Genomic DNA, 1,153,433 nt, shown 5'->3' on the forward strand with positions numbered 1-1,153,433 from the left:
CAGAAATTATCTTTCTTCTGAATTTTCAACAACATGCAGTTATAAATTAAAAATATAAAGTTCATATAAAAGCAGCTGTTCTATATTTAAAATACCAGTGTGATGGGCAAAAAATTCCTGGAATGTGAAAAGAATCAAGATACAATGAACTGAGGGGGTACAGCAAATGACACAAATGTGTCACACATATATCATACATGATATTAAATTATTTCACATACAATCATTACTGTCTGCAAGAGATAAAACACCAAATACTGTGTAACAGTGTAGCACAAATGTGCTCTCCCTATACAGAGATATATTAGTTAAACTCTTCAAATGTTTGTACAGAATACATATCACACACATTCATTCATTAAATGCACTGTAAAATCTTCACAGTTAAGTTTTCACATAGTAACAAAGAAAAGATAGCACCACAAATAATGCTGTGCTGACACAACCATATGTTTGAGTCATACAAGTAAAGATTCTCAAAACAATTTTGAAATGTAAAAAAAGGGTATGGACGTATAACAAGAAAATGCAGCAATAAGTCTATTCCAATACACACACACATAAAGACTCTCGATAAAGAAATAATAGTAACTAATTTTTACTTTTTACTTTGAAAAATAAAAGTATCAAAAAGCAATATGTGAGGGCACAAACAATCATGTGTAAATTTAAAGGGTCCTCCAAAGTGACAGAACAATTTTATAGCTTTTGTACATAGGCTAATGGACAAATAGACTGTTTTGATGAGCTATAAGGTAGAAACCATCAGCTCTTATAATAGGCAGTAACACTGTCATAGGTGTTGTCAGTGTTGTCAGAGTACAAAGTTCCAAATGAATGCAGACCAGCATTCTTATTCAGTAGATAATACTTTGGGAAGGGGGGGGGGGGGGGGGGGGAATTTATCCTTTTCATATAAATAAACTCATTCACTCCATGATTACTATTGGAACTTCTGCATTTATTTTTTAAAAATGCATGAAGACTGTTGACCTGCTTTACATATTAATAAAAACATCTATTCTGACAACACTAGACAAACTGTCACTTTTTAAACTATCCTGGATGTAGAAATTTTCCTATGTTTTTTTTATGAAATGTTAAAAATGCATTAGATGTTGCAGACAGCTTTGCATCATACAGAAATGAGAGCAACTGTTACCAAAATGTCCATGCTACAAAGACGTACATTAATTTTCTGGATGATTAACAGCAATGATCGCTACTGCCATCACTGCAATGTAACAAACAACCAATGATACCAGTATCCTGGCACCAATGTTGAGTGACAAGCTGTTGAAGAACCATCAATGCATTATTTTAGGAACCTCGTCATCAGGTTCCAATTACAAAATAGTTCCTGAAATCGAAGTTTTTATTAGCAGGTCAGATAATGCAACAATTTAGTCTGTAATACATCAAGAACTGGCATTTGACTGCAAATTACAAATGGACCACAGTAAAACACTGAGCAAGGTGAGCCTCAAATTTGAAGAAAATTCTGTTGATGAACTGTGCCCATACCTTAAAAATCATTTCATTTCTCCTTTAGAGGGTCACATTCAAATCTAAAACTCTGAGTTAAGAGAAGTTTCTGCCAAATTTGTCATTATTGGGTATTGAGCATGTCTATCACTATTATCCATTTCCAATTAACAGTTCTTTTAACTGTCTTTAAATACACTTCACAATGTTTACAATTGTTTCTGTCAGTCTGGATGACCCAAATCATTCAAGTAGATAAAAGAATAGTAAAAAACTCTTCTTTTGAGCAATGTTCAGTATCAGAAAATACCTGTCTAAAATGCATTAAAACAGCTGTCTGCTCTGAGCAATAACTAAATTTCTTTAAAGAAAGGAAAAAAATCACATATAGACAGAGGAAAACTTCATTCTTCCTCTGATGAAGTAGATGATGTAGATGAAGCTGGCATGCTGCTGAACCAATTCTCCCTTGTGCCATGGAGAGGTGCACCACTGGATCCAGTTCTGTGAAAGAAGTTCAATATTACTAGCACATACAATTATCTCATGGTCATTACCTCTGAATTATGAATACAACATTCCCTCTTGTTTCAAACATTTTTCTGGCCACTGTTATAACTACGAGTTAATACACTAACAAAACAAAAAAAAGTTTTTCATCAGCCCAGTTCCCAGAACTCCTGAAGATAGACGTTTACTGTGGATATTGTATCACTGACACAGTCTCTCTGACTGTCCAGGGATGTCACTAAACCCACCCAAAGATGTAAGCAACCATGCATGAGCAGCACCTATTAGACAGAGGGGGTCTGACAGCTGATCCATTCCAGTCATTCCACCATGAAGGAGGTACACGGCTCATGTTGTCTGTAGTTCAACCATGCCTAGACACTCAATACCACAGTTCGATCGTGTCCACATCGTTACTTTGTGCCAGGAAGGGCTCTCAACAAGGGGAGTGTACAGGCATCTCGGAGAGAACGAAATCGATTTTGTTCGGACACGGAGGAGATACAGAGAGAGAGGAACTGTCGATGACGTGTCTTGCTCAGGCTGCCCAAGGGCTACTACTGCAGTGGATGACCACTACCTACGAATTATGGCTTGGAGGAACCATGACAGCAACGCCACCACGTTGAATAATGCTTTTCGTGCAGCCACAGCACATAGTGTTACGGCTCAAACTGTGTGCCATAAATAGGCTGCATGATGCGCAACTTCACTCCCGACATCCAGGGTGAGGTCCGTCTTTGGACCATGACAACATGCAGCACGGTACAGATGGGTCCAACAACATGCCGAATAGACCACTCAGAATTGGCATCACGTTCTCTTCACAGTCGAGTGTCGCATAAGCCTTCAACCAGACAATCATCGGAGACGTGTTTGGAGGCAACCGGTCAGGCTGAATGTCTTAGACACACTGTCCAGCGAGTGCAGCAAGGTGGAGGTTCCCTGGTCTTTTGGGGTGGCATTATGTGGAACCGACGTACGCCGACGGTGGTCATGGAAGGCGCCATAATGGCTGTACAATACGTAATTGCCATTCTCCAACCGATAGAGCAGCCATATCGGCAGCATATTGCTGAGGCATTCGTCTTCATGGATGACAATTCACGCCTCCATCGTGCGCATCTTGTGAATGACTTCCTTCAGGATAATGACATCGCTTGACTAGAGTGGCCAGCATGTTGTCCAGACATGAACCCTATAGAACATGCCTGGGATAGACTGAAAAGGGCTGTTTATGGACGATGTGACCCACCAACCCCTCTGAGGGATCTACACCAAATCATCGTGGATAGTATGCCACGACGAATACAGGAATGCATCAGTGCAAGAGGACATGCTACTGGGTATTAGAGGTACCAGTGTGTACAGCAATATGGACCACTACCTCTGAAGGTATGATGGTACAACAAGCAATGTGTGGTTTTCATGAGCAATTAAAAGGGCGGAAATGATGTTTATGTTGATCTCTATTCCAATTTTCTGTGCAGGTTCCAGAACTCTCAGAACCGAGGTAATGCAAAACTTTTTTGATGTGTGTAATTTGCTTGTTTTTCTTGGGTGCAAGTTACAGATGGGTACTACCTTATCTACAGAGGACTACTTTTTTGTATCTTTTATTTCAAACAGGAGCTGGGAGTTAGTTCTTTTTGCTGAAGTATATAAATAATGTAGTCAATGGGACAAGTATGAATGGCTATGTTGCTGTTTTTCCACAAATCAGCAAACTGCAAACTTTTTGAGTTTGATATGTTTTTTTAATTTAAAAAATATATAAAATAGGATGGAAAATCCAGGATGAAACAACAACAACAATATTACAAAAAGGACACATTACTACTCACCACACACACACACACACACACACACACACACACACACACACACACCTACCTACTATCCCTGGCTGCTGGGACACAACTGCAGATCATGCTGGCATCTGATGTGCATCAATCTGGGATGGTTGGTGGATGTAAGGAGGCATGGAGCATGGAGTGGGGCGACGTTGTGCTGCTTGTGGGAGGTGGGAGCTTGCAGGGGCATGGTGAGGACAGGCTGGGCTGCTACGTGCAGAATTGGGAGGCTGAGCTGCCCTGCTATCAATCCTACCTCCCCTATCCCCCACTACACCCCATGCCACCTTACCTCCACTATCCATCCCAGATTGCTGCAAATGTAAGATGCAGACATGGTCTGCAGAAGGGCCCCAGCAGCCACAGACAGCAGCCATGTGTACGTGTGTGCATATGGGGGGGGAGGGGGGGGGTGCGGCACAAGCACACTATTTCGGATGAAGGACTTTTGTTTGAAAGCTTACATATTTAGGAGTCCTTTCACAGTGCTTGTCTGCAACTGAACGCCTCCTGTATAGTGATTAGCAATCTACCCTTTTCATAATATTATTAAACATAAATTAATGTTAAAAATTACATTATAATTACACTTAATGCAATAAATGTATATCTTGATGCTCCCTCACATAACAAACACGTATACATGTAAGCAACGACATCTTACAAACAAGACAAAAAAAGTGACTTATCTATACACAAGAGGTCATGAATAAAATGGAAAATGCAGTGGACTTTTCCAATTAATTATGCCAACAATGTGCTACAGGATCTTTCCTGAATCTTGTCGTAAACACCCTGTTCTCTCCAGAGCAGTGGGCATCACAAAAGGAGACTGTAAATGCTGTTGCAGTATTATGCGGGTCATTCATTGTGCCAGTAAGAGTAAAAGAGGCACACTGTTTGATAAAGTAAACAGTTGTATGCAGCTCCCAGTAGACAGTTTGCTACGGAATACATTACCTTGAAGCTCCTGCTGACATATGTCAGTTATGTGGCACTTCTCCATAGATTATATCATATATTTATGACAGATAATAGGTCATCGACCATTGGTCAACCTATTTTATTGGCAAAAGTCTGATGTCTCCTCAAATTCTATGCCTCTGCCACAGCCAATAGTGGTCACTTTGTGGGAGGTGCTGCATTTGCTGCAACTAGGTAACTTCTGTGTACTACAAACTTTAAGTTCTCCAGTTACCCAAACTCGTTTTGGAGTCCAAACTACATTCTCTTGACATTCCCAGTAACAGCACTCCTCAACAGCAAGTATAAAACCTTCTATCTAATGCATACAAGATAACAAATTATACACAGTATGCTGCTTCAGGTTGCAGGCAAAATGGAAAATGATATGCAGCGTGCTTCTTGAGGTTCTTGTACATCATTTGAAGATATAAAGTTTGTTAAGAACATATGGCTGTGTCAAAGCTATTATATATCACGTGGTTACAATGACAGCAGTTGCCACAATTTTCATGCGACTTAATATTGTCTTGTTTCCCTCATTATGTTGGATTTTTGGACACTAACGTAGTACACAAATAGCAACATTAAACAGGACCGGACGAGGCAGAATGTTCCAGTCTTCAAAATGCATATTGATCAACATAAAGAGAAAACTCATTGTGGGTATCCTTATTAAGGAAAAAACTGTAGTGTATTTACACTCATTGATGTTATAAAGAGTACTATGTGTGCAGTTGTTGTTTCATATAGTATATACATGAGAAACATATCGTTAACTGTTTCCTAGGAATACACAAATAATTAATTTCTTTTACAGACAAAAGCTTTGAACAATAATTCTATAAAAATTCTAGATACATGTAGCTTGTTGCTCCTATTTAGTAGTTGTACATCATACACACATCCCCATTCATGGTTTCACTTTTTGCCAATTCAATTACTTCACAAAACTGACCAATATTTGGTATCCAGGAGAGTCTCACCTATTAACAAATGAGAGAAATACCTGTCGTAAAAGGGTGTGGTGTCACAATGCTTACTAACTAACCAAGAGAAGTGTGGCACATGTGGAGGAGAGCAACAGCTCTCTTTCCTCAAGAGAGACAATGTTCAGTTCACATGAAGGAGAAAGACACAGCATTAAACACTGAAATATTGTTACCTGTGCCTGACATGAAGTAGATTCTTAATCAATTAAGAGAAACATAGGCAATGACGATGGGGATGCTGTTTGTTGCTTTTGGGAAACATAAAGAAAGATATACAGCAGGAGGGGGTGAAGTGGGGTGGGGGGTGGGAGATGGGGGACCTCTACTAGGAAAGAAGAGAGAGAACCCTGATTGTTACACGGAATGCTATTGCACTATTTCACTGTGAATATCCCCCTCTACATTTAATATGTAATCTGTAGCACTAGATACCGCAATTGCAACAATCCTTGGAAGGAGGTTTTGCTTACATGTATCTGCAAGATGATGAACGAAATAGGAAAACATTACCTTCAAACATCTAGAAACATTAGTGACATAAAAGAGGAGACAACAGACACCAGCAAGGGGAGACAGACAATAAAAATCTTTTCCAAGACTTTCACAATGATAGGTAAATAACTACTCAGACACAGGTACATCATTTCAAGACTAAGAATGAACTAACTTCCACAAAGTCTTACAATATTTACTTCAAGAAGAATGAAAAGAAGTCACACAGTCTAAAACTTCCTATTTCTTCAGTAAAACAAATTTTAATTAGACACTTCTTACCTTAATAACAACATTGTACACCTGATGTTTAAATATGAATTTGAGTTTTAAATGATTTATTTCCTATTAGTCTGGAACTGAACCTCCCTTGATTTCTTTGCTACTAGATGCCCAGTTTTCAAAAATTCCACACTCCCAATAGATAGCTGAATCATACTTCATGAATATCAGTATACTTGTACCTCTCTCATTCTCATATTCACAATCTAAAAGATGTACCGAAAACTAAGTTTTTATGTTTTGTATTTGAAAGTGTCTCATACTGTGATGACTACCAGAAATAAACGTTAACTTGTTATACATGTTTTACACACATCAGAGTTGTCATCTACTGCACAGGCACAGAAGGACAAACAGAATCCGCAGAAATTTGTTGGAAAAAAGTTAAAACTTAAGCAATTCTCCATTAGAAAATCACAAAAACTGTGTTGTTGTTGTTGTTGTGGTTTTCAGTCCTGAGACTGGTTTGATGCAGCTCTCCATGCTAATCTATCCTGTGCAAGCTCCTTCATCTCCCAGTACCTACTGCAACCTACATCCTTCTGAATCTGCTTAGTGTATTCATCTCTTGGTCTCCCTCTATGATTTTTACCCTCCACGCTGCCCTCCAATGCTAAATTTGTGATCCCTTGATGCCTCAGAATATGTCCTACCAACTGATCCCTTCTTCTGGTCAAGCTGTGCAACAAACTTCTCTTCTCCCCAATCCTATTCAATACTTCCTCATTAGTAATGTGATCTACCCAACTAATCTTCAGCATTCTTCTGTAGCACCACATTTCGAAAGCTTCTATTCTCTCAACCAATCCACTGTGTGTTTTTTGTAAAAAGATCAAACCTCTTGCTCAATAAATTCTTGCTATGGATATGCAACTGCAGAAAGGTGGGAATTTAAGATGGGACCTGGATAAACTGAATAAACCCGAGGTTGTACAGAGTTTCACGGGGAGCATAAGGGAACAATTGACAGGAATGGGGGAAAGAAATACAGTAGAAGAAGAATGGGTAGCTGTGAGGGATGAAGTAGTGAAGGCAGCAGAGGATCAAGTAGATAAAAAGACGAGGACTACTAGAAATCCTTGGGGAACAGAAGAAATATTGAACTTAATTGATGAAAGGAGAAAATATAAAAATGCAGTAAATGAAGCACGCAAAAAAGAATACAAACATATCAAAAACGAGATCAACAGGACGTGCAAAATGGATAAGCAGGGACGGCTAGAGGACGAATGTAAGGATGTAGAGGGGTAAGATAGATACTGCCTGCAGGAAAATTAAAGAGACCTCAAGAGAAAAGAGAACCACTTGCATGAATGTTAAAAGCTGAGATGGAAACCCAGTTCTACGCAAAGACGGGAAAGCAGGAAGGTGGAAGGAGTATATAGTGTGTCTATACAAGGGCGTTGTACTTGAGGACAATATTATGGAAATGGAAGAGGATGTAGACGAAGACGAAATGGGAGATATGATACTGTGTGAAGAGTTTGACAGAGCACTGAAAAACCTAAGTCCAAACAAGGCCCCGGGAGTAGACAACATTCCATTAGAACTACTGGCAGCCTTGGGAGAGCCAGTCTTGACAAAACTATACCATGTGGTGAGCAAGATGTATGAGACAGACAAAATACCCTCAGACTTCAAGAAGAATATAATAATTCCAATTCCAAAGAAAGCAGGTGTTGACAGATGTGAAAATTACCGAACTATCAGCTTAATAAGTCACGGCTACAAAATACTAAAGCAAATTCTTTACAGACGAATGGAAAAACTCGTAGAAGCCAGCCCCAGGGAAGATCAGTTTGATTCCGTAGAAATATTGGAACACGTGAGGCAATACTGACCTTACGACTTATCTTAGAAAATAGATTAAGGAAAGGCAAATCTACATTTCTAGCATTAGTAGACTTAGAGAAAGCTTTTAACAATGTTAACTGGAATACTCTCTTTCCAATTCTGAAGGTGGCAGGGGTAAAATACAGGGAGCAAAAGGCTATTTACAATTTGTACAGAACCCAGATGGTAGTTATAAGAGTCTAGGGGTATCAATCGGAAGCAGTGGTTGGGAAGGGAGTGAGACAGGGTTGTAGCCTCTCCCCGATGTTATTCAATCTGTATATTGCGCAAGCAGTGAAGGAAACAAAAGAAAAATTTGAGTAGGTATTAAAATCCACAGAGAAGAAGTAAAAACTTTGAGGTTTGCTGATGACATTGTAATTCTGTGAGAGACAGCAAAGGACTTGGAAAAGCAGCTGAATGGAAAGGACAGAGTCTTGAAAGGAGGATATAAGATGAACATCAACAAAAGCAAAACAAGGATAATGGAATGTAGTAGAGTTAAATCGGGTGATGATGTGGGAATTATATTAGGAAATGAGACGCTTAAAGTAGTAAAGAAGTTTTGCTATTTGAGGAGCAAAATAACTGATGATGGTTGAAGTAGAGAGGATGTAAAATGTAGACTGGCAATGGCAAGGAAAGCATATCTGAAGAAGATAAATTTGTTTACATCGAGTATAGATTGAAGCGTCAGGAAGTCGTTTCTGAAAGTATTTGTATGGAGTGTAGCCATGTATGGAAGTGAAACATGGACGATAAATATTTTGAACAAGAAGAGAATAGAAGCTTTCAAAATGTGGTGCTACAGAAGAATACTGAAGACTAGATGGGTAGATCACATAACTAATGAGGAGGTATTGAACAGAATTGGGGAGAAGAGGAGTTTGTGGCACAACTTGACTAGAAGAAGGGATCGGTTGGTAGGATATGTTCCGAGGCATCAAGGGATCACCAATTTAGTACTGGAGGGCAGCGTGGAGGGTATAAATCGTAGAGGGAGACCAAGAGATGAATACACTAAGCAGATTCAGAAGGATGTAGGTTGCAGTAGGTACTGGGAGATGAAGAAGCTTGCACAGGATAGAGTAGCATGGAGAGCTGCATCAAACCAGTCTCAGGACTGAAGACCACAACAACTACATGGAAATACAGCAGTTCCATTTCTTTTCCTCTCAACAAAGAACACAAAATTCAATAAAAAATTCAAACATCCTACAATATTTGGGCTCTTTACAGAATAAGCTTAAGCATTTACAAAAATGACTGTTATAATAGAAATTCTCCTATTTCTATTTTTACAAAAAGGAGAATATTATGCTCATTACAACTTTTATTTAATCAAAGTACAATACATTTGAGAATTATTTCCATCTTGCTTGTTTTCAAATGTTTGTATCTCTGTGGCTTGTTTTTATAACTGAAAGTCATAACCATCCAAATCTATCATTAGTGACATCTCTTGGGTCACATTATAGTCCATCCAGAAGTAGCACGTAACTGACATTAGTGTGCTAAAAGCAAATGCTTCTGTTAAACAGTTCAGTTTGTTGCTTGAAAACAGGCTCGCTCTCTCTCTCTCTCTCTCTCTCTCTCTCTCTCTCTCTCTCTCTCTCTCTCTCTCTCTCGTTCCCCGCACCCTTCCGCCCCCACCCCCATAGAACACTAGTAAACTCTTTGGATTCAATATTGCATCAGCAACAGTGCAAATATGATCTTTAAATTTGCATTTGTTGAACATACTGGTATCTACCTGTCCTCTATTAACTACGAGGGGCATTCAGTAAGTAATGAAACACATTTTTTTTTCCTCAGACAATTTTGGTTGAAAAAAATGACAACTTTATTGTGGGACATTATGGATTATCCTGCTTCAGTCCTTATAGCTTCATGGCATTCCAATAGGTGGTGGCACTATACATACTATTCAAAATGGCATCTGTAACAGAGGTGCATTCCAAGCAAAGAGCTGTCATGGAGTTTCTTTTGGTGGAAAAGCAGAGCACTGCAGACATTTGTAAGTGCTTTCAGAATATCTATGGAGACCTGGCAGTGAACAAAAGCATGGTGAGTCATTGGGTGAGGTCGCACAAGGTCACACAAATCTGTCTGATCTCCTGTGTGCCGGCCAGCTGCACACAGCTGTCTCTCTTGCAATGTTGGAACGCGCAGACACTCATTCGAGGTGATCAACAAATCACAATCAAGCACCTAACTGCACAACTGGATATCACTGTTGGTACTGCTGACACACTCGTCCACCAGTTGGGGTACTCAAAGGTGTGCGACACCAAATGGGTTTCTCACCGCCTAACAGAAGACCATAAAGAGCAACGAAAAACCATCAATGTGAAATTGCTTGTGTGTTATGAGGCCTATCATGAAAATTTTTTGTCAAAAAACATCACCACAGGTGATGAAACATGGGTTCACCACTTCGAACCTGAAACTAAAACTGCATCTATCTCTCCTCTTAAGAAAAAGTTCAGAGCCACACCTTCAGGCAGTAAAGTCAAGGCTGTCAATCTTCTGAAGGGGTTATTCTGTTTGATGTCCTCCCTCGGCATTCAATTGTCAACTCTGAAGTATATTGTGCTACCCTCAATAAATTGAAAAAACAACTTCAGCATGTGCATTGCCACAAAAATGCAAACAAACTTCTCCTTCTCCACATCAACGCAAGCCCTCACACAAGTCTGCGCATAAAACTTCACTGGATTATTCTTACTCATCCACCATAAAGCCCAGATTTTGCACCTTCCAAATTCCATATGTTCGGCCTTTTGATGAATGCACAATGTGGGAAGAAGTACATGGATGATGGGGAGGCTATCGATGTGGCAAAATGTTGGCTTTGACGACATCCAGTGGAGAGGTACCACGCGAGCATAGACAAAAGAGTGGGGAATAACGTGGTGCTCTGAAATCCTGAATAAAACCAACCTGCTTTCACAAAAACAAAAAGCAAACAGTGTTGCATTACTTAATGAATGCCACTCATACATTGACATAATTCAACACCCTAATTGTAGCCTATTTCCTGTTTACTTATTAATACATACACATTCTTACCTTGTCCTGCGGGTATTTGTGGGGAGTGTGAGTGATGTACGGTAATAACCTCTTTGCTCAGCTGTTTCATCATGTTCTGGCCGCCGATGAAGCGTCATAGTCTCTTGCTGTGGAGCATCACCTTCCCCTTCCTCATCCAGGTAATAACTGGACCCGTGGGGAGTACTCTTACAGTTCTCACACTCACTGCGATAATCGTCATTATCGTCTGTTGGTAGTACTGGAGGGGGTGGCAGGCACTGTAATGTCAATTAATGTCCAATTATACCTGATCTATTATACTCCCACTGGATAACTGAAGTTAACTATTGTATATTTGGTAATACTTCATAACGTTTACAACCCACATCACAAGAGTAAAGTCCACAAATCCACATGAAAATATCATATATAATTCAACAAAAAATAAAAATAAAAAAAAGATTGTACTGTACATTCTGACAAAGTCCAACAGCAGCACATCAAATTGCCCACAAATTACTAAGAAGGGCTTTTAAGTTAACAGATCTATTATTGAGTAAATTGAATAAAATGTGGGAATATTTGTCCTATGCTATGCTACACTTACAAAACTGACCCTAGAAAGATATTGGTATAATGGAAACCCTGGTTTATTGCTATAGCTTTGAAACTGAACTAAACATTCAGTTCAAAGAATACGAAAAACGTGTATGAAGGTGGGTGGGCAGTAAGGCTGGAGGATTTGAGAAAGACAGAGGGAAGGAGATAGCCATCACAGAAGAACATAGGTAGCGACAAAGGTGGTATGTAGTGAATACAGGTCACACAGGAAGGCATTTAGAGGGCGTAAGAATGAGGCATGGAACAAGAAAATGACGAGGGGACACTGGGTGGCAGAGACTGAGGAAAACACTTGGCAGAGCAGCAAGTTGGGAGAGGATGTCAAGTAGTTTCTTCTAACTTTTGATGAAGGTTGAGGCATTGTTGTGCCTGTTGCCACCAATAGCACATGAAGTCACTAAAGAATGTCTTGGTTTCAAACCTTTACCCTGCAACTTTCCCCCCCCCCCCCCCCCCCATGAGATATTACGTATTACCAATACAGACATCTCTTTGTAGACACCCACCTTTTTCTAATGGCTGTATGACCACCACACTGGAACTTGGTTACAGTCTTTGCCAACTTTAAGAAACACTAAGACTCTCTGGGCAAACAAAGAGTACCAAACATTTTGTAAGAACATTTTATCATAGTAAGGGATGAGAACAAACAAAAACAATTAAAGGCAATCATTCACTTATTTCTTTTTTCCTTTCTCTTCCCTAGCATTTATCCTGTATAGTATGGGGGTCTGCTTTGATACACACTAGACAGACAGATGGACAAGAAAGTGATCCTATAAGGGTTCTGTTTTTACCAACTGAGGCTCAGAACCCTAAAAACTACCACACATCAAATTCTAGACACCATCAAAATACCTATGGATGACAAGTACAGAAACCTACAAAGACAGAGTTACCCTACGCTAATGCTGAAAAGTAGTAACAAGGAAAATAATTTTATTGAACTATGAGGAACCCAGGCAACTTTTAAAAACTAACACAAACAACCCGAACATTACCAACAATGAATACACGAATACCCCAGCAGCTCAAGAGATGGCAGCAGCACTCAAAAAGAGTTCAGAAACTTCAATGCATTTTGCCGAAATTTGCAAATATGCTAATGACCCTCTGCACAAGGCATTATCAAATATTTGCGAAAAATTTGATGGATATAATCCACCCACTCCACAAAATGGAGATAAGATCAACCCCGATAAGTCTCTTTGACTGTACATATAACATTTTCTCCAGTGTTTTATATGGTAGGATTAAACACCCCCCATGAACCATGGACCTTGCCATTAGTGGGGAGGCTTGCGTGCCTCAGCGACAGATGGCCATACCGTAGGTGCAACCACAATGGAGGGGTATCTGTTGAGAGGCCAGACAAACATGTGGTTCCTGAAGAGGGGCAGCAGCCTTTTCAGTTGTTGCAGGGGCAACAGTCTGGATGATTGACTGATCTGGCCTTGTAACACTAACCAAAACGGCCTTGCTGTGCTGGTACTGCGAACGGCTGAAAGCAAGGGGAAACTACAGCCGTAATTTTTTCCGAGGGCATGCAGCTTTGCTGTATGGTTAAATGATGATGGCATCCTCTTGGGTAAAATATTCCGGAGGTAAAATAGTCCCCCATTCAGATCTCCGGGTGGGGACTACTCAAGAGGACATCATTATCAGGAGAAAGAAAACTGGCGTTCTGCGGATCGGAGCGTGGAATGTCAGATCCCTTAATCGGGCAGGTAGGTTAGAAAATTTAAAAAGGGAAATTGATAGGTTAAAGTTAGATATAGTGGGAATTAATGAAGTTCGGTGGCAGGAGGAACAAGACTTTTGGTCAGGTGAATACAGGGTTATAAATACAAAATCTAATAGGGGTAGACAACATACCATTAGAACTACTGGCGGCCTTGGGAGAGCCAGGCCTGACAAAACTCTACCATCTGGTGAGCAAGACGTATGAGACAGGTGAAATACCCTCAGACTTCAAGAAGAATATAATAATTCCAATCCCAAAGAAAGCAGGTGTTGACAGATGTGAAAATTACCGAAAAATCAGTTTAATAAGCCAAAGCTGCAAAATACTAATGCGAATTCTTTACAGACGAATTGAAAGACTAGTAGAGGCCAACCTTGGGGAAGATCAGTTTGGATTCGTAGAAATACTGTAACACGTGAGGCAATACTGACCTTACGACGTATCTTAGAAGAAAGATTAAGGAAAGGCAAACCTACGTATCTAGCATTTGTAGACTTAGAGAAAGCTTTTGACAATGTTGACTGGAATACTCTCTCTCAAATTCTAAAAGTGGCACGGGTAAAATACAGAGAGTGAAAGGCTATTTACAATTTGTACAGAAACCAGATGGCAGTTATAAGAGTCGAGGGGCATCAATTGGAAGCAGTGGTTGGGAAGGGAGTGAGACAGGGTTGTAGCCTCTCCCCGATGTTATTCAATCTGTATATTGAGCAAGTAGTAAAGGAAACAAAAGAAAAATCCGGAGTAGGTATTAAAATCCATGGAGAAGAAATAAAAACTTTGAGGTTCGCCGATGACATTGTAATTCTGTCAGAGACAGCAAAGGACTTGGAAGAACAGTTGAACGGAATGGACAGTGTCTTGAAAGGAGGATATAAGATAAACATCAACAAAAGCAAAACAAGGATAATGGAATGTAGTCGAATTAAGTAGGGTGATGCTGAGGGAATTAGATTAGGAAATGAGACACTTAAAGTAGTAAAGGAGTTTTGCTATTTCGGGAGCAAAATAACTGACGATGATCGAAGTAGAGAGGATATAAAATGTAGACTGGCAATGGCAAGGAAAGCGTTTCTGAAGAAGATAAATTTGTTTACATCGAGTATAGATTTAAGTGTCAGGAAGTCGTTTCTGAAAGTATTTGTATGGAGTGTAGCCATTTATGGAAGTGAAACATGGACGATAAATAGTTTGGACAAGAAGAGAATAGAAGCTCTCGAAATGTGGTGCTACAGAAGAATGCTGAAGATTAGATGGGTAGATCACATAACTAATGAGGAAGTATTGAGTAGGATTGGGGAGAAGAGGAGTTTGTGGCACAACTTGACAAGAAGAAGGGACCGGTTGGTAGGACATGTTCTGAGGCATCAAGGGATCACCAGTTTAGCATTGGAGGGCAGCGTGGAGGGTAAAAATCGTAGAGGGAGACCAAGAGAGGAATACACTAAACAGATTCAGAAGGATGAAGGTTGCAGTAAGTACTGGGAGATGAAGAAGCTTGCACAGGATAGAGTAGCATTGAGAGCTGCATCAAACCAGTCTCAGGACTGAAGACTACTACTACTACAACAACAACAACAGGATTAAACAACAAATAGAGCATGAAGTTGGTGAATAGCAGCAGTTCTTGACACACTTTTTCTGTGCTAAGCAGCAAAAGGATTGTGATCTTATGGTCTAAGATTTGGGCAGAGAAAGTAACAATTTAAAGAGGCTACCTATAACCTACCTCACTACTCTGAGTCAAACCTCACGATTAAACCTTTCTGGTTCACAGCACAACTGATAGTAAAGAGAAATATTTTCAATAAAGTCAACAATGCCTGCTAGTTTATCACAATGATAACATATAGAAGCTACATGGTGAAATTTTGGACAACTGCTGTGAATATCAAAATCTCTCCAAGACAGAAGTGCTGATTATTAATAGATACATGAAATGTGATGGTACAACAAAACTAATTGTCTAGAGACCATTTTGTTGTTTCAAAAGCTCTCTGTAGTCTTATACATTTTGGTAAATACTTGTAAAGGAGAATATTTCAGTATTACATGTTCACCTTAGAGTCCTCAACATTAAGAAGGGGTTCTCTTCATAGTGTCAAATATAAGAAAGTTATCCAACTCAAAAAACTGAAAATGAGTAAGAAAGTTTTTATGTTGCACTACCTTTGTTCGATCAGTGAATCTGTGATAGTCCATTCAAGTTTTCAAACTGGTTCACCTGTGGATGTGTGGTCAGAAACAGTCTGAAACAATGTGGGACTTTTGCACTGCTTGAATGCTGTGTTTACTTCTTGTATTGGGAAAAGTGTCGTGATATGTATGAGCTCTTCATTTGTTCTTCATACACAGCAGCTGTCGCAGAAAAATCATTCAGTGTTCCAAGCAGTTTTCCATTAGAATTGATCAAGGGAATAATGATTGGTGGCTTTTGTGGGAGGAGACCAAACAGCGAAGTCATCGTTCCCATCAGATTAGGGAAAGATGGGGAAGAAAGTCAGCCGTGCCCTTTCAAAGGAACTATCTCGGCATTTGCCTGAAGCGATTTAAGGAAATCACGGAAAACCTAAATCAGAGTGGCTGGACACGGGTTTTGAACCGTCATCCTCTCGAATGCGAGTCAAGTGTGCTAACCATTGCGATGAATAACGAAAGATAGATCCAATTTATTATATCCTTAATTAGACCAAGTAACAAAACAAATTCACATCAATAATTAGTCATAAATGATTTTAATAGCACTGTACAATGTGATTCAAAGTTTGTATAGATTTACATTTGACCTACTGCATTTTTAAAGTCTGTAATCTTTGATAAGTTAACTCTCAAGTTAACTTCATGAAATTAAGAAAGCTTCAAATTTTTCTTCTTGGTGGCTAACAAATATTAACTGTGGTACACTGTTATACCTGAGGGTGATTTTCAGTTTACTTTTTGAGATACTGTGCTTTCACAAATATAAAATTTACACATGAAATACAAAGGTTACAGGAACTCGGAAAAACCTATCCTGTACAATAATTTCAACTATTATTTGTGTGGAGGTAGAAAATAAAATACAATAAAAGTTATACTTGTTTTGGAGTGAGCTTAATTATATCATTTGTGGCATGTAAGCAGAATCTGAGTTACCAGAATTGATGTCTCATATTTCTTGGAGTTTTGTTCCTGCCAGATCAGTTGGGCATGCAGGATAATGTACTCAATATTTATATTTTGCTTAATTGTCAAGACTTTTTGCTTTTAATTATCAGCAATAATATTCATTTTCACACCCCAGTACAGAAACGTAATATATATTTGAATAAAATACACACGAATGAAGAAAGGGCATTCATAAGCATATATTTACAGTTTTAATACTTTTGTTTTTCATTAATTATTACTACTACTGCCCAGATGCCACTTGTGTGCCATTTACATAATGTATCTGTTGTCATTGAGACTGATTTTAATAAAATCTGCAAACATTTTGCACACAAACTAAAAGAAGTCAGTACTTTAACATGTGAGATAATAACAAGTACATTTGCACGGATGTGTGATGCACTACACCCACAGTGAATCTCATTACACGACAAGCATATAAAGTGCTCAAGTTAATATTACCTCAGTCTCTTACAACTAAGACAAAGCCATAGAAAGCAGCAAACACTTACTCTAAGAGAAAAAAAGAAATTATGCAGCCCAAAGGAATTGTCCAAATGGGACAGAAATCAATGGATGTGGTATACATCTACAGATACACAAATTATTACAATTTCAGAGAAAACTGGATGATTTATTCAATAGAAAGAGCTTCACAAATCGAGCAAGTCAATAACACGTTCCTCTACCTCTGACTCTGATGCAAGCAGTTATTCAGCTTAGAAATGATTGACCTTGTTGGAAGACATCCTGAGGAACACTGTCCCAAATTCTATCCAACTTGCAATTAGATCCTCAAAATCCCGAGCTGGTTGGAGGGTCTTCCCCATACCACTCCGAATATTCTCAGTTGGGGAGAGATCCAGCAAGGTAGAGTTTGGCAAGCATGAAGATAAGCATTAGAAATTCTCACTATGTGCAGACAGGCATTATCTTGCTGAAATGTAAGCCCAGGATGGCTTGCCATGAAGGGCAACAAAGTGCGGCATGGAATATCATCGACTTACTGCTAATCTGTAAGTGTGCCATGGATGCCAACCAAAGGAGGACTGTTATGAAAAGAAATGCCACCCCAGACCACCACTCCTGGTTGTTGGGCAGTATGGTGGCCAACAGTCAAGTTGGCTGTCCAGAGCATCTTCGGACACATCATCAGCCTGGAATCTCACTGACTGGTGTAGTTTTCTCTCCAATGATGCATACCCTTCAAATGAGCTCTGATGACCAGCAATGACATGTCTGGAGACATCCCAGACAGTGATGGAATACTAACCTGGCTGTCACAGGTCATACGGCCTGACAAACAGGAGTGGTGGTCTGGGGTGCCGTTTCTTTCCATAGCAAGACCCCTCTGTTTGTCAACCAATGCACCATTACAGCACAGCAGTACATAAATGATATTCTATGCACCATTTTGTTACTCTTCATGAAAAGCCATACTAGGCTTACACTCGCTCACACATGACAAATTACTACTGCTTATCTTCATGCTTGCCAGACCCCACCTTGGCCAGCAAAATCACCAGATCTCTCCCAAACTGAGCTTTTCTGAAGCATTATGGGCAGCGTCCTGTAACCAGCTTGAGATTTTGGCAATGTAACATGCCACTTAGACAGAATTTGGCATGATATGCCTTAGGAGGACATCTAACAAATCTACCACTCAATCCCAAGCCAAATAACACTTGTGTAGAGGCCAGAGATGGACCAACTTGTTATTGACTTGATCAATTTGTGAAGCCCTTTCTCTTCAATAAATAATGAAAAATTTTTTTCCAAAGTTGTACTCATTTGTTTGCCTGTAAATGTATATCACATCTACTGATTTCCATCCCATTCGTATCATTTCTTTGTGATGCATCATTTTATGTGTCTTAGAGTGTAATTATGTTAAGATTCAATGACTGCTAAATAAGAAAAAAAAATTGAATAAACTGTTTATAAGGACTTCTTAAAAAAAAGCAACTAAAAAATCAAACATATGGGTTTACGATAGTATACTTGGGTGCACTGTGTGCATACCGGAAGGAGTCATACCATATGTGGAATGAGTGCTTCCAGATGCCATGAAGAGCACAGGGCGTTACGAACTGCAGCTGGTGGCTGATGTCAGCACTAATGATGTGGGTCACTTTGGATCAGAAGAGATTCTCTCCGGTTTCGGGTGGCTAGCTGAAGTGGGAAAGACGGCCAGTCGTGGCAAGATGAAGGCAGAGCTCGCCATTTGTAGCATCAATGACAAGACTGACTGCATACCTTCAGTACAGAGCTGACTGGATGGCCTGAATCAGAGACTCAGATGGTTCTGTGACAATGTAGATTGCAGATTTCTCTACTTGCACCACAGGGTAATGGGGTTTCAGATTCTGCTTAATAGGTCAGGTGTCCACTACACTCAGGAAGTGGCTATATGGGTAGAGGGGGATATGTGGAATGAACTGGGTGGTTTTTTGAATTAGAGGGTCTAGGGAAAGTGCAAAAAGGGTTTCACATTCAAAGTGTGCAGGAAAAATACAGAAAAAGAGTAGACATAGCAATAATCAATATTGTAGTTTTAAGATGTTTTAGCTGCGTTAGGGACGAGTCAGAGCTCCAAGCACCAATAGAAAGCACTGAACCTCAAATTGTTACAGGTTCAAAAAGTTGCTTAAGGCCAGAGATAAGTTCAGCCACAATTTTCACAAAGGGCCAAACAGTGTTTAGAAAGGATACATTAAATACAGTTGAGGGTAGCATCTTTGTTGCTGTTAGACATAGTTTATCTTGTAAGCAAAATTAAAGTAGATAACTCCTGTGAGGTAGTATGGGTAGAGGTTACACTTCACAACCGGAATAAATTAATAATTGGCTCCTTTACCAACCCCCTACTCAGATAATAAAGTTGCTGAAAAGTTCATAAAACTTGGTTCTCATCACAAATAGGTACCTATACAATTATAGTTGGTGGCGACTGCAATCTACTTTCAATTTGTTGGCGTAAATATGTATTCAAAGCCTTGGCAGGAATAAAACATCATCAATAATTGTATTAAATGGTTTCCCCAAAAATCATTTTGAGCAGTTACTTCAGGAGCCCACTTGATATGTAATTGGTGGTGAAAACATGCTTGATGCCTTGTTGTTGTAGTGGTCTTTAGTCCAGAGACTGGTTTCATGCAGCTCTCCATGCTACTCTATCCTGTGCAAGCTTCATCTCCTCCCAATACCTACTGCAACCTACATCCTTCTGAATCTGTTCGGTGTATTCATTTTTTGGTCTCCATCTACGATTTTTCCCCTCCACCCTGCCCTCCAATATTAAATTGGAGATCCCTTGATGCCTCAGAATATGTCCGACCAACCGATCCCTTCTTCTAGTCAAGTTATGCCACACATTTCTCTTCTCCCCAATTCTATTCAATACCTCCTCATTAGTTATGTGATCTACCCATCTAATCTTCACCATTCTTCTGTAGCACCACATTTCGAAAGCTTCTATTCTCTTCTTGTCCAAAATATTTATCATCCATGTTTCACTTCCATACATGGCTACACTCCATACAAATACTTTCAGAAACGACTTCCTGACACTTAAATCTATACTCGATGTTAACAAACTTCTCTTCTTCAGAAACACTTTCCTTGCCATTGCCAGTCTACATTTTATATCCTCTCTACTTCGACCATCATTAGTTATTCTGCTCCCCAAATAGCAAAACTCATTTACTACTTTAAGTGTCTCATTTTCTAATCTAATTCCCTCAGCATCACCCAATTTAATTGGACTACATTCCATTATCCTCTTTTTGCTTTTGTTGATGTTCATCTTATATCCTCCTTCCAAGACAAGGTCCATTCTGTTCAGCTGCTCTTCCAGGTCCTTTGCTGTCTCTGACAGAATTACAATGTCATCGGCAAACCTCAAAGTTTTTATTTCTTCTCCATGGACTTTAATACCTACTCCGAATTTTTCTTTTCTTTCCTTTACTGCTTTCTCAATACAGATTGAATAACATCGGGGAGAGGCTACAACCCTGTCTCACTCCCTTCGCAACCACTGCTTCCCTTTCATGCCCCTCGACTCTTGTAACTGCCATCTGGTTTCTGTACAAATTGTAAATAGCCTTTTGCTCCCTGTATTTCACCCCTGCCACCTTCAGAATTTGAAAGAGAGTATTCTAGTCAACACTGTCAAAAGCTTTCTCTAAGTCTACAAATGCTAGAAACAAAGGTTTGCCTTTCCTTAATCTATTTTCTAAGAAAAGGCATAGGGTCAGTATTGCCTCGCGTGTTCCAACATTTCTACGGCATCCAAACTGATCTTCCCTGAGGTTGGCTTCTACCAGTTTTTCCATTCGTCTGTAAAGAATTCGTGTTAGTATTTTGCAGCCGCAGCTTATTAAACTGATAGTTAGGTAATTTTCACATCTGTCAACACCTGCTTTCTTTGGGATTGGAATTACTATATTCTTCTTGAAGTCTAACGTCTGTCTCATACATCTTGCTCACTAGACAGTAGAGTTTTGTCATGACTGGCTCTCCCAAGGCTATCAGTAGTTCTAATGGAATGTTGTCTACTCCCGGGCCTTGTTTCGACTTAGGTATTTCAGTGCTCTGGCAAACTCTTAACATAGTATTATATCTCCCATTTCATCTTCATCTACACTCCTGGAAATGGAAAAAAGAACACATTGACACCGGTGTGTCAGACCCACCATACTTGCTCCGGACACTGCGAGAGGGCTGTACAAGCAATGATCACACGCACGGCACAGCGGACACACCAGGAACCGCGGTGTTGGCCGTCGAATGGCGCTAGCTGCGCAGCATTTGTGCACCGCCGCCGTCAGTGTCAGCCAGTTTGCCGTGGCGTACGGAGCTCCATCGCAGTCTTTAACACTGGTAGCATGCCGCGACAGCGTGGACGTGAACCGTATGTGCAGTTGACGGACTTCGAGCGAGGGCGTATAGTGGGCATGCGGGAGGCCGGGTGGACGTACCGCCGAATTGCTCAACACGTGGGGCGTGAGGTCTCCACAGTACATCGATGTTGTCGCCAGTGGTCGGCGGAAGGTGCACGTGCCCGTCGACCTGGGACCGGACCGCAGCGACGCACGGATGCACGCCAAGACCGTAGGATCCTACGCAGTGCCGTAGGGGACCGCACCGCCACTTCCCAGCAAATTAGGGACACTGTTGCTCCTGGGGTATCGGCGAGGACCATTCGCAACCATCTCCACGAAGCTGGGCTACGGTCCCGCACACCGTTAGGCCGTCTTCCGCTCACGCTCCAACATCGTGCAGCCCGCCTCCAGTGGTGTCGCGACAGGCGTGAATGGAGGGACGAATGGAGACGTGTCGTCTTCAGCGATGAGAGTCGCTTCTGCCTTGGTGCCAATGATGGTCGTATGCGTGTTTGGTGCCGTGCAGGTGAGCGCCACAATCAGGACTGCATACGACCGAGGCACACAGGGCCAACACCCGGCATCATGGTGTGGGGAGCGATCTCCTACACTGGCCGTACACCACTGGTGATCGTCGAGGGGACACTGAATAGTGCACGGTACATCCAAACCGTCATCGAACCCATCGTTCTACCATTCATAGACCGGCAAGGGAACTTGCTGTTCCAACAGGACAATGCACGTCCGCATGTATCCCGTGCCACCCAACGTGCTCTAGAAGGTGTAAGTCAACTACCCTGGCCAGCAAGATCTCCGGATCTGTCCCCCATTGAGCATGTTTGGGACTGGATGAAGCGTCGTCTCACGCGGTCTGCACGTCCAGCACAAACGCTGGTCCAACTGAGGCGCCAGGTGGAAATGGCATGGCAAGCCGTTCCACAGGACTACATCCAGCATCTCTACGATCGTCTCCATGGGAGAATAGCAGCCTGCATTGCTGCGAAAGGTGGATATACACTGTACTAGTGCCGACATTGTGCATGCTCTGTTGCCTGTGTCTATGTGCCTGTGGTTCTGTCAGTGTGATCATGTGATGTATCTGACCCCAGGAATGTGTCAATAAAGTTTTCCCTTCCTGGGACAATGAATTCACGGTGTTCTTATTTCAATTTCCAGGAGTGTACATCCTCAAGAACATCGCCCTTGTATAGATGCTCTATATACTACGGTCTGCCTTTCTGCTTTCCCTTCTTTACTTAGAACTGGGTTCCCATCTGAGCTCTTGATATTCATTCAAGTGGTTCTCTTTTCTCCAAAGGTCTCTTTAATTTTCCTGTAGGCAGTATCTATCTTACCCCTACTGATATACGCCTCTACCTCCTTACATTTGTCCTCTAGCCATCCCTGCTTAGCCATTTTGCACTTCCCGTTGATCTCATTTTTGAGACATCTGTATTCCCTTTTGCCTACTTCATTTACCGCATTTTTGTGTTTTCTCCTTTCATCAATTAAATTCAATATCTCTTCTGTTACCCAAGGATTTCTACTAGCCCTCGTCTTTTTACCTACTTGACCCTCTGCTGCCTTCACTATTTTATCTCTCAAAGCCACCCATTCTTCTTCTACTGTATTTCTTTCCCCCATTCCTGTCAATTGTTCCCTTATGCTCTCCCTGAAACTCTGTACAACCTCTGGCTTAGTCAGCTGATCCAGGTCCCATCTCCTTAAATTCCCACCTTTTTGCAGTTTCTTCAGTTTTAATCTACAGTTCATAACCAATAGATTGTGGTCAGAATCCACATCTGCCCCTGGAAATGGCTTACAATTTAAAACCTGGTTCCTAAATCTCTGTCATAATATCTATCTGAAACCTTATAGTATCTCCAGGCTTCTTCCATGTATACAATCTTCTTTTGTGATTCTTGAACCAAGTATTAGTTATGATCAAGTTATGCTCTGTGCAAAATTCTACCAGGCGGCTTCCTCTTTCATTCCTTACCCCATTCCGTATTCACCTACTACATTTCCTTTTCCTTTTCCTACTGTCGAATTCCAGTCACCCATGACTATTAAATTTTCGTCTCCCTTCACTATCTGAATAATTTCTCTTATCTCATCACACATTTCATCAATCTCTTCATCATCTGCGGAGCTACTCGGCATATAAACTTGTACTACTGTGGTAGGCGTGGGCTTCGTATCTATCTTGGCCACAATAATTCGTTCACTATGCTGTTTGTAGTAGCTTACCCGCATTCCTATTTTTTTATTCATTATTAAACCTACTCCTGCATTACCCCTATTTGATTTTGTACTGATAACCCTGTATTCACCTGATCAGAAGTCTCAGTCCTCCTGCCACTGACCTTCACTAATTCCCACTATATCTAACTGTAACCTATCCTTTTCCCTTTTTAAATTTTCTAACCTACCTGCCCGATTAAGGGATCTTACATTCCATGCTCAGACCCGTAGGACACCAGTTTTCTTTCTCCTGATAACAACATCCTCCTGAGTAGTCCCCGCTCGGAGATCCGAATGGGGGACTATTTTACCTCCGGAATATTTTACCCAAGAGGACGCCTTCATCATTTAACCATACAGTAAAGCTACACGCCCTCGGGAAAAATTGCGGCCGTAGTTTCCCCTTGCTTTCAGCCGTTCGCAGTACCAGCACAGCAAGGCTGTTTTGGTTAGTGTTACAAGGCCAGATCAGTCAATCATCCAGACTGTTGCCCCTACAACTACTGAAAAGGCTGCTGCCCCTCTTCAGGAACCACACGTTTGTCTAGTCTCTCAACAGATACCCCACCGTTGTCATTGCACCTACAGTAGGGCTATCTGTATCGCTGAGGCATGCAAGCCTCCCCACCAACAGCAAGGCCCATGGTTCAAATTTTATTGATTATGAAATACAAGTTCTTGAAGTCTATTCAGAATCAGAAATGTTGATGTCTTAGCAGGAAGGGAGCATCATGACAGATACAGGGATTAATGACCACCAAATCATTGTAACGAGACTGACCACTGCACAATCCAAATCCATCAAAGCAAGTGCGAAAGACATCTATTTAAAAAAAGGACATAAAAATTCTCATGGTGCCTTCCTAGGAGACAGCCTCCACTCCTTCCCAACTAACTATGTATGTGTCAATGAGATGTGGCTTAAATTCAAAGAAACAGTATCTGAGGCAACTGAGAGATTTACACCAAATAAATAATGGATGGTGCTGGTCCCCCATGGTACACAAAACATGCCATAACACTGTTGCAAAAGCAAGGAGCAAAGCATACCAAATTTAAAAAGAACAAAAAATCTCTGAAGCTTGAAACTTAGCATGGACTTCAACATGAGATGCTTTTAATAGCTTCCACAGTTACACTCTTGGTTCTTCCATCCAGAAAAAAATCAGAAGAGATTCTGGTCTTATGTAAAGGACACAAGTGGCAAGACCAATCAATACCCTCACTGCACGTTACAAATGGTAATGTAACCAATGACAGTGGCACTAAAGTGGAGTTATTAAATAAAGTTTTCTGAAATTCCTTCACCACAGAAGACAAATGGAGACCAACTGCCAACGTGACTAACTCAGGAGGGTCATTCAATAATTAAGAGACACAAATTGGTCTGGGGAAAAAAGTGTTAGTGGAGCAAGTTTGGTACTTTTATGGCATTAAGTTGGCATCACTGGGATGAGGCCTGGTTAGCTGATGTATCAACATTGTTTTGTTTATAATCTGAAAAATACCTTTCAAGATGGCGAGTCCACTTGAAACGTCTACATTAGTTGAACAACGTTCTGTTATTGGTTTTTTACTTTCTGAAGGCGAGAAACCAGTGAATTTATACTGTAGAATGTCTAAAGTTTATGGTGAAGGTTGTATGACTCATGCAAATTTTTACAAGTGGGTAGAGCACTTCAAAAATGGTCGCGATTCAGTGACTGACAAACACTGTTCCGGCCGATCAGTTGCAGTTTCAACTACCTCACTTGGAAGTCGAATTGATGACATTATTCGTGCCGATCACCATGTGACTGTGGGAATGATAGTTGATAAGGTCCAAGTTAGTACTGGTACAGTTCATAACATTATCTGTAACAAGCTGAAGTACCACAAAACATGTGCAAGATGTGTCCCAAAGGAGTTGATGCAGCTACACAAGGAAACAAGGTTGAGAGTGTGCACAGAGCTAAAGGAACATTATGAAAGAGAAGGTGAGCACTTCCTCAACGAAATTTTAGTTTGTAAGGAAACTTGGATTCACTATTATGAGCCAGAATCAAAATGACAAAGCATGGAGCGGAAGCACACCAACTCACCTGTCAAGAAAAAATTCAAAACCCAAGCATCAGCAGGAAAAGTCATGTTGACAGTGTTTTGGGATGCTGAAGGGTACAGTTTTTTTGTGATTACCTCAAAGAGCAGCATACAATGAACAGCCAATACTACTCGGATTTGCTTTTAAACACGATGAAGTCAGTCATGAGAGAGAGACAACATGGATCTCAGAGGAGAGGTGTGATTCTTCAGCAAGACAATGCACGTCCTCATATTGCTCAACTGGTGAAACCATCGACAAAATGGACTGTGAAGTACTGTCTCATCCCCTTACAATCCTGATTTAGTACCTAGTGATTTCCATTTGTTTGGTGCACTGAAGAAGGCATTCATGGGAAGTGGTTCCAGGACAAGGACGTGAAAAAGTTTGTGGGAAATTGGTTCAAACATCAAAATAAAGAGTTCTTTGCAGCCGGAATAGAAAAGCTTGTAACCTGTTGGAACAAGTGCATAAATGTTCAAGGGAATTATGTTGAAATGTAGAAAAAGTATTGTTTTGTAAAAATAAACACTTTTTCCTCCAGACCAATTTGTCTCTTTAATTGATGAATGACCCTCATAGAAGTAGATATCCTCGGTTTAACAAAGCAGCTTGAAGGCAAAAGTCTTACAGCCCAGATAACATACCAATAAGGTTCCTGTCAGAGTATGCTGATACAATAGCTCCATAATTAGCAATCACCCCATGTTTAGCAATCCTATACAACTGCTCACTTGACGAAATATACATACAAAAAGACTGGAAAATTCCAGAGGTCACACCAATACTCAAGAAAGGAAATAGGAGTAATCTGCAGAATTGGAGACCAACATCTCAAACATCTGTCTGCAACAGAATTTTGAAACATGTACCGTGTTTGAACATTATGAATTACCTCGAAGGTAATGGCCTACTGACACATTTAGCAAGGATTCAGAAAATATTGTTTTTGTGAAACATAACTAGCTCTTTATTCGCATGAAGTAATAAATGCTATCAAGAGGAGATGTATAATTGATTCCATATTTCTAGATTTCCAAAAGGCTTTTGACACCATTTCTCACATGAAACTTCAAATCATGTGCCTACGGAATATCGCTTCAGTTGTGTGACTGGAGCCAAGATTTCCTCTCAGAAAAATCAAAGGAAAAATAACTAAGTAAAATGGAAATGATAACCAGCATTCCCCAATGAAGTGTTATAGGCCCTCTGCTGTTCCTAATTTACGTAAACAATTTAGGAGATAATCTGAGCAGCACTCTTACATTGTTTGCAGATGAATCTGTCATTTGCCATCTATTAAAGTCATCTGAAGATCAAAACCAATTGCAAAATGACAGATATGATATCCGAATGCGGCGAGAAATGGAAATTGTCTGTCAATTAAAAAAAGAGTGACGTAATCCATTTTAGCACCAAAAAAACTTTTCAATTACACGATAAATCACAAAAATTTAAAGGCTATCAGTTTGACTAAATGTCTAGGAAATACAAATAAGTTAAGTTGGAATAACCATACAGATAATGTTGTGGGGAAGCCAAACAAAGACTACGTTTTATTGGAACAACACTTAGAATATGCCACACATCTATTAAAGAGACACTACGCTTGTCCATCCTCTGTTACAGTAGATGCTGCGCTGTATAGGATCCTCACCAGATAGGATTGATGGTGGACATCGAAGAAGTTCAAAGAAGGCCAGCTCATTTTGTCTTATCATAAAATAGGGGAGAAAGAGTCACGTATATGATGAATGAGTTGAGTTGGGAGCAAGTTAGGATGGCAATCATTAAAACAAAGGCATTTTTCGTTTGGGCGAGATCCTTTCTCCTCTGAGCATGAAAATATTTTATCACCACCAATCTCTACAGAAGAAATGATTATCATAATGAAATAAGAGAAATCAGAGTTCATACAGAAAGGCAAGTGTTCATATTTCACACACACTGTTATGAAGGTAGCTCGAAGAACATCCTGTCAGCCAGACACTTAAGTGTGTACTGCAGACTGCAGATATATTGATTATATGAGGGTCTGTCAAATGAAAACCAAATACACACCAAAACGGGACCATGGAATGGTTCCATTCAAAAGTTATCACCACATACATTAAGACATTTTTCCCACTGGGAGACAAGACAATCACTTCCTGTTATGTAGAACACAGTCAGCCATTGACAGATCCACAACTGTGCCCTCTCTTGCACTTACGTATCTGACTGAAACCAGAATCCACATCTTCTTCCAGAGTACCAAAGATGTGAAAACACATGGTGGAAGATCCAGGCTATGTGGAAGCTGTTGCAATTTCCCAATCAAATCACTGAAGAGTAGACTTTGTCTGATTGGCAGTGAGGGGGCACGCATTATCGTGCAAAAGGATGATTCCATCCGACAGCATTCCGACAACCGAGGGCAAACAGCCCACATCTCCCCTGCCAAATAAATCCAAAGCTGTTCACATAAGTTCCAGTAAGTTCGTGTTGACCTCCTCCTTCAACTACAAGGGCCCTCTGCTCATCAAATTCCCTAAGTGTGGAAAAACAATTGATGCGCAGCACTATGAAGACACTTTGCAGAAACTATGATGCACTGCAAAGTCAAAACACCCAGGAATGCTGTCGGACAGAATCATCCTATTGCAAACAATGCCTGCCCCCTCACACTGCCAATCGGACGAAGGCTACGCTTCAGCGATTTGGTCGGGAAACACTGCAACACCCTCCATGTAGCCCAAATCTATCACCATGCGTTTTCACATGGTGTTGATCCGTCAGAAGTCAACTGCTTTCTACAAAACAGGGCCTGATCATCTCTTCTCCCAGTGGGACAAATGTCTTAAAGCATTTTTAATGGAACCATTCCATTCCTGCTGTGACAGGTGTTTGGTTTTCATTTGACTACCCTTGCGAGTTCAGCAGAAATACATACAGGATGACAATTATTGAACTATAAGAAATAAAATCGTCACAACAACTGAACAGTTTGCATTGCGACGTTCAAACTGCACAGCTATCCGTGAGGCACGAAAGGAATTATTACATGCATGCACATGCACGTTGTTGTTGTCGGTCATTTGCATGTGAAAATATCTTGAAACAGCGTGCCTGAGTGTATAGCACTTGTGAAGGCCTACCATGTGAGCATTAACAGCCCAACTGCAGCTCAAAGGAAGACATTTGCAACTTAGTTCAAGCTGAAGACAACTGGTCCAAGTGTGCTAACAATCAGTAAGTAAGTTTAAGAGAATGGATAGTGTTTGTGATGACAGTGTTGGCAATGTCAGTAAATCCAAAAGGGTGAAAACTCCTGAAAGCATCGAGAAAACACACGCTGTGTTTCAAAGCAGCGCTGTGTTTCAAAGCAGCCCCAATAAATTGATCAGATGAGCTGCATAACAGCTGGGAATCAACCGGGAGACATTGCGATAAATTTTTATTGAAGACCTGCATCTCTTCCCATACAAAATTCAAACCCATAGCCCCAGGGCTATGGAACAGCATTGTGTTTTGCCAACTCTATTGTCCACAGAATTGACAAACAAGACTTTGACATGAATATGGTTGGGTTTCACAACGAGGCCCACTTTCATTTGGATAGGTTCAACAATAAGCAAAAGTGACGCATTTGGGGGACTGAATCCACATTTCACGATCGAGAAGTCTCTTCACCCTCAATGGGTGACTGTGTGGTTTGCAATGTCCAGTCACAGAATAATCAGTGCGATATCCCTTGATGGCATGGTGACTACCGAATGGTATGTGAAGGTTATTGAAGATGACTTCATCCCCATTATCCAAAGTGACCCTGATTTCGACACGATATGGTTCATGTAAGATGGGGCTCGACCCCATTGAAGCAAGAGAGTGTTTGATGTCCTAAACGAGGACTTTGGGGACACCATTCTGGTTCTCATGTACACAGAGGCCACTAGCATGGGCCTCAATTGGCCGCCATATTCTCCATATCTGAACACATACAACTTCTTTTTGTGGGACTATATTAAAGACATGGTGTACAGCAACACCTCAAAATCATTGCTGACCTGAAAACAGCCATTCAGGAGGTAATTGACAGCATCGATTTTCCGACACTTCAGCAGGTCACGTAGAATTTCGGTATTCGTCTGTGCCATATCACCACCAATGAGGGCAGGCATATCGAACATGTCATAATCTAAATCCAAATATCTGTAGTGATGTCTATATGTTGAATAAATAAGTAGTTTGTAACTAATTTATGTTTTTTTATATAGTTCAATAATTGTCACCCTGTATGAGGTGTGATAAAAAATAATGGAAATTTTTGTTTTCCTCAAAGAATCTTTATTAATTCATTAACATCAACTTCAAAGTAAGCCCCCTCTGATATAATACACTTGGACCAGCACTTTTTCCAAACTTGAAAGCCCTTCTCGAACTCGCTTTTCATTACGGTTTTCAGCTCCTTCAGTGAATCTGTTTTGTTAATCTCATCAGCAGTGGCAAAACAACGTTCTTTCGTGGTTCTCTTCAGCCTCGGGAATAAAAACAAGTCACAGAGGGGCCATGTCTGATGGGTGAGCAGCATAATGCTTTTTCCCAAAAAATCACGAACAAGCACTGAGGTGTGTGCGAGGGCATTATCACGATGCAATTTCCACAACTGGTTTCACCACAGTTTGGTCTTTTCTTTGGACTGCTTCATGCAAATGTTGCATAACTTCCAAGTAGTGTTGCTTATTGACCATACGACCATAAGGCAGGAACTCACAATGCACTACCCTAGTGTAATCGAAGAAAACAGTGAGAAGAACCTTCACATGTGCTCAAACTTTTCAAATTTTTTTTTCGGTCTTGGCGCTTCAGGCAGTTTCTATTGGGGAGAATGGGCCTGGGTTTCAACGTCATACATGTATGTCCATGTTTCGTCACCTGTTATAGCTTTCTTTACTTCTGGATTGTTGTTGACTTCATTCAGCAATTACTGTGTGATGTCTATGTGATGTCATTTTTGGCTGAAATCAAACAATTACGGAATGAACTTTGCTGCTACACATTTCATGCCCAAAACATCCAAAAAATTTCTTGGCATGAGCCAAAGGATGTGATGACATCTTTGACAGCCTCCCTGATGGTGATTTGGCAATTTTACAGAACCATTTTCTATACTTCTTCCACACTTTGTCAGTCATTGATGTGCTATGACATCCAGGGCAGTTGTCGTCTCCATCACCACCTTGGTTGGCCTTCTTTGAAACATTCATACCACTCATAAAATCTTGTCTTACTCATAGCAGATTTGCCAAAAGCCAGTCAAAACTTCGAATGTGATGCTGCACTTTATTCCATTTCTCAAGCAAAATTTAATGTAAAATCTCTGATCCACCTTTTCCAAAAGTATAAATTCCCCAAGCATTCAAAAACATGTATCACCTTTTTGATTGTCAATAACAACAACAAAAATTCAAAACAGCTGAAATGCAAAGATACATCAGGAACATGTGTACCAACAAGATAAAAAACTTTAAAAATTGAATGAATAAAGCCTGTGAAATTAAAAAATTCCCATTACTTCTTGATCACGCCTCGTATCATCAGTTTAAAAGAACAAATTTTTTTTAGCTTTTTGATCAGGAGTTTTACCTTGCAACAAAAGTAAATTATCCCACCAACTGTTCTTCACTTTACTACTGTGATCCTTTGTAAGCTACTTCCCTGTCTGAGTGTCGCTTCCTCACTGTGCACACTGTTATCTGTTTCAGACTGCTGCTCGAACGGACCCATTGTCTTTTCAGTTTCAGTTATATCACTACCCAGACGAGAAACTAAAATCAATTAGGCCCAGGTGCATCATGTTAACCTAGTTACTCTCAGAATTTGGTAGGATCATCAACTCTGGCTCAATATCCCATTGTGGATCTAGTTAACAGTGTATGTAGTGGATGCTCATGTTATGGAATAAAAGGTCATTTGTGTAGATGAGTCAAGAGTAAATGCCAATAGTAGGTTACGACTATGTAGAATACCACATATGGCATGGTATCACACTTTCTCAACAGGTCATATTTGAATGCCTTCAAGCAAGACGTAAGTGCGTCATACTCAGCTTTGCGTTATATTCTCGGGCTACTTTTCATTGTGGAATAAATATGTCTACTTAAACGTGTAATACGTGGCATACACTTGACAGGTCTTTAACCTGTTGGGCATACTGATGCAAAGCCTCACTATACATTCACTTTCTCATGACGTGTGATGTCAACAAACAACACCGATTCAAAAGTAGTAGTACAATTCATAAATATAATACTACAAGAATAAATTACTTTCACTATCTGTCATTCATCCTTAGTCTTCCACAGAAAAAGAGTGAGCTATGTAGGCACAAAAATCTTTGACTGCTTAACCAGTTAAGTGACAAACCTAATAAATATTAAAATTAATTTGAAACACAAACTGAAATCATGTGGAAATTAACTTTTGCTTTCTAATTACTTCACTGCGTATTGTGTGTGTACTACTCCAACCAAATCGTGTTTCATCGTATTTTCCTCTAATCGAGTATTAAAGGTAAGTTTTTCCTCCCCTTTTTTAGGGTTCAGTACTTCAATTGGTAAAAACAGAAGCCTTATAGGATTACTATGTTGTCGCTCTGTCTGCTTGCCTGCCTGCCTGTCTGTCTGTCTGTCAAGACCCCTTTTTCTCTGGAATAGGTTGATGTAACAAAGCAGGTGGATTTTTTCACCCTATTTGCTTATCTTGACCACTTCTTTTCGCAAAGATCTTCATTAGTGTTATTTTTATGACATATGCATAGTACCAAAAATCTTGAATATTAACTCAGGGCTTAGGCACCTCAACTCTATTACCAATTACAGTTTTTGCTTCGTCAGAACTCATATGTGTAATTAGTTTACCTAAAAACCATGCTAGTTACAAATATAAGTGCTACAGAACTTCATTATCATTGTTCATATTTAAAGATATATCTGACAGCTAACTTCCTGATAAAGTAAATCAAAAGTATATATAAATAACTGCAGTATCTATACTGCTAATGATGAAAATAGGTTAGTGAATTTTGCACTCTAGTTTCAGACTAAACAGCATTCTTTGTTAAAATATTGTTACTGAAGTAATATCCCATATTTTGTCAAACTATATAGCATAATTCCATAGCAGTTACTGTCGTATCTAAAAGTTCACATTCACAAGAATCTCTCTCCACTATTCAGATCATCAGGAACGTACATTTGTAACTTTAACTTGTAAAACTCAAGCAAACAACAGCAGTTAAATGTAGTTCTAATTGTAGTAATCTTACAAAAGAGAGGCTGTTGGAAGCCATTTTAGTCAGTCTGTGGAAGGTTATGAAACGAGTAAGATATGTGTATAAAAATATAGTGCAGACAAGTTAGCACAATTATAACTCTTACAATGTGCCAAGTTTCATTTAAATTTAGCATCTGGGAGATCATTCTGTAATTTAGTGACTGACTGGATAGGGAATGTATAATTATTATTATGGATTGCTCCAAACTTCAATAATGTTCACTGTGACAATAGGTTCAGACTATGAACATTGTTACCATCAATAATTACTTATTGTGCATGTGGTTTTTGTTTTGATATAACTGTTATACTACAAAGACAGTGATTTAAGAACTTTATTCAGTGACTGTATTAATTATACATGTTTTCCACATGAGAACTCCTGTGAACAATCACATCACTGTTAGGCACTTTAACAATTACCTTCAGATATAAACTGAATGTAGTATGTGGTTAAGTAATTGCATGTGCATAAACTGTAATATACGAGACGTGATCTCGCCACCAACTGTATTTGTTTAGCCCCAAATTGCAATTGAAGTGTTTTGACTGTATGTTCAGTGTGCACTACTTCACTGACAATAGATTACTTTTAGCCACCATTTTACAGCCAGATTCGAAGGAGGTGCAGCTACCGGAGGCATCTTAGCACAGGTAAATATGGTTATATAACAGTATCAAGTTCAAATTCATGTCAAGTACTGAGCACCATGATTCCATGGCAATGTAAAGAATTTATGCTTCTCAGTCAATGCACTCAAAAGATGACCACTTGTTTCATACATTTTGATATGTCTACATCTATACTCTGCAAACCACATGAAATGCATAGCAGAGGGTATGTCCCATTGTACCTGTTATTAGGGTTTCTTACCGTTCCATTTACATATGGAGCGTGGGAAGAATCATTGCTTGAATGCCTCTGTGGTTGCAGTAATTATTCTAATCTTAATGTCACAATTCCTATGTGGGTGATATATAGGGTGCTGTAGTTGGTATATTCCTAGAGCCATCATTTAAAGCCAGCTCCTGAAGTTTTGTTAACAGACTTTCTCGCCCTAGTTTACACCTATCTTCAAGAGTTCAGTACCTTCAGTACCTCTGTGACACTCTCCCATGAATTAAACAAACCTGATAATCCGTGCTGCCCTTCTCAGTCTATGTTCAATATGTCTTGTTACTCCCATTTGGTACAGGTCCCACACACATGAGAAATATTCTAGATCTGGTCACATGAGTGATTTGTGAGCAGCCTCCTTTGTAGACTGATTGCACTTCCCCAGTATTCTGCCAATAAACTGAAGTCTACCTTTGGCTTTACCCATGACAGCCTATGTGATCATTCCCTTCCATATCCCTAACAAAGTGTTGCACCTAGGTATTTGTATGAGCTGGCTGACTGAATTTTAAAAAGAAAAAATTTAAAAATTTTTGATCACTGTCCCAAAAATGTACACCTACAATTACTTCTACATCTGATGATGACTTTCCATCCAAGATAATACGCTGCACTCTCCCTACTTTTCCTCCCTACCAAAAAGTCCCCAATCCAGTCACATATTTCACTCTTGGCCAATGCGATCATACTTTTGACAATAAGAGTAGCTGTGTGACTGAGTCTAATGCTATTCGGAAATCAAGAAATATTGCATCTGCCTGACTGTCTTGATCCAAAGCTTTCATTGTGTCATGTGAGAAAAGTGCAAGTTGGGTTTCACATGATCGATGTTTTCAGAATCCATGCTGGTTGTCATTGAGGAGGTCATTCTGTTCAAAATAACTCATTATGCTTGAGCTCAGAAAAAGTTCTAAGATTCTACAACAAATTGATTTCAAGTATACTGGACAGTAGTTTTTTCGGTCACTTCTACTACTCTTCTTGTAGACGGCTGTGACCTGTGCTCATTTTAAGGACTGGGAATGGGCATTTGTTCAACAGATCTACAACAGGTTGTAGTTAGAAGAGGGGCTAACTCAGCAGCAAATTCAGTAAAGAATATGACAGGGATTCCATTGGGCCCTCGAGCCTTGTTCAACTTTAACAATTTCAGCTGTTTTTCATCAGCCATGACACTAGTACTTATTTCATTCATCTTTTCAATTGTACATGAATTTAACTGGGGAAATTTGCCTGGTGTTCCCTTTGTAAAGGAACATTTGAAAACGGATTTCAGCATTTCAGGTTTTGCTTTGCTACCCACAATTTCAGTTATATCTCATTCGCTAGGAATTGGATGCATAACTTTGGTGCCATTAACAGTCTTTGCATACAACCACAATTTCTTTGGATTTTTTACAATATTTTGCTATGGTAGTCATTGAAGGCATCATGCATTGCTCTCTTGAATTTCATCCAGCATCTCTCTATCTATAGCCTATGCTTTGTTTCACACCTATTCTGCTGTAGTCTCCATCCCCCCCCCCCCCGCCTTTTTTTTTTTTTTTTTTTTTTTTTTTTTTTTTTTTTTTTTTTTTTTTTTTTACAGTGACTTTATACAATGAGGTTCTCTCCTATTAGGAACTGCTCTACTGGGTACATATCTATCCAGTGCATGGTCAACTATTCTTTTAAAATTGATCCAAAGTTATTCTACATGCTCCAGACTAGACTTGTGCCAAAAGTTTCAAGTTCCTCACTGAGATATAACACTACCGATTGTTTATCTAGTTTACTGAATATATACAACTTTCTGTTTGTTTTACTTGTCCTATGTTTCCATCATGAGTTAGGTTCCTAACCATCTGTTCTAGGTAGTTTTCAGAGAAGGCATTTAGTAATGTTTCACAGGATGTCTTATCACACCCACCATTAAAAAAACTGTAATTTTCCCAATAAACTGTTGGATGATTAAAGTCTCCACCGATGATAACAGTATCTTGGGGAGATCATATACAAGTGAACTGAGGTTTTCTCTAAAGTCTTCAGTTGCATTGATTGAGTATGGTGGGTGATAGCAGGATCCAATTATCATTTTATGCCCACCCATGATACTCAATTTCAGATTACAACCAGCTTCCTGTACCTAGTATTATGTGAGCTTCACTCGCAAACACACTCATCAAAACCTGTAAGATATTTCCTGCACACCCAGAATCATTAAATTTAGCAAGAAGCAAGGTTTCACAGTTCAAGCAAATGAAAATAATCGGTAAATTGTTAATTTGTAATTATATCACATGACAAAAATAATTTCTTTTTTCATTTGTTATCAGACTGACTGACTGTCATCTTTTAAGACCCCTTTTTCTTACGAGCAAGGAGATGTATACCCTGCCAGTATTGAAATAAGTAAGACACAAAAATCGAGAGGATGAGCTATTTACATACATAATTAAGTTCATACAGAACCCTCGGTGTGCGAGTCTTACTTGGATTTATCCAGATTTTTCTATCTATTTTCACTCTCTGTGACCTCTGAAACTGTATTTATTATGTCCTTTCTTTTTCTATCCTGTGCCCCCCCCCCCCCCCCCCCTCCCCAGCTACATATCTGACTTCTTGATTAGTTGCAGCTAAATGGCAGCATGTCAAAATTTTTAATCTTACCAGTTACAGTGGATTATTACCTCACATACTTTACTTGCTTTTATACAACAATAGCAATATTAGGCTAGACTGCTGCTCATCACGTGGGGGAGGTGTTTAAAATCGTTCCTGTCGCCTCCGGGCACTGTGACCCCACTGGGGCGAGTAGCGCTCCTGTTTGGTTGGTTGGTCGGTCGGTCGGGGATAACAGACTAACAGCAAGTTAACCATCCCTTGGTCAAGGTGGTGTTCATCCGCAAGTACAGACATCCACCAGAAATCCGCTTGGAAGGGGAAAGTACACAGGAGTGGTAAAAGTGAGGCACCAATATCAAGACTTGTGCCAGAGCAGGAAAACAATTGATGGAGAAGTAAAAATATATGGACTGGATTGGTATGAGTGTTAGATGAGACAAATAGTCTTTCAGATTTCCCTGTACTGCGAGAAACCCCACTAGCATCCAACCTCCGCCAACCCAATGAAGGGCAAAGATAGCTACAGAGGAAAGAATGCCTTCGTCAAGAGATGCAGAACAGTAGATGGGAACAGGCTAAAAATGTAATGGACCTCAGTCGGACAGTAAATAATACAACAAGATTATAGACATATTTAAGACCGCACATGGGATGTCCCGGGGTTCTGCATGGGAAGGGGAAAGCCCTCCCACAGCAGCCCCACCCCAAATTCATCATAGGCAAAGCATTACAGAAGAGGACAGCACCCACTCATCGGCAAAGTGCTGCTCCTAAAATGAGAAACAGAATGTGGAAATAAGAGGGACAAACAGCCTAAAAGCGATAAAAACAGAGGAAAGGAGGGATGGCAGAGGTAGCAGGCAAAAGAGGCACAGTTGAGGGCCGTCATAACCCAGTTTGGGGCAGGAGATATTTCCAAGTCAAGCTGCCCCATCCCAAAGATAGTTTAAATCATTATATCTCAGAATAAAAACCAGTGTCATCAAGAAAACAGAGAACCAGTTCAGTAGTCCATAAGCTGTTCACAAACATGAGAGGCAAAGAATTCAAAATACCATGCTCAGCATGAAGAACCAGAAGGAGGAGGAATTCCACCAGGATACCATTAACTGTCAGTCAGGCTCTACAACCAGAATGTGTGGGGCTGGCTCGTTACGTAAAATAAAACTGATAGTCAGTCTGGTATGACAAGGTGTATATGTGAACAAGAAAAAAAACTGCTGAATTTTTTCCCAAAATTCCCAATTAAAAATACAGTATATTTTCCCTTAGGGCTGTAAAACTTTTCAATCCTTTGAATGGTAACGATGTTATACACTTGCAATGCACACCATAGTTTATGTCACATGACATCCCCAGCCATGACAGCAGATATTCAGAGCATAGGACACAAGATGTAGTCAGCCAATAGCAACATCACTGTTAAGTAGCTTGAACACACAAATAGGAAAAGTTCATTTTTATATTAATACACATATAGTATAGATACAAGAAAATCTAAGCTTTCAAGTATAATATTGGTCTTCTTTTGCACATGTTACCCTTTAACATATATCAAACACAAATGTGTCAGTAAAGCTTCAAATAATGATGTAAACGGCTGGCAGGTCTTCTGGGCCGAAAATGTTTTCACGTGGCTGGTCCTCAAAATACTAGGTTCTGAATGATAGTCAAACGCTCTGCATTTAAGCAATTCATCACACATTCTCACATTTATCATAATTAATCTTGCGTAAAAGGAAATTTACTTTGAAAGTAACACTTCTCAAACCACCATTCGCAATACTTTCCCGTCACCTGATAGATATAGGTTCAATTGAGTAACTGCCTGAGAGCAGCATAAAACAGGCATTACTGCATATGCATAGCTACAATGACATAATCTGCTCTTAACGCTTTTCGTTCCGTTTCTGTTTGGAATTTCAGGCATATAGGGGCATCATGTAACCATGTGCAGCACTGTGGCATGTTGTTCAGAGTGGACATCCACAGTATTTAGGGCAATTGTATTATCACACCCTATCCAGATAAGAAATGCAAAATAAGAAAGCAGTCCTGGGTATAATAAACATCTCAAAACTAGGCTAATATTTTGCTATGTGGTGGACTTTTATATAAAAATTTTCTTTCAAACTGTATACAAATTTAACAAGTTGTCAGTGAAGCCAAGAATCTGTATAACTGGCAGTTTTTATTCAACTCCAGGAGTAAATACAAAGCCTTGTGGAAAAGGTGTTCTGTAAATTTAACCCCCTGCCCTCAAGGTGGACTGGAAGAACGTTAACATGGAGGTTGGATGGAATCCCACCCGAGTAGTACATACGGCTGGTTTTCCACCCCACCTTGTGGTCAGAGACTTAAGGAGTAAACAACAGAAATTAAGAAATAACATCAAACCTACAAGAGGTACCAGAGAAGTATTGAAACATGTCTTGTGGTTAAAAAACATTGTATTTCACAGAAGGCAGATATGTAAAACTCAAAACATTTTATTCAATTTGTCTATATAGCATTAAGAGATCTTACATTATGACATAAAAGAAATGGGACATTCCAAGAGCATCGGACTTTCATAAACCATACTGAAATGCACAATTCAACTTCAAGCACACATCCATGTCTGGATTCACACTGAAGTACAACCTACTTGGTATTAAGCTTTTCAGCATAGTTTTCAGGATGCCAATTTTCTTGGAGTATCAGTACTGTATTATCTCACACCTGGTTCTTTATTGTGGCGTAATACCATATGTGCCAGAAGATGAAAACATGCATTGGAAATTCAGCGAACAGCTGAACCTAGCCAATAGTGTGGAATAAAACAATTTGTTTCAAATAAACTGACTGCCTCAGCAGAAAAGATCAATAAAAGACAAATTTCTTCAGTGAACAGACAAAAATAACTTCATTGTCCTGCAAGATGATAAACATTTGATTGCCAATAATGTGGAAACAAAATAAAAACGGGAAACTGAAACTAGTAACATGTTTTAGCCTTCTGTAATTATGTGAATGTATTTTAATCCACTTGATAGCTCCCAGCCCCAGAAATCAGTTTTGTTTTCATTTGACGAGACAGTTGTAAACAAAGAGTAAACAGCAAAATCATGAAATGTTAACACGGGTCACTTGGAGACTCCCACCCACTACAATTCAGACTGATCTGCTCATTTGTGAACATAGCAGCTTCGGTATGTTAGAAAAATTTTTTGAGGTAGCATTTGCCTGCTTGCTGCTACAACTTGTACAGCTAACAGCCACACATCAAGTAGCTAAAAGCAGGAGAAGACACCGCTCATAGGTAACTTCAGCTCTCTGCACGTGCGTGAGCCCACTGGCAACCACTCCAATGAACCTAATGTAAACAGTTGCGACGTCGAGCTCATTGAAAGTAGTTCATAGTTACGAAGTATTACATAGTCTTTGCCTTAAAGCCTTTGACACACTTTGCTGTCAGCAGACACTTCCATGCACACTGTGTTTTGAGTTGTAAATGGCGCATTTTCTTGTCACTTAAATTTTTATTTTATTGTTATTCTCTCATTTATGTTTTATTGCTGCAGTATTACTCTTCAGTAGTGGATTAGTAAAATTATTTGTTGGTGTATCAGTCCTTACCAGACAAAATTACAAAAATTTAATCGAAAACTTAAAAAATGAAAACTTTCTGGAATTCTAAAAAATTCCAGGGTTTTTCTTGATGTTCTCCCAGATGAAAATAATGTTGGGTTTTTCCCAGATTTCTCAGTCATTCCGGAATGTATACACTCTGTATGATCAATGAGGAGGTGACATACTAATGGATTCTTTGCGAGAGGAATGGATGAAGGAGTTTCATGTAGCAGTAGTCTCCTTGATAGTTTAGAGTGAGCAGATATCTTATTTGCACCCATAAATCCGCATCTGGGATCAGGAATAGAAATGGGGGTGAATAATCGTTTCTCTAACCAAATGGTCAGCCAGTTAATTCTCTTATATACAACATGACTTGGGATCCAAAAGCAACCAAGGAGGCAGTACTATTTAATGACAGAGAGGTCATGAATAGCAGTTATATCAAAGACTGACAAAAGAAACATCAGTCAGTGGTCTGGAGACTGCTCATTGAGACGCTACACATCGAAACGTACTCGAGAGAGGCTCATTTAATAAAATGGATAGCACTGTTAATGGCCACCAGCTCCACCATAAGACAGCAGCATGCCGAAACTCCTGAAGGCCTGAATGTAACCGATGCTGAAAGTTTGTGGGGACGAAAGACTTTAGGTCCTGGGAAGTGATTGGTCTTACTTTGTGACCTGTGTAACACATGGAGCACATTCTAAGGAAGATGGGTGAGGTCTTGGCAGAGGGCTGCGAAGTGAATCCCAGCTGGTAATCCCACCCAAGGGCAAGTGTCAGGGGTCGATGTCCCTCGTATGCAAAAAGAACAGTGTACGTTGAACGATCAGGAAACTGCTGAATGTTGATTGCATAGGTGAGCCAGATTTGGTACCATCAGGAATATAGAGCAACGACTTCCACTTTGGCAAGGAGACTGTCTATAGTTGTGTGTGCAAGACACCAGTGGCCAGTCAAACTCCACGGTGAACAGCTGGGTCAAACAGTTTCAACGCCAAAGACAGCACCAAGCCACAAACCTGGTAACCATAGTCCAAGCAGGGCTGGACCAGAGCCAGATAGATAGAACAGAGAGCAGTGCAGTCCACACCCTAAGAGGCATGGGCACGGAAGCAGAATGCGTTAAGGTTTCGCATGCAGCTGGTCTTTAGTTGACAAATACAGGGCAGCCAAGTCAGGTTCTCATCAAGAAAGAGTCCCAAAAATTGGGGCTGTGCCCCAACGTTCTAGTACTGGATATCCCAGTAAAGTTCTGGGTCAGTATGGACTGTGGTAGGATGACAAAAATGCATGACCCGCATGATTACAGGAGAGAAATGGAAACCAAGGGAAAGGGTCCAAGCAAAGGCCCACCAGACAGCACCTTGGAGGTGGTGATCAGCCAAGGCTACAGAGTGGGAGTTGTACCAAATGCAAAAGTCATTGACACACAGCACAAGTGTGACCAGTGGCCCAACATAGGTCCTTGCCCAATAATGATGACAAACAAGAGCGCAACACTCCACACACAATCCGGCAAAATGCCATTCTCTTGGAATCATATGGAGCTGAGTTAAGCATCAACTTTAACCCAGAACAACCAACACAAAAAAACTGAAACATTGTTATGGAGCTCCAAGAGACCCAGTCATAGACGTAAGTAAAAATGAACTGAGCCAGGCACTGTCATATGCTTTATGGAGGTCAAAAAAGACTGCAATGGTGTGTTGCTGTTTTAGACAAGGCCTGCTGCATTGGTGTTTCCAACCTAACCACATGGTTGGTTGTATATCATCTCTCCTGGAAACCACACTGATAGGGGGGAAAGGCCCCAAGATTCGAGAACCCAGCAAGATCGGCAGGTAACCATCTTTCTATATCTACATATGCACTCTGCAAACCAGTGTGGAGTTCATAGCAGAAGGTACATCCCAATGTACCAGTTATTAGGGTTTCTTTCAGTTCCATTCGCGCAAGGAGTGTGGGAAGAATGTTTAAACTCTATGCATGCTGTAATTACTCTTACCTCGTCCTCACAATCACTATGTGAGTAGTAAGAAGGGGATTGTAATATATTCATATAAATCATCACTTAAAGCTGGTTATTTAAACTTTTTAATGGACTTTCTTAGGATAGTTTACATCTATTTCAAAGAGTCTGCCATTTGAATTTCTTCAGAGTCTCTGTAATGCTTTCCCATGGTTCAAACAAACCTGTGACCATTTGTGCTGTCCTTCTCTCTCTGTGCAGTCGAAGCTGCTGCCCTTCTCTGAACATATGCAGTATCCCCCATTGGTCCTATCTGATATGGGTCCCACACACTTTATTCTAGAACTGCTTGCATGAGTGATTTGTTAGCAGTCTCCTTTGTAGTCTGATTGCAATTTCCCAGTATTCTGCCAAAACTGAAGCCTACTGCCCGCTTTACCTACAACTGAGACTATGTGATCATTCCATTTTTTATCCCAAGTGGACACCCAAGTATTTGTACAGGTTGGTTGATTCGAACTGTGACTCAGTATTCTTATAGTCATAGGATACTAAAACTTTTTTTTTTCATTTTGTGAAGTGCACAATTTTAGATTTCTGAAAATTTAATGCAAGTTGCCAATCTTTGCATCACTTTGAAATCTTATCAAAATCTGACAATATTTATGCAGCTTCTTTCAGAGAGTGCTTCACTACAGATAACTGCATCCCCTGCAAAAAGTCTAATGTTATTGTTAGTACTGTCCACAAGGTTAATAATATACAACATGAACAGCAGGGATCCCAACACACTTCCCTGGGGGTACACCCTTAGTTACTTCTCTATCTGACAACGGCTTTCCATCCAAGATAAGATGTTGCATCCTTCCTATCAAGAAATTCTCAATTCAGTCACATATCTCAACTGATACCCCCCATATGATTGTACTTTTGATAATAAGCATAGGTGTGGTACTGAGTCAAATGCTGACTGCCTTGATCCAATGCTTTCAATATATCATGTGAGAAAAGTTCGAGTTGAGTTTCATATGATTGATATTTGCAGAATCCAAGCTGGTTCGCGTGGAGGTGGTCATTGTGTTAAAGATACTACAATTATAATTGAGCTCAGAATATGTTCTACAATAAAACTTTGTCAAGGATACTGGACGGTACTTTTGTGGATCACTTCACTCTGCTTTTGAGCTAATCGGATGGTTCCTGTCAATGGAAATTGGGATTTGGCCTGCCTTAAGGACTGGAATGATGATACTATCTCACTATTGTGAAGGGAAGACACTGTCAAGCCAAATATAGCTGAAGACACTGAGGAGATTGAGCCACTGAGTAATGCTCAGATAGCAGACATATGAGCAGTAAGTTGCCCATCTGGCTGGGTGCAGGAATGCTTTCTGAAGATGATGACAATGGAACCACAAGAGAGTAGTGCAGTGGGAGAACTAGTAAGGAAAAACTGTGGTAGTGGGACTGGTAGCTATAACTTCTGCATGACTTGTCACCATGTAAACATTATATATATATATATATATATATATATATATATATATATATATATATATATATATATATATATATGAGGTGACTTACCGAACGAAAGCGCTGGAAGGTCGATAGACACACAAACAAATACAAACATACACACAAAATTCAAGCTTTTGCAACAAACTGTTGCCTCATCAGGAAAGAGGGAAGGAGAGGGAAAGACGAAAGGATGTGGGTTTTAAGGGAGAGGGTAAGGAGTCATTCCAATCCCGGGAGCGGAAAGACTTACCTTGGGGGAAAAAGGACAGGTATACACTCGCGCGCACATACACACATAACCATCTGCACATACACAGACACAAGCAGACATATGTGTGTGTGCGCGAGTGTATACCTGTCCTTTTTCCCCCAAGGTAAGTCTTCCCACTCCCGGGATCGGAATGACTCCTTACCTGTCCCTTAAAACCCACATCCTTTCGTCTTTCCCTCTCCTTCCCTCTTTCCTGATGAAGCAACAGTTTGTTGCGAAAGCTTGAATTTCGTGTGTATGTTTGTGTTTGTTTGTGTGTCTATCGACCTGCCAGCACTTTCTATCGACCTGCCAGCACTTTCATTCGGTAAGTCACATCATCTTTGTTTTTTTATATCCCACGTGGAATGCTATATATAAAAGATGATGTGACTTACCGAACAAAAGCGCTGGCAGGTCGATAGACACACAAACAAACACAAACACACACCCAAAATTCAAGCTTTCACAACAAACTGTTGCCTCATCAGGAAAGAGGGGAAGGAGAGGGAAAGACAAAGACGAAAGGATGTGGGTTTTAAGGGAGAGGGTAAGGAGTCATTCCAATCCCAGGAGCGGAAAGACTTACCTTAGGGGGAAAAAAAGGACAGGTATACACTCACACACACACATATCCATCCACACATATACAGACACAAGCAGACATGTTTAAAGAGGTTTTTAGATATATTTTTCCCACGTGGAATGTTTCCATATATATAAAAACACAGATGATGTGACTTACTGAACGGAAGTGCTGGCAGGTCGATAGACACACAAACACAAAAGTACACACAAAATTCAAGCTTTCGCAACAAACTGTTGCCTCATCAGGAAAGAGGGAAGGAGAGGGAAAGACGAAAGGATGTGCGTTTTAAGAGAGAGGGTAAGGAGTCATTCCAATCCCGGGAGCGGAAAGACTTACCTTAGGGGGAAAAAAGGAAAAAAGGACAGGTATACACTCGCACACACACACATATCCATCCGCACATACACAGACACAAGCAGACATTTGGAAAGGCAAAGAGTTTGCTTGTGAGATGTCTGCTTGTGTCTGTATATGTGTGGATGGATATGTGTGTGTGTGCGAGTGTATACCCATCCTTTTTTCCCCCTAAGGTAAGTCTTTCGCTCCCGGGATTGGAATGACTCCTTACCTTCTCCCTTAAAACCCACATCCTTTCGTCTTTCCCTCTCCTTCCCTCTTTCCTGATGAGGCAACAGTTTGTTGCGAAAGCTTGAATTTTGTGTGTATGTTTGTGTTCGTTTGTGTGTCTGTCGACCTGCCAGCACTTTCATTTGGTAAGTCACATCATCTTTGTTTTTAGATATATTTTTCCTACGTGGAATGTTTCCCTCTATTATAACCATATATATATATATATATATATATATATATATATATATATATATATATATATATATATATAACAGAGGGAAACATTCCACGTGGAAAAAATATGTCTGCTTGTGTCTGTATGTGTGGATGGATATGTGTGTGTGTGCGCGAGTGTATACCTGTCCTTTTTTCCCCCTAAGGTAAGTCTTTCCGCTCCCGGGATTGGAATGACTCCTTACCCTCTCCCTTAAAACCCACATCCTTTCGTCTTTCCCTCTCCTTCCCTCTTTCCTGATGAGGCAACAGTTTGTTGCGAAAGCTTGAATTTTGTGTGTATATTTGTGTTTGTTTGTGTGTCTATCGACCTGCCAGCACTTTTGTTTGGTAAGTCTCATCATCTTTCTTTTTATACACACACACTTGCGCACACACACACATATCCATCCACATATATACAGTATATATATGTGTGGATGGATATGTGTGTGTGTGTGTGTGTGTGTGTGTGTGTGTGTGTGTGTGCGCGCGCGAGTGTATACCCGTCCTTTTTTCCCCCCTAAGGTAAGTCTTTCCGCACCCGGGATTGGAATGACTCCTTACCCTCCCCCTTAAAACCCACATCCTTTCGTCTTTCCCTCTCCTTCCCTCTTTCCTGACGAGGCAGCCGTTGGTTGCAAAAGCTAGAATTTTGTGTGTATGTTTGTGTTTGTTTGTGTGTCTATCGACCTGCCAGCGCTTTCGTTTGGTAAGTCACATCATCTTTGTTTTTACATATATTGTTCCCACGTGGAATGTTTCCCTCTATTATATTCATATATATATATATATATATATATATATATATATATATATATATATATATATAACAGAGGGAAACATTCCACGTGGAAAAAATATTGAATTTTGTGTGTATATTTGTGTTTTTTTGTGTGTCTATCGACCTGCCAGTGCTTTTATATATATATATATATATATATATATATACTGTCAATAGATTTATATCCCTGTATTTTCTTTTCTTTTTTTGAAGACTTGAAAAATTGGTGAATGTGGTGGATGGTGTTCCATGCAACTCCTGACACACCAAGGTGGGTTTCACAAGGACTACCTTCGTGGAGTGATTGTCCACAGTTGCTGCGTATTCAGTCAGCCGTGCAGTGGGATGACACGACTTTCACACCACACCTGCACATACCATGACTTAACTTTTTCCAGGAGGACATTCCCTTCAAAGGCTATGATAAAAGCTCCTGTATGTCATCAGTTCTGTGTGGAAGGTGATTTCTTGGACCATATTCAAAGTTTTAAGTGAGTAAAGGTCACTGGTATGTAACTAAGACATTCACATGCCTGAAATGCTGTAGGTTGTGCATCGGAGGAGGCAGTAATCAATAGTGATCGACTGCACATTTTTCCCAATGACTCAACTTCTCCAAATTCATCTTCAATATGTTCCGTAAAAAGGAATGATTTTATCACAGAAATAGCATCCCCATCAGTTCAAGTACACGCTAAGAATTGGATAAATTGTTTTGCATCTGGAAATCTGGCTTGTCCCTCTTCCCATGGTGCATCCACTGTAGGGAAAACAGTAGGGTTCTAGTAACTATCTGCAATGAAATTTCTATACCTGTCTGATGAGACAGTCGGATCAGAACAACCATTGTTTTGATGTAATATGATATGTTTCATGTGCGAAACGTCTGCCCTGATGCCACGTACTACTATCATGGAGTCACCCCATGGGTCCCATACAGCCACAACAAAGGCTAGCAGCTCAGGAATCAGCAGTGGGATCCGTGTGTTGTCAAAGGTCTCAACCAAAAGGTTTCATAATAATGCCATCATGTTAGATTGAATGTAAGAGCCTACACATGTATCATGCGCAGATGATTTGTAACACTGCATGTTTTAGAAGCTACTTAATATGTTCTTTCCCAGCTGATCCACACTACTGCAAAATATGGAAAACTAAGGTCACGCCCAGAAGGGGCCAAAAATTACTTCAGCCACAAGGTGACGTAAATGAATGAATATCCCAGGAAAGGACAGTGAAACATATGTAATAGCTGGATCATCATCCAAGACTGCCATCAAGAGAAAGAAGGTAAAAGAAATAAGTGTATTCAGAAATGAGAAATTGCAGCACAGGAAATGAAGTAGGTGATGCAATACCTTGGGGCCCTGTCATCAAGTTGTACATACTCTCAAATGAGTCACAAACCCCCTGAGGGGTAGCACTCTTGCTTGAAGTAAGGAGAGTTATCCTGTGATGAGAGGAGAGTGGAGGAGAGGTGAGGGAGAGAAGCAGAGAGCAGTTAAAGGGAAAGGACTAAGGAAAGACTATGCAGGTGACCTGGGGATGAATAGAAAGCATTTGCAAGCTGGAATAGCAGCAGCGAAGGGGAGACAAGCAGGTGGAGGTTGGAGTTAAGGTCGGGAAGGGGGGTGAGGTAACAAGAATGAAGGATATACCGCAGGGAGACTTCCCACCTATGCAGTTCAGAAAGGCTGGTGTTGATGGGATGACCCCTCTCCTATTAAATGCACTGTCTCCTGTTCTACACCTTCTCTGTAATGAGAATATTCATATTGTTGTTTCGCCCTGGACTTTCCATTAGATGCATTTATTGTGTTTCCTGGAAATTTATAACATACATTGTCATTCATTACCACATTTATTCATTTCTTGTAATTTCTTCTGAAATGAAGCAAATCAGTAATCTTGGAACATTTAGAAAAAAAGAGCAGCCAAGGATCTAACCAACTTCCAATTACATGCCTGTTATATTACTGCAACACAGATTTAGATGTACCTTTTGAATGCTACTCTTCTGTACTGCCACAGAGTTGTGCTGAGTTGAGAACTACCACATTATAATTAACTTACCTGGAAAGAGCAGCTACAAGCCGTGTTACTGCTGTCTAGTGACGGACCCTTGCCAACATCATCAAGTCGTGGACGTGTTTCAGGAGACGCGGGTCTCTCCTCGGGAGGTGGAGGGAGGACTTGTAACGATGAGACCGGAACTGCTGCAGCAACACTGTTCCTCGGATTGAAACTCTCAACTGACGCAAGAGCTGACGGTGGTCCCACTAACACATCCTCGTAGAAGACATCCGAGCGTATGACGTCTTCCGAGCGGCTGGATGGCATCGGCTGGCTAGAACCTTGTTCGACCAAACGTGCGTGAACAGACTGTGCGCCAGTCATTTCTGCATTTCCTGCTCCAGAGGACGAAGGACGCTGGCGCCGTGGTGCCGCTGTGGGGGCAGCAGGTGGTGCCTCAGCTACAGGTCTGGATACACCAGCCTCAGTCACAGGAACTGCCGGCACAGGTGCTGCTTCGATGCGGAAGCTGCCACTTGTGGCCAAGTTGATGGGTATTGTTCGGTGGCCTGTACCGAGTCCACTCGTAACAGCTCCTGAATTTGCAAAGAATATTTTGTAAGAAAGTTTTATAGTTATTACCCAAAAAGGAAATAAACAGTTAATACGAACACAATTACAGCAATAGTAAATGACTTTGCTATAAATAAAATTCCTGCAGAGAAACTGCTGGAGAAAAAGAATGCAATAGCTATGCTAAAGTTAGTATGAACGCTTTTATCATCACAGCAAAATTTCTACACATTCTCCTCATTAAATGGCAATGCCAACAATATTTAATCAAATGTTTGGTGATCAAACAATTTGATATTCCCAATACGATCTTTGATTAATTTGTTACATTCACCATTTCAAACTGCAGTAATTGCTATTCTTGTTAATGTCTAAAAAAGTGGTGAACTTTGTCTTTCAAAAACTCTGTTCAGTTCTTGTTTCTGCTAACATCTCTTTTCAAAGCATAGGCTTTCCGACTATTTTACCCGTGTATATTCCAGCCCATCTAATCACAACTAGTATAGTGATAGTTCATAATTAAATACATTTATTGCACAACATCCCAAAAAAAGTTGCTTCTGTGCTTGGGAAAAATGCAGCTGAATCAACCCCTCAGGTTCTCTCAGTTACAACATCACACAATTTTGTTTTTTAGTACGCAAGAGTACAAAATCTGTTTCTGACGGCAACTTCTCTATGTTAACGAATAACTTCATTCATTCCACATCACAGATTATGTCCTTCAACCTGTAATCTAAATTAAAACACTCTTCAACACAAAGGTTGCTTTGAACACAACAATGTTCTGTAAAACATTCTCGGTTTTCTTGCCACGTCAATTTGGGATAAAATCTCGAGCTTTCGATGATAGACTCCATCGTCATCATCAGGAGCAACTGACTGTCCTCACTGCTGCTGTGGTGCCATTTTATAGCCCTTGGACGGCTTCTGATTGGTCGGCTTGTGACTGGTCAGTGATTACGTACTGCTGTCGCAGACGGTGTCAATGTGTGGGCTGGTGGCATCACCACTTCCGTTGGAATGTAAACTTGGAAGGAATGTCTCTACTGCTTCTCTGCATCGAGTGCTTGTTTCCATGCACTACTCAGATAGTATCCGCTATCACGAACCGCCCCGATAGCTGAATGGTTAGTGTGACGGACTGCCATCCTAAGGCGCCCAGGTTCAATTCTCGGCTGGGTCGGAGATTTTCTCTGCTCAGGGGCTGGGTGTTGTGTTGTCATCATCATCATTTCATTCCAATCCGGTGCGCAGGTCGCCCACTGTGGCGTCAAATGTAATAAGACCTGCACCAAGGCGGCAAAGTTGTTCTCGCTCATTCTAATTTCCACAGCCCCCTTCATAACAGTATCCCAGTATGTGGGGGCATGGGGCAGAATTTTTGTTTCATCAAACAGTATTTTATGTTTGTTCATGAGGCTGTGCTCCATAATTGCCGATTTCTCCAGTTCTCTATTTTTTAGTATGATGTTGGTGTTATGTACAGCAGTCGGAAATGGTACAAATGGTCTGACCTATATAATTGCTTCCACACTCACAGGGGATATTATAAATTCTAGGGACCCCAAGGCCGAGACTGTCCTTAACAGAGCTCATCATCTCCTTAATTTTCGTGGGAGGACAAAAAATCGGTCTTATACCCCATCTACCCAGGACTCTTCCTATTTTGCTGGATATAGCGCCACAAAAAGGAAGAACCGCAATGGTCTTAGAGTGCAGAACTTTCACTTTTTCTTTTTTTTTTTTTTTTTTGGAGAACGCTGCCCTTATATCGTGTGCACCATAGCCTTTCTTTCGGAACACGTAATTCAGATGGTTAATTTTGGACTTCAAGTGATCCTCGTCAGAAACAGTTTTTGCTCTATATACAAACATGACAAAAAGAAACACTAAAAGTAATCCAGATTTATGCACCTCAAGTGGGATGTAGCGAAGAAGAGAAGATGGACTTTGAAAATGTGTTAGAAAACCATGTAGAGTGTGCTAATATAGTGATGGGAGATTTTAATGAACAGGTAGGCAAAGACAGAAAGGGATTTGAGCAAGTATTGGGATATTTTGGATATGGAGGCAGAAATGAAGAAGGGGAAAGACTCCTGGATTTGTGCCAGAGGAATGAAATGAAAATAGCAAACAGCTGGTTTATGAAGAGAGAAAGTCATGTTACCACCAGATACAGTTGGAATGGAAGAACCAAGAGTGTAACTGATTATATTCTAGTAGATAGGGAATGGGGAGAGAAAGTAACAAATGTGAAGGTGATTCCAAGTGTGAGTGCAGATGGAGACCATAGATTACTATTGGGACAAAGGAAAATGAATCAGGGTGTGAAAAATAGAAAACAGAAGAAAGTGATGAGGATACGGGATTGGAAACTGAAGGAGAGTGAATGTGCTGAGAAGTACAGAGAATTAATCACACAAAAATTTCCAAAAGAAGTTTACTGCGATGTAGAAAAAGAATGTAGTTTATTCAAAGACACTTTAGTCGAAGCAGCACAAAAAGTATGTGGCAGAACATCTGGAAAGGATAAAATAAGACAGAGAAGTTGGTGGGATGATACCACAATCCAAGCAGTTGAAAGAAAAAATGGAGCATGGAGAAAATGGTGGAAAACTAAAAATGACGAAGACCATAAAAGATATATAGACGAAAAGAAGAAGTGCAAAGAAATAGTGGAAACAGCAAAGAAAAAGGCATGGGAAGAGTTTACAAAAAAAACTTGAAGAAGATGTGAAGAGCAATAAGATAATGTTCTATTAAATGATGAAAAATAAAAGGAAGGCTTCTGAAGTACCAGTAAAGATGGAAACAGAGGACGGTACCATTATTGAAGATCCAGGGAATATAAAAGATCTCTGGAAAGAACATTTTAAGAAACTGTTAAATGCTGAGGAGCAGGTACATGAGGAAACAACAAATAATGGAGAAATTGAGAGAAGTTGGGAAGCAGAATTAGGACAAATTACACGGGAAGAAATGGAAAAAGCTGTGAAGAAGATGAATGGGGGGAAAGCCCCAGGACCTGATGAAGTATCAGTGGACATGATAAGAGCAGCAGGTCCAGTGGGAATGCAGTGGCTGTATAGAGTACTATCAAGCATGTGGAGAAATAGTACAATACCAGACGACTGCAGAACAGGAGACATTGTTCCCATCTTCAAGAAAGGCAATAAAAGACTTTGTAAAAACTACAGAGGAATAACCCTTATGAGTCATATAGCCAAGATTTTTGAAAGAATTTTACTAAATCGAATAAGTGAAAAGATAGAAAAGGAGCTGAGTGAAGAACAGCATGGGTTTAGTAAACGAAGAAGCATGATCGACCTGATATTTTCTATCCGTCAACTGATGGAAAAAAGTTGGGAGTATAACAAAAGGGTGATAATGGTTTTTAGAGACATAGAAAAGGCATATGACTCAGTTGACAGGGAGAGACTCTGGGAAGAAATGAAGAAGATGGATATAGAAGATGGATACATTAATGTTATAAAGACAATGTACAGAGGACAAAATTGTACAATTAGAACACCATTGGGGAACTCTGAATACTTCGAAATAAGACAAGGACTTAAGCAAGGAAGTATTCTATCTCCTGCACTTTTTAATGTTGTGATGGAGGGAATGAATAGGGCAGTTAAAGATACAGTAAAAGAAAAAGACAAAAAGATGATTTTTGCAGATGATATGGTAATATGGGGTGATAAAGAGGTAGATGTACAGTTACAGCTTGATGTGTGGAAGGAAATAATGAAAAGGTATGGATTAAAAATAAATAAAGATAAGAGTGAAGTAATGGTATTTGGAAGAGAGAAAGGGATCAACGGAAATATTATCTTGAACGGAGAACCCCTCAAAGTGGTAGAAAGTTTCACTTATTTAGGGAGTGAAATATCTAGGGATGGAACAATAACTAACAAAATTAATAGGAGGTTACAGAAGGGAGGCAATTTCTACCAAACAATAAAACACTTGATTTGGAATAATGAAGTTTCTGGAAGAGCAAAACTCCTTTTGTATAAGAATTATTACATCCCTATTGTCACCTATGGTGGAGAAACATGGACAATGACAGAAAGGGACTGGAGCAGACTGCAAGCAGGGGAAATGAAATTTCTCAGAGCAGTTAAGGGAAAAACAAGAATGGACAGAGTAAGGAATGTAGAGATTAGAAAGGACCTTAAACAAGAAAGTATAAGAGAAGAAATTGAAAGAAAGAGATTAAGATGGTATGGGCATGTTAAGAGGAGGCTTGGGCAGAGACTCCCCAAAATTATGGAAGAACTGAAGATGGATGGGAAAAGACCTAGAGGGCACTCAAGAACACGGTGGAAAATGGGAGTGAGAATATCTGTAGAAAGGAGAGGTGTGGCCTGGCAGCAAGTGGAGGAAGAAAAGTGGTGGGAGGACCGTGCCAAATGGAGAGGACTCATCAGCACCCAGACCCGGCAGTAGCTGGAGCGGGATTCGGATACAGATAGATAGACCAACATGTTCAAAATGGATCTCTTCTGAGCAGGATGATGGAAACTCTGTGCATTAAGGTATAAATCAGTATGTGTCGGCTTACGATATACAAAGTGGCTGAGACGCCCGTCCACCTGTCATTGTACTAAAACGTCTAAGAATAGTAGCCTTCCTTCCTTCTCCATGTAGACAGTGAACTGGATGTTTGGATGCATGCTGTTTCATGAATTGTTCGAGAGCTTCTGCGCCATGTGGCCAGACCATAAATGTATCGTCAGCATAACGATAAAATAAGGATGGACAGAGGGGAGCCAAATTTAATGCACGTTCCTCAGAATTCTCCATAAAGAAGTTAGCCAGTGATGGAGACAACAGAGAGCCCATTGCCATACCGTCCGTCATTTCATAAAATTTATTACCATACAAGAAGTAGGTGGTCATCATCACATGCCGGAACAACTTTATAGTTTCAAGAGGAAAAAGATCCGCCAGCATTTACAAAGTGTCCTCTACAGGAACCTTTGTGAACAGCAATACCACATCCAGGCTGACTAAAATGTCATTTGGACCAACTCTTATCTGTTTGATTTTCTCAATGAACACCTGGAAGTTTTTCATGTGATGTTCACACCGGCCGACTGTAGGAGTCATCAACTTTGTTAGGTATTTGGCCAGCTTGTAGGTAGAAGAATCAATTGCACTGGCAATAGGTCTCAAGGGAACATTACCCTTGTTGATCTTCGGTAGTCCGTACTACCTGGGAGGTCTAGGAGCTCTGACTCTTGAGATTTTTCATAGCATCATCTGGCAGACCGGAATTCTTCAGTAGCTCCATGGTTTTTCTGCTGTACGTCAAAGTTTGGCCCCTTTTAAGACTTTTGTATGTACTGTCCTCCAACAGTAATGTCATTTTTCTATGATATTAGGTAGTACAAAGAACATTAGGGTGGCATTTCTTTTGTCAGCTGGTAATACAACAAGATCTTCATCTTTCCAAAGGAAGCAGAGCCCCTCCCTCTCCTCTCTAATGGTATTAGATCTGGGAGGCTTAGCAGAGGCCAAAAAGTGACTGGTAATAAGTCTCACTTCGTCGAAATCGTCCTGTGCAAGGTGCCGCACCATCTGTTCTACTCCACTGATAAGATCCACGATGGCTACAGAACGTGTTGTAGGAGCAAAATTCAAACCTTTATTAAGGGCCGAGATGGCTCCTTTGTCCAGGTTCTTGTCTGACATGTTGACGACAGTGCATGCTGTTTCATACGATGACTCCGATCTTTGCAAAGCTTCAAGAAACTCAAATTTCTTTGCTTGTTTAGCCGATGATGATGCGATGATGATTAAGGAGATGACGCACTCTGTTAAGGTCAGTCTCGGCCTCAGGGTCCCTGGAATTTATAATATCCCCTGTGAATGTGCAAGCAATTATATAGGTCAGACCATATGTACCATTTCCAACCGCTGTGCAGAACACTAACGTCATATTAAAAATCGGCAAGAAAACCGAGAAAGTTTTACATGTAAGTGCCGTCACAAAAGACTTCGTTCTCACAACAATGTCCTACTAGGTATGGCACTGTTAGAGGTGGTATGTCCTTCCCTTCCTCTGACCTTTAACTGACTTATTCATCCAGTTTTAATGGAACTAACAGTCCAATGTGAACTCTGAACTGCAGTGCAACTCAGTGTTTTTTGCTTATACAAAATATTGGTAAGTATTACAGAAGTGGTAAGTGACAAGAAAAATCCTCTGACCAACTGAGAATTTATCGCCAAAGCCTTTGGGTTCACAGTGTGATACTCACCCACTCCGTCAAGCCACACTGACAGAATTTATGAAAGATGAAGAATGACTGGTTTTTAGAAACATGGTTACAGCAACTGACTAAAGACAGAAAAATAGTGGATGCATAAAATGAGATTTTTTGAGAATTAGGTAAGAAAAGTAAAGAAGATTAGAGTACACTGTTCTATTAGGCTCCAAGTCAATACAAAGGAAGGCACTAAGTTCAGGGAAAATAATAACAGGAACTGGTGAAACTCTCTCCAAGGGAACAGCCATCAAATTTCCTTTAAAGTGGGTTTGGGAAACCAGGAACCAGGCTAGTCTAAATCAAAAGTTCTGGACGAGAGTTTAAATCCAATTCCTTTGAATGCACATATTTATATATTTTAAATGTTTTAACATGTCATCTGACAACCAAGCACACAAGTTATCCAGAACTTTTAACTGTTTTCATTCTTGTCCAGCCCTATTTTATATACAACTCTTAACTAAACACAAATTTTCACATGCGAAATAAAAACAGTTCTGTCTAAAATAAAAGGGGACAGGGGTGGAGGAGGGGTTACTGAAGAACTTTCAACCAAACCATTATAACTGTTAGCTGCAATACACTAGAATATTTCCAACACTTCCTTAATACTGCATACTACACAGAGTTGTGCGGCTATTCACAGAAGTCCAGTGTGGGCTGTAATAATCGTATGGCAGCGAAACTTAGTAGACATGCTGGTGTGTTAATGTGGAACTGATTTACAGTGGAACAAATTAGCTCCATTTTTGGCCACCAGATGCCACACTGATGTCTCCGGTGCTCATACTGAACAAACTGTGTAGGCGTCTATTAATAATAAAATCAACTTTATGCCTTTCTCACTTGTTTGACCTTTTTCGCCCATATCACACTTCTAATCCATTACATATAAAAACATTTCTGTACATCTTTCTTACATTCACAGCACCAGATATGCACCTGGAGCCCACAATTTGAACTAATTTTTTTCCAGCGCTAATTGGTTCCACATTAATGCATTAGAATATCTATCAAGTTTCGTTGCCATATGATAATTACAGCCCCTACTACACCTCTGTGAGTAGTGCACTTTAATTATAATCACTCAGTACTTTCTATCTGAGTACTGAGATTTGTGAATAACAATCAGGTAGTATACCAGTCTCTGAAATACTATAACAGGAATACTGTGATTGAAATGAGAAATCAAAGCAATGGCAGCTCTTCCTCTTTTCATAAATATATGCTTTGCTCTGAGTAAACAGTAAGTACGAAATATTTCAGAAGTTGCTGAAAAAGTTTGTGGTCAACAAACAAGACAGTAATTCTTAATTAAAAAAAGGCTAATTACAGAAAGTTCTATATACATAAAAAAACCTAATGTCACAAGAATTGAAGTACATAATGGGACAACAGGAAGTATGTAAGGCACAAAATTTTGAGGTATTATTCAGGATCAGCAATTAAGTCTCCCCCGCATGCGCATACACATGACACGCGTGCAATTCTCCCCTGCCCCCCCCCCCCCCCACACACACACACACACACCATCATGAGTTATGGTATAAGTTCTGGGGGGGGGGGGGGGATGACCGAAACAAGCCAAATGCATTGAACTTTTTAAAAAGAGGTATTCTTACAGTTCTAAGTGAATACATGTTCCAAACTACAATTTTAAAAAAAAAAAAAAAAACAGATACAATGGTTGCTTATACCTGGATAGAAAGAATAAAATTAAACCACTAACTGTTATATTTTACTAAAGAATCAAGCTCTATGATAAACTGCGAAAAAAAACAAAAGATGTAAAGAACAGTGCAGATGTAAAAGAAGTCTTAAAATACATCTTAACAAAGCAGCCGAAGAGGATGGTGAAAATGTGTAAGCAAACAAATACGCCTTGTTTGCTTGTAACTCAACACCCAATGTGTATGCCTAAGCAATTTTGTATTTCATTTGTGTTGTGATAATCATGTTCATTCTGTTTCCTTTACCTTAGATTTGTAATTCAACATTTATAAAAAGTATTCCACCTGGTGTACAAGATATATGAGACAGGCAAAATGTCCCCAGACTTCATACTGACCCTGCAATTTATCTTAGATGAGTGGTTAAAGAAAGGCAAATCTATGTTTATAGTTTGTACAGAAAGCAGACTGTAAAGGGAGACCAAGGAATGAATACTATGAGCAGGTTCAAATGGATGTAAGCTGCAGCAGTTATTCGAAGCTGAAGATGCTTGCACAGGATGGAGTAGCATGGAGACGTGCATCCAACTAATCTTCGTACTGAAGACTACAGCACGAACAGTGTATATGTCTGTATAATGAAGGTCTTATGTTTAGCCTGTTTCTCTTTTTCTCCCCAATACTGTAATGTACCTCAGCAACGAATAGTGAAGTTATGTATGTATAATGATAGCAGCCATACAAGGAAATTTGTCTAGAAATGAATGAATGAGATAAGTCTTAAAAAGAACATGAGCAGGCCAAAATACACAGCAAATTGGCTACACGAGAGTGAATTTTCAATACCGGCTCCGACCGTAGTGGTCCCCAAGCTCCCAGCTGCAACAGCAACCGCAAGGGCAGCCTCTGCCCTAGCTGCAGCCACTGCCTCTTCATAAGGTGGCGGTGCTTCACCACGGGGAAAATAACCAGCACCATTACTCGAGGAAGACCCAGGTGGTTTCCACAGTGGATAATGAGCACCATTTTCTTCATTTCCATATCGGAATTCCAAATGGTGGTGGTGGTGATGGTGGGGATCTGCTGCTGCCGCTGATCCAAGGTAACTGCCTACACTGCCTGGCAAATAAGCAAGGCTTCCTGCAATATATCCAATACTGCCTAAGCTGCGTTCATCTTCACTCAGCTGTCTATTCTGTCGTCCTGAAACAGCAAAAATCCCTGAATCAAATCAGTGCGAAGACAAAAAATAAATGCCATAATTAAGTAAACTGTAAAAGTGGTAACAAGGGCAAATGTTTCATATATTTTAAGAATTAACATTTCACTTCATGGAAAGTTATTCATTTCTGGAAAGTGCACTGTTAAATCCTGAATCAGAGAGAAACATTTAGCTTTCCTTTTCCACTGTGCAGACCACATGCACTTCTTATTAAATTGATAGTTAACTGCCACATATATCTCTAAATTAATGTATAAAGTAAACAATCAAATAGTCAAATATCACAAAATTATGTAAATGTGAGGAAATAACTCTGCAGGGCAAGACTGGAATCAAAGTAAAAGAACTAGAGCAACATTTACTGTGATGCACATCTACAAAAGACAATGTAGAAAAGAGATACTTACCAGTAAATTCTCGAGATGAAGTGAAGAGAGGAGTGTTTATGCATACATTCAAATAAATGAAAAACACACACACACACCCATTGATGAATATGAAAGCAGAATCCAAAGCTGATTTCTTGTGACATAAATGGAGGACGGTTGAGAAACTCATTACCGGCTTATCTTGTACGTCCACCCATTAATATATATGAATGAATTAAGAAAGATTAACGTCCTGACTACGTAGGCTTTCCCGGCGTAATAAGTCTTGAAAGTCTCTTCGGGTTTGCTGCCGGATCCTAAAATCAACTTGACTCGATATTTCGGCGATCCAACTGGTCGCCATCTTCAGGAAATGCTGCTTCTGCTGATGAGTCCCACTGAGAACTGACACAAGATTGCAATTCGACGTCCTATATAGGCCACCGTTCAGTACATGGCGCATGCACCGCCCATCACGGTTTCTGGCTTCCAAAACAGGGAGGTGGCGCCGCCCTTAGTGAAACACTGCTGGCAACGATATATCGCAATCAAGGCCGCACCGAAGAACGTTCAGTTTTGATGCGAGATAATACAGGAAAGCAGGTGTTGACAGATGTGAAAATTACCGAACTATCAGTTTAATAAGTCACAGCTGCAAAATACTAACACGAATTCTTTACAGATGAATGGAAAAACTAGTAGAAGCGGACCTCGGGGAAGATCAGTTTGGATTCCGTAGAAATGTTGGAACACGTGAGGCAATACTAACCTTACGCCTTATCTTAGAAGAAAGATTAAGAAAAGGCAAACCTACGTTTCTAGCATTTGTAGACTTAGAGAAAGCTTTTGACAACGTTAACTGGAATACTCTCTTTCAAATTCTGAAGGTGGCAAGGGTAAAATACAGGGAACGAAAGGCTATTTACAATTTGTACAGAAACCAGATGGCAGTTATAAGAGTCGAGGGGCATGAAAGGGAAGCAGTGGTTGGGAAGGGAGTGAGACAGGGTTGTAGCCTATCCCCGATGTTATTCAATCTGTATATTGAGCAAGCAGTAAAGGAAACAAAAGAAAAATTCGGAGTAGGTATTAAAATTCATGGAGAAGAAGTAAAAACTTCGAGGTTCGCCGATGACATTGTAATTCTGTCAGAGACAGCAAAGGACTTGGAAGAGCAGTTGAACGGAATGGACAGTGTCTTGAAAGGAGGATATAAGATGAACATCAACAAAAGCAAAACGAGGATAATGGAATGTAGTCAAATTAAATCGGGTGATGCTGAGGGGATTAGATTAGGAAATGAGACACTTAAAGTAGTAAAGGAGTTTTGCTATTTAGGGAGCAAAATAACTGATGATGGTCGAAGTAGAGAGGATATAAAATGTAGACTGGCAATGGCAAGGAAATCGTTTCTGAAGAAGAGAAATTTGTTAACATCGAGTATAGATTTAAGTGTCAGGAAGTCGCTTCTGAAAGTATTTGTATGGAGTGTAGCCATGTATGGATGTGAAACATGGACGATAACCAGTTTGGACAAGAAGAGAATAGAAGCTTTCGAAATGTGGTGCTACAGAAGAATGCTGAAGATAAGGTGGGTAAATCACGTAACTAATGAGGAGGTATTGAATAGGATTGGGGAGAAGAGAAGTTTGTGGCACAACTTGACTAGAAGAAGGGATCGGTTGGTAGGACATGTTTTGAGGCATCAAGGGATCACAAATTTAGCATTGGAGGGCAGCGTGGAGGGTAAAAATCGTAGAGGGATACCAAGAGATGAATACACTAAGCAGATTCAGAAGGATGTAGGTTGCAGTAGGTACTGGGAGATGAAGAAGCTTGCACAGGATAGAGTAGCATGGAGAGCTGCATCAAACCAGTCTCAGGACTGAAGACCACAACAACAAGAATACAGGATTCCACGTTTTGCTAAGAGGAAACCCATTGTCCCTGTTGATTAAAGTATCAGCCAACCTAATTTCAATCGCCTCTTTATACGCACTATTCCAAAAACCGGAAATGTTGGCAATTACAACAGTTTCCTCAAATTTCATTTTGTGTCCCTCATTGAGGCAGTGTTCTGCTACGGCCGATTTTTCCGGCTGTTGTAGCCTCGTGTGACGGCGATGTTCCACACACCTGTCATTCACTGTGCGAATAGAACGGCCAACGTAAGCTTTCCCACATTGACACGGGATTTTGTACACCCCGGGTTTCCTAAGTCCCAAATCATCCTTCACAGAGCCGAGCAGAGCCCTAATCTTTGGTTGGCTGATAATTTAATCAACAGGGACAATGGGTTTCCTCTTAGCAAAACGTGGAATCCTGTATTATCTCGCATCAAAACTTAACGTTCTTCGGTGCGGCCTTGATTGCGATATATCGTTGCCAGCAGTGTTTCACTAAGGGCGGCGCCACCTCCCTGTTTTGGAAGCCAGAAACCGTGATGGGCGGCGCATGCACCGTGTACTGAACGGTGGCCTATATAGGATGTCGAATTGCAAAAAGTTCTCAGCGGGACTCATCAGCAGAAGCAGCATTTCCTGAAGATGGCGAACAGTTGGATCGCCGAAATATCGAGTCAAGTTGATTTTAGGATCCGGCAGCAAACCCGAAGAGACTTTCAAGATTAACGTCCTGTTGACAACAAAGACATTAGAGATGGAGCAAAAGCTTGGAATGCTTTTTAAGAATGGACAAGGATACCATCTATGCCGTATCAAAGAAGCCATCCCAGCATTTGCATGGAGTGATTTAGAGAAATTAAGAAAAACCTAAATCTGGATGGCTGGAGACAAATTTGAACTGTCATTCTCCCAAACACGAGTCCAATGTGCTAATCAGAGTGACACCTCACTCGGTAACATACAAATGGTCATATACAAGAGGTTATTAAATTTTTGGTGGATAACATGACCTCTTATAAAAGCATTAGTATCCCACAAATATTGAAAGCTGTTAGTGGGAAACTGAACTGCAGGCTCTCAAAGGCAAGTTGTACGATTTTCTCATTTCAGTCTACTACTCCCTGCAGGAGTGCTTCATAACCTTCTAATTAGTTCTGGAAATGCTATTCTCTGAAACAAATGGATTAGTAGACACTATTGCTTTGTATGAAATGAACTCCTGTGTGTGTTATGGTAATCACCCCACTAAAATTAATGAAAATTATTCATGTGAAGAGAAGACAAGGTTTTTTACCTAATCCAACAATGCTCATTTTGGGTCCTCCATGGTTTTCCCACATTATTCCAGGTGAAAGCTTGGAAGGTTCCTACTAATATGCCATGGAAATATCTGCCCTTTTCCTTACCCATTATTAATCTTTCTATCTTCTTCTACACATATATAAATTAAAGTCCCATCCCCCATGACAATTTTTGTATGTTCGGGCCAATCTCAGACACTACTGTAGTGTTTTTGATTTGGTTTTCACATACAGATAGACTTATTCACAAAAAAAGTGTACACAGCCTGATAGCACTGCCAGGTCGGCCAAAGCCACTGCTTCTGGGAGTGCATGTGAGCTACCACACTGACCTACTAAATGTTCTGCGATGCAGGATGTATCAGAGATCAAGCTCCTAAGAGCACAATTTTTGGTATAGAGTTAATGTTTGATGGGTGTGAAGGGAAATGCAGAAATAGTACAAAGTATACAAGTAACGCAGTGCATGCCAGCCGTTCTCTGAGTCAGGCAGTGAACAAGTGATCGAAGATTGCACCAAACTCTGTTGTGGTCTAAGAGACCATGCCTTACTAGCGTGTAGTCAGGCAGCCAGTAAGCAGCCATAGCTTGTGCCAAAGTGGTGTTGCAGTCAGGCAGACTGAGTGGCGTGGTAGTTTGCAGCTCCTGTTATTGTCATGAGATGTGTCTTCAAACACCAATTAAATAAGGAACAGATAACATTTGTACCTACTGAGAACGTTGCTAGACTACAATGCATAAATTGTTAATAAGCTAATAAGTTAAAAGAGTTACCTAACATCATTCTCTGAACTTTAATCATAACACTATGCAGGGGCCCGTAAACAAAATTACCGCTATGCCAGACAAGTCGTCTGGCCGTACTTAATGCTAACCACGCAAAGCGGGAACACGTCACTAGTATTTACTAAATGGACTACATTCTTACACTGCATGTTTATTATGTTGTTATCATCATCATCACCATCACCATCATCATCATCATTAATTTCTCTGTTAATAAGGTCTGGACATATTAAAAAGTATTCTATGATCTCTCAGCTGATAGCTGTGCAACTGAATTAGAATGAAATAGATATCACAAAAAGCAGCTGTTTGTTCTCTACTGGGTGCCAAACATCTAGAAGCAATGGAAATGTAGCTGTGGGAGACGAGAGGTGGAAACACTGGAAGTAAAGAAAGACCACTGAAAGAGTACAAATGGAATAGGTACACAAATTTCCACCAAACAATCTCATTTGAAAAATCATCTACCTTCCTGGTTTGTAAAACTTTTGTTTGAAAAAAATTTTAAGAAGCAAAATATTCTGGATATGAAGGGCAAAAAGAACCAAGAACAAATACTAGGGTAAGTGCTGATGTAGTACTTAGATTACTCTAACTTTGAGGAAACAAGGTGCACAAAATAAGACTCAATTGTTGCAGTAAAGAGACTCTGCCTTTAATAAATGTTGATAATCACGATCCTGGCATCATCAAACACAAATGTATGACAACTCTTCACATTCTACAAAAGGAAGTACAGCAAGGAACAGAGAGATGAATAAATACTGTATTATTATATCTTTAACCACTTCACATAACCTATGTTCACTGTGGGGTTTAAGCATAGTAAGATCATGGACTGTCTTTCAGTACAATCTTTAGGGTCACTACAAATTTTATTATTAAGATTATACAGACGGTAGACAATGCTAAATTCATTATTTTAAGATATGGAATGAATAGCCAGATACTAAATTTCAGGTGGTATGAGGTCTTTATTGAGGAATGCAGCACTGATTATGTTCCATAATAAACAACTTCCAGACATCAATGTCTACTACCTTGAAAGGTACTACCTTGAAAAATGATACAAAACTGTCTGTCACTTGTCTTCAGAAATTACCACTGTTTACAGTTCATGCTGCTTGTCAAAGATAGAGTACTGAGCCACATTATATGAATTTAAAAACATGTTTCCAGTCACAACAGTGTTTCCTCCCATGTCTGCAGCATTTTTTCCAGTCAATCACGTAACATTGCTTCTGACCAAATTTGCATCACATTTACAACTATGTTCACTGTTTGCATCCCCGGCCATACTAGGAACACACACCTCTGCATGTTATCCCATCCTCTGCAACAATGACGTAGGCAGAAAAAAATTTATTTTGGGTTGTTTGGGGGAGGAGACTAAACAGCAAGGTCATCGGTCTCATTGGATTAAGGAAGGACAGGGAAAGAAGTCGGCCGTGCCCTTTCAAAGGAACCATCATGGCATTTGCCTGGAGCGATTTAGGGAAATCACAGAAAACATAACTCAGGATGGCTGGATGTGGAATTGAACCATCGTCCTTCCAAATGCAAGTCCAGTGTGCTAACCACTGCGCCATATCGCTCGGTAAAATTTTATGTTGTCCATTCACATTAAGTACTACATTGTGTCCAATGAAGAGGATGAACTAATGATATGTGGTGCTGCATTACTAATACTTGACAACACACACAGATGATTACAACCGCACAGTCGTCATGCTCAGCATAAACATACTGTAGCAAACTTGGTGTGAATGGTATGCTGCACATATTGAATGTGGCAGTTGTGATGCTTTTTGTAGCTGCACATGGATGTCACCATCCAATTTTAAAATTGTAATGAATTGGTTAGAGAAATTTGTTTCAAAAAAAGATAAGTTTCAGAAAATAATATTCTGTGAAGCAAGGATTTGCTGTTAGTCTTCAGTTTTCGCAATAAGAGATTTATTTCAGATCTTATATATTTATTCTACATTTCAAAGCCAGCTATATATCAAACAGTTCCAGCAATTTGTGAAGCTCTGGTTTAAGAATTACACACCAGCAATTCAACTGTGTGAATAACATGGAATTATGTGTTTCACTATATACATATAATACATTAATAAATTCAATCAAATCCTCTTAAGTATCAATGCCTGCCACCTCTTCTACAGTATTGCCACAACTGCTGTTAAGATACGACAGGAGAATCTGTAGTAGTAGTAGTAGTAGTTGTTGTTGTTGTTGTTGTTGATTCCCCTGCCATGTCCACACCCATTGACGATTATTTCATTCTCTTATATTAATTCAGTTCTGCATCAAAGAGTATCTGATACAGTTCATCTGTATTGTGTTGGCAGAGGCAAAAATTTCTTTCCTAGATCTGAACTTATCGCACTCTAAGTGGCAACACAATACCACAGTGTGCTACAAGAATTCATAAAGTCCTAATGTAAACAAACACTTGGGTCATACAGTGGCATTTAGCAGTAATAGGCTAGAAACAATGTTTCCTTCGATCTGTATGGACAAGGCCACAGATGGCTATTTTCATGTTCGCAACATGCTGCAAACACTGAGAGGCCTGCAGTAGCTGCAAACACTGTCGCATAACATTTTTCAAACTCAGTGCAAACATGGCATTACTCATTACAGGAACTTCCAGGATGTAGTACCCAGAAGATTTATTTGCCAGCATCTTTCAATTTGACCATGAATTACACACTTCAGTGGTTTCACAGCAGTTTTTCCACACACACACACACACACACACACACACACACACAAACAAACGAACAAACAAACAAACAACCTATTATAAAAATTATGCACACAGTTAAGGACACAATGCTGAATGCAGAGTTCAGTTCTGTCAAGCAGCCGACACAGCCATCACTTTCAACAGTTGCTCTATGTATGTATGTCTGTGTGTGTGTGTGTGTGTGTGTGTGTGTGTGTGTGTGTGTGTGTGTGTCCACTTACCTCGGAGTTTGCGCTGCCTAAAACGGTGCACAAGGAAGAAAAAAAGGGACAAGAACAGCACCACAGTGATGGCATATGCTATCAGCCGGAGGCCCAAGTCAGTCGTGCTCTCATGGTTTGAATCTCCTGAAGGCTTCTGGAGTGTTTCAAGTGTATCAAGGCAGATAAACTCGCAGCACGAATTGCCCAGCCGAAAGGATTTGCAATCCTGAAATGAAATATTGCATGACCAATTTTAAAACTTTATTATGGAAGCAAGCATTGTTTTCCTGATGCTGACCTGAGTCTTCAGTAAATAATGAATTTATACTGTTCAGATCAAGAGATTCTGCATCCTGGTCTTTGCCCAAGTTATGGGGAAAGATCCAATTACCCAGGTAGCTTTTCAAAGAACTTACAGTTAAGAAGTGTAAACAGACTTGTCAACAAAACATAAATTTTCAGTCTTTATTGCTCATAAATCTACCATCTTTTCTTCTCATATACTTTTCATTACAATCTCTACCTTTGCAGTGACTACAATTTCTGACACATGCTATTTTGAATGGCAGGACACAAATTATTAAAACAATGTTGAGAACTTATTTCTGCATATGAGGCTTTCAATGTCTGTGCTGGTTATAGCAAATGAGCAATCATTACAATTGAAGGGTAGGGGATGGGGAAGGGAATGAAAATTTAATACTGTAACACACAAATAGTATTTTACAACCAGAAACTGATTCTTAAACGTATTTTTATTTTTTTGTTATCTGTAACTGACAACAAATGTCTTGTACTGAAATAATTACGACGATCCTTTAACAATCAGATAAATTATAAGGTATAGCACAAAAACCAGGGAGAGAAATTTCATGTTAAAAAAAACTTTTTTTCTATTCCTGAAAAAATACATTGTGATCCTAGTTGTACTTTAAGTGCTGAATTCAAAACTGTTTTCAGTTTTTTTGTCAGGGATCGTTCATGAGTAATCATAATTTTATTTCTCTTTTCTGTATCTGATATAGTGCAACAAACATGAGGTGAAATTCAATAAACAAATTCACATTTCTATGATGTCATAAGTTCATAACATCAATGGAAGGTGAGAACTAACTTTGTAGCATTTATTTGACACGAGAAATTACAGAAAATTGACCAAAAAAAATGAGCCCCTGTATTGTAATGTACATTACTTTTTTTTCTTGTATTGTGAATCTTTCTTCTCTCAAATGATATTCCAGCAATAATCTGCTAACATAGGAAGTACCCACTTCCCTTCACAACGCCTTTCTTTTGCCATGTTCATCCGTCACTATAACTCTCTGCGAAGTAGTCCAGATGAGAGTCCATCATAAGTACCTTCAGAGACATATTGTACCCCAGATCTTGACATGCTTCGATCATGTCATTCACCATTGCTTCGTAACTAGCAGCTCTTCTTCCGAGGAATTTTTCTGACATCATCTTGAAACAGTCCTATGCTGTCTTTTCTTTGTCAGTTAAATGTGCTTCAAAATTTGAATCTTTCTGCAGTTCCTTGATTTGTAGGCCAATAAATACACCTCCCTTTATTTTTTCAGCTGAAAGACTGGGGAATCTGGTAGCTAGATATGCAAACCCACTGCCTGTTGGATTCATGGCCTTTACAAATTGTTTCATTAGGCCAAGTTAGATGTGAAGCAGTGGAAATAGTATATCTTCAGGAGCTACCAGCCTTTCGAGTTGTATATTCTTTTTGCCCACTTTCCATCTCCGCCTAGGCCTTTTCTTTCTCAAGTAGTGTGAGTTTCTGTCTCGACTATCCCACTCGCAAAGAAAACAGGCAAACTTCATGCAACTTTGTTGTATTCCCAGTACCATAACAATTACTTTGAACTCTGCACATATTTTCCATTTGTATTCACTGTATTGTAATAAATTTAGCATCCTTTGTACAAATTCATAATTCTCTTTGGTCAAGCTGGCGTAAGCTACAGGAAAAGAGGGTATTTTATTTCCGTTGTGGAGCAAAACACCCTTGAGACTCATTTTCGACGCATCTATGAAAAGTCTTCACTACTTTGAAATATTGGTGAAGTTCAGCACTTTCATTAGGCCAGCAATGTCATTGCAAAATGTCAGAGCTTGATCAGTTGCAAAATAGGAAATAAAGGCATGATTTATGTGCCTGAACACAGTGAATTTAGTACTTTGGTGGAGTAGATTACACTCTTGTAATCTTGAACCAAGCCGCTACGCCTTTTGTTTACTTAAGTCCTAGGTCACATACTAAATCATTTAAATCTGCTCGTGGTAACAAATGTGGCAATGACTCACTTGTGCAATGATATAAAGGATCATCATCTGTGACTTCTTCAGTACTACTCACTTCACTGTCACTCTGCATTTGACCTGGAGCTCTTGAAGATACTGGAAGGCTGTCAGAATGCTGCGCTGCACTCTCGCTGAAGGCAGAGCTGGGTAAACAATGTGCCTCTTCGATTTTTTTGTTTGTAAAACACTGATTTTCGTTAGACAGAAATAGAAATCAGTAACGTGGTCCTTGGGGTCTCTCCACACCAAGGGCAGGGTGATCAACGCCACATTCTCTTTACTTTTCCACCACTGAATTAGTTTGCACTAACATATAGCACAACAGAAATGTGGTGCCCCTTCTTTATCTTTGTCTCCTATCTCTACTCCAAAGTAATGTTTATATGCTTTCTTTATGACTGTTGAAATTTTCTTCCTATTTCTGACAAAGGTGAACTTCCCACAGATATAGCAGAGGTTGTTTGGCTTATATTAACATCCACGATGACGTGGCATTTCTGAAAATTTAAAAATACCTCTTCAGTAATACACCTGTACTACATGAATACTAGAGAACAAGAGAAAGACAGATATGTAAAAACAGGGTGTATACATGGACAAGGAAAATACATTTTCTCCCGGGTGGAAATACATTTTTCCCCGCATTATGTGAGAGTATACTTTTCCTCGGCACTGTAAAACTTAAGTCTTTTGAATGTTTATGGTTTTATACGCCGACGTAGAATTTCCCAGCACTTTAGAAAACAAAACTCAGGATGGGGAATCACATTACGGAAAGATCTTTGATGTGCAGCAGCAACATGTACGCTGCACATTTTCATGACGTTTGTATGAGTACTATGTTTTGTTGTATATGGTAGATTTCCTTTGCGACTTAAGTTTTATTTTCGTTTTTTCTTCCTCTTGTTAATGTTTTGTTGCTGCAGTATTATCCTGCAGATGCAGGATACAGTAATATCCTTTGTTGGAGTATTGGTTCTTACCAGTCAAAGTCACAAAAATTTGACTGAAAACTAAAACAATGAAACATTCCTGGAATGCTAAAAAATTCCCGGGTTTTTCCCGGATCGTATACACCCTGAAAAACAAGCAGTCAGTTTACCTTCAGCACCAGGCTGTTTGCAATGATACCAGATAAAACTGCTAACTCCTTGTGACTTTAACCAAAATTTAACACTTTCACAACTCAAACAGTTTTTCTTTGATGAAGTAGACCTGAGGTACGTGAACAGCTGTTGAAGTGTGTAATATATTAAGAGTGAACCTAGAGCTTCAGAAATGTGACGTACTCTTGATAGCAGATTGATTTCTTACTAGTCTATGACTGTCTGATAAACACGAGTGACAACAAGTATGCACACCTCCCCCTCACACCAAACTCTCAGAGAAACGAAAAATATAGTGCAGTCAGGTGTTGTTCTTTCGAGAAAATGATTTGAAAGTCAGTATTACATAGGTTTTTAATGAGGACAGAACTGGAACTTTTTTTTTATGGCTACTTACAAGTCACTATTTATCTTCCAAAATATTAAAAGTACTCCACACCCCAGGTCTAGCCCCCTCCCTTACAAACTATTGTATGAGTGCCCTTGGACTGTTCTACTACATAGCTACACAAGTGTGAAAAACTATATTCGTAATTTTGATAGCACCACATTACAGAACACTACAAACCTCCTAATTGTCCATGAATTTGGTTCGATGGTCAACTGAACCCACTGATACCATATGTACGCTTCATCCCATAACATGACAATATGGCATATGAGCTAACATGTGCACAAACAGAACCAAGTAGAACAGTGACAATCTTTTGTATGTAGGCTATACTAGGTACTGGAAAGTAAGCTGGTAACAGACTAATCTGTAGCCTATCATGAGGTCTATGTTTTGTAGGGAGGTGACAGGCTGGGGAAGCTGTATCTTACTTTACTTAATTCACTTTTGTTCCACAGATCCATACTGAGGATTGAAGAATGTCATTTGCAGAATCTTCATAATACCGAAAAATTGGCCAAAACTGATACAAATTACACCTAATAATAAAATCCCTCCCTTCCACTGTGTGTGTGTGTGTGTGTGTGTGTGTGTGTGTGTGTGTGTGTGTGTGTGTGTGGAGGCGGACAGAGGGTAACACGATACAGCATGTGGGTCGGATCAATCGCTCACATTGGGATTGTGAGGATAAGATTATTCTAACCACTGTAAGCACAGATGCATTCAAACAATCATTCTTCCCATGCTCCATATGTGAATGGAACAGGAAGAAATCCTGATAACTTGTACATTAAGGCATATCCTCACCATGGTTTGCAAACTATACTAGCTGTCTCCATCACTGGTATGGGTAAGTGTCACACTGAAATTGATGGAACACAAACAAACATTACAACTACGTAAACATTATGTACACTATATAGAAAACAAGAGAAAAAAAATGGTTGGGATGGGCTAATCTCCATTGCCTCCTATTGTTCCACCATTCTCATTTAAAACCTTTATTGTACCTGAGATATTCTTGCTCGTGTATTACTCAATCTGTTCAAACAGCCCTTTCATGAGTCGTAAGCCTCTTTGTAACAATTTTACTGCATTTTCCATTGCATCTGCAATACTTGCATCAGTCTTGTTATGACTGTAAACATGACGAGCAATCAAATTAATACTGGAAAGTGAACAATCGGCCAAATTTCATGAAAACTGTTTATGTTAAGCATTTGTGTTTGTTCATGCTTATTTTGTACTTCGTACTATCAACTGAAATGTGTGTGTAAAAAAACCTTAACTGGCATGGAATTAAAGCAGACTCATTTGTGTGTCTTACTGTATTACGAGGTAATTAGGAATGCACACGCCGAATTTCATTCTAAGATTAAAAAGCCACTTGCTCAGGTAGTCCAAATACACGAACCTGTGGCGGCGAACAAAGAACTGCCTTACACCACTTTGGGCTTCCACTGTCGCAAATGCATAATGTGCACGAATCTGGACCGGGAACGTAATGAAGGCCTGGAGCAATAATTCTTCCGTGTAGGTCAGTGCATTCACCAGTTGAGGCACCAGAAACTAAACAGCCTGAAATGTGTCACATTGATGTTTGATAAGCACAATATAACAGCTACGTACCTTCGATTTCAAATTAGCGGTGAAACATGATAGGTCTCAATACATTAACAACTTACCTCTTAAGGAATATACGAATCCAAACAAAAAAGCTTTATTATGCATATTTACATTTTGTATCGAGTCATTGTTTCACAAGCACACGAAAAGCAACAGTGCACTATATTCTTGGTAAACAAAAATACGCCGAGGAAGTGCAGCATTAGTTTCACATCACTGTCAACACGACTTTGAATGAATAACAGTGGAGTGCGCCTCCTCCCTTCGGCTCACATGCAAATTTTCACCTCCAGGATAAGGTACGGTTTGCAAATCTGTCTGGTGGTACAACGGTATTACAATTTGGGTTCCACTTTAAGGAGAGCATAGCGATTATACAAAAGCGTTTCCATCGGGTTTAAATTCCCTGCATGCTTGTTGGACTTGACTAGTCGCTTCCCATTCTCGTTGTTTTAAACACTAATGATATACAACAATATACGCGCGGTTAACGGTGCTACGGAAAGTAGTCCATATACCTAACAGTAAATGTCAAAATAAGCTACAAACACCACATTTACTTCCGCTGATCACAGAGGTTGCTACTGTTGTCACAGCTAAGTGATCACTGGCCATAGCTTTTATTATTGTTAACTTTGATAGTTATTCACTGGGCGCAGACTAGGCATCAAGAATAAAGACCGATCACACTAAACGACTAGACGTCAACGAAACGGCGGTCGAAATCACCTACGGATCATACTAGAAGAAACGTTAACATAGCGTTTCTTCGTTTAGTCCACTACCCGTACTCCCTGTGGCAAAGTCAAGACTGAAATTAACTCGACATCCACGGATAAAAATCGGTCCATTCAGTATGACACTTTGTGCAGTTCCATTTGTGCCAAATTTATTCTCCAGGCTTATTATGTGTTTGTAGACTGGCATGCGATGACGACGTTGACGATACACACGTCGACGAGGCATAATGCTTCAATGCTGTTGCAGATAAAGCTCACAGCGTTATCCCGTACGCGTGCTGTAGTCGCTTTAGCTGTTAGCACCACGCGTACCTGCTGGCGAACAGGCCCAAGCGGGTTGCATCATGCAGCCTCGCAGGCGCTCAGCGGCCAACGCGACACTATGTTTTAGATTTTTTTCAAATTGTTGCATCCATGAGCCCCCATTCACCAGATGTACGTCTAGCGATTGCGGCTGACGATACAGGTCAGACTTTATTAATAATTATAGTACAGGGTTACATCACCAGTTACAGTTACATTGAGGTTGTAAGATATTATCCGTGAATCAATCAGTCGGAACATAGTATTGGAATTAAGGAACTAGCAACAAAGAAGTTTATTAATGACTAAACCAAACTTCATAACGGAATCTCCTGATAAAGTCCGATGGTAAACTTCTGAGAAGTGAAATAACTGGAAAAGTATCATACAAACAATTTGAACCATCGCCATTTATTTGATTCGAAAAGATATACATCCAGGGGTAAATCACATAACTAATGAGGAGGTATTGAATAGAATTAGAGAGAAGAGAAATTTGTGGCACAACTTGACTAGAAGAAGGGATTGGTTCGTAGGGCATATTCTGAGGCATCAAGGGATCACCAATTTAGTATTGGAGGGCAGTGTGGAGGGTAAAAATCGCAGACCAAGAGATGAATACACTAAACAGATTCAGAAGGATGTAGGTTGCAGTAGGTAGTGGGAGATGAAGAACCTTGCACAGGATAGAGTAGCATGGAGAGCTGCATCAAACCAGTCTCTGGACTGAAGACTACAACAACATACATCCAAATAAACGATATTACAAGGCATCTGAGAGAATATTTTACCTTAAACATTGTGTTTTCTTCCTTAATACACTCCTGGAAATTGAAATAAGAACACCGTGAATTCATTGTCCCAGGAAGGGGAAACTTTATTGACACATTCCTGGGGTCAGATACATCACATGATCACACTGACAGAACCACAGGCACATAGACACAGGCAACAGAGCATGCACAATGTCGGCACTAGTACAGTGTATATCCACCTTTCGCAGCAATGCAGGCTGCTATTCTCCCATGGAGACGATCGTAGAGATGCTGGATGTAGTCCTGTGGAACGGCTTGCTATGCCATTTCCACCTGGCGCCTCAGTTGGACCAGCGTTTGTGCTGGACGTGCAGACCGCGTGAGACGACGCTTCATCCAGTCCCAAACATGCTCAATGGGGGACAGATCCGGAGATCTTGCTGGCCAGGGTAGTTGACTTACACCTTCTAGAGCACGTTGGGTGGCACGGGATACATGCGGACGTGCATTGTCCTGTTGGAACAGCAAGTTCCCTTGCCGGTCTAGGAATGGTAGAACGATGGGTTCGATGACGGTTTGGATGTACCGTGCACTATTCAGTGTCCCCTCGACGATCACCAGTGGTGTACGGCCAGTGTAGGAGATCGCTCCCCACACCATGATGCCGGGTGTTGGCCCTGTGTGCCTCGGTGGTATGCAGTCCTGATTGTGGCGCTCACCTGCACGGCGCCAAACACGCATACGACCATCATTGGCACCAAGGCAGAAGCGACTCTCATCGCTGAAGACGACACGTCTCCATTCGTCCCTCCATTCACGCCTGTCGCGACACCACTGGAGGCGGGCTGCACGATGTTGGGGCGTGAGCGGAAGACGGCCTAACGGTGTGCGGGACCGTAACCCAGCTTCATGGAGACGGTTGCGAATGGTCCTCGCCGATACCCCAGGAGCAACAGTGTCCCTAATTTGCTGGGAAGTGGCGGTGCGGTCCCCTACGGCACTGCGTAGGATCCTACGGTCTTGGCGTGCATCCGTGCGTCGCTGCGGTCCGGTCCCAGGTCGACGGGCACGTGCACCTTCCGCCGACCACTGGCGACAACATCGATGTACTGTGGAGACCTCACGCCCCACGTGTTGAGCAATTCGGCGGTACGTCCACCCGGCCTCCCGCATGCCCACTATACGCCCTCGCTCAAAGTCCGTCAACTGCACATACGGTTCACGTCCACGCTGTCGCGGCATGCTACCAGTGTTAAAGAATGCGATGGAGCTCCGTATGCCACGGCAAACTGGCTGACACTGACGGCGGCGGTGCACAAATGCTGCGCAGCTAGCGCCATTCGACGGCCAACACCGCGGTTCCTGGTGTGTCCGCTGTGCCGTGCGTGTGATCATTGCTTGTACAGCCCTCTCGCAGTGTCCGGAGCAAGTATGGTGGGTCTGACACACCGGTGTCAATGTGTTCTTTTTTCCATTTCCAGGAGTGTAGATATATCAAATAACGCCAGAAACAACTATATTTCTCTCTTTTAATTGAGCTGTCTTTCTGTCAAGAACAGGTTTTATGCTGAACATATCTCATCCAGATATTTTGGCTCTCTTGTAGAATAACACTAATGAGGAAAAAATCCAACTTGTTATGTAACAGTAGTGGGAGTGTGCCATCTAAAACTGGAACAATATTAAAAACTCTCCATTCGCCTGCCAGCCAAGATTAGTACCCTTTTTGGTTCTGTAAGAATGGTCTAGGCATAAGAAAACCCTGCATTTATTATATTCTGCACCACTGTGGTAATATATACTTTGGTCAAACTGCCTTTACTATTGAGAACAGGTTTCTGGTATATCGCCATTATAAAAAGATACAAAAACCCAAAAAATAATCTGTAGACTGGCATGCGATGGCGACGTTGACGATACACACGTCGACGAGGCATAATGCTTCAATGCTGTTGCAGATAAAGCTCACAGCGTTATCCCGTACGCGTGCTGTAGTCGCTTTAGCACCGAGAGATGTGCAGTGAAATATAATGGGACACAGCTAATTGCTGTAGCTTTTCATAACTAGGTTTCTTTTCTGATGGAATTTATTACAAGTAAGCTATTTGATAATCCTATTAATATGGTCAGGGACTATCCTCGGAGCTAGTCACAGGATCCTGTGCAGGCCACACCTGTGGGCATCTGTAGCTTGTGACATCTTTGCGTTGCTATCACTTCATGTCAGCATAGTCATAGATGGCGAGTTTAATGCTAAAAATATCCTGTAGAACTCCAGGTTTACAAACATTGATGACTGGCGACTAATGAGTGCTGCAGAGACTGATAACACAATAATATCTTGACCACATGACCCAACAATCTTTTCAAACCGAGAACAAGCTGATGTTTCTGATGCTGCAGTTATTAAGAGTCTATGACAGGCCAACGTCAGTGCCTAGAACACGACAGTGCTGTCATCAGACCATGTTCCAGTCATCATGGACCGGGAACTTAATGGCATGCTTATACCATGCACAGAGATTAATCTAAGTGGTATCATCTGCAAAGATTACTGCTCAGTGTTGACTGGGCTTCTGGAGGTGACTCCTCTGCAGCTGCAGTGGCCACACCACACCATAACTGCAATGACAACCAGCAACACCTCATCAAACAACTCCCAGCTCACCTCCTGTACACGAAGTTTACACAGGAGACAAACCTATAATTCACAGTACTGAGATCCTTGGGGAAAATTTAAGCATGTACCGAAATGACAGGAAATGGGAAATGGAGGTGGTGTGTTTGTCACAGTAGACAGGAAACTCTGATCTACTGAAGTAGACATTTGAAATTCCATCAAAATTGTCTGAGCAAGATTCAATATCAAGGGTGGACATAAAATTATAATGGGATCCTTCTACCAGCCACAAGATTTACTTCCTGATGTAACTGAAAACTTTAAGATAAAACCTCAGTTCACTTGTATGCAAGTTTCCTAATCATACTATAATCACTGGAGAAGACGTTAATCCTCCAACAGTCAATTGGGTTAATTATAGTTTTGTGAGTGGTGGTATAACAAGATATCCTGTGAATCATTAGAAAATGCCTTCTCAGAAAGCTATCTAGAACGGTTAGTTCAGAATCCCATTTATCATGGTAATGTTTTAGACCTAATGGTAACGAATACAGCTGACTTCTTTGAGGATGCTCACATTGAAACTAGTATCAGTGGATATGAGGCAGTTGTAGCAACAATGAATACCGAAGTACAAAGGACAACTAAAACAATTACAATGATTTATAAGAGGATCATTTTTAAAGTAAGAACCGATTTGTAATGGAGTGACAGAAACTTCATTTATGAACATAAATTGTACCACAAAATACAATATGCATATTTTTTCAGTTTTCAATATAGTCACCATGAAGATTTAAGCATTTGTCAAGTCGTGAGATCAGCTTTCGGATCCCAGCATCAAAGAACTCTGCTGCCTGACCATTAAACCAGTTAGTAACAATTTATTGCAAAACGTCATCATTTTCCAAGCACTTTCTACCAAGAAATTCCTTTAGCTCTGGAAACAGCTGAAAGTCTGATGACACTAAGTCAGGGCTGTGTGGTGGATGATCCAATAATTCCCAAAGAAACTTGTCCAGTTGCGTCCTTGTTCTTACCGCATGTGGCCGAGAATTGTCTTGAAGCAGAACGCCGCCGCTAGAGAGCAGTCCCAGCTGGCAATTTTGAATCACGCGCCTAATCTTTAATAATGTTTCACAGTTCCTTTCATCATTTAGTGTCATTCCTCTTGGCAAAAAGTCTAACAGAACAATGCCTTCCCGGTCCCAAACAACCGTGGGCATGATTTTCTGTCTTGAAGGTTCTTGTTTGAATTTTCGTGGTTTCGTCAGGAAGTTTGAATGATGGCACTCACTGGATTGACGTTTATTCTCCATGGTGTAGCGCGCAATTCACATTTCATCACCAGCCACAATGTAACTCAAGAAGTCGTCACCATTCTTGTCTTAGTGCTCCAAAATGGACAAAAAAGTGACATTCGCTTTGTCTTGTGTTTTTCTGTTAACTTTTCTGGAACCCATCTAGCACACATTTTTTGTAGTGAAGTTTGTCAGTAACAATGTAAAAAAAAACACTTATATTGAAACTTGTGAAAATTTCTGATGCAATTCGTCAATAGCAAAAACGCCTGTTTCGGCGATTTCCCTCATCAACTTTTTATGTCATACCTTCATTCATGGCAGTAGGCCATCCAGGCCATTCTTCATCGTGAATAAGACATGCCAAAGGAAATTTTAAAAAAAATAGTTTGTTAACTGATCTTTATATACTTTTATGAGCTGAATCCGAATCTGGCCTTAGTTTTTTTTTGTGTCACCCATAGTTTTCGAGCAATATTCTTTTCATTATATAGTATAAAAATCCTATACTACATGGTAAATGGGAAAATTAATGAAATGCTTTGTTACAATGTAAGCATGGTTTGTATTTAAAGTAAGCTAGTTAAAACAATGATATGTGTTATTAGAGGTTTCACTTGTCAGCTGGAATTGGTTTGTATTTTGTTTCTCGTTTTTCATTGAAGCTTCTTGTGTAGCTTTTTCTATGATAAGTCGCTTGCTGTACTTCTCGGCAAACTGACCAACAACAGTCCCCCATCATGTTGGTGTTCCAGCGGCCTTGGTAGCGTTTTTTCATCACTTTAATGTCCTGGTGAAAACACTCTCCTTGCTCCTCACTAACATCTCCCGTATTGTCCGGGAAGTAATCAAGGTGACTGTTCAAAAAGTGAACTTTCAGGCTCATTAAACATCCTAAAGTTTTAAGCTTCTTTAACATTGTAGCTGTAATAGAAACATATTCTGGGTCTTTTTCATGTCCTAAGAACGTTGTAACGACTTGCTTGAATAATACCCATGTTTCTTTCTCATTTAAGGTCATTGCAGATTCAAAGTTAACATTAGACATCAGTCTTCTAATGTCATGTCCGACAAAGACACCTTCTTTTACTTTAGTAATGCTTCTTTGGTGTTTTCCAATTTAAATTTACCACAAATATAACAAAAATTATCAGCAGAGTTTTTACAACCACGATTAGACATTGTACTGAGCACATGAACAGATAATGGGAAAGTGAGGTTAGGTTGACAGTAAACAAAACACCATCTGTTAACACAAAAATAGAATCGACCTTTTTATGCCAGCAAATATTTTTCAGCAGTGCTACCAATGTCATCTACATTCATTACACCTCCTTTTTAAATCATTTTAACTATATAAAACCTCTTAAATTCTTTAATAAATAGCTTAATTTAATAAATTTAACTGTTAAATGTGAAGAAAAGTTGGGTGATACAGTTTTTAAGTATCGTATTTGGATTTCCCACCCCGAAACTGGAATGACTGTATCGATGGGTCACACCCTCTTCTACGCACTTCACAGTGGTTCCAAAGTACAGATTTAAATGTAGATCTATGATCCAACAAATGCACCCTACATCCAGCTGCTTGCAGACCAGCCATCATGGCAGGTGGCTGAACCTGCAGAGGACGACTAGATAGCCCACACCACTGCAGATGAGGTGACTTGACAACTGAGCTACCTTCACGTCATAAAGATTGGAGGGGCAGACCAATTAATAAATTGGATTCTGGAACAGCTGCCATCTCTCACCTTCAAGCTGCTGCAGACGTCTACAACATCCTATGTATTAGGCGGTTCCCAGCTGCCTGAAATCTTGGAGAGGTTGTGCCTGTCAAAAAAAGTGAAAAGGATTCACACTTCCTAGTTACCAACTGCACCATCAGCTTCTTGTCATCGCTCTTGAAGGTGTCAAAGAGAACCTACCAACGTTGTCTAAAGTGGCACATGGGTATAGAATGAAGTTTGGCTTCTGCAGAGGTCACACCACAACTTTCTAGTTCCTACACCTCATCAAGAAAGCAATGGGTGCTATCGAATGCCAGAAGTTCTTTTCAGTTATGACCTCCTGTATCAACTTCTTGTACATGGGATGCTAGTGTCATATATATATGGCTCCTCCTGTCCTGCCTTGGGGAGTGCACTTTTACATGCAGGTACAAGGTAGCACATCCTCAGTGCCAGATACTGGCCAGCATTCCACAGCGTAGTGCAATCAGTGCTCTGCTGTAGACACTGTACACAGCCTATCCCTCGAACATAGCTGAAGTACACACATCCCCTGCACAGACGAGACTGCTCTAAACGAGTGGTGTGAACTCTGCACATGTACAATGTCACCTCCATGGCACGAAGTACTATGTGAGTGGGCAACTAAGTGGTGCTTATCGTTCAATGGAACAAACAAGCAAGCCATTGCCATATCCAGATGGCCTTACTACCTGACCTTACACCAGTGACTATCCAAGGCATAGCTGTACTATGGGAGAAGACAGTGCTCTACCTCAGAGTCACTCCCAACAGAAGACTGATCTGGTGTACTCATAACAAAGCCACCACACTAATGGCAATAGGTATCTTCACAGTTCTTTATTTCCTATTGAACCCCTATCCACGCTCCCACAACAGCTAGGGTGCCATTTTAACTGAAATAGCCTGACCAGTCCTCGAGTACCCTAAAGCAGTGTGGGAGTTCTCACATAGGATGTCCCCATAGGTACAGAACAGGGAGTGGCCTGCACCTCCCATGGGAGCTTCACAAGCTTGCCGGAGACCAGGCACTCTGGGAACACTTTTGTCATATGCCTAGGACTTTTTACGAGCAGGCCAGACACTTAACAAACGCCTGCATTCAATCCCTAGACCTAGTGTCCACAGAGACCCAGCCACCAGATGGCCAGACCTACTAAGATTAATAGCCACCTCATACAGTGTATAACCCTTACATTTACCAGTAATACTATGTTTATATATTCATTCTCTATGTGTCACCTTGTATTTTTGCACCCTTATCCCATCCACCAAGGCAGTGAACATGATGGCTGGTAGTCAGATATTTGTAAAATGCCAGGACACTCATACTTATTAGTGTACATTTAAGTCACTCATACACTACTGGCCATTAAAATTTCTACACCAAGAAGAAATGCAGATGATAAATGGGTATTCATTGGACAAATATATTATACTAGAACTTACATGTGATTACATTTTCACGCAATTTGGGTGCATAGATCCCGAGAAATCAGTACCCAGAACAACCACTTCTAGCCGTAATAACGGCCTTGATACGCCTGGGCATTGAGTGAAACATAGCTTGGATAGCGTGTACAGGTACAGCTGCCCATGCAGCTTCAACACGATATCACAGTTCATCAAGAGTAGTGACTGGTGTATTGTGACGAGCCAGTTGCTCGGCCACCATTGACCACACGTTTTCAATTGGTGAAAGATCTGGAGAATGTGCTGGCCAGGGCAGCAGTTGAACATTTTCTGTGTCCAGAAAGTCCCATACAGGACCTGCAACATGCGGTCGTGTATTATCCTGCTGAAATGTAAGGTTTCCCAGGGATCGAATGAAGGGTAGAGCCACGGGTCGTAACACATCTGAAATGTAACGTCCACTGTTCAAAGTGCCGTTCAGTGCGAACAAGAGGTGACTGAGACGTGTAACCAATGACACCCCATACCATCACGCGGGGTGATACGCCAGTATGGCGATGACGAATACATGCTACCAAAGTGCGTTCACCGCGATGTCGCCAAACATGGATGCGACCATCATGATGCTGTAAACAGAACCTGGATTCATCCGAAAAAATGGTTTTGACATTCGTGCACCCAGGTTCGTCGTTCAGTACACCATCACAGGCGCTCCTGTCTGTGATTCACCATCGAGGATAACCGCAGCCATGGTCTCCGAACTGATAGTCCATGCTGCTGCAAACGTCGTCGAACTGTTCGTGCAGATGGTTATTGTCTTGCAAACGTCCCCATCTGTTAACTCAGGGATCGAGACGTGGCTGCACGATCTGTTACAGCCATGCAGATAAGATGCCTGTCATTTCGACTGCTAGTTATACAAGACGGTTGGGATCCAGCACGGCGTTCCGTATTACCCTCCTGAACCCACATATTGTATATTCTGCTAACAGTCATTGGATCTCGACCAACGCGAGCAGCAATGTCGCGATACGATAAACCGCAATCGCGATAGGCTACAATCCGACCTTTATCAAAGTCGGAAACGTGATGGTACGCATTTGTCCTCCTTACACGAGGCATCACAACAACGTTTCACCAGGCAACTCCGGTCAACTGCTGTTTGTGTATGAGAAATCGGATGGAAACTTTCCTCATGTCAGCGCGTTATAGGTGTCGCCACCGTCGCCAACCTTGTGTGAATGCTCTGAAAAGCTAATCATTTGCATATCACAGCATCTTCTTCCTGTCGGTTAAATTCGCGTCTTTAGCACGTCATCTTCGTGGTGCAGTTATTTTAATGGCCAGTAGTGTATTTATCTATAGTATATTTATTGTGTTTAGTTGTAAAGTAATCAAAATTGTATGTTTTTAACATCTTGAAGATGAGTTGCACATCACCATATCATCCAGAAAGGAAGCGAGAACGCTTGTAGACAATCCAGAATGTTGTAAAATCGAAACTACAGTCATATCTATCGATGTCTAAAATTAGTTAAAATGTATAACGTAAAGGGGGCGCTAGACGGGCCACATGGGCTCGACCAACCACTGTGGCATACTCTGCCAATGCCATCATTGGATGTGGTATGGAGGGGCATGTGGTCAGCATACCGCTCTCCGGGTCGTCAGGTTTCTTAACTATGGAACATCTGTTAATTTGTCGAGTCACTCTTCCGTTTGCCTCCTGAGGCTAGGTGCACCCCTTACCAGTCCTCCCACCAAAGAAAAAATTCTGGCAGTACTAGGAACAGAGCCCGAGTTCCCCACATGGTATTCACTCATGCTGATCACTAGGGACAGTACTTATTTAATGTCTTCATTGCACCACACTGTACATCTCCGTTAATCAATAAGGTACCAGTAAAAATCAGTGCTGTTGAAGATTATACACAGTCACCATTCATCATGTTCATACGCATAAACCCATAGGACATTCAGTACAATTAGTGTTTTTATATTGTATTCTTGTATGTACCTTTGGAAGAAAAATCTGACTCTCTTGTATAGGACAAAGGTCCCCGTATTTAAGCATGCACACGCAATATGCGGCTCTGTGTTATCACGTTGAAACAGAGCCACGTCGGAAATCTGACTTATACTAGAGCACGACATCTGCATGAAGACTGAAGTGAGCAGCATTTGTTCCCCATTACTTGCTTTGCACGTTACATAGCCAGCAGTTTCCTCACTCGCCATGAAGTTGTAGAAGTGTTGAGTGCAGTGCAACAGACAAGTAGCCCTTTTGCTCGTGGACTCTATACAGCTTCATCACAAGGTAACGGCAGTAACATTTGCGGGAAGAGTTGGAATGCATTTAGAATTAGAAAATCTTTTTAGATATTGGTTGCCTGTGTTTTCTATGGAGAAATTGAATGCTTTATATCTGAGATACAACAAATATTACCACAGCGACTGAGGATGACTGTGTATAACGAAAATTAAAGCTATAATCGAACTTGAGTGATATTGAAAGTCACTGAATTAGTAGTGGAACTGTTAAGTTATGTGAATGAATAGATGATGAAGTAAGGCTTTCATTCAGTTTGCAGCTAAAATTGTATTACATTGAAGCATATTTTGGACAGAACAGATGAAAAAGATTTACGTTGAGGAGTGTGACAACTGATTATAATTGCCACTTTTTATAATTAATAAAAAACTTCAGTCTAGCTACACTGTAGGCTCTCACGAGAAAATTGAGAAAATGAAGTAATAAGACTCATTACAGTTGGCAATGTTAAGTGCACTGACTGGAAAGAGGGAGGAAGCATAGGTTATAGGGGTAAACAGAGATGAGCATTATTCAAATAAATTTCTGTCTAGATAATTATTCGAGTAAGTAGATCATTCAAGAAAATTTATTCATGAATTTGTAACTTAAATAGCGAATAACGTAGAACGCCATTATATTTCCTTGGTTTACTTTTTGTACAAATTCTATCAGTAATATTGGTTCCCATGCTGCAGTGCAGTTTTATGTTTTACAAAGTTATTAATGGCTTGTAAATTCTGTGCTTCAGTGGACCAGTGGATTAAGTTACTGGTTATAAAGCTGAAAGTTTGTGGTTCGATCCCCTCCTGGTCTTATTATTATTTTTTTGTGTTACATAACATGTAACAATGGGCAAACTACCAAGTAAAGTTTCATCGTGTTTTGGAGCACATGTTGAGCTGTAGATCTCCCTCTAACTGGCTGTATAAGTTGGTTCAGAAATGGGAAAAAGGCGAGGGCACACCACTAAGTGTAGTAAAACATTGTAGTGTTCAAAACAACCTTCGGTTGATCCCAGAAACATAAATAAGTTTCGTAGGTGGACACCCTTGGCAGTTACACTGTTGACGTGACCCAGTTCAAGGGAGTCTGCACTTGCCAGTACTTTCCACCTAGCCCTGCTGATATGTGAAAGTTCTCTATGTAAGTAGCGAAAGATGAGAATACAGCCAACAGATCTGCAACATCTTCCTCCACTGTACCACAATTGCTAAAACCGTCGGATATGGATATCTCGTTGATATTATTACACAGTTCGTTCGTGATTTTAGTGCTACAAAATAAGTGAAAAAAGTAAGGTCTCAGTATTTGTTGATGTCTAAAGTTAACAGACCTCAAATCTAAAGTATACTAAAACGTTTATGGAGTACTGAAGTCCAAAGTCATCCAAAAGTCTTTAGGAATAAGTCTGCATAATATTTTCAATAGAAGATGGGATCTGACATACATCTTTACAGTTAAATAGAGATTTGAAAGCGAAACATTTCGAAAGACACAATGGGTTTGAGTACATAAAGGAGTTAATAATATTGCAACACTCCGGCAACTTTTTTCTGGATGAAGTGTCAAGAGACGATTGTATGATTTTTTTCATCTTTGTACACCAACTGCAGTTACCCACAATTAAAAAACAAATACTTTGCCTATACTGCTGCCCATGACCAAGGAAGGTTTGCAGCAAACTGCAGAAATATAATAGCCAAAGAAATGTTAAAGAAATCGGGCCATGAGTTTCAAATGATGTTACAACATAAAAAAATACTTTGTACGTGATTTCAGAGGTGAAGCTAACGTGGAATTACAATGAAATTACTTGCCAAAAACTACAGTGGAATTAATGATTTCTCAGTTGTTGCAGAAGAAAATTTTTATTTGAAAGTCTTGTATATTGAACCTGAAGTAATGTTAGTTTCAAGAGATATAACTCACCATTATCATCTTTGCATGTATAGAAAGTATTTTCTTAAGTGTGTCACAATGGCAAATCTTTGAAAATCAGATAACTCTTCTGATAAGCTGTTTAAAAAAGGGTTGTTCTGAAAAATAATTTAAAAGCAACAAAATGCGCATTTGTTTAGTATATGATGAAGAACTGGAGCAATAGGTGTCATTGTATTTCAAATTTAGTTATTATTTGTAAAATTTTTATTCACAAATGGTGAATAAATGTTTTTATTCGTGTAGATGAATAATGTTCCGAATAAATATTTCCATTTCTTATTCATGAATAACGAAATAACAATTTTTGTCTGTACTCGTATTTGTCATTTGAACTTTTGCAAGTCTGATGGTAAGGGAAGTGCATCACTCTTACAAACAGTGCAAATACGCAGATTATGTGCAAGTGAGTGAGTACATGTGGCATCTATGTGGTGACAGACAGGTTTGTGGCATTGGTGTGCACATTGACAAGCGCTCACATGGCTGTGACTTGAGGTGGGATAGCATCACTCATCTTGACATGCATGCTTATGTGAAGTGTACTCACGCTCTATGTTGCATACTGCATCTACATACATACCACTCAAATGAGTCACACATTGTTGGGCTCTAATGTCTACTGTTGAAAATACAGTTATGCAAACCCTTTGGCATTTCTTACCATTTTACCAGGTACTAAGCCCTTTTGACCATGGTAAATGAAATCAGGCAACATTAGTCCATCTCAGAGCCTCTATGTATGGTTATGTCCATCGTCAAGCTGTATTAGAACCGCCAATATGACACCACTCCTGTTGGTGTCCCTCTACAGGTTCATCAACGAAAGCTGCAACTGTCACTGTGATGACAGTCTGTGATGCTCCAGATGTGGTAGCATTATCCCTGTTGCTGCAAACTAGCCAATTTGCTAACATATGTTATATGGATGGAGGTTCCTACAAGGCAAAATGAACAATATGTCGTCCGCCCAAGTGCTAATCACGAGGGTCCTTTGAGATCCTGCATGGAATTGGATGTGGCTCTCCTAAATCCATAGACTTCGTATTAACAAGAGAGACATAGGATCCTGGAACATGTAATATCGTATTCAGTAATTACACCTTCGTTACATGCTGCATTCATTAGCTTGCAGTGTTAACAATCAGCAGTGTAATTATCCTTCAGCTCTCCTAGAACAGAAGTTTAGTATATGTGCTACATATCTGAATAGATTCACTGTGTCTATATAGTGAAGTGTAATGACACACTGAGAGGGAGAATATGGCATAGGTTCTTCCAGAATAAATAGCAGCTGGCCAGTCCACACAGTAAGCTAAACCGGTGGATGAGATAGTGGTGCCCAGTGGCGTAAGTGAAAACACAAATTTTGACATGGAGGTGGATACCACATGTAAGATAACCAGCAAATGCTTATTAGAAGATGCTGTAACATATGAGGAAAAGTGTTCAACTAAACTGCCTACAGTAAAAGTTGCTATGTAAAAAATTCCTAGTTATACTATACCACATACGGGTGTCCCAGAGGAATGATCAATGTTCTGGCATATGACAGGAACGATCATTTAAAGCAAAAATGTCGTCAATGCATATCGTAAGACCTATCAGCAGTTTATTTTCGACACTGCGGAACAAATCTATTCTATTACAAGCTCTTTGCTTTCCATTTTTTGAGAGCAGGTAGTATGGAACAAAACAAGAAAAAATCCCCGGTAAATGTGGGCCAAAAGTGCATAACATAAGAGCTTTGACCACTTGTTCATGTACACTGCTATTAAAAACATCTCTTCTACTAAACAAGTACTCATAACTCTTCAGGTATACATTCTAGAGCCGAAGTTTACTACACAATTTTTTCTTGTTTTGGCCAATATTATGTCCTCTCAAAATAGAGTAGACAAGTTTTGTATCGAAGATGAAGAAGTGCTCATAACTCTTAAGGTATGTGATTTAGACGGCATGTTTACTAGACTTTAATGTTTCGAATGATGGTTCCTGTCATATTCCTTAATACAGGTTATCCCTCCTACGAAAACCTATATAGCAACGGCAAGGTAAAATCAAAGCCTCACAGATGACTGGAACTGCAGCTTCAGTACATCAAAATTCAGTGCCAAAGAATACCGATTCTAATCAAGACCTGTCACGAAACAGTCAGACAAAATAGCTAGCTTATGTGAGTGCTAAAAGTAATAGATACCACCATGGATAAACAGGCCAGCTCTGTTTATGTGCTAAAAGTGAATTGGGAACACATGCAACAATAGTTGTTGCATATATTCAGATATCAGCAGCAGACTTCTCTAAATGTTCTATATCTATGATTTCTGTGTTCATCTGAAAAGTCATTCCATATGCCATGGAATCAGACCATTTTGCAATAAAGCTATCTACTACCAAAAGCCAGGAACTATTTCTATATAATCAAATATCAAAGTGGAACATAGTGAAAGTGAATTGGGCGAATGACCGCTGAAAGGTGGAAGAGGCTTTACACTCAATAAATTAAACAGTTTTTGCCAGTAAAAAGTATGGAAAATGTATTAGAAATGTAAATAAAACTTTGTTGTCACAGAACAAAGCAGTTCAATATCTAATAGGACCAACAGTGTCTTGGTGGAGTTAAGGATGTTAGCTTGTGACAGCACAGTGTAGACTATGTTTTTTGAAGTATAAGTAAACCACCCCATAAAAATTATCATAATTGCAATAAGACCTGTGCTATATCTAGTTGTGTCTTGGAGCACATTCAATACACTCTCACTCCCTAATAAGGCCATTTGTTGCACTTATGGGTATCGCATTAGTGGAAGTGTTGGTTATTGAGATTGGCTGGAATTTAATTTAAACACATAGTAAATTACTTTATTACATCCAAAGAAACATTCATTTTCATAGAAAATTTAGTTCTTCAGTATGTACTTATACATTAATATCTCTCTCTCTATGAAACACATCTCAAATTTTTAGCTGGTGCAGAGGTGATACACGACGGCGGAATGCTTTATCACGCAATCCCTTTACAAGCATTAACATTGGTACTTCATGTACATGGTTGTTCCATGATGTACACCAGAAAAATTTCTACAGTTACAGCGCCATCATTGTGAGAAATCTTTGTGGTCTCTCCTCCTATGTCCTCTTCATCGTACTTTCATCATACTTTCCTACATTTGATTACTTCTGCATCTTTTAAATTTTGGTCTATCTTACAGTTTTCCTCGTTTGCCACTTACAACACCTTCTTCAAACTATAAACAGATATGACCAGTTCTTAATTCTCACTCTTTCGCGCAACTTGCTTTTTCACAACTCGCTCTTCATTCAGGTTGCACAGTTTTGAATAACATCTTCTTTTTGTGGCTATAAATAGTTGCTCAGCCACCACTGTACTCAGCAGCAACCGCTTCCTGTGAAGAACCTCGGTTCAGCTTATCTAAAATTTCGACTTTCTGCTTAAAAGATGCTGTAATATGTTTATTTTTAGAAACCATGATACCAAACTGCAAAGAAAGACCATACATTCAAATATGTATAGCAATCTTTAGCATTTTTGCAACCGATAATTCACATTGTACACATCATCTCTGCTTGAGCGACTAAAGGGCAAACGTGGTCTGGATTACTGAGAGATCAGACTACTGAGGGCCAGATTAGCGAGAGTTTAGTGTATTCAGAAACAATGTCAGGAAGCACATCAATATCTCACATATAGCTGATGATAGAAAAGCTTAACAAAAAACACATCCTGGAAACAACTTCATCAACTGTTTCAATATGTTGATAAGATCGTTCCAACAACAGTAGAAAGAACATATACCTGAGAAGGATCAATAAGTAAGTCACTGGAAGAGCATTCTTGTGTAACCTTTTGCGAAAGAAGATTTGGATAACCTCTTAAAATACTCAACTGCCTTGTCCCAAGGATTTAAAATAATTCATTAAAAATGTACCTACTTCAATGAACCCTGAGCATAAGGCTATGTACCAGCAATATGAACTAATCTATTGCTATTCAAACATTCAAGACATAATAATAATATTGACCACCTGACTTCATATGTGATGAAGCATTTTGAACGTGTAATAAAACATTTCCCTGAGTTGTGGGTAGAATATAAGAATAAGTTATGAACCACACAAATTGAATTTAAAAGAGAAAAAAGTGCAATAGACAATCTATGCTTTAGAGATTATAAGTATTTTGCCATTCTAGGTTTTACTTCAACTTTGTTGCTGGACATAGCAGGTGTGTACAACAACGTAGATACAGCACATTGGCTACAAAAATTAAGTCTTCTTGGGCTACCAGTTTGACGGCAATGTTAGATCTGTAGTGCTGCTCATACTTAATAAGTGCTCAGTCACGTGATGAGAATAGGCTTCAACAGTTTTGTTAACTTGAAATAACAGAATGGAAAGAATTAGTTGCTTTAGGTAATTTGTCAGTGTATAGCAAGCAGAGAACAGAATAAACATAAAGTAAATGAGTCACAACTCCAAGAAGTAAGCAATAAATATTAACAAAGCGCTACAAGGTGTGGACACAAACTTGGCGGTTGGCACCATTCATTTGTCACCACACAGTCACTCAACTTACGCCATAACTGCATCTCTGGATAGCATGAACGGAGCTAATGCACACAACAACAGCAATCAATATGTGTAATTTCACTACAGGAGACCCCTTGGAGAAAGTGGAGTGTGGTACATCTTCTCTGAAACGAGCGGGGAAGCAGACATGTTGTCTGGAGTGGGTAATGCACATAGTTTCTGCATCAACTTGTTGTGGCAGTAGGATTGGAAATTGCTGTGTCACATTTGCCTGGCATGCAGCTCCTGACCACAAGGTGGGTAATGCCTCCTTGAAAATATAAGTGGGCTTCACTTTGCTAAGAGACATGGTGGCATGTTGTTTGTTCACTATTACAGCTATTGTGAATGTGTCTCTGCGCAGAACATGATGAAGTCCAGTATAGGGTGGTTGCCGAAATACCTTGAAACAGTGTGTGCATAACGTGACATGCGAACATCCGTTGAGGTCGTCGTATATGAAACTAGTTGGACAACAATGCCTGGAGGCCTTTGTAGGTGTGATGTGGTTTATATATTGCTGTAACTTGCAAAGGAATTATGGTTGGTCGTCCATTTCTGACTTTAGGCTCACACCAACTAGTTATACTGGCAGGAGCAATGTCTCACCATAAACCAATTTCGCTATCAATTACCTTATATCAGTTATGGATCTGTGACAATCCATATGTCCCAGATGTTCATGGCTCATGAGCATAGCCTTCAGCATCTGATGCTGTTGTTCTACCATACCATTACTGGTTGATTGATAACTGGTCATTTTGTGATGGACATAACCACATAAATTCGCCAACTACACAAAGAAGTCTGACTTGAACTGTCGGCCTCTGTTGGTAGTGATGTGGAGTGGACAGTGGAATCTCGCCGGCCAGGTTGATGTGAAAGCGGTGGCTTGTGTTTTTGTGGAAACGTTTTCTATAGGTCCTGCCTCAGGCCATTGTATATATCTATCACTCACAGGACATCCAATGGAGAAAGTGGTACCACCACGTCAAGATGGACATGGGTGAAGTATGAAGAAACGACTGAGAACTCTCCAATTGCTGAGTGAAAGCGGCAAGTGATTTTGCAAAGTTGGCAATGCTGCTAAGTTCTTGGCCACTCACAGTAGTCTCTTCTATCCTTGCCCACACGAATCGCTGAAATACTAACTTGAAAGTCGACCAGGCTGCAGAATTACGTTATGTAAGGCCTTAAATATCAGCATGCGAAATGCCATGAGGATGAAAGGGCATGATCTGCTATGTGACACCTGACAATACTATTTGACTAGCCACAACTTAAGTGCCATCATGCAATAAGATGTGCAGCTCGCATCTTCTTGTTGCATCTTGGCAATTGTCATCATGTTCACAGGGCATGAGATGGTGGCCACTCTAGAGAGACAGTTAGCAACCACATTAGTGATGGCTGATACATGGCGAATGTCCTTACTAAACTGGCTAATAAATTCCAGTTGGCTGTTCTGCCATTGGTAGCATGTGTTGCTGTTTCTCTTGAAAGTGTATGTTAAGGGCTTATGGCTGATGTATATCACAAACTCTCTCATCTCACACTGCGGTCGAAAGTACTTGATTGCTTGATATACAGCTAACAGCTCCCAAATGTCTGTACTCCATCTTTGCTGGGAAGGCGGTAGATAGCTTGTGCAAAAAACAAGCCATCAGATGCTATTCACTCTCCACTCATTGTTGAAGAGCTGCAGTGATGACTAACTGACTGGCATCCACCACTGCCAGTGGTGCTTCGAGCTTCAGGTGTGCTAGCACTTCTGCTTGTGATAATTAAATCGATGTCCTAGCTGCAAAGAGGCGTTGATATACATCACTGGAGACATGTTGAAAATGTGTGCCTCGACTGGGGCTCGAACCCGGGATCTCCCGCTTACACGGCAGACGCTCTATCCATCTGAGCCACCAAGGGCACAGAGGACACTACACTTGAAGGGAACTATCCCTTGCACGCTCCCCATGAGACCCACATTCCCAACATGTCCACACCACTACATTCGTAGTGCGCCTAATAGATGTTTGCCCATCACACTCATTACTCATGGCAGATTAATCTACCAAGTCCCACATGAGTTGGGTCATAGCGTGTGTGTTCGCACAAGAAGGTCAGTGGCCAGGTAGCCATATTTTAACTATATATGAAGGTAGTATCTGTTCCCGAAAGAACAGATACCATTGATGACCGTGCAGCTTCTCTAGAATGAAATGATATTTAAATCGACACCCTAGCTGCAAACAGGCGTTGATATACATCACTGGGGACATGTTGAAAATGTGTGCCCCAACCGGGACTCGAACCCGGGATCTCCTGCTTACATGGCAGACACTCCTCTATCCATCTGAGCCACCGAGGGCACAGAGGATAGTGCACCTGCAGGGACTTATCCCTTGTCGATTTAATTATCGTTTCATTCTAGAGAAGCTGCATGGTCATCAACGGTATCTGTTCTATCGGGAACAGATACTACCTGCATATATACTTCTGCTTGTGCTAGGCTCTTTTTGGTCACTTTGAAATCCACATTCATCTCCTCAGTCCACTGCACAGATGAACTGCTCTTAACACTGGGACCAGCTAGTGCTGCACTCAACTGCACCTGTTGTTCTGCAGTGTATGGTAAATGCTGGCCGCAAAAGCTGAGCATTCCTAAGTATCTACATAGCTCTTTTTATTGCAGAGGGCTTAGGTAGCTGCAATATGGTTTCAACTATGTCAGTGAGCGGTCATGAACCTGCTAAAGGTACTCAGTGACACAGTAATTCAACTTCACGTTGTCCAAACACTCATTTCGCCGTGTTCAACACCACGATGTACTTTTCAAAACGCTCAGAAACTTCGCTCAGGTGATGGCAATGTTGATCTTTGGACGATGAATACACTAATATGTTGTCCAAATAGTCAAAATAAAAGGTCAACCTGTGCAAGACAGAGTCAGTGAACTGCTGCCAGGTACGTGCACAATTACGTACGCCAAATGTCATAAAGTTGCTCTCACACACTGCAAATGGCATCATAACAACAGCCTCCAGAACGTTATCTGTCGCTACGGAAATCTGGGTTTATGTCGTCGCACAGTCTATAACACTGAAGCCAGTATCCTCCCTTTTTGGGTACTAAACGTAGTGCAGACACCCATTAGCTGCTGGAAGGTCGAATGACGCGCCTTCTCGCTTTAGGAGTGGCGAGGCGTCTTGGAGCCAATCGTCTTGGCCGGCGAGACACAGGCCAGGACCATGGTTTTTATGTGGTGGACTGTATCATGCAAAACTTGCTGTGGTGCGCCTGGAGGTCTCGTTAAGGTTGGGAATTCACGTAGCACTGGGAGGTGCTCCTCGTCTCCAACCTGTATGACCTTGATGTCGTATGTTCTAGAGTCACAATGGTATGCAGTGGCCGTAAGTCTGGTAATATTGCGCACTGGATGGGAATTTGCTATGATAGAGTCCCAAATTCAAATCTTCATACCTAGACATCACAATTGCTGAGTCATTTGCGGTGGACAAGCTAAATGCAGTGAGTGGTCTGCAACAGCACAGTGACGCTCTGGGCAGGATACTAAGGTCTATTAAACACTTCCGTCCTATATTTGTTGCATCTACGTCCTCTGTGGCGACTAGGACCTCCTTGCCACATCAATGTGTCAATCTGTGCACTCAGTGCATCAGCTTTGGCAGACAGAGCATCGTAATCTGCGCAGGGTCATGGACACCTCACTACCAACCATTACCACAGCACTAACCTGTTGGTTCAGGGCGATGACTTCTTGTACAGCAACAGCGACCAGACGCATCTCTGTCTGCAAGGCGATGTCGTCTTTAATCTTTCGTAGGCGTTCTCTGCCAGTGGAACCGTGATTATACCGTGAACTTCGATAGCGCAGCGTTGATCGCATTGACTCACTATGAATGCGAATATAGTCGCGTCCACTGTAACTCCGGCACAGCAAATCTGGCCTCGAACTGGGCAAGTCAGGGAACTAGATTAGGCATCCAAAATGGCGCGAGGCGAACGACCAGTCACAATCCTGTACGCAGTTCTATCTTGTAATCAGTATTATTGCAGACCAGTCTTTTCAGCGCTCATCAGTAGGGGTCATCACTGACGGGAATATTAGGTCGTGTAGTGTTACCCATTCTTAATAAGTGCTCAGTCACACGATGAGCATAGACTTCAACAGTTTTATTAACTCGAAATAACAGAACGGAAATAATCAGTTACTATAGGCAACCTGACAAAATACAGCAAGCAGAGACATGAATAAGCATGAAGTAAACGAGTTACAATTCCAAGGAGTAAGTAGTAAGCATTAACACAGCGTTCCAAGCGGTGGACACATACATAGTGACTGACGCCATTCACTTGTCACCGCACAGTCACTCAACTCGCGCCATAACTGTTTGTCATAATGGCTCGAACGGAGGTAACGCTTACGACCACAGCAATGGACGTGTGTAGCGGTCGCAACATATCATTTACCATCGAGGTCTTCACGAGACTTCTTACTAGTGCACAATCTACATAACGCAACCAAACAAAATCTATATAGACATCAGATTGTAGTAATAGCACTTCCACAAGGGGCAAAGCTCTGCCTCCTTCCTGTATGACATATTTGCGGCCAAATTAGAGGAGCAGTTTAGGCTGACAATTTAAATATTTCAGTATGTAGACGACATACATATTATACATCATCTACAGATCTGGATGAAGCTACGGCAAAAGCGCCGTCAGAGTTGATCACTGCAGACTGTGTAAGTGTAGAAACATCCAAATCACCTATCATTATCTTTACCAAAAAAAGGCTTAAACTACAGCTCACAAACTTTTCATTTCAGCACAAGATTCAGTTAATTTATGGGATATTTGTTTGGATAGTTGGATTACTTGCGCATAACAAATAAGGTATTTTTGAGCCCCAAGGTAGGGAAAACAATTAACGTATTAAAATCAGTTAATCATGTATGTTGTGGCTTATAACCAAGTTCTGTGATCACCCTATACCTTTCATATCGTCTCACCTCATGAATGGGTCTACTGCTTATGTAAACTCCCAAAGATATATGCTAATAAAACTTTATAGGCTAGAATATAGAGCCATGAAATCATCACCAACAAACCGCCTCTAAGAGGAAGATAGGCAAATGCCACTCTTCATAAAACATTAATTTCTGGCGCAAAAAGTCCTACTCCAAAGAGCCTCAATAAGCTTACACCAACTTGTTGAGCTGGTCGGAGTGGCTGTGCGGTTCTAGGCGCTACAGTTTGGAACCGCGCGACCGCTACGGCCGCAGGTTCGAATCCTGCCTTGGGCATGGATGTGTGTTATGTCCTTAGGTTAGTTAGGTTTAAGTAGTTCTAATTTCTAGGGGACTGATGACCTCAGCAGTTAAGTCCCGTAGTGCTCAGAGCCATTTGAACCAACTTGTTGAAAAACGATATGAACTCTAAGATGAAAACCAGTATTTTAATCATTAAAATAGAAAACGTCCCTCATTAGTGTAAATATTTTTCAGAGTGAGATGCACATTGTTTGAGTGCTGAATAGTTCATTACTTACCATGCTCAGAACACTGTATGATGTCACTCTTTTTCAGCTTGATGTATTTTTCTATAGGAATATTTTCTTACTCAAGGGTCCTCCGTAAAACACGGTATTAGGGGTTACATAACAACCAACAGGTTACATTTTACACAGATGTAACCAGATGGCTTCAAAATGGCATGCTAAAAGGAATCTGGCTTTTCTCAACTTTCAGAAATGATGCCATTCCGAATGTTTTGTGTGTGTCAGTAATAAGAAAAAATCATGTGAGTGCAGATTAAAATGTAACAGTCATGAGTCGACAGTTCAGCTGTACATTGTAGGGGTGGGAATTTCTGTAACAGAGTCTTTTCTCTCTGAATTAAGGAACATCAAAAATTACATCAAAAGATGCTTTGAGGTTCTTAAGGTATGTTTCAAGATTCCACTTTGTTTTCCTGATTTCAATGGGTGTCTATTGTTACACATTTCTGCCACTCAGAATGTCGAGCCACTAATTAAATAGGTTTTTTTATGAAGAACTTCACAAAGAACAAAGTCACATTTTATAATTTTCATTAATTACAATTGTAACTATTATGTTGCATGTATCGTACACTGCTTGAGAGAGCTGGTGGACGACAGAACAACGAAATATAAGAGTGCAAGGACCAGGTTTCGATATGGAAGCAAAAAAAACAGCAGCTCTTCTAGTAGCCTGGTAGTGGACTCTGACTACAAGAAAACATAGCGCGAAATCCGTGTATATCTCTATCAAAAATAGCTTTTTGTAGCTGTGGTCATACTTACTTAAAATTTTGTAAACGACATTGTTGTTGCCTTTTGACTGTCAAATTATTTATTTACAAAACCAGTATTGCAATTTCGACCATGTGACGATTATTGAGTGGAAATAATATAAAAATTATCTGACATGGCATAACATAGAAGCTGGTTTCCTTGTGCTGTGTTTGTGATTACAACTTCTTAGGGATATTGCACTCTTTGAATTGTATTGCGAATATGGTGCTCATACTCTCATTTATTTTTTCACAGACCTGTAATATTGTGTGTAGTAAATTACCATTATCTGTTTTTGTTTCATATTAAACAAAAACAGATTTTCTCATATAATGTCCTGTGGCCTCATGTATATTTGTTCCTACTTATGATTCCATGTGTCAACTGCTAGATTTAAATTCCTTGTAAGTATATTGTTTGTACTCTACCTTATTTTAATTCCCTTCCATATTTCGTACTTGCATTAAATGGAGAACTCCACATTACCAGCTCTTGATGGAATTGGAATTCAACTTTATTAGATCTTGTCATGGAATGGGTACATATTTCTGATTTGAATGGTGTTGCTTTTTGTGACTCTGTATGCTTTTCAGTCTTAGAAGCTAAGACATTCTTTCTTGTGAATACGAACAATGCAACACAGTCACACGTTAATTACTGGTCCTGCAAACAATACACGTAGCAGAAACCAAAGTACTACAAACATCCTCCCACTCGAATCAAAATTTAAAAGAAAATAATAAGCACTCTCAGGTTTTCATCATTGAATCCACTCATGAATTATGTGTAACTAGAGGTTACAAAATGCAGTAGTATTCAGTACTGTGGAAGTACATTCACATTATACCACACAATCACATGCACTTCCACATAGGATATTTTGGCTGCATAATACTAATAAAAAACTTATGGAAACTAAAATAAGGTAAAATACAGACAGTATACCCACATCAACAGTGAAAACAGCAGCATCACTATAGTTCAATTCTTTTATCTTGGCGGCTCGCGCATGCCCACCCAGACGCGGGAGATTGCTGCGTTGCCAGTTGCACACGACGCACGCGCCTATATAAGCAGCGCCATAGTATAGCATAGTTCGCAAGCTTATGTTTAGGGGGGAGCGCGCAGTTCATGAAGTAAAGCAACCACGGCCGCATTAACCCTTTCGCTGCTACAAAGTCGTGCTCCCTGCATTCCGCGCTGTGCGCGATTTTGTCACTGCACTGCTGGCCTGTGCAGACACATCGTGTTCCGACTGCTTTGACACTCTTTATCATTCGATTCCACAAAAACTATTTGGCCCAAAAATTAGATTTTTACATGTCGTCTTGACTGATACCTTCCCCCCATAAATGACTTAATTTTGTTTCGATGTTCAACGCAGTTATTATGCAGCATTAAATATAGTAAACCATTGCACGAAAATTTGAAGAGTTTGCAGAGGTAAAAGTCCATAGAGTATACTTTCCGTATGGTCGATTTTAGTTGCCACAATGTTGAGAATGAAATGTGGACAAGATACCTAAATTTCATATAAAATTACTACATGTAATGCTGCATAATAACTGCGTTGAACATAGAAACAAAATTAAGTCATTTATGGGGGGAAGGTATCAGTCAAGAAGACGTGTAAAAATCAAATTTTTGGGCCAAATAGTTTTTGTGAAATCGAATGATAAGTGTGTCAAAGCAGTGGGAACACGATGTGTCTGCACAGGCGAGCAGTGCAGTGATGACAAAATCGCGCATAGCGCGGAATGCGGGGAGCACGTGTCTGCAGCAGCGAAAGGGTTAATGGATAGACAAAGCACTAGAAATTTCAAAGAAATTGCATGCAAACGAATATAATTCGTGAAGTAAGGCACTTCGATATTGTTTTTAAATAATGAAAATATTAAGCAGCACACAAGGTTTGAACCCATAATCTTTCACGTAGAAGCCCAACACCTTAACTATTACGCTAATGCAGCTCATCTGACTACAGAACGCCAACGCAGCTCATCTGACTACAGAACGCCATGAGGATATAACACGTCATGCAAAATACTGACAAATACTGTTGGTATGACTATGAATTACTCACGCTTCGTCGAAGTACAATAGGAAATAAACAATTACCGCTGTTCTTTATTGCGAAAAAGCGGTTCGTTAGATTGATACAAACACCTTTCCTTGCTATCGCCTGAATTAGGAGTCTTATTGCTTGTTTGGTTTAATTAATTAATAGAATATGAAGCAATTGGTATAAAGAATGCTTTTTCCAAACTTTCTATAAAAGAAAGTCTGCTATCAAGACATTGCTTTTGTTCTATTACTTTATTTATGACTGAACGTTTCTAAAACTGAAGACACTCGTCTATGCTATGCACTGCAGTCGATATCTGGCAACGTCGTTCCCTGTTCATTGGCTGACTGTGTTTTGTGACGTCAGATGCGCAGAACGAACCTAAACTCGGCCGCCAACATAAATGACGCGCACTTTAGTATAATCAAAAGCAACTCTGACATCAGTACCAAAATCAGCAGCTAAAACATCATAACTACGTGCAACAGACACCATAACTTCTACTATGGATGACGTTTATTGCTGAAACAATCAGTTTTCTGTTTTACCAGTATTTTCAGTGCCAGTTTAACCTCTCTGTTAAAACTGCTCGAAATAACTGTTTTCTGGAATAATCGATTTCCGGTTTTTTATTTATATTATTTCTTGTAATAAATACAGAACTTTTTTGACTCTCTCAGTTTCAGGTTACACAGAATCAAAATATTAAATTAAATAGACAAATAAAAGAGAACTTTCTCCATCCATTGTTGTTGATTTCTCGAAAAGTGATAATCAAAATATCTATGTGGCAAGTCGTCTATTGGTCAGACGATGCGTACCGTCGAGGATCAATGCCGTGAACACCAGAGGCACACTCGACTGATGTATCCGAGCAAGTCGGCGGTCGCTGAACATTGTTTGTCGGAAAATCACGCTATGAAGTATGAACGCACGAGGATTCTGGTACAGACGTCGAGATACTGGGACAGCGTTGTTAGAGAGGCCATCGAAATTCGCACCAATGACGACCTCATGAACCGTGACTGTGGCTATAATCTTAGCAAGGCTTGGGAACCAGCGATTGGGTTAATCAAGAGTAAATCGAGCAAACGTATAGTTGTGACGACCACGGCGGACAGTGCCATCACTCCGACGTCATCTCAGACGCCGTCGCAATCTGTTCCACCGCGTGACCGTGGCGCGGGGCGCAGACAGCGGAGGGAGCGTGCCGCGGGCGGAGGGTATTCAAATCGGCCGCCACCGCGACCGAACTCAGTTCCCTCTGAGCAGCCATAGCGTACGGATCTCCGTGCCGGCACGTTCACATGAGCTCAGTCCGTCAGTTCACCTGATGATGGCGACATGTATGATCGCCGAAATATTGTGCCCGTTGGACACTGTAAACCGGCAGTACACCTGTGGATATTTTGATTATCAAATACGCCGGGAGAAACTCAAGAAGTTATTGAATACTTCAAAAAATCACCAGTATTTTCCAATCTATTCTAATTATTTGCAACTATGTTAAAAAGTCATGTTGTAATCTGGGTTCATAATACCACTATTTGGGCATTACGAATAGTCAGCGCTGAGGGAGAAAACTGAACTCTATTTTTCTTGTTAATTTTCTGTTCTCAAGGGCAACAAGCAGATAAAGACACAGTATGCAGACACAGACAGTAAAACGGTTATTTTCTATTTTTATTGAAAACTATTAATGAATTGCTAAGTCTTAAGTTTTCTCCTCATATGAAGTCTCCAGTTTTTAACCTTTTAAAGCAAATAGAGCATTGTACTTTATTGATAATGCATTTCATAAAATACTTTTGGACTAATGATGGTGACATTCTGTAATACAATGGATGTTTGAGAAGGACTGTTACAAACTATCATAAAGACTAGATGGGACAAATCTGCATATACCTGCATATTATCTAACAGGCCATACCACATGGTAAGAGGTGCATTATTTTCTCAACAAAGCTATACCGAATCTAATATCACCTTTGTTGTTCATTTCTGTTTGCATTGTTATTAAAATAACTCTCATCTCTTTTCAAATTTTCTGTTATAACGCAATGTTTCAAAGCAGCGGAAATTTTACAAACAAAACTTATTCATTTTTTAAAAAAAGGTTCACTTAAAACCGAAAATTCCTGCGCTGCTTCTCTGGTAACTGATATTTCAGTTTTTTACATGATTGTTAGTAAAATAGTGTCACTTAGAAGAAGGTGTAAGTAGATGAATGATGATCGCTAACTTCACTTAACAAAGGTTTATTCAGCACTTGCGCATACAAGAGCGCGGAGCGAACTGCCTCCGGCCAGAACACATATAGTACATATACAGCTACAGAACATTCCGGTACAATGATTCTTGACATTTGTGGATAGTGCTAGAATGTACTCGAAGTGAATATAGAAATTACAATTGTACAGTACAGGTGAGTTTTGAACTCAGCACCCTCCATACAAAAGTTTAGTATCATAACCACTACACTACATTGCTACTGAGCTTCTTCAGTGACATTGCTCCCTCCTTAAGTGAACAGCGTCTCGGTGTTACGTCTTCCTACTCCGGGAACGAGTCATCGGTCCTGCATACTCCGACTCCTGGTGACTGATTCTCGCCCTGGCGGTGATCTTCTTAGAATTTCTTTTGCCGCTACGCTCGTCGTCACATTTCCGCGTGTTGCCTGTCACCGGAGCTTAAAATTTACCCTGAGTTGCAGGATCCTTATAGGGCTTCATTCGAAGCACGTGGACCGTATCTCTGATCTTTCGTCGTCTTGTGACGGGGTCGAAATCTTCAACTTCATAAGTAACATCAGACAACTGTCTTACAACCTTACAAGGTCCAAAGTAGCGCCTGAGGAGCTTCTCAGAGAGACCAACCTTCCGAACAGGAGTGAACATCCAGACGAGGTCACCAGGCTGGTAGACAACATGGCGGTGGCTCGCGTCATACCTTCGGCGATCGTTTTCTTGAGCCTGCAGCGTGCGAAGTCGAGCTAACTTCCGAGATTCCTCAGCTCTGGTTAACACCTGGCCGATATAGTCGTCGTCCACGTCATGAGGATGTAACGGAAACACAGTGTTCATCGTTGTCGTCGCCTCACGCCCATGCACCAGGAAAAATGGCGTAAATCCTGTGGCGGTGTTGTAGGCAAATGTCACGAAATGTAGTACCTCATCCCAGTTTTCTCTGCTCAACATTGACGAACATTGATAGCATCTCGGTCAAGATCTTATTAAGGCGTTCAGCAAATCAGTTAGTTTGCAGATGGTGGGCAGTCGTCACGTGATGAGTAATGTTGCACCGACGATTTATCTCTGTCACAAGATTCATTTGAAAAACTTTCCCTCAATCCGTAATTAACGACCTTGGGGCATCGTGTTTTAATGCAATGTCTTCCACGATGAATTTGGCTACCTCGGATGGTTCGGCTGTTTTCACGGCTTTTGTACTGGCATAGCGTGTCAGATAATCAGTGAAAATAATAATCCATCTGTTGCCACCAGCAGACGTTGGAAATCGTCCGAGGAGGTCAATCCCAACACACTAGAAAGGCGTTTCGGCTGGTGGAATTGGTATGAGTCGGCCAGGTGGTTTCTGAGGAACTGCCTTTCACCTCTGACACTCCTAAATAAACCTGGCCAGAAAAATCTCTTGCGGATTCTATCGTATGTCTTAATAAATTCTTAATGTCCGGCCTCAGGTGTGTCATGGAATTTCTGTAGAACATCTAAGCGCATTTAGGAATCGTTGGTAGCTGCCTCTTTCCAAACGGATCAAAGTTTTTCTTGCAAAGTAATCCATTAACTACCTTAAATTGTCCTTTCACACCCTCTGACCGATTTAAAGCAAGCATAATTTGAGGTATCTTGGCGTCCTTCTTCTGCTCAGCAGAGAGATCTTGGAGTGCAGCGAGACAGTCACTATTTTCATCAAAGTCTTGATGGTATCGCACTGGGTTTCTTGAGAGACAGTCAGCATTTTGGTGTTTCCTTCCACTTTTGTACACTATGGTAATGTCATACTCTTGAAGACGTAGAGCCCACCTGGGGAGTCGCCCTGTTGGATCCTTAAGACCTGTCAACCAACAAAGTGAATGATGGTCTGTAACAACTGTGAGTGGCCTTCCAAAATTTGAACATGGCCCAGATCACAGCAAGACATTCTCTTTCTGTAGTTGAGTAGTTTCTCTCGGCTTTTGTAAGTGTCCTAGAAGCATAAGCTATAACCTTCTCTTATCCACCCGAAATTGGCACCAGAACAGCACCGATCCCATATCCTCTGGCATCTATGTATAGTCCTGTAGGTGCTCTCTCATCATACAGACGAAGTACGGGGTCAGTCATCAGAGCTTTTCGCAGCACATCGAAGGAATCTTGTTGAGCATAACCCCAGGTAAATTTAGCATCAGCTTTTAACAACTCTTGGAGTAGCCTGGCTTTGATGCAAAAGTCTTTGATAAAACGACGGTAGTAAGAACATAATCCGAGGAAGCTTCTCACATCTCTAATACTTTTAGTAATAGGAAATTCCGTTACAGATCTCACCTCGTCTGGGTCTGGCTGCACACCTTCGTTTGACACAAGGTCGTTTGACACAAGGGTTTACTCCAAAGAGAGACTTTCTTGGATTAAGTTTCAGTCCGCCTTGTTGGAGACACTTAAGAACGGCCCTCAGTCTTTTTATATGTTGATCAACTGTCTCTGAGAACACTATAATGTCATCTAAAAAACAAAGATAAATTGTCCACTTCAGGTTCCTTAGAAGATTATCCATCATCCATTCAAAAGTTGTTGGTGCATTACACGAACCAAATCGCATTACCTTAAACTGATACAGGGTGATGAGTGCAGTTTTCTCACGGTCAGCCTCATCTACTTCGATTTGCCAGTACCTCGAGTTCATGTCCATGGTTGAGAAAAACTTATACCCCTTCAGACAGTGTACCGTCAATTCGTGAAAGAGGGTAAATGTCCTTTTTAGTTATCTCATTAAGCTTCCTGTAATCAACGCAAAAGCGCCAACTGCCATTCTTTTTCCTGACGAGGACCACTGCCGACGACCTTGGGCTCTGCGAAGGCTGAATGATGCCATTTCTCATCATTTTCTCTACCTCGCAGCAGACCATTCGACGTTCCGATGCTGACACTCTGGCGTATTGGTTGATGACCTCCAGTGCTAATCCGGTGCTTCACCATCGGTTTGTATAATTTGCTCTTCACCTTTGGATTGAAGCATTAAGAGAACTCTTGAAGAATGGCAAGTTGCTTCTTCTGTTGTTCTTTAGTGAGATCTGGTGATAGTTGAGCTCGAAGATCTTGTCTCGTAGTGGTAGCGCTAATTTCTCCCACAGACTCTTCATGGGAGGTTTCTATGCCGCTCAGCTGTTCTTCAATTAACAACTCAGCGTTTGCTACGCACATGCTTGTTGGAAGGATGTGCGGTTCTTGGCGACAGTTAACTATCCACAATTCACCGAATCAGTTCTTAAACATTACGACGATACGACGATGACCAAGTTATTCTTCTGTGCTATGCTTCTCTTACGTTCCACTACAAGATCCATGGGTTGATGCATGGAACAACACATGACAGCTACCTTTCTAACGCTGACTGCAGGAATGATCACTTCATCCAGCACACATAGTCTCCACACACTCAGATGCGCATCTTTCTGTCCACAGTATCTCATCTCGTCTAGCATAATCTTCGAGCGATCACAAAGTCCCATCCGAGAATGGAGTCATGACTACAATCTTGTAAGACGGTGAATTCTAAGGGTTGTGTATGGCCACTTATACCCACACGAATGGTACATCTTCCTGTAGGTTTTACATATTTGCCATTAGCCACCTACAGCAGAGATGTTTTGTTGTCGACGAATACGGTTTTCTGCAACTGGCGACGGTACTTCTCCGAAATGACTGAATATGATGCTCCAGAATCCACAGGAGCTTGGACTGGTCAGCCATCCATGAGGTTATCGACATAGTTTCCTACCATTTTTGTAATGGTCGACGGCGGAGGGTTTTTCTCTTCGGCGGCCTCACCTCCAAGGAAGGTCGCACCCTTTAGTTTCCCAGGTTGCGTCGGCTAGGTGATCGGCTGGAGCTTCTAAACGGCGATGGAGACCTTGATCGGCGTGTTGGGGAGCGTCCTCTGCAGCGGCTAGCTTGCGGCGATGGTGACCTACGTCGTCCTGCACCCGCATCTTCTTGTTCATCTTCGTCGTCCCGGAGTTGGCATCGGCTAAGATCGGTCTGCTGTCTTCTGGCGCGGGCGTCATCAAATATCCGCCGCCTTTCTCGACAATAGCGCACCACATGTCCTTGTCGTCCACAGTGGAAACATACTGGTTGGTTATCCTGGGTCCTCAAACGTCAGTCTCCCTTGGTGCCCAAACAGGTTCCTCATGCGGCATTATAGGAACGCAACTCCCTCTAGGTCTCGACTTTTTCACCGTCCACTTTCTCCCTTATCACCTCTTGAAGCGTCTTGGTTTTTCGCTCGCCGTGCAATCCAAGTGCCTTCTGAGCTTCCTCTCTCACTATCTGATGAATAACACGTGTGAAATCAGTTGCTGCCAGCAACACAGACATCGATAAGACGTTGGAAGCCGTTCAAACTTCTTTCGTGTAATTCGTTTTTGATGCATTGTCTCTGTATTCGTCGACAACAAAACATCTCTGCAGAAGGTGGCTAATGGGAAATACGTAAAACCTACAGGAAGATGTACCATTCATGTGGGTGTAAGTGGTCATACACAGCCCTTAGAATTCATCGTCTTACAAGATTATAGATACTACACCGTTTTATGAAGTCATCTGCTGTCGGAACCTCCTTCAGGAGGGCCTCAGCAACACCCTTCATGAGATGTGCAACCTTATCTTCCTCCTTCATTGTAGGATCCACTATTTTACACGGCTCCAAGACGTCTTGAACGTAGGATGCTGTAGTTTCTACTGGACGCTGTGCCTTGCACTTTAATTTATCTTCAGCCTTGCACTTCTGTCGTTGTGTGTCCCCGAAATACTTGGGCAGTTCCGCCTGGAATACTTCCTAGCTTGTGAACTTCTCCTCATTGTTCTCATATCATTGCTTGGCAGTGCCCACCAAGTAGAAAAATACGTTAGCCAAACACATGGTGTCATCCCATTTGTTAAATTTGGCTATACGCTCATATAACTTCAGCCACTTGTTTGGATATTGGCCATCGTCACCAGAGATCGCGGAAGGATGCCTCATGTGGTGGCACACAGTTGCTGTCATCGTAACGTCCTCTTTTTCTTCTGTCTCGGATAGATTACGGTCTGTCAAATATGGCTCGAACTCTGGTTTCTCGTCACGCAGACGGCGGCTCTGTCCTGGCCTGATGGGAGCCACTGTGTCGTCGATAATGTGCGTTATCACAAGGTCCAATACCCGGCGTCTCCACCAGAATAATGTCACATAGAGGAAGGTGTAAGTAGATGAATGGTTCCTACAACAGCAGGAAGCCAACGATGACCTTGTGAACACTGTAATATAGTCAGATGAAGCAGCCTTCACTCTTGACAGTGTCTTCAATATGCACAATGGCCACCATTGGTGTGTGGTTAACCCACACGTCACCCACAACCGTGAATATCAAGTTCGCTTTAGTATCAACGTCTGGGCCAGAATATTGGGCGACAGGTGTTTGGGCCCCTACATGTTGTCGCGTTCGGGAGGGCTACGGTTCAATCCAGCGTCCAGCCATCCTGATTTACGTTTTCCGTGACTTCCATAAATCGCTCCAGGCAAATGCCGGGATGGTTCCTTTGAAAGGGGACAGTAGACTTTCTTCCTGTCGCGTCCGTCGACCGTCGTAATTTAATATATTATTATTATTTTGATTGTTACCGACTTACGTGGTGGGCCTTAATAAAAATGATATTTCACTTTCTTTTGATTTACAATTAAACGCATTTGTGAAGTTCTCCCTTTTTTTAACAATATTAATCTTCAATATAAATTATTTGTTACGTTAATGAACGTAGACTCACTGAATCTTAAAACATGAGCATATAAGTTGAACAATGGAATAAACTTTTCATATTAATTTCCTCGGCTAGTCAGTTCACTTTAAAGCAAAAAATCTTTAGTTATTCATTACAATTGCGGCCCACACACGCGCGAGAGTATTTCTTCTTACCTCCGTTAACGATTGTATTGTAGTCGGAGTCCTGGCTCTGGCTCTCGGCTGTGGTAATGAAAATAAGAATATTTTCTGGTTCAAATGGCTCTGAGCACTATGGGACTTAACTACTGTGGTCATCAGTCCCCTAGAACTTACAACTACTTAAACCTAACTAACTTAAGGACAGCACACACATCCATGCCCGAGGCAGGATTCGAACCTGCGACCGTAGCAGTCGCGCGGTTCCAGACTGCGCGCCTAGAACCGCTAGACCACCGCGGCCGGCAATATTTTCTGCAACGTCAGGCAGCTGTGGAGAAAAATGTATATTATGTTAATAGCGGGCGAGTTTTTCGCTTCCGCTAAATTTTTATAAGTTAATATCGCCACGTAATGGCGTCGTTGGCTGCATCGGCCGCTGCGATTGTTGAACTGTAAATTATTCGAATGCAGGTTAATTCAAGGAAGGCGGACATGAAATTGGGATCACCTCTTACAAGTTAAAAGTGCACAATAATATTAAATGAATATATTATCTACTTAATTAGTACAAATATGCTTAATTTGCCAGCACACGCAAGATGTCCGTCTACATGCAATCAAGACAAGAGAAGAAGTCAAGATGACTAAAAAATTAACAAGAGAGTGTATCTTGTCGTCTCTTTAGATCATTTTGTTATATTTCTTTGCCCTCGAAACTTACACAGAGAAATTATTATAATATGGAGAAAAATGTATGTTCGCCTGAGCGGCTAGTGTCCACTTCTTATTTAAATTTTAAATGTCTCTTCTTTATAAATACTGTTTTTAAGTCTTTTCTTATTATTTCAATCGGGACGCTTTATTGCCCCCCGAAATGTATATGTCAAAAAAAATTTTCGTTTTTTGGTTGTTTTTTTATTAATATTTCCTATTTCATGTCCACAGTGACCACACGCAATTTTTCTTTCGCAGTTTACATATGTCACATCGTATATTTAAGTCGTTGTGCTTTGCACACAAAGTGTAATACAGATGAAGCTATTTACATAACAATATAATATACAATTGGTTACCAATATAGTCATGTACAAAAGAAAAGGACATAGAATACAATTGGTTTGACAGTTATGTTATGACATGTTACATCGGTACATTCATTTTGGCTGCTTCTTTTTGTGGTTGCAGCTTATGCAGTGTTCGAAGGTATACAATTACGAGTTATTCTGTAATTTTAGCAGTCCCAGGGGTGTCAACTGATCGCTCCCCATTTGGCGTGGCCGTAGGGAAACAATTGCAAATTTCAGGGAAAGCCTACAGCAGTTAGGCTGGGATGAGGTGTACCGTGAACCTGATGCCAATTTAAAATATAATTTATTTCATGACATTTTTGTAAATGCATTTGAAAACTGCTTCCCCAAGAAAATAGTTAAATATACTCGTAAGAAACCTTGTAACAAACCATGGCTTACTAAGGGTATAAAAATATCTTGTAACCGGAAAAGGGAAATGTATCTGACAGCAAGAAAGAGTAGTGACCCAGAAACTATCAAACATTATAAAAACTATTGTGTTATATTAAGAATAGTTATTAAAAAATCCAGGAGTATGTGTATCATGTCTGAAATCAGCAACTCTGATAATAAAATTAAAACAATTTGGAATATTATTAAAAGAGAAACAGGTCAACAAGAGCAGAGGAAGACAGTATTACCATCAAATTGAATGAAAACTTTACGAACAAATAGTCAGAAGTTGAAAATAGTTTTAATAATCATTTTCTAAATGTTGTGGATATAGTAGGATCCAGGTGTTCATTAGAAGATGCTAGGCTGTTAATGGAAGAGGCCATACCTATGCAATTTGATACAATTGAAATCTCACCCACTTCTCCCTCTGAAATTAGGAAAATAATAAACTTGCTTAAAAGCAAAAACTCACATGGAATTGATGGCATTTCCAAAAAATACTAAAAGCTTGTTCTCAACAGATAAGTAAGATTCTCAGCCACCTGTGTAATAGCTCTCTGGAACAGGGCATTTTCCCTGATAGACTGAAATATGCTATTGTTATACCTTTGCATAAAAAGGGGGATAGATCTGATGTCAACAATTACCGTCCAATCTCCCTTCTAACAGCTTTATCCAAAATTTTTGAGAAAGTAATGTATTCAATAGTAGTTTCACATATCTGTAAAAATGAAGTACTAACAAAATGTCAGTTTGGTTTCCAGAAAGGTTTTTCAACAGAAAATGCCATATATGCTTTCACCAATCAAATTTTGAATGATCTGAATAGCCGAACACCACCCATTGGGATTTTTTGTGATCTCTCAAAGGCTTTTGATTGTGTAACTCATGAAATTCTGCTAGATAAACACAAGTATTGTGGCATGAGTGGGATTGTGCACAAATGGTTTAATTTGTACCTAACTGGAAGAGTGCAGAAAGTTGAAATAAGTAGTTCTCATAACATGCAAAGATCAGCACATTCCTCAAACTGGGGAACTATCAAGAATGGGGTTCCACAAGGGTCAGTCTTGGGTCCTTTGTTGTTCTTAATATATATTAATGACTTACCATTCTATATTCATGAAGAGGCAAAGTTAGTTCTCTTTGCTGATGATACAAGTATAGTAATCACACCTGACAAACAAGAATTAACTGATGAAATTGTCAATACTGTCTTTCAGAAAATTACTAAGTGGTTCCTTGTAAATGCACTCTCACTGAATTTTGAGAAGACACAGTACATACAGTTCTGTATAGTGAATGGTAAGAAGCCATTAATAAATATAGACCTTAATCAGAAGCATATAGCTGAGGTAGAATATTCCAAATTTTTAGGTGTGTCCATTGATGAGTGATTAAATTGGAGGAAACACATTGATGACCTGCTGAAACGTTTGAGTTCAGCTACTTATGCAATAAGGGTCATTGCAAATTTTGGTGATCAACATCTTGGTAATTTAACTTACTACGCCTATTTTCACTCATTGCTTTCATATGGCATCATATTTTGGGGTAATTCATCACTGAGGAATAAAGTATTTATTGCACAAAAGCGTGTAATCAGAATAATAGCTGGAGGCCACCCAAGATCATCCTGCAGACATTTATTTATGGATCTAGGGATATTCACAGTAGCTTCTCAGTATATATACTCTCTTGTGAAATTTGTTATTAACAACCAAACCCAATTCAAAAGTAATAGCAGTGTGCATAACTACAATACTAGGAGAAAGGATGATCTTCACTATTCAAGATTAAATCTAACTTGGCACAGAAAGGGGTGAATTATACTGGCACTAAAGTCTTTGGTCACTTACGAAATAGTATCAAAAGTCTGACAGATAACCAACAAGTATTTAAAAAGAAATTAAAAGAATTTCTGAATGACAACTCCTTCTACTCCATAGAGGAATTTTTAGATATAAACTAAGAAAAAAACAAAAAATATTTAAAAAAATAAAAAAATAAAATAAATAAATAAATAAATAAACACAAAAAAATAAAAAAGTTGTTATATTAACTTAAGTATGTTATTAAATTAACTTAATTATGTCATGTATTGGAAAATTTGACTCGTTCCACATCATTACGAAATATCGTATTCATGATCCATGGAACTAGTATAATCTAATCTAATCTAATCTAACCCTGGGGTAAAACCTCGGCGGAGCGACAGGCTAAGTGCCTTGGTTACTTTCACTGAATTGTTTCTGGCATGTCATTGGAGTACAGGATGTGCATACGTTGCGAACAATTTTTCGTTGCACTGTGAAAGGAAATGAGGTCATTATAACAATTAACATATCGTCGTTATTGATTGCGGTGTCGTTGATGATCTACGCCGCGACGTTTGGCTCGCGACGTCGCCGGTTGGTGTGTTCGGTGCTCGGCGTTCGCGGCGGCTGCGGAGAGGTCAACGCCAGCGTGTCTCTCGCCGTCGTGGAACGCCAGAATCAGCTTTTCGGCTGCACGCTTGGCGATGCGCTTCTGTCTCGGCCGGGCGTGGCGGAGTGGGATGATATCCGCCCCCCGCGCTTGTTGGCAGGAGTCAGCTCTGCTACGCATCTCCGACGTAGTACATGAAACATACTCGCAACCAACGTAATATTTTCCTCCCGCTGCAGATGGTTACGCTAGTGGGAAAGAAGCATTTATTATTGAGGCAGTTGTTAAGTTTCTCCCAGTTTCCGAGTGTCAAGCCAGCATTGTCTTGCAGAATACATGACATGGATCTTCTCCTGTGAATGCAGTTTTGATGCGATACTGTTTCCATTAGACGTCAGTTTTTGTCTTGATAAAATTATTTATGTTTTCTCTGCACTCGTAGGCACTGGTGAGTGTCCCAATACGAACTTAGCACAAATATTCGCTGTTTCTGCGGTCGCTGTTTTGCAACAGTCCACGCATCGCATTCCAATCTCGCATTATTGTACTCACTGAAATTACAGTCTGTCCCAAAAATATTGACTGTGGGTTCACTTCACGTTAACAGTTCACATTTATAAGTAAATTCACAGGTTTTCGTGCGTAGTATTGGCGTTTGGCGTCTTGACCACTGTTGAACGTTCAATACTAGCACTTCACTGTGTGTATTAAAGTTTCACCTTCACAGTTTTTCACACTGTTTAAAGTCACTGTTTCGATTACTTCACAAACACTAATGTATTTCATTCAGTCTGAACTGGATTTTGGCTCGTACTGGATTTTATCAGTCTCGCACTAATTACCTTGTTCCATTTTCCACTATAGTCGTACTTGCCTTCAGACTTTTGACTATACAATTGTATTTCCGTATCATCTGTGGTAAGTCCCCATGTCATGTCTGCCCACTCATTGCGTACTTGCCCTCCAGAGCCAGGCTCGACTTTACAAAACTTTGCCTCTCTTATTATTGTACACATTTTGTAATCTAGGCCTAGCGTGCAAGTTCCTAGATTAGTGTTAGATTTGTGACTTTTGTTTACACGATAAATTCGTGCTAATCTCTGCCTTAGCAGATGGCAGTATATTTTAACAGTGCTTACCGTTAGTCGTGTTTACTGATTTGCTTTGTAACTTGTCCACAACATATGAGGTACCTTGGGTGAGCCGGCCGTTGTGGCCGTGCGGTTTTAGGCGCTTCATTCTGGAACCGCGTGACCGCTACGGTCGCAGGTTCGAATCCTGCCTCGGGCATGGATGTGTGTGATGTCCTTAGGTTAGTTAGGTTTAAGTAGTTCTAAGTTCTAGGGGACTGATGACCACAGATGTTAAGTCCCATTGTGCTCAGAGCCGAGCCGTACCTTGGGTGATGTTCACACTGTGCTCGTGTTGTATGGTAAATTATGAGTGAGCATATTCCAGGATCGGTGTAGACATAAATATATGGAGTAACTTATACACTATAATATTGAATTTCGTAAGTTTCACTACTACTACAGTTCAGAAATATTCATGACAGAGTCATTCCATGTCAAATCAACACACCTATTTTACCTCACCCTCTTAGATTTTGCTGAAAGTTGGTATACTTATAGTGGGCACTGAGACTAAGAAAAATACCAAATTTCAATTTTCTATCTCAAACCATTCCTGAAATATGGTCATGTAAACTGTTAAAAAACCAGCCAAAAATGTGTCAACGGACTTTTTTAAAATTGTTCTAGGAGCTGCCCTAATTGAGCTAGAGAACTGGGAAAGGGGTCATTTTGCAGCATTTTGCATGCTCTTTCCAGTGATAGACAAAAAGCATAACTTCTAATTAATAACCTTATTCAAAATGGTAATTAATATTTTTATTTAATTTTTTTACAAAAAGCACATAATTGAAAATTTTCAAAATATTTCCATAACTACTTCATGCTATTGTAAATCACATGGCAAAATATAAATCTGGGATGATTATGGGTTCATTGTTAAAAAAAATTATTCTGGACTCTTGTTTTTCACTAACGGCCCTAGTTTGACCAAATTGACCTTTAAAAACATGAATGTCTTTAAAATACACTGAAAGGTAAGTAAAAAAAGTATTAGAAATATAAAAACATCACCTTATTAAACCAAAACCAATCAGCATATTTTATAATTAAGTTGATTGCGTATTTTAATTTCATACAACTTCACTAACAGTATATTAACCGATATAACAATAACAAGAAATTGAGCATTTAACTACAAACTGAAATAAAGTTTGAATAAGTACAAGTATTTACATAATAGTTCTTGTCCATGCTGTTTGAAGTGGAACTATTAAACAAATTAAATACCTAATGCTTGTTTTTGAGTAACAGGTATCTGTACATAGCTAAATTTAACACAATAGGTACTAACAATAATTTTGAAACAACTTTCTATAAAATATACATTAACACTAACCTGAGACAAAAATTAAGTTTTGAGTTGAAAGCAGTTTCCCAATGAATTGTCTTGGAGGTTCACATATTACGTTTTAATAAAGCTGACTGCGTTTGGTTTACATCACTTTCATTAAGAATGTATGTTCTCCCTGTTGGAGTAAATGGATTCACTTTTGTGAGAACTTCCACAACTGACACCTACAGGACATCTGCATGTGCAGGATAAGAGAATGACTTAGCTGGTCCACATGGATGAAGAAAAGTTATTTTCACTTCATCAAGTTCTTCGTTTTTTTCTAAAATGTACCCAAGCCACCAATTTCTGTCATATACAGTGGTGACATAGCCTGATACATCTTGTAACTTCAGTTTGTCTGGTGATGTAGTTACTTCCCTCTCCCAACTCTGCATATCACCTGAGAAGCATTTGACTATTAATTTTGATATAGTGTTGGGAATGGAAGTGTGAAATTGCTGTGTTCCTTAGATTGTCAATGCCTCTTCAAGTCGGCTTTTTAAGAATATTTCTGAAGCAGCGTAGTCTTCTTGAGTGGAATATGAAAAATCAACATTTGTGATATTATCTACTGCCCACTCAAATAGATCTCGTGCGGTTTGGATCTGATTTTGGTATGGCATTTGCAAACTTGCACGAACTGCCAGTCTCTTTACTGAACCCCCTACTCCATCACAAGGCCCTTTCCCATGTGCTATGGCTGAAAAGTGCCACTCAGATTTTATGTTGAAGTCTTCCTCATGAAGGCAAAGGTTCAGGAAGTTTTTCTTATTTTTATACTGAGCGGCAGAACCGTCAGAATAATAGTATATCTTTTTTGGCATCTTTTGAAATTTATTTGTTAGATATGAAATTAGCTTCTTTTTAAAGGTGTAAACCGCAGTTGTATTGTGCTCCAGGCAATCAGAAACAATTACAAAGCTCATATGCTCAATTTTGTCTTCCTGTTTGTAATATATAACAAAAGGATGAATAGTAATCTGTTGTCTTGTCCAGTGGAAACTCTGAGTTTTATCCTGTAGAACTATACTATAATTTTCTGAAAACTCACATATGACAACAAATTCAGATTCCATAAGGTTTTCTCTTGTGGAGTTAAGGAATGTTCATTGTTGCTTGGCAATGAAGTCATGCTGAATCAAAGTCGACATCCTACTACAAAATAAATCTATGAATTCTTCAGAAGTTTTTGAACAATTTCCAGATTACATCAGTCAACTGACATCCACTGTCGGAACAGAACTTGTTCAATTAAGTTTTCATGAAAAGAGTCTTTTAAAATTTTATGTGACACTTTCTCCTGGGCAGTATTCACAGTTTCCCATGTTGCAATCAACTGATGATGGGTTGCAAAGCATTTTTGCAATGCACTGCTTATAATTGCTTAAGCTGCTGTTTGTTACTGTATTTAGTTTGGCATTTTCTATCATTAATTTTATGCTTTGGTGAGTTGTGCACACGCAGACAGTGTGTGTGCCACTCCAGCCAGCTGATACACAATGTTTTGGTCTCAACTCAGCAAATTTAGAGAAACCTATTTTTACGTTAGGACACTTGTCTTTAAAATGTTTGTAAGCCTCATTAAGGTTACACAAAATAAGTCTTTTTGATATTTTTGTTTTATTTCCACTTGTTTCTGTAATTGTCACACAATCTTTAATACCTGGCATTGCCCTGCTAACTTCATCATTTTCAAAAATGAATGTACAATTTTGACAGTTTCTGTTGGTAAACACTTCCCTGGTTTTGGGTTTGGACCTTCCATGAATCCTTTCACTTTCAAAATTTTTTTGGACTGCCGAACAATGTAATTAGGAGCATTAAATTCCCTCATTATTTTCCTGACACTCCAGTTTTCAGGTAAACTTGTAAGAATCATTAGTTTTTTTCTCTACTTATAGAATTTTTAAACTTTCGTTTAAGATATTCAAGAATGGATTCATCAGTATCAGTATCTGATGAAGAAGTTTCAGGAGCAACAAAAAGTTTACGTGTCATTGATGAGATTTTCATAACTTTTGATTTGGCTTAATGCCTAGATGTTAGTTTTCTATTGTCAGTTGGGGACTCACCTAGTTCTTGAAGTGTTGTGTTAAATGTTTAAACAGCTACTGAAGTTGGAGTGAAGTCAGGGTCTTGGTCTCTGATGATTATCTCTGATCCAGAAGATCCTTCTTCCACACTTTCATCACTGATGGGCTCTGGTGTACTTTTCAATTTGGTTACATCTTTCCTACATTTATCACAAATCTTGGAACCACTTGGTATTTTAGGAAATAATTTGGGCATCCATGTTGTGACATTTCTCAGTCTCTAATAAAATGATTTGACTTCTTCAATGGATTACAACACTGTGCTCTTACAGCACTGCACTTTTTACTTGGTTCCATATTTATACAAAAACCACTTATCAACTGTCCTTCAATGTACAGATTTACTTGAAAATGAACTATTAAATATAATAGATACAGGCTGGTCAACACAGAGGTAACAATTGATTTGCACTAAAACCACAGTGCACAATAATGCTATAGGCACACAAAGCTTTAGAAGGTAACAATGCAGACTACATAACCTCAACAATGGCTCCAGTCTCTGAATTATTGTACAGACATCAAGCCTTATGTATACGGTCCTCTACTGACGTACTACCTTAAAGGTCAGTTTGGTCAAACTAGGGCCATTAGTAAAAAACAAGAGTCCAGAATAATTTTTTTTAACAATGAACCCATCATCATCCCACATTTATATTTTGCCATGTGATTTACAACAGTATGAAGTAGTTAAGGAAATATTTTGAAAATTTTCAATTATGTACTTTTTGTAAAAAAATTAAATAAAAATATTAATTACCATTTTGAAAAAGGTTATTAGTTAGAAGTTATGTTTTTTGTCCATCACTGGAAAGAGCATGCAAAATTCTGCAAAATGACACCTTTCCCAGTTCTCTAGCTCAATTAGGGCAGTTCCTAGGGCAATTTAAAAACGTCCGTTCACACATTTTTGGCCAGTTTTTGAAAAGTTTAATGACCATATTTCAGGAATGGTTTGAGGTAAAAAATTGAAATTTGGTATTTTTCTTACTTTCAGCACCCACTATAAGTATACCAACTTTCAGCAAAGTCTAAGAGGGTAAGGTAAAATTTTTATTTAAAGTGTGTTGATTTGACATGGAATGACTCGACACACAAATGAAAAATTCTTTCATCATTACATGCTGTTGTATTTTTTTAAAATTATTTTTAAAACATTTTTAAAAATGAAATTTGTTAAGTATTCTTAAACCTATGTTCATTTTTTCTTTCAAAATGCAATTGCTTAACATCTACAAAATTGAATCGCACTAATCTTGTGTGCCTCATTGTCTTTAAATGTTACACTAAAATCTGAACATTTACACACAGAAAACAAATACACTCTAAACTTATCCTACTACTGTTATATGTAAAAGTTGCTCTACTGAGCGAACGTCTTTAAGTCTTTGTAAGTATTTTTCTTATTTCCTTCATAACTGCCTCCTTCGTTGACCATGGGATGGTGTAGTTTGCGTGACAGAAAGTGTCTTGAGGTATCACTTCGATGTTATAGGCGTAGTCCTCGATAATACCGGGTTTTTCCGAAAACACATTCTCATAATCTGTAAGTAGCTGAGTCAATTCGTTCTGTTGTACTTCAGTCAAATGTTCTGACTCCCTGACTTTCATGGCTATCAGTTTCCTTTTTTCCTCTCTGTCTTCAGTAATAAACTCCTTATAATATGCTTGTCTTGTACTTAAGTCATAATATAAATTCATTACCTGTATTCCTTCGAATCTAGACTGAAGGCTCCGGCAATATTTACCGTGCACTTCCCGTATCCTCAACAATGGCAAAATTACACGTCTACCCTCGTTCATAAGGCTTACTTCCCCGCACAGGAGGTCGATTTTTGCGTCCCTCTGGCGTAAAAATTCCATCCCCAGGATACAAGCAATACCTAATCCCTTAGCTACTAGGAACGAGCTTTTCATTGCCTCATTTCCTACCGCAAACTCGACTTGCACCTGGTGCTTTATGATATGAGATTGTGCACCTATTGCACCTGTTACACGACAATTCTTCACTGGCAATACTGGTATTCTATTATTTTGACTCAAGTACTTGTAAAAATGTTCGCTCATGACATTGGTTGATGTACCGGTATCGACTATTATCTTTATTGGTGCTCCGTACATATCTGCTTGCAGTATAGCCTGTACAACACTTTTGTCGGTTCGGTTACATTTCTGCGGTATGTCTACAAGTTCCTTTTCTATTTTTATTCCCTCATTGTATCTCAGCATACAAAGTTTATGGCTGTCATTCGTGAATGTGCCCTCACTACACCATCCTGCAGCCAACAACGGAGAGCGTATTGTGGCTGTCTTTAGTTTAACGGATGAGCATTAGTGGGTTGACAGTTGTCTGTCACTTCCACTAACCTCACATTGTGGTTCTGGTTGTTGTTGTTGCTACTGTTGGGTTGGCCGCCCTGCCTCCCCGAAGGTGTATTTTGATATTGTGTATGGCTCTGGTTTTGCGGTGGCCGGTTGTAACTTTCTGGCATGTTCTGTGATGGACCTGGCGTGGCGTTCCATTGTGGCGCTGTGTTTTGTTGCCACTGTGGTGTCGGTTCATTACAACCACGCCACTAGTTTCGGTTGTTCCCCCATTGCGGATTACCGTTACCATTATTATATCCATTAGTCATGCGTCCATCATGGTGTCTCTTCCGATTGTGACGATTATAACCGTTGCCGTTATAATCATTGCCATTGTTTGTGTCTCGATACTGTTGCCGGTGCTCTTGCCTATTCCCGTTACCATTTGGTACTAAGTTACTACCGTTACTGTGGCTGCCATTGTAATAGGCTTTTTGTTGATTACAGCCTGCATGGTTCCACTTGTTTTCGGTTTTCATATCTTCGATCAATAAGTCAACAGAATCCACTATTTCCATGAATTGGCCGGCCGTAGTGGCCAAGCGGTTCTAGGCGTTACAGTCCGGATACGCGCGACCGCTACGGTCGCGGGTTCGAATCCTGCCTCGGGCATGGATGTGTGTGATGTCCTTAGGTTAGTTAGGTTTAAGTAGTTCTAAGTTCTAGGGGACTTATGACCTCAGCAGTTGAGTCCCATCGTGCTCAGAGCCATTTGAACCATTTTTCCATGAATTGTTCTATATCGTATTCCGGCACATTGATGAAATATCTTTTAATTTCGCTGGGCAACTTCATTTTTATTAATCTGATTGTCTCACGATCGGACATGGGCTCGTCCCAGTACCTGGTTTTGTTTATATACTTTTCAAAATATTTGCGTAACGTTCCCACCTTAGGATTGTACATTTCTGGACTGTACAACTCCTTGCGTAGTCTTTCTTGGACGCTATTGGACTAGAATTTTTGCAAGAAAGCAGCTTCAAACTGTTGCATCGTTAGACATTTTTCGGACACGTCGCTGGCCCACAGCGCCGCGTTACCTTGAATAAAGGAGACCACGAACTGTATTCTTTGTCTTTCCGTCCATGTCCTGGGAAACACATTCCTGAAGCTCTTAATGAATACCACAGGGTGGACATTTCACTTTTCGCTATTGAAGGGGTGGAATGTCCTGTGTTTTATCACATTGTCCTTCTTTTTGCCCATCTGATTGCTACATTCTGTGACATTCATTACTTCGTGATGTGCGCTGCACGGTATCGCATGTTGTTCGTGCTCATAATTCGCATTAGGTTGCGGTTGCGCACTCGCACCCTGCATACTGTCTGCGTTATTATAGTAATCAGTACGCGGAGTCGGATTCATCTGTCCGCCACTGTTTACATTGCTTTCCAACGCAGACAGTCTCCGCGCGACCTCCTGTTGCCAATTCGGCAACTCCGCTGTCACACGGGATTTGATCTGTGTTAATTCGGCATGTAGTGCGGCAGCGCTAGCGTCAATGTTTACACTCGCGGTCGCAGTCGCTTGTTCCACAGCTGGTTACACCACTTTCAATCTTTGCAGATATCTCACGATCCTTTACTTCTAGCCATTCATTTAATTCTTTTTCAACCTTTTGAGCCTGCACTTCCAAATATGTATCAATACTTTTCCATGCATCTATCCCCACATTATCCACGCGGTTGGTTAAAGTCTGGACATTGTCTTCAAGCCTAGCCTGCGATATCTGTAATTTTTGCATCTCGCCGGCTAAGCTTTGCACAAGATCGGGTATTTCTTTGCAAGCGTCCCGCATCTCGGCAAGTTCGCTTTGGATACTGTCTAGTTTCGCTTCACTGCGCCGCTCTTGCTCACTGAGCTTTTGCATTAATTTTTTCTCCTGCTCATGTAGCATTTGAGCCAGTTTTTCGTCCCTTTCTCTGTCTCTTTGTTCGAGCCTACGCAGAAATTCAGCTAAAGCGTGTGCAATCGGTGAGCATACTGGTGCCCCGCTTAATCTAGCACTAGATTGGCCCCCCTGCCCAGGCAGTGGAGTTGTTACTCTATTCCCATTCTGCTGAGGAGCGTCATTCAACGTCCACAGATCCTCGCCCCCCGCTCCGGAAATTATGTTATCCGAGGCGGTGACTTGGAATTCGTTTACGTATTGCAATTGATCCTCATTTTCCATGTTAACAGAATTTTGTTCATCTGATACGGATGCTTTAGGTTGTCCTATCTTACCCATAATAAATTCACTTTAAGCCACTGACAAATGCTCAACACTGACGCATACACGAATAATTATCCCCTCCAAAAATAGACACATAAATACACAAATACACACAATTTAATTTGCACTTTACTTACTAGTTTTACACCGAAGATTTTTCATGTGCATATGGGTTCGATATTACGCACAGAGCTACACAGGATGCTTGCACAATAGGCCTTACCTTAGTTATTTTTCTTTCTCAAAATTGTTTTTCTTTTCTACACTTTTTCTTCTCCATATCTCTTCAGTGTGTGGTTTTGTTGTTGTACATGTAAAAGAATTCATATAGGCATTAATATTTTACAACAATTAGGCACATACATAACTACATTCATTAAATATAATCAGATTTAATAAATTTCGCCTTTTCTTTGATCGGGCCCCAAAGTTGCGGCGCCAATCTCGCGTACGTTGGCCGTCGTAATTTAGTATATTATTATTATTATTATATTGATTGTTGCCGACTTACGTGGTGGGCCTTAATAAAAATGATATTTCATTTTATTTTGATTTAGAATTAAACACTTTTGTGAAGTTCTCCCTTTTTTAACAATATTAATCTTCAGTATAAATTATTTGTTATGTTAATGAACGTAGACTCACTGAATCTTAAAACATGAGCATATAAGTTGAACAATGGAATAAACTTTTCATATTAATTTCCTCGGCTAGTCAGTTCACTTTAAAGTAAAAAATCTTTAGTTATTCATTACAATTGCGGCCCACACACGCGTGAGAGTATTTCTTCTTACCTCCATTAACCATTGTATTGTAGTAGGAGTCCAGGATTTGGCTCTCGGCTGTGGTACTGAAAATAAGAATCTTAAAGCTAAGTATTTTCTGCAACGTCGGGCGGCTGTGGAGAAAAATGTATATTGTGTTAATAGCGGGCGAGTTTTTCGCTTCCGCTAAATTTTTTATAAGTTAATATCGCCACGAATTGGCGTCGTTCGCTGCATCGGCCGCTGCGATTGTTGAACTGTAAATTACTCGAATGCAGGTTAATTCAAGGAAGGCGGACACGAAATCGGGATCACCTCTTACAAGTTTAAAGTGCACAATACTATTAAATGAATATATTATCTGCTTAATTAGTACAAATATGTTTACATTTGCCAGCACACGCAAGATGTTCGTCTACATGCAATCAAGACAAGAGAAGAAGTCAAGACGACTAAAAAATTAACAAGAGAGCGTATCTTGTCGTCTCTTTAGATCATTTTGTTATATTTCTTTGCCCTCGAAACTTACACAGAGAAATTATTATAATATGGAGAAAAATGTATGTTCGCCTGAGCGGCTAGTGTCCAATTATTATTCAAATTTTAAATGTCTCTTCTTTATAAATACTGTTTTTAAGTCTTTTCTTATTATTTCAATGGGGACGCTATATTCCCCATCCTTACCTAATCCGATGAGACCAATGACATCGCTGTTTGGTCTCTTCCCCCAAACAACCTACCTTAGATGTTGACTGACCGGTTGACTGCACAAAGGTATCATGCATTCCTCTCAAGCTATCTGCCTATGTGCGGGAAGATGTTCCACTACACGTTTGGCAGAGGAAATGGTTCCAACTTGATGGTGTACCTCCACACTCTGGGATTAATGTGCAACAATATTGGGACAGAACATTTCCAGGGAAATTGCTTGGACGTGTAGGTCCAGTTATATGGCCACCACTTCCACCTAACCTAAATCCTCTGGTCTTCTTCTGTGGGGACGCCTGAAGAAGCTCGTGAACTCTACTCTGCCAACGAATGTGGACGAATTGGTAGCGCGTGTTCATGCTGATCTTGTTACTGAGGACGCAGCTTTGCTGTGAAGGGCCCAGAGCTGTATGATCCGGCGGTTTGGGCAATGTTGGGACATGCAGGGATGTCATTTTGATCATCTGTTGTTCTGAGGACAACGTATTCTCTTGTGAAGGTCATGTGGTCATTAATATGGAGATTATTATTGTCACTGGTTACTAATATGCGACATCTGAGCGCACATATTACATGTAGTATAAATGAAAAATAGATGTTGTGCTATTGTACTGTGCTATCATCTTTAGCATCTCGAAATTGGTATTGTTTTTGTAGTTATTCTGTCCTGTGACAGATCATATGCTTCAACCGTCTATTTCATATCTGTCTAACCACCGATTTCTTGTGTTCAGCATTACAAAATGTAGTAAATTTAGGATACATGTGACCTAAGAAATGGTGTATATTACAGTATGAAATGACTGAACGAAATTAGCAAATTAAAAAAATATGCCCCAATCCAAGATCGAACCCTCGACCTCCTGCATGCTAACCCAAAAGTATATCAACTGCATCATCTGCAGAGCATAAAAAATTCCTCCTACAGAGGTAGATACCATACATGTTGTTACAGTGTTGCCAGACTGCCACTCTTTAACGTCCTTTTTCTGTCGAATGTACTCGCTAAACGAAATTTTGTGAGAGACATTTTTTATCGCTGGCATGTGAGGCGCAGCAAAGCCCGAGTGCACAGATTTCGCTTCACCCTGTATGATACACATTTTCGGGTGCTAGCAGAACGTGGTCTAAATCAGTATGAAATAAGATACATTAGATTAGATGGTTAATCCCAACCAGGCAGTTACTGTAGGCAGCATCGTATAGGGGATTGTATACCTCTTTTGTTAACAAATGATTATTTCTTGAACAGTACTAAAGAGTATGGTCACTTGAATTAGCTGGCATTGTGATATATTACGAAGGTTCATGAACAGCACAATGAAACACAAAGTGGTGGGTGCCCATTATCTGCCAAATGGAGAACGGAGTATTTCTTCGAAAGTCACAGTAAGATAGTTTGCTAATTTCATTATTGGTACAAATTCCTATAAAATTAGTAATTTAAAATTGTCAAGTGTATTGAATTAATATAACATTGGAAATAACTTCAGAAATCACGCTAACTGATTTAATCTGCAATAGGATGGACTATGTAATAATTGGCAAACGCGATGACAATAGTATTAAGTTGAGTAACCTAGAATATCAGCCCACCTGGTTGGCTGTGCGGTCTAATGCACGGCTTTCCATGCGGGAAGGAGCGCCTGGTCCTCGGCACGAATCCACCTGGCGGATTTGTGTCGAGGTCCGGTGAACCGGCCAGTCTGTGGATGGTTTTTAGGCGGTTTTCCATCTGCCTCAGTGAATTCGGGCTGGTACCCCTTATTCCGCCTCAGTTACACTAAGTCGGCGATGCTGAGCAAACAAGTTCTCCACGTACGCGTACACCACCATTACTCTATCACGCTAACATAGGAGTTACACCTGTTTGGTGTGAGACATTCCCTGGGGGGTCCACCGGGGGCCGAAATACACAATAACCCAGGGTTCGGTGTGGGGCGGCGGAGGGGTGAACTGGACTGGGGTAGTCGTCATTGGATTGTGGACCACTGGGGCTGTGGCAGGGACAGAGCCTCTCAATCGTTTCTAGGTCCTCGGTTAACATACAATACAATACAAACCTAGAATTTCGCTTCCCTGATCATTATTGGCAGCAAATTACTTGAACAGGTCACACCAATATTCAAGAAAGGTAATAGGAGTAATTCACTAAATTACAGGTCCATATAATTAACGTTGATATGCAGAAGGATTTTGGAACATATATTGTGAACGAACATTATGAATTACCTCAAAGAAAACGGTTTATTGACACGCAGTCAACACGAATTTAGAAAACATTGTTCTTGTGAAACACAACTAGTTCATTACTTGCACAGAGTGTTGACAGCTATTGACAAGAAATTTCGAATTGATTCCGTATTTCTCGATTTCCAGAAGGCTTTTGACATGTACTACACAAGATGCTTGCAGTGAAATTACGTACTTATGGAATATGTTATGTGACTGTATTCATGATTTCCTGTCAGAGAGGTCACAGTTCTTAGTAACTGACAGAAAGTCGTATAGTAAAACAGAAGTGATTTCTGGCGTTCCCCAAGGTAATCTTATAGGCCCTTTGCTGTTTCTTATCTATATATACGATTTGGGAGACAATCTGAGCAGCCATCTTAGGTTGTTTGCAGATCACACTTTCATTTATCGACAAGTAAAGTCGTCAGAAGATCAAAACAAATTGAAAACAATTTAGAAAAATATCTGTATGGTGTGAAAATTGGCAATTGACCCTAAGTGTGGGGTCATCCACATGAATGCCAAAAGGAATCTATTGAGTTCGGCTACACAATAAATCATTCAAATCTAAAGACTGTAAATTCAAATAAATACCTAGGAATTACAATTACAAATGACCTAAATTGGAAAGAACACATAGAAAATGTTGTTGGGAAGGCTAACAAAAGACTGCATTTTATCGGCAGCACACTTAGAAAATGTAACAGACCTACTAAAGAGACCGCCTAGACTACGTTTGTCTGTCTCCTTTTAGAATACAGCTTCTCAGTGCGCAATTCTTACCAGATAGGACTGACAGAGTATATCGAAAAAGTTCATCGAAGGGTAGCATGTTTTGTATTAGCGCGAAATAGGGGAGGGAATGTCACTGAAATGATACGGGAGTTGGGGTGGACATCATTAAAAATATAGGCGTTTTTCGTTGCGGCTGAATGTTCTCACGAAATTTCAATCACCAACTTTCTCCTTTGAATGCGAAAATATTTTGCTGACGCCAATCTACATAGGGAGAAACGATAAAATAAGGGAAATCAGAGCTCCCATAGAAAGGTACAGGTTTTCGTTGTCTCTGGGCGCTATAATAAACTGGAATTATAGGGAATTGTGAAAATGGTGCGATGAACCCTATGCCAGGCACTTAAATGTGACTTGCAGAGTATCCATGTAGATGTAGATGTAGATGAATTTGGATCCTCCATAAATGGTAAAACTAATTAATCAGAGACGAAGCCTAACACCTACATACATAATTACAGTTAGAAACATATTAACTAGAGAGGATTGGGACAGAATCTACCACTTAGAATGACGAAATAATAAATGGGATAAATTATACTCAATTTTGTTGAGGTGTCTTGTTGTCCAGTTAAAGCAACAATAATTTACTTTGCTCTCAATCAGCAAGAGAAAAGACACATGTAAAAACTAACAGCTAGATTATTGAAGCTCAGGCAGAAATATGAATTATCTATATATATATGCACAAATCATCTGGACTACACATTTCAAAGAAAAATATACTAATGCCAAGCAAAGTTTCTAATCAGAACTCATAAATCGTAGGAAACAAATTTATTGTGTATCAGTAGCACAGTCAGCAAATGTAAGTCGCACTTCCTGGAACCTCATTGAAAAATACTTTAAAACATGTACGACCACGAAAGGGGAAGCAGTAAATGTCACACTTTAAGACCAGGTGAGACAAGACAAGAAAACTGTTCTTAACATTCTTTACAAATATATTAACTCCCTAACTGGCCCTATAATTTTATACCTAAATCCATTCAGAACTCAGTACACTGCCACACAGCAGATAAGGTCTTCATATTTGTGGAGTTATTAGAACGAAACATAAAAAAAATAATCCAGAGATAAAACACAAACACTCAAGTGGTTGGGGTTCTCTTTGCAGCACAGTACTTAAAAAATCCACTAATGTTGTGGTTAAACAAGTTACATATCTCATGAAGAGTAGCATCTAATAATGTATGTTTCCCAGTGCACTGATGAGGAGTATTGTCAGATGAATACATAAAAAAGGATCAAATGAGGAAGCATCAAACTACAGACTAGTATCAGTGATTCATAAATTTACTAAGAATTTTGCGTCAGTGATATCAGAACAGCTTAGTCCCTTTTCACAGAAACAATGTCCTTGCAAAACCCAACACGGATTTTGAAAAGATTGTAACACCACACAGCTGTCACAAAATTTTTGCACAAAGTCTATAGTGATCTAGATGAAGTAAAGAATACAGTGGACATATTTTTAGACCCTACAAATGCATTTGATCTGTTCAGCAATGTACTTGTCTTGGAGAAACTGAGGGCTCGCAATATCACATACACATATCTGGAGTTCCCGTCCATGTACCTAAAAACTGTAAACACTGCACAAATTTAAATTATCAAAATGGGATGCCGAAATCAACATTCAATCTGGGACTGAAACAGTAATGCATAGTGTGCCACAGGAGCAATACTGTTGTCGTTTCTCTTTCTCATATGCGCATATTACGTTGTACAACCTTCTGTTTCTCATGTGTTTACTCGTGCTAATGATATATCTCTGCAACTTTATGCTGACAATGAGGAGGATATAACATATTTCCAAATACTTGTGACATCAGACATGTCCAAGTATTTTAGTAACTAGGACGTTAATAATACAAAATCGTGGTATGTGGAGTTCAAAGTAGGCAACTCATGCAACAGGAACTATTTGTATACTTTCATGTACAGACAATGAAGTTAGCAAATTCCTTTGTCTGCACTTGGATGGCAATCTAGGATGGAAAAATCGAGTTAACTTTGTATGCAGGAAAACAAGCAGTGCACTGTACATGTTTAGTCAACCGTCCAGAATTGTATACATTAAAAAAACAGAAACAGTGTACTGTGGGACAACTTTCCCATTTATAAATTACAGGCTAGAACTATGGGGATGTGGTGCTGATACGCACTTGAACAGAATAATGGTACTACAAACGAGAGTTATTAGGCTGATCCATGTTCTTGTGTAAAGCAAGCCTTGTCAGGATACTCTTATAAAAAACAGATATCTCACAGTATACTCATTATATGTATACAGGATGTTTCACAATTCATGTTACACACTTCTAAAGGTAGTAGTGGGACTTAGTAGATTAAGTTTTAAATAGGAACCCATGTGCGGAAAGGGTTAGTTTCCATGTTACCAGGAAAACAAGATGTACAGATTTCACTCCTATTAACTACAATAACACAAAAGCTGTTCAATATGATGACTACTAATTTCGGTGCACACGATGTATCTGCACAGTAAGTTAACATAAATATTGTCCAACATACATGGTGTAAGATTAATCGCTTTTGCTGTAGCCATAATCTGTGCAACCAGATCTTTCTCTGACTGGAGAGAGGTCTCGTAAACAAGACTCTTCATGTGTCCCAATAAGAAAAAGTCCAAAAGTTTTAGATCTGTGGATCTAGGTGGCCGAGCATGTCGTCCGCCTCAACCGATCCACTTGTTCCTGTAGACTACGTTCAGATGGTTTCAGATATGAAATGCAAGCTGTATTGTCATACCATCTACACCTGCATCTAATTTACATCTATATGTTTACTCTGCAATTAACTATTAAGTGTCTGGCATACAGTTCACAGAACCAACTTCAAACTATTTCTCTACTGTTCAACTCTAGAACAGTCCGAGGAAAAAATTAACACTTAAATCTTTCCATGTGAGCTCTGATTTCTCTTATTTTATTATGATGATCATTTCTCCCTATATAGGTGGCCACCAACAAAATATTTTCAAATTCTGAGGAGAAGATTTCATGAGAAGGTCCTGCTGCAGTGAAAAACTCCTTTGTTTTAATGGCGGCCACCCCTATTCGTGTGTTGTGTCCATGGCACTCTCTGCCCTTGTTTGAACCTTTTCGATGTGCTCTGTCAATCCTATCTCATGTGGATCTCACACTGCACAGCAGTCCTCCAGAAGAGGAAAGACAAGCATAGTGTAAACCAGCTGCTAAGTAACCTGTCATTTTTTCTAAGTGTTCTGCTAATAAATCACAGTCTTTGGTTTGCATTCCCACAACATTATTTGTGTGGATGTTCGAATTTAAGCTATTCGTAATTGTAGTCCCTAAATATTTTGTTGAGTTTTCAGCATTTAGATTTTTGTGATTTATCGTGTTTCCATGTAACTGAAATTTAGCGGATTCTTTTTAGTGCTCATGCTGGACCCACAATTCGTGCCGAATGTCCAATGGCACATCATCCAAAAACTCCACCAGCGCTTGTTGCAGGAGTATCAAGCACCTGGCATCCATCAAGTGGGGAGGAAGGATGTATGACTCAGTCACACAACCATCGTAATTATCTGCTTAGACACTGATACTGGAGGTGTACTGAATTTTTTGTACACAAGTGGCTTTGGTTTTTTATCCATGATGTGGCTATTTCGAGCGTTTGAAACACCTTCTCTGTTGAAATGCGCATCATTGGTGAACAAAACAGAGCACAATCAACACAAAAATGAAAAAACCAAGTACAGAAATTGACAAGTGCACAAAATCCGCTTGGGCCGTGGCGTGTACCTTTTGTGGATGATATGGGTGGAATTGCTGTTCCTGCAGAACATGCCAGACAGACGAGTGAGACACATGCAAGTCAAATGCAATGGTTCAAGCACTCATCGACAGGTTCGTGCAGAACATGCCAGACAGACGAGTGAGACACATGCACGTCAAGTGCAATGGCTCAAGTACTCGTCGACAGGTTCTCTTCAACTTGGTGAAGCACTTCCTCTTCCAATACAACAGTGCGCTGCCTTATTGAAATACCACAGTTTTGTCTAATGCTTGTGAATGCTTTCCACAGCCGTTGTTCTGCTCTGGCAAACATGGTATGAGATGTAGTCACATGATTTGGAAAGTACCTGCCATTACAGCGAGCTTCATCATAAATAAGTAACGTATCAGATTACACTGCACACATGTACTCAGGTATCCTGTTATTGCAGTACTAGTCAATGTAATGTTAACTGATGCATCACCAGGAGGCATGAAAACCAGACAGATGGAAACTGAGGAAATCACATGATGCTGCGCCATTGTACCATTCATGAATGTGGATTGCCTGCCATAAAAGGCGACCTGCATCAGAAACAGATAAAGTGTGACTCATTTGCAGATATTATACCTTTGTACACATACGATATGTGCTAAGCCTTTGTACACCTATGATGCTTGCAGAAATCGTCGTCTGATAACTAAAGGCAAAAGCGAATGTAAGTAAAAATGAAAATTGTAAGTAAAGTTCTGCAAAATTTAAGTCTTGTTAAGATAAACCATAGTCTTATTGATCTCTGTACTCTATGAATGCTTAGCCCACAAAAACACAGTGCCCAAGGCGACAATATCCCTTCATTCCATAAGAAAGTTGCATCCTTCATTACACTTCTCGAAATTATAAGAGATGTCTTTTAGAAGGCAATAGACCTAAATCATACCAGTCTCACAGAACCATGAAGTTATCCACTCAATGTATGAAAATATGTGTTTTATTTATTTATTGGTTTCTTTATCCTGGCAAGATATATGATTTTTCAGGAAACTGAGTGACCCTCAGGCTACAGTTATTATTAGTTGGTTGCATACATCCTATCCAAGAGTGTTTCATGTAGTAGTGTATACTCAAAAGATGTAGATAACTACGCATAACCTGAAATAGAAAAACATCACTAAAATTGATTGTATTGTGTGCTAGACTGTGAAGTGACTCATCAAAATTTCATTTTGTTGTAAACACAAATTCGCACTAGGCATCACAGCACAGTCACATCTAATGGTTCAAATGGCTCTGAGCACTATGGGACTTAACATCTGTGGTCATCAGTCCCCTAGAACTTAGAACTACTTAAACCTAACTAACCTAAGGACATCACACACATCCATGCCCGAGGCAGGATTCGAACCTGCGACCGTAGCAGTTGCGCGGTTCCGGACTGAGCGCCTAGAACCGCGAGACCACTGTGGCCGGCCACAGTCACATCATGGCACCATCATGTCAGCGTGTATTCACACTGTATGTTACGCCAGGTCAATTCAAGTTAGATGACCTCAGCTCACATGGCTGTACTCAAATGTTTTTCGCTGGAATTGCGGTCTTTGCAAGGCGATTTTCAACTGTTTTATACTGTGCAAAAATAGCGTTTATGGACTCAAATGGTCTGCTGCTTGAGGGATAGCTTATATGTTAGAGAAGGAAGAAAGAAGTGTGAATCAACACAAAAAGGAAGTGTGGGCCCAGAAAATGTTATTAGATTTACAGAAGGGGAAATTCACAGGCTCCAAGGAGCTGGAGGAAGAGGACTTGGTATTTTATAAATATTTTAGAAAATCCATCAATGTTTTTCATTTGTTACTTCAAACAGCAGCCAGAATTACTTAAGGGAACACAGTGGTATGAGCTGTCATCACATCCCCATAAAAATTGATTTGTTTAAGTTTAGTTGTCAGTCCAATGCAAATTTCTGTGCAATAGAAATATCTCCATCAATACCTATCCCTTCAAGATTTATAGGTTTTCTTTACATTTTGTATTTGCTTTTAATAGTTGAAGTGACTTATTTGTGACTGGGTTAAGACGTGAAACCACATAAATTTGATCAGTAATGCTTGCGAAACTGTTTCACATGCAGTCCAGAGAGCTACTTGACAATAAATAACCCTGCCACAAATACATATTTAAAGAAACAACTGTGATACATTACATGGTATATAATTCAGAAAAAAGCATTCTGCTATTGTTGCAGTGTCTGAAGGATTCAGTCCATTTCTTTATTAAACATTACTAATGCCTGACAACATACAAATGAATTTCACATACTAGTCTGTCTGATTCTACTCACAGTATTTTTTTATTCCAGTTGCAGCAATCCATTTCGTTATAAAATATTAAATACAGAATCAGTGTGTATAAAAATCCACTTTATAAATGTAGTAGAGGGCACGTAACTTACTACACTCATATCACATCATAGGCAGACTACTGCCTCACTACTTCAATTAGTCTTTTGTCATTCATTACAAAAATATAAAGTTTAACAAAAGAAATACTGGAATGAAACAATTTATAACATATATAAACAACAAATAGCAAAGATTTAAAACAACTAATATCAACCAAGGTATGCACAATAAAATGAAGTATGAAAATGGGTGCATGCTGCATGGTTGTGTATCAGGAGGAATGAGCTTGGGGTCGCGTAATTAAGAATTGATTAAAAATTAAGTTAGCCATCAAAACTTTCTTCCCAAGAAACCTTGATGTAATGTGACATGATTGCCAGTATGGATGCCTCCATTTGAAAGTTACTGCGGGTTTTTTTGATGGGATGGGATGTGACCAGGTGCACTAGCCAGCGTGAATTGGCTTAAAGGGTAACTGATAAGGACCAGTTTGTGGGTTTGTAAACAGGAATAGAACTTTATATACACACGTGTGCATATATATATTCATTTATGACTTCATTTGTCTGAATATTTTATGTCAAATAATTGTTAAATATTATGGATATAAGTGGTTTTCGGTAGTGACTGAATTGCAACCGCAAATGGATATAAAGGATTGTAAATTTGTGTTAGCTACATGGAAAGTAACACATCTAAGTTTAAATAAACCTTTGAATTTATAATACAATGATGAAAGTTGTTCTATGTTTGACATTAGAATTATCATTTCAATACTAAGCCAGGAGCATGATATAAACGGCATTTATGCTCTATGACTATGAATACATAAAAATTTTCATAATAATGGACTACTAATGCCTGGAGAAAGTTTCAGCAGTTTGTAGCAGATTAAAAACAATTAATTATAGATACAGATTCCAATGTTTCTTCATATTGCAATTATTTATTTTGGTAATTTCAGTATCCCAAAGAATCTTATGATGGAATCAATGTAATGTTATTAACCACTGAGTGAATCATATCATTCAGTCATACAGAATGTTTCCCAAAAATGATAGGAACGTTGGAACATATATAAGCTAAAACTTTGAACATAGCTGCTAAGGTTCAGTGACTGTGTCAGAATTATATTAGAACAAATAAGCCCTCGGTCACAAATAGGTATATAAGACATTAATAAACTAAAGTGTGTACTGACTGGAAAGAGAAGCAGTACTTATAAGTCACATTTTAAGAAATCTAAGCCGGAAAGGTGACGTCATGAAAAGTTGCAAATAAGATAAGATGGCAAGCCGCTAAGGGCTGCTTGTACCTGAGTGAACACGGGTTGCAACAAAACTGAGGAACCCACGTTAGAAAGTGTGGGCAAGTAAACATGGTGTTGCTACGAGTGTCATCTAGTAGCTGCAGAAACAAAATTAGACACATGAAATTGTAATGAAGCTGATTCAGGCATAACGTAAGCACTAATAATAATAAGATGAAGTTTCATATTTATCTGCTTTAAACAGAGATACATTTTGTTACGTAAAAAAAGTCAGTTATGACATACAAGAAAACAGCAAAGACATAACAGGAAAATAACATTTCGCCAAACTGCATGAGGAAATCTGAATCAAAGATCAAGCAAAGGCTTTATACAGTTGAAAAAGTTTTTATTTCGCAGCTGCAGCTGTTTGTTGAGAATGAGGCTATCATGATGAGATAGATGTTTGAAAATCTCCAGTTCCTCTAAGACATCTAACCTACGCCCCTTCTTTTCGGTATGCAGAATATTGCTATCGCCAATAGCTTTAGGCATGTGTCCAGTAATTAAGAGATGATCGGCAAAGGATGAATTTAGGGGACTGGTGCCGTTTTTTCTCAAAAGATGTTCTTTATATCTGATGGTGAAAGCACGTCCAGTTTGCCCTATATAATAGGAGGAGCAGGTATCACAGATGATCTTATAAACGCCAGAACTTTCTGCTCCCCTACAGATGACACAATTGCCAAGGCCTATGTTTTCAACTGGATTGCCAGGTTTGGTTGTCCTACACTGCTGACGACAGATCTTGAGTCTGCCTTGTCAATGATCTGTGTCGACTTTGCAGGTACCATCGTTTCCACGCAACTGCTTATTAGCGCCAGTCGAACAGTCGAGTGGAACAATGGCACTGTGTGCTCAATGCAGCATTAACCTATGCCCTGCCCTGGGTGCTTCTCGGAATTAGGACTGCTCATAAAGCAGATTTGAATGCCTCGCTTTCTAAGGTCTTGTATGGTGAGCGCTCTGCCCCCCCCCCACCCCCGAAGAATTTGTCATCCAAGGTGTAGCTATACAGGACGATGACCTGACGGAACTAGTGCAGCAAGTTCGTAAGCATATATGTAACATCTGCATGCCACCAACTACCCATCTCGCAAAGCCTAAGTTCTGCATCCCCCTACAGTGGCCTGTATCACGGAGTCAAGCGGGACACCAACATGTTTGACATTACATCTCAGGACAGAGCACTACAGTGTTCTTAAACAGACTGAAGCCTGAATGGGCTTGAGCAGACTCCCTGGTGGTATGACTTGCATCGGCACCTCCATTGCCAACAGACACGCACTTCAAATACAACTAAATATGAGTGACTTTCTGCTTGAAGACACTAATGTCACCTTATGTGACTCACTGTCTCCCTACATGACTCCGCCAGTTTCGCAAATAGGCAAACAGGTTCCAGTACAGTCTCCAGGTTTATCAAACATGCCATGCCCCTGCCCTCCTTCGTCGATACAGCAGGTTTAACATCTCGCTTCACGACCGATGGAGTGTTCATCATCACTGCACCTGAATAAGCCACTCCCGCCACCGACGCTGGGGATGACGCCACCTATTCCGCCGCCTCGCCAGCTTCAAATCATTATGCTAGGTACGCTGCCCCCTCCTCCGTCGCTGATGATGACATCATGTCTCCTGCTGTCTCGCCAGTCGCAGCCCATCATACCGTCTACCCCGCTATGCCATTCCCCTTTCCTCAGCCTCCGGCGGCTCGTCCCATTTCGCACTTTGGCCACACACTGCGCCCGCCGGTGCTCCTCGCCGATTACGACATTTCAGAAATTAACGCCTCCACACCAAAGACATCCCGCCGGTGCACACAGCTTTCTCTCACGAGCTCCACACTAAGGGGAGGGTGGTCTCTGTGGCGCGGGGGGAAGGGACGGAACTCCATGGAGTCGCCCGGAAAAATATCGCAACCCTGAGATAGCTCAATTAACCTCTCTGGACCTGCAGTTAGTTATCTCTGATCGATATTTGTGACAACATTCTTTGTAACTTGTATTTGTATGGAATCGTACGACCTGTTAGTTGTTATTATATGTAACTACTAACTCGAATGCCGTGCTTTCTATACAGTATTTCTGCAGAAATGAAGAGGCTTGCGAATGTAGACTAGTGTAGTGAGATGCACAAAACCAGTCTTCTGACTGGAGACCACAACAAGTACAACAGATGACTTTAACAGTAAATACTGTCAGTGTAAGGAATTGTTCTGTATCACTTAGGCTCCTCTGGAACTGTACTTTATTAATTTAGCTAAAATCTTTTATGATTGCCTCTAAGTAACGAAATTGTGTCTTCCTGAATAATATACTATTTCTTGGAACAATGACATTGATTTTAAGCCTTTTCTCTATATTATCCTTAACGTTTGTATTGATTGCATATATAGGGCTGTTGTTTTTAAGCAGTGGTATATTTTTTTGACAAATTTCACTGAGAAATAAATATACCGAAATACAGTAATTACTACTGCTGAGAATTCTTGACTTCAAATTATGGTGGATTCACTTTATTTTTAGACTTGAGAAAATTTCCTTTGGCTTAATGAGCTACTGAATGACGTCATTTTGCACAGCAAAGAAAGATACATTTTGTTGTTTCAACAGTTCTATGTCATTATCATTCCATCTGAATTTATTATCAACCACAAACTAAAAAAAAATATTAGCACCATATCTCTTCTTTCTGCATATCCCAATATTTTATATGTATGTTGGGTAGAAATCTCTCTTTGTTGCTCAGTTGTATGTCATGAATTGTTTGAAAGTATACTGACAACGAAATGTTTGAATAGAATTCAATGTAAATGCAGTGACCAGCTCTTTCTAAAACAGTACTTGATTTTTTTATTTATTGTAATGATTTTACTCTGTGCAGACGAAAAATATTTGTCATCTAGCACATTACCAATTAAAATTAATATTCATAAAGAAGTAAAGGTCCTAACATGGAACCATGTGGTACATTATAAGTATCTAGTTCTCTGTCAGAGATATCTGATGTTCCAGCTATAGAAGTAATTGATGGCTGCTTTCGATCAGAAAGCTCTCCACGTTTGAAAGTTTATAGCAGAAATGAAACTGAAAAACAGTGCTGCTGACTGCAGTAAATACTTACTGGAGAAGTTACTTCTTTTCGAAAATCTATATCAAAATTGCTGGCAATCATTATTTTCTTCATTTTTACTATCAAGTTGTGCAATAGAGCTTTGAAGTGATTCATGTATAAGATAAAATTGTCTACAGCTCCTCTTACACAGTTACTATAATAAACCATTTATTATGAAATTTAATTATGTTCTTGCTGCTATTGTCGACATATTTATTAATACAAATATTCTTAAAAGTGTAGCAATTTTTGATGAATCTACTGGAGAGAAGTATGATGTAAATGGGATAACTATTATATTTTTTGGTTGAATATCATTTTGAAAACAGAGTGTGTGTTTTAAAACATGTTTGTGGCTATGTTACTATTATCTCATAGCACATTATATCATAATATAACATGTTATTACTTATCAAATATTGCACATAATTACGCTGAGGCACTTTACATTCCATACCATACGACTAAAGTAAGGTATAGGACAATACAACACATAAACGAAAGTAAATCCCACATTCAGTAAATAGGCATTAGGTCAGATTTAGGTAATCTGCGTTGTCTTTTTGGCAAAGCTCCTAGTGGGAGTGGTTTACCTTTGACTTCATTCTTCATGTTGTTGATTGTCAAGCATGTATGGGTTCTATGTTGATAACTGTGATGATAAATTAAACAGTGTATTTTTGTGTTTGTATTGATGTGGATCATAGGTCAGCAAACTAAAGACTGTGGGCCAGATATAGCCATGATATAGGTTCAATCAGGCCACTAATGTAACTTGAATTTACTTGATAAAACAATGGAACATGAGACATTGTGACCCTAATTAAATGTGGATACCTCCTGGCTGCTATATGCCATATATATACTAAAATGAGTTTTAAATTATTGTGTCTAGATATTGTGCTAACTATTGAAAAGAATTATGATGTGGCCTGAGCTCATCTTCCTGCCAGTTATCCATCCCACTTTGAAAAAAATTGGTGACATATGGTGTGGAAGGAAGGATGGGAGATATTGGAATTAGTGCTGGTAGAGAGTCAACTGCTCTCGAATTCCAACGATCTTCATGTCGCCATTTGAGAGTCAGATCACTATCAACAACATTATTCCAGTACCATGTTGTTTGAAATGTAACACCAAGACATCGACACAGAGTCTAAAGACCAGTTGGGCACACAACAATCTGTCCACACATGTATCTGCACAAATTTCTGTGCATGCAATTAATCATCACAACACTCTATCTGCACATATATCTACACGATTTTCTATACCTGCAATAAATCTCCATAAATCTTGTGCATCCACATGACACAGCTGGCCCACCATCTGTTAGTCTGGGAAAGAACTTTCAATGACAACTGGCTATCGTCTTGCAAGGAATACTTCAATTCAGGACACAACTCACAATGCAGGAAGTCCTGCATGGTCTTGGTTCACAACTAGCCTTAAAAACGTTAACAAAGTGCTATGAGTGGAAAGAATGATCTAAATATCCTAGACAGCTGTTCCTTGAGCGACGGTAGCTTCCAGATACTAATTTACTTTGTCAGTTACATCGTGAACCCAACAACTTACGAAATTATTTACATGGAGTTATGTACTTGGAAACAGATTAACATCTATTTACACTCATAACTCATTTGTAACATGGAAAAATACTTGTGTGAGGGGAGTAATTTCGCTAGTAGTGTTGAAACAAAAATTGAGCAAAATAATATATGACATGTGAAGCTGTATACACTGTTCTGAAGAAGAATTTCATGAAGGCAAGTGAAGTATCTCACCTGTGGAAAGTATCAATTGTCACGAGTTACAGAGAATGCTTTTTAGATTTTTAGACATGTTTGAGAGTCCATACATTCTAATAAACTGTAGGTAGAGTCAATCAAGTATCTTTTACTTTGCTTCAGAGTATGTGGGGACTTTCAGTCATTGACCTGAAGTCTTCCCGCAACCTGGTATAAACTTTTACACTGTAACATAAAACTTGATTCTGAGCTCTAGAAGGGGTTTAAGAATTCATGGTCTATAGAGAAGGTTTGCTTTTAATATTGGTAGTTCGCTACGCAGTACATGTTTAATTCACTCTTGTTATGAACCACATACTCCATTAGAGAGTAAATGCAGTGACACACAAGTATAAGAATTCTTATGTACCTGACTCAATGCTGCAAGATGTTCCTTCATCAACTCAACACAATATTCCACTGCTTTCTTCTGTAAAATAAATACCTTTATTTTATCAATACTGCCACAAAAGATTATGGCATAAGACAGTCTTGACTGAATTATAATTGCATTTAAGCGTGCAAAGATTTATTTTAAATTACAGTTGTCCTAACTGTTGTAGGGCCAACATCTCTTGTTTCTCTATTAAATAATAGTAAGCAGCTGCTTTTTTAATGCTATCCTTTGTCTTAATTTTCCACAAAAATGTATTTCTTCCATATGCTTCAATAAATTCAGCAATTAACTTCCTGAAGCACTGATATTTATCAACCGTTTTAGATTTTGCTGCGAAATGAATGTAAAGATGAGAAACAATAGACTGAACAAACTAACGCTTAACTGACTCAAAAATGTTTTGTGCGACGGATTTGCTGCGAAATCCTGTGCAAACATATGATTTGCCATGAAGATGTTATTTGACACCACACATTTAAGCAGTTTTGCTCAAATCTCCAACCACAACTTTTAGGTTTGCACACTTCTCAGGCCTGCACAAGTCTTCTGCTCATAGGCAAAAGACCTCTCTGTGTAAATGAATGTGAACATCTGTGCAGTCGTGATGTTTGTAGTCATTTGTGCACATCTCTGTGTGAGGACCAGCCTTAATGAGCAGGAGCTTTCTCTTCCCCTTGCTGGCCAAATAATAAAGGTAAAAATTTCTTCCACAACAGGGCATCTATATCTACATCTGCATCTACATCTACATCTGTACACTGTACGGTGCACGGCAGAGGGTACTTCCCACTTTATCAGTTATGAGTGCTTTACCTCATTCTGTTCATATATAGTTTGGGGGAAGAATGATTGATTAAATGCCTCTGTGCATGCTGTAATTAACCTAATCTCGTCCTCACGACACTAGTGGGACTGATATCCAGTGTGTACATGAGGTCTGGGAACACTTTTCAATTATTAATTGCACAAGAACCAAACATTGTACAGAAATCATACTTAAATCATTTTGAAGAGAAACCCTGAAAGTTTTTTTCATGTATACCGCCACAGCGTGGTTTGGTAATTTGCCGATAGTCAGCGCTAGTCGCAAACATGGCGAGTTTAGGTGCAGAGCGACCTTTCTGTGTGTTGGAGTTCGACAAAAACAAGTGCGCTACAACTGTTCATCGGATGTTTAGAAGCAAGGACAGTAAGAACCCACCAACAAGGAAGGCCATTTACCACTGGCACAACAAATTCGTTAAAATGGGTTGCTTGCGCCCGGCAAACAGAAGCGGACGTTCCAGTGTGAGTGAAGTGAATGTGCAGCGCGTGTGAGAGACATTCATAGGGAGTCCTGCGACAGAAGGTGTCTATAAAACCATCCAAATTGGAGCTAGTGGTACTGCCGTATCGATGGATTAGCTGTGCTACAGAAGTGGACAAAAGTTTCATGTAATGGCCTCCCCAATCACCAGATCTCACTCCTTGTGACTTTTCCCTGTGGAGACACATTAAAGATATGGTGTATCTACCGCCTCTGCCACGTGATGTAGCAGAGCTCTGGGAGAGAATACGGGAAGCGACTGCCACAGTCGATGATGCCATGCTGGGATGGGTGAGGCAAGAATTCGATTACCGTATTGACATCTGGCGGGTCACTCATGGTTCGCACATCGAATGTTTGTAAAAAAACTTCCAGAGTTTCTCTTCAAAATGCAAAATGTATGACATCTGTACAATGGTTAGTTTTTGTGCAATAAATAATTGAAAGTGTTCCAGGACTTTATGTACCCTCTGTATATGGGGCTGTAGTATATTCCTAGAGTTATCATCTACACCTGGTTCTTGAAACTCTATTACTATACTTTGGTGGGGTAGTTTCCATCTATCATCAAAGGTCTGCCACAACAGTTCTTCAAACGTGTCTGTGATACTCTTTCACAGATCAGTCAAGTGAAGACAATTCTTATTGACTTTCTCTGCATACATTCAATGTCCCCTGTTATTCCTATTTGGTACAGGTCCCACACAGTTGTGCAACATTCTTGAAGGAGTCATATGAGCGATCTGTAAGCAATTTCCTATGTAGACAGATTGCATTTCCCTAGTATTCTACCTATCTGCTACCTACTTTACCTACAACTGAGTCTATGTGATCATTCCATTTCATTTCCCTGCAAATTGTTAAACACAGGTATTTGTATAAGTTCAATGCTTCCAACTGTGACTGATTGATATCGTATTCATAGGATACTATGTTTTTTCCTTTTGTAAAGCGTACTATTTTACACCTCTGAACATTTAGAGCAAGGTGCCAATCTTTGCACTGTTTAGAAATCTTATCAAGGTCTTACTGATGTGCAGCTTCTTTCAGACTGTACTTTGTTGAAGATAACCATGTCACCTGTAATAAGTCTGAGATTACTTATAATATTGTCTGTGAGGTCATTATCATACAACATACAAGCAAGGGACCCAATACACTCGCCTGGGGTACGCCTTAAGGTACTTCTATATCTGTCAATGACTCTCCATCCAAGATGTTGCGTCTTACTTATGAAGAAATCAATTCAGTTACAAATTTAGCTTGATACCCCATACGTTTGTACTTTTGATAACAAGTGTTGGTGTTATACTGAGCCAAATTCTTTCTGAAAATCGCGAAATACATACTACAGCTACCTGACTGCCTTTATCCATGGGTTTAAGGATGTCATGTGAGAAATGTGCAAGTTGGGTTTCACATGATCTATGTTTTCAAAATCCATTTTAATCGGTATGCAGAAGGTCCTTCTGTTTGAGATACTTCATTATGTTTGAGCTCAGAACATGTTCGAGGCTTCTGCAACAAATGGATGTCAAGAATATTGGGTGGTAGTTTCGTGATTTCTTATTTGAGCAACAGAAAACAATTTGTCTTAGACAGAAATGTTAATTCTTCTTTAATTGAAATCACCACACATGTTTGTCAGGTTCTATTCTCAAATGTTTGTTCTTCATTACAACAATCAAGGATATGTCTAATAACACAGCTCACTCTGTAGTATGTTATGCCAATGATGCAACACTACCTGCCACACATTAGAGAATTTCAGATCTGAGTAGGGTAATACAAGAAACTCTTGATAAGTCCTTGGACTGATCTGCAGCTAATAAACTTATGTGTGATCTACTTGACACCCAGCAACTCCTAATGGAATTGTCAGGGGCATTAGGAAATAATTAAGTAAGACTTTTAGGTATTTACATTGACTCTGAACTCCGCTGGGAGGAGCATGTCCATCATGTATGTGAAAAAATATCTTGGGTGCCATACTCATTTTGGAACTTAAGGATGTAGTGAGCTTGGATTATTTTAGGATGACATACTTCGCACTATTCCAGTCACATATCTCATGTGGTCTGACTGTATGAATACAGTCCCCAGGCATCTAGAATATTTAACAAATACAAGAATGTCTTGTGTATTATATGTAAAACAGGTCATCTGGAACACAGTCGTTCTCTTTTTTCCAGGCTCAGAATACCCACAATTATAAATTTGTGCAGCTATGTGTCCTCATTCTACATTTTTAATAAGTTCATAATTTGCTACTAAGGGGGAAATTCATGAACACAACACCACTGCTAAGGCTAAAATTCTTTGACAAGCTTGAGGAAGATATTAGCACTTAACAAATTTTCCTATAGTTTATTGAACTGTTATATGCTGTGATTTTGTCTGGTATAATTATGTCTTGTACACTCATTCTACCCATTTATTATGCACAAAGTTTATACCATAATGTATTACAGTATAGCTTATTGACACTAGCTCTTAGAATTTTTCCTGTAGTGTATTTTATTATTGCTGTGCTTAATATGTCTACTATAGTTTATTGACATTATTTCATTGTCATGTATGTATTATTACATACAGTATTATACACCAATGACAAAGCGTATTTCATTGTCCACAGCTTGTGATCTAGTGGCTAGCATTGGTACCTGTGGATCACAGGGACTCGGGTTCAGTTACTGGCCAGGTTGGGGATTTTCTCTGCCTGGTGACTGGGTGTTTGTGTTGTCCCCATCATTTCATCATCATTCAAGAAAGTGGTGAGTCTAGACACTGAAGAGATTGGGAATTTCTACAGGTGCTGATAACCATGCAGTTGAACGCCCCACAAACCAGATATCATCATCATCATCATCATCATCACCACCTATTTCGTTGTAAAATGATGAAATGTGAATCAAAATTCTTGATTCTTGTGCGTTCTTCCACCAACTGGACAATTCTTTGTTCCAGGGATTTACTTCTACATCTACACTTAAATGTCTGGCAGAGGATTCATCGAACCACCTTCACAACAAATCTCTGTTATTCCACTCTCAAACAGCACACAAAAAAAACGAACGCCTGTGTATTTTACTGCTCGAGTTCTGATTTCCCTTACTTCAATATGATGATCGTTTCTCCCTCTGTAGGTCGGCATCTAAAAAATATTTTCGCATTCGGAGTAGATTGTTGGCAATTGAAATTTCGTGAGAAGATCCCACTGTTACGAGAGACGTCTTTGTTTTAATGACGTCCACCCCAAATCCTGTATCATATCTGTGACATTCTCTTTTCCATTTATCAATAATACAAAACGTTCTGCCCTTCTTTGAACACGGGAGGACGACAGTTCAATCCCATCTCCAGCCATCCTGATTTAGGTTTTCCGTGATTTCCCTAAATCGTTTCAGGCAAATGCCGCGATGGTTCCTTTGAAAGGGCACGGCCGATTTCCTTCTCCATCCTTCCCTAACCCAAGCTTGTGCTCCGTCTCTAATGACCTCGTTGTCGATAGGACATTAAACAACACTAACCTAACCTAACCTTCTTTGAACATTCTTTATGTACTCCAAAGGTAATGTGGTAAGGATCTTACATCGCACAGTGATACTCAAAAAGAGGATGGACAAACGTAGTGTAGGCAGTCTCTTTAGTAGATCTGGTGTGTCTACTAAGTGTTCTGTCAATAACCTTCCCCACAACATCTAGGTATTCTTTCCAGTTTAAGTTTTTTGTAACTGTAATTCCTAGGTATTTAGTTGAATTTATGGCCTTTATATTTGATTGATTTAGCATGTAACCAAAGTCTGATGTATTTATTTCAGCAAACATGTGGATGACCTCACACTTTTAGTTATTTAGGGTCAAGTACCAATTTTTGCTATATACAGATATCTTTTCTAAATCGTTTTGCAATTTATTTTGGTCTTCTGGTGATTTAACTAGACGACAAATGACAACATCCTCTGCAAACCACCTAAGACGGCCGCTCAGATTCTCTCATAAATCATTTATATAGAGAAGGGACACCAGAGGGCCAATAACACTACTTTGGGGAACACCAGAAATCACTTCTGCTTTACTCGATAACTTTCCACCAATTACTACAAACTGTTACCTCTCTGACAGGAAATCATAAATCCAGTCACACAACTGAGACAATACACTGTAAGCATGCAATTTGATTGCAAGCCACATGTGAGGTAAAGTGTCAAAAGCCTTCTGAAAATCTACGAATACGGAATGACTCTGAAATCCCTTGTCAGTAGCACTCAACACTTGGTGTAAGTAAAGAGCTAGTTATGTTTCACAAGAACAATGTTTCCTAAAACCGTGTGTCAAAAGACCATTCTCTTTGAAGTAATTCGTAATTTGAACACAATATATGTTCCAAATTCCTACTACATATCGACTTTATATGGGCCTGTGATTTAGTACATTACTCCTATTACCTTTTATTGAACATTTGTATGACCTGTGCAACTTTTCAGTCTTTGGGTACTGATCTTTTGTCAAGCATGTGATTGCATTTGATTCCTAGGTAGGGAGCTTTCGCATTAGCATATTCTGAAAGCATCCTAATTGGTATACAGACTGGACCAGACGACTTGCTTTTATTAAGTGATTTAAGTTGCTTCACTCCTATGAGGATACCTACTTCTAAGTTTCTCATGATGACAGCTGTTCTTGATTCGAATTCTGGAATATTTACTTGGTCTTCTTTGGTGACGGAATTACAGAAGGCTGTGTTTAGCAACTCTGCTTTAGCAGCACTGTCATCGATAGTATTTCCATTGCTATCACGCAGAGAAGGCGTTGATTGTGTCTTGCCACTAGCATGCTCTACAGGCGAGAGGAACCTCTTTGGATTTTCTGCCGGCTTTCAACACAAAGTTTCGATGTGGAAGTTATTATAAGCATCTCGCGTTGAAGTCTGTACTAAATTTCAAGATTCTGTAAAAAATCGCCAATTTTAGGGATTTTGCTTTCGTTTAAATTTGGCATGTTTTTTCGTTGTCTCTGGGACTGTGTTCTGACTGTTTTGTGTACCAAGGGAGAACAGCTCTGTCGTTCGTTAATTCGATATAAATCTCTCAATTGTAATCGACACTATTTCTTTGAATTCAAGCCACTTCTGGTCTACACTTACATAATTAATTTGGAAGAATTGGAGATTGTCTCTCAGGGAGGCGTCAAGTGAATTTTTATCTGCTTTTTTGATAGGTATATTTTTCGTTTCACTTTTGTAGGATTTGGGAGTTACAGTATTCAGTCTCGCTACAACAATCCTGTGTTCAATAATCCTTGTATCTGTTTTGATGGTTGGTATTAGCTCAGGATTACTTGTTGCTAAGAGGTCAAGTGCGTTTTCACAACTGTATACTATTCGAGTGGGCTCATGAAATAAATGCTCGAAATAATTTCCAGAGAACGCGTTTAGCACAATTTCGGATGATGTTTTATGCATACCTCTCGGTCTAAACATCTGTTTTTGGTAACATATTGAGGTTAAATTTACGACAGATTATAATTAACTGAGGAACTAACTCAGCCACAAACTCAGTACAGAATCTGGCGAGGATTACATCAGACCCTGGGGATTTGTTCAATTTTAGCGATTGCATGTGTTTCTCAACACCACTGACACTATATCTTTTCAGTCATAACAGTAACAAATTGATGCAATACCCCTGGTTCTGACTTTGTAAAAAAAATTTGAAAACAATAGTTAAGCATTTATGTTTTTCCTTTCCTATTCTCATTCCAGTTCCTGTCTTGTTCATGAGTGACTGGAAACTAGCTTTGGTGCCATTAACAGCCTTTACGGAAATCCTGAATTTCTTTTGGTTTTGTGAAAGATCTTTCGGCAATATTCTGCTATGGTAGTACTCAAGGTTTCACACATTGCTCTCTTGACTGCCAAACGTGTTTCATTCAGCATCTCTCTTTCTATAGTTCTATGGTTTATTACCGTCTATGTATGAAATATAGACACGTACCATCATTGCACTTTATTATGCACACCCAGAAGACACACTCGTGTAAATATTAACGAGCTAAAGAGAACAGAAAGCAACAAAGAACATGAGAAGTGAAAGACACTCACCACTTGTCACGCATCAGTTAGTCTATTAAGCCACTCCCACACTGACCACTCCACGTAAAGTTCGGAGCACTGGGGATAAAGGGGGATTTGAACTTGATATTACGTCCAGCTCGTGAATAGATGGCTTGGCTTGGTGGGCACATAACTGAAGTGAGTGAGATAGCTGGTTCCATAGAAAGGCGGTGAGAAGGAGCACCATCAGTTGAAGCCAGGTCATGGTTTGCCTGCTTTCGTCGTGACGGCAAAATCCAGGTGAGCTTAACCCACTCAATGGAGACATTGCTCTCACGCAGTCATTCCAGCATGATCTGATGGACGCATGACAAAACTAGCAGACTGGGTGTGGCACTAATATGATGCACCATTGTGTGTGTAGCCAGGCCCCATGGCTTCATGGTCCGCTGTGTTCCTGAGGACATCGCTGTGTGAGAAACATGGTTGTACTGTGTGGGTGTAACAAGCCTCTGTAATGTTTTGCGAGCTGCTTGTAGTTCGCAATCTGTTGCTATCACAGTAGCTTCTGACACACTGTTCTTCTCACGTAACTTGGTAGTTTCACACATGCCTGTTTTGTCCTCTTACATGTTATGGAGTTTGTGTATCAAGTGTGGTGGTTAGAGCTCCCAGTAACACAAACCGTTGTTTGAGACAGAAGTTGTCTACTTTGGGAGTGGTGTATGTTGTCAAATGATACTTTACACTTGGAATAGTGCGACCATCAAAGGAATGTACCAGGCAGTCATTTTGTAAATCCACAGTCAAAGCAGCCTGTGTGAAGAAAGCAGCGCCCAAAGCAGGCTGAGCAATGTCAGCTGACACAAAAATTCACTTGCAGCTGTTGGCGATACCGATGTCATACATTAAAGTCTTGTGACTGTCTGTGTATATGACAGACTGGTTAATTGCCATTAAGGGGACATTTGAAAGCATACTGCTTTGTTTAGTATACAGGGTGTTACAAAAAGGTACGGCCAAACTTTCAGGAAACATTCCTCACACACAAAGAAAGAAAATATGTTATGTGGACATGTGTCCGGAAACGCTTACTTTCCATGTTAGAGCTCGTTTTATTACTTCTCTTCAAATCACATTAATCATGGAATGGAAACACACAGCAACAGAACGTACCAGGAAATATTCAAAATGTCCTCCGTTAGCGAGGATACATGCATCCACCTTCCGTCGCATGGAATCCCTGATGCGCTGATGCAGCCCTGGAGAATGGCGTGTTGTATCACAGCCGTCCACAATACGAGCACGAAGAGTTTCTACATTTGGTACCGGGGTTACGTGGACAAGAGCTTTCAAATCCCTCCATAAATGAAAGTCACGAGGGTTGAGATCAGGAGAGCGTGGAGGCCATGGAATTGGTCCGCCTCTGCCAATCCATCGGTCACCGAATCTGTTGTTGAGAAGCGTATGAACACTTCGACTGAAATGTGCAGGAGCTCCATCGTGCATGAACCACATGTTATGTCGTACTTGTAAAGGCACATGTTCTAGCAGCACAGGTAGAGTATCCCGTATGAAATCATGATAACGTGCTCCATTGAGCGTAAGTGGAAGTACATGGGGCCCAATCAAGACATCACCAACAATGCCTGCCCAAACGTTCACAGAAAATCTGTGTTGATGACGTGATTGCACAATTGCGTGCGGATTCTCGTCAGCCCACACATGCAGATTGTGAAAATTTACAATTTGATCACGTTGGAATGAAGCCTCGTCCGTAAAGAGAACATTTGCACTGAAATGAGGATTGACACATTGTTGGATGAAGCATTCGCAGAAGTGTACCCGTGGAGGCCAATCAGCTGCTGATAGTGCCTGCACACGCTGTACATGGTACGGAAACAACTGGTTCTCCCGTAGCACTCTCCATACAGTGACGTGGTCAACGTTACCTTGTACAGGAGCAACTTCTCTGACGCTGACATTAGGGTTATCGTCGACTGCACGAAGAGTTGCCTTGTCCATTGCAGGTGCCCTCGTCGTTCTAGGTCTTCCCCAGTCGCGAGTCATAGGCTGCAATGTTCTGTGCTCCCTAAGACGCCGATCAATTGCTTCGAACGTCTTCCTGTCGGGACACCTTCGGTCTGGAAATCTGTCTCGATACAAACGTACCACGCCACGGCTATTACCCCGTGCTAATCTATACATCAAATGGGCATCTGCCAACTCCGCATTTGTAAACATTGCACTGACTGCAAAACCACGTTCGTGGTGAACACTAACCTGTTGATGCTACGTACTGATGTGCGTGATGCTAGTACTGTAGAGCAATGAGTCGCATGTCAACACAAGCACCGAAGTCAACATTACCTTCCTTCAATTGGGCCAACTGGCGGTGAATCGAGGAAGTACAGTACATACTGACGAAACTAAAATGAGCTCTAACATGGAAATTAAGCGTTTCCGGACACATGTCCACATAATATCTTTTCTTTATTTGTGTGCGAGGAATGTTTCCTGAAAGTTTGGCCGTACCTTTTTGTAACACCCTGTATAGGTGGTATGTGGTTAGCAGCAAGTTGACATCAGACCTGTGTCGATTAAATACACTAAGCCTTAGGAGTGGTAGTAATGAACACCCTTTGTGAGGTAGTGGAGTGTAGTCACGTTCAAAGCTGTAGTTCTAGAGTCATGCCCCAGCTGGTGGTACGATGAGTGGCCCTACGAGACTTGTTTAACATAAAGCAACGGTGGGACTTCTGCGGTATGTATTGTAGATGGGTGTCACTATCTACTGCACTTAAGCCAGATCATGTTGGTGCTTGTGTAAGAAGATGGCTTTGTGTCCTTCATGGATGGTGATCGAAATTCCTGTGGAACCAGCAAATATCTGCCTGAAGAAGCTTGTAACTATCAGACTGGGGCAGAGGGGTGCGACATGCAATTGCACTCTCGCTGCCACAGTCCATAGTTGCAATGTTTCTATTTGCTTAGCGAGCTTCTCAGTGATGGCAATAAGAGTTCGTAGTTCCGCAGGAATGCTTGGCGCCGTTGCGTGGTGGCGGCGTTGTAGTGAAGCAATGATGCGTCGACCTGGTCCGGAATGGCTTGGCTGCCTTCAGAAGATTGTAGAGGCAGCCAATGTGATGTGCAAGTCGAGCAATGAGCATTTCGCTCTCATCTAAGTGTGTGACAAAAAGAGTCAGCCTTCAGGAATTGTGAAACGAAACTTGTCGTCCAGGACCGCGTCACACAAAGGGCGCAGATCCACCACGAGATGGGGAAAATCACAGGATTCTATTGTCTATTGAGGCCTAAGTGCTGTAGTGTGCAAGTGAGACGGACGAGAACTTACGTCATAGGGAAACCCCATAGAAACAGTTTATGGCCAAGGAGACGTAGCAGTGTCAAATATGGCGGACCTAAGATAGAGGGAAACATTTATGGGAACTATTTAATTCTGTAGTAAGTAAGGGAACGAAGCCACGTTGGTATTGCAGGACTTAGTCTCTGAGTGATGAGCAGCCGCGCACCTGGTGTGAACTCTAACATTTCGTATAGTTAATGAGGTGAACTTGTAATTCACGTTGAGATTGTGAATGACTGAACTGTGTCAAATGGATATGCGCTCAAGTGTAAGAGTTATTCTAAATATGACCACTTTCGCTATTAGTTTGCTTTCTGAATAAACATTATTCTAACCAAATCGCAACTGTGTGGCCTACATCATTTATGGGCCATTAAATTATTCCAGATATTATTATTACTATTATTAATTGTTATATTAACTTTGTATTTCGCAAACTTGCCATCAGCCAGACAATTTAACCAAAGGGTCACAAGTGTCTAATATAGGGTGTGTAATGCGACACGTGCAGTTCAACCCCTAGACGAGATTGACCCAAAGGAGAAGAGGAACTGCATGTGAGCTCGAACATCTTTGGGATGTTAGCTCGCAATTGGGGGCTCGTCTGGGATAGTAATTTGGAAAGTGTTCGTTGAGGGATAAGAATCTTGCGAAGTGTTGGAACAGGATTGGATTTTGGAAAGTGTTAGCTGCAGAATATGAACTCTGTGAAGTTTAGAATTGGATTTGAATTCTGCAAACTGTTTCCAAAAGTATTATCTGAACTTCGATAGGCAGGATCTCTCGCTAAAGTTAAATGTGAGATCAGTTCAGGACTGAATATTAGGTTTCTTTAATAGTTGTGAAATTATAATTGTAGTTCTCACAGTTACCGACATTCTGTGATCCAGGTCCCAATTCTGTAGCAGTTGAGGCAGTTTGCGTGGGGCTATGAACTACAAATATTGCAACAGTTGTGTGCACCGAGTTTTATCAGTAGTTCGGAGTGATAAAAAAAAAGTAATGGGGATAAGAGGTGACATTGAAAGCATGTGGTTCCAGCCAGCAGCGGCATTTTCAACGGCGATTCATCGAGCAGCGGCGGTTGCAGTACCACAGCAAAGGCTACGAGATCTTCAGGGCCGGCTTCAGCTGCAACAGAGACAGCAATACCATGGCAAAAGGATTCAGCACGACAAAGCTAAGTACCTGCGCTGATAGCGAGATTATGTTTGATTCTGTAGTCCAATCGCCAATAATGGACGTCGTTAATAATAAGCAGTCGGCCAGTTTGTGTGGGTCCTAAAATACTTGGGAGCCACTTAGCCCGAAGTCGGAGCGGGAGAGAGAGATCGGCGGTGAATTTAGTGGGGCAAATAGTCCGACATCAGGCCAGGAAGACGAATTTGGGAGAGATATGATGTCGCAATTAATGTAAATGATAAGAGGATTGGGATTCAAAATTAATTCTGTTAAACTGATATGAGATTCAAAATTGATTCTGTTAGCACTGACATGGATGATGTAAATTTAAAAATTGGCTCCGTTACAACCGATATGGCTGACGTAAATTTAAAAATTGATTCGGTTCAAACCGAAACAGCTTCGGTTGTGAAAGACGAAGTAGGTAAAATGGCTAGTGGAATCGAGGAAGAGATAGACAGAAAGTTAAAAACCATTCGGGATGAAATGGGCAAACTTTCTGTTGAAGCTGGGGTACTTGACTCTAAAGTGGATCTAGCAGAGAAAAAATTCAGTGATAAGGTGGAGAAATTGTAGGCAGATCTGGGAGGCAACGTAAGAAATTGTATGAGTAGGCAATATGCTCTAACGGCTGAGACGACAGATGCTATTAGCAGCTTATTCATTCGAATAGGTAAAGGGGAGAAAGAAGTAAATAAAATGAAGGAACAAGTAGAATATGGCATTAAAACTGAAAACAGTGAAGTTAGAAAGCAAACCAATGAAATAAAAAGTGAATTGAATTCTTTAGCTGCACATCAAACCTCTACAGTGATCAGTGTTCCGTGGATGAACTTGGTCAAATGTTTTGCAGACGACAGGAAATACCTCCCATTAAATTTTCTAGCAGCATGCATGGATGGTTTTATAAGGGGAATGTTCGATGAGGCGAAGATAAAATTCGTGAAGAGACATTTGGAAGGTGAGCCGCAACAGTGGGTAAATACACACACTGATACATTCACTACCTACAAAATATTTAATGCCCAGCCCCTACCATCAGAGGTTCGAGTCCTCCCTCAGGCATGGGTGTGTGTGTGTGTTGTTCTTAGCGTAAGTTAGTTTAAATAGTGTGTATGTACGTCTAGGGACCGATGACCGCAGCAGTTTGGTCCTTTAGCAATTCACACACATTTGAACATTTTTGATATATTTGAAAGCAGTTTCCTGAACAAGTTCTGGAGTGAAGCGAAGCAAACTTGACTCCAAAATGAGTTTCTGAATGGGCCAACATTTAAATACGGGAATGGGTCGATGCGAGAATTTTGTAAAAGGTGAAGTTGCGAGATTAATGAATGTGAAACGTCCATTGGGAGTGCTTACTGAAATTACGACCTTAAAAAGGCGGTTACCAGAAAATTTGCAGTGGGATCTAGTGCACAATCCTAGAAACTCAATAGACGAATTTTTGGGCTTCGTAGAAAAATTGGAATAGCGTTGAAATTTAAACCGCAACGTAAGCAGACAAATAGTTTTCAGAGTGGAAATCGTAACTACAGTCCGAGTAGCTACTATGAAACACATCCGGGAAGTTATCAACGGAACGCAAACAACAGTATTGATAAGGGAAACGGTAACAGGAACACATCTAACGATAAATTTCAAAGGGGTAATGGGAACGGATACTTTCGTGGCAGGGGCAGACACCAAGAACTTAGATTTGAGGGACCGGCACCAGGTGAAATGAACCGTAGTAATGGGAGATTGGGAAACTAAGTTTCGCCGCATCTCAGGTCCAGAGATGGCAAAATAAACCGGAGATAAATAGGACGCAAGTAAACGGAAATGTGATAGGTGTTAATAAACGGGCAGAAAGGCATCAGAAATTTGAAATGAAATTAGTAAGAGATGAGAACCAAATAGGTAAATTTTCAAATCAGATCGTACATAAAAGGCATAATCCTAAAATAAAAGATAACGATAAAGGCGATGACGACGATCTAAGGCTAAATGATTGGTTTTATGAATGTGAGACGAAAAAGTGTGTGAATGTTAATACAATGAAAGATTCTATGTGCCAAAAGGAGGCTGAGGTGGAACTGAATTTGGTGGAGTTAGATGGTATGGAAAATTCTAAAGAGGTACTAACAAGCGGTAACGATTATAGTGATGAAGGTGATGATGTTTCAGGTGATGCTGTGACGGCGGAAGTTGTTAAGGAGGTTAATAAGGGCGGTGTAGCACTAGCTTCGTAAGCTGTTGATGAATCTGTGTGTGTATCGGCGGATATTGGTGAATTAATTTTGAAGGAAGGTACTAATGATGTTTTCTGTGCTGAAGTTACGAAAGTTGAAGCGACTGGTATTGATACTTCAGAGGAAGAAATCTGTGCGTATCTTTCTACTAATGGAGCTGAACCCGAAATCCTGGATGTATCTGTGGATCTTGAATGTTTGTTTGAAAATGAATGTGGATCTGAATTTGATGTGCGATCTGAAATTAATGTGGCGCAAGACTGTGTAGGAGAGAAAAAGGTATTATGCTCAGGTTTAAATCAAAACGCAGCGGAATTTAATGGTACTGTTGATTCTGAAATTGCACGAATTTGTAGCTACAATTTATGTGATGTAACGACAGAGGATGGTGAAACTATGTACGGTTCTTATATGGGTGATTTGTTGACAGAGGTAAATGAGGTTTTATGTAGCAAGTTGTATGATGTATCAGCAGCTGTTGAAAGTACTGTTTGTGCAGGTGTTTTGTAATGATGTGGAAGTAAAAAGTAATGCTTTATTACATGATAATGATGCTGTAGATACTAGTGGAAGTAAAAAGTAATGCTTCATTTCATAATAATGATGTTGTAGCTACTAATGCCGATAATTTTAAGCGAGAATGCAGTGAGTGTGATTCTAATAAAGAAAATGATATTTGGACAAAGTGGTATCTTAAGGAGGAATGTCATTTTACTGTAACTGATTGGCGATGGTATGGTAGAACTTTACGATCCTTATTGCCCCATTTGTGGACTCGAGGGAAGTTTAAGATAGCGAGAGGTCTAGAAGGGAGAAAAAATGAAACCGGGGCGAAAGAAGCATTTAATGAATTATTTTCGGATGAATACGAAATTGAAGGGTGGATCGTACAGGATATGTGTACTTTAGAGATGGAAGAGACGGGACGAGACATAGAGAATGATTTCTTGAGGGAATAGTGTTCAGAGCAAAAAGAAATGATTAACGTACAGCCTGTCATTAAAATTAAAGTAGATGACGAGATAGTAGATGCGTTGCTCGATTCTGGAAGTAATGTGTCGGCAGTGTTGGAAGGATTTGTACACAGGGTGGAGTGCACATGTGGGTTTTTTAGATTAGAGAATTCCCTCCCTAGGCCCGACAAGACGCCTCCTGAGACGTGGCAAGGTAGTAGTAGGCAAAACGCAACAGGGAATAAAAATATTAATGTGGCAATTAATGAACGTTCACAATGCCCACATAGTAGTAGGGACAGAAAGTTGGCTGAAACCAGATGTAAACAGTAATGAAATTCTAAATTCAGATTGGAATGTATACCGCAGAGACAGGCTGGACAGTGAAGGGGGAGGTGTGTTTATAGCGATAAAAAGTGCAATAGTATCGAAGGAAATTGACGGAGATCCGAAATGTGAAATAATTTGGGTGAAGGTCACGGTTAAAGCAGGCTCAAACATGGTAATTGGATGTCTCTATAGGCCTCCAGGCTCAGCAGCTGTTGTGGCAGAGCACCTGAAGGAAAATTTGGAAAATATTTCGAGTAGATTTACCCACCATGTTATAGTTCTGGGTGGAGATTTTAATTTGCCGGATATAGACTGGGAGACTCAAACGTTCATAAAGGGTGGCAGGGACAAAGAATCCAGTGAAATTTTATTAGTTGCATTATCTGAAAACTACCTTGAGCAGTTAAACAGAGAACCCACTCGTGGCGATAACATATTAGACCTTTTGGTGACAAACAGACCCGAGCTATTTGAAATAGTTAACGCAGAACAGGGAATCAGCGATCATAAAGCGGTTACTGCATCTATGATTTCAGTCGTAAATAGAAATATTAAAAAAGGTAGGAAGATTTTTCTGTTTAGCAAAAGTGACAAAAAGCAGATTTCAGAGTACTTGACGGCTCAACACAAAAGTTTTGTCTCAACTACTGATAGTGCTGAGGATCAGTGGACAAAGTTCAAAACCATCGTACAGTATGCATTAGACGAGTATATTCCAAGCAAGATCGAAAGAGCTGGAAAAGAGCCACCGTGGTACAACAAACGAGTTAGAAAACTGCTGCAGAAGCAAAGGGAACTTCACAGCAAACATAAATATAGACAAAGCCTTGCAGACAAACAAAAATTACGCGAAGCGAAACGTAGTGTGCGGAGCGCTATGCGAGAGGCGTTCAATGAATTCGAAAGTAAAGTTCTATGTACTGACTTGGCAGAAAATCCTGAGAAATTTTGGTCTTATGTCAAAGCGATAGGTGCATCAAAACAAAATGTCCAGACACTCTGTGACCAAAGTGGTACTGAAACAGAGGATGACAGACTAAAGGCCGAAATACTAAATGTCTTTTTTCAAAGCTGTTTCACAGAGGAAGACTGCGCTGTACTTCCTTCTCTAGATTGTCGCACAGATGACAAAATAGTAGATATCGAAATAGACGACAGAGGAATAGAGAAACAATTAAAATCGCTCAAAAGAGGAAAGGCCGCTGGACCTGATGGGATACCAGTTCGATTTTACACAGAGTATGCGAAGGAACTTGCCCCCTTCTTGCAGCGGTGTACTGTAGGTCTCTAGAAGAGCGTAGCGCTCCAAAGGATTGTAAAAGGGCACAGGTCAACCCCGTTTTCAAGAACGGACGTCGAACAGATGTGCAGAACTATAGACCTATATCTCTAACGTCGATCAGTTGTAGAATTTTGGAACATGTATTATGTTCGAGTATAATGACTTTTCTGGAGACTAGAAATCTACTCTGTAGGGATTAGCATGGGTTTCGAAAAGGACGATCGTGTGAAACCCAGCTCGCGCTATTCGTCCACTAGACTCAGAGGGCCATAGACAAGGGTTCCCAGGTAGATTAGATTAGATTAGTTTTTCTTTCCATAGATCCGTGCTGAGGAGATCCTCGTGGATGTGGAACATGTCATTTTTTTCTTAAAGCTGAAACAACAATACTAATAGTATGAATATATACAATACATCATTTGTCTCTATTAAAAAATTCGTCAATGGAGTAGAAGGAGTTGGCCACTAGTAAGTCTTTCAGGCTCCTTTTAAACTGATCTTTATTTGTAACTAAATTTTTCATGTTTACTGGCAAATTATTGAAGATGAGTGTTCCTGAGTAGTGGACCCGTTTTTGAACTAAAGTAAGTGCTTTTAAGTCCTTGTGCAGATCATTTTTGTTCCTGGTATCGTATGTATGAACTGGGCTGTTTGTTGGAAAAAGAGATATATTATTTAGGACAAATTTCATTAATGAGTAAATATACTGAGAGGCAGTAGTTAGTATACCCAGTTCTTTGAAGAGGTTTCTACAGGACGTCCGTGAATTTACTCCACAAATAATACGTATTACACGCTTTTGGACTCTGAAAACTTTTGTTTGACTTGAAGAGTTACCCCAAAATATTATACCATATGAGATTATGGAATGGAAGTAGGTAAAGTATGCAAGCTTTTTCATTTTTATGTCGCCTATGTCTGCTAACACTCGAATTGCAAATACAGATTTGTTAAGGCGTTTCTGCAGTTCTATGGTGTGCTCTTCCCAACTGAATTTATTATCAAGTTGTAATCCCAGGAATTTAAGACTGTCAACCTCTTCTATCTGCTCTTCTTCTTATTTATGCATATGCTGGGTGGAAACCTCTTACAGGTTCTGAATTGCATATAGTGAGTCTTATCGAAGTTTAATGTCAGTGAGTTGGCTTTAAACCATTTATTAATATCCATGAAAATGTCATTAGCAGATCTTTCTAGAACTACACTTGACATACTATTTATTGCAATACTTGTGTCATCTGCAAACAAAACGAACTCTGCTTCTGGCAGTGTAACTGATGAGAGATCATTAATGTACACAAGAAAAAGCAATGGCCCTAAGATGGATCCTTGTGGGACACCACATGTAATTTCTTCCCATTCTGATGATGACTGATGACTTAATTTACTAGTCCCTTGCACTGACACCCTTTGTTTCCTGTTAGTGAGGTATGACTTGAACCATTTTGCAGCACTGCTCGTGACACCATAGAATTCTAATTTACTTAAAAGGATGTTGTGGTTCACACAATCAAATGCCTTTGACAAATCACAGAAAATACCTGCTGCTTGTAATTTGTTATTTAATGAATTAAGTACATTTTCACTATAGGTGTAAATAGCCTTCTCGATATCAGAACCCTTCAGAAATCCAAACTGTGTTCTTGATAATATGTTACTTGTGGTCAGATGGTTGAGCAGATGCCTGTACATTACTTTTTCTAAAATTTTTGAGAATGCTGGCAAAAGTGAAATCGGTCTGTAGTTTGGTGGTATCTCTTTATCCCCTTTCATGAATAGAGGCTTAACATCTGCATATTTTAGCCAGTCAGGAAATGTCCCAGTTATAATTGACTGGTTCCACAAGTAACTTAGAATTGTACTAAACTCACAAGAACATGCCTTAATTAACTTTGTTGATATTTCATCGTACCCACTAGAATGCTTTGTTTTTAAAGATTTTATTATGGAAGCTATTTCTTTTGGTGAAGTGAGTGATATATTCATGTACTTGAAGCTATTTGTGAAGGCTAGTTTCAGATATTCAAGGGCATTATTTACTGATCCTGAAAGTCCCATTCTATCAGTAACGGATATAAAGTACTTGTTAAATAGATTTGCCACACTATGCCCTTCAGTTACTAATGTGTCATCTACCCTTAGTGCTATTTGCTCCTGTTCCTTTCTGGTTCTACCAGTCTGCTCTTTCACTATATCCCATATTGTTTTTATTTTGTTCCCTGACATTGCTATCTTCTTCTCATAGTGCATTTGTTTAGACGTCTGAATTACTTTTTTTGATGTTTTACAGTATTCCTTGTATTTAGCTAAATCATCAACATTGGAGCTATTCTTGGTCAACAGATACATTTTCCTTTTTGTCTTACAGGAAATCTTTATTCCTTGTGTAATCCATGGTTTTATTATAGACTTCTGTTTAATTTGAGTAACTTTTAGAGGTAGATGTCGTGTTTCTTTACTTCCGCAAGGCGTTCGATACAGTTCCCCACAGCCGTTTAATGAACAAAGTAAGAGCATATGGACTATCAGACCAATTGCGTGATTGGATTGAAGTGTTCCTAGATAACAGAACGCAGCATGTCATTCTCAATGGAGAGAAGTCTTCCGAAGTAAGAGTGATTTCAGGCGTGCCGCAGAGGAGTGTCGTAGAACCGTTGCTATTCACAATATACATAAATGACCTTGTGAATAACATCGGAAGTTCACTGAGGCTTTTTGCGGATGATGCTGTGGTATATCGAGAGGTTGTAACAATGGAAAATCGTACTGAAATGCAAGAGGATCTGCAGCGAATTGACGCAGGGTGCAGGGAATGACAATTGAATCTGAATGTAGACAAGTGTAATGTGCTGCGAATACATAGAAAGAAAGATCCCTTATCATTCAGCTACAATATAGCAGGTCAGCAACTGGAAGCAGTTAACTCCATAAAGTATCTGGGAGTACGCATTAGGAGTGATTTAAAATGGAATGATCATATAAAGTTGATCTTCGATAAAGCAGATGCCAGACTGAGATTCATTGGAAGAATTGTAAGGGAATGCAATCCGAAAACAAAGGAAGTAGGTTACAGTACACTTGTTCGCCCACTGCTTGAATACTGCTCACCAGTGTGGGATCCATACCAGATAGGGTTGATAGAAGAGAGAGAGAAGATACAACGGAGAGTAGCACACTTCGTTAGAGGATCATTTAGTAATCGCGAAAGCGTTACGGAGATGATAGATAAACTGCAGTGGAAGACTATGCAGTAGAGACGCTCAGTAGCTCGGTACGGGCTTTTGTTTAAGTTTCGAGAACATACCATCACTGAGAAGTCAAGCAGTCAGTATATTGCTCCCTCCTACGTATATCTCGCGAAGAGACCATGAGGATAAAATCAGAGAGATTAGACCCCACACAGAGGCATACCGACAATCCTTTCCACAAACAATACGAGACTGGAATAGAAGGGAGAACCGATAAAGGTATTCAAGGTACCATCCGCCACACATCGTCAGGTGGCTTGCAGAGTATGGATGTAGATGTAGATGTAGGTGTAGGGTAAAGAATAAGACATTAGTATTATTACTTGAAAATAGTGTAAAATTTAAAACGGCAGTTGGCGTTTTAAGTAAGCCAATAAAGCAAGAAGTGTTCTTGAAATTCAAGTGCGAGGAGAAGCATTTTAGTATAGGATGCTTTGTTGTGAGTTTACTTGTAAAATATGTGGTGATGGGAACAGATTTCTTACATAAATATAAACCTTCACTTCACTGCTTGAGAAGGTGCTTGGATTTTGAAATTGAGGGTGAAAAAAGGAAAGTAAAAGTTTAAGAATCTTTTGATTGGGGACAACCAGGCTGCACACACCATAATTGCACATGGTTGGGATGAAGAGAACAATAAGTGTGACAAGTTTGGAGGGGTAATTTGCAATGTTTTATTTCAGGATTTATTGTAGCTTGTTTGTTGTTTTATCGCATAAGGATTTTTCTTGGCACAAGGTCTGTGCAATTATAAAGAGATAGTTTAGGCGCACATTTGGGTGCGAGGAGGCCAGAGAACTCAATTATTTGGTGAATGGTTACAAGTCAAAAAATCAGTGTACAGTGTGCATATAAATTACGTTTTTTGGGGTATGGAAGGGATTTATTTATATGTATGTATGTGTCAGGCATAAGTTTTTGGATAGTTTTATGTTTGTTGTAATTTCCAAATTATAAGTTACGGTCACTCGAATTTGGGTCCATGGAGGTCGGATATATTTGGAATATGAAAATTAATAATGCTTACCTAGGAAGACAGATGTATGTTTATCTACTTATCTGAGAATATTTTGGGGAATAAATTATTGTTGTATGGAGGATCGATTGGTGTCCACAGCTTCACTGCACGCAATTGAATTAAGGGTGAGATTTGTTCATATTTGTTGTGAGTTTTGAGACTAAGGCAGTTATTTAAGTCGATGAAGTCGATTTGAATTCTGTCACGTGATGCATTTCTCTAGTGGGACTTGAATAATGTGTCAGAATCAGTGACGAATTTACGAGCATCTTGCAAACGCTGTACATCAATTGTTTACTGTGTAGTTTAGATCTGTCTGCTCCCGAAAATGGCGATGGAATGCAGAGCCATACAGTATTTCAGTGGGGTACTTGGCTCCGAATATGTGGAGCACCGCTGGAGACTTCGTTGTGACGAATAGGTTCTGTCAAAGTGAGCGCAATGGCTCTGATATTTCTGCGGCATTTCTATAGACAGTCGATTTTGATAAATGTATAACTTTATTTGGCATTTAATTAATATGCCGCAATTCATAATTTATGTTAGATATAAGTTTCTTTAAATTTAAAGCATGCTTCATCAACACCACTACAAATAATTACATTATTGATCTGGCGTTTAGGATATTTATGTTATTGTTTTATGATTTTGAGTATTGTAAATTTGGGTACTACATGATAACATACATGGCACGCCAACATATTATGAAGTGGAGGTGCGTGAGTTCACCAGCATCTCGCTCTCATTTAAGTATATGGCCGAAAGAGTCAGCCATCAGGAACTGTGAATTGAACCATGTCATTCAGGACCGTGTGCCACAAAGGGTCTAGATTCACCACAAGATGGGGAAATTCAAAGGCGTCTATTGTCTATTGAGGCCTAAGCACTGTAGTGTGCAAGTGAGACAGACGAGAACCTACATTATAGGGAAACCCCGTAGAAACAGTTTGTGTCCAAGAAGATGTAGCAGTGTTAAATATGGCTTAACTAAGATCGGCCATCAAGGGAAACATTTGTGAAAAATATTTAATTCTGTAGTAAGTCAGAGAATGAAGCCACAGTAATTTTAATCTTCCACTCTCCATAAATTTTCATGGTGATCCCAATAAAACTTGAATATTGATCAAATCTATAATAGTTTAGGATTTACTGTTAAAGTGAAATTAACAAATTTTGTAACGAAGAGCTGAATACTAAAATCTGAAAGCTTTGGTCGATCTTAACGATCGACATTTCATATAGAAGTGCATCGTTAAAATGACAAACGCTGTAAATATCAACTCTGTAACTTTATGCGTTTAAAAGATATAATAAATTTAAATTATCAGTATTTTCAGTTAAGCATCAGATCATCATTTCCTCCTCATTGACAGCATGAACGATGACAGCATTACACCTTATTGAATCATTACAAAGTAGTTTATTTGTTGTAGAGATAAGTGCATAATACTTTTGTTCTTTATTCATTTATCAGAAAGCACATTGGTGCAATGCTACTGGCCATGACATTCAAAGCTAAGAAGGAAATTGTACTGGTTTTATGTAATAGACTTTAACGTTTATTATGTGATCGATACTATTGTTACTTTATTTAGAGCATGAAAGTGGTCAAGCTTTGTTTATTTAAATATGTTAATGTGCAAATTAATGTAGAATAAGCTGTAGACAATCAGATGGATGGCCTCAACAAAGGGAACTGCCCTAGTCAGTTGAGCGTTGGCCAATCATGAGATGTTTCGTTTGTGACGTCAGACGCAGAAAGCTTGGGTGGGAAGCCTTTGTTGATAGTCGCTTTTCTGCTGTTGTGGGGTATGGTAGGAAGTTCTTATAATTATTAAATAATGGCACTGCAGTGGTCCAAGGAAGCGATTGAAGCATTGATATCTACTTATAGGGAAGAACAGTGTCTTTACGTCGTGAAAAGCACAAACTATTATTAAAAAACACTTGCGTTCAGAAGCACTCGAAAGAGTTGCAAGTGCCATGTGTCTCGTTCGACCATATACATCCATTCGTATAAAATTTGCAAAGGATGTACGATCTTCTATCCTATAGCATAAAGTAGTATATAACAGTTATTATTGGTAAATTTATAAAGTCAAACAGTAATGAAATTGTGGTACCTTTCAAACAAAAGTAGGTGTTATGTGAACTAATTCTTTATGAAGCATGGAGAGCACACATTATCCAGCGTTTCTCCTCTTAATCCAGTTTTTCGTACATTCTTTCTTTCTTCTTCTCTCATTAACAAGCATTTCTGCATCGTTTAGTGACAAAACAGCTAATAACGCCAGTGTGCTCTGAACATCTGTACCTGACGCAGCCATCTTCGTTCGATACAACATGCAGCCGATCACAACACAACTAGCTGCCGATCTACCACCGTGGGAGAGCTTCGGCATGGAAGATAGCCGGCTCCTTTACCTGCAAGCCGGCAGGCATGCACGCCATCTCGCAAACTTGTGGCGAACCTTGCTCCGTGTGAGACGGGCTTTAGGCAGAGAGGGAGTACTGGTGCAGACGCGAAAGCGGACACTTCGGCTGGAGACACCAAAAGGTACAGATTCGATTGAGATGCGAAAGCGGACAGTCAGTCTTTAGGCAGCAAGAACGTGAAACGACTTAGAAAATTTCGCATTGTGTGGTATCGCAGGACTTAGTCTGTGAGTGCTCAGCAGCTGCGCACCTGGTGTGAACTCGTAACATTTTGCGTAGTTAACGAGGTGGACTTGTAATTCGCTATGAGATTGTGAATGATTGATCTGTATCAAATGGATATGCACTCGAGTGTAACAGTAACTCTAAATACGACCAATTTTGCTATTAGTTTGCTTTCTGAATAAACGTCATTCTAACCAAATCGCAATTGTGTGGCCTACATCATTTATGGGTCGTTAATTTAGTTCCTGATATTATTATTGCTGTTATTATATGTTATATTAACTTTGTGTTTTGCAAACTTGCCATCAGCCAGACAATTTAACCAAATGGTCACAAGTGTCTAATTAAGGGCGTATAATGCAACACATGCAGTTCAACCCCTAGACGAGTTTGAACCAAGACAATTCGATGAAGAGGAACTGCATGTGAGCCCAAACATCTTCGGGATGATAGCTCGCAAGGTGTGAGCCCTGTTGGCAACTTGGAGCAACTTGCGTAATGGCTGCACTTCATCAGCAGTTAAATTTAACCGAATTTGTGGTAATAACCGTTGTTGCCAAATGTGTAGTAGTAAAGCATTCGAAATGGTACTGGCATCAGTCATTCCATGCAACTAACTCTGGATCTGAAAGCAGAATATTCAAATGAAGTTTCAGTCACCAATGATGTAGTAACACTATCATCTACATAGAAAATGCATACACAGACTATTGGCTTGATAATTACACCTTACATTACACTAAACATCAACAAGCTAAAGAGAACAGAAAGCAACAAAGAAAATGAGAAGTTAAAGAGACACTTCACTTGTGACATATCGATTAGTCGATTATGTCACTCTCACAGTTTTACTGATGGCGCAGTGTCTGCCGACATATACAAAACCATTTGTGCGCAACTCATTTCGCGCAACAAGTGGCACAAGCCAGTGTCGTCATGAAAACTAGGCTTTAGTAGGTTTCCACTGGCTGATGGTGACCTCTGTTAATATTGGGTGGCTGCAAAATGGAGCGAATATCTTTGGAATTGAACGTGTTTTAAGTCAGGGAACTAAGCACTTGACCCAATGGTAGTTGCTTTAAAGTCAGACGCAACACCTGACGTAGACCAAACTGAAAACTTCAGAGGAAATCTCAGTTCACTTTTATGTAAGTTCCTGATTCAAACTGTAATCACTGGGTAAGACTTTAATCATCCAACAGTCCGCTGGGATACTTATAGTTTTGTTATTGGTATGCTTGGCAAAACATGCTGTGAAATATTACTAAATACCCTCTCTGAAAACTACCTGGACCAGATAGTTTGGAGACTATCATGATGGAAATACAGTGTATTAGATATACCTGTGACAGACAGACCTTACCCCTTTGAGGGTGTCCACATCGAAATTGGTACCAGTGACCATGAGGCACCTAGGTCCTTAATGGCAACAATGAATGAAAAAGTACAAAGAGCAACTGTAACAAATATTATGTTTTATATGTTCAGAAAACTAGACAAAGAACTAGTAGTGTCATGTCTCAATGACGAACTTGGCACCTTTAGCTTGCAACAGGAGCATGTAAAGAAACTATGGCTTAAGTTTAAAAGAATAGTTGACCATGCACTGGACAGATATGTACCCAGTAGAACAGTTAATGATCAGAGAGGCCGTCTATGGTATACAATCTAAAGAAACTTCTAAAGAAATAGATATTACTGTGTAATAGGTTTAAAACTGTGGAAATTCCATAATTGTAAAATCAAAAGGAACTTCGGAGACTACTTCATAACAGGTATGCGTTTGTGACATTTGTTATGGAGGCAAGTACATTCACCGCAACTTCTTGAAATTGTAGTACTGAAATATCTACGACTACAATAATAATAAAAGTATTTGAAGGAACTGACAGAAATTATCACTTCAATCATCGGAAATTCTATTTTTCTGAAGTGCAAAGAAAGTATTATCTTCCAAGTTGACTACTTCTATGAATTTTTATGAACTAATATTCAAAAATTGGTTGATGCAAGACGTAAATCCGAGTTTTAAGTTGGAAAAGTGCTCCATATACAGTGTTCATGGAGGAACTAGTGATCCATCATTTAACAAGTGGCGGGAGCTCTCCACTTTGCAAAATTCGATTCTTCATGTGTCTACAATCATAACATTTGGTTGACAGGGCATCTGCAACTCACTATAATACAATCAGATAATAAACCACTTCAGTCTTAAAGGATTTATGTATTTAATTATTCATTTTCAATACTTGTTCTATAGATCGTGAATACAACATCTTCTAATGAAGTGAAATGTTCAATTTAACAAAATTTTTCTTTAAAAATACATTTTTTTCCTGCTTCATATCCAAAAATTTATGTATTTTTTTTTACAATTACTACATCTGAAAGGGTCCTGTAGCCACCTTTCATTGCCAACTCTCGTAGTTGGTCAAGTCGGCAAAGAGGTTTCCGCTACTTGTAAGAAATCCACCTGCGTTAGGTTGGTGGCGGAAATGGCATCCTGGGTTTTTCCGGTCCACGCGGAGCGTGGAAGAGGCTGGAGAAGCGGGAGTCAGTCTGCCGCCGGTACGGGAAGCGTACACAGCTGTGCTCCAGCCGAAGAAGGGTGAGTTGGTCTGACCGCGTGGCGCGTTGTCACATAGAGAGGGGAGCTTTTAGCTTTTGGTCGCGAATCTCGTCTTATAAAGATTTATTTGCTGGGTTGCAGCAGGGAATGCAAGGCTTTTGTAAACTTTCAGTTTGATTTCCAATGCAGTCTTGACTTTGATCCGTGAGAGGAACGCAGCACAAAGGAGTTGCATATGTTGAATTGCCCTCGGTTCAGTCTGAATGTTTATGTGCCTACAATTGTGTGTGTATGCTTCTAATCTTTTCCGGATCTTGGTAATTTTTGTGTATTTGTGAATTTTCTTTGTCTCGTGTGATTAAAATTTGGCCACGGTCCATAGAAATTGTCTCCGCGGACCGAGTGGACACGCGAGTCTGTTATGAAACGTGTCGTATTTCACAAGCAATTGTATATACTTAGCATGCAACAGCAGGCTATAGAGGCACTACATCAATGTTTTAAGGAATAAATAATTTTGCCTTCAATCTTATCTTGTGTACCGATGTTACGTCGCCGTTACCTTCGCCATTTACCTTGTAGTTTTCCTTGTTGGCCCACCTATAGCGTTTCCATGTGCACAGGTGTAGTGATTAGTGTCCCTTTTTTTATCTGAAACAAACGCTCTGGAAAAGATCGTGTTTTCACGAATCTTGCTGCAGGTTGCACTTACGCATGGTGTTCACGTCCTATTTACTTTACGCAATATTTGATTCACGGGAAGAATGCCTGGATCATATTAATAACTACATCCCATTCTTTATCAATGACTTTACAATGAATGTTCTTTTGTGAGTTTTTCTTATTAATAAAAAAAAAAAAACTAACTCCGTCTACAGGCCGCAAGCGACCCATCGGGACCATCCGACCGCCGTATCATCCTCAGGTGAGGATGCGGATAGGAGGGGCATGGGGTCAGCACACCGCTCTCCCGGTCGTTATGACGGTTTTCTTTGACCGGAGCCGCTACTATTCGGTCGAGTAGCTCCTCAATTGGCATCACGAGGCTGAGTGCACCCCGAAAAATGGCAACAGCACGTGGCGGCGGGATGGTGACCCATCCAAGCGCCGGCCACGCCCGACAGCGCTTAACTTCGGTGATCTCACGGGAACCGGTGTATCCACTGTGGCAAGGCCGTTGCTTTTCTTATTAATAAATTAAGTAATTTTCCGACTCAGTGCTACCTCTTTTTGTCGTGTGGCTAGAGTTGGTGGCGACCCTATCTTTTATATTGATTTCAGTGTCAAATAGCATTTTCTTATTCAAAGTGCGCGTGGCTCTTTTAGCTATCAGGATACATTCAAAGGGCGCTTCATGCTTCTTGCACATAGCGTCCTTTTATTCACGCCACTTACACATGGCTTACCCTGCTCACGGATTTCGGTAAACCAGAGATCTTCTGATGCGCAGTGAGGATTAGTTATTTTCGGTTGGAAGTGCTAATTGGTATATTGTCTTTCTGTGATACTGAATTTACGTGAATTTATGATATAGGTGTGCATTTTCTTACATGTTTTATCTTGTATATGTATTACTGTATAGACATTGTGATTTAGTATTCAATTGTGTTACAAGTTTGGGTTGATTCTTGTCCTGTGGCGTGTACCAGTGTCATATAGTAAATCTTGGGTGCTTTGTGGGGACTGTGAGTCCATTAGGAGACTTTGGCATTATTCTTGTTGTATTTTGGAGCACGGAGTAACTATCCTTATGATGGAGACGCGTAGCTGTTCAGGGAGCCGCGATCGGAAAAACCTGCCAGAAAATAACCCTGAACAAGGACGAGGTCAAAACGTCGAGTCCGACCAGGAACGAAACGCGGAAAACGCAAGTACAAGTGTTGTCCATCCTGAGCCCGCTGTAGTGATTTCGAATCATTCGATAGATGCAAATTCATTACAGGCTATGCTACGACAATTACTAGACAGTAATAGGAGACATATCGAGGAAGTGAATAAAAAACAAGCAGAAGAAAATAGGAGACATATCGAGGAAGTGAATAAAAAACAAGCAGAAGAAAATAGGAGATATAGCGAGGAAGTGAATAAAAAACAAGCAGAAGAAAATAGGAGATATAGCGAGGAAGTGAATAAAAAACAAGCAGAAGAAAATAGGAGGCATATCGAGGAAGCAAATAAAAGATTGACTAGTGAAATAGTACAGGGTGTTGGGGAGAAACTGGCGATTATTGACCAATGCATCTCCGCCTTAGAAGAGGGGCAGCAAGTCATTAGCAAGCAGGTGATGGAGCAAGAAGAAAGGTTCGCTGGGAATATACGTATACTAGCAGAACAATGCCAGAGTGAACGAGCGGCTCTTGAGTCCCGAGTAGGACAAAATTCCGCCAGGGATCTCCGCGCGTTAGCAGAACAATGCCAGAGTGACCACGCGGCTCTTGTGTGCCGAATAGAGGACACTGCGGCTAAGTGCCCGGTCCATATTAGCGCGCAGGTAGAAACCCTCAGCCAGGCGATAATACCTCTCGAGCGAGAGCAAGGGCTTAAGCAAACACAACAAGACACGGCCCACCGAGAGATGCGAGAAGAAATAGCCAGGATCTCAGACGCAGTGGCGCGTAAGTCTGACAATAACAGGGAAACGATTACCTCGTCATCAGCGGATGCAGACGAAATACGGTCGATAACGAAATGTTCGCGTGGACAGTGTGAAATAAAAATACAACAAAGAGGGGTTACCGAGGGAATATGTGAGCGCATGGCCCGTTTAGAACTTCACCTAAAAGGGTTAAAGGCCCATTAAGTTGAAAGAAATGAACGAAAGGGCCATTATTCCGACGATGATTCCGGGAACGATGGCGAATTTGATCATCGTTATGATCACGGATCTCGTACCAGGTGGGAACGGCGCGGATCCCCTCAGGAACGTTCGCCAAGGGAAACTCACGAATTTGACTTTAAACATTTTCTGTCCGTGAGGAAGTTTGAAGTCTTCCGTAACTCGGCTACGGGGATTCACCCGCGGGCCTGGTTACAGCAGTTCGAGTTCTCCCTCCCTCCTACGTGGCCCAGTGCGCACAAAATAGAGTATATGTGCGGCTACCTCGAAGGTGAGCCAGCGGCGCGGATGAGGTCAATTGCACGCAATTGCTACACTGTTGGGGAGTTTCGTCAACACTTCCTGTCGATATATTGGTCAGTGGCAGCGCAGAGTCGTGTAAAACACGGACTCATTAAGCTACCAGAGTTAAACAGGTCGAAATTCTCCAGCCCTGTGCAGATGTTCGAGCACATGCTGCAGGCGAATGAACATCTTGACGATCCTTATGGACCTGCGGAAATTATTCGTATTTGCCTGGGAAAGTTTCCAATGCAGTTGCGGCACGTTATCCTTGCAGGACGATGTAAGGATGACGTAGAGAGTTTTCGCAATCTTCTTTTAGAGCTTCAGTGTGATGCGAATGGCACCACGCAGAATTACGGTCAGAGCGCCTACGAGCAGCGGCCGCGCGAGCGAAGCCGCAGCCGTAGAGACAGGTGGCACTCCAGACGTAACGGGTCGCCTCAGAGTTACAGGGCGCGCGAGCGTTGGCAGCGTCGCGATTCCTCACGGAACGCGGGCAGAACGAACGATGCCAATCGTCATCATTCGCCGAGAGTAAATCAAAGACACCCCCGGGAGTTTAGAAGATATGGTAATGAGCAGAGATATTGGAGTAATTATAGCGGACCTAGGAACGGTAGTCGCAACCGACCACAAAATAATTATCGAACAAGCGACAACAGGGGTGCTCTAAACAGTACGGGTGGTCCGCCAGTGGGTGTTGAAATTCGTTCCGCAAACCCGCTGCACAATCAGCCAAATACCTCTAATCAAAGGAATCAATGACTATTGGCTGACTCGGTTGGCGTCAACTTAATGAGGACCGGTGCTACTGATGATACTGATGTGCATTTGATAAAGGAAGACGTTATTATGGAAGATTTGTTGAGGGAGGGCCACAGTATTGTTGTGCCTGCGGTAAACCCAGTCGTGTCTGTTTAGTACATTTACAGTGTATATTTTCCAATGTTTTGATTCACTCTGGTGTGTTTAAAATTAAAGTGTATATTTTCTGTGAATTGTAAAGGGTCCCCCAATATATGCGTAGTTATTTCTTCTTGTCAGCAGAAAGGAGTAATGTTGTGCAGTTTCAAAACATCTGAATGTAAATGATTATGAGGCTCAGATCAAGTGTTTCCTATTACAGTAAGATGGCTTTTGTTTTTTGATGACTAAAAAGGTATCGGACGTATTGACGTGGCGAGGAATTGGACGTAAGGTAATTCTTGATGATAAATTACAGTTTTAGTGTTCTTATTCCCCTTAGGTGAGCATGATTCAGTGAGATTTTTCAAATGTACTGCGATGTTAAAGAAGCAACTTGGTGACTTGTAGGTGAAGGAGTTGTGTATGAAGGGAGATTAACAGTGTTTGATTTTCAGAGTTGCCATCTTATAAGATATTTGGAAAGTGTAACTTGCCGTCACATACTACTAGGTACGGTTGAGGACACCAGGGTGTGAAACCCCAGAAGATGTATATGGAAACAGCTTATAAACTCAAGCAGCTTGATATTTAATAGAGAATCAATGCGACTACCTCCAAGCTAAAATAACATGACGGTAGGTGAGGACCCCTGGGGACATGTGGTGAGTAAGTGTGTAATCATGATGAGTATCTTATGATAGCAGTAAGTTGGGTACTCATGGCCCTGGACAATGGATTTCTTTTGACAGTATTTTTTTATGTACTTATAGGACGAAGTGTTTATGTGTTTGCTAATAGGATAGGATGATTTTTATTGCCATTTTTATGCCCACTGACCTTTTGCATTAGGCTGATGAATAGATGTTGAAACATTTACCATTTCAGATGTGACTTGAATGAACCTTCTGTGTCTCATTAATCATAACTTTTATTATGCAATGTCCATAGAAAAGAAGTCTCGGAAATTTTTCACAGATCAGCAAACATGTTCTACAAACCTTGGAGGAGCAGTCAATGAACAACGATATGGGTATTGGTGTTGAAAGGAATATTTTGTTTATATGTGGGAATTGTAGTCGGGCTATATGGTGATGGTGACTAGTACGAGCTGTGTAGATTGTGCGTGAGAGCGTAGTTAGGAGTAGGTAGAGTTTTGTGTCTGTAGCTAGCAGCGGCGCCAAATCCTATCCAAATCCTGACCAAACCTTGTACAAGATCTACCCTGAAAGATTGACAGCAGATGTAATGCTGGAACTATATTTTATAAAAAGGATTTTTTTGTTTGTTTGAATATTGGTTATTTAATTTTCTTCGTTGTTCTTCTTATTAGTAATGTTAAGAAGGCCCTTTTTGTCAAGTTAATTTTGGGCACTATTCCATGTATTGATCAGGAGTGATAAACTCCGAAGATTTTGTGGTAATCTGTACACATGATATTTTGTAACGATCCCTGTGAGCGCAGTTCTTAAGTGGGTGCAAGGCCGCCTAGGGAGCCTCCGCATCAGAAAGCACAGGGCTTGGTCCACCGGTAGGCGTTGCCGAACCCCGGTATCAACGGCGAAGCAGTGACGCGGCGAGCGGTCACAGCTGTTTCCCCGTCAGAGGGGAGGGGATGCTGGTCTTCCCCCAGGCGCAGGCTCACACCGGAGCCCGCAGGCGTGTCAACACGGCAGCGCCAGCTGATGGCCGGCGTTCCACCCCATGCGCTAGTCATCTGACAAGCGAAAGGGAAAGTATGACGCACACCAGGCGAGGCCGCCGATTCCTGAGCGCCGCTAGTCCAGACGGCTGCTGCGGTGAGGTAACGCCCACTGCCCGGAGGGACACGGGTCCCACCACTGACGCATCAGCTGAGACGGTGCAAAGAGGTGATAAGCGGGTCTCAAGCCCGACACCCGCACGAGTTTACGTCGACCTCGATGCGACGCAGAAGAGCGCGTGTCTCCCCATTGACACGACAGGAGACGGGGGCGTGTGTCGGTAAAACACATTCCTCCACAACACACGGACGACAACCGCCAAGCCGCCTTTTCGATGATGAAGCAGGGCCCACAAGTGGCGATGTCCTGCAAATCTGCAACGCCGAACCATCCCACAGTATGGACGCAGAGGGTGGAAACGGGCACGAGGCAACATCGCGGGGTGCTGTCTAGGATGATCAACCTGGGTTACAACGGATGTTACAATCAACGCCGCTGCGAACTCCCCAGTTCAGTGTTGTGGTCCTCTAGTAGCTTATCCTCCAAGTCGCCTTTAGAAGAGACGCCCACCCCAGCACCTAAAGAGAATACCCAGTGAAACAACCATGTGGCGAAACTGAAAAATCACAGCGTGTCAACGAGTTGATTTCTGGATGTGTTTTTGTACTCATGTCTTATTTTCCATAGGTGATTATTTACCAGCTGTCATACCATTGGGTTCATTAATGATTTTCTATCACTGTATTTGTTGTGAATATTGTATTTTGCACTTTCACTTGCATGTTTTTATATATGTCAGCACCAGATGATACTGCTTTGGTTCGTGATAATGATTTTGCATCATTGTATTTGTTTATATATTTATATATATTATGTACCTGTTCACCTATGTCTCTATGTTAACTTTTGATAGTTGGTTAAGGTAATTTTAAAATAATATCTCATGGTTGTGGTCGTAGTAGGTCAGATGACATGATGTTAGCGTAGGATATCACGCTTAATTTAATTTGTTCTGTTTACTTTGCGGACCGCATGAGGTCACAATTATTGACTAAGGTCAGATAAAGCTCACTTGGATATAAGAGATTAATCAACTCTTTTGTGCTGCTGTTTACTGTTGCAATTGTTACTCGTTAGGGTATGTTTGTTTCGAAGACTGTTGGCGAATCTCCTAGCATGGCGAGAAAATTCGCGGCACAGTCTTCTCCGGGACGTTTGGGGTGATGAAAGGGTCCTGTAGCCACCTTTCATTGCCAACTCTCGTAGTTGGTCAAGTCGGCAAAGAGGTTTCCGCTACTTGTAAGAAATCCACCTGCGTTAGGTTGGTGGCGGAAATGGCATCCTGGGTTTTTCCGGTCCACGCGGAGCGTGGAAGAGGCTGGAGAAGCGGGAGTCAGTCTGCCGCCGGTATGGGAAGCGTACACAGCTGTGCTCCAGCCGAAGAAGGGTGAGTTGGACTGACCGCGTGGCGCGTTGTCACATAGAGAGGGGAGCTTTTAGCTTTTGGTCTCGAATCTCGTCTTATAAAGATTTATTTGCTGGGTTGCAGCAGGGAATGCAAGGCTTTTGTAAACTTTCAGTTTGATTTCCAATGCAGTCTTGACTTTGATCCGTGAGAGGAACGCAGCACAAAGGAGTTGCATATGTTGAATTGCCCTCGGTTCAGTGTGAATGTTTATGTGCCTACAATTGTGTGTGTATGCTTCTAATCTTTTCCGGATCTTGGTAATTTTTGTGTATTTGTGAATTTTCTTTGTCTCATGTGATTAAAATTTGGCCACGGTCCATAGAAATTGTCTCCGCGGACCGAGTGGACACGCGAGTCTGTTATGAAACGTGTCGTATTTCACAAGCAATTGTATATACTTAGCATGCAACAGCAGGCTATAGAGGCACTACATCAATGTTTTAAGGAATAAATAATTTTGCCTTCAATCTTATCTTGTGTACCGATGTTACGTCGCCGTTACCTTCGCCATTTACCTTGTAGTTTTCCTTGTTGGCCCACCTATAGCGTTTCCATGTGCACAGGTGTAGTGATTAGTGTCCCTTTTTTTTTATCTGAAACAAACGCTCTGGAAAAGATCGTGTTTTCACGAATCTTGCTGCAGGCTGCACTTACGCATGGTGTTCACGTCCTATTTACTTTACGCAATATTTGATTCACGGGAAGAATGCCTGGATCATATTAATAACTACATCCCATTCTTTATCAATGACTTTACAATGAATGTTCTTTTGTGAGTTTTTCTTATTAATAAATTAAGTAATTTTCCGACTCAGTGCTACCTCTTTTTGTCGTGTGGCTAGAGTTGGTGGCGACCCTATCTTTTATATTGATTTCAGTGTCAAATAGCATTTTCTTATTCAAAGTGCGCGTGGCTCTTTTAGCTATCAGGATACATTCAAAGGGCGCTTCATGCTTCTTGCACATAGCGTCCTTTTATTCACGCCACTTACACATCATATCTAAAAATTCATCTATTGAGTAGAAGAGATTGTCAATGAGAAGTTTTTAAAATTTCTTTTTAAATGCTCATTGGCTATCTGTGAGACTCTTAATGTTGTTTAGCAAATGACCAAAGATTTTTGTGGTGGCATAATTCACCCCTACTGTGTCAAAGTCAGATTTAACCCAGAATAGTGGAGACCATTCTTCTTCTAGTGTTATAACTATGCACTTGGTTATTATTTTTGAATTGGGGTGCATTACTAATAATAAAGTTCATAAATGAATATACACTCCTGGAAATTGAAATAAGAACACCGTGAATTCATTGTCCCAGGAAGGGGAAACTTTATTGACATATTCCTGGGGTCAGATACATCACATGATCACACTGACAGAACCACAGGCACATAGACACAGGCAACAGAGCATGCACAATGTCGGCACTAGTACAGTGTATATCCACCTTTCGCAGCAATGCAGGCTGCTATTCTCCCATGGAGACGATCGTAGAGATGCTGGATGTAGTCCTGTGGAACGGCTTGCCATGCCATTTCCACCTGGCGCCTCAGTTGGACCAGCGTTCGTGCTGGACGTGCAGACCGCGTGAGACGACGCTTCATCCAGTCCCAAACATGCTCAATGGGGGACAGATCCGGAGATCTTGCTGGCCAGGGTAGTTGACTTACACCTTGTAGAGCACGTTGGGTGGCACGGGATACATGCGGACGTGCATTGTCCTGTTGGAACAGCAAGTTCCCTTGCCGGTCTAGGAATGGTAGAACGATGGGTTCGATGACGGTTTGGATGTACCGTGCACTATTCAGTGTCCCCTCGACGATCACCAGTGGTGTACGGCCAGTGTAGGAGATCGCTCCCCACACCATGATGCCGGGTGTTGGCCCTGTGTGCCTCGGTCGTATGCAGTCCTGATTGTGGCGCTCACCTGCACGGCGCCAAACACGCATACGACCATCATTGGCACCAAGGCAGAAGCGACTCTCATCGCTGAAGACGACACGTCTCCATTCGTCCCTCCATTCACGCCTGTCGCGACACCACTGGAGGCGGGCTGCACGATGTTGGGGCGTGAGCGGAAGACGGCCTAACGGTGTGCGGGACCGTAGCCCAGCTTCATGGAGACGGTTGCGAATGGTCCTCGCCGATACCCCAGGAGCAACAGTGTCCCTAATTTGCTGGGAAGTGGCGGTGCGGTCCCCTACGGCACTGCGTAGGATCCTACGGTCTTGGCGTGCATCTGTACGTCGCTGCGGTCCGGTCCCAGGTCGACGGGCACGTGCACCTTCCGCCGACCACTGGCGACAACATCGATGTACTGTGGAGATCTCACGCCCCACGTGTTGAGCAATTCGGCGGTACGTCCACCCGGCCTCCCGCATGCCCACTATACGCCCTCGCTCAAAGTCCGTCAACTGCACATACGGTTCACGTCCGCGCTGTCGCGGCATGCTGCCAGTGTTAAAGACTGCGATGGAGCTCCGTATGCCAGTGCAAACTGGCTGACACTGACGGCGGCGGTGCACAAATGCTGCGCAGCTAGCGCCATTCGACGGCCAACACCGCGGTTCCTGGTGTGTCCACTGTGCCGTGCGTGTGATCATTGCTTGTACAGCCCTCTCGCAGTGTCCGGAGCAAGTATGGTGGGTCTGACACACCGGTGTCAATGTGTTCTTTTTTCCATTTCCAGGAGTGCATGTATTGCAAGGGTACTGTGAATATGCTGAGTTCTTTAAATAAATATCTGCAAGATTGTCCTTGGTGGATTCCAGCTATTATGAAGAATTACCGCAAAATATGATGGCATATGAAAGGAGTGAATGAAAATAGGCATAGTAGGCTGATTTACTGATATGTTTACCATCAAAATTTGTAATAACCCTGATGGGACAAGTAGCTGAACCTAAACATTTCAGCAGATCATCAATGTGTTTCTTACAAATTAATTTCTCATCACTCAGAAATTTTGAATATTGTGCCTTAGCAACAGGTTTCTGTACAAAGCGTATATTTATCGATTGTATTATACCATTTACTGTACAATAGTGTATATACTGTGTTTTCTCAAAATTTAGTAAGAGTCCATTTACAGAGAAGCACTTAATAGTTTTCTGAAAGACATTATCTACAATTTCCTCAGCTAATTCTTGTTTGTTGGGTGTGTTTACTATACTTGTACTATCAGCAAAAAGAACTAAATTTACATCTTCATCAATATTGAGTGGCAAGTCATTAACATATATTAAAAATAATGACAGCTTTCGGGCGATTATAATCCCATCTTCAGGTGAACAAGAGCGATGAGGCGCATGGCCACCGCACACTGGACACCAGGCTGCCGGCTGGTGACAACTGCACGGGAAGGCGAGATACTGTATCTGGACTTTACCCTGCAGCCTGTTGCCCAATGTGTGGCGGCTAAGCGCCTCATTTGAGGTAATTAAAGGAATGTTGTTCTCAGAATTACATTTTCGCTTAATTGTTTTCATTTAAAGTAATCATTTCGAGATTATATAAAAAATAAGCTCTTTGTTGATGTAAGCAATTACTGAAACTCGATTTTAACACGTGTGTATTGAAACAAGAATACCGTGATTGCTTTGTAGGGCGTAGGCTCTTGTGATAGTAGTTACGTATAATAACAACTGACAGGCCGTACGATTCCGTACAATATATTTTATTGTCCTACAAGGTACAAACTATGTTGTCACAAACGTCGATCAGAGCGAGTTAACTACAGGTCCAGAGAGAGAGGCTAATTGAGCTCCACAGGCATAAAGAGACTGCACATGTTCAATAATTATTGACAATATTAGTTTCTCAAACCTTCAGTATAATATCACACTGTCAATAACAGTGACAAAAATTGTCAATTGATAACGCAATTTTACAAGATTAGAATGTCGAATACCCAAAAGAAAGCGTGTACTGCAGTTATATTAGCTATCGCTTGCCACCAACGGAAAACAGCGAGAATGAGGAAATGGATCCGAGATTGCTTGAAAAAACCGGCGACTGGTCACATGTTAATTTACTGACTGAAATCAGAATTATGGACCCAAAAGATCATAAATTATTTTACGATGAGTTCTGCATCGTACGACAAGTAATAGAGAAGCAAAATACGTCAATGAGAGAGGCAATCGCATTCGACAAGAAATTGCGCGATGGACAGGTTACTCTAACGCTCTAGTTTAGTTCTGTAATATAAGAAAGTACAATTAGTAAAATTCTATGGAAACCTGTGAAGTAATTATATGTGCCTGGTACAGACCTGTGGAGACAATTAACGTTAAACTTTTTTATGCTTTGTGACAATTTGGTGAAAGAGACATTATTTCGCAGACCTGTTACTAGTCACTGCAGATATATGACGTATTTTACGAAATGGGAGCATTTTTCAAATCTGCTATGTACCACAACGATCTATACTATATTTTCAAATAAATGAAGCAAGCAGTGTAATACAGAATCCTTCGTTAACAGAACTAAAGTGGCACATGCAATGTTTTCCTTGCTTACGCCTATTAAAATTATTTTGTATTAAAAAACTCCTTAAAATTGAATTTGAGGTATGATACACACAACGGTGAATTGAAAAAAAAAATAATAATAAACAGTGCTCACTACGCCGCGTGGCTGGTTTCTGAAGCTCTTTCAACATATGAATAGAATTGTCAAATCGTCAAGATTTGACCTCACAGGTTAAGTATGTATTGACAATAATTAGAATATTTTGAGGTCCATCAATGCTGTTTATCATTATTAATAATATTGACAATACAGCAATAAGCGACCTCAGATGGTCAATATATTGACAGTTTGACAATACTATTGAATATGTGAGGCCCTCTATATATATCAGTGTACTGTCTGTAATTATCGTTATCAATATCTTTTGCGGCGCGTGAGATGTTACTTGCTGGATGTCAGCTGTATTTTATTGATCCAAGAAGTCATAATATGGTACAATTTGTACATATGATGTTGGGCAGTTGGATGTTGTGCGCTAATTTGGGGGCGTGTATGTAACTTGTCAGTTGATAAGCACGTTTAGTAAAGGATATATTGATATTGGACGATTTTATGCTACACTGAAAGTAGTGTTGATTTTCCAGTGGATATCTCACGCAGGTACGGGCCTTAAATTTCGTACTTATCTTTTAAAAACCATAGTGAACAACGATATGAACATTTATTTGTGTTTATAAGCAGGCATATTTTTGTATGACACAGAGTTTTGTGCGTCTCTTCCTGTTTATAGTGTGCCGGGATCGCTTTGGGCAGACGAGAATATCTGCGCCGCGCCTTGAAATGTGTTGTCAAAAAGTATTTTTTGAAGTGCCTGTACACGTTAGAAATGTAGCTCTCTTGCACAGATATACTTATTTATAAACATTGGTGCTTGTAACATGTAATGTATTCAGTTTTTCGTATTGCAGCACAAAGTAGACTAGTTTGTAAATCTAATGCAGTGAAAATATTGCTGAAATACCATCTTTTATAGTTTTAACATACCCTTTTTTTAATTTATTGGCTTTCGGTACACGCTCATACAGCCATCTCAACACGTAAAATACGATTTACATTTTGTTTTGACAACGCAGAGTGTCATCTCGCTACTTGAATTGTTATCTCACTTGCAATGTAGTGTTATTGTTCATTGAGGTTATGTCTACGATATCATTGTGAACTTCTGTCATTTCCAGACGTAGCACATAGCACACTGTGGTGTAGCTTATATTCCTAAAATCTCGGTGCCCCATTTTTTGTGTTAATTATTAAAATGTATCATGTGCAGTGTAAGTTAATGGATTTAGCATGCAGTTTATTGTTTAAACGAGTGCAGACGTGTTGCTTCTTGGTTCCAGTTTCAGAGTTCCCTTCAATGTGTGGCTTTTTTGTTAATCTGATGGACATTATTTGATTTAACCAATTTTAATGTAAAAATTTAATTTAAATTAATCTTAGTCAGCACTGAAACATATTGTTATTAGTTTGTAACAAATGTTTTGTCGCTTCTGCTCCAGTATTGAGCCTTCCACAATTTGCATACCTATTGTCTCCACTCTGTACAAACAGTCATTCTACCAACGTATTTATCTTGCTGTGATAGACGCCAGTTTCCTTAGCTACAGGTTTTCACCATTGTTTACTTCTGAATATTAACAGTTTTCGCCTAACATTGAGAATCTGTGATTCTCTTGGCTCATTGTGCTGTGCGTCTTTTTAAAACTGTTTTCTACGTGAAGTTCAAGAATGGACTTACTTGCAGCAGGTTTCTGAGCAATAAGTACTTTGTGTATATGTGTGGCATTGCCCCAGAAAATTAATACATATGATTTATTTTTATTTAGGCCTATTTATCTATTGTTCCGGTGATCCATGTTGTGACACTATTACGGGATATGGAACGTGTCAATGACATCAGTTAATGAAAGTACGCAGATTAACTTAATTATCTAAAACTTTTGTGACAAAAATAAGAAATTACACTTGCAGTGAATGTTGCTAAACTCAGATGATTGGGAAGATCTAGTATTTTATGTGATTTCCAATGAGGATGGTGAGAGCTTCAGTGATGGAAAAACTCAGGACTGGACTGAGGATTTCAAAGCCCGTAGAACCAAATACATAAACTGTGAAAGTAATCTCTACTAGGCCTGTCTTAAAGGAAATAATTAAAGGATTAAGAGGTAACAACTCCCCTAAAAGTTGAGGCACTAAATTGTTGATAGGCACATAAACAAGACTGGCTTGTTTATGTTTGTTTTCTACTTAGTACCTAAGATATTCATTGAGATGTTATCTTTATTTCTTATGATATTTATGTTGTGATCAGATCATTCCATTACTGCACCTGAAGGAAATGTGATTGGGCAGTAACTGATATTTCCCTGAGACCTCACAGGCAACAATTGTTGTATTTAGAGATGTGACGATTATGGGTAATAGTTGTGAACTGCAGAACGACTTACAGATTTGATTTGTCAGTGGTAGGTGTAAAAAAATTGTCATTGGTTGTCAATGAAAGCAAATACACACTAAGATAAAAAAATGACACACCATGAAACAGTTACACACAGATTTGTTACAAACTGATATTCGTAGAGGCATTGACAGAAAATGCGAAATTATACACTTTCAGCATGCAGCTGGCAAGGATAGTAAAGAGGAGATATGCCAATGCCATAGCATACAGTCTTTACGATTTTCATTCTGTGTTCTACGCAGAGTAACTAGGCCTCGCAGACAGTCACCTGAACAATAATGCAGATGTCAACATTTGAGAGAGAATGTGTAGTAGGGGACAAAGAAACACATTACTGGTATTTGATTAGGAGTGATGCTACTGTTCAATGATGTTGGCAGGAATGCGTGAACCATGGCTGAAAACAGACTAAAAAAAAATGGTTCAAATGGCTCTGAGCACTATGGGACTTAACTTCTGAGGTCATCAGTCCCTAGAACTTAGAACTACTTAAACGTAACTAACCTAAGGACATCACACACATCCATGCCCGAGGCAGGATTCGAACCTGCGACCGTAGCGGTCACGTGGTTCCAGACTGAAGCGCTTAGAACCGCTTGGCCATGTCAGCCGGCAAAACAGACTCGAGGAGGATATGGTTGACCCAGAGAGATGACAGAAAGTGACATCAGAACAATTGTGAGAGAGGCATTCGGAGTCCCAAAATCATCATCATCATCAATCTGATGGGCAGCTTGTGCTTCAATGATCATGAGGGCCATTTGTAGATGGCTCACAGAAAGGGAGCAGAGCTCACTACTATTGACCTCTGTACACCAACAAGCCAACAGTGGTGTCGGGCACATCTGAATAGGACTCTCATGGACTGGAGTAGAATTGTCTTTAGTGATGAGTCCGATTTCAAATTCAGTCCTGATGACCAGTGAAGATGTGTCTTCAGACAAGTGGTGGAATACTAACCTGACTGTTGCCCACCACAAGGTCTGACAACCAGGAGTGAGGGTCTGATGTACCATTTCATTTCATAGCACGACCACTTTGGTTGTCATTGCACACTTACAGTATAGCAGTACATCAAAGATATTCTGTGCCCTGTTTTGTTGGCCTTCATGGCAAGCCATCCTGACCTTACATTTCAGCAAGGTAATGCCCACCCACACTGCTTGTCTTTGTGCGTGCTAGACCCTGCCATGGCCAGCAAGGTTGCCAGATCTGTCCCCAGTTGAGAATATTTGGAACATTATGGGCATGGCTCTCCAACCAGCTTAGGATTGTGAAGATCTAACACTTAAGTTAGAATTTGGCACCAAATTCCTCAGGAGGACGTCCAACAACTGTATCAATGTAAACCAAGCCAGGTAACTGCTTGCATAAGGGCCAAACGTGGACCAATGTGTTGTTGACTTGCACAATTTGTGAAGTTATTTCTCTTGATTAAATCGTCCAATTTTTCTGAAATTTTAATCATTTGTTTGCTTGTACATGTCCGTCACATCCATCAGTTTCCTCTCCATTGGGATAATTCCTTCATGGTACTTTTTTTTTCCTTGGGGTGTATAATGTAATTTATGAAGGCTGACAACTTTTCTTTCTTATTTTTGCTATAAGTCATTATAAATGGTCTTGACGAACAGATATTAGATATTACTGTCCACAGAAACTTGGTAGAATCACCAAGTATCACTAGTTGTGTGGAAAGCTAAGATCCATTGTACAGATGTTTAGAAAATGTAAATCATTTTTTGAAGGATTGTTTACAAAAATCTTGAGTATTGTCACTTGGGGACAGAAGTGTTAATGGAAAGAATAGAGAAGGTTCAAGGAAGAGTGTCATAGCCAGCAATTTATTTGTTTTTTAAAAAATAAGAATGTCATAAATTCGTTTCACATCACACTCTTCCATGATTGGTAATATTATTTTTGGATGGCTCTTACTGTTGTAGCCACTGGTTTACAACCATGGTTATTAGCCCTAGAGGTTTTTCTCAGCTGGCCCTAAGCTCAGAGACAGACACTGACCAAAGGCCACTCAAACTGGCGACAGCCTCCTTTGTATTTTGATTTCTGTGTTGGTATGTGCATTTCCCATCTACCCTGCATAACTGCAGGGCCTTCCCCTACCCACCAACTAAGGATGCATCCGGTAGGGTTCAGAAACCGACTGGGCTTATTACTTTATTACATTCGAGTTTTCACCAATGATCGTAATTTGTGACAATCTTCAGGTCAGGTTAATGCAGTCTTGTTTTCTCACTAGCTATAAGGTCCTGTATCTGTTCTTATATGTGATGATTAAATAGACGAAGTACCTGTTGACAGAACTTAAAATGCCGAGTCTTTTGTTCCTGGAATAGATGGTATAGTGTCCACATATTGCAACATTTGTGGTAAGAGCCTGTCATGTAAGAACATATGAACTGCTGCCAACCTGTTCTGAAGATTATGTAGGCAGATGCAGCAGACATCCCATGAACAAGCAATGCATTTTATCACTAGAGACATTTATTGATTTTCTTCGCATGTCTGATTTTTGTGAAATAATGTAAGCCCTTCGTCAGTGGAGGAGAATTGCCAAATACAGTTATCTAAGGTCCAATTCCTACTCACATGTATTAAAATATTTCAGGTTTTTATGCAGTGCTCAGTGGGGAAACCCATCATTTCATGTTCATAGCTTCAGTGAAGGCACAGCTCACACCCTTGCTTGCTACTGACTGAAGTAAAATTTTGTTTTTGCATTTTTGCTGCATGTTGTTGTTGTTGATGTTGTTGTTGTGGTCTTCAGTCCTGAGACTGGTTTGATGCAGCTCTCCATGCTACCCTATCCTGTGCAAGCTTCTTCATCTCCCAGTACCTACTGCAACCTACATCCTTCTGAATCTGCTTAGTGTATTCATCTCTTGGTCTCCCTCTACGATTTTTACCCTCCACGCTGCCCTCCAATGCTAAATTTGTGATCCCTTGATGCCTCAGAACATGTCCTACAAACCAATCCCTTCTTCTAGTCAAGTTGTGCCACAAACTCCTCTTCTCCCCAATTCTATTCAATACCTCTTCATTAGTTATGTGATCTACCCATCTAATCTTCAGCATTCTTCTGTAGCACCACATTTCGAAAGCTTCTGTTCTCTTCTTGTCCAAAATATTTATCGTCCATGTTTCACTTCCATACATGGCTACACTCCATACAAATACTTTCAGAAACGACTTCCTGACACTTAAATCAATACCCGATGTCAACAAATTTCTGTTCTTCAGAAACACTTTCCTTGCCATTGCCAGTCTACATTTTATATCCTCTCTACTTCGACCATCATCAGTTATTTTGATTCCCAAATAGCAAAACTCCTTTACTACTTTAAGTGTCTCATTTCCTAATCTAATTCCCTCAGCATCGCCCGACTTAATTCGACTATATTCTGTTATCCTCGTTTTGCTTTTGTTGATGTTCATCTTATATCCTCCTTTCGAGACACTGTCCATTCCGTTCAACTGCTCTTCCAAGTCCTTTGCTGTCTCTGATAGAATTACAATGTCATCGGCGAACCTCAAAGTTTTTATTTCTTCTCCATGGATTTTAATACCTACTCAGATTTTTCTTTTGTTTCCTTTACTGCTTGCTCAATACACAGATTGAATAACATCAGGGACAGGCTACAACCCTGTCTCACTCCCTTCCCAACCACTGCTTCCCTTTCATGCCCCTCGACTCTTATAACTGCCATCTGGTTTCTATACAAATTGTAAATAGCCTTTCGCTCCCTGTATTTTACCCCTGCCACCTTTAGAATTTGAAAGAGAGTATTCAGTCAACATTGTCTAAAGCTTTCTCTAAGTCTACAAATGCTAGAAACGTAGGTTTGTCTTTTCTTAATCTTTCTTCTAAGAAAAGTCGTAAGGTCAGTATTGCCTCACGTGTTCCAATATTTTTATGAAATCCAAACCGATTTTCCCCGAGGTTGGCTTCTACCAGTTTTTCCATTCGTCTGTAAAGAATTTGTGCTAGTAATTTGCAGCCATGGCTTATTAAACTGATATTTCGTAATTTTCACATCTGTCAACACCTGCTTTCTTTGGGATTGGAATTATTATATTCTTCTTGAAGTCTGAGGGTATTTCACGTGTCTTGTACATCTTGCTCACCAGATGGTAGAGTTTTGTCAGGACTGGCTCTCCCAAGGCCGTCAATAGTTATAATGGAATGTTCTCTACTCCTGGGGCTTTGTTTTGGCCCAAGTCTTTCAGTGCTCTGTCAAATCCTTCAAGCAGTATCGTATCTCCAATTTCATCTCCATCTACCTCCTTTTCCATTTCCATAATATTGTCCTCAAGAACATCGCCCTTGTATAGTCCCTCTATATACTCCTTCCACCTTTCTGCTTTCCATTCTTTGCTTAGAACTGGGTTTCCACTGAGCTGTTGATATTCATACAAGTGGGTCTCTTTTCTCCAAAGGTCTCTTTAATTTTCCTGTAGGAAGTATCTATCTTACCCCTAGTGAGATAAGCCTCTACATCCTTACATCTCTCCTCTAGCCATCCCTGCTTAGCCATTTTGCAGTTCCTGTCGATCTCATTTTTGAGACGTTGTTATTCCTTTTTGCCTGCTTCATTTACTGCATTTTTATATTTTCTCCTTTCATGAATTAAATTCAATATTTCTTCTGTTACTCAAGGATTTCTGCTAGCCCTCATCTTTTTACCTACTTGATTCTCTGCTGCCTTCACTATTTCATCCCTCAAAGCTACCCATTCTTCTTCTACTGTATTTCTTTCCCCCATTCCTGTCAATTGTTCCCTTATGCTCTCCCTGAAACTCTATACAACCTCTGGTTCTCTCAGTTTATCCGGGTCCCATCTCCTTAAATTCTCACCTTTTTCCTGTTTCTGCAGTTTTAATCTACAGTTCATAACCAATAGATTGTGGTCAGAGTCTACATCTGCCCCTGGAAATGTCTTACAATTTAAAACCTGGTTCCTAAATCTCTGTCTTACCATTATATAATCTATCTGATACCTTCTAGTATCTCCAGGATTCTTCCATATATACAACCTTCTTTTATGATTCTTGAACCAAGTGTTAGCTATGATTAAGTTATGCTCTGTGCAAAATTCTACCAGGCGGCTTCCTCTTTCATTTCTTACCCCCAATCCATATTCACCTACTATGCTTCCTTCTCTCCCTTTTGCTGCTCTCGAATTCCAGTCACCCATGACTATTAAATTTTTGTCTCCCTTCACTACCTGAATAATTTCTTTTATCTCATCATACATTTCATCAATTTCTTCATCTGCAGAGCTAGTTGGCATATAAACTTGTACTACTATAGTAGGCGTGGGCTTCGTATGTATCTTGGCCACAACAATGCATTCACTATGCTGTTTGTAGTAGCTTACCCACACTCCAATTTTTTATTCATTATTAAACCTACTCCTGCATTACGCCTATTTGATTTTGTATTTATAACCCTGTATTCGCCTGACCAAAAGTCTTGTTCCTCCTGCCACTGAACTTCACTAATTCCCACTATATCTAACTTTAACCTATCCTTTTCCATTTTTAAATTTTCTAACCTACCTACCGGATTAAGGGATCTGACATTCCACGCTCTGATCCGTAGAACACGAGTTTTCTTTCTCCTGATAACGACGTCCTCTTCAGTAGCCCCTGCCCAGAGATCCAAATGGGGGACTATTTTACCTCCGGAATATAGAGATATGAAGTAATGTTTTCTTTTCTAAACTTGAGTGCAACTGGCCATTGTTCGAGGAAGTGGAACTGAATGGTGTCTGTATTCCAATGCTGAAAAAAATAAAAATGTACTAGTGCACCATGGGGTGATAGCAATAGTGGACAACAACAACCGACAACAGAAAATGTCTGGGGCAATATTTTAGCACTCACTCCCAAGAAACACTAAACCCTGCCCCATTCTCCTTGCAGTATCACTCAGGCCCTGAATTCCTCAACACATTGCCTCTCCAATGCTACGACTTTATTAAGTCGAACCTTGAAATATGATACTGTCTCGTTGGTATCCTCCTCGTATCATCCACTATCCAACTGTGACCATCTGTTGGTCTCCTGATTTCTCTAACGTCCTAGTCAAATTTTATGGCATTCCAAAGCCATTATTCCTATCCAAAGTCCTGCTGTAAATTTGCTCCATGCAGCCACCCACTACCATCTACTCCAGCCTCACTGCTGGTAAATCCGGTAATATCAAAGGTAGAACAACTTGCCAAACTGTGCATGTTGTTTGTCAGCTAGCCCGTAGCCCCTCCACAGTATTTTTATACAAACAAGCACCACTAAACTGGCTGAGCACATGAATGGGCATAGAGGAACTGTACGCCTTGCGGACACCCAGCACCATGTTGCTGGAAGTGCCTTCCAGCATAACACAAAGGACTTGGGTGCCTTCTACACCACATGGTGCGATTCTTCCACCCAATACTAGTGTCCCTGAAATCCAGAGAGGGGAACTTGTCCTCCAATGCATTCTTGCATCCCAACCCCCTTCTTGGACTTAACTTTTGTTAATATATTACCCCTGCCCTTTTTTCATCTTTTGGTTTCTAAATTTTTATTTATTTTGTCTCATTTCTTTTATTGCTTTCACTTATTATCTTCCTTCTCCTCCCTCCTCTCATTCTCATTATTGTTATTACTATAGCTTTTTCTTCCAGTCTGTAATTGCACTATTCATTTGTCTTCCTCAAATCCATCTTTGCATGCTACTCTTACTGATTGCAGCTGGCACAGTGTGTACCAATGTACTGTCTTTGTTCACCTCCTCTCTCTTACACCTCCAACTTCAGCTTACTCTCCTCATCCCTGCAACAGATGGGTGTGTCTCTTCTTGAGGTCTCGGTGATCTGCTCATACTTTTTAACCTTACCTAAACCAATTCCTCTCTCCTCCCTTGTGAAGGAACTAATAGTTTTGAAAGCTGTTGTGGGAATTTTTATGATGTGTGATGTCCACTCTAGAACTTATTGTAGATGACTCTTCAAACAGTTAGGTGTAATGACAACATTCACACGATAAATTTAGCCCCTTATGAAGTTTGTTGTCTACAATCAATAACATTTCAAAAATAGTGGTAACATTCGTAAATGTAATACGGGAAGAAGAAATAACATACAGTATCCATAACCAGCTTTAGTGTGATGCTGAAAGAAATGAGATATACAGCTGGTGTCAGTTAGCTATATATAACCTAATATTTGCTGTTGGTAAAGTTGCAGCTTCATGGGTGTCATTATATGCTGAGAGAAGATGGCGATTGAAATTCTCTACATTACTTTCACTTTTAAACAGTAACTGGCATCCAGGTTTTCCTTTCTGTGAAACTGGTCTATGCTGATTGAAAAATTTACCAATAAGTCAATGGTTTAACAACATACTTAGCAGTCATTTACCTCCCTGCTTTTATTAGACCAATGTATGTATACTTGTAGGTGTGTTGATATGTTATATATTTTATACCCTTCCTGAAAGGTTATTAGGGTTCCAGATATCAAAATTCTTGCAATACTGACTGATGTGACAAGCATTTGTGTTCTGTACAAGTTTTTGCTATCTAGTCTTGTTTAAAGTATTCATCCCCTATAATTCCAATGTAAGAGTTTGCTCACTCCTTCCACCCCTTTTTCCAGTCAAGAATTTGTATTGTGCTACACTTCTAACCAAAGATTCAGTTTTTAGAATTCAGCTGAGCTGAAATTGAAGTATTGATAGTTACTGTTTAGGTTAAGTTGTGCATCTTAACCCAATACATACATATTTTATACTTATTTTTATGCTTCTGTTTTTTCCCATCTATTTATTAAAAGATAATTAAAAATAATCACTCACCACATTCTGGATTGGACAGTCATGTAAACAAGATTTAGAGAGATGGGGGAGAGGGTAAGTGAGGAAGGGGCCTTATTGTTACTCATTGTTTTGCTTGTTTTCTAGCCAGATTTTGTCAGTATTGTATTAATACCATGGAAGTTAGAAATTTCCAAATATTGCTTAGAATGCAATGACAGTGGTCTGCTGTTTTCAAGCATATAGTGAATTACTGCTATTTCTGAATAGTTGAAGTTCCTTTGACTGAAAGCTGCTACTAGCAGTAGTGTTAGATTAACTCCCCTGAATAAGGTACCTGAGCTGTGCAAAGAATTTACGGTACCCCATTCCTCTCATTACACACTGGTTCTCTGATAGGTTTAGTTGCTCAGTTCAAGGAAAGTGGTTTTTGGAGACAGCTGTGAAGTGATCAACCTTTTATTATTTTCATAGAAGGGGGTGGAGGAAACAAATCTGTAAAAAATAAAACTCAAAACTAATGAACAACTGTATTTATTGACCACTAAACATACTAATTCTATCCTTTTTAGTAATGTGTATCTACAGTACAATTAACTGATAGATGTAGTTTGTATGGGAACTGTCCATATAATTATAATTTTAGGATACAATGCCAAGGGAAGCCATTTTCAGTTGCAGGGGGAATAGGAGGTATCAGTAAAATGTCCAGAATGAATTTTGATTGTGCAGTTGAGTTTGAGACGATCTGAAACTTCCAGGCAGGTTAAAGCCATGTGACACACCAGGCTTGAACCTGGGTGCTTTGCCTTTCATGGGCAAGTACTCTTATCAACTAAGCTCTCCAGGCACAAATGTGTGTCTCCTCAGTATTCTTTCTTTGGGAGTGCTAGTCTCCCATCAAATGCAGGAGAACTTATGTGAAATTTGAAGTTAGGAGATGGGTACTAGCTGAAGCAGAGTTGTGAGGTTGGATTGCAAGTCATGCTTGGATAGCCCAGATAGTAGAGAACTTTAGCATGATAGGCAAAGATCCCAGGTTCGATATCCAGTCCGGCAACAGTTATAATCTGCCAGGAAGTTTCAAAACAGTAAAATAGTTTTTAGGTTCCATAACAAATGGCTGTGGATATGCTTGCCATTAATTAATATCCATTATTTGTTGTGGCTTTTTTCAACTTGCTTCAAACTGATATTGGATTAAAATGTCTGTCTGTGTGGCATGGTAGGATGCAAGTTTGGTTTATGAAGATAAGAGGCAGAGGTGGGCGGATGGGCAGCAGAGCTGCCCTGCATTGTGCTATGTAACACATTTGAAGGTAGCTAAGGAAAAACTAGGCAAAAAGACAAGGCCCAACAGAAATCCTTGGGTAACAGGCCAAATAAAAATTCGACAGATGAAAAAAAAGAATAGCAAATGAAACAGATAAACTGGAAAATTGGCACTTACAAAACACTTACAGTGAGGAAGGTTGTGGCAGAATGTAAATAATTTAGAAGCTGAAAGTTAGAAACATTGAGTCAACAGCTGCATAAAAAAGAATGAAAACTTTTCTTGTTTTTAGATGAATCCTTTACACACACACACACACACACACACAAGATGAATCCTTTACACACACACACACACACACACACACACACACACACACACACACACACACCTACCTGTTACAGTTACATAGTGCCAGCTGATCACCCAATCCTGGGACTGCAGTTTGGCAAGTAGACTGGGGTGAGGGGTTGTGTCTAGAGATCTAAAACTGAATCAGTACAACTCTAAATGTTGAGGGTCAGATACACTACAAATGAAGGTGCTACTGTTAGGTCAATGCTAAATCACATTCCTTTTTCCCCCACTTCAGTTCTGGGTGTGTGAAGAGCCTGAGAATAATGGCACTGCAGTCACTTCCCACTTGTTGAGCTCTTCTCTCTTACTGAAGCCGGCTAGACTGAGACTAGTTGCGACGTAGTACGGAGGTTGAGTGCATGATCATGTTGCTGTAAATTAGCACTGACATGGTGAAATGACTGGTTGTTTGGGTCAGATGACCTCTAATGAAGCTGTTTTGTGAGACCAGGAGGGTGTATGACAAAAGTTAAGTGATGCATTGTATACAGTTGCAAATGTGTTTCATTAGAGAAGAGTGGATAGTCCACACTTTGCATGATAAACATACAAAGTTAAATCAATGTAAAAAACATGGGTATGTTATTGTTTTTCACCTCTAACATGAAAAAAAGTATGTGCTCCGTGCGAAGGAAAACTGGGCACAGAGTGATGTTACTGTTATGCCCCTGGAACCAAAAAGGACACTATATATAAAATCAGGGCGACCTGTGTTTATGGGCAAATAGTGAGCAATGTAGTTTTAGACCCACTGGTGAGTTTAAAGTGAGTATACAGAACTCATTTCTGATCTCAATTTTTGTTGGGTGGGTTTGGAGGAAGGAGAAAAGAAATGGGAAGCAGGAGGCACGGTGGCTGGCTGACAGCTCAGAGGAAGGCTCTGCGAACGTCGAGGAGTGCGGACGCTTAGCTCTGGGTGTCTCGCTGGGCGTTGGCTTGCTACGTTTACCTGTATTAACGTGCCACAGCAATGCCTGGGCGACATGGTTACCGTCGTCGCTGGCGGCGCAGCAGGTGTGTGGGATAGGAATGTGGGAGGAAGAAGCAACAGGTACACATCATAGCAGTGCAACATGTGGCCACTGGAGCCAGTGAGTTCATACTGAGCACAATGACAATTTTATGGAGTGGCTTTGGAGTGGGTGACGGGACAGAGAAAGAGGAAACTGTTGGGTAGAGGGTGTGGGTGCAGTGGGTTAGTGGAGATTTGAGGGCAGGAGGATTACTGTAATGAAGGATGTTTTGCAAGGATAACTCTCATCTCCATAGTTCAGAAAAGTTCGTGCAGATGGAAGGGTTCCAGGTGGGATGGAATGTGAAGCAGCCATTGAACTTGATAATTTTATGCTTAGTGGCACGCACCATCACTAGGAGGTAGACACTGGGAGGAGGTCATTTTAACTAGGCTGCATATTGGGCACTGCCTTTTTAGCCATCGTCATTTGACAATTGGCACTACCCCACCACTTCGTACACATTGTGCCCAAGTTTTATCTCTCTTCCACTTCATGACGGAATGCCTATTTTTTAACCGTTTACATTCCCATTTGGGTTTGCTGTCTGAGTTATCGGCCGTTTTAGCAAATGACACACAGGCTGTCAACCGAATTTTGCTTTTTATCTGCCAAAGCATTATGGTGAAGGCCATTTAATTTTTAGTTTTGGACCTCCATTTCTGTATTTTTTTTTTGTTTTTTTTTTTTTTTTTTTAGCCCTTTCTCCACATGCCTGTTTTAGGTGTCTTCTCTTATGTCAGTTGGGACTGACATATAGCCATTTTTAAACTCCTCTTCGTGTTCTATAGTTTTGACTTGGACGCATATGACCCCAGTTGTTTTTTGCGCCCTAAAGCAAAACAAAACCCAACAGGTGGCCGACTCAGCTCTGGACCACAGTTTGGCAGTGGCCAGTCATGCTGGTGGACAGGTGGCTGATGGTCATACCTACATTAAATGTTGTGGAGTAATTGCAGTGGAGGTGATATATGACATGGCTGCTTTCACAGGTGGCCCTGTTACTGATAGCCTATGGCAGGAGTAGGATGCGCTTGCTGAATGAATTGAGCAGGTCTGGATTTTCTACAGGGAATGACCCCTTTAGCTAGTGGTTGGGTATTGCGATAGGTGTAGGGGTGGATTGGGATATGTTGTAGGCTGGGTAGGCGGTAGAATACAACTTAGGAGGTGTAGGAAGAACTGTAGGTAGGATGTCACTGATTTCTAGGTATGATGATAGATAGTTAATCGAAGCCGTGGCGAAGATGGGAAATCTGTTTGTGGACTAGGCTTGGGGGACACTGCCTGTCTTTGAAGGTTTTTCAGAGACCGTCAGCATTCTAGGCAAGAGAACACAGGTGGCCAGTCTATATAGGAGTAAATTTTTGGTGTGGAAGGGGTGACAGCTGTCACACTGCAGGTATTGTTGGATGTTTGTCCATCTCAAGAGTTTGGCTTATTTCAGTGGGAGCACTGTAAAGAGCTACAATGTGGTGTCCAGGATTGTTGGACATACAGGACAGGCTCAGCAGCAGTCTTTGACTGTTCCCTGGTGATGCTGTAGTGTATGGGAAGGTGTCTTCCTTGTGTGATTGTAGGAGGATCCAAGATGATCTAGACAAAATTTCTAGTTGGTGTGATGAATGGTAGCTTGCTCTAAATGTAGAAAAACGTAAGTCGATGCAGATGGGTACAAAAAACTGTCTAGTAATGTTCAAATATAGTGATAGCAGTTTGCTGGTCAACACAGTCCCCTTGATTAAGTATCAAGGTGTAATGTTGCAAAGCGATTTGAAATGGGATGAGCTTGCAAGGATGGCAGTAAGGAAGGTGAGGTCATCTATGATTTAGTGGGACAATTTTAGGAAAGTGTGGTTTATCTATAAAGAAGACTGTATATAGAACATTAGTGTGAATCATTTTTGAGTACTGATTGAATGTTTGATATCACCACCAGGTCGGATTAAAGGAAGACAGCAAAGCAATTTAGAGACGGGCTGCTAAATTTGTTACCCCTAGTTTCGATCAACACGCGAGATGCTTCATGAACTTAAGTGAGAACCCCTGGGGAAAAGATGGTGATCTTTTCATGTAAAACTCTTGAAAATTTATAGACCCAGCATTTGGAGTTGACTGAAGAATGACTCTGCTGCCACCAATGTACATTTCACATAAGGACTGTTAAGATAAGAGAAGTTAGGGCTCGTATGAAGGCATATGGACAGTAATTTTTTCTCACTCTATTTGCAAGTGGAATTGGAAAGTAAATGACTAATAGTGGTATAAAGTAGCATCACCCATGCAGCATATGGTTGCTTGCAGAACATATATGTATATGTATTGATTTTGGGAAGTATGTAGAAGGAGGGAGTGAGTAAGTGGGATTGTTGGGATGAGGTGGCAGATAGATTCAAGGGTAGGTGTTTGGGACAGGCTTAAGGATTTGAGTAGGATTTTTTGGAGTATATGTTGGACACATTGTATGGGGTTGCAATGGCAGAGCTTGTAGGCGGATGCCTTCTGTCTGGTAGTCATTGTAGTCACTGTGATTCATGACAACAGTTCTTGTGCCTTTGTCTGCAGGGTGGAGAAATAAATCAGGGTCTGTCTTGAGGTTATGGATGGCTATTCTTGCTTCTCCTGAGAAGTTCGTATTCCGAAAAAGGAAGTTTGTGGTAAGAAATTCCTGGAAGATGACATGGTCCTCCTCAGTTCAATGGACATTCTTGGACATTCACCTCCAACTGTCTGATGGCTCCATCCATACTTCTCTCCATATCAGACTCACTAATCGTCAACAGCGCCTGCATTTTCATACCTGTCATCTCTTCCACACCATAAAATCACTCCCATGTAACCGGGCCACCCATGGATAGCATACCTATAGTGACAAGAATTCCCTTGCCCAGTATGCTTATATTCTTGTAAATGCCTTCACAGACAAGCACTATCCCCCCAAGTCCACAGATTTCCCATGCTGTACCCTCACACACCCCTAATCCGTTCAACATACCCAAGAAACAGCTGTAAAGTGGCCTGCCCTCCCCCAGCCCACCTCACCCAATATCATTCTGGACCGGAGCAACCGAACCATGTCCTTTCCCAGAGCTTCAGTTATCTATCATTGTACCTGGAAATGAGGAACATCTGTTGTACTGTCACAATCCTGACCACCTCTCATAGAGTGGTACTCTACTGTCCATCCATCCTACACAACATCCTGGTCCATCCCTATGCCACTCCCAGTCCCGACCCCTTTCCGTAGGGATCATATCCCTGTGGAAGATGTAAATGCGAAACCTGACCTATACACCCACCCGATACATCCCACTCTAATCTTATCGCACAAGAGCGTGGGCCACATGTGAAAGTAGCCATATTGTACATCAGCTCTGCTGAAATTTCTGCGCAGCATTTTATGAGGATATAACCACCAATCAGCACTCCACCAGAACGAATAGCTACCACCAAACTGCGGTGTAGAGCAGAGTTGACCACATGGTGGTGAGCACAACATGCAAGAGTGCAGTGGGTGCTTCATAGCCTGTGTCACGTGGATCGGTATTATCCTTGCAACACATTCTTCATTCCTGTAATCCTCTTTGACTCAACCTTTGCTAAACCACTGCACCAACACAGTCTTCCATTCCTCTGTCCTATCATTCTCTCCTAGTCCACTCCTTCACATCATTGTCATTGAGAACCACACACACACACACACACACACACACACACACACACACAGGCTCTGGTGTTCACAAATTGCACTCCTATGTCACACGCTTATTGCCTCTCTCTCCCACATTCCTTTCCCGCACACTGCTGCCTCTCTCCGAACCATCAGCCTCCGTTCCCCAACCATGTCTCCTGATTTTCACCTCTTTTCTCCCTCTACCCACTCTATACCCAAGACAAAACAGCACCTCACCTCAGTCTACCTCCCAAACAGCAATCCTAGCATTGTGCATTCAGCCAACACAAGTACTAAATATAAGACAGATGAAATACCTTCAGAATTCAAGAAGAATGTAACAATCCCAGTTCCAGGAAGGTAGGCACAGATGAATGTATTCATTAGTTTAATAAGCCATGGTTGCAAATGCTAACGTGAAGTATCTGCAGAAGGATGGGATGACTGAGAGAAACTAATTTGGGCAAAAATAAGTTTGGGTTCCAGAGAAATGTAGGAGCATGGTTGGCAATATTTACCTTATGACTTGTCTTAAGACATGTTGAAGAAAGGCAAACCCACTTTTATAGCATTGTTGTATTCAGGAAACACATCTGACAAAGTTGACTGGAATGCTCTCTTTGCATTTCTGATGCTACCAGAGAGGGTATACTGGTACCAAAAGATTGTCTTTAATTTGTATGGAAACCAGATTGCAGTTCTAAGAGTTGGAGGACATGAAAAGGAAGCAGTAATCGAGAAGGGAGTTGTAACCTGTTCCTTCATATTATTAAATCTGTACATGGCACTAGAAGTAAACAAAACTTCAGAACAATGTAGAAATTGAGGGAGAAGAAGCAAAAAAATAAATGTTTGTCCGGTAACATTGCAGTTATTATAAATGGCAAATGACTTGGAAGGACAGTGGAATGCAGTGGATAGTATCTTCAAGGGAGGTTGTAAGGTGAACATTAATAAAAGTGAAACAAAGCTAACTGAGTTTAGTTGAATTAAGTCAAATGATGCCGAGGAAACTAAACTACGAAATGAGATTCTGAAAGTAGTTGACAGTTTCTGATATTTGGGCAAAAAAATAACAAATTGTACTGTAAACATAAAAACTGGCTTGCTCTGCATTCTTGCGATCCCAGTGCAGTAGGACCTATGGAATATAAAATAAAATAAAATCATTAACAATGGCAGAAGGAAAGAGGATATAAAATGAATATAGGCTATAGCAAGAAAAGCTTTTCTGAAGTATGTTGACATTAAATATAAATTCATTATGAGGTATTGCCTGAAAGTATTTGTTTGAAGTATCTTTATAAGGAGGTGAAACATGGACAGTAACAGTAACAACAAAGAGGCATTGAATCAAATTGGGAACAAAAGAGCTTTTGGCATAGCTTGATTGAAGGGAGGTTGATTGGACACATTTGCAGCTGAAGAAATAGGAAATTTTCAGAGAGAGAGAGAGAGAGAGAGAGAGAGAGAGAGAGAGAGAGAGAGAGGGGGGGGGGAGTAGGGGGAAGAGGTAATGCTGTTGAGGGAGACAAAGAGTTGAATGTAGTAAGCAATTTCAGATGGATGTAGGGTGCAATAGCTGTGCAGATATTAAAAAATTTGCACAACCTAGAGTGATATGGACATCAGCATGAAACCAATCTTATAATTGATGACCAAAACAATAACAACTTATTGCTAAACAGATTAAAAATAGCATTCAGTAACATTATTAATTATTTACTTTGGTTCACTCCATATTAAAACAAACCTGCACCAAGAACTCGTAACATCTGCAAGGTGGCTTGGAACTGCTTCATAACACAGTTTGAAAGAAATAAGCCTGGCTGTCCAATACAACATTTACTATCCACTGTAATAGCTACTGCAATGCCTTTAATGTTTTGCTAGATCTGTAATGTTGATAGTGGCCTACAGGTAGTAATGGCACAAAGTCTTTCAACTAATATAGACTTACGTCAACTCAGAACCAGGGAACTCAGCAATGAGGAAAAGTTTGACAAATAAAATGGATATATTTTGTTATATTCTTCATGGTTTTTCCATTTGTCTTTCTGAAAATAAAAATAGTTGTCCCTCTATAATGAATGATGAGTTGGGTTAGGTAACATGGAAAGAAGTTGGTATTATATGGCACAGTTCTTGTGTGTAGGATAAACTAATAAGGAGCATTCTACTGTGAAAGTATATTATAGAATTTTATTATTACTGTATGTTTCATTTTCACTGGGCTCGATTCTTTATCTAAATAATTTTTGACTATGTAATGTCTATTATTTCAGATATGCTTAAATGCATTTTTTAACGACTGAAAAATTTTCCACACTGAGTGAATTTGGACAGATTAAAATATCCTATTATTTTGCTTTCATCACTGTACGGTTTTGGCTGTAAATCTTTCTATTGATGATTGTATAGAGTAACCCATCAGAATGGGCATATGTGATTTGGAGTTAAAGTATTCATCAAATCGGACAATAGTAGAACTAAAAACAGGATAGCAAGTGCATCTTGAATAATAATGATGTAACAAATAATTGAAAGAAAGTACTGGACTATGTATATGAAAATAAAGGTGTATTTTAATCCATCTAATGCCAATCAGTTTGGCAGACTAATTGTTGAGATAATTTTTGGTGGCTGCGGATCTTATTGCAACCAAAAATAGGTATTTTTAATATTTCAATTTTAGTTATTTGTTTAACGTAATTGGGATGTTTATCATGCCATTTTATTCCCAAGTAGATGCTCTTTTAAATTTTTCTTCAAAAGTGGTTAGTGACTGTGGATACAGATGTTAATGAAATAATTATTAATGTTTCTTGTCACTATGAAAGTGTTACTGTGTTCCAGCATGTGACATGTCACAAATAGAATCACCTCACCAGAGTCTATAAACATATCTATACAATGAGTCTTTTGTATAGTGAGCCTTTTTTTGAATCGCCCTTTCTTGTAGTTTGGAAATGATACCAATATTTTGTGTATTTGATACCCAAAAAGTGATTCTATAGCCGAAAATTAGATATACATGGGAACAGTATGTGACCATAAGACACTGATTGTTTCACACTGTTAACAGGACTCTGAGGGTGTAACATATTGATGATAATCTCTATGCCAGTATCTCATTTTTCCTTAGCTTTAAAGCTAAATATGACAGAGTTCATTCACTGTCATACCTAGATATCTTTGGCTTCATTGGGGACAATAAATCTTGTCCTATACACTAATCAGCCAAAAAATGATGACCACATGCTTGATAAGAGTGTTGGCTCACTTTTGGAACACAACACAAGTGCTATTCTGCATGGCACTGATTCAATAAGTTCTTGGTAATTTCTGGAGGTACATGGCTGGCAGCAAAAGTGTGCAAACGTCACGCAATTCCTGTAAATTACAGGCCAGTGATTAGTGGCCACAGATCTGGCACCTGATAGCACCCTGATGGGTTCCATTGAGTTCAGATCTGGTGGATTTGATGGCCAAGATATTGAGGTTCACTGTCGTGCTTCTCCTTCAGGGAAGACATTGGGCATGAAGGAATGTGTGTGTTCCACAGTAAAAATACGCCGTCTACAACTGTGACGGAGTCTTCAATTACTACCGTAGGTACCATGGAAGCCCAGGTGAATATCCCCCATAGCATAATACTGCCTCCACTGGCCTGCATTCAAAGTGCAGTTCATGTTCCAAGTAACCATTCACCTGGCTGACAGCATATCTGGGCAAGACCACTGACTTGTTATAACAAGAAACATGATACATCCGATCAGGTGATCGATTTGCATTGATCCGTGGTCAAATATTGATCATTCTATGCTCACTGGAATTGTAACTGATGGTGACTTTGGGTCAACATAACAAGTGGGAGTCATGTGCTACAGAGTCCCATGTTCAGCAATGTGCACTGAATGGTATGTTGCAAAACACTTGTACCTGCACCAGCATTGTACTCTGTCAATAGATCTGCCACATATTGCCATCTATCCTACTTTACAGATGGGAGCAAGCATTTGATCTCCAGATTAGTGATTAGGTGTGGATGTCCAACAACTTGTGACCTACACATGGTTTTACTGTCCTTCAATATTTTTGTGTGGAGGCTCATGACAGTTACACACAAAAATGCTACCAGTTTCTCCTTTTGAGATAATCTGTCCCAGATGCCAGACCATAACAATGTGCCTTTTTTTCAAAGTCTTTTACGTCAGTGGATATCCCTACCTGCAGTCTTAATCATCACTATAATGATTCTCTATTCATCTATTCTTCACTTATATACTTTCCTTACCATATCGCATCCCTACAGTGCCACCAGGCATCTTTGAATTTAGCGATGGACAGTTGTCATAAAGTTTCAGCTTGCCAATGTAGATTCATGGTATAGTGGTGTGCAATTGTGATTCAGTCATAGCATCAGCGGTAATCGAGAAAGAAATGGCAACAAAAATAAACATAGTAGTCTACAGGTTAGGTAAAATTCCCCATAGTTTGCACAGGTTATGTCTGAAACTGGAGATAGAAATATTTGAATTTGTCATAAATCTGTTGGTGAATTGTAACTCGAGTTCAGGCAAATAGTTTACTGAGCTCTACAAAAATCAGTAGGCTACTAAGAAGAATAACAAGAGATGTAGAAATCACTGTTACACTATTACACCAGCAAAAGTACAAAGCTGTTAAAGGTGAAGGCAAATTGTAAAAGTGCAAATAGACTGAAGTTAGTAGAAACACACTTGGCTCCTATAAGGATCATGCTTTACTGTAAGAAATAATGTAGCAGATCCTCAGTTAAAATCCTAAGAAATATTAGCAGTGTCTAATGTTGTCAGTGGCATATAAGTTAATGCCCAGATTCTCACTGGAAATTCGGGGACCAATGTAAAAGTCAGCAAAATGTAAGCTGAAATGCTGACCTTCCAAATATTCTCTGACAAAGTGAAATTTCGTACTCATAGGGACATACAGCTTTTAAAAAATAATGTAATGATACAGAGTGCCTAGTATTGGGCTACCATATTTTAACAGTTTATTTTAAATACCAGATTGAGCAGATTCTGTGGCCTACTTAGAGGTTACACATCCTGGTGTTTTCCTCCAGTCTCAGTGAAGGTGGTAAGGAAGTTTCAAACTATTCAATCAGGCTAGTTGTCTGCTGTTTGTAGACAACCAGGCAATATTCGTTGTACATAAGCATATGTTAATATTGAATGTCATCTAGTTTGTTAAATACGAAGTGTGTCTGCATGAGCTTATGGTTTTAAACTATCTTGAAAACTGTAAGTACCATGCTCTGTCTGCTGTAATATATGGCCCATAGTTCACATAGTGATTTTGTGTTTTTAGTGTGTTATAGTATGTTTAGATTAAATCTCCCATGCTTAATCCATGCATAGAGTTATTTAATTAATTGTTGTAATTTTTGCTTAAACTGCATTTGTGTAATTTTTGTTCCTACATCCCTTCATAATTATTGTAAAAAAGCCCAAACTTTAATTATCTATTGGCAGTCCAAGCTTTTGCTGTGTATGTCAGTGCTCTTTAAAATTAGATAATTTCTATTTTTCAGGTCATTGAATCTGATGGATGATCCTCCACTTAGCATAAACGATCTTCCAAATGAAATTTTGTTGCAGATCTTTTTTTATCTTTCTGTTGAAGATATAGCACTTAATGTTCAATTTGTTTGCAGTCGTTGGTCTGAAGTGTGTTCAAATGATGTACTGTGGAAGAACAGCTGTTTAAGTGTAGAGGGAAGTGCATCCATTCAATATGTTGTGTCACTGTTAAAAAAAGTTCCAAAATTGCAGTGTTTTTGTATCTGGTTTAGATCATCAGGAGAAGTTCTTAACAGATTAGCAGAATTCTGCAAAGATTTGCGTAAATTAGACTTCTGTGTGCCTCAGCTTGAGTTACCTTATGAAGCATTCAAGAATCTTGTTTCAGAATGTCCGAAACTGGAGGAAATTACTATCCCAGGATCTGCACTAGTAAGAGAAGAATTGGCAGAACTTGTGGGCCAATGGGAGTACCTGAATGACATTTATCTTATAGGCAGATCAGACAAACCCATTGCACTGAAGTATTTAGCAGAGGGCTGCCCAGCGTTACAGCATTTACACATGCGTTATGTTGTGTGCAATTTTACTGAACTAGAATATTTCTTAGAGAAAAAGAAGAACAAGCTATTGACTTTAAGCATTAGCCCACTCACTCAAGATGGCAGATGTGTGATTCCTCTCCTTGACATTTGTAAGGACAGGCTGGAAAAACTGCAGTTGGAAGACAGCAAATATTGCTACATTGAGTCACACAATTTTGGTATCATAAAAACACTGAAAAACTTGAAGGCCCTAAGCATAAAAATTCCTCGTGGTGTAAGAACAGATGTGATGTCAGATATTTTTGAAGAAAAGGCATTGTGTCAGTTACAAGAACTTGAACTAAACAATTATGCAGAAATAAATGATACTCTGGTTAACACTATTTGTAGTAACTGCCCAAATCTCTTGAGATTGGCTCTCAGATATTCAACACGTATTAGTGATGATGCAATGAGGAATCTACACAAATGCAAGAACCTGGAAGATTTAGATTTGTATTATTGCACAGAACTTACAGATGTCGCTGTGGACTTTGTTTTAAAGTGTAGTAAATTGAAGTACCTCAATCTTGGTTTCTGCAAACTAACAGAGAAAAGCTTAACACGTCTTATAGTTCTGACTGAACTTAGAGAACTGATCCTTGATGCAATTAATGTTGCAAGTCTTCCCTTGCAAGTTTTTCCTCAACATTTGATGAACCTTAGAGAGCTTAAACTTGATTACTGTATGGACATTGATAATGAAGCACTAGCTATTCTCTGTGCTGAAATGCCTCATTTAAGAGTATCAAAAAAACAAGCTGAACTGTGTCCTTGACTGCTTCATATTCTTATATCATTATTAAAAAGCTTTGCTAAAAACGGTGACATTTCTTTGCTGTGAATATTGTATTTATCACTTATAATATTGTTTTCATGTCAGTCACAGATATTTTAAGTGTAATGAAATAATAAAAGTGTTTATATTATCTGTCTTTTATTTACACAATATACACATTTTAAAAATGAATCAAAAATACTTATGGACAGCTACAGTAATCAAATAAACAAATCTTTGAATGTTGTTTACTCCCATAAATATACACTCGCGCACACACACACACATCCATCCACACATATACAGACATATTTAAAGACAAAGAGTTTGGGCAGAGATGTCAGTCGAGGTGCCTCGACTGACATCTCTGCCCAAACTCTTTGTCTTTAAATATGTCTGCTTGTGTCTGTATATGTGTGTGTGTGTGTGTGTGTGTGTGTGTGTGTGTGTGTGTGTGTGTGTGTGTGTGTGCGTGCGCGCGCGAGTGTATACCTGTCCTTTTTTCCCCCTAAGGTAAGTCTTTCCGCTCCCGGGTTTGGAATGACTCCTTACCCTCTCCCTTAAAACCCACATCCTTTCGTCTTTCCCTCTCCTTCCCTCTTTCCTAAAAGATGAGGCAACAGTTTGCTGCGAAAGCTTGAATTTTATGTGTGTGTTTGTGTTTGTTTGTGTTCCCTGTTTTGGGAGGAGGTAATATAGAGCATAACAAGAAAAAAATTGTCTAGTAACTGTGGACTCTAAAATGCGTACCTTAAGAGCTGTGAGCACTTCTTCAATAGACGAGAGGTCTTTCACAGTAGTGAGCTTAACAAGTGCTCATAGCCCTGAAGGTACGTACTTTAGAGCCCATGTTTACTGGATATTTCTTTCTTATTTTGATCCATACTACCACTTCTCAAAATATTGAAAGTAAAGAGCTTGCAGTAGAAGAGATTTGTTTAACGCTGTCAAAGATGAGGAACTGCTTGTGCTTGTTGCTGAGAAGCAATACTGAACTGCAAGCTCTGCACACTTCTTACATGTTCCATACCTATTCCAAATGATGATCAAACAATGGAAACTCCAGGCAAGAATATTAACAATGTAGGAAAAAATAGATTGCTACTTACTGTAAAGAAGGCACGTCATGTTGCAGACAGGTGTGATTAAAAGACACACATAGCTGTCAGCTACAACCTTTGTCACTACTAGAGAGAGAGAGAGAGAGAGAGAGAGAGAGAGAGACACACACACACACACACACACACACACACACACACACACACACACACAATGCTGGCCTGAGATGCTAGAGTTGGTGTGCATGTGTACTTTCTTTTGTGTGTGTGTGTGTGTGTGTGTGTGTGTGTGTGTACACGCACTTCATTTTACTGACGAAGGCTTTGACTGAAACCTGTATGTGAGTGTTTTTTAATCATGCCTGTCTGCACCTTGATTTGTTTTCGTTACGGTAAGCAGCAATCAATCTTTTCCAAATGATGATCAGGTTTTCGTGTACCACCTACGCTGTATATACTAATGTATCACGCTAAAATGTGATCATAGATATTTTCCATCAGATATCTTGGACATATGTGACTTGTATCCATAAATGTATGGTGTTGTAGGAAAATGGTTAATATTCAGGGATATGACATGAACGATTATTCGAAGCAAGAAAGTCTAGTAAACATGAGCTCTAAAAAGCAAACTTTAACAGGTGCAAGCACTTCATCTTTGACAGTGTTAAACAAATCTCTTCTACTATAGGCTCTTTTACTTTCAATATTTTGAGAAGTGGTAGTATGGATCAATATAAAATAGAAGTGTCCAGTAAACATGGGCTCTAAAGTGCATACCTTCAGGGCTATGAGCATTTGTTAATCTTCACTACTGTGTAAGTCATCTCTTCTACTGAAGTAGTGCTCATAGCTCTTAAGATATGCATTTTAGAGCTCATAGTTACTAAACAATTTTTTCTTGTTATGGTCCATACTACCTCCTCCCAAAACATGGAAAGCAAAGAGCTCGTTGTAAGAACAGATTTGTTTCACAGTATTGAGGATGAAGATGTACTCAAAGCTCTTAAGATGTTAATTTCAGAGCTCATGAATGTGGATGCCTGCTTGATCAGTTGTTATTTTCATTTGGTAGTGACTATAGAACTCCTGACTATTGAGTTAGTGAGGTGCATATCAGAATTTAAGAAAACAGCGATTTAATTTTTGCAATTATGTTATGGTTTTTATTTTGTGTGTAATGGTTTTCTGACATATTGTGATAACTTTTCAAAGAAAGATCATTTCTCTCTTAAGTTGGACCATCAGGGATAAATTTTCTGCAGCCACTCGCTATCTGCAATTAGGATGCTTTTAGTAGCACAATGTAAAATATTCAATGTATTAAATGTAATTTCTCTAATCTTAATACATACACATCTGCACTGAAAGTTTTAGAAGGAATGTACGGTGCATTTATAGTGGCTTGTTTTACATTAGTTCTGTAAGGCAAGAAACAACTACTTCAAAAAGAGCTATACCATTTTTAGAACACTAATTAGTTGCTACTCTTCATGAATCTAAGCCACTACGTACATTTCCCAATAGTAAATGAGCTGCTACACCGTTCTTATCTGCTGCTGTTAACAGTAAATACCAGTAGTTACTGTGCTTTCTGAGACTTTAAAAAGGAATTTATGAAATAAGGGCTTGGGATAAGACAGTTTGCTTTTTAGGATCTTGCTATTTTAATCTCTTGTTTTTTGTGCCAGCAGCTAATAGGGTAGGGGCACAGTTTGTTCTAATTATAACAGGAGCCACAATGCTTAAATCTAGAGCAGATTTTGCTGATACTGCCTCATTAAACATTCCTTTCAGTGCACAACAAGAGTTTACAGAGAGGTGTAGATTGCCTAAAGTTGCTACCCCTACCCTGATGCTGCATGTTGCATGGAATTGAAGGCAACTGCACAAAAGCGTATACAATCTTACATGAATGCCTTCCATAGAGGCCAAGGCTTTCACTCGTAAGTGTGCTTTCAAGCAGTGGAGATGTATGCTGTGCACTTCACAGTGCCTGCAGCATGTTGGCAAGGTGGTTTCGAGAAGCATGAAGGTAGAATATGGCAAATTGGTGCAAATAACACGAGAGTGTTTTAACTGAACAACAGGAACTGAAGTCATATTTGTTATCAGAATTAAAGACTATCACAAGCAGGACAAACATAATATAGTATGAAATAAAATTGCTGAATGTTAAGTGTAGGCTGCAGGTGACAATTGAGGATATTGGAAAGAAAATAAATACTGTTTTCATGTCACTGAGAGTTCGAAGAGAATTGGTGCTGACTATGAAGATGAAGATGCGTCTGTACCAAAAAGTGCAGTTTTTTTGACAGATTTTGATTTGCCAGTGGCATAGAACCTTTGCTGGTAAGTAATCGCCTTTCTCATCAAAATATCTGCTGTGTTAAATTCTTTGCACAAGACCAAGTAGAAATTTATAATTATCCTTGAGCATCCTCAGTTAATGTCAAAACGAGTGCTTCGCGTCAAAACTAGTGCCTGGCCTCTAAAAGGAGTCACACCCACAAAGGAAAGTCTAGCTTCCCCACTCCTCCTGTCTGCTCATCCATTTGTGCCCCCTTAGTGGCTGGTTTCTTTTTGTGCTATTCACTGCCACGTTTTATAATGCAGCAGAGAAAGCAAGAATTGAAGATTTTCTTTCAGCACTCAGTGCCATGATAGTTTGCCATCTGTCTGTGTGTGCGCAATAGTGTCTCCTGACATGCACTTTGTTGTGCATCTAATCACATGACTTCTCCCATACACTTTGGGGTGCACATTGTTAGGTGCTTTAAGGAATGTGAAAATGGGCACTTAGCTTCATAGCTCACAGAGTAATTTTTGTAACATCTCATCCTGCCAGTTATCTAGCTTTCCAAAAACCCTTGATATTTTCATTATTTACAAGTTCCAGATTAAAGTTCTTGTTCAGAGCCTATATTATGTTGTGGTACAAATGATATCCTGTAACAAACTGATATTTAACAAGATAGTGTTCCTAAGTGAAGGCACATACTGTGTGTTGATTGTGAAACATGGTACCATATTCGGTGATGGAACTGATTTTTCTATGTGGGAACTACTCTTCTTCAATTAACTTTACAGACAACTTTTTCAGTTAGTTAATTTTGTGGCAGTGTTTATTCAGTTCTTACAGCACATTACAGCAGATGAATGTTATTTACCATAATTTAATGTAACGCTTATGGAGTTGCATAATGATACAACATTTAGTCTTACAGACCATCAAAATAAATCATTTAAGACTGTCACTTGAATGAATATTTCACTGTGCAGTGGAGTGTTCACTAGTTTGTGAGATGTCCTGAGAGATTAAAATTATATGCTGAACAAGAACTCAAACCAGGCATCTTGCCTTTCACTTAGCTGGTTAGGGAATTGTTTTCCAAAGGCTGGGTTCCAGATTCAAATTCCAGTCCAACACACAGTTCTAATCTGTTAGGAAGTCTCAATACTGTCTCTGTTTGTTCTGGATTGTACAGCATCATATTACTGTTTGGGTGTGCTTCTCTGTCAATTTGAAATATAGCATTTTGTTTCACAAATATGCCAAGAAGACAAAAACTTTGTCAGACACCTGTAAGGTAATAATGCCACCATTCAGGTGGTGTTTATCATTGTTGAATGGATTTAGAGTGCAAGATGACATGGGCATTAATGCCAGAGGCATAATGGGTATTGGCATTTCTATGAAAGGGTAAGTGTGTAGCAAATTGAGTTACTATGAACACTACAATGATCAAGTTTTAATCTGCCAGGAAGTATCAAATCAGGGCACTCTCCACTGCTGAGTGAATTCAGTCTGGAAATAATGCCCCATGTTGTGGTTGAACCATGTCTCTGCAATATTCTCTCGTTCAGGAGTGCTAGTCTCGTAAGGTATGTGGGAGAACTTCTTTGAAGTTTGGAGGGTAGGGAGTAAGGTACCATCAGAAGTAAAGCTGTGAGGGCAGGTTTTGAATCATGCTTGGATAGCTCATTCGGTAGAGCACTTGCTTGTAAAAGTCAAAGATCCTGCATTAGAGTTCGTGTCTTGCTCACAGTTTTAATCTGGCAGTAAGTTTTGATCCAGTTATTATTATCAAGAATAGACAAAGTGAATATCAGTGATCATTTTAGTAAGTTTATTTGCTCATGTCACAACCTTATGATAACATAGTAGGATATGTTTACAAAGTCGATGTAATATGAAAGAGAATAGCCTTGGGCTATTGCAGTACTGTAGTAGGGGAGGTAAATGTATGTAAAAGGAGAAAGATTTCTGGAGCTTTGTTGCAAGTATCAGACTGTTTGAGCAATTAACACACTTCCAGAACCGAAAGGAAAGAAAAGATAAGGGCAAATGAGAATGTGGGGTAAAGGTAAATGAGAAGGAAGGAAGGGGGGGGGGGGGGGGGGAAGGGAGGGGAAGAGAGAGAGAAGGTGAAAATCTGAGGCTAACATTGCTGGACTACCTAAAAGTGTTGTTATATAATAGAGGGAAACATTCCACGTGGGAAAAATATATCTGAAACAAAGATGATGTGACTTACCATACGAAAGCGCTGGCAGGTCGATAGATACACAAACACATACATACACACAAAATTCAAGCTTTCGCAACCAATGGTTGCTTCGTCAGGAAAGAGGGAAGGAGAGGGAAAGATGAAAGGATGTGGGTTTTAAGGGAGAGGGTAAGGAGTCATTCCAATCCCGGGAGCGGAAAGACTTACCTTAGGGGGAAAAAAGGACAGGTATACACTCGCGCGCACACACACACATATCCATCCGCACATACACAGACACAAGCAGACATATTTAAAGGCAAAGAGTTTGGGCAGAGATGTCAGTCGAGGCGGAAGTACAGAGGCAAAGATGTTGTTGAAAGACAGGTGAGGTATGGGCGGCGGTAACTTGAAATTAACAGAGGTTGAGGCCTGGCGGATAACGAGAATAGAGGATATACTGAAGGGCAAGTTCCCATCTCCGGAGTTCTGACAGGTTGGTGTTAGTGGGAAGTATTCAGATAATCCGGACGGTGTAACACTGTGCCTAGATGTGCTGGCCGTGCACCAAGGCATGTTTAGCCACAGGGTGATCCTCATTACCAACAAACACTGTCTGCCTGTGTCCATTCATGCGAACGGACAACTTGTTGTTGGTCATTCCCACATAGAAAGCTTCACAGTGTAGGCAGGTCAGTTGGTAAATCACGTGGGTGCTGTCACACGTGGGTCTGCCTTTGATCGTGTACACCTTCCGGGTTACAGGACTGGAGTAGGTGGTGGTGGGAGGATGCATTGGACAGGTTTTACACCAGGGGGCGGTTGCAAGGGTAGGAGCCAGAGGGTAAGGAAAGTGGTTTGGGGATTTCATAGGGATGAACTAATAGGTTACGAAGGTTAGGTGGACGGCGGAAAGACACTCTTGGTGGAGTGGGGAGGATTTCATGAAGGATGGATCTCATTTCAGGGCAGGATTTGAGGAAGTCGTATCCCTGCTGGAGAGCCACATTCAGAGTCTGATCCAGTCCCGGAAAGTATCCTGTCACGAGTGGGGCACTTTTGTGGTTCTTCTGTGGGAGGTTCTGGGTTTGAGGGGATGAGGAAGTGGCTCTGTTTATTTGCTTCTGTACCAGGTCAGGAGGGTAGTTGCAGAATGTGAAAGCTGTTTTCAGGTTGTTGGTGTAATGGTTCAGGGATTCCGGACTGGAGCAGATTCGTTTGCCATGAAGACCTAGGCTGTAGGGAAGGGACCGTTTGATGTGGAATGGGTGGCCGACAGCTGCTATTGGACAGAGTCTTTCTTCAGATTCAGAGAAACACACATGGGTTGATATACACACGACCTCTGCCGTCTCCAGGTGCTGAGGCCTGACTGCAGTGAGCAGCAATCTTGGCTGGGGTGAGTAGTTGGGGTACAGAAGAGGCATGGTGCGGGGAGGGGTAGGGGTAGCAGGGTAGGGACTTGGGTAGATGCTGTATTGCTACCTGAGGGAGTGTGCAGGTACCTGCTGGGGAGAGGATGGTGGGCTGTTATGTGTAACATTGGGGGATAGTAGGCATGTGTGCGTATGGAATGGGATGATGGTGGGGTGTAGAGGCAGGTGGAGGACAGGGACTAGCAAAGAGTGAGGCCAGGGGGACTATGGCAGTGAAGTATATGGTGCATGGGGAGTTTCCACCTGTGCAGTTCAGAATAGCTGGTGTTGGTGGGGAGAATACAGACTGCACAGGCTGTGAAGCAGTCATTGAATTCAAACACTTCATGTTGGGCGAAACGTAGCAGCTGGGTGGTCCAGCTGTCTGTAGTTTCATCCAGAACTGAAATGACTGAATCAAATTTTCCACCAGGATTTCAGATACCTCCTGTTGTGGCCTGAAATGAGTAATAGTCTTGTCATTATCTCCCACAGTGTGGTAATCCACTGCCCAACCTACATTAGCAATTTCCTTGTTCATCGCTGCTCCACTCAAGCTCCCATTCTGTTACCCCGTGGCTAATATCCGTGTGAAAGATACAAACACAGGACCTGTCCTGTACATACTCTCGCTACCACCTGTTTCAGTCCTGTCACTTCATCAAAGGCAGGGCAACCTGTGACAGGAGCCAGGTGATGCACCAACTTACCTGTAACCACTGTGCTGAACTCTACATGGGCATGACTACTAACACATGCACGTGACTACTCATGAATGGCCACTGACAAACTGTGGCCAAGAGACAGCTGGACCACCCAGTTGCTGAGGATGCTGCAAAATGTCATGTACTTCACTTCAATGAATGCTGCACAGTCTGTGGCATCCCCCTGCAGCACATCATTTGTTCCTGTAACCCCTCTGTCCTCGTCTCTATGACCTTCCCTATCCCCACTCCAGTCTCGCACACCCCTTCCATCCCCCAAGTCACCTGCATAATCCTTTTCCCTATCCTATATCTTTCCTCTCCTCTCCTCTTCCCTCCCCCCTTCCTTCCAGCACAGCCTCCTGATGCTGCCTCTAGTGGCATACCATCCCTCCCTGCTGGGATACCCACAACTCCCATGGGCAGCCTGGGGATGTCAGTGGTGTTTTGTTTGTGTGTGTGTGTGTGTGTGTGTGTGTGTGTGTGTGTCTAAATCAAAACAAAGTGTTTGCTTTTATTTTTAAATGTGCCTGGTGTGATGAGTAGCAATGTATCCTAATTAGTTTTGTTACAAAGTTGTATTTGTTGGATAAGATTACTGTGCACAGAAAACCGAGCGAGGTGGCGCAGTGGTTAGCACACTGGACTCGCATTCGGGAGGACGACGGTTCAATCCCGTCTCCGGCCATCCTGATTTAGGTTTTCCGTGATTTCCCTAAATCGCTTCAGGCAAATGCCGGGGTGGATCCTTTGAAAGGGCACAGCCGATTTCCTTCCCTAACCCGAGCTTACGCTCTGTCTCTAATGACCTCGTTGTCGACGGGACGTTAAACACTAATCTCCTCCTCCTCCTCCTCCTCCTCCTCTCACTGCAGATGCAGTGACCATGGGTGGCTATGCTGTATGGAAGGGAATTCTTAGTATGGAACGGGTGGCAGCTGTTGAAGTATTACTGGTGGTTAGTAGATTTGATATGGACAGAGCTACTGATGTAGCCATCTAGGTCAATATCTAGGAAGGTGGCTTGTTGGGTTGTGTAGGATGAGGTGAAGCAAATGGGGGAGAAGCTGTTGAGGTTCTGGAGGAATGTGAATAGGGTGTATTCACCCTCAATCCAGATAGCTAAGATATCATCAATGAAACTGAACCAGGTGAGGCGTTTAGGGTTCTATGTGTTTAGGAAAGATTCCTCTAGATGTTCCATGAATAGGATGGCTTAGGGCGGTGCCATGAGGTTGCCCATAGCCGTACCCCAGATTTGTTTGTAGGTAATGCCTTCAAAGGGGAAGTAATTGTGGGTGAGGATGTTTTGGTCATGGCGACTCGGAAATAGGTTGTTGGTCTGGAATCCATCGGGCATTGGGAAAGGTAGTGTTCAATAGGTATAAGGCCATGGGCATTAGGGATGTTAGTGTAAAGGGAGGCAACATGAGTAGTGACGAGCTGGGGACCTGTGGTAAAGGAACATGAGTCGGTGGAGGAAATGGTTGGTATCTTTTATATAGGAGGGTAGGTTTTGAGTAATGGGTTGGAGGTGTTGGTCTACGAGAGCAGAGATTCTCTCAATGGTGGCACACTAACCAACCACAATGGGGTGTACTGGTTGGTTGGATTTATGGACTTCAGAAAGCTTGTGAAAAGTAGGAGTGCGGGGAGTGGTAGTGGTGAGCAGAGAGACGGACTGCGGGGAGAGATTCTGAGGTGGGCCAAAGGATTTGAGGAGTGACTGGAGATCCTGTTGGATTTCTAGAATGGGGTGATCGTGGCAAGGCTTGTAGCTAGATGTATCTGACAGCTGGTGGAGTCCTTCTGTGAGACAATCCTCGCAGTTCAAAACAACATTGGTGGAGCTGTTGTCTGCAGGTAGGATTATAAAGTTGGGATCAGTTTTTAGATGGTGGACTGCTGTTCTTTCTGCAGATGTAAGGTTAGTTTGCTAGTTGAGGGATTTGGGGTATGCTGGTGAGGCAAGCTGCATGGTTAAGAAATTGTGGAAGTTAATAGGGGATGATTAGGGAGCAATAGGGGTGGTTCACGGTTGGATGGAGGAGTCTATAAATCCAACCACCCAGAATGCCCCATAGTGGCTGGTTACAGTGCCCCCATTGAGAGAATCTCTGCTCTCATAGACCGACACCTTCTGCTCTCATAGACCGACACCTTCAACCTATTACCCAGAACCTACCCTCCTGTATAAAAGATACCAACCATTTCCTCCACTTACTCATGTTCCTGTACCGCAGATCCCCTGCTTGTCACTATTGATGCCACCTCACTTTCCACTAACAACCCTAACGCCCATGGTCTTCCACCTATTGAACACTACCTTTCCCAACGCCCAGTCGATTACAAATCAACAACCTCCTTCCTAGTCGCCACGACCAACTACATCCTCACCCACACTTATTTCCACTTTGAAGGCATTACATACAAACAAATCCGGGGTACAGTTATGGGCACCCACATGGTACCATCCTAAGCCATTCTATTCATGTGACATCTAGAGGAATCTTTCCTAAACACATAGAACCCTAAAATCCTCACCTGGTTCAGTTTCATTGATGATATCTTAGCAATCTAGATCAAGGATGAGGATACCCTAGCCACTTTCCTCCAGAACATGAACAGCTTCTCCTCCATTTGCTTCACCTCGTCCTTCGCAACCCAACAAGCCACCTTCCTAGATGTTGTCCTAGATGGCTACATCAGTACCTCTGTCCATATCAAACATACTAACAACCAGCAGTACCTCCTTTTCAACAGCTGCCACCCATTCCATACCAAGAACTTGCTTCCATACAGCCTAGCCACCCATGGTCGTCGCATCTGCAGTGACGAGTGTCTTTCTAGGAATGTACCGAGGGTCTCCCATGCCTTATCTTTCCAGTCTGCTACCACTTCCCAAAGTCTCACCATATGGCCACAGAGGAGCATTCCCCTCATAACTCAATACCACCCAGGGCTGGAGCAGCTGAATTGCTTTCTCATCTCGTTGTGCCCTGAAATGAGAAATGTTCTGCCTACTATCCTTCCCACCCCTTCCACAGTGGTATTCCGCTGTCCACCGAACCTACGCAATATACTCGTCCATCCCTACACAACCTCTGCTCCGAACTCCTTACCTCATGGCTCATAATCCCTGTAATAGACCTAGCTGCAAGACCTGCCCCATACACCTCCAACCACCACCTACACCAGTCCAGTCACAGACACGACATATCTCATCAAAGGCAGGGCTACTTGCAAAAACAGTCATGTGATCTACAAGGTAAGCTGTAGCCACTGTGTGGGCATGTCAACCAACAAGCTGTCTGTCTGCATGAATGGCCACTGACAAACTGTGGCCAAGAAACAAGTGGACCACCCTGTTACTGAGCACGCTACCCAACACGATGTCCTTCATTTCAATGACTGCTTCACAGCATGTGCCATATGGATCCTTCCCACCAACAGCAGCTTTTCTGAATTGCACAGGTGGGAACTTTTCCTACGATATCTCCTATAGTCCTGTAAACCTTCTGAACTTAATCTTCATTAGTCATTGTCCTCAACCATTTAGCCCCTCCATGTTCCCATTCCATCATTACACAGCCCTCATTTCACCATCACAACCAGTCTTTTTACTTTACTTCTCTCCTTTTCCGCTACCCCGTCCCTCCTCCCCTCCATCCCAACTCCTCCTGCCCTCGGTCTAACTTCCCAACTGAACATAGTTGCTCTACCCTCTCTCCAACTTGTCCCTGTGTGCTTCCCAGCAGCACGTCACTGTCCCCCACCCCCTCCCCTACCCCTACCCTACTATCACTCCCCCTCCCCGCACCAGCCTCCTCCTTACCCCCACCCAGTCGCCACTCCCATCACCCACTGGTGCTGCTGCTTGCAGTGTGATGTCAGTTGCCAAAAACTGCAGTCGTGTGTGTGTGTGTGTGTGTGTGTGTGTGTGTGTGTGTGTGTGTTCCTTTTCATAATACTGTTACATTCCATCCTGGATTTTCCACTGTTTGAAAAACATATTGTCATAAGATTACAATGTTAATAAAGTCAGAACTGGAACCAGGCAAGTCATACAAATATGTGTGTGTAACTATTGGGGCTACAAAATAGAGTGATCATATAGAAAAAAGTTGTTTGTAAAAACAGGTGGTAGACTTCATTTCGTTGGTAGGTTGCTGGGAAAATGCTGTCTGACTACTGATGAGATTGCTAAGAGAATAGCTGTGTGGCCCATCCTAGAGTACTTCTTAAATGGGTGGGAGCCTACTAAATAGGAAGGATGGGGGTGTTGCGCAACTACAAAGAAGAGTAGAATAATCTGAGGTTTGTTTGATCCACAGGAAACTAAAATTCTATGTACTAAATTGACAGAAGTTCTGGTCTTAAGTTAAATCAGTAAGTGGATCGAAATAGCATATCCAGACACTCTGGGATGATAATGGCATTGAAACAGAGGATGACATGTGTAAAGCTGAAATACTAAACACCTTTTTCCAAAGCTGTTTCACAGAGGAAGACCGCACTGCAATTCCTTCTCTAAATCCTCGCACAAACGGCAAAATAGCTGACATCGAAATAAGTGTCCAAGGAAGAGAAAACCAACTGAAATCACTCAACAGAGGAAAGTTCACTAGACCTGACGGGATACCAATTCGATTCTACACAGAGTACTCAAAAGAACTCGCCCCCTTCTAACAGCCATGTACCGCAAGTCTCTAGAGGAATGGAAGGTTCCAAATGATTGTAAAAAGAGCACAGGTAGTTCTAGGTTTCAAGAAGGGTCGTCGAGCAGATGCGCAAAACTATAGGCCTATATCTCTGACATCGGTCTGTTGTAGAATTTTAGAACATGTTTTTTGTTCGCATATTGTGTCATTTCTGGAAACCCGGAATCTATTCTGTAGGAATCAACATGGATTCCGGAAACAGCGATCGTGTGAGACCCAACTTGCTTTATTTGTTCATGAGACCCAGAAAATATTAGATACAGGCTCCCAGGTAGATTCCATTTTCCTTGGCTTCCGGAAGGCGTTCAATAAATTTCCACACTGTCGCCTGATAAACAAAGTAAGAGCCTACGGAATATCAGACCAGCTGTGTGGCTGGATTGAAGAGTTTTTAGCAAACAGAACACAGCATGTTGTTCTCAATGGAGAGACGTCTATAGACGTTAAAGTAACCTCTGGCGTGCCACAGGGGAGTGTTATGGGACCATTGCTTTTCACAATATATATAAATGGCCTAGTAGATAGTGTCGGAAGTTCCATGTGGCTTTTCGCGGATGATGCTGTAGTATACAGAGAATTTGCAGCATTAGAAAATTGTAGCAAAATGCAGGAAGATCTGCAGCAGATAGGCACTTGGTGCAGGGAGTGGCAACTGACCCTTAACATAGACAAATGTAATTTATTGGGAATACATAGAAAGAAGGATCCTTTATTGTATGATTATATGATAGCAGAGCAAACACTGGTAGCAATTACTTCTGTAAAATATCTGGGAGTATGCATATGGAATGATTTGAAGTGGAATGATCATATAAAATTAATTGTTGGTAAGGCGGGTGCCAGGTTGAGATTCATTGGGAGTGTCCTTAGAAAATGTAGTCCATCAACAAAGGAGGTGGCTTACAATTTGACCTATACTTGAGTATTGCTCATCAGTGTGGGATCCGTACCAGGTCGGGTTGATGGAGGAGATAGAGAAGATCCAAAGAAGAGTGGCGCGTTTCATCACAGGGTTATTTGGTAAGCGTGATAGCATTACGGAGATGTTTAGCAAACTCAAGTGGAAGGCTGCAAGAGAGGCGCTCTGCATCGCGGTGTAGATTGCTGTCCAGGTTTCGAGAGGGGGCGTTTCTGGATGAAGTATCGAATATATTGCAACAGGTGGTTTAGTAATGATGTCAGAGTGGAAAAAAGGCAGTAATTTGAGCTGGATGAAGGGTGCATGCCTGAAGCAGATATCTTCAGAAATACTGAACTGCTGGTGTAAGAGCCAGGAATTTATATAAATGCTGTCAGTTTTCTGTGTAACAGCAGAGTACTATCAGATGCATAAGTAGGGGTAAATGTGAGAATATTTGCTTGTTGAATCTGATGTATCTATCTTATACGCTGAAGAACCAAAGAAACTGGTACATGTGCCTAATATCGTGTAGAGCCTCCATGAGCATGCAGAAGTGCCACAACACGATGTGGCATGGACTTGACTAACATCTGAAGTAGTGCTGGATGGAGTTGGCACGATGAATCCTGCAGGGCTGTCCTTAAATCTGTAAGAGTATGAGGAGGTGGAGATCTCTTCTGAATAGCACATTGCTAGGCATCCCCGATATGCTCAATAATGTTCATGTCTGCAGAATTTGATGCCCAGCGAAAGTGTTTAAACTCAGAAGAGTGTTCGTGGAGCCCCTCTAGTGATTTGGATGTATGGGGTGTCGCATTGTCCTGCTGGAATTGCCCAAGTCTGTCAGAATGCATAATGGACATGTATGGATGCAGGTGATCAGACAGGTTGCTTACATATGGGTCACCTATCGGAGTCGTATCTAGACATATCAGGGGTTCCATATCACTCCAGCTGCACATGCCCCATGTGGATTCATAAGGTTGTCTCCATACCCGTACATGTTCATCCGCTCAATTTAGTTTGAAACGAGATTGGTCCGACCAGCAAAAGTCAAATATCGGTATTGACGGGCCCAGGTGAGGCGTAAAGCTTTGTGTCGTGTAGTCATCAAGGTACACAAGAGGGCCTTCGGCTCTGAAACCCCATATTGATGATGTTCCATTGAATGGTTTGCACTCTGACACTTGCTTATCGTCCAGCATTGAAATCTGCAGCAATTTGCAGAAGGGTTGCAGTTTTATCATGTTGAAAGAATCTCTTCAGTCATCATTGGTCCCATTCTTGCAGGATCTTTTTCTGACCACGGCCACAGCTGTCAGAGATTCCTGATATTCATGGTGCACTTGTGAAATGGTCGTATGAGAAAATCTCCACTTCATCGTTCCCTTGGAGATGCTGTGTCCAATAGCTCATGCGCCGATGTAACACCACATTCAAACTCACTTAAATCTTGATAACCTGCCATTGTAACAGCGGTAACCAATCTAACAACTGTGCCAGACACTTATTGTCTTACATAGGTGTTACTGACCGCAGTGCTGTATTCTGCCTGTTTAGGTATCCCTGTATTTGAGTACGCATGCCTTTACCAGTTTCATTGGGACTTCAGTGTAATATACCTGAAGGAATGTTTAACAAAGAAGGAGGAGGAAATTTAGGAGTTGCTAGAACAATATCGCTTTGGATTCAGGAAGCATTAAGGTACTAGAGGAATAATTATTACTGTACTTTTAGTCAGGTGGGAAGTAAAAAAGGCAGTCTTGTAATATTCTGTGCTGAGATAGTCTTCCTGAAGTTAGTTGAAAATGTGATCTTCAAAATTCTTGAGACATCTGGAATTATTTAAAAAGATGAGGTGTCTCCAATATATACACACAAAGTCTTGCATCACCCCAGTTCCCAGAACTCCTGAAGACCTGGTGTTGACTGTGGACATTGTATCACAGACACAGTCCCTTTGACTGTTCAGAGATGTCACTAAACCCACCCAAAGATGTGAACAACCATGTATGAGCAGTGCCTATTAGATGCAGGGAGTCCAACAGCTGATCAGTTCCAGTCATTCCACCAGGAGGGAATACACAGCTCGTGTTGTCTGTAGTTCAACTATGCCTAGATGGTCAATACTGCGATTCAATCATGTCCATGTTGTTACTTTGTGCCAGGAAGAGCTATCAACAAGGGGAGTGTCCAGGCATCTCAGAGTGAACCAAAGCGATGTTGTTTGGACATGGAGGAGATACAGAGAGACAGGAACTGTCGATGACATGCCTCACTCAGCCCCCCCCCCCCCACTACTGCAGTGGATGACCGCTAACTACGGATTATGGCTTGGAGGAACTCTGAAAGCAATGCCACCATGTTGAATAATGCTGTTCATGTAGCCACAGAACATTGTGTTAGGACTCAAACTGTGTGAACTAGGCTGCATGACGTGCAACTTCACTCCCGATGTCCATGACGAGGTCAATTTTTGCAACCATGACAACATGCAGCGAGGTACAGATGGGCCCAACAACATACCGGTTGGACCGCTCAGGATTGGAATCACGTTCTCTTCACCGATGAGTGTCGCATATGCCTTCAACCAGACAATCGTTGGAGACGTGTGGAGGCAACCTGGTCAGGCTGAATGCCTTAGACACACTGTCCAGCGAGTGCAGCAAGGTGAAGGTTCCCTGATGTTTTGTGACAGTATTATGTGGGGCTGACATACACCACTGGTGGTCATGGAGGGCTCCGTAATGGCTGTACGATACATGAATGCCATCCTCCGACTGATAGTGCAACCATATTGGCAGCATATTGGCTAGGCATTTGTCTTCATGGATGACAATTCGCGCCCCCATCGTGCACATCGCTTGACTAGAGTGACCAGCATGTTCTCCAGACATGAACCCTATCGAACATGCCTGGGATAAATTGCGCGTGACCCACTAACCACTCTGAGGGATCTACGCCAAATCGCCATTGAGGAGTGGGACAATCTGGACCAACAATGCCTAGAGCAACTTGTGGATAGTAATCCATGACAAATACAGGCATGCATCAATGCGAGAGGAAGTGCTACTGAGTATTAGAGGTACCGGTATGTACAACAATCTGGGCCACGACCTCTGAAGGTCTCGCTGTATGGTAGCACAACGTGCAATGTATGGTTTTCATGAGCAGTAAATGGTCGGAAATGATGTTTATGTTGATCTCTATTCCAATTTTCTGTACAGGTTCCAAAACTCTCAGAACCGAGGTGATGCAAAACTTTTTTTTTGATGTGTGTAGATGCCAGTTTGAAGCAAGAAAAAAATGAGAGATAAAGACTTGCTCATGCCAAGGGGACTACAAAATTAAGTTATAGGCTATTATTACTGCTGCTGAACTTGAGTATCGAAGAAGTAAATAATACTCACCAATGCTCCATGGCAACAAAATCCTTATAGCACAAAGTGAGGAGAATTTAGAATGCCAATTTAATGAAAAAGGAATAGAATTTTGACTAAACAAAACAATATGATTGGGAAGTAGGGCAATGGAAAGGAGGATTGGCATTTTTGAAACACAAAGGAAAAAAGGCTTGTGTATACTACAAGCAGTGAAATTATTCTATTACTTTAGAAATCAGATTACACATAAACAGCCAAACTGGATGAGATTTAACATGCAGATTGATAGAGAATTAGGAAAAAAGTATTTGAAATTGTACAACAGAAGCATGGTGAAAAAAGCATTTGTAATGTACTGTAGAAAAATTTACAAATTAAGTGAGCAAACAAACTTTAAAATGAAGAGGCATGTACATGCAGGACTACATGAGGGAAGAAGTCTCTAATAAAACAATTCTAAAATAAAGCACAGGTTAGTGGGACATTTGCTGAGTTTCATGAACCATTCACGTAGCATTGTAAGAAGTAGAAAAGGGGAAAATCTGAGATGCTGACAATGACTGGCAATACAATTGAGTTTAGTACATTTATTGTAAGAGGCATAAAAAATGGAAAAAAAATCTATCAAAACAGTATAGGAGTATAGACAGTACAAAAATAGTGAAATACGTTTAGAAAACAAAAAATATGCAGAGGGAAAATCTTAAACACATGACTTTAAAAAGTTCATTAATGTCATTTTACTTGATTACAAAATCAGTCCAAATTCAGACTATTTTGCCGATAAAATCCTCTTCCATTTATTGCTGGAAGTAAATTGTACTTAACTAATAACTAAATGAAATTTATTCCTTGTAATTTTACAGTCTGACATACCTGATATAGTAGTTTTCTTTAACATTACACCCCTCATTTAATACTGTACTATGAAGTATGACTGTGTTTTGAAATTGCTAATGTGTAACTGCAGAATGTGGTGAAACATCTGATGTATTATCAAACTCTTTGCCTTTACATGTGTCTGCTTGTGTCTGTATATGTGCGGATGGATATGTGTGTGTGTGTGTGTGTGTGTGTGTGTGTGTGTGCGTGCGAGTGTTTACCTGTCCTTTTTTCCCCCTAAGGTAAGTCTTTCTGCTCCCAGGATTGGAATGACTCCTTACCCTCTCCCTTAAAACCCACATCCTTTCATCTTTCCCTCACCTTCCCTCTTTCCTGATGAAGCAATCGTGGGTTGCGAAAGCTTGAATTTTGTGTGTGTGTTTATGTTTGTTTGTGTCTATATACATACCAATGCTTTCGTTTGGTAAGTTACATCATCATTGTTTATATATAAAAACAAAGATGATGTGACTTAACAAACGAAAGTGCTGGCAGGTCGATAGACACACAAACATACACACCATGAGGTGATTCCAAATCTGTAGCTAGCATCTAGAATGTGACATTTCCCACACACATTTGCTAGTGTGTGCGCGCGCACACACACACACACACACACACACACACACACTAGCAAATGTGTGTGGGAAATGTCACATTCTAGATGCTAGCTACAGATTTGGAATCACCTCATGTGTTCCCAGTGAAGAGTCAGGTGTCAAGTTTTGTCAAGCCTGGGGCATCCCTCTCTGAAATAATTAAGAATGTCCACACTGAAGAAATTATCAAGTTGTCTTCGGATGATTTTGTAGCAGTGATTGTCAGTTCTAATGATGTATACAAAAATGAAACATCAACAGCTTCCTGTGAATCAAAGAAGCACATGGCTTACTTGTAGCACACAACATTCTTTTCATGAAAATTCCACATTGCTATGATCTGCTGCCTTGGTCTTCTGTAAACAAGGAGGTTAGCGCTTCTAATGAGCATTTTTAGATGTATGCAAAATGTTCAATATTGTCTGTGTTGTTGATATTCGTAGCATTGAGCACAGGTTTCAAACTTCACATGGACTTCACTTGAGTGACCTAGGGAAGTAGAGGTGGCACAAATTATGGGAAGGAATCGAGATGTACCAACAAGCATCTGAGCACCAAGAACAGTGTCAGTACCAGTAACATCACAAATACCAGTAGCATCTGATACAATTCAAGTACCACCACCACCACCAACAACAACAGCATTAGTAGCAGCAGAAGACTCAACACAAATAGCAGAATGGTCACCAGTAATAGCAACAAAACTATAAAGTGGCAAAACCAACAGCAGCAGATCAAACATCACATCAGTAATAGGAGGAAAGACACCTACCATATGAAGACAACAACAGTTGTAGGAGCAGAACAGTGCTGATAGAGGTGCCAAAGGCAAGGTATATCTACTCGACTTCAAAAGGATTTTTTATGGCTTCAAACCAAGAACAGGAAAAGATTGTGCCAAACCAGCCTGAAAACTTGCAAGATAAGTGACAACTATCAAGAAAAAGGCAGCATATTATCAAATAATGAGAAAAGTAAAAATATTTGCAAAATATTCAGGTTAATGTGTCAAAATATTCAGTGAATCAAGAACAAAGTGTTAGATTTAGAAGTAGCTTTGAATAATGCATTAAGTCTTATAAATATAAGTAATTTCAAATTAGCATCTCATTACTGCCACAGTGTTTGTAAAAATGCTGGAGTACACATTTATACAACAGAATTGCAGTTTAAAGTGAAAACAAAAATAATGAAAAATGTTTTGAACCATGTCCCACAGAGATAAAAAATGGGGAGAAGATCCAAAAAATAATTGTAATATCAATATATAGATCACAAGTGGGTATTTTTTAAAAAGTTGGAGGCAGCTTTAAACACATTCTATTACAATGAAATGAAATTACTTTTATGTGGGGACTTAACATTAATATGTTAACTGAAAGTGAAGTCTCTTAACAATCCTCAGTAGAATAACATAGTTGACATCTTCCACATTAGACAATATCTTCACAAATATGGAAAGTGGTGTTACTGAGGCACTAAATATAAACTTAGGTCTTTCATATACCATGTATACTGGCTAATGAAATATAAGTAGGAATATAAAAGGTACTTCTGTACAAAAACAGCAAATATTTTTATTCAGATGTTAGCAGAGGAAACCTGTGAAAACATTTGCAAAAATAACCACTGATGACTCATTCAGTGCATTTACTAGTGCTTTCATGTCCCTGTTTGAGATGTTTCAACAAAGATAAACACTTCACAGACTATATTAAGACATATAATAAAATTTGTAGGAAGATGATTTTTTAAAAAAAGAAAAAAGGGGGGGGGGGCGCTAATAAAATGCACAATGACTAAGTAATTTTATGGACAGCAAACCATCAAAAGCAATAGGAAAATGAAATAAATAAAAGCGTTAAAAGTCAAGATGTTACTCAGAAATCTTAACTAGGAAATTACATAAAAAACTACTTCATAATTACTCCAGTCAGCCTGAGTAAAAATTGCCTTAGGGTTAGTAGAATCTCTGTTCCAAGAAAAGAAATTGTCAATGTAATATTGCTGTACCCCACAAATAAATAAGCTCTGAGACTAATGTAAAAAATATGATGTGCTAGTGTCATATCAGAACTACTCATACATGGCATAACATATATTATCAGGAGGAGTGTTTCCAAAAAGATAAAAAATTAAAAAAAAATAAAACCATTGTATGAAAAGGGCGGTCTATATGAAGTGGGAAATTATAGCCCAATAGCTTTGTTATTTGTATTTTCAAAAGTGTGGGAGACAGTCATGAAAAGCAGACTTACAAATTTCCTTGAAGAACTTAATCTCTTGTCTGTAAACCAACAGTTTTTGCAAAGGCTTGAGTAAACAATGAGGTATTACTCAGTTCACTGAAAATGTCATAATGGAACTAGACAGAAAAGACAGTATAGTAGAAATAAATTTGAACTTATTGAAGGCGTTCAGTATGATCTGACATGATAGTCAAATGAGAAACTTTTACTGAATTTTCAGTTGGAGCTTGGCAAACATGACAATAATATTAAGAAGGAAATCATTTCCTAATTTTGTGCAAAATTATATTTATTTTGTCACAAACTAGCTTTAGGCTTCTCAGGCTGTCTTTGGATGACAACTGAATATCGTAAAAACAGATAAACATACATAGATTTTATTTGTACAGAAAATACAAACGTGACAGTGCTTACATAGGGTACATGAGAAAAATATTACAATAATTACATTAACTAAGAAAGGGGAGAAGTTGATGAGAAATAATATTAATCTACAGCTTGAATCTAGTATTTGTAATGAAAACTTAATTAAACAAGGGAGGAAATGAAAACTGAGTCTGATCATTTAATATTAGGCTGGCATTTTGTGTCATTTGTGTGTTCATTTCAATTATTTCCAGCAGAGTCATCTTTTTGCTTTTTTTTGACAGAACGTAAAAATTCCCTATGGATGGTTCTCTGCTAAAAGATGATCAGCAAAAGTCAAATCTTTCTTATTTAATCAACAGATTCTCTCATATTCATATAGCCTAATTGCCACAGACCTGCCTGACTGACCAGTAGTAGATGATTTTTTTACAGTGCTTGCAAGTGATTTTATGTATATCACTCTGTGACAAGGGATGCATTTTGTCTTTACTACTGAATAAATATTTTGTTATGTTATTGGTATTATAAAATGCAGGCCTGTAGTTGAGAGACTTTGACTTTTTTTTTTGCAAGACTCTCTGAAATGTTGCCAAGATATAGAATTTTGCATCAGGCTTTGACTGCTGTCGGTCAGCATACAGAAGCGGCTTGATTTTATTTGTTTTCTTTTTTCGTAGAATATTACCAATTAGGGCACAGCTATAGCCATGCTGGAAGCAATTTGTTTGTGGTTTGTAGTGTGAGTTCATACATCAATATGAAAACAATAAACTAGGCTGTACCCGTTCAAAGTACTAGATTGTGTAATAAACTTCTGGCGCAGATAAAAGAAATAAAAAAACGTCTTCATTTAAGGAATCAATATTCAAATTTTTAATGACCAACCCCTACTAGACTATAAACAAATACCTGTAATAACCTAGTAGCAAATAAGTATATTCACTTACTATACGCCATAGTCAGTGTCAATAGTACTTTCAGTCAAGTGTTTACTGTGGTCTGAATTAATGTTTTGAATTTAATATAATAGTATTCTGTGCAGAAAGTGCCAAAATATAAGTGTACAAGGCTTTTGTACATGTAATGACAGTGGGAAAAAACAACTGAAAACTGTGAGGCCTTTAACAAGGTCAGGAAATGTGCATGTTACAAATAGAACAACAGACTTGATAAATGCATACAATGCAATGAAAGAAGTATTAATCTTAAAGTGTGGTGTTAATTGTGAGAGTGAATTAGAGAGAAGAGAAGCAGACAAACACAGCGCTATTATAGAAAGACATACTCCACCTTGGCATCTAATTGTACAGTGCACTACCCAAATCCACAAAAATAATAATGGGCTTAAACAAGTTCAAATCAACTGTGAAGGATTACTTGGTCGAACACTGCTTCTATACAGTAAGGGAATACCTAGAAAAACAAAACTGCCTCACTGCTTAAGACTGCTTTTATAAAATGTGTAGAGTAAGAAAATACTGTGTAATTTTATCTTTTGTTAAAATGATGTCTGAAAAAAAAAAAAAATCAAGGAATGTGTATTATAATTAGTGAATGGTCTAATATCTTTTGTACACTGTACAGTTCTAGATTCACAGGCCCAATAAATAAATAAACTGGTAGGAAACATAAAATGTTTAGAAAACTGTATAGCTTAAGAGACACATTAAAGAAATGAAAAACATGAAAATTGAACTTTGTGTATTGAATGAAATGGCATTGAGAAACCTGATAAACAAGTGCAAAAACAAACAGGTTGAAAGTGAAATGATAGTAAAAATGAGTGAAATGACAATGTCCAATAGCTTGTCTGTTACAAATAAGGTTGCCCAAAATGAAATGGTCAGAAATGTGAAACACAAGAAAAACAAGGTACTTGTTTTAGTGGACAGCCAGGGAAGAGAATAAGGATCACGTCTAAAGGAGAAGATACTCTCTTCTTACCAGGTGGAAATGAAGATCAAACAGGTGCACTGTTAAAGGAAATCACAAAAAATGTGGCAAACCTAACAAAAACTTTCGCAATAGTTGATACATCAGTGATAATAGGAGGTACTGATGAGTTTGATAACCCTATTCAAATCATTAAAAAGTACGTGTACAAAACATTACAGACTGTAGTGAAACTTAGTCATACAAAAATTAATATAATTATTCATCCTATCTCAAAATGACATAATGTGTAACATCTGCATTCAAAAACAGAAGCAACAAATCAACATGGTACACACAATCGGTGAGCTGAGAAATGCAAACAAAAGAAGAATGACAGTTAATTTTGAAATGGAAAGACTAGGACAAAACAAATGCATTTTACAAGTCTTATATTTAAACAGAGAAGGAAAGAAAAGATATGTGAAAGATTGGGTTTTCTCATTAGCAATAATGAAATAAAAGTCCCAAGTGTTAATATTAAACCTCAGAAAACTACGAGCAGGGAATAAGAAAGGAGAAAGCAGAAGGCAAAAGAAAGACAATGACTAAAACAGTACAAACTACTTTTAATAAGTGGATTTCAGAGAAAAAAAAGGCAGAAGACATAGGAAAAAAAGTAAGCAGAACAGCGCAAACTACAACTAGCAGGGTTTAGAGTAACAGAAAAGAAGAAAGAAGATATAAAAGGAATTAGCAATCATCAGGACCAAACAAACTGTACGGAAGAAAGAAGATGACAATATGTCAATCAATACAACTCTGACCCTGCTTTTTTTACTTCTTTCTCCAAAAAAGTTGTCCCACTAACTGAAAAATCATATGTTGTTGCAAGACATGCAGTCTCAATGGAAACACCACTCAAGCATCAGAAGAAAATTCAACAGGATGGGCAGAGCCTCACAAGTATCAATAACCACCTCACCAACAGCAACAACAACCATTTTAGCATCACCACCAAACACCTCAGTGGCAGGAGGTGGCTCTGCACGGGCAGTTAGAAGGAACATGAGATAGCCAAGTCATTTGAAGGATTTTTTAATGCCAAAAGCAACAACTACAACAGTTCTAAACAAGCAGCATTTAAACTGAAGGTAAGTGGTACTATTGATATTCCCATAATTCAGGAATTGAGAGCTTTTCCCCCAGAATATTTATTTCTTATAAAACAAAATGGAAGACTTAAATATACTAATAATGCATGAACTAGAAAGAGATTTTTGTAATGTGTCTTTCTGAGTACAGGCTTGATGAAACCTTAATAAAATCTGTCTCCCTACAAAATTTCTCTCTGGTTGACAAGTCATATTCACCAAGAATGGTACAGAAGTTAGTAATGTAGCTAATTTTACCTACCAAAGTTGTGAACAGCTTCGAGATGGCAGCTATAAAGTTCCTATATTAAATTCGATAATAATGTAAGTGTAGCATTCCCCATCAGGAAACTATGAGGTATTCCTAGAATAAATCGAATGGTTCCTAAATAAAGTAAACGCAGTGAGATATGACGTTATAATTTGTGGTGTCTTTAACATAGACTTTGTCAATGACTGTAAAGAGAGAGCCACTGTGGTCAATCTCACCAAATCACAGTAAACCTTATAATGAGACTAACACCAACCAGTCAGACAGCCTTAGATCAAATCCTCATTGATAAAGAGTAATTTAAGTGATATATAAAAGTATTCAATACAGGATTTGGTTAGATTAGATTAGATTAATACTAGTTCCATGGATCATGAATACGATATTTCGTAATGATGTGGAACGAGTCGAATTTTCCAATACATGACATAATTAGGTTAATTTAACAACATACTTAAGTTAATATAACAACTTTATTTTTTTTGTGTTTTTTGTTTTTCTTTATTTTTTATTTTTTTAATATTTTTGTTTTTTTTTCCTTTTTTTTCTTAATTTATATCTAAAACTTCCTCTATGGAGTAGAAGGAGTTGTCATTCAGAAATTCTTTTAATTTCTTCTTAAATACTTGTTGGTTATCTGTCAGACTTTTGATACTATTTGGTAAGTGACCAAAGAGTTTAGTGCCAGTATAATTCACCCCCTTCTGTGCCAAAGTTAGATTTAATCTTGAATAGTGAAGATCATCCTTTCTCCTAGTATTGTAGTTATGCACACTGCTATTACTTTTGAATTGGGTTTGGTTGTTAATAACAAATTTCACAAGAGAGTATATATACTGAGAAGCTACTGTGAATATCCCTAGATCCTTAAATAAATGTCTGCAGGATGATCTTGGGTGGCCTCCAGCTATTATTCTGATTACACGCTTTTGTGCAATAAATACTTTATTCCTCAGTGATGAATTACCCCAAAATATGATGCCATATGAAAGCAATGAGTGAAAATAGGCGTAGTAAGCTAATTTACTAAGATGTTTATCACCAAAATTTGCAATGACCCTTATTGCATAAGTAGCTGAACTCAAATGTTTCAGCAGATCATCAATGTGTTTCCTCCAATTTAATCACTCATCAATGGACACACCTAAAAATTTGGAATATTCTACCTTAGCTATATGCTTCTGATTAAGGTCTATATTTATTAATGGCGTCATACCATTCACTGTACGGAACTGTATGTACTGTGTTTTATCAAAATTCAGTGAGAGTCCATTTACAAGGGACCACTTAGTAATTTTCTAAAAGACAGTATTGACAATTTCATCAGTTAATTCTTGTTTGTCAGGTGTGATTACTATACTTGTATCATCAGCAAAGAGAACTAACTTTGCCTCTTCATGAATATAGAATGGCAAGTCATTAATATATAATAAGAACAACAAAGGACCCAAGACTGACCCTTGTGGAACCCCATTCTTGATAGTTCCCCAGTTTGAGGAATGTGCTGATCTTTGCATGTTATGAGAACTACTTATTTCAACTTTCTGCACTCTTCCAGTTAGGTACGAATTAAATCATTTGTGCACTGTCCCACTCATGCCACAATACTTGAGCTTGTCTAGCAGAATTTCATGAGTTACACAATCAAAAGCCTTTGAGAGATCACAAAAAATCCCAATGGGTGGTGTTCGGTTATTCAGATCATTCAAAACTTGACTGGTGAAAGCATATATGGCATTTTCTGTTGAAAAACCTTTCTGGAAACCAAACTGACATTTTGTTAGTACTTCATTTTTACAGATATGTGAAGCTACTCTTGAATACATTACTTTCTCAAAAATTTTGGATAAAGCTGTTAGAAGGGAAATTGGACGGTAATTGTTGACATCAGATCTATCCCCCTTTTTATGCAAAGGTATAACAATAGCATATTTCAGTCTATCAGGGAAAATGCCCTGTTCCAGAGAGGTATTACACAGGTGGCTGAGAATCTTACTTATCTGTTGAGAACAAGCTTTTAGTATTTTGCTGGAAATGCCATCAATTCCATGTGAGTTTTTGCTTTTAAGCAAGTTTATTATTTTCCTAATTTCAGAGGGAGAAGTGGGTGAGATTTCAATTGTATCAAATTGCATAGGTATGGCCTCTTCCATTAACAGCCTAGCATCTTCTAATGAACACCTGGATCCTACTATATCCACAACATTTAGAAAATGATTATTAAAAATATTTTCAACTTCTGACTTTTTGTTCGTAAAGTTTTCATTCAATTTGATGGTAATACTGTCTTCCTCTGCTCTTGGTTGACGTGTTTCTCTTTTAATAATATTCCAAATTGTTTAATTTTATTATCAGAGTTGCTGATTTCAGACATGATACACATACCCCTGGATTTTTTAATAACTTTTCTTAATATAACACAGTAGTTTTTATAATGTTTGATAGTTTCTGGGTCACTACTCTTTCTTGCTGTCAGATACATTTCCCTTTTCTGGTTACAAGATATTTTTATACCCTTAGTAAGCCATGGTTTGTTACAAGGTTTCTTACGAGTATATTTAACTATTTTCTTGGGGAAGCAGTTTTCAAATGCATTTACAAAAATGTCATGAAATAAATTATATTTTAAATTGGCATCAGGTTCACGGTACACCTCATCCAAGTCTAACTGTTGTAGGCTTTCCCTGAAATTTGCAATTGTTAAATCATTGACTGAACGTACTACTTTGGAGGACTGTTTATTATTGCTGAATGGAGCTATGTCATATATTGTAACTAGCTGTGCACCATGATCAGAAAGACCATTCTCAACAGGCTGAGCATTTATCTGGTTAAACTTATCTTGGTCTATAAAGAAGTTATCTATCAGTGAGCTGCTATCCTTTACCACCCGAGTAGGAAAATCAATAACGGGTGTCAAATTGAAAGAACCGAGTAATACTTCAAGGTCATTTTTCCTATTACCCTCTTTCAGAGAATCTACATTGAAGTCCCCACAAATAATAATTTGCTTCCCCCTGTCTGACAGATAGCACAACAAGGAGTCCAAATTTTTCAGAAATAGATGAAAATTTCCTGATGGGGACCTATATACAGTTACAATTATAAATGCGCCTTTATTTAATTTAAGCTCACAGGCACATGCTTTTATATGTTTCTCTACACAAAACTTTTTTGTTTCTATACTTTTTGCACAATGATAACTTTTGACATATATGGCAACTCCTCCTTACTCCATATTTTCTCTCATTACATGTGCAGAGAGCTTATATCCACTTACATTTACCTTATCCATATCAGTAACAATGTGGTGCTCAGACAGGCATAGTATATCTATTTCATTCTCAGCTTCTAAATAAACCAGAAGCTCATCTACTTTATTCTTTAAACTCCCAATATTTTGATGAAATATACTTACATTATTTTTAATTATACTTTTATGAGAACCTTTCCTTATTCTAACATTTGCAGTACTGTCTGTTTCTCATTGTGCTTAGGCCTAGTTCCTATACCAGTGGTCACATGGTGTTCAGAGAGGCAGATTATGTCAACTGGGTTGGGTGACTTTAATTCATCAATGCAATTACCTAGGACTGAGATACAACTTGGTGGAGATAAAATTTCTGGTGATTGGTGAAAATTTATGATTGACAGCTGTGATTGGAGATCGAATGTGCTAGAATTGTGCTGTTTAATTTCTTTCCTAAACTGAAGATTTGTTTCAATCCTGACCTCTCGTAGAACTTGACATCTTTCTGTCTTACCTATCCTAAAAAAGGTGCTGCTCCAACACCTGTAACCACTGGTATTTTACCATTCATGGCAGTGCCTCCCCCCCTTAAATTTCCTGCTATTACCCCAGCCAGTTTCCCCTTCCCTTTCCTGTTGAGATGTTGGTGACCATAAACTCTTAATAATGACCATCACCATTGAAACAGGACAGGCAAACAACAACATACGTAAAATTAAATATAGGATGTTCTGTCAGGAAAGCATAAACCTCTAATACATTACTGCACAATGAGGATTGATCTGCTGTCTGTGAAACGCAAAGTCTAGATGGATTAGATTAGATTAGATTAGTTTTTCGTTCCATAGATCCATGCTGAGGAGATCCTCGTGGATGTGGAACATGTCAAATTCAACATATTTATAGAAAAACTGATACAGCACTTTGATACAGTAATGGTAAATTTCGGAAATAATGCAAGAGGCAATAGCTGGAATACTAAAGGAGTTAGAACTTACTGCCATAAAAAAGAACTGCACGGAATCAACAAGAAAAATAATATCCTAGCAGATATGCACACTCACTACAAAACATACACAACAATTACAAAAGGTCATAAGACAGGGAAAAAGAATGCACAATGATAGCAATATAAAAATTCTGCAACTAAAATAAAAACTATGTGGGAAATCATAAATAAGGAAACAGGCAAGGATAAGAAAACCAACAAGAATATACAGGGTGAGTCACCTAACATTACCGCTGGATATATTTCGTAAACCACATCAAATACTGACGAATCGATTCCACAGACCGAACGTGAGGAGAAGGGCTAGTGTAATTGGTTAATACAGGGTGTTTCAAAAATGACCGGTATATTTGAAACGGCAATAAAAACTAAACGAGCAGCGATAGAAATACACCGTTTGTTGCAATATGCTTGGGACAACAGTACATTTTCAGGCGGACAAACTTTCGAAATTGCAGTAGTTACAATTTTCAACAACAGATGGCGCTCCAAGTGATGTGAAAGATATAGAAGACAACGCAGTCTGTGGGTGCGCCATTCTGTACGTCGTCTTTCTGCTGTAAGTGTGTGCTGTTCACAACGTGCAAGTGTGCTGTAGACAACATGGTTTATTCCTTAGAACAGAGGATTTTTCTGGTGTTGGAATTCCACCGCCTAGAACACAGTGTTGTTGCAACAAGACGAAGTTTTCAACGGAGGTTTAATGTAACCAAAGGGCCGAAAAGCGATACAATAAAGGATCTGTTTGAAAAATTTCAACGGACTGGGAACGTGACGGATGAACGTGCTGGAAAGGTAGGGCGACCGCGTACGGCAACCACAGAGGGCAACGCGCAGCTAGTGCAGCAAGTGGTCCAACAGCGGCCTCGGGTTTCCGTTCGCTGTGTTGCAGCTGCGGTCCAAATGACGCCAATGTCCACGTATCGTCTCATGCGCCAGAGTTTACACCTCTATCCATACAAAATTCAAATGCGGCAACCCCTCAGCGCCGCTACCATTGCTGTACGAGAGACATTCGCTAACGATATAGTGCACGGGATTGATGACGGCGATATGCATGTGGGCAGCATTTGGTTTACTGACGAAGCTTATTTTTACCTGGACGGCTTCATCAATAAACAGAACTGGCGCATATGGGGAACCGAAAAGCCCCATGTTGCAGTCCCATCGTCCCTGCATCCTCAAAAGGTACTGGTCTGGGCCGCCATTTCTTCCAAAGGAATCATTGGCCCATTTTTCCGATCCGAAACGATTACTGCATCACGCTATCTGGACATTCTTCGTGAATTTGTGGCGGTACAAACTGCCTTAGACGACACTGCGAACACCTCGTGGTTTATGCAAGATGGTGCCCGGCCACATCGCACGGCCGACGTCTTTAATTTCCTGAATGAATATTTCGATGATCGTGTGATTGCTTTGGGCTATCCGAAACATACAGGAGGCGGCGTGGATTGGCGTCCCTATTCGCCAGACATGAACCCCTGTGACTTCTTTCTGTGGGGACACTTGAAAGACCAGGTGTACCATCAGAATCCAGAAACAATTGAACAGCTGAAGCAGTACATCTCATCTGCATGTGAAGCCATTCCGCCAGACACGTTGTCAAAGGTTTCGGGTAATTTCATTCAGAGACTACGCCATATTATTGCTACGCATGGTGGATATGTGGAAAATATCGTACTATAGAGTTTCTCAGACCGCAGCGCCATCTGTTGTTGGAAACTGTAACTACTGTAATTTCGTAAGTTTGTCTGCCTGAAAATGTACTGTTGTCCCAAGCATATTGCAACAAACGGTGTATTTCTATCGCTGCTCGTTTAGTTTTTATTGCCGTTTCAAATATACCGGTCATTTTTGAAACACCCTGTACAAACCATACAAAAATGCACGGAAGTATGTTTTTTAACACAAACCTAAATTTTTTTAAATGGAACCCCATTAGTTTTGTTAGCACATCTGAACATATAAACAAATACGTTATCAGTGCCGTTTGTTGCATTGTAAAATGTTAATTACATCCGGAGATATTGTAACCTAAAGTTCACGTTTGGGTACCAGTCCTCCGCTGTTCGATCGTGTGTATCGGAGAGCACCGAATTACGTAGGGATCCAAAGGGAACGGTGATGGACCTTAGGTACAGAAGAGACTGGAACAGCACATTACGTCTACATGCTAACACCTTTTTATTGGTCTTTTTCACTGACGCACATGTACATTACCATGAGGGGTGAGGTACACGTACACACGTGGTTTCCATTTTCAATTATGGAGTGGAATAGAGTGTGTACCGACATGTCAGGCCAATAGATGTTCAATGTGGTGGCCATCATTTGCTGCACACAATTGCAATCTCTGGTGTAATGAATGTTGTACACGCCGCAGTACATCTTGTAATGGTCCGCCTGGTCGTAGATATCTCTAATTGCTGTAAACGCACTATTTCACTCCCATTTACGGAGCTTGTTAGCACTTGATGTTAGGTTGGCGCCATTAAAATGCATTGTAGTAATCGCTGCTGCTTTGCTGGATTGCTGATGTGTCTCGATGCTGATGCTGGCTCTAAATCTGGTTGTCTAGGGTTAAAAATATGAGGTCCCGTGTTTTTCACGTGCTTTTGATGATAAAGAACGAGCGAAACCAACACATATGTAAACATCAAATATTTATTACTTTGGTGGCCATCTTAATTCCACTGTCCACCAAAGACCATAACACAACACAAAGTAGTACTTCCTTTACATGTTCTTTGCATTGTTTTTCCATCCCAAACAATAACACAGAAACACACTTCACCAAAGTGACATTCCGACTGCCCCCGACTGCCTCTTCGCTGCTTGTATTTATAACATTGTCAAAGAACTACTAAAAAGAGATATAGTTTATAAGTCACATGTACATCTGTTATCATAATTTGTGCAGAAAAGTTATTAATTTGCATCGAGTGACATAATTTAACATGTTATTAAAATGACAGACAGATTTGTTGACTTGACAGAATAATTCTTTGTTACAAAAAGGCCGTTTTTTAGAAGTTTGTCAACTGACTTCTCTAATTTGCATAAATAAGTAAGTAACATGAATTATTAAGAATTACATTGGTTTTCGTCTAAAATAGGATTGATTACGTGAAAACTGAGTGAAAACACTCCTAGTGAACAAATAGGTTTCACTGGGTGATTTTTATTTACGGAGATCCAAAATACCTAAGTTGGCCACTATTTTTCGTACTTCATATTAATTATTTAAGATAAACTTAGTGTTTTTCATGATGACATTTGCTGTATCACTGATCAAGTGATATAAACTTTTGTGTGGGTCAGTTATTCAGTATAATTTAATGGGTTGACTGTTTATGGAGACATGTTGTGCAATCATTGTTAACATACACAATAACTTTTCTATAATCATAAATACTCATTAAACTGGTTGAATTTGGAGGGTATCGCATACTTCGGGAAAGTAAAGCCTTTAATATGTTCCGTTACAATACCCCCCCTCGGGTAATATCATTTACAGAATGTTAATGATATTAGCCGACTAGGACAAATGTGTCAATTACTACGCATAATGTGTATGTATACAACGACCGTTACACCGTTTCAAAATGACTTTTTCCTGCAAATATGTTAGTTGTGTTGTTTCAAATGCACTTTGTGTTATGGCTCTCAGTATGACAGCATAATAAAAATATTTAGTAATATATGAAAGTAAAAAAAAATTGTTAATCTTTGCTCCCAGTGAGCCACATGGAAAATTATCAAAAACAGACACAAATGTATCACATGCGATGTTAAGATATATAAAAAAATATATGTAAATTTTTTCAAAGTCAGCTCTCATTGAGTCACAGATTAATCAAGATAATAGAAGGAACATAAATATATTACATAGATGGACAGGTCAGATGTCCATAGGAAAATATTGCAACTGTCTGCTCGTTTTGAGCCACATAAAGGAAATTAAAACAAAGAACATAATTATAAGTATGGACATGATATATAAACACAAACACTAGAGAAGTCACATGTATGAATATAATATGTATTTAAAAAAAGGAAATATTTAAATAACTTGTCTCCCATTGAGACACATAGTCAAGATAGTACAAGAACATATTAATACCAAAATTGCACACTTAATTTGGTCACAACATAACACAAACATCAAACTTGGTAAACATCTGATTGGCTGTAGAAAATTGTACACAAATCTTATGCCTAAGAAAAGAATAGTAACAAAATGATGGGTCTTGCACAACAATTTTTACATTGTCTTTTATAGTTGGTGCAAGTATGTCCCATATTCAACAATACAAAAAGAAAGTAATAAATGTTTGTCACCTTCTTGCCCATTGCAAGTAAAGAAGATATCACAATATTTAATATTCAATAGTGACAATAAAAATATAAAAACAATGTCTCAGATATCTGGAACTTTTCCAGGGTCTGTAGTGGTAGTTGCTATTTGACACACCCAGTGAAAACTTTGCTGATAACATGCTTTATGGAAACTGGGTAAGTAACTGTATTCAAACAGGGAAATGTGCTTAATCATGTTTATATGGTTTCAATTCAGTGATGTTTCTTAATCCAAATAACCTTCTTGATCTGGGGAAGATAAGTCTATACGCATTAGGATGTGGGCTTTCTTTTATTTCAAATGGACAACCTAGCTCAACATCTTTGTCTATTTCAGTATTCTCAAACAATAGATCATTTTCAATTTCTTTAGTTCCTAAGTCTAATGTCTCTTTCCTACATTTAGCCATATCCCTCTCTGTTTGCAAAGCATTGACATTTAAACATAAACCTTTGTTTTCATCTGTTCCTCTTAACACTGTGTTGTCACTTAACAAACTATTGTTTTCACCCCATTTTTTATAAAGTCCACTACGGATTCTTATCCACCATATAGGATACAAGGTTGCACTTACCTTTGCTAATTCTTTCCAAAAGGCATCTTTGTTTATACAGTTTCCATAGTTGTTCCACAAAACTTCTAAAAACTTTTCCCCTTTTTCTTGAAAACACACATTTATATTCCATCCCTTTATATTTTCTTTAATATTATTATTATTACCATTCTCATAGATTAGTGTTCCATAGTTTCCAATAGGCAATAGCTTGTCCTCAGATACACATTCCCTAGTCTGCATTTCACTTAAATTAACCTCATTATTACCCATGTTTGTCACATCACTTACCTTTACCACATAATCACTTTTCAATTCTACAAATACTTTTATTTCTTCCTGTACACTCTCATCAATAACATCACTTGATTTAGGATCATTATTTAAATGTCCCTCTATTACTTCTTCCTCCTCCTCAACAACAACCCCATCTTCAGTTTCCCCTCCTATGTATCTGAATGTCAGCAATTGATTCTTTTGCTCCATTAAACACTTCGTCATCCCCCTTCATGTCAAATAAACCCCCCAAAATAGATTCTACTTGTGGTGTGTCTGACTTGTTATTCACACCAGTATCTTTTTCAGCCCAACTATGGAACTCTGCAATACCTTCAACTTCTGCACTTTCACTAACTACCTGTGCTTGAACACAGTTTTTATTAACTGTATCACTTTTAATCATAGTATCCCAAAACCTTTTATTAAATTCTAATTTATTCATTCTAACAACATCAGTATTTTCATGGTATTTACTCTTTACATTGTATCCTCTCCTTTTCCAGTTTCGGTTATGTGTTGTCCTGTCATAATATTGTCTAGCCCCAAAACTACGGACATCTAGTGGGACTGTCCACCGTTTCCCGGCTGGTTTCCTCGGTCTGTCCGTTTGTAGTTGTCGTTTTGTTCACTAGTTTCAACAAACCCCCTTCTATCTGGTTCTCTTCCCCAATACATATTTCTATCATTCCTGTTATCTCTCCTCCATCCTCCCTCCTGTGTATTGTTTCTGAAATCATTTTCATATCTCCTATCTCCCCTATTTGGAGCATTATTTCCAGAATTTTCAAAGTCTCTCCTCCCATAATAATCTCTATTTACATTCCTGTTCCACCCCCCATACTGGTTGTTGCCAGAGCCAAAACTTTGGTTATTTTCTCTTTCCAAGGCCCTATCTAATCTATCTACAAATTTCAGGAACTCTTCCATTGAATCGTCTGGTCCATGGACCAATTCCCACTGCAGTCTCTCTGGTAACCTTCTTTTTAAAACATCAATTTGTGTCATAATATCAAAAGAGTTATTCAAATGAGCCAGTTTTTTCAATTGATCTCTGCAAAATTTTTGCATTCCCCCTACTTTCCCTCTATACACTGGTCCATTTAGAAATTCTGACTTTAATCTGGCTTGTATGGATTGTGACCAAAATTTACAAATAAATTTAGCTTCAAACTCTTCAAACGTATTCCAAGAATCATTATTCTCATTTGCCCAGGATAGGGCCTCCCCTTCTAGAAACCGTTTTATTAACTTAATTTTTATGTTATCTGACATTCCTACAACAAACATATCCTTACATTGGTGAATAAAGTCAATAGGGTGCAGATTTTCACCAGGAAAGCATTTCACTTGGATGTGCCCATACATTGTATTTTGATTGTAAATCGTTTGTTTGGACATCAATGCGTCCTCCAATTGTGTATATTTAGTGTGTATATTTTCTACTTTTGTATCTACATTAGTGGTTTACAGGTTGTATTCCTGTTTAAGGTTTTCTGATGTTTTGTCTATTCTCTGATCTAATCTTTTAGCTTCAGTATCTACTCTGTTGTAGATGACAGCAATGCTGTCTGTGTTTGCTTGTATGTTTTCATTTAAACTTTCAACTTTAACTTGAAATTCTTTTCTGAAGTGTATCAACTGTTCGCTAGTGTTCTTACTGAGGGTAGTTTTAATTTCCTCACACTTCTCATTGAGATGAGTACTTAATAGATCAAAATCCAAACTTAACTTATCCAGTCTATCTGTGTTTTCTTCACTTGATTGTTTAAAATCCAAACTTAACTTATTCAGTCTATCTGTGTTTTCTTCAAGTTTCAAACTTACTTGTTCACTCGATTGTTTAAGTTGCGAGCTTATTTGAGTTGCAAACCCTGCTAGCCACTCTGTTAAGTTTAATTGTTCGCCATCCCTTGTTCAATTTTTACATTTCCTACGATCTCATCACTCTCAGGTAGAGACATGTTCACTATTAATTTTGTAAATGACAACAACAACAAAATACCTTGCTTTATGGCTATGCTATGATGTCGTGGTCGGTGTTCTTGTTGGCTTTCTTCACTTATATTCGATTTTATTGAAGCTGAAGTCTTGATTGATGAATTCCATTGACATAATCCAGACGTTAATCTTCCGAGCGGTGTGATGATAGTTTTTCGTAGTCGCACAAACACACTTTATTTATTTATTTTTGACATATTTTCACTGTTGCCACAATGCACAAATAAAAATTTTTTTTGGAGTGCTAAGCACTTACGAAATTTATCGCTGCACTATTATCATCGATGCACTTAAAGATCCCGGACGAGCCCCCACTTTTGTAATGGTCCGCCTGGTCGTAGATATCTCTAATTGCTGTAAACGCACTATTTCACTCCCATTTACGGAGCTTGTTAGCACTTGATGTTAGGTTGGCGCCATTAAAATGCATTGTAGTAATCGCTGCTGCTTTGCTGGATTGCTGATGTGTCTCGATGCTGATGCTGGCTCTAAATCTGGTTGTCTAGGGTTAAAAATATGAGGTCCCGTGTTTTTCATGTGCTTTTGATGATAAAGAACGAGCGAAACCAACACATATGTAAACATCAAATATTTATTACTTTGGTGGCCATCTTAATTCCACTGTCCACCAAAGACCATAACACAACACAAAGTAGTACTTCCTTTACATGTTCTTTGCATTGTTTTTCCATCCCAAACAATAACACAGAAACACACTTCACCAAAGTGACATTCCGACTGCCCCCGACTGCCTCTTCGCTGCTTGTATTTATAACATTGTCAAAGAACTACTAAAAAGAGATATAGTTTATAAGTCACATGTACATCTGTTATCATAATTTGTGCAGAAAAGTTATTAATTTGCATCGAGTGACATAATTTAACATGTTATTAAAATGACAGACAGATTTGTTGACTTGACAGAATAATTCTTTGTTACAAAAAGGCCGTTTTTTAGAAGTTTGTCAACTGACTTCTCTAATTTGCATAAATAAGTAAGTAAAATGAATTATTAAGAATTACATTGGTTTTCGTCTAAAATAGGATTGATTACGTGAATACTGAGTGAAAACGCTCCTAGTGAACAAATAGGTTTCACTGGGTGATTTTTATTTACGGAGATCCAAAATACCTAAGTTGGCCACTATTTTTCGTACTTCATATTTATTATTTAAGATAAACTTAGTGTTTTTCATGATGGCATTTGCTGTATCAGTGATCAAGTAATATAAACTTTTGTGTGGGTCAGTTATTCAGTATAATTTAATGGGTTGACTGTTTATGGAGACATGTTGTGCAATCATTGTTAACATACACAATAACTTTTCTATAATCATAAATACTCATTAAACTGGTTGAATTTGGAGGGTATCGCATACTTAGGGAAAGTAAAGCCTTTAATATGTTCCGTTACAATCTGATATAATGTCACCGCAGGCTGCCACAATATGTTGTTTCATATCCTCTGGGGTTGTAGGCACGTCACGGTACACATTCTCCATTAACGTACCCCACAGAAAGAAGTCCAGAGGTGTAAGATCAGGAGAACGGGCTGGCCAATTTATGTGTCCTCCACGTCCTATGAAACGCCCGTCGAACATCCTGTCAAGGGTCAGCCTAGTGTTAATTGCGGAATGTGCAGGTGCACCATCATGCTGATACCACATACGTCGACGCGTTTCCAGTGGGACATTTTCGAGCAACGTTGGCAGATCATTCTGTAGAAATGCGACGTATGTTGCAGTTGTTTGGGCCCCTGCAATGAAGTGAGGACCAATGAGGTGGTCGCCAATGATTCTGCACCATACATTTACAGTCCACGGTCGTTGTCACTCTACCTGTCTGAGCCAGCGAGGATTGTCCACGGACCAGTAATGCATGTTCCGTAGATTCACTGCCCTGTGGTTTGTGAAACCCGCTTCATCGGTAAACAGGTAGAACTGTACTCGTGTGGGTTCATGGCAATAGCAGCTAACACACCAACTGCACCCGCTTCTCCTGTGACAGGCCTGTTACAGACCCATTTGCGTGCTATGACCATACCTGTTACATAAAGTTGGCGGTAAATGTTTTGCAATGTGCGGCACGTTGGATGCTCTCTGTCTGGGTACCGTTCTGCATACACCCTGCAGGCTTCAGCATCATTTCGTCGACACTCGCCATAGATGAGTATCATCTCCGCCTTTTCAGAGTTTGAATACACCATGGTCACAGTTCCTACAACACTACACCATCACAGACGTCTGGTAACACGGTGTACTACAGTTGGTCTGCGTGCGGAGACGAATGCAGAATAACAATAGCAGCAAGCACTACATGCGGACACTGCAACAGCTAGACCAAACCGGAACAGTGCACTACAGCCACAGTATCGTAAACACGGTCGTCATCGTAAACATGTCCCTGCTGATGCTGCTCGCCGACCGTGGCCCGTGTTTGTTACAACTCGCAACTGAACGTCGGAGGTTTCAAGCGTCAACTTTAGGTTACAATATCTCCGGATGTAATTAACATTTTACAATGCAACAAACGGCACTGATTACGTATTTGTTTATATGTTCAGATGTGCTAACAAAACTAACGTGGTTCCATTTAAAAAAACGTAGGTTTCTGTTAAAAAACATACTTCCGTGCATTTTTGTATGGTTTGTATTAAACAATTACACTAGCCCCTCTCCTTACGTTCGGTCTGTGGAATCGGTTCGTCAGTATTTGATGTGGTTTACGAAATATATCCAGCGGTAACGTTAGGTGACACCCTGTATATATGAACAAAATGATTACAGAACCAAATGAAACTGCTACTTCACTGGAATAGCTGAAGATTTAGTAAAAACTAAATTTGTTGGAAATTGACAGCCAGAAGAGAACAAGATCAATAGCTATAAATTATCAGTGTTTGTTAGTTTTGTAAGCAGGGAGGAAACAGTCAAGCCTGTTACAGATCTAAAAACAACATACTTAGGAGGAGTTGATGGAATACCCAGCTGAATCGTAATCGCTATCCCTCCAAAATATTATGAACCCCGTAACTCATATATGTAACTGAAGTGGGAACATGAGGTATCTCCGCTTACAGTCACTCACGCGCAGTGAACCAGCTTTATCGCCGTGCCCACACACTATGCTCAAGGGAGAGGCTTGGTGACAAAAAACGACTAAAGCAGTTTCGGGACAGGACACATTTATTCTTCTTAGCGTTACAATAAATGACAAATACCATTCGTCACTAACGTCCGTCCATACAGGTGCGTTGCACACTGGCGGCACGGCTCGATCACCGATCCCGGAGGGTATACACTGCAGTCATGAACCGTGGCGTGACCGCGTGGACCGAGCGAGACAAAAGGCCGCGTCACTGAATGTTCTGCTCCTGGCGCGACCGGAGGCGCCGTAACGTCCACGAAGAAGCGAAAGACACTTTAACAGTATGGTGCACACTGCAGAACGGTGACTGCGTTTACGACCGCGCATATGCATTTACGGCGGAGTCACGTTGACTTGACGCACGTGGTCCACGGCGGGAGAACTGAGAGATGCGTGTCGCGTCGCGTCGCGTCGACTAGCTCGCACTGTCCACCTGATTTTGTCCCTGTGCGGTCCGGTGTGCCACGCACCGTTGCCGAAATTCGGCGTAACGGTACAGCTGCCCCTACTTGTGTCGGCAGTGCCATAGTTAAGCCCATCGTGCGTTGGACGGTGCTGCCACCACACAGATTCCCCCTTGGAGAGCGGAGCTCCCTAGCTGCGAAAACGTGGCAATCATTCGGTGGCGCACACGTATTTAAAGTTCATGCACTCTGTTAAGGCAGTGCGTCAGCGTTGGTGGAGGTCGGTCGGCGTTGGAAGGGTGGTGGCCCGTGACGTCAGCGCGCCGGACCGGCGAGTGTGCGGCAGGCGTGTCCTCGCGCTGTCGGCTAGTGACAGCGGCAGCAGGCACTGGTTGCAACTGTGCCTTTCAATGCGCGTGAACGCGCGCGATGCAGGTCATTGGTGGTGACATCTCGAAGGCACTTGCGCGAGTGCGGTACCGTCGGAACTTGAACGCGGGTCTGGGAGCTGCTACGGACAAGCCGGGCGGTGTGTAGCGCGATGTCCGGAGCTCGATGGCAAAGCGAATGCGGTAAACTGGTGCAGATGCCGATCCGGCCTCAACGCCTGACGCGGCGGAGGAAAAGTGACGCGAGCGCGGGTCCAGGAGCTGTGACGAACGCAGGAGATGGTGTCCGGGGCTCGACTGGAGTTACCGGCTGTAGGCACTTGCAGCTGGAGGCTGGGTCCCTACAGCAGACGGTGGCTCGTGGGCACCGGATTCTGACGGCGTTCGGTGGCTCGGGCGCGTGATTGCTGGTTTGGGTGTCGTGGCACGCTGGCGACGCACCACGGCCATTTGAATGGGACGCGGCGGCCGGCGTGTGTGACGTAGTCCACTGGCGGCTGGGGTGGGGGCGAACGGTGCACCTGTGGTGGGCGCGGTCTGGGCGGCCGTGACAGCTGCCTGGGTGTGGTGGTGGGAGGCGCACATGGCGGCGCGATGACAGCAGGTTGCAGCTGTGCATCACCGGCGGCTACGGGTGCGGGTTCCGTCTGACCGCTGGCAGAGGAAGTGTCGTCCATGATCAGATCTTCTGCCGGGTCGAAGAAATGCGTGGCTGATGGAGCGGGCAAGACGTAGGCTGGTTTGACGCGGTCGACTGACACTGTCGACGGCTTCCCGTTGCACTCGATGACCAGCGTTTTGTCTCCTCGGGCGATCACGCGGTGCGGTCCACTGTAGGGCGGTCAGAGAGGTGGCTGTACTGCGTCGGTACGCAACATGACATGCGTGCAGCGCTGCAGGTCGTCGTGGACGAATATCTTCCTGGTGCCGTGTCGCGTCAGTGCGTTCGCTCGGAGGCCGGCGATGTGAGTGCGCAGACATTCTGCCAGAGTGGGTGCCACGGCGTCGTGTGGGAGTCTTACATCTTCGACATAATCGCCCGGGATTGTCAGAGATTGCCCGTAAACGAGGTTGGCAGGTGACGCGCCGATCTCCTCCTTCGGCGTTACTCGCAGACCGAGCAGCACCAGTGGTAGCGCCTCTGGCCATGAGGTGTTGTGGCAGGTTAGAGCGGCTTTCAGAGTCCTGTGGAACCGTTCGACCATGCCATTTGACGCCAGATGGTAGCTGGTTGTCCTGTGTAACCGGGTGCCACACAGTCTGGCAATGTGTGTAAACAACGCGCAGTCAAACTGGCGGCCGCGGTCAGTTGTCACGTGAATGGGACATCCGAAGCGTGCCACCCAGGTGTCGACGAATGCGGTGGCGATGGTCTCGGCTGTGATGTCCGCGACGGGCGTTGCTTCCGGTCAGCGAGTGAAGTGGTCCACCATAGTTAGGAGGTACCGCTTCCCTTGTGAGAGAGGAAGCGGGCTGATGAGGTCCACGTGAACGTGCGCAAATCGGCGTGTCGCGTCCGGGAAGGTGCACATGGGTGCGTGGGTGTGCCTCCCGACTTTGGCGCGCTGACATGTGGTGCAAGTGCGCACCTATTCCCGACAGTCCTTCCGAAGCCCGGGCCTGATGAATTGCGCAGCCACGAGCGTCGCAGTGGTGTTGGTGCCAGGCTGTGACAGTCCGTGGGCACAGTCGAAGTCCCTGCACCAGAATTTCTCCGGGAGGAACGGTCGGTGCATGCCGGTTGAGATGTCACACCAAATCTTCCGTGCAGAGCCGGAGACAGGCACCAGCTCCAGTTGCAGGCCGCTGGAAGTGTCGTGACGGAAGCGGTGCAGTTCTTCATCACTCTCCTGTACTTGGGCCACGTCCTCAAAGTTTACAGGGGGTGAAATAACGGCACACGTTCGGGACAAACATTCGGCGACGATATTGTCTATCCCCGAAATGTGTCGGATGTCTGTCGTGAATTACGACACGTACTCTAACTGCTGCAGTTGGCGCGGTGAACACTTAGTGTGGTTGTTCTCGAACGCATGGGTAATGGGTTTGTTGTCGGTGAAAATGACGAATTGTAGGGCTTCTATGCACTTTCGGAAGTATTTCACCGCCGCGTACACCGCAAGCAACTCTCGGTCATAAGCGCTCCAAGCACGTTGCGATTCAGAAAGGTTTTTAGAGAAAAAACCGAGAGGCTGCCAACTCCCGCCAACGCACTGTTGTTAACGCCGCACCGATGGTGGCCTGGCTGGCGTCCACGACTACAGCTAAGTCCGCGTCATGTACCGGGTGCGTGAGCAGCGTCGCTTCCACGAGATTCCTTTTTGAGTCCGTGAAGCTCTGCTCCATTGCGTCTGTCCAATTCACGAGGGTCTTTCCTTTTGAGGTAGGACCTTGTAACGCCTTAGACAGCGGCTCTTGCACGACTGCAGCGTTGGGCAGGTGTCGACGATAAAAGTTCAACATACTGAGGAAACGTCATAATTCTTTGTGCATCTGCGGACGCGGCATATTCAGTATTGTTTTCACTTTCTTCGGTAGTGGTGTTGATCCGGTTGGCGTAATTAAATGGCCGAGGAACTCGATTTCCGTCGCACCGAACTTGCGTTTAGTGGGGTTAATAACGATGTTGGCTTCACTCAGGTGCTGAAAGACGGTCGTTAAGTGGCGGCGGTGGAGTTCGGGTGACTTGGAATACACCAGGATGTCGTCGAGGTACGTGAAACAAAATGGCAAGCCTCGCAAGTCTGGGCAGCATTCCGAAGACCGAAGGTCATAAACAGGCCTTCGAAAAGCACAAAGGGCGTTACGGTCGCTCTTTTTTCAATGTCTTCGGGCGCCACCGGAATTTGGGTGTACGCCTTTGCGCAATCTATCTTGCTGAACACTGCACAGCCCGCCAAGGCGTAGCTGAAGTCTTGAAGGTGTGGGACTGGCTATCGGTCCGGTACCGTTCGTGAATTAAGGACGCGATAGTCCCCACACAGGAGCCACGAATTGCCTTTTTTGTGCACTAAATGCAACACTGATGACCATTGGCTGCTTGATGGTCGCACGATGCCTTGCCGCAGCATGGCCTCGAACTCTGCCTTTGCTGCTGCAAGTCTGTCCGGCGCGAGTCGACTTGGGCGACACGATGTGGCAGGTCCGGGTGTGGTGCAACGTTGAATGTTTGATGTCTCTCAGTGCACCGGCTGGGCGGGTGAGGTCGGGGAATTGTTCAAGGATGTCAGCGTACGGTCCGGGGCACTTCACGGGTTTAACACTGTAGTATGTAGCCTGCCGGAGCTGTCCCGCTATCTTTAAATTTGTTGTCGCGTCGATGAGCTGGCCATTTGCGATGTCGGCTAGCAGCCCGTAGTGGCCGAGAAAGTCTGCGCTCAGTATCGGCTCATTGACGTCGGCCACAGTAAAAGTCCACGAGAACGTATGACGTAGACCTCCATCTATATTGCGGCTGTGTGTGCCGTAAGTTTTAATAGCGGAATTGTTCGTCGCTGTAAAGCAGAGTGCCTCGGCCCGCCTGCGGTCTCGTAACATAGAACGGGGGAATATCGAGAGGTGCGAACCCGTGTCGATGAGGTACCTCACGCCTGCCCCCCGTTCCGCAACAAACAGACGCTTCGATATCACACTGCAGCCGGGTGCGCCTAGGTCCGGTCGCAACTGGCGTTTGGGTACAAGCAAGGAGCGCGGTACCTGGTTGCTTCGTTGCCGAAGCGGGCGTGGTACCAGCAGTAGCCGCTTTGTGCATACAGGTGCGTTGCACTGGCGGCACGGCTCGATCACCAATCCTGGAGGGTATACACTCCAGTGATGAGCCATGGCGCGACTGCGTGGACCGGCCGCGTCACTCAATGTTCTGCTCCTGGCGCGACTGGAGGCACCGTAACGTCCGCGAAGGAGCGAAAGACACTTTAACAGTGTGGTGCACACTGCGGAACGGCGACTGTGTTTACGACCGTGCGTACGCATTTATGGCGGAGTCACATTGACTCGACGCACGTGGTCCGCGGCGGGAGAACTGAGAGACACGTGTCGCGTCGCGTCGCGTCGACTAGCTCACACTGTCTGCCTGCTTTTGTCCCCGTGCGGTCCGGTGTGCCACACACTGTTGCTGAAATTCGGCGTAACGGTACAGCTGCCCCTACTTGTGTCGGCAGTGCCGTAGTTCAGCCCTTCGTGCATTGGACGGTGCTGCCGCCTCATAGCTGCTCATTAGAGACTGGCATTTTTCCTGATCAACTAAACACATCCAAAGTTATTCCAGTATTCAAAGCTGGTGGTGAAGATAAATTGACAAACGACTGCCCCATTACATTAACATCCTGTTTTTAAAAGGATTGGTAAAACTGATGTACAGTAAGTTAAAAAAGTTTATAAAAAGAAATTTAGTATTAGCCAGTTCTCAGCATGGTTTCTGAAGTAAGAAATCAATCAAGACAACAATCTATGAATGCATTAACACTGTTTTAATAGCCAGTGACGAAAACCAACAGATAAAAGGTATATTTTTAGACTTAACTAAAGCTTTCGACACGGTAAACCACAAATCTCTTCTAAACATGCTTGAGTACTGTGGAATTAGGGAATTAGCAAACGAATGGATTTGTTCATTTCTCAGTGACCACAAGCAAAAATTCTGCATTAGGTATGTAGATGAAAAAAGCACAAATAGTCCCAGAATACCTGTCACAAGAACACTCGATCACCTATGGGGTCCCTCAAAGGTCAGTAATGAGACCTCTTCTTTTCCCAATATATTTCAATGATGTTGATGTGCATGTTGAATCATGAAAAATAATTCCATTTGCTGATGACACAACAATATTAGTAAAAGCAGCAAAAAATAATGATATCCAACATGAAATAAACTCTGTTACAAATCAATTAACTAATTGGTCAACAATGAATTGTAATAAACAACAGGAAAACAGTAGCATTAAATTTCCATAACTCTCAAAACAATACCCCCTGCGTTATGTAGATATCACGATCAATGAACAAACCATTGTGAATAAAGAAGTAACAAAATTTCTTGGCATTTGGATTCAAAGTGACCTAAGATGGGACAAACATAATTGAACACATTAATGCCAAGTTGAATACAAGCAACTATTTTTAGGGCCTCTAAAAGCATGCATAAATGAACAGGCTCTAATATCTGTCTACTACCTATATTTTAATTCACATCTAAAGTATGTATTCATATTCCGGGGAATACACCAGCCGCTCTGGTGAGCTTCAGAATCCGAAAAAGAGCCATTAGGATTATTACAAGAAACAGAGCTAGATAGTCACATAAACTGATGATGTTTAAAACACTGAAAATGTTACCACTACCTTTCATGTTTGTTCTTGACACACTAATATATACACTCCTGGAAATGGAAAAAAGAACACATTGACACCGGTGTGTCAGACCCACCATACTTGCTCCGGACACTGCGAGAGGGCTGTACAAGCAATGATCACACGCACGGCACAGCGGACACACCAGGAACCGCGGTGTTGGCCGTCGAATGGCGCTAGCTGCGCAGCATTTGTGCACCGCCGCCGTCAGTGTCAGCCAGTTTGCCGTGGCATACGGAGCTCCATCGCAGTCTTTAACACTGGTAGCATGCCGCGACAGCGTGGACGTGAACCGTATGTGCAGTTGACGGACTTTGAGCGAGGGCATATAGTGGGCATGCGGGAGGCCGGGAGGACGTACCGCCGAATTGCTCAACACGTGGGGTGTGAGGTCTCCACAGTACATCGATGTTGTCGCCAGTGGTCGGCGGAAGGTGCACGTGCCCGTCGACCTGGGACCGGACCACAGCGACGCACGGATGCACGCCAAGACCGTAGGATCCTACGCAGTGCCGTAGGGGACCGCACCGCCACTTCCCAGCAAATTAGGGACACTGTTGCTCCTGGAGTATCGGCGAGGACCATTCGCAACCATCTCCATGAAGCTGGGCTACGGTCCCGCACACCGTTAAGCCGTCTTCCGCTCACGCCCCAACATCGTGCAGCCCGCCTCCAGTGGTGTCACGACAGGCGTGAATGGAGGGACGAATGGAGACGTGTCGTCTTCAGCGATGAGAGTCGCTTCTGCCTTGGTGCCAATGATGGTCGTATGCGTGTTTGGCGCCGTGCAGGTGAGCGCCACAATCAGGACTGCATATGACCGAGGCACACAGGGCCAACACCCGGCATCATGGTGTGGGGAGCGATCTCCTACACTGGCCGTACACCACTGGTGATCGTCGAGGGGACACTGAATAGTGCACGGTACATCCAAACTGTCATCGAACCCATCGTTCTACCATTCCTAGACCGGCAAGGGAACTTGCTGTTCCAACAGGACAATGCACGTCCGCATGTATCCCGTGCCACCCAACGTGCTCTAGAAGGTGTAAGTCAACTACCCTGGCCAGCAAGATCTCCGGATCTGTCCCCCATTGAGCATGTTTGGGACTGGATGAAGCGTCGTCTCACGCGGTCTGCACGTCCAGCACGAACGCTGGTCCAACTGAGGCGCCAGGTGGAAATGGCATGGCAAGCTGTTCCACAGGACTACATCCAGCATCTCTACGATCGTCTCCATGGGAGAATAGCAGCCTGCATTGCTGCGAAAGGTGGATATACACTGTACTAGTGCCGACATTGTGCATGCTCTGTTGCCTGTGTCGATGTGCCTGTGGTTCTGTCAGTGTGATCATGTGATGTATCTGACCCCAGGAATGTGTCAATAAAGTTTCCCCTTCCTGGGACAATGAATTCACGGTGTTCTTATTTCAATTTCCCGGAGTGTATGTTACTTAACTCAGAATCACATTCTTTAATTAACTTTGTTGATATTTCATGATACCCACTAGATGTTTTTGATTTTAAAGATTTTATGATGGACATTATTTCTGCTGGGGTTGTTGTGGTCTTCAGTCCTGATACTGGTTTGATGCAGCTCTCCGTGCTACTCTACCCTGTGCAAGCCTCTTCATCTCCCAGTACCTACTGCTGCCTTCATCCTTCTGAATCTGCTTAGTGTATTCATCTCTTGGTCTCCCTCTATGATTTTTACCCTCCACGCTGCCCTCCAGTACTAAATTGGTGATCCCTTGATGCCTCAGAACATGTCCTACCAACCGATCCCATCTTCTAGTCAAGTTGCGCCACAAACTCCTCTTCTCCCCAATTCTATTCAATACCTCCTCATTAGTTATGTGATCTACCCATCTAATCTTCAGCATTCTTCTGTAGCACCACATTTTGAATGCTTCTATTCTCTTCTTGTCTAAACTATTTATCGTCCCTGTTTCACTTCCATACATGGCTACACTCCACACAAATATTTTCAGAAACGACTTCCTGACACTTGAATCAATACTGGATTTTAACAAATTTCTCTTCTTCAGAAAATCTTTTCTTGCCATTGCCAGTCTACATTTCATATCCTCTCTACTTCGACCATCATCAGTTATTTTGCTCCCCAAATAGCAAAACTCCTTTACTACTTTAAGTGTCTCATTTTCTAATCTAATTCCCTCAGCATCATCTGACTTAAGTTGACTACATTCCATTATCCTCGTTTTGCTTTTGTTGTTGTTAATCTTATATCCTCCTTTCAAGACACTGTCCATTCCGTTCAACTGCTGTTCCAAGTCCTTTGCTGTCTGACAGAATTACAAGTCATCGGCGAACCTCAAAGTTTTTATTTCTTCTCCGTGGATTTTAATTCCCACTCCAAATTTTTCTTTTGTTTCCTTTACTGCTTGCTCAATATACAGATTGAATAACATCGGGGATAGGCTACAAATCTGTCTCATGCCCATCCCAACCACTGCTTCCCATTCATACCCCTCGACTCTTATAACTGCCATCTGGTTTCTGTACAAATTGTAAATAGCCTTTCGCTCCCTGTATTTTACCCCTGCCAACTTTAGAATTTGGAAGAGAGTATTCCTGTCAACATTGTCAAAAGCTTTCTCTAAGTCTACAAATGCTAGAAATGTAGGTTTGCCTTTCCTTAATATATTTTCTAAGATAAGTCATAGGGTCAGGATTGCCTCACGTGTTCCAATATTTGTACAGAATCCAAACTGATCTTCCCCGAGGTCGGCTTCTACCAGTTTTTCCATTCGTCTGTAAAGAATTCATGTTAGTATTTTGCAGCAGTGACTTATTAAACTGATAGTTCGGTAATTTTCACATCTGTCAACACCTGCTTTCTTTGGGATTGGAATTATTATATTCTTCTTGAAGTCTGAGGGTATTTCGTGTGTCTCATACATCTTGCTCACCAGATGGTAGAGTTTTGTATGGACTGGCTCTCCCAAGGCCGTCAGTAGTTCTAATGGAATGTTGTCTACTCCCGGGGCCTTGTTTTGACTCAGGTCTTTCAGAGCTATGTCAAACTCTTCACGCAGTATCGTATCTCCCATTTCATCTTCATCTACATCCTCTTCCATTTCCATAATATTGTCCTCAAGTACATCACCCTTGTATAGACCCTCTATATACTCCTTCCACCTTTCTGCTTTCCCTTCTTTGCTTAGAACTGGGTTTCCATCTGAGCCCTTGATATTCATACAAGTGGTTCTCTTTTCTCCAAAGGTTTCTCTAATTTTCCTGTAGGCAGTATCTATCTTACCCCAAGTGAGATACACCTCTACAGCCTTACATTTGTCCTCTAGCCATCCCTGCTTAGCCATTTTGCACTTCCTGTCGATCTCATTTTTGAGACGTTTGTGTTCCTTTTTGCCTGCTTCATTTACTGTATTTTTATATTTTCTCCTTTCATCAATTAAATTCAATATTTCTTCTATTACCCAAGGGTTTCTACCAACCCTCGTCTTTTTACCTACTTGATCCTCTGCTGGCTTCACTACTTCATCTCTCAAAGCTACCCATTCTTCTTCTGCTGTATTTCTTTCCCCCATTCCTGTCAATTGTTCCCTTATGCTCTCCCTGAAACTCTGTACAACCTCTGGTTCTTTCAGTTTATCCAGGCCCCATCTCCTTAAATTCCCACCTTTTTGCAGTTTCTTCAGTTTTAATCTACAGTTCATAACCATTGTAGTCAGAGTCCACATCTGCCCCTGGAAATGTCTTACAATTTAAAATCTGGTTCCTAAGTCTCTGTCTTACCATTATATAATCTATCTGAAACCTTTTAGTATCTCCAGGGTTCTTCCATGCATACAACCTTCTTTAATGATTCTTGAACCACATGTTAGCTATGATTAAGTTATGCTTTTTGCAAAATTCTACCAGGCGGCTTCCTCTTTAATTTCTTAGCCTCAATCCATATTCACCTACTACGTTTCCTTCTCTTCCTTTTCCTACTGTTGAATTCCAGTCACCCATGACTATTAAATTTTCATCTCCTTTCACTACGTGAATAATTTCTTTTATCTCATCATACATTTCATCGATTTCTTCATCATCTGCAGAGCTAGTTGGCATATAAACTTGTACTACTGTAGTAGGCGTGGGCTTCATGTCTATCTTGGCCACAATAATGCGTTCACTATGCTGTTTGTAGTAGCTTACCCGCACTCCTATTAAACCTACTCCTGCATTACCCCTATTTGATTTTGAATTTATAACCCTGTATACACCTGACCAGAAGTCTTGTTCCTCCTGCCACCAAACTTCACTAATTCCCACTATATCTAACTTTAACCTATCCATTTCCATTTTTAAATTTTCTAACCTACTTGCCCGATTAAGCGATCTGACATTCCACACTCTGATTCGTAGAACACCAGTTTTGTTTCTCCTGATAATGATGTCCTCTTCAGTAGTCCCTGCCCGGAGATCCAAATGGGGGGCTATTTTACTTCCGGAATATTATACCCAAGAGGGCGCCAACATCATTTAATCATACAGTAAAGCTGCATGCCCTTGGGAAAAATTATGGCTGTAGTTTCCCCTTGCTTTCTGCTGGGATAGTGAGGGTCAAATTCATGTAATGGAAGCTACTTGAAATGTCTTGTCTGAGGTATTGCATAGCAGCATCTACAGAACCTGACAACCCCATCTTTTCAGTAACAGTTACAAAATGTTTTTTAATAAGTTCTGCAACACTGTACACATCTGTCACCAATGTATAATTTACTCTTAAAGCTATTTGTCCCTTCTTCATGTCTGGTTCTACCGGTCTCCTCCTTCACTATATCCCATATTGCCTTTATTTTGTTATCTGATATGACTATCTTTTCCTTGTAATATGTTTGCTTTGATGTTCGTATTATAGTCAAAACAAATTAAACTTTGATACGGACATGTTAAATGACTTATATTCTTCAATAATACTCCAGAACTAATTTTCAGTCTGCAGGAGAGTGTGCCCTGAAATGAATCTTCCTCAGAGATTAAAACCAGAATAACCTGCCAGGAAGTTATGTTTATAATGCGGATGCATTTTGTATGCTTCTTTCTCCCTGGAATGAAGAAAGAAGAAATTAGTGGGCATTAGCAGTAAATAGAGGAGATATAGAGTGAAATTCATTCTGGAGTGTTGTTGGTGTTATAAATCATTTCACATGTCTGTATCAAATTTTAATTTGTTTCATATGACCCATAATTGAAAGTAAAATGATGTTATTTTCATTAGAAAATTATGATTCAATATTTATTATAATTTCCACTTGTATTTTTGGAAGCTTAAGCACTGCAATCTTATCTTTAAAAATACAAACTAGCAGTGAATTTACTTGATTGGGATAAATGGATTTACTTATTATGCTTTTTGTATTAAAACTTTATTTATATTGCTTTACTTCTTTTGATAGTTTTATTCATACTCTTTGCTAGAAGAAAAATTATTAAGTTTGCTTTGTGATTTGGGTGTTACCCATTACAGTTTGATTTCATTTTGTTTATGGATTAATATTACTAGAAAAAGGTTGAGTCTTTCAGAATATACCAGAATGGCAGTCTCAATAGTGCAATGAAGATCGTGAGGTGTGACTTGCTTTGCTTATCAACATCAGTCTTTAACATGCTCTTCAGAAACTCCTTCCAAAAGCAAGCAACAATAGAACTCTCATCAAGAGCATCATGCATTATCTCACTCCTCAGAACCCTTCATCCACAGTTATATAAAATTACTTCTCTCCAAGGTGACAGCATAGAAGCAGAAATTTTGAGGGGAATTGGTACAGGCGAGTGAAGTTTTACACCCTGAACCCCACTTATTCCTAATAATTTACCAAGCTGCTTTAAATGTGTACAATTCCTGATGAGCTTATATTATACCATGACCATAAACAAAGCACAAGGGTAGACATGCATGTCGCGGGTGTGGACCTTAGTGATATTTGACTTTTGAACAGCCAGCTCTCTGTGTCTCTCTCACACGTTAGTAAAACAAACAAGCTCTTCATTCATGTCTCCAATCATACTAATTCAAATGTTATGTACAAAGAAGCTTTCTAAGCCAAAAATAAATTAGTGCATACAAAGTCTCAGGCATAGCTATAAAGAAATACTTGGGCAATGCCAGGTTTCTCAGCTAGTATTTAATTTAAAATAAAACTATGTCACTGTTCAGAAGTATTATCACTCAATAAATAATTATTGAAATTATTTTTCCTTTCCTTATGTTTTTTGTGTAAGTAATTAGTCAATACCGTCAGTTTATCACACTTGCAGTTCAAATGCTCTGTACACAAAACTTTTATATCAACATGTAAGCAGTAAATTTATTTGCACATTTATTTATTTAGTGCATGGTGGAACACATGACATTATTATATGTTACAGATATAAAACAATGGTAGTAATAAAAATAGGTAAAATATGGCAAATGGCTTACATAGATTCTCATCCAGTCAGCATCATCCGAATCAGTGTCAGGACATCCTTTGTGTTGCTCAGATATGATATTAAAGTACACTCCTGGAAAGTGTTTTGGATGGTCTCAACACAACTGCAACATGGCTGTGCACTTTTTTCCATTTGTAAAGTAGCATAGTCCGTGGTTTGTACAGATTCTATCAGCTGTCTTCCACGTGTGTTGGGGCAAAACGAAGCCTACCAGTTTACTGTTTTGGTCACTTTGTATTCCTAGTGGTGCTTACTGGACCCAATTTTGCTCTCATTCATGGTGCATACCAAATCATTCATTGAGAAGTTCTGTAGCATTTCCTATTTCTGGCTGTCTAGATTTTAGCCTGTCAGATGTAGCACTTGGGACATAGTCATGAACGGGACATTTAAGATTGTCCAGTATTTTCTTATACTCACATAACAAAGATTCCTGCCTTCTGATTTCAAGTAAAGAGATATGGCTTTGAGCTGGAAGGCAATGAGTTGGTATAGCTTTTAGACACACTGTGATTGTAAGCATTGTTTTCTTGAGTTGGGCTGGGTATAGAGCCTACCGGTACGGTTCCATTCAACATGTTGATTGCCGTGTGGCTGCCAAGAGCAACAGCAGAATGTCATGCCTAAGGCTATGCACCTGGCCTGGCTGTGAAACATCCAACACCAAGCATACAGCAGCCAGTGTGTTAACCACACAGGAGCTCTGTATTGGGAGTGTTACAGCTGTTAATCCACACAGTTTTTGGAGGATATTATTATTGGTGTGAACTTTGGTTGTAGTATTACTTAAGGGTCTGTCAGTTGTTGTCCTCGTACAAATGCTTTGGAGTAGGGTTGTATTTTACAGGATTGCCATTAAAACAGATCTGCAGTTGACAGTTGACATAATTTGTTGTTGAAATGGAAGCATGAGCATTCTGTTTACTTAGGCTGAGTCTGAGTTGCTTCTTACAGTAGTACTGCCAAAGGATTGAGACTTCTGTCAATAACATTTTAGTTTCCTCAATGGTCTTTGCTGGGATAGGAATGGTGAACTCATCTGTGCAAGAGAATTTCCTGCTGGCAGCATGAGGAGTATTGCCAATATCTGGATTGTGAAAAAGACTGATCCTACATCAAACTGGTAGCAATATTATGCCATACATGCCAGTTGAACAAGCTGATTTTCACACTTGTAAGTGCTGTAAAGATCAAGTCTTTAGTTTCACAACATGTAACAAAACAGGCAGTCAAGAAGACGTGAAAACATGCATGTAGTTTTTGATTTATTTGCACAGGATATCTGTTTCATTAGCAACTTAAATATTTCACTGTTATTGAATTCAGCATTCTGTGCACTTGATAAGAAGATATTTGAAGAAAAGGGAATTTAATTTCTTGTCGAGAGTATGGAGCATAGTGAGACAGGTTCCACAATTATAATATTGATTTGCAATTGAATATACACATTAATTACAGTAAAAATAAAAATGCATCTGGTGCATATATTTGATTGCAGAAGAGATATTGTTGGAATAAACTGCTGTGTAATACATATCCTTAATAGGTCATTATTTTGTTTGGCATTTATTATAAGGAAGAAATTAGCAACTGAACTGTGATGGAAGACAAGATTGTCATTGCAAAAAATTATAGCTCTATTAGAGAAATTCCTTGAGGAAGAATGACACTGTTTGACAAGATATTGACGCTCCTTTATTGTGTAATAATAATGATTATGATGATTTTTGTTTTGTGCCATGAGAGTATGTACAAGGGACAAGTACGTTAAAACATGCACTCAGATGTGTAAAAATGGCCTTATTTGCTGATATCTAATATACATGGAATGTATATTATTAAAAGAAATAATTACTAGATAGTAAAACACGTAAACACAGTCCAGTAAAATGTGTTGCTCCAACTATCACAATCTACACACCCTACTGGGTCTTCTCAGAAGAAAAGGTCACACTATATTGAGCGTAGTCTTATGTGAAGCCTGATTAATGCCTTCCTTCCACCTAAAACTGCATTTTCCAAGGTACACTACAACATGCAATGATGATGAAAGCAGCCTGTCTACTCTCACTCGGGTTTTCTGCCACTGGCATTGTTTCCCATGGTGTGATCACCGTTGCGGCTGGTGTTGCGTAATGAGGCATAATCTAAATGATGACAAAAGTTCAGAATTTTTATATTGATTAAATGTCAATTAATTTACACATGTTTTTCAACTTACAGAAACTGATATATTAAAGAACCTGTAACATCTTCAAGAAACCTTTCACTTAAACTGAAAAATTCTGCAGTGATCCTGTCTCCTGTACAATAAGATCAGATTATCTGTAGTAACGTGGACTTTATGAGATGAATAAAGAATGAATATAAAGGATACATCAAATTTTGTTCTCAGTTCATCAAACTTTTGTCTCAAATAATTTTGAAAAGAATTCCACTCTCCATCAAACATATTGTAGTGGCATAATAGCTTATTTATTTTTGACAGTGAATCTTTTCAAGTGGTAACTGAAATATGACATTACCTGATATAATATTTCTCCAGTGAAGAGAAGATAATGAATCATTTAGAACAGAGGTATTTATTTAGACTAAAGCATGTGACTAATTCTAAGATAAAAATCCGCACTCTACCACCATTGATAGGACGCTGGCAAAAAAATTCATTAGTTTAAATACAGATATGAGTAGCCGTGATAACTAAAAACAGTGGTTCAGTTTCTAAAATGTAACCAAATTCCTTATTTATATTGTTCCTTTCATAACATACTTGTTCTTCTTGCTTCATGTTTTCAGAATCAAAACAATAATGTGAAGTGGGATGTTTGTGTTTATTATTATTTAATTTCTTAAATTACAAAATAATAAACTACACACACACACACACACACACACACACACACACACACACACACACACACACACACACACACAGAGAGAGAGAGAGAGAGAGAGAGAGAGAGAGAGAGAGAATTATTCACGTGAGAAATCTAGTAAATTATGAGATTGTTGGCCAAATCTTACCTTCACGAGACAAAATGTGCAGTACTGCTCATAGACACCTATAAATATAAAAGTGATACACCTCCTAGCTTTCAAAGCTAACAGTTCTTCCTCGGAGAAGAGAGAGGGGTACATTGGGGAATATTAAAAGGAAGGGCAAGTCACTCAGCTCCCAGGTTGAGAGGGACCTACCTTTAATGAGAACCCTCCTTGAATAACAAAGGCACCAATGTTGTGACATTAAGCCCATCATGTTCTGTGAGTGGCTCATTGTTCCTCCAACTGATTTTTTTTCTGCTAAACATTTCATGGCATCATCACCTTCAAAGCCTCATTCACAAGGTACCAGCACTGCTCATTGGTGCATTGCCTCAACAGGAGCTGCATCAACCACCACTTTACTTATGCCACCAGACAACACCTATCACATGTGGTGTACCCCTTGCAGCCATAGCCAACATTCCCCCTTCGGAAAATGCACCTTAAGCTATTGAAAAGGTGTTTTCCTGTATCACATTATCAGCTTAATTTACCCTACAGTATTTTTCTCTACAATGAGCCATTGATTTTCCCATTCATACATGACCTGTCTCTGTGACAGCAAGCTGACAGGAAGTAGAAAAACACCAGTTTGCACAAGTATGTTGTAACCTTACCCTCCCTCACATCACCTGTTGACTATCACTCTTCAAAACAATTGACTCTTTCAATAAGCTTCAAGAGGAGTAAGATTTACAGGGAAACTTTTTTACTTATCTTCTTTTCTCGTAGTTGGCTCTAGTGCTTCATGTCTAGGGGTTGATTCTTGAGGCTGAAATTTGTTGATATTGTAGGTTCCAAATGAAATGATAATTACTGAAGAATTGCCTGTTTTTATCTTGAGTTTTATTTTTTCACGTTTTTCTATATCACATCGTCTTTACAATCTCCACTTTTTTTTTTATCAAAAATTACATTGTTATTGCCAAGATGGAAAAAACATCTGATCACATCAGAGGCATACCCACTACTAACTCATTCTGCAGTAACAACAATGTTACAAAGAGTTTACAAACTTTCTTGACAAAAGAAGAATCTTCAGCAAGTTGTATCATTATTTTCTAAATGAATCCAGAAATAAATTTAATAAATATCTTCAGATTGTGCAATTAATAATATGAATTTTAAGTGTGCCAAATATTTCATAGTTTCAAATAGTTCTAAAAAAAAAGTAATTTTAACTGTACATACAGAGTCAGTACATACCGATTGTAACAAAAAAATAGTGTGATTTATTTTTTATACATTTTAGCCTGAAATATACTACACCATGTACAAAATCATATGAAATTCCTTTAGGAAAACAGCTGAGATAATTTAACCTGTTCAAGATTCGAAAATATTTTTGGTATCGATTACTTCTGTTGAATAAAGGTAATGTTAGAGGAGGGTGTCCCTTTACAATACCACCCTCACAAAATTTGGAAACAATGTGTTTACAATAATTTGTGACAAACTATAAGACCTACCAAACAGTGTACACAATGATGCCTGAAGATAGAATACAGGTGTATGGAAGTGTCTGATACATAACATATTACAGAAAACATAAGAAGACTATCTACTATACATGTCATAATCTATACATATATCAGGACATGGCATTCAGATTTTCAGATCGTGGAACATATTGTACAAGACAACTAATACAAAGTCGAAACTACAACATTACAACACTAAACCATAGAAATAAATACAGAGACAAGGTAAATTAATAGAATTACGAATTGTAAGTTTATATCCACAAAATCACACCTGCAATTTGCACATCTCAGTTACAACAATAATGTAGTTGACAGATGCTTGAATACATTACCCAGCACCTATGATCTCTTGTTAAGTTGACTGGTCCCGCAGGGCACAGCCATCCAGCTGTGTGGGGAGTGAATCCTCCCACATCTTTCATTCTCCTCCCTAGAGTTCTCATCACATGCTCCAACGAATAGGTAACTTCCTGTCTAGCATTCACATCAAATCTTAAAACTTTTTTGTGTACTAAATATGTTGTTCAATACCTTCTTCACATCACATTACATATGCTCTCCCTGTTTATATTCCAAGAGCAATTTTTTAGGATTTATGTCAGATAATATTAAAAAGTGTTCACATATGAAACATTAATAAACAGAGTTTAATGCAATGGAAAAAAAAGAACTAACAAGGTGATACACACAGATGCACTAACATACTATTCCTAATTTTTACAGTACAAATTATGAACACTGTCCCATTTCAAATCTGCAAAAGTATCTACACATTTAAGCTCATGGCATATATGTATCAAATTCTAAAACACATATCTATATGAAACATAATTATAGAGATTATCATAGATTTTAACTCAGTCAATAGATGAGATAGAACTTTAAAAATCTTATCGTCTTATATACTACGTCCCTGACAAACAGAACACAATTATATAGTCTTATGAATCTACAAACATAGTGTGTATTTTCTTCTAGACTAGGGATTATTATGCATCCATGTTCAAAGATCTCGTCCTCTATACTAAATGTTAACAGTACTAGACATTTTAAATACTTGTTTTGCTTACCAGTAGCTCCTCTTATCTTTACACCTACAATGGACACTTCCACAAGGTTGTTGTCTCTAAATTGTTCAGATACACAGTAGAGCATCGATTATCTGAAGTAATTGGGGGACATGGGTGTTCGGAAAACTGGTTTGTTCAGATAATCCCTTTTAGTATTACAAAGTAACATACAAAGGCAACTTCAGTAGGAATATATAGTATGTGGCACAGTTTATTAAGCAAAAATATATACATATTACATACGCATTTTGCATGAACAATACACACAGTATACAAAATTAATGTTTAAAAAAATCCTTTATTTTGGTCTGTCTAAGCAAGCGTACACGCTTACGAGCAGCTAAGTCACGTACTTTTTTCATTACAGATATCTGAAACTGGTCACTTTCATTGCAAGGCAGTATCTAAACAAGTGAATGCCTAAGAAGCTGTTGGTATACTTTCATCTTCACTTTCTGGAGCACTGATTGATGAGATGCTGGCAGCATCATCTTTATCAGTGACGATGTTTACAATCTCGCTGTCCTGCATGATTTGGTGTCCTGGATCTGCATCATCAATATTCATCCATTCATGAACGTCTTCTTCATCACATATGTGGCAATCTATTTCTTTTAGCATACCGAGAATTTCGGACATATCATTCTGTTCGTCATTTTCAATCATACCTTGTGAATTTTCTTCTGTGTCCAAAATTTTATTCCAGGCTTTCTTCAAATTCTCTTCCTTTACACTACTCCATGCTACGCTGATCATGTAGGATGCATCTTTCAAGTCAATATTCTTATGATTTCTTAAGAGACTTTCTTCTCCATCCTCTTCTCTTTCTAATAATAACTTACGCATCAATTCTTTCCTGTAATATCGTTTGAAAGTCTCAATAATGCCTTGATCCATGGGCTGTAATAAGGAGGTTACGTTAGGTGGAAGAAATATTACCTTTATGAACTCGTCTTTTTCATTTAAAATATCACATGACGGATGAGTTGGTGCATTGTCAAGGAGAAGTAGTGTTTTCTCTCTCTTCCCATTATTTAGCTGATGATCTTTTACAGAGGATATGAAAACGTCCAGAAACCACTTCATAAAAATTGTACTATCCATCCAGGCACTCTTTTGTGAGGTATACACAACAGGCAAAGCTGACATATTAACGTGCTTGAAACAACGCGGTTTTTTACTTTTACCAATGACGAACATAGGCAGTCGGTGACTTCCAGTAGCATTAGCACAAGCCAAAGCTATAATACGGTCCTTGCTTGTTTTAGGACCAGCAGGTGCTGCTAATTCATGACGTGAAACAAGAGTTTTTCTCAGTAAAGCTTTCCAGTTAACTCCAGTTTTGTCAGCATTGTAAACATCTTCGAGAGCATAATCTTCTTCCCTTAATATGTCCCTTAGTTTCACTTTGAAAGAATCAGCTGCTGAAGAATCAGCCAACAGTTTTTCTCCCTGTATTGCAAGCTCACAAATGCCGTGTCTTGACTTGAAGTGGTTTAACCAGCCCATGCTCACTTTAAAGTTTGAAGGCCCTCCAAGTTTTTCATTGAACTGCATTGCCTTCTCACACAGAATGGGACCTGAGATAGGTTCTCCTTCTGATCTCTTTTGTGTAAACCACTTGTAAACAGCATCATCTAGATCTGTGTTAGTGGCAAGCTTCATAGTTTTATGACTTGATGATCCATCAGTAGAATCAAGCATAGCTATAAAATTTGTTATGCTCGTCTTTTGTTTTTTTTATATCCGTAATTGTCGACTTCCCCACCTTGTACTCATTGGATAAAGTGGTTGCAGATTCACCTTCTTCTAACCTTTCAATAATCTCGTACTTGTCCCTCATAGAAAGGACAACACGTTTACATTTAAGCATTTTGTATCGTCAAGTTCACTTCATGCAGCAGCACACAAGTGGTCGTAACAGAGAACAGAAGGTGACTGTTTGCACTGTGAGAAGCTCTTCTTGGGGGCGTGCAATCCTTCAAACTGCATGGAGCGACACGCCTCAACTCTAAACTGGCACAGCTGTTGCTGTGAACAGCTTTGATACTGCCACTACTTTTACTGCCAGTGCCAAGCGGACAGAAGTGTGCTGATTGTTGAAACACAGTGACTGGCAGCTTGGCCGGTCAGCAGTGCCTTGTGAAGGCCCCATTAGAAGCAATGTTCCACCAGTGGTGGCCCAGTGCGGCGACTACTGTGGGAAACTTGGTTTGGGAATGAGGGGGATGATGGACGGTAGGGTGGGAGAGTAACAGGTGCAAGCGAGTACACAGTTCGGTTAAGCGGTCGTTCGGTTGACCGACGTTCGGATAATCAACGCTTTACTGTACCACAAATCGGGCTTCCTGCATCAATTACTTTGGTTACTCATGTTGTCAGGTAAAGATTGAACATCACTTATCACAGAAGGAGCACAAAATATACGAGCACAAAATATACTACTGTCAAAATCACACCTCCTGCTTAGATCTTTCACTTCATTCCACCAATCTGGATACAAATTTTGACTAACCACAGCTAACTTATTCCAGAATGCCCATTTATCTATGTTATCATCAATATGGTCCCAAACAGACTTCAAAAAGTTTTCATCTTTATTCTCTAGGGTTACAGATAACTCACCTTTACTGTTTGGATCATTACTCTCATGACATTAATGAAAAATTGCATTGACTGGACTGGTATTCCATGACTCTCACTTGCATCATCACAAACATCACTTACCTTATCTATATTGTCAACATCATTTACAAATAACTCTGAAACTTCATTGTTCTTAAATTCCACAAATACTTGATACTTATCAACATCATCACCATCACCATCATCAACATCATCATCATCAACATCATCATCATCACCACCACCACCACCATCATCATCATATTGTTCCAAATTAAGTTTATCAACAACATAATTAACAACACAAGACTCATCTCTGTCAACTCCTCCATTCATTTGCAATAAGCTACCAGTTTCAGACTTACCAACTTCAGTTATTTCAATGCTCGCATTCACATCTATGACAAAAATACCACCTATTTAAGATCCAATACAGTCATCACCTGATTTACATATATCAATAAGAAATGATAATTAATTGAAACCCTCAGCTGCTAACAGTTGTTGTTGATATACCTCAATGGCAACAGCTGAAAATGTGTGGCCCGACCGGGACTCGAACCTGGGATCTCCTGCTTACCATGGCAGACGCTCTATCCATCTGAGCTACAGAGGGTAGCGTGATTGCAGGGACTTATCCTTTGCATGCTTCCTGTGAGACCCACATTTCCAACTGTCCATAACCTACAGTTTTCAACTGTCCCAATTGAGGTATATCAACAACACCTGTTAGCAGCTGAGGATTTTGATTAATTATCATTTCTTTCCAGAGAAGCTGCATGGTCATCATTGGTATCTGTTCTTTCAGAACAGTTACTATCTTCAGATATATCAGTAACACTGTTTTCTGACCAAGAGAAGAAATCATTAGCACGTACTACATCAAAATTCTCATTACTCTCACGTTCTGGTTTGTGATTAGCACTTACATCACTATAATTAAGCACAGTATCCCAAAACCTTTGATCAAAACAGAAATGAGATATCTGACATTCCTTCTGTTCACCTTCAGGCACCTGGGCCATATCATTAACACTGTTATTATCATCTAATTACAAGTGTAAATTGGGTGTCCTGTGCTTGTTGTGTTTCCTTGCCCCAAAACTGTGGACCTTCATTGAGGCGGACTGCCGTTTCGCGGGTAGTTACCTCTATGATTGATTCTGCTATTAATTTGCCCATGGTCATCCCATTATTCCTATTCTGCTGATGTTCAAAATTTCTCTCTCTTTTAACATTTTGATCCTGATAGGAGTTATCAATATCTCTGTTTCTGTAGTTATTCCCATTGCGATCTCTATCATGCCGATTGTTATGGTACATACTTCTTTCTACTGATCTATCCAGCCTGTCAACATACCATAAAAATTGTTCAAGACAATCATCGGGTTCATGTACTAAATCCCAGTGCAACCTTTCCGGTAATCTCCTTTTAAGTGCATCAATCAAGGTCATTTCATCAAATTGTTTGTCAAGGTGTCTTAATTTCTTAAGTTGATTCTTACAAAACTCTTTCAAAGTATCGTTCCTATTCCTATGATTAGAACCATTCAAAAATTCACTTTTAATTCTCCCCTGTTCATCTTCTGACCAAAATTTATTTAAAAAACTTTTCCAAAACTTCGATATGTTTCCCACTGACTCAAATTTAAATTTACATGAGACAGAGCTTTGCCTTCAAGATGTCTTTTAACAAATTTAAGTTTTTGGTTCTCACTCATGCCTGACACAAAACTGTCTCTACAGTGGTGCAGAAAATCCACTGGATGTAAATTGTCTAGTGGAAAACTTTTGATTGGAGTGTTGGACCATGCAATATTGTAGTTTGAATACAGATTTTTGTGAATGCAGTTTTCCTGAACTGCTGAAATATTTGATCTAAAACACTTACATTAGTTTGCATATTGTCTTCAACATTTAAATTTTTTTGATCTAAACTACTAAAGTTCTGTTCCATTTTTTCCACTATGGCCTTCTGTTCAACTCTGTCATCATTAACACTCTTTGTCTGTCTGGCAGTTTTGACAATGAACTCATTTTACAAAACAATAAATTTATTTTCCAAGATGTCAACCCCTCATGAACCATGGACCTCGCCATTGGTGGGACGGCTTGTGTGCCTCAGCGATACAGATAGCCGTACTGTAGGTGCAACCACAACGGAGGGGTATCTGTTGAGAGGCCAGACAAACGTGTGGTTCCTGAAGAGGGGCAGCAGCCTTTTCAGTAGTTGCAGGGGCAATAGTCTGGATGACTGACTGATCTTGCCTTGTAACAATAACCAAAATGACCTTGCTGTGCTGGTACTGCGAATGGCTGAACACAAGGGGAAACTACAGCTGTAATTTTTCACGAGGGCATCCAGCTTTACTGTATGATTAAATGATGATGGCGTCCTCTTAGGTAAAATATTCTGGAGGTAAATAGTCCCCCATTCGGATCTCCGGGCGGGGACGACTCAGGAGGACGTCATTATCAGGAGAAAGAAAACTGGCGTTCTATGGATTAGAGCGTGGAATGTCAGATCCCTTAGTCGGGCAGGTAGGTTAGAAAATTTAAAAAGTGAAATGAATAGGTTAAAGTTAGATATAGTGGGAATTAGTGAAGTTCAGTGGCAGGAGGAACAAGACTTCTGGTCAGGTGAATACAGGGTTATAAATACAAAATCAAATAGGGGTAATGCAGGAGTAGGTTTAATAGGAGTGCGGGTAAGCTACTACAAACAGCATAGTGAACGCATTATTGTGGCCGAGATAGACATGAAGCCCATGCCTACTACAGTAGTACAAGTTTATATGCCAACTAGCTCTGCAGATGATGAAGAAATCGATGAAATGTATGATGAGATAAAAGAAATTATTCAGGTAGTGAAGGGAGATAAAAATTTAGTTGTCATGGGTGACTGGAATTCGACAGTAGGAAAAGGAATAGAAGGAAACGTAGTAGGTGAATATGGATTGAGGCTAAGAAATGAAAGAGGAAGCCGCCTGGTAGAATTTTGCGCAGAGCATAACTTTATCATAGCTAACACTTGGTTCAAGAATCATGAAAGACGGTTGTATACATGGAGGAACCCTGGAGATACTAAAAGGTTTCAGATAGATTATATAATGGTAAGACAGAGATTTAGGAACCAGATTTTAAATTGTAAGACATTTCAAGGGGCAGATGTGGACTCTGACCACAATCTATTGGTTATGAACTGTAGATTAAAACTGAAGAAACTGCAAAAAGGTGGGAATTTAAGGAGATGGGACCTGGATAAACTGAAAGAACCAGAGGTTGTACAGAGTTTCAGGGAGAACATAAGGGAACAACTGACAGGAATGGGGGAAAGAAATACAGCAGAAGAAGAATGGGTAGCTTTGAGGAATGAAATAGTGAAGGCAGCAGAGGATCAAGTAGGTAAAAAGATGAGGGCTAGTAGAAATCCTTGGGTAACAGAAGAGATATTGAATTTAATTGATGAAAGAAGAAAATAAAAAAATGCAGCAAGTGAAGCAGGCAAGAAGGAATACAAACGTTTCAAAAATGAGATCAACAGGAAGTGCAAAATGGCTAAGCAGGGATGGGTAGAGGACAAATGTAAGGATGTAGAGGCTTATCTCACTAGGGGTAAGATAGATACTGCCTACAGGAAAATTAAAGAGACCTTTGGAGAAAAGAGAACCACTTGTATGAATATCAAGGGCTCAGACGGAAACCCAGTTGTAAGTGAAGAAAGGAAAGCAGAAAGGAGGAAGGAGTATATAGAGGGTCTATACAGGGGCGATGTTCTTGAGGACAATATTATGGAAATGGAAGAGGAGGTAGATGAAGATGAAATGGGAGATATGATACTGCGTGAAGAGTTTTACAGAACACTGAAAGACCTAAGTCGAAACAAGGCCCCCGGAGTAGACAACATTCCATTAGAACTACTGACAGCCTTGGGAGAGCCAGTCCTGACAAAACTCTACCATCTGGTGAGCAAGATGTATGAGACAGGCGAAATTCCCCCAGACTTTAAGAAGAATATAATAATTCCAATCCCAAAGAAAGCATGTGTTGACAGATGTGAAAATTACCGAACTATCAGTTTAATAAGTCACAGCTGCAAAATACTAATGCGAATTCTTTACAGACGAATGGAAAAACTGGTAGAAGCCGACCTCGGGGAAGATCAGTTTGGATTCCGTAGAAATATTGGAACACGTAAGGCAATACTGACCTTACGACTTATCTTAGAAGAAAGATTAAGAAAAGGCAAACCTACATTTCTGGCATTTGTAGACTTAGAGAAAGTTTTTGACAATGTTGACTGGAATACTCTCTTTCAAATTATGAAGGTGGTATGGGTAAAATACAGGGAGCGAAAGGCTATTTACAATTTATACAGAAACCAGATGGCTGTTATAAGAGTCGAGGGCATCAATGGGAAGCAGTGGTTGGGAAGGGAGTGAGACAGGGTTGTAGCCTCTCCCCGATTTTATTCAGTCTGTATATTGAGCAAGCAGTAAAGGAAACAAAAGAAAAATTCAGAGTAGGTATTAAAATCCATGGAGAAGAAATAAAAGCTTTGAGGTTCATCGATGACATTGTAATTATTTCAAAGACAGCAAAGGACTTGGAAGAGCAGTTGAATGGAATGGACAGTGTCTTGAAAGGAGAATATAAGATGAACATCAACAAAAGCAAAATGTAGTCGAATTAAGTCGGGTGATCTGAGGGAATTGGATTAGGTAATGAGACACTTAAAGTGGTAAAGGAGTTTTGCTATTTGGTGAACAAAATAACTGATGGTGGTCAAAGTAGAGGGGATATAAAATGTAGACTGGCAATGACAAGGAAAGCATTTCTGAAGAAGAGAAATTTGTTAACATCGAGTATAGATTCAAGTGTCAGGAAGTCGTTTCTGAAAGTATTTGTATGGAGTGTAGCCATGTATGGAAGTGAAACGTGGATGATAAATAGTTTGGACGTGAAGAGAATAGAAGCTTTCAAAATGTGGTGCTACAGAAGAATGCTGAAGATTAGATGGGTAGATAACATTACGAATGAGGAGGTATTGAACAGAATTGGGGAGAAGAGAAATCTGTGGCACAACTTGACTAGAAGAAGGGATTGGTTTGTAGGACATGTTCTGAGGCCTCAAGGGATCACCAATTTAGTATTGGAGGGCAGTGTGGAGGGTAAAAATCGTAGAGGGAGACCAAGAGATGAATACACTAAGCAGATTCAGAAGGATGTAGGTTGCAGTAGGTACTGGGAGATGAAGAAGCTTGCACAGGATAGAGTAGCATGGAGAGTTGCATCAAACCAGTCTCAGGACTGAAAACCACAACAACAGCAACAACAACAACAACAACAACAAGACATCAACTTTTCCATTTACACTTTTTAACCCCTCTGAGAACTCATTTTTTAGCTCCGAAACCTGATTACTAAGATGGTGTATTTAGTACTGTACACTATTCATTTTACTATTGTTTTCCATTTTCGGGTCATTTAATTTTCCTTGTAGTGAAGTAATTTTTTGGTTAACTGTTCATTAACTGCAATACATTTGGTATTGTTATCTGTCTTCATTTCCTCTAGTTTTGCCTAAATTAATTGCAAAATATCTGTTTTTACTGTTTCTTTGCTACATTTTCACTTGGCTCAAGCATGTCCTGATTGGGTCCAACAGCTTTCACTTCTATATCACTGCTACCCTAATCTCTATTCATTTTGTTGACAATCACACAGCTGGTCACTGTGGCCGAGCGGTTCTAGGTGCTTCAGTCCAGAACCGGGCTGCTGCTAAGGTCGCAGTTTCGAATCCTGCCTCGGGCATGGATGTGTGTGATGTCCTTAGGTTAGTTAAGTTTAAGTAGTTCCGAGTCTAGGGGACTGATGACCTCAGATGTTAAGTCCCATAGTGCTTAGAGCCATTTGAACCATTTTGACAGTCACAAGAGTCCACAAACAAATTAATTTCACAAATAGTTTGTACTTATCTTTCCTTCTTGATGTTCCTTGCCATAGTTGTAAAGTCCTCTTTCATTTGATTCATTCCATCATTGTTGATAGTATCTCATCACTGTTGATATGACTTTATTGGACAGTCATCAGTCTTCTTTCTTCACATGACTGGAAATTCATTTATATTTAAACTGCAAATGGCACAAATCTCTCTCCCTTCTTCTGCAACAGACAAAACTTCATTATCAGTCAATTGATCCCTCCATCACATATCCTGTTGATTGTCACTCTTCAAAATAATTGACTCTTTTAATAAACTTCGAGCAGAGTAAGATTTACAAATAAACTTTTTCACTTATCTTCTTTTCTCGTAGTTGGCTCCAGTTCATCACATCTAGGGGTTGATTCTTAAGGCTGAAATTTTTTGATACTGTAGGTTCCAAATGACGTGATAATTACTGAAGAATTGCCTGTTTTTATCTTGATTTTTATTTTTTCACGCTTTTCTATATCACGCAGTCTTTACAATCTCCACTTTTAAAATGAAAATTACATTGTTATTACCAAAATGGAAAACATGTCTGATAACATCAGAGGCATGCTCGCTACTAACTCATTCTGTGGTACTAACAATATTCCAAAGATTTTACAAACTTTCTTGACAAAAGAAGAATCTTCACCAAGTTATATAATTATTTTCTAAGTGATGAAATGGTCCCACTACCTTGGGAAGCATTCCAATTACTATCGATGTGATGAGGCCTTCACACATTAAAGGTTACACCAAATAGTAATGTCTGCAAGTACAGAATTAAGAACATTTTTCTTTGTTTCCTCCACCACCAGATAAACTTCTGGAAAAACTAAAAGACTTGTATTTGTAGAGTCAGTTCTCTGTTTTTGGTAAAAGCCATACTGAATGTAAAGTCCTTTGGATGTAGGGTGCTCCACTAGGAAAGAGAATCCTAGGTCTTACTGCAGCTGGTCTTCCTATATGTGTGTGTTGCAATAATAATCTGCAGATTTTTTGATTTATCGTTGTTTATTCACAAAAAACACAAAACATTTCCACTGCCCAATTGTTCCATCACCACCAGCCATGTGCATTCAATTGACATTCCAACTTCCCTCCAAAACCCATCTCCTCCAAAGAACAAACAATTGACAAAACAAAACATCTTTGTAAATGGAAGATTAAGGAATTAACAATTAAATTTAATACCAATAATAATAAATTTAATACCAATAATGTCTCACCAAAAAATGCGTAATTAAGATCTGCATTTTATATAAAAGTTATTTGTGTATCACAAAGTAGACACAAAGATCTGCACTTAGTAATGGGAAGGATAGAAATGGGAAAGTGGTTCCATTTCAATACCCCCATGAAGAGCTTTTACTAACGTCAGTTAGTAGAAAACTCACAACCAGTAGGTGGATTGAATGTGAAATTTGGAAAAGTAAACAAACTTCCAGTACCAGTGGTAGATGAATGAGAGTCAGTGAAATGATCTTTTTATGAGTTTTAAACCCTACATAAAAAACTTTCAAAAGTCAGATTGAATCGTGTGCCGCACATTGTCAAACATAAATCACAAAAACAATTTTAAAATGGTGTTAAGCACCTATTAATGTAGAAAAACAATTGTATAAGCACAAAATCATACATAGAAGTTTTAAATGGTGTGAAGCACCAATGAAATTAATAAATAAAGTAGATGAAAATCATGTCGTGTGAAGCACAATTATCAACATAAATTACAAAAACTGTATTAAATGGTGTTAAGTAGAGATGGGGGATCCGCTCTTGAACTAATTCATAGAGTTGAATCTTTCAAAGGAGTGAACAATCAGTGATTCAGAAAAAAAGAACGGTAGCTCCAAACGTTTCCCATGGCAGAGAGAGAGAGAGAGAGAGAGAGAGAGAGAGACGGAGCATATCAGCAGCGCCTCTGCTGGTCAGAGCACAGTGCACGCCACACAACACAGCCAGCGCCGGCCTCTGCCCTGCTTCTACCTTGGCTGCCTGCATTGTGCAGTGCCCCATTGGATTTTGTGTTTCACGTATGCCGTGCCGTCTCTGTGCGTCGTCTGCCGTGTGCAGTGTCTGGCGCAGCTTAACTTCACATCGTACTCTCTCGGCGATCGTTTCAGTCGCACATCCTGCCCTCTGGGCAGTTGATGCGAGCAACAGGACAGAGAGCCACCTAGCGGATAACAAAGGAACTACTTGCAAAAACCTGCTCGCAAGGGAACGGACGATTTGTCTCGGAGCGGGTGAGTTCACCGCTCCCCCCACCCTCGGAACTCGCCCGCTCAACGCTCACCCCATCGTCTCGACTCTAGCCAGAGCGTTGAGCAAAGCGACTCAGGTGTCACTCTGGTCTCTGTGGTCTCAGCTCATGCAGTAATACAGCTCGCGGCTCGACCTGCTCGACTCAGCGCCTCTGCATCGGAGTTCGTCCCCACTGGATATTGTTCTTCGTAGTAATACCGCTATGTATATTACATTATTATGTTATGTATACATCAATCGTTTTTATTTTATTTTTATTTGTTTAAACTGATTAGATTAGGTTCCTGATGACTCCTATTACCATAGGATTTTTATTATGGACACTCGAATTTACGCTTTAATTACGAGGGAACCGATAAATGTATCGCAAAATGTGATACACCAATATTTTCCTTGTTTTATTCTGCGTAAGGCTATATGCAGCACTTTCGTTTTACAGTCAAATTTATTTTTTTTTCTTATTCTGGTACGGATTTTGCGATTTTAGGCGTCTTCGGAAGGAAACGTTCACTTTAAAAATATATGGCTTGCGATGTATTTGTATGAGGTTAATGAAATTTTAATACATTATAGCCAAATATATTGTTAATGTAAATCTCAGGTTACAACATTTTCCGATCACCCAAAAAACCACGATAGTGCAAAATAAATCAATAATCAAAAACTTTGTCATATCGTGGAAATTTCAATAAACAATACAAAATTCTTACTCATTATCTGTGTTACTTCAAAATAGGATCAAATAAGATCAAAATACAGGTATAGTACTGGAATAAACCAAGTTTAAAGGGCAATGTGCCTTCCATTTATTTTCTATTGTAAATGAGTGGTGAGTCATGAAAAAGAGCTAATTCATTTCAGGGAGTGAACAGTTCTGATCCAATCTCTGAAAAGAACAGTTTTGCCCATCTCTAGTGTTAAGCACCTGAACAAAAGAAACCTAAATGCAAAAGTTACATAAAACTAGTAAAGTGGCATGAAAAAGTTCGTTCTACAATTCTATACGGAAATTGGCATAAGACAATGCCATAAACTTTTCCACACATTGGTGTGAGGCAATAAAACATTTTATCAAACAAGTTAAACAGTGAAAATTTACTAGAATTAATGTAACAGAAAATAATAAGTATGAACTACATTATAAATTATTTACAGATGTTTTCCTTTTACATGAACTCAATTTTGTCAGAGACAAAGTCTCTTGAAGAGAGGTGTCTGCTCCAAAAATTGATCCTTTATATTAACTAGTCTCAGGTATATCACTGACTTTTCAATTCCTGAAACTAGTTTTGTAAGGTTCCATTCTATCTGAATATATTGCACACACAATCATTTAAATCAGTGTCCTTTCATCTTAAACATTACATGTTCTCTATTTATCAGGTACTGCCTATCACAGTATAATGAATGTTTCTTTATATTTGCATAATGTCTTTAGTTCTGGCATGAAATCAGTAAAGACTACTTTTAAGCCAAATCCAAGTACATATACAAAATACAGAAAATAAGATAAATGAAAATGGCACAAAATACAAATAAGAAAAATCATCATAGGATAGTTTTCATTGACAGGTCCCCGTCAGTAATTACAGAAAAGTCAAATCCAGGTATGGTATCGAATAGCTAGGTCAAGATAATCTCAATGCCCCAAATCTACATAGCTTGCTCAATTCATCTTGACAAACATTTCATGTAAACAGTATGGACAGTGTAAATGTGGGTTTACTATAATCAATGTAGTTAGTATGAGTGTGTATTTAGAATCAATAACCACAACATTGTTCCCATCATGTGTTAAAATCATTAACATGACGACATGTTTGCACTAATTGCACAGTACCAAGTAAGGTTTTATCTTCTTTCAGTGTCTCAGGATGCACAGCGTCATCTTGAGGTTTTATGAAGAATAAGTTGTATGTAGATGCAATAGGTGTGTTAACTGTATGACACAGCAACAATCAGTAATGAATTCTGAAGTTTGTTACCCAGAAATTATCCAATCTTAAAATATCATCAAATAAGCTTACCTGTAAAATGTAAGTGAAATTCATATAAAATAGTAAGACAAAAATCACCAAAATAACTTAAACTAAGTGTTTTTTAATGCAATAGTATTATCCAAGTTATGTCATTGAAACTGCACAGCCTAAGTAAAAGTGCTAATTTTTATTTCCAGTCTCAATAGTGTTGAACTTGTTCCTCTAAGAAAATCATCTGCTCTGAATCATATCATCTCTCATATGTACTAAGCAAAGTTAAAATCATCTAACCTGAACACATCATAAATCCTTAAGTTAAAATTACGCGCCCCCCCCCCCCCCCCCCCCCCCCCAGCTTGTTGATAAGGGTGTGCAATTTGTTGCCATATCACAACAAACAAAATTCTAAAGAATATATATTCAAATGAACCAAAAAAAAAAGCTTTGGATGGAGGCAGTTGGACAGCTGTTGTATTTCTTGAGTTCTGAAAAGCATTTGACTCAGTACCATACCTATGTTTGTGGTCAAAAGTGTGATAATATGGGGTATCAAGTGAAATTTGTGACTGGATTGAGGGCGTTTTTGGTAGGGAGGATACAGCATGTTAATTTGAGTGGAGAGTCTTTGTCACATTCAAGAATGTGTAGCACAAATATTGAAAAGGCTGGTCGTTCACTGAACAAACTATCCAAAAGTCCTAAAGATTTACAAGACATCCACCAGAGTGATAGTATCATGCAAAGTCGCCAATTAGAAACATCACACAATCAACTCAATCTCCCCTATCTGCTGCTGTCATCCCTGGATTGAGCATGAAAAACATCTTCAGAGTCAAAATTCCTGATGTCTTTGTCAAATATCATAAGCTGATGTACAAATGTAAAAAAATTTCTTCATCAATCTACATTCTCAAATTCTCAATCCCATTGGTCTCAGTACTGAAAAGTACTTTTCAAATGTATCACTCACAGGTTTTCAAAAGACAAAATTCACCGCTTTCAAATGTATGCAAAACAACAACAAAAAATCAAATGTATCAATCTGTATATGAGTGATGTGCTACTGAAGTGCAAGTTTATGATACACATGGTCTAAGCTGCACTATGTTTCCCAGTCCAGACACTTTCCTGGATCTAGGATGGATGAGTCTGTATGCATTGGGATGTGGCATTTCACAAATTTCAAAAGGACCTATGTAAATACTGATCTCCTCAATGCCAATCAGAATGGATTTACAAAATATAAATCATGTGAAACTAAACTTGCACTTTTTTCACATGACGTACTGAAAGCTTTGGATGGAGGCAGTCGGATAGCTGTTGTATTTCTTGAGTTCTGAAAAGCATTTGACTCGGTACCATACCTATGTTTGTGGTCAAAAGTGTGATAATATGGGGTATCAAATGAAATTTGTGACCAGATTGAGGGCGTTTTTGGTAGGGAGGATACAGTTTGTTAATTTGAGTGGAGAGTCTTTGTCAGATGTAGAAGTAATTTGTTTGTGCTCCAGGGAAGTTTGTTGGGGCCCTTTCTATTCATGTTGTATATCAGTGACCTTACAGATAATATTAGTAGTAAAATCAGGCTTTCTGCAGATGATGCAGTTATCTTAATGAAGTACTGTCTGAAAGAAGCTGCGTAAATATTCAGTCAGATCTTGATAAGATTTCAAAGTGGCTCAGAGATTGGCAGCTTGCTTTAAATGTTCAGAAATGTAAAAACTGTACACTTCACAAAACGAAAAATTGTAGTATCCTATGACTGTACCAACGAGCACTTTTGAAATGACACATATCCTCTGCCATGCACCTCATGGTGGTTTGCAGAGTATAGATGAAGATGTAGACTTGAAAATAGGATTACAGTGATATGATGCTTTTTAATGGTGAGATTGAAACTCATGGCATATGCTAGCTTCTGGCACATCAGATGGGGCTTAGGAAAACTATTTCAAATGTGTGTACAATTCCCGGTTTTTGTGGAGACAACTACAGTTTTGGTAGGAAGTTTTCCTATCAAACCTTCATCATTGCTGCTTACTTGTCACAACTGAAACAGGAATGTCAGTTATTCATAGTTCATAATGATAAACAGCCCTATTTAAGGAAAGAAGGAAACTACTCTGTCAACTTTCTTACATCTGAAAAAATATTATACCTGGCCTGCCTTTGCCTGGAGATGCTGAATGGTTCGTAAGGTATCCTCCTGCTGTTTGACAATGTCCATAAATGCTTCTCAAAATTAGACAGAACACACATTAAGTAAACTAAACAGTTTATTCAAAATGACTGAAGACATGCCATCCACAAAATAAACACTTTTCTTAGTAAAACATAGTTTTACACTTTACTTAAGTATGTCCTCAAATTGTTTACCATTGACTGCAAGGCACAATTGTGGCCATTTTTCAAGAGCAAGATGGCCAGATGAATGTACCATGGGTGATATGGCGCTGCATGCTGTGTCATTTCGATGGCACATACGGTCTTGCATAGTTGGGGCGTCATGATAGACTGCATCTTCCAGTGCTCCTCAGAGAAAGAAATCAAGGGAAGACAAATCAAGAGACCTGACCAGGCATTGTACTGCAGCATTCTGTCATATTCACAGACATGAAACTTTTCATTCAGTATTTGCCCTGCAACATGGGAGAGTGAGCTGGGCAGCTGCCATGTTGGAACCACATCCACTGTTGGTTATCCTGTGGTACTTCTACTAGAAGAACAGATAGAAAGTTTGAAAGAAGGTGTGCGTACATATTTCCATTTAACATCCCTGAGATAAAATGAGGGCCTACAAATGGCTTTTTCTATGATGTCACAATGTAGATTTACTCTTCATGGCCATTGTTGTTGTACTCGACAAAGCCAGTTTGGATTTTCAGGTGCCCAGTTGCGCCTGTTGTGTAAATTTACACTAATGCGGTTCATAAATGTTGCTTCATTGGTAAAGTGCAAACATTGGAAAAACATGTGTCATCTCCCAAGTGATGCAGAGCAAACTGACAAAATTCTATATGGCTTTCGAAATCGTATCCTCAGAGTGCCTGAAGATGTGACAGATAAGGGTGGAATTTATGTCAATGAAAAATGTAAGTAGCAGTCCTCTGGCTGATCCCATATTCCTTGGCAATATGTCATTTGCCATATAAAAGTAGCTTGTCTAATTTCTCCTTGTGGTATACATGTCTGCATGCAAGGAATGTTGAAGCAGAAATAACCTGCTGAAAGATGATACAGTTCCTGCTAGTTCTGCAGTGCAGATAAGTAAACAGTGAAAAGTCTTAATATCATGACATTGCCTCACATGAGTGTGTTTATAACACAATAGCAAATTCTGGTAAGCTTGCCTTTTAATTTTGAAATATTTCTTCAATTCTTTTGTGAAGCCTCTAAACCTCAATATTAATAAGCATTATATCACTGTACTCATCTGTTCAAGTGCTATTGGATGCTATCAATAAAGTAAGTAAACAGTGATAAGTCTTAATATCATGACATTGCATCAAATTCTATTTTTAAAAAATTTAATTAGATAGATAAAAAATCTACTCACCAAGCAGCGGCAGAATACATACATAAAAGACGGTTGTAACTGGCAAGCTTTCAGAGCCAGTGGCTCTTTCTTCAGGCAGAAGGGCTGAAGGGGAAGGAATAGGGGTGAAGGAAAAGGTCTGGAGAGGTCTAGGAAAAGAGGTAGATTTTGGGAAAGTCACTCAGAACTACAGGTCAGAGAGACTTACCATATGGGATGAGGAGAGACAGGGTAATATGCTGACAGAGATTACTGCTTAAACATCATGCATGAGTTACTAAGAGCAAAGAGCTAAATGCATTGTACGTAACAGAGGTGGGAGGGGGGGGGGGGGGGGCGGTGAAAAATAGATGCATAAGACAATGAAATATGTAGAAAATGAAAATGGAGTGAAGCAAAGAGTAGTTACAACGAAGAAATGCTGAGATGGAAGAAATTAATGTAAATTAAGGCCAGATGGGTGGCGAGAACCAAGGACATGTTGTAATGCTAGTTCCTATCTGCAGAGTTCTGAGAAACAGATGTCTGGGGGAACAATCCAGATAGCGCATTTGGTGTAACAGGTGCTGAGGTCACAATTGTCATGTTGTAGAGAATGTTCTGCAACAGGATATTGCGAGTTGCCAGTATACACCCTCTGCCTATGCCCATTCATCCCAATTAATAATTTGGTGGTAGTCATGCTGATGTAGAAGGCTGAACAGTGTTTACATAACAGCTGATATATGACGTTACAGGGCTGTTATAGGTGGTGATAGGAGGGTGTGCAGGGCAGGTAGGAAGATGGGTGCAGAAGGAGCATAGGGTCTGACAAGAATTTAGGGAGCTGCAGAGAGACAAGAAGGGAAACACCACTGTTCAGATATTTTAGGAGAAGGTGGGACAGCTTTTTTAGGTGGGGTGTGGCATTTTGTTGCAGTGTGAAATTGGCTCGGCGGATGATACCAATCCAGGCAACATGAGGGGCATAAAACTGCGGGTCATTCATTCCATGTCAACTCAATGCACCTTTCAACCTGACCCTCTCTGATTTCTTTCAAATTTGGTGCATTCAAAGACCCAGATAAGAGGTGGAAAAAATACCAATTTGCAGGTGTGTATTACAACTGTGAAGAAATTTACAGGTCTGGAAAGTTTGGAATTTGTGCTAAATTTACATGTGTATATCACAACATAAATGACTATAATTCTGGTTTTAATTCAGTTACAGCAATGAAAATGGTACCATTGGAAAGCTAATGAATAGATCTTTACATTGATATGCCACATGGCAGGTTTCTGAGAATTTTCATGCTAAAGGTAATTGAACTTGACCTTTGACCTCCAATATCTCGAAACATCCCATCTTCAATTTTTTGAAAAAAATATTTAATTGCTCCAGTATGTTAATACAAATATGTTAAATATCAAGATGACACTCCAAAGGCATCATGCACAAAAAAATATTTTGTCAGTATCAGTACACTACCAAAATGAAGGTAATATTGTACAAAAATATGGTTTACATTATTATAATGGTATTATGAATTATTTACATTACAGTTGTAATGAAAAGGCAATGAAAAGTTATTAGATCTCCCCTCACAATTCTCCAACTAAATTGTTAATGTTCGCCAGATCTGATGCAGGGAGATTGTACATCCTTGCAATTGGTGTCACTGGATCCACTCTTGTGATAATGTCTCATTTTCTGATGACACAAGTGTCTGGTTTGGCAGGAAACACAAATGATGGAGATGGTCCATGTGGATGCAAGAAGTTGACCTTTACTTCATCTGTTTCTTCACATGTTTGTAAGACATATGCAACCCACCAATGACTGTCATACATACAGGCAACAAATCGATGTATATTTGTTAACAGTGAATTTATGGGATGAAACTTGTAGTATTTTTCTGTAAGATGATACCTGCATACCTGTAGAAGTCTTCTTGATAAAATTCTGGATGTAAGTAAAATTGTAAGACCCTTTCAGAATCACCTTATATTAACAATAGAAAAAGGGCTGTAGTAACAAGTGATACTACAGGAATAAGACTACATTCAGAATGTGGAACTTTAAACATTATATCCCACAAACTTTGGTGCTTGGTGCAATACTATTTTTAACTTACAAACAAGTTGTCTGTGACATTCAAGGAAATGGTGATATTTGCTACTGACAGTAGTACAAACATCAAGAACAGTTAGAGTAACAACAACAAATGCAATAACAGCTCCATCAACTGCAGAGCCAGCCCTAATACCAGCAGAAAAATGAACACCAAGAGCAACAGAACCATCAATAGCAACAGCAGAACTGTCCACAACAGCAGCAGAATCAACTCCAATATTGGCAGAACCAGTATTGTCAACTAAAAAAACTTCAGACAGCAGACAGAAGCCAGTGCCTCCATCCCATCTAAATGAGCTTTTAGTGGAAACCAGAAAGAGGATGAAGCCCACAAGAGAAACAGAGATATGATCTTATTTAAGTTGAAAAAGCAGAGAAATCTACAACACGGTATTTACAACTTTAAAATAATCCACCAGAATGTACAGGGTTTGAGCAATAAATATGAACAATTAGATGTGTTTATAAATGAAACTATGCCTGATGTGCTTGCTATTAGTAAACACTGGTTATATGATGCCAAATTAGAACTTTTGTAACCTCTAAACATGGTACTAGCCAATAAGTTTTGCAGATCTTCTATCAGAGGAGGGGGTGTGATTTTAATTCTGTAAATGTAAGTAAATATTCATTATAAGGGACAATTGAATTATGTACGGCATGTATAAAGATACCAAATGATGAAATTTGTGTTATATGTTTATATAGACCATCAGGTGGAAACTTCGAAGTTCTCTTTACAAAGTTTTGTGATATGATAGAGAATGCTTTAATATCACACCTGAATAAGTTAGTAATTATAGGAGATTTCAACATAAATGTATTAGCAGAGAAGTTACACACTAGACTATTTAAGTATACTCTGCTTGAATATATTGAAAGATACCCAGTAAACACTGCAACCAGGGAGACTGAAGCATTCCAGTCTGCAATAGATAACATAATCACTGGTATTCATGTTTATGATCTGACATCTTCTGTTATTATAAGTGCTTTGTCAGACCACCACACAGCAGAACTAGATGTGAACATGAAAAAGGTTCCTACACACAGTTGCTACAGATATATTAGGAAGAATACAGACCAAATTAGAACTCATTTGAATAACATGCTAAGGAATGTGGATTGGAACAGTATTCTAATAACACTTTGTAGTTATGGCAAACTCTCAAGTGAACTATACTACATTCTCAACCAAGTGTACCCATTAATAAAAAAGAGAATTCAGTCGCATGCTGTAACCTGAAACTGGATATCAAGTTCAGTCATTGAGGCCAGAAAAAAACTAAGATGCTATGAATATGCTTTGTTAAATGACTTGAGCAATAAAAAATTTAAAGAAGAATTAAAACAGTATCAGAAATACTATATAGACACTCCTAATTTCTGAAAAACAGAAACATTTTGAAAGTGTCATTCAAAACACAAATAATATTTTCAAAACATCATTGTCACTAGTAAATAGAGAAATAGCTAAATCTGGGAAACATACAACTGAAAATCACTTGCTGATAAATGGCACAATAGAAACTGATCAGAATAAGGTAGCAGATCTATTTAACAATTACTTTGCTTCTGTTGGCTCCAGCATAAACAATCGGCGTACAAATCACAAATACATATTCAGAGGAACACCAGTGTCAGGAAGTATATTTTTGACACCAACAAGTAAACAAGAAATAATTAAAATAGTGAGTAGCTTGAAGAATTCCCAAGCAGAAGGATATGATGGACTTAGTCTGGACACTCTTAAGAAACATAAAATTGCATCACCTTTATCAGCAATTATCATCTTTCATATGGAAGATGGTCTATTTCCAGATGAGTTGAAAATTGATAAAGTTGTGCCTATTTTTTAAAAAGGAAACAGAAACCTAGTAGAAAACTTTGAACCCATATCCGTTCTTCCAATAATATCCAAAATCTTTGAGAAAGTTATGTACATAAGAACCTGGAACTTCCTGGTAAGCAAAAATGTGTTTTCTAAGGAGCAGTGGGGGTTTGTCAATGGGAACATCCACCATTACAGCAGCATCCAACTTAATTGAAGATGTCACTCAAGTAACAGATAATACAGAACATGTATGTGGCATTTTTCTAGACTTACAAAAAGCATTTGGCTGTGTTGATATGAACATATTGCTGGACAAACTGTGGAACTATGGCATTCGAGGCACAACCAGGACCACTTCTTGTCTTTATTATTTATGTTATTGATTATCTTGTATGCAGATGATATAACGTTAATATGCCACAATCCAAGCTATTCGCAGCTCGAAGTGGAATCCAGCACTGCAGCAGGCATAATTCTGCAGTATTTTAATAAAAACAAACTAAAATTAAACACAAATGAATCTGTCTATATTGAGTTTGATCTTGGGAGGCAAAAAACTCATGAAAACCAAATTTTAATGGGTGATGAATACATTAAAAAAGAGTGCTCGATCAAATTTCTTGGCCTGACACTTAATTCAGAGTTAAACTGGTCTGATCATCTGCATGCAAAAAGCTATCTGCGACCATATATGCCCTAAGAAAACTGACACATTTTTGTAACATTACCACTCTGAGGCAAATATATTTTGCACTATTCGAATCCCATCTAATGTATGGGATAGAGGTTTGGGGATCCAGTAGTAAAGGTAATACGAAAAGTGTGCTTATCCTACAAAAGAAGGCACTTAGAATTATGGGAAAAAATGTGCCAGGGAGTCCTGCATATATTTGTTTAAAGAATTTAAAATACTAGGGTATTTTGGAAAGTAAAGATACACCGTATGCCAGAGGAACAGAAGAGTTTTTGCGAGCAAGTTGGCAACACTGGTGCTAACCTTGAACCGTTAGCTTCCTCCTCGCGGTCATTCGGCAATTGAATGTTGCTTCTGGTTGGAGTAGGTCGTGTTTAAAATGGCTGCACTGATTCAGAATCCCCAAATGTGAAGTACACTCCATCATACGTTTTCTTCATCAAAAGGTCAGCGACCAGCAGATATTCACAAAGAAATTGTTTTTGTTTATGGGAACATTATGAATCGACAAAATGTAACGAAATGGTGTCATCATTTCTCTGAAGGTAGGACCGATGTTCATGACGAACAAAGAACAGGTCGGCCATCTGTGATTTCTGATGCCCTTCTTCGGAGAATGGAGGAAGCAATTTGTGCGAATAGACGTCTCACATTGAACAAATTCCATCGGATCATACCGGACATGTCAATGACAACTCTTTATGATGTTGTGACTGTCAAGTTAGGGTACAGGAAATTGTGTGCGCGCTGGGTTCCAAAACTGTTAACGGAAGAACACAAAAAGAAAAGGATGGGCTTTGCACTCTACTTCCTCACACGCTATGCTGAAGCAGATGATGAGTTCCTTGATCACATTGTGACAGGTGACGAGACATGGGTTTATCACCATACACCTGAATCCAAGCAACAATCAATGCAATGGTGCCATTCGAATTCATCAAAATCCAAGAAATGCAAAACGTCTGTTTTTTGGGACAGACAAAGCATTCTTCTGTTGGAATTTATGCCTCCTGGAACGACAATTAATGCTGCTGCATATTGCCAGACTTTGAAACGTCTTCGAAGGGCAATTCAAAACAAACCCAGGGGAATGCCGACAAGTGGAGTCCGCTTGCTTCATGACAACGCTCGGCCTCACACAGCGGTCATAACCAAAGCACTACTCAAACAATTCATATGGGACGTATTGGACCGTCCGCCATACAGCCCGGATCTTGCACCCAACGACTTCTGTGTCTTCCGTTACCTGAAGCCACATCTTGGTGGAAAATCATTCCACAACAATGAAGAGATCAAAGATGAAGTTGAAATGTGGTTCCGACAACAGGTGGCAACCTTCTATGACTGTGGGATACAAAAGCTTGTGCACTAACTTAACAAATTTTGGATAATGGGGGTGATTATGTCGAAAAATAACAAATAATCCAGTTAGGTTCAAATTAATGATATGAATATAATAGAGGGAAACATTCCACATGGGAAAAAATATATCTAAAAACAAAGATGATGTGACTCACCAAACGAAAGCGCTGGCACGTCGATAGACTCACAAACAAACACAAACATACACACAAAATTCTAGCTTTCGCAACCAACGGTTGCCTCATCAGGAAAGAGGGAAGGAGAGGGAAAGACGAAAGGATTTGGGTTTTAAGGGAGAGGGTAAGGAGTCATTCCAATCCTGGGAGCGGAAAGACTTACCTTAGGGGGAAAAAAGGACGGGTATACACTCGCACACACACACATATCCATCCACACATATACAGACACAAGCAGACATATACAGAGGCAAAGAGGTTCCTCTTTGTTTTTAGATACAAATAATCCAGTTAATAAGATGCAACTGACATTTTCTAAATAAATGTTCTATTTAAGGACTGCGAGCCATTGTATCTTTACTTTTGTAAATGCCCTCGTACTAACTGTTCATAATCTGTATGTACTTAAGATAATCATTATGGCAGTAAACAGTAACAAAACACTTAATAAAGAAATACACGATCACAACACTAGAGGTTGAGAGAAACCCCACAACATCTCTCATAGGACAACACTTTATGAGAAAAGCCCTCACTATGCAGACGTAAAACTACAGAATTACTTCCATCCTAATATCTCCAAATTGCCCATTACAAAGCTAAAAAAGAAATTAAAATTATGGCTCTTAAACAATCCTGAGCATTCAATAGATGAGATTCTAGATTTAGTACACTCATATGATGGAAGACCATCTATCTAAAAATATATGAATCTCAGATCTTAGACTGTGTCACAAACTGTAAATATTTGAATCTGAGATCTGAAGGCTGTGTCACAAACTGTAAATTCTTTAATCTATGTATTACAATAGCAAATTGTTTTTATGTATAGTCCATACATGTAATGTTGTTCTCTCAACTAAATTTAGAAAAAGTTGTGTAGATAATAATTCCAGGCAATGATAAGTAACTCTAGTAGGTAAGGTACTGTACTAAAAGACAGACTGTTACTTACCATAAAGATGACACATTAAACTGCAGATAGACACAATTAAGAGAAGTGGAATCCATTACTGAAGCAGGCATAATTATGAAGTATTTTAATGAAAACAAACTAAAATTAAACACAAATAATTCTGTCTGTATTGAATTTGATCTTGGGAGGCAAAAAACTCATGAAAACTAAAATTTGATGGGTGATGAATACATTAAAAAAGAATACTTGACCAAATTTCTTGGCCTGATACTTGATACAGAGTTAAGCTGCTTTTGGCCACAGCCTTCATCAGAAAAATAGGAATACACTCCATTTGTACTGCCTGGCATTTCCATTGTTTGATTCTAAATCTCAAATTATTTGTGATTTATCACTATTTGTTTCTTTATCTATCCATAAATTTCTTTTTCTATCCATAAATTCCATACAGTTCTCAGCCCCACAGAGAAAATCAGGTGCTACAGTTACTTTACAGAACTTCAGTAGGATTTCTTTTTGAATTTTTCTTCTTAGTAGTATGCAAAAATAATTGAAAGCATTCAGTTTCTTCTCTATTTGTTTGATGCACATGTGATGTCATAGCTAAAGTAAGCACTTGACAAAGTGGACTTGTTTTATGATCTGATTATTTATTTCAGTTTTAAATCTTACCTCTTCAGCACGGCTTGCTTGACAATAACTCCTGGGGATAAGACCTTCAGTGAAGTTTTTAAAAATAGGAGAGGGATATTGATAGGAATGAAACTGCGAGAGTGGATCATAAGTCATGCTTGGGTAGCTGACATGGTAAGAGCATTGCTCACAAAGGGTAAGGTACTGGGTTTGATTCCCATGCATGTAGAAAATTATAAACATGAAAAAATACTGTTTTTATGTGTCTTTCAGTCACTGTTGCACTATTTATTAAATATGACCCAGCAGCATATGCCACAGTTGGAAAGTAGAAGAATGTTAGCTTTCTTAAATTGAGAAAGAAACTAAAACACAGTTGATGTTTATTGTTAATCTCTTATATTCAGGTATATGAAAAATCACAAGAATATGCTAAAATACATCCTGTGTCTCTCTGTCTTCTGTCATTTTTTTACAGAATGCTCTGTCCATGAGGACGAGAAGGTACACAGTTTCTGAATTACAAAATGCACTGAATGATAGTTAAACATAACAATACAGTAATCTTCCAATAATAAGAAAACAACCCTGTAAAAGTTTTATAATATACGTACATATAGTAACTAAACATGTAGCAAACACAACTGTGTCTAAATCTAATATTGCACATATTGACAAGATATAAATGGCATCTTCCTGTCAAAATTATCACAACCACTTACATAACAAAATAAAATTTAATCTATTGCACTTTCATTTTTACATGAGCAGTGATGACAGAAGATATTAGTTCCAAGTCTTAAGTTGCAGTGCCATTCTTACCTAACTTCAGTGCAGAATACCTGTTTTATTTAACAATGCTTTTTACATTACATGGGATATTTCAGTAATGGATGTGCATAACTATGCCTGTAGCCACTGTTTTTATTTGATCTGGCCACTTTAGAGTTCCTATTGTGCAGCCAGTTACAAAGAAATGGAAGCACCAGTCATATCAACACCAATATAATGAAAATATCTTCTCAGACATAGATTGAACAAGTAATCCAGGTAACTTGATAACTTGTTTCTGCTTAATATAACATGCTAAGTTATTAAACATAACAGGAATTACAGTGAAATACTGACTCACAAGTTTGGAGCTGGCAATTTGTGTGATGAAATTCAGACAATTGTTGGGCAGCTACATAAGTATTCACGATGATGAGCGTTTTCTCTGAATCAAACCAAATTCTGTTATTTCACAGCATAGCATTTCAAAAATTCTTCAGTCATTAATTTTATACATCAAACAGATTCCATACTGAAGCTAGGAATTACATTATCCAATACTAATTTTTACTGTTATTTTGATTGTGTAAACTAGGTCTTTGTATTAAATGCTACTATTTGACTACTGTAGTAAAGATTCACATATATAAAATAATGTAAACATGAACCTCAAAACTGAAGAACAGTAATTCATGTTCAACATATGCAGTATATCTGTCACATGTATTTAAATTTCTTCAAAGCATACTATTTCAAAAAATTTCGTAGAAATATTTGGCACTCAAGATCAGGAAGAACATAAATATCATTGTAGTATTTAAAAAATATACTTAGACACAATGAAACAGCACCAGTTATGCACATCTAATGTTAAAAATGTATCAGCAGGTAGTATTATTCAGCTCATCATCATAAATTTACCTGATTGTGCTAATGTAATTTTGAGAACATAAAATAATAAAAATACAATGATAAATAATTTAATTTTGAATTGTTTTGAATTTCAAGTGGTTGAGAATCATATTGTGAAAAATAATTTATTAGTCACACAAAATGTAGCACACAGTTTTAAACTGGACATTAGTTTCCATTTTTGTTTGTATCAAGTTGCATAATAGTTTCAAAGATGCTGCAGGCCAATTTTTTTAATGATTGAAAAATGACTGCAATTACTTATCAGACACACACTAATATTTCTGGAGACAACTCATTACAGTATTGGTATCCTATTTTCAGATTCCTAATAACAATGACAGACAGAAAGAGCTCTGTTCAAGAAACCTACAGATTCACCATTTAAAATCCTAGTTGGTTTAGTACACCAAGATTAGTCTTTCTCTGGCGTAGATCTGAAAAGCAGACACACAAATGAATCTGATCATTGCTACTAAAGTTAGTTTGAGTAAGCCAGTCTCCTTACAGTTGCTGAGGGTAGATGTTTGTAAGTTAACATTTTTCTTATCTGAAACATTAAATTTATGCATGAAAGAAAACCCCCTTGAATTTGACAGCCTTATGCTCACATGCACAATAAGCTTAGCCTTTTTCCACAATGCAGTAACATTTGTGTGAGTCACTGTTTCTTTGGAGATACAAAGTAAATTTTCTGTGTTCCATTTCTCAATAAATGGAGTATACGGTTGTTATCACTTTGTAAGAATTTACACACCATGTTATTTATAAGCCATCAAAATAAAGTAGAGGTACTATAAAGTTTATTTAGGAAAGTGTAATGAAATTTGTCTGAAATCAGCACTACAATGGAATGAAGTAAAGAGATTAAGTGTGTTGCTGTCTGCAATGATAAATTGAATTTTTGTTATTGAGTGAGACTTCTAATCACATGCAGCATTATTCAGATTCTATACCAATTGTCATGTGTTAAATATTTGTTAATTTTATTACTGATCCTGGTGAATAACAGTATCATCACATCATCAAACCATTTTAGTTAAGCATTCTTGTCAAATAGAAGTTAGTGTCCTATTTCTAACAATTTTGGCTTACGTGAAAATCAGCCAAGAGGAAAACAGGGGTAAAGGACCAGAAAAACAACAGAAAATTGATGCATCTGGGGTGAAGCTATGTTGTATGATGCACAGCATTTGATAGAATATGATGGAATACTCACTTGTCTCTCACATTCCAACTGAGAAATATCTAATAATATCACTGAATATGCAATTAAGTCAAAATTGTATCAATGTATGATAAATGGGGCTTTCTTCTAATCTTTCTTTTCTTAAATAAATGGAGGAAAGTATGTGGTGCTGGAAGTAAGTTAGATAACGATGCTGTCTTTCTGTTCATCAGATTACTGTTTCAATTGAAAGAAAATATTAATATGCAAAGGTGGAAAAATATAGGCTGTTGTCCCAGCCAGTCTCTTCTCAATTAATATGATGTAAAGAACTTTGGTCCTCCTGTATCCTCCCAGTAAAATAACACACATAAATGGCTTACACTCTTTTTAGAAGATTTCTGTCTCTCACATACGTGTTCACATTATCATTTGTATGTCAGCCGTGGGTGTGAAGTATTCAATTTTGACACTATGTTGCAGCAAATAACATATATTATATATAATGTAAAAGCTACATTACACAAGTAATTGTTTAAAATCACATCTGTGCACACTCAACAGAAATTCATGGAGAGAAAAAGACAGGAAGACTTTATGCCAAAAACACAGTCAGAACTTATTATTCGTGTATTTATCTAGTCAATTCAATTCAGTACTCATCATTTGTCATATTGATACAGCTGAATAATTGTAAGAATTATCTTAAAATTATATTTGATATATAATTTGCTGCATGATTGTTGCCTTTAATTTTATACTGCTCTTCCATTCTGATTTTGCTGCACATTTTGAGAATTTAATTAGAGAAGTGCACCTGGAATAGAAATAACTAAGTTGTCAAGGTTTTCAAAAAATGCAGCACAAAGAAAGCTTCTTTCTGAGACAGGAATATTCTGTATGCATATTGTCCAAAATTTGTATTAATTTAATATGGAGTGCTGAATGTTTTCACCCAAAAAGGTTATTTATAGAGAACAATGGGGTTTAACAAACTTTATTTATTATATTTTAAGATATGAAATGAGTGCTACAGGTGGCATGAAAAGCTAAAATGCTGGAGGAACTACTTCTTGTGACTCCTTTTAGGCAATCATATCATCAGTGGCCTATTATCCTACTACATTGTGAAAATGTGACATCAACCCAGAGAAGGTGTCTTGATTCCTCAAACATTATCAGACTCATTTTATTCATTTAAATCATGGCATGACATTTTCAATCATAATGTTCTTTCTAACAAGTCATTTATTAGTTAGTTATTACTAAGTCTTATGAATGGTAACTTGTGTAATATTCTAAACTGTATTCATTTTGTATTAGTTATTTTCCTTCACACAACATTCAATACAAATATAAATGTCTATCAACAAAGAATCTAATATTGCACTTTCATTCAGTTATTTCTGACTCCTCTTCAGTATGGAGAACTTGTAGTTGAGGTAACTCTGAGAATGATGTTCTCTTCTAACAAACTAACAATAACTTACCTAATAGCTAACTTATGTCTCTACACTTTCTTTTTGTGTTTCATTGTGATGGTAAAAGTAAGCCTGATTTTCATTCAGCTGACAGAGATCTGTCTTCTAGATTTTCTGATTCTCTGTGTGAAATGCAACTTTTTCCACAAGAATAGGTAACAAGCATTTTTATTTTCACAGATTTTTTGCGACAATTTTTCATGTATAGTATGTAGATCTTTCTGTGAGATGCACTGAACAATGTTGACAGCTTAATCAAATACACAAATTATTAACACAAGCAGTTGTTTTGAATGGAAGCCCTATAGTTTTGGTCCTACAGTAACTACATTTACAACATGAGACTCATCTTTACAGTTTGCGTGTCTGTGCAGTTACTCATATTGGGCTTGTTACCACAGGTTGCAGTTATAGTTCAGTTTGTACTTTGGCTGGCAAGTGAAACGTATACAAAACTATGCATTATGCACTGACAAAGTTTACAGTAGGTATTAGACACAGACATATGCAACAGATGCTACACAAAATAATCAGTATCAGCGTAATTCTTTGATTTTGAAATAATACAGTAATATGAGTAATTTAAATTATTGACATTTTTATAATCAATTATTCTTTTGCTGCCAAATGTGAAGCTGTTCAATAGTCAACAAAAACAATCAGAATTTTTCACACTTTTTATAAAAAGTTCTACATACATGTCTCCCAATTTGGGAGGTGAAAGTTTGGAGGGGGAAGCTCTAAATTTCATTCAGTCTCATTGACATTATGGACTTTTGGTACTAAGTATGTATACAAAAGTAGAATGAATTTAATAAAAACTTTTGCCCACTTCATTAAATAGGTAGCCTAGTTTACAGATATATTATTACATTGTAGGAGGAAGTAAAAGTGGCAGGTGACCTGTTCGCAATTACATTACAGGGCCACTGGAAATGTCACAAACTACTTCGCTGTCACTGGTAGCTTGCAGTTGTCTGCATTAACAAAAGGACGGTAAGACAGACTGATGGACGGATGGCTGTGAACTGAGCATACTTTGAAGGGCATACACTGTAATAAAATGGGGCTCTCAATGAATTAAAGCATGTAACTCATTTATTTTATAGAATTTCTAGCATGAAAACTGAAAGGATGCAAGGAAAAGAAAGAGAAAATTAAATTTTTTTGTGTTACAGAAGGAAGTAAGAGTTTTTGAATTTTCAAATAAATGTAGATATTAAATATACTAAAAGTAAGGAAATTTACTAAGAGAAGACATTCTCATAACACAAAAATATATAGAGCGAAGCAGGAAATAAGACAAGGCTCATCAGAATGGGGTAAGCACAGTTTTTTGTCACACATCCAATGGCTGATGTTGACAACAGACAAGAATACTACCAGTTTCAGATACACAAAAAATATTTGTTAACATAATATGAAAGACAGAATTTGCCAATAGGATTATTCTAGTATCTTCAACATAAGAATCAAGATGCATCTGCCATATTTCTCGGTTACATGGCTCTCGTAACTGCCTTAATAGTACTACAATTGAAATATAATCTTCCCATCTTCAAAATAAACACTGTTTCTCCTCATACATACAGAAAATGAGATCACAGCAACAACAAATATAAACATCCTATTCTAGCTAAGAAATATAGTTCAGCAACTACTGTTTTATGTTCTGTGTCGATAGATATCTGTATGTATAATAAAATTCTTCACAGCTACTCTTTGGCTTGGAATGTTCCACATGACAACTATCTACATGGACTCCTATTTTACAGGCATTGCACGATGGGTTTAAATCTACTAAAAAGCTATACAAGTTATAAAACATTATTAGTGTCAAAATTATAATCACTGCACTGTTCATGTAATGACATATCCAGACTTTTCTCTTTTGTCTGTTGCTTGAAGGTATCTCATCTGGGTAAAAAGAAAAAAAAAATCTGACCATTTTCTTCCAGAATTTCTGTCAGCCTTTTTGAAATAATGGCTACAGAATTAATTCAACATGACCATACAGCAGCAGTTGAAAGATGACTTTTCCCTCAGGTCAAGGTAACTGATTTACACCTGCAGTTTATGAGTTAGTAGGTAAGACAGTCAGTGTTCTGAATGATACCCACTTTCTTCATACACAGCAATAGCAGCATCCGATGAAGTCACAAGTCCTGCCGCAGTATGATCCACGGCGGACTGGAGAGTAGCTAGAGCAATTGTTCTATCACTGGATGCAGTAAGCACATATGCTCTGCTCCTCTGATTGGTAATTGGTTGACTGTGTAGTGCTGAATCATCTCAGGAATATTGTCAAATGGTTTGCTGAACTGGCCGAGGATGAATTTGCCTGATTCTTTGTTTTGCTGGATACGCATGTGCATAAATCCACGGGCACCCCTGGAATAAAAAAAAATTAAAAATGAGTATGTGTTGGAGGAAGGGCTCATGGGCACTCAGTGTCAAGATTATCAGTGGAATATTTCTTATCAATAGAACTACAGTACTGTCTACAAAGTTTTTGGACATGTGCATTGATCATAATTTGAGCTGGAGAGACCATGTCATATACCTACCCCAAAAACTCAATTCTTCTGAGAATAATTTCTAGAGTTTGTAGCACAGAATGTGCAAGATTAGTGTATTTTGCTTATTTCCATTCTACTGTATCATATGGAATAATGTTCTGGGGCTTGAGAGACTTTTTAAATTACAGGAAAGACCCATTACAAATATTACATACAGCTCTCCACATAAACTTTGCAGGCACTTATCTATGTAGTTAAAGATACTTACAGTGCCATCTTTGTGCATATTCAAAAGAGTATTGTCTACAAAAACACACATCAGTAGTTTATACATAAATTCAGATTTCCATAACTACAATAGATGCATCATTAAGAATCAGCATGTACAAAGAGCAAGAAACACACAGACTCAAAAACATCTCAGTCATTGTGGAATAAAGCTGTGTAATGCCCTACCAATATGTATCAAGGAAATTTAAGTTTAGGGAAAATTTAAGACAGAAATAAAAAAGTACTTGTTGAATAAATGTTTTTATAATGTGGAAGTATATTTAGAATCACTAAATTGCTAACAAACACTTATTTTTCTTCACTATCATTTCAATAATGCTGTTCTCATTGGAAATTTTATATTTTGTTTGCATATCCTTTCAGCTATAAATGATGTGCTAAATGTATTTTCCAAAGTGCACTGCACGTATGTCAACTAATTATTTATTTATTCATGGATGTTGTGTAACACCAATGCATTATTTTATCGTGTCTTTTTGTAACACACTGCCTGTGCATTAATTTTATATTTTTAGTATCGCTTGAAGGGCACTAATAAACTAAACCAAACCAAACCTCTTAACTGCTTAACTGCTTTTCCCCTTTTTGGAAGAAATACAGCTATTGATTTAATTCTGACTGTTTTTGGGCAGTCAAGAATACACTTTATCTATCATTTAGTTTATTTAGTTTGCTTTAGATAACTCACACTAAAGATCTCCATATTAGCTGTTGTTCTATCACATAAGTGAACGGGAGAAATTAAATAAAAACCAGTTACCCCTTGAAGAAAATTAACTGATAAGCCAAAACTTCATGACCAGTGCCCACAGTGAGATTGAATGTCATCTGGCAGCAATATGGGCACTTGACACAATAAGAAAAAGCATCTAAGTAGAGTAGAGATGACAGGAGAATTATTCTAGCAATGATATGGGCCACAAACGAGAAATCCCAGGCATAAGCCACTTTTACAATGGGCAGATTGTTATGGCCCTATCCCTGGGAACGAGTATCTCAGAAATAGTCAAGTTGGTTGACTCTTCATGTAATATTGTCATGAGGACCTACAGAAAGTAGCTGAAGGATGGTAAAATCATGAGTAGGCAATGAGGTGTTGGATACCCAAGCCAATTCACAGAAAGTGAAGGTCAGAACCTTGCCCATTCTGTAAAACGTGATTTGTAATGATCTATTGATAATCTGATGAGAGTTTGCAATACTGGTGCATGCATATGCATTTTAGAGCACACTGTACAGTGCACACTGTTGACCAGTATGTTGCCCCAACAACATCATCAATTATGATAGCAGTGGCCACAGGAGCATGAAGGCTGGATCATGAATCATTGGAATCATGTCATTTATTTATTTTTCATTTATTTATTTGGCTGAATGAATCACATTTCTTGTTACACCAAGTTTTTAGTTGTATACAGATATAATGTAATCCACATGTATGGCTGCTCAAAACATACACCACAACATGGACAAAGACTGGTGTGGGCAGTGTTAAAACGTGGGGGGATGTTTACTTGGGTTTCCATGGAACCTATGGTAGTAATCAAAGGCACCGTGACAGCTGTGGATTAAATGAACAATGGACCACTTGCATTCCTTCAGGCTTGGTATCTTCTTCAATGGCAGCAGCACCTTCAAGGAAGATAACTGTCCATGTCACAAGGGAAGAATCATGCTACAGTCATTTGTGGCATGTGATAGTGAACTTATGTTGATGTGTCAGCTGCCAAATGTGCCTGATCTGAACCCGATGGCACATATCTGGAATGCTATCAGTTGCCAACTCTGCACCCACAAATCGTCAGCTCCTGATTTATGGAAATTTTATGATCACTGCGTGGCATATGGTGCCACGTACCTCTGGAAAACCTACCTAGGACATGTTGAATGTATGCCATGCAGGATCACTGCTGTATTGTGTTCAAAAGGCGGACCAACCAGCTATTAATGAGGTGTTCATCTGTGTATATGATAAGGTCATTAATCATCTGTAATTCCTTACGGTTTAAGGACTCAGATTCCTTTTCTTCCTGAGAAACTGTTCTAAATGCTAGAAAAATTATGGAATTATTTTGAGTTCAGTTTCCATACTTTCATAGTTTTTTTCATAGTATAGTTATGCTGCAATTCAATATTCTCTTTGTTGTTCTGTTGTTGCTATTTTTGTTAGCTACACTGTTATAGTGTGGACATGTTCATGTGACAGTCAGTCACAAGCGAAAACAAATGAGGACGTAGGCTGCTGTGAGGAGAGGAGTAGTGCTGCTGAACAAGCCCTGCATGCCTCACACAGGACTGGAAGCCTACATTCAGATTTGTGCTCCTACGAAAGCAACACTGGTGTGTGGTTGACAGTGACCGTGAATCATTCTTGGGATTGAAGAAGTTGTACTTGATCACTGTGATGGACCTTGAGTAGATTCATTTCAAAATAAGAAAACAATGATCAATGAACAACACAAAGCAAAAAGTAACAATATATTCGGTAATGGCTACCATAATTATTTGCTAAGGTTGGGAATGTCATGATGAAGATAATATGGGCCCAACATCTATCAATACCTTACACAACAGTAATTCAACCACACCCTTCGTAAAATTGCCATATTAAAGCATCCACACAATAGCAAATGGTCTATGTACATGAAGACAGTCTGGAGTACTGGTACTACTTCAGTTTTTGGAAGTTATCACTGTCTAACGCCCATTCATGAATGTTTGTAAGTGAAAAATGTATATGATATTTATCTGTACAAGTAGATTTTTTACTTTGTGTCATAGATGCATCTATTAATATTTATTTCTTCATTCTTTTCCCATGACACTAGCAGATAACTTCCAAGTGATATAGGGAGAAACATATAATTCCATAAACAGACAGACCAAGACAGACATAACATCTATGTTTTGACTGTATTGAGAACTTGAGGCTTAATCTGAAAGAATATAAATTAATTTCAGAATAAAAAACAGGGATATAACTGATCAAGTATGAAGCTGACATGATACTTTTACTTCATATTGCAACAAACTGCATAAGTGGAAATAATGGTTATCCCTATACGGTCAGATAATGAATATGGTGTCCTTGGCATGCACTACAACATGCAATGTAACTATTTTCAGTTAAATGACTGAGGATTGTTCAGTGAGCAATGGAGAGATGCACAATTGGAATTAGGCCAACCGAAGAGACAGGAGAACAAAGAAGTGGATCAAGAAACATACTTGAGTGGGAAGCTGTAATGAAATTTAAAGGATGATGGTTGGGATATGTAATCACATGAATGGATAGCAGACTGGTCAAGGGAAACCCTTGCTGGATTAAAAAAAAAGTGAAGAACAAGATCATGACCCAATTTGGTGAACGATGCTAGAAAACATTCAGGAGGAAAATGAATGCATATGGCTGATGTCCATAAGGAAAGATAAATCTCAAGTAAGCATTTCAGATAGGTGACTGGTGGAGGAGGAGGGGGGGGAGAGGTGTGAAGGCAGGGGGGGGGGGGGAGGAGGAAAGCAGAATAAGGGTCAAAGATATGAAAAGCACATCCATAGTATATTCGTACTGATAGAAATTTGGAGTAACAACGTTGAAAATGATAACAGAACATTACTGTTTATTGAGATCACTGATTAGGTGGGAGTGTGTTACTTATTATGTTGTTTCTCCACAGAAAAGCCATGTGTTTTTCCATAAGTGGTAGTTGATAGGAGACTTACTTCAGTGACAGTGAATAGTCGTGTCTGGCTGACTCGCTGTTGCGCACCAAGTATGAGCCCTCACGGAGGACTCTGAGGACATTCTCAGCCTCCACTCTGGACAAGGCACCATGGTACCACCTGTCACAAAATAACAAGATCAGGGCTTAAATATCAGTTATAACAAATAAATTCTTAAGTAATTGCAGCAAATATATTGCATCTGCAGCAGTACTAAAACTTATACCATAAGCCATGTAGTTTGAGCAGAGTAGGTATACTATTGAACTCAGGTCTAGAAAACATGCTATTTACATACCAGGCCAAAAAAAAAAAAACTATAAAATAATCAGTTCTCATCTCCCATACATGGTGGTTGAACCAGTGCCAATGTTTTACTTTTGTGTTCATTATTTCCTCTTCTCTTTTGCTAATGTTGGCTTGATAGTTATGTACTCCTTCCACCTTTAAGTTTTCCCTTCTTTGCTTACTAAAGACTTGACATCTGAGCTCTTTGTAATAACACAGCTGCTTCTGCTGCATTCACATAATTCATGCAATTAAGGTAATACATTTAAAATAATGAGAGAGTGTTAGGCCAGGAGTCTGTAATGTAAAAGTGCAACTATTTTATACTGCTTGTTGTTTCAGTATGTTGTTATTGATGACTTAACAGAAAAAATCCCATTATCATATAGTTTGGATCCTGGGACATGTGACCCACATACACTTCCACACATGTCATAAAATGGAATGTCTGGAAACCACCTTATACATGTAAAACTTTTTCATGCTGTATCAGCAAAATTACAAGTTCTTAACAGATAAAAGAGCATGACTGTCACATGCCCCAGAATCCAAACTTTGATAATTGGCTGTTTTTTGTTATGTTGTCAATATTAACATATTAAAATGCCCAGTTGAAAAGGAGTCCTTCACTGTAGCAGCACTGTGTGTGTTCCTAGTGGGTTAATTTGTTTGCTGAGCATTGTATGATGATATTCTGAGTTGCACAAGCTGAGTATGGCTTCATGGCAATTTCCTCATTTCTGAAGAGTTGTTCTGCAGTTTGTTGCATGATGAATTCCTCCCACTCAGCACAAAGACCAGTTATCCAATTTCTTTGCATCCACAGATCTTTCAAAGTATGAGAAGACGGAGGGAATGGGTGTTCGCCTCACCCTTCAGTTGAAAGACATGGTTCAAGGAATGGATTACATTGTTCAGATGGTGCTATATGATGAAATGTGGTGTCACCACTTCGACCCTGCCTCCAAATGGATGAGTATGGCATGGTGCAGTCCTTGCTCCCCTCATACAAAAAATACCCACTGTCTCCTGAAGGCTAGAAAAGTGCTGCTCAGTTTCTTTTTCAATGAAGAAGAACCTCTACTCATTCACTGGCTACCAAGGAGTGCAACAGTCAACACTGTGTGGTAATGCAACATGTTGCTGAGGCTCAAACAGGCCAGCAAGAAAAATCGCAGAGGCAAGCTCTCAAATGGAACTGTGCTTCTCCAGGATAATACTAAGTAACATGTGATAAAGAAGATCCTCAAGTTCCCTCAAAAATATTGATGGTAGGTCCTGGAACATACTGCTTACAGATCCGCTACCTCCCCATGTGTCTTACATATCTTTGCCCCCTTAAAATGATCTCTGAAAGATCAGAGGTCGACCTGTGACAAAAAAGTGTAGCATACTGCGGAAAAATAGATCCATCAGCAATCAAGGAGTTTATATACTAAAGCCCTCCACTCCCTCCTACACACTGGGATGGGAGCATCAATGTAAATGGCATTTATGTATAGTTGTATTGTTCCACATGAACTGTAATTTCTTTACATATAACTGTAGTCTCCTTTACATCTTATAATACAAAATAACTGCAGATTTATTTTGTCATGGGCTCCCAGACTATATAGGGTGATTCAGTTGCTGCCTACCAATAGGTTTTATGCAGCCTGCAACAACTTAAAAAAAAACCTTGTGCAAGATCTTCATACTTGCTTGCTTTCTATGCACAAATTATCAGTCCCACAGTAGAAATGAACAGGACCTTTTTGTAGGAAATTTAATGCAGCTAAACATGGCACTGAATACGATTTCACTGGAAAACACAGTTTTCAGGTTATTAAAAAAACAAAAATTAAAACCACACACCACAAAGGAATTATCAAAATGTGGCAGAAATCGGTAGGTGTGATGATGTACATGTACAGACAAACAAATGATTGCAATGTCAGGTGAATTGCACAATTTATTTAAGAAAAAGATTTTTACAAATTGAGGAAGACACTAACATGTTGGTCCACCTCTGGCCCTTGTGCAAGCAGTTATTTGGCTTGGTATTGATTAACAGAGTTGTTGGATGTCCTCACAATGGATATTGTTCCAAATTCTGTCCATTTGGCGTGCTAGATTGTCAGAATCCAAAGTTACTTGGAGGGCCCTGCCAATAATGCTCCAAAAGTTCTCAGTTGGGGAGAGATGTAGCGACCTTGCTTGCCAAGGCAGGGTTTGGCAAGCATGAAGACAAGCAGTAGAAACTCTTGCTTTATGCAGGCAGACATTACCTTGCTTTAATATAAGCTCAGAATGACTTGCTATGAAGGGCGAGAAAATGAGATGTAGAATATCGTTGACATACCATTGTGCTGGGAGCCAAGGATGGCAACCAAAGGGGTCGTGTTATGAAATGAAATGGCACTCCAGACCTTTATTTCTCATTGTGCTGTGTAGCAGGCGACAATCATGTTGGTATTCCACCACTTTCTGGGGTTTATTTATTTATTTAGCCATCCGTGGACATTTTAAAATATATGGATGTTGTCAGTTGCATACATTCATATATTTATACAGTTTGTTGTTACATGTAGTTAAACATTGTGACATATAAGTTATTTACAATCATTTTTGCTCCTTGTGAAACAAGCTATTTGTAATCATTTTGTACTAAGGAATTCACTTATAGTGTAAAAGCAATGTTCCTGCAAAAACAATTTAAGATTTTTCCTAAATCAGTACATGTTATCTGCTTCTCTTATTTTTTGCGGCAGTTTATTATACAGTTTTACACCTTCGTAGAAGAAGCTATTTTGAGTCTTATGTTTATTCTTCCTGTTTAGGTGAAGACAGTGACTTGTTCTTGTACTATAGTTATGAAAACTGCTATTTGTGCTATAATTTTCTATGTTTTTCTTGATGTACACTATGGTTTGGAATATAAATTCACAAGGAACAGTTAGAATTTCCAACATTTTCAAAAGTTCTCTGCAGTGGGCCCACTTACTGCTTTTTGTTATAATTCTTACTGCTCTCTTTTGCATTTTAAATACTGTTTGTAAATTCTGAGCACTGTTTTCCCAGAAAATAATACCATAACTGATTACTGAATGAACATAACTAAAGTATACAGTTCTCAAACATTCACTACTGCATGTGGATACAAGGACTCTAAGTGCATGACATGCTGTGGATATCTTTTTTGAGAGTTTCATAGCATGTTCATTCCACTTCATTTGGCTGTCAATGTGCAACCCTAAGAATTTTGTTGTAGGTACATCATCTATGGAGATGTTATCTAGTTTTAAATTTAAGGGACTCTGTTTCCTGTTCATTCTAAAGCATATTGTATTTGTTTTCTTTACGTTGAGAGTTACTTTGTTTTCCTGAGACCATTTGTGAACATCCCTCAGCACTTCAGTAGAATTTTCCAATATTTGTGCTGGTGTCTTACTGGTGATTACTATGTTGCTGTCATCCACAAACAATATCTTCTCTCCACGGCTGATACGTTGTGGGAAATCATTTATATAAACCAGAAATAATACAGGACCTAGTACACTTTCTCGAGGGACCCCAATATTGATATATTGTGGATCAGATATATGTTTGTCAATGTACTTTGATCCACTGGAGACATGTGTGATCTCTACTGACTGTACTCTGTTTTCTAGATATGAATGAAACCATTTGAGAACCACTCCCCTTATTCCTAGTGCCTCTAACTTATGCAACAGCTTCTGATTTCTGTTAGTGGAGCTTTGATACCGTTTATGCATTCCAGATATTTCACTGGGAATCTGAGCTCAATTCGAAATGCCTTAGGCAGGTCTAGGAAAAGGCCAGTTACATAGCTGTTCTCATCTAGTGCTTCTAAAACTGTTTTTGTAAATTGTGCTATTGCAGATTCTGTACCTCTACCAGGCCTGAAACCGTGCTGGTCATTGCAGCGGAGGTTCAATTTACTTAGATAGCTCAAAAGCATGTTTTTCATTATTGTTTCTATCACTTTGGAAAAGCATGACAATAGGGCTATTGGTCTGTAGTTCTCAACATTTTCTATGTCACCTTTCTTGTGAACTGGTAAAATTTTGGCATGCTTCAGAGAGTCAGGGAAGCAACCAGTTTTGAAGGATTCATTTCTGATTTCTGTTAGTGGAGCTTTTATACCGTTTATGCATTCCAGATATTTCACTGGGCATCTGAGCTCAATTCGAAATGGGATTCATCACTGCAAACAATTCTGCTCCAGTCAATGAGGTACCAAGCCGAAGACAGACTGGAGATGCTCCAGACAGCAATGGGATACCAACGTGATTGTCGCCTGCCATACGACCTGACAATGATGAGTAGTCTGGGGTGCAATTTCATTTCCTTTGGTTTTCATCTGCAGCATCCTTACAGCACAGTGGTACGTGGACTATATTCTACACCCCATTTTGTTGTCCTTCATGACAAGCCATCCTGGGCTTACATTTCAGCAAGATAATGCCCACCTACACTTGGAAAGAGTTTCTACTGCTTGTCTTCGCGCCTGCCAAACCCTACCTTGGCCAGCAAGGTCGCCAGTTCTCTCCTCAGTTGAGAACAGTAGGAGCATTATGGGCAGAGTGTTCCAACCATTTCGGGATTTAGACGATATGACGCGCCAATTGAACAGAATTTTGCACCATATCCTTAGGAGGACATACAACAACTTGTAATGGTACTTTAATCACGTAACCATTACGGCACCTCACCCCAACCTCTCGATACCAGCAATATTTTACTGTGTTTCTGTAAAATAGTTAACATATTTCTGTGACAACATTCAGATTTGATTTCATTAATGTAGAGGTACTTCGATACATCGATATGTATATATTGCAATGATATTATTCTTATGTGTATTCTTTCTTTTGTCACTATGATCATTGACGTACTTGTAACTCTGATTTTTGGGCGCGTAAGCGGTTATTAGAGAGTCAAGCTTTGGTCGTCATGTTAAAAAGACGTAAATTGTAGTCAATTTATGAAATGTGAACTTTAACACTGAGGAAGATATTTTAAAGTATGTTTTATATTGTGAAGTGATGTTTTGTAACGAGTCACGTGATATTGCAACGAAAGTAATAAAAAAGAAGTGTGACTTAAATTCGGAGGATTGATTACTTTTTTACGTCACCATTGTCCTAACTTGCAAAAGTTTAATCTTCAAGAATGGTTTATGAAACACATCCATAAAACTTTTAATATATCGCAGAATAACACCTAGGCCTCTTTGCATCCGAGCTAGTAATCATCACTACCTAGATTTTCGACGATTGAGCCATGAGTTCACGAGACCAGCGTGGGAAACACGAGAAGATGAGAAGATGAGTGCCTAGTTTATCCATTATTTCAAGAAATGACTTTATTAACTGTGTCTAATGACACCTACTACATAATATAACTTTGTTGTTGCCCGAAAATGCAATATTTAGCAGCGTGAGCAACACTACAATAATAATTAATTTTTGACCTTTGTTGTGGTAGGGATGTTAGAAACTCTATCAGTCAATGGCAAGCTCAATAACTGCTTGCATAATGGCCAGAGGTGGAATAACACATTACGGACTTAATTTGTGAAGCTCTTTCTCTTGAATAAATCCTCCACTTCTGTTTAATTGTAATCATTTGTTTGTTCGTGACATCACATCTACCTATAACCGTCTCATTCGGACGTGCGTTTTTTGAGTGTATTGGGGAGAGTGGTACTTCACAAGAACTGCAGTCTTCGGAACTGGTAAGTGCAACAAGAGAGCCAGGCCCTCGCAGCCGAGTAAGGTGAAAAGCTACCTCTACATACATACTCCGCAATCCACCATACGGTGCGTGGCGGATGGTACCTCGTACCACAACTAGCATCTTCTCTCCCTGTTCCACTCTCAAACAGAACGAGGGAAAAATGACTGCCTATATGCCTCTGTACGAGCCCTAATCTCTCTTATCTTATCTTTATGGTCTTTCCGCGAAATGTAAGTTGGGGGCAGTAAAATTGTACTGCAGTCAGCCTCAAATGCTGGTTCTCTAAATTTCCTCAGTTGCGATTCACGAAAGGAACGCCTCCTTTCCTCCAGAGACTCCCACCCGAGTTCCTGAAGCATTTCCGTAACACTCGCGTGATGATCAAACCTACCAGTAACAAATGTAGCAGCCTTCCTCTAAATTGCTTCTATGTCCTCCCTGAATCCGACCCGATAGGGATCCCAAACGCTCGAGCAGTACTCAAGAATAGGTCGTACTAGTGTTTTATAAGCGGTCTCCTTTACAGATGAACCACATCTTCCCAAAATTCTACCAATGAACCGAAGACGACTATTCGCCTTCCCCACAACTGCCATTACATGCTTGTCCCACTTCATATCGCTCTGCAATGTTACGCCCAAATATTTAATCAACGTGACTGTGTCATGCGCTACACTACTAATGGAGTATTCAAACATTACATGATTCTTTTTGTTATTCATCTGCATTAATTTACATTTATCTATATTTAGAGTTAGCTGCCATTCTTTACACCAATCACAAATCCTGTCCAAGTCATCTTGTATCCTCCTACAGGCACTCAACGACGACACCTTCCCGTACACCACAGCATCATCATCAAACAGCCGCACATTGCTATCCACCCTATCCAAAAGGCTTTAGGTAATACTCACCCCTGCCTCTCGAGCGGCAAAGAGACGTCGATGGAGCCCGGCTGCGCCGCGACTCCCGCTGGCAGGTCGAGCGACAGCGCTGGCCGTCGAAGAGGCGATGCGGACGACGACGCGTCGCCGCCGCCCAAGTTCAGGCTGAGGCCGGGCCGCGCGCACACACCTGCAGCATTTCACAACACAACACGATCACACTCGTCCGTAAAGATACGTTTACGTTAAGGTTGGCAGATTTTCTAAAATGAAAAGTGACAACTTGTTATTTGTTTATACACTAAACCAGGTCGGTGATATCCTAGAATGCTTCCCTATCGAAAGTGCGGACCCCTATCGATATCTATCCAACGTTCGACTCGATGTCGACCACATGGCGCGAATTATGGTAAATGTTTAGTCACAGTCTAATAAATACAGTCACGGCAGTGGTGACAGTGGTTTGGCTCATCAATGTATATCCAGGCTATTATAATAAGTAGTATTTATCAGTCTTCTTTATTTCTGAAGAAAAGAATTTTACACTACTGGCCATTAAAATTGATACACCACGAAGATGACGTGCTACAGACGCGAAATTTAACCGACGCGAAGAAGATGCTGTGATATGCAAATGATTAGCTTTTCAGAACATTCACCTAAGGTTGGCGCCGGTGGCGACACCTACAACGAGCTGACACGACGAAAGTTTCCAACCGATTTCTCATACACAAACAGCAGTTGACCGGCGTTGCCTGGTGAAATGTTGTTGTGATGCCTCGTGTAAGGAGGAGAAATGCGTACCATCACGTATCCGACTACGATAAAGGTCGGATTGTAGCCTATCGCCATTGCGGTTTATCGTATCGCGACATTGCTGCTCGCGTTGGTCGAGATCCAATGACTGTTAGCAGAATATGGAATCGGTGGATTCAGGAGGGTAATACGGAACGCCGTACTGGATCCAAACGGCCTCGTATCACTAGCAGTCGAGATGACAGGCATGTTATCCGCATGGCTGTAACGGATCGTGCAGCCACGTCTCGATCCCTGAGTCAACAGATGGGGACGTTTGCAAGACAACAACCATCTGCACGAACAGTTCGACGACGTTTGCAGCAGCATGGACTATCAGCTCGGAGACCATTGCTGCAGTTACCCTTGACGCTGCATCACAGACAGGAGCTCCTGCGATGGTGTACTCAACGACGAACCTGCGTGCACGAATGGCAAAACGTCATTTTTTTCGGATGAATCCAGGTTCTGTTTACAGCATCATGATGGTCGCATCCGTGTTTGGCGACATCGCGGTGAACGCACATTGGAAGCGTGTCTTCGTCATCGCCATACTGGCGAATCGCTTGGCATGATGGTATGGGGTGCCAATGATTACTCGTCTCGGTCACCTCTTGTTCGAATTGACGGCACTTTGAACAGTGGACGTTACATTTCAGATGTGTTACGACCCGTGGCTCTACCCTTCATTCGATCCCTGCGACCGCATGTTGCAGGTCCTGTACGGGCCTTTCTGGATACAGAAAATGTTCGACTGCTGCCCTTGCCAGCACATTCTTCAAATCTCTCACCAATTGAAAACGTCTGGTCAATGGTGGCCGAGCAACTGGCTCATCACAATACGCCAGTTACTACTCTTGATGAACTGTGGTATCGCGTTGAAGTTGCATGGGTAGCTGTACCTGTACACGCCATCCAAGCTCTGTTTGACTCAATACCCTGGCGTATCAAGGCCGTTATTACGGCCAGAGGCGGTTGTTCTGGGTACTGATTTCTCAGGATCTATGCACCCAAATTGCGTGAAAATGTAATCACATGTCAGTTCTAGTATATTTGTCCAATGAATACCCGTTTATCATCTGCATTTCTTCTTGGTGTAGCAATTTTAATGGCCAGTAGTGTATTTGTGTGTAATGTACCTACACTTGCCTTTCCAATTCACAAAACGAAGATACATTCTTGTTATGGGTTTCTCAGCTGCTGAATCATCCTAGACTTATTGTCGATTTCAAAATATCACAGTAACTGACAAGAAAGATAAGCGTAAGTGTAGTTGTGAAGTTAAGTATAAACACAAGTGTCCCGATTTTTTCTCCTCGAGATCTGGTCGGCCTACTATTACAATCACTCAACGAGGACACCTTCCCACACACAATAGTGTTATCAGCAAACAGCCGACAGTTGCAAATTCTGCACATCCTGTCCGTCAGGTCAGGTATGTATGCAGAGAACAACAGCGGTTCTGTGACACTTCTCTGGGACAATCCTGACGATACCCTCCTGTCTGATGAACACTCACCGTCGATCACAACGCACTGGGTTCTAAGTTTCCTTTAACTTACGTCTATGGTCACAAACTTTTCGTTAACAGATTACCGGTTTCGGTCTTCAATGACCACCATCAGATCTGCAGCAAAAATGGGAAAATCATAAATACACTCGCAAACTGACTACAGCTTAAGAACAATACACAGACCACAATGAAAAGTAGTACTGACAAAATTTACATTTGTGCGCTTCAAATATGAAGAGGCATACCTGTTTCATAAAAACAATGTCCATTGTACTGCAGCCATAGTGGCATCGTCAAATATTAAATGCAGGATCAGCAGAAGCATCGTCAAAACCATATAAATAACATCACATGCATGAGCCATGTTGTCAGTAGTACTACTGTTTAAAACAAGCTGCCGTACAGTAGCCACAAGATGTTTGTGTTGTAAGTTCACCAGATGTCGCTAATGTCGGCATACATTAGTTTTCAATAATTAATTGAAACAGCGAAAATAAAAGGGGATACAATAGTTGAAGTCTGTAATAAGCTTATAACGTATAAAAGACATTATAATAATAAAAAGCAATAAAAAGAAGAACGCGACAAAAGAAAGATTGTTAAAAAGAGGAAGAGTTAAGGAACAGTGGTTGACAAGTGCTCTAGTGCCAATATTCTAGATAATGACATGAATATTAAACACCGTTGATAGTGCACCGGGTAATATTAAACAACCATAAAACAAATCGCTAAAGGAGCTACAAATGAAAGAAAACATAGTGCTGCACATAATCAGCGCCCTGTGTTAGCGTTGACGCCAGAATTCCGCACAGGCGGGAAGTTGTTGGAGGAACGTGACCGGCAGAGGGCCCCTCGCACCCTGCGGCACTCCGTTGCAAGAAAAGAATGTTTTTATGAAACAGGTATGCCTCTTCATATTTAAAGCGCACAAATGTAAATTTTGTCAGTACTACTTTTCATTGTGGTCTGTGTATTGTTCTTAAGCTGTAGACAGTTTGCGAGTGTGTTTATGTTTTTTCCATTTTTGCTGCGGATCTGATGATGGTCATTGAAGATCGAAACCGGTAATCTGTTATCAAAAAGTTTGTGACCATAAACGTATATTAAAGGAAATTTATTACATATACGGGTCACTCTTTTCTCGCGACAATGTCGCAGCTTGTGGTACTGCGTTCTGTTACTTAAGAAGTCTATGAGCCATTCATTTATCTTGGAACCTATTCCGCAACATCGTACCTTCGTCAGTAGTCTGCAGTGGATCGCCGCGTCAGATGCTTTTCGGAAATCTAGGAAAATGAAATCGCCCTGTTTCCGTTCATCCACGGTTCACAAGAGAAAGGGAAAGCTGAGTTTCGCGTGAGAGATGGTTTCTAAATCCGTGCTGAATCGTGGACAGAAGCTTTTCTGTCTCACGGAAATTATATTCGAGCACAGAATATGTCCAAGAATTCTACAGCAATGCGACGTTACGATTACTGATACGTAACTCTGCGAATCCGTTCTTTTGTGCTAATACAGACATCTGCGCTTTTTTCCAGTCGCTTGGGATTTTCCGTTCGCCTAAAAATTCGCAATGAATGCAAACTAAGCACGGGGCCAATGCCCATAGTACTCTCTGTAAAACCGAATTGGGATTGCATCAGGACCTGGCGCCTCATTTGTTTTTACAACTCTCCCTGTTGTTTCTCTACGCTAGGGATGCTTTTCTCTATGTCGTCCACGTGGGCCCCTGTGCGATGGTTAGATGACGGTATGCTTGTACATCCTCCTGCGTGAATGATTTCTTGATCGCGAATTTTCAAATTTCACCTTTACTTTTGCTGTTTTCTATTACCACACCAGACTGGTCAACGAGTGGCTCGTGATTAAAGAATTCGAAAATTTCGGTTCTTCTGAAGTGTAATATGGCAGAGGGAGAAAACAGTTGATCCGACGTCTGTCGAAGATGCAGCCATAGCATTGCGGGAGGGGTAGAGAGCTGGTGTGCTATTATGCAGTGCACGGGGAATTGCTCGAACGTTGAACATGCGTACAACCACGGCGCATAAAATCCTACGAAACATCCTGCATTGCTGTCCATACAAAATCAGCCATGGTGAGGAGTTTCTTCCTCCTAATTTGCCAGCAAAACGAACGTTCGCTCTTGACTTCCCTACTCGCATGGAGCTTGACAGTGGTGTGGACAGACGAAGCCCCATTTTCGTCTTCAAGGACTTGTCAATACGCAGCACTGCACAACATGGGCAAATAAAATCCGCATGCACATCAACCGGTATCGCTTCATTCAGCTAAGGTAGCTGTGTGGTGCGCGTTGATCGCGTTGTTTTATCGTAGGACCATATTTTGTCGAGGAGATGGTTCCTGTCGGTCCTGTTACCTGCACCATCACTGGTAAAGGCTATGAGACTCCACTGCACACCAGTCATTCCAACTCTTCAGTGGCGTGAATTTGTGGCTAGTTTTGCAAGATGGCGGTCCTCCGCACATTGCACAGCAAGTGAACCAGTTGCTGCAGTGAAATTTTGGAAGTGCTACAATTATCAGCCGTCATTTTCCTACAGCCTGGCCGTCCAGGTCACCTGATCTTACTCTATGTGACTTCTGGCTCTGGGATTATCTGTCCGCAGTTCGTGGTCGTGCGGTAGCGTTCTCGCTTCCCACACCCGGGTTCCCGGGTTCGATTCCCGGCGGGGTCAGGGATTTTCTCTGCCTCGTGATGACTGGGTGTTGTGTGACGTCCTTAGGTTAGTTAGGTTTAAGTAGTTCTAAATTCTAGGGGACTGATGACCATAGATGTTAAGTCCCATAGTGCTCAGAGCCATTTTTTTGGGATTATCTGAAAGATGTTGTGTTCAGTGTTTTGATTACAAACGTAGCTGAATTGATGCCTCGCATTGCACAACGCATTCTGAACGAGATCCTGTGATATTGGGGATCAGTCGTGGAACATACTATTTCTCGATTTCAACTTGTGACAGAAGAAACTGGACACCACACTGAACTTGTCTTCCGCCAGTCTCACGACCGTTAAAACCCGATTTCATTGTTGCTTTTTATGCGGTTTTTGGCTTTGGCACAGTTAACCGTTTTTTACCATACGATCTGATATGATCTTACCGTGGTGGATGGGCATACCTGAGGCCGGTATCACACTCTCATATTTCCTTGACAAAGAAATGTGATCAAATATTTGTGAAATTTCTTTGACAAAAATCTTTGCCTTGGCGCTTAAAAGGGTTATTACACTGTCGTCATACTTTTCGTCAAATTTCAAGGTGGCGGACAACAGCTTGTTATTATGAGCTGCAGTTGCTAGTACTACAATTGTATTGTGTGTGTACTTGTAAGAAAAGCGGCGTAAAAAAGGAAACATATTTGGATGACGCAATAGGTATTACGTCGAGATAGTAAAAGCGTTCAGCAAAATTTTTTATGAGAGCTGCATGTGGAGGACGTCAAGTTCTATATATAAATTACTTGCGAATGGATGAGAGTGTATTTCAGTATTTGCTCAGTAAAGTGCCTTATCATACTACAGAACAGAATACTCTCTTGAGAAATGTTATATGTGCAGAAGACAGGCAAACTGTGACACTGCCATTTCTTGATACAGGAGAGAGCTACCTCTGTTTACAACACAGCACTCTAATATCACATTGTACATTAGCCAAAATATTTCCAGAAACGTGTGAAGCGGTTTATAAAGCACTGGAGAGGGAATATGTGAAGGTAAATAAATGTTTCGTACACTATATGGGCAATAATAACTAACTTTATTTTTGAATGATTTAACTAATGGAATTAGTGTTCCAACAACCACAAAATTAATAAATACGAAACAGATGAAACGCTTTTTAACTTGTGGCATCCAGAGTTCAAAAATAGACAAAGTAGAATGGAAAGCTAAGAAAGAATTTGGTTTTAGAGTGTGACCACATTCTCTATTCCGGCTTGCTGGAAAGCTGCCTGGATGTTTCCAGATGTAGAGTTGGATGGCTGTAGCGGTGATTTTGGACGTGAAGTCGCCTGCCCATCAACACAATTAATAGCATGCAATGATTCCCTTACTCACCTCTAAACCCAGTCGAAGCAAGTTTATATACAAAAAAGTCGAAGGAACACAGCAACTTTGAAGCCATGTATACAAACGTACTACAGAGAGTGCAGCTACGCCAGCGTTCCAAGCGGTTACATTTCACATCACAGTGAACAGAAGACGAACGACTTTTGTGATCAAATCTACGGCAAGGCCCTAGATTTGATCATATTTCTTTGACGACAGGCGAGATTTGACAAAGTTCCGTATTAAACCATCAAATTTCTTTGACATAAATATTTGACATACCAACTTTGGCAAAGAAATATGATAGTGTAATACAGTCATAACTAACAGTGCCAGAACTGTTGAATGCTGACTGTTGAATGCTGAACCGTACTCTGCAATGTGGCTAGTAACGTTCATGAGCAACTCACACCATAATCATAGTAATGCGATTCATCTGCCATTTGTAGCCGAACCCAATTACTTTATGACGCTTCCAGCGTCAACTAGTGAGAAAACTTTCGTTAATTTTTTTTTGTTCCGTGACGTTTCCCCTGCGTCGATAATATGCTGTATAAATTTGACATATTTCTGAGCAGTGCTTCTCATTTTACAGAGTTTTGAAACTGGAACTTTAGTTACCGACACCCTGTATTTACTAGGGGAGTTAATTTCCTATCTTGTTCAATCACATAAGGCAAAAGCTATGACGGTTCCTACAAACAACATTATGGTACTTCCTTTTCCCCGTCGCCTAGCTGAGTTGGTGCTCTGTGTAATGACTTCGATGCCGATGGGACGTTAATCCCAGAAAAAGAATCTATCTTTTGACAGATCGTGTTTGGGTCTCAAGCAGGTGTGGCGGAGCGGGCGAGGTCTCCCCGAGGGCTCCAGACGGTGCTCCGTCTTGCGGCCGTCGTGTAGCGCTAAGTGAATTGGCCGTGCTGGGGCTCTCCGGCAATCCATCAGCCCCGCCGTCTGGACGCAGCGGCCGGTCCTTCTTGGCCAGATCAGTCCTAATCTGCGGCCACGCCGCGTTGATGGATGGCTGGCGGGTGCACCAGATGCACCTGTCTTTGAGTCGGCCGCTGCTCGGTCAACATCCGTTACGGTCTCCCGTTATTCTTGTATGGCTCCACCCGTCTCAGCACTGAGGGTACATCGATAGAGCATAATGCAGCTGATTACGTTTTAAACTCCTACTTTCAATTGCTGTCGCGTGCTCTTAACAACAGACTGAAACATCTACATCTACATCCACGTGATTACTCTGCTATTCACAATAAAGTTCCTGGCAGAGGTTTCGACGAACCACCTTCATCCTGTCTCTCTACCGTTCCACTCTCGAACGGCACGCGGGAAAAACGAGCACTTAAATTTTTCTGTGCGAGCTCTGATTTCCTTTTTTTATTGTGATGATCATTTCTCCCTATGTAGGTGGGTGCCAACAGAATGTTTTCGCAATCAGAGGAGAAAACTGGTGATAGAAATTTCACGAGAAGATCCCGTCGCAACGAAAAACGCCTTTGATTTAATGATTGCCACTCCAGTTCACGTATCATGTCTGTGACACTGTCTCCCCTATCTCGCGATAATACAAAACGAGCTGCCCTTCTTTGTACTTTTTCGATGTCGCGCGGGATTAGCCGAGCGGTCTCAGGCGCTGCAGTCATGGACTGTGCGGCTGGTCCCGGCGGAGGTTCGAGTCCTCCCTCGGGCATGGCTGCGTGTGTTTGTCCTTAGGATAATTTAGGTTAAGTAGTGTGAGGGCTTAGGGACTGATGACCTTAGCAGTTAAGTCCCACAAGATTTAACACACATTTGAACATTTTTGAACTTTTTCGATGTCATCCGTCAATCCCACCTCTATTACGTGTGCCCTGACGTGAAACCAGCACAGCTCCACTGACGGCCCATAATGACGAACATTCTACCGCATTATAGAGATCTAATGTATAGCGTGTGGAGAAAAATGTGGAAACACAAAACAACAGAACACATTACCATGGGTAGGAAAACCGCTGGCATTCAAAACAGCTTCCAGTCGTCTCGGAATGAATAAATACAGGAAATCTTATACCATTCTTCCTGCAAAATAGTGGCAAGTCGTAAGAGGTCCATGACTAAGGAATTTGTTACTAGCGCACTCGAGCAGATGTAATTTCGATGGATTGCTCACGCGCTGCCTGCGATATGTAAGCTATAAGAGAATCTCAGACCAGAGAGCAGTGTTGACTGCAGTAGGAACTGTGTAGCAGTTGTAGTAGTAATAGCGAGCAGTCGTGTGTATGGAGTTGGCTGGGCCGGTCGTGTGGAGCGATGGCGGTGCCTGAGCATTGTAGTATAAGGTAAAAGCAGCCTCGCGCATATGTAGTATTGTTATAGCAAGTCCCACGTAAATGTTTAAAAAAAATCTCTTAATAATAACCTTTCTCATAAAAAGTAACTTTTGACAATCATTCATCTTAATTTAAAGAACTTACTAATTTCTCCAGTACATGGTCATCCAGATTATTGTAAAGAAAAATCAGTTGTTTCTTTTTATACATGACAAATCTATCGGCCAGCATTGCACTGGGCTGCGCCAGAAAAATTTCTTATAGGAGCAGATATATACGCGTTATCCGGCGACCTTATTGAGGTAAGAATTTTTAATTTATTCAATATGATCTTTCAGGGCCATAACGCAGCACTGCTGACGTCCAAAATTTACCAGTTTAAATTCACAGTCAATTATTGAAAGGTTATATATGAGCCACAATTTTATTGAGAAATTAGTCACACATTTTTATTATTGATAGGTTACGGAATTTTTATGTTGGGAGGTTAGTAACGATGATGGAGGTGGATAGCGATCACACAACCTTCTCTCCAAAGTAGATCAGTAGGCTCAATAGCCGGCCGGTGTGGCCGAGCGGTTCTAAGCGCTTCAGTCTGGTCGCAGGTTCGAATCCTGCCTCGGGCATGGATGTGTGTGATGTCCTTAGGTTAGTTAGGTTTGAGTAGTTCTAAGTTCTAGGGGACTGATGACCTCAGATGTTAGGTCCCATAGTGCTCAGAGCCATTTGAACCATTTTTTAGGTTCAATAATGTTGAGATCTGGTGAGTGCGGTGGCCAGGGGAGATACGAAAATTCATCACCGTGCTCATAAAACCGACTCTGGACGATGCGAGCTGTGTGAACATGGGTCCTGCCGTGCTGGAGGGCAGCGTTACCATCGGGGAGCGAACACTGTCCATGGGATGGATCTGATCAACCAGTATGGTCGCGTAATCCTTCCAAGCAATGTTACCTTGCAGAGTAGCTATGGGGCCCATAGAATACCATGATGCGGTAGCCCAAATCATTGTCGAACACCCGCCATGTGTCACTGTTGGGACGTAAACTGGGCAAGGAGATGGAAAAACTGTGAGACAAAATACATTCCACCAAATGACTTTCTTCCGTTGGCACTCCACCTTTTAAGGTTACGGCACCACGCTTTTCTGTTACGGGCCATTGGAGCACTGATGAGTGGTTTTGGAATTCCAGTCGCCCTGCAATTCCTTACTTACTGAGCTCCCTTCATGTTGTTTTGGTGCTGATAGAGTTCGCGAGTGCGACATTCAGTTCTGCAGTGACATTTTCAGCTATCGTGCCCTAATTTTCCTCACCATCCCGTCTTAGATTTTTGCAGATGATGCTGTCATTCACAGTCTTGTAAAGTCATCAGATAATCAAAACGACTTGCAAAATGATTTAGATAAGATATCTGTATGGTGCGAAAAGTGGCAGTTGACCCTGAATAAGGAAAAGTGTGAAGTTATTCACATAACTACTAAAAGAAATCGGCTAAATTTCGATTACGCGATGTTGTTGTTGTTGTGGTTTTCAGTCCAGGGACTGGTTTGATGCAGCTTTCCATGCTACTCTATCCTGTGCAAGGTTCTTCATCTCCCAGTACCTACTGCAACGTACATCCTTCTGAATCTGTTTAGTGTATTCATCTCTTGGTCTCTCTCTGCGATTTTTACCCTCCACGCTGCCCTCAGATACTAAATTGGTGATCCCTTGATGCCTCAGAATATGCCCGACCAACCGATCCTTTCTTCTAGTCAAGTTGTGCCACAAATTTCTCTTCTCTCCAATTCTATTCAATACCACCGCATTAGTTATGTGATCTACCCATCTAATCTTCAGCATTCTTCTGTAACACCACATTTCGAAAGCTTCTATTCTCTTCTTGTCTAAAGTATTTATCGTCCATGTTTCACTTCCCTACATGGCTACACTCCATATAAATACATTCAGAAATGACTTCCTGACACTTAAATCTGTACTCGATGTTAACAAATTTCTCTTCTTCAGAAATGCTTCCTTGCCATTGCCAGTCTACATTTTATATCGTCTCTACTTCGTCCATCATCAGTTATTTTGCTCCCCAAATTGCAATACTCATTTACTACTTTAAGCGTCTCATTTCCTAATCTAATTCCCGCAGCATCACCCGATTTAATTCGACTACATTGACGCTATAAGTCACACAAATCTGAAGGCTGTAAATTCAACTAAATACTTAGGGATTACAATTACAAATAAGCCCAAATTCGAACGATCACATAGATAATATTGTGGGCAGAGCAAACCAAAGAGTGCAATTCATTGGCAGAACACTTAGTAGGTGCAACAGGTCTACTAAAGAGACTGCTTACACCACGCTTGTCCGCCCTATTCTGGAGTATTGCTGTGCGGTGTGGGATCCGCATCTGGTGGACCGGACGGATGATATCGAAAAAGTACAAAGAAGGGCAGCTCGTTTTGTATTATCGCGAAATAGAGGAGATAGAGTCACAGACATGATACGTGAGTTGGAGTGGCAACATTAAAACAAAGGCGTTTTTCGTTGCGACGGGATCTTCTCATGAAATTTCAATCACAAGTTTTCTCCTCCGCTTGCGGAAACATTCTGTTGGCACCCACATACATATGGAGAAATGATCATCACGATAAAATAAATCAGGGCTCGCACAGAAAAAATTAAGTGCTCGTTTTTCCCGCGTGTCGTTCGAGAGTGGAACGGTAGAAATACAGCTTGAAGGTGGTTCATTGAACCCTCTGCCAGGCACTTTATTGTGAATAGCAGAGTAATCACGTAGGTGTAGATGTAGATGTGTTCAATGATCGTCAGTCACGATCACACAACACACACTTCCGTCCGCGTTGTGGCTTAAGAATGAGGTTTCTCCGCGTTCCCTGTGTGCGGTATAAATCTTCTATGCAGTGACCATTGAAACACCAAACACTTCGGCTATCTCGGTTTTGGAAGCACCCACCATAGGAGCACCAACAATTTTCCCGTATTCGGATGCACTTAGCTCCGATGTAATGCACTCGCAACTACACTGAACACTGTTCTGACCGTGACTGACGTTTGGTTCAAATGGCTCTGAGCCCTATGGGACTTAACTTCTGAGGTCATCAGTCCCCTAGAACTTAGAACTACTTAAACCTATCCAACCTAAGGACATCACACACATCCATGCCCGAGGCAGGATTCGAACCTGCGGCCGTAGCGGTCGCGCGGTTCCAGACTGTAGCGCCTAGAACCGCTCGGCCACTCCGGCCGGCGTGACTGACGTTTGCAACGTACTGAGAACATTGCGGAGGTGACGTTCGTGGTCAAATACAATGGCGCAATCTGCATGCTTTGCTAGCATCTGCATTTATGTTCAAGCAGACATTTCTCTGCGGTCTTTCTACAGGGTGTTTCAAAAATGACCGGTATATTTGAAACGGCAATAAAAACTAAACGAGCAGCGATAGAAATACACCGTTTGTTGCAATATGCTTGGGACAACAGTACATTTTCAGGCGGACAAACTTTCGAAATTACAGTAGTTACAATTTTCAACAACAGATGGCGCTGCAAGTGATGTGAAAGATATAGAAGACAACGCAGTCTGTGGGTGCGCCATTCTGTACGTCGTCTTTCTGCTGTAAGCGTGTGCTGTTCACAACGCGCAAGTGTGCTGTAGACAACATGGTTTATTCCTTAGAACAGAGGATTTTTCTGGTGTTGGAATTCCACCGCCTAGAACACAGTGTTGTTGCAACAAGACGAAGTTTTCAACGGAGGTTTAATGTAACCAAAGGACCGAAAAGCGATACAATAAAGGATCTGTTTGAAAAATTTCAACGGACTGGGAACGTGACGGATGAACGTGCTGGAAAGGTAGGGCGACCGCGTACGGCAACCACAGAGGGCAACGCGCAGCTAGTGCAGCAGGTGATCCAACAACGGCCTCGGGTTTCCGTTCGTCGTGTTGCAGCTGCGGTCCAAATGACGCCAACGTCCACGTATCGTCTCATGCGCCAGAGTTTACACCTCTATCCATACAAAATTCAAACGCGGCAACCCCTCAGCGCCGCTACCATTGCTGCACGAGAGACATTCGCTAACGATATAGTGCACAGGATTGATGACGGCGATATGCATGTGGGCAGCATTTGGTTTACTGACGAAGCTTATTTTTACCTGGACGGCTTCGTCAATAAACAGAACTGGCGCATATGGGGAACCGAAAAGCCCCATGTTGCAGTCCCATCGTCCCTGCATCCTCAAAAAGTACTGGTCTGGGCCGCCATTTCTTCCAAAGGAATCATTGGCCCATTTTTCAGATCCGAAACGATTACTGCATCACGCTATCTGGACATTCTTCGTGAATTTGTGGCGGTACAAACTGCCTTAGACGACACTGCGAACACCTCGTGGTTTATGCAAGATGGTGCCCGGCCACATCGCACGGCCGACGTCTTTAATTTCCTGAATGAATATTTCGATGATCGTGTGATTGCTTTGGGCTATCCGAAACATACAGGAGGCGGCGTGGATTGGCCTCCCTATTCGCCAGACATGAACCTCTGTGACTTCTTTCTGTGGGGACACTTGAAAGACCAGGTGTACCGCCAGAATCCAGAAACAATTGAACAGCTGAAGCAGTACATCTCATCTGCATGTGAAGCCATTCCGCCAGACACGTTGTCAAAGGTTTCGGGTAATTTCATTCAGAGACTACGCCATATTATTGCTACGCATGGTGGATATGTGGAAAATATCGTACTATAGAGTTTCCCAGACCGCAGCGCCATCTGTTGTTGACAATTGTAACTACTGTAATTTCGAAAGTTTGTCTGCCTGAAAATGTACTGTTGTCCCAAGCATATTGCAACAAACGGTGTATTTCTATCGCTGCTCGTTTAGTTTGTATTGCCGTTTCAAATATACCGGTCATTTTTGAAACACCCTGTACATTTTTGCCCATCACCCGTAAGGGATGTGGTAGGTGACCACGTCAGCCGCAACCACATTTTTAGACCTAGAAAGAGCGTATGACCGAATAGATTATGACAATCTACTGAAAACAATGTCTGTTCTCGGTTTTCATCCCATCTCATCGCTTCATGTACCAGTGGTACGTAGTCAAGATTAAAAATAAACGAAAACGCTCGCGAAACCAATCTATTTTTAAAGATGACTTCGACTCGGTTGTCCTTTGTCCTCTAGTTTGTTCGCGGTCGCCACGGAACTCCTGCGACGATATCTCCACCACACACTATCGGACATGACTCTATATGGCCTCTAATTAGTGATAGGCGCCTGTGCAGATGACTCTGCATTGATACTTCAAGAGGGCAGAGACACGCAGTTCGTCCAACAGGTTCTACGTCACACTGCACTGTTGAACATACGCATATCTGCAGTCTTACCCGTCGAATACCACACGAACTGTAACATCCTTGATTATCACGAATTGAAATTCAGAAACATCTGGACTTATTCTTTACTGCCTGCCCAAATGATAAGATAAGAATTAGCTGGAGCATTACAGTGCAAAATAACAAAGGGATATTGCGTAGGCAGGTCCTGGCGTCTACAACTTGGTACGTCTGGCAATGCAATGTATTCAAAGTACCTTTCAAAGTCATGGCCGGACGCAAAAAGTTAGGGACACTTGGACTTAGTTGTAAAAATCCAGACATCCACTGCACTGCCACTCTCGTTAAAAAGGCGTACAGCATAACTAAATATCTTTATGAATCCTTCCACCACAGAACTGATCCATCGCTGCCTCGGGCTGTAACTACTAATGTTGTACCACAATACTTTGCCGTCTACTACCAAAACCTGAACCCACAGGACGACAGGTGCTACGTAACTCCACGTCATTCATGTGCGACGCTTTGATACCCCTCATCCACCTCACTCCCCCCCCCCTCCCCCCTCTCCCCCTCCCAACCAACTTTCCGCAGTTCAGTTTGACAAGGTATGGAGCAACGTCTTCCACCAAATGATGCCCACCTTCGGGCAGACAACGTGATATGGACTGGCCACCAACACCGTGCCGAAGCGTGAAAATTTGAACCTAGCCTACCATGCACAAAGGCAGCCATTGTCGAATTCCCTGTACCACAGAAAACATCGATTCTCAAGTCGGGACCAAAACATCATTTGAAATTGGACGAAAAAGAAACTGGTTCTTATTAGCAGGACAGTGCCTCACATAATCACTACATCGCATTTGTTACAACAGAATCGGGAATGTTTCCGCTGGCCAAACATTACAGTTTAGTTGGCTGGGCACTTCGTGTACTATGCCATACAGACGATACTTACCAGTCTTGAACACTTCAGGGAACACCGTGATAACCATCATTGATACCTAATGAAGCGCCTGTGACCGTGGTGAGAATCTGCTTTTCATAATTATATTTGTATTATAGTGTTCACATCTTAACCGAAGACCACACCCCTCCTATCTCCAACCCCTTCGCCCAGTGACCCTACCTTCTGCCACCAACACCTGAAGAGAATTAGCGACTAAACTTTTTTGTTGTAATTAATTCCATTAGACTGTTTAAGTATGATTTTAGTCTGCGACGGAGGTAGGTGAATCAACGAGCAATAGGAATACTACGAATATTTGAGAATTCAGGTTATTGAACTACGTGCTGTTTCAGTTTAACGGAAGATTTCTTTAATTCCAGCGACCTCAAACCACGTTGCTGAGGGCTGCCGCCGCATCCACGAGCAGTAAAACAACAATTGTGATTTTGGTAAAAAATCTGCAAGAATATCAACACTCGGGTACTTTCGTCTAACATACGTAGCGACTCTGATTACTTGATACTTAAACACAAAGCTTTTCTGAAACAGTCGACCACGTATCCTCATAGTGAGTCGTGTCAACTAATAGCCTCCGCCGCATACCTCTTCACTTGATGAGATCAAAAGCAGATTTTGTGTCAGACGCGGAGAAAATTGGCTTGTGTTATTAGGTCAGCAGCCGAATATATTACAGTGGAGAATACACGGCGGTGACAAAAGTCACGGGATATCGATATGCACATGTACAGATGGCAGTACTATCGCACGCACAATATGCAGGGTGGTCCATTGATAGCTTGAAGGGGGAAACCAGATGGCGCTATGGTTGGCCCGCTAGATGGCGCTGCCATAGGTCAAACGGATATCAACTGTTTTTTTTAAATACAAACCCCAATTTTTATTACATATTCGTGTAGTACGTAAAGAAATATGAATGTTTTAGTTGGACCACGATTTCACAGAACGTGGAGTGCGGAGCTTGTCTGCTCTGTAAAGTAGGATGGTGATCTGCGGCATCTCTGCCGAAAGAGCACAATGCTAGTGCACGCCCAAGTGTTTCGTAGCACACTGTTCAAGGAGCTCCGCAGCAGACCACCCCTACGTGTTCACATGTTGACCCAATGACTTCGTCAATTACGATTGCAGTGGGCACGGGTCCATTCGGATTCGACCGCCGATCAATGGAAACGTGTCGGCTCTTCGACTGAATCACATTTTTTCTACACTATGTCGCTGGTCGTCTCCACAAACGAGGTGAACAGCAACTCGAAATATGCTGCGCGTCATGGACGCAGGCCTGTGGGAGCAGTATAATGCTATGGGAGAAATTCTCCTGCTCTTGTATGGGACCTATGGTAGTATTGGAATACCCGCTGACAGCTGCAAACCTCGTGCATCCCTTCATGTCTTCCTCGACGGCGATGTCATCTTTCAGCAGTATAATTGTCCGTGTCTCAGAGACAGAACCGTGCTACAGTGGTTTGAGGAACTTTATAGCGAACTCACGTTGATGTCTGGCGACCAAATTCACCTGATGTACATCCTATGGAACCTGCCTGGGTCGCTACCGGGCGCCATCACCGCGCACACTTATTTACGCGAAATACATGACCTAGGCGTCTGCTGCCAGATATCTCCACAAACCTACCAACAAACTGTCGGATTTCTGATACGCAGAAGCAATGATTTATTTCGTTTCAAAGATGATAAAAAAATGGCTCTGACAAGGGAACCTCCCCATCGCACCCCACTCAGATTTAGTTATAAGTTGGCACAGTGGATAGGCCTTGAAAAACTGAACACAGATCAATCGAGAAAACAGGAAGAAATTGTGTGGAACTATGAAAAAATATACCAACTGAGTAGTCCATGCGTATGATAGGCAACATCAAGGCTAACGTGAGCTCGGGAGCGCCGTGGTCCCGTGGTTAGCGTGAGCAGCTGCGGAACGAGAGGTCCTTGGTTCAGGCCTACCCTGGTGAAAAGCTTAACTTTTTATTTTCAGTTTATGTAACAAGCGCTTATACTTTCATCAATTTTTGGGAGTGATTATCACATCCACAAGAAAACCTAAATCGGGCAAGGTAGAAGAATCTTTTTACCCATTCGCCAAGTGTACAAGTTAGGTGGGTAGACAACATATTCCTGTCATGTGACGCACATACCGTCACCAGTGTCGTATAGAATATATCAGACGTGTTTTCCTGTGGAGGAACTGGTTGACCTATGAACTTGCGATCAAATGTTTTCGGTTCCCATTGGAGAGGCACGTCCTTTCGTCTACTAATCGCACGGTTTTGCGGTACGGTCGCAAAACACAGACACTAAACTTACTACAGTGAACAGAGGCGTCAATGAACGAACGGACAGATCATAACTTTGCGAAAATAAAGAAAGTAAACTTTTCACCCAAGGGAAGACTTGAACCAAGGACCTCTCATTACGCAGCTGCTCACGCTAACCACGAGACCACGGCGCTCCTGAGCTCACACTATCCTTTATGTTGCCTATCTTGCACATGGACTACTCAGTTTGTATATTTTGCTTATTTTTTCATAGTTCCACAGAACTTCTTCCTGTTTTCTCGATTGATCTGTGTTTAGTTTTTCAAGGCCTATCCACTGTGCCAACTTATAACTAAATCTGAGGGGGGTGCGATGGGGAGGTTCCCTTGTGAGCACTACGGGACTTAACTTCTGAGGTCACCAGTCCCCTAGAACTTAGAACTACTTAAACATAACTAACCTAAGGACATCACACACATCCATGCCCGAGGCAGGATTCGAACCTGCGACGGTAGTGGTCGCGCGGTTCCCGACTGTAGCGCCTAGAACCGTTCGGACACTCCGGCCGGCAAAGATGATCAAACAAGCTGTTAAGTAGGTTGTCATAATGTTTTCGATCATCTGCGTATAAAATTTCACGAACCACTATTAAGAGAAAGATCTAGAAATAGTGTTCATTCACCTGCATATCGCTTCCATCGGGGGCATGAATAAAAAATTAGACTAAATACCGCACGTACAGAGGTATTTTAACAATTCTTCCCGCGTTCCAACACGATGAATGGAGGATGTAGAAATGTTGTGTGTAATTAAGTTCGAAATGATTTAAATTTATTGATACGTTCGATACTCTTTGCATACAGTACCGAAAACTAAGGTTGGCAGCGAACATAAACAGGTGAATGTCGGTCCGGAGTCATCGATCGACCCGAAACTTCTTACGAAATGCTGGTCCTGTCAGCCACCGCGTCGAGAGTTGCTTAGAGTGAAAGATTAATAAGGTGGTATTGGTTGAAGTAGTATGGGCTTGTGGTAAAGAAAGCGACAGGTACAGTCGAAACCCTTTAAACTCTTCCCCTTTAGGTGTTCTGTCTCTGTTTTTTTTTTTTTTCCTTTCCTTTTTTTAATCGCGCCTGAGGGAGAAAGGTAGGCAGCACCAATGACGTGACAGGGTCGCTGATAAAAAGGGGGCGCCGTTAATGGAGTGAACGGCGCCGACGTTCTATTGTCACGTCGTTACCGCTGACGTCAGAGAGGCGGAGGTGAGGTGGACTCCGCAGAGGCGGTGTCGGCCGCTCGTATCTCTGCATTTATTATCTCTTTCCGTGGACACGCCGCTGTCCTGGCGACGTGACGCCACCGTGCCTTCTGGGGCACTGCTCAATTCAGCAGTATCTGCAGGGCTTTCACAGAATACGCATATATAGAGAGACCAAATCTTTGTTAGTAGATAGCTGATCCTCCTTTTGCACGGAACTTCCATATCTCTAGGAGGGAGAAATACGAAACTACGCAACAGTTGGACGAGCTATGTGCAAACTATTCCTCAAAAAAAAATTCGAAAAGCCGTAAATTGAAAGCTAATCCAGACGAAAAGAAAAACAATCCGGAAACCAGTCAGAGTTAATAATGCCATTTATTAAAAGGAAATAGCGGCTTCCCGATTTCGAAGACATCAGACGGCTGCTCACGCTTAATTTCCAACGAGCAAAAATTTATCATCATTTTATATTTCGTTAACTGCGATTTGTAGACTTAGAGAAAGCTTTTGACAATGTTGACTGGAATACTCTCTTTCAAATTCTGAAGGTGGCAGGGGTAAAATACAGGGAGCGAAAGGCTATTTACAATCTGTACAGAAACCAGATGGCAGTTATAAGAGTCGAGGGACATGAAAGGAAAGCAGTGGTTGGGAAGGGAGTGAGACAGAGTTATAGCCTCTCCCCAATGCTATTCAATCTGTATATTGAGCAAGCAGTAAAGGAAACGAAAGAAAAGTTCGGAGTAAGTATTAAAATCCATGCAGAAGAAATAAAAACTTTGAGGTTCGCCGATGACATTGTAACTATGTCAGAGACAGCAAAGGACTTGGAAGATCAGTTGAACGGAATGGACAGAGTCTTGAAAGGAGAGTACAAGATGAACATCAACAAAAGCAAAACGAGGATAATGGAATGTAGTCGAATTAAGTCGGTTGATGCTGAAGGTATTAGATTAGGAAATGAGACGCTTAAAGTAGTAAATGAGTTTTGCTATTTGGGGAGCAAAATAACTGATGATGGTCGAAGTAGAGAGGATATAAAATTTAGACTGGCAATGGCAAGGAAAGCGTTTCTGAAGAAGAGAAATTTGTTAACATCGAGTATAGATTTAAGTGTCAGGAAGTCGTTTCTGAAAGTATTTGTATGGCGTGTAGCCATGTATGGAAGTGAAACATGGACGATAAATAGTTTAGACAAGAAGAGAATAGAAGCTTTCGAAATGTGGTGCTACAGAAGAATAATGAAGATTAGATGGGTACATCACATAACTAATGAGGATGTATTGAATAGAATTGGGGAGAAGAGGAGTTTGTGGCACAACTTGACTAGAAGAAGGGATAGGTTGGTAGGACATGTTCTGAAGCATTAAGGGATCACCAGTTTAGCACTGGAGGGCAGCGTGGAGGGTAAAAATTGTAGAGGGAGACCAAGAGATGAATACACTAAGCAGATTCAGAAGGATGTAGGCTGCAGCAGGTACTGGGAGATGAAGAGGCTTGCACAGGATTTGAGTAGCATGGAGAGCTGCATCAAACCAGTCCCAGGCCTGAAGACCACAACAACAACAACAACAACAACAAAAAACTGCGATTACTCGTTCAACTAAGCTAATGATGACAGCACGAAAGCACGATCGTCAGTGACACATGGGGTCATCGATACTGCTGCTCAGATGATGACTGAATGAATGATTTGCTACGGTTTTATCTTTATTTGACGACAAACCTTTCCTCTGCAGCTTCGCTCATGTATGAGCTCGACACGCACGTATCTCCCTTCCCCCTCCCCCCAACCCCCTCTACCGGCCGGAGTGGCCGAGCGGTTCCAGACGCTACAGTCCGGAATCGCGCGACCGCTACGGTCGCAGGTTCGAATCCTGCCTCGGGCGTGGATGTGTGTGATGTCCTTAGGTTAGTTAGATTTAAGTAGTTCTAAGTTCTAGGGGACTTATGACCTCAGCAGTTGAGTCTCATAGTGCTCAGAGCCATTTGAACCATTTGAACCAACCCCCTCTCTGTGTCCACCACTTCCTCCCCCATCTCTCTGTCCAACCCACTCTCCACTTCTATCTGTGAATCTCCTCCTCCCCCTGTCTGTATCCATCTCCTCTGAGCCCTGTCTCCCACCGTGCCTTCCTCCCCCTCCCTCTGTCCACCTCCTCCTTCCCCTCTTCCTTTCCACCTGTCTACTGCCCATTTACAACTTCCACCTGCTTCCTGCATCTTCCCCTTGTAAAGCGACATCCTCCTCTAGCATTACTTTTCCTCAACAGTAGTAGGCGATACCAGATATACACTCCTGGAAATTGAAATAAGAACACCGTGAATTCATTGTCCCAGCAAGGGGAAACTTTATTGACACATTCCTGGGGTCAGATACATCACATGATCACACTGACAGAACCACAGGCACATAGACACAGGCAACAGAGCATGCACAATGTCGGCACTAGTACAGTGTATATACACCTTTCGCAGCAATGCAGGCTGCTATTCTCCCATGGAGACGATCGTAGAGATGCTGGATGTAGTCCTGTGGAACGGCTTGCCATGCCATTTCCACCTGGCGCCTCAGTTGGACCAGCGTTCGTGCTGGACGTGCAGACCGCGTGAGACGACGCTTCATCCAGTCCCAAACATGCTCAATTGGGGACAGATCCGGAGATCTTGCTGGCCAGGGTAGTTGGCGTACACTTTGTAGAGCACGTTGGGTGGCACGGGATACATGCGGACGTGCATTGTCCTGTTGGAACAGCAAGTTCCCTTGCCGGTCTAGGAATGGTAGAACGATGGGTTCGATGACGGTTTGGATGTACCGTGCACTATTCAGTGTCCCCTCGACGATCACCAGTGGTGTACGGCCAGTGTAGGAGATCGCTCCCCACACCATGATGCCAGGTGTTGGCCTTTGTGCCTCGGTCGTATGCAGTCCTGATTGTGGCGCTCACCTGCACGGCGCCAAACACGCATACGACCATCATTGGCACCAAGGCAGAAGCGACTCTCATCGCTGAAGACGACACGTCTCCATTCGTCCCTCCATTCACGCCTGTCGCGACACCACTGGAGGCGGGCTGCACGACGTTGGAGCATGAGCGGAAGACGGCCTAACGGTGTGCGGGACCGTAGCCCAGCTTCATGGAGACGGCTGCGAATGGTCCTCGCCGATACCCCAGGAGCAACAGTGTCCCTAATTTGCTGGGAAGTGGCGGTGCGGTCCCCTACGGCACTGCGTAGGATCCTACGGTCTTGGCGTGCATCCGTGCGTCGCTGCGGTCCGGTCCCAGGGCGACGGGCACGTGCACCTTCCGCCGACCACTGGCGACAACATCGATGTACTGTGGAGACCTCACGCCCCACGTGTTGAGCAATTCGGCGGTACGTCCACCCGGCCTCCCGCATGCCCACTATACGCCCTCGCTCAAAGTCCGTCAACTGCACATACGGTTCACGTCCACGCTGTCGCGGCATGCTACCAGTGTTAAAGACTGCGATGGAGCTCCGTATGCCACGGCAAACTGGCTGACACTGACGGCGGCGGTGCACAAATGCTGCGCAGCTAGCGCCATTCGACGGCCAACACCGCGGTTCCTGGTGTGTCCGCTGTGCCGTGCGTGTGATCATTGCTTGTACAGCCCTCTCGCAGTGTCCGGAGCAAGTATGGTGGGTCTGACACACCGGTGTCAATGTGTTCTTTTTTCCATTTCCAGGAATGTATTTTTCGAATTTTGCACAGGTCAGTATCACCTCAGCTGCTTTTCTGGAAAATTTCATATAATTTTATACACAATACGGTATATTTCAAGCTAAAATTTATAAAAAGGAATTACTTTATTTTCGTTGTTACACTCGATATGTACTAGCTCTGAATGTACAGTTAAAATTGTCTTTTTTTATTTGAAATTACGAAATATTTGGCACACTTAAAATTTCTATCATTAATTACTCCATCTAATACTGTTGAGTATGTTTATTTCTCAATTCATTTATAAAATAATAATCTAAACTAATAGAAATTCATTAGTCAAGAAAAATTGTATACCCTTTGAAATATTGTTATTACCGCAAAACTGTTTGTATTGTTTTAGAGCGCAAAAACAACTGGGATCATACGCGCTTAACCGCAGAGTGAAGTAGTAGTAAGCACGCCTGTGATGTGATTGGATGTATTTTTGTATTTTGGACGAACAATGTAATTTCAGCTTTGTTAATGTGAAAATTCAAAAGACAGTGATACAGTAAAATGTGAGACAAAAAATTATCGTAGAAACAAAAATTCTGCAACGACATCCTTCAAAATTATTTAGATCCAATGAACCATGAAACCTAAAATGTGAGAATTTCAGCTTCAAGAAACAGATTCCTAGACATGAAGAAATGGAGCCAACTATGCGAGTGAAGATAAGTAAAAAGTTATATATATCCCCGTTCGACTTCCCAGGTTTCGTTAACCATGGTTTCAGTAAATCAACCACGGATGGTGACGGGATCGTTCCTTAAACAAGGGAACAGCTGATTTCGTATCCTATGTGGTCCATCTCTTATGATCTCGTCATCGACAGGGTGGAAGGGAGATTAGTCATTGTCTTTTACTATCTCTCGGTACGTAAACGTCGTTGCTGTTACGAACGCACCTACGCTTGATTTACGACAGCCCTGTCATCAAAACCACGCGCCCCGTCAACGTACCCAATCACCATCGCCTGGAGAATGTAAACGCCGCCAAGTGTCATTAATCTTGCAGTACAGGTCCTGCCACCTGTTGAGCCACCCACATACCTCGCATGCAAGAAGGCCCTCCGATAATGAAGTTACGGTTGCGAATGATTACATGCATCGCACATGATTATTAGCCAGGTCATCAGGTCCGTCCTATTGCATTTACGCTGGCCTATAAAAATTACAGAAACCACAGTAAAAGAAAAAAAATGCATGGAAAACCTAGAACTAACTCGCAAATTTAGAGATAATAATAAGACTGTCAAATGAGATGCCAAATTTAAAAATTTCTACTGGCCCTGTACAAAAAATGAAAAAAAAACTCTCACTAAATTTTACGTAGTTTCGTGTTAGTCACACTTCTTTGCTTTCGTTTCTCGCTAAGCTCAGTACTGAGCTAATTTGATGCAAATGAATTTGCCGATTTGTGGAAAAAGTTAGTGGTCGGTTAGGGTTGCCAGGAGCAGTTCTCTGATGTTTCGCGACATATTTCCAAATTCGTTTCCGCACTGCTTATCACGTGGTTCATGTGACGCATAGTGATAAAGCTGCTCACAAAACGATGAACAAGTGAGGAGTGACAATAACTGATCTGTCGAAAATGGCGAAACGCGTCTTTTTCCAGATCTCGTTTTTGTGTTTGAAAATGTCTGATACCACTTGAGAGTGAAGTGAGAAAGGTGTGAAAAACAGTGAATGTAATTAAAGCCATCAAACAGAACACGACAAAATGTACGATACGACCAAAAACGAAAATACGGGTCATGCACAACTTCTAGCCTCGAAAAAAGCATTAAAAATCATAACTCTTCAAACACATTATTTCGACTACTTCGCAGATGACATGCTGTCAAACCGTAAAAAAATGGTATAAAAGCAACCCAGCCTGTAGAAACCCAACTTCACAGTTAATGTTGTTTCAGGAGAGCAACCAAAAGGAAATAAAAATGTACAAGTTATAACTTTTAGGCCTAAAATAGGAAAACAACCTCGAACTTTCTATAAGTATCTTACAAAAATAAATTTACACCCAATGAAGAAGACATATAGGTGTTGCAACATGCTGCGTCCTTTGCGGCTCATTTTGTATATTAATTACCTTGCAGATAATATTAATAGTCACCTCAGACTTTTCACAGCCGGCCACTGTAGCCGAGCGGCTCTAGGCGCTTCAGTTCGGAAACGCGCTGCTGCTACGGTCGCAGGTTCGAATCTTGCCTCAGGCATGGATGTGTGTGATGTCATTAGGATAGTTAGGTATAAATAGTTCTAAGTCTAGGAGACTGATGTCCTCAGATGTTGAGTCCCATAGTGCTCAGTGCCATCTGAACCATTTTTGAACTTTTCACAGGTGATGTGGTTATCTACAATCAAATGCTGTCTGAAAAAAGCTGCTCAAATATTCAGTCGGATGTTGATCACATTGCAAAATGGTGCAAATATTGGCAACTTGCTTTGCGTTCAGAAATTAAAATAGTGCACTTCCGAAAACGAAAAAACGTAGTATCCTATATTAAAAGATCACTACTGGAATTGGTCAACTCACGTAAATTTCTGAGTGTAACAATTTGCAGGGATATGAAATGGAACGATCACGTAGGCTCACCCATAGGTAGAGCATATAGCAGACTTCGGTTTATTAGTAAAATACCAGGGAAATGCAATCAGTCTACAAAGGAGATTGCTTACAGTACACTCGTGCGACCCATCCTAGAATATCGCTCAAGTGTGTGGGAACCGTGCCACATGGGACTAACAGAGGATATTGAACGATTTATGGATATAAAAATATTTATGGTGATTTTTCAGGTTAATTTAACACGCAAAGGCGAAAATGTTGGCGTTTGAAAAATACACTCCTGGAAATGGAAAAAAGAACACATTGACACCGGTGTGTCAGACCCACCATACTTGCTCCGGACACTGCGAGAGGGCTGTACAAGCAATGATCACACGCACGGCACAGCGGACACACCAGGAACCGCGGTGTTGGCCGTCGAATGGCGCTTGCTGCGCAGCATTTGTGCACCGCCGCCGTCAGTGTCAGCCAGTTTGCCGTGGCATACGGAGCTCCATCGCAGTCTTTAACAGTGGTAGCATGCCGCGACAGCGTGGATGTGAACCGTATGTGCAGTTGACGGACTTTGAGCGAGGGCGTATAGTGGGCATGCGGGAGGCCGGGTGGACGTACCGCCGAATTGCTCAACACGTGGGGCGTGAGGTCTCCACAGTACATCGATGTTGTCGCCAGTGGTCGGCGGAAGGTGCACGTGCCCGTCGACCTGGGACCGGACCGCAGCGACGCACGGATGCACGCCAAGACCGTAGGATCCTACGCAGTGCCGTAGGGGACCGCACCGCCACTTCCCAGCAAATTAGGGACACTGTTTCTCCTGGGGTATCGGCGAGGACCATTCGCAACCGTCTCCATGAAGCTGGGCTACGGTCCCGCACACCGTTAGGCCGTCTTCCGCTCACGCCCCAACATCGTGCAGCCCGCCTCCAGTGGTGTCGCGACAGGCGTGAATGGAGGGACGAATGGAGACGTGTCGTCGTCAGCGATGAGAGTCGCTTCTGCCTTGGTGACAATGATGGTCGTATGCGTGTTTGGCGCCGTGCAGGTGAGCGCCACAATCAGGACTGCATACGACCGAGGCACACAGGGCCAACACCCGGCATCATGGTGTGGGGAGCGATCTCCTACACTGGCCGTACACCACTGGTGATCGTCGAGGGGACACTGAATAGTGCACGGTACATCCAAACCGTCATCGAACCCATCGTTCTACCATTCCTAGACCGGCAAGGGAACTTGCTGTTCCAACAGGACAATGCACGTCCGCATGTATCCCGTGCCACCCAACGTGCTCTAGAAGGTGTAAGTCAACTACCCTGGCCAGCAAGATCTCCGGATCTGTCCCCCATTGAGCATGTTTGGGACTGGATGAAGCGTCGTCTCACGCGGTCTGCACGTCCAGCACGAACGCTGGTCCAACTGAGGCGCCAGGTGGAAATGGCATGGCAAGCCGTTCCACAGGACTACATCCAGCATCTCTACGATCGTCTCCATAGGAGAATAGCAGCCTGCATTGCTGCGAAAGGTGGATATACACTGTACTAGTGCCGACATTGTGCATGCTCTGTTGCCTGTGTCTATGTGCCTGTGGTTCTGTCAGTGTGATCATGTGATGTATCTGACCCCAGGAATGTGTCAATAAAGTTTCCCCTTCCTGGGACAATGAATTCACGGTGTTCTTATTTCAATTTCCAGGAGTGTATCACTGGACCCTGAACCAAGTACAATATTTTATTTGGTTATTAGAGACGATAATGATTTACCAAGCTCGCTGAAAATGACCATTTCACCCCAGTTCACATATTGGAATAATGGGTAAAACGTTACCACGTTTGTATCAGTTTGATAACAAGATGGTAATAGTCAGAAGAAAATTACTCAAGAATTAATTGCCTAATCCACGAAATAAATCAGATTAAACTGACTGTAATTTCGATCAAAAGAGTAAATTACAGGTACAAGACTTGTCGTGGAAATTGTACCAGCCGACGTTACTGGATCGCGGAAACGCGATAACTGGAGTGCACTTTTGTTGAGGTCTTATATTTATTTCGTAGTTGCTGTTTTAATATATGATCTGCTCCCTGGGACATATTTTAGTCCTTGATCCACAGCTACGATTGCTACTAATATCCCTAGTATATTAATAACGCTGAGAGATATCGTAGATGTAGTACCAACAGAAGTCGCTAGATCGCGGAGCCATCAAAACCTCGAACAGGCCGCGAGGTTCCTCGAAATGTGACGTAAGCTGTTCCGTCAATTCGAGACCTGTTCAAGCACAGTATTAGTATCTGCTCTTTATATCAAAGTTAAGTATCGATACCCCAATGTATCGATACCTTTCTTCCGACACTACTCAAAGCAAAATACTTTTAGTTCGGTACCTTATCCCTACGCGCACGTCCCGTTGGACGCGAGAGGTCATCCGCGCGGCTGCACTTGCAATAGAACGGGAGCCGGGTAGAAATCGATTCGCGGTCGTGCTGTGATCTGTGGCGCCAGGTCCCGCGGCTCCTGAAAGCGCGCCAGCGCTGTTGGGGGCGGGCACGATTCAACTTAATTATCGCGAACTGTCAGCCGGCGCTATGTTTGGACTGCCCGCCTGTGTTCCACATTAATTAGCGCGCCAGCTTGGTGGCCAGCGCAGCTCGCTGCGTATTGGTTTTGCAGTTATTTGTGGCTGCCTCCCACGCCAGGGGCGTGTCCCTACGTAAAACGCGCCAGAGGACAAAAGTGGCGACAACCCTTTGTTGGCAACTGAGCCGCATATCTCAAACAGCGAGTACCCTCTCCCGCCCGCCACATTATTTTTAAACCTGTGACTGCCCCGTACCGGATATACACTACAGTCCCGGACAACTAGTTAGAATACCTGCAGGCAGAGATGACAGAAGAAGGCCGAAATACTGAATTGGATTTTTCGAGATCGTTTCACTGCGGAAGATAGTAATGGCCTTTCCCTTTTCAATCATCACACTGTAATATATCACACCTCTGGAGTCATCCGTCTTCTGAGTGTTTCGATTCAGCCTGCCACAAATTCTTCTTGTGTCACCCTCTTCTGTTCAGAGTAGTGGTTGCACCATATGTCCTCAATTATTTGCTGGCTGTATTCAAATCTCTGTCTTCCCCTACAGTTGTTATCTTCTACAGCTCCATTTAGTACCACGGAAGTTATTCCCTGATGTCTAAACACATTTCCTATCATCCTGTCCCTCCTCTTCAGTATTTTCCATAGGTTCCTTTCTTCACCGATTCTGGGGACAACCACGTCATTCCTTATCTTATTGTAATGAAGTAATTGATTTGTATTTTTTTTCGTTCGTGCTTCTTTTGATGTCGATTAGGAGCTCACTTCAACAGATATATCTCTTCTAGCGCGAATTTTCATTTGTCACCGACGGTAGACACCTTGTACAAATAGAGATAGGACGTTCATACTCACAGCAGATGTACGTATGTTCTGCAGAAATGAGTAGTGTGCCTAGAGGCACAGAATCTGTCATGGGCCTTGAAAGCCGGCCGCGGTGGTCGTGCGGTTCTAGGCGCTCCAGTCCGGAGCCGCGCTGCTGCTACGGTCGCAGGTTCGAATCCTGCCTCGGGCATGGATGTGTGTGATGTCCTTAGGTTAGTTAGGTTTAATTAGTTCTAAGTTCTAGGGGACTGATGACCACAGCAGTTGAGTCCCATAGTGCTCAGAGCCATTTGAACCACTTTTTGGGCCTTGAAAACTTGTTCCAAGTGTGATGGCATCGATGAGTATAAGGTGCGAATGGCATCCTGTGGTGCCGACCGGTGTGGCCGTACCGTTCTAGGCGCTTCAGTCTGGAACCGCGTGACCGCTACGGTCGCAGGTTCGAATCCTGCCTCGGGGGCATGGATGTGTGTGATGTCCTTAGGTTAGTTAGGTTTAAGTAGTTCTAAGTTTTAGGGGACTGATGACCACAGATGTTAAGTCCCACAGTGCTCAGAGCCATTTGAACCATTTTGAACCATCCTGTGGCACAGCCATGCACGCTGCATTCACCTGGTTCCAAAGTTCATATGTGGTGCTTAACATTGGGGCACAGCGCTGCACCCCTTGTTTCACCATATTCTACACGTTTTCGATTGGCGACAAGTCTGGGTATACGGCGGGCCAGGGCAAAAGGCTGACATTCTTTAACACCAAGAAGGACAGCCATATGTGGTAGTGCATTGTCGTGTTGAAAAATTGTGTCTGGGGTATTGTGCAGAAAGGGTATGGCTACGGGTCGCAGGATGCCATTCACGTAGGTCACACTGGTCACAGTGCCCTGGACAAGCATCAACTGCGATTTTTTGTTGTACCCAATAACACGCCACACTATAAGGCCTTGAGTTGGCGCTGTATGTCTTGCGCGAATGCAGTCACTGTTATGCCGCTCCCCTTATCAGCGGCGAACCAAAATGCGGAACCTGGTTTCGTCTTAAAACACCATCTGATGCCATTCGTGTCCACAGTGACGTCGTTCTATACACCATTGTTATCTGGCATATTTCTACACATTCGTCGAAGGTAACCCATGCCGTAATAAACGGCGACGGACCATTATCTCTGATAGTGTACGATATGTCCGACTGTTCCACAGTTGTGCCAGAGTGAGGAAAGTGCACATGTCTCCAGAAATGCCATTCGGATGAGATGTCGATCTTCTCAGGGGATGGTCTAGCCCGACACATCTTGTTGTGTTTTATGACCTTCCGTGAACCATCCCTTCACACACCCTTTGCACGTCGAAACACCTCCCCCACACAAGCAGCAATTTCCCAGATGGATACATCGCGTTCTCTCACGCCAATAGTGCGCCCTCTTTCAAACTCACTGATTTGACGGTACGGTTGACGTATACGGCTGCGAGGCATCCTGCACGTCTGCTCCAGTCACACTGGTGACTTGATGATGATATTTGTTTTTTTGGATGCTCAACTACGAGGTTATCAGCACCCGTACAAATTCCCAGTCTTTGCACTATCCAGTCTCGCCACTTTCCCGAATGATGAAGAAATGATGAGGACAACACAATCTCCGACTCGGCCGGGAATCCAAACCGGGACTCCGTGATCCACAGGCAGCAATGCTAGCCGCCAGACAACGACCTGCGGACTGTTGACCTCGGATCAGTGGGCCTACATGGTTCAGATGGAAATCATTTCTGTACAACATACTAATGTGCGTGTCCTGTGAATATGAACGTTCTGTCTCTAGTCATTCAAGGTGTTCGGTTTTTTTCTGAACATGACTCTGCAATATATATATTCTCGTTCTGGCAACAGATTTCGAGAGCTGTCGTAAGCGAGAAGCTCGATAGCATTTAGTATTTCGCTCAATGTAGTTGTGAGTTGATTACAAATTTGTTGTTGCCTAAGTTACTCCAAATGCCACGAAAATTAATAATATTACACAGAGTTTTTCACATTTCTTTTACAGTCTTCCACGACTTGTAAAGGGTCCATAGAAGATAAAAGTTCTGATAAGGAGCTCCTGTCTGGAAATGTACCGTTTGGATGTAAAATAAGTTTGAACATCGGATCACTCTCAAATCTCCCGCTTCACATATACAGTGGAGACAATGAGCTATGAACTGTTTGGTCTAAAGGAGCCTATAACATTGGCAGTGTCTCGAGTCCTCGCCGTCAGGTTCTCTTGTAGGTGACGAAGGACGTCTTCTTCGTAGTCGAGAGTACAGAGGTGCCGTGGAGCACAACATTCAATTCTTCTAGTTGCGAACGAACCAGCTTCTCGCAGCCGTTATTGTAACCGGATGAAAACGATATGTGATTCATAATTACAACAGGGAGTGACGGGGTTGGCCTCTTCTCCGTTTGTGTGCGTAGCGCGAAGCGCGAGATTTGAACGTGACCCTACTTTCAAACTTATTTTATATCCGAACGGTCCATTTCCGGACATGGGTTCCCTATCAAAATTTTATTTAGTAAATCCCTTATAAGCCTGTAATAGGTACTGTTAAACATCCTGCGTGTTAATCAGAACTGCCAATAACTAGAAAGCAGAAACGAAGTGCGCCGATTGCGAATCAGGATAGAGAGGAGATTTTAGAATTTAGAGAGCACGTAAGGATTTTTTAAATTATGTTGTAGCACGAACACTGAAACGGCAGATATTGAGATACGTGATCGCAGAGTAGGAAACCAACAAAAACTTATCGGGGCACCTGGAACAATCTGAAATTATGCGGAGGCAACGACAGTTACCCAGAGATGGGACAGAAAGGGAGAATCACTCCCATTTTCAGATGAGTCGTTGCACAAATGGACATAAATTCCGGCCTGTATCCCAGACGACGATCTATTGTAGAGTTACGGAACGTGTTTTATGCACACGCATGGCGACCTTTTTATACAAGGAAAATGTTCTGTGTAAAAATAAAACTGAATTCCGCAAAAAGAGAACTTGGGAACTGAAGTCGCTCTGTTCATCTCTGCGATCCAGAGCGCCGAAGATTAGGGAGCTGACGTTGAAGCCGTTTTCTTTCATTTCAGGAAGGCTTTCGACACAGTTCCGCACTGTCGTCTATTGAACAAAATACGGGCTTACCGAGCTTCGGAACAAATTTGTGGCGGGACTAAAGAGTTTCTTGCAGACAGAACTTATCTTGCTTTCACCGAAACAAACTCGACAGATATAAAAGTAACATAAGAAGTATTCCAGGGAAAGTTTACACTAATGGTTTCGTGCATAACGTTGGAGACCCCTTGGGGCTCTTTACATACGATGCTGTTGTCTGTAGGGAGGTTGCAACGCCAGAAGACTGAAGCGGAATACGAGGGCTATTCAGAAAGTAGGAAACGTTTCCGTCTGACGCCGCTATGCGAGCGCCAATCGTGTGTAGTTTGGTGTGTGCGTGCTCGGCAGCTCAGTCGGCATCCATCCGTGACAGCGGGAACGTATTTGCGCGTCTGGTTTTTTCGATATTCGAATTTGAAATGTGCGCTGCAATCGAAAATCCCGCCAGTTGTGAGGTGCGGTCTGTAATACGGTTTTTGTTAGCAAAAAAAACCTAAAACCTATAGAAATTTATCGTGAACTGTGCGAAGTGTACGGAAACAACGTAATGAGTGAATGTTCCGTCCGGAAATGGTGCATTCGGTTTAAAAATGGCCGAACAACCGTTCATGATGAAAAGGAGAGCCGACGCCCGAGCATTGTGACTGACTATTTTGTCGTTAAAGTTGATGAAACGATTCGTGAAAACCGTCGCTTCACAATAACGGAGCTTTTGCTTCCTTTTCCACAAGTTTTTGTTTGAAACTGTCACTCAAAAGCTAGGCTACCACAAATTTTGTGCACAATGGGTTCCCAAATTGCCTAAAGAGCACCATAAAGAACAGCGAATGGGGGCAACGTTGACATTTCTGGAGGCCTACCACTAACATGGTGATTCATTACTGGATAGAATCGTAACCGGTGGCGAGATTTGGGTGAAACACGTCAATTGCGAGACAAAATTACAGTCCATGGGGTGGGGGCACACAAGGTCTCCCTGAAAACCAAGAAAATGTTTGCAGACCTTGTCAGCAAGGAAGTTGATGGCGATAATGTTTTAGGATAGGCAAGGTGTGCTTCTTATTGATTTTTCTCGAACGTGGAGCAACCATTAACTCTGCCCGGTACTGTCAAACTTTGCACAGCCTTCGAAGAGCAGTTCAAAACAAATGCCGAGGAAAGCTGACGTCCAAAATTTTGTTTTTACACGACAGTGCGCGACCTTACACGACAAACCGCACTAAAGAACTCCTTAATTCATTCAAATGGGAAATTTTCCCTCGTTCGCCCTACGGCCCCGATCGTGCACCAAGCGACTGCCACTTGTTTCCCAAGATGAAGAACTGGCTTGCAACGCAGCGCTTTGATGACGACGCGGAACTCCAGGCGTACGTGACTCACTGGCTGAAGCCTCAGGCGGCAAAATTTTACGACGAAGGTCTTTCAAAGCTTGTCCACCGCTATGTAAGTGCCTCAGTGTGTTTGGTGACTATGTGGAAAAGTAGTATGTCAGTTTTTTAATGCCAAAACGTTCCCTACTTTCTGAATAGCTTACGTACAGGAAGAACTGCAGGGGATTCACGATTGGGTAATACGTGTGCATCCGCACAGAAGAAGGAGCTCATCGCCGGTATTGCCATAACTATATACTTATATGGATATGGTGTGTATTCTTTCGGACACATTACCCGAACTCTTCCGGGACTTGGTAAGAATGTCTTCCACGAGTAATGAGAGTGTTTGGTTGGGACACTACGAATGTAGTGTGTGGACATGTAAGGTGAGAATGTGGGTCTCACGGGAGGCGTGCTCGAGATAGTCCCTGCAGTCGCACTATCCTCTGTGCCCTCGGTGGCTGAGATGGATAAAGCGTCTGCCATGTAAGCAGGAGATCCCGGGTTCGAGTACCGGTCGGTGCACACATTTTCACCTGTCCCCGTTGATATATATCAACGCCCATCAGCAGCTGAAGGTATTAATATATAATTCTAATTTCGTAATAAAGGAAGTGGTACTAGAAGTGCTCTCCGCCAAGCACCGCATAGTGGCTTGCGGATTTTAGATGTATATACCCAAATTCGTGTGTTTAGTTCTCCTCGAGTAGCTAAAATCGGTACCATGTCGCATCGAATACAGAGTATTTCAGGATTTGTCGAGCATATGTAAGATCTCATGGAATATATCAGTCTAAAAGGAAAAAGAAGTATCATATAAACATGTGTTCTATTACAATAAGATTTTTTTGGGTGAGTTACCGGGTCGTAATGTATAATGTTCCAGCATTCCGCTCACGACTATAGGTGGAATTCATCAGTATGTCTACGCAAACTGGCTGAAGCCTTTAGGGTCAAAAATCGTCTATTTCACTTCCGCCTTACTTGCAGTGGAAATTATCGCAGTTTCATCTGAAAAAGTGAAGCTGACACCCCCGACATCTTTGTAGTTATTATGATAATGACACTATAGGTCGCCACGTCGTTTGACGTTTTACGATTCGTCTGGGTGAAAGCAGGTCACGGCATCTTATAAGGCTGCGGATGCATTTACGGTGAATAGATACTGTCTAGAAGGGAGGAGACAAGGTACTGCGGAAATGAAGCTGTGATGGCGGGTCGTGAGTCTGGCTTGGCTAGCTCAGTCGGTAGAAGGTCCGAGGTTGGAGTCCCAGTCCATCACACAATCTTAATCTGACAGGAAGTTTTATATAGTGTCTGCTTCTACATCAGTACTCCGCAAGTCACCTTACAGTGTGAGGTGGAGGGAACTTCTGGTGCCAGTATCATTTCCCCATTCCCCCCTTCCCCGCATTCCTCCCTCCCGTTTCCCTGTTAATCGTGTGTGTGGGGATAAACGGCTGTCAGAAAGCTCTAATTTCTCCGATTTCTCTCGCTGGAGTTCACGAGAAGGAAAGAAGCAATGTATTGTCCCCTCATCTTGGAACTTACGCTCTCGGAATTTTAATAGTAAATCCCGCAGTGATGCAGAACGCCTCTTCTGCAGCGTCTGCAACTTGAACTTATTGTGCATCTCTGTAAAGCTCTTGCGTCGAGTAAACGTACTCGTGACGAAACGCATGGCTCTTCTTTGTATTTAGTGTGCCCCTGGAGCAATGGCTAATGTTCAGGAATACGACAGGAATGATCATTCGAAGCAAAAAGATTTACTCTAAAATGCATATCTTAAAAGCGTTATGAGCACTTGGTCAGAAGAGATTTGTTTCACAGTATCGAAAATGAAGAAGTGCTCATAGTTCTTAACGTACGCATTTCAGAGTTCATGTTTATTAGTCTTTTTTATTTCGAATGATCTTTCCTCTCATGTCCATGAATATTGACCATTACTCCTGGGACACCCTTTATTTTCTTAAAATGGTGTTCCGACGAATGTCAACCTGGCATCTGCTGCTCTACAGTTAATCTTATGCGATCGTTTCACTTTCGATCGCTCCGTGCGGCTACGATGAGATTTTTGCGATTGTTCCTATTTTCATTTATCACCAACAATGTAATGGAACAGTACTAAAACTCCTCACTTACTTACGCGCAGTATCTTACATTTATTTACGATCAGACCTAAATGCCCGTCCCTGCGCAAATCGGAGCTCCTCTGCATGTCTTCTCTGTTCTCCAAGAATAGAATTTGAAAAATTACACTACTGGCCATTAAAATTGCTACACCACGAAGATGACGTGCTACAGACGCGTAATTTAACCGACAGGAAGAAGATGCCGTGATATGCAAATGATTAGCTTTTCAGAGCATTCACACAAGGTTGGCACCGGTGGCGACACCTACAACGTACTGATATGAGGAAATTTTCCAACCGATTTCTCATACACAAACAGCAGTTGACCGGCGTTGCCTGGTGAAACGTTGTTGTGATGCCTCGTGTAAGGAGGAGAAATGCGTACCATCACGTTTCCAACTTTGATAAATGTCGGATTGTAGCCTATCGCGATTGCGGTTTATCGTATCGCAACATTGCTGCTCGCGTTGGTCGAGATCCAATGACTGTTAGCAGAATATGGAATTGGTGGGTTCAGGTGGATAATACGGAACGCCATGCTGGATCCCAACGGCCTCATATCACTAGCAGTTGAGATGACAGGCATCTTATCCGCACATCTCGATCCCTGAGTCGACAGATGGGGACGTTTGCAAGACAACAACCATCTGCACGAACAGTTCAACGACGTTTGCAGCAGCATGGACTATCAGCTCTGAGACCATGGCTGCGGTTACCCTTGACGCTGCATCACAGACAGGAGCGCCTGCGATGGTGTACTCAACGACGAACCTGGGTGCACAAATGGCAAAACATCATCTTTTCGGATGAATCCAGGTTCTGTTTACAGCATCATGATGGTCGCATCCGTGTTTGGCGACATCGCGGTGAACGCACTTTGGAAGCGTGCTTTGGTCATCGCCATACTGGCGTATCACCCGGCTTGATGGTATGGGATGCCATTGGTTACACAACTCGGTCACCTGTTGTTCGCATTGGCGGCACTTTCAACAGTGAACGTTACATTTCAGATGTGTTACGACCCGTGGCTCTACCCTTTATTCGATCCCTGCGAAACCCTACATTTCAGCAGGATAATGCACGGCCGCATGTTGCAGGTCCTGTATGGGTCTTTCTGGATACAGAAAATGTTCGCCTGCTGCCCTGGCCAGCACATTCTCTCACCAATTGAAACGTCTGGTCAATGGTGGCCGAGCAACTGGCTCGTCACAATACGCGAGTCACTACTCTTGATGAACTGTGGTATCGTGTTGAAGCTGTATGGGCAGCTGTACCTGTACACGCCATCCAAGCTCTGTTTGACTCAATGCCCAAGCGTATGAAGGCCGTTATTACGGCCAGAGGTGGTTGTTGTGGGTACTGATTTCTCAGGATCTATGCACCCAATTTGCGTGAAAATGTAATCACATGTCAGTTCTAGTATAATATATTTGTCCAATGAATACCCGGTTATCATCTGCATTTCTTCTTGGTGAAGAAATTTTAATGGGCAGTAGTGTATTAGATGTAATCGTCACATGCTCCATCTACAGTAACCGTTTATATAACTGAAAGAATATGACTAAATTTTATTTAATATTTATTTCTTATTATTATAACAGACAAGATTCTTGCAGTGAGTGTTTTGGGCTTTATCTGCCAGAGATACAGCGAGCGTGGCGCCGCAGTCTGTAAATCACGCAAGCTGCATCCACTCTGTGACTGTTTTACGAGTCGCTCACGGAAATTGAGAAGTATCGCACCATTAGCTTTAGTGTTTGTGGATCACCGCTTAAACAAGGGGTCGCCCGGCGAATGCGTATACTAGCGGCCGTTAAACCGGCGCGCAGATTCGATTCTAGCCTGGTTCAGCGCCCCAGGTCGTAAACCGACCGTTGTGCGCGTTATGTGGCGCTGGTAGGCCGTGGACGTAGGCGCTACTGAAACCAACACTTTGCGCGCGCGGAAAATAGTTGGTACTCAGTCACCAAAATTATTAACATTCTGCAGTAAAACGTAGGGAGAAAGTGACAAAAGAAATTAGCTCTGACAACACAGACAACTGCCCAGAAATAATGTTTTTATCTGCACTGTTTTAAATCTTCTGACAGATTAATAGAGTGTGCCAGACAGTGACTTTTATGAAGATTGTAAGGTAGGTGATAGGCATTTCCAAGTGGTGAGTAGTGCCTAGGTAGCTCAATTCGTAAAAGAGTTGTACCCAAAAGAAACGGTTACGGTTTCGAGTCCCCATTCAGCACCCAGTTTGAATAGTAATTACTGCTTACATATGTAATTTTTTTTATCTAGCATGGAATATTTCCAGTTGCTTGAAAAAGACCTTGATCGAAATTGCAAATAAGTAAAATATAGGGAGCCATCAGCGGTAACAGATTTGTCTGTGTGAAGGCTGTGGAACCATTCCTCATAAATTACACTACTGGCCATTAAAATTGCTAGACCAAGAAGAAACGCAGATGATAAACGGGTATTCATTGGACAAGTATATTATACTAGAACTGACATGTGATTACGTTTTCACGCAATTTGGGTCCACAGATCCTGAGAAATCAGTACCCAGAACAACCACCTCTGGCCGTAATAACGGCCTTGATACGCCTGGGCATTGAGTCAAACAGAGCTTGGATGGCGTGTACAGGTAGAACTGCCCATGCAGCTTCAACACGATACCACAGTTCATCAAGAGTAGTGACTCGCGTATTGTGACGTGCCAGTTGCTCGGCCACCATTGACCAGACGTTTTCAATTGGCGAGAGATCTGGAGAATTTGCTGGCCAGGGCAGCAGTCGAACATTTTCTGTATCCAGAAAGGCTCGTACAGGACCTGCAACATGCGGTCGAGCATTATCCTGCTGAAATGTAGGGTTTCGCAGGGATCGAATGAAGGGTAGAGCCACGGGTCGTAACACATCTGAAATGTATCGTCCACTGTTCAAAGTGCCGTCAATGCGAACAAGAGGTGACCGAGACTTGTAACCAATGGCACCCCATACCATCAAGCCGGGTGATACGCCAGTATGGAGATGACGAATGCACGCTTCCAAAGTGCGTTCACCGCGATGTCGCCAAACACGGATGCGACCATCATGATACTGTAAATAGAACCTGGATTCATCCAAAAATATGATGTTTTGCCATTTGTGCATCCAGGTTCATCGTTGAGTACACCATCGCAGGCGCTCCTGTCTGTGATGCAGCGTCAAGGGTAACCGCAGCCATGGTCTCCGAGCTGATAGTCCATACTGCTGCAAACGTCGTCGAACTGTTGGTGCAGATGGTTGTTGTCTTGCAAAAGTCCCCATCTGTTGACTCAGGGATCGAGATGTGCGGATAAGATGCCTGTCATCTGGACTGCTAGTGATACGAGGCCGTTGGGATCCAGCACGGCGTTCCGTATTACCCTCCTGAACCCACCGATTCCATGTTCTGCTAACAGTCATTGGATCTCGACCAACGCGAGCAGCCATGTCGCGATACGATAAACCGCAATCGCGATAGGCTACAATCCGACCTTTATCAAAGTCGGAAACGTGATGGTACGCATTTCTACTCCTTACACGAGGCATCACAACATAGTTTCACCAGGCAACGCCGGTCAACTGCTGTTTGTGTATGAGAAATTGGTTGGAAACTTTCCTCATGTCAGCACGTTATGGGTGTCGCCACTGGCGCCAACCTTGTGTGAATGCTCTGAAAAGCTAATCATTTGCATATCACAGCATCTTCTTCTTGTCAGTTAAATTTCGCGTCTGCAGAATGTCATCTTCGTGGTGTAACAATTTTAATGGCCAGTAGTGTAAGTTTTCTGTACCAGAGCCACGAGTCTTGTACCAATGCGACAAAGTGATAATGTGTATGTTTTTTATCCTAATGAAGATGAGTCCAGTTTGTACGTATCTATGAGTACAGAATTAGTGTAATATTTTTGTGGGCTGTTAGGTTATAGCAGTCGCCACGAAGAATGCCACTGACACCTCCGCATGCATATCAGTCGAAAACCGCATTTTGTATTAATACTCCTATTTTACATCTCGAAACTGCACGTGCACCTGGGAGCAGAACTTGTCATCTGAGCTACTGCACCAGCTGTGCTAGACCACCAGTCCTCGACGATTCGAGTACTGAAGCTAGTCTTCAAACGCTGCGATTCATCTTGAACTTCTGGAATAACAAACACGATCCCTTTCTTATTTCGGCATCATTCATACAGCCCCCTTATTGCAGCCTCCCATTCTTCTTCCGCTATCTTAATTGAAATTTTAGCGGGTGTCCTCTTCTGACTTTCTCGCATTGGATGGAGAGTCAGGTGCCTGCGTACACGCGTAGACTTTTTTTTTTTTTTTTTTGGTCATCAGTCTACTGACTGGTTTGATGCGGCCCGCCACGAATTCCTTTCCTGTGCTAACCTCTTCATCTCAGAGTAGCACTTGCAACCTACGTCCTCAATTATTTTCTTGACGTATTCCAATCTCTGTCTTCCTCTACAGTTTTTGCCCTCTACAGCTCCCTCTAGTACCATGGAAGTCATTCCCTCATGTCTTAGCAGATGTCTTATCATCCTGTCCCTTCTCCTTATCAGTGTTTTCCACATATTCCTTTCCTCTCCGATTCTGCGTAGAACCTCCTCATTCCTTACCTTATCAGTCCACCTAATTTTCAACATTCGTCTATAGCACCACATCTCAAATGCTTCGATTCTCTTCTGTTCCGGTTTTCCCACAGTCCATGTTTCACTACCATACAATGCTGTACTCCAGACGTACATCCTCAGAAATTTCTTCCTCAATTTAAGGCCGGTATTTGATATTAGTAGACTTCTCTTGGCTAGAAATGCCTTTTTTGCCATAGCGAGTCTGCTTTTGATGTCCTCCTTGCTCCGTCCGTCATTGGTTATTTTACTGCCTAGGTAGCAGAATTCCGTAACTTCAATGACTTCGTGACCATCAATCCTGATGTTAAGTTTCTCGCTGTTCTCATTTCTACTACTTCTCATTACCTTCGTCTTTCTCCGATTTACTCTCAAACCATACTGTGTACTCATTAGACTGTTCATTCCGTTCAGCAGATCATTTAATTCTTCTTCACTTTCACTCAGGATAGCAATGTCATCAGCGAATCGTATCATTGATATCCTTTCACCTTGTATTTTAATTCCACTCCTGAATCTTTCTTTTATTTCCATCATTGCTTCCTCGATGTACAGATTGAAGAGTAGGGGCAAAAGGCTACAGCCTTGTCTTACACCCTTCTTAATACGAGCACTTCGTTCTTGATCGTCCACTCTTATTATTCCCTCTTGGTTGTTGTACATATTGTATATGACCCGTCTCTCCCTATAGCTTACCCCTACTTTTTTCAGAATGTTGAACAGCTTGCACCATTTTATATTGTCGAACGCTTTTTCCAGGTCGACAAATCCTATGAAAGTGTCTTGATTTTTCTTTAGCCTTGCTTCGATTATTAGCCGTAACGTCAGAATTGCCTCTCTCGTCCCTTTACTTTTCCTAAAGCCAAACTGATCGTCACCTAGCGCATTCTCAATTTTCTTTTCCATTCTTCTGTATATTATTCTTGTAAGCAGCTTCGATGCATGAGCTGTTAAGCTGATTTTGCGATAATTCTCGCACTTGTCAGCTCTTGCCGTCTTCGGAATTGTGTTGATGATGCTTTTCCGAAAGTCAGATGGTATGTCGCCAGACTCATATATTCTACACACCAACGTGAATAGTCGTTTTGTTGCCACTTCCCCCAATGATTTTAGAAATTCTGATGGAATGTTATCCATCCCTTCTGCCTTATTTGACCGTAAGTCCTCCAAAGCTCTTTTAAATTCCGATTCTAATACTGGATCCCCTAGCTCTTCTAAATCGACTCATGTTTCTTCTTCTATCACATCAGACAAATCTTCACCCTCATAGAGGCTTTCAATGTACTCTTTCCACCTATCTGCTCTCTCCCTTGCATTTAACAGTGGAATTCCCGTTGTACTCTTAATGTTACCACCGTTGCTTTTAATGTCACCAAAGGTTGTTTTGACTTTCCTGTATGCTGGGTCTGTCCTTCCAACAATCATATCTTTTTCGATGTCTTCACATTTTTCCTGCAGCCATTTCGTCTTAGCTTCCCTGCACTTCCTATTTATTTAATTCCTCAGCGACTTGTATTTCTGTATTCCTGATTTTCCCGGAACATGTTTGTACTTCCTCCTTTCATCAATCAACTGAAGTATTTCTTCTGTTACCCATGGTTTCTTCGCAGCTACCTTCTTTGTACCTATGTTTTCCTTCCCAACTTCTGTGATGGCCCTTTTTAGAGATGTCCATTCCTCTTCAACTGTACTGCCTACTGCGCTATTCCTTATTGCTGTATCTATAGCGTTAGAGAACTTCAAACGTATCTCGTCATTCCTTAGTACTTCCGTATCCCACTTCTTTGCGTATTGATTCTTCCTGACTAACGTCTTGAACTTCAGCCTACTCTTCATCACTACTATATTGTGATCTGAGTCTATATCTGCTCCTGGGTACGCCTTACAATCCAGTATCTGATTTCGGAATCTCTGTCTGACCATGATGTAATCTAATTGAAATCTTCCCGTATCTCCCGGCCTTTTCCAAGTATACCTCCTCCTCTTGTGATTCTTGAACAGGGTATTCGCTATTACTAGCTGAAACTTGTTAACAGAACTCAATTAGTCTTTCTCCTCTTTCATTCCTCGTCCCAAGCCCATATTCTCCTGTAACCTTTTCTTCTACTCCTTCCCCTACAACTGCATTCCAGTCGCCCATGACTATTAGATTTTCGTCCCCCTTTATATACTGCATTACCCTTTCAATATCCTCATACACTTTCTCTATCTGTTCATCTTCAGCTTGCGACGTCGGCATGTATACCTGAACTATGGTTGTCGGTGTTGGTCTGCTGTCGATTCTGATTAGAACAACCCGGTCACTGAACTGTTCACAGTAACACACCCTCTGCCCTACCTTCCTATTCATAACGAATCCTACACCTGTTATACCATTTTCTGCTGCTGTTGATATTACCCGATACTCATCTGACCAGAAATCCTTGTCTTCCTTCCACTTCACTTCACTGACCCCTACTATAGACCTTAAACACCGCTGTCCCCAGACACCATGGCTCGCAAGTTGTCCATTCTATCCTACGAGTTCCCCGTCGGTAAGTCAGAGGCTGGGTGGCGTAAAACCGGCACCCAAGCATATCTGGTATGCAACGAGGGGAGGGGCTGATCCGTCCTGGTAGCATCGCTCTGACCGTGCAGGTCGCGGGCTTAATTACCGAGCGCCACATATCACGGGAGGCCGTTAGCTGGAGTAATCTGGGACATTTGTCATCGCGCGCGCGTGGTCCCTGTACGCCTCGGCGGCATTCATTGCCTGCGCGTCTGTTCGCGAGATTTTGCGAGGCTCCACATATGCGTGGCCGCATCACGTACGGTACGCATTCTGTCCGTTCCGCACCATGTGTCAGTGTGTTCGAGATGTGATCAAAATTTTTTTATCTTTCTTTAAGATTCTTTACTTATTCCCCAGCGTCAGCTATGTCCCCTTCAAAGTAGTCCCGCCTCAGATACACTGAAGCGCCAAAAAACTGTTACAGGCATGCGCATTCAAATACAGAAATATCTAAACAGGCAGTATACGGCGCTGCGGTCGACAACAACTATAAAAGGCAACAAGTGTCTGGCGCAGTTATTAGATCGATTACTGCTGCTGCAATGGCAGGTTATCAAGATTTAAGTGAGTTTGAACGTGCCATAACAGTCGGCGCACGAGCGATGGCTCCGAGATAGCGATGAAGTGGCGATTTTCCCGTACGACCATTTCACGCGTGTACCGTGAATATCAGGAATGGGGTAAAACATCAAATCTCCGACATCGCTGCGGCCGGGAAAAGATCCTGCAAGAACGGGACCAACGACGACTGAAGCAAGACAGAAGTGCTACCCTTCCGCAAATTGCTGCAGATTTCAATGCTGGACCATCAACAAGTGTCAGCGTACGAAACATCATCGATATGGGCCTAAAGCCACCTGAAGGCCCACTTGTGTATCCTTGATGAGCGCAGGACACAAAGCTTTACGCCTCGCCTGGGCGCGTCAACGCCGACATTGGACTGTTGATGACTGGAAACATGTTGCCTAATCGGATGAGTCTCGTTTCAAATTGTATCTAGCGGAAGGACGTGTACGGGTATGGAGACAACCTCATGGATTCGTGGCTCTGCATGACAGCAGAGAGCCATTCAAGCTGGTGGAGGTTCTGTAATGGTGTGGGGAGTGTGCAGTTGGAGTGATAAGGGACCCCTGATACATCTACAGACATGCCAACTTTCAAAAGTGAACAATCAGGAGAACTTTAGAGGTGTGCTATTGTGAATTACAACACATCCCTGGCGACTAAAGTTGCAATAATTCAATACCTGTAAAAACTCAATTACATTTGCTTTATTATTTACATGTAAATACTAAATAATGGACATACCTGAACCTTCGGACTGTATAATTTACCATTCACCATGCTGAACAACATGAATGATGAGCTCTGCAGGTTTCTTTGGATTCACACACATTCATGTGAAGCACTCCCGAGATAACTACAGTTCGAAATTACGGTCCGAGGAAACAAATTAACGTCTATTAGATTTCTGTTTTGTCATTAGCACAGTTTTTGCATGAATAAATCACTGTTAAATGATCACACGTTTTCATTTCATAATACAACCTATATTTGCATGGCATCTCATATCCGTAAGACATCTTTCCCAAATTTAAATCAATTTTATACAGGATGTACATGTTAGGCTTAGCAAGTAATCTGAATAGTTTATCATTTTGAATTTGTCTGATTACGGTAGTTACTTATCCAGCACACCCGTAGCTGACTTAGCGTTCTTCAAAACTCTGAACTAAATTTCTGCTCAAAGCAATGGTCTTTTTGGAACTGATTTTAAAATTAAAAATTGCTCCAAAGACGTTTCTGAAAGCATGGACCTGAACTGAGTTTTGGTCTTTGTAACTGCTAAAAATTCTCTCCCATTCCGTATTACTATGTGGAATTGACAAAATAGCCAGCATCACCTTTGCAAGTTTATCATATTGAAGAACCCCCATCAGCCGATTTCATCTGACCTACCAACGCCCACTGAACATCAATTCTCTCTGCTGCCAATCTGGTTTCTTCCAGCTAAAAGTTACAGAACTGAGAGTGGAGTCAACGTTTAAAGGCATCTAGACGCTCTAGATACGACTCTGATAGGTGATACGTACGTAAGCATCCTGTCTGATCACCTGCATCCATTCATGTCCCTTGTGCATTCCAAAGGACTTGGGCAATGCCAGGAGGACAATGCGACACCCCACACGTCCAGAATTGTTACAGAATGACTCCAGGAACTCTCTTCTGGGTTTAAACACTTCCGCTGGGCACCAAACTCCCAGGACATGAACATTATTGAGCTTATCTGGGATACCTTGCAACGTGCTGTTCGAAAGAGATCTCCACCCCCTCCTAGTCTTACGGATTTATCGACGGCCCTGCAGGATTCACGGTGTCAATTACCTGCAGCACGACTTCAGACATTAATCGAGTCCATGCCACGTCGTGTTGCGGCAGTTCTGTGAGCTCGTGGGGGCCTACACGATATTAGGCACCTGTACCAGTTTCTTTGGCTCTTCAGTGTAGTTGTCTAATTAGACGTAAGAGAGAGCCTGAAGGCCGTAATTTTTCCGGCCGAGACAAACGTATAAATAAATAAAAATAAAAAAATGACTGTATTGCAATGCATCGCAGCAGTCCACACAGTACGGATACGCACGTGAGACGCGTCGCACGAAGAGCCGGGTTCGAGCAAATGATTGGGCAGATTGAGTTCGGATACTCGTGATTACTGCGCCAGATAAGGATGGGAGGGTGACAAAGCCGTACGCTGGAACAGTGCAGCGGCGCGACGGGTCAGTGATACGGGGGTGGCGGCTGGAGGTGTTTTTAGTGTGGAGGCGCGATGCGGACAAAGGGCTGCGCCGCGTTCATCAGCACCGAGAGACGAGAGCGCCCGTCCCATTGTGCAGGTGGCAGCCGGCGAGAGCGGGGGTAGCAGCCCGGCTGACGAGTGTCGCTGCTGCGCGGAGAGTCATCAGGCTGCGACGAGAGTCGTGACGCACCAGCAGCCGACACGCAGCTTAATAGCCCTAGTCTCGCATTCCAAACGACCGCCAGTGGCGGAACCAGAGCCTCAATCCAATCACTTCTTGATCCTTCTCTTTCTTCTTATCCTCAACCCTAACGGTGATGGCAGCGTGATAGTCTCTGAAATGGTTGCTCTTGTAATGGTACTTGAATTACGTAACCATTACGGCACCTCACCTCAACCTCTCGATACCAGCAATATTCTACTATGTTTCTGTAAAATAGTTAACATATTTCTGACAACATTCAGATTTGATTTCATTAATGTAGAGATACTTCGATACATCGATATGTATATATTGCAATGATATTATTCTTATGTGTATTCTTTCTTTTCTCACTATGATCTTTGACGTATTTGTAACTCTGATTTTTGGGCACGTAAGCAGTTATTAGAGAGTCAAGCTTTGGTAGTCATGTTAAAAAGACGCAAATTGTAGTCAGTTTATGAAATGTGAACTTTAACAGTGAGGAAGATATTTTCAAGTATGTTTTATATTGTGAAGTGATGTTTTGGAACGAGTTACGTGATATTGCAACAAAAGTAATAAAAAAGAAGTGTAACTTAAATTCGGAGTGTTGATTACTTTTTTACGTCACCATTGTCCTAACTTGCAAAAGTTTAATCTTCAAGAATGGTTTATGAAACACACCTATAAAACTTTTGAATATCGCAGAATAACACCTAGGCCTCTTTGCATCCGAGCTTGGAATCATCACTACCTAGACTTTCGACGATTGAACCATGAGTTCACAACGAGACCAGCGTGGGAAACACGAAAAGATGAGTGCCTAGTTTATCCATTATTTCAAGAAATGACTTTATTAACTGTGCTCTAATGACACCTGCCACATAATATAACTTTGTTGTTGCCCGAAATTGCAATATTTAGCAGCGTGAGCAACACTACAATCATAATTAATTTTTGACCTTTGTTGTGGTAGGGTTGCTAGACTCTGCAATTCCATCTCCTCGATTTGGTATTTGGTTCTGTGGCCGTTCTTGTTTCGAAACTTGCATAAACTGGTCTCGGAGTCTTACTGCATCTAAGCATGCTTCTACACTGCGCAAGCCACCTGATGGTGTGCAGCGGAGGGTACTTGGTGTGCCACTGTCATTTCCCCGTTTCCCTGTTGCTGTCGCGTATGCTGTGCGGAAAGAACGATCCTTGGTAGGCCTCCGTTTGACCTCCAATTTATCTCATTTTACTTTTACCTCTTTCTCGAGATACAGCAAGTCAGTCCAAAACGTTTCCAGGCTGGATTGATAAAAAAATAGAAAATCTATAAGACGGTGGTTCTAATGTTTCGGATGCTCTACATAGTCTCTCCCTACTTGAATATGACGTTCATACAACCACGTGAAAACGCTGGAAAAGTCTTTATTTGGGATGTTGTTTCAACTCGTGCTTCACATTGGCTTGAAAGTCATTTATGTCGTCAAAGCGTCGAACTTCATGTGAGCTCGTGATCTAGTGTCATAGCGGCACGGTAGCTCAGCGTGTTCGCTCAGGGGGGTCAGCCGAGCGGTCTCAGGCGCTGCAGTCATGGGCTGTGCGGCTGGTTCTGGCGGGGGTTCGAGTCCTCCCTCGGGCATGGGTGTGTGTGTTTGTCCTTAGGATAATTTAGGTTAACTAGTGTGTAAGCTTAGGGACTGATGACCTTAGCAGCTAAGTCCCATAAGATTTCACACACACAATTCAGGGGGGTCAGCTGCCCTCTGTAATAATAATAAAAAAAAAAAAAAAACAAGAAAAGAAACTGAGTGCATGGAGTAAGGATGAACTTGAACGGATGTTGTGGGACGTCCGTCCCGAACAAATGCAATGAACAATCATTTACAAAATGAGATAAAAAACAAACAAAAAAGTGGCTGGCGTTGCTGTCTCTGGATCACAGGGTCCCGGATTCGATTCCCGGCCAGGTCGGGGATTTTCTCCGTCCCGGAATCGGGTGTTTGTGTTTTTCTCATCGTTTAATCTCATTCGGGAAAGTGGCGAGTCTGGACAGTGAAAAGATTGGGAATTTGTACGGGCGATGATAACCACGCAGTTGAGCGCCCCCAAACCAGATATCATCATCAGTTCATGCGAATTTCTGCATTTTGTCCTTTTGTGGTAGGTTCGACAGATAACACCAAGTTTCGTCAGTCGTGCTGATTTTTTCAGAAGAGAACTGTCCGCGTTTCACATTTCCGTCAAGTAGCGGTAGGCTTACACGCGTCGTCGTTTTTGTTCTGGAGTCAGGTGTACGGGTCATACTTTGCACACACTATCCTCTTCTTCATTACATTCTGGAGAATGTGTTGATCACTTGATTTAGAGATGTTTCATCATTACGATTTGTGACACAACAGCGACCACAAACTATATCGCATGTGCACTGCTGAGTACTGCCTTCTCACGACTGTTTGTTCGAAAGCACATTTGTTGCTTACAGCTGTTGGTTCAAGCTGCCACCGTAGTTACTGCACTGACGTCGCTTATACGCCAGAAATAAAATCAGTCTACGAACTTCTTTGTCGTACGGTGTACGCAGAGGAATGCAATATATTGGTTGACTCTTCCAGAGACGGAACTCTCCGAATTTCAATAGTAAACCACAGTGTGATCAGAAAGTCTTTCGTGTAGCGTCTACCACTGGAATTGGATGAACATCTGCGTGACACTTTCGCGCTTACTATCTGAACCTGTAACGGAACACGCTGCTCGTCTTTGGGTCTCCTCTACGCCCTCTGGCAGTCGTATGGTCCCAGAGCACCTCGCAATACTCAAATAAAGATCGAACGCGAGTTTTATAAGCTAAGTGCTTCGTGGGTGTCGACTCTTCCAACAAATATCAGTCTTGGAGCCGATTATCCTACGATTAGTTTTATGTTGTCGTTTCACTTTAAATCCTTTCATATGTACACACACACGACCAGACATTTAATGGATGTGACTGCTTGCAGTCATTATCCGACAACAGTCTTGTACTCATACAACAAAAGGGATTTAAACTTGCTTATGCGTGACACAATTCATCTGTGTATGTCAATCCCAGCTCTTTCTGTCGATCGACTGCAGGTCTATCTGCACTTCACTACAAATTTCTAGCGTTAAGACTTCCCTTTATACAACAGCGTTCCGCGCGAGCAGCTTCATGGAACTTCGGATGTTATCCACTAGGTCATATTATACACTCCTGGAAATTGAAATACGAACACCGTGAATTCATTGTCCCAGGAAGGGGAAACTTTATTGACACATTCCTGGGGTCAGATACATCACATGATCACACTGACAGAACCACAGGCACATAGACACAGGCAACAGAGCATGCACAATGTCGGCACTAGTACAGTGTATATCCACCTTTCGCAGCAATGCAGGCTGCTATTCTCCCATGGAGACGATCGTAGAGATGCTGGATGTAGTCCTGTGGAACGGCTTGCCATGCCATTTCCACCTGGCGCCTCAGTTGGACCAGCGTTCGTGCTGGACGTGCAGACCGCGTGAGACGACGCTTCATCCAGTCCCAAACATGCTCAATGGGGGACAGATCCGGAGATCTTGCTGGCCAGGGTAGTTGACTTACACCTTCTAGAGCACGTTGGGTGGCACGGGATACACGCGGACGTGCATTGTCCTGTTGGAACAGCAAGTTCCCTTGCCGGTCTAGGAATGGTAGAACGATGGGTTCGATGACGGTTTGGATGTACCGTGCACTATTCAGTGTCCCCTCGACGATCACCGGTGGTGTACGGCCAGTGTAGGAGATCGCTCCCCACACCATGATGCCGGGTGTTGGCCCTGTGTGCCTCGGTCGTATGCAGTCCTGATTGTGGCGCTCACCTGCACGGCGCCAAACACGCATACGACCATCATTGGCACCAAGGCAGAAGCGACTCTCATCGCTGAAGACGACACGTCTCCATTCGTCCCTCCATTCACGCCTGTCGCGACACCACTGGAGGCGGGCTGCACGATGTTGGGGCGTGAGCGGAAGACGGCCTAACGGTGTCCGGGACCGTAGCCCAGCTTCATGGAGACGGTTGCGAATGGTCCTCGCCGATACCCCAGGAGAAACAGTGTCCCTAATTTGCTGGGAAGTGGCGGTGCGGTCCCCTACGGCACTGCGTAGGATCCTACGGTCTTGGCGTGCATCCGTGCGTCGCTGCGGTCCGGTCCCAGGTCGACGGGCACGTGCACCTTCCGCCGACCACTGGCGACAACATCGATGTACTGTGGAGACCTCACGCCCCACGTGTTGAGCAATTCGGCGGTACGTCCACCCGGCCTCCCGCATGCCCACTATACGCCCTCGCTCAAAGTCCGTCAACTGCACATACGGTTCACGTCCACGCTGTCGCGGCATGCTACCAGTGTTAAAGACTGCGATGGAGCTCCGTATGCCACGGCAAACTGGCTGACACTGACGGCGGCGGTGCACAATTGCTGCGCAGCTAGCGCCATTCGACGGCCAACACCGCGGTTCCTGGTGTGTCCGCTGTGCCGTGCGTGTGATCATTGCTTGTACAGCCCTCTCGCAGTGTCCGGAGCAAGTATGGCGGGTCAATGTGTTCTTTTTTCCATTTCCAGGAGTGTATATACCACCTGACAAAAAAGTGAAGCACCCCAAAGGGTAGGAGGAAACGAGGTAAAACTTGACACATTGAGACGGTCTGTTATTTGAGCGATCACAAAATCGACTCAAACTTCGAAAGAGCTTGGCAGTATGAGACCACTTCTCAGAATGACCGCCTTTGGCCCAGACACATCCACTGATTCATCTAGGAAGGGTGTCATAAAGCTGTTGTATCCTCTGCTGACCCAAGTTGGCCCACGAATGTTGTAAATGCTCATCGATATCCCGGATACTGCCACTGGGATGGAGCTGACTTCTGAACTGGTCCCACACATGGGATTCATACACTGAGTGATCAAAAGGTATCCTAACACGCCCCAAAACATACGTTTTTCATATTAGGTGCATTGTGCTGCCACCTACTGCCAGGTACTCCATATCAGCGACATCACTAGTCATTAGACATCGTGAGAGAGCAGAATGGGGCGCTCAGCGGAACTCACGGACTTCGAACGTGGTCAGGTGATTGGGTGTCATATACCTGTATACAATATTTCCACATTCATAAACATCCCTAGGTCCACTGTTTCCGATGTGACGGTGAAGTGGAAAGTTGAAGGGACACGTACAGCACAAAAGCGTACAGGAGGACCTAGTCTGTCGACTGACAGAGGCCGCCGATCGTTGAAGAGGGTCGTAATGTGTAATAGGCAGACATCGATCCAGACCGACAGACAGGAATTCCAAGTTGCATCAGCATCCACTGCAAGTTAGGTGGGAGGTGAGAAAACTTGGATTTCATGGTCGAGCGGCTGCTCATAAGCCACACATCACGCCGATAAATGCCAAACGACGCCTCGCTTGGTGTAAGGACGACTGGAGAGTGGAAAAACGTTGTGTGACTCAAATGGTTCTGAGCACTATGGGACTCACCATCTGAGGTCATCAGTCCCGTAGAACTTAGAACTACTTAAACCTAACTAACCTAAGGACATCACACACATCCATGCCCGAGGCAGGTTTCGAACCTGCGACCGTAGCGGTCGCGCGGTTCCAGACTGTAGCGCCTAGAACCGCTCGGTCACCACGGCCGGCCGTTGTGTGGAGTGACGAATCACGTACACAATGTGGCGATCCGATGGCAGGGTGTGGGTATGGCGAATGCCCGGTGAACGTCATCTGCAAGTGTGTATAGTGCCAACAGTAAAATTCGGAGGCGGTGGTGTTACGATGTGGTCGTGTTTTTCATGGAGGGGGCTTGCACCCCTTGTTTTGCGTGACACTATCACAGCACAGGCCTACATTGACGTTTTAAGCACTTCTTGTTTCCCACTGTTGAAGTGCAATTTGGAGATGGCGATTCCATCTTTGCCGGCCGGTGTGGCCGTGCGGTTAAAGGCGCTTCAGTCTGGAACCGCGTGGCCGCTACGGTCGCAGGTTCGAATCCTGCCTCGGGCATGGATGTGTGTGATGTCCTTAGGTTAGTTAGGTTTAATTAGTTCTAAGTTCTAGGCGACTGATGACCTCAGAAGTTAAGTCGCATAGTGCTCAGAGCCATTTGATTCCATCTTTCAAAAGAATGGAGTACCTGTTCATAATGCACGGCCTGTGGTGGAGAGGTTACACGACAATAACATCCCTGTGATGGACTGGCCTGAATCCTATAGAACTCCTTTGGGATATTTTGGAACGTCGACTTTGTGGCAGACCTCACCGGCTGACATCGGTACCTCTCCTAAGTGCAGCACTCCGTGAAGAATGGGCTGCCATCTCACAAGAAACCTTCCAGTACCTGATTAAACGTATGCCTGCGAGATTGGAAGCTGTCATCAAGGCTAAGGAGGGGCCAACATCATATTGAATTCCAGCATTGCCAATGGAGGGCGCCACGAACTTAAAGGTTTTTTTTCAGCCAGGCATCCGTATACTTTTGATCACATAGTGTATCTGAGGATCTGCTGGCTACGGAAGGACCTCAACATAACGCAGACAGTTCGTAGAGACGAACATTGTCCTCTCGAAAAGCGGCATCACAATACTGTCGCATGACAATTAACACATGATGACGTACAACGTGCATGACGTACCAGGGCGCTATTAGAGTTCCCGCACTATCAACCGTGATCTAAATTGATACCCGATGGCTCCCCATACCATGAGAAGGGATTAATACTGCTGCGCGTTTGCAAAACGTGGAAAGAGTCGTACTTCTCCCATGGTCGCCACTGTACCCGCGATTCTTCACTGAACTCAATGCGATGCCATTCTTCAGCATTCCGTGCTTCCCAATCGCTGCAACACTGGAAACGCAAGGGTTTGTATTGTGGTATTGACGGAAGCCTACACATGAGACGGTAATTTCCTGGTCCTGCTGCTGCTAGTCTGACCAATGGTGCGGGATGACACAACCTTGCAGTGACTCCATTATTTGTGTTACGGATGGGCAGCGCAGCTGGTGCGCAGTACGGAGATCCTCCATTGTGATGGTCAGACTGGGTCGTCCGGAACCTTGACGATGAGTAAGTATGTCTGCCCTCACGTTCCTATGCGGCCCCGAATGGCCCACAGTTCTGCATGTTGTACGATTCGACCAGTCGGCCAAATGGAGACCCTCAATGAGGTCCGTTTCAAACTCTGTGCCGATAAAGCTGTTGCACACGAATACGCGGCACCTCGGTGTTGTTCTACATATACGTAGTCGGTAAACCAACGTATGCTGCGTGACGGAGTGTTCCTTGTATCACTAAAAGCGATTTCCTTCCCTGTCCTTCTCGTAAAAAGAGCGAGGGAAAAACAACTGTCTATATGCCTCTGAAAGAGCCCTAATTTCTCTTATCCTCGTGGTCCTGACGCGAAACGTATGTTGGCGGCAGTAGTATCGTTCTGCAGTCAGCTTCAAATGGCCGTTCACTAGATTTTCTCGAAAAGAAAGTCGCCTTCCCTCCGGGGATTGCCACTTGAGTTGTTGAAGCCTCTCCGTAATACTTGCGAGTCGATCGAACCTACCGATAATAAATCAAGCAGCTCGTCTCTAAATTGCTACGATGTCTTCCTTTAATTTGACCTTGTGGGGATCCCATACACTCTAGCAGTACTCAGCAATGGTCGCACTAGTGTTCTATACGCGATCTCCTTCACAGATGAACTACACTTTCCTAAACTTCTCCCAAAAAACCGAAGCCTTCCCTACTACTGTCCTTACGGGCTCGTTCCATTTTATATCCCTTAGCAACGTTGCGCCGGGATATTAGTCGACGTGACTGTGCAGATCAGCGCACTGCTAATGCTGTATTCGAACATTAAGCGATTGTTTTTCTACTCATTAGAGTTAACTTACATTTTTCTACATTTAGAGCTGGCTGCCATCCATCACATCAACTATCCTTGACAGAAATCACTCAACTTCTGACGCTATTCACTCTCCTTCTATACCCTAATAGGCCTGGTAGCGAAGCTAAACACGAACAAAACTAACACACACTGGTGGAACGAGTGAGGTTGCGGAGTGGTTAGTTACCGGACACACATTCGGGAGGACGATGGTCGAAACCTGCGTTCGGCCATCGTGATTTAGGTTTCCTGTGATTTCGCTAAATCGCTTCAGGCAAATGCCGGGATGGTTCCTTTGAAAGGGCACCGCCGACTTCCTTCTCTAATGTGATGGGACTGATGACCTGGCTGTTTGGTCCCTCCCCCCCCTCCCGCCCCAAATCAACCAACCACTCTGGTGATCATTCTGTCACAGAGAACTGCATATCCGGTCATTTACATACCCGCCGACGGTGTGTACGAGTAAGAAAGTACATTGACAACCGACCATGTCTCCACAGTGCTTAAATTTTTTTGTCAGGCAGTGTATATTGTAAACAGTAGTTACCCTGTAAAACCCCCTTGAGGTGCACCCGAAATTACTTTTACGTCTGAAGATTTTTCTGCGTTAGGAATGAGAGGCCCTGTTCTATCTGCGAGTAAGTCACAAAACTAGTCTAGTATTCCTCTTGCTGTTTTTCGTTCAACTGTCCCCTCATGGAAGGATCTGTCGATGGCTCAGTGGATAAGTGTAAGACTACAAATCCACTTTGCACTTTGCATTTCAGTGTGAGTTTGTGCACAACTCTCTGCGGTGATTCTCGCAACACTGCAGTATGAAGCGATGAATTTTGCAATGATTTTCTCGGATGTCTTTCCAAGGTCTCTCAACGAATGCAGACACGTCCATTAGTTTTGTGTCCTTACATCTTAACTGAGTTTATCCCCATTGATCCATGTCAATGCATTTAATTCACATCATATTTCTGTGAAGTCACAGTTTTCATTGAATTGTCATGCACAAAAAAGTGGGACCTCATTGCACCGCAGAAGAAGAGGAACCATCTTCTTTGGCTTTTGTGTTGTGAGTTTTGGTCGAAGGTCGACACACTCTTCGAGATTCCAGCCTAGCTCGTGTTTCCAGCTGGGGAGATTCTGCCACTACCCCTTAACGAGCCCCCTCCCCCCCCGTCCCCACTCTCTATTCCCGCCACGCGGCAGCACCAGTCACAGAAACAATGCGAACACAGAGGGTAACGAGCTATCCCGAAGCAGTTAGGCCTCTCTACCCAAACTGGCTACAATTTGCGCCAACTGCCGGAAGAGATATATGGCGACCACACACGACATAAAGGAGCTCGAGAACTTGCGTGCGCGGCTTCCTAACAACACTTCCATGATTGTCGCTACGTTAATAACATTTCCCGCACCAAATTACGGGAAACTAGGACACAGTGCGCGTGAAACGTATTCCACATGTCTGGCAACTGAAAACGTAATTGTAACCTGTGCCTTTACTAGCTTCTACGTGTAATCCACCGAGTGATGCGATGACGTTGTTGTAGTGGCCACGTCTGGAGACTGGTTTGAAGCAGTCTATTCTGCACAAGCCCCATCATCTCCACATAACTATAGCGCAACGTACATCCACTTGAACCTGCATACAATAGTCGAGACTTCGTCTCAATCTTCAATTTCCCCCCCTCTCCCCCACCCCCTCTTACATCCCCTACCAAAGTGATTATTCCCTCTGATGCCTATCAACCTGACACTCCTTCCAGTCATGTTGTGCCATAAATTTCTTTTCCCCCATTTCGATTTAGTGCCCGTTACTTAGTTATCAGATCTACCCATTTAATGTTTAGGAACTTTCTGTAACTCCAGATTTCAAAGTCTACTATTCTCCTCTGGTCAGCATTGTTTAGTGTCCATTTTCGCTTCCGTATAGGGCTGCACTTCAGACAAACACTCTAAAAAACTTCCTAACATTGAAATTAAGTGTTAACATATAAATTTTTCCCGAAAATCTATTCTGCTATTGTCGTCTGCATATCACCTTTGCTTCTGCTGCCCAAACAGCAGAACTTCGTGTGTCACTTCCAATACCATTCCCCCAGCATCGCTTGATTTGTTCCGACGACATTCCGGTACCCTTGTTTCAATTTTATCGACGCCCATCTAATATTCTGTTTAAAGACAATCCATTTATATCAACTGATCTTACAAGTCCTTTGGTATCTCCCACAGTATTACAAACCATCGACAGACGTTAAAAACTTTTACTTTTTCTCCCACTTGACATGTGCTACAAATGTCACTTCAGTTAACATTTGCGGTTTTGAACATGACTTGCGTTCAGAAACTGTAACTATCTATTAACACAATTCAGGCAGATATCGACTTTTTTCGTATTTCGCGAACCATTCGCTACGGGCGGATCTCGAGATAACTCGTGTTTTTTACACGCTGCCTGTAGATGTCATCCTTCGTGATATACTTTAACTACTTCGTCTATTTATTGATTGCCTTCACGTACTTTTTGCTTATTTAGCATTTTTATTGTAGTCTCATACTCCAGATAGTTAAAAATCTGGAATACTTTCGCAGGTTTTTGATAATAATTATACAGTCGTTCCTGGTGTGAAAGAAGATCAGGATGATGACTGTGTGAATGAATGTTTTTGTGGTTCAGATGGAGATTACAGTGACAAAATTACAAGTGTAACAAAGCGTAAGGTGACAGTGTTTTCGAGTGATTCCGACAATAACGATGAAGGTAATTCTGTTCTTGTCAACGACTCGTTTTGTCACAATGTTAATAATTGTCTTCACTGTTCACACTATCGTTCTCCCGTTGGCCATAGTTGTTGTACAAATAATTAAATTATTTCGAATCTGTCTTTACAACTACCAAATAATGCTTACTTATTTTACCATAGCGTTTCCTTTTATCCATGCAAAACTTTGTGAATGGTTGCATTTTTGTCTGATATCGCTTAAATCTGGAAATGCCGTCGGCATGTACGTTTTCCAGGTGTTCCTGCACGTGGAAATGATGTTTTCCGCCTAATTTTGGATTGGACTGCAGAGCTACATCTTTACTGTCGTAACGCATGACAAAATATTGCATCATTAATGTTTATTTACATTTTCCGGGGCGCACTGATGAGTTTTCTAAATATTGTCATCCTGCTTTCAGCTGTCAGAATTTTATTTTACGATTGCAATTTCGGCATTAAGCTATTTTCAAACGTAAGGTATACGTTAACATTAGGCAAAAATAACGACGTGTTACACAGTTGTGTGTATATTACGTTGTTATCTCTGACTAATGTTAGCCTGTATGTCAAAATCTTATGTCTGAAAATGGCTTGATACCCAAATAGCAATCGTAAAAAAAATTCAAAGAGCTGAAAGCAGGATGACAGCATTTTAAAAACTGATAGGTGCTAAGGACACACATTACAAGAAAGATCTGATGAATTTCACACGTACGTTTAGCCATGAGAAACTAAATAAACAAACAGTCGTGCAATATTTTCACGTGTTTCAATCCAGGAAATATTTTATGCTATAAGCAAAAGTGAAATAAGGCTACAAAGGCAAGTTTCAAACACAAAAATTCCTGAAAAATGGAGACAACACTACCAGATACAAGCGAAATCAGACGACAATGGCCGCGCGGGGTAGCCGCGTGGTCTTAGGCGTCTTGTCACGGTTCGCGCGGCTCCCCCCCGTTGGAGGTTCGAGTCCTCCCTCGGACATGGGTGTGTATGTTGTCCTTAGCGTGTGTTAGTTTAAGTTAGGTTACGTAGAGTGTAAGCTTAGGAACCGATGATCTCAGCAGTTTGGTCCCGAGGAACTTACCCCAAATCTCCAATTTCCAAGAGGACAATGCAACACTGACAGTATTTTAAATGAATAAAACGAAGATCGTATGATAAAATATATACGAATTCCGTAGTAGTTTCAAAGACTTTGAAATACCTTAAATGTTTGATTCTTTTCAAACGAGTCTTGTTTTGAACCAGCGAAGTTCATGTATCATTTCTCTGACGCATACACAAGATTCCAACGAGAATTCTCTTTAGTGTAGTATCAGAATTTGACTCAGCCACATAATATTCGTGATAAGATCACAGGTCAGACGGGAACAAATTACTGTATGTTTTACTTGATGATCAGAGCTAGAGTTCGAAATGCGTCGCGGGATTTGTGATCGTATGGCGAATGTTAAATGCTTCAGCTAAATTTTAGTAGTTGTTAACGTTTTACAACCAGGACGAAGCCGTCAGCTAAAATGGAAAATTCTCCAAGCCTTCACCTAAAATGGAAAATTCTAGACAAATCTCTTTTTTGACAGCAGACTGGATTTAGCGTGAAAAACACTGGAAGCACGCGTGATACATCCCTTAAGCGCGTAGCTTACGACGCGCCCCCCGCGCGAAACCATGTTTCTCTAGCAGTTATGAATCAATATCGGATATCCTCGGAGCCACAACTGCCGATGAGGGGGAGGGAAATGTATTTATATTGCGCGGCGGGTCGGCTGGATCCCTGAAAAGCAGTAACCAATCTCGTCCCACCGCCGGCATCTGCTCGTAAAGCACGGCCTGATTTATCGCAATCTCCCGCACCGAAATTTCGTCCCATTTGTGAGAAGCTGCTATAAAACTCGCATCGCAGGCGGCCTGCGTGGTGCTGGATACCTTTCCGACGCCGGTCCGCGCCCGTGCCGCCTCTGAACTGTTCCTCTGGATCCCCAAAGTCCTTACCGCAATCTAACGTCTCTGTACGGATGAAATCTAACAGGATGTGACAGTGCTGAAGCGGCAATCGGCAAGGACCAATGAGACAGAGAGAATAGTCATATGCCATTACTTTGCTTCAGGCACTGGATCAGGCGCCGGCCGCGGTGGTCTAGCGGTTCTGGCGCTGCAGTCCGGAACCGCGGGACTGCTACGGTCGCAGGTTCGAATCCTGCCTCGGGCATGGGTGTGTGTGATGTCCTTAGGTTAGTTAGGTTTAAGTAGTTCTAAGTTCTAGGGGACTTATGACCTAAGATGTTGAGTCCCATAGTGCTCAGAGCCATTTGAACCACTGGATCAGGAAATTAAATACTGGGTGTATCGTAATTACACTACTGGCCATTAAAATTGCTACACCACGAAGATGACGTGCTACAGACGCGAAATTTAACCGACAGGAAGAAGATGCTGTAATACGGAAATGATTAGCTTTTCAGAGCATTCACACAAGGTTGGCGCCGGTGGCGACACCTACAACGTGCTGACATGAGGAAAGTTTCCAACCGATTTCTCATACACAAACAGCAGTTGACCGGCGTTGCCTGGTGAAACGTTGTTGTGATGCCTCTTCTAAGGAGGAGAAATGCGTTCCATCACGTATCCGACTTTGATAAAGGTCGGATTGTAGCCTATCGCGATTGCGGTTTATCGTATCGCGATATTGCTGCTCGCATTGGTCGAGATTCAATGACTGTTAGCAGAATATGGAATCGGTGGGTTCAAGATGGTAATACGGAACGCCGTGCTGGATCCCAACTGCCTCGTGTCACTAGCAGTCGAGATGACAGGCATCTTATCCGCATGGCTGTAACGGATCGTGCAGCTACGTCTCGATCCCTGAGTTAACAGATGGGGACGTTTGCAAGACAACAACCATCTGCACCAACAGTTCGACGACGTTTGCAGCAGCATGGACTATCAGCTCGGAGACCGTGGCTGCGGTTACCCTTCACGATGCATCACAGACAGGAGCGCCGGCGATGGTGTACTCAACGACGAACCTGGGTGCACGAATGGCAAACGTCATTTTTTCGGATGAATCCAGGTTCTGTTTATAGCATCATGATGGTCGCATCCGTGTTTGGCGACATCGCGGTGAACGCACATTGGGAGCGTGTATTCGTCATCGCCATACTGGCGTATCACCCGGCGTGATGGTATGGGGTGCCATTGGTTACACGTGTCGGTCACCTCTTGTTCGCACTGACAACACTTTGAACAGTGGACGTTAGATTTCAGATGTGTTAGGACCCGTGGCCCTACCCTTGATTCGATCCCTGCGAAATCCTACATTTCAGCAGGATAATGCACGTCCGCATGTTGCAGTTCCTGTACGGGCCTTTCTGGATACAGAAAATGTTCGACTGCTGCCCTGGCCAGCACATTCTACAGATATTTCACCAACTGAAAACGTCTGGTCAATGGTGGCCGAGCAACTGGCTCGTCACAATGCGCCAGTCACTACTATTGATGAGCTGTGGTATCGTGTAGAAGCTGCATGGGCAGCTGTACCTGTGCACGCCATCCAAGCTCTGTTTGACTCAATGCCCAGGCGTATGAAGGCCGTTATTACGGCCAGAGGTGGTTGCTCTGGGTACTGATTTCTCAGGATCTATGCACCCAAATTGCGTGTAAATGTAATCACATGTCAGTTCTAGTATAATCTATTTCTCCAATGAATACCCGTTTATCATCTGCAATTTTAGTGGCCAGTAGTGTAGGTGTCTGGATATTTTGATCAGATAATGCAGGTACCAGAAGCAAAAACGTTCCAGCTGTCGTGGATCCGTAAAGGAGCTCTTTGCCAGATAATCGCGAATGTTTCACTACCAGTCGCCATTGATTTTAGTATGAAATTTTATCCTAGTTAGTACGAACGTATTTGAAATGTGATCTTTTCTGTTTAAGTCCCCATCTAATTGATCCCCTTAAAAAGAAATACAATATAAATTCAGCACGTTACATGATAAAATTTACTGTATATTCGTTCCTGCTAAAGGAGGTGTTTCCCGTCTGATACTACAATCTAGTTGAAATACTACTTCCTCGTCTCTGCAGTGAATTACGGATTAGTTCTAATATCCTCAGGTCTTCTAATAAATCGTGACAAGACGTACAGTTTTCTGCTGCAGTACAGCTGTATCAATGAGACTTTATTTCCTCCTCTAACTAACAGCACTTCACTGAAAAGCTCTCCTTTCTGCCACGACATTTTGCAGGATCATTTACAACAGGTGCAGGAAGACATGCGTTATCCCGGGACAGTGACTAGCTCTTAAACTGGCCTAATACATTCCGACCATAAAACCGTGTACCGATGAAGACAGTGGCAAAACAATGTGCCCTTATTCAGCGGGACAGCAGCTCAAAACCGCGTCCGGCCAAGGTGATTTATGCTTCCTGCCAGTTCCGTAAAACGCTTAAGACGAATGACAACATTGATCCTTCAAAAGAGCATGGCTGACTTTGTACCACTCTCCAAATTACCAGGTCTGCGACGGGATGTTAATACTCTCCGTTCGTTTTTCCTTCTTTCTTTACCCACTTTCAGCGGATAATGGAAGGACCAACCTTTCAGCTCCAGACTAGATAACTCAAATCCACCGAAATCCATTTATTGGCTCTTGAGTTCCTAACAGCCAAGGGGACTAATCACAGCGAAGCTGGTCGCATTGTAGCGTTTTAGATGGCGTGAAACTGGTACCAGGTGGCCACGTGACTCTGCACTCTTGACGTAACTCCTGACAGTGAAGTGATGTGCTTATGCCAGCAGGTTACATGAAATCTACGCAGTACGATATGTCGACTTGGGGGCGTGACAGAATGTCAGAAAGAAGATGTTGTGTTTGGACGTGCCCATGACCACACCGTCAATGCATTAGTTGCTGTATCAACGCTGATTGTCGAACGAGTCTAGAAAGCAATCGAGGGCACGGAACACAGCGTAAGAACAGCTATCGTAAAACTATCCTAACCAGCACGGGTCGGACATGGGTGTCAAACCTTTTCGATGACAATCGGTTTCAAATCCGAGAGCAATTGCTGCTGCCAGTGGATGCAAGTACTTTATACAGGGTGTTTCAAAAATGACCAGTATATTTGAAACGGCAATAAAAACTAAACGAGCAGCGATAGAAATACACCGTTTGTTGCAATATGCTTGGGACAACAGTACATTTTCAGGCGGACAAACTTTCGAAATTACAGTAGTTACAATTTTCAACAACAGATGGCGCTGCAAGTGATGTGAAAGATATAGAAGACAACGCAGTCTGTGGGTGCGCCATTCTGTACGTCGTCTTTCTGCTGTAAGCGTGTGCTGTTCACAACGTGCAAGTGTGCTGTAGACAACATGGTTTATTCCTTAGAACAGAGGATTTTTCTGGTGTTGGAATTCCACCGCCTAGAACACAGTGTTGTTGCAACAAGACGAAGTTTTCAACGGAGGTTTAATGTAACCAAAGGACCGAAAAGCGATACAATAAAGGATCTGTTTGAAAAATTTCAACGGACTGGGAACGTGACGGATGAACGTGCTGGAAAGGTAGGGCGACCGCGTACGGCAACCACAGAGGGCAACGCGCAGCTAGTGCAGCAGGTGATCCAACAGCGGCCTCGGGTTTCCGTTCGCCGTGTTGCAGCTGCGGTCCAAATGACGCCAACGTCCACGTATCGTCTCATGCGACAGAGTTTACACCTCTATCCATACAAAATTCAAACGCGGCAACCCCTCAGCGCCGCTACCATTGCTGCACGAGAGACATTCGCTAACGATATAGTGCACAGGATTGATGACGGCGATATGCATGTGGGCAGCATTTGGTTTACTGACGAAGCTTATTTTTACCTGGACGGCTTCGTCAATAAACAGAACTGGCGCATATGGGGAACCGAAAAGCCCCATGTTGCAGTCCCATCGGTCCTGCATCCTCAAAAAGTACTGGTCTGGGCCGCCATTTCTTCCAAAGGAATCATTGGCCCATTTTTCAGATCCGAAACGATTACTGCATCACGCTATCTGGACATTCTTCGTGAATTTGTGGCGGTACAAACTGCCTTAGACGACACTGCGAACACCTCGTGGTTTATGCAAGATGGTGCCCGGCCACATCGCACGGCCGACGTCTTTAATTTCCTGAATGAATATTTCGATGATCGTGTGATTGCTTTGGGCTATCCGAAACATACAGGAGGCGGCGTGGATTGGCCTCCCTATTCGCCAGACATGAACCCCTGTGACTTCTTTCTGTGGGGACACTTGAAAGACCAGGTGTACCGCCAGAACCCAGAAACAATTGAACAGCTGAAGCAGTACATCTCATCTGCATGTGAAGCCATTCCGCCAGACACGTTGTCAAAGGTTTCGGGTAATTTCATTCAGAGACTACGCCATATTATTGCTACGCATGGTGGATATGTGGAAAATATCGTACTATAGAGTTTCCCAGACCGCAGCGCCATCTGTTGTTGAAAATTGTAACTACTGTAATTTCTAAAGTTTGTCTGCCTGAAAATGTACTGTTGTCCCAAGCATATTGCAACAAACGGTGTATTTCTATCGCTGCTCGTTTAGTTTTTATTGCCGTTTCAAATATACCGGTCATTTTTGAAACACCCTGTATCTCAACCAGTTTCCAAGCGGTGTTTGTACGAGCGGCGTTCAATAAGTAATGCAACACTTTTTTTTCTGAAAGCAGGTTGGTTTTATTCAGGATTCCAATACACCATGTTATTACCCACTCTTTTGGCTACGAAACCTTATTTCTCAACATAATCTCCGTTCAATGTGACGGTCCACCGCTACTTCACGGGGAGGGCCTACATGCCTTCATGGTACCACTCTACATGTCGGCATCGGAGACGAAGTCTTGCTGCATCAATAATCTCCCCATCATCCACGTACTGATTCCCGCGGAGTGTGTGCTTCATTGGGCCAAGCGGATGGAAGTCTGCGGGTGCGAGATCCGGGCTGTAGGGTGGATGAGGAAGAACAGTCCAATGAGGTTTTGTGGACGAGAGTGTCAGCACTGCCAACAGACACGTCCAGTAGCGCAGCCAGGTGTTTCATTGTGATCCACAGATCACATCGGATGAGAGTGTCCGCACGTTCCAACACTGCAGGAGTCACAGCTGTGTGCAGCCGGCGGGCACATGGGAGACCGGAAAGGTTTGCACGACCTTGTTGCGATGACAGACGCTTTTCCCGATGACTCACCGTGCTTCTGTTCACTGCCGGTCTCCGTAACATTCTGCAAGCGCCTATGAATATCCGCGATGCTCAGGTTTTCCACCAAAAGAAACTCAATGAGAGCGCTATTCTTGGAACACACTTCCGTCATAGACGCCATTTTGAAGGCCTAACGTAACTTCATGAAAGTGTAGGGGCTAAAGCGGGAATATTCCACCATATCCTACAACGAATTCCTCATTTTTTCAACCGAAATTGATCGAACGATCGTGGCCCAGTGAGATGGTGCATTGTCATCCATAAAAATTCCATCGTTGTTTGGGAACATGAACTCCGTGAATCGCTGTAAATGGTCTTCAATTAGCCGAATTTCCAATCAATGATCGGTTCAGTTGGACCAGAATACATAGTCCATTCGTTACAAACACAGCCCACACCATCATGGAGCCACGACCAGCTTGCACAGCCTAGTTGGCAGGTTGGGTTCATGGCTTCATGGGGCCTGCGCCATACTTTAACTATATCATCAGCTCTTACCAAATGAAATCGGACTCATCTAACCGAGTCACGGTTTTCCAATCATCTAGAGTTCAAACGAAATGGTCCCGAGCCCAGGTGAGGCGCTGCAGCGATTTCGTACTGTCGGCAAAGGCACCCGCGGGGGTCGTCTGCTGCCACAGATCATTAACGCCAAATTTCGCCGTACTGTCCTAACGGATACGTTTGTCGTAGGCACAACATTGATTTTTTCGGTTACTTCACGCAGTGTTGTTTGTCTGTTAGCACTGACAACTTTATGCAAACGCCGCTGCTCTCGGTCGTTAAGTGATGGCTATCGGGCACCGCGTTGCCCTTGGAAGAGAAATGCCTGAAATTTGGTATTCTCGGCACACTCTTGACACTGTGGATCTCGGAATATTGAACTCCGAAATGAAATGTCCCACACGCCTAGCTTCAACTACTATACCGCGTTCAAAGCCTGGTAGCCCCTGTCGTGCGGCCACGTCGGACACATTTTCACATGAACCACCTGAATACGAGTGACAGCTCCGCTAATTAACTGCCATTTCGTACCTTGCGGACGCGACACTACCGTCGTCTGGATAAGAGCATATCGCTATCCCATGACTTTAGTCACCTCATTGTGCTGCTTTGCCGGCCGCTGTGGCCGAGCGGTTCTAGGCGCTTCAGTCCGGAACCGCGCTGCTGGTACAGTCGCAGGTTCCAATCCTGCCTCGGGCATGGATGTGTGTGATGTCCTTAGGTTAGTTAGGTTTAGTACTTCTGATGACCTCAGATGTTAAGTTCCATAGTGCTTGGAGCCCTTTTTTTGTGCTGCTTTCCAGTTGAATCGAAACAGATTTCGAAGCTATATGTCTCCATCTTTAGGCACAATGTTAATGACTCGATCCATACAGGTTGTTTTAGGAGGAACGGTAAATAATTTACGGGATGGTTTTATACGCTAATTCGAACAAAACTCCCGTATGATGTATCATATTTTTAATGGTGCCTGAGATACAGTTGTTTGTAGTCCAAACAAATACTCACAGAAGGTGTTATGGAAAAGCAAACGATTCAGTTTAAAGCTGATTTTCATACATTCCACCATGCTTCAACGGGCTTTCGAACTCTCTTGAAAATATCATGTACAGGTTTGATGAGGTGGTATTAGCGTTCTTTCATTGGGGCAGTCCTATTCACAATCCGAACGATCTTACTTTTTTTTATTTCGCCTTTCAACCGATCATTGATTGGAAATGGTTAAGTTCGGCTAATTGAAGACCATTTACAGCGATTCACGGAGTTCATATTCCCAAACAACGATGGAATTTTTATCGATGACAGTGCACCATCTCACTGGGCCACGATCGTTCGATCAATTTCGGTTGAAAAAATGAGGAATTCGTTGTAGGATATGGTGGAATATTCCCGCTTTAGCCCCTACAGTTTCATGAAGTTCCGTTAGGCCTTCAAAATGGCGTCTATGACGGACGTGTGTTCCAAACTCATTGAGTTTCTTTTGGGGGAAAACCTGAGCATCGCAGATATTCATAGGCGCTTGCAGAATGTTACGGAGATCTGGCAGTGAACAGAAGCACGGTGAGTCATCGGGAAAAGCGTCTGTCATCATCGCAACAAGGTTTGGGACCTTGGTGACTAAGAAACGTGAACATTTCTGCCGATCCATTTTCCAGAGAATGTTGGGTTTAGATGATGCGTCACTACTACAATGTGCAGGGTCCCAGTCACACTGGAGGACCCTCTTCCAAAAACTCTGGAAATTCGCTTTCATGGATGTCTGGATAATAAGATCTTGCGAAATGACGCGCTAACACATCAGGCCCAGTCAAATACGTGTCTATCATACTACACCACTCATTTACAGAGAAGTGATCTTTAAAATATGTGACGACAGAGGCACGTGGGTGTCTTTCGCACCAAAGTGGCTTCACAAATGAACAGTATTAATTGGATTATTCGGTGATTTGCAATTAGCCACCTACAAAATACCAGTCGTATACCTTCATCTCATGCTCAAAAAGTTTGAATGCTCTGTTAATGATCAGGGAAGAGTTTGTGCATACGAAATGTTCGCTATACTTTTGTACGTGGAACACTGATACGTGTAGAGTTTGTGGTTGTCTAAGAACTGCGTTCTACAGACTGAATAACGCCTTCTACTTCATCCACAATATTGATTTGCACGTTCAGATCAATACGAGTGCAGGGCGCTGCACTAGTCTTATGCAGTTTAATGGCAACACGAGTAAACTACTTGAATCTGGTACACTGCATTTAGGAAATAGTCTACCGTATTGTCTACAAGCAGCATCAGCGTTTCCTTTACAAAAGCCGTACATAGATACCATATCGGCATACTCAGCATTTGTAAATACGTGCGTGATGCTTAAACGATACAGTAGAATTTGCCAAAAAATAACAATCACAGTTGAAAAACTGAGTAATGTAAACTCAACCACAACTTCCAAAGTAGAACTTTAAAACAAAAATGATAATTGATAAAAATGGTTCAAATGGCTCTGAGCACTATGGGACTCAACTACTGTGGTCATAAGTCCCCTAGAACTTAGAATTACTTAAACCTAACTAACCTAAGGACAGCACACAACACCCAGCCATCACGAGGCAGAGAAAATCCCTGACCCCGCCGGGAATCGAACCCGGGAACCCGGGCGTGGGAAGCGAGAACGCTACCGCACGACAACGAGATGCGGGCGATAATTGATAAATACACCGATAATGAGGTAAGAGTCTGACGCTCAACGGGAGTTTTTGACTGCGATAAAGAGCAAGTTATTGGAAACAGAAAGCACGTTTGTTTGTCTTAGTCGGCTGAAAAATCTTGTCGTTGCCCCACGTTAGAATTAGTATGTCTGTTGTGAATCCCGTCAGCTGAAAGGTAAGGACCGTGATCCAGTTTCTTCTTGCAAATGGAAACACACCATCCCAGTCTGTTAACGAAACCGGAACTATTCATGGGGATGATGTGATGTATCCTACGAACATGTACAACTGATGTCGGGAGTTCAAGGCTGGCAGAACGATTCATCATGACGGACAAAGGAGGCTGATGAGATGGTGAACAAAATCGAAGAAATGATTCGTGACGGCCATCGATTGACTTTCGACGAGATTGATGCAATGTTCCAGAAACCTCCAGATCTCTTCTGCAGGAAACCATTGCCGTAATCACGTGATTTTCGAAAATTATGGTGCGACGTACGCACCGAAACAGATCACAGATTAGTACAAAGTCAGCAGAAGCGCGTCTTCACGTGAATTTCTCTAGATCATCTAACTGGAAAGTGAACAATTCCTTGACCTTACTGTGCCTGTCGACGAAACATGGGTGTCCCACTACACCCCTGTGATGAAATGACAATCAATGCAGTGGCGACATCCCTCCTTACCATAGGCGAAAAAATTTTAAACCTTTGTTTCACACCGAAAAATAATAGCCTCTGTCTTTTGAGACAGACAGTAAACGAATTCTCCGCATTGAATTTTTGCCCCCAGAGGAGGGGGGAAGGGGAGGTAAGGAAACATTCTGTGTGGTACTGTGAAACCTAAATAAAACTACAGAGTGCGATAGAGGACAAAAGAAGTGACTGTTAACGAAGTGAGTGTCGTTAATGCCTGACAATGCGTGTCACCAAACGGCCAACGCAACAATGCTACTCTTGAAGTCATTCGGTTTGGACGTCATCAGTCACCGCACTTGATAGCCCTGATCTGCAACTTCACAGTTTCCTCTTTTCACCTCTCTAGAGTTAATTACGGGCAGAAAAAGGTTTCCTGTTGACGATGAGGTAGACAATGTCGCCGGCTGCTGTGGCCGAGCGCTTCTAGGCGCTTCAGTCCGGAACCGCGCTGCTGCTACGTTCGCAGGTTCTAATTCTGCCTCGGGCTTGAATGTGTGTGATGTCCTTAGGGTAGTTAGGTTTAAATAGTTCTAAGTCTAGAGGACTGATGACCTCTGTTAAGTCCCATAGTGCTTAAAGTCATTTGAACTATTTTTAGACAATGCCATCAAACAATGGGCCAAAGAGGCAGCGGAAGAATTTGTTGACGAAGTATCAGAAAGCTCATCCCTTAGATCGGAAGTCCGCTGAGAACGACTACGTCGAAGTATAGCGTTTGATGTGCATTACTCAAATCGTGCATTTTCGTAAAAGTATTGCCTTTTGGATTATTAAACCATTAAATACGCCATTTCTCGACATGCTTTATTCAAGTTAGTCTATAGTACCACCTCCTTAAATACAAAGTCTCAAGGATAAGGTCATCTTATTGGGAAATGAGGTCACAAGTTGTTCATCGTTTCAAGAATATACGGAAACAAATTCAGGCCAAATGTAACACACACGTCACAGTATAGGGTGCCCAAGCAATCGTGTTATTAGCCTACACAGTGAACCTCCCCCTTCTGGCGACGATTATAAAGATGACGAATGGCATCCTGCGAGAGATCGTCCCAAGCGTCTTGTGCCTTTTGTTGCAATTCGGCAATGGTTCTTATAGATCTTGCAGAGCGAATAAGCTTCTGTTTCAAAGTGTGCAATAAATATTCAGTAGACGAGATATTTGGTGATCCTGCTCTCCAGCACAGTGGTTGTACAGCACGAAGAGCACAGTGCGCCGCAGCAGCCGTTATGTGTACGAGCACTGTCCTGCTGCAAAAGCATATCACCTTCCTATCGAAGAAATGCAGGCGGCGGACTGACCTTGGCTGTCCCTTCGGCCGCCCTGGCTCGAAGACGCGCTGGACTCGGTGCTGCCCGCGTCGGCCGACGAGAGCGCCAGCCCGGCGCCGAGCGAGTTGCGCATGCGCCGCCGCAGCTTGGGCATATCGAAGGGCAGGTCAGCGAGGTCCACGGAGGAGGCGTCGCTGCTGCGTGCCGCGCCGCCGCCCCCGCCGCCTATGACGTCACCGCCCGCCTCCCCCGCTGTCGCGGCCGGCGCCACGGAAGTCGCCGTCCCGGGAGCCCTGGGGTCGCCCAGGAGCTGCTGCTGTTGCAGCTGCAGTTGGCGCTGCCGCCGGCGCAACTTGGGCATGTCGAACGGCAGCTCCGAGAAGTCGCCGGCCGCCTGAAAGTAACTGCTCTCACCACTCTGGACAATCGAAATCTCAGAAATTAACCTGCTTTCGAACTTAAAAGACACTTAACGGTCCACCTTCTATCGCGATAGCTCTCTCTTCCACATACTTGTCTGCAGCTCAGTCGCCGGCCGCGGTGGTCTAGCGGTTCTAGGCGCTCAGTTCGGAACCGCGCGACTGCTACGGTCGCAGGTTCGAATCCTGCCTCGGGCATGGATGTGTGTGATGTCCTTAGGTTAGTTAGGTTTAACTAGTTCTAAGTTCTAGGGGACTAATAACCTCAGAAGTTGAGTCCCATAGTGCTCAGAGCCATTTGAACCATTTGCAGCTCAGTCTATTAATCGTCCCGGCAGCTTTCCAACCTCCTTGTCTACAGAGCCATATTTTCAAGCTCCCTGCTCTTTCTTAACAGGTTCTGTCATTTTAAATGTCAACATTTTAGATTGGCTTTACCATGGCTTGACATTACAAGTTTACTATTACCAATCAAATTGGCTGGTAACAGTGAAATTGTAGCCTCAATGTAAAGGGTCGCCATAAGTCAGTTGTCAAAAACGCTGTTGGTGCACTAACACTAGAGAAACTACAAATTTATCAACGTCACAGAAACAGATGTAGAGGTCAGTGAACCCACAATAGATGCTCAAAGTAGTTTCTGTGGTGGTGCAAGCAAACATAGCATCTTTTCAACACTGATTTGCAAATTTTGTCACAAATATTTCTAGATTGTAGGTTTTCAAATTGTGACTGGGTCAACTCCTTCAAACTTTCGACATCACGTATCTTGAGAAATAAACCTCATATTCTAGCATATCTCAAACTGAAAAATCCATGGGTGCAATATCTGTGGAGACTATTCAGTAGTCCTGCGTCTATCAAAGTTTTCATTCAGAGAGTCTCTCACAGTAACTCCATAATACGGTGTTACTCCAGCATCTTTTCCTTAACAGGCAGTAGATGGTCAAAAAGTGAACTTTGTCCAGTTGTCTTAACACTTCTTGAAACATGTTTAAGTAATCTGCAGACTTTGCAATTCCCGTTTTTAAAAAAGGCCCAGACAGCCTACCACTGAAAATCTCTGCCCGTCCTCTCTTGTCATGAGAGTTTAACTCTTGTTTCCATCGTCACACAGGCCTTCGTAGAAGCCTAGTAGACACATGTGTGTCTTAACTCTGCCATTCACCTTAAAAATCACTTCTTAGCCCCAAATAATGCTTTTGTAAAATTCGGGCTCTGCTTCTTAGCGGACTATGTTCAACTCACAGAATTCCATACACCTATCCGGATCATCTTCATCTACACCTTTAAGCAACGTAGGCCTATGTTGTCTCAATTTCAGCATTTAGTGAGTCCTTCGTAGCCTTGTTCTTGGTATTTCATACTCCTTGCACGCTTTTCTTTGATATACGCTCGGTGATTGCATAAAACATTGGACAATAACATTAACATCCTCATCTTTGGTAACAGACTTCGGCCTACCTGTATGAAGAAGTTCCACTATCGTCTGGGATGTTTCGAAAACGTGCCACAAACAAACCAGAAACATCATTGTAATTTTGGTCATATTTCCACCACATTTGAAAAACAAATACATGCCGTTCTGTAGTTAACTTTATGTTCATTGTTTCTCAGGTAACAACAAATAAAAACCGAATTACTCAGGGTCACAAATCACTACCACTACGACAGGCATAACAGAGTCTAAGGATTGCTACTGAGAACTGACTTAGGGCCCATCCTGCAAAGGTATGGTCACTGTCATTTCAGTATTCTCCTTTGTCACTATCCCTTCGGTTTCTGAGAATATGGCAATACTAAAATTGTCTTCAAAAGTCTTAGATTACAATATAATATTGATATTATTGCTATAACTGATGTCTGCTGTTATCAGTACTGCATTATTATTATTATTATTATTATTATTATTATTATTAGACTATTTAGTAGGGTAATATGGGGTAAAGTGGCCACTCTCAGAGAAACTGAATTTCACAAAACCATTGTAGCAGCTTGCCTCTTACGTATTTTTAATCTACACGTTGTAATGTAGCACACAAAACATTTGAAAGCGAAAAAGAAAATAATGTGTAGCAACTATACGCATTTTTCTGGAGGCATACATAGTGGACAATTTTCTTTGTATAGGGGGCTGGAAAGAGGTGGTGTTATGATTTTCGGGCATGTTTTGATGTTTCTTGGGCATCTTGGTGGTCTAATATCTGAAACAATTCCAAGCGGCTGGAGTAAAAAACATTTTTATGCGGTGTTATGCACGATATTTGAAAGTACCTAACTACTTTTGCAGTAAACACGCAGACCACTTTTCCCAACGAATAGCGGGGTCACTTTTCCCTATCGGACACCATTTCCGCAGCCGGCCGAAGTGGCCGTGCGGTTAAGGGCGCTGCAGTCTGGAACTGCAAGACCGCTACGGTCGCAGGTTCGAATCCTGCCTCGGGCATGGATGTTTGTGATGTCCTTAGGTTAGTTAGGTTTAACTAGTTCTAAGTTCTAGGGGACTAATAACCTCAACAGTTGAGTCCCATAGTGCTCAGAGCCATTTGAACCATTTGAACACCATTTCCGCATTAGTGGTTCAGAGATGAAACTATCGAACCGAAAGAAACAGCACGTAACTATATTTTTAGGCCAAAAGACGTTGTTTAAACTTTGGTATGGTAAAAACATATTACTGTAAGTAGACGAACAATACATTGCTCGAAAGAATCACGGGAATATGCGCATCGGCTACCGATATGTTAATCTATTTTGATACAGGCGATACCTGTGGTCTTATTGCATAGATCGAGATGATCGCTTTCAGTGTATGCAACAACTAAAGTTATTCACCACCTTTCGGCAGTGCTATGCATTACAATGTCAGCTGACCCGTCAGATGTGAGTGAGTACCAGTGCAGCAGTGTCGTCTAGTGAGATACACAGATGAAAGTTGTCATTTGTGGATGTTGTATTGAACCAAGCACGTGCAGTGCGGCATCTTAATGAAGTGCAAATTGTAAGGGCAGTCTGATTCAAGAAGAATGGACTTTCCTTGGTATTGTTGGAGATGCCAATGTCTCGACACGTGTCATCCATAGGTGGCGTACACGCTACAGGAAAACAGGTCAGTACACAAAGCGAGTTGGACAGAATCGTCGACCCATGACAACCCCACGTTAAGAACGACATCTGGCCATCTGTGCCTTGCGGCTTCGCACGGCTACCGCCAGAGCACTGCGATACGATCTCATAAGGGTGACTGGAGTCATTTTTCCCGATCACACTGCAATGAACAGGTTACGAGAAAGTACCTTATAATATCACATTTTATTACAGAAATAACTGTGTCAGATACTGTGCTGTGTGTAAGAACCAGAGACCTTACACATTGCACAAGAAAAGCGAACATTATCATTGCGTTGTCTCTGATTTTTATTACCTCTGTTCCTGAATGTAATGTTAATGACTCCGATTTTGTTCTTGCTCTGATACAGACGAAGGGAATCTATGATTGTGAATATTACGTATTACAACTCTATTTCAAATTCTGAAGGTGGCAGGGGTCAAATACAGGGAGCGAAAGGCTATTTACAATTTGTACAGAAACCAGATGGCAGTTATAAGAGTCGAGGGGTATGAAAGGGAAGCAGTGGTTGGGAAGGGAGTGAGACAGGGTTGTAGCCTATCCCCGATGTTATTCAATCTGTATATTGAGCAAGCAGTAAAGAAAACAAAAGAAAAATTCGGAGTAGCAATTAAAATCCATGGAGAAGAAATAAAGCCGACCGGAGTGGCCGAGCGGTTCTAGGCGCTACAGTCTGGAACTGTGCGACCGCTACGGTCGCAGGTTCGAATCCTGCCTCGGGCATGGGTGTGCGTGATGTTTTTAGGTTAGTTAGGTTTAAGTAGTTCTATGTTCTAGGGGACTGATGACCTCAGAAGTTAAGTCCCATAGTGCTCAGAGCCATTTGAACCATTTTGAAGAAATAAAAACTTCGCGGGTTGGCGATGACATTGTAGTTCTGTCAGAGACAGCAAAGGACCTGGAAGAGCAGCTGAACGGAATGAACAGTGTCTTGAAAGGAGGGTATAAGATGAACATCAACGAAGGCAAAACGAGGATAATGGCATGTAGTCGAATTAATTCGGGTGATGCTGAGGGAATTAGATTGGGAAATGAGACACTTAAAGTAGTAAAGGAGTTTTGCTATTTGGGGAGCAAAATAACTGATGATGGTCGAAGTAGAGCGGATATAAAATGTAGACTATTTACAATTTGCGTTTCTAAAGAAGAGAAATTTGTTAACATCGAGTATAGATTTAAGTGTCAGGAAGTCGTTTCTGAAAGTATTTGTATGGAGTGTAGCCATGTACGGAAGTGAAACATGGACAATAAATAGTTTAGTCAAGAGGAGAATATAAGCTTTCGAAATGTGGTGCTACAGAAGAATGCTGAAGATTAGATGGGTAGATCACATAACTAATGACGACGTACTGAATAGAGTTGGGGAGAAGAGAAATTTGTGGCACTACTTGACTAGGAGAAGGGATCGGTTGGCATGACATGTTCTGAGGCATCAAGGGCTCACAAATTTAGTATTGGAAGGGAGCGTGGAGGGTAAAACTCATAGAGGCAGACCAAGAGATGAATACACTAAGCAGATTCAGAAGGATGTTGGTTGCAGTAGGTACAGGGAGATGAAGAAGCTTGCACAGGATAGAGTAGCATCGAGAGCTGCATCAAACCAGTCTCAGGACTGAAGACCATAACAACAACAACAACAACAACAAGGTATTACAACTCGATAGCAAGAATAAAAGTTGTGTTCGAGGAGAAAGTAAACAAGTGCTCATTTCCGATAAATAATAAGGTGAAATTCGAACGTAAGTATTACTCTAATTACTATAGAAAGTTTCAGCTACACTATGTCGATGTGGAGTCGGAGAGATGCTGGGGTGATCGGCGAACGAACCCGCAGATAAAGGCGGCGACTTTCAACGGACTCAAGAGCACGCAAGAAGAAATCTGCCACAGTTGTTTACCAACATATTACGCCACGACAAAACACACACACATATGGCGAGTTTAGTTTCAATGGAAATTTCAACACACCATTTGAGAACCAAGAATACATGCCAATCTTGTCTATAAAACCTTAAAATGCACTAAAAGTAACGATATAACGTTGCAATCCAGACGCTGTATTTGTATGCGGAGGGCATCAACTGGGCTCTCTTGCGACGGCTGGACACTCAAGCAATGGAATGGCCGGCGGTGGGTACCGACCTGAATCCACCGAGTAGTGTGGGACATGCTTGACAGGCGTATTTGTGGCCGTCCTGTTCCATCAAATCCTCTCCAAGAACTCTCGAGAGCTCTCTTTAAAAATGGGAACGGATGCTACAGGATGACCCTCGTATGCAGCATGTCACGTATGTATCAGGAGGTGATAAACGCTCACAAAGGGGATACATTTACTGATGCTCTCAGGATGAAGGGTTGAATGATTGTTTCCGCTTCGTTTTCGACACCTGTTGGAAATTTCAGGTCTTGTTATGTAAATTAACGATGATGTAATGGTGTTTTGTTGTGTTCTTCATTTGTGAAATAGAAAGGTACAATTTGGTAACATACCAAGTCGTCAATTATTACTGAATGGAGTATGCCAGACACCCAAGTTCATGCTGCCTAATTATTTTGAGCAGTGTATAAATGAGTCAGCCATAGTAGAATTCACAAAAGTTCTACTTGATGCTCTTGATAAAGATGAGTGTGTCACAGGCATATTTTTGAATCTTTCTAAGGCGTTTGATACAGTCGATCGTAAGATTCTATTAAATAAATTAGACGCTTTAGGAATAAGAGGGGTAACTAATGACTGGTTTCGCTCATACCTAGCAGATAGGGTACAAAGAGTAGAGATAACACGTCCTTCGAATAGATCTAAACATTTAGTAAAAAGCTTATCAGAACCCAAATACGAGTACTTTAATATAGGGGTTCCGCAAGGTAGCATATTAGGACCAGTACTGTTCTTGATACACATCAATGACTTTCCCAGTAGTGTTACTCATGGTGAAAAAATCCTCTTCGCTGATTGCAGCAATATTATACTCACTGAGAAAACAAGAGAACTCCTTGCTGAGAAAGCAAATGAAACTCTCAAGGAAGTTTATGATTGGCCAATAAGTAATAAAGTGACATTGAACATAAAGAAAACTAATGCCATGAATTATAAAATATCCAACATTCCACATAACACCTTTACTTTATATTTTTTCCTTCTTTTTTCGTTTCTAGAAATACTTACCCCCAAGCTACGCATAGCACAATACTAACACCTCTTCCTCTTTCTGAGCTCAACATCTCACTCATTATGGAGGGATGCTGACTCAGCTTTTGAGGATAGCAAACGGGAAGTTGCAGTACAGAAAATGGCTCAGAGATTACCAGTGTGTGTGTGTGTGTGTGTGTGTGTGTGTGTGTGTGTGTGTGTGTGTGTAGTGAGCGAAGTGTTATGAAACAATGTGTGTATAGAGTGTGCAGTGACTGATAGTGAGATATGAGTGAACAATGTGACATTACATTATTTAATAAGTTATTTGTAAAAAAAGTATTGTATACCAGGAGTAAATCTAATGATTGTCTCTAACTAGAAGCCTGTAAATATATGTGTATACGAATTAGCTTATTTTAAATTGATCTAAATTTGTAAATACTTTGACATGTCCTATATCCTTGTAAAAAGAGATCTGCGGATGAATAAAGCTGCTGCTACTGCTACTACTACTACTACTACTACTACTTACTTTACATAAGACGACTGAAATCCAAAAATAACGAAACAACCTTTCTCTGCCAAACTCACTGGCAACAACGATGGAGGGCACCAGAACTAGTCTGACTACTTCTCAGCAGGCGTCAGCACTGTTCAGGGCAAAAAATATGCAATGGCCACTTTCCACGCTCTGAGCAGTTTACCTCACCTTCCCTCATTATTATTATTTTATCATCCACTATTGCTGTGTTGGGAATTATAATCTACCTGACAAAAAATGGTTCAAATGGCTCTGAGCACTATGGGACTTAACATCTATGGTCATCAGTCCCCTAGAACTTAGAACTACTTAAACCTAACTAACCTAAGAACAGCACACAACACCCAGTCATCAAGAGGCAGAGAAAATCCCTGACCCCACCGGGAATCGAACCCGGGAACCCGGGCGTGGGAAGCGAGAACGCTACCGCACGACCACGAGCTGCGGACTAATCTACCTGACAATAATATTTCAGATACACATAACTTAACCACAAGGGCACATGAAGAATTGAAATATTTTGTAATATTTATTGGTAGGTATTTTTCCTGATCGAAAGTCAAAGTGCTCCAGAAGGGAGTAATCTGCTAAGGCTGAATAGAACAACAAATACATAAAACAAAACAATTTATTACTGTTTTTCCATGACTGAATTCGTGGATGAGCCATATGTTAACACGGAGGAAGATTGCAGCACGACGACTTCAGCAAAAGAAGTCTTCTGAGGCATCGCGATGTTGAAACCTTCCTCTGCGCCGGAGCGTGCTTTGCTGCCAGCGGTCCGACGACAGAGCGTGGCTGAGAGAGTACACTCACGTGGTGGTGCTGGTGGCCGGTGCGCGACTCTATGGAGATGCCGCTGTCGGAGCCCTGGACCTCGGCCTCGCCCGACGACTGGTGGAGGCCCATCAGGTTGATCAGGTTGCGGTTCTGCGGCGCCCGCTGCCGCTTCGCGAACCGCCCTTCCGCCTGCGTCACTGCGCCGCCGGGCCTGCCGAACACCGCCTTCTACCGTAACTGTTGACACTCGAAGCCACATAAACTGTTACCCTATTCCCATACCGCCTGAGCGTGGACAGGCCGACTTCTACAGTCTGGAAGTCCGTCGCGGTCGGGACTTAGGGGGAGTGGGGTGCAACATTACCGATCGTGGACAAGCACCGAACATGACTTTAGGATAGGATTAGTTGTAGGACTTAGATTTAGGCACTATGTCTAGGAACCTGCAGCGACTAACATCTAGGCCTGTCCAGTGTCAGGGGCACGCTCATTTTGTTTAGCTCAATGAGCAAGGCTCTATAAGTAGGTTTATACTTTTGACTGACACATATGTAACGCTGTAGGCATTAGTAACTAGTTAATAGTTAGGTTTATTAAGTAATTCACATAAAATCGAAATCAACTAACTTTTCCCATTGAAATTATCCTGTAGATCACTTTACTAACTAGTTACTTAAATATAACTTAAGATTTAGCTGCAATAATAACCATTGTATCATCATCTGGACTCACTAATCGTATAAGGTAGTGGGTTAAAACTGTATAATTATTAAGATTTGGAAATAAAGATTAAAAAAAACTGTTAAAAAGGAGAAGAGCGATAAAATAGTTGAACTAATGGGGATTCACGTAGGAAATAAATCTGAAATTAAACGTAGGGGGAAGAACTTTGGCAGGAACTGTGGGATAACGACGAGACGGATCGTAGCACGCACGAACTGTTGCCCAATATTATGGAGCGATTACGGCTCAAATACTTCAAGCCACCAAGAGGACTGCTGCACTTCCTTACCGGACATGGACCCTACCCAGCATACCTATGCCGGTTTGGGAAGCGGGCTACACCAACGTGTGACTGTGCAGTCATACAGGGCACCCCAGACCATTTGGTGTACGAGTGTCACCTCTTCGACGATGTAGCGGCACAATTAAGACAACAACTACCAAATCACGACACGTACCACCCGTTCAGGCAAGAGGACCATTTTCAAACCCTAAACAAACTTTCCAATGAAATATCGAGCAAAGTTTAAACAATTTTTAAGGAACAGTCAATAACATACTAAACCCGATTGAGACTCTGTACACCTGTCCTATTCCGCCGCGGCGTGGACTTGACCAGCCGCTTCACGGCTGAGATGCGCCACGTCTCGGGGTAAGGGGAGGGTGCACATTCAGACTGATCGAGCCACTCACCGGACCTGACAGTAGGAATAAGTATTAGCTTAGACGTAGCATAAGATAGAATAACAACATTGGCATAGAACTGCAGCGATTCAAACATGCTGGGCCAGCCCGATGGCCACTGGGATTAGCTCGGTGGGCACGGCCAAAACGTAGGTTTATAACACGCTGGCACACCTGTAACGATGCAGGTAGAGTAGAGCAGTTACCCAAGTAGTGAATACACAATAATATCAGCTACAAGAACGTAGCAATAAAAGAAATATGTAGAATAAGACATCAGTAGAACTAGAAAAGCCCATAGTAAAAATAGAAATAAAATTTCCCAGAGGCTAATAGAGATGAGCTACAGTATTGTAAATAAGTATATATATCAGGACCCACTAATGTATTAGGTGGTGGGTTAATACACTACTGGCCATTAAAATTGCTACACCACGAAGATGACGTGCTACAGACGCGAAATTTAACCGACAGGACGAAGATGCTGTAATACGCAAATGATTAGCTTTTCAGAGCATTCACACAAGGTTGGCGCCGGTGGCGACACCTACAACGTGCTGACATGAGGAAAGTTTCCAACCGATTTCTCATACACAAACAGCAGTTGACCGGCGTTGCCTGGTGAAACGTTGTTGTGATGCCTCTTGTAAGGAGGAGAAATGCGTACCATCACGTTTCCGACTTTGATAAAGGTCGGATTGTTGCGTATCGCGATTGCGGTTTATCATATCGCGACATTGCTGCTCGTGTTGTTCGAGATCCAATGACTGTTAGCAGAATATGGAATCGGTGGGTTCAGGAGGGTAATAAGGAACGCCGTGCTGGATCCCAACGGCCTCGTATCACTAGCAGTCGAGATGACAGGCACGTTATCCACATGGCTGTAACGGATTGTGCAGCCACCTCTCGATCCCTGAGTCAACAGATGGGGACTTTTGAAAGACAACAACCATCTGCACGAACAGTTCGACGACGTTTGCAGCAGCATGGACTATCAACTCGGAGACCATGGCTGCGGTTACCCTCGACGCTGCATCAGAGACAGGAGCGCCTGCGATGGTGTACTCAACGACGAACCTGGGTCCACGAATGGCAAAACGTCATTTTTTCGGATGAATCCAGGTTCTGTTTACAGCATCACGATGGTCGCATCCGTGTTTGGTGACATCGAGGTGAACGCACATTGGAAGCGTGTATTCGTCATCGCCATACTGGCGTATCACCCGGCTTGATGGTATGGGGTGCCATTGGTTACACGTCTCGATCACCTCTTGTTCGCACTGACTTCACTTTGAACAGTGGACGTTATATTTCAGATGTGTTACGACCCGTGGCCCTACCCTTGATTCGATCCCTGCGAAAACCTACATTTCAGCAGGATAATGCACGACCGCATGTTGCAGTTCCTGTACGGGCCTTTCTGGATACAGAAAATGTTCGACTGCTGCCCTGGCCAGCACATTCTCCAAATCTCTCACCAATTGAAAACGCCTGGTCAATGGTGGCCGATCAACTGCTCGTCACAATACTCCAGTCACTACTCTTGATGAACTGTGGTATCGTGTTGAAGCTGCATGGGCAGCTGTACCTGTACACACCATCCAAGTTCTGTTTAACTCAATGCCCAGGCGTATGAAGGCCGTTATTACGGCCAGAGCTGGTTGTCCTGGGTACTGATTTCTCAGGATGTAGGCACCCAAATTGCATGAAAATGTAATCACATGTCAGTTCTAGAATAATATATTTGTCCAATAAATATCCGTTTATCATCTGCATTTCGTCTTGGTGCAGAAATTTTAATGGCCAGTAGTTTGTGTGTCATGTAGTTTGAAGAATAAATAATTTTAAAATAAAAAAAAAACTGTTAAAAATGTTTTGCACCACCCTCATGATTTCCATGTGACGTGTAGTGCCTAACATCCGAAACGTCTTCCTCAGTACTCTTCAGACTACCGGAAATCATTATATACATTAACTTTTATGTTCTTCTTGTTTCTTTCTTATTTTTCTTTTCTCAGTTTCTCCACGGCGTCAGCATTAGTATTGGTTTTATCGCTGTTCTATGGCACTAGAGAGAGCTGTAGAGAACTGCAGGAGGAAACAGATACTGGAATACATACAGCAAATATAATTGAGGACATAGGCTGCAAGTGCGCTCTGAGATGAAGAGTTTGGCCGATGAAGGACTTTGTGATAGACAGCATCAAATACACTGGAAGACTGACAACTCAAAACAAAAAAAGACAAAAAAAATGTCGTGTTTCGCGGGATGCCCACAAAATTATGGCTCGTAGTCACGACGAGCAGAATGCAAAGGAACTGCGCGTTGCCTCATTGGAGGTAAATGGGAGTGTTGTGTCGATGCAGACAGAAGCAACTGTCTCTAGGAGATCAATTTTCGCCTGCAGGCGCCCATTACGAATAACAGTACAAACCCCCAGCACCGTGGTGTGCGAAGAAGATGGTGAAAGGAACACCTGGAATGGAATCTTGATCAATTGCGCCAGCTTGTCTTTAGCGATGAGTGAAGAATTTGCCCGACACCTTGTATCGTCGAAGAGGCGTACAACAGCGCAACCACAACTTAGTTTCCAGTCAGGCTCACGGATGGTGCTACTCTACCAGGTGAAGCCAAGGTTGCCGCACAACTGCGCTGAGCCGGTCACGTGCAGTGAACTGTAGCGTAACAGTGTCCTGTCTCTAGTCAGGTATTTAAGGGGTGGGAATGGGGTGGGGTGTGCCTGTCGACTTAGCGTTGTGTTTATACGTATCACTGTGAATTGAACGGTGGACTATGAGGTGTACTTCCTGGACGACGCCGAGCACGCCAGCAACCTGTAATAGGGAATTAAAGTATCGAGAAAGATCAGTCTATAGCCTCCAAAAGTATCAGATACTATGGATATTAAGACATTATATTCTCTGTAATTTTTTCCTTATGTTTCTGTCTGAAAACATTTGATACTGCCGGCTTACTTCTTTCTACTTCACTCGACTTTTAGCGCCTTATCTGTCTGTACAGATAGCAGAAGGTGATGATGCTGTACTGTTTGTACTAACTAAGTTTGATTTAAACACGATGTAATATTATAATTATTTCCTGTCCTAACTCTGTCTTTCAATGTATTTTCAAAGTTGTAACTGGGGGCCAAGGACGACGTTGGTGTTACTAGTACAATGAAGCTAATGATCCTCAGCCATTGATGCGGCCTTCATGATCAATAAAAAAAAAATTCGTCTTTTCAGAACTGGGTTTTCGAAGTCTGACCCATTTAAATAAGTATTACTCTTCTACGCTAACACCAGCGTTGCAATATCTACTTTACCTTCCACGGTCATGCATTACTTTATTAGTTGTGGACGAACAATTAGAGATTGAGCTGATGTCGAGAAAACCCGTCCCCGTCATTAAGGTAAGTCTTCCTTCTCTCCTTATTTGCCAATCATGTGGAACAAACAACAATGAATCATATACTAAAGAGGCAGGAGGAATTATAAACCACTGACTGGACTTAACAAAAAAATGGTTCAAATGGCTCTGAGCACTATGGGACTTAACATCTTAGGTCATCAGTCCCCTAGAACGTAGAACTACTTAAACCTAACTAACCGAAGGACATTACACACATCCATGCCCGAGGCAGGATTCGAACCTGCGACCGTAGCAGCCCCGCGGTTCCGGACTGCAGCGCTAGAACCGCACGGCCACCGCGGACGGCTGGACTTAACACTCTGGGAAGTGTGAACTACCTCGTTTATTATTTTACGTGTAACTGATTATTAATGGACTTTTATGTGGGAATTATTTAAAAGAGTTATAACTGTATTTACTTTACTCGTAATAAATGTGATGACTGACTCAGGTTTGTCACTCAGTAATCGTGTAGCGCAATGTGACAACGGTCACAGCACAAGGATAAAAAGAAAGTGTCATATGGCTTTGTTCGCCAGGCGACCCCTAGAGGTGGATTCAGCGGCGTAATCGGAGACGGTTTTCTCCCTTAGGTGCACAATTATCCCTTTCCTCACGGTTTACAAGCGTTGTGTCTTAAGCGAATCTGTTGAACGTATGTGATTGTAATGGATGTGTGTATAGTTTGGTGTCGTGTTGGTATTGTTTGACGATGAGAAAGGAAGGGAGTGAAATCGGTACCGGCACACGATCGACTCCTCTCGAACAGCAGGAAGTTCGCCGTCGTGATTAGGTTCTCATTGATGGACGGATTTACATCGAGAGTGTTATATCCTAGCCAGTAATGCCAACCGAGCCCGCTGCCAAAAAGGTTGGCAGCATCAAAGTCCGGACGCCGTCCGCATAAGCAGCGCCAGCGATTCAGGAAATCGCCGCAAGTCTGCGCGCGCCACCGCTGGCTTCTGGCTTCTTAAGCGCTGGAGTCGCGAGCGCTAGGACAGTTCTGGATTCGCCGCTCAGTTGTAGACTCGCCACCGAATTGTGTACTTGCTAGTCAGTTGTGTGTTCATCGCAGCAGAGTTGTTGTTTGTCGTCAGCCGACGCTGACCTAGCCGCTCCGACTCGAACTAGACAGATTTCTATAGACCATGTTCACCACTGTGTTCTGTATCGTCGTTAATAAAGATAAGTACCGACTTTCATTTAATCCGAGTGTTTGGGTTTTCATCTTTCTGTTCACTGTTCCAGCGGACCGGTCGGCCCGCTATTAAAAGTGTGGCGGTGACTTCGTAGGCCGTTTCTACAGCGAAGTGTTGTCGCTACGAACGCCGCCACAAAAGAGAGTGAGTGTCAGATGTTCTCACGCCATAAGACACTGTGGAGAAGTTGGAAATTTAAGACAGAGTATTAACGCAAAATCTGATGATCGGAAATTTACGCCAATGTCTCTCTCCCCCCTCCCACCCCCTCTCCCGCACCTTGGCCAAGTGTAGGCAATTAAGTTTTCTTTCAACAACAAGATTCGAACCGGGTACTCCATAGTCGAGAACCACAGCACAAGCTTGCGAGGCAGGTTTTCAACAGAATAGCATACGAAGATGCTGTCCCCAGTTAGTGAACTTCCTCCAGAAGACTGTAATCAGCCGAATGGAATAGCCTGGGATATCTGCTGACACGAATTCTGCTAGATACGCTTGAGACAAATTGAAAACTGCAGAGTGTCGTCAAAGGAATCCTCCTCACAGACTTGATGAACTTAGGAAGACCACTGGTAAAGTATCCGACTCGAGCAGAAAGTTCCGACTATCCTGTCGACAACAAAAGGAATGCAAGCATGTTAAAATGCACAGGTTGCAACAACATGGTAATTAATATCACCTAGCAGGAGATATTTGTTTGATCAGACGTACAAAGACTTACACAGCTACTATTTTATTTATTCTGTTATTTTTAGTTTGTAATAAATTTAATGTATTAATTTGTCCTTGTTGCAGCGTACAGAATTGGTTGAGGTCAGCAACTTTACTAATAATTTTTTTTTAAATGGCTCTGAGCACTATGGGACTTAACATCTATGGTCCTCAGTCCCCTAGAACTTAGAACGACTTAAACCTAACTAACTTAAGGACATCACACAACACCCAGTTACTAATATTTATTAGCACGACGTGCTTTGCCAGCATGCTGTCATCACCAGGAGCATTACAGTTATATGCACATTAATCTGAAGTCTGATGACTGTTTGCTGGATGTGCCAGTGAGGTTATGTACCGAAATTTAACTCTCAACAGAAAGGTTCAGTTATTTCAGTATATACCTTAAGTGAGTTGTATGTTTAAATAATTTCACTAATATCTTAACTTACATGTTTGCTGGAAATTTGTCTGGTACACATAGTACAGTAACAAACACACCATCACTTAACACTTCAACATTCAGATGTTTACAGTCCAGACACTCTTAACTGCTTGTATAAACTTATTTCAGTTGCTAAGGTAGTATAGTGTTTTATATACATATTTATGTCATAGCACCTATTAAATATTGTGATTATTTGACACCCACCGAAAAATAAATATGCTTGTATAAAAAAATATTGTGTTTTCATTGTTGGTAATATCTTAGCAACTGATATAAATTTATCTTAACAGTTAAGAGGATTTGGCCCGTAAACATCTGAAGGTGGAAGGACATACGTCCTATACCTACAGTGTTAAATATGCAATATTGATGACCCATTATCTCAGAACCTTTGAGAGATAGAGGTCTGAAATTTTTAGGAAGTATAGTTCCACTCCTTTTCTGATTACTGAACCAGGATCAGAATATGCAGACAACTAATTAGTTCATTACGATTTTTCAAAAATTATGTCTTTTTTTTTTAAAAAAAAGTCTCCTGTTCATTCTCTAAGTAAAAGCAGTTAAAAGTAGAGATCTTTTAGTGGTTCATCAGGTCCAATATACTAAGAGGTAACATAGTGTTAAATAAGACATATGTATCTGTAATAGTTCCTGAGATAATGGCTCAAATATTTAAAAAAAAATGTCATTTCCGGGAAATCAAGTTAAAACATTTTATTTGATATTAACCTCACATATGGAGCCATGCCAGCTCCTAGAAATAGCCAGGCCCATAACCAGCATTATCTGGATCGTGTACTTGATCATCCTGCAAACCTAGAAGCTTCCTTCTTTTCCCGCCTCTTGATTCTTTTGTCATTTCCTCTTCTGCACGCTGTGCTTTCATGATCCTGAGTCGATCCATTTGCTGGAAAGCTTGCAGTTGTTGGCTCCTGGAGTGATACCTAGTTGCTCTAGTACCCTAATTATTCCCTTATTGCCATAATTAAACATTGTCACAGCATCAAAAACACCGAAACATAGCGTTTTCATGCCTACAAAGGCATTTTTTGGTATGCGGGTCCAAATGACATTATTGAAAGACTCATTCGAGTTTTGCGTTCGACCATGGACATATTTGAAAAGAAGATCAGGATGAGCTAACTCTCTATATATTGGCTTAATTACCTCCATCATTGCAGATGGTATCCTGTTCTCGGGCATACATTGTTCGCCTGTACCCGCTGTCTGGGCTTTGCGTTACTTGCACCACGAATCAACACCAGGTGGGCAAAGACCATGGATGTGTGCGGATGATTTGTGGAAGAATGTAACCCACACTGCTCTTTTCATTCTTTGTAGGTCATATGTGTTGTTCCTTATTGCCATTCCATAATATTGCTGGAGTTCATCAATGTGTTTGTCTGTAAGTCTTCCTTTACCATGTAGAGTCCTTCCATCCAATAAATTCTCTTTTTCTTTTGTCTGCTTCAGTTTTCAAAGGCGTGTACCCATCCATTTTTGAACGCCGCCCACACATTCAATCTTCAAAATTTGCTTTTCATCATAAGGTTGGCTTTCCACGGCTGATTTGAAGGTCTTCGGATCACCAGTCCCCAAGTACTCATTCTAGCACACACCTCTTTCCTGCAGCGAGCGCCTGAACATAGAAACAACTGCAGCAGCCTCCATACACCCACTAGCTCCCTCATAATTCCTGGCACAATTTGTTTTATGACTTTCACTTGATCTATTGTCAACTGATTTACACAGATGTCAGTATTTAGTTAGCACTTCGATGTCTAAAATTTTATCTGTTTCTACACTAGTAGCAGTTGCAACTGCATTTTGAGATGTGTGCCCTCCCTTCTGCCATGTACCATCAACTGCCACATATAAGTCTGTCGTGTTATTTAATTCTACTGCTTCTTAAGCAGCGGCTTTCATAGAAGCAACAGCAACAGATTTGACACATTCACAAATTACTTCTGTGTACTTACCTGATTTGGTTGGTGGGTTTGTCAAGTTCAGCGTCGCACATAATACTTGTGCTGCAGCCAATATTTTACCTGAGCACCTCATTCCATACAAGAATCTAACACTGCTCTCAAACAAGTCATTCTTGCACTTTTGAGAAGTCCAAAATGACGTTGAGAGCCTGCAAACTTTGCACTGAACAACAAGTTTGTTAGATAGTCCAGTCCCTGCAAATGTGTCCTCAAAGATGCTAATTTGCCCACCACAAACCTTACATGATACACCATCTTGTAAAACTTGTCCTAACACAATCAAATCTAATAAATCATAACCTAAACAATTTACATGATTTCCTTTGTCAATAAATAAATCCTCATTGTTTCCAAGTTTCCTCCTCGAAGCACTAGTAAGCGTGTCCTTTTCGTGTGTCTGTGAAACTTCTATTTCAGGATCAGCACTGGATTCAGATCCAGTCGTATGGTGATTTCCATGGAAAATCCTCTTCTTAAAAGAACTCTTTCTTTTCGTCATGTTGAAAAGAGGTATACGAATGTGTAATACTATAGGTAAAGGTGGATAAATGGGCCCCCACTCTGCTTTTTTTATATAACACCTTTTATTTTTAGTTTAATTACCTGAAATTAACATAAAACATTTCTCTAGTATGTCCGGCAATAGTTACGACATGTTTTGGTCCAACTTTTTAATATTTAAAACAAAATTTTATTTTTTTCCTGATACTCTGCATTTTGTTGCGTCAAGAATTTGTGCTGGTAATATGGGCCCCAAGGTAGTTTGAAATAAAAAGAAACAAAAATTTGAAAAATATAATTTTATTTAATTTTTCTGTATAATGAAAGAAAGATTCACTCTGTACACTGTTAATTAGTCTACTGGTGGGATGATTTTCACAGCCCTCGCCTAGCCTATTTACAATAGTCACACACATAAGCATCTTTTTCGCATCCAGCGCATTCGTTTTGAGCCCACATCTCACACGCTATACACTGGACCCAAAGTTCACCTTTTGTGTCCTTTGAAGAAATCCCTTCACAAAATAGACATACAGCGTCGTCAACATCAGGGACAGAAACACCAACTTTTTATTTCTTGTGCAAAGCTGGTAGGCCATGCGCCTGACGTCATTTCTGGTAAGGCCGTAGAATTTGGATTCCATAATGAGAAGATATTTAACCAGTTCGTCCATGTGGTAAAACCGGTGGAAAGCCTTTCGAGCGTAGAACACTTTTATCAACCCCATTTTTTTCTCTTTAATAGCTACAATAGCATTTGCCATATTTGCTTTGTCCCACGATTGCCGTTTCGATTTTTTTGGGGGTACAAGATGTGTTCGAGGCATCTGAAACATAAAGAGTAGCAATATCTGATAGATTTTACGGGGCCCATAATACCAACAGCAAAAGGGGCCCATATATCCACCCTCGCCATCTTGGGAAAAACGATCTTGCCTACGGTTTGTTTGGTTCGCAACCGACGTTAATTAACGTAAAACGGTATCCCAACAGCAAGCCAAATACGTACCTTACCTTAGTTCTACTAATAACATGTTAGAAATTTGAGTTTTATTCAAGTAAACACTAACCTCTCAAACTTTTGATGACAACGAAAAATTCATAGCACAACTACTCACAAACCATGACAGCTACTACGTCTGCGCACTGTACAGTGAAGTTTGGCAACTAGTTTTAGTAGATCATGTGCTCTCCGCTAGAATTGGTGGCCTGTACTTCCAAATATGTATGGGGCCCATAATACCAGCAGGGGCCCATTTTTCCACCTTTGCCTCTACACCAAACCACTATGTTTACAGTTCAGCACCTACAAAGTTAATCCACAAGATGCATGTGCAATACTGCCATTTCTGTTTACACAGTGCATCCAACCTCTTAAAATGAATTCAAGGAATAAATAGCTGAAAACCACAGCCTTGTAGATTGAATAGTTACAGAGATAGCAAGTTAATGCAGAAAGACTGGATTTTTCTACAGTTGCGCTATTAACTTTGAAATGATAAAAAGTATATTTCCAATTGGAATTAATCGACAAATGACGCATCAAATTATTCAGGAGAGATCAAATATTATTAAGAGATAATAATCAGAAAATGTCATTTTTTGACCGATTTCACTTAAGCGATGATGTGTTTATTACTGTGCTCTTTGTGCCAAACAAATTTCCACTAATAATGTAAGTAAAGACCTCGGCGAAATTATTTACACATACAACGCACTTAAGGTATACACGAAATAAATGAATCTTTTTGTACAGAATTAAGTTTCGGTACATAACCTCACTGGGTGTCGGAGCAATTAATCTTCATCACACTTCTGATTAAGATGCATGTAACTGCAATGCACCTGATGAAAGATTTCTTCCGAAACGCGTTTTGCTAACAATTTTTAATATAACGAGACTGAAGCAGTAAAAATTATTTCATAAATTAATGTTCTAGTTTCATAAGGCTTACTCTTTCATTCGCATCTCCCCTCGTCTCTAAGCTAACACACATTCGCAGATATCCTGGTGGTGCAAAATTTTGTTGAGCAGTCTGTCAGATCAGAGAGTAGGGTACATACCCGTTGCTGGTGGTGATGGTGGCGGTGACGTTGGTGTTGGTGTTGGTGTTGGTCTCGTTGGTGGGGGTGATTCCACCCTGGTCCTCTGGCGAGGCGCGCGTGCTGTTGTTGTTGCGGTTGTTGTCCGACGTCTCCGTGGAGGAGGCGGGCTCCTGCGACGACTTGTCGGAAATGGGCGACAGGATGTGCAGTTTGTTGCTGAAGCGACCCATCCCGCCGCCCACGCCGCCGCCCAGTCCGCTGCCGGGCGTCGTCTGCATGCCGCTCCCCAGAGGCAGGTGGTACCTGCGGTGAACAGATTCCTGCCAGTCGCTCAACGTTCACTCGAGATTTCCCGGGAACTGAATATTTCGCAAGGTTTTGGGCATGCAATCGGGACATCGTTTCACTCTTGCAATGTTTTGGCTTAAAGCAGGGGCGGGCAAACGTTGCACGCGGCTCGTGAGCGCACAGCGCTGTACGTGTGCTGCTCGCGTGCAGGCGTCGACCGGGGCTGTGGCGACAGCCGGCAGGTTGCGGCAGTGTAGTGCCAGGCTAAGCTGCGGACGTTGATGCGAAGCGAGCACTATGTAGTGAACGTTGTATTTCAAGAAACGGAGAAGTGGAGATTTGCTATCTTTTAAAAAGTAATGGGAGAATCATTTTTTCTTTGTGCAAAAACGTGAAAATTCGAAATGTTTAATATGTGGCAGTATTCTCGCTGGTCAACGGAAGTTTAGTATTGAAGGCCATTATAATAAATTTCACAAGGACGAGTACAATTTATTGTCGGATTCTGAGCGGATGGGGAATTGACTGAGCTTAAGAAGACCGATCTGACGATACCAGATGAATCTGTCGTAGTTGGCTGGCCGGATTGGCCGAGCGGTTCTAGGCACTACAGTCTGGAACCGCGCGACCGCTATGGTCGAATCCTGCCTCGGGCATGGATGTGTGTGATGTCCTTAGGTTAGTTAGGTTTAAGTAGTTCTAAGTTCTAGGGGACTGATGACCACAGCAGTTAAGTCCCATAGTGCTCAGAGCCATTTGAATTTATCGTAGTTGCTGTTGTCACGAGAGATCTGCGACTTTCTAGCCCAGCGGTATGTGCAAGTTATAAGACTGCGCTTAATATAGCGAGAGATGGAAAACCATTTGCTGAATTAATAAGTCTCGGTTAAGAGCAAACATCAGTGATGAAAATTTACGTAACTGTTTGTGTTTGTCTGTATGTAGAAATTTTGTTCCAGATATTAAACGTATTGTAAACTCCACCTGTGATAATTAAATGGTTCAAATGGCTTTGAGCACTATGGGACTTAACATCTATGGTCATCAGTCCCCTAGAACTTAGAACTACTTAAACCTAACTAACCTAAGAACATCACACAACACCCAGCCATCACGAGGCAGAGAAAATCCCTGACACCGCCGGGAATCGAACCCGGGAACCCGGGCGTGGGAAGCGAGAACGCTACCGCACGACCACGAGATGCGGGCGATAATTAAATGAAACGTATCGTAGGTAATAGGTACTCTTTCAAACCATGGTTTCTTTCAAGCACTCCTACTAACCTTATTGATTCACTCAATAAAGCAAGCTAGGAAACAAAACGCATTGCAGAGCGGACAGAAGGTATGGTGGGGATGGGAGATAAGCGGGTGGCCAGCTTGCCCCTGTGTGCACGCGGAATACCTGTTAACTGCACGCGTGCAAGTGCACCGCACATGTGCAGGATTCCTGCCCGCCCCTGGCTTAAAGCCTTCTAGCCGTGTCGAGCACTCCTTACAGCACAGCGGTTCGTCGACGATATTCTATGCCCTGTTTTGTTACCCTTCATGGCGAGCCATCCTCGTCTTACATTTCAGCAAGATAATTCCCTCGAGAGTTTGTAGTGCTTGTCTTCGTGCTTGCCATACCCTACTTTCGCCATCAAGGTCGCCGTGTAAGCCCCCAACTGAGAACGTGTGGAGCAATAAGGGCAGAGCCCTACAGCCAGATCGAAATTTGGAAGATCTAACGTACCATTTCGACTGAATTTGCACGATATCCCTCAGGAAGACACAACAACTCTATCCATCAATGCAATGCCGGGTAACTTCTCGCATAAGGGTCAGTGGTGGACCAACGCGTTCCTGATTTTTCAGTTTGTGAAGTTCAGTCTCTTGAATAATTCGTCAAGTTTTTCAGAAATTGTCATTATTTGTTTTTTGTACATGTTTATCACGTCTACCGATTTCCGTCAGATTCGGATAATTCCTTCGTAGTGTGTAGTTTTTCTTTTTTTTTTGCCTTAGATTGTGTTTAATACTGCTTCATGTAGTAACCAACGTGCCACGCAAACCGAAATCTTTTCTACGAATTTTATCACTCACGCAAAACCTATACCACTGCTAGGAATCTGATAAACAAGTGTAAGTGCGACCTACTAATGGCCACATACTATAAGTACACGCGGGCTATTGTCGAACGTATGGAGTAACTACTGGGGGCTGCGATTTTTTAAAATCGCCGTTGCAATGAGGTACAATGTTAACTGGGAATTACACTCAACAGCGAAAGGCAGATTGCATAAAATCTCTGAAGTGTGTCTCCGTATGATTCGAACACTGTTTTTCGATAGCAGCGATGGGTGGACCCCTTAAGCAACGACAGGATATATTGATAATTTATCAGGTTCATAGAAAGAGACGTAAGTCTCCATCATGGACTGGAACTTATGCACGTGATACTACTTTCCTTGCATGTTCCTCGATTCTTATAACTCCAGTTTAGTTTCTGTTCAAGCTGTACATAACCTTCCGTTCCCTATACTCATAGAAGCAAAATTAATATTATCAGCATTCTGTTCTGTCTCTGTTTGAGCACGCATCATATCATCATTACGCCACGCATCGAAGGTGACTTCTAGTACACGCATGGTAAACATATACGAGAACTGCCTCAAACTAATTATATGACTAATGATCAAAACAACAAGATTACTATGAATGTACTGTGAACTACTTATGATTTCCATGCTCACAGTTCTGAGTAATTTTGATATTGCCAAATTGGAGCAGGTGATCTATTCTGAAAGATACTTTTTTATTCGCAAATGCCTAAGTTTCGCTGGATGAACTGACAGTAATTTACGGTTTATTACTTTTACGAGTTATCACCAGAACTATTATCATGTTACAGTACTTACACGTAAGAAAATCTTCTAGCGGCCATCTTGGTCACTTTATATGTTATCTAGATAAATTTTTCCCATATGGACATCTGCGAATCAGTCCGGTGTACACGTTTACACCTCCGTTCTAAATCAGCGCAAATGGTTCAAATGGTTCAAATGGCTCTGAGCACTATGGGACTCAACTGCTGTGGTCATCAGTCCCCTAGAACTTAGAACTACTTAAACCTAACTAACCTAAGGACATCACACACATCCATGCCCCAGGCAGGATTCGAACCTGCGACCGTAGCAGTCGCACGGTTCCGGACTGCGTGCCTAGAACCGCGAGACCACCGCGGCCGGCTCAGCGCAAATGATATATTTATTTGTGATATTGTTAGGTAACCTGCGTGAGCGCTAGACGGCCCATTTCGTTAAAAGAAATACCATGTTAACTGCAACTGAACACAACAAAAAGTAGGAGAAGAACTGTGATAGTTTACAAGTATGAATGATACGCAACTCATATTGTCAACATTCCTCACAACGAATCCTGACAGTTAGGCCAGTGCTGTGACTTTAAAAGTTTGGTTACCTTACGTAATATTAAAGGAAAATTCTGGAACATGATCGTATGAACGGTCCGTTGACCGTCTGGTAGATGCACGGCTACTCGTAAGTGCAGGCAATTTGGAATGCTGTGTACACTAGACTGTAGGGACAGGGCCGCTCCACGAGAGAGGTAAACACGTAAACATACAGGTTGGCCTTTGTTAGTTACAATTTATTGGATGTGGTGTATCATAATCATTACAAACAAAGGGATGACCTTAATTACAGAAACGACATTCAATTGTAAAAGAAGTTTTGCAAATCGTTCGAACAACTGTGCGTATCTTTTACGCTTTACTTTCATTTTTGTAATGAAGGTAACTGTCTTTATTTGTAGCGGTTATGATAATCGACAATCCACATATCACTCTCAATAAAGGACAACCAATGCCCCGAGAGAGAAACTGTCGAGACTGGATTAATGAAACAACATATCAAACTGAAGATGGTGGTTTTAATGTTTCAGGTATTCTACATAATCTCCTACCACTTGAGTACAACGCACAGAACCTTCATTCAACCATGTGAAAGTGTCAGAAAAATTATTCTTTAGGATGTTGCTCAACTTGTACGACAAATTGGTATCTTGCAAACGATCGGAGCCCCATTCTGCACTTTGTCGTTTCTGATACGTTTTTATATCATACCGTCACCAGTGATGCAATTTTGAAGCGTCAAAATAAAAATCTTTACCGCGCCTGACTGTAAAGAAGCATCGCGTGCTTGCTAATTGCGATCCCTCGTGACAAATTTGCAGCAGTCTTAAACGGATCTGTTCTTATACAACGAGGCTTAAAATCGTAGTTCTTTACTAATTAAAGTCATTTGAAAAATTTATTTGTCTACCTTGTTATAATTCCTTATCGATTTTCTTACCTTATTAACCCTTCTATTCCTAAGAATTCCGATATGGCAAAAAATACAAATAAAAAATTTGCAGAATCTGTTTGGGAATTGGACACGGTTTCCTCGTTCCCCAGTGATCTGCCTTGGTCGCCACGGGAGCGGCGCTTTTGTTCAGCAGCGTGTACTTATTAGTACGCAAGGAGAAATCGCAACAGTTTCTTTTCTCGATTTCTAGAAAAAATATGAGCTTTCGGACACCGCATATGCTGATGAAAAAAACTCAGTTTTCAATTGTCTACTGATCCCGTCAATTTTGACTCGATTGTGCGTCAGGAAATTTAGGAGAGATTCTCTCAAAAACGAGGGGGGGGGGGCGGTATTGAACCAAAATACTCTCTAAAGACAAAAAAAGAAAGAAAACAAAAAAAGAGCGACGCACCACGAAGGAACATATCGAATGGAACGGATATTGGTAGATGTGACGCACATGTACAGATAAACGATTACAGTTTCAGAAAGGCCGGCCGGAGTGGCCGAGCGGCTCTAGGCGCTACAATCTGGAACCACGCGACCGCTACGGTCGCAGGTTCGAATCCTGCTTCGGGCATGGATGTATGTGGTGTCCTTAGGTTAGGTAGGTTTAAGTAGTTCTAAGTTCTAGAGGACTGATGACCTTAGAAGTTAAGTCCCATAGTGCTTGGGGACACAAACATCAAACGAGCACGCATTACGCGCTATCTTGGGGTACACATAGATGAAAAATTGAATTTCCACGAACACATAAGGCTAACAACAGACAAAGCAGAAAAAATACTCCACAAACTGGTGAGGCTAAATTCAAAACAGTACAGACTACCTCTACCAGTCATACGTGCATACCACTGTGCGCTCTTCGAATCAGTACTCAGCTTTGCAGCAAGCACGTGGGCACATAGACTGAACGTGGTCACCAACAAAGCAACAGTCAGACGAGGGCAGAGAAGTGTCCTACTTAGGCTATCTGGAGCCTTCGGTGCCACCTCAGCGGATGCACTGTGTGTGGTGCTCGGAATATGCCCCATAGATATCACGATCAAATACAGAGCTGCAAGGTACTGGTTAAAGGTGGGGAGACTAGATAAGGTACACACAATAACCGGTGTGCCCATTCAGACGATACGTCACCTTAAAAGTTGGCGTTTGGATACATGGCAAGGTGAGTGGGATGTAAGTGATAAGGGACGTAGACTGCACGACTTCCTCCCTGACATAAGGGAGCGGTTGAGAATGAGACATATCGATCCCAGCCGCGGTATGGTACATTTCTTAACCGGGCACGGACCTTATCCCACGCACTTAAACCGCGTGAGTCTGAGGCAGACACCTACATGCACATGCGGGGAAGAAGGTTCCCCAGAACACACTGTCTTTTTCTGCGGGCAATACGCGAACAATAGACATACACTACACTTAGATTACACAGATACAGACATAGATATATACACAACAATAAGAGACGAAGAACAATGGGCACAATTAAACGCACTGACAAACAGTATTTCAAAAACAACATATGAAGAGTATATGCGGACACGACATCACAGACATGCCTATGTGCAGCGTAACAGAAATCTCTAGAGGATGGACAGCGATACCCACAGCGACAGCGAAAATAGTGACAATGAGGAGGAACAGGAGGACTAAGCTGAGATGTGACAGTAAATAAGCAAATTGCTGGCAATCTAGCCAAGAAAACACCAAATGCTGTACATGGATGCGCACCTAATGTAGTTAATACATAGGATTAGTAACAAATAGGATAAGAAACATTATTTCTCTACTAATAACCATTTGTGTGTGTGTGTGTGACTGGCGGTCAACGGCTCGATGAAACCATTCCGAGGTATTCACCGTCAATCACACTCGGTGATGGTACTAACAAATCTCTCATCTATCCTATCTTCTTTTTATATTCTTCTTAAAAACAACAAAATTTTATTTTTATTTCAACCTCAAATTATTGTTATTTTGAATCATTCTTTGTAAATGTTGTAGATAAAACAAAAAGAAAGAAAACTGTAAAAAGATGAAAAACGAAAATTGTAAGATGTACGACCTGTTTTAAACATCAGGTAACAGGTCTATAATTTGGCAATAAATAAAATAAAAATAAAAAATAGTGCTCAGAGCCATTCGAACCAATTTCAGAAAAATTGGACGATTTATTCAAGAGAAAGCGACCTACAAATTGAGCAAGTCAGTAACGCGTTCGCCCCCTTTTGGCCTTATGCAAGCAGTTATTCGGCTTGGCAAAACTGACAAAGTTGTTGGAAGTCCTCCTGAGGGATGTCGAGCCAAATCATGTCCAATTGGCGGGTCAGACCATCAAAATCCCGGGCTGTTTGGGGAGTCCTGTTCGTAATGCTTCAAACGTTCTCAATTGTGGAGAGATTCGGCGACCTTTCTGGCCAAGAAACGGTTTGGCAAGCACGAAGACAAGCAGTAGAAACTTCCGCCGAGTGCACAAGGGAATTATCTTGCTGACATGAAAACCCGGGTGGCTTCCCATGAAGGGCGACAAAACGGGGCGCAATATTGTCGACGTACCTCTGGGCTAGGGTGCAGCGGATGGCAACCAAAGGAGTCCTGCTAGAAAATAAAATGGCACAACACACCTTCGCTCCTGTTTGTCAGCTCGTTGGCGGGCGACAGGCAAGTTTGTATCTCATTTTCTGTCCACGGCATCTCCAGACACGTATTCGCTGGTCAACGGGGCTCTGTTCGGAGCGGCACTCATCACTGAAGACAATTCTACTCCAGTCAATGAGCTGCCAGGCCCTGATGAGCTGGAAGAGGTGTCTGGAGACGCCTTGGACTGTCGCCCTGCCATACGGCCTGACACAACCAGGACTGATGGTCCGCGGTGCCTCACCCTTACAGCACAGTGGTACGTCGACGATATTCTACGTCCCGTTTTGCTGCCCTTCGTGGGAATCCATCCTGGGCTTACATTTCAATAAGATAATGCCCGCCTGCATAAGGCGGGAGTTTCTACTGGTTGTCTTCGTGATTGTTAAATCTTACCTTGGCCAACAAGGTCACTGGATCTCTCCCCAATTGAAAACGTTTGGAGCATTATGCGCTGTGCCCTCCAACGAACTCGAGATTTTGGCGATCTAACATGCCAATTGGACATAATTTGGTACGAATTCCCTGGGAAGGAGCCGGCCGTTGTGACCGAGCGGTTCTAGGCCCTTCAGTCCGGAACCGCACTGCTGCTACGATCGCAGGTTCAAATCCTGCCTCGGGCATGGATGTGTGTGATGTCCTTAAGTTAGTTAGGTTTAAAGTAGTTCTAAGTTCTATGGGACTGATGACCTCAGAAGTTAAGTCCCATAGTGCTGAGACCCATTGGAAAATTTATTTGTAGTCATTTGTCTATCTGTACATGCGTATCACATCTACTGATTTCCGTCCCATTCGAATTATTCCTTTTTGGTGCGTCTTTTTTGTCGTCTTATAGTGTATGTTAGACACTTTCATTTTAGGTTACCACAGTGACTTGCCAAATATGAGGAATTGGTTGACTGTGTCTAGGTCTCCCCTTGTTAGAACGTTTACCATTTCTCCTCTCCAGATGTGAGTAAATGATTCCAGATGACTGGTGAGTGTGATATGAGGGAGGCCTACCTGTCGGCGCCGCTGGAGTCTGAGCTGTGCGAGCTGAGCGAGGTGCTGCGCCGGCTGTCAGAGCTGCTGGTGGAGCGGTTGCCCTCGCTGGTGCTGGAGCGGATGGACTCGAGGCTGCCGCCGCTGCTGCTGGTCGCCATGCTCTCCGTGCTGGAGAACTTGCTGCCCGCCGCCGGCCGGCCCTTGAACTCGAGGATGAGCCCGTGCGGCCGCGCCGGGGGCGGCGTGGGCGTCGGAGCGGGGTCGGGGGCGGCGGCCGGGGGCGGCACGCCGAGGCCGGCCGGCGGGAGGCGGCCGCCGCCGCCGCCGCCGTGGTGATGGTGGTGGTGGTGATGGTGATGGTGGTGGTGGTGATGCGGGTGGTGGTTCTGGTGGTGGTGGTGGTGATGCATTTCGCGCCGTGGTAACTGCAAAACGTTTTAACATACAAAATTCCGTTAAGGTGGAATTTACACTATCACATTTTCTTTGACAAAGAAATACGATCAAGTATTCATCATATTTTCTTTGACAAAGATATTTGACGTGGCGCAAACCAGAGGTGTGCAAATTCTGCTTCTAACATGTCTGCCCCTGAAATTTCTTGGCAGATTAAAACTGTGTGCCGGACCGAGACTCGAACTCGGGACCTTTTCCTTTCGTGGGCAAGTGTACTTGCCCGCGAAATGCAACGGTCCCGAGTTCGAGTCTCGGTCCGGCACACAATTTTAATCTGCGAGGAAGTTTCATATCAGCGCACACTCCGCTGCAGAGTGAAAATCTCAGTCTGGATGTTTGCCCCTATCTCCACTGCAACCATTAAAGCAGCTCATCCTGCCGCAATGGAGAAACAACAGGCCAACTTAGCTTTCCGCAAACCTGGGAAACTTCAAGGGACCTGTTCACTCTGCTGTGGGGTGGGGGCCTAGCATTGTATCATTGAATACCTCCCCCCCCCCCCCGCCCTCGGAAACAAACAATTTGGAATTGTAACTTTCATAGATCCGATTTCTAGTTTTCGAGATATTTAGATGTCTTCAGTTAAAATGAATACCCTGTAAATAGAATGATTTTGTAGAAATAATTCAAAAGCCAAGATAGCTTAAATACTTTTTACTGGATAACCGGTTTCAACACACTAAAAGTGCCATCATCGGATCTGAATGTACACTCCTGGAAATGGAAAAAAGAACACATTAACACCGGTGTGTCAGACCCACCATACTTGCTCCGGACACTGCGAGAGGGCTGTACAAGCAATGATCACACGCACGGCACAGCGGACACACCAGGAACCGCGGTGTTGGCCGTCGAATGGCGCTAGCTGCGCAGCATTTGTGCACCGCCGCCGTCAGTGTCAGCCAGTTTGCCGTGGCATACGGAGCTCCATCGCAGTCTTTAACACTGGTAGCATGCCGCGACAGCGTGGACGTGAACCGTATGTGCAGTTGACGGACTTTGAGCGAGGGCGTATAGTGGGCATGCGGGAGGCCGGGTGGACGTACCGCCGAATTGCTCAACACGTGGGGCGTGAGGTCTCCACAGTACATCGATGTTGTCGCCAGTGGTCGGCGGAAGGTGCACGTGCCCGTCGACCTGGGACCGGACCGCAGCGACGCACGGATGCACGCCAAGACCGTAGGATCCTACGCAGTGCCGTAGGGGACCGCACCGCCACTTCCCAGCAAATTAGGGACACTGTTGCTCCTGGGGTATCAGCGAGGACCATTCGCAACCGTCTCCATGAAGCTGGGCTACGGTCCCGCACACCGTTAGGCCGCCTTCCGCTCACGCCCCAACATCGTGCAACCCGCCTCCAGTGGTGTCGCGACAGGCGTGAATGGAGGGACGAATGGAGACGTGTCGTCTTCAGCGATGAGAGTCGCTTCTGCCTTGGTGCCAATGATGGTCGTATGCGTGTTTGGCGCCGTGCAGGTGAGCGCCACAATCAGGACTGCATGCGACCGAGTCACACAGGGCCAACACCCGGCATCATGGTGTGGGGAGCGATCTCCTACACTGGCCGTACACCACTGGTGATCGTCGAGGGGACACTGAATAGTGCACGGTACATCCAAACCGTCATCGAACCCATCGTTCTACCATTCCTAGACCGGCAAGGGAACTTGCTGTTCCAACAGGACAATGCACGTCCGCATGTATCCCGTGCCACCCAACGTGCTCTAGAAGGTGTAAGTCAACTACCCTGGCCAGCAAGATCTCCGGATCTGTCCCCCATTGAGCATGTTTGGGACTGGATGAAGCGTCGTCTCACGCGGTCTGCACGTCCAGCACGAACGCTGGTCCAACTGAGGCGCCAGGTGGAAATGGCATGGCAAGCCGTTCCACAGGACTACATCCAGCATCTCTACGATCGTCTCCATGGGAGAATAGCAGCCTGCATTGCTGCGATAGTTGGATATACACTGTACTAGTGCCGACATTGTGCATGCTCTGTTGCCTGTGTCTATGTGCCTGTGGTTCTGTCAGTGTGATCATGTGATGTATCTGACCCCAGGAATGTGTCAATAAAGTTTCCCCTTCCTGGGACAATGAATTCACGGTGTTCTTATTTCAATTTCCAGGAGTGTAGATTAACATTTATAAACCATTTGGATATGATACATGAGGCAGACCAGCTGATACAAAATCATTGTCACAAAAAAATAAAAAACAACTGCTCTCATGGTCATTCTTTTCCATAAGATATGTAAAACCGAAGTCACAAAATAAAATATCACAGTGTGATGCCAACCGTTGTTAGTCGAGTAGCGGTCATGTACCAGACAGTTTTATCTTAATGAAGGAGGAGAGTGTTTGATATCCTGGAGGAGCACTCTGGGGACCGCATTCTGGCTCTGGAGCACCCAGAGACGAATGGCATCGGTCCCAATTGGCCGCCATATTCTCCGGATCTGAACACATGTGACTTCTTTTTGTAGGGCTATATTAAGGACAAGGTGTACAACAGTAACCCCAAAACCATTACTCAGCTGAAAACAGGCGTTCAGGAGGTCATCGACAACATCGATGTTCCGACACTTCAGCGGGTCTTTCAGAGTTACGATGTTCGTTTGCGCCACATCATCGCCAATGATGGTAGGCATATCGAACATGTCATAATCTCAATATGAGTATCTGCAGTGAAGTTTACACGTTGAATAAAGTGTGTGCACGCCATAGTTTGTAACTAATTTACGTTTTTTCGTACTGTTCAATAATTGTCATCCTGTATTACCTTGTTTCTTCCTTATCCCGTTAGGGATCGTTTTCTGCAGTTTATTGTCATTCAGCAGTATCACCCGGTATGTCTTAAAACTGGAAAGGGCTAGGCGGCCGCTCGGCTGCAGCGTAGCGCTGGCCGACTCACCTCCCTGGCTCGCAGCGACTTGACGGGCAGCCGCGCGTCCTTCAGGCGGCCAGCGGCGGTCCCGGACTCGGGAGCGGAGGCGGGCAGGCAGGGTGCGCTGCGAGCGCCGGAAGCCGCCCCCGCGCCCGCCCCCGGAGCCTTGCTGAACTTGGCGGGCAGCGGCGCCGTAGACGGCGGGGACGGCGCCGCCCCCACCGCCCCCGCAGCCGCACCCGCGGCCGCAGTCGCCGGGCGCGGCTCCTCTTCGTCGTCCTCGTCCAGGTCGAGCGAGTCGAGGTCCCGCGACAGGCTGGTGTCGTCGACGAGCGTGACGCGGCGCTGGTGCACGCGCCGGCGGAGGTCCTTGGGTGTGAAGATGCCCAGGCCGGACGGGTCGTCAGAGGGCCCGGCGCGCGGCGCCAGAGACACCACCCCGGGGGCGGCGGCCGCTGGCGTGGCGCTGGGCTGCAGCACGCGCCCACACACACACCTCTTACTCGACGGCCACATTGTCAGTTAACGAGCATTGCGCTCTCATTTAAATATATGACCGAAAGAGTCCAGTATTCAGCAACGCATATTTTCACCAGCAACCATTAAGAGTTTAGTTTCAGACAAGGCACAATTTAAACATAATTTAAAAGAATTTTTGGTGGCCAACTCCTTCTGCTCCATACATGACTTTCTCAACAAGTGCAGTAGACCATTTTAATGAAAATTTATTATACTTTAATTTTTGACAATACTTGGTTATAACAGTCGAGTAACTACTTACTGTGTGAATGATGGATGTATCGAAGGCAAATGTAAGTCTTAAGTCTGTAAATAGTGGAGGTTTAATTTTAAATATTGTACATAATCTGACTGTTCTTAACTGAGGATCACTGAAATGAATAATTTAATTTTTGACAATACTTGGTTGTAATAGCCAAGAAACTACCAAATGTCTGAGTGATGGATTTAATGAAAGTATTAGAAGTTTCAATTTAATTCATGTACATAATTTTACTGTTTATTGACTGAGGATCATTAAAATTAATGAAACTCAAGTTTTCTAATTACATTTTTGTAATGTGTTTATCTGACATGTTACACACCCAGGAGGATTCCCTCTTTTATGGGTCTATGGAATGAATAATAAATCTAATCTAATCTAATATACAGGAATTGTGAAACGAACCCTGTCGTCCAGGACCACGTGCTACAAAGCACGCAGATTCACTACGAGATGGGGAAATTCACAGGCGTCTGTTGTTTATTGAGGCCTAAGCGCTGTAGTGTGCGAGTGAGACAGACGAGAACCTACGTCGTAGGGAAACGCAGTAGAAGCCGTTTGTGGCCGAGGAGACGTAGCAGTGTTAAATATGACGGATCTAAGAACGGCCAGAAAGGGAAACATTTATGAAAACGCAGTCACCACAGATTTAGAAAACATCGTTCTTGTGAAACACAACTATCACAACACACACGAAGTGTTGTTGGTATTGACAAGGGATTTCAAATTAATTCCGTATTTCTAGATTTCCAAAAGGCTTTTGACACTGTAACATACAAGCGGCTTGTAGTGAAACTGCGTGCTTATGGAATATCGTCTCAGTTATGTGACTGGATTCGTGATTTCCTGTCTGAGATGTCACAGTTCATAGCAATTGACGGAAAGTCATTGAGTAAAACAGAAGTGATTTCTGGCGTTTCCCGATATAGTGTTATAAGCCCTCTGCTGTTCCTTATCTGTATAAACGGTTTAGGAGACAATCTGAGCTGCCGTCTTCGGTTGTTTGCAGACGGTGCTGTCGTTTATCGTCTAATAAAGTCACCAGAAGATCAAAATAAATTGCATAACGATTTAGAAAAGATATCTGAATGCTGCGAAAATTGTCAGTTGACTCTAAATAATAAAGGGTGAGAGGTCATCAACATCAACGCTAAAAAGAATCCCTTGAACTTCAGTTACACGATAAATCAGTCAAATCTAAAGGCCGTAGATTCAACTAAATACCTAGTAATTACAATTCCGAACAATTTAAATTGGAAGGAACACAAAAATGTTTTGGGGAAGGCAAACTACACACTGCGTTTTACTGGGAGAACACTCAGAAAATGTGACAGATCTACTAAAGAGACTGCCTACACTACGATTGTCCGTCCCCTTTTAGAATACTGCTGCTAGTTCTGGGATCCTTACCAGATAGGATTAACGGAGTATATCAAGAAAGTTCAAAGAAGAGTAGCACGTTTGGTATTATCCGGAAATAGGGAAGAGAGTGTCACTGACAAGGTACAGAATTTTGGGTGGACAGCATTAAAACAAAGGCATTTTTCGTTACGATGGAATCTTCTCACGAAATTTCAATCACCAATGCGAAAATATTTTGTTGACGCCGACTTACATAGGGAGAAACGATCATCATAAAAAAATAAGGGAAATCAGAGCTCGCACGGAAAGATACAGGTGTTCGTTTTTTCCGCGCACTGTTCGAGAGTGGAATAATAGAGAATTATTGTGGAAGGTGATTCGATGAATCCCCTTCCAGGCACTTGTGAGATCTGCAGAGCGTCCATGTAGATGTTGCGGGCTAACATCCCAAAGATGTTCGGGCTCACACGCGGTTCCTCTTCGTCGAAATGTCTTGGGTCAATCTCGTCTAGGTGTTGAACCGGACGTGTCGCATTACACGCCCTAAATTAGACACTTGCAACCCTTTGGTTAAATTATCTGTCGGATGGCAAGTTTGTGAAATGGTTCAAATGGCTCTGAGCACTATGGGACTCAACTGCTGTGGTCATAAGTCCCCTAGAACTTAGAACTACTTAAACCTAACTAACCTAAGGACATCACACACATCCATGCCCGAGGCAGGATTCGAACCTGCGACCGTAGCGGTCGTGCGGTTCCAGACTGTAGCGCCTTTAACCGCTCGGCCACTCCGGCCGGCGCAAGTTTGTGAAATACAAAGTTAACATAACATATAATAACAGTAATAATAATATCGGAAACTAAATTAACGGCCCATAATGATGTAGCCGGCCGGTGTGGCCGTACGGTTCTAGGCGCTTCAGTCTGGAACCGCGTGACCGCTACGGTCGCAGGTTCGAATCCTGCCTCGGGGATGGATGTGTGTGATGTCCTTAGGTTAGTTAGGTTTAAGTAGTTCTAAGTTCTAGGGGACTGATGACCAGAGATGTTAAGTCCCATAGTGCTCAGAGCCATTTGAACCATTTGAACCATAAATGATGTAGGCCACACGGTTGCGATTTGGTTAGAATAATGTTTATTCAGAATGCAAACTAATAGCGAAAGTGGACGTATTTAGAGGTACTGTTACACTCGAGCGCACATCCATTTGACACAGTTCGATCATTCACTATCTCATCGCGAATTACAAGTCCACTACTCCACCTCGTTAACTATGCGAAAGATTAGAGTTCACACCAGGTGCGCGGCTGCTCACCGCTCAGAGACTAAGTCCCGCGATACCACACAACGCGAAATTTTCTAAGTCTTTTCACTTCCTAGCTTCCTAAAGACCGACCGCCCGCTTTCACTTCTGTATCCGAATTGTACTCTTTCGCGTCTGTCATCACTCAGTGGTGGACGGGTGGTACACATCTTCTTCAACACCGGCATCCATATACCGTTTAATTTCACGCCCTCCTCCTTACGACTGAAATTATTAGGGTGTTTAGCGATTTCGATTGCCTCCCTGTAGAGCCTTTCGTAATATCCGCTTGTGGCGGCTAGTACTTGCGTCTCCTCGAAACGAATATGGTGGTTCCCTGGTTGGAAAGCATGCTTCGCAACAGCTGATCCTTCCGTTTCTCCTCTTCTACAGTTGCCCTTGTGCTCTTCCAAACGTTTTGAAACCGTTCTTTTAGTGGTACCCACATAAACATATCAAAACGTTTGGAAGAGCACATGGGCAATTGTAGAAGAGGAGAAACGGAACGATCAGCTGTTGCGGAGCATGCTTTCCAGCCAGGGAACCACCATATTCGTTTCGAGGAGACGCAAGTACTAGCGGCCACAAGCGGATATTAGGAAAGGCTCTACAGGGAAGCAATCGAAATCGCCAAACACCCTAATAATTTCAGTCGAAAGGAGGAGGGCGTGAAATTAAACGGTATATGGATGCCGGTGTTAAAGAAGATGTGTACCACCCGTCCACTACTGGGTGATGACGACGGCGATCGACGGCAGTTGACAGCGGCCAATTGCACTGACGTTTTCAAAACACGTGACGTCACACCGCGGCGCGGGAGCGCGCGGATACTGAATTTACAAGCAGTCAGCTACAGACCCCCTTGAAGATGTCTCCCGCAGGCGGGGACGAAACGTTGGGAATTGACACAGAATTCATCAACCGACCACGGCATAATAGGCCGGATAATTATAATGGACAGGTTTTCTCAAATTATCACCAATACCGTGGACTTACAGATCTGTGTCGTGTGTGTTCCCTATGCGCCAGTTTTGTATAGTGCCACGTTGTGTGGCACCACATTCTGCAGTTATCCTTAATTTATGAGCGCGAGTGTAGTAATACGCGCGCAGGGAATGCAGCAGGCGCACTGTACCTTTGAGAAACCGTGCAGTGCAGGGTGGTTGGAGAGGCGGTCGATGTCCTCGGTGTCGTCGGTGGCGGCTGCGCGGTCGACGCGGCAGTCGAACGCCGTCTCGTAGATGTGCCGGCGCGCGCGCGGCTGCCCGCTCATGTCCAGGTACTCGTCGTCGAGGTCCGCGTCGCTGTCGCTGAAGCGTGCGTCGTCGCCTAGCGGAGGCGTGGCCTGCTGCGGCTGCGGCTGGCCGGGCTCTTCCGTCGCGCTTCCGCCGGCGCAGGAACACGACGCCACCTGCCGCACGTCCACGTTGCTCCAGCAGCCAGTAATACGTTTTCTGTCGTCTTTTGTCGAAGGAAGGAAGCAAGGAAGGAAGATTACGGTTTGTCGTCCCGTCAAGATGGAAGTCATTAGCGACGAAGTACAAGCTCGGTATGTTTCAAGGATGGAGAACGAAATAGGCCGTGCCCTTTCAAAGGAATCACACCGCCATTTGCCTGGAGTGATCTAGGGAAGTCTCGGGAAACCTAAATCTGGAAGACTGGACGTGGACTTGAACCGCCGTTCTCCCGAAAGCGAGTCCAGTGTGCTAACCAATGTGCAATCTAACTCGGGGTTTTTATTTCATTTTAAGTCAGTTGTGTAATACGTATTTTTAGGTCTGTGCTGGGGCATGCACAGTTCCGGGCTAAGGAATGTTGGGGACACTTCTTTCAGTACAATAAAAACAAGTCAAAAGACGCAAATTTTTTTTCACTCGATGACTAGCTTCGGGCTGAGACCCACTTTCAAATCATACTAACATAGTAAAAAATGGTACCTTCAGAGATGTGAAAACCTTGTCAGAAATGTGGCTGTTCGTTGCACATTTTTGACAGATTTAACATCTTCGGAAATACACTACTGGCCATTAAAATTGCTACATCACGAAGATGACGTGCTACAGACGCGAAGTTTAACCGACAGGAAGAAGATGCTGTGATATGCAAATGATAAGCTTTTCAGAGCATTCACACAAGATTGGCGCCGGTGGCGACACCTACAACGTGCCGACACGAGGAAAGTTTCCAACCGATTTCTCATACACAAACAGCAGTTGACCGGCGTTGCCTGGTGAAACGTTGTTGTGATGCCTCGTGTAAGGAGGAGAAATGCGTACCATCACGTTTCCGACTTTCATAAAGGTCGGTTTGTAGCCTATCGCGATTGCGGTTTATCGTATCGCGACATTGCTGCTCGCGTTGTTCGGGGTCCAATGACTGTTAGCAGAATATGGAATCGGTGGGTTCAGGAGGGTAATACGGAACGCCGTGCTGGATCCCTACGGCCTCATATCACTAGCAGTCGAGATGACAGGCATCTTATCCGCATGGCTGTAACGGATCGTGCAGCCACGTCTCGATCCCTGAGTCAACAGATGGGGACGTTTGCAAGACAACAACCATCTGCACGAACAGTTCGATGACGTTTGCAGCAGCATGGACTATCAACTCGGAGACCATGGCTGCAATTACCCTTGACGCTGCATCACAGACAGGAGCGCCGGCGATGGTGTACTCAACGACGAACCTGGGTGCACGAATGGCAAAACGTCATTTTTTCGGTTGAATCCAGGTTCTGTTTACAGCATCAAGATGGTCGCATCCGTGTTTGGCGACATCGCGGTGAACGCACACTGGAAGCGTGTATTCGTCAGCACCATACTGGCGTATCACCGGGCGTGATGGTATGGGGTGCCATTGGTTACACGTCTCGGTCACCTCTTGTTCGCACTGACTTCACTTTGAACAGTGGACGTTAGATTTCAGACGTGTTACGACCCGTGGCCCTACCCTTGATTCGATCCCTGTGAAATCCTACATTTCAGCATTATAATGCACGACCGCATGTTGCAGTTCCTGTACGGGCCTTTCTGGATACAGAAAATGTTCGATTGCTGCCCTGGCTAGCACATTCTCCAATCTCTCACCAATTGAAAACGCCTGGTCAATGGTGGCCGATCAACTGCTCGTCACAATACTCCAGTCACTACTCTTGATGAACTGTGGTATCGTGTTGAAGCTGCATGGGCAGCTGTACCTGTACACACCATCCAAGTTCTGTTTAACTCAATGCCCAGGCGTATGAAGGCCGTTATTATGGCCAGAGGTGGTTGTTCTGGGTACTGATTTCTCAGGATGTATGCACCCAAATTGCGTGAAAATGTAATCACATGTCAGTTCTAGTATAATATATTTGTCCAATGAATACCCGTTTATCATCTGCGTTTCTTCTTTGTGTAGCAATTTTAATGTCCGGTTGTATACAATTTTTGAGTGCGTTACGATGATTTGAAAATGGGTCTCGTCCGAAAATCATTCGTCGAGTGAATAAATAAAAAAAAGAAAAATTTGCGTCTTTGGACAGGTCTTTCGGTGCACTGATCAACAGAAGTTGCTGACTCACAGCTACTCCAGCGTGCTAGAAGTTCGTACTTCTTTCAGTGTTTCTGATCTGAGCTCAGGCTCTGCACAACCACGACTAGTGCCTAGGGTGTACACACAAGGAAAGCAGGTTACCACCCTACGATGGTCAGCATGAGGTTACTTGAAGCAACGAGAAATAAATCCCTGTGTCATCTAACGGGGCAGTGCACAGTGGTATCTCGTGTATCTGGTGTCAGCACCGACGGCACAGGATAAGACGCTGGTCGGCTTGTGGAATGAACAAAACAATCTTTGCTCACTTTGGCCGACACTAAACAGTGCAAGAGAAGCAACATGGACATACTAGCTGCTCTGCAATCTCTGTCAAAGAAGGTACTTGGTAACAAAGTTGATATATTCTTATCTAATTCTTTACTGCTCATAGTTATTGTGATATTTCGAAATGTAATCCACCAAACGAAATTCGAAAAGACTGCAACGAAAAACAGGAGTTGCAGCGAGTTTAAGTTTCGTGCACCTTAGATCATACGAAATGTAGTTAACGAACTGAACTTTTGTAGGAAAATGAAATATCTACAGCTGTCCTTATGACGTCATGTATTGTATGGCTACAAGCTTCGATGTTTCAGTGCACTATTTTCGGGCCTTAGCTGATGCTAAAGGGATTAACATCATCCGTATACACGATGCATCAGTGGCCAACATAACTGGTTTATGCAGACTATCTGTAATTGTAATGTTATCTCTACATCCATCAACTGCAGTTGATGGTTGGAGAGACAACATCACAACTACAGAGAGTCTGTGTAAACCAGTTATGTTGGCCACTGTTGCATCATGTATACGGATAGTGTTAACCCCTTTTGCATCGGCTAAGATCTGAAAATGGCGTACTGAAACACCGAAACTGGTAGCAATACAATAAATGACATCATAAGGACAACTGTAGGTGTTTTATTTTCTTACATAAGTGAACTGCCGAAATCCCCTATACCTCCGATCACAAGGATGGAGATACTAATCCTGAATTTTTATTCAAGCTTAAGAGGAGATATATCTGTCTTTAATCTCAACAAAACTGATTACTTGTAGAATATTTACTTCTGCTCATGTGGGAAAACAATACAGCGAGAGTGAACCACTCATGGCATCCATCGTATCTCATAAATAGCTGGACATATCGAAACAAGGTTTTGGCAAATGATTGTATGCAAAGAGCATAGTAATTTGCCATACAGTTAACATGCAAAACTTCCATATTTATTGTGATATAAGAGTAACTAGAGATTTCTTAAATGAAGAAGTGTAATTTTTTTGTAGGCCATCGATAGTTAGAGGAATGTGAATTAATGTGGGCTTGCAGCAACATAAGTGAAGAAAGTAGATGTTATTTTTATATCGAGAATGAGCTTTTTATGAGCTATTTATCTGTCTTGTCCTCAGTTGTTTGTTTAGTAACAAACTGTTCCAGAATTGTGACGCATTTGAATTAGCATGAGGATGAGGTAAAGTTGTGTGGCGTCCACTGTATATTGGCAAATGAAGCATAATTCTACATTGTTCCAATACACACGTAGATGTTTCTCAAAACCGGACATTCATGAAGCTTTTCTGAATGGAACAAAAGATTAGCTCCTTCCATTGCAATTTCAGCAGAATCAAACAGTTCAGTGTGTTTTTAATAATAAAAGTCTAGGATTGAAATTTACAAGGTATTTTCTTTCCACACCTCAATAATCCAAGAAATAAGAAAAAAATGTTCACACCAAATACCATGTCATACTTTTGTTCATGTCTGTGTACAGAATGAAGGAATACATTTATTCACTTCAAATATCTTTTAGTTCGTCAAAGATACTGATAAAAATGGAAATGTCGTGTGGCTAGGGCCTCCCGTCGGGTAGACCGTTCGCCTGGTGCAGGTCTTTCGATTTGACGCCACTTCGGCGACCTGCGTGTCGATGGGGATGAAATGATGATGATTAGGACAACACAACACCCAGTCCGTGAGCGGAGAAAATTTCCGACCCAGCCGGGAATCGAACCCGGGCCTTTAGGATTGACAGTCTGTCACGCTGACCACTCAGCTACCGGGGCGGACTAAAGATACTGATAATCTATTTTCTGTATAATGAGTAGTTGACAGAATTCTGCAAGTCGTCAGAGTGGTCACAACTTCAGAGCTACGAAATAGTCATTTTGTCTCATCGAGAAGTACCATTCTGGATCCAAAAAAGTCCTTTTACGAACGACTTGCAATTACTATGAAAACAGATTTTTGTGCTTAATATATCAAAAGATATTTGTGCTGGATAGGTTCAGTAATTCACTCTGAATGGAGTTACTAACAAAAATATTATGCGCTAAGTACTGCGAAATCTTTTGATATTTCTCAGATATTGAATTATAGGAATAAAATCCTTTGGAAAGCTTCGGCCCGAATCTGGTCTTATGCTACGTCTCTGCTTACCTCGTTGCTGACAGGACGTTAATTAAATCCTTGCATTTCTTGCTTACTTCCTTCCCCAAAATATAGAACTGTCATCACTGTTGAGTTCTGAGTAATACGTACATCTCTCTTAATCCAACTTTAATTTCGCTTATTTTGATGAAACCCAGCTGAGCTTAGAATGTTTGAAGTCAGTTTGATGCTCATGCGGTTGCAGTTGTGGCAGAACCCAAAGAAGCCACTGGAGACAATACAGATCAATAACTTCAGAAAAAGCTCATTCTCAGTATAAAAGCAAACGTGCAATTTCTTCATCAGCTATTGATTATCCTAAAAATATTACTTTACCCACTGCAAAAATAATCTGTAGTTATGCGAATATTTTGTTTTTGGAAATCTTGAACAATTTATGAAATACAGTGGATGTCATGAGCAGTTTACTCTCTTGGGTGGAAGAGAGTGCGCTACATAAAATCCACGCTGAAGATAGACGTAGGTATACTCCCACGTTTAAGGAAAAATGGAATATGTTATCTACATTTCATCCACAGCAATGCACGACCTAACGTGCACATAGTGTACAATCATAGCGATTTCTGTAATTCGTTGCAAAGCGTTAGAATTTCGCGGAGTGTGTTATCTGATTTCGAAACACCACAATAAATACGACCATTGGCGAAAAATGCAGTTCACGATGTAGCTAACATATAAGGCTATAAGTAGCATAAGAATCAGCACTTTTCCCGATTAGTTTCTTTATTTCCGAGAGAATGCATATCAGCAAGAGTGCATGTGACACAAAGCAGCTGAGTTGCTGGTACCATTGCTTCAACTGGCAGGCTAACCAACGTTCTCTGTGTGCAACTGCAGGCGCAAATAACTGCTTATCATTGTCGCAAGTCAGCATACAGGTCAACGGCTTTCACTGTGTTGCCACACTTAGGGAATTGATGACTGGAGGGGATTTGAAGTGCATTCATTCAGAATGTCAGTCCAGTGTCTAGGTCTACATGAAGTCACACGATCATTTGAAAAAATCTTAACTTGGAAACTATTAGAGACAGAGAATTGTGGTTGTTGTAAGACGTTTATCAGCTCTCAAAGCTTTTTTGCTTTCTCCTTCGTAGCAGATTTGACATGGATTACATCAAAATGGCGAGAGACCATGAGAAAGTACAATGTGTCATCTGGTGTCAGAGACCAAATTTGTGACAACGGTACTCCAGAGTTATCGCCATAACTATGTGAGGGCACCACCGGCAAAAACAAGCATAATAAAGTGGTTCAGAAACCATCCTAGAAGTGGACATCCCCCCGTATCCCAAGCACTTATTCATAGGTTGGTAGGTATGTAGGTAGGTAGGTATGTATGTAGGTAGGTAGATTGGTTGGTTGGTTGAGTTGGGGAGGACCAAAAAGCGAGGTCCTTAGTCCCATCGGATTAGGGAAAGGTGGGGAAGGAAGTCGGCTGTGCCCTTTCAAATGAACCATCCTGGGATTTTCCAGAAGCGAGTTAGGGAAATCACGGAAAACCTAAATCAGGATGGCAGGACGCGGGTTTGAGCCGTGGTCTTCCCGAATGCGAGTCCAGTGTGCTAAGCACTGCACCCCTCGCTCGGTACACTTATTCATAAAGTGCAAACTGCATTTCAGTGCAACCCTCAGAAGGCAATTCGTCTTGCATCACACGAACTGCAGGGAGACAGCTCGCTTGTCCATAAACTGTTATGTAAGCGGTTATACCTTTCTATTTAAAAGTGCAAACGGTCCAAGCCTTGCAGCCAAACGATCATCCTCTACATTATGCATTCTTGTGTTCCATGACGGTCTTCACTGAAGCTATGAGTAACTGAAAAAAGCCAGTTTCAGAAGAAACAACGTTCCGTATTTATGGACATGTAGATCGCTACAACGTTAGGAATTAAGGCATCAGAAACACACACAACGCACGAAGCTTAATGTTTGTTGTGGCATAATGCACGGTAGTGTGATAAGCCCATTTTTCTTCATATAGAAAACCATAACCGGAAACGTCAGACTGGCATGCTCTTACAGCTGCTGCTACAACAGATCGAAGAGCTGCAGCCGTTTCTCATCTTCCAGATTGGTGGTGCACACCAACATTGGAGTTTGGACGTATGGGCTGTGCTGAATGACATATTTCCTGAGGATTGGGTGGGTCTCATGGTTCCATCGCACAGCCCCTACGCTCTCCCAATGTCAGGCAATTAGATTTCTTTTTGCAGGGTTAGGTTACAGATTTCGTGTACACAACACAAATTGACCTCTGTGCGCAAATCAATGAAGCAATCATAACTGCTGATGCTGCGTTGCTGACCAATGCACGGGGAGAATAGTAATATCGACTTACTGTTTTACGAATGACAGGTGGGGCACTCACTGAAATTCTGGCATAACAGGAAAACAACTCTGAGCTGCCAAACGTTCTACAAAAAATATGATGTTCTACTTCTAATAGTTTCCACATTACGATTTTTTGAAATGATAGAGGAACCTTAAGAACACCTGGTATTACTATTAGACGATCTCTTTTGGCTGAATAAAACAATTATCTAAATAAAAATAAATTTATAATATAGCATGCTTTTAAAGTAGGCCAAAAAGGATAAAATAATTTCTCCCAGCCTCATACAGATTCCTAATCGCATGCAGATAGTTCTAAAAATTTGTGGTTGTGAAAAAAAACTTGTAAGATTTATAATGAAATGCATGACAATTTATAACGAAAAGCGTCAGATGCATGCCGTAGAGCTGAATTATGCATGCATCAGTTACGCATTACATGTGCCCCTGTTTTTCGTTTTAAATCTTACAAATATTTTATAGCTATTCAGAACTGCAAATTTTCAGAACTATCTTTATGGGGTTAGCATTCTGTGTGTGTGGGAGGGTGGGGGGGGGGAGGACAAATTATTTTACACTTTTAAGTGCGAATTAAAAAGTCTAACAATAATATCATTTTTATTGAAATAATTATTATTGTTGCAAACTATTGTGACTGGAATTTGACATGGATTGGGAGAGACTTAAAGATCTAACAGTCTGGTCATCTGGCGAACGACTTTGAATAGTGGTTAACTGAGTGTGAACAGGACAAGAAGAAGAGGAAAATGAACACCAGAGATGGCATGGCAGAATAACGAAGTTCAAAATGGTAATCTAAAAGAGAAAATGTAAGGCATAGTGAATTTTGGGCTGAAATGTGTTTAATTGGAAGGATACGAGCTTGCTGCGAATACACGACTCAAGTTCCGTGGTTAACTTTATAGTGCGGCCATGAGGACCAATTGGCCGGCCAGGTGGTTATGGCCCCGCAGCACCATGAAGTCAGCGCTGCAGAGGTGACAGTAGCGCTGGCTGAAGCATTAGGAGCTTCTGGTGGCTGTCATCACGTTCCACGCATAAAACTTGGAATGCAATCCTAAACCACATACACAACACGCTGCTTTTTTAGGCAGCCGAGATGTCAGGAGTTACCACACCTTTTCACCTCCATCCCCACCCCCATGGGACTACATTTCCTGAAAAAGAATTAGTGCACCTGGAAAGACGACATCGATTTTGATCTGATGATGGCATACGCCACCTGGGCGATAGTACGAGGTGCATTCAAGTTCTAAGGCCTCCGATTTTTTTCCTAATTAACTACTCACCCGAAATCGATGAAACTGGCGTTACTTCTCGACGTAATCGCCCTGCAGACGTACACATTTTTCACAACGCTGACGCCATGATTCCATGGCAGCGGCGAAGGCTTCTTTAGGAGTCTGTTTTGACCACTGGAAAATCGCTGAGGCAATAGCAGCACGGCTGGTGAATGTGCGGCCAGAGAGACTGTCTTTCATTGTTGGAAAAAGCCAAAAGTCACTAGGAGCCAGGTCAGGTGAGTAGGGAGCATGAGGAACCACTTCAGAGTTGTTATCACGAAGAAACTGTTGCGTAACGTTAGCTCGATGTGCGGGAGCGTTGTCTTGGTGAAACAGCACACGCGCAGCCCTTCCCGGACGTTTTTGTTGCAGTGCAGGAAGGAATTTGTTCTTCAAAACATTTTCGCAGGATGCACCTGTTACCGTAGTGCCCTTTGGAACGCAATGGGTGAGGATTAAGCCCTCGCTGTCCCAGAACATGGACACCATCATTTTTTCAGCACTGGCGGTTACCCGAAATTTTTTTGGTGGCGGTGAATCTGTGTGCTTCCATTGTGCTGACTGGCGCTTTGTTTCTGGAATGAAAAATGGCATCCACGTCTCATCCATTGTCACAACCGACGAAAGAAAGTCCCATTCATGCTGTCGTTGCGCATCAACATTGCTTGGCAACATGCCACACGGGCAGCCGTGTGGGCGTCCGTCAGCATTCGTGGCACCCACCTGGATGACACTTTTCGCATTTTCAGGTCGTCATGCAGGATTGTGTGCACAGAACCCACAGAAATGCCAACTCTGGAGGCGATCTGTTCAACAGTCATTCGGCGATCCCCCAAAACAATTCTCTCCACTTTCTCGATCATGTCGTCAGACCGGCTTGTGCGAGCCCGAGGTTGTTTCGGTTTGTTGTCACACGATATTCTGCCTTCATTAAACTGTCGCACCCACGAACGCACTGTTGACACATCCATAACTCCATCACCACATGTCTCCTTCAACTGTCGGTTAATTTCAATTGGTTTCACACCACGCAAATTCAGAAAACGAATGATTGCACGCTGTTCAAGTAAGGAAAACGTCGCCATTTTAAGTATTTGAAACAGTTCTCATTCTCGCCGCTGGCGGTATAATTCCATCTGCCGTACGGTGCTGCCATCTCTGGGACGTATTGACAATGAACGTGGCCTCATTTTAAAACAATGCGCATGTTTCTATCTCTATCCAGTCCGGAGAAAAAAAATCGGAGGCCTTAGAACTTGAATGCACCTCGTAAATGTACTGATAATGGCTTTAACATCGCGCAGCAACTGATAGCGTAGCGGCATAGCTACCATAGCTGTGCCTACCTTTTAATAGGGAATAGTCACAGACAGAAGCCTCAATGTGGTGCAAATATGTGAAGCATGCCACAGAGACACACTCGTGCTTCCTACAGCCAACTTAGCGAGTTTGAAAGTGATCAATCTGTGGCCATCCGAGTGGAGGAATGGTTCTTTCGTAGAACTGCCACATAAGTTGGACACGCTGCGTCAGTTGTGCAACGACGCGGGTATCAATGGTCACGTGTACATTCTCACACTCACAGAAGAGGTTCTGTACATCCACGCAGAGCAGACGCTCGCCAGGATCGTTATATTGTAAGGGCAGGCCGGCCGGAGTGGCCGAGCGGTTCTAGGCGCTACAGTCTGGAACCGCGCAAGCGCTACGGTCGCAGGTTCGAATCCTGCCTCGGGCATGGATGTGTGTGATGTCCTTAGGTTAGTTAGGTTTAAGTAGTTCTAAGTTCTAGGGGACTGATGACCTCAGCAGTTAAATCCCATATGCTCAGCGCCATTTGAACCATTTGTAAGGGCAGCAGTGGCAGATCGTACAGATACCACTGAACAGAAAAGAGGGCTTGTGAGTCCAGATGCATCGACACAAAGTGTTGCGAACTGGTTATTAGCAGAGGGGCTATGGGCATGCACAACTCTAGCCCATCTTTCACTGATGCCACAGCATCGACGTACACGGCTCGACTAGTACCATCAGAGCAACACTTGGAAGATGGAATCGAATGTCATTGTCTTCAGCGATGAAAGCAGATTCTGTCTGTAAGCAAGTGATGGACCCATCCTTTGCATTACCACATGGTATGGAGTAAGCTATAACTCTTGTTCACCTTTGGGGTGTCTTGAGGGGCCGCTAATAAGCATAATAAGCACCTGGTGCATGCAGAATGTTGTTAAGCCCATTCTTTTGCCGTTCTTGCAACAAGAAGGCGGTGTTTTGTTCCAACAGGACAATGCTCGCACAGATCCTGTGAAACTCAACGTGCTCTGCAAGGTGTGCAGCACCTTCCCTGGGCAGCACAATCTCCGGACTTGCCTCCAGTCTAGCACGTGTAGGATATGATTGGACAAGAAGTGGCTCATGTGATTCGTCGACCAACAACTTTTATAGAACTAAGTGGACAGTTCGAGCAGGCGTGACATTACGTATCACAGGACTCTATTAGCCATCTGTACAATCGACTGGACGCTAGAGTCAGCACCTGAATTGCCGCTCGTGGAGGTTACACCACGCACTGAAGTGGGTTTTTCAGCATGGGCTGTAACTCAGAACCACTTGTGCTATTGATTTGTAAATGTAATCATTTCATGTACTACATATGTGCTGTTTTATTAACAGATTTTGGGTGAATTGGATACCTCTAAAAGGGTGTACTAATTTTTTTGTGTGTGAATCAGACAGACGAGAAAGCAGCTTCATATTGCATTGTCATTCAGTTCTACATCTACATCTACATCCATACTCCGCAAGTCACCTGACGGTGTGTGGCGGAGGGTACCTTGAGTACCTCTAACGGTTCTCCCTTCTATTGCAGTCTCGTATTGTTCGTGGAAAGAAGGATTGTCGGTATGCCTCTGTATGGGCTCTAATCTCCCTGATTTTATCCTCATGGTCTCTTCGCGAGATATACGTAGGAGGGAGCAATATACTGCTTGACACCTCGGTGAAGGTATGTTCTCGAAACTTCAACAAAAGCCCGTACCGAGCTAGTGAGCGTCTCTCCTGCAGAGCCTTCCACTGGAGTTTATCTATCATCTTCGTAACGCTTTCGCGATTACTAAATGGTCCTGTAACGAAGCGCGCTGCTCTCCGTTGGATCTTATCTATCTCTTCTATCAACCCTATCTGGTACGGACCCCACACTGCTGAGCAGTTTTCAAGCAGTGGGCGAACAAGCGTATTGTAACCTACTTCCTTTGTTTTCGGATTGCATTTCCTTAGGATTCTTCCAATGAATCTCAGTCTGGCATCTGCTTTACCGACGATCAACTTTACATGATCATTCCATTTTAAATCACTCCTAATGCGTACTCCCAGCTAATTTATGGAATTAACTGCTTCCAGTTGCTGACCTGCTATATTGTAGCTAAATGATAAAGGATCTTTCTTTCTGTGTATTCGCAGCACATTATACTTGTCTACATTGAGATTCAATTGCCATTCCCTGCACCATGCGTCAATTCGTTGCAGATCCTCCTGCATTTCAGTACAATTTTCCATTTTTATAACCTCTCGATATACTACAACATCATCCGCGAAAAGCCCCAGTGAACTTCCGATGTCATCCACAAGCTCATTTATGTATATTGTGAATAGCAACGGTCCTACGACACTCCCCTGCGGCATACCTGAAATCACTCTTACTTCGGAAGACTTCTCACCATTGAGAATGACATGCTGCGTTCTGTTATCTAGGAACTCTTCAATCCAATCACACAATTGGTCTGATAGTCCGTATGCTCTTACTTTGTTCATTAAACGACTGTGGGGAAGTGTATCAAACGCCTTGCGGAAGTCAAGAAACACGGCATCTACCTGGGAACCCGTGTCTATGGCCCTCTGAGTCTCGTGGACGAATAGCGCGAGCTGGGTTTCACACGATCGTCTTTTTCGAAACCCATGCTGATTCCTACAGAGTAGATTTCTAGTCTCCAGAAAAGTCATTATACTCGAACATAATACACGTTCCAAAATTCTACAACTGATAGACGTTAGAGATATAGGTCTATAGTTCTGCACATCTGTTCGACGTCCCTTCTTGAAAGCGGGGATGACCTGTGCCCTTTTCCAATCCTTTGGAACGCTACGCTCTTCTGGAGACCTACGGTACACCGCTGCAAGAAGGGGGGCAAGTTCCTTCGCGTACTCTGTGTAAAATCGAACTGGTATCCCATCAGGTCCAGCGGCCTTTCCTCTTTTGAGCGATTTTAATTGTATCTCTATCCCTCTGTCGTCTAGTTCCGAGCTACGTTTAAAATTTCAAGTCTCTAGCTCATCGGGAAGCTAGTTTAAAAACAGATGCAAAATTTGTACTAGACAGAAAGATGGATAAGAAGGTGACCTAATAAAATAGTGTTACAAAGAAAAAGGAGGGGAAGGTGGTTTGTGGTGCTGACCTGCTGGTAGGCAGCGACCCGTCGGTGCTGGGGCGGCATGGGCGCATGTCCCCCGGGCTGTGGGGCTGGCTGCTGCTGCTGCTGCTGGTGTGTGGAGGGGGGCGCCTCTAGCAGCAGCGCCGCCAGCGGCGTGGCGTCGAGGCTGGCGCTCTTGCGGTAGGCGCGCGCCCCGGCCGCAGCGCTCGGCCGCTGCTGGCTGGCGGGGCACGAAGGCGCGGCCGCGTCGAGGCTCACGCACTTGCGGTACCCCTGCACACCACACGGCTCGCTTCAGTACGCTGCCGCCGTACGCTCTGCAGAGTCGAGCGAAAGGATCGGGGCGGAGAAAGGTAGAAAATTTGAGCGACTGCAGAGAAATCAGGAAGTGTGTCCCACGGGGTTCAGTTTGGAGTCCACTTCTACTCTTTATACACGTGAATGACCTTTCGCTTAAAATTCGTCAAGCTGAATTGGTACTTTTTGCAAATATAACAAAATTTTTGAGGCAACTGTGCGACTATAGTGCGCGTCATTTACGACGGCGGCCGAGTTTAGGTTCATTCTGCGCATCTGATGTCACAAAACACAGTCAGCCAATGAACAGAGAACGACGTTGCCAGAGCTCGACTGCAGCGCAGAGCACGGACGAGTGTCTTCAGTTTTAGAAACGTTCAGTCATAAATAAAGTAATAGAACAAAAGCAATGTTTTGATAGCAGACTTTCTTTTATAGAAAGTTTGGAAAAACCATTCTTTATACCAATTGCTTCATATTCTATTAATAAATTAAATCAAACAAGCAATAAGCCTCCTAATTCAGGCGATAGCAAGGAAAGGTGTTTGTATCAATCTCACGAACTGCTTTTTCGCAATAAAGAACAGCGGTAATTGTTTATTTCCTATTGTACTTCGACGAAGCGTGAGTAATTCATAGTCATACCAACAGCGTTTGTCGGTATTTTGCGTGATGTTTTAGAGTCCTCAAGGAGTTTTATTGACTCGCGAGCAGCGTTAGCGTAATGGTTAACGTGTTGGGCAGCTAAGCGAAAGGTTGTGAGTTTATCTCTGCTTAGCAACGTAAACAGAGATCGCAGTTTGGTTCGCATTGTGAAATAATTTAAAAAGATAGTTGTATTACAGACAGTTATACTTTGAGGGGTGTCCTTTATCGTTCATAGCCTTTTGACAAGCAATTACACAAAAGTTTCGTTTATCTGGGACCAGAATATCGGCTTTTGCGGCCGTCCTGAGCGGACGCGCTGTGGCGCTTCTGTTTGGATTTTATGAATCTGCGTTACAGTGTTGTGTAAAATTGTGATTGTGGTGATGCAGCATTTTAGTTTCCTTGTTTTCGCGAGCTGTTAACTGCTGACATGGCAACCATGTTTCCCAGAAAGCTTACCCTAAGATTTGGATTTGACAAAGCAACCCGTAATGTTCAGCCAAGTTCACTAGAAATTCATGACTGGATCGTTGACGTTATTGGCATTACTTCGGATCAGACGCACACTGCTTATTATGACTTGGAGCAATACTGCTTTTTTGTGAAGCTGCTTTCCCCGTTGGTGCTGGAACGGATTTTGCAGAAATTTGAAGGAAAAGCTGAATTCCGCCATCGCGATAATTCGGTGAGTACAGTTACCATTTCAAATGCTGATGTTGATTTTAAACAAGTCAGAGTATTTAACTTGCCCCCTGAGGTAGAAAACTGCTACTTAAAAGACGCATTATCCAAATACGGTGACATCAGGCAAATTCGTAATGAACGATGGTCAAGCCAGCATAGATTGCAATGCTTTAGTGGTGTTCGTTCTGTCGATATGCATGTCAAACAAAACATTCCATCTCATATTTTGGTTTGTGGCTACAAAGCGCACGTTATATACAATGGACAGACTTTGACTTGTCATATATGTAATGAAAGTGGGCATCTCAGGCAAAACTGTCCAAAAAAGGTGTTTGTATTGCAGAATAATTTACAACAGCGTAAAAGGTTAACACTGGCTGATCGTGTGACTGAAAATCAGATGACGGGTGGTGAAGTTTCCAGCATTACGGGGAATGTAGACGACAGGCCATAAAATACTCTTGAAGCATTTCCACCTTTACTCAGGAAAGACACTGTAGACAATCCTGCTGGAAAAAGTAGTATAACCACTAAAAAGAGACGTCGAACTTGTGACGGCAGTAGCACAGATGAAGAAGATATCAATCTGTCTCTGAAAGCTGTAGGTGACATTCAGAAAACAGTACTAGAAACTGTTTCAGACAATATTGTCAGCATAGATTCGAACTCTGAGTCAAGTACATCAGTAGACAAATCGAATACGCCACCATCACCCGAACACGTCGAAGTGACATCACAGTCCCATTCTGTAGCGCTGGACGCGCCAGTAGATGGCAATGCGCTGCTCTTGGTGACGCCACAGCCCCGCGCTGCAGTACCCGTACGTCAACCAATGCAGACAGATTCACTCGCGGATGCAACTGAAAGCAAACATGACGAGGTAGCGAGTGATTGTCAACAACAGGCGACGTCACAACCCAAATCCCAAGACGAAGAAGCGGAGTTTTACAGTAACAACACACAAACAGCAAATGAAAGTGATCATAGAAATGTCAGGGCATTGGAAGAATGTTTGCAAACTGCTTCTGCGCCGTCTTTGGCAGACGAGATGGTGGCGCACGACTGCCCCCCAGATTCACCGACACCGACCTCGGTGGAAAAGTACTCAGGGGGTGGGCGGAGCAGACTTTCGGTGAAGGCCAGTGTCAATGCAAACCGCAAGAAAAGTAAAAAGAAGGTTCTAATGCAAACCGTGACGGTGGTCTCCAGTCAGATTCTCAGGAAGTGTCCGGCATGGAGTGGCATGAAATGATAGGCTAGCGGGAAAAAGGGTCATTCCCCTATGTTACAGTCATATACGGTTACCACGTTAAACATTAATAGGATACAGTCGGATGTTAAAATAGCTGCTCTGAAACAGTTTCTGTATGAGACAGCGACGGATATTGATCTCCTACAGGAAGTGGTATTCCCACAATTAAATTTTTCCAATTACGTTGATTTTTACAATATTTCCACTGAAACGAATGTTGGCACGGCCATTTTAGTTAGAGAAGGCATCCCCATACATGACGTTGATAAATTAGAATCGGGGCGAGGTATTGGAATAAATGTAGCAGGAGTTACTATAGTCAATTTATATGCTCCTTTTGGCAGCAGTAATAGAGCTGCAAGAGCCACATTCTTTAATGAAAGCGTAATTTATTTACTGAGGAAAAACCCCCTCCAACTTATAATAGGGGGAGATTTTAATTGTGTATTGAGTCGAAAGGATCAAATCCCCAACTTCAATTACTCAACTGACTTGAGACGTCTTGTTGATTTAAAATTAAAAGATACTGGGGAAATAAAATATCCAACAATGGTGAACTTCACTCATGTTGTTGCGAATTCCTGTAGTAGAATTGATAGAATTTACGTATCGGAAAATTTAGCAGATAAAGTACTGAAAACAGAAACTGTTCCCGTTAGTTTTTCCGATCACAGTGCGTTGTTGACATGCGTAAATTTAACACCACAACCTACCCGAAGAGTAAGAAGCCAGTGGAATCTAAATATATCGTTATTATCAGAAGAAGACTTAGAAGATGCCCTAACCAGAGCTTGGGAAATGTGTCTCCGTTCACTGAACAACTTTCCAAGTGTGATAGAATGGTGGACCCAACGAGCGAAACCGAAGCTAAGGAAAGTTTTAATATCTTTTATTATAGATATGGCCAGAGAAAGGAAACAGACTGTAGAATTCTACTACAGCGTGCTCAGGGACCTATGCGATCAGACAGGTGCAATTCCTACAAGACTAAAAGACATCAAGAAAATAAAAGCAAAATTAGTATGTCTGAAACGTAAGGAACTGGAGGGACTTAAAATAAAAACCAAAGCAAAGTCAGTCACTGAAGGTGAGACTGCTGCATTGTACCACCTTGTCAGACACGCCAAGAATAGAAGAAGAAGTTTCATGGATGAACTTCAAATAGATGATGGTACCAGAAGGAAATAATTAAATAGATCTCAGCGTACTATGAACGTATGTATGCGTCAGGGGAAACAAACGAAGAAGAATACGATGAGCTCTTTGGTACATATCTTCCACGAATATCGCGAGATGATGATGAGAACGTTTCTTCGGACATCACCAAGGAAGATGTATTAGAAATCGTGTGCAGCTCCCTTGCTAGAAAATCTCCAGGACCTGACGGACTGCCCATTGAATTCTATAAACGATTTTGGACCCTAATAGGAGAAAAGTTCACCGAAATTGTCAATGAAGTCTTACAAGGAAAGCCAGTGCCTGCAGAGTTCAAACAATGTAAAATCGTGTTGATCCCGAAGAACAGAGTCTGCAAAAAAATAAACAACCTACGGCCGATTTCGCTTTTAAATTCAGATTATAAAATTACAGCTTGAGTAATTAACAAGCGCTTTACACCATGCACCGCTGACGTCATAGGCCAACAGCAGACTTGTGCTTTTAGAAGGAGGATTTTACAAACTGCGGTTTTGTATCGCGATGTCATTGCGCTAGCGCAGGCAAGTAACATAAAATGTGAACTTCTTTTCATAGACTTCCATAAGATATTTGATCAAATTAATCACAAATACTTGATAGAGACAATGCGCCGAATGGACTTCCAGCCAAGAACCATCGACATCATCAAGAACATGGCAATGGGTGTTACTGCACAAATCTCCGTTAACTGCCAACTGACAAAAAAAAATTGAAATAAAAAGGGGTATTACCCAAGGAAGCCCCTTATCCATGCTCCTGTTCGTTATATCACTGGAACATTTCTTGAGACAGCTACAGCACAGGCTGACAGGCATTACCATTCAAGGAACAAAGACCGTGGTAAGTGCTTACGCGGACGATGTAGGCGTAATCATCAGAGACCAAACACATGTGACACAACTAGAGATGATGCTTGCAAAATACTGTTCCGCATCAGGTGCGAGGGTAAATGAAAATAAAAGTAAATTTCTAAATATAAAGCGGCTTGCTAACTTGCGCATTGAGTGGGCGAACCATGTTAATGAACACAAAGCTCTTGGAATGGCATTGACAACTTCCCTTTTAAAAATGATAGCAATAAATTGGCGGGAGGTGGCAAGAAAAATTAAGGGAGCTTTGATTGAAAACTGTCAACGTAGCATAGACCAGTTCCAGAGAATACTGTTTATCAACACGTATATTTTATCCAAGGCCTACTACATAGCACAGGTTCTCCCCATTCCATCAATGGTGGCGAAGACGATCGTGTCCACCTTATCAAAGTTCTTGTGGATAGGGGAATTGTTTCGAGTCCCGGTGAAGACAGCAGTTTTGGATCCAAGCAATGGAGGAATGGGTCTAACCGACATCAAGTCTAAAGCGATGGCATTGTATGTCAAACGAACATGGAGCATAATGTGTAATGATCCAGGGTGCATTACAGCAAAACTATACGATATTGTCAGGCCAGAAAGTGTAGAGCCGCCGATAAATATACAAAAAATAAGTTTTAAGCTGAAACACATTTTGGAGTATTATCTTTAACTAAGTTATCTCAGTAAAAAGCTTTTAAACTCCAAAAACGTTACAGCAAAGGTGATTTTAGCTGAAAGACGGAAACATGAAAGGAAAAATAACATAGAAACTAAATATGCTGGAATAGCATGGAATGTGGTCTGGAAAAATATCAGTAGTGATTTTCTTTCATCTGACGTGAGAACAACGTGGTACAAGGTAGTCAATAACATCATCAGCACTAATGAGCGTATCTTTGCCCTCGGTTTAAGTGACACTAACCTCTGCAGCAAATGCCACCTCGTTGATAGTGTGCCTCATCGTTACACATGTGGAGATCGGATTATCAATTGGAGGTGGACCAGGGAGAAAATTGCTCAAATAACAAGAACTTCAGCAAACAATGTACCGACTAACATTTTCTTCAGACCAGAGGAAAGTTACTACCCTCAGGCAAAAAATAACGCAGTGATTTGGTTAATGGGCAAATATACAAGTTATGTTTTTAACAATATTGGGAGCGATGAACATATTGAATACAAGATGTATATGGAAGATGAATTCGAGAAAATACTTAAATATCCGAATCGCAATAAGAAATATGGTAACATGCTCCGAATTGTCTTCAACAGAATGGGTATAGGTTAGGAACTGGATTCCTAGTAGAGAGGGAATGGGTTGGGTCACGTTCCCGACCCTAACCTCACCTGCAAGTCACACACGAAAAATAAATCAGTAGTACAGCAGATACAAGAATATGGCGACAAACATCTGGTGTCTGATGTAAAGGAAGATCTTCAACTCCCTATGGATGCGTTTAGAAGGCTGGAACTGACAAAAATAACAAGGCAGTGAAGTATTTTGCGATGTCGCTGTTCGGGACTGCTCTTCTGTCCATGCTTGACATATGAATTACCTCCCACTTAAAATTCATCAAGCAGAATTGGTACTTTCTGCAGGCGATACTACTACTGTAATAAATCCCATTAGTGAGAAAGCAACAGAAGTGATTGTTAGTGTTGCTTTTCGAAGATTCATTAAGTGATTCTCTGAAACTGGACTCTCCTTAAATTTTGAGAAAACACACTATATTATATTCTGAACAGATAGAAAGCAACAACTGATGGAGTACAAGAACATTTGTCTGTAAACAGGCTAAAGCACTCTAAATTTTTAAGAGTACATACTGATGATATCTTTGATTGGAAGAAGCATATTACTTAGCTGCTCAAACAATTAAGTTCAGCTGTGTATGATCTTCGTGGAATCACTAGTCTTGGAAACAAAAGAATCAACCTCCTGACATATTTTGCATATTTCAACTCAATAACGTCTTATGGAATGATTTTCTGGGTTAATTCATAACTTATAAAGAAAGTATCGATTTCACAAAGGCGAGCAATAAGAATAGTAACTGTATTTCCGCCGCAGTCGTCATGTAAGTACCTTTTCAAGGAGTTGGCCATTTTAACTGCAACATCACAACACATATATTCGCTAATGAAATTCTTCATACAGACTCCACCACAATTTAAGAACAGTGAGGGTTATACATATTAAACTAGGGGGAAAATGACTTTTAATCATAATAAATACTGTAAGTGACTCAAAAAGGAGGTCAAAATACAGCAACAAAATGTTTTGACCGTTTGCCCAATACGATGAAATGTTCTGACAGGTAGCAACTCAAGTTTTAAATGTAACCTAAATTCGTTTCTCCGGAACAAGTCCTTTTATTCCATGGAAGAATTTCTATTTAAAAACTAGTACCCGAATAAAAGGCAACCTAATTTTTAATTTTAGTTGCATGAATAGGACTAAATAATCATACGTTCGTCAATTTTGACAGTAATCTTGTTTACATATTCTGTAAACTGACTCAGTCCATAACGTTTCGATAAAAGAATCGTTCGAATGATTTAACTAACTAAATATGTCGCAAATGCATCATTGTGAAGCTATGTCTATGAAGCGACAGTCAACTGGCGACTGGCGTGCGGAAGTGTGTGCATTAGATTACCACTGGGGCGTGCGTATGTGGTATGGTATCACAGAACCAGTGGAAATTTTGTGGCTGTGATAGGTGTGTATCGATGTCCCACTGCTAAAGGAAAGTCTGTTAATGACTTGCAGAATTCTTATAGTTACAAATTACGCCTGTAGGTTACACTAGCTTCAAGTGTCGTTGTAGCCCTATGCTCGCTAGATGTGTCACTCTTTATTATTCAGTAAGGTAACTGTCTCACATTTTATTTTTAGACTTTTGATCATTTGAATTCACTGACATTATTTAATTTTTACCTGAACCATATTCTAGCGAGAGATTACACGTGAGGGATCACCTACAAACTGAAGCTGAGACGGAAGGAGGTGCGGAGGATGTATTAAGACAAAGAAGGAAAATAAAACTGCTTTGTACCACATTGCGCCTCAAGTAGCGCAACCGATGTGACTGTCACATGAGACACTTGAATCTGCACGTAATAATAAAGACTTTGTCATTTGGAATAATCTACCGAAAAGTTGAATATTTGCAATCATAAATACGATCCAAGTGCATTTCTGAAAAGACATAACATAAATGAAACTCCAGGATAATCATTCACTGCATTACCACATGGAAATACACGTTCCACATCATGCGTTGGAAAAGCAAGTGCCGAGAAATAGTTCGTTTCAGCTGAACTGTCAAAGGTAGGCAAACTTGAAAATAGCACTTTAGTACGACAGTAAGACAGTCTAAGTGTGGTACTGCGAGAGAAGTGTTGTTAATAATGAAATCTAAAGGCCACATGTTTTAATTTTTGCTAGTGTATAGAGGGTATGAACGAAGTTTTCTTCTGAGAAATACAGTAGGTCGGTAAGACTGAAGTAAGATAATAATGAAAACGAAACCATAAATTAAATTTAAACCTCTTCTTCTCTCAACTTACATTTTTTGCAGGAAATATCTGAAATTCCTACCTCTAACAACGCTACAAATTTGACGTTGTATGACAAATAACATTCGCACCATTTCGTAAATTTCTAATATTTATTTAATTATTGAACATGTCCCCATTACAATGTAATGCTACATGTTTGAAGGTTAACTTCAAATGTCACCCGTAGAATTTAAGATCAGCCAGGATAACACAAATTAAGCGGTTACGTCATGTGCCTTAATTTCCAAATACAAAATTAGAATGCACGAAAACTTTAAATTAACTTAAATATGATATTTATATCTACGTGTATATGCACGGATGTGAATCTTCAAGTTATTTACAATTAAAATGAACTCTGAAGTAGGAATAAATTCACTTTGTTTTGTGAAATAATCTGATAACTGTGTCAATGAATAGGAGTTCAAATCTGCTAGCATTCTAGCATACATCCAAGATTTTCAGGGTATTTATGAGGATATATTTGACGCCGAAGGATTTTCATGCTACCGGGAATCTTATAGAAAGTTGTAAAAATTTGTTGTGAATTTATGAACCAAGTCTTATACAATTATAGCCATTCATCGTCCTTTCTCAGTTATTTGTTTGCTGAGAGTAACCCTCTCTGTAGTTAAATTACTGCCGTCTAAAAACAAGCCGTCAATAGCTTTGTCTTCTCCGTTGCATGTGTGCAGTGCGTCTTCAGTTATTTTTAACCGTTTGTAACAGAATTCCAGTTTTCCATTGCCTTTTAACACGGCTATAGTGGTGGCTCAATCGTCAAAGTTAGCGGATCGTATGAAAATACGGTTAAGTATTTTCCCCCGTTTGTATTTTGTCTCCACTAAATCTCCCATTTGTTTCAATACGCTTCTCGTAGTTTTTTCATCGTTGCAAGTATGAGTAAAATTCTGGTATGTTGTAAATGATTGTTGCGGTCTCAGAAATTCTCTCGACCAGATCTTCACGGTTTTGACTACCACGAGCTCGCCGCTGATCGGCTGTCCTTTTGTAACTATATCTGTGGTTACCTCGCATATTTTTCTCGACTCGACATCCCCCAGCCAGCTCTGACCTCATTGTTCGGTGGTTGTTCTCCACGCTGTATACAATTATTTCCCATTTTTTATAGTATCGTTGGTTCTAATGTCATAATTTGCTGAGTTGTAATTGTATTATATCGTTGGAATCATCACATCCATCGGCAGGAGACGGAACATGGTAGAAATTCACAACTAAAAATTTTTTTTTTCCCTTGAGTCAAGGTTTTTAGGGACAGATGAATAGCTAGCATGTCCGCTCACCCTCAATCACGTCAGCAGTGCTCCTTCTTGTAAAGCACAGTTGTCTGTGAACTGTCGACAGAGGACACCAGGTTAATCTCAGTCGACGCCCATAGAACATCAAGCTTTCCCAGTAATTGGAAATGGCGCGCCTTTTCTGACAATAGTCACGTTTTGTTTGGTCCAAAAGTTGGCAGTAGTATGCAGCTTTCACAGTACGACGTTCACGGGGAAAATCGATGAGAATAGGTCCTTTAAAAACAAAAGATACTGTTGCAAGAACATTATGGAGATCCACAATTACCCTCCTTTCAAACTCTGTCAGGTGGCGATAAAGCTTTCTCATATGAATAGGCGACATCTCTGTATCTTTCACAGTGATCACTCAACATCTGACGCTATTCGCGGCCCATAAATATCCTACCAGATCTGGTAACAACGCCAAACACGAATAACGCTAACGCACTCTACTGGCTGTTCAATCTGGCACAGGTAATCTCAAGTCTCATTGTGTAAACGATGAGAGTGTACACAACAGTCGATGATGTGTACATGTACTAAGTTAATATTGGCACCCGACCTTGTCTTCTAGGTGCTTCACTTTTTTTTTGTTAGCGTATACACCGCGAGAGCCGCACACGAAGAGAAACTACGTAAGTCACCGTTAGCTGCACTGCACTGTTACGCGGGAAATTTATTCTTAATCATTTAGTACGGAAGTTACGGCTTTTTTCCTGAAGAGGTTACTTCCCTACCAAAAACACCTACTCGCTCATCAGTTTACAGGTAGACTACAACAGATCGATATGGTAACTGTGGGCAGGACAGAGGGAGCGGCCAAACTTATTCTACCAGTGATTGTTGCTATGACAGCTTCCCCGTAGCTGTCCATCGCTTTGTTATTCCGGTTAAGGTGTAGGAAAGCTGGTGGGAGCGGGGCCACGTGTGTGTCTACCTGTTGCTGGCGGCGCAGAGAGGGCGCTGGCAGCGGCGGGGGCGGCGGCTCTGGTTCGTCGCGCTCCCGGAAGAGGTCGGCGTAGTAGTAGGGCGATCTGTTGCGACGCTCGGCCCCCGCGGCAGGCTGCGGCGGCTGCAGCTGCGTCTGCTGCGGCACCAGCTCAGCTTCCTCGTACCACTCCCCGCTCTCGTCGAGAGCACCCTGCAAGCGCACACACCAAGTTGCAGCATGCAAAAGCTCATGTAGATCAAATAATGCTGCTACGATCGACGTGTTTGTCAAACAAAGTTTGGGTGTGACTTGTGTGTCAAACGAAGCCGTGTACGACGTGTTTGTCAAACGGAGTCATTGTTTGACGTTGCCGCATACGAAAGCTCATGTAGACGATCAAATAATGCTGCTCTGATTGACGGGCTTGTCAAACAAAGTTTGGGTTTCACTTGTTTGTCAAATTGAATCCGTGTACGACGTGTTTGTCAATCGGAGTCCTTGTTTGACGTGCTCGTCATACGGAGTCCGTGCTGGACTTGTTTATCAAACTGTGACAGACTTGCTTGTTAGACGAATAGCTTGTCTGACTTGTTTGGCAAGTGGGGACGGCGTTTGACCTGTTTCTCGAACAATGACAGTGTTAGACGTGTTTGTTAAAAATATTCACTGACGTCCGATTTGACAGACTAGCTTGACCGTTTATGCCCAATGCTATCAAACAAAAGTCGGTTGCTTGCCAGATTAAAAAAAATGGTGACTGTCCGAATGTTGATGTTTTGCCATGTATTTAGAGCGAAAAAAGAATTTTTATTGCTGTTTCTCTCTTTATATCGCGAGATTCCACAGTTTTTGAAAACGTTACCGTAGAATTATATTGACAAAATAAATGGTTGCCGGCTATTACCAAAATGGTAGAGATGTTGCGCCTCTTCCGCTCAAATATTACACAGAAACGCGTACTGAACAAAAAAATCAATATTCTATGTACGATGTACGAAAGGGTGTGCAACAAACAATACTGTACTCTAATACTTCATTTATTGCTTAACATGTTTCCAGAGCATTTTCACACGCTGTAGGAAATGAAATGCAGGCTACAAATTTTGAATCTTAGATAAATGCTCTAGTTGCCAGGTATCTAGAAGTTATAGATAATCGTCAAGAAAATGGAATACAGTTTCGCATAATTTCGCATTATTTTCTAAAGTAATTCCAACAAATCTGACTGTCCATTCGGGGATGGTTGATGAAATCATCAGGTTTGGAGTGTAATGTTTTCTTTAGCAGATTTTCATGCATATATTTATCTCTCACTATATATATATATATATATATATATATATATATATATATATATATATATATATATATGCACTAAAGCCAATGTCAGAAAAGCTTTGTCTGCATTGGTAGTTTCCCTAGTGTCAAAATACATTCAGCATGGAAGCTGCTTCAAAAGTGAGGTTAAGTTTGATAAACATTGTTCGTACGTTGCTTGCCTGTTTGACGAACACGTGGAAACAAAACAACGTACCTGATAAGTAAATTCGAGCTTTGTTAGCGTCCCACCCACATACTTCTACATTACCAGCCCTTAGCAGTGATGTAACTGGTGTAAGGCAACTGTGGGCAAAAGAAATGAGGAGGAGGAGGAGGAGGAGGAGGAGGAGGAGAAGGAGGAGGAGGAGGAGGAGGAAGAGGAACAGCAAAAAGGAGGAGGAAGGATGAATGGAAATCTTGTAGAGACTCGGACTGAGCTGCGTTGCGCAACGGCTCCGTAAGACCTTCATCTCACTGCTACGGAGACATTTCTCCATTCTTTTTGACTTCTAGATGCAGCCATTTTCGCTATGCCAAGAGAGCCAATACAGCATTGTGGCGAGTACCTTTTGCGTTTGTTGTTTTGTTTAATACGGCAGTGCGTGAATCGGAAATGAAACAGTGAAAAATGGAACGTTTTAATGTTGCAAGCAGAGTGCCTTTGGAGTGCGTGATTTCCTCCGTGTTTAAGTTTATACGAGGGGGCTTCAAAAAGAAAGTTACATGTGTCATGCCACGCTAAGACCATTGCCTAACAAGAGTGGCGCACTGTCAGAAGAGAGTACGTGTTCTAGTTTCCTTGCGGACACATTCTGCCGCAGTATGGACAACAGGTGCCTCATATGGTCAGAGTGACGTGTCGCGGCAACTGGAAACGTAGTCCAAAGATGAAGTATGCGGCGGAGTACGTTTCTTGTGGGTGAAACATCTAAATTACACACAAATTCACCGTGAAATTCTGAAGGTATATGGATGAAATGCAATGTCGCGTCCCCCCATGAAGAAATGGTGCTAACAATTTGACCAAGGCCGGACATACATGGGTTGTGCAAATCGGGAAGGAAGACCATCAACCACAGACGACAATGTCCAGGCAACTGACGAACTGATTCGCAGGAATTGCAGATTTTCCGACCTTGAGGACGTTCACATAGAGGTTCTCGAAATGCTTCGGGGTAAGACCTTCCGACTGTTCTTTACGGAGACATGGTGACCGCGTTGAAAAATAGTGTCAGGTATCTACACTACTGGGTATTAAAATTGCTACACCAAGAAGAAATGCAAATGATAAACGGGTGTTCATCGTACAAATATATTATACTAGAACTGACATATGATTACATTTTCACGCAGTTTGGGTGCATAGATTCTGAGAAATCAGTACCCAGAACAACCACCTCTGGCCGTAATAACGGCCTTGATACGCCTGGGCATTGAGTCAGACAGAGCTTGGATGGCGTGTACATGTACAGCTGTCCATGCAGCTTCAACACGATGCCACAGTCCACCAAGAATAGTGACTGACGTATTGTGACGAGCCAGTTGCTCGGCCACCATTGACCAGACTTTTCAATTGGTGAGAGATCTGGAGAATGTGCTGGCCAGGGCCCGTAGTCGAACATTTTCTGTATCCAGAAAGGCCCGTACAGGACCTGCCACATGAGGTCGTGCATTATCCTGCTGAAATATAGGGTTTCGCAGGGATCGAATGAAGGGTAGAGCCACGGGTCGTAACACATCTGAAATGTAACGTCCACTGTTCAGAGTGCCGTCAATGCGAAAAAGAGGTGACCGAGACTTGTAACCAATGGCACGCCATACCATCACGCCGGGTGATACACCAGTATGGCGCTGACGAATACACGCATCCAATGTGCGTTCACCGCGATGTCGCCAAACACGGATGCGACCATCATGATGCTGTAAACAGAACCTGGATTCATCCGAAGAAAATGACGTTTTGCCATTCGTGCACCCAGGTTCGTCGTTGAGTACACCATCGCAGGCGCTCCTGTCTGTGATGCAGTGTCAAGGGTAACCGCAGCCATGGTCTCCGAGCTGATAGTCCATGCTGCTGCAAACGTCGTCGAACTGTTCGTGCAGATGGTTGTTGTCTTGCAAACGTCCCCATCTGTTGACTCATGGATCGAGACGTGGCTGCATGATCCGTTACAGCCATCCGGCTAAGATGCCTGTCATCTCGACTGCTAGTTGGGATCCAGCACGGCGTTCCGTATTACCCTCCTGAACCCACCGATTCCATATTCTGCTAACAGTCATTGGATCCTGACCAACGCGAGCAGCAATGTCACGATACGATAAACCGCAATCGCGATAGGCTACAATCCGACCTTTATCAAAGTCGGAAACGTGATGGTACGCATTTCTCCTCCTTACACGAGGCTTCACAAGAACGTTTCACCAGGCAACGCCGGTCAACTGCTGTTTGTGTATGAGAAATCGGTTGGAAACTTTCCTCACGTCAGCACGTTGTAGGTGTCGCCACCGGTGCCAACCTTGTGTGGATGCTCTGAAAAGGTAATCATTTGCATATCACAGCATCTTCTTCATCTTCTTCCTCACGGTTAAATTTCGCGTCTGTAGCACGTCATCTTCGTGGTGTAGCAATTTTAATGGCCAGTAGTGTATGTCACTTCGATGTGTATCGTGGCATTGAATAAAAGTTAACATTGTCTGCCAAAATAATGTGTACCGTAACTTTTTAAGTACCGTCGTATCATACAATAACAAATTACTGAAATTTTCACCGTTTACTTACTTAATTTGAAATGGCTCATTTCATTTTCCTAACAAGTTAGAGATGTTTACGGTTTGATTGGTATGGAGTTTGCAATTGGAATTTTGATGACTTCTTGTTGAAACAGACATCCAAATAGTTCCAGACTTAACAACTGCCTAATATTGTCAACAACCCCTTACAATGTAATTTTGCTTTAATAACGCATTCAAATGTAGGAAACTAAAAGGGCAGATGGGAGGAGGAGTGGGATGGGTATTAAACAAAAAAGCGGATTCTTTTAGGGGGAGGGGAGCAGGGAAGGGAGGGGTGCACAAAGCCGAAGTTTGCCCCAGACGTCAGTTATCTTTGTTACTTCACTTTCTCTTACTCCTTCTGTACCCACTTGTATCTCGTCATTTAATGAACTCCGCTACTCTCACGTTTTAACACTCACACAAAATCTATAAAGCAAGGCACTCTGCCTAATTTTCCATACCTGATTACCTTCTCCCACGTGTACCGTAGTCCAACTCAATGTAAGTACACCTTCTGAAACCCATGGAATGACTTCATCTCGAATCTAAACTTCCAGCTGTTACCGAGAACCTTGGCGAATTCCCGCACATCTACCTGCAAGTGCCCCACCTTCCCTCACGCTGTATGCACAGGTTACGATGTTCTACGCGGAGCAAAAGAGACAGCCGGGTTGCCTGAGTAGCAGGCGTACGCGGCGAGTGACTTTATACTAGAAATACACCGAAGAGATCATGGACACAACGCGGAAACAACAATTTAAATCTCATGGATACCCAGTTAGACTGGATGAAAACAAACTGATCAAACAGATCTTCAATACAGGGTGAGCGGACTAGAGGTACACAAAAACATCTGTTTATATTTGAGAACATGTTAGGGTTTATAATTTTATCTACGCAACATTATACACAGGAGCTCAAACATTTTTATGCTTTTTGGTATCGTTCATCGTGGTCACCGTTTGTTGCTCGAGAGATATCGAAACGCTGCTGCACTTCTCGACACATCTGTTATCTCAAATCTACCAGATCTTGAACCCTTACCGAGCGACGTGGTGCAGTGGTTAGCACATTGGACTCGCATTCGGGAAGACGACGGTTCAAACAAGCGTCTGGCCATCCTGATTTACGTTTTCGTGATATCCCTAAATCGCTTTAGGCAAATGCAGGATGGTTCCTTTCAGGGGGCACTGCCGATTTCCATCCCCATCCTTCCTTAATCAGAGCTTATTCTCTGTCTTTAGAGACCTCGTTGTCAACGGGACATTGAACACTAATCTCCTCCTGCTCCTCCTCCTCTTCGTACCCTTATCACTAAACAATGTCCTTGATAAACTCCGATCAACTGAAATACTCTGGAGTCTCATCGAGATACCGAGGTCCGCAGCTCGTGGTCGTGGGGTAGCGTTCTCGCTTCCCGCGCCCGGTTTCCCGGGTTCGATTCCCGGCCGGGTCAGGGATTTTCTCTGCCTCGTGATGACTGGGTGTTGTGCGCTGTCCTTAGGTTAGTTAGGTTTAAGTAGTTCTAAGTTCTAGGGGACTGATGACCATAGATGTTAAGTCCCATAGTGCTCAGAGCCATTTGAACCATTTTTTTGAGATACCGAGCGGTCCAGGCAATGGGACCCCATTCCCCCTTCCGATTCAAAGCTCAGGAAACGTCTCATGGAGTGTGGTAACATCCCCACGATAGGGGGTTTGGGGAACGGCAACATCCTGCTGGAAAATGATGTCGGGAGGCACCTGCGGGACGGCATCAATTCGTCAACAAGTCAAGATAGGTGTGGACTCTCACTAGTGCACATGCACCATACGACTCAATGTCTTTCATGAAAGGGTGAGTGTCACATCTTGGAGGGTGTCTACCGATTGCGTATTTACCCAACAACATAAAATATCTAATTCTTTTGGTGTAACGATTTGTTTGTGTATAATTCTAGCTCGGACACTCTGTACATCACATCGTTAATGTCCATAGCTAAGTCGGTAGCAAAAGGTGAAAAGAGATGCACACTAAAGTTGATCCAAAACGGAAAATAATCGAGAAGCAAAGTCACACTATAAAATCGTTTGAAGAGAAACCACTAAAAAGGAGGCACATACATTACATTTCCGAGGAGGAGAGAAAGAAAATAAATGAAAGAATGGAGATGTTCTGGGAAGAGAGTAATATAAAGGCCAAGAAGCCCTATGTTCTTTGTGGTCCATAGTCGGCCAAATTCGGAAAAAATTGAATCAAAGGGTATATAGCCATAGATAGGCCGCTGGCAACGCTCCCCCACCAGACGAAAAGTTTATAACACAAACAAAACACTTGTTGGGTTGGGTCAACAGCACTTTTCGATTGATTGCAGAGAACGAAGCCAAACGGTAAGTGCTGTTCACACCACTTTCGATGGGGCGTATCGTAAATTTGTCGGGACCGCACTTTTGAAACCGCCGCAACATCTGCACAAACGTCTACATATGCAACGCCTGTTTCCTTTGTAATTACTTGCCAGATCTCGAAAAAACTTATGTAACTGAATTTTGCTGATACGTATATCTTATTCTGACCCAAAAAAACCGCAGTTCCCAAAAACAAAACAAAAATACAAGGTTTATGTCTGTTTCTCGATAGTTATTGAAATTACAGAAGATAGGTTATTGTTTAGGAGCCTTGGACACTATTCGTGTAGATGAGAAGACGCCTCATCCCATATATATCTATTAACTGGGGTATATGATTATACTGATGTAATAAGACAGATCAGATCTCTTACCGAGTCCTAAAGATAGTTATTTTTCCCCCGCATCATACTATAATGGAAGTTGGTCCATCTCCTGCCACCCACTCTGTGTTGTGTTGAGAACCGTAGATACTGAATAAGTAGTACATTTGAGATTTTCGCGCATTTGGTGGCGTTTGAGTTTACCCAATCTGCGTAACCAGAGTGTCGACATTTACATAAGTGCTGCAGTCAGGTTTAAAGTACCTAGCATTTGAGAGGTAGTGTAGTGGAGCGCTTCCACCATCGTAACACCAATGAGAGCTGTAAGGACATTGTCGGCTCCAACTGTGTGTGCACATCCGCTGTGCAAAGTATTGCGCCTGCTAGTTCTCAGTGCGCCGTAGCCGTAAGACATTCGTGGAATGTTTGGTGTAGTGCACCTCACAAGTAAGTCTAGACAAGAAAAGTACAGCAAATACACTATTGACATCTACAAATAACACCCGCTCCCCGCACTCACTACTGCTAAAAGGACCGAACAGCTTCAAACGTCTGATTGTTCACCGCTCGTGACCTAGTGGTGTTGCTCCTCAGGTTCAACGGGTCGTGGGTTCGATTCCTGGCCGGGTCGGGAATTTTCTCTGTCTGGAGACTGGGTGTTAGTGTTGTCTTCAACACATCATCATCATCTGAGAAAATGGTCGAAATGGAGTGTGAAAAGATTGGGAATTTGTAAGAGCGCTGATAACAGTGTCGTTGAGCGCCCTAAAAACCAGTCATCATCATCATCATCATCATCAACGTCTGACTACTTCACGAAGGAGTTAATGTGTTAAATATTTGACGTTACACATGTAACACCGTTATGGTTGAAGACACTAAACCCTATTATGTTGGTTTTGCTACTTTCGGATAATGGGATGAAAATAGTCTGGGTAATGTGAGCGCCGTGAGTTAGGCTCCATTAGGTCACATTTACAGTTTCTAATTTTTTAAACTTAAACTATTCAGTTAAACTCTTAATGTAACATTGTACTCATAATGAGATCATCGTGACAGCATTTAAAATTTTTAGATGCGGTCAATAATTGTATGAAATGCTAAAAAAAATCCAAATTCTTTTGCTCTTGGAAGTCGTTAGATAGTTAATCTGCAACTATCTGACCGCAGCTATTTAGTAATAGAGATACTGTTCAAGAATTTCAAAACTTTTACTTGAATTGTTTTGGAGAGAGAGAAATTAAATTTCATACTTGTTATGCGCTAAATATTGGAAAAAAATGAAACGCGGTCTTTCAAAGCTTATACATAACAAGCGTAATAAGATACGTAAGTCTGAAAAAGTATCGTAGGATTTACCACTCTAAAAAAATTAACGTAACTGTTCCGCTAATTAAAATTAAGAGCAGATTTTTGAATGCTTAGATATGCTGTAGAGATCTATTCAATACACGAGATTTAGATTTCTGAAGGAGATTTTTATTGAGGAGAAAAAAAAGCACTCCGTCTTCAGGCCACGAGTGGCTTACCGGGACAATCCGACCGCCGCGTCATCCTCCAAGGAGGATGCGGTTAGGAGGGGCGTGGGGTCAGCACACCGCTCTCTCGGTCGTTATGATGGTATTCTTGACCGAAGCCGCTACTATTCGGTCGAGTAGCTCCTCAATTGGCATTACGACGCTGAGTGCACCCCGAAAAATGGCAACAGCGCATGGTGGCTGGATGGTCACCAATTCAATCGCCGGCCACGCCCAACAGAGCTTAACTTAGGTAATCCCACGGGAACCGGTGTATCCACTGCGGCAAGGCCGTGGCCTTATTGAGGAGATAGCGACTTTAAAACTATTTTATATCGTCGCGTAGGGCGGACCGCTGCGGCAGCTGCCTGCGGACAGCACTTGTAGCGACATGGTGACATCTTTGGACCTTGAACGTGACACAGCGACTACTTTATACGAGACTTTAGGAGGTACGACACGCGAGTAGGGAGACAGAAGGCGGGGGAGACTCACGTGCAGCGGCGTGCGCTGCTCGCTGTCAGCGCTGACGCAGACGACTGTGACGCAGGCGGTGACGGTGGCGGCCGGACCTGTTGTGGCGGCGGCGTCCTCTGCTCCCTCTACAGGCAGGCCCACGTCCTCGTACACGCCGTCATCGTCGAGATCGGACGCCTTCGCTTCCGAAGATCCATCTGAAACAACACAGAAGCGTTCTTTAACTTTATCAACAGCGTGATGGAAGCGTCGTCGTAGTTACAACTCAAAAATTTAAAACAATATTTTGTTGTGGTCTTCAGTCTAAAGACTGGTATGATGCACTTTTCTACACTTTATTCGCACGAAGTAATGGCCGCTATCGACAGGGGATCTCAAGTTGATTCCGTATTTCTAGATTTCCGGAAAGCTTTTGACACCGTTCCTCACAAGCGACTTCTAATCAAGCTGCGGGCCTATGGGGTATCGTCTCAGTTGTGCGACTGGATTCGTGATTTCCTGTCAGGAAGGTCGCAGTTCGTAGTAATAAACGGCAAATCATCGGGTAAAACTGAAGTGATATCAGGTGTTCCCCAGGGAAGCGTCCTGGGACCTCTGCTGTTCCTGATCCAAATAAATGAGCTGGGTGACAATCTGAGCAGTTCTCTTAGGTTGTTCGCAGATGATGCTGTAATTTTCCGTCTAGTAAGGTCATCCGAAGACCAGTATCAGTTGCAAAGCGATTTAAAAAATGGTGCAAATGGTTCTGAGCACTATGGGACTTAACTTCTGAGGTCATCAGTCCCCTAGAACTTAGAACTACTTAAACCTAACTAACCTAAGGACATCACACACATCCATGCCCGAGGCAGGATTCGAACCTGCGACCGTAACGGTCTCGCGGTTCCAGACTGTAGCGCCTAGAACCGCTCGGCCACACCGGACGGCGCAAAGCGATTTAGAAAAGATTGCTGTATGGTGTGGCAGGTGGCAGTTGACGCTAAATAACGAAAAGTGTGAGGTGATCCACATGAGTTTCAAAAGAAATCCGTTGGAATTCGATTACTCGATAAATAGTACAATTCTCAAGGCTGTCAATTCAACTAAGTACCTGGGTGTTAAAATTACGAACAACTTCCGTTGGATAAGACCACATAGATAATATTGTGGGGAAGGCGAGCCAAAGGTTGCGTTTCATTGGCAGGACACTTAGAAGATGCAACAAGTCCACTAAAGAGACAGCTTACACTACACTCGTTCGTCCTCTGTTAGAATATTGCTGCGCGGTATGGGATCCTTACCAGGTGGCGTTGACGGAGGACATCGAAAGGGTGCAAAAAAGGGCAGCTCGTTTTGTATTATCAAGTAATAGGGGAGAGAGTGTGGCAGATATGATACGCGAGTTGGGTTGGAAGGCATTAAAGCAAAGACGTTTTTAATCGCGGCGAGATCTATTTACGAAATTTCAGTCACCAACTTTCTCTACCGAATGCGAAAATATTTTGTTGAGCCCAACCTACATAGGTAGGAATGATCAAAACAAAATAAGAGAAATCAGAGCTCGAACAGAAAGGTTTAGGTGTTCGTTTTTCCCGCGCGCTGTTCGGGAGTGGAATGGTAGAGAGATAGTATGATTGTGGTTCGATGAAACCTCTGCCATGCACTTAAATGTGAATTGCAGAGTAATTATGTAGATGTAGACTAGTGCAACCGAGGTCCTCCCCCATGAACCATGCACCTTGCCGTTGGTGGGGAGGCTTGCGTACGTTGGCCGTACCGTAGGTTCAACCACAACGGAGGGGTATCTGTTGAGAGGCCAGACAAACGTGTGGTTCCTGAAGAGGGGCAGTAGACTTTTCATTAGTTGCAGGGGCAACAGTCTGGATGATTCACTGATCTGGCCTTGCAACACTAACCAAAACGGCCTTGCTGTGCTGGTACTGCGAACGGCTGAAAGCAAGGAGAAACTACAGCTGCAATTGTTTTCCCGAGGGCATGCAGCTTTACTGTATGGATGGAGAGCTGCATCAAACCAGTCTCAGGAATGAAGACCACAACAACAACAACGCATCCGAGGTCCGTTCAAAAAATACCTCAACATTTGTAATTTCGCGCCAATCGTGTGTTAGAATGAAAAGCGGTTGGTATCCCTGAACACGCCTCTGTTTAATGTGTAGCTTCCCGAAGTTTCATTGTTGTCTGTCTGCAAGTTACTATTCAGTGCTGTGTTCAGTAGAACGTTGTGTCGCAGTGTTTGCGAATTGCGAGACGGCAGAGTTCGAGGAGCCGCGCGTCTGCATTAAATTATTCGTAAAACTCAAAACCTTTACAGAGACACAACAAATGACGCAGGAAGCCTACGGTCATGAGTGCTTAAGCCGTACTCGGCGCTACGAATGGTTCACACGGTTTCAAAATGGCCGGATGGAAGTTAAAGATGATCCTCGTCTAGGATGCCCTTCGACGTCTACTGACGACGCTCATGTCAGGAACGCCAACAAAATTCTGCGTGCCAATCTAGGACTGACAGTCCGAGAGATTGCAAAAGAATGTAACATTTCAGTTGGATCATATCATGAAATCCTGACGCAGCATCTTGGAATGCATACTGTTGCGCCACGGCTCATGAATCAAGACCAGAAAGAGCTTTGCCTCGCAATCTGTGAAGAGCTTTTGGATCGCGCAAATGAGAACGAGATGTTCCTTAAGACAATCACAACTTGTGACGAGACGTGGGTATACGGTTATGATGTCGAGACCAAGGTTCAGTCTTCACAATGGGTCGGCAAAGCTTCTCCAATACCAAAAAAAGCTCGTCAGGTCAGGTCAAATGTCAAAGCTATGCTGATAGCTTTCTTTGACTTTGAAGAATTACAGTACTGGACATTAAAATTGCTACACCAAGAGGAAATGCAGATGATAAACGGGTATTCATTGGACAAATATACCAGAACTGACACGTGATTACATTTTCACGCAAGTTCGAATCCTGCCTCGGGCATGGATGTGTGTGATGTCCTTACGTTAGTTAGGTTTAAGTAATTCTAAGTTCTAGGGGACTGATGACCACAGCAGTTAAGTCCCATAGTGCTCAGAGCCATTTGAACCATTTTTGAACAGTTTCACGCAATTTGGGTGCATTGATCCTGAGAAATCAGTACCCAGAACAACCACCTCTGGTCGTAATAACGGCCTTGATACGCCTGGGCATTGAGACAAACAGAGCTTGGATGGCGTGTACAGGTACAGCTGCCAATGCACCTTCAACACGATACCACGGTTCATCAGGAGTAGTAATTGGCGTATTGTGACGAGCCAGTTGCTCGGCCACCATTGACCAGACGTTTTGAATTGGTGAGACATCTGGAGAATGTGCTGGCCAGGGCAGCAGTCGAACAATTTCTGTATCCGTACAGGACCTGCAACATGCGGTCGTGCATTATCCTGCTGAAATGTAGGGTTTCGGAGGGATCTCGTAACACATCTGAAATGTAACGTCCACTGTTCAAAGTGCCATCAATGCGAACAAGAGGTGACCGAGACGTCTAACCAATGCCACCCCACACCATCACGCCGGGAGATATGCCAGTATGGCGATGACGAATACACGCATCCAATGTGCGTTGACCGCGATGTCGCCAAACACGGATGCGACCATCATGACGCTGTAAACAGAACATGGATTCATCCGAAAAAATGACGTTCTGCCATTCGTGCACCCAGATTCGTCGTTGACAACACCATCGCAGCCGCTCCTGTCTGTGATGCAGCGTCAAGGGTAACCGCAGCCACGGTTTCCGAGCTGATAGTCCATGCTGCTGCAAACGTCGTCGAACTGTTCGTGCAGATGGTTCTTGTCTTGCAAGCGTCACCATCTGTTGACTCAGGGATCGAGACGTGGCTGCACGATCCGTTACAGCCATGAGGATAAGATGCCTGTCATCTCGACTGCTAGTGATACGAGGCCGTTGGGATCCAGCACGGCGTTCCGAATTACACTCCTGAATCCACCGATTCCATATTCTGCTAACAGTCATTGGATCTCGACCAAAGCGAGCAGCAATGTCGCGATACGATAAACCGCAATCACGATAGGCTACAATCCGACCTTTATCAAAGTCGGAAACGTGATGGTACGCATTTCTGCTCCTTACACGAGGCATCACAACAACGTTTCACCAGGCAACTCCGGCCAACTGCCGTTTGTGTATGAGAAATCGGTTGGAAACTTTCCTCATGTCAGCACGTTGTAGGTGTCGCCAGCGGCGCCAACCTTGTGTGCATGTTCTGTAAAGCTAATCATTTACATATCACTGCATCTTCTTCCTGTCGGTTAAATTTCGCGTCTGTAGCACATGACATCTTGGTGGTGTAGCCAGTAATGGCCAGTAGTGTAGTTAATCGATGGTACTATTGGGACGTGTTTCGACGTATGGGAGAAGGATACTGTCTGAAACGCGGCAAGAAAATTCCTGGCTCTTGCATCACGATAACACACCCACATATTAATTTCTGTTGGTGCGTGACTATTGCACAAGAAACGAAATCACTGTGCTGCCTCATGTTCCGTACTCTCCAGACCTGGCGCCTGCGGCCTTTTTTTATTTCCAAATTTGAAAACTCCGTTGAAAGGACGAAGATTTGCAACTATAGACAATATAAAAGAAAATTCTCAGACGGCGCTCCGTGCGAACCAGCAAGAGTCGTACCAAGACTGCTTCCGGCAGTGGAAACGGCGTTGGGAGCGCTGTATCAATTGTGGAGCAGAGTATTTCCAAGGTAACGGTGCACTATAAGTAAAGGTAAAAAAAATGGTGCAAATGGCTCTAAGCACTATGGGACTTAACATCTGAGGTCATCAGTCCCCTAGACTTAGAACTACTTAAACCTAACTAACCTAAGGACATCACACACATCCATGCCCGAGGCAGAATTCGAACCTGCGATCGTAGCAGCAGTGCGGTTCCGGGCTGAAGCGCCTAGAACCGCTCGGTCACAGCGGCCGGAAAGAAAAGGTAAGCCTAGAAAATTTTTGCGGACAACGTTCCGGAATGTTTTGAACAGACTATTCCGCAAGCCACAGTACGGTGCGTGGCGCAGAATACCTTGTACCATTACCAGCCACTTGCTTTTCTGACCCACTCGGAAATACAAGGAGGGAAGAACGGCTGTCTAGGTCCCTACGTACGAGCCCTAATTTCTCTTATCTTCGTGGTCGTTATGCGAAATGTATGTTGGCGGCAGGAGCTTCGTTCTGCAGGCAACTTCAAATGCCACTTCTCTATAAATTTTCTCAATAGTGTTCTTCGAAAAGAAAGTCGCCTTTCCTCCAGGGATTCCCATTTGAATTCCTGAACCACCTCCTTAATGCTTACGTGTTGATCGAACCTAGCGGTAATTAATCTAGCAGACCGCCTCTGAATTGGTCCGATGTCTTCGTTTTATCCGACTTCGTGGAGATCCCAAGCATTCGAGCAGGACTGAAGTAGCCGGCTGTTGTGGCCGAGCGGTTCTACGCGCTTCAGTCCGGAACCGCGCTGCTGCTAAGGCCGCACGTTCGAATCCTGCCTCGGGCATGGATGCATGTGTTGTCCTTAGGTTAGTTAGGTTTAAGTAGTTCTAAGTCTAGGGGACTGATGACCTCAGACGTTGAGCCCCATAGTGTTTGGAGCCATTTGAGTATTCAAGTACAGGTCGCAGTAGTGTTCTGTATGCCGTCCCTTTACAGATGTATGATACTTTCCTAAAATCCTCACAATAAACCGGAGTCGACCATTCGCCTTTCCTACTACAATCCTTATATGCTCGTCCCATTTCAGATCACTTTGGAACGTTACGCCGAGATATTCAATCGATGTGACTGTGTCAAAGAGCACATTTTAATGCTGGGTTTGAATATTCCGTGATTGTTCTGCATCAACTAAAGTTTTTCCACATTTAGAGCTAGCCGTCATTCAGTCATCGAACCAACTAGAAATTTCGTCTAAGTCATCTTTTACCCTTCAATGAAATTCGACACCTTACCGTACACCGCACTATCAGGAAACATCCGCAACTGCTACTCATCCTGTCCGTCAGATCAGTCACGTATATAGCCAACAACAGAGATTCTGTCAGACATCTATAGGGCAGTCCTGACGATACCCTTGTCTCTGATGAATACTCGCTGACGAGGACAGTGCACTGTGTTCTATTACTTAGGAAGTCTTCGGCCCTTGAAATGTCTGGGAACCTATTCCGTATGCTCGTACCTTTGTTAACAGTACGTGGGTTCTCAACTGCTAAGCATGCTACAGTCTTTGGCTACCTAGTGAAAGTATATCTATGCCCGATACCATTGGACGAACAGCTGGCTGACCAATCATGTATAAGTGCGGCAGAGTTCAGAGGAACCGTGCTCCTGTAAATAATTAGAAAAAGACACTCTGATTCCTGTTTTTGGGTGTGCTTCTTCTACGTGCTGTTTCTTGGCTGCCTTATTTCCTGAGGGGTTGGGCCACATGCATCATAGGGATGCAGCCTGTATGAAGTCGATGGTACATTTCAATGGTCGACATACAAGAACTTATGGTGATATCACTGCTATGCAAGCTCAGCTTGGCGTAGTATTTTGTTTTCAACGCTTTCAGGGCTACAGATGTAGCTTTCGTTGTATCCAATATTAACATCCGTTGTTGAAAAAGAGAGACTTTCCTCGATGTTCACGAAACACCAGTCTTTCAGTTATCCATCTGCGAGATTAGGGTATGGAATAAATTACCTTTCCACTTATTTAATACTGATACGCGAATTCTACACTGTATGGAGTTTCCTTCTGCTTTGATATTCGTGTTTTGTGGAATTGTACTTCACGTGGTCCGTTATACGCCAAATGTAATCTTACTACAACTGCCCGCTTGAAAAATAAATAAAACGAAGTTGTTCTGAAGAGCTTTCGATTTATTCTCATCCCACAGTCAGTAATGAAAATTGTAATTATTTCTGGATATTTCCATGAGCTCTTTCTTTTTAAGTGAATCAGTAGTTGATCCGAACACAAGCTGCTAAATGCATTCTGTTTTCAGCGGAATTGTTATTCAAAACGAGCTGCCCTCAGCAGATATACTTCGAATTCTCTGCAAGCCCTTCACAGCCAGCGAGGTAAGTCAGTGTCGGTGACACCTTCTCACGTCAGGCTGATCCTGAATATTCTTCGGAATGACTACCGTATTTCATATTCATTTATGAATAGGCGTTAGGCTTATAAATACGTTTTTAGGTTGTGCCGGGAAATTATAGGGTGTGATCGTAGTGTGGCATACATTTAAATATTTGTTCAAGCTCCCCATATGTTCTCGTTGCGCAGTAAAAGCTTCCCTGCTTCTGAATACATCAAGCAAATCTAGATCGGCTAGCGTTAATATTTATTCTTGTGGTCAAAATCTTGTACAAAAAGGGAACACTTCAGGACATTTTCACTGAAAGGCGTTAATATTTATTTTTGTGGTCAAAATCTTGAACAAAAAGGGAACACTTCAGGGCATTTTCACTGAAATCATACCTTTTATGTTGTCAGTTTTAATTCAGAAAGAAGCAGAAAGCTTTAAATTTCTGCATAATTTCTGCAACTTGCATACGTCTGAATTAGCTTACTGCATTCTAATGTTGGTCTTCTTGTACTTTTTTACGCCTCCCCCATCTCTACATTTCCCTCCATTACCCAATTTACCGTTCCTTGCTGGCTCTGGATACCAACTAATCCCTTCTTTTAGATGAATCGTGCTAAAACTCTCTTTTTCCTCCCAGTTCGATTCAGTTCGCCTTAGTGAGTTATGAAGTCTTCCTATTTTACGTTCTTCATTCTCCTGTAGCACCACATTTCAAAAGCTTCTATTCCCTTCTTGCCTGTACTGCTTATCGGCCACGTTTCACTTCCCACTTCCGTAGAAGGCTACTCCACCCCCCCCCCCCCCTCCCAAGAAGTTTAGAATGCCGTTAGAAGAAGTAAAATTAGTGTCCTAAAGTCTCGGGGAGGATTGTTCCACATGAAGATGTGCTGTGTATGACCAGGGAATGTTGCAACTGTACATCGCGTGTGGCCACGAATGTACACACGATATCTGAGCAGTATATTAATGGCAGATGCGTAGTCGACATGGCATCACCGTCATCAGCTAAACAGCTTTGGACGTGGGGTGGTTAATTAGTGCTACGTGCATGACTCATAGAATATCAGACATTACACAAAATTTGAAAGTCTGAGGTTAAAAGACATTCAATATCACATAAACGATATCCCGATCTCTCTCTCTCTCTCTCTCTCTCTCTGGTATGGCCCGATGCGAGGAAGAAACAGACTTGTACAGGTTGCTTTGGACCTTGTGTTCACAAATGTTCTAGTAATTTATACATATAATTTTACTACAGATCAAAACAAGCTTTATACCACTTAATTCCAACCAGAGATGGCAGGCCTAGAGTTTTCGGAACAAGTGGTTCTACAAATTTCTGGTGTTGTCGTTATTTTGACCCTTTACAGAACGACGGTGGACGGCGATCTAATTTTTTATATGTGTCTGTTGTATTTGTTTTGTGTTTGGTGTTCGTACCAAGCAGCCAGCAATCTACTGACTGAGCGGTTTATCTCATGATCAAAATCAGTTTGTGTACCGTCATACAGTAGTAGCTCATAGCACATGATAACAAATCATGGAAGCGGGCAGCAAAATTCGTTGTGAAGAGATATTGTATCATCATCTCGTTATACCGTAGTTTCCATAAGGTAAAGATGAAGGACTACATAGATGTGACGCTGTCGCCTGACAGGCTTTCTGCACTATGTTACAGAAGCTATCAATGAGAAATCTGAGTCCAGCGCACATGCAGCTAACAATATCTCCGAAAGCCGTAACGAGTGGTTTTTCTGACGCAAGAATTGTGGTGATAATAGTGGGAAAAATAGTGTTTTAACATGCTTATTCTCTTTCAGATAGTGACTTGCAAAATGGTTCAAATGGCTCTGAGCACTATGGGACTCAACTGCTGTGGTCATCAGTCCCCTAGAACTTAGAACTACTTAAACCTAACTAACCTAACGACATCACACACATCCATGCCCGAGACAGGATTCGAACCTGCGACCGTAGCAGTCGCACGGTTCCGGACTCCGCGCCTAGAACCGCGAGACCACCGCGGCCGGCAGTGACTTGCAAATCGCGATGCCATTCACGGGGAGTGAATATAGGATTTAAATCATCTCCCACTGTTGAGTTGTGTCAACAAGTTGAGGAACCATTGACTCCTACCCTATGGAGATGTTGAAGAAGTTTCCGTGGTGTAAGCTCCCCCTTAAGATGGAAGTTGATGTTCTGTCAGTAAACCACAGTCTCCTTCAGGGAGCAGGAAGGGCTTTATAATACCGGTGGGCACTCTACGTTGTTATTTTTCTCCGCAATTAAGATTGTACAGAGTTCTACTAATGCTTGTACCTGTCTTACATTTGGAATATACGTCGTTATAGTTACGTTGAGTCTACATGACTAGCTATAAAGCACAAATGATGGCGCTCTGCTAGCTGAAATATAGATCGGCAACAAAGAAACCTGATATTACGACCGATGCTGACCTCCTTTCTGTCCTGAATTACATCACAATCATTCCCATGGAATCGAACATCAAGTAATATCATAATTATTAGTTTGAGTGGATTACCACTAGTAATAATTTGTTGTAGTAGTTTTCAGAAGTAGTCAGCAATGGTTGTTGCTGCCTGTCTATGTACAACTACTACTTCCACATCTCTGAACGCTCACATTCATGATGGGATTGACGTGAATTAATGAATGAAAGTAGAAACGAGCTATCCATTATAATGCTGAGTAGTTGGTTTACTGTCTCTTCGTGTACGAAAAAAGAAAGGTATTTTTAGATTAGTTCGCATGTGTGTCTCAGATAAGCGGAGCTTTCCTTCGGTTCCGTTTGAGTCAGGACGCGAAGACGACGGCGAAATGCACCCAGCTTCAGCCGGCACCAGGCGCCACAGTTTGTGCAGCGGACCCAGAACTTCGTCCCTGGTTTTGGAGCGGGGAGGACGACGCAGTTCCTAAAACGAAGGCGTCGAAACTTTACAACCAGTGGCCGAGTTCCCCGGGATTCCGCCCGGGCTGCAGAGCTGGCCACTCACATCGCTGGAGGTCTTAGGAGGAGCCGCACTGCGGCGCTCGGGGTCTCACCTCCAAGTTTATGTGCTGTGGAGTCCCTTTCAGATTTTGTAATAAAAGTGATGTAAAAATCTGCTCATACCAATGAACACATTTTTCTACCAATTCGTCACTCTGTAACAGGATGCCACACTTCAGAAGTAGAACAAAAAAACTTCTTTAGTTTTAATAACATTTTATTACATGATTATTAATACGAAAATTTTGTAAACGTTATCAAACGGTTAAAAAGGTCACCCGGTCGCAGTTGCACGTTATCTAGTTAATGGCTCCCACGTACAACAATTTTTTTTTTGAAAAATGGTTCAAATGGCTCTAAGCACTATGGGAGTTAATATCTGAGGTCATCAGTCCCCTAGACTTAGAACTACTTAAACCTAACTAACCTAAAGACGACACACATCCATGCCCGAAGCAGGATTCGAACCTACGACCGTAGCAGCAGCGCGGTTCCGGACTGAAGCGCCTAGAACTACTCGGCCACAACGGCCGGCATTTGTTTTTCAGTAATTCATGTAAGTATTGGCTGAATTTAAGTATCTCAAATGCTGTCATGATCTACTCTTTAAGAACTATAAACTCGCGGTAAAAGTTCAACAAGTAAGACAAGTATTGTGGTTAGAAACTGTGTATAAGTAATGAGGCAGTATAACTCACGACGTGCAAAATACCTAGACTATATTCATACAGTATCTGAGAATGAGAGCACTTATTTACTACTTTGCGCTTAAGTTCAAACAATTTCGAAACTACTGCCCGCACAAAATAATCGGAGGAAAAGAGTATACCGCTTACTACATTTTCGCTTTTCATTCAGTAAAACTTTCGAATCAGGCGTTACGTTTCAATTTATTACTGTTAGAGTACTAACTCTATTTGTCGGCCTGCGTGGCCGAGCGGTTCTAGGCGCTACAGTCTGGAACTGCGCGACTGCTACGGTCGCAGGTTCGAATCCTGCCTAGGGCATGGAAGTATGTGATGTCCTTAGGTTAGTTAGGTTTACGTAGTTCTAAGTTCTAGGGGACTGATGACCTTAGAAGTTAAGTCCCATAGTGCTCAGAGCCATTTTTAATAACTCTATTTGCAACACATTTTGCAAGAGTATTCGGCCGCTCGGGGTAGCCGCGTGATCTAAGGCGTCTTGACACGGTTCGTACGGCTCCCCTCGTCGGAGGTTCGAGCCCTTCCTCGGGTATGGGTCCATAGCGTAAGTTAGTTTAATTAGTGTGTAAGCCTAGGGACCGATGACCTCAGCAGTTTGGTCCCATGGGAACTTACCACAAATTTACAGTTTCCGGAGAGTATTCACATTTTCCAGTGAATGGACTTGCAAAATTATAGCTCATTTTACGACCTACAGGGTGGTTGAGATGGGGCATAAAACGTCGTTTTATGCAACCCATGCTACTTCTGTGTGACGAACGGTATCCAGATAGGCGACAGCTATGTAATCGAGGTAAGACACAAAGGAATAAATGACGTTACCTGCTAGTCGGCATTGATTTAAATCGATGAGGTAAGTTGAAAATTTGTGTTTGTTCTTTCGGATACGTCATTGCAGATGCAACCACACTCCAACCCTTACGGGAATCGGCGGAATCTCACAAATAATGAGGATAATGGGCAAGGGGTACTAAGTAAGTAGTGTGTGGGTAGACTGAAAACTGGGGTCTGACGAGAGGGGTGCTAGGGTAGTCCGCGCAATTGGGATAAACACTGCGTCTGGGTGACACAGTGGTCAGGCAACTGCATAGTAAGCAGGAGACCTGGGTTCGATTCCTGGCCTGACATGAATTTACATTTTTCCTTAGCAATTTACAGATTTAAATCAATACTCACAAGCAGCTAATGGCATTGATTCCTTAATGACTTAATTTATAATATGTAAATTGAAGGAGGAGGGAGTAGTAAGGAAAGGGTAGGGACTGATGGTGCCAGATGCTTCAGGCTTTTGTGCCGTGCCAATAGCGACGAGTGGAAACGTGTGCTGCAGCAGGATTCTAACCCAGGATCTCCTACTTACCAGGCAGTTAACCATTACATCAGCCGACACAGTGTTTACCCCAACTGCGCGGATTATCTTGCCATGGCTCCCAGCCGACCCACACTCCCACGCAGCGCCACCTATCTGCAGTCACTGTCTATATCCTCCATGCTCGCTACTTGGAGCTCCCCACATTAGGTCGAACGTAAGGGTGTATCTGCACTGAACGTGGTGGATACATTGCCCATTGAGGTCAATCAGTTACGTGAATACATGGTGTCTGTCCTTGCGGATACCACACATGCATATAACTGATTCATAATAGTTGTGGTATCAAAATATGCCTGTTCTTTCGAACATGTCCGAAAGAACAAACGCCGTACATATAATAGATGTAAGTCCCCTATCACAGCTTTGATATAAGAAATCATCCAGTAAAAATACATGTGAGGGCTGGTCATGAGTTACACGGTATTTTTGGACCAAGACCTCACCTCTGCCATACTTATACAAGTGTCTCCTGTCGTTTTTTCTGCAATTAACGATGCAGAAGTACAGGCTTTGGATATCTCTGTGATTTTTTTCCGTTTATAGTACTTAATCCTCCGTAAATGCTAGAGAAGGGTTGTCTTATAAAGTGCGTTTTACCATCGGAAACAACGAAATTAATAGGACATACGAAAATGGGTAGAGTGACGGTAACAACTTTCCATTATATAACTCAATGAAAAGATTACTATGTGACTCATCTTGTTAATGTGCTAAAGTCGTTTCATAAACATAATTTGTGCAATACGTCCAAAATGTCTTGGTATACTTTACCAGTTATTCTGTGACAATTTCACAACGTGCTTGACATATCCAGAGTGATTTGGCCAACAACAATGTTTTGTCATGTGGGGTTGCATAAAACAACATCGGTAGTGACAACTAAATCGGCCTGAACGGTTGAGGAGACGAGAGGACATAAACATTAAGGAGCATGCACTGTGCAATATTTCCAAAAGAAGGTCTTGCATGTCTCTTTATGTCCTTTTGTTGTCCATCATGCATTAGTTTCCTTCCGAGGCAGCATAATTCCTTCATTTTTTCCACTTCTTTCTAATCTCATATCTGCTACTCTCAGTACTGAAACCCTTTCTTTGGTTTACTCTCAATCCATATTCAGCGCTCAGTAGGCTGTCCATTCCATCGGTTTCACGGAGGTGTTGTGATGATAATGATATTGAAAGCACCGTTGGTCACACAACATGTGGTGGGTTGCGGAGTACAGATGTAGAGCAGGAGATGGAGAAATGAAAGAGTCGTATTGCATGATTGGCCAGGAGACCCCAACTGAGATTGTTTGTCCGCCTGATGCAAGTTTTTGGTGTGTGATGCCAATCTGGTGACTTTCGCTACGATCATAATGTGATGAAATTATGTGGACAACTCAGACACACAGTCTCCAAGTGTATAAAATCTCTGGCCTGGCCAGGATTCGAAACAGGGTACTGCTATCTCCGCACATTAAAAAAAAAGTTTTGCATTACCCCGGTTCCCAGATCTCCGGAAGGTAGCCGTTTGCTATGGATGTTATATCACAGACACAGTCCCTTTGACTGTCCATAGATGTCACTAAAACCGCCCACAGACGTAAACAACCATGCATGAGCAGCGTCTATTAGACGGAGGGGGGGGGGGGGGGGGGGAGATCCGACAGCCGATCAGTTCAAGGCCATTCCCATTCATCCAGGAAGGAGGTACATGGCTCGTGTTGTTTGTAGTTCAATCATGCCTACACGGTCAATCTGCGGTTCGATCGCGTCCGCATTGTTACTTTGTGCCAGGAAGGGCTCTCAACAAGGGAAGTGTCCAGGCGTCTCGGAGTGAACCAAAGTGATGTTGTTCGGACATGGAGCAGATACAGAGAGAACAGGAACTGTCGATGACATGCCTCGCTCAGGCCGCCCAAGGGCTACTACTGCAGTGGTGACCGCTACCTACGTATTATGGATCGGAAGAACCCTTACAGCAACGCCACCATGTTGAATAATGCTTTTCATGCAGCCAGAGGACGTCGTGGTACGACTTAAACTATGCCGAATAGGCTGCATGATGCGCAACTTCACTCCCGAAGGCCATGGCGAGGTCCATCTTTGCAACCACGACACCACACAGCGGAATACATACGGGCCCAGCAACATGCCGAATGGACCGCTCAGGATTGGCATCACGTTCTCTTCACCGACGAGTGCCGCATATACCTTCTACCAGACAATCGTCTGAGAAGTGTTTGGAGGCAACCCGGTCTTGTAAATGACTTCCTTCAGGATAACGACATCGCTCGAATAGAGTGTCCAGCATGTCCTCCAGACATGAACCCTATCGAACATGCCTGGGATTGATTGAAAAGGGCGTAACCCAACACCCACTTTGAGGGACCTACGCCGAATCGCCGTTGAGGAGTGGGACAATCTGGACCAACAGTGCCTTGATGAACTTGTGGATAGTATGCCACGACGAATACAGGCATGCATCAATGCAAGAGGATGTGCTACTGGGTATTAGATGTTCCGGTGTGTACAGCAATCTGGACCATCACGTCTGAAGGTCTCGCTGTATGGTGGTACGACATTTGGCAGCTTATAATTGGGTACTAGGGCGCTGATGACCTGGTTGTTTAGCGCCCCAACTGACAAATAATAATAATAATAATAATAATAATAATAATTGGCTAGTGTGTCGCAGATGTGTAGCTCGTGGGGAAGCGCCTGCCTCCTGGTTGGTATGCATCCCGCGAAGCACGCCCCTTAATGCAGGCATCCGTGCGCAGCGCGGCCTGCGAGAGGCGTTTAATACATTCGCCACGACCGGAAATTGCCTTCATTTCCTGGTCACAGCCTGCTCTGCGTGCCACGGCTGCTAACAGCTACCACTTCACAGTCCGTGGAATTAAGAGGCCGATTCTTTCCTTGTCTCACTCGCTTACTTTCTCCGCAACTCCAAATAAAATCAGGTGCGTGCCTCTGTAACTAACATCTGACTTCATGATTTACTACTGTTTTAAGGGAATTAATGATGTTGAAAGAACCATACAAGTCCCTTTCTTCATAGAATATACTAAGGTCATACATACTAATGTGACAATACATTTCTGACTATTAGAATACATCACGACTGATTGTAAATGACGAAATGGTATTGTTTATATACATCGCGGCAGGAAGAACACATGGTTAAATTTTCAAGTGATTAACACTTTGAGCACCAGTGGTTGCTGCCTCAAAGTAGCATTTTATTAATTACGTATTGAGGAATTAGTACCTTTATCACTAAATTACCGATGTTGTTTGTAAGACCGAGCCATCTAGTCGTAGACAGAGATACTTCAACAAATGTAGTGCACTGTAGCAGTCGCTTACAGCGCTGAAAGCAGCCTTTCGGCGCGGATAGTGTGCTATGCGATTTTAGAAGATTATCACATGCGGTTCTTTTTCCATGTGGCCACAGCGTGGAGAACATTGACAGTGAAAGTAAAAATATCCAAAGCTAACTGAATGTAACTATTTTTCGAAATGAAAGCAACAGGGCAGTATTTAGTTTTGATATAAAGTGTATTAAACTGTGGACCTAATTTTGCTTGTTATTGAGAATTATAATTTGTTTTAGCCACTGTCAGTTCATGGCCGGCCGGAGTGGCCGAGCGGTTCTAGGCGCTACAGTCTGGAACCGCGTGACTGCTACGGTCGCAGGTTCGAATCCTGCTTCGGGCATGGATGTGTGTGATGTCCTTAGGTTAGTTAGGTTTAAGTAGTTTTAATTTCTAGGAGACTGATGACCTCAGCCGTTAAGTCCCATAGTGCTCAGAGCCATTTTTTGTCAGTTCATGGAAGTTTTGAAATGTGGATTGTCTCTAGGAAAAATGTGAATTGTCTTTAGGAAAAATATGAATTTTCTTTCAAATATAATGCATGAATTCACACAGGTGGTTGAAAAAACTGCTCAAGCTTTCTTAAATCAACTAATTGTTAACTTTTTGTTAATTTCTGTTCGATTTCGTTGCTTACTATGCCAGAGACTAAGTTTTTGAAAAGATTTAAAATTACATATTTTTTCATAGTCTTGGAACTCATATGGTTAAGGGATATATAGGGGTGCGAAATTTAGTATACAAAGCAGCCACCACCGTTGGCAATTTTGACTCTTTCCCAACTGGGGCTGGGGAGCGTGGATGATAATGGTGGTGCCACAGTACTTTGACAACGCATGATGAGATGTTTTCAGTGGGCGAGAGATCTGGAGAAAGTGCTGGTGCCTCCCGGTGTGGCCGAGCGGTTCTAGGCGCTACAGTCTGGAACCGCGCGACCGCTACGGTCGCAGGTTCGAATCCTGCCTCGGGGATGGATGTGTGTGATGGCCTTAGGTTAGTTAGGTTTAAGTAGTTCTAAGTTAAGTCCCATAGTGCTCAGATTCAAAGTGCTGGTCGGTGCTGTATTCGAAAAACCTCTCTGTCGGTCTCACGTTATCTTGCCAAAAGATAACAATGTGGAGAGCTCGAAGAGAGGACAAAAAGTCATTGGATAGTGATATGCACATACATAGGTGGTGGTAGTAACGCGTACACAAGATATAAAAGGGCAGAGCACTGGCGGATCTGTCATTTGTACTCAGATGATTCGTTGGAAATGGTGTACGATGTGATTATGGCCGCACGGCGGGAATTGACGGACTTTGAAGGCGGAACGGCAGTTGGAGCTTGTAACATTATGTGATTGCCTTATCATTTTAAATCATTCATTAATCGAGCAGTCGCTCGGCAACAGCTACAGTTAGCAAATAATGTTGCGAAAATGTAAAAGGTGAACGACCTGTGATGTAACTTGTTTATTGTCGAAGCGCCGTCAGAGATGCTGTGAGTTATTGACTTTGAAAACCGCGGCGCGAAAAACGGACAGAAGAAGAACATTTTTACACATTTTGTTTAGATGTACGAGATATTCTCGATGAACAGTTACTCATTCTTCTCTTGTCTCCTGTAACTTGTGTCGGACGCGCATGTCTTGCCGCCGTATTATTAATGTCAAAATTAATATTGTTCTAGTGTAAAGTAAATGTGTAATACTAAAAGTGCCTAGCAGTAGATTTATTGTGCGACGTGTATGTGAAAACGTCAAAGGAATTGTTTTCATTAAGAGAAGTGCCAGTCAAAACGGCATCCATGTTAAATCCGTCATTGCAGTGTAAGTTTGTCTATTACTTGCCATAAATTCAGAGTTAAATGGAACTGGTGTATGGACTATTCATTTACTATAGAATCTATGTCTCACTTCTTCATGAAATTATTTAATTTTCTATATGTTTCTGCCAAGTAGAGAGTTCACAGTCACGAATTCTTTCGTCGAGTTCGGACGGAAGTTGCATGCGGCGAAATATTTTCTCCGCGCCATATTCTATTGGTAAATGCATGATAAACTACGGTCCCTTAGGAAATTCATGTTGAGCTATCCAAAATAATTATATTTTGAATAGGCATTTACTCTCCTCTGCAATGCAACTTCCGATTGATCAGACGATCCAACAAGAAACAGCCGCACACGGTCGGCGTTCGCAAATATGTTTCCACCGCTGATTATAGCTATATGTTACAGCACAAAAGTAACATATTGTTATAATTAGAGACTACGATAGGGGACATTTATAACTGTATGTTTATGTATACACATTACGTAAACATATCGTTATAATTGGCGCCCGAACAGGGACCCGAATTAAAAAAAAAAATACTTAAAGGAATAAAAATTTATGTAAGATAGGCATTGTGGAAATATTCATAAATAATTATAGCTAATCTTGTGCTTTTTATTTGTTACATGACATCAAACGCCATCCAATAAAATTTCCATTGAGCGAAAGAAACGAGATATTCAGAGAAAATTACGGAAGAGAGATTTTTTTTTTTTTTTTGAACAGAATTTGTGCGAACATCTAGTTGCAACGCCCAAGGCAGTCATCAGTAACGTAAGTTAAAATTTCGTTAGCCGTAGCCAAGCTTCCTTAATTTCAGCCGACATTAATCAATTTGTGACGATCTTTATTAGTTGCAGTAAAATTTGCTTTGAATTCAGTAGATTGCATTTAGTAGATTAGTAATTTCTTCAAGTACTGTTTAAATTCCATTGTTGTGTATTGCATATCATTTGTTTTTAAATGTCCGCTGCCTGTTCACGGAGGTGACCAGCCTTAGTTTTCATTTATTTTGACCAGTGTGCAGCCATACTTTCTTTACGGTCCAGAATAGTCTCTTGTTCTCGTGACGTGCATCTCCCGACATTCCGATCTTGTGACGTAGCAGTGACAACCGACTCGCAACCGAAAAATTACATCTCTGTCGACAGCTGACGGCCGTAGCTCACACGAACTTCATTGACTTACTGTTTGTAAATAAGTGAGCTATGGCAGACGATAAAATGTCATCACTAGATTCAAATGAACGGAATGAAACGAGTGAAGTGTCGCGTCGCTTACGGTCCCGCACGATAATTAATAGGGCTGAGACACCAATAGAAACAATTGTAGAAAGTGAAGTGGGAAATCTTACGGACTTTGGTGCCTCACACCACAATGTTACCGGTACTGAACTAGACAATGGCAGCATAGTTTCTGCCACTTGTAGTCGTAGCCATATACCGGTTACAAGGGAGGCAGGTGAAAGCAATTCAGGGGTAGTGACAGACGATGTATTCAAACAGCTACTGAGTCAAATAAGTCAAATGATGCAGGACGGAAATAGCCAATTGAAAAAGGAAAATCGCCAAATGGTGAATTCCATTAAAAATGATTTGAAAGACGAAAATCGCCAAATGTTAGCCTCGATTGAAGATAAACTGTCTACAGTAAGCGAAGAAATAAAAACTGTTAGAGAGAAAGTAGCCAAAGAAGTAGCAAAGCAAGTTAAGGATGCTGTTTCTCAAATGCGAAGTGGAATAATTATCGAACTGAATGACACTTTAGCTACCATGCAAAGCGAGACAGCTGACATTCGAAACGCAATCAAGAATCTTGATTCCACCGTAACCACAGTTAATCACAGACTAGACAGAGTAACTACGCAGGTAGAAAAACTAACTGAGGGAATGTCAAACTTGACTCTGGAAACGGAAACGAAAGTAAAGGAGAGGCTAGATAGTCATGAGAGAGAATTTAGAGAAAAGTATGAGAACTGGATTGCTGGAAAGGACAAATTTGTCGAAGATAAAATTAACAAAGACCTAGTAGAGACTGTGAAAGCAACCACTCTTGGTATCTTGTCAGCTCCTGGAAGCTCCGGAGATACCGTAATGTCTGAACTCGGTAGCATTAGGCGTACCCTTCAGCAAGAATTACCAAATTGGAAGCAAGAGGTAACGGAACAGCTAAATAACCTGAAGGCACAAGTGAGTAGTAGTTCCCGAATACAGAGACCGAATTATCCTAACTCTTTAACCTCAGAGGAAGAAGATGAATTATTTCGGCAATTCCGAATACCTGTTGTATCTAATGAACACACTTCACCACCACATATTCCAGTTAGTCAACGAAACCAAGAATCTGACTCATTAGTAAAAATGATGAAGGAAGAAAGCATGATAAAGCATCGAGTTTTCCAAACCTTTAACCTGGAAAAACGAAATATCCACCCAATTGTTTTTCTTCGTGGATTCTCCGGCATTTTTCCAAATTCGCGGACTGATAGACAGCGTATCCAATTTGTTACCGGATATATAGGTGGCGAATCGGCAATATGGGGAACAGAAATGGTTGATAAGTGTCGAACATATGAGGAGTTTGAGCACTGTTTCCTCAGCAAATTTTGGAGCGAAGGTGTTCAGAAGCGCCTTCGTAAAGAAGTCTATAATGCAGAACAATTTGACCCCAGGAATAGCAGCCTGAGAATGTACTTCGAAAAATATCTTGGCAAAATTAGGTATTGGGATAACCCTATCAATAGTAAAGATGTAATTATGATTCTCAAGTCTAAATTACCCATTTCGACTCGTGAAAAGCTGATAGCCATACCAGATGATGATCCAGATACCTTTCTGTCGATATTAGATTCCCTAGACCTGATCTATGAGGACATGAGAGCTGACAAACCGTGCAATACTCCGCACAATTCTTGGCCACAACATTACGACAGTAACGGCTATGAAAAGCCAGGGAACGGTTCAAAAAATAGTAACGATTGGCAAAACGGAAATAAAGGCAGTGGGTATCCGCACAAAAGGAATAGACATAATCAACACAACCGATTCAATCCCGTGTATAACACGACTGGTAACCAGTACGGCAATCAACCGTACAAGCAGAAGTTTGGAAACGGTTTCAGTCAAAAAGGTTGGCAACAGCAGAGCGGATCGCAATGGAATGCACCGTACTCGCGCAGCCAACACTCAGATTACGGGCAGCAACAAACAGCTGATAACGCCCACTCATACCAATACAACTCCGCGCCTAGTAAAAATCAAGCGCAGGGAATGTACACAAACACACAGTTTAACGGCAAACCACAGTGTGAAGGTGGATTTCACAGTAACAATTCCGGAAATCATAATAGTAATAAAAATCATCAGACCCCGCGAAGGCATTACAATCCCCCTGTATTTTTCGCAAACGCGGAAGACAGTAACATGTATTGGAGACCAGAACAAACGCAGAAACATTTTGACACGAGGTTTGTGCATAACAGTAATTTTGTTCCTCAGTGTTCTCACAATGTCAGATTGGTCGAACTTTCTAATGATGAAGGCCAATCAAAACCACACAAGCAGGAAAACTAAGTTCAGCATCTGAAAGCTCCCTAAGTGATGCTGTGATACAGAATGGGGGCTACCACTTCGACGGAGAGACTAACCATGACGTACTTGTACTGAGATACAATGACGGGATTGACATGAGACAAGAATTATTACAAGAGAAAGAGACGACTGACGGTGATGAATCGATAGATGACCAAGTGCAAGCTATGACAAAACTTCCTATAGCCGGAATTTTGACGACTGTAATCCTAGATACAGGTGCACATATTAATGCTATGTCCTTATGTTTCTATAAGCAAATTAGTACATTAATTAAAATTCCAACATTACCCGTCCAAGGATGTTCAAGGTCAATTCAGTTCCTAAGTGTAACAACACAAGTGCTAGTTTAGACGCCAGAATAAGACAAGCTCTAACAACGTTGACCACCCAAGCCAATTTACGCAAGAAGGCGTATGACAAACATATTAATAAGGTGTTAACTTATAAAGTAGGCGAAAAAGTCTTGCTAAAAACACACTTTAAACCATCGTTGCTCTTACACAAAAATCGAAAATGGCAAAGTCTTTTTGAGGGACCTTACGAGATCCTTCGTATACCGCACACAGGTTGTTATCTGATTTCTGATCCCGCAAATGGAAAAATAAAAGGGTTATACCATCACTCTGATCTTAAAAAGTATCATGCTACAGAATAAGTCAAAAGGAAAGCTTTATAATGGCAAGAGAAGGTTAGCCGCTAGTGACTAAGTGACAACTGATCTGACTTCGTTAAAAAAAATGCTTAGAATAAATTACACGACAGTGAGTCTATCTTGCTATACAGCAGAGAATTTAAAATATGTTATCTTGAGCCATAATTTAAGTACAGACAAGCTGATAAATAATAAAAAACAAATTCTTGTTTAACAAAGAAAGTGATCAACTCCAAGAACTCTAGTTTTAAGATTTAGTTTTAAGGAGATAATATTTAAGAGAGAGAAATGAAATATAAAGCGAAGGATGTGCCTAGCAAGGCGGCTTCTGCGATATGAAATGCTAAAGAAGTGAAAATAAAACATAGTATGTAAGAATTTTTTTTAAGTTCAAGGAGCAATGATCCAGAAACGAAATTTATTTCTGTCAAGGACAAGGGTCGCTTCACAATTATTGGTTCCTGATCCCACTAAAAAGGAAAACAAGTAACTAGTTTCTAAGTCAGCTATGTCTAGATTAAGTTCCAATGTACATAGAAATCTGGAACAGGTTCATCTCTGCATTAAAATAACGTAATGTTTACGAAGCATGTGAGTTACTTGTAAGTACCAACATGACCACGAAAGCGCTATCCTTCAGCCAGATGAACAAAGTAGCATTAATTGTAATTGAAATACGCAGGTCAGATACATTCAAAGCCATAAGTGAAATAAATACCAAGTATAAGAGCGTAAGTGGCAAGGACAAAGCAATGATGACTTAAGGTCATATATAGAGGTCAATGCAGTGTAGCGCAAGCAGGCGTCAAGGCGAAAATAAAATGACAATGAAACAGCCGGCAAAACAACCCAACTAGTTCTTAATTGGAGCGCGTACGCAGACGTACGGCGCAACGGGAAATTCATTTCTAAGTCATAAGGAACAAGGAGTTGTTTGCTAGATTTCTTTTTCTATGTGCTATTATATCTATGTCTTTCTTCTGAATTTGTGTAAATATCCTAACCCGCCTAAACCCGTCCCGTAGACTTGACGTCACAGATTGAGAAATGCGGTTGACGTGGAAGGCTGGTTTGGCATACGATTTTCAAAAGGAAACGCGTGAACGAAATCGGGAAAAGCTAGTTTTGAAATGTCTTTATTTTTCCTTTTAAAGTCAATCCGAGACGGAAACCGAGATCGCGATAAGGAATTTGAATATTTTCTTGAATGGTGTTCTGTTCTCATGTGAGAGGGCGATCAAATGTGACTGATTGATCCTCACATCTAGTAAAAAGGAAATTTTTGTTGAAATGACAGTGATAACTTCAATGAATGTAATAAATAGAAAGAACGGTTGAAATGAATTAAAATAATAATAATTGCTAACAGATCGGAGAAACTAATGTATTGTGACTGTGAACTAAAAGCATAATTAGTCTTAGAGAAAGATGAGGAACAATGTAAAGCGAAATGTTAAGGTAGTTACCAACAAAGTAACAGAAATTGAAATGGACATGATAATCAAAGCTCTCACTTAGCAAGCTTCAAAGTGAGACAAACTATTTGATTATAAACTGTAAAAAAAAAAATAAAAAAAAAATTGTGGACATAGTAGTGCATAAGAAGGCTTAAAATGGTGTGGAAGTCTGCCACAGACACGATGAAGATAAAAAGTGTTAAACGTGCAGATAGGCCGACGGACAATGATAGTCCGGTTGTATAACCGAAGGCGGTGATGTGATTACGTGCAGTGCATCGGAAACCAAGTGTGTTAGCTGCTTTGCAAAGTGCGAGCGCTAGCCTACCTTAAAATCTTCAAAATCGGCTGGAAAATGTGGAGACAGGGATGGTTTCAATGAAGTCTCCGCACCAGCTCAGCAAACCACAACAACATCGACGCAACGTGTTCACTGAACCGTGCGCGGAAAAGCTGAAGTACCGCGTGGAGGCTAGTGAGCGCCTCGAGTTGTGATTCAGCTCTAACAATCAGCCTGTGTCAACGTCCATCGACGCAACAAACGCGTTAAATTTAAAGTGATGTACTTGCACAGCACTCCCGCTACAGTTCGACGAAACGGACTTTCCATGAAAGCCGCTCCCAAAATAAAAGACTCTTATATGAGTTCACAACATATCACATACTATGCTAATGTTATATCCCGTGGATGAAATGCGAACAGCCAAACCACACGCGAATAGTGACAAAGTCAAATTCCTATGAATCCCAAGTCCTAAAATAGATTTAAGCTTAGCTTTTAGACTAATGGGTATTTATATATTTTTTTTGTTACATGTAACGTGTGTACGTAACGTGCGAGTGAGACTCGCCCAGCAGAGCTGATTAAAAGTTTTCTACTCGAAGACCGCAAAGAAGCGATCCAACTTCTCAAGGGATAAGCTTCACCTGGAGAAGAATCAAATTTTAACTTACCTGTCAAATACACAAACAATGACAGTGTAAAAAATCATGACAACTAGTGAGCAATGGAAAATGGACACGTGTGAGAAATTCCATGTGTGAGAAGTATATGTGTATAAAAATGGACACGTGTGAGAAATTCCATGTGTGAGAATTATGTGTGTATAAAAAGATGAATCCTATGTGTTTTCTTTCAGGAGAAAAGAGCCTATGAGCTCTGGACAATAACTTGAGGCCACAAAGATGGTCGTTATGAACTCTGTAAAAAAAAAAAAAAAAAAAAAAAAAAAGACTGTAATGGGTATAATGTATAATGTCCATTGTAAACTTCGTAGATTTACTGTCTTAGTTTTTAAATTTTTTTGTGTATCTTTACCTTAAGAACTGACTTTGTCTATGAATGAGAGATCACCATATTTGTGTAATCCTAATAATCAAATGACAGGAATACTGTGTTTGATCAATGTAAATCTGTAAAGTACTCAATCCCATAATGTTAACGGCGACATGTGAATCTTGGTAATCTCCTTGATTTCCAAGATTCCCATGGAAGGCAATGTAACATTATGTGATTGCCTTATCATTTTAAATCATTCATTAATCGAGCAGTCGCTCGGCAACAGCTACAGTTAGCAAATAATGTTGCGAAAATGTAAAAGGTGAACGACCTGTGATGTAACTTGTTTATTGTCGAAGCGCCGTCAGAGATGCTGTGAGTTATTGACTTTGAAAACCGCGGCGCGAAAAACGGACAGAAGAAGAACATTTTTACACATTTTGTTTAGATGTACGAGATATTCTCGATGAACAGTTACTCATTCTTCTCTTGTCTCCTGTAACTTGTGTCGGACGCGCATGTCTTGCCGCCGTATTATTAATGTCAAAATTAATATTGTTCTAGTGTAAAGTAAATGTGTAATACTAAAAGTGCCTAGCAGTAGATTTATTGTGCGACGTGTATGTGAAAACGTCAAAGGAATTGTTTTCATTAAGAGAAGTGCCAGTCAAAACGGCATCCATGTTAAATCCGTCATTGCAGTGTAAGTTTGTCTATTACTTGCCATAAATTCAGAGTTAAATGGAACTGGTGTATGGACTATTCATTTACTATAGAATCTATGTCTCACTTCTTCATGGAATTATTTAATTTTCTATATGTTTCTGCCAAGTAGAGAGTTCACAGTCACGAATTCTTTCGTCGAGTTCGGACGGAAGTTGCATGCGGCGAAATATTTTCTCCGCGCCATATTCTATTGGTAAATGCATGATAAACTACGGTCCCTTAGGAAATTCATGTTGAGCTATCCAAAATAATTATATTTTGAATAGGCATTTACTCTCCTCTGCAATGCAACTTCCGACTGATCAGACGATCCAACAAGAAACAGCCGCACACGGTCGGCGTTCGCAAATATGTTTCCACCGCTGATTATAGCTATATGTTACAGCACAAAAGTAACATATTGTTATAATTAGAGACTACGATAGGGGACATTTATAACTGTATGTTTATGTATACACATTACGTAAACATATCGTTATAAGCTAGACTCATGGGACATTTCATTTTGGAAGTCGTTAGGGAATTCAATAATCCGAGATCGATAGTGTGCCGAGAATACGATATTTCGGGCACTACCGCTCACCATGGGCAACGCAGTGGCCGACGGACTTCGTTAACGACCGAGAGCAGCGGCGTTTGCGCAGAGATGTCAGTGCTAATAGACAACGAACTCGGCGTGAAATAACCGCAGAAATCAATGTGGGACGTACGACGAACGTATCCGTTAGGACAGTGTGGTGAAATCTGGCGTTAATGGACTACGGGAGTAAACAATCGACGCGAGACCCTTTGCTAACAGCAAGACATCGTCTGTGGCAACTTTCCTGGGTTCGTGACCATATCGGTTGGATCCTAGGCGACTGGAAAATCGTGGCGTGGTCAGACGAGTCCAGATGTCAGTGGGTAAGACCTGATGATAAGTGGCATAGACCCACGAAGTGATGGACTCAAGTTGTCAACAAGGCACTGTGCAAGCTGGTGATGGCTCCATCATGGCGTGGGCTCTGTTTACCTGGACTGGGTCCTCTCGTTCGGCTACTTGGAGACCATTTGCAGCCTTTCATAGACTTCATGTTCCCAAACAGCCATGGACATCTACATCTACATGGCTACTCTGCAATTCATACTTAAGTGTCTGGCAGAGGGTACATCGAACCATTTTCATACTACTTCTCTACCATTTCACTCTCGAATAGCGCGTGGGAAAAAGGGACACCTAAATCTTTCCGTTCGAGCTCTGATTTCTCTTATTTTATTATCATGATCATTTCTCCCTACGTAGGTGGGTGTCAACAAAATATTTTCGTAATCGGAAGAGAAAGTTAGTGATTGAAATTTCGTAAATAGATCTCGCCCCAGAGAAAACCGCCTTTGTTTCAGTAACTGCCACACCAACTCGCGGATCATATCAGTGAGACCCTCACCCCTGTTGCGCGGTAACACGAAACGAGCTGCCCTTCTTTGCCCTTTTTCGATGTCCTCCGTCAATCCTACCTGGTAAGGATCCCACACCGCTCAGCAATATTCCAGCAGAGGACGGACAAGTGTAATGTAGGCTCTCTCTGTAGTGGGTTTGTCGTATCTTCTAAGTGTTCTTCCAACAAAGCGCAGTCTTTGTTTCGCCTTCCCCACAATATTATCCAATTGGTCTTTGCAATTTAAGTTGCTAGTAACTGTAATTCCTAAGTATTTAGTCGAATTGACAGACCTTAGATTTGTGCAATTTATCGTATACCCAAAATTTCTTTTAGTACCCATGTGGATGAACCCTCACTTTTTTTGTTTAATGCCAATTACCGTTTTTCGCACCATACAAAATTGTCTCTAGACAATGCACCGTGTCACTGGGCCGCAATTGTTTGCGAATGGTTTGAAGAACATTGTGGATAATTAGAGTGGAGGATTTTGCCATCCAGACATGCTTCCCACCGAACATTTTTCTTCTCTTCTTCAACTTCTTAGTAACGCACTGGAAACGATTGATATACAAATACGGTTCTAAAGTATTTTTCCCTTTTAATCTTAAACAGCGTGAGCATTGGCAACCGTGAGATGCTTCCACTAGATGAAGAAGGTGTTTTCTTTGAACGATGCCATGAAACAGAGGCCTGGCAGTGGTTATAAAAATCGTGCAGGGAGCAGAAAGAACAAAGAAACGATTAATTTTGAAAGCGAACTTCTTAAAAAGAAATAGAAGAAAGTAATTTTACAGAGCAATGCAAGGCCAAGGTTTTTTATACGAAAAGGCATATGTGTGTTGGTTAAAAAAAGTGTCTTTCTTTTCTAAGGTAAGAATACGGGTAATGTGTCGAAAGAAAACAATTGTATAATACGTTTATTTATTTAACGACCAGTGAATCATATAAAAACTTCATTCTTAGCGAGTAATGATAGTTCAGTGATATATGAATATACGATAAATAAATTAAAAAAAGGAGATCCGACAAGATATTAGGAGAAACTCCATTACTTTTGTCGTCTCAGTGCAAACTTCCGAAAAATTTTCTGTCATAGAGAGAAAATAACTAACAGCGCCATCGATTGGTTCCCTGGTGTACTACGAAACAAACAGCGCTATCGATTGGTTCCCTGATGGTCATGTAGCTAGGGTCAGCATCGGAGCTACTAAACTGAGCAGACTGCTAAAGTTTTGAATTATGATGTTTTTGTTTCGTGATCCTATTTTAACAAAATAAGATCTATGCGTTGCTCCAAGCTACGCTCAATTTACTAGTGGCAACACAGAAAATTCGTCGGGTAGTTTTGGAAATTAGCGTGTTAAAAAAGACAAAGAGACAAACTCGACTGTTTTACGGTTTTATTATGGATACGATCTATACCATTGTAAGATTTTTATGATTCGTGAACGTCAATGGATCTTTCTATGATAAAAAAGTATGTGAGGCATTCAGAACATCGGGAAATAATCAACTAGTTTATTTGGAACTAAACTAGAAGTTAGTGCTTCTTTAACTGCAGTCGAGACAGTGGCACTGTCAGACTTGCTGGTCGGGTCGGCAGAGCAGGCGTAATATCTGTGCCTGCGTCGGTGCTATAACTTACGGACAATGCGGGCTCCGCTGATATTTGCCGCCTCGGGCTCCAATAATGGAGCGCTCCCTGGCGAAGATGGCTCTAACAATAGATCAATGGATGTGCGGATGGTCTGCTCTCTGCTCGATAATGGCGGCCAGTGCGCGAGCGACGTAGCAATCGCGCGGCATGGGGAATATTTGCCGGCTGCGGGCGGCCTCATCGTCGCACAGCTTTCACTTCCAGTTGGAACTCTGAACAAACAGTCTGTTGCTGCTCGACGAGAATGTTTCCATTCTCCAGTAAATACCTACTTGTAGAATCTGACGAAATTGTATAACTCGGTAAAATGATTATTTAATCCCTACATTTAGCAATTGTGTATGGAATATGCGAACAGATACACACTGCTATGAAACTGGGCATTGTACCATGTTTACTGTGACGTAAAAGATACAATTTGTGATGATTCTTGTGTCTCTTATACAAAATTCTCATTTGGACTGAAGCGCTGCCTACGTTATTTCTGAGAACTATTACATTCTCTACTTACCTAGGTTTTTATGTTAGTGACGTTCCTTCACACATGTCTTCTTCATTAAACGCCAAAACTATACCAAATTAACGATTGACTTTGAATAGTTTAATAATAGTTGTCATGCAAACAATACTTTCCTATTACACCGATCATAATTTTTTATATATGATTTTTTCAAGAAAGAGATACCATTTTCTTCAAACTTAAAGGCCATTTAAACATGAATGTACCAATAATTATCATTTTGCTTACAAACATTTCTTCAACATTTCGCATTTAAGATTTTGTATTATTCAAGAACTAGTTGTCTGTCCATTAGCAACCTCTCATATATTTTAAAAGAACATACTCCAACAAATTGATGTGAAATGATATTCCACTATGGTAGCTGCACACATTGGAAGCTATTACAGCTTGTAACTGTTTTTGAAACAAAAAGAATAAAAAATTCTGTGATTAAGTAAATTTATTCGAAACTGTTAGCACTAGAAGCACCCAAGGCACTAAAAGTATACAAATTTTTATGTCATGTTTATTAGAGTAACCGGAATGAAAATATGTAAATATTCACCTAAACACAACATATTAAATATAGTTTGTTGTCACCATAAATTGGCATGATAAAGTAATAGTATGTAAAATATGAAATTATTAGTGAGCGCTGTAGTGAAAGCTTACGCCACGTGTAACTTACGGAATTAGTCCGTGGAAAGGGTTTGGGTTTGGCGAATGCCTGTACAACGTTAGCATGTGTTGTGCCAGCAGTGAAGTACGAAGGAAGTGGAAGTGCAGTATGCGGGTGTTTTTCGTCGTTGGAATGTGGTCCCCTTATTGTACAGAAGATAAGGTTACATGAGGAAGGATGTTACCGCATTTTACAGTACTGTGATGTATGTACAAAAAAAAAAAAAAGTTCAAATGGCTCTGAGCACTATGGGACTTAACTTCTGAGGTCATCAGTCCCCTAGGATTTAGAATTACTTAAACCTGACTAACCTAGGGACATCACGTACATCCATGCCCGAGGCAGGATTCTAGCCTGCTACCGCAGCGGTCGCGCGGTTCCAGACTGTAGCGCCTAGAACCGCTCGGCCACTCCAGCCGGCGATGTATGTACAGTAGCGGGACAGTGTGAAAATATACCCTATCATAAAGCACCATCTGTAAAGCAATGGCCGGCCGAAGTAGCCGAGCGGTCGCAGGTTCGAATCCTGCCTTGGACATGGATGTGTGTGATGTCCTTAGGTTGGTTAGGTTTAAGTAGTTCTAAGTTCTAGGGGACTGATGACCTCAGAAGTTAAGTCCCATAGTGCTCAGAGCCATTTGAATCATTTTTTTCGTAAAGCAATGGTTTGTGGAGAATAACATTCCTGAAATGGACTGGCATGCCTAGGATCCCGACCTGAAGCTAAAGAACACCTCTGGCTTGAGTTAGAAAGTCGACTTCGCTCCAGACGTCAGCATTCATCAACACGTTCTGTGGGTTCGAGTCTTACAGAAGAATGGGCTACATTCCTTCACAGACATTTAGAAACCTCACTGAAAGTGCTCCGGGCAGAGTTCACGCCGTCAAAAAGGCGAACGGTGGAGACATCCCATATTAATGCACAATAATGGGTGCACACATCCTTTTGATGAGATGGTGTGAATGGGTGATGTGTGACATTGGGAGAGGGAATGAATAAGCTTTCCACATAGCTAAAATGCGCACAGTGCGGAATGAAAGTACTTGAGAAGCAAAGTGCTTACAGTTACAGCTAACGAGACTGCTGCTTATAGCAAAGAAGGAAGAAAGAAATAACAATGAAGACTGCAGGGACGTACGAAAAAGTACATGGGTACATACCTGTATAAGCTAATGTAACTTTTACTGTTTGATAGGTAATTGATCCAAATATTGCACATGTTGTCATTAAGTTATTGTCTACAATCTCGATTTTTAAAAATGTTTTTCGTCAAAGAAATTGATCAGGACGTTGCCGGATACTTTCAGAATACATACTATCACATGAGGCACATTTTCTCAAAGATTACTGTATTTCTCGCTTTCAGAATGTAGCAGGTTAGTCTTAGTAATCAGATAAACAAAACTGTACCAGTTTTTTAATATCAGTCTTGAAACACTCGAAACTATTTTTTACATTTATATTGTATGATATATAGAAATTTTTTCTTGAAAATTTTAATAAATTCGATTTTAATGCAGTCTGAAAAACACAGGGAGTTGTGTAATAGTATGTGCAATGGTTCAGCTGAAAATGTTCCTAATACACTGAAAAATGAAAGTTATGAGAAGTGCAGGAGAAAGCATTTATGCCAGAAACAAGTACCTTAATGTTGGCTGTAACGATACATTTAGTCTTTTTGATCTTCAGGTAGCTATTTATCTTCTGGCGTGCCATTTTGGTAATATCCTTCACTAACATCTCAGAACAAGGAATACGCATACGCACATTCAATAGGCTTTCACTGCAGCAACCTGGATCAAATCCTAGCCTTATAAGGGTCCTGATTTTTGTAGTGTTAAATCCTAGCCTTATAAGGGTCCTGATTTTTGTAGTGTTACCATCACTGAACACCAGACACGCGTCATATGAGGAAATTTTAACAACAGTAGATCGAAATGTTGACTTTGGGAGTCTCTTTTAAATGAGGATATTTAAGCTTTTGTTCGGATTTTGTTCCACCACGTGTGCATTTCTTTAATACATCGCAATTAATCTCATCGTAAATGGTCTCACAGCCTTTTGTGCTCTACAGAAGTCTTCTCGGATGACAGGAAGTAATAAAACACCGCGGACAAGGACAGAGTCATGTACAGAAGTAGGTGTGGCACTACATACACTCCTGGAAATGGAAAAAAAAACACATTGACACCGGTGTGTCAGACCCACCATACTTGCTCCGGACACTGCGAGAGGGCTGTACAAGCAATGATCACACGCACTGCACAGCGGACACACCAGGACCCGCGGTGTTGGCCGTCGAATGACGCTAGCTGCGCAGCATTTGTGCACCGCCGCCGTCAGTGTCAGCCAGTTTGCCGTGGCATACGGAGCTCCATCGCAGTCTTTAACACTGGTAGCATGCCGCGACAGCGTGGACGTGAACCGTATGTGCAGTTGACGGACTTTGAGCGAGGGCGTATAGTGGGCATGCGGGAGGCCGGGTGGACGTACCGCCGAATTGCTCAACACGTGGGGCGTGAGGTCTCCACAGTACATCGATGTTGTCGCCAGTGGTCGGCGGAAGGAGCACGTGCCCGTCGACCTGGGACCGGACCGCAGCGACGCACGGATGCACGCCAAGACCGTAGGATCCTACGCAGTGCCGTAGGGGACCGCACCGCCACTTCCCAGCAAATTAGGGACACTGTTGCTCCTGGGGTATCGGCGAGGACCATTCGCAACCGTCTCCATGAAGCTGGGCTACGGTCCCGCACACCGTTAGGCCGTCTTCCGCTCACGCCCCAACATCGTGCAGCCCGCCTCCAGTGGTGTCGCGACAGGCGTGAATGGAGGGACGAATGGAGACGTGTCGTCTTCAGCGATGAGAGTCGCTTCTGCCTTGGTGCCAATGATGGTCGTATGCGTGTTTGGCGCCGTGCAGGTGAGCGCCACAATCAGGACTGCATACGACCGAGGCACACAGGGCCAACACCCGGCATCATGGTGTGGGGAGCGATCTCCTACACTGGCCGTACACCACTGGTGATCGTCGAGGGGACACTGAATAGTGCACGGTACATCCAAACCGTCATCGAACCCATCGTTCTACCATTCCTAGACCGGCAAGGGAACTTGCTGTTCCAACAGGACAATGCACGTCCGCATGTATCCCGTGCCACCCAACGTGCTCTAGAAGGTGTAAGTCAACTACCCTGGCCAGCAAGATCTCCGGATCTGTCCCCCATTGAGCATGTTTGGGACTGGATGAAGCGTCGTCTCACGCGGTCTGCACGTCCAGCACGAACGCTGGTCCAACTGAGGCGCCAGGTGGAAATGGCATGGCAAGCCGTTCCACAGGACTACATCCAGCATCTCTACGATCGTCTCCATGGGAGAATAGCAGCCTGCATTGCTGCGAAAGGTGGATATACACTGTACTAGTGCCGACATTGTGCATGCTCTGTTGCCTGTGTCTATGTGCCTGTGGTTCTGTCAGTGTGATCTTGTGATGTATCTGACCCCAGGAATGTGTCAATAAAGTTTCCCCTTCCTGGGACAATGAATTCACGGTGTTCTTATTTCAATTTCCAGGGGTGTATTTGCTAAAGCAAGATGGCTTTTACATCATTTGTAGAACGAATTAACTCTGAAAATTGGAGGCAATATCTCTAACATGTTACACACCTATCTGGTGGAAAAAAAAAGTTTTTAACATTTTTGACCGATGGTACATAAATCCCCATTCATACGGTAACTCATCACTTTAGAAGGTGAATTACCTCTACGCTTTTGAGTTTTTATTATTATTATTATTTTTTAATCGGGGTCGCCTGCCAGCCAGCCTCGCCTACGGCCAAGCCCTGCCTGCCCATGGGCCTCGGTCCACAGCTGAACTAGCACTGCCGGTCGCTGGGCAACGCACACAACACAGTGTCGCCTCACCAACGTCTTGAGATACAAGAAGTGACTGCCGCCTGCGTCTCTCCTACACATCGTACACTGAGGCTTGGGAGTTCGCTGCTGGCCACCCAGCGCGCGCCTGACGTAGGTATGAGTTATTGCTATGACCTGTTGGAAAGCAAATGAAGGTTTCTACAGTCATCGAGCTGTTTGTGACTAACCCTTCTCCACCAAACTCTGCGAGAGAACACCCACACCCTCAACAGGGCACTGATAACCTTCTTACCTGTGGCAGACCACCGACATATTTCCGAACTCCTCCTCGTTAGCCCAGCTCATCTCGTGTTCAGTGTAATTAATTTCACCTAAAAGACATTCTCTCTCAATGGGTAAGTGCAATTAATAAACACAAGTAAAATGTTATTGCTAGCCGCCTAGATAGCTGCATGCTGTAACACACTACTGCAGGCCGGCCGAAGTGGCCGTGCGGTTAAAGGCGCTGCAGTCTGGAACCGCAAGACCGCTACGGTCGCAGGTTCGAATCCTGCCTCGGGCATGGATGTTTGTGATGTCCTTAGGTTAGTTAGGTTTAAGTAGTTCTAAGTTCTAGGGGACTAATGACCTCAGCAGTTGAGTCCCATAGTGCTCAGAGCCATTTGAACCATTTTTTGACACTACTGCAAGTACTCAGGGAGACGTCCCGGTCCTCCGAGGAGGAAGAGACTAGTGTTTAATGTTCCGTCGACAACGAAGTCATTAGAAACGGAGCACTAATTCGGATTAGGGAAGAATGGGGAAAAAATCGGCTGTGTCCTTTCAAAGGAACCATCCCGGCATTCACCTGAATCGATTTAGGAAACTCATAGAAAACTAAAATCAGGATGACCGGACGCAGGTTTGAATCGTTATCCTGCCGAATGCCAAACTAGCATGTTAACCACTGCGCCACCTCGCACGTGCCGGATTGCGATCGAATCCGTCTGGTGGATTAACGATGAGGGCCGATGTGATGGTCAGTCTGGATGTGGTTTTTAGGTAGTCTCACAGATCCTATTAGGTGATTACTGGGCTGGTCCCCGCATCCTACCTTACTCACACGAGTCACATAATTTTAAAAACGCTCTGACGCCTTCAGATGAGATAACACTGGCACAGACAGATGGGGTACAGAAATTTTGTCCTTGGTGTTGGGGTACAAGATGCAGACTGTCCAATATTAAAACAGGAAAATCTACCATTAGCCAAGTAAGTGCATTTAAAAATCTTGGAAGCAATAACTGAAGACTTGAGATGTCACCAGGAGGTGAAATCTCGAATTGCCATAGCGAAGAAGGCATTCAACAGAAAGAGGAGACTCTTACGTGGCAAATTAGATAAAGGACTAAGGAAAAGGCTTGGCAAATGTTTTGTCTGGAGTGTGTCACTACATGGGGCAGAAACATGGACGCTGAGACGAGAGGATGAAAAAAGGTTAGAAGCATTTGCCATGTGGATGTGGAGGAGATTGGAGAGAATAAGCTGGATGGAAAGAGTGAGTAATGAAAAAGTATTGGAAATGGTTGGTGAGAGAAGATGTCTGCTGAAGGTTGTAAGAGATAGGAAAAAAGAGCTGGTTGGGACATTCATTGAGAAGGGAGTGCTTGCTAGCAGATGCTTTCGAAGGATTGGTTTGTGCGAGAAGACTGCGAGGAAGAAGGAGATATAAGATGAGAGACGACATAAAGGGAAGAGGAAATTATGCAGACCTGAAGAGGATGGCGGAAGACCGGACGGCCTGGTGAACTACCATGTGGAAACCTGCCTTTTGGCAGAACACTGATGATGATGATGACGATGATGATGGTGCTGGGGAAGGGTTGGCAGTGGTATGGGCGTCTGACAGTCCTCTACCGCTAACGCAACCAAATCCGGAATAACGTGCCGACCCCATGAGGACACGCGGCAAGGACAGGAAAAAGAAGAAGAAGACGAAAATTAAGGAATTAAATTTTTTGCTGAGCTACCCTCTTCCCACCCTGCTACAGAATCTTCTCTACTTATTTCTGAGTTATCTAATTAATGCCAATCCCACTGGTAGTGAATTCTTCTGCATCTTCTCTCATCCCGCTTTGCCCACCAGGGTCCGACGATATTTGCAGTAGAAAAAATAAAAACAAAAGAAGCCCAGTCGATGAGTTGTTGCATCGCTTCCACTGCCCTACACGGCCGCCCGGCAGCACGCAGACACCACTGTACCCCCCCCCCCCTTTCCGCCCCTGGCCGGCACTTCCATATTTCGACAATCAATGCCCTGGGGCTCGCCGACTCCCGACCAGAATCCGGCAGTCTCACTGAAAGTCAGATTCCGACAGAACACGCACCCCCTCCCTACATCCTCTTCCCCCTATTCCCTTTGTGTGATTTATTGGGATTCGTCCTTCGTCCTCCACGAACCTCGCCCGGGGGATGCACTGCATACCCCCCCCCCCCCCCACCCCCCCACCCCTCGCAGCCCTCTTCCGGCAGCGCAGGAGCGAATGAAATGTTGAGGTATTCCCCGTGAATTACGCCAACGCCTGTCATGACTTGGGAATGCATTATTCAATGTGGGCGCTATTTCCCGCGCCGAGAGGATGCACCCTCGGGCCACAACGAGGCGCACGTGCGAGATTTATCTCGCGACATTAGCACCGCAGCCGCCCCAGTCCCTGCTGCTGCCGGTGTTGCTGCTGTTGTCGTGTTTGGAAACATCCGCGCGCACACCCTCGTCAGATCGAACGCCTCGATTCCAGTTTTCAATCGCGGGAGATAACAAGACGCGTGTGGCGTGAAAGTGTGCGTGCGCGCGCGCGGCGAAGCCCAGACAATGGGCCGACATTTTCGACGACAGGATGCACTGTGTCACCGCCCAGTGGCGAGGGGACCGTGGTGCTAGCTATGAAAGGCGACGACACTTCTCGAGAGCGGGGAAACAAACGGATCCTGAGGAAGTGCGAGGGGCAGAGATTCGAATGTGATATCGGGAATGGACTACAAAAACAATCACCTGCACGAAAAAATGTTACTGGGTTTGTTCATACAACCAGGCTGACATTGGTTCGAAGTGATCTACATATAAATTTGCAATAGTTATGAACATAGTGGCAGAGAGAGGGGGAGAGAGAGAGAGAGAAAATCATTAAGTGGTTCTCTGCAAATGGGCTCTCATTAAACTTTGACAAAACACAGTATATACAGTTCCACACAGTAAATGGAATGACGCTATTAATAAATATAGACTTCGATCAGAAATCGGTGGCTAAGGAAGAATATTCAAAATTGCTAGGTGTATGCATTGATGAGGGGTTGAACTGGAAAAAACACACTGAGGATCTGCTGAAACTTTTGAGTTCAGCTACTTATGCTATTAGGGTCATTGCAAATTTTGGCGATATACATCTGAGTAAATTAGCTTACCACGCCTATTTTCGTTCTCTGCTTTCGTATGGCATCATATTCTGGAGTAACTCAATGCTGAGTAAAAGAGTGTTCATTGCACAAAAGCGTGTAATCAGAATAATTGCTGGAGCTCATCCAATATCATCCTGCAGACACTTATTTAAAGAGCTAGAAATCTTCACTGTAGCCTCACAATATATATATTCACTTATGAAATTTGTTATTAACAATCCGAACGAATTCAAAAGTAATAGCAGTGTACATGGATACAACACTAGGAGAAAGGATGATCTTCACTACTCAAGGTTAAATCTAACTTTGGCTCAGAAGGGGGTAAATTATGCTGCCACAAAAGTCTTTGTTCACTTACCTAATAGCATCAAAAGTCTGACAGATAGCCATATAGCATTTCAAAGGAAATTAAAAGAATTTCTTAATGGCAACTCCTTCTACTCATTAGATGAATTTTTGGATATAGTAAGTGGGTAATTTCCCAACCTCCACAAAAAAAATGATTATTGAGTGTCATGTAATATTTTGTCTAATGTAATATCTTGTAATGACACCTTTTGTTAACCTGACACGTTCCACATCATTACGAAGTGTCGTATTCATGATCTATGGAACAAGTACTAATCTAATCTAAAATCTAATCTAGAGACAGAGAGAGAGAGAGAGAGAGAGAGAGAGAGAGAGAGAGAGAGAGAGAGAGAGTACTACGCTCTGGCACACAGTTTTAATCTCCAAGGAAGTTTCAAGGTACAACAATCTTTGTGAATGCAATGGACAAATTTCGGACTGTTGAAAAAATAAATAAACAAATGTTACATGCACTACCGAACCATGATATTTTCGGCCTTCCTTGGCTGTTATTGGAAACACGTGGTGGCGTTACAGTGAACAAGTACACAGGTGTCTGTCAATGCTTTCAGGACAGTTGTGCATGTACTGGCACAACAACAGTATCTTCGATTCCGCCCCTCACTCGAAGGTGTAATACTACTGTGTTCGAATAATACACTACACCGATCAGTCAAAACTTTATGGCCAGTGCTCCTAGCGACACTGGGTGCTGCCCTGTGGCGTTGCTTGGGTAGTTTAGGATGGAATAAATGGTATAAACGCTGGATCATTAGATCGTACTATAATCGTGTAGAGGAGGTCGAGCTGAACAGTTTGATATAGGACGCTTACAAGGTTTCAGCCTGGGAGAGAACCCCAGTCTGGCCTGCAAAAGCTATCTAAGCTGCACCGCATGCGCTCCGAACGAGATTTTCACCACATTCTAAGAAAAAAAACTACGCATTGCGATGGTACTCGTATTATCCGAATTCGGTAGATATGACATACAGACAAACAAATGATTATGTTTCCAAAAAAAGTGGATGATTTATTCAAAATAAAGATTTCCGCGAATTGAGCATTTATTGATAGCGTTGTTGGATGTCATCCAGAGGGAGATCGTGCCGAATTCTGTCCAATTGGCGCGTTAAATTGCAAGATGCCGAGCTGAATGAAGTGCCCTGCCAATAATGCTACAAACGTTTCCAATTGGTGTGAGATCTATCGGCCTTGCTGGCAAAGATAGGGTTTGACAAGCAGAAAGACAAGCAGTAGAAACTATCGCCGTTTGCGAGCGGAAATTATCTTGCTGAAATGTAAGCCGAGGATGGCTTGCCGTGAAGAGCAACAAAACGGCAGACTATCGTCGACGTACTGCTGTACAGATGTGAAAATTACCGAACTATCAGTTTAATAAGTCACAGCTGCAAAATACTAACGCGAATTCTTTACAGACGAATGGAAAAACTGGTAGAAGCGGACCTCGGGGAAGATCAGTTTGGATTCCGTAGAAATGTTGGAACACGTGAGGCAATACTAACCTTACGACTTATCTTAGAAGAAAGATTAAGAAAAGGCAAACCTACGTTTCTAGCATTTGTAGACTTAGAGAAAGCTTTTGACAACGTTAACTGGAATACTCTCTTTCAAATTCTGAAGGTGGCAGGGGTAAAATACAAGGAGCGAAAGGGTATTTACAATTTGTACAGAAACCAGATGGCAGTTATAAGAGTCGAGGGGCATGAAAGGGAAACAGTGGTTGGGAAAGGAGTGAGACAGGGTTGTAGCCTCTCCCCGATGTTATTCAATCTGTATATTGAGCAAGCAGTAAAGGAAACAAAAGAAAAATTCGGAGTAGGTATTAAAATTCATGGAGAAGAAGTAAAAACTTTGAGGTTCGCCGATGACATTGTAATTCTGTCAGAGACAGCAAAGGTTTTGGAAGAGCAGTTGAACGGAATGGACAGTGTCTTGAAAGGAGGGTATAAGATGAGCATCAACAAAAGCAAAACGAGGATAATGGAATGTAGTCAAATTAAATCGGGTGACGCTGAGGGGATTAGATTAGGAAATGAGACACTTAAAGTAGTAAAGGAGTTTTGCTATTTAGGGAGTAAAATAACTGATGATGGTCGAAGTAGAGAGGATATAAAATGTAGACTGGCAATGGCAAGGAAATCTTTTCTGAAGAAGAGAAATTTGTTAACATCGAGTATAGATTTAAGTGTCACGAAGTCGTTTCTGAAAGTATTTGTATGGAGTGTAGCCATGTTTGGAAGTGAAGCATGGACGATAACCAGTTTGGACAAGAAGAGAATAGAAGCTTTCGAAATGTGGTGCTACAGAAGAATGCTGAAGATAAGGTGGGTAGATCACGTAACTAATGAGCAGGTATTGAATAGGATTGGGGAGAAGAGAAGTTTGTGGCACAACTTGACTAGAAGAAGGGATCGGTTGGTAGGACATGTTTTGAGGCATCAAGGGATCACAAATTTAGCATTGGAGGGCAGCGTGGAGGGTAAAAATCGTAGAGGGAGACCAAGAGATCAATACACTAAGCAGATTCAGAAGGATGTAAGTTGCAGTAGGTACTGGGAGATGAAGAAGCTTGCACAGGATAGAGTAGCATGGAGAGCTGCATCAAACCAGTCTCAGGACTGAGGATCACAACAACAACAACAACTGCTGTACTTTCAGATTGCTGCTGATGACAACCAAAGGGGTCCTGTTTAGAAAAGAAATGGCACCGCAGACCATCTTATCTGGCTGTAGGGCCGGATGGCGGCCGATATTCATGTTGGTATCCCACCATTGTCCAGGGCATCTCCAGATACGTCTTCATCCTGGCCTTGCATTTCAGCAAGATAATGACCGCCTTCACACAGCGGGAGTTTCTATTGCTTGTCTTCGTGCTTGTCAAACCCTCCCTCGGCTAGCAAGTTTCTCGCATCTCTCCCCGGTTGAGAACGTTTGGAGCATTATGGCCAGAGCCTTCAACAACCTCGGGATTTTGACACACTAACGCGCCAGTCGGACAGAATTTGGCGCTATACACCTGAGGAGAACATCCAATAACTATCAATCAGTGCCAAGCCTAATAAATGCTTGCTTAAATTTCAGACGTGGACCAACGCGTTCTTGACTTGCTCTATTTGTGAAACTCTTTCTATCTTTCTATTGAATAAATCATCCAGTTCTTCTGCAATTGTATCATTTGTTTGTAAATATACATCACAACTACCAAACTTCGTCCCATTGGGATAATCCTTCGTGGTGTGCCTTTCTTTCTCTATTTTCCATTTCACTGTCACGGTCATAATCGCTCAGATTTTCGAAAATTTTTATTTGTATGACATTAGTAACTTAAACTTTCAAAATGTTCAAATGTGTGTGAATTCCTAAGGGACCAAATTGCTGAGGTCATCGGTCCCTATGTAACACCATGATCGATAGGGAGTAGTTGTTCAGTGTAATTAATGATGTGAATTGTAAAGTGTTTTCTCTTTACTGCTTAATAACATTGATTTACTGTAAGGGAAAAGTTAATAATTATTAAATAATAATGCAAATAATACTAAACTTTGTGTTCGAACCATGAATTGTTTCCTTTCATGGTATCTATCAGGGTCCTCCCCTCATAATGACCAATATCCGAGAACTTGTGTGTGAAAAATGGTAATTATACGAAATATGTTTTGTACAATTGCAACTGTGTATTTAAATAATGAGACTTTCTAAAATAGGTTTGTTATGTAAAGGAAATAATAATGTAAAAAAACTGGTGCTTACTTAGGAACTTGCATTGTATAATGAAAAAGACATAGTACTTCCCCTCCGCAACGGAAGTGAGTTGGCGCACACCAAAAGGTGGAATTGGCGCTCAATCTGGGTGGCAAGCGAGAAGCACAGTAAGTAGTCAGCAGCCAGCATCCGACGAGTCAACAGCGGATGTGCCGAGAGAGGCATCCAGTACCTACTTTGAGATGGAATGACCTCGGGTGTTACTGCGGCTGTAAAATGGCCCTCTCGCATTGGAAATGGCTATAAAAATGATACTCACGTCGCCAAGAAGAACTAAATAGAGCATATTACTGCTAAAGGAGAGACCAGGTAGCCACCACGTGCTCGCCACCACTATTGCGCCTCCACTTCATCAGATTCCAGAGGTTAGAACTGTGTATCAGTATGAACCAGTGTATTTGTGTGAATTAATTTGCAATAATAATACTAAACTTTGTGTTGGAACCATGAATTGTTTCCTTTCCTGGTACCTATCAGGGTCCTCTCCTCATAGTGACCAATATCCGAGTACCCCGTGTTTGAAAAAAATGATTATCATCTGCGTTATCTAACAATGCATAGTTCTGAATGCAAAAATATATAGAAGTGAGTAGTCAGATTATTAACTGAAGTGATGTAAAGGGAGACATTAATTATTGAATCCATGAAAATCTCCAATGGGTTTCGGTTTGCTTCCATTTTATAAGTATCAGTATTTTCATGTTCAGCAGTATAAAAATTGTCAGTGAAAATCACTTGCTTCACAAGTGGTGTTATAAAGTATTTGGTCTTGCAGTTAATTGAAATTGAACTTTTACCTGAAGTCATTTCTGTCCTTGTAGAGAGTATTGTCAGTTCAAATAATGTTAAAACTTTGCAAGATAAATGATTTTAAGTGGGGCAGTAATTCAACTTTTATCATAATGCAAAATGTTTCTGAAAAGTGTGTATAGTTTGCACACACACACACACACACACACACACACACACATATATATATATATATATATATATATATATATATATATATATATATATATATATATATATATATATATATATATATAGAGAGAGAGAGAGAGAGAGAAAGTATAATTTGTGGACCTCCCCCCATTTCATTCTTTTATATCAGGAAGAAACCAAACTGAACAGTTGTTTTCTAGCTAAAGAAACCTGAAGTAATCATTTAAAAGAATATATATAAAAGGTATGTGTTCAGTGTTATCTTATTGCACTTACGATGTGTATATGTGCGTTGTCCAAACTTTAATTCTTATCAGATGTCACTTAAACTTTTGTAAGTTCTTTTGGGAACAATTTCTGTGCTAAGGTAGTGAAAAGTAAAAAGTAAAAGTAGTGAAAAGTAAAAGTGAAGATTATGAGTTCGTTCCCGGTTGCGTGCGATTTGATGAGGTACTTCCGATAGACCTAATTACAGCGCCCTCAATACAGCCTGGGTCTCGTACTAAGCGATTTTTATGTCTTCACACCGTTAATGAAGCATCTGGCCTGTCGCCACTTCAGAATGGATGCCGACGCTCAGTACGCTGTCGTTAAATCACTCCTAGACCTGGAATCCTGGTTTGTTCTATGCCGATAGAATAAATCCTTAGACAACCATGACGATTGCGTGGAAAATTTGTATGCAGCAGTGCCTTACTAACTTCGTGTATATTTTTGATTTCCTGAAAGTCCGCCTCTATAGCTGAGTGGTCAGCGCGGCAGAATGCCATGCAAGGGGCCCGGGTTCGATTCCCGGCCGGCTTGGAGATTTTCTACGGCCGGGGGTCGGTTGTGGTGTTGTGTTCATCGTCATATCGACCCCATCAACAGACAAGTCACCGAAGTGGCGTCAACTAAAAAGACGTGCACCAGGGGACCGGTCTGTCATTTCCTGAACAAACCTTCGAACCACTGTCACATATCAACAAAAGGAAGCTGCCTATAATAACTTATTTAAAGCAACACCTAAGATTGGGCAGGTGCGAGTTGGACTCTCGCTCTGAGTGTTCCGTACAAAGTTAATTATGCATGTACAGACACAGTTAATCCACCCCAGGAATGGAAAACCTCGACGAGTTTTGCCTGTTACCGACATTGATATTGGCAAGGTGTCTGGTCCAGTAATTCCACGACATTCGAGAAGATATAAATTCTGAAGTGACAAAATATATTTTTTCGTGTGATATGCTTACATGTTAATAATTTCTTCATTCTTTCCCTTTATCTGTAGTGTGATACCTTGTCTCTCAAACTTCATGATTCTAGGTCAATGAGAAGTATCCGACAGGTTTTAATGAGTGAGTTTGCGAGTCTCAACATATTGGGTTTTTCCGTAAGTTCGCTTTGCTCGCGAGTTCCATATATAGCGCCTGGAAACCCTGCACCCGCCGTGTCCCCCAGGGTAACACAGTTGCCTAGCCGCCCCTACGAGACAGACGTCGACAATCTGACGCGCCGTTGGATATGCCTGTGTGTTTGTGCCTGGCGTTGGGTGCAACAGCGTGAACGGTGTGTCTACGGGTTATGAAAAGCAAGGAGGAACATTTCTGACCTCTTACGCTTTTCTACTATCCTAAGGGGAAAACCGCCGCACAATGCCGGCAGAAGATTTGCACTGTATACGGGGACGATGCAGTAACGGCTCCAGCTTGTCAAAAGTGGTTTTGTCGATTTCGAGCTTGGGATTTCTCACTAACAGACAAACCTCGGTCTGGACAGTTAACGATTACGGACGTGGAACTGCTGAATGACATGATACTCAACCATCCACGAATGACAACGCAGATGCCGGCATTGGAGTTCGGTGTCGCTCGTATTACTGTAGCCAGGGACTTGAAGAAGCCGGGTTACTTAAATGTTCGTGAAGTTTAGGTTCCTTACGAACAGAGTGAAGCGGATTTGATCCAGCGCGTGTCCATTTGCGACTCCTTATTGAGACGCAATCAGAATGCTCCTTTTCTGGAACGGCCGGTACCTGGAGATGAGTAAGTTGATCGTGTACAACAACGCATGGAAAAGTAAATCTTGGCGCAGGACAGGGCAGCCGCTACTATTAGTTCCTAAACCAGGGCTGCATCCGATAAAGGTTCTGCTATGCATCTGGTGGGACTGTAAAGGCGTCACATATGAACTTCCTCCGAATGAGACTACCACTTCTGAGAAATACTGTTTGCAGTTGGATCGTCTCAAGGCAGCCATTTCAGAGAAACGACCGTATTTGGGACACGATGTCGCCGTTCACCACGACAACGCCATACCACATACCTCTACGGTGACCCGTCAAAAGCTGCGTTCTTTTGAGCGGAATGTGTCGCCGCATTCGCCAGACATTCCCCCTTCCGTCTTCCATCTATTAGGTTCCTTGCACAATTTCCTGTATGGCAAACGCCTCACCGCCCTGAAAAATTGGAGACTGAACGTCGAAGAGTTCATCAATCTGAAAACCCCACATTTTGGAAGAATGGCATTTATAAGCCTGCAGAGAAATGCCATTATATTGACGACAATAATGATGTATAATGTAGGAAATAAATACTTTGTTTACGAAGTTTATTTAGCTATACTGTGCACGACCTTGTGTGTGAATTTTGTAAGCAGACAGCTCTGTCGTAGCTATTATGTGGGGATGTGTGTTCCCAGACATTATTTGTGATTGCACTGTAACGAAAAGCGAACGAATCGGTGAGAGAAACCAAGACGTAAATGGCCGTGTCTTTTAATCGCAGTCAGTTAAAAGTTTACATCGCCAACGGATGGTGTTGGTATGTGACATAAATTCCAATTTGATACGTGTACCTGTTCCTGACGAAATGGGTTTTTAACAGTCAGACAGACAGACTGAAGGACGGACAGACTGAAGGACGGACAACCAACTGATCTGTAAGGTTTCCATTTTATACCGACTGAGGTATGTAACGCTAGAAACGCACATGAACATGCGCGACCTCAGTCATGACACGCTAGTGCCGCTATTCGACGGGAAACAGATTTTTATGGCGCCTATATTGCAGCTGAAGCGCTCTCCCGCGGAAACACCTTTCGCTCTTCAGTTTACAGGCTGACTAGGCCTCCGTACCCATTTTTGTGGCAGTATCTTAGGCATATTTTTGTGGCTGATGTGCATACTTAGTCCAAAGAAAACGGCAAATCTAATTTCTCTTGTCTAATGGAAAGTCATTTTGTCAAGGGGAGCGTCAGAGACCAGACTCACCGATTCCGAGCAAAATGACATACGGTGTGTGACCCATGTCCTTAAATCCTAAAGAGGAAGACAGGAAACTGTGGTGTCACCGCCGGACACCACACTTGCTAGGTGGTAGCTTAAATCGGCCGCGGTCCATTAGTACATGTCGGACCCGCGTGTCGCCACTGTCAGGATCGCAGACCGAGCGCCACCACAAGGCAGGTCTCGAGAGACGTACTAGCACTCGCCCCAGTTGTACGGACGACGTTGCTAGCGACTACACTGACGAAGCCTTTCTCTCATTTGCCGAGAGACAGTTAGAATAGCCTTCAGCTAAGTTAATGGCTACGACCTAGCAAGGCGCCATTAACCATTTGTAACGTTGCATGTACCTCAAGATAGAGTCTCACTTGTATCATCCAGAATGCTGTATACCAAAGGACAATATAAAAGTTAAGTGTTCTAGTAGCTACGTTCTTTTCTTTATCACATTCATTACGAATCCTGTTCCAGACTTAACGCCAGACGGCGTGAGTTGACGCGTGCCCTTTCGGCTACTTCACTGTGGACTGGCTGCCTTAACAGTCCACTACAGAAACTGTACGTTCCCTTTGATGTTTAAGATCCGTTCGCCAAAGTCGAGTACTATACAACGAGAAACACGAAAATTTGTGCTGAGGACCCAAGAAATTATCAGGTGACGCCAATTAAAACTAATAAACTAATAGCAAACTTGTTGCGAATAAACCACGTCCAGGTACGTTATAGTATTGTAATAACAGGTTATTTTGAAACAGTGGCGAGCCTCTCCGCCAGAATTTCGTTGTGTTTGAAGTGCACCGCGCCGGTTTTAGCACAAGAGCTCTCGTTTCAAGAGGTGAAACTCGTTCAGAGCCGTCCATATTGTTTCATGCAATTTGTTTGTGGTGAGCTTAAATTCCATGAATTGCTGTTGAGAAAGATATCAACGACACGATGAATACGGCAATATCGTTTTTCATAAATGAATGCAACCAACTGAGACGAACAGCTAGTCCAATATCGGTGCCTTTCGACCGCAATTGAAATAAAACGTGATTCTAAAATAATGACCGAGGTGTTTGTTTTAAATTTGAGCATGCTTAGCGTTACATTTTTTACCTAGCAATGCGCAGCCAACCAGAGTTGCAGAACTTGGTTATTAACTTGTCGTGAGAATCCGAGAGTCGCGTTTCATTTTTTGTAACGTCCAATCGACATCAGTTCCATTACAACAGCTTAGTGCGGAATTAGCAATCGCTTCTCACTGAAAATTTAAAAACTGAATATGTTTAACTTTTCCACATCCAAACCCTTTAACATTGTCTTTTATTTGCATGCTTCTTATGTTGCAATTAAGAATTAAATGAAGAGAAGCGATAGATATACGAGTACACCGGTCCAAAACATTATCACTACTCAATAGCATGATAGCCCATCCTGGGACGCAATACAGCAGCGATTCTGCGTGACACGTCCTTGGTTGCTTTCCGGAGGTATGTGGCACCAGATGTCTACGTGTATCTCACGAATTTCCCGTGAATTATGCGCCAGTGGTTAGTGAGCTCAGAATTGTCACCTCATCGTGTTTTGATCAGGTGAATATGATGGCCAAGATATCAATGCGAGATCCTGTCATGGTCTTAAAACCACTACAGCAAGATTCTGATTTTGCGACAAGGACACTTATCGTTCTGGAAGATGCCACGCCGTCAGGGAGGACATCAAGCATGATGGGATGGATGTGGTCCGCAATAGTGTGCATTACCACGGGACCCACGGTCGCCACGGTAAATGTCTCCCTTAGCGGACACAGGCGCTAAGACTTGTGATTAGAAACTTTAGGTCACCACTTCTTCTTCCCTTGCCGGAAAAATGCTGAAAATGGAAATTTCCCACTACCATGATTCGAATCGGGTTAGATCCGAGTTGAGAGGAGGTGGGTGCTTTAATGTTATCGAGAAACTTTAACGAATAATCATAAAATCATAAGAAAGGAGGGAGGTGGAGATGGAGAGAGAGGGTAAAAGCGAAAAAGGCTTTTCCTACAAGGAGTGCTTCAGAACTGCCGTATACGCACTTGTTACGGAAATTCTTCGGGTGAAATGAGTATTAAGAAAACCTATAAGCGTAAACAGAATGCTGGACCTTACATTGTCTGAAAGCTGCTGGAGAAAACAGATTCAACTTCATAATTTCACATGGGAATATGGAAAATGTTAGCACCAGCGAAAAGAGGCCTTAAAACTAAACATTTTTTGTCTAATGAAGCTTTTCTTTTGTTTGCAACAATTCAGTGATATTCATCAACAAAACTGTTTCTGGTAACGTTCCATGTCACGCCACTCAATATGACGTTTTTTTAATTTTTTAAAAATTTATTGGCTTTCAGTACGTGCACGTACAGCCATCTCAACACTGGAAATGCTATTCTGCAGTTTGTTTTGACAATGCAGAGTATACATTAGTTTAAGTTGTACTCTGGTACGAAGTTACATAGGCTTAACAAATGACAGACTGTGATGTAAACAAATTTTACATCCACAATATACTGGGGAACTGTGCCGATAGATAACGTTTTAACTTGCATTCCCTTGCAGTCTGAACACCTATTACCATAAAAAGAAACAATGAATGTGATATTTTCTCATAATAATAATTTTAAATGCTAAAATTGCAATTACAATTCTTTCAAGAAAATATTTTTTCTTCATTGCAACATTAAAAAACACATTAATTATCTTACCAATTTTTTTATCTTTCCTCAAAGGTTGTTTAAAATGTAAGATCCAAGTAGAGTTTTTGATGAAGTCACCAAAAGAGCACAAATTATAAACAAGCTTCTTAGAAGAAAAAAAGTTCACCTCGCTTTTTTCAAAGGCATTAATTTTGCATATTAGAATTTCCAATTTTGAGGGTGGTTTCCATAGATATTGAGGCTTAAGCCATGTTGTTTTAATGTCTGAGCGCAGTGAATATATTTATCTTGCGGCAGCGTTGATGAGCTAGCGTGTGACACAACATACGAGTACACGGTGGACTTTGCGTGCGAGCTTGCTTAATTTTTTTCTGACGTAATATGAAAAGCTGAGTAAGCGACAATTGTAGCTGCACTCTTCTCTGATGGGTCTCCAGTACTTTCTAAATATTTACCACACACAGCTTGTGAGAACTGTTCTATGATATGTTTCAGAGCTTATGTATACAAGTGTATTCTGAAATTATGTATTATTATGACAATGCTCTTCTGTTGCCTGTACAAGACCATATTATTCCGTTAAATGAAACTAAATTTTCGCTACGTTTTACCATATTTAACATTTAAATCTACACTCTGCAAACTGATGTGAAGTGGCAGAAGGTACGTCCCACTGTTCCACTTATTAGGGCTTCTTCCCGTTCCATTCACGTATGGAGTGCAGCCACAATGATTGTTTAAATGCCTCTGTGCGTGCTATAAATAATCTAATCTTGTCCTCAATTAAAAAATTCCTCTATTCATCTGCTCAATACTGTTACGGCAGTGGAGTGATTATCGATAAATTTAGCTCACGGCCAAAACCTCTTTCGGTGTATGCGTTTAACGTGAAAAGGCAACTTTTTGGAACTTCTTAAACAGGTGTGAAACATTAACACTTGTTATGGCTCTTCAAGAGAGGCAAAGAAGAGTTAACTATTGCATACTTTCAGTCGACAAAGTCTCCAAGTTAAATTTTGGGATAACCAATTTTTAATGAATAAAGTTATATGTACAAAATGGCGAACTAATATTTCCTGCCTGAATTTACACAAAAGCAATATCTTTTCCAAGGTCATGAATCAAAAGTTTCAGCGCATTTTAAAATAAATGTTAGCTTTTATTTAAAAAATAGAAATTTCATGTTATAATTGCATTTAATTCAGTTACTCTTTTTAATTGTACAATGTGTGTAAACAGTTTATGGTTCAGTGAGAAAGTAAAAACAATACTTCAGTTTATAATGGTAAAGGTAGTAGGTAGAAACGATGTTACTGTCGAAAATGTTCTATTTCTGCGTTTCATGTATACGCTATGTACCCCGGGAGGAGGCTTCTTTACGGCGGTCAAAGGCGGTCGCAGCCACTAAAAGAAAGCCATCAAGTCGGCATCACCTACATGTAGTTATAATCCTTGGAGCACTTCGTCGGAGATCGGAAGAGCGGTGAATTCCTGAGAATATGTAATTTTTTTGTAATAATGTCAACACGTGTTAGAATATGTTGAGAACCTATACGTGAACGAAAAGTATAATACAGGTATGTATGTTTAGAGGTCATTTGGGATTGACCAGTGCTGTACATTGGGATGGAGAAAATACTACACTTTCAGTACAAAAGACAATACATTTTACTAACAAGATACAAAAATTTCAGTAACGCACCGGGCAAATCCAAGAGACGAAATTCGACACAACAATGGCCACTTTGATCGATGTAAGCAAGTAAGTGATCACTTTCGAAATATAACAGCCACGTCACCAAGATAATTAAACAGCAGCTACACTAAAACTTCATAGGATATTCCTAGGAAAAATATTATGTACTGTCTTCAGCGCATACGTATGCAATACTGGCTGCATAAATATTTAATTAATTCCGTAACTCAATAACACTAAAGCCCCAGCAGAATAACTACATCGTTCAGAGCTGTAGTGTAACGATCACTTGCCTGCTATATTTAGGCAGTTATTCTGACTGCGTACGTAAGGAACGAATTGTCATAGAAGACGTACTCTATCACCATGGGAGATTCCCAGAGCTTTCCCGCGTCGTTCACACATCGGGGTATGGATGACCGAAGCGCAAACAGGCTTGAGCAAACCTGTCGCTTTTGTCCGCCGCCCTCGGCCACTAACGAAGAGCAAATCGCTGGGGACACTGTTTTAATAATGTTGACGCTGCGGCAGGGAAACGCAAATGATGCGCACCCAGGATAGAGAGAGAGAGACAGAGAGAGAGAGAGAGAGAGAGGGGCGGTCGGGGGGGGGGGGGGGAGAAGGTGACTCTGCACGGCAACCGACAAAGGCCATCATGTCCCGGAAGGCGACCGGGCTTTCTGCTCGTCTGCTCGGAGGGTTGGCTACCTTGCTGGGGGCTTCCCCCGGGAGAGAGGGAAACGAGACCCGGTAGGAGTCCGCCGCGGTTTTGTCCCCCTCCCAGGCGCGCCTTCCCCAACTTGTGTGCTCCCTACTCAAGTCCAGCCACATCCCCTCTTCCCTCCTCTCCATACTATTCCCAGACTTCCTGTGGGATCCTAATTAAAACGGGGGCTCCGAGCTTTTGAAGTGGACGCGGCGCGCTGGTAGTCTAACAACGTCTGTTGTGCAAAGCAATCACTTCAATGGAATACGCTTGCCGCAGACGAAAGGCCAGTATAACGGAATGATTGCTTCGGCACCAACAATTTAAAGACAGTCGTTAACTTCAAGCGATGCTACGTTAATTACGTGGAAAGGGCCTACCAACGCCTCAAATTATCCACACAATAGTATGTAGACGCTAGAAGGGAAAGGCTGCTTCAGAGTTTAGTTTCACTGGGCTTATCACAAAAGACGAAATAACACATCTGGATAGCGATTAGAACTACCCTCGTTCAAGGAAATATCGCCTATTGCCATAAGTTACTTAGAAATATCACAGAAAATATTACTATGAGTAGCCGGACACGGTTTTGGACCACACTCCTGTCGAGTACAAGCGAATCAAGTGTCCTATAGAATGTGCTTCTTGGCACTGTAAATTTGTTGTTTTTCGGATATCTACCGTGTAAATGGTTTGATACAGTTCTTACAGTTCTCCAAACATATCGCTTGCAAGGTCTCCTTGTCATAACTACTGCTCATCATCGATATCCGAGGGGTCAGCAAAGTTTTAATAATTGTAACCTCGAAAAAATAAAGGTACGTAGCAATTTTGGCTTCTCTACAAAATGGGTCAAATGGCTCTGAGCACTATGGGACTTAACATCTGTGGTCATCAGTCCCCTAGAACTTAGAACTACTGAAACCTAACTAACCTAAGGACATCACACACATCCATGCCCGCCCGAGGCAGGATTCGAACCTGCGACCGTAGCAGTCGCGCAGTTCCGGACTGAGCGCCTAGAACCGCTAGACCACCGCGGCCGGCTTGGCTTCTCTAACTACCCGTTGCCGATCTATGGCGGGGAGGAGAGGAATGGCGTGGGTGGGGTTATTCCAGTATGAACCGAAATTGTACACACATAATTGCAAACAAACCAAAAATTAATTACTTAATTTTACTTTTAGAGATGGTAATTGAACCTCTATGTCGACTCCTCGTACTGATATCTACGTCTGTCCCTGTGATTCTTTCACCCCTCCAACAAATTTAAGCCTTCCTTTCCTCTTCGTTCCATTTCATATCGCTTCTTGGTATTAACCATAAACAGGCTATATCTACTCAGTGACATGCTTCGTATGTTCGCCACAAATCTTGTAACCTCATGGTATCAAGTTATTTCGGTTTGTTATAGGCGTTGTCTAGCGTGCATCAATCTTTAACTCTTCGCTACAAATTTTTTGTTCGGAATGATGACAGACATCAACGTATGGTTATTTTAATGAGTGCCATAGTCTCAAGTTACAATTTCATGAAAAATATTTGTCAGCATTTCCTTTTCCAACGAGGGGAAGGGAGGAACTTGCAGTATTATTCCAAAGTAAATTCTTGGTTTCAATAGATGATTGCGTAAAAACTACAAAAGATACTGAAAAGAGACACACGTCAGTATACAGAGCATCTCTTCAAATTTTAACTCCCATTGCAGGTGGTTAATATAGACACCATTTGTCACATGGTAACGTCAGTATATGTGTATATTTCTTTGGTAGAAATTGCTCGGTAAGGTGAGCCAGGGGCATCCTTAGCAAACCTGCAGTAACAGCAGGAATCTCCAGACGCGAGTTATTTCGATGTGACAACACTAAGCGAAGCAGATGGTTAACAATGAAACTTGTAGAGACCACTATATACAAGTGGAAGATGCAATTACTACAAGTCTACAACACGTCAGCAGGTTTCCCTTTTCAAGAGGGACATTCATACATGTTGTTGTTGTTGTTGTTGTCTTCAGTCCTGAGACTGGTTTGATGCAGCTCTCCATGCTGCTATATCCTGTGCAAGCTTCTTCATGTCCCAGTACTTACTGCAACCTACATCTTTCTGAATCTGCTTAGTGTATTCATCTCTTGGTCTCCCTCTACGAGTTTTACCATCCACGCTGCCCTCCAATGCTAAATTTGTGATCCCTTGATGCCTCAGAACATGTCCTACCAACCGGTCCCTTCTTCTTGTCAAGTTGTGCCACGAACTCCTCTTCTCCCGAATTCTATTCAATACCTCCTCATTAGTTATGTGTTCTACCCATCTAATCTTCAGAATTCTTCTGTAGCACCACATTTCAAAAGCTTCTATTCTCTTCTTGTCCAAACTGTTTATCGTCCATGTTTCACTTCCATACATGGCTACCCTCCATACAAATACTTTCAGAAACGACTTAATGACACTTAAGTCTATACTCGATGTTAACAAATTTCTCTTATTCAGAAACGCTTTCCTTGTCATTGTCAGTCTACATTTTATATCCTCTCTACTTCGACCATCATCAGTTATTTTGCTCCCCAAATAGCAAAACTCCTTTACTACTTTAAGTGTCTCATTTCCTAATCTAATTCCCTCAGCATCACCCGACTTAATTCGACTACATTCCATTATCCTCGTTTTGCTTTTGTTGATGTTCATCTTATATCATCCTTTCAAGACACTGTCCATTCTGTTCTACTGCTCTTCCAAGTCCTTAGCTGTCTCTGACAGAATTACAATGTCATCGGCGAACCTCAACGTTTTTATTTCTTCTCCATGGACTTTAATACCTACTCCGAATTTTTCTTTTGTTTTTTTTTCTTTTGTTTCTTTTACTGCTTGCTCAAAATACAGATTGAATAACATCGGGGAGAGGCTACAACCCTGTCTCACTCCCTTCCCAACCGCTGCTTCCCTTTCATGCCCCTCGACTCTTTATAACTGCCATCTGGTTTCTGTACAAATTGTAAATAGCCTTTCGCTCCCTGTATTTCACCCCTGCCACTTTCAGAATTTGAAAGAGAGTATTCCAGTGAACATTGTCAAAAGCTTTCTCTAAGTCTACAAATGCTAGAAATGTAGGTTTGCCTTTCCTTAATCTATTTTCTAAGATAAGGCGTAGGGTCAGTATTGCCTCACGTGTTCCAATATTTGTGCCGAATCCAAACTGATCTTGGCCGAGGTCGGCTTCTACCAGTTTTTCCATTCGTCTGTAAAGAATTCGCGTTAGTATTTTGCAGCTGTGACTTATTAAACTGATAGTTCGGTAATTTTCACATCTGTCAACACCTGCTTTCTTTGGGATTGGAATTATTATATTCTTCTTGAAGGCTGAGGCTATTTCGCCTGTCTCATACATCTTGCTCACCAGATGGTAGAGTTTTGTTAGGACTGGCTCTCCCAAGGCTGTCCAAGGCTGTCAGTAGTTCCAATGGAATATTGTCTACTCCCGGGGCCTTGTTTCGACTCAGGTCTTTCAGTGCTCTGTCAAACTCTTCACGCAGTATCGTATTTCCCATTTCATCTTCATCTACTTCCTCTTCCATTTCCATAATACTGCCCTCAAGTAAATTGCCCTTGTATAGACCCTCTATATACTCCTTCCACCTTTCTTCTTTCCCTTCTTTGCTTAGAACTGGGTTTCCATCAACGCTCTTGATATTCATACAAGTGTCTCTCTTTTCTCCAAAGGTCTCTTTAATTTTCCTGTAGGCAGTATCTATCTTACCCCTAGTGAGATAAGCATCTACATCTTTACATTTGTCCTCTAGCCATCCCTGCTTAGCCATTTTGCACTTTCTGTCGATCTCATTTTTAGACGTTTTATTCCTTTTTGCCTGCTTCATTTACTGCGTTTTTATGTTTTCTCCTTTCATCAATTAAATTTAATATTTCTTCTGTTACCCAAGGATTTCTACTAGCCCTCATCTTTTTACCTACTTGATCCTCTGCTGCCTTCACTACTTCATCCCACAGAGCTACCCATTCCTGTTCTACTGTATTTCTTTCCCTCATTCCTGTCAATTGTTGCCTTATGCTCTCCCTGAAACTCTGTACAACCTCTGGTTTAGTCAGTTTATCCAGGTCCCATCTCCTTAACTTCCCACCTTTTGCAGTTTCTTCAGTTTTAATCTACATTTCATAACTAATAGATTGTGGTCAAAGTCCACATCTGCCCCTGGAAATGTCTTACAATTTAAAATTTGGTTCCTAAATCTCTGTCTTACCATTATATAATCTATCTGATACCTTCTAGTATCTCCAGGATTCTTCCATGTATACAACTTTCTTTTATGATTCTTGAACCAAGTGTTAGCTATGATTAAGTTATGCTTTGTGCAAAATTCTACCAGACGGCTTCCTCTTTCATTTCTCTCACCCAATCCATATTCACCCACTATGTTTCCCTCTCTCCCTTTTCCTACTCTCGAATTCTAGTCACCCATGACTATTAAATTTTCGTCTCCCCTCACTACCTGAATAATTTCTTTTATCTCATCATACATTTCATCAATTTCTTCATCATCTGCAGAGCTAGTTGGCATATAAACTTTTACTACTGTAGTAGGCATGGGCTTCGTGTCTATCTTGGCCACAATAATGCGTTCACTATGCTGTTGGTAGTAGCTTACTCGCACTCCTATTTTTTTATTCATTATTAAACCTACTCCTGCATTACCCCTATTTGATTTTGTATTTATAACCCTGTATTTACCTGACCAAAAGTCTTGTTCCTCCTGCCACCGAACTTCACTAATTCCCACTATATCTAACTTCAACCTATCCATTTTCCTTTTTAAATTTTCTGACCTACCTGCCCGATTAAGGGATCTGACATTCCACGCTCCGATCCGTAGAACGCCAGTTTTCTTTCTCCTGATAAAGACGTCCTCTTGAGTTTTCTCCGCCCGGATATCCGAATGGGGTACTATTTTACCTCCGTAATATTTTACCCAAGAGGACGCCATCATCATTTAACCATACAGTAAAGCTGCATGCCCTCGTGAAAAATTTACGGCTATAGTTTCCCCTTGCTTCAGCCATTCGCAGTACTAGCACAGCAAGGCTGTTTTTGTTAGTGTTGCAAGGCCAGATCAGTCAATCATCCAGATTGTTGCCCCTGAAACTACTGAAAAGACTGCTGCCCCTCTTCAGGAACCACACGTTTGTCTCGCCTGTCAACGGATACCCCTCCGTTGTGGTTGCACCTACGGTACGGCCCTCTGTATCGCTGAGGCACGCAAGCCTCCCCACCAACGGCAAGGTCCATGGTTCATGGGGGTAGGCATTGATACATACAGTAGCAATAAACTGTAGCAGACTGCCACTGGTTCTCTGATAGCCTGTTCTGGGACTCTTGCGCCTCAGCGGTGGTCAATAGGTTAAAGAGAGCTGCTTTTCATTATGACTCCTCCAAATCCAGTGATGTATTTACAACAGCTGAAGTAAACTTAACAGAAGAAAATGTTTATATACGCCACCACAAACTGCTACAATCTTTAAAATGGTGCAACTAGTGTCAACAAAATGTTGTCATCCATCTGATTTCAGAATTTTATAATAGTTGTTGTAGAATCTTGAAGGTAAAGACATTTTGTGGGAAATGGTGCATACAGCAGAACGATATCGACAAACTTAGGGATGGGGGTGGAGGGGGTTTGTAGAGAGAATCCTGAGGAACTAACCGAATATAGGAACCCATGTCCGAAACTGTCATCCAACGACGCTACAGATCTTCGAAATTATAGGCTTCGGCATCTACTACTGGGTCACCCCTTTGGCGGCAAATGTGACTTTTTACGCTGAAGAACCGTAGGCGGAACGTCTCGCAATGTTGTTTGTTATTTAGTGATCGCTCCTGATTGCCACGATCGCCAGTGGAGAAGACGGAGCTATCTGCTGCGTAGACACGCCTTGTCTCCTATGAATCCAATGATCTGTTGCCTCGCTGCATAACTGTTTCGGAAATAGGTTTCAATCCACAGTTTACTTGTTCCTGGTATCCTCTAAATTCCCCAATGCTGTACGGTATATAGGAGAATGGATGGAAACTCGTCTCCAAAACCGTCATTCACCGACGCAACAGAACATCAAATTCATAGAAGATAAAGCCTGTTTACACAGCAAATAGCTCCATCTTCTACAGTGTCGATCGTGGCAATCAGTCGCGATCTCTAAATAAGAAACACCATTGCAAGACGTTCCGCCTACTGTCTGTAAGCATACAAAGTCACTTTTGTTGCCACAGGGGTGGCCTAATAGCAGGCGCCAGAGCCTATAACTTCGACGCTTTGTAGCGTCATTGGATGACATTTCCGGGCACAGGTTCCTATCCTTAATTTGTTTCTCAAGACACCTACAGTTCTTCAAAGTTTGTCGGTATCGTTTAGCAACACCCTGTATATAAATATGTTCCATAAAAGCTATGGAGCACAACTGAAGAGTGTCTGAAAAATCACTACCACCTTAATAATTCCTGTGTGGCGAAGGAAAAGACAATAAGGGTTGGAAGTAGTATCTCTCTACTCCAGGACACGGAGAAACTTTTTGGGCGAGCCCTAGCTCTTACGTGAAGATGGCGTGTTCTGTCACTTTAGTTATAGCGGACGACAGGGGTGAGGGATTCGTGGCTGTATGAAGACGCGGTGTGTCGATGCCGGTGGAGCAAGGAGAGGTTATCTGGATGACGCGTCCCGTACAGCCGGCGATGTCACGGGCAGCGACGCGAAGGCACAGGAGCCGGGCTGAGCGGAAGATGAAAGCCCCTTCATCCCTATCCCATTCGCGTCCCCCCAGCTGGCGCCTGCACCATTGTGGCGGCTCCTTTGTGGCTCTCCTCGCGGGGATCAGGAATCGCCGCCGCTATTGCACTCGCTCACAATGGCCGCGGTAAGCCGCAAGTGGCTGCTCCAGGCCACAGATTATGGGCGGTTTTTACGGGCGCACACCCAGTCCGACTGAGATTCTTGGCGGTAATCTTCCGCAGAACAAACCATAGTCCCTCACCTTCACTGTCGTTGCCTATGCTCGGACCACACGTGTCCTTCGCTTCTTAAACCCGAATACAGCGGGGTACATCTACGACTATACCGCGTGATGAAATCTCCAACACCATCATCATCGTCATCTTCTTTTTCTTCTTCTTGAACAGCTTCTAGATCCGGGCTGGTTCTGTCTGGAACATGAACCTCGCCATCTATCCCTGTTTACCGCACCATTTATCTGTGTTCACTCTGGTTCAGTCCTCGCCTCTTTTGAAAACACTCCTCCATACCTTTCAGCCATCTATTTCTTGGTCTTCCTTTTGGTCGTTTCCTGCGCATCTCCAATTCATGTATCTTCCTGGGAATCCTCTTGTTCTGTGATTACGTAGGCTCTCCCGGCGTAATAAGTCTTGAAAGTCTCTTCGGGTTTGCTGCCGGATCCTAAAATCAACTTGACTCGATATTTCGGCGATCCAACTGGTCGCCATCTTCAGGAAAATGCTGCTTCTGCTGATGAGTCCCGCTGAGAAGTGACGCCAGGTTGCAAATCGACGTCCTATATAGGCCACCGTTCAGTACACGGCGCATGCGCTGCCCATTACAGTTTCTGCCTTCCAAAACAGGGAGGTGGCGCCGCCCTTAGTGAAACACTGCTGGCAACGATATATCGCAATCAAGACCGCACAGAAGAACGTTCAGTTTTGATGCGGGATAATACAGGATTCCACGTCTTGCTAAGAGGAAACCCATGGTCTCTGTTGATTAAATTATCAGCCAACCTAATTTCAGTCGCCTCTTTATAAACACTGTTCCAAAAACCGGAAATGTTGGCAACCACAACAGTTTTCTCAAATTTCGTATTGTGTCCCTCATTTAGGCAATGTTCTGCTACCGCCGATTTTTCCGGCTGTTGTAGCCTCGTATGACGGCGATGTTCCACACACCTGTCATTCACTGTGCGAATAGAACGGACAATGTAAGCTTTTCCACATTGACACGGAATTTTGTACACCCCGGGTTTCCTAAGCCCCAAATCATCCTTCACAGAGCCGAGAAGAACCCTAATCTTAGAATGTGGACAGAACACACTCTTAATGTTAAAATTCCTTAAAATTCGTCCAATCTTAAACGATAAGCCTCCAGCAAATGGAAGAAAGGCCATAGATCTATGTTCCTCTTCGTACACCTCCGGAGATGGTCCAAACTCCATAGCCCGACGAATCTGCTTCTCGGTGTATCCATTTTCCTTAAAAACAGTCATCAAATGCTCAAGTTGCTCTTGTTCTCTTTAAGTGCCCATACCATCTTAGTCTTGAGGTTTCTATCCTGCCCTGCAGCGGTTCCTCGTTTACTATTTCCCTTACCTTTTCATTCCTCATCCTATCTCTCCTTTTTATTCCTATCCTACTTCTGAGGAACTTCGTTTCACATGCCTGTAATCTGCTTATATCTCTCTTCATTACCCGTGTTCCAGATGCATAGGTCAGTGCTAGGATGTAGCAACGTCTGTATAAGAAGTGTGTGAGAAAAGTAATGAGACTCGAACACTGCGAGCGATCTTGCAACACTGTGTTGTTCTACTTATGTAAACCGGTGTGTTCATCCCTTTCAGATGCACAGTCCGAGTTTCAGCTCCGTATATCCATCACGTGATATTTGAGAGTGCCCTCAGTGAAGTTGTGTTTTTGTTGGGTGTTACGAAAATGGAACAGCGGAATTTAGAGCAACATTATGCCATCACGTTTTGTGTTAAACTTGGGAAATCCGTATATGTAACCTTTAGTACGTTGAAACAGGCCTAGGACAACATTCTTCATCAAGAGCACAAGTGTTTCGCTGGCAAAAATCTCCTCGCTCAGGAAGACCTTCAACTTCACAAACGGACGATAACGTCCGATGTGTCTCTGTTCTTGTGAAATCAGACCGACGTTTCACAATAAGGATGATGGGTGACTGTTAAACAACTCCACCGTACGTCAAATTTTGACCGAAGATTTGCACGTGCGAAATGTTTGTGCCAAAATGGTTTCGAAAAACCTCACACCCGAGCAAAAGGACAATTGAAGAAACGTATGCGCAGATCTTTTTGAGAGGATTGCCAACGATCACGAACGTTTCAGACGTGTTATCACACGTGATGAATCTTGGATTCTTGAGTACGATCCTGAAACAAAGTTACAAAGTGAGGTGTGGAACACTGAGACATCTCCTCGACAGGAAAAAGCTCGAATTAGGTAATCGAAGATAAAAAAATGCTGATTTGTTTTGTTGACAATAGGGGTATCGTGTATAAGTAATTCATTCCTCCAGGAAAAACTGTCAACCAAGAGTTTCACAAAGATGTTCTTGAAAGGCACAGGGAAAGGGTGAATCGAGTGAGACTATACACTGCAAACAAGTGGATGCTACTTCATGAGAACTCCCCTTGTCACACGGCCACTTCCATTATGGAATTTTTGACCTCAAAAGAAATTCCTGTTGGTGCAGAGCTCCCCTCTCCCCCTACTCACGTGAGCCGAGTCCCTGTGACTTTTTTATTTTCCCAAAACTGAAAAATATTTTAAAGGAATGTTATTTTGGGACACTGGAAAAAAATAAAAAGAATGTGACCTACATGTTAAAGACCGCACTAGTTGAAGCTTTTCAGCACTGCTACCAAGACCGAAAACAACAACTCCGCCGTTGTGTAGCTGCCGAAGGGAACTACGTTGAAGCGGAAAATACTGTTATTTAAAAAAAATAAAAGCTTTGGTGGATAAAAAATCAGTTTCATTACTTTTCTCGCACTTTTCGTGTTACTTCTTTGTTTTTATTTACGGGACGTCTTTTTTTCAAACCAGGCTCTTACCACTTCGCAGGAATGCTTCTGCCAGTCTGCCACGTTCACTGATCTCTTTTTCATTTTTTCTGTGTTCGGATTTTCCTCTATCACACTTCCCAAGTACTTTACTCTTACGACCTTCTTCAGTCGTTCACCTCCGATCATTTTTCCGCTAGCTGGTCTATCTTTCTTTCTAGTTGTAACCAGGATCTCACATTCGTTCACATTAAATTTCATTCCATAATGTCTCATAGTTTCTTCCCAAGCATCCAGCTGTTCATGAATTTCCTCCTCCCTATTTCCACAGATCAATATGTCATCCGCGAATACCATTGTTTTCATCTTGCGTTCTCCAGTTTTTTCTGCCACCTTAGCCATTATCTCATCCAAGACCACAATGAAGAGGAGAGGTGTCAATGCACTGCCCTGTTTCACACTACTTTTCTGATGGAAACAATCCGTCCTTCATCTCTCACTTTCACAGAACACAGACTTCCAAAGTACATCTCATCTGTTTTGCTTGTCGTCTTCTTTTCCACTTCCTTCTTTTCTAGTGATTCCCAAATCTTTCTCCTACAGACGCTATCAAATGCCTTTTCTATATCGAGAAAGGCTATCACAAGGACTTCCCCAATTTCATAGTGGTGTTCCTGATGCTACCTCGCAGTTCAACAAGGACACTGTGTGGCACAGTGATCAGAAACTAGATTTGCATTCAGGATGACAGTGGTTCAAATCCTCGTCCGGATGTACAGTTTTCGATTTTCCACAGTTCTCCTAAACCGTTTAATATAAATACCAGAGTGGTTTCTTAAGAAAGAAGATAGACGATTTCCATCCCTTTGCTTCCCCTCATCAAAGCTTGTGTTCTGTCTATAATGACCACGTCATCGACGGGACGTTAAACCCAATCTTCCTTTTCTTCTTGCAAAGCAAAGGACACCTTTATTGTGTAACTGTCCGATTACCTGGCGTTGCCCGATTAATTATTTATCTCAGTCTTATACTAGACTAGTTTAGCGCCGCTGCTTCGCTCTCGTAGACTGACTGTGGTCTGTACAGATTATTTTTATTTTTCTTTAATCGAATTTTTATGTTATTCGCAAATTGCAGCACCTTCTAAACTTTTCACGCTTTTTAAGGCTATAGAAGCATGGTCCTTTCCGAGTGTACTTCTGCCCAAGAAGTGATTTTGGTGGCTGGAGGCCAAGCGTTTTGTTAATCATGTCATTTGCATTCTTGCGGTGATATTTCCATAGAAACTTTTATCCACTATTACATAGGTCTTAATATCTAAACATGAAGTGAAATACCATTTCTCATAGATTTAGCTTAAAATCTTTTTACTATAACGAAATTTTTCTAAAAACTTTTCATCTCTTATTTCGGCTCCCTAAGAGGCCGAATTTCCAAAAACACTAAAACACGTTTATTTTTATTTTTAACAGAGAAGTAAAATACCTTTTTCACCGATGTAGCTTTAAAAACGCTTTCGTAGCTCTTTAATAATGATTTATTAAAAAAACTTTTACTGCCTATTTTATTCCCTTAGAGGCTGAATTTTCAAAAATGCGGAAACATGTATTTTTTTATAACTGAGACACAGAAAGCAATTTTCGTAGTTCTAGTTTAATAAAGACATATTTTGAAAAAACTTTTCTTCCCCCGTTTCACGGAACATCAACTGAAAACACTTTTTAAAAAAGTAGTAATGCATGATACAAATTATAAAGCAAAGACTTTCACAGATTCTTTGTAATATAACTTTAACACAAATTATGCTTATATACAATATTTTTAGTTTCTCTTTCCTTACCCAGCCATCATATGTATGAATGCTGTATTTTTTTCCAGATATTAAATCATGTATGTATGAAGTCGAGCCGAAACTACTTCAAGCATTGCAGGGACATTCTTTATATGCCGCCCCTTATTGCTGTCATCCGTATGCCTAGGGATTAAAAACCATCAAGTGTATCAGCCATCATCCTAACAATAGTTTTTGCTATTTTACTTTCCGTAGATATAACACAGTTAATGAAAACTCGCATTGGCGGAACAGACAGGCGATTCCAGCAGTCGATGGCAGCGGAGTTCACAAAGTGATCTGCTGGACAGAACTAGAGTCCAGACCATAGCAAGAGTCGTCGCAAGCGTGCGAAAAATAGGCCGGGAAGTGATCCGAAAACAAGAAAACGTAAACACAGGCAAGGTCAGTCACTCCGCTATTAAATGAAACTGTATGGTTACAGACAACTTTTCAAGTCTCAGACATCTATGACCTATACATGTAGACTGAACCGACAAATGAAAACTTGTACCAAGACCAGGATTCGAGTATGGTGACCTATTTACTAGGCAGATGCGCTAACCGCTACGCTACCACACAACTGCACAGACCGCTACGCTACCACACAACTGCACAGACCGCTACGCTACCACACAACTGCACAGACCACCGTAGCGCGCTTCAGCTCACGAGAATGGGAATTTGGACTGAGGAGGGAGGCGTGCTAGGATGGTCAATACAGTTGTGCAAAACGAGTGTACCAGGGTGTAGTGGTTATTTCATTTGCCTACTGAGCGGGAGACCCGGATTCGAATACTAGCTCGAGGTCTCGCGGTCGCGTTCTCTCCTCCCGAGCACGGGATCCCGGGTTCGATTCCCGGCGGGGTCAAGGATTTTCACCTGCCTCGAGATGACTGGGTGTTGGTGCTGTCCTCATCATTTCATCATCAATCAACAAAGTGGCGAGATTGGACTGAGCAAAGGTTAGGAATTTGTACGGGTGTTGATAACCGCGCAGTTGAGCGCCCCGAAAACCAGACATCATCATCAACAACACCATCGAATACAGGTCTTGTTACATATTTTCATTAATTGCTTCAGTTTGCCTGTATAGATCTCTACTCGGCTGATCCCGGCGGAGGTTCGAGTCCTCCCTCGGGCATGGGTGTGTGTGTGTGTGTTTTTCCTACGGATACTTTAGGTTAAGTAGTGTGTAATCTTAGGGACTGATGACCTTAGCAGTTAAGTCCCGTAAGATTTCACACGCATTTGATTTGAGATCTCTACTATTAAGTGACGTGTACGAAAGGCTACAGAGAATAGTGAGAACTGCCGGACGAGTGCAGGGCTTGTTATTTACGGACACTCCCCGCTAGTAGATGACCCCACGTGACACTCACGTGGCTGTAGCGGTGCTCTCCGTCGGAGCAAGCCGCAGCTATGATTCGAAGTCCGAGCATCTCTGGCCTTTCCTTCATGGCAAATGGTTCAAATGGCTCTGAGCACTATGGGACTCAACTGCTGAGGTCATTAGTCCCCTAGAACTTAGAACTAGTTAAACCTAACTAACCTAAGGACATCACACACATCCATGCCCGAGGCAGGTTTCGAACCTGCGACCGTAGCGGTCTCGCGGTTCCAGACTGCAGCGCCAGAACCGCGCGGCCACTTCGGCCGGCCTTTCCTTCATACCGATACTCACGGTGAGGGGGAAATCTGAAGTACTGTCGGATACTGTAACACCGAAAACTGGATTTATCACTAATACCTTTATTTTCGATTATTTTGACATGTCACTTGATTAACGCCCAGACCTCAGTCATAAGGGTCTCACGGTTTTCTTGCTCTCAACGAATATTAAGTCACATAGAACAATACCTGCGAGGTCTTCTCTGTGCCGGCCGCAGTGGCCGAGCGGTTCTAGGCGCTACAGTCCGGAACGGTGCGACCGCTACGGTCGCAGGTTCGGTTCCTGCCTCGGGCATGATGTGTGTGATGTCCACAGGTTAGTTAGGTTTAAGTAGTTCTAAGATCTAGGGGACTGATGACATCAGACGTTAAGTTCCATAGTGCTCAGAGCCATTTGAACCATTTTCTTCTCTGTAAACTGCTTACATTTCATACTATGCAACTGTCTCGTAGACGTTGATGGAGCAATATTATCTGTGATTTTCCTGCGGTGTTATTTACCATGGATTCTAGGAACTGGAGCATATCTTGCTAGAAGAACTTGTGAGAACGTGTTTAATATATGGAGGAGTAGGGTGCTCGAAGAGAAGAATTTGGTAATAGGCGTAATTGTAAACCGAAGAAATTTATCACAGGGGATAGAAATTTGGGAGAAACTGTGCCCATTATGGATCTTGCATTACAACAGTGCGCCTCCTGTTCCCTCTGCCCCACAGATATACCACAAATCTGCAGCAACTGTGAGCAGAAATTCAGGCTGGACGTGGTGGAATATCGCAGGACACAGTAAGCAATCACTGTAGTTTTATTTCCTCACGCACGCACGATTTCATTGGGATTCGCGTCTCCACAACACCTCATTGAACTGTTTTACTTCTTACTGGAGTCAACAAATACCGTGTTACGTCATTTCTGGGTCCACCGTGATCTGTCTTTATCTTCTAAGCATTACTTCTGCACGGCTTCTCCTTAAGCAAGACTATGTTTTTGCCGGTGCCTGGATGTACAACAGATAAAATCGAATGTTTTTGAGATCAGGAAACTTTGAATAGGGCTAAAATAGTTTTTTACCACCTTCCTACAATATAACTGTGAAATGCTTTTGTGCACATAATTTCTTTCGAGATGATGCTGAGTGCTATCATGCATCAGGCGTAATGCTTAGCACTTTACGGAATCAAACTTCGTAGCAGTTAGCCCTCTCTGCCACGACAATGTGTAGCCGTTGATGTCAGCGATTCTAATGTGCTAAAGGCTGGTCAGTCTTCCCTAAATTAGAACTCTTGTTGCAATGAAATTACGTGTGAGGCCTCTAAAGGAGATCTCCACACATCAATAATGCATCACATTAGTAAAAGGTAATATGTACTGTAAGAGAGACACAAACGAAGTTAAAGAACAAATAGAAAGCCAGGGGAAAAAAGATAAGTAAGGTTGTTCCATTAAGTTTCGGGTGTGCAGCCGCAAGAAATCTCCTTCTTCTTCTAATATTTCGGCTGTATAAAGTTCAGCCATCTTCTGAAGATGGCTGAACGTTATACAGCCGAAATATTAGAAGTAGAAGGAGATTTCTTGCGGCTGCATACCCGAAACTTAATGGAACAGTCTTTGCGCCGCCAAAACCTGAAGAGTCAAATAAGTAAGGTTGTTAACTTTTCACTGGAATTGTCGCGTCACTTGTCCGCAGCTCGTGGTCGTGCGGTAGCGTTCTCGCTTCCCACGCCCGAGTTCCCGGGTTCGATTCCCGGCGGTGTCAGGGATTTTTCTCTGCCTCGTGATGACTGGGTGTTGTGTGATGTCCTTAGGTTAGTTAGGTTTAAGTAGTTCTAAGTTCTAGGGGACTGATGACCATGGATGTTAAGTCCCATAGTGCTCAGAGCCATTTGAACCATTTTTTTTTGTCGCGTCACAATTCGCAGTAATAGCTGGACAGCTGTCCTGTCATTTGCAAGTGTGAGGGATAGAACCATAAAAAATTCATTCTTCAACCTTAGATGGGCCGAAACGTTACTCTCGGTAACAAATCGTGCATGATAGGAAAGTGTTCCGTGAAGCAACCAGCTCCGTAACGTGCATTGAAGTGCATGAAAAAGTGGTCACTATGAGTATCGGCATTATTACATATCATGAGTATTATAGTCAGAAATCTGTAGAGAGGTATGTGAAACCTTCTGTCTATCCCCAATCAGCGTTATTTGTAATGTGTTTCTGACCTTGCTAGTCTCATTTGCAAGAAAAATATAGGGCGCGGTAGCGCAGTGGTAAGCCATTGGACTCTGATTCCGGTAGGCGGCGATTCAAATCCGAATTCTGTCAACTAGACTGATAAAGGCGAATATCGCGATGGTTCCTTTAGAATGGACGCGGACGATTTTCATACCCGTATTTCTCGAATTCAATGTTGTGTGCCATCTCTGATTATCTCATCTTTCCCGGAATGTTAAACTCTAATCTTACATCCTTTTTAAAAAATAAAATGTTCAAATATTTCTTTTATGGTTTTTCTTCTTTAGGACCATCAGCAGAATGTACGTCTGATAACGACATGATTATTAGAGTAGACGTACCAAATAGTTGCTTATAATAAGAGGCTTTATCGCCATTTTCAAGTACGTCTAGATTGATGTGACGTCCGTATTAAGTCGTTAGAGGATTTTCTTGTAACTGCCACTGAGCCGTAGTAAAGTTAGCTTTGAAAGGCGCGCCGCAGTGTGTAGCGTGAAGGAGTCGCCCTCCGGTTTCTGGCGGTGGCACCGTTATCGCAATTGAAGGCTTCGGTGTTTCCCTCTAGCCGGAAAGGGCAAAAGTGTGCTGTTCGCGTGGGTTTAAGAAGGGGCTGTATGGGCTCTCGGCGAGACTTGGCAGTCGGGGCATCAAGAAGCGACTTCTCCGCCGGTGCTAGAGGGACAGCACGCAGACCGCGGCATCAGCGTAAGCGACGCGAGCAGCGGCTCCGTGGTATGGGGCGTTAACTGCTCGCCGCGAAAGGAATGTTCCTGAGCGTGGGTCCGTGAGGGGCCTAATTTGCAGTTCGGCCGTATGCTGTCGACCGGCGACGAGGTTCTGAGAATCGGCGCGCCTTCCTGCGTCCGTTGAAACGGCTGGCAGCGGTCGGCTCGGAAGAGCATTTGGAGGTGCTGCGTTGGTTCAGTCCTGGGAGTCGTAACGCACCAGAAGCTGAGTATTGATTGTTAACAGATTTTATGAGGTTTAATTGAATTCAATTTACTTATTCTGGTTAATTATACCAGCCGTATTTTTGGGGGGTTTCCCGCCATTCATTCTCGTCTGCCCACCCGCGGGAAGGTGGAAATATGAGAAAGGGTGGTCCGTTTGTCTCCTTTGAGGAGGAAAGGGGGAGAGGGGGGAATGGAGTCAGAGTAAATCTGAGGTTCGGATTGCTTCTTTCCCCTCCCAGCTTACCTACAGGTTTATTCGACTGTTAGCCTCTGCCATGTCTGTGAAAGTCTAAGACACCAATGACTGTACTGTTTAAAATGCAAGGCACTAAGACCTGATCCATTCTCTCGCCTGCCATAGCTAGAATTACTAGACTCACGTGTAAAAGGTAAAGAAGAAAAATTCCTTTTGCCTCGTGGTAAGAACTAGTCAACTGCATAACGAATTCCTGCTCATCTGGAAGCTGTAGCGTACGTAAATTTGTGTTAATATATATTTGGCTATAATAAGCAAGGTTGTTAATGTACCCCGTAGTGGATTTTTTTATATTGTTTCTAGTCAGCAAAAACTGTTGTGTGTTTTTCCAATTCAATACCTTTTCAGGCATTTACTCAACGTGCTTATGTGTTTTACACAGGTAGTTGGTTATTTGTGTGTTTTCTTGCCATGCAAAGGTTTCCCATTTCATTACGGGTAGAAATTGTTGCCTTGAAAGGAGAATGTTGTAAAAGTTCGCAAGTCCTACCTGGCGAGCGTGTGTGTTTGCCGTAATTTTTTTTATATATTTTGGAAATGTTGTTAACTGTGAGTGCCCCCCCCCCCCTGCCCGTGTGCATGACTCCTCATGCGTTTTGGTTTTTCTATTTTGAGAACTTTTGTAAACAGGATTGTTTTTATATGTTGCAGACAAGTTAGTTCTGCGCTATTTAATGAATGGAGTGAAATTCACCTGTAATTTAGCTGAGTTTTAAATATAATACAGCGTCGCGTTGTATACGTTAAATTGCTTGCCTGTACTTGCCTTTTACTGGCGTGAAATTTTTTATAATAATTTAAAAGTCCTTTCCTATCGTAAATTGTGACTTATTTGTCAAATGATTGTTGGTCTTTTTTTTAAAAAAATATCCGAAAGTCTTGCACAAAATTTCACCAGTTATTCCTTGGCACCTACTTCCACGCTACATTTTGTGTATTGATTGAGATTAAAAACCTTTGGTGAACAATTAGTAATTTTACGGTTCAGCCACTGTTTTGATAAAGTGGTAAACGACGTCAGTATGCTCAAAATAAAATGTTAATTACGATGTGACAGTAATCTGACAATTAAACTCTTAGGTATCTGTCAGACTACTGTCACATCATAATTAACATTTTATTTTTGGCATACTGACATCATTATTATCTTATTAAAACAGTGAGAGTTATAAGACAGTCCACTAACGGCATAATACGGTCGTCGCACCAATCTAGACGTACTTGAAAATGGCGATAAAGCCGGAGCAGTCTGTCGTGAATAAAGATTACCTATTATAAGCAGCTATTTGGTGCATCTACTCCAATAATTTCTTTTATACGCCACCGATTAAGGCTGCAGACGGGTTTTGAACGTCGTCGTTTCACTTGTCTGTCAGATACGTCGTTCACGACACACACCTCTGCTCCTGCCGACACACAACCGCCGTCGCTTTCTAGAGCACTGAACATCCGTCAGTTAAATATCGTGCAAACACAGCGAACTGTCTCCCGAGCGGCGGCATTCGGAACGCTTACCACTGCACGATACAGCTTAAGCGCAGAGCGCTAATAAAAGGCAGGGGCGACTTTTTAAGGGGACGCGGCGAACAAAAGAGAGGTCGCATTAACTGATTTATAAAAGAACAAAGCGTGGGCGGAGGGGGTGCAGGCAGCTGCGCGACGAGAAGTTTTCCCGCACAGCGGAAACAAACAAAGGACTGAAGCGGCAGCCAATTCAGCGCGCGTCAGCGCAGCGCCGATTGTTCTGCGACTCCGCGCGCTTTCCAAAGAATAAAAACGAAGTAGTTTAGCTAACTTCGTATTTCAGTGCTGCTTCCCGTGGACGTTAAGTTCGTCGTACCTCACAATGACAAAGAGTGTTATTTACGCTAGAATAGTGTATCTAACAGTTTCCTGTAAACTGTACCCAGTGAAATTTAGGCCGAAAAGTTTGGGGAAAAGTCCATTTATCCTCCCCTCACACTCCTTCCCCCGCCCCTCCGCCGACCGAACTCCACAACTTGTCGAGGGCTCTTATGTGCTGCTTACTGCGATATTTTTGGCAGTCCATCCTGGTAAATTATTAATCACATTGTGGGAAAGACTGACTACGTCTGTTTTCTTTCGTTTGGTCCAAAGGCCACTTGATGGATATTTGTTTAACAATTGGACCTTCCGAAGTCTAAGGTTTACAACTATATTCGTCCAAAAATGAGATTTTCATTCTGCAGCGGAGTGTGCGCTGATATGAAACTTCCTGGCAGATTAAAACTGTGTGCCGGACCGAGACTCGAACTCGGGACCTTTGCATTTTCGCGGGCAAGTGCTCTACACTTGCCCGCGAAAGGCAAAGGTCCCGAGTTCGAGTCTCGGTCCGGCACACAGTTTTAATCTGCAAGGAAGTTTTATATTCGTCCAATATTGCACATAGGAGCTGAAACATTTTTATGCATGTTGGTTTTTATAAACCCTCGTCGCCAGTTTTGTAAAGGCCTCGTCCCTACAGCCATGGAGGCCGAGTCGCCACTGTTGTTACGGTAGGACGAGCTTGTGAGTTCGTGGATTGGATTGGATTGTTTGGGGGAAGAGACCAAACAGCGAGGTCATCGGTCTCATCGGGTTAGGGAAGGAAGTCGGCCGTGCCCTTTCAAAGGAACCATCCCAGCATTTGCCTAGAGCGATGTAGGGAAATCACGGAAAACCTAAATCAGGATGGCCGGACGCGGGATTGAACCGTCGTCCTCCCGAATGCGAGTCCAGTGTGCTACCACTGCGCCACCTCGCTCGGTGTGTGAGTTCGTGAAACGGCCTTTGGGGCAGTACACTGCTAAGACAATTTCTCCCTGCTACTATTACACAGCTATGCCCCAGGGTCAGGTAACAGGACAGGAGACGAAGCTTCTATAACATTTCAACAAATTAGTAGAAAAGTCACACAAATCAGTTAGAAAGGTTTACTTATCTATGTCACTTGTTGAAGATTAAGTCTGCAACACTGCATGTAATATAACACAAAAGGCCCTCAATGGCTAAGTGCAAATAATAGTAGGTTCATCATAGCAAATCCAATTTACAACAACTGTTCACTTCTAAGAGTTCACTAAGCGACGTTCCCTGTCTAAGTCAGCCCTGGAAGATGATCTGTAACCAAGTGTAGGCTTCTGTGCGTTATCATCCGGTCATTGGTAGACTGTACTCTGCCGGCAATTGGCAGAGGCGAAATCGACATCTTCATTCTCATCACCACCCTTGGTACGTCCCATGTTTCTAGTTCCAACTACTATTCCGCGTTCAAAGTCTGTTAATCCTCGTCGTGAAGCCATAATCACGTCGGAAACCTTTCCACATGAAACACCTGAGTACAAATGACATCTCCACCAATGCGCTGCTCTTTTATACCAAGTGTAGGCGATACTACCACCATTTGTGTATGTGCATAGTTCTATCCCATGAATTTTGTAGCGTCAGTGTATATCATTGTACGACACATAACTCAGAAGTTATGACGTCATAAACATTGCGACGTGTGAAAAACTACCTTTTGCTGAAAACGTAGTGTATTACACTCATTTCTAAAGTAGTCAGGGGCTGGAAGCTAGTTTATACACGGGATTTCGATTCCTTAATGAATCGTTGGTGAGGGGTTAGTGGCGTGCAAAAAAAGTCAGTCTATCCCGAAGGGAAGACGCCGGCAGAGCGCGGCGCGAAGCACCTCGCTGGACGTCCGCTAGCTGTCCAGAGACGCGTGAGCGATTTATGCAGGCGCCACTCTGCGCGCGCGCGAATCAGTGCAAGCAGCGCACGCACCGCTACGTCGCTCGCTCCGTCATACACGCACGCGCGCGCGCGCACTCGCTTGCCACAAATTTCCATACAAATGGAGGCGGCGGCCGGGTCGGGGGCGGGCATAATTTTGGCTAACGCGGTATGGAGCTGGAGCGGCGGCGATTGAGAGAGCGGTCGCCGCGTGCAGGACGGCGGCGAGCGATGGCCGGTCGCTGATTGAGGCCTCATTGTCTGCGCCGCACAATGGGCTCGGCGCTGGTGGCTGTCTGTGTGATGGCGAGCAGCTCTCTGTTCCAACACGTCGCATTCGGCAGTCTGATATATAGTTAGCCAGAGTTAGATCCAGCAAATGCCCTTCCTCTCTCTTCTTCAAGACTTAACCCTTCGACTACCGACGAGACGTTTGCACCGTACGTTAGGTGTAACGGGACATCCTCCTGTAGCATTGCTTTTCCTCAACATTAGTTGTCGACCAGTATTACTTTTCGAATTTTAGACTGTTCAGTATTGTCTCAGCTGCCTTTCTGAAAGCCGGCCGCCGGCCGAAGTGGCCGCGCGGTTCTGGCGCTGCAGTCTGGAACCGCGAGACCGCTACGGTCGCAGGTTCGAATCCTGCCTCGGGCATGGATGTGTGTGATGTCCTTAGGTTAGTTAGGTTTAACTAGTTCTAAGTTCTAGGGAACTAATGACCTCAGCAGTTGAGTTCCATAGTGCTCAGAGCCATTTGAACCATTTTTTTATAAAACGGAATTGTTTTATTTTCGATGTTACAGTCGATAAATACTAGCTGGTCCGCCAGGTTAGCCGAGAGTGCTAACGCGGTAGGCGCGCCGGCCCCGGATCGAATACGCCCGGCGGATTAACGACGACGGCCAGTGTGCCGGCCAGCCTGGATGTGGTTTTTAGGCAGTTTTCCACATCCCCGTAGGTGAATACCGGGCTAATCTCCACGTCCCGCCTCAGTTACCGGCTCGCAGACATCTGAACACTTTCGAACTATTCCATGGATTACACTAGTCCCAGACAGTTGGGGTACACTAAACACTAATTCTGTCCCGGAGGGGGGGGGGGGGAGGTTCGGGGCGGCGGCAGGAAGGGCATCCGGCCATCCCTTCCACTAACATTGCCACATCCGATTAACCATGCCGAGCCTGCGTATCCGCCGGAAAAACGGCACAAGCAAAAAAAAAAAAAAAAAGTCGATAAATACTAGCTGCGAACGTACAATTAAAATTATTATTTCGTTTTAGAAACATTTGAAAGTATCAACTATTTGGCACCCTTAAAATTTCTATTATTAATTACGCAATCCAGTACTATTTACTACGTTTCTTACTGGATTCATTTATGAAATAATAATCGAAATGAACTTCTATTAATTTGTCTAGAAAAATTGTAAACCCTTTGCAATATTGTTATTTCCGCAGAGTGAAGGAGTCGTAAGCATGCCTCTGACGTGATTGGACATATTTTTGTATTTTTGGCGAACAATGTAATTTCGGCTTTGTTAATGTGAAAGTTCAAAAGACTTTATGATACACTAAAATGTGATAAAATATATTAACGTAACAACAAAAATTCTGCAACAACAATGTTCAAATTTATTTGGATAATTCAACCATGAGGCCCAAAAATGTGATAAATTCAGCTTCAAGAATCAGATCACTACACAAGAAGAACTGGAGCCACCTCTACACGAAAAGCTAAGTAAACTAGAAACTTAATTGTAATCTTCGCTCCTCTCAAATTTTTCATTAAAGACTTTGCTTATTGTGGGCAATAACTGGAATTAAGAAGGAGGAGGAGATTACATAAGTTATCAGTAAACTAATCGCAATTTGTTGCATGTCGTAGTTACGTATCACTGTCCCACTGGTAAAGAGAAACCTACAAATGGTTAGCAGAATTCTATAATTACAGATTGCAAAATGGCTCAAATGGCTCTGAGCATTATGGGACATAACATCTGCGGTCATCAGTTCGCTTGAACTTAGAACTACTTAAACCTAACTAACCTAAGGACATCACACACATCCATGCCAGAGACAGGATTCGAACCTGCAACCGTAGAAGACGCGCGGTTCCAGACTGTAGCGCCTAGAACCACTCGGCCACAACGGCCGACTACGGACTGCACCTCAAGGTTGTGCTGTCCTCAAGTTTCATTGGTAACCCTTGCCTCCGTATTGTCACACAGAATTAGTTGGAACCTGCAGATAGGCAACCCGCTGTTCAGATTGGCAAAGGGAGCTGCTTTCGCGCCTCCCCGGACACATCGCGTCAAAGACTTGCATCCAGAAATTGATGCTTTTCCACGCCACAGACGAAGCCAATATTGAGCACCTACAGTGTGAGATGCAAACTTGGAAAGAAGCTCTGGCTGGTGTGTATCTGTTTTCAGTGTGTTTTGTAGGTGGCTCTGGCTCTGAGCACTACGGGACTTAACATCGCAGGTCATCAGTCCCCTAGAACGTAGAACTACTTAAACCTAACTAACCTAAGGACATCACATACATCCATGCCCGAGGCAGGATTCGAACCTGCGACCGTAGCAATCCCGCGGTTCCGGAATGAAGCGCCTAGAACCGCACGGCCACCGCGGACGGCTGTTTGGTAGGTTTTGCGCAGACGTCTTCTGAAAACTTAGTTGTACTTATGAATGATCCTGTAATTCATAATTCCCCCGCCCAATCCCCTTGGAAAACGAAATTGTGGGAAGCATTATTTTTATTTTGTGACATATGATTAAGACATTAATTAAAATAACCATGTTTTTTAAATAAAGTTGGTACTCAAAGGTTCAAGTGCCTTTCACATTACGGGGAGACTTGACTCGCGAAACGATTGTGCGAGGCTGTTATGCGACACTACAGTCTCATTATTCATTTACACAGTGTGAAACAGGCACGAAAAGAGTGAGACGTCAGCTTGGGCGGGACGATGACGTCGGCGGGCACAGTTATACCTCTGGCTTCTGCATCCACGAGTGCCTTCGAGATGGTGCTGTATCTCAGAAACAGGAAAAAAATGAGGTCGCCAGTGGTGAAGCGAGGAATTATTCCGCCGTTGATGCCAGGATGGGGGCTGGCGTATCAGAGACATTAACGTCAACACAATGAAGATATCAGGAACTGTTTGCATCCAACCCATTTAGATCCATATGCAACCCGATGTAGTGCACCAACCATATTCGGTCACAGACGCACAGAGGAGGAAGCAGATTGCACCAATTCCAGCTGCATAAAAGCGCGGATGTTATGCCTCACAAAATACAACACAGCCATGCCTCACAAAATACAACACAGCCTTCGCAATGTTGTGAGGTGAGCCGACCGTGCGTAATGTGGAAACAGCTGACACATCAGTACCTAATCGGAAGAAGGCGGAAGCCTTTCCACACTGGCAATTGAGGGAGTGTTTAAAAATGCCCCACAAGGCACAGAAAAGCTCAAGCAGGCACAATGCGAAAGCGAATGAATACCTAGCTTTTGGACTAAAGACACTGGAGTTAGCTTTGAAGGTCTGCTATAATGTGACTGTGGCGCTTTCGGCCCGCCCGAAATGCTGCTCGTCGACCGCAGTTCGAGCCGCTACATCGAGCCAGCATCGGCTCCGGGAAGCAGTTTGCCCGCCATCAACGCAGGAGTCTGGGTCACCACTAAATTACCTGCCTGCCACCTGCGGACACCTCTGGGATCGCGAGCCACGCCACAGCACAGCACAGCACAGCATAGCTACAGGGTGTTTCAAAAATGACCGGTATATTTGAAACGGCAATAAAAACTAAACGAGCAGCGATAGAAATACACCGTTTGTTGCAATATGCTTGGGACAACAGTACATTTTCAGGCAGACAAACTTTCGAAATTACAGTAGTTACAATTTTCAACAACAGATGGCGCTGCGGTCTGGGAAACTCTATAGTACGATATTTTCCACATATCCACCATGCGTAGCAATAATATGGCGAAGTCTCTGAATGAAATTACCCGAAACCTTTGACAACGTGTCTGGCGGAATGGCTTCACATACAGATGAGATGTACTGCTTCAGCTGTTCAATTGTTTCTGGATTCTGGCGGTACACCTGGTCTTTCAAGTGTCCCCACAGAAAGAAGTCACAGGGGTTCATGTCTGGCGACTAGGGAGGCCAATCCACGCCGCCTCCTGTATGTTTCGGATAGCCCAAAGCAATCACACGATCATCGAAATATTCATTCAGGAAATTAAAGACGTCGGCCGTGCGATGTGGCCGGGCACCATCTTGCATAAACCACGAGGTGTTCGCAGTGTCGTCTAAGGCAGTTTGTACCGCCACAAATTCACGAAGAATGTCCAGATAGCGTGATGCAGTAATCGTTTCGGATCTGAAAAATGGGCCAATGATTCCTTTGGAAGAAATGGCGGCCCAGACCAGTACTTTTTGAGGATGCAGGGACGATGGGACTGCAACATGGGGCTTTTCGGTTCCCCATATGCGCCAGTTCTGTTTATTGACGAAGCCGTTCAGGTAAAAATAAGCTTCGTCAGTAAACCAAATGCTGCCCACATGCATATCGCCGTCATCAATCCTGTGCACTATATCGTTAGCGAATGTCTCTCGTGCAGCAATGGTAGCGGCGCTGAGGGGTTGCCGCGTTTGAATTTTGTATGGATAGAGGTGTAAACTCTGGCGCATGAGACGATACGTGGACGTTGGCGTCATTTGGACCGCAGCTGCAACACGGCGAACGGAAACCCGAGGCCGCTGTTGGAACACCTGCTGCACTAGCTGCGTGTTGCCCTCTGTGGTTGCCGTACGCGGTCGCCCTACCTTTCCAGCACGTTCATCCGTCACGTTCCCAGTCCGCTGAAATGTTTCAAACAGATCCTTTATTGTATCGCTTTTCGGTCCTTTGGTTACATTAAACCTCAGTTGAAAACTTCGTCTTGTTGCAACAACACTGTGTTCTAGGCGGTGGAATTCCAACACCAGAAAAATCCTCTGTTCTAAGGAATAAACCATGTTGTCTACAGCACACTTGCACGTTGTGAACAGCACACGCTTACAGCAGAAAGACGACGTACAGAATGGCGCACCCACAGACTGCGTTGTCTTCTATATCTTTCACATCACTTGCAGCGCCATCTGTTGTTGAAAATTGTAACTACTGTAATTTCGAAAGTTTGTCGGCCTGAAAATGTACTGTTGTCCCAAGCATATTGCAACAAACGGTGTATTTCTATCGCTGCTCGTTAAGTTTTTATTGCCGTTTCAAATATACCGGTCATTTTTGAAACACCCAGTAGTGTTGTAGCGGCGACCGGAACGGTGGCGGGGTTGAAGTGACGGAAAACGCGTCGGGACCCACGGAGCGGTCCGCGAACAACAACATAACGGGAGAGGATGGACACGACCAACGAAGGGCAGAACAAACAACAACAAGTTGAAACAACGGAGTCACAAGAAAACCTAACAACCACGTCCACTCGTACACAGAACAAGAAAGTAAATAAGCGATCTAAGGCGAGGCGATGTGTCCAGAGACGTACGCAAGGTTAGACTGGCTGGCTGAGCTTTTTTTTTTTTTCCTTTATTGAGTTTCGATTTCCCCCGAAGGGGGCGGGCTGGCAGCAGCGGAGTATGCCGCTCTTCAGCCTACACAATTTGTTCTACAAAGATGAAGATAATAAAAACAGGCGATAAAAGCGGAGACTTAGATGGTAGCATGGCGGAAAATCGTGGAACTTAAAACATAGAACAAAGGGGTGATGATGCTAATAAAATACATATGAAGCAGACAGGTAAAAGAAATGACAGACAATTAAAAAAACACGGCGACAGTCTGGTTTCTGTTCGCAAGAGATATAAAATGTACACCCAGCGACAGCATGGTTTCTGTTCGCAACACTTTGGAAAGACGAACAACACTGAACATTCACTTGAACACTGCACTACAAAACTGACAGAAATATGATATACCACAGCCGAGGGTAGATGGGAGGAACCTGGACAGATGACGGGAAAGGAAAGGGGGGGAAGGAGAGGAAAAAACGAAGTGAGGGGGAGGGGGGGCTGGCTGAGCGAGAGGCAGGCGCTTAAGTACTCCACTGTGGTGCCCTCACACTAAATGCGGACCAAGAGGCGCGCTTCGCCACAGCTTACGGTGCGATGGTGCAGAGGTCTTGGACGTCTATGACGTCTGGCGGGGATTCAAATTCCGCGGCGCACGGTACCAGAGCTAGGAGGCCTCCGGGACTAGAGTCGTCGCTGGCAGTTGCGTGATGTGCGACAGCTCGGCCGATGCCGAGAACTGTCAGCATTGTTGGCTGACGACACCCCGGAGGCCGCTGAATGACTCAGCCACGCCACTGCTTCCTATGTGAAACCGCGGCGGGTAGCCGTAATAGAGATATTTGGGAACTTCTGGCTGTTTGTCTAGTGCCACACGGCGTTCTTCTGCAACCTCTCGACCCGAGATCACTTCACCAGCGAAGAGTACTAAGAGCTGTCCGGGAGCAACACTATTGCTGCTTGCTCAAGTACCAGGGAAGGGATAAAATAAAATGTAAATGTCGTGTGACTAGGGCGTAACGTCGGGTAGACCGTTCGTCGGGTGCAAGTCTTTCGATTTGACTCCACTTTGGCGACTTGCTCGTCGATGGGGATGAAATGATGATAATTAGGACAACACAACACCCAGTCCCTGAGCGGAGAAAATCTCCGACCCAGCCGGGAATCGAACCCGGGCCCTTAGGATTGACATTCTGTCGCGCTGACCACTTTTTTTCACTGTTGATCTTATTTTGTTCTATATATCATTCGTTGAATTTGTTCGTGGTGGATGTCCGATGACAATCATTCAGGTTGTCCGTTGATTCGTTTATTCAGTTTTTTATTACAGAGGGTAGCTAAACCCTCTGACCGGACACGCTGAGTTACCGAGGCGGCTACCACTCAGGTACCGGGGGCGGACAGTGACAGGATTTTTACAGGCTACACTACAGTAATCCTGCACGTTAACCAGTGTCAAGAGCTATGGATTTATACGCCAATGTACTGCACAGCACAACAATTCAACAATAAATACCACTTTTGTTTGAAATTACTTCTCGTACGCCATCACTGTGACAACATTCATTCACAGTGTAATATGTATGAATCAACATTTCCTCTAAATTAAATGCTGGCTACTTTAATTCTGAACTTTCAGTTTTTGTTGTTGTAAAAGTCAAATCTGTACGCTTTAAAACTAGATCACCTCGTTCACACACGACTCGTTTATTCTGACACCTTGTAGAACCAAATCCTACACATAAGGCAAGTTTTCAAATGTTTCCTTGCTGCACTGAAGTCCACTTGTTTGCAACCACAGCTGCAAGGTTTCCACAAAAGTTCCTGCTTCTTTGTACATAATACAATACAAACAGCTACCTTCTAAGAGATTTACCATATCGTTAATGGGCCATTTTCTGTATGCATTTCCCTTCTAACTATTTGGGGTAGATTCACAGCCTGACAAAAAAAAGTGTGGCACTCAGAAGAAGAGCAGGATACGATCTTTCACAGGTGTAAGGGTTAACTGATATTACTTCAGTTTTTACAAAATCGTATCATATTTACAAAGAACTTGACAATATGAGCCCACTTATCAGTATGACGTTGCACCTACTCCGAGATGCTTGCATGCACTGATTCGGTTGGGAAGCGGCTCGTAAAGCCGTTGCATCACCTCCTGAAACAAGCTTCCCCACATCTGATATCCTCTATATGTGAGTGCAGGCTTTCTCGGCGAATTTCATATATGAAGTCTTCACGGGTTGTCAGCCCAGTAGCATCGTCGTCTCGTACCAACGTTTCGATGGAATGCGTCTCCATCATCTTCAGGCGAAGTGATGGAGCCTGAAGATGATGGAGACGCATTCCATCGAAACGTTGGTACGAGGCGACGATGCTACTCGGCTGACAACCCGTGAAGACTTCATATACACTCCTGGAAATTGAAATAAGAACATCGTGTATTCATTGTCCCAGGAAGGGGAAACTTTATTGACACATTCCTGGGGTCAGATACATCACATGATCACACTGTCAGAACCACAGGCACATAGACACAGGCAACAGAGCATGCACAATGTCGGCACTAGTACAGTGTATATCCACCTTTCGCAGCAATGCAGGCTGCTATTCTCCCATGGAGACGATCGTAGAGATGCTGGATGTAGTCCTGTGGAACGGCTTGCCATGCCATTTCCACCTGGCGCTTCAGTTGGACCAGCGTTCGTGCTGGACGTGCAGACCGCGTGAGACGACGCTTCATCCAGTCCCAAACATGCTCAATGGGGGACAGATCCGGAGATCTTGCTGGCCAGGGTAGTTGACTTACACCTTCTAGAGCACGTTGGGTGGCACGGGATACATGCGGACGTGCATTGTCCTGTTGGAACAGCAAGTTCCCTTGCCGGTCTAGGAATGGTAGAACGATGGGTTCGATGACGGTTTGGATGTACCGTGCACTATTCAGTGTCCCCTCGACGATCACCAGTGGTGTACGGCCAGTGTAGGAGATCGCTCCCCACACCATGATGCCGGGTGTTGGCCCTGTGTGCCTCGGTCGTATGCAGTCCTGATTGTGGCGCTCACATGCACGGCGCCAAACACGCATACGACCATAATTGGCACCAAGGCAGAAGCGACTCTCATCGCTGAAGACGACACGTCTCCATTCGTCCCTCCATTCACGCCTGTCGCGCCACCACTGGAGGCGGGCTGCACGATGTTGGGGCGTGAGCGGAAGACGGCCTAACGGTGTGCGGGACCGTAGCCCAGCTTCATGGAGACGGTTGCGAATGGTCCTCGCCGATACCCCAGGAGCAACAGTGTCCCTAATTTGCTGGGAAGTGGCGGTGCGGTCCCCTACGGCACTGCGTAGGATCCTACGGTCTTGGCGTGCATCCGTGCGTCGCTGCGGTCCGGTCCCAGGTCGACGGGCACGTGCACCTTCCGCCGACCACTGGCGACAACATCGATGTACTGTGGAGACCTCACGCCCCACGTGTTGAGCAATTCGGCGGTACGTCCACCCGGCCTCCCGCATGCCCACTATACGCCCTCGCTCAAAGTCCGTCAACTGCACATACGGTTCACGTCCACGCTGTCGCGGCATGCTACCAGTGTTAAAGACTGCGATGGAGCTCCGTATGCCACGGCAAACTGGCTGACACTGACGGCGGCGGTGCACAAATGCTGCGCAGCTAGCGCCATTCGACGGCCAACACCGCGGTTCCTGGTGTGTCCGCTGTGCCGTGCGTGTGATCATTGCTTGTACAGCCCTCTCGCAATGTCCGGAGCAAGTATGGTGGGTCTGACACACCGGTGTCAATGTGTTCTTTTTTCCATTTCCAGGAGTGTATGATATTCTCTATATTGGCAATGGGTTGGAGCTGACGTCCAAGCTCTTCCTAACTGTACTCTGTCGGGCAGATATGTGGGGACCTTGCTGACCGCAGGAGTACCTCAACATCGCGCAGACGGTTAACAGAGATACACTATGTTATCAAAAACATACGTTTTTCACATTAGGTGCATTGTGCTGCCACCTACTGCCAGGTACTTCATACCAGCGACCTCAGTAGTCATTACACATCGTGAGAGAGCAAAAATTTTTGGAAATTTGTGTTAAGGTCTAATGGGACCAAACTGCTGACGTCATCCGCCCACGGGGGGAGCCGCGTGGACCGTGCAAGGCGCTTTAGACCGCGCGGCTACCCGGCGCGGCGGAACAGAATGGGACGCTCTGTGGAACTCACGGACTTCGAACATGGTCAGGTATTTGGGTGTCACTTGTGTCATACGTCTGTAGGCAAGATTTCAACACTCCTAAACATCCCTAGGTCCACTGTTTCCGATGTGATAGTAAGTAGAAACGTGAAGGGACACGTACAGCACAAAAGCGTACAGGCCAACCTCGTCTGTTGACTGACAGAGACCGCCGACAGTTGAAGAGGGTCGTAGTGTGTAATAGGCAGACATCTATCCAAAACATGACACAGGAAATCAAAGCTGCATCAGGATCCATTGCAAGTACTATGGCAGTTAGGCCGGAGGTGAGAAAATTGGATTTCATGGTCGAGCGGCTGCTCAAAAGCCACACATCACGCCGGTAAATGCCAAACGACGCCTCGCTCGGTGTGAGGAGCGTAAACATTGGACGACTGAACAGTGGAAAAACGTTGTATGGAGTGACGAATCACGGTACACAATTTGGCTATCCGATGGAAGGGTGAGGGTATGCCGAATGCCCGGTGAACATCTGCCAGCGTGTGTAGTGCCAACAGTAAAATTCGGAGGCGGTGGTGTTATGGTGTGGTTGTGTTTTTCATGGAGGGGGCATGCACCCCCTGTTGTTTCGCGTGGCATTATCACAGCACAGGCCTACATTGATGTTTTAAGCACCTTCTTGCTTCCCACTGTTGAAGAGCAATTCGGCGATGGCGAATGCATCTTTCAACACGATCGAGCACGTGCTAATAATTCGCGGCCTGTGGCGGAGTGGTTACACGACAATAACATCCCTGTAATGTAATGTAAATCGGTCCCGGCGTGCCTGGTGCGCAGTACGCTGCTCCTCTCTTGTGGTGGTCAGTCATCGGCTACCGGAACCCTGACAAAGAGTATGCCTGCCCTCACGTTGCCATTCAGTTCAAAATTGATCCACTACAAATGCTACAAATCTGGATACTGTTGGATTCGACCAGCCAGCCAAATGGAGACCCGACAACGAGGCCACTTTCAAACCCTGTTCGCCGCTGATAACGCTGTCTCGCAAAAGTACACGGTATCTCCGTGTGCTTCAGACTGGTCCTTCAACGTGTGATGGTCTTCACGTCCCTTACATACCATACTAATCCTCGTAACGCCAGTAAACACGAACAACACGGAGATGCTTCGGGAACTCGAATCGGAATCTCTGTAGGGAAGACGAAGTTCTTTTCGAGGAACACTGTTGGGAAAATTTAGAGAACCGGCATTTGACTCTGACTGTCTAACGATTCTACTGCCGCCAACATACATTGTGCGTAAGGATCACGACGATAAGATACGAGAAATTAGGCATATAGACAATCGTTTTCTCTCGCTAATTTTCGAGTGGAACAGGAAAGGAAATGACTAATAGTGGTGCAGGGTACCCTCTGCCATGCACAGCGCAGTGGCTTGCAGAGTATCTATGTAGATGTAGATGTAGAATACACACGTACTCGGTGGCGGGCTACCGGTCACAGAGAATTGTAGCTATTATCATTTCTATACCCGCCTTTAGTGCGTACGTGTACAAAGCTACACTGATATCCGACCATGTCTTCTGCGTGCTTCTCTTCTTTTCTAATGCTGTGTATTTGCATCCCACTCCTATCACAATAGTGTCTCTCCACTGGCTTACTCTAATTCGCTTTACCGTTCCGTCACCTTGTCCGTCGCTAGTATGACGCAAAATTTAGTTACACCTTTTTTTTTGTATTTAAGGGGAGATGTAACGATCTTTGGTCCAAAAAATCGATTTTTCGAAAATATTATTCTACAGTGTCGATAGATAAGTTTTGTCCTTGACAGACCAGAATCGACACTTAAGTTTTATCCATGGAGGTGTAATAAGGGGTGATGGCGCTACTGAATTGCGTGAACGTTACTTTAAAGCCGGTGTTACCATGTTTGATGCTCCAAACCTTAGCAGACCTCTGTTTAAGATTGCTTCTTATTCTTAATTTCTATTGTGTGCACGCAACAGTTATCTTGAATTGTAGTGCTGTTGTGAATATGATGGGGTCAGGTAGACATCTCCAGACTTTTTCTGATCTTAAATGCATGTCTGATCCACTAATACGAAGCACTGCACCTCGTTAAACTATGGAAGGCACTAACTACTGATAGGGATAGTTAGCAAATGAAAGATACTAATAGAGAACGAAGAATGTATTTACCTTGATATCATCATATATATAGCAGTTCATGACAAATTACAAAACTCCGCCATCTCTCTCCCCACATCCACCACTGCTGGCGGCTCACCTCCAACTGCCCAACGCTACGCGCTGTTCGCAGCCAGCTGCCTAACACTACAATGGCGAGTATTACAACAATGGAAACTGGCCACAGGCTGCACACAGCACAGCCAGTGATTTTCATACAGAGGTGGCGTTACCAATAAAAAAACCTAAACAGCCTACTTACACCATTACAAACGGAAAGACTCACCAGCAGCTCCTTCAAGAGACTCATACGTGACGACAGTGGTGAAAACCACTTATTATTCTCACTGGTCACTTCTGTGCAGTCAGTACTTCCTTCCTAAGCCGTTAGTATTCCCGGAAAATAATGAACTAGGATATCTCTTGCTCTTGAAACCATCTAAAAATGAATAGCTCTGAAACAGAGAACCGAAATCACGTGCGTGATCAATAAAGTGAAAGCACGAAAACATGCAAGAGCAAATGTTTACGTGACTGAATAGCTTTTCGCTGTGATGGAAGGGCTCAAAAGCCCTCCTTAACTGGCGTTTACGCAGCTAAAGCGAAGCCTGTGTTCGTTTTGCCAGCGATTCAGCAGGGCGGACTAACAAGCGCAGTTTCAGGGCCTAAAGGGGACGTTTAATTCTGGCCGGCCATAGAAATTCACTCTGGCGGATAACGCGGGACGGCAGAGGGTAGGCGGCGGGGGGCGAGCCTGAAATTCATGAAGCCCGCAACAAGCGCCAATCAGCGTGACGTCAGCTCTGCCTAGCGCCGCGCACTTCCTGCCAGCAGGCACCGCAGCTGATGGGCGGCGGGCGGCGCTTCTGCAGGGCCGCGAAACAATACGCTGACGCTGCCAATGCGTGTGGTCGCATTAGCGAGCTCCACTGCCAGTGGCTCACGGTCACGACTTTGCAACGTAGCAGTTAAAATCGGGCGCTGATCGCAGAGAGAGAGGAGTCATGGATCTGACCTCCCACGTCCCCATTACCCAAGCAACATTTCACTAAAATCGTGCCGTTCCTCGTTGGATCTTCTCTGTATCTTCTATCAATCCAACCTTATAATGGCTTCAGACTGATGAGTAACGCTCAAGAGTATGATACAAATCCTGGTCACTAGTTTCAGCAAAGTTTTATTGCCATCTTCAGATCTGTAAGTATTACAAACATGTTACAAAGTTTATAATTATCATACGTAATAAGTCAAAGCTGCAAAATACTAACGCGAATTCATTACAGACGAATGGAAAAACTGGTAGAGGCCGACCTCCGGGAAGATCAGTTTGGATTCCATAGAAATGCTGGAACACGTGAGGCAATACTGACCCTAAGACTTATCTTAGATGAAAGATTAAGGAAAGGCAAACCTACGTTTCTAGCATTTGTAGACTTAGAGAAAGCTTTTGACAATGTTGACTGGAATACTCTCTTTCAAATTCTGAAGGTGGCAGGGGTAAAATACAGGGAGCGAAAGGCTATTTACAATTTGTACAGAAACCAGATGGCAGTTATAAGAGTCGAGGGACATGAAAGGGAAGCAGTGGTTGGGAAGGGAGTGAGACAGGGTTGTAGCCTCTCCCCCATGCTATTTAATCTGTATATTGAGCAAGCAGTAAAGGAAACAAAAGAAAAAAGTTCGGAGTAGGTATTAAAATCCATGGAGAAGAAATAAAAACTTTGGGGTTCGCCGATGACATTTTAATTCTGTCAGAGACAGCAAAGGTTCTGGAAGAGCAGTTGAACGGAATGGACAATGTCTTTAAAGGGGGGTACAAGATGAACATCAACAAAAGCAGAACAAGGATAATGGCATGTAGTCGAATTAAGTCGGGTGATGCTGAGGGAATTAGATTAGGAAATGAGACACTTAAAGCAGTAGAGGATTTTTGCTCACATGGACGATAAATAGTTTGGACAAGAAGAGAATAGAAGCTTTCGAAATGTGGTGTTATAGAAGATCGCTAAAGATTAGATGGGTATTGAATAGAATTGGTGGTGTTATAGAAGATCGCTGAAGATTAGATGGGTATTGAATAGAATTGGGGAGAAGGAGTTTGTGGCACAACTTGACCAGAAGAAGGGATCAGTTGGTAGAACATGTTCTGAGGCAGCAAGGGATCACCAATTTAGTACTGGAGGGCAGCGTGGAGGGTAAAAATCGTAGAGGGAGACCAAGAGATGAATATACTAAGCAGATTCAGAAGGATGTAGGCTGCAGTAGGTACTGGGAGACGAGGAAGCTTGCACAGGATAGAGTAGCATGGAGAGCTGCATCAAACGAGTCTCAGGACTGAAGACCACAACAGCAACAACAATTTCTAGAGAAAGAAATTCAGCTTTACATACCTTCTGATACACGAATTATAAAGTTACTACGCATGGCACTTTGCCATCTGGCTATGGAAAATTTGGAGGTCAACTGTGAAACTAAAAATCTTAAGTTAAGCAAGCAAACGAAGTGTGATTCGTTTTCTGTGGAGCAAGCAACGAATGCTCATCGAGATCTAGAGGGGAGTGAAGCTCACATATGGGGAAAACTCTCTCGCTTTGAGAATTGTGGGTGGTGGTGTTGTGAGTTCGACAAGGTGCGTGAAGTCTTGCATGACAATGGGCTGACGGGGAGGCTGAGTTCGTCGCTGACTGACGATGTCATGTCCCGCCTGGATGCAATGGTGGAAGCATATTGGCGTGTGACTTCTACGCTTTCGGACCGCTGAAGAAGTTCCTGGCAGGACAGCGTTTCCCAAGTAAAGGTGAAGCCAAGACATGGATCCATGATTCCATAGTCAGCCGGACGAATTCTGCAGCAGGGCCATCTCAAATTTAATGCTGCGATGGGACATATGTGCGAACCGGTGTAGGAAAAGTAGTGTTAGGTGCGTAGAATAGGATTTATATTTGTGATTACTTGTATGTACCTTACTTTGGATAATAAAAAATAGGGGCAAAGGCTTATTGATTTTCTCTCGCATAAATTTACATTTTTAAAAAGTGTAACAAAATTTTATTGCTCGAAGTCGTCATTCTGTTATTTTGTGTTAAATACATTGTTAAAACAATAGACTCTACCCAACAGATCCATTTGTTAGTTGTACTAGTCATTTTTTTATGATAGACCACTTATTTTAAACAGTGTAATAACTACATTGTACTAGAGGATAATACATCGCTTTTAATGCGAGGGCAGCTTATTACTTGACTCCAGTTGTATACACTTTTGCCAATCCCTGTAATTCACTGGCCTGCAAAGAGTCCTGACCTGAACCCTACAGGACACCTTTGGGGTGTTTTGGAACGCCGCATTTGTGCCTGGCCTCACCGACCGACAGCGATACCTTTCCTCGGTGCAGCACTCCGTGAAGAATGGGCTGCCATTCCCCAAGAAACCTTCCAGCACCTGACTGAACGTATGCCTGCTAGAGTGGAAGATGTCAGCAAGGCTAAGGGTGGGCCAATATTACCGATGGAGGGCGCCACAAACTTTGAAGTCTTTCTCAGCCACGTGTCCGGATACTTTTGATCACATAGTGTATGTGTATATATCAGTGTCATGTACAACGGATACGCGCGTGACAACAGCAATACACGAGAGAATGACCTTAATACTAAGTGTGTGGTGAATACTGGTCAGCGAAGCGACATATTTAAAGAGAGGTGGACTGTTAGGTCGGAAGTTGAAGATTCGCAGGGAGAACAGTGTCAGGAATACCAGGAACCTCGGCCGCTGGTTGTGAAGTTTCGCCGATTTCGTTTCCGGAAATGGGTTGCACAGCCTGGCATGAAGTTTCGGGCCCCTTCCACAAGCCCTGCCGGCTGCAGCTGGGCAAATTTCGCGGTCCTCTTCCCGTCCTGACCTATGTGAAAACAACTCACAGTACTTCGTCCGTTAGCACAAGTGCAAAGTGATCCAAAAGGACTGAGGTAATCTACGGGTAAAAAGAGAGAGATCTAAAACCAACCACTCAGTGCTATAATGGAAAATTTGTCGTGCCGAATGGCTCATGATGTTTTGAGAGCAAATTTGGGTCTTACAAACCAGGTAACTATACTCACCTGACCTCGAGATTGTTCATTGACTGGAAGACAAGGAAATCTGATCTACCACACTGAAGCTCAATACACAGTCTGTTCTACAGACTTTCAGAGAGAGCAAAATTTCATGAATACAGTAACTTTTTCCGATGCAGTGTTTTATTTACTGGTGGTATACGTAGCCGCAACGTAACAGTGAGACTGGAACGCTCTGCTCCTCACCAAGGCTTTTCCTTGTTCTTTTAACTACACTCCTGGAAATGGAAAAAAGAACACATTGACACCGGTGTGTCAGACCCACCATACTTGCTCCGGACACTGTCAGAGGGCTTTACAAGCAATGATCACACGCACGGCACAGCGGACACACCAGGAACCGCGGTGTTGGCCGTCGAATGGCGCTAGCTGCGCAGCATTTGTGCACCGCCGCCGTCAGTGTCAGCCAGTTTGCCGTGGCATACGGAGCTCCATCGCAGTCTTGAACACTGGTAGCATGCCGCGACAGCGTGGACGTGAACCGTATGTGCAGTTGACAGACTTTGAGCGAGGGCGTATAGTGGGCATGCGGGAGGCCGGGTGGACGTACCGCCGAATTGCTCAACACGTGGGGCGTGAGGTCTCCACAGTACATCGATGTTGTCGCCAGTGGTCGGCGGAAGGTGCACGTGCCCGTCGACCTGGGACCGGACCGCAGCGACGCACGGATGCACGCCAAGACCGTAGGATCCTACGCAGTGCCGTAGGGGACCGCACCGCCACTTCCCAGCAAATTAGGGACACTGTTGCTCCTGGGGTATCGGCGAGGACCATTCGCAACCGTCTCCATGAAGCTGGGCTACGGTCCCGCACACCGTTAGGCCGTCTTCCGCTCACGCCCCAACATCGTGCAGCCCGCCTCCAGTGGTGTCGCGACAGGCGTGAATGGAGGGACGAATGGAGACGTGTCGTCTTCAGCGATGAGAGTCGCTTCTGCCTTGGTGCCAATGATGGTCGTATGCGTGTTTGGCGCCGTGCAGGTGAGCGCCACAATCAGGACTGCATACGACCGAGGCACACAGGGCCAACACCCGGCATCATGGTGTGGGGAGCGATCTCCTACACTGGCCGTACACCACTGGTGATCGTCAGGGGACACTGAATAGTGCACGGTACATCCAAATCGTCATCGAACCCATCGTTCTACCATTCCTAGACCGGCAAGGGAACTTGCTGTTCCAACAGGACAATGCACGTCCGCATGTATCCCGTGCCACCCAACGTGCTCTAGAAGGTGTAAGTCAACTACGCTGGCCAGCAAGATCTCCGGATCTGTGCCCCATTGAGCATGTTTGGGACTGGATGAAGCGTCGTCTCACGCGGTCTGCACGTCCAGCACGAACGCTGGTCCAACTGAGGCGCCAGGTGGAAATGGCATGGCAAGCCGTTCCACAGGACTACATCCAGCATCTCTACGATCGTCTCCATGGGAGAATAGCAGCCTGCATTGCTGCGAAAGGTGGATATACACTGTACTAGTGCCGACATTGTGCATGCTCTGTTGCCTGTGTCTATGTGCCTGTGGTTCTGTCAGTGTGATCATGTGATGTATCTGACCCCAGGAATGTGTCAATAAAGTTTCCCCTTCCTGGGACAATGAATTCACGGTGTTCTTATTTCAATTTCCAGGAGTGTATTTCGAATCAAACCAACATTTCAGATAACAGGGAGACAGGATGCGGAATACGCAGACATTCACACTGACAAAAGTTCCAGATACTCGAACAAAGTTTTAGGAAAAACTTCTGGAAAATTGTATTTGTATTAATTTATTTAGTGAAGTTAGAAAAGGAAGGGAAATACGATTTTGGCAGCAGTGCAGATAAACCTGAAGAAGAAGAGAAAAAAGCGAAGAAAGAAGAAAGAAACAAACTGATATTCCATTGCATTAGCAAAATACAGTGCAGCTTTATGCTTGGGAAGCAGAATCTCTGTACATAAACTGCTGTAGCTGTACAGTGAGCCACTGACTCCTGTCCTTGAACGTTACGGACAGTGTACATAAGATACATTTCATGGTCGTATATTCACTCATGGAGTCACTGAAAATGTGTACAAACTGTGTGTGTGTGTGTGTGTGTGTTCCTTTTGAAGACTTGATGCTAAGTTTGGCTGAACACACCATCCCATTCCGAAGTTTGTACAACCACGAGGACTCTCTCTCTCTCTCTCTCTCTCTCTCTCTCTCTCTCAGAGGACGAGCACTAAGGAAATCCGTAATAACTAGAAAGAGCAGTCATGAAGCTGTAATTATGATCTCAAAAAAAAGGAAGTTGCTTAATTTTTTCTTTGTTCACAGGACATGTCTGCTTTCATGGCACACATTAAAATTTTCGTGTCACATTATCGTACCAAGCAGCTAGATGAGACAAAACGAAGTGGTGCAACCAACTGATAAAGTGATCGCCCTGTAATACGTTTTCGGTACTAGTGGGAATTTTGGTGCCTTGTCAGATTAATGCAGATGACTTCTTTAGGCATCTGGAGTGATCAGACTCAACTGCAGCATTTCCGCAGCTGCCGAAAGCGATTTACTGAAGTTTTCAGTAGTAACTGTTTCTGCCTGTTAGTATCGAACAGTCGGGTCTGGTGGTTTATCGGTAAAGCGCGCGCCTGGAAACCTATCGGTCATCGATTGGACTCCCGGTCGGAATACGGAAGTTTTCGGTCTTCCTTTAATCAAAAATCCCCTCTTAACGACGTGAGGATTCGGCAGGATTAATAAGTTGTTTGGTTTCCACTTTAAGCTGTTTATCCCCTTTCCCTGGTTGAATAATTGGTGTAGGTTAAGGATACTGTGCTGACATTCACGAGGGAATATAGGACATCCTGCTTGTCGGCATTACCTTCCTAAGGTGTCACGGTTTGATGTAAGATTTGTAGCAAGTACACTGTGTTCATAACTTACATAGTATTTATGTTAAAGAGAATGAAGTTGTGATGTATTGGTCATCATATGAAATCTTCGTCTGTTTGTAATGCGTATGGTTTATGTTAAAAATGGTATATAGTATGCATTGTTGTTCATTCCGTTACATAGGTTTGAGGACGCTGGAACAACGGCGGCGGCCTTGCTACAGCAAGGGACGCCGTCATTGAAAGCTGGTAACCATAAGCGCCAAGCTGACGCCCGTGCCAAGCTAGAGGACGTCGTCGTTGGAACAGCGACGTTTGATAATCTATCTATCTGTCTATCTACATCCATACTCCGCAAGCCACCTGACGGCGGGTGGCGGAGGGTACCTTGAGTACCTCTATCGGATCTCCCTTCTATTCCAGTCTCGTGTTGTTCGTGGAAAGAAGGATTGTCGGTATGCCTCTGTGTGGGCTCTAATCTCTCTGATTGTATCCTCATGGTCTCTCGAAACTTCAACAAAAGCCCGTACCGAGCTACTGAGCGCCTCTCCTGCAGTGTTTATCTATCATCTCCGTAACGCTTTCGCGATTTCTAAATGATCCTGTAACGAAGCGTGCTGCTCTCCGTTGGATCTTATCTATCTCTTTTATCAACCCTATCTGGCACGGATCCCACAGTGCTGAGCAGTATTCAAGCAGTGGGCGAACAAGTGTACTGTAACCTACTTCCTTTGTTTTCGGATTGCATTTCCTTAGCATTCTTCCAATGAGTCTTAGTCTGGCATCTGCTTTACCGACGATCAACTTTATATCATCATTCCATTTTAAATCACTCCTAATGCGTACTCTATAATCATCAAAAAATTGTTGACTTGTATTGTAAAATAAAAAAACGAAAAAGTTATGTATGATTTCAAATCTGTATGATTTGAAATCTGTATCAGTTGATTGCCTGACTGTCTTAATTGCATTAGATTGAAACTAATACGGTCGAGCGATCAGAGTACTGTTACTATGATAATAATGTGTAAATTTATTATGAAGACAAATGAAACTGCACACGAGTTGTTATTTGTGAAAATTTACAACCTATCTAGACAAATTATTTATTTCAAGAGTATGATGTCTATCATGATAAATGCAATGATGATCATTTTACTGAAAAGAAGGAGATTCGTTAGTAGAGTGAATATGAGTAAAAGAAAGCGGAATATGTTCGTACTCAAAAATCTTAAGAAACATGACAGATTAATTGGCCTGAATTTGACTGTCGCTTTGGAAGCAGTACTGGAATTCAAGATCGATTTTAAAGGGCAGTTACATTGTCTCCAAGTGATATCGTGTTTTCAGGCATATTTTTACATATTCGCAGCGCTAGTTCAGAGATACGAGTTATGTAACTGCGCTAATGAAATTTTAGTTGTATGTCCTAATATCGCTGGTTGTGTTAGAAACGGACGGTAGCAGCTGTATATTGAGCTACGAAAACTATGTTAATGCTTGAGATTATGATGAGAGACATTTGCGGCAGTTACGTAATTGTTGTTGTTGTTGTTGTGGTCTTCAGTCCTGAGACTGGTATGATGCAGCTCTCCATGCTACTCTATCCTGTGCAAGCTTCTTCATCTCCCAGTACCTACTGCAACCTACATCCTTCTGAATCTGCTTAGTGTATTCATCTCTTGGTCTCCCTCTACGATTTTTACCCTCTACGATTTTTACCCTCCACGCTGCCCTCCAATGCTAAATTTGTGATCCCTTGATGCCTCAAAACATGTCCTACCAACCGATCCCTTCTTCTGGTCAAGTTGTGCCACAAAATTCTCTTCTCCCCAACCCTATTCAATACTTCCTCATTAGTTACGTGATCTACCCATCTAATCTTCAGCATTCTTCTGTAGCACCACATTTCGAAAGCTTCTATTCTCTTCTTGTCCAAACTATTTATCGTTCATGTTTCACTTCCATACATGGCTACACTCCATACAAATACTTTCAGAAATGACTTCGTGACACTTAAGTCTATACTCGATGTTAACAAATTTCTCTTCTTCAGAAACGCTTTCCTTGCCATTGCCAGTCTACATTTTAAATCCTCTCTACTTCGACCATCATCAGTTACTTTGCATCATCAGTTACTTTGCTCCCCAAAACTTGTACTACTGTAGTAGGTGTGGGCTTCGTATCTATCTTGGTCACAATAATGCGTTCACTATGCTGTTTGTAGTAGCTTACCCACATTCCTATTTTCCTATTCATTATTAAACCTACTCCTGCATTACCCCTAATTGATTTTGTGTTTATAACCCTGTAGTCACCTGACCAGAAGTCTTGTTCCTCCTGCCACCGAACTTCACTAATTCCGACAATATCTAACTTTAACCTATCCATTTCCCTTTTTAAATTTTCTAACCTACCTGACCGATTAAGTGATCTGACATTCCACGCTTCAATCCGTAGAACGCCAGTTTTCTTTCTCCTGATAACGACATCCTCTTGAGCAGTACCCGCCCGGAGATCCGAATGGGGGACTATTTTACCTCCGAAATATTTTACCCAAGAGGACGCCATCATCATTTAATCATACAGTAAAGCTGCATGCCCTCGGGAAAAATTACGGCCGTAGTTTCCCGTTGCTTTCAGCCGTTCGCAGTACCAGCACAGCAAGGCCGTTTTGGTTATTGTTACAAGGCCAGATCAGTCAATCATCCAGACTGTTGCCCTTGCAACTACTGAAAAGGCTGCTGCCCCTCTTCAGGAACCACACGTTTGTCTGGCCTCTCAACAGATACCCCTCCGTTGTGGTTGCACCTACGGTACGGCTATCTGTATCGCTGAGGCACGCAAGCCTCCCCACCAACGGCAAGGTCCATGGTTCATGGGGGGAGGGTTACGTAATTAGTACTATTAAATAAGAACCTACTTTGAGAAATTATTTCTTGGGAAACGACGACATTTATATCGACACACTTGGCATTGACGAAAGAGTCTCCAACATTTTCGTGAAGTTAAGGTCTTAGGAGAGCGATCTTACGAGTCAATTTGAAGATTAACTAACTTCTAACGACACTGAAAGAAGAAATCGATCAACGTTCAGTAACAGAGCTGTGAATATAGTTGTGAACCTACGCCTAATTACACGGTAGGGATGATCGATAAACACGGTGAATTGACTAGTACGTGCTCGGCATCCGTTCCAACTCCCAAGTCGCGGAAGTGGCGTTCAGTTGAAAGACTTGCACCCGAGCACTGAGCCGCACGAAAATCCGCACATCAAAAAAAGTTTTGCATCACAACGGTTCCCAGAGCTCCTGAAGATAGACGTTGACTGTGGATATTGTATCACAGACACAGTCCCTTTGACTGCTCAAAGATGTCACTAAACCATGCCAAAGATGTAAACAACCATGCACGAGCAACGCCTAGTAGATGGAGGGGGTCCGACAGCTGATCATTTCCAGGCTTTCCACCAGGAAGAAGGTACATGGCTCGTGTTGTCTGTAGTTCAACCATACCTAGACGGTCAATACCGCGATTCAATGGCGTCCGAATTGTTACTTTGTGCAGGGATCTCAACAAGGGAAGCGTCCAGGAGTCTCGGAGTGAACCAAAGCGATGTTGTTCAGACTTGGAGCAGATACAGAGAGACCAGGAACTGTCGATGACATGCCTTTCTCAGACTGCCCAACGGCTACTACTGCGGTGGATGATCGCTGCCTACGTATTATCGCTCGGAGGAACCCTGAAATCAACGTCACCAAGTTGAATAATGCTTTTCGTGCAGCCACAGGACTCAAACAGTGTGCAATAGGCTGCACGATGCGCAACCTCACTCCCGACGCCCATGGCGAGGTCCATCTTCGGAAACACGACACTACGCAGCGCAATACAGATTGGCCCAACAACATGCCGAATGGACCGCTCAGGATTGGCATCACGTTCTCTTCAACGATGAGTGTCGCATATGCCTTCAACCAGACAATCGTCGTAGACGTGTTTGGAGGCAACCCGGTCCGGCTGAACGCCTTAGACACACTGTCCAGCGAGTGCTGAAAGCTGGAGGTTCCCTGCTGTTTTGGGGTGGCATTATGTGTGGCCGACGTACGCCGCTGGTGATCATGGAAGGCGCCATAACGTATGTGCGATGTGCGAGTGCCATCCTCCGTCCGATAGTGCAACCATATCGGCCTCATATTGGCGAGGCATTCGTCTTTATGGACGACAAGTCGCGCCCCCGCCGTGCACATCTTGTGAATGACTTCCTTCAGGATAACGTCATCGCTCGACTAGAATGGCCAGCATGTCCTCCAGGCATGAACCATATCGAACATGCCTGAGATAGATCGAAAAGGATTGTTTATGGACGACGTGACCAACCAACCGTTCTGAGGGATCTACGCCGAATCGCCGTTGAAGAGTGGGACAATCTGGACCAACAATGCCTTGATGAACTTGTGGATAGTATGCCACGACGAATATAGGCATGCAGCAATGGAAGAGGACGTGCTGCTGGGTGTTCGGGGTACCGGTGTGTACAGCAATCTGGACCACCACCTTTGAAGGTCTCGCTGTATAGTGGTACAACATGGAATGTGTGGTTTTCATGAGCAGTAAAAAGGGCGGAAATGATGTTTATGTTGCTCTCTATTCCAATTTTCTGTACAGGTTCCGGAACTCTCGGAACCGAGGTGATGCAAAACTCTTTTGATGTTAATGTTTAATCTTGTTCTATAACTCTGAAGGCCTTCATGATGGGATTTACGGATCACGATACGTGAATGAATGAAATTCTCAGTGACGTGTGCCATTTTGTTTAAGCTCCTCTGGCGGTGTGCTACGCTATTGTGGCGCAGGAATTCATTGTGTACTTAGACACCTACCTGCAATGAAACAAAAAATTGATTAGGCTACGCAACTCCAGTTTCTTGAGGTAGCAAAATTCTTACCGTTGTAAACGATCATGGAGGCAGGCCTGACCTCTCTACATAGACTTTGGGCTGCGCACTGTCCACGGCGCACGGTAGTGTAGGACGAGAGGCGTTGAGTAAGAAATGCAACACATTTTTTTTCTTGGTGGCCAATTTCGGTTAAAAAATGCGGTACTTGTTGTTGGACATTGTGGAATACTCCTGCTTCAGTCCTTACAGTTTCATGAAGTCCGATAGGTGGCTGCGCTACACGTAGCCTTCAAACTGGTATGCATTCCAAGCAGAGTGCTGTCACTGAATTTTTTTTGGTGGAAAACCAAAGCACTGCTGGTATTCATAGGCGCCTGCAGGATGACTACAGATACCTGGCAGTGAACCTAAGCACAGCGAGTAGTTGGGCGAGGTTTCTGTCATCGCAACAAGGCTGCGCTCAGCTGTGGCTCCCGAAATGCTGGTACGTGCGGACACTCTCATTCGAGGTGATCGACGGATCACAATCAAATAACTCGCTGCTCAACAGGACGTCTCTGTTGCTAGTGCTGAAGCACTCGTCCACTAGTTGGGATGCTCGAGGAGTGTGCCCGTTTTGTGCCTGGCCACTTAACAAGAGGATCATTGAGAGCAACGAAGGACCCTCTGTGCGGCATTGCCTGCGCGTTGCAAGGCTGATCGGGACGATTTTGTGTCAAACATCGTCACAGGTGATGAAACATGGGTTCATCACATCGAATCGGAAACAAAATGGCAGTTCATGGAGTGGCGTCACGCCACCTATTCTCTGAAGAAAAAGTACAAAGCCGCACCCTCGACCGATAAAATCATGACCACGGTCTTCTGGAACTCTGAAGGTGTTATTCTGATTGATTTCCTCCCTCACCTCCTGGTGGTGATCAACTCTGAAGTGTATTGTGCTATCCTCAGGAAACTCAAGAAACTCAAGAAACGACTTCAACGAGTTCGTCGCCACAAAAATGGAAATGAACTTCTCCTTTCCATGACAACGCAAGGTCTCACAAAAGTCTGCGCACCTGAGAGGAGCTCAGAAAACTTCATGGGACTGCTCTCCCTGATCCATCCCACAGCCCGGATCTCGCATCTTCCAGCTGCCATCTGTTTGGCCCAATGAAGGCTGCACTCCGAGGGAAACAGCACGAGGATGATGGGGAGGTTAGTGATACAGCAAGACTTTGGCTCCGACGTCAACCGGTAGAGTGGTACCGTGTCCCCCCAGCAATGTGGTTTAAGATCGCCACATTGGACAGAGATTATGATTAAAAATGGGCTTCGTAGCCAAAAGAGTGCGGAATAACATGTTGTATTGGAATCCTGCTTTCAGAAAAAAAATGTGTTGCATTACTTTCTGAACGCCCCTCGTATTTCCACTTCATTGCATTTAGGATTCGTCCTCCTAATAGTAATGGGTGCTATTGTTCCACAGGCTCCATATTAAAACCGGGTGGCGAGGCAGGGATGAGCCAGCTCAACTGGCGCCAACGTGCGCTACTGCACACCATCAATCCCCCGTCGCCTCATGGATATTCAGACGGGGCAAGCCGCGGTGGGCAAACAGTTTGCTCATCTGGTTACCAGATGGCGGGCCCGTCGTGGGCGCGCACCTCAATGGTGGCCTTGCTGGGGGGGGGGGGGGGGGGGGCGGGGGCGGAGATGCGGTGCAATGAACTGCGACTGATTGCTGAAGATGTTTGCTCAAGATGGAAACGAAACGCGCACAGATGAGGACAGCGTGAGGCGCGCCAGTGCTGAACGAAGCCGCGTCATTTCGTAAAACCACACGCAGCTCCAGAATCTGAGAGTAAGGCCTTCTGGATGGGGCGAAGGGTACTGAGTGTTGGCGCAGCAGCGAAACTTAGGAGCGTGCATGGAAGCTGTGACATCTGCTGCCGCCGAGTACGGTAATTATCAACGTAACATGTTCCTCATAAATGTAATTTATCCTTAATAGCGAATGTTTACAAGCATTTAGATTTTTCATTGAACGTTTATTAACCCTTTACTTTTGAGTAAATGTAGGTCTGTTGGAAAAAGAACTAGTCACGCGAAGGGGATATCATATAAATGTTGCGAATTTAATTATTTGTTCTATTGCTTCCTTTAGATCTAATGTCCCTATTTATATGACAAAGTATTCTTTAACATTTTTTGAAGTTTTTACGTATTTTGACTCGTTACAAAGTTGTATCTCAGCTTAACAGCAGCAGCAACAACAACAACAACAACAACAACAACAATAATAATAATAATAATGATTAGATGATGGTAAAAAAGAAAAGTGTAAGGGTTAAAAGTCTTTGCATCAAACGTCTTATGGTGATAGATCATGTCGTGAAGAACTCTGCTAGAAGCAAAATGTTCGCTAGTCTTCCCGGCGGTGCTAGGCGTCTTTTTATTGAATTCGTCGGTCTTGGGACGATGAGGTTTCACCCAGCTATCAGGATCTAATGACCGGGTATGCTGCATCTGCATAACATCTACCCCAGTGCATTTCAACAACAAAACCCTAAGAATCAGTGTCTCTAAACGGACAAAACCATTTTAGAAACTCAGTCTGCCTCTTTTTATATGGAGCCGATGACTCGGTTGTAGGCAACACATATTTCATACGCACGCTGGACAGTGCCTACACTGTGCCGCCCTCTAGAGGCATAACCAATAATAAACAGACACCTAGCGCCGCAGGGAAGCGTCAGCCAACATTTTATCTCTAACAAAAGTACTCCCCTTTGTCATTATCTATCACCGCTAGACTTTTTGTGCAAAGACGATGAAATACCCTTAATATTCGTAAATGTAATACTGTGTAACGCAACCTTAGTCCTGTCTTCTTTGTGATTTGTGCTTTATCTGTTGTTGACACATGTTACTGACACCTGCTGAGTTCTCCTAGATCGTGCCTCTTGAACTACGTACCTATTTTCTTAGGTACAGTATAAACAGTGTTTGCAGAAACATGTTAGTTTTGAGGATCGTAAGTTTGATGAAATTATTAGTCGGTGGATGGAGGAGGATGTCAGTGATATAGATGAAGAAACAGACGATAACGAGGACGATTTTACAATAGCCAGTGAACGAATTTCTGCTAGCGGGGAATCATTCAAAGGAGGAACTTCAGGAGGCTGGTGATGAAGGCCTTTCCGTTTCTCCAAGAAAATACTTAAAGTGTTCATTAAAATCAAATGAATTGTTCAAAAATGTTCAAATGTGTGTGAAATCTTATGGGACTTAACTGTTAAGGTCATCAGTCTCTAAGCTTACACAAATGTATTCTGAGTGATGACAGATGAAAATATAAATACTAGCACTCAATGTCGATTTTACAAACTTTTTTTGCATACATAATGTCCATATTTTTATGTGCAAGTTTAAGCCGCGGAATTTAGTTTCTTGTGAAAATTTGCTTCCTACAGAGATACTAAAATTTTTCAGAATGCGAAATTCAACACTCTAACAGTGCGTTTTCGTGTGCTACTTAAAAGACCTCACAGAAGTATATGATTTCATGTGATGAAAAGTAAAATACCGCTTGCTTTATGTAGCCCAATAAAGTCAACAAGAAGTATTCACACAATACTTAAATAATTGTAAAATTGACTGTTGTATAGCCTAAATTAAACATTTCATATGATTTGCCCCTTAAATCTCGATATAAACGTAGGGACACCAGAGACCCTTCCTCGTAGTGTACGTTACTGGTAAGTCACATCATGAGTTAAGGCTAACCCTGATAATGCCTATCCAGGCGAGGCCACTAATTTAGGGTTGTTGATTGCTACGTTTCACGTGCTGTTCCAAACTGTCCCAAGCATTTTCTATGATTAACGTTGAGGGATGTAGCGCGCCAGTGAAGGATAACTAAGTATCCGTCAAAACAGGAATGCATGTGTGAAGTCCTGTGAACAAGGCTGTAGTCATCTTGGGAGACTTCAGTATCTGCAGAAAACTTGTCACGAAGATGTAGAAGAACCGGAATCACTTGGACACTTAGAATGTTCAAATAAACATCCTGGTTCATGTTCCCGGTAACTTGAATGAGAGCGCACAAGTCATGGTACGAAAATGCCCCTAAAACATCACAGAACCACCTCTGGTCTGAACTATACGCTCCACATACTATGGGTTAAAAGTCTCATTGGGCCGTTGGGGCACTCGAGACCTTTCATGATCTGAAAAAAGAGGCAATAGCGTGACTGGACTGACCACACTACAGGGCTCCAGTCAACTGCTGTCAGCCAGACGTCTTGTTTGGCTTACTGAAGACATGTAGCTTTATGCGCCGCTGTGAACAACGGCCTTTTCCATGGTACTCTGTTCCAGCTGTCCAGTGCGTGCAGTTCCCTTCGCAGTGAAATTTGAGATGGAACCGTATCCACTAACAACAGCAGTTCCGTCATGTTTGAGACCGATTATCATTGACACGGAAAAACACTCGTTTTTGTAACTCTTTTCAAGACCAGGCCGTGTTACACAGCTGCAAGTGGAACACCAATCCTTATAAACATGTTGGACAGGTCGCCTTGATACATCAACAAATCGAGCAACTTAATTCACTATGTGGCCATGGATGCAACGTAATTTACTGTGTGACCAAGGACACATCCAAACACGATAGTTTCCCTCTGCCATTTAGTCACTTCTCCAGGTCGACCAATTGAACAATTGATTTACACGTGACTACCACTTCACTGCCATGGAGTACGTCAGCGTCGTAGGCTCACACGATCGTCTGGATCCAGTTATACGAGTGCTATTCGGGAAGTAAGGAATGATAGGTCGCGAAATGGAAACCACAGTGAAAATCAAAACTGTTTTATATGCAACGGTTAGCTACACCTGCCAGCTACTTCTCTACGCAGTCGCCGCTCAGACTTAGACATCTGTCGTAGCGTTGTACCAACTTTCCAGTTCCCTCGTTATAGAATACAGCCGCCAATGCTTTTCGACAATTTTCTACTCTGGACTTGTGCTAGTTGTCTGTGTCAAAATATTGTCTTCATAGTCAGCGGTTCATTTCAGCAGAGACGAACCTCAGGGGTAGCTAATTACGGGCTGTATTGTGGGTGATCAAACACTTCCTATCTTCATTGCCCCTGCAGAGTGCGGCAGAGAATTGTCGTGTAGAGCGAACCGCATGACAGTAATGTTATGTGGATTGCATAGATTCAGGCGAAATCTTTCACCAGGCCCCCATACTTGGCGGGAGACGCTAATTTCTAGCCGTCTTTACGTTCTCACTGTGAGCTCAGAAATGAAAAGAGCGACATGATGCCATCGACGGGCGTACTAGACACAGTGCTCAACGCATCTGTGGAAAGCTTAATCAGATTTTCACTGTATTTTCCATTTCGCGACCGATGGTTCCTTACTTTCCGAATAACCCCCGTACATCATCTACATCACTGCAAAGCGAGCAGAGTGGGGTGAATAATATTTTCTTTGCTGAGCTTATTTTTTGAGCTGCTTTTGTTTCTGCGTTTACGTTTGTTGCGTTGAAAACCAATAGACAATCGTTTGTGATATATGCATAATGGATTTCTGCAAGTCATTACCGTGTAATAGCCCACTTGCAAATGCGTTTCATATTTCTGAAGCCAATAGTTAGTGCTCCGTAGCTGTTGCTCCAATACGAAGAAGATAAAAGAATTCACATGTGTGTACCACTACGCGGACCAGTAAAGCTGAGTGTTTCCCAAATTTTAAAGCGTGCGTTGTGGTATAGTGTGTTCGCGATGGTTGCTCGACAGAAGCCTTGTTGGAACCTGCCGTGGCTAATAAACTGCATTTGTTTCCTACGAAATTTGCAGTGTTTTGATTTCTGTATGACTCTTGAACAACGAAACTTTGAATTTGTTTTTAGTTTTTTTTTTGTTTTTTTTTTTTTTTTGTTACCTACGCGAGGTATTCGTTGGTAGTTACGTAATGGCCACACTGTCTCCTCCGAATGTTTGTTCTTTAATGTACCTAACGGGACTTCGTGAAAGCGTCACCATCTTTTGTCCACGTGTTCCCCGACTATTTCTGTTACATTTTTGCACAGGCTATACCGACCTGTTACTGTCCTGGCAGCAGATCTCTGAATTCGTCCGTCCGCACCTCGTGGTCGTGCGGTAGCGTTCTCGCTTCCCACGCCCGGGTTCCCGGGTTCGATTCCCGGCGGGGTCAGGGATTTTCTCTGCCTCGTGATGACTGGGTGTTGTGTGCTGTCCTTAGGTTAGTTAGGTTTAAGTAGTTCTAAGTCCTTGGGGACTGATGACCATAGATGTTAAGTCCCATAGTGCTCAGAGCCATTTGAAGCCATTTTGAATTCGTCCGATATCTGCTGCCGTTCCTGCTTGTCAAGGACTTTCATCGCAGGAGAAGTACTCTTTAATTGGTCGAGTCTTGCATACTGTTTCCCTTATAGATGCACAGCAGTTCTCCAGAACCATTCCAAGGAATCTTCCATTCGTGCTACCTACTGTTGATTTGAAGTGTTCGCCCCGTTCCATATCGCTTACCGCAAGATCGACGGGCTTCAGAGATTTCTCATTAAACTCGTAATCGTGTACTAAGGGGTTCTTTCTCTTCAACGTATGCACTGTCTTCCATTTTCCCGCACTTAATCCTTTCAGTATCATTGGGACGTATGTGTCCCACGCTAGGTTATCAGAGGACCAGTGGGAATTTGCTGCATCTTATTGCAATGTATCAGTGTCACGCTGGTAGCAGGGGGCACGCTAATGGCTTGTAGAATCCTTATAGTCACAGTTTGCGGCTGTGAGTTTTGCTGTCTGCTCCGTATTGTCGCATGGATTTACTTCGCGCCTGCATGTATAGGCAACCCAATGAGGAGATGCGTAGAGCGGGCTGCTGTCACGCCTTCCAGGACAATGCGTGTCAATGAATTGCGTACACCAATAAACGCTGTAGCGTCAAAACGGTGCCCATATTGAGCACCTGTAATGAGTGTTGAGACTTGGTGAGTTGCTCTATCCACTGATGTATATCATGCAGTTTTTGCACAGTCGTCTTCTGAAACCCTAGAGGTAGCCATGAATAACCTTGTACGGCCGGTCCTTCCCTGCGTTGGAAAACGAAATGACTGGAAGTATTTTTTTTTCAAATTGTTACTTCTGATTAGTATATAAATTAAAGCAACCATACGTTAATATGTCTGACTAACGTTCTCACTACCAGTTTTTTTTTTTTTTTTTTTTTTTTTTTTTTTTTTTTTTTTTTTTTTGGAGAGAGGTCAGTGCAGCAAGTTGTGACACTGTGTATGTTATTTTGCATTTCCTAAAGATCATCGGGCTATAATAAAATCCATGAGGTTGTCCAGGGATATTTTCTGTGTGTTTTCACATGAGGGACCAGTGCTCTTCGGTGGTTCATTAGAGATTAATACGATGCTTATGATTTATATTGTTTTATACCCAAATTATCTTTGTTTCTGTGAAAATACATTCATCACATTGAAATTCTTATAATGCAGTATCATTAAAAAGTATAAAACAGATACACAGTAATAAAGTAACTCTCAGCCGCGAAAGTTGTTTATGTGGTTGTCATCGTTGCGGAAACAGCTCAGCACAAGTCGTCGTACCTCTATTCCAATGCACTCGGCCAACACATTACACGATCTGCATATCGGACAAATCTTCATCAGTAAACCTGTCCACAATGCTGTGAAAGGCTGTCAACGTACAATTAACACTGCCGGAAAAAACAAACCCGAGACAGAACGGAGCTGTAATGAACGCAAGCGTGAGGGGAAGTATAAAGTGGGCTTTACTTCTACTGTCGGTAGTAAGCGGCGTGAGTTTGCTCTGAAAGAAGACACACAGCGCATACCGTCGCATGTTCACTGATGTATAAGTATTTTCACTGCAATGCAGATACAAAGGTGAATGGGAGTAAGAAATCGAACAAAATGCAAGTATTCTAGAGAGAGCCACTGGATACCACTGATACCTCTTACCAAAACATTATGATGGTCTTTTTTCTGAGCCGGCCGCTGTGGCCGAGTGGTTTTAGGCGCTTCAGTCCGGAACCACGCTGCTGCTGCTGCGGCCGCAGTTTCGAATACTGCCTCAGGCATGGATGTGAGTCATGTCCCCAGGTTAGTTAGGTTTAAGTAGTTCTAAGTCTAGGGGACTGATGACCTCAGATGTTCAGTCCCATAGTGCTTAGAGCCATTTGAATATTCGGCATCCAGATTAGCAGGTACTTCCGCAGAGGCCTGATGGAGAAACGCCTCGACCGTGCAGTAGGTTTCGCCCACCGCAGCTTCTTGTTCGTCAACCCCAACTATACCCACTCCCACAGACGCGTGGTCATGTGGCTCAACAGCGAGGTAACTGTATGTACATGGGCAGTTACGGGGAAATTGTATCTTCCCAAACAGGCATCCTTAGCTGTTTCGTTCCCCTGAATTCCCACCTGCCCTGATGGCAAGCGGAACGACACCTCCTTGTCCTGCGTCTGTAGGTGGACAAAGGCGACTTGGAATATCAGAATATATTTTTCTGCTGGGTACATGTGATCGATATCTGCTTCTGTAGGAGCATGGTAATCGCGGCTAACTTCCATTCTGAGGATCTGGGTTCGATCTTTCCATTGGTGTGAGGACTGTAACAGAGTGCACCTAAGCTCGTGATGACAGCTGAGAAGCTACTTAACCAAGTAGTAGCGGTTTATAGGTAGCGAAAATTGACTACGACTGGGCGAGACGCGTGCTGACCGCACGCTTTCTATACCGCATTCCGTGATGCCAATGGTGGAGGAAGACAAGGCTGTCGGTCGAGACCTACAGGCTCGCCAGGGCTTGTGGAGGGAGTTTCCTTTTTTATATGTTACTTATGGCAAGAAGGACACTTAGAGGGTCGGTGCAAATTGGAATTTGATAACATGATTACACCACAATTGCTCCAGCCCTCTCAAGATTGCATATAATTCATACACTGTGAATGTATTAGGTAAGCGAGTCTTATGTCGAAATGGTATTTAAAACATTGTAACTACGCTTGTAAAATAGGGTGGTTCCTCTGGAAATAAAACTCTGTAGTCTTATGAGCTAGTTACAATTTCTACTTTCGTTTATGTACAAGATACACTCTAGCGAAATCGGATGAATCTTTCTGAGACACCATTTGTTATACTGATTGTGTGTGGTGTTGAGTGATTTTTCGCTTCCGTGTATGACTTCTCTATAACTCAATTGGTTCTGGGAAAGGAAAGACGCTGTCTCTCTCTCTCTCTCTCTCTCTCCGCACGCACACACACACACACACACACACACACACACACACACACACACACACAATTGCTCGATGACACACCCCTTTCCGATATGGCTTTAACGAAGCCTTTCATTACCTACAAACTGTGTCCAGCCAGGTCAGAGAGAGAGAGAGAGAGAGAGAGAGAGAGAGAGAGAGAGAGAGACCGCACGTAAATCTGGCGAGGCCTCTTGCCCGCGAAAGCCAGGCGATCGCATATTAAAGCCCTTTCGCCAAATTATTGTAGCGCGCTGCACAGCGTCACGCCGTTAGTCAGAATTATCGGCTGGCGGATTACGTGCCGCTCTGAGGGCGTCGCAGCCTTTTGTCCGGTCGGATCCACGTGGCAGCCACGTGAGAGGGCCCACCTACCCGCCCTGATTGTTAATGCCGCCGACCAACACAGGTATACAGCTCCAGATTAAATTACAATAAATATCGTAAAACCCGGCAGAGGCTGAATTTACGTCCTGATTAAATGTAATTCCTTCACTGTTCTCGTCCCTTTCCCCCTTTTTGGGTAGCCTTTTGCTCTCTTTCACACGGCGATGCTTTGATTTCGGCAGCAGCGACCAGCGTTGCGACGACCGTGTGTTTAATGCGACACAGGCATCTGTAATGTCATTACTTTGCTAGCGGCGACTTCAGCTGATGGCAGGAACAGGTCACGCGCTCTCACTGTAGGCAGCGCAACTGTGAAAATGCTGCATATATGGTATTTACAAGCACTCATTCCGTGACCGAGTTAATTCTCTCTCGTATTTCGTTACCTCTCAAAAATAATGTCAGTGCTGTATTGCTGATTTGATGGGAGCATTTGCTCCCGAAAACCTAATAAAGTACGAGCATCGGGCTGTAAAAGCAATGCTGGGGATATGATGAGTGAACTGCAAGTTTTACAGTTTTAAAGCTTCAAATTAACTGGAGAAGTACCCTAAACATTTTGGCGCCTGCATGCACGTAAAAAAAAAATAGATAGGATACTGACAGAAATGTCTATCTGCGTACTACTCTTGCATCACGAGTAAATAGAAGTGACAAAAGTGTTGCCGGTGCAGTATTTTGTGCACGACCTTACTTCTCGATTATGTCCAATTAATATTCGACGGGATTCATGTCGGGCGAACTGAGTGGCCAAATCATTCGCTCGAAGTATCCAGAATGTTCTTCAAACCAATAACGAACAGTTGTGGCCCGGTGACATAGCACATTTTTCTTTTGATTGTGCCTTTTTCCCGCAATGACGCAGGGTCGGCATGGTTAATCGGATTTGACAAGGTTAATTTAAGGGGTGGTCGGATGCCCTTCCTGGCACCACCCCGTATCCCCCAGGATGGAATTAGTGTACCCCAACTGTCTGTGTCTAGTGTAATCCATGGAATAGTGCAAATGTGTTCAGATGTCTGCGATCCGTTTAACTGAGGGGGGACGCGGGGACCAGCCCGGTACTCTCCTAGTGGGATGTGGAAAACCGCCTAAAAACCACGGCCAGGCTGGCCGGCACACCGGCTTCTATAGTTAAGCCTCTGGGCGGATTCGATCCGTTGCCAGCGCGCCTACCCGAGTCCAGGAAGCAGCGCATTAGCGCTCTCGGCTAACATGGCGGGTGGTGACATGGCGCATTGTCATCCACAAAAATTCCGTCGTTTGTTTGTTAACATGAAGTCCAAGAACGGCTGCAAATGGCCAATGATTGTTTCAGCTGGGCCAGAGGGCCAGCCCATTCCATGTAAACACAGCCAACACCATCATGGAGCTACCACCAGCTTGCACAGTGCATTGCTGACACCTTGGATCCAAGGGTCTATGGCTTCGTGAGGTCCGCTCTTCACTCGAACCCCACCATCTGCTCTTACCAACTGAAACCAGGAATCATCTGACAAGACCACGGTTTTCCAGCAGTCTAGAGCCCAACCGTTACGGTCTCAAGCCCAGGAAAGGCGCTGCAGGCGATGTCGAGCTGCTGGCAATGGCGTTAGCGTCGGTCGTCTGCTGCCATAGCCATTACTGCCGAATTTCGCGGCATCGTCCTAACGGATACGTTCTCGTGCGTCCCATATTGATATCTGCGGTTATTTCGCACTTTGCTGTTTGTCTGTAAGCACTGACAGCTCTATACGAATGCCGCTGCTCTCGGTCGTTAAGTGAAGGCCGTCGGCCACTGCGATTTCCGTGATGAGGGGTAATTCCTGAAATTGGGTTTCTCGGCACGCTCTTGACACTGTGGATCTCGGAATACTGGATTCCCTAGCGGTTTCCGAAATGGACTGTCCCATGCTTCTAATTACAACTACAATTCAGCGTTCAAAGTATGATAATTCCTGTCGTGGGGCCATAATCACGTTCGGCACCTTGTCACATGACTCATCTGAGTACAACTGACACCTCCGACAATGAACTGCCCTTTTATACCCTTTGTGTGCGATACTACCACCACCTGTATACGTGCAAACAGCTATGTCATGACTTTCGTCGCCTTTGCGTTGAGTGATCACTATTTCAACCAATTTATTGAAGTTTATGTGGTTATGTTCGTAGTTTTACGAACTTCATGTAGCAGAAAATCGGCTAGGATGATGCACTAACGCAAAAAATATTATTAAACTTGTTTTTGTTTTGAAATAAGGGATAACTACATAGAATCTTTATTTGATCATTTGTTTTGGTATGTATGGAATAAAAAGATTTCCAGCCAAAACGATACACCTCAAGAAAAGATTTTGTAAGTTCAACCACTGGACATGTTAAGAAAAGTGTCGGGTAGTATGGGATACACAACAAATATAGGTTTTTTAAACAAGAAATAAGAAACTTGCTTTTGTGATTCACATACAGAATTAATCCACATATATTACAAAAATGTGTGTGTGTGTGTGTGTGTGTGTGTGTGTGTGTGTGTGTGTGTGTGTGTGTGTGTGTGTGTGTGTGTGCGCGTGCGTGCGTGCGTGCGTGCGTGCGCGCGCTTCTTCCATATCTCCTGCTAAACTACTGGACCAATTTCATTCAAACTTCGTACACATATCCCTTACCGTCGAGCAACAACTGCTTTGGGATGAGAGCCAACTATTTATTATAGATCTGTAGATATGATGCCATAGAGAATGGGATCCGTGAAAACTACCTCACTGTGCATGATGTTACAATTGATTACTTCTTTTCTAGTAGTTATATTCGTAACATATTTTTCTGACAGTATCCACATGTGCCTCTGAACGATTCTACAAAACTATATCATTACTTGACACATAGCTCAGGATGTATTACGTCATAAACGTTGATATTTGTAAAAAAAATGCCACATCATGCAGGAATTTTTAGAACATCCGTTATTTACTACTAAGACGCCCCTACAGTCGAGTCAACTTAAGGAAATCCCTTACATCTGGCAACAATTCTGACAGCTTTCAACTGCGAAGCGTAAAGGGCTGTAGGTGAACAAGATAGCCCTCTATAGAGCTATGAAGAAGCGTTGCCATTGAGGCGTTTACAAACTCTAGTTGTAGACAAGCGAAGCAGCTGTACCCAGCGTACAGAAACTGCCCGGGATCACGTTTTTTAATTTGGATACTGTACTTATGAATCTGTGCATTTTGCATATTTCTTTTTGTGACTGTTTCATAATGTCAAAGATGTTTCCAGGAGTGCATGAAAACGAAATTTTCTTTCACAACAAGTACAGTTCATTTTTTTGTACTCGTTTGTAATAGAAAATTAGCACTCGGACAGGGCGTCTGTCAGCTAGTCTTTTCATATATCAAAAGTAGAAAATAATAAAAAAACGTTGGTTAAAAAAAACTTTCAAATTGTACTCGATTGAACCTGGTACGACGCATTAAACTTGATCTCTGAGGTTTTCTGTGAGACTTTTCTGGGCGACTCTTCGTAACGTATTCATAGAAATATTTACCTGCCAGATTCTTTCCTCTCTTAAATCTGCGACGCCGCTTGAAGTTTTCTGCGAAATCGGACGCCAGCTTTTAAAACTGACCAGGAATCTAAATCTTAAAACTGTGGTCTGAACAGCCTCATCTGAGCTGTCGTAGACATCTGCTGATTCCCAACAATGATTTTAATCTCATTTGCAACGTAGTTGTAGGAACATCAGAATCATAGGCAACAGCCCTTTCGGTCATTTCATCTTTCGAAATGGTTGAAACCGCTTGTTTCATTGCAGTCTCAGACCACTCCCCTGACTCTCATCGACACACTACTTCTCCAGTCTTGGCGTTTCGCCCGAAAACTAAAAAATTACTTATACGGCCCATAGCAGCCGACTTTGCTATGGCCCGCACATTAAGACAAGGCGGTAACGGAAAGAGGCTTACGTGAGCGGAATTTTGCTATTACGATACAATCTTCGGTACATTAGCATACTTAAATAAGACGGGCGTTCAGCAAGTAAAGCAACATATTTTTTTTGCTGAAAGCAGGTTGATTTTAATCACACCATATTATTCCCTACTCTGCCGGCAGTAGTAGCCGAGCGGTTCTAGGCGCTACAGTCTGGAGCCGTGCGACCGCTACGGTCGCAGGTTCGAAACCTGCCTCGGACATGGATGTGTGTGATGTCCTTAGGTTGGTTAGGCTTAAGAAGTTCTAGGAGACTGACGACCTCAGCAATTAAGTCCCGTAGTGCTCAGAGCCATTGGAACCATTCCCTACTCTTTTGGCTACAAAATTATATTTTCAACATAATCTCCATTAAATCTGAAGACCTTACGCCATCTTATTAGGAGTGCCTGTATGCTATCATGGTATCACTCTACTGATCGACGTCGGAGACAACGTTTTGCAGCATCAGCAACCTCCTCATCATCCACGTACCGATTCCCGCGAATAGCATCCTTCATTGGGCACAAATGGTTCTCCGTTGCTCTTTATGTTCTTCTGTTATGAGGAGAGGAGTTCAGCTGGCATACACCTTTGAGCACCCCAGATGGTGGATGATTGTCTCACCACTACCAACAGAAAAGTCCTGTTGGGGACCGAGGTGTTTGACTGTGATCCGTCGGTCACCTCGAATGAGGGCGTCCGCACGGACAGGCTTCCCCGACATTGTTACGATGATGACAGAGGTCTCGCCCAACGACTCACGTGCCTTTGTTAACTCTCCGTAGACTTCATGCACGCGCCTGTGAATATGAGCGATGTCTGGTTTCCCGCCAAAAGAAACTGCCCCGTGGCAGTGACATTTGAAACGCACCTACGTTACCAAGGCTCCACAACCCCGTAAGTGGTCTACTGTGAACAATGGACAATTTGAAAGATGGCCATTGTGGTGGTAAATTTACAAGCACACGTCCCTTTGCGTTATGTCATAAATACAGGGTGATTCAAAAAGAATACCACAACTTTAAAAATGTGTATTTAATGAAAGAAACATAATATAACCTTCTGTTATACATCATTACAAAGAGTATTTAAAAAGGTTTTTTTTCACTCAAAAACAAGTTCAGAGATGTTAAATATGGCCCCCTCCAGACACTCGAGCAATACCAACCCGATACTCCAACTCGTTCCACACTCTCTGTAGCATATCAGGCGTAACAGTTTGGATAGCTTGAAAGGTGGCTACACTGAGCCACAGCGCCAGAGATCGCTAGAGAGCATTGTTCCGCCGCCTCCACGGGCTGTCATTATTGAGATGTGCTAGAAGTCAGTGCTTGTCGAGGACTCGTAGTAGTCAGTTCGTGTTCAGATGTGCTAGTAGAGAGTGCTTGCTGAGATGTGATACTGAAAGGTTCTTGTTGAGATGTGGTAATAGCGAGTCGGTGTGGAGATATATTGTAATTATGAGAGTGATTTTGGTCAATATATGAAGGTAACGAAACTTGATTTATTTTTCATTATTTCCATGTTTTAAATAATGCGTCATTACAGGTTCAGTCAACAAAGCATCTGGCTTGTGTTCTTGTATTAGAGTGTAATTCTGGTTTTCTTGAGTAATTATGGTATTCTTATTTTCTTTAATTAATTCAGTATAAATGATATTTATAAATTCTTGTGTTATTGAAGAAGAACCGTGCCAGATGCGTACGTTGAGTCATACTTCCACACACAGAACAGTTACACTTGTGCTTTGGTTTCGTAGGTTTTATAGTTGCTGGGGACTTAATTAATTAATTGTGTTAATGAAAATTTCCATTTCATTCTTTGTTATTGTTCTAAGCAGTCAGATTGCGTAGTAATACTAGTCAGGGCCAACCGGTACGAGACTTCGTAATCGGACAAACAGCTACGAAAAATTAAAATTATTTACATTACATTTAATTAAGCCCCCATGCACGTGGCGACCGCTGCTTCGGATCGTCCCTTGGAATTCTTCTGATTGTAAAAATAGTAGACAGTAGTATTGTTGTAGTAATTTGTAGTCTAGTAATTGTAGTCTATATTGCATGTGTAGATTTGGTAATTGGCATTCTTCTAATGGTATTTTTCAAAATTTATTTTTTTTGTTGCCTTGTATACGCGTTTGACGATTTAGTGCAATTATTTCAATTGTTCGTTAATCGCGTTTGAGGGAAGCATTCTGTGTGAATGGTATTGTTGGTGATAACGTGTTATATTCTCTGTAATTTTCGTACAGTGACGAGTTTTGTATGTTTTGTAAATGATTACGCGATCGATGAAAAAGGCAAAAATGATGGATAGTCAGAATGACGAAATTGTTGACATGGCGAACTCGCCAACACAGGGGAACAGTATGATGAATAATGAAGTGGAAAACAATTTAATAAGCAGGGAAAATAGTCCAGAACCATTTCAAAATTTTTCTCAATCAGAAAGTTTTCAGAATTCGAGATTAACGACAGAAGATTCTGAAATAGTATCGAACACAAATAGCTTTACAGCCATGACGAAGGAAACTGGTTTTGCGGGAAATGTTAGGGGCGAAAAGAATTTTGAACCATTTAATATGGAGCAGTTGATGGGTGCAATATTAAATTTGGGATCACAAATAGGAACAATTACAACTGATATGGGAACAATTAAAACAGAGATAGGAACTTTGGCAACACGGTTAGACTCACAGGGATCACAAATAGGAACAATTACAACTGGTATGGGAACAATGGAGCAGTTTCGATCTGAATTTAAAACAGAGATAGGATCAATTACAACTGAGATGGGAACAATGGAAACACGGTTAGATTCACGACTAGGGACATGTTTCAAAAACATGAAAGATGAATTAAAGAAAGAAATCAGAGAAGAAGTACAACCGATTTTGAATGCTCACAATAATAGATTAATTGCAGTAGAGATTAGACAAAGGGAACAGGATAGAGAACAGGAGGAAAGAGATCGCGTGATAGTGCAGAAATTTTCAGAGTTAAATTTACAACGTGCACACGATAAGGAAGAAATATTTGAGAGAATCGAGGAATCCGTACCAAATGACAGATTAAATAACCTAACACAACAATATGAACAGTTAACTACCAAATGTGTCAACACTGAAACCCGAGTCGCGACACTTACGGAAGACGTAGGTAAACAGAAAGAAAAAATAGGTGACTTATCGGAAAGAGTTGAGGAGATTTCAGATAAATTGACAAATCTTAGTTTACATGGGGACAGAGATTCAGATGATACAGCACCATTGCCATTTGCAGAAACCGAAGAGTATCAGGACATAAATAAGCATGTTGAAAATCAGGGAAAATTTAATGAACGCGTGAAAAGGGAATTTGAGGCATTAAAAAAGCAAGTCAAACAAATTGAAGGCGAAATCGTAGGAAAAGACGGCAAAAGAGATTTAGAATCACAGATACCAGAGGGGTTTGAAGAAAATAATTTGTTTCATTTACGGGATGCAACAAGAGAGCGCCAGGCGCGCGAACTTGACAATAATCGACATTCAAACTGGGACAGACGCGGTAGGTCTTTGTCGCCACGAGGCGAAAACTTTGACTATAAACACTTTTTGACTGTTCGGAAATTTAAGATCTTCCGCAATTCTAAGAATGACATACATCCATGTGCATGGTTAGATCAATTTATGTATGCACTCCCACCAAATTGGCCACTAAGTCACAAACTGGAATTTATGTGTGGATATTTAGAAAACGAACCGGCGACGCGGATGCGCGCACTCATTAGAGATTGTAATAATCTGAATGATTTTTATCATGCATTTCTATCGGCATATTGGTCCGAAAACACGCAAGACAGAGTCAAACACAGTCTTATTATGCAGCGTAATTTCAAACAGTCTGAGTTCCGCACGCCAGCGGAATATTTTGAAGACATGATTCGAAAGAATCAGTTCCTTTCCAACCCTTATAGCCCGACTGAATTAATTCGCATTTGTTTAACTAAGCTGCCACAATCCATAAGACAAATTGCTTTAGCTGGAAGATGTAAAGACGACATTGAGACTTTTAAGACTTTGTTACAAGAACTTGAGTATGACAACGACGACGGGACTTCTTGTAATTTTTTCAGTAGCAGTAATTACAATACATTTTCAGAGAAAAGGGATAGTGATCGGAACGGACGTTATTTGGGTAACTTTGAGAATGACAGACGTAACAGACAGGACAATAGATACCAGCCTTATGACAATAACAGACGTTCTAACAGAGATTACACAGACAATTATAATAGCGGTAATTCTTACCGGAATGATCAATCATACGGAAACAGTAATCGGTATCATCAAGACAGAAATTATTCATACAATAATAGAAACTCTTACTACAGAAATAACCAGGGTAGTAGGTCTAACAATAATTTCAGAAGTGACAGTCGAAATTATACAAGAAGTAGTTATGCAGACAGACAGGAAAACAGAAATTTTAATAACAGACACAACCAAGAATTTGCATCTAACAGACAGGAAGGACCTAATTGGCATCCTCCGCGTGACAGAAATTCAGAGAGACAAGTGGAAATAGTAGAAATTGATCCGCGAAATGTCGGTAATAATCAAAGACGTGACGCAAACAATCGACAATGACTAGCAGCTTCGGCTTCTGGCAGCAATATAGACGGTTCAGAAAGTAATGACACTACGACTTTACACTACGTACGCCTGGAAGACATGAGAGACATTTTGCTAGATGAAAAGGAAAATAATGTAGACGCATTTTTACATCCTGTTATTGAAGTATGTGTGGGTAAGAATAAGTTCACTGCAGTTTTAGATTCTGGGAGCCCATTGAACGTCATTAGTGAATCAGTTTTTCATATATGTAAAAGAACTATTGCCTGTCCTGTGTTACCTATTTCTAAAACTACAATTCGAGGCGCTATTTCTGGAAAAGGTGTGGAAGTTAAACAACAGACCAACCTAAATTTCATTTGTCAAGGATACGAATTTTCTGCTAATTTTATTATTGTTCCATTACTCAGTACACAGATTATTTTAGGTATGGAGTTTCTTAACGCACATAAGGCAATTTTGAACTTTAAAGAAGGAAGTGTGAATTTGACTGTTGCCGGAATGCCGAAATGTTTGAAATTTTTCGAGTGTTTAGCAAGATCTGAATCAGATACAAAATGTTTAAGGTTTCTTACTTCTGATGCTTTTGTTGAGCGTTATGACGACAGTGTGTTTATTCATGACAATGACAATAGATACAGAGACGCGATGGAGGATATAATTAATAGCGAAGAATTAATTAATGAAAAGGTTAAGAAAGCTGAAGTGCCAGATGACGTTACAAGAGAAGAGCTGCACCACATTTTGACTTCACATGCTACAGTGTTTAGTCATCACACAGGAACTATACAAGGCTTACAATATTTATTTAAAGTAAAAGAACACACACCATTTCGCGGGAAAACGTACGCTATTCCTTTGGCTTACAGAGACAAGGTTAAGAATGAACTTCAATACATGTTAGATCAGGGCATTATTGAGCCAGCAGTCAGCCCTTATACCAGCCCATTACACGTTGTTCTTAAAAAGGATGGGTCAATTCGTTTGGTTCTGGATTCCAGACAGATAAATAATATTATTATTCCTGAAACTGACCGTCCACAAAATTTAGATGAACTTCTTCAACATTTCCATGGAATTAAAGTTTTATCCACGATTGATATGCGCGCAAGTTTTTGGCAAATAGAACTCCACCCTGATTGTAGAAAATATACTGCTTTTTTAGCCTTTGGTAACTGTTACCAGTTTCGGAAATTACCGTTTGGACTTACTGTATCTTCAGCAGCATTCATTCGTAGTTTAAATGAAATTTTACCTGTTTATCTTCGTGACAATATTACTTCTTATGTTGACGACATTCTTATTGCTAAACGTTCTTGGAGTGAGCACAACAAAATTTTGGATTCATTATTACGTATTTTTGCACGAGTTGGCATGACAGTGAACTTGGAAAAATCAGAATTTGGTCGTTCTCAGGTGAAATTTCTCGGTCACATTATTTCTACAGAAGGTATTCTCCCTGATCCAGAGAAACTAGACGCTATTCGTAATTATGCTGTTCCTACCACAAAACGTGATGTTCGTAGTTTCCTTGGTGTCTGTAATTTTCTTAGACGCTTTGTTAGATTGGACAATTTGGCCACACCTCGTTTATGTGAATTATCTGGAAAAAATTCTAATTGGTGTTGGGATGAGGAAGCTCAATCAGAATTTGAACAACTTCGTGATGCTTTAGTTGCTGCTCCACTTCTTTCACATCCGGATTTATCTAAAGATTTTTGTTTGGCGACGGACTCATCATACAAAGGCCTAGGTGCACATTTATTCCAAGAGATAGAAGAAGACGGCGTTGTAGTACAGAAAACTGTTGCCTTTGGAAGCCGTGTTCTCTCTAGATCAGAGAAGAATTATTCGATTACGGAACTTGAAGCTTTGGCTGTTGTATGGGCTTTCACAAAATTTCGCACATTTTTGTTTGGCAGACATACTAAGGTTTACACCGATCATCGAGCTCTGGAATTTCTTATGTCAACAAAATTAACTCACGGCAGATTGTCACGATGGGCGTTGTACCTACAGGAATTTGATTTTAGTATTGTTTACATACAGGGATCTTCAAATATTGTTGCTGATGCTTTATCACGTGCACCTATGGGTTTGAAACAAAGTGCTGAAGAGGACTGCAAAGAAAACCATTATTGTTTGATGTACATTCAAGGTGTTGCGTTTGAGAACTTTATTTCGTCTTCGCTCCAGGATATCGCTAAGGAGCAAAATAAGGATCCAATCTGGAAGGACATTAAGGAGAAGTGGAGGAGAAAGGAAAGCGTAGCGATTAGACAGCATTATTTAGTTCGCAATGACATTCTTTTTAAACGGAAATCGGTCGACAACTCTGTTTGGTTAGTTTGTATTCCTGATGAGTGGGTCAATAAATTGATTTGGTACACACATTTCAGTTATGCGCATTTTGGTCCCAGAAAATGCTTTCATAAATTACGAGAAAATTGCTACTTCAGTAATATGGAAAAACGTATTCGATCTGTTCTTGCCAAATGCAAATTATGTCAAAAGGCTAAGCCGCCAACAGTTTCTCACAGAGCACCGTTGTTTCCTATCATTCCAGCGAAATTAAAGGAGATGGCTGCAGTCGATTTGTTCGGTCCAGTGGTTCGTTCTACTAATGGTTTTGCGTATATTTTCGTAGCAGTGGAATTAACATCAAAATATGTGTGTTTTACACCTTTACGAAAAGCAACAGCTCGTTCAGTATCTAATGCTTTCATCAAACATTTTCTTAAAGAAGTTGGTCATGTTGATAAGGTTATATCAGATAATGGATCACAGTTTCGCTCTAAAATTTGGCTTCGTACTCTACGGCGTCGTAAAATTAAACCAATCTTCATTTCACTTTTTCACCCTCAATCTAACGCTTCAGAAAGATGGATGAAGGAAATCAATAAATTGTGCCGTCTTTATTGTCATCAGAATCACAGAACTTGGGATCAGTATCTTCATATTTTTCAAAACATTCTGAATGAACTTCCTAATGACTCAACTTCTTTACCGCCTCTATTGATATTAAAAAATAAAGTACCAACAAATCGCATTTCTGAAATCGTTCCTTTTCCGCCTTCACGGAAACTGCGGCATTCTGAAGTTATCAACCTGGCTCTACAAAATATTGCATCGGCGGCTGCTAGAAGAGAGAAATCAGCTAAGCGTCCTGGTCGTTTAAAAATCTTGTCAGTTGGCCAGAAGGTGTTAATTAAGTCCCACCGTTTGTCTCACAAAGGAAAGGGATTGTGTCGCAAATTTTTTCTGCTTTATAACGGTCCATTTAGAGTTCGCAAAATTATTCATGATAACACTGTTGAAGTAGAAACTCTTAAATCACGACGCTCTAAAGGAATACATCATATATCAAACGTAAAAATTTTTGTGGAATGACCTACTTGTGAGAAACCAACAGTTTACGTAAACATGGAGAGAGTACAAGGATACCGCGCTGTGTTTTGGCGGCGGCACATACTCAAAGCAACAGTCAGTCTGCGCGCCGCACAAGGCAGTCGTTGACCGCAAACAATCACTTCCTACATCACGCGCCTACAGCTGATCGAGCGCTCAGTGCGAATGCACTGACAGACGTAAATAAATACACAGTTTAATTTCTCCGAATAAATTCTGTATAAAGCTATAAGGACTTCATAAATTATGTTATTAACGTTCAGTATTTTTCAGGATACGGTTGTATAAAGTATTTAAGACCTTCAGGTAAATTCTGTGCGTGTCCGACGTTAAGACGACTTGCTTTGGAGAAAATTTTCAGGAAGAATGTCATTTCGAAGAAGAAAGTAATAGACAAAAAAAAGGTAACGGTTAATTCAGTTTATTTTTCAGGTAACATAATTCCACTTAGGTACGTACTTTAGACGTAATTTGCTGCTCGCGATTACGTGACTCATACTTTGTGCTAAATTTTATGTTCTATGAATTTACTTGTGAAGCGACGTGCTTGTGTACATTTACTGATTTTGACAATTATTGATTAATGAACAGTGTTATTACTTGTGTATATTATGCATCGCTTGGCTGCTATGCTTTTTCACTGATGTCATATTTTTTTTATTATGTGCCTGCTGTGCTTATTTATTTAAATTATAATTGTCACCTGATTAGTTGTGCTGTTATGTATGTAGGTTACACTTTGTGATTTATCTGCTTGCGCCTTCATGTGTACTTATTAAGATTACATATGAACATTTATTTGCTTATGTCGATGTGATGCTAATGACCTGTTTATTGTGTAAGGCATGTTTGCTGCTGTGCGTATGGATTGCATATTTACACATTTCTGTTTTGTTGTCATAACTACTCTTCAATTTAGTATATAGAAATGCTGATATACTGTGTACGAACATAGAGTTTAGGTTACACTGTGGTATTAATTATAGATTGTTCGCTTGGCAGAGCCTCGTTGTAAGAATTGTGCTGCATCCACTTGTTGACATTCTGTTCTCTACTGGTATATTTACTCGCTATTGCATGTTTTGCTTACGCTCAGTGCCTTATATTTTTAAGATAAGAAAATGAACTGCAGTAATTCGACATAAACGACATTAGTACAAGAAACTTCATAGAAGTCACATGAGCTGGAGGTTTTATGAAAGCTGTATAAATGTATGCTAATAGGAAGGAAGCTAACGACATGACATACCAAAACTAGGTTTAGACCATTGACAGTTATTACACTGCGTTTTCCGTGAGCAATTGAAATAGGAAGTGCCAATTGACACAAAAAATACTCCACATGTTTGCTTCTGCTATGATTCTTGAAGTGGTGTACACACTGTGAAATATTATGATCATTCACACTCCGTAATCGTACTTAATTACTGAGAGTTATTCGAACTAAGTCTGTTAGAGGTCATGTATGCATTTCTTTTATTTAATGATGGACAAGGAACCAAAATGTATCTTATAATTTATAATGAGTAGAAAATTTGGGTCAGATGGATTACACAGAGGTTGTGTGTGGACACTGTGTCTTCGGATTGCATGGGATGCTGAATTGAAGTTGCACTAGGATTTTGTCTGTACTTGTTCGAGGAGACTGACTAGAGGAAAGAGTTGTTATGGAAGTGAAATGATATTGGTGCTGAGGTTTATATGTATAGACGTATTATTGAGGTATTGAGATTATGTGAAGTTGATGATTATTCGAGTTTTGTGGACAAGAGGTAAGGTAAATGAGGTATTATTGAAGTTAAGTGATGATTATTGGAGTTTTGGTGGATAAGAGGTAAAGTAAGTGAGGAGCATATTTTTTTTTTTTTTTGTTGGTCCATATGGAACAAGGAGGATGAAGATGGCAGACTAGAACACTCAAGTAGAAAGAAGATTGCCTACACACACACTTTGTCAAATCGCCAAGCAGTATATACTTTTTTTTTGAGAGAGGAAGCATTTGCATATCTTGGTACACTGACAGTTGTTCAGCAACCGTACATTTTGATCTGGCTTGGCAAACATTGGTCTTGACATGATGACTATGACGTTGACTTAACTATTATTGACTGTTATACATTGCTGCCACTACTACTTGATACACAGGATGAACATAAAATTTTGACAGAATTGCATTTACACAGTTAACACTATTCAATTACACAGTAGCACTAATGTGGATGAAAGATGAGTGAGTGTGTTTTGTGTGTTTTCCTTTTATAATCCCAGAGAAGCGATCCCAACCTATCTCCTAAATATTATTTCACTTGTTTGTTGTGGCTTGCACTGACACCCACAAATATTATAGGTTAACTGTTATTATGTACTGTAATAGTTAATGTGACAATTAACTGATATCATTTGTGTGTTTATTATGATTTGTATGTTTAGTGTAAGAGCATTGATTATATTTTGTTAAAGAAATTGTATGTGCATTCAAACTATTGTTCATGACTGAACTGTCTCAGTAGTTATGGTGAATAGTATGGACTGTTACTTGCACCTTTTCTATATGATTGGTGCTACAAGGATATGTTTAATTTCTGCTGATGAACTGTGTGATCAGTGATTGTAAAAAAAATTATGGACTGTTACTTGTACCTTCTCTACATGATTGGTGCCACTAGGACATGTTTAATTTCTGCTTATAAACTCTGATGAACAGTGTGATCAGTGATACTAGATTTTATGGAACTGCTTCTACTGAAATGAAGTCACCTGTTGCTGTGTGCACCTGCTCAACATTTCTGGGTGCCACTGATGGACTGCTTCTACTGAAATGAAGTCACCTGTCGCTGTGTGCACCTGATCAACATTGCTGGTGCCACTAATGGACTGCTTCTACTGAAATGGTGTTACTTGTTGGTGTCTGTACCTACTCAACATTTCTGGGTGCCACTGATTGACTGCTTCTACTGAAATGAAGTCACCTGTTGCTGTGTGCACCTGCTCAACATTGCTGGGTGCCACTGATGGACTGCTTCTACTGAAATGAAGTCACCTGTCGCTGTGTGCACCTGATCAACATTGCTGGTGCCACTAATGGACTGCTTCTACTGAAATGGTGTTACTTGTTGGTGTCTGTACCTACTCAACATTTCTGGGTGCCACTGATGGACTGCTTCTACTGAAATGAAGTCACCTGTTGCTGTGTGCACCTGATCAACATTGCTGGGTGCCACTAATGGACTGCTTCTACTGAAATGGTGTTACTTGTTGGTGTCTGAACCTGCTCAACATTGCTGGGTGCCACTGATGGACTGCTTCTACTGAAAAGATGTCACCTGTTGATGTCTGCACCTGCTCAACATTGCTGGGTGCCACTAATGGACTGCTTCTACTGAAATGGTGTTACTTGTTGGTGTCTGCACCTATTCAACAGTACTGGGTGCCACTGATGGACTGTTTCTATTGAAAAAATGTTACTTGTTGGTATTTGCACCTGTTGACCATTGCTGGGTGCTACTGCTGGAACTGTCAACTGCTTATTCTTGAGCTATGGAAAGCGTTTATGTGAATATTTGTATAAACTGATTTTTTGTGTATTACTGTTAGTGAAAAATTATGAGACTCTTACTTGCACATATTCGTCATTGCTGACGCTATTGATTGAACTGTTTAACCACATAATACTTGTGTAAACTATTATGTAAAGTCACATGTATGAAAGAATTTGTATTGCTTACTGTATTTTATATATTAGGTTATTGAAAGGTCAGTGCAAAGCCAAAATTTTATCTAGTTATATGATATTTACGTATTAATATTATCTTTTATTTTTGTCTGTATTTTTTTGACGAATTTGGTGGTATTTTCACCACCAATGCTGGCAAAAATACCATCAAATTCTAGCCGTGGAGGAAGGGCATATGAAAGGTGGCTACACTGAGCCACAGCGCCAGAGATCGCTAGAGAGCATTGTTCCGCCGCCTCCACGGGCTGTCATTATTGAGATGTGCTAGAAGTCAGTGCTTGTCGAGGACTCGTAGTAGTCAGTTCGTGTTCAGATGTGCTAGTAGAGAGTGCTTGCTGAGATGTGATACTGAAAGGTTCTTGTTGAGATGTGGTAATAGCGAGTCGGTGTGGAGATATATTGTAATTATGAGAGTGATTTTGGTCAATATATGAAGGTAACGAAACTTGATTTATTTTTCATTATTTCCATGTTTTAAATAATGCGTCATTACAGGTTCAGTCAACAAAGCATCTGGCTTGTGTTCTTGTATTAGAGTGTAATTCTGGTTTTCTTGAGTAATTATGGTATTCTTATTTTCTTTAATTAATTCAGTATAAATGATATTTATAAATTCTTGTGTTATTGAAGAAGAACCGTGCCAGATGCGTACGTTGAGTCATACTTCCACACACAGAACAGTTACACTTGTGCTTTGGTTTCGTAGGTTTTATAGTTGCTGGGGACTTAATTAATTAATTGTGTTAATGAAAATTTCCATTTCATTCTTTGTTATTGTTCTAAGCAGTCAGATTGCGTAATAATACTAGTCAGGGCCAACTGGTACGAGACTTCGTAATCTGACAAACAGCTACGAAAAATTAAAATTATTTACATTACATTTAATTAAGCCCCCATGCAAGCTGCTGTTATTTCTCGTTTCAAATCATCAATGGTGGCAGGGAGAGGTGGCCGAAACACCATATCCTTAACATACCCCCATAAGAAAAAATCGCAGGGGGTAAGATCAGGGCTTCTTGGAGGCCAGTGATGAAGTGCTCTGTCACGGGCTGCCTGGAGGCCGATCCATCGCCTCGGGTAGTTGACGTTCAGGTAGTTACGGACAGATAAGTGCCAATGTGGTGGCGCTCCATCCTGCTGAAATATGAATTGTTGTGCTTCTTGTTCGAGCTGAGGGAACAGCCAATTCTCTAACATCTCCAGATGCTGTAGTCCAGTTACAGTAGCACCTTCGAAGAAAAAGGGACCAAAAACTTTATTGGCTGAAATGGCACAGAAAACGTTCACCTTAGGCGAGTCACGTTCATACTGAGTTGTTTCCCGCGGATTCTCAGTGCCCCATATACAGACATTGTGACGGTTGACTTTTCCGTTAGTGTGGAAAGTTGCTTCATCACTAAACACAATCTTTGAAACGAAAGATTCATCTGTTTCCATTCGAGCAAGGATAAAATCACAGAAATCGATTCTTTTAATCTTATCTGCTGCAGACAGTGCTTGAACCAATTTCAGACGATAAGGTTTCGTAACTAACCTTTTTCGTAGGACTCTCCATACAGTTGATTGTGGAATTTGCAGCTCTCTGCTAGCTCTGCGAGTCGATTTTCCTGGGCTGCGAACAAATGCTTGCTGGATGCGTGCTACATTTTCATCACTCGTTCTCGGCCGTCCAGAACTTTTCCCTTTGCACAAACACCCATCCTCTGTAAACTGTTTATACCAACGTTTAATACACCACCTATCAGGAGGTTTAACACCATACTTCGTTCGAAATGCACGCTGAACAACTGTCGTCGATTCACTTCTGCCGTACTCAATAACACAAAAAAGCTTTCTGTTGAGCGGTCGCCATCTTAGCATCAACTGACGCTGACGCCTAGTCAACAGCGCCTCAAGCGAACAAATGTACAACTAAATGAAACTTTATAGCTCCCTTAATTCGCCGACAGATAGTGCTTAGCTCTGCCTTTTGTCGTTGCAGAGTTTTAAATTCCTAAAGTTGTGGTATTCTTTTTGAATCACCCTGTACAATGTCTCCCGTTATGTCATAAACATAATGCGTAATTTAAGTACGTAACTACAAGATAGCAATTAAGTTATGAACAAACGGCAACCAGCCACTAGTTTACCGACTTGTTATCTACGCACTACAAGAAATTTGCCATAACTCTTTGTTCAAAACCAAATGCAGCTTATTAGCCGTGCGCGGTTGCCGCGCGGTTCAGGCGCCTTGTCACGGTCGGTGCGGCTTCCCCCGTCGGAGGTTCGAGTCCTCCCTCGGGCATAGGTGTGTGTTTTGTAAACAGCGTAAGTTAGTTTAAGTTAGATTAAGTAGTGTGTACGCTTAGGGACCGATGACCTCAGCAGTTTGGTCCCCTAAGATCTTAGCACAAATTTCCAAATTGCAGCTTATTACGTAAGCATTAGCGTGAACTGTAGCATGGCGTTTTTTAGTGCTAAATTTTTTTCAGTTGAAATGTATTTATTTCGGAGCTTCGTAGCCACCAGTGCTGTCGAACGTAGCAGCTACGGTTAAAAAAAAGACTGTAAAATCGGAGATACATCCCCGCAGAAAAAGTAAGTTCTCTGACTCAAGTCCGTAATATAAAACATCTAAACATATTACCGAACTATCAGTTTAATAAGTCACAGCTGCAAAATACTAACGCGAATTCTTTACAGACGAATGGAAAAACTGGTAGAAGCGGACCTCGGGGAAGATCAGTTTGAATTCCGTAATGTTGGAACACGTGAGGCAATACTCACCTTACGACTTATCTTAGAAGAAAGATTAAGAATAGGCAAACGTACGTTTCTAGCATTTGTAGACTTAGAGAAAGCTTTTGACAACGTTAACTGGAATACTCTCTTTCAAATTCTGAAGGTGGCAGGGGTAAAATACAAGGAGCGAAAGGCTATTTACAATTTGTACAGAAACCAGATGGCAGTTATAAGAGTCGAGGGGCGTGAAAGGGAAGCAGTGGTTGGGAAAGGAGTGAGACAGGGTTGTTGCCTCTCCCCGATGTTATTCAATCTGTATATTGAGCAAGCAGTAAAGGAAACAAAAGAAAAATTCGGAGTAGGTATTAAAATTCATGGAGAAGAAGTAAAAACTTTGAGGTTCGCCGATGACATTGTAATTCTGTCAGAGACAGAAAAGGACTTGGAAGAGCAGTTGAACGGAATGGACAGTGTCTTGAAAGGAGGGTATAAGATGAACATCAACAAAAGAAAAAAGAGGATAATGGAATGTAGTCAAATTAAATCGGATGATGCTGAGGGAATTAGATTAGGAAATGAGACACTTAAAGTAGTAAAGGAGTTTTGCTATTTAGGGAGTAAAATAACTGATGATGGTCGAAGTAGAGAGGATATAAAATGTAGACTGGCAATGGCAAGGAAATCGTTTCTGAAGAAGAGAAATTTGTTAACATCGAGTATAGATTTAAGTGTCAGGAAGTCGTTTCTGAAAGTATTTGTATGGAGTGTAGCCATGTATGGAAGTGAAACATGGACGATAAATTGTTTGGACAAGAAGAGAATAGAAGCTTTCGAAATGTGGTCCTACAGAAGAATGCTGAAGATAAGGTGGGTAGATCACGTAACTAATGAGGAGGTATTGAAGAGGATTGGGGAGAAGAGAAGTTTGTGGCACAACTTGACTAGAAGAAGGGATCGGTTGGTAGGACATGTTTTGAGGCATCAAGGGATCACACATTTAGCACTGGAGGGCAGCGTGGAGGGTAAAAATCGTAGTGGGAGACCAAGAGATCAATACACTAAGCAGATTCTGAAGGATGTAGGTTGCAGTAGGTACTGGGAGATGAAGAAGCTTGGACAGGATAGAGTAGCATGGAGAGCTGCATCAAACCAGTCTCAGGACTGAAGACCACAACAACAACAACATATAGATTTATCTGTGAAAGCAATTATGGCTCTTTTCCAGCATTTATTCGTGAGATTAGACGCTGCACAGCTGTTCACCATTTTTCTTCACGTACAGAAGAATGTGTAGGCAGTACACTTACGGTTAAGAAATACCGTACGTATGAACCAAAAAATCTATCTTTAAAAAGCCATAATACACTTCAGCCTTACAGACTCTTAGCACCACAATGGAGTCCAGCAGAAGGATCAATACATATAGCGCCTGCAGCGTCCTAGGTGAGTCTAGTTATTTTTACAAAGTCTTTGTCCATTTTGAAGGCTACGTATAGCGCCCCACCTATCGGAACCTCATGAAACTATAGGGGCTGAAGCGGTAGTATTCCACATTGTCCCACAACGAATTTGGCATATTTTGTACCGAAATTTGCTGCATTACTTATTAAACGCCCTTCGTATTAACAGTACCGCGCTGCTGCTACGGTCGCAGGTTCGAATCCTCCTCGGGCATGGATGTGTGTGATGTCCTTAGGTTAGTTAGGTTTAAGTAGTTCTAATTCTAGGGGATGTAGTGTCCCTTTTGCAATATTCACCCTTATCGGGGCGAAACATAAATAAAAATCACTGTATGTGACCCAAAATGAACTGAAAACATCGATTTATCTGCGAAAGGTAATAACGCTAACTGTAAAAATATACAATATAGATCGATAAATGCAAAAAAGACATTTTTATTGTATGAGATTATAATGTGATTATCTTTGTAAGAGTATAAAATACAATGCCATGCTCATTCTTCTGTCTAGTCTGTTTTGTTCTGTTCGTTCTGGTGTTAGCTGGAATAAGGTACGCAAGCTATTGTGCTGCGCTAGCATTTGTTTCTGTCGTAACGTAATTTCAAATATTTAATCGTGAAAACTGTGTCCTAGTAAGAATATATTAGTATAAAGTGATCTCCGTGTGTTATTTCAAGAACCTACGCCACATTTATCTTATGAAAAGAATATTTAATGAAAATTATTTAGCGTGTTTCCAACTGCTGCGGAGCGAGTAACAGTGATCTCTGATTGTTAACAATTAGCCGCCATTACGCGGTACATTTAAAAATATTTTTTCACAGCACAATGTCTGAAAGCCGGAGCGGAAGAAATTGTGTAAAAATATTCAGTGAGATTTATTGAGGTAATCCATTGAAATACTTTTATTAAAACTTGTCTATTTTCTGTGATAGTGAACTGGAGCTGAGTAATACTACGCTATTGCATTTACAGTAATTTGTAGGGAGCCTGGCGCTCGATAAAACCAGATATAATACGTAATTGGCAACCTACGAAATTCATTATTTTGCTTATTATATCTCTTTTGTATTATTTTGAAAGCTAAAAGTAAAAACTAACTCCACTAAAAATCATTAACAGATCACGATAAATCAAAGGACAAACAAATTTACTAGGAGAGTGTTTCCTCCAAATAAATAGTTACATTATTTTTTTTAAGAGATATAATAGGGACTGATGACCTCAGATGTTACTGCTTAGAACCATTTTAACCATTTTACTTTTTACCTTTCGAAGTATAAATCGTTGCTGGAAATAACACCGTTCACCAGCTTCGACACTCAAAAACAAATAGAAGTTAATTGTGACGCGAACCGTCAGTTTGATGTGTACGCTATACTGCAAGAACGGCATGCCTCCCCGCTGTTTTTCGGTAAACCTGATAAATACAAAGAGCGGCCGACACTACCACATGGCCCCTACTAACCGCTGTTTCTCTATTTAGTTCAACATTTACGAAGCCGTAGAGGGTGATGAGTGTTGTGGCGTAACAAGCGAGTTACGCCACACTGAGAAGGAAGCCGAAAGGCACGCGTACACACACGCCGACTGGCGTCAAGTCTGGAACAGGATACGTTATGACTGCTATAAAGAAAATACGTAGCTTTGGAATATACTTAACTTTTAATCACTCCTTGTGATACATCTCTCTTGACTATACAAATGAGACTCGTAAAATACATGCACTGTTACAATTGGCGCCTTGCTAAGTCGTAGCCATAAACTTAGCTGAAGGCTATTCTAACTGTCTCTCGGCAAATGAGAGCAAAGGCTTCGTCAGTATAGTCGCTAGCAACGTCGTCGTACAATTGGGGCGAGTTCTCGTACGTCTCTCGAGACCTGCCGTGTGGTGGCGCTCGGTCTGCGATCACACAGTGGCGACACGCGGGTCCGACATGTACTAATGGACCGCGGCCGATTTAAGCTACCACCTAGCAAGTGTGGTGTCTGGCAGTGACACCACAATGAGCAACTCGGATCCACGAAGGAACAAACGAAGAGAGAAGTCACCTGGCTGGAGTACAGCTAGCTACCGGATCCGTTTAGCTGGCGAATAAATCTAAGCGTACGGTTACCTGCAGTGTTGTAGTAAGATTGATATTGTCCTTTAATGTTTAACTGCAGAGGAATTATTGCCCATATTCACAGCTAACACTCGGACGTCCGCAACCGCGCCCGCAACGTAAACAATTACTCCCAATGTCCGCATCGTTGCAGGCCTCTGCCGATAAAGTAATGGAAACAGGGTCAGTGTGATACAACGCACTATCTACAGTATACGGGATTTTCATCCAGCTCGTTTCCAGCAGAACCTAGAGAGCTGATATTTCAAACCGAGCATGAGGAGTAGTTTTGTGTGGCTTACCGCGATACAAGTGGCCCGCGGCGAACCTCTTGGCCGGCTTTCCCTTGCCCCGTGGCAGTGGCCACTCCACCCACACAGACGGCACAATCCCCAGCGTGTTCCTTTCAGACCGCGCACAGTGGACAGAGGGATGCGGCCGGAACGAGAGGGCTCCGTCTGCCTTTTGGAGAAGCCCGCTTCTAATTGGACGGAAGGCTTTTTAGATGCGGTTGCTCCTCGCCGTCGTTGTTCCTGAGACATACTACAATGCTCGGAGCTACGCTACAATGGTTTTCACCAATCAGCAGGGGAAGAAATAATCACTGAATGGCGATAATCCAGGATAATACTGTCATGCTGTAATCTGAATGAAGTCCTTATCCGAAAGCAGGGTCGCCAGTGAAGTGCAACACTTACCACGTTTATTAGTGTCAACAACACAGACAGAACAAAACTGGACTTCCCAGAGAATGCTGCTGTGTACACAAACTTCGAATATTACAGAATATGCAAACGTTACGACCGCAGGAAATTTCGTTAACTTTCTAGATGTGAAGTACTAAATCTATACACATTACAAAATTGTATGTATGTACGTCTGTACGTTCTTTCTACATCTCCTCCTAAACCACTGGATAAATTTCAGACAAACGCGGTACACACAGCACTTACAGTCTGGAAAGTACCACTTTACGGATAAGAACCAACTACCTCTCAAAGGGGTAGGGGTGAAATAGGAGTGTAGCTCACAAGGAGCAGATAGCAGACTGTATTCAGCTAGTATTTGAGAATAAGAGCTCTTAGTAACTTGCAACGTACTTTACACATAATTTCAAAACTTTATGAGACTTTATCTGGCCGACACCCACCATAAAATGACGAAAGGAAAAAAAAGTATCACTTACCACATTTACGGGGTGCTAAAGCTGTCGCATAAGGCACGACCTTTTAATTTATTACTTTTTTACTTATAACTCTATTCATAATATATTTCGCATACTGGGTCCACATTTACCACTCGATGCACCCACAAAGTTATATCATTGTACGATGCATACCTCAGGAGAATGACGTCATAAGCTAGTTGAGCTGCGTGAAAACGAATCTTCTGGGTGAAATTCGCTAGAGAAAGAAGTGCACTATGTGTAATAATATGTTAAATAGATGTGACATGTGCTCATGTGGGCAAATCCGCGGTTGAAAAGGTCCTCTTAAACCCCTTCACACATCTGAAGGGGGAGGAGATGGACACATGGACACAGAAACGGAGAGGTGAAAATAGACATTGGTCCAGGGGGGGGGGGTGAGGAGGTGGACGGAGAGAGGGAAGAGGAGATGGATGGAGAGAGGGAAGAGGAGCAAATGGACAGAGAGAGGGGAAGGAGCGAATGCAAAGAGAGGGAGAGGAAAAAAGGAGATGGGCTAATAGAACTGGAATAAATACGTAGTGAAGCAACGCCGGACGTACAGGTAGTAACAAATATTTGCTGGCGATCAGGTTTGAGTTGGCGATCCACACACGTCAGTGGACAATGGTACGCTACTCCACAAGGCGTGTAGCACAGGTCGCGAGTATATAGAGATAATGTGTAAATGATGGTCTTCATGGTGCGTTATTATAGTAAAATCTTTCCGTGATACAAATAACTCCAACCTGCTGGGTATTAGCCAGTGCTGTGAGTAAAGTTGAGCTGGCTATAATGGTGTGCACGTGAAGCCTGGTTTATACTGGAGCCAATGGAGACGAACACAGCGATCGAGCATTCGCAGACAATTAGCTAGTTTTCACTACCATTCCCTTGTACTTGTGAACCGGACAACGAGCATAACGTATGAAAGCTGTTTTATTGTTTTTTGGCACACGTGATATAACACCATACACGTAACCCCAGTAAGAACAGTCATGACAGGAACGATCATTTGAAGAAAAACACTTAATATGAACATATGCCCTACTCTGAATGATTTCCGTGACAGAACAGATTTAATGTACATCGTTATTAATTTTCTGCAGAATTCAATACAGAAAAAAAGATTTTTAAAGCGCAATTTTACGTTCCCATTCGATAGAGCGGTCAGAAATTAGTTAATCGATATTAGCAGGGACAATAAAACACGAAGAATAACCATTTGATGCATGGCAGTAGTAGTCAGCACGGACCCGGGCGCTGCAGTTGCAGCCGGAGCATTGGTTATCCTTCGTGTTTAAGTATTTCTGTTAATACACATCGATAAAACTAAACTCGCAGTAGACTAATTTGGGACCGCTCTATCGAATGGGCTTATCAAATAAAAATCCCTTAAAATGATTTTAAAATAACTTTTCTGTATTGAACCATACAGAAAAATAACGATGTACATTAGATACGTTCTATCTCGGAAACCATTCGGAATAGGGCTTATGTCCATATGAAGTTTTTTACTTCAAATGACCTGTTGTACACACGTCATGGATACAGGAAAATTTTAGTTGAAGTGAATGTTTGAATATTGTAGTAAAAATACTAGCAATACTCAAGGTTTTTTTAACTGCAGCAGATACTTGTGTACATAAATATAGCACCTCAGCACTATTATGTGTAAAAGTAATATTTAGTCATGCCTTTTTATTTCGTGCATTCCTTGGATGGCTGTTTGTGTTTAACAGAAAGACTGAACATTATTTATAAACGTTACATTTTTGGCATAGTTGTTGCGAAAGTTCAGTGCACAGTTAAATACAACTCTTCTGGCGCGAGAATGGTCACAGTTTGACAGAAGTCGAGTATTAAACTAAAATATGTACAGCTGTGTATTGCACAGTGTAGCTTCCAACCTTTATTAAAAGCTGTTCAACACCCTTTACACAGACTATTCATAACTAATACATTCTTCTGGAGTCCTTCTTCCGTAGTCTACAACCGTGACGTACTATGTTCAAAAAATGGTTCAAATGGCTCTGAGCACTATGGGACTCAACTACTGTGGTCATTAGTCCCCTAGAACTTAGAACTAATTAAACCTAACTAACCTAAGGACATCACACACATCCATGCCCGAGGCAGGATTCGAACCTGCGACCGTAGCAACAGCGCGGCTCCGGACTGGTGCGCCTAGAACCGCACGACCACCGCGGCCGGCCGTACTATGTTAAAGTTAAGTATAGCAAAACCACGTAGTTTCGTAGTAAAGATACTGTTTCTGAATTGGAATGCTTATTTATTGAAGGCAGCGTGAAAACTTTGTTAATGATTTCGACAGTTTAGTTTGCTAGTATGTTTCCGACACAGGGATAAAATCAACACGATTCTTAATCATGTGAGATATTTAAAAACTTTAATAAAGTAACGCGAACTATTTCACAGTTTTCAGCGTACGTAGAACCGTTTAAATAATCGATAGGTGCCTGAATTCTGTTATCTGGCGAGAGGTCGAGTATCGGAACCTGTTACACGTAATTAACGGATTAGAGCATCCCTAATTAGCGATGGACAGCGGGCAGGAGCTACCACCCGTGCTAACGCGATGTATGGCTCCGTTAAATTGTTCCTCAACGGTCACTGCGCGACGTAAATACCCTCCGAAAGCCGATACTTTTACAATGGCTTGGGCTGCGATACACGGAAACTCAGCCACAAGACGATTCCTGTTGCTGTATTCAGCACTGCTGTTGAAATTATTCCATAAGTAATTCGCCATGATCTCAACAAAATCAACAGCGAAACCAAGATATTCACTCATCTTCTGGCTACAGAGGCAATCTCCCACTTTAATGGTCACTGGCACAGACGCAACATGTAGAAAGATGGGAGTACACCACGTTTGTCTCATAGTGGGCACCTATCTGCTTTTATCTGAAGTTATATATTCGGTAGAACATTTACAAGATTGTTATCGAAATTACGTACAAAGATCCAGTATTAAAGGGTGTATATACTTGACTTATTTGTGCGTACCGCTACATGCTGGCCGTTTAGTGGCAACTAAATAGTACACGGAGTTAAATTTAATAAGAATGATCGTATTAGTCTAATCTACTTCATACTCCGCAAGCCACCTAATGATGTGTAGCGGAGGGTACTTTCGGTACCACTATCTGATTCCTTCAACCCTGTTCCACTCGCGAATAGTGCGTGGGAACAATGATTGTCGGTAAACCTCTGTATTGGTTATAATTTCTCGAATTTCTCCTCGTGGTCAATACGCGAGATGGGTGTTGGGGGAAGTAATATGTTGTCTGACTCCTCCTGAAAGCTGCTGTCACGAAATTTCAATAGTAACTTTCTCCGTGATGGACAACGCCTCTCTTGTAACGTCTGCCAATAGAGTTTGTTTAGCATCTCCGTAACGCTCTCTCGCCAGCTAAACGAACCCGTGACGAAACGCGCCTCTCTTCGTTGTATCTTCTCTATCTTCTATATCAGTCCTACCTCATAGGGATCCCATACAGATGAACAATACTCAAGAATCGGGAAAAAAGCGCCTTATAAGCCACTTCTTTCGTGGATGAGTTACATTTCCTTAAAATTCTTCCGATGAATCTGAGTCTGGTGTCTGCTTTTCCCGTTATCTGTTTTATATGGTCATACAATTCAAGGTTGCTCTGGATAGTTACGCCTAGATATTTTACAGCAGACGCTCTCTCCATCAATAGTGTAGCTGTACACTAGTGGATTTCCTTTCCCATGTATGCGAAATATGTTACATTTATTTTCGTTTAGGGTCAACTGCAAGAGTCTGCACCACTCATTAATTCCCTGCAGGTCGTTCGGCAAATTCTTACTATCTTTTGGCATTGCTACTTTGGTATGGACAACTGCATCATCTGCGAATAGCCTTAAAGAGCATCCGAAGTCTTCTACTAGATCATTTATATACAGGGTGATCAAAAAGTCAGTATAAATTTGAAAACTGAATAAATCACGGAATAATGTAGATAGAGAGGTAAAAATTGACACAAATGCTTGGAATGACATGGAGTTTTATTAGAACCAAAAAAATACAAAAGTTCAAAAAATGTCCGGGAGATGGCGCTTCATCTGATCAGAATAGCAATAATTAGCATAACAAAATAAGACAAAGCAAAGATGATGTTCTTTACAGGAAATGCTCAATATGTCCACTATCATTCCTCAACAATAGCTGTAGTCGAGGAATAATGTTGTGAACAGCACTGCAAAGCATGTCCGGAGTTATGGTGAGGCATTGGTGTCGGATGTTGTCTTTCAGCAGCCCTAGAGATGTCGGTCGATCACGATACACTTGCGCCTTCATGTAACCCCAAAGCCAATAATATCACGGACTGAGGTCTGGGGACCTGGGAGGCCAAGCATGACGAAAGTGGCGGCTGAGTACACGATCATCACCAAACGACGTGCTCAAGAGATCTTTCACGCGTCTAGCAATATGGGGTGTAGCGCCATCCTGCATAAACATCGTACGTTCCAGCAGGTGTTTATCAGCCAGGCTGGGGACGATGCGATTCTGTAACATATCGGCGTACCTCTCATCCGTCACGGTAGCAGTTTTGCAGCACATCGCCATCTGTCGGACATTTTGAGAACTTTGTTTTTTTTGTTCTAATAAAACCCCATGTCATTTCAAGCATGTGTGTCAAATTTTACCTCTCTATCTACATTACTCCATGGTTTATTAAGTTTTCAAATTTATACTGACTTTTTGATCATCCGGTATATCGTAAACAGCAACGGTCCTATCATACTTCCCTGTGTTACTCATTGTCTTTACTATGACTCTTGTAACAAGACAACACTTTACCTTATTAGTGCAGTGGCTTGAGTTTTTATCTCAAAATTGAAGTAGTCGTGTAGATATGATTTATAACTTCGTTAAAACTTTGCTGTTGGACATTTCACGCTACTGGGCACATGTACTAAGATTGTTCTGCCTGCATAGTCAACTAACGCCAACGGTCTTGTCACAGTGGTAACACCGGTTCCCGTCAGATCACGATATTAAGCGCTATCAGGCTTGGCTAACACTTGTATAGGTGACCATCCTGGTCTACCGAGCGCTGTTGGCAAACAAGGTACATTCAGCCCTTCTGAGGCCAATTGAGGAGCTACTTCATAGAAAAGGGTCGGCTTCAGTGACGAAAACTGACAACGGTCGGGAGAGCGGTGTGCTGATCTCATGCCCCTCCATATCCACATCCAGTGACGTCTCTATTGGCTGAGGATGATATGGCGGTCGGTCAGTAGCGTTGGGCCTTTCGAGGCATATTAGGACAGAGTTTATATCCAACTATCTTCTGAGCTGCTGGAAGATTTATTAATGAGTGTATCATTGTTGTCTGATTTTACCACAGCATGACTGCTGCAGCCTACCTCCATTTTAATCGGTTTGCTGTATTCGTGTCAAGATTTCCTTCAACAATTTTTACTCCCCACCCTTCCTTCCATTACCAAATTAATTGATGGGTAACGTAGAGCATTTTCCCTCCTGCTGTTGTAGCTTTGAACCAATCCGTTATTCTAAAACTGACGTAGATTCTTTATGACGAACTCCATTAGCGATATACCGAGCGAGGTGGCGCAGTGGTTAGCACACTGGACTCGCATTCGGGAGGACGACGGTTCAATCCCGTCTCCGGCCATCCTGATTTAGGTTTTCCGTGATTTCCCTAAATCGTTTCAGGCAAATGCCGGGATGGTTCCTTTGAAAGGGCACGGCCGATTTCCTTCCCAATCCTTCCCTAACCCGAGCTTGCGCTCCGTCTCTAATGACCTCGTTGTCGACGGGACGTTAAACACTAATCACCACCACCACCATTAGCGATATACATGTTGTGAAGTAGACGTTGAAAAGCCGAACCCGTTGAAGAGGCGTGTATCAGATGACTGTATGTGAGCGCTACATCATTCTCTTTATGCGCTTTTCTGCGAGCCATAATTTGTCTGAAAGTGATCAGTTACCATGTTAAAATACACAGTTATACGTTAATGTGTGTAAATTCGGTAAAATATTAATATTTAGATTGCTATTATAATATACAGGGTTATTACAAATGATTGAAGCGATTTCACAGCTCTACAATAACTTTATTATTTGAGATATTTTCACAATGCTTTGCACACACATACAAAAACTCAAAAAGTTTTTTTAGGCATTCACAAATGTTCGATATGTGCGCTTTTAGTGATTCGGCAGACATCAAGCCGATAATGAAGTTCCTCCCACACTCGGCGCAGCATGTCCCCATCAATGAGTTCGAAAGCGTCGTTGATGCGAGCTCGCAGTTCTGGCACGTTTCTTGGTAGAGGAGGTTTAAACACTGAATCTTTCACATAACCCCACAGAAAGAAATCGCATGGGGTTAAGTCGGGAGAGCGTGGAGGCCATGACATTAATTGCTGATCATGATCTCCACCACGACCGATCCATCGGTTTTCCAATCTCCTGTTTAAGAAATGCCGAACATCATGATGGAAGTGCGGTGGAGCACCATTCTGTTGAAAGATGAAGTCGGCGCTGTCTGTCTCCAGTTGTGGCATGAGCCAATTTTCCAGCATGTCCAGATACACGTGTCCTGTAACGTTTTTTCACAGAAGAAAAAGGGGCCATAAACTTTAAACCGTGAGATTGCACAAAACATGTTAACTTTTGGTGAACTGCGAATTTGCTGCACGAATGCGTGAGGATTCTCTACCGCCCAGATTCGCACATTGTGTCTGTTCACTTCACCATTAAGAAAAAATCTTCCATGAGCTGTTGCAACCGCGCCGAAAATTCAAAGCGTTTGACTTTGTCATCGGGTGTCAGGGTTTGTAGCAATTGTAAACGGTAAGGCTTCTGCTTTAGCCTTTTCCGTATGATTTTCCAAACCGTCGGCTGTGGTACGTTTAGCTCCCTGCTTGCTTTATTCGTCGACTTCCGCGGGCTACGCGTGAAACTTGCCCGCACGCGTTCAACCGTTTCTTCGCTCACTGCAGGCCGACCCGTTGATTTCCCCTTACAGAGGCATCCAGAAGCTTTAAACTGCGCATACCATCGCCGAATGGAGTTAGCAGTTGGTGGATCTTTGTTGAACTTCGTCCTGAAGTGTCGTTGCACTGTTATGACTGACTGATGTGAGTGCATTTCAAGCACGACATACGCTTTCTCGGCTCCTGTCGCCATTTTGTCTCACTGCGCTCTCGAGCGCTCTGGCGGCAGAAACCTGAAGTGCGGCTTCAGCCGAACAAAACTTTATGAGTTTTTCTACGTATCTGTAGTGTGTCGTTACCATATGTCAATGAATGGAGCTACAGTGAATTTATTAAATCGCTTCAATCATTTGTAATAGCCCTGTATATTAAATAAGAGAGTTCATTTCAACGGCCATTGCTCTCTTCATTTTGTGACGCCGTTGGCATCGGTAGGCTCATTTTATCTTTTTCGTACCCAAAAATTCAGGCAGACGATGACAGATTTAACCTTTTTTGATTATATGTGTGATCCAGTGGCACCCAAAAGCAGCTATTAGTAATTTTTATTTATTTTTATAATTACAACATAAAGTATTTTTTAAATATTTATACTGTAATTAGAAAAATAATGCAAAATTACTATGAGTTATTTCATTCTATGATATTAATTTCTACGAGGGCAGTTCAATAAGTAATGCAACACATTTTTTTTCTGAAACAGGGGTTGTTTTATTCAGCATTGAAATACACCAGGTTATTCCCCAATCTTTTAGCTACACAACACTATTTTTCAACGTAATCTCCATTCAGTGCTACGGCCTTACGCCACCTTGAAATGAGGGCCTGTATGCCTGCACGGTACCATTCCACTGGTCGATGTCGGAGCCAACGTCGTACTGCATCAATAACTTCATCATCCGCGTAGTGCGTCCCACGGATTGCGTCCTTCATTGGGCCAAACATATGGAAATCCGACGGTGCGAGATCGGGGCTGTAGGGTGCATGAGGAATAGCAGTCCACTGAAGTTTTGTGAGCTCCTCTCGGGTGCGAAGACTTGTGTGAGGTCTTGCGTTGTCATGAAGAAGGAGAAGTTCGTTCTGATTTTTGTGCCTACGAACACGCTGAAGTCGTTTCTTCAATTTCTGAAGAGTAGCACAATACACTTCAGAGTTGATCGTTTGACTATGGGGAAGGACATCGAACAGAATAACCCCTTCAGCGTCCCAGAAGACTGTAACCATGACTTTACCGGCTGAGGGTATGGCTTTAAGCTTTTTCTTGGTGGGGGAGTGGGTGTGGCGCCACTCCATTGATTGCCGTTTTGTTTCAGGTTCGAAGTGATGAACCCATGTTTCATCGCCTGTAACAATCTTTGACAAGAAATTGTCACCCTCAGCCACATGACGAGCAAGCAATTCCGCACAGATGGTTCTCCTTTGCTCTTTATGGTGTTCGGTTAGACAACGAGGGACCCAGCGGGAACAAACCTTTGAATATCCCAACTGGTGAACAATTGTGACAGCACTACCAACAGAGATGTCAAGTTGAGCACTGAGTTGTTTGATGATCCGTCGATCATCTCGAACGAGTGTGTTCGCACGCTCCGCCATTGCAGGAGTCACAGCTGTGCACGGCCGGCCCGCACGCGGGAGATCAGACAGTCTTGCTTGACCTTGCGGCGATGATGACACACGCTTTGCCCAACGACTCACCGTGCTTTTGTCCACTGCCAGATCACCGTAGACATTCTGCAAGCGCCTATGAATACCTGAGATGCCCTGGTTTTCCGACAAAAGAAACTCGATCACTGCCCGTTGTTTGCAACGCAAATCCGTTACAGACGCCATTTTAACAGCTCCGTACAGCGCTGCCACCTGTCGGAAGTCAATGAAACTATACGAGACGAAGCGGGAATGTTTGAAAATATTCCACAAGAAATTTCCGGTTTTTTCAACCAAAATTGGCCGAGAAAAAAAAATGTGTTGCATTACTTATTGAACTGCCCTCGTATAAAACCACGTTATTGTAACAAGTATCCTTAAAATGAAAATTATTATTATTATTTATCGACTCACAAAAATCGTATTCCAACGTCTCTGAATGTCAGTTATATCTTTGATTTTAATGGTATTGGAAGCTTCGATGGGATTTCTTGTTTTAAAACAATTTGTGTCTTGTGAAGCAGTGCGAAAATTGGTGGCTGATGAAGCAGAGTGCAAGGGTGTGCTGGAAAGAAGGTAAGGAAGGATAAATTGAAGTATTATAAAAAATTATAAGTTGAAATTATTTTAAAAATCTCCAGTTGCACATGTTGCATGCAAAAATCCAAAGAATCCAGGCACCTAATGAAACGACTATAATCGACAATCATCGAGATTATCAATCCAAACAGATAAGTAAATTATACGTTTCGCTTTCTGTTCTTGTGAAGCTATAAATGCATTGGAACAAACTCGTTATTTAGGAGTAACGTGGAATTATATTTAAAAACTGTGCAAGTTCTGTAGTTGGGAACAATGAGAACAAGAGCATTACGATGTCGCTGTATGTTTAACGTAAAAGTCGGGAGTATACTACGTAATCCTCTGCATTAGTTGCGCTATTGAATTCTCCTTCTTGTGGAAGGAAAACCACGCTTCGCTGATTATAGTCTGTGGTGTGCGTATTGTAAGACCTTCGGTACACACACCATCAGATTATTTGACTTGTCGCTCTAACGAAGTAGGCGAGTGTCAGCAATATGTCTCGTGGTCTTATCGTGGCGTGTTTATCTTCTGCCGTTAGGTCAGACGATAGAAATGCCACTTGCACGCTTAGAGTAGCAGATTGACGGTGACCAACTTTAAACAGAACTTGATTCATTTTCATACACATTTATTAAAATAATAAAAATAATAGATATTACGTAACTTGATTCTGGATGCTGTTTAGAATTGACAATCTGAAGTTCCTTTGATCTTGGTATGTTAATCTTATTCTCACATATCTCTGATACTTGACAAAGTGTCTAGTCATTTATCTTCATGGCTATGTACAGGAATATGGTAATCTTATTAGGCGCAGACTGAAACTTGACTACAGACTAATGCAGACTGGTGCAGACAAATGCAGACTAATGCAGACTGACTAATCGGAGGTCTGTACACTCGTTATAATACCTCGCACGTTCAGGTATCACTGCGCGAGTGTGATCCGCAAGGAGAAAAGTTCTACGTTAGCAGCAATCTCATTGGCTGCGTTACATATTAATACGCGGATCGGCGGAAGCAGAATTTGGTCCGTCTCTAAGACAGCGCCATCTCGTAGTGCGGAGACGGACGAGCGCTGCGCCTGCGCTGTTGTGCTTAGCGGGGCGCGCTCTATCGAGAAAGTTGTGTACGCGCTGACTACGGGGAACTATGCACACAACATAGTCGCATACGATTGTAAGGGAACGCTTATACCGCTACCTCGTTGCTCACACATCGACCTACTGTTTGAGTGTGAGAGCACAAAGGCAGTTGGTAGCGCGCGTTCTGACTCCAGCTCTGGATGCAGTTACATCCTCTTGGAGGAATGCTGGTTAACTCGCTTAACACCGCAGCAGTGACAGTGCGATTAGAAAGTTGCATGCACTCCATCTTCTCAGCAACCTTTCTCAAAGAATATTAAAGAAAATACCGGTATAAGCATTATTATTTCGCATATTATACCGTAGTTTGTCAGCTTCATGCTGAACTGCCTGTCTTTTCGTGGATGCTCATAGTTATTGTCATATTTCCGAAAACAAGTAACCTACCACAGTAAAGCGGAATAGCTTGCAATGAACAATACGGATCGCTTAGAGTTTAAGTTTACTGCATATTAGAACATGTATTGCTGCATACGAACTGTAGCTAACACGCTGAATTTATCTTTAAACTTGGAAGTAGGTCTAAATCTACTTCCAATCTTCAGAAAAGGGATTATACTGCGTAGCACGCTGAAATCCAGATGCATGTGAAAACGATGCAATTAGAGTGAAACATTCATAAAACCCCACGTATCTCAAAGAGTGAATTTTTGACAAATCACGTAAAAGAGGAGAATATTTTGCCATATGGTTAACATACAAAATTTTCTTGTCTACCACAGCATATGAGTAACTACAGACCTTATCAGTGAAATATGAGTTTACAAAACATACTACAATTCTGTCATCCGCCAACGCACTTTTCGTTTCACTGTCCTATTGTTTTGATGTTATGCATGATTATGAGGGCAACCGCCGAACTTGCCGTATTCATGGTGTTTCCACATGCACTGAGCAGCCAGCGATTATAGTTGAATTCTTTTATCTTGGCGGCTCGCGCATGCCCGCCCAGACGCGGGAGATTGCTGCGTTGCCAGTTGCACACGACGCACGCGCCAAGAGAAACAGCGCCATAGTACAGTATAGTTCGCAAGCTTACGTTTAGGGGGGAGCGCGCAGTTTATGAAGTAAAGCCACCACGGCCGCATTAACCCTTTCGCTGCTACAGAGACGTGCTCCCCGCATTCCGCGCTGTGCGCGATTTTGTCACTGCACTGATCGCCTTTGCTGACACATGGTGTTTCCGACTGCTTTGACACACTTATCATTCGATTCCACAACAACTATTTGGCCCAAAAATTAGATTTTTACACATCTTCTTGACTGATACCTTCCCCCCACTTCCTTTGACTGACTGAAGTGCTTTAAAATAAAGCCAAACGCGCCCGGTGTAAATAAAACTTTTATTACAGTCGCGAAAGACGGAATATTTCTCAATATTACATACGACACCTATGTGGCACTTAAATTAAATTAAATATTGTTATACAGTAAATTTTATATGAAATTTAGGTACCTTGTCCACATTTCATTCTCAACATTGTGGCAACTAAAGTCGACCATACGGAAAGTATACGCTATGGACTTTTACCTCTGCAAACTCTTCAAAATTTAGTGCAATGGTTTACTACATTTAATGCTGCACAATAACTGGGTTGAACATCGAAACAAAATTAAGTCATTTATGGGGGGAAGGTATCAGTCAAGAAGATGTGTAAAAATCTAATTTTTGGGCCAAATAGTTTTTGTGAAATCGAATGATAAGTGTGTCAAAGCAGTGGAAACACCATGTGTCTCCACAGGCGATCAGTGCAGTGATGACAAAATCGCGCACAGCGCTGAATGCGGGGAGCACGTGACTGCAGCAGCGAAAGGGTTAATGAAGAGACAAAGCACTAGAAATTTCAAAAAACTGCATTCAAACGAATAAAATTCGTGAAGTAAGACACTTCGATATTGTTTTAAAATAAAAAAAATATTTAGCATCGCACAAGGGTTGAACTCGCTACCATTCGCCTTCTAATCCAACGCCTAAACCATTACGCTAACGGAACTCGTCCTGCAATATCTTTCCATAAGGACTCTTAATACGTCACACAAAATTCTGATAAACACTGTTGGTATGCCTATGAATTACTCGCACTTCGTCGAAGTACAATAGGAAATAAACAATTACCGCTGTTCTTTATTGCGAAAAAGCGGTTCGTGAAAGTGATACAAACACCTTTCCTTGCTATCGCCTGAATTAAGAGTCTTATTGCTTGTTTGGTTTAATTAATTAATAGAAAATGAAGCAATTGGCATAAAGAATGGTTTTTCCAAACTTTCAAAAAACAAAGTCTGCTATCAAGACATTGCTTTTGTTCTATCACTTTATTTATGACTGAACGTTTCTAAAACTGAAGACACTCGTCCGTGCTCTGTACTACAGTCGAGATCTGGCAACGTCGTTGTCTGTTCATTGGCTGACTGTATGTTTTGACGTCAGATGCGCAGAACGAACCTAAACTCGGCCGCCAAGATATATGACGCGCACTTTAGCAGCAAACAATAGCTGCGCACGGAAGTCGCGTATCGTCTGGCAAATGCATCATACGAACTTCTCCTTCCCCATATGATGCGTGTTGACAAGGTGCGTACGGCACGACTAGGATTTCACTACATGTAAATAGGAAGAAACAACTCCCAACCGTTTTCGAGGTAATCCAGTTTGAAAATTTTAGGCGTGCTTATTTACTGTCTATGGTTGCAGATGAGCAAGGAGGCGGCAGCCGAGCGAGCAAGCAGCTACTTTCATAATCGGGAGGTGTTTGGGTCGAATCTAACTGCCGGTACAACCAATAGTCGGTGCTGTGCTTCGATATGCGTGGTGCGCCTCGAAATTGTGTAACGACCGAGAACCGTTTCTGAACGTAAACTAAATTTGTTTTACAATAGAAACATTGAAAAAACCATAGACTTGCAAAAAATTCAGCGTTTGTTAAATCTGCTGTACGCCGCGATAATTATTGTGTCCCATGTTTCTACGATAGTTATCATCCTGATTCGTGCAGCGTTGCACAGATTACATATTATTCTTTTCACAAATGTATATACAATAAAATGGCTACACCAATTTGATTGAAAAGTTATCGTGTACTCTTTTTTCATTTCCAATCTGAGTGAGAAAAATCTTTTGTCCTTTTTTCATGTTAAGGATTAGGAAAACAGTGAATGAATGATTAATTATTCACACTTTGCACGGTTATAATAAAGCTGTTGTTACAATAACGTTGGATTAAAAAAACTACCAGCGGCGTGATTCCAACCAGAGACCCCGCGCTTATGAAACTGTGTTCTCACTCGCGCAACTGTGTAGTCGGTGAAGACTAACAGCTCTTCGAAGCATACGGCATGAGCACGCTTATAATTTTCAAACTCGATTTTCTCAATAACAGTTGAGAGTCGCATCTTCCTGTTTAAGTCCGAGTCGTGCCCTATACACATGTCAATATGAATCAAATTGGCGAAATATGTTCGTACGATCCCCTTGTGATCGCGGTTATCACATGCGAAGATGCACAAGTTTATGGTACGCGAATTGTTATAGGCGACACCCGCACTCAGTTAATAAGCGCCTCAAGAAAAACAACAAAACGCTTAAGACAGAGGTAGGATTTATTTCCAGTGCGGCAGATGCGCACTGCGGCTTTTGAGGTAGGATCCCTGCCTAATGAAACAGAATTTGAAATAATGACGCAGTAAGCATTGATGTGAGTCTTGAGTCACAGACCAGGCGTTATCACCAGCGACGTCGCTATGACGGCGCTTCAACTAAGGCATTTCTGCTTATTGTACACGGTTTTCTGTCCCTTTAATTATGAATGGGAGAAGGGTACAGGAAATAAACGGGGATCCAACGAGGTATGCTATTGCGTGCGGCTGTCTCTCTCCATCCTCTTACACACACACACACACACACACACACACACACACACACACACCTGCACCCACTGACGGCGCGTTTCGCGCGCGCGCCTGTGTGTGTGTGTGTGTGTGTGTGTGTGTGTGTGATTCACCAACATATGCGTAGGAATGGGCGGGAGTTTAGAAGCAGTCTCCCCCTCTGGGGGGAGCGAACGCAGTCTCCTAGGAACCGGCGTTGCTTTGTGGGAGGGACCGCCGGCTAATGAAACGCATCCACCACATTCCTGCTTATTACCGCTCACCGCCAGCGGAGGCAACGGCGGAGAGGTACAGTACGCTGTCTGGCGCTTAGCCACCTGAAAAATTGTCCTCTCGCCGTCGTTCGGTCCTGGCGTAGTTAGCGTGGAGCCGGTTTTACAAAATAATACCCAACAGCCGGCACTGACCGCTCGAAAGGTCCGGATGCTAAAGAGCGGACCTTGATGTGGCTACTGGGGCTTCAAAGGGAGTACAAATTAAGCAGCAAAGTCAAAAGGGGACGAGTGCAGGTTTCACTTATTTGCATACAGAAGGACGGGGGCGTTATTGGCGTTGCAAAATCGCGTGTACTGCCTTGTTAGGGACCACCGCACAGGAGCGACGGATCGCAGCGATCCGTCTCCTGGTCGTGCAGCCTGTCCACAGATCGCAAGTGTGTGGGAAAATCTCAGATTCATTAGATACTTACTTTTGTGTTTGTCACCTCAGTATATGTTTCTGTTTGACTGTCAAAAATACATGCTACGAAGCCTGTGTGTAGTAGCGGCGCTTCTGAGGAAGATGATGTTCATACATTCGTTTCACAGGCATTTTGCTAGGATTTGAAATAAATGTAGTTATTCGTAACTTACATAACCAGTGTTACAGTACTATGAAATAGTGATCATAGTAAAACATTTCCAAAAATAAATTTAGTTTCGTGAGGCACAATCGAATCTTTTTTTTTTTTTTTTTTTTTTTTTTTTTACACCTCAGAAAACTTAATTTTACCCCTTAGATTGTAATCACCCCCAGACTGGGAACAAATGGTCTACATATTAAATGCGATTGTGTTGTTTTGTTTTATTTCACTACGCCCTCATAGAGTAACAAAAAAATGGTTCAAATGGCTCTGAGCACTATGGGACTCAACTGCTGTGGTCATAAGTCCCCTAGAACTTAGAACTACTTAAACCTAACTAACCTAAGGACAGCACACAACACCCAGCCATCACGAGGCAGAGAAAATCCCTGACCCCGCCGGGAATCGAACCCGGGAACCCGGGCGTGGGAAGCGAGAACGCTACCGCACGACCACGAGATGCGGGCATAGAGTAACAGCTTTAAGTCAGAACTGCCATGACTGCCATGCAAAGTACCCGGTTTCGAGTCCCAGTACTGTAGGAATTCTTCGCTGGTGGGAGGACTGGTACGGGCTGAACTCAGCCTCGCGAACTGCTTGCACGAGAAGCAGCGGTTGCGAGTCTGCAAAGACGACAGTAGCCGGACGCGGTGTGCTGAGAGTCGCCCCTCCATGCCACTACCAAGGATGACAAGGCGGTCGGTCGGTCGCGACTGATCTGACTGTAGCCAAGGCGGAGGACCATTCTTTTGCTTTGATTTCCCTTTACGTTTACCGTGTTTTCTCATATAGCAACAGATTCCCTGTCTCTGTATAGGTGCTATAGTGATACGTTTCTACTGGCCATGAATCATCCTCCTGGTATGAAGCAAGGTGCCACAGGGGAAAACGACGCTGTACTCGCATTTGGAAGGTGGACTGCTCAGCTTTCACATGCGACTATCAAAGATGGAGATAGTACAGAAAAAAGGTCAGCATCGGTCGTAATGACATGTCAGGGACTAATGATTGTACGTGTCCTAGCTATATTGGAGTATGTGTCATTAGAACTGATTTCAGTCTACAAGAGTGCTTAAAATGCATTGATGATAGCTGCAGTGTCAGTTGAAATCTAGATCTGCAGTTCATTAGAAGAGACAGCTGACATAAGACCAAAGCTGACTTCCTTTCTGGCCTGGATTACATCACGATCGTGGGAGACAGTCTTTCCCATGGAATCGAACGTGATCAGATTACGCCCAAAACTTCCTTCCTGTCTTTCTCCATTACTCCTGATAGAAAGAGATGACTGCATAGCTCGTCTGTCACTAGAGACATCACCGATTCGGTATCGAGCACGACGTTACTCCCTCTCTGTCACTTCTCCTACTTTGTCCTAATGTAAAAAAAAGCCTAAATTAAATATCCCCAATTTTTTATTCGTGTCTGAAGTATGGGATTACAAATTAAAAGGAAATATAGCGGTATTAGGTACGAGAATAGAAGAGAGAGGTACACTAGTGACGCTCGCAACACTTACAACTAACAACAGAAAAATAGCAAGTAAACATACAAAATAAGAACAGCTCAGTTAGGTTAGTTAGCCCAGAAGAAGGCGAAGCAAACACAAGACCCTCGGGACTGCACCTGATGGGGCATTCAATTCTCTGCGTAATTTGCGCTCTGATTCAAGCAAAAGCTAGTTTTTCACATATCGCAATGTTTATGACTTCGTACCCCCTGAACTATATGTCTTACAACGAAATAATTTTGCAGGCAAATTCAGTGCTATATGTGGATAATGTGTGCAAAATCTGTTGCAAATAGAGTTAGCTGGAAAGAAGTAAAAAATTAGAGCGACAGAACTGAGGCTGAAGTTTTACGTGATGAACAGTGAAAATGTAGTAAGTGATGAACTTTCTTCCTCTCAGTATTTTGTGGGCCGTTGTGAGGGAGGAAATAATTTAGTATCATCATCATCATCGTTTAAGACTGATTATGGCTTTCAGCGTTCAGTCTGGAGCATAGCATAAAATTCCTCCATGATCCCCTGTTCAGTGCTAACATTGGTGCCTCTTCTGATGTTAAACCTATTACTTCAAAATCATTCTTAACCGAATCCAGGTACCTGCTCCTTGGTCTGCCCCGACTCCTCCTACCCTCTACTGCTGAACCCATGAGTCTCCTGGGTAACCTTGCTTCTCCCATGCGTGTAAAATGACCCCACCATCTAAGCCTGTTCGCCCTGACTGCTACATCTATAAAGTTCATTCCCAGTTTTTCTTTGATTTCTTCATTGTGGACACCCTCCTGCCGGCCGCGGTGGTGTCGCGGTTCTAGGCGCGCAGTCCGGAACCGTGCGACTGCTACGGTCGCAGGTTCGAATCCTGCCTCGGGCATGGATGTGTGTGATGTCCTTAGGTTAGTTAGGTTTAAGTAGTTCTAAGTTCTAGGGGACTAATGACCACAGCAGTTGAGTCCCATAGTGCTCAGAGCCATTTGAACCATTTGAACACCCTCCTGCCATTGTTCCCATCTACTAGTACCTGCAATCATCCTAGCTACTTTCATATCCGTAACCTCAATCTTGTTGATAAGGTAACCTGAATCCATCCAGCTTTCGCTCCCATACAACAAAGTTGGTCGAAAGATTGAACGGTGCACAGACAACTTAGTCTTGGTACTAACTTCCTTCTTGCAGAAGAGAGTAGATCGTAGCTGAGCGCTCACTGCATTAGCTTTGCTACACCTCGCTTCCAGTTCTTTCACTATGTTGCCATCCTGTGACAATATGCATCCTAAGTACTTGAAACCGTCCACCTGTTCTAACTTTGTTCCTCCTATTTGGCACTCAATCCGTTTATATTTCTTTCCCACTGACATTATTTTCGTTTTGGAGATGCTAATCTTCATACCATAGTCCTTACATTTCTGATCTAGCTCTGAAATATTACTTTGCAAACTTTCAATCGAATCTGCCATCACAACTAAGTCATCCGCATATGCAAGACTGCTTATTTTGTGTTCACATATCTTAATCTCACCCAGCCAGTCTATTGTTTTCAACATATGATCCATAAATAATATGAACAACAGTGGAGACAGGTTACAGCCTTGTCTTACTCCTGAAACTACTCTGAACCATCAACTCAATTTACCGTCACCTCTAACTGCTGCCTGACTATCCATGTACAGACCTTTAATTGCTTGCAAAAGTTTGCCTCCTATTCCATAATCTCGTAGAACAGACAATAACTTGCTCCTAGGAACCCGGTCATATGCCTTTTCTAGATCTATAAAGCATAGATACAATTCCCTGTTCCACTCATAACACTTCTCCATTATTTGCCGTAAGCTAAAGATCTGGTTCTGACAACCTCTAAGAGGCCTAAACCCACACTGATTTTCATCCAATTGGTCCTCAACTAATACTCGCACTTTCCTTTCAACAATACCTGAGAAGATTTTACCCACAATGCTGATTAAAGAGATACCTCTGTAGTTGTTACAATCTTTTCTGTTTCCATGTTTAAAGATTGGTGTGATTACTGCTTTTGTCCAGTCTGATGGAACCTGTCCCGACTCCCAGGCCATTTCAATTATCCTGTGTAGCCATTTAAGACCTGACATTCCACTGTATTTGATGAGTTCCGACTTAATTTCATCCACCCCAGCTGCTTTATTGCACTGCAATCTATTGACCATTTTCTCCACTTCCTCAAATGTGATCCTACTTCCATCATCATTCCTATCCCATTCAACCTCGAAATCTGAATCATTACTGATCGTATTTTCACCTACATTGAGCAACTCTTCAAAATATTCCCTCCATCTGCCCAAGGCATCCACAGGATTCACCAGCAGTTTTCCTGACCTGTCCAAAATACTTGTCATTTCCTTCTTACCTCCCTTTCGAAGACTGCTAATTACACTCCAGAATGGTTTTCCAGCAGCTTGACCCATAGTCTCCAACCTGTTTCCAACGTCTTCCCAAGATTTCTTCTTGGATGCTGCAATTATCTGTTTGGCTTTGTTTCTTTCTTCAACATAACTTTCTCTGTCTACCTGAGTTCTAGTATGTAGCCATTTTTGATACGCCTTCGTTTTCCTTTTACAGGCTGCCTTGACTGTGTCATTCCACCAAGCTGTTTGCTTCATCCTACTTTTACACACTACTGTTCCAAGACATTCTTTAACCACTTCTAGTACTGTGTCCCTGTACCTTGTCCATTCCTTTTCCAATGACTGTATTTGACTACATTCAACTAACTGGTACCTTTCTGAGATCGCTGTTATGTACTTGTGCCTGATTTCCTTATCCTGAAGTTTCTCCACTCTTTTCCTCCTACATATGGACCTGACCTCCTGCACTTTCGGCCTCACAATCCCAATTTCACTGCAGATTAAATAATGATCAGTGTCATCAAAGAATCCCCTGAGTACACGTGTGTCCCTCACAGCCTTCCTGAATTCCTGATGTGTTATTATATAGTCAATGACAGATCTGGTTCCCCTGCCTTCCCAAGTATACCGGTGAATGTTCTTATGTTTAAAAAAGGAGTTCGTGATTACTAAGCCCATACTGGCACAGGAATCCAAGAGTTGTTTCCCGTTCCTGTTGGCCTCCATATCCTCTCCAAATTTACCCATAACCTTTTCATACCCTTCTGTTCGATTTCCAATCCTGGCATTAAAATCACCCATGAGCAGAACACTGTCCTTGTCCTTTAACAACTACATCACTGAGTGCCTCATAAAAACTATCCATCTTATCTTGATCTGTCCCTTCACAGTGCGAATATACTGACACAATCCTAATTTTCTTGCTAGACACTGTCAAATCTATCCACATCAGTCGTTCGTTTACATACCTTATTGCAACTACGCTGGGTTCCATTTCTTTCCTGATGTAAAGCCCTACACGCCATTGTGATAGTCCTGCTTTGACTCCTGACAGGTAGACTTTGTATTCTTCCTCTTCTTTCTCACCCCTTACCCGAATGTCACTAACAGCTAAAACGTCCAGCCCTATCTTACTTGCAGCCTCTGCCAGCTCTACCTTCTTCCCACAGTAGCCCCCATTGATATTAATAGCTCCCCATCTCATTACCATTTGTTTGCCAAGTCGTATCTTAGGAGTCCCTGGTTTGTCAGTTAGAGGTGGGACTCCGTCACCTCCAAAGGTCCGAGGCATTTTGCTCTGATTGTTGCCAGCATCATATTTAAAGCACCAGGGAAGCAGGTTGCTAGCCTTACTTGCCCCGAGTCCCATTGGGTTTTACCCCTAACGGTTGAGGGACTAACCGGTGGATTTGGCAGTATTTTCCGTATGAGCACAAAGGTGACCACGACTCAGAATATGTCCGAGATGCCCAGCCTTATTCCAAAGTAACTGGTATCCCGACTGTCGGGACCACTTACTTGGCCACTCATACGTTGCCCTGGTTCATGAACTAGGACATGACTACATGAACCCACACCATGAACCATAATTTAGTAAACTTCTGAAATTGTACATAAAGTTTTTTTGTAAGTTAAAAAAACTGTCATTCTCAAATGCTGAATGAATATGGTTTGGGTGATCGCGGCGAGAGTAACTCCACTCAATATGTATACAGAGGTTCTAACTTTAATACTTGATTCATTTTGTTAAACATTTGCTGCATGATTATACCTTTTAATAAGTCGATTATGGACAGCAGCTTAAATTATAATTCGGTCACTAAGAGTATGAAATAATGAAAATCAGATTTTTTGTCCCTGTAAGCCAACAGAAAGGCAACTTGCAATTAAAACTGGGAGACGAGGTAACGGCCTTTTAGATCTCCCACGTTTTCTGGACTTTACTGCAACTGCACGGGGATCCCCATTTTAGGAGATATATTTCGTATCATGTTGCTCTATTTCACTGTGAGTATAGGAATTTCCGGATCTTCCAGTTTTCCGATAGTTACATGAAGCGATGGTCTTTTGAAGTTGACCGTATCTCTACCTTGGCCACAGTTCGGTATCGCAATCTTGGGTTGCTGTGAGGAAGTTCAATTGTCGGTATTACAGCTGTGGTAGTAGACAACCTGGTGCTCAGGAGAAGTGTGATGTCAACTTGCTTAGCGTGGACGTGTTTGCACCAAAGAGGAGACGCGCATTAGCTGGCAGAATAGAAAGCTTCCAGAGTTGTTGTTTTATTGGCGCATTTGTCTTAGCAGCCCAGTTTGACCGCTCGTTATTGTCGAGGATTCTCTGCAGATATTCGTCAAGAAGTCGACGTCAGAGGTGGCGGAGTGCGATCACAGCTACACTAAAAAATTGAATGGTGCGTTACTGGAACTACATACCGTTACCGGGAAGACACAGTCCACTCGTAAGGAAGATGTACCCCTCTGCTACTGGAGAGCCTCACATGTTTCTTTGCCCCGCCACACACTTCCAGCACTGCGACCGCTCCCAGGCCGGCAAGCAGTGCCCCATTAATCAGCACTAATCCCGGAACAAGAGCGCGGCTAATAGTCTGGGGCTCTGAAACGGCTAACATTCATACCACGTACTCTGTATTAAAAAAAAAACCAACAAATACGGAGTTTAAGTCTGTACAATATGGCGCTCCTAAGTTCTGCTTGTTACGTAAAAATGATGTCGCATCTCGTTAGCCGCGTTCGTTTGCACGAGGCAAAAATCAGACATGCCAGGTTCCATTTCACATCTACATCTACATTTATACTCCACATGCCACCCAACGGTGTGTGGCGGAGGGCACTTTACGGGCCACTGTCATTACCTCCTTTTCCTGTTCCAGTCGCGTATGGTTCGGGGGGAAAAACGACTGCCAGAAAGCCTCCGTGCGCGCTTGAATCTCTCTGATTTTACATTCGTGATCTCCTCGGGAGGTATAAGTAGGCGTAAGCAATATATTCGATACCTCATCCAGAAACGCACCCTCTCGAAACCTGGACAGCAAGCTACACCGCGATGCAGAGCGCCTCTCTTGCAGATTCTGCCACTTGAGTTTGCTAAACATCTCCGTAACGCTATTACACTTACCAAATAACCCTGTGACGAAACGCGCCGCTATTCTTTGGATCTTCTCTATCTCCTCTGTCAACCCGACCTAGTACGGATCCCACACTGATGAGCAATACTCAAGTATAGGTCGAACGAGTGTTTTGTAAGCCACCTCTCTAGGCGCTTTAGTCCGGAACCGCGCGACTGCTTCAGTCGCAGGTTCGAATCTTCCCTCGGGCATGGATGTGGGTGATGTCCTTAGGTTAGTTAGGTTTAAGTAGTTCTAAGTTCTAGGGGACTGATGACCTCAGATATTAAGTCCCATAGTGCTCAGAGCCATTTGAACCATTTTTGTAAGCCACCTCCTTTGCTGCTACATGCGCACTGCTGACTCACTGCTCCGCGGCAGAAGGCTAACTGTACTGTCAGTAACGTTCAAAGACTATTTGAAAGAAATAAACAAATGACAGACGACTACGCGTCTTTACACGTCACAGATATTAAAATGCAAATCTGGCCCTGCTAAATACGAAACTGCACAATGATTTGGCGGATTTAACTAAACAAGTGCGCTAAGAGCACTCAAACAAATTTTCAACTTGACTGCTACACTTATGTGAACGCTAAATAAGCCACTTGCTGCTACTTGCGCACAGGTCGACGGCAGACGGCTAACTGTACTCACACTTCGCAATGTAGTGGAACGTGGAATTCCACGCTGTGACGTCGCCCGCTCCTCGTCCACGTGCGTTTTCACGTTCCGTGAGAGGATGCCTTTAAGCTACTGCTGGCGCCGCCAGGTGAAGGCGAGATTTACTCCCAGAGCTGCGAGGCTACCGTCGCTGGGCGGAGACGACTTAATCGCAGCTCTGCACGGAGCCCTCACGCCCCCGACGAGTTCGACCGGCGGTGCGTCTCTTCATTAGGGCGTGGCGTGCCGTGAACACGCAACACGCGCTGCAGGGAGGAAGGAAGGAAGGGAACTTGACGTCCGGGGAAGCCGATGCGCTTGTCGGCGCTAAGCGGCTCATTAAAATAAACACGGAGCTGCAGTGCCCGCCCAAATTAACAGCTGGCAAGGGTGGGGGCAGGGGAGTAGTAAGGAAAGGGGGCAGCGGAGTCCCCACGCGGCGGGCAGGCAGGCACTGACAAACAGCGCAGCATTATTGTTACTGCTGCTTTTCCTGTGCCGGCCTTGACGGTGCTAACCGCTGCGGAAGGCGTCTGTCGCTTCCGGATAAAAGAGAGCTACGGCCGCACACCGAGCCGCGTATTTGCAGAGTCGTCGGGAGCGCGAGGCTCACAATTAGGCTGGCTTTATCTTTCCCTTCTTTATTAGCGCTCGCATAATGCAGTGGATGCTGAGAATGTCGCCAAGTTCTTCCTGGGAGCATCAGGTGAATCCACTCCACCCATCCTCTCATTCTTCGTGATTCTGCACGTCTCATCGCGAAGGAAAGCCTACAGCAATGTAGAACGAATCAAGTTGTATGTCACCTTCTGTAATCTGTACACATAAAAAGCTATATCCTGACTGACTCATCCTCGCCCAGTCCAAACCGCTAAGAACAGAAACTCGAAATTTTGTAGAGGATGTCAGTTTTATACTGTAGGCGTTGTTTAAGAAGAGATTTTTCGAAATTCCATCCTGTAGCAGGTGATATAGGGGACGAAAGGCTATTGAAAATATTTCATTACGCAAGCAGTTTTGAAGCTAGACAACGAAAGTTGACGATTTCACATGTGTCTAACTCCAACTACTATTCTGCTTTCAGCGTCTGTTAACTTCCGTCGTGTGGCCATAATCAGATTGGAAACATTTTCACATGACTCATCTGAGTACAAACGACACCTCCGACTATGCACTGGCCTTTCATACCTTGTGTATGCGATATTGCGGCCATCTGTATATGTGCATATCGCTATCTGTGCCTCCGGATACTTTTGATAAGATGCTGTATTATGAATAGTGCTATTTACCCACACTGATGATTATGTGAATCCTAACTTACTTTATACAGTCAGTGACGAAATCGGCCACTTGGTAAAAGTATATGGCAATAATAGCAAAAAAACGTTCCAGTAAACATGGGCCTGTCTGATTTCCCTGACTTATCCAATAAATTCTATTTCCCTGATAGTTTCCCGATTTTCTAAGTTTCCTAGACTTGTCACCACCTTGAATTAATTTGCACCATGCACTGCTCGGCGTACGTGTAGTTGTGTGGTCCTCCTACTGGCAATGAGGTGGCCTATTAGACTGGATAGCGTCGCGCGCCGTGTTCCCGCCGGAGACTGCCAGTGAAATGCAGCCGTGACGTCACAGCGCCGGTTGGCGAGGACCAGAGACAGGCGCCATTAATCAGCGACTATCTGGCGCAGCTCATAATGCGAGTCGATAGCAGCCGCTGCCGCTCGTTAATAACGTTAAGCGTCCAGCACAGGGCCAAGCAGTCCGTGCCCGCTGCGATAGCCCGGAACCTAATTGAAACGGCCGCCATTGTTCGGAATGCCATTAAAGCGGGATTCCGGATAAAGGCGCTCGCGAGAGATACGCAACGGTTGGGATTCCAGCAGCGCCAACGGGACATCTCTCGGTGGCAGGTCGGTAGTTAACGCAGTGGAACGCAGTTCACGAGGGGCATCGTTTGGCCATCATCGTCACGGTCTCGTTAATAGCGAGGGAAATAGGAACTTGAATGAACTTGGTGCGACCAGGACCCATTACACAACTTCTGCTCATTATATCTTGGCGGAACTTCGGACAAACCTTCGAAACCCACGAAACACCCTCCCAAGACAAGGAGAAACGCAAATATCGCGAAATACCTCATCCAACGGTTATGTGACTAACTCTACGAGGCACGTCCTTTAGCATTTAGGGCATCATCGTTGACACTTTTTTGACTATAGCCGAGTTGCTGTCCACTACTCAGTCAAAGCACGGTGACGTAGTATTCATCTAATTGTTGAATGTCTCATATACTCGTATGTATATAAGAAGAGTATGCATTTGTTTGTTTGTAATTCATACGAATCTACAATTTTATTCCGATCTTGGTGAGATTTTGCACACTTTGCGTTCAAGACAAGAGAAAGATCACTGCCTACATACGATTTTGCTACCTGACTTGAAATATATACACATATGTAACATATAAAGGGGACGGTTGTTACCAAAATCTCTAAAAGTTCAAATTTCTACAGTCACATGAAACAATGAAGAAAATTAGTGAAAAATTAAATGTCTAACAAACGAAATACACCGTGGTAAACTGACTGTAATTCCTATCGCGGGAATATAATAGAGACCATGGTTTGCCATCTACTGGTTGCTTCCCTGTCCCCATATAGGTGCTGTAGCGATACTTTCCTATTGGCCTTGATGTCGATAGGATTTAAATAATAACTCTTCTCCTCCTCTTTCTACTGCTACCTAGCAAGGTGCCACAGGGAAAAAAAAAGACGCTGCACTTGCATTCAGGAGGTAGGCTGTTGAACTCTCTATCCAGCTATCAAAGATCAAGCTAGTAGAGAAAGAAGGTCAGCGCAGTCATAGTGTCATGTCATGGTTGTATACGCCTGAGTTAGGTTGGAATATGTGCCGTTATAATTACTTTCGGTCTACATGACTACTTATAATGCGCTGATGATAGCCGCACTGTCAACTGAAATCTAGATCTGCAAAACAATATAAAAGGCAGGTGACATTACGCCCAATGCTTTCTTCCTCTCCTGGATTACATCACGATCGTGGGGGGACAATCATTCCCATGGAATCGAATGTGATACAGATTAAGCTTCCATGTGGTTTCCCCCAAACCGTTTATAGCAAAAAAGGGCGTTGCTGTCGACGAATCATTAAACCTGAAACTTACTTCCTCCCCTTCTTTCTCCATTACTCCTGACCGTCAAATAACACTGCATGGCTAGTCAGTCATCACCGATCACTTCTCCTACTTTCTCCTAATGTAAAAAAAAGCCTAGATTAAATAGCCCCAATTTTTTATTCGTATCTGAAGCACGGAATCACAAATTACAAGGAGTAAGAAGTACATAAGTAGCGCTCGTAACACTAACAACTACAACAGAAAAACGAGAAGTAAATATGTAAAAAAACGAATAGTTCAGCTAGCCTAGAAAATAGTGAAGCAAACGAGATCCTCGACACCACACTGGTTGGTTGGTTGATCTGGGGGAGGGGACCAAACAGCGAGGTCATACGACCCATCAGATTAGGGAGGGGTGGGGAAGGCAGTCGGCTATGCCCTTTCAAAGCAACCATCCTGGCATTTGCCTGAAGCGATTTAGGCAAATTACGAAACACTTAAATCAGGATGGCCGGATGCAGGTTTGAACCATCATCCTCCTGAATGCGAATCCAGTGTGCTAACCACTGCGCCACCTCACTGGGTGACGCTGCGCTGGATGGGGCAATCAGGGTAGGAAATCTCTGGCATCCCCCTCTTCCCCTGCCCCAATGATTCTTTAAACAATCAAACACTTCCATGTATAAAACAGCTTCCAACGTCTGATTGCCTTATAAAAGAGTATTCTGTCGGTATTCAGCACTCCGTTTTAAGCATAAGCATGTCACAATGTTTATGACTTCATATCTTCTGAACTATGTGTCTTACAATGGTATTATTTTGCAAGCACGTTTAGTGGTATATGTGAATAATGTCTGCAACGTCTGTTGTAAATAGATTTAGCCGTAAAGAAGTAATAAATTAGAACTTCACGACTGGAGCTGAAGTTTTACTGCATGAACAGCGAAAATGTAGTGAACGATAAAGTTTCTTCCTCTCAATGTTTTCTGGGGCACTGTCAGGGAGAAAAAAAAATCGTGAACGTTGAAATTATATGTAAAGCTTTTTTGTAAGTCAAATAGTGCTCTAATTCTCAAATGCTGAAAGAGCATGGTATGGGTGATTTTCGCGGAGAGAGTAAGTCTACCTCAAGATGTATACACAGGTTCTAACTTTAACACCTGATTCATTGCGTTAAACCTTTAATGCATGATTATAGCTTTTAATGAGTAGAATTATGACAGCACCTTAAGTTTTAATTCGGTCACTAATAATGTGAAATAATGGAAACCAAATTTCTGTCGCCCCTGGGAGCCGTTAGATAGGCAACCTGCAACTAAGATTGGGAGACGAGGTGACCGCCTTTCAGACCTGCTGCGTCTTCTGGACTTCACCACAACTGCACAGGTATCCCCATTTTAGGAGATATGTTTCGCATCTTGTTGCTCTGGTCCACTGTCAGTATTGGAATTTCCGGACCTTCCAGTTTTCGTGACGCCCAGAGGCAAGTCCTCTGATACGAGTAGTTACAAGCATCGCTGTTCTTTTCAAGTTGACCATGTTGTTGTTGTTGCGGTCTTCAGTCCTGAGACTGGTTTGATGCAGCTCTCCATGCTACTCTATCCTGAGCAAGCTTCTTCATGTCCCAGTACCTACTGTAGCCTACAACCTTCTGAATCTGCTTAGTGTATTCATCTCTTGGTCTCCCTCTACGATTTTTACCCTCCACGCTGCCCTCCAGTACTAAATTGGTGATCCCTTGATGTCTCAGAACATGTCCTACCAACAGATGCCTTCTTCTAGTCAAGTTGTGCCACAAACTCCTCTTCTCCTCAATTCTGTTAAATACCTCCTCATTAGTTATGTGATCTATCCATCTAATTTTAGCCCGCATCTCGTGGTCGTGCGGTAGCGTTCTCGCTTCCCACGCCCGGGTTCCCGGGTTCGATTCCCGGCGGGGTCAGGGATTTTCTCTGCCTCGTGATGGCTGGGTGTTGTGTGATGTCCTTAGGTTAGTTAGGTTTAAGTAGTTCTAAGTTCTAGGGGACTGATGACCATAGATGTTAAGTCCCTTAGTGCTCAGAGCCAAGCCATCTAATCTTCAGAATTCTTCTGTAGCACCACATTTCGAAAGCTTCTATTCTCTTCTTGTCTAAACTATTTATCGTCCATGTTTCACTTCCATACATGGCTACACTCCATACAAATACTTTCAGAAACGACTTCCTGACACTTAAATCAGTACTCGATGTTAACAAATTTCTCTTCTTCAGAAACGCTTTTTTGCCATTTCCAGTCTACATTTTATATCCTCTCTACTTCGACCATCATCAGTTATTTTGCTCCCCAAATAGCAAAACTCCTTTACTACTTTAAGTGTCTCATTTCCTAATCTAATTCCCTCAGCATCACCCTACTTAATTCGACTGCATTTCATTATCCTCGTTTTGCTTTTGTTGATGTTCATCTTATATCTTCCTTTCAAGACACAAGTTGACCATATCTCTACTTTTGGCCCAGTTTACTTTGCAGTCCTGGGTTATTGTGAGGAAGTTCAATTGTCGGTGTTACAGCTGTGGTAGTGGACAACCTGGTTCTCAGGAGAAGTGTGATGTCAATTTGCTTAGCGTGGACGTGTTTGTACCACACAGAAGACCCACATTAGCTGGCAGAATAACAAACTTCCATTGTTGTTGGTTTATTGGCGCATGTTATTTTAGCAGCCCAATTTGACTGCTCGTTATTGCCGAGGATTCTCTGCAGATATTCTTCAAGGAGTCGACGTCAGAGGTAGCGGAGTACAATCACCGCACATTACTGGAGCAGTGTACCGTCACCGGGAAGACACTGTCCACTCATTAAGGAAGATGTACCACACTGCGGCTGGAGAGCCTCACATGTGTCTCTCCCCGGCTCCAGCACTGCCACCGCTCCCAGGCCGGCCCGCAGTGCCCCATTAATCAGCACTAATCCCGGAACAAGAGCGCGCCTAACACTGAGGCCTAGCGTAGCCGCTGGCTGCCATCCGTCGCTGGCGCTTCGGACCTCGCCCACCGTCCATCATCAGGGTGCGCATTGCGGGACATGTCATGCGGTGATCTGTATCAAACATTCTCCTCAACTGATGATCCAGAAAGGGCGTATCAAGCCCCGGATGGCGTCCCACTTTTACAATACCAATATTTCATTAATGCAGCATTCGTAAGACGAAGTGAGAAGCAGAAAGAGAGCTTGTAGCGGCTGCCAATTTTATTAATATAAGAAATGGCATGGTTGTGAGGAACTCAGAGAAACTTCATACGGGGAGCAGCTCGTGAATAATGACCAGAAATTTGAAAAAAGTCTTCTGCATTGGAAATACATTTCATGTTGATGATAAAAGTATATACTCTACTCACCATTAAAATATCTACACCAAGAAGAAATGCAAATGATAAACGGGTATTCATTGGACAAATATATTATACTAGAACTGGCATGTGATTACATTTTCACGCAATTTGGGTGCATACATCCTGAGAAATCAGTACCCAGAACAACCACCTCTGGCCGTAATAACGGCCTTGATACGCCTGGGCATTGAGTCAAACACAGTTCATCAAGAATAGTGACTGGTGTATTGTGACGAGCAAGTTGCTCGGCCGCCATTGACCAGACGTTTTCAATTGGTGAGAGATCTGGAGAATGTGCTGGACAGGGCAGAAGCCGAAGATTTTCTGTGTCCAGGAAGGCCCGTACAGGACCTGCAACATGCGGTCGTGCATTATCCTGCTGAAATGTAAGGTTTCGCAGGGATCGAATGAATGGTAGAGCCACGGGTCGTAACACATCTGAAATGTAACGTCCACTGTTCAAAGTACCGTCAAGGCGAACAAGAGGTGACCGAGACGTGTAACCAATGGCACCAAACACCATCACGTCGGGTGATGCGCCAGTATGGCGATGACGAATACACGCTTCCAATGTGCGTTCACCTCGTTGTCGCCAAACACGGATGCGACCATCATGATGTTGTAAACAGAACCTGGATTCATCCGAAAAAATGACGTTTTACCATTCGTGAACCCAGGTTCGTCGTTGAGTACACCATCCCAGGCGCTCCTGTCTGTGATGCAGCGTCAAGGGTAGCCGCAGCCTTGGTCTCAGAGCTGATAGTCCATGGCTGCTGCAAACGTCGTCGAACTGTTCGTGCAGATGGTTGTTGTCTTGCAAACGTCCCAATCTGTTAACTCATGGATCGAGACGTGGCTGCAGTGTCGCGATACGATAAACCGCAATCGCGATAGGCTACAATCAGACCTTTATCAAAGTCGGATACGTAATGGTACGCATTTATTCTCCTTACACGAGGCATCACAACAACGTTTCACCAGGCAACGCCGGTCAACTGCTGTTTGTGTATGAGAAATCGGTTGGAAACGTTCCTCATGTAGGTACGTTGTAGGTGTCGCCACCTTGTGTGAATGCTCTGAAAAGCTAATCATTTGCATATCACAGCATCGTCTTCCTGTCGGTTAAATTTCGAGTCTGTAGCACGTCATCTTCATGGTGTAGCAATTTTAATGGCCAGTAGTGTAATTTATTGACATTTTCGTATTCCGTGAGATTGCATCGAGATGAAAAGCCCACACATGCTAACTTTCCTAGGAACATGCGGAAATGAATCGATGCAATGACTACCTGACTGTGGTTTCTTTTTCTTACGTAGCGACTGCTCTCACTTCTGGGAAAGTAAGCAGGCATGATGTCTGGATCTGCAGGTTGGAGAACCAACGTATCGCGTGGTACAGCAGGTAAGAGAAAGCAAAAATGTGAATAGGTGGTGTGGCTTAATGCACAACACAATTACTGAACTTTTTAACTGGGCCCACCTTTACTGCAACAGTTTACCCTCCCATGTTGGAACTTTACGATACATCTGAGTTACAGGAATATCAACAATGGGTAATGTTTCAACAAGATGGTGCACCGGTAGACTTGGGGTTATTTGTTCGCCAGTTCTTGAATGAAACCTTTTTCAGATATATGAATCGGTAGAGACGATCTGTAATCATTGGGAAACACCCCCAATTAAATCTGACGTTGTTAGTGAATAATTAGCAGCCTAACCTTTCATTTTAATGACCGTTACCTAATGATAAGAACTAATCGGTTTTAACTGTTACAGGAGATTTTCGTTGCTCAGTAATACTATATTGAAGGAATAGAGATTTTGCAGTAAACAAGGTTGTGAAGGTTGGCACTAAGTAAAGCGACATATTCTTGTTCAACACAATGGGAGACAGTCGCTACCTATGTCGTACACATCTGTTCACGTCCAAGCTCAGAAGGGACCGATGACGTCACAGTTCGGTCCCTCCTCCACCACCCCTCCTTTGAACAAACCATCCAAGCTCAGCACAGGTCAAATATGAGGGCTATTCGGAAAGTAAAGAACGATAGTTCGCGAAATGGAAACCACAGTGAGAATCAAAACTGTTTTATATGCAACGGTTAACTACACCTGCCAGCTACTTCTCTACCCAGTCGCCGCTCAGACTTAGACATCTGTCGTAGCGTGGTACCAACTTTTCAATTCCCTCGTTATAGAAGACAGCCGCCAGTGATTTTCGACAATTTTCTACTCTCAACTGCAGCTCGTTGTCTGTGTCAAAATATTGTCTTCATAGCCAGCGGTTCATCTGAGCAGAGATGAACCTCAGGGGTAGCCAATTACGGGCTGTATTGTGCGTGATCAAACACTTCCCATAGAAAACGCAGCGGGAGCATCTTCATTGTACCTGCAGAGTGCGGCCGAGAGTTGTCGTGTACTACGAACTGCATGACAGTTATGTTATGTGGACTGCATAGCTTCAGGCGAAATCTTTCGCCAGACCCTCGTACTTGGCGGGAGACACTAATTTCTAACCATCTTTACGTTCTCACTGTTAGCTCAGAACTGAAAAGAGCGACATGATGCGTTCGACAGGCTTACTAGACACAGTACCCAACGCATCTGTGCAAAGCTTCTGCATTTTTTCACTGTATTTTCCATTTCGCGACCCGACCGATCATTCCTTACTTTCTGAATAACCCTCGTACATCGCAATATCGTCACACGCCGTTATACCGTTACGATAATAGGCACTTTGCTATTCACTGGCCGGTCCAGTAAACGCGGACGCATAATATCGGCACACCGTACTTATAATGACTTTTTGGCAAAACAGTTACTTTCTAAACATCCGGTATAGTTCTTACGGTTTGCTGAGGGCAATCCACGGCAATTCGGGACGCACTGAGCCGGTAGTGTTGCCATCCCTCCAAAACGAAATAAACTGAATGTGTCTTTAAAAAAATGAGCGATAAGAAAGCTGAAATAAAACAAGGTCTATTACTGTGCAGTTTTAGTTTTGCAATAATTGTAGCGTGTAAGGTATTTAAGAGGTGTAGGGATGTATACGAAAACGAAGTAAGGTAAATACAGTTAGGTAAGTCCAGTTTTATGAAGAACAATACGAGCAAATGTTATACATACACACAAGCCAAAATGTAATCAATGCTGCAGTTATTCTAATGGACTTTCTCCTTTGGAATAAAGTTCTTGAAAAATAATGTACTCACATTTACTCACACTAGATATGTAATTCAGTTTACAAGAGCTTCAAGAAATAACTATTCGACAGTATTTAGCATATCTTAAATGCATGTAAGAAGTTTCATTTTAATGGCTTTAATAGCCATAGAGAGAAAGTATAGATATCCAAAAATGTAAGGCTTCCGGAAAGCACCAAAGATTAAAAATTTAGAGTCGTGTCTTGCACAACTTCTTGGAGAAATCATTTCTGGATGCACTTCGGTTCAGAAATAACAATTATAAATTTCATTTCTATCATAGGAATAATAAAATATCAGTCCATTTTTAAAGTCTCGGTATTTTGAGGCAAAAATGTGTTTATTTAAACATCTTCATGTCAGTTTCTTTCATATAACTTTCTTTTTCTTGCAATAAAAATAGAAATAATGTTTGTGCTAGGTAGTTACAGGACGAAATTAACAATATCTTCACTGTAATATTACGTTATTTCTTTCACTTAGGAACTAATGCACTGAATATAAGTACGCTATTCCTCTCCTCAGCTCAGTCGCTGGCACACTATTTATTGCAACTGTAAAGCGTATGATTTCTGATTCACGCTGCATAAATAAAAGGCTGCTTAGCTTAGAACAGCGTCTTCCATTATTGTGGAGTTGCTGATGTCAGCTATGCTGCAACAGCGTTTCCAGTAAGGCTATCAACTGCGTACGTGTATACTGAAAAGCCAAGAAGACAGACCAACAAAGCTTTAGATTACTTTATTATGCTTCTTAATTCAGTCTAATAATACGCTTTCATGGAATAGTGAAGTGAGTTTTGAAGTCTTCCTTCATTGCAAATAATTTTCCTCTAATAAACGTAGGTTTTAATGTTTTCCTACAGCCAAGAAAAAATCCAGAAAAGAAGCAAAATGATTGTGAAAAACGCCATAGATCCCCACGCCAGATAATGCTACTCATATTAAAAACAAGCCAGAGTTACCTCTAAAAAAGCTGATTTGGCAACACCGTGAACTGGTACGATACGCCTACTCCCGCTACACAATTACAACAATGACGCTATTCACTTCTGTGCTTGCTAACAGTATCATCCGCTCGCCGTACTCTGCTCTGGACACTCGATTCTTGGCCTAGGCTTGACTTGTGCGTGCATTAATATAGTTATCTCTGAGTGAGGAACCGTGGATCCCTCACAATGCTCACCACTTTCACCAGACACAACCCCCTCCACATTTTTGCGAGTTTACCTAAGGATAAAGTGCTCAGTTTACCAATTCCTGTTGTGCAGAGTCATACGGCACTGATAAGAAATGTTACAGAGGCGGTGACAGAAGAGATTCTGGAAACGACATGGAGAGAAAATGAGTGTAGCCTACACGTTCAATGGGCCACAAACGGAGCACATGTGGATGTGCATCCATAAAAAAACTCTGAGTTGAGCTACAATTTGGAAAAAAACCCAATAGCTGAATCTAAAACCATACGATTACTCCGATGTTCAGAATTAAGTGCCTGGCACAGGGTTCATTACACCAGCTTCAAGCTTAAATCTTTGTGTGCAACCTCTGATTTCTATGATTTTATTCTGATCATCAGTCCTCCCTATGTAAGTGGGCGCCAACAAAATATTTTCACACTCTGATTTTCATGTGAATATCCTGCCTCAGTGAAAAACGCCTTTGTTTTAACGATTGCCAGCCCAGTTCACGAACCATATCCGTGGCGATATCTCTTCTGTTAAGGGATAGAACAAACTGAGTTGCCTTTCTTTGAACTTTTTCGATGTGCTCCGCCGAGCCTATGTGTTGCGGATCACACACCGCACAGCACTAGCGCAGAAGAAGACGTACAAGCATTGTCTAGGCAGTCTCTTTAGCATACCTGTTGCATTCCCTCAGTGTACTGCCAATAAAACGTAGTCCTTGATTTTCTTCATCCAAAACATTATCTGTGTGGTCATTCCAACCTCAGATATTCGTAATTGTAATCTCCAAGTACTTAGTTGAATTTACAGGCCTTAGATTTATGTGGTTTATCGTGTAACCGAATTTTAGCGGATTTCTTTTGGTACTGATGTGGATATTTCACACTCTTCATTATTTAGAATCAATTACCACTACTATCACCATACGGATATATGTTGTCTAAATCGTTTTGCACTTTGTTTTGATCATCTGATGACTTTATAAAATCATAAATGACAGCATCAACTGGCAAGAGTGCTACTCAGATTGTATCCTAAATCGTTTACGTAGATCAGGAACAGCAGGGGGACCATACCACTTCGTCGGGGAACGCCAGACATCACTCCTGTTTTATTCGATGACTTTAACGGGTCGTGACTTTTCTGAAAAGTAATCACGAATCCAGTCGTACAATTGAGACGATAGTCCACAGGCACGCAAATTGATTAGAAGTCGCTGTGAGGTACGGTGTCAAAAGCCTTCTGGAAACCTAAAAATATGGAATAAATCTGATATCTCCTGTCGATAGCACGCATTACTTCGTGAGAGTAAAGAGCTGATTTTCTTTCATAAGAATGATATTTTCTGAATCCGTGTTGGCTATTAGTCAATAAATCGTTTTCTTCCAGGTAACTCATAATGTTCGAGCAGAGTATACGTCCAAAATCATACTACAAATCGACGTTAGCGACATGGGGCTGTAATTCAGCGGAGTACTCCTATTTCCTTTCTTTGGTACTGGTGTGACTTGCGCAACTACCCAGTCTTTAGGTACGGTCTTTCAATGAGGGTGATCGATTGTGTATGATTACTAAATATGAAGCTATTGTATCAGCTTACACTGAGAGGAACTCGACCTGAGCCGGCCGCGGTGGCCGTGCGGTTCTAGGCGCTCCAGTCTGGAACCGCGCTGCTGCTACGGTCGCAGGTTCGAATCCTGCCTCGGGCATGGGTGTGTGTGATGTCCTTAGGTTAGTTAGGTTTAAGTAGTTCTAAGTTCTAGGGGACTAATGACCACAGCAGTTGAGTCCCATAGTACTCAGAGCCATTTGAACCATTTTGGTTCAAATGGCTCTGAGCACTATGGAACTCAACATCTCAGGTCATAAGTCCCCTAGAACTTAGAACTACTTAAACCTAACTAACCTAAGGACATCACACACACCCATGCCCGAGGCAGGATTCGAACCTGCGACCGTAGCAGCCCCGCGGTTCCGGACTGCAGCGCCAGAACCGCACGGCCACCGCGGCCGGCTGAACCATTTTTTTGAACTCGACTTGCATACAATCAGGACCGGAGGTTTTGGCATGGTTAAATGATTTAAGCTGCTTTGTTTCGCCGAGGATATCTAGTTCAAGTTATTCGTGTCGGTAGTTGTTCATGGTTCGAATTCTGGAATATTTACTTCGTCTTCTTTGGTGAAGTAATTTCGGATAATTGTATTTAATGACTCTGCTTTAGTGGTACTGTCATGAGTAACATCACCATTGTTATCGCACAGTGAAGGTAGTGATTGTGTCTTTTCGTTGGCGTACTCTACATACGACCATAATATCTTTGATTTTTCTGCCGGATTTCGAGACAGAGTTTCATTGTGGAAAATATTAAAAGCATCTCGCACTGAAGTTTGCCCTTCATTTCGATCTTACGTAAAACTTCGCCAATCTTGAGGGCCCCCATATAACAGCTGCACTTTCACACAGGTCACACGAAAGCTGAAACTGGCTGTTTGCAGAGATGCCTGCTGTGTCGTCACCGTTGAGAACGTCAACAGGGGCGCTGGCCGAATGCCGCATTAAACCGTCCCTCTGTATAGGCGATCATAATTTCGCGCTCGGACGACGCGTGCGTATAAAGCGAACGACACTATACGCGGGGACCGGCGAGTGCTGGGAAGGCTGCCCAGTGAAGCTGTTTACGGCCTCCCTGCTGAGCGTCCCCATTATCTCACGGGAACTGCCGTATATTAACACTTCAGCTCCGGCGGAGGCACCCAGCATTTTGGGCGCAGTATTCAGAGCGCACCCTCCTCTGGTATTTTTCAGCTGGGAATTCCTCCGGTTAGCCGCCCGCTGATGGATACTCGGGGGCGCCTCCTCCCCTCCCAGAAATAATTTGGGCTGTTAGGGTACGCGATAACCGGCCACCCCCTAATGAAACGCGCGCTGCTGGACAAGGGTGGCTCGCAAAGGTGCCACGGGCGGTTGGGGGGCGGCGATTAAAATTCTGTTCAGCGTACGGCACGCCTCCATAAATTTTTGTTTTGAATCCCTCTCGGACCCTTGTAGATCTCTCTCCCTCTCTCTTTCTCTCTCTCTCTCTCTCTCTATCTGTCTGTATCTGTCTCTCTCCCCCTTTCTTTACACCACCGCTCTCATCAGTAGACAACACTGAAGATTCGTTTCCATGGTGCGTGACGCGCAAGCGTGAGCAGTATTTTTGTGGACTATGACCCATGTGAACGAAGCGTCGTGCAAATCGAGGATCGCGGAAAAGTCAGGCTGTGGCACGTACGTCACAGCACGTGACACTGCAGGTCTTAGGAGTGCCATCAGACGCGTCCAGAGAGAAACGAGCAACTATTGTAGCCGAGTGTAATAATTCTTGATTGCGTGTTTCAGTGCATGAAAGTTCTCGATAGCACACGACAAAGTTAAGATTTTTAGTGAATACCTTTTCAATTAAATATTGATTTCCCGTGTACCCTGCACAGAGTTGAGCTTTCGCGAAGTGTGGCGGACAAGCCGACTAGTGTGACGTCACGAGTTCGTTGCAGAGCCCGTGTATTTCATTTACCCCGCGCTTAAATATTGTATCGATATAGACAAGCATGAGGTCTCACTCCTCATACTAAACCTCAAATGTTTTCTTCAGGCAACTGTCAGCAGCGGGTATACGATGTTTCAGGAAATTCATGACACTTGGCTGTATCAGAGCAATTCATTAATTTGCTACTGGTTTCCGTCAACGACCATCATATGCCACCTGAATCAACATTAGAAAATATAATTTAAAAAAAAAGTCAACGTACAAAACGTCATAAGGACGCGAAATACAATAATGTAGCTTAACGAAAAACTGTCACATGTCAATTATCTTAACCATACAATCTCGTTAATTGTCAATTCCATGAGAAATAATACGAAAGAACAATAATTTTCACATATCAGGAACCTTCTTCAAGCACACACACCAGGAGACTGGCCATATGTAGTCAGGACATAGCCTGAATAACTAAAATACTTTTAGTTGCTGGTTATCACATTTAGCATTCAACCGCGATTTTTATATATATTTTAACAACGCGTTTCGAGAGACAATGCTCTCATCATCAGGTTGTAAAATCTATGTCGCGAAATTGGTGATGGTATTTTGTCTTTTTAGTACGTTTAATTTCGCGACATAGATTTTACAACCTGATGATGAGAGCATTGTCTCTCGAAACGCGTTGTTAAAATATATATAAAAATCGCGGTTGAATGCTAAATGTGATAACCAGTATAACGACAACTGCTACCTCGACTCCATAATGGATTATATCAAACTTTTAGTTGCAATGTCAACACCAAAAAGATGTTCTATTGAGCGTGCATGTGGGAGATTGCTGATGTGTGAAAATTGTTCTTCTGTAATGTTTCTCATGAAATTGACAATTAATGAGAATGTAGGGTTCAACATCATTGACATATGATTTGTAGTGGCCAATTTTTCGTAAGTTACGTTTTTGTGTTTCGTGTCTTTACTACGTTTTGTACGTTGAGGCTTTTCTGTCATTTCTGGTTTTCTTACGTTGATCCAGGTGCCAGATGATGATCGTTGACCGAAACCGATAGCAAAATAATAAAAGGAAAACTATTCTAATCCAACCAAGTGTCATAAATTTCCTGAAACATCTAACGTGACTGATTTTCAGTCGTGAATTTGCCTCCAACACGTCCACAGCGGGTCAGATGACACAATTACAAGAGAATGAATTCATGATCTTCTTGGAACTGTATGAAGGTGAACCAGTGTTGTATGGTTCAAGTCTGGAACATTGCTGAGACAGACACGAAAGAACGTCAGCGGCAGAGAGAATTTCCAGTGAGCTCGCAGTATGCTGCTTTCACACCAAAAGAGTTGGTTTCGAAATTTAAAAACTTGGGGAGTGGTTACTGCCGTGAATTGAGAAAGATACCTGATACTTAGCGGTCAATATTCTTCACTGATGACATTTAAACAGCAAAAGTCTTCTGGTTCCACGAGACGAATCCTTACATTTGCCCGTTTGTTCAGCAACGACCAAAGCATTCGAAATTAGTAAGTGAAAAGAAGTTCATACGTGTAGGTCTATATGAACTGTTAAATTTACTTTCAGCTAGCTTCACATGCATCAGTTACGAACTTACTAGCTGTATTATTTTGTAAAAAACCAAATAAAAATTATAGACACTTCCAAGTCTCCTGCGGCTAGACAGCGCTAAGTCACTGAAATTTTGTTTTTCCACTCACTGCCTGTCTAATATCAGTATCTGATTTGGAAATTGGTGGTCAAACACGTTCTAGAAGATAATCACACTGGCATCCAGGGGCTCGTTATAATGTTTCTGAAATCGTCTGGGTATCTATCACTCAGTTCGGTGTCAATCATATTAAATGGTCCTGAAATTGTGCTTAGAAATCACTTCCCACTTTACTTCCGTTATTATTTTGATTCCACGACGTGATTGATTCTTTGAGACAAAACAGCAGCAGAAAATGAACTCACTACAGTACCATTTTCTGTGAGGAGATTGTTCACGGTCGGCTTTCCGCGATCAACTGAGTCTCGTCTTCACATATACTTCGGTTTACCCACGTTCCATGACTTGGAACGGTCACATCCACAAAGCGTGGTACCTGAGAACGTAGTTTAATGCTGCATTACGAAAGCCCCGGAACAGGACACATGGACTGGTTAGATAGTCTGTCACGTCATTACTATGATAGCGCCACGCACTTTTCGCTGTTAAAAGGTGCAAATAGCACGATAAACGGACAATACACTGTGTGTATGCGTAGAAGAAGCAGCGAAGTCCAAACGGCAGACATCAGCCGTCTCATGGGCTCAGCGATTGGTCGTCAGGCACAATGAACTTACATTAAAGATCAAGGAATGTATTCTAGCACGAATGACACAACGAAGCACGTTAAAGCATTGAAAGCCCTCATTGATATTGTAGGTCATGTAGTAACTGTTTAATTCGTATAGTTCTTGTTTCAGATCTCAGTGGACTGTCGCTTTCTCTACTCGCCAGTCGTGCTCAAGTTGTCTTGTCGGTCGAATACGCCGTAATAATGTTTGAAGTGGCTTCGTGTTCTGTAGAAAAGTCCGCAGCTCGTGGTCGTGCGGTAGCGTTCTCGCTTCCCACGCCCGGGTTCCCGGGTTCGATTCCCGGCGGGGTCAGGGATTTTCTCTGCCTCGTGATGACTGGGCGTTGTGTGCTGTCCTTAGGTTAGTTAGGTTTAAGTAGTTCTAAGTTCTAGGGGACTGATGACCGTAGGTGTTAAGTCCCATAGTGCTCAGAGCCATTTGAACCATTTTCTGTAGAAAAACATAGGTGCGGAACACCGTTGATGAGCAGCGAGAGAGGGACTGTTCTTTATATAGGCGCCCGGAAGCGACTACTATTGTGTAAGCAGTGCAGAGGGCGACTTATTTTATAAATTTGGCAGCGGGCTGCAGTTGTCGGCAGTAGTTCGTGAAGGACTTTTCAGCTAGTGGATACAGCAGACAAAAACAAACAGCAGGCTACAGAGAAACTGAGGATTGTAGCAAATTCGTTAAGTGGACAGATTTAACTACTATTTTCTTTATATTTACCACTTATCTGTTGCTTCGCCATGGGATCTTCATATAAGTCGAAACAAATAAAAATTTTGTAACGAATCCTACGAGAGCATCTGCAATTACAGAATCAGAGATCCTCGAGATGTGTTCACTGTAAGACATTTTTCAGGTTCTTTCCTTAACGTTAATGCTAGACGCTTCGTACATTTTGTAGTACCCTTTTCTAAAAATACTTTTTATGTAAAATTTAGTGTAAAGAAATGTGATCAAAGAGCCGATACTTTAATATTTACGTTATCTCTACAACTAAACGAAAGCGCGGCCTTCAGTTTTTTTCCGTGGGTAGCTAGGAAGTGTCTGGCTGCTCGCCTTTGTCTTTTGCCATCTCGCTTTCATAGTGCAAGAATCCTGCTCTGTAGCTCTGTATGATTAATTTAAAACTCTGTCAAAATGTGTTCGAACACCTTTTTGCCATAACAGTTCACATATTCATGCTAACTACAAATGTACGCACATCAAAAAAAGTTTTGCATCACTTGGGTTCCGAGAGTTTCGGAACCTGTACAGAAAATTGGAATAGAGATCAACAGAAACATCATTTCCGCCATTTTCATTGCTCATCAAAACCACACATTGCATGTTGTACCACCATACAGCGAGACCTTCAGAGGTGGTGATCCAGATTGCTGTACACGTTGGTACCTCTAACACCCAGTAGCACGTCCTCTTGCATTGATGCACCCCTGTATTCGTCGTGGCATATTATTCAGAAGTTCATCAAGGCATTTTTGGTCCAGATTGTCCCACTCCTCAACGGCGATTCGGCGTAGACCCCTCAGAGTGGTTGGTGGGACACGTCGTTCATAAACAGCCCTTCTCAATCTATCACAGGCATGTACGATGGGGTTCATGTCTGGATGACATGCTGGCCATTTTAGTCGTGCGATTTCGTTATTCTGAAAGAAGTCATTCACAAGATGAGCACGATGGGGGCGCGAATTGTCCATGAAGACGAACGCCTCGCCACTACGCTGCCGATGTGGTTGCGCTGTCGGTCGGAGGATGGCATTCACGTATCGTACAGCCGTTATGGCACCTTCCATGAGCACCTTGCTGCACTCGCTGGACAGTGTGTATATGGCGTTCAGCCTAACCGGGTTGCCTCCAAACACGTCTCCGACGATTGTCTGGTTGAAGGCATATGCGACACTCATCGGCGAAGACAACGTGATGCCAATCCTGAGCGGTCCATTCGTCATGTTGTTGGGCCCACCTGTACCGCGCTGCATGGTGTCGTGGTTGCAAAGATGCACCTCGCCATGATGTCGCGAGTGAAGTTGCGCATCTTGCAGCGCATTGCGCCCAGTTTGAGTCGTAACACGACGTCCTGTGGCTGCACGAAAAGCATTATCCAACTTGGTGGCGTTGCTGTCAGAGTTCCTACGAGCCATAATACGTGGGTAGCGGTCATCCACTGCAGTAGTGGCCATTGGGCGGTCTAAACGAGGCATGTCATCGACAGTTCCTCTCTCTGTATCTGCTCCATGTCCGAACAACATCACTTTGGTTCACTCCGAGACGCCTGGACACTTCCCTTGTTGAGAGCCCTTCCTGGCACAAAGTAACAATGCGGACACGATCGAACCGCAGTATTGACCATCTAGGCATAGTTGAACCACAGACAACACGAGCCGTGTGCCTCCCTCCTGGTGGAATGACTGGAACTGATCAGCTATTGGACCCCTTGCATGTAATAGGCACCGCTCATACATGGTTGTTCATATCTTTGGGTGGGTTTAGTGACATCTCTGAACAGTCAAAGGGACTGTGTCTGTGATACAATGTCCACAGTCAACACCAGGTCTTCAGGAGTTCTGGGAACTGGGGTGATGCGGGACTTTTTTTATGTGTGTATATATTGGAGACACTTCATCTTTTTAAATAATTCCAAATGTCTCAAGAATTTTGAAGATCATATTTCCAACTAACTTCAGGAAGACTATCTCAGCACATGAATATTACAAGACCGCGTTTTTTACTTCCCACCTGACTAAAAGTACAGTAATAATTATTCCTCTAATACCTTAATGCTTCCTGAATCCATCATGGACGTCAGGAGTGAAGTTGCCCGTCATGAAGCCCAGTTCACACAGTTTGAGTACTAACACTGTGGCTACACGAAAAGCATTATTCAAACATGGTGGCATTGCTTTCATAGTTCCTCCAAGCCATAATCCGTAGTTAGCGGTCATCCACTGCAGTAGTAGGGGGGGGGGGGGGGGAGGGCGGCGGCCTGAGCGAGGCATGTCAACGACAGTTCCTGTCTCTCTGTATCTCCTCTATATCCGAACAACATCGCTTTCGTTCAAGCTGTGACGCCTGGGCACTTCTCTTGTTGAAAGCCCTTCCTGGCACATAACAACAAAGCGAACGCGATGGAACCGCGGTATTGACCGTCTAGGCATGGTTGAACTACAGACAACACGAGCCGTGTACCTCCTTCCTGGTGGAATGACTGGAACTTATCGTCTGTCGTAATCCGTCCGTCTAATTGGCGCTGCTCATCCATGGTTGTTTACATCTTTGGGCGGGTTTACTGACATCTCTGAACAGTCAAAGGGTCTGTGTCTGTCATACAGTAGCCACAGTCAACGTCTGTCTTCAGGAGTTCTGGGAACCGGGGTGGTTCAAATCTTTTTCTGATGTGTGTATGCATGAATTACTCAGCGGGAAGTAGCAGTAATGGCGTCTCTAATATGGGTATACCTGCAAACGACCCCCAGCGTTTCCCCAGCTTTGTTAACAGTGAACTGGTGGTACTAACATCGGGAAACCAAATATTGGGAGCAGAACAGCGAAACTGGACAGCGTGAATGGTATAAAGTCTTTTTATTTCCCTGATCACGGAATGACACAGTTACTACGTACAATACGATCAGTTCAGATAAATTAATGAGCTACATGAAAATATTCTATCTTACCATGTTAGGTAATGCTTTATGTGTGTTTAGGAAGTTGCATTTTTTTGCTATGTATTATTTGCTTCTATACAGACTAAGGTCCTGGCTAGGACTAACGTATTTTACAAACAGTGTTTTTGTTATTCAGTAAAGTGGGCGAATGATATTTTGGATAGCGCAAAGGAGACAAAACGATAGTGGATGAGTTATACAAAAGTACTGTACATATTTTAAGTTAAAAACAGTATGTTTTATTTAGCAGCAGAATCCTTTGGAAGATTGCATATATTTAGGACATACAATCACAATCGTTGTCACAAAGCAGAAAGTACCTTAGCACTTGTATTGAAAATTTTTATGATTAGTGACAAAAAATAGTAGACAAGCGTAAAAAGTATCACATGATATTAAAATGAAACCATTTAGCTGTCAGAAAATGAGATTATCATTGCAAATCTAGCTGTGCAATATCTTTTTATGCAAAATAATTACAGCAGTAATGCCTCTGTAGCGCAGATTCCGAACGACGAACGAGCAGTATGACATACAGAAATACCAATATGCGGCCATAAATTCAAAACGCGGCGAAGAGCGTATGGGGGCCATTTTGCTAATGAACGCGCATTTATCACGCCGATATTGCTTCATAATGTGGCGCTTTAGATGCGACTCGTTTCCATACGCCGGTGGCAGCCTTCAAACACTGATCTCCGCAAACATTAATTAACGGCCATTGTGACAGGACAGTCCTCTGTGGGCGTCCGTTGTTAGAGGCTGCGGAAGTGGCAGCTTAAAACAATACGCCTTGTGTGCAGACTCTGTCACCAAATAAACGGCCAAAATTTGCGGATGTGGTACCACAGTGTGATAATACTGAAATTTACTGTATCGACCCAGCTGAAACACTGTGACACCCTATGTTGAGCTTTATTGTTTTGTTATTATTGTTTATTTTCCCTTTGAGGAATTGGGTATTATAAACAAACAATGGACCTGGTCCCAGACTTAACGTCGTGAGCAACTGTTTAAGTGCTGGTACATTTGTCATATCGTCAATGCATCGACATTGTTTTTCAAAATGGCGTAAAAATGACACATTAAGTTTCTTAGTTTTCTAGGCTTCGTGAGACAGTTAAATGCACGTTGAGGTTATACACTCCTGGAAATGGAAAAAAGAACACATTGACACCGGTGTGTCAGACCCACCATACTTGCTCCGGACACTGCGAGAGGGCTGTACAAGCAATGATCACACGCACGGCACAGCGGGCACACCAGGAACCGCGGTGTTGGCCGTCGAATGGCGCTAGCTGCGCAGCATTTGTGCACCGCCGCCGTCAGTGTCAGCCAGTTTGCCGTGGCATACGGAGCTCCATCGCAGTCTTTAACACTGGTAGCATGCCGCGACAGCGTGGACGTGAACCGTATGTGCAGTTGACGGACTTTGAGCGAGGGCGTATAGTGGGCATGCGGGAGGCCGGGTGGACGTACCGCCGAATTGCTCAACACGTGGGGCGTGAGGTCTCCACAGTACATCGATGTTGTCGCCAGTGGTCGGCGGAAGGTGCACGTGCCCGTCGACCTGGGACCGGACCGCAGCGACGCACGGATGCACGCCAAGACCGTAGGATCCTACGCAGTGCCGTAGGGGACCGCACCGCCACTTCCCAGCAAATTAGGGACACTGTTGCTCCTGGGGTATCGGCGAGGACCATTCGCAACCGTCTCCATGAAGCTGGGCTACGGTCCCGCACACCATTAGGCCGTCTTCCGCTCACGCCCCACCATCGTGCAGCCCGCCTCCAGTGGTGTCGCGACAGGCGTGAATGGAGGGACGAATGGAGACGTGTCGTCTTCAGCGATGAGAGTCGCTTCTGCCTTGGTGCCAATGATGGTCGTATGCGTGTTTGGCGCCGTGCAGGTGAGCGCCACAATCAGGACTGCATACGACCGAGGCACACAGGGCCAACACCCGGCATCATGGTGTGGGGAGCGAACTCCTACACTGGCCGTACAGCACTGGTGATCGTCGAGGGGACACTGAATAGTGCACGGTACATCCAAACCGTCATCGAACCCATCGTTCTACCATTCCTAGACCGGCAAGGGAACTTGCTGTTCCAACAGGACAATGCACGTCCGCATGTATCCCGTGCCACCCAACGTGCTCTAGAAGGTGTAAGTGAACTACCCTGGCCAGCAAGATCTCCGGATCTGTCCCCCATTGAGCATGTTTGGGACTGGATGAAGCGTCGTCTCACGCGGTCTGCACGTCCAGCACGAACGCTGGTCCAACTGAGGCGCCAGGTGGAAATGGCATGGCAAGCCGTTCCACAGGACTACATCCAGCATCTCTACGATCGTCTCCATGGGAGAATAGCAGCCTGCATTGCTGCGAAAGGTGGATATACACTGTACTAGTGCCGACATTGTGCATGCTCTGTTGCCTGTGTCTATGTGCCTGTGGTTCTGTCAGTGTGATCATGTGATGTATCTGACCCCAGGAATGTGTCAATAAAGTTTCCCCTTCCTGGGACAATGAATTCACGGTGTTCTTATTTCAATTTCCAGGAGTGTAAATATCTCTTACTTTGTTAATATTGAAATGAGTAACGCAGTAACTACCGAAGTATTCATACCGTAAAAATTTGTATCAGGCATACTGCGTCATACGGTTACCTCGTATTTTAGATTTATAAAATGGATTTATTATTTACCGGCGTTTATGGATAATAATAAACGTTTTGCTAACAAGGTTTTTGGAGATATTCACACCTGTCTTCATATTCATTGGTGAATATGTGTAGTCTCCAACCCGCTCCAGTTCCGAAACGATCGAAAATTGGACACATGTTCACAGGACTTTTTCAGTTTACTTTCACGTGTAGAATCACCTCACAAATTATCTGACATTTCTCCAGTATGACCTTGTACGTGTCGGTGCCACTGTCGTGATTTACAACGTCTAATCGCAATAAAACAATGAAAGGTGCATGTTAGAACACGACGATATTCACTTCACTCACTGTGTTTGCAGTACATGCAATACAAACTGCAGCGCTATATTGGATGGTCAGAAAAAGGGCCGCTAAACGAAAGAACACACACCCAGAAAACCCAGGGCCCTGAGAAGCGAAGTGGCTACGACACTAAGAAGAATTCTCTTCTCGGTCCTCTTATTTATATATATCGGTGGGAAGGAATTCTCATCCCTCTCATTGTTTTCTTTCGGTGAAACATTACTCCTCTACAGCCTCATATTCACTCATAGTTTTGCCAAACAAGGTAACCACTCGATTTTGCGTAAATGAAACTATATCTACAGCGCTGATCATTTGGCTATTCAGTAGTAAAATACCAATAAACAAAACGGCCAAAAAATAATTCGGCTGCCTATGAGGGCTCTGCAATACACTAGTCCAAGAAATGGAAATTTGTGGTAAGGTCTTATGGGACCAAACTGCTGTGGTCATCGGTCCCTAAGTTTACACACTACTTAATCTAACTTAGACTAACTTACGCTAAGAACGACACACACACCCATGCCCGAGGGAGGACTCGAACCTCCGACTAGTCCATGACTTACTCCACTAACGAAACAAGAGTGCGAAACGTTCATACACTCAACAAGATTCTGTTTATGCCTCCTTTAGCTGTATATTACGTGATAAAATACACATATCCATCTGAGATGTAATATACATAAGTTTTGAGATGAAATGTCACAGTAATTATGCCACGACATGTTATAAAGTTCCAGGGGCTTCACTGGATACCACACACTGACCTTCGCAAAAGGTGTTTATTGTAGGTATAGGAGTTGGAATATCTGACATATTTCGTTGGAATAAAGAAAAAGAAATCAATACACATCAATGCAGGATGGGTCCAGCTACAGGGAAACTAAGGAATATCATAGGTGGCCTGATATCGGAATCAAAATTAAGATCACAGAAGCGAAGAGAAACAAGCGGAGGGAGGGAATCAATTGGAAAGAAAGATGACGAACTGAACAACTTACTCGTGATCATTACGCGTGTGACTTGATGGATGATATTTTTCCGCTTTCCTTATATGCGTATAAATGTTCGGTATGGTGACTTTTCAAACATCGAAGACTGCGGCTACCTCTGTTACGGAACTATTTGCCCACGTCCGCATTCACTTAGGGCCGATATAACGTTCTTATACCTACACAGAACACCGATCACGAATTACTCTTGCTAAGTGTGGTGTCACCGCCAGACACCACACTTGCTAGGTGGTAGCTTAAATCGGCCGCGGTCCATTAGTACATGTCGGACCCGCGTGTCGCCACTGTCAGGATCGCAGACCGAGCGCCACCACAAGGCAGGTCTCGAGAAACGTACGAGCACTCGCCCCAGTTGTACGACGACGTTGCTAGCGACTACACGTACGAAGCCTTTCTCTCAATTGCCGAGAGACAGTTAGAATAGCCTTCAGCTAAGTCCATGGCTACGACCTAGCAAGGCGCATTAACCATATCTGGAGAGAGTCTCACTTGTATTATCAAGAGAAATGCACGACAATGAATTAAAGTTAAGTATACGAGAAGCTCCGTTCTTTTCTTTATAGCTTTCATCACGTATCCTGTTTCAGACTTAACGCCAGTCGGCGTGTGTGTACGCGTGCCTTTCGGTTACCCGTCACTGTGGACTGGCTGCCTTGTCAGTCCACTACACTAAGTGGTGGTGGTGGTGGTGGTGATTAGTGTTTAACGTCCCGTCGACAACGAGGTCATTAGAGACGGAGCGCAAGCTCGGGTTAGGGAAGGATTGGGAAGGAAATCGGCCGTGCCCTTTCAAAGGAACCATCCCGGCATTTGCCTGAAACGATTTAGGGAAATCACGGAAAACCTAAATCAAGATGGCCGGAGACGGAATTGAACCGTCGTCCTCCCGAATGCGAGTCCAGTGTGCTAACCACTGCGCCACCTCGCTCGGTACTACACTAAGTATTGAGGACACTGCATAGGTGCCGTTCGTGGTCAAATACAACAGCGTAACCTGCAAGCTTGGCTGGCACCTTCGTTTATTCTCAAGCCTGCATTTCTCGTTTCGAAATTTTTGTCTACGGCCTGTAGCACCATGCAAATACAGTGGACAAAAAAAAAGCAGTCACCCAAGGAGACATCACGGTAACAGCGTGTAACACCGCCCCTTGCCTTGATACCTGTTCTTGTATACCTGACTTCTGTTTGGAAGAAGTCTCAAGACACAACAACGTATCCAGTGAAGTTTTCCACTCTAAGGCTGAGCGGCTTTACACCCTACCCTTTTCGGCTGGCTGGGGCAAATCACAACCGCCTCAGAGAGGTAACTTTGTTTGGCGCGTCGCTCTCACCTCTACGTGGCATCGGCAAGTAACCGAGTGCCGAAATCCGGGAGGGGCCCTGCGCCCCCGGCACCCAGTAAATACGACTTTAACTTCATCAGGTAGGCGCCCGGCTGCACATTTCATCAAGATTAACATGCGCAGGCGCGACGGCGGCAGCGATTGCGCTAACGACGCAATTTCCAATCCTGCGAGTCGCCGCTTTTCCCGCTCTACCGTTCCGTTCTACGCCAAAGTCGCCGCAACTGCTGTGGAAGCCTCTTCCTCTCCTGTCGTCTTAGGCAGGTGCGCGCCTCCCTCTCAACCCCGACATTGATTACGGCCACAACCGAGGCATGTCTCAGGCACATCAGCGGCCCGCGTACCCTCAAAGGCACTAGCAGGTACTGTCTGCGTCTGCATTCTGCTCTCAACTACGAACTGCGTCGCAAATAGCATTCACGTAGTACAGTAGGAGCACACGGATCAAAAAATTAGTCACATCCCATGAGATACGGTGTAACACTGCCTCTACACTTAATAATGGCCTCAGATCGGCGGAAAGAGCCAGCTGTAAGAGGAAGTCATATGCAAACAACACAGACGGAAAAAGGTTGAGAGGCACCCATATGCCTTGCTCATACTGTGACATCAAGCAGTCAGGCCTGCAAGATGAGTGGTCTGCCAAGCGAGTGGGTTCATTCTTATTTATCGAGTAACATGAGCTCTAGTACTCACAATTAAGTTACAAATTATTCTCCTGTTTGAATATTACGCAACGGAAACGGATAACGCACATCTGACTATTAGTAATTTACACAACTCTGACTGTTCACTACGCACTGGCAAAACCACATTTTCTTTCTTATTTAACGGCTTTGATCAACACGTGGCCATCGCACTGAATATCAATGGCGCACACATTATAAATTCTGGATATCAAGACAACATACTATTCGAAGGAAAAGGCCACTAATCTTTTTCTTTTCACTATCTTTTTTATTCCGATAAATTCTATAACCTAACACACCATTACATTTTCTACAACAATTGCACATGAGAAACTCCGCCCAGTGGGCATGGCTTTACGTTGGTGTTTCTCTCTCTTATGGTCTCGTAATTATCTAACACTACAGTGCACTTTCTGGATAGGATGGTGGATCTTTTGCTATATCTCACACTTCGAATCTCACAACCATCATCACGAAAATTTCCTCCAGGCCGAGCGGTACAGAAAGGAACATGCATAACCCACTGCCTCTGAACCTATCTTGCTACTCTCCCATGCAAACCACACATACTTAAATTACATGAAATACACCACACTGGCAACATGGAACACAACACAAGGAATAGTCACAACGTTATAATTACATCACTTTCAGCTTTCCCACTTCAATTAGTATTCATCCCAGTTTCACAAGACACTGCCCCACTTCGTTACTTTTCTTTCCTACTATGAACTCTGGAAGACATATGCACGTCTTCCTGTGCAATGCAAGCCAAGTGGTGTTCCTGGATAGACGGCTGACTCACCTTGCTTCACTCTCAGAGTATTATAGTTTGAATCAAGCGTCACACGGAAACATAACACGCAAAGTAATATTAAGAACATATTCGTCACACACGCGAGTCCTCAACTGATACCATGGACGAGTACTTCTCTTTATCCTTTGTCTCACACACAGATTGAGTCTCACACAGTACTCATCACGTGGAAGTACTCGTCTCTAATTTCAAGTCCTGCACACGCCATTTCTTAAATATTTCCAACTTATAGTACACATGCCAGTAATTCAGCTAAACTTATGCACTCGAAAGTATTTCAACTTATTGCTACACGTGGTTTCATTGTGACCGTTGGTCACTTCCGAAGATTACTACGATCCCCTTAATATTACCTGCCTGACATTTAATTCTCCCCACAAAAGTTCCTGAAATAGAGAAATTATTATTCTAAACTACTCTGAAGTATTCCACATGCATACCATTCTCTCCACTCTTTTGTCTTTACAGAGCACACCTAAGACAGGTCTTACCAACACAAGATCCACCGCCTCCGTCGAGGTGGGGGCGCACCTTGCTACCGTATTGGTCAGCCACATTTCAGGCGCTCAAAGCTCAGGTAAATTTCATCTCTTTGGTTCCACCGAAGGTGACCAAAAGACCGTCTCAAAGATGATCATATATTCACATTCACTATCTGCAGTTAGCAGACCACCATACATTCATTCATTTCGCAGATCTCACCAAATTGGATATAGGGATTTATTTTGTGGGAGTGCACATGTGATCAATTAAATAAATAAATTGTCCTTCCTTCCTACATTGGTATCCGGCTTCGGTGTATTAAGTGAAATTGAGTTATTACTACAAAAAATATGTTGTTCTGACAAGAATAACGAAGAATGTTGTACCTATTTTCAATGTCGGGCGGTACTGTACCCTTTCAAGGTGTGTAAACTTTAAATGTGGAATACATAGTGTGCATTCTTTGTCGTCTTCCTCGAGAGCTGAGAGAGAGAGGAACCCGTGACGTAGCATTTTGTGAATGAGCAGACTTCATCTGTCTGTATCTAGATTTAGCCGCCATTAGAGGAGAAATTACAAACTATTGTAAGTTGAATTATTGTTGTGGTCTAAATACATTATAATTTATCAAAAGTGTGTATTACTAACGTAATTTAGCTTGCCCATGTCATCTATAATATTTCTTTAAAGAATTTTCAGCATTTTTTAGCGGTATTGCTGGGCTGTGCCGCGACCGAACGATTTGCAGCGGCGGCACATTTAAAAAAATTGTTCCGCTAAGAAAAATTAACCAAACCCGTAAATCGGGAGCAGATAAAAATTAGCAGTGAATTAAGTAAATGTTTTTCTTTTACAGCGATCCTGAGACTGACGGAATTTATTACTAGTTTCACATTTGTGCATTCATAGGCGGATAGTTAACGTTGAAATTTAACAATTTGTTGGTTCTTTCAAATAACTTAAATGTATAGTGAAGTGTGTTTTATCAATGATAATTAAACGTTCAGGTCGGCTTGGAAATATTTAACCATTTTCTGCTAATAGAGACAGTCTTGTGTTCCATAGCTAGCGCCGGGAAAGAATTCAGTAAATATTTTTAAAAAAACCCACTGCATTTAGAAAATGTGTGCCAAGGCCGAATTATGTAAAAGATTTAATTCTCAACTAAATATTCTTAATCAGTTAATATGAATTTATCAGCATGAGAGGGTTGACTAAGTTCACGTAATTTTAAATGTACTTAATTCTATTTAAATGAATTTTTATTACCGCACGTAAATAAGGGGTTCTACAACAAAGTTCGTACTGAAGGAAAGAAAGATAACTAATAAAAAAAAATTATAAAAAAAGTAACTATTTACTTTATTTTTTTTTTAATTTAATTTCATTAAAAGTTGCTATGAGGTTAATTTAAAAGGCCAACCACTCGTCACGTCGCATGCTCTGATACAGTGGAACAGGACCTATGTTTCAAAAAATTTGTAAATTACTAGTTCCACACGCATATTACAAAAATGCCTAGAAAATGCCACTGAAGCCGGTACAGTAACTTTAAGAACAGAAATCTCTGCCCTAGCGTGTAGAACAGGGCTTAACAACTGGCCGGTTTTGAGCGCGAGTACTCGCGTCTGCTCACGCACGTGCTCGCGAGCAGGTGCAAGGTCGCGGAGTAGGGAGGGAGGGGAGGGAGGGGAAATGCGCGCGCACGTTTGAATGTGATCTCGCGTTCTTAGCAGATTTAACTAGCCATCTGAATGCTTTGAACATTTTACTACAAGGTAAAGATCTGCTAATTACTCATTTCATAGATCGAATACGAGCTTTTAAAATGAAATTGACACTTTGGGTGAGTCAGCTGGAAACAGGAAACCTAGCTCATTTTCCTAAATTATCATCCATGCAAGATGTTCACAAAGACTGTGAACGTTATTCACATAGTTTAGTTGATCAGCGCTTTCAAGATCTGACAGCACTTGACAGTGATTTTGATCTGTTCTCTCCATATTCAGCGAATATTTAAGAGATTCGTCCTGAGCTGCAGCAAGAAATTATTGACCTGCAGTGTGACAGAGAATACAGAGACAAATTTCAGAACGAGAAAAACATTTTGGAATTCTACAGACACTTCCCTCAGGATAGATTTCCTCGTTTGCACAAACTGGCGGCTACAATAATATCAATGTTCGGTTCCACGTATGTTTGTGAACAACTGTTCCCTGCAATGAAACGTAACAAGACGCGCCTGAGAAACGCGTTGTCTGATCGAAATTTAAACTGCACGCTGCGCCTAAAATGCGCAAGAACAATTACTCCGAACATAGACGCAATTGTAAAGGGCAAAAAGTACAAGATAACCGAGAATCCCACACTTCAGTGACACCTTTTATTGTGTAACAGTTCACAAATTAATGCGAATGTAGAGGCATACACTAAGCTAATAAAATTATGTGGCATGTGTACATTCTCCTTTATTTGTTTCATTTGTCGCAGTAATAATTCGTGAGTGATATCCCTGCGGGTGGCCGCGGATTTACATTGATTGGCGGCAGCTGTTGTGTGCCCCACGTGACTCTCCCCACTCTCCGCTCTGGTCTGGTAGTGGGGGTAGCGTGCTCGCGCTGCTCCGTGCTCGCACCTTGCTGCTCACAGCTTGCTCCGCGAGCACGTATGTTGTGAAGCCCTGGTGTAGAACGACTGGCTTCGTGAATTTGAATTACTTTACGGAAAAAGTTCTGACGCCAAGTTCCGCATAACGTAGAAGTCACTGATTTTACGGGAGAAAATTGCAAGAAAACGGGAAATATCAATGCTCGCTAACTAATGGACCTCCTAACGTTCTAAATACATTACAGTTGAACGAATTTGCTGTTCGTCGAGAACACGCATGCTTACCAATCCAATCTCGCTCCCACACGCTAACAGGAGTTGCTCCATTCCCATGTCTCCAGAGGAGAGCTAGACCTGTTGGGGGCGAGAATTGGTGCACCCCTAAACCGGCCAATTAGAGGTCACAATTTCTGCCGCCTAACTAGATACCGTTCTAGCTAGTCTCCCGAACTTAGAGGCATGGCTCGTGATTCGCCAGAATTCGGTCAGAGTTTCGTCAAGGAGACCTATTTACAGCACCAAAGGTGTTTGTATGAAGTACAAAATTGGTAATACAACTAGTCAAAATAAAAAAAGGACTACTTTGACCTCTACAGACCATTCAAACTGCTGGCCCACACTTTCGAGAACAACTATCATGGAGGGAACAGTAAGCCAGCATGACTACACCAGGGAGACTGCTGAACGGGATGTAAAAATAAAAGAAAATACCTTACTCCCATCCTCTCTGACTAACCAGTAGCATGGAAAATTATCTAGCCACACAGGCATACTACTGCAAACTATAAACTGACGAAAAAACATATATTTTTATTAATAAACAAAAATTTTAAAAAAATTGAAAGTTTTGCATAATAAATGAGAATGAACGTACGTATTTCAACTGCTATTCTAAAAGTAATTCCCCTAACTGCGAATACATTTACTCCATTGTGATACAAGATGGTCAGCGCCTGCATTGAAAAATTTTTATTGTTGCCTACGGAACCATGACTGTACTCAGGCGCGCACCTATTCTTCCGAAGCAAGTCAATGGACGCGAATGTCTTTCTTCAAGGCTCCAAAAATATGGAAATCAGATGGGAAGAGATCGCGGTAATTAACGCACAGCGGTACGTGGACAAACTGAAGCGGGATATCAAGTCCAGACGCTCACGAATGGTGAGTGGACGATATCTTTCTACTCGTATTGCAGGGTAATGGCCGCCCATGTGTTACCAGGGTTGCCCGGAGGACGCCGTAGAAGTTTCGTTGAGAAACCCTTACACATCGTCCATACAGTACGATATCTCCCAATGCGATTTCCATATTTTTGGGGTGCTGAAGAAATCGTAGGCTTGAAATTATGTGCAATGATTATTGGAAGTCGCTAAGTGCTCTCATTCTCAAACAATCGATGAATACAATCTGGCAACTTGTGCGCCGTGACTTACACTATTTCAAAATACACAGGCTGTTCCAGAAGGCATGGTCAACGTTCAGGGATATGACAGGAACGCTCATTTGAAGCAAAAAGCTTCATACTGACCAGCCCCGGATCTACAGTATTTCCGAAACGGGAAAAAACTTGATAGTGGCGCCTCCCCATCCCCCTTGAGCGCTTGAGATAGGACGCCAAAAATAAAAAAAAACGGTTTTACAAAAATATGTTCATTCTGTAGAGCATATACGAGGCCTGTTCAGAAAGTAAGCTCCGATTGATTGCCAAATTGAAACCACAGTGAACATCAGAAATGTTTTACTTGTAACAATTAGCTACACCTTTCAGCTACTTCTCTACGTAGTCGCCGTTCTGACTTAGACTTTTGTCATAGCGTTGTACCAACTTTTCAATAGCCTCACCATAGAAGGCAGCCGCCAGTGCTTTCCGCCAGTTCTCCACGCTGGCCTACACCTCGTTGTCTGTGTCAAAATGTTGTCTTCAAAGACAGCGGTTCATGTGACCAGAGATGAAACTCAGGGGGAGACAATTGCGGACTGTATTGTGGGTAATCCAACATTTCCATTTGAAAACGATGCAGGAGCATCTTCATTGCCCCTGCAGAATGCGGCTGAGAATTGTCTTGAAGAAGAAACAGCACGACAGTTATGTAATGTTAGCTGCATAGCTTCAGGCGAAATTTCTCACCAGGCCCTCGTACTTGGCGGCAGACACTATTTTCTAGACATCTTTACGCACTCACTGCGAGCTCAGAAATGAGACGAGCGACGTGATGCTAACTGGGGTTATACTAGAGACACTACCCAACACATCTATGCAAAGCTTTATCGGATTTTCATAGTCGTTTCCATTTCGCGACCGATCGGAGCTTACTTTCTGAACGCCCCTCGTATTTCTGAAGTGCTTGATATATAGAACATATATAAAATTAGAAACAGCCGACTAGTTGCAATGGCGATGATACATCAGTCCATACTAATGTAAAATTGCCACCTTCTGAAGAAGACAAATTTAAATTTGTTGAAACCTAGGTAAAGATTTCTTTATCCATTGCAACTTGTCGGCTGTTTATAATTTTATACGTGGAACCGTTGCTGTTGTGCAGCTATGTTTAAAATACTAGAACATATATGTTCGAGGAAATGTAAGACATTTTATTTGGTCTTAAGTGTGACAAAGTGCAGTGCTACGCCTCTTCACACAGCATTATTCTATCGCACGTCACTGTATTTCGCTCTGCGGAATTCAAGCGTGTACATTTTATAATGGAAGCCATCAAACATATATTCAGCACATCGGAAATTAAAACGTCGTTTGGCGCCTTTTCTGATCCAGTCGGCCGGTAATATTACTTGATGCGATTATTTCTGTCTGGGAGAATAAGAACTCTTCAGAAAATTTGCACTCTTTGCTGCCATTAACTAATAACTTTGTCTTTTATTCACATAAAATTAAATATAGGAAACATGAAAGCAGTAAAGATAGGAGACAATCAAGACAGTACTCATTTCTTCAATCCTTAGGCCCCAGTATTTTTTTTTCTCTAATCTTGCTACAGCTTTACACGGTGTGCTTTCCTTCCAGCGAAACAATATGTTACCTCAATGTTCTTCAAACATTTTGCTACACGAAAAATCAAAACGTCATTGTCTAATACTGAGATAGCTGTTAATACGAATAGTACCCAAGACTGGTGTGGTTTCTCGATTTGATTACGTCTATTTTGTTACTGTCTGCTAGGTAAAACGAAATAGGCCTTTCTAATATTGCAGCAACTGTAACACACGCCAAATAAAGAAGACTGTTTTGGCACAAATGTTCATTTTTAGGTGGGTCACTTACATAAGTAACACGACAGAACATAATTCTTAAATAACAAAATCAGACGCCCATCAGGCCTACTACAAGCAAAAATTTTATGTCAGGAAATAGTTTCACATTTCATTCAAACGCTGCAGTTTCTCAAGCACGAGATCGAAAAGCAGTAGTGCAAAATTTTTATGTAAATATGTAATCGTCATATTCTTCCATATAATTTGTATGATGTCCCCATTTCTTCTCCTTCCTCGTTCTAACATACAATGTTGTCATCACTAATTCTGTAGCTATTCCTGCCATTGTCAAAACTTATTCTACGGTTAACTTCACTATCCCTGCCAGAATCAAAGGTTAGACGTTATTACGTGTTAGTACAACACTTTTTCCGCGCTCTTCCGATGGTACAAACTTAAGCAGCTCCTAACTGGGGCCTGTACAACTGGCCCATATTAAGTGTAGCGGTCCGGCAAAAATTTTCTGTCAAAATTTCTTTTTTGGATAGTATATTAAACTTCCTGGCAAATTAAAACTGTGTGACGGACCGAGAATCGAACTCAGGACCTTTCGCGGGCAAGTGCTCTACCAGCTATCGGTAGAGCACTTGCCTGCGAAAGACAAAGGTCGCGAGTTTGGGTGTCGGTCCGGCGGGCAGTTTTAATCTGCCACGAAATTTCATATCAGCGCATACTCCGCTGCTGAGTGAAAATTTCATTCGGGAGATAATATTTAATCTTTATTACATGCTATTCCTGTTAGTCGTTTTTTTCCACTCTGATAATCTGAATCTATGGATTGCGCTAGTAATTATAACAACGCTGATCATTCGCACACCAAATCAACAACATAAACAAACAGCAACTGGCATTCTTCCATTCGGGTTTTAACGGCTCAGCTCGTATAGCCGCCCCCCCCCCTTTTTGTCTGATGGAAAGATTTTTATTTCTAGATGCGACGGGGATTCCTCTGGCAGAGACATCACATGTACTATGCACGCACCCAAAAATCAGCTTAGGCTGTGTTCAAAAACCAACTGGGATGCGTGTCAAAATCATATTAGTACCTGACAGACCAACATGATAGGCGGTTTGTGGAACAAGGTTCTTTACTTGAAGAATATGAATTTGGCACCCCTCCTGAAATTGCCGACCCCTCCTGAAATTGCCGGTTTGCGTCCTCCCTCCCCCCCCCCCCCCAACCCCGCCGGGATCCGGGCCTATTACGAACGGTTTCCGAGGAGGCAAGAGGCCGAGGATGTGAAAGTAACATACTGTAACCTCCGCTCCGCCCTTGCCGCAGCCCGCACCAGCAGAACTCAACCCTGGATTCCCGCCTGTGTACATCTCAATTACAGTAAGTTCTGAATGGCTTCCACAGCTGCTTCAGAAGCAGCCGTCAGGAGCTTTCGCCTAATGGAAAGCAGTTGACCTCACAGACACTGAGAGCGAAGTGGGCCTAAGCAATTTCCTTGAGCACTGCGACAGTATCGTCCAAGACATTGTACCCAAGTAGGATGCTACGTGGGAGCGGCGGACGTTAAGCGCTTAACTGAATGAGCAGCCCGAGAGAGGCAGTAACTGGCTTACGGCGCAAGTTGGTACGTGCCAGCCAGGGCGATCACGTGACCTGCCAGATAAGGCGCGCGCACCTTCCGAAAATAGTTCCCCCCTCTGAATCTGCCGACAGCTCTCTCCCTCCAAGTCAGTGGCGATGTTGTTTCTGTGTAGCTCCTTGTCACAGCGCATTAGGCTGGAAGTTAGCAAACTGGTAAGCAATAAAGCGACGTAACTATTTTTGGATCAATCATCACTTTGAGGCTAACTGTGGAAAACACGCTGCCAGTGAGAGACTTCATAACAACAAGTTGCAGTCAAACTGCAGCGCAAGCACTGTAAGACTAAGACTAGAGCTGAAAACTATGCAGTGTTAGGTACGCGACCTGGCTTAGCACGAGTGGCATTAAATATCTATGGCCGGATGAATTACCCGGCGAAGCGCTAATAAACTACACTATTGGCCATTAAAATTGCTACACCAAGAAGAAATGCAGATGATAAGCGAGTGAGTAGTAGCCTCCAGCATCGTTATCTGAACTTCTGAAGGAAGAATGGTATTAGGTTCCTTTTATAACCATACAGGAGCTGTTTTGAATGATGATGGCTGTCCCACAATGTATAAGCATGGAGTCTTTCGTTTCTTCCTGTTTTTGTCGCCCTCTGCGCTTCGTGCCATTTGTAGCCATTACATTTCAAATTCTGAAGGTGGCAGGGATAAAATACATGGAGCGAATGGCTATTTACAATTTGTACAGAAACCAGATGGCAGTTATAAGAGTCGAGGGACACGAGAGGGAAGCAGTGGTTGGGAAGGGAGTGAGACAGGGTTATAGCCTCTCCCCGATGTTATTCAATCTGTATATTGAGCAAGCAGTGAAGGAAACAAAGGAAAAATTAGGAGTAGGTATTAAAATCCATGGAGAAGAAATAAAAACTTTGAGGTTTGCCGATGACATTGTAATTCTGTCAGAGACAGCAAAGGACTTGGAAGAGCAGTTGAACGGAATGGACAGTGTCTTGAAAGGAGGATATAAGATGAACATCAACAAAAGCAAAACGAGGATCACGGAATGTAGTCGAATTAAGGCGGGTGATGCTGAGGGGATTAGATTAGGAAATGAGACACTTAAAGTAGTAAAAGAGTTTTGCTATTTGGGGAGCAAAATTACTGATGATGGTCGAAGTACAGAGGATATAAAATGTAGACTGGCAATGGCAAGGAAAGCGTTTCTGAAGAAGAGAAATTTGTTAACATCGAGTATAGATTTAAGTGTCAGGAACTCGTTTCTGAATGTATTTGTATGGAGTGTAGCCATGTATGGAAGTGAAACATGGACGATAAATAGTTTGGACAAGAAGAGAATAGAAACTTTCGAAATGTGGTGCTACAGAAGAATGCTGAAGATTAGATGGGTAGATCACATAACTAATGAGGAGGTATTGAATAGGATTGGGGAGAAGAGAAGTTTGTTGCACAACTTGACCAGAAGAAGGGATCGGTTGGTAGGACATGTTCTGAGGCATCAAGGGATCACCAATTTAGTACTGGAGGGCAGCGTGGAGGGTTAAAATCGTAGAGGGAGACCAAGAGATGAATACACTAAGCAGATTCAGAAGGATGTAGGTTGAAGTAGGTACTGGGAGATGAAGAAACTTGCACAGGATAGAGTAGCATGGAGAGCTGCATCAAACCAGTCTCAGGACTGAAGACAACAACAAACAACATTTCCTGATCCAATAGCAAATGGAACTATCGGAAAAGACTCTCTAAGCTTATATGCGAGTCTTGATTTTTGTTGTTTAAGCGGCCCTTACGCGAAAGTTTTCTTCCACGCAGGGATTCCCATTTGAGTTCACGTAGCAGCTTCTTAACCTCTTGAGTACTACTAGTTTCTGCCTGAAACAATCATTTTATTGTGTGATTCTTCAGTTTCTCCCGGCGTATTTCTTGCTCAAACACTCTACGGGTGTACTACCGGTCCATAGTGTCCAACGGGCACAATATTTCGGCGATCAGACCGAAATATTGTGCCGGCAGTACACCTGTGGACTGTTTGAGCAATCATTTTATTGATTTTTTGAAGCACCAGTGTCTTTTGCATGAAACCACCGATGTAAGACACAGACATCGAATGGTACACTGACGTACTCCTGCTAATGTAGTGTATTGTAGCACTCGCTCACAGTCTTAAAAGGAATAGTCGGCGCGTAGATTGACAACATGGTTATAGCAGATTGTGAATTTTTGTTGTTGTTGTGGTCTTCAGTCCAGAGACTGGTTTGATGCAGCTCTCCATGCTACTCTATTCTGTGCAAGCTTCTTCATCCCCGAATAACTACTGCAAGTTACATCATTCTGAATCTGTTTAGTGTATTCATCTTTTGGTCTCCTTCTACGATTTTTACCCTCCAAGCTTCCTCCAATACTAAATTCGTGATCCCTTAATGCCCCAGAACGTGTCGTACCAACCGATCCCTTCTTTTCGTCAAGTTGTGCCACAAATTCCTCTTCTCCCCGATTCTACTCAGTACGTCATCATTAGTTACGTGATCTACCCATCTAATCTTCAGCATTCTTCTGTAGTACCAGATTTGGAAAGACTCTATTCTCTTCAAGTCTGAACTAGTTATTGTCCATGTTCCACTTCCATACATGCCTACACTCCACACAAATACTTTCAAAAAAGACTTCCTGTCAAATCAATACTCGATGTTAACAGGTTTCTATTCTTGAGAATCGTTTTGCTTGCCATAAACAGTCTACGCTTTATATTCTCCATACTTTGACAGTTATCAGTTATTTGGTAGCCAAATAGCAAAACTCATTTACGACTTTAAATGTCTAATTTTTAAAAAAAATAGTGACAATATTGAGTTCACTGGCAGTGAAACTAAGTATATCTAAAGTTATTGTAACGTGAATTTGATTTTCTACTACTGCTTTTATGAGTGGTTTTGAAAAGTAACAACTGAGGGATATACTTCCGACATAGCCCATTTTTGCTTTTTGTTTGGTACTGTTATTTGTTGTAGGCATTATGGAAGTTTAGAGATGTGGGATTGTGTCTAGGGAAAACGTGGAATTACTTTCAAATGTATCTGATAGGTGGTGATAGGTGCTTGAAAACCGTATGTCCCAGTACTTCCAAAATGAAATCTAAGTTTCAGGACAATTGATTATATACTTTTTGCCAGTTGCTTCTTGTATTCGTTTCTTACCATTAAGCTACAGGTCAATTTTAAGAAATTTTTAAAATGAAATTAATTTTAGCGTTCTATAACTCAATCGATAGAAACGGAACCCTTACAGGTTCACTTCTGTCTGTCTGATTATTCAAAACCTTTTTACTCAGTAACAGGTAAATGTACCAAACTGAAATATGTTAAGCTCTACGGCCCCTTGACGATGTAAAAAATTGTAGCGTCTTAGTCAACGAAATCAAAAGTTACGGCTATATATGTCACATATTTTGATACTCGCAAACTCACTCATTAAAATCTATAGAGTACTTCCCTTTCATGAAGAATCAAGAAGTTTGGAAAGAGGCAAGATTTCACTGCACAGGCAAAAGGGAAAAATCAGAAAATTTTAAATTTTTGCTATATCACACGAAAAATTTTCCTTTTTCCTTTTTTTATTGGACTTCGGACTTGAAATTATAACATCCTCGAAAGTCTTGAAATTCCTGGACGGATGTCTTGCCAGTAGCAATGTTGATAATTCCCGGAATAGATGAACTGCCTTTATACATAACTTTGTCCGGAACCTGAGTGCGCGATTCTTACCCGCACCCGGCCAATTTTTTATATTTTTGGGACTCAAACGATTAATACTCGCGTGTTGACCCAACCCACTGATATCAAAGATTTTGGAAAAACACCAGAATTTTTTTTATGTATGTAGGAAAACCAAACACAAATCTAAAAGACACAGGGTGCTTTTGAATCACTATACAGCTTTTTTCATTTTTTTATTTGACTTCGGACTTGAAATTAAAACATCCTCGAAAGATGTGACACGGACTCGGGAGCATTGGCTACTCATAGCTTGTCACAGCACCGCCTACCGCTGTGATATAATCTGATTACGAGTGACTAGTGATTTTTGATATGTGGGCGACTGGTTGTGTTTTATTCTCTGTTACACTCAGACAGTATCTGAACTGTTCGCCTATTTCTTCTTGTGTGGATTACCAGCTAACAGAAATGAATGTATGCATCAACGTTTACCGTCAAAGTCGGTTTGATCTCGCTCGCACCTGGAAACTTGCGAGTTTTTACTCGTGCCACTGCATTTCGAAAATTGCTCCTTTGGCGCGCTCCGCGGCGTGGGCGTTTCTCGCCTCCGCTAGCACACTCGCCGGCGGGCACTCGTGTTTTCGCCGTTGCTCTTTAATCTGCCTGAACGGGCGAGCGTATGCACCTTCTCCCCCTTTCGTTGCAGGCACGCATCGTCCTGTGCACACAGAGAGCATTCTTTGTGCGGGGCTGTGTGATGCCGCTCTCTCTGCCGTCCCCGCACGTAGGAGGGGTGTATCTGAGCTACCAATAGCGTCTCTGAGAGCACCTGTAGCAGAACCCGGGCCGCCAGTAATCACTGCTAATGGCACAGTGTGAAAGGAGTGAGGGGGGGGGGAGGGAAGGCAACGACCAGACGTGACGTAGACTGGCTTGCCTTGATCGTGCACTACGCCACGTGTGTCTCGGTTCACGTAGCATCTCTATTGTAACGCTGCAAAGCCAGTGAAAAGAGTAAGGGCACCATTATCGATACCCTAACCATTGATTGCCTGAACTCTCGAACACACATTAATTTCACAATAAACAGTAGCAAAATAGCAATGATTTTTTTTTCATAATTTTAATTTTATTTCTTTGCCATTTTACGAAGGTGGTACTATTGTATACCATCAGAGCCTCCGGTAACTTAACCGACCAACAATTCTCAATACATTTCCTTTACTTCACGTCTATGGTCACAAATTTTTACGTCATCAGACTACCGGTTTCCTTCAGATCTGTTTTATGAAAACATGTCCTGATATATTGGAGTCATAGTGGCATCGTCAAATGCTAAACACAAAATCAGCGCCAGCACTGTCGAACGTATGTAAACAATCGTATGCACAAGAGTCATCTTGTCACCAGCACTACTTTTCAAAACAAATAGTTTGTTTTTATAAATCAGATCTGGAGATGGTCATTACAGACCGAAACCGGTAGTCTGATGACATAAAAATTAGTGGTCATAGACATGAAGCTAAGGAAATTTATCCTATTTTGGGCTCACTGTTCAATTTGCGACGATGTCGCAGCTTGTGAGTTCTCAGTACAGCACTTTTCCTAAGGAACAAATCGAAATGTGTCATAACGGACCAAGGCTACAAATTAGTAAGCATATGGAAGATAATTACACAGTTACTAAATGGAGTTTAGCAAAAGTGTTTTTATTTTCATTGCATTTCGTTTCATTATTCCGCAAAATTACACCAAAAAATAAACATTTTGCGTTTAGTCCATATTGAACTTTTCTTTTACTACATGTATCGAATCTTCCTCCGTTCACTGCAAAAAGTGAGAAAATTAACTTTACTTTCCTCAGAGTTTACATCTATTGGAACTAATTTCTTCCTTTTGTTGCATGTATTGCTTTCTGTCAGAGTTTGGCTTCCAGTTCTCGGATTGATATGCTCTGCATTCGTCTGTACTAGCAGTGCTTGAGCAACATTCCTTCTACATTAAAAAAAATGGAAACTTCCTATACCTCTGACAGAAGAGTTCATAAGGAGCTACAAATGCCTCTTGGGTCTTCTTCGCAGGCCATAAGCAGATCTCAGTCAGTCAGCATGGTTCACAGATCCCATGTTACAAGTACAATCCTTTACTACAGACGAGCACTGAACGTTGATTTTAATACCATCTTTCTGCTTTCTGCATACAAATACTACTTCTGTTCCATGGTAATTGGAAGCCAGGCACACAATTTTGCTGTCTTTCAACAAAATACCAAATTCCGGGGGATGAAATCCTATAACGAAAGTCAGCTGTTTTCATTTTCTGAAAAGATGAAAAGTCTGATGGGAAACGTTTCATATTTATCCTCATAATGCCACAAATCAAAATTTTCTGTACTCTTTGCCCTTCAGGCAGCAAAAATTAAGTGAAATGTCATCAAAGTCTTATTTCCTGTTTTGGAGCAAAACTTTTTTGAAAAACCTAAAACTATCCTAAAACACTGTTTTCAGATTCCGTCTCCAAAACTTCATTTCTCCCTTGATAAAAATTAAAGGCAACAATGTTGTTTTCCAGGGCTGCAATACGTAACGGTTTGTAACCGCATTATACAGGCTTCACTGCGTTGTACTTTTTCACAGTGTTTCTTCCTTTGAAGAAAATAAATAGGTTACCTAAGTGTCCTTCAGTTTCTGTCGGTTTTAGTATCAGGCATATTGCTAATTTTGAGAGGGATTACACGGAAGCAGTCATTTATTGCTTGTTTTTCGCATTTCTCTATAGTTTCAGGCAAACTGATTTGGAGATCCATTGGTGCTAATTCTGTCAGAAGTCTTTCAAAAATAGTATCAAAATCGAAAGCTTTTCCAAAAATCTCGTGAAAACTTAAACCTGCAGGGCTGTTAGCATCATTCTCTCCTTACACATCATCATCATCATCATCTCGAAAATCTTTTAGAAACGTTGCAACAATTCTGTCATCTGTTAGTATTTCCAGTTTCCGAAAAGTGCTAGTTCTCTGTGAAACAACTTCATACGATAATGAGAACCGTGCTAATAGTAAAATGAGCCTGACCCTTATGCAGCTAGATCGACAAACCTTGTAAAATACAGGAAAAATAGCAGCCAAGTCGACAAACCACGCTTGTGTAGCTGTACATAGGCTAGGCTTGCCATACCTCGCTGGTACCTCGTCGGGGCACTGAAACGGGGGTGTAGAAATGAAGTGAAACGTTTATTTCGTGTAATTACTTTTTATTGGAAGACAATAACATGGCACTTTTTGAGGCAGAAGTAGTTGGTACACTATATTTTCTCGGAAGCTTTCACCTTTTTCAGCTAGTCGTTTTTCTCTTTTACGTATTTATAAAATTCCGTGAAGTCAGCTTGTACTTAAACTGGCACTGTAAGATTGATTCCACAGTACCTGGCAACAGTCGATTTCTTTCGTCAGTTCAGTGGGCCGACATCGACGAAAATACTCTTTTCATAGCAGTGTTGTGTGGGGGAACAGAAAAATAAAAATGCTCGCATAATTATAGCAGTTGGCATTTGCGATCAGAATTTTCGGTTTCCTTAAGAAAGTAAATTCACCTTTCTTCCACGGAGTGTTTAGACTTACATTCTTTCGAGTCACGCTTGGTTTCCGAAAAGTTCTTCAGGAGCATATAGTCCGGAAAGCAACTGTCGCCTGAAATCTACATACAAATTTTAATCTGATAAGCCGGCCGCTGTGGCCCAGTGGTTCTAGGCGCTTCAGTCCGGCATCGCGCTGCTGCTACGGTCGCAGGTTCGAATCCTGCCTCGGGCATGGATGTGTGTTATGTCCTTAGGTTGGTTAGGTTTAAGTAGTTCTAAGTTCTAAGGGACTGATGACCTCAGATGTTAAGTCCCATAGTGTTTAGAGCCAACTGAACCATATTTTAATCAGATATATAATAGTGTTTCCAGCTATCACCTAAACTGGGATTCCAGATATCGTCATCCAATCAAATACTTATCCAATCAAATACTTGCTATTTATTAAACAAAAGCTCATTTCTCTAAGTAATCAAATGCTCTGGTACAGAAAGCCATTGTCTCTTCCTCAAATTTTTCACATGGGAACTGCTCGATTCCTCCGCGCCGCGCTGCTTACATAGTTCCAGCCACGTACTACTGGAGAAGCTTGGTATTTCCTCGAATAATGGCGCTAGATCTAGAAGGTGCTTGCATCGTCGATACAGGATACTCAACAAGCAACGCCATCTGTGAGACAACTTTGTTAAACTAAACATGTTGGCCTAAATACAACTAACTCAGGCTGCATTTACATGTTACGATAACACATGATGTTACTTCAGTACTTGAGCCAAGTTCGTAACAGTATTTTGCAAAATCGGGACGAAATTGGATCTTGTGGGTATGTCGGGACAAGATGGTCCATAACGGTGACGATCCAGATATGTCGAGACGTATGGCAACACTAGGCCAGACAGTAATGTAAACTATCACTTTGTTTACAGCTTACTTCGTAAATAAAAGCTACAGATTTAATGAAAGAGCTGTACGAGAAAGCAAATAGAATCTAACCTGCGTCATATATACGCTAGTAAACAGAAAGGTTGCTAACAACTGCATGACAGTAAACAATGCAAACGTGCTGTCACCAAAGATTATACAATCGTAATCTTTGACTAGCTAACGCTATTTACCAGGCAGTGAAGTGTTCCGAACACAACATAAACATGTATTTAAACGCACCATTAGACCAGGATGTGAGAAATGTGTGTGCAATCAGAATAAAGAAGAACTGAAAGAAGTTGTGCTTAGAACTACCAACAGGCAACAGAGGGTTTAAGCTATAGATATCAGAAGTTCATTTTGTTACTCAAATGGTTCAAATGGCTCTGAGCACTATGGGACTTAACATCTGAGGTCATTAGTCCCCCAGAATTTAGAACTAACTAAACCTAACTAACCTAAGGACATAACACACATCCATGACCGAGGCAGGATTCGAACCTGCGACCGTAGCGGTCGCGCGGTTCCAGTCTGAAGAGGCTAGAACCGCTCGGTCACAGCGGCCGGCCATTTTGTTGCAATATTGTTGGTGTTATAGGAGGTCGAAAAGTCAAGAGTTTGAGGAGCATGATAGTGCGCTCACGTTAATCTCTTGACCATCATATTCGCCAGATCTAAACATATCTCGGACACTGCGGGGCACCAGATCCGCTCCCACAAACCACTTTGCGCAGGCATTAGGTACCATGTATATCCAGAAACCTCCAAATCCATGCCACAAAGAATCGCTGCTATGTTATCTAGAGGTGGACCAACTTCCTTTCGAGCCGGAAGTCGTAATGTTTTCGCTTATGAGTGTAACTGTGGTCTACTTTGCGTTCACATACGGCGGTATTTTCTAGAATCAGGAAATTTTCAAACTTTTTCAGATTTATAGTTTCGTATCATTTCTTTTCTATTCTCTTTTCTTTTCTTAGAGATACTGACATAGAGCTCACGATGAGTTGTAATACACAGATGCATTTTGAAATTACAGGTAATTAACTCAGTTAGGATATTTAGTGTGAGATATGACGTCTATCGATAAGTGTTGAGTCTATGAAGACAAAAACTATGGGTTCCGATCCCGTGTGCACATTTCGCGAGGAATTGCGGTCCGTCATTACAGCAGCGGCAAATAACTTTCACCCTTCCTCTTTAGGGGCCGGCCGGTGTGGCAAAACGGTTCTAGGCGCTTCAGTCTGGAACCGCGCGACCGCTACGGTCGCAGGTTCGAATCCTGCCTCGGGCATGGATGTGTGTGATGTCCTTAGGTTAGTTAGGTTTAAGTAGTTCTAAGTTCTAGGGGACTGATGACCTCAGATGTTAAGTCCCATAGTGCTCTGAGCCATTTGAACCATTTTTGAGCCTCTTTAGGGCAAGCGAAAAGATCTCTATTTTCAGGTGGGGTACTGAAATATGAAGCTACATGAAAGATCGCTTATTTGCGTGCGATTGTCTTTCCACATGTGATGAATCCAGTAGCTTGCAACGCATGATTTGCTGTCTGTTTCGCGGGAAAACTAGATATTTTTATCAAAATGTGTGTGATGTAAAATGCTATTTGTTAGACGTAGCGCTATTGCGGTCACTGTTTTCGAAAAGCGAGGTTCCACATGGCTGACGCTGAATGCCTGGGACTCCCTGAGATTCTTCGTCGTCCACATCTGGCACCCGTTTCCGAGACTGCAACCCCAGAGTATTTACGAGCCACCCCTTCCAATTACTTTGCCGTCCCACAAGTCCTATTCATAAATTCCTCCCCTTTGATGCGTTACTACGACTGAAAGAATTGAGAAGTCTTTTGGAACGTGAAAATGCTTAAAACACTATAAATTTCTCGCTGGAGCACAGTCGCTACCCTTCCGCGACTGGAAGGGGGGAAAAGCAGAACGGTAAAGTAAGTGTTCGCCAGTGCCTGGTGGTCCGCAGAAGAGGGGGCGGGGAAGCGAACGAAGAGGAAAAGGCAAAATCGCATTGAGACGCAGATAAGCGCGAGAATGGCTGACAGAAAGAAAGCAGACTGAGGTCTGATAAAAGAAGAAGGAAAAAAAAGCAGTTACACTCAGTCTGCGAGTCGCTGAACAGAGTGACGGCAGCGAATGCTCACTCAGCAGAAGAAAGAAGAAGTCGCATGGCATTTACGACTGTAAAACCACTTGTGTTTGCACTCAGTGATACAATGTTGCTCATTAAAACTGCAACACCATGGAGGTGGCATGTAACAAACCTGAAAATCGCATCAAGTGTACTACAAGCTTGGATATGCCAATGACAAGCATTTCAGCACAGCCGCAGTATGTAATCAGAAATCAAGCCACTTACATTCATTATGCAGTGTGTCCCAGGAGGAATGGTCAGTACTGAAGGATACGAGAGGAGCGATAATTGGAAGTAAAACAGTCCAGTAAACATAAGCTCTGTAATGTATACCTTAACAGGTATGAGCACTTTTTCATCGTCGCTACTGTGAAACACCTCTCTTCTCGTAAACAAATGCTCATAGCTCATAACGTACGTATTTTAGAGAGCCCATGTTCACTGGACAACTTTTTGTTTCGTTTTTGTTTAGGTCAATACTAACTCCTCCCAAAATATGAAAAGCAAAGAATTTGCAGTAGAAGAGGTTTGTTTCCAAGTGTCGAAGATGAAGAAGTGCTCATATGTCTTAAGCTATGCATTTTAGAGCCCATTTTTACTACGTTTTTTTGCTTCGACTGATCGTTCGTGTCATATTCCTGAATATTGACCATTCCTTCTAGGAGACCCCGCATGAGGAGTGATTTGTTGCACTCCTATTAGTTGCAGAGACGACTTGAGCGAAAATGAATTGTAGGCCGGATCCTTTGTAACATTCGGGTCTATTTGACTTGATGCATTGTGAAATATGTTAATTAGTATTTCAAGGACGGGTTACGATAGCTGTTTGGTTGGTTTCACTGTGGGACTCTTGCTGTTGTATCAGCTTAAAAGGAAAATGAGGTATGAAAAGGTTCTCAAATACCGCTAGGAAATAAGTTCGTCATAATTTCTGAACGGTTTGCGTCAGGACGTTCAAAATGCACGGTTGACCGCGGGGCGTGATAGGAATGAGTACACGCATGCATTATTTGGTTTAGCGAAACATGCCGACACTCTGTAGAGCATGGTGGGTTACAGCAGCGGTATCCGTGCGAGCGTTATCCTGCTGGAAACACCCCTTGGAAACTGTTCAAAAATGGCAGCGAATCAGGTTGAATCACCAGAGTGACGTATGGATTTGCCATCAGGGTGCGTGCGATAACTACGAGAGTGGCTGTAATGGCACTTGCTAGATGTATCCAAAATGGTATACGTAAGATCAAATAGTAAGCGATGCGCTGCAGTAGAGATGCTGTTAAATGAGAGAGATGTGACTGTCACTTTATTACTTTTTTTTAAGTCGCAAAATGAGAGAAGTATGTGTGTCTTGACGAAGAGAGGACGCGAACATTTTATCGCTCTTCCTATTGTAACAGTTTTGTTAATATTGGATTACATAACGTGAAGTCAATTACAGTGCCTGTCTATTTACTTAACGAACAATTCATCTCACCACAACGAAATGAGTTTCTTTCATTAGGCCACCAATTAGCATGTTCTACGGCAGCTGTATTCGAGGGGACCATAGCAGCAGAAAGAAGTAAGAACATCAACTCCTAAGTTTCCTAGAAAGTTTATCTCAGATATGTTTGATGATGTGTGATCAGCAGCCGGTAGTACTCGTAAAAGCATTTCGTTAACTTCGATTTATGACTTCACAGTTAAAATTCAGAAAACATTTCCAGTTCAAAAACTCTAATTCAGTATCCATCCTTCAGTAAAAAATAGACTTGAATACAGGGTTCTGTTGTCCTATGAAATTGCACCCCAGATCATAGCTCTAGGTGTACGTCCAGTGTGACCAGCACGCGGGCAGGTTGGTTGCAGACCCTTAACTGGCCTCCTGACCAACACACGGCCATCAGTGACACAGAGATTAACCAGCTTTCGTCAGAAAACACAACAGACCTCCGCCCTGCCTTTCAATGAGCACTCTCCTGACACAACTGAAATTGCAAATGGCGGTGGTTTGGGTTCAGTGGAATGTTTGCTACAGGGCGTCTGGCTCGGAGCTGTCCTTGAAGCAACCGATCTGCAACAGTCGTCGTGCCACTGGGGTGCCAACTGCTGCCCAAAATGCTGCTGCAGATGCAGTACGCTGTACCAGAGCCATACGTGGAGCACGATGGTCTTCCCTCTCGTAGCGCCACGTGGCCGTACGGAGCTCGGTATTCTTGCGGCCGTAGACTCTCGTGGCCGCCGTTACCACCAGTAATTTATAGGGGCTACATCTTTCTGCAGTACCGCACAAGGAACACCCAGATTCCCGTAGCCCTATTACACCACCTGGTTCAAACTCAGTAAGATGCTGATAATGGCGTCTTTTTCGCTGTAAAGGCATTCTCGACAAATATCAACTCACTACGTCCACTCTCAAAGACTATTACGCTCACGACCGTTAAGGCGTACATAATGCAAGCATCCTCATAGTGATGCTAATAGTGTCACTCTTATGCGACTGCCACGAATTTTGAATGGAGGTCACTTTTTGATGTAGAAACACGCCTACCAACTTTCGTTTACGTCGCACAACTACTTCTTCGTGATGGGATTTTTTTTCCGTCTGCGTATATCGTTCTACATCTACATCTACATGGATACTCTGCAAATCACATTCAAGTGCCTGGCAGAGGGTTCATCGAACCACCTTCACAATTCTCTATTATTCCAATCTCGTATAGCGCGCGGAAAGAATAAACACCCATATCTTTCCGTACGAACTCTGATTTCCCTTATTTTATCGTGGTGATCGTTCCGCCCTATATAGGTCGGTGTCAAAAAAATATTTTCACATTCGGAGGAGAAAGTTGGTGACTGGAATTTCGTGAGAAGATTCCGTCACAAGGAAAACGCCTTTCCTTTAATGATTTCCAGCCCAAATCCTGTATCATTTCTGTGACACTCTCTCCCATATTTCGCGCTAATACAAAACGTACTTCCTTTCTTTGAACTTTTTCGATGTACTCAGTCAGTCCTACCTGGTAAGGATCCCTCAGCGCGCAGCAGTATTCTGAAAGAGGACGGAAAAGCGTAGTGTAGGCAGTCTCCTTAGTAGGTCTGTTACATTTTCTAAGTGTCCTGCCAACAAAACGCAGCCTTTGGTTAGCCTTCCCCACAACATTTCCTATGTGTTGTTTCCAATTTAAATTGTTCGTAATTGTAATACCTAGGTATTTAGTTGAATTTACGACTTTTAGATTAGACTGATTTGTCGTGTAACGGAAGTTTAACGAGTTCCTTTTAGCACTCATGTGGATGACCTCACACTTTTCGTTATTTAGGGTCAAGTGCCACCTTTCGCACCATTCAGGTATTTTTTCTAAATCGTTTTGCAGTTTGTTTTGGCCTTCTGATAACTTTATAAGTCGATAAACGACAGCGTCATTTGCAAACAACCGAAGGCGGCTGCTCAGATTGTCTCCCAAGTCGTTTATATAGATAAGGAACAGCAAAGGGCCTATAACGCTACCTTGGGGAACGCCTGAAATCACTTCTGTTTTACTCGATGACTTTCCGTCAATTACTACGAACTGTGATCTCTCTGACAGGAAATCGCAAATCCAGTCACGTAACTGAGACGATATTCCATATGCACACAATTTTACTACTGGCCGCTTGTGTAGTACAGAGTCAAAAGCGTTCCGGAAATCTAGCAATACGAAATCGATCTGAAATCACTTGTCGATAGCAGTTAGGACTTAGTATACTCAGTGCCATGCAGGATCTCAAAGATGTCACACGACTAGCGCTTGAGAGGACATGCACACTGATCGCTCGGCCGTGTAGGACCAGGTCAGGTGCCGTGACTCAGGAAAAGGTCTTGTCTACAGCATGACAGGAATGCCCACGGACAGTGCAACTACACTCCTAGAAATTGAAATAAGAACACCGTGAATTCATTGTCCCAGGAAGGGGAAACTTTATTGACACATTCCTGGGGTCAGATACATCACATGATCACACTGACAGAACCACAGGCACATAGACACAGGCAACAGAGCATGCACAATGTCGGCACTAGTACAGTGTATATCCACCTTTCGCAGCAATGCAGGCTGCTATTCTCCCATGGAGACGATCGTAGAGATGCTGGATGTAGTCCTGTGGAACGGCTTGCCATGCCATTTCCACCTGGCGCCTCAGTTGGACCAGCGTTCGTGCTGGACGTGCAGACCGCGTGAGACGACGCTTCATCCAGTCCCAAACATGCTCAATGGGGGACAGATCCGGAGATCTTGCTGGCCAGGGTAGTTGACTTACACCTTCTAGAGCACGTTGGGTGGCACGGGATACATGCGGACGTGCATTGTCCTGTTGGAACCGCAAGTTCCCTTGCCGGTCTATGAATGGTAGAACGATGGGTTCGATGACGGTTTGGATGTACCGTGCACTATTCAGTGTCCTCTCGACGATCACCAGTGGTGTACGGCCAGTGTAGGAGATCGCTCCCCACACCATGATGCCGGGTGTTGGCCCTGTGTGCCTCGGTCGTATGCAGTCCTGATTGTGGCGCTCACCTGCACGGCGCCAAACACGCATACGACCATCATTGGCACCAAGGCAGAAGCGACTCTCATCGCTGAAGACGACACGTCTCCATTCGTCCCTCCATTCACGCCTGTCGCGACACCACTGGAGGCGGGCTGCACGATGTTGGGGCGTGAGCGGAAGACGGCCTAACGGTGTGCGGGACCGTAGCCCAGCTTCATGGAGACGGTTGCGAATGGTCCTCGCCGATATCCCAGGAGCAACAGTGTCCCTAATTTACTGGGAAGTGGCGGTGCGGTCCCCTACGGCACTGCGTAGGATCCTACGGTCTTGGCGTGCATCCGTGCGTCGCTGCGGTCCGGTCCCAGGTCGACGGGCACGTGCACCTTCCGCCGACCACTGGCGACAACATCGATGTACTGTGGAGACCTCACGCCCCATGTCTGAGCAATTCGGCGGTACGTCCACCCGGCCTCCCGCATGCCCACTATACGCCCTCGCTCAAAGTCCGTCAACTGCACATACGGTTCACGTCCACGCTGTCGCGGCATGCTACCAGTGTTAAAGACTGCGATGGAGCTCCGTATGCCACGGCAAACTGGCTGACACTGACGGCGGCGGTGCACAAATGCTGCGCAGCTAGCGCCATTCGACGGCCAACACCGCGGTTCCTGGTGTGTCCGCTGTGCCGTGCGTGTGATCATTGCTTGTACAGCCCTCTCGCAGTGTCCGGAGCAAGTATGGTGGGTCTGACACACCGGTGTCAATGTGTTCTTTTTTCCATTTCCAGGAGTGTATATCTGGGGCACCAGGCAGTGTCGGTACAGTACCACCTGATGCAGAGAGCCACGTAGTAAGCGCCCTTAGAGCCAGCAGACAGCCGACCTAGACGGAGGGCGGCGGCACCAGACGCCTGCCAGACGAGACAGACGGTGTTTAATTTTCGCTGCACCCTCCACTCTCCGCCTTCCCCTCCAGCAGCCCCCTTCAAGGAGCCGGCTTGCGCCGCGCTTGAGATATTACCGCGTTTTATTAACGTTTAAGTGCGCGGCAGGGGATAGGGAGGGGCGTTCCGTATCGGCGGGGAGCCAATCCCGCCCCTCATAATGAAACCTAAATCACGCCAGCCTCGCCCTGTCCTCGGCTCTGCCGTCTGCGGCTCCGCCGGCCGTTTCGCTAAATTTATTCCCATCCCGTACGATACTCGCGGCATTCCTGTGGCACATCCCGTCTGGAGTACACAGCGTCGGTTTTATAGCTGAGCTATATCTAAAAGCAATTTCCAATCGCTGATTCTGTCTCTCTGGACTTTGCCTACGTGGCCTCTATCCAGTATTTGCAGCCTCCCAAGAGTTAAAGGATTTACAGTACTGGCCATTAAAATTGCTACACCAAGAAGAAATGCAGATGATAAACGGATATTCATTGGACAAATATATTATACTAGAACTAACATGTGATTACATTTTCACGCAATTTGGGTGCATAGATCCTGAGAAATCAGTACCCACAACAACCACCTCTAGGCGTAATAACGGCCTTGATACGACTGGGCATTGAGTCAAACAGAGCTTGGATGGCATGTACAGATACAGCTGCCTATGCGGCTTCAACACGATACCACAGTTCATCAAGACTGGCGTATTGTGACGAGCCAGTTGCTCGGCCACCATTGACCAGACGTTTTCAGTTGGTGTGAGATCTGGAGAATGTGCTGGCCAGGGCAGCAGTCGAACATTTTCTGTATCCAGAAAGGCCCGTACAGGACTTGCAACATGCGGTCGTGCATTATCCTCATGAAATGTATGGTATCGCAGGGATCGAATGACGGGTACAGCCACGGATCGTAACACATCTGAAATGTAACGTCCACTGTTTAAAGTGCCGCCAATACGAACAAGAGGTGACCGAGACGTGTAACCAGTGGCACACCATACCATCACGCCGGATGATATGCCAGTATGGCGATGACGAATACACGCTTCCAATGTGCGTTCACCGCGATGTCGCCAAACACGGATGCAACCATCATGATGCTGTAAACAGAACCTGGATTCATCCGAAAAAAATGACGTTTTGCCATTCGTGCACCCAGGTTCGTCGTTGAGTACACCATCGCAGGGGCTCCTGCCTGTGATGCAGCGTCAAGGGTAACCGCAGCCATGGTCTCCGAGCTGATAGTCGATGCTGCTGCAAACATCGTCGAACTGTTCGTGCAGATGGTTGTTGCCTTGCAAACGTCACCACCTGTTGAGTCAGGGATCCAGACGTAGCTGCACGATCCGTTACAGTCATGCGGATAAGATGCCTGTCATCTCGACTCCTAGTGATACGAGGCCGTAGTTATCCAGCACGGCGTTCCGTATTACCCTCCTGAACCCACCGATTCCATATTCTGCTAACAGTCATTGGATATAGACCAACGCGAGCAGCAATGTCGCGGTACCGCAATCGCAATAGGCTACAATCAGACCTTTATCAAAGTCGGAAACGTGATGGTACGCATTTCTCCTCCTTACACGAGGCATCACAACAACGTTTCACTAGGCAACGCCGGTCAACTGCTGTTTGTGTATGAGAAATCGGTTGGAAACTTTCCTCTTGTCAGCACGTTGTAGGTGTCGCCACCGGCGCCAACCTTGTGTGAATGCTTTGAAAAGCTAATCATTCGCATATCACACCATCTTCTTCCTGTCAGTTAAATTTCGCGTCTTTAGCACGTCAATTTCGTGGTGTAGCAGTTTTAATGGCCAGTAGTGTACCGTTACCAAAATCATCGTCATGAAGTGTATTCGAAATTTCGAGCATGGACTATCATCAGTTTTATAACAGAATGACGACAATTAACATTTGTGCGTGACCGGGACTCGAACGCTGTTTTCCCGCTTGTCGCAAGCAGTCGCCTTGCAATATGGCTATCCTAGCACGATTCACAGTCAGCCGAAACTTCCATATGTCTTCAACGATATGTCTACAAACTGCAGTCGTACTTGAACTAAAATCTTTACTCCGTCCTGACACGCCTTGGAAGGCCCAACGTACCGACCGGCCACCGTGTCATCCTCAGCCCACAGGCGCCACTGGATATGGATATGGTGGGGCATGTGGGCAGCACACCATTCTCCCTGCCGTATGTCAGTTTACAAGACCGGAGCCGCTACTTCTCGCTCAAGTAGCTCTTCAATTTGCCACATAAGTGCTGAGTGCAGCCCGCTTGCCAACAGCGCTCGGCAGACCGAATGGTCACCCGACAGCACTGAACTTCGGTGATCTGTTGCCACTGCGGCAAGGTCGTTGGCGTACCCGTACTTACATTATGTATATTCCCGTACAGGCCCGATGTCGGCTGATAAATACGATATCGTTATTCAAATTACGATGCAATGTTCCTTCGAACGTGTTTGACGACATATGGAAGCCTGGGTGAGTTGTGCACGAACAGCAAAATAGTAAGGTGACCGCTTGTGATAAGCGGGAAATCCAGGTTCGAATCCCGGCCCGGTAAATTTTCATTGTCGTCATTCCATTGTACAGCTGATGGTAGTCCATATTCGAAACTGCGAATACATTTCATGTATTTCATGAGAATTGTAGTCGCCGCAGTGCTTGTTCCTTCGGACATGCATGCGTTCAAATGGCTCTAAGCACTATGGGACTCAACATATGAGGTCATCACTCCCCTTGACGCCGGCCGCTGTGGGCGAGCGGTTGTAGGCTCTTCAGTCCGGAACCGCGTGACTGATGCGGTCGCAGGTTCGAATCCTGCCTCGGGCGTGGATGTGTGTGGTGTCCTTAGAACTACTTAAACCTAAATAACCTAAGTCTAGGGGACTGATGACCTCAGATGTTAAGTCCCATAGTACTCAGAGCCATCTGAACCATCAGTCCCCTTCACTTAGAACTAGTTAAACCTAAAGACATCACATGCATCCATGCCCGAGGCAGGATTCGAACCTGCGACCGCAGCAGCAGCGTGGTTGCAGACTGAAGCGCCTAGAACCGCTCGGCCACAGCGGCCAGCCATGCATGCGTGTGCAAAGGAACATCATATCGTATTTCGGAATAACACAGGAGCTGCAATGTCGTAAAGTCGTCATTATCATCGTTGTCGTCAACCTCGTTATCAGCCATGCAATATCCACTGGGTATGAGGCCTCCTTTAGTTTCTGCCGCGCAATACGGTCTTCAGCTAGAGCCACGCTGCACTCAATTTTTTTTCCTTTTTCCTGAATATTGACCAGCTTAATCACATTCCATCACACAAAAAAGCTGAAAAATAGCGGTCGAATGTTTTATGAAATGAATGGTTTAAAAGTAAGAAACAGAATAGATTGTAGAAATACTGGTGCGCCTTTTTATGATACTCGGAATCATGCGCAGCAGCTGAGATGGTTATGCGTTAATTGTGGTGTCACCGCCAGACACCACACTTGCTAGGTGGTAGCCTTTAAATCGGCCGCGGTCCGTTAGTATACGTCGGACCCGCGTGTCGCCACTATCAGTGATTGCAGACCGAGCGCCGTCACACGGCAGATCTAGAGAGACTTCCTAGCACTCGCACCAGTTGTACAGCCGACTTTGCTAGCGATGGTTCACTGACAAATTACGCTCCCATTTGCCGAGACGATAGTTAGCATAGCCTTCAGCTACGTCATTTGCTACGACCTAGCAAGGCGCCATTACCAGTCACTATTGATGTTGTAAAACATGTACCGTCAAGAGCGATGTTCACCAATTATGGATTAAAGTTAAGTATTCCAGCAGCTACGTACGTTTTTGGCTATTCTCATTTTCGTGTCCTGTTCCAGACCTCACGCCAGCCTGCGTGAGCTTAAACGCCTTTCGGCTTCCTCCTAGTGGATTGGCTGTCTTGCCAATGCACAGCATTAATGACTTAAGGACACCACTCAGTGAAATTCCATCAGACAAATGTCCTATTTCTCTACCAAAGGCTAGGATTTTAAGATAAACATTGAACCTTCAGATGTGAATCGACACCTCATTTCCTGTACATGATTTCGAGCATCATTAAAAGGCACGTCAAATGTTTCTGTAATCTGTTTTATGTCTTACTTTCAGACAAATCATTTCACAAACCATTTGACCGTTTATTTCATTTTCTTGTATTTTCAAGTTTTGTTCAGAAAGTAAATATCTTCAAAATTTCGCGACCCTATCAGCAACTGTGTAAATATTAATTTTAATTTTAATAATTAACAGCCTCAGTTGCACTGTTTACCTAGAATTTACCTAGGTTTCAGTCGGAATAACCCAACCTTCTTAAGAATAACAGTAACTACCGTTTGCCCATAGTGGACATCGTCAAGCTAAAACTACAAATCCATAAATCATCGTCAGACTATAAAACTTATCTGGAACTGCCTCGGCCCCACTTCGCGACCGCGATGCGGTAGCCACGAGTGCTGTACTGGAACCATTGGGTTCCAACTCAATGGTCGCGAAGTTGGGCCGAGGCAGTTCCAGATAAGTTTTATAGTCTGACGATGATTTATGGATTTTTAGTTTTAGCTTGACGATGTCCACTATGGACAAACGGTAGTTACTGTTATTCTGAAGAAGGTTAGGTTATTCCGACTGAAACCTAGGTAAATTCTAGGTAAACGGTGCAACTGAGGCTGTTAATTATGAAAACTAAAATTAATTGTTCAGAAAACGTGAAATATGTTTCAATATCGATCGGTAATCTATTATTATGCTGCGATTTCATATTTTTTGACACTGGCAGTCACTTCTCGCGAAATATTTGAATTTTCCCTGAAATCGCTAGTTAAGTTTTTCTTAATTACCCAGATTACTTTCAAGCAATTAATTTTTTTTTTGCAGGACTGTATCCCATACTGATCGGTTTTATACCCCATTCGTCCATTAACAACTGTTAATTTGGAAACGAAAATTACGAGAAGAATCCATGGTGTAATCTCTAAAATGTCTAATTTTCACTCCGCTGAAAGATTCAACGAATAAGTAAAACAGGAAAAGTCGTCTCTCTCTTCTAAAACTTGCATCACAAATCGAACAGAGGCACAGAACACGGTGAATGCTAAGACATCCACTGAGGAAACTACTTTGGTTGTCTGATCAGTAACAGAGAACCTGTATGTGTCAAGAATCCGTTTTGTTTGTTTCGTAAGTATCATAAAATTTTAATAGCTATATCACATTCGTATCTTAGTCTATTTAAATAGTGGAAAGATCAGCTGGTAAACTCCTTTCCTCTTATCTGAGCAAAAAATAGGAATATTTAAAATGTGGCAGACTGAAATCTACGAGTCACGGGCCCCACAAATCGGAGGATTCTTTCGGTGCTGCTGGAAGCAATGCACCGCCCGACGCTGTCAATTCTGCAGCCTGAGCCACTGAGAGGAAGTATGCCATGGCCGAGTCGTTGACTTCTCTAGATGCAGTTCATTGTTCGTCAGACGCACTTCCTGCCAGTGACATGGTATTCTATACCTCAACAGCGAGGAAACAGCGTGGACACTGTCAGGACAATACGGCAATATTTTACTGCGTAATGAACAAGAACGTGGTATGCTGGCAGTCCTACCTGTGTATGGCTGCGAGTAGTCTCTGTCAGGGCTGGTATATAGCTTGCCACTCGCCTCTTCGCCGGGTTCCAGGTACGCCTTAGAGTCCCGAGGGTCGCAGTACGCCTCGACTACCTCCACCTGAAACAGGAGAATGGCGGATCGTAAGAATTTAATGCGTTTCTCATACTTTATTCTCTGTCTCCTTACTCTGGTCACTTGAACCCTTACATCTTACTACAGCTTCATCTTAAGAATTATACACTCCTGGAAATTGAAATAAGAACACCGTGAATTCATTGTCCCAGGAAGGGGAAACTTTATTGACACATTCCTGGGGTCAGATACATCACATGATCACACTGACAGAACCACAGGCACATAGACACAGGAAACAGAGCATGCACAATGTCGGCACTAGTACAGTGTATATCCACCTTTCGCAGCAATGCAGGCTGCTATTCTCCCATGGAGACGATCGTAGAGATGCTGGATGTAGTCCTGTGGAACGGCTTGCCATGCCATTTCCACCTGGCGCCTCAGTTGGACCAGCGTTCGTGCTGGACGTGCAGACCGCGTGAGACGACGCTTCATCCAGTCCCAAACATGCTCAATGGGGGACAGATCCGGAGATCTTGCTGACCAGGGTAGTTGACTTACACCTTCTAGAGCACGTTGGGTGGCACGGGATACATGCGGACGTGCGTTGTCCTGTTGGAACAGCAAGTTCCTTGCCGGTCTAGGAATGGTAGAACGATGGGTTCGATGACGGTTTGGATGTACCGTGCACTATTCAGTGTCCCCTCGACGATCACCAGTGGTGTACGGCCAGTGTAGGAGATCGCTCCCCACACCATGATGCCGGGTGTTGGCCCTGTGTGCCTCGGTCGTATGCAATCCTGATTGTGGCGCTCACCTGCACGGCGCCAAACACGCATACGACCATCATTGGCACCAAGGCAGAAGCGACTCTCATCGCTGAAGACGACACGTCTCCATTCGTCCCTCCATTCACGCCTGTCGCGACACCACTGGAGGCGGGCTGCACGATGTTGGGGCGTGAGCGGAAGACGGCCTAATGGTGTGCGGGACCGTAGCCCAGCTTCATGGAGACGGTTGCGAATGGTCCTCGCCGATACCCCAGGAGCAACAGTGTCCCTAATTTGCTGGGAAGTGGCGGTGCGGTCCCCTACGGCACTGCGTAGGATCCTACGGTCTTGGCGTGCATCCGTGCGTCGCTGCGGTCCGGTCCCAGGTCGACGGGCACGTGCACCTTCCGCCGACCACTGGCGACAACATCGATGTACTGTGGAGACCTCACGCCCCACGTGTTGAGCAATTCGGCGGTACGTCCACCCGGCCTCCCGCATGCCCACTATACGCCCTCGCTCAAAGTCCGTCAACTGCACATACGGTTCACGTCCATGCTGTCGCGGCATGCTACCAGTGTTAAAGACTGCGATGGAGCTCCGTATGCCACGGCAAACTGGCTGACACTGACGGCGGCGGTGCACAAATGCTGCGCAGCTAGCGCCATTCGACGGCCAACACCGCGGTTCCTGGTGTGTCCGCTGTGCCGTGCGTGTGATCATTGCTTGTACAGCCCTCTCGCAGTGTCCGGAGCAAGTATGGTGGGTCTGACACACCGGTGTCAATGTGTTCTTTTTTCCATTTCCAGGAGTGTATATCAAACGTAAATGTTCAAGATTTATCACTGTATTTCATTCAGAATGCAGTATTCGTCCATTTTGCAGGCGATATTGTTGTGTTTATGCCCCATTGCCGCCCATCCTATCACATTTTATAATACAGCGAACAAAGATTCGCGCTGCTGCGAGTCAGAAAACAGACTGCTCCACCTTAAAAACAACAGTATCCTGTGTAAACTCCTCATGTAGGCAAAATGTATTCAAGCACACACAAAAAAGTAGTGTTGAGACACACAAATTGTGCACACATCAGTTAGAACGTTATGGCCACAGACCTATTATCTATATAACCACATCCAGGCGATAGCAGCGTCATCCGGCGAGGAATGACCGCTAGTCAGACGCATGCACTGTGCATGTAATATCAGCGAACGTGCTGGCCGTATGCCCAATGAGGAAGACACGTGATCTATCTGAGTTTGACCGAGGGCGGATTGAGATGGCCCAGAGGCTCGGCACGAGCATTTTGTAGCTAACATCAGACGTTAATGCTGGGCAGAGTACAAGTGTGGCTGAACACACAGTGCATCGAACACCCCTAACAATAGGCCTGCGCAGCCAATGACCCACGCACGTGCCAATGTTAACACCACGATATCGGTAGCTACGACTGAAATGAGCAAGTGACCACTGGGACTGGACTTTGGCGCAGTGGCTGAGCCATGCCGAAGGGAGGGCGCGAATCGCTCGTCTTACAGGGAAACAGCTCCTTGAAACCTGTACTACGGAAAGGAGACAAGCTGACGGGGGACATGCTCTGGGGAACATTCACGTGGGCATCCACGGGTCCAGTGAAGCTCGTGCAAGGCACCATGACAGCCATGGAGTATCGTACACTGGTTGCATACCACGTACACCCCTTCATGACGATCGTATTTCCCAACGGCTGTGGCATTTTTCAACAAGATAATCCCCCATGAACCATGGACCTTGCCGTTGGTGGGGAGGCTTGCGTGCCTCAGCGATACAGATGGCCGTACCGTAGGTGCAACCACAACGGAGGGGTATCTGTTGAGAGGCCAGACAAACGTGTGGTTCCTGAAGAGGGGCAGCAGCCTTTTCAGTAGTTGCAAGGGCAACAGTCTGGATGATTGACTGATCTGGCCTTGTAACAATAACCAAAACGGCCTTGCTGTGCTGGTACTGCGAACGGCTGAAAGCAAGGGGAAACTACGGCCGTAATTTTTCCCGAGGGCATGCAGCTTTACTGTATGATTGAATGATGATGGCGTCCTCTTGGGTAAAATATTCCGGAGGTAAAATAGTCCCCCATTCGGATCTCCGGGCGGGGACTACTCAAGAGGACGTCGTTATCAGGAGAAAGAAAACTGGCATTCTACGGATCGGAGCGTGGAATGTCAGATCCCTTAATCGGGCAGGTAGGTTAGAAAATTTAAAAAGGGAAATGGATAGGTTAAAGTTAGATATAGTGGGAATTAGTGAAGTTCAGTGGCAGGAGGAACAAGACTTTTGGTCAGGTGATTACAGGGTTATAAATACAAAATCAAATAGGGGTAATGCAGGAGTAGGTTTAATAATGAATAAAAAAATAGGAGTGCGGGTTAGCTACTACAAACAGCATAGTGAACGCATTATTATGGCCAAGATAGACACAAAGCCCATGCCTACTACAGTAGTACAAGTTTATATGCCAACTAGCTCTGCAGATGATGAAGAAATTGATGAAATGTATGACGAGATAAAAGAAATTATTCAGGTAGTGAAGGGAGACGAAAATTTAATAGTCATGGGTGACTGGAATTCGTCAGTAGGAAAAGGGAGAGAAGGAAACATAGTAGGTGAATATGGATTGGGGGGAAGAAATGAAAGAGGAAGCCGCCTTGTAAAATTTTGCACAGAGCATAACTTAATCATAGCTAACACTTGGTTCAAGAATCATAAAAGAAGGTTGTATACCTGGAAGAATCCTGGAGAAACTAAAAGGTATCAAGTAGATTATATAATGGTAAGACAGAGATTTTGGAACCAGGTTTTAAATAGTAAGACATTTCTAGGGGCAGATGAGGATTCTAACCACAATCTATTGGTTATGAACTGCAGATTGAAACTGAAGAAACTGCAAAAAGGTGGGAATTTAAGGAGATGGGACCTGGATAAACTGAAAGAACCAGAGGTTGTAGAGAGTTTCAGGGAGAGCATAAGGGAACAATTGACAGGAATGGGGGAAAGAAATACAGTAGAAGAAGAATGGGTAGCTCTGAGGGATGAAGTAGTGAAGGCAGCAGAGGATCAAGTAGGTAAAAAGACGAGGGCTAATAGAAATCCTTGGGTAACAGAAGAAATATTGAATTTAATTGATGAAAGGAGAAAATATAAAAATGCAGTACATGAAGCAGGCAAAAAGGAATACAAACGTCTCAAAAATGAGATCGACAGGAAGTGCAAAATGGCTAAGCAGGGATGGCTAGAGGAAAAATGTAAGGATGTAGATGCTTATCTCACTAGGGGTAAGAGAGATACTGCCTACAGGAAAATTAAAGAGACCTTTGGAGAGAAGAGAACCACTTGTATGAATATCAAGAGCTCAGATGGCAACCCAGTTCTAAGCAAAGAAGGGAAGGCAGAAAGGTGGAAGGAGTATATAGAGGGTTTATACAAGGGCGATGTACTTGAGGACAATATTATGGAAATGGAAGAGGATGTAGATGAAGATGAAATGGGAGATAAGATACTGCGTGAAGAGTTTGACAGAGCACTGAAAGACCTGAGTCGAAACAAGGCCCCGGGAGTAGACAACATTCCATTAGAACTACTGATGGCCTTGGGAGAGCCAGTCATGACAAAACTCTACCATCTGGTGAGCAAGATGTATGAGATAGGTGAAATACCCACAGACTTCAAGAAGAATATAATAATTCCAATCCCAAAGAAAGCAGGTGTTGACAGATGTGAAAATTACCGAACTATCAGTTTAATAAGTCACAGCTGCAAAATACTAACGCGAATTCTTTACAGACGAATGGAAAAACTGGTAGAAGCGGACCTCGGGGAAGATCAATTTGGATTCCGTAGAAATGTTGGAACACGTGAGGCAATACTAACCTTACGACTTATCTTAGAAGAAAGATTAAGAAAAGGCAAACCTACGTTTCTAGCATTTGTAGACTTAGAGAAAGCTTTTGACAACGTTAACTGGAATACTCTTTTTCAAATTCTGAAGGTGGCAGGGGTAAAATACAAGGTGCGAAAGGCTATTTACAATTTGTACAGAAACCAGATGGCAGTTATAAGAGTCGAGGCGCATGAAAGGGAAGCAGTGGTTGGGAAAGGAGTGAGACAGGGTTGTAGCCTCTCCCCGATGTTATTCAATCTGTATATTGAGCAAGCAGTAAAGGAAACAAAAGAAAAATTCGGAGTAGGTATTAAAATTCATGGAGAAGAAGTAAAAACTTTGAGGTTCGCCGATGACATTGTAATTCTGTCAGAGACAGCAAAGGACTTGGAAGAGCAGTTGAACGGAATGGACAGTGTCTTGAAAGGAGGATATAAGATCACATCAACAAAAGCAAAACGAGGATAATGGAATGTAGTCAAATTAAATCGGGTGATGCTGAGGGGATTAGATTAGGAAATGAGGCACTTAAAGTAGTAAAGGAGTTTTGCTATTTAGGGAGTAAAATAACTGATGATGGTCGAAGTAGAGAGGATATAAAATGTAGACTGGCAATGGCAAGGAAATCGTTTCTGAAGAAGAGAAATTTGTTAACATCGAGTATAGATTTAAGTGTCAGGAAGTCGTTTCTGAAAGTATTTGTATGGTGTGTAGCCATGTATGGAAGTGAAACATGGACGATAAATAGTTTGGACAAGAAGAGAATAGAAGCTTTCGAAATGTGGTGCTACAGAAGAATGCTGAAGATAAGGTGGGTAGATCACGCAACTAATGAGGAGGTATTGAATAGGATTGGGGAGAATTGAAGTTTGTGGCATAACTTGACTAGAAGAAGGGATCGGTTGGTAGGACATGTTTTGAGGCATCAAGGGATCACAAATTTAGCATTGGAGGGCAGCGTGGAGGGTAAAAATCGTAGAGGGAGACCAAGAGATGAATACACTAAGCAGATTCAGAAGGATGTAGGTTGCAGTAGGTACTGGGAGTTGAAGAAGCTTGCACAGGATAGAGTAGCATGGAGAGCTGCATCAAACCAGTCTCAGGACTGAAGACCACAACAACAACAACAACAACAATGCGCCATGTCACAAAGCCAGTAGTGTGATGGAGTTGTTCGACGAACACAGTGGCGAGTTCCAATTGCCGGCCCCCAACTCGCCGTATCTGAACCGGTCTAACACATATGGAATGTGACTGAACGGCCGTCAGTGCTCATCGCTCATCGCTCTTGCGTGCCAACTCTCTCCAGTGACCAGCCACGCTTCCGTGCCACGACAAGTCACCGCTGTTATCGGTGCCAAATGTGGACCTACAGGCTATTAGGTAGGTGGTCATAATGTTGTGTCTGGTCAGTGTATATGCCCATACTTGATAATGGGTTCCAAACTGGACAGACTAACGTAACTGCCATAAATATGGCCGATGATGTATTCCTTGGCGTAGTCATGAGAGAGAAAATAAGATGGAGGAGTGACAAAACAGTTAATGTCCTCATCCACGTAAACATTCTGTCAGGTAGTGTTGGCTGTCGTTTCAAATTATTCGTATATGAGACTGTACTGGGAAAGTGTCACTGGCGGATAATCCTGCATCCAAGCCGGCCGGCGGTTCTAGAACCATTTTCATACTACTTCTCTGCCATTCCACTCTCGAATGGCGCATGGGAAAAAGGAACACTGAATCTTTCCGTTCGAGCTCTGATTTATCTTATTGTATTATGATGATCATTTCTCCCTACGTAGGTGGGTGTCAACAAAATATTTGCGCCTTCGGAAGAGAAAGTTGGTGATTGAAATTTCGTAAATAGATCTCGCCGCAAAGAAAACCGCCTTTGTCTAAGTTTTCTGCCAACAAAGCGCAGTCTTTGTTTCGCCTTCCCCCAATATTATCCATGTGGTTTCTCCCATTTAGGCCGGCCGGGGTGGCCGAGCGGTTCTAGGCGCTACAGTCTGGAACCGCCTTGCCACTACGGTCGCAGGATCGAATCCTGCCTCGGGCATGGATGTTTGTGATGTCCTTAGGTTAGTTATGTTTAAGTAGTTCTAAGTTCTAGGGCACTGATGACCTCAGATGTTAAGTCCCATAGTGCTCAGAGCCATTTTGAACCTGTGTCCAAAATTACGTAAACAATTATTTCTCATATACAGCGAGTGGATTAGTATAAGCTTATTCACGTGAACAGGAAGAGCATTTTCTCTATTGCCTGGCTATAGCGATAAGCTTGTGGGCTTTGTTATATCGATTAAATACCTAGGGATAAAGCTACGAAGCCATAGGAAGTGGAAGGCACGAATGGCTGTAGGAAAACCGAACGGCAGCCACCGACATTTTTGGTTACTAGCTCGAAAGTAAGGGTTGTTATTATAGGGAACCGTCCATAATATTTTCGTACAAGCTTTTTCAAAATAGTGTTCCACTCTTCGGGAAATTTATCAAGAGAGCAAGAGGACGTCTGAATTCTAGAGAGCTGTAGCTGAGTGATTTACTCCATAAGAGGGTGATCCGGAAATAAATCTTTTAAATGAAAATGAACTGAACTAACATGACATACTTCTGGTGAAGCACATTTACAGAGCTATTATTTCGTACAGGCTATAAAAAAACTTTGAAGGAAGGAATATTAGAGTGTAGTGTCCCGTTGGCGACGAGGTCATTAAAGGCGGAGCAGAAGCTCGGACAGGACGAGGATCAGAAGGGAAATAGCACGCGTCCTTCAAAAATAAATATCTCAGCATTTGTTGTAATGGATTTAAAAGAACCTAAATATGGCTTGGGAAGGGTGGAGGAATGGACTCCGTACCAACGACTTAACCGCTGTGCAGTTTTGCTTATTAAAGGATTAAAGGCACTTGTACAGTTTTAACCAATTATTTCGAATAAGAACCATTATCTTTCTCTTCTGCCCATAACTAGGTCAGATTATAACATGGAACCGTTCATCTGCGATTATTCAGTCTTTGTTTTTATTCTATGACCGGGGGTGGTTGTTGTGACGATCGTCAGCTAGCCGATAGGCTATCCGAGCAGGACTCACGGCCATATCCAAACTTCGACATGTCGTCAACCGTATTTCTACAATCTCTACTCTTACATCCTTTACGCATACTCCCGTAATGGGGAGATATTTTACTTGAATGTCGCTTGCCCGGTGTCGGCAGATAAATACGATTATTGCAGTGCCTGTGTGATTCCGGATAAATGAATCCGTGTCCGAAGGAACATTGCATTGCAGTTCGGAATAACACAGGCATTGCAATATCTTAATTCTGGAAGCTTTGTTCTTTGTGCATCGTATTTTAACTATGTGCATATTATATCTATGAGGCGGAGACAGGATACAGCATGTCATTTCGCTAGTCGAGTGTGGAAAACAGCTTCAGAACCACATTCAGCTTGGCCTGAGCAGCTGTCGTTCATTTGGCACGCAGATGAAATTGAGGGTCTGGTCCACCTTCCTGTCTCGCAAGCCAGCATTCTGTGCATTACGCTACATCTACTTATTTTCCTCGTATCCAGCCGGACCATTCGAGCCAATGTTAGTGGAAAATTGAAAGACTAATCACTTAATTCGCAGAAAGATGAAAAAAATTTACAAATGATAAAAAAATAAAGAAAACAAGAAAATACAAATGACTAACAGATAAAGCGAAAGACGAGGGGGGACATTTTCCATTTGGTATATTGAATTGAAGCACTCTTTAACAGTGTGTACTTTGAATAGAATACATCTGCAGCACATTACATCATTTAAATACTTAGTGCTATTAGTAAGAAGCGACATGAAATTAAATGCCTGCTTAAAATCAGTGTTTGGGAAGGCAAATGGAAAAGTTTAGATTTGTTGGAAGTGTTGTCGGAAAACGCAATTTGTGAAGCAAATGGACGGCTAGACGTTAGTGTGATCAGTTCTAGAGTTTTGTTCCAGCGTTTGGTACCCTTATCAAGTAGGCTTGACACGAGACGTCGAATGAGTTCAGAGATGTGCTGCAATGTTCGTTAGTGGTCGCTATGGTCCATACCAAAGAGCAACAGAAATGCTTTTTCCTACCATCAGATTTCCTTTTACAGAACAAATTTACAATTGTATAGACTGCATCACTAAATTTTCATCTTACGCCCGTCACTGTATCGGAAAAGACAGTTCGTAGTAAGGTCATCTGATCCCGAGAGTTGGTCATTTTCACGCCATCAGTGCTACACTACAACAGCAACATCGTACGGCCAACTTTCACGCTGCGTTCCATATTTACTTTTCTGCACACTTTAGTAACACAGACCGAGTTAACGACCAGCAGGAAGCGACCGCAGCGCCGCCGTTAAAGACTCGTCATACTCATGGAACTACTGCGTGAAGGAAGGAAGCCTGTATGCACTGACGTAATAGCGGCGCCTTGATTTCTAAGGTATGCAACCCTCAACACTGCAGTCGTACCCGCTCCGTTTCTGATCTCTAATACACTAGCGACTTCTACGTTACGCAGTGAAGGCAGAAGACAGTGAGTCGGCAGGCAGAAGCGGCACTAAAATGAAACAAGCGGGCGGGACACGTCCGCGCAGTTACGTCATCGGACAGCTGTAATTGAATAGGCGAGGGCAGCAGGAATCTAATTACCCTCTCCACCGTCCCCCCCCCCCCCATCCACCCCTTCCTCGCCCCCTCCCTCCAGCGACACAAGCGTCGCGCAGTCGCTGGCGGGTTTTCCGCTCTGCTCTCAGAGCGGACTTTGCAGAGCCGGTATCTGATTAGCTGCCGCGAGCTCGCAAGGTCTTCCTTTGATTCGATTTTTGAGCCAAACAAATGCGCGCCGCTACTCCCTGCCGCCCCTCGAACTGGGGCGGAAACAAAAAGCAAACAGCACCGGGGAGCAGGAGGCGGCTAATTGGCGTCGCAGCTCTGCCGGCTGCTACAATCACAGCCCGCGCCCTCAGAGCTGTCCAGCGCGGCGCCCTCTAGAGGTGCTTCAGTTTCTCCCGAAACGCGCATCCGTCACTTCATTCCCCCCGCGAAAATAAATACGCTATGGATTTCGTTAAACATTCGGTTCTCGAGATGCTACGGGTGCCGTATAATAGACTGCAGCTCGAAGGTGGTTGCCGTCTAGGGTCATTAATCACTTGAATAGAAAAGGAACTCTAAATAAAAAAAATGAGTGCAATTACGGCTTATTGGATGGTTTAACCTTCTATGCGGTGTGAAACTGAACTCTACCGAAAAAATTTCGGAGGTTTTTCGCGGATTCTTTCCGAGTAACCCGGCTTTGATATTCAGTATTTCATATAACTCAATCGCCGGCCCTTGTGACCGAGCGGTTCTAGGTGCTTCAGTCCGGAACCGCGCTGCTGTCGCAGGTTCGAATCCTGCCTCGGGCATGTATGTGTGTGATGTCCTTAGGTTAGTTAGGTTTAATTAGTTCTAAGTCTAGGGGGCTGATGATCTCAGATGTTTAGTCCCATAGTGCTTAGAGCCATTTGAACCATTTGAATATATCTCAATCACTAAATGCGGAAACTCAAAATTCGTCCACCTGGGTAGCCGTATCGTTTAATACAGATAACGGAATTTGTCCACAGTCCGTAAAGCGCCTCCAGCAACAGGTATAGTTCACTGCTTATTGCAGAAAGGAAACATGCCCTGGACGTGTTCCCTATCTGCTGCAGGCAGTATTGCGATTTCGGCATGGTCAGGAGAAAACTGAGAAACCAGGATAGATATTACACTGTTAGTCAGGTGGTAGGCGTCATATTTGATTCTTCACAGAAAAATGCAAATTTAGGTTTGTTCTCTTGAAAACAGGAGACTTTACAGAATACAATAACTGGTGGCGAAGATAACAAAAAATACTTGCTTCAGTAATGATCCTGAAAGGAGCAAAAGTTTGTTTTACCATATCAGTTATGAATTTCCTTTCAGTAAACACGCACCACCGGTAGTTCAGTGTAAGTGAAACATCAGCGGCCTGCGAGCTGATAGCTTCTACAAAATTTAAAAAAACCTCAGATGACTCTAGAAATTCCCAAGGAACTTGCCTACAAAGCCAAACTAACCATGAACATATTAAAAAAAGACGATATTGAATAAACTTTCATTTATATTGCGGAAGAAAGATGCAATTTTGGAACGAGATTTTGACATTTCCGACAGCAGGGAGATACAGCACAGACAGGTGAAACTGAAGAACATGTTTTAGTCCACGAACTTATTTTGATGCAATAATGTTTGAAATATATTTAGTTTGAGTCAAATATATATATAAAAGAAACTTGTATCTTCAAAATATAAGTCCTTTAATTTACATCTGTTTGCTGTAAAAAACAGATATTTCCACTGAAGCACCTTACATTTACATATTTTTAGAAAAAATTTAGAATAATTTTGCTTCACAGTTTTTGTATAAAGCTGTTATTGATCTCTCATGTAAAATTTGTAAAAGTTGACTTCTTCCATTTCTGCAGTTATTGGTTCAGCTATTGACCAAATCAAAATACAAAATGTTGTCGTAATCTACTCACTAAAAGGTATAATCTTATGTTACATCTCTAACAAAGAAAGCCAAATATTACAGCTAGAAACTATGTAAGGGTTTATGTCTTGAAGTAACGTAATCCTCGGCGCTCTAATTACGCTGACTATATTCATGTAGTACATATTTAAGAATAAGAGGGATTACCCACTTCCGACAAACTTTAAACTTAATTTCAAAGCTTTTCTAAACGCGTTCTCGCTTATACGCTAAACGCCAAATATTTAACACACAACGCATTTGTAAAGTAATCAGGCGTTTAAGGCTGCTTTATACATGAGTCGAGTTGGCGTTAGGGTTTTTACTGGTTAATGTATAATGAGATTGCGATCTCGGGTGTCTCGCTTTAGAGTAATTACATTTCTTTTTGCACCTTCGATGCACTGAAACTATCAGCCCAACAATGCAAATGATGGCAATGCGCGCCGTGCGTCTTGTTCGCAAATAAACTTGTTCAACTCATTCAGTCTTTCATTCATTCTCGGTGCTTGGTGTTGACAGCAGTAATGCTCACTTAACTGTTCATTTTCAAGCTTGTATGCAGTAGCGTTGGATTCTATCTTGAGTTTGTTTTTCCGGCACTGTTGGAGGTATGTTAACAGCAATATACAGGGTAACTCAAAAGTCGTATCACAAAAGCCTACACTGGCGATTCAATACTCTTCTCCTACAGGTCGAAGTCGCATTCAGGGATATGACAGAAACGGTCATTCGAAGAAAGAAATCTAATAAACATGGGCTCTAAAATGCATACTTTAACAGCTATGGACATTTCATCTTCATTTGCGTAAAACAAATGCCTTCTACTCCATGCTCTTTGTTTTCTATATTTTGGGAAGAGGTAATACGGACCAAAATAAGAAAAAATGTCCAGTAATCACGGGCACTAAAGTGCATACCGTAAGAGCTATGAGCTCTTGTTAATCCTCGATGGTGTGAAACACGTCTGTTCTACTGACCCAGTACTCACAGCTCTTAAGAAATGCATTTGGGGGCCCATGTTTACTGGACTTTTTTGCTTCGAATGATCGTTCTTGCCATATAACTGAATACGTCTTTGTTCGGAATAAACGACATTATGTTGAGCTGTTCCCACAGCGACGGGAACAACACCAGAGGATACATATTTTGTCAGAAGGTTCCAGCATTACGCTGTGTTTTGTTTTGTATGTTTTGGCGATTAAATGTTACATTCTTTATCACTGTTGCGAAAGCATTTGCAGCGAAACAAATTTTATTGCCGTAGGAAACCGAACTAATAATAACTACATTATTTTTCTGCAAAAAGCCACCAAAGACCAGGGGTCCTTTATACCGAAAGACTCAGAAAATATCCGTTACAACCTGTAAAATGTTTTCGGCGGTTGTTGTGTTCATCCTGTTTCAGCTGCCCCTACCTATGGTTTAATGTAACACGCAATGCCTTCAAAAACCACACAGAAGATTTTCATATTCTCTCTACACGCAAATTATTAGTCCTACACGAAAAGCGAATAGGGCCTTTTGGTTGGTAATTTATTGTAGTTAAATTTTGTACTGCGATTTTTTTTCGCTAGAGACCGTAGTTTTGGAGTTATTCAAGAAAAAACAAAAGTGACCAACAAACGTGTTTTTCTTTAATAACTCTAAAATCTTTTCAGTGAAATCATAACCCAGAACAAAATACAAGATAAAATTTCCTACAAAAAGGTCACGTTCATTTTTCCTGTAGGGCATATGGTTTGCACACCGTGAATGAGAGAACATAAAAATCTCAGTCAAGGTATTTAAAGAAGTTGCGAGATGCATAATCTCACAGGCAGGGGCAGCAATATCATGCTCTACAGGGTCTTTAAAAAGTGTCCCACTCTATTACAGGAGGTAGTACTAGTCATAATTGGGAAGAAAACCCCTTATAATACATCAAAAAATAAAATACTTGTTATGCGTAATTTTAGATTTTGCCGGCGTATGAGTATTTTGAAATGTTCTCGCCGGGTGGCGTCGTCCGATTGGGACGATATTTCGGCAAGCTGTTACTGCAATCTTCAGCCTTACCTGCTGATAGGGTTGTTATTACTCGCGTCCGGAGCGTGTACCATTCATCTATTTTGGTAATGTTTTTCCATATTCCTTCGTTATGGGCGTTATCAAATCCTCCATCATGTGCTCCATCATGTGCTGATACGAGTACCTGTTGTCGTCCTCACAGTGAAAAAAATTGAGGCAAACGCACATCATTTAGAATATTGCGCAAGTAAAACTCTACTTGACGTATTATAGTTCGGTCCCCACAATAACTCTCTTTGTTCTGGTGACTGACGCTTCTTCTGTCGCGACAATATTCGTTCCTCTCCCAGACAGAAGTTGCAGAATCAGTGCAACGCCCGCAGTTCTGTTCAAATTGGAATCATATTAGTACAGTCAATGCGCTTATGTAAGCACTTAAGACCCACGTTTGACTGGTTACAGCATCATTTCACCGCTAACGAGGTTTCAAAACCGAGTTTCCACTTGCAACTAAAGTGACGCCACTCGCTCGACACTCGAATAGTGTCACCGTTATTGTTTGTGGAAACATCCGTATTCTAGTGGCGGCACTCGGGTGACATCACTTATAGCTGTGCCACTAAAAGTCGAAGTTTTGACTTTGTGACGCCCATTTCATTCCACACCCTCGATTAATGTCATTCGACTGCCACCTCGTGGCAGAATTTCAAAGCTCCATCAGTGGATTTGATTTCCCTGTTAGTTCCCTAACACGAAAACCGGTATACAGCGATGGCACGAAGCCATCTCGAAAACTTGTAGCCCTGTAGCTCTCAAAGCACCTGCTTGCTACACACGTCAATACCGTGCTAAGCCTGAGACCCCCAATGAGAGTTCTGCTTTCAACATGGTGGCTAGTGATGTCACAGCTATGGTATTAACTAAGGTACATGTCAGAATTATAGTATGCCATCTGATTCAAATTAAATTTCATATAATTTTTAATTATGCATCCAAGTGACTTCCAGAGTCCCTCACGATTGCGAATAGGACTCGCGCACTGAAGGTTCTGCACAAACTTAACTGTGTATGTAGGCAGATCATCCATTCCAGGAATTTAGGACATCAATGATTTTTGTCAGTTATCAATAACGAATCTGGCAAGGTATCGGTCTCAGTGTGCTGGCGTAAGCTGTCGCCAGCTCACCGGTCGGCGAAGATGAAGCGCGAAGATCGATTAGTAGGCGCTGGATCAAGAGCACCTGTCACGAGAGAGGCCAGAGACACACCCACAAGCAACACGCTGCCAACGCCCCCTTGACAGCATGTATTTCTTCCGCCGCCGCTGACCGGAGGGTCTCACTCAGTCATCCAGTTTGGCGTCTGTCAGTTTGCTCGCAGAGCTGGTTTAGTTCGTCACAGGAAACGGCAGTACATCACGACCAGATTAGTGAATATAGCGAGATTAGTTTACCTCAACCGGAATTTTACTTTACTAGCTGTGAGAAACTAAAGTTTGTATTAGCAAGAGTACCAATATGGACATTATCTCAGTCTGCAAGAGGACTATTACTGATGAGCTTGTACCACAAAACATGGACTCTATTTAAGTTAAGTAAATGTCTCCAGTTCATCGAAATAAAGAACCGTATTAATCCATGTGTACATTTGTGTTGTAGAGAGAGAATACCGCCCACCCATAACATCATCCTCTCCCTTGGTTCCTTGCACTACAAGACTCTACACTTAAGGATTCCAACACTTTCGAGAATGTTTTTTTTTTTTTCAAGTTTGAAGTCGGATAACAAACGACAAAAGATATTTCTTCGTGTAATATTATTAAAAATTAACAATCTTTTAATTTTTTACTTTAATTGTACTGTGTAACCTTTCCTCTTGCGAAATTCCTGATTCTACGTCATGGGGAAGTAACCAAAAGATTTTAACGTGTGAGTGTGCGAGTATTAAAATACGTTACATATATTGCCGTGTCTTTTGACTGCATGGACTTAGAAGCTTAACATTTTTACGTCACTGAACGGCTTTAGATCACAGTGTGTATCATGAATTTCAACATAATATGTCCACTAGTTTCTGAGGACGAGGGGGCTTAACAGACGGAGGGAAAGACACAGTAGGATAAAAAATGACAATATAACTACAAATTAATAATTTCGTATTATTCCCTTTACTTGTACTGTGAAACCTTGCTTCTTGCCAAATTTCATGATTCTACGTCAACGGGAAGTACCCTATAGGATCTAATGACTGACTTTGCGGGTATTAAAATTTGTGAGATACATGGTCGTTTCTTTTGAAAGCATTGACTTAGAAGATTAAATTTTGTACCCTGCCAAGGGACCGTAAGTCTTGCTTGATATGAGACATACACTACTGGCCATTAAAATTGCTACACCAAGAATAAACGAAGATGATAAACGGGTATTCATTGGACAAATATATTATACTACAACTGACATGTGATTACATTTTCACGCAATTTGGGTGCATAGATCCTGAGAATCAGTACCCAGAACAACCACCTCTGGCCGTAATAACGGCCTTGATACGCCTGGGCATCGAGTCAAACAGAGCTTGGATAGCGTGTACAGGCACAGCTGCCCATGCAGCTTCAACACGATACAACAGTTCATCAAGAGTAGTGACTGGCGTATTGTGACGAGCCAGTTGCTAGGCCACCATTGATCAGACGTTTTCATTTGGTGAGAGATGTGGAGAATGTGTTGGCCAGGGCAGCAGTGGAACATTTTCTGTATCCAGAAAGGCCCATACAGGACCTTTAACATGCGGTCGTGCATTATCCTGCTGAAATGTAGGGTTTCGCAGCGATCGAATGAAGGGTAGAGCCACGGGTCGTAACACATCTAAAATGTAGCGTCCACTTTTCAAAGTGCCGTCAATGCGAACATGAGGTGACCGAGACGTGTAACCAATGGCACCCCATAGCATCACGCCGGGTGATACGCCAGTATGGCGATGACGAATACACGCTTCCAATGTGCGTTCACCGCGATGTCGCCAAACACGGATGCAACCATCATGATGTTGTAAACACGTTTTGCCATTCGTGCACCCAGGTTCGTCGTTGAGTACACCATCGCATGCGCTCCTGTCTGTGATGCAGCGTCGAGGGTAACCGCAGCGATGGTCGCCGAGCTGATAGTCCATGCTGTTGCAAACGTCGTCGAACTGTTCGTGCAGATGGTTGTTGTCTTGCAAACGTCCCCATCTGTTGACTCAGGGATCGAGACGTGGCTGCACGATCCGTTACAGCCATGCGGATACGATGTCATCTCGACTGTTAGTGATACGAGGCCGTTGGGATCCAGCACGGCGTTCCGTATTACCCTCCTGAACCCACCGATTCCATATTCTGCTAACAGTCATTGGATATCGACCAACGCGAGCAGCAGTGTCGCAATACGATAAACCTCAATCGCGATAGGCTACAATCAGACCTTTGTCAATGTCGGAAACGTGATGATACGCATTTCTCTTCCTTACACGAGGCATTACAACAACGTTTCACCAGGCAACGCCGGTCAACTGCTGTTTGTGTATGAGAAATCGGTTGGAAACTTTCCTCATGTCAGCACGTTGTAGGTGTCGCTACCGGCGCTTACGTTGTGTGAAAGCTCTGAAAAGCTTATCATTTGCATATCACAGCATCTTCTTCCTGTGGGTTAAATTTCGCGTCAGTAGCACGTCATCTTCATGGTGTAGCATTTTTGATGGCCAGTAGTGTACATTTCAAAGTCATACGTCGACCCATTCCTTGATAAAAACGACAGACGGACAAACAGACAACAAAGCGATCCTGTAAGTGTTCCTTTTCTATCATTTTTTGTACTAAACCCTAAAAGTTAGGTGGTTTATGCTGCATATCAGCATTGGCGTGAAAATATGCAGGAACTCTGTGTGAAGTGGCTAAAAACCCAGATTTTCTGTGGAGATGTGAGGACAATGAAACAATACCCCCCCCCCCCACCCCCCCCTCCAGCCATGGGTGCATTCCTTCCCCCTTTTATTACGACTTCTCCGCAGGAACCTAGCAGCCCCTGCCAGAAAGCTTGTTTTTCTTTGCGACGGGCTGGCAGCGACCCTCCAGTATCACGCCAGGAGCCAGCAGCCAGGGGCGAGTTTTTGTAACGTATCAGCTGTGTACACAGGCCGCGGCAGCGGTAGCGGCGGCGGCAACCCTTCCGTCACGAGAGCAGAGGCGGCACGGAAACTCGTTAGGCCCGGGCGCGGAGTGTTGTCCAATTAAACACCTGCCAGAGGGGGTACGCTTGGGCCACGCCTCAAGCCTTTCTCCGGGTCTCCCGCTCTTACAGACTCCAGGAAAGCCAAGCCAAACCAGGTGCTACCGATCTCTCTTCGTTCGCAGTAGGCTACGTCTCCAGTTTCACACGTTAAGGGAATTGCTACATCGTAGTGGGAACCTTTCCGTTTGACGCTACCTTGTCAGTCTGCGTATCGATCATGCTACGTGTTTATTAAAATAGTTTCGTTTGGGCTCACACAGCTGAGCAGAACCACTTCTGCCACTGCAAAATTCTTAGTGCTCACCAGCAATCAAAACGGTTCAAATGGCTCTGAGCACTATGGGTTCAAAAATGGCTCTGAGCACTATGTGACTTAACATCTGAGGTCATCAGTCCCCTAGAACTTAGAACTACTTAAACCTAACTAACCTAAGGACATCACACACATTCATCGCCGAGGCAGGATTCGAACCTGCGACCGTAGCGGTCGCGTAGTTCCAGACTGAAGCGCCTAGAACCGCACGGCCACACCGGCCGGCACTCTGAATTTTAATCCCACTCCTGAGTCTTTGATTACATAGCTTCAACAATAAGAGAGGGAGAGAGAGAGAGAGAGAGAGAGAGAGAGAGAGAGAGAGAGAGAGAGAGAGAGAGAGCTGGCGCTCCTGTCTTACTAGTTATGATCCTGTAAGTGGTGTGCCTTTACCGTGAACTGAAATCCAGCCATTTGCCACACGGGCCGGCTCACCAGTAATCAAATTCGAAACCTCTGCGTAAGTAGTCAACGTGAACCACTGGACCACATTGTTTCCTATTTTGTTCTAATTTTTTCTGTTTTGTTACTGGTCCATGGTCTTCACTCACAGTAAAACCCTTTTTTATTCGAATTGTTTTATTAACCTTTTTTTTTTAAAAAAAAGGGCTCTTTTCTCTCCTTAAATCGGCGTTGCGCTCGCGAAAGCGGACATTCTAGCCTCATGTTCCTAGACCTATCCTCCATTTTCAAATTGCATTTTCCATGGAGCAAGATAATTCTCGGTTCTTCATTCTTGAATTTCATTACAAGAATTCTTTGTCGAAACGTACAGAAACTCTTCTTTGAGAACTAATACTTCCTTTTCAAAAAACTGATGGTTCCCTTTCGAAAAATTAATAATTCCTTTTCGGAAAACTAAAAACATCTGCCGAGCGGTCTGAGGCGCTGTAGTCATGGACTGTGCGGCTGATACCGGCGGAGGTTCGAGTCCTCCCTCGGGCATGGATGTGTGTGTTTGTCCTTATGATAATTTAGGTTAAGTAGTGTGTAAGCTTAGGGACTGATGACCTTAGCAGTTAAGTCGCATAAGACTTCACACACATTTTAACATATTTTTGACCTAAAAACATCATTTCGAAAAACTAACAATTCCTTTCCCTAGTAACTAATAATTCATTTGAGGAAAAAGTAATAAAGACCTTCGACGAAAAAAAAGATAAAAGTTCCTAAAGGATATAAAATGGTTCAAATGGCTCTGAGCACTATGGGACTTAACTTCTGAGGTCATCAGTCCCCTAGACTTAGAATCACTTAAACCTAACTAATCTAAAGACATCACACACATCCATGCCCGAGGCAGGATTCGAACCTGCGGCCGTAGCGGTCGCGCGGTTCCAGACTGTAGCGCCTAGAATCGCTCAGCCACTCCGTCCGTCCCTAAAGGATATAAACCTTTCTCAAAAATAATATAAATTTTAAAATACATATGTACGTAAATGTTAATATATAAATCTTAAGAAAAAAGATTAACCGTCAATGAAAAACACAAAACTTTTCCGAAAAAACTTATAAATCTTCCTAGAAGAAAACTAATATTCTTCTTCAAAAAAAGTTCTATAACCTCTTCTTTGAAAACAGTAAAATGGATTATTTGAAAAAATGAAAACCATGGAAGTTGTTACTTCAGGTACATTCATAAAAATCTCTACCACAAAATGCAAAAATAATCATTTACAAGACCTTTTTTTAAAGTAGATGTATTTTACGCAACTGAAACTCTCATAATTGCTTGCAGAGTTCAAATCAAAAACATCGAAAACCAAGAAATAAAAAACGAAAATGTGGTAACGGGACTAGGATAAAAAAAATGTATCAAGTTACGGTACACAATCACTGATACCATCAGGAAACTGTTGTTATCACTTTATGGTCACTTATATATAATGAGCCACAAAAGGTTGTCCGTCTTGCTGGCTGCTGGGTCAGCGCGGCAGATTCTTAGCTTAGCAAAGAGGTCCAGGTTCAATTCCTGGCCAGGTCGGAGATATTCTCCACTCGGGGACTGAGTGTTGTGTTCTCCTTACGTTCATATCGCCTTAATCATAACTGACAAGAAAACCATCTTCAGTACACTGTCGTATCATCTTCCTAGTATTGAGATGGCTGAATGGGCATGAAGCGAAAAGAAAGTCCACAAACAAAATACGAACACAGCTTTAGAGATGGATATCAGAAACAGTTTCTAATAGAGACTTATGAAGACTAAATGGATATGGTACACAGGAAGAAATCTTTCAAGATAGAACAAAATTAATAGTATCCAATTTGCTGAGCAGCCCCTTGATAACCCTTGATAACATTGCCAAAAAGAAGAAAAATGTGTGATGCGTACACTACGAGGATGCTGCGATTGTACAGACTATTCGCCAAAAGTTAAGATAAAAAGAGAAAAAAAGAAGGAATGTTGCAGGGAAGTGACACACGTTGCTACACGTCTAGAGTTTGCCGGCGGTGGCGTAGCTCCTTGAAGACGTGTTTATAAGTTTAACAGTTAGGAGGGTCTCGGCAGCAGGGCTTAACAGGCTCGCGGGGGATAGGTGTGGCAATCTCCCGCGCACTGCGAGCTGTTTATATGCATTGCTAATTTTAATTTGGCCGCTGAGCCGGGAGATTGCCGGAGGAAGCGGCGTGGGGGCGGTATCTGCGCCGCCCCCGCCACTGCCGAGGCGTCTACGCGTTTGCGAGGCGCCAGAGCAGCATACTCCTCGTTCGCTAGGGTACCGCTGTGGTCATTGTTGTAGACGCGGTACGAGATACATTTGAAGGCAGCAGTACTTCATCACAGGTCACATCCTTAAATTTCTTTGCAATTCAGCAAATACGTACACATGATATGTTACATACAACAGTTTGATACTGTAGCATTCCATTTTCATTTTCTGTCTTTTGTAAGACCCTTTCAGCTGCATCTCAGTAGCTCACTGTGATACTTTCAGCCAGTGTGTAGCCCTAACTTAATGTTCAGCATACAGGTTGTCTCAAACCTTTTGGGTCAAACTCAAACAGGTTATATTGGGTCCATAACTGAGTAGACTGAGGTAGGAAACCAGCGGTGGGAAATGAATATTTATTGTGTTATGGACATATACTGCATACGCCACACAATACCAACAACGTAGTTCATAGTAAGCTTTGAAAGTGACCCTACCATCAGCTATTACCGACTGCACTCGAGACTCATCTGATCAAGCCACGGTTTTCCAGTCATCTGGAGTCCAACGGCTACGGTCACGAAACGAGGACACGCGCTGCAGGCGCTGCCGTGCTGTTAGCAAAGGCACTGGTAGTGGTCGTCTGCTGTCGCAGCCCATTAATGCCGAATTTCACCGAATTTTCCTAACGAATACACGTTCGTCATTCGTGCCACATTGATTTCTGCGGTTATTTCACGCTATGTAAACGCCACTGCTCTCAATCGTTAAGTGAAGGCTGTCCGTGATGAGAGGTAATGCTTGAAATTTGACATTCTCGGTAGTCTCTTGACGTTGTGGTTCTCGGAATATTTTCGAAATGGAATACCGATGCGTCTAGCTCCAAGTACCATTCCACATTCAAAGTCTGTTAATTCTTGTAGTGTGGCCATAATCACGTCGGAATCCTTTTCGCATGAATCACCTGAGTACAAAAAACATCTCGATCAATGCACTGTCCTTTTATACCTTGTATATGTGATACTACCTCCATTTGTGTATATCGGCATCCCATAACTTTCGTCACCTCATTGTATACGGGTACGTCCAACCTTGTCGAACATGGTCGTTTTTGTTGCCCACATTTTATGATGTGGGGAGGAATAATGTTGCATGACTGTACTGACTTCCAAATATTTCAGCACGGTACGTTCATGAGTCAATGACTTTGTGACGCTGTACTCCATCCGCATGTGCATCTTTTTAAGGATCCATTCGGCCCCGACTTCATTTTTGTAGATGACAGTGCGCGACGGCATTTAACGGCACAGCTTGAGGAGGTCTTGGAACGAGAGGATATTCGACGAATAGCACGTCCACATGCATCGACGACCATGCAGCAGTTGTCATCCGCGCTGATGGAGGAACGAAATGTCCTGCCAGAAGAACTCTTCACAACCTCGTGGCCAGCATGGGAGCACGTTGAAGAGCAGGTATATTGTTCGCAGTGATCACAAAGCGTGTTAAGAATTACGTCCCGCCTCTTGTAACCCGCCAGGGTAGCCGAGAGCGCTAACGCGCTGCTTCCTGGACTCGGGTGGGCGCGCCGGCCCCGGATCGAATTCGCCCGGCGGATTAATGACGAGGGCCGACGTGCTGGCCAGCCTGGAGGTGGTCTTTTGGGAGGTTTTCCACATCCCGTTAGGTGAATACCGGGCTGGTCCCCATCTTCCGCCTCAGTTCCACGGCTCGCAGACATCTGAACACTTTCGCACTATTCCATGGATTACACTTGACGCAGACAGTTGGGGTACACTAATTGCGTCGTGGGGGGTTCGGGGTGGTGGCAGGAAGGGCATCCGGCCACCCCTTAAACATTAACATGCCAAATCCGATTAACGATGGCCGACCCTGCGTAACTGCGGGACAAGGCTCAAGCGACAGAATAGATAGAACAGTCCCGCCTTTTGTAATGTCCAAGGGACCATTACGAGTCGCGTTGACTTCGGTGTAAATATTGCACTTGAATAAAAGTGTAATTTTTGGTCGTCTCATTGTGTATTTTTCTTTCTTCTTTCTTTATGCTGTTCTGCACTAGTTCTTTGTATGTCTGGCCCAAGTTTCATCGAGCTGTCTTACTTGTCGCTGACAAGTTGGTTCAAATGGCTCTGAGCACTATGGGACTTAACATCTATGGTCATCAGTCCCCTAGAACTTAAAAGTACTTAAACCTAACTAACCTAAGGACATCACACAACACCCAGTCATCACGAGGCAGAGAAAATCCCTGACCTCGTGTAACACTACGCTACTGCGCACGATACTTATTAAAGCCTGTACTATGGTAAGTTGACGGGCTTCACCTTATAAGAAAGGATTTTGGTATATATGTTGACCGCGTGTACCAGAATGGAGGCAAAATCAGACTTTCACCCACTCAGTAACAACAATGATACGTCAAGCAAGTCTGAAGTGCAACTACACGTTAGGACGGACAAGAAACGACACATCAGATGCTACCAAATTGTTAATCATACGGTCGCCAGCCTAATTAGGCATTAACTGAGTTTCTTCCCAGTACAAGTTGATGTACGTTCATACAAAACAACACGTAATAGCACGGCATAATGTGGTAAATTTTAGAACCAGAAAATCTACTGAACTAATAATTTCACTTTCTGTACTAATATGGACAAGCCAAAAATACACAACAATACACTATAATGTTTACTACAAACTTCGTACTGTCCACTGATCTGATTAAAATCGGGCATAGGTTACCCTAGAAATAGTACTTTCGAAACATACATACAATGTCAATTTTGAAAAAGGTAAAACACTAATAAATTTTGGTTTTATATTGACTTTAACTTTGATAGTCAAATCAGTTCAGTACACTTCAGAATTTAAATGAATAGAAAAGAAAAAGGGGGGGGGGGACCCTGAAACTGTTATGATCACTGTACCGAAATTTTAGTTTATCGAAATCGTTAAGCACTCAGGATTTCCAATATATGAGTTACTACTCTTTTTGTCTTATTTCTTGCTTATTTAACTACCATAATTTTTGTCTCAAATTGACTAAACTTCATTACTAAACCAATTTCAAAATTATCTTCCAACTTTATCAGACCTATATATTCATTAACAACAAAATTCTTTTAACATCATTCTAACATAGATAGGTCTGCAGGTAAGTATTATTAACATAAACTTTAAATCTTCATTTCGGGACACATCTCGGGGCACTCGGATTGCACAACATGTGGAAAGGACCCTGTCTAGGTTAGTGATGAGGATGATTAAATGATAGGACAGTTCTGGTAAAAGTTAAGTTGTTATTGAACAGTCAGGAACAAAAATAACACTGGTCCACACAAATACAGTACTAAAAGTTTCAACCTGTTCGTGTCGATGCGGCGGTTGGCGGGCGGCGAGATGGCGAGGCGCAAAACACACATACAATCACAGCTATGGCTCTTGATGTATCGGCACTTTGCTTCTTCTTAGCGTCGCAATACTTTTCCATTTAGTGCCTATGGAATATAGCCATGCTGAATACTCGTCGGAAACGGCACATCCGAGGCTCAATGAAATCAAGTTTTCCAGGAGAGCCTCCTCGATCCAGAGCGTGTTTCTCAGACCGATGCCCAACTCCGACTATTCTACTGCTGAGCCCGTTATGCCGTACTGCGCCCGTGTGCATTTTCCCGCGCTCGCCTGCCATCCACCTTTTACCGCTCCCTTACAGACAGGGTATTCACCAAAGGTTTTGCATTCCACATATCCTAATACATTGCCTACGTATGGACCAAGCGCATAAATACAACTTTAACATCTTACAACAGTTTCAACATTTCTTACATTTCCATTTTGTTATAATATTGCTTGCAATTTGACATAAACATTAATATTCACATCGAAAATTGGTTACAGTTCCTTTAACATCATGGCATGAAAAGAAAAAGAAATGAAATCAGAACATCGATTACACTAATTTAACGAAAATCAGAAGAAAAAAATTATTATATGTACAGTTGTTGTTGTTACACCCGGCGAGAATCGAACCCGGGAACCCGGGCGCGGGAAGCGAGAACGCTACCGCACGACCACGAGCTGCGGACTCACTGAAAAGTCGTACAAGCGTTACCTGCATCCTTAAGTTTTGCACACGAGCACTGACACTCTTGGGCTTATCCCTATTACGTCTGAAGCTTACATTGGCGTGGTAGCGGTATTATGCTACAATTTTACATCAGTTTTCGTATTAAACCCACAGAGCTTAGCAGCTACTTCTTGGTAGGTTACCGTTACGTAGAAAGCGTAGAAAGTAGATGCAACCCAATAACATGCACGAGATACAAAAACTGTATTGTCAGCATTGAACGTTACAGAATGCTAAACTGAAATTTTAGAAGTTCCAGTAAGATCCTTCCGAGTGTGCGACCACGCAAACAGGCTGACGTATGTCTAGAATAGCAATTCTGGCAATTTTTTTTTGGAAAACTACTGACCGAAGTTCTTGAAAATAACGACGAAACAAGCAGAGAAAGCATTTTGTGTGCTACAGTTTGCTCACTGTCCATCGGCAGTGAGTGCACAAAGAGCTTTCCGTGGCAAGCTTCGCGAGACACCACCAGCGGTCAACAACATATTCCTTTGACACACAGAATTCGAGGAGGATGGTTGTTGTGTGATCTAAAACGATCTGGCCGGCCGGACTTGTCAGAGCAGACAGTGGATCGTGTGAGGGACGTATTGCTGCAAAGTTCCACGACGTCGACCTGTCAAGCTAGCGCAGAATTAGAGTTACCTTAGTCAACAGTGTGGAAAATAGTTCACAAGGTATTAAGAGTGAAGCCGTACAGATGGCAGCCCTGACGACGTACTGTGTCCTCTGCGGTTCAGCATTGATGTGTAGACCCATCTTGAAAATTAACGACTTTACAAGCAAATTAATCTGCAGTTGCGAAGCGGTTTTAGAGTTTTGGGAAAGGTCAACCGACAGAACACGCACAAATGGGGAACAGAGAATCCACATTGATCCTCCTCCTTCCCGGGGAAAGGTATCAATGGTACCGCATATCTCGACGTGTCCGTAGAAATGTTGGAACACGTGAGGCAATACTGACCCTACGACTTACCGTAGAAAATAGATTAAGGAAAGGCATTTGTCAATGTTGACTGGAATACTCTCTTTCAAATTCTAAAGGTGGCAGGGGTAAAGTACAGGGAGCGAAAGGCTATTTACAATTTGTACAGAAACCAGATGGCAGTTATAAGAGTCGAGGGGCAAGAAAGGGAAGCAGTAAAGGAAACAAAAGAAAAATTCGGAGTAGGAATTGCAACCCATGGAGAATAAATAAAAACTTTGAGGTTCGCCGATGACATTGTAATTCTGTCAGAGACAGCAAAGGACCTGGAAGAGCAGCTGAACGGAATGGACAGTGTCTTGAAAGGAGGATATAAGATGAACATCAACAAAAGCAAAACGAGGATAATGGAATGTAGTCGAATTAAATTGGGTGATGCTGAGGAGTTTAGATTAGTAAATGAGGCGCTTAAAGTAGTAAATGAGTTTTACTATCTGGGGAGCAAAATAACTGATGATGGTCGAAGTAGAGAGGATATAAAATGTAGACGGGTAATGGCAAGGAAAGCGTTTCTGAAGAAGAGAAATTTGTTAACATCGAGTATAGATTTAAGTGTCAGGAAGTCGTTTCTGAAAGTATTTGTATGGAGTGTAGCCAAGTATGGAAGTGAAAAGTGGACGATAAATAGTTTAGACAAGAAGAGAATAGAAGTTTTCGAAATGTGGTGCTACAGAAGAATGCTGAAGATGAGATGGGTAGAACACATAACTAATGAGGAGGTATTGAATAGAATTGGGGAGAAGAGAAGTTTGTGGGACAACTTGACTAGAAGAAGGGATCGGTTGGTAGGACATGTTCTGAGGCATCAGGGGATCACCAATTTAGTATTGGAGGGCAGCGTGGAGGGAATAAATCGTAGAGGGAGACCAAGAGATGAATAAACTAAACAGATTCAGAAGGATGTAGGTTGCAGTAGGTACTGGGAGATGAAGAAGCTATCACAGGATAAAGTAGCATAGAGAGTTGCATCAAACCAGTGTCTGGACTGAAGACCACAACAATAACATCTCGACGTGCTGCAGTTGTGACTCGTACCGCAAGCTGAAACTGATGGCAGAGATTTCACCTTTCAGTAAACTGGCGCCCCTGCACATTTCCCCAATTGTATACGAGATTACGTAAATGAGACGTTGTCGCGTCGCTGGACAGTTTTTGTTGGGACCGCCAACCTGCTCTACTTGAGTGGCCACTCTGTTGCCGAACATGAAACCTTTGCCGACACATTCAGGGGCGCCTTGAACATACGGTAGTAGAGTGTGGAATTTTACCGAAAGTCAAACAGCAAACTTGACCGCGGAGTATATAGAAAATTCATCGGCACGGGCAGGTACCTACATACCTCCTCCCACCATCACCCTACGCAGAAGGAATCCACCCTGCACATTTTAAGCAAGAGGGCCCACAGGATTAGCGATGAAGAGCAGCTGAAAGCTGAACTACAAAACTTCAGATTCATTTTTGAGTCAACAAGTTTCGGATGAAGATGATAGGTAGAACTATGGCAACAAAGGATGAAGGAAATTGGGAAGCACAGAATGAAGCACAAAACATCGCTCTGCTACCATATGTGCAAGGGGTCATTGAACGTGTGTGGGCAAAATTCTCTGCCGAGCGGGTATCAAGCTGATTTTGCGAAGCAGTAACAGGACAAAATATGTTCTTGGCTCAACGGAAGATGCGGTTAACAAGCTACATGCTGCTGGAGTTTACGAAATCGGATGCGACAGGGAGCTAGTGTATATAGGCGAGACGGGGCGTTCGACCAGAACACGGGTATCTGAACATGGAAGATATATCCGACAACACACCAAGTGTGCCGGCCGCTGTGGCCGAGCGGTTCTAGGCGCTACAGTCTGGAACCGCGCGACTGCTATGGTCGCAGGTTCGAATCCTGCCTCGGGCATGGATGTGTGTGATGTCCTTAGGTTAGTTAGGTTTAAGTAGTTCTACGTTCTAGGGGACTAATGACCACAGAAGTTAAGTCCCATAGTTCTCAGAGCCATTTGAACCACACCAAGTGTGCGGTGGCAGATCACCAGGATGAGTGTGGCAAACAGAATTTCGAGAAGCCCGCGTACTGGCGAAACAGCCTCTTACCTTGTAACCTCCCAGCAGAAACAAATGACAATGATAATGAGCCAAGTGTAACCTCCCCGCAGAAATTAAAGAATATAAATGCATAATGGAGCCATGCGTAACTCCCCACAAAATTGATAAATGAAAATTGACCAAAAACCACAATAATATCAATTAAATAATGAACCATGAACCAAATGGAACCTCTCAACACAAATAATAATATCTGGTAAATATTATAAGGACAGCAGCGCTGACCTTCGGCCCTGTGAAATAATTAAACCTGATAAATTTTATAAGGACAGCAGCGCTGACCTTCGGCCCTGTATTCTGAATAAAAACCAAAAATTCTTACCTCAGTAAATACTGCATCTATATCTGCTCTTATTTATCGACACAGCTTTGTGCAATGCTGGCGTATATTTAATTTTGATTCTTGGAGGAAATGCATAGGAAATATTCTTTAAATTGAAATGAATGTTTTTCTTTAAAAGAGTTACTTTATAAAAAAAATATTATTGGGACATTTTTTGAACAAATTAATTACAATTAACATACATTAGTAGATGTGCGCAATGCTGCTTCATTACCTTCTACAACAATACTCATCGTCCACCACAATCGTCTAGCGGTTCTGGCGCTGCAGTCCGGAACCGCGGGACTGCTACGGTCGCAGGTTCGAATCCTGCCTCGGGCATGGGTGTGTGTGATGTCCTTAGGTTAGTTAGGTTTAAGTAGTTCTAAGTTCTAGGGGACTTATGACCTAAGATGTTGAGTCCCATAGTGCTCAGAGCCATTTGAACCATTTTTTTGTCCACCACAATCCTGACCAGAGTCACAAGAAGAGCACGCCGTCGACGCATGCCGACGCCCGCTCAGTACAACCGTCCACTCGCTACTACTGTCGACTGACTGCTACACCAGACTGAGTACAACTCACTACTGCAGACAGAGTGCAACTGTTCCTGCCGACTCGCTACACGCAACTGTACCAGACTGCTACTACTATCCAACTGACGACTCGCGCGGTCAAGCGCAGACTAGCAACGATAAATAACTCTCTGGTCAGAGATTCTGTCATGCCTCGCCATCGCTGGTAATGAATACATATGTGTTTCAACCTTCAGGGGGAAGATTTAGAGAGACGATGCAAGAAGCCAAGCGACTCACCAACATGAACAGAAGGGACGGGTATCGAGTTCCGGCGTCTTGGCTTTCAGCAGTAACAGCGCTACGGAACGACAGCTCATGCGAAGCAACACACACACACACACACACACACACACACACACACACACACACACACAGGTACGCGGGGACCACAGCGGCCGCAAGTATACGGAGTGCTGACATGCCGCAGCCGGCACTAGGCAGCATGTAAACAGCGCTACGTCACAACTGCCGCCCGTTTCTCATTCGCCTGTTTCCACCGGTGGCAAGCTATTAACCAAATGCCAATCAAGATCGCCTACTTACCTCAATGAAAATAAATAATGCAAACACCAATAAAGGACGTCTAACACCTCTCCTCCTCATCTTCAGTATCATGTTAGATCACGATAACAGCTTTTTCTGCGATATATAATAACCAAAACTGCCGTCCTTCAGCAGTTATCAAAAACACCCTCAGGAGGACAATTTTCAACAGTGGCCGACACGTAGGAGAATTCTACACATTCACAATGCGGTTACATACCCGGAAGAATTTTATTAACTGTGACCACGGCCCCCCTAATTCTACGCTTACATTGTAAAAAACTATAGTGGTTTGTGTTTCACATACTCTATCATTTATTACGTTGTTCTTGGCCATTAATCCGTACCGATTGTTTGAAGTGTTTCGTGGACTTCATAATTACCCTGTATATAAAGCGATCACGCACTGTCCGCAACTCGTGGTCGTGCGGTAGCGTTCTCGCTTCCCACGGCCGGATTCCCGGGTTCGATTCCCGGCGGGGTCAGGGATTTTCTCTGCCTCGTAATGACTGGGTGTTGTGTGCTATCCTTAGGTTAGTTAGGTTTAAGCAGTTCTAAGTTCTAGGGGGACTGATGACCATAGATGTTGAGTCCCATAGTGCTCAGAGCCATTTGATCACGCACTCAGAAACATTTAATTGGTCTGTTAAGTTCGTAGCATTTTCGTTTAGCATGTTGGTACGCCGCTTGCTATGGGTCAATTTATCGATTGTCATTTTTTATTTATAGTTCACTGTAGCTATCTGAGTCTACATAATGCCATTTTCTCGTATGGAGATAGTGAGGGGAGCTGTGGGCTATAGAAAATGGAGTGCCGAGTGGAAAACTCTGAAAGTTTTCGGTGATATTCTTCTGCTTGAGCTCAGTAGAGGAATGAGGCAGCCGGATCTCTGCTTTCTCGTCACCAATTGGTTCGAAAAAAACGCCGACTATTTCTGCCCTCTATCGTTACTAGTGGCGAGAAATTGTGTCTTTATGCTAACATACAGAAAAGAAAGGAATGTCTGACCCCAGACAAAGCAGCAACTCCGAGTACAAAGACCAGTGCGCGTCACAAAAGATAATGTTATGCATCTGGTGGAACAGCGACAGTGTTATGTACTACGAATTGCCGGCCGGTGTGGCCATGCGGTTCTAGACGCTTCAGTCGGGAACCGCGCAATCGCTAGGGTCGCAGGTGCCAATCCTGCCTTGGGCATGGCTGTGTGTCATGTCCTTAGGTTAGTTAGGTTTAAGTAGTTCTAAGTTCTAGGGGACTGATGATCTCGGATGTTAAGTTCTATAGTGTTCAGAACCATTTGAACCATTTTTTACTACGGACTGCTTCCCCGAAGTGCCACCACCACTGCCGACATTTATTGTCAACAACCGAGACAAAATCCAAGAACAGCGACCAGGAAGACTGCCTGAAGTGATGCCAATCCACGATAACGGTCGGCCGCATTCTGGTAGGCTGACAAAAAACACTATACAGGAACTAGGTTGGGAACTCATTCCGCACCACCTTGTATATCTGATCTTGTACCCTCTATCGAACAACTTTAAAGAATCTTCCTTTCCGGATGAAAACAGGCTCAGAAAATGGCTGAACGAAATCTTCGCCGCAAAACAAGGTGATTTCTACAGTCGCGGAATGGAGAATTTGCCCCAGCGTTGGCAGATTGTTGTAAATAATGAAGGAGAACTTATTACTGATGACTAAAGTGTCTGTTATTTGTATCTGTCGTGTTATTAAACTTACGGAAGAGCTCTATGATTTTACGTACCAACATAACATTTTATTGGCATGGGCTCTGCCCTCAGAAGAATACGCTCTTACATTTACACGTTTTCAGACATGAGTGCACTACAGCTCATTTCACTCACAAGAACCTATCATTTGACTGGAGAAATTAAAATGTACTCTGATGCATGAATGTAATAGTGCTTCTCGTTCTGCGCTCATGAACACGGGCCCGCATCTCGTGGTCGTGCGGTAGCGTTCTCGCTTCCCACGCCCGGGTTCCCGGGTTCGATTCCCGGCGGGGTCAGGGATTTTCTCTGCCTCGTGATGGCTGGGTGTTGTGTGATGTCCTTAGGTTAGTTAGGTTTAAGAAGTTCTAAGTTATAGGGGACTGATGACCATAGATGTTAAGTCCCATAGTGCGCAGAGCCATTTGAACCATTTTTTTCATGAACACGGTACAAAGGGGGTAAATAGTAATGGTACGCTTTGCACCGTCCGCCACACCCCAAACTGTAGGTTTTGGAATACAGATGTAGACCAGACGGTATGTTTCTGACGATTCCTCGGCGTGTAGAACGATGTACCACATTCTGTTTGATAAGAGGTTTTGAGTCTGCTGTTATGCCCTTTCTGACGACAAGTAAAACTTTCCAAGGAATGTGGGAGTTCTGTCATCTTTTGCGACTGTATCTAGTGTTATTTCGATCAAACGCATTTCGCTTCATTTACAGTATCTTCAGCGATCAGTTTATTGCCTCCTACATCGATTCAATACATTTTTCAGTACACAGGCGTTCGGTTTACAACTTATTGCACTGCATTATCAAACAATATTTTCTCGTTTTTATGTTTTTATACATCTGTGTTCACAAAGTGAACGAGGTGAATGTGGATATATATATAGAAGCATGCATGCCCGTGTGCTGCATGTGTGAACTGGGCTGAGCCTCACCTTTAAGAAACAACGTGCAAGGAGTCTTAGTAAAATTGGAGGCAAGAAGGCGCGCCAAAGTTTCTCGCGAACGCTGCGGTAATTCCGTTGTCTCCCAGACACCGAGCCACTCCGCTTAATATGCATTGCCGATTTTAATTTAGTCCGCTTAAGGCGCAGGGGGAAAGTCTGGCGAGCGGAGACAAGAGCCTCGGGGCTCAGTGTACAGGGGGCTGCAAGTGGAGGGGGGATCGTGCGCTGGCGCCGAAGCTACCGTACTGCTCCCGGCACTTATTTCTGTAGCGATTTGTCACTGATGAATGCTGCGCTGACTTGTTTGTTGTTGTCTGACTGATTATAATCTGCCAGATGTTGTAGGAAAAGCAACTGCCGCGCTGACATTCACTGGAGAAAGTTGTTGTTGTTGTGGTCTTCAGCCAGGAGACTGGTTTCAAGCGCCGCGCGGGATTAGCCGAGCGGTCTTAGGCGCTACAGTCATGGGCAGTGCGGCTGGTCCCGGCGGAGGTTCGAGTCCTCCCTCGGGCATGGGTGTGTGTGTTCGTCCTTAGGATAATTTAGATTAAGTAGTGTGTAAGCTTAGGGACTGATGACCTCAGCAGTTAAGTCCCACAAGATTTCACACACATTTTTGAACTGGTTTCAACCCGTTCTCCACACTACTCTGTCCATGTGCGTCCGCATAAATCTATCCAAGAGGCGGAAAGATACTGAAATTACCTTTTTTGATATAACTGGCTCGATGAGTTCGATAACGTATCGTGACCTGTGAACTACATTTGGGAGGAAGTGCATAAAACGCATTGTGTCTCAAATCGGTGACAGGCACCCACTCAATATTTTTGAGGTAGATTATTTCGATACCTGAGCGACAAGCATATTTCATATATATATATGTATATATATATATATATATATATATATATATATATATATATATATAACTCCACCTAAATCATTGGATCGATTTCAACCCATCTTTGTAGACGTGTCTCTTACTGTGTGGAAAGATTCGCTATGAGGGTAAGAATAGTCCACCTATCAAAGAAGTAGGTGTGTAGCCCCCAGTGCGCAAATATCCAGACTTTATTAATTCATAATTTCAAATTACCACTCGCTGAGTATCCCTCGTAAAATAATGAGAGAAAAAAACTTATCGCCTCCTGTATTTGCACTGTTCATGCAATAAAACTGCCGCATCAGGTATGAAAATTTTATTTTATCACTTCTCCCTACAAGCTGTACTCGTTATACACTTTTCAGACAGTATTCACTTACCATTGAATGTTCCTGCAAAATTACATCATTGTACAACAAATAGTTCAGGAAATATGACATCATAAACACTGAGGTGCGCCAAAAACTGCCGCATCATGCGTTACATCTAAATTTGTTACTTCTTTGCTGTTACGTCTATTCGCAACACACTTCGCACACAGTATCCACATATGCCGCTGATTATACCTAGAAAATTATATTATTGTACGACACATAGGCCAGGAGATATGACGTCACAAATATGAAGCTGCGTGAACGCGAAACAGCAGGCGAAATTTGCTACATGTACTGGTGAAATATGTGTACTAAAAACTGTGAAGTATGTTGAAGATGCGTGAAACTTATGTGACATGTTCGAACACGGCAAGACCACAGACAAAAATCTCCCCCTAAAACCCTGCACCGATTTCAACCGAACTTGATACGCTTACTACTTATCGCCTGGAAAGGTGTACTGTGGGGGTAAGAACCAGCAAACTCCTACTGGGGCAAGTGTGATGATGTGGAGAGAGAAGGAGGGAAAAGAAGAGGGACAGAGAGAGATGTAGGGGAAATGGACAGAAAATGAAGAGGAGGAGACTGACAGAGAGAGGGAGGGAGCAGAAGGAAGAGACAGACAGAGACGAGTGCGCGAGGAGGAGATGGATAAAGGAGAAAGGAGTGGATGGGCAGAGAAAAAGCGGAGAGGAGGAAATGGATAAGGAGTGCGAAGGACGAGATGGAGAGATAAAAGGGAGGAAGACAAGTTGGGCTAATTCAAGATTGAAATAAACACATATCTGGGCAATGCTGGGTACTCAGCTAGTTTTTTTTATATTTCTAATACGAATATAAATGTCACCCATTTGATTTGACGTTTTGTGAATAACTTTAGAGTATTTATTTGTAACAAGCTATTCACTACAAAATACTTTTATTCGTATCACAATAATGTTGCTTTGACATTAAAACTGAACAATCTGAAAAAAAATTGAATAAATAGAAAGTACAATTCAACGTAATGTCATCACTGCACTTTGTCTTAGACTAATTCATACCTGAATATGTTAATGGATTTCTTGCAGTATTTTCAGATACCTTATATTATTTAATGTTAATTAAAGTTGAACAAATTGAGTTTCGTGATGTATATTTTTGCGGTAGTTTTGGTAATGTGTGACCTAAGAGCAGCAGTCGACGAAATGAATGTGCGAAACCTTCCGAAAAGAACCCCCATACTGATCGGTAGAATAAACTTTTAGCAGCTTAGGACTCAGCCAAGGCGAGTTGCTGGTCTTGCAAATTATTGTGCACCCGTGCTAACTGTGCTGCAGGATTCGTTCGTAGCTCCGTTGTGCTGCGTTGCATTCCATAGACTATGAGAAGCCCCCAATTCATGGAAAGAACAGTTTTTGATCTTGCTGTTTCACACTTTCCGTCTTATGCATTTAAGTCCGTGGATGAAGCATTAATGTACAGCACGGCTTGTTGCGATCTTCAGAGACTACCGCAACAGTTCTGCGTACAAAAGTGAAAGACTCTGGAAATCTATCACAGCTGATCTATATCCACATACACTGCAGCTCTGTTTAAGAAGGGGTGCGAATAGTCGCCGGAATGGCACTATTGTGCGGAAGTGGTCCTTTTCTGCAGCTCTATAAAAGCTGTGCGAGGCATCGACAGAGAAAAAATTGGACAATCTGTTGTTGCCTGGGAAGCAAAATAATTAATTATGGGTGGAGTAGAGAGGATACCAATTGCAGATAAAGTATTTCTGGAAAATGATGCTGTTAACAACGAATATAAATTAAGTATTAGGAAGTCCTTCCTGAGTTATTTGTCTGGAGCGTGGCCTCATACGGAAGCGAAGCGAAACGTGGATGATATGCAGTTCAGAAAAGAAGAATGCGGTGTTTCAGGAGAATGCTGAAGGCTATTTGGGAAGATCATGTAACTAATAAAGAGATACTGAAATGAGTTGGGAAAAAAGAAATTTGTTGCACAACTTGACTAAAAAATCTGTAAATTTCTTGACCGATTTATTTTAAATTTTTACACAGTACTCTAATGAACATTTGGAAGGACATGGGCTACCTATCTATTAGAATACTGATACAGAATCTGACTATGCAATGACAATAAACAAGTTTCAAAAAAATGGTTCAAATGGTTCTGAGCTCTATGCGACTTAACTTCTGAGGTCATCAGTCGCCTACACCTTAGAACTAATTAAACCTAACTAACCTAAGGACATCACACACATCCATGCCCGAGGCAGGATTCGAACCTGCAACCGTAGCGGTCGCTCGGCTCCAGACTGTAGCGCCTAGAACCGCAGGGCCACTCCGGCCGGCAACAAGTTTCAAGATCGGGGTGAAGGCAGAAGAGAAGATGGACAGAGGGATGGGAGAACATGGAAATAGAAAAGAGAAAGGAGGAGATGGACAGAGAGAGGGGGACGGGGGGAGATGGAGAGAGGGAGGAGAAGATAGTCACAGGAATGGAAGAGGAGATGATGGACAAAGATAGTAGAGAGAGAGGGATCAGGACGAGATGGAGAGAGACGAAGGGAGGACAAGATGGACAAAGAAGTGACGAGATGGTGATGAGCAGGGTGAGAGGAAGGAGGAGGAGATGGGAAAAGGAGGAGGAGGAGGAGGAGGAGGAGGAGGAGGAGGAGGAGGAGATGGAAAGAGACATGGAGGGGGGGAGGGTAAGTGATTAAGACGTATGTCCAATTCCCATATATGTTAGAAACGTATGCTTTCCGTTTTCTTTCTTTTCCATTTAACGAAGCTGAGCCACAGAAGTTGTGGCCGGGAACAACTAGTACGAAAATAAAGAAGAAAAAGAAAGAAAAAAGCTTAGATTCTATGTATTTTGTATCTACACTGCTACGTATGGCTTCATTTTGTGTGTTTTCGTAATTCACGTGAATAAATTGAAGGATGGTCGATTCTCAGTCAATCAGGCCACCCTTACTTGGTGAAGCCAGGGTGAACCCCATTAACACGGACTTGGACGGGACCTGCTGTCGCCGAGACTTCCAATTAGGCGCCGCAGTTTGCACAAAGGCCTCCAACAGCCTCGCACTCTTCAGCATAAAGAGGACCCCAAGCTGCCAAGACTTGTCCCTTTCCCACTCCCCTTCTCTCTCCGGAAAGTTGGAGCTACTTCCGTTTTCTCCGCGATGGCGCCCAGCCCTTACTCTGCGCCCACTTTCGTATTAAGCCCCTCGAGCGCCGAACGCGTGTGGCAGTTCTTGAGGTCGACCAAGGGGGGAGACTCCAAAGTTCAATTGGCTTTATTATAACTGTCAGTCAGTCTGAAATTTGAAAACTACCCCTGCTGCGGCCAAGTGGCGGAAACAGAATATGAAAAAATATCTCCAATGCGACAGCGAAAGAGATGACTATTAATTTGTTGCTTACGCTTTTTCTTCACCAATAACTTTGGAATACTCTACTCATAGTGATCAGCGCAGATAACACAAAGCAGATCAACATCCGGTAAGTAATGGGTCCACAAGTCTTTCATCTACTTCCGGGGATATTAAAATTCTGTAAACCACTTTAATCTCTGGCGGTATGAGTGAACCTGCCCCAAATTTTGGGTCTCGTAGATACCTTTAGCTATTCCCAAGAATTAGCAGCTTTCACTCAGTTAATACTACGCAGAAATCCAATCTGCATTTGGACCGCACTTCCTTGACTCTTGTGCAGAAAGGTGTGCAGTATACGGCTGAATCCACTTTCAATAAGCTACCGCAAGAATTCAATCTTAGCAGTAATCCACGCGCTTCCAAATCTAAACTGAAGAATTTCTTCATGGGTCACTTCTTCTATTTTGCCGAGGAGTTCCTTGAAAAATTAGGCTGGTTCTTATGTTACATTGTTGATTTCGTTTACTTAAATTTATGTCTTGTATGTTCAAATGGCTCTGAGCACTATTGGAATTAACATCTGAGGTCCTCAGTCCCCTAGAACTTACAACTACTTAAACCTAACTAACCTAAGGACATCACACACATCCATGCCCGAGGCAGGATTCGAACCTGCGATCGTTGCAATCGGGCGGTTCCGGACTGAAGCGCCTAGAACCGCCCGGCCACAGCGGCCGGCTATGGATTGTCTTTTTTGTGTTTATAAACATTTTATTTTATCTGTTATTACTTTTATGTTGTAATTTCATGTACTGATAGGTTCCATGATCTTAGCGATCTGTTCCTCAATTTGGTCCTACGGAACTAGATGTGTAAAATAAATAAATAAACTGCCTAACATCGTAGGACCCCCAAGAGGACAACATTTCAGTACAACATAGCCCTTCAAAACAATGTTCATAGAATGTAGTCTAAATAAGTCAGTTTGTATAGAAACCAGATGGCAGTTATAAGAGTCGAGGGACATGAAAGGGAAGCAGTGGTTGGGAAGGGAGTAAGACAGGGTTGTAGCCTCTCCCCGATGTTATTCAATCTGTATATTGAGCAAGCAGTAAAGGAAACAAAAGAAAAATTCGGAGTAGGTATTAAAATCCATGGAGAAGAAATAAAAACTTTGAGGTTCGCCGATGACATTGTAATTTTGTCAGACACAGCAAAGGACTTCGAAGAGCAGTTGAACGGAATGGACGGTGTCTTAAAGGGAGGATATAAGATGAACATCAACAAAAGCAACACGAGGATAATGGAATGTAGTCGAATTAAGTCGGGTGATGTTGAGGGTATTCGATTAGGAAATGAGACACTTAAAGTAGTAAAGGAGTTTTGCTATTTGGGGAGCAAAATAACTGATGATGGTCGAAGTAGAGAGGATATAAAATGTAGACTGGCAATGGCAAGGAAAGCGTTTCTGAAGAAGAGAAATTTGTTAACATCGAGTATAGATTTAAGTGTCAGGAAGTCATTTCTGAAAGTATTTGTATGGAGTGTAGCCATGTATGGAAGTGAAACATGGACGGTAAATAGTTTGGACAAGAAGAGAATAGAAGCTTTCGAAGCGTGGTGCTACAGAAGAATGCTGAAGATACGGTGGGTAGATCACATAACTAATGAGGATGTATTGAATAGAATTGGGGAGAAGAGGAGTTTGTGGCACAACTTGACTAGAAGAAGGGATCGGTTGGTAGGACATGTTTTGAGGCATCAAGGGATCACCAATTTAGTATTGGAGGGCAGCGTGGAGGGTATAAATCGTAGAGGGAGACCAAGAGATGAATACACTAAGCAGATTCAGAAGGATGTAGGTTGCAGTAGGTACTGGGAGATGAAGAAGCTTGCACAGGATAGAGTAGCATGGAGAGCTGCATCAAACCAGTCTCAGGACTGAAGACCACAACAACAACAACATGCTGAGAGAATCAGTTTGGTAAATGAGACATTAAAAGTCGTATGTAAGTTTTGTTGTCTGGGCAGCAAAATAACAGATGATGGCCGAAGTATGGAGGATATAAAATGTAGAATGGCAATAGCAAGTAAAGAATTTCTGTAAAAAGAGACATTCGTTAAAATCAAATATAAATTTATGTGTTAGGATGTCTTTTCTAGTGGAGTGTAGCCTTGTACAGACATAGGTGATAAATCGATCAGACAAGAAGACAATACAAGCTTTTAAAATGTGGTGCTACAGACTAATGCCGGAGATTAGATGGGTAGATCGAATAAACAATGGAGTAGTACTAAATGAATGCCGGCCTTGGGGGCCAAGCGGTTGAAGGCGCTACAGTCTGGAACCGCGCGACCGCTACGGTCGCAGGTTCGAATCCTGCCTCAGGCATGGATGTGTGTGATGTCCTTAGGTTAGTTAGGTTTAAGTAGTTCTAAGTTCTAGGGGACTGATGACCTTAGAAGTTAAGTCCCATAGTGCTCAGAGCCATTTGAACTAAATGAATCTGGGAGAAGAAAGAAATCTATGGCAAAACCCGACTAAAGGAGAAGTCTGGCTGACCGGACACATACTGAGGTGTTAAGGAATAGTCTATTTTGCAATGGAAGTACGTGTTGTCAGTACATAGGGCGACCTAGACCTGTACAAAGCAGGAAGGCTCAAATGGATGTAGGTTGGAGTAGTTCTGCAGAGATGAAGACATTTGCACTGGGTAGACGAGCATGGAGTTTTTGTTGCATCAAATCAGGTTGACAAGTCCAATCATCTTGTCTTGATTTTTCTTACGCCTTGCTTCTATTATAAAGCCTTACGTCAGAACTGCCTCTCTGGCACCTTTACCTTTTGCTGAAACCCGAGTGATCGTCATCTGACAGACCTTCAGTTTTCTTTTACAGTCTTCTTTACATGGATTTTGTCACCAGCTTCGATGCATGAGCTGTTAAGGTGATTGTATTACAATTTTCGCATTTATCTGCTCTTACTGTCTTCGAAATTTTGTGGATGATGTCTTTGCGGAAGTCGGATGGTTTGTCTCCAGTCTCATACCTTCTACACGCCAACTTGAATAGTGGATTGGTTGCCACCTCACTTCATTACATCGCAAGCCAAAAAGAAAAATTTGCACCACGAAGGAATTGTCCTAATGGGACTAAAAGTGGTGGATGTCATATACATGTAAAGACAAATAAATGCAATTTCAGAAATATTGGATGATTTATTTAAGAGAAAGAGATTCACAAATCGAAAAAGCGAATAACACGTTGGCCCACTTCTGACTCTTATGGAAGAAGTTTTCCGGCTTGACTTTGACGAAGTTGTATGTCTTCTTGAGGGATATCGCGCCAAATTTTGTTCGACTAAGACGTTAGATAGTCAAAATCCCGAGCCGGTTGAAGCGTCCTGCCCATAGTGCTCCGAATGTTTACAGCTGGGAAGAGATCCGGCGATCTTCCCGGCCAAGGTAGGATTTGACAAGCGGGCGGGCATTATTTTGCTGAAATGTATGCCAAGGATGACTTGGCATGAAGGGCGACAAAACGAGGCGTAGAGTATCATCGACGAACCGCTGTGCTGTAAGGGACTTCATGCCATTCGCTTCAGAACCGTTACAGAGATTCGTCAGGCAATAGACAGCTCCACTCAATTCTCAACACAAATGGGGCTGCTACGTGCATCCTACGACTATATTATATGAAGATAGTATCTGTTCTTTCAGACATGTCCGAAAGAACAGATACCATCTTCATATATGTATATAGTTAAGGCTCACCGGCCATTTGACCATCTTCTTCTGTGCGGATGCTCAAACAGTGCCCGAACACTTACGGGAATCGGCAGTAAAGCAGCGAGTAATGAGTGTGATGGGCAGGGAGACTCTGAATATAGTGCGGGACAATAAGTTGCGAATGTGGATCTCACGGGAGGCGTGCCGGAGATACGTCCCTGCACTCGCACTATCCTATGTGTCCTCAGTGGCTCAGATCGGAGCCGGCACGGTAGCTCAGCGTGTTCGGTCAGAGGGCTGCTCGTCCTCTGTAATTAAAAAAAAATGTAAAGGAATCAACGATCAACTTGAACGGATGTCTTGTGACGTCCGCCTAGATCAAACGCAACGAACAATACCGAACAAAATGAGAGAAAAAAAAAGATGGATAGAGCGTCTGCCACGTGAGCAGGAGATCCCGGGTTAGAGTCCCGGTCGGGGCACACATTTTCAACTGTCCCCGTTGACTTATATCAACGCCTGTATGCAGCTAAGGGTATTCATTTAATTGTAATTTCGTCCTACGACTTCCACATGGCTGGCAACGGCTTATACATAATACTGGTGAGTACTCTGAAGGACAGTAGAATCTCTAAACATGTACCTACCTTTTATAAACTGTACAAAAATAGTTGCCAATATTAAAGTTCCAACGCACGTACATGTGATAAAAAATTAGCAATTATCACGCTTTCTTCCATAAAACTCATATTTTGTTCTCCTGATGGGCTGTTAGCGATACTGCTGTGTTTCACATCCCAACTTCCTAGCTTCTTTGCTGTCATTCTCATTCTCATCAGTTTTCATATGGGCAGATCGTTGTAATTCATGAGTTAGCGAGTGACTGGTGTTACTGTGACGGTATTTCTGCTTTTATTTGTGGTATTTATGGACAATGATACTGCTGGTTGACGCGGAACACTTGTTAACTCGCAGATGCACTATCCTGCCGCGCCCCTTCTGGCGTCGCTACGAGACTTGTTTGCCGTCATGTAAATGAGTCACACCCTCGTTAATTCGTCAGGCTTGCTGCAACCGCTACTCTGAACAAATATCGCAGTAATTTGGTTTGCAGACACGCGATGACTTTCAGCAGCTACGAGGGTGTGTCTAAAAGTTACACATGGATGTAAACCTTTAGCAAATAAAAGTACTGCTGTCAAGGTTAGTTTCATTTCTCTTATTTTTTTATGCATTACATGATGTGTCTCATATTTTCACAAGCTGTCGAAGACCATCATTATAAAATTTTGCGCACTGTCGTCGTAACCAGGCGTTGACTACCGCTGCTAAGTCTGCATTTCTGCGAAAATAATCACACGAAGTTGATGTTTAACAGAAGCGATGAAGTTATTACTTTCGGAAGGAAGCTATTTGCTACACAGAATGAGCACCAGAGATCCCTAATTTCAATTATGCAACGTTTTGTTTATCTCACTGGTAGCTAGAGAAATTGATATTGATGAGAAAGCATCATCGCCTGGGTGGTCTAGACGATGTCCATCATGCTGTATATTGCTGGTAGAAATAAACGCTTGTTAATGATGTCATTGTTTCACTGTGTACCCTGGGGTAAATCAGCCCTCTTCTGCACTATTTATCTCATCCCTCCTGACACGTAGCGGCCCTGAATATGCCAAGTCGCTTTAATACTCAAGTATCGGTGGAAGGAAGATTTCTTAAACTATCCACTTCGGCGATGAACTACACTTCGAGCGGATTTTTGTGATGAGTTCCGACTCGAGTCACTTTTCCTACCATTAGTTTTATGCAATCGGTCCCCTTTACATCGTTACACTACTGTCCATTAAAATTGCTACACCAAGAAGAAATGCAGATGATAAACGGGTATTCATTGGACAAATATATTACACTAGAACTGACATATGATTATATTTTCACGCAATTTGGGTGCATAGTTCCTGAGAAATCAGTTCCCAGAACAACCACTTCCGGCCGTAATAACGGCATTGATACGCCTGGGCATTGAGTCAAACAGAGCTTGGATGGTGTGTACAGGTACAGCTGCCCACGCAGCTCCAACACGATACCACAGTTCATCAAGAGTAGTGACTGGCGTATTGTGACGAGCCAGTAGCTCGGCCACCATTGGCCAGATGTTTTCAATTGGTGAGAGATCTGGAGAATGTGCTGGCCAGGGCAGCAGTCGAACATTTTCTGTATCCAGAAAGGCCAGTACAGGGCCTGCAATATGCGGTCGTGTATTATCCTGCTCAAATGTAGGGTTTCGCAGGGATCGAATGAAGGGTAGAGCCACGGGTCGTAACACATCTGAAATGTAACATCCACTGCTCAAAATGCCGTCAATGCGAACAAGAGGTGACCGAGACGAGTAACCAATGGCACCCCATACCTTCACGCCGGGTGATAACGCCACTACGGCGTTGACGAATATACGCTTCCAATGTGCGTTCACCGCGATGTCGCCCAACACGGATGCAACCATCATGATGCTGTAAACAGGACTAGGATTCATTCGAAAAAATGACGTTTTGCCATTCGTGCACCTAGGTTCGTCGTTGAGTACACCATCGCAGGCGCTCCTGTCTGTGATGCAGCGTCAAGGGCAACCGCAGCCATGGTCTCCGAGCTGATAGTCCATGCTGCTGCAAACGTCGTCGAACTGTTCGTGCAGATCGTTGTTGTCTTGCAAACGTGTAGCAGTTTTAATGGCCAGTAGTATATTTAATGGATGTAACTCTTTACAGTGGTTTTAGCTCGTTCTTGTAAACAAATAATAACGGTTCTTGGTTCAAATGGCTCTAAGCACTATGGAACTTAACTTCTAAGGTCATTAGTCCGCTAGAGTTGAAACTACTTAAACCTAACTAACCTAAGGACATCACACACACCCATGCCCGAGGCAGGATTAGAACCTGCGACCGTAGCAGCAGCGCGGTTTCGGACTGAAGCCCCTAGAACCGCTCGGCCACAGCGGCCGGCTAATAACGGTTCTCTTCGCCTGTTTATGGACACTGCTTCATATATTGTGAGGTGATAAAATACGTGGTATACATCCTAATACCGTGTCGGACATTCATTCGACTGGTGTAGCGCAACAACTCGATATGGCATTGACTCAACAAGTCACTGCAAGCACCCTGCAGAAATATTGAGCCACACTGCTTCTATAACCGTCCGTAATTGAGAAAGTTTTGTCAATGCAGGGATTTGTGCACGAACTGATCTCAAGATTATGTCCGATAAATGATCAATTGGATTTACGTCTGGCGCTCTGGGTGGCAAAGTTATTCACTCGAATTATACAGAATGTTCTTCAGACCAATCGCGAACAATTGTTGCCCGGTGACATGGCGCATTGTCGTTCAATATAAATTCCATTGTTGTTTGGGGATACGAAGTCCATGAACGGCTGCAAACGGTCTTCATGTAGCCGAACATAGCCATTTCCAGTCAATGATCGGTTCAGTTGTATCAGAGGACCCAGCCCATTCCATGTAAAAACACCCCATAGTGTTTTGGAGCCACTACCAGCTTACACAGTGCCAAGTTGACAACTTGGGTCTATGGCTTCGTGGGGTCTGAGCAACACACGAACCCTACATCAGCTCTTACCAACTGAAATCGAGACTCATATGACCAGGCCACGGTTTTACAGTCGTCTAGAGTCAAACCGATATGGTCACGAGCCCAGGAGTCATGTCGGAATCCTTATCACATGAATCGCCTGAGTAGAAATGACAGCTCCGCCAATACACTGTCCTTTTATACATTGTACGCGCGATACTACCGCAATCTCTATATAAGCATATCCCTATCGCATGACTTTTATCACCTCAGTGTACGTTTATACCGATGGTAAGCTGTCAGTCTTTGTACCAACTGTCGATACCCTACAACTACATCTTTATCCGTAGTCATCATACCGCTGCAAAATGCTGTCCACAGAAAACTTTTCAGTGGATCACATATGGAGAACAGAAAACATGCTTAAATGCCGCTGTAATTATAACGATTAATCAAAACCTCACCCGTCTTGTTACTCATTTATCGTTCTACGATTGTTTTTGTTCTTAGAACATCCTTAGGTCTCTGAGTTGTCCTAAAGACATTATATAACTGGTCTGCTTGTCGTAGATAATGTTAAAGAGCAAATTCAGAAACAATCATCACAAACATTCTGCCGACCGTCTGGCGAAATGTTTGTGATAATTGTTTCTGGAGTTGGTCTTTAAAATTAAATTCGACAACCAAAACATTTAGATCCTCATTTCAGCACAAATCGTCAACCTGAAGATGTTCGAAGAACGAAACTTGTCGTAGCACAATAAATGTGTAATAACACAATCGACGATGAAGCCGGCCACTGTGGCCGAGCAGTTCTAGGCTCTTCAGTGTGGAACCGCGCGACCGCTACGGTCGCGGGTTCGAATCCTGTCTCGGGCATGGCTGTGTGTGATGTCCTTATGTTAGGTTTAAGTAGTTCTAAGTTCTAGGGACTGATGACCTCAGATATTAAGTCCCACAGTGCTCAGAGCCATTTTTGAACATCCGAGGTGATTTTCATTCATCATTAAAATGGTGTCAGCTATGGTGCTCAATATGATCAATATTATTCCTCTGTAATTAGTTTAATCTTGTCCTCGCGACCCCCACGGAAACGATGCGTATGGGGTACAAGTATATTTCTAGAATCGTCACTTAAGTTTTGGCTGCATAGTTGGTATGCATCCTCAGATTTCTGCTAGTTCAGATATTTCGGCATTTACGTGACGATTCCGTGGAACAAAACAGTGATCTTCCATGGGACCCTTATCTTTATACGTTATATGTTCAAATGTGTGTGAAATCCTATGGGACTCAACTGCTAAGGTCATCAGTCCCTAAGCTTACACACTACTTAACCTAAATTATCCTAAGGGCAAACACACACACACATGCCCGAGGGAGGACTCGAACCTCCGCCGGGATCAGCCGCACAGTCCATGACTGCAGCGCCTTAGACCGCTCGGCTAATCCTATATACGTTAAATATATCGTTTTAATCATATTTTGTTTGGGTCCTTCACTTGAGCAACATTCTAAGGTGTCACAAGAATGTTTTGATGATGATGTTTGGTTTGTGGGGCGCTCAACTGCGCGGTTATCAGCGCCTGTACAAATTCCCAACTTTTGCTCAATCCAATCTCGCCGCTTCCATGAATGATGATGACATGATGAGGACAACACAAACACCCAGTCATCTCGAGGCAGGGGAAAATCCCTGACCCTGCCGGGAATCGAACCCGGGACCCCGTGCTCGGGAACCGAGAACGTGACAGAGAGACCGCGAGCTGCGGACAGAGTTTTTGAGAACTCCTATATAAGCTGATAGCACTTTCCCAGTACCCTACGAATGAATCAAAGTCTGCCCCGTGCATTACCTGCGACTGAACCTACGCCGTCTTTCCATTTCATATCCCTACAAATTATTACACCCAAGCGTCTTTATCAGTTGACCGATTTTGTGACTCACTGATTTTATAGTCATAGGATACTTCACTTTTTGAACATTTAGCGGAAGATGGCAACTTTTGCACCACTCTGAAATGTAATCCACATCTGACCGAGTATCTGTATACTTTTCCGACCGTAATTAATGTAGATAACTGTGTCATTTGCAAGAAGTCTGAGATTACTATTAGTAGAGTTTGCCAGGTCCCTAAGGTATACATACATCCTTCGATAAAACACGATCTAAGACAACATGTAGTGTCCACCCTACTATGATATAGTAATCCAGTCACACCTTTTATTTGATTCTCCATACGATCGCTCTTTCGTGAGTACGAGTTGATGTGGTACCGAGTCAAATGATATTCGGAAGTCGAGAGATCTACTCGGCCGGCCGTAGTGGCCGAGCGGTTCTAGGCGCTTCAGTCTGGAACCGCGCGACCGCTACGGTCGCAGGTTCCAATCCTGCCTCGGACATGGATGTGTGTGATGTCCTTAGGTTAGTTAGGTTTAAGTAGTTCTAAGTTCTAGGGGACTGATGACCTCAGACATTAAGTCCCTTAGTGCTCAGAGCCATTTCAACCATTTTATACAATGCAAACATCAAAGAAAAAGAAAAAAAAGAAAATGTAACACAATGAGTGTGGTTAAGAATAATTTGTAATATAAAGAGAGCTTATTTCTATCTATTTCAGATGAGAAGGTCTCGGTTCAACCTCGAGAGAAACGTTTTATCCTTTAGGACCGGCCGGAGTGGCCGAGCGGTTCTAGGCGCTATAGTCTGGAACCGCGCGACCGCTGCGGTCGCAGGTTCGAATCCTGCCTCGGGCGTGGATGTGTGTGATGTCCTTAGGTTAGTTAGGTTTAAGTAGTTCTAAGTTCTAGGGGACTGATGACCTCAGATGTTAAGTCCCATAATGCTCAGAGCCATTTGAACCATTTTGATTTAGATCTACTCGACTATCTTGATCCGTGGCTTCAAGATGTCAAGCGAGGAAAGCGGAGCTGGATTTCGCACAATGTAAGTTTTCGGAATCCATGCTGGATGGCGTGGAGGAAATAATTGTGTTCAAGATACCTCAGTATATTTGAACTGAGAATATGTTGTAAGATTCTGCAGCAGATATTTCTGCACTTCACTAAAATTTTCTGACATCGCGACTTCTGTGTATAGAACAGCATCATCCATGAAAGACTTACCTGCAAATACTATGCCGTCAGAAGTCAGAAGCGACCAGTCTAAAAATGCTGTTATTCACCAGTGCGTCTTTGCGCCACCTGCGGTGTCTCACGTACTGAGATAGAGAAAGTGCGTTTCTTCCACGTAATCGTTCCCGCCGTCGTTGAAACAGCAATAGGGCAGGACTCCGTCGCATGACGAGACGCATAAGACGCCGTTAATGTGAAGAGAGGCTCCAAAAGGAGGCGTAAGACGGGTAACGGACGAGCAGACGCGGTTATTGTGAGAGACGGCTGACGGCGAAAGGGGGTACCCGGAGAATATGGCGGCCATTACGACGCTACACTTCCCTTGGCGTCGTTACATTCTTCGAGGTGATCTTTCGTTCCGCAGATCTTCACCTCTTTAAATAAGGAGAAACGGGAGCTTTTCAGCGAAATTTACGCTCATGTCTTTCTCCAGTGGCTTACTCCGTTAAAAGTGTTTCGGAGATGGGCAACAATACTGTCACCATCTCCTAGTTTGTAGGCAGCTGACGACACGCTTTAAAGGTACTTTCTAGTCCAACGAAGATTTCGAAAATATAATGTCGGAGACAAATTTGTTTTGAAAGTCAACTGTAATTCGCCGTTTTGATGTGCTTACGTGAAACGATAACTCGCTACGAGAGGAGATTAATTATTACGATGCTGAACACAGTGCCAGACTCACGATATTGTTCGCCAGATGTGTGGTCTCCCCCGTGTTGGTAACCGCCCATTAACTAGGCGGCGTGCTAATCCTTAACCTGGAAATAGCGTGTTCGAGTATTGATGCTGAAAGAAATTTCCGTAACAGGTGTTCAGATGGCAAGAGGAGGATAGTTGACGGAAAACGTTTGGGTACTGAGAAAAAAACGGTGTTTTGCATAACTGGCGGACCTCACATCCTACAATCTGCATACTTATGTGAAGTATTGGAAAGTTTCTTATTAATAAATCATTGTGAACTGCTGGTAATTCGTGTTGCTATTCTGCTATAGATGTTGTCTAGCCCTATTTGGCCCTGTGGCTAGGGTGTATGGTAGTTGAGTGCAAGAAAGCCATATCTTCTCAGCAACTGCTTCCGGTGGTAGGGGGTTCTCTTCCTTCCAAATAGTTATGTTTGGCATTAAGAGCATTTGCTGAATACAAGACTCTTAGATTAAATACGTGCGTTGCACCGCGTTGTTCAGCGGAATGTAGCACGCTGTTCCCACAGAAGCTTCCGCGGTAAGCCGACAGTAAACAGTAGCCCTACGCCGCTCTGAGCTGCCGTTTGTGCTGGGCATCCCTTTCCTTATTAGAATTCCGCAGATTCCGTGTCCGGGATTCTTGCCCTTCTTTCTTCTTCTTCCTCCTCCTCCTGCTCCTCCGCCTCGAACGATTTATAACAGGACCTGGGAACCAAATCCCCTCGTGAAGTTGAGTCGCAGATGACGAATCTGCAACGCGGAGTCCACAAAAAGTCCATAGAAAGTTCTTTGAAAATTTAGTTCCTTCCTTCGCGAAGTGAATATTTTGCATAAGTGAAGATAACCGACTTGTCAGAGGTCCGTATGCTCCTCACTTGTATCTAAATAAGTTAATTAATACGCAATGAAATGCTTCCGTTGACGAACACTAATTTACAGAAAGTGTGAAGTATCCAGGTCATAGCGCGTATTTTATGAAATAAAATTATACGTTCTTCCATACTATTTTTGCCGCGTGATATTCGCTCGCTTTAGTGAGCACTATTCGATTTTTGTCGCAAATAGTGTCCGAGCGTTCATACGCGAGGGAGCTTCGTATGACATCTTATGAATTTAATCGTTCATCATGAGAAGTACAGAGGAGGCAAGATGTAATAGTATGGAGTAGAAAAGGTCATTCATACATGAATGATACTATAGGTTATTAATTAATTGCAAAATTTTAGAACTTGAGCTGACTTCCAACTCATTGCTGTCATAATAGAGCAATTTTCTGGAACAATCCCACACAAAGACACAAAATATTCATTTCAAAGAAACCTGCTGAAAGGATAATATCTTGTCTCCATCCTAGTGTCTCACTGTATAATTACTTTCTTATGAAGTGTATTGCTAATAATCATCAACAATCGAAAGTTTACCACTCAGGACAAAAATAACCGCTGTACCCAACTTGACCGTACTTTTGAACATAAAGGAGCAAAGTATCGAGCTATGAAAACATTTGACCACTTCCCTTGTGATTTAAAGGTGCTGGCAGACAAGTTTTACAAAACAAATTGAAGCCATTTATGCTTTACGACTACTTTTGCTCCATAGACGAATTTATGAATAGATATTGAAAGCTCATTTTGGAAAATGTGTTTAAACTGAATAACGCTTTAGAAACTTACCGAAAGGTTATATCTGTAAATAAAACAAAAGTAACAGACTGAAAAACAAATAAGAGCAAAAATAGTGATAAACAGTAACACATTAGAACAAGCCATCGATCGAATCATTTGGCCACCAAGATCACCCAACATGAATCCCATCGAAAATTTATGGGACTTAATCGGGAGGTCACTTCGCGTACAAAATCCTGCACAGGCGACACTTTCGCAATTATGGACGGCTGTAGAGGCAGCATTGCTCAGTATTTCTGCAGGGGACTTCCAACGACTTGTTGAGCTCATGCTACGTCGACTTACTGCACTACGTCGGGCGAAATAAGGGCCGACACGATGTTAGGAGGTATCCCAAGACTTTTGTCACCTCAGTATAGTAGTCCTGTCTTGCGTATCAGAAAAAGGCTTAGGATAACTACTACATAGGTGTGTACGTACTCAGGTTCGAAGAACTGCTTTTGAGGAAGCAAGTTAACAGTCGAAAATCTTGATACATTTACGGAGCCTAGTACGAGAGCTTCACTTGGCAGTATTTACACCGCAACAACTGATTCCGGCCGCGTCGTCTTTCAGTTACAGCTCATTTCTCTGATATTTTTGAGAATATTTCAACGACAACAATAACAATCGTTCTATCATTAACTCATCTTGTCGATAGGTTTCGAAAGCTGCTACTTACACTATCATTTGCCGAAAATCTTGTTTCGTTATCTTGTACCCTTCACGAAATAAAAGGGTGAAAATATTTGGGTGAATCGCCCTGTGAGTGTGTTATATAGCCGTGGAGCCTGTCCCGATGTCTGTTACGGTAAATTCTTCTTAAACCGCGCTTTCCAGACTCGGTTATTCGAGTAAAATTTTATTGCCCTGGGTAATAAGGAGGCTGGGCCACCGGTGGGTGGCGTAAATATTTGCAATAAGCTTTCAGCCTGCCCGCCGGAAGCCACAGGGATGCGCCCAGATGCTTCAGAGCCTCCAGCACCGGCCCACTGCAGGAAAGGGGAGCGCCCAACACGGCAGAACAATGCGCTAGCACCACCACGGGCGCCTTTAAATCATGCGGTGGCCGGGAAGAGGCAAATGCGAAGATAAACACTGTTAGACATGGATCATCTACAAAACTGCGTAACCTCGTAGCGTTTTTGTATTGCATGTTGGATCTTCCGGTTCCTATAGGTTGATTTATCAATTGCCATTTTTATTTGTAGTTCGTTCTTGCTATTTGACTTCACATATTGTTATTTTGTCATTTGGAGGTAGTGAAATGGGCTGTGGGCGCTAGAAAATAAAGTGCCAAGTGGAGAAATCTGAACATTTCCGACTCATTCTTCTGTTTGAGTTCAGTAGAGAGTGACAGCCAGAAACATCAGCGTCGTGTATGAGGATAACGCCATTGGACAGAGCACGGAAAGGAAATTGTTTTCTCATTTTGAGGAGGATCGTTTTGACGTTAGTGACTCTCTACGTTCAGGAAGACCTTCGGGGTTTGATGAAGATCGTTTAAACGCATTCATCCACAATGATCCACCACAGTGTACTCCAGAACTGGTGAATGTGATGAACTGTGATCATTCCGCCTGTGGGAGGGTTCAAAAGTTGAGTGTATGGGTACCGCATGGTCTAAGCCAAAATCACAACAATCGGCACGTGGCAATATGTGCATCTCTGCTTGATCGTCATCAACTGGCTCGTAAAGAACACAGGCTATTCCTTTATTGTACCGTTACTGGTTAAGAGATATGGTGTCTCTATGCTAACAAAAAAATGGTTCAAACGGCTCTGAGTACTATGGGACTTAACTTCTGAGCTCATCAGTCCCCTAGAACTTAGAACTACTTAAACCTAACTAACCTAAGGACATCACACACATCCATACCCAATGCAGGATTCGAAACTGCGGCCTTAGTGGTCGTGCGGTTCCAGACTGTAGCGCTTAGAACCGATCGGCCACCCCGGCCGGGTCTATGCAAACATAAGGGGAAAAGAAAAGAAACTGTGAAAAAATAAAACGCTTACAGCCGTCCTTACGATTTTATTTATTTTGTTGCAACCAGTTTCAGAGCTTCAATGCACCATCTGGTCCAGTCAGTTGGCAGTTAATGGTTAGAGTGCTAACACCTAAGTTTTCAGATAATCTGCGTATCCAGCTATGCCGACCACTGATCCGATATATATAGGTATCGTGTCAAGCACTTCCGCATCAACTACAGCCTGAAGATAGCGCATTGAAGCGCCGAAACTGGTAGCAACAAAATAAATAAAATCATAAGGACGGCTGTAGGCGTTTTATTTCCTCACAATAGTAAACGGCCGTCGTCCCAAAGGCCTCCTGTCAAAAGGAAGGACGTACAAAAAAAGAAATGTTTGAACCAACAAAAGCTGCAATTCCCCGTTCAAAGACCAGTGCGCATCCACAAAAGATAGTGTTATGCTTCTGGTGGAACAGTGACGGCGTGGTGTGCTACGAATTGCTTCCCAGAAGTATAAGCATCACTTCTGCCACTTATTGTCAACAACTGAGACGTCTTGCAGACGCAGTCCAAGAACAACGACCAGAAGACTGGATGAAGTGGTGCTCCTCCACGATAACGCCCGCCAACATTTCGCCAGACTGACAAAAAATAGTATACCGGAGTTATTCACCTTATCTAGCGCCTTTAGTTTTTCCATCTATTCCGCTCTCAAAAGCCACGCGATTTCTACCGTTGTGGAATCAAAAAATTACCCAGGCGTTAGCACTCTGTTATAAATAGTGAAGGAGAATATATTATTGATGACTAAAGTCTCCGTTATTTGCATGTATTGTTTTTATCAAACTTATGGAACTCTAAGAACTTACGCACTAACCTAATACGAGAGGTTCTCATCCTGCAGTATACCTACATCATCCAGATTGTGGAAGTATGAGTTCGAGCTCCCCTGCTCCTGCATAAACACAACAACCATACAGCTATTTTGGTAACACATGTAACGAAAGAATTGTCGTACTAAATATTTTATATTCTACTAGCTTTTCTCCTGCGGATTCGTCCGCTAATTTCCTTCTTCTTCGTATCACGTATTATATACACTACTGGCCATTAAAATTGCTACACCAAGAAGAAACGCAGATGATAAACGGGTATTCATTGGACAAATATATTATACTAGAACTGACATGTGATTACATTTTCACGCAATTTGGGTGCACAGATCCTGAGAAATCAGTACCCAGAACAACCACCTCTGCCCGTAATAACGGCCTTGATACGCCTGGGCATTGAGTCAAACAAAGCTTGGATGGCGTGTACAGGTACAGTCGTGGACAAAACGAGCGATCGCCTTTTCGTTATGCTGATCCGCACAGCTTTAAAGTCTGCTACACAGCATAACAGGCAAGGCGACAAAGTGTTACCAACATACTATGCAAGTTCACGCAGCTGATGTCTGAGATAGCACTGGAGAAACTCGCGGTTCGAAGACACCACAGCATCGTCTGCCCCCACTTCGTGGGAAACGAAATAGCTCAAGTAAAAGCCAATGTGTAGTATTGGCATATCTGTGACTATGACTTGGATCTAAAGTGTGGTTATGGATAGTACGTATGCTCAGATTGCGAATCTAACATCATGAATAAAGACAAGGGGAAATGAATTAGGCGTACTTCCTCTTCCCTAACATCAAATATATATCAGTTATTCTTTCTTAAATGAACTGCGGAGAAAATCATTCACCAGAAGTGATTAACGTTTTAGTAACACCATGAGATATTAACAGCTTGCCGGCGCGGGTTGGCTGTGCGCTTAACGGCGTCATATAGCGGACCGCGCGGCTCCTTGCGCCGTCAGTTCGAATCCTTCCTCGGGCATGGATGTGTGTTACATTAGGTAGGTTGAATTAGTTCTAGATCTAGGGGACTGATGACCTAAGCAGTTTGGTGGCAGAGTTCTTAGAGCCATTTTTCGACCTATCGCGTAAATCTTCTTTACATAAACGGCCGTATCTTTAGATTGCGTTCACATAGCTCACTTTTTTACACTACCAAGGGACCGTATACCGAAGGAAATGCGATACATTTCCGCTTATTATGTCCACCCGTACTTTAGGTAAACGGGTTTTAAGGATTGCGTAGACAGATAGGCGGTCAAAAAAGTGAGACTAGTAGGGTTCCATTTTTACCGATTTACGTGACGAAATTCTAACAACGGAAACAGCTACCAGTTACTGAAGATGAGGGCCGCATAAATAACGCCCTCTACTCCTTATTCGAAATGTTCCAGTTGCAGTCGATACATCAGCATATTAATCGTAGCTACGTTTTCGATCCAAACCACGTTTACATGAATGAAAATGAAATCCATTTGCCTTTACACGTGGTAATTCAGATCCCACTATTAATGCCACCGCGTTTTAGATGTCCGAGCATTCCCATTGCTAGCTACCTTAAGGAACACTTCCGCTAATGAACGTTTTCTGGCTGTGGCACGTCTAATGGAGAATTCGAAACATTGTAGAATACGTATGGCAGCGACGTCGCCCTTTATTTCCTGGGGTGGTGCAGAATTATCCTTCTAAATTTGCTCGCTAATAATAGTTTTTTGTTATTTCGATAAACATCCCGAATGATTGTCACGTAAGCGGTGACATAAAGGTAGACAGTTCATGTTTTTGAGTCCAGAAAGCTCTATGCAACAGAAACTGCAGATCATTTTGCCATTTTCTTTGCGAAATTGCCGGCTTATTCACGTCTGTGGTAATAATAGAGAGCTGTTTGGTGGGTTGTGTGCTAGCGTAGCGAAAGGTGTTTGCTACTGCAAGGGAGATCTGGTTTGTTTTCGGTTCTAATCTCGATACAGGCAGACGGACTATCAGTAAAGGAATTTTAAGAAATTATCGCGCCCCCAATACGTTTTATTGCCACCTTTATTGTGTACCAGCGCCCTGTGGATGTCGATATGAAACTCTTATCGAATTTCATACTTGTTACTGCCTACTTTTTCCGCTTCTGTCAATAATTTAATTGACTTAAGTGTGGCACAGAATGATTTTTAATTGAATTTCGTTATGAATCTTCACGCATTGCTAAATTTGCACACTTTCGTAGTAGGTCAAAAATGGTTCAAATGGCTCTGATCACTATGGGACTTAACAGCTGAGGTCATCAGTCCCATAGAACTTAGAACTACTTAAACCTAACTAACCTAAGGACATGACACACAAATCCATGCTCGAGGCAGGATTCGAACCTGCGACCGTAGCTGTCGTGTGGTTCCAAACTGAAGCGCCTAGAACCTCTCGGCCACTCCGGCCTTCGTGGTACGTCAGCAACGATAATCCAATATGACTGGTCTGAACGATGACACAGACCATTTCGCGGCCGAATGCGCATAATATTTTGCTAATTCGTAACGATCTCGGGTACCTTGTCTAACTAAAACAATTATGTTATCTTGATAAGCTGAAATTCATTTTTATTAATACAGTTCATACTAATTAGCGTTTCTTCTTACATTTATATCTTATATTTAGTTGTTGTGGTTAACACACTGATCAGCATTAATATAGTCTTACACATGATTGAAAACAGTCTGATAAATTTTGGATAGTTTTTCAATTTCACGCCTGTGCATAGTATGTTGGTAGCACATCGTCGCCTTGCCTGTTATGCTGTGTAGCAGACTTTAAAGCTGTGCGGATCAGCATAACGAAAAGGCGAGGGGTCACGCTCGTTTTGTCCACGAATGTACAGCTGGCTATGCAGCTTCAACACGATACCACAGTTCATCAAGAGTAGTGACTGGCGTATTGTGACGAGCCAGTTGCTCAGCCACCATTGACCAGACGTTTACAATTTGTGAGATCTGGAGAATGTGCTGGCCACGGCAGCAGTCGAACATTATCTGTATCCAGAAAGGCCCGTACAGGACCTGCAACATGCGGTCGTGCATTATCCTGCTGAAATATAGGGTTTCGCAGGGATCCAATGAAGGGTAGAGCCACGGGTTGTAACACACCTGAAATGTAACGTCCACTCTTCAAAGTGCCGTCAATGCGAACAAGAGGTGACCGAGACGTGCAACCAATGGCACCGCATACCATCACGGCGGGTGATACGCCAGTATGGCGATGACGAATACACGCATCCAATGTGCGTTCACCGCGATGTCGCCAAACACGGATGCGACCATCATGATGCTGTAAACAGAACCTGAATTCATCCGAAAAAATGACGTTTTGCCATTCGTGCACCCAGATTCATCGTCGAGTACACCTTCGCAGGCGCTCCCGTCTGTGATGCAGCGTCAAGGGCAGGCGCAGCCATAGTCTCCGAGCTGATAGTCCATGCTGCTGCAAACGTCGTCGAACTGTTCGTGCAGACGGTTGTTGTCTTGCAAACGTCCCCATCTGTTGACTCAGGGATCGAGACGTTGCTGCACGATCCGTTACAGCCATGCGGATAAGATGCCTCTCATCTCGACTGCTAGTGATACGAGGCAGTTGGGATCCAGCACGGCGTTCCGTCTTACCCTCCTGAACCCACCGATTCCATATTCTGCTAACAGTCATTGGATCTCGACCAACGCGAGCAGCAATGTCGCGAAACGATAAACCGCAATCGGGATAGGCTACAATCCGACCTTTATCAAATTCGGAAACGTGATGGTACGCATTTCTCCTCCTTACACGAGGCATCACAACAACGTTTCAGCAGGCAACGCCGGTCAAGTGCTGTTTGTGTATGAGGAATCTGTTGGTAACTTTCCTCATGTCAGCAAGTTGTAGGTGTCGCCACCGGCGCCAACCTTGTGTGAATGCTCTGAAAAGCTAATCATTTGCATATCACATCATATTCTTCCTGTGGGTTAAATTTCGCGTCTGTAGCACGTCATCTTCGTGATGTAGCATTTTTAATGGCCAACAGTGTAAATTGTCTGTTACGGTACTCCACGTCTTGTAAGGGCTTCCTACATACCTTACTCTAGCGCATTTGTAATCGAGAGCCTCTGACTGGGTGAAATGGCACACCTGACCAGCATTCCAGGCCGTATGGCGGGGCGACATTCACTTTGCTATCCCACCGCTATCCGGAGTGGATCCAGACACATCTTCACTTGTCATCGGTGCTCAGTTTGAAGCGAGATTCGTCACTGAAGAGAATTCTACTCCTGTCAATGAGATTCCGGGCCGAAGAAGGGTCTGGAGACGCCCTGGACATCGGTGGGCTACGACTGACTGTTGTTCGCCCTAAGGCCAGACAACCAGGAGCGGTCTGACGTGTCATTTCTTTTCATAGCGGGACCCCCTTTGGTTGCCATCCGCAGAACATTTACAGCACAGCTTTACGTCGACGGTATTCTACGCTCCGTTTTGTTGTGCTTCATGGTAAGTCATCGTGGGCCTATATTTCAGCAATACAATGCTCTCTAATGGTGAGAGTTTCTACTGGTTATCATCGTGCTTGTCAAATCCTACAGAGCGAGCAAGGTCGCTGGATCTTTCCCCAATGAGAACGTTTGGAGCACTACGGGAAGGGGCCTCCGACAGTCTCAGGATTTTGAAAAACTAACGCGTTATTTGGACAGAATTTGGCACGATGTCCTTCAGGAGGACATCTAGCAACTCTGTCAATGGACGCCAAGCCGAATAATTACTTGCAAAATGTCCAGAGGTGGACCAACGCGTTATCGATTTGCTCAACTTCTGAAGCTCTCACTCTGAAGTAAACCATCCATTTTTTCTGAAATTTTAATCATTTATTTGTCTGTACATCTACTTCACAACTATCCCATTCGGATAATTGCTTTGAGATGCGTCTTTTTTTGTCTTATAGCGTATTTCAAAAGAAAGGTGAAATCTTGAAAGAGGATAAATAGAGTATAACGGTCGCGTCATAGACACAGGAAGCAAAATTTTCAGTACTCTTCTCGATTTATTATATCTTAAAAAACGATAGCAGTTTACGGGTTCTGTGCTAAGTTTGATCTGTGAAGACAAAGGAGTATTTTACATGTATATGGTGTACATTCTATCACCCCCCCCCCCCAAAAAAAAAAATGTGTGTGAAATCTTATGGGACTTAACTGATAAGGTCATCAGTCCCTAAGCTTACACGCTACTTAACCTAAATTATCCTAAAGACGAACACACACACCCATGCCCGAGGGAGGACTCGAACCTCGGCAGTCCGCCCAAAGCGTCTAAGTTTCTTATTCTTTCGAATCCCTTCTCCGGGGAAATAAGACCGTCACAACATCGTATTTACATTTGTTTGTCGCGAGTACTGAAATAGCAGTTATCTGTCTCCTTCCATTATCCTTCAAAGGTCACAGTACAGCCATAATAGTCTGGAACAGACTACTGATAGGACCGAGTGCCGAAGTGGATATACGTTGACCTGCTTTCCTTTCCCTCAAACTGTGTTCTCGTACATCTACATATTTAAGTAATTGAGACGGAGTACAGCAGTTATGGGCAAAGTGCTGAAGTGCATCGGCATAATGCATACAAAGCAGCGAGAAATTCTCCCACACAGGATTCCACGTACGGTTACATACGTAGATACTAGCTCGATACACATTCAAGTGTGTGGTGAAAGCTATTCACCGTTATTCGCGTTATTTTCCGCTCCATTTAGAGTAGAAATGGCTGCGCAGTAGTTCTTGAGGGCTGTTTTTGCGTCCTAGTTTTTGCTAGTTCGGAGCAGAAAACCGTGCTGGCCCCAAATTTACGACACAGCTCAAACATTGGATTGTACCGAAGCCGCTGAAGTTTGCAGTTTGTGTTTCTAACAGTTATTGTTTTCCACAATATTTCGCGCGGACTCCCGGATTTAAGTTCCAGCAACGATATTTCAGAGCAGAATCTTTCGGCCGTCTTAAGTTGTATATCTTGGAACAAGCCACGGAAATCTGTCAGTCTGTCCAAAATATCACGGAATAATCTATAGTCCCAGACAGTTTTAAGTTTCAGTTATTGCTATTACTATTTGTCGTACGGCTAACTGATATCTACCGCTTACTAACAAAAGATAAAAAAGAAAAACTAAAATGGAAGATAACAAATATTACAAAGAAAAATTACAAATTATAAATTCCAAGTTAAAAATAAGCCCAGTGGGGCAGTAATTATGGTATGGCAGCGAAACTTGGTAGATATTTCACTGCGGTAATCCGGAACCGATTTATCCCGATAAAAAAAGGAGTTCCGATTTTGGTCACCAGGTCCAAATCTGGCGCTGTTAATGCAAGAGAGATGTATAGAAATTTTTCCATTTGTAATGGATTATGAACGGGGCATGGGCAGAAAAGGACAAACGCGTAAGAAACATTACAACAGCCTCTTACACAGTTTGTTCAATATGAGTACCGGAGACATCGACGAGATTCTATACAGCGTCAGATTTGCACCTGATAACCAAATTCGGAATTAATTTTTTCAGCGTAAATTGGTTCTGCATTAACTCATTAACATCTTTTTTTGAGTGTAAATTGGTTCTGCATTAACTCATTAACATCTCTATCAAGTTTCGCTGCTATACGATAATTACAGCCCACACTGAACATCCGTGAATAGTTACACTTTGATTCAAACCACCCGTCGTCAATATTCGATGTCCAGTCGATAGTCAACTGTTGGTTCCAGAAGTGTCTTCTCTTGGAACACTGTTGGACAATGTGATTCACGGTCTACTCTGCTGCCCCGCAGTCACATTCAGAGCTACCGACGATGCCCCATCTGTGTAGGTTAACCGTAGGACTTGCGTGTCATACACGAACCCTGTTTAGATCACACCAAATCTTCCAAAGTAGTTCCGAACGTAGCTTTAATGCAGTGGAGAGGAAAGGGCGGTGTGAATGGTGTTCCGATGGAGACAACAATAACAGGGTTCAACCTTACTTGAAAATTTACTCCTTATGCCAGCGACTGGCGCACGTCGAGTTTAATTTTAATATCCATATTTCTACAAAGACTTCCGATAGAGCCTATCAAGTCCTTTTATGGCCGTGGCAGTCTACAGCACTAGAATTCGGCCCTGAGGGTCTCGGGTTAAATTCCGGGTAGGGTCGGCGACTTTTCTCCGTTTCAGTCCCTCTAGGATGGACCGAAGTCTATTCAGACGTCTGCCAAAATGAGTATGGGGATGTTTCTCGGGAGCAAAGGGTGGTCCTGACGAATGAAACGCCAACCCTCCCCCTCCTAGGTCCGCAGCGGATAGAAGGGCTGCACTCCGACCGAAAGCCCGGACTTCGCTTTTCAAGTTCATTTGAATGCCTTCTTAGTCTCTAAAAACTGAACTTCGTCCGAATACGCCTCGGAAGGCCCAACAGTACTGACCGATCGCCATGTTATCTTCGGCTATAGACGTCACCGGATGCGGATATGGAAGGGCATGTGGTCAGCACACCGCTCTCCCGGCCGTATGTCAGTTTCCGAGACCGGAGCCGCTACTTCTCAATCAAGTAGCTCCTCAGTTTGCCCCGTAAGGATTGAGTGCACCCCGCTTGCCAAGAGCGTTCGTCAGACCGGACGGTCAGTAAGCCCCGCAGATTTTTCTTATCTACCTTGTCAAAAACCTGCTTAGAAATCAGTGGCAAGAAATATGAATTTCCTCCTCTGTATTTCTAAATTTTACTGACATTATTTGAGCTGGATGGTTTTTTACTGAAACCATTCTGTTGAGCTACTAAAATGACATCAGCTATTCCATGCATGTGTGGTTGTCTGCTCTGTCGGAGATATCCATCACATCAGACGTCACACTTACGTAGTACATCTGTGGGCTTCACTGCCATGTTATTTCAGTGCGGATGCACAATAGGGTCCGAACCTCTTGCGGGAATACAGGAAACGTTGCGAGCTCAAAAAAACAAAAAACACAACAAAAACATGGCTCAAATGGCTCTGAGCAGTATGGCACTTAACATCTGAGGTCATCAGTCCCCTAGAACTTAGAACTACTTAAACATAACTAACCTAAGGACATCACACACATCCTTGCCCGAGGCAGGATTCGAACCTGCGACCATAGCGGTTGCGCGGTTCCAGACTGAAGCACCTAGAACCGCTCAGTCACACCCGCCGGCAACGTTGCGAGCAAATGAGGTAAATGGATAGGGACGGTACTTCGTCGTGTGCGACAAGCTGAGAATTTGAGTTCGATAGAAAGTGTTCTCGGCTAGCCGCACGGTCAAGACCCCGTCCGCCACATATTTTCAACTTACGCCACTGAGTTACTTCAGTGCCCAGTTGCGACTGATGTTAGCACCTCTTAGAAGCATCAGCTATTCCCTTCATTCTCTCATCAATTGTCTTGTTGCAAACACCAATTACATTTCCTTGCTTACATTTCCATTCTTACAGTAAAAATATTTCTGATGATTCCTGGTAATCCGTTTCCGCGTTCGGGAAGGAGCAGATTTTCACATTGTGAGGATAGTTGAACCTTGTGTACGATGTTTACAGCAGGGGAAGTTTTAGAGGAGAATTTTGTTGTTCCACAGATTCATTGCTCCAAAGAAGTAAAGCTGCATCAAGAATATAAGAGGGTGGAGAACAACAGACGAAAACGCTTTAGCTGCAAACAGGTTGCTCCGTGGACGAGCAACGGCAGGGTGGAGAAAGCTATACTGATCGGCTTTCCTCCGCTTTTTTGAAAGTTCTTTCCAAAGAGGATTATGTGCAGCGTCTTCATTTCGGCTTTCCTGTCATGAGCTTCCCGGCACGCTCTTCGCGTTGTTTACATTATCCTGTGCTACGCATTTAAGTTTTTCATTTTTTATTTCGTCTCGAAAAGATGCGAAGGCCGTTGTCAGATGAGAAACGCTCGATATGCTGTAGTTTCCGTTTCCTTTTCGTTCTCAGGCCAGCATTGTAACCCTGAATGCGACGTCAATGCTTCGACTACGGCCGTGCGCGAAGACTCAGTTAACAGGCGACGACCTCTCCCCCTGGCGATGATGGGAGACAGATAGGGCCCCCACAGAGGAAGGGTTGCCTCATCGGAACCGACAGGGGGGAAGCAGCAGAAACACTGCAGAGGAAGTCGCTCTCAGTTCAGGCGGGGCTCTCAGGGACGGCAGAGTAAACGGTAGCGTGTGGGGGACAGTCCCCTTGTCAGTTAATTTAAGCTGCACGCGAGTGAATCTCTGCAGAGGTGTCGCGGTAGCATCAGACGAGGGTAGCTTAAAAATTTCGCGGAATCACAATCAGACGTCAGTGCTAGAGCGACGTTTCTCGTGTAATAATTGCTGACCTTTTACGATCCAACACGTGGCGTGCCAGTGCTCTGGTTAGAGATCTGTGGTGCGTAAGTGTCTCTGTTGTCTCCGTGTAGTGATTTGTAACAAAAAATCCGAGATTCGAGCACTGATTAAGTACTTCGTAAAAAACATGATTGTCAGCAAAGGAAATTCATGTCAATTTTAGAAAGCACTTGGGGACCCTGCTCCTTCGTATTCAACTATTGCCAAGTGGACAAATCAGTTTAAATTTGGCTGGGACAGTTTAGATCAGTGATTCCCAAAGTGGTCGATATCGACCCCTTGGGGTCGATATCGGTTTCCTAGGGGTCGAAATAAACGAAAACTGATTTTGGGGGGTCGACGAGGTCTAAAAATCGACCCCTATTAAATTAACACACGTTCTTATTTAAAAATTTCAAGATAGGTAGGTACTGTATTGTTTATGTTGTGTTACGTGTACTAAGAATAATTAATATTTTTGTAGGAAATAGCATTGTTGTAGTAATGTAAAGTCTCAAATTCGTACAAGATGAAAAAGTCGGTAAGTCTGTGTGGACAAGTTTGTGCAAGATAATGAGTTCGAGCGTACGTCTTTCAGGCGCGTTTTGACTTGCTCTCTATTTGACGCTTACGCGATTTAACACGAACGATTTCATGATCAAGTCCAAACATGTTCCTGATATTTTACTATTTAACGAGCTTGCACTTAGGTTGAAAGTTCATTTGCGTTTTGAAATTCATTGGAGCTTGAACGATAATAACTCACATAAGTACTCATTTATTTCAAGAGGTTACAAAGTTATTACATAGCTAAATTAAGTGAAGTAAAGTGACTGAAAAAGTGGTAAACACAACATACAACATATTTTAAATAGGTAGGTATATAAGTATTTGTAAAAATTACTTACACTTAAGTTGTTATGTAGGTAGGTACCTAAACTTTGAAGTGTTCAGTTTGCTTTGGTATTCGTTCTTATCTTGATAGGTACCTACTTACCTAATACGAATTTTCTATACCTAATTAGCTACTATAGTTACTTACCTAATATAGGGATCCAAGTTTATCAATGAGGAAATCAGTAATACCTAACAAGAATCCATTACCTGGGTGTGATAAAAGTAAGATAGTGTGCAAATTTAACAGTTTTTTATTTAGGTAGTTTTTTATTTGCAGGATTACTGAGAGTTTTATGATGGCGGACACGAAAAAAAATGCAGACAATACAGTTTGGACAACTTGAAGTTCGGATTTATTGACCTAAGTCAGAATGAAAAATAACACTCTGTAGCAGCTGTTTTAAGTTAGCGGACCATTATGAATAAGGGGGTTGATCTTAAAAGTAGGTAATTTGGCCATGGGGGTCTGAGGTAACAGTTCATTTTGGAAAAGGGGTCACTTGTCGAAAATAGTTTTGGGATCCCTGGTTTAGATAATGATCGATGTAGTGGTCGGCCAAGAACTGTCCTACCCCAGATCTTACTGCATAAAATGGTCACGGAGTATCGCCGGCTGAAAGTGCGAGAAATTTCTGATGGCGTAGGGATGTAATCTGCGTGGGAATATCACATTTCAATAGTGGAATTGGATATGAGAAAATTGTCTTCTAGATTGACGCTATGACTATCGACGCAGGATGACAAACGCATCATAGTGGAAGTGTACGAACAATGTTCGACCTGTTTTCGGAGCAACTAAGAAGGTTTTTTGCGCAAGTTTGTGACCACAGATGCAACTTTAGCCCACTACAATACGCCAAAGATAAAACAACACGAAGAGTAGTGGGAACATACTGATTGACGACCACTAAAGAAAGCAAAGCAAGTACAAGTAGTTCACTTTCATAGTGATGAAGCGTTACAAGCAGATGTTGACCCCGTGGCTCCGACAACAAAGTCAGACTTTCTACAGTGACAGTATCGACAAACTGGTCTCTCGTTGGGAGAACTGTGTTCATGGTGCTGGTGGCTATGTTGAGATATAAATACGTGAACATGAAGAATAAAGATGTAGAATATAAATAACGTTGGTTTTGCTTTAAAAACTTTAAGAGTTTTCGGATACAAAATTCGTAGGAATTACTCTTCAGCACTCTTGTACAGCGAAGTTACGTATCTTGAATCTGAGTCTGATTTACGAAACGGGCTTGTTCGCAGCAAGACAGTTATCCAGGAGGTTTGTGAAAAGACGTCTGCAACAACACGACCTGTCAGCTTAGCGATCCTTATTGTGGTATCCTTTCAGGTTATGATTGTAACCAACATTTTGACATGCGAGGACAGATAGGTATCTGTGTCCTGTCTTCGTGATCACCATGACGTCCTTCAATAAGATAATGCAACAGCACTTGTTGCCCGTGCTGTCCTCGCCTCTCTCGATACAGAGAGAATTTGAGTGTTGCATCCACCATTACTTTCTCCAGATCTCTCCGCATCTCAAACACCTGGTCGTGGGTTACTAAGAGACTAGCACGCCATCATTCAGCAACCGCAACGATTACTGAACTCTGGCACAGAGGTGAAGCATCATGGAATGTGTGTCTAGTTGGGTTAGCGCCTTTGCTGCTGCCGGAGATGACACCTCTGGGCACTAAATACCGCAAACGTAAACTCTGTCCGCAGGCCCTGGCGGGCAGATCGGCGCCGTCCGACCGCCGTTTCATCCTCCGCCCAATGGCGTCATCGGATGCCCTTCGTTGTCGTGACCTGGTCACTAAATATTGCACCCTGTTCATCTGCAAATCAACAAAAGTTAATCAAGTATGCTTTCTACAACATAAACAGGCACAATAATCTGATACTTGTTACCCACTAGCGACAGAACTGGATTACATCAATAAAAAGAAAACCAAATCTAAACTTATGTGTGATATTAGCAGTTCCATAGCTCATTTTCATAAAATTAAATATGTACAAATCCCACCCAGTTCTAAATAGTATTGTTTGAAATGACGACCTCAAAATGGTTCAAATGGATCTGAGCACTATGGGACTTAACATCTGAGGTCATCAGTCCCCTAAAACGTAGAACTACTTAAACCTAAAGAACCTAAGGACATCACACACATCCATGCCCGAGGCAGGATTCGAACCTGCGACCGTGGCGGTCACACGGTTCCAGACTGAAGCGCCTAGACCGCTCGGCCACACCGGCCGGCCAATGACGACTTCATTTGCAGATATTTCCACTGATGAATCTGTAAACACGTTAAAAGATTTCTCGCACAAATCCAAAGTAAATCCTGCAGAATTATGTGGCATGATCGATGCTATTCAGAAGTGTGTATAAAAGAAGTACTTCCAGTTTCAAAATGGCTCTGAGCACTATGGGACTTAACTTCTAAGGTCATCAGTCCCCTAGAACTTAGAACTACTTAAACCTAACTAACCTAAGGACATCACACACATCCATGCCCGAGGCAGGATTCGAACCTGCGACCGTAGCGGCCGCGCAGTTTCAGACTGTAGCGCCTTTAACCGCTTGGCCACCACGGCCGGCTCCAGTTTCAAAACAACTATTATAGACAGTTAAATGGCCTAGCTATGGAGTCTCCTGTTAGTCCTATAACATCTGAAGTTTTTATGGACAATTTAGACTAGGTTTTATTACAAAAAAGAGCCATTAATTGTAAAATTTAATACTGCTTCAGATACGTGAATAATGTTCTGTGTTCGTGGACCAGTACCACTAGTCAGTCAGATACATTACATCAACAATTGAACCTCCAACAAGAGAAAATTCAGTTTTCAGTGTAGCTGTGGCGCTATGTATAAATTTCTTTGACCCCAGAATACCATTTTTGCGCAAGAGGACACCTATTTTCAGAAAACCACAGCCAATTATGCAGTAATCCTTGGATGTTGTTCCAAACAGCCACACAGCTACATTCGATGCTGCATCGCATCATATCTGCTCCACTATCTAAATCTGCCTCTCAAACAGAACTACGGGCCAGCAAACCTGTCTGTTAATTTAATTTTTACATCATTTTAAGAAAAGCAGAAAGATGACCCTTCTGGTAATACTAGGAATCAACAAGAATGTGACTCAGAATGTCAGCTTAGTATTAAATGAACAAATGCAATTTCCTTTTTCTTCAGTGAACGATGAATCTGGCTTCTTTAATCTCCGACTTCTGTAATGTGACCTACCAGTCTGTTCGTTATAGCAAGACTCTCAGTCTTGGAAGACCGAAAAGGGAATGGCGTAGTTTATCTTTAGAGGTAAAATTTCAAATCAGGTAAGCAACACTTTAAAGGCAAAGGATTTCTCGGGGTCTGTCTATGTCCCACAGATATTACGTAGGTGTTTCTTCAACTCAAAAGATAAACAACCCAACATCATGAATAGTTGATCTGTCAGTGTTGCTATATTGGACAGACTTGGAGGTCAATGTGCAGCAAGTTCAGGGAGCACCCTACAAGCTTGAGATTAAAGAGGCCAGTTTCATCCTTTTCCGGACATTGCTTAAAAGATAATCACGAACAAATAATACATATCTAAGTTATTAAGCAAACTTAGTTCAATTATTCATCCCTTATAGCCAATGTTACAACCGCTGCATAGGAGAAGAGCCTTGGTAGCTTCATTTGTAAGTAGACAATGACGCAGAGTTCCATTCCTTTGCACATAGCTCTACTTCCATGTTTATTTACTCATCGTTATTATAAATGGGTTCCTAACGAATTTTGTAAGATATATATAAGATATTAATAATGTGTCGAAATTATCTACAGAGATAACTTTTATAGTTTGTCACGAACTGATAGGTTAAGAAGTTGACATGTACATCTTTGCTTCGTCTTCATCTTTGCGATCTGTTTTGTACTAGAAAATTGGCTTATAGCCAGAAATCTATGTTGAACAGTAACAATGAAGTTTGTGAAACACTGTGTAAAACTGTCTCGTTTAGTTGGTGGAATATATAATGTTTCACCCACATTTGAGTCAATCACAAAAAAGATTTAGTGCGAGTAGGAATAGCGCTCTGAGATTTCCATAAAAACTTAATGCTCTATACAGACAGTTAATCCACACCGTAATCGAAAATCTTGACTATTTTTCCATGTTGCCGACATTGATACTGGCAAGATATCGGTTCCGGAAATTCCAAGACTTTCGGAATGTTTTCTAATAGTCTAACACAGTGGTCTTTAGCGTTCCGGAGGGATGCCATACATAGTAAACCTTGGGAGGAGAAAGGCAAGCCATATTCAGCAATGCAAGGGTTCGCCATATATGCTAACCTTAGAAGTATTAAGTTTGAAATCGGAAAACAAATGACAATAAATGTATTTTTGTGTGCTTTAATTACAAATTAATTTTTTTGATATTTTTCATTTACTTGTAGTGTGAAACCTTGATTCTACCCAAATTTCATGATTCTGTGTGAACATTAAGAACCCTGCAAGTTTTGATGAACGAGTTTGCGAGTATCAAAGTAAGGGACGTAAATCGCCGTGTCTTTCGATTTCATGAACTTAGAAGCTTCAAATTTGCACATTGCCGCAGACCTTGCTATGTGACATAAATTTCAACTTGGTACTCGCTCCTGAGGTTTTTAAAAATCGGACAGATAGCCAGACGGACGGACGGACGAACAACAGAATGCTCCTGTCAGGTTCTGTTTTTACCGACTGAGGTACGGATTGCTACACAGATTCGTCTTAGTTGTTCGCACCAAAATATTTCACAGCTGACGTCATCAGTTTGCTGCGCTACGGACGCAGCGAGGTTTGTCAGACTGCCGCTACTTTGCGCCGGCCAGCAGTTGATTCGGCGCCAGTGGGGACTGCAGATTCGAGCCCCGGGCCTGCACTGTGTGACGTGTATATCGACCGGCCAGTGGTAGCAGAAGCTCTGCTGTAATCCCACGCCGTCGCCCCTAATCGCTTCCCGACCACCGGACCGTGCTCTCGCAGCCAACTACATAATTACCGCGCGTCACGTGCCTCCGGCGTCGCCCTTTATTTTTCAAATATTTTTATTTTCATTTTTTAATTCCGCACACTTATTTTTTTCCCCAGAGCTCGCAGTGTTAAGCGCTGCCGCATCGTAAAAAACACATGACGCGCCGCGCGGCCGCAATCGAGCGAGCGCGCCGCACACTGTATGGGGGAACAGGGCCGCATAATTCTGTGCGCCGCGCCGGGCCGGATTTTAATTCCGCTCTGTGCAACGAATTCGTAATTGCTGCCAAGCTCGGTCGTCAATAATTTCGCGAGACAAAAAATTTCCACTTCTTCGGCCTGCATAACGATTAGCATCGGGAAACGGTTTCGGTCAAACAGTTGCATTGTCTAGCAGAAATCTTGCGCCTACAACTTATTCTCCGGTGAGTAAAACCTGAATGACACTATTTCTTACTCCCATCAGCTGGTAATAAAAGAAGATTTTTAACTTTAGGTTAGTTAGGTTTAAGTAGTTCTAAGTTCTAGGGGACCTCAGATGTCAAGTCCCCATGGTGCTCAGAGCCATTTGAACCATTTTTTTTTAAAGCTGCTTGCGAGGATCTGTACCTTTTTACTGAAATGTTTACCGTGTCACAAAGTATTAAAAAATATAAAGAAATTCAATTTAAGACGTCATTATGCAGTAAATCACGCGGCAGAGTACGACGAACGGAAGGGAATAATCTTTGACTGAAAGCCTGCTTTTCAAACGAAGTAAGTTACCGCTCAATAATACACTACCGGGAATTAAAATTGCCACACCACGAAGAAGACGTGCTACAGACGCAAAATTTAACCGGCAGGAAGAAGATGCTGTGATATGCAAATGATTAGCTTTTCAGAGCTTTCACACAAGGTTGGCGCCTGTGGCGGCACCTACAACGTGCTGACATGAGGAAAGTTTCCAACCGATTTCTCATACACAAACAGCAGTTGACCGGCGTTGCCTGGTGAAACGTTGTTGTGATGCCTCGTGTAAGGAGGAGAAATGCGTACCATCACGTTTCCGACTTTGATAAAGGTCGGATTGTAGCCGATCGCGATTGCGGTTTATCGTATCGCGACATTGCTGCTCACGTTGGTCGAGATCCAATGACTGTTAGCAGAATATGGAATCGGTGGGTTCCGGAGGGTAATACGGAACGCCGTGCTGGATCCCAACGGCCTCGTATCACTAGCAGTCGAGATGAGAGGCATCTTATCCGCAAGGCTGTAACGGTTCATGCAGCCTCGTCTCGATCCCTAAGTCCACAGATGGGGACGTTTGCAAGACGACAACCATCTGCACGAACAGTTCGACGACGTTTGCAGCAGCATGGACTATCAGCTCGGAGACCATGGCTGCGTGTAGGGAAGCAGCCTACTCACGCTGTAGTAAATTCACATCAGTTTCCATTGTGTGCCAGCCAGTCTGCTGTAACTAGCTCTGACGTCATAAATGTTGCGCAATACCTTAAAAATGAAGCAAATGACCTAAAACTTTTCTGGCATGTCAGAAGTAATACTAAATTAATATGTGTTAAATATCAGTTCGATAACTTAAGCCATTTCCGAAATTTGGACGTTTTTCTGTAAAAATCATTGGCGCATCAGAAAAGAGCTAGAGACTTCAAAATTTATATTTAGATTCATCTTTCATAATGATTGGCAACGGCCTTGCCGCAGTGGCTACACCGGTTCCCGTGAGATCACCGAAGTTAAGCGCTGTCGGGCGTGGCCGGCGCTTGGATGGGTCACCATCCCGCCGCCATGTGCTGTTGCCATTTTTCGGGGTGCACTCAGCCTCGTGATGCCAATTGAGGAGCTACTCGACCGATTAGTAGCGGCTTCGGTCAAAGAATACCGTCCTAACGGTCGGGAGTGCGGTGTGCTGACCACACGCCCCTCCTTATCCGCATCCTCCTCGGAAGATGACACGGCGGCCGGACGGTCCCGGAAGGGCCACTTGTGGCCTAAAGAGGGAGCTTTATTTATTATTTATTTCATAATGATTTAATAAAAACAGTACTTTGGATTTCACAAATTAAGATTTTAGTGGAAATTCATGATTTTCTGGTTTTCGTCTCAAAACTGAAGGAAGCAAGATAGATTAAGTAGGCTAGTAAATAAGGCTAGGATGTTTAGATTTAAATAGGTTGGAGGTCCGCTATGACTATGAAGATGTGAAAAGTTTCTTTTGAATACCTATAAAATTATAGCGATAGCGGATCTCAAAAGGGACAGTTCAGAGCTCATCTACTGCGTGCAGGGCAATTAAATTAATTCTCTCGCCAAAAATATTTAACTTAGCCACGTCAAAATTTTATTATCAATACTTACCTGCGTGCTGAATGCACATTTAAATTAAGAGCTTCATCGGCCATCAGCAAGAGAAGCTATAATTTATTATGTAACTTGAAATGGTGCGTTACTAGCCCAGCGGCTAGTCGGGAGAGCCGATTTGATCAGGCGTTCCCTTAGCCGTCCGCACCGCGGCTTTATATATAAGAACGTTGCGCGAGAGAGCAAGGCCCCAGTTCTCTCCAGACGCTGAATAACACGCGATCTGTGTCGGCAGTCGCGTCGCGTCGGTATCACTGCGACAAACAGCCTCGGGTGCCGTATTAAGTTACTAGAGATACGCGGAAGCATGAAATCATTTCAAGTGAAGTGTTAATTCTCGGATGATTTTCGTTATCTAGCTTCAGTTGGCGTATTGTCGTATTTTCACGTGCCATCGCGGGACAGACATTCTACCAAATATTTAGCGTGGCGTTTGATGAAATATTCTCATCAAATTATGGCGAGCATTCATTTCAACATTTAATTCGGACATTTATAGTTGCATCAGCGCATTAGACTCTGAACTGCTCTGTTAGTTAGGTTGTAGGGATACTTGTGTTTTTTATTTTGACTTTGAGAATATACTCAACTATTTTGGAAAATCGTTTTTGATTAGAAATCCCGGACAATCTCCTAATTCCTCAGAGCTATAAGCTGCAGCTATAATGGTACTCTCAGATGAAGTGGGCACTAGGAACTCTAATTACAGGCTTCACGTTTTGTTAAATCACTTTCTGGGTGCCTATAAAGTAAATAGAGAGCCAGTGTTGAGAACGGCGAAAGACAGCATTAACAACATTCTAATAGCCCGAAACTGATTCAACATTCAAACATTTATACAGCAAACGATTAATTTTCAATTCTAAACCGCCGCCCCACTTGCGGTTACCCTTAACGCTGCATCACAGACAGGAGCGCCTGCTATGGTGTACTCAACGACGAACCTGGGTGCACGAATGGCAAAATGTCATTTTTCCGGATGAATCCAGGTTCTGTTTACAGCATCATGATGGTCGCATCTGTGTTTGGCGACATCGAGGTGAACGCACGTTGGAAGCGAGTATTCGTCATCGCCATACTGGCGTATCACCCGGCGTGATGGTATGGGGTGCCATTGGTTACACGTCTCGGTCACCTCTTGTTCGGACTGACGGCACTTTGAACAGTGGGCGTTACATTTCAGATGTTTACGACCCGTGGCTCTACCCTTCATTCGATCACTGCGAAACCCTACATTTCAGCAGGATAATGCACGACCGCATGTTGCAGGTCCTGTACGGGCCTTTCTGGATACATAAAATGTTCGACTGCTGCCGTGGTCAGCACATTCTCCAGATCTCTCACCAATTGAAAACGTCTGGTCAATGGTGGCCGAGCAACTGGCTCGTCACAATACGCCAGTCACTACTCTTGATGAACTGTTGTATCGTTTTGAAGCTGCATGGGCAGTTGCACCTGTACACGCCATCCAAGCTCTGTTTGGCTCAATGCCAAGGCGTATCAAGGCCGTTATTACGGCCAGAGGTGGTTGTTCTGGGTACTGATTTCTTAGGATCTATGCACCCAAACTGCTTGAAAATGTAATCACATGTCAGTTCTAGTATAATATATTTGTCCAATGAATACACGTTTGTCATCTGCATTTCTTCTTGGTGTAGCAATTTTAATGGCCAGTAGTGTAAGTTCTGTTTGTAATATGGTGGCAGTGGAGGCAATAAGACAAAATTACTTTCTTTCAATAATTACCATGTCAGTTTTGAGTACTCGTGCTACTGATATTATTTCATAAAAACATTTCAATTATTTCTGAGGGGGGGGGGGGGGCGTTGATCATCCTGGAAGATACTCTTCTCTGAGCATCAGCTACAGAATTTCTTAGCAGATAGCTGTGCACTTGAAGCCATTTGCTGAAGATTAATTTATTAAACAGTGCCTTGTAATAGCGGCGGAAGAGCTGTGCCCACAGCTGGTTCCGTAGCTAGAGTCCGCGTCACTTCCTCGAGCCACTGTAACGCGCCGAATTGAAGAATTAGAGGTAGATTTGGAGGCTCAGCTGACAAAGAACTGTTGCATTTTCTTTGTCTCTGGATTACTCTCTTGACTTGTAGGGTGTGTTCAGAGAAAAACGAAGAATCATGATCTCATGGTTATCCCTATACACTGCTTGATTCATCAACAACATTTGTGTTCCAATAGTGTAAAATTGAATAATGTTATGTTCTTGGCTGTCAAAATTCTATTCGAGCAAAAGGACTCAATCATCGCTTGTTCAAGACGTTTCTAGACGAATTCGGTTATGAATATGGAGATTTACCTTATCACCGAGGGGTTTCCCGGCTCAGTCGTGCTAAAGTTGAGGAGCGCCAAGAAATGTCGTTATTCGTGGAATTCAAGGGCGAAAGTGTCCTTCAACTGTCGGATGACAGATGCATTTCTGATTTAGCGTTTTTAACTTATGCGACAGGACATGTTTGGGACTTTCGTGTGTCACTACAAGGGAAGACAGTCTCATCATCCACTTCAGTGACAAAATAAAGGCATTCAAGATGAAACTGTTGCTCTGGAAGAGGCAGCTGGAGGTTAGAAACGTCTCTTACTTTCAGAAACTGTCAGCATCAACAACCATTGTCGTTGCTGCAGATTTTGGCGAGTATATAGATCTTTTAAGAAAATGCGTACTGAATTTGAAATAAGATTCACTGATATTTTGCGCCAGGAAACAGATTAAGGAATTTTTGCTACTCCGTAATCTGTTGACGTTGATTCTGCAAGCGACCCTCTCCAAATGGAAATCATAGATCTTCAGTGTGATTCAGAACTGAAAGATAAATATCAGAGCAGGAAGACTTTAAGTCACTCTTACAAACATTTGTTAGAGAAGCGTTACATAAAACTTCATAGACTTGCAGCATGTATGTTTAGTCTGTTTGGCTTAGCGTACAATTGTGATTAGTTCTTTTCCCTAGTGAAATCGTGAGAAACGCGACTGAGATGCTCCGTATTAGATTACGATCTGAAATGTGTTTTGAGAGTGAGCTGTGCTGAATCAGTCATTCCCAACACTGAAGCTCTTATGCAAAGAAAAGTAAATAAAAGTAGAAAGCGGCAATATAAAACCGAAGTGGGTTAATTTCATATATTTTCTTTGTCACTCAGTATCCTAATTCTGCCTTTCAGTTTGCCGTCATCCAGTAACCTTCGTGTTTAGTATGTACACTCCTGGAAATTGAAATAAGAACACCGTGAATTCATTGTCCCAGGAAGGGGAAACTTTATTGACACATTCCTGGGGTCAGATACATCACATGATCACACTGACAGAACCACAGGCACATAGACACAGGCAACAGAGCATGCACAATGTCGGCACTAGTACAGTGTATATCCACCTTTCGCAGCAATGCAGGCTGCTATTCTCCCATGGAGACGATCGTAGAGATGCTGGATGTAGTCCTGTGGAACGGCTTGCCATGCCATTTCCACCTGGCGCCTCAGTTGGACCAGCGTTCGTGCTGGACGTGCAGACCGCGTGAGACGACGCTTCATCCAGTCCCAAACATGCTCAATGGGGGACAGATCCGGAGATCTTGCTGGCCAGGGTAGTTGACTTACACCTTCTAGAGCACGTTGGGTGGCACGGGATACATGCGGACGTGCATTGTCCTGTTGGAACAGCAAGTTCCCTTGCCGGTCTAGGAATGGTAGAACGATGGGTTCGATGACGGTTTGGATGTACCGTGCACTATTCAGTGTCCCCTCGACGATCACCAGTGGTGTACGGCCAGTGTAGGAGATCGCTCCCCACACCATGATGCCGGGTGTTGGCCCTGTGTGCCTCGGTCGTATGCAGTCCTGATTGTGGCGCTCACCTGCACGGTGCCAAACACGCATACGACCATCATTGGCACCAAGGCAGAAGCGACTCTCATCGCTGAAGACGACACGTCTCCATTCGTCCCTCCATTCACGCCTGTCGCGACACCACTGGAGGCGGGCTGCACGATGTTGGGGCGTGAGCGGAAGACGGCCTAACGGTGTGCGGGACCGTAGCCCAGCTTCATGGAGACGGTTGCGAATGGTCCTCGCCGATACCCCAGGAGCAACAGTGTCCCTAATTTGCTGGGAAGTGGCGGTGCGGTCCCCTACGGCACTGCGTAGGATCCTACGGTCTTGGCGTGCATCCGTGCGTCGCTGCGGTCCGGTCCCAGGTCGACGGGCACGTGCACCTTCCGCCGACCACTGGCGACAACATCGATGTACTGTGGAGACCTCACGCCCCACGTGTTGAGCAATTCGGCGGTACGTCCACCCGGCCTGCCGCATGCCCACTATACGCCCTCGCTCAAAGTCCGTCAACTGCACATACGGTTCACGTCTACGCTGTCGCGGCATGCTACCAGTGTTAAAGACTGCGATGGAGCTCCGTATGCCACGGCAAACTGGCTGACACTGACGGCGGCGGTGCACAAATGCTGCGCAGCTAGCGCCATTCGACGGCCAACACCGCGGTTCCTGGTGTGTCCGCTGTGCCGTGCGTGTGATCATTGCTTGTACAGCCCTCTCGCAGTGTCCGGAGCAAGTATGGTGGGTCTGACACACCGGTGTCAATGTGTTCTTTTTTCCATTTCCAGGAGTGTATTTACACTCATTTTGTTCTTCTTTATTTACTGGCAATGTTTCCTTTAATTCGAAAATCTGTTTGGCATTAACGCTATTGTAGGAAGTGTCTTTATTAAATGTTCAACATGTTTAATTAGAACTGCTGTAGGCCTACCTGTTCGCCTGCCGGACTGGGAGTGGTCCAGTTGGCAAGCCCGGCGCCAAAACTGTGGGGCCTCCGCTTGTTGACGAAGTCCACCGGAAGACTGTATTCGTCACACAGCGACACCTGCGCAGAAAAAGAACACCCATTAGTCACGGAATTTTCATAGAATAAGGCAGCCTAAATATGCTACAAAATCACAAAATTCGTATGTATTTTTGAAAGTAAAGGAGTAGCTGTTATGAAAAATTGCAAGTGTCAGTGAACATAAGCTTCTAAGAAATGATACTGTATTTCAGTATTTAAAGTTACAAAAGTAGCCTAGAAAAAATAAAAATGGTGTATCATTTTTTTGGACAGAAATTCTTAAATAGGACACAATTCATGCTAATTATGATACAAAAGTAGTATATTTATGTACATTGAAGACAGAAGGTTGAAATCTTAGAAACGAGATAGAGGCCACACAAAACGACACGTATGTACCACTGGGATTCTTCTGTGGGGGATGTTTCTAGGAACTTTATGGCGTGAAACGTACGTCTGAGTGAACAACAGCGATTTCATTATTTATTTTTCCTATTTCTAATACTATATAGTCACCCAGCAATGGGTAAGAACTGTTTAAAAGTATACTTAACATATCTAATTTAATACGAAAACAAGAGCTACGGAAAAGAGAATCACCATCTAATATTTTTTCTCATTAATGACAACAGCACCGCACAAACAGATTAATCGTTTGATATTGCCCAGCCCAGTAGCAATATGGGGAAGTGGCACTTTCACTATCACATAAATCTTATTAATAAGCGATATATCTTATTAATTTAATTGGATAACTAATTTGTTCATGTGTACAGGCTTTAATTAACTTGTAGGCGACTTTCCAGAAAGTGTTGTATGATGCAGACGTATCTATAGCTGTAAGGATTCTTGGTTCCTTCTCTAAATTTAGCCAAAATATAATCTTCTCCAGCAACATGTGCTGGATCTGTCATTGCAAATAGGATCTCGGAAGAGATGCGCATTATCCCTGCTATCGTCACTCATCAAAGATATGACGGAAACAGAATCAGTCTGTATAGCTTCTTTTCTTTTTTGGTACTTGTCATAGCTTTGGTCACACGCATAGCCTTGTGACTCTTCTGCGTTTGGCCTTCTCCATTTTTGGTTGGTGGCTTTTCTTTTTCAACAATGAATTTACTGCTGCAGGTTTGGTTTGTGGCGGCTGGGTTGCTGACTTCAGGGGCAGGGTGGCAACCCGCGGTACACCGGTGTGTGGCCAGTGGCTGCGACTTAGGCGACAGAGTAACCAATTGTATAATAAACTCTAACAAGGGAACCTCCCCATCGCACCTCCCTCAGATTTAGTTATAAGTTGGCACAGGGATAGGCCATGAAAAACTGAACACAGATCAATCGAGAAAACAGGAAGATGTTGTATGGAACTATGAAAAAAGTAAGCAAAATATACAAACTGAGTAGTCCATGCGCAAGGTAAGCAACATCAAGGAGGGTGTCCGCTTACGAGCGCCGTGGTCCCGTGGTTAGCGTGAGCAGCTGCGGATCGAGAGGTCCTTGGTTCAAATCTTCTCTCAGATTTGCTTGGACATATGCAGGATTTGACGGTCTACACACGGAAACATTTTAAAACGTAAAAAAGATATGTTTTGACAGAGCATAGGGAAAACGGTGCGACTGTGAAACTGTTGCATTCATTTGTTGCGATTTATGTGACAAACTCTTACGTTTTCATCACTTTTTTGGGAGTGATTATCACTCAGAGCGTAACTTTGCGAAAATAAAGTAAGTAAAATTTTTACTCAAGGGAGGACTCGAACCAAGGACCTCTCGTTGCGCAGTTGCTCACTCTAACCACGGGACCACGGCACTCCTCAGCTTACGTTCTCCTTGATGTTGCATATCTTACACTTGGACTACCCACTTTGTATATTTTGCTTATTTTTTTCATAGTTCCACACAACTTCTTCCTGTTTTCTCGATTGATCTGTGTTCAGTTTTTCAAGGCCTATCCACTGTGTCAATTTATAACTAAATCTGAGGGGGGTGCGATGGGGAGGTTCCCTTGTAAGATAAAAAAAGACGCACCAGGAAGGAGTTATCAGAATGGGACGGGAATCTGTAGATGTGATATAAAAAATCAATTTCAGAAACATTGGATGATTTATTCAAAAGAAGGAACTTCGAAAACTAAGCAACCTAATAACGCCTCGGTACAGCTCTGCCTTATGCAAAAAGTTATTCGGTTTGTAATTGACTGACAGAGCTGTTGGATGTCCTGCTGAGGGAAAGAGTGCCAAATTATGTCCAGCTGGGGCGTTAGCGCGTCAAAATCCGAGGCTAGATGGTTGGGCGGCCCTGTCCGTAATGCTCCAAACATTCTCAACTGGGGAGATATCCGGCGACATTGGTGGCCAACGTAGGGTTTGGCAAGCACGAAGACAAGCACTAGAAACTCTCGCCGTTTGCGGGCGGGTAAGCCCAGGATGACTTAGTATGAAGGGCAACAAAACGGACGCAGAATATCGCCGACGTACCGCTGTGCTGTAAGGGCTCCGCGAATGACAAACAAAGCGATCCTGCTATGAAAAGAAGAGCACCTTAGACTCCTGGTTGACGGGCCGTAGGGCAAGCGAAAGTGTAGTTGGTATCCCATCACTGTCCGCGGAGTCTCCGGACAAGTCTTCGGCCTGGAACATTATTGACTGGAGTAGAGCTGTCTTCAGCGATGAGTTCCACTTTGAAGTGATCCCCGAGGACCAGGGAAGACGTGTCGCCGGCCGCGGTGGTCTCGCGGTTCTAGGCGTGCAGTCCGGAACCGTGTGACTGCTACGGTCGCAGGTTCGAATCCTGCCTCGGGCATGGATGTGTGTGATGTGCTTAGGTTAGTTAGGTTTAAGTAGTTCTAAGCTCTAGGGGACTGATGACCACAGCTGTTAAGTCCCATAGTGCTCAGAGCCATTTGAACCATTTGAAGACGTGTCCGGGCACGCCCTGGACTGCGGTGGGATACCAATCGTTTGCAACGGGAAACAAATCGACGCTTTCACTCGATAATGAGCGTCGCATGAGAGACGCAATGAGCATGTGTTTGGGATGGCTCCAGCTACACAGTGCAGATACCTGCGGGAACACCAGAGAAACACATTCAAACTAGTAATCAATCACATCACATGTAACACTCAATAAGAAGACTAAACAGAGCGATATACAGTAGATGTAACACATGTAGATTATAACTTTTGGCCTTCCAAGTGCTAGAGGCGCTTGTTTTGCGGTCATGGGAAGGCTGTCGAATTTGGCGTGCTGGACATACGGGCGCGCAGCGACCGGACATTAAATTTTACGCACGGGGGACCGCTGTGAGCGTGCATCACCCCCATAGCCGGGAACAGCAGGGGCGGGAGAGGTGCAGGTAATCCTCGTTATAGCCGCGAGTCCGGCTTAATTAATAAGGCGTCGCCATCCGTCATGCTTAGCAGCGGGTGCCGGTGCGGATTGTTCATCTGTATGCTAAAGAGCGCCTCCCCGTCCCGAGGGCGTCTTGCAGGCCTTGCCACGCTAAATTACCGCCGGGGATCATCCAGAACGCGCCGGCTAAGTGTTATCGCACGAGAGGGCCGCATAGCAAGCACCGACCGCCGGTGAGTCGACTTACTTAGAAGGCTGTGTCCACCGTCTCTTCTCACTCCACTACTCTTGCTAGAGAGCCACAAAATGGACTGCCGTGTCCACATCGGACTTCTGGAGCGAGCCTCTCTTTTACGTAGAACTACTTCATCGGGCACCATTACATACACACTGAGATGACAAAAGTCAAGGGATAGCGATATTCATATATACAGATGGCGGTAGCATCGCATACACTAGCTATAAAAGACCAGCGCATTGGCGGAGCTGTCACTTGTACTCAAGTGGTTCATGTGAAAAAGTTACCGACGTGATTGTGGCCGCACAACGATAATTAACAGACTTTGAACGCGGAATGGCAGCTGGAGCTAGAAGCATGGGACATTCAATTCCGGAAATCTTTAGGGAATTCAATATTCCGAGATATACAGTGTCAAGAATGTGCCAAGAATGCCATATTTCAGGCATTAGCTTGCAGTGGCCGACAACCTTCACTTAGCGACCGAGAGCAGCGGCGTTGGCTAGAGTTGTCAGTGGCAATAGACAAGCAACTCTACGTCAAATCAGTGTGGGACATACGGCGAACGTATCCGTCAGGACAGTGCGGCGAAATTTGCCATTAAAGGACTGTGGCAGCTGACGACCCATTCGAGTGCCTTTGCTATCAGCACAACATCGCCTGCAGTGCTCTCCTGGGCTCGTGACCATATCGGTTGGACCTTCGACGACTGGAAAACCATGACCTGGTCAGATGAGTCTCGATTTCAGTTGCTGAGAGGTCGTGGTAGGGTTCGGGTATGGTGCAGACCCCACGAAGCCATGGACCCAAGTTGTCAACAAGGCACTGTGCAAGCTGGTGGTGGTTCCAGAATGGTGTGAGCTGTGTTTACATGGAGTGGATTGGGTCCTCTGGTCCAAATAAACAGATCATTAACTAGAAATGGTTATGTACAGCTACTAGGAGACCATCTGCAGCCAAACAACGATGGAAATTTTATGGATGACAATGAGATATGTCACCGGGGCACCACTGTTCGTGATTGGTTTGAACAGTCTGGACAATTCGAGTGAATGATTTGGTCATCCAGATCGCCCAACATGAATCCAAAAGAAATGTGTGTGAAATCTTATGGGACTTAACTGCTAAGGTCATCAGTCCCTAAGCTTACACATTACTTAACCTAAATTTTCCTAAGGACAAACACACACACCCACGCCCGAGAGAGGACTCGAACCTCTGCTGGGGCCAACCGCACAGTGCACGACTGCAGCGGCTTAAACCGCTCGGCTAATCCCGGGCGGCCAACATGAATCCCCTCGAGCATTTATTGGAGATAATCTAGAGGTCAATTGGGACACAAAATCCTACACCGGCAACGCTTTCGCAGTTATGAATGGATATAGAGGCAGCATGGCTCCATATGTCTTCAGGGGATCTCCAGCGACTTGTTGAGTGGAAGTTATATCGAGATGCTGCACTACCCCGGGCACAGGAGGTCCGTCACGATATTAGGAGGTATCCCATGGCTTTTGTCACCTCAGTTCACGTCCCCGGTACATTCGTGATCGGGGACATATCATGAATTATTTCATAGCATTTACAAGTAATTACTTTATTTGAATAAGAGTCCTTATGTACATGAGTATCGCAGCAATGGAATAAACTAACTCTGGACATGAAGCTGTATGCTGATTCAACGACGCCTGCTTATTCAGTCAAAGTCAAGTTGAGTAATTATTTTCATGCGATTATTCCACGAGCGGACCGCTCGTACTCGTAACGGCCGATATCGTCCAAATTTAAGGCATATGGAGGGCTTGGCCAGAAAACTGGTAGCTCCAGGAGCCTGGAAAAATTGCATTTTTGATGGAGATCGGGCGCGGCATGAACCATGTACGTCAGCTTAGTTTCGACGCAGCAACTGTCGCAGCGAAAAGACTACAAAGCGCTAAATCCGCAGTCGTGGGGCCGAGTCGAGCCTCTATGTGGAATTTACTAAATTTTTCCTATTATTGAAAGTGATATACGAGAATTTCGTATACAAAATTTGATACTGTTGTTATTTTACAGTTGGTTTACACGTCTTGGGATGATGTTCATCGAAAAAGCATGCTATGAAGTTCTTTCCTCTACGTCTTGCACCCACTATGATCGTTGCATTTTTGAAATTACGTTGTCATTTTGAAGTTTTTATAGAAAAAGAAATGATTTTCATTCGTAATAGATTCTCCCAAATAGCGGTTTGACGGCAAACCACTCGTAGTGAACTCCTGTAAACTTGAATTACGTTCTCATCTTGGAAAGTTATTCGAAGAGCTCTCGAGCACGCTTTAAGAACAATCGCCTGCTGGAAATTTATTTACAATTACAATTTTTCTCTTGTCATTTTCTATCATGCCTTTTAGGAAAAGGTGACAAGAAGTCATCCCGCCAACCCTTAATTTAAACACGCCATCGCCGTAAATAACCATGCTGGCCATGCACTTATACGGGAGAAAGGCACAAGAAAAAGAAGATTGTGTTCAACCTTTAACGTAATAGTATAGCACCTAATGAGCGGTTTATGACAGCAATTTTAAATTAGGCCTGTAATTATACGAAAGGCAACAAATCGTGGTTTTTGACCCTGGAAACCTTTAGATGGGCAACCTGCACCTGGGACTGTGTGGCTGCATGAGCGTTTTAGTAATAATAACGATAGTAATTAATAATAATAATAATAATAAACTTTTTTAAAACGTAGTTCTGTTCCACTAAAGACGGTAATTTCTTAAAAAACGTGTCTGATATTGGCACGAATTACACTTTGTCACGTACTAAACAGTGGCTAGCGTAGTAAACGTTTAGATGTATACACATACTGGCATGCTGTGTAGAAGTTCACTCTCTCCGCGTTGCTTAAAAAGACAGAAATCGCTTCCCAGGTAAGTTTTATTTTGGAAAATTTTGTATATTGCACAGGAACAGAGTGATGTGGTACACTGACATGGCATGTCTGGAATACAGCCAGTTCTGTGTGTCGCCCATACCTGCTACAGAAGCAGTCGTCAGGACCTTCCGCCAAATGTAGAGCAGTTGTCCTCATAGTGTGTCAGTATTGTCCAGGCTGTTACTGCCCCGGCCGGATTTGTGTTGTTATCAGGTGCTAGAGCGAAGTGTGAGTGTTGCAGATCCTGTAGAACACCGGGATGTTAATGAGACATTATTTAATTAAGAACCATTTATTAGCAAGAGTTTTCCGATCACTCCGTCTCCTTCCTGAAGCTGCCTAGCAACGGACGCACCGAGTTCGCGTTGCTTGAAAGTAGGGAGATATGTCAATGCCTGCAAGGAACTTTCCGACATAGCTCATGTTTTGCCTTTGGCCAGTGCTGCGGCCCCATCGCAGGAGGACGCGGCGGCCATGTGTCTGCGCAACATGGTGTGGTTGTGGACTTCCGTTAGTGCCTCAGCGCTCTCGATGAGTGAAGCTGCGCTTAGGACTGGCTCCAGAAATCAGCATGCCCTTGTTGTCAGTTGTCGATATGGCGTGTAGGCGGAAGACCCAGCAGTAACACCAAGGATAGCGTTAGTGGGGTCCTAACAAAAATGGTGCAAATGGCTTTGAGCACTATGGGACACAACTGCTGAGGTCATTAGTCCCCTAGAACTTAGAACTAGTTAAACCTAACTAACCTAAGGACATCACAAACATCCATGCCCGAGGCAGGATTCGAACCTGCGACCGTAGCGGTCTTGCGGCTCCAGACTGCAGCGCCTTTAACCGCACGGCCACTTCGGCCGGCTGGGTCCTAACATGCAGACGGTAAGGCTTGTGCTGTCCCGGTAGTGGCGGCACAGGTGCCCAGCGCCTACGTTGAAGAGCTTACAGAAGGGAATGTCAGTTCTTCATTCACGGAAGATCGGCCCCGCCCCATCTTAGTCGGCCACTGTTGTGACTGCCAGAACTGCGGCTTGCAGATCAGTTGTCGTCCCCCTCCAAGGCCGGACGGCTGTTGGTTTGCAGCAATGGACTTCCAAGTTGACGGCAGCTCGTAGACACTTGTTGAATTCACCAGAGAATCCTTCAACTTAACAGAGCTGGTCTTCCTTCGATATCCATAATGTAAATGGAATGGCCTAACTCTGAGAATGAGCTTGAGGAAGGCGGGCGTTTTATAGCAGGCGATGACGGGATCCCTCACACACTGCTGACTGAATGTGCTCTCGTTTTCTGAGCCTGTCAGCGTTCTCAGCTGCTCTAATGATTCCTTTATGCGAAGTCTGCATCCTGAAAGGGTATTTATTACAGCTCTAATTGTAGTTACTACATTTAGCATTAGAGCGTTCTTCTATTCTGCACTGTTATCAGAGTTCTGAATCAGTCGTTTGCTTCCCTCTCGCATAATCTGATGAAACGAACTCCCACCTTGTTTGTATTTCGGGCGTTCCGTGTTGACATTCAGGTACGACATCTTTGCGTACCCGGAGGACATGCCCCATTTAGCGACATCCTCATTGATTTGTAACAAAATTTTATTCCTGCACTTACGTATCACTCTACTGTGCAGCAAGTCACTCAAGCCACCCCACCGTAGCAAGGTACATGTTTTGTGGAATACATATCACGGAAGTTCTAAAAAGGTTATGTGAAATTTGCTATTTACTTTCCTTTTCCCGATATAGCTGCTTTATTCTTTCGTTCTAGCAGTGCTGCTGTGTCAATGTCTTGCACACATCATCTTCAATGCTTGTGGCATAGTAGAGTGTATGCTCAGCTGTATGCACAAACCTGTCAGTCGCCGTGTGCTGTGTTGCCCTCTTTCTTGGCATGGGGACCTCATGATCTTGTCGTCTAAACGTCGCCTGCTGGCCAGGAAGACAGATGGTGGGCAGAAGTGGCGCTGAATATTTGACGTGACGCCGGTTCGCCATTGTCTGCCGAGTGGATCAAACGAACCGCGCCACTGGCCGCTGTGTACACGCGCTGGGGTGGCCTGGATGATAAATCGGCTAGGCCCGTGTTGACCGAGGCGTCCCATTAGAGGCTCCCTACTCCTCCAGTGTTTGCTTTTTTATGTGGCTGTGTGTGTGTGTGTGTGTGTTTGGAGAGGGGGAAAAGCGACGTACTGCTATCGCCGGACCTCACGGAATTGCGAAGCCGGATGAAGGAGACTAAAAGGAAAGCGCACGGACGGCAGGTCCTATTACTTGATGCCTGATAAATGCTTACTGACGGGTGAAACCGGATATCCGATATCTATCACACAATTGAGCGACAAGACTTCAGTAAGCAGCCCCGTGTTTCCATAATATAAGTTATTTTTCAGCATTATAATCGTAGTAATAAAAATTGTTCGTGGTAATAACACTTCGCCGTCTTCTTTTCCCTACATAGATTAGCTGATTTCAGCTGATCTGTCCGACAGAGTCCAACCATCTCCTCCGTGGTCTTTCACTCTGTCTTATCCCTCTAGTTTTGTAGTCTAGAATTGTTTTGAAAGGTTGTTTTCATCAATTATATCTACATGTTCCCACCATCTGTTTCTCTTTGGCGCTATTTCCTTGTGCACTGAATCATCTTGTGATTCATTTCAAATGTCTTTATTTCTCAAGCGTTCTTACTGCTGCATCCTTTAAAACTATGGAGAAATCTCCTTTCTGCAGCCTAGAACCTGCTCAACCAGTGACTATCACCTGCTCCCTAGGTTAAAAGAATATTTGACCGGAAAGCGATTCAGCTCCGACGACGAGGTGAAAGAAGAGGTTCATAACTTTCTGAACAGCATTGCGGCAAGTTGGTGTGACATGGGTATACAAAAACTCCTACAGCGTCTACAAAAATGCATCGACAGAAATGGTGATTACGTCGAAAAATAGCGAAATGTTCGAGCTGTAAACTGATGAAAACTATTGTAGAAATAAACAGGTCTATTTACTTATAAAAAAATAGGAGACCATACTTTTGGGATTACCTCGTAGATGTAGAACAAATTAATATCCAACTCCCTGTCTACGAACCGCATCTGCTCCTCGCTCATATATCCACTAAAGAACTACAAAGTGCGCAAAGGAAGTTACGCTAATATTTGATTTCATTTGTCCATGTATACTTTTGGAAATGACGATTCAGTCTCATTATAAACTTTCGCCAATTCGGAGGAAATTACGTTTTCAATTGTGTAGTAAAAACAAGTAGTTTAACTATGACGTAATATTTTTACTGTTTAGCTACTTCATGGACGTGCTAACAAGATGGTTGCTCAAAAAATGTCGCGCATTGGAAAAATACATTCCCTCACAGGTCTTGAAACCCTTCATTAAGTTCGTGAAGACAAGTCTAAGATATAAAACGTATCAGGACCAGTGTTCCTTACACTTGGTACGAAAAGCAGAAATATCTTCTGAGGCGTCAGGTGGCGACACGCGCCGCGAGAAGTTTCGTTTTCGTGAGCGCGACCATCGCGCAGCATCTGCTGGCGAAGGCGTCGCGACCGCTTAGCGTCGGCGGGGCTCATAAAACTTTTTAAATGAACAATCGGCGCCAACGCCGGCCAGAGCGCCTCAGCCCAAAGTTTCATCTCGCGCTAACAAGTAGCTTGACACCTTTGTGATTAAAAAAAGGGCGTGCCAAAGCCTGGAGAGCCGGCGATTTTAATTTGAAATGTCGCCGTTTAAGGACCTGTCACGACACGACGCGGGGTGGAGCTCGGCGCGCAGGGGTGACACTCCCCAGGGGGGGGATGAAGTTGCATCCGGGGCTTTGCTGATATTTTCCTCCAATTACACAGTAATTACAGTTTAAAATGGCTGTTAACTGTGTGATTACTGCCGCCTTTGCGGCGCAACTTCTCCGACACCTGCCCTTGGAGGACGTGAAAATTTCTGTTGACTTCTCTGAGAGAAGGGGCAGAGAGACCAGAATCCATACAAATGAGGCAACAAAATACGCGACCAGAAGTTGCAGGGTGTTAAATTCCTTGACGCAGTGCTGTTCAACATTTGCTTTTCAGCAGTTTTAAGAACCAATAACAATTCTGTCAAGGACAGCAAAGGATTTGGAAGAGTAGTTGAAGCGATTGGAGAGTGTCTAGGGAGTGCATAAGATGAACATCAAAAAAAGCAAAACGAGGATAATGGGATGTAGTCGAATTAAATCAGGTGATGTCGAGGCAATTAGATTAGGAAAAAAGACACTAAAAGTAATAGATCAGTTTTGCTATTTGGACAGCAAAATAACTGATGATGGTCATAGTAGAGTGTGTATAAAATGTAGATTGTCTATAGCAAGAAAAGCATTTCTGAAGAAGAGGAATTTGTTAACATCGAGTATAGATTTAAGTGTCAGAAAGTATTTTCTGAAAGTATTTGTATGATGTGTAGCCATGTACAGAAGTGAAACATGAACGATTAACAGTTTAGACAAGAAGAGAATAGAAACTTTTGAAATGTGGTGCTACAGAATAATGCTGAAGATTAGATGGGTAGAGGTGGTGAATAGAACTGGAGAGAAAAGAAATTTGTGGTACAATATGACTAGAAGAAGGGATCGTTTTGCACGAATGGTTCTGAGGCATCAAGGCATCACCGATTTATTACTGGAGGGAAGCATGGAGGGTAAAAATCGTAGAGGGAGACCAAGGGATGAATGCAGTATGCAGATTCAGAAACATTTAGGTTGCAGTAGTTACTCGGAGATGAAGAGACTAGCACAGGACAGAGTAGCATGGACAGCTGCATCAAACTAGTCTTCGTATTGATGACCACAACAACAACTCAACTCAGGAGGTGGTACTGACTCTAAATGGGGAAAAAATAAATTTATGGTACAAACTGACTAAAAGAAGGGCTGGGATGATAGGACATATGCTGAGTCATCAAGGAATCGTCAGTTTAGTAAGGGAGGAGATTGTGTTGTTACTGGTGGTGGTTAAAAATTACAGAGGGAGAACAGGGCTCCAATACAGTAAGCAAGTTCAAATGGATGTAAGGTTGCAGCTGTTTTGCAGAGATGAAGAAGCTTGCCCAGGGTAGGCTAGCGCAGAGAGCTGCAACAAACCATTCTTCGGACAGAAGACAACAACAACAAGGATCGACAATTATTTCGCGGCTAGTGAAAATTCGTGTGATTCCTTAGCTTAAGATTTAAGTTCTTTTGTACGTTACTTCCATGTGGGGAAATGATTTGTTAGTGTGAAAAATGCAAAGTTGCACTACCTTTCGAAGTCAGAATTAAAATGTACATCCCCGGCAAAAGGCTGGATGTCAGTTCACGGTAGTGGCACACCACTTACAGGATCATACCTAGTAAGATAGGAGGGCCAGCTCTCTCTCTCTTATTGTTGAAGCTATATAATCAAAGACTTAGGAGTGGGATTAATATTCAGAGTGAAAGGATTTCAACGATAGGATTATGAAACAGCATTCTTAATGAAAGTTAGTAAGAATTACCATGATATGCTGAATGGAATGAACTGTCTAAAGAGCACATAATAAGGATTGAGAATAAACTAAAGAGAGACGAAATTAATGAGAGGTGGCAAAAATGAGGTTAATGATAAACTTAACATCAAAATTGGAACGACTTACGAGACAAAGTATAGGAATTCTGATATTTTGGAAGAAAACAACATACGACGGACGAAGTAAGGACTACATAAAAAGCGCCGCGCGGTGTGGTCGCGAGGTTTAGGGCGTCATGTAACAGGCTGCGCGGCCCCTCCCGCCGGAGGTTCGAGTCCTCCGTCGGAAATGGGTGTGTGTGTGTGTTGTTCTTAGTATAAGTTAGTTTAAGTAGTGTCTAAGTCTAGGGACCGCTGACCTAACAATTTGGTCCCTTAGTAATTCACACCCATCTGAAATTTTTTTGAACATAAAAAGCAGTCTTGCACAGTCAGACAGGATACATCTGGCCAAAAGAAGTACATTAGTATCAAGCATAGGTTTTAATGTGACAAATAAGTTTCTGAGAATGTACTTTTTGTAGTGACTCACGGACTCTCATAAAGTGGGACAAGAATCGAAGCGTCTCAAATGTGGTGCTGTGGAAGTATGTTGAAAATTAAGTGGACTGTGCGTGAACAATGCGTGCTCTAGCTAAGTGCTTGTATTTATTGTATATAAAAACACTGGTGTATAGAGTGGAATATGGAGAGAGCACTAAAGGTGAGAGAATTTTATCTTTAACAGGAATGTTTAAGTACCCCCTAAGAAATGAGTTTATAAAAACAAACTGAAAAGACTAGACGCTTGGGGGGGGGATAAATGGTTCAAATGGCTCTGAGCACTATGGGACTCAACTGCTGTGGTCATAAGTCCCCTAGAACTTGGAACTACTTAAACCTAACTAACCTAAGGACATCACACACATCCATGCCCGAGGCAGGATTCGAACCTGCGACCGTAGCGGTCGTGCGGTTCCAGACTGTAGCGCCTTTAACCGCTCGGCCACTCCGGCCGGCTGGGGGGGGGGGGGGGATAACCCAGCTGTTAGAAAGAGGGATAAGCGGAGCAGACAGGGACGGAGGATCACCATAGCGAAATCCATTGAGGTAATCGACTTTGACAAAGGGCAGGTTATTATTACGCAGGGCCTGTGAACGAGTATCTCGAAAAACGGCGAAGCTGGTTGAATGTTCATATGCTACTGTCGTGAGCATCTACGGAAAGAGGTAGAAGGACAGTGAAATTACAGCTAGGCGCTAAATGGTTGTACATCCACGACTCTTCACAGAACATGGGGTTCGGAGGCTTGTATGCTCTGTAAAGTAGGATAGACGGTGATCTGTGGAGTCTCTGCCGAAAGAACACAAAGCTGGTGCACACACAAGTGTTCTGGACCACACCATTCATCGTACATGGCTGAACATGGAGATCCGCAGCAGATCACTCCTACGTGATCACATGTTGACCCAACGACATCGTCATTTTCGGTTGCAGTGGCCACGGGACCATCGGGATTCGACCGTCAATCAATGGAAACGTGTCTGCTCTTTGGGTGAATCACATTTTTGCTATACTAGATCGATGGTTGTCTCCACAAACGCCTTCATCGAGGTAAACCTCGGCTGATAACGTGCAGCGCGGTACGGACGCAGCCTGAGAGCCTATTCTGTATCGTTCACACTGATCGGTGTAGTAGTTTAATCTCGGTAGTGATGTCATTTTCAGTTCTTTATCCAAATACCCTATTCACTAAGCTTCTGAGACCTGTTACCGAACGGTCCTCCCACCGATTTTACGACAATTGTAGCGAGAGGTTTTGGATTTCGGTGTGGCCCTGTAGATCGGTGATCTGTGGTTTATGTACTCCTATAATTTGTTCTTTTAAACATATGTAGCAGTTTTAGCTTTGGATTTAGTAATTGTGTTACTAAAGCATCACCAGAGGAGTTCATAATAAACTCTTTTCCTTTGTTAGAAATATGGTTTTCGGTCAGTATTCTCTCAAAATACGTGTTATCTTTGTGCAAATAAGAGTTTAAAGATAATTTAATATCAAGACATCGGCTCTGTTTACGTATATTACAAGAGTGTGAACTGACGTACTAGTGACTAAGTGTACTTTTTCCCACAAATGGTTTAATTAGTAATTATCGAAACGTGTTTACAACTTTCAAGTAACAAAGGAAAGCAATTGTGTGAAGCCTGATATTGGAAACCCTCCAAACTATCACGAATTTATGATTTATGCAGCACCGTTTGACAACGAAGTCAACCTACGTTTCTCTACCCAATAGTACAAGAATGCGCACTGTGTTTCTGTTGCTTGAGGTGGCGAAGTGGTTAGCGCGCGGGAATGCGATACGAAAAGTCACGGGTTCGCCCACGGGTGGGTGCAGAAATATTTTTTTTCCTCTTCATATATGCAACACGTTCTGAGACATTGTTATTCGTGTAAGTTAAGGTTCTTCTGCAATATTTGTGATTACTTACATGTAACAGCGCACTTCCTCATTAATGATTTCGTGATTTCTGTGTGTTTAAAAAACTAAATATAAAATTGCTGGAGATGAAATTGCTGTGAGTGAAGCAACCGACAGTGACCTTTATATTTTTTCTTGTCAGAAATAATTCTCCATTTTTTCAGAATATGTAACGATTTCCGTGTATGCGGTTAGACAGGAATCTAAGAGCACAACTTAAATTACTGGGAATGTAACTAGCAGCAGTCATCTTCATAATCTTGCTTGTCACAAGCATTTATCTGTGATCGAATCGTCAACAACAGTAGACAGAGGTGAAAGATCTCCGCCGTAATATTTTTAGACTGCAGCACCATATACGAAACATTTTCATTCGTGAGACGCATCTTATAAACTTCGACGAACTGCAGTTGCTCTCCAAAATGAGTTTTTTCAATTTCGTTTTTAAGACCCAATTCGTTGACGTATCATATAGGGAAGTGGGCTACTTAATAATTTGGATCTCTAGGAGCGAGTTATAACCACATTCTGTTTATCTTATTATTCTTTGAAACTCTCAGAATCAATTTTTCAGGTGTTTTTATAGATGTATTAGTACAATGTGGTACTACACACTGTTCCTAACTCATTTTCCGAAACGTAAAATCAAAAACACGACGTCAGTGTGAATGAGAATAAGATGACATAATGGAGCATTTATGACAATCTGCAGAAAACAGTCAAATACGCTATCGTTATTATACATGCATGGAGACATGCGGTCAGGGAAACTGTAAACATTTCTATGCATTTCAGCTGAGAATCATGAAAATAGATATACTGCACCTGATACTGTTAAGGAGGAGGCAAGAGCGATGAAGGCGGGCACGTCGGCTCGATGGAATGCGGCGTCATGCGTTATGGCAACGCAAACGCAATTTTCGGTACTTCGAAGAATATCGCGCCTGTGTCGTCTGCTAGCCGTTTTGTGTTCGTGGCGCTGTGCGCCGCTTGCTTTTGGTTGGCTTGCGCGACGCGAACCGACAACAGGGCTTCTGTTCGCTAGACCCGAACGGTATCGCTTCCGAAATGCATACTGAATAATGCAGGGGCTCTAATTCGAGTGCTAGACCGTTCGGTGCTCTTCGAGTACCGAAACAATCGGCACAATGGCGGAAAGATACAGAATAGGCACCCTGGTGGGAGTAGTATTATGCTATGGGAGACATCCTACTGTACTTGCACGGTAGTAATCGAAGACACGCTGACAGCTGCGAACCCTTCATGCTTGATGTCTTCCCCGTCGGCGCTGACATCTTCCCGCAGTATAACTGTCCGTGTCTCGAAGCCAGAACCGTGGTTTGAGAGCCATTACAGCGAACTCACGTTGAAATCTGGGCGACCCAAATTTGCCCGATGTAAACCTTATGGAACTCATCTGTCTCGCTGTCCGGCGTCATCACTGCGTACGGAAATTAGTGTCCCGTTAGATACGCGAATTACGTGATCGGTGGGTAGACATCTAATGCCACATACCTGCGCAAACCTACCAACAAACTTGCGGATCCCCGATGCGTAGAACAGTGATAGGGGGCCACAGGTGTGCGGTACGCTATGCCGCGCTCGCGACACCAGTGGTGTGGGAGGAAGACGCCGGGAGGGTGTCGACGCGGCTGACGCTTCCCGCCAAGTTACGAGCCCGTCGCGCCTCGTCTAATGGGGCCCGGGCGTTAGTGTGATGAGGGCCTAATCGCGCGCTGCTCCATATGCATGGCCCCGTGAGAGGTGGCCTCTGTGCCGGCGATGCGTCTTAATTATGGAGCTCCTAACTACCTGCCTGGGACTCGATCCCGCAGCCGCCGGCGCAGGCGCGGGCGTCGTTAGCCCGCCTCCACAGCTGCGCGCGGCTCTCCTCTCAGCTCTTCGGCTAGCTATCCTTTCCAGCAACTCGTTATCTCAACTGAAGGTAAAATAATCTCAGTGATTAAGATATTATGCATTTTTCCTCAACTACTTCTCCAAGCCCAAGGTTTGGAAGGCTACCTGTAATAAAGGCGATTCTTCTGATCCCTACTATTACATAAATGGCAATGTCCCGACTGATTGACTCACTCACTGATTCATCATCGGCCATCCCAAACCCCTACAACAGATACAAGAAATCTGGAGGAGCCGTGGATTTCACACTATAGCCATCATTTAAGAAGGGGCTGTTCGAGCTTACTCTTCTAAAAGGTATGAAATAGTTGAAAGTACGTAGCATTTAAGGAAAATTTGAAGACAGAAGTACGAAAATTGGTGTTTGGTTTCTCAGTTAGAAACAAAAAGTATGTCTTTCAGCGTCCGCAGCTCGTGGTCGTGCGGTAGCGTTCTCGCTTCCGACGCCCGGGTTCCCGGGTTCGATTCCCGGCGGGGTCAGGGATTTTCTCTGCCTCGTGATTTTTAAGAAAAATTTCGTTACATTAAAAAAGGATTTAATGCTAAATCTATGAAAATTGGTGTTTCACTTCTCGGTTAGACATAAATAAATACTTGATAGGGGATAAAAATTCCTGTGGTGTGATGTCCTTAGGTTAGTTAGGTTTAAGTAGTTCTAGGGGACTGATGACCATAGATGTTAAGTCACATAGTGCTCCGAGTCATTTGAACCATGTCTTTCAGCATTTTTGGAAATTTAATCAATAAAGGGGTAAAATAATGGATGAAAGTTTTTTTGGAAATAATTCATTGTTAAAGAACTGCTAAAGCATTTTTAAAGCCATATCTATGAAGAGTAGCATTTGACTTCTCAGTTAGAAATAAAAAAAGAATACATCTTTCAGTAATTTTGAAAATTCAGTACCCTAACAGAGTGAATTAGAGGATGAAACGTTTTATGAAATTATTTCATTATGAAAACGTTTTCAAAGCTGTGTCTATGAAAATTTGTATTTGGTTTCTCTGTTAAAAATTTAAAAATGTGTCACTGTTTTTGGAAATTCAACCCCTTAGGGCTTGAAATAGGCGGTGAAGATTTTTAAGAAAATATTTCGTTACATTAAAAAAGGATTTAATGCTAAATCTATGAAAATTGGTGTTTCACTTCTCTGTTAGACATAAATAAATACTTGATAGGGGATAAAAATTCCTATGGTAATATCATACAAGAATGCAAAAGGCATCATTAACAAAAACCTTGGACTCCAACTTCCAGAATCACTTTTTGGTCAGAAGTCCACTCGGAAAAGATCCTGCTTCTATGACCATATTGACATGAAAAGTTTGGAAGGAGTTAAAATTTTGGAAAAAAAACATAAAAATCTGACTAAAGGACAACAAAAAATTTGTGCAGACCATATAGACTGCCCAAGCGCAGCAGCGGACGCTAAGCTAGTCCTAGGATATACAGGGTGGTGAGAATGAGTATGGAAGGCTAGTAAGGGTGTTGCACGTTAGGTTGTGCTGAGAAATAATTCTTAAGGGCAAAACTCGATACGTTGCGCTGTTTCCGAGATAATTACCGTTGAAGTTATCCAATAAGGCCGTTGCGCACCCATAATCAAGCGGCTCGCCACATACAGTTAGTACATTAACTTACGTGTTTCTGCATTTTACCATTCATCACACAAGCTAAAATTTCTGCATATGTCATCTTGTTTCCTTCTACAGTCGCCCAATTACGACACCTTCCCGTACACGACATAATAATCAGCAATCATTTATGTATATGGAGAACTAGTTATCGCCCACTGCCTGTGTCGCATGGAATGTACAGTCTGCACGGATTTTCTGGTTTTTGTTTTTCTTTAATAGAATTATTATGTAGTTCACAAAACGCAAAATCTTCTAAACTTTTAACGCTGATTAAAGCCATAGAAGCATGTTCTGTTCCGAATCTAGTTCTCGTCAAAACGCAATTCTGGTAGCTGGAGACCAAGGTTTGTGATAATCATGTCTCGTGCGTTATTGTGATGAAATTTACATTGAAACTTTTATCCTCAAACACATATTTCTTTATATCTAACCGAGAAGAGAGATACTAATTTTCATAGATTTTGCTTTAAAAATTTCCATCTATTCCCCCCCCCCCCCCTCCCTTAGGGATTGAATGTCCAAAATCAGTGAAACACTATTTTTTATTTCTAACAGAAAAACCAAATAAAAATGTTCATAGCTGTAGCTTTAAAAATGGTTTCATTATGAAATACCTCCATAAAAAATTTTATCTCCCATTTCACACCTTAGGGGTTTAATTTCCAAAAACCATAAAGCACGTATTTTTTATTTGTAACCGAGAAATGAAATATCTAATTTCATACATAAAGCTTTCTAAATACTTTTCTAGTTCTTTAATAATTATTACTTTAAAAAATCACCCTCAGAGGCGTGAAGTTCCCAAAAATTCTGAAAAACATTTTTCTTTATTTCTGACCGAAAAAGCAAATATGAACTTTCTTAGGTCTAGCTTTGAAATTGCCTTAATAGCAACATATTTTCAAAAAAAAAACTTTTACATCACCTTAGGGATGGCATTTCGAAAAGTTCTGTCATAAACGACGCCTAAACAGGTTTCCCAAATTTAGAATTTATGCCGGCTGTGGTGGCCGAGTGGTTCTAGGCGCTTCAGTCTGGAACCGCGCGACGGATACGGTCGCAGGTTAGAATCCTGCCTCGGGCATGGATGTGTGTGATGTCCTTAGGTTAGTTAGGTTCAAGTAGTTCTAAGTTCTAGGGGATTGGTGACCTCAGATGTTAAGTCCCATAGTGCTCAGAGCCATTTGAACCATTTGAACCATTTTTAGAATTTATACCCTTAGCGGTTCGGGCTGGTCGACGGTGAGTCATTCAGTCAGGATACTGTCTTTTACATGTACAGACAGTAGCGGTCCTACCGCACTTCCGTGGCGCCCTCATGACGATACCTTCGTCTGTAATGAACACTCGCCATCGAGGACGACGTACTGCGTTCTGTTACTTAAGAAGAGGTATGGTTTTTGAGTGTTTAGTTACTTCTTTGTTTAGGTGGCGAACGCACGGCGGAAGAAAGGAAGCAGCGCGAGGTCGTGAAGGCACGGCGGGTTTAGGCGAGGCGGAACAAAGCTATCAACGGTCTGGGCGCAGGAGGCCGCTCTCCGTGGTCATCCTCCGGGTCTCGGGGGACGGCGGGGGCGGCTGCGATCAGCGTCGCTTCCAATCTGCCCCCGGGGGCGGCGGAGGCGGAGGCAGCCGCGCTCGCCGCTCGCTCATTAGATTACCGCGCACTGGCGCCACCGTCTCCCCGCCAAGAAACCTGATTACGGGACACTCTGCCCGGAAAGGCGCGCCTCTCCCGTTGGAAAAGCGACGGGCCACTGGCCAGACACGCAGCTGCTGGAACCAAGCCCTGCCTTCCAAAAGCACCGAACTGAGCAGATCGTGACAGTACAGGGTGTTTCAAAAAGAATAACCTGATTTCAAAACTCCGTATTTATTGATAAAACGTACTACAAACACGGGATCAGTTGCAAAACACACACAAAACCGTGTAGTTTTAGTTTTGCTATTACAAATGCTCAATGTGACCATCAGCAGAAGCACGAACAACACCTAGACAATAGCTAAATTTGTCAAACTTTACACACTGTATCTACTTTTACAGAAGTTATGGCAGCAGTTACTCTGCTCTTCACTTTTCTATGTGAAGAGGAGATGAACACACTTTCCTTCACATATCCTCACAAGAAAAAATCGCAAAGGGTCATTTCTGGCGATATTTGATTCCAAGATTGCAGGGCAGTATCTAGGGGTCCTGTGCGCCCTGTCCAGGGTTGAGACAGAGAGTTACTGGGAAACTGACGTACGTTGTTGTGCAAGTGTGCTGCAGCTCCATCATGTTGAAAAATGAAGTCCTCCGAATCTTCCTGAAATTGTGGAAAAAATCCAGTTCTCAGAAAAGAAGGGATCGTAACTTTTTCACGAGAAATGGCGCAAAAAACCTTCAATCAAGGTGAGCCTCTTTCGTGCTCAGTAACGTCATGAGGGCTATGGATTACCCATATTCGCACGTTATGTCAGCTTACTTTTTACCTCTAACATTAAATGTTGCTTCATCACTGAAAATTAACCGCGATAAAAATTCAATCGTCTTCCATGTCCTGAAGTCAACCTGTTTCCTATCAGCACCAACCCGAAGAGCTTGCACTAATTGTAGTCTGTATGGTTCATAGACCAAACGGTGCCTTAACGGCTCCAAAAAATCGTGTGAGGCATTGCCAGTTCTCTACTTGCGCGGCAAGTGGACTTTCGTCGACTCCGCTCAAATGTTTGCTGCATTTTTTCCTCCATTCCATCTGAAGTGCGAGGTCGACCTGGTCTCATACCTTGGCGCAAGCATCCGTCTTTCCAGATTAACGATACCAGCGACGGATGTTTTTGGGTGCAGGCTGATCAATGACAAAACGCCGATGTAAGGGAGCTGCACCGAAATCACTGACTCGCTCTTTGCAAACTGCAGCACACAAAAAGCCTTCTGTTGAGCGGACGCCTTCTTACTTCTGTATGATAGCAAAGTGAGAAGACATATTGACTAACATCTAACGGCGATTTTCCGAAACTCTAGGCCACGACCATTCAAACAAGACCCATTTCTTTGCCAGCAAGTCCCAGATTTAGTACTGATCATCGCCCAAAATAAGGTGATTCATTAGTATTCTAATAATGTTTACAGTTTATGGAATCAGTGGCGCTATAAACAACTCATTCATAAAAAGCCGTGCTAAATATTGCGAGTAATGCAGGAAGGAGACAAGGGTCAAATCGTCAGTTGGTCCCACAGGGTTCAATGTTGGGTCCATTGTTGTTCATTACTTTGCACTGTTCCCGTAAGATGTAAAAACTCGATCATTTATTGAAAGACTCAAAATGATGGAGCGAAGTTTTAGGCAAATAATAGAGGGAAGAATGTTGTATCTGAAGGATAGTGTACCTAGGTACAAGTGATTTTTCATGATTAGTGCTTCAGTCTAATGACCTATTTTAGAATCACATGAAGGAAAGCGCACTAAAGACTACCATAAGCAGTCCCTGGCATTTTCTTCTGTTTTTGTTGTTACTGGACATGATGTCGTGTTTTTAACAGCGTTTGTAAACATTGCGAGTTTTACTTATTTATGTACCGTGTAATATACAGGGTTATTACAAATGATTGAAGCGATTTCACAGCTCTACAATAACTTTATTATTTGAGATATTTTCACAATGCTTTGCAAACACATACAAAAACTCAAAAAGTTTTTTTAGGCATTCACAAATGTTCGATATGTGCCCCTTTAGTGATTCGGCAGACATCAAGCCGATAGTGAAGTTCCTCCCACACTCGGCGCAGCATGTCCCCATCAATGAGTTCGAAAGCATCGTTGATGCGAGCTCGCAGTTCTGGCACATTTCTTGGTAGAGGAGGTTTAAACACTGAATCTTTCACATAACCCCACAGAAAGAAATTGCATGGGGTTAAGTTGGGAGAGCGTGGAGGCCATAACATGGATTGCTGATCATGATCTCCACCACGACCGATCCATCGGTTTTCCAATCTCCTGTTTAAGAAATGCCGAACATCATGATGGAAGTGCGGTGGAGCACCATCCTGTTGAAAGATGAAGTAGGCGCTGTCGGTCTCCAGTTGTGGCATGAGCCAATTTTCCAGCATGTCCAGATACACGTGTCCTGTAACGTTTTTTTCGCAGAAGAAAAAGGGGCCGTAAACTTTACACCGTGAGATTGCACAAAACACGTTAACTTTTGGTGAATTGTGAATTTGCTGCACGAATGCATGAGGATTCTCTAACGCCCAGATTCGCACATTGTGTCTGTTCACTTCACCATTAAGAAAAAATGTTGCTTCATCACTGAAAACAAGTTTCGCACTCAACGCATCCTCTTCCATGAGCTGTTGCAACCGCGCCGAAAATTCAAAGCGTTTAACTTTGTCATCGGGTGTCAGGGCTTGTAGCAATTGTAAACGGTAAGGCTTTTGCTTTAGCCTTTTCCGTAAGATTTTCCAAACCGTCGACTGTGGTACGTTTAGCTCCCTGCTTGCTTTACTCGTCGACTTCCGCGGGCTACGCGTGAAACTTTCCCGCACGCGTTCAACCGTTTTTTCGCTCACTGCAGGCCGACCCGTTGATTTCCCCTTACAGAGGCATCCAGAAGCTTTAAACTGCGCATACCATCGCCGAATGGAGTTAGCAGTTGGTGGAGCTTTGTTGAACTTCGCCCTGAAGTGTCGTTGCACTGTTACGACTGACTGATGTGAGTGCATTTCAAGCACGACATACGCTTTCTCGGCTCCTGTCGCCATTTTGTCTCACTGCGCTCTCGAGCGCTCTGGCGGCAGAAACCTGAAGTGCGGCTTCAGCCGAACAAAACTTTGTGAGTTTTTCTAAGTATCTGTAGTGTGTCGTGACCATATGTCAATGAATGGAGCTACAGTGAATTTATGAAGTCGCTTCAATCATTTGTAATAGCCCTGTATTTAAGATATTTGGAATATATTATTAATTATTCAGTTACAGAGTTTTATGATGAGAAAAATTCTTAGTTACACAACGTGCGGACAGCTGAGCCGTGTTACGTCAGTCGTGCTCCATATCTTGTACCTTGAAACGAAAGATCTTCTACTATGGAACACGTTTCAGATGTTTAGACCTCCATCATCAGGTAAATTTATGTGAATTAATGCGACATGTGTGTGTGTTGGGTTTGCGACTTTCAGGTAACCTGTGGCACTGCCCCAGGGGTCACAGACAACCTTTTCTGTCGTGTTACATCACTTACGCTTTGTAAATACTTCAGTAGTGCGAATAAAATAAATTTTGACTGAAAACAGTAACCTGTAGTTTCAGTCGACACATAGGTAAAGTTTAACCTAAAATGTTCGCCTTTACACATTTATTTTCTTTACTGTACCTGATAGTGAAAAGAGGAATACAGTGATACTACGTAAGTTGTCGTTGGTAGTGAAAACTTTGGCAAATGAAATTAGGTACACACGCTGAATGTGAGATCAAAGTCTGCCTGAATCTCTAATACAAACCATTTCTGGAGTTATCTGCAACAGTTATAGGCAACCTACTTGTGTACTTCAAAAAAGAAGCTAGCCTATTATGGAGCCCTGAGGAACATCACATATTAAAATAACTCGGTCTCCCTTTATGTGACAGCCTAATAAAATCGTCTGTATCCTAAGCAAGACTGAAGCCAATCCACTGGATAACCAATAATTCCAACACTCATCAAGGAATATACCCTCCTGTAAAAAGTCACAGCAGATACCGAATTAGCAATTTTAATCCTCACCTCGTACTGTCTAGTGAATGCTTAAATTATGAGCGATTCAAGAAACCAAACACAACTCCGTTAATGCCTTGCGCTCAGAAACGTAGGTAGCTCCTCTTCTTTTATTAGCAACGTTTCAACGAGTCTCCTGCTTCTCATCTTCAGATGATGTTCAGGAAGGCGGAGATGACAAATAGTACACTCGCTGCTACAAGACAACGCTGCCACTCAACTGAAATGCGAAGATTTCATCAATAAATTTCGACGACAACACCTGTGCCCCTATAAATTGTTGTTCTGTACGCCGCCAATTTCGAAAAATTTTCAAAAACTCGTCTATAGTTATCAGTTTCATCTTCTTCTCCTACCTTATGAAGATACCATATCAGTCAACATCGACAACGATGCGGGGAAAACTTTGAAGCTACGACTGTGAAGGTTCTAATAATGTGGTTATATTTAATGGCGTGTTACCTATGATATTTCGTTGAAGATACTTACCTGTGATGCAAGAAAATTAGCAGTTGAATCTACAAGACTGTAAGCAGTATCTGCCCAGCTGCTGTAATTCTTTGCCCCTGACAGCCTTGCAGTCGACGGCACAATAAAGCACACACTTCTATCTCTTTGTCTCTACTTCGGTTCATTCGCTGAACGTCTGAGACAGTAGCCTAAGTAAACATACATACATCATCACAGATGGAAGTCAATTACGTATCAGTTCTTCTCGGCAGTACTTGACAGAAATATGTTCACGGCATGATGGTGTAAGCAACGCGTTAATAGTAACTGGTGTCGTAGCAATCTGAATCGTGAATGATATCACGGGAAGAAACTAATGCAGTGATTGTGAACAAAAAAATACAATAAAATAGTTACGTGCGTCGGTTCCACACATTTTAATGGAAACCAAACATTTTTAGAGGGTTTATGCCTTTATCTAAAAATGTTATCTGTCTACACTATCTGTTCAAAAGTATCCACCCATCTCTTAGCGATCATTAATGTAGGGTGTGTCCACTCTTCGCCTCTACTACAGTTGAACTGTGTTGGGGACATCTTCAATGGTTGTCTGAATGTTTGTGGAGAAGTGGTAGCCTACTCTCCCTCAAGGGCCAAAACTAGAGAATGTCCAGACGTTAGACGATGGGGTCTGGAGCGAAATCGAAGTTCTGACTCATCCCAAAGGCGTTCCATTGAGCTCAGGTCAAGACTCTGGGCAGGCCAGTCCATTGTAGGAATGTTATTCTCCACAAACAATTGTCTCACAGATGCTGCTTCACAACAAAGTGTATTGTCATGCTGACACAGTAACCGTCATAGAACGGTTCCTATGCTGTACGCACTACACAATGCTGTAAAAAGGGTTCGTATCTTTCCGCAGTAGCTTCTGCAGAAGTCGTCGGAATTTTGTGCGTAAAATGGAAACAACAACCCGACTGTACATCCAGAAGCACACCAATAATCAATGACACAGAGAAAATGTGACGGATCATTTTGCTTCTGTGTTCTGCCGGTTTTGATATAAGCAAATATTTTTATAGAAACACGAAATGTAACAAACAAATGTAAGAACATCTCACGGAAATAAAGAATGCCGATCAAAACAGCGGGTCATCGAAATGTGTCGTAAATGTTATCAAGTTATCAAGCCTGAAACTGAGAAATATCAGTATTGCGTTGATCTGGATCACATTTGGCCGAGCCTTTGTAGCTCACACTTCAGCACAGTCGGAGCAGAGGCTGTCAAAGAATATTGTTACGACGCGCCTTTGACGTCAAAAGCAGCGCAGAGCCTTGATGGGAATGCAAATCTGCAGAGATTCACGGATAGCGTGGCCGATCCACGCGCGGAAGCTGAGAGCGAAACCAGAGGCCTTTGTTGCTGGAGCCGCTCGCTTTTCCATTTCCTCCCGCGGCGTCGAAATTCGTTAGGAAGCCGCCACATCAAAGCTGCGCGTGCCGCCATCCGTTATCCGGAGTTACCGAAGTTGAGCAACCGTCAAAACAAGCCAACTTCCGCCCCCGCCACCGCCCCCACACCATTGGCCTGTCGCTGTAACTCCTAAGGGGCGTTACGTTACCACGGACGCTGTCGCAGCGACTTACAAATGTGCAGAGACTTTTCTTTCTCACAAGAAATACTCTCCACATAACTCAGAGGATTTCGCGATTGTTTCTCTCCCACGTGCAATCGAAATAAATCCTAAAGTAGTAACCATCTACTCGTACATCTAAGTGATTACTCTGCTATTCACAATAAAGTGCCTGGCAGAAGGTTCAAGCTGTCTCTCCACCGTTCCACTCCCTAACGATGCGCGGAAAAAACGAGCTCTTAAATTTTTCTGTGTGAGCCCTGATTTCTCTTATTTTATCGTGATGATCATTTCTCCCTATGTAGGTGGGTGCCAACAGAATGTTATCGCAATCGGAAGAGAAAACTGGTGATTGAAATTTCATGAGGAGATCCCGTCGCAACGCCTTTGTTTTAATTACTGCCATGGCAATTCACGTATCATATATATGGCACTATCTCCTCTGCTTCGAGTTAACACTAAACGAGCTGCCCTTATTTAAACTTTTTCGATGTCATCCGTCAGTCCCACCTGACGTGGATACCACACAGCACGGAAATACTCATGGATAGGGCGGACAATCGTGGTGTGAGCAGTCTCTTTAGTAGACCTGTTGCACCTTCTAAGTATCACTCATGGTACTATCAAATGACCACTACTGTCCACTCTACTCTCACGAATTCGGAATGAAAGATGTACAAAAAATAATTAAATAAAAACAACACTCACAACAGAATTTTAATTTTTCTATGACACGATATCCCAATCGATTGTACTGTGTATAGAAGCGGCGACCGAGAAACGCCGGAGAGGCTTCGTCCCGCCGTAGCCGAGAGTGGTCCACAACCCCACAACAGGCCACAGCTGTCAACACCCCCTCCCCCCGGCGCCGCCCCCCCCCCCCCCCCCCCCCGGCGCTGCACCAACACCGGACTATTCGTTTCAGTGTCTGCCATTGCCGTCGGAGCTGAATCTCTGGGACCACAATCAATGCTGACAGGTACTGTGAGACACTGAAAAAACTCAAACGGGCAATTCAGAACCGGAGAAGAGGAATTTGAGCAAGGGCGTACACATTCTCTATGACAACGCTCGCCCGCACATCGCTCGGCAAACTATTGCTCTCCAGCAACAGTTTCAGTGGAACATAATCACCCACCCACCCTATACTCCTGACTTGACACCCAGTGACTATCACCTATTCCCTAGGTTAAAAGAAAATTTGGTCGGAAAGCGATTCAGCTCCGACGACGAGGTGAAAGAAGAGGTTCATAACTTTCTGAACAGCATGGCGGCGAGCTGGTATGACATGGGCATACAGAAACTGCTATAACGTCTACCTAAATGCATCGACATAAATGGCGACTATGTCGAAAAATAGCTTAATGTTCAAGCTGTAAACTGATGTAAACCATTGTAGAAATAAACAGGACTATGTACTTATAAAAAAATAGGAGATCTTACTTTTGGGATTACCCTCGTATGTTTCCGGAGGCATGTGGCACTAGATATATACGCACAAATAACGCAGTTCCCCTAAATTACGAGAGGGTGGTTTGTGGACGTGGACCTTGGGTGAGATAGCGTCCCAGATGTGTTCCACCGGGCTCAGATCAAGCGCAGGCGTCAGATCGCTGTCACGCTCCTCAAACCACCCTCTCACGATTCTGGCCTTCCGACATACACATTTATCCTACGGGCTACTGGAAGCTGACATCGCCGTCGAGAAAACCATGAAGCATGGAGGAATGCAGGTAGTCTGCAGTAATGTTCACGTAGTCCACAGCTGTCATGGTGCCTTCGATTACGACTGCAGGTCACATGGAAGCCCAGACAAATGTCCTCAACTGCATAATGCTGCCTCGAACGAGGTGGATCAGCGGTTAGCACAATGGACTCGCACTCGGGAGGACGACGGTTCAAACCCGCTTCTAGCCATCCTGATTTAGGTTTTCCGTGATTTTCCTAAATCGCTTCAGGCAAATACCGGGATGTTTACTTTGAAAGGTGACACCCGACTTCCTTCCCCATACTTCCCTAATCCGATTGGACCGATTACTTCTCTGTTTGGTCCTCTGCGCCAAACCCACCAACCAACCACAATGCTGCCCATATTAGCTTGCGTTCGTGGTGCAGTGCATGTGTTAGTAGCTGTTCGCCTGGAAGACTAAGTATCCGGACAGAAGCATAGAACTGGAGTAACAAGAAACGCGGTTTATCGGAACACGCGACACGTTTCCATTGATCGACTTTCTGTTGTCTATGATACCGTGCCCTCTGGAACCGTAAATGACGACGCTGTTGGACCAACTTGGGAAAGCACAACGGTCGTCAGCTGCGGAGCCGCATGCTCAACAAAGTGCGCTGAACCATCAATGCCTGCACCAGCACTCTACTCTGTGGACAGATCCACGACACATCAACACATAAACTGCTTACGCCACCACACGACTTTCAGTCTCGCGGTGGGCAGTCGTCATAATTTTCCGGCTGATCAGTGTACTTCAGTCAAGTTATTTTTGGTAGCGTTGTCTGAAACTATACAACCTTTGTCTAAGCTATATTGCTGTCACACCAAAACTAACATGTCTTACAGATGCGGGATTTAAGTGAGTCCTCTAATGTTTCCAGATTAGGTATTATAAGCAACAAAAACGTTCAACATTGGATTTAATTTACACAAAAAAGAAAAAAGTACAGTGTGTATACATGTGTGATGCGTGCGTGCGTGTGTGTGTGTGTGTGTGTGTGTGTGTGCGTTTAAATCTACTTGTTGTTGTTGTGGTCTTCAGTCCAGAGACTGGTTTGATGCAACTCTCCATGCTACTTTATCCTGTGCAAGCTTCTTCATCTCCCAGTACCTACTGCAGCCTACATCCTTATGAATCTGCTTAGTGTATTCATCTCTTGGTCTCCCTCTACCATTTTTACCCTCCACGCTGCCTCCAATACTAAATTGGTGATTCCTTGATGCCTCAGGACATGTTCTGCCAACTGATCCCTTCTTCTAGTCAAGTTGTGCCACAAATTTCTATTATCCCCAATTCTCTTCAGTACCTCCTCATTAGTTATGTGATCTACCCATCTAATCTTCACCATTCTTCTGTAGCACCACATTTCGAAGGCTTATATTCTCTTTTTTTGTAAACTATTTATCGCTCATGTTTCACTTCCATACATGGCTACACTCCACACAGCAGGCCGTGGTGGCCGAGCGGTTTTAGGCGCTAGAGTCTGGAACCGCGCGACCGCTATGGTGGCAGGTTCGAATCCTGCCTCGGGCATGGGGGTGTGTGGTGTTTTTAGGTTAGTTAGGTTTAAGTAGTTCTAAGTTCTAGGGGACTGATGACCTCACTCCACACAAATACTTTAAGAAACGACTTCCTGGCAGTTAAATCTATACTCGATGATAACAAATTTCTGTTCTTCAGAAACGCTTTCCTTGCAATTGCCAGTCTACATTTTATATCCTCTCTACTTCGACCATCATCAGTTATTTTGCTCCCCAAACAGCAAAACACATTTACTACTTTAAGTGTCTCATTTCCTAATCTAATTCCCTCAGCATCACCCGATTTAATTCGGCTACATTCCATTATCCTCGTATTGCTATTATTGATGTTCATCTTATATCCTCCTTTCAAGACACTGTATATTCTGTTCAACTGCTTTTCTACGTCCTTTGCTGTCTCTGACAGAATAACAATGTCATCGGCGTACCTCAAAGTTTTTATTTCTTCTCCATGGATTTTAATTCCAACTTCTTTTGTTTCCTTTACTGCTTGCTCAATATACAGATTGAATAACATCGGGGAGAGGCTACAAGCCTGTCTCACTCCCTTCCCAACCACTGCTTCCCTTTCATGCCTCTCCACTCTTATAACTACCATCTGATTCAGATGGCTCTGAGTACTATGGGACTTAAAATCTGAGGTCATCACTCCCCTAGAACTTAGAACTACTTAAACCTAACTAACCTAAGGACATCACACACAACTATGCCCGAGGCAGGATTAGAACCTGCGACCGTAGCGGTCGCGCGGTTCCAGACTGAAGCGTCTAGAACCGCTCGGCCACACCGACGGGCCTGCCATCTGGTTTCTGAACAAATTGTAAATAGCCTTTCGCTTCTCGTATTTTACCCCTGCCACGTTCAGAATTTGAATGAGAGTATTCCAGCCAACATTGTCAAAAGCTTTCTCTGAGTCTACGAATGCTAGAGACGTAGGTTAGCCTTTCCTTGATCTATCTTCTAAGATAAATCGTAGGGTCAGTATTGCCTCACGTGTTCCAGCATTTCTACGGAATCCAAACTGATCTTCCCCGAGATCGGCTTCTACCAGTTTTCCCATTCGTCTACCTTTCTCAAATACACGTGATACTATTTTGCTATTGAACGTCTACGGAACTACGAGTGGCAACAAATTTCTTTTTCGGTCGATTTCGGTTTAAAAAATGCGAAATTTGCTGTGGGACATCCGCATATTGCTGCTTCAGCTCCTATAGTTTCATGAAGTTCCGATACGAGGCGGCGCTGTACATAGCCTTGAAAATGGCATCTGTAACGTAGGTGCGTTCTAGGTATAGATCTGTTCCTGACTTTCTTTAGGCGGAAAACAAGAGCATTGCAGGAATTCACAGGCAGTTGCAGAAGGTATACGGAGACCTGCCAGTGAACAAAATAACAGTGAGTCGTTGAGTGAGGTTGCGCAAACCTGTCGGATCTCCCGAGTGACAGCCGCCCACACACACCTGTGACTTCTGCTGTGTTGGAACGTGCGGGCACTCTCATTCGAGGTGATCGACGGAACACAAACAAACACCTCGCTGCAGAACTAAACGCCTCTGTTGGTAATGCTGACACACTCGTCCATCAGTTGTGGGAACTCAAATTTGTGTGCCCGTTGGATTCCTCGTCACCTAACAGAAGACCGTGAAGAGCAAAGGACTATCTGTGCGGTACTGCTTGCGCGTTACGAAGCTGATCGTGGCAAATTTTTGTCGAACATCGTCACAGACGATGAAACATGGGTTCATCACATCGAACCGGAAACAAAATGGCAGTCCGCGGGGTGGCGCCACATCAGCTTGGATCTCGCACCTTCGGACTTCCATCTGTTTGGCCCAATGTACGAGGGTTATTCGGAAAGTAAGGAACGATCGGTCGCGAAATGGAAAATACAGTGAAAATCTGATGAAGCTTTGCGCAGATGGGATGGGCACTGTGTCTAGTATGCCCGTCGATAGCATCATGTCGCTCTTTTCAGTTCTGAGCTCACAGTGAGAACGTAAAGACGGCTAGAAATTAGCGTCTCCCGTCAAGTATGAGGGCCTGGCGAAAGATTTCGCCTAAAGCTATGCAATCCACATAACATAACTATCATGCGGTTCGTTCTACACGACAGTTCTCGGCCGCACTCTGCAGGGGCAATGAAGATGCTCCTGCAGCGTTTTCGATGGGCAGTATTTGGTCATCCACAATACAGCCTGTAATTGGCTACATCTGAGGTTCATTTCTGCTCAAATGAACCGATGGCTATGAAGACAATATTTTGACACAGACAACGAGCTGCAGTCCAGAGTAGAAAATAGTCTAAAAGCACTGGCGGCTGTCTTCTATAACGAGGGAATTGAAAAGTTGGTACTACGCTACGACAGATGTCTACGTCTGAGCGGCGACTGTGTAGAGAAGTTGCTGGAACGTGTAGCTAACTGTTACAAATAAAGCAGTTTCGATTTTCAGTGTGGTTTCCATTACGCGACCTATCGTTCCTTACTTTTCGAATAGCCCTCGTAAGATCCATTCGACGGGAAGCAGTACGTGGATTTTGTGGAGATTATTTATGCAGCAAGATGATGGCTGCGACGTCGACCAGTAGAGTGGTACCATGCGAGTACACAAGCCTTCCAGTAAGGTGTCGTAATGCCGTCACTCTGATCGGAGATTATGTTGAAAAATAGGGTTTTGCAGCCAAAAGAGTGGGAATAACGTGATGTCCTGGAATTCTGAATGAAAAAAGTCTGTTTTCAGAAAAAAATGTGTTGCATTACTTATTGGACGCCTCTTGTACTATGGCGAAACCGTTCGCTTTTCTAGCGTACGCTTTCAGGCTACCAATACACGAGGAAGTCTATAGCGAGTTTTGTCCATCAGAAATCGTAGCGCTCACATGTCAAATACTACACGCACAGAAAAATGTGAAATCGGAATAGCCATCCAAGGTCTACGCACCGCTTCGCATCTACTGAATGGGTCAGATTAAACGTAAGACCTTGATTTATGGCCGATATGTTTCTTTTAGGGCACTGCAACAATGGCAGACATCGAAACGAATGGGCATATAAATAAACTTCCTCATCAGATAAATTACTGCCAAGCCCCATAGGACTTTTAAAACATTTACAGCTAGTGACTTTGGCCTGATAAAAGGAAGAGAAATGGGTTCACCAAAGCAGAGCTAGGACACCGTAATCCTAGTGGTGCATCATCCCTGAATTTAACAGAAATGAGCCGTTGTCAGCGGAGAGTACAGTCTTTAATCAAGCAATAAACATCGGACCGTGCGAAAGGCGCTTATTTTAACACCACAATGCACGGGACGGAGCAAAAATAAATCTGACGCATTTTTTTAAAAAAAGTATTGGAAACCGCACCATTTGCTCGAAGCGAGTCGATTTTTCCTTTTGACGGGTATTATCTTTGTAAAATATGGAACGACAGACTACCCTCGGGAATGGGCTCACCTAACATCCGTGTCGGGTTTGCTGTACAGATTGCGTAATTTTATACGTCCCAGGAGGTATTCGCTGCAGTAGCGCGGTTCCAGTAATAAATAACCACAACATACGAGCTCATATGTAGCCGTTAGAAGAGAGAGAGAGAGAGAGAGAGAGAGAGAGAGAGAGAAGGAGCAATTACAGCACGCAACTAAACTATGTACATGGAGCTACGAGCGAAGTGTAGTCAAAGGGATTTAATTATCAATTTGAAAAAAATAAAGTTACGTAAATTATACTTTTTTGTATGACACTATCCACTAAAAAGTATCAGAACACCTAGAATGGAGCTCAATATGGAGTGTCTCCACTCTTTACCTTTATGACGGCTTGAATTCAGCTAGTGACACTTTCAGCGAGATATTTTAATGGATGTGAAGGAATGGCGGCCCAGTTTTCCTGAAAAGCCAAATCTAGAGAGATAGTAACATACGACGCTGGGTTCTGGAGCGAAATTGATGTTTTAAGTCATCCAAAATGTATTCTACCGGGTTTAGGTAGGGTCTCTGGTCAGACCAGACCATTTCTGAAATGTTATTGTCCACAAAGCATTGCCTCCCAGATTCTGGTTTACGACAGGGCGCGTTTTCGTACTAATACAACCATAGTCACCCAACTGTTACTGTAATTTACGCAGTACACAATGACGCAAAATAGGTTCAACGAATGATAACAAATAAAGCACTATTACTTCAACTTGTTTCTGCCAACAAGTCGATACAGAATCGGGGGAATACTCGACACTGCAGTAACGAACTGAGTAATCCATTCACATAAATGAGCTGTGGATTCAGAATCATCTGTCCCAATTGCTGACATACATTATTCATGTTTCGTCTCACTATTAACAATTCCGCCCACTGCGAACTGTCACAGGGCAATAAAGACGTTATATGAATGGTCAGTTATTGGTAATACGAACAGCATTGGCACCAACACACAATCTGACAACAATAATGTCTTCGCTTGTGGCATTACCCCTCCCTGAGAATGACATAATGAATTTTTCTTGCTAAGAAAACTTCAGTCCAGTGACATCTCTGCTGAGATATTACGTATGTAGGTGTTTTGATTACCAGGCAACGGCGTGGAACTGTATCGAAATCTTTTTGCAAGTAAGGGAGCACTACATCAACCTTGTTTCCATTATCTACCGCCTTCTGCACCTAATGAACAAAAACAGTGTTGTTAACCAAAAGGAAGCTGTTCTATATCCAGAAATGTCTTCATAGACAACTATCATTTGTGTTGCATAATCCTACAAGACGCTGACGTCGGGGACATAATCCTACAATTTTTCGCATCTGACTTGTGGCGCAGTCAATTGTAAACAGATGCTAGAAGCGGTATCAGTTCCTTCACGTATTCATTACAGAGGAACTGTTCACCTAAAATATTTCCGGAACCGTATAAGATGTGGCGAGTCTGTTTTCACCTATATGAATTGTGAGGAAACCCTCACAAAACGATGTACAATCTCTCTTCAGAGCTATATTAATTACAGAGATATTGGTATCAACTTCAGTCTTTCAAATTCGTAGTTTCCGAGTAGTTAAAATGTTTAGAAGTTAGGATTTATCTGTTTTAAACATGGCTCTGAGCACTATGGGACTTAACATCTCAGGTCATCAGTCTCCTAGACTTAGAACTACTTAAAACCAACTAACCTAAGGGCATCACACACATCCATGCCCGAGGCAGGATTCGAACCTGCGACCGTAGCAGCAGCGCGGTTCCGGACTGAAGCGCGTAGAACCGCTCGGCCACAACGGCGGTTTTAAACATGAATCAGAGATCAGTGTCATGTGGAAGCTTGTGATTTTTTCCACAGACAAGGAAAAGAGTCACGATAGATAAGGAGCAAAACTGCTGCCAAGGCTGTTTGGACTATGCTGCAGTAGTTTCGCTGGGAAGTCCTTACACATCTTCCATACAGTCCTGATCTCTCCCCATACGATTTCAATATTTTTGGAGTCCCGACGAAAGACATTCGTGGATGTCGATTTGATTCGGACGAAGAGGTGCACACTTGAGTACAATCATGGTACCGTAGGCAACCGCAAACATTTTTCCATGATAGCATTGCCTGTCGTATCTCACAGTAGTATACGTCAATTAACAGTTACGGCAATTACTTTTGAAACAATAAACCGTTTACTTATTATTTCCCATGTGTCTAATTTTCATTTCATGACCCTTATAGTTCTCATTCTGTCTGTGTCGTTCACGTGTGTTGAGTGCTGGATATTTTGAAACAATAAGTGTGCTTCACAAACCAATGGAAAGCAGATATGCTACTTTTTTACAGAGACTGCAGAAAGAACGCGAAGAGAAGAGATGAATGCTACACACAAAGGCATCGCGACAGACGGTGTCCAACGAGAATGACAGTTCATCGAATGTGCGAAACATAATTATTGGAACGGCATTGCAACACTAAGCAGAGGATGCGCAAGCCTGCAACGAACGGAGCGAATGAAACAGATGTCCTGGCAGCTGATGTTAGCTCCAGAGAAACTGCGCGTGCCCTTGGAAGAGTCCACCGTTATACGCAATTTGCATACTAACAGCCTCGTCTCTATAATATAGATTAACTAGAGGGACTGCAGAAGATACATGGGTTTCTGTCCATCGGTTATGATGATACGTCAGGACACTACTTTCTTTCTCCAAATTATTCTCTTTACCGATGAAACTGCCTTTACTCATCAGGAAAAGCGGAGAGTATTAAATACGCATTATTGGGTCTCTGAGAATCCGAGCCGTCGGAACTCCTCTGTGGGTACATTTCCGCTGGGGCCTCCACGTTGCTTCTGATTTCTCCGTACGGAAGTAGAAAATCAAGTTCCACTTGGATTGTGGAAGGCATTTATTTTTTCAAACGCACTATGAAAAGTATACAGCAATCAAATTCTGCGTTCGTTTCGACAAATCTTCAGCCTTGGCCTATGCACTACTACAGGGGGGGGGGGGGGGGCTATGGGGAATCTGTTACTCCCTACAGCAAAGCTCGAAGAATTGTTTAAGAGGGATGATAATCAATTTCAAATAAAGATGGACGAGTCACTTCAGGTATTGCTCTGTTACACAGCAGAAGTGTAATACTGGCAAATGCAAAATTTCCTCAAAGCCCTCCCAAGCTAGCAGCAAATCGAGGCAAACGAGGCCAATATCTGATGTCACAATCAAAATGACAAACAGGTAGAAGGGCGACATTAAAGAAAGCGGAAAGCTGACGTTACGGAGAGCAGAACACACCTGCAAGATACTGCCTTCCCTCGCAAGAGCGAGAGGCCTGGATCATAATCTCAGCAACATGACCTCAGCGAGGAGAAGAAATAACGTTATTTTGACCTCACAGCTTGATTTCGCAAGAGAGAGAGTAAAAGTTTCTCAAGAGCACATATCTGCCTGCTGGTATGGCGGGAAAGTAACAAGCTGAAGCACTGAATGTCTTTCTTGTTAAGCAGATTGGTGGTGAATAATGCTGATGGCCCCAGAAAAGCAGGGCACATTCGCTCGTTGTTGTTGTTGTTGTTGTTGTGGTCTTCAGTCCTGAGACTGGTTTGATGCAGCTCTCCATGCTACTCTATCTTGTGCAAGCTTCTTCATTTCCCAGTACCTACTGCAATCTACATCCTTCTGAATCTGCTTAGTGTATTCATCTCTTGGTCTCCCTCTACGATTTTTACCCTCCACGCTGCCCTCCAATACTAAATTGGTGATCCCTTGATACCTCAGAACATGTCCTACCAACCGATCCCTTCTTCTGGTCAAGTTGTGCCACAAACTCCCCTTCTCCCCAATCCTATTCAGTACCTCCTCATTAGTTATGTGATCTACCCATCTAATCTTCAGCATTCTTCTGTAGCACCACATTTCGAAAGCTTCTATTCTCTTCTTGTCCAAACTATTTGCCGTCCATGTTTCACTTCCATACATGGCTACACTCCATACAAATACTTTCAGAAATTACTTCCTGACACTTAAATCTATACTCGATGTTAACAAATTTCTCTTCTTCAGAAACGATTTCCTTGCCATTGCCAGTCTACATTTTATATCCTCTCTACTTCGACCCTCATCAGTTATTTTGCTCCCCAAATAGCAAAACTCCTTTACTACTTTAAGTGTCTCATTTCCTAGTCTAATACCCTCAGCATCACCCGACTTAATTCGACTACATTTCATTATCCTCGTTTTGCTTTTGTTGATGTTCATCTTATATCCTCCCTTCAAGACACCATCCATTCCGTTCAACTGCTCTTCCAAGTCCTTTGCTGTCTCTGACAGAATTACAATGTCATCGGCGAACCTCAAAGTTTTTATTTCTTCTCCATGGATTTTAATACCTACTCCGAATTTTTCTTTTGTTTCCTTTACTGCTTGCTCAATATACAGATTGAATAACGTCGGGGAGAGGCTACAACCCTGTCTTAATCCCTTCGCAACCACTGCTTCCCTTTCATGTCCCTCGACTCTTATAACTGCCATCTGGTTTCTGTACAAATTGTAAATAGCCTTTCGCTCCCTGTATTTTACCCCTGCCACCTTTAGAATTTGAAAGAGAGTATTCCAGTCAACATTGTCAAAAGCTTTCTCTAAGTCTACAAATGCTAGAAACGTAGGTTTGCCTTTCCTTAATCTTTCTTCTAAGGTAAGTCGTAAGGTCAGTATTGCCTCACGTGTTCCAGTATTTCTACGGAATCCAAACTGATCTTCCCCGAGGTCGGCTTCTACTAGTTTTTCCATTTCGCTCATTGTAGGCGAGGCATAACATCACTGTCTCACACAGTAATAAACACTCGGGCTTCAGAGCCTTCACATGAATTTTATTGCGGTACACCAGCTATGAGGATGAACATGTGATTCGCTGCTACCGTTCGCGAAGGTGACGTCGCCTACGAAACTGCTACCTGACTCGCCTGCTGTACTGCCGCAATGAGCTGCGGACGCCGCGCGGCCCCGCCGTCGTCGGAGGGTCGAATCCTCCCTCGGGCGTGTGTGTGTGTGTTTTGTCCTTAGCGTAAGTTAGTTTAAGTTAGATTAAGAAGTGTTTAAGCCTAGGGACCAATGACTTCAGCAATTTGGTCCCATAGGAACTTACTACAAATTTTCAAATGTCACTAAATTTCCAGCTGCCGACCTCTAAACCACTGCTGTTCAGACTTTTACCTCTGACTTTCTGAGCCTAACTGATGGTGTTTGGTGCATCATGCATGTCCGAAGGAACTCTACATCGTACTTCTCAATAACACATTAACTCGTATTTCGTATGTATTCGCCAGTACCAGACCCTCGACTCAATAAATACGTACTTCATGGATGGGAATATACGCAACGTACGAGTACAGGTTATGATACACAGACGACGACATATGGAATTTCGGGTCGGGCCGTGATTCGTGCACGGATAGCTGAAGCGGTTAAGGTGACTGCTCGAGTAAAACAGGAAACCTGGGTAAGCACCCTGTCTGATCAGACAGGATCCTTACGTACTTGTCACCTGTCAGAGTCGTATCTAGACGTTTCAGCGGTCCCATATTATTCCAACTGCACACGCCCCACACCATTACAGAGCCTCCAGCAGCATACTGTAGTATACAGAGAAGTTGCAGCATTAGAAAATTGCAGCGAAATGCAGGAAGATCTGCAGCGGATAGGCTCTTGGTGCAGGGATTGGCAACTGGCCCTTAACACAGGCAAATGTAATGTACTGCGAATACATATGAAGAAGGGTCCTTTATTGTATGATTATATGATAATGGAACAAACACTGGTAGAAGTTACTTCTGTAAAATATCTGGGAGTATGCGTACGGAGCGATTTGAAGTGGAATGATCATATAAAATTAATTCTTGGTAAGGCGTGCGACAGGTTGAGATTCATTGGGAGAGTCCTTAGAAAATGTAGTCCATCAACAAAGGAGGTGGCTTACAAAACTCTCGTTCGACCTATACTTGAGTATTGCTAATCGGTGTGGGATCCGTACCAGATCGGGTTGACAGAGGAGATAGAGAAGATCCAAAGCGTTAGTTGGTAAGCGTGATAGCGTTGCGGAGATGTTTAGCAAACTCAAGTGGCAGACTCTGCAAGAGAGACGCTCTGCACCGCGGTGTAGCTTGCTGTCCAGGTTTTGAGAGGGTGCGTTTCTGGAGGAGGTGTCGAATATATTGCTTCCCCCTACTTATACCTTCCGAGGTGATCACGAATGTAAAATTGGAGAGATTTGAGCGCGCAGGGAGACTTTCCGGAAGTCGTTCTTCCCTCAAACCATACGCGACTGGAACAGGAAAGGGAGGTAATGATAGTGGCACGTAAAATGCCCTCCGCCACACACCGTTGGGTGGCTTGCGGAGTATAGATGTAGATGTAGATAAACAGTCCCCTGCTGACATACAGGGTCCGTGGATTCATGAGTCTGTGTCCAAAACCGTACACGTCCATCTGCTCGATACAATTTGAAACGGGACTCGTCCGACCAGAAAACATCCACTCATGTCCAGTGTGCATTCCGACGCACTTGCGCAATTCCAGCAGGAGAAAGCGACACCCCACACGTCCAGAATTGCTACAGAGTGGCTCCAGGAACACTCTTCTGAGTTTAAACACTTCCGCTGGCCACTAAACGCTCCAGACATGAACATTATTGACCATAATTGGGATGCATTGCAATGTGCTGTTCAGAAGCGATCTCCACCCCCTTGTACTCTTACAGATTTATATGCAGCTATGCAGGATTCATAGCGCGAGTTCCCTGCAGTACTACTTCAGACATTAGTTGAGTCCATGCTACGTCGTGTTGCGACACTTCTGCGTGCTCGCGGGGGCGCTACACAATATTAGGCAGTCGTACCAATTTCTTTGGCTCTTCAGTTTACATTTACATACATTCTCTGCCGTACGGTCAATAACGCAGAATATCATGTGCCACTACTATTCATTTCCTTTCCTGTTGCACTCACAAACGCAGCGAGAGAAAAACGACTCTCTAAAAGCCTCTGTAAGAGCCTTAATTTCTCGCATCTTATTTTCGTCGTGCTTACGCGAAATGTACGTTGGCGGCAGCAGAATCGTTCTGCAGTCGGCCTCAAATGCTGGTTACCGAAAGTCCCGCAATACTGCCTCGCGGAGAGAGCTTCGTCTTCCCTCCAGACTATTCCCGTTTGAGTTGACGAAGCATCTCTGTAATACAGTGTGATTATAATTAAACTTTCGCTATTTGAGAGGGCCCCCATGAAAAAAAAGTGATCATAGGGCAAAGCAACTTTGTGGAAACATTTTTAAGGAAGTGCGAAAGTGAAAAAAGGAATAAACTGTTGAAAGAAGCACATTTTAATTTCCACATGGGAGGGTAACATTTGTTAGTTCCGTACTCAATGTGACGACCATCTGCAACCATGACAGCCTGGAACCGCAGCAGAGATACCATTTCACAGTTGTTCTCAGCACTTTTCGAACGGTGGTCCATGGAATGTTCAACTATTGTGACACAGCTCGTGCGCTGCTTGAATATCGCACATTGCGTCCTGCATTATCGGCCATGGCAACAGTAACTTCGTCAACAATATGTGGGGCAATTGGCAGCCGGCCTTTCCCAGAAGCAATTACCAAATTACTAGTTAATTCGAACTTCAAACCATGTCCTTCAAGCACAGTGCGGAAAAGGAACCTCACCGTATTCCTTTAAAGCCTCAACATGCGCCGAGGACGAGCAGCACTATTGCAGTTGGTGTGATAAAAGAGCTTCACTTTCGCTGTCTGCAACTGTGACGCATACTCATGCTTTTGTTTCAACCTGGCGCCACTGTACCAGTGCCGGCGCCTAACGCCAAGTCATGACACTAGACTACTAACAACGCAAATCCTGCAGTGCACGTTTTGAACGTGATTACTATTAATCCGGGTACCGATACAGTAAACAGATTTCCGTCTACATTGGCTCAAGTAGTCAAAGTTTAACTATAACCTCTCTGTACTTGGGCGTTGATCGAACGTACTCGTAAACAAGCAAAATATTGATTCCGAGATGTTAGTTAAAATTTTATGACCACACCTTGTAATATCACCATCCTGCGAATGGGACGTTAAACCCTTACTCCCTTGCTTTAAGGGGGGACGTTGATGAAATTGACCAAAAATGTCAACTTTCGATTTATTTTTTATTTATTTTTACAGCACATGGACAATAAGTTCCCAAAGTGCCAATGTTTAAATCACATCCGAAGTGCCTCAAAATTAATTAAAAGTGTGACGCGGCCTCCCAGCCACGCCCACGTTTTGAAGCAGCACTTCAATACCAGCTGAGTGAACAGCGATTCTGTGTATTGCTTTCAAACAAACGTGTCCGGGATGGATCAAGAAGGCCGTGATACATACTCTTTCGATTTATAGATCATCTTTGGCCGATCCTGCACTTCTCAAAAACTTTGTCCATGGCAAAACCCAAAATCTAAATGAGTCTCTGAATTCACACATATGGAAATGATGCTCTAAAAACACATTTGCAACTGCTACAGTTGTCAGAATTGTAACTTATGATGCAGTTTATTGTATTTAATGATGGGAACGTCGGGAGGATGAAGGTGTTAGAAAGAATTGGCTTCAAGATATGAAATTTTACTCAAGACATCCAGAGAAAAATAGATTTACAGTGCGTCTCTGCAGCTGAAAAGTCAGTTGAAGACTTGGTAAAGGAAAGAAGACAGACAACAAGAAACCAGAAGAGAAGCCTTGAAGGGAAAGACGACCCGGTGTACTAATGTGGTGCCTACTGAAAAGTGACGTAAGGAAAAAAGTTAGGTTGAACTTTAAATTGCGTTTCCTGAAAAGTTTGTTTTTTAAAGTTTATGTACCTTTCCCTCAGATTCTATGAATGCCAGAATTATGAAATTTTGTACACATATTTCTGTAAACCTAATAAACGTTGTCTCAAGAGCAAATTTTGAAATTTTGATTGCAATCTGAGATATGCGGCAAAGTGATTGGAATTTTGCATGAATTTAAAATCGTGCCTCTGGAATTATAATTAAAAAATTATGAAAATTCTCTTATTTTACCTATTCCAAAGACCTCATGAGAGAAGCTTAAAACATATAAAGAGATGAAACAGAGAAATTTTTGTAGAAATCTCTTGAATACTTTCTGAGAAAAAGGAACATAATTATTTTTTGAAAATAAAACTACAAATTTCATTTAAAAACAAAGCTGAATATATATAATCAAATGATTTTATATGTAAATGTGTTACTTTCATGTAAATTGTGGTACAAAATTTCATTGCCATATCTCCAAAACTGTGGATCTGGTGCATTTTTGAAATAGTGTGCGTTTTTCATCAACGTCCCCCTTTACTGCCGTATGACCAAAGACACAGCCAAAGAACCGCGAGAGGTTTCGACATCTGTGCTTACATTTGGCACCCGATCCCCTGAGAAGACTGGCATCACCAGATGACCCCGCAGGCAGTCAGCGTCTCACGCTTCGTGTGCTGACGCGGCTTCGTGGAACTTCGTATCAAGGACAACGAGCTCGTGTATCCCCACCGCATGCGCAAGCCGTTCGGCTACCTCGGACACCGCAGTGCCTGCCCCCGCTCGGCCGCTGTGTTCATTAATAACCCACAACGTCGTTAGCGGCCGGTTTGCGGATCCCGTTTGTCGCGTTTGCTTTTTACGCGGTCTGGCTGTCACGCCATGTGCCCACTGTAGGAGGGTGGGCCGACAAATTGAAAACGCACCGCATACACGCCGCTGTGCAGTTAGCGGGACTGCAGAGGGCCGCTGCGGCCACGACAGACGAGCTGAAACTGCCCGAGTTCCGACCGAAGTAAACTGAAATTTGAAAGGAGCTGTTTCCGCTACGTAACTATTCATTTTTATTTTATTGGCGTTTGGCGCACGTATGTTCAACTCCTACATCTACACGACTACTCTGCTATTCACACTGAAGTGCTCAGTAGACGGTCCATAGAGAGACTTTCGGACTGTTTCCCGAACGTTTAACTCTCGAATAGCATGTGGGAGCCGTCCGCTGTGACCGAGCGGTTCTAGGCGCTTGAGTCTAGGCTGCTACGGTCGCAGGTTCGAATCCTGCCTCGGGTATGGATGTGTGTGATGTCCTTAGGTTAGTTAGGTTTAAGTAGTTCTCAGTCTAGGGGACTGATGACCTCAGATGTTAAGTCCCATAGTGCTCAGAGCCATTTGAACCATTTTTTGAGCATGTGGGAAAAATATAACCTAAAGACCATGCGAACTCTGATTGATCTTATTTTGTCACAATGGTCGTATCTACCTGTGTAGGTGGGAGTCAACAAAATATTTTCGCATTCGCGAAAGAAAGTTGGTGACTGAAATTTCGTGAAGAAATCTCGCCGCAACGAGAAAACGACTTTGTTTCAATCATCGCCGCCGGCACCAACTCGCTGATCATATCCGTGAATTCTTTCCCGTATTTGGCTCTAATATAAAACGAGCTGTCTTTCTTTGAACTTTTATGATGTCCTCCGTCAATCGTAGCTGATGCGGATCCCACACTGCGCAGCAATACTCCAGAAGAGGACGGACAAGAGTTGTGAATGCAGTCTCTTTAGTAAACTTATTGCATCTTATAAATACCCTACGAATAGGCCGCCCAGTTAGCTGAGCGGTCCAACGCACGGCTTTCCGGAGTGGGGAGGAGCGCCCGGTCCCCGGCACGAACCCGCCCGGCGGACTTGTGTCGAGGTCCGGCGAGCCGGCCAGTCTGTGGATTGTTTTTAGGCGGTTTTCCATCTGCCTCAGCGAATGCGGGCTGGTTCCCCTTATTCTGCCTCGCTACAATATGTCGGCGATTGCTGCGCAAACAAATTCTCCACGCACACGTACACCACCATTACTCTACCACGCACACTCAGGGGTTACACTCGTCTGGTGTGAGACGTTCCTGTGGGGTCCACCGGGGGCCGAACCGCACAATAACCCTGGGTTCGGTGTGGGGCGGCCGAGGGGTGAAGTGGACTGCGGTAGTCGTCGTGGGGTTGTGGACCACTGCGGCTGCGGCGGGGACGGAGCTTCTCCGTTGTTTCTAGGTCCCCGGTTAACATAGAATACAATACAATACCCTACGAATAAATCACACTCTTTGGTTTGCTTTTTACCCCACAACTTTATCTATGCTAATGTTCCAGTTTAAGATATTCCTACAGTAATGTCTTAGTATTTAATTGAGTTTACAGTCTTTAGATATGTGAGAACTGGCCGAAGTTTAGAGGATTCCCTTTACTACTCATAAGGATGACTTCACATTTTTCATCACATAGAGTCAACTGCCACTTTTCAACCCATACCGACATCTTGTCAGATTCGTTTTGCAATTAGTTTTGATCGTCTGATGACTGTGCGAGACGGTAAATGACAGTATCATCTGCAAACAGTCTAAGAGGGCTGCTTAGATTGTCTCCTAAATCGTTAATATAGAATAGGAACAGCAGAGAGTCTATGAACCTCCTTGGGGAACGCCAGATTGTATTTCTGTTTGATTGATTCGACGAATTCCCGTCAATTACTATGAATTGTCATCTTTCCGGCAGGAAGTCACGTACCAGCCGCACAACCCAGGCGATACTGCACAGGCACGTAATTTGATTAGAAGTCGCTTGTGAGGAATTGCATCAAAAGCCTTTTGGATATATAGAAATGTGGGATCCCCTGTCGATGGCACTCACTCATTACTTCATGTGAGTAATGAGGTAGTTGTACACATTTCACAAGAACGATATTTCGCGAATCGGTGCATTAATGGTTTGTTTAGAGGTAATTAAAAAAAATGGTTCAAATGGCTCTGGGCACTATGGGACTTAACTTCTGAGGTCATCAGTCCCCTAGAACTTAGAACTATTTAAACCTAACTAACCTAAGGATATCACACACACATCCATACCCGAGGCAGGATTCGAACCTGCGACCGTAGCGGTCGCGCAGTTCGAGACAGTAGCGCTTAGAACCGCACGGCCACCCCGGCCGGCGAGGTAATTCATAATATTCGACCACAGTAGCTGCTCGAATATCTTACTGGAAATTGAAGTTAGTGATATGGATCTGTAATTCAGCAGACTGCTCATATTGCCTTTCTTGGGTATTGGTGTGACTTGTGCAAGTTTCCAGTTTTTGAGTGCAGATCTTTCGAGGAGCGAGTGGGTGCATATGATAGCTAATAATGTTGCTACTGTGTCGGCACACCCTGAAAGGATCCTAATTGGTATACAATCTAGACCGGAGGACTTGTCTTTATTAATTTATTTAAGCTGCTTAGCTACACGAGGATATCTACGAGGGCAGTTCAATAAGTAATGCAACACATTTTTTTTCTGAAACAGGGGTTGTTTTATTCAGCATTGAAATACACCAGGTTATTCCCCAATCTTTTAGCTACATATCACTATTTTTCAACGTAATCTCCATTCAATGCTACGCCCTTGCGCCACCTTGAAATGAGGGCCTGTATGCCTGCACGGTACCATTCCACTGGTCGATGTCGGAGCCAACGTCGTACTGCATCAATAACTTCTTCATCATCCGCGTAGTGCGTCCCACGGATTGCGTCCTTCATTGGGCCAAACATATGGAAACCCGACGGTGCGAGATCGGGGCTGTAGGGTGCATAAGGAAGAACAGTCCACTGAAGTTTTGTGAGCTCCTCTAGGGTGCGAAGACTTGTGTGAGGTCTTGCGTTGTCATGAAGAAGGAGAAGTTCGTTCTGATTTTTGTGCCTACGAACACGCTGAAGTCGTTTCTTCAATTTCTGAAGAGTAGCACAATACACTCCAGAGTTGATCGTTTGACCATGGGGAAGGACATCGAACAGAATAACCCCTTCAGCGTCCCAGAAGACTGTAACCATGACTTTACCGGCTGAGGGTATGGCTTTAAACTTTTTCTTGGTAGGGGAGTGGGTGTGGCGCCACTTCATTGACTGCCGTTTTGTTTCAGGTTCGAAGTGATGAACCCATGTTTCATCGCCTGTAACAATCTTTGACAAGAAATTGTCACCCTCAGCCACATGACGAGCAAGCAATTCCGCACAGATGGTTCTCCTTTGCTCTTTATGGTGTTCGGTTAGACAACGAGGGACCCAGCGGGAACAAACCTTTGAATATCCCAACTGGTGAACAATTGTGACAGCACTACCAACAGAGATGTCAAGTTGAGCACTGAGTTGTTTGATGGTGATCCGTCGATCATCTCGAACGAGTGTGTTCGCACGCTCTGCCATTGCAGGAGTCACAGCTGTGCACGGCGATGATGACACACGCTTTGCCCAACGACTCACCGTGCTTTTGTCCACTGCCAGATCACTGTAGACATTCTGCAAGCGCCTATGAATATCTGAGATGCCCTGGTTTTCCGCCAAAAGAAACTCGATCACTGCCCGTTGTTTGCAACACACATCCGTTACAGACGCCATTTTAACAGCTCCGTACAGCGCTGCCACCTGTCGGAAGTCAATGAAACTATACGAGACGAAGCGGGAATGTTTGAAAATATTGCACAAGAAATTTCCGGTTTTTTCAACCAAAATTGGCCGAGAAAAAAAATGTGTTGCATTACTTATTGAACTGCCCTCGTACTTCTAAGTTACTCATATTGCCACCTGTTCTTCTGGAACATTTTCTTCTTCTTTGGCGAAAAACTTTCGGAAAACAGCGTTTAGTAGCGTTAATTCCCTGCTATCGTGCAGCGAAGATACGGATTATTTCTTGCTGCTGGAGCACTTTACATACGATCAGTATCTCTTTGGATTTTCTGCGGAATTTCGAGACAGAGTTTCGTCGCGGAAGCTGTTTAAGGTATTTTGCATTGAAGTCAGTGCTAAAGTTCGTGCTTTAGTAAAACATCGACAATCTAGGGCATTTTGCATTCTTTTGAATTTGGCATTCTTTTTTATCGTTGTTTCCGTAACAACGTTCTCACCTCACACAGTTCTGCAGTAAACGCCAAGCGACGTTTGATGTGGAGTAAAGAACGACGCCACCAAACAGTGGATGAATTACGCTATACTCTGTGGCAGTCTGATGGAAGGCTTGAAATTAGGGTAAAAGCTCGGCAACCTTACCTGAGGTCCCGCGTAGTGGTAACAGTGAAATACAGAGGATGTGGTGTTACGGCGTGGTTCCCTGACTGCGCTTAAGGAAATTCTGAATGCGGTACGATATGTATACATCTTACAACATCGTGTACCGAATATTGTAGAGGACCAGTTCGTTGGTTGGTTGATTTATTTGGCGGAAGGGCCCAAGCAGCGAGATCATCGATTCCATCGGATTAAGGGAGGATGGGGAAGGAAGTCGTCCGTGCTCTTTCAAAGGAACCATACCGGCATTTGTCTGAAGCGATGTAGGGAAATCACGGAAAACCTAAATCAGAATGGCCCGACGCGGGTTTCAAAAAATGGTTCAAATGGCTCTGAGCACTATGGGACTTAACATCTGTGGTCATCAGTCCCCTAGAACTTAGAACTACTTAAACCTAACTAACCTAAGGACATCACACACATCCATGCCCGAGGCAGGATTCGAACCTGCGACCGTAGCAGTCGCACGGTTCCGGACTGAAGTGCCTAGAACCGCTCGGCCACCGCGGCCGGCTGACGCGGGTTTCAACCGTCGTCCTCCCGAATACGAGTCCTATGTACTGACCACTGCACTACCTCGCTCGGTGACCAATTCGGAGGCGGTGACTGTATAAGCATGAAAATGCGCCCTCTCAAGACGCAGCTCATGAACGAGGGCTGTTCAAAAAATTCCGGAACTTTTTCCAAAAAATTTTATCTGTGCTTACCTTTTACTGACTGTGCATGGACTTCTTCGAAACAATTGATATAGCGCTCCCAACGCCGTTTACACTTCCGGAAGCTGTCTTGGTACGCCTCTTGCTGGATCGCACGAATCGCCGTCTGCGAATTTTCTTTTATCTCGTCTATCGTAGCAAATCTTCGTCGTTTAAACGAGGTTTTCAACTTTGGAAGTAGAAAAAAGTCCGCAGGGGCCAGGTCTGGAGCGTACGGAGGAGGAGGCAGCACAGTGATTGCGGTTTTAGAGCAATAGTCACGCACCAACAGAGATAAATGCGCGGGTTAGTTATCGTGATGCAAGATGGGCATTCTGTTAGTAAAAGGGTGAATGACCTTTCAGACTATGATGCACAAATTTTAACACTAAAAGGCTTTTATACTCAAACAAATGTCACATGTAATTACAAACTATGTAGGAAAATTAATCCGACAGCAATAGACGGTTTTTTAAACCTCGTCAAGGAACAAGAGTGGCAGGATGTTTATAATGCTGATAACATAGGCAATAAATATAATGCTTTCATTAACACATTGCTCATGCTCTTTGAGAGTTGCTTTCCATTAGAACGTTCTAAACGGGGTACTAGCAGTAATAGGCAGCCCGGGCGGCTGACTAGTGGGTTAAGGATATCATGTTGAACAAAGCAGGAATTATATCAAAATGTTAGAAGTAGTCACAATCAAGCTATAGTAGCCCATTACAAACTGTATTGTAAGGTTCCTTAAAATGTTATTAGGAAGGAAAAGAGTATGTGGTATGCAAATAGAATAGCTAATTCACAGGATAAAATTAAATCCATATGATCAGTTGTGAAGCAAGTGTCTGGTCAGCACCACAAGGTCGGCGATATAAAGTCAGTTCGTATTAAAAATATTTCTGCTACTGGTAAATCAGATATATGTACTGAAGTTAACAATCATTTTCTGATCATTGCTGGTGAATTAAATAAAATTTTAGATTCTACAGGGAGTCATATAACTCCCTTGGCAAATGCCTTTCCGAGATTGATGTCTGAAATACTCCTCTGTGATACAGAGAAGGGGGAGATCGAGCCAATAACTAAATCACTGAAGACTAGGGACTCATGGTTATGATGGAGTGATTTGCAGAATATTAAATTACTGTGCTGCACATGTTATCCCTGTATCTAGCCATATTTGTAATTTTCCCTTTAGGAATGGTCAATTTCCTGAGCGATTAAAGTACTCAGTAGTAAAGCCGCTTTATAAAAAGGGAGAAAGGAATAATGCAGACAATTGTAGTCCTATTTCTATGCCATCAGTGTTTGCTAAAGTTATTGAAAAGGCTGTGTATGTAAGGATAATTGATCATTTTATATCACACGATTTGCTATCAAATGCACAGTTCGGCTTTAGAAGTCTTTTAATAGCTGAAAATGCTATATTATCTTTTCTCTGTGAGTTGGATGAGTTGAACAAAAGGTTTCGAACGCTAGGCATATTTTTTGTTTTAACTAAGGCATTTGATTGTGTTGATCACAAAATATTGCTCCAGAACTTCGACCATTACGGAATACAGGGAGTAGCTCACAATTGGTTCACCTCTTACTTTAGCAGCAGATAGCGAAAGGTCATTATTCACATTTTTGAGAATGGCTGTGATGTGGGTTCTGAGTGGGGTACTGTCAAGAAGCGACGTGCCCCAGGGATCAGTGTTGGGGCCACTCCTGATCCTTATTTATATAAGTGATATGCCCTCTAGTATTACGGATAACTGTAAAATATTACTGTCTGCTGATGACACTAGCTTGGTAGTAAAGGATGTGTGAAACACTGGCTCGGTTTCAAATATTGCAGTTCATGACCTAAGTTCATGGCTTGTAGAAAAAAAAGTAACGCTAAATCATAGTAAGACTCAGTTTTTACAGTTTCTAACACACAATTCAACAAAACCTGACGTTTTCATTTCATAGAATGGCATATGATTAGTGAAACTGAACAGTTCAAATTTCTAGGTGTTCAGATAGATAGTAAACTGTCATGGAAAGTCCAGGATCTTGTTCAAAGACTTAGAACTGCCATTTTTACTATTCGAACGGTATCTGAAGTGAGTGATCGTTCGACACTAAAATTAGTCTACTTTGCTTATATTCATTCGCTTATGTCGTATGGTATTGTATTTTGGGGTAACCCTTCCCATTCTAAAAGGAATTTTTTGGCTCAGAAACGGGCGGTTCGGACAATTAGTGGTGTAAGGTCACGAACCTCTTGTCGACCGCTGTTCACGAGTCTGGGTATTTTCACATTGGCCTCTCAGTATATATATTTCTAACAGTCATTTCTTGTTAACAATATTAGCTTATTCACAAGAATAAGCAGCTTCCACTCAGTTAATACTCGGCAGAAATGAAACCTGCATTTGAATAGGACTTATTTAACTTTTGTGCAGAAAGGTGTGCAGTAAACTGCTGCATCCATTTTCTATAAGCTACCATTTGAATTCAAAAAACTTAGCAGTAATCCACGCGCTTTCAAATCAAAACTGAAGAGTTTCCTCAAGGTTCACTGCTTCTATCCTGTAGAGGAGTTCCTTGAAAAATTAAGCTGATTCTTGTTGTATTGTTGATTCCGTTTACTTAAACTGATGGACTGACTTTTTTCGGATTCATAAACATTTTATTTTTATCTCTTATTACTTTTATGTTGTAATTTATTGTACTGACACGTTCCATGTTCTTGGAGATTTGCTCCTCAATTTGGTCCTACGGGACTTACCGTGTATCATGAATTGTCTCGCCGCATTTCAGGCCATTTGCTTATCATATTTTCTCTCAGGCGTCGCAACACATTCCGATAGTGCCATCATTAAACAGTTTGTCCTGTGGTATAAATTCATGATGAACTAATCCTTCGAATACAAAGAAAGTCAGTAGCATGGATTTCTCATTTGGCCTGACCTGACGAGCTTTTTTTTGGCTTGGAGAAACTTTCCCGACCCATAGTGAAGATTAAACCTTGGTCTTAACATCATAACCGTTGACCCACGTCTCATCACAAGTTATGATTGTCTTAAGGAACATCTCGTTCTCCTTTGCACGATCGAAAAGCTCTTCACAGATTGCGAGGCGAGGGTCTTTCTGGTCTTGATCCATGAGCTGTGGGACAAACTTGGCGGCAACACGTTGCATTCCAAGATGCTATGCCAGGATTTCATGACACGACCCAACTGATATGTTACGTTATTCTGCAATCTCTCGGACAGTCAGCATTCGATTGGCAAGCACAATTTCGTCGATGTACCTGACATGAGCGTCGTCGTTAGGCGTCGAAGGTTCAAAAATGGCTCTGAGCACTATGGGCTTAACTTCTGAGGTCATCAGTCCCCTAGAACTTAGAACTACTTAAACCTAACTAACCTAAGGACATCACACACATCCATGCCCGAGGCAGGATTCGAACCTGCGACCGTTGCAGTCGCGCGGTTCCAGACTGTAGCGCCTAGAACCGCTCGGCCACCCCGGGCGGGTGAAGATGGGCGTTTTGAACGAAGGTCATCGTTAGCTTCCGACCAGTCATATTTAAACATTGTGAACCATTCGTGACACCGATTACGGCTTAAGCATTCATTACCTACGCTTCCTGCATCATTTGGTGTGACTGTGCAAAGGTTTTCTTGAGTTTCACGCATAATTTAATACAGACAAGTCGTTCCTCCAATTCTGCCATTTCGAAATTCGCAAACTGTGCGACACAGCATTGTACTCAATACAGCACTGAACAATAACTAATCGACATACAACAAAAAACTTCCACCAATTACACATTCAGCAATGCCAACTGCATTTCGCTCCAACACACCACTGAAATTACGAATGTTACGGAACTTTTTGAACAGACCTCGTATGTAAGACAGTGGTTTGTAGACACTAATACAAGGTGGAATCCAAAATTTTCGGGACTGGTGCTGCCATCTGGAAAATACGAGCAGTAGATCTTTGCACCGGTAGGTGGCGAGAGCTGCATATCTGATGAGTCAGTGTGCGGAGTGGAATTCAGCTGGGTGGACGTGTTGCATGTCCACAGTGATTCCCGTAATACTCTGTGTTTGGTGTGTGGCGATTTTACGATGGATCTGCTAACAGAACAGCGCGTGTGCATCAAATTCTGTGCGAATCTCGGGAAACGTGCTACGGAGACCCTTGCAACAAGTGTTTGGACAAAGCAACAATCGTCCCAGTAGAAGAGCCCGGGCTCTTCAAGACCCAAAACAGCGAGGCAGGTGAAGAGCAAAGTGAAGAGCATGATCATCGTTTTCTTTGATATCGAGGGAATTGTGCACAAACAATTCGTACCAACCAACCAAACAGTGAATTACGCGTACTACTGTGACATTTTGCGATGTATACGTGAAAACGTGCGGCGACGAGGGCCCGAACTTTGGCGTCAAGAGAACTGGCTGCTGCATCTCGACAACGTGACCTGTCGGACGTCGTTGCTCACCAGGTCATTTTTGGCAAAAAACAACATGGCGGTTGTACCCCACCCACCGTACTCGCCACATTTGGCACCTTGCGACTACACGCTATTCCCAAAACTGAAACTCAAGTTGAAAGGCCGTCGGTTCGACACTCTAGAGAGAATTCGAGAAGCATCGCTGGCGGTGATAAACATCCTCAAAGAACAGGACTTCCAGAAAACGTTAGAGCAGTGGCAGAAGCTCTGGGACCGGTGTATACGTGCGGATGGGAACTACTTCGAGGGTGATGGTGACCATTAGTCCAAAGGAAAGGTTTTCAACAGATGGCTGCACCAGTCCCGAAAATTTTGGATAGCAACTCGTATTCCTGAAATGGAGTGGCTTGCCCTGAATCCCAATCTGAACCGAGTGGAACACCTTTGGATGAGTTAGAACATCAACTTCACTCCAGAACCCTGCGTCTAAGGTCATTCCCTAATCTGGTTTTGGATATCAGGGAAGAATGGGCTGGAATTTCTCCGCCGACATTCAGGCACCTCACTGAAACTATCGGCAGCAGTGTTCAAATCGTCATATAAAGGCTAAGGGTGGGTACCCAATATTAATTTAGACTAATAGATGTTCGTATGCTTTTGATCAGGTAGTCTGGATTCCTAGTTTGAGGAATAATGATGCAATCTTACCGCACCTTAACTGAATAGTTAAATCATCCGATTTTTATCCCACAGAGAATATTTGGAACTTTCTGGAACAATGGCTGAAATGAGACAGTCAGTATACTCTTAATTCGGTAGCTCTGTGGGACATCCACTTAATGATGTATTGGAAGAGCTGGATCGAATTTTTCCTGCCTGCCGATATTTCAGAACTGTTTAACTGTTGTTTGACGACCACATACTTCTAGTGGAATGAACACTTTTATGAACAAACGGATGGTGTGGCTATGGGAAGCCCCCTAAGTCCCGTAATTGCAATCTTCTTTATGGAGAAATTCGAAGAACAGGCCTTAGGTACTGCCAGCAAAAAACCAAATGTATGGTTACGATACGTGGATGACACGTTTATGCCGTGGAGACATGACAGGGAGGAACTAAGCCGGTTCCACGAGCATCTGAATAGTATAAACTCGAGAATTCAGTTTACAATGGAGGAGGAGGTAGACGGCAAATTACATTTCCTCGATGTGCTTGTTTTTAGAAACGAAAATGGTAGTTTGGGCCACTCAGTATACCGCAACCCCACGCACACATACCGTTATTTGCACCGGGATTCGAACCACCACTCACAACAGAAGCGGGGTGTTATCAAGACGTCAGCGGACAGAGCTAGAAATATTTGTAAACCTGAGATGCTCGACGCTGAGATGGAACATCACCACAATGCACTAATGAAGAACGGATATCCGTCCACCGAAATAAAACGTGCGTTGAGACAGCTACGTAGAAACCATAGTGACGTACAGGCTACTGCAAAATCTAAGGTTTTCCTTCCGTGTAACGGAAAGAATAGGGAGGATCTTGACGAAGCGGAATATTACCGTAATTTACAAGCCCACAAGGAAGGTACAGGAATACCTTAAGCTTGCCAAGGACGCTCGCAAACCATTGGAAAAAGCTGGAGTGTATAGCATCCATTGCAGCTGTGGAGATGTTTATGTGGGTACCTGTGGTGTGCGTACTGTAAGACCTTCGGTACACACACCATCATATTATTTGACTTGTCGCTCTAACGAAGTAGGCGAGAGTCAGCAATATGTCTCGTGGTCTTATCTGCCACTTGCACGCTTAGAGTAGCCGATTGACGGTGACCAAATTTAAACAGAACTTGATTAATTTCCACACACATTTACTAAAATAATAAAAAGCATAAACCTTACGTAACTTGATTATGGATGCTATTTACAACTGACAATCTGAAGTTCCTTTGGTCTTGGTACGTTAATCTTATTCTCACATATCTCTGATACTTGACAAATTGTCTATACATTTCTCTTCATGGCTATGTACAGGAATATGACAATCTTCTTAGGTGCAGACTGAAACTTGACTGTAGACTGGTACAGACTAATGCAGACTGGTGCAGACTGGTGGAGACAAATGCAGACTGACTAATCGGAGGTCTGTACACTCGTTATAATACCTCACGCATTCAGGTATCACTGCGCGAGTGTGATCCGCGAGGAGAAAAGGTTCTACGTTAGCAGCAATCTCATTGGCTGCGTTACATATTAATACGCGGATCGGCGGAAGCAGAATTTGGTCCATCTCTAAGGCAGCGCCATCTCATAGTGCGGAGACGGACGAGCGCTGCGCCTGCGCTGTTGTGCTTAGCGGGACGCGCTCTAGTGGGAAAGTTGTGTACGCGCTGACTATGCGGAACTATGTACACAACAGTACCACTAAAAGAACTGTTTCAAAACGTTTGGAAGAGCACAAGGGCAATTGTAGAAGGGGAGAGACGATATTCGTTTTGAGGAGACGCAAGTACCAGTAGCCACAAGTGGATATTACGGAAGGCTCTATAGGGACGCAATCGCACTATAATGCTTCAAATGGCTCTGAGCACTATGGGACTCAACTTCTGAGGTCATCAGTTCCCTAGAACTTAGAACTACTGAAACCTAACTGACCTGGATGCCAGTATTGAAGATGATGTGTACCACCCGTCCACCACTGGGTGATGGCGACGGCGATCGACGGGACCGGACAGCGGCCAATTGCACTGACGTTTTCAAAACACGTGACGTCACGCCTCGGCGTGGGAGCGCGCGGACTCGGAATTTAGCGGCTGTCAGTAGCGAGCCAGTGAGTGTGTTGGACCTTCCATCGAGCTACAGACCCAATTGAAGATATCCTCCGCAGACGGGGACGAAACATTGTCAATTGACACAGATTTCATCAACCGAACACGGCATAACAGCCCGGATAATTATAATGGACATATGGACATCTCTAACAGTGAATGGTTTCAGCTTGGTAAAGGGTACCTGTAAAAAACTGTGGACTAACTCCCTCGCAGAGTTGTGGCTATTTTCCTGGCTAGATGCGGTTTTAATCGGAATCGGAGTGGTGTCTGCTGGGGGTGAGTAATTTTTTGTCCTGGGTGCTTATAAGCTTTATCGAACTGAGGGGTCTGGCTTTTCTCGCAAACGCTACGTACGTCGATCCTACACAGCCGGGTGCGGAGATGCGTCACGGCCCTTGCGCAGAGCGGTTGCGGCGCGCCGATAGGTAGCCGCCTCAGCTGCGCTCTCCCGCGAGACTGTCGCGCAAGTTTAATTGCGGTGTCTGCCGGCGGCGGCCTTTGTCTGCGGGGGCGTCGCTAACGAGGTTAGCCGCCGCTGCAGGCGACAGCGTGGCCAGGCGGAGCCGCGAGGAGCTGCGATTTCGGATCGCAGCTCAATAATTACGCTCGGCAGCGCTTCCCGCCGGAGAGCTCTGTCGGCAGCTGCGCTGTGGCCCTGGAGCTTCCGAGAAAGGCATTTACACTGCCAGCTGCGGCCCACGGGAACTCGAACTATAACTGAACTAGTGATTAACGAATTTCCATTCAAACAGGTCTGTTAGGAAACGTCATTCCTGTTACTTCTCCCGACGCGATTTGCAAGTCGCTGGCGAGGTGCAAAGACACTATCACCGATTCGTTTGCTAACTACGTCACATCTTTCTCTGCACGGGGCAAGCATTACTATACTCAATATTTTGAGGCATAATCCTTCTGATCAACCAGAAGAGGCCACTTTCACTTGATTCTTGCTGTAAATGACGCAGCACATTTATCGAGTGCAATCGAGTGCTCTTTCCACTCGCAACAATTGAAGCTGTACTCTTAGGTCCCTGAGAAACCACACCCTCGGAAATCGCTACATAATCGGTAATAAACAGCCAAAAATACTGACAAAAAGCCGCAAAATAAAAAAGCACCAAATGTATAATAATGAAACTTCGGGAATATACACTACTGGCCATTAAAATTGCTACACCACAAAGATGACGTACTACCCACACGAAATTTAACTGACAGGTAGAAAAAATGGTTCAAATGGCTCTGAGCACTATGGGACTCAACATCTGAGGTCATCAGTCCCCTAGAACGTAGAACTACTTAAACCTAACTAACCTAAGGACATCACACACATCCATGTCCGAGGTAGGATTCGAACCTGCGACCGTAGCAGTCACGCGGTTTCGGACTGAAGTGCCTAAAACCGGACGGCCGACAGGAAGAAGATGCTGTGATATGCAAATGATTAGCTTTTCAGGGAATTGACACAAATTTGGCGCTGGTGGCGACACCTACAACGTGCTGACACGAGGAAAGTTTCTAATCGATTTCTCATACACAAACAGCAGTTGACCGGCATTGCTTGGTGAAACGTTTTTGTGATTCCTCGTGTAAGGAGGAGAAATGCGTACCATCACATTTCCGACTTTGGTAAAGGTCGGATTGTAGCCTATCGCGATTGCGGTTTATCGTATCGCGACACTGCTGCTCGCGTTGGTCGAGATCCAATGACTGTCAGCAGAATATGGAATCGGTGGGTTCAGGAGAGTAATACGGAACGCCGTGCTGGATCACAACGGCCTCGTATCACTAGCAGTCGAGACGATAGGCATCTTATCCGCATGGCTGTAACGGATCGTGCAGCCACGTCTCGATCCCAGAGTCAACACATGGGGACGTTTGCAAGACAACAACCATCTGCACGAACAGTTCGACGACGTTTGCAGAAGCACGGACTACCAGCTCGGAGGCCATGGCTGCGGTTACCCTTGACGCTGCATCACAGACAGGAGTGCCTGCGATAGTGTACTCAACGACGAACCTGGGTTTACGAATGGCAAAAAGTCATTTTTTCGGATGAATCCAGATTCTGTTTACAGCATCATGATGGTCGCATCCGTGTTTGGCGACATAGCGGTGAATGCACATTGCAAGCGTGTATTCGTTATCGCCATACTGGCGTATCACCCGGCGTGATGGTATGGGGTGCCATCGGTTACACGTCTCGGTCACCTCTTGTTGGCATTGACGGCACTTTGAACAGTGGACGCTACATTTCAGATGTGTTACGACCCGTGCCTCTACCCTTCATTCGATCCCTGCGGAACCTTACCTTTCAGCAGGATAACACACGACCGCAAGTTGCAGGTCCTGTACGGGCCTTTCTGGACACAGAAAATGTTCGACTGCTGCCCTGGCCAGCACATTCGCCAGATCTCTTACCAATTGAAAACGTCTGGTCAATGGTGGCCAAGCAACTGGCTCGTCACAATACGCCAGTCACTACTCTTGATAAACTGTGGTTTCGTGTTGAAGCTGCGTGGGCAGCTGTACCTGTACACGCCATCCAAGCTCTGTCTGACTCAATGCCCAGGCGTATCAAGGCCATTATTACGGCCAGAGGTGGTTGTTCTGGGTACTGATTTCTCAGGATCTATGCACCCAAATTGCGTGAAAATGTAATCACATGTCAGTTCTAGTATAATATATTTCTCCAATGAATACCCGTTTATCTGCATTTCTTCTTGTTGTAGCAGTTTTAATGGCCAGTAGTGTATTTAAGTGATTAACATTGCAAGATGACAGGTGAATGTAACCGCTAGATAAGCCACTGCAAATTTGAAATGCTAATGTATTAAACAACCGGTGTAGACGCCAGACAGTTGAATATATACCTGCAGACGTGCATACATTGTCTTGTAGAGGTGCCAGAGCCGGCCGCGGTGGCCGTGCGGTTCTGGCGCTGCAGTCTGGAACCGCGGGACTGCTACGGTCGCAGGTTCGAATCCTGCCTCGGGCGTGGGTGTGTGTGATGTCCTTAGGTTAGTTAGGTTTAAGTAGTTCTAAGTTCTAGGGGACTTATGACCTAAGATGTTGAGTCCCATAGTGCTCAGAGCCATTTGAACCATTTAGAGGTGCCAGATGTCAGTTTGTGTGATAGAGTTCCACGGTTGTTGCACTGGATCAGTCAATACATGAACACTTAATGCTGTTCGTAGATAACGCTGGAATTATTGTCCTGTGATGTCCCACATGTGCTCAATTGGAAACAGATATGGTGACGGAGCAGGCCAAGGCAACATGTGACACTCTGTAGAGCATGTTAGATTAGAACAGCATTATGTAGGCGGGCGTTTGGCTGCTGGAAAACGCACCCTGGAATGCTGTTCATGAATGGCAACACAACAGGTCGAATCAGCAGTCTGACGTACAAATTTGCCGTCAGACTGGGTGGAATAACGACGAGAGTGGTCCTGCAGTCACACGAAATCTAACCACAGCCGTAACTCCAGGTTTAGGTCCAGTGTGTCAAGTACGCAGACATGTTGGTTGCAGGCCCTCAACCGGCCGCCTCCTAACCAGCACACGGCCATCACAGGCACCGAGGCAGAACCAGCTTTCATCAGAAAATACAAAAGTCCTCCGCCCTGCCCACCAATGAGATCTTACTTGACACCAGAAAAATCGCAGATGACGTTGGTTTGGGCTCAGTGGAACGCACACCACAGGGCGTCAGCCTCGGCGGTATCCTTGAAGTAACCGATTTGTAACAGTCCGTTATGTCACAGTGGTACCAGCTGCTTCTCAAATTGCTGCTGCTGATGCAGTACGATGTGCCAGAGGCATACGCCAAAGACGGTGGTCTTCCCTCTCGGTTGTGCCACGTGGCAGTTCTGAGCCCCGTCTACTTGCGACCTTACATTCTTTTATCAACTACTGTCAGCAACCATGTACAATGGCTACATTCCTGCTACGTCTTTCTGCAGTATCGCTGACGGAACACCCAGCTTCCCGTAGCCCTGTTACACGACCTCGTATTTGACGCCTTAAAGGCATTGTTGACTAACATCATCTCACTACGTCCAATCTCAAACATAACTAACGCTCACGACAGTTACAGCGACTATTTAAACCAATCCTGATACGCATCTTCATGGTGAAATTAAATCTGTTCAAAACTTTTACAACAGATCAACTTCAGCGATATACGCCTGTAGTTTTGTACGTTTATTGGACTACCATCGCTTTCTGCTGATCACTAGGAATGCTTCTATCCTCCAACGACGTGAGGCACACTGCTGCCGTAAGAGGAACTATTTCTTTCGGATACATTTATGTAGAATCATATAGGTATTCCATCAGATTTACTCCCATATCATTTGCTCATCGATTTTGGGTGATTTCCTGTTCCTTACCCACTTATTTAGATATCCGTCATTTTGATGTCCGTGCAAATATTGAAAACAGCAATGGCAGTATCGTTTTCCTCAGAGAAGCAATTTAGGAACAAGTAATTTAGTATGTCGGGCTACTAGCTATTAACCTCCATTTTGATAGCAATAGTGGTAATAATGCAATTCTGAGAATAACATCTGGAGGATTTTAAAGACAATACATTTTATGAGTGTAGTCCCCCAAACCTCGTATCAGAAAAAGAAAGATTTTAGAACCACCGAAAGCCACTGATGAAATAAATCTGTATTAACTACGTGTTTCTATCTTCTGATCACTATCAGATATCAAAATTATTTACAGTAGCCTCAATGGGACTACTCCTATCGAACAATCCTATTGACACTGTCGTCTACAGTAAAATGCTTTATACAGTCACAATGCACAGAGAGTCTTCACACAAAAGTTGGAAACTTCCTAGCAGATTAAAAGTATGTGCAGGACCGATACTCGAACCTTGTCTTTCACAGGCAACGTTTATATCAACTAAGCTATGCACCCACTGTTCACGACCCACCCTCATAGGTTTACTTCTTGAAGTACCTTTCTCGTACGTTTCAGACTTCACAGAAACTCTTCTGCACACCTTTCTGGCGTAGCACTCTTGAAAATGGCACAGTCACACCCCAAGGAATGTTTCCAGAAAGAGTCTTTGGAAAGCTGGATGGAGGGAGGGAGGGATAGGAGACAGAGAGAGAAAGAGAGAGAGAGAGAGAGAGAGAGAGAGAGAGAGATACTGGTGGGAGTAAAGCTGTGACTGCGGATCGTGAATCGTGCTTGCGTATCCCAGTCGGTAAGAGCGATGCCCGTAACGCGTAAAGGTTCCGGATTCGAGTCCCAGCCGGCGCACACTTTTTATTTGCCATTACGTTTCACAACACTCACCATACCCATCAATGATTTATATCCGAAGGAAGAAAATTTCTCCTGCTGGGTGGATGAGCAATCCCTTGAGGGCTCTTAATTTACAACGTGTTATGACTCCCTTTTTACAGTCTCATAAAATCCATAGACGTCAGTATACCGACATAAATTATGGGCGCTTTTTACCGCCTCTAAGCATTAATGGAGACACTGCAGAACATCCAACGTGGCAGAATAGCAGCAGCAGTGCAGAAGCACCATACAGTTTACCGACGGCTAGCGCCGCATTGTGCCGTCAGTGCATTTTTAAAAGCGGCCACGGGAGTTCGCGATATTGCTTATTTGCGACCGGCGCTCTCTATGGGGGACGATGCAGAGAGGCGGGCCTGAAATGAAGCGTCGCCGCCCCTGAACGTCGCCGGGCCCCCGCGGGGCCGTTTATTGAATCCAGAGATGCTATTTGCGATACAGAGGGCGCTGGGCCCTGGGCGCGCTTCTCATAATGAACTGCGAGCAGTTTTGGAGTAGGGGGTCGTGTCCAGCGCTGGACGCCACGCTACCCTCACAACGCGGCTGTGCGCCCGGTAGCCGCTACAACAGGGGGCGCTGCGCCGCTGAAAAAACTACGTGAGCAGAGGTGTCTGACGGCTTCTGCTTTTAAACATTTTAATTACACGTCATCCAGAGGGCTTAGCGACGTCACTTTACGTGCTTCCAACAGTTATTCCTCCTTGATGATATGTGACTGTTACAGAGCGGTTAAAAAAAGCACGCTTTGCAAGTTCCTTTTCTTCCTCGAACGCAGTAAACGAGAATGCCACACAAAGGAAACATACACTCAATGGATCACTGATTTTGCCCATCTGTCGCACGACTGTAGTACATACCTATTTGCAGGTCGCCCAGCTCTTCTAAAAATTCTTTAATTTTTCATTAAAATACGAGAGCTACTAGGAAAGTAAGTTCCGATCAATCGCGAAATGGAAACCATTGTGAAAATCCGATGGAGTTTTACACAGATGTGTTGGGAAGTTTCTCTGGTATTCCCATCGGACGTGGCACGTTGCTGTTTTCAATTCTGAGCGCACAGTGAACACGTGTAGGTGCCTACAAATAGTGTCACCCGCCAAGTACGAGGGCCCGATGAGAGATTTTGGTTGATATTGTGTAGCCAACATAATGTAACTGTCATGGTTTTCGTTCTTCATGACAATTCTCGGCCGCACTCTGCAGGGACCATGAAGATGCTCCTACAGCGTTTTACGTGGAAAGTGTTTCATCAACCACAAGACAGCCCGTAACTGCTCGTTCTGAGGTTCATTTCGCCTTACATGAACCGCTGGCTATGAAGACAACATTTTGGCACAGACAATGAGCTTTAGGGAACTGGCGGAAAGCACAGGCGGGTGTCTTTTATGAGGAGGGTATTGGAAAGTTGGTACAACGCTACGATAAATGTCTAAGTCGGAGCGTCGACTATTCAGAGAAGGAGCAGTAAGGTGTAGCTTATTACTGCAGATAAAACATTTTTCATTTTCGCAGTGGTTTACATTTCGCGACAGATCGGAGCTCAATTTCGGAATATCCATCCTAATTTTTTGTAGTGATCAACTATAATACATGACAGTCTCCGTACAGAGTTAAGTTTGTTCCGGTGCAACTTGAACTGCTGACCGTCTGCCATATATGTACGCTCTGTGCGTAGCCGATCGTAGGAGAGTTGTATATTCGTGTTGTATATTCAACAGGCTCGTAAAACTTTGAACCTCGATTTCTCGAAAAAGCTTGAGAACTGCATTTATCATGTTTAAGGATGCACTTGGTTCAAATGGCTCGGAGCACTATGGGACTCAACTGCTGTGGTTATCAGTCCCCTACAACTTAGAACTACTTAAACCTAACTAACCTAAGGACATCACACACATCCATGCCCGAGGCAGGATTCGAACCTGCGACCGTAGCAGTCGCACGGTTTAAGGATGCACTACAGTCGTGCTAAAGATGAGCAGAACAGGTGAAGCACTGGGGGTACCCTTCCCTCGTAAGTTGCTGGCAACACCCTGGAGCACGCAGGACCAGAAGTTATTGGTCTGAACCGCAAGGCAAGGCACTGTCTTGAACAGTAACTGACACTTTCTCGAACGCAGTTTATTTACTGAGAGTCATCTTCCACGGAGAGTCAGTTTTAAGTGTCATGCCAGATAAACTAACAAGAGGACCGTACGAATTTTCCCTTATAGATTTGATTCATCTTGACAGGTGTATAGGGCACAACTAGGACTTCAACATATGTAAACGGGAAGACACAAGTCTCAACCGTTTTCGAGAGAATTTAGTTTGAAAAATTTAGCCGTGCTTGTAAATATTTATGGCCGCTAATGTTCACGGAGTTCACAGCAGAGCGAGTTATCGCTTAGTTTAGTAAGAGCGATGTCATTGGATGGAATCGCACAATCTGTACTTACTTTTCTGTCATTTCCACGTAATTCTAACAACAGATATGTGTAGCATAGGACGAAATTGTATGATGAGCGAGAATCGTTTATGAATGTCGATAATCGTTTATGAATGTAAACCAAGAATATTTTGGAATAGAAGCATTGAAAGAACCATGCACATGCAAAAATTAGACCTTCATTACATATGCTGTATTACGCAGTAATAATTGTTTTCATTGTTTCTGCTATCAGTATAATCCTGATTCGTACAGTGCTCTGTAGGTTACACGCTATACTTGTCACAAACGTAGATACAATAACATAAATAAAATGAATATACCAGTTTGATTGAAAGTTGTCGTGGATCGTCTTTTTATGTCCAACCTACTTAAAAAAATATTTTTCTCCTTTTTTCAGGATGCAGTTCATGGAAATAATAAATCTGTTGTTAGTGGGAATTTAAAAAAAAAGAAAAAGAAGTATCGCCAGCGAGATTCGATACACACACCTCGCACTTGCGAAACTAAGCGCTTACTCGATGATCTGCGAATTGCTTGAATACTAGCGACCACACAAAGTATATAAGCAAGGCCAAAATTATCAAGCTCTATTTTCTCATAAACTATTCAGAGCTGCGTCTTCCTGTTGACGTATGTTTTATGTCGTAGTTGTGCACTACACAGCCTGTCAATAAGGATCAAATCGGTGAGCGAAGTTCGTACGGTCCCGTTGTAAGCTAAACGCTCCATGCGGCTCCTCCTGCATGGTTGAGCAGCATCTGTCTTTTGAAACTTAGGTTGCCTATGAGCTTCGGTGCCGACACCTGCGGAACGGCTGTAGAGCTCAGTGCTGCTGCGACAACTTATGCAACGTGTCGCCTACTGCTCACGATTTGTGTACCGCCAATCTGCACTTATAAGCGTCGTTTCATTTCATACCAATGATGCGTTATCAGTGTTAACCTATTGCAAATACAACATGTACGTTCATGACCACTAGTTTTATCTAAGTGCAGTACTAATCAACCTGAAGACAGCTAGCGAGAATTGCAGTACCGACCGGTGTGGAGTCTCAAAATGGGCGCAGGATTTAGAGTTAAAGCTCAATCCATCCGAAACCCAAGCGGTACTCGTTGTTCACTCCAGGCTCATTAGTTTGAAATTTCGGGTATCTCTACCATTTTTATCCCTAAATGAACCAGTATCAACTTCTTTCCTTCAGCGAAGAGTCTAGAGTAGTAATAGATGAAAATCAAAACTGGACTGAGCACGTAAGTTCATTGTTCGTTATATCTGTGATGTGCGATCGTATTTCACCATAACATGCACAGCTGTCATGGCTGCCTGGAGACAAGCACAGTAATTTCCATGCGCTCTGTCTACTGTTATGTCATATCAACGTACACGGTCCTTCATATCTCGCCTCAGCCTCAACGCCCTTGTCTGAAGAACATGGCATAAATACCCGTTCCCGTCAGATCAAAATCCTTTCTGTCCCACGTCATCTTTCAGCCACTTTCTCGAAGACCTTTTCAGCATTAGGAACCCGCCTCTGGAATAACTTCCCGCATTATATTAGAGAACTAAATAACATCGCCAGCTTCAGAAGAGAGCTAATGATATACCTGTTAAAGCGACAGTTATGATTACAATTATCCCTGTACGCACTCGTTACGCTTATACATCCTTCTTTCCAACCAGTTCTTACTCATTTCCCAGTATTCTTAGATGGCGCAGTCTCCTTAAATATCCTTTCCCCAGAACTCGCTATATCGGAAATCATATACCTTGCACACCAATAAATCCTTTTTATACCTGACATCGTCATTATTATTATTATTACTAGTAGTAGTAGTAGTAGTAGTAGTAGTGACAGCAGCAGCAGAATTAGTGCAAGTACTGCCAGTATTGACTTCATTATTTCAAAATTATTTGCTCACATTGGCACTTCAGACACTCAAGTCGTTTTAATGTTATTTGTTATTTTTTAGGTAACTATGAAGTTTAAAAGGTACTGTATATGTGAAACCCCAGCCTGATGTAAGAGACGGCCTCACGGTGTAATCACATCAAGTTAACTAACTAATTGTTGTAAATAAATAAATAACATTTTTGACACTACTTCTGGGTGTTCGGTTATATAATTATTTATGTATTCTGTACCATAAAAGCATTTTTACTAGCTGTATAGCTATCGTGAAATGTTTAACTATCGCACGTCTATTATCTGCGTGGGTAAATTTACTGCTACTAATTTATATTTCCTGGTCCAACTTCTAATCAAATTTTGGATATTGTGATCCTTATTTGACGTCATTGTTCTCCAATGTAACTCTTGCTATTGACACAGGCTTTAAGTATTACTAGTATTCTGGAACATACGTTTTCAACTGAATTGATAATCTTTGTTCTACTGGCACTGGAAAATGGTCTTTGATCGAAAGCGACCGCTTGTTAAAGAATACTTGAAACCGCACCTTACGCTGTAGCATCTTCAGCAAACTCTGCCAAGCTGTAAGTAGTGTTTCCGCCCTCTATCCCCCCTCCTCTTCTCACCCTCCCCCTCTCATCCTCCCCCCATCGCTCTCTCTCTCTCTCTCTCTCTCTCTCTCTCTCTCTCTCTCCGCCTCTCTCTCGCACAAAGCGCAGAGCCGAGCAAACTCCGTGCGGAAAGGGCTTGCGCTTGTAGTGTTCCAAGCCAGCCCTCTGGGAGCTTCCCGACGGGCACAGTAAGGAAAATTTAACAGTCCCATTGGATTTCACGACTCAGCATGCGATCCCCGTCTATATTTGTACTAAAGCGGGATGCGTACAGTATCGGCCTGCTACGAGCGGGCTGCACTCGCTGGACTCGCCAAGGCGCACCAATGTCCCAGACAGCAGGCGTCGCGACGCGCCGCGTCGTAACAGAGAACGACGCCGTTCCGGCGCGCGTCCTCAAATTGTCTACGCAAGGCGGGGCGTGGCTGTAAAATTTTAGAGCTCGCCGCTGACAGCCGACGCAATTGCGGACAAAACGGGTTGCTCTTTGGGGGAACGTCAGGAGCCAAGTAACAGGTGGACCGTTTGGGACGTTAACCATCGCTCAAGCTGTGTGACGCTCATCTCACCCCAGACGCGACACATCGGCCCGTAGGGGAGACCCAGGGGTCCACCCAGTTATCTCGCGATTGGATTTCCGCTGGTCTTCCTTTCGTAGTTACGAGCCGAAAATTTTCGCACTGTATGATATGACATCACTTTTCGTGGAAATGGTTATGTGAGCTGTTCTGTGTAACTTAGAATGTACGGTTATTAAAACGCGGGAAGTTAGAGCACAGAAAGGAAGTTTGTGTTTCTCACGTGAAGTTAATTGCCATTTAGACAGGATTGGGACCCACGCTTTGAACGCACAAGTGAGTTTCAGTATCATGGTGTTGTATCTCACGGGATGATTGTTTTCGCCCACTACTCAGTTTTTTCAGAAATTCAAACGCTAACCATGTTACGACGGAAACAGAAACCATACACGAGTACCAGTCCTCAGAGTAGTAATCAGAGAGAAGCGAATCGTAGAATGACAAGGGTCTATTAAACACCAATTCAGAGGTTGTACTAAGATATGGAGCAGGATTTTGGAACATATGCTGTGAATTATCCCGAAGAGGTCTATTGACACCCAATCAACACGGATTTAGAAAACGTCGTTCTTGTGAAACACAACTAGCTCTTTACTCACTCGAAGTGTTGAGTGCTACTGACGTGGGACTTCATATCGATTCCGTATTTCTACAGGAAGCTTTTGACACTGTGCCTCCCAAGCTGCTCGTAATCAAATTGCATGCTTATGGAATATCGTCTCAATTATGCGACTGGATTCGTGATTTCGTGTCACAGAGCTCACAGTTCGTAGTAATTGACGGAAAGAAAATGGCTCTGAGCACTATGGGGCTTAACATCTGAGGTCATCAGTACCCTAGAACTTAGAACTACTTAAACCTAACTAACCTAAAGAGATCACACACATCGATGCCCGAGGCAGGATTCGAACCTGCTACCGTAGCTCCCGCGCCCGGGTTCCCGGGTTCGATTCCCGGCGGGGTCAGGGATTTTCTCTGCCTCGTGATGACTGGGTGTTGTGTGATGTCCTTAGGTTAGTTAGGTTTAAGTAGTTCTAAGTTCTAGGGGACTGATGACCATAGATGGTAAGTCTCATAGTGCTCAGAGCCATTTTTGCTACCGTAGCAGTCACACGGTTCCGGACTGAAGCGCCTAGAACCGCTCGGCCACCGCGGCCGGCTTGACGGAAAGTAGTCGAGGGAAATAGAAGCGATTTCTATTGTGTTCAAGACAGTGCTACAGGCCTCTGCTGTTCCTTATCTACGTAAGAGATTCAGGAGATAACCTGAGCAGCCGTCTTAGGTTGTTTGCAGATGATGCAATCCATTATCGTATAATAAAATCATCAGAAGATCAAAAATTGCAAAACAGTTTTGAAAATATATCTGTATGGTCCGAAAATTGGCAATTGACCCTAAATAATGAAAAGTGTGAGGCCATCCACATAAGTGCTAAAAGGCATCCGTTGAAGTTTGTTTACACGAAAAAAATCAAAGAAATCCAAAGGCCGTAAATGCAACTAAATACCTAGGAATTATAATTACGAACAAATTAAATTGTAAAGAACACACGGAAATGTTGTGGGGAAGAACACTTTGGCAGAACTCTTTGAAGATGCAACAGATCTACTAGAGAGACTGGGTACACTACCTTTGTCCGTCCTCTTTTGGAGTAATGCCATGCGGTGTCGGATCCTTATCAGATAGGATGAACGGAGTACATCGCGAAAGTTCGAAGAAGGGCAGCACGTTTTGTATTATTCAGAAATACGGGAGGGTGTCACGAATATGATATAGGGTTTGGGCTGGGCATTATAAAACAAAGACGCTTCTCGCCGCGGCGGGATCTTCTCATGATATTTCAAGCACCAACTTTCTCCTCCGAATGCGAAAATATTTTGTTAGCGCCGACCTATTTAGGGAGGAACGATCACCGTAATAAAATTAGGGCCGGCCGCGGTGGCCGTGCGGTTCTGGCGCTGCAGTCCGGAACCGCGGGACTGCTACGGTCGCAGGTTCGAATCCTGCCTCGGGCATGGGTGTGTGTGATGTCCTTAGGTTAGTTAGGTTTAAGTAGTTCTAAATTCTAGGGGACTTATGACCTAAGATGTTGAGTCCCATAGTGCTCAGAGCCATTTGAACCATTTGAATAAAATTAGGGAAGTAAGAGCTCGCACGAAAAGGCACAGGTGTTCGTTTTTTCTGGGCGCTGTTCAAGAGTAGAAGAACATGATTATTGTGAAGGCGGTTCGATGAACCTCCTGCCAGGCACCAGGCAGTTAAGTGTGATTTGCTGACGTCCCTGTAGATTTAGATGTACATGAACTTTCTATTGGTTACTTTGTTGTGTATTGTGCTGTAATGTCAGTTCCTCTCCCGAACCGTTTATCTTTACTGAAAGGGATGCTGTTGCGCCAGTAGAACTACCATGAATCACTTTACTTATACATCCACTTTCAGTCGTAATAGATCATCGTCAGGCAGGAAGAACATCAGTGTTTGTGGTACAAAAAGGGTGTCTCCCTACGCATCATCGAATAACTTATTTAAAATTATCGTAATTTAACCTACGCCATGATATTCTTCAGCTATGAGTGATCGTTTTTATTTGAATCAGTTTCTGAAGGGCGCTGACCAGTTTACTTCCGGATCTGCCAGTATCGCTGTTTCGTACAATAACTCCATAAACCACCGCAGGATAGTTGGCTGAGACTGAATTACTCGATTCTATACGCAGCATATTGGTTGACTGTTTGGAAATGTAGGATATTAAAAAAAGCATTTCATACCTTGAGAGGCGGTGGTATGAACCAAAACAAATGTGTAGAAAACATGGGATCTCAAATGCGTACTTTAAAAACTGTGAGCACCTCTACAGTAGAAGAGATGTGTTTCAGAGCAGCGAAGGTCAACAAGTGCTCATAGCTCTTAATATCTGTATTTTAAAGCGCATGTTTCCTGGACATTTTTTCTTATTTTTGTCCTTACTACCACCTATCAAAACATGGAATACCTTTCTTAGCATCCTGTATACGAGGACGTATTTTAACTAAAAGACATTTCACTCAATTGGGTGCCTTTCACAACGCGCTACTGAGTTCAAAATCTCTTCCTAATATGGCAATTACGCACGTATTCTAGTACTGTTAGATAAATGTTTCACTGAAACTTCCTGACATTAAAATTGTGTGCCGGGCCGAGACTCGAACTAGTACCTTTGCCTTTCGCGGGAAAAGTTACTTGCCCGCGAAAGGCAAAGGTCCGAGTTCGAGTCTCGGCCCGGCACACAGTTGTAATCTGTCAGGAAGTTTCATATCAGCACACACTCCGCTGCAGAGTGAAAATCTCATTCTGGAAATGTTTCACTCTTCAGCGGGGAACTGAAGCAATTATCCGGTGCCGACATGACTTCAGAAATTGTCGTCAGCACTTCAATAATTGGAAAATGTCCCACATGCTTTCCGAAAATAGGAAATGAAAATCATTTAGTGAATGTTAGATCGTTAAACAATGTTCGGATTAAATAAAGTATCTAGAAAATAAATACACAAAAGTGCCACAAAAAAGTCGCAAAATCGTGTTTGAATAATATTAATTAGAAAACTGCATTTCATGAATTATCACAGACCTCTTAGAAAACACGAAGGAGTTTGAGACATCCTAAGGCGTGAAATTCACAAACTGATGGGCAGGCGAGCAAAATCATTTCTTATAAAATGTCACGGTAATAGAGCAACACATGTTAGCTGCAAACATTGCTCTCAGAACAATAAGTTGTAACTCGCATCGAATACTTGTCACTGGGAGTGACGGTATCGAAGGATTCCGGGGACATCCAGGCGGAAGGGTCTGCAAAGCCAAGGAATTCCAGGAGCGCGTGCAACAGGCTCTGTGAGCTTTCCGCAGTCTACCCGCTTCTGGGAGGACACAGATGGCTCTCCTGACACGGTTACAACGAAAAAACATGCCGTGGTGAGATGTGTTCGACGAATTTCTGTGAAGTGTCCCAAACCCTTGGGATGAAAAATATACAAATGGTAGAAATCAATACTGATCCATTATAGATACAGTAGAACGGAAGACTGTGCATTAATCGAAAAGTACAGATAAAGGCGACCAGTCACTTATAAAATATTTGTTTATTTCCACAAACTAGTTCTCGATATTTCTTTCCAGGCTCATCTTGAGATGAGGCTTGGCCACAGTTACTTTTTTTTATGGTAGCGTGATGACTGATACTGAATCCGCGACAAGATGATAGAAAACACTTTAATGTATCGCCTTTTGTGTTATTTGTGTGGTAATTTGTGTCTAAAAACGAGTGTCTTTCCTTGCTACAGCATTATGGGCAGCAGTATTATTAGTATGCACCTAGCAGCTTCTATTTTCATTGCTGATAGTCTGATGGGCCTAAGTCTTCATATATACTCCACAAGGCGCTGTGCAATGCAAGTGTCGTGTCTAGCAGCACAACCACAACGATATACGCTACGTGCAGCAGATAGATGCAATACGGCTTGTGGAAATTACATCATGTCATGTATGGTAACTGGGTTTAAGGAAGCAGTCCCTTGAGAATCCTGTTAATTCAGAAAAAGTAACCCTCCACCTTGGTTCTTTAAAGAATAGAACTAAGAAGCAACAAATTAAAACATCATGCCTGACGATGAAGTTTTACTGCATGATCAGTGAAAATGTAGTAAGCGATACATTTTTCCATTCATTACATTACGGGTATTGACAGCGAGAAAAAGTCGCTAATTGCTCTCAAATGGTTCAAATGGCTCTGAGCACTATGGGACTCAACTTCTGAGGTCATTAGTCCCCCTAGAAGTTAGAACTAGTTAAACCTAACTAACCTAAGGACATCACAAACATCCATGCCCGAGGCAGGATTCGAACCTGCGACCGTAGCGGTCTTGCGGTTCCAGACTGCAGCGCCTTTAACCGCACGGCCACTTCGGCCGGCAATTGCTCTCATTCTCAAATACTGCATGAATATAGTCTGGATAATATGCACACCGTGAGTTACAATGCCTCAAGACAGACACAATTTGTGACATTAATACTTGACTTACTGTATGGAACCTATAACCTAAGATTAAACTCCTTAATGAGTCCCTTATAGCAGCACTTTTTTAAAAAAATTCAGTCAATAACTGTATGAAATATTGAATACCAAATCTTTTTATCCCTAGAATCTGTTAGATACGCAATCTGTAACGGCGACCAGGCGATCGTTTTAGTCTTTTAGTAATACTGCTCGTCTGTTTTATAATAAACGTTAATTTAACTGTGCAAACAAAAAAGAACTGGATGCTTACATGGGTACACTCAGAGAAATGCACACGAGTAATTGTATTGAATGTGAATGGTACCAAACAACAAGGAAAACGCATAAAAATTAATGTACTGTCAGAACTACATGTTGTATGCTATCGAAATTTAAGATAAATATGAGGTAAGTTTATTATACAGCACTAAAGATTTTCCCTTCTCCAAGGTCGTTCAGTTGTTGAATTATAAATGAATCGGTCCTTTATGGAAGATTATTAGAATTACAGACCTTCCCCCGTAGTCTGGGTCGTAAACGAACGTCTGTGCGGCGGCGCTCGACTCGGAGGTAGCCAGTTCGGATCTTGGTGGTGGAAGAAATTTTCACGGCCATTACTTGGACAGAAAGGTGCGGAGGAGCTATGGTGAACTGTTCTTTGCTACCGAATATGGCACCAATTTCCTGAACAAAAGCCGGCGGCGGTGGCCGAGCGGTTCTAGGTGCTTCAGTCCGGAACCGAGCGACTGCTACGGTCGTAGGTTTGAAACCTGCCTCGGGCATGGATGTGTGTGATGTCCTTAGGTTAGTTAGGTTTAAGTAGTTCTAAGTTCTAGGGGACTGATGACCTCGGCAGTTAAGTCCCATGGTGAACTTCGTTCGTGAAGAAGTGAAACAATTTTGGAATTAGGTCCCGCATGGCGCCTGTTATCCTGTTTGATCTTTAGTATTTGCAGAACCTCAGCTCTCGGTAGCAAAACATAGTATGATGAATTTAACTGGTTTCAACATAGGAAATACAGATTTTTTATAGGAACTACACAATACAGTTTCAGAAGGATAGTATGGTATTTATGGTATCAGCAAGCAATCAGCGGTGTTGTGCTGCTCTTATAAAGGTGCTTTACGCATAAAAAATACAATTTATCTTGTATCATTTTACTTTAAGGCAAAAAGTTTGTTGCTAGGTGTAGTGATAGATTTTTCTTTAATAATTGCTAATCGATTACGTAATTATATTCACCTTACGTTTTCAATGATGTATTTTTATTTACTGCCTGTTTCATATGATCTAGCATCTAGTGATTAAAACAGATCGTGCATGCACACTGTTAAATTGAAATGGTGTTGATTTTGTTGCTTATTGTTATAACAAAGTTGCAGCTTAAAAGTAATTAGGAAACGGAAATGTATAAAATTAACAATTTACTGTTAAGAACATAGGAAAGAGTTTAGATTCGCATAGTGTCACCACCAATGCTGTCCACCAGGGTGTACCTAAGGAAGACATTGAGACTCTCGCTCTTGGGCAGCCACACCTGATCTTCTTCTTGTTCTACATTACTACTACTACTACTACTACTACTACTACTACTACTAGGATGGGCAAAATAAAAATGAGCCAGAAAATATAAAACTGGCACAGAACTGACCCTTGTTAATGAGCGATAGAAGGTTCCATCAGAGAAAATGCCGGAAAAAAATTGGTGGAAAACGTGATTTCCATGGGCAAATCAGGTACTGTGCTATGTCTGCTCATGCCTCTCTCTCACATTCTGTCTTGAGTATTTCACTGGATCATTACTTTTGAGTGAATGATAGGAAAAATTTGCGATAAGTTCCTATGGAACCAAACTGCTGAGGTCATCGGCCCCTAGGCTTACACACTATTTAATCTAACTTAAACTAACTTAAGCTAAGGACAACACACACACCCATGCCCAAGGGAGGATTCGAACCTCCGACGGGGGTAGCTGCACAAACCGTGACAAGGCGCCTCAGACTGCGTGGCTACCCCACATGGCAAATGATAGGAGCAGACATGTTTAGTGACCAGTCGAATGGAACGCAAAAAGCTGCACACAATATAACAGCAAGTGTTCTTTGTTTCATGTTATATAAACCGCAAGGAAAACAGGTGTGGAAGTATTTGTCCAAGAGTTTAGAGTGTTTAGCGCTATAGCTGTTTTGGCAAAACCTCCCACAAAGTCTGCAATGGAAAGGTTAGTGGCACAATGATGTGAAACACGTTCTATAGCTTATAAATTTTCAGCATCTTCTGTGATGTTCATTAGCGAATTTCAGTCCTGCATCTATCTTATCTGTTATATATATAGCACAGTGTATACATATATGACTTGGATCCCCTCAGAACCCTTGGATCGATTTCACCAAAATTTGGCACAGAAACAGCAGGCATCACGTGTTTCCACACTGTGGAGTTTGTAATCCACTAGTTCAAACTGGAGCAGAGATAAAGGCAAAAACGTGTTTTCCAGCCCCTGGCATATAGGTTGTCCTGCACAACAGACATGTTGCATAGGAACGGTACCAGCCTGCCAAATCAACCTGTTCTGCAGGGGCAGCCTACATGCCTGAGGGCAATAAACGTTTTTCCAGGCTATGACATGTAAAATGGCCTGTATGACAGATGTGCAACATTGGCCTGCTTCACTGAACTCTGTTGCGTGGGCTAAACATGCTGATGGACATAGCTTGGGACAGGTTGAGATGGATAGAGGAGGAAATGAGCAGAGTGAGAGGGAGGAGAATGTGGGCTGAGGGAGGGGAGGAGGAGGAGTTGCATGAGCATGATGGAAGGTGTAGTGGGGTAGGGTGCAGGTGGAATAGGAAGAGGGGGAAGTGGAGAGGGAAAGAGAATGGGAGGAGGATATGGTCTGAGGGAGGGGAGGAAGATATAGGGATAGAGATGGGGTGGAGAAAATAGACAATGAGAGGGAGTGGAGGAGATGAAGAAACAGGAAGAGTGGGGGGGAGGGGGGGAAGAAATAGATACTGTTAGGAGAGTGACAGGGACAGACAGATGAAGAAAGTGGTGGATCCAGAGAGGGGGAGGAGGAAGTGTGTTCAATATATTAGGTGCCGAATGCACGCGCAGGCGAAGCCGCGGGGATGAGGCTAGTTTTCCAGGCCAGTCTTGTTTCGCCCACCCTGCAGTACTACGAATCGCCATTTGAGGGTGGAGACCTCAGCAATACGAGTACATTGAGCCTACCACCTTTATGCGGCGCGGGCTATGGCCTGTGTCCGGTCAAGAGATGAGTATTTCCCAGAGTTGCAGATGTAAGTGCCGTGAGCCGGAAGACGTGTTAATCGTGGAAGCTACATGCGGGTGGCGTGGGATGGGGTAACGCTTGAAAGTTGTCAAGTCCGCGCAGGTGTGTTTGTTGCGGTGTGGGCGCTGGGGTCGCGCTCGACCGGCCGTGACCGCCGAGTTTCGCGGAGTTTGAGGGGCGAGTTGGGTTGCTCGTGGCCGCCACAGGCCGTTACTCCCGCCGAGAGTAGACAAGTCACGGCTGCTCCCAAGAGAGCGCGAGAGGAGGGCGCCAGGCTGCGTCCGGCCGAGGCGGAAACGCGGCACGTCTGCGGTGAGGTGGCGCTGCTCGCTACACCAGTCATCTCTACACTGCCCGAGTGCTGCTCTCTGGGCGGTCTCCGGGTACAGAACCGCAACGTGCTTGGAGATTTCTACTGTCTGCTTAGTCTGCAGTGTTGTGGATTAGATTAGATGCACTTTTTGTTTCCTAGATCTTTAGTGAGTAGATCCTCAAGGATGTGCAATATGTCAGAAAAAAATATACATGCTACATGGTACAAATTAAAGTCCCCCACCGAATGTTTTAGCCTGCATGGAAATGTTAACCTCAGCAAATAATGTACAGATTTTGACGAAATTTTATCTAGTAGATAGACCGATTCACGAGGAAGGTTTGTACTTATCACTGCACGTTATCGTTCAGCAGAAGATACTTTGTGTTACCCGTGCAAAGCATGGGCAAGTCGCTATTAATACATAGATACAGAAACAATATGAGCATGCGCGTGTCCCCTCAACAGATGCCAAGTGAAGTGGTCCTCATGGATGTGGACTAAGCCGAAACATCCCAAACGTATTTTCAGTTAAGAGATAATAACAAATTTGTTACAAAACATGTGAGGCGTATATGATAATTCTTAGATTATGCAGTTACTTACTAGTAGCTGGCAAGAAGTTTCAATTGAGCTGTAAATTAGTGAGGATTATGTACCCATTTCAGATTATTTACGTTATGCTACGGTGATTGAAGCAGTTAATTGTCAGATCACCACGAGATTACAATACTTCATTAGTAGGAGGCTACGTAACCAGAATATTTCTTTCTTCGCATCTTTTACGAATTTTAGTCACTCTTGTGGTTCTATTCTTGCAAATGGTGACTTAAACTTTAGTGTGCCAGAAATATCTCGTGTGAATTGTATCTTTACTATGTATATTTTGCGGCAATCTGAAAAGAATTTTCAACAAATATTCTTGACAACCGTTACCTGCCATCTTGTAAATCAATATCTGTTGTCAAAATTGACCTACGTTTCACCAAATTTGCAGATAATTTTCCTGAAAACTCTACATTTAATGCCCTTCCAAAGGAAATTTATTATCGCGAATGCAGTACTCGTACGTGTATCTATGACGATGAGTGGCAAGGTGAATACAAGATTGCAGTGTACCAGGGTAATTGCCCTTGCACATTTTAATATCAAATTATACTTGTATGTTAACCGGGGGGCCTAGAAACGACGGAGAGGCTCCGTCCCCGCCGTAGCCGCAGTGGTCCACAAACCGCACGACGACTACCGTAGTCCACTTCACCCCTCCGCCGCCCCACACCGAACCACTCTTTCAGGGTTATTGTGCGGTTCGGCCCCCGGTGGATCCCCCCCCCCCCCCCTCCAGGGAACGTCTCACACCAGACGAGTGTAACCCCTATGTTTGCGTGGTAGAGTAATAGTAGTGTACGCGTACGTGGAGAGTAGTCTATCGGTTCTGGCGCTGCAGTCCGGAACTGCGGGACTGCTACGGTCGCAGGTTCGAATCCTGCCTCGGGCATGGGTGTGTGTGATGTCCTTAGGTTAGTTAGGTTTAAGTAGTTCTAAGTTCTAGGGGACTTATGACCTAAGATGTTGAGTCCCATAGTGCTCAGAGCCATTTGAACCATTTGAACCATCGTACGTGGAGAACTTCTTTCCGCAGCAATCGCCGACATAGTGTACCTGAGGCGGAATAAAGGGAACCAGCCCGCCCCGCATTCGCCTAGGCAGATGGAAAACCGCCTAAAAACCATCCACAGACTAGCCGGCTCACCGGACCTCGACACCAGTCCGCCGGGCGGATTCGTGCCGGGGACCAGGCGCTCCTTCCTGATACGGAAAGCCGACCGAGCGAGGTGGCGCAGTGGTTAGACACTGGACTCGCATTCTGGAGGACGACGGTTCAATCCCGCATCCGGCCATCCTGATTTAGGTTTTCCATGATTTCCCTTAATCGCTCCAGGCAAATGCCAGGATGGTTCTTTTGAAAGGGCACGGCCGACTTCCTTCCCCGTCCTTCCCTAATCCGATGAGACCGATGACCTCGCTGTCTGGTCTCCTTCCCCAAAACAACCCAACCCCCAACGGAAAGCCGTGCGTTAAAAAAATGGCTCTGAGCACTATGGGACTTAACTTCTGAGGTCATCAGTCCCCTAGAACTTAGAACTACTTAAACCTAACCAACCTAAGGACATCACACACAGCCATGCCCAAGGCAGGATTCGAACCTGCGACCGTAGCGGTTGCGCGGTTCCAGACGAAGCGCCTAGAACCGCTCGGCCACCCCGGCCGCCGTGCGTTAGACCGCAAGGTTAATCGGGCGGGCAAATTATTCTTAGTAACTATTAACTTTGTTCATAAGCAAAATTTACCAGTAGTAGCACGTCTGAGTAATCAATGGCAGCTTTGTTGAAGATAACTCCGCAGTGCTTACAACACTTCGTTTTACGAATTACACTATTTACGGGTTTGGTAAATGCAGCACCTACTTTATTGATTTATGACGCATCTCATAGCGTTCTTTCGCTCGTAATGAGATGCATGAGTGAAGCATACGAGAAATAAAGCAGAATCCGTTTTGTAATCAGCCTGTAATGTCCGGATCACAGGAAACTTCTGAAGTGATACAGGAGAATTACCACTTTTTTGGGCTTTTTTTAAAATACTTGTTTTTCTTTTTGTCGGCTAAGAATCATTATAATGAGACTTTCTGGCCGCCATGCTGTAATTTGACAAGATACGGAGTGTGACTATCTTTGTCAGGCACGTGTGGACAGCTAGAGTTCGACGTCCACTTTAGATACAGATCACTGCGTCACACTCATGTTTGCAACGACATGAACAAGTTCAGAATGCATTAAGAAACAGGCAACCAACGATTATTCAAGGTAGTTTGTACAATCTGTGAGATTGGAGAGATGCCATCGCACTTTCGAGAAAATTACATCCGCACAATCCCCAAGACGGCAAAGGCAGAGAAATGCAGGGACCGTCCCAAAAGCAGATTGGCTACGTAAGTGTATCATATCTAGTGAACCAAATTCTTCGCCAAACAGCCATACGAAGGACACTGCAGTTTTGATAATGTGGGTTTTCTGTTCGAGCACGCATGCGTTTTTAAATTTTGCTAGTCTTTCAGTCAGTCACTCAATTTGGAGAAGAATCAATGTAAATGACAAAACGGTATTTATGCATGCTGGAAGTAAGGGAAATTAATAAATAATACGTGCACAGAGACAGTAACGAGAAGTTATTAAGATGTTACATTGAGATTAAGACTAAGTCAAAATAACGAAAGGTAATAGCAGCACATGGAAACGGCCTTGTCGCAGTGGATATACCGGTTCCCGGGAGATCACCGAAGTTAAGCGCTGTCGGGCGTGGCCGGCACTTGGATGGGTGACCATCCAGGCTGCCATGCACTGTTGCCATTTTTCGGGGTGCACTCAGCCTCGTGATGCCAAGTGAGGAGCTACTCGACCGAATAGTAGCGGCTTCGGTCAAGAATACCATCATAACGACCGGGAGAGTGGTGTGCTGACCACACGCCCCTCCTATCCGCATCCTCCACTGAGGATGACACGGCGGTCGGATGGTCCCGGTAGGCCACTAGTGGCCTGAAGACAGAGTTAATATATATAATAGCAGCACATGAACAGTGACAAATAGCAAGCAGTGATACACACAGTTCGTCCAGAATGTTTGGAGACTAATTTTATTCCTCTCATATAAGCGACGTCAGCGCAGTAACTAAGGCGTCTGCTTGAACCAGCAATTGTAATCAACAGATGTGCATTCGACCAATCAGTTGTGAGCAGACAGCATTAAGCAGTGGACGTGTGGCCGTATACAACCCGACCACGATATTACTGTACTTGGTCTCCCAATGGCCGTTAAATGAAACACGTGGTGACTTTACAGTAAATAAATGCAATGATGACTAAGGAAAACGCATCGCGTTGCGAATGGTTTCAAGACAGCTGTTCACATACTATCAAGTGGTTCAGCGTGTCCTCATGAAATATACGACAAAAACTCACGAGAAGGTCATCTGAGCGCCCAACACTCCCAGGTGTAACAATACTGTGGTCGACTAATGCCTGGATCAGAATAACAAAGTGAGTAGCTGTCAGTCACTTTGTTAATCTGATCCAGGCATTAATCGACCACAGCTAGTTGTTTACAGGACAGTACCATAGGAACAACCAATCAGAGCACAAGTTCGGTCACACCTTCTGTCCTGTGCACTGCTGCCATATCGCTTAGCTATCTCGGGTGCTGGTTTCCAGTCAGACGCGGACGACAATTGCGGTCTCTAACATATTTGTTGTTATCTGTTCTTATGTGCTTGGCATCTCTTGCAGTACGTTTCTTTTTCGGGAAGTGTGAAACTAACTCTGAAATTTCTTCGCGAAGTGGTAAAGACTATTATCATCGTGCAGAGTGTACTCAATAACGTACGTTAAGAGGGGGACGTATGTAGATACTCAATACGGAACCGCACACCTGCTGTTACCGAGGCCACATTGCACCTGCGCGTAATGGCGAAACGACGACATCGTTATTCTGATCCAGGTATAGTAAATCGACATAGTTGTGTCACAAATCGCACTGAAGAAACATTTCTAAATCAAAATGAAGTGTCAAGACTTCTCCAGAATGTTTTAAGGGAGGGAAATGTGTGCGCGAAGATCGTCCCGCAAACCATGAGTCCCGATAAAAAACAACGATGCGTGGATGCCTGCTGTGACTTGATTGAAATGCCAAACGCGGACCATTCTTTCTGGAAAAATCATCACAGGTGACGAAATGGTGTTATTAATGCGAACCTATGACAAAACGACAAATAGCAGAAATTCACAAGAAGGGTCAGAGCTTTGACGACTTAACCGACATTCAAGCCAATATGACGCGCGAGCTGAAAATCATCCCAAAGAAGGACTTTTTTGACAGTTTCCCATGAATGTATGAACGTATGAATGTATGAACGTCCTGCGCGCTATACTCAACCGGTGGTGGTGGTGGTGGTGTGGGGGGGGGGGGGGGAGACAATGCAGAACACCTGTAGCATTAAAACAACCACCTCAACTTTTCTACATTTTTCGTTAATCTACTCTCTAAACTTTTTAGACTGACAGCGTATGATGGGTAAGCTAAATACCATGGATTTAAATGTACGCGTTTAAATCAGGACTAGAGTAAACTAAATGGTATAACTATCATTTGGAAATAATCCAAAATGACACACCACATGTAGTGAAAGTTGTAATAACAATGAGCGGAGAAAGTGCGATGTTTACTCGTTGTGAGTTGAGATTACATGCTTACATACTTTTGCAATGCTCTGCCGGCCGGTGTGGTTGAGCGGTTCTAGGCGCTACGGTCAGGTTCAAATGGTTCAAATGGCTCTGAGCACTATGCGACTTAACTTCTGAGGTCATCAGCCGCCTAGAACTTAGAACTAATTAAACCTAACTAACCTAAGGACATCACACACATCCATGCCCGAGGCAGGATTCGAACCTGCGACCGTAGCGGTCGCTCGGCTCCAGACTGTAGCGCCTAGAACCACACGGCCACTCCCGCCGGCGCTACGGTCAGGAATCGCGCGACCGCTACGGTCGCAGGTTCGAATCCTGCCTCGGGCATGGATGTGTGTGATGTCCTTAGGTTAGTTAGGTTTAAGTAGTTCTAAGTTCTGGGGAACTGATGACCTCAGAAGTTAAGTCCCATAGTGCTCAGAGCCATTCTTTTTAAACAGATGCTCTATCACGGACAATGGGAATTCATAAAGTTTTAATCATCCCCTCTAAAAATTAAAGTTACGTAATTTATTTTTGTTTGTTGGTATATACGTGGCTGTAGTCTTCGTACACAGTGAAATACCAGGGTCAAGTACCGCAGGAAGCTCTTGGAGACGCCAAAACAAAATTGAGCATCCCATCGATAAAGTGCAGTATCACGCAGAATTCTTTTTTGGCAGCAGTGTAAATGCGGTAGCTGTGTCAGACTAATCCAGATTACTTCTTTAGCATCTGTCCTCAAGGGCCATCTGCTGAGGATGGCGTTGTCAGTTTGTGTTCCTACTGAGTGTGAAACACTAATTTTGATGTACAGCACATTTTGTGATATTCACAACTGATAGCCTGCGTGAATAAAGAGGCTTTCGGAAATGGAGGATTTAAGTAAAGAAGAAAAAGCGGAAAGAGGAGAGAAAGCAGTAGTGTAGAATTCCATGAAGGATAGATAACAGACGTCAGAAGTGCCCCTTACACAGTAATGAGTCGGCGCAGAAAGGTAATCCTCAAAAGAGTACTAAGTTTCTGGGACATTAATTCACGAAGCTGTTTGTGAAAGTTGTTTGTGGTACACCAGTGCGTGTACGAAGGCGGGTTACATTTACCGTATTTCATCGCTCCAGTCCTGTCACTGCCGGTCAGAATAATACGCCTTCACCCCACGACACACGACCTCGCCGTGTTTCACGCGCTAGTGGATAGCCCGGTGTCAACTTCACCGGCGAGGCATCGCTCCCGTGCCGGAATAAATGACAAGAGGATGTATGGCAGAAAATAGAAAAAAGAGGAGGAGATTGTCGATGTATGGGGACACGATTATTCTGCGGACACGGCGGAAAAGCGGCCGACGACGACAAAGTGAGGGTGGGGGGGGGGGTGAGGGAGGGCGACGATGTCGTTGCTCCGGTGACGGCTATAACAAATTCGAGCACTGCCGGCGGCACCTGCCGGATATTGCCGCGAGATACCGACGTCGCCTCCAAGCGGGGCGGCGTATCGTGGACACGGGGGAGGAAACAGGCGTCTGGTGGGGTGCAGCATCACAGGGGCTGGGGGCAAGGGATGGAGAGAGGAGGGAGAGGGGAGGGAGAGAGAGAGAGAGAGAGAGAGAGAGAGAGAGACACTCAGAGAGAGAGAGAGAGAGAGAGAGAGAGAGAGAGAGAGAGCTGTAGTGGGAGTGTGTGCGAAGGTAATGGAGGAAGTTCTCCACTTCGCAGAGAAATGGCGTTTATTTCTTATGTGTAATTACTTAAGTGGGTTTCACGACGAACAAAGAACAACTTCAGTTCCCAATACGCATTAATCATGCATTAAGTCTCTCTCATGCACACAGTATACCATAAAGCAATTGCGTCTAATCAATAGCAACAGCCTGAACAGTTAAAGACAAAGGGAAGTTTCCAGAAGGGTAAGTGAAAATTCTCGAAATGTCTATATATACAAGAATGGAGTGGAGCTCAGTCCCTACCACTGACCAAGAAGTTCGTCGGCATCATCAAACAAAGAAGTTACAGTAGATAAAATTAATCACCAAAAGATTTGATAACTTTAAATTTAGTGTAAGATGTTAAAGGATAACCACAGATATAGGTCCGAGCATGATAACTAGTTGTGTAGCTTTGTTCTTTTCAGACACGCACAACAGTTGGATGGGTATGGGAGAGAGCGGATCCCAGCTGGGATTATCAGAGACGGTCTTCCAGTTCCCCTGATAATCTTGTGTAACCTCCCTAAAGCAGTGGTCAGAAAGGGGCGTTTGGAAATAGTTAGATATATTTCTTGGACTATGATGTCCGTTGTCCCTTGCTGCAATTATATACAGGGTGTCCCAGCTATCTTGTCCACCCAAAATATCTCTGGAACAATAACAGCTATTGGAAAACGACTTTCACCGGTATCAATGTAGGGCTGGGGCCCATGAATGTACATATTTGGAAACATTCTAAAACGAAAGCATATGTTTTTTAACTCAAACTTATGTTTTTTCAAATGGACCACCTATATTTTTTCTTCAGCAATCCATAGCATGACGAAGCACATACACAATGGCGTTGATTGCATCGCAATATTCCCATTACATCCCGAGATATTAAGACGCGAAGTTGACGCTTGAAACACCCGACATGCGCTGCTAGCTGACGTGCAAGAGGGAAACCATTATGTGCTTATGAGAGTTGATGGCAGCAGACCGTATTATTCGTTTCGGACCTCTTGATAAGTATGGAGGTGTGATTACACATGTCAATCACATCGCGATTACGGGCAGCATGCGGTTCACGCCTGAGCCTCAGGACGTGCGCCAGCAGCCCATGTCGGGTGTTTCAAGCGTCAAATTCGCGTCTCAATATCTCGGGATGTAATGGGAATATTGCGATGCAATCAACGTCATTGTGAATGTGCTTTGTCATGCTATGGATTGCTCAAGAAAAAATATAGAAGGTCCATTTAAAAAAACATAAGTTTGTGTTAAAAATCACATATGCTTTCGTTTTAGAATGTTTCCAAATACGTACATTCATGGGCCCCAGCCCTACATTGATACCGGTGAAAGTCGTTTTCCAATAGCTGTTATTGTTCCACAGATATTTTGGGTGGACAAGATAGTTGGGACACCTATATATATAGGGTTTCCCCAAAAAACAAACCACTGCAATATTTAGGAACGGTTTTCTTATACAGAAGTAAAAACTGTCAAGTAAACGTGGGCTCTCAAATGCTTACCTTAACAGCTATGAGTACTTGTTCATCTTCGTCAGTGTGAAACCCATGTCTTCTACCGAGCAAGTTCAAAATGGCTCTGAGCACTATGGGACTTAACATCTGAGGTCATCAGTTCCCTAGAACTTAGAACTACTTAAACCTAACTAACCTAAGGACATCACACACATCCACGCCCAAGGCAGGTTTCGAACCTGCCACCGTAGTGGTCGCGTTGTTCCAGATTGAAGCTCCTAGAACAGCTCGGCCACACCGGCCTACTACCGAGCAAGTGCTTACAGCTCTAAAGATATGCAATTTACAGCCAATGTTTACTAGGCTTTTTTCTTTTTTCGGTCCATACTACCTCCTCCCAAAACATGAAAAACACAGAGCTTTCAGTACAAGAGATGTGTTCCACAGTATCGATAATGAACAAGTGCTCATAGGTCTTAAGGTAGTGCCTTAGAGCTCTTGTTTACTAGACCTTTTTTCTTGTTTTGGTTTAAGAAACCTATCCCTAAAATTTGTTTGTGGTTTTTTTGGGACTCATTTACATATATTTTTTGCTCCTGGCTAAAATATAAATTTCAAACGTAGGGCTAACAAAATGAATATCATACTGTTGGCGAGTGGTGGGAAAAGGCGACCAGTCCAAAAATGAATCCTTTTGTTAAGAATTTTGGAAAAAATGTGTTCCTTATTCACGTCTAGGAATGTCCGATTCACAGCTCAGCTTCGCGTTCCGGGAAATACAGTAACCGGGTTGCTGATGTGTATGCGTAGGACGAGCCGAAAAATTGTTTAAGAGAGACGGAATCAACAAACAGCCCTTGTCTCGGAAGAGACAGAAAATTTGAAAAAAAAAATGGTTCAAATGGCTCTGAGCACTATGGGACTTAACTTCTGAGGTCATCAGTCCCCTAGAACTTAGAACTACTTAAACCTAACTAACCTAAGGACATCACACACATCCATGCCCGAGGCAGGATTCGAACCTGCGACCGTAGCGGTCGCGCGGTTCCAGACTGAAGCGCCTAGAACCGCTCGGCCACACCGGACGGCGGAAAATTTGAAGCCTGCCTTACCCAATCATTTCATTGTATTTGTTCTAGACTGACGAGTTCATAGTTGGATCAGCTACGGATATTAGTGTTTTTGACGGTCAGGAAGTTTAACACTACCAGGTGCGTTCGATATGTAATGCATAACTTATTCTCTGAAAGCAGGTTGGTTTTATTCAGGGTTCCAGTACCCATATTTTTCCCCATTCAACTGGCTACAAAACCTTGTTTTTCAACATAATCTCAGCTCAGTGTGACGGCCTTACGCCTTACGCCACCTTACTGGGAGGGCTGGTTGCCCGCATGGTAGCACTCTACTGGTCAGGGAGTGCATCCTCGATTGGGACAAATAGAAGGGTGTCGGAAGATTCGAGATCCGTACTGTAGGGCTGATGAGGAAGAAGAGTCCACTGTAGTTTTATGAGATCCTCTAAGGTGTGCAGATTTGTGTGAGGCCTTGCGAAGTGATGCATGCATGTTTCATCGCCTATGACAGGGCTTCACAACATACGTGCTCGCGGAGCAAGCTGTGAGCAGCAAGGCGCGAGCACGGAGCAGCGCGAGCACGCTACCCCCACTACCCGGACCAGAGCAGAGAGTGGGGGGAGTCACGTGGGGCACACAACAGCTGCCGCCACCTGCAGGGATATCACTCACGAATTATTACTGCGACAAATGGAACAAATAAAGGAAAATATACACATGCCACATAATTTTATTAGCTTGGTGTATGCCTCTACATTCGCATTAATTTGTGAACTGTTACACAATCAAAGGTGTTACTGAAGTGTGGTATTCTCGGTTATCTTGTACTTTTTGCCCTTTACAATTGCGTCTATGTTCTGAGTAATTGTTCTTGTGCATTTTAGGCACCGCGTGCAGTTTAAATTTCGATCAGACAATGCGTTTCGCAGGCGCGTCTTGTTACATTTCATTGCAGAGAACAGTAGTTCACAAACATACGTGGAACCGAACATTGATATTATTGTAGCCGCCAGTTTGTGCAAACGAGGAAATCTATCCTGAGGGAAGTGTCTGTAGAATTCCAAAATGTTTTTCTTGTTCTGAAATTTGTCTCTGTATTCTCTGTCACACTGCAGGTCAATAATTTCTTGCTGCAGCTCAGGACGAATCTCTTAAATATTCGCTGAATATGGAGAGAACAGATCAAAATCACTGTCTAGTGCTGTCAGATCTTGAAAGCGCTGATCAACTAAACTATGTGAATAACGTTCACAGTCTTTGTGAACATCTTGCATGGATGATAATTTCGGAAAATGAGCTAGGTTTCCTGTTTCCAACTGACTCACCCAAAGTGTCAATTTCATTTTAAAAGCTCGTATTCGATCTATGAAATGAGTAATTAGCAGATCTTTACCTTGTAGTAAAATGTTCAAAGCATTCAGATAGCTAGTTAAATCTGCTAAGAACGCGAGATCACATTCAAACGTGCGCGCGCATTTCCCCTCCCTCCCTACTCCGCGACCTTGCACCTGCTCGCGAGCACGTGTCTGAGCAGACGCGAGTACTTGCGCTCAAAACCGGCCAGTTGTTAAGCCCTGGCCTATGACGATGTTCGAAAAAGAAAACCGTCACGATCAGTCTCGTAAGGAGCAAGCAGTTCGGTACAGATGGTCCTTCGTTGTTCTTTATGGTCTTCTGTTAGGCGGCGAAGAACTCAGCGGGCACACACCTTTGAGTACCCCAACCGGTGGACAAGTGTGTAAACACTACCAACAGATATGAACAGTTGTGCAGCGAGGTGTTTGATAATGAGCCATCAGTCACCTCGAACGAGAGTGTCTGCGCGTTCCGACATTGCGGGAGTCACAGCTGTGTGCAGCCGGCCGGCGCGTGGAAGATCTGACTAGTTTGCACGACCTTGTTGCGATGACGACAGACGCCTCGCCCAACGACTCACTGTGGTTTTGTTCACTGATAGGTCTTCATAGACGTTCTGCAATCGCTTATAAACATCTTCGATTCTCTGTGTTTTCGCCGGAAGAAACTCAATGCCAGCTGTCTGCTTGGAACGTACCTCCGTTACAGACTCCAATTAGATGGCTACGTAAAGCGCTGCCACTTACCGGAACTTCATGAAACCATAGGGCTTACAACAGGACTATTCCACGACGTCCCACGACAAATTGCGGAATTTTTCAAACCAAAGTGTCCGAGAAAAAAAGTGTTGTATCACATATTGAACCCTCCTCGTAAGAGGCGCATTGCCTGTAATTTTATTCAAAGAATGTGTAATATGTTTTTAATTTAGTTAATAATGGTGTAATTTTTACATAATGAGCTGAAATGAAAGTATTCTCATTTTATTTTCAGAAATTTAGTGCAGTGTGCAGCTTTTTCAATTGCTTTGATTTATCGTTTAGTGTTCTTTGTTTTTACTGCCAGCTCTCGTAGCGGCGGAAAATAATGGAATGCAGTCAGATGCGAATTCTAGGACCCCAGTTAGGATTTTTGTGCTGGTTATTTATTTTTACCAGGTGCTCTTTTTATTTATGTTCCATATAGCGGTGGTTCATCCGAGTTAAATTACGTGAACTTTAGCGATAGGGATAAGAGGCAGAACTTAAGATACTTTTAAAGAAACCTCATTTTATTAAAGAAAGGGAGCCGTTACAGTGTGTGTGTGTGTGTGTGTGTGTGTGTGTGTGTGTGTGTGTGCGTGTGTCAGAGAGAGAGAATCTAGATTATTGCTTACACATTCCCATTAGTGAAAAGAAAAGAAAAATGTGTCATATATGAACCATACGCGTACATACCAGAAGGTGAACAATAAATGTTGGTTGACGTTTTGCCTGTTGACGCTCGTCTCTGGATCGTCGACCGACGGAAGTTTCGCCATCACGAGGGTCTGGCATAGTCCAAGTTGCGCCCTTCATAACTGCTGGCGGTGGCTACACTCGTATGAGCGCGCAACGCCATCGTTTGGTTGACTCTCTCTGATCGTCACCGCTGTAGTTTTACCCTTGTTACTTGCAACGGTTGTACACTACAACACGGAAATCCAGAATCCGTTTATCCTCAGACTTTACTCTCTCTCTTGTTGTTCATGCGAATTTAGATGACTTCCGTGAACAAACTGCATATCATCAAATACAACACGAGTAACTCAGAGCCATATAATGATGAAATGCTTTATAGACACTATGAAAACAGTGCGGACTATCTGACATCAATATGAGACGAAGAATATGTGTAAGTAGACGGTAAAAAGAGACTGGAACCGTCAGAAACAAGCAATTCCTGAGATTTCGTTCACACCCCATCAAAACTCGTACAAATTAGCGGAAAAGCATCAAAGATACGCTTACCACGGAGTGACTTGCGGTCGGTTCAGAATCTTTATACGAACACAATCGATAATGACGTCACTAAATACGACACACACACACACACACACACACACACACACACATACGGGAGGGGGGAGAGAGAGAGAGAGAGAGAGAGAGAGAGAGAGAGAGAGAGACTTTATCATCGTAATTGTAGAATTGTAGATGACAGGAATGAAGCAGATTCATTTCATTGACATCAATAGAATTTCGTTTTTGCTATGTTAGTAAAAGTAGCTGAACAAGTTTAAATTTCATCAACTGGCAATATGCCCGCCATGTTTGAAGAAAACAGAATACCCATCTACCATTTTATCTGTATAGTCTAGGGCATCGTCCGTTGTGTCACAACCTTCCGTCTCCCCCCCCCCCACCCCCCCCACCCCCCACCCCCACTCGCTCCTTGAGATTAAGTCTCGCTAAATTCATATAGCTCATGATAGCTTTTCCTTGTGTCTGTGTACATTGGCAGCAACAAGGCAAGCTTCAGTCTAAATCTGAATAAACTTTCCGATGAAGATAAAACTGCAAGACAACTGAAAACAATTTCGTCCACCCACGATAACTTCTTGTTGCTCGCAAACTGAAGGTAAATAAATGCGTAATCGTCGTAATGCGTTGTAATTTAGCTAATAGAAACGGAATGAAAGATGTAAAAGCAGTATAATTATTAAATTACAAACTTATTGCTACTGATGACTCCTTACGAGTATTACTGACCAAATTTTCAAAAGTTCGCGTTCTGGACGCTGGTTGGGCGATTTCATCTCTCACTATTTTTTAAATGTTGGTAAAATTAAAGACAATTGGGACTGCCTTGGACAGAGGGGCCTCTGATCATTTGTGTCGTACATATGTTTCTATTCGAAGTGATTTGAGGACAAGCACTCGTTGCAGTTCTAAACAATTTGTACCGTATCACATTTGCTGCCCATTTCTACGGTAGCTCCTGCCACCTCGAGTCGTGCAGCTGAACGGTGAACACACTTTAGCCATGCTTAATTTACATTGCACTAAACTGGTTGCGAAGAAAAATTTAACAATTCACCACAAAATTGTAGTTCACTTTCTACACGGACAAACGAAACTGACTCATCTCACAAGGGAACCTCCCCGTCGCACCCCCCTCAGATTCAGTTATAAGTTGGCACAGTGGATAGGCCTTGAAAAACTGAACACAGATCAATCGAGAAAACAGGAAGAAGTTTTGTGGAACTACGAAAGAAATAAGTAAAATATACAAACTGAGTGTCCATGCACAAGATAGGTAACATCAAGGATAATGTGAGCTCAGGAGCGCCGTGGTCCCGTGGTTAGCGTGAGCAGCTGCGGAACGAGAGGTCCTTGGTTCAAGTCTCCCCTCGAGTGGGAAGTTTAATATTTTATTTTCACACAATTATCAAAGTTCAGGCACTCCCACATAATAAACTTCGCTCTCCAGAATTCCAGGACATGCTCAGATTTGCTTGGAGATATGCAGCATTTGACGGTCTACACACGGAAAAATTTGAAAACTTTAAAAACATATGTTTTGACAGAGCACAGGGAAAACTGTGCGACTGTGAAACTGTTGCATTCATTTGTTGCAGTTTATGTGACAAACTCTTTTGTTTTCATCACTTTTTCCACATCCACAAGAAAACCTAAATCGGGCAAGGTAGAAGAATCTTTTTACCCATTCGCCAAGTGTACGAGTTAGGTGGGTCGACAACATATTCCTGTCATGTGACGCACATGCCGTCACCAGTGTCGTATAGAATATATCAGACGTGTTTTCCTGTGGATGAATCGGTTGACCTATGAACTTGTGATCAAATGTTTTCGGTTCCCAGTGGAGAGGCACGTCCTTTCGTCTACTAATCGCACGGTTTTGCGATGCGGTCGCAAAACACAGACACTTAACCTATTACAGTGAACAGAGACGTCTATGAACGAACGGACAGATCATAACTTTGCGAAAATAACGAAAGTAAACTTTTTACTCGAGAGAAGACTTGAACCAAGGACCTCTCGTTCCGCAGCTGCTCACGCTAACCACGGGACCACGGCGCTCCTGAGCTAGCACTACCCATGATGTTGCCTATCTTCCACATGGACTACTCAGTTTGTATATTTTGCTTATTTTTTTCATAGTTCCACACAACTTCTTCCTGTTTTCTCGATTGATCTGTGTTCAGTTTTTCAAGGCCAATCCACTGTGCCAACTTATAACTAAATCTGATGGGGGTGTGATGGGGAAGTTCCCTTGTCAGTGGTCTCACCACCGTCAATATGGCGGCCGAGTTAACGTTGGTTTCCGCAAGGCGCGCTGTATCTGGGGTTGTTAGCCACTATATGAAATTTAAACTCTTTCATGTAGCCAAAACGTGGAATATTTTCGCTGGTATGGCTCAGATAACGAAGTGATATCTTAGCACTGGAGCTCAATTCTTTTCTTTCTTTCTTTTGCAGCTTTGGAAATGCTAGGGATATTGAAATTGTCTCAAATGTTTCGCATTTTAGACTGCATTGACACTACCGTCACACGTATTACTTATGGATAAGGTGTAGGTATTTCCCGGAGAGGAGATCAAAGAAAGGTTTTCACAGGCAGTGGTAGCCTTCCTTTTAGGCGTCGGGTAGGCTCGGTGACGCCCGCCGACAGCCAAATTAAGATTTGTGTGGACCAGCCAGCCCTCCGGTGCTGTGTGACGAGTTAGGGCGCAGGGGTTTAGGGAGGGGGCGGCGCTACCAGTGGCGCCACAGTGGCGGGCGGCGGGAGATTGAAAAAGCTGAAAGCTGCCCCACGTTTCCCCCGGCGCCCCTGCCCGCTGACGGATAGGACCGGAGCTGCCTGGCGTCATGTGTGTGACGAGATGTGGCCGACGGGGCGCGAATCTCGCTTTGGGAGACAACACGATCCGACAAGCACACAGCCGTCTGCACTGAAACTGCAGTGCAACAGATTTTTCGCTAGTAAAAGAAAAAGCAACATGTTTCCCCGAACATGTCTGAGAAAAGCCGCGTCACGCTAACGATAAGAAGCCTTTGCTTGTCCACCAGGACAACAGTTAACAGAATAAAGGCTATTCAGAAGATTTGTAAATAATAGATTTCATCTATCAGTCGTCTTTTGGAATTTTTAGTGGCAGATCTAGATTTCAGCTAGAAACTAGCCATTCTCAATGCACTATCATTTTTGGTACATGCATGTAATGCCTGTTGAACTGTGGACCAACAGGCATTACATGCACTGACCAAAAATGAAAGTGCATTGAGAATAGCTAGTTTCTAGCTGAAATCTAGATCTGCCACTAAAAATTCCAAAGGACGACAGATAGCTGAAATCTATTATTTACAAAACAAAATAACGGTCGCTGCGTGCAACGGCCTCTGAATGGAGGGTAACCTATTCAGAAGATATTAGATTGGCGCGTAAATTCGTAGCCCTTTTGTTTTGCACGTTGAAATTCCGGTTGCTAAGGGTCTATTTACCGACTGTCTTTTTTATTAGTGGTTCACTGTTGCTATATAACTTCACATATCGTCATTTTGTCACCTGGAGATATTGAATGGAGCTGTGGACGCTAGTAAATGGAGTGCCAAGTGAAAAATTCGGAACATTTCCAACATGTTCTTTTGTTTGAGTTCAATAGACTGCTGGCAGCAGCGAAGGCAGCCCGAAACATTTGCGCCGTTTATGGGTATAATGCTACCGGACAGAGCACGGCTGTTTTAAGCAGGATCGTTCTGACATTAGTGACTCTCCCTCTCAGGCTTGTTCAATTGTGTGTGAAATCTTATGGGACTGAACTGCTAAGGTCATGAGTCCCTCCGCTTACACACTACTTAACCTAAATTATCCTAAGGACAAACACACACACCCATGCCTGAGGGAGGACTCGAACCTCCGCCGGGACCAGCCGCACAGTCCATGACTGCACCGCCTTAGACCGTTCGGGTTTGATATAGATTGTTGAAACGAATTAATCTACAACGAACTACGTCATTGTACTCGAGAACTGGCAACTGTGATGCACTTTGATTATGCCGACATCGTGTGACATTTGCTTGTAATGGGGAAGGTTCAAAATCGGGTATGTGGGTACCTCATGCTCTAAGCCAAAACCACAAAACTCATCGGGTGGACATATGCGGGTACCTGTTTCCTCGTCAACAATTGGCTCGTGAACAGCACCTACCGTTTCTGTCCTGTATCGTTACTGGTGACGAGAAATGGTGTCTGTTAGGGCTCAACCATTCCTTTTTTTCCTTACGGTAGCATAAAAAGCATCAACTCCTCGTACAACGATGTGGTGTACTACGAATTGCTTCTCTCAGGTGTTACCATCACTGTTGACATTTATTGTCAACAGCTGAGACGTTTTGCGTAAGTAATCCAAGAACAACGAGCAGCAAGACTGCGTGAAGTGATGCTACTCCATGGTAACGCCTGTCCACATTTTGCTAGACTGACAAAAAAACACTATGCAGGAGTTGGGTTGGAAAGTCATTCCTACACCCACCTCATTCACCTGATCTTGTGCCCTCAGATTTTTCGCTCTCTACCGAGCAACTTTCAAACAACTTCCTTTCCGGAGGAAAATGCGCTCCTTACATGGCTCAACGAGTTCTTCGCCTCAAAACCATGTGTCTTCTACTATCGCGGGATCGAAAAGTTATCCCAGCGTTGGAAGACTGTTGTAAATAGGATAATATGTTACTGACAACTTAAGTCTCTGTTATCTGCTCTGTTTATGAAACTTTTGGGAAAGCACTGCGAATTTATGCACCAACACAATAATACCTTCGTCATTCTTACGTGGAGCCGGCCGGTGTGGCCGTGCGGTTCTAGGCGCTACAGTCTGGAACCGCGTGACCGCTACGGTCGCAGGTTCGAATCCTGCCTCGGGTATGGATGTGTGTGATGTCCTTAGGTTAGTTAGGTTTAAGTCGTTCTAAGTTCTAGGTGACTGATGACCACAGATGTTAAGTCCCATAGTGCTCAGAGCCATTTGAACCAAGTTACTGCACATCCCTAACATATGGCACCGCCAGTTCGTCGCAGAAAATATGGGGGATCTGACATTTCACTTACGAACCTAAGGTTGAGGAGTGCAGCAAGATCCTTTACATGACCTATAACACCTACGTTACCTACTAGAAACTGTCAAATGTAGTTATTTAGTGCAGTAACCTTTGTGTCACGACCATCATCATCATCATCATCATCATCAACAACAACAACGACAACGACGACATCATCAGCCACTGGACATCTTCTTTAGGATAAAAGCCGCTTCTACATTTTTCCGCATTACAAAAAAATGTTCAAATGTGTGTGAAATCTTATGGAACTTAACTGCTAAGGTCATCAGTCCCTAAGCTTACACACTACTTAACCTAAATTATCCTAAGGACAAACACACACACACCCATGCCCGAGGGAGGAATCGAACCTCCGCCGGGACCAGCCGCACAGTCCATGACTGCAGCGCCATAGACCGCTCGGCTAATCCCGCGCGGCTCCGCATTACGGTCTTCAGCCTCACTACTCTTGTAGGTAATATATGTTTTCTAGTATTATCTGCTCTTCTTGAATAAGTTTGTCGTATAGATTTTCTCTTCCGTCTTAGAATCCAGCAAAGGACCCCCTTGGTCCCTGTACCACCCAGTCCACATGTCCTCACTTCGTCCAACTCATTTTCATTACAGCGGGTAGCTACGTCTTCAAAATGGTTCAAATGGCTCTAAGCACTATGGGATTTAGCATCTGATGTTATCAGTCCCTTAGACTTAGAACTACTTAGACCTAACTAACCGAAGGGCATCACACACATCCATGCCCGAGGCAGTATTCGAAACTGCGACCGTAGCAGCCGCGTGGTTCCGGACAGAAGCGCCTAGAACCGCTCCACCACAGCGGACGGCAGCTACGTCTTCCATTCCATTCTGTTTACTTATCGATTAGCTTATTTCCCTGTTATATAGGCTCAGCCTCAAATCTTTCCCTGAATACAACAATTTATTTCTAAACTATGTTAGATAGAGCTATGCAGTTTGTGCAAATGCTAGCTTAGTTGGTAACGTTTATTATAGATACCCTTCCACATGTTTATGCGGCTTTTTTGCATAATTGTAACTTAACTCAGGTTTTTATGGATACACTTCTACATTTTACGATTTACCTCACTTACAGGATGGTACACCACAACGCAGAAGGTTACATGGCTGACATTTCTTAGACGAAAACATTTTGCGGCACATGGGACAGTTGCGACGGTTCAACGTACGGACGCCACATTCACCAGAAATAACCCTTCTTTATTTTTTTGTGAGGTTACATGTTCAGTTGACCAGTTGCTGACGGGCAAAATCTTACAGTACGATTATCAGATGCTGTAGAGGCGGGCACGGAAGAGACTGGCAAAGACATGGAGAGTATGCAGACACAATAGCGCCTCTCTTAGCAATCATATACAACCGCTCACTTGACGGAAGGTCTGCTCCTAAAGAGTGGAGAGTACCACAGGTCACACCAACATTCAAGAAAGGATAGGAGTAACCCATTGAATTACAGACCCATATCACTACCTCAGTAGGATTTTGGAGCATTTACTGTACTCTAACATTATGCATCACCTTGAAGAAAATGACTTATTGATACATAACCAACAAGGATTAAGAAAATACTGTTCTTGTGCAACGCAGCTAGCTCTTTATTACCATGAAGTAATGATCGCTGTTGACAAGGGATCTCAGATCAATTCCATATTCCTAGATTTCCAGAAGGCTTTTGATATCGTTCCTCACAAGCGGCTATTACTCAAATTGAGTGCATATGGAGTATCGTCTCAGTTGTGCGACTGCATTCGTGTTTTCCTCTCAGAGAGGACACAGTTCGTAGTGATAGACGGTAAATCACCGAGTAGAACGGAAGTGATATCTGGCGTTCCGCAAGGTAGTGTCATAGACCCTCTGCTGTTCCTGATTTACATAAATGATCTATGTGATAATCTGAGCAGCCTCCTTAGACTGTAAAATCTTCAGACGATCAATTCCAACTACAAAATGATCTAGAGAGAATTTCTGTATGGTGCGAAAAGTGGCAATTGGCACTAAACAAAGAAGTCAGGGGTCATCCACATGGGTACTAAAAGAAATCCGATAAATTTTGGGTATACAATAAATCGCACAAATATAAGGGCTGTCAGTTCGACTAAATACCTAGGAATTACAATTACGAGCAACTTAAACTGGAAAGACCACATAGATAATATTGTTGGGTAGGGGAAACAAAGACTGCACTTTGTTGGCAGAACACTTAGAATATGCGACAAATCCATTAAAGAGACAGCCTACATTACACTTGTCCATCCTCTGCTGGAATATTGCTGCGCGGTGTGGGATCCTTACCATGTTGGATTGACGGAGGACATCCAAAAAGTGCAAAGAAGGGCAGCTCGTTTCGTGTTATCGCGCAATACGGGTGAGAGTGTCACTGATATGATACGCGAGTTGGGGTGGCAGTCACTGAAACAAAGGCGGTTTTCTTTGCGGCGAGATCTATTTACGAAATTTCGATCACCAACTTTCTCTTCCGAATGCGAAAATATTTTGTTGACACCCACCTACGTAGGGAGAAATGATCATCATAATAAAATAACAGAAATCGGAGCTCGAACGGAAGGGTTTAGGTGTTCCTTTTTCCCACGAGCCATTCGAGATAGGAATGGTAGAGAAGTAGCATGAAAATGGTTCGATGAACCCTCTGCCAGGCACTTAAGTGTGAATGGCAGAGTAACCATGTAGGTGTAGATGTAGATGAAACTAAGCATCGCGTAGACGCTCTACAGCCAATAAACGGAGCACACGTGGAAGTGTGTCAATAAAAAAACAAAATGAATTGACGCTGTTTTGTCGAAAACTGACAACATGAAGGGTATCAGACGGATGTCATATTCCTTGACTTCCGGAAAGCGTTTGGCTCGGTGTCCCACTGCAGACTCCTAACTAAGGTACGGGCATATGGGATTGGTTCCCAAATATGTGAGTGGCTCGAGGACTTCTTAAGTAATAGAACCCAGTACGTTGTCCTCGATGGTGAGTGTTCATCGGAGGTGAGGGTATCATCTGGAATGCCCCAGGGAAGTGTGGTAGGTCCGCTGTTGTTTTCTATCTGCATAAATGATCTTTTGGATAGGGTGAATAGCAATGTGCGGCTGTTTGCTGATGATGCTGTGGTGTACGGGAAGGTGTCGTCATTGAGTGACTGTAGGAGGATACAAGATGACTTGGACAGGATTTGTGATTGGTGTAAAGAATGGCAGCTAACTCTAAATATAGATAAATTAATGCAGATGAATAGGAAAAAAGAATCCCGTAATGTTTGAATACTCCATTAGTAGTGTAGCGCTTGACACAGTCACGTCGATTAAATATTTGGGCGTAACATTTCAAAGCGATATGAAGTGGGACAAGCATGTCATGGCACTTGTGGGGAAGGCGGATAGTCGTCTTCGGTTCATTGGTAAAAGTTTGGGAAGATGTGGTTCATCTTTAAAGGAGACCGCTTATAAAGCACTAATACGACCTACTCTTGAGTACTGCTCGAGCGTTTGGGATCCCTATCAGATCGGATTGAGGGAGGACATAGAAGCAATTCAGAGACGGGCTGCTAGATTTGTTACTGGCAGGTTTGATCATCACGCGAGTGATACGGAAATGCTTCAGCAACTCGGGTGGGAGTCTCTAGAGGAAAGGAGGCATTCTTTTCGTGAATCGCTACTGAGGAAATTTAGAGAACCAGCATTTGAGGCTGACTGCAGTACAATTTTACTGCCACCAACTTATATTTCGCGGAAAGACCACAAAGATAAGATAAGAGAGATTGGGGCTCGTACAGATGCATATAGGCAGTCATTTTTCCCTCGTTCTGTTTGGGAGTGGAACAGGGAGAGGAGATGCTAGTTGTGGTACGAGGTACCCTACGCCACGCACCGTATGGTGGATTGTGAAGTATGTATGTAGATGTAGAACATGTCATCAGGCAGCAATGTGCCAACGGGCAGTGATCATAATGTTTTGGATCATCAATGTAAATAAATAAATATTAACAGGATGACTCACAGCGATTTCGTGCTACCGCATATGATAAGCTGCCGTTTCATCTATGAGACCACGTTGTACGTGCGCACAATGGATGCGACAACAGTGAACAGTTTGTCCCTATCGCGAAGTCGGCTAAAATATGCAGAAGCGGAAGTTTTCGCTCGACCAGTCGCCAGTGACGCACGCGATAACTGCTGTCCGCGCCCCTTGTATGGACGCAGAATGGCTGTCGTTCGGAAAATCCGATGATGGAGCTATTGCGGACAGGTGAGCCGAGCGCAAACGGCAATCTGGCTGGCTGCAGCCGTTCTATTCGCGCCGCGGCCTTTGAGCCACGCGTCAACCAGTCGATCCATCTGGCTCACGTCACCAGCGGCTGCGACAAAAAGCTGACTGCCTGCTGGCGATCGCACGGGGCCGGACATCGATCACGCGCTGCCGATGCGTCATTAGCGACCTAGCCGGCGCCTCCTTCTGCTGCGCTTTTTACCGTCTCAGGTTTTATTTCCAGTCATCGGGAGGGCAGAGGCGATAGAGGCACGGAATAAAAGCTGAAGGATATCGCAATCAATAAACCTAGTACAGCTCAGAATGAAATTTTCACTCTGTAGGGCAGTATGCGCTGATATGAAACTTCTTGGCAGATTAAAACTGTGTGCAGGGCCGAGGCACGAACTCAGGACGTTTGGCTTTCGCAGGCAAGTACTCTACCGACCGAGCTACCCGACCGCGACCTACGAACAGTGCTCACAGCTTCACTGCCGACAGTACCTCGTCTTCTGCCTGCCATACTTCACGCAAGCTCTCTTGCGAAACTTGCAGGACTAGCACTCCTGGAAGAAAGAAGTGCTTCATTCTTCCACGAGTGCCAGTGGTTCAAATGGCTCTGAGCACTATGGGACTTAACTTCTGAGTTCATCAGTCCCCTAGAACTTAGAACTACTTAAACCTAACTAACCTAAGGACATCACACACATCCCTGCCCGAGGCAGGACTCGAACCTGCGACCGTAGCGATCGCGCGGTTCCAGACTAAAGCGCCTAGAACCGCTCGGCCACCCCGGCCGGCACGAGTGCTAGTCCTGGTAGTTTCGCAAGAGAGTTTCTGTGACGTTTGACCGGCCGGTGAGGCCGAGCGGTTCTAGGCGCTTTAGTCTGGAACCGCGAGACCGCTACAGTCGCAGGTTGGAATCCTGCCTCGGGCATGCATGTGTGTGATGTCCTTAAGTTAGTTAGGTTTAAGTAGTTCTAAGTTCTAGGGGACCGATGACCTCAGCTATTAAGTCCCATAGTGCTCAGAGCCATCTCTTTTTGTGACGTTTGGAAGGTAGAAGACGAGATACTGGCGGAAACGAAGCTGAGAGGAAGGGTCATGAGTCGTGCTTGGGTAGCTCTGTTCATAGAGCACTTGCCCACGGAAGCCAAAGATCCCGAGCTCGAGTCTTGGTTTCAAATGAGGATCCTTCATGTGGGGAAACATTCTGGTAAGTCTGTAAAATAGGAGAGAGGTACTGGCGAAAGTTAATTTATGAAGGCAGTAAGAGAACTGTACCATAATGTAAGGTTTCACATTCGAGTCCTGGTCTAGTACACAGTGTTATTCTGCCACGGAGTTCTAGCCTTTTGATAGGTAGTTACCAGAACTGTGGTCGAATCTGCATAATACATTTTATTGAACACTGGAGAAAATGTTGGGTGGCCCATACATACAGAACCACCCTTCAACAACAAAAATACGAAGTATAAATACGTGGTATGAAGGAATTTAAAGTCAGGTAGTACGAAATGGATGAGCAGAAAGCACCGCCGTTATGGCTACAGACGAGCCAATCAGCACCGACCAACTGCCATGTCATCCTCTGCCAATGGCGCTACCTGGAAGCAGTATGGAGGAGTTTTGCCGCTACCAATCTGTGGAGCAGCTCCTCAGTTGGGATCAAGAGACTGAGTACAATTCGTTCCAGTCCCCCCAGCAAGGAAAAATCCATGGCAGTACCGGGAATTGAAACCAGGTCCCGCAGCACGGCAGTCAGCCGCGCTGTCCTCTCTGCTACAGAGGAGAACCAGTATGAGATGGGAGAAACAGGCATGGAGGTCATTTTGGAAGCCGCCATCTTGAATGAAATTGTAATTTTCAAATGCAAACACAGTCATCTCCTTTGTACGAAACAGATATAGAATTACACGAGGAAAACATCAAGCACATCGTGTAGCCTTTAATGTATTCACAGCGTTTGCCTTGTCCCATACAAAATGTGACATAACTCGAGAATGAATAAAGCTATGCCCAAATGAAAGGCGTCATTGTTTTCTTCGTGCAATTCTCTGTATTTTTGATATGTCGAGTGAGTGCCTTTGCATTTGACAACCACTACTTGCATCCAAGACGGCGGCTTCCAAAATGGTCGCCAAGTTGGTAACACAGCCTCGCAGTCTTTTCCGCATCTACCGTCCTCGACTTTAAAACTGAGGTTATGTTTTTGCTCACAGTAGTTCCAATCTCTGGAATGTCCTGAGCACTGAAATGACTGAGAAAAGTAAACTGATACTGATAACCAATGAATAGCCGAACTGTCTGAAGGATACACGAACAAGTCTAGCCATAAGCAATGTATAACCTGTAAATAGACCTGCAGCGCTTATTGTATAACAATGCGGTCGCAGGCGCATGACATTTCTAAGACAAACAGTTCTCCTATGGCATTCACATTTTTTAGTTCAGCTTCCACGACGCGTTCTAATGGTTTTCACTCTCAACTGGAGAGAACTGCAGGTAGTCGGCCGCTTTGCATTTTGTTTTGAAATTGTTGTCAGTGTGAAAAATTACGAGTTGCACTGTGGTTCGGAATCCACGTCAAACTGTAGGTCCCCTTATAACAGGCGGGTAAGTCAGTTCAAAGGTCAGACGAAAGCAGAGGCTTCATCTCGAATATGGCCGTGGCTACGATGGTGTTCCAACCAAGTTTCGGTTCGAGGATAACTGCACCTTTTCTATTGTTGTTGTTGTTGTTGTTGTGGGCTTCAGTCCGAAGACATTTGATGCAGCTCTCCATGTTACTATATCATTTGCGAGCCTCTGCGTCTCTCAATAATTATTGCAACCTACATCCTTGTAAATCTGCTTACTGTATTCATCTCTTGGCCTCCCTCTACGATTATTGCCCCCATTCTTCACTCCAGTATTAAAATGGTGATCCCCTGACGTCGCAAAATGTGTCCTATCAATCAATCCCTTCTTTTGGTAAAGTTGTGCCACAAATTTCTTGTCTCCCAGTTCTATTCAGTACCTCCTCATTCGTTACGTGAACTACCCATCTAATCTTTAGCATTCTTCTGTAGCACCGCGTTTCAAAAGTTTCTATTCTCTTCTTGTCATCGTCCATGTTTCGCTTCCCTACGTGGCTACACTCCATACAAATACTTTCAGAAAAGACTTCCTAACACTTAAATCTATATTCGACCTTAATAAATTTCTCTTTTTCAGAAATGCTTTTCTTGTCTTTGTCAGTCTACATTTTATACCCTTTCTACTTCGACCATCATCAGTTATTTTGCTGCCAAAGTAGCAAAAACTTCTCAACTACTTTAAGTGCCTCATTTCCTAATCTAACTCGATCAGCATCACCTAATTTAATACTACTACATTCCATTACTCTTGTTTTGCTTTTGTTGATGTTCATCTTATATCCTCTTTTCAAGACAATATTCATTCCGTTTAACTATTTTTCCAAGTCCTTTGCTGTCTCTGACAGAATTATAATGTCATCGGCGAACCTCAAAGTTTTTGTTTCTTCTCCATGGATTTTAATACCTACTCCGAATTTTTCTTTGTTTTACTTTACTGCTTGTTCAATGTACAGATTGAATAACATTTGGGATAGACTACAATACTGCCTCACTCGCTTTTCAACCACCGCTTCCCCTTCATACCCATCGACTCTTGTAACTGCCGTCTGGTTTCCGTACAAGATGTAAATAACCTTTCACTCCCTCTATTGCACCCCTACTGCCTTCAGAATTTCAAAGAGAGTAAAATGACATAAATGTATGTTTGCCTTTGCTTAACCTGCCTTCTGTGATAAGTATTGCCTTCTATGTTCCTACATGTCTCCGGAATCCAAATTGATCCACCCCGAAGTCGGCTTCCACCAGTTTTTACATTTTTCTGTAAAGAATTCGTGTAACCATGACTCATTAAACTGACAGTTTGAATTCGTGTAGTCTTGCTGCTGATACTGTTGCTACTCATGTTGACGATGATCGTAGTGGCGATAGAGCAAGTAAACGCGCATAGTCTATGTAATCTACAAAAAAGAAACATAGTCATACTTTTGTCAGAGTGAAGTTGATCCCGCCGGCCAGAGTGGCCGTGAGGTTCTAGGCGCTACAGTCTGGAACCGCGTGACCGCTACGGTCGCAGGTTCGAATCCTGCCTCGGGCATGGATGTGTGTGATGTCCTTAGGTTAGTTAGGTTTAAGTAGTTCTAAGTTCTAGGGGACTGATGACCACAGCAGTTAAGTCCCATAGTGCTCAGAGCCATTTGAACCATTTTTTTGAAGTTGATCCGAATAATAACCAACGGCGTAGCAGCAACGTATTATAAACAGCTCTACGCTATTCTAAAATCATTTCGATGTTTTACGGCTAATGTGTCCCACAAAAAGATAAAAGTCTGCTAATAGTATTTTCCAATAAAGGCAGGAATACTACTTCCGTAGCAGACAAAGAGGGGGGGGGGGTTTAGAAACTGGCGCAAAGTATTACATATACGTGAAACTTGGACCATGAGAAACCCGGAAGAGGTGAATTTGGAAAAAAAGATTTTGAAACATGCTGCAAAGAAACTGATTTTGGAACTTAACAGGAGCTTTGGACTACGATAAAGTGCAACTGAAGAAGTACTAAACAGTTAGCTCAGGAAGGAAATCTACAATATGTTTCATACTACAGTCCCAGTAAAACATTTACCAAAAGGGGGACAGGTTAGTTAAACAAGTGCGAGATCTTCTGAAAATACTTTACATCACACTGGAACTGTCAGTAGAGGGACAGGGAAAGGAAAAAAACGTATGAAAAGGATTAATCTTAATTTGGTTTTTAGCATTCAGTTGTGTGTGAATAAGTTATAAGACTAGATTTCATGTGTTTTAGCGAAACACAGATTCATCTTACGTCAGTTTTCGACCCCAAATACGTTCCATCAGTTTCTTATTTTATTGAAACCTGAATACGTAAGATTTTATTCATCAACTTGTGGCTGACGTCATTTGATAATTGTTGCGATGGAAAATTAGGCTTAAAACATTTTATTGTGTCGGTTGTGACTTTGACGTAGTTTACCTAAATTACTAGTAGGTTAGGTTTTTCAGAAGTGATCGTAATCAAAAATGACATGCGCAGTGGTTTTATTGCTATCTTCACAAGAGAAATATGTATGCATAGTGTCCATAAAGTCCCGGTATGATTTCAAAAAAATCATAACGTGATACTTATTAAAAATAGAGAATTGTGGTTTATTGCAAAACGTTTACCAGCTCTCATTTTTTTTTCCTCTGTCTTTTGTTGAAAATTTGATTTGGTGTTCATCAAAATGACGACAGATCAGGAGAACGCCCAATGTGTAATCTGCTATGCAGAATCAAAGTCTGTGTGCGTAATTATCGATGTCGGCATGGGAGGGCATCACCGGCAAAAACAAGCACAATGTGCTTCTTCAGAATATTTTTTAAAGGAGCAGGCAGTGTCAAAGAACTTCCTCAAATTGCACATCCCCGTCTGTCTCAAGCACGGGTTGACAGAGTGCAAGGGGCATTTCCGGACAGTCCCCAGAAGTCAGTTCGTCGTGCATCAAGCGAATCGGAGGACTCTAGATCAGCTGTACATAAAGTGTTACATAAGCAGTTATGCCTTTTTGCGAAAAAGTGGAAATGGTTCAAGCATTGAGCCTAACTACCATCCTCCACAGTATGCATTCGTGTGCTCCTTACTGATCTCAATAGGTGCTGACAACGACTACGTTAAAGAGTGCCTGTTTTCATATGAAGCAACATTCACATCTGGGGCTCCAAACCTAGACAATAACGTGAACACATATGTGACAGCTCGAAGCTTAACGTTTGGTGTATCCTAACATACTATAGGGTGGCCGACCCACTTTTTTTCACAGAGAAAACAATACCGGGAAATTTTCACGTGGGCATGCTCGAACAGTTCCTGCTACCACAGAATGAACAGCTGCACCCGTCTAACATACGGCGGTATGATAGTGTACTCTTGAATTGAAGTCTGAATGTAGGATTGCGTTGAATGATTTTTCCTAAGAGAAAATCGCTTTCCTGATGTAATGCCATTGGACTCCGTTTTGTGGAGTTACGTCAAGCATCGCGTCAAAACACCACGTGTCAACGACATTGCTACCCTCCGAGGACGAATCACTGAAGCAATCAGGACTTCAGGTGCTGCAGACCTGACTCGTACGTAGGTAGTATTCTAATATCGCCTTGATGGTCTACGAACGAAAGATGGGGCACTCATTGATATTCTGACATAACAGAAAGAAAAAAACTGAGAACAGGTAAATGTTTTTCAACAAACCAAGATACTCTATTTCTACTACCCTCCTAGTTACGAATTTCTGATACGATGGCGCGACTTTACGGACGTTCTGTATATGGGCAAGTACATCCAAAAACAGTAATCACAAATTAATTCCCATAATAAATTAGGCTGAAGAAATGGATTTTCAGTGATTTCTCCAACTACTTTAATAAAAACATGGGGTTGTTGCATATAATAAGCTAACCAATTAGTTATCAAATGATAATCAAAACCTAGTCAACAAGTAATGAAGATAAAAAGCACTATCGCAATATACACAATAAAATATTTCAGCTCTAATATTCATTCGCAATTCTTTTAGAAACCACCTTGTATACTCAGATTTTTTAAAAAAGTGCTGAAACACATTTGGACATGAGCACTAACTCAAAAATAACTCGTGTTTCACAAAGAGAGGTTGAAATTTGTCTCACAATTTGTAAAAAGGAATTATCAGGAGGTAAGGTGTATTAATTTTTAGAAGACGAGTACATTTTCACAAGGTAGGAGAAGGTAGAAGATGAAATCAAAGTAAACCGAAGACAGGACATTCAAAACAAGTACGAAAAAAAGAACAATCCTCTTATCTACTATTTCACATAAATAACAGAGGAAATGTCAGTTAACTATTATCGAACGAATTATTCAGCACGATTATTCGGTATTAATTCTGCTGATTGAAGGAAATTACAGATCGAGCCGGCGTCGCAGATTTCCGTTTCAGTTTACATGTCGGAGTAATTTAAAATCGCCCGTTCTGTGCGTACTCCGACTGGGAGCTGCTTTAAAACAATAGTGTAGCGTATTATACTGCAGCGCTCATAATGTACACATTCCATTTCCTGTCGTTAGTTTAACGCCCTGCATTCAGCTGGCGCTAGGGAGTAGGGGAAGGAGATTAAACATTATCCGATAACTGTCGATTATAAATTCATTCGGCTATACTGACATGAGTTATTGCCAGCTATAACGGCAACAAAAATAGAAGTAATAGAACTGCACAATGTTAACTCTGACTGATACAGAACAGCCGAGTTTATTTTTTCTTGTTTGTATTGAACCACGAAACATTAATGATGGTAAAAGAAAAAATTTCAATATGTTTAGATTATGAGTGTCATAGGACCTGAGGCAGCCCGTTTTGTACGACTTTCTCTATATAAAATAACTTGTTGAGGACGTGTCAGCGTCGGCCGGAGTGGCCGTGCGGTTCTGGGCGCTACAGTCTGGAGCCGAGCGACCGCTACGGTCGCAGGTTCGAATCCTGCCTCGGGCATGGATGTGTGTGATGTCCTTAGGTTAATTAGGTTTAATTAGTTCTAAGTTCTAGGCGACTGATGACCTCAGACGTGTCAGCTTTCGACATTAATTTACCGTGTATCTGATTGTATAAAGACGCAAAGATGGATTAGCAGGCTTTACATAATTGAGTAATGGTATCTATATGCTTAACAAACCAGTGGCACAAAATGCCATCTACACTACAGGCCATTAAAATTGCTACACCAAGAAGAAATGCAGATGATAAACCGGTATTCATTGGACAAATATATTATACTAGAACTGGCATGTGATTACATTTTCACGTAATTTGGGTGCATAGATCCTGAGAAATCAGTACCCAGAACAACCACCTCTGGCCGTAATAACGGCCTTGATACGCCTGGGCATTGAGTCAAACAGAGCTTGGATGGCGTGTACAGGTACAGCTGCCCATGCAGCTTCAACACGATACCACAATTCATCAAGAGTAGTGACGTTTTCAATTGGTGAGAGATCTGGAGAATGTGCTGGTCAGGGCAACAGTCGAACATTTTCTGTATCCAGAGAGGCCCGTACAGGACCTGCAACATGCGGTCGTGCATTATCCTGCTGTAATGTAGTGTTTCGCATGGATCGAATGAAGGGTAGAGCCACGGGTCGTCAAACGTCTGAAATGTAACGTCCACTGTTCAAAGTGCCGTCAATGCGAACAAGAGGCGACCGAGACGTCTAACCAATGCCACCCCATACCATCACGCCGGGTGATACGCCAGTATAGCGATGACGAATACACTCTTCCAATGTGCGTTCACCGCGATGTCGCCAAATACGGATACGACCTTAATGACGCTGTAAACAGAACCTGAATTCATCCGACAAAATGACGTTTTTCCATTCGTGCACCCAGGTTCGTCGTTGAGTACACCATCGAAGGCGCTCCTGTCTGTGATGCAGCGTCAATGATACACGCAGCCATGGTCTCGGAGCTGATAGTCCATGCTGCTGCAAAAGCCGTCGGACTGTTCGTGCAGATGGTTGTTGTCTTTCAAACGTCCCCATCTGTTGACTCTGGGATCGAGACGTGGCTGCACGTTCCGTTACAGCCATGCGGATAAGATGCCTGCCATCTCGACTGCTAGTGATACGAGGTCGTTGGGATCCAGTACGGCGTTCTGTATTACCCTCCTGAATCCACTGATTCCATATTCTGCTAACAGTCATTGGATCTCGACCAACGCGAGAAGCAATGTCACGATACAATAAACCGCCATCGCGATTGGCTACCTTTATCAAGGTCTGAAACGTGATGGTACGCATTTCTCCTCCTTACACGAGGCATCACAGCAACGTTTCACCAGGCAACGCCGGTCAACTGCTGTTTGTGTATGAGAAATCGGCTGGAAACTTTCCTCATGTCAGCACATTGTAGGTGTCGCCACCGACGCCAACCTTGTGTGAATGCTCTGAAAAGCTAATCATTTGCATATCACGGCATCTTATTCCTGTCGGTTAAATTACGCGTCTGTAGCACGTCATCTTCGTGGTGTAGCAATTTTAATGGTCAGTAGTGTATAATATACTGATAATTCTTGATTGTCTAGTGCCGAGACGTGTGCACTTTATTGGTGACTATAATCTAATGAATATTTATTATGAAGCGCTTCCCATGAAGGTTTTGGTTTTCTTTTGTCTGATACACGCCTACCAGACACATTAATGTGACCACCTCATACGTTCGACATGAAGGTGAAATAGCCGCTCCCGTGAGTGGCGACAGGTCGTCTTAGGTTTTATGAACCAGCCATCCAATGGTCGTTGGCGTTTACGGAGTGGAACGTCTGAAAGCGAAGTGTCCAGGGGAGCGTTATGGTCTGGCGAATGTTGTGGCATTTCGTGGTGATCCCGTCATTCTGGAAGATATAGTGGTTCAACACAAGTATGGATCTATGCTTTTTCCAAACTGCTCAAAAATCATATTCTAATCGAGGACGATATCACTATTTCGACATTACGAATTTTCAGTGCTAAAGGAGGAAAATTGAGGTCGAAGAACTTTATTTTTGATGTTGATTTGTCCGTTTTCGAAGGCAACAAGCAGATAAAGGCGTATGGTGTGGACACAAGCAGCGGATCAGCTACCTTCTGTTTTTGTTTATACTATGAATGAATTTTTCTTAAGCTTTTAATTTATTAGTGTTACTATAATTTCCCTTCTTGTTTGTTATTACATAGAAATTGCAGACAAATCCTTAATCTCTTAAAGCAAATGAAGCACTGTGCTTATTGCTACGTCACTTCGTAAAAATATTTCCAGAGTAGGGTTGGTGCCACTTTTGGTATTAATTTGTCCGTTTTCGAGGGCTACAAGCAGATAATGAAATATTGTGTAGACAAAGCCAGCATATAAGCTACTTTTTATTTTTATGGAAAACTATGAATGATTTGTTAAGTTTTAAGTTTTCTCGTCATGTGATGTCGCAAGTTTGTTGTAGGTGATTTCGTTTTTAATGTTTGAAAGCAAATGGAGCCGCGTACTCTATTGATACCGTATTTCGTAAAATGCTACCAGACTAGGTATGGTTACATTCTGCAATACGATTGATTTCCGACGACGACATCGAGAAATTATCGTATAGACCTGATGTGGGTGAGTATTGCTCACTGCATGTACACGAAGAGCATCTGATAGGCCCCGCTACCGGGTAACAGGAACATTATTGTCTGAGCAACACTTTAGCAGTTCTTATGTAATGTTTGTTGCTCGTTCCTGTCGGCATTTTTATTAAAATAGCACTGATCGCTTTTACCATTTTCAGTTATAACGCAATATTTCAGAGCAATGGGAATTTTACTAATAAATTTTACTCATCGTTTGAAAAGGTTTTTTTTGGGAAGAAAATTTTAGCACTGCTGCTGTGACTTATTGATATTTCGGTTTTTTAACCCGACTGTTGCATTGAAGAGCCAAAGAAACTGGTACACCTGTTTAATATCGTGTAGGTCCCCCGCGATCACGCAGAAGTGTCGCAACACGACGTGCCATGGACTCGACTAATGTCTGAAGTAGTGCTGGAGGGAACTGACACCATGAATCCTGCAGCGATGCACATAACGCCATAAGAGTACGAGGGAGTAGAGATCTCTTCTGAACAGCAAGGCATCCCAGATATGTTCAATAATGTTCATGTGTGGGGAGTTTGGTGACCAACGAATATGTTTAAACTCAGGAGAGTGTTCCTGGACCCACTCTGTAGCAATTCTGGACGTGTGGGGTGTTGCATTGTCCTGCTACAAATACCCAAGTCCGTCGGAATGCACAATGGACATGAATGAATGCAGGCTATCACACAAGATCCTTACGCACGTGTCATCTGTCAGCGTCGTAGCTAGTCGTACGAGGGTGAGTCAAATAAAAGCCTTAAATATTTTTTTAAATAGTATTTATTGTGCAGAAATGGCACAAAGCTGTATCACTTTTCAACATAATCTCCCCGTCGCTCAATGCAAGTCCTCCAGCGATTACAAAGTGCATAAATTCCTTTAGAAAAAATTTATTTGATATGAAACTTCCTGGCACATTAAAACTGTGTGCCGGACTGAGACTCGAACTCGGGACCTTTGCCTTTAGCGGGCAATTGCTCTACCAACTGAGCTACCCAAACACGACCCACGCCCCGTCCTCACAGCTTCACTTCCGCCAGTACGTCGCCTCCTCCCTTCCAAACTTTACAGAAGCTCTCCTGCGAAACTTGCAGAACAAGCACTGCAGAAAGAAAGGATATTGCGGAGACATGGCTTTGCCACAGCCTGGGGGATGTTTCCAGAATGAGATTTTTATTCTGCAGCGGAGTGTCTGCCAGAAAGTTACACATCAGCGCACACTCCGCTGCAGAGTGAAAATCTCATTCTGGAAACATCCTCCAGGCTGTGGCTAAGCCAAGTCTCAGCAATATCCTTCCTTTCTGGAGTGCTAGTTCTGCAGGTTCGCAGGAGAGCTTCTGTAAAGTTTGGTACGTAGGAGGGGAGGTACTGGCGGAAGTAAAGCTGTGAGGACGGGGCGTGAGTCGTGCTTGGGTAGCTCAGTTGGTAGAGCACTTGCCCGCGAAAGGCAAAGGTCCCGAGTTCGAATCTCGGTCTGGCACACAGTTTTAATCTGCCAGGAAGTTTCATATCAGCGCACACTCCGCTGCAGAGTGAAAATCTAATTCTGGAATTCTTTTGGTAGTCCGCTCAACCACTCATGCACTGCGTGGCGTACCTCTTCATCAGAACGGAACTTCGTTCCTCAGATTGCGTCTTTGAGTGGTCCAAACGTATGAAAATCACTTGTGCTAAGGTCTGGTCAGTATGGTAGATGAGGTCTCTGATTGTTGCAACTATTGTACGGGCAGTGTGGGGCCTTGCAGTGTCATGTTGCAAAACGACAACTGCTGACAGCAACCCACGTCGCTTTGATTTGATTACAGGCCGCAGATGATTTTTTAGGAGATCTGTGTGTATTGCACTGGTGATAGTGGTCCCTCTAGGCATGTAATGCTCCAAAATGACGCCTTTTTCGTCCCAAAAGAGAGTCAGTATAACCTTCTCTGCTGATGGTTCTGTTCGAAACTTCCTTGGTTTTGGTGATGAGGAATTCGCCATTCCTTACTCGCTCCCTTCGTTTCCGGTTGGTGGAAGTGAACCCAGGTTTCGTCCCCAGTAACGATTCTTGCAAGGAAGCCGTCACCTTCTCTTTCGAAGCGCCGAAGAAATTCTTCACAAGCATCAACACGTCGTTCTATCATTTCAGGAGTCAGCTGCCGTGGCACCCATCTTGCAGACACTTTGTGAAACTGGAGCACATCATGCACAATGTGGTGACCTGTCCCATGAAATATCTGTAAACATGCTGCAATGTCATCCAGTGTCACTCGGCGGTTTTCCTTCACTATGGCCTCAACTGCTGCAATGTTCTGTGGAGTCACAACTCGTTGTGCCTGACCTGGGCGAGCCGGCCGAAGTGGCCGTGCGGTTAAAGGCGCTGCAGTCTGGAACCGCAAGACCGCTACGGTCGCAGGTTCGAATCCTGCTTCGGGCATGGATGTTTGTGATGTCCTTAGGTTAGTTAGGTTTAACTAGTTCTAAGTTCTAGGGGACTAATGACCTCAGCAGTTGAGTCCCATAGTGCTCAGAGCCATTTGAACCATTTTTTGACCTGGGCGAGGAACATCTTCCACTGGAGTCACACCATTTGCGAACTTCCTACTCCATTCGCAGTCTTGCTGCTGTGACAAACATGCATCACCGTACTGAACCTTCATTCGTCGATGAATTTCAAAAGGTTTCACACCTTCACCACGCAAAAATCGAATAACAGAACGCTGTTCTTCCCTGATGCAAGTCGCAAGTGAGGTGGCCATCTTTATATTGATACTGCGACAGTATGTGTGCATATGCACTATGTTGCCTCCTACAGGCCATTCTGGACGCTGTTTTTAGCACGCTTACCAACTTACAGGACAACGGCGCGGAATTTCGATTTGTTATTACAAATTTAAGGTTTTCATTTGACTCACCCTCGTATCAGGGGTCCCATATCATTCCAACTGCACACGCCCCACACCATCCACCAGCTTGAACAGCCCCCTGCTGACATGGAGGGTCCATGGTTTCATGAGGTTGTCTCCATACCCGTCAGGGTCCATGGTTTCATGAGGTTGTCTCCATACCCGTACACGTCCATCAGCTCGATACAATTTCAAACGGGACTCGTTCGAGCAGGAAACATGTTTGCAGTCATTAACAGTCCAATGTCGGTGTTGACGGGCCCAGGCGAGGCGTAAAACTTTGTATCATACAGTCATCAAGGGTACACGAATGGGCCTTCGGCTCCGAAAGTTCACATCGATAATGTTTCGTTGAATGGTTCGCACGCTGACACTTGCTGATGGCCCAGCATTGAAATCTGCAGCAATGTACGGAAGGATTGCACTTCTGTCAGTTTTACAACTGCGAAAGAGACTTGTTCTCTTATATAGGCTCTCGCTTCCCACGCCCGGGTTCCCGGGTTCGATTCCCGGCGGGGTCAGGGATTTTCTCTGCCTCGTGATGGCTGGGTGTTGTGTGCTGTCCTTAGGTTAGTTAGGTTTAAGTGGTTCTAAGTTCTAGGGGACTGATGACCATAGATGTTAAGTCCCATAGTGCTCAGAGCCATTTGAACCATCTTATATAGGCGTTGCTGGCCGCAGTGCTGTCTTCTGCCTGTTTACATATCCCTGTATTTGAATACGTATGCCTATACCAGTTTCTTTGGTGCTTGAGGGTATACAAGTCTGTACAACAGTTTGTTTGATGTTCCGCGTATTACTTGCACGAAAAATCGTAATGATGTGAAAGAGTCATTTTATAAAACATCAGTATTTTTCTGTATATATGCCTTCATGTTAATGATTTATTAGCTTCATTGTTTTCTAATTAAAGACAGACACATACTCGTCAGTAATTCCTAGCTGTCACCGCAGCGCCGTATTCTGCATGGAGGTATAAGGAGGGGAGATGCCATGACGTCACAAACTTGAAGCCGACAGAAACCGAGCTCCGCCATTGCAGTTTGGTCAGAAGACTCGTTTCCGATTGTGCTACTGTGTAGAGCTGCTGAAGGGTTTTTTATTTTAAAATGCCGGTTTGCGTTGTTTACGGGTGTGCTAACCGTTGGAATAGTGCTACCAAGTTAAAAGGAATCACGTTCCATGGGTAAGTGGCCCCGTTCGTAAAATATTGTCGTTTATATTCGTGACATGTGCGGCCTTGTTTACGTTTTGTGAAACTGTTTTCTTCTTATTTTATTTCAGATTTCCGATCAATGAAGCTCGTAGGGCTCTGTGGGTTCATATGCTTATTTTTCTTGACAAAGCACAAACGATGTTTGTATTTACAAATGAAATTTTGTATAAGTGTGTAAACGAGTAAGGAATATCATCCGGTATGTAAACTAGCATAGCTTTCGGGTTCTGCTTTCAGTTTACATCGACACAAATACAGTAAAAGGTGATTTGAGTTTGAAAAGAGCTTTGTACACTGTTATTTTTCATCATTCGAAGTTCGTATCCAAAAGAAACACTTAAGTTAACGAGACCAAATCAGTGGGGGACTGATGACCTTAGCTGTTTAGTCCCCCTTAAACATCCCAACACCAACCAACCAACCAAATCAGTTGTATTGCTGGGGCAAAAACGCATTAACAACAAAACGAAAACACCTGAAAAAGCTATTCTGACGTTGTGTTATGCATGTAAACATTGTAACACTCATCATCTGAAATTATTTCGCAGACATAACGTTAAATATGAAGAACACGCAATTCTAACAAGAGCTCTGTCACTGTTTTGACCAATCAAACATGGCGGCCCACCGGCTTCAAACAGACGTACAGCAGACGGCCATAGTGCCATCTCCCCTCCTTATACCTCCATGGTATTCTGGCTCTCTACATATCTCTGTATTTGAATACGCATGCCTATACGTTACTTTGGCTCTTCAGTGTAGTACAAAATAAAAATGTGTGTTATAACCGAGGCCAAACAAATAGCGAGAGATACCGGTTATTCAGAACTAAAATATCCGTATCGGTTTTAACCGGTCGATTTTTTTCCATCCCTAGTACTCGGCAGCGCACCCTCGCAACCCACAGTGTGTCAGCGTCGGCGCCTCACACCCTCTCGCTGCTGTTCTGGCACGCAGCCGGCGCCGAGGCCCGCGTCACGGCTGCTGCTCCCTGTTTTTATTTTTACTGTCCCTTCTGCGACAGCCGGCGCGGCGCGATGTGTGCATCCGCAGCAGCTAACACGCCCGCTACACACACGTCACACATGGCGCCGAGTGCAGTGGCAAACCCCCACCCACCCCGCCCTGCCGCACCCAGCGGCCACAGCACACACGCGCTGCCGACGCCTCGCGTGTTTGAAATAGCCCGTGCCCGCGCTGTTTGCTGCCGACGTTTCGCACCGTGGGTTGCGAGTCGTCGCTCCGCTCAAATACTTCCGCATGGCAGCAGTCACCTCCGTGTCTTTCTGTACTCTCGCCGGTGACGCTTACTAATGACTGCTGCCACAGGAATTACGCATAATTATCCGTGTTTCGTCAGCGGCTGCCAACAAAATGAAGTTTCCCTCTCACATCGATCAGCCACTATGAACTTGCTGCAGCATCATCGTTTGCTTTAGAAGTTTCAAAAGCAGCCGTGTTTGCAGATTATACAGGGTGGTCCATTTATAGTGACCGGGCCAAATATCTCACGAAATAAGCGTCAAACGAAAAAACTACAAAGAACGAAACTTGTCTAGCTTGAAGGGGGAGACCAGATGGCGCTATGGTTGCCCCGCTAGATGGCGCTGCCATAGGTCGAACGGATATCAACTGCGTTTTTTTAATAGGAACCCCCATTTTTTATTACATAATCGTGTAGTACGTGAAGAAATATGAATGTTTTAGTTGAATCACTTTTTCGCTTTGTGATAGATGGCGCTGTAATAGTCACAAGCGTATAAGTACGTGGTATCACGTAACATTCCGTCAGTGCGGACGGTATTTGCTTCGTGATCCATTACCCGTGTTAAAATGGACCATTTAACAATTGCGGAAAAGGTCGATATCGTGTTGATGTATGGCTTTTGTGATCAAAATGCCCGAGGGGCGTGTGCTGTGCGTGCTGCTCGGTATCCTGGACGACGACATCCAAGTGTCCGGACCGTTCGCCGGATAGTTACGTTATTTAAGGAAACAGGAAGTGTTCAGCCACATGTGAAACGTCAACCACGACCTGCGACAAATGATGATGCGCAAGTAGATGTTTTAGCTGCTGTCGCGGCTAATCCGCACATCAGTAGCATACAAATTGCGCGAGAATCGGGAATCTAAAAAACGTCGGTGTTGAGAATGCTACATCAACATCGATTGCACCCGCACCATGTTTCTATGCACCAAGAATTGCATGGCGACGACTTTGAACGTCGTGTACAGTTCTGCCAGTGGGCACAACAGAAATAACGGGACGATGACAGATTTTCTCCACGCGTTCTATTTAGCGACGAAGCGTCATTCACCAACAGCGGTAAGGTAAATCGGCATAATATGCACTATTGGGCAACGTAAATCTACGATGGCTGCGACAAGTGGAACATCAGCGACCTTGGGTAATTAATGTATGGTACGGCATTATGGCAGGAAGGATAACTGTCCGCCATTTTACCGATGGCAATCAAAATGGTGCAATGTATGCTGATTTCCTACATAATGTTCTACCGATGTTACTGCAAGATGTTTCACTGCATGACTGAATGGCGATGTACTTCCATCATGATGGATGTCCGGCATTTAGCTCGCGTGCGGTTGGAGCGGTATTGAATAGCATATTTCATGACAGGTGGATTGGTCGTCGAAGCTCCATACTATGGCCCGCACGTTCACACGATCTGTCGTCCCCGGATTTCTTTCTGTGGGGAAATCTGAAGGATATGTGCTATCGTGATCCACCGACTACGCCTGACAACATGCGTCAGCGCATTGTCAATGCATATGTGAACATTACGGAAGGCGAACGACTCGCTGTTGAGAGGAATGTCGTTACACGTATTGCCAAATGCATTGAGGATGACGGACATCATTTTGAGCATTTATTGCATTAATGTGGTATTTACAGGTAATCACACTGTAACAGCATGCGTTCTCAGAAATGATAAGTTCACAAAGGTACATGTATCACATTGGAACAACCGAAACAAAATGTTCAAACGAACCTACGGTCTGTATTTTAATTTCAAAAACCTACATGTTACCAACTGTTCGTCTAAAATTGTGAGCCATATGTTTGTGACTATTACAGCGCCATCTATCACAAAGCGAAAAAAGTGGTCCAACTAAAACATTCATATTTCCTTACGTAATCCACGAATATGTAATAAAAAATGGGGGTTCCTATTTAAAAAAAACGCTGTTGATATCTGTTTTAGCTATGGCAGCGCCATCTAGCGGGCCAACCATAGCGCCATCTGGTTTCCCCCTTCAAGTTAGACAAATTTCGTTCTTTGTAGTTTTTTCGTTTGACGCTTATTTCATGAGATATTTGGCCCGGTGACGATCAATGGACCACCCTGTATAGTACTAGCGACCCGTCCTGGCTTCGGACGGGTAACAGTAACGTCTATACCTGCGGTCGGACGTCTTGCCTGGCGTAGTGGGAATACATTATATACAAAGACTTCCCTTCTGATACACTGTCTATTAGTGAAATCCATGTCAAGGTTAGCCTTCAGACACAGTTAGAACAACGCGGCGGGGGTCCTTATAATACACTATCATTGGTACCCAGAAGCAATGGTGTGCAACACGCCATGGCTCTGAGCACTATGGGACTCAACATCTTAGGTCATAAGTCCCCTAGAACTTAGAACTACTTAAACCTAACTAACCTAAGGACATCACACACACCCATGCCCGAGGCAGGATTCGAACCTGCGACCGTAGCAGTCCCGCGGTTCCGGACTGCAGCGCCAGAACCGCTAGACCACCGCGGCCGGCCAACACGCCATGATAAGAGGCCGTATAGAAAATCGGAACCACGGAACCACGGTAAGTGATTTAAATGGCAGAGAAGTGGGGTGCACGTAGGCCGTACAGCGTCGTCTTTTGTGTGATCGAACACGCCCGCGTTACGTAACTCTTAGTCGGTTCGGAACCATCATAAGAAGTGGAACCTCGTAACCAAGTGCTGCTATAAATTGCGGACAGCACAGGGTGGAATATTAGCCTGTAAGTGCGCCTGAATGGAACAGAATGATTGGTATCGGGGAGGCGGGTCCATCGTTCCCCGACACTGCGGCTCGTACAGGGCATGCTGCTTCTACCTGAGGCGTACGTGGAACCAGTGGAGAGAAGAGGGCCTAAACAGTTCTGACAGGGTACTGAATGAGACTGTGTGACCACAGCGCGAGGTGTCCGACTGGCCGTAACGGATAAAACAGCTTCGTTCACAGTGTTGTCGCGACGTTGGAGCACTGCATGGGGTGTGGACAAGTCTGCCTCGATGGTTCGACACCGTTTACTGTGGGATGGACTGGTGGCACGCGTGCGATTGCGCCGCCAGAACCCACCAACACCGCAGACCGGAATGGGTAGTTGAACGTCAACACTGGCATGTTGAGTGGCAAAATGAAGTGTTTTCAGACGAGTCCAGGTTCAACTTGTCCTACAGTGAAGACCGTATACGTATTTGACGCCGCCATGGTGAACGCAATCGGGAAGACTGCATTGATGAGCAGCATAGCGGACAAACGGTAAGTGTGATGGTTTGGGGCACCACTGCTTACCGCACACGATGTCACCTCCTACGTATTGAGGGCAACCTGAACAGCTACCGCTACCTCAGGGACAGTTGACACCCCGAGGCACTGCCCCCCCCCCCCCCCCGCCCCTGCAGGCCGTTTCATATGCCATGTTTCAGCAGGGTAACGCCCGGCCGAATGTGGCGAGGAATATGCAGGTCTTCTTCGAAGAACGGCGGGTGCCACTGCTTCCCTAGCCTGCCTGTTCGCCTGACATGGCGTCTATCAAACGTGCCGGGGACGTGATCGATTGGCAACTTGTTCGTTCTGGTCCTCTTGGTGCCATGTTCGATGCTTTGCGGACGCGCCAACGAACCGCGTGGAAGAGTATTCCTGAGGAGCATAGTCAGGCGCTCTTTTGATTCCGTGCCATGACGTCTAGTGGCTGTGATTGCAGCACGTTGTGGTCCTCTTGGATCCATGTTCGATGCTTTGCGGACGCGCCAACGAACCGCGTGGAAGAGTATTCTTGAGGAGCATAGTCAGGCGCTCTTTTGATTCCGTGCCATGACGTCTAGCGGCTGTGATTGCAGCACGTTGTGGTCCTCTTGGAGCCATGTTCGATGCTTTGCGGACGCGCCAACGAACCGCGTGGAAGAGTATTCCTGAGGAGCATAGTCAGGCGCTCTTTTGATTCCGTGCCATGACGTCTAGTGGCTGTGATTGCAGCACGTTGTGGTCCTCTTGGATCCATGTTCGATGCTTTGCGGACGCGCCAACGAACCGCGTGGAAGAGTATTCCTGAGGAGCATAGTCAGGCGCTCTTTTGATTCCGTGCCATGACGTCTAGTGGCTGTGATTGCAGCACGTTGTGGTCCTCTTGGATCCATGTTCGATGCTTTGCGGACGCGCCAACGAACCGCGTGGAAGAGTATTCCTGAGGAGCATAGTCAGGCGCTCTTTTGATTCCGTGCCATGACGTCTAGCGGCTGTGATTGCAGCACGTTGTGGTCCTCTTGGAGCCATGTTCGATGCTTTGCGGACGCGCCAACGAACCGCGTGGAAGAGTATTCCTGAGGAGCATAGTCAGGCGCTCTTTTGATTCCGTGCCATGACGTCTAGTGGCTGTGATTGCAGCACGTTGTGGTCCTCTTGGATCCATGTTCGATGCTTTGCGGACGCGCCAACGAACCGCGTGGAAGAGTATTCCTGAGGAGCATAGTCAGACGCTCTTTTGATTCCGTGCCATGACGTCTAACGGCTGTGATTGCAGCACGTTGTGGTCCTCTTGGAGCCATGTTCGATGCTTTGCGGACGCGCCAACGAACCGCGTGGAAGAGTACTCCTGAGGAGCATAGTCAGGCGCTCTTTTGATTCCGCGCCATGACGTCTAGCGGCTGTGATTGCAGCACGTTATGGTCCTCTTGGAGCCATGTTCGAAGCTTTGCGGACGCGCCAACGAACCGCGTGGAAGAGTATTCCTGAGGAGCATAGTCAGGCGCTCTTTTGATTCCGTGCCATGACGTCTAGTGGCTGTGATTGCAGCACGTTGTGGCGCTACTCCGTACTGAATTTCCACAGTCACAGTGCATGTACACGTCTGTAATGCTGATCATTTGTTTAGTGCCATGCCCCTAATCACTGGAATAACTTACATTGTGATAACATCTTTCGCTCTTGTTCTTCCACTTTTTCCAAACCGTAGTGTATGTATGGTCAAGTTACAGTAATCAAAGTCCATGAATTAAGCAAATAATTGTTCTTTTCAATGTCAAAAACACTCTTCAGGGCATTTGAACCTCAGCAGTGGGTGCTAGCTTGCTCTCTTGCTCTCTATATAGGTTCTGTTGGTTCTTCTTTACATTTTTACGTAGCCTGAAATGCTTTTTTCCGTTGTGGTTTTCAAATGGTTCAAATGGCTCTGAGCACTATGGGACTTAACATCTGAGGTCATCAGTCCCCTACAACTTAGAGCTACTTAACCTAACTAATCTAAGGACATTACACACACATCCATGCCAGGCAGGATTCGAACCTGCGACCGTACCGGTCGCGCGGTTCCAGACTGAAGCGCCTAGAACCGCTCGGCCGCACCGGCCGGCCGTTGTGGTTTTCCTCATCTGCATGTTATCTGTTGCAGAAAAAACGTAACTTCACAAAACACAACGTTAAGCGTATGCATCAGCGCAAACTACCGGTCAAGATAGTAACATCGACCCCCTCTGTTAAATGTTCTTCATACTTACGCACCTGGAGAACCTGTTATGACGTGAAATGTCTGATATGATGCCAGGAGCAATCCGTTATTACACTTTCATTCATCTGTCTTATTGTTGCCTACGTGTACCACAAGTGTTGGGCAACGGCCTTGCCGCAGTGGATACACCGGTTCCCGTCAGATCACCGAAGCTAGGCGCTGTCGGGCGTGGCCGACGCTTGCATGGGTGACCATGCGGGCCGCCATGCGCTGTTCCCATTATTCGGGGTGCACTCAACCCCGTGATGCCAATTCAGGAGCTACTCGACCGAATAGTAGCGGCTCCGGTCAAAGAAAGCCATCATAACGACCGGGAGAGCGGTGTGCTGACCACACGCCCCTCCTATCTGCAACCTCATCTGAGGACGACACGGCGGTCGGATGGTCCCGATGGGCCACTTGTGGCCTGAAGACGGAGTGCTGTACCACAAGTGAGTACCTTGCTTACTCTCTGGCTGCGCACCTGACAGCTCTTACCAACTTACTGATAAGTGTAATGCCGTTTCGGAAACCTACATCACTTACTAGTTTGCGATTAACTTCTGTCCTTTCCCAAAGGTTTACAGAAAGGAGGCTCAAATAAATTACGGAATTTTTAAGCAGAACAGTAATACAAAATTCGATTTAGCCTTTATGCACTCTGTTGTATTACATCTTAGGATTATGCAGCGTTATCACAATTAGTAGACGAGACCGACTAGGGGGAAAGTGTACGATAACAGAAGTAACAACGTACCAGTCAGCAACTGAGGCGTTTTAGATAATTGTAAATGTGTGATTGCGAGCCACTACTGACATCAGTATGAAATATTGTCCTATTTCAGAAAGTAAGTCGTCCATCCCATTGGGCTACAATTTCAGCCCAGGCCTCCCTTAACAAGCAGTATAATAGTAAACACAAAGGAATAAAAAATTAATCAGCCTAATGAGCACGCACAGACGAATCTCAAGCCTTTACAAATATATCCTGCCAGAGAGGTACCAGTGACTCGTTTGAATCAAAATCGCTTCCAAACCCGACAGAAATTGCCACAGGCGGTGAGTGAAGGCTCATCTCAATCTGTTAGGAAAAGAACATTTCGATGGAAAGGGCATGCAAAGAACATTTGAAATCGGTTACCTTGTAAGAGGCCAACGATAGCCATATTTTTCAAGATAACAGCAAAGTTCATCGACATGGAAAAATATGTGGCATGTTTTCTGAACAAAAATTCACCTGACTTGAAGCCCATAAAAAATCTGTGGGACGTGTTGGAACAGGGGGTAAGATCCCAATAGGAGCATCCCCGCAAGCTGGTGGAACTGCGCGGGGGTGGCATAACCTGGAGGCGACGTACCTAACCAACTTTATGGACTCGCTTCCCAACCGAATCTAGGGGGATATCAAGGCCAGGGGCAGCATTACACGGTATTCAATGATTTATGTACGGGTGACAATTTTTTTTTTGTCCACAGAGCTTACTTCTGTACTTTCCGTGCTGTAATTTCCAGAACACTCGCAGCTGCTAAACGAGGTGCTGCACACGTCATCCTTGCACATGGATGCAATACTGCCGCAAGTTGCCAATTCTTCCAACACTCCCGGCTCATCTCGTAAAGCTTGACACGGCGGAACATTTACCTCTTACACTTCTTCGGCCGATCGGTGTGGCCGAGCGGTTCTAGGCGCTACAGTCCGGAACGGCGACCGCTACGGTCGCAGGTTCGATTCCTGCCTCGGGCATGGATGTGTGTCATGTCCTTAGGTTAGTTAGGTTTAAGTAGTTCTAAGTTCTAGGGGTCTGATAACCTCAGCACGTAAGTCCCATAGTGCTCAGAGCCACTTGAACCATTTGAACACTTCTTCAACCGTATCTGGCGATTGCTGTACACATCATTCTTGACGTAACCCCAGAAAGTAAAAACCAGAGGACTGAGGTCGGATGATCTGGGAGGTCAGGGTAGAGACCTTTCTCGGCCTGCTCATTAAGAATCATACATCAGATATCGCCGACAACTCACGCGTAAGAGTGCTCCGACTGCAGTTCACTTTGGCGAGCACATCCCGTGTTATGACTGCTATAGCGGGGACCCAACCGATGCGTTAGTAGCTGTAGTGACCTTTTATATCACGGCCGTTACCCTTCACATCTTTATAGGATGAAACGTCAGTCATCTCCATACTGCGAAGACCACCCAACTGAAATTGCAGACCTCAACCATGTGGTATTAGGATGTTCACGCTATGACAGACAACGCAGCTAGTTTCTTACGACCTTTATCAGAGCAGATTTCACCAACCTACATCTGTGAAGGACCTGTTTCGACAGTTGACAACAACGGACTATGTCAGTGCCGCCCAGTTTCTACAAGAAACGGATATCCAATTATAATTCGGACACAAAGCTTCGAGAGTAAGAAATTGTAATATATGGACTGTGTTGAGTGTACAGACTACACCATGAAGTTTACCTGTAATTAATGTAATTTCTAATGTACATGCTATATACACTACTGGCCATTAAAATTGTTACACCAAGAAGAAATGCAGATTACAAACGGGTATTCATTGGACAAATATCTTATACTAGAACTGACATGTGATTACATTTTCACGCAATTTGGGTGCATAGCTCCTGAGAAATCAGTACCCAGAACAACCACCTCTGGCCGTAATAACGGCCTTGATACGCCTGGCCATTGAGTCAAACAGAGCTTGGATGGGGTGTACAGGTACAGCAGCCCATGCAGCTTCAACACGATACCACAGTTCATCAAGAGTAGTGACTGGCGTATTGTGACGAACCAGTTGCTCGGCCACCATTGACCAGACGTTTCCAATTGGTGAGAGATCTGGAGAATGTGCTGTCCAGGGCTGCAGTCGAACATTTTCTGCATCCAGAAAGGTCCGTACAGGACCTGCAACATGCGGTCGTGCATTATCCTGATGAAATGTAGGGTTTCGCAAGGATGGACTGAAGGGTAGAGCCACGGGTTGTAACACATCTGAAATGTAACGTCCACTGTTCAAAGTGCCGTCAATGCGAACAAGAGGTGACCGAGACGTCTAACCAATGGCACCCCATACCATCACACCGGGAGATTCGCCAGTATGGCGATGACGAAAACACGCTTCCAATGTGCGTTCACCGCTATGTCGCCATCATGGATTCGCCCATCATGATGCTGTGAACAGAACCTGGATTCATCCTAAAAATGACGTTTTGCCATTCGTGGAGCCAGGTTCGTCGTTGAGTACGCCATCGCAGGCGCTCCTGTCTGTGATGAAGCGTCATGGATTACCGCAGCCATGGTCTCCGAGATGATAGTCCATACTGCTGCAAACGTCGTCGAACTGTTCATGCAGATGGTTGTTGTCTTGCAAACGTCCCCATCTGTTGACTCTGGGATCGAGACGTGGCTGCACGATCCGTTACAGCCATGCGGATAAGATGCCTGCCATCTCGATTGCTAGTGAAACGAGGCCATTGGGATCCAGCACGGCGTTCCGTATTACCCTCCTGAACCCTCTGATTCCATATTCTGCTAACAGTCATTGGATCACGACCAAGGCGAGCAGCAATGTCGCGAGACGATAAATCGAAATCGCGATAGGCTACAATCCGACCATTATCAAAGTCGGAAACGTGATGGTACGCATTTCTCCTCCTTACACAAGGCATCACAACAACGTTTCACCAGGCAACGCCGGTCAGCTGCTGTTTGTGTATGAGAAATTGGTTAGAAACTTTCCTCGTGTTAGCACGTTGTAGGTGTCGCCACCGGCGCCAACTTTGTGTGAATGCTCTGCATACCACAGCATCTTCTTCCTGTCGGTTAAATTTCCGTCTGTAGCACGTCATCTTCGTGGTGTAGCAATTTTAATGACCAGTAGAGTATGTGACATTTTATATCAAATCTGTAGTTACTAACTTGTCTGGATAAATGGTTAATGCCAAAGGCCAATGACTTTATTAAAAAACATCTGATATTCGATATGGTTTAATTTGGACAAATACAAAATACGCTATTAGGAAAAATACAACCTAAGTATCGTAACTGAAGAAAAAGCGGGCGTTGCGCCGATGTGAATAACTACTACGGCAGGCAGTTCGGAAAACGCATTGAAAAACCTACCTGCATTAGCTGGCGATGCAACGACGCAGATGGCCACGGCGACGTAAAAGCAATACGCAGCTGTTGACATTTATCCCACCTTGCCGTTACCTGTCGCGCCATTTTCCTTCAAAAAGCAGGTTTCAGACACATTGTAAAACCGATTCTGTGTTTAGACAGCCAGATGATAACATTTCCCGGGCGTGAAGTGTAATCCGTAAACATATTGTGAGCTCAAATAGCTGCCTCGGAAATGGGAATCGTATTCATTCCCATCTCAAACTGCGTATCGATTGCAGCAATTTGCAATCATTGGAATGTCATACAATGGGGCATTCGAAGTTTGCTCGTTCACGGGATGAGGTACAATGGGTTTCTCAATACAAACGAGCAAACAGTGTTGCTCTTTCCTCTACGTAGTGTGAAGTGTGAGGGGAGGTGGCCACACACCAGAAAGTAGCTTTCATTTGCAACGCTCTTCTCTCATTTCCACCGCCCTTACAACGGACGCTGAACGCCGACCGAATGAGGCGCTACAATATTCTGCGGGTAAAAGGTGCAACACTGCAGCCGTGACACCGTTCCTCCCTCCCCCCCCCCCCCCCACCACCACCACGTTTCTGTCGCTATCACCCATACGCTGCTGTGAAAACACAGAGCAACAGAAAGTCAACAGTGAGGCGTTGAAATGGCAGCGGTGTAAGGCATGGGAAATCTTGCCCTTCAGTTTCAATGGGAGCGTAAGAGGCAGATCAGTTTTACTGTCATTTTGAGCACAATTCTTTAGGCACTCAGGGCTAGAGGCGTGTGTCCGTTACTGAAAATTATTAAATTATGTGGAACGACAGTCTTAGGACGAAGACATAAGGAGTATCTCTCCTCTTCCAGTTGATATTACTGATTGAAGTTCTTAATGTTAGACTACCATTGTCAGTAACTGTAAAATTATTTTTCTTGCAGTGGATTTGTAGCGAATAATATCATACTAATCTTCGACGGCAATACTTACAGTTTTGTAACTGTGACAGCACAGGAAGCGAACATGAACGTTGCCGAAGTACGTACCTGAAACAAAAGGAAATGAAGTGTTCAGTGAAACCTAAAAGATTTAATCTTTTAGAACAATTAACAAATATCATCACTACATCGGAATAACAATCAACCGCGAAAGAAATGTTCATGCGAAAACAACAATAAAAATAATGTACTAACAACTAAAACAGAGACTAAAAATGCAGAAAAATATACAAATCGTAACATTTGGAACAATTTATATCTTTAATTCCTCACCAATGACGTAATGTTTTCTTCGTGTAAGGAAGTGGAGGAGATAATAAAAAAAATGGAAAAGCTAAATAAAATACACTTGAAGCCGAGCAACCAATGTCTAACTGGCGATTTAGTCCCAGGTCTGGCAAATAAGTTTATATCTAAAAAAAGTATGAAGAAGTGCTAATTGACTCAAAAGAAATTTGCGATAATATAAAGAACAAACCCATCCAGCAATCACATACAGGCGATGTTAAAACCAAAACAAACTTTTTATCCGACAAAAAAGTATACATTGACTAAACAGAAATATGATAATTTTCCAACTGGAAAAAAGCAAATATTCATCATGGAAGTTCCTACGTTCGGGAAAGAGGAACCAAAGAAAACTACTACGATGGTCAAAATATAACATAAGATTCAAAAACTGTCTAGAAATCAATTGCCCTGAAAAATGAAATAAGATCTGGAGGGAAAATGTGATAGGTGTTTGTAGCGTCTGTCCTAGATTTATCCTCCAGGTCTTCCAAAACTTTCTCTACATCCACCTCCTAAACTTTGTTAAATTGTGATATCTGTACAGAAATTTTAATTGATATACAAAAACGTGATCACGCAATTGTAACTGAAATAAAATCTCGAAAAAAATGATACTTGTAGACACTTGTTTTATTTTCGGCCCATGTGTGAATAAGATACGATAGAAAAATATGTGTCGTTTAACAGCTTAAGCCTTAAGGCATCACACTACGAGCGACCTGGGGACTGGTCCACTCGAAAGCTAGTGATACACGAGAAAAAGGGTAACGCAACGATCACAAGTGGCGAGACTTACTTTTATTTCAGTATGGAGATCAGTAAACTGAATTTCCGCTACGGGACCAATGAGAATCCCCGTAAAATGTACGAAAACAGTAGTGAGGTGCAACAGAGTGTGCTATTGGCATCTTCGGCATCACTGTCCCTTGTTTGTTTGAAGATGAAAATAGTTCTACTGTGACAGTCACCAACGGACGTCAGTTTAACATGTTCAGAACTCTTTTGGGACCACAACTAAGAAGACGACGTCTATTCAACATTCAAAACGATTATTTATATCAAAATGGTGCAACTCAACTGACTTGACAAAATTGTCAATGGACGTGATTGGTCGCATGTTTCCAGAAGCGGTTATTCCACACTTCTTGCCGCCAAATGCCACTTGATTTGACCACTTGATACCTTCTTTATCCTTCAAATCCTTCTCCAACACTCAAAAAGCCTGCATCATGGCGGATTTGCTAACGGCCTTGGCGTAGTGGTAACAGCGGTTCCCTTGAGCTCACCAAAGTCAAGCGCTGTCGGGCTAGGCTGGCACTTGGATGGGTGACCATCTGAGTCTGCCGAGTGGTGTTGGCTAAGCGCGGTGCACTCAGCCTTTGGAAAGCCAATTGAGGAGTAGAAAACGGCCGGGAGAGAAGTGTGCTGATCACATTCTCCTCCGTATCTCCATCGGGTGACGCCTAAGGGCTTAGGATAACAAGGCGGGGAAAAAATTCACATTAAAGTGCTGTAACACACAGACATGGATCTACATCAAAGCCATGAAAATTGTGTTAAAGAAAAATGATGTCATGTACGAAGTACCTTCACGTAATGAGATCCTCTTGAAACTTTTCGCCTGGCTATAGCTTCTGTGACGTTACGAATGGGGACCCAACGTGCTGCCGAACATAAAGCTTGACTCGACTTTCTCTGAGCAGAAATTTTGAAATTTACACGAAATATATTATTTGAATGTAAAATAAAATCTTCTGCAATCTTTTATTTCCTACCATCTCTCTTCAGAATTTGTTAATATTTAACATGTATGCTTGCGCTAAAGCGGAGTAATCCCGACTTGCCAAATGCGTATATAAAAACTAGTTTTCACTGATGCACCGCTCGACCGCTACGGTCGCAGGTTCGAATCCTGCCTCGGGCATGAATGTGTGTTATGTCCTTAGGTTAGTTAGGTTTAAGTAGTTCTAAGTTCTAGGGGACTGATGACCTCAGAAGTTAAGTCCCATAGTGCTCAGAGCCATTTGAACCATTTTTGTTTTCACAGATGCAAGCTATTAGCTGGTTTTGTTTGTATGAGCTAACTCAGTCCTTTATTCTCGTTTTCCTCTCCCAATCTGTTACACGGACTTTAAGTTGCATTTAGCTTTCTTCGGTGTATTGGATTTGGCAATTACAGGACTTCACTGTTTTTGAGGAAACATAACCAGAAGAGAATGAAAGCAACGTTTTGGCCGCAAATAATAAGTTTGAGCACTTTACTGGATTCTTTTTGAGAACACTAATTTTAACTGCTTCCTGAGGAAATTTGCTTTATTACTGCCGGCCAGGGTGGCCGAGCGGTTCTAGGCGCTACAGTCTGGAACCGCGCGACCGCTACGGTCGCAGGTTCGAATCCTGCCTCGGGCATGGATATGTGTGATGTCCTTACGTTAGTCACGTTTAAGTAGTTCTAACTTCTAGGGGACTAATGACCTCAGAAGTTAAGTCCCATAGTGCTCAGAGCCGTTTTAACCATTTTTTTTTTGCTTTATTACTCCGTTTTTCATCAGCAGCACTACAATTTGAAGAGCTCACATAATTAATTTAATCATGTCTTCAGCTTGTCCTGCACTACCATGAACTCAATCAGGAATATTCATCACACTGTCTAATCTTGTCTACTGATTACAAATTAACTGTGTGCCTTAAATTTGTTGTATAACTTATAAGAATCAAATGTAAATCATTTATCTCCATTTTTACCATAAAGTCTTCAAACATTGTGATTCATGCAAAAATTTTCAGCACACATTCTACAAAACGGATTTATGCAATGCAAGGCAATTATCTTCAACTACAGTGCGCTAACTTTTGGAAACTTGCTTGGAACAAACGCTGTGAAATTTGTGAATGTTTTTAATTCATCATTAATGCAGCACTGCCTGAACTGTAATTCGTTCCTATGTTCCAATCCATGTCTACTCACATCAAGGAATTTCCTTTTCTCTGGGAACTTGGCAGTGAGATAAGAGGCAGATTTGGGAAGACTGTTGAAAAGGCATCAGATGCTAATATCGCGGGTTTTTGAGGTTCAAGAAGTTCTGACGTCGCCCCTCTTCATTCTGTGCTGTCGGATGATATAATTTTCTGTGAAACGCTTTATGTAGATTAGCACATAGAGAATTCTCCCTAGCAAAAACAGAACAAATTGACGTATTCTTTACTCGATTGTTGAAAAGAAATTGTTATTATCCGAGGCGCCGCAGCTTTTCATGTCAATACAGGCAAAACACTTTCCCTAGACAGGGGATTTAGAAATTTTGAAAATATTGTTATCTGCTCATCATTTTCTCCTGTTAGTTTCTACAGAGTACGTTTAGTCACCCGGTCCTTGCTATAAACTTAAACAAGCTAACAGTATAATTATAGAAAAACGTGCTTTTACACTCCCACATTTTACGTTTTCACGCTATTGACTTTAGTTTCTGTTGGTTTATTCGTAAGCCCTATTCTCTACATTAACTGCTTTCCTGTCATTAAAGAGTTCATATGGATAATACTTCCCACATTTTGCGCTTTTGAACCACTACCGTCATTAAAGAGTTCATATGGATAATACTTCCCACATTTTGCGCTTTTGAACCACTACCACAAGCTTCAAGATCGCTTTACAAATCAATTTATGTGGAAGCTGCATCGTGTTCCCGCTCGTGTGTAACTTGTAGGATAATGCGTAATACAAATAAAAGTACCATTTACGACAGAACTCATTCTTTTAATGTTGCCAAGAATGAACAATTTATGTGTCTGTAGAAAAACGGAAACAATGTTGCTGAATTATGTAGTTATACGTATTGAAAATAAACTGATGCTACATCTGCTTGTTGCCATTGTCGCGTCGTTAACTGATGTTAACTTGTTCCGGGTATGGGTATTTAAATATATCGATATTTCGTATCCAGATTGTACTACAAGTTTTTCTGACTCGTTTTTGAAACTAAAGGAAACTGAATTTATAGTTCAAACGCTTCAAGAAGCGCAGGAAGATTCTGTAATTACAAGCACTTGTCCGACAACAGACGTTCCCTCAGGAACAAGATCTCTGCATGCTGTCACACAGTACCATGATAGAAAAGCTTTGAAATGATTAAACAATAATTTCCTTATATTTTCAGAAAATTATATTTCTGAAAGGAAAAACATAGCTATTTGAAATTATTCTTTTTGTGATTTAAACTCCAACCTCCTATAAATTTTCTTATTACTTCAGTTCATCTTCAAATTCTACATCTACATGACTACTCTGCAATTCACATTTCAGTGCTTGGCAGAGGGTTCATCGAACCACAATCATACTATCTCTCTACCATTCCACTCCCGAACAGCGCGCGAGAAAAACGAATACCTAAACCTTTCTGTTCGAGCTCTGATTTCTCTTATATTATTTTGATGATCATTCCTACCTATGTAGGTTGGGCTCAACAAAATATTTTCGCATTCGGATGAGAAAGTTGGTGACTGAAATTTCGTAAATAGATCTCGCCGCGACGAAAAACGTCTTTGCTGTAATGACTTCCATCCCAATTCGCGTATCATATCCGCCACACTCTCTCCCCTACTACGTGATAATACAAAACTAGCTGCCCTTTTTTGCACCCTTTCGATGTCCTCCGTCAATCCCACCTGGTAAGGATCCCACACCGCGCAGCAATATTCTAACAGAGGACGAACGAGTGTAGTGTAAGCTGTCTCTTTAGTGGACTTGTTGCATCTTCTAAGTGTCCTGCCAATGAAACGCAACCTTTGGCTCGCCTTCCCCACATTATTATCTATGTGGTCTTTCCAGCTGAAGTTGTTCGTAATTTTAACACCCAGGTACTTAGTTGAATTGACAGCCTTGAGAATTGTACTATTTATCGAGTAATCTAATTCACTTTAAATATGTCCCGTGTCATTTTAACGTCACTTTATCAATTTTCAGGTGATCTTAATGATAATTTTCCAGGTAACCAATCTTGATTTCATAATGAACCGTTGTGAACAGCGACCGTAGACTGTTGCAAGGAATGCTCGGAACACGGTTATGAGTCGCAATCCCACCTTTTTTTTATTATTCTTGCACAACCAGATTTCAGCTGTAAATAGCCACCTTCAGTACATTCGAGTGACCTACAATCCATCAAACTCGCGGGAACATGTGTCACCATATGACATTACTGGTGTATAGGCAGAAGGAAGGGAAACGTGGCAAGTGTCAAATGTCGTCGGAACGGTGTTCTGTGTAGTTGTGAGAGCACTATGTCGGAGCTAACTGAATTCAAACGTACGCAGCTAATTGGTGCTCATATGGTGGATGCTTCCGTAACCAAAGAAGCCGAAGTGTTTGGTGTTTCAAGACGCACCATATCGAGACTTTATACCACATACAGGGAAAGTGGAAAAGGTATCATCCGCTACGCCACAACACGGATGAAAGTGTGTCGAGTCATCCGGACTGACGGTTATTGGAGAGGACTGCGATGAAAAATAAAGAGGAGGATAGCTATGAAAGTCACTGAAGAACTGAATGTCACACTCCAAAACAACACGAAGTGAGCTCCATAAGCACGCAATTGCAGGGCGAGCTGGGAAGCCAAAACCACTCATCAGCGATGCAAACGCTCGTAAGAGGAAAACGTTGTTCGGAAGCCATAAAACCTGGACTGTCGAGCACTGGAACCATGTCATTTGGTCCGATAAGCCTGATTTCACACTTTCTAATTTATGGCCAAGTTTACATCCATATAGTGGAACATGGCGGATGTTGGTAGATGATTTGGGCAGCAATGTCGTTGTATTCCATGGGCCCACTCAGCACGGTCGGTCTACTGCCAAGGCTTAGTGATCATTTTGCCTGATCAGGTCCAGCCGGCCGCGGTGGTCTAGCGGTTCTAGGCGCTCAGTCCGGAACCGCGCGACTGCTACGGTCGCAGGTTCAAATCCTGCCTCGGGCATGGATGTGTGTGATGTCCTTAGGTTAGTTAGGTTCAAGTAGTTCTAAGTTATAGGGGACTGATGACCTAAGATGTTAAGTCCCATAGTGCTGAGAGCCATTTTTTTTGATCAGGTCCCTCGAATGGTATAACGTTCGTTCCCCAATGGTGGTGCTATGTTCCAAGACGAAAGGGGTCCTGTTGACACAGCTCGCATCGTCCTCGACTGGTTTTGTGAACACGTGAATGAATCTCACCTGGCCACTGCAGTCACCAGAGCTCCATATTATTGCGCATTTGTTGCATTCTTTGGAGGGAAGGGTGCATGTGATCGTCATTCACCTACGTCATAGTTGGCTCAGCTTGCCAGTATTTTGCAGGCAGAAAGTTCCGATGGATGGCGGCGCTATTTGTAGCTTTCAAAATGGCGTCAGTAACAGAGGTAGTTTTCAAACAGAGAGCTATCACTTAATTTCTTTTTGTTGTGGACTGGCCAGACAGCCAATCCACTATGACCGGTAGCCGAAAGGCACGCGTTAAGCTCACGCAGGCTGGCGTGAGGTGTGGAACAGGGCACGGAAATGAAACTAGTAAAAAAGGTACGTAGCTTCTGGAATACTTAACTTTAATCCATAATTGGTGAACATCGCTCTTGACGGTACATGCGTCATAAGATAAATAGCAAATGATAAAGGCGCCTTGCTAGGTCGTAGCAAATGACGTAGCTGTAGGCTATGCTAACTATCGTCTCGGCAAATGAGAGCGTAATTTTTCAGTGAACCATCGGTAGCAAAGTCGGCTGTACAACTGGGCGAGTGCTAGGAAGTCTCTCTAGACCTGCCGTGTGGCGGCGCTCGGTCTGCAATCACTGATAGTGGCGACACGCGGGTCCGACGTATACTAACGGACCGCGGCCGATTTAAAGGCTACCACCTAGCAAGTGTGGTGTCTGGCGGTGACACCACACTTTTCGTGGAAAACCAGATCATTGCGTATATTCACAGGCACATGTAGAATGTTTAAGGAGAACTGTCAGTGATTAAAAGCACTGTGAATCGTTGGGTGAGGTGTCTGTATCATGGCAACAAGGTCGCGCGAACGTGTGCGACCTCCCGCATGCCGGCAGACCCTCAGGAAATTGGAGAATCGATTTCAGCGTGTTCGGCGCCACAAAAATGCAAACTGACTTCTCCTCCACATGACAACGCAATTAAGTGGAGGCCGCCGGCCACTGCGTAGTCCACGGTGAGAGGTAAAATCTGAAATTTGGTATTCTGTGGACCTCTGGATGTCGAAATTCCTAACGATTTCCGAAATGGAATGGCTCAAATGGCTCTGAGCACTATGGGACTTAACAGCTATGGTCATCAGTCCCCTAGAACTTAGAACTACTTAAACCTAACTAACCTAACGACATCACACACATCCGTGCCCGAGGCAGGATTCGAACCTGCGACCGTATCAGTCGCGAAATGGAATGTCGCGTGCGTATAGCTTCAACTACCATTCCGCGTACACAGTCTGTTAATTTCCCTCGTGTGGCCATTAATAACGCCGGAAAAAAGTTTGCGCGTCGAGAGGAGCTCATAAAACTTCACTGGGCTGTTCTTCCTCATCTGCGCTCCATTCCCCGGATCTCGCACCTTCTGACTTCTATGTTTTTGGCGGAATGAAAGATGCGGTAAGCAGCACTTGGATAATGGGAAAGTAAAATGGAAATGTCTTGTGATTAAGGCCTCCCGTCGGGTAGACCGTTCGCCTGGTGCAACACTTTCGAATTGACGCCACTGCGGCGATTTGCGTGTCGAATGGGGAAGTTGTTGATGCAGTATGAATGTGGTTCCGAAGTCGATCTGTAGTGGTGTCATGCAGGAATACAGGCCCTGCCAGTAACATGGCGAAAGGCCGTTGCACTGAACGGAGATAATATTGAAAAACATAGTTTAGTAACCGAAAGATTGGCGAATAATATGGTGTATTACAATCCTGAATAAACAGAACTTGCTTTCAGAAAAAATGTGTTGCATTGCTTGTTGAACGTCCCGCGTACTTATCATTTAGACACGACTTGAAGCTCTTGTGGTTGCCACCGGTTATCATACAACGTATTACAATACTGGCCATTAAAATTGCTACACCACGAAGATGACGTGCTACAGAGTATTTAACCGACAGGAAGAAGATGTGATATGCAAATGATTAGCTTTTCAGAACATTCACACAAGGTTGGCGCCGGTCGCAACACCTACAACGTGCTGACATGAGGAAAGTTTCCAACCGATTTCTCATACACAAACAGCAGTTGACTGGCGTTGCCTGGTGAAACGTTGTTGTGATGCCTCGTCTAAGGAGGAGAAATGCGTACCATCACGTTTCCGACTTTGATAAAGGTCGGATTGTAGCCAATCGCGATTGCGGTTTATCGTATCGCGACATTGCTGCCCGCGTTGATCGATATCAGATGACTGTTAGCAGAATATGGAATCGGTGGGTTCAGGAGGGTAATACCGAACGCCGTGCTGGATACCAACGGCCTCGTATCACTAGCAGTCGAAATGACAGGCATCTTATCCGCATGACTGTAACGGATCGTGCAGCCACGTCTCAATCCCTGAGTCAACAGATGGGGACGCTTTCAAGACAGCAACCATATGCACGATCAGTTCGACGAAGTTTGCAGCAGCACGGACTATCAGCTCGGAAATCCTGGCTACGGTTACCCTTGACGCTGCATCACAGACAGGAGCGCCTGCGATGGTGTACTCAACGAAGAACCTGGGTGCCCGAATGGCAAAACGTCATTTTTTCGGATGAATTCAGGTTCTATTTACAGCATCATTAAGGTCACATCCGTGTTTGGCGACATCGCGGTGACGCACATTGGAAGCGTGTATTCATCATCGCCATACTGGCGTATCACCCGGCGTGATGGTATGGGAGGCACTGGTTACACGTCTCGGTCTCCTCTTGTTCACACTGACGGCACTTTGAACCGTGGACGTTACATTTGAGATGTGTTACGACCCGTGGCTCTACCCTTCATTCGATCCCTGCGAAACCCTGCATTTCAGCAGGATAATGCACGACCGCATGTTGCAGGTCCTGGATACAGAAAATGTTCGACTGCTGCCCTCGCCAGCACATTCTCCAGATCTCTCACCCATTGAAAGTCGGACGGTGTGGCCGAGCGGTTCTAGGCGCTTCAGTCTGGAACAGCGCGACCGCTACGGTCGCAGGTTCGAATCCTGCCTCGGGCATGGATGTGTGCGATGTCCTTAGGTTAGTTAGGTTTAAGTAGTTCTACGTTCTAGGGGACTGATGACCTCAGATGTTAAGTCAGCTCAGAGCCATTTTTAACCAATTGAAAACGTCTGGTCAATGGTGGCCGAGTAACTTGCTCGTCACAATACGCCAGTCACAACTCTTGATGAACTGTGGTATCGTATTGAAGCTGCATTGGCAGCTGTACCTGTACACGCCATCCAAGCTCTGTTTGACTCAATGCCCAGGCGTATGAAGGCCGTTATTACGGCCAGAGGTGGTTGTTCTGGGTACTGATTTCTCAGGATCTTTGCACCGAAATTGCGTGAAAATGGAATGACATGTCAGTTCTAGTATAATATATTTGTCCAATGAATACCCGTTTATCATCTGCATTTCTTCTTGGTGTAGCAATTTTAATGGCCAGTATTGTAGCATGGTAATGTATTGTGTTTCCATGTTTTTGTCAACCCCTGTACATTCTCAGCTCAATCAGGTATGGCAGCAGTTTCACTAAGGCCTCGCCACTACTACCTATACAGTGGTTTGCAGCGTGTATATCCATATGTAAGAAGGAGATTAGTGTTTAACGTCTCGTCGACAACGACGTCATTGGAGACCGAGCACAAGCTCGGATTAGGGAAGGACGAAATAGGCAAGCGGCCGTACCGTTTCGAAGGAACCATCCCGACATTTGTTTTTAGCGACTTAAGGAAATCACAAAAAACCAAATCAGTATGGCCGTTTTGAACCGTCGCCCTCCAGAATGAGAGTCCAGTGTTCTAACCATTTCCTACCCCTCGGTTATTCGTCTGTGGACGTCGAACGTCGTTGAAGGTGTATTGGTGCTTCAGACGTATCCAAAAAACAGCGCATTTGTCGGTAATGTTTTCATATCGGGCCGACTCGGATCCGCAGCGCACGATAATGTATTCTGTCGAGGCCAGGATTATACGCTCCGCCGGCCGGCAGCCTTCTTCCCAGAACGCCGCGGACACTGTAGGGCCGTTGCTGATGCCCTCCCTGGAGCAGAGGATGAAGCGATCGGTCAGCGGACCCGGGCATAATCTGATACGTTTCCCCCCGCCCCACGCGCCCGCTGGAGGCGCCGCCAGATATTGCAGAACATCAGCGCCGGTGCGAGCGCGCGCGCCGTGTGAGCTCCGGAGAATATTGCGCCGGCGGCGCCGAGCTGTGAATCCCGCCAGCTGCAGCTCGCGCTATTACTGCCATCGTTCCTTCTGTTTCTCCCTCGACTGCGTCCTCGTACTCATTCTTGTCCTCATCCTCTTCCCTTTAGCCTATCGTTTTCTTCGCCGAGGGGGAGACCTGCGACGGGGGTGGGCAACAAAAGATGACTGCCACGTGACGCCGACGTCTCTGCAGTTTCCGCCGTATCGCCCGTCCAGATCCTCAGCTCTGACGTCCCATGGTCAGATTATCCTGCGGACCGCAGCCTAATGTATCGAATCTACTTCGTCTGGTGGTTTCCATGATAGAATGAATGCTCAAAGGAACTTTGGAATGACGACGGTGAAAATTTGTGCCAGACAGGACTCGAACCCGGATTTCCCGCTTGTCGCAAGCGATCGCCTTGACATTTGGCTATCCGTGCACGACTCACTGCCAGGCCCAAACTTCCATATGTCGTCAGCCATGCGTCTACAACCTGAACTTGTACATCGATTATGTATATACCCGTACAGATGAGACGTTTTACCTGAAAGTCACTTGCCCGTAGCCGGCCGGAGTGGTCGAGCGGTTCTAGGCGCTACAGTCTGGAACCGCGCGACCGCTACGGTCGCAGGTTCGAATCCTGCCTCGGGCATGGATGTGTGTGATGTCCTTAGGTTAGTTAGGTTTAAGTAGTTATAAGTTCGAGGGGACTGATGACCTCAGAAGTTAAGTCCCATAGTGCTCAGAGCCATTTGAACCATTTGAACCACTTTCCCGGTGTCGGCGGATAAATACGACATTGCAGTGCCTGTGTTATTCTGAATTACTTTCAAGTAAAATGTCTCACCTGTACGGGAATATACAGGGTGTAAATTTTAAGTTAACAAACCAGAATAACACGAAAAAGAACCTTCACACGAAAAAATGTGTAGAATCCATAGTTGATTATTTTCGAGGGCGACATCAGCTGGTGCTAAAATTAGCCGGGCACCCCAGCACCCAGGGGGTGGGGTGGGAGGCAAATTTAAAATTTCAAATGGGAACCCTCATTTTTTTATTGCAGAATCAGATTCTTCATAAGAAACTACGTACATTTTGACTTAAACATTTGTTTTGATTCTTGGTAGTTTCACAAATTTTCCAGCAGCCATAAAAATGTTGAACTATCAATAAAGTTCAGTTTAAGAGGGGCCCGAAGGATTTATTGGTGGCCAACTCGTACTGATGAATTTCTTAGTAGAACAAACTGATATGCATATATTACTTATAACATCAAATGCGACTATTAGTTCCACGTGTATTCTGTACAAATTCAGTGCAGTAATGCAATCATTGTAAATCAGTGCTGTCAAATGATTTTTCTATTTGATGATGCATGGCTGCAATAGCCTAAGAATTATCAGTGTATTTAACATTTACATATTTTGTGACAAGTCATTTATTGCCTTGTAAATAAAAATATGTTTCAGAATTTTTTTTTTGCTTTCTCCAATCAATGTGTATCATTTCACTTGGGATCTGTGGAAAGTGCATTAGCATAATTGTTTATCTTTGTAAATATTTTTTGTGTATTCTTCTTTTTCTGGCATGTTCTACAGGATGGAAGACCTCTTCAGAATGAATCTACAGGAACGAAAAGTACATACAGTTTAATCTGATTTCCAAAAGATACAGGGCACAGCCTACATACAAGAGCGGCTATCTCCCAAAGGCTCAGGGGCAACTTAGTTATCATCAGAATATAAGACCGAGTGAGGTGGTTCAATAGTTAGCACACTGGACTCGCATTCGCGTGGACGACGGTTCAATCCCGCGTCCGGCCATCCTGATTTAGGTTTTCCGTGATTTTCCTAAATCCAAGCAAACGCCGGGATGGTTCCTTTGAACGAGCACGGCCGAGTTCCTTCCCCATCCTTCCCTAATCCGATGAGACCGATGACCTCGCTGTTTGGTCTCTTTCCCCAAACAACCGAACCCAGAATCTAAAAGCGCGCTCTCGACAACAACAACAACAACGTTGCGCACCCGCCTGGCATTACAAAAGTAGTCCCCAGCTGGACGTCCATCAAACTGGGATATAAACAAAAGCATAGCTCCCATTCGGGAGCTAGTCAAGTTAGTTCTTTAGTCAGCACCACAACACAGCCAATCTGAGCATTATGCAGTTCATGTTAGTCGCCGTTCACTGCATCTAGGTCTGTATCAGTGTTTAAAGACAAATCACTCCAAGTGAACAATAATGTCCACACTGCCACGCGTTATGTTCATACTATAGTGAATTACTGTACACTTTTTATCAATAAAACATTGTAAATTGTTGCTAATGTGTGTTGTGCTATGGAACTGGTCGGTGCACCTTTCTTTTCGTCACGTAAGGTAGAATATGACAAAGGTAAATTTACATCTCGGTTATACAAATTGTAATTATGATTTTAGAGTAATTCTGGCAACTTAACTGAAACAAGCTCTTTTGTTTATAAAGAGGAAACACGAATTTAAGACGCAGCGACGCGGCGCAGTAGTCAGCACTCTGGACTTGCATTCGGGAGGACGATGGTTTAAACCCTCGTCCAGCCATTCTGGTTTAGGTTTTCCGTGATTTAGGATTTCCCTAAATCGCAACCGAGCGAGGTGGCGCAGTGGTTAGACACTGGACTCGCATTCGGGAGGACGACGGTTCAATCCCGCGTCCGGCCATCCTGATTTAGGTTTTCCGTGATTTCCCTAAATCGCTCCAGGCAAATGCCGGGATGGTTCCTTTCGAAGGGCACGGCCGACTTCCTTCCCCGTCCTTCCCTAATCCGATGAGACCGATGACCTCGCTGTCTGGTCTCCTTCCCGAAAAACCAACCAACCAACCAACCCTAAAGCGCTCCAGGCAAACGCCGGGATGGTTCCTTTGAAAGGGCACGGCCGATTTCCTTCGCCATCCTTGACAAGCCGAGCTTGTGCTCCATCTCTAGTGACGTCGATGACGACGGGACGTTAAACCCGATCTTCCTCCCTTGAAATTACTGTCATTATTTCTATTTTAGTAATCAATTCGATTAAGTTTTGTAAAAAGAAACGATTAATCACACATGTAAACTCTTTGGATATAAAATCAATGTTACGTAAAACCGCTGAGCTGAGAGTATTTGTATTATTTTCGTTCTTCTTGGACTTAACTCGGGTCATAGCCTGAGTCAGTTGTGGTCTGTTCAAGTAAAGAGTTATTTGCTGTCTGTAGCATTACTGTGACCGATTTGTGATGTGACGTGGAAATGTAAAACGGATAAAAATGAAAGTCAAATGGGCAAAGTCGTAGGAAGCTGTGTTCAAATTTAAAATATAAATTCGATCATACCATTTTTCAGTGAACTATGTTTTCAAAGAGCTACATTATCGAGAAAGAGCTACAACAAAGAGATGAGTAAAATGATTACCATTACTGACCTTCCTTCTCACTTAAATTGGTTGCACTATGCTGGAGATAGAATACCTAAAACTGTACTTGAAAATGTTTTTTCGTAGGGGAAGTAATGCTGGGGAAGTTCCATAATATTTGTTACCTATTTCTTCTCCCGTAGCTGTTTCCTAACCGTATTTGGCCCTGTGACAAAGGAGTATAGCTGATGCGTAAAAGCCACCTTTTCATAGCAGGTTCTGAAGATGGTACGGGGCTCTCTTCCATCCACATTTATATGTTTTTCGCCAAGTAATTTCGGTGAATACGAAAGGTCATACATCGTGAAGGTGCAGCTCAGAAGCCTGACTCCTTGAAGAGGTGTCTAGAGGATGACTGTGCGTGAATGCCACAAGTTATTTATTACCACTGCTCGCTTTCGTGCAAACATATTTCTTCCTAAGTGATTTGTTACCACAGAAGTCAATAAACATCTAAAAAACCGGTATAACATGCCCTTTAACGGAATTATCGTTAAAAACCAGTATTTTCCTGCGTGTTAGGCTAACTCTGCACATAAATCTCAGGCTGCTTACTTTTATTTAGGGTGTTCCTCTTCATAATTCAAATTACGCCCGGAATCCAAACGTCTGAAGCATTGCTTTATCTCTAGCTAACAACCATAATTTTGACAAATGGACACCGCTTTTTACGTGCAGCTGAAAGGCTTTGAGCCATTTTAATTAAAATTTCCTCGGCTCCGAGCTCATTTATTTTTTCTATTTCTCTATTGCCCATTAAAACGTGAATTCTTGTAAAAATTAAATATTCCCTCTGTCGCTGGCGCCGCTCAGACGTGAGTGATGACACGAAGGGCGGACAGGCCAGACCCACATATAATTAAAAAATTTTTGCAGCCGGTGTAATTACTCGGAGATGAAACGTTTTTCGAAAAAGGACAGATCGATACTTCATATAGCGCCGGAGGACGTAATTTGCAGTCGCAGTGGGCCGTGAAGAGACGCTCGTCAGCTTTCACTTGCCGTCCGCCATGACAATGACGTCACGGGCCCGTGGCGTCCGGAGAGACACGAGCGCGGCCCCCCGCGACGTCCATCAAAATCAGACTGCGGTGGCCGCTTTCCGGCGCTCGGTTATAAATTCTGATTTGCGGTGACTGTTCTCGACGTACGTGCACAGTTTTCATCACTGAGAAATGAGTCCAGAGGCGTGGCTGCTCATTCTCCCCTGCTCTCTCGCCCTGCCCCCACATCTAACTGATGAAACAGTCTCTGTAACTAGCACACCATATGGAATTACTAATTACAGCATTTAATTGTGCATGAATGCCAATTTGTGTCGTTAATAATGAGCTCACTAAAAATAACTTTGCATCAGAAAATGAAAATAAAAAATTGCTACAATTACGTCATTTAACTGTCCTCAAATGGGAAGCTTTTTTTATTTTTATAAGTAACTTTCAAGGTTTTCGCGAAGCTTTTTCCTCTCTTTTGCAATTGTTAATATCTGTGTTCCTCCGTATGTGACAGGCTTGACGTACTCCATTTTCTCAATCACACATTACAGATGAAATCATCGCAAGTGTCTTAGTCTCCATACGGTGAAACCCAAGTCTACTGACAGTATTTCACGTACTGTTCAAGGATACAAAATTGTTAAGGCTTTCGTGGCCACTTGTTGACAAACTGCCTATTGGATTCTGTATCGGGTTCTTCGACCGACGTTCATATAATGATTTTACTGACGTTTCGCCAGCACGAGTGGCTGGCATTGTCAAAGCTTCACCCTCCATTGCCGGAGGTGAACAGTAAAATCATTAGATGAACGTCGGCCGAAGAACCCGATACAGAAGCCAATAGGCAGTTTGTTCAGGGATAATTTCTGGTATTTTGCTTGGGTGTCCGACGAAATTTTCTGGCGTAGGGGTGGGGAGGGGTGAGGCAAGATTCTAAAATTACCGATTTTGATATAACTGAGTTGGTCAGTTTCGAGATGTATTATGCCCCAGGAACTAAATTTTATAAATGACTCAAGAATTATTATATCTCAGAGAAAGGACGGCTGTCCACTCACTTCTGCAAACGTGTGAGACTTCTATAATGAATAAAAACTCTATATTTCAGATTCTAACGGGTGGGGGAGTGCCTCTTCTTGCTTCCCCCCTCCCCCCTCTCATCCCTTCGAGGCGTCTAAGGAATTTGAGTATAAGGGACCCCGCTGGCTTTCGACAGAGAAATAATTTAGTTATTATTTACGTGCTTTGTTGCCAAAATTATCTTTGTTTCTGTGAAGATGGCTTCACTCGAGTGAAGTATTTAATCACAAAAAGCTACGACACAAAACAGAGAGCAAGGCAACGACCCTGAGATGGAGGACACGTACTGTGATGTGGTTGTTGTCGTAGTGGGAACAGCCCACTACAGTGTCGTTGTGCTGCTGTTCCACAGCATTAAATGAATCCATAGGTAAGGCATATATTGGTCAATTCTTTACCACGAAACCAACCCACAGTCCTGTGTACTGCTGTTAAAGCACAACTAATATTGCCTGAAGACGAAACCCGAGACAGCAGCAAGCAGTGCTGAATGCAAGCTTTAGGGCGAAGAGGTAAAGTGGGAATTTCTGTTGTCGACACCAAGCAGTGTTAGTGAATTAAACACGTTTATTTCCAAACAAAACACACAGGACACCGATAAGTGCAAGATTTATCTGACACCAGATGATCTGCGAAGAAGACTATGGGAGGCCAGCTACCAATCCTCTTCATTCAGTACGATGGGTTTAACAGGGAGGTGGGCCAGTCTTTCTCTTGTCCAGTAACATGCGCAGATGTCTGATGCCTGTCATTTCTGTCTAGATAAATCTGAGGGCTACACACTAGTGGGGCAGTATCCTGTAAACTTCTCTTCAGCCTTCCAGTCAATATTGCATCGACAGGTTCGTATTTCAAAACGAAAATGCGCGTGCACACTGCGCCCACCCAAAAACTGATGCGAAGCCGATTTGGCATGCTATGAACTAATTGAAATTCCTAGAGCATTGTTGCAGGAGGCCCCCTAGCACACTGGGTAACCTAAGGAGTGTCAACATCGAAGCATGGGACAGGTTTGTGCAGCAACATCATCACCACCACTTTGTGAACAACGTGACAAGGACAATCCAAATATGATACAATACACGGAGTGGACCAGTACGTTATTGAACGATACCCAGCAACAGAATTTGATCTCACAGATGTGTAAAGTGCTGTATCCCCAGCCTTTCGCCTGCGGTGACAACTACCAGCAACACAGGCGTGTCCAGCCAGTTGTTCAGCTCTGGCCTGCTGTCGAACGACCTCGGGAAGAACGAAAGTAAATATTGTGATTTATACCATCAGCACACTCGTCTGCCGTCGAAGAAACTTCCAGCAGCCGCCACAGAAACAAGAGGCACTGCTTCGTCAGGAGAGGTGCCAGCTTCGTCACCAACGGTGCGAGTACAGTCGTCAACAGTGCTGCAACTGCAGGCACTACTTCGCATCCATGAACTGCGTGCCCACCAAGCGCCGAGAAGGTATTCCTCCACCTTGCGTTCATTTAGGACACCGCCCAGCAGCTCTTGACGGAGTTCAGTTCGATGAGCCAAACGAGGATCTAGTCTCCGCAACGTCTAAACAGCCAGGATTCCAGCTGCCATTCCAACTTGGACATCATCCTTCCACAGCCACAGTAAGCCACCAGCTTTCAGTTACGAGGCTCAGCCTGTCCGACATTGACCTCTGTGTTCTCTGGGCATCACGACTTGGTATGCGCTGGCGTTTATTGACCTTGGCGATTCTGTTTAAGAACGGCCGTTCTCATTGCTGTTTGTCTGAGTGGGAAAATTCTCCGACACAAGCGAATTTCAAAAAGAGCCGATAGTTATGACCCGGCGGCTGGGAACGAGCATCACGTAATCGGCGAAGACGGTCAGCTATTCAAGTGTTACTGTCGTGAGCATCTGTAGAAAATGGCTCAAGGACACAGAAACCACGAATAGACGACAAGGTGTTGGACGCCCACACCTCATCCCAAAACGTGGTTAGCGGCTAGCCTGCTCTGTACAAGTAGTCGTCTCTCTCTCTCTCTCTCTCTCTCTCTCTTTTATAAAAGGTATCGGTTTTTCCGCTTGGAATCGTGGATAAAATTATTTGTAAGTCGTGACGTCGCGCATATTTCACGCACTCGTAGTAGTGGTTAAAATGTACGCTAACAATCATCAATGCTGCTATGCAGGCAAACAATTCTGTGCACCGGTACTAACTAAGTTGGGTTGTAACAGTTTACTCATGTTGAACACGGCCGCCTCAAAAATACTCGTGGTTTGTTTAAAACTGTAGTAGTTAATGCCTGATAAATAAATGTTGTTGCAGAGAGAGACACGATATAACCACCTATGTAGGCTGCTCTATTACTGTAAGTGTTACATAAATTCTTTGTTAAATACTGACCTTCTAAACTGTTAATTACATTTTGAATAATAATTACGGTACTGAAAATAAGATTTTCACCAGTCAGCGATTTACTCATAAGTAAGCCTGAGACTAGTATTATTATTTATTATCTTTGCGTTCATCGTGTATATTTAATGAAAAATTCTGCAAAAAATTCTCTTTTCCTGATAGCATAAATGTTTAAAGTATTTTTTCCTGTTATCTTGTGGATGAAGCCTGGAAATCATCCGATTAATTATATTATACGATTAATTATATTTTCTGTAATGGCTGCAAATGCGCCACTACGAAAAAAGAATGGCAGATGGCCAACGTTAAAACTCTTGTTCTAGGGACGATTAATTATTTTCACTTAATTATATTCACATGGAGAGAAAGGTATGAAATGAGATTACAAGGGTAAGTACTTTTTATAGATGTATTCTGAAAAATCTTAAGAACAATTAATAAAATCGTCCGTTCAAAAGCCACCTCGTACAAAAGCGTTTTGAAAGTTAAAGAACCGACACTAGACAGATCATTTTATTCGTCCAAGTCTTCATCACACAATTATACAGAAATTCCATGACATGATATAGTCTTTATTACTCCTAGTATCTGTTACACAGAAATATATTTATTACTAATATTTTTATGTTCAAAATACGTAAAGGTGGAGAATTTTTCCCGTTCAAAAATAATATTCCATCATTGGTAGCACATTTACATACACAAACCCGCATAGTTTTGTCCGTTAGACACAGTTCACTTGTGGTTATCGTAACGTTGTACTACGATTTTTAAAAGGCTTCCCAGGAGACGGTACAAGTGCAGGCACAAATACTTTGGAGTACACCGTTCAGTGCACGTTACTCAACATGGGCTGTGTAGTAGACGTCACACACGTGTTCCTATGTTAAGCCAATGACATCGTCAATAATGATTGCAATGGGTTCCGTATCAACGAGATTACACTGTGGATTAATGGACACCTGTCACCTGGTCGGAAGAATCTCGTTTCTTGTTACACCAGGTCGATGGTCGTACCTGGGTACAGCTATAGTCAGGCGAACGGTTGTTCAGAACATTCTCCACACCACAGATATACGCTGGTGGGTGCAGTGTTACGCTATGGAGGATATTCACCTGGATTTCTATGTGGCCATGTGACTTGTAACAGTTATCCAAGGTAAAATGATAGGTGTGAACTATGTGAACATCATTGCATCCGTTGAAGCTTGATGGCATTTTTCCAGCAGGATAACTGGTCGTGATACAAGGAAAGAATCATGCTAAAATGGTTTAGAGAACATGATAGTGAGCTCGCGTTGTTGTCTTAGCCATCAAATTCGCCTGATACGAAGCCGATAAACTCCCGGCCTGTAATTTACGGCAACTGCGTTTCATTGATTGGCGACTCCATAGAATGCTGAGTGCACAACGACCATATACGTGAAATTAGAAGGAAGGTCAGCGTTGGCCGTAATATTGATGGTTTATTGACAGCAAGACAGATTTTCAATCACATAGTGATCATCTTCAGTGCTGTGGTGTACAAATTAAACTTATAGGCACTGGTGTCAAGTTATCATCAGTAAGCAAAGCTAAGAAACGATCACAATAAAAATGAGTTAATGTAATCGTTTCTTAGCCTTAGTTAGTGATGACACGAGTGCCTATGAGTTTAATTTGTACACCACAGCACTGAAGATGATCACTATGCGATTGAAAATCTGTCTTGCTGTCAATAAACCATCAATATTACGGCCAACGCTGACCTTCCTTCTAATTGCGTTTCCTGTGAGTAGATATCTATGACATATATTGGGACACCTACGCAGGATTAGTCGACTCGATGCCACTCGGAATCGCTGTTGTATTGCTTTCCAAAGATAAACCAACACGTTACTAGGCATGTGTTTGGCCTCGTGATTGGAAATGCTGCATAATACTTGTCTCTCTTACAGCTTCATTCCAGTAATGCGACATGCATACTACATTCTATTTAGTTGTTCCTGGTCTAAGGATGCTAGCGTTCGATCATTATGATGATTATTAGTGTTTTAGGGCGCACAACAGCGAGGTTATCAGCGCCCGTGCTAGCGTTCGAATTATCTTCTGCTTTTTAGTAAGTATACTGTGATACCGTCCGTGCAACACAATTCCAAGCTTTTCACACTGTTTCTGACCACCCTGTATACCATGTACCACGGAGAAGCCAAGCATTTTGCAATGTACTGGCCAGAGTCCAGTAATAGATTTTGCTTTCGGCGATGAGCAAATATGTGTACTTTCGAACACACAGATTTTTTTTCGTTTTGACTAAGTAGGATCACGGATTAATTTCAGCTGCTCTTCTTTCTTTGTTTTTTTTTTTCGTAATCTTCCAGTACTGCATCTTCTCCTTTCCTCTCTTCCAACCATGTTATTCCGGATTTTTAAAATTTTTTCTCCCCCCCAGTGTTTCCACATTTAATGTTTTATTCTTAAAGAAGATTTTTATGTTTTTTTTTTCGATTTCTTGTTTCTTTTCTTCTTACGTAGTCCACGCTGTTGGTTTTCAAAACTACAGGAAATTGTGTCTCGTTAGGTTGTTCTCATTGACTCGGTAAAGGTGTCGACAGAAAATAACATTCGTTTTGCCATTATTACTGACATTTCCTGTATATTTTCACACATCTCCCCGTTACTTATTTTTTCCAACTGTTACGTTGTCATTTGTTACGTTATATATTTTTATTTGTCAGGTGAATTTTTTCTTTTGTTAGAGCATGATTCTTTCTCTCAGGGATATGATCTTTTCTTATCACTTTTACTTAGGTGCATAAGTAAGTATGAAACGGGTTCTTGAAGGGCCGCTGTTATTCATGTACCAACTTTAGATTTTGAACGTGATGACTAAAATATTGTTGCCGTTAACTGAATTGAATGTAATTTTGTTAATTTCTATTTATTGATTGCAAAGCAAGGCTAGAGAGAATTTCGATTGTTGCCGTGGAGCGGCCAAGATAAAACTTACTGAACTCATGGAATCTGTATAATTTAAAAAATGAACTTTAACGTAAATTAATTATCTGTTGCAATTTAGAAAGGTTCTTACAACGAAATCTCTCGCATTTAGAGTTACTGTTAACATTTTGAAAAGTAAATTAATACTTCGGCGCGTAATGGCCGACCAGAGGCTGCATCGGAAGATGAGCTTCTCGCAGCGCAAATTACTGAAAAAAAAATGCTTATTAAAAATATTTAGCCGATGCGACCATTTGAGGTGACAACTATTACAAGGAAATTCATTTTGTGATAACAATGATTAGGTTATTTTAGCAGAGTACCAAATAACTTACATAAAATATGTGTAGCCGCTCAATGGCTGCGTTCCGTATCGCGAAACAAAACAGTGTGAGAGCCATTAAGTACGTACTTCCTCCTCGGCGGTACAGTCGCGTCTCTTTTCGATCGTTTTTTATTTTCATAGACATGTTTTATATAAAGATGCTATTTTTAAATTATTGCTGCATATCAGTTGTATGAAGAACATTAACTGTATCTTTTATACTAATTGTGTTCATAAAATACAAATACATAAAATACAAATAATTTTTGGTTCACCCTTAACAATATTGTTCACTGTTTACAACCGATAAAAACGTCAATATTTATGTGACGTACCGTCACACAACCATCTGCAGTTTGCATTGCACTAAGTTTCCAGTAATCTAACTCCTACGTATGTCTGTTCTGTCCTCACTTTAACGAAAACAAGTAAGAGCGTATGTTAAACGGTGCGTTTTCTTTGTCAAGCCACGAAGTTTGTTTTCAGACGTGGCTCGAACACCCCGGCAAAGTATCGACTAGAGGGTGCAGGCGGCGTCAACATTCCGGGCTCCCTCGCTGTAGGGCTGGGCAGAGCGGAAGACGCGCCGACCGCCGCGGGCGTGTGTGCACAGCGGGCTGCGGCCTTATACGATTTTTGCGGCGAGTTATTGGCTTCCCTCCGCCCACCGAAACCGCCCTAATCTCCCGGGCGGTATTCCGGGCATGACCGTGACACGAGCGCCACCCTGCCGCCAGACAACAGCTGCCGGCGGGACCAGCGCCTCGAGAGAACGGCCGCGTTAGACTGCTTTATGTCCAGGGGGCAGCTTCCATCCCAACACTCAACTTATGCTAAGCACACTTCACACATTGCTGGACAAAAAACTGAAGTATCCAGAAGACAAAGTCGGATGTCAGCGTAAGTTCGTAAACGTACACACTTCGGCGCGCGTGTAAGTGATTAGAGCTACAATTCTCTGGGACAGGTAGAACGTACACCAGAAATCATAAGGGCTCTTCGTGTTTAGTGTCGTTACAAGGCCTGGCAGGATTTACATGGTGTTCAAAAAAAGTGTCTAATACTTTGAGAGATGGTAGTAATCACCGAAACAAGAAAAATAAGTCCAATAAATATGGATCCGGAAACGCATACATTTCGAGATACACACGTGTATAAGCAAGTCTTTATCTCGGAAAGTGTGCGTTCCGGACTCGTGTTGGGTTCAAATGGGTCTGAGCACTATGGGACTTAATTTCTGAGGTCATCAGTCCCCTAGAACTTAGAACTACTTAAACCTAACTAACCTAAGGACATCACACACATCCATGCCCGAAGCAGGATTCGAACTTGCGACCGTAGCGGTCGCGCGGTTCCATACTGTAGCGCCTAGTGGACCCCTGTTAATTGGTCTGATATTTCTTGTTTCGATGAGTACTGCCACCTCTCAAAGTATAGAAATGGCTATGTGACGCTTGGTTACGGATATTAGCACCGTCGTTTCGTTGGCGCTCCGTCAGATATGTCGGCAGGGTATTATGATGTCTTACACGCAGTACTAAACCTACTATTACGTGGTCTGCAGTCTGTTGTGTCGGTAGAGTCGTGTTGTAGGCTACATCAATTTTCGTTGTGTTTGTTTGCCTTATCATTCAGTAATGTCAACCCTAGATATGTATCATGGTGTTTTACGTACTTCCAATCGCGGGTTCTCTTATGTGTTTGTTGTTATTGCGTTATTTTTACGCAGTCCGCCCACGGTAGCTGAGTGGTCAGCGCGACAGAATGTCAATCCTAAGGGCGCGGGTTCGATTCCCGGCTGGGTCGGAGATTTTATCCGCTCAGGAACTGGGTGTTGTGTTATCATTATCATTTCATCCCCATCGAAGCGCAAGCCGCCGAAGTGGCGTCAAATCGAAAGACTTGCATCCGGCGAACGGTCTACCCGACGGGAGGCCCTAGTTACACAACATTTATTTATTTATGGTGTAGAAAAATAGCCGGCCAGAGTGGCAGAGCGGTTCTAGGCGCAACAGTCTGCAACCGCGCGACCGCTAATGTCGCAGGTTCGTATCCTGCCTCGGACATGGATGTGTGTCATGTCGTTAGGTTTAAGTAGTTCTAAGTTTTAGGGGACTGGTGACCTCAGAAGTTAAGTCCCATAGTGCTCAGAGCCATTTGAACCATTTGTAGAAAATTATCCGTTACCAGTCACAATAAAATGTTCTTAATTTGTCACACGACCGATTTCGGGCTTGAGCCAATCCTCAGGTGTTTATATATTCATTTACATGTTTATATTGTTGGAGATCAATAAAGATGAAGCACCATTATTAGTCATGCTATGGTGGCAAAAAATGGCTCTGAGCACTATGGGACTTAATTTCTGAGGTCATCAGTCCCCTAGAACTACTTAAACCTAACTAATCTAAGGACATCACACACATCCATGTCCGAGGTAGGATTCGAACCTGCGACCGTAGCTGTGGTGACATTTTTGCCTTTTAGTTACACACTTATTGTCATTTTCAAGTGCATATTTCAGTTTTATCAAGTATGGCTTCATATTTCACTACTATGAGGTGCACTCGTGAAATACACTATGTTTGTATGTAAACAAAGTGTATTTCACGAGTGCACGTCATAGTAGTGAAATATGAAGCTATACTTGGTAAAACTGAAATATGCACTTGAAAATGTCAATAAGTGTGTAACTGTCAAAACTGTCACCACAGCATAACTGAATAATAGTGCTTCATCTTTATTGATCTCCAACAGTATAAACATGTAAATGAATGTATAAACACCTGAGGATGGGCTCAAGCCCGAAACCGGTCGTGTGACAAATAAATAACCTTTTATTGTGACTGGTAGCGGATATTTTTCTACACCCGAGAAAGGAACAGTCACGGAGTTTGGCAGCATCCACTATGAATAAAATTCATTCATTTATTTATTTGTACGAACAGGTGTTGTAGTGCGTTTACACTTTCTCTCTTCCACCACTTGCTACCAATGGAAGCCTACTACTCGACAAGTGAAATGGTGAATGTGATATTCTGCCATCCTTTAGCAAATGGACGTAGCCGTCGAGCCCGTGCTCTCCACGCTGAAAACGATCCACAGCGCAGAGTGTCCTCTGATAAGCTGTTCGGCAGACTTTTCCAGAGTCTGGGAGACACAGGCACCCTTGCACTTCGTAGAACTCACGGTACAAGGCCCCGTACAGTCCTCACACCTGACATGAAGGAGTGTGTGCTACTTTCGGTGGAAGAAACCCCTATATCAGTGTGCGACGATTACAGCAGCTGAAGGCGTGTCTCACTTTCTTATCTGGGGGGTAACACATGAAGAATGGCTTACCCGCTTCATGTACAACGCGTTCAGGCCCTACGGCCACAGCATTATCACAACAGACGGTGGCTGTTGCAGAAGTGAGCCGCAGATCCACTGTTCACACCCAAGATTTTATTTACCGATGAGGCAGAGTTCACAAAAAAACTTATTTTAAATTTCCATAACCAGCATGTATGGGCAGATGCAAATACCCAAGCATTTCGGGAAGAAGGGCATCAACACCGATTCTCAATCAGCATATGGGCAGGCGTACTTGCCTATAGATTAATTGGCCATATGTGCTACTACAACGGTTAACTGGGGCGCATTATCTGGACTTTCTCAGTAATGTATTGACTACCTTGCTGGAGGCTGAACCATTGCAGCAACGAATACAGACGTGGTTCATGCACGATCGCGCACCAGTACACTTCCGTCACAATGTGTTTACACATTTGACGCAGACATTTCCGGACCGCTGGATTAGTCGTGAGGGGGGAGGGGTGGGGGGCAACCCTGGCCTGTTCGTTCACCAGACCTCTATCTCCTAGACTTTTGGTTATGGTGACACTTGAAGCAACTAGTCTACTCCAGGCCAATCAACGTTCTGCGGATACTACAGGGTCGCTTCTACAAAGTGTGACTGTTTTGTAATTTATAAAACCTTCTCAATTCCGTGAAGTATCATTTCGTTCCTGCTCCCCTTCTGTATGAATCTCTTTCTTTGTCAGACAATGTATACACACACAAGAAATCAACAAAACCCACGGATATGCTACATGTTGCAACACAATTTGGCAAACTTCAATTAAGGACCCTCTATACCTACCACAGATACGCGTTTCTGGCGTCATGACATCACAGTGGAGGCTCTTATGTAACAAAAGAAAGTCCTATTGAAGAAGCTGCTACTTCGAAATATATAATGGCAAAGTAAAAGCACTTTATGAAGACAGTAGATGGAATTTATTAGGAAATTTGTGGTAAGTTCCTATGGGACCTAACTGATGAGGTCATTGATCCCTAGGCTTACACACTATCAGGCGAAATCTTTCTCCAGGCACCCATACTTGGCAGGAGACACTATTTTATGGTCACCTTTAGGCGCTCACTGTGCGTTCAGAACTGCGAAGAGGGACGTCACGCTGTCAGTGGGCATACTAACGAAACTTCTCAACACGTCAGTGCAAAGTTGCATCAGATTTCACTGTGGTTTCCATTTAGCGGCAGATCTTTCCGTACTTTCCGAATATACCCTCGTACTTTCGTCCCTAAGTTTTGCGGCTCAGTGTACTTGCTATTCCTCTGAAAATCCTGTAGGCTTGTTACTCAGTGAAAAGAGAAAGCACAAGGAGGTGTTCTCACAAGGTAGGCACAGCGAAGGCGTGAAATTTTTGTTACCTGGCCATCTCATTAACAAGTATGGGAGTAGCAGCATGGAGAAAAACACGGGTGAGGAACAAAGCGCGTCGAGAGAAGAATGCTGGCTGGCGCGAGAGTGATATTATGCAGGCACGACAGGACCGGGGAGATTTGTGGACTGCACTAGAGACGGGGCGCCGCAGCCCCTCGCGGCGTCGCCGTCTGCGTCGGCGATGCCTCTTTCACGCGCAAGCGCGCTACACAGGCGCCAAGAGAAGCAGGCCGAGGTGTTTTGCGGTATGCGCCTACGGTCCTGGCTGCCGTTTTGTTTGCGGTATCCATTGTCCTCGAGGCGGCTTCATGCGGGCTCCGGTGGGGCGCCGTCTCAGCGGAACGACACCCGGCAGGAAACGCGAGGCCCGCCTATGTGGGAGTAAAATGTACAGGGCTGTTCGTAAGTACCTCTGGGGTTTCAGAACACGACGGCGCTAAAACTAAAAGACATACAAGAGGCACACTATCTGATGAAAATTATACGAACTGAGCATTAAATGTCAAGAGCGGTCGACCCACCAGTGTAAAAGGAGGCAAGGAGGCGGCGAGTACTGTGATGTCACTAGAGAAGCAGTATCTACAGAAAGGGTCAGTAATGAGAGCTCAGTGACTTCCAACGTGACTGGTCACTGTTTGTCACCTAAACAACAAGTGGAACGGAAGAGCTTAAACTTTGTAAAGCTGCTCTTGTCGTCCGCTGGTGACGTGTCTGTGAAGCGGAAAGTCGGAGGAACAATTCAGTTAGACCAAGGCCAAGAAGAGTTCACGCACTGACGCACAAGGCCCATTCAGTATTGCGGAGGGTGGTTGTAAAAAATTGCATCAAATCAGGGGAAAGAACCACTCACGAGTTTCAGAGTGACTGTGGGTAGGGAGTTAAAAAGAACGGCGTACAATGGTTGAACAGCTATACGTAAATCACACTGATTCAACCGAAATTTTCAATTCCACCCTACTGCTTTCACCCGCGAACATAACTGTGTTGTACGACGTCATGGTAGCACAGTGTTTTTGAGTCAGGTCGTGTTTGTAGATGTCGTGTTGTAGAATTTGGTGGCGCTCTCTTGTGGTGGCTGTTACTGTTTCGAAATTGTTTGGTGTGTTAGTGAGTCATTTGACGTTGTGAGGTGAGTGTGTCAGGTTGTTATTGGAAGAGTTTCTACGATTTGCCAGTGAGCTACTTTCATTTTTCTTATACACGCTGACGGATTCGCATCTTTGTTCGGAATTATTAGTTCAGTGTCTTACTTATGATCGGAGATGTAATTTTTCTTTTCCTTTTTTTTTGCAGTCATGGATACGAAAAATTTACGACTAGGCCATAGCCTGTTGCAATGGACGGAGATGTATTGTCAACTACGAAGTTCGTACTGTTATTTGGATTTATTGTGGACGATTCGTTGTGTGTGTGTGTGTGTGTGTGTGTGTGTGTGGCCAGCCTAGGATGACTTTGGTTGGTAGGGATTTTTTGTGGTTATATTTATTTCTTATTGTAATGCGTATCATATGTACGTTTATAGTTGTTCGAATTCATCGAAGTTGGAGATGAAAGTTTTGTTCAATTTGGGGTTTTTCTTGTTACTTATAGATAACTGTGTTGGATTGCTGTTGATAGGTGTCGTCGACATTGGTTCACCGTCGTTACTTAGGTTTCATTTTTGATATTAGTTACGTGAGTGAATTTTTTTTTTTTTTTTTACTGTGGACTTCGTTTTAGATTGATAAGATAAGTGAAGGGGTGTATAACGAATTTGACGATTTGTTTGTGTTGGTTGTAGGTGGTGCAGGCTTCGCGCTAGCTGCCATTTATGTCAAGTGCAATTTGCGATACCGGGTTTTCGATATCAATGGTGTTCGGTTGTGGACTTTTTGGTTGTGCTGAATGTTGAAAATTTCTTGTGCTTGACTTTTTGGTTAAATTGTTTTGGAATGGCGTCGTTATTTTTATTGTCGTACATTTAGTTTGTTCCCACCGAAAACTCCCTCGTTCCTACGGATGTTCTGTTAGTTTGTTTCTGCTGCTGGAGCTAAATATTTCGCGTGCTTGTTCTTTTACTGGTGGGTGTAATGACTGACGTCATGGTCGCCACATTGTATACGTTCGAAATATGCGCCGTCGTGAAGGCGTCAAGTGGCAAAGCGGACGGGTGGAGACGTAACTTTCGGTTCTGTTATCGTACTTTTCTGTCGTCAGTGCTAAGTGAGTCTTGAGATGGTGTAAAGGGCGACGTCTCTGGACAGTGGATGACTAGAAACGAATCATATGGAGTGATGAATCACTCTGCACCATCAATCTGCACCTTGTGGCAGCATCATGGATCTTCAGACGGTAGACACGTATAAATGAAAAGCATCATTCATTAACACCTCTGAAGTGGAATGGTTTGGGTTTGGCGAATTCGTGTAGAACGCTAGCCTCTATTATGTGTAGTGGCAAAAGTGAAATACAGAGGAGCTGGTGTTAGGGTGGAGGGGTGTTTTTCGTGGCTAGGGTGTGTTTCATTTATTATGGTCTAGAAAATGCTAAAGACGGAATGATATGTGCACAATACCGCGCATAATAGGGGAACTCTTCAGAGACAGTGCACTCTGTTGAGGGGAGCAGCATCCGTCGTTCCTGAAGTGTACTGAGCTGTCCATCGACCACATATGAACCCAATGGAACACCTGTGAGATGCGTTCGAACGTCGACTGCGCTCTAAATTCCAGCCTCCAACATGATCACATTCTCTGGTTTCGGGTCTTGTTGGACAATGGGCTGTCCTTTCTCCACGGAGATTCGGACGCCTTACTGAAAGTGTTTCAGCAAAGGTGAAGGGCGAATACACCTCATATTAATGTGCACTAGTAGATACGCAGGCACTTTTGTCCCAGGTAATGTAGACACGTATCAGTGAATAGAGCATCTCTCAAAGATTTTAACTCACATTAGAGGTGCTCAACATGGGAAAAGTATGTGTCGCAGCAAATGTCAATATGGGCGGGAGAGACAGCGTGTGTAATTCACCGAAGTTGCTGTAGCACGGGAAAGCGCAACCGCGTACAGCCCGCTTTGCAAATTTGTTCACTGGGTTGCCTATTTGCAGGCGCAAAGCAATTCGATGCGATAATATGGAGCGGATGATTTATCTGAATGTTCGACATACCTCCCCCTAATGATGTGCTCTGTAACTACGCCATGAAGCGTATTACGAACAGACGTGCAAAGATGTTGTGTGTCATTTTGTCTAACTTATAGTTATCGCGCAGCCGTCTTCTGAAACTTCAGAGGTGTTAATGAATGATGATTTTCATTTATATGTGTCTACCGTCTGAAGATCCATGATGCTGTTAAACACCAGTTGTCCGAAACCTTCAGGACCAACATTATAAAGGCCAAAAGTGTCCTAAAACGAGTATTTTTCGAGATAAAGAACATAATGGTAGTTCGGTGAAGAATATGCATCGTCTAGGAGTATGCATTACAAGTTTTTCTGTGTTAGCTGCACTTGAGGGGAGATTAGCACTGGATAAGCATTGCAGCAGTGAGGAATGACATAAATCCTTGACGTTTAGATCTTCTGTTCATATCTATATTTTTAGTGTACAGGGAATAATAAAACGTGTAGCTTACTGTATGGAGGGTTGTTGCACATGCGCAGATTCCTTTGTCAACGCTGGTTCCATGAAACTTTGCTTGACTGTGTCGGAATAGTTGGCGTCTATCTTGAAGCATCTGTTGGTTCAACTTTTACAGCAGCCCCATGACGCTCACCCATGGGGCAAAAGAGTTTGTAATCTACACTGTCATTCTTTCTATATCTGCAACACCCCTGATTGTGCTATGTGGAATGGGTCCCACACACTTCAGACATACACTAAGAAGTGTTGCATGAATGTTTTTAAATGCGTTCTAGTTTGGGGGATGCCTGTATTTAGCCGCTATTCTCCCAATAATCCGAAACGTGCCACTTGCTTTATCAACGACTCAATGTGATCATTGCCTTTGATATCCCGGCAAATTGTTGTAACTACGTCCACGTATTTATACGAGTTGGCTGACTACAGATCGGACTCATTGGTGTTGTAGTCGCAGAATACTACACTTTCTCCGTTTCAAGCGAATTTCCTATCTTTTCACTACTCTGAAATCCTATCAAGATACAACTGAAAATTTGTGCAGCTCTTTTCAGACAGAGCATCTCAGATAACTCCATTAACAGCCAAGACTGTGGCTCCTATTAATGTTGGCTGGAAGATCATTAATATAAAACATGGACAGGGAGGGTGCCACCACACATCCATAGGGTGTACACGATGATATTTCTACATATGTCGACTATTATCCATCGAAGATGAAATAGCGTGACCTTCCTGTCAAGAATTACTCACTCCTGTCGAAAATTGCGTTTGGTAACCCGTATCATCGTACTTTCCTTACTATGTGTTAGTGTGCAACCGAGTCAACTGCTTTTCGGCAGTAGGAATCACTACTTTCTGATTGCACTGAGCCATGAATTTTAGGCTATCATTTGCGAAAATGTCGAATTCAGTTTCGCTTGACCGATGTTTCCGAAAGCCTTGTTAGTTGTAATGGAAGCGGTCACTCTGTTGGTAATACCTCATTACGTCAGAGTTGAAAATATATTCCAAGATTCTGCAACAGGTCATTTCTACTACCCTTTTTGTACATGTCTGTAAGTTGTGCTTTCTTGGAATTACATTTTTTGTGTTAACAGTAAATATACAGACTTTCACACACATTTTTTTTAAGTGCCTACCTTAAGAACTATGAGCACTTTCTCAGAATAAGAGATGTGTTTCACAATAGGAAAGAGGAATAATTGTTTGTAGCTCTTAAGGTATGCACTTTAGAGCCCATATCTACTGGACTTTTGTTCTTGTTTTGGTCAATATGTTCAAACCTTTTTACTACAGTAATTAGCATTTTTTTCTTTTAGAGGCGGGAGCTACAGTATTAGCACTACCAGCAGTTTCATCTCCATTTTCTTCTTCTTCTTCTTCTTGTTCTTCTTCTTCTTCTTCCCCTCTTCGTTCTTGTTCAAGCATCTTCAGTGCCCCCAATTTCAGTGAATGGCTACCCATAACTATCAGTGCCACTGGGTATACGATAAAAATACGTCAACTTAGAAAAGTGACCAGGCATAGTGATGCCGTCCACCTCAGATGCTTCAATTGGTTTTCGTAAGCAGCATGCCTTTGTAATTATTAGAGTGTCCATTAGAAATGGAAAGAACACCAAATTCAAAGGAGGAAGCCACCAGCAGTAGCAATTCCGGCAGTAACTGCAATTGTAGCATTCTTATTTCTGTATATTTTTCCCCGTTTTTCTGTATACTTGTTGTTCGATCTATGGTGTATTATGGTTAAAAGAAGGAATAACTTAGTCACAGATTCAGTGTAGAATTTGATAGGGGTTCCATCGGGCCCTGAAGATTTCGTCGCGATCTCAGGGAGCCAGAGCGCAGTGGGCTTGTGGGGCCTAGTGTCTACTGGGAACCCGCCAGCTTGTCCGGCGGAGCTGTCGACGCGCGGTGTGAGGGACAGGGAGGCGGCTCGCTCGCCTTCTTTATTTCCATTACGGACCCGCTTCCTCACCTTCCCCCGGCCGCAAGCACGCGCCACGCCGTCATTTGTTAGGCCCCTGCCCCTTCTCTCCCCCCCCCCCCCCCCCTCAGACTAGCAGAGCACTCGCTCCCGGATTGAATCCCGCGGGTGCGGTTTGTCTGCGAGCGCGCGCTCTGTTGCCCAAGTGGAGCGCCCGTGGCGGCGACAGCTGCGCCGGGGGTCGACGCCTCAACGCCCTCCGGACCCAGAGGATGTCCACGGGCAACCACTGCACTTCACTCCTACAAATACCAACTCTATTCGTAGTCCTGATCGAGCTGCCGACCTTCACTGACGGGAATCTAAAGTGTTACACCCAAGACGCATCAGTGTGACATTTATCTAATTTTCGGAACATACACTACTGGCCATTAAAATTGCTAAACCTCGACGATGACGTGCTACACACGCGAAATTTCACCGACAGGAAGAAACTGCTGTGATATGCAAATGCTTAGCTTTTCAGAGCATTCACACAAGGTTGGCGCCGATGGCGACACCTACAACGTGCTGACATGAGGAAAGTTTCCAGCCGATTTCTCATACACAAACAGCAGTTGACCGGTGTTGCCTGGTGAAACGTCGTTGTGATGCCTCGTGTAAGGAGGAGAAATGCGTACCATAACGTTTCCGACTTTGATAAAGGCAGGATTGTAGCCGATCGCGATTGCGGTTTATCGTATCGCAATATTTCTGCTCGCGTTGGTCGAGATCCAATGACTGTTAGCAGAATATGGAATAGGTGGGTTCAGGAGGGTAATTCGGAACGCCGTGCTGGATCCCAACGGCCTCGTATCACTAGCAGTCGAGATGACAGGCATCTTATCCGCATGGCTGTAACGGATCGTGCAGCCACGTCTCGATCCCTGAGTCAACAGATGGGGACGTTTGCAAGACAACAACCATCTGCACGAACAGTTCGACGACGTTTGCAGCAGCATGGACTATCAGCTCGGAGGCCATGGCTGCGGTTACCCTTGACGCTGCATCACAGACAGGAGCGCCTGCGATAGTGTACTCAGCCGGCCGAAGTGGCCGTGCGGTTCTAGGCGCTGCAGTCTGGAACCGCGAGGCCGCTACGGTCGCAGGTTCGAATCCTGCCTCGGGCATGGATATGTGTGATGTCCTTAGGTTAGTTAGGTTTTAGTAGTTCTAAGTTCTAGGGGGCTAATGACCTCAGAAGTTGAGTCCCATAGTGCTCAGAGCCATTTTTAATGGTGTACTCAGCGACGAACCCGGTGCACGAATGGCAAAACGTCATTTTTTCGGATGAATCCAGGTTCTGTTTACAGCACCACGATGGTCGCATCCGTGTTTGGCGACATCGCGGTGAACGCACACTGGAAGCGTGAATTCGTCATCGCAAAACCGACGTATCACACGGCGTGATGGTATGGGGTGCCATGGGTTACACGTCTCGGTCACCTCTTGTGCGCATTGACGGCACTTTGAACAGTGGACGTTACATTTCAGATGTGTTAAGACCCGTGGCTCTACCCTTCATTCGATCCCTCCGAAATCCTACATTTCTAAATGGTTGAAATGGCTCTGAGCACTATGGGACTCAACATCTGTGGTCATCAGTCCCCTAGAACTTAGAACTACTTAAACCTAACTAACCTAAGGACGTCACACACATCCATGCCCGAGGCAGGATTCGAATCTGCGACCGTAGCGGTCGCGCGGTTCCAGACTGTAGCGCCTAGAACCGCTAGGCCACCCCGGGCGGCTCTAGTATAATATTTTTGTCCAATGAATACCCGTTTATCATCCGCATTTCTTAATGGTGTAGCAGTTTTAATGGCCAGTAGTGTACTCGTCACCAATTTTGATCAGACTGTTATCCTTTCATTTCTTTAGGAATGCATGTCTAGCATATTGATATCAATAATAACAATAGCTTGTGGCTCAACGCTGATGTAAGTCATTCAATTGAAAGACGCTTCAGCGATTTGTGTATTTAGGGCAAAGGGAATGTACAATATAAAGTACAATCCGAAACTTGACTCCTTCTTGGAGAATCTTCTCTTCATTAAGAGGTGGAGTCTAGGTTAAAGGTAGGAGGAGGAGATGATAGTGTTTATCGTCCCATCGATCGACAACGAGGTCATTAGCGACGGAACACAAGCTCAGAATAGGGAAGAATGGGGAAAGAAATCGACCGTGTCCTTTCAAACCAACCATCCTGAAATTTGCCTCAAGCGATTTAGGGAAATCGCGGAAAACCTAAATCAGGATGACCGGACGCGGGTTGGACCGTCATCCTCCCGAATGCGAGTCCGGTGGTTAAATGTAGCCTTTCGGTTTAAAGATACATGTTTCTTGCATGTTCGAGTGTGGAGCGATTATTAAAAAGCTGTCTATATTTTTACGTAAGATTAAGAACTGTATTTCAACAACAAAAAAAATATCATCTCCCTAAACAGGAACAAGCTAAACAGCTGTAACACATGTACATTTTGTTGCAAATTTAAGTGGCCTGGGCGAATGAATATACCATCCATGGCGGCATTAACAGAGGAGGAAGTGACCTACAGTTACTTCCAAGATGGTGGAGCAAATGCCTATAAAGCCGGCCGAACTTTGGAGCACATTTACACAACCTTCAAACCTGAGAGAGTTGTGGCAGAGGTCAGTCTGGTCGCGGCCGTAGCTGGTCACCCAGGTCACCAAGTCTGTCAGTGTGCGATTACTTCGTGTAAGGAGCTCTCAGGTCTAATGTGCATCGCTACGACACTCACAGTCTTCAAGAACTGCAGCAGAAGATTTCGGATGAGATTGTAGTAATTCCAGTAGTCCGGCTTCGATCAGTCTACAACAAGTTGCTGACTAATTCGACATCTGCTATAGTAAAGTTAGTACACTATTTCCTTTCCTCCGCTGTGTTTCTTTGTACCCTGGAACTCTGTTCTCCGGACAACTTTTAAATTATTTGCCCCACCCTGCAAATAACGAAAATACATTGTACAAACTCACAGCTCTGAAGAGAGAATTCATTGGAGATGTACAAGACTGCAGGTATGCAACGGCAGTCCTTGAAGTGTCTCGTTTTACTAAGCCACCAAATGCAATAGAAATGACAGTGATAAATTTGAAACATATCTGGAAATGTAGACTTGCTGGTTTGTTGTGTATGGTGCGTATGGGCTAACAACCAAAGCTGTTACCTGACGATGCAGCAAAGCCTGTGAAACGAGTCCGAATTGAAATATTACATTCTTGTGGCTGGTTAAGCTGTACACAGTCTGTTTACAATTCCACTACTGTATTTCCATTTCCGGCGTAACGACAATAGAATACGCAGTGTAGTGAGGTGTAGACTAGGCTAAACATAAATAAAGGAGAAGGCACAACCAACTTTGGACTAAAAAGAGATGAGAGAAAAATGTAGTGTGGGACTGGAATATAACAAGCACCTCATTACACTGGGTGGTAATTATTAAAGTGCAGATACTTACAGGGCTCGTATGTGGGCTATAGCCGGCCGGAGTGGCCGTGCGTTTCTAGGCGCTACAGTCTGGAACCGCGAGACCGCTGCGATCGCAGGTTCGAATCCTGCCTCGGGCATGGATGTGTGTGGTGTCCTTAGGTTAGTTAGTTTTAAGTAATTCTAAGTTCTAGGGGACTGATGAGCTCAGAAGTTAAGTCCCATAGTGCTCAGAGCCATTTGAACCATTTTTTTGTGGGCTATAATTATCGTATGGTAGCGAAACTTGTTAGATCGGCTGATACGCTAAAAAGGAGCCCATTTACGCTGGAAAAAATTAGGTCCAGTTTTGGCTATCAGTTTCAAATCTGGCGCTTTAAATCATCTCATCGACGTCTCTGGTGCTCATGTCGAACAAACTGTGTAAGCGGTAGTTAAAATCAACATTAAGCCTTTCTCATTTATTTGGACTTATCTGCCCACGTCCCGTTCGTAATCCATTAAATATGCAAAAATTTCTACACGTATTTCTTGCATTCATAGCGGCAGTTTGGCGCCTAAAACTGGAACTAATTTTTTCCAGCATAATTCGGTTCCACATTAATGCTTTAGAATATTTGCCACTAACATACGATAACTGCAGCCCACACTGGAGCGCTGTGAGTAGCTGTATCTTAATTGGAACCGTCCGGTGCAAGCAGCAGCTGATTACGGCATAAAAAAGGAAAAATATATAACAAACATAGATTTTCCAATGGTAAGAAAACTTGAATGGAGATGATGCGAAATGTTCAAAAAATTTAGTCACGCATTACTTTTCTTGTTTTCCCGCAATTACATCTCTGCAATCCTGATGTACACTTGAACACCGTTCCAGGGCACCTCTCTTCACTTCTGCGTAGAATTCTGTTAGAGGAGCCATACCAAAATGTGCCACTCCATCTTACCAGTAGTCAAAAGGTTGAGACTTTTTAATGGCTCCTCTGGCGGGTGCTACGGACCTGTGGCGTGGAAATTTCGAAGTTTATAAGGACTACAGAGATGCTCCTGTGACAAAAAATACATAACTTTACTTTTTCGTGATGATGGCTGTCTTGATTGGCTGTCGTACGACAGATGTTAAGATATAGTGGACGGTAACGAGAAAAATACACGGTGACGTTGAACTAATACAGCACAGTTATAAGACGACGTGTGAGACCATAGAATGACCTACTCGTATATCATAGGGTGTTGTGTGCTAGCGTGCGACAGGGAGGTGAGCAGCGGACTGAAGACCGTGGCTGGTGCACCAGCCGGCCTCGGTGTGGTTTTTAGACGGTTTCCCATACTCGTCTACGAAAATGTTGCACTAGTGAACACTTTCCGCCTCAGAAAATGTAATTCACAAACAGTTAAAACACGACGACATACGGAACAAAGTTGACACAATGGTGTACCTGATTTCCTTCCCTTCAGTAACTGACGACTATGGCCAGAGGAAGGGTGTGCTTCTGCAACGTTAAGAAAAATAATTTGCCCATACTAGACAGGGTAAACACGAAGAATAAGAAGTCTGAGACTATAGAGTGACATGATGCAAGAAGAAATAGGAGTTGGTGCTATCAGACAACGATATTAATGCTCTTTGCCTTCTGTGACCATTATCGGAAACAAACAGTGAAGTTACATTAACAAGTACAGTGGTGACTAAGAAAAACGCATCGTAATGTGGATGATTTCAAGACAGTTGTGCATACACTATTGTGTGGTTTAGCATAATATTGTGATGAATAATACACAGGATGTTTCAGCAGCCCCTACCAATGGGCTTTATGCAACCCACAATTCCCTCAAAAACCAAACGAAAGGTTTTCCTATTATCTCAGTTACTACGTGGAAGTTATTATTTCTACAGAAAAAAATGAAGAGGACAGTTTTGTGGCAAATTTAATGCAGATAAATTTTGTACTAGCACTTATTTGTTGGATGCCACAGTTTTAGAGATAATCAACAAAAAAACGCCTTGGATGGCCTCTTTTGTACGTTTTTCGTAAATAATTACAAAACTACCACCTCTAGCGAAACCATATCCCAGTAAAACATTCAACTGCATTAAATATCCTACAAAAAGGTTCTGTTCATTTTTTCTGTAGGAACAACAGTTTATGTGTAGCGAGAGTGAAAATATGAAAATCTCGCTTGTGGTTCTTGAAAGTACTGTGAGTTGCATAAAACTCATAGGTAGGGCAGCTGAATCACCCTATACAACGTCACAGCAAAGAAGGATACTGAGTTTAGAGTTTTAATTAGCCCACCCTCCGTTTACGGCATTCATCATCAGGTGAGGAGCAGCACTTGTCTCCAGAAGTATTCCAACACTGACTGATTCACAAAGGTGCTAACTGCACGTTTATTCGCAAGTCGAATGCAGACACGAGGTATCTACAGCCTCTATGCAGGCATCGAGTCAGGAAATTCGTGGCTCAGGCCGGGATCCGCTAATATGCATCCGGAATAAGGGCGCGGCGCCAGCCACGAATACCAAGCAGGTGGAAGGGGGAAGGTCTCAACCCACGGCTTACCACGGACCCTCATCTCCCTGATGTAGAGCCCTCCGACGCTACACCGTTCACTGTTCCTTTTTATCTTTACGTGTCCCTCACTTCTACGTTAGCCACACTGGAGAAGGAAGCAGCAGTACCTTCGCTACAGGAATGAGTCATGGGTAGGCAAGCACGTAACAGCTAATTGTTTGCTTACACACCACGAGAATTGACCTATGGAGGGGAAAAATTGGCATTTTTCATACAAAATGACTGCTAGCTAGTACAACGAGTTCTCTCACAGAAAAGCCGACTGAAATTTTATGGACAGGCACTACCTGACCAAATGTATGCGGACAAATACTCTATTAATGGACATTGTAGGGGCAGTGTCCAATCTTCGCCTTTAAGACGGCTTGAAATCTGCTGGGGATATTTTCAATCAGGCATCAATGTCTGCGGAGTCCATTGCTCAAGAGGCGAAACCAGGGAAGGTAGTAATGCTGGACGCTAGGATTTGGAGCGAAGTCGACTTTCTAACTCATCTCGAAAATGTTCCGTTGGATTCATTTCGGGACTATGGGTAGACCAAGCTCGCCCGGTTGGCCGTGCGGTCTAACACACGGATTTCCGGATGGGAAGGAGCGTCGGTCCCCGGCACGAATCCGCCCGGCGGATTAGTGTCGAGGTCCGGTGAGCCGGCCAGTCTGTGGATGGTTTTTAGGTGGTTTTCCATCTGCCTCGCGGAATGCGGGCTGGTTCCCCTTATTCCGCCTCAGCTACACTATGTCGGTGATTGCTGAGCAAACAAGTTCTCCACGTACGCGTACACCACCATTACTCTACCACGCTAACATAGGGGTTACAATCGTGTGGTGTGAGACGTTCCCTGGGGGGTCCACCGGGGGCTGAACCACACAATAACCCTGGATTCGGTGTGGGGCGGCAGAGGGGTGAAGTGGACTGCGGTAGTCGTCGTGGGGTTGCGAACCACTGCGGTTGCGGCGGGAACGGAACTTCTCCGCCGTTTCTAGGTCCCCGGTTAACATAACATAATATAACATAACATGGGTAGACCAGCCCTTTTAATAAGTGTTATTGTCCACAAACCATTGCCCCACAGATGATGCTTTCTGATACGGTGCACTGACATGCTTGTACCAGCCATCATTGTCAGAGAATTGTTCCTCTAATGTACGATGTACACAATGCAGTAAAACGTATTCACATCCTTCCGCATTTAGCGTTTTATTAAACACAGTAATGGAACCATACTCTAACGACTAAAAACACCCTCATATCGTAACACCACGTCCTCTGTACTTCATTGTTGGCACTACACATGATGGCAGGTAATGTTCTCCAGGCATTCCCCAAACCTTAACTCTTCCATCGGATTGCCACAGTGTATATTGTGACTCATCACTACAAATCACTCGTTGACAATCATCCACCGTCAAGTGACGTCACCTCAAGCGTTGTTTAGCATTGACTACAGAGATGTGTGGCTCATGAGGAGCTGCTCGGCCATTTTCCCCCATTCTCTTTCACTCCCAATGCACAGTCACTGTGCTAGCTAGTCTACCAGTAGCAGTTTGGAACTCACGATGATTTCACGCAATTTTTTACAACCACTACCCTCAATGCTCAACGGCGCAGCTTCTTCAGTATGTGAGGTCCCCTGTTCTTAGTTTAGTTGTGGTTGACCCATCGCGTTTCCACTTTACGATCACATCACCGACAGTAGAACTCGGCATATTCAGAAGAGTTGAAATGTCCCTGATGGATTTGTTACTCAGGTGAAACCTAATGACTAGCCCACGTTTGAAGTCACGGAGCACTCCTGACCAATCCCTCCTGCTGTTACTGCTGCTTTACTAACAATACTCTCTGCCTCTTTTTATTCTGGAAGGTCCGCCTCTCGTGATATCTAATGGCCAATTCTGAATTACATAGGGATGTCCGGATGGTTTTTATCAAATAATGTATTTTACTTGCAATACAGATACAAAAATAAGTAGGGATAAAAAATGAAACATAAACGCAATTTCGCAACGACCCACCGGGATAAAAGGCCCCTTACACTAAAATATTCAGGTAATATCCCTGAAAAACCTTTAAATTATTCTGGTGGAGTTTGAATTAACAGTGTATACTATTCGCAGTTCTCCTATAAATTCGTTACTTTGTACCAGTTCCCATAATTTCATCTCTGCAGATGTCTCTCTCTGATGGAAAAAAAATGTTGATGAATAGCTTTATGCGTCTGTCACGGCCTCTTAGCCCAGAAGATTCAATATAAGCTGTTAGCAGCTATGCTTCAACTTGGGGCAGTGTGGCAGATACTCTCTAAATCTAAATGTATGCAGTTTTTTTCGAAAGAAGTATCTAATCAATTATGCGTAATTGAGACGTTTTTAGGAACTGTGTGACGTCTCAACGAGTACTTGTAGAACGAATTGTAGCCTAAATTTCTTTAACTGTTCTACGGAAGCTAACGTCGCCATCGCTTGTTTTTTCCATCAGTTGTTAGGCTGTCGGCCGTGGTGGCCAAGCGGTTAAAGGCGCTACAGTCTGGAACCGCGCGGCCGCTACGGTCGCAGGTTCGAATCCTGCCTCGGGCATGGATGTGTGTGATGTCCTTAGGATAGTTAGGTTTAAGTAGTTCTCAGTTCTAGGGGACTGATGACCTTAGAAGTTAAGTCCCATAGTGCTCAGAGCCATTTGAAGTTGTTAGGCTGCAATTCTTACACTGCGTAAAGTTTACGAGGTGCATTTCGATTTTTTGTAATTTATTCACTGGCGAAATGACGAAGCACTAAAGTCAAGACTCCTTCATAAAACTTGAAAATTTGATTTGTGATAAAATTAAGTATGTGAGCCAAGAGTCGTATTTTACTGAATTATTCCGACTGATTTAGATCAGTAATTTTGAACTAAAGATTGTTGTATGTTGTTAGATCTGTGGAACACAAAAGGAAACTGCTACAACAACAATTAAAGAGCTACAAACAAAATACAATTATCGAATATAGAAATGTGTGTGCAAAAATGATCTAGAACTGCCAGAGGTCACACAAGAAGACAAACAGAACTGCTAAATTTTCAGATCTAAATCTGAACAATAGGAAGTTGTCCAAGATGAAAACCACATACAAAGGCCTGTTCATTTAATCTAAAACGCTTTCACAGAAAAAGAATGTAAAAAGACTATGACGACAGAGGAAGGCCAACCAACGTGTCTAAGTATATGCTGTATGCCTAAACCTGTTCATTTGCGTAAAAAAATATCTTGTAAACAGCTTTCCACAATATTACTGAGATATGAAATTCAGAATCATCACACAGTGTCCACACAGTAATTTACTATCTAATGGCCACCACTAATTACTGTGAAGACCAACATTACCGGTTTCGGCACTTTAACTGCGATCTTCAGATCTGACAATAATCCTGAACTACTTTCGTCGCACAGAGCGAAGTGGTGCAGTGGCTAGCACAGTGGATTTGCATTCGGAAGATTTTTCGTGATTTCCCTAAATCACTTCAGGCAACTGCAAAAAAATATAAATATATATGTTCAAATGTGTGTGAAATCTTATGGGACTTAACTGCAAAGGTCGTCAGTCCCTAAGCTTACACACTACGTAACCTAAATTATCCTAAGGACAAACACACACACCCATGCCGGAGGGAGGACTCGAACCTCCGCCGGGACCAGCCGCACAGTCCATGACTGCAGCGCCTCTGACCGCTCGGCTAATCCCGCGCGGCCAGGCAACTGCCAGAATGGTTCGTTTGAAAGAGGCATTTCTTCCCTATGTTTTTCAAAGTCCGTTCTTGGGCTCAGATTTTATGATCAAACTGTCAAAGGACGTAAAACTCTAATCTTTCTTCCTTCATTCCTTTACTTTCATCATAATCTACAAATAGTAGTTGTGTGCATACCGCACACAGTATTTTCAGTAGTATGAACACACCAGATGAACATGCAAAGATGAACTGTTATGCTTAGAGACTACACAAATCACATTCCTTCGCAGTTGCGAATACATTTCATGTATTTCATGATGGCTGTAGTCGCCGCAGTACTTGATCCTTCGGACTGCATGTACTTCTGATGAACTTTCTATCGTTCTTCGTAACAACGCAGACACTGCAATATCACCTTATTCATAGTAAAGAAGGTTTTGAAATACTGCAGGTAATCAAGTCGCAATTGTACAGTACTTGGTTTGTGTTACCTAAATATTCATTTTCCATCGCTTCGTCCTGTTACGCATTTCGCAGTCTCCCAGGAAATGAAGCAGGGCGATGAGAGTGATGGATATCATTACAGACGGAGCAGAAGGTCAAGAATGATAACGAATTCTCTTGTGCCCTTCTCAGTAAACTACCGAAGTTTTGTCTTAAACGATTATTACCGAGTGGACTCGTATTCTGGAGGAGAGGTTCGAATTCCCGTTCAGCTATCCAGCCTTCGGTTTTTTCGTTGTTTCCCTTAGTCATTTAAGCCTAATGAGGACACACATAGTGACGTTGAAAGGAAGGAAAACACATTTCTTTCCCAATCTGGGCTTGATCTCATTCTGCAATACATTCTAAGTCCTGATATTCTCTTTGCATTAAGTGAGTTTGAGGAGCCACAGAAAAACGGAATCCGAAAGGTTAAAAAGGAAGTCTGAACTTCAGTCCTCCCGCTCACAAATTCAATGTCTCAGATACTGCGCCATCTCGCTCGGTTTCGAGAAAAAGGCAACGCTACTCCTATCCCAGTCCTTTCACAAATTCCGTCCACGCGCCACGTAAACAGCAACGGCGCTACCGAACATGAAATTTAATTACGCTCGAGGCTCAGAATCAGTGGGCGGTATTTGCTCAATAAATCTGATACGCTTTGCTCCGAAGTTCACCGCTGAGATGATGGCGTGGTAAAGTTTGCAGGCGGGCGAGATGTCTGAAGTTGGTAGAAGCGGCGCGTTTAAAGTGGAGGGTGCTGAGATGATCCCCTCGGAACGCACCAGTGAGCAGCCTAACTCGCTTAAAGTCCCTCGATATCCCGCGCTACCTCTCCAATCCCGCAAGGACGTCGTGTGGCGTTGCGTGACGTGTGGCGGCCCCCTGAGGAGGTAGGCAGCTCCGCGTGTCAATCGCACCGCCCTACACGTCACAGGAGCCCGCGCTCTGGGGTCTGGACTCCAGACACTTTTAGGGGATCCCTTGTGACATGCAGTTAATTTATCCAGGCCCGAGATAGTGAGTTATGTGGTAAGTCACCATGGAAACTGGAGCTTCTAAATCTACATTTACCGGGTGATCAAAAGTCAGTATAAATTTGAAAACTGAATAAATCACGGAATAATGTAGATAGAGAGGTACAAAAAAAAATGGTTCAAATGGCTCTCAGCACTATGGGACTCAACTGCTGAGGTCATTAGTCCCCTAGAACTTAGAACTAGTTAAACCTAACTAACCTAAGGACATCACAAACATCCATGCCCGAGGCAGGATTCGAACCTGCGACCGTAGCGGTCTTGCGGTTCCAGACTGCAGCGCCTTTAACCGCACGGCCACTTCGGCCGGCAGAGAGGTACAAATTGATACACATGCTTGTAAAGACATGGGGTTTTATTAGAACCAAAAAAATACAAACGTTCAAAAAATGTCCGACAGATGGCGCTTCATCTGATCAGAACAGCAATAATTAGCATAACAAAGTAAGACAAAGCAAAGATGATGTTCTTTACAGGAAATGCTCAATATGTCCACCATCATTCCTCAAGAATAGCTGTAGTCGAGGAATAATGTTGTGAACAGCACTGTAAAGCATGTCCGGAGTTATGGTGAGGCATTGGCGTCGGATGTTGTCTTCCAGCATCCCTAGAGATGTCGGTCGATCACGATACACTTGCGGCTTCAGGTAACCCCAAAGGCAATAATCGCACGGACTGAGGTCTCGGGACCTGGGAGGCCAAGCATGACGAAAGTGGCGGCTGAGCACACGATCACCACCAAACGACGCGCGCAAGAGATCTTTCACGCGTCTAGCAATATGGAGTGTTCTTATTTTTCTTTTGGTTCTAATAAAACTCCATGTCATTCCAGGCATGTGTGTCAAGGTTTACCTCTATATCTACATTATTCCGTGGTTTATTAAGTTTTCAAATTTATACTGACTTTTGATCACCCGGTACATTGAAAGGAGTTTCGGTTAAAATTGCACAGTTATAGAAAAGCAACGGTATATACTTTATTTTTACTGAAATCTATTTATACAGTGACATGTTATTTGAAGCTTTTACATATTAGTAACTCTAAAAAGAAATTCATTTTGACGCTTAAGACAAGTATTGTTCAAATGTTCAAATGTGTGTGAAATCTTATGGGACTTAACTGCTAAGGTCATCAGCCCCTAAGCGTACACACTACTTAACCTAAATTATCCTAAGGACAAACACACACACCCATGCCCGAGGGAGGACTCGAACCTCCGCCGGGACCATAAGACAAGTATTACAAGAGCGAGAGTACGAAAGTGTCATAACAGATACGATCTCAGAGTACAAAACATTCATGCTATCTTCATCAGTTCTATGAAAAGAAGCAGCAAGGCCTCACAATTCCATTACTGAACGCTTGTGAGACTAACATTACAAATTACTTTGAGCGGTTATAGGATCGGCACATCCGGAATACCCCCAAACGTCCGCTTTGTTATACTTGATAATTATCCATACTACTTAGTACAGTCTGAAAATAAAGGTCTCTCGCTTCTTTCCACGAAAGTAGAGAAAAACCACGTAACTATGATCGAAAACACGGCAATGCGAGAAAGGCTATAAAATATGAAAGTAACTAACTCCAACGATCTGTACAGTCCGCCCTTCCACATCGGTTTTAGTGCTTTTATCTCAATACCAGCTGCCCCGATGCCCAGCGGCAAAGTTACGTCAGACAAATAATAAGTGCAAGCTTCATTGGCGTATACCAGGGAGTTAAAAATGGTTCAAATGGCTCTGAGCACTATGGGACTCAACTACTGAGGTCATTAGTCCCCTAGAACTTAGAACTAGTTAAACCTAACTAACCTAAGGAAATCACACACATCCATGCCCGAGGCAGGATTCGAAACTGCGACCGTAGCGGTCTCGCGGTTCCAGACTGCAGCGCCAGAACCGCGCGGCCACTTCGGCCGGCCACCAGGCAGTTAGAAAAGTTCACATTCATATAGTCGTTCTTCTCCCGAACGGATTGCGATTGGAACAGAAAAGGGGAGATAACATAGTGGCACCAGGCTGAAAAATATTTTGCTAAATAAAGATGTAAGGGAGGATCACTCAAGAGTACACATCGGCTAAAAGGAAGCACATTAACTTTTTCTGTGTTCGCTGTACCTGGTGGGAAATTGACACTGGCAGTGGTAGTGACATAAGCAACAAACTTTCTTTTGTTCGCCCTTCTCGTCCTTGGCATTCAGTCAAGAAAGCGTTTTTGTTACGATCGAAAGTAAGACATAGACCTCGTAATTTAAGCGGTTTTAATCCAACAGTCACTGTAGCTTTCTTTTTTGCAGTAGCTTTTATGGTTACATCTTACTACTCCCTTATGTACGAGGCAGAAGCTGTCTGTCATGTGGTGGGCTCCAACGATATATTTGTCCAACGATATATTTGTCAACTAGTGGACGTTTGGGCAAAAGTTCTCACCACTTCGACGGTTTGTGCCCACACCTGACAGTAACAATAGAGAACGCTGCTCAAGTAGTTCAACGGGACTCTACCCGTATACAGGCCGCCCGGTTAGCCATACAATCTAACGCGCTGCTTCCCGAGCGGGAAGTATTGCCGATCCCTAGCACGTATCCACACGGCGGATTAATGTCGAGGTCCGGTGTGCCAGCAAGCGTGAGGATAGTTTTTAAGGCGGCTTTCCATCTACCTCGGCGAATGCGGGCTGGTTCCCCTTATTCCGCCTCAGTTACATTGTGTCGGCAATTGCTGCGCAAACACCGTTTCCACGTACACGTACACCATAATTAATCTACCATGCAAATATTTGGGGCGCAACGGCCTTGCCGCAGTGGATACACCTGTTCCCATCAGATCACCAAAGTTAAGCGCTGTCAGGCGTGGCCGGCACTTGGATGGGTTCGGGCCGCCATGCGCTGTTGCCACTTTTCGGGGTGCACTCAGCCTCGTGATGCCAATTGAGGAGTTACTCGACTGAATAGTAGCAGCTCCGGTCAAAGAAAACCATCATAACGACCGGGAGAGTGGTGTGCTGACCACACACCCTCCCATCGGCATCCTCAGCTAAGGATGACAAGGCGGTCGGATGGTCCCGATGGGCCACTTGTGGCCTGAAGACGGAGTGCAAGCATTTGGGGTTAGACTCGTCTGGTATAAGACGTTCCCAGGGGGTCCACTGGGGGCCAAACTGCACAATAACACTGTGTTCGGTATGTGGCGGTGGTAGGGTGGGTGGACTGTTGTGATGTTGTGAACCACTGAGGGCCACGGTGGGACGACGCCTCTCCGTCCTTTCTAGGTCCCCAATTTAATACATACACACCCCTATAATCCTCAATTTTTGCGGGGAAGGATTTTGCCCATTCCCGTGTAACGGCATAAAACGAGACTGCAGCTCTGATTATTAAGGACGATAACACGCCTGGAAACAGTGGGCCAAATTCTTGTTTTCAATATTTTGTTTTATTTCTACATTAATACTAAAAACGGTTGCTGTTAACACAATTTATTACCATATACGAGATACAGATCATTGTATGGCACCGTATTATTGAATGGGCAACGGCCTTGCCACAGTGGATAGACCGGTTCCTGTCAGATCACCGAAGTTAAGCACTGTCGGGCGTGGCCGGCACTTGGATGGGTAACCATCTTGGCCGCCATGCGCTGTTTGCTATTTTTTGGGATGCACTCAGCCTCGTGATGCCAATTGAGGAGCTACTCGACCGAATAGTAGCGGCTCTGGTCAAAGAAACTATCGTAACGACTGGGAAAGCGGTGTGCTGACCACACGCCCTGCTATCCGCATCCTTATCTGAGGATGACACGGCAGTCGGATGGTCCCGATGGGCCACTTGTGGCCTGAAGACGGAGTGTGTTATTGAAGATGTACGACCTGTTTAGAGTTTGGACATAACAGGTCAAAAATTCGTGGCAATATATTGAAAGTGAACTGTACTGAATCGGTCCATCTTAGGAAACCGAGCCACATACTTCTACGGGAGTCCTGGAACTTAGTGCCGCAAGAGTGCAAGCACAAACCCCCACTTCCGGCACCTTCCCTCTGCCAGAATTCCCGACCGTTGCCAGAAAGAATCGGAGGTCCCAAAAACCGGAAATTCTCTTCTCGCGCCGGTGAAGAATCATTTTGAACAAAAACCGGAAAATAAGGAGCGGAAGGAAAACCGAAGCGAAGTGAAGTGAGAAACGAAAATTAGATATTCTAGAAAAGGAAAAACCTTCTCCAGGAAAAGAAAATTACTCTAAGCTCTCAGAAAACTGATTTTAGGAAAACATGCAGTTGCCCAGGATGAGGTTGTGATTTAAATGGTGTTTGAATACAGTGTGATAGATGTAAAGATTGGTGGCCTTAGGACTGTCCAGATTGTGAATATGGAGGACGTTACCTGTATGACCACTGGTAACGAACTTTAGCCAGCGTTAATGTGCACTCATCGTCTGAGTGAACAAGAGTCCACCACATGACAGACAGATGCTGTCGCATGCAAAAGGGAACATTACCATGTAGGCATAAAACCTATTGCAAGGACTAAAACCGCACTGAGTGTTGGAGGGGTAAAACCGACTAAATTACGAGGTCTATGTCTTACTTTCGATCCTAACAAAACCGCTTTCTTGACTAAATACCAAGACAGAAGACAGGCGAACAGAAGAAAGTCTGTTCCTTATGTCACTACCCACCACTACAGTGGGTAGCCAAAGTCAGTTTCTCAGCAGGTACAGTGAACACAGAAGCATTTAATGTGCTTCCTTTTAGACGACGTGTCCTCTTGACTGACGCACCCTTACATCTTTACTTAGCAAATCATCTTACAGCCTGGTGTCACTCTAATTTTTCACTGTTTCTGTTGCAATCGGAATCCGTTCGTGGGAAGGAGGACAACATGAATTTGAACTTTTCTAGCTCTGCCGGCATGCTTCGATGAAGCTCGCAGTTATTACTTGTCTGGCGTAGCTTTACCGCTAGGTATCGAGGCAACTGGTGTTGAGATAAAAATAGTAAAACCGAAGTTTGGGTGGGAGGGTATCGGAGACTGTAGAGATTCCTAGAGATAGTTACATTCATATTTTCTAGCCTTTCTCGCATTGCCAAGGGTTATATCGTTTTTCTCTACTTCAAAAATGTATTTTCTTTGCTAGAAAGAAGCGTGAGAGTTTCAATTTTCGTACTTGTGCTGTGTAGTAAGGAACAATTTCAAGTACAATAATGCGTGTATTTGGGGTATTCAGGATATGTCAATCCTACAGCCATTTAATGTAATTTGTAATGTTTATCTCTTACGCATTTGGTAATGAAACTGTGAGGATTTTCTGTTTCTATTCTTTAGGGAACTGAGAAAGATTGCACGCAACTTTTGTGCCCTGACGTCGTATCTTTTATCGAGTTTTCTTTGGAGGAATGTCCGTTCTACTTATTCAATGAATGAATATGGTGGATAGTCAAGATATTATTAAGGCCTCAGAAAATGAAGCTACGTAATTAACTTTTTATTTGTCTGCAGTCCCGGTACAGAAACTCGTCCGCCACAATGCCATAACACGTCGCTAGAGGAAATAAAATAAAACGGAACTGCCTAACGATATAAAGAAGATGGTCTACCCAATTTTGTTTTTGCATCATACTGATGGTCCTCTATAGGGCCACATGAAAAACGAACCTGGAATATACAGGGTGTTTCAAAAATGACCGGTATATTTGAAACGGCAATAAAAACTAAACGAGCAGCGATAGAAATACACCGTTTGTTGCAATATGCTTGGGACAACAGTACATTTTCAGGCAGACAAACTTTCGAAATTACAGTAGTTACAATTTTCAACAACAGATGGCGCTGCGGTCTGGGAAACTCTATAGTACGATATTTTCCACATATCCACCATGCGTAGCAATAATATGGCGTAGTTCAAATGGTTCAAATGGCTCTGAGCACTATGGGACTCAACTGCTGTGGTCATCAGTCCCCTAGAACTTAGAACTACTTAAACCTAACTAACCTAAGGACATCACACACATCCATGCCCGAGGCAGGATTCGAACCTGCGACCGTAGCAGTCCCACGGTTCCGGACTGCGCGCCTAGAACCGCGAGACCACCGCGGCCGGCATGGCGTAGTCTCTGAATGAAATTACCCGAAACCTTTGACAACGTGTCTGGCGGAATGGCTTCACATGCAGATGAGATGTACTGCTTCAGCTGTTCAATTGTTCCTGGAGTCTGGCGGTACACCTGGTCTTTCAAGTGTCCCCACAGAAAGAAGTCACAGGGGTTCATGTCTGGCGAATAGGGAGGCCAATCCACGCCACCTCCTGTATGTTTCGGATAGCCCAAAGCGATCACACGATCATCGAAATATTCATTCAGGAAATTAAAGACGTCGGCCGTGCGATGTGGCCGGGCACCATCTTGCATAAACCACGACGTGTTCGCAGTGTCGTCTAAGGCAGTTTGTACCGCCACAAATTCACGAAGAATGTCCAGATAGCGTGATGCAGTAATCGTATCGGATCTGAAAAATGGCCCAATGATTCCTTTGGAAGAAATGGCGGCCCAGACCAGTACCTTTTGAGGATGCAGGGACGATGGGACTGCAACATGGGGCTTTTCGGTTCCCCATATGCGCCAGTTCTGTTTATTGACGAAGCTGTCCAGGTAAAAATAAGCTTCGTCAGTAAACCAAATGCTGCCCACATGCATATCGCCGTCATCAATCCTGTGCACTATATCGTTAGCGAATGTCTCTCGTGCAGCAATGGTAGCGGCACTGAGGGGTTGCCGCGTTTGAATTTTGTATGGATAGAGGTGTAAACTCTGGCGCATGAGACGATACGTGGACGTTGGCGTCATTTGGACCGCAGCTGCAACACGGCGAACGGAAACCCGAGGCCGCTGTTGGATCACCTGCTGCACTAGCTGCGCGTTGCCCTCTGTGGTTGCCGTATGCGGTCGCCCTACCTTTCCAGCACGTTCATCCGTCACGTTCCCAGTCCGTTGAAATTTTTCAAACAGATCCTTTATTGTATCGCTTTTCGGTCCTTTGGTTACATTAAACCTGCGTTGAAAACTTCGTCTTGTTGCAACAACACTGTGTTCTAGGCGGTGGAATTCCAACACCAGAAAAATCCTCTGTTCTAAGGAATAAACCATGTTGTCTACAGCACACTTGCACGTTGTGAACAGCACACGCTTACAGCAGAAAGACGACGTACAGAATGGCGCACCCACAGACTGCGTTGTCTTCTATATCCTTCACATCACTTGCAGCGCCATCTGTTGTTGAAAATTGTAACTACTGTAATTTCGAAAGTTTGTCCGCCTGAAAATGTACTGTTGTCCCAAGCATATTGCAACAAACGGTGTATTTATATCGCTGCTCGTTTAGTTTTTATTGCCGTTTCAAATATACCGGTCATTTTTGAAACACCCTGTACCTATCTCATTACGAAATTTGTCATTAAAGGGCTATGGCAACGGATGAACGTCGTCAATACCTTTATTAAAAGCACGACATCGCCTGCAGCGCCTCTCCTGGGTTGGGAAACCGTGGCCTAGTCAGACGAGTCCCGATTTTTTGTTGGTAAGAGCTGATGGTAGAGTTGGAGTGCGGCGCAGACCCCGTGAAGCCATGAACCCAAGTAGTCTACAAGGCACTGTGCAAGCTGGTGGTTGCTGCATAATGGTGTGGGCTATGTTTATATGGAATGGACTGAGACCTCTGGTCTAACTGAACCTCTCATTGACTGGAAATGATTATAGTCGGCAACTTGGAAACCATTTTCAGTTATTCGTGGACTTCATGTTTCAAAGCAACGATGGCATTTTTATGGTTGATAACGTCACCGGCCCACAGTTGTTTGCGACTGGTTTGAAGAACATTCTGGATAGTTCGAGGGAACGGTTTGGCCACCCACATCGCCCGATATGAATCCCATCGAACATTTATGGGACGTAATTGAGAAGTCAATTAGTGCACAAACTCCTATACCGGCAACACTTTCGCACTTCTGGACGACTCGAGAGGCAGGACTGCTCAATATCTCTGCAGGGGACATCCAACGACTTGTTTAGTCCGCATCACGTCATGTTGCTGGACTACGCCGGGCAAAAAAGGTCTTTGTGGATATTAAGCTGTATCGCATAACCTGTGTCGCCTCAGTGTAGACGAGGTAACTGACCAGGCTAGTTGCCTACTGGCGAACGTGGATGCGTTTATCAAAGATGAAAAGCATTATACTTTCTAACACGGTTCGCTAGAAACCAGGCCGTTACGGAGCCCCTCGCTAACGTCTTCCAGCTCTAAGCAATGCGGCGCCACGACGTTTCTGGAATGTTCTCAGCTGCGAATTCTGCGCCCTCGCATCTCAGCAGTAATTTGAATGTCGCATGCCGCGATGCGGCAGCCAGCCATTCTTCAAGGACAGAGGGGTGGCGTGACGTCTTTAGTACGCGGCGCCTTCACGGGTACAGCCCCGTGCTGACGCTATGGCGACTCTGCACGTTAAACACCATCTTAGAAAATACAGGGTGCACCCAAGTCCATCGACAAGATTTCGCAGCTTTTTCAAGGATGAGTATTTTGTTGCGTGAACCGGTGGTCTCCGGCAATTTGTGTAATTATTCACACCAATGAATAAGGCTTTATTATTCAGTCACCAAAACGTACAGCACAAAACAAAAAGTAATGAAAGATCCCTGAAACGAAATAGTTCACTTTCGTACGATTTCGATGCTAATTCAGATCATTTGAGTAACTATTGTGTCATTAGGTAGATCCCACACACATATTTCCGTCTTTTGAGTTGTAATTCTGTCAAAGACAGCAAAGGACTTGGTAGAGCAGTTGAACGGAATGGACAGTGTCTTGAAAGGAGGATATAAGATGAACATCAACAAAAGCAAAACGAGGATAATGGAATGTAGTCAAATTAAGTCGGGTGATGCTGAGGGAATTAGATTAGGAAATGAGACACTTAAAGTAGTAAAGGAGTATTTGCTATTTAGGGAGTAAAATAACCGATGATGGTCGAAGTAGAGAGGATATAAAATGTAGACTGGCAATGGCAAGGAAAGCGAGAAATTTGTTAACATCGAGTATAGATTTAAGTGTCAGGAAGTCGTTTTTGAAAGTATTTGTATGGAGTGTAGCCATGTATGGAAGTCAAACATGGACGATAACTAGTTTGGACAAGAAGAGAATAGAAGCTTTCGAAATGTGGTGCTACAGAAGAATGCTGAAGATAAGGTGGGTAGATCACGTAACTAATGAGGAGGTACTGAATAGGATTGGGGAGAACAGATGTTTGTGGCACAACTTGACTAGAAGAAGGGATCGGTTGGTAGGACATGTTTTGAGGCATCAAGGGATCACAAATTTAGCATAGGAGGGCAGCGTGGAGGGTAAAAATCGTAGAGGGAGACCAAGAGATGAATACACTAAGCAGATTCAGAAGGATGTAGGTTGCAGTAGGTACTGGGAGATGAAGAAGCTTGCACAGGATAGAGTAGCATGGAGAGCTGCATCAAACCAGTCTCAGGACTGAAGATCACAACAACAACAACATGTACATCCATTGGTTGGAACATTTATTGTCTATTCGTTTAACTGCAATTACCACTATTCGTTTACAAACAATTTAGATAGCAAGAAAGCACCACATATACTGTATTTTATAATGTTAGAAACCTGTAACAACTCTGTTTATCACACTGACAACTTACTTAACTATTATTTAACATACCGACGGCTAATTACTTCGTAATTAGTCTAATTCACAATCAGAAACTAAATTGAATATGTAGACAAAGTATTTATTTAGGCTACGTGATTGTATATATAAATTCCGTCTATACCAAAAAATAATGCACTCGTATCTGAAGCAAGAAACATTGTAGGATCACTTGGGGTAATGTAGTTTCAGTGCAATTAACAAAAATATAATCAGCATTCTTTATTTGAATCATTTAACTTTTTTTCCATGAAAAGGACACTCATGTATTTGACCTTGTATCCTGTCTCATGTATTTCAGTTGTAAACAGCAAATGATGACATTTTCTGTAATTTTGAACAACTTCTGTCATTATGATTACCGAAAATAGAAAACGTTACAATGTTCCGACTGTCACTGAATGTGTGCAAGACCCGCGAAAAATAGCACGAGTGATGTTCTGTGGCCTGTCATCACTTAAGACATTTACCGGAAGAATCAATTGCAGCTGATCAAGGAAAAGAATTTTTTTTTGAACAATTGCAGTTCCACCTGTCCAACTTTAAGAACTTTTATTTCAGATGTCTTCTTCAAGATTAATATTTAGAAAGACTTTCACTTCGATTTATTACTTTTTTTGCCAGTTACTATCTCCAGCAGGGCTCTTACACCGCAACGCCCAGGTAGATGCAGAAGTACTGCGATGTTGCCGTCGGTGCGGGAACAGCTGAGTATATCGTCATCGTGCAGCTCATATAGCGTTCAGTGAACCCAGGAACGACGAACACATCAGCCAATTCTTCATCAGTAAACCTATCCGTACTGTGGATCGCAGATAACGTAGAATTAACCCTACCGGAAAAACAAACCCCAAACAGGACGGACCAGTTCTCAATGCAAGGTTGACGGCAAAAAGTACAGCGAACATTACTGATGCGAACAATGAGTACCGTGAGTGAACTGAACAAGGTCTTTTTTTTTTCCCTTAAACATGACAGCCGCGCGGATTAGCCGCGCGGTCTAGGGCGCCCTGTCACGGTCCGTGCGGCTGCCCCCGTCGGAGGATGGAGTCCTCCCTCGGGCATAGGGGTGTGTATTATCCTTAGCGTAAGTTAGTTTAAGTTAGATTAAGTAGTAGGTATGCTTAGAGGACCAATGACCTCAGCAATTTGGTCCCATAGAAACTTACCAAACTGAACATGTCTCGCTTTCACATATTCCAATATCAGCTTGACTGTCATGCGTCGTTAGTCGAGCGCCAGGACCGTTCACGTCTCTCCCAATTTCCGGTTTTGTCAACAGAGATGGTCTACTACTATGGCCTTCGCCATTCACACATGTCTGACCTCACTTAGAGAGTCTGCACCATCTAACTATTGAGTCACATGATGGTGCTTTGTTGCCATACACTTCCAGGTCAGCATGGATTGTTGCAGCGTTGACCGAGCGAGATGGCGCAATGGCTAGCACACTGGACTCGGATTGGGAAGGTCGAGGGTTCAAACCCGCTTCCGGCCATTCAGATTTAGGTTTTCCGTGATTTCCATAAATCGCTCCAGGCAAATGCCGGGATGGTTCCTTCGAAGAGGCATGGCCGATTTCCCGTCCCATCCTTCCCTAATCCGAGCTTGTGATCCGTCTCTAATGACCTCGCTGTCGACGGGACATCAAACACTAATCTCCTCCTCCTCCTGATGCAACGGTCTCCAGCGTACTCCATGTTATCAGTGAGCTGCGCTATTTTGTACTATACCGCAGCAATTTCATTGTGTATCAGTGTGGCAGACATATACCCCCGAACAAACAGAAAATTAATTACGTAACTTTATCTTTTCGAGGTGATAATTATAACTGTATGACTACCTCCAACACAGACCCCGCTTAGACGAATGGGCCGGCCGCGGTGGTCTAGCGGTTCTAGGCGCTCAGTCCGGAGCAGCGCGACTGCTACGGTCGCAGGTTCGAATCCTGCCTCGGGCATGGATGTGAGTGATGTCCTTAGGTTAGTTAGGTTTAAGTAGTTCTAAGTTCTAGGGGACTGATGACCATAGATGTTAAGTCCCATAGTGCTCAGAGCCATTTGAACCATTTTTAGACGAATGGTTGCTGGCACGGTAGCTCAGCGTGTTCAGTCAGGGGACTAACAACCCACTATAATAAAGAAACTGAGTGGAGTTTCTCACCGATAGAATTTGAAAGATTTCATGCGACGAAAAGGAACGAAAAAACAGCTCGAAAGAACAAAGGCTTTGTGTTGTGACCAAATGAGTAGTTGCTTGAATAAAGAAGCAGCGGCATCATAAGGACTTGTCTACTGGCAACACCGGCTAGAGAGCTTGGCGAAATGCTGAGCACATGCCTCACCATCATAGATCGCTCTTCGTACTGCCATGTAGGCAGCCGTCGGCTAGCGGCTAGTCGGAACAGTTCTGAAGCCGGCGGCACACGAACTGTGCCTTTTTATATTTCAGCGTATTGAATTTCGGGTCGTCCCCGTTCACCCATCTCAGTAACGTAAAAACGACGCAATACTGTACTGGAGACGATTTACTTGTAAGTCACGAAGTTTTGAACGTGAGGACAACACCCACTCCACGAGGGAGGGAAACCTCCGACCCGTCCGGGTTCGAACCCGTGTCTACTGTGCTTTTGAACGTCAACTCCGAGCGTGCAGAGTTCAACGAGCTGCTGAATGCAACTTGTGTGCTCACGGTTTGTGTTGCTCAACGTGGTATACACGACCGCAGCGCGCTCCAGCGGCAGTTTGCTGGAACTGTCCCGCAGATCGCACGTTTACAAAATAGAGGGCCGTAAAATTCTTACGTCAACTCTATTAAAACGTGCATTTCCTCCCTTGTTCATACGCTAGTCATGTTGTTCTGCCTCAAGCACAAATAAATAAAAACTTCAATGTACATGTTATAAGGCAATGTGGAAAGTACCATGTCCAGCAGTAAGGACAGCGGCTTATGAAAACACTACAAATAGTGCTACACAAATTTACATTTCCCCACATTAGATAAAAATTCTTTCATCATTCTCACTTTTTAGCAAAATTCTGATGTCATTCTTTGAAACACAAAATTTGAAACAAAATATAAAATATCTTATCGAAAGTAGTTCAAATGGTTCAAATGGCTCTGAGCACTATGGGACTTAACCGAGCGAGGTGGCGCAGTGGTTAGCACACTGGACTCGCATTCGGGAGGACGACGGTTCAATCCCGTCTCCGGCCATCCTGATTTAGGTTTTCCGTGATTTCCCTAAATCGTTTCAGGCAAATGCCGGGATGGTTCCTTTGAAAGGGCACGGCCGATTTCCTTCCCAATCCTTCCCTAACCCGACCTTGCGCTCCGTCTCTAATGACCTCGTTGTCGACGGGACGTTAAACACTAACCACCACCACCACTATGGGACTTAACATCTGTGGTTATCAGTCCCCTAGAACTTAGAACTACTTAAACCTAACTAACCTAAGGACATCACAGACATCCATGCGCGAAGCAGGATTCGAACCTGCGACCGTAGCGGTCGCGCGGTTCCGGACTGAGCGCCTAGAACCGCTAGGCCACCGCGGCCGGCCTCGAAAGTAGTGGAAGCTGTCTTGTAGATACGGCTCATCGAACAAACTCACTTCTCAGAAAGAGAAAAATACTTATATTAAACCAATAAGATAGTAAAAACTAATAATACTTTGATCCAGTGAGACGCGAAGCAGCAACACATCAGCTTTTACCTTACCATCCTGCGTTTTTACTCACTGCGCTGCACCGACCAGGAACGAGTTAGGACCATATCTTGTACCTTATCGTCTCCTGAATGCTTTACCCGTAGATATGTTAATACCTGTCATTTAATGATAGAAAACTGTATCAAGAACAATACGTTTTTGATGGAACCACAATGTTCCATTGCCTTGAAATGACATACTTCAATAATACGCAGGTTACAATAATTCTTCAGTCTTTAATATGTCGTTTCCCGTCATTTCATTACAACAAATCTGACAATTTTCTGGTATTTAGAAAGGCGAATATACATATGGGGCGCTTAGAAACGGCATTTATATGTACGGGCTTCAACTGAAAGTCAATATGGCGTCTCGCGACTGTGTACTGAAGAGACAAGGCGTCCTGTGACGTAGGTCACGTTCTACCATCCGACTAGTCTGTGTCTAACGTGCTGTTTCCACCCTACAACGTTAGAAACTCGTCACGCTAAACGCTCAAGGTTCGAATGCAGGAACCATGTGCCGACGACTTAAGGCCTTATCCGTCAGTGGTGTTTACGTGACTTCTGGTGCAAAGTGGAAGCAGTGCTGGGCCGAGTTGTGATTGTCGCCGACGGTACCGGAGAACGAGCAGCGCGGAATTCACGCACGCACGCCGCCCGCGACGTGAATATAAAGAAATAATAATTCTTTCTTTTCTCTCGCGAGCAGCCCCTCCTCGCGTGCCGGCTGCCGCCGTGATGGATGTCTGCAGAATCCACCGCGAGGTCCTCCACCAAGCCCGCACCTCCTCAGCCCCTTTCCCTTAATTACGCCTCGTCTGTCTCCTCCAAACTGCAGCACTCAGATCTCGTCACGTTGCTGCCTTAGTTTTTTTTGTTTCTCTGGCCCCATGGAGGCAGAGAACGGTGTTAGTTCTAGAGTTGCGCACTACCAAAACTACGGTTCCGTATACTTTTGGTAGAATTACCGATTGTATGGGTAGCATTGGTAGGGAAAGAAACATAAGTCAATATGTAAAAGAGGGAGCCGACGACTAATCTTTTTGTCACATAGTTAGATCTACAAATTTTTCAGTGCTAGTCCATTGTGTATTTTATATCCTTATACAATATATAATGCATTTTATAAATTATAAAAATTATTTGATCGTGTAACTTCGAGAGAGATGAATGATCGTGAAGTAACTGTAAAAGGATCTATATCTCACTGATTCAGTGACATAAGCTACAACATAGCCATGAAGAAATACTTTCGAATGCGTGTGTAACTGAAGAATACTGCGCTGAAAGCACTAAGATACAAACACAGCATTTCATTTATATGTGTGAGTTCCTAAGGGTTGGGTTGGGTTGTTTGGGGAAGGAGACCAGACAGCGAGGTCATCGTTCTCATCGGATTAGGGAAGGACGGGGAAGTAAGTCGGCCGTGCCCTTTGAAAGGAACCATCCTGGGGATTTCGTGGAGCGATTTAGGGAAATCACGGAAAACCTAAATCAGGATGGCCGGACGCGGGATTGAACCGTCGTCCTCCCTAAGGGACCAAACTGCTGAGTTCATCGGTCCCTAGAGTTACACACTACTTAAACCAACTTACGCTAAGAACAACACACACACACACACGCACACACACACACACACACACACACACACACACACACACACAGAGAGAGAGAGAGAGAGAGAGAGAGAGAGAGAGAGAGAGAGAGAGAGAGAGAGGGGGGGGGGGGGGGAGGGGAAGGAAAACGATGAAGAGACACTAAGAAAACTACGGAGAGAAACTTTTTCCCAGTATTTTGCTTCTTAGCGACACAACCTGCCTCCGTACTGCTGCTGCTGCTGCCAGTCGGCTGACTGTGTAACTTCTCACGAGCAATTTGCGATCACGCACTCTACTGTCTGGACACTGTTCATAGCAGAAGGGTTGTTTCTTCCCACATTTTTTTAACAGAAAATTCAGAGGAAATTTGTAAAAAATCTCAGTAAGCAGACCAAACATGCAAACTCCTTAAATAAAATCAATTAAAGCAAATGTTTCCTACTTGTAATACGAGAAAAACAAATACTAGCTAGTTCTGGAAAACACGAAGGGAAGGTGTATAACACCGACTGTTAAACTAAGCTTATTATTACATTGCGGTTGCTATTTGTCTAATAGCTGTCTCTTTAGTTCTGTGTGTTCCAAGAAGTTGTCCAGTCCATGCACATACATACGGACAATCTTGTTCCAAAGTTGTGAAATATTTCTAGATAATGAAACTTCCTGGCAGATTATAATTGTGTGCCCAACCGAGACTCGAACTCGGGACCTTTGCCTTTCGCGGGCAAGTGCTCTACCAACTGAGCTACCGAAGCACGACTCACGCCCGGTACTCACAGCTTTACTTCCGCCAGTACCTCGTCTCCTACCTTCCAAACTGTGAATACCGGGCGTGAGTCGTGCTTCGGTAGCTCAGCTGGTAGAGCACTTGCCCGCGAAAGGCAAAGGTCCCGAGTTCGAGTCTCGGTCGGGCACACAGTTTTAATCTGCCAGGAAGTTTCATATCAGCGCACACTCCGCTGCAGAATGAAAATCTCATTCTGGATTTTTAGATAATATTTGCCTCCACGGTATGAAGACCATCAAAACAACATTGCTTTATTGCTCTTAGTGTTAGCGACGAATGTGAAACGCTTAGGCACTTCCTACAGCTACACTCACCGATATCGGTCCTCACTTCCGCTGGGGACATATGTCAGCCTTCACTCACCTGAAAAAGAAGAGGACGGTATTCAAAAACATGATTTCTTGTAAATGAAAAAGAAAATTCTCCAGTTTTCAAATACACCATGTGGGTAGTACATTCGGCAAGAGAAGATCTGTGAAGGTTATACGCACTGAGCTCGCCACGTCTGCCACACCCAGTCATGTAACACGAGTTTGCTTTCCGTTTCTGTGGCAATGCCTCAGTCTTCTGCACGTTGTGGTTGAAATCTGTCAACAGTGCTGCAAGCTGTCAGGAATCTTATCTCGTGGTACAGTGTTTAATTAACATGAGTAAATCGAAGGAAAATATCTGGCGTTGTAAGGGAAATAATTTGGTTTCGTCCCCTGCGCGGTACGAGATGCTTACCAGATAGGATTGACGGAGGATACAGAAAAAGTTTAAAGAAGGGCAGCTCGTTTTGTATCATCACGAAATAGGGGATGTGATGAGCGAGTTCACGTGGCAGTTATGAATAAAAAAGGCGTTATTCGTTGCAGGGAAATCTTTTCGCGAAGTTGCAATCACCAGCTCTCTCCTCTGAATGCCGAAATATTTTGCTGCGTCACATCCACACGTAGCGAAATGAACGTCGTGACAAAATAAAGGAAATCAGAGTTCGCGCGGAAAGATTTGTGTGTTCATTTTCCACGTGACATTCGGATCGGAAATGTTATGAAAAAAAAGTGGTTCTATGAACATTCTGCTTAAAAATTCGATTTCAAATGCAAAGTGATCATGTAGGTGTAGATGCAGATGATTTGTACTGCAGTTATGACGGCTTGTAAAGCTTTGCTTCCCAGAAGGGCGGATCTTATTCTATGTAGCGTATTCTGTGACTGACTGCAAGGGTACAAACCGATCTCTTCGGTACGGGAACTCCTGCTGTATACTACGTTGCTGATCTGTCAGACAGTATTTTCCATGTCATCTTGGGCGGGTTCGCCTTTACCAGGCCGGCCGCTGTGGCCGAGCGGTTCTAGACGCTTCAGTCCGGAACCGCGCTGCCGCTACGGTCACAGGTTCGAATCCTGCCTCGGGCATGGATGTGTGTGATGTTCTTAGGTTAGTTAGGTTTAAGTAGTTCTAAGTCTAGGGGATTGATGACCTCAGATGCTAAGTCCCATAGTGCTCAGAGCCACTTGAACCATTTGGGCCTTTGCCAGTCTCGTATTGGTGAGACTGGAACTTCTGAGAAGGAATATTGTGTGATAAATGCCGATAAAGGAGTGTGAATATTTTGTAAAGATGTAAATCAGCTGCTGACATTTGTGGAAGAGTGAACAAACAAAGTCCAACAAATCCACATGTCGTGCGAGAAGTGGTGCACGATTCAGCAAAAACGTCCTCTCTGTTTAACAAATTACTGGAACATTCTTTTTTTAGACGATGTTGGTAAAGGTACAGATTGACTCGACAAGTTATAACTTAACTGCCAAGTTGTCCGCCCCCGGTAGCTGAGTGGTCAGCGCGACAGACTGCCCGGGGTCGATTCCCGACTGGGTCGGAGATTTTCTCCGCTCAGGAACCGGGTGTTGTCCTAATCATCATCATTTCATCCCCATCGACGTGCAAGTCTCCGAAGTGGCGTCAAATCGAAAGACTTGCACCAGGCGAGCGGTCTACCCGACGGGAGACCCTCGTCATACGCCGTTATTATAACTGCCAGGTTTCCAAAAAATAACGTGCCATTGTAATGCCGCTCTAAAACGAGACGTTTCATGAAGGACAACTACATAAAACTAATTATACTTGATTCTTCCTCACCAGCTTTTTTGAAAATCCCAGTTACTGTGTTCCCCCACAGTTTGTAACCGCTACTGCTCCCTCAAGTACCATGGAAATTATTACTTTATGTTTTAAGAGGTATTCTATCATCCTGTCCTTTCTTCTTGCCAATGTTTTTGTTCTGCTCCTCGCCAGTTCTGTGGAAACAGTCCTCCGTTCTTATACCATCACTCCACGAAATTTCCAACATCCTTCTCCAGCACCATACCTCAGACAGTCCGATTATTTTTCCCCAGCTACTACCATCGTATTGTATTGTATGGAACTGGGGACCTAGAAACGACGGAGAGGCTTCGTCCCCGCCGTTGCCCTCAGTGGTACACAACCCCACAACAGGTTACAGCAGCCCACTCACCCCACCGCCACCCCACACCGAACCCAGGGTTACTGTGCGGTTCGTCCCCGAGGGGATCTCTCCCCTCCTCCCTCCCCCTCTTCCCCCGCCCCCCCCCCTCTTCGCCCGGGAAGGTCTCACATCAGATCAGGCGAGTGTAGCCTCAATGTTTGCGTGGTAGATTAATTATGGTGAAAGCGTACGTGGAGGAAGTGTTTGGGCAACAATCTCTGACATAGTGTAACAGGCGGATTTGTGCCGGGGACCGGTACGCCTTCACGCCCAGAAAGCAGTGCAGCACGGCTAACCGGGCGGGCTAGCTTTTTCCATAGTCCATGATTTACCTCTATACATTGCTGTGCTTCATACGTTATTTTCAGAAATTTGTTCCTAACTTTAAGATACTATAGAAGTTATTTTGACCAGGATTGCCCGCTGTGCCTGTGCTTCTTCTTCTCCTCCTCCTCCTCCTCCTTCTTCTTCTTCTTCCTCCATTGGCATTACATCCCGGGATGGGACTTGGCTTCCTCAATAATTTACTGCCATTCCTCTCTGGACTTCGCCGTGGACCTCTCGTTACGGTAACCGACTCTGGAAGCGTCCTCTACAACATCGTCGCTCCATCTCATCCCAGGTCGTCCTCTTGCTCTTCTTCCTCTAGGTTCACTGCAGCAAGCTTTCCTTACGGGATCTGCCTCATCGAGTCGCGTTACATGTCCAGCCCATATTAGTCTACACAACTTTATGAACTTTACCACATCATCCTCCTTATAGCAGTCATAAAGTTCAGTATTTCTTTGCCTTCTCCAGGTCCCATTTTCATATACAGGTCCAAAAATCCTCCTCAATATACACTACTGGCCGTTAAAATTGCTACACCAAGAAGAAATGCAGATGATAAACGCGTATTCATTGGACAAATATATTACACTGAAACTGACATGTGATTACATTTTCACGCAATTTGGGTGCATAGATCCTGAGAAATCAGTACGCAGAACAACCACCTCTGGCCGTAATAACGGCCTTGATACGCCTGGCCATTGAGTCAAACAGAGCTTGGATGGCGCGTACAGGTACAGCTGCCCATGCAGCTTCAACACGATACCACAGTTCATCAAGAGTAGTGACTGGCGTATTGTGACGAGTCAGTTGCTTGGCCACCATTGATCAGACATTTTCAATTGGTGAGAGATCTGGAGAATATGCTGGCCAGGGCGGCAGTCGAACATTTTCTATATCCAGAAAGGCCTGTACAGGACTTGCAACATGCGGTCGTGCATTATCCTGCTCGAATGTAGGGTTTCGCAGGGATCGAGTGAAGGGTAGAGCCACGGGTCGTAACACATCTGAAATGTAACGACCACTGTTCAAAGTGCCGTCAATGCGAACAAGAGGTGACCGAGACGTGTAACCAATGGCACTCCATACCATCACGCCAGGTGATACGCCAGTATGGCGATGACGAATAGACGCTTCCAATGTGCGTTCACCGCGATGTCGCCAAACACGGATGCGACCATCATGATGCTGTAAACAGAACCTGGATTCATCGCCATTCGTGCACCCAGGTTTGTGCTTGAGTACACCATAGCAGGCGATCCTGTCCGTGATGCAGCGTCAAGGGTAACCGCAGCCATGGTCTCCAAGCTGATAGTCCATGCTGCTACAAACGTCATCGAACTGTTCGTGCAGATGGTTGTTGTCTTGCAAACGTCCCCATCTATTGACTCAAGGATCGAGATGTGGGTGCACGATCCGTTACAGCCATGCGGATAAGATGCCTGTCATCTCGACTGCTAGTGATACGAGGCCGTTGGGATCCAGCACGGCGTTCCGTATTACCCTCCTGAACCCACCGATTCCATATTCTACTAACAGACATTGGATCTCGACCAACGCGAGCAGCAATGTCGCGATACGATAAACCACAATCGCGATAGGCTACAGTCCGACCCTTATTAAAGTCGGAAACGTGATGGTACGTATTTCTCCTCCTTAGCGAGGCATTACAACAACGTTTCACCAGGCAACGCCGGTCAACTGCTGTTTGTGTATGAGAAATCGGTTGGAAACTTTCCTCATGTCAGCACGTCGTAGGTGTCGCCACCGGTGCCACCTTTGTGTGAATGCTCTGAAAAGCTAATCATTTGCATATCACAGCATCGTCTTCCTGCCGGTTAAATTTCGCGTCTTTAGCACATCATCTTCGTGGTGTAGCAATTTTAATGGCCGGTAGTGTACATCTTTCATGTAATCTCAGTTTGTTTTCACCCTGCTTCGTAACTGTCCATGTTTCTGAGCCATAAGTAAGTGCTGGGCGTATTAGCGTTTTGTAAAGTCGGCACTTAGTACCTCTTGTCTGTGCTATTCCGCTTTTTATGTCCTTTTTGCTTCGTCTCTCATGTATTATTTTTCTTCAAAGATAGCAGAATTCCTTCACTTCATATACTTCTTTATCACCAATTCTGATGTTAAATTTGTCGCTAATATAATTTCTGCTGCTCCTCATGTTCCACAATCCACAACTCTGTGCTTATTATACAGTTCATTCCGTCCAAGACGTCCTGTAATTCTTCTTCAATTTCACTGAGAATAACAATGTCACCAGCAAATCTCATCACTGATATCCTTTTACCATAAACTGTAACCTCCCTCCTGAACCTTTATTTCAGTCATTGCTTCTTCAATACATACATCGAACAGAACCGGCGTAACACTAAATGGTTCAAATGGCTCGGAGCACTATGGGACTCAACTGCTGAGGTCATTAGTCCCCTAGGACTTAGAACTAGTTAAACCTAACTAACCTAAGGACATCACAAACATCCATGCCCTAGGCAGGATTCGAGCCTGCGACAGTAGCGGTCTTGCGGTTCCAGACTGCAGCGCCTTTAACCGCACGGCCACTTCGGCCGGCCCGGCGTAACACTAAATCACTGTCTTATACTCCTTCTAATCCGAGCACCATTCTTGTTTTTCATTCTTGCACGTCAACTATATTAACGAAACGTAAATTTTTCAAAATGCATCTCGGAACTCCTGTATTAGTAGAATAGCCCTACTGGTTAGTTTATTTAGTTTAGTATTGTATACCCCATATTCACTTTCATAATCACTAGCCTAAAAATGGTGATTGTAATAACAAAAATGAAAAATTAGTGAAAACTGAAAAAATATCAAAGTCGAGGCTCAAACTGCAAGTATCATACAGTTGCAGACGGTATCCGTCAGGAAACGTCAGGAAGCTTCTGCCAGTATGTTCTGGTTAGGGTAATGGTGAAGGAAAATGGTTTGGGTTAATGAAGGAGTTAGTCAAAACAGGTTGAATATGGAAGAATGCAACGTAAATTTATAAAGAAGAAAAATGGTTGTAAAACATAGGGAAAGAACGTACAAGAAACAAGGGGGAGAAAGAAGAATGAAAGACCAAGAAAGAAGTGTTCTGATAGAAGGGGTATAAGACAGAGACGTAGTCTCTCACCCCTACTTTTAAATCTGTACATCGAAGATTCAATGACGGAAATACAGAAAAGTTTCAGAAGTGAATTAAATTTCATGAGGAAAGGTTAACAATGGTATGATTTCCTGATGTCATTGCTATCCTCAGTGAAAGTGAGGAAGAAGTGCAGCATTTCCTGAATGGAATAAACTGTCTAATAAGTGCAGAATATGGATTGAGAGGAAGCCGAAGTAAGACAAAAGTAGTGGGAGCGGCGAAATAAGATTAGTGATGCACTCAGTGTCACAATTGGGTAGCACGAAGTAGGCAAAGTGAAATAATTCTGCGACCTTGGAAGCAAAGTAACGTATGACAGACGCAGCTAGGAGGATATAATGAGCGGACGAGTACAGGCGAAAAGGGTATCCCTGGCAATAAATAGTGTACTAGTATCAAATACCGATCTTAATTTGAGCAAGAAATTTCTGATAATGTGCGTCTGGAACACTGTATTATACGGGAATGAATCAGATTGTGAGAAAATGGGAAAAGAAGAGAACCGAAGCGTTTGATATCTGTTGTTATAGAAGGATGTTGAAAATTAGGTGGACTGATAAGAAATGAGGCCTTTTCTCGCAGCATTAGCGAGGACGGGAACACCTGGAATCCAGTGACTGGAAGGAAGCAAAGGATGAGAGAACAAGTGTTAAAACGTCAAACATTTGTATAGAACTTTAAGGAGCCGTAGAAGATAACAGCCTGTAGGGGATAACAGAGACTAGAATTACATAGAATATATCTGCTTGAGGATGTTCGGGGCAATTGCTACTCTGAGACGAAGAGGGTGGCACAGGAGACGAATTCATGCCTGTTGTTGTTGTGGTCTTCAGTCCAGAGACTGGTTTGATGCAGCTCTCCATGCTACTCTATCCTGTGCAAGCTTTTTATGTCCCAGTACCTACTGAAACCTACATCCTTGTGAATCTGTTTAGTGTATTCATCTCTTGGTCTCCCTCTACGATTTTTACCCTCCACGCTGCCGTCCAATACTAAATTGGTGATCCCTTGATGCCTCAGAATATGTCCTACCAACCGATCCCTTCTCCTATGCTACAAATTTCTCTTCTCTCCAATTCTATTCAGTACCTCCTCATTAGTTATGTGATCTACCCATCTAACCTTCAGCATTCTTCTGTAGCACCACATTTCGAAAGCTTCTGTTCTCTTTTTGTCTACACTATGTATGATGGACGTTTCACTTCCATACAAGGCTGCACTCCATACAAATACTTTCAGAAACGGCTTCCTGACCCTTAAATCTATACTCGATGTTAACAAATTTCTCTTCTTCAGAAGCTTTCCTAGCCATTGCCCGTCTACATTTTATATCCTCTCTACTTCGACCATCATCAGTTATTTTGCTCCCCAAATAGCAAAACTTATTTACAACTTTAAGCGTCTCATTTCCTAATCTAATTCCCGCAGCATCACCCGATTTAATTCGACTACATTCCATTATTCTCATTTTGCTTTTGTTGATGTTCATCTTATATCATCCTTTCAAGACACTGTCCATTCCGTTCAGCTGCTCTTCCAGGTTCTTTGCTGTCTGTGACAGAATTACAATGTCATCGGCGAACCTCAAAGTTTTTATTTCTTCTCCATGAGCCTAGGCTCCCGAATTCAGTCACAAGAATGATGACTATAAAATAAAATTGGGCTGATGCGAGTAGGAGTCGCACACTGAGGGTTCCGTACAAACTAAATTATGTATAAAGGAAGTTCATCCGTTCCGGATATCGGGGATCTCTAAGATTTTTGTCTGTTATCGCTATTGATACGGGCAAGCTATCGGTCCCACATATTTTAATTTGGAGTTTGAAGTCGGATAAGAAATAACAAAAAAAAACTGTGAGACAGTTATAAATTAACAATTTTATTGTGCTGTGAATTCTTTCTTCTTGCAAAATTACTTTCTTGTACATGACGGGGAAGTACTCTGTGGGTTTTATGTGTGAGTTTACGAATATCAAAATATGTGTCATAAATGGCCGTATCTTTTGATTGCATTGACTTAGAAGCTTCACCGTTGTCATTAATACGTGAAATGAATTTCAACTTGACAAGTCAGCTCGTTCCTGAGGAAAAGGGTTTTGAACAGTCCGACGGCGAGACAGACAGACAAACAGCCAGACAAAAAAGTGATCCTATAAAGATTCCATTGTTTTCTGAAACTTTAAAAAAAAGATGTGAAGTAGTTAACCTACAATGTACAGATGGAAAATCACTATTAAATACCGAAGAAACGGGAGACAGTACGATAGAATACATATAATACCTGTGCGTTGAAGAGAAACTGACGCGAAGTGAGATCGAATACGCGGAGGAAGTTGAAATTGGTGAACCTATGTATGGGACGAGACGTTGACAGAACAGCTCTGCAAACTTTAATGTGGTCTTTCAGAGCGTAGAGTTTCGCAATGACTCACTGTACCATGCATCCTTTGTCTCGTGAAATTACACACGCCGTTCTCTCATTTTGATTTGCGAGATAAATGTGTGCCCGCAATAAATTTCCGTATAACTTGATTGCGATCTATTGACCGTCGCCCCATACTACTGAAGCTCCCTCGCAGACAGAGTGGGTCTCAGACGGCGGCTGCGCTCGCCGCTGTTTTGCGGAAGGATCGCGACCGGCGCTTTTCGAGTGCAAAGTAAAGACACGTCCGCGCCAAGCCACGCACCCCTTATGAATATTAAACAGGTCACCTCTGCGATCGCAGAGCCCTCTCGCGGCGCCTCTCGGAAGCTAGCGGACGTACCAACTTGCTCGCCCACACGGTGCCGGCTAACTTTTTCTCCTGTTCCTGATCCTTTTTGCCGGTTTGTTTGCTTCTTCACGCGACCGGCATTACTAATACCGCTCTCTCCCGACCTCCGGGAGCTCGGTCTTCTGCTTATATCCTCCGCAGACTTCTCGCCTTCATAACCACCACACTTTTTCCTTTCCTCCGCGCCTCGTGTCTGTGGTGGCAACGCTGCGGAATCGGGTAAAGCCGGGTGGCCACAAAATACAGGGAGGCACAATGGAGATCGCCAATGTAAGCACAGGGAGGGCAAATTTAATTGCGCTACAGCAGTTCAAGAATTTTTGATGAGCATAAAACTTCTCGTTTGGATTAAATTTGACAAGAAGGCTGCAAATACTGGTGGTGAATAATTCTGTGCGAGAAGAATATTTTAGTGACTTGGGAGACATCAACAATTTTGTACCACAAGGTTCAGTTTTGGGTCCATCCCTGGACTTCATTTATGTTGAAGAACTCCCACGTAACACAATTCAAACAGGACAATTGGTACTTTTTGAACGTGGTACAATTGTTAGAGGTACAGTGACAGGAGAAATTCCTAGTAAGCGTTTCTCTGAAATGGACCATATCTTAATTTTAAACCTAACTAACCTAAAGACATCACACACATCCATGCCCGAGGCAGGATTCGAACCTGCGACCGTAGCAGTCGCGCGGTGGTAGGCATATAAGGATGGACGCACAATGACTCACATTCGTGCTCGGGAAGGGGAAGCGTTGAGAAAATTTCCTGACCGTACATGATTCAAAAAAAGGATAGCTACTGCGAAAACGATGTTTAGCGGAAAGAAAATTATTTTCACTTATCCATTAAAAAATTAAGAAAAAGGTTAGTGAAGTCTTTCGTGTGAAATGTTGTCCTGTGCAGTGTCGAAACTTGGACACTGCGATGGGACAAATGTTTGGAGGATTTTAAGATGTGAATCTAAACAAGACCGGGCGCTACCAAATGGTCAGATAAAGTAGGGAATGAGATCGTGATATAGAGGGTAGTCGAGAGAAGAGAAACACTGGAGACAATTAAGAGGTGCAGAAGATCTTGGCTAGGACCCTCCAGGACAAAAGGTGCATAATAAATGGGGCAATCGTAAAATCGCTGACTCAGAAGAGGATCGGAGTAAGAAGCAGTTGCCAGTTACCTGACGACAACAATATGAATTTACACTGTCCAGTCACGTTAATGTGACCATGTGACGAAAACCAGAAGAATCACCTTTTGCACCGCTAGACGTGCAGGAAGAGAGCTAATTAGGTTTTGGAAGGTACAGACAGGGACGTAGAGCCATGTGCTCCAGTGCCGTAGCCAACTGAGTTAGAGATCTCAGTTGAGGATCCATGCGCAAACAGCCCGATCGATGTGGTCTCACAGGTTGTCGTTTGTATTTAGGTCCGGGGAGTTTCGTGTCCATGGAAGTACGGTAAAATCATCGTGGTATTCTTAGAACCACGCACGTACACTGGGAGCTGTGTGACGCTTTGCATTGTCCTGCTGCTAGATATCTTTCGTGTCGAGGAAAAAAAAAACTACGTGCAGGGATAGACATAGCTCTCAGGATAGATGAATACTTGTGCTCATCCATTGTGCATTCCAGACTGATGAGATCACTCAGGGAACGCCAAGAAAACATTCCCCAAACCATAGTGCACCCTCCTCCAAGCTGCGTCGTTGTCTTTCAGACGTTTCATGCCATATTCACCGACACCCATCTGTACGATGGAGCATAAAACGTGATTCATCTCAAATGGGCGTCCAGTTGTGGTATAGACGTGCAAATTCCAGCCCGCATCTCGTGGTCGTGCGGTAGCGTTCTCGCTTCCCACGCCCGGGTTCCCGGGTTCGATTCCCGGCGGGGTCAGGGATTTTCTCTGCCTCGTGATGGCTGGTTGTTGTGTGCTGTCCTTAGGTTAGTTAGGTTTACGTAGTTCTAAGTTCTATGGGACTGATGACCATTGCTGTTAAGTCCCATAGTGCTCAGAGCCATTTGAACCATTTTTTTGCAAATTCCAGCCTTCGTCGCTGGCTGACAGCAGTCAGCATCGGTGCACGAACCAGGCGCCTGCTGCAGAGGCCCATAGGTAGCACACTGCTGGTAGCCCCTGGGTTCATCTGAGCAATCAGCTGCTCAACAGTTGCACGTCTATTCGCCCGTACACGTCCTCGCGGACGTCAGAACGAGGTTTCAATGGTAATTTAATGAACTGAAGTGATAAAATTTCTAAGGAAAAGGTTTGATTCAATCATAGTATTTCACAGGAGCTGAAAACTGTTCAGAGTTCCACTATAAATTACATACGCAGTTAGAAAACATTTGCGTCACATTACATAAATTATTTTTGTAGAAATACGATACTACTCATTATTTCAGTCTTAAACTGATCCTTAGAAGCACAATGTCCACAACGTCTACAGAGCATGCTGTTCAAAGAGCTTATTTTCGCGTCTTTTCACCAAATTCAACTGACACCGAGCGACAGAAAATTTATGAAGGTGTGGTTTGTTAGGCATGAGTGGGGGGGGGGGGGGGGGGGGAGGAAGGGATGAGAGAGAGGCGTATAATGCTTTCAGTATTTGTGAAACACAAGTGTTATGACTTTAAAGCAACTTCCTGACAGACTGCACGAGTGGTATGTGAAAGTAAATAAAAGGCGGTAACCCGATCTGCTCTTCCCTTTTCGCGGCGGTGCGGGAGACGAGATGTGGCGTTTTAATGGCCATCCGGTGGGAGATAAAATGAGGGGAGAGAAAAAGGCACGCCGTAGCTTACACGACTCGGCGCAAGATCGCATTTCCATGCAGCGAAGAGGCACGCCAGTGGACATTATGCAGGTATCCATACGACCACTTTGTTGAATTTTTTCATTTTCAGCTGCAGAACGCGCAAGACAAACCTAGTGCGGCGCTAAAATCTCTAGATTAGCTTCAAAATCTGTACTCTGCGAAAAACTACGATCAGGGCTGCAGACGCTATTTTTTGTATGATATGTAAAATGTATTTTTTCCTTGTCATTCACGGACAGAGAGGGGAAAGAATAACTGCTTGAGTTATTCTGTGAGAGATGTTATTGCCTAATTTCATCTGGATGGTTCCCATGGGAGCGGAAAACATTCGTAGTATACGACCTATAAAATGGTTCTTTTTTATTTTTTATTTTTTATTTTTTCTTTTTCCTATGGACATTCTCTCCAAACGTACGACGTCTTTATTCGAGAGCCGGCCAGTCAGTATTATCTACTTCTCTCTCTCTCTCTCTCTCTCTCTCTCTCTCTCTCCCCTCCGTCAACGAAACAAAATTGTGTCCATTGCAGAGCGCCTGTTTGTGTAACCTAGTTTGCCCTACCCGTAACATCATTTTAGGGGCGTGCTATTGTGAACAGCAACGTCATTTTCCAGTTTCCGGGAGAGATCGCCAACCCCTCGTTCTCTTATGGATTTATGGACGGCCCAGCAATATTCATGATGGTGTCAATTCCATCCTGCAAACTTCAGACATTAGTCGAGTCCACGCTAGGTCGTGTTGTGGCACTTTAGCGTGCTCGCTGGGGTCCTACACGACATTAGGCAGGTGTACTAGTTTGTTTGGCTCTTCAGTGTGTAAGAACGTATGCATGATTGTCGTAATGTTCTGTATAATGCTGTTTGTAATTCTGCTCCAATATCATTGTCATTCCTGCCTCCGGCTATCTAGTGTTTGTCTAATTGCTCTTTTGTTTTACTTTAAGAGCGTGTTCCTATGCTAACTTCATAAATTTGTGCTATTTCGCTTTTTTGAGATTATGTATCTTTGGCACTTTAGAAGTGTTGTTGGCTGCATGGTCTTTGTAACCCAAAGCCAAATTAACGAAATATTTTTTTTTCAAAAAGAAAGAAATTACGCTACGAGCGCCCTCGGCCGTCGAAATATAGGACGGGTGGAGGCAGCCAGACGACGAATTTGCACTTGGAATCTTTTCGTTTCGACACCATCGTTTCTGCTAACTACAGGGAGCCACATCCTAGTTGACATTGTGATAACTGGACTATGTTTCTTGTTGCATTATGTGTAACGGGTCTTCATACACTTGGAGAAATACAAGTTAAGTAAATCTTCTTTTTACTGAACTAACTTGCTCGCTAATTATTTCTGCTCCTGTCCATCGAGCGTTCCTATGAAGCGTCAGTTGCCACACCTTTCTGTAGACCACCTCTACTTACCGTTGTACACAACAAAACCACAGCAGAGAAACACTTTAACATCTATTCTGCGCCACCTCGCAGTAAATAAAGCGAAGTAAATTCAGTTCACGCAGGGAGAAGGGACAGAAAGTGGCAGCTGAAGTTGGGGTTACTTGCGTTCTATTAGCGGGTACGCTCGTGGTGAAACTTCCTGTTTGAGAAAGCGGGGCAAAAAGCGGAAAAGAGGGAACAATAGTCGTTAGTGAGAGCAGGTGAGCCCACAACGCGTTTCCGAATACGCCCCGTCCTCTACCTATCGCCTCTTGCTGTGCCATCTTCCTTTGCAGCGCGCAACGCTTCCAGCCGGGGGTACAGAACAAAAAAGGGTAAGGGGGGGGGGCTGGGGAGGGGTGGAGGAGACATTATTCACTTCGAATACTCTGTGGGCTATAATTAGCCATAACGCTCGAACAATTAAAATTACGCGCGCTGTGTGCAACGGTTGGGCTCTGCTTTTATGTTCATACGCATGCATTATCTCAGCCAGAAGCAGGGAAAACGGACCGGGGAGAGAAAAATATAGAAGTCCGCCATCGTTATGGGAGAGCAGAGACGGAGGTGGGGGTGAGGAGGCTAATTATCGGCTGACTTCAAAGAAACGAGCCTGGAAAAAAGTGCCAGGACAAAGGAGGCGAAAGGGCCGCTGGCTGGTGCCGGATTGCCTGCGAGTATGGACGTAGGCGTTATGACGGCAACCGTTTTCGTAATATCTATCGAGGAAGTTGTCACACGTTTGGATGGCGTCGACATTACGCGGGGAACAAGGCAAAAGAACTGCTGGTCGTTTTCTTTCTTTGTTGTGGCGGATGACTGTAACGTACATGAAAACCTTCTCTTTCCAGGATGTCGATTTCGTTTCATAGAAATATTTCCTCGTCGTTTCCAGTTTCTGCCGACAGAGATTCCTAATTTTTCTGAACCAAGCTCCATTGTACGATGTGGGTGTAAGATCTACTTCACTGGTTGTCACGACTACTTCACTCATTAGTAATTACCAGTAAGTTCTCTCTCCCCACTCCCCCAAAACGTATAAAACAGCTTCAGATGTCTAATTACAAACTCCGCAAGCCACCGTACGGTGCATGGCGGAGGGTACAATCTACAGCTACTTGTCATTTCCCCTCCTCTTCCACTTGCAAATACAGCGAGGGAAGAACGACTGCCTGTACGCCTCCGTTGTTGTTGTTGTGGTCTTCAGTCCTGGGACTGGTTTGATGCAGCTCTCCATGCTACTCTATCCTGTGCAAGCTTCTTCATCTCCCAGTACCTACCGCAACCTACATCCTTCTGAATCTGCTTAGTGGATTCATCTCTTGGTCTCCCTCTACGATTTTTACCCTCCACGCTGCCCTCCAATACTAAATTGGTAATCCCTTGATGTCTCAGAACATGTCCTACCAACCGATCCCTTCTTGTAGTCAAGTTGTGCCACAAACTCCTCCCCAGTTCTATTCAATACCTCCTCATTAGTTATGTGATCTACCCATATAATCTTCAGCATTCTTCTGTAGCACCACATTTCGAAAGCTTCTATTCTCTTCTTCTCCAAACTATTTATCGTCAGAGGCCAGGGTATCCTTCGTATGAGACCTAATTTCTCGTATCTTATCTTCGTGGTCCTTACACGCGATGTATGTTGGTGTCAGTAGAATCGTTCGGCAGTCAGCTTCAGGTGCCGGTTCTCTAAATTTTCTCAACAGCGTTTCTCGAAAAGAACGCCGCCTTCCCTCCAGAGATTCCCATTTGAGTTTCCGAAGCATCTTACGTATTGATCAGATCTACCGGTAAGAAATCCTTCGATGTCTTCCTTCAACCCGACATGGTAGGGGTCCCAAACACTCGAGCAGTACTCAAGAACAGGTCGCACCAGCGTCCTATATGCGATCTCCTTTACAGGTGTACCACTCTTTCCTAAACTTCTCCCAATAAACCAAAGTCGACCATTTGCCTTCCCTATCACAGTTCGCAGTCCGCCCCCGGTAGCTGAGTGGTCAGCGTGACAGAATGTCAATCCTAAGGGCCCGGATTCGATTCCCGGCTGCGTCGGAGATTTTCTCCTCTCAGGGACTGGGTGTTGTGTTGCCCTAATCATCATCATTTCATCCCCATCGACTCGCAGGTCGCCGAAGTGGCGTCAACTCGAAAGACCTGCACCAGGCGAACGGTCTCACCGACGGGAGGCCCTAGCCACATGACATTTCATTTCATTTTCATCACAGTTCGCACATGCTCGTTCCACCTCATCGCTTTGCAACGTTACATCCAGATACTGAAACGACTTGACTGTGTGAAGCAGGACACTAGTAATACTGTATCCGAACATTACAGGTTTGTTCTTCCTACTCTCCCGTATTAACGTACATTCTTCCACATTTAGTGCTAGCTGGCATTCATCACACCAACTGGAAATTTTGTCAAAATCCTCTTGCATCTTCCTAGTCACTCAACTTCGATACCATACCGTACACCACGGCATCATCAGCAAACAACCGCAGATTTCTGCCGACTCTGCCCGCCAAATCATTTATGTATACAGAGAACAACAACGGTCCTATCACACTTACCTGGGGCACTACTGAACATACCCTTGCCTCTGATGAACGCTCGCCGTGAAGTGCAACATACTGGAGTCTATTATTTAAGAAGTCTTCGAGCCACTCACGTATCTGTGGACTTATTCCATATACTCGTACCTTCGTTAACAGCCTGCAATGAGGCACTGTGTGAAATTCTTTCCAGAAATCTAAAAATATGGAATCTGTCTGTTGCCTTTCATCCATAGTTCTCAGTATATCATGTGACAAAAGGGCAAGCTTAGTTTCGCAATAGCGATGCTTTTTAAAACCATGCTGATTGTTGGACATAAGCTTCTTAGCCTCAAACAAGTTTATTAAATTCGAAGTGAGAATATATTCAAGGATTGTTCAGCAAACAGAGGTTAGGGATATTGGTCTGTAATTTTGCGGGTCCGTTCTTATACCTTTCTTATATACTGGAGTCACCTGTGCTTTTTTTACAGCCGCTTGGGGCTTTGTGCTGGGCAATAAGTGCAAGCTAGATAGGGGCCAATGTCATAGAGTACTCTTTGTAAAATCGAACTGTGATTCCATCTGGACCTTGTGATTTATTTGTTTTCAAATCTTTAAGTTGTTTCTCTACGCCAGGTATGCTTATTTCTATGCCGTCCACATGGGAGTGTGTCCGATGGTCAAATGGCGGTATTAACGTTTTATACCTGGGATTCACAGTCATATAGAACTTTATAAAAGACATCATATTTATGCCAGTGACTGTAACACATTCTTTATTTCACCATTGCAATATCGGCCTTAGGCCATCATAAAGTACAGTCGAAAAATACGGAATGTTTATAAATTATTTAACAAAATCGTTGTGTATCTTGATATTCGGCCGATTACACGCAACATGTAACAGCGTGAAGAATGCATTTAATAGTCATGACAAAAACATATAAATGTGTCAGCTCATTTTACGTTGACATGGCTTAAAGCCACAAAAATGTAAGTAACATGCTTACGCCATTGCATTTTTCATTCTGTGTAACCGGTCGAATATCAAGATACACAACGATTTTGTTAAATAATTTATAAACGTTCTGTATTTTTCAGCTGCACTTGATAATGGCCTAAGGTCGAAATTGCAATCGTGAAATAAAGGAAGTGTTACAGTCACTGGCGTAAATATGATGTCTTTTTATAAAATGACGGTATGCTTGTACGGTTCTCCCGTGTGAACGATTTCTTGAACGTGAAATTTAAATTTCGGCTTTCGTTTTGCTATCTTCAATTACCACACCAGACAGATCAACAAGCGCGCGGGATTAGCCGAGCGGTCTGAGGCGCTGCAGTCATGGACTGTGCGGCTGGTCCCGGCGGAGGTTCGAGTCCTCCCTCGGGCCTGGGTGTGTGTGTATGTGTTTGTCCTTAGGATAACTTAGGTTAAGTAGTGTGTAAGCTTAGGGACTGATGACCTTAGCAGTTAAGTCCCATAAGATTTCACACACATTTGAACATTTTGAACAGATCAACAAGTGACTAACTGGAAGCCTTAGACCCGCTTAGCGATTTTACGTAAGACGAGAATGTTATCGGATTCTCTGTCAGATCTTTTACCAATATGTTGAACGTCTGACGTTAAGCATGTAAGCAAGAAAGAGTTAAGAAAAGGTTTGAAATTATGTGCAAACTTTGTTGCAATACCCTAACTGCTCTCATTCAGAAACACTGGATGAATATAGTCTGGGTAATTTGCGCGCGGTGAGTCACACTGCCTTAAGTTACATATAGGGTAGTTACAATTAAAATTGCGTTAGTTGAGAGGGCCTCCAAGAAAAACAAGTGACTGTAGGACAATGAAACTTTGTGGAAACACTCGTAAGGACAGGCGGAAGGGAAGTAACGAATAAACCATTGAAAGAAATACATTTTAATTTCCACATGACAGAGTAACATTTGTTAATTGCGTACCATGTTTACGTTCCATACTGCAAACGTTGCTCATTGTGGCGACCATCTGCATTCATGACAGCCTGGAAACTCACTAGCCGGCCGGTGTGGCCGAGCGGTTCCAGGCGCTTCAGTCTGGAACCGCGCGACCGCTACGGTCGCAGGTTCGAATACTGCCTCGGTCATGGATGTGTGTGATGTCCTTAGGTGAGTTAGGTTTATGTAGTTCTAGGGCACTGATGGCCTCAGTGTGCGGCACTTTCCGAACGGTGTACCATGGTACGTTCAGCTGTGTTGACACACCTCGTGCACTCCTTGAAGACCGCACATTGCGACCAGCATTCTCGGTGAGGGCAGGAGTAACTTCTTCAGCAATTTGTGGCACAACTGGTAGTCGGCCTCTACCAGGAGCAATCCCCAAATTGCCATTTAATTCGAACTTCCGAATCATGTTCTTTAATCCCTGTGCGGAGAGAAGACCTCTCCGTATTCCTTTAATGGGTCGATACTCGTGAAGAGCAACACCACTACTGCCATTGTTTTGATAAAACATCTTAACGAGTAAAGCCCTGCTCACCTCGTAGAGACCCATGTTGACCGTCTGCAATTGTAATGCATACTGATGCTTGCATTTCAAAGCTACGCAGCCGTACCAGTACCAGCGCTTAACGGTAGATCATGACACTAACACTATTAAGAACGCAAATCCTGCTGTGCACAGTCTGATCGTCATTCTTTTAAACTTGGGTATCTATACGATAAATAGTTTCTCGTCTACACTGGCTCAAGTAGCGAAAGTTTAATTTTATCCAACCTGTACATAGTTTCTAATTGTAATACTTGTCTTACTGTGCCGTACCTTTAAGATGTTGTTGTTGTTGTTGTTGTTGTTGTTGTGGTCTTCAGTCCTGAGACTGGTTTGATGCAGCTCTCCATGCTACTCTATCCTGTGCAAGGTTCTTCATCTCCCAGTACCTACTGCAACCTACATCCTTCTGAATCTGCTTAGTGTATTCATCTCTTGGTCTCCCTCAACGATTTTTACCCTCCACGCTGCCCTCCAGTACTAAACTGGTGATCCCTTGATGCCTCAGAACATGTCCTACCAACCGATCCCTTCTTCTAGTCAAGTTGTGCCACAAACTTCCCTTCTCCCCAGTCCTATTCAATACTTCCTCATTAGTTATGTGATCTACCCATCTAATCTTCAGCATTCTTCTGTAGCACCACATTTCGAAAGCTTCTATTCTCTTCTTGTCCAAACTATTTATCGTCCATGTTTCACTTCCATACATGGCTACACTCTATACAAATACTTTCAGAAACGACTTCCTGACATTTAAATCTATACTCGATGTTAACAAATTTCTCTTCTTCAGTAATTCTTTCCTTGCCATTGCCAGTCTACATTTTATATCTTCTCTACTTCGACCATCATCAGATATTTTGCTCCCAAGATAGCAAAACTCCTGTACTACTTTATGTGTCTCATTTCCTAATCTATTCCCTCAGCATCACCCGACTTGATTCGACTACATTCCATTATCCTCGTTTTGCTTTTGTTGATGTTCATCTTATATCCTCCTTTCAAGACACGGCCCATTCTGTTCAACTGCTCTTCCAAGTCCTTTGCTGTCTCTGACAGAATTACAATGTCATCGGCGAACCTCAACGTTTTTATTTCTTCTCCATGGATTTTAATACCTACTCCGAATTTTTCTTTTGTTTCCTTTACTGCGTGCTCAATTTACAGATTCCCAACCACTTCTTCCCTTTCATGCCCCCCGACTCTTATAAGTGCCATCTGGTTTCTGTACAAATTGTAAATAGCCTATCGCTCCCTGTATTTTGCCCCTGCCACCTTCAGAATTTGAAAGAGAGTATTCCAGTCAACATTGTCAAAAGCTTTCTCTAAGTCTACAAATGCGAGAAACGTAGGTTTGCCTTTCCTTAATCTAGCTTCTAAGATAAGTCGTAGGGTCAGTATTGCCTCACGTGGTCCGATATTTCTACGGAATCCAAACTGATCTTCCCCGAGGTTGACTTCTACTAGTTTTTCAATTCGTCTGTAACGAATTCGCGTTGGTATTTTGCAGCCGTGACTTATTAAACTGATAGTTCGGTAATTTTCACATCTGTCAACACCTGCTTTCTTTGGGATTCTTGAAGTCTGAGGGTATTTCGCCTGTCTCATACATCTTGCTCACCAGATGGTAGATTTTGTCAGGTCTGGCTCTCCCAAGGCTGTCAGTAGTTCTAATGGCATTGGATAAGTTTATATAACTCCTAAAGAGTAATTATGACAAAATTTTAGACTCTTAAATGCGGCCAACAATTATATGAAATACTGAAAATATAATTTTTGTTGCCCCTAGAATCCATTAGAGTGTCAACCTGTAGCTGATACAGTGTGTGTGTGAAATCTTATGGGACTTAACTGCTAAGGTCATCAGTCCCTAACTTTACACACTACTTAACCTAAATTATCCTAAGGACAAACACACAGACCCATGCCCGAGGGAGGACTCGAACCTCCGCCGGGACCAGCCGCACAGTCCATGACTGCAGCGCCTTACCGCTCGGCTAATCCCGCGCAGCAGCTGATACTGTGTACGGTGCACTGTACACCTGGTTATCGGTATATTGATATGGATTCCAAGCTCAGCAGGCACATCATGTTTTTATCAACAACTCTGTAAGTTATATGTAAATAAAGGGTGGGAAGGGGGAAGAATGGAAACGGAAGGGATTGCTTATGTCAGCTGCAATGGGACATTACGCGGAATCAGTGGCGATGAGTGAAAATGTGTACCGCACCGGGATTAGAGCCCAGGATCTCCGGCTTACTAGGCACGTGTGTTAACCTGTACGGCGTCCGGTACACAGTGTTACCGCCGCTTCGCTGACTACCTCGGCACGCTTCACGGTCGACCCACATTCACACCGAACGCCACCTCCAGTCCCTGTCCTTTTCCTCAAGGCTCGCTATTCTGAAATTCCAGCAGGAGTCGGTCGTAGCTGTGCATCAGCAATGAAGAAGGTGGATCCATTGCCCATCTAGGAGAATCAAGTATATGAATGTGCAGTGTCTGTTCTTTCGGATCTCCTGCGGGAACAGCAGAGTAGCTAGCATGGAGAAAATTTACGTACACTGTTCCTCAGCTGCGGATTCCACGTGGTATCTGTTCTTTCGGATATGTCCAAAAGAACACACTCCTCGCATTCTCTGTAAGTGATAAGGTCTTGCTGACCCTGCATATTCCTTCCCTACCGTCGTCTGTCACCATTCATTTTGCAGTAACCTCTGGAGTGTAGGAAATCCTCAGAGAGTGAAGTGTGTTGTGTCTGTAAACCATCCCACACCGATAGCCGCAAAAATTAAACTGTAAACGAGGGTAGGGAGGTTTACACACCTCATAGGAATTTGACGTTTTTTGCACGCCGCTCTGAAAATGATACAGTATCAGTGGCCAGAAATGTGCAGCTGTATGCACCTGGATGCGGCTGTTTAAAACTAGAAAATCTTCCTTTATTTCTAACAGTACTTTGTATAACCTGCAGTTTCTGCCTAAATTTTCCCCGCGTTTGGGGCGGCTTCAGTGTTGTCCTTCCAATCGAAAATGGCTTCAGTTCCGGAGGAAGCGCAAACTGGGTTTTGCTACGCAGAATTTAAATCCATTGTTATGGTGCAAATGCAGTTTTGTTTTTGTTGTTTAACAACAAAGTTGCACCAGACGCCACGAAGATAAAGCATGGCATAGACAGTTTTTGGACACTGGTAGCATTCTGCACTCTGCAACTGCATGCAGGTTTCGGCGCGTGTCTGAAGAGCGAGATAAGTCCACGCGAATTCGTCAGGCGTCAAGGGAACTCCGGACGCCGCGTGCAACTATAAATAAGGTCCTCAAAAAGCGGCTACATTTGTATTCATGTCAGATGCAGACTCCGCTGGCCATATAGCCAGACGACAAATAACGGAGATACGCTTGGTAAATTCCTAACCGAATCTACTGGAATCCTACTGTCTTGTCAAGTATAATGTACCACGATGACGCCACATTCGATTTCTCTGGAACTGTGAATAAGTTTAACGTTCACAACTGGGGTCACAGCACCCACAGAGTGTCAGGAAAAAGGTGCGAGATAGCCCGAAAGTCAGTGCTTGTTGTAACCTCATGTGTAACAAGACAATTGGACCCTTCCTCTTAGATGAGTAAACTGTCACAGGAATGACGTATCTAGACATGTTGTATATGTTTGCTTTCCTCCAGGCTGAACAACTACAACCAATCCTTCGGTTTCAACAAGATGGTGCTCCACCTCACTGGTCCAATTCTCAATCGAACATTGGCCTCCGCGTTCTCCTGATGTCACACTATCGCATATTTTTCTCTGCGGCTACGTGAAGGACAGGCTGATCGCTAATTCAAGACTTTCTCACTTTTCGGACTTACTTGTAGAAGTATTTGCACTCTCTAGCTGCGCGCACTCGCTGGTTCACCATCTAAAGCTTATGTGACAGGATTCTGTCTCCAACTAAATGAAAAGTGAGACAACTGCAGTATAGTTGCACACGAAAAATCCTCCCTATTTTCGTTTATGTCACTGATTTCCTGTAGATGATGACCAGCTCTCACACACTTTAAATGTTTCTATCAGCTAAGGGAAAGGGACGTTTGCGAATCATGCAAAGGAATATTAAATGTCTCGTAGTCTGCAAGTTTTTACACAAGTGACTATTGGAAATATTTACTAATTGTGGCAACAGCAGTTCATTAACAACCATCTAAGCAGTTCTGAAGTATCTTACAGGTACACGAAATATTGATAATGTTCCCCCAACATACAATGGCAATAATTGTATATATATATACTCAGAGAGTGTTACTCGCATTCTAACAGATACTGCTCACAACCTGCAGATGATTTCACACGGTGTTGATTATGCAACACCATATTGGAATATAACGATTCCCGAGGCTGATGTAAATAAACACAAATACGAGACGTACTGCATACTGTTCTGTAACCAAAACGCGGTGCCTAAAAAAATAAAAATTAGCACGTATTGTCAGAAATTAAATAAAAAGTGATACTGAACGTGGGCTGACTGAAATGGCGCGAGTGTTGACCTTAAGAAGACTCGCACTAGAATATTAAGCAATTTTGATTATTAAGTTGTAGTTTGAAAATCACGTGGGTTAAAATATTCATTCCTAACTGGCAGATGGAACTAAGATCAAGTTTGATTTGACAAATACAGAAGCTGTTAGAATGAACGGTACCAAACAATGTACTAGGATTTTCTGGATTACAAGTATGGCATCCATATTGACTTATGTAATTTAGTTTTTGAAAATTACGTATTTCTTTATCACTGAAGATTGTCACATAATATAGGTGCCATTGGCTGCAGAAACTTCAGATTAACTGAAGTGTGAGACTAAATCCATAAATTTTACAGTACTTTGGTCATAATCTGGTACAAAAGTCTGGACTAGTTGAAATCTTTCACTAACAATATTTGATAAACTAACTACGTTTAGGCAAATACAAGTACATTACTGAAATCAGGGGCAATTACTCTTGGTAGTGAATTGGGTCCCCCTTTTAATTTTAACGTATTAGCTCAGAATGTTTTTTATGGATAGCTACCTGCACGAAATTTTATATGAATATATAATGAAACTAATTATTATAATACAATCAGTACAGTAAACAGCATGAACGGAATAATATAGTTTTGAAGGAGATTTCCGTTTATGCAAAACTGATGTTTTGTGTCACGTACTCACTATCGTAATATTACTATTAATATTTGAATACGAAATAAAAATATTAAAAAAATTATATATAACAGATACCACTGATGACCGTACAGCTTCTCTAGAATAAATGATAATTAATTGAAACCCTCAGCTGTGGACAGGTGTTGTTGATATACCTCTATGGGGACAGCTGAAAATGTGTGTCCCTACCGGGACTCGAACCCAAGATCTCCTGCTTACACGGCGGAAGCTCTGTCCATCTGCGCCACCGAGGACACAGATGAACAGCGCAAGTGCAGGGACTTACCCATTTCCAAGCTTCTCGTGACACCCACATTCCCAACTGTCCACAAACTACATACGTAATGAACCTATTCTAGAGAACCTATTCTAGAGAAGCTGCACGGTCATCAGTGGTATCTGTTCTTTCGAGAACAGTTACTATCTTCATATATATATATATATATATATATATATATATATATATATATATATATATATATATATATATATATATATATATATAGTTAAAGGCTACCTAGCCATTGACCGTCTGTGCGAATGCTGACAGGTTGCCCGAACTCTTACGGGAATCGTCACCTTAGTGTGCGCGAGTAATGAGTGGATGGGCAAATATCTATTAGGTACATCACTATGTAGATTGTGGACAGTTGGGAATGTGGGTCTCACGGGAAGCGTGCAAGGGATAAGCCCCTGCAGTCACACTATCCTCTGTGCCCTGGATGGCTCAGACGCCGGCACGGTATCTCAGCGTGTTCGGTCAGAGAGCTGGTTGCTCTCTGTAATAAAAACACCGAGTGAAGGGAGGAGCAACTTCAACGGATGTCACGCGACTTCCGCTACGACCATACACAACGAACAATCAGGAACAAAAAGAAAAAAAAAAGATGGATAGAGCGTCTGTCATGTAAGCAGATGATCCCGTGTTGGAGTCGCGGTCGTGGCACAAATTTTCAGCTGTCCCCATCGATCTATATCAACAACACCTGTCGGCAGCTGAGGGTTTCAATTACTTATCATTTAAAATTATATATGTTTTAACTTATAAATTAGGAGTGTAGATAAAGTAGGATAGCGCGGCCAGCCCTGCTTTCTCACAAGCTCCGCCCATTCCCGTCACTGAAGAGACTCAGATGAAAGTGTTTTGATTTGATGTCGTAATGTTTTTTAAACTTAATTTCACAATAAACTTATTTTTGAGAAGGACATAAATTTATTTTCTTTGATTTTGTGTTGGAAGCAAACTGAAACTAGGGTACTTCGTGTTCAGATCCTGTGTATTAACTTGTAATCCTAATTTAACAGAGGGCGAAGGAGGGAAGAGGGAGGGAGGGAGGGAGTCGGCCGACGTGGCCGAGCGGTTCTAGGCGCTACAGTGTGGGCCCGCGCGACCGCTACGGTCGCAGGTTCGAATCCTGCCTCGGGCATGGCTCTAATGGTTCAAATGGCTCTGAGCACTATGGGACTCAACTGCTGAGGTCATTAGTTCCCCAGAACTTAGAACTAGTTAAACCTAACTAACCTAAGGACATCACACACATCCATGCCCGAGGCAGGATTCGAACCTGCGACCGTAGCGGTCTCGCGGTTCCAGACTGCAGTGCCTATAACCGCACGGCCACTTCGGCCGGCCCTCGGGCATGGATATGTGTGATGTCCTTAGGTTAGTTATAAGTTCTATGGGACTGATGACCTCAGAAGTTAAGTCCCATAGTGCTCAGATCCATTTGAACCATTTTTGAGGGAGGGAGGGAGGGAAGGAGGGAGAGAGGGAGGGAGGGAGGGCGGTAGGGAGGGATGGAGGAGGAGGAGGAGGTGGTGGTGGTGGTGGTGGAAATGTAGCTATAGATTACTTTTTCTCGAAATTTTCTTTCCACTTTTTTGTATTGCGATGTCGTGGCCGCGGCGTCTCGGTGACCATGCCGAGAAGACTGTGACGCGGGACGTTCGCTGCTGAAGCTGCAGCGGCTGACGCGACTGCACTTGCTGGATGTACAGAGACGGGAAGCGCCGGTCATGAGGGAAATCACTTGGCGAGCAGAGTGCGTGGCGCGCCATGATTAAAAACGCGCCCAGGCGAGGACACGACAGGCGGGCGCGGGCCGTAAACAAACCACTGTGGCCGGGCCGGGACGGGATGCGACGAGTTCGCCAGCGCTGCTCCCAGCTCTGCGGTGGAATACTGGCTGCGGCTTCTGCAGTGTGCCCGCACTGCCTTCAAAACTGCAACATTCTCACCGATTTTCGCCTGATATATCTACATCTACATTTGTAGTCTGCAAGCCAAAGTTCACGTCATGCCAAAGGGTACTTCGTACCGACACTATCGATTTCCTACTCCATTCGTGTACCGAGTGAGGACGGAAGAGTTGTCTGTATGCCTCTGTAAGCGCCGTAGTCTCTCTCAATCCATACGCCAGATAAAGAATGTTTACATCGTAATGCGTGCACTGTGTTCTTCGAATACAGCTTCTCTAAATTTACCCAACTGGGTTTCGCGAAAACTACGTCCCCCCTTCGTGCACGTAATAGTCACGGATGAGTTATAGTTATGAATAACTGTTGATCCGCATGCACGAGTCACTTCCCCCGCATGCGTTAATCCTCTCGTTCGTGAAGAATTTAGATATTTATAAATTGTTGCAGGCATTAAAAAAAATTCCAAGACGGTGTCCGTTTGGGCTGGATGTATGGGTGCAACCGCAGACCAATAAACATGCAAAAAATTTTATTTATTCTTTTATTTTCTCTTTTGACTCACATTCTGACATTGGAAGGATGGGAAATGGACCAGCCTTCATCATTAAGTCTGAGAAATATCAATGTAAAACAGTTATAAATAAAAACAGTTAACGACACTTATAACTCCTATCGCTGGATTCAGCCCAAACAATTACTGCTCGTCACGTCTTTCAAGCGACGCCAAGTGTCAACAAAAAGCATCGGTTTGTTTACCATTACAAACAATATTATCTTTAAATAAGAATTTTACGTGCCCATTCGATAGAGCGCTCCGAAATTACTCTGGTTCGATATTCTTTTTAGCGATTTGTATTAGCAGGGACCGTTTTATTTGTAATGAGAAACCAATCGGCGCTTTCAGTCAACGCTGGGCGTCGCGTGAAGGACGTGATGAGCAGTAAATTGTGGCTGATTTCAGCTACACATTTCAAAAAAGAAGTTGCAAATATCGGCCTAAACACCAGAGAAAATGTGCCTGACGCATGTGATGATGGATACTATATAATTATGTGCATACAGATTAGTAGGTTTATTAGAGGAGATAGGTAAATACTATTTTTAACTGAAAAAAATGCCCACAGTGCGCCGTTTCCTCACTAGGACTTCTTGAGCAGTTTAACGCTGCGCTTTTCCTTCGACCAATGTTCAGAGTTGTTTCGACTGCTTTGTACCCAACACCTTGACACTGGAATCTGATTTGCAACACAATTACTTCTTGCTGCTAGAAATTTAACGTAAATGTGTGGGCTGATATTGTTATCGACCGTCCAAGTGGGCCGTATCTTCTTCCTAAAGCGCTCTGCTGAGGTAATTCGTGAAGTACTACCGGAAATGTAGAACAGTGTCCAGCTAGCACTCAAGCAACGATTATGGTTTCAGTACAACAGGTCCCAGGCCGTTAATGTCAGGGAATATTCTAACAACATTTTCCCCAACAGTGGGCCAACACCATGGCCACGACATTCACCCGATCTCACTCCTAACAATTTCTTTTGTGGTACACAGCGAGAGATGCTACAGATGTACTGGTTCTCGTTGTGACTGAAGCTGCAGCCATTGTTCGTGGATCACCTGGTTGTTTTGAGCGTGTTGGATAGTCAGACGACATTTTCGGCAACACCTCTAATGCAACATTCGTCACACAGCAGTTTAAACACCGTTAAACTAGCGTCGAAACCTTCGTGGATCACTTGTCGGAGAACTGTGAACCTGCGACATTTCTGTCACGCAAGAAAAGTGTTTCTTTTCATCTCCTCTAAACACACATTTTTATACGTAGTGTTTCACACCTTACATACAGGATGTCCCAGAAATGTTGCGACAAACTTCGAGAGGTTGTACCGGGTGTCTCGAGGAACAAATCGAGGATATAAACCAGTGACGGGAAACGTCATTCAACGACGTTCCAGAGGTCTATGTTATAAACGCCGACGTCTGCCACCAGTTCACCCCTTCGGCAGCAAACGTGACTTTGTGCGCTGACGGAGAGGATATGAACCAGTGACGGGAAACGTCATTCAACGACGTTCCAGAGGTCTATGTTATAAACGCCGACGTCTGCCACCAGTTCACCCCTTCGGCAGCAAACGTGACTTTGTGCGCTGACGGACCGTAAGCTGAATGTCTCGCAATGTTGTTTGTTATGTACTGATAGCGACTGACTGCCATGATCTCCAGTGAAGAAACTGTAGCTAGTTGCTACCTAAGACGGTCGTTCCCATAGTAATACCTCCGTTTTTTTGTGGTGACTTCGGATGCCCGCAACAGATGTTGTTGGTGTAGTGATAATTCTTGAACTTTCCTATATCACCTGCAGGTGGTTCCGTTGTTCTGCGGTGGTTGGTGCCAGCAGAGGAATGTTCCAAACTGGGTCAGATATGTACGCGTGACTGAAGTCCTCACTGATGAAGAAATTGCGCCGATTGAAATCCATCGACACCTGCTAAAGATGTATGGAGACGATACTATAGACGTGAGCAATCTGACGCAATAGGTACGACATTTTCAAGATAGCGAAAAGGGTGTACATTACAGGCCACGGCCCGATCGGCCCTGCACAGCTGTCATCCCTCGCAAGGATGAGCGTCTTGATCAAATCATCTATGCTGATCGACGGATGACGACCAGAGAATTGCGTGCAAAAGTGAATGTCGGCTGTAATGCCTTGGATACAATGTTGGACCATCTTGGTTATCGCAAAGTTTGTGCGAGATGGGTCCCGCGGATGTTTACCGAAGAACAAAGTACTGATCGAATGAAATTTGTCGGGACACGCTGGACCAATAGTAAGCTGAAGGTGACAATTTTCTGAATAGCATCGTCACAGGAGATGAGACGTGGTGTCACCACTACGAGCTGGAATCCAAAAGATAGTCCGTGGAATGGCGATATTCAAATTCTCTGTCAAAGAAGAAATTCGAGACACAGCTGTCTGTAGGCAGAGTAATGTGCACAGTCTTCCGGGATAGCCAGGGTGTGGTTCTTTTAGATGTCCTGGAGCCTGGAGAGACTGTCAGTTCAGCACGCTGCAAGACGACACTGACTAAGCTGAAAGCCCGAATTTCCAGGGTAAGGCCGGAGAAGAAGACCAACTTTCACTTGCAACATGATAACGCCAGGCTCCACATCAGTTTTACGACCACGTAAATTCATTGTAAAATTCGTCTGGACTGTCCTACCGCATTCACCGTACTGTCCCGATTTAGCGCCTTCAGACTGCCATCTCTTTGGGCTTCTGAAAGATGGACTACACGGTGAATATTTTCAAGACTCGAATGCTGTTGTCAAAGCTGCAAGGAAGTGGTTAGCCTCAGCTGGTTCCGATTTTTACAAGTGCGACATGCAGGCTTCGGTTGCTCATTGGCAAAAGTGCATAAAGAATGGTGGTGACCATGTGGAAAAATGACAGTCTGTAGCTGAAATATTGCTCTGTTTAGCTGTATTGTGATTTATGTTTCTCCCGTAGTTTCCATGAATGAAAAGATGAGGCATTACTGTCGGAACGACCCTCGTAGGAAGTCCTTGTCTCCTATGAACGTGATGCTTTGTTGCCTCGGTGGATGACGGTTTCGGACACGCGTCTCCATTCGCACTTTATTTTTCTTCTGGAACACTCTGAAGTCTCCCATGTTTTATGGTGTAAAGGAGAAAAATAAACTGCAGATGGAAACTCGTGTGTGAATCCGTCATCCACAAATGCAACAAAGCATCGCAGTCATAGGAGAGAAGGAATTTCTCCTCAGGAGATCGTGGCAATCAGTCGCGATCACTGAATAACAAACAAGATTGCGAGACGTTCCGCCTACGGTCCTTTACCGTACAAAGTCACCTTTGATGCCGAAAGGGTGGCCTATTGGGAAACGCCAGCGCCTATAACTGCGACGCTATGTAGCGTTGTTGGAAGACGCTTACGGACACGGGTTCCTATCCTCTACAACCCTCGAAGTTTGTTGCAACATTTCTGGGAAACCCTGTAGATACAAGGAGCAACTACTCATTGAATCTCATCACATCTTTGATGGAGCTCGACTGTGTTGTCGATAGGAGTTCGTAAACTTGTTTACCGCCTGTACAAATATTTTAGTGAGAGAATTGATTTATGGGCACCAAGTTATCGTGAATCCCGGTGTATGCTAGCCCGTTGTGATTGGAACAATGGGATGCGGTTTCGCTGAAACTGCAGCTCCTGGTTTCGCAGGGAACAGGAGGTACGGAGGACCTAGCAGTGGCGAGCGAAACCAATAGTACTCTTAATCCCGGACGTTTAACAATTATTCAAATCCTTTCGCAATTAGCGACTCGTAAATACCGACATTGGCTTTCTCGGTGGAGCGGGGTGCGGCCGCGAAGTAGTAGCTGTGCGTGGCTCGATTTAAGAGATTAAACTGCACAGCGCGGCAAATTGAGATTAATGGATGTATAAAAAGAATGTCCCACCGGCGTTTAGTGGAATATACGCGCTGCAACAGCCGAAGTAATTTGAGACGCCGAATCGGTTGTGGAGAAAGGATTATTATGGTGGCTCTTAATTCGTGGTTATTAATACGCATGTTCCACTATTCTCCCTCTTTCCTTCGGCCAGAACTTTTTAATTGCTGTACATATATACTGCAGAGTAGATTACTGATGAAATTATGCAGCAATGTTGCCATTTAACGTGTTGCGCCGATCAATGTTGACACGACAATGTCTGTTTTCGGACTTGTGCAATAACACTAAGTGCAAAAGTGGTTGAACGAGTTATTTAAGAAGTTCTGAAGTGTAGTTTCCTTCGATATGTACTTCCAAAAATTTCGAAGATTCTGGCTTGATTGTTAACTTCTGCTCATGCGTTAAATTTATGACCGGTGTTATAACCTTTGCATGGAATTGAATATTTTGTGTTTTCCTAAATTGAGAGAGAGCATTTGCAGAAAACCAGTCAATAATCATTTTAACTTGTTATTTACAATTTACTCTGCTGATTTATGTCTGTTCAGATAGATTACGTAACTTGGGTCGTCTGCAAAACTAAGTAATTATGTTTCATCTAAATTACAAAGAAGATCATTAAAATCTATAGGAAACAACGGAGGACCCCGAACTGAACCTTGTGAAACTCCAGTAATGATTTGTCCCAGTCAGTAAACTATCTTCCGTCTGCGAAAACTGAATAATAAAGTATAATTTCCTTCATTATTTTTGTTACACTATCCATAATGTTACTCCCATAAAACCAGAATTTTTGTGATTTAAACAGTCAAACGCCTCGGATATATCACAGAAATCTTGAGTGGCTCTGTTTTTTACTTAATCCTGGTAAAGTCTGGTGAGTTGAACAATCTTTCTGTAATCAAAATTGTGATTTGCTAATTAAATTATATCATTACTACCAATACGAGACAATTTTCTAACGTACAACACTTCCTCCAAAATTTTAGAGAATAAGATCAGTGAAACAAGTCGGTAATTATTACTATCGCAACTATCACTGTACAAAGGCCCTGATTTATGTGGTACCACACATAATTCAGAGAAGACTGTCCCTAATGAAGACAATAATTGTTTAAAATCAACTTCTTGTAAGTTTTTTTCCTTTTATTAAATTTCATATACGGAAATGGATGAGAACACTGAATCACTAAATTTTGTGGAATTTGTTTTCTTAACGTGATGTCTTGATTTTCCTGCTAAGCTGCGTGATTCTACTCTCTTTATTAAATTTAAGAAATTACCACAAAAATACTTGACCATTCAAAGCAACGGATATGCATGCATTTAGACACTTTAATAACTTGGCTATGCAACTAAGAGGAGAGATATATGGATGGGACACATTCTGAGACATGAAAGTCTTCTCCACACTATAACGGAAGGCCTTGTGGAGGGCAAAAGGGCAAGAGGCAGACCTAGAAGAAAGTACATAAGCCAGATAATGCAGGACCTAGGATGCGGAAGTTTCACGGAATTGAAGAGGCTGGCCGACAATCGCACTGAATGGAGAGCTGCTGCAAATCAATCTTAGGATTGGCAACTTAAGAAGAAGATGCAACTAAAGTATGATGTTTACTTACTACTGATAGCACAAATTTTCTTTTTCCATTAACTAAACGCTTTTCTTTCATTAGTGATCCACAGATTTTTGCATGGTTTTTTAATCATTTCTAATTTGTCTACTGGGAAGACTTAAATTTGTGACAAGAATTTATCACGCAGTATGTTAAATTTTATGTTGACATTTTTTCCTATCACTTTTACCCCATTCACATTTTTCAAATTATTTTCTAAATCTTCTGCCCTCCAGTCGCCAATTATCCTAGCTGGTTGCTATAGTGCAGCCTTAGTACTATACGAATATGTCATGTTACCCTAAATACCAACATATCACGATCTGATAGTTAACTAGTGGTTGGACGTTTAATTGCTTGTCTCGACCTTCGTCTTTAAAGATGCTAAAAATCTTTGATTTACTATTTGATTCGAATGTATTGAGTAAAATGAATGCTTTAACCTACTCATATGATCAACGTAATGTTTGTATGTTATTTATCCTCTTAGGTTGCTATACAATACGAACACTGAGATCACCACTCACCAATAATTGCTTCTTACTGTCTGACAGACAGCATAACAAAGAACCAAGATAATTAATCAACAACTCAAAAGTTCCCAGTGGAGATCTGTAAACGGTTGCAATAATTATAAATGATATTTTTTGAGTATCAGACAACTTGTTCCACGTATTAAGGCAGAGGAACGAAAATGCATGGTAAATTTTTTGCAGGTCATTATGATAATGACAAGAGGAAGTGCTTTGAAGTTTTCTTAAATTCAACAGATAACTGAATTGTACGGGAGTGTAGGTTATCGTGTGCGACATATGGACATCTGCCACTGAGAATGAGTTTCCGAACGTTTTTCCTGTATAGATGGGCACAACGAAGTGAGAATTTGGTTGCGATTACTATTCGATGCTAGATGTTTTATCTATGGTGAGGTATACTGAGAGACGTGCGAACTGGGAAACACCCGAAGTACATGTTCCTCATGTTAATCACGTAGCTTGTTCGGGTGGAATTGTCTTAACAGGACGTATGGGGCATTGATCTACATCTACGTGATAACTCAACAATACACAATCAAGTCCTTGGTAAAGGGTTTAGCGAACTAACTTTAAGCTACTTCTTCATCGATCCACTCTCGAACAGCGAGCCGGAAAAACGCACAGTTAAATCTTTCCGTGCAAGGTATGATTTCTCTTATTTTATTACGATGATTTTATTACGATGCAGGTCGGCGCCAACAAAATATTTTCACACTTTGGGGAGTTGGTGATTTACATTTAATGAGAAGGTCTTGACGCTAGAAAAACGCCTTTGTTTTAATGAGTGCCACAACGATTCATGTATCATATCCCTGACACTCTCTGGTGGAATGGGCGCCAAACATTAAAGTATTCGTAGTTTTTCCTAATATTTTCGTAAACGTTCCCACGCATCAGTGAACGCAGCACCACGCCAGAAACCGGAGTGTCTTTTGCGCCTGTAGAAGCATAGCTGACTTGTAGATTGTAGGAGACGTGAGACGGACACGAATCCTGACTGGAGTAAATAAATCCAACGGGAAGGGGGATGCGAACGGAATCAGAACCGTTGTCGCGGTGATGTTTGTTCTGGCCCGAAGCCGGAATGCCTACCCTCCGCCGCTCGCGGTGTATCGCCGGTGGGTGGAGGTCTAAATTAAACCTTGCGGGTTGCAGCCGCGCGATGGTCTGATGGGGAACAGGGGGTGTCGAATAAATTCGGTGGCAGGAGGGTGGCAGCCGCGGGAAAAAACACACAACCCAAGTAATATCCGGGGAAATGAGAAGCTTATGCAAATGTTTGCAGAAATAAAACCGGTTATTACGAAATAGCATATGCACACTTCACTTAAAAGTTCCCGTCGCGCCGCAGGGCGGAAAGCTTTAAGGATTCTCCGCTACGTGGTGGTCGTGGCGCACACATCTCCACGCCAACGGCCCCTCCTTATATCCCTTTTCTCCACTGCTGCTGATGAAAAACTCGGCGAATCGTGAAAAATGAATGCCACAACGAAAGAATCCAGCTATTGTTACTTGTAAATCTGGAGAGCATGAAGCGCAGGATACGGGAAGGGAAGAAAATGCTGCGGTAGGTTTCGATCTTGATAGGAGAGAGAGAGAGAGAGAGAGAGAGAGAGAGAGAGAGAGAGAGGAAAGGGACGAGCGTTCCGTAATAACGAAATACGAAACCATCGTGCACGCAGAAAGAAAGACATTGGAGTGACAGCACATTCACAACCTCTCAACAGGACAGAAGGAAGGGATATTTATAGCGGTGTTCAAATTCCTTGCAATTGATAACTGGTATTATATACCGGGTAAAATAAGAACTGATATCAGTAAATACAGGGTGAGTTCGTAGCCATAACTTACAAGTAATAGGAAGATTCATGATGGAGTGTTATTTTCACTGCACTATGTACGCTACTATTTGGAAAAAGCGAAATTTTAAGACCGAGAGATGCGATCAGATCACAGAGAAATTTATTTCACTGATAAGGGACACGAGACTACACAAATGGTTCAAATGGCTCTGAGCATTATGGGACTCAACTGCTGTGGTCATAAGTCCCCTAGAACTTAGAACTACTTAAACCTAACTAACCTAAGGACAGCACACAACACCCAGCCATCACGAGGCAGAGAAAATCCCTGACCCCGCCGGGAATCGAACCCGGGAACCCGGGCGTGGGAAGCGAGAACGCTACCGCACGACCACGAGATGCGGGCGACTACACAAATGATTAGTATTACAGACCGGTACATGTACTGCGACTGTGGGAATTCAGTACGGAGTAGCGCCACCATTTTCTGCAATTAGAGTTGCTAGATGTCGTGACATGGAGTCAAAGAGCGCTTGAATATGCTGCTTGGGAATACTCTGCGACGCAGCTTGGCGCGTCCACAAAGCATCAACTATGATGCACGATGACCTGAACGAACGTGCTGCCGACTGACCATACCCCAGATATGTTCGTTGCGTACCTGACAGTCGAACGGACAGGCCAGAGAAGTAGTGGTAGCCGTCGTTCTTGAAAGAAGGCTGTGCATTGTGCTCCTGAAATATAGCATGTGAAACGGCTCGTAGGAGGGGCAGTGCCTCAAGCTGTAAAAACTCACTGATGTAGTGGTAGCTGCTCAGGTTGTTCTCAAGGCGTAGGAGGCGAGATCGCGTACATACAGTGGCGCCCCAGATTGTAACTCTTGCCGTTTTTGCTCTCCGCCGCTCAACAATACAGTCTGCCCGACTGCGTTCAGCGCGGCGGCGTCATGCGCGTGTGCGGCCATCGCTGTAGGACAAGTTAGGACAAGTTAAAGCTGGACTCGTCCGAAAACATTATATTTTGCCACTCATAATGCCAGTATCGAAGTTCAAGTGCCCGTTGCGGTCCGCAGGAATGCATGTCACCAGTCCATCCCACAGAAGACGCTATCGGACCATCGACGCAGACATGTCTGCACAAGTTGCAGTGCGCCAACATCGCGCCAACACTGTGAATGAAGCTCTTCTGTACGTTACGGCCAACCGGGCAAGATTGCCGTCGTCACACACTGTGGTCATAGTGTGTCGTACAGTACACTGACAGCGCTGTATACGGTCCTCCTCTCTCCACTGGTTCCACATACGCCTCACTGTACGAGCCGCAGCGTCACAGAACGGCAGACCTGTCTCTCAGAGACATGCACTCACATGGCGATATTCCCATCCGGTGATATTTGCGAGGCTTAGTGACACTTGGTTTCACTTTTTCACTCGTATGATGGCTCTGCACTGACCGAACGTTGCCTAAAACTGACCTGTCTGGTCACGATATTGAGCCTACGTTCATGCAACCTCCCTGACATTTAAGTCATTTATTATGGTTCCACTGATCTACACGTTCTCTTATCGTGGTATTCTGCAGACCACTGCTTCGGAGTGTTTCACTTTATTCAAACAGTTGTGTATTTAGCAGATTTTTGGGAAAACGAGAAGAGGATGTGCGACTCTGAAGAGCTCAAATGGCAAGCCAGCGCTAAGCAAAGAAGGGAAAGCCGAAATGTAGGAGGAATAAATAGGAGAATTATACAAGAGAAATGAACTTGGAGGTAATATTAGGGAAAGAGAAGAGGAAGCAGATGAAGATGTGTGGGGAGACATGTTACTGCGAGGAAAATTTGACAGAGCGCTGGAAGACCTAAGTCATATTTGCAAATTTTTGGTGAGTTTCTATGGGACCAAACTGCTGAGGTCATCGGTCCCTACACTTACGCACTCCTTAATCTACCTTAAACTAACCTACTCTAAGGACAACATACACACCCATGCCCGATGAAGGACTCGAACCCCTGACAGGGGAAGCCGCGCGAACTGTGGCAAGGCGCCTTACCGAAGTCAAAGCAAGGCCCCTAAAGTAGATGACATTCCCTCAGAATTACAGAGATCATTGGGAGAGCCATGACAAAACTATTCCACCTTGTGTGCAAGATGTATAAGACAGGTAAGATACTCTCGGCTTCAAGAAGAATGTAATAATTTCAGTTCCAAAGAAAGCAGGTGCTGACACGTATGTATACTACTGAACCATCAACTTAGATGTCATAGTTGCAGATTTTGAAACGGCTTGTTTACAGAAGAACAGAAAAACTGGTAGAAGCATGCCTCGAGAGGGTTCTGGAGAAATTTATACACCACGAACGTATGGCTTATCTTAGAAGATGGGTTAAAGAAAAACAAACTTACGTTTATAGCACTTGTAGATTTAGAGACAGCCTTTAACAGTGATGACTGGAACATACTATCTGAAATTCTAAAGGTAGTAGGGATGAATTACAGCGAACGAAAGATCATGTACAACTTGTACAGAAACCAGCCATGTTATATTACATGAAAGAGAAGCAGTAGAGAAGGAAGTGAGACAGGGTTGTAGCCTATCACCGATAATATTCAATCGGCACAGTCAAAAAACAGTAAAGGAAAGCAGAGACAAACTTAGGAAGGGAATTAAAGTTCACGGGGAAGAAATAACAGTTTTGAGATCGGCAGATAACATTTTAATTCTGTCAGAGACAGCGAAGGATTTGGAAGAGCAGTTGAGTGGAATGAATAGAGCCTTCAGAAGAGGTTGTTAGATGGACATCAAAAACTGCAGAACCAGGGTAATGCAATATGGTGGAACTGAATCAGATGATTAATAAATGAGACAAATAGTAGATGAGCTCTACACCGTGGGCAGTAAAATAACTATAGAACGAAATAAATATCTAAAAAGAGATATATTTACTCACATAGAACATAAACTTAAGTGTTACGAAGTCTCTTCCGAATGTATTCGTCTGGAGTGCAGCCATAAATCGAAGTGGAATGTGGACGATAAACAATTCAGACGAGAAGATGATAGAAGATCTTTAAACGTGGTGCTACAGAAGAACTCAGAAAATTGAGAGAGTGTGCTGAAAAATAACGCCTCCGAATTTTTTATTCCGTTCATATCACGCATTTTACTCGGTCGACTTCCCGCTTCGTTGATGCAAGTACCAACCCTCTACCGCTAGAGGGCTTCGAAATGTAGCGTGTAACATGACGGTGAGCGAATAACCGATCGCTGTAATCGAGTTTCTAACGGCAGAAAAATTGCCTCTAATGATGTCTAGAAAAGAATGAAATCGGTGTGCGGTGGCGGTTGCATCAAAATCAGTAATGTGCGATGTTGAGTTGTTCATGCTCGTAATAAAGGAAGCGGCGGTTTTAACCTCAATGTGTGTGATAGATCTTCTAGTGGACGATATTTTTAGAAAACTTAAAGAACACCTTCATGTACTTTACTTTGACAGTTATGAAACGGTACAAGCACTGCTGAGGTTGTGGCTCCGACAACAAAGTAAAGATTCGACAGTAACAGTATCAACAACCTGGCGTCTCGTTGGAAGATAGCCAGGCTGAGTGAGTACGTTGAGAAATAAATATGTAAGACATGAAGAATGAAGATGTAGAATTTTAATAAAGTTTGTTTTATTCAGAAGAGTTTTCACTTAAAAAGTCGGAGGCATCAGTTTTCAGCGCGCCCTCGTAGGTGAGTCGAGCGAATAGCTAATGAAGAGGTACTGAATCGAACTGGGGAAGAAAGAAATTTGTGACAGAACTGAAGTAAAATAATAGATATGTTGATAGGACAGATACTGAGGCATGAAGGATTCGTCAGTTTGGTTCAGGAGGAGGGGGTTGGGTTGGTTTAAGGGGAGGGGGGAGAAGGTACCAAACTGCTTGGTTCAAAATGGTTCAAATGGCTCTGAGCACTATGGGACTTAACTTCTGAGGTCGTCAGTCCCCTAGAACTTAGAACTACTTAAACCTAACTAACCTAAGGACATCACACACATCCATGCCCGAGGCAGGATTCGAGCCAGCGACCGTAGTGGTCGCGCGGTTCCAGCCTGTAGCGCCTAGAACCGCTCGGCCACCCAGGCCGGCAAACTGCTTGGTCATCGGTCCCGTGTGCGTTGGGAAGACCACCGGATGAAAGTCGAAAGCAGATTCTAGTGGATGCAGTGTTGCAATAACAACAGCAATAACGTGTATAAAGTCCTTGCAGATTAAGTCTCTGTGTCGGCCCAGGACTCGAACCCAGGATCTCTGCCTTCCGCAGAGCTCTAACAACTTTTTTGTTGATCTCCTTTTGTTCGTTATTGTTCGTTCTATTTGTTCAGGGCGGACTGAGCTGTACAAGCACGACTCCTCATAGTTTTACTTCTGCCAGTACATGTCCCCCCTTCCAAAATTCACAGAAATTCTCCTGTCAAACATGGAATTAGCACTCCTGGAACTATATTGTGGAGACATGGCTTAGCCACAGTCTGGGGGATCCTTCTGGAAATATGTATTACAATTTTCTCCAGGTTCGATCCAACGCAACGAGGGAACATTGACTGTTCAGTGCAAGTTCCTCGCCCAAGGAAGACATATCTAACAGTGTCAGTGCAGTCCTAGTCCCGCAGCAAAAAAAAAATCTGTTTTCTTCGGCTTCCACAATTTACAAGAAATACATCTACTCTTATGCACCTGAATCAACCACGTAACAAATCGATTTCTTATTTATCCGCTGACACTGGGCAAGCGACTTTCAATTGAAATGTCTCATATGTACTGGAATATACATAATGGATCTACGAGTTCAGATTGCATGTACATTGCTGACGACATAAGAAAATCTGGGTCTGGCAGTGAAGCGTGCTCGGATAGCCTAATTGAAAGCAACAAGCTGGAAATCCGAGTTCGTGTTCCGGTACAGCACAATTTCATTCTCATCATTCATTATACAGCTGATTATTATTATTATTATTATGAGCGTATGGCATTGGTGGCCGGGAGACCCCTCGCGGGTCGGTTCGACAGCCGCTCCACAAGTTCTTTAACGCCACTACGGCGACTTGCGAGTAAAAGAGGATGAAATGATGATGAAAGACACACAACACCCAGTCATCACGAGGCAGAGAAAATCCCTGACCACGCCGGGAATCGAACCCGGGACCCCGTGCACGGGAAGCGAGAACGCTACCGCAAGACCGCGAGCCGCGGACGTCCAGATGATGATTGTCCATATTCGCAACTGCGAATACATTTCATGTACTTAACGATAGAACTCTAAGATTGTCCCCAGATGCTTTGGTTTTTTTACCGAGGTGGCGCAGTTGTTAGCACACTGGACACGCATTCGGGAGGACAACGGTTCAAACCCGAGTCAGGCCATCCTGATTTAGCTTTTCCGTGATTTCCCTAAATAGCTTCAGGCAAATGCTAGGATAGTTCCTTTGAAAGGGAACGGCCGAATTCCTTTTATTATTTGGCCGGCCGGTGTGGCCGAGCGGTTCTAGGAGCTTCAGTCCGGAAACGCGCGACTGCTACGGTCGCAGGTTCGAATCCTGCCTCGTGCGTGGATGTGTGTGATGTCCTTAGGTTGGTTAGGTTTAAGTAGTTCTAAGTTCTAGGGGACTGGTGACCTGAGAGGTTAAGTCCCACAGTGATCAGAGCCATTTTTATTATTTAGGTGGAAGCACGAAACCTCCGTTTCGGTGGCGTTTGGTTGGGGTCTCCATTTACGATAGTACTTCCCTACTACGTCTAGGTCCTCCGTTAGGATATCTTCTGACTGTTCAACTCAGTTACACGTAGAATGAGATTTTCACTCTGCAGCGGAGGTGCGCTGATATGAAACTTCCTGGCAGATTAAAACTGTGTGCCAGACCGAGCCTGGAACTCGGGACCTTTGCCTTTCGCTGGCAAGTGCTCTACCAACTGAACTACCGAAGCACGACTCACGCCCCGTCCTCACAGCTTTACTTCCGCCAGTACCTCGTCTCCTACCTTCCAAACTTTACAGAAGCTCTCCTGTGAACCTTGCAGAACTAGCATTCCTGAAAGAAAGGATATTGCGGAGACATGACTGGGGCCACAGACTGGGGGATGTTTCCAGAATGAGATTTTCACACTGTAGCGGAGTCGTGCTTGGGTAGCTCAGTTGGTAGAGCACTTTCCCGCGAAAGGCAAAGGTCCCGCGTTCGAGTCTCGGTCTGACACACAGTTTTAATCTGCCAGGGAGTTTCATATCAGCGCACACTCCTCAGCAGAATGAAAAATCTCATTCTGGAAACATCCCCCAGGCTGTGGCTAAGCCATGTCTCGGCAATATCCTTTCTTTCAGGAGTGCTAGTTCTGCAAGGTTCGCAGGAGAGCTTCTGTAAAGTTTGGAAGGTAGGAGGCGAGGTACCGGCGGAAGTAAAGCTGTGAGGACGGGGCGTGAGTCGCGCTTGGGTGGCTCAGTTGGTAGAGCACTTGCCCGCGAAAGGCAAAGGTCCCGAGTTTGAGTCTCGGTCCGGCACACAGTTTTAATCTGCCAGGAAATTTGAGTTACACCTAATTGCACGTACGCTATCGAAAGCGTAACTAAACGCCCTTGAATTTGTTTTTGGCGTGTCTGCAAGAAAATAGCAGAAGAGAAATGGAGCGAAGGCTGATCCCTGTGGTATACTTTTTTTTACCTTCTGGGGGATCTGAGGTCTGATCCCAAGACTACTTGGAACACTACGAGCAATGGAAGGTGTAATGTTTTGGCAGAAAGAATAGCCACGGTGGTCTCCATGAGGCTCTAGTAGGTACTGGATGAGTCGCTCTGTGAGGTTACTCCCCAGAGAGGTGATCATTTGCCTTGTCCCTCAGTACGGTCACTCGTCCGCCGAAGTCCGCTATTACGCTGGGAGCACAGTGTCAATTAGCCGCTGACGTCATTATATTAGCATAATCCCTGCTGTGTCAATGCTGGCGGCTCTGGTGCTGCCCCATTCTCTCTGCACGCTGTCACTGGCTCCCAGCAGAGCACACAGAGGGTGTGGCGCCGAGGGGCGGCTGTAGCGAGGACGGCGGGGGGGGGGGGGGGGAAGTCGCCCGGCCCCACTACAATATGCGTGTCCCGCCTTGGCTTCGGCAGTCACGTGCGGCTAATAGCCCAGTCGCCGTAATCACCACGGCCGCTGTTGTGATCGGTGACTTCATTAGCGTGGCTGCGTGACTGTTGGGCAGGAGCGCACACGGAGAACGACGAGTCCGTGCGTGTCCGTGCGTAACGCACTGGCATCTCCTGCATGTCTACCAGCTTGTAGACTAATGATTGATTTCTAACTCTTCAGGGTTAAAAGTATTTAAACCGACAAACTCCGGGATGTTGTAGGGGACATCAAAACAAATACTTTTCGCTAATGTCATTTTTTCCAATGAGGAGTATATAAACCGGTAGAGGAAGATTTCTCTGGCGGCAAATTACGAGGGCTATTCCGAAAGTAAGGTCCGATAGGTCGCGAAATGGAAACCACGGTAAAAATCAAAAATGTTTTATTTGCAACAGTTAGATACACCTTGCAGCTACTTATCTCCATAGTCGCCGACCCGACTTAGACGTGTATCGTAGCGTTGTACCAACTTTCCAATACCCTCGCTATAGAAGGCAGCCGCCAGTGCTCTCCGCCAATTCTCTACGCTGGCCTACGGCTCGTTGTCTTGTGCCGAAATGTTGTCTTCAAAGACAGCGGTTCATGTGACCAGAGCTGAAACTCAGAGGGAGACAATTACGGGCTGTATTGTGGGTAATCTCACATTTCCATTTGAAAACGATGCAGGAGCATCTTCATTGCCCCTGCAGAATGCGGCTGAGAATTGTCTTGAAGACGAAACAGCACGACAGTTATGTAATGTTAGCTGCATAGCTTCAGGGGAAATTTCTCACCAGGCCCTCGTACTTGGCGGCAGACACTATTTTCTAGACATCTTTACGCACTCACTGCGAGCTCAGAAATGAGAAGAGCGACGTGATGCTAACTGGGGTTATACTAGAGACACTACCCAACACATCAGTGCAAAGCTTTATCGGATTTTCATAGTCGTTTTCATTTCGTGACCGATCGGACCTTACTTTCGGAATAGCCCTCGTAATTAAAACAACAAACACTTTTCCATTTTTTATGACCAAGACACAACACATTAACACAACCCAATTTCAATTACAGTAGATTTTCAAAAATGCCTCTTTTGACACGTAAACAAAGGTTACACCGTCGGATCATGTTCTGTCTGACACGGGCAAAAACCCCAGGAGTATCCTGAATTGTTCCTGCTGCTACTACTATCCGGGCAACCAGATCCTCTTCTGATGCAACAGGAGTTGCGTACACAAGGTTGCGCTTCCCTCCCCACACAAAAAAGCCCAGAGGGGACATATCTGGGGATCGAGCAGGCCGTGGTACAGGACCACCTCTGCCAATCCACGTTTCTGGGAACCGTCGGTCCAGGAATCGACGCACACGACGACTGAAATGTGCCCGCGCCCCGTCATGTTGGAACCACATGCGTTGTCTTGTAGGGAGCGGGACGTCTTCCAGCAATTCTGGCAATGCTCTGGCGAGAAAATTGTAATAGTGCATGCCATTTAATGGCCTAGGTAGCAGATACGGCCCAATTAAACAGTCCCCAACAACGCCGATCCACACGTTAACGAAGAACCGCACTTGATGAGCGCTAGTAACTGTGGCATGCGGGTTATCCTCACTCCAAACATGCGAATTGTGCATGTTGAAGACTCCATTACGCCCGAACGTTGCTTCATCGGTAAACAACACAGAGGTTGGAAATGTAGGATGCATTTCACACTGTCCCAGGTACCACTGCGAAAACTGCGCTCTGTGTGGATAATCAACTGGTTCCAGGTTGTGGACACGTTGTAAGTGGAATGGATGTAACAATTGCTCTCGATCTACTGTTCTTACATTTGTATGATTCGTCCCCATGTTACGTGCAATTGCACGAGTGCTGACTGAAGGATCCCGCTCCACATGCTGCAAGACAACTTCCTCAAATTGCAGCGTTCTTACCGTGCGACGGTGTCCCTGTCCAGGTAATCTGCTAAATGGCCCGGTCTCAGGCAAACGTTGGTGCACAGCAGCAAAGGTCATATGATGCGGGATACGGCGATTAAGATATTGTTGTTGATAAACCCGCTGTGCAAATCGTCCGTTGTGGTACACTACGTGGTACATACCAACCATATCGGTGTACTTACTCCAGGTGTATCGCTCCATTAGTAAACAGAGACAATGCTCTACTATACTGGTGAACAGCAGTTGCCTACAACTGAAGAGCGTAATACGGCCTCCACCGGTTTAAATAATATTCATAGGAAAAAATGACATTAGGGAAATTTGTTTTGATCTTCCCTACAGCCTCCCAGAGTTTGTCGGTTTAAATACTTTATCCCTGTATATTCACTATCCTCTAGATCAGGCATGGGCAACTTTTGGTGATCCGCGGCCTGGTTCGCATATTCACTCGATCTCACGGCACATTATTTTACGTTGTATCCTAATTAGAGATGTTAAATTTCTAATGACAGTGATTGGCAGCCGGACTCGAAGAAAACGGGAAACGATCGCGTGTACTAACCGTACAGCAGTTTAAAGCACTGATCGTTCTCTACATTACACAGCGCTTGCACACAACCACACGATAAATAACACATTTTAAGTTATCGCAAAATGAAAGAAGAGGAAACCTGACTAACTTTATACGAACTGCCTTTGAGGTGAGACTTACATGAATACTTTATGTGCGTTAATGCCTAACGAGTATATCTAAATACACTCACACATAAATAACTACTCTGAGTGTAAGACACTTTATAGACAATGATCATATACATATTATACACTACTGGCCATTAAAATTGGTACAGCACGAAGATGACGTGCCACAGACGCGAAATTTAACCTACAGGAAGAAGATGCTGTGATATGCAAATGATTAGCATTTCAGAGCATTCAAACAAGGTTGGCGCCGGTGGTGCACCTACAACGTGCTGACACGAGGAAAGTTTTCAACCGATTTCTCATACACAAACATCAGTTGACCGGCGTTGCCTGGTGAAACGTTGTTGTGATGCCTCATGTAAGGAGGCGAAATGCGCACCATCACGTTTCCGACTATGACAAAGGTGGGATTGTAGCCTATCGCGATTGCGGTTTATCGTATCGCGACATTGCTGCTCGCATTGGTCGAGATCCAATGACTGTTAGCAGAATATCGAAACGGTGGGTTCACAAGGGTAATACGGAAAGCAGTGCAGGATCCCAACGGCCTCGTATCACTAGCAGTCGTGATGACAGGCATCTTATCCGCGTGGCTGTACGGATCGTGCAGCCACGTCTCGTTCCCTGAGTCAACAGATGGGGACGTTTGCAAGACAACAAACATCTGCACGAACAGTTCGATGACGTTTGCAGCAGCATGGACTATCAGCTAGGAGACCATGGCTGTGGTTACCCTTGACGCTGCATCACAGACAGGAGCGCCTCCGATGGCGTACTCAACGACGAACCTGGGTGCACTAATAGCAAAACGTCATTTTTTCGGATGAATCCAGGTTCTGTTTACAGCATCATGATGGTCGCATCCGTGTTTGGCGACGTCGCGGTGAACTCACATTGGAAGCGTGTATTTGTCATCGCCATACTGGTGTATCACCCGGCGTGATAGTATGGGGTGCCATTGGTTACACGTCTTGGTCACCTCTTGTTCGCATTGACGCCACTTTGAACAGCAGTCGTTACATTTCAGATGTGTTACGACCCGTGACTCTACCCTTCATTTGATCCCTGCGAAACCCTACATTTCAGCAGGATAATGCACGACCGCATGTTGCAGGTCCTGTACGGGCCTTTCTGGATACAGAAAATGTTCGACTGCTGCCCTGGCCAGCACATTTTCCAGATCTCTCACCAATTGAAAACGTGTGGTCAATGGTGGCCGAGCAACTGGCTCGTCACAAAACACCAGTCACTTCTCTTGATGCACTGTGGTATCGTGTTGATGCTGCATGGGCAGATCTACCTGTACACGCCATCCAAGCTCTGCTTGACTCAATGACCAGGCGTATGAAGTCCGTTATTACGGCCAGAGATGGTTGTTCTGGGTACTGATTTGTCGGGATCTATGCACCCAAATTGCGTGAAAATGTAATCACATGTCAGATCCAGTATAATATATTTGTCCAATGAATACCCGTTTATCATCTGCATTTTTCTTTTTGGTGTAGCAATTTTAATGGCTAGTAGTGTATTAACTAGCCTGCCAAGCACAAAAGATGCTTAGCTTACTGTGGTGACAGATTTTGTAACTGTACACTTATGAACATTAGATTCATCCAAAGCTGAAATTATTTAGATCACTTCTCAACATCTGTCAAGAAATTACACTTGCTGTGTGAACTGCCACGTGAGCCTAACTAATTTTGGATAAGCGCAGTATTATTTCGTCACACACACATTATCTGAGAACTTTCGTAATGTACAATCCACCACAGTACTTTTAACAAGACCTGTAAAAGTTTCTCATTACCTTGTGGTGCCGTCTTCTTGAGTTCGGCTTCAGCAACTCGTAACATTTTTAAGAGGATTTTGCTGGTTCATAATTTACGTATTAGCTTCATTTAAGTAATTGGCTATTATTTATAACTGTATTTCTACCAGCTTTGCCGGCCGGTGTGGCCGAGCGGTTCTAGGCGCTTCAGTCTGGAACCGCGCGACCGCTACGGTCGCAGGTTCGAATCCTGCCTCGGGCATGGATGTGTGTGATGTCCTTAGGTTAGTTAGGTTTAAGTAGGTCTACGTTCTAGGGGACTGATGACCTCAGATGTTAAGTGCCATAGTGCTCAGAGCCATTTGTACCATTTCTACCAGCTTTTATCACTTCAAAACGTAATCAATTTAACACACACTCTCGAAGGAAAAAATGATCGTTTCCTATCTGTACACATTATAACACTGTAAAAGCGTTTGCTTTAAGAATAACTCAAATAATAATTTCGTAACTAGGAAATCAGAACAGAGCATGGCTTTCACAACTCGAATATGGCTTCCCTGTAAGAGGTCTGAATTACGCAACAGCACATCCAAAAATAAACTTGTTTTGTGAACTATGTCCAAACATCCGTCGAAAATGCTACTTTAAAATGCACTTCACAGCGTACACACTATTGGCTCTGAATGATACTGCTTCCTCCTTTGTACTAATAACCAGTACCATGTATATTTAAGTTTTGCAGAGTCCACGACTTCACAACATACCTGGAAAATATTATGTGATAAATCAGAGCACACTTCTTAGATAATTACACGATTTTTTTAGCTGCTCTTCTTGTAGAAATGTAGCATTCTGCGTTGTCATCCAGGGCTCTCTACAATATTCTTAATAACATAATCCTTTTAACAAAATAAAACAAACAATATACATTTGCATATTTCCCAAAACTGGTTAATGATCGTCTACAGCATCATTAGTTGCAACTTCAGGCACGAGACGGCAATAAGTCATCGTCACTTCACAGCAAAAGGCATCCCTATTGTGGTATTCCATGCGCCTCGTGGTTATTCTGCGAGGTCGCATTACTGCAAAGGACTATGTGGCCATTCTGACTGATCAGGCCCACCCTACATTTGATTCTTAGTAGCGTTCCTATGTTCCAAGACGACAGATATCCTTTTCATACAGCTAGCATCGTCCAGGACTGGTTTTGTGAGCAGGACTATCCATTGTCCTATCTCCCTGCTCACTACAGTAACCAGATCTCAATACTTTTGAGCCTTTGTGGTCTTCTTTGGAGAGAAGTGTCCCTGATCGCTATCCACCTTGGTCATCGTTACCCGAACTTGCCACAATTTTGCGTGGAAGAATGGCATAAGGTTCCCTTGAAAACAATACAAGACCTGTATCTGTCCATTCCGAGACGACTATAAGGCATTTTGAATGCCAACGGTTTCCCTTCACCTAACTAGGCGAGTTAATATGTCGTGTTTTCGGTGTTTCCACGTTTTTGTTTACCCTCTGTAGTTTTATCCGTAGCAAATTTGGAAACGTCCGAGCGACCTTTCGAGGACAAAGTAGTGAAGGAATCATAAGCCTTCCCACGACTGGTAAGATGCATTCTGAGTTACAGTAGAGCTGCTACTGATCTTCTTCACTGAAAAATGACTACTGTACGGCAAAATGACTACTGTATTTTTTAACTTTTATTGTCTCCTCGTCCTCAGTTACGTATAACATTATGTAGATAGTTATGACTTTGGAACCGTCCAATTTCATCTGAATAAAACGAATTGTTCGTGCCATACGCATTTCGCCCTTATTACGAGGGGCGTTACGTAACTAATCCAACACATTTTCTTTCTGACAGCTGGTTGATTTTATTCGTGATTCCAATACGACATATTATTCCACACTCTTCTCCCTAGTTTTCAACACAATCTCCGTTCAATGCGTCGGTCTTACGCCAGCTTACTGGAGGGCCTGAATGCCCGCGTGGTACAACTCTACTGGCCGACGTCGGAGCAATCGTCTTGCCGCATTAATAGCCTCCCCATCATCCACGTACTGTTTCCCGCGGAGTACATCCTCCATTGGGCGAAACACATGGAAGTCAGAAGGCGTGAGACAGGGCTGTAGGGGGGATGGGGAAGAAAGTCCAATGAAGTTTTGTGAACTCCTCTCGGGTGCGCACACTTGTGTGATACCTTTTATTGTCATGGAAAGGAGAGATTCGTTTGCAGTTTTGTGGCGACGATCACATTGAAGTCGTTTCTTCAATTTTCTGAGGATAGTGCAATACATTTCTGAGTTAATCGTTGCACTTTGAGGGAAGGCATCGAACAGAATAACCCTTCAAGATCCCATAAGCTCGTCGCCATGAATGTGCAGCCCTGAGCTGTTTCTTTGGAGGAGAGGCGGCGTAGCGCCAATCCATGGATTGCCGTTTTCTTTCCGGTTCGAAGTGATGAACCCTTTTCCATTGCCTGTGATGACGTTCGACAAAAAATTGGCACGATCAGCCCGGTAACGTACAAGCAGTTCTGCACAGATCGTCCTTCGTTGCTCTTTACGATCTTCCGTTGGGCGGCAAGGAACCCAGCGGGCACACATCTTTGAGTGTGCAGCGACGTGTTTGATTGTCACCGGTCGATCACCTCCAGTGAGTGTGTCCGCACGTTGCAACATTGCAGGAGTCGCAGCTGTGTGCAGCGGGCCGGCACGCGAAAGATGGGTCAGGTTTGCGCGACTTCGTTGAGATGTTGATAGACGCCTCGCTCAGCGACTCACCGTGCATTTGTTCACTGCTCCGGTTTTCCGCCAAAAGAAACTCAGTGATAGCGCTCTGCTTGGAACGCAACTCCGTTACAGATGCGATTTTGAGGGCTACTTAAAGCGCCGCCACCCATCGGAACTTCATAGGGGTTGAAGCGGAAATATTCCACAACAAATATTGCATTTTTTCAACCGCAGACGGCCGAGGAAAAAAATGCCTTTTGTTCCTTATTGAACATCACTCGTATTTGCAAGACATCATCCGTGGAAAATTTCGTAGGTGCTGCTCTGCAGGTGTTCTTGACCCAGTTTCAGATCCGTTCTACTTAGTGACATCCAAAATTTCGTTTGATCAGCATCAGGATACGAACATTCATTTTCTGGCATGATACTGGTGTTAGTTGTCTCCCCGTGCAATTCTCTGACTATTGCGTATATACCAAGACACTGGCGCCTCCCCCGCTACCGGACGACCCCACCAGTGGCGCTATTTTAGAGGAAAGTGGGAGGAGGAGAGAGATAGAGGCGTAAATCGGCTTTAAGTAGGCCCATCCCGCTCACCACGTGCGCCGTAGAAGCCTCCCTCATGCGCCAGATCGATTATTGAAAGTCGATGTCGTTCGCTATCTCTATGGCATCCACACGCCAAGCACCGCCTCTCTCCACTTTCAAAATTTAGTAGACTCCGTGAAGGAAGAAAAGAAACGGGAAGAGAACTTTTATTTATGCAATTCAAATTGAAAGTAAAATTTCTGCTCCAGTTAGTACGCCGTAACGCCGGTATTACCGGCCCGCCCCTTCTCCCCACCCCCGCACCTCGCCACGGTCTCCCTTCTATAGAGGGAGAAAGTATTGCGAAGGTGGACCCGAGAACTCTAAAGTGATGGTGCCTGCGGCAAGTGCATTGAGTGGGGGGAGGGGGTGGTGGTGTTGGGGGAGGGGGGGGGGATGCAAAGGGGCGCTACGAGGAGGCGGCGCGGCGACTGAGAGGAACAACTTCGCTGTTAGCACAATGGAGTCGCCAAATCGGCCTACGGCAACTTTCCTCTAAGACTTCTCGCCAGCAATCGTGGCTCAATTGTTTCGAGTTTTTAAGAATCACAGAAGGTAAGTTGTTTTGGAAATGCTCAAGACCTTTAATGATCCACCAAGTATTTAGGACCGTGAAGTTATAATAATAATAAATTATTACTATTTTCGTTTCATTAAAAGCCAGCTAAGTAACGCCCTTTAAGCTGCTTAAATAGTTTTACGCTTCCTCCAGTATTCTACTCTTTTTATCCTCTCTCTGCAGTCCAGTTTCCTCCTATAGTTTCTTCTAACTGTTTTGACTTGGAATACTTCCTAATTCCTGTCTTGAATTTCTTGCTTATTCACAATAGTCTCTTCCAAATTTTCCTACACTTTCTTTACCCAGTTCCGTTTCCTTTCCAAATTTTTTAAAATGTTATACAATTTTTCTTGTCAGTGTGCATTCTTTGTCTGGACAAGCCCAATAAACGTTGCTATTTTGCTCCTAATTTCGTCTCTAATCTATTTCTACGTGGTTGTATAGTTATCGCCAGCGGCCTTGCCGCAGTGGTGACACCGGTGCCCGTCAGATCGTCGAAGTTCAGCGCTGTTCGGCTTGGGTAGCACTTGGATGCGTTATCGGCCGGGACTGCCTAGTGCTGTTGGCAAAACAGGGTGCACTCAGCTCCTGTGAGGCCAATGAGGAGATACGTGATTGAGAAGTAGCGGCACCGGTCACGAAAACTGACTACGGCCAGCAGAGTGGTGTGCTGACCACGTGCCATATTCACATCCAGTGACGCCTAAGGGCTGAGGATGACACGGCGGCTGGTCGGTACGGTGTCTGGACGATGTACTTTTGTTAGTATACTTATTAATTTAAGTTTCTCTATTGATGTTCTGTTTCTAATATCATCATCATTATTTTGTTTTTCTTTTTCCAATTTTTTTTATTTTCTATTATCGATCTTAATATTAGTGTTTCTGATACGTATGTGTATTAAGGTCGAAATACTGTTTGTAATGATAAATTATTGCATTTAGAAAGTGATTTTTTATGAAGATTTTACTTTGACTGGAGTAATAAGGTTTCCTTAGAAATCTCGCTCAGAAGGCTCATTTTTCCTGTCCACCAGAGTGGCTCATTTCTCGTAGGAATTTGAATTTGTCATTTCCTGCCACATTTCTATACTTTATATTTAATTCTGATGGTGTTTTTTGTTTGTCATTTCCTCAGATATTCAGCTATTTATGCTCTTTGCTTAAGCATCCTCTTTTGTGCTACAGTTCACTGTCTGGAGGAATGTATAAATATTCTGGAAGCGAAAAATAATGAACTTCGACGTTTTCCCTTTTACAGCCTATTTTTATTTCTCTTTTGATATTAAAAGTTTCAAATTTCTTGTATTGTCCTCTGCTCACAATTTCAAGCACAGACAAACAGGATTGGAGAATGCCCACGCCTTGTCTTAAATTCAAGTGAATGCGATGTTGCTTCCATTAATTTCATGTGTTCTTTTAGCTCTTTAGTGCTATATGGGTATATTAGCTTCAGATTATTGATTTGTTCTTCACGGGACCTGCCTCTCCTGAGATCTAGGATGGTCTTGTGATTATGAAAGCGTTTGACTCTGTGCCCCACTGCAGACTCCTAACTAAGATAGGAGCATACGGGATTGGTTCCCAAATATGTGAGTGGCTCGAAGACTTCTTAAGTAGTAGAACCTAGTACGTTGTCCTCGATGGTGAGTGTTCATCGGAGGTGAGGGTATCATCTGGAGTGCCCCAGGGAGGTGTGGTAGGTCCGCTGTTGTTTTCTATCTACATAAATGATCTTTTGGATAGGGTGGATAGCAATGTGCGGCTGTTTGCTGATGATGCTGTGGTGTACGGGAAGGTGTCGTCGTTGAGTGACTGTAGGAGGATACAAGTTGACTTGGACAGGATTTGTGATTGGTGTAAAGAATGGCAGCTAACTCTAAATATAGATAAATTAATGCAGATGAATAGGAAAAAAGAAACCCGTAATGTTTGAATACTCCATTAGTAGTGTAGCGCTTGACACAGTCACGTCGGTTAAATATTTCGGCGTAACATTGCAGAGCGATATGAAGTGGGACAAGCATGTAATGGCAGTTGTGGGGAAGGCGGATAGTCGTCTTCGGTTCATTGGTAAAAGTTTGGGAAGATGTGGTTCATCTTTAAAGGAGACCGCTTATAAAACACTAAAACGACCTACTCTTGAGCACTGCTCGAGCGTTTGGGATCCCTATCAGGTCGGATTGAGGGAGGACATAGAAGCAATTCAGAGGCGGGCTGCTAGATATTTCCTGATAGGTTTGATCATCACGCGAGTGTTACGGAAATGCTTCAGGAACTCGGGTGGGAGTCTCTGGAGGAAAGGAGGCGTTCTTTTCGTGAATCGCTACTGAGGAAATTTAGAGAACCAGCATTTGAGGCTGACTGCAGTACAATTTTACTGCCGCCAACTTATATTTCGCGGAAAGACCACAAAGATAAGATAAGAGAGATTAGGGCTCGTACAGAGGCATATAGGCAGTCATTTTTCCCTCGTTCCGTTTGGGGTGGAACAGGGAGAGAAGATGCTAGTTGTGGCACGAGGTACTCTCCGCTACGCACCGTATCGTGGATTGCGGAGTATGTATGTAGATGTAACGGGCGATCCGAAAGCATCCGCTTGAGGGCGTAGCTGCACCGCATATGCAACAATGCGGGACTCCGACATGGGTATATAAGCATCGACATGAAGGCAAGGGGTTAGTGTGGCATTCATGTCTTTGGGTCGTGCGTGCGGAAATGCGAACTATGGCAACGTTATTACCAAATGCGATCGAGTAGGACCAACGTGATGTTATTCTTTTCTTGGCTGACGAAGGACAAACACCGGTAGATATCCATCATCGACTGAAGAATGTGTATGGAGCAGCAAGTCCGTCGAAAAAACCGTCCAGGAAAACTGCGAGAACAGGTGCTGCTGCTTCATGACAATGCACGTCCCCATATTGCAAAAGTCACATCACAGAAGTAGTCAAGTGGGAGACACTAGAACACCCTCCCTATAGTTCTGAGCTCTCCCCGCGCTATTATCACGCCTCTGGTCCATAAAAAAGGCCATGAAGGGTCGACGATTCCTGTCGGACGACGATGTTCAGCAGGCAGTTACGGACTTCTTCACGTAGCAGGACATGGTGTTCTACCGAATGGATATCTTCAACCTGGTACGTCTGTGGGACCTTGCCTCAACGCCCACGGCGATTTTGTCTGATTGGCATGTCGATTCTGGACTGCACGAGCTTCGAACGGAAACTTTTTGATCACCTCATTTATAATCATGAATTCTTTCTGCTGTACTATATACCCCTATAATTACTTTCTTTATTTCCTGTTCTTCGTGGAGTTTCAGTTTTATGCCTGCAGTTTATTTTAACAGGAAGTATGAGATTATAATGAAATCAAGCGCTGAATTTTACTGGATGGCCTGGGAATTGTCTCCTTCGTTTATCTTCATACAATGAACATATTGCCATTGACACCACCAGCGTATCTTCTTTCCCCCGTGTGACACATGTTACAAGGCATTCGCAAGAAACGGTATGCTTGAAACCTACAATAAGTTCCTGTAATACAGGTACGTGTATATCAGAAATTGTTGGAAGTTATGGCTATGCCTAAAGTCAATGAACGGATCCAAACTTCCGTCCACTCCCTGGAAGTTCAGTCTGAGGTTTAGACTAAGACCTAGAAGAAAATGTTAAATATTTAATTCTTCATTCATAAATGTGTTCACAGACGAGGTCTACGTAATACCAAGCCCATTTTCCGAATCGAATTACATCATGTAGCTGTAGGATCCTGCGTAGCCATGTGAAAATTATATCTGTGCTTTCGGGCGCTATTTACTTTGGACGTTGGACCGATAAGATACAATATGGTATGAAAGTGACTTTCTTAAACCCACCTATTCCGTACTCGTGTAATCGTCGTAGAATCCCGACATACGAGAGCAGTTATATTGTGGAACGATAAACCACAATCCGGCAGATTTCTGTAGCAAGCTGGAAGATACTTTCCCTTCTCAAATGGCTCTGAGTACTATGGGACTTAACATCTGAGGTCATCAGTCCCCTATAACTTCGAACTACTTAAACCTAACTAACCTAAGGACATCACACACATCCATGCCCGAGGCAGGATTCGAACCTGCGACCGCAGCAGTCGCGTGGTTCCGGACTGAAGCGCCTAGAACCCCTAGGCCACCACGGCCGGCTTTCCCTTCTCACATGACTTGTAAGGAACAGCATACATTGAGGTGCAATGTATGAATGAGAAACACTCTGCGTAACCTTTCCTTATATGGCATTGCACATACTCGGTATGTGGGACTGCATATCCAATCATGTAATATACTTCATACCATTTTGACGTTTGTTGCATGTCGCATTCATGGTGTTGCAGTTTTCATGGCCAACAGTGTCCACTGATCAGCCAAAACATCATAACCAATGCCCGACGTGACGTTGGATGCCGCCTGGTGGCGTTTCGGGAACATGATGCGGTCACAAAAGTGTGTAATCCGACCAGACCCGGAAGGGGACTACCCTAGCGAAGATATGGGATGCAAATGGGGAAATCCATTGACATAAATTACTTTGGCAAAGGGTAGATTATTATTACGCGGAGCCTGTGAAGAAGTATCTCGAAAATGGCGAAGCTGGTCGAATGTTTACGTTCAACTGTCGTGGGCATCAACAGAAAGGGGTAGAAGAACTGTGAAACTACTACCAGTCTCTAAAAGGTTGGACGTCCACAACTCTTCACAGAACGTTGTGTTCGGAGGCTTGTCTGCTCTGTAAAGTAGAATATATGGCGACCTGTGGCATCTCTGCCGTAAGAGCATAATGCTGGTGTACGTACAACAGTTGCGGAGCACAACGTTCATCATACGTCGTGGAACACGGAGCTCTGCGGCAAACCGCCTCTAAGTGTTCTTATCTTGACCCAACGACGTCGTTAACTACGACTGCACTGGGCACGGGACCACTGGGATTCGACCGTCGATCAACGGAGACATATCGGATTTTAGGATGAATCACATTTGTGCTACGCTAGTTCGATGGTCGGGTCCACAAACACGATCATCGAGGTGAACGGCGACTCGAAACGTGCATCGATACACGTACGCCGGCTGGAGAGGGCAGTGTTATGCTATGGGAGACATTCTGCTGTGCTTGTATGGGACCTGTGGCAGTAATCGGAGACACGCTGACAGCTGCAAACAACCGGCATCACATCATACCTGATGTCTTCCCCGAAATCGACGTCATCTTTCAGCAGTATAAGTGAACAAGAACCGTTCTACAGTGGTTTGACGAGAATTGTAGTGAACTGACGATATCTCGACGACTAAATTCGCCTGATATAAATCCGATGACAGCTACCTCGGTCGCTATCAGCCGCTCCGCGATTTAGGCCAATTACATGACCTGTGCGTAGACATCTAACGCCACATACCTCCACAAACCTACCAACAAACTGTCGGATCCTGATATGCACAACCAGCGATGTATTTCGTTCCAAAGTTTGACAGACAAGCGATTAAGCAGGTGGTCATCAAATTTTGGTTCGTCAGTGTATTTCACGTAATACTCGACACCACTGGGAATAATATGGCATAAAACAGGAAAGAAAATGTTACATGAGATAGTGATGTCGGTGGAGAGCAGCTGTGCTATCACGGGAATCAGGAAACGCGCACGAGGAAGCCGTGCAGTGGCAGCGCAGTGGATTACGAGAAAGGCACCATTGTAGAGCGCCGTAACCACAGACGCACCTGGTGCGCCGCCTCGGCGAGCGGCAGCCATTCATACAGTGCCGTCTTGCGGGTGGTGGGCCTACTCAGGGGAATTGCTCTCCGTGTGGGGTATTGTGCGACGAAAGGAAGCGGCGAGAAATGTGGGAGCGGAAACGGAAAGGCTGCCACCGGATTTAGACTGCGCACTGATGGAATAAAGCCTAAGAAGATGCCATGCTTGCCGCAGCATGTCTTTCATATGCAGATATGTCGCTGTATCTGTAACGCAATACGTAAACACACACTGGAGTCCAAAATTAAGCCAACAAATGGAAATGTTGCTAGGTTGCACTTATTTTGCCACAAAGCAATATAAGGAATATGAAATGTAAACAACTGCAATATGCTTAACGGTAGACAAAAATGTTCTTCCTTTTTTCCAAATTAACGGATTTGCACACACATTCCGACAACTGATTAATGTGCTCAGTATAGTGTGACTACCTCTTGCAGCAATACACGCCTCTCAACAACGGAGCATGACCCGAATGATGTCATCAATCTCCTGTTGAGGTAGAGTTGCACGCAAGTCTTGGAGAGTGATTGGTGGATGCTGACGTGAAGTATCCCGTCTCCCTAATGCATCTCGGACGTACTCTATAGGATTCTAATCGGGAGAGCGAGCAGCCCATGCCATGCGTTCTTTATATTCCGTTTCAAAGAAAACGTCAAGCATCCAGCTCTATGAGGCCCAGCATTATCGTCAGTCAGTATGAAGTCTGGGCCACAGTAGCTCGCACCAGCTCTACACGACGACCCAAGACCTCGTCACGATACCTGATAGCAGTTAATCCTTGTCGATTCAACAGTACAATTTCGTGAAGAGGTATTGGAGTGGTAAACATAATCCCAGCCCACACTATTAGGGATCCTTCTCGATATCGGTCTCTTTCCACAATGATCGCGTCCCGGAATCGTATTCCACGTTCCCTCCAGATGCGAGTGCGTGGAGAATCACTCTCCAGGCCAAATCGGGACTCATCTGTGAAAAAAACATTGGCCCACTGTTCGACAGTCAGGTGGCATGATGACGAACCAACTCTGGACGTTCCCTCCTGTGAAGACGCGCAGAGGTACACATGCAGCATGTCTCCGACAATGAAGGCCACTCTAGGTTAGTGTTGTTTTAACGTCTCGTCGACAACGAGGTCATTAGAGACTGAGCGCAAGCTCGGGTTAGGGAAGGATGGGGAAGGAAATCGGCCGTGCCCTTTCAAAGGAACCATCCCGGCAAGGCCACTCTAGCGAAGCCTTCTGTACACCGTTTGCCTCGATACAACCCGTCCAGTGGATGCTGCGAGGTCGGATGACAGTTGCCGTGCAGTAGTAAGGCGGTACCGACGTGCCCTTACAGCCAAATAACGTTCCTCTCTCTGATATCACACGTGCTCGGCCCTGCCCTGGTTTCCAGGATTCAGTTTCGGTCTCTATAGACTGTCGCCACTTTTCAGGAACTACAGAACGTTTCACATTAAGCCATCGGGCCACATCAGCTTCCGATTGTTCTGCTTCCATCCTTCCTGTGGCCCTCCAACACAGACAGTCTGTAGTCGTTTTCCCTGTGCCATACTGCACCGTCTATGACTGTGTACACAGCGATGGTTGATGCGAGACTAACCAGTAAACCCCGTTCGATACAGTTCCCTAAAGTCGTTTAATGAAAAAAGTAAGAGCATATGGACTATCAGACGAATTGTGTGATTGGACTGAAGAGTTCCTAGATAACAGAACGCAGCATGTCATTCTCAATGGAGAGAAGTCTTCCGAAGTAAGAGTGATTTCAGGTGTGCCGCAGGGGAGTGTCATAGGACCGTTGCTATTCACAATATACATAAATGACCTTGTGGATGACATCGGAAGTTCACTGAGGCTTTTTGCAGATGATGCTGTGGTGTATCGAGAGGTTGTAACAATGGAAAATTGTACTGAAATGCAGGAGGACCTGCAGCGAATTGACGCGTGGTGCAGGGAATGGCAATTGAATCTCAATGAAGACAAGTGTAATGTGCTGCGAATACATAGAAAGATAGATCCGTTATCATTTAGCTACAAAACAGCAGGTCAGCAACTGGAAGCAGTTAATTCCATAAATTATCTGGGAGTACGCATTAGGAGTGATTTAAAATGGAATGATCATATAAAGTTGACCGTCCGTAAAGCAGATGCCAGACTGAGATTCATTGGAAGAATTCTAAGGAAATGCAATCCGAAAACAAAGGAAGTTGGTTACAGTACGCTTGTTCGCCCACTGCTTGAATACTGCTCAGCAGTGTGGGATCCGTACCAGATAGGGTTGATAGAAGAGATAGAGAAGATCCAACGGAGAGCAGCGCGCTTCGTTACAGGATCATTTAGTAATCGCGAAAGCGTTACGGAGATGATAGATAAATTCCAATGGAAGACTCTGCAGGAGAGACGCTCAATAGCTCGGTACGGGTTTTTGTTAAAGTGTCGAGAACATACCTTCACCGAAGAGTCAAGCAGTATATTGCTCCCTCCTACGTATATCTCGTGAAGAGACCATGAGGATAAAATCAGAGAGACTAGAGCCCACACAGAAGCATACCGACAATCCTTCTTTCCACGAACAATACGAGACTGGAATAGAAGGGAGAACCGATAGAGGTACTCTGGGTACTCTACGCCACACAACGTCAGGTGACTTGCGGAGTATGGATGTAGATGTAGATGATAGGTGCCCCGACGTCATCATTGTTGGGGTTGCCCGTTGACTTGAATGTCATCTTTCGTGCAGAACATGCTTGTACGGACGTCTGTTGACTATTTTCATGATTATATCGTGAATTAGACACAGGAGAATTTTTCGGTTTGTTGCTTTAATTTTGGACACTACTGCGCGTGCGCACACGCACACATACTCTAAATGATACAGCCGTTGTGCTCATATTTCAGTCGGCTGAAAAGGGGAATAAGTGTTTTAGCGCTCCTCCAGATAAAGCACTGTCCTTTGATGCGTGGATGCTTCCAGTAGTTCATTTTTCTCTTTACTCTTTATTTCTAATAGGTGCATTTATGGTAATCAACGTGCCAAACAAATTGAACAGTTTGATACTTTTTCCTCTACCTGTGCATTTTGAACACTGCGAGTCTGATCAATAATTGTAACTGCGAGCTACGTAGACCGCCTGCATTACGGACACGTGCGCTGTGATCAAATAGTCAGAGTAAAAATAAAATAAAAACCATTTATACATTTGGAGAGCTGGTAGTATCGACCAAAATAAGACAAAAACCCAGTAAAAATGGACTCATATCATAAGAGCTGAGAGCCCATGTTCATCTTCGCTACTAGGAACACATATCTTGTTCTGCAAGCACTTTGTTATTACGAATGACCTACAGAATACAGTAAACAAATCAGAATATGTTATTCTATTACTCTGAAAGAATAGAGCTTATAAAGCAATCTGCTTGTTTCCTCTTACCAGACCATAACACAAGACCATGTACGTCATTCCCCGTGTGGAATAATAGGCTTCCATTATGCAGACGAGTGGGAAAAAAAACTACAATGTACAAGCATTTCACAAACATATCGAAGACAAACTTGTTGCATTAGAACTAACGTACGCGCTGCCATTGTCCAGAACTGCGAATACGGCTTAAAGTAATAACACTAGCACATATTTACTAAATGCTATATTCATGGACAAGAACAGAAGAGTGTGTCCTCGTTTGTTTATTGCATTCTGTAGTTGGATTGTAATAGCAAAGATGTTGCGGAACAAGAGATGTATTTCACAGTAGTGAAGATGAAGACCTAAAGGTATGCATTTTAGAGCCAACGTTTACTGGAAATTTTGGTCTTCCTTTGGTCCACACTACCACCTCTAAAAATACGGAGTGCCTTTTTTAGCACTCTGTGTATGGAGTAACTACCAGTGCGGTCGTGATTCATTTATATCGCCGTTACAATCAGTGAAACTGATGACTGAGAATTACTCTTAACTGTGAGAATAATGGGCTCCTCACACGTTCAATACTATTGTCGATATATTGATAAGGCGCCAATAAACTGACCGCCTGAGGGTGAGTATTGATGTATTATCACTACGAGAAATATTGACAGAGCGTGCGACTGCTACGGTCGCAGGTTCGAATCCTGCCTCGGGCATGGATGTGTGTGATGTCCTTAGGTTGGTTAGGTTTAAGTAGTTCTAAGTTCTAGGGGACTGATGACCACAGCAGTTGAGTCCCATAGTGCTCAGAGCCATTTTTATTGACAGAGCAATACTGATGGGTCCATAAATATCCTATGATTTGAGAATATTTGCTGTTCAGTTGTTTACCGAGTTTCGCGAAATAGCCGGAGGGCGCTAGCGAGTATCACAAAACTGCTGTTAACATTTGCACTTCCTATCTGTCTTGAATCTACGCTGAGAGTTAGCTAGAGGAACGAACAAACAATCAGCGATGCTGTATGTTGAATGTCACAGGGGTTGTCTATGGAATCAAAGATCGTCAGATTACATAGACGGGAGCAAAAATTTTAATGGGTATCAGCAGTTATCTGACATTTATCGCTTGCAATACCCGGAAGCGAAACTAGAAGATGTGAAAAAGGTAATTAAAACACAGCGAACAAATTTCGGCAAGAAGCTGAAAAACGCGGAGGGCAGCAAGCGCTTAAGTGCCGGAAGTCAGGCTTTTATACACTAAAGTGCTGGTCATTCCGCGAGCTTAGCTTCCTGGCTACCACAGAAGGATATGTGGCACCGTCATAATTGCGTTTCGTTTTTCGATTTTGTACCGTATCATCCCCAGTAATTTGCCGTATGAATCAGGATTCATTTGAAAATACACTCCTGGAAATGGAAAAAAGAACACATTGACACCGGTGTGGCAGACCCACCATACTTGCTCCGGACACTGCGAGAGGGCTGTACAAGCAACGATCACACGCACGGCACAGCGGACACACCAGGAACCGCGGTGTTGGCCGTCGAATGGCGCTAGCTGCGCAGCATTTGTGCACCGCCGCCGTCAGTGTCAGCCAGTTTGCCGTGGCATACGGAGCTCCATCGCAGTCTTTAACACTGGTAGCATGCCGCGACAGCGTGGACGTGAACCGTATGTGCAGTTGACGGACTTTGAGCGAGGGCGTATAGTGGGCATGCGGGAGGCCGGGTGGACGTACCGCCGAATTGCTCAACACGTGGGGCGTGAGGTCTCCACAGTACATCGATGTTGTCGCCAGTGGTCGGCGGAAGGTGCACGTGCCCGTCGACCTGGGACCGGACCGCAGCGACGCACGGATGCACGCCAAGACCGTAGGATCCTACGCAGTGCCGTAGGGGACCGCACCGCCACTTCCCAGCAAATTAGGGACACTGTTGCTCCTGGGGTATCGGCGAGGACCATTCGCAACCGTCTCCATGAAGCTGGGCTACGGTCCCGCACACCGTTAGGCCGTCTTCCGCTCACGCCCCAACATCGTGCAGCCCGCCTCCAGTGGTGTCGCGACAGGCGTGAATGGAGGGACGAATGGAGACGTGTCGTCTTCAGCGATGAGAGTCGCTTCTGCCTTGGTGCCAATGATGGTCGTATGCGTGTTTGGCGCCGTGCAGGTGAGCGCCACAATCAGGACTGCATACGACCGAGGCACACAGGGCCAACACCCGGCATCATGGTGTGGGGAGCGATCTCCTACACTGGCCGTACACCACTGGTGATCGTCGAGGGGACACTGAATAGTGCACGGTACATCCAAACCGTCATCGAACCCATCGTTCTACCATTCCTAGACCGGCAAGGGAACTTGCTGTTCCAACAGGACAATGCACGTCCGCATGTATCCCGTGCCACCCAACGTGCTCTAGAAGGTGTAAGTCAACTACCCTGGCCAGCAAGATCTCCGGATCTGTCCCCCATTGAGCATGTTTGGGACTGGATGAAGCGTCGTCTCACGCGGTCTGCACATCCAGCACGAACGCTGGTCCAACTGAGGCGCCAGGTGGAAATTGCATGGCAAGCCGTTCCACAGGACTACATCCAGCATCTCTACGATCGTCTCCATGGGAGAATAGCAGCCTGCATTGCTGCGAAAGGTGGATATACACTGTACTAGTGCCGACATTGTGCATGCTCTGTTGCCTGTGTCTATGTACCTGTGGTTCTGTCAGTGTGATCATGTGATGTATCTGACCCCAGGAATGTGTCAATAAAGTTTCCCCTTCCTGGGACAATGAATTCACGGTGTTCTTATTTCAATTTCCAGGAGTGTAGTTGAACAAATTTTCTGGGTCAGTGTTTCGGATACGAGTCAACAGATTCACATGTGAATAGTCATTCCTTTTGTTTAACCACCCACGATCCCATTTTCTCCATGTCATTATTTTCGGTTGTCTGTTTTGCCAGCCAATGTTAATAAAATTGTTGCACACACATTACCCTGGTCCAACATATTATCTTCACAAAATGTTATCGCAAACTGAAAATAATGACAATATTATTGATGGTGTGAGGGTCACTACAATATCTTGAATGTGTGACAATATATTGTTGACAGTGTTATTTCCAGTAAATACTGAAGGTGGAAGAGCCACTTAACGTTGCAGAAATCTCCTGAAGATTATTTCCATGTGATTCTAACACTGTTTGTTCCTAGCGACAGTGGGTGGGTCCACTTACAAAGGAACCTCCCCATCGCACCCCCCTCAGATTTAGTTATAAGTTGGCACAGTGGATAGGCCTTGAAAAACTGAACACAGATCAATCGAGAAAACAGGAAGAAGTTTTGTGGAACTATGAAAAAATAAGCAAAATATACAAACTGAGTAGTCCATGCGCAAGATAGGCAACATTAAGGATAGCGTGAGCTCAGGAACGCCGTAGTCCCGTGGTTAGCGTGAGCAGCTGCGAAACGAGAGGTCGTTGGTTCAGGTCTTCCCTTTAGTGAAAAGATTACTTTCTTTATTTTCACAAAGTTATGATCTGTCCGTTCCTTCATTGACGTCTCTGTTCACTGTAATAAGTTAAGTGTCTTTGTTTTGCGACCGCACCGCAAACCGTGCAATCAGTAGAGGAAAGGACGTGCCTCTCCAATGCGAACCGAAAACATTTGATCGCAAGGTCATAGGTCAACCGATTCCTCCACAGGAAAACAGGTCTGATACACTCCTGGAAATTGAAATAAGAACACCGTGAATTCATTGTCCCAGGAAGGGGAAACTTTATTGACACATTCCTGGGGTCAGATACATCACATGATCACACTGACAGAACCACAGGCACATAGACACAGGCAACAGAGCATGCACAATGTCGGCACTAGTACAGTGTATATCCACCTTTCGCAGCAATGCAGGCTGCTATTCTCCCATGGAGACGATCGTAGAGATGCTGGATGTAGTCCTGTGGAACGGCTTGCCATGCCATTTCCACCTGGCGCCTCAGTTGGACCAGCGTTCGTGCTGGACGTGCAAACCGCGTGAGACGACGCTTCATCCAGTCCCAAACATGCTCAATGGGGGACAGATCCGGAGATCTTGCTGGCCAGGATAGTTGACTTACACCTTCTAGAGCACGTTGGGTGGCACGGGATACATGCGGACGTGCATTGTCCTGTTGGAACAGCAAGTTCCCTTGCCGGTCTAGGAATGGTAGAACGATGGGTTCGATGACGGTTTGGATGTACCGTGCACTATTCAGTGTCCCCTCGACGATCACCAGTGGTGTACGGCCAGTGTAGGAGATCGCTCCCCACACCATGATGCCGGGTGTTGGCCCTGTGTGCCTCGGTCGTATGCAGTCCTGATTGTGGCGCTCACCTGCACGGCGCCAAACACGCATACGACCATCATTGGCACCAAGGCAGAAGCGACTCTCATCGCTGAAGACGACACGTCTCCATTCGTCCCTCCATTCACGCCTGTCGCGACACCACTGGAGGCGGGCTGGACGATGTTGGGGCGTGAGCGGAAGACGGCCTAAAGGTGTGCGGGACCGTAGCCCAGCTTCATGGAGACGGTTGCGAATGGTCCTCGCCGATACCCCAGGAGCAACAGTGTCCCTAATTTGCTGGGAAGTGGCGATGGGGTCCCCTACGGCACTGCGTAGGATCCTACGGTCTTGGCGTGCATCCGTGCGTCGCTGCGGTCCGGTCCCAGGTCGACGGGCACGTGCACCTTCCGCCGACCACTGGCGACAACATCGATGTACTGTGGAGACCTCACGCCCCACGTGTTGAGCAATTCGGCGGTACGTCCACCCGGCCTCCCGCATGCCCACTATACGCCCTCGCTCAAAGTCCGTCAACTGCACATACGGTTCACGTCCACGCTGTCGCGGCATGCTACCAGTGTTAAAGACTGCGATGGAGCTCCGTATGCCACGGCAAACTGGCTGACACTGACGGCGGCGGTGCACAAATGCTGCGCAGCTAGCGCCATTCGACGGCCAACACCGTGGTTCCTGGTGTGTCCGCTGTGCCGTGCGTGTGATCATTGCTTGTACAGCCCTCTCGCAGTGTCCGGAGCAAGTATGGTGGGTCTGACACACCGGTGTCAATGTGTTCTTTTTTCCATTTCCAGGAGTGTATAAAACTTCCTGGCAGATTAAAACTGTGTGCCCGACCGAGACTCGAACTCGGGACCTTTGCCTTTCGCGGGCAAGTGCTCTACCATCTGAGATACCGAAGCACATCTCACGCCCGGTACACACAGCTTTACTTCTGCCAGTATCTCGTCTCCTACCTTCCAAACTTTACAGAAGCTCTCCTGCGAACCTTGCAGAACTAGCACTCAGAAAAGAAAGAATATTGCGGAGACATGGCTTAGCCACAGCCTGGGGGAGGTTTCCAGAAGCTGTGAGTACCGGGCGTGAGTCGTGCTTCGGTAGCTCAGATGGTAGAGCACTTGCCCGCGAAAGGCGAAGGTTCCGAGTTCGAGTCTCGGTCGGGCACACAGTTTTAATCTGCCAAGAAGTTTCATATCAGCGCACACTCCACTGCAGAGTGAAAATCTCATTCTGGAAACGTCTGATATATTCCATACGACACTGGTGACGGCATGTGCGTCACATGACAGGAATATGTTGTCGACCCACCTAACTTGTACACTTGGCGAATGGGTAAAAAGATTCTTGTAACTTGCCCGATTTAGGTTTCTTTGTGGATGTGATAATCACTCCCAAAAAGTGATGAAAACATAAGAGTTTGTCACATAAACTGCAACAAATGAATGCAACAGTTTCACAGTCGCACAGTTTTCCCTGTGCTCTGTCAAAACATATGTTTTTAACGTTTTCAATTTTTTCCGTGTGTAGACCGTCAAATCCTGCATATGTCCAAGAAAATCTGAACATGTCCTGGAATTTTGGAGAGCGAAGTTGATTATGTGTGAGTGCCTGAACTTTGATAATTGTGTGAAAATAAAATATTCAACTTCCCACTCGAGGGAAGACTTGAACCAAGGACCTCTCGCACCGCAGCTGCTCACGCTATCCACGGGGACCACGGTGCTCCTGAGCTCACACTATCCTGGATGTTGCCTATCTTGCGCATGGACTACTCAGTTTGTATATTTTGCTTATTATTTTCATAGTTCCACACAACTTCTTGCTGTTTTCTCGATTGATCTGTGTTCAGTTTTTCAAGGCCTATCCACTGTGCCAACTTATAACTAAATCGAGAGGGGTGCGATGGGGAGGTTCCCTTGTAAGTAATGACGAGAAGTGTTAACTATATATCACGTTAACAAGAAGAGACGTGAAACAATGGTTCAAATGGCTCTGAGCACTATGGGACTTAACATCTGTGGTCATCAGTGCCCTAGAACTTACATCCATGCCCGAGGCAGGATGCGAACCTGATACCGTAGCGGTCACGCGGTTCCAGACTCAAGCGCCTAGAACCGCACGGCCATAACGGCCGGCAGACGTGAAAAGACGACCTATCAACCAGCGGATTTCGAGGTGGACAGATAACAGTACACCACATTGTAACACCGTGTCCTTTGTTTCCTCCGTCCGGGCCCCGACTTGACCATCGCCTGCTATGGTAGTACCGGAGATAACCGTAGGCAGCGCACTACTAGGAAACTCAAAACTTACTTTGTAGTGAGTGCGCTGGACACAGAGCAGGCAGGGAACTTCAATGACGCAATGTGTGTGTGTGTGTGTGTGTGTGTGTGTGTGTGTTTACAAAGCAGCGGACCGGCTCGGGCGCTGCCTGGACGGACACGTGTCGATTCCCATGACGGGCGGCGGCAGCAGCGTTTTGCAATTAACGCCTCCCCCTTGCAAACACACTCGCCCCGATTGTCCCCTCAAGTCAGTAAACAGATTGCCGCAGAAGGCACAAAGGGTCGAAGTCTGACAGATATGTACTGCGGTCTCAGCTGCACACACTTCCTACAACTAACGACGGCGACGAATTTTCAACTAACTAGAAGCCTGCACCTAATCATCATCACCTGCTTCGTTCAAATTTATGGTAAATGCAGGCTTTGTCAGAAATTAAAGCAATAGGAGTGGGAGCTTCAGATGGCCAAATGTTTTAGGCGCGGGTAGGGGAGGCATGAGCCATTTATGGTACGTAGATATGAGGCAGCGGGTGGCGCAGAGGTAGGATTGCAGAACGGTAATTTAAGGGTCGTGGGGTCAATTCCTTTTGGAAACTATTTTATTTTCACTTTTTTACGTTCCTTACACTGCAGACAAACAAAAATAGTGCTCAATAGATTGCATTTATTATATTTTCATAAAGGGCATGAAAAGGGAAGCCGAAGGAAAATTTGGGATTGCGAATGAATTTCCAAGTAAACACTGCACTTGCAGCGTCCACGAAAACTCTGCAAATAACATTTTAGAAAGGGATTGTAATTAAAGCATACAGGACTTACTGTTCCACGAGTTTCATTTTGGCCTTGGAGAAGACTGCATCGAAATACATGCTATTGTACTTCATCCTCCCCAGTATTTGGTGAAATGATGCGTTATCCGGGATTTGCTACCAAACTATCCGACGAGGCGGAGCCTCTTATATATGTAAACCAGGTATGCTTTTCTATAGCAACCTTAAAACAACCACACAACAGTAAAAATGCGGCCCGTATAACGAGTGCAAGATGCCGAGAAAATTATTGCTTCCTGTATTTTTACGACGAATATCACACCGGCAAGGGTAAATCATCGACTGTAAAATAATAAATATACAAAGATCCCCCGAACGCCCAACAATATCTTCCTCGAAATTTATCTGCAATCCGCCAATTTTCCTTTGCTTTTCATTTCTATACCTTTCATGAAATATTAATAAATACAATACATTGGACATTATTTCGGTTTGTTTGAAGTGTAAGTAACGGTATAACTGAAAACAAAAGAAAGTTTCCACGTAAGGACTCGATCCTACGACCTCAGGATTACTTTTCCGTATCCTTTCCGCTGCGCCAAGCGCTGCGTGGAAACTACGGTAACACAAATAGTTCATGTCTCCCCGCTCAAAATGTTGGTTTTTCTAAACGCTGGGCCATCTAGAGTTGCCACTCCTGGCGCTTTCATTTGTGGCCAGGCCCTACATAAGCCATAAACCCGGACGAAATTCGTGATGAAGAGTAAGGGCGGTCCCGATGTAAGTGGAAAAGAATTATGATGTCTGTTTCTTCCGTTAATGACTAAAGTCCAGAATATGTGGAAAAGAAAGATGAGTAAAAAATTCCAAAGATCTAACAAGCTTTAATTTTACTTGGCTGCTGTAAATAGATATTTGTCTAAAATCGTGACGCGGGACTCTACAAAACTCCGCTTTAACTATGTTTATTAATATCCGGAGAAGAACAAGAAGATGGAAGCATTTGAAATGTGCTGCTATCGTAGAACGTCAAAAATTAAGTAGACGGTGAAGTACAAAATGAAGAACTATTAAAAAGAATACGTGTGGAAGAAGTGTATGGAAGATCTGCATCAGAGAAGAAGGGAATATCTGCTACGCCATCCGGTGAAATGGAAAGAGAAATACAGAGCAAATATAGCTGGGGTAGAACACGTCCAAGACGTGCAACACTGATTATACGATGCCGGGTTTAATATTTACCTAGAGATGCTGGCACAAGATACGAATGAACGATGGTCAATCGAAAGAATAAAGAAATTATGTATACTTTTTTCGGATTAAATTTCAATCATCAGTTGCAAATAAATTTTATTATGTTTTACCGGTCTCTGCAAGTTAATTTGTGATCTTCAGAAGCTTAGTTTAGCAGACATTCAATATCTTCTTCATAGAAGGTTAATGCCATGGCATATTCAGAAATTTACATATTGTATGTGCTTATTTTAAACACTGTTTGACAGTTTACATTGCGAAGCAGTGTCTAAAATAATCACATTGCATTGTCAAATAGTATCTAAAATACTCACATATAATATGTAAATTTCTGAACAAACCATGGCATTATCCTTCTATGAAGACGATACTGAATGTCTGCTAAACTAAGCTTCTGAAGATAATAAATTAACCTGTAGAAACCGGTAAAGCACTATAGAATTTATTTACAGCTGATGACTGAAATTTGTCTTGAAAAAAATGATACTACATTTGCTGAAAATTAGAGACATGCATGCATGGGGAAAAAAGTGAAGCGTCAAGACGACATGGTCAGACTTTAATGTAACTTCTTACAGGTATACACCATAGGCAAGAGTTGAAATTCTCTGTGGCAAGTAGAACAGCTACCAGCGTACATTAGCGTTACTCGTGTTTAGGTTGTTACCAGGTCTGTTACGCTACATCAAGGGCGTGAAGAGCGCCCCGTGTTATCAATGTGAAGGACACAAATATGCAACTTACTCTTAGCGTTATTAGTTGCTGACAAAGTTCGAAATGGTCCTCGTTGTGGGTCTCCATTTGATTGGCTAGACGAATCGTGCAAAACCCAGATTTGTGAGCATTCATATAAGACATCGGCTCAATTTCGTACTGCATGGGAACGTGAGAGCAAGCATACTCATTGTAAAGCTTCCGGGCGATCACGTCTGACCACCACAAGGGAGGACAACCATATTGTCGACCAAGCCCGTCTTTACCTCTTCACATCTATGCTGCCATCCGAGAATAAGTAATAGACTCCCTGAAACGTTCTGCGTCAGCAAGCACGGTTGATCGGAGAGTAGCAACAGCAGCCGGAGGAGGTAATTACCACCAACATCATAACACAAACGGCAACGGCCTTGGTGCAGTGTATACACCGGTTCCCCTGTGATCACCGAAGTTAAGGGCTGTTGGGCGTGCCCGGCACTTGGATGGGCTGTTTCGCGGTGCACTCAGCCTCGTGATGCCAATTGAGGAGCTACTCGACCGAATAGTAGCGGCTCCGGTCCAAGAAAACCATCATAAAGACCGGGAGAGCGTTGTGCTGACCACACGCCCCTCCTATCCGCATCCTCACCTGAGGATGACACGGCGGTCGGATGGTCCCGATGGGCCACTTGAGGCCTGAAGATGGAGTGCTCACAACAAAAACGGCTGCGTTAGGAGCGGCGCAGTGTTTGGGAAGCGTCGAAAGCTGAATAATGGCGTCTCATTTTGTTTAGCAATGACTCGCAATTCAGCATGATGTCAGATGATCATCGATGACGACTATGGCTTGGAGAGGTCCCATTCTTCCAATGTTTTGGAGAGAAACAGCGGTATTACTCCTGGAGTCATAGGTTGGGGAGTCGTCGGTAATGACTTCAGGTCATAGTAACTCAGGGAGGCCTGACGGCACACTGGTACGTCACGGACATTTTGCCTCCTCATGTGTTACCTCTCATGCGACACTATCACAGTGCCATTATTCAACAGGACAATGCTCGTCCACACGGGGCACGTATCTCTGTGAACTGTCTGTGTGAAGTTGAGATATCCCAACGGCCAACAACAACCGCAGATTTTTTATTGGTAGAACAGGTGAGGGACCAGCTCGGACATCAGTACCGGTATGCAGGATGTCAAGTACCAGTTACAACAGTTGTGAGTCAGCTTGCCTCAGGAGAGGCTACAATAGCATTATGTCGCCCGCCTGCTAGCCGCACGGTCTAACGCGCTGCTTCCCGAGCGGGAAGGCGTGCCGGTCCCCAGCACGAATCCGCCCGGAGGATTAGTGTCGAGCTCCGGTGTGCCGGCCGGCCTGTGGATGGCTTTTAAGGCGGTGTTCCATCTGCCTCGGCGAATGCTGGCTGGTCCTTATTCCGCCTCAGTTACATGATGTCGGTGATTGCTGTGCAAACAGTGTCTCCACGTATGCGTACACCACAATCACTCTACTACGCAAATATTTGGCGTCACACTCGTCCTCATCTGGTATGAGACATTCCTGGGAGTGGAGGCGGGGGGGGGGGGGGGGGGGGCACTGGCGAGTCGAACCGCACAATAACCCTGGGTTCATGGAGTGGCGGTGCTGTGGCCTGTTGTGGGATTGTGAACCACTGAGGGCTACGGCGGGGCGAAGCCTCTCCGTGGTTTCTAGGTCTCCGGTACACAACACACACACACACACACACGCACACACACACACACACACACACACACACAATTGCTTTATGCCACTTTGCTCAGTCGAATCACTGCATTCAGCCAGGCCAGAGAGGGTGCAACGTCATATTGACAAGTGGGCTCATCCAGCAAGGTTCTTAATAAATTTGACTCTGTTTTGTAATGACTGCAATAACATGATACAGTCTTTCAGCCCAAGAAGTTTCATTTCGCCTCCACCTCCAGTTTTTTGTCAGTGTGTATTACTCGATGCTGCCGCTTAATCAAATGGCTCTGAGCACTATGGGACTTAACATCTATGGTCATCAGTCCCCTAGAACTTAGAACTACTTAAACCTAACTAACCTAAGGCCAGCACACAACACCCAGCCATCACGAGGCAGAGAAAATCCCTGACCCCGCCGGGAATCGAACCCGGGAACCCGGGCGTGGGAAGCGAGAACGCTACCGCACGACCACGAGATGCGGGCTGCCGCTTAATCTTCAGCATTCTTTTGAAGCACCGCATTTCAAAAGTTTCTACTCTTTACTTATCTTTACTGCTACTCGTCTTCGTTTCACTTCTGTACAAGGCGAAACCACAAAGTAGGTTAGAAAAGACTTCATAAAGGGTAAAAATGAATTTGATGTTAACATATTTCTCGTTTTCAGGAAAGCTTTCCTTGTTATTACGAGTCTTAATTTTATAATCCCTTCACTGTTTTCATTATCAGAGCCCACTTCCATCCCTTAAGACCTGATTTTGGCGTGAATGCTTTTAATTTCTCAAAGAACACCTTGAGTCCTGAGCTACTCCAACACACATAAAGACTCTCCCTCGCCTATGGCGCCACACTTGTGTTCACCAGGTTCATGTGGTTCAGTTGTAAGAATTTACTAAAATTAGTTTCAGACGTGGTTCAGGAACCAGAGCGAGCTTGTTGTACACATTTGCAGCACTAAAACTAATTTCATGACGCATCGCAGAAATTTTATCCACTGTAAATCGACAATCTTCACGAACAAATTCCTCTATTTTTTGCCCCAGCTCACCGGTGAGAATGGAAGGTCTTCCTCTCCTTTGTTGGTCACGAACTTTTGTCCTGCCTCCACTGAACTCCCTATACGACTTAAGCACACTCGTTCTGTTCGTAACACCTTTCCTGTAAACCGTTTTGATTCTCGAAAAAATTTCGGTAGTTGTTATTTATTTCTTGAGAAGGAAGAGGATCACAGAATGAGGTTTGCAATAGGCAGGATTTCTTAAGACATATATCAAGCAACAGAACACTGCAATGTGAGTTTACGTGCCACCGTGATATTGCGATGCTCGCTGTGGTCCAGGTGTCCCCAAACCACTTGACTCCTATGACGTTATGTCAGATGTTGAAGATCACTTGATCGCCTGGTATCAGCTCGGCATTGTCTACAGCACACCAAAGCGACCAGTGTGATTTTTTTTTAATTTTTTAGGGGGTTGCTAACATTTTATCCGGTGAGCTTACATTTGGAAATGGTCACTCAAGTCACCAGATGGAATCACAGTATTCTCCACATCTCTGTTTCATTCTGCCACTCATACCACCTACAAGAGCCAGCAGTGAGGTAGCCTGTGGCAGCCGCTACCACACAGAGGCACCTGTCGCGCCTAACGCCACGTACAAAGTCGACTAGGGCCTCCGACGCGGTACCAGCAGAGATATACGCCTCGCATTAGCATAGAATCATTTAATTACTCGGCAATATTGTGTATTAACAGCGCGCTGCGGAACGCAATTACGCAGCTTGCGCTGGTTGAAATTGCCCCTGGGGCGGCCGCCCTACGACCTGCAATCGGAAAACGTACAGCGCGGGTCGCTGCAGTCGAGTACGCGTTGCTAGCGCTCTCTGAATCGTGGGCGCCAATGAACAGTTGAAGGTCATATCTGCGTCTCTGCTCAGCACCGTTGAAGAAAATTAAAGCTTCAGATTTTGAGACTAAAAATTTTAACCCAATTTGTATGACATGATATAAGGGCAACGGTCTTGCCGCAGTGGAAACACCGGTTCCCGTCAGATCACCAAAGTTAAGCGTTGTCGGGCGTGGCCGGCCCTTGGATGGGTGACCATCCGCGCCGCCTTGCTCTGTTGCCATTTTTCGGGGTGCACTCAGCCTCGTGATGCCATCTGAGGAGCTACTCGACCGAATAGTAGCGGCTCCGGTCAAAGAAAACCATCATAACGACCGGGAGAGTGGTGTGCTGACCACACGCCCCTCCTATCCGCATCCTCAGCTGAGGATGACACGGCGGTCCGATAGTCCCGATGGGCCACTTGTGGCCTGAAGACCGAGTGATTTTTTTTTTCTGTATGACATGATATGCACGCATGGTGAGGTTTAATAATTTCTGTTATGCATTCGTAAGTCGCGGGAGTTTTGATTACGAACCTCCATGGTCGTGTTAATTTGATATGTCCAGTTTCGTCGTCTGAGAGAAAGAAAATCACGCTTACAATAAATCAAATCTGTAAGATGATATCACACAGTCATCGAGGAAGTGCAGATCTGATTAGTCATTTATTTCACCTGATAAAAGATTCAGCATAAGATCCTCTTTTACATGTAGTTGCCAAATATGCTATCGTAAAATCTGACAGTAGACACAAACGGCGTAAGTGACAATTAAATTCAAATACGCAACTAAAGTGACTTATCTCATAACGCAATCGTTATACTGTTAGTACTACTTTTAGTTATAGATAATGGTAATAATAACAATAATAGTAATAATAATATCGTTTTGTTGTTGTTAGTATTTTTACAGAACAGAGTTCCTATGGGTGCGGCGGATTTAAGAAATGGGAGGTCATCACATATATCAGTAAAGAACTGCAAACACGTTGGTATATACCGGGTGTCTCTCCTAAGAGTCGCCAGTTGTACTTTCTCACGTGTTTCGGCAAATATTTGTAATATCGTTTACGCTATGTGTAGATGGATTCAGATCAAACAAATATCGCTCATCCCATCCTTCAGGCGAAGTTCAGTGTCAATGGAAAGCGTCCATTCCTTTCCCGCCACAAACAAAATAATTTTTAATGCGAAATTTTACGTGTCCATTCGATAGAGTGGTCCTAAATTAATCTGGAACGATATTTGTTTTATCGATATGTATTAACAGGGACAGTAAAAAGGGAAGAATAACCATTAATCCAGCAGGACTCGCGAGCCACCCTGGCCCACGCTGCTGCTACCGCCATGGAACGGCGCCATTCATTTGCTGTTGCAATACTTGTTATTCTTCCTGTTTTACTGTCCCTGTTAATACACATCGATAAAACAAATTACGCATCATATTAATTTAGGGGCTGCTCTATCGAATGTACACGTAAAATTCCTCATTAAAAATCGTTTTGTCTGTAACGGGAAGAAACAGACGCTTCCCCTTGACAACTAAACATCACATGAAATATGTGATAAGCAATATGTACTTGGGCCAACTGCAGCTACACAATGCAGAAACGAAATTTAAAATATGTGGCGCATATCCACTTACGTGAAGCAATACTGATTTGACTAATTTTGAGCTTCCATTAAAATTTCGACTACTATTGCCGTTTTTTTGATGAGACGCGAAAATTTCGGTAGGCTGCCTATCCCGTCATTTAACGGCGTACGATGTCTCGTGTTTTTAAATACATCACCTATGTTAACAGGCTCGATCTGTCTTCGCTGGTCTTCTTAATAAATACACTCCTGGAAATGGAAAAAAGAACACATTGACACCGGTGTGTCAGACCCACCATACTTGCTCCGGACACTGCGAGAGGGCTGTACAAGCAATGATCACACGCACGGCACAGCGGACACACCAGGAACCGCGGTGTTGGCCGTCGAATGGCGCTAGCTGCGCAGCATTTGTGCACCGCCGCCGTCAGTGTCAGCCAGTTTGCCGTGGCATACGGAGCTCCATCTCAGTCTTTAACACTGGTAGCATGCCGCGACAGCGTGGACGTGAACCGTATGTGCAGTTGACGGGCTTTGAGCGAGGGCGTATAGTGGGCATGCGGGCGGCCGGGTGGACGTACCGCCGAATTGCTCAACACGTGGGGCGTGAGGTCTCCACAGTACATCGATGTTGTCGCCAGTGGTCGGCGGAAGGTGCACGTGCCCGTCGACCTGGGATCGGACCGCAGCGACGCACGGATGCACGCCAAGACCGTAGGATCCTACGCAGTGCCGTAGGGGACCGCACCGCCACTTCCCAGCAAATTAGGGACACTGTTGCTCCTGGGGTATCGGCGAGGACCATTCGCAACCGTCTCCATGAAGCTGGGCTACGGTCCCGCACACCGTTAGGCCGTCTTCCGCTCACGCCCCAACATCGTGCAGCCCGCCTCCAGTGGTGTCGCGACAGGCGTGAATGGAGGGACGAATGGAGACGTGTCGTCTTCAGCGATGAGAGTCGCTTCTGCCTTGGTGCCAATGATGGTCGTATGCGTGTTTGGCGCCGTGCAGGTGAGCGCCACAATCAGGACTGCATACGACCGAGGCACACAGGGCCAACACCCGGCATCATGGTGTGGGGAGCGATCTCCTACACTGGCCGTACACCACTGGTGATCGTCGAGGGGACACTGAGTAGTGCACGGTACATCCAAACCGTCATCGAACCCATCGTTCTACCATTCCTAGACCGGCAAGGGAACTTGCTGTTCCAACAGGACAATGCACGTCCGCATGTATCCCGTGCCACCCAACGTGCTCTAGAAGGTGTAAGTCAACTACCCTGGCCAGCAATATCTCCGGATCTGTCCCCCATTGAGCATGTTTGGGACTGGATGAAGCGTCGTCTCACGCGGTCTGCACGTCCAGCACGAACGCTGGTCCAACTGAGGCGCCAGGTGGAAATGGCAGGGCAAGCCGTTTCACAGGACTACATCCAGCATCTCTACGATCGTCTCCATGGGAGAATAGCAGCCTGCATTGCTGCGAAAGGTGGATATACACTGTACTAGTGCCGACATTGTGCATGCTCTGTTGCCTGTGTCTATGTGCCTGTGGTTCTGTCAGTGTGATCATGTGATGTATCTGACCCCAGGAATGTGTCAATAAAGTTTCCCCTTCCAGGGACAATGAATTCACGGTGTTCTTATTTCAATTTCCAGGAGTGTATTAAAAAACATTAAAAATACCCTGCATTCTAAGAAACGACAAAGTTTATGTGGGAAGCAGTCGAGGCACTAAAATTACGCCTTGAAGCTCTCGAGAGGCATTTTAGTTCCGTTGAGTCAGGCGAGCGAAAAAGCAAACCTAAAAACAGCAGGACCGGGCCTACAGGTCATCACCGATTTCGTCCAACTCTATGGCGTATATAGGACTTGGCCAGAAATGAAAGTGACGGAAGTGGCATCTCAAGATGGCCAAGAGTTTAGAGCAAACAGAATTTCTGGCACAGATCTCGCGGAACATGAGCCATTATGTTAGTGTAATTACGAGGCTGGGGTTGGAGAGTACAGAACGGTAATCCGAGTGTCGTGGGGTCGAGTCCCTGTTAATACATTACACGACGCGTGCGCTTGCGTGTGTGTGTGTGTGTAATTGTACATTCATTTTGATACATTGTATTGATAAATTGAAGTAATAATTTTACTGTTATCGTAGCCAAAGACTGTTGATGAGCCATACTTCTAGAAGTAGTCAGTAGTGATACTGTCAACATTTGATAACTGAAACTAGCTGTCTTCAACTTTTTCTTCCGCAAATTTGCGCCTTTCTTCTGTCAGAAGGTGAGCTGAGAACATGTAGATGGCGATTCCTCTGACTCAGTTGAAACATTCATTCTGTTTTTAATATTTATTGTATTTATTTAAAAACGCTTTACCTTCCTCGTTTCCTGTATAATGAATATTATTTTATATGTATTTCTCTATTTTTACAGTGGGCACGTCGAAAAGACTCAGGGCAGATCGGACAATTTTAGAGTTCTTTCGTATTTATTTCTCATTACAAGGCAGAACCACCCTGACACGTATTTGACGATCGTTTCCTCATCCTCGCGTACATTTTTAAGTAAGAATTTTGTCATACCGATCGGCCATCTGTCACCGAACAATGACCTCGTTAGCCACCTCAACTGTCTGCTGTCCGGAGACCCAAAATTTAATTCTGACGACGAATTACTTCATAAATGCCTGCAGACTTATAATCATACAAAATTTTACAGCATGTTGTCTAAAAGAGACCAACTTTTATTCATAGTCATTGGAGCTTTCTCATTCTCGTCACGGGGTTTAAGTAGTTCTAAGTTTTAGGGGACTGATGACCTCAGAAGTTAAATCCCATAGTGCTCAGAGCCATTTGAACATTTTTTTTTTTTTTTTTTTTTTTTTTGAGGGTGAGGAGAACACGTCACATTGCGAAAATTTTTTACCGTTTTATTTTCAGTTTTTACGTTACTTACATTACAAATAAACCGATTTAATGTTCAGCGTATTGTATTTGATAATATATTCATAACACGCATGAAAATGAAAGGCAAAAGAAAATCTTGTACTACAAATAATATCCAAGGAAGGACACTACTTACAGCGTACTCTACAAATACCTTTCCAAGATGTGATAGCAATTAAAGAGCACAGGACTTCCTACTCCGTTCGTTTCATTTCGAGTTCGAACAGCTTACCGCAGCTGTACGTGTGCAATACGTTCCCCTGTTATCACGATGAATATCATTATAGCACGTGTAAATCGTCGACTCTAAAGTAATAAAGGTACCTAAGTTCTTGACTATGCCTGGCAGTCCCTTCCTGGCAGTTTATTTGCAATCCCAGGTTTTCTTTGCTTTTTGCTTTTCATGTCTTCAATGAAAACGTTAATAAACACAATATATTGAGCAGTATTTTGGTTCATTTGCAGTATAAGCTACACAAAAATTGAAAATAAAAATGTAGAATAAAGAAAAAAGCTTTTCGCATAGGGACTCGACCCCACGGATCTCAGATTACAGATCTGAAGTCCTTCCACTGCGCCAACCGCAGCCTGGAAACTACGCTAACAGAAATGGCTCATGTATCACCAGGCCCAGGCCAAAAATTGTATTTTTTTCTAGACGCTTGGCCATCTGGAACTGCCAATTCTGTCACTTTCATTCCCCGTCAAGCATAAACTTGGAGGAAATCGGTGACGGCGGGTAGGCGCGATCCCCCTGTGTAGTTTTATATCTTGCCAGATAATGCTTATAGTACAGTGTCCAGTCACATAACTGTCAACATCTGTCAAAAGACTGAATACTATCTTTTGCAGAGCGGACCGCTGCTCGACGTGCAGGGAGAGTGTCAGTCAGACTCTGGAAGGTACCGACGGGGATCTGGAGCCACGCAGACTCCAGTGCTGTGGCCAGCTGCGCCAGGTTTCCCGGCTGAGGATCTACGGCGCGAACAGCCTCATCGATGTGGTCCGACAGATTCTCGGTTGGTTTCAAGTCCAATGAGTGTGGTGGCCAGGGGAATGCGCTAAACTCATACTCTTCGAACAACACACATACACTGCGAATTATGTGACAAGATAGGTTGTCGTATTGGTAGATGCCACTGTGCCAAGGAAAAACAAACTGCTTGTATGGGTGGACACGGTCCCCAAGAGTAGATGCACACTCCCCGGCCCATAACGCATGCAGCGTGTTTGTTTCCAAACGTTTTACGTCTTACTTGCCAACAGCATGGGCGCCCGCATGTTTTTGTCTCAGTAGGGGCAAAAAATTTTCACCACATACATATTCACAGATTTTATGTTTCTGAACCGTATTCTGCCAATAAATTGTTTTCTTACTACTAATAATCGTTTAAGCGCTTAAAAACACTGCCCATGCAGTGAACGCAGTTGGATTTAAATCAACAGTCCGCAAAAAAACAGTTCACAACACTCAGCTGTGTAAACCTGGTCAAATTCACTTACATTACTGTGAACGCTTCTTTTATGCACTTAACAATAGTGTACTGCAGCTGCGTAGTGTACTAACTAAGAACGATTCTTGAATGTGACACAGCTCTATTTTGGAATAGGCCTACTTATTCTAATATGCTTACTGAATTACTATTGTTCTTTCAAGAGCATTTGTCGTTTCATGGTAAGCCAGATGTTTTACCCTTATATGCAATTTAGAAATACTGATGCACTTTTAGTACCATGCCAGAGCTATGAACATAAAAAACTAACATTATAACTATAGTAAAACCTGTTTTTACATTAGCAGACTGTACATTTTGCCACCATTTTCGTTTGGTCCTGTCCTAAGCTTTTTCTCTCTGAACTACTTGTTTTTCTGCTATTAAAAATCGACATTCGGAAGTAACTGAAGGATATCTATCTTTAATTTTGTATTTTTCGTCATATAGGTACTGTATCGTAGATTATTTTTCAAGGAAGATATCATTTTTTTGCGTTTGTGTTTAACGTCCCTTTATGACACAACTGATTCTTTTAATATATAAAGAACGAACAATGGGCGTGCCTTCAGGAAAAACGCTTAAATGTTGCTGAAGAATGCATTTGTAAAAGTTAACAATAAACTGCTGGTTCATCTGATTATTCTCATTGTTGCCTCACTTGCTGTTGTTAATTTCTACCACGTGTGGGTGTTTAAATAAAAATAAAGATACTTCGTAGGCAGTAGCCGTAAGACGGATATATAACAATTTTGTACATCTTCAACGAACGAGATTTCTTAAAGAAAAACACACAATTTTTAAATTTATCATCATTTTTTAATTTTAGTTCGATTCTCCTTCAAAGTTTTTCATTGCTCTAGTTCATCCTGCAATTCTGTTTACATATGTTTTATATCATTTTTACGTCATTTTATCGATATTTTGCTGTTATTTTAGTGGTAAAGTTACAGGTATTCTAAATCATACATAACTGAGCCCTAAAGTTAAAGGTATTTTTTATATTCGTAAACTGAATGAATTCTCACTAGGGGCAACTGCCCCCCCCCCCCCCCCCCTGCCCTGCGGGCGCCCCTGGCCAACATACATCTGTCAGATGGAGCATAAAAGGTAATTCATCTGAAAATGCCGTCTGCTGCCACTCAGAGGCCAATGTATGCAGCTCGCTGAACAGTCGTTGAAGAGATACTGTTGGTGGCCCCTTGATCTTTCTGGCCGGCCTACTAAAAAGTTGCACGTCTGTTCGTTTGTACACATCTCCGCAGCCATAGTTCATACTTGTCATCTATGACCCGTGGTGCACCACGGTACGCAAAAGACAATGATCAAGCCCTTTGTACGTCAAATAAATCGCTCTGTTTTCGCATAAACACAACGACTATACGGTTTCTCTCTTTCCCCCGACATGCTGTATATAACCTCCATTGCTAATATTGCCACCTGCCGTTTGTGAGTGGCTATTAGTCGTTGACATCGAATATAGACGTGGGTCACATTAATGTGACTGGACCGTGTACTACAAAGGGTACTTACTACAGGAAGCTTAAAAATGGTTCAAATGGCTCTGAGCACAATAGGACCTAACATCTGAGGTCATCAGTCCCCTAGAACTTAGAACTACTTAAACCTAACTAACCTAAGGACATCGCGCATATCCATGCCCGAGGCAGGATTGTAACCTGCGACCGTGGCAGTCGCGCGGTTCCAGACTGAAGCGCCTAGAACCGCTCGGCCAACATGGCCGGCACACGAAGCTTACCGAGCGGTATTAGTCTGTCGTCAATAACGTATTTTTGGAGTCTGAGTCACTAGGCGAGGAATACTGAAAATGTGTTCGAGTAAGTCTCCACAAGAAATCTGCCTGACACACACGAGATTGTAACATTACGTGATCGCCTTATCATTTTAAATCATTCACTAATCGAGCAGTCGCTCGGCAACAGCTACAGTTAGCAAATAATGGTGCGAGAATGTAAAAGGTGAACGACGTGTGACGTAACTTGTTTATTGTTGAAGCGCCGTCAGGGATGCAGTGAGTTACTGACTTTGAAAACCGCGGCGCGACAAACGGACAGAAGAAGAACACTTTTACACATTCTTTTGATGTACGAGATAATCTCGATTAACAGTTACTCGTCTTTTTCATCTCTTGTCTCTTGTAACTTGTGTCGGACGCGCATGTCTTGCCACTGTATTATTATTGTTAAAAATAATATTATTTTAGTGTAAAGTAAAAGTGCAATACTGCATAGCAGTAGATTTATTGTGCGAAGTGTATGTGAAAACGCCAAAGGAATTATTATCATTACGAGAAGTGCTACTCAAAATCTATTAATTGCCATAAATTCAGAGTTAATTGGAACTGGTGTATGGACTATTTATTTAGTATAGAATCTATGTCTCACTCCTTTATGAAGTTATTTAATTTTCTTTATGTTTCTGCCAAATAGAGAGTACACAGTCACGAATTCTTTTGTCGAAATCGGACGGAAGTTGCATACGGCGAAATATTTTCTCCGCGCCATATTCTACTGGTAAATGCATGATAAACTATGGTCCCTTAGGAAATTCATGTTGACCTATTTAAAAATAATTATATTTTGAATAGGCATTTACTCTCCTCGCAATGCAACTTCCGACTGATCAGACGATCCAACAAGAAACAGCCGCACACGGTCGGCGTTCGCAAATATACACTCCTGGAAATTGAAATAAGAACACCGTGAATTCATTGTCCCAGGAAGGGGAAACTTTATTGACACATTCCTGGGGTCAGATACATCACATGATCACACTGACAGAACCACAGGCACATAGACACAGGCAACAGAGCATGCACAATGTCGGCACTAGTACAGTGTATATCCACCTTTCGCAGCAATGCAGGCTGCTGTTCTCCCATGGAGACGATCGTAGAGATGCTGGATGTAGTCCTGTGGAACGGCTTGCCATGCCATTTCCACCTGGCGCCTCAGTTGGACCAGCGTTCGTGCTGGACGTGCAGACCGCGTGAGACGACGCTTCATCTAGTCCCAAACATGCTCAATGGGGGACAGATCCGGAGATCTTGCTGGCCAGGGTAGTTGACGTACACCTTCTAGAGCACGTTGGGTGGCACGGGATACATGCGGACGTGCATTGTCCTGTTGGAACAGCAAGTTCCCTTGCCGGTCTAGGAATGGTAGAACGATGGGTTCGATGACGGTTTGGATGTACCGTGCACTATTCAGTGTCCCCTCGACGATCACCAGTGGTGTACGGCCAGTGTAGGAGATCGCTCCCCACACCATGATGCCGGGTGTTGGCCCTGTGTGCCTCGGTCGTATGCAGTCCTGATTGTGGCGCTCACCTGTACGGCGCCAAACACGCATACGACCATCATTGGCTCCAAGGCAGAAGCGACTCTCATCGCTGAAGACGACACGTCTCCATTCGTCCCTCCATTCACGCCTGTCGCGACACCACTGGAGGCGGGCTGCACGATGTTGGGGCGTGAGCGGAAGACGGCCTAACGGTGTGCGGGACCGTAGCCCAGCTTCATGGAGACGGTTGCGAATGGTCCTCGCCGATACCCCAGGAGCAACAGTGTCCCTAATTTGCTGGGAAGTGGCGGTGCGGTCCCCTACGGCACTGCGTAGGATCCTACGGTCTTGGCGTGCATCCGTGCGTCGGTGCGGTCCGGTCCCAGGTCGACGGGCACGTGCACCTTCCGCCGACGACTGGCGACAACATCGATGTACTGTGGAGACCTCACGCCCCACGTGTTGAGCAATTCGGCGGTACGTCCACCCGGCCTCCCGCATGCCCACTATACGCCCTCGCTCAAAGTCCGTCAACTGCACATACGGTTCACGTCCACGCTGTCGCGGCATGCTACCAGTGTTAAAGACTGCGATGGAGCTCCGTATGCCACGGCAAACTGGCTGACACTGACGGCGGCGGTGCACAAATGCTGCGCAGCTAGCGCCATTCGACGGCCAACACCGCGGTTCCTGGTGTGTCCGCTGTGCCGTGCGTGTGATCATTGCTTGTACAGCCCTCTCGCAGTGTCCGGAGCAAGTATGGTGGGTCTGACACACCGGTGTCAATGTGTTCTTTTTTCCATTTCCAGGAGTGTATTTCCACCGCTCATTATAGCTAGATGTTACAGCACAAAAGTAAACATATTGTTATAATTAGCGACTACGAACGGGGACATTTATAACTGTATGTTTATGTATACACATTACGTAAACATATCGTTATACGATCTAAGTGAACAGGGCCAAGATACTACAAGCATTGCTGGTTACAAAGGCCATCCCCCGCAAATAATGGAGGGACGGTACAGATAGCAAGCACAAAGGAGCGCCTAGTATAATATTTTAATAAAGAATCGCCGCCGGTTTCAGTCGGTCCCCTCCCCCATCACACTAATCTGTGCCCTTCACTGCAATGGCAGTGACGTAAAGACCCGAGGAGAGGAAAAATTAACCTACCGCCCGGCGCTGCCAATGAATTTACCCCAGAGGCGCCGTCTCCTCGGATCGACCGGATGCTGGAAGTGAAAGAGAATTTAAGCTCTCGCCGCACGCAAATCAAAAGACTCCTTTGCTCACGGACCGTAAAAATTACGCAAACGCGAACTCCTGCAGCGAACGGGACAGAGCGGGACAAAATTAAAATTTTTCTTTTAAAGCTTCGTCAAAAATAGCATTAAGAATTTCTTCCACCCATAACGTGCCTAATTCAGTTGCAAAAAGCCTTCTTCAAAGACGACGGGTCCCAAGATGGCAAACTTCAGATCGACAAAATAGAGTGCTGGAGGACCGAACAGTGAGTCATCTTTTCGACTGGAAAACGTGCAATGGCACGGCTAGTGGAATGATGTGAATCGTAGCATATTTTGTGTGCTTTGTTCCCTTAAAGAGTTAAGCATAAAGGAAGAATTTAAATTCTTCATTTGTGTGTCCATAATTTCCGTAGTTGCTATATAACTACTGAAGTATTTTAAACACATCTTTGGCACTATATGAAAATGCGTATTTTTGTTGTTGTTGTTGTTGTTGTTGTTGTTGTGGTCTTCAGTCCTGAGACTGGTTTGATGCAGCTCTCCATGCTACTCCATCCTGTGCAAGCTTCTTCATCTCCCAGTACCTACTGCTACCTACATCCTTCTGAATCTGCTTAGTGTATTCATCTCTTGGTCTCCCTCTTCCATTTTTACCCTCCACGCTGCCCTCCAATGCTAAATTTGTTATCCCCTGATGCCTCATAACATGTCCTACCAATCGGTCCCTTCTCCTTGTCAAGTTGTGCCACAAACTCCTCTTTTCCCAAATTCTATTCAATACCCCCTCATTAGTTATGTGATCTACCCATCTAATCTTCAGTATTCTTCTGTAGCACCACATTTCGAAAGCTTCTATTCTCTTCTTGTCAAAACTATTTATCGTCCATGTTTCACTTCCATACATGGCTACACTCCATGCAAATACTTTCAGAGACGACTTCCTGACACTTAAATCTATACTCGATGTTAACAAATTTCTCTTCTTCAGAAACGCTTTCCTTCCATCAACCAGTCTACATTTTATATCCTCTCTACTTCGACCATCATCAGTTATTTTGCTCCTCAAATAGCAAAACTCCTTTACTATTTTAAGTGTCTCATTTCCTAATCTAATTTCCTTAGCATCACCCGACTTAATTCGACTACATTCCATTATCCTCGTTTTGCTTTTGTTGATGTTCATCTTCTTCATGGATTTTAATCCCTACTCCGAATTTTTCATTTGTTTCCTTTACTGCTTGCTCAATATGCAGATTGAATAACATCGGGGAGAGGCTACAACCCTGTCTTCAAAAATTGGTTCAAATGGTTCTGAGCACTATGGGACTTAACATCTGTGGTCATCAGTCCCCTAGAACTTAGAACTACTTAAACCTAACTAACCTAAGGACATCACACACATCCATGCCCAAGGCAGGATTCGAACCTGCGACCGTAGCAGTCGCGCGGTTCCGGACTGAGCGCCTTAACCGCGAGACCACCGCGGCCGGCTACAACCCTGTCTCAATCCCTTCCCAGCCACAGCTTTTTGTTACCAACCCTATAAGAAGAACCATCTCCTACCATCACATTCTCTCTGCCTTTAGCCCCCCCCCCCTCCCTCACGTTCATCGTTCAACTTCTTCCTCCTCATCGCAATTCCTCCATCTCATTACCAATTCTCCTACTTCGTAGTCACTGTTCATTCATCTTCGCCTCCCGCCCTCCCTCGCCCCCTCGAAACCGCCATTTAGATCTTCAATACTCCTTCATTTCCCTTACACGTCAAATACATACTCAGTGAAGCGATATAACGCATATGACGAACAGTAGAGGAAGAACATTTTTAGTTCAATGGAAAACTGTCAGTGAAGGTGGTAACACTATACACACTGAACAGAGATGTTTAGCCACAAAGATGTAAAAAAACGGCAATGGTGATAGACTGTGTTGGGTTTCACATCAAAAATGCATACTTCTGCAAAGCAATGTGGGATTCCAGGGAAAAAACAGTAAGAAATGACGGAACACGAGTTAATCAAACTAACAAGAAGACGGAATTTCCTGATGTGAATTAATATTGGACAGAAATGCCATGTAAAATCGACACCTTTTGCAAAAAATATTCAAATGTGTGTGAAATCTTATGGGACTTAACTGCTAATGTCATCAGTCCATAAGATTACACACTACTTAACCTAAATTATGCTAAAGACAAACACATACACCCATGCCCGAGGGAGGACTCGAACCTCCGCCAGGATCAGCCTCACAGTCCATGACTGCAGCCCCTTAGACCGCTCGGCCATGTTTTGCAACGAACCCTTTTTCTATCTAGAAAGCAAGCCATTGCACACATGTAGGGATGCACATGGCCACCAGGATATATGCTTACTTGTGCTTGACCTCTGTGCTCTCTTGCATGACGAGATCACCCAGGAATGCAACGAAAATACTCTCCACACCATAACGCTCCCTCCTCGGCGTGGACCCTTCGGTTTCAGACGTGTCACCCCGTGTACGCCAACGGCCATCTGTCCGATGGATCATAAAAAGTGATTCATCTGAAAAGGCCACCTGTCATCACTCGGTGGTCATCCCTTGTGGTACTGGCGTTCAAACTCCAGCCTTCGTAGCCGATGAGCAGAAGTCAGCATAGGGACATGGACCAGGCGCCTGGTGCGGGGGCCCACATGCAGCAACGTTTGTTGAACTGTCATTGGGAAGACACTGTTGGTAGCCCCTTGGCTCATACCGGCTGTCTTTGGCTAAACAATTGCACGCCTGTACATCCGTACACCTGCTTACAGGCGTCGTTCAGACCCGCCAGTTGCCTCGGCGTTGATCTGTGACAGCGTCATTTAGCTATGCACAATATCCTTCAACTACAGCAGCACACGAACAGTTTAGAAACTTAGCCGTTTCGGAATGCTTCCACCCTTGACCCGAAAACCAATGATCATGCCCTTTTGGGAATTAGATTAAACGCCCCGTCTCCACATTACGACAACGAATGCACTGTCTCCCGCGTCTCTCCCCCCCTTCCCCCCCACCCAACACGTGTTATATATCCTCTATTGCTAGTGCTGCTGCCTGACATCTGGGAGCGGTTATTAAACGCGGACATCGAACGTAGACGATGATTAAATTAATGTGAGTGGACTGTGTGCGGTCTCGTTCGACACACAAAGTGAATCAGCAATTATTCAAAAAAATGTTCAAATGGCTCTGAGCACTATGGGACTTAACATCTGAGGTCATCAGTCCCCTAGAACTTAGAACTACTCAAACCTAACTAACCTAAGGACATCACAAACATCCATGCCCGAAGCAGGTTTCGAATCTGCGACCGTAGCGGTCGCGCGTCGCGCGGATCCAGACTGTAGCGCCTAGAACCGCTCGGCCACTCTGACCGGCTGCACCTACCACTTCCAAGACAACCCCCTCCCCCCCTCCCCATTACACACAATATTATCCGAGGGAAGCGCTAGAATTGAAAGACCAGAATCGGCTATTGCGACATAGCTCTGCCAAGTAGGTCATTATTTTTTACCGAAAACTCTCAGTCACTCTCTCTGGAACGTGCCGGCAGGCAGTGTAGCGTTGGTGGGCAGAGAGAGCCATGCATTGCGATTCCAGAGGTGTGTGGCGGGCGCCGGCATGCGTCAACAGCTGTCCGCGGTGACAGACCGACCACCTGGCTAGAGGGCGGCACGCCTGCTATGCGCATACCACTGCTCACTTTGTCCCCCCTCCCCCTCTTCCTCATACATCACGCAGATTCCAGTCCCACATTGTCCATTCATGTCGTGTACTTGACTGTGTCGTGGATCTCTTTGGTCGAAGTGGAATCTGAAGAATACGCTCCCCGTTGCGCATCTGCACAAAATGTGCATCTAAGAGGCAGGTACACAGCTGGGCCAAAATATTAGGACCAGATGCTTGATAGCGTACTGGTCCACCATTGAAACGCACTACGGCAGTGATTCTGCTTAGCATGGGCTAGACAAGTTCTTGAAAGGATTCCGAAGGTACAAAGAGAATTGCTTGCAATAAAAATTCGAAGTCAGTGAACGAACTGAAATAGAATTGTAGCCTATGCCCTACAGCGTTCAATCTCTAAACTGAGCACGCAGTAAGGGAAACCAAAGAACAGTTTGGAGGAGGAATTAAAATTCGTGGAGGAGGAGGAGAAGAAGAAGGAGAAAAAAGAAGCTTTGAAATTTGTGGAGAAAAGCAGCTGAACGCTGTGGATAGTACCTTGAAAAGAAGTTAAAAAAGGAACAACAAAATGTAAAACAATACTAATGGAATGTTAGTAATTAAATCAGGCACTGCTGTGCGGTTCAGATTAGGATATAAGACACAAATGATGATGGCTGAAGTAGAGAGGATTCAAAAATAATTTCTGCAGAAGAGAATTTTTTTAATATCTAACATAAATTTTAGCGTTTAGGTGTCCGTCTGGAGTATAGCCTTCTACGGAACTGAAAATGAACGACGAGCTGTTCAGACAAGAAGAGAATAGAAGCTTTTTAAATGTGGTGCTACAGAAGAATGCTGAAGATTAGATGGGTAGATCGCACAGATAATAAAGAGGTACTGAATGGAGATGGGGAGAAAAGAAATGTATGGCGTAACATGACTAAAAGAAGAGATTGGTTGATAAAACATATTCTGAAACAAGGAATTGTCGGTATGGGATTGGAGGTAAGAGGGGAGGATAAAAATATTTTAGAGGGATACTAAGGGGTGCGTACAGTAAGAAGGTTGAAATAGATGTAGGTTGCAGTAGTTATCCGAAGATGAAGACGCTTGCACAGGATAGAGTAGCGTCGAGAGCTGGATCAAACAAATCTTCCGATGAACAAAACAACAACAACAACAACACGAACACCTCCAAAAGACCATTCCTTACGGCGATACGTAACGCTGCATATCTTCAATGGGCCAAACTATTCTCAAACCTGAAAGGAGCCGGCTGGAGGCTTTTAGCGTGAATCGCACTTTCGTCTCTTATCAAATGAGGTCAAGTGAAGAATACACCAACGTCCCATGGGTGTTTGACAAGCAATGTGTGGAAGGTATAGTTCAGGCTAGAGGTGGCTCTGTGAGGTTTCAGGGGTAGTTTTCGTACGGTGACTTAGGGCGGCTCACTGACGTTATCATGAAGATAAGCCAGGAGTTCAACAGATCGCCGGTAAAATCTGAAGAACTACAGTATGAACCAGGATCTTTATTTCAACATTGTTATTGATAATATTTTACCACTTCTTCTGTGTCTTCATAGTGAGTATGCCGTGAAACCTTCTATCTTCGAAGATCACAGGAATCTTCTTCACAGGACAGCACGCATATGCTCCTGCTTTGATGAACGCTCAGGCACTGTATAGCACCCTGACTGAACCGATAAGCGACCAGATCTTCATACAATAAAATGTCTGTGAGTGTTTTAAACGTAAGAAAACACCCGGAGGATTTGGTAACTCAACGAAACTTAATAATGAGTAAGTGGCTTCATTACGATTTGGTATACCTGAAGAAACCTATGGGCCCTGTTTCTTGGCGAAATGATACAATTATCAAAGGTGATAGTGTAATGTCTCCTCGGCGTTATTAATTTTTTGCCCTGTGGGCTTACATTATCGTGTCCACCTCCGTAGTTGGGAGGTCAGCGTGGATGGCTGCCATGGGGATGACCCAGGTCCAATTACCGGTACTGCCAAGTGTGTTCCCTTGGTGGGAGGATTGGCCGGCCAGTGGTCCTTAAACCAGGTGATGTAACTGGGGAGCCACTTGAATGAGAAGCAGCGGCTCTAAGGTCCGTGACAACGGCCAACGGAGCGAAGCGCTGACCTTGTGCTCCTCCTTACCAAATCCAAATGACACCACTGGCGAAGGATGAAACAGTGGTCAGTTGGTCCCAATTGGGCCGTCTGTGGCCTGGGCGGCAGAGCACTTTACCATTTGATTAGACACTGACGGGAAAAAGATCGCCACATAAAGAAGGAGTTGTGCGACATAAATTAAAGTTGGCAGCCGTGTTTCAACGTCTGAAAGAAAACGTCTGTTCAAATTTCGCACCATTCACACAAGTGCGGCACTAGTAGCGCCTGTGAGAGAATGAAAATAAGATTTGCTTTGGCCGCGTCTCGTGGTCGTGCGGTAGCGTTCTCGCTTCCCACGCCCGGGTTCCCGGGTTCGATTCCCGGCGGGGTCAGGGATTTTCTCTGCCTCGTGATGGCTGGGTGTTGTGTGCTGTCCTTAGGTTAGTTAGGTTTAAGTAGTTCTAAGTTCTAGGGGACTGATGACCATAGATGTTAAGTCCCATAGTGCTCAGAGCCATTTGAACCATTTTTAAGATTTGCTTTAAATATGGGCCGTAACGGTCGTGAGCGTTGGTTACCTTCGAGATTGGACGTAGTGAGTTGATATTACTCAAGAATGATTTTAAGAGGACGAAGACGCCATTATTAGTAGCTCATCCAGTTTGAACGAGACCTACGAGAAGCTGGATGTTCCTTCTGCGATACTACAGAAAGACGTGGTGAGAACGTAACCACTGTACGTGATTGGTGGCAACGGTGGTCATGTAAGCAGAACGGGCTCCGAACGGCCATGTGGCACTACCGGGAGGGAAGACCATCGTGTTCGGCGAATAGCCCTCGCACATCGTACTGCATCTGCAGCAGCAATTGAGCAGCAATGGGCACCCAAGTGACACAACGAACTGTTACAAATCGATTACTTCAAGGACAGCCCCGAGCCAAACACCCTATAGCATGTATTCCACTGACCCTAAACGACCGGCATTTGCAACTTCAGTGGTGTCATGCGAAGCTCATTGGAGTGCGTAGTGGAGATCTCTTGTGTTTTCTGATGAAAGCGGGTTCTGCCTCGGTGCCAGTGATGGTTGGAAGGAGGCCAATTGAGGGCCTGCAACCAACCTCTCTGTGTGCTAGACACACTGGACCTAAACGTGGAGTTACAGTCTGGAGTGCGATTTCGCATGACAGCAGGAGCACTCTTGTGATTATCCCACGCACCCTGGACGGAAATTTGTACGTGAATCAGGTGATTCGACCTGTTGCGCCATCATTCATGAAGAGCATCCAGGGGGTGTTTTCCAACAGGATAATGCTCGCCCATATACCGCAGCTGTAACCCAACATAACCTACACAGTGTCGACACGTTGCCTTGGCCTGCTCGATCACCAGATCTGTCTCTAATGGGCACATGTGGGACATCAATAGACGATAACTCCAGCGTCATTCCCAATCGGTATTGACTGTTCCTGTATTGACTAAGTGCAACAGGCACGGAACTTCCTCCCACAACACCTGTCACCTGCCGGCCGGGGTGGCCGAGCGGTTCTAGGCGCTACGGTCGTAGGTTCGAATCCTACCTCGGGCATGGATGTGTGTGATGTCCTTAGGTTAGTTATGTTTAAGTAGTTCTAAGTTCTAGGGGACTGATGACCTCAGATGTTAAGTCCCATAGTGCTCAGAGCCATTTGTACCAACCTGTCACCTGTACAACACAACGCAAGCACCTTTGCATGTTTGCATTCAACATTGTAGTGGTTGCACCGGTTGTTACTCTACCAGCATTTCACAATTGCAAGGTTTATCCCGTGCTTAAATTAACCTGTCATTTTGCAATGTTTATAACTTAAATAAGTTACCGAGACGAATGTATTCCCGAAATTTTATTACTCTAAATTAATTATTTTTTGGTGAAACGATTTTTCTCCCGTCAGTGTATTATTGTGGGCTGTAAAGAGAATTTATAAGAATAGTAGTGAGGGTTTACGAGATTCTTGATGATATTAAAATAAATGGATATACGAAGTTAATTACTGAAAGACGTAGTACATACACTCCTGGAAATTGAAATAAGAACACCGTGAATTCATTGTCCCAGGAAGGGGAAACTTTATTGACACATTCCTGGGGTCAGATACATCACATGATCACACTGACAGAACCACAGGCACATAGACACAGGCAACAGAGCATGCACAATGTCGGCACTAGTACAGTGTATATCCACCTTTCGCAGCAATGCAGGCTGCTATTCTCCCATGGAGACGATCGTAGAGATGCTGGATGTAGTCCTGTGGAACGGCTTGCCATGCCATTTCCACCTGGCGCCTCAGTTGGACCAGCGTTCGTGCTGGACGTGCAGACCGCGTGAGACGACGCTTCATCCAGTCCCAAACATGCTCAATGGGGGACAGATCCGGAGATCTTGCTGGCCAGGGTAGTTGACTTACACCTTCTAGAGCACGTTGGGTGGCACGGGATACATGCGGACGTGCATTGTCCTGTTGGAACAGCAAGTTCCCTTGCCAGTCTAGGAATGGTAGAACGATGGGTTCGATGACGGTTTGGATGTACCGTGCACTATTCAGTGTCCCCTCGACGATCACCAGTGGTGTACGGCCAGTGTAGGAGATCGCTCCCCACACCATGATGCCGGGTGTTGGCCCTGTGTGCCTCGGTCGTATGCAGTCCTGATTGTGGCGCTCACCTGCACGGCGCCAAACACGCATACGACCATCATTGGCACCAAGGCAGAAGCGACTCTCATCGCTGAAGACGACACGTCTCCATTCGTCCCTCCATTCACGCCTGTCGCGACACCACTGGAGGCGGGCTGCACGATGTTGGGGCGTGAGCGGAAGACGGCCTAACGGTGTGCGGGACCGTAGCCCAGCTTCATGGAGACGGTTGCGAATGGTCCTCGCCGATACCCCAGGAGCAACAGTGTCCCTAATTTGCTGGGAAGTGGCGGTGCGGTCCCCTACGGCACTGCGTAGGATCCTACGGTCTTGGCGTGCATCCGTGCGTCGCTGCGGTCCGGTCCCAGGTCGACGGGCACGTGCACCTTCCGCCGACCACTGGCGACAACATCGATTTACTGTGGAGACCTCACGCCCCACGTGTTGAGCAATTCGGCGGTACGTCCACCCGGCCTCCCGCATGCCCACTATACGCCCTCGCTCAAAGTCCGTCAACTGCACATACGGTTCACGTCCACGCTGTCGCGGCATGCTACCAGTGTTAAAGACTGCGATGGAGCTCCGTATGCCACGGCAAACTGGCTGACACTGACGGCGGCGGTGCACAAATGCTGCGCAGCTAGCGCCATTCGACGGCCAACACCGCGGTTCCTGGTGTGTCCGCTGTGCCGTGCGTGTGATCATTGCTTGTACAGCCCTCTCGCAGTGTCCGGAGCAAGTATGGTGGGTCTGACACACCGGTGTCAATGTGTTCTTTTTTCCATTTCCAGGAGTGTAGTTAAAAGAAAAAGGAGAAAAAGAAAATCCAAAATATAATTGAATAACAGGAAAATATAAGAAAAACAATGGAAAGGAAAGAGAGGGGAAGGAAAATAGGAAGGAAAAGAGGGAAAACAAAATAAATTTAAACAAACCGAATCATGAGGGGAAAAAAAGGATGAAGTTACTCCAGAGGTGTGAGAAACAACTTATCGGACTAGTACGGCTGACTGTGTCAATAAATCTCCTAGGGAGAGGTAAGAAGTGGGTTGTAAGACGGTTAGTAGGCACGACGCGGGGATGACCCGTGAGCGGTTTTAGTGCCCTGGATGGCCGTCCTGAGCGCCTAAATCACAGGCAATCCGGGCAGTCGCCAGCGCCGGAGTTGACTGCCTCCTAAAGGCGGCGGGCGGCGGCTAGAGCACCAATCGCATTACGGCGGAGGAGACGTATGGGCCCTGGGGATCGATGGCACGACCCTCGAGACTGCCGTAAACCTGGCGCCGCCGCTGCGAGTCCCCGCTGGCAGTAAAGGCTCCGAAAGGAAAGAGCTCTCGTCCTGAAGATACTGTCTCGTGTTCTGACTGCAAGTCCCGACTCCAGCTGCACTACAAGAAAAAGGCTGTCTGCTGTTCCACACGAGATGAGGGCTACACCTCAGCAGTCGTCTTGTGCAGTAACTATTTCTCTCCGTCATCTGAAGCGTACCGTGGTTTTCCGCGCACATTGCGGAACTATCAGCTTCTACCTTCCCCCCACCCGTGCTGTTGTGTTTAGTAATTTTGTAATTGTTGTTATCACCATTGGTAAAAATTAAGCGTTGTTGTGAAATGTTACTAACATTATACTACTCTACTGGCCATTAAACGTACTACACCACGAAGATGACGTGCTACACACGCGAAATTTAACCGACAGGAAGAAGATGCGGTGATATGCAAATGATTAGCTTTTCAGAGCAATCACACAAGGTTGGCGCCGGTGGCGACACCTACAACGTGCTGACATGAGGAAAGTTTCCAACCGATTTCTCGAACAGCAGTTGACCGGCGATGCCTGGTGAAACGTCGTTGTGATGCCTCGTGTAAGGAGGAGAAATACGTACCATCACGTTTCCGAATTTGATAAAGGTGGATTGTAGCCTATCGCGATTGCGGTTTATCGTATCGCGACATTGCTGCTCGCGTTGGTCGAGATCCAATGACTGTTAGCAGAATATGGAATCGGTGGGTTCAGGAGGATAATACGGAACGCCGTGGTGGATCTCAACGGCCTCGTCTCACTAGCAGTCGAGATGACAGGCATCTTATCCGCATTGCTCTAACGGGTCGTGCAGCCACGTCTCGATCCCTGAGTCAACAGATGGGGACGTTTGCAAGACAACAACCATCTGCAGGAACAGTTGACAACGTTTGCAGCAGCATGGACTATCAGCTCGGAGACCATGGCTGCGGCTACCCTTGACGCTGCATCACAGACAGGAGCGCCTGCGATGGTGTACTCGACGACGAACCTGGGTGCACGAATGGCAAAACGTCATTTTTTCGGATGAATCCAGGTTCTGTTTACAGAATAATGATGGTCGCATCCGTGTTTGGCGACATCGCGGTGAACGCACATTGGAAGCCTCTATTCGTCATCGCCATACTGGCGTATCACCCAGCGTGATGGCATGGGGTGCCATTGGTTACACGTCTCGGTCACCTCTTGTTCGCATTGAAGGCACTTTGAACAGTGGACGTTACATTTCAGATGTGTTACGGCCCGTGGCTCTACCCTTCATTCGATCCTTGCGAAACCCTACATTTCAGCAGGATAATGCACGACCGCATGTTGCAGGTCCTGTACGGGCCCTTCTGGATACAGACAATGTTCGACTGCTGCCCTGGCCAGCACATTCTCCAGATCTCTCACCATTTGAAAACGTCTGCTCAATGGTGGCCGATTCTGTCCGCCTCTCGTGCCGTCTACTGGTCAAGCCGCATTTCATACTGGTTTTCGTATACTTTTGATTAGACAGGGTATATGAAAACTCGTTATACAAATTGGTTATAAACTTGCCTTCCCAATTACTCCTGAAGCTTCGTTTCTAAACCCTATTTTAGTTTTCTTAAAACACTCAAGGACCTTTCGCTGGCTGTTCCATCGTTATCGGCAACTACTCAAAGTACTCAAACTGTTGATCTGGCTCTGTAACCTTTTTGTTAACTTGTAAGATTTTCAGGGCTATATTGGGGTTGAATTCAGAGCGTCAGGGTTCACGAAAAATAGCCGTTGTTCTTCCACCAGCAATAGGAACATTCACCAACTGCTCTCCACCATTTTTTATGCTAGTACCTTATTTAGAAAACCATGCATCTGATGTTACCGTTATACGTTATAAAAAGTGTTTTATGCACACTAATGGCATGTTCAGTCGTACATCTCAGATTGCTTTTCTAGAAAACAGAGATGAGGAGTTTAGTGTCGGTATTTCAATTGAAGACATGGTACAGAAATCTTGATGTTTAGCAGAGGTTTCAAAACATTTTCGACCTGAAAATTTTTCTTTTATTTTGTGCCGATAAATAAACCAACAATTACACAAAGCAATAGAACGTGCAATTAACACTGACGGAAAGGATACCACAAACTTAATTGCGGAGTACACAGTTTCTGTTTGAGTGCAAATAGCAAGGCGCCATTTAAATGTGTCGACTGCTATTTGCACGGCAGAGTGGAAATATTTTCTCTCCAAACTCTAAAGGGATACTGCGCGCCGGCCGAAGTGGCCGTGCGGTTAAAGGCGCTGCAGTCTGGAACCGCAAGACCGCTACGGTCGCAGGTTCGAATCCTGCCTCGGGCATGGATGTTTGTGATGTCCTTAGGTTAGTTAGGTTTAACTAGTTCTAAGTTCTAGGGGACTAATGACCTCAGCAGTTGAGTCCCATAGTGCTCAGAGCCATTTTTTGATACTGCGCTGCGCATACTTGCATAGCCGTGAAAGGATTCTCAGTGGGAGCAACTGCGAGGTTATCAGCGAAGTCTCAATGGAGTACGGTACAAAGGTGAGAGAAGTACTCTGTGTGGAGGTAGCAAAGTGCTCAGCGTACAACAGAGTTTAACCCGAAACGTTTGTCTGCCGAGTTTGGCTTTCCCAGTGTTAACGCTGTGCCGGCTCTATTTTCCAAAAAATAAACAGAAAGGCTTCGCAAAACTAGGTGTAGTTTCCAGTTTTTATATAGTTTTACTCGGGTGAGCCATCGCTGTTGCCCGCATCTCGTGGTCGTGCGGTAGCGTTCTCGCTTCCCACGCCCGGGTTCCCGGGTTCGATTCCCGGCGGGGTCAGGGATTTTCTCTGCCTCGTGATGGCTGGGTGTTGTGTGCTGTCTTTAGGTTAGTTAGGTTTAAGTAGTTCTAAGTTCTAGGGGACTGATGACCATAGATGTTAAGTCCCATAGTGCTCAGAGCCATTTGAACCATCGCTGTTAAGGAACAACATTAAAATTTTCCTGAAAATACTAATTTACCAGCATAAAAAGCTTGGCTTGAACCGCAAAATAAGCATCTGACTTCAGTTAATAATGTTACGCGTTTAGGTTCCGAAAAACACTAAATGGCAAAACTAAGACTAGAGAATGGTTCCCGCTTCCCGCTGCAGTTAATAATAACAACGAACTGTTCAGTGCACGTAATTGCGGGAAGCAAAATTAGAATATTTTCAATTCAGTTCGGTGTATAAAGGTAAAGCTGGAATGCAGAGAACAAAATGTCACACACTCTGTAAATAATATTACAACCGCTGTACCTCGCGGAATTAAACATTCTAACTGCCTTTTAAACCATGAAACACTTAACCCAGTACCCTGGCTCAGCTCAAACATAAACACATCAGTCCACAACGGGTACAAATTTCAGACTGACGCATTCATTGTTCAAATTAAACTTTGTTGTGTGATAATGAGCTGTTGTTGATTCTGCCTGTTAGGTGATCACCGTAAACCCTCCACTGCTTAAAGAATCGACTCCTTCGTATGAAATAGCTCCAGATGTCTGATTGCTTTACAAATGTGTTGATGCCTTGAATGTGTGACTTTTAGAATGTAAGCAAGATAAAGTTTAGAAACTGTTTGAAATTATGTTTTAAGTTCGTCTCAAGTCGCTAAGCGCTCTCATTGTGAAACACTGGATGAATTTTGTCTGGGTAACTTGAGCGCCAATTTAAGCAAAAGCTAGTTTTTCACGCATCTAAATATTAATGAGGTCCTATGTCGTGAACTATGGGTCGTACAATGATATAATTCTGTAGCTTCATTCGGCCGAAACTGTTTGGGAAACATGATACAAATACGGTTACTAGTAAAGAAGTAAAGTATTAAATGTCTTGTCTGTTTTAATGTGTGAAAATCGAAAACGTAGTAAGTGATAAACGTCTTTCTACTCAACATTTTGTGGGGGAGGAACGGGAGCGAGTGTAGGACGCGGGGTGGGGCCAGGGATGTGGGCGGTGCCAGCAAGGAAACATTTCGGTAAGGTCTGAAATTGTGTTTAAAGTTTGTTGGCAATCGCTAAGCTCTCTCATTCAAAATGGTTCAAATGGCTCTGAACACTATTGAACTTAACTTCAGAGGTCATCAGTCCCCTAGAACTTAGAACTCCTTAAACCTAACTAACATAAGGATTCTGATGATGGAAGCTTGACTTCCGAAACGCGTCAATCATAGTGTTTTACACTATAAACAAGTGGTTGAGCCGATATATTTTTTAACATTTACATTCACAACCACGACCTCTCATCCAGTATGGAAAGGAAGAGTTGCGGCGTCATAACGAAAAGTGATACATCGCTCAGCAACGAAGAAGGACGTAAACAGCGGGCCTTACAGGGTGAAAACAAATCAACTGATAAAATAGTAAGTCTGTAATTAAGCATGAAGCCACGTAACACTGCAAACTGTATTCATGACGATGATTTCTCTTCATTCTCGCCAGCTGCGGTAGATGCCGAAGCAACCTCCATGTGCGCAGTAACGTCGCATTGCAGGGTACGCTGTCGCTGCGACGGTAGCGCCTCGCGCTTGAGGGCGACCTGACCTGGCTCTCGGAAGCGAGGGAGGCTGCGCAGGAGGCGGCGGGGGAGGCGGACCCGGAGGAAGCAGTTAAGCGGAGTGTAGTGGGCCGGAAAGGGGTGATAAGGGGTCCGGGGCGGCTGCAACCGCCGGCTGCTCGCTGCTACTGCCGCAGCCACGCGGCGCTCCTGGCCGCTGTCATCCGTCTTGGAGGGTCCGCTGGCCACGGCGCAGGCTGGCCCGGCGCCTCTAATGAAATGGAATTAGCATGCGGATTAGGTGCGCCTTCATTAGGCCCGCCCCCGCCATCAAAGGAGGCCGCGGTAGGCCGTCTTCGCCGGCCAACTGTGTCGCCGCTGCCTCTGACCTCCGGCTGTATTACAGACTACACTCCCAGGGGACAGTTCCAGAAACGTCTTCCCGAACGCCGCATAATCTTCTCGGTCTGTAGCTCCTCTGAAATCGCCGAGGACTCGTCAACGCACGCGTTCCACTTCACCACTATTAGAGGGCGCACAAAGTGACTCGGGCCGCGTCCGGCGCGGTAGGGGAAGGGGCAGTGGGAGGGGAAGGGGCAGTGGTAGGGGAACGGGCAACGGTAGTGGTGGGGGGTTCTGTTGTGAAAGGCCACCGCACAGTAGGGGACGCGCAGTTCGACAGCTGAAGTCTACGCACGTCATCACACAACTTGTAAGTCACAGCCATTGTGCCTGCCAACGATCATATGAATATGTTATCTTAGTGCAAACAATAATTCGACAGTACCGTAAAAGGTTTTTAAATTGTAAGACATTTCCAGGGGCTCATGTGGGCTCTGACCACAATCTGTTGGTTATGAACTGTAGATTAAAACTGAAGAAACTGCAAAACGGCGGGAATTTAAGGAGATGGGACCTGGATAAACTGACTAAACCAGAGGTTGTACAGAGTTTCAGGGAGAGCATAACGGAACAATGGACAGGAATGAGGGAAAGAAATACAGTAGAAGAAGAATGGGTAGCTCTGAGGGATGAAGTAGCGAAGGCAGCAGAGGATCAAGTAGGTAAAAAGACGAGGGCTAGTAGAAATCCTTGGGTAACAGAAGAAATATTGAATTTAATTGATGAAAGGAGAAAATATAAAAACGCAGTAAATGAAGCAGGCAAAAAGGAATACAAACGTCTCAAAATTGAGATCGACAGGAAGTGCAAAATGGCTAAGAAGGGATGGCTAGAGGACAAATGTAAGGATTTAGAGGCTTATCTCACTAGAGGTAAGGTAGATACTGCCTACAGGAAAATTAAAGAGACCTTTGGAGAAAAGAGAGCCACTTGTATGAATATCAAGAGCTCAGATGGAAACCGAGTTCTAAGCAAAGAAGGGAAAGCAGAAAGGTGGAAGGAGTATATGGAGGGTCTATACAAGGGCGATGCTCTTGAGGACAATATTATGGAAATGGAAGAGGATGTAGATGAAAATGACATGGGAGATATGATACTGCGTGAAGAGTTTGACAGAGCGTTGAAAGACCTAAGTCGATACAAGGCCCCGGGAGTAGACAGCATTCTATTAGAACTACTGATAGCCTTGGGAGAGCCAGTCCTGACAAAACTCTACCATCTGGTGAGCAAGATGTATGAGACAGGCGAAATACCCTCAGACTTCAAGAAGAATATAATAATTCCAATCCAAAAGAAAGCAGGTGTTGACAGATGTGATAATTACTTTACTATCAGTTTAATAAGTTACGGCTGTAAAATACTAACTCGAATTCTTTACAGACGAATGGAACAACTGGTAGAAGCCGACCTTGGGGAAGATCAGTTTGGATTCCGTAGAAATATTGGAACACGTGAGGCAATACTGACCCTATGACTTATCTTAGAAAATAGGTTAAGGAAAGGAAAACCTACGTTTCTAGCGTTTGTAGACTTAGAGAAATCTTTCGACAATGTTGACTGGAATACTCTGTTTCAATTTCTGAACGTGGCAGAGGTAAAATATAGGGAGCGAAAGGCTATTTACAATCTGTACAGAAACCAGATGACAGTTATAAGAGTCGAGGGGCATGAAAGGGAAGCAGTGGTTGGGAAGGGAGTGAGACAGGGTTGTAGCCTATCCCCGATGTAATTCAATCTAGAAGCAGTAAAGGAAACAAAAGAAAAATTCGGATTAGGAATTAAAATCCATGGAGAAGAAATAAAAACTTTGAGGTTCGCCGATGACATTGTAATTCTGTCAGAGACAGCAAAGGACTTGGAAGAGCAGTTGAACGGAATGGACAGTGTCTTGAAAGGAGGATATGAGATGAACATCAACAAAAGCAAAACGAGGATAATGGAACGTAGTTGAATTAAGTCGGGTGATGCTGAGGAAATTAGATTACGAAATGAGATACTTAAAGTAGTAAAGGAGTTTTGCTATTTGGGGAGCAAAATAGACTGGCAATGGCAAGGAAAGCGTTTCTGAAGAAGAGAAATTTCTTAACATCGAGTATAGATGGGTCAGGAAGTCGTTTGTGAAAGTATTTGTATGGAGTGTAGCCATGTATGGAAGTGAAACGTGGACGATAAATAGTTTAGACAAAAAGAGAATAGAAGCTTTCGAAATGCGGTGCTACAGAAGAATGCTGAAGGTTAGAAGAGTAGATCACATAACTAATGAGGAGGTATTGAATAGATCTGGGGAGAAGACAAATTTGTGGCACAACTTGACTAGAAGAAGGGATCGGTTGGTAGGACATATTCTGATGCACCAAGGGATCACCAATTTAGTATTGGAGGGCAGTGCGGAGGGTAAAAATCATAGAAGAAATGAATACACTAAACAGATTCAGAAGGATGTAGGTTGCAGTAGGTACTGAGGGATGAAGAAGCTTGCACAGGATAGAGTACCACGGAGAGCTGCATCAAACCAGTCTCTGGACTGGAGACCACAACAACAACATCTCACTGCAAACAATAATTAGACAGTACCGTAAACGGAGGTGACCTTATGACCCACTCTTTCTTTCGAACAAATGCATCCTAGCAGTTTGGTATATCCCCACCAAAAGAGCTGAACAGCATATAATTTTCCTGGATAGTGCTGCCATCTGCAGGCGTACTCATTATTTACATCGTACTTTGGACAGTCCCACCAAACCGTCTGCAGCAGTCTACGTATTATGCAGTGCGAGCCAGTTTGTCAGAAACTTTCGTTTTTGTCTCATTGAGGGAGGAGTATCAGTAAGCTCTGTTTAGTTTGTCTTGCTACATGATTCGTTGGTCTCTTTCCACAGTATGAACGTTCTCTCACTCATGGTTTTGACACATTGGCGACAGTTGTTGAATACTGAAAGATGCAGGGGTGACTTTGTGTCACATTTTTGTTGAGGCTTTGAGTGACTTATCAATAATATAGTGCACCGCTGTTCATAATAATAATTTGCTGTAGGCGACACCGTTGCAGGAGAGGCCACAGACATGTAAAAAGTCTCAGATTATCGTCCCCATGCCAGCTACACTGATTATTTGTTGGAACATGAGCTTAAAGAAATTCGTGAGAAGAAAATCTCAAACATGTAACAATATAATAAATATTCAATAAAATATAATTATTTTGAAATTTTTATCTTTTATTATCACAAAGTTACCTTGTAAGTGCTTGGTATTTGGTCACTCATTATTTAGCATTGAAATACTGAAGAACTACCCTCACCCCCTATGGGGTGACTTTGTGCCAAGTTTCTGACAACATTTTTGGTAGAAAGGTGTACTGCAGGAAATAAGTACTAAGCTTATTGGACGAGAGATATGTTAAAGTTATATACACCTTCAGACTTTATCAAAAACGTTTCTAAAGAAAAAAGTTTTTGTAGAAAACTTTCAAAACTAGCACATGCTGCCCAGGTTTACAGCATGTCAATGGTTTCTCGCTATAGTACCAAGAAAGAAACAGAGGCATAAACAAAGGCTGAACCAAAGCGAAACAAGACCGACCAGAACGAAAACTCAGAAAAGAAAAAAGGAATAAAAATGTTACATAGGAGACAACTTTATGTACTATGATACTGTCAATGTTAAACAAAGAATGGGTGTATCTGAAAAGTTTGGTGAATAGTTTCAGAAAATGAAGGAACCAAGGGTTACAAAAAAATTACCTTTACTAACACTAAGAGTAATCATCATTAGCTACGACACCATTCTGACATCGCTTGTAAGGCTGTCTGAAACTGTCAGCAAACGTTTCTTGTGGAATAGCTGGAAGCACCGTGGTCAGGCGTTGTTGGATATCGTCCCTGGATATTCGTGAACAATGAAGCTTATACTGTCTCTGCTGATCTTCAACTCTTCTTGTCTCTTTCTCCAAGATATCCGCCAATTTTCCGCAAGCATGTGTAATTGAGCAATGAGTTGACGTGAAGTTTTGCTTGAAATTAGAGAAAACGGCAACGAAGACTTGCGGAATGTTAATGCAAGTGTACAGTGGTGAAGCAGTGAGTAAAAATTGTGTGTGTGTGTGTGTGTGTGTGTGTGTGTGTGTGTGTGTATGGACTGAACATTTTAGAGACTGAAAGGACGGTTAGTCTGTGAGGCGCGCTTCGGTCGACATGCACAGTCTCAGACAACATTCGAAGAAGTGCAGCGGATTCTTTGCGGATGACGGATGGCTGTCTTCGAGAATGATAACGGAAGGGTTAATGGTGGGTAAAGATATTATAAGCACTTTTGTTCACCAACATTGACGGACGTCTCAGATATCTATCAACACGTGACCAGTGGGCTTCGAGAGATTCCATCAGAAGCGTTTGCTGACAGTTTCCTACAGATTTACAACCGATGATGATAATGATGATTTTGGTTTGCCGCGGGGAGTGACCGCACGGTTTGAGGCGTCATGTCACGGACTGTGTGGACCCTCCCACCGCAGGTTCGAGTCCTCCCTCGGGCATGGGCGTGTGTGTTGTTCTTAGCATAAGTTAGTTTAAGCAGTGTGTAATTCTAGGGACCGATGACCTAAGCACTTTGGTCCCTTAGGAACTCACGCACATTTGAACATTTGAAGTTTGGTTTGTGGGGCGCTCAAGTGTGCGGTCATCAGCGCCCGTACAAGGTCCTAATTTTTACACAGTCCAATCTAGCCACTGTGACGAATGAGTATGATGATGATGGAATGTCAACCGATATCAGAAGATTGTCGTAGTTAATGGTGACTACTTTGAAGGCCAGTAAAGGTATTTTGTTCGTAAATACTTTATTTTCTGAGAAAATTCATCTAACTTTACAGCCGCACCTTGTAAAATTTATTTCCCAGTAATTTGTTCCACCGTTCTACTGTTCGGAGAGGAACTTTCAGTTTTTGAATGATCTTCACTTTAAATGTCTATGTCTTACTGCCGTGAGCCATAAGGGTAAATATGCACTGATTGGAAATTTTTCCTTTTCATGCACATCGGAAGCTTACGTTTGAAATCCCTATTTAATTTCTCAAAAACATTCGAGGTCATTTCTGCTCTTCTGGTCCTTCTACTGCTATCTGTTAATTTGTTGTCGTCAGCTACCCCGAGTATAAAAACTCATTTACTGGTTCTGTGTTCAGTTTCGGAAACAAAGTTCTTCAAACTCCTGATTATTCTCGCATTATGACCTGCGTGTGAAAGCAGACAGCATGGCTGTTAACTGTAAATCGACTTCGGAATTTTAAAGGAATTTCTCTTTCATTTTTTGTGATCAATTTTCGGACGATATCCTCTAATTTATTTGTATCAGAGAATTCTTGCAACCAATGGATGTAACCAAAACAGAAAGTATTTACGTAAACGTAAAAATAAATAAATAAGCATTACCAAATTGTAAGACAGGTAAAACAAATGCTTAACAGAGCTGAAAAAAACTTAAATGTACCTTTAGATACACAAACCAAGGATTACTGTCACGTTATGGCTTATCCTTGTCGAACAGAATTTTCCTTACCGGAGTGTGCTGCAAAAATTATTCCTGTACATTTAAATTCTTTTGCGATACATTTTTCCAAAATTTTGGAATATTTCCACACGAGATTTGCTGTGGAGGTTTTTTAAACAACAATATTTCCACAATATAAGCTATAAATGAAAAGCGTTCTACGTCAGCTATTTGAATGTACGTTCAAGACCTTGTGACGAAGAAATGGAGGAAATGCACAGCGCTCTTTAGATTAATCATGTATTTGCGACACTGTACTTGCAACTTCCCCATCCAAGTGGCATATTGCTGTGTTACTACAAATCTAATACAAGCTACAGAACAGAAGGACGTAAGCGCAGATTATCCGCAACATCTAAAAAGATTTACAGGACTCTAGTATCTACGCTGCTCTACAATTATACATGTACCCACTCACCAATATCGGTCTTCACTTCCGCTCAAATCTCAGGTCATCCTTCACTCACCTAAAAAAGAAAATAAATCCTATTTAAATTCAAGATCTACAAAGGGGAAAAATGAAATTTTAAAAGAACTATGCTCTAAAGCTAGTGATACGTTCCAGGCCAATGCACAGAGACTGTTTCCGTGCTGGATTTGAGATCGTTTGTCGTTTCAGTTAAAAGCGCTCTTGGGCATATGCCGACGTAATTGATAGACCTGCAAGGTATTTCTAGTTTCAGTGACAAATCTTTTAAGTTAAAACTGTCCAGGACACCTACATTGCTCTCCTCAGGTAGAGTTTCCAAGTCTCCATCATGTGGTTGCACAAGTATACCGATCGACATAATTGTGCGAAAGACCTTTCTTCGAATTTGAAACTAAATAAGTCACGATTACGTAGCAACTTGGAACTCTTTGGAATTGTCTGTGCCTGTCCGCATTCCGACAGTTTGCACCTGATAAAAATTATGTCTTCGGTAGACCAAAAATAACTAAATAAAATTAAAAATTTGTTTTGCTTGTGATTCATGTTGTTGAGAAATACAGGGTGATTCAAAAAGAATACCACAATTTTAAAAATGTGTATTTAATGAAAGAAACATAATATAACCTTCTGTTATACATCATTACAAAGAGTATTTAAAAAGGTTTTTTTTTTCACTCAAAAACAAGTTCAGAGATGTTCAATATGGCCCCCTCCAGACACTCGAGCAATATCAACCCGATACTCCAACTCGTTCCACACTCTCTGTAGCATATCAGGCGTAACAGTTTGGATAGCTGCTGTTATTTCTCGTTTCAAATCATCAATGGTGGCTGGGAGAGGTGGCCGAAACACCATATCCTTAACATACTCCCATAAGAAAAAAATCGCAGGGGGTAAGATCAGGGCTTCTTGGTGACCAGTGATGAAGTGCTCTGTCACTTTTCCCTTTGCACAAACACCCATTCTCTGTAAACTGTTTATACCAACGTTTAATACACCACCTATCATGAGGTTTAACACCATACTTCGTTCGAAATGCACGCTGAACAACTGTCGTCGATTCACTTCTGCCGTACTCAATAACACAACAAGCTTTCTGTTGAGCGGTCGCCATCTTAGCATCAACTGACGCTGACGCCTAGTCAACAGCGCCTCAAGCGAACAAATGTACAACTAAATGAAACTTTATAGCTCCCTTAATTCGCCGACAGATAGTGCTTAGCTCTGCCTTTTGGCGTTGCAGAGTTTTAAATTCCTAAAGTTGTGGTATTCTTTTTGAATCACCCTGTATAAAGACAAGTAGTATGCAGTGAGACTGCACTGCCATTTAAATGCGTCACATTCACAGTTTTCCCCTTTTTCCCCCTCCCGCGCTCATACAGCGTCGAGTGGCGTTGGGGGAAATGTGAAGCGAAGCTGAGCGTTTAGGCACTTGTGTGCTGGCAAGGACCGCGAGGCGATTTCTTGGCTGCCCCTGGTCTACGGAGAACTGGCAGTGAACAAATGCATGGTGAGTCGTTGTGCGAGGCGTCTGTCATCATCACAACCGCTGTCTGATCTTCTGCGTGCCAGCCCTTCACACACAGCTCTGACTCCTGCAATGTTGGAACACGCGGGAACTCTGAAAAGGAAGGAAGAAAGATTGGGTTTAATGTCCCATCGACATCGAGGTCAGATTAGAGATGGAGCACAAGCTCGAATGTTGCCAGGGATGGGGAAAGAAATCGGCCGTGCCATTTCAAAAGAACCATCCCGGCATTTGCCTGCAGCGATTTAGGGAAATTACGGAAAACCTAAATCAGGATGGCCGGACACAGGTTTCAACCGTCGTCCTCCTGAATGCAAGCCCAGTGTGCTGACTATTGAGCCACCTCGTTCGATTCAGACACTCTCATTCGAGGCGATCGACAGATCGCAACCAAGCACCTCGCTGCACAACTGGACGTCTCTGTTGGCAGTGGCGATGCACTTGCCCAGCAGTTGGGGTACCCAAAGGTGTTTGCCCTCTGCGCTCCTCGCCACCTTACAGAAGACACTGAAGAGCAGCAAAAGACTATCTTTGCGGAGTTGCTAGCGCGTTACAAGGCTGATCCTGACAATTCCTTTTCTGTCGAGCGTCTCCACAGTCAATGAAACATGTGTTTATTACATCGAAACGAAAAAAAAAACAACAATCCATTTAGTGGCGCTACACCAACTCTCCTCCAAAGAAAAAGTTCAAAGCCGCACCGCCAGCCGGTAAAGGCATGGTGACGCTTTTCTGGGGTTCTGAAGGAGTTATTGTGTTTGCTGTCCTCCCTGCTTGTGCAACGACCAACTCGGGTGTGTATTGTGCTAGCCTGACGAAACTGAAGAAAATATTTCAGAGTGTTTGTCCCCATAAAAATGCAGAAGAATTCTCCATCTCCACGACAACGCATGCTCTCACACAAGTCTGCGCAACCGAGAGGACCTCGAAACTTCATTTGACTATTCTTTCTCGCCCCCTCTACAGCCCGTGTCTCGCACCTTCCGACTTCCAACTGTTTGCCTCAATCAAGGTTGCACTCCGCATTAGCAGTACTTAGACTATGCCGAGGTTATTGACGCGGCTAGCCTTTGGCTCGAATTTCGACCAGCAGAGTGGTACCATGTGGGCTTAAAGCCTTCCCCCCTCCCCCAATAACATGGCATAAGGCCGACGCATTGAACGGAGATTATGTAGCAAAATAGAATTTTGCAGCCAAAAGAGTGGGGAATAATATGGCGTATTGAAATCCTGAATAACCTGCGTTCAGAAAAGAATGTGTTGCATTACTAATTGCAAAAAAAATGGTTCAAATGGCTCTGAGCACTATGGTACTCAACTGCTGAGGTCATTAGTCCCCTAGAACTTAGAACTAGTTAAACCTAACTAACCTAAGGACATCACAAACATCGATGCCCGAGGCAGGATTCGAACCTGCGACCGTAGCGGTCTTGCGGTTCCATACTGCAGCGCCTTTAACCGCACGGCCACTTCGGCCGGCTACTAATTGCACGACCCTCGTACATGTACATCACGTAATCAAAAGTACCGGACACCTGGCTGAAAATGACTTACAAGTTCGTGGCGCCCTCCATCGGTAATGCTGGAATTCTATTGTGTGTCGGCCCACGCTTAACCTTCATGTCAGCTTCCACTCTCGCAAGCATACTTTCAGTCAGGTGCTGGAAGGTTTCTTGGGGAATGGCAGCCCATTCTTCACGGAGTGCTGCACTGAGGAGGGGTATCATAAAAATGGTTCAAATGGCTCTGAGCACTATGGGACTCAACTGCTTTGGTCATCAGTCCCCTAGAACTTAGAACTACTTAAAACTTACTAACTAACCTAAGGACATCACACACATCCATGCACGAGGCAGGATTCGAACCTGCGACCGTAGCAGTCGCACGGTTCCGGACTGCGCGCCTAGAACCGCGAGACCACCGCGGCCGGCTAGAGGAGGGGTATCGATATCGGTCGGTGTTGCCTGGTATGAAGTCGGCGTTCCAAAATATCCCAAAGGTGCTCTACAGGATTCAGGTCAGTGCTCTGTGTAGGCCAGTCCATTACAGGGACGTTATTATCGTGTAACCACTCCGCCACAGGCCGTGCATTATGAACAGGTCCTCGATCGTGTTGAAAGATGCAGTCGCCATCCCCGAATTGCTTTTCAACAGTGGGAAGCAAGAAGGTGCTTAAAACATCAATGTAGGTCTGTGCTGTGATTGTGCAATGCAAAACAACAAGGGGTGCATGCATCCTCCATGAAAAACACGACCACACCGTATCACTACAGTCTCAGAATTTTGCTGTTGGCACTACACACGCTGGCAGATGATGTTCACCGGGCATTCGCCATACCCACACCCTGCCATCGGAACGCCACATTGTGTACAGTGATTCGTCACTCCACACAACGTTTCTCCACTCTTCAATCGTCCAATGTTCACGTTCCTTACACCAAGCGAAGCTTCGTTTGGCATTCACCGGCGTGATGTGTCCCTTATGAGCAGCCGCTCGACCATGAAATTCAAGTTTTCTCACATCCAGCCTATCTGTCCAAGTACTTGCAGCGGATCCTGATGCAGTTTGGAATTCCTGTGTGATGGTCTCGATAGATGTTTGCCTATTACACATTACGACCCTCTTCAACTGTCGGCGGTCTTCGTCAGTGAACAGACGAGGTCGGCCTGTACGCTTTTGTGCTGTAGGTGTCCCTTCACGTTTCCACTTCACTATCAGATGGTAAACAGTGGACCTAGGGATGTTTAGGACCGTGGAAATCTCGCATACACACGTGTGACACAAGTGACACCCAATCACGTTCGAAGTCCGTGAGTTCCGCGGAGCGCCCCATTCTGCTCTCTCACGATGTCTAGTGACTACAGAAGTCGCTGATGTGGAGTACCTGGCAGTAGGAGGCAGCACAATGCACCTAATATGAAAAACGTTTGTCTTTGGGGGTGTCTGGATACTTTTGATCACACAGTGTAACTGTTCGGGGTTGTGGCTGAATATACCACTAAATGCACCCACCACCAGTTTGTGTGTTCATGCTACCTATGTTTTCCCTTTTGGCAGCAGTATAGGGATTGTGAAACGGTAGCTGCTGCTGCTGCCGCTGCGTGTGTGTGTGTGTGTTCTTGTTCTCGAGCATTTATTAATATTATGGATTATGGACTGAAAAGGGAAATGCTAAGGCTCAATCTAGATTTAGTGGTGTCAGTGAAGTGAAATAGAAAGACGAAGAGAGAGAGAAAGTATATGAGGATGCTGCACGGATAATTCGGTATGTAAAGGTCAATGATCATCAAATATTCATGGGGGATTAGAATGCGGTTGCTGGGGAAGGATTAGAAGAAAGGGGCAAGGGAGAATATGGGCTTGGCAGTGGGGATGAGAAAAGAGAAATACTGACTGAGCTTCGCAATAAATTTCGGCTAGCAGTAGCGAATATTATGTTCAAAAATCTAAAGAAGAGGAGTAATACTTGGAAAAAGCTGGGAGACAGGAGAACGTTTCAGTTAGATTACACAATGGTCAGGCAGAGACTCCGAAATCTGATATTGGGTTGTAAGGTTTACTCAGGAGCAGATATAAAGTCAGATCACAATTTAGTAACAGTGAAGAGTAGCCTGAAGTTTAAGAGACTGCTCAGGAGGAAACAATGCGCAAAGAAGTGGGATATGGAAGTACAAATGAATGAAGACAGACGATTGAAGATCTCTGAGTGCATAGGTCAGTATTCATACTAAGAATTCCACTCATTTCAAGTAACCGTTCAGGTTTAACAGGCTCCAACTTCTGTTAAGACTAGTGTACAGTAAGTCTATCAATAAAGCATAGGGACAAACAACTCGATGTTGCGGTGTGAATTTAAACGAATCGTGTATGTCGCACTTACAACTAACCGTAGCATATTATCGTACAATGTAGACTTTCGCCACCGGCGTCTTCTTCGGTTAAATGTTCAAGAACCGCAAAAGATGCACGACATTCCGTAGCAACATCTGGGATACATAAAATTGCTTGCAGTTGCGGACGAGTGTATGTGGAACTAGGAAAAGAAGTGTCAACAAGCACATAGCCGGACACAAACCAACTGTCGTCTGGGACATACCGAAAATTCGGCCGCAGAAAAACATTTTTCTCTCGATGGGGATCAGAAAAACAAATTCAGTGAGACGAGCGTTTTAGCTACGACATCGCATTACTATGCACGCATGTAGAGAGAAGCAATAGAGATTCATAAACACCGTAACAATTTTAATAGAAAAGAAGATGGTTTGAAGTAGATAATATATAGGTGTCGACTTTGCGGCAACATAATGACTATCGATTATTTTGAATCGAGGTTGACGACGCCATACAGAGATAGCTGAACAGTCGGCGTCACGTGATGTATGGTGGTGCGCTCTATAAAATGCGAGAGCCTCTCAAGCCTTAGTAGTAGTAGCTGTTTTACCTCGGAAGGAGTCTCCCGCAGTTGGAAACGAAATGTCAGGAAGAAGCAGTTTTATATATCTACCACGGCCTCTCAACTCGGAAGCTTTAACTAACCGTAGCGCGTTTGCATGTTGGAGGCCAAGAAAGCTCATACGTCTTTGGACCTGAAAGCAATATACGAATTGTAGTTTATAGGAATATATTTTGTGTAAAGGTTTTTTTTACATTTCTGCTACCAGTCACAAACTTTGTCAACTATTGTATTACTTATTTATTTAGCGACATGTTTCGAGGGAATACCTCATATTCAGGCTAAATGGCATTACAAAAATAACTTTACAATAAGGTTATACTGATGTTTGTTCTGCCACGCCAGAAGAACAAAGTGAGTGACCGTTACAAAACATTTTCGTGCAAACATCAGTCCAGCTTCCAAAGTGACATCGCCTCTTACTAAGTTTCCTCGTCTTTCACAGGATGACCACAGCATTTACGAAAAGACTGTGTAACATCAGTATAACCTTATTGTAAAGTTCTTTTTGTAATTCCATTTAACCTCAAAATGACGTATTCCCTCGAAACATGTCGCTAAATAAATAAGTAATACAGTAGTTGACAAAGTTTGTGACTGGTAGCAGTAATTTAAAAAAAAAAAACCTTACATATTTCGATATACAGTCACAGTCGAAAAATAGAATGGCTTCAAATATTTTGTGTAAGTTAGACGCAATGCGAATGAGATGATGAACTGTACTTTCTTCCAGTTTTGAAAAGAAATAGAAAAAAGACCAAGCGGAGCGTGTAAGTTCCGCTGCTTTATTTTAAAACGTAGTGGTGATAGTCTTACATTTTATTTATGAAATCGTAAACACCCGGAGAAAGTACGAGGACAATTTACCTTGAACATTTACCCCTGCTTTCAGGTTTCGCGTCGTACTGCACTACTGCGGGGGCTTGCTGTTGCAGGAAGATCAAGGTCCACACATTTGGCGGCGGCAACTCTACGTCACGCTCGAGAGGACGTGGGACGCGAAACAAAAGCCGTGGCGGGGTGGACCCCGGCCGGTCCCCGGAGAGTCCGGCTGGCGGCGTTATTAATTCGCAGCGTCGGGCCCGGCGCCCCTCGCTACGCAATCAAGCCGCGTGCCGCAAGTCAAATCAAAATACCGCAGCGGCGGCCAGCGCCACAGCGCCTCTGATATAAGGGACCGCAGGAGGCCGGCGGTTGCTGCATTACTGCCGCTGCTGTCCGACACGAATTCCACCCCCGACTCCCCTCCTCTCCCCGCGACACAGCCCACTTGATAGACGGACAAGGGAGAGGGGGCTACTTGCAAACGTACCACTTCCACTGGGATCGGTTGTTTGGTTGCCGCGCATATACTGGTTGGGCATTGTACCGGGCTAGACATTGGAACTGCAATACCTTGAAGGTACCACGCAACAAACGTCAGGCTGACATTCTTTGATGTGCAAGTGATTAACAATTCAGCGCAGTCGCACAAACTGCACTGCCAAACACCAAGAAGGACCGAAATATCACAAACAAATTGAATTGGGAGATAAAACGCTGTACAAAGATAATTGAAAAAAAGAGCCTCATATGAAGTGAGGTTGATGATGAAATCAGTACTGAGTCTTGTCGCTATAACCGCTGCTACACACCTTGGCATTAAATCAAAGAAGCTCTACATGTGTTGTTGCGGTTTAGTACGCTATGCTGCTTCCACATAGTGCCAAACCTGATCTAGGGTAGCAGCGGGTGGTGTGCCCCGGGCCAGAAGTTTTGTAGTCATCGACCAGACTTTTCGATAGGCTAAATATCGATGATCGGCAGGACGGGGAGGCCAAGGGACCAGTGCAAATGGGTCAAATGGCTCTGAGCACTATGGGACTTAACTTCTGAGGTCATCAGTCCCCTAGAACTTGGAACTACTTAAACCTAACTAACCTAAGGACATCACACACATCCATGGCCGAGGCAGGATTCGAACCAGCGACCGTAGCGGTCGCGCGGTTCCAGACTGAAGCGCCTAGAACAGCTCGGCCACACCGGCCGGCAGGAGCAGTGCAGTCCAATAGGTAACGAAGACGTCTTGAACGTTCCAGTTGTGATTGCGCATTATCCTGTTGCAACGTGGCCGTCGACAAAGTCCAACGGCACGGTAAGATAACTGGATCAAAGCTTCAGAGATGTAAAGCTGATTGTTAATATGCCGTCAGTGTGTACTATGGGGTGCCGAAGTGGAATCCAATACCATAATATCGGTTGCAGGACCAGTATGGCGATGGAAATTTGGTAATTTGTGATAAGCCTATGGGACCAAACTGGTGAGGTCATGGGTCCTTAGTTTCCCATTTATATATCGCCTCTCCAGGGGGCGCTGCTGGCAGCCGTGATGTTCGCCTGCACTGAAATGCTAATCATGTGCATCTCTCGTCGTCCCAGCCGCAGGTTGCTAATTTCACTTGATTCGGATGCTTCCTTCAAGGTTCCGCATTTTGGGTGGCCAGCAGTCTAGGTAGGAGTGACACCTCCACTGCTGCAATCAGCAAGAAGGAGAAGAGGAACGAAATGAAACTTTCATAGTTTGAGATGCTGTGTAATGTTACTTCAATGATTGCAAAATGGAATCAAATTGACAAGGAACTTGGCAGTATGAGTCGCTTATGAGCATAATTTTGCGCAGACTCTGGCCTGTATGAATGCACTGATTTGATTGGAAAGGGTCTAATAATGCAGCTGTATTCTCTCCTGAGGCAAGGAGGCCACAGCTGTAGTAACCGGTGGCCGATATACCGGATGCTGGCACCGGGATGAGTTGATGTCCGAGCTTGTCCCGCAAATGATCTACTGTGGGTAGATCTGGGGTTCTTGCTGGCCACGTGACTACCTTAGCATCACGATGAGAGTTTCATAGAGACACATGTCATGTGAAAAGGACTGTCTAGTCGAAAAATGACACCACGACAATATCGCTTGAGAGGTAACTCATGAGGCCGCAGGATGTCCGGGACGCACAGTTGTGTAGTCTGTGTTCCCTCCATACCAACCAGCCATGGCCTGAAGTCAGACCCCATGGCTTCGCACACCATGGCGCCTGGAGTAACACCGCTGAACCTTTCCAAAACATTGGAAGAATGGACCCTCTAAATGGTCCAAATGGCTCTAAGCACTGAGGTCATCAGTCTCCTAACTAACCGAAGGAAATCACACACATCCATGCCCGAGGCAGGATTCGAACCTGCGACCGTAGAAGCAGCGCGGTTCCGGACTGAAGCGCCTAGAACCGCCCGGCCACCGCGGCCGGCAATAGGTCCTCTACTCTGACAGCAAGGACACTCGCCGACGATGTCATCCAAAGTAGTGCCGAACCATGATTCATCACTGAACACAATGTGATGTCACTCATCAGCAATACATGCTTCCTGGTCAGCGCATCACTCCCAACGCATCCGACTGTGCCGTGGTGTTAGTGGCATCCTACGCACTGAACGGTAATTCCCTAATTTGGTTGCTACTAGACATAGACCAGTGGCGCGGGACGATATGCTTCGCACACAATACGGCGATCTTCTTTGCGGTGGTCACACTTGGTCGACTGCAACCTCAGGACAGAAATTGCCTGCCCTCATGTTGCCATGCAGTCCAAGCTCAGTCACTGTTACTTCGAATGCCCCACAAGTTTGGATATTGCACTATTCAACCAGCCAGCCAAATGGAGACCGACAACGAGGTCCCATTCAAGCTCCATAATGCTCTGTCACAGGAGTACGCATCATACCTGCGTACAGTGATCACCCACATGTGACGCTGTTCACGTGTGTTACATACATTGCGAGGCCTCGTAACAACATTAAACGCGGTCAACACTGATGCCCAATGACGACCGTTCTAGTGTCACACAGAATCGCAGCTCTAATCATTTACACACCCGCCGATGGTGTGTAAGTCGTCGAAGTCGCCTCGTAGAAGTTGCAGTAATATCCGACAGTATTCTGGGTGCTTAACTTTTTTTCGTCAGGCAGTGTATGTTCTGCATATAAGGAAACTTTATACAACGAGCTTCTCATTCAAAAGCCGCTGTTCAGTGTTAGCTGTTTGTGAGAAACTTGAGTTATGCTCCACGTAAGAAGAAGAACCGTCATGTACCAAGTGTCGGGGTTCACCAGCGGCAGGATCGTCACATATCGAGACTGACATTTACCATTCCGCAATACTGCTACTCCCCTTGATCGACATCCCACGACGAATCTTGCTTTACTTATTTCACAATGACCAAATAGGATAGCGTAACAACTTCAATTCCGTTTCTTTCCTTACAGTTGTTTCCTGTTCCTCAGTTTCTCCCCATGTTGTCTTTTCCTTTCCTCTGTCCATGTTTTTCGCGATTTCTCATTTCTTCTGCTTTGAAAGCCTTCTAAATTTATTATCCTATTCTTAAAAAAGTTTCGTTCTGTTATTTCTGATTCTTTGGTGTTATTTCTTTCTATATCTTTCCTTACCTTTCTAATACATGCTACTGGAAATTGCTTCTTCGAGAAAACGGGAATATTTGTTACGTTAGTCTATTCTCATCCATTCGGTGGTGGTGTCCAAAAAGATTAATCTTCCCTTTGCCATTACTTCCGATATTTCTCTATATTTTTGTAGATATCCTCATTAATTCCCGTCTTTCAACGGCCAGTAGTTCGTACGGCACCCATTATTTCTCCGCTTATTCGTCTTTCAAGTACCTCTATTCTGCCCACCTTATAGTTCATCTTTAGGCATTCACACTCATATAAGCATTCTGGTCGCAGCAATATGCTCTAACGTTTTAGTTGTTTTTTGTAGATATCCATTTCTTCTCGCAAATATTCTTTGTCGAAAAATATGTTCTTCCCATTTTGTTAACTCTTATACCTCTTGAAAAATTTTCTGGTCCATTCTTTTGAATAGCTGCTCTAAGATATTCAAATTTACTTACTCGTTCTATTTTTCCTTTTTTGTATTTATTACGAATTTTGTTTCTTGAGCTGAAATTATAAGACCAGTTCCACTTGCTATTTCTCCAGAAGGTTTATTCGACATATTACATAGCTTCAAAGATCTTCACAACATCTTGACGGAGTAACCTGTGTATCTTAAAAATGTTCAAATGTGTGTGAAATCTTATGGGACTTAACTGCTAAGGTCATCAGTCCCTAAGCTTACACACTACTTAACCTAAATTATCCTAAGGACAAACACACACACCCATGCCCAAGGGAGGACTCGAACCTCCGCCGGGACCAGCCCCACAGCCCATGACTGCAGCGCCTAAGACCGCTCGGATAATCCCGCGCGGCCGGCCGCGGTGACCGTGCGGTTCTAGGCGCTGCAGTCCGGAACCGTGGGACTGCTACGGTCGCAGGTTCGAATCCTACCTCGGGCATGGATGTGTGTGATGTCCTTAGGTTAGTTAGGTTTAAGTAGTTCTAAGTTCTAGGGGACTGATGGCCTAAGATGTTAAGTCCCATAGTGCTCAGAGCCATTTGAACCATAGTCCCGCGCGGCTGTGTATCTCAAATAATTTAATCTATACTGCCCGTGACGTAATCGAATAGTGTACCGAAATCGAGTGAGATAAGAAGACTGTAATAAATATATATTTTTGCGTAGATTCGGCGTCCATCCATAACCAGCTCTCTCTCCCACACAGACATTAATACATCTTAGAGATTGAATTTATTGTTGCTAGGAACGTGAAATTTCTCTAATATACTAAAGTCTGTCGGCAGTCAGACGATGCAATTTGACGGTCAGCGCTCACTTTATCGCCTGTTCCCGACTTCTCAGAACCAACCCTCAAGCAAGAGGCGAGGGGTGACGAGGGAATCCACTCCAGACAGCACGCGTGTGCTGAAATATTCACTGAGTAATACGCAAGACTCGTTACGAATTGCCATTACTGCCGGTGTATTTGCGCTTCACGGAGAGCGAGCCACGCCTGCTATCAAATATTTACACGGCTCTCCGCTCCTCAACTTGTCTGTTGGGAAACCAGCCTCTTCGCTCCTCCCGGCTTCCAGGCGTACTCGGACTGTGTTCCGGAGAGTGATTCCGCTGAGGGATTTCTGAAGAAAGCTACCAGCCCTTGAATTCGCTCACCGGATCTCCTGAATGGATAATGGACGAGTCTTTCTCCGGACCAAGACTAATACGCCGACGCTGGAGAATGCGGACGTGGTAGAAGGAGAAGTGAATTGTGTGCGTTGGCCGCGCTTCTGAATGGCATCCAAGGTAAAAGGCGGGTACTTCATAAGCTTCAAACAGGGGTTTCTCATCTCAAAAGTAATCTGGTTATTTGGGAGCTTTATTTTTGAAGTTGTTAATTACCACTCGGGTTTTGAACAGCCTGAAAGCGATTTCGTTAGCAGTGACCTGACGGCGCCAAAATTATACTAAATTTCAGATTTTTGGCGAAGTTATTTCAAACAGGTCGTAATTTATCTCTTGTTTGAAAATTTTGCAGCTTCCTTGCCAGTTGGGACTGATAATTAGGCACCGTATTCCACCGTACAATATTCCTTGTACTCGTGGATCCTACGAAAACAATTTGTAAAAGGAATTAAGAACTCACTAAATTAAATTGCCGTATGTTTTATTTGTTTGCTACAGAGATAATAACTGCGTGTTTTTTCAGTGGGTAGCATGTTTAACGGCTGTATCTGACAGCGACACCCTCTGTACAGGGAGATCCATAACTACATTGACAAAGTTTCTTTGGTTATTTACAGATATTTTCTGAGTATTCCGGTATATGAATCCTGCGTTGTCCGTAATGGTAATGAAATAGAAATGGTCGAAACTTGTAACCAACATATGGATATTAGGTGGACCAAGAGTTCCATGTTTTCCACAAGAATCGCCACCCTGTAATTGCTGTTTCGAGTCTCCTTTCGTTCATTATGCTAATTAACCAACATCTAGTTGCTATTTTTTTATAAAAAAATGCACGTCTTCATGTTTATAATTACATACCGCACACAAAAATCCAGTTCTCGCTGAAAATATAATTTATTAATTAATTGTATTTCATTAAAGGTTATTTAATTAAAAAATAACACTAAAATTGTTTTCATCCTTATGTATTTTACGCTTCAGGGTAATGTTCATGAAAAATGCACCTTTCTTCAAAATTTCAGCAATGCTGGCAGAGTAATCACTCTACCACACAGTCACTCGACCTGTCGAAAAACATCGGCCTTGACTTATCGTATTAAAGACGGTCGGACAAGTTAAAAGTCAATTTTTTCAATAATTTCTTAGAGATGCATCGAGCTGCTTTTGTGACTGATATTTGAGGTCTGAACTTCACATGTCATAAAGATAGCAAGATCAAAAAAATCCGATTGCCATGAGGTCCCCTTGTAAGAGTAACGTGGTCGAATGAATGCATGTTAGTAACGAAAAGAATAAATTCCTTGCGTCTCTATAAATTTTAAAAAATTATGTCTGCCGAGGTCGTAGGCAATAGACCTGTGTAAGCGTTCAGTAGTACGTGTCATTCCAGTGGAAATCTACAGCACGTCAAACATACTGCTCAGTCACAACATTATGACCAGCGATCTGTTATCGATATAAACCGGCCCAGACGATAGCAACGTCACCTGGCGGGGAATGAATGCTAGTCGGACACACGTACGGTACATGTAATATCAGTGAGCGTGCTGTCCGTGTGTAGAATGGGGAAGGCGCGCGATCTATCAGAGTTTGATGGAGGGCAGATTATGATGACCTAGAAGCTCGACACGAGCATTTCGAAAACTGCACTACTAGTCTGTTGTTCGAGGTATGCTGTGGTGACTGGCTTCAACACGTGGCGAAACCAAGGCGATACCACGTCCACACGTCGTGGGGTTAGTCGGCCATTACAAATGATTCAAATGGCTCTGAGCACTATGGGGCTCAACTGCTGTGGTCATAAGTCCCCTAGAACTTAGAACTAATTAAACCTAACTAACCTAAGGACATCACACACATCCATGCCCGAGGCAGGATTCGAACCTGCGACCCGTAGCGGTCGTGCGGTTCCAGACTGTAGCGCCTTTAACCGCTCGGCCACTCCGGCCGGCCGGCCATTACAGATATCGGTCGTCGTAGTCTGGGCAGACTGAGGACAGGCGTCGATCTATGGCGGAACAAGTGTTTTTGCTGATGTTTTCAGTTTGTGGGGCGCTCAACTGCGTGGTTATCAGCGCCAGTACAAATTCCCAACCTTTGCTAAGTCCAATCTCACCACTTTCATGAATGATGATAAATGATGAGGACAACACAAACAGCCAGTCATCTCGAGGCAGGTGAAAATCCCTGACCCCTCCGGGGATCGAACCCAGGACCCCGTGCTCGGGAAGTGAGAACGCGACCGCGAGACCACGAGCTGCGGACTTGGGCGGAACTAACATCAAACTTTAGTGCAGGGCAGAGTACAAGTGTTTATAAACATATAGTTCACCGGACACTCCTAACGGTGGGCCTCGGCAGCCGACGACCGATTCTTGTGCCAATGCTAATACGACGACATCGGCAACTACGACTGAAAGGGACACGTCACCATTGGCACAGGACATTGGCGCAGTGTAAGAGCGTTGCATGGTCTTCTTCTTCAATCCATCGCCTTCCAGGAGAACAGCTCCTTGACACCTGTACTGCGGGGCGGAGACAAAATGGCCGCGGCTCCATTATGCTCTGGGGAGACATTCACGTGGACATGCATGGGTCTAGTGGAGTTCGTTTATGGCACCGTGACGACCAAGGAGTATCGTACACTGGTTGCAGACATAGAGTAAATATCTCTGGAGTGAGCATTGCATTCTGCGCATGTTGTCAACATTAAACCAGGATTGTCACGTGATCTCGGGACTTCGCTGTGCCTGTGTGCTTTCTGCAGCGTTTGAAGTTTATAATACCAAGAGTTTTTGTTGTGTTTCACCGTTTGTTGATAGTGTAATAGCGATGGTGAATTACGTTGTTGCTACGGATGCAAAGAAAAATATGTGAAAGGAGGGATAGTAACTTTTCATGGGTACATTCCATATAGCTCTAATTATAGTTTTCATTTTAGTAAGAGACACTGTATACGTTTAAAAATTTCGAGACGCATTATAATTAAGACTTGATTCTGTAGACCTATTTCTCTACTATTTTATGACTATATAATAGATATTACGGCTCGTACAAAAGCTTACAAACAATCGCTTCTTCTCGTAAATTTGCTAGTGGAACAGGAAAGGGAAAGGTTAGTTGTTTCAGTAAATACTATCCTCCATGCATTTATCAGTGACTTGTCAATTATGTATATAGATTACTCCGTCTACTATTTATTTGATGAACTGGGAGCAAGTACTTAAAATGCGTTAAATAAATACCTCAAAGTGCCACCAGTATGAAAAATTGTGCTTTAGGTCGCAAACACGAGAAAATAAACACGCAGAAATACAAGAAAAAAAGACGAATTAGCTGAGATATAATCGCTAATGTGTGGTAAATTCGGTGTTTTTCGGACACTTGCGAAAGTACTAACGTACTGTCAAGTCGTTTTGCAGGACTATCACTGCAAAAATGTGCATCAGGCTCTGTAATACTATGAAGTGCGGTATCATACCAAAAACTACCAAAAATCGAGTGCATCATCTGAACTATGACACCTATCGCAAAGAAGCTGAATGTAATATCACTTGCTCTTAAAAGTTACGCAGCTGGTTTATTCCCGGCATCAAATGGATACTGTTAAAATGTCTGCGCAACATATATAAATAATCCACGACACGTACGAAAAGAATCCGTCTGTACTAGGGATGTAGTGACATTCTAAATATACAGGGCGCTATACGAACAAACACACGACGTCCCGAGATCACGTGACCAGGCCTGTTCTGCGCATGTGAGTGGTCACTCCAGAGATATTTACTCTATGGTTGCAGACCACGTACACTCCTTCATGACGAGCATGTTTCCTGATGGCACTGTCGTTTTTCAACAAGATAATGCACCATGTCATAAGGACAGGAGCGTGATGGAGTGGTTCGAGGAACACAGTGGCGAGTTCCGATTGATGAGCTGAAGCTCCAATTTGGCAGATCTGAACCCAATCCAATGCATCTGGGATGTGATTGAACGTGACGTCAGAGCTCGTCGCCCCCTCGCCGGAATTTAAGCGAATTAGGTGAGCTGTGTGTGCAGGTGTGGTGTCCCTCCAACAGCCTACCAAGGCCTCATTGGTTCCATGCCACGACGCGTCGCCGCTGGTAATCGTGCCAAAGGTGGACGTACGGGCTATTAGGTAGGCGGTAATAATGTTCTGGCTGACCAGTGGATATGAAGTTTTCAAATGTGGATCCATCAATATCAATCTAGTAAATGAAACGGCATATTTCTTCTGATCTTCGGAACAGCATTTAAAATAGATGTTTCACGGAATCAACTTTCAGCACTACATATTATCATATTACTGTTAAGCAGAGGCACTGCGTTGGGTAGCGACATTACTTCTGTCTTATCAGTCTTTACGTGCTCTCTTAACTCTGCTCTATGCGGCAATTTCGGGAAGACGCTGCCGAAGCTTACGACGAATAAAAACGAGATCTGCGACCGAATTTAATACCCATCACGTAAACGGCACGGGCAGAAATTCCTCCCGACCATACTTTCAGGGTGTATAAGAAACGCCTGGCTTGAAGTCGCAATTCGTGAGACCCCCTTCATAATGGGTCGTATATGGCCGAAATGATTACCGCTTCTGTCGAAGTAACATCTCTGCGTTGGAAACGATTTAGTCGTAAAAGTTATATGCACTGCACATCCGGACTCGTTCAACTTGTATTACAGCCCGTGATGCCAAATGATGCGAAGTTTTCACTCCCTACCGTACAACACAGCATCATTAACAGCATTTTCTTGAGACGACTTTAAGAGCCGGCCGGTGCGGCCGAGCGGTTCTAGGCGCTACGGTCGCAGGTTCGAATCCTGCCTCGGGCATGGATTTGTGTGAAGTCCTTAGGTTCGGTAGTTTTAAGTAGTTCTAAGTTCTAGGGGACTGATGACCTCAGCAATTAAGTCCCATAGTGCTCAGAGCCATTTGAACGACTGAAAGATGTAACAGCTACATCGGGCTTACGACTACTCAGTGACCAAAGTATCTATGAAACACGTACGTGCTATGCAAAAGGTCACAAACTGAAAAAATAGTAAGATTTTGATGTATACGACGTTATGACATAGCTATTTAGTACATAAATCGAATAAAAACGATTTCCGGCAGCAAATTATATTTAATTAACGACAATAGCGTTCCAGGGAGACCATCACTTCGGATAAATGTGCGACATTTTCGGGTACACTAACTGAACTCTCACGCGATGTCTTCTGGAGGACAAAACGGAAAACTCAGATTTCACCTGCACCCTGTGCATAAGATATTTCTTTAAATAATTAAAGCCTCAGGGATTCTCCTTACTCAAAATTATTGTTTAGTAAACATCAGTAGGAAGCTTCATCCTTAAATACGTGCGACTGATGCTCCAGTGGACTTTGGACAATGATGACGAGAGACTTAGTTACTTTTTTCTCCCAAAGAGTTCAAGGAAGATCAAGATTAGGATTTTACGGCGCGTCGACGACAAGTTCTTCAGAGTTTTGAGAATAACGCTGTGCTGACTGCTTAATATATTTCAATATAATATTTTGTCTACCTCAGTCATCAAATACATAACGAAGATTAAAGTAACATAAGAATGGGAAATCGCATTTATACGTAACCGTTCGACAGAACTAAAAAAAGTGAAAAATTATGAAATCCATCCACAAATATATGGAAATCATTGTGAGTTATAATACAATATATTCCAACAGCTATGGCAGTTGATGCCCACTTCGTCATAGATTCTTGGCAAGACACACTGAACTTTTTGTTACGAGTTCTATGTTTAAGTGTGTGATTTTCGTAATTTTTGACATCTAGTAAGGTACACATAGCATTTCTCATTTTTATGTTACTTTAATCTTAATTAAAGATCTGATGTCTGCAATAGGCGAAACGTTGTAATGAATTGAAATGTATTTAGCTGTCTATAAGACAATTATCGCGAAGATCCATAATGAAAACAGACTGATTTAGATCATTTACCAGCATTCCCACCAAACGCGACTTCTTAGAAAGTCTAAGTCTCGTGTATAAAACAGCTTTAAATGTCTGATTACTTTACAAATAAGTTAATGTGTTAAATATTTGACGTTAAGCACGTAACACCTTTACGACTCAAGACGAAAAACCGTAATTATGTTTGTTATCGTTAGTTTCGGTATGTTCGCTCATAAAGTAATAAAAAAGTAAAAACTCAAACTGGTAAACAGTTTTAAGAAAGCTAGCTTTAGATGCATCTCAACGTTTGTGACGTCCTATCCCCTGAATTGTGTGTCCTACAGCGATATAATTTTGCAGGTACGTTCTGTGGTATATGTGGATACTGTCTGCAAAATGCGTTGCGAATGAAGTTAGTAGTACCGGATGGTGAAGTTTTACTGCATAAAACAAAATGTAGTAAGCAATAAACTTTTGTCTTTGTTATTTTGTGTGGGTGTCAACAGAAAAAGTTTCGAAAAGGATTGAAAGTGTGTGTAAAGTTTTTTGGAAGTTGCTAAATGCTCTCGTCCTCAAAAACTGGATGATTATAGTCTGGGTAATTTGCGCGCAGTGAGATACGCTGCCGTAAGACATATATATCGTTTCTAACTTCAATACTTCACTTATTGTGTTAACATTAATGTAAGATAATACCTCATAATGATTAGATTACGGCAGCATTTTAAATGTTTATATTTGGTCAATAACAACATGAAAAAATGAACTGATCGTATGGCATTATTTGCCAAGGGAGACCGTCTGGGGTCGTTGCACCGCTTAGTGCATGTTTTTCCTATCTGACGTCTGTTCGGCAACTTGCTCGTCGAATTTCGGTTATACAATAAATAATTCAAATCTGAAGGCTGTAAATTCAATTAAATATTTGGGAATACAATAACGAATAATTTAGGGAGCGATCACAAAGATAACGTAGTGGGAAATGCAAATCAAAGTTACGATTTATTAGCACAACACTTAGAAAATGCAACAGATTTACTAAAGCGACTTCCTACACTACGCTTGTTCATCCTCTTCTGGAATACTGCTGTGCGGCGTGGGTTTCGCATCAGATAGCATTGACAGAGGACATCGAAAAAATGCAAATAATGTCACCTCGTTTTGTAATATCGCGAAGTAGGGGAGGGAGTGTCACGATACGATATGCGAGATGGATTACAATCATTAAAAAAAAGTAGTTTTTCGTTGCGAGGACATGATTTAACGAAATTTCAATCACCGACTCTTTCCTCCGAATGCAATTTTGTTTTGTTTTGCGTCCAGCTAAGAAGGAAGAAACGATTATCACAATAAAATCAGAGAAATAAGAATCGCACGGGAAGTCTTCAGTGATCGTTTTCCGGCGTGGCGTTCCAAAGTGGAACGGTAGATAAATAGCTTGAACTTGAAAGTCTCTCGGGCATGCAACCGAATTGGATGTTCGTCGTAGAATGAATTTTCGATTACGTAACATGCATTCATCATCAGATTGTCCGAAAGACTTTCAAGCAGCATGTTCTCCGAGAAGCCTACGAAGACAGATAGCTTAAGGTAGGTCCCATGAACCCTCTGCCGGACACTTACGTGTGAATGGTAGAGTAATCATGTAGATGCAGAGGAGGCTAATGAAGTAGCTACTCTGGATTTGCATATATGGAATTTTATGGAGCGAGCGGAAATTAATTTTATCCGGAGAACAAATTATAGTTTGTGTTATACGTTGGAGCAAGAGGAGGTGCTTTTGTTTCTGGAGAGCCGCGGTAGGCCTGCGCCTACAAACTTCTGTTCCGGCCACCTGCACAACACCACCGCTGGGTCCTGTTCTGCACAAAGACCACAACCAATGGAGCGCTGTGCCTGCATTCCTTCCCACACGTCAGTGTGCAAATCGGCGCGCCTTCCACCGCTCTGGACAAGACAGTCCATACTGTAAATTTCTACTATATATGTTTCCATATAACTGTTTCACTGGCGCATTAGGGTGTATGACAGCCATCCATACCAGCTCCTGAACCCTGTCTCTTGCACCAGTATCGTCACCATCTCATCATCTCAACTTCCACGCCCACTAAATATCCTGATCCGATGGGTCACGGCTACGAAAGGTATCCCTGAACAGCCTCTGGAAGTTTGTGAAGTTCTGGTTGACCCTATGTATGCCGTGACGGAAACTAAGACGCTGTGAGTGACGTTTTATCGTTCACGCCAACGTAATCAAACTGTTCAAATGTGTGTGAATTCCTAAGGGACCAAACTGCTGAGGTCATCGGTCCCTAGACTTACATACTACTTAAAGTAACTTAAACTAACTTATGCTAACAAGGGAACCTCCCCATCGCACCCCCCTCAGATTTAGTTATAAGTTGGCACAGTGGATAGGCCTTGAAAAACTGAAAACAGATCAATTGAGAAAACAAGAAGAAGTTGTGTGGAACTGTGAAAAAATAAGCAAAATATACAAACTGAGTAGTTCATGGGAAGATAGGCAACGTCAAGGACACTGGGAACGCTGGAGCGCCGTGGTCTCGTGGTGACGTGAGCAGCTGCGGAACGAAAGGTCCTTGGTTGAAATCTTCCATCTAGTGAAAAGATTAATTTTTTATTTTCAGTTTATGTGACAAACTCTTATGTTTTCATCACTTTTTTGGGAGTGATTATCCCATCCACAAGAAAACCTAAATCGGGCAAGGTAGAAGAATCTTTTTACCCCTTCGGCAAGTGTACAAGTGAGGTGGGTTGACAACATATTCCTGTCATGTGACGCACATGCCGTCACCAGTGTCGTATAGAATATATCAGATGTGTTTTCCTGTGGAGGAATCGGTTGACCTATGACCTTGCGATCAAATGTTTTCGGTTCCCATTGGAGAGGCACGTCCTTTCGTCTACTAATCGCGCGGTTTTGCGATGCGGTCGCAAAACACAGACACTAAACTTATTACAGTGAACAAAGACGTCAATGAACGAACGGACAGATAATAACTATGCAAAAATAAAGAAAATAAAATTTTCACTCGAGGGAAGACTTGAACCAAGGACCTCTCTATCATCAGCTGCTCACGCTACGACGGTACCACGACGCTCCTGAGCTCATTTTGTCCATGATGTTGCCTATGCAACCCGTGGACTACTCAGTTTGTATATTTTGCTTATTTTTTCACAGTTCCACACAACTTTTTCCTGTTTTCTCAGTTGATCTGTGTTCAGTTTATCAAGGCCTATCCACTGTGCCAACTTATAACTAAATCTGAGGGGGGTGCGATGGGGAGGTGTCCTTGTAAGAACACCACACACACCCGTGCCCGAGGGAAGACTCGAACCTCCGGCGGGAAGGACCGCGCAATCCGTGACATGGCGCCTTAGACCGCGCGGCCACTCCGAGCGGCTCAACGTAATTTTGGGTTGCAGCTGGCAACACTAAATCACTTACATCTGTGTGATTTCGTTACTTCTTCGACAGTAGGTCACTTTCCTGACGAAGGCAATGGTGGATGTTGTCGAAAGCTCGCATTTTCATTAGGAATTAACGCAAGTGCACCGAGAACAGTTTATGCAGCTAATGATGTTAATATCTAGATTGAATACAGCGACCACGAAACGGATCCTTGTGTTTACATAGTTTCTGTATTCGCCTTTAAATGATATTGCGCTTCGGCCCTTCTTGTGATATGCATGGACAGTCACAGCAGCAAGCAAATAAAATAAACAGCCTGTTTCTCTTCTTACACCTCCTTAACGAGGAAGGCGGTCGCGACAGAGCCACTGTCGTGTTCGACTCCGGCGCTTATCGACTGAACGGCCCGGGCACCGTGGCACAGCGCTATCTACGGGCGAACACCGTCGGAATTCCATTATGCCGCGTATTTACGATTTTGCGCGGCCCAACGCGACTGAATTACGCGCCGGGCGGCGATGTTATCGAAACGCCCCGCGGGATGAGTGGTGTGTGCAGTACGGCAGAGCGCGCACCACCTGTCCGGCTAACGGCCAGCTGGCCGCATCACGCGTTTTATCAGAGGCTCATTACGGCCGCAGAACGGCGCGCCAGATTCGCGGGCCAGCCTGGGCTGGGCTCTTTATTGCCGCCGTGATTGCGAATATATCAAACGAGCCGCGAAGTCAATAACCGTGTCGCCGCCTGCCCGCCGGCGCCCCTGAAATTATTTCCGAGATAGCGTAAACAACGTGCGTTTTCCCCTCCCGCGGCGAAAGTGGTTGAGGCACAACAGTACACACCGGTATCCGCCGCAACAACTGTTGGTTTCCTTCGCGTGCGCAAGCTTTCGATAATACGTGTTGAGTATCAAAAACTGAATTCCTTTCACACAATGAAGTGAATACACTTAGCTGCATACAGGCGTTGATATAAGTCAACGGGGACGGTTGGGAACGTGTGCCCCGACCGGGACTCGAACCCGGGGTTTCCTGCTTACATGGCAGACGCTCTAGCCATCTGAGCCACCGAGGACACAGAGGATAGTGCGACTGCAGGGACTTATCTCTGGCTTGCCTCCAGTGAGATCCGCATTAGAAACTTATTGTCCAGCAGTATATTCATAGTGCCCCTGTCCATTATAGTCATTACTCGTGGCTTTACTGCCGATTCCCGCAAGAGTTCGGGCACTGTGCATGCGCAAGAAGAACAGATACCATCTTCAATATGTATAGTTAAGGCTCACCGGCCATTTGACCATCTTCTACTTCTGTGCGGATGCACAAACAGTGCCCGAACTCTTACGGGAATCGGCAGTAAAGCCGCGAATAATGAGTATAACGGCAGGGGCACTATGAATATAGTGCGGGACAACAAGCTGCGAATGTCGGTATAACGGGAAGCGTGCCAGAGATAAGTCCCTGCAGTCGCACTGTCCTCGGTGGCTCAGATGGATAGAGCGTCTGCCATGTACGCAGGAGATCCCGGGTTCGAGTCCCGGGCGGGGCACACGTTTTCAACTATCCCCGTTCACTTATATCAACGCCTGTATGCAGCCAAGGGTATTCATTTCGTTGTAATTTCATTCTAACGAGATGCGTGCTCACCGATGGTATCTGTTCTTTCAGACATGTCATATTTGCCTGACGTAGTGCAGCAGCTCGACGTGTTATGGACTCAACAAGTTGTTGGAAGACCGATACAGAAGTACTGAGCCATGCTGCCTCTGTAGCAGTTCATAATTGCGAAAGTGTTGCCGCAGAATTTTGTGCACGAACTGACCTATCGATTATGTCCCATAAATGTTCGATAAGATTCATGTCGGGCGATCTGGATCGCCAAATCATTCACTCGAATTGTCCACAAAGTTCTTCGAACCAGTCGCGCACAGTTGTTGCCCAGTGGCATGGCGCATTATCATCCACAAGAATTCCATCGTTGTTTGGCTGAAAATGGTCTCCAAGTGGTCGAACATGATCATTTCCAACCAATGCAGCATTAGAAAATTGTAGCGAAATGCAGGAAGATATGCAGCGGATAGGCACTTGGTGCAGGGAGTGGCAACTGTCCCTTAACATAGACAAATGTAATGTATTGCGAATACATAGAAAGAAGGATCCGTTATTGTATGATTATATGATAGCGGAACAAACACTGGTAGCAGTCACTTCTATAAAATATCTAGGAGTATGCGTGCGGAACGATTTGAAGTGGAATGATCATATAAAATTAATTGTTGGTAAGGCGGGTACCAGGTTGAGATTCATTGGGAGAGTGCTTAGAAAATGTAGTCCATCAACAAAGGAGGTGGCTTACAAAACACTCGTTCGACCTATGCTTGAGTATTGCTCATCAGTGTGGGATCCGTACCAGATCGGGTTGACGGACGAGATAGAGAAGATCCAAAGAAGAGCGGCGCGTTTCGTCACAGGGTTATTTGGTAACCGTGATAGCGTTACGGAGATGTTTAATAAACTCAAGTGGCAGACTCTGCAAGAGAGGCGCTCTGCATCGCGGTGTAGCTTGCTCGCCAGGTTTCGAGAGGGTGCGTTTCTGGATGAGGTATCGAATATATTGCTTCCCCCTACTTATACCTCCCGAGGAGATCACGAATGTAAAATTAGAGAGATTAGAGCGCGCACGGAGGCTTTCAGACAGTCGTTCTTCCCGCGAACCATACGCGACTGGAACAGGAAAGGGAGGTAATGACAGTGGCACGTAAAGTGCCCTCCACCACACACCGTTGGGTGGCTTGCGGAGTATAAATGTAGATGTAGATGTAGATGTAGATGAATGATCGGTTCAGTTGGACCAGAGGACCCAGTTCATTGCATGTAAACGCAGCCAACACCATTATGGAGCCACCTCCAGCTTACACAGTGCCTTGATCACAACTTGGGACCATGGTTTGGCGGGGTCTGCGCCGCACTCGAACCCTATCATCAACCCTTACCAAATGAAGTCGGTATTCATCCGACCAGACCACGGTTTTCCAGTAGTCTAGGGTCCAACCAATATGATCACGAGCCCAGGAGAGGCGCTACAGGCAATGTCGTGCTGTTAGCAAAGTTACTCGCGTCGGTCGTGCGCTGACATAGCAGATTAACGCTAAATTTCGCCGCACTGTCCACACGGATACGTTCGTCGTAGGTCTCACATCGATTTCTGCGGTTATTTCACGCAGCGCAGCTTGTCTGTTAGCACTGAAAACTCTACAAAAACGCCACTGCTCTCGGTCATTAAGTGAAGGCCGTCGGCCAGTGCGTTGTCCGTGGTGAGAGGGTATTCTCGGTACACTCTTGACACTGTCGATCTCAGAATATTGAATTGTATGAATATCAAGAGCTCAGATGGCAACCCAGTTCTAAGCAAAGAAGGGAAAGCAGAAAGGTGGAAGGAGTATATAGAGGGTCTATACAGGGGCGATGTTCTTGAGGACAATATTATGGAAATGGAAGAGGATGTGGATGAAGATGAAATGGGAGATAAGATACTGCGTGAAGATTTTGACAGAGCACTGAAAGACCTGAGTCGAAACAAGGCCCCGGGAGTAGACAACATTCCATTAGAACTACTGATGGCCTTGGGAGAGCCAGTCATGACAAAACTCTACCATCTGGTGAGCAAGATGTATGAGACAGGCGAAATACCCTCAGACTTCAAGAAGAATATAATAATTCCAATCCCAAAGAAAGCAGGTGTTGACAGATGTGAAAATTACCGAACTATCAGTTTAATAAGTCACAGCTGGCAAAATACTGACACAAATTCTTTACAGACGAATGGAAAAACTGGTAGAAGCGGACCTCGGGGAAGATCAGTTTGGATTCCGTAGAAATGTTGGAACACGTGAGGCAATACTAACCTTACGACTTATCTTAGAAGAAAGATTAAGAAAAGGCAAACTTACGTTTCTAGCATTTGTAGACTTAGAGAAAGCTTTTGACAATGTTAACTGGAATACTCTCTTTCAAATTCTGAAGGTGGCAGGGGTAAAATACAGGGAGCGAAAGGCTATTTACTATTTGTACAGAAACCAGATGGCAGTTATAAGAGTTGAGGGGCATGAAAGGGAAGCAGTGGTTGGGAAGGGAGTGAGACAGGGTTGTAGCCTATCCCCGATGTTATTCAATCTGTATATTGAGCAAGCAGTAAAGGAAACAAAAGAAAAATTCGGAGTAGGTATTAAAATTCATGGAGAAGAAGTAAAAACTTTGAGGTTCGCCGACGACATTGTAATTCTGTCAGAGACAGCAAAGGACTTGGAAGAGCAGTTGAACGGAATGGACAGTGTCTTGAAAGGAGGATATAAGATGGACATCAACAAAAGCAATACGAGGATAATGGAATATAGTCAAATTAAATCGGGTGATGCTGAGGGAATTAGATTAGGAAATGAGACACTTAAAGTAGTAAAGGAGTTTTGCTATTTAGGGAGTAAAATAACTGATGATGGTCGAAGTAGAGAGGATATAAAATGTAGACTGGCAATGGCAAGGAAATCGTTTCTGAAGAAGAGAAATTTGTTAACATCGAGTATAGATTTAAGTGTCAGGAAGTCGTTTCTGAAAGTATTTGTTTGGAGTGTAGCCATGTATGGAAGTGAAACATGGACGATAAATAGTTTGGACAAGAAGAGAATAGAAGCTTTCGAAATGTGGTGCTACAGAAGAATGCTGAAGATAAGGTGGGTAGATCACGTAACTAATGGGGAGGTATTGAATAGGATTGGTGTGGCACAACTTGACTAGAAGAAGGGATCGGTTGGTAGCACATGTTTTGAGGCATCAAGGATCACAAATTTAGCATTGGAGGGCAGCGTGGAGGGTAAAAATCGCAGAGGGAGACCAAGAGATGAATACACTAAGCAGATTCAGAAGGATGTAGGTTGCAGTAGGTACTGGGAGATGAAGAAGCTTGCATAGGATAGAGTAGCATGGAGAGCTGCATCAAACCAGTCTCAGGACTGAAGACCACAACAACAACAACGATTTCCGAAATGGAATGTCCCATACGTCCAGCTCCAACTACTATTCCGCGTTGGAAGTCTGTTAATTCCAATCGTGCCGCTATAGTGACGTCGGAAAATTTTTCACGTCAGTCACCTGAATACACCTGACAGCTCTGCCACACGCTGTCCTTTCATACCTTGTGTACGCGAAGCCACTGCCATCTGTATATGTGCATGTCGCTATCCCATGACTTGTCACCTCAATGTACTGAAGAGTGCCGGAGTGTACGGTTAGTGGTGACTTATTGTTAGTACGGATGATAAGTACACAATCTTGCTACTGTGAAGTAGCTCTGACAAGGTGAACTGAACGATTGTCGGGATCAGATTACATTTAACGAAGCTGTGTTTTGTGAGACTCTGCAGGGTGTAAGACGAAAATGAAAGGATGCGAAGTACAGAATTGCATATTTGTTCCACTGAAGGGGGAGTGATATGTGAAATGAGTTTACGCTGTAGTCCACGCTTCAGACGAAAAATAAATTTCGTCTAGTAAAAACAAAATGGTTCTATTTTTGTTTATTCCCCCTCCATCATGAGGAAACTTACGTGCTGCGCCAAACGAAAACTGAGCACAGAGTAATGTCATTGTTATTCCTTGCGACACAAGAGCGCGCTATTTCTGTATTCGTTAAGTCTCGGCTACTTGCGTTTATGGGCTAACACTGTAATTTATTGTAATAGTTAATCTCCTTCTAGAGAATTCACTTCATTCTCATGTTATATCTTCTGGTACTGTCGTCTCAGACGTAGTAACTTCTCGAAAGAATGTGTATGTCAACGTATTTGTTATACATTCTCTGAATAAATATTAAAATAAATTTATAGCAGTCTTCTGACCAGCTTATCAATATTAACAATTAACCGATCAGTTGTTATGTTGGTACACAACTTGCCTCTGTCATTTACGCAGGTCGGACATTTTGTGACATTTCAACTTGGACTTTAGAAGGGCTATAAATCCGAAATGATGACTGTGTCAAATAAATGAACAGTAAATTCAGTTTAATGGCGGAAATTTCTTTCAAAACAGTTGCGTATGCAGCAGGAATTCCGAGAGTCTGTGGTTATATGAGAACTCGGCTCCTTTCTGAGCAAGTCCACTCCACTTGTACCCGAGAACAAACGTAGGTGGCGAATGGGCTGCGGCGGAGGCTCACAGGGCGTGTCTACGAACATACTCGAGACAGCGAGTTCGGAGATGACGTCACTGGACTCGCTGGCGAGTTTAAAGCGCGTATAAGAAGCTCAGTTCTGACCTCTACGCGTTACTTACTTTAACTTGGTGGTTGTATCAGACCTCTCTGAGCTCCTTTACTTCCCTCGCACATTGTTCCACAACTTGCCAGCGTGCGAATAAATTACGGCCCTGTTACAAAGGAACTGTTGATGTCCGGATATATTATAAAAAAATCAACAATTGCACAAAAGGATTATTAGTAAGATTCATCGACTAGAAAAGAATTACAGAAAGTCCGGATGGCTGTTTCATGTCCAATTCCGTACTGTGAACCTGCCGGGTAAGTACAAAAGAACTTTACACTTTCAAAAATTCATAGACGGTACGGCACGGTTTATTCACTTCAAACTTTAAAATCTTACTAGAATATTTCTGGAAGTTTATGTATGGACCAAGGTCATCTACATCTACATCTATACTCCGCGAGCCACCTTACGGTGTGTGGCGGAGGGTACTTATTGTACCACTATCTGATCCCCCCTTCCCTGTTCCATTCACGAATTGTGCGTGGGAAGAACGACTGCTTGTAAGTCTCCGTATTTGCTCTAATTTCTCGGATCTTTTCGTTGTGATCATTACGCGAGATATATGTGGGCGGTAGTAATATGTTGCCCATCTCTTCCCGGAATGTGCTCTCTCGTAATTTCGATAATAAACCTCTCCGTATTGCGTAACGCCTTTCTTGAAGTGTCCGCCACTGGAGCTTGTTCAGCATCTCCGTAACGCTCTCGCGCTGACTAAATGTCCCCATGACGAATCGCGCTGCTTTTCGCTGGATCATGTCTATCTCTTCTATTAATCCAACCTGGTAAGGGTCCCATACTGATGAGCAATACTCAAGAATCGGACGAACAAGCGTTTTGTAAGCTACTTCTTTCGTCGATGAGTCACATTTTCTTAGAATTCTTCCTATGAATCTCAACCTGGCGCCTGCTTTTCCCACTATTTGTTTTATGTGATCATTCCACTTCAGATCGCTCCGGATAGTAACTCCTAAGTATTTTACGGTCGTTACCGCTTCCAATGATTTACCACCTATGGCATAATCGTACTGGAATGGATTTCTGCCCCTATGTATGCGCATTATATTACATTTATCTACGTTTAGGGAAAGCTGCCAGCTGTCGCACCATTCATTAATCCTCTGCAGGTCTTCCTGGAGTACGTACGAGTCTTCTGATGTTGCTACTTTCTTGTAGACAACCGTGTCATCTGCAAATAGCCTCACGGAGCTACCGATGTTGTCAACTAAGTCATTTATGTATATTGTAAACAATAAAGGTCCTATCACGCTTCCTTGCGGTACTCCCGAAATTACCTCTACATCTGCAGATTTTGAACCGTTAAGAATGACATGTTGTGTTCTTTCTTCTAGGAAATCCTGAATCCAATCACAAACCTGGTCCGATATTCCGTAAGCACGTATTTTTTTCACTAAACGTAAGTGCGGAACCGTATCAAATGCCTTCCTGAAGTCCAGGAATACGGCATCAATCTGCTCGCCAGTGTCTACGGCACTGTGAATTTCTTGGGCAAATAGGGCGAGCTGGGTTTCACATGATCTCTGTTTGCGGAATCCATGTTGGTTATGATGAAGGAGATTTGTATTATCTAAGAACGTCATAATACGAGAACACAAAACATGTTCCATTATTCTACAACAGATTGACGTAAGTGAAATAGGCCTATAATTATTCGCATCTGATTTATGACCCTTCTTGAAAATGGGAACGACCTGTGCTTTCTTCCAGTCGCTAGGTACTTAACGTTCTTCCAGAGATCTACGATAAATTGCTGATAGAAAGGGGGCAAGTTCTTTAGCATAATCACTGTAGAATCTTAAGGGTATCTCGTCTGGTCCGGATGCTTTTCCGCTACTAAGTGATAGCAGTTGTTTTTCAATTCCGATATCGTTTATTTCAATATTTTCCATTTTGGCGTCCGTGCGACGGCTGAAGTCAGGGACCGTGTTACGATTTTCCGCAGTGAAACAGTTTCGGAACACTGAATTCAGTATTTCTGCCTTTCTTCGGTCGTCCTTTGTTTCGGTGCCATCGTGGTCAACGAGTGACTGAATAGGGGATTTAGATCCGCTTACCGATTTTACATATGACCAAAACTTTTTAGGGTTCTTGTTTAGATTGTTTGCCAATGTTTTATGTTCGAATTCGTTGAATGCTTCTCTCATTGCTCTCTTTACGCTCTTTTTCGCTTCGTTCAGCTTTTCCTTATCAGCTATGATTCGACTACTCTTAAACCTATGGTGAAGCTTTCTTTGTTTCCGTAGTACCTTTCGTACATGATTGTTATACCACGGTGGATCTTTCCCCTCGCTTTGGACCTTAGTCGGTACGAACTTATCTAAGGCGTACTGGACGATGTTTCTGAATTTTTTCCATTTTTGTTCCACATCCTCTTCCTCAGAAATGAACGTTTGATGGTGGTCACTCAGATATTCTGCGATTTGTGCCCTATCACTCTTGTTAAGCAAATAGATTTTCCTTCCTTTCTTGGCATTTCTTATTACACTTGTTGTCATTGATGCAACCACTGACTTATGATCACTGATACCCTCTTCTACATTCACGGAGTCGAAAAGTTCCGGTCTATTTGTTGCTATGAGGTCTAAAACGTTAGCTTCACGAGTTGGTTCTCTAACTATCTGCTCGAAGTAATTCTCGGACAAGGCAGTCAGGATAATGTCACAAGAGTCTCTGTCCCTGGCTCCAGTTCTGATTGTGTGACTATCCCATTCTATACCTGGTAGATTGAAGTCTCCCCCTATTACAATAGTATGATCACGAAACTTCTTCACGACGTTCTGCAGGTTCTCTCTGAGGCGCTCAACTACTACGGTTGCTGATGCAGGTGGCCTATAGAAGCATCCGACTATCATATCTGACCCACCTTTGATACTTAACTTAACCCAGATTATTTCACATTCGCATTCGCTAATAAGATCCCGTAAGTGGTCTACTGCGAACAGCGGACAATCTGAAAGGCAACTCGGTGGCCATTGCGATGGTAAAGTTGCGCGCTTTTGATTATGACACACCTTCCTTTGAGTTATGCTAGAAACAAAACGTCACATTTAGGTATGTAACTAGAGGACAGCAATCTATGAATAAACTGCAACGAGTCACTGTTTACCGATTTTTTTTTTACATATTACATCATATTTGCAATAAGTGTTTGTTCACAACTAAATGCAGCTTACTACGTTGGGATGAGTGCGAATTGCGTAGCGAGTCGTCGTTTAGTGCTGCAAATTTTTGAACTGAAATGTATTTAGCATCCATGATTTTTCCGGCGTTTGGTACACTGTGTTATTAGCGTTTCGTGCCATATGAAATGTGAAGGAGAATCTTGTTACCCATCTGTGTTATGTTCGTAGCATCAAATCAACTATTTTACAACGCAGCAAAATGAAAGGTTTTGAGCCTCCTGTCCACCAGAACTGTCAAAAATTTTAGCTACTGTTAAAAAAAGAACGTGAAGTCAGTGATGTGTACCTTATGAAAATGTAAGATCTATGGCAAAGTCCAGAATATGAAACATCTAAGTATATAAGGTACTACTGATTCCTTTCCCTAAATATTTATGCAACTCTTCACCACTGTTCTTCACATACACTGGACTGTGTAGACTGTACAGTGAAGACGAAGAAATACTGTAAGTATGCAGCAGCTGGTATATAATGTTCGATCTGTTTCCTTACAAGCCGCAGTGTACTTCAACTTACCAGACTGTTACCACCACAGTGATGTCCAGCTGAAGGTTCAAAATATGCCACTCCTGCAGCGCCGTCGGGGAGTCTTAGTTTAAAAAAAAAAAATAAAAAATAAAAAATAAAAAAAAAAAACTTCAAATGGCTCTGCGCACTTATGAGGTCATCAGTCGCCTAGAACTTAGAACTAATTAAACCTAACTAACCTAAGGACATCACACACATCCATGCCCGAGGCAGGATTCGAACCTGCGACCGTAGCGGTCGCTCTGTTCCTGACTGTAGCTCCTAGAACCGCATGGCCACTCCGGCCGGCCTCAGTTAGCAAAACTGAATCGGGTATTGCTGTTCAATGAGAGCATTTCGCACTTGCACACACTTTCAGCAGGAGCCACCAAGCACGCATGAAACCGTACAGACTGCAGTTAGACCAAGTATACACTCCAGAAGATTACATTACCCGACCTGACCCCTGCACCGAGATGTTGGCAAGGATGGGCAATCACACGTCCAAGAGTAGGTCACGTTTCACACTAACGATAAAGTTAATCTACACAATATTCATTTTCGGGAAGGGAAAACACCCACTTCTGCATCGGACACGAACGAGTTTCGCCGAAGCTCAACTTGTTCTGCGCGTGTCAAAGAAGATGATTTACGGACCATTCTTTATCAGGGAGAAAACTGTCACATGTATGTCCTACCTCGATACGCTTTCTCTGCGGTATCTTTCCAGAGAATATTAACAGCGTAAGGTTTGAAGCGAAGAACGTGTACCGTTTCGTTTGTATGAATTTTTGAAAACGTTTAGTTCTTTTGTGCTCACTCTGTATGACGATTGTACCCTGAGGCATACTAAAAATTTGTTAATGGAGAGCAAAGTGCGCATTAATTACTTTGACGGCATATAATAACATCGAAAGTTTCTAGCTATGATTAACCAAAGACATTCATATTTGTACATGGTAGTCATATAACTAAATATCCAACTGTATTGGCAAAACATCATGTAAATCATTTATTTGCTAACGACTATACACGAACTGTTAAACGTTCATAAGTGCCACCGCCTTTCATGGAACATAATTCTCGGTGTGAATTGTGCCGCTCCTGGGACACGCAGTCATCTTTCAAGATTCAGATAAGAGTGATGTTACGTCTCAGTTTTCAGTAAGGTAGCGTCCGTACTGCCACAAGCCAAGCACCTTCCCCTTGTTGCAACCCATAATTACGCTGGTTTCGAGAGGTAGCTGGTCAGAAGAGACGAGAGACACCTTTGGATTGTGTCACTCTTGCGTCTACCGGAAAGTGAGCCTGCCAGAACGTCGCCACACAGCCGACTAATCACATAGCCCTCACAAACACACCGCGACCTCGTTAGCTTACAATGTCCATACTCGTTCATAAACCGTCCACCATAATGCTTACGAGTTTTGGGTACTGTTACCGTTCTTACCGAAAACGCTCAGCCGCGTGGCTCCCATTGTTGTGTTTTCACCGCCACGCTGCTGTTTTCTGAACAGCTTTCCAACTAGCCCTCCTTATTGACCATGACTGACCGCCACTTTTCTTACTATACCAATCAGATTTTTACTGAGACGTGTCAGAAATTTGTTTCCACCCTAATTATGGTGCTTCTGATTAACTGAAGAGTGCGTTTGATTCCAGGTGCACTAGAGCATAGCTTTGTTCATGATGAGGAAATACTTGTCTATTGTCGAAAAATTATGTATTTTTTAAATACATGTCCCGACTTTTTGCTTCTTGTTCTATTTTCTTAAGCACAGGTTCCTAAGATCAGATTGTATCCAAAAGGCAACACTAGTAACAACATGAAAGTGGATAAGGAATAGCCTGTTTTCTTCTTAAAGACTAAGTAAATTCGATTAAGAAATTAGCAAGAAGAAATGTTCAAATGTTCAAATGTATGTGTGATCTTATGGGACTTAATTGCTAAGGCCATCAGTCCCTCAGCTTACACACTACTTAACCTCCGCCGGGACAAGCCGTACACACACACACACACACACACACACACACACACACACACAAAAGAAAAAAAAAACCCACAGCGTGACCCATGCCTATGATGGTCAATCTTATACTAAAATACGATGTTTGTAGCTGAAGAACCAATGTGGAACATGAACGTTTCACGTCTTGAAACTGCAATGCGTGTGAAGCATGTGTTTGTAAACAACCAATGTTTCACAGCAAACAGCTGAATGCCACACCGACGATGGTGGCGCTATCTTATAAAACAGTTCACAACGTTCTGAGATCTCCTCAATTTATCGTTTATTTTGCTAAGATACATAAGGCTCAGTTGACGAAATGGTTATAAGAGTGGAGCGTACGTTCGAATTGCTTAAGGACGAGGAAGACGATCGGCCGTGCCGTTTTCAAGGGAATCGTACTAAAATTCGTTGGTTTGGGTGATTGGGGGGGGGGGGGGAGACCAAACTGCGAGGTCATCGGTCCCATCAGATTATGGAAGGATAGGGAAGGAAGTCGGCCCTTTCAAAAGAACCATCCCGGCATTGGCCTGAAGCAATTTAGGGAAATGATGGAAAACGTAAATCAGAATGGCTGGTCGCCGGTTTGAAATGACTCTGACCACTATGGGACTTAACTTCTGAGGTCATCAGTCCACTAGAACTTAGAACTACTTAAACCTAACCAACCTAAGAACATCACACACATCCATGCCCGAGGCAGGATTCGAACCTGCGACCGTAGCAATCACGTGGTTCCAGATTGTAGCGCCTAGAACCGCTCGGCCACTCCGGCCGGCCGCATCCTCCCGAATGCGAAACCAGTGTGCTAACCACTACGCCCCCTCACTCGGTCTAAAATTCGTCTTAATCGACTTCGGGAAACCATGAAATAATCAACCCTCGATGACAGGAGGAAGACTGAAGTACACTCCTGCCGAAAAAAGGAAAGGCAAGGGACGATTACTAGAATGGATTCAACAGGTTCCCAAGGGAGAAAGAACCTGAGTCCGGACTTACTGAGAGTGCACCAAACAGGAGACGTAGCTTCGGGGAGATCTATGTAAGCAATTCCACATACCACTGGCAATTCTAGGAGTTAGCTTTAGTCGGTATAATTTATATGTGGAGTGGGGGAGAGGGGTCGCTTTGCGCGGGGCGAGGATTTAAGGCGGGCGAACGGCCATTGGCGATAACATTTAAATGTAAAGCAGCGGCCGCGTCCGCGGCTCCTGTAAATCAGGAGGCACAGGTCAGGCGTCCGACCAGAGCGGCGGCGCGCCACGCTACGCTGCCACTACGGCACTGTCGCGGGCAGGGTCTCCGCGCCGCGGTGTGGCGTAGCGGCAGAGCCGGATTGAAATTCCGGCCGTGGGTCGGCGCCGGGTCGTTACTCATGCAGATGGGCGCTCCCTGAATTACGCATGAGGGCGGCGCCGGCGCTACGGGCGCACGTGCGGCGAGTGCGTGGGATGCGTGCGGTCAGGGCGCGGGCCGTGCGGCCCGGCACGCGTGATGAGCTGTGCTAGCCACCTGCCGGCCGCCGACACCCCGCCTCTTTGCTATTCATCTCTCGCCGCCCGCTACTTGTTCACAGGCCGGGGCCTTTTTTTGGGGCAGGTATCGGGCAGCCATTTCTCTCCCTCATTGTCCCCACCATCGGTGTTCACTGCTCACGCCACCTTTATTCCTATATCCTCCGTCTATTACGATCTCTATTTCACCCCGTCCATCTGCTCCCATCTGTCTGGTTATTGCCAGTCGCTACATTCGCTACTCCACATTCTTTTGTTTGTTGTGGTCCTCAGTCCAAAACTGCTTTGATGCAGCTCGTAACGTGCAGGATTGGGAAACGACATTATGCAGTTACTGATACCAAGAATAACAAAAATCGAGCGGTCTAAGGCGCTGCAGTCATCGACTGTGCGGCTGGTCCCGGCGGAGGTTCGAGTCCTCCCTCGGGCATGGGTGCGTGTGTTTGTCCTTAGCATAGTTTAGGTTAAGTAGTGCGTAAGCTGCAGAGAGAGAAGACAATAGAAGCTTTCGAAATGTGGTGCTACAGAAGAATGCTGAAGATTAGATGGGTAGATCACATAACTAATGAGGAGGTATTGTATAGAATTGAGGAGGAGTTTGTGGCACAACTTGACAAGAAGAAGGGACCGGTTGGTAGGAAATGTTCTGAGGCATCAAGGGATCACATATTTATCATTGGAGGGCAGCGTGGAGGGTAAAAATCGTAGAGGGAGACCAAGAGATGAATACACTAAGCAGATTCAGAAGGATGTAGATTGCAGTAAGTACTGGGAGATGAAGAAGCTTGCGCAGGATAGAGTAGCATGGAGAGCTGCATCAAACCAGTCCCAGGACTGAAGACCACAACAACAACAGTGTGTAAGCTTAGGGACTGATGACCTTAGCAGTTAAGTCCCATAAGCTTTCACACACATTTGAACATTTTGAATAATAATAATAATAATAATAATAATAATGTCGTGTGACTAAAGCCTCCTGTCAGGTAGACCGTTCGCCAGGTGCAAGTCCTTCAATTTGACGCCACTTCGGCGACTTGCGCGTCGATGGAGATGAAATGATGATGATTAGGACAACGCAACACCCAGTCACCGAGCGGAGAAAATCTCCGACCCAGCCCTAGAATCGAACCCGGGCCCTAAGGATTGACATTCTGTCACGCTGATCACTCAGCTACCGGGGGCGGACACCAAGAATAATGATGAACAAGATACGACACAGAAGAGCCAAAGAAACTGGTACACCTGCACGCAGATGTGACGCAACACCACGTGGCATCGAATCGACTAACGTCTGAAGTAGTGCTGGAGGGAACTGACAACATGATTCCTGCAGGACTGTCCATAAATCCATTGAGGACGAGGGGATGGAGAACAAAAATGGTTCAAATGGATCTGAGCACTATGGGACTTAATATTTGAGGTCATCAGTCCCCTAGAACTTAGAACTACTTACACCTAACTAACCTAAGGACATCATACACATGCATGCCCGAGGCAGGATTCGGACCTGCGACCGTAGCAGTCGCTCGGATCCGGACTGAAGCGCCTAGAACCGCTCGGCCACCGCGGCCGGCTTGGATGGAGATCTCTTCTGAACAGCAAGTTGCAAGGCATCCCAGATTTGCTCAATAATGTTACTGTCTGGGGAGTTTGGTGGCCTGTGGAAGTGTTTAAACTTAGAAGTGTGTTCCTGGAACCACTCTGTAACAATTCTGGACGTGTGAGGTGTCGCATTGTCCTGCTGGAATTGCCCAAGTTCTTCGGAATGCACAAGTGACATGAATGGACGCAGGTGATCAGCCAGGATGCTTACGTACTGGTCACCTGTCAGAGTCGTATCTAGAGGTATCAGGGGTCCCATACCATTCCAGCTGCACACGTCCCACACCATTACAGAGCCTAAAGCAGCTCGAACAGTCCCCTGCTGAGATGCTGGGTCCATGGATTCATGAGGCTGTCTCCATAACCGTACACGTTCATGTACTCGATACAATTTGAAACGAGACTCGTCCGACAAGGCAATGCGTTTCTAGTCATCAACAGTCCAATGTCGGTGTTAACGGGCGTAGGCGAGGCATAAATTTTTGTGTCGTGCAGTCACCAAGGGTACACGAGTGGGCCTTCGGCTCCCTAAGCCCATATCGATGATGTTTCGTTGAATGTTTCGCACGCCGACACCTGTTGATAGCCCAGCATTGAAATCTGCAGAAATTTGCGGAAGGGTTGTACTTCTGTCACGTTGAAAGATTCTCATCAGTTGTCGTTAGACCCGTTCTTGTGGGATCATTTTCCGGACGCTGCGGTGTTGGAGATTTGATGTTTTACCGGATTCCTGATATTCACGGTACACTCGTGAAATGGTCGTATGGGAAAATCCCCACGTCGTGGCTCCCTCGGAGATGCTGTGTCCCATCGCTCACGCGTCCACTATGACACCAGGTTGAAACTCGCTTAAATCTTGATAACTTGCCATAGTAGCAGCAGTAACCGATCTAAAAACTCTGCCACACACTTGTCTTATATAGACGTTGTCGACATCAACAACGTATTCTGCCTGTTTACATATCTCTGTATCTGAATACGCATGCCTATACCAGTTTCTTTGGCGTTTAAGTGTGCAACGAAGGAGGGAAGGAAGATTAAAGTTTAATGTCCCATGCGCAGCGTGGTCACTACAAACGGAGCACAAGCTCTGATTACGAAATGTTTACAAAAAATTTCACCGTGCCTGTTCCAGAGGAACCATCCTGGCGTTTGCCTGGGGCGACTGAAGGAATTCATAGGAAACCTAAATCTGGATGGCAAGACGTGGATTTGAATAGTTATCCTCCAGAATGCTTGTCCAGTGTGCTAAACATTTTGTTACCTCGCTCAGTACGATTCCATAGCTGAACACTGTACGCGTATTCTCTAAGTAATTCATAATGTCCAAAGTCCTGTTTCCGTTGCGATATGAACTTTGTACCAATTTTGGAGTGATGTAGACATAATTTCGCCCTTTTGTTTATTAAATCCGTCGCAGATTTACTTTCTTTTGAACATTCTAGAAAGGTCACCGCATCATCAGTTCCCGGAATCGGGTATTATTATTTATCTCATAAACATTGAATGTATTACAGCCCACAATGCGCGCACACAGAATAAATGTTTGTACGAAAAATGATACGGTAATTAATATCTAACTAAACGAGATTATTTAACGTTGCTACTTCATTCATTTTTATTTCAAAAATGTAATCTACCCAACACTGTAATTATATTAGAAGATTCTTTTCGGTCGCACAAAATAATACGTTGTAGCAAACTTGTTCTGAAACAATCACGTGATTTATGTAGAAATGATTTATAAAATTTTGTTTGTTAATGGTTCCGCGGCAGAGACGAGCACAGGCGTCTGAAGAGCCTGCGTTCACTTTAAGGGCACTGTTTGCAGTGTATGAGCCGTCTGTGTTGGGCAGTACTTAAGTATTATTTAGGACTGTGCAATACGAATAATCGTGTTTATAATTCGAAACATAAAACTCACTTAGGTCAACGGAACTATAATGGAAGACTGTTATCAAGATTTTGCATTTATTTGAAGTAATGCACAAAAAGTTAAATCGAATCAGGTGTTGGGTTGTTAATAATGAGGAACTTACCAAGCCAACAAATCAATCTCCGAAGAGAAGTAAATTCATTTAAATGACAACTTAAATTCCACGTTATCATCCGATGCTTTCAACTCTCACTGATGTACATAGGCTTGTTTCCATCAGATCAGAAAAAAATACCTGCTTATAAAATTTGAATTTCGGTTGAGAATCGTATAGTCACTTCAGAAACACTCCAGAACTGTCTATCTTGTGCAAGCATCTTTATCTTTGGATAGCTACTGTAACCTACAATCATTTCACCTGCTTGGCGCAGATAAGTCACGGCATCTCTCTACAGTTTTTTGCGACCCCTCTTCTCCACACACACTTTCTACCATCATTATACTGACGATTACTTAATGTACCAACATGTTGCTATGAACTAATCCTTTTTTAGTCAGGTTGTGCCTCAAAGTTCATTTTTCCCAATTCGGTAGATAGAAAATTACACGCTTTCACACTTACCCCCAACATACATATACAAGATCATTCAGCTGTCCCTAACGCTGTGGTTTTATGCAACCCGCAATGTTATAGCTCGCCCTCAAAACCACGCGCGAGATTCTCATATTCTCTCTCTTGCTACGCACGAACTATTAGTTCTACCGAAGAAAAAAGGAACAGGACCTTTTTGTAGGAAATTCAGTGTAGTTGAATTACGTACTGGGATACGTTTTCGCTGGAGGCCACGGCTTTGGAGTTATTCAAGAAAAACGTGCGAAAGTGACCTTGAAACGCACATCCGCCTCACACTCATACCTCAACAATCAGTATTTCTAATTTGTGTTTGTTGTATTCCATTCTAACACTGTACAATAATTTCCGACTACACGAACTACGCCAGATATTCGACCTTTTTTGGTCTCTACTGATTAGACTATTACGCCACCAGCATACTCAGCTACTTCGTTAACATTATTAACTTCGACGTGCCCGTCAGGGTAATGAACGAAAAAAGACTTCTGTAAAAGTTACGCTAAACCTAATTACGTTGACAATTCGATCCAAACTTAACCCTTACAAGCACAGAAGTTTCGTAGTCAGAAGGCCTGACGAATACAATTATGTAACTGCTTATTTTTATGCAACAATATTTTACAATATTGTTTGGTAAAAATTTGTACAAACGGCAGTATTACAGTTTCTAAGTGCTCGACTAAGCCGGTGGCTAATAAGACCAGTGAATGAGGACCAAGAAGGATCGAATGTGGTGATACGCAATTCGTGCGGTCGCAAATATCTGTATAGTGGTAGAATGAAGTGCCATGAGCAACATACTAGAAATACAGTCTGGTGGAGGCTAGTGTTGTAGGTCACGTTTGTGCGTTTATCTTGACTAACTCGAAAACTACGGCCTCTTGCGGAAACGTATCCCAGCAAAAAATTTAATTACATTAGATTTCCGACAAAATGGTCCATTTTTTCTGTATGACTGTTTTCACGTGGCGAGCGAGAGAATATGAAAATCTCGCACATGAACCATCAAGACCTGTCAGAAAACGGCTGGTTGCATACAACGATAACGGTAGGGGCAACTGAATTACTCCGTATACCAAGCCACACACTCACAGGCCATAGATACCACAAGCACACACATTCGACAGTTGGCAACAATGTTCAAAACATAATGTTAAGATAACTTATGTTCGTATTTTTACCGCTGTGCTAGTGGAAGTTCTAAAGACTGGAAGCAGAAGGATAGCCTTAAAGCCAGCAAATAAAGCACACATGTGCCGCAGCATCTACAAAAATTATAAGCAAAATTTGGATCGGAAATGAGGCACTTAAAGTAGTAAAGGAGTTTTGCTATTTGGGGAGCAAAATAACTGATGACTGTCGAAGCAGAGAGGATACAAAATGTAGACTGGCAATGTCAAGGAAAGCGTTTCTGAAGAAGAGAAATTTGTATGGAGTGTAGCCATGTATGGAAGTGAAACATGCACGATAAATAATTTGGACAAGAAGAGAATAGAAGCTTTCGAAATGTGGTGCTACAGAAGAACGCTGAAGATTAGATGGGTAGATCACATAACTAATGAGGAGGTATTGAATAGAATTGAGGAGATGAGGAGTTTGTGGCACAACTTGACAAGAAGAAGGGACCGGTTGGTAGGACATGTTCTGAGGCACCAAGGGATCACAGATTTAGCATTGGAGGGCAGCGTGGAGGGTAAAAATCGTAGAGGGAGACGAAGAGATGAATACACTAAGCAGATTCTGAAGGATGTAGATTGCAGTAAGTACTGGGAGATCAAGAAGCTTGCACAGGGTAGAGTAGCATGGAGAGCTGCATCAAACCAGTCTCAGGACTGAAGACCACAACAACAGCATTACGTGACAGAAAGTCAGTAAACGACAGGGTTGTTTCTTATCTGAACGTTCAGTGCCTAGTGTGTAACGCAAAACAGTATTAACAAAAATATGTATATATTTCAGGCTGCTAAAAATGCTTAAAATAATAATAAAAGCGTAACGCCTGTGGCACGACAAAATTGGTTTTGTTCAGTTGCCCATAGCGTTGTCTAATCTGAGAATTATCAACGCAATGTTACAGAAACACTATCCACACAAAAAATGTTAAATTTTTTGACATTTTTCCATTTTGAAAGGTGTGGTTTTCTCATTTCAACGTTTTGCAAATATTTTAAAGACACGGACCTTGCCTAACATGAAAATAGTCTTGCGCCATGTATATTAACAGTCGAGAGTTAACGTGTTCATTTCAGTAACATAGATGATCGCTCAAGCAGCAATTATCTAATGAGTCTCACATGTAGATGATCCCCTATTTATCAATTTCATGGACGATATTTATAAATTTCATTGATAAGAGCTAATTTCTAGTTTTATTAAATTTATAATTTAGTATTTTGGAAGTTCGTTTTAATGGCATAGTGCCCCCGTAAAAATCGACGAAACGTTACCCATGGTGGAACCGGGTTACACTCACTGTTAGGAACTACGAACATTAAAGATCGGTAGCCGACAATCAGTTAATCGCCTGGCAAACGTGGTGACACGTCGGAAGTGATTCCAACAGCGTAGCATTACATACGCTAACACAGGACTGTCAACAAAAAGCAAACGCCGCATTGCGTACTAACACACCACAGGCTCGTAATGCAGTGCTTGTAGGTTTGCAGTCGGGCGTGAGCCGCTGGTGGTACCCGCACGGCTATGTCAAACGTCACACACTGGCGCACACGTACTGCGCAGAGAAAACAGACCACCCCCTGTGGCCTCCTCATACCGGCTTCTCGTCACGTACACGGTATGTAAATGACATCACGAGATTGCTTGCGCTAATACAGTGGTATTTACCACATGTGTAACGGTGCGCGTATTGTGACAGTTTACAATGTTATGTAAAAGACAATATCAGTAATAGCTCGCCTCAATATTTTCCCCACAATTCCATCACCAACTGTGTTTGGAAGTAATTAACACTGTTCCAATTGGAAAGAAGCCAGATAATTTGCAACGTTCCTTTGATATATAGATGAGCTGTCGTTTTTCACTTTTCACACTTGCAGTCTACTAACTACAATTACTTCCGGGCGGGAAGGTGCGCCTGGTCCCCGGCACGAATCCGCCTGGTGGATTTGTGTCGAGGTCCGGCGAACCGGTCAGTCTGTGGATAGTTTTTAGGCGGTTTTCCATCTGCCTCGGCGAATGCGGTAGTCGTCGTGGGGTTGTGGACCACTGCGGCTACGGCAGGGACGGAGGCTCTCCGTCGTTTCTAGGCCCCAGGTTAACATACAATACAATACAACTACAATTACAGAGTCTTCCTGTATACAAAGGCGGCGAAACTCTATGACGAAACTGGCTACTTTTTTCTCAGGAATATAATTGTTACGGGTAAGAAGATCTACTCCATCTGCATATTAAACCGAGCATGCAGGAGCATTAGAAATCGCTAATCTATAGTATAAATTGTTTTAATTATTTAATAACCTTTTGCAGCTTATAAAACTCCTCCCGGACAGTCCACGAAGGCCCTAGGGTACCGACCGGCCGCCGTGCCATCCTCAGCCTACAGGCGTCACTGGATGCGGATATGGAGGGGCACGTGTTCAGCACACCGCTCTCCCGGCCGTATGTCAGCTTACGAGACCGGAGCCGCTACTTCTCAATCAAATAGCCCCTCAGTTTGCCTCACAAGGGCTGAGTGCACCCCGCTTGCCAACAGCGCTCGCCAGACCGGATGGTCAACCATCCAAGTTCTAGCCCAGCCCGACAGCGCTTAACTTCAGTGATCTGGCGGGAACCGGTGTTACAACTGCGGCAAGGCCGTTGGCTGCAGCTTTTAGTTTTCCTTTCATTATTATGCTACTGCACAATTAAGATTTCACACTAATTTCAAGCTTCCTTTTAAATGGAAGATACAAGAATTCAGTGCATGAACAATCTGTTGAGATTTAAACGCAATTGCAAAAAAATCGTAAAATATGCTAGGTTTAATACAAATTAATTCTACTAAAATTCAGGAACTGTGCAATATGGAAAAAATGACAGTTACAGGAGGTATCAAATCATGTTCACAATTTGTTGCAGTTACAGAGACAAGTTCAAACTATTATAAAAACTTAAGTCGATTGTACACACTGCAATTTCATTTCCTCTTAATGAGGAGAGCAGTTCCGAATCTCAGTTACAAAATGATGATGATAAAGTTCATCGAACAGAAACTACAGTTTCATCAACTTCAATTAGTCTAGCCAGGACAGAGTCTCTCTCTTTCCCGTTTTGTGTTGTTCGGGAACCAATCTGGATTAGTCTAAAGCAATGTAGAGGAAATACGTGAGTCCAAGTTTTTCTCGTCTACAGCCAATCCAGTGAGTTACAATGCCGAATTCGATTCCTCCCACGATAACTTTTCACACTCAAGATTTTACTTTTTACGCTGCCTGAGAATAATGCAGGTAAACATTAGCTAGATGATTTGGAACAATTAATATAATCTCTTGCAGCTAGTAAAGTGCATAGTAGAAAAAAAATTAAGACCCAAGGGAAACTGCTTGAAGAGGTCTATTTCAACATAACCATGGTTTTTTACGAATGGTCCTTTTGGAACTAGTATGCCGTTGCTTTCCTTCGAACTTTGGACTGAGTTATCCAGACGTTTATAACGGAATCTACAGTTCAACAAGAATTTCGAATCTCGGTGCAGATTGTCACTTTTGAGTTTTGAGACATCATTGCCAACGGTGAAAGAACCGATAAGTGATGAAAATATCTTAAAACTCGCAGAGCGCCGAACCACGACAATTAAGTAAACAAAATTAAGTTTTAAACTATGAGGTACAGTAAGGTAACAGAAGGTACACTAAGGTAACAGAATCATGGGATAGTGATATGGACATATAAAGGTTGCGGTAGTATCGTGTACGCAAAGTATAAAACGGCAGAGCAGTGGCGGAGTTGTCATTTGTTCTCTGGTGTAACAGGTGAAAAGTTTTCTGATGTGATTGCGGCCACACGATGGGAATTTAACAGATTTTGAACGCGGGATGGTAATTGGAGCTAGACGCATGGGACATTTCGGAAATAGTTAGGGGCTGGCCGCTGTGCCCGAGCGGTTCTAGGCGCTTCAGTCCGGAACCGCGCTGCTGCTACGGCCGCAGGTTCGAATCCTGCCTCGGGCGTGGATGTGCGTGATGTCCTTAGGTTATTTAGGTTAAAGTAGTTCTAAGTCTAGGGGGTTGATGACCTCAGATGTTAAATCCCATAGTGCTTAGAGCCATTTGAAGCATTTTTGAAATAGTTAGGGAATTTTATATTTCGAGCTCCACAGTGTCAAAAGTGTGCCGCGGGTATCAAATATCAGACATTATCTCTCAGCAAGAAAAACGCGGTGCCGACGGCCTTCACTTAACGACCGAGAGCAGCGTCGTTTGAGTAGAATAGTCAGATGAACGTATCCGTCAGGTCAGAGCGGCGACATTTGACGTTAATGCCTATGGTAACAGACGACCGACGCAAGTGCGTTTGCCAACAGCACGACATCGCCTGCAGCCCTGTCCTGGGCCTGTGACCATATCGGTTGGATTCTAGACTCCTTGGTCAAATGAGTACCGATTTCTAATGGTAAGAGCTGATGATAGAGTTCGAGTGTGGTGCAGACCCCACGAAACCGTGGACCCAAGCCGTCAACAAGACACTGTGAAATCTGGTGGAAAAAATGGCTATGAGCACTATGGGACTTAACATCTGAGGTCATCAGTCCCCTAGAACTTAGAACTACTTCAACCAAACCAACCTAAGGAAATCACACACATCCATGCCCGAGGCAGGATTCGAACCTGTGACCGTAGCGGTCGCGCGGTTCCAGACTGAAGCGCCTAAAACCGCTCGGCCACAACGGCCGGCAATTCGGCGGAGCCTCCATAATGGTGTTGTTTGTGTTTACATGGAATGAACTGTGTCCTCTGCTCGAACTGAACTGAGCACTTACTGGAAATGGTTATGTTTGGTTACTTGGAGACCCCTTTGCAGCCATTCATTGACTTCATGTTCCCAAACAACGATGAATTTTTATGGATGACAATATGCCATGTCACCGGGCCACAGTTGTTCACGAATGATTTCAACATTGTGGACAATTCGAGCGAATGATTTGGCCACCCACATCTCCCGACATGAATAATAGAGAAATGTTCAAACATATGTCAATTCCTAAGGGACGAAACTGCTGAGGTCATCGGTCCATAGACTTACGCACTACTTAAACTAACTTATGCTAAGAACAACACACACACACCAATGCCCGAGGGAGGACTCGAACCTCCGGCGGGAGGGGCCGCGCAATCCGTGACATGGCGCCCTAGACAACGCGGCCACTCCGCGCAGGAATAATAGAGGGGTCAGTTCCTGCACAAAATCCTGCATCGGCAATACCTTCGCTATTGTGGACGGCAATAGAGGCAGCATGGCTCAATATTTCTGCAGGGGACTTCAAACGTTTTGTTGAGCCCATGCTACGAGCAGTTGCTGCACTACGCCGTGCTAAATGAGCTCCTACAACATATTAGGAGTCATCCCATGACTTGTGTCACTTCGGTGTATTTTACAATAGAAAGACGGCTTACGGCACGTTTTCTCACTTCAGGTGCCGTAGCATTTGACTATTATGCGTTTGAGAAAGGGAAGAAGTAATTTTAGGTTTCAATGCCTCTCAGAGAGAGAGCAGAGCTTAGGATAGGGGAAGTCAGACAGTCGTGCCTTGATCAATGAAACAATTCAGGAATTCGCCTCAATCGATTTCAAATGGCTCTGAGGACTATGGGACTTAACATCTGAGGTCATCAGTCCCCTAGAACTTAGAACTACTTAAACCCAAACTAACCTAAGGCCGGCCGGCCCAATCGATTTAGGAATACGTTTCTAGCATTTGTAGACTTAGAGAAAGCTTTTGACAATGTTGACTGGAATACTCTGTTTCAAATTCTGAACGTGGCAGGGGTAAAATACAGGGAGCGAAAGGCTATTTACAATTTGTACAGAAAGCAGATGGCAGTTATTAGAGTCGAGGGGTATGAAAGGGAAGCAGTGGCTGGGAAGGGAGTGAGACAGGGTTGGACTTGGAAGAGCAGTTGAACGGAATGGACAGTGCCTTGAAAGGAGGGTATAAGATGAACATCAACAAAAGCAAAACGAGGATAATGGAATGTAGTCGAATTAAGTCCGGTGATGCTGAGGGAATTAGATTAGGAAATGAGACACTTAAAGTATTAAAGGAGTTTTGCTATTTGGGGAGCAAAATAACTGATGATGGTCGAAGTAGCGAAAGTATTTGTATGGAGTTATTTGTATGGAGTGAAGTCATGTATGGAAGTGAAACGTGGACGATAAATAGTTTAGACAAGAAGAGAGTAGAAGCTTTTGAAATGTGGTGCTACAGAAGAATGCTGAAGATGGAATAGTATTGGGGAGAAGAGGAGCTTGTGGCACAACTTGACTAGGAGAAGGGATCGGTTGGTAGGACATGTTCTGAGACATCGAGGGATCACCAATTTAGTATTGGAGGGCAGCGTGGAGGGTAAAAATCATAGAGGGAGACCAAGAGATGAATACACTAAGCAGATTAAGAAGGATGTATGCTGCAGTAGGTACTGGGAGATGAAGAAGCTCGCACAGGATAGAGTAGCATGGAGAGTTGCATCAAACCAATCTCAGGACTGAAGACCACAACAACAACAACAAAATCTGGATTGTCGGTTGCAGATTTAAACCAATGTCTTTCGAATCTATTTCCAATGTCTTACCACTGTGCCATCTCTTCAGCGATTCACTTCGAAGAGAACCATGAAATGAAATGACACAAAGAAGTTGCGAGATGAAAAGGTGAAAACTGTGAGATAAAATATAGTCTGCCTCACGTTCCTTCATTAAATATGGCATGCTGTGCCATATCGAGCGTTCTTAATCCGTCGAGAAAAACCACTCAATCCTTTGGCTGCAGAGGACAGCAATAGCTTCATTTTGTACGTGAAAGGGCTTTAATGAGCGTGGGACGCCCACTGCTCTGGCTCGTATATTCCCACGGCAGAGAGACCGATGTAATACAGCGATACCAGTCTTGTTAATTATTCCTGGTGCAGCGGCCACGCAGAGCAGCTCATAAACAGCTTCAAAGGATTTTTTAATTAAAAAATTTGTTGTCGAAGTTTAAGTTAGAACGAAGAGAGTGTTAAGGAGCTTTCAGAGATTTGTGGGCACAGATTCTCATTACAAAACACTTTTGATTACAAAAATTTAATAGCCATACAGAAGGGATAAAGCTGCAGTACTAAATTTAGCAATGTAAGACGAAATGGGATAGAGCAATAGAGAGTGAGAGAGAGAGAGAGAGAGAGAGAGAGAGAGAGAGAGATTTCATTTCATGGAAGAAGATTTTAGTAAAATCAATTACAATTTGGGTATTGAGTCTGCCTTACTGCCAAGTAATAAAGCAAAGTATTGTTTAACTAAAGGTACGACGATTCTTTGGTGGGGTTTTGTTCATATATTATTAACAGTTCTTATCTATTCCAGTAAAAGCTTTCAGAGTTGCGTATCTTTGAAGTCGTTCTTCTTATATGTCATGTATGGCAGTTATGGAGAACATTTATAAGAATGTAAAAGCGTAAAAACAATTGATACAAAAGCTTTATTAAATGTGACTGCGCCATAGAACTGGTGAAACACGACTGAGTGAATATAAACAAAATTATATTCTGTATAGGAAAAACTAATAGTACAAAACATAGCTCTACATACGTATGGAGAGACCCACCCGGACAGCCAAGAATGCAAACGCACCGCTTCCAGGGTTCAGGAGAGGAACCTGTGCCAGATTGAATCCACCTCACGGATTAAAGATGAGGGCTCGTGAACTGGTGATCTTGGGTCTGGTTTTTATGCGGTTTCCCACATCCCACTAAGTCAATGGTTCCCAAAATGGGAGTAATTGCCCTATAAGGGGTAAAATGAAATATTATGAGGGGTAAAAACAAAGAGGTTTAAATGTGTTTCGGTCCTAAACTGAATTGTTTTTAAAAGATAATTACTACATCACTGTTTCATAACACTGTATTACTGGTTACATGCTCTAAACTCTTCGTCAGAATAGGCCTCGGAAGGCAAAAGGGGCCGAACGACCGCCGTGTCATCCTCAGATGAAGGCCTCAGTGGATGGGGATTCGAGGGACATCAGTCCCCTAGACTTAGAACTACTTATACCTAACTAACCTAAGGACATCACACACATCCATGCCCGAGGCTGGATTCGAACCTGCGACCGTAGCAGCAGCGCGGTTCCGGACTGAAGCGGCTAGAACCGCTCGGCCACAGCGGCCGGCGCGGTGGGAAAACCGCTGTCTGTGTGTCTCCGTACGTGACCTGAATTCTAGTATCTTCGCGGTCCTTAAGCGAAATGTACGTTGGCTGCAGTGGAATCTTACTGCAGTCAGCCTCAAATGCTGGTTCTTTAAATTTTATGAATAGTACTCCTCGAAAAGAACGTGGCCTTCCCTCCAGTGATTACCATTTGAATTAGCGAATACCTGCCTGTTGTTCGACCCTACCGGTAACAAATCTAGCAACCCGCTTCTGAATTGCTTCGATGTCTTCCTTCAACCTGACATCATGTGGACCCCTAACACTCTAACACCACTTAACAATGGGTCTCACTAGTGTTATATAAGCACTATCTTTTTCAGATGAACCACACTCTCCTAAAATTCTCCCAATAACCCGAAGTAGACCATTCGCTTTCCCTTTTGCACCGTCCACGCTTAGATATTTAATCGACGTGACTGCGTCAAGGAGCACACTACTAATGCTGCACTCCAACATTGTGGGTTTGTTTTCACTACTCACGTGCATTACATATTTTTTTACATTTGGAGCTAGCTGCCTTTTATCACACAAACTAGAGTTTTTGGCTAAGTAATCTTGTATCCTCATATAATCACTCAATAACAATACCTTACCGTACATCACAGCGCCATTAGCAAACAGTGGCAGATTTATTTACCCAATCCGCCAGATGATATATACAAGGTGAGTCACCTAAAGTCACCTAACGTTACCGCTGGATATATTTCGTAAACCACATCAAATACTGACGAACCGATTCCACAGACCGAACGTGAGGAGAGGGGCTAGTGTAATTGTTTAATACAAACCATACAAAAATGCACGGAAGTATGTTTTTTAACACAAACCTAAGTTTTTTTTAAATGGAACCACGTTAGTTTTGTTAGCACATCTGAACATATAAACAAATACGTAATCAGTTCCGTTTGTTGCATTGTAAAATGTTAATTACATCCGGAGATATTATAACATAAAGTTGACGCTTGAAACCTCCAACGTTCAGCTGCGTGTTGTAACAAACACGGGCCACGGTCGGCGAGCAGCATCTGCAGGGACATGTTTACGATGACGACCGTGTTTACGAGTGTGACTGTAGTGCACTGTTGTGGTTTGGTCTAGTTGTCGCAGTGCCCGCATGTAGCGCTTGCTGCTATTGTTATTCTGCATTCGTCTCCGCACGCAGACCAACTGTAGTACACCGTGTTACCAGACGTCTGTGATAGTGTAGTGTTGTAGGAACTGTGACCATGGTGTATTCGAACTCTGAAAAGGCGGAGATGATACTCATCTATGGTGAGTGACGACGAAATGCAGCTGAAACCTGCAGGGTGTATGCAGAACGGTACCCGGACAGAGAGCATCCAATGTGCCGCACATTGCAAAACATCTACCGCCAACTGTATGCAACAGGTATGTTCCTAGCACGCAAACGGGTCCGTAACAGGCCCGTCACAGGAGAAGCGGGTGCAGTTGGTGTGTTAACTGCTGTTGCCATGAACCCACACATGAGTACACGGGACATTGCGAGAGCCGGTGGACTGAGTCAAAGTAGTGTCATGCGCATGCTGCATCATTACCGCTTTCACCCGTTTCATGTGGCGCTACATCAGCAATTACATGGTGATGACTTTAATCATCGAGTGCAATTCTGTCAACGGGCATTAACAGAGAATGCGTTGCAGTTCTACCTGTTTACCGATGAAGCGGGTTTCACAAACCACGGGGCAGTGAATTTACGGAACATGCATTACTGGTCCGTGGGCAATCCTCGCTGGCTAAGACAGGTAGAGCGAAAGCGACCGTGGACTGTAAATGTATGGTGCGGAATCATTGGCGACCACCTCATTGGTCCTCACTTCATGGCAGGGGCCCAAACAGCTGCAACATACATCGCGTTTTTACAGAATGATCTGCCAACGTTGCACGAAAATTTCCCACTGGAAAAGCGTCGACGTATTTGGTATCAGCATGATGGTGCACCTGCACATCCCGCAATTAACACTAGGCTGACCCTTGACAGGATGTTCGACAGGCGTTTCATAGGACGTGGAGGACGCATAAATTGTCCAGCCCGTTCTCCTGATCTTACACCTCTGGACTTCTTTCTGTGGGGTACGTTAAAGGAGAATGTGTACCTTGATGTGCCTACAACTCCAGAGGATATGAAACAACGTATTGTGGCAGCCTGCAGCGACATTACACCAGATGTACTGCGGCATGTACGACACTCATTACGCCAGAGATTGCAATTGTGTGCAGCAAATGATGGCCACCACACTGAACATCTATTGGCCTGACATGTCGGGACACACTCTATTCCACTCCGTAATTGAAAACGGAAACCACGTGTGTACGTGTACCTCACCCCTCATGGTAATGTAAATGTGCGTCAGTGAAAAAGACCAATAAAAAGGTGTTAGCATGTGGACGTAATGTGCTGTTCCAGTCTCTTCTGTACCTAAGGTCCATCACCGTTCCCTTTGGATCACTACGTAATTCGGTGCTCTCCGATACACACGATCGAACAGCGGAGGAGTGGTACTCAAGCGTCAACTTTAGGTTACAATATCTCCGGATGTAATTAACATTTTACAATGAAACAAACGGCACTGATTACGCATTTGTTTATATGTTCAGATGTGCTAACAAAACAAACGGGGTTCCATTTAAAAAAACGTATGTTTGCGTTAAAAAACATACTTCCGTGCATTTTTTTATGGTTTGTATTAACCAATTACACTAGCCCCTCTCCTTACGTTCGGTCTGTGAAATCGATTCATCAGTATTTGATGTGGTTTACGAAATATATCCATCGGTAATGTTAGGTGACTCACCCTGTATATAACAGGCTCCGGTGCCTACAACTTCGACGCTCTGTATCATCATTGGATGACGTTTCCCGACATGGGTTCCTATTCAAAATATTATTTACTCACTCCCTTGAAATGTTTAACGGGAATTTCCGAACGTCCTGTATTCCTTAATGGCTTTGGTTGCTGGATATAAAAATCACTTTCAGGAATAATGCAACTATCAAAACCACTATACAAACACAAAACTGGTTTTCATGCAGTGTTCGGCTCGTTGTCTAGGATTCTCTGTTGGTGTTATGTATTCAAATTTTGATACCATTCATCGCAGTGCAATTGAACAGTAGCTGCTTGATAACCACTTAATTAACTTTTCATAACTGGGATTCACAGTCATGCGAAATTTCATGAAAGACATTATATTTACGCCAGTCACTGTTAAACTTTTTATTTCCACTATTGCAATTTCGGCCTTAGGCCATTATCAAGTGCAGATGTTTTGGCATTAAGCCCTGTCTGCTTTATACAAGCTGACACATTTATATGTCGTTGTCATTTACTGTTATATACATTCGTAATGCTGCTACGTAGTGCGAGCACATATGTCCATATATCGTGAAACAGCACAGATGTTCATTCGACCATCACTAGTAACTTTTGCACTCGCACTTTGGACATATGTGCTCGCACTACTTAGCAGCGTTACGAATGTATATAACAGCAGATGACAACGACACATAAATGTGTCAGCTTGTATAAAGTAGACATGGCTTAAAGCTAAACCATCTGCACTTGTAATGGCCTAAGGCCGAAATTGCAATAGTGGAAATAAAATGTTTAACAGTCACTGGCGTAAACATGGTGTCTTTCAAGCTTGATAACCAGTTTCGGTTTACGAATAACCATCTTCACTTCTACGGAAAAAACAGAAAGATTGTTTTTCAGTTTAAGGAGAAACTTTAAAAATGAGGAGATCGATATTTGTCGCAAACAGATAAATCCTTTTCAGCTACATCTCAACCAGCAATGTGAGCTCAAGCAGAGCTAGTACTCTAATACTTTTGGTTACTTACTTCGCGTAGTGCAACTGTAGTATTTTAGAATCAATAATGAACTAATAGATAAGAAAACTGCAGAGTCACCGTCTTCGTCCTGGCCCGATGCGCCCGCATTACGAAAGGTGGCGGGCAACTACGGTGGAGGACCACTGGCGATTAGCAGTTGTCGTCAGAATGAAATTCTCGCTCTCCTGCGGGGCTTGTGCTGGTATGAAACTTCCTGGCAAATTAAAACTGTGTGCTGGACCGAGACTCGAACTGGGAACTTTTGCCTTTCGCTGGCAAGTGGTCTACCGATTGAGCTGCCAAAGCAGGACTCACGACCAGTCGTGAGGTCCCGAGTACGAGTCTCGGTCCGTCACACTGTTTTCATCTGCCAGGAAGTGTCAATAGTCATCGTATTGCACTACCGAAGAAATAGCAGTAGCTCGGGAGTAACAGCTTGTGCTGTTACTTTACCCTGGAGAAACACCAAACGTAACCACGAAGCGTCGGATGGGACCTAAGTGTCCGGGACGAGTGCACTCTGGAACAGGTCTCCACCGTAAACGTGTACACCCATCACTCGCGTGCTGACAGAACCTATCTTCATGACTGAATTCAAGAGAGCGCCATTCCACTCTCCATTCATCATGTTAACGACACCTGTGTAGCTATGCCAGGTGGTGTCATGGTATCAATGGTTGCCTGGCCAAAGGCACACGTGATCTTAATCCTGCTGCAAGTTGACGCTTCCCAATGGTTTCAGATGATACAGTAGGTGCAACATGTGCCCAGGTTACGTCCCTGGATGACGTTCAGTCGAGCACCAATGCTCGCACAATGCGTCGATAATGAAGTGCGTCTTACTACCCTACGTCCAGGAGATTGTCTACAGGTTTGGGAATATTACACACGGCACTGTTGAAATAAGCGACACATCATCGATACAATGTAACTTGTGAAGCAATCCGTCGATACGTTCATTCAGGTTCCCGCTGGATCACAATCTGACCCCGGTCTAATGGTTGAAGCTATTCATCACGTGTACGTACTCGTTGGTGTTATAAATCATGTGTCCCTTTGGAAGTCAGATCTGGAAGCTGGAGACATCTGGACAGATTTGGAGAGATTGAATAAGTCTCTCACCGTTCTTTGCACCAGCCTGTCGCCTTCTAAGATTGTGTCCCCAGTGCAGAAGACAGCTTGTCGGTCGTGGGACCTTCTTCGTCGGACGCTGCTACGCTGTCAGTTCGAACCTGTGATTGTGCTTTTTGCGGGATGCCTTTTGCCCACGTTAGTCTCTGTATCTGCAGAGAGCAAGATCTGTAGTTCTGACAATGATGGTAGGCGACGCTTCTCATTAATATATCCTGTTTGGATTTTATTCAAATATTCACACATTTACACTGTCTTTTACAACGCTCGACATAACTTTCTTAATTGTATGGTAACTTTTCCATCCAACTTCCGAAATATGATACACATGTCCGGCTGTCCAGTAAGGACTAGACAAAGAGTATTACGTATTTACAACTTAGTTACGCCCGATATAGAGTACAACACGTCTGGCTCTGAAGAACACCCGAAACAGAATGACTTACATATTCACATCTAAGTAACGCACGATACTGAGATAAGTATTCGACCTTCCAGAATGCGCGAAACAGAGTGACTAGCGCAGCCGAAGTACACTACTGGCCATTAAAATTGCTACACCAAGAAGAAATGCAGATGATAAACAGGTATTCATTGGACAAATATATTACACTAGAACTGACATGTGATTAGATTTCCACGCAATTTGAGTGCATAGATCCTGAGAAATCAGTACCCAGAACAACCACCTCTGGCCGTAATAACGGCCTTGATACGCCTGAGCATTGAGTCACACAGAGCTTGGACGGCGTGTACAGTTACAGCTGTCCATGCAGCTTCAACACGATACCACAGTTCATCAAGAGTAGTGACTGGCGTATTGTGACGAGCCAGTTGCTCGGCCACCATTGACCAGACGTTTTCAATTGCTGATAGATCTGGAGAATGTGCTGGCCAGGGGAGCTGTCGAACATTTTCTGTATTGAGAAAGGCCTGTACAGGACCTGCAACATGCGGTCGTGCATTATCCTGCTGAAATGTAGGGTTTCGCAGGGATCGAATAAAGGGTAGAGCCACGGGTCGTAACACATCTGAAATGTAACGTCCGCTGTTCAAAGTGCCGTCAATGCGAACAAGAGGTGACCGAGACGTGTAACCAATGGCACTCCATTCCATCACGCTGGGTGATACGCCAGTATGGCGATGACGAATACACGCTTCCAATGTGCGTTCACCGCGATGTCGCCAAACACGGATGCGATCATCATGATGCTGTAAACAGAACCTGGATTGATCCGAAAAAATGACGTTTTGCCATTCGTGCACCCAGGTTCGTCGTTGAGTACACCATCGCAGGCGCTCCTGTCTGTGATGCAGCTTCAAGGGTAACCGCAGCGATGGTCTCCGAGCTGATAGTCAATGCTGCTGCAAACGTCGTCGAACTGTTCGTGCAGATGGTTGTTGTCTTGCAAACGTCCCCATCTATTGACTCAGGGATCGAGACGTGGCTGCACGATCCGTTACAGCCATGCGGACAAGATAATTAACATCTCCACTGTGAGTGATACGAGGCCGTTGGGATCCAGCACTGCGTTCCGTATTACCCTCCTGAACCCACCAATTCCATATTCTGCTAACAGTCATTGGACCTCGACCAACGCGAGCAGCAATTTCGCGATACGATAAACCGCAATCGCGATAGGCTACAATCTGACCTTTATCAAAGTCGGAAACGTGAGGGTACGTATTTCTCCTCCTTACACGAGGCATTACAACAACGTTTCACCAAGCAACACCGGTCAACTGCTGTTTGTGTATGAGAAATCGGTTGGAAACTTTCCTCATGTCAGCATGTTGTAGGTGTCGCCACCGGCGCCAACCTAGTGTGAATGCTCTGAAAAGCTAGTCATTTGCATATCACAGCATCTTCTTCCTATCTGTTAAATTTCGCTTCTGTAGCACGTCATCTTCGTGGTGTAGCAATTTTAATGGCCAGTAGTGTACTTTGTCTCCCAGGCACGCCAAGTTACCCGAAGGTGTGCGGAGCACTTTGGTTGCAATATCGTTACTCTTATGTTTCTCAAAACTAGCGAAACTTAATAAACTAAAACGATAGACTCGTAGGGTAAACATGAGAGATTGTCGTACTAAAAACTGTGTTAAATACAATGAAAAGTATATAAATAATCAATAAGAGAATTAGACGCTTTGGAGCCTGGCACCTGAACGTGCCGACCAATCAGAAGCAAGTTCAGTAAAACTGGCGGACTCTCCCACGGGACTGGTACATACTGTACCATCTGTCGCTTGTACCTCTCTCCACTTCTGTACCATATGCTACTTCATGTGCATCAAGGCGAGCTTTTAGCAAAATAAAATACTGGCGGCCACAACCAGGAATATCACAGTTGGCATGGCTGTACCCTAGAAAGTATGTTGTGAAGACTGTTCATCTCTAAACTCGACATAGTCACTGCCTGCAGAGTCAAAACAGAGGGCGTACAGACAGGCCCCTTGAGCGTCATCTGATATCCGAGGTCGGTGACGTATGGATCACTATGAAACGTCCCCTTAGAAAAATTAATGAATTACTGTGCTGGTAAACCCCTTACGTTATTAGCTTTTCAAACAGCTGAGCAGAACTGAACGTACTCAGACATTTTTCTCTCTACTTATTCTGATCAACACTAAAATAACACAAATTTTTTAGCGCAACGCAATCTGACTTTCAATAATCCCTACAAAAGAACGGCCCTGACTGACAGTAACCTATACCTTTCATGAATCACTTACCTCACAAAAATCTTCGTTGCTTGAACTACTGCGATACAGCGATCGCCAATACTGCCAGCTAAATAAAAGATTGTAACTACCGATAGGCATAGTCAGCAAATGAAAGATTTTGATAGAGAACAAACAATGTATTTACCTTAATAGTGTCCAAAAGTCATCATATATATATATATATATATATATATATATATATATATATATATATATATATATATATATATATATATATATATCAGTTCATGATGCCCAATATTACAAATTTACTCTTTCTGACGGACAAACGTCCAGATCGTTCGCTCTCAAAACTCTGCCATCTCTCTCCCCACATCCACCACTGTTGGCGGCTCACCTCCAACTGTGCGCTGTTCACATCCAACTGCCCAACACTACAATGGTAAATATTCCAACAATGAAAACCAGCCACAGACTGCAAACAGCACAATCAGTGATTTTCATACAGAGCGCTACGTGACGTACCCAACATAAAAACCTAAACAGCCTACTTACAACTAGCATCACAACCGCTTAGTATGCACACGTTCTTGCGGGTGACGCATTTTTTTCCGGCAGTGTATAACGCCCAGTGAATACATCATTTGCTACCGTCCAAACCAGCAACTAGTTCAGTAGTTTTCTGCAGTAAGGGGTTCGCTTCCTGCTACCTCGGATGTCGTGCATCATATTTGTCCTGATGAATATCACAACATAGTACTGCACTGTTTGACGACCGACACTGTCGAATGTAGTTGCCTCGAAATCTCCTTACAAAAGCAGACTTCCAATGTCAAAGGCCGGACAAGCCGGCGCAGGAAAACAGGTTGGTCGTTAAGTTGGCTCCTGCGAGGGGAAAGCTCCCCATTGCAACTGGCGCCGCGCTCCGAATTGTATGAATATTCAGAGCCGCGGGACTTTTTGAAAGGCAGCGGCTGCTCTCCGAACCGGTGGGCACGTCTGCTGGCTCTTCGCCGCGCGTTCATTTGAAAGTCAAACCCGTCGCTACGTTACGTTGCGCTGCGTCCCGGGAGCTCTGCTTCACTTCACGCCGGACCTGAGCAGATGGAGAACCGCCGACCAAATGTACCGGAAACCCACTGCCAGGGAGGGTGGGAGGGAGGGAGGGAGGGAGGTATAAGGAGAACGACGCGAGCGGAAATTCTGCCCAGGCGCCGCCGACTTTTCCGTTTGAACGCCGTGAAGTACTTCTCGGACGCTGTGAAAGCGTCGTATGCGGATCACTGAGACCCACAACTGAAAAACAATGGCAGGAAGACAGACCGTTTCACGGCCGAATTTCTCAGTAGTCAGATGATTACCTGTTCTGATTTGTTCACCCCCTCCACCCCCACACTACCATTCCTCTCTTTTTTCCAAAGAAAGACTTCAATTTGTGGTTATTTTCAGTTCTGTCATAGCCTGGAAGTAACAGTTTTTCAGTCAGTAGTGTCATGAAAGCCTGCTAACCTAACGTGAAGCACATACGTCCCAATGGAAGTGAAATGGTTAAAGAACGTCTGCATGACAAACACAACACAATCTTGGAAATACACTATACCTATTTATTCGTCGCAGATTGGTTTCCAGTTTTTTAGACCTATACTAGGCAACAAATACGTTAGAGTGGCCAATTTCCTCAGCATCGACACAAATATTTGATTATAAAAAAACGTATTTTCTACCACTTTACGTACTATCCATTTAATAATATTTCCTGTTTGCCACAAATGAGAAATAAACCGACAGAAATCGGCGTCAAGCAAACAACATACCGATAACGCTCGAAAATGAAGAACAACTGCGACTTTCAACGTTTGGCCAAATGTAGAGAAAATATGAGAGTCGCTAAGACATGCATAGTTGATTATTACTAACGCTCCATTTTTCGTAAAACTTCGAACTTTAATTCTTTTAAATATTTCACTGAACTGTATAAAAGATACACCGTGTAATATTTCAGAACATATGGCAAGATGCAACCAAAAATAGGTGAATAATTTGCAAACAACTATTAATACGAAGCAGTAAATGCATTTGGGTACAGATACCAATAAAGATATCAAAATGAGAAAATTTCGCTCAAGGGTGCGTATTATTAATAATGGAAACATTTTACTATCAGTTATTTACATTTCATTACAATGAAATCTATTACAAAGGTGTGGAATTACTCGTACATTTGAGCCTTTGCACTTTCTTATGAATGACTGTGATTTTCAAACCAAGCTGACGACGGTCAACGCACTCGAAAAAAGGAACTGCTTGGTTATGGAAATAAATTATTTAGCTATTACTCGCCGTGTGCCAATGAATCTCCATAATTATGAACCAGATTACGAATTGAGGAGATATATAGTAGCACATTAGCGAAAAATTATTTAAAATGTAATCTACAATAAAGACGGTCACGAATTTAATACAAAAGTTACAATTAAAGCCTTAATCTCTGCATAAAAGATTAGGCTACACGTGTTCGAAGAATCAATCTGCAATTATAAGCTACTTTAATACCACGCCTTGAGTTTTTTTACGTCAGCAGGCAATTTTAGAGATGTTACGTGTCGCGAGCTACCCATGATGCACTAGTTCGGATTTGCAGCTGTTAGCATTTCCCTTCGCGAATTCTCACTTTTAGATCCTTCCATACGTCGTTTACTGTCTGACTTCATTGCAGCAGAGCCTCAGTGTAACGTAGGCGACGAGAAATGTTACTCATGTGAAGCTGGGCCACGTTTTGTAAATGTCTATCATGTGTGCTGCCATTAAACAGAGAATGGTGTGGTGTAGTGCGTTCTTTAATTAATTGAACAGCGCTCACATAGTGCACATCCACAGATGTGACGATTTTAAAATTCACAACAAAAACACATGGCGATTTCATCGCGCAGAATCATATAGCACCCAAGTTTTCGCCATATTAAAACCTTTTCATAAATTCTTTGACAGAGGTCATAAGAACTAAATGTATTGTAACCTTTACCAAATAGTGAACAAAAAAATTTCTGTCTATCCTAGTGCAGCAAACCAATAAGATACAAAACGAGTCCCCAGCAAGAAAACGAAACTTGCAAGAACCATCTGAAGATGGACTTTTAAGAAATGCGAAACTGGTCATGGTTTGATCCAAATAAACATTGTTCAACCATGCCTGTGGCTGACTGCGGTTTCTATCATAAACCGTATGTTTATTGATATATGAAACAGGACAATTACTTCTGAAGTTGGAGCTAAGTATATTTTTTAATGGCTATTTTCCACCATGTTGCGTCTAAATAATCGTAGAAATCCTAAACACGAGAAAAATTGAAACTTTGAATGAAAGTTTGTTACACGTGTTACAGTTCTGTAAATTTCGATAGGGTGGTTTTTTTTTTTCATTGAGAAACCTTATTACACTACGAATCTCACATTTGGCAGAATCGTAAATTTAGTAGCACACATTAAAACCGCATGAATAAATAGTTCGACAGCGTTCCTGTTCGCTGTTAAGACACATTGACAAGATGGAGGGGTGCGAGAGCAATGTGCGGCTCGTTAGATCAAAATACATTTTACTTTTGGAACGTCTCTCGTAGAAAATTTCTGGATTCCAGAGAAAACGGTAAGTACAGTTTCATACACGCACATACACGGCCCAATCACATTAATGTGACCACCTGTCAGAAGCCTGAAGAACCACTCTTTGGACCGGGGACGAGCGGGAGTAGTGTCAGTCATGTTGTGAAAGGGACCGACAGGGATACGGAACCATGGTGGTTCCAGTGCCGTTACCAGCTATGTTAGCTTTCTCGATTGAGGATCCATGTGGCGAACATCCCGATGGAGGTGGTCCCACAGATTATCGATCTAGTTTAAAACCAGTGAGTTTGGTGGCGAGCATAATGTGGTAAGCTCGTTCAGGTGCTCTTCTAACGACGTATGTACGCTGTGAGCTTGTGACATGTTGCATTGTCCTGCTGGTAGATGCCATCGTGCCACGGAGAAAAAATGCATGTAGGGGTGGACATGGTTCCCAAGGATAGATGCAAACTTGTGCTGGTCAACTGTGGTCCCAGAATGACGAGATCACTAGGGCAATGCCACGAAAACACTCCCCAGACAATACTGCGCCCTTCTCCAGCCTGGACCCTTCCGACGACTGTTGCAGGGCGGTACACGCCAGGGCCATCTATCAGATGGAGAATAAAAAGTGATTAATCTGAAAAGCCCTCCCACTCGGTGGACGTCCAGATTTTCGTCGCCGATGAACAACAGTTAGTGTGGATGTGTTTACCACGCGCGAGCACGTACACAGCAACGTGCGCCAAACGCTCGTTGAGGAGACACTGTTCGTAGCACCTTGGTTCATTTGCATGGTCAGCTCCTTAACAGCCTTAAGTCTATTCACCTGTACACATCCGCAGCCATCGTTCATCTCCGTCATCTATGGCCCGTGGTGCAGCACAATAGCCTTGGCGCCAGTTTTGGAGAGCGTCATTTTGCCGTGCACGGTATACTTTAACCACGGCGACAGGCGAACAGTTTACAAACTTAGCCGTTTCGAAAAAGTTTCCACCCCTCGCCCGTGTTCCGGCGTAAAGACAAGCGCCGGCACGCCAGTCCGGAACCTCAGAGCAGAGGGGCCCGTGAAGAAGACGCCAGCCAATTGCACGCTGACCGACCCCACTCCGGGACGACAACGCGACCTCTACGTGAAGAGAAACATAAGCGCCGCTCCCGAGGAGGTGGCTTAGAAAACACTCGTTCGACCTGTACTTGAGAATTGCTCATAGTGTGGGATCCGTACCAAGTCGGGTTGATAGAGAAGATCCAAAGAAGAGCGGCGCGTTTCGTCACAGTGTTATTTGGTAAGCGTGATAGCGTTACGGAGATGTTTAGCAAATTCAAGTAGCAGACTCTGCAAGAGAGACGCTCTGCATCGCGTTGTAGCTTGCTGTCCAGGTTTCGAGAGGGTGCGTTTCTGGATGAGGTATCGACTATATTGCTTCCCCCTACTTACACCTCCCGAGGAGATCACGAATGTAAAATTAGAGAGATTCGAGTGCGCACGGAGGCTTTTCGGCAGTAGTTCTTCCCGCGAACCATACGCGACTGGAAAAGGAAAGGGAGGTAATGACAGTGGCACGTAAAGTGCCCTCCGCCACACACCGTCGGGTGGCTTGTGGAACATAAATGTAGATGTAGATTGGTCGCGGCCACTTCTACAGCAGGCACTTCAAGACCAGAGACTTAGGAATTGTAGACACTGAAGAGATTTCTTATTTCAATGGCCCCCTTTACTTGCGACACTTCTGTGTTATTGTCAAAGTTAAGTATTGTCATTGTTCATTTTGTAATAAAACTCATTAACACGATTCGTTTGAATTGTTTGCGTAGCGATCCGAGAAAGCAGGCTCTCTACACCCGACATAAATGACGTCAAGGCAGGATTCAACAGCCTGAAAACCAATTTTCACGGCCTTTCGGACGTCAGACAAATCGCTCCGATTCTACATCTACATCTACATGGATACCCTGCAAATCACATTTAAGTGTATGTCAGAGGGTTCATCGAACCACCTTCACAGTTCTCTATTATTCCAATCTCGTATAGCGCGCGGAAAGAATGAACACCTATATCTTTCCGTACGAGCTCTGATTTCCCTTATTTTATCTTGGTGATCGTTCCGTCCTATGTAGGTCGGTGTCAACAAAATATTTTCGCATTTGAAGGAGAAAGTTGGTGATTGGAATTTCGTGAAAAGATTCCGTCGCAAAGAAAAACGCCTTTCTTTTAATGATTTCCAGCCCAAACCTGTATCATTTCTGTGACAATCTCTCCCATATTTCGCGATAATACAAAACATGCTGCCCTTCTTTGAACTTTTTCGATGTACTCCGTCAGCACTATCTGGTAAGGATCCCACACCGCGCAGCAATATTCTAAAAGAGGACGGACAAGCGTAGTGTAGCCAGTCTCCTTAGTAGGTCTGTTACATTTTCTAAGTGTCCTGCCAATAAAACGCAGCCTTTGGTTAGCCTTCCCCACAACATTTTCTATGTGTTGTTTCCAATTTAAATTGCTCGTAATTGTAATACCTAGGTATTTAGTTGAATTTACGACTTTTAGATCAGACTGATTTGTCGTGTAACCGAAGTTTGAGTTCCTTTTAGCACTCATGTGGAAGACCACACACTTTTCGTTATGTAGGGTCAACTGCCAATTTTCGCACCATTCAGATACCTTTTCTAAATCGTTTTGCAGTTTGTTTTGATCTTCTGATGACTTTCTTAGTCGATAAACGACAGCGTCATCTGCAAACAACCGAAGGCGGCTGCTCAGATTGTCTCCAAAATCGTTTATATAGATAAGGAACAGCAAAGGGTCTATAACAATACCTTGGGAAACGCCAGAAATCACCTCTGTTTTACTCGACGACTTTCCGTCAATTACTATGAACTGTGACCTCTCTGAAAGGAAATCACAAATCCAGTCACATAACTGAGACGATATTCCATAATCACGCAATTTTACTACGAGCCGCTTGTGTGGTACGGTGTCAAAAGCCTTCCGGAAATCTAGGCATACGGAATCGATCTGAAATCCCTTGCCAATAGCACTCAGCACTTCATGTGAATAAAGAGCTAGTTGTGTTTCACAGGAACGATGTTTTCTAAACCCATGTTGACTGCATGTCAATAGACCGTTTCCTTCGAGGTAATTCATGATGTTCGAACACAATATATGTTCTAAAATCCTGCTACGTTAACGATATGGGCCTGTAATTCCGCATAACGACAACGATTGCACCGTTATCCACGTCTCCCCGATACACTTTATGTACCTTCCACTGCTAATGCTGCCACCTACGGTCTGTGACTGGTTATTGCACGTTGACTTCGAACATAGGCGGTGGTTCACATTAATGTGACTTTACCGTGTGTTTCAAAGGCTTCGCTTTCGCATGAGGACTCCATACTGCTGCCGCATAGGTTGGCTAACTGTCTTCCTCCCAACAGAGGGTCATTGTCCCCCTGGAAGTGGAGGAGCAGAAAGTGAGCATTTTTGTGGATACGCTGGTCTATCGAATTGTCGGCAGGTCCCCGCAGTACATCGCTGGAGCAGTAAGGGGTAGTGAGCGAGCAAGGGGAGGCACATGTGGCCGGAATGGCGGACCCGAGGCGCAGCTGAATACGAAATTGAAGGGCGGCGTGTTAGGCGGGGGCGGCGGGAGCAGTTGGCGACCTCTAAGCAGCGGCAATTTGCGGCCATGTGCGCCTGATGGCTATGCCTGCCCAACTGCTCGTTAGCTGTCGGGGTGCCTGGGCCCGCTACGTTACAACGCCCGTATCCATCGCGGCGCTTCCAAAACCCCGACAGCCTTAAACGACCATCGTCTTAAGTATACAGTGTGTCTCAGTTCCGTTAGGACTGTGGCTATGAACAATGAAAGTAACGAATTATGTTCACAAAACAACTACATGAACCATATCGTTAACGTCGATATGCAGCAGGATTTTGGAACATATATTGTGTTCGAACATTATGAATTACCTCGAAGGAAACGGTCTACTGACACACAGTCAACATGGATTTAGAAAACATCGTTCCTGTGAAACACAACTAGCTCTTTATGTGAGTGGATTTGTGATTTCCTTTCAGAGAGGTCACAGTTCGTAGTAATTGACGGAAAGTCGTCGAGTAAAACAGAGGTGATTTCTGGCGTTCCCCAAGGTATTGTTATAGACCCTTCGCTGTTCCTTATCTATATAAACGATTTTGGACACAATCTGAGCAGCCGCCTTCGGTTGTTTGCAGATGACGCTGTCGTTTATCGACTAATAAAGTCATCAGAAGATCAAAACAAACTGCAAAACGATTTAGAAAAGGTATCTGAATGGTGCGAAAATTGGCAGTTGACCCTACATAACGAAAAGTGTGTGGTCTTCCACACGAGTGCTAAAAGGAACTCAAACTTCGGTTACACGATAAATCAGTCTGATCTAAAAGCTGTAAATTCAACTAAATACCTTGGTATTACAATTACGAACGACGTAAATTGGAAGGAACACATAGAAAATGTTGTGGGGAAGGCTAACCAAAGCTGTGTTTTATTAGCAGGACACTTAGAAAATGTAACAGACCTACTAAGAAGGAGACTGGCTACACTACGCTTGTCCGTCCTCTTTTAGAATATTGCTGCGCGGTGTGGGATCCTTACCAGATAGGGCTGACGGAGTACATCGAAAAAGTTCAAAGAAGGGCAGCATGTTTTGTATTATCGCGAAATACGGGAGAGATTGTAACTGAAATGATACGGGTTTGGGATGGAAATCATTAAAGGAAAGGCGTTTTTCGTTGCGACGGAATCTTCTCACGAAATTCCAGTCAACAATTTTCTCCTCCGAATGCGAAAATATTTTGTTGACACCGACCTACATAGGACGGAACGATCACCACGATAAAATAAGGGAAATCAGAGCTCGTACGGAAAGATATAGGTGTCCATTCTTTCCGCATGCTATAGATTGAAATAATAGAGAATTGTGAAGGTGGTTCGATGAACCGTCTGACATGCACTTAAATGTGATATGCAGAGTATCCATGTAGATGTAGATGTAGATGTACACATCTAAAATTGTTTTAAATATGTTCTTCAAAGACACTACAGTCTCTTTTTGGAATTACATTCAGTAACGAAGCACAGTTTTCTTGGATCCTCAACTTCATTGCAATTGTGACCTTTCATTGCCAACTTCAATTTGGGGAACAAGAAGTCGGCTGGGGCCAAATACCGCGATTACGGTGAATTGTTGTCCACAACGACGGAGGACTCAAAATAACTTGATGCTGCCTCGTTGCTCCACCACCACTGTCTGACAATTGTCGCCGAGCGAGGTATGCGCACCGGTTAGCACAGTCGACTCGCACTTGGGAGGACAACATGTCAAACCCACGTCTGGCCACCCCGATTTAGGTTTTTCGTGATTTACCTTACTCGCTTAAGGGGCTCCGGAACGCCCTATACTTGCAATGTTAAAATAACGCTTATAAATTACATCTTTCCTCACAAAGTATTTGAGGTAGGAAGTTGAACCTTTTACAGATTATTTATTGGAATATGGGCTACAACTTAACACAGGGATTTTACAAAATTTTAGTTCAGTTATTAAAGATGATTTTTTTTTCAATTGTAATGAAAATTCACAACATTTTTTTGCAATTTTTTATTTATATATTCAAAAATATACAGTTTTTTGGAAAAAGGCTGTGTTAAATTATGCAGAAGGTACTGTGTAACATTTACTGAAAGTTTGAAACAAATATGTTTGGAAGATCCTTAGAAAACATGTAATTAGTATGAGAAAATAAAAGTTTTGGGAATCGAGCGACAAAGATTGGATTAACTTTTTAGTGCATTCCAGGTCCATAGGATGGATTATCTTCATCCTCTGCAAACTCCTCCTCCAGCTTCCTCTTGTTCCTCCTCCTGTTTACTCTTGCTTGTATTTCTAGACTCTTTACAGCCCTGTCTGCAGCCCGAAGGCGTTCCTTGTCTAAAGCAAGCATCGCTCGTACCATGTTAGAACCTATCTTCATTCCCATATTTCTAAATACCTTGCACCTTACAATGTTGCCATCATTGAAAGTCGCAACAGCATCATACACACCAAAGTGAAGTGTTTCTATTCCAACAAATACAGTCTTGGGGATTCTCGACCATATAACACTATTTACACTTTCATTGGGGTTTTGAGTTTTTCCGTGAATACACTTTCTCAACAGTTCAGGTGCTGCTAAGTCTCTGAAAATAGGTTTTATCACCTCCATTATTACATGAGGCAGACTATGCTTATGAGTGTACACTTCACCAGTTAGCAATCCTTTGTTATATTTACACCAACTGTCTTCTTCTTTGGGACACAAGCTATGTTGGGGATTTTCATCGTCTTTATTGTTTACAGTAATAACACATACCTTTGGCTTTCCAACATTTCTCCTTTTCTTAAAAGCCTTCAGAGGATTTCTAATAACTTTACTTTTACTCATTATTATACTTCAACAAAACAGAGACTCAAGAAACAGAATTAATTACGAATATTTTGGAGATAACGACAGAGTAAATAAACATGAAACAATCGACAATCACACCAGCGATGTATATTGAACCATCACAGGTTAGCCACAACACATACTTTATCTCACATCACTAAAATGTACCTGATGAACACGGACGTTAATAATAACACCATTTGACAGCAGTTTAACAGCGCCACAGTGCGTCACGCCCATGTAGAACACATTTCAAAAAAAATTTAAAAATAGTTGTAGTCTTCGGAATTGAATAAATTATATATCTATTAAAAGGTAATAATCTGCAGATTCAGAAAACGCAAAAAAGTAAAAATTGAACTTTTCATGATTTTGAGCCTTTCCGGAGCCCCTTAAGGCAAATTCCGGAATGGTTCCTTTGAAAGGGCATGGTCGATTTCCTTCTCCATCCTTCCATAATCCGAGCTTGTGCTCCGTGTCTAATGACCTCGTTGACGACGGGACGTTAACACTAATCTACTATTATTCCTCCTCCTCCACCTCCTCCTCCTCCTCCGGCAATTGTCGGACATGTCCTGTTACATTTGCGATCAGGACGCCTGCTGCTTGAGAACAGTAACACCACAACTCGCCACACGATGGGATTCCATTTTGGAATTTCACGCAAGCAATCGTAACGAAACTGAGAGGTACTGTGTAAAGTCAGTAAGTGGGTCGAAATAATCCATCCTGTCACTCAGTGACACACTGGCACCAAACAAAAGATGACAGAGAGGAGGCCGAAATACTGAATTCGGTCTTCCGAAACCTATTCATCGCTTAAGGTCTGAAGGCCTGACCTTATCGACACTGTCATTATTAAGACAGTGAATAGTCATCGTGGTGAACTTGATAGTACTCAGTTAAATAAATCCATCACGAAGGCTAGGAGAGTTTTTATGCTTCAAGAAGCAGATGAGCTGCTGTTAGCATCCTGCTTAGACGGTGAAAGGACGCCATTTAAATTCCAATATGGTGGGCGCACAGGAATTAAAGTTTCCATTTCTTACCCCTGAACTTTAATTCCCGTCCCAAATTTCTCCTTGGTTTCTTCTACAGATTGTCCAATTTACACTCTGACAAAATTTGGGTATGGGCTACAACTCTCCCTTCTCATCCACTGCTTCCGTTTCATGTTCTTCGACTTTTACAAATGTAATGTGCTTTGTGTACAAATTGTACGTAACTATTCGATTTTTGTGATTTACCCCTGCTACCATCAGAATTTCAAAGAGTGTATTTTTCACTAATACGTGTAACTAATTTAATTTTATTTCGCAAGACTGTCAACAAAACCGTCATCACAGCACAAAATCTGTGATGTTTACGTCGGGAAAAGGTAACAAAAATGTGGAGAATCTCAATAGGAGTGATAAAAGACTAGAATTTGAACGTCGCTCATCCTGAATTCAAGTCTACAGCTTCAAATAATTCGCCAATGTGCTTGATCAAACGTGGGTTTCACTTCAGTGTGCCTTACTAGGTATGGTTCTATTGGAGGTAGTCTGATGAGCTGACCCTGAAGCTGTGGTCTGTGGGTCTTGATGGCACGTCGCAGCTTGTCCAATGACAGGCAGTAACTGTCCCGGTTAATTGTGGAGCCAGGTTCCAAGAAGTCAATGTAAATGACACCACACTGATCCCAGAAGAAGGAGGCCATCACCTTTCGGCCTGCTGTTCGTGAAAGTCTTGGTTTCTTCTTCCGAATGGAGCCCGGATGACGCCACCCCATGGATTGGGTTTTGCTCTCAGGTTCGGGCTAAAACAACCACGTTTCATCCTGGGTAATGACGCCGTCAAAACACTGAGGACTCATCAGTAAAGGTCTTCATGAGACCCTCGCACACATTCTTCATCATTTTCATTTAATCTAGGCACCCAACGGGCACAGATTTTTCTGTACCCTAGTGACTGTACCAGTGATACCACACCATTCTATTGTGTCTCACTGTTTAGAGGCAAAAACCGAGAGGGTGTTTTCAGCTCGTTACTAAATGCAAATAAGTAGGAGGCCGAGTTGATAGGAGCTAAAGGAGGCCAAGTTGCAATAATATGCGGTACGGCACACTTTTAGAGAGAATGATTATTATTCAAGAAACACATAGTACAATGAAAATTACTTATCATAGTATGCAAGCTTTCACGAACGGATGACATATCTTCTGGTAAACTTTCCGGGATGTAAGGTCGTGGTCCATGAAACTCTTCAGCTCCTAACGTTTCGTCCAGAGCTGCGCTGGACATCTTCAGAGGGGTGTTTCTCCTCCGGTGAGTCTTGCCGACTGACGGGTCGGACGTCTGAGAGCGACTTATATATCGTAGAAAGTGGGCGTGATCAGAGTTACACGTGATATGCAGAGATAAACTTTGTCAGAGATAAAACTTAACTATCGATCGTAATCTCGTCACGGATAAAACTGTCTAGCAATTCTGTAGTGCTACTGTCCAAATATCACTAAGTTTCATTGTCTCTTCTTTCCGATTAAAAGAAAGAAGAGACCATGAAACTTAGTGATATTTGGACAGTAGCACTACAGAATTGCTAGACAGTTTTATCCGTGACGAGATTACGATCGATAGTTAAGTTTTATCTCTGACAAAGTTTATCTCTGCATATCACGTGAAACTCTGGTCACGCCCACTTTCTACGATGTATAAGTCGCTCTCAGACGTCCGACCCGTCAGTCGGCAAGACTCACCGGAGGAGAAACACCCCTCTGAAGATGTCCAGCGCAGCTCTGGACGAAACGTCAGGAGCTGAAGAGTTTCATGGACCACGACCTTACATCCCGGAAGGTTTACCAAAAAGTTACTTATCTTCAGTAGTTTGTAGGACTGCTGCTACGTCTATAACTAACAAAACATATTCTCAGAGACTAAGCCTGATGGGCCCTCCTCAGAGAATCAATGCAAACAGAACTGGCTGAGGGCCGGTTGTGAAAGTGCGTCTGCCTAGGTTGAAATCTAGCTAAGAAGTGAACGAGGCACACTCCAGTTCCGTCGAGCTGCACAGCCCGCTAGAGTGCGCTGTGCTCGGCAGACGACGAGCTGCCAACCTTGTGTTGGCGCGGCGTTGTGGTAGTATCTATGGCAATGATACTACACACCCAATGACAAACGAGTCATTTCAGCAAGCTGTAGTGTCGTCACACATATGTCATTTTGGATGATTTGATCAATGGTCTCCTTATTCACATCACTCACTGCCGTCGAAGGTCTACCGCACCATGGATTGTCCAGTAGAGTGAAATCACCTTCTTTACACCTCTGCAACCACCGCTGGATACTGCCACGATCCACTGTGTCCTTTACATAAACAGGGAGCAACTTCCTGTGAATCGATGTGGCAGAGTCATCGCCAGTATTGAAGAGGAACTCCATCACCGACCTTTGTAGCAACCTGACATCTTCTTCGCGGTCCATTATGGCTCACCAGTAGATAAAAGAAAATACTTTTATACACCAACTTATAGCTAAATGTTCCAAGTATGGCCACAAAAAATTTCATTCTCGTCCTGCAAAAAATAAAAAAAATAGAGACGACTGTGCAAAACTTTTTGAGCGCCCTTAGTAGACGAATATGATAACTGATTAATGCTACATGGAAACCATCAGATGGATCGAGAGAATATTTAGCAGTGGCTGTGTCGCATTACAGTGAAGTGCAGCAACCGGCTAACATTAACAGGAGCCGTGCCCGCAGACGTGAGATGACAACACGGGGAGTAATTGGACAACCCTCGGCAGCGGTGACGCTTATTACTCGGGGAAGATAACTGTGCAGCAGAGGTGCTAATGGAGCGGCATTACTCGCCTCCATTAACCCCCCTCCGCCTCAAGAAAAGGGTTCTGTGTTTTCCAAACGATCCTGGGATGAGCCTGTTTTAAAAGCACGGCGCGTCGAGGGGTTCTCTGAGAGAACATTAAAGGAACACAGAATTCCGCTGGGCATGCCGCTACGGAGACGCCAGATCTGCTTCTAGCACGCTCACATCTCTACCCAACCCGTAATTTTACTAACTAAATTGTTCAAGTTTTCCAAAACGATGTTCCAAACAAAGTTTTTATCGTTAAGAGAAGTGATTAAATAAATAACTCCTCAGTTGACAAATGTTGATGCTGTTGGGACAGCAACCAGCCACAAATTTACTTTCAGTTCCTTTATGACATGTGGTGTGTTGTTTACAGATTAATGTCACATGTCATAAAGAAAGAGTGTAAACCGTCTGAGGATGAATCACAACGATTCGAAACTGGTTCAAAATGGTTCAAATGGCTCTAAGCACTATGGGTCTTAACTGCTGTGGTCATCAGTCCCCTAGAACTTAGAACTACTTAAACCTAACTAACCTAAGGACATCACACACATCCATGCCCGAGGCAGGATTCGAACCTGCGACCGTAGCCGTCGCGCGGTTCCAGACTGTAGCGCCTAGAACCGCTCGGCCACCCCGGCCGGCCCGAAACTGGTAACGGCACCCTTTGAATAAAGGAACTGTAAGTAAATTTGTGGCTGGTTGCCGTCCCAACACCATCAACATTTGTCTTCAAACAGCAGCCACGGTCTCCATCATGTCATCACATGACAAAATTGCACTCCTCAGTTGTCTTGACAGTCGGGACACTGGTAAAACATCGCAATTATTACAGACGAAAACATATGTTTGGGCAGGTTTCACGGCTTTTTTATTTTGTACGGTCTTTGTCTCGGTTTCAAAACTTATTTTCTAGTTTTACTAAGCAAAAAATATTATTTATGTCCTCTGGTGTACTATGTGGCAAAAAATCTGCAACCATTGTAAAGATTAAGTGGGAAATCGAACACGTGAAGACCTTACAGAAGTCAGCAAATATGTTTTATGGGACACTTATGGTGTAATGTGTAACTTGCATTACAGGTTACCATTTGGCAAGATCAAATCAACTTAAGTTTCGTATTTCTAATACACACAGTATACAGGCGGTAAAGATAATTTATACACGAGCATTTCCAGTACACACTCCAGCATGGCAGTGACTGAATCTTTCTCTTTTTATGTTACTGGCCAGCCAGCCATCAGCATTTGCAAAGGAGGTTTCAACTAGTTCAATTTCAAGTCTTCTTTTTTTTGGTATTTTATGTTTTGAGTAATACAGGATCCTTATACGTTCAGGCTGTGTGTCAGAGAGAGAGAGAGAGAGAGAGAGAGGGAGAGAGAGAGAGACAGGAAGGGAGAGGGAGTGTGTGTGTGTGTGTGTGTGTGTGTGTGTGTGTGTGTATCCAGAAATGCATAAAAAGATGGAAATGTTTGTCCGAGAGGCTGGTTCCTTCCCTCTGTTATTATCTGTCAACCAGCTCGTATTTTAAAACTTTTGTTATTGGATTTTTTTGTGAAATTCTATTTTAATTTCCTCTACACGATCGATCAATTACTTCGAACGTCTTCCTGTCGGGACACCTTCGTTCTGGAAATCTGTCTCGATACAAACCTACCGTGCCACGGCTATTGCCCCGTGCCAATCCATACATCAAATGGGGATCTGCCAACTCCGCATTTGTAAAAGTGCACTGACGGCAAAACCACGTTCGTGGTGAACACTAACCTGTTGATGCTACGTACTGATGTGCTTGGTGCTAGTACTGTAGAGCAATGAGTCGCATGTCAACACAAGCACCGAAGTCAACATTATCTTCCTTCAATTGGGCCAACTGGCGGTGAATCGAGGAAGTACAGTACATACTGACGAAACTAAAATGAGCTCTAACATGGAATTTAAGCGTTTCTGGACACATGTCTTTATTTGTGTGTGAGGAATGTTTCCTGAAAGTTTGGCCGTACCTTTTTGTAACACCCTTTATATATATATATATATATATATATATATATATATATATATATATATATAGAGAGAGAGAGAGAGAGAGAGAGAGAGAGAGAGAGAGCTCGTTCATCGAAGGAAAATACTTACAGGGGGCTAATAAGCTATATTCTAAGCGACTCAAACAGCAACAACAACAACATAGCCGAGCAATGTTGCCGTAAAAATTGGTTTCCTTAAAGATTTTGAAATTTACGACAAGGGCATCACTTCATGTGTAGCCGGCCGCGGTGGCCGAGCGGTTCTAGGTGCTTCAGTCCGGAGCTACGCAGCTGCTACAGTCGCAGGTTCGAATCCTACCTCGGGCATGGATGTATGTGATGTCCTTAGGTTAGTTAGTTTTAAGTAGTTCTAAGTTTAGGGGTCTGGTGACCTCAGATGTTAAGTCCATAGTACTTAGAGTCATTTGAACCATTTGAACTTCATGCGTTTGTGTGGAAGCTGGAGAGATGTTGGACCGGTAGCAGGAAGCGATGTCAGATATCTTTATACCGGCGCATGTAGAAATAGAATTAGTATGCACCTGGGCGTAACGGGATGCCTTTCGTGGCTATAAATGGGGAGGAAGGAGAAGAGGAATACGAGACGAGAGCCTGACTGAATATCAAAATACTGCGCGCACCGGCAAAAAACGCTGGGGTATTTTGTCGGGTGGGCGAGGAGCGAGATGACGCATCTGGGCGCGGACGTGTTCTGCCCGTGATGGGTACGCCCCCCTAGACCCCCTCCATCCCCTCCTGCTTCCACCACCCACAAATTGCTCGTTAGCCGCGGAACTGAACGCAGACCGCCCCTAGCCGAGCACCACCCCCACCACCGACCACCACGACTCCCACGCAACGCAGGACACGGGCTTCGGAACGACCTCGTCCTCCCCCGCTATCCACACTGCCGACCTCACCATCAGGACGCGGCATCAGTTGCACCACCTGCAGCAGAGTGCGAACCCGCGATACCATGGTGGTGGTGTGCTCGCATACTAATCTCATCACTTTTGACTCCCCTCTACCACAGTTACTCGATCAAAGCGGTTCTGCTCTACCGTGCATTTGGAAGTAGGCAGTCTAAACCTACAGGACCGTAAGGAACACGTTTTTCGTGGTAGCCACACCGGAAATTCTCGGCAAAACAGACAGTGAAATAAATCATAATCATCAAGCCCTCGTTTGTAAGTCAAGGACGTTCACGGCAATGTAAAAGCGCTGAAATAAGCATCTGTGTGAGTTATATTCTTGAGTGCAATGTGGGAAATTTTGATCGAATATATACCATTTGATCAAAAGTATCGGGACAGTAATTACTGAACATTAATATGGGTATGCAGTCTCCCTACATGACGGCTTAAATTCTGATCGGAACACTTTCAATGATGGGTCTGAATGTCTGTAGAGAAACGCTGTCCACTCTACTCAAGAGCCGAAGCCAGAGAAGATGTTGGACGCTTGAGTCTGAAGCGTAGTCGACGTTCTAACTCGTCCCAGAGGTGTTATATTCGGCTCAGATATGGACTCAGGACAAGCCTGTCCATTTCAGGAATGTTATTGTCCACAAACCACTGCCTCACACTTATTGGTTGATGGTAGAGGGCATTCACATGCTGCTACAAACAGCCATCGTTTCCGAAAAATCCCTCTACTGTGCACAGTAAACCACGCAGTAAAATGTGTTCACATTATTACGCATTATTCCTAAGTGCAAGAAGTTGACCACAAGCTGACCACGAAAAATGGAGCCACACCGTGACATCATCTCATCCGTAAGTCACCATTGTAGTAGTGTATGCTGGACTAAATATGCCACTGGCCGCAGGAGAATCTTCGTAGCAGAAGTCACCGAAGAAGGAAGAATAAGAAAAAGTAGTAGTCTGAACAAGGAAAGGGAGGGAGAACAGCACCAGAATCAAGAAAAATATGGATTTAGGATGCATTAGTGTTACGTAGGCTAGGTAGAGAACCAACTTTAACTTAAGAAGTTCCTTTTTTTGATGTTATCGTACAAGTTGGTTAAAAATAATAATTTTTAAACAACTTGTGCTAGAACATTATAAGAAATGAACTTCCGGAAAAGATCGAGGCTGAAATTTTTTGTGCTTTCTTAAAACATACTTAACTGAAAAGAAGGCTTACCGTATGATTTAAATTTGAAAATCAATGACTTTTTAAAGATAAACTATGAGTTAATTACTGAAATTTTTGGTAATCGTTATAAAAAATGGTTTGAACCGTAATTTATGACAGCATTGTCTTTTTAAAAGTCTACTTTTAAAATAATAGTGTAAAGAACTTCCAGCAAGAAATCAAGCTTATACTTTGGTTTTATTTCGAGATGTTGGTATGTACGCTGTAAATAAATAACTGCCGGCCGGGGTGGCCGAGAGGTTCTAGGCGCTACAGTCTGGAACCGCGCGACCGCTACGGTTGCAGGTTCGCATCCTGTCTCGGGCATGGATGTGAGTGATGTCGTTAGGTTAGTTAGGTTTAAGTAGTTCTAAGTTCTAGGGGACTGATGACCTCAGAAGTTAAGTCCCATAGTGCTCAGAGCGATTTGAACCATTTTTTGAAATAAATAATTAACATGCGTAATTTCACATGCGACACAAAATACAATTGATAGAAAAGTGAGAGACCAAAAGCTGTGGTTCATACGCCAAATTGTTCTCAAAAGATCTGTCGAAAGATGGTAAGCAGTACCTGGGCTTACAACTTTTATTCCTTGAGATACACTATTTAAAAAATTGACAAATGTTTCTGGATTTGCTCTTGTGTTCACGAACCCGTCCCCTTAATTGTTTCGCTAAAATATTTGACCTTTTGAATAGTTCGTTTAGCTGGTTTAATACTTCATAGTTCACTGTTAGATTAATTCAACAGACAGTAATCTGTAATTGTACGAAGTACTGCAGTAGAGAAGCATTTCTACTCTACCGAATGGAGAAGGAATGCATTTTTTGCTTGTTTAGCGGAGGGCAGGCTGGAATATTGGATTGCTTCGTTCATTAGACAGCAGAGAGTCTTTGATCAGCCAGGCGACCCCCGAGAGAGCAGAGCGGCGCGGCAGCTGGCGGCGGGCGTTAACAATAAAGAAAGGAGCAGGCAGCGAGGAAAAAAGAAGGAGACGACAACTATGGCTGGTGCCGTGATAAAGGAGCGCCGGAATCGCAAAGGTCAGAGAGGCAGACCGCCGGCGGCGATAAGGCACAATGCCGTGCCGCGCCGCCGCCTCACCTCCCACCTCGGGCGTGCTAGAAGGAGTCTCTACTGGCAGCGGATCACACGCAGCACTGCGGCCAGCTTCCAGTTTCGCGGCGGGTAATTATCACACAGTGACAGACGAGATGCAAAAAGTTAACTCGGCATCTTGATAGCAATAAATACACTTATACGAATGCGTCGTGTTTGTTCTTTCGGGCAAGCCCGAAACAGCAGACAACATGCATTCAGTTAATTGATACACCTCGATGGGCAATGAATCCACAATCCTTCAGTGCACTTGTACATTTACGTTCGACCTGCAGCGGGAACCTAAAATTAGCGAGCAAGGAAGACATGGACATGGACTGAGGATAAGTGGTGGCCCTAAGTGGGAATGTGGCGGTCCGAGGAGCGTACCGAGATAATCCGAGTATTTCCGATTAACACAGTGTCCAGGTGGCGAAGTTTTTAGCGCAACTCCGATGCAGTTCATATCATTAGTTCCTTCCCTTTACTTTCTTCCCTCTCCCTTCTAACAACCCGACCACAACAAAGGTCAAAAATTAATAATGATTGTAGTATTGCTCACACTGCTAAATATTTCATTTTCGGGCAACAACAAAGTTATATTATGTGGCAGGTGTCATAAGAGCACATTTAATAAAGTCATTTCTTGAAATAATGGATAAACTAGGCTCTCATCTTTTCGTGTCTCCCACGCTGGTCTCGTTGTGAACTCATGGCTCAATCGTCGAAAGTCTAGGTAGTGATGATTCCAAGCTCGGATGCAAAGAGGCCTAGGTGATATTCTGCGATATTCAAAAGTTTTATAGATGTGTTTCGTAAACCATTCTTGAAGATTAAACTTTTGCAAGTTGGGACAATGGTGATGTAAAAACGTAATCAGCACTCCGAATATAAGTTACACTTCTTTTTTATTACTTTTGTTGCAATATCACGTAACTCGTTCGAAAACATCACTTCACAATAAAAAACATACTTGAAAATATCTTCCTCATTGTTAAAGTTCACATTTCATAAACTGACTACAATTTGCGTCTTTTTAACATAACGACCAAAGCTTGACTCTCCAATAACCGCTTACGCGCCCAAAAATCAGAGTTACAAGTACGTCAATGATCATAGTGACAAACCAAAGAATACACATAAGAATAATATCATTGCAATATATACATATCGATGTATCGAAGTACATCTACATTAATGAAATCAAATCTGAATGTTGTCACAGAAATATGTTAACTATTTTACAGAAACACAGTACAATATTGCTGGTATTGAGAGGTTGAGGTGAGGTGCCGTAATGGTTACGTAATTCAAGTACCATTGCACCCTGCACTTCCAATTTACATAATAAATACACTATTTGTTTCTTAAAATAAGCCGGCCGGGTGGCCGAGCGGTTCTAGGCGCTACAGCCTGGAACCGCGTGACCGCTACGGTTGCAGGTTCGCATCCTGCCTCGGGCATGGATGTGAGTGATGTCGTAAGGTTAGTTAGGTTTAAGTAGTTCTAAGTTCTAGGGGACTGATGATCTCAGAAGTTAAGTCCCATAGTGCTCAGAGCCATTCGAGCCATTCTTAAAATAAGGAGAATAACAGCCACGATGATATGTAGTTAAAGTTCAGTGAAATTTTTTTTCAGTTTCCCTTGTTATCCTATCTTTCGCAAGACGCAGACTAACGTCATCCTTATGCCCATCACTGACTGCATTCAAACCTTCATATTTGCGTCTTTTAACCTCCACACTTACCTCTATTAATGACATGTAAAAAAAAATATTTTGTTTTGTTTTTGAACTTCCACTGCAATGAGTGTGAATCCTGAATCCTTCCTGGCCATGCTGACAAAGTTTTACGAATTTGTTTGTAAAAGTATCGACAGTGGAAATTAAAATGTCCTGTGGTGCTCCTCCTGCTCCAAATCGGCCCGTTTGGCGTCCTACCCCCCTTAAATATGTGTGAAATATATTTCACATGTGCATACACGGACATCTCTGGAAGGATTTCAGATTAATTTGGTATACATATTAGTTACCATGTCGAAAGAAATACTGTGGGGTTAAGTATCACCAGCGTCCTGTTGCGGTAAGTGCGATAACGTGGAGAGAGAAGGGTAAGGAGGGGATGCACAGACAGAGAGGGAAAGGAGGAGAAGGGCACAGATAAGGGAGGGGGGGCAGGAAATACGCTAGAGGAGATGGAATAATTGAAGACTGTTATAAATACACACGCAGACAACGCCGGGTACTCACCTACTAGTTTAGTATGGACTTGGTAAACAAATGTTACGTCATGAAGCCGATATAAACTTAGGGTTCAGTGTTACTACGGTACAGGAAATAAGACTTTGGAATGTATAGAAAACTTTTGTTTATTCGAGCAGTCCACAACATACGCACGTCCCGGTGTAGCAATGTTTTCCAGACCGTCTGGATCTCCCCTCAGAGCGAAGCTAATGTTGCGGAGGCCACATAGGGGGGGTGTCGCCCTATACTGACCATTCCACAAATTTTATAGAGCATTCCGTCCGTAGCGAACAGCGCCCGCTAGCCGGAAATGGCTGCTGAACCTCATACGAACACAGCCAAGGGACGGCGTCTCGAACGACTGGTGGCAAAGTGGACCGTATCTCATAATGTGTCGTCTGCGGTGCTTGTAGCTGCTATTTGCCGTTACCCTTGTACTGCCCTCCAAGTAAACACACACACAGACACACACACCCACACCCACACCCACACACACACACACACACACACACACACACACACACACACACACACACACACTCGCACACACGCACTTTGTGTGTATTTGATAAAATCGTTTCCCTTGCTACAGATCATGAGGAAGTGGTTAGCACAGGTCAACGTGCTCTCCCCCTCCCCCCCCCCTCCACGCACGCACACACACACACACACACACACACACACAAATCTCATGCTCATATCGTACTGCGTAAATTTCGGGCAATCTTAGTGCAGCATTCAGATTAGGATTACAATTAAAGGAAGAGTGATATCGAGGATACTTGTCTCGATCAATGCGACGTACGCGAGGAAACGCGCACCGAAGAAATTGGTACGTAGAAGACGTGAAAATTTTGAACTGTGAAACTAATTATAAATATTTTAAGAGAACTGGAACACTCATTCTGGTGGTGATATTTCCGTTAGTTACGAGATGGATGCAGAAAAGACAGAAACGGAACGTGCAGCTATCCGCTTCGAAAACGGCGTACATATTAGTTATGCGGTGCTGCAAGGATTACAAAACATTGTGAGAACAACGTTTGTAGCAGTGGAAGAAAGAAAAAGTAGAATCTGGCAACAGTGCGACACGTCCCAATTACTATAGTTACCAACCTGTCAACGTCAAAAGACGGATAAGACGGATAGTTAACGTTTAAGTCGTAATGAGGGGGGCGGGGGGGACAAACATATATTGTCTAATAAACTGACAACATTGCTCTGTGGTTGCCTTAACATCCGTGTGTTGGAGCTGACATGTTGTAAAGATATAAAATTGGGGCTAAATTCGTTTGAGAGCCATAGGGCACATATAACGTAATACAATGTAACGATAATTGAAATCCAACTGACATATGCAGTGTAAACATTGGAAAATAACTCTGACTTCAACATGTTCATATTCCTAACCCAAAACAAAATTTGTGAGTACCGCACCACAATCGATAAGCTGCGCTCGAAACAATTGTAAGCGCAGTAAGAACTATACCGAGGTTCGACAGGGGCCGCAACTCAAAACCCTTGGCCATCAGGTGTGTGGATAGCGATTGGTAGATGCCTCGTTAAATACCGGAGCACTGAGCTGCAGCAGACAGTTCTCTTGGGTGCGCCGAGTCTTATACGGTCTTCAGTTAAAGCCGAGTCTACAAGCCGCAATGTTTGTCTGTTCGTCTTCAGAAGTTAGGCTCCGCAGGTATCGCAGGCCAGTTCTGAGCTCTGATTAGGCATCGCTTACAGGTACAGTGGCAGGAATTAAATATTTTAGAGGACTTTTAATAATCTCAAACGTCTCATTGTGCTCGTCATTTCACAAGTAGCAGCATCATTCAAGCAGAGTATTTGGTTCAAATGGCTCTGAGCACTATGGGACTCAACTGCTGAGGTCATTAGTCCCCTAGAACTTAGAACTAGTTAAACCTAACTAACCTAAGGACATCACAAACATCCATGCCCGAGGCAGGATTCGAACCTGCGACCGTAGCGGTCTTGCGGTTCCAGACTGCAGCGCCTTTAACCGCACGGCCACTTCGGCCGGCGCAGAGTATTTCTTCATATTTAGTAACTATCATTTTATTTCTGACTGTTGGAAATTTTCTGACTGAAGACAACCTGCGCTGTCCTCCTGCATGCCCAACAATTTGTTTCGGAAGCAACAGCAAGAAATCCCACTGAGAATGTCACAAATGTGGCGAAACATGTTTGGAGAATCAAACAAAATTGTGTTCTACCAACAGGTCAGACCCCTTAGTTTTTCATTGTTATGGCAAGCACTGGAACAGACCTTAAATTCCAATGTGATGATAAAGGATGCTTCCTATTACAGGTTTCTCGGCATTTTGGAGTGTGTGTGTGCGTGTGTGTGTGTGTGTGTGTGTGTGTGTGTGTGAGAATGTGGTGAAACATGTTTGGGGAATCAAACAAAATTGTGTTCTACCAACAGGTCAGACCCCTTAGTTTTTCATTGTTATGGCAAGCACTGGAACATACCTTAAATTCCAATGTGATGATAAAAGATGCTTCACACTTCCTATTACAGGTTTCTAGGTATTGTGGTGTGTGTGTGTGTGTGTGTGTGTGTGTGTGTGTGCGTGTGTGTGTGTGCGTGTGTGTGTGTTTATTGATCCGGGGACCTAGAAACGACGGAGAAAAAAAAATGGTTCAAATGGCTCTGAGCACTATGGGACGCAACTGCTGTGGTCATAAGTCCCCTAGAACTTAGAAGTATTTAAACCTAACTAACCTAAGGACAGCACACAACACCCAGCCATCACGAGGCAGAGAAAATCCCTGACCCCGCCGGGAATCGAACCCGGGAACCCGGGCGTGGGAAGCGAGAACGCTACCGCACGACCACGAGATGCGGGCGAAACGACGGAGAGGCTTCGTCTCACCGTAGCCCTCAGTGGTTCACAACCACAACCACAGCAGTCCACCCACCTCACTGCCGCCCCACACTTAACCTAGGGTTATTATGCGGTTCGGTCCCCAGTGGACAACCCTCCCCCCCCCCCCCCCCTTGGGAACGTCTCATACCACACGAGTGTCGCCGAGGTAGATGGGAAACCGCATTAAAAACAATTGATAGGCTTTCCGGCACACCGGACCTAGACACTAATCCGCCGGGCGGATTCGTGTCAGGGACCGGCACGCCTTCCCGCTCGGGAAGCAGCGCGTTAGACCGCGCGGCTAGCCAGGCGGGTGGCATAAAGCTATTGTACCCTCTCCTGAGGCAAGCTGACCCACTACTGTTGTAACTGGTACTCGACATCCTGCATACTGGTACTGAGACGGAGTTGCAGAGAAACAGGCCTCCAAATCCTAAAATACAGTAATCACCTGTGCCATTTTTTAACAACAGGACAAAAGCAGTCATACAAGGAAAAAGTCATCAAAACAACAATCTGCAACAAACACTGTTCAACACTCAAACGAACTATCAAACACAAAATAAAACACACACACACACACACACACACACACATAAATGAGGTGAAACATGTTTGGGAGTTAAATAATTTGTGTAATGAAAAAAAGGCGGACCCATCCTTAATTCGTTATTGTAAGTTTCACGTTCGCCACTGACTGGCAACTTGGTAGCTTGTGCTCACGCATGTCAACCACCGGTTGCAAATGCCATAACAGTCCAAACAGGGCAAAGCGGAAGATAAATAATTATTGTCCAAGTAGTAAACTATTTCAGAGATTCTGTTTAGTTCGTTTACTTTTTTCTTTCAAAGCTAATGTCTTCCGTTTCGTAACTGGATAGTTGTGTATCACCCAACATGAGAAATTATATTAAAGGGCGAGCGGTGGGGAGCATGGCGTGTAGCGAGCAGCAAGGTGTGTGTTTTCGCCCACCTTCTACCTCCCGCAACGCTTCCGACACGTGGCTCCATCCACATCTACCTACCAACCCCCACCCGTTTCCTGTTTTAACAACCCATCTGCAGCACTCGGCCGAGGAAAAAGAATTTGCGGAATCAATTTGCCGGACGATAACTCGAGAAAATTGCAGTTTATAATGAGGGGCTGTCCCCTCGGCTAAGTGCCTCATTAGCGCACGCAGGGTGCGTCGGCGACCGCACGCACAAAACCCGCCCACCGTCTGCTCCGCCCTCGCAACGGCGCGTGCGTAAGCCAGCCACCGCCGTCTTTGGCGCACACTTCACTGGTCCAGCTTCCTCGTTGAGGGCCGCGGCCTTTTTCTTCCGCCCGATGTACGGAATATCCATTGGGCTATCCGCCAAACAGATTTGCGCGCGTGTCAAAACGGAGAACCTCGGGACGTCTCTCCTTATCCAGGTGGTCAACTTGTAGCGCTGCACTGGTTTGGAGTCCACTCCCAATACAAACCATTCCATTTTACTGAAAACTGTCGCTTAATAATTTATTTATTACGAGTTACTACTACAGTGATTGAATGTAAAGTGTTACAGCACGAACACCATCAACTAAAGCTATCAAAGCGATACGCCAGTGGGATATATTGATCAAAGTTTCATATTTATGAATGCTTCGCCGGCCAGTGTGGCCGAGCGGTTCTAGGCGCCTCAGTCTGGAACCGCGCGACCGCTACGGTCGCAGGTTCGAATCCTGTCTCGGGCTTGGATGTGTGTGATGTTCTTAGGTTAGTTAGGTTTCAGTAGTTCTAAGTTCTAGGGGACTGACGACCTCAGATGTTAAGTCCCATAGTGCTCAGAGCCATTTGAACCATTTGAATGCTTCTTTTCTGTATTTCCAGAACAGGATAAAACAATTTCTATATATTAAGAATAGTACGAGTACTAAGAAATCTGTCAGATCAAGAGTTCTGAAAAAGGAGTCGGCGTTTCAGTTATCAGAAAACGTTTACAACAAAAAGAGTCTCTCGTGGAACTGCAAATACGACACTACACAACAGTAATTAAACCCGAATCTCTCTACGCATCTGAGACCCTAGATCTTCAACGCAGAAGACTAAAAGGGGAATTAGAAGTGAAAGAACATAAAATAATGGGGAACATCCTAGGAGCAAGAACTAAAGACGGTGTGCATTATCCCAAACCCAATGCAGAAATATATAAAAATATCTCCAAAATAACAGACACAATGCGCGTGAAAACAATCCAATTCATGGGGCATTTAGTAAAGAATGGACTCAAACAGTTTAACGCACAAAATCCAAACATTTTTTAAAGAACGAAACTACAAGACCTAGCTGGTGTAAACAGACGGAAAAAGAACTGAGAGAATTATGACCTTCAAATATACACGACAGAAATGAAATCAGAAAAATCACAAACACACGGGGTTTTGAGGAAGAAGAGAGAAAAACTGACCGACATACGTGGTCTGTGCAACGAAAACTAGACCATTCGTTGCGTATGAAGGAATACTGGGCGAAAAGGAAGGCCAACTAATGTCGATTACGCGTGGTCCTAAGTGATCCATCCGCGAAGAAGAAGAAGTGGTACGAGTGCGAGGGTCATTTTGCCAACGAAGAACGTTTCTTTCTACAGACGTTTTTATTCAAGGAATAAAAGAATACTTATTTGACAACATACACTATCCAGTGTGAACACCTGTCAAAAGCGTCAATAACCACCTTTTGCGACGACCGCGGTGGCCGTGCGATTCTAAGCGCTCCAGTCCGGAGCCGCGCTGCTGCTACGGTCGCAGGTTCGAATCCTGCCTCGGGCATGGGTGTATGTGATGTCCTTAGGTTAGTTAGGTTTAGGTAGTTCTAATTTATAGGGGACTGATGACCACAGCAGTTGAGTCCCATAGTGCTCAGAGCCATTTTTGAACCACCTTTTGCAGCGGCAACGGCTGAGGGACGTGCAGGAAAAGATTAATGAACTTCTGGAAGGTACCTATAGGGTTGTGGAGCCACGCCGACACCAATGCAATGGCCAGCTGCCCTAGGTTTGTCAGTTGAGGACCCATGATGTGTACAGCCCAGCTGAGGTGGTCCCACAGATTTTTGATTGGGTTTAAATCAAAGATCAGAATTGAGCTCCATAGATTCCCTTTAAAATCGTCAGCGCGTCCGGTGACGTTATGTCCAAACTCGCGGTATCCGTATTCCCGTAGAGTCTCCGCCTTTGCTCTCTGGTCACCTGAGTCTGTTGTCGGGTACAAATCGACTCGGTTCCCTCTGGAAGGAGAACGAGTACACGACTTCGCAAGTACAACCACGGGCTGGCGGATTCCCGCTATCAGCGCAACCGTTTGGAAAGAAATTTCAGCCATTAACCAGTAAATTAATATTCATTTATTTCACACAATCATGTTTTCGGCTTTATTGCCATTTTCAGGTGCAGCTGGAATATTACAAAATGTCCGACCTGCCTAAATGACAGAAGCATGTTATACAGTAATACAACGACTGATCGGTTAACAGTGAACATTGTCCTATTTGTACAAACATTTATAAAGATAAAAAATTTTCGAAGACTACTGTAAATTTGTTTTAATATTTAATATCGATTCAGACAGTGCCTAGTAATTACGTTGACATAATACACTTTCGAGACGCTTCTGAGTCCTTAAAGACAGTACAAGAAAACATGACATACGCTTGAAGTGCAGGCCCTAAATGGTGATTAATTATTAAAATAAATTACGGAAATGTATGATAAGCTAGAGAACTCGCTGTCGATCCATAGACGAAAGTTGCCATGACCAAATGAATATAGGATTAGCGCGACTTTTTGTCGCAGGGATATAACAGTGACGTTGCTCTGTGCCCAGTTTTCGTTTGACGCGTAAACCCTATAGCGGTACTTTGCGGGCAGGCGTGTCAATTAGCATCATATTAGTTAAAATCGGGGAAGAATTAAAAAGGGGAAAGTAATACGAAACTTTAATAACTGCACAGTATTACTGAGAAGCAATATAATGAAAAGTAATAAAAAGCAAAGTAGCAAAGACCAAGCGGGACAGAAAGATATAGGGGTGCGTTTGTTTTTTAATACATATAAAAGAACATGTAACACATTATTGAGCTCTCTACCTTCAGTTATCGCGATCGGGCTAGTCTATGAAAAAGTGGTACGCGACTGCGAAATTCGTTAAGGAGATTATTTTAAAGACTCTTCAAGCACGTTTAAAATGCAGTTATCAGAGACGTTTATTGTCGGGTGAAGTGAAAATGACTCCGACAACATAATTCAAACTTTGTGTTATCTGGGAAAAATACTCTTGGGAAACTATTATGGTTGTGGAACCCACGAAAGATGTACGCAGCGGAAAGCTATAGTTTACGTAATTCTGCATTTTATAAAATTGTGAAACACGTGTGCGCGGAACATTAAGAGAATCCGCCAGCATAAAATTAGTTCGCTTCTTAACTACCAGATATTAATTAACGGGGACCTAAAATACTAAAAACAGTGCATACACCGTTAAATTGAATACTGGAAAGAAGGATAGGATCATCACCTCCAATCCCGATTCATGTTTCATATTTAGTTAGTCAATAGAAAAGTGTTAATAACCTAACCGCATTTCCATTTTATCCACGATTTTGGCTTCACTACGTAATCTTGACTACATCATAAACAATATCTGTGGAAGTTGTATACAACGTATCGTCATAATATTTAGCCAACCAATATTGTGGGACACCAGAAATGCAAATGCATGAAATTGTTCTTACAGCGGATGTATAATGTGTGACTGCGACGAACTATATTGAGAAACTGAGCCGGCCGAAGTGGCCGTGCGGTTAAAGGCGCTGCAGTCTGGAACCGCAAGACCGCTACGGTCGCAGGTTCGAATCCTGCCTCGGGCATGGATGTTTGTGATGTCCTTAGGTTAGTTAGGTTTAACTAGTTCTAAGTTCTAGGGGACTAATGACCTCAGCAGTTGAGTCCCATAGTGCTCAGAGCCATTTGAACCATTTTTTTGAGAAACTGAACATCCATTACGTACTTGCATGTTTATCTGTGAAAATGGTCCTTGTCGGTACATCAGCATAGATTTCGAATAGAATCGCTGGAACATTGCAAACCATTCAGATTAATCGAACATCTAAATACGCATAATGCTGGTATCACCAGGATGTGTTTTTTCTCCTCACCCCCGTGGCAGTAATTGAATTAAGAGTCAGCCGGGAATAACATTTAAATCAATTGACGACCATTGAGCTAGCGTCACGAATTTTCAAACGTCCACTGCCATGTATGAAGGCGAGTGACACCACGAGTGCTAACGTCGATCGAGGGGTGTCGTCGTGATCGCATTGAATGACATTGAGCCCTTTACACAGGGTGGAAGTGCAAAAACAAGAATATAACCATTTTGCTTGCTTTAGACGAAATTTGCATGTCTTTAGTCTGAAAAGTAGGCTACAGCGTGAAACGTATTCCGGATATCACTCCTCTCCTAATGGAACAAATTCGCAACTACGTACTTTGCATCCATTAATTTTCGTCTACAATCTTCCACAGTCTCACAAAACACAGCTTCGTTAAAGGCCATCTGATGCCGACAACCGGCCAGTTCGCGTTGTCAGTTGTACTTTACAGCAGCAAGATGGTGTACTCGTCTTCCGTCGTAACAATAAATCACCAGTAGCTTTATACTCCGGCATGCTTCAGTATGAGGGAACGAGTCGGCGAGTGCGAAGCGACTACAGCGCCAAATTTCTCACAAGGGGAGGCTGTGGTGTCACTGCCAGACACCACACTTGCTAGGTGGTAGCTTAAATCGGCCGCGGTCCATTAGTACATGTCGGACCCGCGTGTCGCCACTGTGTGATCGCAGACCGAGTGCCACCACACGGCAGGTCTCGAGAGACGTACGAGAACTCGCCCAAGTTGTACGACGACGTTGCTAGCGCCTATACGGACGAAGCCTTTGCTCTCATTTGCCGAGAGACAGAATAGCCTTCAGCTAAGTTAATGGCTACGACTTAGCAAGGCGCCATTAGCCTTACATAGTTTGATAGTTATCGTATGAAATGTCTCATCCAGAATGCTGTATTCACAACAAGGATAAATAAAAGTTAAGTATTAGAGGAGCTGCATACTTTTCTTATTAGAATTCACTACTTATCCTGTTCCAGAATTCACGCCCGTCTGCGTTAGATAGCGTGCATTTCGGCCTCTTCTATCTACAAGGTGTTGGCACATTCACCAACACATCAGAGGCCACGACGTTTGGAACGCGGATTTACTTCAAACTTCGTACACTCGTAGTACTCCACTAGGACAACAAAATGTGTAAGCAGTAGCGCGTACTTCTCGAGCGTTATTGTGAAAATCGCATGATAATTTTGACCAGGAAGTGGCGGCAGCCGAGTGGGTAGCGTTCAACCCGCTGGATCGGTGGATCGAGTCCCGTTCGTCAGTCTTTTTTATTTTTAACACAGTCATTTTCTTTACTATTTATATTACAATTGATATAATGGGAAAAATACGTGTAATCAGATGAACTTTTATTAAATTTACAATGTTATTTGGCAGTCTACAAATTTTTGCTATCATAAACAATATAATATTCGTAACTATCGACTAGCAAACGACCAAACGCATAAAATGATACTGAAAATGTATGCTTGTCCATAATTTGAGAAATCCCTTATACCTGGAAGGAGCCCGAAACTGCCTGTTACCTCCAAGTTTTGACCGGCACAGACGGCTTTCGAAAGATGTACAATTAATCGTCGCTTTTGACATTACGAGTACAATGGCAGGGTGGTATTTTTCGTAAAAACATGGAAAACAAAGTTAAACGGCACCAGCTGCATTGAATAAATGCTGTTTCAAAAGAATGGTTCAAATTGCTCTGAGCACTATGGGACTTCTTAACATCTGTGGTCATCAGTCCCCTAGAACTTAGAACTACTTAAATCTAGCTAACCTAAGGACATCACACACATCCATGCCCGAGGTAGGATTCGAACCTGCGACCGTAGCGGTCACACGGATCCAGACTGAAGCGCCTAGAACCGCACGGCCACACTGGCCGGCATAAATGCTGTTTCCGCATACGCAAGGTCTTTTGAGGTTTTCCGTGGAAAAACAAACTTCGTTAAAATTTTCAAAAACCTCTCTTTCAACCGATAATTTGGAAGCAAACCACGCATAACGCAGCATTTCCTCAAATACCGGCGCTGATAATTGATCATGCAGTATCGAGTGTAGTTTAAAGCGTCTTCACCAGAAGCAGTTTCTCGTTCTTTTCCGATTAAAAATTTGAAGACGCGGACAAGCATACATTTTCATTATCACTTTATGCGTTTGGTCATTTACTAGTCGATGGTTATGAATATTATATTATTTGCGACAATAAAATTTTGCAGACTGTCAAATAACATTGTCAATTTAATAAAAGTTTATCCGTTTACATGTATTTTTCCCATTATATCAATTTAATATAAACAGTAAAGAAAATGACTGTGTTAGAAATAGAAAAAAAACTGACGAACGGGACTCGATCCAGTGATCCAGCGATTACGGGGCTTGACGCTACCCACTCGGCTGCCGCCGCTTCATGGTGAATACGGCTACGCATAGGTATATATTTGACGACCGAAATTATCTTGCGATGTTCTCAATAACGCTTGTGAAATACGCGCTACTGCTTACACATTTTGCTGCCCTAATGGAGAACTACAAGTCTACGAAGTTTGAAGTAAATCCGCGTTCCAAACGTCGTGGCCTCCCCTTGTCAGACTAGCGGAACTGCAGCGGAAAGCAAGGAAGACCATTGAAGTATGCAACCGGAACACAAGACTAGCACTCGCTCCGCTTCTGAACTCGAGTTTAAATCCGGTGAGTCTGGTGGCCAGGGGAGTTCGGTAAACCCATCATGGTGCTCTTCGAACCACGGACGTGTACTGAGAGTTGTGCGACACGTTGCGTTGGCCTGCTGGTACATGTCATCATCCGCGGAAAAACAAACAGCATGTGGGATGGACATGGTCCCGAAGGATAGATACATACTTCTGTTGATCCATTGTGGTTTCCAGAATGACAAGATCGCCCAGAGAATGCAACGAAAACATTTCCTAGAACATAAAGCTCTCTCCTGCGGCCTGTACCCTCTCGACAGTTGTTACACGGTTTTTGCTTTCAGACATTTAACGCTGTATACGCCAATGGCCATCTGTCCGATGGAGATTCTGTCCGGTGATTAATCTGAACCGGCCACCCGTCGCCACTCAGTTGCGATATTAGCGTGCAGATTCCACCCTTCGTCGCTCCATGAACTGCATTTAGCTTGGGTGGATAACAGGCCCATAAGCAGCAAAGTTCGCTGAACGGTCGTTGACGAGACTTTATTCATCTGGGCGGTCTATTCGGTTGTACACATCTCCACAACCGTCGTTCACCCCTGTCATCTACGGAGCGTGCTGACACCGGTTTTGGATAGTGGCATTTTCCCGTTTACTGTTTACATTATCTACGGCGGTGCGCGAACAGTTTACAAACTAAGACATTTCGGAAACGCTTCCAGCCTTGGCCCGAAAGCCAATGATTATACCCTTTCGGACGTCAGATAAATCGCTCCGTTTCCGCATTACGACAACGACTGCACTGTTCTCCGCGTCCCCCGACACTCTTTACATTCCCTACACTGCCAGTGCTGCTACCTACCGTCTGTGAGTGGTTATTTTACGTTGCTGTCGAACATAGGCTGTGGTCATATTAATATGACTGGACTGCATATATTTTATTGCTAACAGCGGGTCTTCTTTTGTTGCAGTGAATATCCTGTTACTACTGAGTCTATATCTCTAGGGTATTATATCGCGAAGTATGGAACTAGAGTTCCCTAACAATAAATGTCGATAATCATAATATTCTTTTAATCAACAACCAGTAGCTATGGTGTCCTCACGATGAAGATTAACTGAGACTGATTGGCTAAGTGAATCGTTTACCACTGCCGCTTCTCATGGCGATGATATCTAAAAACATCTTTAGTGACCTCTTGTAACCTTCTTTAACAGCACCACCTCAGTAATTGGAAGCGCGCGTTAGTACCTCTGTGTTCATACATTCCACAAGACCAGTACCAAGGCGAAGTACCGCAAAATTATTTGCATATCCTTTGTGAGAGGAAGACAATGGATCGAAAACTGGAACGATGCTGTAATTGTTCTTCTTCACAAGGAAAAAAAATGGTTCAAATGGCTCTAACCACTATGGGACTTAATATCTGAGGTCATCAGCCCCCCCCTAGACTTAGAACTACTTTAACCGAACCAACCTAAGGACATCACACACATCCACGCACGAGGCAGGATTCGAACCAGTGACCGTAGCAGCAGCGCGGTTCCGGACTGAAGCGCCTAGAACCGTTCGGTCGCTGTTGCGGGCCTTCACAAGAAAAGATGCGGACGCGGAGTTTTAGAGTCGAATTTTACGCCAGCTCCATCGTGGCAGGAGGAAACAGCGCTCACCTGTCGCCTCGCGGTCACACACCCACACACACACGACCCACCGCTCTCCAGGTCGACCGCGCGTCGCTTTACGACGGCTATAAACGGCGGCGATACAACCTTCGCGGTCGCGGCGTGATAGCGCGGCTTACTGCGCACAGCTCGCGGTCAACTCACAGCCTCTCTCCCTCTCCTCTCCACTCCACTAAGCGTTACGTGCAACGCTTTCCTCTATTTCTACACTGCCCCTCTATCACACCAAAGTCTCCAGCTCCTTTCTCTCTCTCCCACGTCAACCAATGCTCGCCCCCCTCCCTCTCCCCGAACCCCCCACACACACACACACATACACACCCACCCACTCACTCTCTCTCTCTGTCTCTCTCTCTCTCTCTCACTCACACACACACACACACACACACACACACACACACAGAGAGAGAGAGAGAGAGAGAGAGAGAGAGAGAGAGAAGCGCATGCGCGCGAGCGAATACGCAATAAAAGAGTAAACAAGATTAACCCAACGCCCCTGCATATGTGAGCGAATCCTGTTTTATGGTCAGTAAGGCCAAGTGCGTTAGTGAATTGGAATTACATAAGAAAAACGACGTACTTCGCTGCTTCTGAGGGTATTTACGCCCTTCCAACTGATAAAGTTAAAGGTTAGGAGATTTTAGTTCACCGATAAACAGACACGTGATGCCGTCATGTTTCACAAGCTTTTTCGTCCAACGAATAAACGGATCTCAAGCGAGACAATCGTTTCTTTCAATCAGATTTTTCTCTGCACTTACCGTCGCTTTCGACTTTTCATCATAACCCTACGAACAAGGAAATCGCCTTCTTATTGTGAATCATTCTTCATGTAGAAGATTTGTCATGCACTCAGCACAATTATATGTTTTGGACTCACTATGGAGATAGAGTTTTTTGCTTCAAAATATAGATATTTCGATATACAGTATAAATATGCCTCTCCGATATACAGGAAGTTAAAAAAAAGTCTCTCGTACTCTGAGAGGTGGTAGTACTCATCTAAACAAGAAAAATAAGTCCAAAAAACTTGGGTCCCGAAATGCATACTTTCTGTGTGTGTGTGAATTCCTAAGGGACCAAACTGCATAGGTCATCGGTCCCTAGACTTACACACTACTTAAACTAACTTATGCTAAGAACAACACAACTGCCCGCATCTCGTGGTCGTGCGGTAGCGTTCTCGCTTCCCACGCCCGGGTTCCCGGGTTCGATTCCCGGCGGGGTCAGGGATTTTCTCTGCCTCGTGATGGCTGGGTGTTGTGTGCTGTCCTTAGGTTAGTTAGGTTTAAGTAGTTCTAAGTTCAAGGGACTGATGACCATAGATGTTAAGTCCCATAGTGCTCCGAGCCATTTGAACCATTTTTGAACAACACAAACACCCATGCCCGAGGGAGGACGCGAACCTCCCGCGGGAGTGGCCAGGCAGTCCGTGACGTGACGCATCAAACCGCTATACTTTCTGCGATGAACCTATATTTATAGGAGGTGTTCAACGTGGCGCCCACTCATGAGAGTGCACCCCTCTGCCCTACAGCGTAGGGAATAACGGACCTTGGAAGTACACCCGGTTGTTGTTGTTGTTGTTGTTGTAGCTGCTGGCACGGGGTGGTACCGTGGTGACACAGGAGATGATGGTCTTTCCTGCCTCGTACACCTGAAATATTGTGGTGCGCCAGAATAGAAGGCGGAGGATATCAGCTCTCTATTCAAACGGATTGCGTCCTGTTTACCGTAAAATATAATATACAAGATACGGAAAAGTGGGGCTGGTTTCCAACTAGCCATCTGGGGAGTTTAATTACTTTTCCAAGCTGCAATTACAGTAAAATTATATTAAAATCTGAAGTAGCGTGGAGGGTAGTACCGGCCCATGATTGGCTGATACAAACACACGTTTTGCGAGCCAGGCGCTTTTTTTCAGTTCGGCTTGGTTCTTGAAGGCACTACAGAACGTACGAGATCCTATTTCATGATATCTCTCACGTTTGCGAGAGATTTGATACTCTTGCTGGCCATCACAGTAGTTGTATGTGTACGTGCATTATCCTACTGAAAAAGCACACCACCTTCCTCTCGAAAAATGGCATCAAAACGAGAATAAGAGCCTGTGCAATGTAGAGGGCACTGGCTACTTTACCCTACAGAAAAACCAGACATGATCATGAGTTCCAACTGATGTCGTGTGATGGCCCACCACACCATGAAACCTGGGATGAGACCTGTCTATCGTGGGTGAATGCCATCTGGAATAGGCGGATCAGCAGGTCTACGCCATACACAGTTATGTCCGTCACTCGCATACGGATAGAAACTATTCTCATGACTGAAGACAACAGAACGCCATTCCACTCTCCAGTCAACTCTTTCACGACACCAGAGTCGTCATATTTGTCGACGGCATATCGGTGGCAGCCTTGCCTAGAGGCACACGTTACCTTAAACCTGCTGCAAGCAGATGGTTCTCAATGAGCCCTGATAAAGCAGCAGGTATAACATGTGCCTAGGTTTCGTACCTGGATGATGTTCGGTCGGCCACCACTGATCGCACAATGCGTCGACCTCGACGTGCGTCCGCACGAGCACTACGCGAACGTCCAGAACGTGATCTACAGTTGGACTGTCGATATTTTTAAAAATATCAGAAAGCCGGCATATCGATATTTAAAGAAACAAAACTATCGGCCCTCGATATATCGAAAAAATAACGATATATCGCTGAAAAATATATCCACTTAGCGACCTATAAAAATATCGGCTGCAGATTCAAAATATACTGCCAGTTTTAGAGCTGTATGTTTAAGTGGTTGGTTCAAATGGCTCTGAGCACTATGGGACTTAACATCTATGGCCATCATTCCCCAAGAAATTAGAACTACTTAAACCTAACTAACCTAAGGACAACACACACATCCATGCCCGAGGCAGGGTTCGAACCTGCGACCATAGCGGTCACGCGGTTCCAGATTGAAGCGCCTAGAACCGCACGGCCACACCGGCCGGCTGTATATTTGCTGTATATTTAAGTAGTGATTTATTATTAGATATTCTGTGCATCAACGAGCTAGCAGCCTGCCTGTCTCCCTTAGAGCAAGAATTGAAAGGAAAACGATCCATGTTCACGCTTGGCGATAACTATTTTGCTAACAATGTTAAGTGAATGTGAGTGGCAGTCCGCAGCTCGTGGTCGTGCGGTAGCGTTCTCGGGTTCGATTCCCGGCGGGATCAGGGATTTTCTCTGCCTCGTGATGACTGGATGTTGTGTGATGTCCTTAGGTTAGTTAGGTTTAAGTAGTTCTAAGTTCTAGGGGACTGATGACCATAGATGTTAAGTCCCATAGTGCTCAGAGCCATTTGAACCATTTTTTTTTTTTTTTTTTTTTTTTTTTTTTTTTTTTTTGTGAGTGGCAGAATAAACGGTGTCCGATGGGTCCGTCGTTCGGTTTCGTCACATATCGGATCACTCATGCCGACTTCCCTGCAAACGGCACCGAAATAAAATGATGAGGATGATGATTGGTTTGTAGAGCGCTCAACTGCGCGGTTATCAGCGCCCGTACAAATTCCCAACCTTTGCTCAGTCCAGACTCGCCACTTTCATGAATGATGATGAAGTGATGAGGACAACACATACACCCAGTCATTCGAGGCAGGTGAAAATCCCTGACCCCGCCGGGCATCGAACCCGGGAACCCGTGCTCGGGAAGCGAGACCACAAGCTGCGGACCCGAAATAACAGTTGTAAAGTCAACATCGCGTGGTGAAGTTAAAAGTTACAGCTTTTGTTGGTAGCGCCGAGCGCCGATTACGTTAGCATTTCCTCACCCACTTCCCTGTCCACTGCAAATACCAATCTTGTCATTTAGATTTTTGTTCATCATTTTCAGCAATTGTTTTTGCATAATGCCGATGTGAAGCAATAGCACACTAGTTGAGCTGAAAATTGTTTTTTAACGCAACCAGATTGCTATTTATTCACGTCGGAAAACTTGTTATTCCATTCACACCACCACTCCCCAGTGCAACTGGACTGCTACTTTGTGCCACCTATACTGCTTCACACTGTCAACGAACAAGACTGGCCGTGATGAAAGCTCAAAAAGTAGTAAGACTCCTTCGCACAGTGAAAGTAAAATGATGTTCTTCTACATAGTAAAATATTTAGCGAAAATTGCGAAGAAAATATAAAATAAAAATAATAGCACTCGATATTGCACTTTCGATATCGGTATATATTAAATTATGAAAATATATCTACATATCGATACTTTATCAACAGCCCTAGTCTACATGTCCCACAGATCACTGTTGAAAGCAGCGACACATCACTCCTAAATTGTAGCCAACGTGTGCAACATTCCATCGATACGTCCACTCAGGTTCCAGCAGGCCTATAATGCGACCCCATTCAAATGGCTAAAGCTGTCCAACAGTATGTACTCGCCGATGAAGCATCGTTGTACCCTAGAATGAAGGCTACAAACACTGATCACCTCTAAACTCAGCACAGTTTCTGCCTGCAGAATCAAAACAGGAGGTGCAAAGATAAGCCTCCTCAGTGCCTTCTGATCACCGATGACCGTGACAAATGAATCGCTGACACTACAACCCCTCAGTAAGCAGGTTTTGTACCCTAGCGCCACCGAATGTAGCGCTTACATTTTTCTGGTAGCGCATTTAGCGTAATCAGTTCCTCCTAAAAGAAAGATGAAGTACGTGGCGTAAATGGGGAGTGATTATTGTAATAAAATACAGTTCTATCCCTACTCAGTTTTGTTCATTCGTGGTTGGGGCCCAGTAGTGACTTTGGCGTTTTGTTAGTTCTTGCTTTTATATAACAATTACACCTGAGACTCGCATACAGTATGTGCAACAAAATCAACAGTCCGCCTCGACTACTGCGTGGCCAGCGCGGCGGATTGCCAAGCGAAGGAGTCAGAGTTCGATTCCCAGTAGAGTCGGAGATTCTTTCCGCTGCCCTTAAGTTCTTACGTTCGTATTGCCATAACTGCTGACATTCTACTGTTGAGCCCAGTGAATAGGCACACTCCGATATATATATATATGGGGTTGGGTTGTTTGGGGAAGAGACCAAACAGCGAGGTCATCGGTCTCATTTGATTAAGGAAGGATGGGGAAGGAAGTCGGCCGTGCCCTTTCAAAGGTACCATCCCGCCATTTGCTTGAAGCGATTTAGGGGAATCACTGAAAATCTAAACCAGGATGCCCGGACGCGGGATTGACCTGTCGTCCTCCGAATGCGAATCCAGTGTCGCGTCATCTCGCTTGGTCAAGCGGAACGAATCTCCGACTCTACCGGGAATCGAACTCGGACTACTTCGCTTGTAAATCCACCGCGCTGACCACGCAGTAGTCGAGGCGGACAGTTGATGTTTTTGCACATGCTGTATGCGAGTCTCAGGTGTAACCGTTCTGCGATGGGGCACAGAGATGAAAGTATAGGTGGAGAACAGTGCTCTTGTGCATCACAAAGCAAAGTTAGGTCCAGTCGATTCCACAGGTTACATAAATTTCAGGTGTTAGTACAACATAGTAACGGCTTTAAAATGTCATTAAATGTACATGGAAATTATGTCATTGCAAGGGAAATAGCTACTTACACGTAAACCGGTTATTTGTTTATATTATGGCAAATGGCAATGAAAGCAGGCTGTGTAAAACTTGAGGGAACCCATGGTATTTCAAGCGGATTCGGATAGTAGCGAAATTTGATCCCCCGCTGTAGAAATTCCAGTTGGATTGCTACGGTGGTGTTGACGATGCTCTCAAGCTCAAGCGAGTGATTTGTCACTTGGTGCTACGCTGAGCACGGAGAAGGAGCGTGTTCGCTCAAGGAGTGCGGTGCAATGCGGGCGAGACGCCAGCGACCGCAAGCAACGTCACGGGGTATCGGGAGAGGACCACGGTTTATCCGCGTGTGACGGACGCCTGGGGCGGTTGATTGCGTCATTACGCTCCCCTAGAGCCGCTACTTTGGTCGCCGGAGACGGCGGAGGCGTAAAACCGCCTCTCTTAGGTTCGTGAGGGCGAGCGTAATTGCTCCACATAATGGCCGCGAAATTGCACCCGTTCCTTGTGTACCCACGCCTCTCGTTGCATGTGGAACAAAGAGCGGTGTGCAGCCTGGAGGGCTCTTTGGCATTCGTGTACTGCAAATTTGTAATGGGGGCGTTCGGCAGACTTCGATCTCTCAACTGCAACGAGGTGACAATACAATACCGGCTTCGCCGTATGAGACTGCTATTTCGCTCTCCGTTTAGTCTTCAATTTTTCAGCGTGCCAGACGATAAGAGAGCCAGTGTCTTCGTTGTAGTATACACTGAAGAGTCAGACAATCATGATCACTACCCATCTTCAGACTGAACGCCGTCCGCAGCTCGTGGTCTAGTGGCTACCGTTGCTGTTTCTGGATCGCGGGATCCCTGGTTCGATTCCCTGGTGGGTTGGGGATTTGCTCTGCCCGGGGACTGGGTGTTTGTGTTGTCCTCATTGTAAAGTTTGGACTGTGTAAAAAATCGGACTGTGTAAAAAAATTGAGACTTCATACGATCGCTGATGACAACGGAGTTGAGCGTCCCACAAACTAAACATCATCAGGCTGAACGCCGCTAACGACGTTGCGGTCACGCGACGCACCGAGGGAAGTCCACTGCACAACACAAAGGATCACTTTTTCAAACCCTGTAATTATTTCCCATTGCAACGCAGAAGTTTGAAATCTGGCTTGAAGGCGCCTTCGACCTTGTATTGTTGGTTGGTTGACTTAGGGAATGGGACCAAACAACGAGATCATCGGTCCCATTGGGTTAGGGATGGATGGGGAAAGAATTCGGCCATGCTCTTTCAAAGGAACCATCCCGGCGTTTGCCTGAAGCGATTTAGGGGAATCACGGAAAACCGAAAGCAGGATGGCCGTACGCGTGTTTGAACAGTAGTCTTCCCGAATGCGAGTCCATTGTGCTAACCACTGTGCCACATCGCTCAGTCCCTTGCACTGTAATGGTGCGATGGTGTGACGGCGGGCTCGGCGAAGCATCACACAACGAGGTGTCAACACATGCGAAAAAGCCAGAGTTCAGAAGTTTATTTGGGGTGTAAGGTGCATTAATGACGCCCGATTGTCACCCAAATGCACCACAATTCTGCCCAATGTCATCGCGAACGTGTCACACGGTTGGAAGATCGTCACCCCCACTTAGCCATATTTCATTGACGCCTCTGCGACAGAGGTCAGAACTTCGAAGCCCAAAGCTGAAATCAAGGCGGTCTTCTTGTGGGTGGCCACACTGATTAGAGTCGACACGAAAAGCCCCAGGAGGTGGCATAAAGAGCATCAATGAAATTACTTCTTTTCTTTTGGCACTGACTGCCACACATTTCGCGGTCGAAAGCGATAGTTCTAATAGCAGCGAACAGCAGGACGACGTTCTTGACAACCTTTGGTACTGCTGACACCCCCTGGGCGTTTCAACCCTTTTGTAAGGACACTGTAGGCTTGCAACACCATTTAACGTTATCGCACCACTTATGAGTGTAGCACGACCGCTATTTTGGCTCACGCATATAACGTGGAACCACTGGAGGCCATTCAAAACGATTAGTCAAAATTTGAACGTGATCCGAAGAAGCAAAGGGTGATGATGCTTTTTCAGCTCTCCAGTTTTGCGCCCTCCTTTGGCGTGATCACTTTGACACGTGCATGAACAGAACGGCGAAGTGTCCCTCTGAGATCCACCAGTCCAGCAACGCCCTCAATGCCACGCACGCACCTTTGCTGAACACTTTAAAAATCTACCTGTACCAAGACAGCCGGTCACTAATTACTAGACGTCAGTGTGACAAGCATCCCTTTTTGACACCCCTACGATTTCGCAAGCAGCCAACAGGCACTAGTTCGGCGACATAGCGGCACTCAGCTCAGAGATGTATAAATGGTTTGAGCGAAATTTCAAACTTCTGCGTCACAATGGGACACACTTTTAGGGTTTGGAAGAAGTGACGCTTTCAAAGTATTGTGCAGTGTACACAGTCAGAGCAGAGAAGGTTGTCGGTCCATTCTAGCGACGATACATGCCGCAAAATGGGGAAATCCACTAACATAAACCACTGTTGCAAACAGCAAATTGTCATGGCCCAAGAAGTGGGAACTAGTATCTAGGAAATGGTGAAGATGATTGTTCGTCTGCTACTACTGTGAGAAACTATGGAAAGTAATTCAAGGATGGTGACACCAAGAGTAGACGGCATGGTGCTGTACGTCTACACCTCATCAAAGAGCGTGGAAGTCGGAGTCTTTCCCACACAGTAAAGCAGGTTAATCGCCGGTGTGAGGAAGGTCTGACGGCCGAGTACAATGCTGGTGGACGGACAAGTGTTTCGGAGCTCACTGTTCAGCGCGTATTGTTGAACATGGGGCTATGCAACTGGTGACCCTAAGTGTTCTCTTGTTGACCGAACGACGTCGTCTATTACGAGAACTGTGGGCACAGATCATCGAGATTTGACCACTGATCAAAGCAAACGTGTCTCCCCGACGGATAAATCACGTTTATTGTTGCACCAATCTATGGTAGACACAGGATACACTGCCATCTAGGCGAATGGCTACGAGAAACGTGCACCACGCTACAGACGCACACCGGTGGGCTGTTGTTATATCTTGGGGGACATTCGTATGCACATCCGCAGGACCTGTAGTGCTAATCGAAGGCAGTATGACAGATACGAAGGACTGCAACATGGTTGCAGGCCACCTGCATGCTTAATGTCTTCCCTGACAGCTATGACATCCTCCAGCTGGATATCTATCCGCATTAGAAGGACGGAAGCTTCCAGGGATTTGAGGAACATGATAAAGAAATGAAGTTATTGTCTTGGCCATCAAATTCGCCTGATCTGAACTTGATATAAAATATATGGGACGCTATCGCACCCACAAAGCACTGACGCACAATTCACGCGAATTGCATCACCTGTGATTAGACGTTTGGTTCAAATGGCTCTGAGCACTATGGGACTTAACATCTATGGTCATCAGTCCCCTAGAACTTACAACTACTTAAACCTAACTAACCTAAGGACATCACACAACACCCAGTCATCACGAGGCAGAGAAAATCCCTGACTCCGTCGGGAATCGAACCCGGGAACCCGGCCGCGGGAAACGAGAACGCTACCGCACGACCACGAGCTGCGGACTTAGACGTTTGGTTCCACATACATCACGAAAGCTGCCAAAGATGTTTCGTTACCAATACCTTGGAAAGTCGCTGTTGTATTGCGTTCCAGAGGTGGCCCAACACGTTATGAAGCAGTTCTTCATAATATTTTGGCTTATCAGAACATGAAGTTCTTTTCATCGCGATTATGTATTCAGCGATGTCTGCTAACATTCTTACGCTCTGAACTAGTTACGGAAAAATAAATAATTCTTTCAAACATAGTGTGACTGTTAGCCGAATTTTCCACAATGATATACCTGAAAACGAAGTTGGTATTCTGAATTGGTCACGACTGTGTACTCCTTTGCTTCTTTGCGGTAGTGCCACCACCTTCGATGAGGCAGTCGACCTTTTATTATATAACGTGCCTGGCACCGATTGGTTAGTCAAGACGTCATGCTTGCTGTAAGATTCATACCCCACCATTAACTCCTAATTTCAAAATACCCAGTTTATTATCCGCTACAGTTTCCATAATTCTGACCTTAAAGGTCCGGACTCCCTGAATACAGTATGTGAAATGGCGAGGATGACCACCACTTAACAGTATTTGCTATACTATTTAAATCGCTATCGAGAGAAGAAATAGAAACTTTGAGAATTGCCTATGATATTGTAATTTTGTTAGAGGCAGCAAGGGACTCGGAAGAACGGTTGAACGGAACGGGTAGTTTCTTGACAGGAGTATATAAGATGAACAGAAAAAATGGAATGTAGTCGAATTAGGCGAATTAAATCGGGTGATCTTGAGGGAATTAGATTAAGAAACGACGTACTAAAAGTAGTAGGTGAGTTTTGCTATTGGGGCAGCAAATAACTGATTATGGCCGAAGTAGAGAGTGTACGAAACGCACACTGACAACGACAAGAAAAGCATTTCTGAAGAAGAGAAATGTTATCACCGAATATAGATTTAAGTGCTAGGAATTCGTTTTTTAAAGTATTTGCTTGGAGTGTAGCTATGTATGGAAGTGAAACATGGACGATAATTAGTTCAGAAAAGAAGAGATTAGAGGCTTTTGAAATGTGGTGTTACAGAAGAATGCTGAAGACTAGATGGGTAGATTACGTAAGTAATGATGAGGTCCTGAATAGATATTGGGAGAAAAGAAATTTGTGGCACAACCTGACTAGAAGAAAGGATCGGTTGAGAGGACACATTCTGAGATATCAACTGATACCAAGTTAGTACTGGAGGGAAGTGTGGATGGTAAAAATCGTAGACGGAGACCAAGAGATCAAAACAGTAAGCAGATTCACACGGGTGTGGATTGTAGTAGTTATTCGGAGGTGAAGTGTTTTGCACAGGACAAGGCAGCGTCGAGAGCTGCATCAAACCAGTCTTCTGATTGAAGAGCACAACGACATCAACTAAGACATAAACATCAGAATCACAGGACAAAATGGTTCAAATGGCTCTGAGCACTATGGGACTTAACATCTGAGGTCATCAGTCCCATAGAACTTAGAATTACTTAAACCTAACTAACCTAAGGACATCACACATCCACGCCCGAGCAGGATTCGAACCTGCGACCGTAGCGGTCGCGCGGTTCCGGACTGAAGCCCCTAGAACCGCAGGGCCACAGCGGCCGGCTATCACACGACACCATCAGTGACTAGTAACTATAGATGCAATCAGGATCTCTAATTATTAACATGTGGTGCACTTCATGACGTCGAGAGTAATTATTCCGCGAAGTTACGATTCAGCTAACGACTAACCGCACAGAGAAATAAAAGAGTATTTCAATAATTATCAATAATGCCCTAGCAGAGCAGTGCTTGCTTTTAATGGTGGCTGTAGTACTACTGTTTAAAAGACCGCAAGCATGTAGGGTTTATGCACACTGGGTGCGCCCGCCCCCTCTCCTGTTACCATTACGTCCCTGCGCTGCCAATCAGCGAAATTAAATTAGACCACATCCCCTCGACAGTTCTGTGGATCCGTTCTGCGGTGGCCCCACTGGCGAGCTGCGTGTCGGTGACACTTTCGAATGACAATGAGGCAATCAGCGGCATTATTCTGCCATTCAGTCAGTCGGACAATGACGATCCTGTGCATTAAGTCAATCCGGTACACTTAATTCGCAACATCTACCATTATTTCAGCAGACTATATTCACATGACTGACAAACAACTTCCACACACTTTACAAGGTATGTTAAAACGACAGGGAAGTGTTGCATTATTGAAATCCCGCTGAGTTTGTTGTTTTACCCCTATATCCGGCTGCACTTGACAACAATTAATTATTCATGGCACCGACTGCGCCTGTATGGCTAGCTGAAAATATTGCATAAAACACGGTCGCCAGATTAACGTAACTCTGCGATTCCTCTCAAATTGTAACGACGCACATTAATCGAAATAGAAATGTTCTGGATGAGTGGGCATCGATGCGATCCTGCTTGCAGGGTACGCAGTAATATTGTGACCATGCATCGATTCCAGAGAGCCGGACAGTGTGCCCGAGCGGTTCTAGGAGATGCAGTCTGTAACCGCTCGACCGCTACGGTCGCAGGTTCGAATACTGCCTCGGGCATGGATGTGTGTGATGTCCTTAGGTTAGTTAGGTTTAAGTAGTTCTAAGTTCTAGGGGACTGATGACCTCAGATGTTAAGTCCCATAGTGCTCAGAGCCATTTGAATCATTTGTGAGTGCCACTGAAGTCCCTCTACTTCTGGAATCCCCAGCACAGGCTCTGACCACCTGTCGTTTGTTTCTCCGACCTATATCTCATTCAGTTTGCAGTCTGCTTTCGTACTGTTTTGTAGTCAAACGGCGTTTCTTGAAACTGAAACGACATGATAACTAGAAGTAAAATATGTCGATCAGTTAATAAATAAAAGCTTGTTACTGAAGCTATGGAGAGTGAAATTTCGAAAAAAATATGTTGTAAAAACAGTTCGCTATTTTAGCGTATATAATATCGATCATTTTAAGAGTTCGATAGAAACGGAACCCTTATAGGATCACTTTTGTTGTTCGTCTGTCTGTTTGTCCGACGTTAAGGATACTTCCCATTGTTCTAAACAAACAAACAAACATCGTCCCAACAGGACATGAAGGCCCAACGGGACCGACCGGCCGCCATGTCATCCTCAGCCCAAAGGCATCACCGGATGCGGATACAGAGAGGCATGAGGTCAGCACACCGCTCTCCTGACTGTTGTTAGTTTTTGTTAGGGATACCGCTACTTCTCAGCCAAGCAGCTCCGCAATTGACCTCAAGGGCTGAGTACACCCGGCTTGCCAACACCACTCGGCAGACCCGGATGGTGACCGATGCAAGTGCTGACCAAGTGATCTGACGGGAACCGATGTTACCGCTGAAGCAAGGCCACTGGCTCCCGTTGATCTAGAATCAAATTTGGCAAGAACAAAGGCGTAACAGTACAAGTAAAGGAGAAAAAATCAGAGAATTTTTAATCTGTTATTATATCATGTGGAAAATACATTTCTTTTGATAACAGGCTATAATCGTCGAAATCATCGATTCCTAGAATGGATGAACTGTCTATGCACGTAATTAAGTTTGTACGGAAAACTCAGTGGCTGAGTTTACTTGCATGTGGCCTTTTTTTATGTATAAATAAAGATCGTGTCACCGGACGTATCTCACGTACACGAAGACAAAGGTCACGTCAAGGAGAATTCCCCCCCACCCCCACCCCACCCTTGAGGAGTGCATGCTGAAATGCATTAATCAGTACATAGGACAAAACGTTCCCGTGGGCGGTTTCGTGTTGAACGAAGAAGCCAAGTCCATTGCTCAGCCTCACGGGTTTGAAGGATTTGCGGCAAGTGAGGGGTTGCTCTCAAATTTTAAACAGAACGTCACGAAATCGCGTTAAAAATATCTGTGGAGGGAGTGCCAACGTGGAGAATTCTCTTTGTATAGAATGAACTGATGAACAAAAACAATTTTGAAATGGGTACGATCCACGCAACATATACGACATGGAAGAAACAGATTATTTTTTCCTTTTTTTTTATAAATGTCTTCCTGATCGCACCCAAGATGAAAAGTGCCATGGAGGAAAACTGAGCAAGAACAGAATAATTGTTGTTCTAGCCTGTAACATGGACGAATCTTAGAAGTTGAAACCACTCATAGCAGGAAGTCTGCAAAACCACGCTGTTTCAAGGGAACAATATTGCTTCCCACAACTCCCACCACTTACCAATCAAACGAAAAAGGCCATTGATGACGACAGAATTGTTTAATGAATAGCCGATCTCGGTTAATAGTGATATGAAAAAGGAGAGACGAAAAATTTAACTGATTTTTGATAACCGCACCGTAACGCACTACTATTAAATCACATAAAATTGGCATTTCTCCCACCCAACATGACACCAAGATTGCATCCGTTGGACAAGAACATAATACAAAATTTTAACACTCTCTGCCGTAGAGAAATTGTTTCACTTGCGCTGGACAGCACTGATAAAGGTGAGAAGACGAACATAAAAGTTTTGACAGCTATAACCATGACTGATCAGGCCTGGAAAAATGTCAGCCCTATCAGTCTACTAACTGGGGACAACCAAAGTGATTTTCACAGAAATAGGTTCACATCATATCGTTTATTTTGGTTACGTCGAATAACTGAGGAGACGTGGATATTCATGTCCATATACTATTGCTACATTTCAAAAAGGACTATGGTAGCATACACCGACAGACACTCCGAAATATAATGAAGGAATCTTAAATATCCCAAAGTTAATCACATTAGTTAAAATGTGTATAGACGAAAATCTATGTCATATAATGACACCTATATGAGAAAATGAAAATTTTAAGGAGTACACTGGACTGAAAGAAGGGGACACCATTTCGCCTATTTTATTTAACCTCATCTCAGATAAGATCGATAGAAAATGCTCTAAAAACTTATCCAAAAGAGACCCAACTGCAGGAGGTGGCCGGCCAGAGTGCCCGAGCGGTTCTAGGAGCTACAGTTTGGAACCGTGCGACCGCTACTGTCGCAGGTTCGAATCCTGCCTCGGGCATGGATGTGTGTGATGTCCTTAGGTTATCCGTGTGAAAGGGTTTTCGACGTCACTATAGCCGCATGACGGCAATTAACAGACTTTCAACTCGGAGTAGTAGTTGGAGCAAGACGCATAGGACATTCCATTTCGGAAATCGTTAGGGAATTCAATATTCCTAGATCCACGGTGTCAAGAGTGTGGCGAGAATACCAAATCTCAGGCATTACGTCTCACCATGGACAACGCAGTGGTCGACAGCCTTCACTAAACAATTCTCCTGCGGATTAACGTGTAGGAGTGAAATGATGCGACAACTGGAAATATGTTCCAAAGTTGACGGAAGAGGAGCACTGCCATTTTTGTCAGCAAAACATCCAATAGATTAAGGGTGAAATTCTGGCGGTATATGGATCAAATGCGATGTCGCTTCAGCGGTAGTGAAATGGTGCTAGTAATATTTGACCAAGAGCCGGCCGAGGTGGCCGAGCGGTTCTAGGCGCTACAGTCTGGAGCCACCCGACCGCTACGGTCGCAGGTTAGAATCCTGCCTCGGGCATTCATGTGTGTGATGTCCTTAGATTTAAGTAGTTCTAAGTTGTAGGGGACTGATGACCTCAGCAGTTGAGTCCCATAGTGCTCAGAGTCATTTGAACCAATTTTGCAGGAGATGAACATTACTAGCCTTGCCTACGCATATGATGTAGTAATAATAAGTAGATCCATAACAGTGTTAATTAGAATGATGCAAGATTATTACAAAACTGCTGATAAAACAGGATGAGGTGTTTGTGAAAAAAAGACAGAATGCCAGGTCATATGTAAGAAAATCTGAAGTGATGCACTTTGAGCTGTTGGCTGGTTATCTTTCAATACTGTTGACCGCTTCAAGTACTTAGGGAGCCTTTTAGTAACAACAACAGAATGGATGTCGAAACGACTGACCTTCTACTAACAGCAAACAAAATTTGTTAGTTTCACGAAATTCTAAAGAAGAAATGACTTAGTACTAACGTCATAATTCGCTTGTATCAGTCAGCTATTACCGGTAACATTGTACAGATATGAAGCGCTAATATTTAACAAGGAAGATGAAGGAAAACTTAACATTTGAAACAAAAATACTCAGGAATATTTTTGGACCAGTATATAATCGAAAATAAAATGAAGTGGAGGGTAAGGAAAAAGTTAATTAAGACAGTTGTACAAACACTGTAAAATCGTCGAAGAGCTAAAGAAGAGAATGTCTAACCCCGCAGGCCATATAGCAAGAATGACGGATAATGGATACCTAGGATGGTATTCTGCAGAACAGTAGACAGAACGAAAGGAAGAGGAACCCAGGATTAGCTGGCGAGATAACGTTGGAGAGGACACAGCTAGGATGTACATTAACACCAAATCGACAAACTGTGCACTCGACAGAAGGAAATGGGAAAGGCTCGTAGAGCAGGCTTATTTTCGGTAAGGGCCTTGCCACATGGAAAGTAACTTATAAAAAAACTATGAACCACCTGATGATGCTACTTAAGTGCGCCGTGCTAATACATATTAGCGAAAGGTGACTAGAGCAGAAAAATTATCTTACAAATTTTGTAATACAATCGCTGACTGTAAAAAATTGTATGCAGTACGGATAAATTTAATTTTAACAATGATTATTTAAACATACAGATGAAGAGCCTTCTGTAGAATGCTAACCTGACGCCGAGCTACCCGCACTGGGTAATGACGTCAGACTCCCCGCTGAGCTGTAGCTAGACATCAGCCCAACAGCCACACTTAACGCTGACGCCAGGTGTCGTAGGAGCGCACGAAGGGAGACAGACTGGGCCTCCAAGTCCCGGACGTGACAGAATTATGCGGTCTCTTTCTTTTTCCTCTATTTTCTTCCCGCCTTGGCGCGGTGGCGGGCGGAGCAGGCATTAGCATAGAAAGTGGAAACTTCCGGGGGTCCGCGTTGGGCGCCCGTCGCTCCAGGAAGACATCTCTGTCAGTGTAGCAAGCGACAGGTGGCAATATGGCTGCCAACTATCGTAATTTATTCACTAGTTCACTCCGAATGAAACGCTTTCACTTAAGCGTCTTCTTGCTACCTCATCGTACTGCACTCGTGAAGCTGAAGGTGAAGTTGAAACTCCTTCGTAGCACCCCATAAGACAATGGTCCTTTCCCAAGAGTACATCACCCTCGACAGTACAATGGGAGGAACTTGTATGTTTCAGCTTCTGTTCCGGGCCGGCCGAGTTGACCGTGCGGTTCTAGACACTTCAGTCTGGAACCGCGCGACCGCTACGGTCGCAGGTTTGAAACCTGCCTCGGGCATGGATGTGTGTGATGTCCTTATGTTAGTTAGGTTTAAGTAGTTCTAAGTTCTAGGGGACTGATGACCTCAGATGTTAAGTCTCATAGTGCTCAGAGCCACTTGAACCAATTTTTTCTGTTCCGGTGTACCGAGCCGATGTGTTAATTTAAAAGAGGACGCTGAAACTGACGTCAGTGATAAAAGTACTAGAAACTAAAGCTGTTGAAGCACGCTGAAATTACAAATGGCAGAGTGCTGTTTTAGGCCCCTCTGTCGTCCACTTCAACCAGCAGTAGTGACGTGGTGAAGATAACCGGCTGAAATTTTTACATCCCTGAGAGAACTTCAAAAACTAAGTTACACATTATTATGGTAGGCCAAGTGACATTTATTGAATGCTGCACTGGACTTCAAGGTGACACAGATAATTGACACGTAGTCGCAAAGTCTCTGCTAACAACGGTCGGAACGCACTACCAGTCGTTCAATTACTCGACGATAAAAACCCGTTACTCGGTCATAGAGCCATTCGTGAACCGCTTTGTGAACGTCCTTATCGTTGGAAAATCTCTTTACCGCCAGCTGTTCATTCAACTTTCCGAAAAGATGGAAACCACATGGGGAAAGAGTTTCTTTCTTCCCGAAAATCACCACCGTCGTCTGTACGGACTTGGCCAAATGGTTCAAATGCCTCGAGCACTATGGGACTTAACCTCTGTGGTCATCAGTCCCCTAGAACTTAGAACTACTTAAATCTAACTAACCTAAGGACATCACACACATTAATGCCCGAGGCAGGATTTGAACCTGCGACCGTAGCGGTCGGGTGGCTCCAGACTGTAGCGCCTAGAACCGCTCGGCCACCTCGGCCGGCTCTTGGTCAAATATTACTAGCACCATTTCACTACCGCTGAAGCGACATCGCATTTGATCCATATACCGCCAGAATTTCACCCTTAATCTATTGGATGTTTTGCTGACAAAAATGGCAGTGCTCCTCTTCTGTCAACTTTGGAACATATTTCCAGTTGTCGCATCATTTCACTCCTACACGTTAATCCGCAGGAGAATTGTTTAGTGAAGGCTGTCGACCTCTGCGTTGTCCATGGTGAGACGTAATGCCTGAGATTTGGTATTCTCGCCACACTCTTGACACTGTGGATCTAGGAATATTGAATTCCCTAACGATTTCCGAAATGGAATGTCCTATGCGTCTTGCTCCAACTACTACTCCGAGTTGAAAGTCTGTTAATTGCCGTCATGCGGCTATAGTGACGTCGAAAACCCTTTCACACGGATCACCCCAGTACAAACGACCGCTCCGTCAGTGCACTGCCCGTTTACACCTTGTGTGCGCGATGTTGCCGCCATCTGTATATGTACATATCGCCACCACATAATATTTGTTAGCTCAGTGTGTCTCGAAGTCAAACTACAGCTGTCTGATCGTTCCGGCCAAAGATGCTCATATTTCGCATCTTGCCTTAGTTGCAACATGGCTACCACGGAACGTCACGAGAATTGTACCAAAATACTTTTCGGTTCTGCTGCCCTGTCAGCCTACTACACCGCATGTTGATATGAAGTTCGAAGCCACAAATAAGTAAAGACGACTTTATCACGTACAGACCGATGCAAAATTGTTTGCCTAACTACAACATGGCGGACCATGCAGATGACAAAAATCTGTAGGCACTCCAAAGTTCCATGCTCTAACATCAGAGTCTTATGTACGCTTGGTACAGAGATAACTGGTTCACAATATCTTTGTTTGTAATCTTTGAATTCCTCCACACAGTTGTCTTGTGTGCGCACTAGCCAGTTGTTTCTTGAAAACCGGTTCTAAACAAACAAATATTCGAAGAAAAAAAAAATGGTTCAAATGGCTCTGAGCACTATGGGACTTAACTTCTGAGGTCATCAGTCCCCTAGAACTTAGAACTACTTAAACCTAACTAACCTAAGGACATCACACACATCCATGCCCGAGGCAGGATTCAAACCTGCGACCATAGTAGTCGCGCGGTCCCGGACTGAAGCGCCTAGAACCGCTCGGCCACCGCCGCCGGCATTCGAAGAACAAAACCGTAGTTATTTTTCAGTCTTATGCACAGGATTTTCCATTGTTGTATAGGAATTTTCACAGAAGCAAAAGTATTTAGGTAACAAACAGACTGAATCGTGATTAAATTATTATCCTGTAACGATGCACAAGAGACCACGGGTTTCATATGTCAAAATAGTTGTGAAATATCCCATATATATTGACGCTGGAGTATGGGTTATGTTCTTGCAGTGAATCAGTAATAAACTGACTGTCCAGCAGACGCGTTCCGCCGGTAGTAACCACTTGAGTTAATATTCCACAGATTCACGCCGCTTCACACCTTTATACCTTTCACCATAAATAAGCCTCCCCCTAGTGTTACACCGCGGGAGAATAAACGGCCACGTACGCAGCCAAATCCACCTGCGAGCGGAATAAAATAAAATTGTAGGAGCAGCCTTATTTTTCCCCCCACTCTCCCAACACTGTTTCCGTGCCTTTCCTCCCTCCTGGGGTCCTCATATCCCGCGCGACGGAGGAAAGGAAACTCCTGCCCCCGCGGCCTCTGCTACACACGGGACCAGTCCTACGCGTGTTATTGAGCATATCTTTTTATGCGGTCTGCGCGCCGCGACGTGAATGGCTTGACAAGTGGCCCATAAACTTTCCAATTTGCGCGACGTTTCTGGCTTTGTCCCTCGTGCGCCGGTTCGCGACGCCACGTCCCCCGCCACATCAGACTGTATTCACCAGTCGTTCGCCGCGTCCATGTCGTACTACGCCAGGGCTGCATTTTCCCCGATAGCTTCGATCGTACCAACACCAAACACAATTTCCTTGATGTCTTGTCACATGACGATAACGTGGTAGTGATCAGAAAACTCTTAGCTTATCTGGCGGTGGGATGAAGAAGTAGCTTTCAACATTCTTCAGGACACTAGGTGAGATGTGAATAAAGGAAAATATTTTGAAGATCGTATGCTACTGTGCACAAGTCTGGAACTCTAGTTACAATTTTTTCTCCTAGAGCCGGCCGAGGTGGCCGAGCGGTTCTAGGCGCTGCAGCCTGGAACCGCCTGACCACTACGGTAGCAGGTTCGAATCTTGCCTCGGGCATGGATGTGTGTGATGTCCTTAGGTTATTTAGTTTTAAGTAGTTCTAAGTTCTAGGGGACTGATGACCTCAGAAGTTAAGTCCCATAGTGATCAGAGCCATTTTCTCTTAGACTTATTGTTCCCAAAATATAGAAACGAAGTTAATCATTTAACGGGATACTGAAGAACATCGCGATCTAGACATCTCATTCTACGAAAGATGTATCACATAGAATACTCAAATTCAAATGGTTCAAATGTTTCTAAGCACTATGGGACTTAACATCTGAGGTCATCAGTCCCCTAGACTTAGAACTACTTAAACCTAACTTACCTAAGGACATCACACACAAGGCAAATGCCGGGATGTTTCCTTTGAAAGAGCACGGCCAACTTCCTTCCCCCTCCTTCCCTAATCCTATGAGACCGATAACTTCGCTGTTTGGTCTCTTCCCCCAAACAATCAACCAACCAACATCACACACATCCATGCCCGAGGCAGGATTCGAACCTGCTACCGTATCAGCAGCGCGGTTCCAGACTGAAGCGCCTAGAACCGCTCGGTCACAACGGCCGGCACCGTACTCAAATCCTCCTTTGTATAAGCCTCCGCTAGGAAGAAACAACAAATAACGTTCTCATCGCAGAGTACGAGTAACCACATACGAACTTGTGAAGTGAACCTGCCGACAGTGAAAGAGTGTACAATTTCGTGCCACGTGTAACTGTACTATAACACGGAACAGTTAAATGTATGTCACATTACTAGAAGTATATCTATTTCCAGAGAAGTGTTTTGCAGTATAAACAGTGGTAAACCAATGATTGTTAACGTTCTCTGGTACTCTGTAAAGCAATTCTCAATATATTATTACTTATACAGAGTCCAAAACCGCATGTCTGGCTCCTCTGTTTAGTACCATGAAGGTGTCTTTTGAGCTACACGCCATCTTTGTTCTTTCCGTAGACATGAGCGACACCCTCTCGCCCAGCGTAAAGTCCCAAGTGACTGAAAAAAGCCGCGGGTGATTCCTGTATACAAGAAGAGTAAAAGAACGGATCTACGAAACTACATACCAATATCCTTAAGACTAGTTTGCTGCAGAATTCGTCAACGTATTCTCAGTTCAAATATAATAATTTTCTTGATGGGGACAAGCTTCTGTCTACAATCAGCACGGTTTTAGAAATCATCGTTCAGCTTGCTCATTACTCCCTTGGTATCATGCGAACTATAGATGAAGGTCAACAGGCAGATTCCATTGGAGTTGTTTGGGGGAGGAGACTAGACAGCGAGGTCATCGGTCTCATCGGATTAGGGAAGGACGGGGAAGTAAGTCGGCCGTGCCCTTTCAGAGGAACCATCCTGGCATTCGCCTGGAGCGATTTAGCGAAATCACGGAAAAGCTAAATCAGGATGGCCAGACGCGGGATTGAACCGTCGTCCTCCCGAATGCGAGTTCAGTGTGCTAAGCACTGCACCACCTCGCACGGTGGCAGATTCCATATTCCTACATTTCTGTAAAGCATTTGAGAAGGTGTCACACTGCTGACTGTTAACGAAGGTATATGCAAACGGAATATTTTCCCAAATATGTGAGTAGTCCGAAGACGTCTTAAGTAACGGAACCCAGTACGGTTTCCTCGAAAGCGAGTGCTCATCAGAGACAGGAGCATCAACGGGTGTGCTCGAAGGACGTTTGATTGGACCGCTGTTATTTCCTACATACATAAATGATCTGTCGGACAGGATACGCAGCCGTCTGCTGTTGATGCTGGGGTGTGCGAGAAGGTGCCTTCGTTGAATGACTGTAGGAAGATAGAAGATGACTGATAAAATTTCTAGTTGGTGTGATGAATGGCAGCAAGCTCTAAATGTAGAAAACTATATATTATTTAACATCATAAGGAAAAACACACCTATAATGTTCGAGTACAGCATTAGTAATGTACTGCTTGACACCGTCACATCTATTAAATATCTAGGTGTAACGTTGAAAAGGAAAATGATATGGAATGAGCACGTAAGGACTGTAGTAGAGAAGATGAAAGTCGACTTCGGTATATTGGGAGAATTTTAGGAAAGTGGGATCCATCTGTAAAGGAGACCAACCGTTGAGAACTTTTGGGGTCTTTGGGATCCACACCAGATCGGATTAAAGGAAGACATAGGAAGCAAGTCAGAGGCGGGCCGCTAGACATGATACCGGTAAGTTCGGTCAACAAGCAAATGTTATGGAGAGGGTTCGGGAACTCAAATGAGTATCACTGGAGGGGAAAGCGACGTTCTTTTCGAGGAGCACTTCTGGGAAAATTTAGAAAAGCGGCATTTGAGGCTGACTGCAGAACGATTGTACGGGCGCCAACGTACATTTCGCGTAAGGACCACGAAGATAGGGTTAGAGGGATCAGGACTCTTCGCTCGTGGAACAGGAACAGGGGACAATGTGACTATTAGTGGTACAGGGTACCCTCCGACACGCACCAGAGCTTGCAGAGAATGATGTAGATGTGGATATACACTCCTGGAAATTGAAATAAGAACACCGTGAATTCATTGTCCCATGAAGGGGAAACTTTATTGACACATTCTTGGGGTCAGATACATCACATGATCACACTGACAGAACCACAGGCACATAGACACAGGCAACAGAGCATGCACAATGTCGGCACTAGTACAGTGTATATCCACCTTTCGCAGCAATGCAGACTGCTATTCTCCCATGGAGACGATCGTAGAGATGTTGGATGTAGTCCTGTGGAACGGCTTGCCATGCCATTTCCACCTGGCGCCTCAGTTGGACCAGCGTTCGTGCTGGACGTGCAGACCGCGTGAGACGACGCTTCATCCAGTCCCAAACATGCTCAATGGGGGACAGATCCGGAGATCTTGCGGGCCAGGGTACTTGACTTACACCTTCTAGAGCACGTTGGGTGGCACGGGATACATGCGGACGTGCATTGTCCTGTTGGAACAGCAAGTTCCCTTGCCGGTCTAGGAATGGTAGAACGATGGGTTCGATGACGGTTTGGATGTACCGTGCACTATTCAGTGTCCCCTCGACGATCACCAGTGGTGTACGGCCAGTGTAGGAGATCGCTCCCCACACCATGATGCCGGGTGTTGGCCCTGTGTGCCTCGGTCGTATGCAGTCCTGATTGTAGCGCTCACCTGCACGGCGCCAAACACGCATACGATCATCATTGGCACCAAGGCAGAAGCGACTCTCATCGCTGAAGACGACACGTCTCCATTCGTCCCTCCATTCACGCCTGTCGCGACACCACTGGAGGCGGGCTGCACGATGTTGGGGCGTGAGCGGAAGACGGCCTAACGGTGTGCGGGACCGTAGCCCAGCTTCATGGAGACGGTTGCGAATGGTCCTCGCCGATACCCCAGGAGCAACAGTGTCCCTAATTTGCTGGGAAGTGGCGGTGCGGTCCCCTACGGCATTGCGTAGGATCCTACGGTCTTGGCGTGCATCCGTGCGTCGCTGCGGTCCGGTCCCAGGTCGACGGGCACGTGCACCTTCCGCCAACCACTGGCGACAACATCGATGTACTGTGGAGACCTCACGCCCCACGTGTTGAGCAATTCGGCGGTACGTCCACCCGGCCTCCCGCATGCCCACTATACGCCCTCGCTCAAAGTCCGTCAACTGCACATACGGTTCACGTCCATGCTGTCGCGGCATGCTACCAGTGTTAAAGACTGCGATGGAGCTCCGTATGCCACGGCAAACTGGCTGACACTGACGGCGGCGGTGCACAAATGCTGCGCAGCTAGCGCCATTCGACGGCCAACACCGCGGTTCCTGGTGTGTCCGCTGTGCCGTGCGTGTGATCATTGCTTGTACAGCCCTCTCGCAGTGTCCGGAGCAAGTATGGTGGGTCTGACACACCGGTGTCAATGTGTTCTTTTTTCCATTTCCAGGAGTGTAGATATGTGTTCATACGCTCTTGTTGTTGACAAAAATATTACTGCCTCACAAACCCTTCAATGACAGTCAGACCAAACACTACAACGCATTGTACATCCTGCATTAAATTCGCTGTAGTTTATTTTGACATTGACTACAGCATACCAAGAGAATGTTACATCATGAGGTGCCTGCATTTCACTCTCATTGTCACTCTTCGAGGTTTATACCTCTGGTCACTTGATAAATCATATGATAGCTGCTCAGGGCAGCAGCAGGAACGTTCCGACATTCCGTTTCTAGGAAGAGGGAGATGACTCGACTCTGACTTGCCAGCAGTTCAAACAGAAATCCACGTGCGATTATCGTGTTTATAACTAATGCTGACTCGTATTAATGACTTGCAGGTCATAGTACATTATTTTAAAGACGAATCAGCATTTACTATCAACAAAAACTAAAGTTCTCTGAACAGTACATAATCACGTACAAGAATCAACCGTGTTCTCCAGGCCAGGAAACACGGGAAACGTGAGCTGTTCAAAACCTAATACTGTAAGTGACCGCTAGAAGTCGGTAGATGCCAGTAAAACTCATGGTTCCGCTATCATACTACTGGAAAGCTAGTCAGCCCACCTAAAAATGGTGCTTTAGCACAGCAACCACTTACAAAAAGTTATCCGACACACAAATATGGGAAAATAATTTTGTTGTATACGTTAATTGCCATCTTTAGCAGCTGTAATAAAAGTATTCTTCAGGCCAGACCAGACGCGTTTCGCTTTATTTTAAAACATCTTCTGTGGTCACTGTAACAGTACGATTTTTTCTCTTAAAATCTCGTTTGTTTTGATCATTGACAATTCTACTTATTACTATAAACAGCTTTTGTTCTTTCCATTATTCACTGTATTTTGTTGTGTATTCCATTCTTCTTCGTCTTCTACGTGTACGTGTTCAGTATTTGCATTTAAACACAGCATTTTCACTCTATTTAACATTTACACTTCTGTACACTCTCCTCTTGCCATTTTGCATGTTTTGTCTTGTTATTGTGGGACGTATTCGTGTTTTATTTGTTCTGATTGTGGTCGAGGCGTCTGCTATAGAGCTGTTAGTGTTTGTATTTTTCGACTTGGAAGAGATATATAGATAAGATAGACAAATAGAGAGAGAGAGAGAGAGAGAGAGAGAGACTACTTTTTAAAATATGTTTAAAATATATATTTACTTTTGTCTGAGGAATGCTAGGACCTGAAGGTATGGCTAGCGCTCCTGCAAAATTTTGGAAGTAAGAGAGAGATATTGACGGGAGTGCAACTGTGAGCATGAGCTGTGGATCTTACCTGGGTAGGTCAAGTATTAATGGCACTGACCGTAAAGGGTAAGTGATTTTTTGGTTCGAGTCGTGGTCCGACACACAACTGCACCTGCCAGGAAGTTTTTAAGGACACTTTCATTGTTTTTCAATTTTTTATTTTACGCGTCTATTTCCGTAGCACTAAATTGAGAAGCGAGTCTCCATGGTCATGTAACGACATAGTACATGAAATTTACATAAATAAAATAAAATGTAGACGAATCCTATCCACATAAAAAGCTGCGAGCATATATTACCAAAATCAACAATATAACACAGGAATTAGCTTAATTTTTCCAGGATCTCCCAGACAGAGTAGAAGCATAAATCCATGGCGAAATTCTTCAATTTAAACTTGAGTGAGCCTGGATTACTCCTAAGATTTTTTAACTACTATAGTAGTCTACGAATGCAACAGAACACCGCACACCTTTCTGAAAAACAGTTAAGGAGGTGCGATCCAAATGCAGCTGCATTTTTGCCTAGAGTTTACCGAATGAAAGGTGCTAATTCTTAAGAATAAGTATCTATTGTTAACAAAAAACGACATTAACGAAAATAAATAGTGAGAGGCCAATCTCAGAATTCCCTGATTCCTGTGCAGAGGTCGACAAGAGGTTCGCGAACTTACAAAAAATGGTTCAAATGGCTCTGAGCGCTATGGGACTTAACATCTATGGTCATCAGTCCCCTAGAACTTAGAACTACCTAAACCTAACTAACCTAAGGACATCACACAACACCCAGTCATCAGGAGGCAGAGAAAATCCCTGACCCCGCCGGGAATCGAACCCGGGAACCCGGGCGTGGGAAGCGAGAACGCTGCCGCACGACCACGAGCTGCGGACAGTGAACTTACACCACACATTGCTCAAACAGCCCGTTTCTGAGTCAAAAATACCTTTTGCGAATGGTAAGAGTTGCCCCAGAATGTAACGCTGCGTGTCATAAGAGAATAAAAGTAAGTAGACAGGACTAAATTTTCCGATTGACCTTCGCTTACTGCTTTAATGATAAATATAGAAGCAATTAGTTTTTGAACAACATTCTGAACACAGGTTTTCCACGGCAGCTTACTATCTATCTAAAACACCTACATATTTGAATTGTTCAGTCAGTAACCGTAGTATGTCCATTCTGTGAAATCAAAGTGTCAGTTTTAGTTGAATTTCGTGTTACAAACTGTAACAACTGTTACAGCCGTTCTTATTACTGTAGACGTAGAGAATGACGGTTATGTGACCATTATGACCTCCTCGTCTTATTCTGTAATGGTTCGACTTCTGCAGTAATAGTTTGTGATCCACATAAACGCCTTAGTTACATTAAAGAACGAGCCTAGTGCCCGCAACGTTTTGTTTAATTTGTCCAGAGCCTCACCGAGAAAAGAGAATATAACGTTTGCAGTTGTTGAGCTTCTTCGGTACGTTTGATAGCAAATTATATGAACTGAAATGATCAATTATCCTTATGTACACGATGTTCTCAATAACTTTTGCAAACGCGGATGAGATGAACATAGGTCTATAAATGTCTAGATTATTTATTTCCCCTTTTTTATAAAAGAGTTTTGCTACTGAGTGCTTTAATGGTTCAGGAAACTGACCTTCCCTAAAGAAACAAATACAAATGTGGCTAAGTGCGGGACTAATATATGCAACACAGTGAATTTGACCACAAGAAGCGTTCACGGTTTAAGATGAAATAACGTTCCGATCTCTCTGTCCACCTCCTCCTCCCTATCCGCCTCCCCCTCCCCATTACGTCCAACGCTGGGGTGCTATTCCAATGCCGAAGAGCCCTGGCAGTAGTGACAATTTAAGGGAAAATAAGCAGAAGATATGAATTGAAGTTTGTGTTGGGGAGGACTCACAACTTGAGTAATTCGTGCAGCAATGTTAACCATAGTGTTGTGGTGGTGTAGTGGTTAGCATGTTTGTCAAATAAGTTAGAAGACCCGGGTTTGAGTCTCGGCTGCAGCACAAATTTTAATTCCTTAATTCATTTCTTCTGCTTCAATAATTATCGTAGATAAAGGAGAGACTTAAATCTCTTACGAAAAATTACAATAATAAGATCTATTACACTATAGTTTAAAAATTTGAAGTAAATTGGTCAAGAACTTTCAGATTTATATAATTATTAGAATATCGTATAAAAATCCGAAGAAAATCGTTCGAGGACTTTTCGGGATTTTTATTAACAACATTAAACTGCAATTTGTCTTTATATAGTATAGATTGCTGCGTCACGTGCCTGCACTGTCAGGAGACAACTTTCTGTCTGGCGGTGGGCAGCGCTCATAATGTTTTGGTTCATCAGAGTGAACATGAAATTCAAATTTAATGATCAGCAGTGTAAATGGGAAAGAAAAAAATAAAGTAGAAGTTTAATAAGGCTAGACATTCTTCCGCTTTATTTTTCTAGAGGAGCCACGGGGAGTTGGTAATCTTTACCTTTCGGCGAGGTTATCCAGACCCGGGGTCCCCAAGGGGCCAGCGGTTGCGTGGCGCAGTGCAGTGTGCGGCAAATTACTTCAAACGGTGTCTGCAGTAGCAGCAGCATTCCACAGCACACCAGGGACTCGACTCACGGACCAGCGGACGTAGCGAAGTAAGTAAAGAAAGGGGCAGAGCGAGCCAAGAGGCCAGCAGAGCGCAGCAGCGACGCTCTCTCTCTCTCTCTCTCTCTCTCTCTCTCTCTCTGTCCTCCTCTCCGTCGGCCCCCTCCCCACCTTCCATAGACTTGGCTGCTTCCCTGCGGCGCCCCGTTGCGGAACAGCCGCAGTTAGGGCAAATTATTAACAAGGCCGCCGCACCGCCCTGGCTCAGGCCTACAAACGGGCCGAAACTCCTTTCGGCACACACCGAGTGACGTAGCGCTAGCGCTGTGTGCATAGCGCAGTCGAGATACTGTGTTCAAATCTCTGTTAGCTCATTGGCGTCTTTGTTTTTACGGTTTCCTAAATCGCTAAAGACAAATAGATCATGGCAGATTTCCTGTCGTTCTCGCCCAGTTTAAGCAAGCGCTTCTTGGTGCTCCCTAGTGATGGAAGAGACAAGACTTCAGCTGCTATACTTTTTGCGTGTCTCATCTTAGCTATTATAGAACTGTGAACTTCTTACTTTCCTATATCGATGTGCACCTATCTGAGAGCAAGCTATGTTGAACTTTGATTTTATACATACTGGATGAGAGGTCGTGGTTGTGAATGTCAATGTTAAAAAACATATCGGCTCAACCACTTGTTTATAGTGTAAAACACTAAGGTTGACGCGTTTCGGAACTTGAACACCGTAGGTGACACCATATTTTTACGACTATGTGGAGGTGCACCTTGGGAGACACGGCTGCAACAAGGGAAGTAGCCACGATGTTTTAATTTTATTATCAGTTTTATTGTGCCTGGTACATTTACCATTTTAGCGAGTTTTAACAGGTTCTTCTACTTTTTATTATTCTGATAATGGAAGCTTGACTTCCGAAACGCGTCAATCTTAAGTGTTTTACACTATAAACAAGTGGTTGAGCCGATATATTTTTTAACAAGCTATGTTGATCTGCGATCTTTGGTTGTGTTGTTACACCTTCTCTGCCGGAGGGCGCTCACAGAGACCATTATGATTACTAGTCGAGGTGTGTTGGGAAGCAGACGTGGAACTCAATGGTAAGAGAAATTTTTATGTGCAATTGAGCTGCTAAATATTGACTACAGATCGTTGGGAATGACGGATAAAAGAATGATGTATTTATAGATTTTGAAAAAGAGTTTTCTGAAGAATTGCAATTCAAGGTAAACTCGAAGCTTTGCTACTTGGCTGTCGTTAGTATTGTATTGTAAAATCAACTATAGTGCAGAAATTTGGTTGAAGCATTTACCTCATGGCTTCCTCACAGCTAAAGAAATTATTCCTTCTCCTCCTCGCCCATACCTACACACACATCAAAAAAGGTTTTGCATCGCCTGGTTCCCAGAACTCCTGAAGATAGACGTTGACTGTGGATATTGTATCACAGACACAGTCCCTTTGACTGTTCAGGGTGTCACTAAACCCGCCCAAAGATGAGCAGCGCCTATTAGTCGGAGGGGGTCCGACAGCCGATCAGTTCCAGTCACTCCACCAGGGAGGAGGTTCACGGCTCGTGTTGTCTGTAGTTCAACCATGCCTAGACGGTCAATACCGCGTTTTGACAGCGTCCACATTGTCACTTTGTGCCAGGAAGGGCTATCAACAAGGGAAGAGTCCAGGCGTCTCGGAGTCAACCAAAGCGATATTGTTCGGACATGGAGGAGATACAGAGAGAGACAGGAACTATCGATGACATGCCTCGCTCAGGCCGCACAAGGGCTACTACTGCTGACCGCTACCTACGGATTATGGCTCAGAGGAAACCTGACAACAACGCCACCATATTGAATAATGCTTTTCGTGCAGCCACAGGACGTCGTGTTACGACTCAAACTGTGTGCAATAGGCTGCATGATGCGGAACTTCGTTTCCGACGTCCATAGTGAGGTCCATCTTTCCAACCACGACACATTCAGCGCGGTACAGACGGGCCCAACAACATGCCGAATGGACCGCTCAGAATTGGCATCACGTTCTCTTCACCGATGACTTTCGCATATGCCTTCAACCAGACAATCGTCGCAGACGTGTTTGGGGGCAACCTGATTATGCTGAACGCCTTAGACACACTGTCCAGCGAGTGCAGCAAGGTGGAGGTTCCCTGCTGTTTTGGGGTGGCGTTATGTGGGGCCGACATACGCCGCCAGTGGTCATGGAAGTTGCCATAATGGCTGTACGATAAGTGAATGCCATCCTCCGACAGATAGTTCAACCATACCGGCAGCATATTGGCGAGGCATTCGTCTTCTTGGACAAGAATTCGCGCACCCATCGTGCACATCTTGTGAATGACTTCCTTCAAGATAACGACATTGCTCGACCAGAGTGGCCAGCATGTTCTCTGGAACCCTGTCGAACATGCCTTGAATAGATTGAAAAGGGCTGTTTATGGACGACGTGACCCACCAACCACGCTGAGGGATCTACGCCGAATCACCGTTGAGGAGTGGAACAATCTGGACTAACAGTGCCTTGATGAACTTGTGGATAGTATGCCACGACGAATACGTGCATGCATAAATGCAAAAGGACGTGCTACTGTTTGTTATTAGGTACCGCTGTATACAGAATTCTGGACCACCGCCTCTGTTGCTTGTGTCGGCATTGCACGTGGGGGTGAACACGCTTTTGAATATCATTTTTAGTTTACCATTTTACTTTAGCTCTGCCGTGCTCCACTTCCGAGAGAAAATATTTACTGTACCGAGGTAAGTGCAAGAACATTTCATGGCTTAAGCCATGAAATTACACTATACATACAGAATAACGTCATTACACAGTTAATCAGTGATCAGGTCAGATAGCTTACGTTCAGTTGTGAAGGTGTTTTCTCGTTATATAAAGTACATTTCAGCGAACAGCGTGATACATGCGTTTGTGAAACCGTTTTCGTATTCTTAGTTTCGTTTCACAAGTTAGGTAGATAAAACAGATGTGGAAATTAATGAAAGTAATTTCTGATTATTTATTCGGACAAAATGTAGTTGTTCATTTGGTGTACACTTTTGTTGATTTTATTTTGGTGTATTTTTGAAAGGTTGAAAATTGTCCACTGTAACGTCAGCCAATACATTACTGTTCATTCGACTGCGTAATTAAGGGCATAAATAATCATATTTTTCGGTAATTAGTTTCGTGCACTTACATCCTACACGCACACGCACACGCACATGCACACGCACACGCAGAGAGAGAGAGAGAGAGAGAGAGAGAGAGAGAGAGAGATTTCTGACATTGCAAACTAAATATAGAGCGTTTCACAATGTTTTCGCTAACTTCAAATAGACGTCGTGTATTAGCAGTACGGAGTATTAAACTTCATCCCACATAAAGCTCAGTAATCATGTAAAATTTGTGGTAAGCTCTATGGGACCAAACTGCTCAGGTCATCGGCCCCTAGGTTTACACACTACTTAATCTAACTTGAACTAATTTATGCTAAGTACAACACAAACACCCATGCCCAAGGGAGGACTCGAACCTCCGACTAAGGGGGGGGGGGGGGGGGGGGAACTGCGCGAACCGTGGCAAGGCCCCCCAGACCGCACGGCTACCTTGTCGAAGCAACATAGTGCATTCGCGGCGTAGCACTATTTCGTCTACCCAGCGAATCTCTCGCGCGCGTGCACGGTTGATTTTGCAAGCATTTCAGCATTCAGCAGCGATATCCAATTCATGCTCTTGGAACAGTATTGAATAGGGTAACAAACTTCTTTGCAGCTGCAGTGCATCGAATCGGAAGTCAACCGGCCCTCGGAAAACCGTACGAACTCCCGAGAACACAGAAGATGTGCATAACAGTGTACAGGCAAGACCTCGTCCTTCGTCACGAAAAATTGGTCCAACAAGACGGCGCGACATGTCACACTTCCAACAAGACCTTGAAAATTCTCCCTAAAGCGTCTGGTACCGGATAATTTCCAAACGTGCTTGTGTCGAATGTCCCATTCGCTCTCCTGATTTAACCGTGCCAGACTTGTAGCTATGGGGTTATTTGGAAGCAAGAGTGTCCTCCGACCGGACGAGGACCTTGCAACAGTTAAAAGATAAAATTCCCCATGATATTTCCAGCATTCCTCCAGTAGTTACGAAAGTTGTGTTCAAAAATTGAGTGAAACGCCTAGAGTATTGTGTAGACGCAAATTGTCTTCATTTGTATGAGGCATTGTTTGATGAATAAACTTGAATAGATGGTGCTCCATGTGTAAAATGTTCAACTTTGTTCCGTAATTAGTTCGTGTGGTATTCAGATTTGAAATAGACAAAATATTGTGAAACACCCTGTATTTTTTCTTCCCTTTTTAATGGTTATTACGTTCAAATAGCTGCATTTATTGCTCATTCACTAATTTCAGATGCTTTCAAAGCCACATGATTTAATTCTCAAGCACCTTGACGTAAGTGCAGAATCAGTAACGAGGAAGCATCTAGCTTTTAGGATAAGAAGGACTGTACAAATAAGAATCGTAAACATACATTTACACACAATTGATCCATTATGTAATGATAGACTAATAAACTTATAATAAGAGAAACTACAAAAAAACGCCGTGAATTTTGCTTGCGAACTATTTAGTATCTATTGATTATGAGAAAATCTTTGCTAAGATAAAGAGACCCATTTTGTGTGAAATACTGGAAATAAAAGGTTTTTCTAAACACCTTATTACTACCATAAAGAGCTATATCTAAATACAGAAATAGTTACGTGTTAGGTCCGAAAATATTAGACGAAATTTTAGTAAATGAAGGCGTTCCACAAGGAAGCAGTCTATCACCCACTTTATTTAACTTACCTGTGAAGTTATGAAGTGGGAAGATGAAACACAGTTAGGAATTAAAATAGGATCTAGGGTGCCATTAAATACTTTGTTATATGCTGTTGACCAGATAATTATACAGAAAACAGAAGATTATTTACAAAAGGCAGTATACAGACATGTATTACAACTTAACTATATCTGCAAAGACAAAGCTAAAGGTTGTCAAAAGAATACAATCCAATCAGCTCTAAAATAATAATAAATGAGAAAATTTTAGAACAGGTATCCCACTTCATTTAAGCAGGGTGTGGTGTTAACTATGACAAAGACTTTGAGAAGGTTAATGAAGTTAATGAATATCAAGCTATCTGCGGAACAAGCGGAAGAAAAAGAAGAAAGGAAACACAGACTGTAACTACTCTTGCATATGGTTCCGAGTCATGGACGGAAAGAAACAATCGCGCATACAAGCAGCAAAGATCAAGTTCATTAGATATGTAAAGGGCTGTAATAAAATGGATAAAACAAGGAATAAAACGGTAAGCTGAGATTTAAAAACGTTTTCAGTTAATGGTAAGGTAGAAGAGAATAGAATGAAATGGAAGGATCACGTTATAGAATGATAGAAAGTAGATTCCCAAAACAATAATGAGTTATCGGCCAAATGGAAGGAGAGAACTTGGCAGATCTCACAAGGGATGGATGGATGGATGGATGGATGGATGGATCAACGGATGGACGACAGAAGTCAGATCAGCTGTCTACAACATCCAATCCTAGGAAGAAGATGATGAATAGATCCAGTAACCCTGATTTACATGTTCATTCATTTAATATCGTACAAGTGACGAATTTAATCACCCTATGCGTTCACACTTCGTTAGGTGTTACTGACAGCGGTAATTAGGGTTGAGATATTAGCTTAAAATACATCCCATCCTCATTTCCGTCTTTCATGAATCTCCGTAATAGCCACTAATTTCTATTTGGGCTTTAATAGGCTCGGCAGCTTTATGGGTAAGTGCCAGATTACAAATCAAAATTTGCAGCATTCAATCCCCAGATGGTCGTTGGATTTTTTCACTTACGGTTTCTTTCGCCTCTGACAATGAATTGTGTTGATGAAAATAATGGTTAGGTTGGAAGTTTATGTTAAACAGTAGGTTTCCACTTCAACTGGCTGGTTAAGTCAGTTAAAACGTCAGAGGAAGACAAGGGCATACGCACAGTTCTCATAGTACCTAGTAGAGCACCGCTATATTCCAAATCAGTCTTCTGACTCTGAATAGGTTTACACATATTTCTGGCAAATAACAGCCATGTAGGACGTGACATGGTTATATATTTATTTTTGTACGTATGGGACGATTCTGTATCTGAGGGCTGGGCACACCGTGCGAAACTGGGCCGAGTGCGCGCGCCGCGAGAAGCCAGAGTCTCCGCCTTCGCTCATTTCTTCCTAGGAGTACCCGGCACAGCGCATTTCATTTAGTATTACTGTGTGGCAGTTTTTGGTCAGCATCACTCTCTTCAGTTTGGTAGGATGGCTGTATCAGTTCTGTTTATTCTTTGCTATTTGTTTATTGTATGAAGAACGTTCAGAGGTGAAGTGGCTGTTTGCACAAAAAGAGGCAATCTAGCAATCTGTCATCAAAAGCATTTATAATGAACGAGAGTGACAGAAGAGAGGAATAAAATCGCAAGCGCTATTATACTTTCAGTCGCAACAGTTTTCGAGGGAACTGAACGAAGATTATGGGGACTTTATATGTTACTTCAAAGAACGTAGTTTACGTCAAGGAGCATGCCTGACAACGACTTTTTGATTTAAAATTCACTGTTGTTGAATTTATGTAGGAAAAGGAGTGCAGGAACGAAAATAACAACATCTGGAGTCGGTTGTAGAGCTCGCGTTTTAACTAAACTGACTGCACACTGCTTACGGTAAGACACTGTAGAATGAGTAACAACTAATTTCGGATTTGATGTGAATGCATTTAAAAGGAAACTCGCATTGTGGAAGGGGCAATTTAGGACAAAAACACCATCCATTTCCCCAAGCTCACCGTGGTTCAAGAAAACGCTATGTTTCAAAAATTCATTGTGGCTTTGAAAGAATTCAAAGTATAGATTCCTAAACATTTTGAGAACGCTGTCAATCTTACATTCGTTTCCGAGCTGTTTTCGAGACCGCTTGCTGTTCCAGGTGAAAGCGCTCCTGTGCATGCGCAGATGTAACCGATTGGCCTGAAAGGTAATTCTCGTTTTAATGACGAATCATTTTAAGTTAAAACTGTCCAGGACGTGTACATTGCTTTCCTCACGTAGGGTTTCCACGTCTCCATAATAAGGTAGCAAAAATGCTAGAATTATTCATTGGGAGAAAGGAAGAAAGAAAGAAAGAAAGAAAGGAAGGAAGGAAGGAAGGAAGGGAGATTGAGTATACGGTCCCGTAGACATACATATTTAATTCGACATATTTGCGCGAAAGATCTTTTTCAATTATCAAACTAAATAAGTCACGATTACCTGGCAAGCTGAGTGCGAAAATCTGTGAAATTTTCTGCCTCTGTCCATATGCCGACAATGCGTAGCAGATGAAAATTATATTATGTCTTTATTGCGCCAAAAATTATTAAATAATACCAAAAAATTGATTCGTTTGTGATCCATGTTCTTACGAAATGTGAAATATAAAAGCTAGTCGTGCACTGCCATTTAAATGTGTCGCTTCCGCAGCTTTCCCTCTCCCTTCTCCTCACGCTCAGAGAGTGTGACGTTGCGGTTTCGGAGAGCAAGCGCTTTGGCACTCGTGCCTGGGCACCGCTCGTGAGGCAAATTCGTAGCTGCACCTGCTGCATGTCATACGAGGGTTTGAACTCTTTTCACAGTCACAACTATTAATTCACATCTTAGACACAATAGATACTTACTGTATTGTGCTATAAAGTGGTCACCACCATTATGTAAAACCCGTCGACGGCACTGTGGAAGTCGTACGATACCCTTAGCAGCGCCAGTTGTATTGAAAATGCGAGTGGAACTATCTGTTACAAACGAATCTTTAACGGTTTTGAAGCAAACGCCACGAGGTGCTTCCTTGACATAAGGAATCAAGGTGAGTTCACAAGGGCTCAAGCTCGAGGAGTGTTCTGGGTGGTACACCACTTTCCAGCCCCATCGATCGAACAGATCTGTAATGACATTGCTACAATCTTAATAGGAACAGACTGCTACTATAATAGAAATTGTTTTATTGCTGTAGATTAGACAGTAGCAATAGGCTTATTCCAACTCTATGGCCATCTTCAGGCTATCTCCAGGCAAATACACTTTGTTAACAGACGCAAAATTATAGCCAATAACAATTTTGTTTGATTCTGTGTTGAAAGCTTACACTCGTATTGCACGGTGGCGCTGTTGCTGTCTTATTGCTGCATAAGGAAATTCAATTGCAGCCTTATTGTATCTGTTAATGCTGATGTTAGCAAATGTCAGCTTAAGTCTTTCATCGAAGGTATACAGTGTTGGTGGTTCGCACTGGGAAATAGTTGAACTTGTCAGCTGGCAGACCACTGCAGGGCCGAGGTCTCTCACACCATCGTCTGGGTGTGCACACTAGAATTTCACTCGCAGCTGAACAAGCAACAGCCGAGGCCGATGCAGAAGAACGACGATTTGCAATCACTGAGAATAACAGACTTAAGTCTTATAATGTTTTAGTAGCGTCGTCGGTGCTTCACAGGTTCCTAACAGCTTCATGCAGAGGTGTATTCGCTCGGCCCTCTGTAACCGGCTCTTTACTGCACCAACTTCATATCTAAACGACAGCTTCCTTGAATATCACCCATTCCTCCTGAATCACGCTGTCCACTAGTAAACAGGTGTAAGATCAGAAACGCGCGAACGAGTGTAGTTTAGAGCTCGGAGCAGTGAGCCAGAGTAAAAGGCAGGCCTCGGACACGCAGCTTTAATTAGCCGGGGGTCGCGGCGCTTGTGGCGGCCTCCACTTTAAAAGGCACGCCGTGAGTGGCGGTGGGAGGGGGTGGGGGGCGTCGAGAGGTGGCCGGTGTAGCGGCTATACAAGTAGCGTGGCCTGCTGCCCAGAGGGAGAGGGCTTACAGGGGCCGCTGCGGAGGTGGTAGGCTGGCGGGTGGATGTAGCGTAGCAACGCCACCAGATCAGTCACGTAAGCAAAAACACATAACTCTGCTACTAGCCACGATTCACTTCAGCATCTGCGGGTTGCTGCAGAAATTTCCGCTCTGAGCAGCGACAGCAACAGAGAAATGCAAGGTGTTTCATAATTCGTGTTACACACTTCTAGAGGCTGTAGAGGGGACTTGCTAGATCAAGTTTTACACAGGACCATATGTCCGGAAACGTCATCCAAAGACGCTACAGAGCGTCGAAGTTATAGGCGCCGGTGCCTGTAAATGTATGTACAGTACTGGCTATTAAAATTGCTACACCAAGAAGAAATGCAGATGATAAACCGGTATTCATTGTATAAATATATTATACCAGAACTGAATGTGATTACATTTTCACGCAATTTGGGTGCATAGATCCTGAGAAATTAGTACCCAGAACAACCACCTCTGGCCGGAATAACGGCATGATACGTCTGGGAACTGAGTCAAACAGAGCTTGGATGGCGTGTACAGGTACAGCTGCCCATGCAGCTTCAACGCGATACCACAGTTCATCAAGAGTAGTGACTGGAGTATTATGACGAGCCAGTTGCTCGGCCACCATTGACCAGACGTTTTCAAATGGTGAGAGATCTGGAGAATGTGCTGGCCAGGAAAGCAGTCGAACATTTTCTGTACCCAGAAAGGCCCCTACAGGACCTGCAACTTCCGGTCGTGTATTATCCTGCTGAAATGTAGGGATTCGCAGGGATCGAATGCAGGGTAGAGCCACGGCTCGTAACACATCTGAAATGTAACGTCCACTGTTCAAAGTGCCGTCAATGCGAACAAGAGGTGACCGAGACGTGTAACCAATGGCACCCCATACCATCACGCTGGGTGATACGCCAGTATGACGATGACGACTACACGTTTCCAATGTGCGTTCACTGCGATGTCGCCAAACACGGATGCGACCATCATGATGCTGTAAACAGAACCTGGCGAAAAAGTTACGTTTTGCCATTCGTGCACCCAGGTTCGTCGTTGAGCACACCATCGCAGGCGCTCCTGTCTGTGATGCAGCGTCAAGGGTAACAGCAGCCATGGTCTCCGAGCTGATAGTCCATGCTGCTGCAAACGTCGTCGAACTATTCGTGCAGATTGTTGTTGTCTTGCAAACGTCCCTATCTGTTGACTCACGGATCGAGACGTGGCTGCACGAACCGTTACAGCCATGAGAATAAGATGCCTGTCATCTCGACTGCTAGTGATACGAGGCCGTTGGGATCCAGCACGGCGCTCCGCATTACCCTCCTGAACCCGCCGATTCCATATTCTGCTAACAGTCATTCGATCTCGATCAACGCGAGCAGCAATGTCGCGATACGATAAACCGCAATCGCGTTAGGCTACAATCCGACCTTTATCAAAGTCGGAAACGTGATGGTACGCATTTCTCGTCCTTACACGAGGCATCACAACAACGTTTCACCAGACAACGCCGGTCAACTGCTGTTTGTGTATGAGAAATCGGTTGGAAACTCTCCTCATGTCAACACGTTGTAGGTGTCGCCACCGTCGTCAACCTTGTGTGAATGCTCTGAAAAGCTAATCATTTGCATATCACAGCATCGTCTTCCTGTCGGTTAAATTTCGCATCTGTAGCACGTCATCTTCGTGGCGTAGAAATTTTAATTGCCAGTAGTGTATATACAGGATTCCTTGATGATATCACAAATTTTCAAGAATGATGGAGACGGATATATAAATTTGAGGCGATGATCCCTGGTTCGGAAAAGAATGAGTCGAAAGCTACAAGCGAAAATCATTGTGATACCTCTGCCAGTGGAATACATGTACTAGTACTGTTGCTACTAAGAATGTAGGGTATGCAACTTTCAGAGGTGGTAGTATGGACGAAGACAAGAAAAAATGTATCTCTAAAATCCAAAAGCTACGAGCTCTTACTCATCTTCCCTTGTGTGAAACATACCTCCTCTACTGAACAAGTGCTCATGGCTCTTGAGGTATGCATTTTAGATCCCACGTTTATTGCACTATTTTTTTGTTTTGATCTATGCCACCACCTCTGTAAGTTGCCTACTTTACAATCTTAGCGACAACAATACCGGTATACTGTAATCCACTGTCAGGAGTATCAGAACGCTTATACTTTCCACTCGTTCGTTTTCGGTGCAGAGACTCTTACATCAAATTGATACATCATCCTAGAAAGTTTGCAACATCATCACGGACTCACCCCGTATATACACATATTTACAGGCGCTGGCACCTATAACTTTGATGTCCTGTAGCGTCGTTTGAAGACGTTTTCGGACTTGGGTTCCTATGAAAGTCTTGGTCTACTGAGTCCGTTTGCAACCTCTGGGAGTGTGTAACATGAATTGTGAAACACTCTGCATACCCCCATGGTACAAAATGCAGGTCAGCAAGCTGCTGGAAAGAAAGCATGCCAAAATTCAAAGAACGTAAAACTCCCAGGATTGGCGAAGTTTTACAAAAGCTTCAAATTTAGAGCGGAGTTCAGTGCGAGATGCTTCTAATAGTTTCCACAATGAAATTCATTCTCGAAGTCTGGCAGGCAAACCAAAGAGACTCTGGTCATATGTAACATACACCAGGGGAAAGACACAACAATATCTTCACTGCGCGATAACAGTGGTGATATCACTTATGACAGTGATGCTCAAGCAGAGTTAATGAAAAGAGTTTTCCGAAATTCTTTCACGAAAGAAGACGAAGTAAATAGTCCAAAATTCGAATCCAGAACAACTTCCAACATGAGTAACTTACAAGAGATATGCTCGGTGTAGCGAAGCATCTTGAATGACTTAATAACGGCAAGGCCTCAGCTCGAGATTATCTACTAGTCAGGTTCCTTTCAGAGTATGCTGACAGCTCCATACTTAGCAATCATATACAACCGCTCGCTCGTCGAAAGATCCATACCTAAAGACTGGAAAGCTGAACAAGTCACGCCAATAACCAAGCAAGGAAATAGGACTAATGCGCCGAATTACAGGCCCATATCGCTATCATTGATTTGTAGTAGGTTTCTGGAACATATATACTGTGTTCGAACATTATGAGTTACTTCGAAGATAATCATTTAGTGACAAACAGACAACACGGATTCAGAAAATATCGTTCTTGTGAAACACAACTAGATCTTTATTCTCACGAAGTAATGAGTGCTATCAACAGGGGATGTCAAAATGTTTCCATAGTTTTAGATTTCCAGGAGGCTTTTGACACCGTTTCTCACATGTGAATTCTAATCAAATTGTGTGCCTCTTGAGTATCGCCTCAGTTGTGCGACTGGATTAGTAATTTTCTGTCATAAATGTCACAGAACGAAATAATCAACGGAAAGGCACTGAGTAAAACAGAAGTGACATTCGGCGTTTCCCAAGGAAGTGTTATGGGCCCACTGGTGTTCCTGATCTGCATAAACGATTTGGTAGACAGTCTGAGCAGCCCTCGTAGATTTTTTGGAAATGATTCTGTCGTTCACCGTATTATAAAGTAATCCGATGATGAAAATAAATTGCAAAACGATTTAGACAATATACCTGAATTGTGGAAAATTTGCAATTAAGTCTAAATAAAAAGTATGAAGTCATTCACGTGAATACTAAAAGAAATCCGCTAAATTTCGGTTACATGATAAACCACATAAATTTAAAGGCTGTCAATTCAGCTAAATACTTAGAGCTTACAGTCACGAATAACAGATAATGTTGTGGGGAAAGCCAACCAAAGATTGCGATTTGTTTGCAGAGCACTTAGAAAATGCAACCGATCAAGGGCTAAAGAGACTGCCTGCTAAAGAGATTGTCTACACTACGTTTGTCCGCCGTCTTGTGGAACACTGGTGTGCGAAGTCGGATGAGGGATCTGCATCAGAGAGGACTGTCGGTGTCATCGAAAAAGTTCAAAGAATGGCAGCTCGTTTTGTATTATCGTGAAATACACTCCTGGAAATGGAAAAAAGAACACATTGACACCGGTGTGTCAGACCCACCATACTTGCTCCGGACACTGCGAGAGGGCTGTACAAGCAATGATCACACGCACGGCACAGCGGACACACCAGGAACCGCGGTGTTGGCCGTCGAATGGCGCTAGCTGCGCAGCATTTGTGCACCGCCGCCGTCAGTGTCAGCCAGTTTGCCGTGGCATACGGAGCTCCATCGCAGTCTTTAACACTGGTAGCATGCCGCGACAGCGTGGACGTGAACCGTATGTGCAGTTGACGGACTTTGAGCGAGGGCGTATAGTGGGCATGCGGGAGGCCGGGTGGACGTACCGCCGAATTGCTCAACACGTGGGGCGTGAGGTCTCCACAGTACATCGATGTTGTCGCCAGTGGTCGGCGGAAGGTGCACGTGCCCGTCGACCTGGGACCGGACCGCAGCGACGCACGGATGCACGCCAAGACCGTAGGATCCTACGCAGTGCCGTAGGGGACCGCACCGCCACTTCCCAGCAAATTAGGGACACTGTTGCTCCTGGGGTATCGGCGAGGACCATTCGCAACCGTCTCCATGAAGCTGGGCTACGGTCCCGCACACCGTTAGGCCGTCTTCCGCTCACGCCCCAACATCGTGCAGCCCGCCTCCAGTGGTGTCGCGACAGGCGTGAATGGAGGGACGAATGGAGACGTGTTGTCTTCAGCGATGAGAGTCGCTTCTGCCTTGGTGCCAATGATGGTCGTATGCGTGTTTGGCGCCGTGCAGGTGAGCGCCACAATCAGGACTGCATACGACCGAGGCACACAGGGCCAACACCCGGCATCATGGTGTGGGGAGCGATCTCCTACACTGGCCGTGCACCACTGGTGATCGTCGAGGGGACACTGAATAGTGCACGGTACATCCAAACCGTCATCGAACCCATCGTTCGACCATTCCTAGACCGGCAAGGGAACTTGCTGTTCCAACAGGACAATGCACGTCCGCATGTATCCCGTGCCACCCAACGTGCTCTAGAAGGTGTAAGTCAACTACCCTGGCCAGCAAGATCTCCGGATCTGTCCCCCATTGAGCATGTTTGGGACTGGATGAAGCGTCGTCTCACGCGGTCTGCACGTCCAGCACGAACGCTAGTCCAACTGAGGCGCCAGGTGGAAATGGCATGGCAAGCCGTTCCACAGGACTACATCCAGCATCTCTACGATCGTCTTCATGGGAGAATAGCAGCCTGCATTGCTGCGAAAGGTGGATATACACTGTACTAGTGCCGACATTGTGCATGCTCTGTTGCCTGTGTCTATGTGCCTGTGGTTCTGTCAGTGTGATCATGTGATGTATCTGACCCCAGGAATGTGTCAATAAAGTTTCCCCTTCCTGGGACAATGAATTCACGGTGTTCTTATTTCAATTTCCAGGAGTGTAGAAAGAGAGTGCCACAGACATGATACATGTGTTAGGGTGGAAATCATTTTCTTTTTAAAAAAAAGGCGTTTTTCGTTGCAGGATCTTCTGATGAATTTCCTGTCACCAACTTCCTCCTACAAATGCGAAAACATTATGTAGGCGCCAACGTATGTAGGGAGGAATGATCACGATAACATAATAATCATTGAAAGATTTCAATGTTCCGTTTTCCCAAGCGCTGTTCGAGAATGGAACTGCAGAGAAATAGGCTGAAGGTGGTTCGATGAACCTTCTGCCAGGCACTTAACTGTGAATTATAGAGTAATCGTGTGGATGTAGATGAAAGGCTTTTTCTCCTGTCAACCTATTCTACATTTGCAATGCCTGAGAAAAGAGAAGCACCTAGCAGACATGATCGGAGGTCAATATACACTGCTGGCCACCGTAAATGCAACACCCTGAAGGAAGCATCCGAATCAAGTGAAATTTACACCATGGGTTTGCAGCGATGAGATATGCAACTGATTAGAATTTCAGCGCAGACGCACATCACGCGCGCCTGTGACGCCACCTCATAGCGCCATTTAAGGCTTGGCGATTTCGACGAGTGTACGTTCGGAACGTGTATTTACCTTGTGGTTGTTTCACAAGACGATCAGTTATGCCTCGTAGACAACAGCGAACATCTTTTGATCAAGTATCCGAGTTCGACAGAGGAAGGATAGTGGCTTACCGAGATTGTGGATTATCATACAGAGAAATCGCTAGTCGTGTTGGACGAAACCAAACAACTGTAATGCGGATATGTGACCGTTGGATGCAGGAGGGTACGACGGACCGACGTGGTCGATCGCATTCACCTCGGTGCACCACTGCACGTGCTGATAGGCAAATTGTGCGCATGGCAGTGACGGATCGCTCAGTGACATCCCGAACCATAGCACAGCACATTGCGTCTGTAACGCATCATCCAGTGTCTGCGCGTACCATTCGACGCCGTTTACAGCAGAGTGGTCTGTCCGCAAGACGTCCATTGCTTCGTCTACCATTGACGCAGAACCACAGACATCTCCGTCGCCAATGGTCTGATGACAGACGGATGTGGACGGCAGAATGGAATGACGTTGTCTTCACTCACGAGGCACGCTTCTGTCTTCAGCACCACGATGGTCGGATTCGAGTGTGGAGACACCGTGGAGAGAGGATGCTAGACAGCTGCATTATGCACCGCCACACTGGTCTTGCACCGGGTATTATGGTATGGGGCGGTATTGGATATTACTCTCGCACGCCTCTAGTACGCATTGCCGGTACTTTAAATAGCCGGCGCTACATATCCGAGGTGCTGGAGCCAGTTGTCCTTCCTTACCTTCAGGCCTCGGCCACAGCCATATTTCAACAGGATAATGCGCGACCACACGTAGCACGCATTGTCCAAAGGTTCTTCGTCAATAACCAGATTGAATTGCGTCCCTGGCCGGCTCGCTCTCCGGATCTTTCGCCGATAGAAAATATGTGGTCCATGGTTGCTCAACGAGTGACTCAGATTACATCCCCAGCTGCCACACCAGATGATCTTTGGCAACGTGTGGAAGCTGCTTGGGCTGCTGTACTCCTGGAACACATCCAACGTCTCTTTGACTCAATGCCGAGGCGTGTGGCAGCGGTTATCTCCAACAATGGCGACTACTCTGGCTACTGATTCTGGCAGGAACCACATGTCACAGACGTCTGTAAACGTAATCATTTGATACTTGGTCAACATGTTATCTACAAAATAAATTTTGTTGTGCTACCTCTTGTCTTTCTTGGTGTTGCATTTACGGTGGCCAGCAGTGTAACTTCGCACCTGTACACACCTTCCGTGGTTATGGACGAGGTGTAATCAAAAACAAACTGTGAATAATTTGATCAGAAACAAAGTAATAAGCATACATGGAATTTGATTTAATCTCATTCAAAGTATTATCCTTGGATTGCAATGCACTTATCCCAACGTTGAATCCATGATGGCAAAAAGACTTCATTTGGAAAGGCGTCCAGCTGCTCTGTCGTGGCCCTCTCAGTGTTAGGAATGAAGTCAAGACGTTTCCCTTTAAGCACGGTTTCAATTCTTGGGAAGAGCCAGAAGTCGCATGGTGCTAAATATGGTGAGTGAGACGGGTCTAGAGTTAGTTAGTTAGTTAGTTAGTTAGTTAGGTGCGTATTCCACAGATCATTTGAACGATTCTTTTAACGAAATGAAGTGGACCGAGTCAGTTTACACGATATGTAAACACGACGGTTGTTAACATTAATGAACACATTATTTTTAGTCCCGCTCATGCAACTACACTTAAAATTCATTTATTTAATTTTTTTACTGGCTGCCAGTTTTTAAGAAAAAATTCGTCAATGGAATGGAAGGCGTTATCCAGGAGAATTGATTTTAAATTAGATTTAAAACTTGCTTATCTACCTGTCAGACATTTTATGTTAACGACAAATGATCCGTACTGATCTCTTTTTTTTTCCAGCCACTGACAACTCTAACGATGGATAATAAAGGTCATTTTTCCCTCTGGTGCTTTAGGTATGTATATCGCTGTTCTTGGCAAATTGTGATTTATTTATGACTACTTTTATTACCGAATATGTGTATTGTGATGACGCAGCTATAATTCCTACATCCTTCAAGAGGTACCTATATGTCAAATGGTTCAAATGGCCCTGAGCACTATGCGACTTAACTTCTGAGGTCATCAGTCGCCTAGAACTTAGAACTAATTAAACCGAACTAACCTAAGGACACCACACACATCCATGCCCGAGGCAGGATTCGAACCTATATGTCGTCCGTGGGTGAACACACATTATTCTTACTGATCACATTGGTGCAATCAGTACTTCTTTCAAAGTAATGAGTTACAGCAGAAAATTATTCCGAACGACATTACTGAGTGGAAATATGCATCAGGAGAATGATACATTTGTTCCACGATGGTCAGACAGGAACACATTTTCCGGTGCAAACTCGCGAACCAAAAGCGAGATGTGGCACAGCGCGTTGTCGTGATTAAGGAAGCCATTGGGAAATTTTTATAGTGTGTTTCTTCGTACATCGCTTCTCAACCGTTGCATTACGCCCTTGGAAAATTCTACACTTACAGTTGTTACCCTCGGAACGAACCCTGATTGCACTGTGCCCTCAATATCTAAAAAATGCATCGATTTTATATTCGATTTTGATGGCTACCCGGCCACTGACCTTCTTGTGCGAACGCACACGCTATGCTCCAACTCGTACGGGTCTTGGTAGATTAATCTGCCACTAGTAATGAGTGTGATGGGCAAACATCTATTAGGCGCACTACGAATGTAGTGGTGTGGGCATGTTGAGAATGTGGGTCTCACGGGGAGCGTGCAAGGGATGAGTCCCTGCAGGCGCAATATCCTCTGTGCCCTCGGTGGCTCAGATGGATAGAGCGTCTGCCATGTAAGCAGGAGATTTCGGGTTCGTGTCCCGGTCGGGGCACACATTTTCAACGTGTCCCCAATGATGCATATCAACGCCTGTTTGCAGCTATGGTGTCGATTTAATTATCATTTAATTCTAGAGAAGCTGCAAGGTCATCAATGGTATCCGTTCTTTCGGGAACAGATACCACCTTCACATACAGAAATTAATGTCCACTAGTTGTTCGATATCCATTATTTGCGACGGATACGGTAAACAAAACCTCACTCTAGCGTCTCTGGATGCTGAATGACAAGCCACAACGTGTTACAACTTTACGCTGCCTGCCTCAACGGATCATGCAGTCAGACAAATTGCACCAAATGGTTGTAGTGTCAGCGGCTGCTGCTAAAAAAAGTCTTTCGCCGAATTCTTTGATCATGCCTCGTAAATTATTAGAGGTGCAATTCTCTGTGACACGTGTTGTTCTTGTGTAGTGTTGTTACAAGGCCTGGTAGGGAATGGAAGAATGTCAGATGTTGACTGGTCACTGTGGAGGATACGGAGATGTTGCGGAGTTGTTTGAGACAGCGTTATCAGTAAGTGGAAGTGGTAGAAAGAAGTTCGATTATGGGTATTCACTTGGCCAGCTAGTCGAATTGTTTAATGTCAAGGTTTATGGGGGTTTCGGATGTGACACTGGTCCAGTGTTGGAATTCATGGAATCGTGAGGGCAGACATACCCGTCCTTAAAGTTTCAGTCGACCACGTCGATGACCACATGGGAGGATCGTTGTAGTCTGCTCCAAGTACATCGTACCCCTTCACATCTGCGCTGGAGGACGACGGTTCTCCGGCTACCTTTATGTGGTTTCCTGGCCATGTCGGTATCCCTGGGAACGAAGCTGCAGACGCCGCGGCCAAGGCTGCGGTCCTCCAGCCTTGTACAGCTTCTTGTTGTGTGCCTTCATTTGATTTTAGCAGGGTCATTTGTCAGCGCATTTTATCGCTGTGGCATGCCGATTCGTCTACACTTACTGAAAACAAACTTCGGGCCTTGAAACCTCTCCCCTCGGCTTGGACGACCTCTTCACGCCCTTCTCGGCGGGAGGAGGTCGTTTTGGCCCGGTTACGGATTGGACACTGCCGGTTCAGCAACCGCCATCTGCTGACGGTTGCGCCGGCACCGTTCTGCCCATGTGGGCAATTGCTGACGGTACGCCACATTTTAACGTCCTGTCCGAATTTTAATACACTGCGCATTGATCTTGGCCTGCCATGTACTCTGGATGAAATTTTAGCGGATGACCCACGAGCAGCTGCTCGCGTTCTTCGCTTTATCCAATTGACAAATCTGTCTAAGGATATTTGATTATGCTGTTTTCTTTTAATCCCTTGCCTGTTAATGTTCCTTTTGTAGTGTTGTCCTTTTTAGTTGCTGTTTTAACATTGTGCCTCGCAGTGCATAACTAATTTAGTCTGGGCGCTAATGACCACTGTAGTTGTGCGCCCTAAAACCACAAACATGTGCGCTACTCGTCCGGGAATAATGAAAGTGTGCTGAAAATTAATGCCTCCGAAACTTTTGTTCTATTCTCAGTACCGATTGAGGAATTACATGTTATGCATATTACACAGTCGACTTTCCTTCTTGTTTGGAGCTTTTTTCAACTCTGCCGCTATAAGGGTCCGAATTGCTGCGTTTAACATGGCACTGTGTAACTTAACTATATCGGTGCTTGAGAGAGAGCGTGTTTCGAATACGAAGAGTTTGTTCACACATGGGACACCCTCTCCTTCGGCATGACAAGTCAGACCACGCACGAGACATTTCCAACAATCCGACACCTTGGGTTCACTGCCGTCAACCATCCTCCATATAGTCCCGAAAGGGCCCCATCCGATTTTCATCTGTTTCGAAAACTTAAAGAACGCCTTCGAAGACTTCATTTTGTCAGTGACGAAGCGGTGCAAGCAGAAGTGAGGTTGTGGTTTCGTCAACGAAATCAATCTACAGTGCCTGTATCAAAAACCTGGTTTCTTGTTGGGAGAAAAGTATTCGCCGCTAGAGTGACTACGTCAAGAAATAAATATGAAGATATGAAGAATAAAAATGTAGAATGTTTTGTTTTACTTGAAAAGCTTTGGGAGTTTTCAAATAAAATATTCGGAGGCGCTACTTTTCAACACGCCCTCGTAGTAGTGAACACTGCGGCATATTCTGTGTCATGCAGCATTATTGGTCGGAGACTAGCTGCAGCCGGACTAGGGAATTACTGTCGCAAGCATAGCCTGCAGTTAACAACACATCACAGAGAGCTGCGTTTGAACTGGTGCCGTGACCTGGAAGCATGCGCTGCTTTTGAGTAGCGTTTCGCTGTTTCCGGCTATGAAACGCGCTGTTCTGCACTACCCCGAAGGACCACCGTCCGCGAGTAACGCTGTGACGTGGGAAGAGGTCCCAGTCTGTCAATGTTTTAGAGGGTGTCAGCGGTGGTACTCCTGGCGGTGATAAGGGGAGCCATCCATTGAGTGCGACTTCAGTTCATGCCCCTTAACAACTGAGGGAACCCTGACCGCACAACCGTATTTGACGGACATCTTGCGACCTCATGTGTTACTTCTGATGCGACAGTATCGTTGTGCCATTTTTCATCAAAGCAATACTCCTGCACACGTGTGAACTGTCTCCTGTGGGCAGCAAGAGCCACAGATCTGTTCCCGATTGAACAAGTGTGGGACCAACTAGGACCTCAAATCCGCCACATTGCCAGTATGCAGGATATCAAGGACCAGTTACAGCTATTACGGTTTACCTCAGGAGAAAATACAACTGATTTATAAGACCCTTCCCAACCGAATCAGTGAATGCAGCCAGGGCAGAGCGGGTGCAGTGTCATACTGATAAGCGGGCTCATACAGCCAAATTCATTGTAAATATGACTCGTTATTGTTATAACTGAAATAAGGTGCTTCACTTTTTTTTTTTGTTAGGCAGTGCATATCCAGATATACTAGTGAAGCTACTTTACGGAGTGTTGGGTGCTGTACTATTTCTGGTCGAACTTTGACCGATAGAATGGAGAGTTCCGTTGGGTTGACGTCACATTTCAACAGATGGAATGTCAGGCGGTACGCTAGCGAGCAACAGAAAATAATTGTACAATCTTTCCCAAAACTGCTTTATATAATTGTATAGTTCAAGAGATGAATTCCAAACACACTACTGAGATGCTTAAAGCCGTTCAGTATTTGCAGAAAGAAAAGGTGCCCCTAGAGATGACAAGTGTTTCTGTACATATGATTAAGGATGGAGGAAAAGTAATAAGCCTCCATTTTCCTGCATTTATTTACTTCTGTTTATCGTATTGATATTGATAAGTTCCTTATGTATTCTGTAGTTACACTGATAATTGTCTCTTTTTTTAATTGGTTTGTGTATCACTCTCCATGTTTCATACCTCCTGACGTAGCCTTGTCTAGTACCAGTTTTATGTTATTTTATTAGTTTTGTTTATTAATAGACGCTGTTATGTAGGAATGCTATTCCTATTTTGTGTTAAAGGCTTTCCTGTCTACTCCATAGTTATTTATGTACTGTTCAATTTTTACTTTTACATTGAATTGCCACCACACTGTCAAAGATGTTACTGTATGTTTCTACTTCAGTCTAGACGTGCTACTTCTCTTCCAACGTTGTTTGCAAACACTGCAACTTCTTTGGTGATAATACTCAGTAAATGTCTGAAGATGGTCTTGTAAGCCGAAAACCGGTTAATAGTAAAAGTAATCCAGAATGAAATTTTCACTCTGCAGCGGAGTGTGCGCTGATATGAAACTTCCTGGCATATTAAAACTGTGTGCCCGACCGAGACTCGAACTCGGGACCTTTGCCTTTCGCGGGCAAGTGCTCTACCAACTGAGCTACCGAAGCACGACTCACGCCCGGTACTCACAGCTTTACTTCTGCCAGTATCTTGTCTCCTACCTTCCAAACTTTACAGAAGCTCTCCTGCGAAACTTGCAGAACTAGCACTCCTGCCGGCCGAAGTGGCCGTGCGGTTAAAGGCGCTGCAGTCTGGAACCGCAAGACCGCTACGGTCGCAGGTTCGAATCCTGCCTCGGGCATGGATGTTTGTGATGTCCTTAGGTTAGTTAGGTTTAACTAGTTCTAAGTTCTAGGGGACTAATGACCTCAGCAGTTGAGTCCCATAGTGCTCAGAGCCATTTGAACCTAGCACTCCTGAAAGAAAGGATATAGCGGAGACATGGCTTAGCCACAGCCTGGGGGATGTTTCCAGCTGCAGAGTGAAAATTTCATTCTGGAAACATCCCCCAGGCTGTGGCTAAGCCATGTCTCCGCTATATCCTTTCTTTCAGGAGTGCTAGTTCTGCAAGTTTCGCAGGAGAGCTTCTGTAAAGTTTGGAAGGTAGGAGACGAGATACTGGCAGAAGTAAAGCTGTGAGTACCGGGCGTGAGTCGTGCTTCGGTAGCTCAGTTGGTAGAGCACTTGCCCGCGAAAGGCAAAGGTCCCGAGTTCGAGTCTCGGTCGGGCACACAGTTTTAATCTGCCAGGAAGTTTCATATCAGCGCACACTCCGCTGCAGAGTGAAAATTTCATTCTGGAAACATCCCCCAGGCTGTGGCTAAGCCATGTCTCCGCTATATCCTTTCTTTCAGGAGTGCTAGTTCTGCAAGTTTCGCAGGAGAGCTTCTGTAAAGTTTGGAAGGTAGGAGACGAGATACTGGCAGAAGTAAAGCTGCGAGTACCGGGCGTGAGTCGTGCTTCGGTAGCTCAGTTGGTAGAGCACTTGCCCGCGAAAGGCAAAGGTCCCGAGTTCGAGTCTCGGTCGGGCATACAGTTTTAATCTGCCAGGAAGTTTCAGTAAAAGTAATATTGTAGAACAAAAGCAAACTGGAGCTTTTCATTTACTAAAGGAAATTGTTTACAAAATGTATACACAGAGACACCATGCCCCAAAAACAGTAAAACACATAATAAACTTATAATATGAAAATTTGTACCAATGCTGGAATTGGAATCGGGATATGCTGCTCACTAGGCATATGCGCTAACCACTACGCCGCGCTGGAACAGTGGCTTTGCACAGCCGCACGGATTACCCCAACACACCTCCCTCCTCAATCTAAATTTCCATTCACGCCTCAGCACACTTGGTATTCCCCTTAAACTCTAACAGCATTGCAGGAGCTCTCCGAGTACGAGACCCGAGTTCGAATCCCAGCGTTAGGACAAATTTTCTTTCGTCCCTTCAGTCTGCATGCGCACATCATAGACATTTGAGAGTTGAAAGGGTCTCTGGACCGATATAATTTCATTTGGCGTGCAGTTGTGACCTCCTGTTGTTGCGGTCTTCAGTCCAGAGACTGGTTTGATGCAGTTCTCCATGCTAGTCTATCCTGTGCAAGCTTCTTCATCACCAAGTAACTACTGAAACCTACATCCTACTGAATCTGCTTAGTGTACTCATCTGTTGCTCTCCCTCTACGATTTTTACCCTCCACGCTGCCCTCCATTACTAAATTGGTGATCCCTTGGTGCCTCAGAACATGTCCAACCAACCGATCCCTTCTTCTAGTCAAGTTGTGCCACAAATTTCTCTTCTCGCCAATTGTATTCAGTACCTCCTCATTAGTTACGTAATCTACCTATCTGATCTTCAGCATTCTCCTGTAGCACCACATTTCGAAAACTTGTATTCTCTTCTTGCCTAGACTGTTTATTGTCCATGTTTCAATTCCATACATGGCTACACTCCATACAAATACTTTCAGAAACGTCTTCCTGACACTCAAATCTACAGTTAGCTATGATTAAGTTATGCTCTGTGCAAAATTCTACCAGGCAGTTTTCTCCTTCACTTCTTACCTCCATTCCATATTCACCTACTACTTTTCCTTCTCTTCCTTTTCCTACTATCGAATTCCAGTCCACCATGACTATTAAATTTTCGTCTCACTTCACTATCTGAATAATTTCTTTTATCTCATCATACATTTCTTCAATCTCTTCGTCATCTGCGGAGCTAATTGGCATACATAGTTGTATTACTGTGGTAGTGACTACTTGTGACCTACCACACGAAAATAGAACAGTACGTAAAGCAGAATGAGAGTTAAACTGATTGTAGAATTGGTTACAACTCAACAGACAAGCTGGAAATCATGGAGTAATCAATCTGAATTACAACTTCCTCTGGATTTATTAGATTCCGAGAAAGAATTAGAGATTTTCAACAAAACTTCTAACTACAATCGTAGTAGCTCTGTCGTGGGCTGTGTAATACTGTTGGCTTATTACTCGCAACTGTCAATAAGGTGCAAAATACAATCTGATATCCGAGAAAATAATAATATTCGAAGTTAAGACAAGATAATAACGAACTACCAGCGATTTATGGAGGTGCTTCATCTTAACAAAGCGATCCCGTCAGAACAGTGTTATCTATTACAAGAAGTCAAATAAATGCCGAAATAAAGCATTACCTTCGTGCAGGTGTATCTGGTAGACAGTTGTATCATTAGCGACGGAGCACGCGGGAATTCATTGGACGCTTCTTGAATGTAATAGTATTTTATCCTGTCTCTTCTCAAATTTGAGCACGAAGTATTACCACTGCGCTCCGTTGCTCGCTGGACATTATAACTGTCTTTAACATCAGCTTAGCGAGCTGGTACGTTATCGGCAATCTGAGATCATTTCGCGGCTGAATTCTGTTGATCAGCGCATTGCCTTAACATTGCCTGGCAACGATCTGTCTTCTAACAGTACGCATACTGCGAGAACAATTGAGCGTCTATCTCTTTCCGCTACGGTATTAATTCCAAGACACGGAACACAATTTTACTGTTTTATAGTTGAAATGTTTTTTAAAAACGAAATTTGAATCACGTTTTCCTAAACTTACAGAGCACTCCAGAAAGCAAATTTCGCTGTTATTGTTGTAGTCCTGAATCTTTGACGTGAACCGGGATGGAAATAGCGCAAACGCGAACTAGCTACATACACTTCATTACTACCAATAAACCAAATCTTGGCGAGACGCATATCTACAGACTGAAGCAACTGCCATTGCGAAAGAATAGCATATGATGTCTTGAAACTGATTGCCGTTACCAATAAGTGTGTTGAAAACATGACGTAATAGAACCTTATACACAGTGATTGAGTGATGGCGTTACAAACTTTCAGGGATGATGGAGAAGCGTAAATGTATCAATCTGAGCAAATAGGCCCTGGTCCGGAAACGACAGAGTCGAAGGTTACAGGCTAAAACCGCTCTGATACCTCTGACAGTGGAATTCATGTATCGGTGTAGTTGTTGCTAAGATTGTAGGGTATGCTACTTTCAGAGGTGGTAGCATGGACCAAAATAAGGAAAAAGATTGGTAAACATGGGCTCTGAAATTCATACCTTACGTGCTATGTACACTTGTTCGGTAGAAGAGATGTGTTTTACCATAGCGAAAGTAAACAAATGTCCATAGCTGTAAAGTTATGTCTGCTGTGATCTTATGGAATTATTTATTTATTCAATGTATACACCCGTGCCACTCTGCGACCTACATTTCAAGTGACTGAACAGGTTAGCTCATATATGCGCTCACAGATGTTATCTGGAACACAATATACAATTAATATATTTTTTGCCTTGGACAGAAATCACAAAAATAAAAATAAGAAAATCCGTTTTTATGTAAGGAATTTTTCGTCGGTGTCAAGACGCCAGAAGCGAAAGCATGTGGAAGTTTCTGGCGTTTTGACATGCAGTGCAGCTCCTTACAGAAAAACTGATGACCTGCTGATGGAAACTTTACTGTAATGCCAACGCACCACATCACAAAAATACGAGTTTCTGGGGTACCGACGTTGCAGTGAAGTACCTTGCGTAGCAACAGAAGTAGTGGATATGATTTGCCTCGTGAAAACGTTACTAAACCGATATTTTATGTTCAAATTTTCCATTTATTGCACTGTCTCGGTTTTGCGAAGAACGGCCACTATAAGATATAAAAATGTAATTATGATCGCAAATAAAATAAAGTGGACGTGGATGGGACGTGTAGCCAGGCGAAGGGATGGAAGGTAGACAAGGACATCGATAGCTGGATTTCACGCCATAATAGTAAGACAAAAAGCATACGGGAATAAAGAAAAATATAATGGGGATACGATTATGAAAGATGGAGACGACGTTAGGAACAGCACAGTAACATGAACATGAACATTTGTGTGGCCGACCGGTGTGGCCGTGCGGTTCGAGGCGCTTCAGTCTGGAACCGCGTGACCGCTACGGTCGCAGGTTCGAATCCTGCCTCGGGCATGGATGTGTGTGATGGCCTTAGGTTAGTTAGGTTTAAGTAGTTCTAAGTTCTAGGGGACTGATGACCTCAGAAGTTAAGTCCCATAGTGCTCAGAACTATGAACATTTGTGGATGCACACCTTAACTCATGTAGATGTCTAGAGAGCGCTTTCATCCAGCAGTAGGTATCAAACGTCTCCTGACTTTTAATTAATTTATTTATTTAAACAGACGAGAATAGTTTACTCAGGCATTCTCTTACATCGGACCAGCGTTATGCATCTACATTTCACATTGAAGTTCACTTAAATAATGATAATTATTGTGGTTTTGTTAATAGTGGTAATAACGGCAGCAATAAGAAAAAATTGTTCAAATGGCTCTAAACAATATGGGACTTAACATCTGAGGTCATCAGTCCCCTAGACGTAGAACTACTTAAACCTAATTAACCTAAGGACATCAGACACATCCATGCCCGAGGCGGGATTCGAACCTGCGACCGTAGCAGCAGCGCCGTTCAGGACTGAAGCGCCTAGAACCGCTCAGCCATAGCGGCCGGCTGCTTAGGGTCAGCAGGGCGCTCTTTCGGCTGTTGTCTACTTTCCTGATCTTCGAGCCGCTACTTCCCATTTCAGTAACTCCTCGGTTGACATCATCAGGCTGAGTGAACACCGTTCTAGAATTCCCCACAGGGCAGTACGGCGAACTGAATCCGGGTCCTCCGCAAGGCAATCAGACATGCTGACCATGCCGCTACGGAAGCAAACAATACTAATAATAACCACTGGAAAAATGCTCCTGTCGGAGAACAAAAAAGGTGAATATGCTCCTGTTTACATTAAAAGACTGACTGAAAAATGGGGTACCAGCTGCCTCATTCTACCATCTTCAGCATCTTTAAAAATGTTTCTGAAAATTTTGGCGTCCGAACATATTTGCGCTCTTTTTAATATGCAACTCATCTCTCACTTCCACACGCTTCCCTCACTGTAACACGCTCACACTAATTAGTGTATCACAAGTCGCTCATGCCCATCCAGTCCCTGTTGCCCATTCTCACTCACTCATTCAGGCCAACTCATTGTAGTTACCTGTTTGTGTCTCTCTGTCACAGCCACAGTCTACTCTATCACTGTCTCCCTGTTGCTCTCTCTTACTGCTACTATCTCATTCATTCCTTTCCACTGCTGCTCTCTCTTCTCACAGTCACTACCGCTATTCCTGGTTGTCATTGTCATACATTCTGTCTCTCATTATCACTGGCTCCAAACCATTTCCAATTTCTCGTTCTGTTTATTCCTCTCCCATTGGCACTGTCTCCTTCATTCTTGTCGTAGTATTGTTCTGTCATTTTCATCTATGTTACACTACCACGTCTCTCTCTCTCTCTCTCTCTCTCTCTCTCTCTCTCTCTCACACACACACACACACACACACTACAATTCTCTCCTTCACTCTTTCTATACCACAACCAATGCTCTGTAATTTTTTTCGTCCCCTTCTCTGTCAGCATAAAAAAGCGCGATTATATTCGCATGTCAAAATTATTATTAAGTTTTACTGTGCTGACGAAGGTAGACTGAGGTAGCTGGTACCCTACTTTCCAGTCAGTCTTTGATTTAAACAGAAGCATATTCGCCCTTTTTTTTTTTTTTTGGCTCCGACAGTATCATGTTTCCGCTGGTTCCCTTACTTTCCCTGCCGTAGCAAGGCATGTCACTCATATGAAAAGTACTTCATGGGTCAGGGAATTTTAATAGTTTACTGACGTGAAATTGAAATAACACAAAATTAATTTTACATCCCAGATGGGATTTTACGCGCACAAAAGTTTTGTATGTACTTCAGTTGTACAACATGAGGTTCCAAGAACTCTTCTGCTGGTAACGCAGATATTTTACACCACATGTCTCCATGCTACGTCGCTTTATAGAGTACACTTTCACTCAACACCATATTTTTCGTGCGTATTTTATGCGTACGTGTAGGGTAATTTTGAACATTTTTTCTCGAAAACGGGTGAAGATATCAAAAGTTTCAATGTTGTTCGGGATCGGAATGTTAGGAACATATACAGTAAAAATTTCAGCCATTTTCTGTGTGTAATTGGCTTGGAATAGGCGGCTCGTTTTCGGTACGGGAAAAAGACAAAAAACTTTTTTTGTAGTTTTATAATGAACTGTCCATGATTTAATGGCTCTGAGCACCATGGGACTCAACTTCTGTGGTCATAAGTCCCCTAGAACTTAGAACTACTTAAACCTAACTAACCTAAGGACATCACACACATCCATACCCGAGGCAGGATTGGAACCTGCGACCGTAGCGGTCTCGCGGTTCCAGACTGTAGCGCCTAGAACCGCTCGGCCACCTCGGCCGGCTGCCCATGATTTAATGGAACCTCCATAAACCTCTTACGGCCATCAAATAGTGAAAGCACTAGCCGATTTGCTCCATTTACTAACACCGTGCACTGTAGGATAACGACGACAAGACGATACTGTTGTTTGGTATACAAATGGTCCCTAGCCCGTGGGCTATTCAAAATACTTGACCCTACCTTTCTGTCGCCAACAGAACCAGAGGTATGAGACGCGGAAGAATCCCGTTTTTTATGCTCGGCCTTCTGGAACACATTAGATAGCGCATGCTGTGGCAGGCGTACCGATAGTAAAAAATAAATAAATTTAAAATCGTAAACATTTGAAAGATAGACAATTTTACACGGACTGTCCCTGTCAGGGAATTTTTTTTTAAATACGTTTGACGTCGACGACGATGTTTTCACGCGTGTACATCAAAAAGTAAAACCTTGAGTTACTAGCCAGTGAGGAAGTAGGTAATCCTAGTATATTCGGGTTTCGTAGGAGTAGGCTTATGTTCACTCGTGACCCCTTTTAGATGTTTAGAGGGACGTCGCATGTGTTTAACACAACACAGCGATGATTTCAGTGGTAGCGTCAGACCTGGGAGCCGTGTTTGGCAACTGGCAAACTTGCATGCCTCCAGGCCAGTCTCAATGTGTTTCACAGGAGACCTATACGGTTTCCCAAGCTCACCTCGCATACGTTGCTCGCCCGTTGCGTCAGTCTCACTTCATGGACATAGGCTTAAAGTTTCACTGAACATTTTACATCTCACCAAAGTGCCGAGATAAACGTCAGAGTCGTGTGGCCGTCGCGCCGACCACGGACAGGGAAGGAAGCCCCAGATTGGCCGTGGAACTGGCCCGTCCGGCGGAAACCCACCAAACGCAGCGGCCGCTGACCTGCGGATTCCTACCGCCGCAGCTACTCGCCGGCGCACACAACTCCTGCCGTTAGGCCCAACACCGGCTACACTTCCCCACGTCTTCCACGGCCACGTCCTGGGGCTCAGCTGATCGTACACACTTCACTGGCCAGGATGAGAAATGTGACAGTCACTTTGTTTGGTGGTTATTAAAATTACATCGTCAGGAAGGATAGACAATAGAGAAATTTTATTAATTGTTAGAATACAGTACAGCAGGACGAATACATGGATAAATTTGTAGGTGACTTAGGGGTGTGCGAAATTTGATAAACGTAACTGCCACCTCCGACAGCAACAATAGCTATCAACCGGATGGTCATCGAATCAAACTGAACAGGAAAGACAGATACGCGCACGTCGTGCCACATTGCATTAACTCTATTCCAGGAATCATCAAAGCGTCTGGTCAGCGGTGGTGTGTCAGCCTCTTGGCAACCATGGCTACATGCTTTCTGTAGGTAATTGATCCTGATGATGCACTGGCCAGAGGAGCAGTGGAGCACACTCTGTATCGAGGTACCGGGTGTGGAAAATATATGTATATATGGAAACACCAAGAACACAACAGACTGCCATTCTTAATAGGATGTAGGATACCCATTGGCATCCAAAACAGATTTTAGTCGTCCTTGAATGGATAAATACGGGTCCTGGGCGGTTTTCAAGGGAATCCTGTACCATTCGTACTACAACTAACGGAAAGTTGAAGTAACTATGACGGACGTGGATAGCGATCGCGCATCATTCTATCCGAGAAGACCAAAAAGTCTCAATAACATTGACTTCTGGTGAATGCTGTCCAAGCGAAAAGCAACAACTCGTCCTCGTGTTCACGAAGACGATGCAAGCTGTATGAATAAGCGCCTTGTCATCTTGGAATACAGCGTCACCACAGGGGAGCGAACACTGTACCATGGGATGGACCTGATCAGCCAGAATGCTCTCATAACCCTTGGCTGCAATGTAACCTTGGAGTGTAGCCATAGGGCCTATGGAATACCACGATATGGCTGCCCACATCTCCACCGAACCCCCGACATGTTTCACTCTTGGAACGTAAACCCGGCCAGGAATTGGAAACTGTGTGAATCGAGACTCATTCGACCAAATTACTTTCTTCCATTTCTCCATAGTCCAGGTTGCTTTAGGGCTTGGGCGCCACGATTTTCTATTACGGGCATTTCCATCGCCACCGTCGTGCAGTTCCCTTCTTCTGGAGAACACGTCTGTCTCTAAGCTGGTCGTAGGTTGTGTTCCAAAAATGAACAGCATAGTGACAGAAGTGATGACACTTTCTGCAGGACCTGACCATCATTTTGCAGGACAATGCTCAAGCATCTATAGTGCAAGCTGTTACTGATTTATTTGACTGATGGGGCTGTCAAGTGCTATACCACCTACTGCACTCCCCTGACTTAAGCCCTCGTGAGTTCAACTCCATTTCTAAACTGAAGGAAACACTTCATGGCTTTCGCTCAGAAGTGCTACAAATTGGTCGGGCAATAGACCGCGCCGCTCGAACTGTCAGCACAACTAGCACTGCTAAGAATATCCTACGGCTTCCACATCGCTGGCAACGGGTTATACACAATGCTGGTGACTACTTTGAACGTCAGTAAAACTTTGAACACGTATCTATTTTGTACGAACTGTAAATAAATATTGCCACTATTAAAGTTGCAACCCTCGTATATTTCTCTCACTGTACTGGTGAACCATATTAAAAAACAAACACAAAAATAGGACTTACTTCAGTATCAATGAACTCCCCGAGTACTTCCAATCAAGCGTTGCAAAAGTGTGGCAACAAGAGGTGTAACATTGAGAATAGCACTTTAAAGAGGTACATCAACTTCTGTATGGATGACCAGTACCCGAAAACCGACGGTTTATCGGTAGTCTGGTTGTAACTGGAATACACTCTTTATTAATGGTGCTGGTGTTACGAATTCTTGGACGGATTGCTTTTAAACGATATATATTCATGTAGGGCGGCTTCCGGATGGAGTACACAAACGATGAGCACGTCGATGTGCTTTTGATGCTGCGTGCATCCGATAACCAAGCAGCTGCTGCGGATGCTGCAAGGAACCTTAAAAGGCGCCATCACGATGAGAATGTTTTCTGCCGCGTGGAGCGAGGCCTGCGGGAAACTGGTAATCTTCGTCCACAAGTAATGGACAGACTTCGTCCAAGGACTAGACATAGCCCATAAAGAGAGGATGCGATTCATGAAACCGTTCATCTGTCACCTCGGTGAAGTACCTGCGGTATTGGAAAACAGCTCAATTATCTCCAAGACTGGTTGTTTACATGTTGCACATTAAAGAACTGCACCCACACCAGCTGTCAGAAGACAACATTCGACGAGTTTTTCGAATGGCTTTCACTCCAAGTGGAAGATCAGGCACGTTTTATAAATGACATTATATGGATTGATGAATCTACGAGGGTTGCCCAGAAAGTAACGCGCCGCTTTTTTATCTTCAACAATTCTTTATTGAACATAATGACAATTACACACACGAAAGAATAGTGTTTCATCTACACATCCTATTTTTCCACGTAAAAAGGCGCCATCCCGTTCTAAGGCCTTCCTACAGCGCGAAACAAGGGCGTGCATGCCCTGTCGGTACCAATCCTTGGCCTGGTGACGGAGCCAGTGCTACACTGTATGAATCACTTCCCCATCGTCCTCAAAATGTCCTCAACGAATAGCGTCGTTTAATGGCCCAAACAAGTGTATGTTCGATGGGCTAGGTCAGGCGTGACAGCCGTTGATGGTCTCTCCGACCGCTGAAAACCGCGAAGCGCTGCGAACCGCCTTCTTGTGACGTCACCCTCCGTGCCGCGCGTCTAACTGTACTTCTGTCGACAATAGATGGTGGTGGTTAGTGTTTAACGTCCCGTCGACAACGAGGTCATTAGAGACGGAGCGCAAGCTCGGGTTAGGGAAGGATTGGGAAGGAAATCGGCCGTGCCCTTTCAAAGGAACCATCCCGGCATTTGCCTGAAACGATTTAGGGAAATCACGGAAAACCTAAATCAGGATGGCCGGAGACGGGATTGAACCGTCGTCCTCCCGAATGCGAGTCCAGTGTGCTAACCACTGCGCCACCTCGCTCGGTGTCGACAATAGATGCTCCCTAGACTTTGCACAAGCGTTTGTGAATATTCCCCAAAGTTTCTTTTCTGCAGTGAGAAATTCAATGACGGCGCGTTGCTTGTAACGTAAATCACCTACAGACGCCATTTTGAAACTGTCCTGCAGCTATGCTATCTGTCGGAAGTGCCGGAAACTTGGCGTGCTCACTCAGTAGACTTCAAAAAATAACACGTAACGTCTCTAATTCGTATTGTTTTCGGCTGAGAAAAAAATGCGGTGCATTACTTTCTGGGCATCTCTCGTAGCTTCACTTGTGAAGGTATTTTCACAACAGCTATCATTGATCGGAGCACAAACCGTATGCCACCCGTGAGTCTGGCTTTCAGGCACGCTTTGGCATAAACCCTTGGGCTGGTATGGGGGGAGTGCTTTGGAGTCCTTACCTCCTGCCAGACAAGTTGAAAGCGCCCCTGTATCGTACGTTCCTTTGCAATAATTTGCCTGATGCATTACAAGACGTTCCACTTGGTGGTCGTCGACTGCTACAGTTTCAGCATGATGATGCGCCGTCATACTTTCGAATGAATGTACGTAACTGTTTAAATGATGCCTTTCAAAAAAATGGTTCAAATGGCTCTGAGCACTATGGGACTTAACAGCTATGGTCATCAGTCCCCTAGAACTTAGAACTACTTAAAGCTAACTAACCTAAGGACATCACACAACACCCAGCCATCACGAGGCAGAGAAAATCCCTGACCCCGCCGGGAATCGAACCCGGGAACCCGGGTATGCCTTTCCAGGGAAATGGATGGGTCGAGGAGGTCCAATGTTGTGGTCTCCACATTTTCCGGACCTTAATTCACTAAATTTTTGTTTGTGTAGGTAGTTAAAGCAAGAAGTTTCTAGTACTCCGCCCATGGATAAACACGACCTAATCGCTCTCGTGCATGCCGCTTCGGCAATGGTGACTGCTGGTGTGTTGCGTAGGGTCCAGCAAAGTATTATTCAACGAGTGCAAGTGTTTGTAAGTGCAAGTTGGTCGCTTTGAACATCTCTAAAGTGAATAGTGCTTGTACATGTAAGTACTGGCTGTGTGAAGATACACCTGGAGTAAAACGTACTGAATGGAATTATTGTGTGTAGCATAATGTGCAATTCAGTGTAGCCTACCCAATGTGTTTTTTGTACGTCATTGGATACAGACGATGCTACCGTATCCACTATTATTTTCTATTAGTTTTATTTGTGTCATAGACAAAATAAAGTTGTATTTACGTCCATAAGTAGCTCATGTATTAATATTTAAATAAAGGTAACAATAATAGGATGAAATACACCGAACTGTGGAGGTGTAAATTTGATACAATTTGATGCGTTAACCGAAAAAAAAGTTTGGCGCCAACGCAAGTGGCAAATGAGAGAGGCTGCAAATCTGAAATCTGTTCCTCAAGGCATTGCCTCATCTCTCTGAACTAATGGCACAGCAGCGACACAGCGCAGAGTTCATGCCACCTGTTCTTGGCCACGTTGCCAGAGCCTTACTTTTTAAATCACATTTCTATTAAATCTATCAACGGAACTAGGTTTTGCTAGATACACTTTTGTCTTGTACATGGATGAGCAATCGCACGCCGACCGCCAAGTGCGGCAATTTTTCCATACCGTATAATAAGTTACAAATATTAAATCGTTAATCGCTTGAATGAAAACTTCATATATTCATTCCATTACGGTCTACTGTTTTCGTTGTCCAAAAAGCTTGCTTTGTATAATTGTAATTAACACACTGTGTAACGTTGTGATGTTACTTTGGAAAACATTTTGTAGCACCAGAGGGACTAACATGTAAAGGGGACAGTTATGAAATATTTATCCGTACAGCTGATAATTAAATTCTTGTAAACAAACAGATATCCATTTCACGTGACATCATTTTGCATGTTCGAGTCATAAAAACGACATAGCTGTTGTCAGAACAGCATAAAAACATCTGTTGGTGAGAATCCAATCAGACAGACTAAACGTCATGAACACAATGTTTTAAACACACCAGTCACGTTATAACATTAGATTATCTTTCCAATTCGGCAGCGTAATTACTACTGTCATACAGAATTGATTACCATCACCATCCTTATGAAGTTTGCTTTGTGTGAAATATCTGACATGCGACATAGCGTCTAGCGACTAAAACTGTCAATTAAATTTTTTATTGTGCTCCAGAGACAATAAGCATTTGTAACTGATGCAGTAGTAGCTTCATATGAGATTTTAATATTGTATGACGGACCATTCAATTGAAGAAAGAACGCAACTAGTAGAGTCTGTTACATTCAGGCGATAAGTTCATTACTACCTCCTCAGCCGTCTGTAGAAAGTAAATTACGAATGTGCTTCCTGTGTACTACAGACAAATTCATAGATCACTGTTTCTAACAAAATATTTTATGACTTCCGATTGGGAATAGTTTACAGTTGGAGTCACCGACATTGTTGACTGAATGTATTAAAAAATAATACCGTTGAGAATTAAAGTATACAACATGAATTTGCTGCAAGTGAGAGTATTAGGAGCAAACAATAGTATCACTCACTGAAAATTATCGTGGCTACAAAACCGACGAAATTTCGCTGTTAAGCAAATAGTTAACAATGATTTGAAGAATGTCGAAAACGCCGCTGAACATCTGGGTGTGTTCATCCTCCTTTCACAAAGAAGGCGCTACGACGTAGTCTTCAGATGGTGATTCTCAACGGTACAAAAGCTGGAAAAACGCAGTAAAAAAGATAGTGTAAATTTTTCACATATTACCTAACGGTTTAACAATAAAGCACTTGAAGGGACAGAAATCTAAAACACACAACGCCCTGATGACATTTTAAATGAAGAAACGGATTTAGAACAAACATTTCATACAAAATTTTATGGAGTTCCTAACCAAAGATAACAGATAGATGCAAATAAATTCCCAATGACGCATCGATTACAAAGATGATGCGGATAGCCCAAAATGATAATATCAAAAATGGCTCTGAGCACTATGGAACTCAACTTCTTAGGTCATTAGCCCCTAGAACTTAGAACTAGTTAAACCTAACTAACCTAAGGACATCACACACATCCATGCCCGAGGCAGGATTCGAACCTGCGACCGTAGCGGCCTCGCGGTTCCAGACTGTAGCGCCTAGAACCGCACGACCACTTCAAAATGATAATATCAACACACCATAGCAACTGTAACCACATACGTAGCATCTTTGGCCAACTGTCAAATCTGTCAGTCTGCAGAATCTGACGTTACAACATCAAATTATAAAAATTCCTAGACGGACGATCAACAACACGAGCAAACCACAAAACAATTACAGCATAAGAGTCCTGAATCTACACCACGTTGCAATACAATACAGCGTAACAGCGACCACTGATAACATATGGACCTAAGTACCGAATCCGTATACCCGAAAATACGATTAACCTACATTATAATAAGATTAAAAGAAGTCTATGTAATTTTCGAAGACTGTCTGAACACAGCAATCTACCTGAAATGCATCTATCACAATAAAAACATCATTAACTATTACAACAGCAACCTGGATTGTATTACATAATGTCTCTAAGAGAGATCTTCAACGTTGCAGGCTATCTGATCATAGATCGCAAGAAACCAATCTAGTCTATTTCATCAATGCAATGTTCGATCTTTAACGGTCGCATTACCCATGGGGGGAGGGGAATACTTTATGTCCACGTTTTAAAGTATTTTAATTGGTAATTTACTTCATCTTTTAAAATTTTTTTCATGATTTCTTATACTAGATTCCATAATTGTTTTCCGTATTTCAGTTAAAAATTGAAGTATTAGTAGCGAATGTGAATTTTTGCAACAAATGTCATATTCATATTTTCCGGTTCAAGATCCTCCTTACACATCTGTATATCTTCAAACAGTATGTTATGAATAAAAGTCAACGACTGTTACCGAACTTTGTGTCTCTTAAATTTTTTTGTAGTGGTCTTATTGCACCCCTCCCCACGATGAACAAGTTACAGAAAATGCTTTGGTTTCGTTAAGATTGCGCTAAAGGATATTTTCAGGTTTTGGACACGACCTACACATCAGTAGCTATTTAAAAGGTGTGTTATTAATAAAATTTAACAATAATTAAAGAAATTTGTTTTTAATTTTTTGTGCTGGGCAGAAATTACTCCCCCCCCCCCCCCTTGGTAGTGCGTATTTGCGTATTATGAAAAATGTTTTAGTATTGCTACTGTTAACTGCCGTTTGTAGACTAACAATAACTCTGTTGTAATACAGCAGGGAAGTGTGTCTCCTGTGGTACTGTGGAAGATTAACGGCGAGTGATGAACGATTCTGTACTTTTTTTTACGTAGGTTTTGTCCGTGCGTTGGTAGAAATTACCACAACACGAGAACTTCAACCAAATTCGTGGTAGCCTCTCTTCTGAGAAGAAAGCGGCATGCAATCTTAAAATTTTTATACACGGTTACCGGAACTCCACCGACAAAATTTGAGAGTATGTTCAGGGATAATTCCTCAGAATTTTGGTGTAATAAATCGCGGTTCCCGGTGGCTCGTTTCAGAGGCATTTCTTTTCGTTTGATTTCTTACCTCAGAAAACTTTGTATCTGTATTACACTGAAAATATTTGCACGATAGTGCAAATGTGGAAAATAAGCGCTGTGTGTCGTGTTTTGAAACGATCTTGTCCCAGCCACTCACCGTACTTGTTGCTGATAATTGTCATGGCCACTTTACCCTTTGCCGACCACCGCTGGTAGCTGAGTGGTCAGCGCCACAGAATGTTAATTGTCAGGGTCCGGAGATTCTGGCTCTGAGCACTATGGGACTTAACAGCTATGGTCA

General features: G+C 43.2%; 3 protein-coding genes, 1 non-coding gene and 1 pseudogene across 4 annotated transcripts; 2 read left to right on the forward strand and 3 right to left on the reverse strand.

Annotated features, from left to right (window-relative positions):
- Nucleotides 1-1,867: 1,867 nt before the first annotated feature.
- Nucleotides 1,868-71,559, reverse strand: LOC126198987 (uncharacterized). Its single transcript, XM_049935656.1, has 7 exons — nucleotides 71,073-71,559; nucleotides 70,802-70,965; nucleotides 65,596-65,803; nucleotides 57,885-58,241; nucleotides 48,572-49,107; nucleotides 11,483-11,721; nucleotides 1,868-1,989 (listed from the first exon to the last, which is right to left on the reverse strand). The coding sequence occupies exons 1-7, from the start codon at nucleotides 71,116-71,118 to the stop codon at nucleotides 1,890-1,892; spliced, it is 1,650 nt and encodes a 549-aa protein (XP_049791613.1). The 5' UTR covers nucleotides 71,119-71,559; the 3' UTR covers nucleotides 1,868-1,889.
- A 102,226-nt stretch (nucleotides 71,560-173,785) lies between these two features.
- Nucleotides 173,786-197,127, forward strand: LOC126199089 (dynein regulatory complex subunit 6-like). The gene is made up of 2 exons (XM_049935836.1): nucleotides 173,786-174,123; nucleotides 195,691-197,127. Exon 2 carries the CDS (start codon nucleotides 195,704-195,706, stop codon nucleotides 197,039-197,041), a length of 1,338 nt encoding a protein of 445 aa, XP_049791793.1. The 5' UTR covers nucleotides 173,786-174,123; nucleotides 195,691-195,703; the 3' UTR covers nucleotides 197,042-197,127.
- An 86,722-nt stretch (nucleotides 197,128-283,849) lies between these two features.
- On the reverse strand, nucleotides 283,850-868,133 carry LOC126199650 (uncharacterized). The gene is made up of 19 exons (XM_049936577.1): nucleotides 868,016-868,133; nucleotides 846,904-847,140; nucleotides 836,435-836,490; nucleotides 713,706-713,819; nucleotides 639,077-639,197; nucleotides 432,387-432,565; nucleotides 423,575-423,778; nucleotides 412,865-413,113; nucleotides 399,892-400,167; nucleotides 395,338-395,781; nucleotides 392,327-392,395; nucleotides 391,989-392,170; nucleotides 383,754-384,009; nucleotides 373,194-373,205; nucleotides 372,028-372,159; nucleotides 364,019-364,382; nucleotides 295,827-295,986; nucleotides 288,883-289,002; nucleotides 283,850-284,740 (listed from the first exon to the last, which is right to left on the reverse strand). The coding sequence occupies exons 1-19, from the start codon at nucleotides 868,131-868,133 to the stop codon at nucleotides 284,551-284,553; spliced, it is 3,483 nt and encodes a 1,160-aa protein (XP_049792534.1). The 3' UTR covers nucleotides 283,850-284,550.
- Nucleotides 868,134-1,041,264: 173,131 nt separating this feature from the next.
- Nucleotides 1,041,265-1,041,382, reverse strand: LOC126200075 (5S ribosomal RNA; annotated as a pseudogene).
- Nucleotides 1,041,383-1,138,593: 97,211 nt separating this feature from the next.
- Nucleotides 1,138,594-1,138,668, forward strand: Trnas-cga (transfer RNA serine (anticodon CGA)). Its single transcript has one exon. It is a non-coding gene; the product is annotated as a tRNA-Ser (tRNA).
- The last annotated feature ends 14,765 nt before the right edge of the window (nucleotides 1,138,669-1,153,433 follow it).

Source organism: Schistocerca nitens, chromosome 8 (assembly GCF_023898315.1).
Source record: "Schistocerca nitens isolate TAMUIC-IGC-003100 chromosome 8, iqSchNite1.1, whole genome shotgun sequence".
In the NCBI taxonomy this organism is placed as follows: domain Eukaryota; kingdom Metazoa; phylum Arthropoda; class Insecta; order Orthoptera; family Acrididae; genus Schistocerca; species Schistocerca nitens.

Coding starts and splice junctions, on each gene's coding strand:
- LOC126198987 (XM_049935656.1), bottom strand. CDS start 71,118: ATGCATAATAAAGCTTTTTTGTTTGGATTCGTATATTCCTTAAGAG. Junction 65,804..70,801: donor TTCTTTGTTCGCCGCCACAG/GTTCGTGTATTT, acceptor ATTTCATTTCAG/GATTGCAAATCCTTTCGGCT. Junction 58,242..65,595: donor TAGGCAGCGCAAACTCCGAG/GTAAGTGGACAC, acceptor TTGCTGTTTCAG/GACGACAGAATAGACAGCTG.
- LOC126199089 (XM_049935836.1), top strand. CDS start 195,704: ATGGATGATCCTCCACTTAGCATAAACGATCTTCCAAATGAAATTTTG.
- LOC126199650 (XM_049936577.1), bottom strand. CDS start 868,133: ATGGGTAGCCATTCACTGAAATTGGGGGCACTGAAGATGCTTGAACAA. Junction 639,198..713,705: donor CCAGTCCGGCAGGCGAACAG/GTAGGCCTACAG, acceptor CTCCTGTTTCAG/GTGGAGGTAGTCGAGGCGTA. Junction 295,987..364,018: donor CGGCCGAAGGGACAGCCAAG/GTCAGTCCGCCG, acceptor GAAATGCTGCAG/GTGTGTGCGCGCGGCCCGGC.